At 39.9% G+C, this 1,153,433-nt stretch overlaps 9 protein-coding genes, 11 long non-coding RNA genes and 5 pseudogenes across 78 annotated transcripts; 10 read left to right on the top strand and 15 right to left on the bottom strand.

Moving 5' to 3' along the window:
* Positions 1–6,202: 6,202 nt before the first annotated feature.
* On the bottom strand, positions 6,203–220,090 carry OSBPL6 (oxysterol binding protein like 6). 15 transcript variants are annotated; one of them, XR_004803135.2, is made up of 27 exons: positions 128,083–128,274; positions 102,856–103,112; positions 75,339–75,431; positions 67,834–67,956; positions 65,186–65,239; positions 63,879–63,992; positions 63,591–63,761; positions 60,894–61,026; positions 53,724–53,827; positions 52,857–52,949; positions 48,354–48,428; positions 42,994–43,159; positions 39,530–39,663; positions 38,672–38,695; positions 29,502–29,609; positions 27,713–27,850; positions 21,205–21,292; positions 20,431–20,684; positions 19,548–19,685; positions 19,157–19,220; positions 18,034–18,112; positions 16,279–16,423; positions 14,681–14,825; positions 13,150–13,276; positions 11,267–11,389; positions 9,104–9,984; positions 6,203–8,558 (listed from the first exon to the last, which is right to left on the bottom strand). XR_004803135.2 is itself a non-coding variant. In XM_049106180.1 (27 exons), exons 3-27 carry the CDS (start codon positions 102,955–102,957, stop codon positions 9,876–9,878), a joined length of 2,904 nt encoding a protein of 967 aa, XP_048962137.1. In that variant the 5' UTR covers positions 102,958–103,112; positions 128,083–128,274; positions 219,975–220,090; the 3' UTR covers positions 6,203–9,875. The 15 variants fall into 15 exon arrangements, 14 of the variants coding, with proteins under 14 accessions (XP_048962137.1, XP_025316095.1, XP_035552088.1 ...); XM_049106180.1 differs by adding an exon at positions 219,975–220,090 and having other exon boundaries at positions 6,203–9,984; XM_025460310.3 differs by adding an exon at positions 163,310–163,327 and having other exon boundaries at positions 6,203–9,984.
* LOC118350065 (uncharacterized) lies at positions 15,819–39,581 on the top strand. 2 transcript variants are annotated; one of them, XR_004803191.2, is made up of 5 exons: positions 15,819–16,211; positions 21,065–25,789; positions 30,155–30,494; positions 36,690–36,865; positions 38,287–39,581. It is a non-coding gene; the product is annotated as an uncharacterized LOC118350065 (long non-coding RNA). The 2 variants fall into 2 exon arrangements; XR_007408578.1 differs by lacking the exon at positions 38,287–39,581 and having other exon boundaries at positions 36,690–37,789.
* Positions 220,091–246,359: 26,269 nt separating the features above from the next.
* RBM45 (RNA binding motif protein 45) lies at positions 246,360–287,437 on the bottom strand. 27 transcript variants are annotated; one of them, XR_007408561.1, is made up of 15 exons: positions 287,068–287,437; positions 282,742–282,864; positions 280,321–280,447; positions 278,100–278,222; positions 277,056–277,235; positions 274,390–274,519; positions 274,132–274,216; positions 273,767–273,930; positions 271,947–272,147; positions 269,022–269,067; positions 265,107–265,146; positions 258,853–259,039; positions 258,294–258,336; positions 250,114–250,224; positions 246,360–249,058 (listed from the first exon to the last, which is right to left on the bottom strand). XR_007408561.1 is itself a non-coding variant. In XM_049106186.1 (11 exons), the coding sequence occupies exons 1-9, from the start codon at positions 287,365–287,367 to the stop codon at positions 271,955–271,957; spliced, it is 1,425 nt and encodes a 474-aa protein (XP_048962143.1). In that variant the 5' UTR covers positions 287,368–287,437; the 3' UTR covers positions 246,360–249,058; positions 265,107–265,146; positions 271,947–271,954. The 27 variants fall into 27 exon arrangements, 4 of the variants coding, with proteins under 4 accessions (XP_048962143.1, XP_048962144.1, XP_048962142.1 ...); XR_007408560.1 differs by lacking the exon at positions 250,114–250,224; XR_007408565.1 differs by lacking the exon at positions 258,853–259,039.
* A 4,733-nt stretch (positions 287,438–292,170) lies between these two features.
* On the top strand, positions 292,171–323,921 carry LOC112668168 (uncharacterized). Its single transcript, XR_007408553.1, has 3 exons — positions 292,171–292,905; positions 319,134–319,238; positions 322,276–323,921. It is a non-coding gene; the product is annotated as an uncharacterized LOC112668168 (long non-coding RNA).
* An 11,334-nt stretch (positions 323,922–335,255) lies between these two features.
* PDE11A (phosphodiesterase 11A) lies at positions 335,256–698,488 on the top strand. Its single transcript, XM_025460463.3, is given in 21 exon segments — positions 335,256–335,717; positions 335,719–336,297; positions 387,067–387,225; positions 469,338–469,427; positions 473,197–473,337; positions 490,161–490,225; positions 513,237–513,369; positions 528,588–528,663; positions 531,514–531,581; positions 532,319–532,411; positions 562,942–562,992; positions 607,186–607,332; positions 607,581–607,688; positions 622,571–622,680; positions 631,685–631,775; positions 635,184–635,284; positions 649,921–649,998; positions 655,294–655,357; positions 662,093–662,167; positions 667,439–667,522; positions 698,336–698,488. Coding segments are annotated over 21 exon segments (2,763 nt in total). The 5' UTR covers positions 335,256–335,405; the 3' UTR covers positions 698,474–698,488.
* LOC112668174 (uncharacterized) lies at positions 349,880–352,126 on the bottom strand. The gene is made up of 3 exons (XR_007408554.1): positions 350,722–352,126; positions 350,311–350,436; positions 349,880–350,054 (listed from the first exon to the last, which is right to left on the bottom strand). It is a non-coding gene; the product is annotated as an uncharacterized LOC112668174 (long non-coding RNA).
* On the bottom strand, positions 361,723–364,396 carry LOC112668258 (cytosolic 5'-nucleotidase 3A-like; annotated as a pseudogene).
* On the bottom strand, positions 602,859–604,251 carry LOC118350036 (uncharacterized). The gene is made up of 3 exons (XR_004803108.2): positions 604,071–604,251; positions 603,726–603,845; positions 602,859–603,174 (listed from the first exon to the last, which is right to left on the bottom strand). It is a non-coding gene; the product is annotated as an uncharacterized LOC118350036 (long non-coding RNA).
* Positions 672,461–764,473, bottom strand: LOC125754417 (uncharacterized). Of its 2 annotated transcripts, none has more exons than XR_007408548.1 (5): positions 764,387–764,473; positions 762,129–762,331; positions 757,654–757,795; positions 676,308–676,582; positions 672,461–672,671 (listed from the first exon to the last, which is right to left on the bottom strand). It is a non-coding gene; the product is annotated as an uncharacterized LOC125754417 (long non-coding RNA). The 2 variants fall into 2 exon arrangements; XR_007408549.1 differs by having other exon boundaries at positions 764,267–764,406.
* LOC112668171 (uncharacterized) lies at positions 679,921–682,049 on the bottom strand. Its single transcript, XR_003141532.3, has 2 exons — positions 681,729–682,049; positions 679,921–680,615 (listed from the first exon to the last, which is right to left on the bottom strand). It is a non-coding gene; the product is annotated as an uncharacterized LOC112668171 (long non-coding RNA).
* On the bottom strand, positions 693,412–698,473 carry LOC125754418 (uncharacterized). The gene is made up of 3 exons (XR_007408552.1): positions 698,313–698,473; positions 695,445–696,109; positions 693,412–695,355 (listed from the first exon to the last, which is right to left on the bottom strand). It is a non-coding gene; the product is annotated as an uncharacterized LOC125754418 (long non-coding RNA).
* Positions 701,953–707,305, bottom strand: LOC118350030 (uncharacterized). 2 transcript variants are annotated; one of them, XR_007408551.1, is made up of 3 exons: positions 707,210–707,305; positions 706,765–706,862; positions 701,953–706,449 (listed from the first exon to the last, which is right to left on the bottom strand). It is a non-coding gene; the product is annotated as an uncharacterized LOC118350030 (long non-coding RNA). The 2 variants fall into 2 exon arrangements; XR_007408550.1 differs by having other exon boundaries at positions 701,953–706,862.
* On the top strand, positions 707,427–709,808 carry LOC112668166 (tetratricopeptide repeat protein 30A). Its single transcript, XM_025460302.3, has one exon. The coding sequence runs from the start codon at positions 707,669–707,671 to the stop codon at positions 709,664–709,666; it is 1,998 nt and encodes a 665-aa protein (XP_025316087.3). The 5' UTR covers positions 707,427–707,668; the 3' UTR covers positions 709,667–709,808.
* LOC112668173 (uncharacterized) lies at positions 740,246–823,661 on the top strand. The gene is made up of 5 exons (XR_004803107.2): positions 740,246–740,507; positions 742,815–742,969; positions 753,145–753,280; positions 764,202–764,375; positions 823,376–823,661. It is a non-coding gene; the product is annotated as an uncharacterized LOC112668173 (long non-coding RNA).
* On the top strand, positions 764,485–768,383 carry TTC30B (tetratricopeptide repeat domain 30B). Its single transcript, XM_025460303.3, has one exon. The coding sequence runs from the start codon at positions 764,759–764,761 to the stop codon at positions 766,751–766,753; it is 1,995 nt and encodes a 664-aa protein (XP_025316088.3). The 5' UTR covers positions 764,485–764,758; the 3' UTR covers positions 766,754–768,383.
* AGPS (alkylglycerone phosphate synthase) lies at positions 773,746–907,941 on the bottom strand. 3 transcript variants are annotated; one of them, XM_035698686.2, is made up of 20 exons: positions 907,826–907,941; positions 876,542–876,631; positions 865,347–865,437; positions 862,913–863,033; positions 862,737–862,811; positions 858,457–858,528; positions 856,866–856,945; positions 852,795–852,875; positions 844,172–844,297; positions 841,823–841,931; positions 831,917–832,044; positions 821,003–821,054; positions 816,836–816,912; positions 814,671–814,783; positions 808,416–808,485; positions 806,343–806,404; positions 801,700–801,789; positions 796,140–796,239; positions 793,406–793,463; positions 773,746–779,398 (listed from the first exon to the last, which is right to left on the bottom strand). In XM_035698686.2, the coding sequence occupies exons 1-20, from the start codon at positions 907,861–907,863 to the stop codon at positions 779,277–779,279; spliced, it is 1,755 nt and encodes a 584-aa protein (XP_035554579.1). In that variant the 5' UTR covers positions 907,864–907,941; the 3' UTR covers positions 773,746–779,276. The 3 variants fall into 3 exon arrangements, with proteins under 3 accessions (XP_035554579.1, XP_035554574.1, XP_048962131.1); XM_035698681.2 differs by lacking the exon at positions 907,826–907,941 and adding an exon at positions 906,441–906,738; XM_049106174.1 differs by lacking the exons at positions 793,406–793,463; positions 796,140–796,239; positions 907,826–907,941 and adding an exon at positions 906,441–906,740.
* On the top strand, positions 906,857–1,049,159 carry NFE2L2 (NFE2 like bZIP transcription factor 2). 6 transcript variants are annotated; one of them, XM_025460296.3, is made up of 7 exons: positions 906,857–906,917; positions 915,785–915,870; positions 951,747–951,870; positions 1,044,941–1,045,207; positions 1,045,734–1,045,823; positions 1,046,460–1,046,651; positions 1,047,431–1,049,159. In XM_025460296.3, exons 4-7 carry the CDS (start codon positions 1,044,944–1,044,946, stop codon positions 1,048,655–1,048,657), a joined length of 1,773 nt encoding a protein of 590 aa, XP_025316081.1. In that variant the 5' UTR covers positions 906,857–906,917; positions 915,785–915,870; positions 951,747–951,870; positions 1,044,941–1,044,943; the 3' UTR covers positions 1,048,658–1,049,159. The 6 variants fall into 6 exon arrangements, with proteins under 6 accessions (XP_025316081.1, XP_035554617.1, XP_025316078.1 ...); XM_035698724.2 differs by lacking the exons at positions 906,857–906,917; positions 915,785–915,870; positions 951,747–951,870 and adding an exon at positions 1,015,472–1,015,603; XM_025460293.3 differs by lacking the exons at positions 906,857–906,917; positions 915,785–915,870; positions 951,747–951,870 and adding an exon at positions 1,015,834–1,015,994.
* On the bottom strand, positions 965,918–996,731 carry LOC118350672 (uncharacterized). The gene is made up of 4 exons (XR_004804913.2): positions 996,591–996,731; positions 985,098–985,146; positions 983,662–983,913; positions 965,918–973,609 (listed from the first exon to the last, which is right to left on the bottom strand). It is a non-coding gene; the product is annotated as an uncharacterized LOC118350672 (long non-coding RNA).
* On the bottom strand, positions 974,408–975,547 carry LOC112668164 (60S ribosomal protein L30-like; annotated as a pseudogene).
* On the bottom strand, positions 1,011,722–1,015,951 carry LOC125754447 (skin secretory protein xP2-like). Its single transcript, XM_049106308.1, has 3 exons — positions 1,015,747–1,015,951; positions 1,014,504–1,015,581; positions 1,011,722–1,012,404 (listed from the first exon to the last, which is right to left on the bottom strand). Exons 1-2 carry the CDS (start codon positions 1,015,949–1,015,951, stop codon positions 1,014,971–1,014,973), a joined length of 816 nt encoding a protein of 271 aa, XP_048962265.1. The 3' UTR covers positions 1,011,722–1,012,404; positions 1,014,504–1,014,970.
* Positions 1,049,160–1,054,090: 4,931 nt separating the features above from the next.
* Positions 1,054,091–1,063,835, bottom strand: HNRNPA3 (heterogeneous nuclear ribonucleoprotein A3). 9 transcript variants are annotated; one of them, XR_007408547.1, is made up of 12 exons: positions 1,063,653–1,063,811; positions 1,061,528–1,061,650; positions 1,061,290–1,061,436; positions 1,060,987–1,061,197; positions 1,060,622–1,060,711; positions 1,060,447–1,060,539; positions 1,060,285–1,060,365; positions 1,059,753–1,059,896; positions 1,058,646–1,058,768; positions 1,058,474–1,058,546; positions 1,055,774–1,058,381; positions 1,054,091–1,055,690 (listed from the first exon to the last, which is right to left on the bottom strand). XR_007408547.1 is itself a non-coding variant. In XM_025460300.3 (11 exons), exons 1-10 carry the CDS (start codon positions 1,063,722–1,063,724, stop codon positions 1,058,494–1,058,496), a joined length of 1,071 nt encoding a protein of 356 aa, XP_025316085.1. In that variant the 5' UTR covers positions 1,063,725–1,063,835; the 3' UTR covers positions 1,054,091–1,058,381; positions 1,058,474–1,058,493. The 9 variants fall into 9 exon arrangements, 8 of the variants coding, with proteins under 8 accessions (XP_025316085.1, XP_035554621.1, XP_048962134.1 ...); XM_025460300.3 differs by having other exon boundaries at positions 1,054,091–1,058,381; positions 1,063,719–1,063,835; XM_035698728.2 differs by lacking the exon at positions 1,055,774–1,058,381 and having other exon boundaries at positions 1,063,719–1,063,835.
* A 2,102-nt stretch (positions 1,063,836–1,065,937) lies between these two features.
* Positions 1,065,938–1,071,705, top strand: LOC112668265 (metal transporter CNNM3-like; annotated as a pseudogene).
* Positions 1,071,706–1,077,615: 5,910 nt separating this feature from the next.
* LOC112668160 (ATP synthase subunit g, mitochondrial-like) lies at positions 1,077,616–1,078,115 on the top strand (annotated as a pseudogene).
* Positions 1,078,116–1,103,704: 25,589 nt separating this feature from the next.
* On the bottom strand, positions 1,103,705–1,104,607 carry LOC112668264 (heterogeneous nuclear ribonucleoprotein A1-like; annotated as a pseudogene).
* A 15,814-nt stretch (positions 1,104,608–1,120,421) lies between these two features.
* Positions 1,120,422–1,153,037, top strand: LOC112668159 (uncharacterized). Its single transcript, XR_003141527.3, has 4 exons — positions 1,120,422–1,120,584; positions 1,141,441–1,141,552; positions 1,149,603–1,149,739; positions 1,150,390–1,153,037. It is a non-coding gene; the product is annotated as an uncharacterized LOC112668159 (long non-coding RNA).
* Positions 1,153,038–1,153,433: the final 396 nt, after the last annotated feature.

The raw sequence follows: 1,153,433 nt of genomic DNA, 5'->3' as shown, positions 1-1,153,433 counted from the left end.
GGTGCCACAGTGTGATGGAGAGCCCAGGGACAAGGCTGTCGTTGAACATGGTCCCCCTGAGAATGTGGTGTCTTCTGTGCCTCCTGTATCTACCAACGTGTACGTCTTACTGAATGAGTCTACTCAGGACTGGGTGCTACTGATGCCCCCTACCCCCGACTGCAACCTATCCTATTTTCCCATTTAATTAACTGAATTAGTCGCTTTTATGGAACTGGAAAATCCTTTTTACAAAAAAGATTTCAACACATACTTGTTTGTTTGGTTTCAATATAATGAAAAAAAAAATCCAAAGTTATTTTCTTCAGAGATTTTCATTTTCTTCTGTCTACAGTCTCCATGGGGGAACTGTATTCACCCATCCATCCATTCAATAAATATTTCTTGCACACCTACGATATGCCAAGCACTGTTTTAGGGAATGATGGTAGATTTATAAAGGAATCGTTTTAGGGCAGCCCGGGTGGCTCAGCAGTTTAGCACCGCCGTCAGCCAGGGTGTGATCCTGGAGACCTGGGGTCGAGTCCCGCGTCGGGCTCCCTGCATGGCACCTGCTTCTCCCTCTGCCTGTGTCTCTGTCTCTCTCATGAATAAATAAATAAAATCTTAAAAAAAAAAGAATTCTTTTAGATGTCTTGACTGGAGCAATTGGCTAACTCTTAAAATCTATTATTTAATTATAGCTTTTTTTTTTTTACTTCCTCTGCATTTGCGTCGTGCAATTCACCTCCTGCTTGTCAATCCGTTGGGGGTCGGCTGAACCTACGTTCAACGTTGGGAATGGCTCCCAACGATGTCCCTGTCCTAATTCCTGAAATCTGTGAATGCTACTCACATGACAAAAGGGATTTTGCAGATCTGATTATATTAGAGATCTTGAGATAGGGAGATTATCCTGGATTATCTGGGTGGGCCCTAAATATAATCACGGTGTTCTAATAAAAGCAGGGAGGGAGATTTGACTACATGAGAGGAGAAGGCAGTGTGACTGCAGAAGCAGAGATTAGAAGGATGTGGCCACGAGCCAAGGACTGCAGGCAGCGATCAGGAGCCAGAAGAGACAAGGAACAAGCTTGCCCTCGAAGCCTCCAAAAGAAAACAGCTTGGTCAACGCCTTCATTTTCGCCCTGTAGGACTCATTTTGAACTCCTGCCCCTCCAGAACCTGTAAGAGAATAAATATCTGTTGTTTTAAGCTACTAAGTTTATGGTGATTTGTTAGAGCGCCAATAGGAAACTCCTACAGCTACAGGCCTAGGTTTTAGAATTCATAATTGTGACTTACAAAAGTAGAGCCTGCGATATCTCTACAATCACTAATGTTGTCATAAATTAGCAGCTTTGCAAATTTCCCCCGCTGGCTAGAAAAAAGAAAAATTCTTCTGCTTCCTCAAATCTGTTGGGAAGGCAGCCTCACGTGAGGTGGTGCATTAGAAAGACAGGCTCTCCCAGAACTGTCAGCGTTAGAGCATAGATAATACCACCCACATAGATTTGTCGTCAGGATCTGTCCCAGATGCTAACAAATTACAAATAAAGCATCTAAATGAATAATCTAAGGGATTCTAACCATGCTAGCTCTAGGCATTTTCATCAGTTTGGCTAGACTGCCTATGGCAAAAACATCTTTTTCTGAACAAAATAAGTTTAGAATATTCCATTAAATATTCACTGTATTTGGCAAAACTGTGAGGAATTTAGAAAAGGAGCTTGAACTCTCAGGGCTGATACTACAAACCAGAACGTCACTGCCTGAGAGGGCCATGCTGGGAGTGCTCCCTGGCCTGCCATCTCCCCTGTAATCAGCACGTCGCCGCCTAGGGAGGTGCTCCTTTGTGTTTATCCCAGTGTGCATCTAAATTTTGTACCCAGGATGCTAAAATGAAATCACAGAATCACTACCTACAAACCCCCACCCCCGGAGTGTCACGTACCCTGGACTATGTGTACTGGTAAGAGGTTCGTTCTCTGGCGTGAGTTCATCCCTGGGCCAAGGAAGTGACATGGCCACCATGATTATACAATTACAAACTCAGAGTAACTCAAAGTCTCACTTACTGTGTCTCTTTGCTACTTATTCTCAATTTGTTTTCTGGTTGCTTTATTCCAGAGCAAGGGGAGGGGCATTTCTTTGGCGTCTGGAGTTCTTAAATCTCCATCAGTCACTCCCTCCCTCCTTCCCTCCATCTGTCTAGTTAAGGACTTCTGGTGAGTGCACAGAGAAGGACACAAAGAAGGAAGGTTTCTTTGTGCGCTCCTGCCACCCACATGGATGTTTCTCAGTATAATCCTGTGAGCCCATCCCCAGGGGGTGCTTCGACAAGACCCTCACATCTCAGTGGTTGGACGGCGTTGTGATGAGGCCCCACCCAATGACCGCTCCCCAGCGAACATTCTTGGGACATTCTTGGGGGGGGGGGGGCTCTTGAAAAGGTCCCAGGGCCTATGTGCTTAGTAAATTCCAGCAGGGTTGAAAATAGGCCAACTGCCAATATTTTTAGAGGAAACATCTGGGGATTCGAGTGACCAAAGGTTTGGTGTATTGCTTTGACTGAAAATATTTCTTCTTCCACTTCTTTATAAGAAATTCAAGACTTGGAAGTCAAGACTGAGAAATCTTCTGCTTACAATGTGTACGATGATGAAAAACAAAATATACTGTCACTATTTTATTGGAAGGGCTTTCCTCAGTGACAGAAAATCCTGCCGAGGAACAGCCTCTTTCTGAGGGAGGACAATTGGATGAGGAAAAGCCAATCCCTAGGAGCTTTCCCAAGAGCCCAGCAATGGACAAACTCATCTGTGAGGCCTTGAGTTTCCTGCAACTTTTAAGAACTACACACAGTTTTACTCCTATAATATAGAAACAAAATAGAAAGCTGAAACCAGCTTTCTAGGTCTTCATATAAATAAGTTCAAAATTCAGGGAGAAGTCCTTTGTCCTAGTATGTGATCGGAAAACCGTTTCTGCATTGTTACCACAAGAAAAAAGAGCTGGAAATGTAGTCAGAATAGATACTCAATGTTCTTTAAATCCAACTTGAAGTGTCTTCCTGGAGATACCAATATTTCTCATTTTGTCAGGTCATTAGCACATACTACCCACAAAACTCAAGCCTCTTTATGTAGTTTAAAATTTGTTGAGTTTCCTGTGTTCTTACAAAGGTAACATTCTGGGTACACAGCATTCATCAAAGAGACACAATTCTTATTTCAAGGTGACACAGATTAGACTATGTTTTTCAATGAATAACTCCTCTTTCAATAGGAAATTTAACTATAAGCTATTCTTTTTTCTGTAGAAAGTTCCCTGAAATTCTACCCCTAATGTAAGATAAAATTTAATTTTTCTATCTCAAAATGACCATAGGCAACAAACAGTATGACTATTGCCTTTGTATATTCAATTTTAAGTGGAATAATTTCACAGTGGAGCCTTTTCAAATGAAAAATTTAAAAATGTAATATTTTTCAGGCAACAAGCTGACGTGGATAAAGAATTTGCTGCTATACCTCGTTATGAAAATCTGTCAGGTGATCAAGAGCCCGCTTTGCCATGGAATTTCCCTGTGGGCTTCCACCAGCCAGGAAGACCCCCTCAGCCCAATTTTGAAACTTCCCTTGGAGGCATAAACCAGATTTAGGAGGGAATGGAGGGTGAGGCAGGAGAGGTTGATCCATGGCTTTGAAGAGCGAAGTTCTATTTACCTAGGTTGGTCAGAATGCCCCAGAACAGACTTTGACAGTCTCTGGTTAACGCAGCCTCATCTTTCAGGTCTCAGAGTTCTGTCCTCCCTCTTCACCTTCATATCACAGCACTGGCCTCGGGATAGAAGTCATCAAAATGCCAAGAAGCCAAGCACGGCAATGTGAGTCACAAGTCACCAAGCTCGAGTCAGTTTTTATTGCCTGAAGTAGACTTTCTTGTTGACTCCTAAATGTCACTATGAGACCACAAAAAACCAAAATCTTGAGATTGGAGCAGGGGCCAGGGAGTGTAGGTGGTTGGGCCAGCCCATGCTCATAGAGGTTTCCCCTCTGCCTTAAAATTTCCTGGGGGCTATGGGTGCTTGGTAAAATGCAGATTCTTGGTTCACACCCTAGATCAAGGGACTCAGAATCTTCAGAGGGGAGCTCAGGTATCTGTTTATAAATAAAAATCCAAGGCGTTAACTTGGCTCTCTGGGACCCATCCACTCAGGGAGCCTACTTCTCGTTCTCAGATTCCGTTTCTTTTACTCATTCTTGACTTTTTTCTCCAGTAGCATTTAATGTCAATCATGCTGTATTTGCGAGTCTCTGGAAAAGTTTTCTACTTTTAAGCAATAGGCTTTGCGGGGCAAGAAATGAGGAATAAGCTTTCAACTTGCACAGCTGCCAGTGGCAGAATTTCCCTGGACTGCAACTACTTCATTTCCATTTCTTTCTGAAAGTTAGGTTTAACAACTTGATCTCTAGATGAGGAATGAGCACATTAGAAAAGATGGAAAGTTAGCCTCCTTGAGCCCTGGAACTTTCCAATGTGGCAAATAATAAAGCAGCAAAGCCTGCTTCCTTTGTCATCATTATCAAGATGCCATCATTTCAAGAGCGGTCATTCTGGATTCCCATGGCTTTGTCAGTGATTTGTTCCTTACAAACAAGAGGCAAACACTTCTCAGGGCTTCTGCAGCACTGCCAAAAGTACATTGTTACCATTATGTTGGAGACCATCCCCCCCAACACACACACTGCAGAGATGGAAATGAATCCATTAACTTACACGACCATTTTGATATGAAAAAGTTAATTGTCTTCTTTTTAAAATCTAAACTTTCTACGGGGCTACCAGATATATAACTTAATGAGATCGTCTCATAATGTGTCGCTGCTGATGGTAGACACCGTGGCAGTGGCACGGGAGGAGTTTGGAGGCATCCATATACCTGTACGCACAGTCTTCTAGAAAAGTCCCATACGTAATAAATACAAGAAAACATGCAGACTTTAAGAAGCAATGAAAGCAGATCAAAGATTGCCTCAGGGTGGCAAATGTGAAGGGCAGAAGAGGCATGATAAAGGGGCAGAGGAAATGTTTGGTGGTGATGGTGTCAAGAGTGTACATAGATGTCAAAATGTACCAAATTATTCATATATGTAAAGCTTATGTCAGTGATATCTCAATAAAAGCTTGAAGTGACTGAAAAAAATTTCTAGCAACATACCATTTCCTAAAGAAATAGCTGGATGAAGACAAACACGGGGTGCAGGAAGTTGGTGCCTAAGACAAAATAGTCTTAGCATTCTTCTGTTTAACAGCATTAAATTGCTGCTTACCTTATTAACTTAAAGTAAGAAGACTCAAATAGAATTATACCTTATTTTCTGAAAACTCGAATTCCTTTTATCTATATTTAGAAGGAAGGTATAATAGGAAAAAATGGCAGAAAATAAATTATTTTTTTTTCTTACCAATGAAGAAACCAAGGAAACAAATAATATATAATTATGGGGCAATTTTTAATCCACAAGCATTGAATAGTGTTCCACGGAGGCTAAATGCAGTGGTTCCCTGCAACTGTGCATAAATACTGCAGATTCTTCCCATACTCAATGACAGAGTGCAAAAGAACAGACATGTGTATCCCTCCCCCTCAGTACATTAGGACCAGAGGAAAGAGAAGAATATTGGGGCTTTTGGGAAACAAAAAGATGCAGGTAACAGGAAACCACCACATGTTAAGTTGGCTTAATCATGGGGCTTCACTTGCTTCATATGTTGGGCATCCTGCTTCATCACAATGGTTTCTAAAGACTTCTGTTTTTAGATCTCATTTGGAAAGAATTAAAGCTAACCCCTTCTTAAGCAATTTGCCATCTTCTCTAATAGCGGAGGCTGCAATGTCCCTGCAATTCAGGGACACAGAAGTGTTCTCACACGGGTACGTAAGCTGTGTCCTCATGGTCATGTATTAAAGCTGAACAAAGTCAGGCTTAGCAGAATGATTCATGCAATGTACTCTTTATAAGCTGTCAATTCTACACAAGAGGTGTGTAGTTAAAAATTAGAGGGTTTAATCATGTTTTGATAAGCAGTATTTCTAAATGACTGGGAAGCTTTTTGGAAACAAACAAAACCCCAACAAAACCGAAGACACTTTAATCTTAGCTCCAATTACATTTTTTCCATCTTTCCCCCAAAAGAACATTTCTGGAGCACAAAATAGATTCATAATTGTTTAATTAGATACATTATATATATCCTGAACATAATGGCTCCCATAGAAATAAACTAGTCTTTTGTACACAAACTTTATTTACTGTGCCACATTCATAATATAACGACTTGAACCAAGTGCAAACATTTATTACACCCCCTGGCGTGTGAGGAGCTCTGCTCCCCCAAACACTTCATTATCTAGGATGACAGGGAACAAGATTAGACAAGATGGATAATTAGTTTTTTTAATAACAAAATCATACATTAGATTATGATTATAAAGTCTTCTCCAGTCACAGCTGTAACAGAACTAAGCAAACCATTGATTGGGTTCCTCTTTTAACCCCTGCCTTCCAAGTGCCCCTTGGGGCAGGGGGCTAATGACTGATTAGTGGGATTGCTGCAAGGCACAGGACCAGACGAATGAAGAGGAGCAAAAGGTTTGGAAATCAACAGCCTGGTATCCTTTGTATTGATACCCCCTTGGTTTCTCTTACTCGGAAAATATGTTTGGTAGTTTTTATGTCACATCTAATTGATAGGTAATATTAAAAGGTATCTTAAAAGAGGTTTATTTTTACAACTGCCTGGAACTTATTGGGGAACTTTAAGTAACCGGTGAAAAACAACGACTTAATTAAAAAAAAAAAAAAAAACAGTAACAGCAAAATCTGAGAGTAAATTTGCACCCTGGGTGGCAGCATATGGAAGCAAAATAATTAGTTTTTGGTCGACCTTGATGAGTGCTGGTGTGTGCCATCGATCTGTTCAGTCTAGCCACATCCATGGGACCATCATCACTTATCACTGCTTTCCTTAATGACCAGCTCAGAAAGATGAAGGAAGAAGCTTATGACTAAATCAAGGCGGAGGTATACAGATGAACCAAATCTCTATTTTAGATTGTTTTAGGGAAAAACAAATAAGAAAAGTACCCTTAAAACAAAGAGCCTTATTTAAAATTCTAGTAAGTCAGGTTTTATCAGGAACGATCTAATATGTTTTTCTATCCGTTTGCTGTTTAAACTAGTCTCAAAAGTCCCCAAATTATGCAGATGACAATCCCAAACAGAGTAAGTTTCACAATTCTAAAACGGTGATATCAATAAAAAGTTAAAAAAAAAAGGGGGGGGTAGGGATGAGGCCATTACATGGGTGTGAGTACTTAATAGGGAGATTCAGGTATCATAGGAATATCACCTAAACTGAACTGATTGCTTGAATTGGAAGTCCAATCGGGATATCTAGAACTCAAAAGAGATTCTAAACCTGGGATATGATAAAATGTGGTGCTTTCCATGATGTGACATTCTTCTCATCCACATCTTGAAATCCCAGAGTTTCAGGTTTGCTCTGACCAACATTTACCTACTTGATTTGTAGCTTGAACTTATTATCTAGCAAAGGGCCTCTCTAGCAGTCACTCGTTTCCTCAATTACAGCGGAATGTGGGGGTACAGCAGTTGCTTCCCTGATGGGCCTTGGGTCCTCTCTCAGCCGTCTGACCGTCTGACTGATGCGCCCGTGGTCACCTAGTGCTTGGCCTTCCTGCTTCTCTGCTTGCAGTACCTTTGCGTTGCAGAATTGTCTTATTTTCAGGCTGTTCAGGGAAGTGCCAGTAAGTACAGACCAGAACCACTTTAAATCATATTTAAAGCTTCACCGACTGCGGGAGGACAGACTTCCAAGGGGAAGACCACGGAATTCAGATGAAATTCTAATTAAAATTAAAGGCCTGGGTCTCAGGACGCAGATAAAAAAAGACCTCAAGATGAATGCACAGGAAAAAAAATCAGTAACAAAGGGAATAACTGTACTACCTCGAGGCAAGCCACCTATGGATTTCAAATGGAAATTAAAGGCATCGAGAATCCGAGGGAGGGTGTTGCTCCAGTGGAAGGCTAAGGTCTAGGGGTTAGGGGGTTCACTGAAGGGAAATTTCTCTTCAAACCCTACGGTACACATAATGTAGGGCACTCAGGTAGGAGGAGGGATGAGTTTCAAAACTAAAACACCGTTCCACCTAGTGGACACTGCAGGCTTCTCCCTCCGGCTCTCAGGGCAGCGGTGGTTGAGAGCGGACTAGCCACCGATTAGGGATGCTTGGCTGAGGAGAGAAAACACGAAAATCAACACCTCGTAACGAAACATAAGATGTCCATAGCCTTGTTATCAGAGTTTAAAATAGCGCTTAAAATCCGATGGTAAGAGTCTAAGAATAAAATATATGTCATTTTCTAATTCTCTAGGAAAAGCTCCATCAGGAGATTTTTTTTAAACATACAGGCATTTTTATATAGTCGTCTACGTGCAGAAACTCAGGAACACTGATGCAAGTTTCTTACAAAAGCCTCTGTATACTGGAAGAAAAAAACAAAACAAAACAAATCCTCAAGTAGGTAAAAGCATATTTCTGCCCCTACCCCCACCCTGCCTTTGTTGGGATGGATAAAATCCTTAGCTTGTTTTTTTTGTTTTTTGTTTTTTTTTAATCTCTGCCAAAAGCAAGGCAAATGCCTAAGACATATCACACAGGAGCACTTGATGAGAATATAAAATATGGTTTTGCATAGAACTCATACAAACAATGCAAATAAGCTACTAAGTACCCTTGCTTGTGCTCCCAGTGGGGTCCCACCGCTGCCCATGGGCCAGGCGCAGCACAGCAACGCGGGCCACACTGGGCCGCCCTCCAACCCAGCTGGGGGGCCGGTGGCTCCTAAGCCCACGCACAAACCCCACGTGCTTTTCGTTATTACTCCCTTCTAAGGTTTTAACACTGATGCCAAGGGTTCAAATCAAGTACAGATATTGCCAAATAACAGGGCACACCGTGAGGTGAGGTGCAAGAGGGTTTATTATCTGGTGGCGGGACAGGAACTGGACGAGCGACGTGAACACACACCTCTGCCGAGCACGCCTTTTGCTTCTTGCCCTTGAGACAGACCAGACCGTCGCCAACGTTCCAAGTAAAGCAGGTGCAGTCTACTCTGCAAAAATCCCCTTCCGTCCGCCTTCTACGCGTTCTGATCCCAGAAAGCGAATCGTGCCACGATTCGAAAGAGCTGTCCCTCACATGAACCTATGCGCACACATTGAAAAAATGATTTATTTGTACATCTTTGCATTTCTTAAGGCATGAACAATGGCGTACAGATGGAACGGGGTTCTGAGAAGTATCACATCTTTGTGGACAAGGTCAGTAACAAGTACACCACGTCAAACAGACACACTCGAGGTCGGAGCTGATCGACTGGCGTCCCCGGGACCCCCCGCGCGAGGGGCCAGCGCTTCGGGACAAAGGACCAGGCGCGTGGTTTCTGCATCAGGTCGCCTCGCACTCTCTGGATCAGCGTTAAGCACCAGTTACAGTTTGTTTTCTTTACAGACGCTTCAGACTTTGGGTTTTATATTCTGCTCCTTTTATTCTGCTTTTCGAGGAGGGCGTGGATTTTTTTTTTTTTAAGGGATATGGTTGCAGCAAAACAGAAAGGATCCGAAAGTGGTTAGGGGCCTTGTCTAATGCACTTCTGAAAGTCCATTATAAAGATGAATAGAAAAGCAAACGGTGGGTTTTCAGTCGACCCAGAAACCACGCGGAGCTCTAGGAAACATAATTGTGCATAGGTATTTATTCATTCAGAGCGTGATATGTTGGCTAGCTCTACATTCCCAGTTTACCAAAGAACAGGGCTGTCTACTTTGCTAAACCCAGGGTCCTTTCGCAGCTCCCAGTAGGTATCATTAGAAACCCAGGCTTCTCTTTGATTGGCATCAATAACTTTCCTGCGGAGACATAAAAATCAGCATTAGACACAAATCACATCAAGGTGGCCTGGTAATCGGACCAGCTCCCGTAGAGAAGATGTATAGGTATGAGGGGTACTTTGTAAGCCAGTTAGTGTCCTACCTGCTTATTGGTGACTGGACTATTTTTGACCAAAAAGAAATTCTTTTTTTATTTGTTTTTATTGTCTATTTGAAATAGAAGCAGATAGAGTCATGGGGTGGGGGCAACGGGCACGAATAAATCACTTCTAGGCAAGGCTAGAAAGTGAACTGCCCCTGAAAAAGCAGGTATGGGGCACCTGGGTGGTACCCAAGTCGGTTAAGCACCGACCCTTGGTTTTGGCTCAGGTCATGATCCCAGGGTCGTGAGATCGAGCCCCACATTGGGCTCCACGCTCAGTGCGGAGTCTGCTCTGGATTCTTTCTCTCTCTCTCTCTGCCCTTCCCCTTGCTCTCTCAAATAAATAAATAGATCTTTTTTTTTTTTTTTTTTTTTTTTTAAAAAAAAAGCACATTTAAGTAGAGCTTCAGGCCCCAGACCCACAAGAACAGTCTCTGCTTCACTTTCAGGGAGAAGTATGTGACCACAGTAGCTCTGTGAGCCCCTCCGTGGTCCTGCCCAGAGCGCACTAGCAACATCTACAGGGCAAGGCTGCATTGCTCCCGGGCGATGGTCATGAGATGGCAACTCTAAAGGGTGTGAGGTTATTCTGAGCTGATCTGCCCCGGCTCAGGAGGGCAGCAGATGGATTTGGAAAATACAGCTGGTTCTGTGTGAAGTATATATAATCCTGCAAATAATCCTGTAATAATGATCCACGATCCTACCACAGAAGGACCAAACCTGAACGACACAGCCCCGTGTGTTAGAAATAACACTGGATACTAATGAAGCCAGGATGATCTTGTGGGTAGTGGGGTCCGACTGGGGCCTTGAGCTGAGGGAGCGGAAACAAGTTTCCACTGTTCTAAATGGTGTTGCTGAAGTACAAGGAGTGTTCTGTGCAAGGCCCTTACCCTTTCTGCTGCCCACAAAAAGCAAAAAGCTGTGGAGGAGAAGTGGGTTTTATCATTACAAACTGTTCACAAGTGCAAAACCTGGCTCATTACTTTCCCTTAACCCAAACTGAAGTTTAACTGAAGTCAGTTTAAGTTACCTGGACACTAACCCATCCCTCATTTCTTTTTTTTTTTTTTTTTTTTTCCCACCCAGAGTCTCTCATTGCTGCTGGCGATCATTTGCAAAACATGAGCTTGCTAGGGGAATGAGCTGACTTACTTAAAAAATTTTGGTATGTGTTCAAGGTTGTTTTCTTCCATGTAGCGCCTTCGAGATCTCTGGAGTTCCTCCACCCGTTGCTTCTCTGCGGCCGCAGCTTCTAAATTTCCTTCTTCCAAAAATCTAAGAACAACACAGTTATCCCTCTAGCACAGCGTCCTCTTTGCTGAGAAAAAAATAATCTCATTTTGGAAAAAGTTACCCTCTAGTGGCTGAGAATATAACACGGTGGACAGTCACACTCTGATAATGTCCCCTCGCTCCCGGCCCAGGCCTCCCGTGCACACACTTGCTGTGTGTGTAAACTGACTGATTTTATACAGCAATGTAAAGCTAGGGCTAGAAGGGGAGTCATTTGGCCTTGAAGACTCTTCTGTGCTCTTTCAGGTTCTCTAACTTGAGATTTTCAGGATGATAAGGGAGCCCGGGCTTAGGACAATAGGAAATACCAGCTAGCATTTCTTTTCCATATTCTCCTATTCTCCGAAACACGCTTGGTAAAGGCCAGAGGAGGCAGGTGGGTAGCTGGCTGTTCTCCACCTACTTTTAGAACAGATCGAGAGGGAAGGAGTTTCCCTGTTTTATCAGAGAGACTCAAACTGGTGAAAAAGGAGAATCTAGAGTGAAATAAGTCAATCGAAGAAGGACAAACATTATATGGTCTCATTCATTTGGGGAATATAAAAATAGTGAAAGGGAATAAAGGGGAAAGGAGAAAATATGAGTGGGAAATATCAGAAAGGGAGACAGAACATAAAGACTCCTAACTCTGGGAAACGAACTAGAGGTGGTAGAAAGGGAGGTGGGCGGGGGGTGGGGGTGACTGGGTGACGGGCACTGAGGTGGGCACTTGACGGGATGAGCACTGGGTGTTATTCTATATGTTGGCAAATTGAACACCAATAAAAAGTAAATAAAAAAAAAAGAAAAAGGAGAATCTAACACTAGGGGAGAGTACAAAAAAATTCACAAAAAGGAAATGGATCGTCGATGAAATTCAGGGAGGGAATAAGGGGGACAGAATCGAGAAAGAAACAACAGGCCTGGTGGTGATTTGCAAAACCTGTACTTAAATTTCAAAACGAGAGCAAAGAACAGGGATTCAATATGAGGTACATGGAAGTTTGTTGATCAATGTGAATGTCAAACAGTGAGATCTCACGTTCTGGGGGTGGGGGGAATGTAGTAGGAGGACTAAACAGCAGGACATTCAACACAGGAACCTTTTGGCAGAAAACACATAAAGCCACAAATACACTGGAAACAGAAAATGATCTTGGGTGGAATCTGTGTGGCATATAGCATTTTTGGAACAAGGAAAATTAACTCTGTAGGAATGGACAACACGCACATAGAACCATATAAGAACAATAAAAAATAAGGATCAGAAGGTATTAAAGGGACTGTATTTTGAGTACATCTCACACCCTGTTTGAGTACATCTCAAAATCATGCTGGCTAAACTCCAGACTTTAACTCGAAGCATTTCTAGGTGCTCCTGTAGCTTATCTTCCTATTCTTCATAGTAAAAGCTAGTCCATGTTATAGAGTAGTAGAAGTAAAGAGGTGAAAACGCTGGAGGAGGTTTTAGTGAAGACAGAGTTCATGAATTTGCATACTTCTGGTGAATTTGGGGTGGGGGGGCAGACGCCTTTGGTTAAGAACTGTGTTATCATCTGTGGGAAACTTTGTGGAGCGAAGCATCTGTTATGATCACCCTCGAATACCATCCTCGCTAAGGCTCAAATATTGTGGAGTGAATAAGGGAATGAGTGAATGCTTAAATGAATAAATAAATGATGGTGGTGAAAATAAGCCTCAATGGCATCTGTAGCACCACGCCATGGTCTAGTGTCCATTTCAAACATCACTGCCATGCTCACCTCTGATCTGGCCGGAATCGGGCATCTGTCGATGGAAGGAGATCTTTCAGTACAGGATCTAACTCATTGAGCTCAATAGCAAACCTTGTGAAGCCATAGTAGAGCTCATAGTTGGTTGGCATGGAACCTGGAATGATGCCAATAAAGCACTGTGATTGGCAAAGAGGTTTAAGAAAGCCTGTAAAAGCGGACTTAACCCAGGAACTTAATTAAAATCCATTCTAATACCAAATCTGTAGTCATAAAAACCAGATTAGATTTTTCTTAAGCAAATTGAATTCGTTGTATTTTGCTAGATAGGAAACTTCGTGCCAGCTATCAGAACTGGGAGATTCATATGTTTAATAAAATCCAGCCTTTAAAAAAAAAAAAAAACTTTGTACATATAGTACTCTTTACTGGCTAAACTCTGCCATGATTTTTCCCTCAAATATTTAACTGGGTAACTAACTGCTGGGGTGGTTAACTAGGAACATTAAGATTTCACCAGAAATTTTACTTCCTTTTAGAAAAGCTGCAGATCTAAATAGATATTAATCTATTGGCACATTTTAATGTAACTCAAAGGCAGATCTTCGTATGCTTCTTCGCTTGTTGATGTATTCCAAGCTCTTAGAGTAAAGCTTAATGTATAATCACTACTCAGTAAATAGCTGCTGCATCTATGAACTAACCACTCTACCAGTAGGAAATTTAAATACTCATTGAGGTCTCTTAGAAAGCCAACATCTAATTTTATTTTATTTTTTTTAAAGATTTTATTTATTTATTCATGAGAGACACAGAGAGAGAGAGAGAGGCAGAGACACAGGCAGAGGGAGAAGCAGGCTCCATGCAGGGAGCCCGACGTGGGACTCAATCCTGGGTCTCCAGGATCACACCCTGGGCTGAAGGCAGCGGTAAACTGCTGAGCCACCCGGGCTGCCCAACATCTAATTTTAAAGTTAGGATATAACTGACAAAATTGCAATGAAAATAACTATCACGTGGACACTTGTTCTCTTTACCCCTGATATTCAATTATTGCTAGTGTATTACCGGAACTCTCTCGATATCTTTCATTAAATGTCAACATATTGCAGCTTTTCGCTGCTCAAGTGAGAAGATCACTTATTCTGGCTAAGTTATTGACTTTGTGGATTATAGATGTTTGCAGGCTTTCCCTTGTTTTATTAGAACAGAGAATAAATGAGTAAGGATTTAAGTTTGTATAGTTCAATTCTCTAAACTCTTTGATAAACATGCCCAGTTTTTGAATGTAGGTATTGCATGCAGAATGACTTTACAGGAAGCCCCATCTCTGACCACTTGTCAGATTAGGCCTAAAGTTTGTAATCCTTATTATCAAAAGTTGTGATTTACATAGTTTATATGTTAAGTATAAAATATAACTATGCTTACCATCAGCATCTATGTTTTTAGTTTCGCTATTAAAAAAAAAAAACAGAAGGTGAACTGCATGAGATGGGACACTCCCTCCCTTCTGTCACTCAGGTGCCTTCCGGAGGCAAGAGGCTCCCGCTCCTCTCACCTGGTCTCCAGATGCACTTTGCCGAAGGGGCCACACCGCAGTAGAGCCCTTCATGCCACTTCCCGAACAGCCGGTGCACCACCTTCCCCTCCTGATCCATTACAACCCCCTGGACTTCATTCACGTTAGAATTCCAATAATTCACCTGGAAAACACCAAACCCCAGTTAAAACATCCAATCTCCTTAATAACACCAATCCCTGTAATTTCTGTACGGAAAACTTTCTTACCTTGGAAGTTGCTCATTCCAATCACTTTCAGAAATCTATCTCAAATGTTTTATGTGAAAGGCTTTCCAGGTGCTAGTTGGTTTAACTTTAAGGAAAAGGATAATCTCCACTCTACGCTAGACCATGCATCAGGGCTGGCTCTCCTGCACTGCCAGGTTTCCAGCCTGGAGTTCTAAAGTGTTCAACTCAGCCTTACAGGTTTTGTTATACAAGGTGTATTTGTCAAGGTCAAAGAATGGAACATAAGTTATGTGACAGACTGTAGGTTTGATCTATAAGTTGTAAATATTTACATATTTAATATTTAATTTATATATTAACACTTAATATATGGAAACATTTAAATATTTACATATTTAATTTAACTTATGTATTAACATTTAATATATGGAATAGGGGCCTCCATTTGTACTTTTGCCCTGAGCTCCGCAAATATTAGGGACAGGACTAAATCGAGGTTTCTCAGGGTCCACAAATCTAAATGCACACATTTACTGTCATCACCCAAAGTAATGATCCTGGCTTTTCAGTTCTGAGCCATCTAATGAGTCCACAAGAGAAAAAGGAAAATGGGAAAAGTATCTTGAGTAAAAATAAAGCTCTTCAATTAAAATGAGCATGACCTTCTAAGGTGGCTTCAAACGTTTTCACTAAGAAGAGAACATTCTGAGTTTTAAGACGCCAGTGTGTTTAGCAGAATGAGATCAGGAGTGGACTAGATTAAAGGGGGTGGTGGAGTTTCTGGACCATGATGAATCCTGTAGCACACCCAAACATGAGGGCAACACTGCGTGTTTCACTTTAGACCAGAGCAACTGGGGGAAAATGGTATTTTGGAGGCATTCTATCTCAGGAATCTTCTCGTTAATAAAGGTGACAAGGTTCTTCTTGAACAAATTTGGATCATCATAGTGGCAGAGTTGGATAAAGCTTATAGTGCCTGGAAGTTATCATCCACATGCATCCGCAGAAAATGACAAATGCATTATAATTAGCTCCCTAAAATAAGATCACTTGACTATGTTGCAATCAAGAGGGAACAGAAATAGAAACCAGAAGACTCGCTATAAGGCAAGAAGTGTTTTCTGGAATTTTACTTAATGAATACTGACTGGCTGCTTAAAAAGAAAATTATTTAGAAAGAAGAATATTTCTTCTGTTTTGAAATGGTGCCTTTTTTGACCTCCACACGTTCAGATGTCTGCATGCCTTGAGTAACTCCGCCAGTTGGTTCTGCTTTCTTATCTAAAACGTCCTTCAGGATCAATGATATGGGACAGACTCACCTGCTGCTGTTACAGGTAACTTTTATATCTTCTTTACGAAGCATTTTATATAATTAATTAATTAATTAATTATATTATTTACCTTGACGAATGTGAGTTTGCAAATGCAAACACTGCTTTTGGTATTTCTAATGGTTACTTCTCCGTAATGCTCTATCCACCTCCTCCCACTGAGAATGTTGTGTATGCACGTGGTGACTTTATTCCATACATAGCAATCTCCATACCTAGTGAAGAATACAATGTTGATTAAAAACAATGAAGGTCACAAATAGGTATTTCTGTTTCTATGACTGAGAATATTCTTTGGCCAAAGCTTCCTTTTCCCTCATTTTCCTCTAATTTCTTTGTTGAAAGTTTCTATGTAGTCAAGGACATTTATTGGGCTCATTCATTTAAGGAACATTTCAGTGCCCTCTATAGTCCAGATGCAAAAGCCACCAAGTTGACTAGGACCTGTTTCTTGCTCTCTTCAAGCAAGTGTGGTGGGAGTAGATGGTCATGGCAATAGATACTTATAAGAAAATATGATGAGGAAATATCATAAGAACACAGAAGGGAGAATCTTTAGATCTGCCTGGAATGTGGGGTGAGTATCAAGGACGACTTGCTGGCAAAAGCTGGATTCAGTGTAAACTTAGAGGATGGATAGGAGGACGCTGTAGGCTGTGGAAAGGTGCTGACAAAGCGACAGCAGCCAGAAGAGCAGTATGCATCAGGGGGCCTGCCAGAGGTATGCCACAGGTGAGTGAGTGTGGGGGGTGGCAAAGCTGGAAAGGTGTTGGAGCCGAGCAGGGGAGGCCTTCAACGGTGCACCAATGGGTCTGGACTCCTACTACAGGTAATGGGCCATCGTGGAAGGATTTGAGGGAGGAACTAGGCATGATAGGGTATGCCTTTAAGAAAGATTACCTGGGGACATTGTTTCATACTTTGAATTAAGACCAAAGACATGAATAATTCTTTGAGAAAAGACTAATGATCACAAATAGCATGTATTTCACACAAATTCTGGGTCACAGTAAGTTAGAGTTTTTGCCAAGGAATGATATGGCATAGCTTCCAATCACCTTTAGGTTTGCACATTATCTCTATTTTCAAATAAAATGTTATTTCGAAATAAAGTAAAACACTTCTAAGTTTCTTTAAAAGTGTATGAATTGGTACGATGTAGGCTCTCTATATCCCTGGGAAAACTCTCTTTCCACTTATGAGTTTGCAAATATTTAAAGTTTATTTTGTGGTCCTGGGAATTCTTCGCTTACCCCACCTTCCTTCATATCTAATTCACTAGCAAATTCTGCCACAGAATAAACAAAAAGAAAGCCAAACAACACCAACCAAATGCAAAAAACAAAAACAATCAATACTTTGGCCTCAATGAAAACTTCAACTAATTTAAAAAATTTATAAGCTATATCCTCTAGAAAAATACCATGAAAGGATTTCATCACTCCTCTTTAATAAACAGACTTAGACATTAAAAATAGTCCCTGGATCTAAGACGAATTCAAAAGTGAAAATACATATTACATAGAAAAGAAGTGGCTAAAAAGAGAAACTTTGATGTAAAATGCAAAGTAACATGGTACCTGGGACAGACAGGTATAGCTCATGTTGACTTGGTGAATGGAGCATGCGGAGATAGAAGTAGGGAGCTTTGATACACATGCTACAGTTCTTATTTGCTTTTCTCCATTCTTAAAACTTTGTAGAAATTAACAGAAATTTTGGGCATACATGGAGGTGGATCATTGGCACCTTCTAGAGTTTCAAAGACCCATTTCTGACTTAGAAAAGCAAGTAGAAGACCAAAATGAAGATGAAAGGAACCTACTTTGGAAGCATGACATTCAGTGTTCCAACAGGCAGGATTTCCATTGACTTCCCCCAGAACTTGTTTTTCCATCTGATATCTAAATAACACAGGCAGAGGAAAAGAAATATGCATTCTGTATCTAATCATTTATTGTGTAAAAACTAACATTTGTGTTAACGCTCTACATTTCACAAAGGTTTTTCACAATCACAATTGATTCTATATTGTTGATTTAATACAGAAGTACCTGGGAATGACCCAAAGTGAAAAAATCAACTGTGAATCAAAAAAATCTACTACCTATGTTTCTCCATAACACACATTCCATATTTGTTTCAACTAATAAAACTGGGAAAAGCTCAGAACGGTATGTGTGTATGTGAATTCACATACACATATACACATAGACTCTACTGCGCTTTAAAGTCTAGATAACATTATTGTAAGTTTTAACTAAATGGTGGAAATAGTTAACATATATGTTAAAAATAAGAGGTATAATAAAAATAATTGCAGTATGGCAATGCCACTGATTTATATACCCACTGATTTGAAAAGTTATATTATTTGGGAGAACAGAAAAAACCTAAATCTCTAGATACAGAAAAATAAGTAAGATTTATGAGAAAATGAAATTAACTTAACAAACACGTTCCTACACTGGTTGTTAAGATACGGCCCAGGGCTCAGTGGTTTATCTCACATGATGGCACAATGTTTTCATATCCAAATAGACTGTGACCACACATGATGTGTCACAGAATCTTCTTTTACGATTAAGATTTCCTTGCACACCCTCAAGAAGCAAGAAGGCAGCAGACAGGACCTCCATGTTATGGATGCAGACAATGAGGCATAATGAGGTAGAGTGATAGCCCTGAGCCGGCACAGCTGGCCTGGAGCTCTGCTATCCCTAGGGCTTGGTTTCCTAGGTATACAATTTCATTTCCTAGATGACGTGGTTTCATATTTAAGCCAGGAAATCTGAGTTCTCAAACTGAATTCGACACCAATTATTAAATAACATTCTCTGAGTCCTCAAGGTAGAAATCTAACCCGAGCATAATAATATACTTTTAGAAACTAGAAAATTTTCAGAGGCTCACCAGTTGGATTTTGAAGTTATATTTGAAATACAAACCTTGCCAAAACACAAAATTCTTGGATTCACAGTGACAGGCAGAAATGGGTGGATGATGGCTAACCTGGTAAATAAAAACAAAAAAGAAGGCAAAAACATCAGTGTTAAAGCTTCCATAAATGATCATTTTTTCCCAACATATATAGGCTACCCCTAAATAAAAACTAGTCAACTCTTCCGTCTCTAGTATTGAACTATTCTCAGAATATGTAAGTCTTTCACTTTAGTTCTTCTTTTTCCAAGATTTTATTTATTTATTTTTGAAAGACAGAGAGAGAGAGGCAGAGACACAGGCAGAGGAAAACAGTGGTTTATCAAAAAGCTGTTTCATCATCAACCTGTCCTTCCATGGTTTCTACGTAGAAACCTCACTGAGTCCAGCGGGACTTACCTGTTCTGAGAAAAATCGGAATCCCTTGTCCTCTCTAATGCATTCGTAAGTCTCTCCAAGGACAGGGTTGAATGGCTTACTTCCTGCTCTGAAATAGGTGGAGCAATATCCTGAAACTGCAAATGCAGCAATAAGAACCTGTTAAAACATTTAAGAAAGGAAAATAATATAGGAGAGACTACTTCCAGGTCTGTTCGTCCCTTATTCCTCTAGATTTTACACAGCTCTGTCCACGGGGGCTGATGGGATGGCATTTGCGTTTTCTGCCCTTTGCACAGACTCTTTGTAAATGCATGGGTAAAAATATGAGTGACAATGACGTTAAAGTCCTCACATGGGAACCGGCAGGCATCTGAGGCTAAGCATTCTTCGTTTAGCCGTCACCCAGTTTCCTGAGCATCACAGAGTTCAAAGGTTCTGAAACCCAGCTTACAGGTTACGTCCTCTGCACAACCTAGCACTGTGGCTGCTGGCGCCTTCTGGAGGGCAGTCACGTTTTCCACAGTTGTGTGGACCAGAGGCCAGTGCAGAGCACAAATAGGAGGTTACTTGCTCGGACCCAAGTTCTCGAACAAATGGGCTCTCTCCTGGTTTTCAGGAAAAGCTGCTAGAGCAAGGCTGGGCATACCTTATACCTAGGAGTGTGACAGCTTAACATCCTAACTTCAGAAACTCTCATGACCAATGATAAGTCATACAGTATCTATCTTCTAGAAAGGTATCTGGAACTTTGGGGTCCTGCCCAATTTGTGCAAATGAACCGTTTCGTCCTTTTCCTATGCAGTGTTATGCAGGAACCAAATATGCCATTATAACAAATTCTGCCTTAGTCCACATCTAAGGTTGACAAATCCCTGAAAGGTACTGCTCTGTTATTTATTACCATGCGCTCGTAGGGATCGTCAGTCTCTGAAGCCTTGTCCAGAAGCTCACTGTATTCAATCTCCTCACAGAGATGCTGCAGAGTGTTGAGTGGCTCATTCAGCTCCACAGGCATAGAGACTTTAGACAAGTCTTTACCAATGTTGTTCCTCAAGATATTCCACAGGTTAATGTTACTGGTGTCAGGACAGGGAGCTGGCAGGCAGGTTCGACGTCCGTTTCGGAAGGCTCCTCCAGTGAGCTCCCCATTCAAGACTGGAAAAGAGAGAAAGACGACGGTCATGATAAAATATATTTTGCTGTTTTTATTTCACAGAATCTGGGAAAGATGCACTCTTTCAAATAATTCTGATTGTGAGGCTTAACTTCTTAAGCCTCCACTAGACTCTCTCAAGAGTGACCTGAATTATTTCAACACAGAGTTGCTATTTAATGCACAAAACATCAACGTACAGGTTTTTTTTTTTTTAAAATAAGGTGTTACACGTGTTCAAATATTATTCCAGAAAAGACAAGTTTTAAAAAAATTAAATATATTTAATAGGAAAGACTCAAACTTTTGGTTGAAGCAAGAAGTAAACCTTTTTCATTTAAGCATCGACCTTATTGGGGTTTTCCACCATTTACCTTAACAGATTATACAAATATAAAATGCATCAAATGATCAGCTGCAAAAGGAACAATCAGTGAGGGGAGAAAATGATTGTTCACTGAGGCACCAGCATTCTAACTTGACAAGAAGACAGAACAACCTGGAAGCTCAAAGGATGCATACTTTGCCGAGAAATGTTGTCTGCAACACTCGTGTTGTCTTCAGATATATTATCGCTCACATCACTGATGTAAGACTCATCATCTGAAGCCTAAAAAAGGGGAAAAACACAGAAAGGATCAGAATTCTTGTTTGGTCTTGAAAGGCCAGAAAATCAAATGATTAAAAGTAAAATGTTGCCCAAATAAGCAAAAGCACAGGTCATAGGGGGAAATGTATTTGGTATATGTCATGGGAACACTTGTAGTTCCCTGCCTTAGTTGGGGTGGGAGGTCGGGGGAGGCCAGTACATAATCAGAAATATTTCAGTGCAATACAGTAATAAGGTACCAAAAAAGGAGCTTTATACTCCCCCTAGAAGATTCAGGAGAGGAAATAAAATTGGCACTGGGTGTTGGAGAGGTTTTTAGAAGGGGTTCATAAGCACAGGAATAGGAAGAGTGTATAAAGGGGAAGGGAAACACAAGAGGAACATTCCATTCTAGGAACGCTCAGAAGTTGAGTGGCTGTGACAGAGGGTGGGGTGAATAGGAAGAGGGTCCGACTGTGAAGGGCTTCGTGTCAACATAAAGGGTTCCCATAAAATCCCACAGGTTATTACATGCAGGGGGATGATAGAGTCATATTTAGTTTACAGGAAGACACCTGGCAACTTTCCTCTGGGAGCTCAGATAACAGGATACTATATAGATCTGGGGGAATACTGACGGGTTAGGATGGCCACGATGGGGATCTGGAAGGAAAGCTGCTTTGAGATCCAGGTTTGAAGATAATGGACAAAATGTGGCAGATTATTTGGGGGGTGGGCGAGGAAGATCCACGGACAGGGGAAATCAAGAATTAAGCCACTCTCTCCCAGAGAACAACATGGAACAAAAATGAAACCAAAATTTGCCTGAGAATGAAATGAAGGGGCAACATACGTACTAAGGGGAGGAGTTAGACATGGATGAGATAAGAAAATAGAGTCCCGTAGAGCCAGCCAGAGAAATGGGAACAACCAATGTCTCTACTACAGGCAAGAAACCTGCTGGTACTCATTTACTGTCTTCAAAATGAAATAATGTTACATTTTTTCTGCACATAAAATGTTCTTGCTGTAAAAAACTGGAAATTATATGAGGGTAAACAGATTATAGAAAAATTAACCATAATTCCGTCACCTAATGGAAACTACTTCTAACATTTGGTGGATGTTACCCCCAATTTCAAAATGGCTAGACAAACATACTGATATATATAGATATCTTTAGATCCTGAAAGGGGGTCAGTTTACATCCTGTTTCATAGTGTTCTGGATATATTTCCATTAAAATAAATATAGCTCTCATCTTTCTTTGGAATGGCAACATAATTCATTCTATAGGTATGATACAAGGAATTTAGCCAGCATTCAAATGGTTTCCAACTTTTTACTACTATTGATAATACCTGGATGCACATCCTTGTAAATATATTTCTGTGAATCTGTGTGGCAACTTTATTAATATTTATTCCTAGAAGTGAAATTGCTGGATCAAATGGATCACATTTAGGCCATAGGCACATGATGCCAAATTGTTGTCCTGACAGATTGTAGTCATTTGTTCTCACCCGCAGCACGAGAACATCCATCTCTCTACACCCACTGAAACACTATATATTATCAACCTTTTTTTAGTATCTACTTACCTAACATACATAAAAGATTTTTAAAAAAATTTACTTATGATACAAAAAAAAATTTACTTATGAGAGAGAGAGAGAAAGAGAGAGAGAGAAGCGCGCAAGCAGCAGGGATGAGCAGACAAAGAGGGAGAAGCAGACTCCCTGCTGAGCAGGGAACCCAATGTGGGACTTGATCCCAGACACCTGAGTTTGTGACCTGAGCCGAAGGCAGATGCTTAACCGACTGAGCCAGCTAGGGGCCCCCTAAAAAGATCTCTTTTAAAGGTTGCATTTCATCTTGTGTAAATTTGTTTTCTTTCAACTATTTTTCAGTTCATTATATAGGTTGCATTTTGGCTAGTTTGCAATTTATTTTTTAATGCTGTTTATACCTTTTTTGGCTATGTAAAAATTTTAAGTTTATACATAATAGAAAACAATCAGTCTTTGCCTTTAAGGTTTCTGGATTTACTGCTGATGTTTTAAAAGTTAAAGTTGAGGGGATTCCTGGGTGGCTCAGGGGTTTAGTGCCTGCCTTCGGCTCAGGGCGTGATCTGGAGACCCGGGATCGAATCCCACATTGGGCTCCCGGTGCATGGAACCTGCTTCTCCCTCTGCCTGTGTCTCTGCCTCTCTTTCTGTGTGTCTCTCTTGAATAAATAAGTAAAATCTTTAAAAAAAATAAATAAAACATCCAAAACAATATAGATAAGAAAATTATAAAGATATTAAAAAAATAAAAGTTGGGATCCCTGGGTGGCGCAGCGGTTTGGTGCCTGCCTTTGGCCCAGGGCGCGATCCTGAAGACCCGGGATCGAGTCCCACGTCGGGCTCCCGGTGCATGGAGCCTGCTTCTCCCTCTGCCTGTGTCTCTGCCTCCCTCTCTCTCTCTCTCTCTCTCTCTGTTACTATCATAAATAAATAAAAATAAAAAATAAAATAAAATAAAATAAAATAATAAAAGTTAAAGTTGAGAAGAATTCATATATTTAGGGAGAATAGTGATAGAATTATTGCACACATAACTGAAGAATGGTAGCTTTGCTTTGCACACTGAGCAAGTCTATAAAGATGGCAAATTGAGAATAAAGTCTTTTTCTGATTCATGTTTTCCCACTGCCAACTGGTTTCCAGTTCCTACCGACTGCAAAAGAGCTGATGGTGAAATCATCAGGCACATGAAAGCCACTTTCTTTCTTAGCTTGATAGAAAAAAAAAAAAAAAAGTAAATCACATTCTTCCACATGATTTCTCTTCAAAAAGCTAATCACACCCAATTACCTTAGAGGAGACAAATGCCCACTCAAACGAAATTCATGTTGCATGCATGTGTACCGTTTGAACATTTATTATTACGAAAACACTCAGGCTGGGGCGCCTGGGTGGCTCAATCAGTTAAGCGTCTGCCTTCTGCTCAGGGACCTGGGATCGAGCCCTGCATCAGGCTCCCTGCTCAGTGAGGAGTCTGCTTCTCTCTCCCCCTCTGCCCCTCCTTGTGCTTGTGCCCTTTCTCTCTCTCACCTGCTCCCTCTCTCAAGTGAATCAACACAACCTTTAAGAGAAATTTTTGTTTTAAAAAAGAAAACATTCATGTTTTATCCTATAAAAAGTTATAAAGTCTTTTCTTGAATTTCTAATCTTTCCCAAAGAAATGTATGAGAAAAATGGTCCAATACCCATTTCCTTCTAGAATGGTCCATGTAGAATGTAAAACAATTCTATAATGACAGTGGGCCCTGAGTAAGATCTATGTTCTCATATATGTGAGCAATCGCTAAGGCTGGGCCATTTAGCTGTGGTCCATGCACTTTATCCTATATATAAAGTTAAGGCTCTGCAGTATAATAAGACAATTCGTATGTATTTATTTTCTCCACCCTGGTCAAGAAGTCCTGGGGACAAATATTTCTCCTTAAGAACTTAGGGATTCAAAAGAGTTCAGGAAATATATAAATATATTTTTTTCCTAGATGCAACCAGGCATGTAGCACTGTGGAAACAAGTTAATAGCAGAGGAAGGGAAGTAGATCATTCTGGAAGCAAAACCAGCATTTTTTAAAGGAGCTGAGCATTCATTAAGTGAAGTGCATTGGTAGATATCACATAAAGAGGATTTTTCTCTCACTCACGGAAAACGTTAACGTCAGACAGCTAATGCCCAGATGTTTCTTAGATTAATCACTTGTTAAAGTGCTATAAGCATTCTTTCATTGGGTTAGCAAATATCTGGCCCCTGGAAGGATCCAGAAGGACAAGAATTGCAAGAGGCTACAGCTGAGAGCAGAGATCAGATTATAAGGGCCTTTGTATGAGGGCTAAGGAGTCTAGACAGTGATCCAAAGGACGAGAGGGAATAGGGACAGGATCAGATTTGCATATCAGAAAGATTAATCGGGCTGTCCAGTGGAAAATGGATTAGAGGGGAAAAAAGGGAGGCAGGAAAACCAGTAATGGGGACTGATCAGGTAATCCAGTGCGGAGATGGTGGTGGACCGAATCGGAGGAGGGGCAGTGGAGCTGGAGGAAAACATAGGGATTTGGTAGTATTTAGATGGCAGGGGTTAGGGACCCCAGCGAGTGGATCAGTGTGGGGGCGGGTCCTAGCAAGCAGATGGAGAGAAGGACAATACCCAGTATCTGAGGTGAACACACGGGTAGAAGGGCACTTGGATAAGCGATATGAGGAGTATAGGCAGGTTTCTCCCCACGTCGGGGTAAGTGTGTGTGTGACCGGTGTTGCTGAACCCATGTTTGGACATGCTGAATGAGAGGCTCTGTTGGGCCCCCGGTGGCAATGTCTCACAGGCAGCTGGTTATGTGGATCCTGAGCTGACTCTTGCTCTGTCTTCAGACCCGTTCTCTCTTTGAGTTTAGATATGAACACCTAAATACTGGCCAGATAACTCCCCTGAGAGGCCTGACAGACGCGCAGTGGCTCGAAGTGAGTACATCATCTCCATCCCCCCCGCCCTTCCCTGTGCCACCAGGTTCACTCTTCCTCCAGAGCTGGTACCGCCATGCTGCTGCTTGGACTTGTGGAGGACCGTGCTTCACGTCCCCTTCACTTCTGTCTTGTCAGAGTCTGGTCCGAGTGGCACTGGGGCACCCAGCCAGTGTGCCCCCAAGAACTGATGGGTCAGAGACCAAACAACATGAAGCCAAATTTGCCCGAAACCTGACTGAATGAAGAAGGATGAAGGGTTGGTCAGCAATGGGAGGTCAGAAAAAGCAGAGTCAGAACGGAAAATGCTGGTGGCATGTCTCCAGCATGGTGGTCCCCCGGGGTAAGATGGGCTCCCAGACACAAATACCCTGTCCACGTGGCACAGAAGCCCCTAACGGTGGCACTATCACTCCCCGGCCCTCCCAGCCTTTAGGTCACTCAAGTCACTTTTCCTGCTGCCGTTCCTTGCTCACCAAGCAGGCTGGCCTTAGGGGAAGAGACACGAATCAGCAAGCAGGATGACTTTGTCCATCTGATAGCATCTGATCAATTCTTATTACGAGTAATGACACTAGTACCCTGGCTTACACACGGAGAGTCTGTGCATCAGTACACACAGGACTAGGGATGTGAGAGGCAGGTGCGTGGCGGGGTGTGGAAACGAATTCAGTACCCGACACAAGGATTCTATTCTACATCTCTCCCATTATAAAAGTGATAAGTATTCATTATTTCTTTCTCTTCTCCACTTATTTTTTGTTTCTAAAATCACTCAGAATTCCAAACATCCGAAAGCAACTAGAACTAATTGTCAGGATGTTTCCTTCCAATCCATTTTCTATGCATATGGAAATAACATTCAGCAACTATTTCATTTCCTTTTTGTAAAAATGCAGTACAGATTTGCAACCCCAAACGACAAAATTTTTAATCAGCTGTGTGGGAAAGAGTTTTGGCTGTTTCTCCCATGCTGAAAGTGAAAGAGAGAGAGAGAGAGAGAAAGAAAGAAAGAAAAAAGAAAATTCAAAGTATGCTTGACCAAATTTCTAAATTTCAGTAAAAGAATCAATTTCTGCAACCTGATCAAAGGAGATTCCCTGCTTCTAAGACCTAGCCAAGACTTATGAGCACAAAGAACAATCCAAAAAATCTTTATGGGTAGAAACTTCCAATTATAAAAAAAATAAGTCCTGGGGATGTAATGTACAGTTAATAATACTGTATTGATATCTGAAAGTCGTTATGAGAGTAGATCTAGAAAGTTCTTGGCACAGGAAAAAAAATTCTGTAACTATGTATGGTGACAGATGTTAACTAGACTTACTGTGGTGATCATTTTACAATATATGCAAACACCGATTTTATGTTGAAACTAAAGTAATGTTGTATGCAAATTATACTTCAGTAAAAAAAACAGGACAATAAACAGTTTTTATGTTAGCCAGTGGTAATCTCCAAAACCCTTAATTACCCAACCAGATATTCTAGACATCATCTTTCTAAAGAAGTTCAAAATCATGTCTCTAGTAAAGACGTGTGTGTGCACATGCGTGTACACACACACACACACCCATAAATGGTGATTTTCAAATTTTCATTCTTTCTTTCTATATTTTACTTGTCTCCTCTACAAAAAACTTTGCCATCAACTATTTGGTTACCCTGAAATACAAATCATACAACAGTGTCCGAATGAATGCTGGATTCTTTTCTTTTATTCATCAAATGTAGTAGGTTGGCACTCAGATGTTAAGTGTTCAGTAAATGGGAACCAATATAATTTGCATGCTTTTGGCTTTCCTACAACTTAAGACTCTTACTGTGATGTTAAAAAAAAAAAAAAAGTCCCCATGGTCTTACTTTCTCCAACCCAAACTCCTCATCAGAAGTAACTGGGGTTGACACATCAAAAAACCTTACCTCATTCTCTGACGAGCTTGCAGAGAGCAGCACCTCCTGTGCATCAAAGAACTCGGAGACAGACTCTGACATGGAGAGGCGGCTCTCGTTGGCTACCTGCTGTGACAGGGGGAGACTGACATGGATTTGCTCTCCAGCCTAGAGAGGACAGAAGCATTTGGTGTCATTGTTATTTCTTTGAAAGAAAAGCTATTTGTTCAAATTAGACCATGACGTACTAGGCCAGATTTCTGGAGAAATTCACATCATAGGTTAAAAGAGTGGTGACCACAGATAATTTTCACTTGCAACTCAGTAATGACCATGGCAAAAGTTTCCTTCTAATAATATGTCTGAAGAATCCAAAAGGCATAGCTGAAAGGTGTTGGTCCTGTGACTTGATTTCAAATCAATGCTCAATGGATATTAAGTGGAGTTTAATAGTCTGAACCCCTATGAAGACAGGTTCATTCTCATAAACTTAGATCCATCACTACTAGCCATATCTAACCAGTATGCGAAATCTCAAGACATATTTGTAGAAACCACTAGAGATATGCAAAGAAAACAATCTATGTAACTGATTTTTGAGACAATACTTAAAGGTCATTTTCCAGTTTGATCATAAACTTTAACCAATGACATAATAGGACTCAAACATCAAACCTATGGCAAACTGTATTTTTATTCAGTAAGTGACAAATATATATAGGTATCATTTCAGGTTGAAAAGATTCAAACTAAGACTGTTAACAATTTCTGAATGATGCCGTTTTAGAAATACTTTTGGATTCTGAACAGCTGAGTGACCATGAGTGTCACCAAATACTATGTGATGCATGAAGGTAAGTGGACATAGGGTAGGGTGGGCAATTGAAATCAAAAAGAAGCTGTCTTGGGATGCCATTTCTGAAGTGATTAGATGGTAGGACCTTGGGACCTGTAGATTTCTACTAAATGTACGCTTTTCTGTAAATAGGACCTTCACACGAGTTAAAACTCTCACTTTGTTACATATATCCCTTTATATAAAGCTTTAATATTGCTATTGCAAAGTGTAAATTCTCATGGTTATAAAATAGTAAGTTTATAAAGCGTTATAGACAGAATTACACACTAAGTCTAGCCCAAATACTGAATGATCTCTTGTCCTTTTAGCATTACGTCAAAAATTCTCCTGAAAAATGGAATAACAACAGCACCTACCTCAGGGGTCACTGGGAGTGTCAAATGAGATAATGCATGCAACGTTGTTAGCACAATGCCCAGCACACAGTAAGCATTCACTTGACATGTGCTAGCTATTAATTATCAACATCATCATCACTATTAGTAGCTGTAATAGCATCATTAGTACTATTTTAGCAAGGTCAAGTGATTTCTCTTAAGACAGGGCTTTTAAAAGAAACCTTGAGAAAGCTTTCATTTAGCACCTTCTCAGCTAAAAATGCTTCCTCCCCGCTCCCCCCCACCATTTCATGGGCCATTTGATGATAAGGAACATTTCAAATGAAGACTGTGACAGACACAGAAAATTCACAAGCTGCAGTAGACATATATAAACTAAATATTCAGTAGCATCAGGTGAGCACAGATATAAATAAAAATAGACACCGATCACCAAGAATAATTGATATCGAGCTCATGTACTTGCTTCACTCCAAAGACCACTGAACTGTCAACAACACAAATATTTATGCAGAGAATCTTATTAACGGCAAAAGAACTGTATTAAAAAAAAACCCAAAATATGCAGTAGATTTAGATGCTATAAAATAAGTACTCTACATCTATTAAAAATGAGTCTTACCTCATCAGGGCTAGGAATAATATTTACACTGACAACCTGATCACATATAATAGATTCTGAATGTATTCTGTTCAACCGACTTCTTAGTTCAGCATTCTGGTTGAGTGCCTTAAATAACAAAAATTGCACATGTAATTGCAAGTTAATAAGCAAGCATAAAACAGAATAAGCACACAAATGCACATGGGACAACAGCGTCTATGACGTTCTTAGCTATAATTTTTAGAGTCATCATAGGCCAGATCCTACTGATAAGAAGAAAATGAATGGCTCAGAATTAAGGTATTCTTTTTTCTTTTTTCTTTTTTTTTGGTAAAATAAGAGTGCTACTTAGTAGGTTAGTGGGTTCAAAGAGTTCATGGATTTCATAAAAATGATTCATGGAATTTCTCCCCCTTGGAGTCAGGCCCATTACATCCAAGCCCATTCTACCACCACATATATATTATGTTTTACAGCCTGGGAATAAAAACTATTGATTCTTTCCTTTTTTTTTTTTTTTTTGGCTCTAGTTTCTAAAATTTGGGAATTGTCTCAAAGTCAGACAGTTACCTTAAAAATTATTTGGACATGGAATGAACAATGAACTGGCTTTACCTTATAGAATTATTATTTTATTCCAGTGAAAAAATAGTTGTATTTTCATTTTCTAGGTGCATATACACATGACAGGGCAGCAGAACTAACTCAAGACCAAAAGGTGCCTTCACAGAGCAGTGTAGATACCGACAAGCCTAATGAAGAACCTATCGCTAGAAGGAAACAAACTCCAAGTGATCGGCATCTGTATTTGCTAAGTCTGCATCAGTAAAAACACCACCTGCTATAACAGTTGGGTACGTGTGGCAAGAAGAGAGCAGCTTGACATAAGCTGGACTCCCTACGGGTGCCCTGTGGACAAAGGTACCTGCATCACACTGATGCACAAGAACGTGTTCCATATACGTAAGATAGACGTAGCTCACTGGAATTACATCAAGGATCAAAGGACAGGTGAGAACAGAGCCCAGTGAAAAGCTAGACAGTTCTTTCCTTTGCATTAAAGTCAGCAACGAGAAGATGGAGGTGGATGCCTCACAGGGTGGAAGATAAATGTCAGGACTTACAAGGCATCTCCCCAGGGAAGGGGGTACTGCTTTTCTTCATACAGAATGTACAGATACAATAAACCCATACACATACGAATATAATATCATGATTCTAACTCTGTAGCTATCAAAACAGCCAGGAGAAACTACAGAGTGGCTAAACTTTACAAACTTGCATTGAGCAGTGTGTAATCTCTGAGCATGGAGCACTGAACAGCCTCTCCTCTCTCCCTTCAACATAGCTTTTGCTTTTTGAGCAGAAAATTGTTCATTCACAGCTTTTGGCTTTTGTTTAAAGTCCTTATCACCAGCCTGTAAAATATGTGTAAAATAGAACACACCTGGTCTGGCAGGCTGTCAGGTGTTGATGGATTAAAGGTGGATACAGATCTTATAGGTGCTACATTTACAGAGAGAGGGAAATATGGGTCTAGCTCTTTGAGGAAACAGGGATGTTATTTAGATAAAAGGTGATTACTTATATAGTAAATAAATCATGCACCTTAAAGGGAGAAATTCTATATCTTTACATTCTGCAAAAGTGCTCAGGATCATTTTTCCCAGAGCAAAATCTCAAACACTTCGTAGTTGAAAAAACAAAACAAAACAAAAAAACAGACAAACAGCATACTCCTATCTTTTGTGGCCACTTCACCTATGCTTCTTTATTCTTTCATGATTTTTTTTGCCCATAAGTATGTTGAAGGTTGTTTTGTTTATTGAAATATTTGGACTCAGATATAGTACTATTTTTTAGGTAGGAGGCCTTGTGGTGGGTTGTTTGAGGGTTTCAACTGCAGAATCATAGTCTTGACCTGATGATTTCAGACAAACCTCAACAGAGGGTTTCTCTAAAGTGACTATGCTGTCTGTTGTCACTGGAGCAGAGTTAACAAAACACCACCACAAAGACTCAATGGTGAGGATAAATAATAATGGTTTTTCTCAGAGTAGGAGTTTCCAACACAGGCTTGCCATTTATAACGAAACACGTCCTATCGTTTGCTCTGGATCTCTTGAGCTAAATTCTCATTTAAGCTCCTATTTCATCCGATAGTCATTAAATGCAGTTCTGTCTACAGGTGTGTGTGAAGGCACAAGGGTACCTCTAGCCATGGGATCAAAAGGAAAAGTTTATTAATAATACATATGCAGTGGCAGAAAAAGGTTGTTGTTATATAGCCCCCAAAGCATGGAAATAAAATACTCTTCCAACTCTGGCAGCCCCAGCAGCAAAAGGTGGAAGCAGGCAGACAAGTGAGCGTGCAACGGTCTATTTCTTCATATCTTACCCGGTCAGCTCCTCCTTTTGCCTTGATCATACAGACTGTTTCTGAAGTTTGCTATAGCCACGTGCCAGGAGCTTTGTGGTGTAGTGCTCTCAGGCAGTGCTCAGGACCCCATTTATTATTTCCCTCCCTAAAACTCAACTATTTTCTCTGTAACGATATCATGGAAATCTCGGGAACATTGAGGAATATAGGTATTTTCTGTGAAATGACACTATTAGTGATAATTAACATAGAAGAGCCCAGATGATGGCAGAAACAACATTCAGAACGTACCCAAGGATCATGAATAGTGGAGAAGCAAGGAAAAAGGAGGCGCATCACCAGCTACTCACACCAGCCAATGAGCAAGAGAAGCTAAGGAGACTCATCAGGAATGGCATTGCTCTATGAGGGGCCCATGGGACCAAAGACCTAACAGGGAGGAAGCTCCCTTGGGCACAGGGATTCCTGTCCTTGGATTCTTCGCCAGGCAGGCTGTATGCTTATTCTCACTCCCTTGGCTTAGTTAGTGAGCTTGGACCACACAAAAAACTCTTCTCCGAGTATGCTCATTTCCTCAGGTCCCTCAGACACATTCAAGTTTAATATACCCAAGAAATAAACCATTCCTTCTCAATCTATAAAAGTGGTTACCATCTTGAAATCCTGAGCCAGAACCAATTGTCCAAATCCCCACCATGTTGGCTATTATTAACTACCTTTATCCACCCTGGCAGACAATGGGTGAGGATTACCTTTGAATGGGTGAGACTCTGACACATACATTTAACGGAACTGTGGGTTCTGGGAAGGAAACCTGGATGCCTGATGGCTGGAGAAGGCTATGAAACATATGGCAAGAGGGAATCATCAGAGACTTAAACCCTTTGGATAAAAGCAAAAGTGGTTCAAAAGGAACGAGAAAATCAGTACAATTGTCAAAGCTAGAGTCATCAAGAGCCAAATCCTGGGAATTGCTTAAAAATCACCTTCTTTTTTAAATTTTAAAATAAGTACATACTATTACGGTATATTTGGAAAAAGGCAAAAAGGGAAAAAAAATCTTTTTAAAATTCATACCTTGCTACCCTATCAACCAACTGTTGGCAGCTTGGTATATTTCTTTCTAGCTTTTTCCTATACATTTTCCACATGTATGTGGGTTTTTATTTTTTTAAAAAGTGTAATAAACCCACATGTAATGGATACATACTTTACATCAGTGTCTGCCATTTATTCTTTGTATATAAACATTTATTTTATGTCGCAAACTTCACAAATACGGCGTTAATAGTTGTATAATAAGTGATTACTTTCTATAATTGGATACTTGTGATATTACCTATTTTTACTAGAATAAATAATGCTGCCATGAGTGTCTGTATGCATAATGGTTTTCCTACAATCAGCATTACTTCCTCAGACTAGACAAGTCAGTCATGGGCCAAAGAGTCAAAGATAAAATCTCTTTAAGGCTTTAAGAAATATTGCCAAACGATGTCCAAAATGACATCAATTTGAACTCAGTGGATGGCTAAAAAGAGATAATCCTATGAAGATTATCTTCATGCACATCAAATTTTGTCATGTTTCAGGGAATTTGAATTCTGGAATACTCTTGGAAGTTTTACCCGATAAATACCCCAGAATATTTATTTTGTGTATGTGAAATGTTGTAGACAGGAAGGATGGTAAATACTACAATTGGAATTTTAATTATGGTACTATGTGCCTTAAGTTGATTTTTTGCTTACATTTGCATTCATACCACATATCATTGATTTTAAGATGCACATTTCTTCCTACGTTTAACACCTCTGAAGCATTGTCAATTTAAATGACATTTTTTTCTTTTTTAGTGATGCACATAATGATGGTACATCTGACAATCTATGGCATATTGATTTAATGAAATACTGTAATTCTAGCTGAAATACAAGGGACATATTCTGCTGCTCACATTTCTATGGTCCCAACACCCCCTACATTTAACATAAGCTGTGCACAGCCTCTGAGGCCAGAGTAACGGTGTCAAAGTATAATACACTAAAGACAGACCCGAGTCACGTCAAATCTTTTATTATTATAGTAATCTGGGGCACTGAAGTTACCTTAGTCCTATTATATACTATTTGATTTGGGTGTTCAGGGTATTACATTAAATAGGATGTGAAATTGTAGCTGTGAAAGAAAGTTGTTTATAAAGGGATAGAGACCCCACACAATGCCCTGTCTTACAGGTTCAAATCTAACATCTACGCTGCCTCTCAGGTGTAAAAGTTACCTTTAAAGTTTCATGGAGGTATAATAACAGAATTATGTATGTCTTTGTGTGCACACAGATCAAGGAAGAAATATCACTTTAAAAGAGGAATTCATTATACTGGTCAGTCTTGTAAATTATTACATGCCCAAGGCAGGTAACAATTTATGCTGAGAAGGTAGTGAAGAATGCTAATTTCATGTATTTCATATGCTATGTGTCTTCTAAAAGGATAATGGAATTTACCAAGTTGATATAAGCTTCACTGAAAAGCAGTATTTTAATAATTTTACATATCAAAATAGGACTTACAACAAATAAAAACTATTAGCTTGGACTAATTTAAGAAGTTTTTTTTTTTAAAGATTTTATTTATTCATGAGAGACAGAGAGAGAGAGAGAGAGAGAGAGGCAGAGACACAGGCAGAGGGAGAAACAGGCTCCATGCAGAGAGCCTGACGTGAGACTCGATCCTGGGGCCCCCAGGATCACACCCTGTGTTAAACCGCTGAGCCACCGGGACTGCCCTAAGAAGTTATTTAAACACAGTCGTTCCTTCTCTCTCTGTGGAGAGACTTAACTGGTTACAAGAAAAATATCTGGGAGTTTAGCTGGTAATACTTGAATATGGATCAAAGATGTCTTCAGGCCACCTAAAATTACATTATAATGTGAAGTTATGCTAATATAAAGACATACTCAGAACACTCGTCTCAACGCATGGTATTTAAATGTCTTGTTCAGTTCTGAGTGCTACGTTGAAAGAGGGACAGTGAAAAGAGAGCAGGTCAACCAGGAGGGCGGCATCAGTTAACTGCTTCCCAGCCTCCCCATCTCCTCATCTCCTGGTTCCCTCCCCTAGGATACGAACATGCTGACACAGCTACCAAACTCCAAGGCTGACTTGCCCTCCATATATTATTTGCTGCTTAATCAGATTTTCCTTGAGACTATTAAAACCCTTTACCTTTGATCTCAACACTCAGCACCATCTAAATCCTTTGGCTGCTTCCCCCAAGTCTCCATCAAAGGATCCTCTTTTTCTTTAATGTCCTTTAAGTATTAATGTTCTATACAGCAGCACCACTGACCCTCTTTTATTCTGATTTACCAATATCTGTAGCTGTACCGATGTATCTACATCTTTTTAGCCCGGACCTCTCTCCTGAGCTATACATCTATATATCTAATTGTCTGATGGATGGAGACTGATACTTCAGTCTCAAAAAAAAAAAAAAAATAACTGTTTATGCCTGAAAAATCAGCTCTTCTTGTATTTCTAATCTCAGGGAAAAGAACTATTACTACTCTGTCACACAAGGAATCTTGACTCTGTCTCCTTGTCCCTCTCTAACCTGAAGCTGATCTCCAAGCCATGCTGAGTCTACGTCACCCCAGCTCCCCCACGCTTTGAAACTCATCCCTTCTTCCTACCAACTCTGGTACTTCCCAAGTTCAGGCCTGTATTATCTCAAATATTTTAAGACACTCTCCAACTAGTTTCACCTAATTCCATCCATCCTTTCCATACCGTACCAGAGTAATCTTTCTATATACGGAAATATATTTTCTGTTTCTATACACAGAACTTATATTTTCAATTTCTGGCATTATTACTCCCTTGTTAAAATTCTTCAAGGCCTCCCCAGAACTGATGAGATAAACTCTTCTGTGTGGTCCATTTTTTAAAAAGATAGATAGATAGACAGATAGATAGACAGACAGACAGATAGATTTATTTATTTATTTATTTATTTATTTATTTATTTATGAGAGAGAGAGAGAGAGAGAGAACACAAGTAGAGTGAGGGGCAGAAGGAGAGGCAGACTCCTTGCTGAGCAGGGAGCCTCATGCGATGCTTGATCCTGGGACTCTGAGATCATGATCTGAGCCGAAGGCAGACGCTTAACCAACTGAGCTACCCAGGCACCCTTCCTCTTTGTGGTCTTTGATGAGCTGGTTCCCATCTACTTACTTAGCTATTTCTAGATTAACTCCTCCTTGCTCATTCCATGCTTAGGCCCCTGTGAATTAACTGCCATTTTCCAGGTACCTCTCCAGTGGTCTAACCATGGATAGCAATTCCCTAGAGAGGAGTGAACTGTCAGTAAACTTAAATGTCTAAGCAGAAGCTATGGTGAGTTCCAAAAGAGAGTCCAGCTTTAGAGGCAATGAGGATAGATGGCCAGTGAGGGTATAACTAGCCCAATGGGAGGGTATGGACAGACGTAAGAACATGGACATAGTCGAAATACTGTGATGACACACAATAGGAAGCACTGAATTCTCCAGTGAATAGGGTATAATGAACTGTCTTTATAGTACCAAATTATTTTTCCATGTTTTGAGGATAAAATTGAGCTTTCTGGTTAAAAATACATTTATAACAATCAAAAAAGCCCCACCACAAAACAAAATGAAAAACAACTCACAACAATCCCTCCAAAAAATCTATTGAAACTCTAAGTTTAGAGACAAACAAATTACGCTTTGACAGGAGAAGGAAATAACCCACAAAATGTAAAGTTGATATAACTTTGTTTTATTTTACTTTCACCATGTTAGCATCGGGTCCTTCCTTGTGAACTGCTGCTGTCTACTCAGGCCCAGTACAAAGCTCAGTGCCTCCTCATCTGTGGCTCTGCTCGGAGGTCAGAGATCTCCCATTCTTCTGAACAACCAGAGCCCTGGAAATCTGCACCACCCATCTGTGGCTCTGAATGGCTCTAACTGTTTCCTTGGTAAATACTACTCATCTCACTAATCAGATCATAAGCTTCCTGGGGACATGACCAGAGTTACTTTTATCTTGGTGTTCCAAACCTTGCACTATACCTAATACATAGTCAGTTAAATGAAATACAATGAACAAATGAATCACTTTAAAATTTTGTCTTTACCATCCTTTCTAATCTGATGCCGCAGACCAGATCTCTACTCTTCTTCATTCTCTGTCTTAACAAACAAACAAATAGAAGCAAGGAAGCAAGAAACTAATACATTTTCAAAACAATTCAACAAAAACTAAAAGGCAACCTATGGAATAGGAGAAGATAATTGCAAACGACATATCTGATAAAAACGGTTAGTGTCCAAAATATATAAAGAACTGACACACAACTCAAAACCAACAGTTAACAATGGGCAGAAGACATGAACAGACATTTCTCCAAAGAAGACATCCAGATGGCCAACAGACACATGAAAGGATGCTTATCGTCACTTATCATCAGATACAAATCAAAACCACAATGAGATATCACCTCACACCTGTCAGAATGGCTAAAATAAAAAACACAAGAAACAACAGGTGTTGGTGAGGATGTGGAGAAAAAGGAACCGTCCTGCACTGTCGGTGGGAATGCAAACTGGTGCAGCCACTGGAAAACAGTATGGAGCTTCCTCAAAAAATTAAACAGAATTACCATATGATTCAGCAATCACACCACTGGATATTTACCCCCCCTCCAAAAAAGAAAAAAAGAACAGTAATTCAAAGGTATACATGCACCCCTGTGTTTACTGCAGCATTATTCACAATAGCTAAGATATGGAAGCAGCCCAAATGTCCATCAATTAATTGATGGATAAAGAAGATGTGATATATATTTATATATATACATATTTATACAATGGAATATTATTCAGCCGTGAAAAGAACAAAATCTTGCCATTTGCAATAACACGGATGGAGCTAGGGAGTATAATGCTGAGTGAAGTAAGTCAGTCAGAGCAAGACAAATACCATATGATTTCACTCAAACGTGGAATTTAAAAAACAAAACAAATGAACAAAAGGAAAAAGAGAGAGAGGCAAACCAAGAAACAGACTTTTAACCCTAGAGAACAAACTGCTGGTTACCAGAAGGGAGGTGGGGGGGGGATGGGTGAAGTAGGGGATGGGGATGAAGGCGGGCACTTGTGATGAGTACTGAATGATCAAAATAAGAACTTTTTAAAAAAGTTTGTGAAAAGGCAGAATGAAAGAAGCAAATACATTTTCTTATTTTTCTCCATACAAGCATATACTGCTACGCCTCTATTATTCAATACATCTGAGGGAAATACTGCAACTTTTAGGGGGGGAAAGGGCATATTTTGCACACTTACAGGATGACATCTGCATGTTTACCTAACCATTACTTTGATCTTCCTGATTCAGGGTACTTTCAGAATAATGATTCAGAAGATCAATTCCCACAGACTGAGCATTCACCAGATACGTGTCAGGAGGAGACCAAGGCACACCGTTAAGACGTGCTCACGGGGAAAGCCCTCTGCAGACTGGCACATCAGCTGCTGCTCTGAGTGCTCGTGCTCCCGAGTCCCTGGTCTTGCACTGGAAGCAGAATACGCACCTCTAGTGACAGTGTTTTATGGTGAGCACAGCAAGTGTGTCCCAGGTAACGATACTTCATAACGTGAAACTCAACACTGAAGGTGAGCTGACAGTTCAGGGACATAAAACATGTGAGACAGTCTGTCTCTGCTTAGGGACTGGGGGAAACTATTCAAGCAGGAGCCGAGCCACATGGAAAACCACTTACCCAGGATGTGCTTGCTCCTTCACTCTGATCCAAGGCACCAGGAAGTGAACAATATTTTATATAAACACTGAGTTCTCACACAAAGTCACATAACAAACATTGAATTCTCAGAGGTCTTTTTAAAAGTGCAGTCATAGACTAAATGAAGAAAATATTTCAGAGGACGTGCTCAGTGTAAAAAAGCGTTAAGTACACTTTCAAAGGATTTTTAGCAGAAATGTCAACTTTGATATATATCGGTATTTGATGAATATTAGGAAGATCAATATAATCTATGTTGGATAATATATAATGAATATATATTGACTAATATATTTTGTAATGTACAATATATCTTGAAGTATGAGTCTAGTTTCAGGGAGCATAACTTAGGAAGAAAATTCTGAAAGTATAAATCAGAAAAGAAAAGATCATTTTCCACAGATTAAGACGTGATATAAGTGGGAAAAAAATATTAAGCGTGGAAGATCTAGTAGATTCTGTTGTGTACAACACTGAATTAAATATATTCCAGAACATATTTTAGAAGTGTAAATCATGTATAAATGCATGATTTGTCTTTTAAAACCAGGGGCTGCCTTATAAATGACCATTGAGAGGCGTCAAAATAACAATTATATTTTTACAAGCAAGTTTGGTTGATTTTCACTCTTACCTTGATGTATTTTGCAAGAGAATTTTAATTTAAATTTTATTTAATTAACTTTTTTTTTTTTTATAATTTTGAAATTTAATCCTGACATTGTAGTCTTGGGGGAAGTTTGGTTGAATACGCCATGCATGATGGACCACCTCCAGTCCAAACTTTTGCCTTATGGGGTCAGGAATGCATCATGAGAATGAAACACTCTTGTTTACCTGAGACAGCGACTGTCGAAGCCGTGCCATCTGCGTGCTGTGGCCTTTATTGTGATCCTGCTCAGAAACCATCTGCTTAAGCTTCTCCTTCTCTATAGCTATGCTATTAAATGCAGACTTCAAAAGAGAATGCACTAGGTAGGGGGAAAAGTGAGAAACAAAAATCAAATGGATCGAGAAAGAATGTACAAAATTAAAAAAAAAAAGAATATACAAAATTACAAATTTCTCCGCACTTTAAGGCATGCATAGACATTATCTGGAAAGATTATATTGAGTCTAGTTAAAAGTCAGCCTTACAATGGACTCTTCCAAAATATCTAAACACAAAACAAATATGGTAATGGTAATTAACCAGAGTGAAAATTCTGGCATTTTATATCAGAAACAACTTAGAAGCAAGATATAAAATATTGATATCAAGTTTTAAATATCAATATTTAGAAAAGTAATCTATAATTCCTAGAAGGAAAAGGCAACAAGTTTTACCATGTCATGGTTGATAAGAATATTTGAACTTTTCTGTGTGTACAATGAATTCTCATGCAAATCGCTTCGAACTATCCAGAAATTATCTCCCAAAGCAGGTACTCAAAACGAGCATTTTATAAATCCTGCCAAAATAAAACAGGAAGCTGATTTAGAAGTCCTAACTAGTTCTCTTTGACATAGGAAATGATTTGGTCTTGAGAAGAGCACTTGAATTACTTTCTCTGCCAGGAACATCTTGATGTAGGAAGTGCTTTCAAAGAGTAAAACTTCCAGGTTAAAGACAAATAATTTCTGGAAATCTAATGTACAGTTTGATGACTATAGTTAATAATACTGTATTATATACGTCAAAGTTAAGAGAGTAGGTCTTAAATGTTTTCACCACAAAAAAGAAACGGTGATTACATGACACAATGGAGGTGTTCGCTGATGCTGTGGTGATAATCAACAGGTACATCTTAAACTTATGAAATGTTATATATGAATTGTATCTCAATAAAGCTGCAAAAAAAAAAAGGCAACAATGAAAACAACATTCCTCCCCTCATTTCTGTATACCTAATAACATACATTGGTAAAGTCTGAGGTAGTCTTTAAGTTTGAAATACAAGACGGCTGGCTTTCCAGCTCCTATCTCTATGATAACAGCTTCCATAATATGCAGTCTTCTAAAAAGGGATTTCCATATTTGAGAATTTATTTTTAAAAGAAGTGGAAAATTTCAGCAACAAATGCTGGCCTGAATTAAGAGGGAAAAATGGTAGGATCATAAGGGACTCACAATCTATTGATTTATGTGCCACATTCTAGTCATCATCAATTTAAAGGTAATAACTTGATGGCTGGACTACATTAACCCCACTGGCAGTTCTAAAAGCAGATACTCATACTTTTCACCATCCATAACTCTTTCCAAAGAGTTCACTCAGTAGTCATAGAAAAACCCTTTTTTCTAGCATAGCTGGAAAGAAAATATGTTGTTTCAACAGAGGCTTTAAAATCTTGTTGAAACATGGATTTCCTGAAAACCTCAGGATTACAACCAAATACACAAAGCTTTCCTAGGGCTACCTTTGAATTTACTCATCTCCCTTTAGAGGCTGTGCTCTACATACCTAATTCACACATTTGTTGTCTCATCCTGCCTTGTCCCCCTGCCGTTAGAGGTAAGAGTTACTGGCCATAATCCTATCCTGTTATATAAAGAAAAAAACACTTTTCTAGTCTGATGACATGATTAGCATCTGGCTAAGAGATGGAATAAAAATGTACCGGGAGTAAAATAGCAGGTGAAAGAGTTGATCTTACAGAATCACAACTGAGAAATGTACAGAGAAAAAAAAGGGGGGGGGGATGATTTAGCTTAATTATTCTGGGATCATAGAATTACAGAAGTATGTATCTGAGAGTGCATCTTTGATGATGGTTTGAGAGTATGAAATTTTGTTGATTTCAACATTCCTAGAGATGCTTCCAGTGTGTATCCCTTCTTTTCCTGAGCCACCAGGCTCTCGAGCATTACGGGGTACTTGAGATGTCCCATTTAGCACACATTTTCAAGAATACTTTATCGCCTATTACCAACAGCCTCAGAGTACATAAATGTGATTAATTCACAATAAGATGTTAGTGACTGAAAACCATACAGTGTATATCTTTCTTCATGAGATAATGCATTTCAAAAGACAAGGCCTGGGAAGGTACTATCTTAAGTCAAAAAATGAACTTCAGCAACTGAAATTTAAATACTATAGCAGTTATGCTGAGTGAAGTAAGTCAGTCGGAGAAGGACAAACATTATATGTTCTCATTCATTTGGGGAATATAAATAATAGTGAAAGGGAATATAAGGGAAGGGAGAAGAAATGTGTGGGAAATATCAGAAAGGGAGACAGAACGTAAAGACTGCTAACTCTGGGAAACGAACTAGGGGTGGTAGAAGGGGAGGAGGGCGGGGGGTGGGAGTGAATGGGTGACGGGCACTGGGGGTTATTCTGTATGTTAGTAAATTGAACACCAATAAAAAATAAATTAAAAAAAAATAAATAAATACTATAGCAGAAGTGGCAGGTAGTAATTTGGAACCCAGGCTCTTGGTAAACATAGACAGGGCTGCTCAGTCCACCTACAAGCTACTACCCTTGCCTCTTACTTATCATACCCCGCTCTCTTGTGGCTGATAGCTCAACTTATGCAACATGCCTTATTGAAAATTTAATAGGAAAAATGTGACTCCTAGGTGGGCTGAATTTCCCCTCCCCTCAATTCTGAACTGGCCTGTGAATCTCTGCCCAGCAGAATGCAGTGGGAACAATGCTGTGACAGTCCCAGAGCTGGCCTTGAAAGGACTGGCAGCTTCCATCTCAGTCTATTCCATTCCCTTGGAGCCCAAAGCTGTCATGGAGAGGGACAGGGACACAGTTGTGTGCGACCCTGCAGCCATCCCACCAACATGTCAGGAACATAGGTGAAACCACTTTGGATCTTTCGGCCCAGCCCATCCTCCACCGAGCATCACCGAACCCAGGCCATGCCACATGGCACAGAACTGCCTACCTGAGCCCTGCCTGAACTATAATCAATGAGTGTTATTTAATTAAGGAAAAGAGCAAGGGCAACAGAATTCCTTGCTAAGGACAACCTGCAAGAATGTGTTAAGTGATAACTAAAGATACCAAAAAGAGATGTTGTGTTGTAGTATGTGCTGGCCTGCCTAGGAGGACTCTGTCTTTCCTCCTTTTTCTCCCCCCTCAAGATACCTTCTTTATTCATTCAAAACTGTAAATCTATGATGAGCGTGCTCCCAGGACGCAGGCATCATATCCTACTGAGTTTTGTATCTTGAACTCCAAATAGTATCTGCACTACTGCGCCTTTCTACCGTGACCGCCTGGACAAGGCTGGAAATGTGAACGGCAACCTCTCACCAAAGAAGAGAGCTTCTCTAAAGGGCACGTTATATTCGTTGTTACCTTTCTGTGCAATGAGACAAAATTCTTCTTGAAGCTTGGTATAATCCGTTGAACTTTCCAGAGGGTCGGTGAGGTGGCTAGGGGGAGTCTGAAATTCAATATCCGCACAAAGGTTGGGGTTGGAGGAATGCAAGCGAACTGGTGACATGGTCGCACTGAAAGGGACCTGAAAGGGACGACACAAATCAGGAAAGAGCAACAGGACATCAATCCACGTTCTCTTACACAGGAAAGATCCCATCCCTTCTTCTAAATACTAGGTTTCTTTAGAGACACTCGCTACTCATGTAATTGGCAGGTGGTTGGGGTGGGAAGGAGTCTCACTTCTGATGGGAGATTTAGCACAGCCGTGGACTCACTGGCTTTTCCCTGCTACAGGGAGAGATGACCACAGAACAACAGGAAAGCAAAGGCATAATCCCAGAGAAGCTTCAGCTCTGCACCCACAGCTGTATCTACACAATTACTGGCAGGAAATGGTAGTTGAAACTCTCTCACAAAGTCTGGGTACTTGTGTCAGAGGCCTTTTCATGCTCACTTTATCTGAGCCTGGAGCAGGGGCTTACTGTACGGGTAGAAAATTCAAGAGGCACGTATACAGAAAGGTTTACTCGCGCCGCTGCCATTACATAAAACATTAATGAGTTTAATAGTAAATATAATCATGGTTTAAAGCAACTCAATTAAATTTGAAACTGACTTATTAAAAGAGATTTGTAAATGAAATACATATTATATAAATCACGGTCATTTACCTTTGCATGTCACATACGACACTGTTACACAAATGAACACGGTTTATGAAATGGCCAATACTGAAAAGCATTAAGTAAAAAAAGTCATATTACTATAGATTTTCCCAAATGGCTAGAGGTAGTTTCTTGCCCACCCTGGATCTGCCCTAGGCTTGTGATGGGTGGGGGCAAAGGACCTTTCCTTTTCCTTCTAGAAGGTGACACCTGACCATTATAAATGGCATCAGCCAAACATTCTTGGAAAATGAGAATACCGATTTCCATTGTACATCAGATTACCAGTAACCTCTCCTAATTCTCACTGCACAGATATTCGTGCAGTTATCCTCAAGAATCACTCTCAAATTCCTCTACAAGCTGAATTTTATATAAATTAAGGGGTAATTCACACCTTCGAGCTAACAGGAAATACGCCTGTCTGATGTAGACGTGTTCAGAACCACTTCCTTTTTTCTCCTGTTTTGATACAGCTTTAAACTTCCTGACAGAAGAGAGAGCAAGTGGGGGGAGGTGCGGGGGAGGGAGGGAAGGAGAGGGAGAGAGAGAAGGGGAAAAGGAGCATGTACCTGTGTACTGAGGACACATGGGAGAGATGGAGAGAATCAGAAAAATCTAGGCTGAACAGTAGTTTGTGGACCTGGGTGAGGGCAGCTGGGATTGGGCGGGGGGGGTGTCCTTTGGACATAGATCTGCCATGGCAGTGGCAAGGAGTCATTATCTCAAAAGTTATCCAAGGCTTACTGGGGAAGGAAGTGAGCATGAAGCTTTCTCCCTGAATTCAGCTAAGCTAAGCAGGCTAATACATGATATTCCAAAGCATCTGGTATCTGGAGTTACCAAGTAACTCTATCTGGGCCTTGGTAGGGACCTTGGCTACACTGAACGGGGACATGTCCACAACTCGGTTATCTCAACAGGGTCAGAATTTTGGGCCATTCCAGAGAAGAGACACAAATGTGGCAGGGAAACCATTGAAGAAAACAAAGTCCTCGGGTTCACCCATGAGCTAGGGTCCTGTCCAGGTAACTATGTGATAATCATGACTAAAGTCTTTTGGGGATGCCTCTAAAGGATGTAGAAGAATATTTCAAGATAGATACAGGGACTTTCTGACCTTAAGCGTGGTGATGCAAAATCTAGATGGAGCAGTGAGCCCTTAGCCTTTTGGGAGGGACACAGAGTCCATGGGGAGGTTGGCGGAGATCAGGAAAGTCATCGGGGGAGAAACTGTGACTTGAGGAAATGCATAGATCAGGGAGGGTGCAGATTTAAGGATATGGTTTCCAGATACACAGAACTAGAAGAGCATTGAAGAAAAAAAAAATGGTGGTGTCTGGGGATGGGGAACATAACCCACTGAGGATCATGGAAAAGGATTTTGTCTGCACTCAGGTGCCCTCAGCACTCCAAGGACTCGTATGAAGTAGGAGAGGAGGCAAGGAGGCCGGGGGAGGCCATGATGCAGCAGAGGCCCAGACATTCCAGTGAGGACCCACACTTGTCCCTTATAGAATGGCCTATTGAAAGTTGGATGCTCAGAAGAAAAAACACATGGTGCACATTTATTTTTTTTGAACATAATGAAGTTTAAACTGGCAATTAAAACAGTAAAAATGATCTTGTATATAACCCGCAGGGAAAGAGACTTGGAATGCTCCACTCGGACTGCAATCAGACAGTTCCCTGGGCAACTGAACTTAGTTTTTATATACTTCTGACTGAAAATGTTAATGTTGCTACTGTTTCTGTTAAAAGAAGTATCTGGAATGGGTCATTTTAATCGAAGAATTCACGAAATGCAACCGAGAATACAAATTGAGATGTATTAATCTAACTCTAACAGAATGTCTCTTCAGCCTGGGGATTTATTTACTCAGTTTTTTGGTCATCGATTTGGGTTTATGGGATTCAAACACTGAAGTGATAGCCAGGTCTGCTGTCAGCGATAGCCGGGGTGGGAGCTGTCTACAGCTCTCATTGTTTGCATCGAGAATCCTCAATGTTGGATTTACAGCCTTTACATCCTTGCCCAGGAAAGAAGTCCAAGGCTTCCCTGAAATCCTGTGCCAGGGAGGAGACCTGATCCTGGAATATTCTGGTATTAATAACTGCAGTTTGGAATGGGGATCTTAAGAGGTGCTTTTAACACCTGTCTATAAAGAAGTTAAAAGAGAATGGGCTGACAGTGGAATTGGGGTGCTGAAATTTAGCAATGGTAAACATGAAGGAGAAAGGGAACAGACAAAAGCAGGCCTAAGAGAGATACTAAGCATATGCAGCTTACGGAGCCCATGTGAAACGTCTCCTGCTCCACTTCCTCTGCATTATGTGTACAGGGATCCTCGTGTGGAGAACTGGCTGCACTGGGACCCTTGGTGTTCTCTGGGGGAAGGGCCAGGATGTCTCTTTTTCCAAACCCCCCCCCCCCCCAAATTCTGTTGGGTCTGGCTGATGTTCCAAGTGAGCCATTTTGGGCTCTAGTGCTAAGAATCAACAGGAATAAAGCTCTGAAACATCTCCTTTGGGTACACTTCTCTTTGGGAGAAATCTCAGCTGCCCCACATATGTGAATGGGTTTCCTCCCATATCGCACTGGATGAAAAGAAGTAAGGAGGAGTCATTTGGAATAATTCTAGGTAAAAGGTACTGGGTTGGATAGGATCGGCTCAAAATATAAGGGCTAACTTAGTGTCGGGAAGAGGGAAGGTGGGGAATTAAAAGGAACACTGTACCAAGAGGTATGGGGGCGGGGGCTGAATCACCATTATGTGATGTGAATGAGGGGTGAAGGGGCCAAGGCAGCAAGCTGAAAGTCCTGCTAAATGGTGTTATGCTTTGATATGGAATTAAAGCTATAAATCCTACAGGGCTTAGAGTAACTATTTCCTCTAGTTATTTCTGAATACATTACTAAATGTTCCCAACTTTTCTCATTCGATGCTTGAAATTATTGGAAGCTATTCTTAACTTCTGTGGTCCCTGCTACCCTGGGAGGTGGGCATTAATACTCTCCTCTTTTAAAAGCTTTTTCTTCCCTAGTTCCCATTAAAATATATATATTTATATATAAATCCATTCTATTCAAATAGGCTCTAATCTCAGTTTTATTATATTCACTGTATGTTTCTTAATCAAAAAACAAACACAGTAGAAACACAATCACTTCCCTGCATGCCTCCTTAGTATTATATCATTTAAGGAAACACAGGTATTTTCACAGAATGACTGACCTTTCCTTTCCATACTGATAATCATCTGGATTTCTGAATTTTATAAATGAAAGACTAAGAACTATTTAGGTAATTTTACATGTATCTCTTGGCACAATCTGTTATCACGTCAGTGTCGTATGTTATGCATATGTGCATAAGATATACACTAATTACGATATCAATTTCATTAATTTGTTCAACTGTTCACCAAACTGTGAGTTTAAGAAGCAATTCCCTCATAAACTCCCAAGTCACTGGTTCATTTCATAATCAAAAGCAATTTTCTCTCTCTCTAAAATCCAGCTAAGTAGCCAGATATACAAGGGTCAGTTATTAATGAAAAGAAAACCAGGAATCCTCTCATGAGTATCCGTTCTCCTGCAATGCAGCCAAAACCTTTTCGTATTTTTCACCAATTCTAGTTTTCAAGTATATTTCACCATCGGCAAGAGCAGGACTACCGTTAATTCAGCAAATACTATCTAATAGCCAACAAAACTAACATCTATGATTGCTAAGAACTTGGTATTTCATATTTTAAAAAGTTGACAGATGTCATGATTAAGCAAATATTATGATGTGCTTTTATGCAGCAAAGGATTCTTGTATTTACATATTCTATTTCCTATTCTGCATGCATCGTTCACTATTCTGAACAGCTTCTATTCAATTTAAAATTTAGGTTATTTGTCTTATCAGTTTTAATACTTACTCTACCCTCCTAATACCCATCCTATTTTCTCTTAAAGAACAAACCTTAGATATATATGAAACACCATTTAACGTTGTGGTTTTCTCCTTTCCACACTACATTGTCTGATTTTCAGCTCAATATTCTTTCCAGAAAACGATTTTCCCTTGCTAGGTGTAATTTGGGTAGCCATTTAGAGATGACATCAAAATTCACCTTTTCTTACCCTCTCTTAGTTTTATTCTCACCTTCTTTTCAAATAGTCACAACGCTACAACAAAAAAAGCACAATTTATGTCTGTAGTAACATGACTTTTCTTAGAAAAACAGAAATCAGTTAGCAGAGGTTCCAATATCAATGTGACAAAAAGAAGGAAAAAAAAAGAACCGTATCATTTTAGGAAATTCCACACCACAGGGAGCTGTACTCAGTTTCCCAACCTCGAAGTTACATTATTTCTTGCACTGCCCGCAGCAGAGCTGGATGGGGTGGGAGCTTTCCATCGCGGACACAGACACCCGTGTGCGTGACACCTGCCATGCAGAGACAGCCACAGAACATGCGAGAGCTAGGCCAGCACAGGAGGGCACTACAAGCGGATGCCACTGCACACAAGTGGCACCGCTGGAACAGGGGAGGCGACACTCGGACACAGTTTCTCATTCTTATTAAATGTCCACTGGAGATTGAAATCCACTCACTGTTGTAGCCACTGCTGCCGCTAGCCTCTGCCGGCGCCGGGCGGTGCTGAACTGGCCCTTCGCAGCTGGCCCTTCCTGACAGTGAATGAGAGAAGAGGAGGGGGGAGACACGGGATGGGGAGGGAGAGGACAGGATACGGGGGGACGAAAGATAATCAGACAAGGGAGAGGGAGAGTTTTTAAGTGGAGTTGACTTTTCCCTAAATCGCAGCACCAAAAAGTGCCCAAAGGGGCATTCACGCTGTGCGAAGAGCCCACTGTTCTCATTCCAGAACCCAAACACTCAGGTCTAGTGGCTATGACCCCACCCCAAAAGGAGACGGGAACTTCTGACTGGGTCAAGAGCTTGTGGTTTTAAGGTAAAATAAACGTTGCACAGTGTTTTCTTCACGTCATATGAAACCAAAGGCATTCAACCGATGGGAGCAAAGATAAAACGAAGTTCAGGAAGAAATGATTCAATAATGTGCAAGGGCTAAAACAAACACGTTGCAATGGGAGCCTCCCATCACATAGGCAGAAGGGTTTTCTTTCCTGCCAGGAGGAAAAGTACAGAGGGAACGGTACCAGGAATCTTCACTGTTCTTTATTCCCCCACTAGGATGCTCTCTGGGATTCAACATTAGGAATGGGGCTGGGACTTCCTGGTTGGAGAATTTTCCAAGGAGGAAGCCCGGGCCACATAACATAGGGGAGAAAACCACTCGATGGCCTTAGTGTGTCGGGATGATGCCTTGTAAGAATCAACTACGGGAACCTGAAAGCAGAGGTTTCATATAGTGGTATGTGCCTGCGCATAAACCAGCAGAAGAAGCCTAGAATTTTCTTTCTGGTCTCTTTCTGGTGGACAGGATTATGCTTCCTTCTGACCACTCAAGTTTATATCTGTCCATCTGACAGACCTCACTCTTCATGGTTGTGAGCGATAAATTCAGTTCCCGTGAGTGTGTACATAGATGTACTTATGGGTCACCGAACAGTGCAGATTAAGCAAAAGCAGGATGTTTGCTTTAGTCTTTTTGGAACAATAGAAAAATATTTTAAATTCCTGTATCTCCAATTCCCTTCACAGTTTCTCCATTACATTTGCATTTCTCTTCCACATTCATAAATCTCCTGCACGCATTCTGTAAACGTTCACTGTATACACACATACATATATAACGTGTTTTCCACACAACGTTTTCTAAACAAAAATCCCTTTGTGCCTAATGTAGTAAGTAACAGGGGAAAAACTTATTTTTACCCTTCAGTATAATTTGAGCATCTGTGGGATCTAGGACAGCTACACATGAATGACATTTATCAGCTACCCCAGGCTTCCTCGTTCTCTGCAACAACTAGGGATCTAGTATTCGTGTTACTAGTCGTGTAGGAAACCAACAGCTCTCCCATTCATAGCAACCCTTGACCAACCCTGCCCTTCTTGCCCTCCTCTACCTCACTGGAAACACAGTCAAACTGTTACCATGTAATGATGATAATGAGATTTTTATTAGAACCAGAACTCTGAAGCTTGGGAGGAAGTCCTTTATCTAAAAGGTAATCTCAGCAGAGCTTTCTAGGACAGAAGCCTTCAATGAATCACACAAAGGATTTCTGAGGCTAGCTTCTCAACAGCTAGCGTCTAGTAAGAAATATGGCTACAGATCTAAAAACGTAACCTTCATATTCAAATTGATAGTACAGTCTAACCTATGCTAAGAAAAAGACCTCAAACATATAGCGTAACACGTTCTTCACTCACTTCTGCTCTCTTGAGGTCAATTTTTTAAGCGATCGATTTCCATAATTATTTCAAAATAAGAATTACTGCAGAATGCTGAATGCAAAGTTCAGTGAACCAGGATCATTAAGAGCAGCAGCAGTAACAATAGCCAGCACGACCACCACTGGACAGCCTGGGGTCCTGCACGAGCGGCCAGTGTACCACAAGTTCCCACCAACACGGGGATGAACGGTGAACCGCTCACTACAAAGCTTCTCCGGTTCGCTGCAACAATGACACGGAGAAAGTGGTTCAAGGGGTGAGATGATTATGGGCTCAAAACAAATACTTGGCAGGCCAGCCAGGGGCACTGTGCCTAGGTTCTTGGAGGGCCATCAAATGGGACTCCCAGGGTCAGGGAGGGGAAAATGTGTGTATTAGGGTGAGAGAATGTAGTAGGTATGTTTGATCCACTAACAACAATAAATGCTATTCCTTTCTGTAAGGAGAATAATGCTGAGTAAAGACATTTATATTGGTCATGGGCATCCCTGGCTGATTTTATGAGTCCCCAGCCAAGTGTGCATGTTGAAGAAACTTCCAAGTGACTTCCCACTAATAAAGAATGAGCATCCTAAGGGCTCCTGGAAGCCCTGCTGGTTCAGGTGAGCAAAAAAGGAGCAGGGATAGTACCAAATTCTGCAGGATACACCCTCCAATACCTTTGAGCAGTCTAAGTGGAAGCAGGATTTCTCTGGAAGTAATAAATAGCTCACTGCCACCCCCAAGTCTACCAATTTCCACTTGGAGTCAGAACTAAAAATCTCTTACTTTCGTTTAAAGTTTTCTTTGGGTGTGGGGATGAGGTGATTTCAATTTCCCTCAAAATTATCCAAACTAGAATCTCAAGGCCCATTTTGTTATTCTTTGGGCAAAATAAAAACAAAGCACACAGCATACATAAAAATTTTAAAGTAAGCTACCCAAACATGTGGTAGAAGTATGAATGCTGAATTTTTTTTCATGCTTTCTGAACAATTTCTTTTGATGACTCCAAAAAAAAAAATCTTCATAAACTCTCCTCATATAGGAAAGCATAGCCTGTGACTAGAAGGGCTATTCAGAGCTGCCTGCTGTTTGCTCTGGAGAAAAACTGAGTGCTAGGGGGCCATGGTGGGTTTCGCAGCTGCCGCAGGCCAGCCAGGGGCACTGTGCTAAGATTCTTGGAGGGCCAGCTAGCCTGTTCGAGACAACCATCGTGAACGGCAATCTGTTCAGTGGCATACCTTATAAAAATGAGACTGAAATAAAATCTATCCACAAATATACACATTCTTATGATGTTGGCTGCCTTCAATTATTTTTATGATGGTTCTTTTTTCTTGGCTATGATAACCATAGACATCATGTTTAAAAAAGCTCCACAGAACTAGACAATCACATGCCCAACACAAAGGAAAGTGTCAAAAGCAGTTTTAGGTAAATTTTCTGTGAAGATATTTGGCCCGTTTGTCTCTATTGTACGAATGTTCTGAATAGAAGAGAACACCCAAAAACATACCTAATGAAGGAACATTATAAACTGTGTTCATGGAATGTGGACATGCTAACCAGAAAAACATGAATCGTTAGTGTTTATGAAAATTTATTTTCAAATTTATCAGGTTAGGAAGCAAAGCAACGGTATGTTATTTACACATTCAGAATTACAAAGCAAAGAATACCAATATAATCAGAATTAAAGAATTATTATTTATTCAGAAGACACTGAAGCATTCTGGTAAACAGTTCCTTTCGCTTTTGTATTAGAATATAGGTTGATTTATAGTGTAATAAAAAGAAAAAGCAAAATCCTAAGTCTGATTTTGACTGAGCAGGGCCAGAGGTTTTTTTCTTTGTTTATATAATTTATAGCTAGGATCAGAATAGTAAACATTCTTGTTTAAAGATCTGAAAGTAATATGATTTATGACATATGAGGCTTTAGGCATATTTCATATCATACCATGTTTCATATCATTGCAATGCAGTACTAGAAGATGCTCTTATTTAAAACTATTCATTTCAAATAAGTAGCTAATTCAAAAGAAATTTCAAATAACTTTACCATGAGTCATTAAGACTTTCATGATTCAGATTTTAAAAGTGGTTGTTGATGGCTAAATAAGGTCTGTTTTTGAAGAATCATAGAATTTTAGAGTTGAAAGGGAATTCAGAGATGATTAAATTAATTCCACTTTACCCAGGAGCAAATGGAAGCCTAGAAAATTTAACAGAAATGCACAAGATTATACTGCCAGGAAATCACAGCTGATTAGACTAGAACCTGAGTTGTGCTGACTTCCAATTTTTTACAGCCCTCATCCCTTTTTACTGATACGTAAAATTTTGGACAAAGCTACTACATAAAAGGCTCTTTTAGGATCTAGTATATATAAATGAGTGCTCATTACAACATACTGGATTTCTAGTCTATATTTTTAAGCTAATTTTCTGTTAAATTATATTTTAACAGTTTAAAGGCGGTAAATGAGAAGGAAAATGCCACTTTGTAGTCACATTAGAAGATTTTAACCTTTCTTTTACGTTAATTTTACTTATTCCAGAGTAAGAAGAATAGATTTCCCACTATCTTAGAAAGTATAACTCAGTCTGTAAAACAATGGTTTTAAAGCAGTTCATCTGTTTAAGATTTCTTAACCTCCATGAACTGACATAAAAGAAAACTAGTATCTTAAAGACCAATATCTTAAAAGGGTATAAAAATATGAATGAAGGAAAAGTAAAGTCTGTACCTGCAGTTGTATTTTTGTATCTTTGCTGACACTTTTTGTTCTCCATCGTCTTGTGACCCGCTTGTCTTTCTTTGAAATATCTACACAGTTAGCCTACATTACACAAACAGTTAAAAGCAACAAAGTATTATTAAGGTCACACAAATGATATAGATACAGACAAAGAGCACAGCAAGTTAGTAAAGAATCGTTGTTAGCCACCGAAAGCAAACCAGCTGGTAAGTCAAAAGTCGTATCTGATGCACAGTGGTCATTAAAAGCAGGAATAAGAACTTAATCATAAAATATATTTGTCTGCTTTACAAGAGGAAAATAGGATTAGAGATCTCCAACATTTTTTTTCTACATAAAAAGATGACATTGGGGCTCCTGGGTGGCTCAGTGGGTTGCGTGACCGGCTCTTGATTTTGGCTGAGGTCATGATCTCATGAGATCAAGCCCCAGGACAGGCGCCATGCTCAGTGGGGAGTCTGCTTGGGATTCCCTCTCTCCCTCTTCCCCTCCCTCTACTTGTGCGCACAAGCAAGTGTGTGTGCACACTCTCTCTCAAATAAATACGTCTCTAAAAATGAGATGACAATAATTCTGAGACTAAGTTATATCTTCAAAGCCATCATTTCTAATGCAATACACACAGAAGAAAAATTCAGATATTTATTTCTATTCATTTGTACTTCAATGTAAAATATTTCAAAACAGACATCTTAACACAATGACACCAAGAATTCAAAGATATTAATAACAGCTCTAGAACATAAACTAATCTGTATGTAGTTATTTCCCTTTAAATGTTAACTTATACATTCATGTGACAATCCAGTAAAAATCCTGCGTTAATGTCTTAAAAGTCCTTTTGGTGATGTTTACCTGCATGTCGGTAAAGTTAGGTGCTGACTGAGTTCTCTGAAGTATTTCCAAATTCTGCAGGAGTTTGCTAAGTTCCACAAGGTTTGACTGGCAGTGTGCAAGATCTAAGAAAAATGAGAAATAAAAATAGGTTAGAACGAGGCAGGGAGGGGCAGCGATGGTGATAAAAGACCGTCAATTCCAATTTCTGGCAAGTATGATTAGCTAGATCCATGTTTTTGTAGTAATGGTACTGGCAAATGAAACAAAACAGAAGCTTCTCCAATTTAGAACCTTAAAAGCATTGATTATTAAATGAATTCAAAGCCTATTTACAAAGAGCTAACTCTCACAATCTCCGTGAAATTGTGTGTGCTCGCTTTCCTGTTCTGGTGGCCCTTGTCACATAGGAAGCACACTCAAAGGAGCTTCAGCAGTTTTATGGTTTAATTCTTAGGAACCTGTCCACCTGCTCCGAAAATAATTTACAAGGTGGCTGCCTGGAATTTGGGTGGAGTCAAGGTCAAGTTCAGAAAAATAAGATGGAATGCAAAGTCATATTTATCTATGATTTAGATCACTAACAATGTTGCAATGAATGATTTCTTTAAAATCTATGTTTTACTAAACACAACCAAAGATTCTCAGAGTATGTTCTTTGGCCCAGTGGCATCAGAATCACATGGGCATGAACCATATTCTTCTGTTTGAATTAATGTTTGATGAAGAAATGGCTTTTAATTTTATTTTTAATTTTTGGCTATATTTGAACAAAAGAGAATTTTTAAAGATTTGTATAATAAAATATCGCTCTTAAAATAGACTTTTAGTATATGAAATTAAATACAGTCAAGAATATTAAGTTAGTACTATTACACAATTATCAAATATTTAGAACATGCCTGTAGTTATGTGGTTACTTTTGCATGTGTACTATTTATAAAGAGCCTGCAATAGGGGACATCCATAAATCTGTTATATAATAAGGGGGTTATAATATGTTGGTAAAAATTTCATTTACATTATTTTTGCTTCTCATTAAATCTAAAGGATCTGAATTCTTACAGATATAGCATAGGCAACAAAATACTGCTGTTAAATATGGCTAGGGGTGCCTGGATGGCTCGGTCAGTTAAGCGGCTGACACCTGGTTTCAGGTCAGGTCGTGATCTCAGGGCCCTGGGATTGAGCCCTGTGTCTAGCTCCAGGAAGGAGTCTGCTTATGGATTCTCGTTCTCTCTCTCTCTTTCTCTCTCTCTCCCTCTTCCTCTGTCCCTCCCTCTGCTTATGCTCACTTTCTCTTTCTCCCTCAAATGAATCAATCTTTAAATATCGCTAAAGATGAGCTGGGCCAAATAACAAGATAGTTGCATTTAGGGGATTTTTGACTTTTTCACTGGATATAAAAACAGAGGAGTAACTGCTACAAGGGTCTTTCCAGGACACCAATCACTGCATATTCTATGGAGAACAGGGTAGCAGCAATTTTAGGACCAGGCCATACCCAGGTCCCCCCTCTCCTCTCCAGCCTTTGCCTCAGGATAGAGTCTGGGTGGGCTGTTCAAGCGCTACTGCTGTTCTCCCAACAACTGCTGGCCGTCAGTGGCCTTTAAATTCCTTCAGAGAGGAAACCCAATGGAGACAGGAGGAGAGTACTGACGAAGACAGCACCTGCTGCCATCCCCTCCACCCTCAGGGGAGGCCATGCCCTTGTGCCCCAACCTCTCCCCTAAGAAAACAAGTTCAAGTGGTTCAGTAGGATAGAAAATAGAGAGGGAAAGGATAGTTAGGAGGGAAGAAAATGGTGCAAAGAAAGAAAGAAAAAAAAAAGTAGTGTAAAGAAGGAAGGAGGGTTAGAGGGCAGAGGAGAAGGGAGATTTGCTAGAAAGGGTCTACCTTTTAATTGGCATATTATTATTATTTTAGAGACAGAGCAGGCATGTGCACGACTGGGGCGGGGGTGCGGAGGGGAGGGGCAGAGAGAATCTTAAGCAGGCTCCATGCCCAGGGCGGAGTCTATCCTCTAAGATTATGATCCAAGCTGAAGTCAAGAGTCAGCCGCTCAGCCCACTGAGCCAGGCAGTCGCCCCTTAATTTGCAATTTAAAGAACAAAACTGTATCATAAGCACCATGCTACCAGGGACATTATTTCACATTATCCATGCATCAAGCCTCCTATCTAGTGACTATTATAGTCTTGCTTCCTAATACGTGTGACAAATGTACACAAGTGGTGTACGCAGGTAGCACAGAAATCTGGAAACGGGGCTTCAAACCATCACAATAACATCCACCCTTTTACTAAAAGAATGGAAAGAGAACTTCGTAAATAAACTCTTTCAAGGCAAAAGACCTGAAGCCAAGAGAGTCAGGAGACGAGGACTGACTTTACACTTCCTGGTGACAGCCGTACATACCTCTCTTCCCTTCCTGGCAACTGAGACGGTAGTTGAGAAAATTCTGCGAAAACCAGAAGTGATCTTCATGGAGTACTGGTTACATCGTGCTTAATCCTTACCTTGGAGCAAGCTACACCAGTCCCCACTGCTTCTACTGCTTGAAATGTGGAAGAGATGAAATCCTTGGCAGGACTTCACTGCCTGCCTAAGTGTCTGGATATACATAAGGATTATAAAGATTTGCCAAAGGCAACAAAAATATCTTTAAAAAAGAAATCTCTAGAATTTCTTTAAATTAAGATTGAATCTAGTTTTAGAAATGGGGAAAAAGGAAAGACTATGCCAAGAAAAAAAAAAAAAAACTGCTGAGATAGTTTAGAATGGTGAACAGTTAAAAACTATCTAGCAATTTACTTATTTTCCCATCATGCCCTACCTTGTCCCAAAAAGAAACAGGTTGTCCAACTGTGGAATGGTTAAATAAACTAAGGTATATCTAAAGTTATCCAGTTATTATTTCGTGTAGGTACCACTGATGGAAGATGCTGTGTAGCCAGCACAGTTCCAAGTGTAGGGCATATAATAACCAAGTGAGATTCATGGAATTTATATATTGGCAAAAAAAAATTTGCAAGCAATTTGTATGTTTAAACTATTATATATCTGTCTTCAACAGTGGCATACAGAAAACCAACTCAACATTATGTTTCCATGGGAGCCAAGTAATTCCCTTCAACACTCGAGAAGATCTGGATTGATGTTATTAAGTTCAGGTCTATGAATGGTTCGCCACTTTTGAGTATTGAAACTGTAAATCAGATGCTTTATGGGTTCAAGAAGATGCTACATGATGAACTTCTGAAATACAAACCTCAGTACTGGGGACTCTCTATGAAATGATCAGGAGAGAACAAAAAAAAAGTGTCATGCAAGTTTGGAAAACAGAGTTATCGTGGTTTGAAGTCATCAGACTTCACTTAAGAGAGACTGTGGAATCTTTTCTGGGTCTGAAGGATGGATGGAAAGGATTCAGTAAAGAGAAAGGTGGAGAAGGGAAGAGAGGGCCCTGCAGGTGGGAAAGAACCACCTGTGCACAGATGAGGGAATATGCAAGTATGCTCAGGAAATAGCAAATAAGGGATCCCTGGGTGGCTCAGTGGTTTAGTGCCTCCCTTCCGCCCAGGGCATGATTCTGGAGTCCCGGGATCGAGTCCCACATCGGGCTCCCTGCATGGGGCCTGCTTCTCCCTCTGCCTGTGTCTCTGCCTCTCTCTCTGTGCCTCTAATGAATAAATAAAATAAAAATCTTAATAAAAAAAAAAAGGAAATAGCAAATAAGTCCAGTTGGGTCAATGGAAAGCAAGGCTGAAATGAAAGGGCAGGTGGGGCCTGAGAGCTGAAAGGTAGATATCACATGCCAGGCTACGTAGTTTGGCCTAAAGCCGCAGAGCCCACAGAGAACCATGTGAAAGAGTTTTTGCATAAAAGCCACTTTAGGAAATATCGGCCTTGAGGAAGCAGTATGCATGGGACAGAGAGCTGGCTTTGGGGTTAGTCAACCATCTCCACCAGGGCAGCTGTGTACTCCTGGCACATACTCCTTAACCAGCACGCATTTCAACGTTCCTCGCCTACAAAGCGGGGACAGGTAATAGGTACGTCCTGCACCTGAGCGCAGTGGCCGGCTCACCGCTGGCCCAGAGCTGCCAACACGGCCAGGAACAGCAATTTCCCAGGAGCCCGTGAGAGCTGGAGCTGCAGAGCAAGACACTGAGCTTGAGGATGCCAGCCAGGAGGCTGCGGACCCAGGACAAGCTGGGCGAGTGGCGGGTCTGAGCAGAGAGGCAGAACCTTGAAAGGAAGGGTGGTGAGGGCGTGGGCAAGGGTGGGTGTTTTCAGGGACATCATAGGATGTAGCTGCGGCCAGATGAACAGGGTGGGAGGCTCAGGGAGCCTCTGAGGCCTCAGAGGTGGTGAGGACGGCGGCCCTGACAAACAGAGGGAAGCCTGGCAGCTGGAGGCCCTTCGGGGAGGAGACGGAGGCTGGTTTCAGACAGGCCGAGGCGGGGGCGCGCCGGAGAGCACTGACACACAGGCCCAACAGCCAGAGAGGCGCTGGGCATGCAGCCCAGGCTGGATGCAGAGCTGAGATTTAGAGTTTTCAGCCTTTTCGAGAGGAATATGGTGCATATGCTCCGGAGTCAGCCTGCCCACGCTTGGATCCCAGTTCCCTGCTGCTAAGCTGTGTGAACTCGGGTCAGAGTGAGCTGATGTCCCTGCATCCAAGTGTTCTCATCTGTGAAATGGCTTTGAGAGGACTGATGGAGTTGCTGCATACAAGGCACCTAGACGAGTTCCTATCCCCTGATGCCTATTAGCTGCTACTGCCCTCCCCATCCTCGCCGGCACCACTGCATCATCACAACAGAGACCTCCCGAGTTGAAACGACGAGCCTGCCTCTCATCTTCAGAGCGCAGAGCACAGTCCCTAGAATCCAGTGGGCCTGGGTTGGCCCTCTAGCCCTGCCTAGGATATGCAGTGTCACACGAGCTAGTTATTTGACCTAAGTATCGGTTTCCCTCTCTATAAAAAGAGGGTTCATAATTCCTGCTTCGTACTCCTGTGAAGATTTACATAAAACCGCATGCGGAAAGTGCTCGTTCCATGTCTGGCCTGTAATGGGCCTCCAATAAACTACAGTCACTATGACGGAGGTTGAAGGGAGAAGACCCCACCTGGATCCTCCTGACAACCAAGGAGACCAGATGAGAATCCAGTGCAACAGAGGGGGAGCAGTTGGAGACAAAAAGGAAACCCTGATGGGGCCTAAGGGAGACGTCTCGTTAGAGAAGGTCCCACAGGGCAGCTGAGAGGATGAGGACTGAGAACCGAGTGGAAAGCAGGTGGCCTCTTGCTCCCAAGAATGCCTTTTCTGGAGGGCAAAGAGGACAAACATCAAATGACAGGAAGGAGCTGGGGTCTCAGGGCAGAGAACAGAGTGAGTGAAAGAGGAGGCTGTTCCCCAAAGAAGGGGTAATTGTTGCACTAAATGCTGATGGAGACGGGAAGGCAGGGTGCAGGGCATGGGTAGTCAGGATGGGGGGAAGAAGGAACGAGCCACAGAGCATTCTGAAGCACACAGGGAGACAAAGCCTCCCTTGCTCCCCCACCAGCTGGGGCCTTTCCTGGTGTCAAAGCCAATGTCTCTTCATCTTGGTCAGAAGAATGGATTTGGTCCCAGTGGAGGGTCTCAAATCTGCCCAGCACAGCAGGCAGCCAGGCTAAAGGCCACAAGTGTGTCTGAGGCTGCAGGAGTCAGACGAAAGGCTGAACTGTCTAGAACCGCTGCTGAGGGGAGACGGTAGCATTTTAGGAAAGCGAGCTTCCCCCCTTCCTTCCCTGGCATGAGGTTCAGATACTTGAACGTCTGCATGTTTTGTGAATATGTTCAAGTCAAACCCTTTTAACGGAGCAGCAGCTTTATGAATATCACATCCTGCCTACGATCATCTCTCCACATAAAGATGGAGTTTGGGATGTGGCAAGGGCCGAGCAAAATGCTGTCAACTTTGAGTTCACGCACACATAAATCAAAACAATATATATATATATTTTTAACCTGAACAATCTATTACATCATATTCCCATGTGTCCAATTCCAAGGTTGAAAAATAGAACCTTACATCTGAGAGATCCCTGGGTGGCTCAGCGGTTGAGCATCTTCAGCTCAGGTCGTGATCCCCAGGTCTTGGGATCGAGTCCTGCATCGGGCTCTCTGAATGGAGCCTGCTTCTCCTTCTGCCTGTGTCTCTGCCTCTCTCTGTCTCTCATGAATAAACAAATAAAATCTTTCTTTTTTTAAAATTTTTTTTTAAGAAAAAAGAATCTTACACCTGAAACTGATATAAATTATGTTATAAAAAATATCTATATCTATATTTGTTTTGTTTTGCTTGGGATCAGCATAAATTGCCCAATTTCAATTATTCCAAGCAAGGACGTAAGAAAATATTTGCACCATCATTTCATAAAAGAACTTAATAAAAATAGGTTAGGCCCAGTATCTTCACCAAATCATTTAAAAAATTCAATCCGTTTATTAGCACTGTTAAGTACTTGCTGTGCTATCCTTGTTTTCTTGGTTTTGAATGTCGACTGACAACCATCTCATAGAATGGACACGGTTGGTGGCAGTTTGGACCAAAATGCTCAGGCCAATTATGAGCGAGTAGCAAAGTTTTTTGGAGAGTGAGAGGCTCAGAGATGGCAGAGTGAGGGCGTGGTGTGTAAGGTGAGAATATTTCATCGTGGACACAGAGAAACAGGGAAGTGTGGACAGCAGGTGCCACATAACAGTGTTGCCTATCGCGGGCTGTCAGGGGACATATGCTCGTTCAAGGGCAAGAGAAGGTAGCTGGAGGAGGGACTCCCGCAGCAGAGAGCACTCTGGGGGCCCCCCTCATGTCCGTGAGGTTGCCGGAGGGGTCTGGGGAATGGGAGGCTCGTGAAGAAAGAAGGGAACAGGTGGTGAGGCGGGCGGGAGGGAGGAAGGGGGTGTGGGGCAGGGGGAAGCAGATCCAGCAGTTGTGAGGGGTGAGGGGAACGCATGGGGAGGACCCTGGAGGGCTGGGAAGGGGGAGGGCCCGGCGGAGAGAAAGAAGAACAAGGACAGGTGGAGGCAGTCGGGGAGGGAGGCCGGGGCGGCCAGGGTGCAGCAGCCACAATTCACCCCTCCCGTTTCTGTTCTCCAGGCTTCCCCTGTGAGCCCACCTGCGGGGCCCAGGACTAACCTTCTGCACACCTGTCCATTTCTTCCGAGTCCTGTAACCAGGCTGCCACTTTGCTCTGGCCGGTGGTGCAGGTCGCGGGGAGGCTGTTGCTGCAAGGCAGCGGGGACTGCCATGGAAAGCTGTTTGGTGGCACCTACGATGAACAAAAGGCAGGGGATGGGTAAGCAGGGGGCAGTATATTTAAGGGATTTTTCCAGTCTTTTGGAGGGTATCCTCAAAGTGGCATCAAATAAGAGAGGAAGAAGAGGGCACACTCGAAATACGCAGGGAGCCTCTGGGCTGAACGCATCCGCGCTCAGCGAAGCCCAAGTTCATAAATGACAGCACTCTCGAGCGCCTATCTGCGCCACACAAAGAAGGGGACGACACTTCAGTTTCTGTTACAGCACATCCTCTGAAGGGCCTGCCAGCTCGAGAGGTTTAAATTGCCCAGCAAGAGGTATTTGACACGGGGTCCTTCCTGACTGCAACACTTTCACCTCCTGCCTGAAGGCCTTTCCTTACCAAAGTGTCTCTGTTCCCTTACGATCAGCTCAAGGCCTCACCAGCCACATGGGATTCTTAAATACTTTGCCCACCATCAAGCAGCCTTGCAATGCTTTGAATGCCCACTCAAAATCGCAATACAGAAAAAGGCAGTCGTGGCACAGTATTATCATCGACAGCTGGTAGACTTTCCAGGAAAGGGGTTTTATGTGAAATAAAGTTGCAGGAAGCAAGGAGATAATGCAGTGAGTTCAGTGAACACTTAGCTGAAAGAGCACAAAACTTACTTCTGAAAAAGCTGAAACAACTTTAGAAGTCCATATTTGACTTTCATATTCAACTACAATTGACCGTGTCTCTTCTAAATCATCACGAAGCAAATGATACATATTTTTTAGCAAACCCAGACTTATTTATTATTACCCATGCAGGGCCACAAACCAGCTAGCGTTCAGGAGTCTCGTAATTTGATACTTAGAATGCAAGCCAAGGGATGAAAAGCTCTTCCCTCTTTATTGCATTTTGCTACATGTGATGGAAATCTTTCACTGAGTTCGATCTTCGAGGTGTGTCATTCGTAACTACGGCAACAGATCTATGAAAACCAGAGTTGATGGGGTTTCTTATGCCAAGGCAAACAGTGGGGAGGAACTGGTTTCAGTTCTCCATTCTCGGGTATCGCCCATGTGATTTAGTAAGTAACACAAGGGATGAAAAGAATCTATCTTTTATCAATGGTCTATGCCAAAGATGCAGGCAGAAGCTGAAGTACCAAAGGATTAAACATATTTCATAAATATCCATCTGGGATATATTTCTTGTTTGGTTTGGATTAACCTCGGGATTTGTTCTATTCTGTGATGAGAACACCGGGGGCCCGGAGAAGCCTGAGGACGATTTTAGTCATCTTGCACTGGGCCACTCACTAAGTGCCTTACTTCCTACCCTCTGTCCTCCTGGTCCCTTCTTTTTCACTTCAGAACTGGTCAGGATTTAGGGTTAACCCAACACCCTGTTCCTAGGAGGAAGGTGTTGGTTGAACAATCCTCGGCAAGGCTACAACCAGAATGAAATAAGGATTGAGAGAGTCTTGTGAAATACAATGGATGGGATTTAACAAAAATTACTTTACGAACTTCCACTGAAATAGTAAATAGTGAACCCAGTGGTATTTCATTTAACCTTGCAGATTCCATGAGGTTTTTCCATACCGTGCTAAGGAAACTTGGATATATATATACTACATAGATCCCCAAATAAGAAAACAGAGAAAAGCGGAATCTTCACTGAAAGGTTCTTAAACCCAACTCCTTATGGCAACCGGTTAGTCACAGATGTCTGTGTTCTCGATATCAGGTGCCAAGTGGGAGCCGCAACACCCCTGGGCACTGCAATGTGGCTATGGTTCGGAAAACTTAATTATTGAATCAAAGGCAGGGAGACCATCGTCTCCCTGCCTGTTGTCTTCACCTTGGTTTTTAGGAGGCAACAAACACCTCCAGCTTTTCAACAACAGAAAAAAATGACTGTCTTAATACAGCCCGAAGAATGTCAGCCTCCCTTAAACTGGTACCTGGTCTACCGGGAAGGGCACGGATTTTGGAAATGGAAGGAGGAGGATTCAGATTCTGGCTCGGCTGTTTGATGGCCATGTCACTTCTGAAAACATCTTTTACTGTCTCTGAGTTTTGGCTATATTAAAGATTAGAGGTGACTACATGTCAAATGCTTAACACAGCGCCCAGTCATTCACACGACCTACTATGTATATTATGGTCACATTCTCCAGCCAATTTACCTTTACTTCATAGAGATAGTCAGCGGTCTCTCTCTGGGTCGTGTATATGTATATACATATGTACAGCTCGAGGCAAGGAAACCTCAAACCCTTGTGGTCTTATTACCACCCAGGAAAATACCAATTTCTAGGTGCTGATTAGCCCAATGTTCACCAAACTTTCTAATAACCCTACACAGTCATATAAAAATTAGGATGTGGTCCATTCATAAAAAGCAAAAGCAACTGTTAATTCTCTTGGTGATCCACATTCCTACCAAATCTATACTTGTGATTAACTCTGATGCCCAATGTCACTGTCATCTTGAGGGTTAGTTTATAAAACAAACCTCCGCTTTCTGGTTTGTCAGTTGTGTGCCTACGTAACTTTCCAAGCAAATTTCTGGGCTGGTTTTCATATGATGAAGTCATACCTTCCCATCCACAACAGAAACATTAGCAGCTGGTGAGGATTCAGCTGTGGAGGTCGAAGGAAATATGTGAAAACTTGCATCTCTCGGCGATCTGACGATTTCATTCTGCCGATACAACCGATGATGGCGCAGTTTAGAGACCCATGCATCAAACCAGTCCTGGGATTTCACCTGAAAACGATGAACAGGAGGAGACGGTAATGGTGAAACCAATCTCTGCTTTACCACTGACCCAGACAAGTGAATTCCCCTGATAATGGCAGAGAAACTAGTGAAAAGTGACTTTACCTTCAAATGATAGATGTGCTCCTCTGTGTCAAGGTCTATTCTCCGAGCTTTCTTTTTAATTGACATGACCGAGAGTCCGACATCGATGCTTCCATGGACCTTCCCCTTTTGAATCTGAAGTCAGAAGACTAGTAAATAGGCTAGAAGGATATAATGATTTGATGTGCTTCTGTACTGAAGTGAGTGTAATGTAATCTTTAATTTATCTATAGAAAATGGAACAGCACACCTTCTTTACAAAGAGAAAATGGTCAAGGTCCTCAATCTGAGGACAGATGAAGTTGCTGTGACTTCACACCAATTTCAATAAATAAGACTATTCATTTCTCTCTCTCTCTCTCTCTCTCTCTCTCTCTGTTTTTAGTAATCTCTACACCCAATGTGGGGCTTGAACTCACGACCCTGAGAGCAAGAATCATGTGCTGTTCTAACCGGGCCAGTCAGCTGCCCCAAGACTATTCATTTCTTAGTCCTGTTTCTGGCATAATTTATAATGCTACTCTTCATAATTCTAGATTGCACAGCTTATATCCCCAAAAAAGATGTTTAGTGGTTCCTAAAATAACTATGGTCCATCTCTGACCCACAACCCAGAACATCCCCCAAGTAATCAACTAGAAGACAGCTGCTAAGGCCGAACTGGGCAGCTGGGACTGCAAACACAGAGCAGCCCGTGCTTCCTCTGGTTGCCCTTGTCTGATCAAGGACACACAGCTGATTCATTGAAAGACATGGGGACTAAACGGAAACCTGAGTAATTTCCCTACATTGCAATGACAAGAAGGGTGGCATCTTCCAGTATTACATGCAAACAACTACTTCTTAAAGAAAAGTAATTTGCAACGATGTTAGTGAGTTGAGATTCCCAAGGTAAAAGGATGCACGAAACAGAAATGAAGTTCATAAGACAGATTTTTAAAAGGATATAGATAAGAACAAGGGTTGCTTTCAATCTCAAAAAAGCACATAAAGCACAGGTTACTGAGAGATGGCAGAAAGAAAGTCTATTTGGGTTTTCTCTCCAAGACAGAAGGGGTCATTTTACAAGCGTATGACTTTTAGGTTTAACCTTCTGTTTTTAACAACAGACATCACAATCGTTAAATTAAATCTTCATGCTCCAGTTTGAGATTTTTATGCTAGCATGAGCATAAGCATAAAAGACACCTTCCATGGAACATGGAAGTTTGGTACATCTTACAGGCACACAAATGCACAAAGCTGGTAACTATGTCACGAGGCTTGCACAACCGTGGTGTTTACTCACTTTACAACAATCTCTGAAACATGTCCTGTGTGCTACTTACATCAAGTGGTGCCTTTGAATACTTTAACATTCCATTATCCAGGACAAAAAAACGCTGCAAGAACCAAACAACCCCCAGTTACCGCGTGCATTTTGAATTATGTAACACATTCACAAGTGTGCGTCTAACGTTGCTTGGCATTTAGTCATCAACGTGTTTGATCATTTTAATATATCTGAATTCGGTGCACTTGGCCATCGTCAGTCATGTTAAATGGTAAGGAAATCTGAGCTTGAATTCCATTCTATCAGCAACCTCGGGTTCTTTTACACACAATCCAGTGGGAATGCAATCTTTCACCAGGGTCTTCCTTGGAGGGAGTGGGGCTGGAGAGGTGGGACCTCAGGGCCCACAGTCAGGACCTTCTGAATGAACCACCCTGGGGTATTCTTCAAAGTGAACAATGAGAATAGCTCAGTGATTCTGTGAGGAGCTTCTCTAACAGCGAATTTTTCACTCTGGATATAAAATCCAGGAAACTGCATTTCCCTGAATACCATGGAAAATTCCTGAGAATGCTTAAGTCTGTTACAGACAACAGTGAACTGGATCTATGAGTAATTAATTACCTGGAAAGTTTAAGAAGGGGCTTTAGCAATATACTTGCATCTCCACTTAGCTTTCATTTCACTATTAGTAAAGGAGATCGAAAATTTCTGAATTACATTAAAGGAAAAACAAAACAAAGAAAATCAGAGATTTTTGATAATTTTTGTCTCCTCCGAGATACTCTGGGTCCAGTCCAAATGAATCTAGCCATCATTGCTCCAAAACACTCAGGAACCCTCTGCTGATTTCCTTTCCAGGAACCCTCTGCTGATTTCCTTTCCATGGGCGATTCACCAGAGAACAAACAGCTCTCAGGACCTAGTCAAACAACGGGATCCAGTGCCCTCCTGTAGTCTCTACAGATGCAAAGAATCTTTCTGTTGCTGGAAATTACTCTGCTGGGAAGGTTTTATGGAACACTTAGCTGCTGAGGTGGCAGGCGGTCCGGCCTGGGTATACTCTGTGCAGAACTCACAAAGGCCATGAAAAGTCCTTTGATATAAGTTCTAGGGGTAAGTAAGCACGGGAAGATAGCTGAAAAACACTTGATTACTCGATCCCCCATGACTCGGGGAATCAAATATGCTGATGCTTGAATAAACATCTGATGGTGTTAGAGACTGGGAGAAAAGGCAATACAAGTGGGAACCTCCCACTAATTTACGTAGGAAAATGCTGAAAGGCATGGCCCAGAAAGAGTGGCTGCTGAGCCACAGCCAGTTTTGCTGAGTTGTGGACCTGAGAATGCGATTCATTTAATATGGGTTTCTTTGACTTCTTTCCATTTCTACCTATCAAAGAACATTAGCAGGGATAATCTATTGTGTGATCCTGGGGGAAGAGATTAGCAAGGCCACTGATTCGAGGAATTGCAAAGTGGTGAGCCCAGAATGAAAAGCAAAAGGTGATTCCAGGAAGGACTGTGGCCAATTGGCCAAAATCCAAGGAAGAACAGGGTGGAGGGAAATTCTTGGTATTGGTATAAGATTATGGGTTCAGGAGCGACTGAGGATGCTTCTAAGTGAGAAGCAACATTAGTCAGAAGCCTCTTGGGCCTGTTTCTATTTCACCCTCAAAGACTGGGGAGTGGGCAACATTTCCTGTCTGTTAATTTTAAGTCTTTGCCTTCAATTGCAAAAAAAATATATTTCCTAAGGATGCTATAATAATCCGTATGTCCCTGCTTTGGGCCACTGGACATCCACCACCTAGCTAGCCATTTGGGCCAACAGATCCATCTGCTCTGACATGAAATCCATCGGCAAATATGTCAAGGAGGTGACCCGTTCTTCCAGCGATTTCACAGATGCTACTGGTGGTCTATCAAAGGGCTTATATTAAAAATGGAGAACAATCTTCTCCTCGTTAGCATAACAGTGTTCTTGTTACTCAGGTAATTGCAACAGAGTAGTACAAAATATTTTTTCCATAATTAAAACTCCAAGATGGAGAAAGGAAGTGGGTCAGGGGGAAGAAAAATAAACCCACACTTTAAAGCACAGTAAACAGACTTCCGAGATCAGTGATTTTGCATCAGTAAGTCTGCACTGGTAACAATAACTCCAACCAAGACTTTATCCCAAGGACTTAAATAGAAATTGGTGTATGAGGATGTTCATCACAACCTCATAATAGTAAAAAAATCAGATATATCCTACATGTCCAGCAACAGGGAATTGGTTCAATAATGGTGGGATATATAATAGAAATGGAATATATGCAATGCACTCAAAATGCATTTTTGCATATGGAACATATGTAATGCATTCAAAAACATCTTATTTCAGAGAATATTTAATAAGCACATATTCGTATCATTATTTTTTAACATTCACATGATTTTAAATGAAAAAAGCAGAGTAAGCAACATGTATAAGCTGAATTTTAAATATCACGTAAAATATGTTTTCCCTGCATACAGACATTACAGATCTCAGACTTAAACAGGTATAACAGGTTGAAGCCCACATGGTTTAAAAAAATAAAAAGGCTTTGAAAATTAGTTTTACACATGCAACCACGATTCCCACCTAATGACACCAAACAAGGTCCTCACTATGACGAAGATGATCTGAAGATGAATACAATGAAAATGGTACCTTGTGCCAGCCTTTTAAAGGCCATTTTCTTTTCTTCAGCATGAAGCCTTCATGTTTGTCTGGTCTCTGGACATTGGTTTGGCCTATTTTCAGTCCTTCTATAATTTCCCAGCTGTCAGCTTCCTGAGAGAAAAGAAGAAAAACAAATCACATGTTTTTCAGTGTTTGAGGACCTAGTCAAACAAAGCGGCCTCTTAAGTAGAAGCTGCTTTTGAAGCAACACGGGACACACCAGAAGCATGAACCACATTCTGGGGCAAATTCTAACATCAGACACAGCGGCGTGCTTACACGTGAAGTTAAAATGGGTTTCCAGGTAGACTTGGAGGCTACAGGTCCCTCGGAGGTGGGACTTTGGGGCAGAATGGAGTTTTGATCCCATGTACTCAGAAGGTTTAAAATGCATTTTTTCAGATGGTGCATCTCTGGGCACAAAGGCACTTTAACATTTTAAAGCAAGGCTATTTCGATGACAAATGTTCAATTAGCGTGCGGAGCCCCGGCCTTCTGAGCGGCTCATCACCTGCTAACCTGAAGGCAGAGCTGCGGGCTGCATGCGTCTCAATGCCCTGCTTGCCACACAATACCCAGAAGCCCGTGCTTTTTGAAGAAGACACCCATCCCGAGAAACACACGCCCTTGGGAGCCCACAGAAAAAGAGCCAGAAATCTGGGATTTTGGCTCTGACTTCAAGGCCAGAAATCTGGGATTCTAGAGGCCATACTATCACCCTCCTCTGTTTAAATCAAACCAAATCATGGTTTCCTCTTTCCATGTTCTAATGGTGTCTAAAGTTTTTAATGAGTTGTCAACATTTAAAAGTCACAAGATTTCAGATGTAGAAAAATCTAAATGTCGAGTGTTTTGTTAAAGTCTGTAAGATTTGGCAGCACTGGGCCTGCCCTGAGGGGAGGGGGCCCGGAAGGCTTTGGTTTGTCACAGTCTCCCTTGGGCCTGCTTCCAGGTCAGACACCTGGCCCCTTGGCAACATCCGGGGTTTTCAAATCCCTGGACCCAGTGACTCCAGAGGGCCTACGCCGCTCTAAAGTAACCGCTGACCTAGCCAACACTCATATTCTAGATCTCGGGCATGGGATGCAATTAAGTAGCAGAGCCAGAAGCAACAAGGTCACATCCCGTGCACAACCCCCACAACCCTGCCCACGGTGCAGGGAAGGTGCATCGGCTTCAGAAAACCGGATGCAGCTCCCCAGAGGAAGGCAGGCCTCTCTGCAGAATGGCCCATCCCAAATGGGCTTGGGAAAGTGCCTTCCAAGGAGGTACATTCTATCAGGAATCATCCTTCAATCGCGGAACACAGGCTTCAACAGGAATGGCTCAAGAGGCACAGATGCTAAAATCAGTTGCTGATGCTGGCTGGCCCTGGGGACGGGCAGGGAGAGGCAAACGTATTTACCCTCCGTCCCCCCTCTCCTCTTTCCCTCCTTCCATCCCACAAGTTGCTTGCCCTATGACCAAGTCACATCTATGGTTAAGTCCAAGTATATATAAATGGGGGTGTGTTTTTTCACTGTAAATTATATTTCTGGGAGATGCAACCGAACACCGCTTCATTCAAGAATACTAAGCCTAGGAGATACTCGTGGCTTAATGGAAAGCCCTCTAAGCCAACATCGTGCCCCTGTCCTCCCAAATCCAACTCTAAATGTTCCCCCCATCGGACAAGGAAAACTGATCTGAGAACAGTGTCATTTCTTTATCAACTTGGTCATCCCTGAGGGGTCCCCAGTGAATGAACTATTTACAGAAACGTACCTACTGGTATTCACTTAACGACATTAAGGACCCTTTGCAATATCTCTAAATGTTCCCCTTACAAACAGCCCAAGAAGTGATTTTATATTTGAAGATAATACTGTCAGAAACTGTATTGACTAAGCTGGTCAAAACTGTTAATTAGATACACTAATTTTTTTTAGAAGAGCATACGTGAGCACGCACGAGAGAAAGAGAGACAGAGAGAGAAGAGAGAGAGAGACATGAAGAGCAGGGGGAGAGGCAAAGGGAAAGGGAGAGAAAGAATTGCAAGCAGGCTCCATGCCCCACATAGAGCCCAACATGGGGCTCAATCTTACAACCCTGAGGTTGTGACCTGAGCCAAAATCAAGAGTTAGATGCTTACCTGACTGAGCCACTCAGGTGCCCCTAGATACAGTAATTAAAAAAAAATGTTTCTGATAAGACAATTTCAGGCTGTATATCATGTTTTTTTGGACAATGCAAAGCAAATGGCATTCTTGTCAGGAGCACAAAGTGGTGTGCTCTAGTATTCCCATTTTAAAATACTGAACTGTGGGGACACCTGGGTGGCTCAGTGGTTGAGTGTCTGCTTTTAGCTTAGGTCATGATCCTGGGGTCGTGGGATCGAGTCCTGCATCGGGCTCCTGCAGGGGGTCTGCTTCTCCCTCTGCCTGTGTCTCTGCCTCTCTCCTCTCTCATCAATCAATAAATAAATCTTTTTTCAAAAAGGGCAGCCCAGGGCAGCATGGGTGGCTCAATGGTTGAGCGCCGCCTTCAGCCCAGGCGTGATCCTGGAGACCCGGGATCGAGTCCCACGTCAGGCTCCCTGCATGGAGCCTACTTCTCCCTCTGCCTGTGTCTCTGCCTCTTTCTCTCTCTCTCTGTCTCTCATGAATAAATAAATAAAATCTTTTTTTAAAAAAAATGGTGAACTGCAATTCAACAAGTAAGCATTGCTTCTGAATTATGTTAGGATAATCAAAGAAAACACTAGGTTCTACTATCACCTGAAAAGTAGGTAAATTTTTCATAAAAATGGATTTCTTTTTTTTAATAATAAATTTATTTTTTATTGGGTTCAATTTACCAACATACAGAATAACACCCAGTGCTCATCCTGTCAAGTGCCCCCCTCAGTGCCCGTCATCATATCAGCAAGAGAAAAACCAAGAACCATATGATCCTCTCATTAGATGCAGAGAAAGCATTTGACAAAATACAGCATCCATTCCTGATCAAAACTCTTCAGAGTGTAGGGATAGAGGGAACATTCCTCAACATCTTAAAAGCCATCTACGAAAAGCCCACAGCAAATATCATTCTCAATGGGGAAGCACTGGGAGCCTTTACCCTAAGATCAGGAACAAGACAGGGATGTCCACTCTCACCACTGCTATTCAACATAGTACTGGAAGTCCTAGCCTCAGCAATCAGACAACAAAAAGACATTAAAGGCATTCAAATTGGCAAAGAAGTCAAACTCTCCCTCTTCGCCGATGACATGATACTCTACATAGAAAACCCAAAAGCCTCCACCCCAAGATTGCTAGAACTCATACAGCAATTTGGTAGCGTGGCAGGATACAAAATCAATGCCCAGAAGTCAGTGGCATTTCTATACACTAACAATGAGACTGAAGAAAGAGAAATTAAGGAGTCAATCCCATTTACAATTGCACCCAAAAGCGTAAGATACCTAGGAATAAACCTAACCAAAGAGGTTAAAGGATCTATACCCTAAAAACTATAGAACACTTCTGAAAGAAATTGAGGAAGACACAAAGAGATGGAAAAATATTCCATGCTCATGGATTGGCAGAATAATATTGTGAAAATGTCAATGTTACCCAGGGCAATATACACGTTTAACGCAATCCCTATCAAAATACCATGGACTTTCTTCAGAGAGTTAGAACAAATTATTTTAAGATTTGTGTGGAATCAGAAAAGACCCCGAATAGCCAGGGGAATTTTAAAAAAGAAACCATATCTGGTGGCATCACAATGCCAGATTTCAGGTTGTACTACAAAGCTGTGGTCATCAAGACAGTGTGGAACTGGCACAAAAACAGACACATAGATCAATGGAACAGAATAGAGAACCCAGAAGTGGACCCTCAACTTTATGGTCAACTAAAAATGGATTTCTATACTGAAATCTTTTTAAAAATTTGATACAATCAAATACCTAAAGAACTCTCCATATATGTGTAAATATACTCATTAGAGCTTGCTCTGTTCTTAGATAGCAGCTGTATTTAATGACATTTCTATTTTTAGTAGCCCTATCCATGGATAACATCTCTAGAATAACATTTTCATTTTCAGCTAGATCTTATTTGAAAGCTAGTGTTCATCTTTGATTTATTGTGTGTGTATCTATGTGATGTGTGTGTATATATGGTGTGTGTGTGTATACAATATGTGTGTGTACATCTACGATGTGGTATGTATATATATATATGCGAGTGGTGTACATATATATGTATCATGAAGATGACTCTGGATAACTCATAGAAATGGAAACATTAAATAATAAGAACAGTCCTTTTTGGATTTTTTCCTAATTACTCAGACTAGAATACCAGCTTATTCCTGTGGTGCTATGGCTACTGATTTCTAACATGGTAGTTTTTTTTCTTGTTTAACTCTAGAGAAGGGGGAGAAAAAGGGGGCAAGATAGAAAAGGGACAAAATTAAAAGGTATTTCTTACACATAAGTAACTCCATTTGTTCTGATCCAATGTTAGTAAACCCCAAAGAAATTTTTTTTTAAAGATTTTATTTATTCACGAGAGACACAGAGGAGAGAGAGAGAGAGAGAGGCAGAGACACGGGCAGAGGGAGAAGCAGGCCTCATGCAGGGAGCCTGACGTGGGACTCGATCCCGGGGCCCCAGGATCACGCCCTGGGCTGAAGGCGGCGCTAAACCGCTGAGCCACCCGGGCTGCCCCACCCAAAAGAAATTTAAAAGAATCTTAATACATTTCTTACAGTTAAATAAGCTGTCAAACTGACACAGAGGCAACAAAGTAAATACAGGGCAAACAAGTTGTGTGAGAAATGAAAAGAGCCCGTCTCAGTACTTTATACAACCCACCTCTATGCTTAGACTGGGTCTGCTTAACAGAGTTAATACCGCTTTCTGAAAACTGAAGAATATTTTTGTAATTTCAACTGATACCAATTTTCTCTTTTTAAAGTCTCCAATTTTCACAGGATTACTTATAATGGAAACAGAGTCAAAAGCCCTAATATCCTATCGGGACTTGCCTTGAGTCAGATTTACACACTTTCAGTATTATAGAAATTTTAAATACACTTTTAATCTAATAGTAATAACAAGTGAAACCAGAGCGTAATGTGATAACAGCTCCAGTCTGTTCGTTGGAGACATTTCCTTTCTCAAGGCTACACTGGCGATGCATGAATGCTGGGGGCGGGGGCTGGGGTAGTAGGTGAACAGGCTGTAGGAGGTGAAAACCCCAAACAGAGAGTTTCAGTAAATCCTGAGCTGGGACAGTGGGTACTTCTGGGTTCCGCCACTGCCAACCGGTGCCCACGAGGTCCATCTTCTCTCCAAGGAACTGAGAGACGGTGAGATGCTGTGGCTTCTGGAATGCATGGGGTGCCCTGATTTCACCAGACCCTGAGAGATGTGGTCTCTATTAATACACAAACCACAATGACAAGAATAGTAGTGCTATAGCGAGATACAAGTGGGCAACAGCAAGGAGGAGTCATGGGAAGGGGATGGTGTAGGCGCCCCCCCAGATGCCCGGATCCGGCCGCAGAGAGCACTGTGGGAGCTCCCGCCTTCTACGGACACCTGCTGTTTGCTGAGGGTGAGGAGGCCGGGGGCCTTTGTGCCTGGGCAGGAATCTCCTCCTCTATTATTATTATTATTATTATTATTATTATTATTATTATTACTATTACTACTACTACTACTACTATTACTACTACTATTATTTTCCTTATTAGATGGCCAGTTTACCATATAAGGCTATAACTTGGGAACAGCCAGGTGGGAGAGAGGCAGAGACCGAGCTATGGGCACTGCACCAGGCGTGGAGCTTCCGTGCCCTCTGCAGGGGCGCCAGCCCTCTGGGGCCTCCCCTGTTTGCCTACCAGGATGTTCTCCTGATGTGTGCTTCTAATACCAGCAAGTCTCCTCTCCGTTTCTGGGGGTCAGTCTTGGAGGCCTCCTTTCACTGTGTCTCTCTCACCGTCCTGGTCTCTCACACACACCTCCTGGTCCCTGACTCTGGACAACTACCTTACTTCTGCTCCCAGGCTCGGTTAAAACAAGAACATCAGTAGTCGCTTCATCGAGTAGCTGATTATGTAGAGAATATATGTGCTCATCCCATGCCTGGGACAAAGCAGATGCTCAAGAAATGTCAGCTGCCTTTCCCACTGCCCCAGGATGTATTTATTCTCTCTCTCCAGTAGTTGCCTGTAAGAGAGAACGGATGTTTTCAAAGAGATTGCCAGTTGCATTTTCCAAGTAGGCATTCTCTGTTTGCCATTCAAATAGAATGCAGAGCATTTCCTCTTTCTATTTTTTGAGTCTGATAATTCCCTTTCCTTAGTTTTGCAGTCTACTCTTCTTGCGCAACAACACAAACTTTATAGCTTGTAGTACCTTCCAAATATAAAGAATACAAGCATATATATTCCATATCATAAAGTGTGTCCCTAGGATTCTGTTTAATACAGGAGTAGCAAAGGGAAGGATCAGTTATACATATTTCAAAGTCTTTGGGGGGAAATAAAGTGCTATGTCTATATTTGAATTCCAAATCCCCATGCACTCTATTTTCTGAGTTTCTCCATAGGAGAGGCAGCCCACTGAAAAAAGGGCAGGGAGATGACCAAGGGGTAGGGATGAGTAAGATGGCGTCTCTTCAACTTTTATGATTTTTGCATTTTAGACATAAATGAAGTTAAATGTTTCCCCAGTCCAAGAAAGAGAAGGCTGAAGGCAGGGAATGCTGGCTTCCATTAAACAGAAGAGGTTCTAATCAAAGTCTGCAGTGTCCTCCTCAGAGCTCATGGCAAGGAAGGCCAGTGGAAGGAGAGGACTGGAACTCTGAATGTCCGACAGCTCCCCCCCACCCCGCCCCCACCAGGCAGGTGCTATGTGACTGGTAGGTGGGGTGCACCTGAAGCAGTTTAAGTCTGAACCCCTGCCCTGCTATGTAGCGACTTTTTCAGACTTTGAGCAAATTATTAATTCTCAGTTTCCATATTTGTAAATGCAATAGACACCTACACTGCAGGGAGCTGTTTGCAAAGGTTATGTCCAATGCGCTAACGTATTTAAGGACCTGGCACAGTGCCTGGAACGCAGTGCACAGGCAATCATGGTAGCTGTTCCTATTGTTAGCATTATGATTTTTTTTTTGCTGGATCTAGTGATTTTTTTTTTTCTATTAGCTTGATGTAGAAATATTTGCTCATGTCTCCAACAGAATGACAATAGTTTCTCTTCCTTGCAAATAAAGAGTATTTTGGATCTTTGTAGCCCTGGAACTCCCAGCAAAATATACTTTCATTTGATCCTTCCTTATACAGGGCAGAGAAAACCTACACACCAGAGGCAGAACAATGTGGCAGTCAGCCCTACAAGAGGAATCCCAGCTACCCGAGAGGAGTCAGGTGTGGGAACCGTTGACAGTTCTGCTGGCCCCAGAGCAGGCAAGAGGCCATCTGGGAAAGCACCACGTTTTGTCACTGACCTTGGAGAGGGGGACCGGCTCTGGTTCTAGCAACTGCCGACTGACAGAGGGCTCGGTGCTGGAGGAAGCAGTCCTCTCCAGTACGTGGATACTCTGAAAAGAAGTGGAAATACAGCCCAGGATTAGATAACCCATTTTTCATGTGGATGGACATGGGGGGGGATGGGGGATGAGAGATCACATGGATCACAGTAAGAACAGTAAACCATGTTGACAATGGCAGGTTCCAGGAGACCCGGGGCAGCGGTTAACAGTCAGAAAACTGTCAGCCCAGGATTTGGTGTTTCCGTCTTACACACATGCTGCTCAGCTGCTGCTACAGTGCTGGTTTCAGGCTCCAAGAAAAGGTCAGAGATCACACGGATTTAGAAACCCACAGAGCAGTCTCCACATATTTATAAATTTATGAGAATGCACATCTACCACTGAGACAATCAGCCTTATATAAAAATATTTGCTTACCTCTCCAAGGGCAGCAGACAAGAAGGGAGGTCTGTATCAAAAAAAGCCCAGATGGGCAGCCCCAGTGGCTCAGTGGTTTAACTCCGCCTTCAGCCGGGTGATCCTGGGTACCCGGGATCGAGTCCCATGTCAGGATCCCTGCATGGAGCCTGTTTCTCCCTCTGCCTGTGTCTCTCTGTGTGTGTGTGTGTGTGTGTGTCTCTCTCTCTCTCATGATTAAATAAATAAAATCTTAAAAAAAAAAAAAAAAAAAAGCCCAGAGCATCAATACCGCTTAAGCCTCTGGAGTTTCTTAAAATCCTTAGGAAATAATTTATAATTGTAATATCTTATAATAATTTTTAAATGCACAGAGAAGAAAACAACACCTCAAGTACGATAAAGAGCAGCTGTCTTGCAGACTATAAAAAGCACTCACAGGTCAGTAAGATAACATTCCAACAGAAAAATGGGCAAAGTACATGAACAGGCAACTCATGCAGAATGCTTGAAAATATGTTCAACCTCAACCTCAGAAGTATTCAAAATAATAAAAGCAAAATAACCATCAGATTCAAGAATGGATCACAGCTGGGGATAGGGGAGTATAAATCGTATAATCTTTCTAAAGAGGAGCCATTTTATTATGAAATCATTACAAAAAGAACATGCCTCATTGATCCAGCAATCCCACAGCTAAATCTTTACCCTAAGGAAGTCAGATTGGCACATAAAGATGTAAGGACAGATAGTTTACTAAAGCATTATTTTATTATAGTAAAAAAATATATAATACATATGACTTATAAGGGGACTGCATGCAGTGATTTGAAATGACAATAAGGATCCCTATTTATTGATATGGGAAAAATACCCAAATGATGTTCTGACAACTGAAAAAAATCAGGCTACAAAGAGTATGCAAAATATGATGATGCTATACAAATCATCAAAATATATTCCATCATATTAATAGCAGCTATACAAAAGAGATAGCATTATTGGTTTTTTAAAATTTTTCTTAATATCTTTCTTATTTTTTAGTGCAATAAAAACCTATTATTTGTATATTTGGAAAAAAGTCAAGTATTTCTATGGGGGAATAAACTTGAAAGACATCAAAGGAATAACTCAATGGAGTTAACATTTTGGTATAAGCTGAAAATGAAATATAACATTTTTACTCTAGTTAGGAACATTTCATTGGTTCAATAGACAAAGTCAGTATTACATGTACTTACTGGGGCCTCTATTTTTGGCATCTCACTGGAAAAGTATTAGATTAATATTTGCTTTTTCTTTTTTTTAATTTTCTTTTATTTCTTTTTTTAATATTTGCTTTTTCAAGAAGAAAATTACACACTGATATGAGCCAAATTATTCTAATTTCTTGATAAGTTTTAAGCTTCTGGTTATTTCTTTTATCTTGAAAATAAAAGGTCCAACCACAGATCTTTACAATCCTATCCAAATGCATTTTTAAAGTTATTTATGTGGAAGAGAATAATTATGGTGAAAAGTTTACGAATTGCTCCCATTTCTCCAGTTTGTGAGGAAAGGGAAGAAATAACAGATATTTTGGGGCCAAACATAAAGTTGGGCAGGGATTAGTAAGAATCCCTAATCTGATGGCTATAATGTTCAAGGACAATCTAAGCATTAACTGGGACTGCTCTTCTAATTACCAGATTTACCTGAATTAGCAGAGAAAAATGATAAATGTAGCTGAGTATTCCTATGTGTGCCAGTGCCTTTTGTGCAACAGCCAAAAGCAAAGGCATCTTTGGAGAAAGGGGAACCCTTTTATACTGTTGATGGGAATGCAAGTTGGTACTGCCACTCTGGAAAACAGTGTGGAGGTTCCTCAAAAAGTTGAAAATAGAGCTACTTTATGACCCAGCAATTGCACTACTAGGTATTTACCCCAAGGATACAAATATAGTGGTCTGAAGGGGCACCTGCACCCCAGTGTTTACAGCAGCAATGTCCACAATCCCAAACTATGGAAAGAGCCCATATGTTCACTGAGAGTGAATGGACAAAGAAGATGTGTGTGTGTGTGTGACACACACACACACACACATATATACAGTGGAATATTACTCAGCCATCAAAAAGGAAGTCTTACATTTGCAACAATGTGGATGGAACCAGAGGATATTATGTAAGCGAAGTAAGTCAATCAGAGAAAGATAATTATTATATGATTTCACTCAGATGTGGAATTTGAGAAACAAAACAGAGGAGCATAAGGGAAGGGAGGAAAAAAAAGAAAAAAACAAGACCAAATCAGAGAGGAAGCAAACCATAGGGACCTTAACCATAGGAAACAAACTAAGGGTTGCTAAAGGGGAGGTGGGTTGGAGGATATAGTCACTGTGTGATGGGCATTAAGGAGGGCACATGATAGAATGAGCACTGGGTGTTATAAGCAACTGATGAATCACTGAACTCTACTTTTGAAACTAATAATACCCTATATGTTAATTGAATTTAAATTTTTTAAAAAATGAAAAAAAAAAAAGAGTTTCTTGCCCCATATAATTCAAGATTTATTTCTGGGGAAAGGGAAATATGCTAACCCGGAAATATTCCATGAAACTAATTGCCTGGTAAATTTGTGGGGGAAAAAAGCCTTTCTGCAGAGTTATTAAATAAAAAAGCTGAAAGAAGTTCTATTCTAAAGTCAATAGACTGAAATCAAACCATCATTACAGTGTGGGATAATGCAGAGAATGTCAATCAGGGCAGGTGGTAGGGAAGTAGAATTATCTCTGGCATCTTTTTCAAAGTACACGTATCATCCCACACATAGATTCTGATGGGCCCCCAGGGAAAATCTCCCACCTTCTCACCCCAGAGAGGAACACTGCTATTGATGGGCAGGAATCATCAGTTTTGCTGAGTGAGAAAAGGATGACAAATGAGCAAAATGAGAAAAACCACTGGCCTACATTCAGATGAAACGAGAATTGAACTTGGGTTCCCACACATACTAAGTACTTGTTTGAGGCTATTATTTAATTTCTCTCTGCATCTATTTCCTCGTCTCCAGGAAGAGAAGACAATAGTAGGAGCTACCTTACAAGTTCAATGTAAACATCAAATGAGATATATGATAATGATACTAAATAAATGTCAGTGGAATCTGAATTATATTGTACCACTTATAACTATGATATTTTATCAAATAAATATGTCAGACTCTACCCACTGTTTTCATTTTACCTTAAAAAAAAAAAAAAAAAAGCAAAGGCATCTCATGAGGTTAAAACTGGTGGTTAAAACTGGTGTGCTCAGAACTGGAGGTTAAAACTGGTGTGCTCAGATCTTTAACAAAAAGGGAGCAAAGAACCCGGGACTTGCATTATTTGTTCATGTTGGTATTTTGGATAGGATCTTATTCAAAACACAGCAGCTAAATTTAAAATTAAGATCTATTCTGAGATCATGTAATTAGAAACAAAAATGAGAATTTTGTTGCTGTTGAAACAAAAACGTTATTACCTTCTTTTGGGAGGTAATCGTCTCCTCCCTCCCAAATTTCATTTTCTTTCTTATGTCTTAATAAGACAAAACTAATATATGCTCATTACGAAAGATTCAAATACAACATAGAAATATATGAAAGAAAGAACATAGAAATATATGAAAGAAAGAAAGAAAGAAAAGGTCAAACTTTCAACTCATCATTCCACCCGGCTAGCTTCTGGAGCAATGATTCTGAAAAGGTAGCTCTTGAACCAAGGATCAAATAAGGTTGAACAAATTTTTGAAAACCGAGGCCTTAACCCTGTTCTGTGTGGCTATTGCTTTTACTTACTCTAAATTGTCCAGTTAGATATGTTTGGCTCGAGCCCTCCTCTACCCTCATACTTACAGGTTGCTGGGCAATAGAACACATATACATCACCTCCCTGGCTCCGACCCTAACAAACAAATGTGGTAAGAAAAGCAAAACTTGGGAAGAAAGTTGACCGTAGTAACTATGTAGGCAGGAAATAAAGGATTAATTCAGGAATTTAGCCAGAGGAAGGAAACTAAATTCTCTAATTTCCAAACCAAGCCAGAGACCTAGAAAATCAATTTAGGATATTGAAGGTGTGATAAAAATGAGTTTTGTCTCTAAAGATACCTGGGAATAATGAAAATGTTGCTAAGATTTTGTGACTCTAAAGGGTTAGCAACGAAACTGGAAAGAATCTACAAAATACCTACTGCAGTATCTGTGACAAAAAACCCAATGTTACTTTATTTTCCACCTGGTTTTACTAAACAGTTTATAGTATAGAAGAAAAGAGGTTCATTTATTTCAAACGTGGTTCAGTATAGTACATTCAAGCTGAGTGAAAAATACAAGACCCAAATGTTGATTTGCTAAGTCACAAATAATCATAAAAACCTTATGAAGAAATTGTAAATAATGAATATTTTATTATCACAAATGTATGTATATATTTTACTTAAAAATTAAAGAAGCATAAATTAGAGAGGGAGACAAACCAGGAGAGACTCCTAACTCTGGGAAGCGAACAAACGGTTGCAGAATGGGAGGTAGGTAGGGGGTTGGGGTAACTGGGTGACGGGCACTGAGGAGGGCACTTGATGGGATGAGCACTGGGTGTTATGCTATATGTTGGCAAATCAAACTTCAATAAAAAATAATAAAAATAAAAATAAAAGAAGTGTAATTTATAAAACCACTGGGTGATACTCCTTATAAATGTAACTAGCTTCAAAAAATAAGCTATTTCATTTCACCTCTGTAATGGTAATGAAGAAGCCAAAAGCTCTTATGCAAACTTGCAGTCTTATATTTGTATATTATTAGAACCTATCACTGTCTATTTATTATCCAATAATAAAAAATTAAACCCCTACCTTAAGAACTACCTTCACACTCATGGTGTTTAAAGCTAAAAGCAAATCCCTGAAGTTATATAATCACACGCATAACCATTCATTATTTGTTTTGATTGTTTTGTTTTGTTTTTTTAAGAAAGGACAGGAGCAGAGAGAGAATCTTAAGCAGGTTCCACACCCAGCTCAGAGCCCAATGCAGGGCTCGACCTCACAACCCTGACACCATGACCTGATCCAACATCAAGACCTGGACGCTTAACTGACTGAAGCACCCATTCATTATTTGTAATGAAATATCTAAATACTTAAATGCTCCATTTTCAATATTGGCAGATAAAAAGAAGACAGTCTTCAGCCTTCACCCTACTCAGTCTTGGACTCTAGGTAGACTGGGTGCTCCTTGAAGGTAGGGATCAGCTCATCTTCACCTTGGTATCCCACCTCCTCTACCGCCAACCCACCCTTAGCATAAGACCCCACGCACTGCAGCCAGTCAAAAATTTCTGGAGGTTTCCAGAGCTCTCTGATGAATCTGTAGAGAATAGTCCCTCAGCAATCATTGACACATGATTAGGCATAAAATGGCCTTCTAGCTTCATATTGGGATTTTAAAAAAAACCTCACAGCTCCAAGAGGTCGGAGCTTGTGAAAGCATTTAAACAACTTAACTTTTCAAAGTGACACATCCAGTGAATTAACCACAGGGCTCTTGTTCAGTAGATTTAAAGCTAATGGCTGGTTAAACTAACGTGGCAACATCGTCAGTAACAAGAATGAGCCCATTTCATAAGGTTTCCTTGAAGATCATAACCTGTGCTATCTACTTTTGTGTACTTTTCTTCCCTAGCTGGCTATTTTCATATTCTTTCATGGCGATGTGAAAACATATGCCAAATACTTTCAATGTGTTATACGTATTATATAAGCAGGTTAAATAAAGGATTACATAAACCTATTAATTATTCTTTTAGAATCAAGTTTCCTTTCAAATCCTAAAATTACGACTTTTCAGGTCAGTGAGGTTTTTTTTTCTAAGACTTTTTTTTTTTTTTAAGAGTAGTTTTAAGTTTACAGCAAAACTGAAAGTTCAGAGATTTCCCATAGGCCACTGGCCCCCTCATATGCGTCTCCCCCATGATCAGTATGCCCCACTAGAGTGGTACATTTGTCACGGTGACAAACCTAGCTTCGTCACCTAGCTTCATTACAGGTCCGTTTCTTGTTATTGTGTTTTAAATTTAAATTGGATTTGCACTTCTGCACAGTGGAGGAAACACTTAACAGAACCAAAAGGCAACCTACGGAATGGGAGAAGATATTTGCAAGTGACATATCAGATAAAGGGGGCTAGTATCCAAGATATAGAAAGAACTTGCCAAACTCAACACCCAAAAACTCCAAGTCCCTTTTTTTAAGGAACTTAGACCACACAGAGAAGGTGGGAGTACTACTCTGCTGCCTGTCATCCACCCCCCCATCCCCCAGAGAGAACTGATACATATATTTAGCTTAAAGCCAGGAGTCTAGGACACACATGTCACTACAGCTCTTTAATTTGGTAAGAGTTCATTTAGTGTCAACTCCCACGGAGGGGGATAGGATTCTCAAAATGAGAGTGCCCAAGATCCGCTGAAAGGGGCTCCTGGTTTGTTAGCTCTTTCTTTGCCCTCTTCTCCTTTGCAAGACATACAGGAACTGCTGTCACTGTTTCAGGCTATGGCTACAAATGTCTGCAAAGGCCCCCTTTTTCATACAAATTGAGGGCAGTAATAAGGCAAACTGGCCCACTGCTCTCTGAACGTTACCTCCCCTAAAATTGCCCGTCTGATCATATTGAAGCTATTTTGACATTCATGAGTTATGTCACACATTTTCAAAGAAAAATACCTAAAATAGCTTTATAACTTCTAAGTTATTTCCTTCTTCAGGCTTTTGGCTGTCAGGCTTGTGTCTCTGCTAGTTGCATCTAATTTTAATTAATTAATTTATTTTAAAGATCTTATTTATTTGACAGAGAGAGAGAGAGAGAGAGAGAGAACTTGCACAAGTAGGCAGAGTGGCTGGCAGAAGGAGGGAGAAGCAGACTCCCCGCTAAGACAGCCTGACATGGGGCTCCAGCCCAGGGCCCTGGGATCATGACCTGAGCCCAGGACAGATGCTTAATGGACTGAGCCACCCAGGTGACCCTAGTCACATCTAATTTTTTTAAAATTATTTATTCATGAGAGACACAGAGAGAGAGGCGGAGACACATGCAGAGGGAGAAGCAGGCTCCCGGGACTCCAGGATCACCCCCTGGGCCAAAGGCAAACGCTAAACCGTTGAGCCACCCAGGCATCCCAGTGGCATCTAATTTTAACTCAGCAACACTATTTTCAGTGAAGCTTGTCACTTTCATGTGATAATGCTGATGGTAACGGTGGTGGTGGCGGCAGCGGTAGTGTCTGGGGTTCTCTGCATCCCTGTCTCTAAGCTTTACATGGATTATTTCATTCCATTTTCACAGAAAGAGCCTGAGTCATGACTATGACATTTATTTTACCGCTGATGGGACTGAGAGAGGCACAGAGGGGTTAAATGAATGACAGGGGGTCGGTAAGTGTTGGATTTGGAACGTGAATGGAGATCTTGCTCTGCACTCAGGCTTCTAAGCCTTCTACTGAAAGCAAGGCCAATGTGAAATGGCAAAACGACAGCAATTTCAAGTAGCGTATTCCCTCGAGACTAACTGACCACATCAGAAGCCACCCTCGACCAAACTTCTGTGGAAGCAGAGAGGCAGGAATGAGTAAAACAAAAAAAGATTCTAGCACTCCTAAATATGGTGCAACCTTAAGGTTCATTTCCGAGTCAAGAACTAAGAGCAAGCCAGCTAGCTTTTCCTTCGGGGATGCAGTGTCCGACCCGAGAAAAGAACAGGAATTTTGCAGTCACGCAGATGAGCATGCCAACCCTCATGCTGCTCTTTACCACGTGACTTGGGCAAACCATGACCCTCTCCCACCTCGGGGTCCTCTAGCTGTAAAATGGGGAAGGTAACGTGTCCCTTGGAAGACCCTGCACATCCTGGAGCTGGCACCCAATTCATGCACACCTGGGGATCTGATAAACAGTAGCTGACATCTCAGTGGTAAACGCTGTAAGAATAAATCTTTAGGAATCCTGTGTATTTTTATAGAAAGATGTGTCCAAGCACCCCGCTGGGCATGACATCTGGAAGCGAAGAATTCACGCCCGACATGACCACGATGTTATCTGGTCAACCTAGTAACGGTAGGCAGCAGCACCTCGTGACCAGAGCTTTAGGACTTCCTGAGGAAGCTAACAGATTGAGTGCAGACCCTGCACCCCTTTTTTTTAAAGATTTTATTTATTTATTCATGAGAGACACAGAGAGAGAGAGAGAGAGGCAAAGACATAGGCAGAGGGAGAAGCAGGCTCCATGCAGGAGCCCGACGTGGGACTCGATTCTGGGACCCCAGGGTCACAACCTGGGCCAAAGGCAGCGCTAAACTGCTGAGCCACCTGGGCTGCCCACCCTGCACTCTTCTAAATGGCATGGCAGCAGAGGCACGTGGACTTGCCTGCTGTCTTCTTCATAACTCCCTTCAAGAAATATCATCATCATGATCATCATTATTGGAATAGCATAAAATACCAAAATCACTGAAGCCAGAGGGCCACGACTATATAAGCAATAATTCTACTACTTTCTTTATAGTAATAATTGTCTTACTCTCACTGAAAGATGGCAGAGTTGCATTAATGATAAATCTCCACTTAAGTGCCACTAATGAATGAAAGTGGAAAATTTTATTTATTTTTTTTACTCCCCCTCCCCCGCCCCACTGCAGGGCAGGGTATGTGTGACATTGAAAGTGGAAAATTTTAGAAACAGTGGCTGGGAAGAGGCCACACGACATGCCTGGGGAAGGAGAGGCAGCGGTCATCCAGTCTTGATTCCTGCACAGAAATATGAAAGTTACTAGGAGCCAATAGTTAGGGCCCCACATTGAACTGGCCTATGGCTGGAAACCCTGCATTGTAAGAAATACCATCAGGAATTTTTTTTTCCATCAAGTAGTCAATTTACAGCCAACAGTAGTTCAGCAATCTTGACTGTGAAGTGGTAAAAGGCATGTGAATAAGCAGCTTTTTAATTCCCATGGTTGCCTTCCAGGAGTACTGGACCCAGAACCCACCAGCAGGTTTGTTTCTTACCTGTACTCTCAAGACTCACGAACACATTAACAAAATCCCTGAAAACCTCAGCAACTCTGATCATACTTTGGTGCAGCAATTATAAACAAATGGCAAATAACAGGGAAACATACTAGGTCACTTCAAGAGCAAAGGCTCTGGAACATGCAGAGTTAATTTAAAAGGCAGGGTGGCAGGTAAGTGTGACTTGATCAGAACAGTAAAGTCAAGATAGTTTATAATTTTCTTTTTCTCTTTTAAAAAAAGATTTTATTTATTTATTCATGAGACACAGAGAGAGAGAGAGAGAGAGAGGCAGAGACACAGAGGGAGAAGCAGGCTCCATTCAGGGAGCCCGACATGGGAATTCATCTGGGGACTCCAGGATCACGCCCTGGGCCAAAGGTAGATGCTCAACCCCTGAGCCACCCAGGAGTCCCTAATTTATAATTTTCTACACAGCTATTCAACGACCCAGAACAGACAAGGGTTTTCAGTAGGACAATCACTCACATGATTTTGCTAACAAAAAAAAAGAAGAAAAAATCCTATATGGATCTATTTATGTGTATCTATATGTATGTGTATTTAAGGCGGAGTTCATTTGTTTTGATCACCTCTATGTACTCAGAGCATATATATGGTTTGCTTATATGTACCCATAAATATTTGCTGAATGAAAGAACAAACAAATTGCCATGAGATAAATACAGGTAGTAAAGTAGAGAAAGGGTGGCCCAGCACCTGTCTCAGCACCTCAAGATGGTTTTAAAAATTTGCAGCAAGGTTTTAAAAACTTGCTGCAAGTTTTTAAAACCTATGGGGCATATCCTACACATTTAATTTCAAGTTTGTTTGTTTGTTTGTTTTTTGTTTTTGTTTTTTTTTTTTTACTTATGGAGGTAAGGCTTACAATTTCATTACTAATATAGCTGACAGGGCCTCCCAGGTGGCTCAGCAGTTGAACATCTGCCTGCAGCCCAGGGTGTGATCCTGGAGACTGGGATCGAGTCCCACATCAGGCTCCCTGCATGGAGCCTGCTTCTCCCTGTACCTGTGTCTCTGCCTCTCTCTCTCTGTGTGTCTCTCATGAATGAATAAATAAAATCTTTTAAAAAATAAAATAAAGTAGCTAACATTTATATTTACTATATTCACAATACTATTTTAAAGCTACATACATATGCATGTTAACTCACAAAATATGAGTCAAAAAATATGACATACATTTTTTTTGCTATAGAAGCAATAAGCATTCATTGCAGAAACATTGGTGGGTGGGGGGAATGGATGGATCAGAAAAGAAAAAAGAAATGAAAACTACCACACCAGCAACAAACTCTTTCAATATCTTGCTGTATTTGCTTTCAGCTTTTTTTCAATGCATATATACACTGCATTCTTTTTTAAAATATTTATTTATTTATTTATTTATTTATTTATTTATTTATTTGAGAGAGAGAGAGAGAGAGAGAGAGGGCATGAGGAGGAGGGGAAGCAGGACGGGAAGAAAGAGAATTTGAAGCAGACTCTGCGCTAAGTGCAGAGACCAACATGGGACTCAATTCCACAATTCCAAGATCACGACCTGAGCTGAAATCAGAGTCAGATGCTTAACTGACTGAGCCACCTGAGTCCCTATATACATGTGGTTCTTAAAAATAAAAGTGGAATTATACTATATTTTCAACTTAATAACCAGTTTTCTTCAATTAACAATGTAAGATTTTCCCACAGCATGGAACATTCTTCAAAAACATTTTTAGCAGCAGTACAATATTCCATTGCAGGACCACGAGGTAGGTTATTTATTTAAATAACTCCTTGTTGAACAGTAGGCTGTTTCTAATGTTTTAATAACATAAAAATACTCTGATAAATATCTTTGCACAGAAATCTTTACATGTATCTTTGGTGCTTCCTTGGAATACGTTTCTTAGAAGCTGAGTTACTGTGTCCTTATGGGGATGACCTTTTAAGAGATTTTAGATATGTATCACAACATTTCCCTCCAGAAAAGCAGAATCAGTTAACATGTGTAGCAGCAGTGCATGAGAATGTCCATTTCCCTGAAAACTCATAAACACTGGCTATCGTTATTATTACAAAATTAGCTCTTAATCAGGATTTGAGGTCAAGAAGTCTGGTGCTTTATACAAGTTACGTGGGGCTTTCCTCTATCTTTGTGAGAGTATTTTACTTATAGCCTAGTCACTTTCAGTAGCGACTGGGCAAAGGGATGGTAACATCTTCTCTCTGTCAAAATTGAAAATCAAACAAAGCAGTTTTGTAGAATTTACGGTCCTCTGAGATGATGTTTTTATAGTCCTTGAGAAACACCTGTAAACGTATTCTGTGAAGAGTGATGCTTTCCAAACCTGGGTGAGCCACAGTCTCCCGGGGAAGCATCTGTAAATGACAGATTCCCAGGTCCCCTCTATGACCCATGAATGAGGCCCTTTGGGGTTCACTAACTGATTATACTGTGGCTCTTTCTATTTGGTGTTACACCTAAGAACTGAACAGGCAGCGTTAATCTTGGGTCTGACAGACAAATTTGCTGCCATCAAAATGCTATCCCAAACCAGCCAGCTCAATAAGAAGAGAGAACTTCTCCAGCGAGAAGCTGATAAAGCAGGCCTAGAGAACCAGAGGCTTCTGCAAACATACCAACGAAAGCAGCAACCAGATTCTTTCTCAAATAATGTCGAGTTCTGAATTCCTCGTGGATAATGAGCACCTGAATGCTAGGTGGCAGATTTCTTTCCAGTGGTCTCAATTTCAGCACATTTGACATGGACTGAATACCCACGGCGAACACCAAGCAGCAGTGACAGTGATCTCCAAACGGTGGCGACTACAGGGCTGCTCATTTCATTTCATGGAAAAGGCTAATCACAGTTTTCAATGAATATAAACAAAGGGTCCAAACTTCTCATTACAAAGACAATAGGTGTGCAAATACAGAAAATTCAGGAAAGCACAAAGAACTTGATTCACCTTCAATAATAGTATTTCATGATAAAAATTATGAACAAATTGGTCTCTGTACCATTTGGTCTATTGTTCCCCCAGACAATGAGGGTGTTAAAAAAAAATCACCGTTATCACTGAGGGAAAAAAATAAGGTGGCAAAACATAACTCAAAAATAATTGACACCGGCTGCCTTACAGAGTTTGCTTTGAAGTGTACAGAAGGCCCTTCTCCTGGACATTCAGCTTGTCAAGCCCTAAAGTGAAGCAAATAGTGGTGTGGGCAAGAACAGGGGCTCTAGAATCAGGCTTTCCATGGAGCAAATCCTGTCTTAGCTGCTCATTAGCTGTGGGGAAGATGCTCCACTTTATGCCATCATTTAGGTCTTTGAAAGAGGCGAGGATTGTTCCAAACTTCCACTGTGAGAACCCACGAGACATTAGCTGTTGCTGGTGTTGTCCTAGCTGTTTATTCATGAATTTTGTCTAATATTTAGATTTTCCAGGACACCCAATTTACAAAATGCGTCTAAATCACAGAAGCTTGTCACAGCCTGTTCTTGCAAGTAATTATTTTTTCTTTCCCATTAACATAGGTCCTCAGTCCTAAAAGTTAGGTTCCATGGGATGAGTAGAATCCCAAAAAGGCTAAACTAGAAGCAGCTCAAGCTTAAATCGGAGGTTTGGTATTAAATCAGGAATACTTGCATTTTCTTTTCTCTAAAAGCTAGAACGCTTTTGTTTGCAGTAACACTTTATTTTTCTCAACTCAAAGATGGAAACAGGTTTCATATTCAGAAGACAGACACTGTATTTCAAAGCAGTGATCTGGTTGTTTCATTTAACAAAGCTATTTGAAGAAGATGCTTCAGAGGTTCAACTGGAAGAGACGTATTCCAATTCACTTCATGTATATGCTGGGGGATATTTTTATCAGCCTGTTTGTCCAGGAAGAAATATTGTATGAAAACTCCATACATAAAGTATAGACATTGATGAGGACCACTGTTGCTTTCTAGTTTTTTTAGGCACCTTTTTCATTTCTAAGGAAAGTCGCATAAGCAGCAGATGCTGCTGACACCAGAACTTGGAAGTCAGGTCACCAGTCCATGGTCCCAGGAGTCCCACATAATCACTGCTGGAGACTGCTTTCACTTGTCATCGATGAACATTAACTGAATGGGCCATGGCTGCTTTTCAAATGTATTGCTGGTGATAATGTATAGGAGACATCTTTAGATACTCATGTAATCGAAATCTTCTATTTGTTGTGGAAGATTGACTATGACACTAAATAAATATTTTATCAAAACTGGCAAGAAGATTAACTACAAGCCTCTTAAGACTTACTCATAATTTTTCCTTAAAAATTATTTATTTTATGATCTCTGAGCTTCAGCGAACTTTGAATCATTATAAGGAATGGCTTATACTTTTTCTCTGATTTGTCATTAAACTAAAAAGATGGACTCATTGAAGCATTTGCGATGTCTAAACTGGAAGATCTGTAACAATTTTAATTGTGTCTAATACTAATAATAGACTCTATCATCTAGTAACTATGCATTCCAAACCCTAAATTCTTAGAGAAATAGTGTCTGATTTACTGAAAATGACCCAATAATGATACAAATAGAAATAAACTGTGGCACCAAAGAGAGGTTCCACTTTTAAACATGCAGATCCCTGGGCCTAATCCCAGAACTTCTGAAACTGTCTCTACAGGTGGTCTCAGTCTTGTGTATTGTAAAAAATTCTCTAAAATATGTAAATGTGAGAGTAATTACGAAGACAAACAAAATCTAGTCAGCTGGTCATAAACTTAGCCTATTAGGTAATGTTACCTTAAAATAAGCACTATGGGAAATAGTAACTACTGTCTTAAAATAAAGTTATGGAAACACTAATTTGAAAAGATATATGCACTTTGGTGTTTACTGCAGAATTATCTACAATGGCCAAGATATGGAAGTAACCCAACCACCCACTGACAGATGAATGGATAAGGAAGATGTGGTATGTATGTGTGTCTATATATATTATATATACCAAAAAGTATTTATTTTATGATCTTTGAGCTTCAGTGAACTTTGAATCATTATAAGGAATGGCTAATATCTTTTTCTTTCATTTTTCATTAAACTAAAAAGATTGACTCACTGAAGCATTTACGATGTCTAAACATACATATGTGTGTGTATGTATATATGTACATATATATACATAAACACACATACAATGAAATATTACTCAGCCAATAAAAGAATGAGACTGTGCCATTTGAGACAAGATGGATAAACCTAGAAGGTGTTGTGCTAAGCGAAATAAATCAGACTGAGAAAGACAAATTCCATATGATTTCACTCATAAGTTGAGATCTTAAAAAAAAAAAAAACAACCCAAACCCCAAATGAATCAAACAAACAAAAAGCAGAATCAGACCTATAAATACAGAGAACAAACTGATGGTTGCTAGAGGGGAGAGGGACGGGAGGTTGGGTAAAGTGGGTGAAAGCTAGTGGGAGATACAGATCTCCAGTTAGGGAATGAATAAAGTCACAGGGAATAAAAGGCACAGTAAAGGGAATACAGTCAGTGATGTTTTATTTATTTTTTTTTTTTTAATTTTATTTATTTATGATAGTCACATAGAGAGAGAGAGAGAGAGAGGCAGAGACACAGGCAGAGGGAGAAGCAGGCTCCATGCACCAGGAGCCCGATGTGGGATTCGATCCCGAGTCTCCAGGATCGCGCCCTGGGCCAAAGGCAGGCGCCAAACCGCTGCGCCACCCAGGGATCCCTTTTTTTTTTTTTTTTTTTTTTTTTTTGTCAGTGATGTTTTAAAAGCAATTATGGGGACAAATGGTAGCTTCTCTTGTGGTGAACATGGGATCATGTACAAAGTTGTTGAATCACTATGTTTACACCTGAAACTAATGGAACGTTGTGTGTCGACTATACTCAAAATAACATAAAATGTTACCTCCCACCCGCACCAATATTTTTAACATCTGTTAACATTTTAACAATGCTTTGCTTTTGTCTGATGCAATTTCCTTCTTGGGCTTCAAGTCATTTATTTCACCATATAATCACTGTCGGTAGCAAGCAAAAAGGTCTGTGCTCCCAGCTGCCCTCTGCCACCCCTGGATGATTCTTCTTCCACTCTTGAAACCCACCCTTCTTTTTTTTTTTTTTTTTTTTTTTTTTTTTATTGGTGTTCAATTTACTAACATACAGAATAACACCCAGTGCCCGTCACCCATTCACTCCCACCCCCGCCCTCCTCCCCTTCTACCACCCCTAGTTCGTTTCCCAGAGTTAGCAGTCTTTATGTTCTGTCTCCCTTTCTGATATTTCCCACACATTTCTTCTCCCTTCCCTTATTTTCCCTTTCACTATTATTTATATTCCCCAAATGAATGAGAACATATAATGTTTGTCCTTCTCTGACTGACTTACTTCACTCAGCATAATACCCTCCAGTTCCATCCACGTTGAAGCAAATGGTGGGTATTTGTCATTTCTAATAGCTGAGTAATATTCCATTGTATACATAAACCACATCTTCTTTATCCATTCATCTTTCGTTGGACACCGAGGCTCCTTCCACAGTTTGGCTATCGTGGCCATTGCTGCTAGAAACATCGGGGTGCAGGTGTCCCAGCGTTTCATTGCATTTGTATCTTTGGGGTAAATCCCCAACAGTGCAATTGCTGGGTCGTAGGGCAGGTATATTTTTAACTGTTTGAGGAACCTCCACACAGTTTTCCACAGTGGCTGCACCAGTTCACATTCCCACCAACAGTGTAGGAGGGTTCCCTTTTCTCCACATCCTCTCCAACATTTGTGGTTTCCTGCCTTGTTAATTTTTCCCATTCTCACTGGTGTGAGGTGGTATCTCATTGTGGTTTTGATTTGTATTTCCCTGATGGCAAGTGATGCAGAGCATTTTCTCATGTGCATGTTGGCCATGTCTATGTCTTCTTCTGTGAGATTTCTGTTCATGTCTTTTGCCCATTTCATGATTGGATTGTTTGTTTCTTTGGTGTTGAGTTTAAAAAGTTCTTTATAGATCTTGGAAACTAGCCCTTTATCTGATATGTCATTTGCAAATATCTTCTCCCATTCTGTAGGTTGTCTTTGAGTTTTGTTGACTGTATCCTTTGCTGTGCAAAAGCTTCTTATCTTGATGAAGTCCCAATAGTTCATTTTTGCTTTTGTTTCTTTTGCCTTCGTGGATGTATCTTGCAAGAAGTTACTATGGCCGAGTTCAAAAAGGGTGTTGCCTGTGTTCTTCTCTAGGATTTTGATGGAATCTTGTCTCACATTTAGATCTTTCATCCATTTTGAGTTTATCTTTGTGTATGGTGAAAGAGAGTGGTCTAGTTTCATTCTTCTGCATGTGGATGTCCAATTTTCCCAGCACCATTTATTGAAGAGACTGTCTTTCTTCCAATGGATAGTCTTTCCTCCTTTATCGAATATTAGTTGCCCATAAAGTTCAGGGTCCACTTCTGGATTCTCTATTCTGTTCCACTGATCTATGCGTCTGTTTTTGTGCCAGTACCACACTGTCTTGATGACCACAGCTTTGTAGTACAACCTGAAATCTGGCATTGTGATGCCCCCAGATATGGTTTTCTTTTTTAAAATTCCCCTGGCTATTCGGGGTCTTTTCTGATTCCACACAAATCTTAAAATAATTTGTTCTAACTCTCTGAAGAAAGTCCATGGTATTTTGATAGGGATTGCATTAAACGTGTATATTGCCCTGGGTAACATTGACATTTTCACAATATTAATTCTGCCAATCCATGAGCATGGAATATTTTTCCATCTCTTTGTGTCTTCCTCAATTTCTTTCAGAAGTGTTCTATAGTTTTGAGGGTATAGATCCTTTACATCTTTGGTGAGGTTTATTCCTAGGTATCTTATGCTTTTGGGTGCAATTGTAAATGGGATTGACTCCTTAATTTCTCTTTCTTCAGTCTCATTGTTAGTGTATAGAAATGCCACTGACTTCTGGGCATTGATTTTGTATCCTGCCACGCTACCGAATTGCTGTATGAGTTCTAGCAATCTTGGGGTGGAGACTTTTGGGTTTTCTATGTAGAGTATCATGTCATCGGCGAAGAGGGAGAGTTTGACTTCTTCTTTGCCAATTTGAATGCCTTTAATGTCTTTTTGTTGTCTGATTGCTGAGGCTAGGACTTCCAGTACTATGTTGAATAGCAGTGGTGAGAGTGGACATCCCTGTCTTGTTCCTGATCTTAGGGGAAAGGCTCCCAGTGTTTCCCCATTGAGAATGATATTTGCTGTGGGCTTTTCATAGATGGCTTTTAAGATGTCGAGGAATGTTCCCTCTATCCCTACACTCTGAAGAGTTTTGATCAGGAATGGATGCTGTATTTTGTCAAATGCTTTCTCTGCATCCAATGAGAGGATCATATGGTTCTTGGTTTTTCTCTTGCTGATATGATGAATCACATTGATTGTTTTACGGGTGTTGAACCAGCCTTGTGTCCCAGGGATAAATCCTACTTGGTCATGGTGAATAATTTTCTTAATGTACTGTTGGATCCTATTGGCCAGTATCTTGTTGAGAATTTTTGCATCCATGTTCATCAGGGATATTGGTCTGTAATTCTCCTTTTTGGCGGGGTCTTTGTCTGGCTTTGGAATTAAGGTGATGCTGGCTTCATAGAACGAATTTGGAAGTACTCCATCTCTTTCTATCTTTCCAAACAGCTTTAGGAGAATAGGTATGATTTCTTCTTTAAACGTTTGATAAAATTCTCCTGGGAAGCCATCTGGCCCTGGACTCTTGTGTCTTGGGAGGTTTTTGATGACTGCTTCAATTTCCTCCCTGGTTATTGGCCTGTTCAGGTTTTCTATTTCTTCCTGTTCCAGTTTTGGTAGTTTGTGGCTTTCCAGGAATGCGTCCATTTCTTCTAGATTGCCTAATTTATTGGCGTATAGCTGTTCATAATATGTTTTTAAAATCGTTTGTATTTCCTTGGTGTTGGTAGTGATCTCTCCTTTCTCATTCATGATTTTATTAATTTGAGTCTTCTCTCTCTTCTTTTTAATAAGGCTGGCTAATGGTTTATCTATCTTATTAATTCTTTCAAAGAACCAACTCCTGGTTCTGTTGATCTGTTCCACAGTTCTTCTGGTCTCGATTTCGTTGAGTTCTGCTCGAATCTTTATTAGCTCCCTTCTTCTCTTGGGTGTAGGATCTATTTGCTGTTTTTTCTCTAGCTCCTTTATGTGTAAGGTTAGCTTTTGTATTTGAGTTCTTTCCAGTTTTTGAATGGATGCTTGTATTGCGATGTATTTCCCCCTTAGGACTGCTTTTGCTGCATCCCAAAGATTTTGAACGGTTGTATCTTCATTCTCATTAGTTTCCATGAATCTTTTTAATTCTTCCTTAATTTCCTGGTTGACCCTTTTATCTTTTAGCAGGATGGTCCTTAACCTCCATGTGTTTGAGGTCCTTCCAAACTTCTTGTTGTGATTTAGTTCTAATTTCAAGGCATTATGGTCCGAGAATATGCAGGGGACAATCCCAATCTTTTGGTATCGGTTCAGACCCGATTTGTGACCCAATATGTGGTCTATTCTGGAGAAAGTTCCATGTGCGCTTGAGAAGAATGTGTATTCAGTTGAGTTTGGATGTAAAGTTCTGTAGATATCTGTGAAATCCATCTGGTCCAGTGTATCATTTAAAGCTCTCGTTTCTTTGGAGATGTTTTGCTTAGAAGACCTATCAAGTATAGAAAGAGCTAGATTGAAGTCACCAAGTATAAGTGTATTATTATCTAAGTATTTCTTCACTTTGGTTAATAATTGATTTATATATTTGGCAGCTCCCACATTCGGAGCATATATATTGAGGATTGTTAAGTCCTCTTGTTGAATAGATCCTTTAAGTATGATATAGTGTCCCTCTTCATCTCTCACTACAGTCTTTGGGGTAAATTTTAGTTTATCTGATATAAGGATGGCTACCCCTGCTTTCTTTTGAGGACCATTCGAATGGTAAATGGTTCTCCAACCTTTTATTTTCAGGCTGTAGGTGTCCTTCTGTCTAAAATGAGTCTCTTGTAGACAGCAAATAGATGGGTCCTGCTTTTTTATCCAGTCTGAAACCCTGCGCCTTTTGATGGGGTCATTAAGCCCGTTCACATTCAGAGTTACTATTGAGAGATATGAGTTTAGTGTCATCATGATATCTATTCAGTCTTTGTTTTTGTGGACTGTTCCACTGAACTTCTTCTTAAAGGGGAATTTTAAGAGGCCCCCTTAAAATTTCTTGCAGAGCTGGTTTGGAGGTCACATATTCTTTTAGTTGCTGCCTGTCTTGGAAGCTCTTTATCTCTCCTTCCATTTTGAATGAGAGCCTTGCTGGATAAAGTATTCTTGGTTGCATGTTCTTTTCATTTAGGACCCTGAATATATCCTGCCAGCCCTTTCTGGCCTGCCAGGTCTCTGTGGAGAGGTCTGCTGTTACCCTAATACTCCTCCCCATAAAAGTCAGGGATTTCTTGTCTCTTGCTGCTTTAAGGATCTTCTCCTTATCTTTGGAATTTGCAAGCTTCACAATTAAATGTCGAGGTGTTGAACGGTTTTTATTGATTTTAGGGGGGGATCTCTCTATTTCCTGGATCTGAATGCCTGTTTCCCTTCCCAGATTAGGAAAGTTTTCAGCTAGAATTTGTTCAAATACATATTCTGGCCCTCTGTCCCTTTCGGCGCCCTCGGGAACCCCAATTAAACGTAGGTTTTTCTTCCTCAGGCTGTCGTTTATTTCCCTTAATCTATCTTCATGGTCTTTTAATTGTTTGTCTCTTTTTTCCTCAGTTTCCCTCTTTGCTGTCAACTTGTCTTCTAGGTCACTCACTCGTTCTTCCACCTCGTTAACCCTCGTCGTTAGGACTTCTAGTTTGGATTGCATCTCATTCAATTGGTTTTTAATTTCTGCCTGATTAGCTCTAAATTCTGCAGTCATGAAGTCTCTTGAGTCCTTTATACTTTTTTCTAGAGCCACCAGTAGCTGTATAATAGTGCTTCTGAATTGGCTTTCTGACATTGAATTGTAATCCAGATTTTGTAACTCTGTGGGAGAGAGGACTGTTTCTGATTCTTTCTTTTGAGGTGAGGTTTTCCTTCTAGTCATTTTGCTCAGTGCAGAGTGGCCAAAAGCAAGTTGTATTGGGAAAAAGAGAAAAAGAGAGGAGAGAAAGAAGGAAAGAAAAGAGAAAGAGAAAAAAAAAAGGGAAGAAAAAGAAAAAAAAACGAAAAAAAAAAAAAAAAAAAAAAAAAAAAAGAAGAAAAAGAGAAAGAAAAAGAAAGGAGAAAAAAAGGGGGTGGGGGAAGGAAACAAATCAAAAAGCAAAACAAAACAAAAACAAAAACAAAAACAAAAACAAAAACAAACAAACAAAAAAAGAACCACCGGGGAGTATCTTCTGATTCTGTGTTCTTTAAGTCCCTTGGCTTCTCCTGGAAGTTGTCCGTCTAGCTGGTGTTCTGGGGGAGGGGCCTGTTGTGCTGATTTTCAGGTGTTAGCAGTTGGGGGAGCTGCTGTGCCCCTGCCTGGTGCAGGGCTCAGTGGGGGTTGTTTACCCCGTGAGGCCGCAGGAGGAACAGCCCCAGTGGCGGGGCAGCTCTGGAAACCTGGATTCAGCTCCGGCAGGAACTCCGTCTGCAGGGCCTGGAGGCTCCGGGGCGGGGCCGCTGATCTGCTCAGCTGGGGCAGGAGCGTCCTTGCTGTCCTGGGCCCTCCCGGCCTCTGCCTGTCCCGGGGGAGGCGGGATCCTGGGCTGTGTCCCGGCGCCCTGTGCTCCGGAGCCTGCGCTGGTGGATTCGCGCTCCCGGGCCGCGCAACCCCCTCCGCGGAGCTGCCGCCCGAGCCCCTCCGAGCTGCTCCTGGAACCGCGCAGCCCCCACCGCACGGAGCCTCTTCCTCTGCCCGAGCCCCCCGAGCTGCTCCCGGGGCCGCGCAGCCCCCTCCGCGGAGCCGCTGCCCGAGCCCCTTCAGCTGCTCCGGTCCCGCCGGGTCCCGCCGTGCGCGCTGCAGCCCTTAGGGAGCTCGGCGCACTCTCCTGGGCGCGCAGTTGCTGTTACTGTCCCGGGGAACCCGAGGGCATCCCCGCCCTCCTGGGTCCTGCTCCACCTCCCCGCGAGCCCCTTTCCGCCCGGGAAGGTCGGTGCAGCTCCTGCTCCTCCGGGACGGGGCTCTCCTGTCCTGGGGACACTCGCCCCGGCCTCAGCCCGGCTCCTCGCGGGGCCCCTCCCCCTTGGAGGCCTTTGTTTCTTTATTTCTTTTTCCCCGTCTTCCTACCTTGATAGATGCGCGAACTCTTCTCACTGTAGCATTCCAGCTGGTCTCTCTTTGAATCTCAGGCCGAATTCATAGATTTTCAGGATAATTTGAAGGTTTTCTAGGTAGTTTGGTGGAGACAGGTGATTTGGAGACCCTACTCCTCCGCCATCTTGCTCCTCCCCCCGAAACCCACCCTTCTCAAGAGACACGGAGCTCCCCACTATACTCCTTTCTACTTTGTCATCTCCCAACCCCATGACGATTCCTTCCCTGCTAATGAGACTTCTGGAACCTGGTTCCCAATCTTCCTCTCCGTGCTAACTGCTCACTCATTTATTCATTAAAATATATTCTGAGCCATAATCATACATGAAGTACTGTGTGAGGTGCCAAGGATACATTTTTGAATGAAATAAAATTCCTATTTCCAGGGAGCTTACAGGTCAGTGACAGGCAATAGGGGAAGAAGATATAGATGTGAACAGATGAATATGTAACCTGTCAGGTGGTGGTTAGTGCTTTGAAGTAAGATGATGCAGGTAGGCAATGAGTGATGAGGGTAGGCAGGGCAGGGTACTGGTGATCCAGAAAGGATGCATTTGGAGAATGAGTCAAGTACATGAGCAAACTTGGAGATGCCTGGAGGAAAGCAAGTTAGGCTAAAGGAGTCCCAAACACAAAGACCCTGCAGTGGGAGCACAACTGAGGAAAATGCTGGAGGGAACTAAGTGAAGGAAAACAAGGCAGGTGATGGGGTCAGAGAGGTGGGCAGAGCCAGATGATGACTGACCTTGTAGACAATGATCAGAAATTCAAGTATTACTTAGAGATAGATGGGAACCACTAGAAGGTTTGGAACAGAGGAGTGGCTTGCTCTGACTCAGGGTTTGAAGGGATCAATCTGACCACTCTGTGAAAATGACCTGTATGTTGGGCAAAGGACTTACAGGCAGGGAAACCGGTTAAAAGACTATGGCCGTCGTCCGAGTGAGATATGATGGTAGCTCAGACCAGGGTAGAGGGGGAGGAGGTGGTAGGCAGCGGTAGGACCCCAGGTACATCCAAAGATAGAACCAATAGGATTCTCTGAGGGTTTGGAAGCAGGTGTGAGAAAAAGGATGAGTCAAGAATGATTCCTGGTGAAGTTTCTGCCTGGACCAAAAGCAAGGACAGACTTGCTGCTTACTGAGATAACGAAGACTGGGAAGGAGTTGATTTCAGAGGGAAATGAAGAGTTCAGTTTTGGACATGTTAAGTTTGAGATGCCTTCTTAACATCCAAGTGGAAATCACTCTTTGTTACCTCAATATGACTATGGTGGACTTAATATCCAGGATCAGGGCTGGCAATCCAAATGCTTTCCAGGGTCAAGCAGGAAACGTAAGTATTGAAGCACGATAAAGAAAGGTAGGGACTGTGGCTGATCAGAGGGTACATACCACATCTAAAGGGGAAGACACTCAGCCACTCCTAAGCGCGGTCTAGTGTAGTCATTTGGAATCTGGGCTCCAGTGTTTGTTCCTACCTCTTCCAATTTCTTTCTTTCTTTTTTTTTTTTTTTTTTTAGGATTTTATTTATTTATTCACAACAGACACAGAGAGAGGCAGAGACATAGGCAGAGGGAGAAGCAGGCTCCCTGCAGGGAGCCCGATGTGGGACTCGATCCCAAACTCTGGGATCACACTCTGAGCCAAAGGGAGATGCTCAACTGCTGAGCCACGCAGACGCTCCTCTCTTCCAATTTAACAGAAAGAAGAATCTGGATATTTAACAACCAAATCTTAGGAGAATAAAAAAAGTTCCACAATCTACTAGATTCTATAAATGCTCAGTTAAAGTTCTAACTACAGGATTTACCAGTGTCCTTAATTTATTAATGTATATCGCAAAAAGAGATTGTGTTTAGCATTTCTCTTGACAATAATAGTCCCTTTTCATGCAAAACCTCAAGGGGAAAGCATTCTTGGGCACATACATTGGGAAATTCTGCTTTTAAAAAAATTAAGAGTATATGTTTCTTGCAGATTATGAATCATAGTTGATTTCTCTCTGTTTCTGGGTCTCTTTCTCACACACACTACACACACTCACACACACATACACACACAAAGTTAATTTTGTTAAATGTTCTAACACTGAATATCAGTCTGAAATGAAATGTAAATGGAGCAATTACTGAAGTCTTCCAACCTGTTAAATCCTAAGTGGATTGACCCTCTTATGTTGATGAAGAAACACTCAGTGAAATCACAAAGGACACTGAATCCCTTCATTTCCTAACTCCTCTCCCTCCCTCACCTGTTGTGCTACATAATTTTGCCACAGGAAGGACAGCCAATTACTACTATGCACTTGGCAGATGGTCTTTGTTTTACTCAATCTATGAGGAAGGAAGAAGAGAGAGGACACATAAATCTGGAATGGCAAGTTTGTAATAAGAAGACAAGACTAACACCATTGAAGGTCTTTAAAAATATCCTCTGGGCTATATTAAAATATTTGAGGTGTAAGGCTTGTCCCTGAAGAATTAGAGCGTGTTGCCTGTTTAGAAGAGCTTAGAAAACAGTTGAGGAGATTGGTTCATTAAAAAAATAATAAATATAAAAATGTCAAATGTTGTCCAAAAGTTCTGTAAAAGTTCAGAGAAGGGGAGAGGACTTCATGGGGTTGAGTGGTCAGGGAAAGGTCACATGAGCCAGTCCCTGAAGGGGGGATATCAGGTCAAGCAAGTGTGGTGGGAATTCTGTGTAGGAAAGACAAAGGCAGAGACGAGGATAAGGCAGTTTTAGGAATGATGTACAGACAAGACTGTACAGGGTGGGAGGGACACGGGACCCTGAGGCTGGATCAGGTCACAGAGGTCATCAGATACCAAGTAAGGAAATCTGGCCTTAATTGTGTTGGTAAACAAGAAAGAGTCTTTGAAGGGTTGTGAGAATGGATCTGCCATATTAAGGAAATTCGATCTCACAAGGCCATCAGGGACACAGTGAGGCCAGAGGACTGTGCAGGATGTTGAAGTGACGAGAGTCTAGGCTAGTGAGTGGACAGCGGAAATAGAAAGAAGTGGTCCCATTATAAAGGGGGAAATAATCAGTAAAATTTGTCAACCTACTGAATGTGGAAGAGTCAAAGGAGAAAGGAATGGCTTTGACCCTGGAGTCTGTGAGAGAATGATTATCCTGAGAGTGAACAGGCTTATGTGTATTGATTTAAGACGTCATGGTACATCTAAGTAGAAATGCCCAATCGATTGATTAGTGATCTAAAACTAGAACCTGGGAAGGACAGGCAAACACTGTGCATTCAGGCATCACTGAATTCTCAGCTACAGGTCGATCATTTACTCATATGGTCCATCTATGAGATATAGGATGGACTCCGTTTGCATGGGTGTCATATCGGAAGAATGGTAACATTCATTGAAGACTCATTTATCACTTTCTCCACACCCCTTCCCTAGGAAAATAATCACACACCACAATAGGTGTATATGAAAACCACCGCATCATATTAGATCACAGGATCCTCACAATCTCTGATTTCCCCCAAATCACTTAGGAAGTGACTGAGACAGGAAGGGAAAAACAGAACTCTAATTGTTCTTTATTCTCTCCCCTGAGAGAGATGAACAGACACAAAACAGGAGACACAAACCAGAGGAGAAAGGATTTGGGAGAGTCTGGACCCAGTGACACACACAACATTTAAAGTGAACTCTCCTTAAAGAATAACAACCATTTGAGCATTGTCTCAATTTACAGGAGTAACAGATATCTTACTACTTGATTCTCCTTGTAAAACTTTTCATTCATGAGCCAGCCAGGAGTCACACAGTCTACCTTCAGACCCCCTCTGTGGACCAGGGTCTCAGTTCCTCCCTGTCGTTTTGCACAGGAGCCTTGGAGCTCAGGTGCAATGGGCAGCTCAACAACGCACGGCAGATGTTTGCACAGCCATCATCCATCTTTTCCATTTGCCACAACTCTCCAGGGTGACCTGGGTCAATCTCGTCCTTCTGTCAGCAGCTGGGAAGGCCAGGCTGCTTAAAATGTCTCTCCATTGAAACGCCCAGGGCAAAGGAAAAATGGAAAAGCCGTAACAAGAAAGGACAGAGAGGCAGGTGAAGGAGAAACAGAAACTGCACACTTAGAAAGCATCAAGGCATACAGTTGTTGTTACTTCGTACAAATGAGGTTATTCTGTTCACTGTACTTTTACTTTCTTTTACTCTATGAACGCAAGGCAATAAACATAATTGTGTGTGATCACAGAGTGAGTTAAGGGCAAAACCGCTTCTGATGAAAGGAATGTGGACGTCTGGTTTGAACTCTACAACAAAGGACACCAGTGTCCAAAATCCCCGTAGCAGAAATACCTGCCTTAGCATCTGTGACAGATATACAGATAAGGATCCTCTGATTCTCACAGATAACCCTGGGGTCTCCTGCTAGAAAACGGGAGGAGTCCAGGGTGGGTCTGGGACTGAGGGTTCCCTAAGAAAACACCTCCAGCAGTGCATTCCCACCATCTAGAAGAATGAATTCACATCTGGACTGGCTGTCTCAAGACCCAAATCTAGGGCAGCCCAGGTGGCTCAGTGGTTTAGTGCCACCTTCAGCCCAGGTTGTGATCCTGGAGACGCAGGATCCAGTCCCGCGTCGGGCTCCCTGCATGGAGCCTGCTTCTCCCTCTGCCTGTGTCTCTGCCTCTCTCTCTCATGCTCTGTGTCTCTCATGAATAAATAAATAAAATCATAAAAAAAAAAGATTAGAAAAAAAAAAAAGACCCAAGTCTATGCTGTCGAGCACAGGGTAACTGATGTTCACACTTCCGGAAACTAGGCCATACACCTTGAACACATAAAATAGGGAGGTAAAACACTGCAGGAATAACTGACTAAAGGGAATGTTCCTCAAAAGGAAAATGTTCTAAAGTAGTTAACCTGTTTATTGTGAATTCCCAGTTACGCAATAAAAATTCTATCACAAGATAATGTCATAACGGCAGATAGCAATACTCAGGCACGTACTGGACAAAACAACTGCCTGTTTTGACAATGAAGAAAATTCATGTGACTAATTTCCCCCCTACAACCTTGGCAGGTAGGACAGCCACTCAAGTAGTAATGAAGTCACTCTGTAAACAAAAATCATGGACAGAATGGGCTCAATGGGATGATGACACAGTAATTTATTTTCTCTATTGACTCTAAGCATTATCAGAGCTCTCACTGCCCTTAAGTCCCTGATACTACAATTTTATTTGTATCCTAATTCCTGAATCTGTTACCAGATTCTGTGAAATGCCAAAGAGAAGTTAGTGCTGGGCAGGCCAGTGAGAGACTTGTAGGAAGAAGATTTTTTGCAGGTTCATATCCCCTTTCTCCTCCACAAATAGAGAGAGGAGAGTGTTCCAGTTCCTGAAGCTGCTCCCCGCTCCTTCAGGTGCCCAGTGAAGAGGAAAGCAAGGCTTCCTCTAGCCACCCCACCTTTCCGGTGGTCTACACCCTGAAACAGGATCCTAAATAGAAAAACAAGATGGGGATCTTTGTGGCATCAAGGGGTAGATCTACAGATAACAGTGAGTTTTCCTGTGGAATAAAAATCTTCACAACAAGATTTCAGAATTAATTAGCAAGCCCATCGTATCCTAAGGGTACCATATTTCCATAAAATAATAAAATGCACTCTGTATTATTCTCTTACCTGCCGACTCTCCCTATGGGAGGATGTTGAAGAAGAGGCACTTCTATGGGTTGGAGTGGATGTTTTATGAGCAGGGGATATGCCCTTCTCGTCTGAACTCATCGCTGCAGTTAAGGGTCTAGTTGTATGCACTTAAGACCATCCCAATCGTGTCTCAAATTTGCAGACAAAGGAGATGATTTTTCAGCTTTAGTTCCATTTCAGGAATCAGGCTTGACCAGAAAAGAGAAGGCAAATATTGAAGGTGTCCAAAATACCTAAAAGTGAAACAAGAAGAAAAACAAAACACCTCATGTAATTAAAACACAAATAAAAAAATCATTATTTTTAGGGGGGAAAAAGAAACCTAAAATGTTAGGGAGAGGAAGAACACTGACACATTAGGAAATATTATTTCTTCCTCTAGATTTTAAGGTGGAGGCTAAAAGTGCTAATATGAAAAAAAAGGTCAAAAGGAAAATGGAAAGAAACCATACGCTAAAGTCATATTCCTCCCTCACATTCTCTTTGTTTTAAAGCAGCACATCAGTTTCCTCCCCTGGAAGTTAAATGCCCTGCTCAATGGCTTAAAATAAGGGCTCAGCCCACACCTGTCTTCAGTTGAGTTCAGTTGGGTCCTGAATGTGATGGTTAAATCCAACAGAAAACAGACACAAAAGGCAAAAAGGTTCATGCATTTTGTATATTGTGTGATGCAGCATTTAGGAAGGATCAAGAATACGCATACCCACCGTTATTTGCACCTCAAGACCACAGCATACTTACATATGATTCTCAATTCAGTGACCAATGGGCTCTCAAGAACCTACAGATGGACAAACATGTTGTGAAACTGGAGTCGCTTCATTTAGCTACAGCCAAGAGTCACTTCATTTTTCACTTGGATTCACATAAGGAAAGCTTGCTAGGACCAAAAACTTGTGCCTGAGGGAAGCATTGTTCAATTGGTAACACTGGTTGCTTAGAAACATTATTTTTTAAAGGTAAGCATGATAGTAGGAGAAGCTTACCCAACCATCTGTGACCCAAAAGACTGACCACTAAAGCAAAGTTTCCCTCTTCCAAGAAGACAGAAGACAGATTTCTACCCCCATCTTAATGATACTTCTTGAAGGAAGCACAGAACACTGTAAGTACAGGTAAGTACCACAGCACAGGTGGGAAGAAAAAAACTCCTGGACATGATCAGAAAGCGAACTTAAGGTGAAAGAAAGGGGAGACCTGAACTTCAGTCCAAAGGAAGAGACAGTTAATAAAATAAAAAATAAAAAAAGAATAAAGATGTAGGAGGATATATGGCGAGAGGAATGCACTGGATCTGGAGGTTAGAGGTATCCTGATCAAGAGGGTTGGAGCTGAGGTCTGAAGGATGAGCAGGAGTTAACCAGGTGCCTGGGTGTCCGGCCTGGCACGACCAAGGAATTAGTACTGGAAATCATGATGAGAGCCGCATGATGGGCCAGAGAGAAGCAGACGCCAAGTCCCCGCAGGGCCTTGTCAGCCATGTTCACCATTTCGATTTTTTATCGTAAGCCTAAGAAGCCATAAAGGAGTGTGGTATAACCACATTTGTGTGTTTTAAAGCATACTTTGACAGCAGTGAGAGGAGAACCAGATTGGAGAAATAAAGAAGGTGAGGGAGGCCCAATAAGGAAGCAAGAGAGGATGACTTAGAGAGGTGGTAGGAAATTTGGCATCCAGTCCTGGCAGTTGTAACAGGATACAGAGGAGTGTGTGTGTGTGTGTGGGGGGGGGGGGGGGGGGGGCGGAGGAGAAGGCCGGGTTGAGGAAGCTTCCTGGGTTTCTGGTATTCGGAGCAAGGGCTGGCCAAAGGAAATTCAGGATTGACAGGAAGTCCCATATGGTATTGACCCGCTGAGTTTCAGGTATAACCGAGGTGTTCAAACGGCGATGAACACTTGGAAAAGTAGTTCCAGAGCTCAGAGAAATTTAGGCTGTAGACAAATGTTTAGTAGATTGTTACTAATATAAATGTATCACATGATTTATGTACAGATCACGTAAACTCTGCAAGTGTATGAAGTTTTATACAGGCCTAGAAATAGTCCTATTTTCTAAATCTGCAACATTATGTTAACGGATTGTGTGACCCTGAGTGTGTTAATCAGGATTTTAATCGTCACCTGGCTATAGAGAATATTCAAAAGAACAATCCCAATAATTAAAAGGCAAGTTATTATAAATTAAGAAAACTGGGCTCTTTAGTGAATAAAATCTGTGTAATCCCTTTCTTAAGATTTCAGCTTGTCACCACCACTTATCCCCCAAACTGGAAAGTCTTCTCTTGAAACAAAATTGATCTTTGGGTTAATAGAGATGTCAAGAGCTGCAGCGCTCCTTCATGGGCTAAGAAATCAGGATCCATTTAGTATTGTCAAAAGGCAGTAATAAAGCAATATTTGATAGAGGATCATCTAATTCTTTTATTATATTAAAGTAGCCTAATAAGTGTGAGTAAAATTTCCCAAGCCAAGCTCTGGTGCCAACAAAGAGAAAGCAAGAACACTGCTCAGTCCTTGATTTGAAGTACTTTCTGGTCCAAGACATTTTATAAAATGCTGACACACGAGCTAAAAGCGTGGAAGTTCTGTGATGCATTCAAGTGCCCCAAAGGGATGAGGTTGAAACAACCAAACTATTAGACTGTTATCCATTTGGAAGTAAACTCAATCCAAGCTACATCAAGAGACATTTCCCCTTCTGAACTTTTTTTTTCTTAACTGCACCCAACTCCTAACTGCACTTACCCCATTAACACCAATGCTGACACCCACCAATTCTGGGTTTTGTTTTAAGTTTAAATGACATTTTCAGGGTAAACTACTATGATGAAAGTGCAACATTTTGGTTGAATGACAATTATGAATATCTTGAATAATACCAAGAGTGAAGAAAAGGCAATTAAGAATATTCAATTCATTCCAAGAATCATTTTTGATATAATTGTTATTTCTATTAATTTCTGATTTTTTTTAACAAAGAGGATTTCAAGTACCTAAAGTTGAAAGAGATGACCTTTAAAGATCATTCCAATCTGATTATCAGTCAAGTATTTGACCACCTGTTCTATTTCAATGTGCATTAAAAAAGTAACTCCAAATTCTGTTAGTAGGTTATACCTATTTACTCTTTACTCCTACAGTGTAAGAATTAGTGTGACGTTAGAAAAAATTATTTCATCTCTATCAAAGCACATTTTCATAAATTGCCTAAATAAAATCCTAAAGCCAAGGAAAACCCATAGATTTTGTTTTATATATTTATTTTTCAAAGACCATAGATTTTAAAGTCAACATCAACATAATTCCTATACTCAATGAGAAAAATTATTGTTGTTGAAAATAACAGCGATATAAGAGCTGAACATCTAATTTTCCTGTCTCCCTCCTTGTTCATATCAGTGGGATCACTACAATTGTTTTTAAGTGCTATAACATCTGCATTTACACTGAGTGACATAAAATTCAGATTTATGACCCAGAGAGCTAAGTAAAGCAAGAGGCGGCAGGGAAGAGTTCTAGAAGCTGCTGTTCACAGGCACCATAAATTGCACGTGTTCAGATAAACATCTGAAACTCGACTATGTAGGCTGGGCTAAGTTGTGACATAGAAACACACAACTCCCAAATCTTAAGGCTTACGAGAAAGGTTTATTGACATGTCCTTTAGAGGTCAGCTGCACCCCTACCCTGCATCCTCTTCACTCCAGGCTTTAAGAGCAACTCCCAAGTGACAAGGGAAAACAGCCACGACAAAACATGAGAAAGTTCTTAAAGTGCTTGCTTATAGGTGGCACAAGTCCCTTTTGCTCACATCTTATTGTCCAAAGTAGGTCAGATGGCCAAATTAAGGAGGATGATGCGTGAAAATATAGTGCAGCCAATATAAGGCAACGAATACTTAGGGGCAATAATCTACTATATTCACCACAGGGAAAAATTAATAGCTCAGATGAAAACATTTAAATGGACTCTAGTTTCATCACCTAGAAATAATCCTAGTTAACATTTGATTCTACTTTAACCAACGTAGGAAAAGAATATTCACTCTATCTGCAATATGCTTTCTTCAGACAACAATATATTGATAATAGCTTTCTTTGTGAACAAAGGAACTTCAGTATCATGGCTCTGAATCACCACAGCCATCACACAGATATACCATGATACATTTAGCCGTGCTTCTACTGGGACATTTAGGTTGTATTCCATATATTTTGAAACAATGAGATTTATCACAGAAGAGATCCTAATCATTCTGTTAGCTTTTGATCATAAAAATGACTCTCTTTGTTCACTACTTTTTTTGCTTTATTTGGTATCATCCGCTCTCTGTTTGCAAGTGATTAATGAAATTTGTCCATCCTTTTACATTTAAACTTTCTGTATCATCTTGTATTATATATTCATCTACTAGTGATCATGGTTTGCTTTTTTTTTTAAATCTAGTATTAGTGACATTTTTCTCCTTCCCATTTAATGTTGTAACTAATAGTTGGGCTTATCCCTGCCATATCATGTTACACTTTCTATTTTATGGTTCTTCTCTGTTTCCTTCAATGCTTGATGGCTTTTCCTTTATAATCTCCTTTTCCTTAAAAAACTGATTTTAGCATTTTAAAAAATATTTTATTTATTTATTACAGAGAAAGAGAGAGAGAGAGTGCACAAGCAGGGGGAGCGACAGGGAGAGGGAGAAGCAGGTTCTCCGCAGCGCAGGGAGCTCAATGGGGGCTGGATACCCAGGACCCTGGGATCATGACCTGAGCTGAAGGCAGATGCTTAACTGACTGAGTCACCCAGGTGCCCCTGATTTTAACATGGTTTTAACTGAGTTTTACATTTGACCTTAAAAGATAAAATTCCCCTTGTAATGTTCTATTTCCCTTCAAGTTGCTCTAAATCTTGTTGGAACCTACAGTCTGTAAGTGACACAGTAAGAGTAAAATGGTATCCTTCTAGTCTCCCTTGCAATACAAGACCTCCCCCACACTACCCCAAATCAAATTTTTCTCTTCCCGGTCCTTTTCCCAATCTTGGTGATTTAATCTGGAGTTTTAGAGAATCACACTTCATACTCTAACACAATAGAGAGGAAATGATACTACTTTTTTTGGTTGAGGCCAACTGGGTCTCCAAGTATGAGGATAGATTGTAAGAATTAGGTAACTTTTCCACCCTTTCTCAGTCTCCTTTTCTGCAACAGTAGCTGAGGTTTGTTTTATTTATTATTTTTTAAAATTATTTATTCATTAGAGACACATAGAGAGAGGCAGACACATAGGTAGAGGGAGAAGCAGGCTCTATGCAGGGAGCCCGATATGAGACTCGATCCTGGAACTCTGGGATCACATCCGGAGCTGAAGGCAGATGCTCAACCGCTGAGCCACCTAGGAGTCCCTGAGGTATGTTTTAATTGAGACTTGACTCAATCAAGATTTTCCTCAAATTGAGAGATAGCCATCATAAAATTAGGATCTAGTTCTTCATAGTTTTGACATTAGATTCTGTTTTAAGTTAGTGTTTGGGTTCTTGATAGTTTGTCTTTTTCAATATTTGCATGACTACCTACGGAGAATGATGAGGAGCCACATTAGAGGATCGCAGGCACAAGTCACAAGGGAGGGCATTCCTGTCATCAACTGATCTTACCAATGCAAATGTCATTGTACGGCTGAGTGGAATAAATTAGTTTTCTATCAAGATCATCACAGGAGCAATAAATGCCTATTGTCATTATATATTACAGTCATTACAATGTCATTATATATTCAAGTGGTTTTTTTTTTTTCCATAAAGAGAAAGGGTAGGGAATCTTTTTATTTCTAAGGTCATTAACCCACAAAAAGAAAAAGAAAATCAAGGACTGCTTTCATGAAGTTAAGCCAATGTCTTCTCAAAAAGGTGGCAACGTAAGATTTTATAAACATTTTCCCAGAAAATAACTAAACAGCAGAGGCTAAAAGGACTTTAAAAAAAATCATTAGTACTTTCACTAAAGAATAGTGGCCACAACATGCCATGCCCGGAAGGAATCGGGCAGCCCGGGTGGCTCAGCGGTTTAGCACAGCCTTCGGCCCAGGGCCTGATCCTGGAGTCCTGGGATTGAGTCTCAAGAGTCCCACGTGGGGCTCCCTGCAGGGAGCCTGCGTCTCCCTCTGCCTGTGTCTCTGCCTCTCTCTCTCTCTGTGTCTCTCATGAATAAATAAATAAAATCTTTAAAAATAAATAAATAAAATAAAATAAAATGGAAAGAATCACTTTATTCACAAACAAACCAGTAGGTATGAAACCAATATAGAACTCCCATCTTAAAATGGCACTATAAGAAGAAAGTCTGGCAAACTCCACCAGTTTCCTCTAGATTAGAATGGCAAGGAGCAAGAAGCACAGGGAAAAGCCTCATCACAGATTAATAGCTTTCTGAGGCCACAGAGGCACAGCAATACTGGCACACAAGTACATAGCTCTGCCTTATCTTTTCCTGCTTTCCTTAGTCTTGGCTTCCAAAGAACATCATGGACACGTCCCAAAGCACACCCAAAATACAGCCTTCCCTCCCTAGCAGTCATTTACAAAACTAGAGAGGAAAAAAAGCATACAAAGAGACAAGTTCTCTATGACTGATGAAGACTGGCCACTCTCCACTCTCCTAAGATCCTTTACCAAGGACATGACTAAGACAGACCTATGTTCCACATCACTTAGTCCCCCAAGTGTGAATTTTCAGAGGATCAAAATGCTACTCAAGTAAACATGAAGGGAGCCAAGGATAACTGGCACAAATACTCTTTTGACAAGGAGCAGATTTCATATAGAGAAAAGCTAAAAAAAAAAAAAAAAGTATGTGCGTATAAACCATGATGAAAAATTATTCCCCCAATAGGAGAGCAAATTATTATGTGTGAGAGATAATTAGAGGGCAGATATGGAATGTTAATCCTAGCAAAAGGGATGGTAGCTTTAGAGTACCACTGCTTCATACTTTCACAAATTAAAAAAAAAGTGTTTTTGAATAAGAAATAAGACAAGTTGAGATACAATGGGAGCTGGCAAAATTAAGAAATTAAGGAAACAAACGATGACATCATAATTTCAAAGTAATTAAAATGACATTAATGAAGCACCAAATGATTCTGCAGAAAAATTCAAATCAATAGGTAGGTTAAAAAGACCAAGTTGAAGAAATCATCTTGCAAATGGAAGGACAGGAAAAGTCAACAAATAATGGAACCTGAACCTACAGATATGAATGATGCTAAAGACAATAATCAAAAAAGAAAAGAAATAATATTCAAAACTATTCCTGAACATAAGGAAGCCTTCAGCTTGGAAAATAAAATCTTCAACAGATAAAAATAAATATTTTTATCTGGAAAAATAAACTTCATCAGGCAAAATTAGTAAAAAGCAAACCAAAATAAGATAGATCCTAATGATATTGCTGAATTTAGATCATTCTCTGAATCAATTCAGGAAGTTAAATATTAATGAAAAAGTGGAAGCAAAGGGGTTAATCCTAGAAAAAGTTTGAAAATATACTCTTAGTATGCTTCAGAGTGAAGAAAAAAGTAAAACTGGTATTGTAGAATATTTGAAAGGAGCAGAAATCAAAAGTACTCAGTCTTGTCCCTCCCCCTCCCTCTCCTCTCTTTCTCTCTCTGAGTGATGGAGTGAATTCTCTGGTTAACTCAAGGGTGAAAGACTAAAGATAACAGCAAGCAAAGCATACACAAAATAAGGTAACAAAACTATTTAGAAATGCAGAACATAGCTAAAGATATAAGGAAAGGAAAACTCTTGGTCTTACTCATTTCCATTACTAAACACAAAAGAATAAAAACAAATGCATTAAGTTTATAATTCATGAAATTAGAAAAGCCAACTACAGAACCATACAAATAAATAAATGTCTTGGATTTATCAACTCATCTATCTATCTATCTTTCTTTCTTTCTTTTCTTTTTCTTTCTTTCTTTCTTTCTTTCTTTCTTTTTCTTTCTACTTTTTTTAAAAAAGATTTTATTTATTTATTCATAGAGACACAGAAAGAGAGAGAGAGAGAGAGAGAGAGGGACACAGGCAGAGGGAGAAGCAGGCTCCATGCAGGGAGCCCGATGTGGGACTCGATCCCAGGTCTCCAGGATCATGCCCCGGGCTGCAGGCGGCACCAAACCGCTGCGCCACTGGGGCTGCCCTATTTATACTTTCATTTCTAAATGTGGAGAAAAACAGGAATCACAAATACAGAGAGGTCATAAAAACATATAACCAGGCATAGAAGACACTAACTTATTAGATAACTGTTGCAATGTATAATAAATAGCTAAAACTGGTAAGAGTTCAAAGGCTAAATATTCTATAATCATCCTGATTTTAAAAGTACGCCATTTAATGTCCATTCCCAAATATTTAAGAACTCCAAACAAATACTGGAATATGTCTTTCTACGTGCTGTTCTGTACATACAAACACATAACCATACATGCACAGGCACATAAGTCAATCTACATCAGGCTTAATGGTGAAACATCAGTACCATTTCCATCAATGTCAGCAACAAAATAATCATACTGGTTATTACCTTATTAACACTGTGCTCTGAGAGTGCTAAACAATGAATAATATAATTATTCATCTGAAATGCACATGAGAATCAAATGAAAATCAACCAGAAGGGAGGAAAAAAGAAAACTTTCCTTAATATAGCTGGTTACCAAATCTACCTACCTGCCTACATCTATCTATCTATCTATCTATCTATCTATCTATCTATCTATCCTTTTTTTAAAGTGAAAACATTCAATCTGAAAAGGGTCCATATTATATAATTTCAACTATATGATACTTTGGAAAAAGCAAAAGTATGGAGACAGAAAAAAGATCAGTGATTGCCAGAGTTGGGAGTCGGAGGAGGGATAAAGAGATGCAGCACGAAGGATTTTTAGGATGGTGAAACTATTCTGTATGATACTGTAATGGTGGATGCAAGCCATACATTTGTCCAAACCACAGAATGTACAACACTGAGAGTAAACCCTAACCTAAACTATGGACTCTGGGTGATAATGACCTGTCAAAACAGGTTCATCATTGATTGTAACAAAGATACCACTCTGGTGTGGGATATTTACAGTGGAGGAGGCAGGGGTGGGAGGAGGGAAGAGATATGTGGAAATTCTGTACTTTCTGCTCAATTTTGCTGTGAACCTAAAATTGCTCTTCACGTAAAGTCTTAAATACATGTGGGGTGCCTGGTTGGCACAGCTGGTTGGGCACTAGACTCTTGATTTCAGCTCAGGTTCTGATCTTAGGGTTGTGGAATAGAGCCCTTTGCTGGGCTCTGTACTCAGTGTGGAGTCTGCTTGGGACTCTCTCTCCCTCTCCCTCTGCCCCTTCCTTCTGTGTTCTCTCTCTAAAATAAATAAATATAAATCTCTTCAGTCAATCAATCAATAAATCATGGGTGTGTGTGTACATCATCTAAAGTGATGGTTAGATAAAAACAATTCAAGATCCTTACATTTGGTGACATAAATTATAGCACAAATATCAGCAATTTAGGAGGTGAAATCTGAGAGGGCTCTTTTTCGAATTTTAAATATTTGTTCTTTTTTATACTGGGTATATATTAATTCAAAAAACAGACACAATAAAGCTATTTTTATTTTGAAAAATATTTGTTTCTTTTCAGGTAAAGAATATAATTCAACATTTAAAAGTTGCTTTTAAAGACTTATAAACTATGGATAAATAGCAATAAGACATGCTAAAATGTTCTATTTTTTGTCTATTTCAAGTAGAGAATCAAAGAAGATGGTTGTAAGGGGAAAAAGGAAGGCAGACATGCACACTCGTGTCTCTCTCACACACACTGAACTGAATACAGACACCAGACAAATCCATGCAAGAGAAATTTGAAACACCGTACACACCAGGTAAACAGTATAGGAGATTGGGCTGAGCAAGGAATAACCCTGGAAAACACTTTCTCAAGGTTGTTGTATGAAATAAATCTTTGGTATTAGCTTATATTCTGATTAATTCCTTCTTGATACTAAAGGAAGACCTCAAATGACACATACTGCTTGAGAGTGCTAGTTATTTGGATCTGTAAAACTATGTTTGATGCAAAAGTACAGATGTCGTTACATCTGAGTATCTTCTTTCCCCTACTTAAACTAACCTACTTAAACTAATAGGCTTCTTTTTATCTGTTCTGAAAATTATAAATTCTAAAGATTATAACTTGAGAATTCTAACCTTCGAGACACTCTGATACAAGTTCTTCCCAACCTTCTGGAACCTTAATGCTTACAAATATGTTATTTACTGGAAATTTACCTTATACAGACTATCCAAATGCACTGCGGTCATTACAATGACTAGAACCAGTATGTTGTATACACTTGACAAAGCATTCTCAAGGAGGAATCTACCAGGCAAGAAAAAGGAAAAGCCCTCTTCATCTGTCTAACTGATCCTTGGGCATGTCCAAGGTCAAAGAAAATAACATGGTGGGAGAAGGCTCTATAAAACCTGCCTCCATGGACCATGAGGTAGGGAAAGGCAGGGATCTGCCCCAGTGCTGGATCAGTGAAGGGCCTCAGTTATGGGGGTAGAGAGGCCAGTGAGAGCCTTGATCTTCTGGCAAGACGTACTGCCCTGTCCTGAGGCTTTCCTATTGAGAGTTACTGTGTCCAGACTCAAAGACCTAAGGTCCATTAAAGAGAGGGAGGCTTTTCCATTCCCTTTCGCAACCTAGGAAAAGCACGAGAAAATGCCAGCACAAGGTTCTAATAGCCTTATGAAGGGGAAACCAGCTCTGCATGGATCTCTCTTATTAATAATACAGAGTAGGAGTACAGCATCCCAGAGAGCCATGAGATTACTGGCAAAGACATATCCCCTTTTACACACACCACCAGCAAAGGAAGGAGTACACAATTCAAAATAAACTGCCCCCATACATAAATCTAAATAAATTCTCAAGAAAAGAGCTAGAACCAATGTTACATTGGTTTGTGAACCAATCTAAACTTCCTTTAATTATCTGAATGGTTCTACTTATTTATTGGTAGCTTTTCATATTGAAGTTTCCCCTGAAAGTCAGCTGAACTCAGCCATTTTCGAGTATCACACTAATCTGTTATATTATAATGTGGCAATGACCTTATTTGAAAACTGTAATTTGAGTTGACTTGGTTTTTGTTTTTTGTTTTTGTTTTTGTTTTTTACACTGAGCTGATGTATTTTCTAATTGGGACATATGCCCTAGATTTAATAATTATACATTCTTTCTAATCTAGTTTCAATCTTGTAATTGGTATGAAATTTATATTCCAGGAATATGGCCCACCTCTTTCCTCTTATTTTAGTTTTTATTGGGTTTTGGTCATTATGCGCTGGACTATTCTCAGAACTGAGTCTTCAAAACAATGTTATCATAAAGAGATTAAGGAATATGTCCTTATCCTGAACAACCAAGCTACCTCATACTATTCCCTTGAGTAATCCTTCTCTGGACATCTGCTAATTTCATAATTAATAAAACATAAATGGCCTTTCAAAACATTATCAATGAGTAAAAAAATAACACATCAAACATATTATTTTGAGGTCAGAATCCTAAAAAGAGATCATCACCTCCTTCCTGGCTTTCTCTATAATGTCAGGGGGGAAAAAATACCAATAAAAGCATCAGTCTCTTACCACTGATAATAATAGTGGTAACATATGGTAATATAGTGGTAATAGTGGTAATATAATGTCAGACCAGATGTCACATTTCTTATCCAGGAACTCGTCTGTTACAGTGTACAGATGACGAAGGTAGGGTTTAGGAAGTATATTAAATAGGATCCTCAGTTTGGTTTCCAAAGCTAGTTGACCTCAAAGACCATGAAACAACTTCTTACTTGCTATCTACCCTTAATGTACTAGTAAATCAATGAATAAACTAAATGTCAAGTCTAGTTTTTTTTTTTTTTGTACAGAATGATACATTACTGATGGTATACAATTACACATTTATAGAGCTTCTTAACCTGGGGTTCATGAATGGGTTTAATTAGCACATCTTTTAAAACCCAGGAATGATGTGACAAGTGTTGGGTATACACACATCTTATTATCCTGGGGAGATATTCACCAGCTTTCATCAGATTATCAAAAGGCTAAGAAAGTATATCTTCGGGAGTTCATATTACTAAAAGGATTGTTACCAGTACAGGTTAAAAAACAATCCACGGGCACAAAAGCTGTACAGCATATTTAACATAATGAGATCACAGGTCTCATTCTGATTTTGATGGAAGCATGTGCCACAGACACTTTTGACAAGGCCATTTTAATACCATCACTTTGATCATTTTACCAGTGTTAATTTTCTAAGGTTTGTCAGCCACTTAACCATTCATCATTTGGTTTCTGACTCTTGTTTTGAAAGGAAGCTTGGTAATGTCATAATTCATATTTTAACAAGAAAAACAATATTGGGAACTATGGTTCCCATGACTGCTAATAGGTACTGATTGTCAGCAGAGTGCAGACCTTTTGGCAACAACAGGAAACATCAAAGATTTAGCCTCTGCTTGGTGATCTTAGATAATAACTCATTAATCCATGATGAGTGAGTATAAACTGTTACTGAGGCACCAAGTGTCTTGAGTAGCAGCAAATGTCCTGTTCTCTAGAGGAATTTCCTGTCAAAATAAGCATTTCTGTACTGAGCTGAGATATGCTGAAGAGTTGGCTAAAACAGATAAAATGGCTTAGGTTAAAAATGTTCCTGCATTTAACTCTGATGCATTGCTACTGGGAATGTAAAATGGTATAACTGCTATTTGAAAATGGAATGGTGGGGGTGCCTGGGTGGTTCAGGTGGTGAAGTGTCTGCCATCAATTCAGGTCATGATCCCAGGGTCCTGGGGGTGAGCTCCATGTCGGGCTCCCTGCTCAGAGGAGAGCCTGCTTCTCCCTCTCCCACTACCTCTGCTGCTCCTGCTCTCTCACTCACACTCACTCTCTCTCAAATAAATAATAAGTCAAATAATTAATTAATTAAATATAAAATTTTATCAAGAAAAAGAAAATGGTGTGGTGGTTCTTCAATAAATTAAAGATAAAATTAAAATATGATTCAGCAATACCAACTGTGGGTATATATCCAAAAGAACTGAAAGCAGGGACCTGAGCAGATATTTGTATACTCATGCTCATACTCATGGCAGCAGCATTATTCAAAATAGCCAAAAGATGGAAGCAACTCAAGTGTCCATCAGCAGGTGAATGAATAAACAAAATGTGGTACATTCGTACAATGGAATATCATTCGTCAGAGACACAGGCAGAGGGAGAAGCAGGCCCACTGTGGGGAGCCCGATGTGGGACTCGATCCTGGGACCCTGGGATCATGACCTGAGCTGAAGGCAGACGCTCAACCACTGAGCCACTCAGGTGTTCCGGAGCTAGTGTTTAGTAAGAACCGAATTTCAGTTCGGAAGATGAAGAAGTTCTCAAGAAGGTGGTTGTCTGGGGTCGGGGGATGGGCAAAAAGGCTGAAGGGGAGTGGGAGCTACAGGCTTCTAGTTATGGGGTGAATAAGACACAGGGATGAAAGGCGCAGCACAGGGAGCAAGTCAATGGTACTGCAATAGGGTGTACGGTGACAGGTGGTGGCTACAACTAGGGGTGAGTGGAGCAAAGCAGTTTGTCAAATCACTACGTTACACACCCGAAACTAATGCAACATTGTGTGTCAACTGCACTTCAATTAAAAAAAAAAAAGAAAGAAAAAAGTGGTGGTCTGAGTCCAATCAGGCTGCTATAACAAAATACCATAGACTAGCCGGCTAATAAACAGCAAACATCTATTTCTCATAGTTCTGGAGGCTGCAAAGTCCAGGATCGTGGCACCAGCAGATACGGTATCTGATAAAAAACCACTTCTGGTACATGGATGGCCCTCTTCTTGTTGCATTCTCACATAGCAGAGTGGGGCAAGGGATCTCTCTGGAATCCCTTCTAATGCCAGTCACCAGGGTTCTACCCTCAAGACCTAATTACTTCCCCAAAGCCCCACTTCCTAATACTGTCACCTGAGGAATTAGGATTTCAACATATAAGTTTTGAGGGAACCCAAACATCCAGACCATAGCTGTGGGGGTGGTTATAGAACACTTAGAATGTATTTAATGCCTCTGAAATGAAAACTTTTTTAAAAATTAAAAAAAAAAAAGTTTTTTCAAATGGGGACGCCTGGGTGGCCCAGTGGTTAGGCGCCTGCCTTCGGTTCAGGTGGTGATCCCGGGGTCCCTAGATGGAGTTCCACATTGGGCTCCCCGCAGGGAGCCTGCTTCTCCCTCTGCCTGTGTCTCTGCCTCTCTCTGAGTGTCTCTCATGAATAAATAACTGAATCTTTAAAAATAACCTGTTCAAATGGTACATTTTATATTTTACAACAATAAAGAAGTCCCTGTGTTGTCACCAATAACGACTTTCATTACATACAGACATTAATTTTGCACTATTTCTGTACCTGGGTTTCCTTTTTTTAAATAAAATATTTCTTATATTAGAATTGCCACCTCAATCTGCATTGCTCCTGTATTTGTGCATACATATATTCTTGACTATGCACTGCACTGTATCTGTACTGATTCTGTATAATCTTTGTTGGTGGGCGTGGGGGGGCCATGCCACTTTCATCATTGCAGTCTGATTTCATGGGCCACAAAAACCAGATTGTTTACTGGGCTTATCATTTCAGTTAAGACGTAAGCCCTCCATTACAAACATTAAATACAGCTGATTGTGCTCACAGCCTGCCTGAGATACCACCCTCATGCCAGTTCTTGGATTTTATTATATTTGCCCGAAGAGAGCCCAAAATAATCCAAATGATTTGCAGATTGGAGTTCCCTATCTGTTCAGCAGTTAGAGAGAAAGACTGTACAAAGTTCAACACTCCCAAGAGAAAACCTCCTGGTTGTCCTAAAAAAAGACCCACCAAGCTGCTAATGGTACTCTTGAGGCCTGGGGCATTATCTGTTCTGTTCTTCCTGGTGCTCAGTCACACATTAGGAATAGGAATAGAGGCAGTAGTGTAATTCTTTCAAAACACAGATGAATTAGCCTGGCTGCAGACAATGACTGCACCTGCTATCTACCTAATTCACTAGCCATTATCTCCCTAAATCACAAATGTTGCATGATTAGGAGGCTTTAGCAGAATCTTATAAAAGCCGTCATCTCCCCAGAATAGCAAGGTTTATGTAGACCTTTACCCACATATCAGGGGGCTCATACTTCTGTTTGCAGTGGGCACTCAGATGAGTGCTGGTTTCAATTATTGCTCATTCATCGCCACAGGAGAGAAGGAACAGCTGACAATAACGGAGGATTTGCTGCCGGGCCCCAGGCTCTTCAGCCTCCTGTACTCATTTAATTGGGGTGTGGTAATCTTCGCACACACCTAGTGTGAGCTGGAGCTGGCTGACACAGGCTCAGGAGCCCACTGGGTACATCTCTTACCAGACCAGCCTTCCGAGACATCCTCTTGGGAACCTGAAATTGGCCATGGGGAGAGTATGTAGGCCATGCAAATCAGCATCCCCTCCCTTTCTTTAGGGAGTTGATTTTTAGACCATTGCCAGTACTCCACTGCACATATCTTGTGCTGTTTTTTCCTCTTATTTTTACACTAAAAAAACCCCCCAAAACAAACAAACAAACAAACAAACAAACAAAACAAAAACCATGGATTGCCTAGGTCTGAAACCAATCCCAACTCTGCTATTTCCTAGCTATGAAACCTCAATTTCTCTGTGCCTCAGTTTCCTCATCTATAAAACAGGAATAAAAACATCTATCTCATGAAATTCTGAGAAGTAAATGCATAATTTGTGCAAAATGGTTATTATTATGCCTCCCTTGCCAAATGACTGTGTGGGAAGCAGACCTGAGGACACACGGTATCCTCCATGGAGCATCAGTTTCCTCCATGAGCAGGTTCAGGCCCCCTAAGTCTTGAGTACCAATTTTGAGGCTCATTTGAACCATGACACTATTTTATAAAAAGCCCTATGAAAAAGGTTTGCTAATTTGCCATCAAAGGATCAAGAGTGTTTTGGGGGGAAATGCATAATTTAACAAAAATGCACAAAGTAGAAATGATATACCAGTTTATGTCTATAAATGGATCTGGGGCAGATCCATATTAAAAATAATAAGCCTACACTTATAAGAGAATGATCAAATGAGAGACTTGAGATTACTTTAGTATCAAAAATAATTGAAACTGATACAAAGTGAATAGTAATGGTTTTATAAACTACACTTGAGGTCCAGATAGTGTCAAATTTATAGTATGTCATAATTAACAAAGAAATGGATATCAAAACACTTGAGCTTAAGCCTTCCTTTTGCAGCAGATCACAAGATCTTGCGTCTCAGGACCTTTGTTTCCTTTATGCAGGGAAGATACTTCAGCACCCAACTGACCTCGTGGGATTTTACAGGAATCAAAAAAGAAAGAAGTACTTTAAAATACACATACACACACACACACACACACACACACACACACACACACACACATACCTGGGTGGTGCAGTCAGGCGTCCAACTTTTGGTTTCCACTCAGGTGATGATCTCAGGGTCATGAGATGAAGCCCTCCACCCCCACCTCGAGTTCTGTGCTCAGCAAGGAGCCTACTTAACACTTTCTCTCCCTCTCTTTCTGCCCCTCCTCCAGGGGGCTCTCTCCCTCTTTCTCTAAAATAAATAAACAAATCTTTAAAAATAAAATACACACATATATTGGGATAAAGCCGGCAGACTGAATACAGGATCTATTTCACCATAAAACTCCCCTGAAAACAACAGTAAAGGGACTTTTTAAAAAGATTTATTTATTTATTTATTTATTTATTTATTTATTCATTAATTTGAGAGAGAGAAGAAGAATGCAGGAGGGGAGGGGCAGAGGGAGAGGGAGAGAGAACCTCCAGCAGACTGCACGTTGAGTAGGGAGCCAGACGTGGGGCTCAATCTCACAACCCTGAGATCATGACCTGAGGTAAAATTGAGAGTCTGAAGTTCAATGAACTGAGCCACCCAGGTGCCCCCTCACTTTTTTTCCTAAAGAAAAACCCAAGAGCAGTGAGGACAGGCAGCAATAGCAACAGAAGTTTGGGGCTGGAGAACAGAAAAAAGTAGTAAAATGGTATCTGGTTCATTAGTGAGTCCTGTCACAGGATGAGTGGAAGTTTAAGGAATTCAAAGGAAGTTTTACTATGTCACTCGATACCAAATTGAGATGAAAAACAAAGCTACTTTTCCCCAAATCCCAAGCCTGGGAAATGCCAATGCTAACTGTCTAGTAGACACAGGTTTTGCAAGGTGGTCCCAGGACCAACATGCTACCTGGGAACTTGTTTCAAATGCAAATTCTTGAGCTTGTCCATGCTAGTGGGTCAAAACCAGTAAGGCCCAACACTCTATTTCAACGAGCCTGGCTCTGGGTAGCCAACCGGACCTTGTTCTTCACTGACCTAACAGTAACACTAGGGAATAATACTATAGTATTAGACACAGAGTCACTCCCAAGTAAGAGATCTAAAACCTCAAAAATAAAGAAATTATTTCAAAAATTTTCCTCAGAAACTAAAAAAAATTATAATACGAATTTCAAGTGATAAAGTGTCTAGCACCTTACATTTATATAAATGGCCTTTACACTACTAAAATTACTAAAAGCTTTAGAAAGCTAGTGAAAAACCATTTTTACTACACACACAGTATCTCCATTATGTATAAGAAAATAAAGCAACAAGTTCTATCATGAATCAACAGGACTCTACTAATCCTTGTGACTGCAAACTTTTTTGGATACCAAATTCAGAAATGGACAGATAACCCAGTCACTGTCTGACTCCATCAGAGGTCAGTGAACTTTTCACATAAAGGGCAAAGCCAGACAAAATATTTTAGGCTTTATGAGCTATTCAGTCTCACTGCAGCTACTCAACACTGCCATCGTATTAGAAAAGCAGCCACAGAAAGAAAATATGCACATGAATAAGCGTGGCTATCCAATAAAACTTAATTTATAAAGCCAGGTTTGCCCTATGGGCCTATAACTTGCTGATCCTTGAACTAGATTATGGAAGATTAGGAAGCGTTCCCGGGACCAGACACTGCAAAGAACTTTTAAAATTGTAGACTCTCAAACAGCTTCCCATGGCAGTTCTATTAATCCACACTATAGCTGGCGAAGCATTCACAAAAGAGATTCTGATTTTAATGCCTTCTTGCCAACTTCAGATTTCCCTATCTCCCCTAACATGTAAAAGATACTTATGTTTAGAAATATACATATTGAAAAATACTAATAAGATAAAGATTGCTTTGATCAGAGTAAATGTCTATCTAGGATGCCACTTATCAAAAGGCCTGGCACGAAAAAGATTTGCTACTATTCACCTGAAAGATAACATCCTAGGTAGTACAAGAGTATTTCAAGAAAATGCATAAATTATTTTTAAAAAAGGAAAAATGTTGGGACGCTCAGCGGTTGAGCGTCTGCCTTCGGTCCAGGGCGTGATCCCAGGGTCCCAGGATCGAGTCCCACATCAGGCTCCCTGCATGGATGCTTCTCCCTCTGCCTGTGTCTCTGCCTCTCTCTCTGTGTCGCTCATGAATAAATAAATAATCTTTTTAAAAAAGAAAAAAGAAAAAATTAAATTAAATTAACTTTATTTGTAAGTTTTGTCACATTTCTGAACTTTAAAAAGATAATATGAAAGATTTAAAAAAGGAAAAAATTGGTCTAGTCCAAAAATGAGTAATGGCCAAGTACCAGAGCATCTAAGTAATAAATTCTCAACACACGCCACTCCCCCCTCACAGTGTCTTTCTGCGTAAATCTGGCTACTTCATCTTTGTGAATCAAAAAAACACTGTGCTCGATTTACTATCAACTTTGGTATTTTAGCCTATTTCAGTTTTTTCCTTTGGAATGTTTTATTTTGGGATAAGTTACAAATATACCACCACGAGTTCCCATATACTCTTTAACTAGGACTTCCTCCAGTTTTTAGAAGCTGACAAAACAAGAGATTTTAACCTTAAAGTGCCAGTTGAGAAAAATAAAACATTTGGAAATAAATTCACATGCCAAATTTGTAGGTATTGTTTAAATAAACTGCACCATGCTTTCAAATTCAGGACTCAAACCCTGAACATGCAGTCAGCAAAACTTTTAAGTTCTCAGCTCATGTCACTTCCAAATGGGCACAATCTCCATCACGTTCTAGCACAATATTCTTTTTATTTCCTTCACACTTTTGTCACTCAATAGTTACATTATTTGTTTATTGGCTTATGATCTGTCCTCAGAGCCTTCACTGGCTATGATTCCTGCTCTCCCCGTTATAATCCCCAGGCCCAAAGTAGTGACTGCAGCATACTGGGTAGACAGATGCTCAAGAGACTTTGCTACAGGGATGACTAAATGAATGGATGAAAGCCTACATACGTGAGTGAACACTTCAGATGTAGGAGAGGTGATACACACAGGATAAAACTATTTAAATAGTCATTGTTTCTGAAATCTCGAAACTTTAAAAGCCTACCACCAGCCGTACAGAGGGACATTTAGGGGAGCCCATGTGTTAGGCCATCATCTTTGAAATCTTTTCTTACTGGGGAAAAGTTTAGAATTGTTACTACTCCCGATACATTCTTGTTCTCTGAAAGCCAAACTTTTCAAAGTAGATGTGTCTCGTTGGTTTACAACACACAGTACCTCCGAGCATTACTCAGCTCATGTGAAAAGTCTATAAAGAGACTTTAAAGCAACCTCAAAGTTGGACTAAGTACAGTATTAATCATTCTTCTGTAGCTAAAAGTATATTCGGAAGAACTCAAATACTGGATTCCAACCTTATGGCGGTGGTTTGGGAGTAAGACATTTTGAGGGGAGAGGCGAAAAGTTTTAAAAGACAAAACGGAGAGTGAGGCTGCCTCCCTTGCTCAGTGCTCAGCTCAGGGTCCAGGAATTACCTGGGTGTAGGAAAGGGAAAGGAAGGATAGATGTTCGGCAGAAGGGAAGGATGGGAGGGAGGGAGGTGGGAGAGGCTATCTATCCCCATATTCTCTATGAACACTTACATTTATCCCAGGGTCAAATATTACAAAATGTGTCCAAATATCAAAGCACTTGGTCACTTGACCAAGGGAGAAAGAAGGCATTCTAAAATACACACAGATAAAATATCCATTTATCAAATAAAAAGAAACAAGAAGACAAAAATGGGGCACTTTCAGGCTATCCACCTCACTTAGAATGTCTTTCTTCTATCTCGGGACCCCGCACTGTAGAGGAAGGGTTGGCACTAATAAATACATCCAACGTAGCACAAATCGATACCGTCCAAAGAGTACAATAATCTGTCATTCCTGGAACATTTCCTGCTTATGATGTAATGAGTGACAAAAAACTCAAGTGATCTGGTGAACTAAAGATTTAGTAGACTGAATTTCACTGGCAAGAAACATAGCGACACGAATACTAAAAATGAAGTCGAAGGAAAAATTCGTCTTCGAACCTCAAGCAGAAGTTTTGAAAGACCAAAAATAATGATAATAAAAGACGAATAAAACTCTAGATTTTTTTCTGCATAAAAATACAGTAAGAGGTATAGTAATGCTGAGCTTATTCATCTGAAACTGTTTTATGTACTTAAGGAACAAAGCAAGTAAGTTTGTAATCTTATTTTGAACCAAGATTTTAGTGTAAGAGAAAAGAGATACAAATATAAAATCAAATAATATTAAAACTCCGTAAACTTAACTTGAAAAAAATCAGTATAAACTCCTATGTTTTATTTTTAAATGTATGTAGTTTCTACTCTGCCCTAGGCTCTTCCAAGCCTAGAAATGGTGAAAACCCATAAGAATGAGCCCTCCTAACACCCAGACTGTAGTTTCTAAATTCCATTAACGATTAAAAAGAACCAGGGCTTCTTGGAATGGCTGATACTTCGACTGGGATATGAAATGCACAAGAGGAGCTCGGGTCATCCTGTTGTACCGAAAAGCAGGGTCAAGAAATTAATGGGACAGGAATGCTTCCAGGATGTTCTGTACCTTGATCTGGTCGCTGATAATATGGAAAATGGTCAGTCTGTGAAAATTCATTGTGATTCTTTTATGATAAGCTCTCTTTTCTATATGTATACACAGGAGCCAACTTGAAGGGAATCCCAATGAACAGAGAAGGTATTACTTGAGCAACCAGGAAAAAAACAAAAACAAAAACAAACACTGTAATTAATTAGACATAATAAATATTTTTAAAAGCCATGAATTTACGATGATACTCAAGGAGAAAGGAAACCCAAAAAAACAAAGAAATATCTTTGCTCACTCTTGGAAGAAACTAAAGTACCAACTCTGAATTTGTCTACCAAAAGGTTAGTATTAAGCACATACTTTGCTTTTCCTGGATGACTGTATTTCAGGGTCAAATACTAGTTGATCCAAATACATATCTACTTCCAGTAACCTCAGAATAAAAGGGGGGAGGAACAGATGAATACATATCCAGTAAAAGTGGGAAGGAAGAAGTCATTAAGTGGGGAAAAAAAGTATACCGTTAATATTGTATTTAACACATAATTTTTTTAAGATTTTATTTATTTATTCATGAGAGACAGAGAGACAGAGAGACAGAGAGACAGAGAGAGAGAGGCAGAGACACAGGCAGAGGGAGAAGCAGGCTCCATGCAGGGAGCCCAACATGAGACTGGATCCTGGGACCCCAAGATCCTACCCTGGGCCGAAGGCGGCGCTAAACTGCTGAGCCACCGGGGCTGCCCACAACTTATTTTTCAAAACTGGTGTAAATTTTTCAGATTTTGGGATGATAATTTTTCAAAAAACCTCACATACAGAAACAAGAAAAACAACATACAGGGGGTGGACTGGTCTAAGGCACAGTCTTTATCTCTGGATCAAGACTCTTTCCTGGTCCTTTGTTTCCATTCTTATGAGCACTGTGAAAAGGAAATTTTGAGGTCTTCTCATTCTTCTTCCCTGTAGAGAAGATCTGGCTACCGGCCTTCCCCCAGACCCCCTCAGCTCTTCAGAATTAGATGCCTGCGGACCAAAAAAGGCCTCCTTCAAGCAGGATACAGAAGAGGAGGAGAAGCCCAGGAGAGGAAGCAAAGGGTAGGTAAAATGACCTCGGCGTGGTCAATTCTCATTGGATACCGTCTCCATTTCCACTACCCAAGGGAGGAGTCTTACAATCCACAGAACAGATAAAAGGGAGCAAACATCAGCGAAGAGTTGAACACGCTTTCTCCTCTACCCATGTTATATTTGCTGACTGGTTAGCTGATTTACTGAGTTTACCTTTTTCAAGACTTTTCAACCTGTTTTATGAATCAGTAATGGCTTCTAAGCACTCTTCACTCCATTTTCTCAGTCCTGGTTAAGTGAGTTAAGTGAAAAGGAATGGGGAGGTGATAACAGGAACTCCAAGAAAAAGGGAGAAAGGGGGCTTTCTGAAATCTTTCCTGAGTATCATGCATACAAACTAATTCCTGTGTCAAAGAACAACACAAACACATTTCGTGAAGGAAATGAGATGCTAATTGCCCACATTTTCTTTTTTAAAGAGGAGTTTAATTTCTGTCTCAGAGTCAACTCACAACTCAGCAAATATGTGTGGGAACAAATTTCCATTTACTTTATTTCCATGAACTTAAATCTGATGTTCATCTTTGCTTGTGGTCAAATATCAGGAGATCCTAGGGATTGCTGGCCTAAGAAACTCCCGGAGACAGAGCAAAGTAATGCAGCCAGGATATGAAACCACCCAAAATAAACATCCAAACCAGCCGGCCTTCTTTCTTGCTTGCTTCAACATTATAAATCAATATCCTGAGGCCTAAAAATCTAGTTCAGTAACATTTAAAGGTAAATGAAGAGTTGGGACAAGAACCGCTCTTTGGGGATCAAGTCAGTTTCCTCCATCTGTAAACTCTGATCAAATAATTAATGTCTGAGGTTTGCTAATATGGACAGAAAAGGACCCTAGGATTTGAAATGCCTTTGTGGTTAAAGTTCTTTATTACTGTATAAAAGTTTGATTCAATATCGTATTAACAAGAACATCTCTGTAAGTGGCTCCGTTTCCAACAATATACAATGATATAAGATGCATAAAGACACACTTTGTGACTGGCTACATCCCACTGCTTGAGGACTATCTGATTCTGATGGTAAGATTTCTCAATGTCAAAAGTTCTACACAGGAAGATGGCACAGCATCTTGCTCACTGAATCACTCTGGTGTCCAGACTGAGTGGGGTGGGGCTAGTAAATGGACTCTAATCCCAATGGGTATCATTGAAGAAAGAAGCCAAATCAATGAATTGGTTTTGCCTCCCAGGGACAAAACCAGTAAGATCAGGCACTGAAACTCTGGGGTCATAAAATATCACTCTGAAGGGACACTGGGTGGCTTAGCAGTTGGGCATCTGCCTTCGGCCCAGGGCATGATCCTGGAGTCCTGGGATCGAGTCCCGTGTCGGACTCCCTGCATGGAGCCTGCTTCTCCCTCTGCCTGTGTCTCTGCTTCTCTCTCAGTGTGTCTTTCATGAATAAATAAATAAAATCTTTAAAAAAAAATCACTCTGAAATGACAACATCAAGGTCTGGAAAAAATGATTCAAGCCTTATCACTATGCAAATCAGATTTCCAAACTAAGAAAAATGGACCAGTCTGATTTTGGTAAAGTCTTCCTTCTTCAGAGGCAGGTCTGGGAGGGGTCGGCTTAACCTCAGAAAACCATCATTTTCAAAATACACAGATTTTATATAAAGTAATAAAATGCCAAACCAGAATAAAGACTAACAGCATGTTATGTGTAAAGTGCACAAAGTGATTTCATGAAAGGAAGGAGAAATTGACACCTCAAGCAGACAACGATGGCGAAAGCCTACAGGTGCCAGGCAGGTAACATAAATCTGCTAAGGCCAGTTGGATTAAATACTTACGGAATGGTAAAGATTAGCAAGCTTCAGGCCTTAGAATACTTAAAAGACCAGATTTTTAGTCTTCCAAGAGAAGCCAGGTATCTGATTTTTCTGTGAAGTTTCCAGATTGTCCAATGTTGGCAATTAATTCAATTTTAAAGAAGAAAATGTTTACAGTTTAAGAAGATTATAGTCTAAAATTTGATCTACAATCCACTGTAGAGTCTAAAATATAATTTTAAATAATGCAGTAATAAACAGAAAGCTTCTCACATAACTGTGATTACACTAAATTATGGAGCCTTGGTTTCTGCTCTACCAAGAGGCACCAGTCCATACAAGGAAAGGGGAGGAGTGGTATGAGAATATATGGGGTGTTTCCCAAATTACAGATGTCTGAGTTATCACCACCACCACCCCTGCGCCCCAGGGCAAGTAAGAGTTTGTGTAGTGGATGCATAACTTATGAGAGCCCCCAAGAACTCAACTGGTACACCCTCCCACTCGGCCTCACTGACCTCAAGAAAGTAGAAAGCTTTGTGTAACAGGGAGGAATGTGTCTAAATTGTGAAGACCAAAGTCACTGAGCCTAAGATATCAACTAGCATGTGTGAAGTGGCTCTGAAAATAATAACTGTAAATATCAGAAATGACAAGGAGCCCCCATAGGAAGCACTGCTGATACCATATTAATTATTTCAGTCTCCTGGGAAAAAAAAATCTCTGTGACAGATTCCAAACAATGGAATCATTTTAAGACTGTGTGTATGCATGGATGTATGTGCATATACGCATATAATGCAAGCAGAGTTAACATTTCATTTTGTAGACTTATCTCTGCAGCTTTATTACTCCAGAAGGGAAGGGCAGTATCTTATTTCCACGTGATGCCAGACCGCAGATACAAAAAGATTAAATATTTTGGAACAGTTTTCTACTTCCTATCTTTTAAAAAAAACAAATCCAGCAAAACTTTTTATCAAGATGCCTAAACATAACCAGGATTACTCGTAAGGTCTGATATACACATAGAAGAATATTTAAAGAAACACCTTCCTGTGATTTGGTAATGTCTCACTTATCTTTTGCTGTAATTATTAAGCACTGCCTAATCCAACCCTGTTGCTGATCTTAAATTTGTGTTCTCCTAACTCACCTTGGAACCAGGAGTCAAAGTCTTCAAGGTCGAGGTTAAGGTAAAAGCTGTTCAAAGTGGTTTATCCTCAGAAGCCAGCAGCTTTTTCTCTGGGACTCAAGTCTGTCTACTGACCATGCTGGGGTGATCCGGTCAATGACAGCAGTGGCTCCTTGATTTCTTTCTCTTGCTGTTTTGCAGCCAGAGGTAAAACTGAAAAAGAGAGATTATACTCATATGGTACGAGTCCACAGAAAGTTCATGAGCTTCACAGGGGGCTGCCAATGACCAATCAGAAAATTCCTTCCAACTTATCGTTTGAGGAGAAAGAGTTCATAAGGGATGGTGTCTCAGATCTTTACCTCCTTTGCTCAATCTTTCATAATCTCAAAGATGTAGCCACTGAACTCATCAGCCATCAGTAACATTCATAATTTACATCTTACCCAGAACCTGGAGTAAGAAAACTCTCAATTTATATGGCAAATATTTTCTAAAAGGTGACAAAGCATATTTTCCAGAAACATGTTTAACCCTCCAATGAACTGTATACTTCAGTATGTATGTATTTATCTAAGTAAGCTCTACACTCAGCACAGAGCCAGATACAGGGCTTGAATTCATGACTGTGAGCTCGAGACCTGGGCCGAGATCAAGTCAGAGGCCTAACCGACTGAGCCACCCAGGCACCTTGAAACCTTAATTTTTAAAACCACTAAGTATGAAGTGATTTCACCAGATGAGCATATAAATATACTATCACCGTGCCCTGATAGAGACTCATCAATAGTCTGTAATTTGTCATATAGAACACAACTGCCAAACTTCTAGAACAATCCTCTAGCAGAAAGAGCTGATTATACTATCAAAGAACACAGTTTTCAATTTGACATTATTTCTCCAAAAGCAAAGAATATTTTGAGGAAATAAAATATGTTCATTTTGGAGAAGGAGAAGAAGGAGGAGAAGGAAGAAGAAAGAAGGAAGAAGGAAGAAGGAAGAAGAAGAAGGAAAGAGCCAGCGAGCTGACAAGTACTCCAAAGTAGGAGCTGATCCTGAAATGCAACATAGTTTTTTTCCTTCAAGCCTAAAACTCTGGTAGGTTTGTTTATTCACAAAGTAGCTTTAAAAATTACTGCCCAGGTTTGATGATTTTTCAAGCCTCTTCTTTTACTTGGTTTTAGGTTTTCTCTTTTGACTTATGGAAAAGGAAAAAACAAATGCACACACACACATATTCTTAAAGACAATGACTTCATGGAAGAGCAAAAGATTGATGTCTACTCAGGATCCCATGCTGTGATTGCTCCTATAAATACCATTTTTCTGGGAAAACAAATGCATGTATGGGGGATTGTTTTAAACCTGCCTACACCTCTACAAAAAATAAAATTTTTTGGTTTCAATCTATGTTGTAAGACAATTCCATGCATCTTATAAGTCTTAAATTTTATTTAGGACAATTCCATGCATCTTATAGGTCCTAAAAATTTAATTGATGACTGTGATGATGACCTAGAACTAAAGTCAGGATCTATCAAGATTAGTTTGTATGCTCAGAATGATACCTGTTTATTTTCTGCAAACACTACTCAATCCATGCTCTTTAATCCCATATCATTATAGGTAGACTGAATATGGTCAGCTGCAGGAAATCCCCTGCCCACTTTTCTTTGCTCTTTTCTATGATGGACTCTGCCAAGCTTTGGAAAAGGAGAGAACACTAAAAAAAGAAAAAGAAAGAAGAAAAATATGGCAAGGAGACCACTGTGCTACCTTGTAGGCTCTTTTCTTTCACCCACACCCATTCCTCTTCCCTAGTCTTATTCTCCATAACGTCTTACCATCCTGTAAGGGAAGTGGGAAGGTCAAAGAACAGATGACCCCAGGGTAAAATCATGCTTTCCTCTCTGTTTCCCCCAGTCCGGCAGCAGAGGTGGGGAGAAGGCAGGTGAATCTTGCTCACCATACCTGAGGAATTCCCAAATTATGTGCGTGCTTTGTTGCCAACCTATGTAAATCAGACCTTGGCCCAAGGACCATTTTTCCACTTCATTCATCCCTTTTCCCTTTGCCTCTACATCCTTCAAAATCTAGCTCAAGACCACAACTCCCAATGCCTTTGCTGATCTCTGCTAGGAAGAAGCAACTTATCACACCTGATACTCTGGTCAATTCTACTGGTAAACAGCAGTCTTGGTCTTACCTGTTGCTCACACCTATTTCCCCTACCAGACTGTGTCAAGTCTGAGAAGCAAGGACTGGACCTTAGCTCGCTGCACACAATAAGTGTGAGTTAAAAGTGAAACTTGTAGAACTACTATTTATACGTACTTTGTAAGAAATGAATCTATTATTGTTCCTTTGGCACAAAAGTGTGCATTTCACACAATGTATATGCAATGTCACAGAATAAAGGTTTTGGCTTGTTTTGAGACTCTAAAGAATGTTCGTATGGACATTCTGTGCAACTTTAAAAAAGACAGCAACCATGACAAAGTGCAGGGCTTTCCATAACCTTCGGGGGGGTAGGGGCTGGCCACGCTGATTAAATATTAGCACTTTATCAATATGTGGTTCAGATATAATCAATCATCTCTGATAGTTCCTGAAGTCAGAAATGTTAGGCATCATTATTTGAATACAGCTTCAAAAAATTGATTAGGACAGAAAGATTTATATCATCACATTCAAATTCCGAATTTGCAGGTGACTAATATGTTATTTTATTCAAAAACCAAGAAGTTAACCAAGTGACAACACAACCTTATTTAATTAAGAAACTGTACAGGGTTGTTTTCCCTTCTACATAAACTGTGTGCAGGGCACAAGTCCAAAGGTACCAAGCTTATAAAATTCAAGTCTGATTACTCCTTGTGATAACACATATTGAAGATTAATTCTCAAAGCTCTTGCTAAAAATACGCTCAGAGAAGGGAAAAGATTGTTTCTTTTTTAAAACTATGACCAAAATTAATGCTTTTAAAAAAATTATATGTGCTTTTTATCAAAAGACACAAAAGGACTCATGTTCCCATTTAATAATACATTCTGCAGACTAAAAAGCCTCCCAACACCCTCCCCCTAAGCAATTAATAAATTAGAAATTACAAAGGTTGGAAAGGCTGATTCAAACAGTCTCCTATACCAATCAGTACTCGGGTGGGAGTCTTCGCAGAATCTCATCAGGGAGTTTAGTGATTTGGCAAAGGTTCCTTCTGAATGGCTCATTCAGGAAGCAAATGATCCATTATCTCCGCAACAGAATTTTTCCTGTAAGTTGTGTGACTAATCCTCCCACGGCCCACAGCCTGAATTTTGCCCACTATACACCATGTTCCTGTCCAGCACACGCCCCCCACAATCCACTCAGTTATTCAAGCCCCTGGATGATGATCCCACCAAACACTAGGCTGTCTTGTGTAGCTACTAAGTTAATGCACAGAATGCAAAACAGAGACAAGATAAAGCGAGCTACATCATCCTGTAACATAGTAAACAAAAGATTCTTAAAACAGTAAAAACACAAAGACCACCAGGAGAGTATTAACACAAAGTTAGCAGTCTACAAAGCAAAGCCCGTTTCACAACAAAAATAAAAGAGACATTTTTGACCATTCTCTGTACATCAGGTGGCCCACCGTGCTGACTTGATGCCTACATCATTTTCACAAAGAAGTACTGGTCTTTATTTAAGGTTAAACATCCTAAATTGCTTTCCCATAAAACTGTAGCCTAGGGATCCCTGGGTGGCGCAGCGGTTTGGCGCCTGCCTTTGGCCCAGGGCGTGATCCTGGAGACCCAGGATCAAATCCCACGTCGGGCTTCCGGTGCATGGAGCCTGCTTCTCCCTCTGCCTGTGTCTCTGCCTCTCTCTCTCTCTCTCTCTGTTACTATCATAAAAAAAAAAAAAAAAAAAAAAAAAAAAAACTGTAGCCTATGGCATGAGACCTTTTCTTGTTATCTTGTTTACTTTGTCTACTGTCTCCACTAAATATCTTAGTTGGTAGAAAGATTTTGCTATTTTTTTTTCCACTGGCAAACAAGGTTTAGACAAGCAATTGATTTTCCTCTTCTTACCTATGATAATCCCAAAGACACTGAGGATTTTTATACTGTGTCTAAATCCCTAGAGAATAGATTTAGTGCTATGACATAACAGAGTTTATGAAAAGAGGCTGTTCCAGGGTCACTTCCTGAAGATGAAAAACACGATCTGCAGGCCCTTTCACCCAGCAACTACTGTGGTTTTCCTGTCAATAACTGAAGAGCTGATTTTTAACTCAGAAATGTATCTAATCCCATTAGTGCTACCATACATCAAGTTAAAATTCACCATCTGATATAACATAACAGACTTTTCACATCTGCCATTAAGCATTGATTGATTTATCCACTCAACACGAAGTCAATTGTGCAGTTACTATATACAAGCATTAAAAGCAGACACTAAAGATCTAGAAATGTAACAATCAACAAAAACAAAGCTCCATCCCTTAAGAAATTTAGAGTTCTGGGGCACCTGGCTGACTGGGTCAGAAGAACATGCAACTATTGATCTCAAGGTCATGAGTTCAAGCCCCACATGGGGGATAGAGATTACCTAAATAAATAAAACTTAAAAAAAAAAAAGAAATTTAGAATTTAGGCATAGAAAACAGGACACAGTATGTGAATAATCTTTTTAAGTTACCATATTATGGGTGGCATGAAAATATTCATTCCAGCTTAGAATTTATGAGGCAGGTGGAAAGTAGATTGGGGGAAATTGCTTAAATGAGGAGGTATCTGAAAGATGAGCAGATTCAGGCAAGGAATGGACAAAAGCAGAGACTTTCAAACAGCGAGGAAAAGTGTATGAAAATCAACAGATGGGAAAGCACAGACTGTAGTTTCAGTACTCAGAGCCTAGGGTACAAAAAAAGGAGGTGGTTGGGTGGAGGCAAGGCAGAGAGCAGGTATGGAACGATTTAAGACCTTCCATAAAGGCTTCGATGGAAGGTCTTAAATGCTAGTGAAGGACCAGACCTCATTAGGTGGGCTGGAGAGAACAGGAGTTGGGTTCAGAGCAGCGGAATCAAGTGATTATGTGTTAATGCAGCGGATCCAGGGGAACAAATTTGAGACAAGAGAATCCAGAGGCAAGTGAGGACCTCAGAAGGCAGCAGCAGCCCCAGAAGGAGGCGAGGGCTACGTGGGAGAGTGAGCATCCTGGAGGGACAGGTGAGGGACTTCTATTTGAGAGAGCAGGATGTGATCCTATCGGGCATCACGTATTTCTTGACTTGGCAAAATAATGGGAAACAAAGCACAACCATTTTTTTCAGAAACACGAATGAAGTAATATAAGGTCAACATGTTAATAAACTGAAACAATTTACTCGGCACATTTTCTCAATCTGTTATATTTTTACAATCTGGGCCGATTTTTCCAGATTTTTTGTTTTGTTTTTTCTTTGTTTATCTCTAACTTGGTTTAAACTGATACGTTATTTTTCTGAGGGTGGAAAAAGTGTTCTATTTTTCTGAATCCCCAAGGCCAAGCACAATCAAGGACCTGGCATCTATTAAGCATTCAAAGAAAATTTCTTTTTCCAGACTTAACAGATTTGTCAATGCTGACAAAAATTCAGATCCCTGACTCTACAGGGAAGAATTCCGATTATATAATACTTAAAGGAGTCTTCAATTTTATTGTTCCCTTGACAATTTGTTTTATATCTGAAAGACAAATATTACAGAAGCCACTCAATGGTTCTATCATTCAGTTGAGTAACATTTTATTTAAAAACCCCAAAACAGGGATCCCTGGGTGGCGCAGCGGTTTAGCGCCTGCCTTTGGCCCAGGGCGCGATCCTCGAGACCCAGGATCAAATCCCACGTAGGGCTCCCGGTGCATGGAGCCTGCTTCTCCCTCTGCCTATGTCTCTGCCTCTCTCTCTCTCTGTGTGACTATCATAAATAAATTAAAAAAAAAAATAAAAACCCCGAAACAATATATGGGGTGCTTGGGTGGCTCAGTTGGTTAAGTGGCTGACTCTGGATTTTGGCTCAGGTCATGATCTCGGGGTCCTGGGATCAAGCCCCACACGGGGCTCTGTGCTCAGCGGGGAGTCTGCTTCAGGATTCTTTCCCTTCCTCTGACCCTCCTCTCACTTGCTTGCTCTTGCTCTCTCTCTAAAATAAAATGGATACATCTCTAAATCAAAAAACAACTTTAAAACACTATAAATATGCTTTGGACATATTCTGATTTTCCAAATGCTATAGAGCAAGAGTTAGTACTTTCTCGGTGAAGGTCCATATCAGTAAGCATTTTAGGTTTTGTGGGTCATGCAGTTGCAATAATCAACTCTGCTGTTGTAGCAGGAAAGCAGCCAAAGGCAATATGCAAATGAATGAATGAATTTTATTCCAATAAAACTTCCCTTACAAAAAAAGTGGTGGATCCCATTCAGTCCTTGGTCTATAGTTTGCTGCCTGTGCCTACCAGATAGCTTACAGTGGCAACTTGGGGTGATTTCATGGTTTTTTGTTCCTCAATGTACATAACTGATAAAGGGACCAAAAAATAATAATAACTGAAAAAATGGACTTCAAAGAAAATTTCCACTAGCAGAGTAGTGATGAAAAGGCAAACAAAGTGGAGAGGTTCTAAAGAAGTGATGCATGTAAGTAAACAAGAGAAGTTTGGGCAGATGAGAATAGGAACATAGAGTTTGCCGATATCTCAGATCACCGCGAAGAGACTCCAATGTATATTCTAAGAGGAAATATGAAAATGTGACTCATGCAACCATTTCAGGAAGTGCTCCAACCAATGCCCAAAATGCTCATTGGGAGAAGAAAACTTCAGTGAAAGCTTAATCCATTAAATAAGAATATATTAAGAAATGCATGAATCTTAACAGAATGTTCATGTGAAAGAAAGCCAGGGAACTTGGAGATTTATGGAAGTCTCAGAGCACGCTTCCTTTATGAATTCTGATGATGACGCTCCATCTACTTCATAAAACCAGGAGGAAAGTAAGGAAATACTGTCATCAAAGCTTACCAATCTGTGTTCAAATCTGAACATGATGTAAACTATCCTAACTCACTCTCATCAGCTCACTGAGGCTAACCACTAGTTGACCACTGACGCTGACCTGGAGTCCTCATGTGTAAAGTGCAGCTCCTGCACGGAGGTGGTCGAGGATTGAGCAAGCTTATGCATGTGAAGTGTTCAGAACACGGGGCACCCAGGTGGCTCAGCGGTTGAGCATCTGCCTTTGGCTCAGGTTGTGATCCCGGGGTCCTGAGATCGAGTCCCACGTCGGGCTCCCCCGCAGGGAGCCTGCTTCTCCTGCTGCCTGTGGCTCTGCCTCTCTCTGTGTGTCTCTCATGAATAAATATATAAAATCTTTAAAAAAGTAAAGTAAAATAAAGTGTTGAGAACAGACCCAGTACATGGGAAATGCTCAAGTGCTGTGGTGCTGCTGTGGCTCCCCGGGTCTCTTCTCCCCAGCCAACCTCACTGCTGCTCCTCTTGTGCTCTCCTCTTCCCCTCGGCTCCCCCTGCGTTGGCCCTGTCTAACCCTGGCTCCAAGGGCTTCCACCTGCCATTTGCCAGGGAGACAGCTAAGTCTCTTGCCAATGCGGACTTCTTTTCCAGATTGCATTTCCAACTGTGTGCTGGACATTACCACCGCAGTGTACCATGGGCACGGGAAACCCTAGGGGGTCTAAAACTCGAGCCCCTTACCTTTCTACCCTTGCCCCTTTTCTGCCCTTGCCTCTTCCCATCTTCACCTTTTATTAGTGACATCCCTATCTATCCTTAAAGCAAGCTAGAAAACTGCAATTTCCTTTAGCCACTTCACCTGCAACCTTCCCACGGAGCTCACCCCAAGTCCTCTCACTTCTGTTTTCCACGTTATCTTTCACCAACATCGCTCTCAGGCCATCTCAGGGATCTCTGGCCTTGATTATTCGCATCTGCCTCCCAATCTCTCTGTTTCCTATCACTCTCCCCTCACAGGCACTTTCACTGTCATCAGAGTCCTCTTCCTTGAAGCATAGATTTGACTGTGTTATTCTTGATTCTCACTTATTCTCTATGGCTTGGGGGAAAGGAGTCTATGGATCTACAGGTGAGCATTCGAGTACCTGGGAACCCTCTGAAACTGGATATAAAAATCTGTGAGTCCTCGATCAAAACAAAAGTCACCGTTCCTGGAGGATGATGTTGACTCCTCAGCAGGGTACAAGCTGCAGCCTTACACAGCATCTTGGTCACTGCCTGTCTTCCCTGTTTCAGATACACTGGACACCCTATTTTCCTCTAAACATGCACATTGAATGCCATTTCACCTCTGAGCTTCTGCATGTGTTGTTCCCTCTTTTCTGCCTGTTAAACACCTGAACATCCTGAAGTCCTGGCTCAGGTCTCAAATGTCACCACTGTGAAGCCTCGCCCCAAGTGCCCAACTATGTATGTGTGGACGACAAAAGATGCTGACCAGATTTCTGGTGTCTGCATATCATCACACTGGTCTGAAATTTCTTAAGTCAGAGCTTTCTGCTATACAAAATAAACAGCCTTAAATGTTTAGACACATATTGTGTTTACTTAAGTCTAGGGACATTCTCACTGATGTCCTTGGATTTTAATGAAATCAAGAGTAAAGACCAAGGAACCCAAGTGCCTATGTTCGAATCCTGGCTCAGCCAGTAACCAGTAATGGGACTGGAGGCCAACCACATAGCTTCTCAATTTCATGATCTATAAAGATGGAGATAGTAACAATACCTATTTAGGATTATCCTGAAAATTAAATGAATTTATATTTATAGCACTTAAAGCTATGTAAGGACTTGCTATTATACTTACTTATGGAAATCAATGGCCAAGACTAGAGGTTCTAAGAGATAATCACAGAGTAAAACCAACTGACCTTGCCATATAAGCCTAAAGCTTTAGTCAACAGAGTTAATTAGCCAGAGAATACTAACAAAGAGCGCCCTTTTCGCTAATGTTTTTATCAATTGAAAAATGTTTCAATCCTATCTGATAAAATTCAGATATTTTCTGGTTAGCCTCCAATAGCTAAAAATATCAGCTCAGAATATTTCCAAGGGACATCACAGGTAGACTAAAATAATTCCTTTGAATAGAAAAAAAGACCAGAGCTGCTCCTTTATGGGCAGCAAATCAATGAGCCACCTCACTGCTTACAAAGTGCCCAATATGAAGGGAAAACGCTAAGTAGGAAATTGAAAGGAAAGATAAAGGAGCTTAATGACTCATATTTCAAGCAAACCAGTTTGTTTGCTGCAGAAATGGGGTATTAGGCATTTTAGCACCATCTACCTGGCCAAAAAAGAAAAAAAAAAGCTAGGAAATATAGATCCTAACATTGTTGAACCTAAGGAGGAGTCAAAATAAGGGCATGCCGTAGTGATGTAGCTGACTTCCACCTTGGTGAATGGATTATGTGATATATTTAGCGCTGCCTCTGTGGAAAATTTTCAGCCTAAAAAAAGCCATTTTGACCCATACCACTTTAACTGTGTAACACGGTATTTTTCCCACAAACTGCCAAAAGGATCACTTTATTCTTTATGGACTCTCAGACTTAATAATCAGACCATAAAGTAACACACTTGGGTTAGAATCTGAAACTAAGAGAAGAGAGAATAAACCCCAATTCCTTATCCTAGCATTAAAGGCCCCCCATGACCCAACTCCAACTAACTTTCTAACTTTATCTTCCATGATAGGCTTCTTGAAATCTTCAACCAAACAGAACTAGCAACTCCCCCCAGACATCCCCACTCTGTGAGTTTCCCCTAACTAAAAGAGTCTTCCCCTTACGTCTCTAAAATACGTTGCTGGAGAGGAGAGGGGTGGGGGAATGAGGTAACTGGGTGAAGGACATTAAGCCACGTGATGTAAGGAGCACTGGGTATTATATAAGACTGGTGAATCACTGACCTCCACCTTTGAAAAGCAATAACACATTCTATGTTAATTAACTGAATATAAATAAAATTAAAGAAATAAAACCAAGAATAAAAAAATAAAATCTCAATCCCATCTTTCCTTTAAACCCTGTGTGGGTGGCAGGGAGCAATTTCCATATGGCTCAGCTAGAAGGAATTCTCCACGTTCTTAACTTTCATTATCCTTGCTCAGTACCCCTTGGACTTTCTTCAGTCCATCTTCACCCTAGTTCTTGAGACACGTGTCTCTTCTTCCCAAAACTGGACGCTTTGGGAGGGCCACGTCCACACCTGCCCAACCACACCATGGGCACATCTACACATCACAGGCACTCCCACTTTTGGCTCAAGCGTGCTAAAGCTCATTGGGACAGATTATTGAAACCAAAGGGACAGGAACATACAAACGTTGAAGGAAGAAAGGCTTCAGTTTACAAGATATACAGCAAGACTGGTTTTCTCATGAAGTTGAGAGATGAGAATTTTAATGCTCCTCCGAGGGCAAAGGAAACTGCCACTCACATTTACCATCCGGTGACTTGCCAGCAACGACTAAGAGTGATGCCTGCAAAGCCTCCCTTCTACTCAAGTGACTGATAACGTACGTTCAAGTTCAAGAAATCCTAAGATAGTTGATCTTGCATTTCCTCTGCTACGGACTCCAAGTACCGGTCGCCACTGGGCTTTGGTTAAAGAGCTCTCAAGACCTGTGTATATTGGGATCCCCAGGTGGCGCAGTGGTTTGGCGCCTGCCTTTGGCCCAGGGCGCGATCCTGGAGACCTGGGATGGAGTCCCACATCGGGCTCCCGGTGCACGGAGCCTGCTTCTCTCTCTGCCTGTGTCTCTGCCTCTCTCTCTCTCTCTCTCTCTCTGTGACTATCATAAATAAATAAATTAAAAAAAAAAAGACCTGTGTATATTATGATAACTTCAATCGTCGTGTCTAATGTGCCCCAAACTCTAAACAGGCAAAGACCAAAATGCAAAAAAACATCAGAGAATGCGATACACAACAGAACCCACAAATGCCAAGAGGAAAGGAGCCCCAAGCCCTGGCAGTCTGCTACTCCTCGGGCGAGGCCCACGGGCCCTGACAGGCCGCTCGGGTGGCACGGCCCCACGCTTACTGGATCACAAGGAGAGGCTGCCTTAACTCGGGGTGATGCTGCAGGGCTGTGCTGATCCGGGTGTCCTGGTCCCCCCACTGGACAGCTGCCTGCTGTCTGCGGGCCTATGGTCACCAAGGACATTTCTCTGCCTGGGTTACAGGCAGGTTACAAACTGTTACATAAATGAGTTCGAATACGCACTCCCAGGCAGAAGTATTTTCCTCAACCCCCCAATCCTTAAAGAATACATGACCCAAGCCCTAAATCCACCTGAAGGAACACCCTCAAGGGGTTGGCCTGACCCTGAGTCGTGCTAATGGGAAATTTCTGTTGAGTGCTCCACCTGATATGGCTTTCCTATCCATGACATTTGGGACATTCAGTCTCCAGTGTCATGTTCCTGGTGTCTCTTAGATTACTGGAATGGCAACTGAATCCCTGGGGCAGATAGCAGGAGACTCTAGCTGTTTTATTTTCCTTGCCTTTAAAATTACTATTACATACGCTCTTTTAAAGTACAAATATACCTACCACGTGCAAATGGAGGGCAAAATGAGGTTAAAAATCTAGGTTAACAAATTAGGTAAACATTGTCAGTGGTAGCGTCACAAATTACACATGGTTTCAGTGATAAAATAGACCTTAAACAGATGCAGGGTTTGTATAATCTGAATATACGACTTAATTAAAAACCCTGGCCTAATTTCTCTTCAAGTCATTCTCTTTTATCCCCTATGCTACTTTGATGGAATTATTTCAAGATGCCCCATTTCTTAGGCCTCTCGTCGTATCAATTCATCTAGGTTTCTATTTGGTTTCCACAGTAACTTACTTGTTTGCTCATGAGACCACAAAAAAAAAAAAAAAAAAAAAAAAAAGACAACTAAATCAGGTCTATTAGCATTCTGATGACTAAAGTTTCCTGTATTTAAATAGATAGTACTGTCAGTAAAATCAGAATAAATTATAAAATGTTGAGACAGTGAACAATGCCATCCATTACAATTCAAAACTGTTCTTCTGGAAATTTAATTTGATGCCATAGACGGAATTAAAAAAAAAATGGATGGGGAGAGCAGGGTGGACTATGTCATCACTTAAGGAGCAAACTCCCTGAAATCGACTGCTTCCTTTGGGCACAGGTGGGAGTCTGTGGTATCATGGAAAGAGCATGAGTCTTAGGGTCAAACAGGTTTAGTTTAAATCCCTGGGGTGATATTTTATAGCCATGAAACTGGGCAGGTTGTTTGGCTTATCTGATTCTCAATTTCCTCAACTCAAAAGAGGGGATCTGGGATCTAATAAAACCTAGCTCAAATTGCTTTGGAAATTACAGATAATACATGTTCAGGACATGGTACTGCATAGACCACATAATAGATACTCAACGGATAATTGAATGTAGGTTTTTTAACTCCCCAATTTTTGGATTTCAGAATTAGTCTTTAGTTCCCATGATATAAACGATAGTTTATGCAAAAATACAGAGACATTACTGAATATAGTATATTTGGCTGCTTTTTCTAGACCTTCAGATACAGATCAACTAATACTAGGTTAAAATTTTTCTTTCAAAAACTGAGATCCTTGGATGATTCTAATACCTCTATATGTCAAACTTTCTTCAGACTACGAGTTTGCCATCCCAAGGACAGATGACACGTAAAAACTGGCAAAATGTTCATTTCAATGCCCAACTTTTATGTGGTTCATAGAAATTAAGACTATGAATTTAAAAGTTTAAAGTATCCTCATAAGGCAGCTGCTGTGCAGTGAGTGGCAAAGAACCCAGTCTCTGGAGGCATCTAGATTCAAATCCTACTGTGCCACTCTCTAGCCATATGACTTTGGGAGAGTTATGTCTTCTCTCTGTTCCTTGGTTTCCTTCTCTGTGAAATGGGGCTCTGAGAGGACCCACTGCATAGGGCTATAATGATGAGTAAAAAAGAATGCCCTACATAGGAGGTACCCAATGTTAGCGTTTAAAGCAGCTTTGCCCAATAGTCACATTGCACATATTTCCTGACTCAAACTATCCCTCATCATGCTTGGTGGTTCTTCATATTCCTTGATAAGAGCACCAAACAGAAGAATTTCTTGGAAAGCATTTATTGCCTATTTCCCATGCTACTTGGTATAGACCTGACCTGAGCCCACCCCCAACCATGCTGTAAAGCCCAATTGTAGGCTCCCCTTACCATGGTATAGTCCACAAACCTGTCCTACTCAGTCACCAACCCATCCTGGACCAGCAGCTAGGTTATTATGGGCCTTGCCTGACATCCTTAATTCTATTCAGCAGCAACAGTAGGACAAGACTTCTTGGCACAGAGCAGACTCAATTAGAATTGTAGGACGAATGACATCATGAAACTGGCAAGGGACAAAGCTGAGAGCCTTGATATCTATAAAGGTCAGAACTCAATAATTGGTTGCCACTATGCTCTACTCTTATATTCACCTTCCTTCCTAAACTGTGGACCCATTTCAGGATCCACTCAAATACTGACTGAATGCCTACGTTGTGCTCCGGTCCTGAGATAAGCTCTCTGGAAATATGAACAATACTAATACTGAGAAAAATGCATTCCCTCCCTCCCTTGGGTTGTAATGACCAGGGTCTTTATAGGTTTTGGATGAACTTTATTGAAACCTATAAAACAATTTAGAACCTGTATTCAAATTCTCTTACATTGCTGGGGAAAAAATAAATTGGTATAAGCACTTTGGAAAAAAATGTTTGACAATATCCGCTAAAGGTAGTTATACTCTATGACCCACCAATTTCACACCTGGATATTTGCTCAAGAGAAGTGATTGTGTGCGTCCATTAAAAGACAAACGTGAACATGTTCATAGAAGCTGAATTCATAGTAGCACCAAACTTGAAATTATCCAGATGTCCGTCAAGAAGAATACATAGAAATGAACGAGAATGAGCTACTGATGCTTGCCATAGCAAGCAACAACGTGGACAAATCTCAACACAAAGAAGACTATTGTATAATTCCATTTGTATGAAACTCAAAGACTGGCTGAATTAAAGTGCAGTGACAGCAGTCAGAATGGCAGCTACTACTACTCGGTAGTACAGGCTGAAAGAGGTGTGATGGAACTTTTCAGTGTGCTAGAAATGTTCTAGCATCCAGAGGTAGGTTCAATACAGAGAAAATGAACTGAGCCTCTGCTTAAGACTTGCATACTTTATTGTACATAAATTACACCTTTTTAACAAACGAGCAAAAAACACCATATTTTAAAAGCCTAAGCGATCCCTTGCCTTGATTCATTAATGAACGCCTACCACTACCCTAACCATTGCAAGCATACCCTATGTGGCCCTCACTGTTACGGAGTTTGGATGCTAGTGAAGAAAATCACTTCACTGGTAGCATTACTCATGTGCACTAAATCATATACCACTTTCTGACATCTCACTTGTACCCTTTTTCAATTACTTGATTTTATATTTTGCTTCAATTTAGATCTGATCTAACTTAAAAGTGTAAATCCCTTGGTTGTTTTAAACCCTTCTAAGCACTAAACACAGTCTCATACACACACAAGCATGTGTTCAATAACTTCTTGTTTATTAGTCTATCACCACCATAGTACTTTTTTCGGCCTTGCGTTTCCTGGCCAATGTTCTTTTCTTCAGGTTTTCACTTTTTTTCTGCCTCCTGCGAAGCCTGTAAATCTGTCAGACACTTCAGATAGTACACAGTCTATATTTACATTAGCTCTACCTACTAGTAGAGTGTAGGATGTGGCTTACGCTATTCCAAGTTTTCTTTCTTTTGTTAACCCTTTCAGCCAACAATAGAATGGAATTCATTCTATATGATTTCATCCTATTATAGAATCTTATAATAAGAATATGGAAGAGGTACGGTGGGGAAAGTATAGTAGTAATCGATAGACTCGTGTCATCAAGGAGAAAATGGTAAACCTTGCTTCGATAGCTGTCAATGCACTGGAAAAAAAAAAAAAGTTATAGCTCTTTGGCTCTTCCTCCCACAGTGCTCACATCAGTCCTCCTGATGTCATATGTATCCACATGCCCAGAAAATACCCTTGAGAATGACATGTAGGATGCCATGCTATTAATCTCCCCAGTATGTTTCTTTAAAATGTGACTTCTTTAAGAGTCATTAATTTAAAAGTTCCTGAAAAAGCATGAGCCCTACTACTGAATGTACTTCACAACAGTTACCACTGATCTGTCAAAAAGGGCAAGAATCGGGGATGACTTTAGTTTTATAATTTTGTTCTCTGTGGTCTTGTGACGTACAGCAGGCCTCACGTGATTCCCGAAGCTACCTGTTATCGCCTGGAGTCACGAGGCTGAAGGTTGCATCTGGAAGTCTCAGCCTCTGTCCGTGTGTTAAAGCTTCATGTTGACTTTCTGCAGCATCCCAGCGACTGAGCACCAGCTGCCCTCACAAGAGCTATGCCCACTGCAGAGATGGAGCAAGCTCAGCAACCAAAAGCCCTGTGGCTTCACGATGAAGCATGCTGACTTAACAGAATCAGTTTTTGTTGGGTTCTTTTACTGCTATTCAAAGGGAGAAGCCCAAATGCTATAGGGTTTTACTTTTCTGTTCTTCTCCGAGATACCTGCCCACTATAAATCAGCAGGTATTATCCTGGGGACAACCATTGGAGGTCAGTGTCACATGCTGAAAACGTGCCCCCACATAATTCATATGTTGAAGCTCTAACACTCAACATGGCTGTATCTGGATATGACACAGAGCCCTTAAGGAGGTGATAAAGGTTAAATGAGGTCAAAAGGGTGAGCCCTAAGCAGACAGGACTGGTGTTTTATAAAAAGAGGAAGAGATAGTAGAGATCAGTCTCTCCCTTGTCCCCAACCCCCATCCCAGCTCACAGAGAAACCATGTGAGAACACAGTGAGAAGGTGGTTGTCCATGAGCCAGCCATGAGCCAGAAAGAGTCCTGACCAGAAACCAACCCCAATGGCACCATGATCTTGAGCTTATAGCCTCTGAACTGTAAGAAAATAAGTATCTGTTGTTGAGGCCACCTAGTGCGTTAAGCGCAGCTCCAGCTGACTAATACGGCCAGTGAAGAGCTGTATGGGGAGTGGCAGCCCAGAAAAATCAAAGAACACACATATACGGTTCACTGGGCGTAGTCCTTGAACCACCCGTTCACGAAGAAGCGTTTCACAGAAGGCCCACTCTTAGGCTTGAGACCAGAATTCCAGACAGGCAGCCCTACAACCTCAATGCCACTTGTCCTTGCCCTACCACCACACATCACCCTTCTTTTCGTTTTTTTTTTTTTTTTAAGAATTTATTTATTTATTTGAGAGACAGAGAATGGGGGAGAGAGAAAGCATGAGAGGGAGGAAAGGCAGAGGGAGAAGCAAGCTCCCCGCTGAATGAGGAGCCCACTGTGGGGCTCAATCCTGGGACTCCGGCATCATGACCTGAGCTGAAGGCAGATGCTTGGCAGATGCCTAACTGACTAAGCCACCCAGGTACCCCTTTCCCAATTCCTGAAGCACATTCTGTTTCCTCTGCCTGGAAAATACTTCTTTCCCTTTCTTCATCATCTAGTTAATTCCAATTCAGCCCTACTGTCAGTTCTCCAGGGAATGTTCTCTGATCCCGCAGGTGGGGCCCTCTCTGTCAGCATCTCATAGTGCCTCATTCTTGCCACAGCATTTGAAACAAGTGTGCAGATAAGAGAGTTCTGTGATCTCTTTGTAGGCGTGTGCTTCAACTACTAGACTGTAAACTCCCCAGAGCTACATGGTGCTCAAATATCTGCAGAACAAAATGGAGAAAGAAGTAAAAAAAGGAAGAGAGAGAGGTGATGAAAAGGGTGGAGGAGGGAAGGGGGAGCAAGAGACCAAGAAAGTGAAAGAGAAAGGTTTAGGGACCCAATATGCTGACTTTGTCTGTTTGGGCTGCTGGACTGAAATAGAATGGACTGGGTGGCATTGACAAGGGAAGGGCCAAGAGAGCTCAGTGAGGTCTCTTTTATAAGGGCATTAATCCCATTCATGAGGTCTCCACCCTCAAGACATAATCACCTCCCAAGGCCCACCTCCTAAAACCATCACGTCGGGGTCTAGGAATTCAACATATGAATGTTGGTAGGAATAGACAATCTAGTGCATATCTGCTCTGGTCTCGTCAGATGGAAGCTAGTCACATCAGGGAAGCATGCTGACCTGCTCACACCTGCCACCAAAATGTTACCACACCTCCAAGAGCTGGCCTAAATCTTTCAAGTCAAAGCCACTAGCAAAGATTCTGTGACCTCTACTACAGCCGTGGGACTGTTGTGGCGTCCCTCAACTTGAAACAGCATGAACTAAATTAAATTGTTCCGTGCAAACTCGGGGGGAGTTCTATTCAGTCATTTTGTACACATGCATACACACACATGCACACACTTTTTAAACAGAAACAATCAGTACAAAACTTTAAAAAAGGTAAAATATTAAAAAAAAAAAAAACCACCACTGTGCCCACTTTGCCCTGCTGATAATACTCTGGAGTTTTCACACCCCTCTTAAGCTCCACACCAGTGATTCCCTACCTACGACCCAGGAACCCCTGGGAGATTATGCAATTATTTTAAGGGGCTCACATGCACCCACAGAGCAAGTACTGCCTGCAGACTGAATATATTAAAGCCCAATTATTTAAAAAAAGAGAGCGCCTCATAAATCCACAGTATTGGCATGATGATTGGTTTTGACATTTATATGATGGAATGATGCTACTGATTGAGTAACTTCAAGGAACTTAACTTACATTTTTTTTTTTATGTTTATGGATTTTACTTTCCCCTGGTTAGATCACTCCCATAACTCAAGAATACCTGGAAGACCTTAAGAAACAAAGCAACTAGCATTCACAGCTTGGAACCGCGCTAGGACAGCGTTCCATGCGCAGCCCAAGTGTGGGTCATAACGTAAGGACCCACTCTGGACAGCTCCCCGAGCCTCCTGCGGCCACGCTACAGACCTGTCCTCTACTCTAAATAGGAGCTTAGGGCGACTGCCGCCAACAAGAGGAAAAACCTCTTGGCAAAAGGTTACAGTGTCAGAGGCTTCAAGGGTAGCCTGAGGCCAAGTTTAAATTGATCATCATTTTAGAAAGTACTGAGAATTTCTGTGTCTCATGAGAAAAACACACATACACCTAATACCTGAGCATCTCTGCAAGCCCTGAGGCTTCCTAGCCAAGGTGTGAAAGACCTGTGCTCAGAGAAAGGCACGATCACTGAGCACCCCAATGCAGCTGAAAGGAGTTGGATGTCTGGGTTTCTAGTCACAGCCCCACTGCTTTGAACTGTGTCGCTTTGCAAGTCACTGAGCGGCATCTCTGGGGGTCTCTTTATTTATAAACTAAAGATGTTAGGCTACCAAATGATCACAAAGCTCCTTCCAGCAAGGACATTCCATTCTACCTATACTTTTGTCCAGGATCACACTAACATGTGTTCCAATTCCATTATAAATTTTCAACTGTATCTACAAAAGACTGAGTCTGGAGCTCCTGATAAGACAGGAATAATAAAGTATGAAGTGCTGGGCATATTGAGTGTTAGATGGGATTTGGACATACTTTCCCCAACTCTGAATTTCAATTCTGACTCTTCACCTCTGTTCCGTATTTCCCGACTTATTAATTCCAAGAAACACTGAGAAATATGGAAATTCTAGGATTCCAATTTCTTTCTAGCACCTTTTTTTCCTCCCAGGACTTTTTAAAATTAAGATTTTATTTCTTAGAGTGGTTGTAAGTTCACAGCCAAACTGAGGAGGAAGTACAGAGACTTCCCATGTGCCCCTGCAGCCACACAGGCACAGCCTCCCCCATTACCAACATCCCCCACCAGACTCGTATATTTGCTACGATGGATCGACTCATATTGACACGTCATAATCACCCAAAGTCCATAATTTAGACTATGGTTCACTCTTGTTATTGTATACCCTATGGCTCTGGACAAATATATAATGACATCTGCCCATTATAATAACTTAGCATCTTCACTGCCCTAAAACCCCTCTGAGTCCATCTGTTCATCCTTTCCCCGCCCAACCACTCCGACCCTTAAACAACTACTAATCTTTTCACTGCCTTCATAGTTTTACTTTTTTAGAATGTCATGTAATTGGAATCAGTATGTAGCCTTGTCAGATTGGCGCTTCTTTCACTCAGTAATACGCATTGAAAATTCCTCCATGTCTTTTCGTGACTTGATAACTCATTTCTTTTTAGTGCTAGATAATGTTCCATTGAAACATTCAGTTCCTGGAGGACGTTTTGGTTGCTTCCAAGTTTTATTAGTATGAATAAAGCTTCCACAAGCACTCCCGTACAGGTTTCTCAGTGAACATATGTTTCAGCTCCTTTGAGTAAATAGCAAGTAGTGACTATACATCATATAGGAAGAGTATGTTTAGGTTTGTAAAAAACTGCCACTCTTTCTTTCAAAGCAACCAATAACATTTTGCATTCCCACCAGCAACAAATGAGAGTTCCTGTTGCTCTAGTCCCTCACCAGCATTTATTTGGTATTATATCAGTGTTCTGGATTTTCTCCATTCTAATAGGAGAGCAGTGGTACCTCATGGTTGTTTCAATTTCCATTTCCCTGATGACATATGATGTGGAGCATCTTTTCATATGCTTTTTTGCCATCCACATCTCTTTTTTTTTGGTGAGGTATCTGTTAAGGTCTAGGCCCATTTTTTAATCAGGTTGTTTTCTAATTGTTTGGTTTTAAAAATTCTTTGTATATTTTGCATAACAGTCCTTTATCAGATACATCCTTTACCAATATTTTCTCCTAGTTTGTGGCTTGTCTTCTCATTTTCTTGGCATTATCTTTCACAGAGGAGAAGTTTTTAATTTTAATGAAGGCCAGCCTCTTCCACCTTTAATCCACTGGATCCCACAGTCTTATAGAGGGAGGCTATTAAGCTATTTTCTGTTGAAATATCAAAAGGAGCAGGGGCACCTGGTTGGCTCAGTCAGTTAGGCTTCTGACTCTTGATTTCAGCTCAGGTCATGATCTCAGGGTCATGGGATCAGGCCTCTCATGGGGCTCTTGATCAATGGGGAGTCTGCTTGAGAGTCTCTCTCTCTCCCTCTCCCTCTGCTCCCCTCCCTGCTCTCTCTCTCTAAAAGAAATAAATCTTTAAAAAAAATCAAAAGGATACCTGTCCTTAAAAATTGCTTTTAACTGATGTCTTTTTCAAAATATTAACATTTCATCTTTAAAAATGAATATTAAATTTTTTAAAAAACATAAACGACACTTCACTTATGTATCTTGATTCATGAAATGCTTTCCTTGGAGACAGATTCTGAATAATAATAATGCAATAGAGTTTTGCTAACATATTATTACTAACCTTAAAAGCTGGTATATTTGTATTTTTCCCCATCAAAAACAATTCCCTTTTGCAACAAGCCTTAGAGAAAATTTAATACTAAAACAACTGAGAATATTTAACAAATTTACTTCATTTATTGTAGATATTCAATTTGAAAATAGACATACTTTTGAGACTGGCATTTTAAGCCTTTATAAGCAGTTTTTCTAGCAAAGAACAAGACTTTACCTCTGAAGTTAATTCTGACTCTCCCTTCGGAGTAAAATAATTCATGTTTGCATCTCTAATTATGATAATAACATGCATACGTGTAATGTTTTGCCTTAGATACTGAATGCGTACATCAACACATAGGCCTTCCAGACTAACCAGGGGAAGCCTGGGCCTCCTGCCTCTAGTTTCTGGAATACAAAATAGCAGTCGAAGTATCTTACACATTGCCTCTCAAACAACAACAAGAACATTAAAGTTAAGATCAGTAGGAGAAATCTGACAAAAATGATGCACAGAGCTTTCTCAACTATAAAGGAAAACCAGAACCACCATGGGTATGAGGGGCTTGTTGGCAGTTAATTTTGCCTTGTTTTCACGTACCAAATATCTCATTTCTAAAGATAAAAGCTCCTTCCCAAGAAAAAGTTCAAAGTGAGAAAACAGTTGAAGGAGGGTCAACTGAAGCTGAAATTCGCTCAATACAAAATTTTCCATTTGAACTGCCATAATGTGTTTTCTGATCTCCTCACTTCACATAAATCACTTCACATCAAGGCGTCCAGCCATTTCCTGTACAGCAGAAGCCAGTGACTAAGATTTGAGCTTCACCTTCTTGATCCTTTTCTCTACTCAGACATGTTCAAATGTAGCTTTTGTGAAAGGGCAAAGAAGTAGGCGGAAAATCAGATCATATATTTCAAGATCCCTTTGCAGTTCTGTTTTCTGTGATTTTGTAATTATTTCCTTAGCTGCTTCTCCAGTATTTTACAGTTCTTGCTCATTCACTCTACACTTTCCAATCAATCATCATTTGTTAGCAATCCTTAATTTGAATTGGAAGTATCAGTCTGAACTCATGCAGCAATTGGCTTAATTTTCTAACTTTATCCTCTGAAAGGACCTAGAAATAATGACTAGCCAGCACAATCACCACTCCTAGTGTTCATACTGTGTCTTGAAATACTATTTCCATCAAAAGGAACTAGAGCTCCTTGGAGAGATGGATGAATAAAGGTCTGGGGATAAAAAGTACAATGAGCCTGGAACATCCTGTCTATCAAAGACATTTTAAATAAATAAGTAGAGGGACACCTGGGTGGCTCAGTGGTTGAGTGTCTGCCTTTGGCTCAGGGCGTGATCCCCGGGTCCCGGGATTGAATCCCACATCGGGCTCCCTACATGGAGCCTGCTTCTGCCTCTGCCTGTGTCTCCGCCTCTCTCTCTCTCTCTCTCTCTCTCTCTGTCTCTCATGAATAAATAAATAAAATCTTAAATAAATAAGTAGAAAGATGAATAAGTGGATGGTTAATATATGTACATATACATACATATATACATACATAGTATATTCACAATTTAGAAGCCAATTAAAAGAGGCTCCCCTAGCCAAAAATTGGGTAATTTGATCATCAAACAGTATAAAGATTACAAGTGGATTCAAACATATCAAATGTGTTTAAATCCATAAATTCATTTAAAAAAGTATTGGTCACTTTTAGAGGAAGCCAGTTAACCAACTCATTTTGAAACTGGTAAATAAAGGGAAAGAACCGGCATTTATCTTGCTTTTCTATTACAAGCTTGCTCCTCAGGATAAGTGAGAACTTGATACAGAAGAGTTTCTCTTTATGGAAGCATTCCAGCTAACAACCGAAGAATGTTAGATTTAGAAGATCACCATGCAGATCCTCCTAATGAGTGAAAGGGATCTCAGCAACGGTCTTCAATGCTATGATCACCAGAAGCCAGCCACATCCTTCAAAGGTTTCATGGGAAAATGAATCATCCACTATTGGGCTCAACACAAACAGCAAATGGAATAAAAAGTCAAAGTTAATTTTACCTTTCAGACTCTCTTGTTTTCAATCAGTTAAAGAAACTACAGTAATTCAGCAATGTCACTGTATAAACTTTCTTTGGGAAAGAAACTGTCTGCCAAAGGAGCCAGAGGCACCTATAAATTAGTTCATCCTTGGGTTCACCACTCTACTTATGAGCCTTTCCTATATAAACTCTTATACATATATCCCCTAATAGTGACAAGTAAGGGTAATTCTGCTTTTGTTCTTTTGGTCTGTGTTGTCCTTCTGTAACCTAAAATAGAGATAATTGAGTTAAAGAATTCAAAGACTATTCCCTACAGAAGAAAATCACATTTGTATCTAATTCTACTGTTGAGTTCTCACTGATTTCTTTTAAATGAAATGAAATGAAATGCAAGCTCTGGGTACAGTAATTTAACCACTATTTTGATCATTCCTCTTCTACTTAATTAGCAAAACTAAACCGTTAAGTAATCCCATTAAAAATGATGAGACAGGTAAATGGCTTTCTGAATCTTACAATTATCAGTACTTGACCTTAAAAAAATCAGCACAAGCTCAAATGGTATTTGATCAAGAGGCCTCCGAAAACATAAAGGCAGACACACTGGGGGAAATTAGTAGAGATAGAGAGGGGACCTAAAGGGTGGGGAAGCATTCTCTATAAGCAAATGACTTAGCTAGCAACAGGCAAATTATTTCATGGTGCAGCACCTCCTCCACCACCAATCTTCCAAACAATCTGCTCTCAGTGGAGGAAATGATGGCCCTTCACACTTAAGGAAAAACTGTTCATCTCTCTATGTGATTAAGCATGATGAAATGAGGCCAGGACCTGGGTTTCTCAGGGTTATCATCCAGGAAATCATCTTTCTGTAACCATGAGATAGGAATATAGCACCAGTCTGAACAAAGCACCTAACTCTGGGTCAAAAGACTACAGCTTCACCACCATGATGCTGAATGAAGGAGGCCTGATGCAAAAGAGTATGTACTGAATGATTCTATTCCTATGAATCTTAAAAACAAGCAAAACTAATCTGTGCGTGAGGGGGAAAAAAAATAGAGAAACAGAACAGTGGTTACCAAGGGAGGGTGGGAAGTTGACTGAGAAGGGGCAGGAGAGAACTTCCGGGGAGACGGAATTGTCTTTATGGGGTCCAGTACACCCATTTGTTAAAGCTAGACAGCTAGGGTTAGTGCTTTTCAATGTGTGTAGACTTTTAGAAACTATAAATACTATCAACATCATGTGGGGGTAAGAGATGGTGACGTACAGATGATTTAAGGTGGCAGAAAGCTGATAATTGTTGAGATTGGAGGATGGGTACATGGGGGTTCACCACACTATTCTGTTTACTTTGTACATGTTTAAAGTTTTTCATGCTACTGGTCTTTATAGAAGACTAGAGCTTTATTTTTTTTATTTTTTTATTTTTTTAAGACTAGAGCTTTGATCCTCTCTCTAGTACTTACTAGCTATTGGGTGCTTGGCCAATCTCAACCTTTATGAACCTCATTTTATCCATAAACTGAAGATAATGATCCCCGCACATCTCACTCTGGACTCTGGGCTGTTGCCAAGTATCACCTGAGGCAATGGAAATAAAAGTAACTTGTAAACTGTGAAGTAATACATAAACATAACAGATTAATGATGAAGATTTGTAATTCCTAAGAGACTAACATTCCATCCTGGAATGTTTGGGATCATGAATATATTTCTTTCAACAGAAACATGAGGTGTATCTATTCATTTTTCAATAATTCCTGCTTGAAAAAAATAGTAATAGAACTGATAACTCAAAATACCATAAATGTTATTTATATTTACTGTAAGATTCATTTTGCATAACTTCTTGATAATGCAAAAATTTATGCCTTGAGAAAAAGTTGGAGTGCCTTGTACAAACATCAACCTGATGGCTGAGAGAAGATGCCAAAAAGCACACTCCAGAAGGAAGCTGGTCTAGGAACTTAAATGGCGTAGATAATTCACATGTTTAAGATTGAGGTTCAACTGTTATAAAGCCTGCTGAAGCTTGACCATCCAAAATAATGTTCACAAGTTCATATAAAATCACATTAGGGATAAGAAACATTTTATTCTTAATGTGAATCAATTATACTTAGAAATTAGAAAGCTGGACTTCTACTAAACATCTGGCTCTTCAATGTTAAGGCACATAAGTATTCAACTCAGGGAAACCCCGTGGACATATGGACCATTCCTTTATTTTATTAACTTGTCTGCTAAGCTAACCTTAGTCAACTACAACTATCACAAAATACAACTTGTTCTGGGAAAGGGAAAGAGAGGGAGAGGGAGAGGGAGAGGGAGATGGAGAGGGAGAAGGAGAGGGAGAGAGAGAGAGAGATGGTGTGACTCTATTCTAATGTTCCAGTCTAGTCCCCAAGAGTCAGAGTGTACCCTGAAAAGACAAAGGGCCTGGCCTGGTGTGCTGTTGTTGGTTCAAGTTTCAAAGTAAATAAGGATGCCAGAGAGATGTTTTAAAGAGGACATTCCAGTTCAAAAATACACTTACAAGAAAGTCCCTCAGATAAATTCTTTTGCGTTAATCTTATCTTCAAATAATAGATGTATGCACCAAGTGCCTACTTTTAGTGTCCTAACATCTTTTAAGACCCAGTTTAGGTGAACATACCCCTTTCATGTCAGTTCTCCGGCCTGGCCTTTCTGCCCTGTGGGAAGTGACCTGCTGCACTCCTCCCCAGGCAGTCTCCAACGCCATGTCCATTTTTTTCCACATGACTTCCCTAAAAAGTGCTGGCTAACTCTGCCAACTGCTGGGTTCCAGGATGGCCCAAGGAACACCATCTGAGCTGCTGTTTATGAAATTACTAAACAAAACATGATTGAAACTGCCCATTTCTTTTTCTTTTGTTTAAGGTAGAGCACATTACACAACACCATAACCAAAGTACTGATCATTTCAAGAAAAACCAAAGCTTCAAGCTTTAGCTCCCATTCTAGCTATCACCCTGTTCACAAAACCTTCACCATTAAACTTGGGTTCTAAGTTTATATTTCCCTCAGTTCCCATGGCCCCCAGTATGGTTCAAATAAAATATAGAACCATCTAATTAAATCTGAGTATCAAATAAACAAGAAATATTTTAGTATAAGTATGTCTCAAATATTGCATTTTTTATTAAACTTTTATACTAAAAAAAATTTCCTTGTTTATCTGAAATCCAAATTTAATTTGGTGTCCTATATTTTTATTTACTAAATATGGCAACTCACAGCCCCACCTCCACTACAACAATGGATAAAATCAGCATGCCCTTAAAGAACACACTAACTGTGAAACTCACTTTTATTTGCTGGCTCTGAATTTAATCCCTTTAGAATACAGGGCATGTAGATAACATAGCAAACTATAAAAATAAGCAGGATCACATTACTGGGACACCCTCTCTTTCCCCAACTGTGAAATGGAAAGGGCTGAACTAGATCTAAAATTCCATTAAACTACTGAATTATTAACAAACCTTTACCCACATCAAAGTTAATCATCAATGTCTTAAAATTCTCATGTCTCCTGGAAGAAGTTTCCTCACTAAAACACAAAACAACACCCCCCCCCCAAAAAGAAAAACCCCAACTAACTCAATTTGTCATACACTTCTACTTCTCTTTCAAAAGCATTTCCTGGAACTCATCAACAGTAACGACTTCTCTTGTACAGTGGCTTGAATGTCCGCCAGTATTTGGCACCTTCTCTAGATTCTGTTCACAGTCCCCTCTCTTAGCAATGTTCAGGGTTACAGAAACTAGTGGTCTAGTCACACGAGGGGCCATTATCACATGCTGTGATCCCAAATGTACTGATTACCAAGAGGTCATATTATTTTAGCATTAGATCCAAAACTATTCTAAGATGAAGTTGTGTCATGATCTCATCAGACCAGTTAGGAAGGAAGGCAGACATCTAATTCATGCTGACCCAAGACAGTCTAGAAGTGTCAACATTAATTATAAGGAATGGGATAGGATTTATGTCCTTCTACATATCTAAATTTGGTTCTATTCAAATGGCCTCAAGTACCAATATTGTTATCTGTGATACAGATGGCATCTAACCCAGTCCTATTTGTTTAATGAAAACCACTGACCATAGGAGAACAAAAGTCTCCCATGTTTTGTTTCATCCGAATCATCCTCCTTGTTTTAAATGTTTGGTTTGGGCAATTATGCTAATTACATTGGCAAACTGTGGCCCACAGGTCAAATCCTGCCCTCTGCTTATTTTGTAATAAAAGTTTTTTTGGCCTACAGCCATGCCCATTTATTTCTGTACTGTCAATGGCTCTATGGCTGCTTTCACACTACAACAGCAGAGTTGAGTAGTTAGCGGCAGACCCATATGGCTCATGAACCCCCAAATATTTACTATCTGGCCCTTTACAGACAGGGCTTGCCAATTTCTGCTGATCCCTTGCAATCTTCAAGGGCCCACGGAGCATTTTTGGTGTAGAAGCTCATATGGCCAAGTGCAGTTCCCACAGAACACCACTCCTTAGCCTCAGATGTTCTCCAGAATCCAAAGGAGAAGCACGCAAGCATGGAAATAGGAGGAAGCAGGAGTCCAGCATTTCCAAAAGTGAAACGACGTAACAAGTACATGTGCAGGATGGTTGCCACCACCACTGTAGTTGGATGAAGAAAACACAGTAGAGCAGAAATTGTCTCCATTTGGTGCCAGTGCCCACAGAAGGTACTGTCACTGTTACAGGAATTTTTTTTTTTTTTTTTTTTTGTTACAGGAATTTAGAATGTAAAACAACACTGTTGTTCTGTGACCTTACTGCTTTAGGCAGGAAGGGTGCATGACCACAAAGAATGGACTTCGAAACCAAAACGACCCTGAGCCTTAAAAGAGCCGCACACAGGTGCCTTGGAGGACAGGTTGCCATAATGACACAGCACGGGCTCTGGGAGGCTCTTGCTGAACAGCCCCCCTCCGCAGTTATCAACCATGAAGGGCCCCTTGGAATCTCCTTTCTGCTCCATGGAGAGCCCTTGTAAGCAGAAATGGCATGCTCACAGTTAATGACATTTTACGCCATAGAAAATTAGACACAGATATTCCTCTAGTTGAGAGAAGCAGGAAGGGGGGAAAAAAACAACTCATAGTAACTGTTGCTAAGTTGACTTCACAATATTGACAGAGTAGATGGCTCACCAAATAAAAACTTTAAGAACAGGGCTAATTCAATCCTTCAACCCCTCTTAGGGATCACAAGGGGCCTCCCACTAGGATAGAAGCAGAGCTGAGGTTCTTTTTTCTTCCTGCCTCTATCATTATGTATCATCTTCCACACCCTGAGCCCACCACTCCCTTGTCTGCCTAAAGGTGGGTCCCATGCTTGCAGGCCTTAGGTTCTCCTGCTGGACAAACACAGAAAATCAACTATCTACTCACATTCCTGGAGAGATGGGAGAGATAGCCCAGTTCATTTCACTTCCAGGTGCAGCCAGAACTCAACATGTTCATGCTTTTATAATTTAAATATTTGGTGGACTATGTGCCAAGGATTGTGCTTAGGGTTGAGGTTCAGGGGACACAAAATAGACACAGAATCTTCTCAGGGCAGTGACAGGTGAGGGGGGCAGGAAGGGCAGTTATCAGATAAATACCCCAGAGTCTAAGGTTATATTATAAGTGAGTCTAAGACTATGAGTCTACACACTGTGTTCAGTGCCGTGAGGGTGAATAGCAGGAATCTAAGAATATAAAGGAGAATCCTCGGGACACCCAGGTGGCTCAGTGGTTGAGCATCTGCCTTTGGCTCAGGTTGTGATCCCAGGGTCCTGGGATCGAGTACTGCATCGGACTCCCTGCATGGAGCCTGCTTCTCCCTCTGTCTGTGTCTCTGCCTCTCTCTGCATCTCTCATGAATAAATAAATAAAATCTTAAAAAAAAATAAAGAGGAATCTTCATTCATTTAAAATGAAACCAGAAGCAGGAGCAAGAGTTGGTCAGGTGAAGAATGCAGATGAGGAGCATTTCCGGCAGAAGGAAGAGCAGGTGCAGGCACCGTGAGGAAGAGAAAGTGTGTCCTAGTCAAGGGAGGTGAGAGTGAGGCCGGAAAGAGAAGTGGTGGCCTTCTAAGTCAAAGCAGGGGTTTTGTTCCTTCTAAGTACAATGGGAACCTGTGAACAGGGCAGTGAAGGATTAGATCTGAATATTTAAAAGACCACCCTGTGCGTAAGAACTAGTCCTAAAGGGCAGGAACGGAAGCAGGGTCAGGAGTTGTTGAGGAAGGATGCCCCAGGGGCCTGGTTTGGGGGTGGGGTGGGGGCTTGAAGGTGCACAGTAGGTGTGCAGAAGAGGGCATGATTCAAGATATATCTGGAAAATAGGATCAACAGGAGATCTTGATAAATGAGGGAGAAAGAGGTACCAAGGATGGTCTCCCAAATTTTTTGGCATGAGCTCCCGGGTAGATAGCTCACCACCATTTATTAAGACAAGAAATATCCTGGGAAGACACTCTAGGGTGAAACATTAAGAATTCCATTTTGCAAACCACACAGCTTATCTGTAAAGAGCACAGGAAGGGATCCCTGGATGGCTCAGTGGTTTAGCGTCTGCCTTCGGCCCAGGGCGTGGTCCTGGAGTTCCAGGATCGAGTCCCACATCAGGCTCCCTGCATGGAGCCTGCTTCTCCCTCTGCCTATTTCTCTGCCTGTCTCTCTCTCTGTGTGTGTGTGTGTCTGTCTGTCACTCATGAATAAATAAATAAAATCTTTAAAAACATTTTTTAAAAAAAGCACAGGAAGATTTACTAGCTTCTAGGTAACCTTCTATGGTCTGTTTTCATCATCTGTAAAATGGGAATTATGGTAAATCTACGTGGTTATTGTGATGACAGAAAGGGCATATGCATTTAAAACATTTGGCATGATTCCTGGCACACAGTAATCCCTCCCCGCCCCCCCCAAAAAAGCTGCTTTGATTATTTTTTTACACTTGAAGTTTGAAATGTCTACCGGTGACCTCAGGCAAGATGTCCAGTAGGCAGTTAGATAACTCGGCTCTGCAGCTCAGAACTCTCTCCTGCTGGGAGAGTGGGACAGATGATAAACGTTCTGTGCTGCTACAAGATTATGAATCAAACACCTTGTTACAGATTTTATAATAGCAGCTGGAGATTTACTTGTAGATTGACTGAAAGGTCAGTGTCTGGGTATCAACGGCATATAGACAGCACTCAAAGTTATAGAAAACAGAATAATTTGATGTAAAGGTGAACTCTAGGGAGAAAAACTGAGATGTGAAGGAATGAGCCTGTAGGGAGCTACTTAAACACAAAACAAAGATGAAAAGTTGAAGGAAAGTAAAATAGAAACTAAAAAGTAAAAATAGAAAGTAAAAAGGGTCTGCCCATTTTATTCTATTTCCCCAAGCAGAAAAATGACAATCTTAAAAAGAGAGTCAGTTGCCCCTTACATATCGAAGTGTATACAAAGATATATATTTGTAAAATACTCCCTGTAATGCCATAATACCAAAAAGGACCTTAAGCAACCTAAATCAATAACAGCAGACATTAATTAGGGAAAGTATGGCACATCTATGTAAAGGAATAAATTTAGAGCAATAAACATCATGCCATAGATGATTTATTGGAAAAATGTTCACATTTTAGTGGTATATCAAAAAAATAGGTTACAAACTGTCGTGTATAATACACAATAGGAAAAAAAAACCAAAAAACAAAAAACACCAGCAGAGCAAACAATACCAGAAAATCAATAATAGCTGATTCTAGATAATAAGATTTCAGCTGATATTTTTTTCCTTGTATTTTTTTTTTCAAAAAAATCATCAAGAGTAGATGTTAATTGTATAGACAGAAAATGAAATGAAGCAGAGAACTCCATCTCTCCCTCTAAAACACCTGACACCCCTAGGCCTCAAATCCCCAAACCAAATGCTCAAGGCAAATACTAAGAAGACTGAAGACTGGATACAAATGTCTCCATCATCACCTTCTCAGTAAAAGGAACCTGATGCTGTCGTAGGTGTGGAGTATATTTACTGATCCTTCCAGAATGATAGAGCCATCCTCCACCAGTGGCTGTGCTTTTCTAACCTTAAAACGACCAATTTTTTAAAAAATTTTATTTATTTATTCATGAGAGACATAGGGACTGAGAGAGAGGCAGAGACCAGGCAGAGGGAGAAGCAGGCTCCATGCAGGAAGCCTGACATGGGACTCAACCCCGGGTCCCCAGGATCACGCCCTGGGCTGAAGGCGGCGCTAAACCGCTGAGCCACCCGGGCTGCCCAAAAAGACCAATGTTAATGTCACAAGTCGGATTACGTTCTTTCTTGATCTTCAACAATGTGCATCATGAGACAATCACAGAAAAAATTCCATTTTGTCCTAAAAGGATAAACTTTCAGTCTGTATATATTCACATACCATCACACCCACAACCAAACCTGAAATTTCTTTTTTTTTTTTAAAGGGAAGAATCCCTTTTAAAACCTATCTATCTATCTATCTATCTATCTATCTATCTATCTATCATCAGTCTAGGAGTGGGGGAGGAGCAAAGGTATAGGAACAAGCAGACTCCACGCTGAGCACGAGGCCAACGTGGGGCTTGATCTCACAGCGCTGAGATTTCCACCTGAGCCAAAATCAAGAGTTGGACACAGAACCAATTGTGCCACCCAGGCGCCCCCAAACCTAAAATTCATATTGTCCTGCTGCTAAACCATAAGTAAACTTCCTAAGAGCAAGTCAAACTTTCTCTGATTTAAGCAAAAGAAGAAATTCTCTTCCTATCCTGGTTCCTGGTATCTGTGCCATCTTGGCCAAGTTCCTTAGCTTTTCTGAGTCTTGGTTTGCTCATCTAAAAGTGGGGGGGTGGGGGGGGGGATAAAAAAATAAATAAAAAATAAAAAATAAAAGTGGGGGGAATGTACCTTTCCCGTGGGAGCTTTCCAGTTTGGAGGACCATGCGTCTGCATGGACGTAAGCTCTCTGTACATCCTTCCCAGAAGACTACACAATCAACAAAGTGACAAATATCGTCGCAAGGCCCACGCCATTTGTCACAATTAGGGACACGCAACACCGCAAACTTCAGATTACCCGTCAGTGTCAGAAGAGACACCAATCTCCAGAAGAGCTGCTTCGGCCGCTGCACCCCAGTGAGGGCGCAGAGGGGCAGCGGTGCGAGAACAGGGGCACAGGGCACGGCCGTGGGGCCCAGACACATCACACAGGGCCCGACACCTGCACGGGAAGCAGGCCCCGCAGGAGCCCTGCTCCTGGGCCAGGAGGGAGGGACAGGGTGGTGCTCCGGCAGAGGAGGAAGAGGGAGAACGTGGGGGTCCTGCAACCCAGCAGACCCTCAGCACCCACCACCAGCCTCGCACGTTAGGGAGACGGCTCCTCTGACAGAAATGAGAGGTCCCGGGCCACGAAGGGCCCCGCTGAGGTGATGAGGAGGAGCAACCTACCACAGCCCCTCCGAGGGGCGGCCGCCAACTCTCCCCACCAGGATCCTGAAGCAGAAGGAAACTGGGACGACACCCCAAGCTGACTTAGGTGTCCTCCCACGGGCATGTGGAGAACTGGAAAACCAAAAACCACCTAGGATCAGAAATACAAACATTAACACCAGAAATGGGTGGGGACAAGAAAAGGAGACACGGAACTAGAGGTGATGGACTTTGTCAAAGGAAAGGCAGGAAAAGACAAAAGGACTTTTTTGTCCAAACTGAAAAGTTCTTCGGGGGCGCGAGAGAAAACAGACGTGAGCTGAAATTTACTAAGGAACGTGGAAGAAGGATCTAAACAGGACGAGAGCAGGACACAGTCAAGGACGGGGCCTGCACGCCGAAGGCGAGGGGCTGGGGACACGGCAAGCCGACCGCGGGCGTGTGGAACCGGGCCTTGGCCTGCGGGGGGGACGGTCGGGGAGCCGGGGACCCCGAGGAAGGAGGGTGATGGAATCCGACCCAGCAGCCTGAGGGGACCCGAAGGCGACGGGAGGGCGGCCGGCAGGGAGGCGGGCTGGCAGGCCGCCACTCGGAAGGTCTCCCGATGACCCCCCCATTAACACGACACCAGGGCTTCTATGTTGGGAAACTGAGGGACGACTCCTTAGTAGACGGAGAGATGGAAAGAACCTCTGCTCCACGTTGGTCGGGCCCCGACAGAGAGCCTGGGGCCCCTGGGTGGCCTCGGGGGGCGGGGGGCTGCTGGACACGCGGAGGGCCCCGGGTGAGGAGGGCACCGTGCCCGGCCCCGGGCTGCAGGACGCAAGGGCCTGGCGTGGGGGAAGGCCCCGGGGGGTGAGGACGGCGACACAGGCGGCCACAGGCGGGGTGCCCGGGAGCCACCAGAGGGGACAGCCTGGACATGGCATCCGGGACGGGGACGAAAGGGAGCGCGGGCTGAGAGATGGCTCGTCAGGCCCCTCGTGACCCGGTGACCCGTGGAGAAGCGGGGGACGGAAGGGGGATGGAGGGGTCGGCAGCGCAGAGCTGCCAGCGGGGGCCAGAAGCCTGTGGCCCGGACGGAAGGGGCCACCTCCGCTGGACCCCGGCCCCCCCCGGAGTAGCCCCGGTCCCCCCGCGAGGCCCCCAGCACGCAGCAGCCCCGGCCCCAAACCCCTGCAGCCCCCTCTTGCTCCCTCTCGCACATGCACCTGCGCCCCCCGCCCCCGGGCTGGGCCCCGCTGCCCTGGACAGGTGCCCAGCACCCGGCCTCTCGCACCGGGGCCACTGCCCGGCGAGACCGTGACCTCAGCCCGGGAGCTGCGACTCCAGCGAACGGCGACACCGCCCAACTGCACCCGCTTCGCCTCGGCGCCCCCGGGTCAGCAGAAGCGCAGTTCTGGAGAGGCTGCCACATGTTACAGTAGGGATTTCTTCTTCTTCTTCTTTTTTTTTTTAATTAAGAAGAAAACAGGGGATCCCTGGGTGGCGCAGAGGTTTGGCGCCTGCCTTTGGCCCAGGGCGCGATCCTGGAGACCCGGGATCGAATGCCACGTCGGGCTCCCGGTGCATGGAGCCTGCTTCTCCCTCTGCCTGTGTCTCTGCCTCTCTCTCTCTCTCTCTCTCTCTGGGACTATCATAAATAAATAAAAATTTTAAAAAATTAAAAAAAAAAAAAAGAAGAAGAAGAAAACACTAAGGCATCATGCCCCGGTGCACCTAGCCGGCACACCTGGAAAAGGCACCTACAGAAAGTCAAGCGGGCCTCCCAGCGGCGCGGACTCCCCCGAAGCCCACTGGCCGCGGGACACAGGCCTGAGTTCCTCCGAACCATCTAGGAAGAAGCGGGGCCTTCAAATCCGTCATGTCGCTTCTTCCTTGCATCCCCTGTTACCTCCGAAACGGAGCATCCTCTGGAAAAATACCTCTTAATATGGTGCTACCGCCTTACCCACCATTCAATCAAGATCTTTTTATGACAGAGATACTATTGCGTCTGGAACTTAGCACTCTGGGGGCGGGCAAAAATAATGCACGGAGAGAAAACACCTTTTTCTTCACTACCAAAAAGCAAATGGTTTTCTGCTGTTCTACACAGTACAGTAGGGCTCATACATTTTAAACAACCTAGATAAGTTCTTTTTTTTTTTTCCCATCTGAGGCATGTCTCAGTAGTGATTTAAAATTAAATTGTTAACCAAATGTCAGGAACCATGAAATAAGCATAAGCAGTAGTCTCCCTGTGAATAGCAAACACCAGGATATTCGGAATCACGTGAAAGTCTAACAGCATACAGTAGTAGCACCATCTATTGAAAGCCTTCAATTCGGGAAAGCTATCTACTACCTTTACCACCCACGGGGAAAATGTTAGGACTGTCATATTGTTATTATTCTCTTATTATAAAAAGATATTTTTCCATTCATGCAATACACCAAGCACCTATTATGTGTCAGACATAGTCCTAGGAGGTGTGAATGTGGTGTTAAGCCAAACAGACCTCCCCTTGCTCTCATGGACCTATAGAGAGACCTGAAGAAAGAAGAAAAAAAGAAGAAAGAAGAAGAAGAAGAAGAGCTAAGCATGTGATTATAAATTTTAAATGCTAGAAGGGATAAAGACATACTACTATGAGAAAAAAGTAGGAGAGGGACCTAACCTAACTTGAAAGCAGGAGAAGCCTTCTCAGAGAAACTAGCATTTAAGTTAACGCTGAGACCAAAGAAGAGGGGACACTCCAGAGAGAGGGAACAGCATGTGCAAAGGGTCTGAGGCAAGAAAGAGCTGGACATACCAAGGACCTGAAAAAAACTGGCAGCATCTGAGTGTAGAGTGTGAAGGAGAGGAAGGCATGAAACGTAGTGGGAGCTGTAGGCTGGCGCCAAATAGTTTGGAGTCAAGTAAAAGATTTGGATTTTGTTTTATTTTTTAAGATGGGAGTGGAAGAGGATGAATTTGCAATAAATTCTGGAGATGGATGGACAGGACTGTTCACTATGGGTAAGGAGTACAGGAGGGAATGAGGCATCAAAGGCTATCCCAGGTTTCTGGCTGCAGCAACTGAATAGGGGAGCACAGCAGAAAGCACCCCCAGATGGAAAGTCAAGTAAGCGGTGGGATTCAACGACACAGAAATGCGATGCATGTGCCATTTCACTCTTAACAATCTAGATTAGCAGCTCGACTGGGTAAAGGATGTCCTGCCTTCTTTGGCATGCGCCCCCTCTCACTCACCTCTGGATACATCCATTCCCACGCCACGGAGCAGACCAATGAGCGGAAGACAGATCATCCCTAAGACCTGTGAACGGTGCATTCACTCTCCATCACAGCAATTTACATTCTGAGAAAGCAGAGAAGTCTTTGGAATAAACCAGGTACAGAGCACTGCAGATTTTATAGACTTTTATATGTGCTTTCGATTTTATATATCTTATAAAGTACACACTTAAATGAATGTTTTAATAAAATATATGAAATATACACGAAGATAATTTTAACAATATTATATATATAATATTATATAAATTTTATATAAGAAAATAAAAGTTGGAGCGCCTGGGGGGCTCAGCTGGTTAAGTGTCTGCCTTCTGCTCACGTCATGATCTCAGGGTCTTGGGGTTGAGCCCCACAGGGGGCTCCCTGCTCAGGGGGGAGCCTGCTTCTCCCTCTCCTTCTGCCTCTCCCCCAACTTGTGCTCTTTCTCATGTGCTATCTCAAATAATTAAATAACATATTTAAAAAAAACACAACTACATTTTTTAAAGCTTTCTTGTGGTTCATGTATTATGCACATTTTTTCATAGCTATTGTAAACAAAAAAACCCTTTATCGTTTTTTATTAATATTTAAGATAAGACTCAAATGATGAAGTAAACTCATCTACTATTTCTTTGATAAAAACTTAAGGCATCAATATCCTACTCACATTTTGGCCAACTGGTGGTATTCTGAAAAGTCCTACGAGACGGTATGAAATCACTTATTAATTATATCAACCACTGACTCACGGTTTCAGGTTGGAAGGGACTCCTAACCCATATCTGATCCCTGGGTTGATTTCTGTTTTTTAACCAAATTGCTGTGATCCAAAATTCTTTGTGCATTCCAAATCTCCACTGATTTCATAAGAGCAAAAACTGCAGAAGCAGGCTCACCACGCTTGACTTGGGGCAGGGCGACATTTAACACGGGCGAGCCGGCCAAAGAGAAAGATGACGTCATCCGCATCTGCTGATTCACGCAGAAAGGGGGGGATTAGGAGGAGCAGACAGTGAAGCCAAGAGCGACGTGGGAATTGTGATTACATTTTACTGGAAAGTAGGCTGCTGAGCTAGACTGCTCAAAAAGGTTACTGGTAGCCAATGAAGAAAGAAGGAGAAGGCAGCTATTTTGTGAAATGAGATTAAAAGAATCTAACAACAACAACAAAAAAGAATCTAATAGAATTGGTTAAGCAGGCAAGTAAAAGGCAGAGTTTTAGCCATGAAAGACTGAGACTGAGTATCCCCTTTTCTTTCTCTTAGTGCACATTTCCCATATCTACCCTGCTTTCAGAAGACAAACTTTAAAATCATCTGAAATCCACTTTTGTCCAAGCAATCATGCTAACACCTTCTTAAAGGTCACAAAATAAAACTTTTTAAACAGCTAATGCACAATATGTGGCAACAGAATTTCTAGAGTAAAATGAGGATCTGTGTTTAACTGCCTGAAATATAAACTTCTACACTGAATAACCACCCATGCTGAATGCCATTGGGACATTTAAGGCATCGAAGAAAAATGAATTAAGGATATACTCACAAGCCATGCCCATTTTCATAGAGCTAAATGCCTAATGTGAAGAAAAAAAGTTTTTTTAACCCATTGCTGCCATATCATTAATTCCGTAATTGTTTCTTCAGTACCTACTATGCTCTACGTGTGAGACAATGAACAAAGTAATCAATTATTTTCTTTTAAGGTTTTATTTATTTATTCATGAGAGACCCAGAGGGAGAGGCAGAGACACAGGCAGAGGGAGAAGCAGGCTCCATGCAGGGAGCCCGATGCAGAACTCGATCCCAGGACCCCGGGATGACGCCCTGGGCCGAAGGCAGATGCTCAACCACTGAGCCACCCAGGTGCCCCAAGGTAATCAATTACTGAACCAAAATGAAGACACTGAGAAGTACGAATGGGCCCATGGGGATAATCACTAATGACAATGGTATAGAAATAATAATAATTAACACTGACTTTGAATAAGTAATTATTATGTGACTGGTTCTCCGCTAAGCACTTTTTAAATTATTATTTTTAATTGTGGTTAAAGACACATAACATACATTTGCCATATAAATCATTTTTTTAAGATTTATTTATTTATTTTAGAGATAGAAAGCACATGAGGGGAGAGGGGAGAGTGAGAGACAGGAGCAGACTCCCCACCGAAAACAGAGTCCAATGTGGGGCTCAATCTCACAACTCTGATATCATGACCTGAGCTGAAATCAAGAGTCAGATGCTTAACTGACTGAGTGACCCAGGCACCTTGCCATCTAAATCTTTTTTTTTTAACATTTTATTTATTTATTTATTCATGAGAGACACAGAGAGAGGGGCAGAGACAGAGGCAGAGAGAGAAGCAGGCTCCCTGCGGTGAGCCCAATGCGAGGACTCAATTGCAGGACTCCAGGATCACGCCCTGGGCCAAAGGCAGGTGCTAAACTGCTGAGCCACCCAGGAGTCCCCATCTAAATCATTTTTAACTGTATGGTACAGTGGCATTCAGTACATTGACATTGTTAGACAACCACTACCACCATCCACTTCCAGACTCTTTTCATGTTGAAAAACTGAAACTCTGTACCTACAAAGCAATAAGTCCCCATTGCCTTCTCTCCTGAACCCCTAACAACCACCATTCTACTTAAGAATTATGATTTCACAAGTATAGCCAATAATATACTTCTTCTATATGAATCCACATATTTGTGGGGTATCTTTTCAACTAAGACAACATTAAAATCAAGAATCAAAAGAAACTCTACCTAGGTTTCTGTATGACAAAGTATTAAAACTGGATTTTAAAAAGGGAAGTATATTAAGTTATTAATATTTTAAAGAACATAAAGGGTTTACTGTAAAATTTTACATATTAATTTCATCTTCCCTATCCTTTGCAAAATTTCTATTTCATGTTTTAAAACTTAACACTATTGTACATGTATAAAATTTATTAATAAATATCCTACTTTGGATATAACAGGCACAAAAACCTTTTTAGCGATGTGGTGTACAACCAAAACGTTTGAGGAACCACTGAAATAAAGGTCTGTGGTCCTGTTGGAAGGAGGGAAGGTGAGAAGTTTGTTTTCAAACATGTGGAAATATACTGAGTTAATGTGTCAAGTAGAAGATCAGGTTGAGACATCCAAAAGGCAAAAGGACACATAAGCCTAGAGTGCAGCTGAGAAACGGAATCTATATTTAGAAGTCATCTGCATAGCAGTGACCAGAAGAGACAGGAGAAGGGATGAGAACCATGAAAAAGACGACAGCAGAGACCTACACAGAGGGGAGTCCCTATATTTAGAAAGTCTAGGAGAAAGGAGATCTAAAGGAGACAGGGAACTAGGAGGAAAGCCAAAAGAATACATAAGATGGATACCATTAAATGAGGCCACAGTGTCAAAAGTTGCAGAAAATTAAGGAACTGAGAAAAGGCCAGTCACTGGATTTGGCCGCCAGGAGGTCATTTCAGTCCTCTGAGAGCACTTTCGGTAATGGGTAGTGTCAGAAGCCTGATTCAGATCTGATTGAATGGTGAGGAAGCAAAGATAAGAAGTGAGTGGTCCACAGGGAAACTTGGTGATAATGGGAATGAAAAGAAAAGCAGAAAAGCGATGGATGGAATGGCTTGGTTGCAAGAATTTTGCCCCTATAGAGATATTTGGCAACATGTGGGAACCCCCCAGACTGCTCCTGGCATCTGGTGAGCAATGGCCAGAGTTGCTGCTAAATAACTTGCAACACACAGGACTGCCCCCTATAACAAAGAATTATCCAGCATAAAACATTGATGGTGCTCAAAATATCAATAGTCAGTCACTGAGAAATCCTGCTCTAAAAGATCAGAGAGGGTCTCAGCACATTTTCATATGGTAAGAAAATATCAAATTTAAGTCACAAAAAAGAGAAAGGATGTAATGACAAAGCAGGGTCTCACAAGAGTGGGAAGGTATATGACTAAGGGCAGAAGCAGGTGGATGAGCCCTGGAAAAGAGAAGACCTTTTCCGTTTGAAACAGGGAATGGGAGCAGAGACCACAGTAAATACAGAGAACTGGAGATCAAAAAGATGAAAGTTGAAGGAACTGATATCGGATGGCCTTGAAGTATCTCCTTAGAAAAGCAGCAAAAATTCTACAGTGATATGGGGATGGAAGTAGGGTCTTCAGAGGGGAAGTCACTTGGAAAAGCCCCTATGTGGGTGAAGCAGTTAGAGGGACATGAAAGATTTACCAAGCATCTATAAGGGTTTGGCAGGAGAAAAAGAAAATCCATCAATTTCCTGAACATTTATGCAAAAAAAGTCATTTATCCTTGGAGCAAAAGATAAAAGAATAAATAGCATTAGGGTTTACTCAAGGTCAATACTGGCCAGATAACTCAGAGGAGGCCAAAACATAATAAAAATCACACTCCTGCTAGATTGGCCTACTTGAGGTCCAAACTAAGGCAATGAAACCTAAACCAGATGAACTGACAAGACAGAAGGGACGCTGGGGACCAGAGCAGAGGCAAATACCAGGTTGGGCGGTAGGAAGAATGAGAGGGAAAGGAGTGATAGGAAGTCAAGGTCAAGAGGGTCTCCAATCTTGCAGGATAAATTGTTTCAGCTTATGATGAGGTCCAAGACCAAGGCCTGCCTACAAACGGCTAGAGACTACTTCTGACATCCAAGGGGGTTGGGGAGGACTCAAGCTTCCTGGACTGCTCCATTCTTAACATATTCCTACCAGCATGTTCTGGTGACCACTTACTTAACAGTATGTCTCTGTTCAGGCACACCAACCACACTGTCATTAGATCCCCCTGTATTAATCCACGGCACCTGCTGGCGATGTGACCATCTGAAGTTAGTGGAGACTGAGTCACCAGAGCTAGCTGGCCCACATGGAAATCAAATCTCTCTGTCATCAACTCTCCTTGAGAGCTGCACATATAAGAAGACACTATCATGATACAGTAGCCCAGGTTGCTCCTTATTACAGGATGGACACCACAGCCTAAAGCTGTCACTACTCTCTACTCCGGTAATAAGTGAATCCAATTTTACAACCAAGACAAAATCAGCTTTCATTTCTTGCCGGTAAACCCTAATTGACTGTACTTGCTGAAGACACAAAGACCGGTAAGCGTTATTTTCGTAGACTGATCATTTTCTTCCAAGATCCACATAAAAGAAACACAGTTTCACTTCACCATCATTTTAGCTGCTACCTCTTAGCACAAGGCCTGTTACAGTGTGCCCTATCATCTTAAAGGGATAATTTAACTTTTAAGGGACTGCAGCAATCAGAAACATGGATTAAATAGAGCAAATGACTCCAGAGAACTCACAACATGAGAATTTAACTTATAATAAAAACTAAAATTAAAAAACAAATAAATGAGACTTTAACCTATAAAAGATAAATTTTTTTATAAAACTACTTTAAACAAATGATATAAAATTGAGACATTCTAAAATTGATGTTTTAATAAAGGTTCCAATTACATTCCAAAATCAAATAAAATATCCAGACATGCTATTGTCATTTTTCAGAGGGCTGTTAAAGACACCCAGGGAAGAGTTCTCCATGCTGATTAAAAAAAAAACAAAAAAACAAAACAAAACAAAAAAAAACTTAAAATTGTAAAAAGAGCAACCAAATATCTGAATATTAGGTTGTTCAATCACAGAAATCTTGATATTCACCAAATGCTGTGAATTATTCTCCAAATAGAGATTATATCAAATTATCTGCTCTAATGAAAGGAATAGGAGATACAAGTAAGACCAAATAACAAAAGAAACAACCCCAAGATTATTTATATAACTAGATCCCTCCTCCCCAAATATTATATAACTAGGTAATTTCAAGCATCAGGACCAATGTCTGGCCTTTTTGACAATCTATAAAAAATAATTAGGATGGCTCTTATTCTATTACATCCTATTCACAGGGGTCCTGGAAAGTAACATCTAACCAATAATCCATTGATTAAAGGCTTTCTATGTACAGCAGCAGAGAGCATCCAGCAGGGCACCTAATTGAGAGCCCATCAGAGGGTTGTGTGGAAGTTATCACACATATTTGATAATACGAGTGGTAGGAATGAACGCGATCAGTTATAGACAAGGTAGAGAAAGAGGGAAAAAAGATTCAAGGTCAAATTCTCTGAATAAGCAGTTCTCAGATCTCAGAGTTTCTTAAATTAATAGACCATCATACCCCACCCCCAAGAGTGTGATTCAGAATGTTTGCGGTGGGGCCCAAGCAAATAGGCTTTGTAACAAGCACTTCAGATGATGCCAAAGCAGGTGCTGTGTGGACCTGCTTTTGAAAAACACAACCCTAGGGTGCGCCTGGGTGGCTCAGTGGTTGAGCTGAGGCTCAGGTTGTGATCCCAGGTCCTGGGATGGAGTTTCACATCAGGCTCCTCACAGGGGACCTGCTTCTCCCTCGGCCTGTGTCTCTGCCTCTCTCTGTGCATCTCTTATTAATAAAATTAAATAAATAAATAAATAAATAAATAAATAAATAAATAAATAAATCTTTTTAAAAAAATAGAAAGAAAAACACAACCCTAGACCACAAAAAAAGAAAAAATTGATAAATTGGACTTGATAAAAAATTAAAACTTGTGCTCTACAAAAGATCCCATGAATAGGATAAAAAGACAAGTTACAAACCGAAAGAAAATATTTACATATCTGAAGAAACTCTATGGATGGTACCAGGGTCAATTTCCTGTTTCTGCTCTGTGCCATGGCTACAGAAGATGTTACCTTTGAGGGAAACTGAGTGAAAGGTACACAAGACCTCCTGTACATTTTTGGGCAACTTTCTATGAATTATAATTATCTCAAATCAAAAAAACTTAAAAAAAAAAAGCTATCTGTTTAGCTATCTAGCACTTTAGTAGCAAGCTAGTGGATTATACTACAGCCCCAAATACTACTGGATACAGCTGAAGTCCAGGAAAGTTGACACTTCATAACTTGTGAATTCTCAACAATGTTAATCTGAATTGGACAGGTATTCTCTCCTGCTCCATAATAATTCAGATGTAAGTGCAAAGGTTGAGGCTGTTGTTGTTGTCGTCATCATTATTACTATTTTACTCTCCAAAGCAGTGTTAGGTACCACAGAAACTGAGTAAGTGACATAACTTCAGATATATAATTACCATTAAGAACTGTTAGCAAAATATTTGCATTTTCTCCTTTTAATCTAATACTGAGTGAATATCATTTTTTAAGACTATAAGATTAGTATTATTCAAAAGCTAAATAAAGTAAGTTTAGAGAAAAGGAGAAAAACTAGCCCTGGAGAACTATTATTGTTTAAATATATAAACTGTACCGGCAAGAGTATTTTCAGTGTCTCTAGAGCTGTACCTACTACTGTGAATAATAATACTAATTAATTGCTGGTACTTATAAGGTACTTCTATGTGTTAGATACTATGCTAAGCTCATCATAAGTGGATCATCTTACCTAACACTCCCAACAACCCATGAAGTAGGTTATCGTTATGAACGATGGGAAAATAAGGAGATTAAATGGCTCATCTGTGACCAGGTGTCTTAAGATGCCAAAGCTCCTGCTACAACCACTGAACATCCAACCCATCACTGCTCCCACATACATCATCACCACCTTACTTATATCCAGAGGGCAGAGGGCTCCCCCAGGACAGCTCTAAAAGTGTGAGAAAAATTAAGGGCTTGGGGTTCTTTGATGAGGTTTTTCAATCTGACACTAAGCATTTTAAGGACCAACTGGAGTAAGTTATAATAGTCACCATAATTCCAATTATTCTGGATGAATTAACACTGAAGAAAGAGGGATGCCTGTGTGGTTCAGTGGTTGAGTGTTTGCCTTCAGCTCAAGTTGTGATCTTGGGGTCCTGGGATCGAGTCCTGCATCGGGCTCCCTGCATGGAGCCTGCTTCTCCCTCTGCCTGTGTCTCTGCCTCTCTCTGTGTGTCTCTCATGAATAAATAAATAAAATCTTTTAAAAAAAATTGAAAACAGAACTGCCGGAAATGAAGGTGTCCTGCTTACAGCCCATTGAGAAGCCTTAACCAATTCAGAGAAGTAGCCATGATAAAATAAGGCAAGCAACAATGGAAATGGCCACAAGTGTCAAGGGAGCAAGGCCACTTCACAGGAATTAGAAATTCATCAACAGAAGTAGCTGTTAATCTAATTCCCAGTTTCACTTTTTTTAAAAAAAGATTTTATTTATTTATTTATGAGAGACAGAGAGAGAGAGAGAGAGAGAGGCAGAGACACAGGCAGAGGGAGAAGCAGGCTCCATGCAGGTAGCCTGATTCGGGACTTGACCCCGGGTCTCCAGGATCCCGCCCTGGGCTGAAGGCAGGCGGCGCTAAACTGCTGAGCCACCGGGGCTGCCCCCCAATTTCACTTTTACCACGTATTTCATTTCTGAAGGCAATTCAAGGATTCCTTTGGAGTGTTTTCTCATTTTTTTTGGTTTTGTTTTTACAGGAGAGGTCCTGATTTCAAATCTATCCAAAGACTGAAGCAGCAGCTCTTCCTATTTCTAGACTCATAATATCAAACATGTTTCTTGGATCAGCTGCTTCTAAAGTGCTTCAAGAGCTATAAAGAGTGTAAAATAATTTTCAGTTCCCAATATTAAGAAAATGAATACATTCCAGGCACGATACCATAGACTGTTTCTATTCAGGCCATTAGGAAATCTCTTTATATAATTATTTGTTAGCCACTGTCAGCTCCAATTATAAATCATATGCTAGTTTTTTGCTTTGTTTTATTTTGTTTTTTTTCTAAATCACATTTGCTGAGTCACTGTCAACTGTTTCCTAGTGCGAGAAGTAAGTTAAACAAGAATACTTGAGAAAAAAAAAAACAAAAAAAACAAGAATACTCGAGGCTCGGGACAGGATCTCCCTCCACCGTATAGCACAGAAAGGCCCTGAGCAAGGGTATCGCTGGGACTACTTTGGGAAGGCGAATTGGGAGCTGTTGGTCCCGAACAAAGTAGTGGGCAGAAGGGAAGCTTGGTGTTCTGGGAAGAAGGAGCACCACTCGGGTGATTTCGAGACAACAGAAACAAGAGCAAAATGTAACACATTTAAACCCTGACAGTAAAAGGCTAAGCAACTTAGTCCATGAGTATTACCTCTTCAGAGTGGAACTGAAACGATCATATACCTGTCCTTTGAATAATCTCGCCTAGGGGTAAATTCTGCTGTGCCCACGATGGACCACACATAACCTCTGCTTCAACGAAGGATGGTCAGGGGCTGATCTTACAGGCTCAATTCTCTCTGGCACCTTCCAGATTTACATAGTTCATAGCACCTTTAAGACTTCCTTCGGTGCATCTGCATTTGGTCTGTTTGCCGTTTCCAAGAAACCCAATATACCAATGAAGATTGGATAATGTGTAATAATAAAACCAAGGCTAAGCTCTAGGTCACCAAATAAATCAAACAGTACCTACGCGTTGTGGTGAGGTTGGGCTCCAGGATCCATTCCCCACTTTTTTTTTTAAAGATTTTATTTATTTATTCATGAGACACACACAGAGGGGGGTGCGGGGACAGAGACACAGGCAGAGGGAGAAGCAGGCTCCATGCAAGGAACCCACTGTGGGACTCGATCCTGGGACTCCAGGATCACACCCTGGGCTGAAGGCGGCGCTAAACCTGAGCCACGGGCTGCCTCCCACTTTTCCCTTTCAGAAACAGAACTCCCTCCACAAGCTTTAGCTGGCACATGATCGGCCAGCTAGTCTACAATTCCCAGCCTCCCTTGCAGCCAGGTGGTAGTGGCTGTTTGGCTCTACCCAAAGGGATCTGAGAAGGAGGTATGTAATTCTGGGTCACCAACTTTAAAAAAGGAAATTGCTTGCCCACTCTATCCCTCCTCCCCAGTCCCAAACCTGCCTACAGGTCGGATGCAGAAGCGGTTCTAGGTGGCCAGCTTCTACTCTGCAGAGGAGGACAATACTATGATGGTAGTACATGATGGAGCCTAGGCCTCTGAATGGCCTCTCTACCAGCGGTTCTCAAACTTCAGTGTGCATCGGAATTTTTTGGTTTGGCCAGCCTTCACGGTTTCTGATTCACAATCTGCATTTCTAGCAAGTTCCCAGGTGATGTTAACACTGCTGATCTGGTGCAAGAGACTAGGGAGCCTGTCTTGACAACTAATGAACTGGACGTGCTCTTTCACTAAGATGGACACTAGCCACATGTGGTTACTGAGCACTTGAAAGGTAGCTAGTGAGACAAAGGGGCTGAATTTTTAATATGATGTAATTTTAATTAACTTAAATACTAATACTTGATTTAGTTAATGAAAAACTTAAGTATGTTTAGAACATCTTGGGTATGTGAAATGACTTTGTTCAATTGTAAATTCTGTGACATCTAAATACAGATCAAGTATTTCTGATGAAAATTTAGTGTCCAAGCTGAGATGTGCTGTAAGTATAAAATACCCTGAGCTTTGAAGACTTAGTAAGGTAAAAAGAATAGAGCACATTTCATTAGTAATTTTTCTACTGAGTGCATGCTGAGTACATTTTGACTGTATTGCGTCAAATAGGATATGTCATTAAAACAAACTCCAGGGGATCCCTGGGTGGCGCAGCAGTTTGGCGCCTGCCTTTGGCCCAGGGCGCGATCCTGGAGACCCGGGATTGAATCCCACGTCGGGCTCCCGGTGCATGGAGCCTGCTTCTCCCTCTACCTGTGTCTCTGCCTCTCTCTCTCTCTCTGTGTGTGTGACTATCATAAATAAATAAAAAAATTTTTAAAAATAAAAATAAAATAAAACAAACTCCACTTGTTTCTTTTTTCCTATTTTAACATGGCTACTGGGAAATTTAATGTGACACACGTGGTTCACATATTTTTACTGAACGGCTATGATCTAAACTATTATGCGAATGAGACAGAGAAAGCGGGAAAGAGATCATCTATCTTGTTTGGGCAGTTGGTTTTACTTGTGTCTCTTTGTGATAGCTTCTTAGCCTAAACTCTGATGATCCTATGTATAATTTCCAAATTCCTGGTGGTAAATGTACTATGCTACTGTTCCCTTTCCATTTATCCTAATCCTCCTTTCTGGTTTTATTCAACCTCAATTGCACAGAGCTAGATTACTCACCCTCTTGAGAGGAGACACATTCACATCTCTGGGCCACATGAGCTGCCTTCACTCACTCATTCTTCATTTCTAAGCTCTAGTTAAGATGACCACAAATCCATCACCTGCTGCAAAAATTAGACTTTACCATAACTTATCTATCCAAATGGCCCTCCCAGTCTCATCCTCCTGGTTCCTACTACCTGAGGTAGCAACCACCCTGAATCCTGTACTCAACATTCTATTGCTTTCCTTTCTATGTATTATCTCATCTATATGTATTCCTAAAACCTGGAGTAATTATTTTCGTTGTTTTTAAATTTATAGAAAAGGAAACTGTAGGTAGTATTAAAAATTTTTTTCATTTTATATTGGTAAGACTCATCTATGACTCATTATACTTTATTTTGATTGTGGTATGCGTCCCATTGAGTGCATATCCTATAGTTTATTCATCCACTCTCTTACCCACAGATATTTCGGGTTTTCCCAGGTTTTTGATGTTGTATACAGTGCTGCCATAAATACTTCTGCACATATTTCCTGGTGCATATGTGCAAGAATCTCTTTCATATATATACTTAGGAGTAAAATGTTGGAAATACGGTCATGAGATAATGCCAATACTATTTTCTAAGGTACGTGCACCAATCTACTAGCAGGTGTGAGATCCTCTGGATCTCCATCTGTCCTAACATTTGACATTAACATTAATAGATCTTTCAAATTTTCCAACTGAATGGGTATAAAATGACATTTCATTGGGGCTCTCAGTTGTATTTCAAATCACAAATGATGTTGAACATTTTATACATATTTTCTGGCCATATGTACTTTCTTATCTGTATCTATAAAATACCCATGCACACCCTTTCCCATTTTTCTAGTGGCTTGTTCATGCTTTTCTTCTTGATTGGTAGGACTTCCTTGTACATTCTCAAAAATGATCAGTTCATGGCCAATCTTGTTTCATCTATACCCCAATTTCCCCCCCTTCCACAAATTATACTGAAGCAAATCTCAGGCATCATACAATTTCAATAAGCTTCATTAAATGAACAAAATTCTTAATTTTGATATAGTCCAACTTGTCAATCATTCATATTAAATGTTCAGGGAGAGGTATTGTATCTTAAGAAATCTTCTCTGAAGACCGAAAGTATAAAAACACTTAGGAAATCCTTCCCTAACCCCAAGTCTTAAGGTTTTCTTCCTGACATTTAAGACTTTGACCTTCTGGAGTTGATTTTTTTTTCTTTCTGTATATAGTATAAAAGTGCAAGGTGAAGCAGCAAGTGCTAACATACAAGCTGTAGCAAGTTATCCAGAAGATCCAGCTAAGATAATTAACGAAAGTGGCTATGCTAAACAAGAGATTTTCAGTGTAGACAAAACAGCCTTATATTGGATGAAGATGTCATCTAGAACTTTCATAGGTGAAGAGAAGTCAATGCCTACTTTCAAAGCTTCAAAGGACAAGCTGACTTTCTAGTTAAGGGCTAATGCAGCTGGTGATTTTATTAGAAGCCAATGCCCATTGACCATTCTGAAATTCTAGGGCCCTTAAGAATTATGTAACATCTACTCTCCCTGTGCTTTGTAAGTGGAACAAAAAAGCATAGATGACAGCACATCTGTTTATGACACAGTTTACTGAATATTTTAAGCCCACTGCTGAGAACTACTGTTTAGAAAAAAAAGATTCCTTGAGAAATATTACTGCTTACTGACATCACATCTGGTCATCCAAGAGCTCTGATGGAGATATACAATGAAATTAATGTTGTCTTCACGCCTGCTAACAAAACATCCATTCTGCAGTCCATGGATCATGGAGTCATTTCAACTTTCAAGTCTTATTATCTAAGAAATATGTGTCATAAAGCTACAGCTGCCATAGATAGTGATTCCTTTGATGGATCTGGGCAAAGTAAATTGAAACCTTCTAGGAAGGATTCACCAATCTCGATGCCATTCAAAACATTTGTGATTGATGGGAAGAGGTCAAAATATCAACATCAACAAGAGTTTGAAAGAAGTTGACTGCAGTCCTCATGATGATTTTGAGCAGTTCAAGCCTTCAATGAATGAAGTAACCTCAATGTGGTAGAAATACCAAGAGAATTAGAAGTGGAGCCTGAAGATGTAACTGAACTGTACAATCTCATGATAAAACATGAATGGATGAGGAGCTGCTACTTCTGTACGAACAAAGAAAGTAGTTTCTTGAGATGTAATCTACTCCTGGTGAAGATGCTGTGAAGACTGTTGAAATGACAACAAAGAATTTAGATAGAATATTACATGCTTTCAAGCAGCAATGCATGCTACAGAGAAATTATTCATGAAAAGAAGAGTCAGTCGATACAGCAAACTTGTCTTATTTTAAGAAATTGCCACAGCCACTCCAACCTTCAGCAACCAACATCCTGATCAGTCAGTCAGCAGCCATCAGCATCGAGGCAAGATCTTCCCCCAGCAAAAAGATTAGGACTCACTGAAAGCTCAGAATATGGTTAGCATTTTAGCAATAAAGTATTTGTTAATTAAGGTATGTACACTGTCCAATTAATAGACTAGTATACAGAGTAAACATAACTTTCATATGCAGAGGGAAACAAAAAATTTCATCTGACTCCCTTTATCATGATATATGCTCACATTTCCGAGGTATGCCTATATACTACAGAAGTCAAAATTATCCTGAAAGGCTAGGAAACAGTCATTCCATCACCTACTCAAGACATAAGCTCCTACTCAATGGTAGGCACTAGGCTAGATGCTGGAGAAAGGAAGTTTGTAACTGAGGTCCAGGGAGGGAGACATACATATAAAGAAATAACAGCAATTGTACAACATGCACTAGACTCGGTGGAGCACAAGGGAGTGATGAGCTGGGAAAATCATGAGACTGACTGGTGTCTTGGTTCTGTTACCCAGCAGAACCTTCTTCTATAAATAACTTCTCTTCCAAATGTTTATGCTTTCAAAGGGCAAGGAGATCCTTAGAGAACAGAAGATTTACACACTGGTTGGTTATTCTCCACTTGCCCCTCCCCACTCCACATCCACGACCCACCCTTCTCTGCCCTTCTCTTGCCTCCAGGAACTGGAGCCTCTATAAAATGCATTATCCAGAATCCCTTACTCTAGCTCTCCGATGGAGCTGCCTAACAGAAGACACCAGCGAAAGACTAGAGAGGAGAGAGGAGAGTTGACATATTTGTCAACTCCTCTCCCAGGCTCCCGTCTCCCCGCCTGCCCCAGTCCTGCCTGTAGCTGGATCTATGCTTACAGTTCCAGGGGCAGTTCTCACTGGGGCCCAGGAATGCGGCTTCCTCCCTCATTCCTTCTGGCCTGGAGACAGAGTCAGCTCCTACCTCGGCTACCTGTGGAGTGCTTTGCCATCACCTGGGGTCTCCCTGAGTCCTCCCCTCAACTCTTTAAACATTCCTTCAATTAAATGCTCCTCAGGTAAACTCAGACATGCCATCCCTTGCCGGCCAGAACTCTAACTGAAACCACAGTTTTCTGCGACTATGAAATCCAATTTCTAAAAAATATCTGAACAAGGCTCACGTTTTCAAAGAGTCTGAAATCTGGACAACGTCATCAATGTCCAACATTTATCAAATAACTACCTTGGATAGCTCTGATCATGCGCTAGGTATGCCAGTTTTGACTAATGTTTGCATCTCTCCTGGACTTGGTTTGAGATCCTCAAAAAAGGGAATCTTTTTTTTCTTTAAAGGATTTTATTTATTTATTCATGAGAAACACAGAGAGAGAGGCAGAGACACAGGCAGAGAAGAAGCAGGCTCCCTGCAGGGAGCCCGATGTGGGACTTGATCCCAGGACCCGGGGATCATGACCTGAGCCAAAGGCAGATGCTCAACCACTGAGCCACCCAGGCGACCCAAAAAAGGGAGTCTTAAGAGCAGTTGTAGGTATTTTAGGAGTGAGTCAGACTTTTTTTTTTTTTAAATGTAATGGGATGAATTAAGCACCTGACTGAGGGTTCTGAGAACAGAGAATGGTCAGTTCATTGATGTTCCCAGAAAAGCTTTCATCCCAGGGCTATACAACGCCTTTCTGCTCAAATCTGCATTCTAATCATTCAAGCAGCCAAAACACTGCCACCTGTCATAATAACCATCTTGGCATACTATAGATTTGTTTTGTTTAAGAGAAAAACCAAACTGACTTTAACTACACTAGTTTCAAATCTGCAACAGCTCTGATTCATGGAATTAACAAGTAAAAGTGTGTCCTATGATTCTGAGTGGCGTCATTCTGATTCCAGAAAAATCACTCATGATTTACTCAGGCTACAATGACGAATACAAGATAAAAACAATGTTTGTTCCTTAGACCGAGGTAAGCCAAACACATTAGATGAGTCTGTTTCAGCGAAAAATATTGTTCTTGTGTATGCTTTTTAGAAGTCTTCACCATTCTTTTTTCCCTCACCAGATATTCACTTACTGGCCATGGGATGTTTTGTTTTGTTTTGTTTTGTTTGGCATTCATCTTGAGTGCCTGTGCTACAGTATTGTTGTTGTTTTTATGCTGGTATTTATTTTTTGATTTCTATTTATTTCAATGTGACCTTCTTCTCCTTGCCACTCTTCTACCCCTGTTCTTGCGTTTTTTCTTTTTTTTAGATTTTATTTACTCATGAGACACACACACACAGAGGCAGAGACACAGAGGGAGGAGCAGGATCCCTGCAGAGAGCCCCATGCGGGACTCAATCCCAAGACCCCGGGATCATGACCTGAGCTGAAGGCAGACGCTCAACCACTGAGCCAGGCAGGCATCCCACCCTTGTTCTCTTGATGCACTTTTCTTTCATTCTCTCCCTTCCCTGGTTGTCAGATCACGGCATAACCTCATCTCCCCACAACATTAGCAAAGTGCCCTAAAATTGACAAATGCACTTCCGCTGCTAAAGACAGAGTTCCTCCCTTCGGATGAGGCATTCCCACTGGGACTTGGGTTATCCTTTGGGCATTTGATTAGAAGCAAGTGAGGTTGCCCAGGCAACCGCTCCAAACTGTCCTAGGATCCCTGGCAAGCATGGTTTACGCAGCCTGATGTGAAGGTCACACTAGCCAACCCTGCGACAGTTAAAGTCTCTATGCAATCAACCAAGGGCTCAGGGAACATCCATCAAGATGAGCTCAATAACATTTGCATAATCATAAAATTGTCAGACTCTCAAAGCCATAAGGACCCATGTGAACAATCTATTTCAAAGAGCCAAAGATATTAGCTTTGAAAAGGAATAACAATAGATAAGTGTGGTAAAATCATTAAAAAGAATATATCAAAAACCAACCAGATGGAATCCAATCACTTAGCTGGTAAAAATACTTAAGCTACTCAGTTTTCTCAAATGATTTAAAAACAGTTCTACTCCGAGGCAAGGCAATAAACTGAAAGGCCTGGAAAAAAATCACTCCATACCTTTACTCCTTATAATTTCCTTAGATCAGAAGTGTTTAAGATATTATTCTCAAATAGTGAGACACCCGCATCAGGCTCCCCCTGGGGAGCCTGCTTCTCCCTCTGCCTATGTCTCAGCCTCTGTGTGTGTGTCTCATTAATTAAAAAAAAAAAAAAAAGAGGGATCCCTGGATGGCGCAGCGGTATTGGCGCCTGCCTTTGGCCCAGGGCGCGATCCTGGAGACCCGGGATCGAATCCCACGTCGGGCTCCCGGTGCATGGAGCCTGCTTCTCCCTCTGCCTGTGTCTCTGCCTCTCTCTCTCCCTCTATGTGACTATCATAAATAAATAAAAAATTAAAAAAAAAAAAAGAAAAAAAAAGAAAAGAAAAAAAAAGCAAGACTCAATATTGAAAAACATGCCCATACCCACTAAGTTAATGTCACATTTGACTAAATCTTAATCAAAATTCCAATCCACTGGGCAAAATACCTATAGTGCAGAGAAGAAATCCATGTCCCTAAAACACAAAGTGCTCTCACAAAACAACAGGCCAAAACAGGAACATTTCTAAAGAAAAATGGGAAAAGAGCACAAAGGAGCTACAAAATTCAAATGGCTAATGCATTATAGAGAAATGCTCAGCCTGAAAAAAACAAGGATGCAATTTAAAAGAAACCACTTTTTAACATAACAAATTGATGAAGAATCAGAATAAACTTTGGGGATAAGTAACATAGTGACAAGTCTCACAAGCTTTCAACATCTGTTCCACATTGATCTAATAAATTCTAGTACATTAAGATTTATTTTATTTGTTTGTTTATTTTGCATGGGGTTCAAACTCATGACCCTGAGACCCAGACCTGAGCTGAGATCAAGAGTCAGAGACTTAATCAACTGAGCGACCCAGGCACCTCTCTACATTTAAATGTTTATCTTAAGTACATAATCAACCAAGTGCCCAATTATATGTACAAAGAAGTTCTTCAGAGTATTGCTTATTGTAGCAAAAAATCAGGACATAATCTACGTGTCCAGCAAATCTCCACAGTCATTCTAAATGATGTAAATATATAGTCACCAATATGGAAAAACTGGCTCAAATATTTTCTCTGGTTGGGGAAAGCATAAGGAAAGGGAGAGGTTTATAAAGCATCATGTTTCTATTTTTGTAATATATACATGTAATAACTTGTTTATAGGAATATAAATCTAGTGAAGAAAATCTGGGTATTTAACATCAAATGCTATTTATTTCTGGATAATGGGATTATGGGTGATTTTTGCTTTCTGGGTGAGGTTCTGCTTTAAGGTTTTTTTCCGCCATGAACAAATACTACTTCCCATAACAACATTTAGTTTTGAAATGTTAAAAGGACCTGTAATTAATTTTCATACATACCAAGTTTTATTTTTTCAACAAACTTTTACTTTAGGCTAAGATTATTAAACATCTTTGCAGTATCCGAGTCTCTATGAATGAGAGCAAAGACGGTCTTTAAACATGTATGGATTTTAGGGAAATGGATGGACAAGAGATTAAAATGACACCACCAGCATCAATTCCTGGAAGCCAAGCTGGTTACCCAGGAAAGCAGGAGCCTAGGGCTGCTTCTAACATCATCACAGAATCAGAACTTCCTGGGGTTGGACAGGAACACGCTGCAAGCCTCTGGTTTCGACTCCACAAAGGGTGGTGTCTTCGGCCGATGTCTTCCCTCTTCCCCTCTATTCCCAGCGCATCCACACAAAGAGAGGAAAGCCAACAATGCAACGGAGATCATGGGATCCACGCAGGTGCAGGTTTTCAAACACAGAGCTCCAGGGTGGTTTACTCCATGGGGATGATTTGAATGCTGTGTCTGTGGGACGCCCGGTGGGGCTCAGCGGTGGAGCATCTGCCTTCGGCTCAGGGCGTGACCCTGGGGTCCCAGGATCAAGTCCCGCATCGGGCTCCCTGCAGGGGCCTGCTTCTCCCTCGGCCTGTGTCTCTGCCTCTCTCGCTCTGTGTGGCTCTCATGAATAACTAAAATCTTTTAAAAATAAATAAATGCTGTGCCTGTGCGGGGTCACTTGATGTACAGATCTGGGCTCAGGAAAGTAAAATCCATCCATTTATACCTGGTCAGCCAAATAAAAGTATCTAAAGCCTGCTACTTCATGTTTCATCAACTGTGAAACCAGCCCCCTTCCCGCTCCAGAAAACTTGGCCCGTTGACTGAATCGGTTCTCCTGTGAGTATTGCTCACTGATCAAAGCCACACCTTTGCAAACTCAACCCACGTCTCTGTAGAAACAGACTGTTCTTGACTGATGGACACTGTTAACTTTTATTCCTAAACTGAGGCTTAGCCAATATCATTGTGAAGCTATTTAGATGTTTGTGACTCAGGAAAAAATTTTATCACACACACACACAAATCCCTCAAACAGATTTAGGGCCCAATAATCTTAGAATTTCACTTATATTTCCTCAAAATCATGTTCATAGCTTCAGCTCCCCTTGCAGGCTGCTTGTTTTCAGTTTCACTCGGTAATGACACACTCACACACTTACGCAGTACTGTGTGTTTACCAGGTATTTCCTAGCAGTGTTTCCACCTTCCACTAAAATAATCGACAACATCACGCCCGACCAGATTTAGTAAATGTCACTCAAGCCCTACGTAGGGCTCGATCTCACAACCCTAAGATCATGACCTGAGCTGAAATCAAGAGTCAGACACCTAACCGATGGCGCCACCCAGGCGCCCCTCTTCCCCCTCTCTCTCTCTCTTTTTAAGGCATAAGCTAAGTGGCCATCTCCTAGCTGTGCACAGTTGGGATTTCCAGAGACTGTTCTTCAGTGGTCAGGATTTACAGTCGATGGGAACAGTCCAGTTGAAACAGCCAAGGCCCAAGAATGGAGGGGGAAACAAAGAGGTTCTTTAACCACAGACAGTCGTGGAGCAGCCTCAGTGGGCTCAGGAGTCCATTACCTCCGAGCTAAGCCTATAACAGAGCCGGCATCCCAGGGCAGGACCTGGCTTAATGGATCCAGTCCAGTTATCCCACGAGGACAATTTCTTTCAGATGCTTTCACTGCTCAGCCACACTCTTAGCAGCATCCAGTCACTGCATTTCCCCATGTAGTGTCTCAGCAACATGGTAAAAATCCAAAACCAACAGGAAGATCCTACTTCGGGAGATAATCCTAAAGTCAGCAACCTACAGACAGCCTGCATACCCACCTTCTCTTCTGCAAATGCTTTACTTCCAAAAGAAAAAACTACATTTGAATTTCACATTTTTCTTTATAAAATAGAATCAGGACATACACCTGTGAGAAATATTTTATAAGGATTTCAAGTTCCAATTAGGAGTTTGTTCATTTTTTAGCTTTAAGAAAGCTAAAGGAGAAAGTAGAAAGGATCTACTTCCCATTAAGCCAAGGTAGTGAATTAGCATACCAGTACTTGGTTTCTCATGCCTTGGCCAAGGCTGTTTGCATATCCGGGCATTTGGTTACGTGCACACGCAGGTGCCAAGGTGCACAGCAGCTATTCCATCAGGGCTGCAGGAGAGCAGAGGCCCCAACACCAGCTCGCAGATCATGCAGCACGGCTTTGTCCTGGCTCTGGCCCCTTTCCCGGGCACTCAAAACCTGAAAACTATCAGAATTAACTGTATTCTCACATTTCTGCAATCCCTGGAATGCTAGTTAGGACAATGTCCAGAATCTGTTGCCCTGCAATAGCTCTGCTCAGAGAGCGCCGTGGTGATGGTTATTTCAAACTATCTGAGCTCAGCCTATTGAAGATGACATGTCACAATGTCACTAATTGCTTCTGACACGTGAGGTTTACCACTGGAACCTCTGAATATGAAATGGGTCTTGGATTTAATAGCACGTAATTAGTTCCTGTTACATTCCAAAAGGAGGATCTTGCTGGAAAGGGGTCCGATGGGACAGCTTTCAGCAGCAACATGCACTGATTATAAATAATGACTCGCGAAGAACCAGCCATTCAGATGCTGACATAGAACTCGGCTTCACCTCTCCTCCCTGCTAGGGTAATCAGCAATACAGGACCGTTATCCCTGGCTCCTTTTTTGATACTCAGATACCTAAATGTCCCCCTTGACCCCTACGGCACTAACTGTAGAACCCAAATGGAATGGAACTAATATCCTTGGGCCACATCGTAGGTGTGAAGCATCCCCAGTTCTGAAATTCACTTGGGTTTTGAAGCTCGGCTTTACCACCTACCGTTTTTTATTTTGGGTTAAGTTGTTCAACATTTGTGCTTCACTCTCCTATTCTGTAAAGTGGGGATAAAGATACCCACTGCAAAATGTCCTTGTGAGGATTAAATGTGAATACAGATAATGCAACCAACAATCCTCGAGCCCTAGTATGCATTCAATGAACAGTAGCTGTTAACGCGAGTTCATTTGTCAACCAATAGTCCATTGCTAAGAGTCCAGTTCACATTGGTCTTCCTCTTGAATACAAGCACATGGAAGCATTATATCTGGAATTCTAGAGGCTACAACCAAAAGGGCAGGGAAATAAGACTACACAAGGGGGAAAGGAGAGTAAGAGGCAGCAGGAAAAAAAATAAACAACCAAAAAATTTGCATGAGGAAAAAATTATGGGAGGAAAGAAGTCAGTGAAGGAGGACGTTGAAAGAGAAGCTGGGGGACGCCTGGGTGGCTCAGTGGTTGAGCATCTGCCTTCGGCTCAGAGAGTGATCCCGGGGTCCTGGAATCGAGTCCCGCATCGGGCTCCCTGCAGGGAGCCTGCTTCTCCCTTGGCCTGTGTCTCTGCCTCTGTGTGTGTGTCTCTCATGAATAAATGAATAAAATCTCTAAAAAAAGACAGAGAAGCAGGGATAAGGAAGAGCCACAAGGTAAGTGTGGAAATATTCAAGAAGCAAAGGAGGAAAGAAGAGAAACACAGGGAAAGGCATTCCCATTACCACACCCCATTACTAACGGGAATACTCCTCTTAGTAGTAGTACTGAGGTATCAGAAATCAGAGCACACATCTCTATACGCCATTTGGTCAATAACAGATTACATATCATTAGCATTCTCCCTTTTTAGAAAATGTTTACCTGTTTGTCTCATTTTGCTCTAGGAGGGACCCACCCTGCAAGACAGGCCAGGCCGACGCTGTCACCCTGGATTTACATTTGAGGGCAAAGAGTCAAGGGGCTGCCTTGTCTATAAATGCATCACTTGGGCATGTCCTACTCTTAAAATCTTTAACATTCTCTAATCTCCTCACTAGAAGCACGGTCTGGTTGGCCTCTGACAGCAGGAACAAATCCTATCCTGTCCTGATCAAAGAAAATGGAAGTCAAAGTTAGTTTGGATTTCAGAAAAGCACCTGCTTTTTAAAAAAACAAAAACAAAACTTTATTTCAAAGCAGTCTGAAACCTAAACTGCCAGCACAGAACATACAACACTCACCCATTCACCCTCCTGAAATTTTGCCAACCACCCCGATGATTTCCATCTACAGCAAAAGGATTCGATCCCGATCACTCATTGTATTTACCGCATCTCTCAGTCTCCTTCCATCTACAACAGTTCCTTGGTCCTTTCTTGAGTTTCACAACTTTTTAAAATAATCTATCTTAAAATAATTTCAAGCACACAAAAAAGTTGCACAAACTCTTGTTTCCCCTTGGCCTGCATACCCAACTGTTTTGTCTTCGGTGTTTTCCCGAACCATGTGGGCGTCAATGATGGATATGGAGCCCCTTCATTCCTGTGTATTCCAATACGTACTTGTCCCAACAAGGACACACATAACAATCTCAAGTCTCCCTCAGCTGGGAGAGAGTTCCTCTGTCTTTACCTCTCTCTCACCCTTTTGACAATTTTAAAGAGTCAAAACTCTTTCAGGTGACCTGGGTCACCCTGATTTTGGCCCATCTGGTGTTTCGTCATGCCCATATCTGAACCACGTATTCCCAGCAAGAAGACCCCCAAATGATGCTGTGCTCTCCTGAGCACACCACACCAAGAGGCACAGGATGTCAGATCGTCCCGTCACTGATGGTACCGACCTCGATCACCTGGACTGGTTTGTATCTGCCGGTCTTCACTGTGAAGTCCCCATTTCCTCCTTTGTAATTATGAGTATTTGTGGAAAAATACCAGAAGCCTATGCCAACACCCTGCTCTTCATCAGTCATCCACCCACCCATTGACAACTCCTGTAGTCATCAAGCTTCACTGTGAGGCTCGCCAAATGGTGATTTTTCAATTTTCTTCCCTCCTTCTATGTTTATTTGTTGGCATTCTCCTACAAGGAAGAGTTTTCCCTCCCCCATTCCCATTTATTTACTGATCAATATAGATTTGCTGAATCTTATTTCATCTAATGGTTTATAAATACATTCCTAACATCATTTATTTTGATGCTGCAATTTTCCCAGATTAGATCAGCGAGAGCCCCTTGCATTTGCCTTTTTGGAAAGCAGATTTAGTGAATACAATTTCATTTACCAAGAGGTACGTTAGAGGCCAAAAAAAAAAAAAACAAAAAAAAAAAAACTCTTTTTCAATTTGCTTTGGGAGTTGTAAGACAACACAAAGAAATCACTGACGAATGTTAGCCTTTTGTTTTCTTTCCCAATAGCTACTAGCTGACATTCATTTTTAATTATAAACAGACATCCTCTTAGAATCAAACGTCAGATAATTTTCAAAATGAAGTACCTATATTATCCTTTATAAAAAGACTGAACACCTAAAAAACAATCTTCAATATGAAGCACCTTCCTCAAACTTCTCCCTTGGGTCAGGAGACTCCCTGGGTTACCTCATACAGGCTAGAGGTCACACCAGCACCTCGAATGACATGAGATAACGTGTATCGATACACCAGACCAGCACAGATGCTCAGTACTTAGTGGTGTTACATTTTGTCCTTCAACTGGCCTCAGAACTAAACATCCATCCCTCCTGATCTTTGAAGCAATAAACCTCAAGGTTTCATCTTCAAATCTTCTCTCTCCCTCATTCAACTGATAAACTCTGCTTATGCTAGAATCCAGCCTCTCTTTGGACTCCTACTATGAACACTCTCTTTCCCTCACTTCACCCCCCACCTCAGATGCCTCTTCCTAGGTACTAGAAGCATGGCACCCCTAACAGAGACTCTCTTCTCTCCCTGAAGAATAAAGCTGGATCCCTAAGCTTGGGGCTCAGGGTACTTCAGACCCTGCCACCAAACCACTTCTCTTTCTCTCTCTCTCTCAGATTCTATACTACAACCCCACTAAGCTGCAGGCCTGCAATTATTTCTTTACTTATCTACTTAAATCCACTGCAAGACCTCAAGATACAGGCACGCCTGGGGGGCTCGGTTGGTTAAGCGTCTGCCTTCAGCTCAGGTCACAATTCCAGGGTCCTGGGATCAAGCCCCACATGGGGCTCCCTGCTCAGTGGGGAACCTGCTTCTCTCTCTCCCTCTGCCGCTCCCCCTGCTTGTGCGTACTCACTCTCTCTGTCAAATTAATTAATTAAGTAAATATTTTTTTGAAGAAAAGACCTCAAAATACAGGGTAGCATTCTGCTTCAACTTGTATCTCGACTGCCCAGCTCTGTACTCAGTAAATGTTTGCTGGGTCCCTTTAATAAATAAAAAGGGACCCATGGAAGGCATTGTTGTCTGTTCATTAAAAGCACTACACATGAAAGCCAATTTTCCTAGAGTTTTATTACTGATTCACATTTGAAGTAGTTACATATTTGTTTTGAAAAGCAGAGTAATTCGGTTATTTGACATACTTCAGCAAAACAGGCAAAAACCTCTTTAGGAGAGCCATTACCTCCGTAGCTGATAAGCCAATCAAATAAGTATTTAATTACCATTCTCAATTCCAGAAGTGCCGAGTTGTTTTTCTTTAAGGTTTACTCTGTTTTTCAACTGGTGTTTTGTATCAAGGGTTTATCTGACAGTCCACTTAATATGTCAACTCAGATGCAGGCTACAGTCTCCAGTTATTCCAACAAACACTAAACTGAGTGTTGCTATGAAGGCATTTTGTAGATGTAATTGAAGTACATAATCAGTTGACTTCAAGTATGGGAGATTATCCTAGGTAATCCGGATGGGCCTTCTTTAGTCAATCAAAAGACCTGAAAAGTGGAACTGGGGCTTCCCTGAAGAAGAAATCTCACCTGTGAGCAGCAGCTTTGCCCTCCTGACGTCCATGAGTCCCAGTCCACCCGACCTGACCTCCTGCCCCACGCAGTTCATACATGCCCTAAAGCCTCCTCAATCTCATTAGCTGATTCCTACAATAAATCCTTTCTCTCCTACTGGTTCTATTTCTCTGGCAGAACCCTGACCAATACAGTCTACTTCAGAATAAAGGGGGGAAAGAGCATGCAACAGCTGAACAGTTAACAAGATCTAAATAAGGCTTTCACAGTATTGCTCATTATGGAGTGGGAAGTGTTCAAGTCCTAGAACATCAGATACCCCATATTCAAACATAAGTACAAATACACATAACATATGCCACAGCTTCTGTCCAACTGCATTCATTATACATTCATTTGGCAAATATTTGTTATGAAAGGCACCGGGGAGAGAATGGTGAGCCAGACAGGCATGGTCCCTGCTCTCAGGGAGTTTACAGGCTAGTAGGATAATCAGGCATCAAAATAGTAATTATACAAATACTCATTTAATTACAATTATGATGAGTGCTAGGAAATACAGGATGCTGCTGGCATACTTAATAGGCGAATCTAACCAACTGGGGAGGGCTTTTGGGAACGTCACAAAGAATTATACTGAAGCTAAAACTAGAAGGGCAAGTAGGCAGTAACCAGAGAGAGCATAAAAGGAAGAGCATCCCAGGCCCAGGGAACCCTCTGTACAAAGGCTGCGCACAGGGAAGCATCCAGATTAATTCAAGCACCTGAAAGATGGCCAGCAACTCCAAGCTGTTATGAATTAGGGATGAAGGGCACATGAGATCAAATGGCCACACGAGCGAAAGATGTTGATGTTTACAACAGGAATCACTCCACACTTTAAAGCAGATAGCGACACGACTGGATTTGTGCCTTAATACTTTTCTAGCAGCTGTGTATAATTTAGAAGGAAGCAAACTGGATTTGGGGAGACCAGTTACAAGGGTTTTGCTACAGTCCAGGAAGGAGACAACAGGGCCACGGAAGAGTAGGGTGACAGGGATAGACCGAAATGTTCGGAAGAGGACCCAAAGGACAAGGAGTTGTGTTAGATCACCTACCAAGTTGAAGAGCCAGGGTAGGTGAGAGAGGGCAGGTTTGGGAGAGGAGATCACGGTTCTGTTTTGGGCTTGCACAGCTTTGCAATTCCTACAAGATAGATATCCCCACGAAAATATCCATCTGGAATCCAGAAGATACCGGGTCTAAATATAAATGTGGGGAATTTGCTGCATGGAGTCAGAATGTGATGAGGTCAAACAGGGAAGGAGTACAGAGTGAGAAGGAGACCTTGGATAGAGCCCTGGGACAGAGATTTCAGGTGGGTGAGAAAAAGAGCGTGAACAGGAGCAGTCAAGAAGATCCGTGTTCACAGAGTATGCACTTATTTATACAAAAAACTTCTCTGTGATCTATTCTGGTTCAGCCTCCATGTTCAAAAGCGTATGCATTTTCACAGACAAGGAAATAACCAAGTGTAAGAGTAAGATCTCTGGGAAGAGTAACATTCGAATGGACGTAATTTCCACCTAAAGGTGTTTCACACAACAAATACAACCTCACTGATTACTGTTTGCAACAGTTATTCAGTCTCTGGGTCAAAATGTACTTTCCGAAGTCACTTCTTATTAACACTAATGGCTTGGCCCTTTATGTATATAATTAGTTCAGGCAATTAGTTGTAAGGCTCACATTAGAACACACTGCTTTAATCTTTTGAAACTCGCTATGTGTCACATTATTCTAAAACTGTCTCACTTGAAAGAAAACACTGAACCGATAGAAAGTACTAATTTTTAAAAGTTCTCAGAGTGCCCTGGCACCCAGAAGAGTGACACAAGTTAGTGCAGGCTCGTTGGAGAAAAGAACCCGCTCTAGGAAGGACCACGTTTAAATTAAAACTGCACTTTCTCAGGCCAGGAACGCTTCTTGCCTTAACCCTCCCCATCAGTCTGACACGAGATGTGTCAGAGAAAGCTCTACAGGGTGCTGAGGTGCAGGGAGCAATTTGTAAGGCACCCTTATTATAACTTATGAACACAACCCAGCAGAGGCCCATAGATCCAGCTGTCACAACAGCATGATGTGCAAGTAAAAACTTAATGAATATTTCATGACATTTTTCCTCCTTTGCGTGTTGTTACAGGCAGCCCCCAACTTACCAATGGGATTTGTGCCAAAAGGTTGGTTTTTCGAACCTATCACCTAGAACCTGAAACAATTTTTTTCTTCAAAATTGTGTTCTATGAATAGTGGAGCCCAGGGTATATGCTAACCATTAACAGAGTGTAACTAGAGTTCCTAACCACCATTTATCACAATGCTTTGGTGAAGAAAATACATTGAGCGCAACTTAGTATTCATGGATGGATCTTCCCTCTGCAGCAATCCCAGAATGGACAAAGATGCCACTCCTCACCACAGGAAAAGAACCCAACTGGCTCCAAGCTGGGAAGCTGGGCAGAAGGATAATGCATGGCAGCAGCTGGGAGTCTTGGCTTGTAGCTGCCATGTGACATGTCCAAATCCAAAGACAAGGATGTGCGGGGTACTTAAGAGAATGGTAAGGCAAAGACTCAAGCCCTGGAAGGGCTACGAGGGTAGAGGAGGTTAGGGATTCCCTACCAAAATGACATCAGGCTGTGGTCAGGAAGTAAGCAGCAAGTGCTGGAAGCAACCATGCTCTGGCAGGAGCCCTAAAGGGAATGGTAGTTTGGGGGTCAGGGACAACCTAAAAGATGAGTCCTAAGTAAGGTCAAATATTAATCAAAGACTGAAGACCCTTGGGCTTTCAGGACATAGTGCTATTCAAAGTCTCTGAAGCCATATAAAATCTACGCAGCTACTCCCCTATTTGTACTCAGGCACTTACTTCCTCTGCCCAACCTTCCTAGAATTTACTAGGTTCAAAACCTCCTGGACTTTGTATCTTGGTCTAAGCATATAGTCACGCCCCATCTGAACTTAGCAGCTTGGCTCCAGATAACCATCTTCACTCCACTCCCTGTCCTGGCCTCTGCTCTATCCTAGGAGAGAGACAGTGGTCATTTATATGTCCAGTGTACCTAAGGCATAGTGTGTCTACCTTAGTCTTCCAAAACTGATAACCAAATGTGAAAAGCCATTAAGCCATATTATTCAAAAGATGGCTATCAAATAATATCCTTAGGTTGAATCATCTAACAGTAAAATACTAGTGTGTCCTAATTTCAAATGAAGGTGAGTTTGAAAGCCCTTGTTAACTTTTCTATTTTTAAATTTACTTACACCTTTTACTTTCAATACAGTGTTATATTTACATATAGCAATAATACAGAAAGGGACAAAAGAGGAAAAAATGTGTTATGTCTTAAAAAGTTAAAAAGTCATTTAAGTTGTTTAGTAGGTAGGAAGAAATGGAAGAAGCCTACAGCCTTCAGGTAAAAGCTCAGGAAATTGTTCTCTATAAAATCTGTCCTGACCAACAGGAAAAACCTAAAAATACTACTATGACAGTGGGGGCAGGCGTCTTCAAGGAACTCAACTGGTTCTGCCTGCAGTCTTCACTTTAGAAGCCCCACCTGAATGCTGGGAGATTCAAATCAGCTCACTTTTAAATAAAAGTAAACAATGAAGGATCACCAGATGTTTAAGGAAAAGCTCTAACATGAAAAATAGACCAACAAGTAAGAACAAAGGCAGCAACTTGAAGCAATTAGAGATTATACAAAGAAGAGAAAACATCCTTAGAGGATTAAGAGAAGATACTCTATCTGCAAAACAAGAAAGGTATGGTTAAGGGGGAAAGAAAAGAAATCAAGATATAAAAAATTAGATGGCTGAAAAATAAGCCTGAGGAAATCTTCCAGAAGCTAAGCACAAAGATTAAAAATGAAGAAAAATAAGAAAAGATAAGAAAATTAGAGAACCGTGAATTCTGGAAGCCCAATACTCAAATTAAAAGAATTCCAAAAAAAGAGAGAAAGAGAAAATAGAGAAAAATAAGGGAAGAAAACCATCAATAAAACTAAAGATGTTTCAAATCTTAAGGTTCTAAATTTTCCAGACTGAATTAGCTCACCAAATACCAACAAAAACAGAACAAAACAAAACAAAAACAAAACAAAACAAAACAAAAACAAAAAACACAACAGGATTCAAAAAAAGAACATACTACTAACTGACAGACAAAAAGTACACTGGGTTTAGATTTTTACAAATGAGGTTTTAGAATAGCTTTTGTCTCCTTAACAGAAACACTGAAACCTAAGGAACAATGGACGAATAATGCCTTGAATATTCTGAAGAGAAATTTTCCAACCTAGAATTCTGTGTCTGGTCAAATCTGCAATAAAGAATGAGAATAGTGTAAAAATATTTATAGACATTTAAAGTGTCAAAACTTTGCCTAAGGAAGCTAATAAATGTGAAAAAGAAATGGAGAAGAGTAGGGAATAGAACAATAAAAAAAAAAATACTGGATTAATGCAAAGGAGGCTAACTAGAGAGAAGAGAAAAAAGATGTAGAAATAGATTTAATTCCAAATATATCAGTAATCACCTAAAATGTAAATGGATTAAATATTCAAACTAAAAGACAGATTTTTCAGGCTAAAAAAGAAATCTAACCTTATGTTGCTTACAAGAAATACAATTTAAATACAGAAAAGTTGAATGTAAAAGCCCATATTAAAAAAAAAAAAAGATGGTGTAGCTAGATTAGTATCACACAAAATACACTTAAAGGCAAAGTTATTAATAAAGTCTTTAAAAAGCATTTCTTACTGATAAACAGGTCAATCCACCAGAAAGATAGCACAATCATAAACTGTATGTACCCAATAATAGTGCTTTAAAATTTACAAAGCAAAAATTGATAGAACTAGAAGGAGAAATTGATAAATACAGAATTATGGTGGGAGATTTTAACATAACTCTGTTAGATGGGAGAAAGAAGCAGACAGATTTACTAAGACTATATATCTGCACAATACAATTCAGAAATTTGTATCCAGACTTGATCGTACTCACATTGTTAGAAACAGTTCTTTATATTGTACCTATTAAATGTGGGGGGGGGGGAGTAGGTGGAGGGAGGAAGGTGAGAGGTGAGGGAAAGAGAAGGAGGGAGAGAAAGGGACAGAGAAAAAAGAAAGAGCGAGAGATATGGAGGGAGAGTCCCTGGAAAACACAAGAGAGAATGGGATGACAAGCATGCCCTGCTGAGTACAGAAGGCAACTCAGCTGGAGAAGTTAAAGCCAGAAAGCTGTGGTGATGTCAATAAGCACCTTTAGAGGAAATGTATACCAGATTTCTTATTGTTTAATGTGGAGGGATCTTGTTAAAATATGGATTCCGATACAGATGGTCAGCCTGGTTTCTGTATTTATACTCTGCTTCCAGGTGATGTCAAGCCTGCTAGGCCAAGAATCACAAATTGAGCAGCAGAGACTTAGATAACTGATGAAAAGCTGGGGTTAAATTCATGATAAATACACAGAAGACTAAGCAAAGCACAAACAAAAACCACAATTATCTACTAAAGTGAAACAAAAATTCTATAGAAAGAGAAAAGTAATTATGGTCTGTCTACTCCACGGCTCAGCAATGAAGTGTGTTTTCCTAGTCACAGCAATAGAGGTACTGAATACTGATCTAAACAAAATATAACTCTACTGAAATGATAGATGATGGGAAGTTGGTGGTGGGGCAAAAGTGTTCGGAAAGAAATTGATTCTAATGTTCCCTGGTAAGAAATTAACATGTAATTCTTACAATTTAAAAATAATAAAATAGCAATATATTTAACTTAGAGATATGGAGGTTAACATCAAAACAATTAACTAAAGAAGGTGACAATGGTCGTTTCTGAGGAGGAGGCAAGAGGATGGAGGAGCCTACAAAACTATTGTTATTTTTGGTTAAACTGTAAGGCAGCGCTCAAAAAGAAAAGAGTTCCCAGTAGTCAAAGTCTCAACAATTTGAGAAACAAAGAAAACAATGTTAGAACTGAATTATAACCTATGCAATCAAGTAAAATTTCAAGAGTCTATACTGACATAAATACTTAAATAAATGAGGGAGAAGGGCTAGCTGTTTGTCACAGAAGGAAGACATTTCTCACCATCAGTGAAACACAGTAATAACTGTATTTGGTATCTATCAGCAGATGGACAACGTGTAAAAGGTTGAAGAGAGATAGGATCTGTGCCTACTCTCAAACTATCTCCCCCAAGCTACTTACAAAGGGAAAAACAGTAACTTCACAATGGAGAAACCCAGCAGATAGTAGATCACTTTAGTCCAGTAATAAAGGTCAACATTAACCTGTAAGACATGCTGACACCACACATCTCCTGATACGATGCTTGGAGAAAGGCACAACGCCACTTCTATGGTATTCTTGCCTATTATTCATAACCTTGTCATCATTATCAGAAAACATCAGACCATCATCGACTGGAGGGCACCCTACAAAGTATCTGAGCAAGTACTCTTCAAGGTAATCAGAGATAAGACAGGAGCTGTCACAGATTGGAGACGAAGGAAACAATAACTAAATGCAATGTGAGATGATCCCAGGTTGGATTTTTTTTACATATTTATTTATTTATTTATTCATGAGAGACACAGGTTGGATCTTTGAACAGAAAAAAGGAACATTTTTTTTTAAATGGTGAAATTCAAATAAGGTCTATAGTTTAGCTAATAGCACTACAGCAATACTATTTTCACCTATATGCTCTAGCGATGTGAGACACTGACATCAGCAGGAACAGATGAAGGCTGACCAAGAAATTTTATACATGTGTAACTTTTCTGTAAGTCTGAGGTTATTTGAAAATACAAAATTAAAACAATAAACAAAAAACATGTTCGTACAGCACAGTGCAGAGGCTGAAAAACTATGGACCACAGGCTACACCTGGCCCACTGCCTGGTTTTGGGAATAAAGTTTTATTGGAACCCAGCCACCTCCATTCATTTACATATTATCCATGGCTGCTTTACTACTACAGCAGCAGAACTGAACAGCTGCAACAGAGATTTTATGGCCTGCAAAGCCTAAAATAATTACCATCTGGCCCTTTTTAAAAAATTTTGTCATCTTCTGCCATATAGTTAAGAGTATAGACCCTGAGTTCAAATCCTGCAATCCATTACTAAATGTGCGACCATGAGAAAGTTACTTAACCTCTCAGTGCCTCAGTTTCTTCACAGATAAGTCTGTAAGGCAGGCATAATAGTTATTGATTTACTGGTGTTATTATGAATTTTTTAAATGAAAAAATTAAAATATGATAAATGTAAAATTAATTAGTAAACGTAAAAAGTCCCTAGAACAAAGTCTACACATTTTAAAAGTATATGCCAATAAAAAGAAGAAAAGGTTTAAAACCAACCTGTGTAGTAACAGTGAAAGTATTCTATTGGACAATGCTTTGTTTCTGATAAAAGCTTGTTACTCATCACATTGGCATATAAGTTCCCTAAACTCAACTTCCATATTTTGATTAATATTCACTAAACATCAAATAGTTGAAAAAGTATTCTCAGTATTAGCCAGAAGTCATCACCTCTTAAATTAGACCTTTAAAAAAAAAGAATTTTATTTACTTACTTACTTACTTACTTACTTACTTATTTATTCATGAGAGACACAGAGAGAGCAAGAGGCAGAGACACAGGCAGAGGGAGAAGCAGGCTCCATGCGGAGAAGCTGATACCGGACTTGATCCCAGGACCCCAGGGTCACAACCTGAGCCAAAAGCAGATGCTCAACCACTGTGCCACTCAGGCATCCCTTAAATTAAGACTTTCTTAAACTAGTTACTACGTAGCTTTAGAAAGGTCTCTGAACATATGATACTTCCTCTTAAGATTCTTTCAAAATATTCCCTCCACTTCCATCTTTTCCAGCCCTCAAACACCTAGGAGCGACAGCTCCAGCCCAGCACACCTGAGGTTCTTACAGATGACTTCCCCTACATACTCATGGCATCCAGATGTTTGCTAATGTACCTCTGCAGGCATCTCCTGGTGGCAGGTGTACCCACAGCTGGAAAAACCAACTGTAGTAGGCTGAAAAATGGCTCTCTGAAGATAGGTTCACTTCCTAATCCCCAGAACTTGTGAATGTTACCTTAGATAGCCAAAGAGAGAATATTATCTCATACAGGAAAAAAATATGGTTACAAACATTGGGGGTGCTTGTCCTGGATTACCTGGGTGGGTTCCAAATGTAACTATATGTATATTTATAAGAGAGGGGCAGAGGGAGTTCTGACACAGACATAAAAGGAGAAGATGGACACGCAGGAAAGAGTGATGTAAAAATGAGCAATGAGTTGGAGAGATGTGGCCACACGCTAAGAAACACCAAAGAATGCTGGTGGCGTGGAAGCTGGAAGACGCAAGGAGTGGAGCTAGGGCCTCTGGAGGGAGAACAGCCCTGCCAACCCCGTGATTTTAGCCCAATGAAAGTGATTTTGGACTTCTGGCCTACAGAATTATGAAGGGATAAGCCTGTGTTGTATTAAGCCACCAAGTCTACTGTAATTTTTTACAGCAGCCATTGGAACCTAATATACCACGGCACTACGCCAGCACACACCTTTATAAGCAGGACCCACCAACTGGATCCATACCATTTTCTCAATGAAAAAAAAGAAAAACCAACTCCTATAAGGGCGAGTTGGTAAAGATGTGCCTTTGGTGGGGCACCCAGGCGGCTCAGTCGGTTAAGCGACTGACTCTTGATTTCAGCTCAGGTCACAATCTCAGGGTCATGAGACCGAGCCCCAGGTCTGGCCTCTGTGCTCATCAGGGAGTCTTCTCTTTCTCTCCCTTTGCCCCTGCCCCCAAAAATAAATAAATCTATTTTTTAAAAAAGAAAGAAAGAAAAGGAAAAGAAAAGAAGAATGATAGTATCACTTGGTATACAGCTTGAACTACTGTTGGCCTCATGGTTTTGTGCTCTTGACTTTCTGTCCCACTGGTCTGTTGTATATAGAAGAAAAGTATCACTACTTGATACGTTTCCTCACATGAAGTTAATGGATCCAGCCTCACCGCTATGTCTTACCTCACGATCCCTGAGTTCTCACTTAATCTATGAGTTCTCACTTTTCTTTGTGCTGACATAGTATACAAAAGCTCTTTACCTAGACAAGAATCCAAAAGGAACTGTTGCTGTTGTTGCCTTCTACCTACTGGAAAACACTATAATTCTTCACACGGGACAAAAATTAGATGGTAACTTTCTCAAAATAGCCAGTAAAGGACAGCCCAGGTGGCTCAGCGGTTTAGTGCCACCTTCAGTCCAAGGTGTGTTCCTAAAGTCCTGGGATCCTAAAGTCTTGAGATCCCACGTGGGGCTCCCTGCATGGAGCCTGCTTCTCCCTCTGCCTGTGTCACTGTCTCTCTCTCTTGTGTCTCTCATGAATAAATAAATAAGATCTTAAAAAAAAAATAGCCAGTAAGGTAAATCCTAATCACATGGCCTTCACTTATTAACAAGAATTATCATGGAAAATTAGAAGCATACTTTGACTAACCAGCACACTGAATAAACTCAAACTGAAGGTTCCATACTGACTCAGTTGTGACTAGTTTTTACAGTTTGAAATAAAACTTTAAAAGATGGCAGCATTAATACTTCTTTGCCCAGCCTTTGATACTTCTATAGCCAAGAGCCAAATGCTTCCAAAGTGTGACAAATGATCATTCTAATTAAAACTGATCAAACACTTAGCTGTGCTGCTTAGTGGCATAATGTCCTTAAGAGGATTAGACAAACAATTGTGGAAATATACAAAGCCACTGTGTTTGTTAATGAATTTCTGATAGAAAGAACGGAACATATGAGTGTTTCAATAAGTGACTGCCTTTAACTTCCCATCTGTCCAAGTGACTGACCTAAAAATCATTTGTATATGAACTTCTACTCTGTCGCTTGTTCTTTTGCTCTCTGCCAGCGTTTTTGATACAATAACTTTACTACAGTCAAATTTATCAGTTGTTTTCCTTTATGATGGGAGTACTCTTTATATCTTTTTTTTTTAAAGATTTTATTTATTTATTCATGCAAGACAGAGAGAGAGGCAGAGACACAGGCAGAGGGAGAAGCAGGCTCCCTGCGGGGAGCCCGATGCGGGACTTGATCCAGGGACCTCGGGGTCATGCCCTGAGCCAAAGGCAGACGCTCAACCACTGAGCCATCCAGGGGCCCCTTTTTATGTCTTTTTTTTTTTTTTAAATCTTCCTTATTTCTTTTTGAGGAGCATTGTTGTTTTATATTTTTTGAGATATACAATCTAGCTGCAACTGTTATTAGAGATCTGGGATGAATTAGAAGGCCAGGTACAATTCTGGAAATGTCTTTCTTCCACCTCCCTCCCTCTCACTGCCATAATCCAGGGCTGCCTACAGGATTAGACCTCTGGAACTGTTCTTCACATCCACCAGTCTTCATCTTGGACACTCTCTGTCCTGATCTAGTTGTCAGGAGCTGTCCCTGCAACCTCTCCCTTTTTAGCACACTTAATTCCCCTATCACTCTCTCAACACAAATCTCACTGTTGGCAAGGAGAAAGTAATATGGACCAATCGGTTTGGAAGCTCCAAGAATGGAGCTTGAAATCTGATGATACAATCTACGGGCTGCAGGACTTTTGCAGTCACTTCACATTTCTATTTCCTCATCTCTGACACTGAGAAGGGCTGGGTCAGAGGCTGGGAAGAAGGTGGGGTGGGTGTGGAGGATTATCCACAACAACACCTTCCAGGCTTATTGGAGAAATAAGAAATAATGTATTGTAAGGCTCTTGCACAGAGCAGACACTAAACAGATAATGGCTACAGAGCAATAAGTAATGAATCAATACAACCAGTAGCCAACTCAGTCACTTCTGAATATTCCCGAAGAAACTCTTACCACGTCAGCTATACTTTCCCATTCACCATATTGTCTTTTTTTTTTTTTTTTAGATTTTATTTATTTATTGGAGAGAGAGAGAGAGAGAGAGAGAGAGGAGAGAGGCAGAGGGAGAAGCAGGCTCCATGCAGGGAGCCCAATGTGGGACTCGATCCGGGGTCTCCAGGATCACACCCTGGGCTGAAGGCAGGCGCTAATCCGCTGAGCCACCTGGGCTGCCCTCACCACACTGTCTATGTAAACTTTTCCCACAACCTCTCACTCTTCTGTCAGCCTCCTTAGTTTCAAAAGACCCAGGGAACTTCCACATCTGGCCAACATGAACTAACAAGGACCAAATTTATCTTTTTATCTGAAACAACCAAAAAGTGGACAAAAACATATGAAAAAATGGCTTTCAGGATAGCAGCTAGCAACAAGAAGAGGGAGCTCTGGAAGATGGGAAAGTGAGATGCGTCCTAAGATCGTACCAGCTTACTGCCTTGAGAGTTCCGGCCACAGTAGAGGAAGGGAGAAGCCAGGCAGGGACTGGCAGCTTACTGAGTTGAAAGTCCAGAAAATCAAGGCAGCTATGGTTCAAAGGAAAGGAGAGAAGTTCACAGAGAGAGAATTCTGGAGATATGCAGAGAGTTCTTGAGAATTCAGCTGAGTCTTGCTCATGGGTATAAGGAAATTAAGGAGGCTGAAGGAAAAAATGTCAAAAAGGATCAGAGGTTACAGTGCTGTGCCCGCAATCACACAGAATCAAGAACAGTGCCTGGTCCCACCTGCCACATTGGAAAATCTTATGATTCGGGGGACACTGGACAAAGTACATGGCAGGGTCTTACCCAGTTCCAGAGAATAAGTAGCCCTAAATTAAGCACTGTTCTAGTCCTACCTAACCAATCTTAAAACAAGACCTAAAAGAGTCAAGCTACTTCCAAGTAAGTTAACTGCATTATAGAACAAAGGTGAAGAATATTTATAGGAATTCAAAAATATCAAACACAAACAAGAAAAAATTCACAATATTTGGCATCCAATCAAATATTACCAGGCACAAAAAGATGCAGGAAATAAGAACATAAGTCAATCAATCTCAACCCAGAGTTGATACAAATATTAGAATTAACAGGCAAGGACATTAAAACAGCTATCACTGTATTCTATATGTTCAAAAAATTAAATAGAGACATGGAAGATATTTCAAATGACCCAAATATCACTTCTAGAGATCAAAACTTCAAGGTGTAAGATGAAAGATACACTGGACCGGATTATTTTAGACATTTCCAACGAAAAGATCACTAAACTTGAAGACATAGCAATAGTAGCTATCCAAAGTGAAACACAGAGAAAAGGGAATATTTAAAAATGAACAGAGCATCAGTGAGCTGTAAGACATCTACAAGCAGTCTAATATACAGGTAAATATAGACTCCCAAAGGAAAGGAGAATGAAGAAGGGGTAGAAAAAATTTGGGGGGCAGCCCGGGTGGCTCAGCGGTTTAGTGCCACCTTCAGCCCAGGGTGTGAGTCCACATCAGGCTCCCTGCATGGAACCTGCTTCTCCCTCTACCTTGTGTCTCTGCCTCTCTTTCTGTGTGTGTGTGTGTGTGTGTGTGTGTGTGTGTGTGTGTGTGTCTCATGAATAAAGAAATAAAATCTTAAAAAAAAAAAAGAAAAAAATTTTGAAGAAATAATGGTATAAATTTTTCAGACTTTCTTGAAAGCTGAAAACCCACAGATCCAAGAAGCTCAATGAACTCCAAGCATAAGAAACATGAGGAAAACCACAACTGTTTCTTCCATGTAAGGACAGGAGATATCTACTGCCTGAAAGATGCCCTCACGAGACCTAATCATGCGGGCACCCTGATCTCAGACGTCCAGGCTCCAGAACTATAAGAAACAAATGTCTGTCATTGTAAGCTATCTAGTGTTTGGTACTTTATTAGAGCACCCTAAACAGAACAAAACAGGATCTACTTCTGCCTACAACGTGACTTGATTTTAGAGTTAGCATCATATCAGAAAAGGCACTGTAAGAACAGCCATGAACCCTAACCAGTGGACAGATTTCTCAGAATGAGGAACAATACCACTGGTCCCATCAGCACTTTCTCCACATCTGTATTCATATTTGCAAACCAACCCGAACGTGTACCCTGTACCAGGTCTGGATGGATGAGTAGCCAGACGAGTGATGTTAAGTATAAGACTGGCCCTGGCTTGGACACCTCCCCGAACCTCTCAGAACCTCAGGTTCACCTACAAAGTGAAAGAGGTAGACCAGAAGATTTCTAAGGTCCTTTCTGTGATTCAGATAATGCTGGAAAGATGAATGTGCTAGTTAAGTCTCAGGTATTGAAACAAGAGAAAATAATGACAGACACTTTGGGCATCTGTTTGTCACAAAATATTCTCAAACTAATCCTCCCAAAACTGTGATTTTGAAGCGTGGCCATTTTTCCCCTCTCGAGTTGTCAATTCTGATTTTATGGAAATCTGCTGTCTACCACCCACCGACTCTCAACACTGCCTACCAATATTTTCTTTAGGCACAGGACTAACCATGATTCTTAACTATCTTCAAATCAGAGAGATGGATTTTAATTCTCAATAAAATAATAATATATGTACAGCATACAATTTTAGGAATGTTCCCCTAAAAGCTTTCCAGAATTCCTGAAGGAAATCCTTCCATTTTAAAAAGACAATCCTAAGGGAGCATGATAAACTGCATAAAATTATCAAGTAACTCCCCCTCCCTCAAAAACACCAGTAACACATCCTGGCACAAAGTACTTTTAGATGTAATACTATCCTCCAAGTTGCATTTTTAAAGTAAAACTTGGGGACAGATGTGAATTAACTTGTCAAAGTCAACGTTCTAACACCACCATCAAAAAGAGATTACTAATTTCATCATACCAGAGGAGGAAAAAGGAAAGAAGTTTGTGGATAGTTTTTTAAAGTATCTCAAGAAACAGAACCTTATGTGCATTTAACTAATAAGTGACTGCTTTCCAAAGAAATGTCAAATGGACTGTTTTAAACCAAAAAGAAGCAATTTAGAAGGCTCTGGCATCTTCAACGTAAAGAAACGCAATAAATAAATAAATAATAAATAAATAAATAAATATTTAAAAATGTAAAGAAACGCATGTTAACTTTTATTTATTTTATTGTTGGCTTTGAAAAATGTTATCTCTAAACCTGGTCATTTCACATTATGTGGCCTTCTTATGAAGAATAGGCATTTTACTCAAAGTGGCTTTTTTAATATATCTCTTACATAGAGAAGCAAATAGTTGTCAGTTAGATATCCTATAATGGACATTTGAAAACAGAAGTTCAGCCCTGATTTATCAAACAGGTGTTTTCCTTTAAAGTTTAAAGGAAGGGATCCCTGGGTAGCTCAGTGGCTGAGCGTCTGCCTTCGGCTTGGGGCATGATCCTGGGTCCTGGGATCGAGTCCCACATCGGGCTCCCCGCAGGGAGCCTGCTTCTCCCTCTGCCTGTGTCTCTGTGTCTCTCATGAATAAATAAATAAAATATCTTAAAAAATAAAAATAAAGTTTAAAGGAAAAACTGTACAAGCTTTTTCTTCAATACTCCCACAGAGTAGAGTGTAAATACAAACTAAATAAACCCGTAATTAGCATTTCTAATAGCAAACAAAAATGTACAGTGTAATTGTATATGAATCAATTAACAGAAATTATATATTCAACATCACTTACTGAATGCCCACTATGTACAAGGCTATGTGATGTGGGAGTTAAAAAGATGAATAGACAGAGCTTTCTATTTCTATGAAAAGCCCTCTAATAGCATTAGTTTTGGGGATTTAACATGTGAAAATAAAAAACAACCCTTAAATGGTTATCAGTCCCAGAGGCTCCCCATGACATCGGAGCATTCACTCAAAGGCAGCTAAAGATTGAAGACTCAATATCTCAGTGAGCCAGGAAACCACAGGACAGAGCCCCAAACCTAGGCAATAAACCAGGCTGTCTTTTTCTAAAAAGGCCCAGAAAAGCACTTAGCAGCAAAATGCAAGCATCCATCCTTGGGAGCAAATCAACAGAAATACTAAATGTGTGCAAAGGGTAGTGGTTGAGGTTTGGGGAAGAACAGCGGAAAGGAGGGAAAAGAATATTTCTTTTTATTTGCTTAAGGCAGAATTTCCAGAATAAAGCCAAAAATTAAAATGCTGCCTTTCCCCGCTGTCACAAGGAACCTCTCACTTGCTTTAAGGAAACTGGGTTTTTGTCTATGTTTGTTTTAACAACCAATTGGGATTAACATTTTTGGTCAAAAAAAATAATATGGGTCATATTTTACTATTTGTTGGAGAACATTTCTACTTAAAAAAAGAGCGGGGGGGGATCCCTGGGTGGCTCAGAGGTTTGACACCTGCCTTTGGCCCAGGGCGCGCGATCTTGGAGTCCCGGGATCGAGTCCCGAATCGGGCTCCCGGTGCACGGAGCCTGCTTCTCCCTCTGCCTGTGTCTCTGCCTCTCTCTCTCTCTCTATAATAAATCAATCAATCAATCAATCAATCTATCTTTAAAAAAGAGAGAGAGAGAGAACATTTCTATACTGAAAATAGCAAAGCCAGACTTAAGAATTCAAAGCATCCAGTGGACACATGTTGACATTCAGTTTCTTCTAAGAAAATTTAATTTTATTTTATTTTTTTCTTCTAAGAAAATTTAAAAAAAATTATAAACTGTCATTAAGTAGTAGTTCCTTAACATGAATGTTGTAGTAAATGCCAAGTGAGTTACGTAAGGTTGAAATTTGAAGGAAAGAATTTCAGGGAAAATTCTAGTTGAGTAATTACCCATTAAATGAAAAAGCAGGAAGAGCCAATAAAATTCTCTAAGATCATTTTAGTTCTCATACGTCTTTGATGCTACCTACTACTTCTACCCTGAATACTACTGGTCACATCTGGTGAGTTTGTACTATGGACCAGAAAAGCACAGAGTGTGTGACACAATAACCTGAGGTTTAGGGCTGACATTACAGTGAAGAAAACCCCTGGGTGGTGCAGCGGTTTGGCGCCTGCCTTTGGCCCAGGGCGTGATCCTGGAGACTCGGGATCGAATCCCAGGTCGGGCTCCCTGGTGCTTGGGGCCTGCTTCTCCCTCTGCCTGTGTCTCTGCCTCTCTCTCTCTCTCCGTGTGACTATCATGAATAAATAAATTAAAAAAAAAAAAAAAAAAAGAAAAAAATTTACAGTGAAGAAAACCATTTGGGCAAGGTACTTAACCTCTTCATGTATCCATTTTCTCATCTCTAAAATGGAGCTAATAATAGTACTAAGCAACAGCATTATCGTGAGGGTCGAAGGAGTTAAATCAAGAAAAGCACTTAAAACAATGGCTGGCACACAGTGAGCTGTACCTACCTCCACTATTATTATTGTGTCTCTATTTTCACAGCTAATAGGATAATTCTTCCTACTAAAGCCCTTTCATACATTCTTGGTTCAGAGGGAAAAAGTGGCTTTAAAAAACGTCTGAAGGATTAGGCTGTCAGAGGATACCTAAGAAAGGCCTGAAAGTGTTCATATCCTCTAATCCTCAATATGGCCATTTTAGGGAATTATCAGAGTTGTAAACAAAAATCTGTATACAAGGCCACCACTCATCAGGTGATTTATAATGCAGAAAAACTACCTCGCTGTCCAACTAGGATTAAGTAAAACATGGCTATGCCCATAAAATGGAACATTCTGCACCTACTAAAAATTGAGTTTAGCTACAGAAACAGTGAAAGGATCAGTGGTTGCTAGAGGATGATATTGGGGGCAGGGAGGATGAATAGGTGAAACACAGACGATTTTTAGGGCAGTAAAACTGTTCTGTATGAGACTCTAATGGCAAACACATGGCCCTATATATTTGTCCAAATCCACAGAATGTACAACACCGAGTGAACCCCACCGTAAACTATGGACTTTGGGTGATGATGATGTGTCAAAGGTGATTCATCCATTTTAACACGTGCCATTCTGGTACAGGGTGTTGACAGTGGAGACTAGGCTTGTCTGAGGGAAGGAGCTATATGGGAAATCCCTATGCTTTCTGCTCAATTTTGCCATGAACCCAAAACTACTCTAAAAAAATTAAGTCTATTTTTAAAATTAAGTTTAGAAGAATATTCGATGACACAAGAAATAATCATGATTCACTGCTGAGAAAAAGAAAGCGATTGGTAAAGAACTGGAAAAACATATCCAAATGCTAAAATTCAGCTTCCGGAAACAATGTTAAAGGTGATTTTAAAATGTGCTTTTCTGTGTTCGCAAAATTTTCTACAATGAACGTGTATCACTTTAAATACAACAAAAAGTTTTCGTACTTTCTTTTAAAATGTCACCTAGTTTTCAATTCAAAGTTATTGGAAAAAAGACATGTTAAACAGAAAAGGAACAACTACTGACATGAACCGACACTTCCAGCATCTCCACAAACCTGCAGGATCTCACCAATGACTTAAAATCCTCTCTCTTTGAGACATCCTGCATTCATTCACCCCACAAATATGAAGGGCCCATCATGAACTAGGTTCTGGGAATACAGCAGGAACAAAGCTGGACAATGAAAGTTAGGAGCCGAGAAACAACAAGCAAACCCATAAGGAAGGTGTTCTGGGACTGGGATGCACAGGGGGTGGCGGCCACATTTCACATCACTTGGGAGTCCTGGGGGCCTCTCTGATATTCGAGCTGACATGAAAGGTGAGGAGGAGCCCAGAGGGGAAAGGTGTCCTATAGAAAGAGAAAGAACAAGTGCCAAGACCTTGAAGTAGGAATAACCCAGGCTTACTGAAAAGGAAAGCCGGGGTGCCTGGGTGGCTCAGGGGTTGAGCATGCGCCTTTGGTTCAGGGCATGATCCTGGGGTCCTGGGACCCAATCCCACATGGGGCTCCCCACGAGGATTCTGCTTCTCCCTCTGCCTGTGTCTGGGCCTCTCTCCGTGTCTCGAATGAATGAATGAATGAATGAACAAACGAACAGCCAACAAGGCCAGGGCGGCTGGTCATCAGTAAAAGTTGGATCTAATTCCGCCTCTAAAATACCTTGAAGTTACACAACAATTATTATCTAAAACTGGGTAGGAGCCCAGGCCTCAGGGCCAGACAGGCCGGGTTTGAATCCACCTCGGTCACTTACTACAAGGTAGCTTGTGAGCTGGTCACCTCCGCCTTGGCCCGCGGCTTCCTTATCCACAAAACAAAAGTAACAGTATCAACTACAAGAGCATTTGCAAGGCTTTAACCAAGAGGATAATCATCTCAAATGTTTCAGAGAATGCTTGGCAGACAAAAAAATGCTAAACAAATGGTAGCTAGTTTTAAAAGCGCCCTTCAGAGTATAAAAAAGCACACACAACTAGAAATTTTACTGTATTTGAATCACATCAATATGAATGAATAAATGATATTTGATCTGACCTGTGATTCTTTCAGTTCTATGTCATATCCCAGAAATTCTATATATGCATTTTGTCAAGAAAAGTTGATGACTCCCCAATCAAATTTCTCTGGCCCAAGGAGGATGAGGACGGAATGCTTTTCATGGTCTTTCTAAAATCTCATTGTCCTTGACATTTGTGATAGCCCATCTTTCTTCCCAAAAATTCTTTCCTCTTGACTCAGGGACATGATTCTCAATCTTTCGCCTACCGATCTATCGGTTCCTCCTCTACCCCTGATTTGTCCTTCTAGTCTTCCCACCCCCTAAAAATGTCATCAGTTTCTAGATTTTTATCCATGCCCCTCTTAACCACAAAACTTCCTCGGATACTTCACAGCCTCCACAGGTACTCACAGCACTAAATCACATTCTTGGTGTCACACTTACCTCATCACACTTGGTATTATACTAAATTATATCCCATCTCCCCTATTGGATGAGCAGGTTCTTGAGAGCAGGATTGACAGCTTAATCATCTTTCTTCCTGAAGACCTAACAAAATCTCTTGACCATAGTCACTGCTATCAGTAACTAAGCAGGTCAGCACATAAAATACTTTTGACAGATTAAGTAACATTAAAACAGAGCCTTACAAATACTGTTGACAATTTTCTTAGCTCTCTCAAATTAGTTTTTGATTATAGCAAGACATTAAAGACATTATGACTGTATTTACATTTTACAAAGTAAGTTTCTAACTGAAAAATAATACAGTTAATTTTCAATTAACATGGTAAAAATAATAACAGATAGCACTTACATAGCACTTACTACGTGACCTGTTCTTAGAAACGTATATGCATTAACTCACTCTACCCTCCTAACAATTCTCTGTGTTAGGCACCATTTTTATATTTCCCATTTTGGGAAACCAAAGCAAAGTAGAACTAGCTTACTTATTCAGAGTCATGGAGCTGGACAAAGCCAAGCCAGGATTTGAACCCAGGCAGCTGTGGCCCTCACCTACGCTTATAACCCTAAGCATCACCTAAACAGCCATCTGTATAAAAATCTAATTTTACATAAGCACTTTTTAACTCATTCAGAACTTTTTACAGAAGCTTGTTATTTATAAGTAATATTTTTTTCTACAATATAAACAAGTATATCTGTATTCACCACATCAAAGTCCTGGCTAAAATATGCATACATAATAGACTAGTGCCAATATCATAGTGCCAGTTTTGCAATATTTTAAATTACCTCATCTTAATTTCTAAATGCTAAAAGATGTTAGCAGTCTAACATGGAATCTGCTCGACTAACTATCCTAGGAAATTTCTATTTCCATAGAGATTTTTCTGTACCCTGAATCAATTTTTAAATTCAAGAAAACTAAGAATTTTCATGAATATGTAATACAAATCACTATTGCTAATGGTACTTAGCATTAAGTATCAGAGAGGACAACTACAATAATGTTATAATCTTGTAAAATGACAATTTAACATATGATATTAGGTTTTTAAAGGTAATATTTAGCCATAATTAATTTATCTCTGGAAAATAATCTCTATTACAAAATCTGCTTAATTCTCAAATGTTGTTACACTTAAAGTTTTTAGGTTAATAAACCCAAAACCAGTGATGGAGAATAATTCTACTATTATAGTGCAAAGCAAGCTTCTAAACAACAAAATTCTTAAAACGTGGTAAGCCCACTGCTTGTATGCCTGATTTCTCAGTCATTAATTTTGGGGGGGGGAGGGGGAGGGTAGAGGGGGAGGGCGAAGGAGTGAGAGAATTCCAAGCAGGCTCCGCACTGGATGTGGATCTCACAATCCTGAGATCATGACCTGAGCCGAAATCAAGAGTCGGACACTTAAAACAACTGCGCCGCCCAGGTGTCCTCTCAGCAGTTAGTTCTTAAGGAAAAACCGTTTCGGTCTTTGCCTCCCCAAAAGTAGAAACATTCAAGAGTGTTCAAAAGTAAAATCCTATTGACTTTAACCATAAGAGTAACCTGCCCAAAGCAGACATTCTTTTTGTCCTTTTTAAGAATGTAAAGCCTTGAACTCCAACGGGATCATCTCCCCGGTCTTCGTGCTTGCTGTTCTCTCTGGCAGGAAAGGATCTGCACCCACATCTTTTCACGACCTGCTCTTTCCTATCCTTGAGGTTCAGTTCAAATATCTTCACCTAGCAAGGCCTTTTGCCCAGTCAGTTCACGCAGACATGCCCATTGTCATAGATTGACCCACAACCCCTCAAAAGGTATGCTGAGTTCCTAAACCCCCCAAAATCTCAGAATATGACCTTATTCATAGATAAGATCGTTGCAGTGTAGTTAAGATGAGGTCATGCTAGAAGAGGGTCAGCTCTTAATCCATCATCACCGGTGTCCTTTTACAAAGAGGAGACACAAGAACACAGAGACACAGGGAAGAAGGCCATGGGAAGAAGGTAAGCAAGACTGAGTTATGCTACTGCAAGCCAAGGGATGCTGGGGGGCTACAGAAGGTAGAAGAGGCAAGGGGGGACCCACCCTGACTTTGGACTTCTAGTCTCCAGGACCAAGACAACAAATTTCTATTGTTTAAGTCACCCAGTCCCTAGTACTCTGCTCTAACAGTGCTAGGGAACATACACCCACCACTACCAACTGCGCTCAGCTCCATCAATCACTTTTATTGTCCTTCCAATTCTTAATAGTATCTAAAATAGCAATTAACTGTCTTTTACCTTTTATTGACTTTTATTGACTGTCTTCCTTTATTAGAATGTCAATTTCATGAGGACTTTTTGAGTCTGTGGCCTTTTCTGACGGCAAAGCAGAGCCTGGCACATAATAGGTGCTCAAGAAATAGATTTTGTGGGACGCCTGGGTGGCTCAGTGGTTGAGCCTCTGTCTGCCTTTGGCTCGGGGCGTGATCTTGGGGTCCTGGGATCGAATCCCGCATCGGGCTCCCTGCATGGAGCCTGCTTCTCCCTCTGTGTCTCTGCCTCTCTCTCTGTCTCTCATGGATAAATAAATAAAATCTTTAAAAAAATGGATTTTGTCAAATAAATTAATGATCCTGAGAAAGATGACAGGATTAAAGAATGTCAGAATGACCATTCACTTCCAATGCTCTGAACCAGTGTAAACTGGCCCTAAAAAAGGAGCTTCTGCTCTGCTGAGGACAAAATCCACAAGGGGCAGCCAAAGAAAGCCTTAAATACATAAGGAGAAGGAGGCCCTGAGTTATAGGGGATAGTGACTGCTGTGGGGTTGCAGGAATGATGAGGTAACAGGGGGCTGAAGGAAGTGATGGGATAGGGAGACCTGGGTGTGCAAAGGGCAGGGGCCAGCTACTCTGTCCCAAAGGGTAACCGAAAGTGGTTTCCCTCTTCTTTGGACTTTAGCCTGTCTCCTTACATCAGATCGGAATGAGCCCCAAAGTGGCAAAGGGATGCTACTGATTACAACAACCAGTTGTTACAACCAGTTGGTTACAACTACTCAACAGTCTTCATCGGAAAAAGTGATGGTCAAGAATTTTTTTTAATTGAAATATAACTGACAAATAATATCTTATTCATGTCAGGTTCACATCATAGTGATCTGATATTTTTATACATTATGAAATGATCCCCACTCATTAGTTAACAACCTCTCGCCATACAAAGTTGTTACAATATTGGTAACCATATTCCCCATGCTGTACATTTCATCCCCCTGACTTAAATATTTTATAACTGAAAGTCTGTGCCTCTTAAAGAAATTTTAAAATGATCTTGGTTTGAATAGACAATATGTTCACAGGTTTAAAAATTCAGACGGTAGTAAGGGGGTATGCTAAATAAGTGTCCTAAGTGTCCTTCCCAGTCCCATCCCAACCATCTGGTTTTCCTCCTCAGAGTCAATCACTATTACCAGTTTCTTGTGTCATCTTCCAGGGAGAGTCTTTACACTAACATGCATAAACACAGATTTATAAACTCATATTGAACACCTATGGCCACAGATCACTCTGTACCTTGGTCTGTCCCGTATTATATCTTAGAGAGCATTTCGTATCAGCAAATATGGAATGATCTCACTCTTTTTAACTTCAGTAATTAATAAAAGTTTGTTATTTGTAGCTACCTAGTTTTATTTCCACTCCTAATTATTTAACCAATCCCATACCGACCGACAGGTATTAGCTTTCCCTAAGTCTTTTGCCGTGACAGACGATGCTGCCAATGGACATCTTTGCGCAAGTTCCTTTTGTGATGTACAGGTAGGTCTACAGAAAAATTTCTTAGATTTCCAGCGGTGAGGAGGTAGGTGAACTTTTAACTTTGCTATCCGCAGATGCTGTACCATTTTGCATCTCTAACGATAACGCATTAACCTGTCAATTACCCCAAAGCCTTGCCACCATAAGGGACTAACAAACATCAAAATCTTTTTTAACTTACTGGGTTAGTTTAAAATTGCATTTCTCTTATGAGTTGAGCATAACTTCATATTTGTCTGTGCCGTCTGTAATTCCTTTTCCATGAACTGCTTGTTCATACCCTTGTCCCCTTTCCTATGAGATTAACAGTCATTTTTCTTTTTGATCTATAGGAGCTCTTTGGATATAGTAAGGAGTTAAACCTTCTTTGTGACCCGTTATAGTTTCTTTCCCATGTGGTAATGCTTCTCTTCTGCCCGTACAGATAATATTTTTCCTTAGACAGAGTTTAATTTATCAACCTTTTATCTCACTCATTTTGTCTTCAAAATATTAAAAAGCCTTTTTCTTTTTCTCTTTCTTTTTTTTTTTTTTTAAGTGTAGAGACAGATAGCTTCCCTAGTATCTGATCTCCATCAGACGGGATTGGATGAGACTGGAAGGGACGCCTGGGTGGCTCAGGGGCTGAGCATCTGCCTTCAGTTCAGGGTGTGATCCCAGGGTCCTGGGATCGAGTCCCACATCAGGCTCCCTGCGAGGAGCCTGTTTCTCCCTCTGCCTGTGTCTCTGCCTCTCTCTCTGTGTCTCTCGTGAATAAATAAATAAAATCTTAAAAAAAAAAAAAAAAAAGAAGTGAGACTGGAAGACAAGCTGGGATAGAATATCCATCTACTTCCTTCCCTAACCTTCCTCTTCCATTACCCTGAGCCCTTGCAGATTTTGCTCACTCCTCCTTTGCTTTTATTCATGGAGTTTCACATGAACCCTACATTTGCTTGGCCTACCTTGGAGATCATACTCTTTTTATAGTTCTTGCTTCGATTTGAAGTTTATTGAGATCAAAAAGAATTTCATTAATGTCTTTTCATAATCAACATGCCATTCAAACTGTGCTACTTTTTCTATTCTAGGAAAATTATACAACAAAAACTGCTCAGATTGTTGCCTGATGGGGTGAGAATATGCAAAAGATTGTCTAGCTGCAACAGATAAACAGAAAGCAAAAATGTTATCTTAATTTAAAACAAAAATCAGACTTTATCTCTAGAAATGACATGGAACAATTTTTTTAAATTCTGATGTTCTCTTAGATACTTTTATTCTTTAAACTTTATTTTTTTTATAAATTTTTATTTATTTATGATAGTCACACACAGAGAGAGAGAGAGAGAGAGGCAGAGACACAGGCAGAGGGAGAAGCAGGCTCCATGCACCGGGAGCCCGATGTGGGATTTGATCCCGGGTCTCCAGGATCGCGCCCTGGGCCAAAGGCAGGCGCCAAACCGCTGCGCCACCCAGGGATCCCTATTCTTTAAACTTTAGTAATTGATCATAGTCTCCTACTTATAGCAACATCATATTATATATTTAAAATACCAGAGTAACTTCCTCAAATGAGAATAAAACTTAGGCACTTGGTATAGGAAATGTGAAATAAAGCTATTGCTAAAAATTGAGGCCAGGTTTATTTTAGGTTTGACTTTTTAAAGAAAGATTCTAAAAATATACACTGCTGTTGTTCTCCCTTCTACTTCCACACTCTTTTCAAAAGGTGGATAGGTCTGTCTCAAGAGCTATGGTGAGAATTGCCTCAATATGATGCAAGATAAAAAAGTAGAAGTTAATGTTCTATTCCTGACTCAATTCCCTGTATGCTTTGATTTTCCTCTTATATTAGCATATGGAAGGAGAATGTCAAAGGAAAAGGGATAGAAAAGTATCTAGCAAGGGATAATTTAATTTTTTTCTATCCTTTTCTGCCTATGGAGTTAAAAGACAATGCTATGGGGAGCAAAATAGCAAATAGCAAAAAATTTTAAATAGTGATATTTGTAGTATTCATTCCTCTTATCATACCTTCAGAACAAAGCAATTTCTCTGAAAACCCAAGAAAATAAAAAAATGTATATATATGATTTCACTTTCTACACTGGCCACTCAAGAGGGAGAATGATACAAAAGAAGGTTAAAATTCCACTGCAGAGCTTGCTAGTGGTTCACTCTTTCATTCACTTACCCATAATTTAGGGAAGAACACTATTTCCTGTTATTCCTAATAGAAGTAAATTATCTGGCCCATTATCTTCTAGCTATACTTGTTCATGGGGGCTTGCACCTCATTGGGCAAGTCTCCAGGCCTCAGGTTACACAGCTGGAAAATGGGAGAGGATGGAATAGAAGATTTTTTTTTTTAAGATTTTATTTATTTATTCAGGAGACACAGAGGTTGGGGAGCGAGGAGGCAGAGGTAGAAGCAGACTCCCCGTTGAGCAGGGAGCTGGATGCTGGGCTTGATCCCAGGACGCCAGGGTCATGACCTGAGCAGAAGGCAGATGCTTAACCTACTGAGCCACCCAGGCGTCCCCGGATTAGAAGATTTTTAAAACCTCTTTCAGGTCTAACATCTTATGAATCTAACATAAAGGTCATCCAAGTACCAGCCATTAAGCAAAGATGAGTATTTTTACTGCCTGAGTATTTTTTCCATCTATTTTTAAAATTGACTATAGGTTTTCTTGAGCTGAGAAAAACACAACCCATCATCTCTAAAGGAGAAGATAATTTTTGGTGTATTAATTATGAATTCTTTGTACTCAGTGTCAACACTGGAAAAACAGTCAAATGACCACCTATCTGCCAACGTCTATTTTGAATGTTACTTACTTGAACTCACTTGTACTTAAACTTGTTTACATATTTATTTAAACTTCTTTGAGGTTTATGGGTTAGGTCACACGTGTAACCCTCTCTCTCACTCAGTTATCCCTCAGATAGTACTGGAGAGTAAGCTACTTGGTTTGGCCTCCTTTTGAGCTCTGCTGTTTGACAGCTTACTACAGGTTTTGAGACACTGGCCTGGCTGGCTAGAATTCTCTCACACGGAGTAGGTTTTACTTTCAAGTAAACTGCTAACCCAGTAGCAAAGTCACTGAAACTTTCTACTTCCTAAAATTACTGTAATCCTTACAATTTAAAGATATTCAACATTTATATTGATTTATTTTAATATAAAAACTACACTGGGGCACCTGGGTGGCTCAGCGGTTGAGCATCTGCCTTTGGCTTAGGTCATGATCCTGGGGTCCTGGGATCGAGTCCTGCATCAGGCCTCCCCTACAGGGAGCCTACTTCTCCTTTGGCCTATGTCTCTGCCTCTCTCTCTGTGTCTCTTGTGAAAAAAAACTACCCTAAGGGGCACCTTGAACTCAGGATCCTGAGTTCAAGCAGCACACGGGGGTAGAGATTACCAAAAAAAAGATAAATAAATTTCCAAAACAAAAGAACTGATTTGAAAAACGATACTACTACACAAAGTAAGTGAACCCAAACTCAAAGGGCAGGGTTCATGTAACCCACCAGGAGCCTCCTCTTGAGACCATCATGATTCAATAGTCAAGTCCCTTAATACAGTTGGATCTTTTAGTAACTTATTTTTGTCTATTTTCCATTTTTCCCTTTAAAAATCAATTCAGTACTAAGACACATTCCATGCTCACAAGTCTGACTTCACCCACCCAGCTCTCCCTTCCCTGACCTCTGTCTTTCTTGTTTGACAGCATTTAAGTGTCTTCATGACAAAAGGACTTACCATGAGTTTAAAGCCTTCTGCTTTAAAAAGCCAAAAAAACAGAAGTGCATTTAAAGTAACTGTTCTTGCAGGGACCACATTTTTTTCCCCATAACACTCTCAATTCAAGGAGCTTTTCTAAACATAAATCTGGAAAAAGTTTAAGGAACAAAAGAAAAAATAGATACTTCATGCAAATCCTAAAACCAAAGCCAGATCCACCCCACACACATGCATACATATTCAATAGTGATTTGTTTTCGGTAGATTCTGTTTTGGGTAGACCCGAGGCCAGACAGGTTTATGATCCGGCACTTAATATGCGGTATCTGGCACATAGTAGGTGCTCAATAAAGATGGGCTGAATGAAGAAGAAAGGCATTCTCCGGCCCACGTCACCTTCACACGAAGCCCACAGACTCTGAGCATCTCTCTGTAAAAATGATCAGTGGGGCTTGGTAATGGAATAAATGGGTGCGGAACTGCTGGCACGGTTCATGGAAACTCAGAACCACGCCAGAAGGGCAGGCTACCAATTCTACTGTGAGATGTACATCGTGTCAGTTATCCCTAAAATTAATTTTAGCTCATTATTTTGACCAAGCTACTGAGTCCACTCTGGATTTCAAATCATTAAATATTTATATCTATTAAGGGGATGTAAGGAATGTGTAGCTGAAGCGAGGGATGTGACTAACCATCCCTGAACAACACAGGCTTATGGAGAGAGTCCTCTACTCTCTTAGGAACCTTCTGATAACTTGTGACTATAATGGTAAACAACAAACTTTTTCCTTCGGGAGGTCTGTTTTTCCTCTTTTTCTTTTTTTTTTCTTTAAGATATTGCCACATTTCCATTCAACTGCTGTTGGAAGTACCAGCAAGATGTCAAGATGTTCTCCAAATCACTATGCCAAGGAAAGGGAACTGAGGATTAGATAGATGGTCTTGGAGACGACTATACAGGCCCTAATCATTCTATCAGCCGGTGCGAAATCAGTGAGAAAATAACATTAGAGGGGATGTGAAGATATAGAAGCAAAATCAGAAAAGGAATTTTATTCTTTTTTTTAGGATTTATTTATTTATTGATGAGAGACACAGAGACAGAGAGAGGGGCAGAGACATAGGCAGAGGGAGAAGCAGGCTCCCTGCAGGGAGCCCGATGCGGGACTTGATCCGGAGACTCCAGGATCACGCCCTGGGCCAAAGGCAGGTGCCCAACTGCTGAGCCACCCAGGCGTCCCAGAAAAGGAATTTTAGAATATGATGAGAATATGCTAAAACACCTATCATAATATATACAAATTAAAATGTCAGCTAAAACAGTATTCAATCAAAACGACACTATACATTATTCCAGAATAGCCCTGGAAATAAAAAGCCTTATCCTGTCCCCACAAGAGAGCATAAGCAACTCTATATTATAATGAAGAGAACGTCAAGGGTTTATCTTTTCCAAGGGAGTATGCGTCAGAGAATATAAATGCATGTGCCTTTACTCTGCAACATTAGATGGGAAACAGTATGAGACCAAACATCAGCCCTAAAGGCCCTAGTCCCCAATCAAGTGGCTATTAATATCCTCATTTTAGATGTGCTATGGCTGAGACTCAGAGCGGTGTCCCCCCCCCCCCCCCCCCCCCCCCAGCCAAATTACACACAACTAGGAAACGGTCAGGAAAGATTTGATTCGAACTCTTCTGACTGTGAGGCCGGCACACTCTCAATTCCACGACCCCTACTTCCCGTCAAGTCAAAGCACCCTCGCCCTTAACCCACTGATGGTTTACCTCCTTTGTACAAGGAAATAAAAAATAACACAAATGCATTTCATGTAGGCTTCCCTCCACATGCACCGGACGCATCATTAGAAAATCACCTTCTTCACTTAGAGTGTCCTAACTGCCCACCAGCTCCATGTTCACGTCCTCAAGCACGAGCTTGAAGACCTATGGCCCTGCTCTGACATGTCTGAATCACACTGAAAGCTCCTCACCGCGACTCCTCTATTTCTTTTAATTAAAGTGAAACATCTTTGACTCCTTCCTCCTCTTCCTATTAAGCCTCGGATTCTTCTCCCAGTGTCTTTTAAAATCCATTCTTTCCTTTTAGTTCCCTCCAAATGGAGAATTCTCATCTCAGTCAGCAGCTTCCAAACCAGGGATCCCACCTTGAATCTCTCCCCCGGCCCCCCACCAGTTCTCTAGATTTCTTTAATAAACTCTTGGAATGGTTCATTGTTGGAAAATGTCCCATGGCTTCTTCCACTTCCACTCACTTCCTCTTCTTCCACTTCCTCTGTCCAAGATGGCTGAGGTTCCGCTTCTCAGCAAGGCCGCTTCCTGCTCATCCTCCCTGGAAGCTGTGGACTCTACACATTACATGTCCACACAGGGGCTGCTTCCTCACCCCTCCACTGACATCTTGTGGGGTTTTGGTACAGGAGACTGCTCTGTCTTGTGATGACTCTATATTGTCCTTATTTTCTTTTTCCTTAGAATTTTAAATTATTACTGATCCATGCATGACCCCCTTGCCTTACTTTTTTTTATAATATGATGATCACCTATGAACTTACTCTAGCTACTAGATCATTACCAATAACTCATACCCACCCACATGTCTTCCCCATGCCATCCCCTGGTCCTCTCAGAAGACAACTGCTGTCCCAGGTTTTAAGTTTATGATTGATGTTTTTAAAACTATTTATTTATTTATTCATGAGAAACACAGAGAGGGGGAGAGAGAGAGAGAGAGAGAGAGAGCGGCAGAGACACAGGCAGAGGGAGAAGCAGGCTCCATGCAGGGAGCCTGACGTGGGACTCGATCCCGGGTCTCCAGGATCACGCCCTGGACTGAAGGCGGCGCTAAACCTCTGAGCCACCCGGGCTGCCCTAAGTTTATGATTTAAAAAAACAAAAACAAAAACATGTATTTCAACACACACCCCTGTATAAATGCTTGTTTGTACCTGATCATTTGTGTTTGCTTATTTCCCTGGCTTGTGTAAATTAGTACAATTCTGGGAAATAATTTGGCAATACCTAGTAAGTCGAATGCTCACACATCCTAAAAATCAAGCACTCTGTTCCTTGGTATTTCCCCAAGAGAAACACTTGCACATATGCCCCAGGAAACATGAATGACCAGAGCAGCACTCTTGGCAAATTTTTTTTTCAAGTGGGGGGAAAAAAAAGCCATTGGCAGAACTGGGAAACATATTGCTATAGACATCATGTACAGCAATGAAAGCCAGTGAACTACAGCTATATACAACATGGATGAATCAGAGTGATGTAATGTTGGGTGGCAAACAAATTCCCAGAAGTCAATGGGTAGTAGACTTTCTTTGCGAGATTAAAAACAAACTTGAAAAAAAGTATTCTATTACTTAACCTTTGCAGTTAAAAAAAAAAAATCTTCTTTGAGAACTCATGCCTTCTCCCCCAAAATTAGACTATAAACTCTTGAAGGCAGAAACATCTTTTTATTCTTATTTATATGTCCCACAGTACCTAGACCAGCGTCTGGAACAGATGGATGCTCGTAAGTATGATTACTGAATGCTACCTAACCAAGGCATTTTAATGAAACAGAAATCTTCTCCTCAAACCAACGGTTTCATAAATAAAGGCACCTAAAACTTTTACCCACTTATGCACTACCCTAATTCTGCGTCTGCAGTGGTACTAGAGATCTCCAACCACAAACCTTTCACCTCTGAAGGACTCTACCCTTCTTCTCTGAGTAGAGTTAACATAGGGGTAAAGCAATCTAGGGACAAGAAAACTTATGAGATCCTGTAAAAGTTCAGCAGAATCACAGCACGCCATACCAAGAAACAGCTGAAAAACCACCATAATTTGAGTTCCCAACAACGAAACCGAAAATATGAGCAAAAACAGGATTTTTAGGTTTTGTAAAAGCAAAGATTTTAAATCGAAAATACCTTGTTTCTACACTGAGGAAAAAAAATGATTTTCTTAGGAGGAAACACAAGAAATCCAGGGGTCCAAGAATAATAGGAATAATATTCTACCAATCAGGGCCTTCCTTATAACTCAATGAAGACCATGCATATTCTCTATAGGTGATTATAGCAGAGTTGCACTGCAGCTTCCCTTCGACCTTGGGAACTCTGCTCACTGAGTTACTGTGAGGTCTTCTGTTTCATTTATTATTAGGCTTTGTATCTGCAATGCTGTAGCATTGGATGGGAATATCAACATTGTGAGCTTGCAGTACCTTAAACTGTAGAAATGCTTCCAAGAAAACAAACGGGGGTGGAGGAGGGAGGAAAAAAAAAAACACAATCAAGAGGAAAACACAAAGTTAATGGTATTAAGGTGGGACATTTTTAAATTTTACCTTTGGCGAAAGACTACCTTCATGAATTAGCTCCGTGATATATGACTATCCGCTAGCAGGCGATTTTTTTTTTTTAATTTGACATTAGATGTCAAAGAGAAACTATTTTCTTATTTAGGAAAAAAAAAATCACAAGTGCATACAACATACAATTCGCTAAAACTAGTTCGGTGATTTTGAAAAGGGGGAGGAAAAAGAGAAGAAAAAAAACCTATGGGACTCTGCATGTCTGGCAGAAAGAAAGACTGTGGCAACCCAGTGGGTTCACTTAGTTTCGTGTCATTTGCTTCATGTCCATTATGTAATGCTTTCTCCAGCTTTGGGTCTCTGTGCTTAAGCTACCGTTCAGGTATGTCACAGGACTGCCACAAATCAGTGTCTGGCCAGAACTTTCAAAAACAGCTCCAAAGGTGTCGTGCAGATGTGTCCTGTCCACAAAGGTGGAGGCTGGAGAGGGAGGGGGAATGTGCTGGTGTCATGACTTCTTGCCGGCTCCCCCCCCCCCCCCCATCCCCGGCGATGCGAGCTGCGGGCCGCTCCGGGCCGACGCAGGGCAGCTCGTCCGGGCTGCGATGCCAGCGCCGTCCCGGCCCGACCCCCCGGAGGCGGCCCGGCGGGGCGGGGGGTGCGGCGGCGGCTGCAGGGGGGCGCGCGGGGGCGGCGGGCGGCGGGCGCGCAGGGGCCCCGCGAGGGCGGACCGCAGAGCACGCGCACCACCGGCCCCGCCGCTCAACTTCCCCGCCGCTGCCGGGGCTCCCGGGCTCCCGGGCTCCCGGGGTCGCGGGGTCGCGGGGTCGCGGGGCGGCGGCGGCGGGCGCGGGCTCGGTCCTCCGCCGACAATTGCACCAGGGCCCCTCCCGGCCCCGGCCTCGATCCCCGGCCGCCCGGCGGAGGCGAAGGGGGAAGGGGGAAGGGAGGGCGGCCGCGGGGACCTTGACCCAGGCGCCCCCTCCCCTCCCAGCCGCGCCGCGCCCGCCCCGCATCGCCGCCCCCGCCCGCCCGCCCCGCGCCGGCCGCCGGGGATCCCCCTCGGGCGCGGCGACGCCTCCCGGGCCCGGAGCCCCCGCCCCCCGCGCCCCTCCGAGCCCTCGGCCCGCCGGACGCGCACAATGCCGCGGGCCCCGGGCGCCGGGACACCTACCTGCAGGGCGGCGGCGGCGGCGGCCCCGGGCGGGAGGCGGCCCCGGGCGGGAGGCGGGCGCGAGCCGAGGCGCGGGCGGGAGGCGGCCGGGAGCCGAGGCGCGGGCGCCGCCTGCGCCGAGCCGCGGACTCCGGCACCGACAGCGGCGGCGGCGGCGCGGCGCCCCCAGTGGTCCTCGGCGCCGCAGCCCCTCCTCCCCACGGGCGGGGCGCGCTGGCGGGGCGGTGCTCCCGGCGCCCGGCTCCCCGCCCCCGGCTCCCGCCCGCCCGCCGCCCAGGCCCCGGCGCCTCCGCCGGCCCCGCCGGCCCCGCTGCTCCCGCGGCGCACCCCTCGCCGCAACCCCCGCACCCGCCGCGCCCCCTGCACCCCCTGCATCCCCCGCACCCCCCCGCCGCACCCTCTGCACCCGCCGCGCCCCCTGCAAACCCCCGCAGCCCCCGCCGCACCCCTGCACCCTCCGCACCCCGCACCCTCCGCGCCCCCCGCACCCCCCTCCATACCCCCGGCACCCTCCGCACCTCCCGCCGCACCCCCCCGCATCCTCCGCGCCCCCCGCACACCCCGTACCCTCCGCGCCCTCCGCACCCGCTGCACCCCCCCGCACCCCCTGCCGCACCCAACGCACCCCCTGCACTCCCCGCACCCGCCGCGCAGGAGCATCGGGCTTCCACCGCCGGACCCCCCCCCCGGGGGGTGGGGGCCCTGCGTCCAGCTGACCCAGCTGCGTCACCGGGCCGCCCCCGCGGCTCTCAGGGGCTGGCCCCGGGGGGGGGGGGGGGGGGGGCGGGGGCCTGGAGCGCATCGGCTCCGAGCGCTGCGGGAGCGGAGCACCCGGGAGCACCCGGAACGGCAGCCCGGAGGCCTCCCCGGAGGCGCCGCCCAGCCCTGTCCAGCCCCCCGCCCTCCCGCCCGGGCCCTGATACCCCGCAGCCCAAACTTCCCAGGCCCACACACTTAGGTTCTGGGGGGCGGGGGGGGGTGGATCCGTTGCTTAGAGCTCCACTCCCCTGAACTCTCCCACCTTTGGACGGTTCCCAGCCTATGCCCTAGGGCCCATTAATCTGGAGGCAAATTTGCTCCAAGGACGGCGTAATTTAAATATTTGCACAGACGTTTCTTCTGTGAATGGATGACTGAGGAAATGTCAAAAGTATTTCAAGACATTTCTGTCACCACCATCTTCGGGGGGAAAAAATCCAGACAACACTGAATGAGCCGAACAGGAATTAATACAAAAAACCCAGCGCTGGGGCGCCCCATGGGCTGTCTAGGCTTTCAGATTGGATTGGGGGGGCACCTTCAGAAATTGAAGACGCCTGCGTGGCTCATTGGTTAAGCCTCTTGCCTTTGGCTCGGGGCATCATTGGGGGAGGGCCTGGGTTCCAGTCCCGCATCCCTGCTCCCCGCTCTGCCTGTGTCTCTGCCTCTCTCCCTGTGTCTCTTATGAATAAATATAATCTTTAAAGAAAAAGAGACGTTGAAGACACTGCTACCCACTGAGGCAACTAAGTGATGGCATTTCACTGTTCCCATACTGTCCTGTTACGTAAAACGATAGGTGCTGGACCCTGTGACACCTCATAAGGTCACCTGAACTCCTCCCCTGTGAAGAGCGTCCCCTGGAGGGAAGGCTCTGCGCCTCCCTTAAGCACCTTCTTACTCCTTCCATCCACAGACAGGAGCTCCTGAAACCACTGTAGCTAAAAAGAGGGGAAACGTGAAACCCCATGTAGGAGAAAACACAGAAGAGTGAAAGGAGATGAGAGAGCACACACAGGGGGGCCTTAATCTAAAGAAGAGCTTCTCGAAGGTTTTCCCTTCTAGCAGCAGAGAACCATAAACTGTTGAGGGGGGCGAGAGGAACTACCCACCCCGGCTCCCACCTTCAGAATCTTTGCACGCGCTCCACTCTATTCCGTGGTATCTCCGTGTGTCTCACTATTTCAAAAATAAGCTTAAATATCAGGAAAAAGTCTCCTACCTGTCTCATTGATTAATGATCGAATAAGATGCGATGGCACTGTACCCGGGAAAGAGGCAGATTGAGGAGAGCCCCCCGCCGCACCTCCAGGCAGCTTCTCCACTCTGCGCATCACAATATTTTGAAAACTTAGACCGGCTTAGTTATATAAATGTGAGTAACGGGCTTCCTCTGCCGTTTGAGCTACGGCCTGGTGACTGCCCAGACCTTGCCAGGGAGCAATGTTCTCCTGAAGTGCACATTCTTTTTTTTTTTTTTTAATTTATATATTCATGATAAACAAGGGGTGGGAGGGAGAGAGGCAGAGACACAGGCAGAGGGAGAAGCAGGCTCTGTGCCAGGAGCCCGACGTGGGACTCGATCCCGGGACTCCAGGACCACACCCGGGCCCAAAGGCAGGGGCTAAACTGCTGAGCCACCCAGGGATCCCCTGAAGCACACAGTCTTGCTCAGAGTTTAGGTCACTGATCGTGTGCTGGCTGAAAGGATCTCTGCTCCCGGATTCATCCCTTTTGTTTGTCTGAGAAACACTTGTCCATGGACCTTTTCAGCGGAGGAAGTTAATGATACTATTAAAATACGATTAATGCTATAGTTTCATCACTCACAAATGAACTGAGCTTCACGTGAATCGCAGTCCCCACCATCGATTCACTTCATGCGACCCCCAGTTCATGTTCATTACACGTGTTCCACGGGTACTCTCCTGGCTGGGGGTTCTCGGGAAGGGTGACGGCCTAATGCTTCATGGAAAGGTGCAACCCCCGGGCATCAAGAGCAAGGAAAAGAAGACATGGGACAGGGGAGCAGGGGAAGCAATCACGTGGTGCTGTGTCCCCAGCCTGGTCGATGCTTCGTGAACCTCGGAAGACACAGTTGCTTGGCCGTGGCAAGTGTGGACCAGCTCTACAGGAAGCTGTGCCGGGAACGTCTCTGAAAGGGAGGACCCAAGAGGAAATCGACCTGCAGCTGCGTCCACTGCCGACCTCCCAGCGGCTGGAACGTGCCCACCGGTGGTTCCCACCCCGGCTCCCTCGCAGGCTACATCATCGACTCCTTTGGCAGCTACTGAGCAGCAGATCGGAGCCGGGCAGCCGCGCTGCGGGAGCTGTGCTGGATGGGGCCAAGCCGGGCTGGGCTGGAAGCTGTGCTTCGCAGAATCCTCTCTTCTGTGCGTTCCAGGCCTGTGTCCCCATGGATTAAGCTGACGTCGCTGGAGACCACGCGGGCCAAAGTGAAGCAGCAGCAGTTCCGCTCTGAAAGCTGCCCCTGGTTAGACGTGGCAAGAGACGAACGTCCACATGCAAGAGGGTTCTTGTTTGTTCTCAGTCTCCCGTGCTCTGTGTCCCCTTCTGCCCAATGACTGTGACCGCAGTTGGGCTGACGGACTCTTGACAGACACTTCCAGAGGTGGCAGCTGCAAAGGCCACGAGCTTCTGTGGACTTCCATAGCAGCCCTCCTCGTGGCCCCCCTGCAGCGGCTGGAGGTGCCCAGCTTCCAGATTTCCCCCAAAGCTCGGACTGCTTCGTCTGTGTGAGGGCAGGTGTCTGATCTTGGCGGCCCCTTTCCAGACTTTTACCTCCCCCCACCTCCTTCCACAAACGTGGAGGTCTAATTCCATAGGAAATTCCTTATTCAACACGCTTAGGGTGCTTCTGCTTCCCTGATTGATCCCTGTCTGTCGAGGCTTAAACTTGTGGCTGATCCACACCCCCCCGGGGGGATTGGGGTGGGGGGCTTGCACAGGGTCAGTCACTTGTGGGCAGTTGAGGCAGGGCGAGTAGCTCAGAAACCTGGAGAAACGTGAGGCTGAGAGAACCTGAAGAGGTACCCTAGTGGTGTCTTATACGAGCAGCAAAAATATTCACAGTTTTGCTTTGTATTTGTTCGTTGACAGTATTTAGCCTTGAAAATACTTTTATTATTACTAAATTAACCTACTTTGGTGAATCACTCTCACAAAATGGAATGAACAATGGCTTGCTTTCTTTTTTTTTTTTTTTTCTAACCTTTCTTAAGACATCATTTTGGCTCCTTGAGTGGAAAACAATAAATCAAATCTCAGCTGGAAAATTCTGACCAGTGTCTTCCCCCAGCTATGGAAGCATCCTGCCTGAGGTTCCTGCTTTTGTTATAAGCCTGAACATAAAGATTGTCATCCCCGTTGTAACCTACTCTCTGTAAAGTTGATTTTTTGAAACAAATTTACCATTTTACAAGACCAAAAGAACACAGTGAGAAAATCAAAAGGCCACTCTGAAGCAAATCATTCTTCCAGGAAGGGTGCAATGTTAGCTTTTAGGGTGAGGGGCCTTCAAGTACTCGAACCTCTAGCCTGTTTGTCTGTTACAGTTGGCACTGCCTCTGAACATGGGCACACACTTCCCCCAATTTCTCAACGCTCCCTATAAATCACGATGCTGTTGAAACTCTTCTTACCAAGAATATTGCCATCTAAGAACATCTGGCAAGATCAGAAGCCAAACCTCCAGGTACCGAGCTCCATTTGGTCCTATATCCTTCATCCCCACATTGTCATGGTTTGCCCAAATGAGTTGCTGATCCCCCCCAGAGAACAGTGTTACATCTGCTTCAGAGTGAGCCTTTCATTCAGAGGGCCGATCAGAGTGCCTGAAGGATAGAAAGAATTGGGGGGATCCCTGGATGGCTCAGCGGTTTAGTGCCTGCCTTCAGCCCAGGGCATGGTCCTGGAGACCCGGGATCGAGTACCACGTTGGGCTCCCTGCATGGGGCCTGCTTCTCCCTCTGCCTGTGTCTCTGCCTCTCTCTGTCTCTCTCTGTCCCTCTCTGTATCTCTCATGAATAAATAAATAAAATCTTTTAAAAAAAGAATTGGGGTTTTGCTGAACTTATTGGCTGCAGAGGGTTTGGGGGTTTCAATACCTCTTTTATTCATTTAATCCAATAAATATTGATTAAGTATCTGCTATGTGTTAGGCATTATTCTGCGTATTTGAGATACAAGTGAGTCAAACAGAGCCTACTCTCACAGGGCTTACATCCCAGCAGAGAGAGGCAGACAATAAACAATAGACCTAAGAGATAAGGAAATTGCACAGCATTTTAGAAAACCTTATGTGGGGCGCCTGGGTGGCTCAGTCAGTCAAGTGTCCGACTCTTCATTTCGGCCCAGGTCATGATCTCAGGGTCGTGAGATAGGGGACAGCATAGAGTCCTGCCCCAGACTCTGTGCTCTGCAGGGAGTCTGCTTGAGATTCTCTCTCTCCTCCTTCCTCTGCCCCTCCACACCCACCCCATCCCTGGCTTGTACTTGCTCTGTCTCAAAACTAAAAAAAAAAAAAAAAAAAAAAAAAAAAGGCAAGCCTCGGGGTGCTCGGTCGGTTAAGTGTCTGCCTTTGGCTCGGTCATGATCCTGGGGTCCTGGGATCGAGCCCCAGGTCGGGTTGGGCTCCCTGCTCAGAAGGGGATCTGCTTCTCACTCTCCCTCTGCTATTCCCCCTGCTTGTGCTCTCTTGCTGTCTCTCTCAAATAAATAAATAAAATCTTTTAAAAAAGCCTTAAGAAATACAAAAAATTGTAGAAGGTGAGTGCATTAAGAGAGATGGAGGTGGGCTGCCATGTTGCAATATTAAATAAAGTGCTCAATCTGGACCTCATTGAGAAGGTGGCACTTGAGCAAAGACTTGAAGTTGATGAGGAAGTTAGTCAGGCAGATATATGGGAATAGGAAGTTCCCACGCCAGTCAGAGTGACCAGCCACTGCAAAGCCTACGGAGTAAGGATGCCTGGTGTGTGTTCCAGGAAGGGCAAGGAGGCCAGAGTACCTGGAACAGAATGAGGGCAGGAAGAGTGTGAAAAGAGAAAGGGAATGGGGGCCAAATCATGTAGAAGCTGTAGTTGACAATGAAGATTTGAATTTTATTCTGAGTGAGATGGGCATTGATCACAGGTCCACCGAGTAAAGTGATTTGACCTACGCTATAAAAGATCTCTGGCTGCTATGTCATGAACAGGCTCCTAGATAGAAGGGCAAGAGTGGAAGCAAGGAGGAGTGAGTGAGTGATAACAGGGGTGACTGATAACAGTGGCTCAGGGCCAAGTGGTAGAGTGGAAGGGTAAGAAGACGTCAAATTTAGCCTGTGTTTTAAAGGTAGAGCCACTTGGGTTTTTTGATGGATTTTATTGTACTTGCTGACAAGTGTTTGCATGAATTATGATTGAGGCTTATTTTTATTATACTATTTACTTGGTGAGGTTGTGTTGGGGGGGGGGGAATACAGGGCCCTACTGCCTCTAGATACTGGGGAATGGTTATCACTGGCAAAGATTCTCATGCCTGAGAGTGACCGTTACAAGTGTTGATATCATTATTTGCCCAGCAACCCAACAGTACTCCATGGGCCTTTATGAAACAGACATAAGACTTTCATGTAAGCAAACTCAAACCCAGAACATACTTACTTCATCCTCAGGCCTTTTGGGAGGGCCTAGATCCTTAAAATACCCTTGCTATTTCGTGAGTCCTTACACCGACTTACTTGCTTTCCAGAGGAGCTAAGGGAGAAGGAACCCAACCTTCCGAATGGGCAAGAATGCTAAGGGAGCGGTAAGTTCTCTAAGGATAATTAGCATGGTGATGGATGCTGCTAACATAAAGCACTTGATATCTTTCTTCTGATTTCCAAAGAGGGTTATTTCTGTATGTTTACCTCTAAATCTTCTACTACAAAGAATGGGGCATGTACCAAAGGTATGTCATTCTCAGACATGCATTCAAAGACATTGAATCACAGAGAAAATAACTTCCTTCTTTGTCTCCCTCTTTCTTTCCCTCCCTCCCTCCTTCCTTTCTTTTTCTTTTTTTCTTTCTTTCTTTTTGTATGTGGGGGGGGGTGACCTCAGGAAGCAAGGCTTAATTTGATGCTTATATGTTTTTTTATAGGTTTAAAATTTGCAAATCTCTCATTTTAACAAAAAGCAAGCAGAGCCCAGGCTTGGGTCTCTGATCCTAGTAGGATGGTTCCAGAATTTAATGATGTTTTATTTGTTGATCCTCACTGTATTTATTTTTCGAGTTATTTTCTGTTTGTAGATTGTGATACAATTGCGATATAAAGTTTGTTTTTAGAATGCGTTCATTTATATTTTTTAAATGAAGTCCATTCAGAAACATACTAGATAAATAATACCAAAGATGGCAAACCTATATGGCCCCCAAAATCGTTAGAGCAGTAAGAAAACAATTGAACATTGTTAAAACGTGGTAAACTAAAAAGAGCAAAGTCAGAAAGGGCGAACTCCTAAACCCAGTCTTAATCTTTTCCTGCTGTTTGACTTTGAACACATTTTTTAACACATTTTTGAACCTCTAAGCTGCAGGTTCTTCCTTTATAAAAAGAGTTAAAAAGAATTTCCGAATCCTACTAAGGTTGTGATGAGGGTTGTCACAGAAACATGTAAAGTGTGTCCTGCACAGAAGGTTCTGGACAAATATTTAGGTTATCTCTGCCTTTCAAAAGCCCATCCTGCCTTGGAGATGAAACACAAATGTCACGATCTTCATGAAACCTTTCCTAATCCCTGCCAGGTTTGAATGCGACCATTAATCTTCACAGAGCTCCTTCCTTTATTCTTCCCACGTTCTGCTGTTCTTGTTGGTATCCTTTAGACTGGCCTTGTTCCCTCTCCTTGATCATAAGCTCCATGAGGGCAGTTCTTTGCCCAAAGCCTTGTATGTCATGGATGATTAATATATATTTGAGTAGCATTGTTCAATTAGTCACTTACTCAGTGACAAACCTGTGCCCATCGCCTATACCTTAAATCAACCTGTCTGCTGACAGGCACTGAGAAGCCTCTGAGTCCTCAGTGCACAGCCTGAGAACTGCACACACAGAAGGTACTGTCCCTAAGCAGCATCGCTGTCTTACACATCACGCGGCCAACGCCGTCAAGAGTAATACAGAAACATTTAGTTAAAGGAATGACTAAGTTTGTAGTCGGTTTTGGTTATGTTTTTCCTCAACTGATGCTCTCATGAATGAGTCCACAAATTCTGCTTTGTTTGCTTTTAATATTAGGAGTGTGTGCACTGAGAGTGGTAAGGAAACACTAGGGGAAATGGCACATAAAGCATTATATTGTCCTTAGTTTACACTCTCAGAGCTGGTATAAAGATAGGTTTCGGTTGATAACGTCTCTTAAGATTGTGCCATGATATCAGACTAGTTCATGAGTTCTAAGTATTTCCTGCCTGATACACAATAAAGGAAAAAGAGACTACCCAGTAGTGTTAGGTGTCTGGCTAATACCAAAAGCAGCAAAAACTGCTTTGCAAAAAACAAAACAAAACAAAACAAAAAGACAAAAAAAAAAAAAAAACTGCTATGCATTGCTACAAAAATGACATGTGGCAATATTTAGATATAACATTTCAAGTTCACTTTCTTATTTTACTATGTGGCCACTTTGTGAAACATGCAGGTAAGATATTCATTTGATATAAGAGGAAACAGGCACTGGAATGTGACTTGCCTGTGGTCACACTCACTAATGGAGGTTCTAGAACTCTGTTCTTGGCCTCCAGTACTTTCCCACTCCCTGACAAGGCACACTGCCTGCGGATCTAGGCAGGTGTAAATGGAGACCCACACACTGTATGCATAAATATTCAAAAGTTAAAAATCAAACAAACTGCTTAATAAAATGTGTTCTCGGGCAGCCCAGGTGGCTCAGCGGTTTAGCGCCGCCTTTGGCCCAGGGCATGATCCTGGAGACCAGGGATCAAGTCCCACGTCTGTCTCCCTGCATGGAGCCTGCTTCTCCCTCTGCCTGTGTCTCTGCCTCTCTCTGTGTCTCTCATGAATAAATAAATAAATGAAATATAAATAAATAAATAAATAAATAAATAAATAAATAAATAAAGTGTTCTCTTCTCCTACTTCAACCATGATACTTTTGTAATGATCTGGAAGGTATTCCAAATTTTCAAACTCCTTGTAATTCTAATCAGATGCCTTAGCAGTGCAGCAAAGTATGGCCCTGGCTCCTACCTCCATCCTGTACCTCTTCTGTCGCCAACTTCTGGCTTTGTGGCATCTTGGGAGGATCTTTGTGCTCACACATGAGGACAATCCCAATACAGCCCCTACATCCAAGCTCTGCTTAGACTTCCCTCAAACAGTGGCCCTCAGGCACAGGCTGCTGACTGTCCTGAGTGGGATACAGAAGAGGGGCAAAGGCTCCGGTGGGCATGCCACCTGAAGCCTGCACATCTCATGCCTAAAGGGGAGATGCAAAGCTGGAGGAGGACGGGAAGGGACCTCTAAATCACAGGCCTAGAGCAATGGCTCCCTCACTGACACAAGGACAGTTCTCATCTGCACTTAGAATGCTATTTTGACTTCAGCATCTCCTGGGAAGAAAAATCCTTAAGCTATGCCACATAGCTATAAAAACCTCACAATCTTCCTAGTTTATTAATAAGCTCCATTTCATAATCACAGAACTGTAAAAATATTGAAGGTACTCTATACATCTCAACTTGAAAAACAAAAACTATTGCTTTATTTATTTATTTATTTATTTATTTATTTATTTATTTATGATTCTGCCTTTGAATCCATGAGAGACACAGAGAGAGGCAGAGACACAGGCAGAGGGAGCAGCAGGCTCCCTGTGGGGAGCCCGATGTGGGAGTCGATCCCAGGACCCCAGGATCTTGACCTGGCCAAAGGCAGACACTCAACCACTGAGTCACCCAGGTGCCCCCAAAAACTATTGCTTTAAATTGGAGATATGGATAAACAGTGGTAGTCAAATTCTTCAATCTAGGACAGAGAGGGGAGATTGCCAAAAGTAATTCATAAAATACATATTCTATTTTATTTTTCATTTTTTTCCAAAATCTAACTCACAAACTTAACAGATGGAGATCAATTTCCCTTTAGGGAGGTGAGCCTTTGACATCCAAGGGTTAAATATAGGTAGATGAGCAAAACAATATATCATATCCTCCAGGCTTTTCTTAAAGAAGACATCCAGAAATGTGTCAATATAAGGAAGTGTCCTGGCTATGTCTCTCCAAAATTCACCTTCCTTAGGTTTTCTCATTCCCGTTCCCTGACCTATCCACACTTGACTCCCAGGAAATTTCCACCCTAACATTAAGTTCTTTCCTTTGGTTCCATTTAACACAGCTGGCTCACGCTGACATTTCCAAATTTCTTCACTGAAGAAAGAGCAAGGTAAATGGAAATAATTAACTTAAATATGGCCTTGCTTCCAGAATAAGCTTTCTGGTCCTCAGTTACTTAACTTCATTTTAATACCCACAGGTTATAATTTCCCAGGTAGCTCACATGGTTTGTTTCCCTAAGGGGCCCCTGACTCTCTTGGTGTGTGGGGGAGTGGGGTGGGGGGATCTGCTTACCATCTCATCTTCCTAGCCCCCCCAGGAATCATGTAATCATCCATTTAGTCCTGTCCTGGCAATGAATGTGAAATACCCAGATGCATGGTCATGGGTTTCTTTGGAACCTGTCACACAGACTGTTTTCAGCTGGAAAGAAAAATCTCTTGTGAAATTGTGAGGACATCATTGTTTGATAGATAAACCTCAGTGATCAACACTCCATAGCTGAAGAACTCAGAAGAGACTTTTCTCCTTTTCCCAAATACAGAGCCATGAACTCCTCCATTATCAGCCCCCCATGAGGATATACTGACCACAGAACAATGTGCAGGCATCAGCATAACATTAGTGTAGCCCGCATGGGCTCTCAGCTTAAAATAGTTGAGAGAAATACCCTGAATTACTGCAGCCAGGGAGGACATTTAAAGTTATTATGAAAAATGTATAATAGCCCTCTCTTTTTCTGACCAATCAGAACCTGCTTTTAAAGTGGAATACAGGGATCCCTGGGTGGCGCAGCGGTTTGGCGCCTGCCTTTGGCCCAGGGCGCGATCCTGGAGACCCAGGATCGAATCCCACGTCAGGCTCCCGGTGCATGGAGCCTGCTTCTCCCTCTGCCTGTGTCTCTGCCTCTCTCTCTCTCTCACTGTGTGCCTATCATAAAAAAAAAATAATAATAAATAAAGTGGAATACAATTTAGAACTGCACTGATCAGCAGAGTAGCCACTAGTCACATGTAGCTATTCAAATTGTAATTGATACCAGTTAAAATTAAATAAGATTTAAAATTGAGTTCCACAGTTGCACTAGCCACATTTCAATGCTCAGTAGCCATATGTGGCTCGCGGCTACTCTGTTAGCACAGAAGAGAACATTTCCATTAATGTGGCCAAGTTCTACAAGATGATGCTGACCCAGAAGATAATCTTGCTGCTAAAGAGGAATAAAATTTAAAACATTTTTCTTGTTCCTGCAATTCTGGGCAGAAAATGAAGCTGAGACTCAGGAGTAAAATAAAAACTGCTTCTTTCATTTACTACATAACAAGTTTTAGGACATTTTCAGCATTTTGGAAGGAAGAACCACCTATTTAACAATCAACAGATAGTAAAGAGAATCTATGCGTAAAGTGAATTTTAAAGGTGCGTGAGTGGAGAGTAAAAATAAATATCCTAATGTTAAAAAAGTGGAGGCTCAACTACAGACAAATTTAGGTGAAACCAAGAAGAGAAAATTGGCAGAACCAAGAAAAAGAGATTAGACCACAACAGATATGATCGTCTTAGTAGCCCTATCTGGCTAAGAGACCTAGCAAGTTTTTCGGTGAGAAAAAACTATAAATTTATATCAGAACTCTGGTACCTGTCTTTTATAATTGGCTACCTATAATTGTGCTTAATTACATAGTAAAATTGTGTATGGTGAAAAATGATATGTGCTAGCACAGCGTGTTCTAGCATGGCAAAAAGATCAGATGGCTTGTCTTTATGAACACTGAAGCTAAGAAGAAAGCAGACAAAAAATATAAAGAAATTTTAGAAGCAGATAGACCTACATTTAATGCTACCTAGCTTTAATTATTTTATTTATTTTATGTTCCCTTTAACTATATATTACCTATTTTATATAGTTCAGATACGTAAGATTTGGTTAATTCATCCATCCTTCCAAAGGTTTCTGTCTGGGCAACTGATTCTTTTGAGGACTGGCTATGACTAGCTATGCTTTGGCAGCTGTTGACCATTTAATCTCCTGCACATTTTTTAAACCTATTGCTACAGGATGAGTCAGACACAAATCTGTTCCAGAAGTAGACTGGTCATGATGAAGGACCCAGAATTTGATTCATTGTAAGAAGCAGGGTAGTAGGGGCGCCTGGGTGGCTTAGTTGGTTAAGCATCTGCCTTTGCTCAGGTCATGATCCTAAGGTCCTGGGATGAGCCTCACTTTGGGATCCCAGCTCAATGGGGGAAAGCCTGCTTCTCCCTCTCCCTCTGCCCCTCCCCTTGCTTGTGCTCTCTTTCTCCTTCAAATAAATAAAATCTTGAGGAAAAAAAAAAAAGAAGCAGGGTAGCATTTTTTGTTTTCTTAAATAATGAAATCAAGAAATACACACAAAAACACATGTGCACACACACACACACACACACGATCAATTTTGAAGCCACTCACTCCACCTTGTGACATAACATGTTTAATAGCATATGTATCTTCCAGTCCTCTGCCCTCAATTTTAGGTAGACTTCAGCAAAACTACTTTAGGCCCATGGTGAAGCAAAAAGATAAAGTTCAGTTTACATCAGTCTAAGTGCCACAGGGAGATCAGCAGAGTTTGATTAAAATGAGAAAAAAATTATTGTGCTCCTCCCTGCCTCTTCAAGGATGGAGGAGGCCTCTCCCACAAAGCCAAAACAAGAACGAGCTACCAATTCTGTCCATGCCAGCACTTTCTCACTATCCCTTATTTCCCTCCTGTCCTTCATGCCCCTTTTTGTCCAGTTTATATTCCAGGGCCCACCATTATAATTTTGTAACAAAATATTTCCAATTCCTGTGCTGCTTTCCCTGATTTGCTAAATTCCAGCCCTGTAAGAACTCAACTACCCCACATTCTCTTGTTCTGCATCTGAGCAGCTAAATGATGACAGAGAAAATTATACACTGGTTTCAACTTTACCTTTGGAATCTTAGTCCTCAAAAGTGCCCTTTATACAATATGGCTGTCAAACCACTTTCCTTGTAGTTTTTTGTGCCTCAAAAATACTATTTCATGCTTTCTTTTCCATCCTTACATCCACTACCTCATACCATGATAAAACTGTCAGGTGATGATCTTGCTTCATTCTTTGTTGAGAAAAATAGAAGCCATCAAACAGGAACTTCTTGTTTTCCACCTTGAGCTATCCACAATCCTGGATTCCTTCTCCTATCAGAGGCCAATGCCACCTGTGCTTTGAGTCCCAGATGCCCTCCCTAGCTACCTCAAGGACTTTGCTCCTTGAGTTATCAACCACTCCCTCTCTCTGGGATCATTTTCAACAACATACAAATATGTTCTAGTGTTCTAAAAGGCCTCCCTTGATCTGATCACCTCTCCAGCTGCTGAATGCTTTGCTGTTTCCTTTTTGTTTGTTTTGTTTTTTTAAGAAGTATTTTAGGAAAAAAAAAAAAAAAGAAGTATTTTAGGGGTGCCTGAGTGGCTCAGTCAGTTAAACATCTGACTCTTTTTTTCTTTTTAAAGATTTATTTACTTATTCATTCAGAGAGAGCGAGAGAGAGACAGAGACACAGGCAGAGGGAGAAGCAGGCTCCATGCAGGAAGCCCGATGTGGGACTCGACCTCGGGTCTCCAGGATCACACCCCAGGCTGCAGGCGGCGCTAAACCGCTGTGCCACCAGGGCTGCCCTCTTTTTTTTTTTAAGATTTTATTTATTTATTTATTCATCAGAGAGAGAGAGAGAGAGAGAGAGAGAGGTGGAGACGTAGGCAGAGGGAGAAGCAAGCTCCACGCAGGGAGCCCGATGCGGGACTCAATCCCGGGACTCCAAGATCACGCCCTGGGTGGAAGGCAGGTGCTAAACTGCTGAGCCACCCAGGGATCCCTTGCTGTTACCTTTCATAGCTAAATTTCTCTACCTCCTTGCTTCCTATTTTCTACAAAGTCTTCTGCAATCTGGATTGTGCCCTACACTCCACCAAGACACTCCACCAAGATTGCCATTATGAAGTACCATGGGTTGTTCTTAGTAACCTCAATGTGGCCAAATCCAATGCACACCTTTTTATCTACATCTTAGTTGACCTTTTAGCTGCATTTGACAAGTTCATTACTTCTTCTTTGAAGCATTCAATCTTCTTTCTCAATTTCTGGGAGAATTTCTTTCTATCCTTTTGATTCACTTCTCTTAAGTGAATCTTTTACCAACTTTTACCAACTCTTTTACCAACTTCTTTTTTCATTTATTTATTTATTCATGAGAGACACAGACAGAGAGAGAGAAGCAGAGACACAGGCAGAAGGAGAAGCAGGCTCCATGCAGGGAGCCCGATGTGGGACTCGATCCAGAGTCTCCAGGATCACATCCTGGGCTGAAGGCGGCGCTAAGCCGCTGAGCCACCTGGGTTGCCCTCTTTTTTACCAACTTTTAAACATTACAGTTCTCTAAGATTTCATCCACAGCCTAGATGCTTCTCTTTTCTAGGTAATCCCTCCAGTCCAAACTTCTTCTCTGAGCTATAGATATTGTTTTCCAACTTCTGACTTAACATCTCCATCTAATGTTTCCAGTATTTCAAACTTAACCAATGATTTTTGTCCCACCAAACCACTAAGGTTTCCTGTCTCAGCAAATTATACCACGTTCCACTTAATTGCCTAAGCCAGAAATCTCATTTCTCATATCTAATCAATCGTCAAGTCCTGTTGTTTTTCCCATCAAAATATGTCTAAAATGTCAGTATGAAGTTGTCCTTTCTTTCTTCTCTCACCTCACTGGAAATCATACCAAAGCAGAAAGAAAGAAAGAAAGAAGAAAGAAAGAAAGAAAGAAAGAAAGAAAGAAAGAAAGAAAGAAAGAAAGAAAGAAAAGAAAGAAGGAAGTAAGGAAATAAGAAACTCACAAGCTGTATTTCCCATTATATTAAGAAAATAGCTAAAATCTCAAACCATGAAACAAGCAGAATGGTTCCTCCACAGCAAGGAAGATCATGCAGGGCGCACACTTAGCAATAGTGGTAAGAGGGTCTATGGAAGTAAATCTTAGAGACAGCAAAGAATGTTTCTTAAAGGTGACAGGTAGACCTTTATCTCCAAAATTGAAATCCCTTGTTTATAACACTAGGGACAAGGCCCAGATGCTGTGTATGAGAGTACCCTGGACCTAGGTTGGTTCTGAGAAGTAGGGGAAGAGGATCTAAATAAGGAAGTTTAGAGACAAGCTATATTTACAGGAAGCAGTCTGTCTCTTTGGCAGAGCAGAATAAAAAAATGCATTGTGAAAATTCACTGCCTGTCACTATTGACTGAGGAGAAGTAAAGGCTAAACAAAATTACACAAAATCAAGGTTATAGAAAACCTTTCAATGGGGCACTTGGGTGGCTCAGTGGTTAAGCATCTGCCTTTGGCTTGGGCCATGATCCCGGGGTCCTGGGATCAAGTCCCACATCAGGCTCCTCACAGGGAGCCTGCTTTTCCCTCTGCCTATGTCTCTGCCTCTTTCTGTGTGACTCTCATGAATAAATAAATAAATAAATAAATAAATAAATAAATAAAATCTTAAAAAAAATTCAGCTGGCCTGTGACTGATCCTGATCCTTCTTGCAAGTAGCATTAAAAAACTCAGCTGCTTCAGAGATAGGTCATCCAAATGGAATATCTATATTCCACTATCTATAAGACAGTATCTAGGGACACCTGGCTAGCTCAGCGGTTGAGCGTCTGCCTTCGGCTCAGGGCATGGTCCCAGAGTCCTGTGATCGAGTCTCACATTGGGGTCCTTGTTGGGAGCCTGCTTCTCCCTCTGTCTATGTCTCTGCTTCTCTCTGTCTCTCATGAATAAATAAATAAAATCTTTAAAAAATAAAATAAAATAGTATCTATACAAAGTTGCTACACAACAAAAAGAAGAAACAAAGGGTTGATTAAGCATACTTACTAGAAAAATGTTTCCATAGAGTAGATGAAAATTATGATCACACATTTTACCATGAATCTTAAGAATGGAATGAATGAATCTCCTCTATGAGGAAATGCCATAAAGCAGAGATACAAGAGCTCATGGAGCAGATGTTAACATAAGAGGAAGAAATGAAAAAAAAAATAAGAGGAAGAAATGAGATGATGGACCATATGGAAGAGTAGAAGAGAAAAATGTAACCATCAGGAAAATGGGAGCAAAATGGAAATGAATACATGGGCAAATAAGTTCTGCTGAAAATACAGGAAAGGACATAATTGTATGGAAATGAGAAAGTTAAGCAAAATGAAATGGAAACTCAAAAAATTTTAAAGGATTAGAAAGAAATGATAGATATATAGGCAAGCAAAGGAGAGCCAAATGCATAATTGAAGTGTGAGAAAAACAACGATAAAGAAATAATACTCATAGATACAACTATAGAAAGTTTTCCTAAAATAAAAGAATACTTGAACCTACATCTCGAAAGGACTCAATATATCCAAGAAGAAACTCCCTCAGAACAGACCTAGCTTATTAAAGTTGCTAAATTTCAAAAAAAAAAAGGGGGGGGGAATATAAAGCTTCTACATAGCAATATTCAATGCTAAAGGATCTTCAAAGGAAATCAGCATCCAAAGATGCTATCTACTTGTTGCTTGAGTGTAAAAGCACAAAACAACATTGTAAGCATGCATATTATTCCTCTGAGTACTACCTAATGATCCTATCAGATTACAAGCATTGTTAAAACAAAATATGGCCTAAGAAACTACTACAGAGGACTGTCAGGGAGCAATGAATATATTTATCTAGGAGTAGAACAGTATAGGGATGAGGGTAATAGAATGAATTATGAATTTCATATGCCTGACAATGCAAAAATGAAAAACTAACAAGAGTCACAAGGGGGAAAGAAAAAGTAAATTGCATATAAATATGCTGATTTCCTTATCTTTAATAGCTCAAAGTCAATGGATAAATACAATATAAAATTATGTAGTAGAGAATAAGTAGTAGGTGGAGAAAATATTCATTGAATCAGTGTTTATGGTAGGAAAACCATTTAGCTATCTAAAACAAAGTAATTTAGTAAGGGTAAAAATAAAAAGATGGGGCAAAGTAAATTAGTCAAATGCAAACAAAAAGAAACAGAGATGGTTATCTTATACCAGAAAAGGTTGGATTCAGGCCAAAAACTATCAAATGAAAAAAGTACAGCCCTTTATAACAATCCAGGGTACAGTTCATAGGAAAAAATAAATAATTTATATCTATTATCAGATAAAATAGCATTGGAATTTTTAAAGCAAAAATAGAAGGTGATGCAATAAGAAATGGAAACACATTAGTGGTGGGAAATGAATCACTTCAGTCCACAGCAGATCAAGAAGACAAAAAACCAGTAAAATTATAGCATACTTATAGCATGAGATAGTCCTTATTGTGAAAACAGAAAATATATCCTCAAGTGTCCATAGGAATTTTATAAAAATTGATTGTATTAATTCATAAAGAAAAGCTCAGTAAATTGCAGAAAGGAAGAAGCTGGACAATGTTGACTGATCACAAGGAAGGAAGAATAAAAATGAAGAGCAAAAGCAGAATACACAAGCTTCTACCACTACTATTACCTAGAAATTTGAAAAGAGGGAGCTCTCTTATACTTGAGTGCTAATAAAATCAAACTAAATTGGATGCTATATAGGAAATAACAACAATGAAAAGCTAAGTCAGAACTACTGAGATTCAGGTAAGGCAGTACACAGAGGTAACTTTATAGTTGCAAGATGCTTCCATTAACAAAGATGAAAGAATATAAATATACCAATTAATAAGTTAGAAAATTGACCACAAATTAATCCTAAATCTTAAAGAAAAAGAAGGGTAGACAGAGATGAATCAAAAATCCATAATTTTAAGAATGTAAAAATAGTAAAACTAATATATATGCAAAAACTATTTTCAAGAAACACATAATAACAATATAACTGTTAATGTTAATAACAAATAGAGAAAGCATAAAAACAAAGAATAAGACACGAAAAGAAAGAACTAACTTCTGTAAAAGAAATCAAGAGAATCATGAGTCTGCTTAACCCTCCCAGAGATGACTTTATAATCTATGAAAAGAAAGCTGACAACAGGGATGCCTAGATGAATGGACATTTGCAAAGAAGTTATAATCCTTGTTTTAGCAACAAGGACTATCTTATTCATGATATTATTTAGGTATCCTATAGCCAGGTAAATGTAATTTGCCAAAATTAATTACAGAAGATACAGGAAATTCAAATAGATCAATTCCCAAAGAAGAAATAATGCAGTGAAAAACCTAATCCTCTTTTCCCTTCTTTTGATAAAAAAACAAACAAACAAACATGAAGCCCATAGGCTTCAGAGAGAATTCATAGGAAAACAGAATACTCTTATGCTCTCTAAGATGTTTTAGAGCATTAAAGCAAGGAAGCCCCTCAAATAAATTTAATGAAATGCAATGACTACATTAAAAACACCCACAAATCAACCTCACTTATGACTATGGGTGCAAAATTCCTTTTAAAAAGTTGCAAGTAAAATTCAGTAGTGCAGTAAGATTATAATCTATCAGGCCAATTAAGGTTTATTTAAAAATGAAAGAATAATTTAACATTAGGAAATCTAAGATACAGTAATTCATTATATTAATAAGTGTAATGATAAAAATCATAAAATATCTTTTATAAATGCCATTAAGGTATTACTGGTTTAAGGAAATAAACTTCCTAACAAAATAGGAATAGAAGAAAACTTCTTTAACATGATAAGATATGGTAAAGGTAGCATTTTACTGAATAAATAAATACTAGAAACATCCTCACTAAAGTCAGGTTAGGGATGGCTTAAAGGTTTATATTGATCACTATTTAGCATTCATTTAGAGGTACTAGCTAATGCAATTAGAACAAATGAGATAAAATTGCTACAATTATCATAATTTATAGATGATATGATTGTCTACTTGGAAAACCTGAGGAAAACAATTTATAAACAGTAAAAGAATAAAGTAAGTTCTTAGCTACAAAATTAGTATCCAGCAATAAACATATCTATCACTCCCCCTAATCTGGTCCGAATAGCAAAGCGGTGGAGTTACAATTATTATCATGACAATAGGGCTACCTACCCCTGCAGTCACAAATAAGGTAAATCCCACTCAAACAGCATGGAACATTTTCCCCCCAAGAAAATCTAAGCACTGTTTGAAGGGAGAGGATGGAATGGATGCCTGGTAGGCAATAAACAAATGTCCACTCAGCCAAAGAAAGAGAAGATATTTTCGCTCTTGACATTAGTAACTGCTATTAATCTCCTGTCATAAGATGGAACAATAACCAATAGTATAGTGGATACTAAACAGATATGTTTAAAGAGAAGCTAGCGAGGACAGTAACAGTGCTGGGATGTGTTTCCTTCTTCCTCCAGCAATATTTAAAATGAAATAATGACTCTCAAACCCTGATAAATCATAAAATGCTATCATTCCTTTCATCTCCTTCCTCCTCTTTCCTGTTCTTTATTTTCTCTTTTTGGCATCTAAAATTATCCAGATGAGTTCTCTAAGAAGGGGACATTAATTCATATGGGCATATGTGTATTAAGGACTTCTGCTACACAGTCATATAAAGAATGCTGAATATATGCTGGACTCTATGAATTCAGGAACTTTTTATATACATCATTTGGTTTATTGCAGATTATGGGATCCCAAATGCCTTACTCATTAACAGAATGCTCATATATTTCAATTACTCTCATTCTCCTTGGATGGTTTAAAATAACATTTTTTTTAAAATAATATTTTTTATTAAAAAAGCCTAACACCTAACTCGTATACTTTTATCCCAAATAGCTTTTACAAAGCCTGTACTTCTGTTGTATTGATTATGTATTCATGACTTTCACATACACAAATTATTACAATTGTACAAAGGTATACTTTGGAGGATTTTTTAAAAAATAAGTAACTTTGGTATTGAGAGATGACTGAGAATTTCTTCAAAATGGATTATTCTTCACTAGATTAAACTTCAATGACTATTGAAGATGGATTTTTTTTAAAGATTTTATTTATTCCTGAGACACACGCAGAGGAAGAAGCAGGCTCCACGTAGGGAGCCCGATGCAGGACTTGACCCCGGACCCCAGGATCACGCCCTGGGCCGAAGGCAGGCAACAAACCACTGAGCCACCCAAGGATCCCCTGAAGATGGATTGAAAATAGAACCTTTATGATCCACAACTGACTTGACAGTCATACAGCAGTGGAGAGATGACAGGTATCATTTGTGTGTGGGAAGGGCACAGTAGCATGTTTTGATGGATTTCATTGTGACATGTATTTCTAGCAAGTATTACTGGAGTTGGAATGAGAAACTTAAGAGTTCTCCCCCACCCAGATTTACGGAGATATAATTGACATAGAACATTGTGTAAGTTTAAGGTGTACAATATGATATCTGATACATGTACATATTGTGAAATGATCGCCACAATAAGGTTAGTTAACACATCCATCACCTCACATGGTTACAATTTGTGTGTGTGAGGATCTCTACTCTCAGCAGCTTTCAAATATATGATATAGCATTGTTAACAATAGTTACCATTTTAGAGGTTCTATTAAGCATTGATATAATTATTAAGGTAAAACGATTAAAAGAAATCTTGCATTTATAGTAATGATGAAGGAAAATAAAATAAATACATTGAGTTTGTGGAAGCATATAATTTAACTGTTGCTTACATTTTAATGACTCAAACTTTAAACTACAAATATGAAAGTTTCACAGAAAAACATGCATTTGTACTTTATATTTATTTTTTTTATTCATGATAGGCACACAGTGAGAGAGAGAGAGGCATAGACACAGGCAGAGGGAGAAGCAGGCTCCATGCACTGGGAGCCTGACGTGGGATTCGATCCCGGATCTCCAGGATCGCGCCCTGGGCCAAAGGCAGGCGCCAAACCGCTGCGCCACCCAGGGATCCCTGTACTTTATATTTATAACGCAGATAATGCATATACCAATTTAATAAATTAAAATGACTATACTACTGTTTCAAATGCAGAATATAAAAATTACTGCATGCCACAACACATACTGATATGATTCAGACTCAAATAAAAGCTTTTATTTTTAAAATGATGTAGAACACTATTTTCTGTCCCTTGTCCCTTTTATTTTTTTTATTTTTAAGATTTTATTTATTTATTCACGATAGATATATATAGAGAGAGGCAGAGACACAGGCAGAGGGAAAAGCAGGCTCCATGCCAGGAGCCTGACGCGGGACTTGATCCCGGGACTCCAGGATCGCGCTCTGGGCCAAAGGCAGGCGCCAAACCGCTGAGCCACCCAGGGGTCCCCTCCCTTATCCCTTTTAAAGTCAACATAAGAACTAATCATGAAAAATACTTTGGCTTAAGCTAAAATAAGAATATGTTAAAACAATAAATTATTTCTTGAATAGTTGATGCAAACACTTTATTAATATCCAAAAGCTAAGAAAGAATATCAAGTAAAAATAAATCGTTCTCTTTCCTACTGCCAGTGCAATTCCCCTCCCTGGCACAACTGTTGGTACCAGTTTCTTGAGTCTCCAAAGCTGTTCGATATGCAAAGAAGCTAATATAATAATAGAAATTATATAACAGTATCATTATCCTGAAGTTCAATACTGAAGTTTTTGTGTGTTTTTTTTTTTAAAGATTTTATTTATTTATTCATGAGAGACACAGAGAGAGGCAGAGATGTAGGCAGAGGGAGAAGCAGGCTCCCTGCAGGGAGCTCTTTGTGGGACTTGATCCAGGACCCCGAGTTCACGCCCTTGGCTGAAGGCAGACGCTCAACTGCTGAGCCACCCAGGCATCCCAATACTGAAGTTTTTAAATTGAAGAACACCTCCAGGAGTATTATTAATATTCTATATTAATACCATAGAAATGCTGTATTCTGCACCACAATTTAATTAATTCTCATGAGTCAGCGTCCTCCAGAGAAACAGAACCAATAGTGTGGACATGTAAACAGAAAGAAATTTATTTTAAGGAATTGGCTCATGCAATTATGCAGGCTAACAAGTCCAAAATCTGGGTGATGGGTTGAAAGGGCTGGAGATCAGGGAAGAGGCAATGTTGCAGTTCAAGTCCAAAAGCCATTCTTGTTCAAGGGAGGTCAGTTTTTGTTCTAGTCCAATCTTCAGTGATTGGATAAGAGGCCCACCCACTTTATGGAGGACAATATGCTTTAAGTCAAATCACTTAAAGTCCAGTGATTTAATGAAAATCTCATCCCAAAACATCATCACACAACATCCAGAATAACATATGACCAAATATCTGGGCACTGTGGCCAGCCAAGTTGACATATAAAATTAACTGTCACAGGTGGTTATTGAACTTGTTTACAGTTTTTAGATAATATAACATGTATCCTAATATATGAATTAATTCACAGACATGCATGTAAATCTATAAAATAAATTCCCAGAAGTGGAATTGCTAGCCTGTGGGTGTATGCTTTTAAAATTTTGATAAATACTGCCAAATTGTCTTCCAGGTGCTTGCACCAGTTTATACCTACAAAGGATGAGAGAATGGTTTTCCCAACCCTTTCCAACATATGTGTGTTAGGAAATTATTTGTTCTTGGGTATTTTAATAGGTGTGCTGTGAGTTAGGTAACTAATGAGAAGCCATTGTATGTGTCTTAGCTGGGATGGTGTTCCTCATCACATGCACAGATGCAGGATGCACATGCTAGTGTTATCACAATAATGATAGAATGCAATTTATTTTAGTATTAGCATAATTAACCTAGGATAAGAAACAATCAGTACAGTAATCAATATTATTTATTTAATTATAAATGGTCATTGAAATCATAAATTTCATAATTGTCATATGTTAAGATACCATGTTAACAGAACTCTGGTGACACCAGTTTAAAATGTCTAAAATAATATGCAATAAAATAGTTGATTAGTGACAGTTCAGTTTTGAGCATTTGTTTTTGTTGAAAATATGTTGTTTCATTTAAAAATAAATCATATGATTTCGTCTCCTATCATGGGGGTTTTAAGTCATGATACATAAAAATCATATTCTTATTTTTCTTAGTTACAAAAAGCTCTTTTCATCAGAAAATGTACTTTCTGTTCACAGAAACAGATGGTATGTAGTATTTGACCTTCTCAGAGAAGATAGAATTGAAAAGTACATGAATAAGAGTATAAACACATGTATTTTGAAATGCTACAGGTGAATACTCAATTTCTAGTTAAAAAAAATTTTTTTTTAAGATTTTATTTATTTATTCATGAGAGACACAGAGAGAGAAGCAGAGACGCAGGCAGAGGGAGAAGCAGGCTCCATGCAGGGAGCCCAATGTGGGACTTGATCCTGGGTCTCCAGGATTACGCCCTGGGCCGAAGGTGGCACCAAACTGCTGAGCCCCCTGGGCTGCCCTAAAAATTTTCTTTTTTTCTTCCTTTCTTTCTTCCTTTCTTTCTTCTTTCTTTTTTTCTTTCTTTCTTCTTTCTTTAAGATTTTATTTATTTATTTATTCATGAGAGACACAGAGAGAGAGAGAGAGAGGCAGAGAGAGAGAAGCAGGCTCCACACAAGGAGCCTGACGTGGGACTCGATCCCGGGACTCCAGGACCAACCCCTGGGCCAAAGGCAGGCACTAAACCACTGAGCCAACCCAGGGATTCCCCCTAAAAATTTTCTTAAATAGAGTACACCTCTCATCAAATGTTGGCCTTGTCTTTAGACAATGGGTCTAAAAGAAGATAGGCAGCTTAGAACCAAGGAAATCATTCATCAAAGTACTCTGCTTTTCATACAGATCTCTTGTGGAAAAGAGGAGAAAAATAAGACAGCAGGGAATAAAGAACTCAAACTCTAGCTATCAAGGTTTCAAACATGTAGCAGACATAATTATCAAGGCTACTTTGTAATTAGTGGGTACACATTGGTTGGCTACCCAGCTCAGAATGATTCTCCAAGTGGCCATATTTGTCCTACTCATCTCTTCCTTCATTTGCAGTAATTGTTCATCCTTTTTATGCTTCAAGGGAGTTTTTTAACCCATCACAGAGTAACCTCCCACCTCCCCAAAAGATATGCATATAGCTAAAAAAGAGTTAATCACAGTACACCCCTTTGACCATTGTGATTGGCCCAAGGCATGAGTGTATGATTTAGTTTATGCCAATAAGTGTCCTTCCCTGATATTTTTCAGGTTGAAGCTAATAGGAGGCACCTCTATTTCTGTTTGGTTGCTAAGCTATGGGGATGATGAGTGTGGTTTCACTGGAGGCCCTGTTTCTAGTTTTATGTGGATGTCAGGTCCCAAGTCATAAAGCTAACAATCAGAAAGAAGCAGATTCAAGATATGGAGAGAGGGAGAGAAGGAGAGAGAGAGAAAAGAAATTTAAATCATCACTTCACATCCATCAGGAGGACTGCTAAAAAACAAACAAACAAACAAACAAACAAACAAAAAAACACATGCTGGGGAGAATGTGGAGAAACTGGAACTCTTATGCACTGTTGGTGGGAACATGAAATGTACAGCCACTACAGAAAATAGTATGGCAGCGCCTCACAAAAATTTAAACATAGAAATACTGTATGATTCAGCAGCCCCACTTCTGGGTATATACCCAAAGGAAGTGAAAACAGGGATGTGTACGGATATTTACATAGCAGCATCATACAAAATAGCTAAAAGGTGGAAGTAACCCAAGTGTCCACGGACGATGAATGGATAAACAAAATGTGGTCTATACATACAATGGAGTATCATTCAGTCTTAAAATGGATGGAAGTCCTGACATGTAGTACAGCATGGATGAACCTGAAGATAATATGTGAAGTGAAATGAGCCAGTCTCAAAAGGACAAATGCTATATGGTGCTACTTATATAAGGTACTTTGTGTAGTCAGATTCATAGAAACACAAAGTAGAATGGTGGTTGCAAGGGGCTCAGGGAAGAGGAAAAAGGGGAATTGTTTAATGACAATAGTTGTAGTTTCACAAGATGAAAAAGTTCTGGAGATTGCACCACGATGTGAATGTACTTAACGATACTAAACTGCACACTTAAAAATGATTAAGGTGCGAACTTTATGTTACTGTTTTTTACCACAAGTAGAAGCTTTAAAATTTAGCAAACTCTTAAAATCATTAGAAGAAAACATAGGCAAAAATCTAATGGAAGTATGATGTCAAAAAAAGGTAAAAACCATAACAGAAAATGTCTATTCAAAGAATGTGTTTAAAAAAATGTGTTAATGCTGCTTATCTGTTGCTCTTGGCATAATGACTACTTTTTTCATCTTTAACAAACGATTTTTCTGTAATGAACATCACATCATTCCTAGCATAATTAGGAAATCTGATAATTAGGAAAATGAGATACTAGTTTTTTCCCTTCATTCTGTCATTCACCAAAGATTGTAAAAAGTTATGAAATTCAATGTTGGTGAAGATACAGAAATGGGTATTCTTGTACAATGCTCATGGGAGTATCATTTGGTATAAGCTTTCTGAAAGGCAATTTGGTCATATATATCAAAAGCCTGAAAAATGTGTGTGTTCTTTCATCTATTAATATTGCATGTGAGAATTTATCTTAAAAAAAAAAAAAAAAGACCTGTAGCTACAAGCTTTCTCATTGTCAATCTCAGTGTGGTTCATAACACTAAGAAATTGAAAACAAACTAAAAGTCCAACAACAGGACAGTCATTTTAAACAAATTGCAGTCATATTGATAGTAATATACTTTAGAGTCATTTAAAATTGTGCTGTAGAATAATAATAAGCAACATGGAATAATGTTCATTATACAGTGAAATTTAAAAGTAGATTTTAAAATTGTATGAGTGGTATGATATCACTTGTATAAAAAATATCTATATATTACAAATAATATGTAAAACTAGAAAAGACTAAAAAGGCATATGTTAAAACATTAACTGTTTTTTTGTTAATGAGTTATAGATGCTTTCTGGCATAGTGTAGTAAGTGAAATGCTTATGAATCCTCTTAAGTCAGCTAGGTCCAGAAGAATGGTGTAGAATTAAAGAAAAAAATCTAAAATCATAAAATTTGCTAATTTTTACAACATATCCAAAACTTAAAACACCCCAAAGTTCTTTTTCTCCAGTGTTCTCATAAGATACATAACACATATGAAAAAAAGAAAAGAAAATGAAGTCATCTTATTACCTGGCAAAACAAAGTGACTTTACTGACATTTCTGCTAATGGAGGTTAAGGTTTTTTTTTTTTTTTAAGATTGTATTTATTTATTCATGAGAGACACACAGAGGGGCAGAGACACAGGCAGAGACACACAGCTCCCTGTGGGGAGCCTGATGTGGGACTCGATCCTGGGACCCTGGGATCACAACCTGAGCTGAAGGCAGACGCTCATCCACTGAGCCACCTAGGCGTCCAGGAAGTTAAGATTTAAACATGAGTCTTGTGTTACTAGTAAATAGAAACATGAAAAGATTATAAAGTTATCTGAAAGTAAATTATTTTATTTTCCACTCCATCTCAATAATTGCCGTTTCCATAATTTCTACCCTATTTCCATAATCATCACTTTTTGTTCTAACCCCCTTCTTAATCCTCATTTTAATTCCAATTCTTTTTCTATGAACGCTTTCTCTATAAATGTATATATTATGTGCCCAGTGACACACATTGTTCTGCCCTATAACTATCTAAAACCCACTTTTTAAAAGTGACTCATTTGGACAATGAGAATTAGACCCTACAGATTAATTTTGTGCTATACATGTGATTCTACTTACACAAGTAAGTAGAAACTCTTTGGGGAAAGGTCTTTGACACTTTCCTTTAATGGGAACACTACATGCATAGATTGTTAACAGAGGAGGAAAAAAATTGTCAATCAGTTGGCTCCTTTGGAACTGTCCTAGAATATAAAAATCAATGTGATACCAGATATTACATGAATAGATCTAAACTCTTGTGGACTGAGAAAGATTCAAATAACCCCAACTTTTAAATAGAGCTAGGGATATAACCTTTAAAATGAAAGAGCTGAGGCTAATTCATATTTCAAACTATAACAAAGTTTTACATCATGGATTTCTGAGGTCTATGATTTGATAAAACTCATGTCCTGATTATCAAAAAGGACACCAGAGGACACCAGTTATCATAGTGGACACATTAGCTACCACTTGTCTCAATCTTGCCTTCCCAAGACAGAATCTGGCTCCCACTTATGCTCTTTCTGTTCTCACCCTCTTAGTCTCTGTACCTCCCCGTTTCATGCTAGCTGATCAAGAAACAAAGTGGAGCAGGCAAGAGGGAAGGTCAGGATCTTTTCCATGTGGGGAAAATAAAAAGAGGGGAAGTCATAAAATCTTAATCTTATAAATTATGGCCTTTTTAATAGTAAAAAATTGAGAAGTAATGATCCTTTTTTGGCTCCAGAGAAAAATTGTTGAGAGATTGATGGTACAGGTTGACTTCCCTGAGGAAGCTAATCTCTGAGTCAGAGATTAGCAGGCAGGAGGCTCATGAAGAAGGTTTTAGGGACCATCACCTAGGTAAGGGTCAGGAGAGGTAAAGGGAAGTGAAAAGAACTGGCAAAGGGAGAAACTGAGATGTGATTCTCAATGGCCTTTGTCTTCTGGGATGTTCTTTAGATGGTTCAACTCTTCTAAGGTATCTTGAATTGAGTGGGGCTAGAGGGCCAGGCGTTTATACCTTCACACTGACCAGTGATTAGATGCAGAACACCTTGGGAAGGGAGTGTACCCTTAGGCAAGGGCACTCTCAGAGCTGAAGCAATCCCTAAAGGGGGCAGAGGTGAGGGCTGATTGGTCTGCAGCATTCCTAAAAGTGAGGGGAATAAGCCCTTCAGTTCTGAAAGGGGATTTGGGTAGTGTACCACAGTTTCCACCACAGAAAGAAAATCAGTACCTACCCCAGAGTTTGATATATTATCCAACAAATATTTGCTGAAGAGATGAATTTTGTTTTGTCTTTCAAATTGCTTGCCTCTTCCCAACAGAAAAACAAATGTGGTATTATTAAAGCTTTTACAGACAAACAATTGTCTTTGATGTAAGTTTTTGTCAAGTACAAAGACTGGCAAGAAATCTTTATAATGAAACTATACCTGTGGCCAAGGAAAATGACATTATGTAACAGACATCTGTGAGAGTCTGCTGTAACTCTATGCGCATCTAGTTTTGCATTTTTGTAAGAAATATTTCCATTTTGAAGCAATGTCAAACATACAGAAAACTTACAAAAAGAGTACAAAGAACTTCTGTTATGTGAACAATTTGAGAATAAGTTTCTGACCAGATGCTCCATTACACCTTTTAATACGTTAGTGTGTATCTCACATACAAGGACATTCTCCTATCCAACCATGATACAACCAACGAAAATCAGGAAACTTAACATTGGCACATTATTACCATTGAATCCATAGACTCTGTTCAAGTTTTGCAAATGTTCCATTGTCATTTACAGCAAGAGGGGTCTAGTCCAGACTTCATGTCTCTTAGAAGTCTTTATTCAGTCTCAAATGGTCCCTCAATCTTTCCTTGACTTTCAGGACCTTATCACTTTTGAAGATTATGGTCAGTAATTTTTAGAATGTTCCTCAGTCTAGTTCTGTCTAATGTTACCTTATGGTCAGGTTTTGCTCCTTTGGCAGACATCTCACAGAAGTGATGAAGTGTTCTCATTTCATACTATCAGGTGGGGGTAGGCTCCACATCCTCAATTTGTCCCACTACTGGGCATTTGCTTTGATCACTTTAAAAGGATGTCCTGGGTAGCCCTGGTGGCCCAGTGGTTTAGCGCTGCCTTCGGCCCAGGGTATGATCCTGGAGATCCGGGATCCAGTCCCATGTCAGGCTCTCTGCATTGGAGCCTGCTTCTCCCTCTGCCTGTGTCTCTGCCATTCTCTCTCTCTGTGTCTGTCATGAATAAATAAATTATTTTTTTTTAAAAAAAGGATGTCTTCTGGGCCCCAGTATTATTAAGTAGCCTCATTTCCCTTTTGAATCCATATTTTGTAGGGAGATCCTTTGAGATAATGTAAATATCTCATTCTCATCAAGCTTATAACGTATCAGTATGGACTCATGAATTCATATTTTATTCAATGGGCTATAATTTATTACTATTATTTATTTTAATGCTCAAATCATCCCAGATTTATCTAGTGGTATTCACTTCAAGCTGACATCTGTGTCCCTTTGACATGTTCCCTTCCATCATTTTGGGAAGCATTTCTTTAGTTTCTAACACAAGATGTTCTAGGCTTAGTTTGGACTTTCTCTGCCCAAATCCTAGAATGAGCCATTTCTCCAAGCCTCTAGGACCAGCTCTCCACTAATGTTCTGGACCCATCATGAGAATGTAAAAGAAATGCTCAAAGGAGTTTATTAAAGCTGTATAATGGATTATTTCTTGGTCTTTGATTTTAAAAGATACAATACTCTGGGTTTGAAATCCTAAGCTCCAAAGGTACAGATTTCCTAAGAGTTTATTGCAATATCTTCACTGTATAGATATACCTTTAACATATCTAGGAGATAATACAGTTAAAATATTTATATAACCAAGGCCTATAAAGGGTGATAAAATCTGTTTTAAAATGCTTTGTGGTAAGATCTGTGACTGCCAGTTCAGCAGCATGGTTGGTGGACTTTAAGCAGATGACATGGATTTGTGTCTCAGTGGAACCATTTAATATGAAAATAAGCTCTCCCTCACTAGGATGCTGTAAACATTAAATGAGATAGTTCCTGTAAAACTGCCATGTAAACTGAAAAAAAAATCTCTTTTAATATAAAGTTTTATTTAGAAATGATAACAATCACTTCACTGTTAAAACTTCTGAAAGTGAACTCCTTGGTTTTTTCAAGAACAGAAAAACTACTGTGCTAGAAATCTCGAATACCATTAGACTTTCATAATGTGAGACTGTCTTTATACGTCATATTTTTTCATAGGATCTTTAACATACCTCACTCAATTTGCAGTTTTGCTGAAATCTCTCTAATGACTACTATATTGTTGCTTATTAACTTTTTCACATGCTTTGTTAAATTCAGAATATTTTCTTCTTTGAGGTCATCTACAGATAAAGTGTTAAGCTGTTAAAATTACTGAGAATGGACTTCTAACAAAAAAAAAGGTCTGCAGCTTTTTCAAAGGCAAGAGAATGGTTTGTTAGACTATGGGTCGTCTATGGTGGACCTGAGTAATGTCTTACAAAGAAAAAAAAATATTAAAGAATTCTCACTTGTTCTTCAGTGGGAGACTTGTAGAAGAAACAAAATTATGAATTACTGCCAATTTTTCAGTATAAGAATGGCATTGTTTTTTAGAGTCCTCATGTTTTAGAATACATACTGAAATATTTTTAAATGAAATATCAAAGATATTTTTGCTGATGGGAGTGGGTGAGGATATACTTCAGGGGACAGCAAACTTTTTTCTTTGGCTAAATCCTAGGAAATAAATATTTTAGGCTTTGCAGGCCACACAATCTCTGTTGTAACTACCAAACTCTGCTATTACAGCATGAAAACAGGCAGAGACTACATGTAAACAAAGAACATGGCTGTGTTCCAATATATTTTATTTACAGAAACAGGTGGTAGGCTGGATTTGCCCTGCGGGTCATAGTTTCTCAAGCCCTTGTATAAATGAAATAAGATTTATCATGATTAATAATTATGAAGCTGAGTCATGGGTACATAGGTAGGGGTCATTAAACTATTCTATGTATGTTATATATTTGAAATTTTCTGCAATAAATTATATACAGTAAAAAGTCAAAAAAACTAAAGAAGGGATAAAAATTTGTAGGGGCAGCCCCAGTGGCTCAGTGGTTTAGCGCTGCCTTTGGCCCAGGGCCTGATCCTGGAGACCCAGGATCAAGTCCCATGTCTGGCTCCCTGCAGGGATCCTGCTTCTCCCTCTGCCTGTGTCTCTCTCTGTGTGTGTCTCTCATGAATAAATAAATAAAAATCTTAAAAAAATTTGTATAAGGCACAGAGAATGGGATAACCAGGCTGTGATAAATATTTATATAATATTTAATACACACACGTGTAAGTAGTTTATCTTAATGATCAGATTTACTGGTAAGAATAGAGGGCTATTTCCTATTTTCCTTTTACATAATTAGTCTGATCATTTTTCTAAACGTACTGAATTTGAATATTTATGTCTGTCCTTTAAGAAACTGGTTATTTTTTATAATGGTCTAAATTTAGGCATACTAAGTACATCAAGAGACATTAAAACAGATTTTATATTTAAAAACCATCACAGAAATAAAAGAGAGCCTTCATATCGTATTCTACATCTCTAGGCGGCAATGCTGTTAATAGTTCAAGGTTCAAGCCTCCCCCTACTTCAAGTCCATGGCAGTGATACATATGAAAGAAAAAAATACACAGCTTAAAAAAAACAAAAGACACAACTTTGTTCAGTAAGATACAATATTTCTATGAGGTGGGAACAGAAAAGAAATGCAATGAAGAAATGGGGCTGGAGCCATGGGCCTGCTGGAAGATGTCATGAAGTAGGCAGAAGCAATTGAGAATCTGCATTCTCTCTTGGGGAGTAGAGAATAAAAGTGCCCTAGATGAGATGGAGATGAGGGACAGGTCTGCTGCCTAAAACGAGGTGCTGGGCTGGGTGATTCTAGCTTACTTCTGCTCCCTTATAAGGAAACTTTAAAAAGCTGCTGTTGGCTACTTCTTGGTGCTGTGGCTTGATTTCTTGGCATATGTTCAAAGTTTGAGCCAGTTACTTTTAGTTCTATTTTATAAAGTGGTATAAGAAAAAGGTAAGTTCGGGGGGAAGAAACCCTTGCCAACCTGCAAGAAGAATTTAGAGAAATTTAGAGTCCAGAACTTGGCAAATACGATTCCTTATCTCCAGCCAGTAAGGGAGTCTCAGGTTCAGCCTGAGGGGAAAACATTAAACTAAGGACACTGCTGTAACATCCTGCATTAAGACATCTGAAAGACAAACATTATATGTTCTCATTCACTTGGGGAATATAAATAATAGTGAAAGGGAATTAAGGGAAGGGAGAAGAAATGTGTGGGAAATATCAGAAAGGGAGACAGAACATAAAGACTCCTAACTCTGGGAAACGAACTAGGGGTGGTGGAAGGGGAGGAGGGTGGGGGGTGGGGGTGAATGGGTGATGGGCACTGTGGGGGGCACTTGACAGGATGAGCACTGGGTGTTATTCTGTATGTTGGTAAATTGAACACCAATAAAAAATAAATTTATTTTAAAAAAAAGACATCTGAAAGAATTAATGTGATGCTTGGTAGAGCCTCTCAATTGGACAGATAGGTTTCTAGAGAGCTTGAGGGCAGGGTCCCTCAGAAGCCTACTGGGTGAAAGTTCCTCATAATGAACTCTAGAATAAGAAGCATGTTCCAAAAAGAATCATAGGGTGGCTCTGTCAAAGAGAACTTACTGAAAACAAACACATAGAAAGTCTATGTTTTTGAGAGAGCTGTATTGATAAACCACCAGCTAAGACTAAAAGAGAATGAGACTGAGATATAAAAAGACCTTTGGGCCAAAAACTTTCTAGAGGCAGGAAGTAGCTGAGAAAGCTTCTTAGCATCAGAAGGGGCATATTGTCTAACTTCAGAAGTGACCAAGGAGGATGACAGAAAACTAAAGAATTCAACCTTTTGGGAAGGTGAAACCAAGAGCAGTAGAAAACAATGGATTGTAGACACTATTAGGGAGCAGAATTAGAGTCTTAATCAAGGAAAATTCTTTCTTCTCAGAATAGGGGTACCTTGCAACATTTTCCCCATGGTATTTTAGGAGTGAATGCTAATGCCTTTTCATCTCTCCCTTTTGACTAGGAGTTAACTGTAGTTATCTTACTATAGGTTCTAAGGAAAAAATATAGAGAAAAATATTAAAAGTTACTACCAAGGAGGAAAAAAAATAATTAAATATAAAGGAATGATAAAGAATTAAGCCAGTATCAGATTTCTAATTTGGAAATACAAATGATAGAACACAATGGTTGGGTGTCTGCCTTCAGCTCAGGGCCTGATCCTGGAAACCCGAGATTGAGTCCCACATCAGGCTCCCTGCATGGAGCTTGCTTCTTCCCCAGCCTGGGTCTCTGCCTCTCTCTCTCTGTCTCTCTCATGAATAAATAAATAAAATCTTAAAAAAAAAAAAAAGAGAGAGACTAAAAAAAATAATAGATCAATGAAGCCACAAGTTTGTCCTCTGAAAAGATAAACACAGTTGATAAACCTTTACCCAGACTCAAGAAGGAAAAAAAGAGAGGACTCAATTAAACAAAATCAGAAATGAGGAGAAATTATAGTTGACACCTTGGAAATGCAAAGGATTATAAGAGAATATTATGAAAAATTATTTGCCAACAAATTGGACAACCTAAAAGACATTGATAAATTGCTAGAAACATGTAACCTTCCAAAACTGAATAGGGAAGAAATAAAAATTTTGAACAGACTGATTATTAGCAATGAAACAGAATCAGTAATCAAAAAACTTCCAACAAACAGTAGTTCGGGACCAGACGGCTTCATAGGCAAATTCTCCCATTTAACCATCATCCTTGCACTGGGGCCATGTTAAACTTCTCTAGGTCATTCCACTTTTAGTGTATTAAACCATGCTTGCATCCCTGGAATAAATCCTACTTAATCATGGTAAATGATTTTTTAAAATGTATTGTTGGATTCAGTTCACTAATATTTTGTTGGGGATTTTGTGTCTATTCATAAGACATACTGGCCTGTTGGGGTTGTTTTGTTTTGTTTTGTGGTGTCTTTATCTGGTGTTGCTATCAGGATAATGCAGGCTTCATAGAATGAATTTGCAAGTTTTCCTTCATCTTCTTTTTTTTTTTTTTGAAATAGTTTGAGAATGTTTAGTAGGTGCTTGTTTTGGTAGCATCTAAAATAAACATAAGGTGTGATCCTGGAGATCCAGGATGGAGTCCCACATCGGGCTCCCTGCATGGATCCTGCTTCTCCCTCTGCCTGTGTCTCTGCCTCTCTCTCTCTCTCTCTCTCTCACTCTCATGAATAAATAAATATTTTTTAAAAAAGGAAAGAGTCACAACATAGAGAGTCCCAAATCTATAATAAACCTCACCCCAATTTTTAGCTGACTCCTTTGGCTGTACTTGTGCAAGACAGATTCCAAGGGGTCACAGTGAAAAACAACAGGTGGAAGGCTGAAAACTATGATAGAAATTTCAGCTATAGCCCACTGCAGAAGAGATGGAGCTGGAAATTTGGATCCAGATAGCTTATGTACCTTCTAAGACAAATATGAACAATCCTGGGGTGCCTGGGTGGCTCAGGTGGTTAAGCATCTGCCTTTGGCTCAGGTCATGATCTCTGGGTCCTATGATCAGCCCCACATATCAGGCTTCTTGCTCAGCAGGGGGTCTGCCTCTTTCTCTCAACCTTTCTCCCTCCTACTCCCACTTGTTCTCTCTCAAATAAATAAAATCTTTTAAAAATGAAGTCTTCAAAAGCAGATATAAAAATCTGGAGCCTCTACAATGATTTGTTCCCAATATCCTGTATACAATAGAACATTACTGGGATGCCTAAGTGGCTCAAAGGTCGAGTGTCTGCCTTCAGCTCAAGGTGTGATCCTGGTGTCCTGAGATCGAGTTTCACGTAGGGCTCCCAGAGGGAGCCTGCTTCTCCCTCTGCCTGTGTTTCTGTGTCTCTTATGAATAAATAAAAAATCTTAAAAAAAAAATTACTAAACACGTGGATGTTTATAGCAGCTTTATTCTGCAAGCTGAAAACAACCAAATGTCCATAAACAGGGGAATGGATAAATTCTAACAATGGACTACTGCTCAGACATGAAAAGGAATGAACCACGGATACACACAACAGCATGGATGTATCTTACAGACACGCTGAGGCTGGGAAACACAAGAGTACCTGTTTGTACGATTCCACATATGTGATGTTCTAGAAAAGGCAGAGCTACTTTTATGAAAACAATCAGAAATAGGATCATCTCTTGTGAGACTGATGGGAGAGGGGTGTGAGGGAACTCGCTGCTCCATTGGAAGGGTCCAGATCTTGAAGGAGGGTGGCTGTCAAGAACCGTGAAGGGTCTGAAGCTTTATCCTACTCACAGGACAGCACGTTGGCATGCCAGTCTTGTGGATGCTGGCAGAAGACGCTTCAGAGATGAAGAACTTTATTATCCACAGCACAATAAGCAGTTTGAGCATCATGTGAGCATTGGTTCCTCTAGTCCCCTAAGCCTTAAATCGGTAACAAAGGGGGTCCCAAATTGATGCTGTGTGTGTAGTAAGCTTCTATCAGAACTGAAGATCCTCAAGCTTTGGGAATCTAAATCTTTTATAAAGGGCAGTGTGCCTGCCCTTTGCTCTGGAAAAAGACATTATCCTTATTATGCTGGAGGGTACAACAAATCTGCCTTTTGCTTTAGAGGGGACACTATCTTCCAAGACAGTTCACTATAAAAACATTCCTGAAAAAAGAGTGCCTCTGCTTGCAAGACATACAGAAACAGTCTCCAACAGTGAATTACAAGAGTACGTGCATTTGTCAAAACTTATTGAATCTTCTACTCATTGCTTACACACTGTACTATAATTTTTCCCTCAAAAATAAAACAGAACAAAAAGACCTGGAAAACAAACAAAAAGAATTAGGTGTGCACAAATTAAGGGGGACAGTAAAAGGGGAATTCTTTTGTTTCGGTGAATCCTTTGGAAGAGGGAGGTTTGGGAGGAGTCAGTGTGGTGGACCTAGATGGCAGCTGAACCCACAGAACACTATTTCTTCAAACTACATAAGAATTAGGCTAATCTACGTAAGGGCAGGGAAGCTATTTTTTTCTTCTTCTTACCATCGTGTCCCCTGGCACTCCATACACAGGTGCTCAATACAGTTGTCAAGCTTGTGCAACCAAGGTCAAAAGGGAACCAATGCTTTTTCTGTCACCTGTATTCCTGGTCTCTTCTGCTCATCACTTCCTCTCATCTCAGGTATACTTTTCTCTCCACTCCACTCTCTCTCGAGGGGCCACACAATGGAATAAAATTCTCTCTCCATGACATGCTCCATTTTTATGACAAAGATTTTCTAGTTCATTCTTAAAGAACTGTGTTTAAATTTTTTATTTTATTTTATTTTTTTGTGCTTATAGTGTGTGAACTTAAGCAAAGGCATGGAGTATCCTGAGTGTATCAGCAACATTTCTTACTTGCTGTGTGTCATGGTGAAGTCATTTAACATCTTTGTGTCTCATAGTATTAATTCCCCAGAACTGTTAGAACTGCTAAATGGGACAATGCCTTAAAGTGCCTAGGACAGTACTGACTTGGTAAGAGTTCATTAGATGTTACCTGTTACTTTTATTTTTTTTTAATTTTTTATTTATTTATGATAGTCACAGAGAGAGAAAGAGAGGCAGAGACACAGGCAGAGGGAGAAGCAGGCTCCACACACCGGGAGCCCGACGTGGGATTCGATCCCGGGTCTCCAGGATCGCGCCCTGGGCCAAAGGCAGGTGCCAAACCGCTGCGCCACCCAGGGTTCCCCTGTTACCTGTTACTTTAAAATATCACTAAGATTTGTAAGTGGACTATGATTTAGCTACTAATACATATATAAAAGACAACAGACGTAAAATGGAAATTAACGTTAGAATCTCTAAAAATCAGCCTAGTCAAGTCAGCAGGGCCTCAATTTGAAGAGATGGCATCTGAACAATTACCAGGGTATTTATAGAAAATACAGATTTGTTTATGGCATCTCTGTAGTAAGAACCCTTACTATAGAGGACCCTTTATGTTGTAATCCAAATAAATAAACATTTTGTGCCTATGTATAAAGTGCACAGCTGGGTTTGAGGTTGCAAAAAAAAAAAAACAGGATTTGATCACAAATAGCTTTCAATCTCGTAGGGGATACAGTATCCTTTTTAGATTTAAAAAAACTTCACACATTCGCCAAGGAAAAACGGCAATAGTAAAAAGCAAACACACACATACATTGGCTTCTTTTCAAACTCACTCTAGCTTAAAAATTTATAAACCATACTATATGCAGTTTTGTAATACTGCTTGCCTTCACTAAATAGTAAGCATTATTCCCATGCTATCCCACAGTTTTGGAAGGATTTGTTGTTGCGTGATATTCAATTGGTGTGTATGAGTTTCTGAATTGTTACAGCTGTTGATATTTAGTGTACTGGTTAAGAATATGGTTTTCCGTGAAGTCTGTGCCCAAAGTGCAGCTTCCTCCTTCACTGGTTTGTGTGATCTTGGGCAAGTTACTTCATTTCTCAAAGCACCTTACCTTTCTTCTTCTTTTTTTAAAAAAATATTTTATTTATTTGACAGAGAGAGCGAGAGCGTGCGCGAGCAAGCACAAATGGGGGTTGGGGAGGATAGAGGGAGAAGCACACTCCTCACTGAGCAGAGAGCCCAATGTGGGACTTGATCCCAGGATCCTGGCATCATGACACTGGCTGAAGGGAGATGCTTAACTGACTGACCCACCTGCCCTCCCTTTTGTTAAAACAAGAACAACAGTACTTCATAGGTTTTGAGATATATGTAGAACAATTAGCTTGATACCTGACAAATAGTAAGGGCTCAATAAATCGAATTTTTTTTTTTTTAAGAAGCAGTTTTAAATATTTTGGTTCCCTCACCAATATCCATCCATACTTTTTCTCCATTTTACAGCAATCATGTAATTAGAGGGGAGGGTTGGACACTGATTCACTTACACACATTAGCCTAATCCCATTTCTCCAGCTAGTGATTGTATCAAGTAAACCAAATATGATCTGAAGTGTCCACGACATTTGCGCAATCACATGAATGGATAAGTTATCAACTTGCAGGTCTCATTATAGTCCTATGAAGATCAGTATTATAGTAATAATTTTTCTTCATGTGAACTCCTCTTTCATCAAAGGATAAACCCTATTAAGCATGGTAAATCGTTCTTTAAACATATTATTTGCACTAGTATCTTTAGATTTGTTTACCTCCATATTCATGGATAAACTAAGGATATATAAGCTTTCATTTTAATTGCTTTTAAAATTTTGGTATCAGAGTAATATTATTTATGCAAAATGGACGGGTGTACTCACCTTTTTCTTGCTGCATGGAAAAACTTAAAAATCACAGGAAAGTCTGGAAGAATGGATAAAGTGAACAGGGCTTATTTAAGAATCCACAATTCACTGATAACTGCTTCAATTTTTTCTTTGGTTATTGACCTGATTAGGTTTTCTTAATTATTATTGATTGGCTATTCTAAACTGCTGTACTTGACATTTTATAACAAATGTTTAAATAAAATATATAGTTGAGGATGGCGCTTAAGTCTCTTTCCATTACCTGTGTTATTTCTGATTTTCAATTTTAAAAAAATGCATGTTAGGTTGCCTTTTTACTTTTTTTTTCTCATTTACTTCTAATTAGTGTTTATTACTTTTGTTTCTAGTGTTACATGTTTAATTCATCCATTTCCCCTTTTTATGCAACAATCGCTATCAATTTGTCCTTTAGTATAGCTTTAAATATATCACCCTCCAGCTTTCTGCCATTTTGTTTTCAATTCTATTGCATCTTTTGACAAAATAATTTAGAAGAGGGCTTTAAAATTATTTTCCAGATGACTGTGCTTTTATTTTCTGGTTTTGTTACCTTGTGATCAAAGAACACAGCCTCTACAATTTCTGCCCTACAAAATGAACTTCAGGGGAATTATCAGGCTGTAGTGGTTGTTTTCAGCTTTTACAGTCCGCTCAGATGCTGATCCAACGTCCAGCAGATGGGCATCGAATGCTGAGCCATTTCATTCTTCTAAGATTGCTGAGGAGGCAGAGGGTGTCTAGGTTTGGAATAGAAAGTGGTAAGTGATTTCCTTGCAATTTGTCTTCAGGACAAAGAGGCTAAACAAACTTTAGGACAAGTTTGAGGGGTTGTTTTGTTTTTGAATCTTGCTGTAAATATTCTAAATCAGCTGATATGCAGAAGTCAAGAGATGTTTCTGGGTCCCCCACGCTGCCTGTTACTCAATATTGCTATCGATTTGTAAACTATTGCATTTGAGAAAAAAAAATTGTATCTTTTTTAAATAAATGGTATTTTTTTTCATTTTTATCTCCCTTTTACTTGGTTATGATAGTTCACAGAACACCTGTTAAAGGTCTCCACCATAATCTACACTATTTATTTATTAAAAAGATTTTAGTTATTTGAGAGAGAGCGAGCATATACAGAGGGGAGGGGCAGAGGGAGAGCAAAAAGCAGGCTTCTCATGGAGCAGGGAGCCCTATATGGGGCTCAATCCCAGGGTCCCAGAATCATGACCTGAGCCGAAGGTAGATGCCCGACTTACTGAGCCAAGCAGGTGCCCCTCTACACTTTTTAAAGGCTTTAGTATTTCTCCATTAAAAAAAAAAAAAGATTTTATTTATTTATTCATGAGACACACAGAGAAAGGCAGAGACATAGGCAGAGGGAGAAGCAGGACCCTGGGATCAAGCCCTGAGCCCAGGGCAGATGCTCAACCACTGAGTCACCCAGCCATCCATGTATTTCTCCAACACTGTATTATTCTGCATATAAACTGTAGAGTTTGTTGTCTTCACTACTAATTGTAATTTTAGTAGTGAATATGCTATTTATACTTTAATTGTACTCTGAAATACTTTAATATTAGCTGTTATGTGACAGACTTTGATTAAAGGTAAGTCTTCTGGAAGAAGCAATCATTTCATTCTGTTTTTAAAATTTAAACAGTTTTGATCTTTTTTTAAAAAAAGATTTTATTTATTCATGAGAGACACAGGGAGAGAGAGAGACAGAGACACAGGCAGAGGGAGAAGCAGGCTCCATGCAGGGAGCCCGATGTGGGACTCAATCCCAGGACTCCAGGATCACACCCTGGGCTGAGCCACCCAGGCATCCCAAACAGTTTGGATCCTAAGTGCTATTCTTATTTCTTTCAATTTTTGTCAAATAGGATTTCATTTTTGTCTTTTTCAAGCTCTGGACAGGAGGAATGTCTGCACGGCTCAATGGTCAAGTATCTGCCTTTGGCTCAGGACATGATCTCGGGGTCCTGGGATCAAGTCTTGCATCCGGCTCTGTGTGGAGAGCCTGCTTATCCCTCTGCCTATAACTCTGCCTCTTTTTTGTGTGTCTCTCATGAATAGATAAAATCTTTTTTTTTTAAGATTTATTTACTTAGAGAGAGAGAAAGAGAGAGTACAAGCAGGGGAACAGAGGGAAAGGGAGCAGCAAGCAGATTCCCCACTGGGCAGGGAGCCGGATGCGGGACTCAAAACCAAGACCTGGGATCATGACCCGAGTTGAAGGCAGATGACGCTTAACCATATGAGCCACCCAGGCACCCCATAAATAAAATCTTTAAAAAGAAAAGTATTTGGACAGGAGACATTGTTATTTATTTTATTAATCACCTTAACAGATTTCGAAAGATGCTTTTTTTTTTAAATAAGTAGGCTCCATGCCCAGCATGGAGCCCAATATTAGGCTTAAACTCACAACCCTGAGATCAAGACCTGAGTTGAGATCAAACTGGACCCTAAACTGACCAAGACACCCAGGCACCCTTTAAAAGATTCTTAAATTTACATTTAAATTCCAAAGTAAAAAACAGTTAAGCTTTAATTTTTTTTTTTTTTTTTAAACAGAAGCTAGAATTTTGCCCTTCATTTTACCTCCTAAGAAAAGACACTGTGATCCTTTCCTGGCCTTCATTAATTTAATCTGGGGTTAATAAATCCCATTTAAATTTTTTGAGATAAATCATTTAATAAATCTGCTTTAAATATAGTTACCTGCATTATCATAATAGTTTTACTGATTTCAATACTTACCAACTTTCTTTTCTTCTTAATTTTGGTTCATTTTGGTAATGCAGTGATTATTTTCAGGTATTTCTTTCTATAAAGGGCAAATAAGTAGTGTGGTGCAGATCACAGAATGTTTTTGTTACCTTCACATGTGGATGACTGGACACATTCTGAACTAGAAAACTGCTCTATTCCAGCTGGCATTAACGTGTAAAAGAGGATCTTCATGTAGACTACAGCCTTTTCCTTAGATGAAGATTCCTCCTATTAAAACTATATATTGTTTAATTTGTTTTCTTTGGGAACACCTATTGTTCAAAGGATAAATCTTTGTAACCAGCCTTTTAAATCTGTACCTTTTCTCACTAAATTCATCTGAAGGTGCTTTTTAAAGTTTATCTTCCACTCTGGTGCTTTTGGTTTATCGTAACATCTTTTAAGTTGCAGAATCCTTTAAAGGAAAGCTTATTACGCACAATATAGCACACTGAGGAAGGCAGCTCTGATCTCTGTTGGCTCAGGAGAACCTGCATACTTCTGAAAACCAGTTTGATATTCACCTTTCTTCATTTGGGGTTCGATTCTCCTTAGCACTATGACTATTTACTGTTTCTGACACAAATCTTAATTTGGCCTCTCCCTTTCTTGGCCCACTCTTACTCTTCTGCCCTCATTATCATAATGTTCTGTTGCACCAGGGTGGGAGCTGAAGCAGCTATTTTCTAATATTTCTTGCTATGCATGTGCTGGAAAAATAAAGCCCTTCATTCTAAATGCCTCAGGATATTTACTGTTCTTTTCTCATGCTGCAGAAGTGTCTGTCCCATTAGCCTCATGCTGATTTTGCTTAATTCACTAACAAAAACTTTAATTCAAGTGTAAGATAAATTTTTTAAAATGTGTAAACTATTTAGAGTACAACTCAAAAAGTTATCGCCACACTAGTGAAGAAAGGCAGGATTACCAGCACACCATCAGGCCCATTTCTGACTTCTCACTCCATTCTGCCTACAGGTATATTTTGCTTGTTTTTGAACAATTTTATAGCGGGAATCATACAGCACATTTTTTGTTGGCTTATCAACATCATGTTTATAAGATTCATCCAAATTGTTACATGTAGCAAGTTAGCTCACATCCTTGTCCTTGTTTGAGCAGTAGCTCACTCTATGCGTTCTGTTGGCACTGGAGTTGTTTCCACTTTGAGGTTATTATGAATAATGCTAAGAATATTCTTCTATATATGTTTGTGTACCCAAATGTTACCTTGGTTGGATACATGCTTAGATGTAGAATTACTGAGTTGAGGGTGAATGTATGTTTTAATGTTAGTAGGTTTCTGTCAAACATTTCCAAAATGGTTGGGCCAATTTACACTACCACCAGCACAGTTTATGAACAATAGCCAGTTCTTGTCTGCTCCACATTCTCATCAGCACTTGGTATTGTCGATATTTTAATTTTTGCTGTTAGTAACAGTGTAAGGGTATCTGACTATAGTTTTAATGTGCATTTCCTTAATGACTCATGTGGCTAAACATTTAATAGATTTAAAAATTAACTTATGTTACTTATTAAAGTAAAAAAGAATGTTTTAGTGTTTCTTTAAAAAAGATAAGGAATTTACCCAATTCTCCCTTCTTTTGCCCCAAAAAACAATACACAAACACACACACACACACACACACACACACACACACACACAAACTGTGATCCCTTCTCCGCCTTCTGTGTGAAATGCTGGTTCAAATCTCTTGTCCATTTAGTTTCTCATTTCTCAGTGAGGACAGGTTTAGCTAGACCAACTGGAGAAATGGCAGACTCTGAGGATTGCTTCAGCTCTTTTTCAATCCACTCAAGTGTGGATGCTTATCCAGCAGGTAGCCAGAAATGTTAAACCCATTTCATTTCTCCAAGGAAACCCAAGGAAGTCCATCAGATGTAGGCTTAGTGTAGACGAGCATAATAAATTTCCTTGCAGTAAGACCAAAGTTCTTAGTTTTGAAAAACAGTTAGAAAGAATATCTTTTCAAAAAGAATCTTGCTCTAAGTACTCTACATCTGCTAATAGGTAGAGGCTAAGAGATCTTTTTGGGTTGTTTTGCTGCTCTTGTCATTATTCTCCCCTTTTATGACTACCACTCCCTACCCCTGGGTGAATGCCAGCGGTGGTTCTCTGAGTTAAGGAAAAGCTCCAGGATAGTTACACCTTCAGTGCCACTAGTGAAGAATCCAGAAAGCCTCTTCTGATGGGACTCTTTAACAGCTGCCTCAAGTGTAAGTACAGCCTTCTTATACATAAGGTAATAAGCAATGTTAGATGATGGGAGCACTAAGGTGTCATCTTGCCTTACTAACAAAGTTACTTATGCAGAATTTGAATTCGCTATTAAAAAAAAATTATCCTTATGGCTTTACCTAGTAAGAATTCCTTTAGTTTCCACTATTTTTACCTAAGTCTCTATGAATAACATTATTATTTTTTTATTTGAATGTTTCATGGGTATTTTTGTAGAAAACTGGCATAGGAGTATTGCAGATGTTTGTTACTTATACTGCCTTTAACTTTTTTATTTTCTAGATGAAAAAACAGGTCCAAAAAGGCAATGCTGCTATCATGTATGAAACTTTGGGGGGAACTGAAGGTTAGCAATATCAGTATGATCTAGAAGACATGATACATTCCTATATTATAAGTAACTGAAAGCTATTAAGTAGAAGTACATTGCTAATCTTTCAGGATGACATAAAGGAAATCTACTTTCATTTTTTCTTCCTCCCACACTTTGAGTTACAGCAGTGAAGAAAGACTGGGCTAGGTAAAAAATGAGCCTATATCACAGTGCTTAGGATCTCCAAATTCAGGGTAAAAGTGAAAGGAAATAAGCCCTGCTAGGAGTTTCTGGTGTAAAGATTAAGCCAAGATAGTATCTAAATGGTAGATGGGCCCAGGCAGGAGTTTGTGATAGTAAAACAAAGATGTGTGCTACCTCCCCAAGTATGTTCTTTTTTTGCCACTGTTGGTCCAATTTTGGCATTGCCAATGCAGGTCAGCCAGTTCCAGTTTTCAGCAATCACTGCAGATTCTTCCTAAAGTCAGTCCTATAAGTAACAAATCATGATCTCCTTCTACACTGTCCCCCAAGCGTCACATTCTTAAGTTACTAATGTACTAATGTGAAAGAGGAAAGAAGTCTCTTGTGCCAAAGGATCAATGATATAAGAATGTAAAAACTATTTTCTAGTGCCAAAACACAATATAACAGACTTTGTCAAGGATGAAAGGAAAAAAAAATTAAATGATGTATTTTTGTATACCAGATCTTCCAGTAAATGAAGATGACTTTAATTAGATGACTTTAAAGTAGATGACTTTAATTCTTCTTTTAGCATTAAACGAAAAAAGAACAAGCCCCAAACCCTCTAAGAACTCTGTACTAATGAACGCTGTGACCTGTGTTTTACTGATGCTGAAAATTGATGATAATATATGAGCAAGAAAATCAGTTAGCAGCAACAGCATTCACCTACAAAATCAGGCAGGAAAATGAAAAGAGCATAGATTCATATGAGTTTCTGTGAGTATGCACTTTGGTTATCCGATTGTGCTCAACAATTTTTCCAATTTCTATAGGAAACAGTACTTGTTTTTTGATATGGGTCGAGTTTTGCATTTCAAATACAAATGATTTTCCTAAAACAGTCTCCTGATGTCCTCCCTTCGCCACTTCTGCAGCAATATTGTCAGAAAGGCGGTCTCCAGGGTTCTGCAATGGTTGTAGCCTTAGTTAGCTTGAAGGTTAGCTAGCTTACATGGACCTTGACATCTGGATATTGACTGCAATTCATCTAAGACAGTCATAGGGACTCCCTTTCCTGTGGTAGATAACCAGGCTAATGGATTTTCACAGGGCCTGGCAACTTTGTCAAAGTTTAGTATTAGGGACCTCCATATTCTACTGAGGACAAGTCTTTTCTACCTCAAATAAAGTCAAAACATGGTCATTATAATGAACGAACTGCAACTCCATATGTTACTAAATGTTTCTATCTGATCCCCTAGCAATACCATACCTTCAGTTCCCAGGATCCATGTGTCCTTGAGTTACTGTTTCTAGAAAAGGAAATAATGCAATCCATTTATTAGAATTCAGATATTAAAATGAAACTTATCTAATAAGGATGACCTTTATGTTTTCTCTCTTTACTGAAATCTTATATTTCAGTCAAGAGTTCAGTTTCATAGTTGCTATGATTTTAATAGAGCTTACCATCCACATATGGAAATAAATAAAATTTGCATGTGGCTATACCCCAGGATGAGAAGGCCATATATATATTTCATTTGTTCTTGACTTTACTGAGTTTTAGTTTTATGCAAATAATTAATAAGTTACTGAAAATTAAACTGTACCTATAAATGAAGAGATTTGCGGATGTACCAAAAAAGCATTCATTTTGTAAGAATATTCACTTTAGGATTCAAAAGCTGATGAAAATTCATTATAACTCATTTCAAGATAAATGTAAATAAAAAATAAAATTAGGTAGACACTGAGTGGCAAAAAAGCAAATTACCATCCTATACAAACATCAAAGTATATTTACTAACATGAAAAAGGTGGCCTGTCATCTTGCTATTTCTAAAACTGCTTGTGTTTCGCTTTCTTACTATAATTCATATTTACTGATACTAAAAGCAAATGCTTAATCGTAAAACGTGCTTAAGATAAAAAGACTTAGGAACTTCTCAATGTCTTACTTCTACAATAGTTCAATTTAAGGTCCAACATATGGACTCTCTTAAGGCCAGCATACTGCAAAGTCAATGCATTGACAACCCTATCAAAATCACTTAGGGAGAAGGGAGAAACTCAGCCCCAAATCTGCAGACTCAGTGTATCTGTATTTTAAACAGATTTTTGTGAACACTAAAGTTTAGAACCACTGCTTTAGACAATAACAAATCCTATCATTTCATGCTCAATGCCTTAAGTCATATTGGAATGCTACTGTTCATTGAGTGACGGTGTTTATCACCACCTAGTGGTAATATCTTTTATTTCTATTTTCTGTCTGTTCATTGATCTCATGTAGGTTCCAATTAAGAGAACAACATTCAGAGAATGTGAAAATTTTACAGTAATTTCCTTACAGAAAAGCTACAGTAATTAGCTTTTTATCTATGGTGGGATTAGAAAAGGATAAAAAAGAAAACCACACCACTACCATTGAATAGAAACAATATATACTGTGGAAGAATCTCTCCTAAAATACATTTGTTGTAGTATCAGTGCCCCGTTAGTAGTGTAGCTCTAAAAACACATTTCACAGTGCAAACTATGGTATTCTTTTGTAGATACAGAGGTGATGTATATTAGCATATCAAAGGTTCTAAGAAGTTTCATGACCAAAAAAAATCTGCAATAATAACATTTTCTAAATATATTTGACCATGAAAACTCCTTCCCTAAAGAACACTTACTGATTCCTCTCAAGACACTAGTATTTCAAGGAACAGAACTTAGGACATAAAGCTCTAGAAACAGCAAATCTGGTAACTGCTTTCAGCATCTGTGATCTACCATAAAAGACCTGACAATGACTTCACATGAAAGTTTTGATCAGGATTTTTTTTTTTGATGCTATTTATATTGGAACCACATATCTGAGAAATAAGTTTATTGATCTGAATTGTTTAACTTTTTCTTTTTTTCAAATTAAAGAAATACACACCTAATAAAAACCCCTCTATGCCAGCCATTTTAGTAACTGACATATGCAGAGCATCTAGGTGTCTATATGTTATGTTCTTATATCCAGAATGCATTTGAGAAGTAAACATTTAAGTGAAAAGATGAGCACTAGATTATTAGATGCTATTTTCTTAGGTTCTAAACCTCTTCATTTTAAGAAAAATGTGCCATTTTAGTTTTTAAAAATAAACTTTTAAGGTTCAACTACAAGCGACAACTGGGACACGCTGCTGGAAAACACAATAGAACGGTGCCATCATAAAAGCAGTGTTTTGTAGGCAGAGAATACAAATCACTGTAGAATTTACTATGAAGGAATCAAGGAGATAAATCTACCTAAGACACCTTACTGAAACCACAACTGTTTGCTGAAACTGGCTCTCTGACATTAAATGCAGAATGGAGAAATTGGGAATATTTCATCCAAATAGAAAATTTGGAGGGCAGGAGGGCATATGGTAGCTATCACCTGAAAGATTTAACTTCTTCTATATGGCACAGTGAAAAACTTAAAGACTAATAGGTAAAAAGTGTGGGGAAATCAGATTTTGTCAATTAGGAGGATAATCAAAGATGTAATGGCCTCAGCTATGCGTTAAAAGAGCTCCCTATTTTTACACCATTTAGATTAACCAGCTGCTAGATATATTTCTGGGGGGAATTCAAGCATTTCTTGAGTGGTACAGCCTGATAACCTGTAGGGCACAATTTGGTTCCAATCCGTGAAAATGGAACTATGTGCGCAATAAATGAGTGTAGGACGAATAAATCTACCTGTTGGTAATTAATCCTCAACTCTCTTCACTTAGGTTTTTCATTTTGAATGAGTACATTTACTTTCTTTTCAAAATATGCCCTTTGGTTCATAAAGATTCCATTCTCATTCACTAAGTCCTGCCTGGGAAGATGAGATTAGAAATTTTCTCATCTAAATTTACTAAATATTTTGATTCAAAAAAAGGATTTCAATTTTTCAATGGAGAGATGTCAAGCTGCAATACTCTATTATGCTCAGTGAATTTAATCTTTCATTATTTTTAGTTTAACTCAGGAGGTGAGAGGCATAATGAGGAGGTAATTCAGTGGTTTTCATAATTACATACCATTCATAATATCCTTAAGATGCTGAGTTTCTGATTTAGATATACCTTTTCTGATCCATATTATTTACCTTAACAGCGGCTAAAAATTTTTTCTTGGATTTTCAAAATACAAGCAGAGTAGGATCCCCAACTTTTAATATTTTTTTGAAATGACTATTCTATCATAATCTGTTCTGAAATTACTTGCATGTCACATTTTGCAGTGACCATTATATCCTGTATTTATAAGGGAAAATGTTCACCCTCCCGCCAAGCCACTGACATTTATTTAAACTTATTATCAACAACCTAAAACTTTTTATTACCTTTGCCCTATAATCTTCAAAGAACTTTGTAATCACCAACAAATTTTGGTAGAACTATAAAAATATAGTATAAAATATTTCTACTGATGTCTTTTGGCTCTTACCTCAGATTAAGTGTAAGTATGTAGCCAATCTGCATGTGTAGGTTTAGCAGCAATTTACCATATTTTATTGAATCTAAGATGCAACTGATTGAAGGAAGTACTTTTATTTTACATTCCATTAAGAAATGAAAATAGATTGTCAATTACATTATGGCACACCATCGATACCAAGATGTTTACAATTTCAGAAGTATAAAAATATGCATCTCAAAATCAATGAAATATGTCATTTAGTCAAATTAACACTGTCGATTATGTTTTATTCTCTTCTTTCACATAAATAAGGCATGATTTAGTCAAGCAAAGAAAACTTTATTTCTGCTACATATAACAACATATTGCTCTAAGAAACAACTATTAGTTTTAGCACTGACGTATGAATTCAAAAATACATGTCAACAATCCGTGCTCCCCAGACAAAACAATGTTGTGCACAGACTATAAGGTATATGAAAAAAAAAAGCTGTCAACTGTCCACAGGGAGTGCGTCCAGTCACATTTTCAGTCAGTCAGCTGAGGATTATGTCAGTATTTAGTCTTTGTTCTGTAGAAAGAACACAACAGAAGTATGAAAATCATCACCTGAAAGGAAACAGCTGTTGTATATATAGTATTCCTAAAATGTTAGGAATTTCCTTTATTTCAAAAATAAAGGAAAAAGAAGCAAGGTTATCTGCTTACTAAATCATAGATGCCCCCAAATAAACAAAACCAAACTTACTCAGAAGTATGATGCAAGCAGGTACTGAATTTCTGGAGGGAAAATGCTGTGAATTAATACAAAAATCAGGATACTCTGAAATACTAAAATTTTTAATCTCTTCAAATAGAAAGAGAAACCTAGTTTGTACAATAAACCCAGTTCAAAATAGAACTCAATTACTTTCAAAGTTATATTCTTAGACCGGTTTCTTTTCCTATTTCATCAATGTAGCTCACTTAACCCTTAGGCCTGTTTTTCAGAGACAAAAGAAACCAGCCTTTACGAATGGTGCCGATGTTCCTTGAAATCAAGGGAACAAGTAAAAAAATACTGCCCTTCTCAAAGAACTTCAATGGCCATTATCATGTAAAATTTGGGAAACTTTCATACTATTTTATTGAACTTTAAGACAACACATTTATTTAATATACCAGCAAAGGAGGAGAATCTCATGGAGTCCACAGTAAATAGAAAATCTACAGCAAAAATAAATCTAAAAACCATGCTGTAATTTAGTGGAAGACATTCAAAACCAATACAGCTAGTTTTGACTTACCATTTTCAGCTAACCTAAACCTACTTTATTTTTGCTCTGAATAGGTACAACGATTCAATAAAGGGAAAAAGGATAGATTTTGTGAATAGTCATTCTGAAGAATATGCACTTCCTCTAATGTAGGGAACAGGGATTAATGTACATCACTTTTCTAGGAGAAAACGTGGTATTATAAAGCTTCATTCTCACAGCACCAGCTGGCCACATTTTGTATCATTAAACTTTTAGTTTCTGACTATTTTGATAAGGTGACAACTCAAAGATTTCACTAAAATCACCAATGCAGGTTTCAGCTCACAGCTGCAAAACATTTATTTATTTATTTATTTATTTATTTATTTTTATATATTTATATATTTATTTAGATCTTATTTATTTATCATGAGAGAGACAGAGAGAGAGACAGAGGCATAGGCAGAGGGAGAAGCAGGCTCCATGCAGGAACCCGATGTGGGACTCGATCCCAGGACTCCAGGATCACGCACGCCCTGGGCCAAAGGCAGACGCTCAACTGCTGAGCCACCCAGGCGTCCCCATTATTTTATTTTATAAGGAATTCTGCTGATTCATTTTTTTCTTACTAGCCCTATTAAAAAAAAAAAATCAGCCTCAGAAAGGTGAAGAGATCTGCCCAATCATCCAAGCATCAGAACTAAAATTCCAAGCCAGATCTTCTGATTTTGAAGTTGAATATTTTTTTACTGTATAACCACTAGGAAAGGCTCAATCACAGGGGTAATTCATATATTTTCTCCATAAGAACTTAGAATTACTGTCCTTTCTTAAGGACAAAGGTTTTTTGAATAAAAGAATTGTTAGGTATATATCAAAATATTCATAGATACCAACACACACATTTTTGTGTGCTATTTTAGAAGATAGCTTGTCTAACCAGAATTCAAGTCTTAACATTCTATTTGTAAAAATGAAAAGACAGCTTTGTTTTAAGAAGGACTTGCTAATTCTTTTTCACTGGTATTTTAATAATTCTACATTGTATAGGGTAATGAGAATGAATTTTGTAATTAAAGAAAATATCGCAAGACATCTCTAAATTAGGATTATTCATAATGGCCCAATGGACCTTTCCTATCGCCAATTGCCTTCTAGAAGGAGAAACTAGTTACCTGACTTACTGTAATAGAAAAACGGTCATCAGCAGTAAGGGTTACGACAATTCACTCTGGTACTTGCTAGTCGCCATAAGTGGTCAGAAAGAAAACTAAGGTAAAAGAAATTTGCTTTCAAGTCAGTAACTTTAAGGTCAATCTAAAGTGCTTGCCAACCACTATCATTTTGGCCAACAGTGGAAGCTGGTGTATGTGGGAACAGGGAAACTGAAATTCAGTCCCTGAAACTCAGAATACATTTCCAGAATAAGAAAAGCAAAAGAGTTGAATACTTCTACTTTAAAGAATGTTTCCCTAAGGCATGGAGATGAGTCGGCTATCACAGAAAAAGAAATAAAAGTTTCATTTCTGGAAATGAAAAGAAAATGGAATTCATATTGCGTATGTACCATTATAACAGACAAGAGATTTTAGTAAACTGTCAGGGTTCCTTTTTAAATACATATACGCACAAGAGAATACTTTCTTTTTTTTAATATTTTTATTTATTTATTCATGAGAGAGAGAGAGAGAGGCAGAGACAGGCAGAGGGAGAAGCAGGATCCATGCAAGGAGCCTGATGTGGGACTTGATCCCAGGTCTCGAGGATCAGGCCCTGGGCTGAAGGCGGCTGCTAAACCGCTGAGCCACCTGGGCTGCCCAAGAGAATACTTTCTGAATATGTGGTTTTAATGCACAAACTCACAAATACAAGTCCAGATGAACACTAGTGTTTAGGTTCAAAAGGTCCATCGAGACATATTATTTGATACTGCTTTTTAAGCATTTCACTAGTGAGATGTCAAACACTCTTAATAGAGATTATTACAAATTACCTTAATTTATAACTCAAGATGTTAATCCTTCAAGTTAAAAATCTTTAGAACTATTTCAATTTTAAAGTTATGTAAGCAAAAATAAATAAATAAATAAAGTTATGTAAGCATATGGTAAAAAGTCCAATTCTTAACATTTAAGACATTCACAAACAAGAAAACCCATTATTTAATTTTCTACATTAAAATTTGATTTTACTTTGTAGAAGGGCAAAAACGTTTTCCTGGTAAACATGGTAAACATTCATTTTAAGTGTAAAAAGTTCAAGTTTAAAAAATATACTGTGAAATTAACTCAACCTATGGTTTTATTAGCTAAGTTTTAAGTCATAATGCTTTTAATTGACAACTTCCAAATCCCTAAAAAGAAACTTGATACATATTCCTCTTGCTATAATATTTAGCCAGTGTGTTTTTAAAATTTAGACTAAAAAGGGCTTACCTCAAGAATCAGTAAGTTCTCTGTCGTTTGTTAGATTCTTCTCTTGGGGAATCCGCCAGCATAACTTTAAGTCTGACTCCATTTAGGATCTTCCCATGTAAAGTAGTAATGGCATCATTGGCGCTTATTCTATCTGCATACTTGGCATACCCCACATTTTTTCCTGACACAAGGTAAACTTCAATCAGGTTACCAAAACGACTGAAACAAAGTGAAAAAAAAAAAAAAATCAAATGAAATGGATAAAAATACAACTGCTTAGGTCCAAAAACTGGGGTCCATTCTGGACTCCTTTTCCATTCCTCTCCCCACATTCAATCTTCAAGTCAATTTTCCTTCTCAAACACGTCCTCTATAAAGTTCTCTTCATTCTCAGGTCCCTTTCCTCATTCAGCCAGTCATTATCTTTTCCTCGGAATGCTCTACTATCCTCCTTGCTTGTTTCCTTGCTCTCTGGGCTTGTCCCTCTGTAATTTATTCCCTACCCTGTCTTTGTAGTGACCTTTCTAAAACAGATATGATCATTTCCTCCCTAAAAATCCCTTCCAGGGTAAGGACAAACTCCCTAACATAGCTTGTGGGCCTTTCCTGACATGAGCCTTTTCCTCTCCTGCCTCACCCTCCCTCTCCCAGTCTCTCAAATTCCATATTCTAACCATTTCCTTTCACATTCTCTCTTGTAGGAATAACCACCCACATGCCCTCCTTTCTACTCTAAGTTATTTTTATCTGTCAGGTCTCTCCATTATATATTGCTTCTTAGGTATTTCATAGCCTGAACATTCTTTTTCATGACACCAACCTCTAGTGATGTTTTCCTATTCACTTGTTTATCTCCTACATGAGACTAACCATCAGAGGACAAGGACTCTTGTTTAATATACATATTACAATTTCCCTTGCACTTAGCATGGTGACTGCCTGGCACAAAGGAAATGTTAAAGAAACAAACTACACAAATCAGTTAAATAGGGATCCCTGGGTGGCGCAGCGGTTTGGAGCCTGCCTTTGGCCCAGGGCGCGAATCTGGAGACCCGGGATCGAATCCCACATCGGGCTCCCGGTGCATGGAGCCTGCTTCTCCCTCTGCCTATGTCTCTGCCTCTCTCTTTTTCTCTCTCTGTATCATAAATAAATAAAAATTAAAAAAAAAAAACCAAATCAGTTAAATAAAAGTCAAAATATCTGAACTACTGATGTTTTGTGTAGCTCTTCAATGAGCTTCCTATTTTTTTTTAATTCACAAACACTGTTATGAGGCAAATAGGAAAAAGACTGAAAAGTTAAGATTAAAGGAGTTCTATTAAAAACACAAAAATAAGCAAGAGCTTTCCTTTTTCTAGATTTATTGTGTACTCTTCCTTACAATCAAGTAATTGTCTACTCTATATAATCCTTGAAGATCCAGCAGAGAGCTGACAAAATAGAAGATGTTTAATAAACTGTTCAGTTGAATTAAAACCACAAAGGAAATGATATGTAAAAAGAATTCTAGAGGATAGGTCTACACAGATGCATTTTCATCAAGAAACAAATGATTTGTCCATTTTATGCATGCAACTTTTTAAAACAATACTTTATGTTTTATGTCTTCAAAACAAAATAACAGGAAATTCTGTGTGGAGACTTAGAATACATAAATAATAAAGAAGAGAAGGAAATGATCATGCATTTTAAAAGATGATATAAATAAGGAATTTTTAAACTACAGAACAAATCATTCCTATCTGATAAGTACTGGATATAGGAAGTTTCAAGATTGTAAGAGGGCTTAAATAAACTATATTATAAAACAGAATTTTGTGGAATTGAAATCTTACCAGAATATATCCTCTAATACATCTAAAGGTAAAGGATGAGGATTAAACACGATAAAAAGTCTTTCTTTCACAGGAGTTTCAGGAGGGGCTTTTTTTTTGCATGATGGAAGTACAACATCTGTCTGGATTTGAGGCAACTGTGATCCAGAATTTCCTCCAAATTGCTGTTGAAGAGTTAGGTACAAAATAAGAAAAAGAAAAACTGCACTTAAGGATTTTAAGCCAAGAGGTAAAGAGATCTATATCATGGCTTCTATGTGATCTTGTACTGTAGCTCTGAAAATTTTCTTATAGGCTAATAAACAAAGGCCACATTTATATTATCCTACTGATGTCTTACAGAGGTTAAATTTTTGCCTACTTACCAGAAATTGCTGCTGACTTGGGTTATTCCACACCATTGATGCAAGCTGTGCCGCTACCATCTGCGTTGCCATTTTTCTAAGGAGACTAAAGATAAAAACTGGTAATTTACAGAAAACTTGAAATGTTCAGTCTCTTACCCACAACTTGTTTTATGTGACTTCCTCACCTAAGAGGTCGACTGGTTTCTATTCTTATTCTTCAAGTTATATCACATACACCCAAAGCCCTGCTTTACACCCTCTGGAGATGGTACTTACTCTGTTGCGTTATTTCCATCATCAATGAAGGAAACACCTATCCGATTCCCAGGAGGGTACTGAAACCCATGTAACTTGTATTTTGCATAAATAGCTGATGCTACATTAAAATACTGAACCACTCCATGACCTAAAACAAAGTAAAGAATATCAGGAATTAAAAAGAAAACAGAGAGGATACCTAAAGCCTAGAAAGTGAAACAACATAAAAATAGCCTGGTATCACACAATTAATTAGTAAATACAGTCAAATGGGTCAGAAAACAAAGTTTTCTATACATATGTGCAACAGCTATGTTCCTACAGAGTCTAAAAGAGAACATATTTTAAGGAAAATATAATTATTAAAGTAAGGTCTAATGTATTTAATTTTAGGATATTGGTATTTCTTATATGATAGATATACCTAAAACCAGTGTTACTTAAATTTTTGTTCTTTCGAATCTGCTTTGAAGTGCTAAAATTTTCCCTATCATACAGAGCAGGAAATGATATGAGAATATATAGTCTAATAAGAACAGAGTCATCTGGTTTGTTGCGGTGCAAGATAAAGGAAAAGTGGCACATATTAAAAACAAAAGGTAGGGAACAGAGGCTCTCAGATAGGAAATCATGAATTTCACATTCCTTTGGAGAGCTTTCAGTTAAGGAAACAGATTTCAATTTAGGAGGGTGATGCTGAAGCAGGGGGGTAATTTTACACTAGAGTCCATATATGGATAGCCCATGAGCTAAAAAACTAAAAAGTTCATAATATGTAACCAATTTGGGGTTTTACATGTATTTATATACATATACATATACACACAATATAATACTATATAAAATATATAACCCATATATATAATATATCCCACTAGGGGAAAAACACTAAAATTTCATGTTATTCGCCAAACCCAAGCACTCCAACATCTTAATGAAATTAAAACTCTGAAAGCAAATGAACATATAAAACTAATTCAGATAGAACTCTATGATGATAACTCTACTAATAAAAGGTGTCCCAATAACACATATATTTATTTATTAGATGCAACAAACAGAGAAACAATATAGAAGATAAAGGAACAAATACATTTCAACATACCAGGTAAAAAGGGAAAGAAATACAAAACAAATAGAATTAAACATAACAATGAATCCACCCCAAAATACAAAATGTGTGCCTTAAAGCCAGCATAAAGAATGATAGTCTAAGGTTGGATTGGGGTTGGAGATGGTCCAAAGTAGGCTCAGATGGGCAACCTTGCTAAAAGACCAGTGCTGGGTAGAATAATAGTAGGTGAGTGTTTGTGTCTGTGGGAAGAGTGGCACCCCTCTAGGCCTATCAGCCCATATGACCTGACTCACTTTCCTACTTCTCCTTATAGCCATGACACCCTAAAAGGACTAAATCAAGTGTATCAATAGTACTAGAACAGATGCCAAGTATGACTCTTCTAGAACACTCCTCACCTCCAATTCTTTAAAACAAACCAATAAGCTCCCAAGATTTACTGAGTGCCTATTATGTGCCAGGACTTGCAGTAGGTATTCCACATACAGTATTTCTAGTTCTTATCTAACCCTGGCATAGAAGGTATTAATAATGCCCTTTTACAGATGCAGAGAGACTCAGGATAAGCAAGATCTCAGAGCTACGTACCAGTGCTGGGATTTGTACCTGAGACTATTGCAAAATGGAATGCCAACCATTTTCCATTATGCCACAATAACTCCATTTGTAAAAAGCCTTAAAAAAAAAAAACCTTAAAAAATTACAAAGATGGTTAAGCCAACACTAGATACTAGGTTTAACCAATTAACCAGTTAATAAGTTCAAATAGCTGATATTAGAGCATTGCTTCAATGTTTTAAGATTTTTATTTGTTTGAGAGAGAGCACAAGTGGAGGGGGGGTTTGCAGAGGGAGGGCTTGATCCCAGGACCCTGAGATCATGACCTGAGCCAAAGATAGACACTTAATCACCTGAGCCACACAGCTACCCCAGCTTAGCATCAATTAAGACTGGAAAGAAGCAGAGAGAGGGGAAGAACAATCAAATGCTTGAAATAAAGGGAAGAAATTTAATTTTGAGGCATAACGTTTAAAAAAAAAAAAAAAAAAAAGAGGGCAGCCCCAGTGGCGCAGCGGTTTAGCGCCACCTGCAGCCCGGGGTGTGATCCTGGAGACCTGGGATCGAGTCCCACATCGGGCTCCCTGCATGGAAGCCTGCTTCTCCCTCTGCCTGTGTCTCTGCCTCTCCCTCTCTCTGTGTGTTTCTCTATGAATAAATAAACAAAATCTTTAAAAAAATAAAAATAAATAAAAAATAAAGAGACAGACTTTAGGATGAGGAGGAAACTTTATGGGTTTTAGAACTTTGCCTAGTATTAATCATGAGTACTGAGACCTCCAACCTAGGGTATTTTGGTTGTAGAACTAGAAACAGAAAATGCTCTATTCTATGGGAGTTAATACATTTTTAAAAAATAAATGACTTTGTGAAAAGGAGATGTATCCTCAAGGGTTTATTTCTTAAGGTATCACTGTAATTTGAAAGTTTAAGTGGGAGAAAAGAAAACATAAAATTGTCAAAGAAATAGTATCTGACATAAAAAGTGCCACTGGAGAAAAGACATTTTAATCAAACACAGTATATTAAAAAATAATAGACATTACTGTACCATAATTAGAATAAGGATCTCGTTGAACTTCACAGTATTCCAATCCTGGTACTATATCAAAAATACTGAAAAGCTGCTCTTCAGTGAAAGGAACTCTTGATACAACTGACAGACGTTTGGAGATGGCTTCTTGGCCTCTGTTGTCATTCTTGTCAAAACTTGAAAAGTCAGATTGTTGTTCTCCAACAATGTAGGAAAAAAGTGCATCTTTTAATTTCTATACATTCAAGAATTCATTTAACATTTCAGGTATGAGTACATAAGCTGAGCTGTCATTGAGTCCACAGCATTGGACCAAGGCACTGTATTTTGTAGTATCCTCTTGGTCATTAGTACTATCAAAAGGGACCAATAGTGAGAAAACAGATAACTTTTCCCACTCTCCTGCCTTCGACACAGAAATACAAGCAGAAATGTGTAGTCTAACTTCAGAGGAATATGTTTAGTATGCAAAACTGCAAAATATGGCAAGTGTTTCACCTATAAGAAAGTTTGTGCCAAATAACACAGGCCTTACTTTCATCACTCATTTCTCCCTTTGGCTAACTTCTACTTTTGTCATTCCTCTCTTTTCTAGCCCTAATTTTAAAGCAGCAGTACTTTAGGTATAAAATCTTAAGACTCATACTGAGGGGATATCAGCATATGTTTTTCATACTGTTTGGTCAGCTACAGAGGCAGAAGCTCACTCAAAAAAGGTGGCAGTGATGTGGTTTAATATTTAGATAATACATAACTAACCATAAAAGACGGTAACTGGAAACTATTTCCAATTATAGTTATAATTGTGATAGTTACAATTATAATAAAACTTTAATTACAACTATAATACAGTTGTAACGCTATGTTACACGGTGTTAAATACTAGGTATGCAAGTGTTAAATATTAGGACCATGAGGAGTCATGACAAATTTCTCAAGAATCCCCACATTAACTTTTCTTCACTGAGATTTTACAGACTACTGATAAAAGAATATTTTACAAAATCCCAATCAGATTGTATATACTACTTATACTATTAAAATAAAGGACAGCTTACTCACCAAATGGAAACATATTTACTCTAGGTTCATGTCCCAGTGTCTCCTGCCTCATGTTACTGTAATAGTCTTGTTCCGAGGATTCAGAGGCTTTATTTTTAGGTTCAGCCAAGATTGCCCTAAAACCTGAAAAAGAGAATCCATGACTTTCAAACTTCATAGCAAATTTATCATACCTGCCAATATACTTTATTGATAGTGCCTGACTTAGCTTTATAACCGTAATTGTATAAAATAAAACGTACACAAAAGCCATCTGTACCAGACCTACTTCTTCGCTTTTTGGAAAACAGCAAAGAATAAATAAAAAGAGCAAGAATCTCAAATTATGGGTCAATGTAGACATGAAAGATCAGCAATTCTATCTTATCCTGTCCAAACTCCCCCTATTACAAATAACATCATGTTTCCTTCTCTCCGGCTCAACATCAAAATCCTACAGGGCTTTTCATATTCAACTTGTGAGCAAGAGTCTTCCTTTGAAACACACTTACAAGATGTTATTTTTTATTCTAGTTTCTCTGCCTTTGTTTCTAAGTCAGATTCTCTTCAATTAATTACAGTTCTTTAACTGGTCTCTTTGCCTCTGGATCAAAGGTGTTAAGTAGGGTTTCAAGGATGAGCTTCAAAAGGTGGGAAAGTTCCATGAACTCTCTGAAACTTTAAACAAAAATGCTTATGTCTATGTGTACATGGGCATATTTCAAAGAAGGTTCATGGCTTTCATCATATTATTCAGTGGCTACCAAAAGGAAAAAACCAGTCACTTTGAATTCTTTCTCTGGAAATCCATCCCTGATACTATTTTTCTTCTTTCAAACAATCTACAGGGGAATCTTAACTAAGTTTGAACTCTTCATAACCTCCCATACATGGTGTCAATGTACTTAGTTAACTTTGCCTCCTAATTTCTCAACAGGATTATTATGCTTTATTCAGACTGCTGCCTTCACAATATTAAGCAAAGACATGTTTATTCCTAGCTCTGTGCCTTTGCTTACACTGCTCTCAGCTTTTGTCTGGCCTACTCTTTATCAGATGTAAATCTTACCTCTAGAGGTATTCTCATGCTCTCAGAGCAGTTGTTTCTCACCACTATTGGACCATACCAAATATTTTTTAATATTTTCTCATTTGGCAAATTTTTATGGAGACTATTATAGATGGCAGTATCTTTGATAAAGATCTCAATATATCTTTACAGAGGTCCTATAACTACTAGGTACTAGGAATGACAGAAACAGATAAATAAAACATACTCTCTGCTTTCAAAGAACCTTTTAAAAGTCTTCTATTATCCTTAACGATTTTTTTGCCTATTAGATCTTGGCTACCCAATATAATTAAATTCCTTAAAAGCTATATATTTATTCCCTTTGTATCCTTTTACTTAACATATTGCTGAGTATACCATAGGTACTCAATTAATGCTGGCTGAGTGAGAAACATAGAAGGATCTGAAAGGAAATTTTGGTATGTACCTTAAGGTTATTTAAGAATTCCACTGATTAGCAGTAATTCTTTCCAGTATGTATAGATCTTTATAATATCCTAAAATCTACTAATTTAATTATTTCTTATTTGTAAAGGTCAATGTAACCAGGAGTATGACAACAAAGGATATTTTCCTTAGCTTCTTTAAAATTCTTATTCTTCACTATGTACACCAGCAACAGCAAAAGATCCAGTTTAATGTCATTCTAGGTAAAAACTAACCCAATAAATATTTCATTACCTATGTGGGCAAATATTACATGAAGTCCCATCCTTAACCTTTATGTTTATTAGTATATACTTAATTTTGTTTAAGGTTTAGGTTATATATAAACACACATAACAGAAAATTTGAGTTTTTTTAGTATAAAAAATATTTTTTAAAAAGGCCTGAAAAGGTCAGTTTTTTTAATACTTAAAAATTTTAAATTACTATAGAAATAATAACCAAAATGTGGCAATAGTATTTTCACTTACTAAGTTAATATAGTTGCTCATATTTCTCTTCAAGACAGTGCCTCAATAAAAGCTTAACCACAGCCCCAAAACTAATTATCCTAGATATATACATATGTGTGTGTGTATATATATATATATGTATTAAAACTCCCATTGCTAGGATTAAATTAGCAGGTATGGTTATTAGCAAAAACCAGCATTAGATTCAGTTATTTAGAATAATTAAAAGTTTTCAAAAAGTCTTTAACATGTTAAATGAACACATCCTTACTTCGGTCACAGTTTTCTATTGCTTGGGCAGCTTGTGATGGTTTTAAGTATCGAACATAGCCCAAACCTTTACTTTCTCCAGTTACTTTGTTCTTAATAATGCTGCAATACTCGATATCTCCATACACCTATGAGAGTTAAAAGAATGATCTTAGAGGAGTCAAAAATCAGTAACTGAATAGATTATTTCAGAACTTCAAGTTTATTTGTGCCCCTTATTTGCAAAACTAGAAATCAGAATTAGAATTTATAGCCATTTTTAATAATAGAATCAAAATGTCACAAACTAATGAGAAAAAGAACCATAATAATGATATAAGCAAATAATAACCACCAAAATAATAATTTCCATCTTCACTTTCTGAGCATCTGCTTTACATATATTACCTTATTGCTACAACAATCCTTCAAGGATATACATGTGTGTGTGTCTATATATATATATATGTATGTATACACACCCCAATATCCATATTATATATATGTGCATATATATATTATATTATTTATTTCACAGACAAGGAAAATGAGTCTTAGAGAAATCAGTAATTTGCCTATGTCATGGAGGGAGAGTAAGAGTGTGTACATAGTTTGGAAAGATCCAAAGTCTTGCTCAGTGGTGATCACAAGCTGGAACTGAACCTTCTATATTCAAATCTTGGCTCAGTCCCTTATTCACTGGACAGTTTAGTTATCCTCTCTGTGGCTATCTCTTTACCAGTTAAATGGGGCTAAAAGCTGTACCTTCTTCAAAAGGTTATTGTTAAGAGTTAAATGAACTAAGAGACCTAAAGGGTCTGGAACACATTAAACATTAGCTACAGCTCCCTGCCTTCTAACAGGACATAACTGATTATGTATTCTTCCAAAAAGGAGCCTCTCAAAGTATATCACTAAAACACATCAGCTTTCTCAGAAAGTCAATTCTATGTAAAAAATAAGGGTAAAAGTTTACTTTTTTAAAAAAAGATTTTATTTATGTATTTGACAGAGAGAGCACATAAGCAGGCAGAACAGCAGGCAGAGGGAGAGGGAAAAAGGCTCCTCACTGAGAGAGAGCCGAATGTGGGGCTCCATCCTAGGACCCTGGGATCATGACCTGAACTGTAGGCAGATGCTTAAACGATTGCGCCACCCAGGCAACCCTAAAAGTTTATTTTTAATGTTGGTACAAATATAGCATATAAATTCTTAGCGCTATTTTTTTTTAAGACTTATAAAGTATTTAGAGAGGGACAGTGTATGTGGGGGCAGGCAGCGAGAGAGGAAGATATAATCTTAAGCAGGCTTCTCACTGAGTGCAGGGCAGCATCTCACAATCCTGAGATCACAACCTGAGCCAAAATCAAGTCAGGCACTTAACTGACTGAGCCACCCAGGTGCCACCTTAGTGTTTATTATTTATTTTATAAAATTCTCATGTAACCAATTAGCAACTTAATTATTATACATTTGGATAAAAATGTCATACTTGTTCAAGCAGAAAAAGATAAAGATTTATAAGATAAAAACTTTCTTACTATTGGAGGAAGTATGGAATATATATTTTTGGTAGCTGTTACTTTTGAGATATTTTGTATTTTATATTTTACTCAACTCTTACTTCAGGTAGGACAGAGATTTTGAAAATTACTTTTTACTATTTGTTTCTTTTCTTTCTTGCATGTTGCCCACCTGATTCCTAGTATTGGGAAACATTGAGAAAGGAGAAAATTTCCAACTCAAATTTAAGAACTGCTTTTAATAATTTTTGTGAAAGTATATCACTGCATATACAAGTGAATGGCTAAAAGGATTTAAAGTTATCTTCAAATTTCATGGACTACACATATATATTCTTACTACTTGCTTCAGTGCTGTAGTTTTTTTCTTTAAATAGAGAACTCTTTCAAAGGCTTATTTTTAGGACAAAAATTCTATAAAGGATGAGCCTTTCTGCGAATAAGTGCATCAATATGCTACAGTTTTATAATAAATATTAGGGAATATAGTTCACATACTCAGGCTTCCTTGACTCACCTCAACATGAGAGCAACAGAGTGGTAAGAGGGTACTTTAAAATTGTAAAGACCAAGAGCAGGTTCTGGATTCAGACAGCCTGGATTTAAATCTTGGTTCACCATCTATCAGGTATGTGACCTAATTTAAAACTCTGGGTTTTATACTTTATTTTCCTGAATCTGTGTTTTCATTATATGGAAGGAAAATGCCATCACTGATATTTTCCAGTTTTTGGTTTCTAAAAAGTTAGTTTATTCTAGGCTTAATATTTTAGAACTGGATGGAAGTAGAAAACTTAAAAGCAGTTATTTAATTCTCTACCACCAATATAACTTAAACAACACTTAAGATTTAGTAACTTATACAACCAATTTAGGATTAGAAGTTATCACAGATGCTGCTGATGAGTAAACATAAGTACCTTAAATTTTTCCCGCAGATCTTCTTCTGTGTAGGACTTTGGTATCATTACAAATATTCTTGTGAGTTCTTCATCTTCAACATCACGGTGACTTCCAGATGATCTGGACTGAGCAATGAAAACCTAAGAAACAAACAAAATCCAAAAAAATAAAAGAATCAGTTAACTGTTTTCCTATTCCTTAAGTATACTTACTTCATTATTAGTATGAGATTCATGTTAGGTTAAATGCAGTGTAATAGGGTTTTGTCAAAAGTTTTTTTAAAGCAATCTTTACTGCAATGACTTTTTATATGCGATGATACCAATGTCTGCAATGGTTTTTCCAAATGTATTTTTACATTTGCCTTTTTGTTTACCAAGAGGCAAGTCAGTGCATTGATAAAGAATGTACAGTTGAGTACAGTGTCCAATAAATGCCAATTACAGTTGATTAATAGTGTTATTTAAATATCACATATTTTAAAGATGTTTGTTTATTTGAGAGAGAGCGAGAGAGCGCAAAAGTAGGGAGGAGGGGCAGAGGGAGAGAGAGAAGCAAGACTCCCCACAGAGCAGGGAGCCAGACTGAGGGGCTAGATCCCAGGACCTGAGATCCTGACCTGAGCTGAAGGCAGACGCTTAACCCCATGAACCACCCAAACACCCTAAATATCACGTTTTTACTGATTTTGTCTAGCTGTTCCGTCAGATACTAAGAGAGGAGTATAAAAACTTGACTGCGAATTTGTCTTTCTCCTTTCAGTTCCATCAATAATGCTTCATGTATTTTGAAGCTATATTATTGGCTGCATAAACATTTGGGAGTTATGCACTTTTGACTGATATTTTTATTACTGTGAAATTACCCCATCTCTGTCAATACTCCTTGTGTTGAAGACCATTTCATATGATATCACACCAGCTTTTTCTATCCTTTAACTTTCAACCACTTTGTATCTTTATACTTCACATGTCTCTCTTATATAGTATTTAGCTTGGTCTTTCTTTTTTTATAAAGCTTGATAATCTCTGCCTTTAACTGGCACGTTTAGTCTACTTATGTTTAAACATAATTATTTATATAGTTAAGTCTAGAATGTCATATTTTTAATTGTTTTCTTTCTAATATTAACTCTTAAAAAAAGGTAACATAACCATATTCTGGACCATCTCAGTGACCATCCAAATGATCTACATAAGCACATACTCATATGTGCTTTTCTACTATTGGCAATTCAGTTTTACTGAAACATCATCTGTGACATTAGATTACTTACATTATTATTATTACTTGGATTATGATATTGGGTTATTATTACTTTATAAATTTTTTCTGAAGATTTTTATTTATTTACTCATGAGAGACAGAGAGAGAGAGAGAGGCAGAGACACATGCAGGGAGCCCAATGTGGGACTTGATCCTGGGTCTCCGGGATCATGCCCTGAGCCAAAGGCAGATAGATGCTCAACCACTAAACCGCCCAGGCATCTCATTTTGGTTTTATATTATCCTAGAAGAATGTTAAAATCTCTAACTAGGATTATAGATTTGTTCATAGAGCTCTAAGGATAAGAGTTTTAATGGCTAGTTTTTTTAACTTGAAGACCTGTAATAAAATTAATCCACATGAAGCCCTTAAGGTTGCTTTTTTGCATCTTCTACTTTAAAGGGGGGGAAGGCCTATATACTATTCCACTATGAGAAAATCTGAACTTATGGAATTTCAGAGTAGCAACTCAAAGGACAAATAACAGTTACTCCTTCAATAAACTTACATTATATGCCAAGTAATGTATAAAGTATGAGTACTGAGAAATACAGAAATGACCCACTAGAAAGTCAGTCTAGTGGACATATCAGTAATGAGTGATCAACGGAAAAATAAAACAGGAAACCTTTAAGAATATAGGAAGACGCTAGGTGGAAAAAGTTCAAGTAAGATTTGAGACTGGAGGGGTCATCATATCACAAATTTCTAAATTTTAGAAGACTAGAATATTTCAAATTTCCAATAAGGCAAGCAGTGTCTGAGCAGAACACATATATAATAATTAACCACTTAATGGGCAGTTTTTCCTAAGACTTTTGTTTAGACTATAAACTCTAAATAAGAGTCATTCTTGCAAAGCTAAAAACCAAGACTTTACCCCTTTCCTCAAGATAATGTAGTTGGTCACAGAATAACTCTTACTTAGCCAATCTTTTTTCGCTGTAGGCCTAGGGCTATAATTTTCTTTTTTGTCTTATAAATCCTTTGGAACTTTGCAAAAGCAAACTACAAGAAAAAAGTTGAAGCTGAATTAATTTAACTAGAAATACAGAAAAGACAAAAACAGAAAGAAACAAAACTATATTCCAGGGGAAGACAGACCAAGCTGAACTTGCTAAAGAATAAATTTATGTTTTTCTAGGACCTGTAATGTAACAAACCTCTGGCTGAGAGGTGTGGACCAAGATGTGAAAAACAACTTAAACTTGTTTTGGGGAATAACTTCTCTGCAGCTACAAGGGAGGGTACATTTCGGCACTGGCACTTTTACTTCTCTCGTAAGAATTTAATCAAGGAAAGCGGATTATACAGGTTTGAGATTTGGGGCATTTTGGGGGTTGTCCACAGATCTCTGTGGTTCTACTCAAAGCATAAAAAACTCTCTCCCCTAATTCAACTGGAAGGAGATACAAATTATCTATCTAGGGTAGGAGTCAACAAACTACAGCTTCCTGTTTTTCCACAGCCCAGGATCTGAGACTTACTTTATATTTTTAAAGGGCTGTTAAAAACAAAGAATATGTGGCTCACTATGCCTAAAATTTACTATTTGGACTTTAAGAGAAAAAGTTTGTCAGGACGCCTGGGTGGCTCAGCGGTTGAGCATCTGCCTTTGACTCAGGGCAGGATCTGACTCCCAGGATGGAGTCCCCCATCGGGCTCCCTGCACGGAGCCTGCTTCTCCCTCTGCCTGTGTCTCTTATGAACAAATAAATTAAAAATCTTAAAAAAAAAAAAAAAGTTTGACAACCCCTGATGGAGCATACACTGTGGCCTGACAATTTATTTGGCTGGTGATCAGTTCTGCTGCATTTCAGAGTGCTGGGGAGGTGGAAGTAAAGGGAATGTCTATGGCCTACTGCATTTTTGGCACACTCCTCTGCTCCTTCTCTTTTGTGGATGGAGATACAGAGAAGACCTCCAGAGATAGAAATATCTTTCAGTCTTTCATTTATGTAAGTCAGCATAAATATTCTTACCAGTTTTCTATAAGTCAATGGGAGAGAAAAAAAAAAAGAGGGGGGAGGGGAAAGTCGAGGGAGGGAAAAGAGAATTTTGTGGAAATCTCCAACAGAATTAGAAACACGGCAACTATCTCTACAGGACAGGTGACAGTAGGTGCTCGGGAACTGAGTTCACAGTCAGTTAAGGGATGACCTGTTGGCTACGGCTGACCGTAAGGTATGGACAGGGCCTGCCTACCTTCGGCCAACCGCTGTGCTAGAACATAGATGGACCCAAACAACCCTCCAAATCACCCCTTCCTGCCACGCATGGGGTATCTTAATTTCACACAAGTGCAGAAACAACATAAATACCTTCAGGGGGAATGAACTAAGAGGATACGCGGGGGTGCTTAGTAATAGCACAACTAACACTACCATCACAGTGATTTGGCTCTTCTTCTTTATTTTTAATATTTTATTTATTTATTCATGAGAGACACACACAGAGAGAGAAGCAGAGACACAGGCAGATGGGAGAAGCAGGCCCCATGCAGGGAGCCCGACGCAGGACTCGATCCCGGGTCTCCAGGGTCACGCCCTGGGTCGCAGGCGGCGCTAACTGCTGAGCCACCCGGGCTGCCTTTTTGGTTTTGTTTTGTTTTGTTTTGTTTTGTTTATGTATTTGAGAGAGAGGGAGGGAGAGGGAGGGAACCTGCAGGGGGAGCGGCGGCAGCAGCTGCCTGTGCCTTGAGAGCAAAGCCGCGGAGTGACAAGCCGCAACGCGGGGGGAGTTGGGGGGTACAAAGGCCGCAGGTTCAGGCACCGCCGCCCCCGCCCTCCGTGCACGAGCGCCCAACACCAGAGAGGCCACAGTTTCGTGCACTTTGAGCACGTTACGAAGCTTCGTAGCAACGTGGGAAAAAAAAGCAAAAAAAAAGCAGAGAAACCGTTTTTTTTTTCCTTCCCTTCCCCTAACACGGTAGACGGGGTTCCGAGAGCGCAGGGTCGGCGGCGGGCCCCGGAGGCCGCGGCTCCCCGGCGGCGTCGCGGGCGGCCGTGCTCCCCCCTCCCCCCCCCGCCCAGGGCCGCGCAGCCCGCGGCAGGCCCCTCCCCCCGGGCACCTGCACCTTGATGGGCTTGGTGTCGTTGGGGCTGAGGCACTGGCCGTGCATCTCCTCCATGGCCCTGCAGGCCTGCGAGCTGCGGGCAAACTTGACGAAGGCGATGCCCTTGGACTCCTTGGTGTGCTTGTCCCGCACCACCCAGATGTCCTGGATCTCGCCGAAGGGCGAGAAGCGCTCCCGCAGCACCGACTCGGGCGTGTACTTGCTGATGACCAGGAAGATGCGGCTGTTGGGCGGCTCGTCCAGGCTGTCCACGCCCGGCCGGAAGCCTCCGCCGCTCGCACAGCTGCCTGCCTCGTCCATGGCGCTCCACGCGGCGCGGAAGCCCGCCCCGGGCCCCCCGCAGGTCCCCCGGCCGCCGCCGCCGCCGCCCACCGGCCGTTGCGGGGCCGCCGCTCGGCTTCCGGAGGACGCGAGACGCGGGCGCCTGGCCTCTCCCGCCGCCCCGCCCACCCGCTTCCGGGGAGCGCCCTGCAGCGCCCCCTAGCGGCCCGGGGCGGGGAGGCCGGCCCCACCCGGGGGGCGGGGGGTCGGGGGGTCGGGGGGTGGGAGGCCCGCGGCCGCTAGGCTCAAACGTCAGGTGCGCCGTCCTCCTTCCCGGTGGCCACGAACAGCCCCATCTAGCGCACAGGCTTCCCAAGGCTGGCTTCGCCCCCACGCCTCGACCCAAGCATGCCTCCCCTAAGACCTGCCATCTTGGCCAGAAGCTCAATAGAAGACCACTATAGGATAAAGTGAAAAGCCCTAGAGTCTTAAAGTTATAAAGAACTTCTGAGGTCATCCAATTTCAGCCTCGTTGGCCGAGATTGAGATGAGGAAATCGAAGTCCTTGGGATAGCCAAAGGCAGTAGTAGACATACAAAGAGCCCAAACCAGAACCAACTCCATCCCCTGATGGGCTCCACGCCCACAAGCACCCCTGGGGGTGTTGAGGGCTGAAAGGGTGGACTGCTCAGCTACAGGACTAGGAGAAATCTTAATGGCAGGCAAAGTGCGAATGTGTGCTGACCTCTAAGGGTTCTTGTTGAAGGGACACGAAGAGAGGTCAGTGGGAAACTAGCAGAAGTCCAGAAACAAGATCTGGATTTTTTTTTAATTTAAATATTTTATTTATTTTATTTATTTATTCATGAGAGACACAGAGAGAGGCAGAGACACAGGCAGAGGGAGAAGCAGGCTCCCTGCAAGGAGCCAGATGTGGGACTTGATCCCAAGGACACCCCCACCCCCCAAGCTGAAAGCAGACACTCAATCGCTGAGTCCCCCAGGCATCCCAAGATCTGGATTTTTGTAGTGGAGTTGGAATGAATTGAAAATAATGAAATAGAAAGTGGTGCAGGAGTAGAGCAATTTGAATGTTCAAGTCCAGGCTGCTGAGATCTGGGTTGCTTTGAACTCAAACAGATAAATACTATTTATTGGGAGCCAACTGCATGCTACCCTCTGTGCGAGGGGCTAGACACACAATGAAGAAAAGGAAAAAACATGATCCCTGTTCTCGGAGAGCTTTCTTTCTATTGTGGAAAACTTACACGTAAATATATAAGGCAAGATAATGTCGGATTGTGTTAAATTTTTTTTGTCACTGAATTGTGTGAGTTTGGACAAGTCACTTCATATTTCCAACTTTAGTTTCCTCAATTACAAGTAGAAATAATATTACTCACCAAATGGGGTAGTTGGTAAGCTTAATTCATTCATTTAAGCACCAAATGTTTTTGACTGTCTACTATGTGTTGGGCACTGTGCTGTACTCAAGTGATAGAGTATTAAACAAAATGGTCACTTTCTTTTATGAAGTTAATGGACTGGGCTTGTATAGGTAGGATTTTATGAGATAATATATAGAGAGAGCTCATAGCTTAGGGATCAAATGAGTAATATGTGTACGATTGCACAATGGAGATGAATTTTCTTGTTCCCTTTGACTAGGGAATCCACTCCCTCACTTTTTGATATTGTATACTTATATGATAGCAACTAAAAATCAGGGATTGTGGGTTCTCACTCTGGCTTTTGCACAAGATTGTTAAAATTTCTCTTTGCATTATATTCTGTATCTGTAAAATAAGGACTCTGTTTACCCTGGAGCTTAGCAAGTCAGGAAGTATCTTGTTTTAACTTTCCATTTCTCTTCATCTTAGTCAGACCAATCAAAGTGAATGAAAACAATGTGGCAGTGTTAATAATTTTATTGATGTGAGAATCTGCAGATTCTAGCAACACTATTTGCACACCAGTGCCATCTGGTGGAAAAATGTATATTTTCTTGAAACGTACTGACTGAGCAATTTCTATTTTGTAAAACAAAATTACTGATAGGTATCCTGAAAATTTGAGGCTGATATTTAGAGCAGTTAATTTTTTTCTTAAGGAAAAGATAGAAGATTGCATAAAACAAAACCAGGAACAGAAATATTGGGAAATGCTAGGAAAGTAATATTTCTTTATCACTCCATCATGTGAAATACCACATATGCAAGGAAAATAAGAAATTTACTTTCTTTATGACTTATCTATTTTAAACAGATTCCTTGAGATATGATTCATATATTATACAATTCACCCATTTAAAATGTTCAGTTAAATGGTTTTTAGTACCTTCACAGCATTGTGCAACCATTACCACAATTTTTTATCACTCAATAATGACAGTTTTGCCATGTTTCAAATCATATAAAATCACATTTGAACATGAATCACATGTAGCCAAGACAGCTGAAAATTCTGATATCTGAAACAATGATTATTAATTGGTGTTATATTAGATAAAAGATGTGCTGTGGGGGATCCCTGGGTGGTGCAGCGGTTTGGCGCCTGCCTTTGGCCCAGGGAGCGATTCTGGAGACCCGGGATCGAATCCCACGTCGGGCTCCCGGTGCATGGAGCCTGCTTCTCCCTCTGCCTGTGTCTCTGCCTCTCTCTCTCTCTCTCTGTGACTATCATAAATAAATTAAAAAAAAAATTAAAAAAAAAAAGAAAAAAAAAGATGTGCTGTGCATTGCAAATTAAATTTTTTCTAGGCTTTACAACATGTAGCCTATAAGGCACAATTATTAGAATGACAAACACTTATTTCACACAAAATCCAGTTTTCCCTTGACGTTTTTCTTCCAAAATTCTTATGAATTTCTTTAAAAAAAGACAAGATGATATTGTAACTTATTTTTGAAATGCAAGGGGAAAATAGTAAATTCTTGTCATTGTCTTCCAAAATTTCTCAAACTATGATATAATTACAATGATATTTACTGGTTATCAATATTAATACATTATATTTAAGAAAAATGTTTGCATTAAGTAAAAATGTTATTTTAACTTAAAAAATTTTTTAAACATTTTATTTATTTATTTGACAGAGAGGGAGTACAAGCAAGGGGAGGGGCAAAGGGAGAGGGAAAAGCAGGCTCCCTATAAAGCAGGGAGCCTGATCTGGGGTTGGAGCCCAATTGGGGGCTCTATTCTGAGCTCCATCCCAGGACCCTGAGAATATGACCTGAGCCAAAGGCAGACATTTAACCAACCAAGCCACCCCGGCACCCCTTGCCTTATTTGAAAAAAATTTTTTTTAAAGAATGGGTTTTTTAAAAAAATTAATTAATTAATTTAAGATTTTATTTATTTATTCATGACAGAGAGAGAGAGAGAGAGAGAGGCAGAGACACAGGAGGAGGGAGAAGCTGGCTCCATGCCGGGAGCCTGACGTGGGACTCGACCCCGGGTCTCCAGGGTCATGCCCTGGGCTGAAGGCAGGTGCTAAATCACTGAGCCACCCAGAGATCCCCCGTTTGAAATTTTTAAATAGGTTTTACTACTGATATTTATTAGTGACCAATTAGTAATTTTCAGATTGTTCTGTATGAATGAGGTCCAGCATCTCCATTTTTCCCAGTTGTAAGGCTATTAGTTACTGATTACGTATTCATGCACCTATGCTGGAATGTGGTAGGTACTTGCATAATGGTAGTTTCCTTCTTGTTCTTCTTGAGTTTTGCACATCTTTGAGTTTGAGAATATTATTTAACACCTAGCCCCCAACGCCCTCTAGAACTGGTCCTTTTCATTCAACTTTTAAAAAAATTATTTATTTATTGGAGAGAGAGACACAGAGAGAGACACACACACCCACATAGAGAGAGAGAGAGACAGAGAGCAAGCAGGGGGAGCAGTAGAGGGAGACAGAGAAGCAGACTCCCCACTGGGCAGGAAGCTGGATTTGGGGCTGAATCCCAAGACTCTGGGATCATGACCTGAGCTGACTTAACCCACTGAGCCACCCAGGGACCTCCTTTTTCCTCCAAGTTGATGACATATATATTTTAAATACCTTGATTGAAGAACAGATTCATAGGGGCCGCACAGAATAGTTTCATTCAACCATCTGGTACTTTTGGCTGTTTAAATTAAAAAGAAATTTAATTAATTAAAATGAACTATAATTAAAATAATAAAAAAAATTCCGTCGCTCAGTTGCATTGGCCGCACTTTGAGAACTCAAAGCCACGTGTGGCTAGTAGACTGTGCCCGTGCAGAACATGTCAATCACGGCAGAAAAGTCTACTGGACAGAGCTCTGGAGAACATGAATATGGTAAACCTCCCACTGACCTAAAACACAATATTTTCCCGATTTTAAGTTATTTGTTGAACTATTTAAAAATTATTTTAATATTCTTATTTCTGTCTCCTTACCACTCACACCTCACTGAAGTCGGCATGTAACCACGGGTAAGCTACTTTTCCCTTCTCACGTTTTCCTAAATACAATTTTAACTTTGACCTTGTCTTAGTTAATTTTAACGTAGACCTTTGCCTACCTTCAATACGCTCTCATCTTCTTGTAGCCTTTTCAGTCTTTCCCTCCATAATTCCCTTCCTTTGTCCTTCAGTTCTTTTTTTTTTTTTTTTTTTTTTTTTTAAATTTTTTTTCATTTATTTATGATAGTCACACAGAGAGAGAGAGGCAGAGACACAGGCAGAGGGAGAAGCAGGCTCCATGCACCGGGAGCCTGATGTGGGATTCGATCCTGGGTCTCCAGGATCGCGCCCTGGGCCAAAGGCAGGCGCTAAACCGCTGCGCCACCCAGGGATCCCTGTCCTTCAGTTCTAATTCTCTTTGCTTTTTGTCATACTTCATGCGGCCTTTTTTTTCTTTCTTTTTTCTTTTTTTTTGGCAATAAGCAAGCAGCTTGCAACCTTGCTATGTTTCTGCTATTGTATTCCTTAAAAATGTAGTTCATTTTAATGCTTTAACGTATTTAAATCTCGTCCCAGCTGGATTGTAACTCGGAAAATTGGAGATCCGGTTCGGTTTTCGTTCCAGTTTCTTGGCGCGGCGCCTTGCTCATCTTAAGTATTTGTTTTATTCTTTTGTTGACACGACATGATTGCCGCAATCAAATGCTAATGCGCCATTCATAAAACGCTGAGTTGCTGCCTCAAGCAAGAACTGGGACAGGCGGTCAATATACAGAGATTAACTCAGCTCTTCCGTTGTGCACAAGTTAAACAAAAGACGGGCTGGCGGCCTCTGCTTCGTTCAAAGGACGCTCACGTCAGCGTCGGCCCACGACTGCGCAGTAAGTACCAGTCTGTAAGCTCCTGCGAGAGTTGCGGCCTCGCGGGATCTGGGAGCCAATCAGCGGTGGGGATGGAACCTGGCCGGCCATTGGCCGACATCCACCGGAAGCATGTGCCACGCTGGGCCTGGAGTACAGGTGTTTGAGGCGCAGGTGTGAGGCAGCCAACCTCAGGCTTGCAGCCCGGGTTCTGGCCCCGCAGAGGGTCGGGTGGCTGCTAAAGGTTCTCCCGGGAGGCGGTGGGAGGAGCTGCTGACCTGCCGGTAGGTGTGGGACTGGCTGGGAAGGAGTGGGCCCTGCAGCCACGTGATCTAAGCCTTGGTTATGCGCCTGCGCAGTTTGGGCTAAGGAGGATGGATGCACCTGACCTGAACCTCACTCAGTAAGAGGTTCCCCTTAGCCCCAGCCTGGTGGCGGGCATCAGTGGTCCCTAAGTGCCGTGTAAGACTGTTTCTAGTGAGGGAGCCTGTCTGCCGTGCTTACGAGGATTCAGGGGAGAGCCTCGCACTCACGACTGGCAGAAGTCGGCCTCCACGTCGGAGTGGTGGCATGGAGGACTCCAAGACTGGCAGTTTGGAAAGCTGGATTCTTACTCCAGTTTGGGAATGGGTTGCAGCCGATTGGAACAGGGAAAGGCCGTGGGCATTTGTGGGGATGCGTAGACATTTACCCAGTGTCACGTCGTTCTGATGCATTCCACTTCCGTACTTTTTATGCTACAACAGCAGAACCCCACCTTATCGTTTAGCCTGTGCGGTATTCATCCTCAAATTATTCTAATGAGTTCTTCTTCCCACTTTTATTATTTCAGTGACGTGGGCTTTGTAAATGTTGAATGTTTTATTGGTGATTTTATTAATGGTTTATTAATGTTTTCATGGCGAAAATTGGAAACCACAGTGGTGGGTACTAATATTTAGAAGTATTATGCTTACTCCCCTTTAAGCATCTGCAGTGTGTCATACATTCTGTTCAACCCAGGGCTACTTAGATCATTGTTAAAAGGGAATAGTTAAAAATAAAGGAGGTTTAAAATTGCTCCTCCTCTTATCTTTCACCATCTCTCTCCACTTCTCACCAATTTGTGACTTTAAGCTACTTAACTTCTGTGTGCCTCATTTTCCTCATCTGTAAAAATAGAGTTCTTAACAGTATCTGTCTCATATGGCTGCTGTGAGGAATAAGTACATTAATAATATATAAAGCATTTAGCTATGCCTGGTCCACTTATCCTATTTATCGTTCTTAGAAGAGTGATCATTCTCATACCAGGTGTCTTGCCTTTGCCTATTTCAGGAAGATATATCATTTTTTTAAATAAATTTTTATTTATTGAGATAAAACTAGCATGTAACATTATATAGATTTTAGGTGTACAAAATTATATTTCTCCTTAATAAGCAAATATTACAAGAGTGCCAAATTATTATAGGACAAAATAGATTTCCTTAATATCTTTCCTAGTCTTCCTGCCCTCCTCTCTTGCTACCATTGCTGAATCTATTGCTTTTTTTTTAAGATTTTATTTATTTATTTATGAGAAATTTATTTATTTATGAGATCTCAGAGAGAGAGAGAGAGAGAGGGAGAGAGGCAGAGACACAGGCAGAGGGAGAAGCAGGCTCCATGCAGGGAGCCTGATGTGGGACTGGATCCTGGGACCCCGGGATCACACCCTGGGCCGAAAGCAGGTACTAAACTGCTGAGCCAGGGATCCCTGGGTGGTGCAGTGGTTTAGCGCATGCCTTTGGCCCAGGGCGCGATCCTGGAGACCCAGGATCGAATCCCACGTCGGGCTCCCGGTGCATGGAGCCTGCTTCTCCCTCTGCCTATGTCTCTGCCTCTCTCTCTCTCTGTGTGACTATCATAAATAAATAAAAATTAAAAATAAATAAATAAATAAACTGCTGAGCCACCCAGGGATCCCCAATTACTGCTTTTTTTTTTTTAAAGATTTTATTTATTTATTAGAGACAGAGAGAGAGAGAGAGAGAGAGAGAGAGGCAGAGACACAGGCAGAGGGAGAAGCAGGCTCCATGCAGGGAGCCTGATGTGGGACTCGATCCCGGGACTCCAAGATCATGCCGTGGGCCGAAGGCAGGTGCCAAACCTCTGAGCCACCCAGGGATTCCCAATATTGGAGTTTGAACAGTGACAATGGACACTTCCTTATAAGTAACTTGCATGTGAAATCTATATGATGGAAGGTTTTTTTTTTCTTTAAAAGAAAAGGTCTAGTTTCCTGAATTATCAGCAACATTCAATAGGTATAGGAATCAATCTTATTTTTTTGCTTTATATAAAAATTGGAAATGATTACTTAGCTAGTACTTAGATGACTTTTTGTATTATATGATATGACTTTATGATTATTGTGAATGCGTTTTGCTAAAAGGCCATAAATTTGTATCAGTGACTTAAGTTTCCTTTATGGCTTCTGTTCAAAGGTTCAGTGACTTCTCTACCTATACAGAGAATTGATAGAACTTGTATAACTAGAAATTTAATGCAGTGTTTGAAGTTTGCAATTTAAAAGTAAGCTTCTCCAGGATAAAGCGAGTTTTCTTATTCTGCTTTTTATCAGACTTAAAACATTGATTAATAGCTTAGTTGTTAGTCTGCCCAAAGAAAATTTATGCCTTCCCTTTAGTAAATTATTGACACTGTTTTGGGTTTCCACATAGATTTATAGAAACTGGGGGATACCAATCTTGCAGGTTAGTGTATAGGAAGTACTAGCCTCTTTCCAATTAATAGCTGGCTTTAGTTATACCATACTGTGTTTTTTAGTATTGTCAGAATAACACAAACAGGCAACATGGCAGAGAAGTAGGGGTCCTCAACTCACCTGGCCCCATGAACTTACCTAGATAGCTTTCAAACCATCCTGAACACCAATGAATTCGACCTGAGACTTAAAGAGAGAACTGCTGGAATGCTATAGAGAGAAGGGTTTTCGCTTCTAACAAGCCCACTCATACAGCCACTCTGCACTGAGCAAAATGACTAGAAAGAAGAACTCACCACAAAAGAAAGAATGAGAAACAGTACTCTCTGCCACAGAGTTACAGAATTTGGATTACAATTCGATGTCAGAAAGCCAATTCAGAAGCACAACTATAAAGCTACTGGTGGCTCTGGAAAAAAGCATAAAGGAATCAAGAGACTTGATGACTCTAGAATTTAAATCTAATCAGGCTGAAATAAAAAATCAATTAAATGAGATGCAATCCAAACTGGAGGTCCTAATGACAAGGGTTAGTGAGGTAGAAGAAAGAGTGAGTGACATAGAAGACAAGTTGATGGCAAGGAAGGAAGCTGAGGAAAAAAAGAGAAAAAACAATTAAAAGACCATAAGGAAAGGTTAAGGGAAATGATAGGCTCAGAAGGAAAAATCTACGTATAATTGGGGTTCCAGAGAGTGCTGAGAGGGCCAGAGGGCCAGAAAGCATATTTGAACAAATCATAGCTGAGAACTTCCCTATTTTGGGGAGGGAAACAGGCATTCAGATCCACGAGAAAAGGGGTTCCCCCCACCCAAAAAAAAAAATCAATAAAAACCAGTCAACACCTCAACATTTAATAATGAAACTTGCAAATTCCAAAGATAAAGAGAAAATCCTTAAAGGAGCAAGAGACAAGAGATCCCTAACTTACATGGGGAGAAATATTAGATTAATAGCAAACCTCTCCACAGAGACCTGGCAGGCCAAAAAGAGCTGGCAGGATATATTCAGGGTACTAAATGAGAAGAACATGCAGCCAAGAATACTTTATCCAGCAAGGCTCTCATTCAGAATGAAAGAAGGAGAGATAAAGAGCTTCCAAGATAGGCAGAAACTGAAAGGATATGTGACCAGCAAACCAGCTCTGCAAGAAATATTAAGGGAAACCCTGTAAAAGAAAGAGGAAGCCCAAAGAAATAATCCACAAACACAGGGACCGAATAGATATTACAATGACACTAAATTCATATCTTTCAATAGTAACTCTGAACATGAATGGGCTAAGTTATCCTATCAAAAGATGCAGGGTTTCAGACTGGATAAAAAAGCAAGACCTATCTATTTGTCCACAAGAGACTCATTTTAGACTTAAGGACACCTACAGCCTGAAAATGAAAAGTTGGAGAACCATTTACCATTCAAATGGTCCTCAAAAGAAAACTGTTGTAACAATCATCATATCGGATAAGTTAAATTTTATCCCCAAGACTATAGTAAGAGATGAAGAGGGACACTATATCATATTTAAAGGATCTATACAACAAGAGGACCTAACAATCATGAATATTTATGCCCCTAATGTGGGAGCTGCCAAGTATATCAATTAATTAATAACCAAAGTAAAGACATACTTAGATAATAATACACTAATACTGGGAGACTTCAACACAGCACTTTCTGCAAATGACAGATATTCTAAGTACAACATCTCCAAAGAAACCAGAGCTTTAAATGATACACTGGACCAGATGGATTTCACAGATAATTTTTTTTTATTTATTTATGATAGTCACACAGAGAGAGAGAGAGAGAGAGAGAGAGAGAGAGAGAGGCAGAGACACAGGCAGAGGGAGAAGCAGGCTCCATGCACCAGGAGCCCGACATGGGATTCGATCCCGGGTCTCCAGGATCGCACCCTGGGCCAAAGGCAGGCGCCAAACCGCTGCGCCACCCAGGGATCCCGGATTTCACAGATATATACAGAACTTTGCATCCAAACACAACTGAATACACATTCTTCTCAAGTGCCCATGGAACTTTCTACAGAATAGACCACATACTGGGTCACAAATCAGGTCTCAGTTGATACCAAAAGATTGGGATTGCCCCCTGCATATTTTCAGACCATAATTCTTTGAAACTAGAACTCAATTACAAGAAGAAATTTGGAAGAGACTCAAACACGTGGAGGTTAAAGAGCATCATGCTAAAAGATGAATGGATCAACCAGGAAATTAGAGAAGAATTAAAAATATTCATGGAAACTAATGAAAATGAAGATACAAGTGTTCAAAATCTTTGCAATACAGCAAAAACAGTCCTAAGAGGGAAATACATCGCAATGCAATTTTCAAAAAATTGGAAAAAACTCAGATACACAAGGTAACCTCACACCCAAAGGAACTGGAGAAAGAACAGCAAATAAAACCTACACCAAGCAGAAGAAGCTAGTTAATAAAGATTTGAGCAGAACTCAATGAAATAGAGACCAGAAGAACTGTAGAACAGATCAACAAAACCAGAAGTTGGTTCTTTTTTTTTTTTTTTTTTTTTTAACAAAACCGGGAGTTGGTTCTTTGAAAGAATTAATACGGTAGATAATCCATTAGCCAGCCTTATTAAAAAGAAAAAAAACTCAAATTGATAAAAATCACGAATGAAAAAGGAGAGATTGGGCACCCTGGGTGGCTCAGCGGTTTAGCACCTGATCCTGGAGACCCAGAATCGAGTCCCATGTCAGGCTCCCTGCATGGAACCTGCTTCTCCTTCTCCCTGTGTCTCTGCCTCTCTCTGTCTCTCATGAATAAATAAAATCTTAAAAAAAAAAAAAGAAAAAGGAGAGATCACAACCAATACCAAGGAAATACAAGTGATTTTAAAAACATATTATGAGCAGCTATATGCCAATAAATTTGGCAATCTAGAAGAGATGGACACATTTCTGGAAAACCACAAACTACCAAAACTGGAACAGGATGAAATAGAGAACCTGAACAGGCCAATAACTAGTGAGGAAACTGAAGCAGTCATCAAAAACCTCCCAAGAAAAAAAAAACAAACAAAAGAAAAAAACCTCCTAAGACAAAAAAGTCAAGGGCCAGATGGCTTCCCAGGGGAAGTCTATCAAATGTTTAAAGAAGAAACAATACCTATTCTACTAAAGCTGTTCTGAAAGAAAGAAAGGGATGGAATACTTCCAAACTCGTTTTATGAGGCTAGCATCACCTTAATTCCAAAACCAGACAAAGACCCCACCAAAAAGGAGAATTATAGACAAATATCCCTGATAAACACAGATGCAAAAATTCTCAACAAGATACTCGCCAATAGGATCCAACAGTACCTTAAGAAGATTATTCACCATGACCAAGTGGGATTTATCCCCGGCATGCAAGGCTGGTTCAACACTCGTAAAGCAACCAACGTGATAGGTCACATCAACGAGAGAAAAAAACCTACAGAATGGGAGGAGATATTTACAAATGACATATCAGATAAAGGGCTAGTATCCAAGATCTATAAAGAGCTTATTATACTCAACACCAAAGAAACAAACAATCCAATCATAAAATGAGCAAAAGACATGAACAGAAATTTCACAGAGGAAGACAGACATGACCAACAAGCACATGAGAAAATGCTCCGCATCACTTGCCATCAGGGAAATATAATCAAAACCACAATGAAATACACCTTACACCAGTGAGAATGGGGAAAATTAACAAGACAGGAAACAATAAATGTTGGAGAGGATGTGGAGAAAGAGGAACCCTCTTGCACTGTTGGTGGGAATGTGAACTGGTGCAGCCACTCTGGAAAACTGTGTGGAGGTTCCTCAAAGAGTTAAAAATAGAGTTACCCTATGACCCAGTAATTGCACTACGGGGTATTTACCCCAAAGATACAGATGCAGTGAAAAACCGAGACACCTGCACCCCAATGTTTATAGTAGCAATGTTCACAATAGCCAAATTGTGGAAGGGGCCTCCATTCTTCGAAAGATAAATGGATAAATATGTGGTCTATGTACACAATGGACTATTACTCAGCCATTAGAAACGACGAATACCCACTATTTGCTTCAACGTGGTTGGAACTGGAGGGTATTATGCTGAGTGAAGTAAGTCAATTGGAGAAGGACAAACATTATATGGTTTCATTCATTCAGGGAATATAATAAATAGTGAAAGGGATTAAAGGGGAAAGGAGAGAAAATAAGTGGGAAATATCAGTGAGAGAGACAGAACATGAGAGATACCTAACTGGGAAAAGAACAAGGGGTGGTGGAACAAGGGGCAGGGAGATGGGGTGACTGGGTGATGGGCACTGAGGAGGGTACTTGATGGGATGAGCACTGGGTGTTATACTATATGTTGGCAAATCGAACTCCAATAAAAAAAATACACACACACACACACACACACACACACACACACACCAACCCAGAATCTTCACCATTAGGAGAAGTGGAAAAAAAAAAAGAATAACACAAATATTTTCTACTTCTCAGTAGAGTTATAGAGGTAAAACTATTCTTCCAACTGTACTGTCAGAGATTGAGGTATTTTCATGATTTCTATAATAATAATACGATCTCATATTGAAATCCATCCCCACACCCACCTCCCCTGCTCCGGTTTTTCAAATGAAAAGAGCAGGTAAACAAAACCCAGTTACTACATTCATTAACACTTTGAACTACATTTTTTTCAATAAGTTGAAATTATTTTCATGTTTATATAATTTTAGATGGAGGAGGCATTTATTTAGTTATGCAACAAAATTTTTGGTAGTTTTAACCAAAATATCTTTGTACAAATTTTATTGTGTATATCTATCACCATAGAATAAAATATTCCCTACTTAGAACAGTATTTTCCCCTACATTAGTGTTAAACACACACACTAGCTGACTGAACTTAATGATGTTATTTGATTGCTTTGAGATAATGCTTAATCTAATCTGATAGATGTGTTTATAGCTGAGAATATAAAATAAATGAGAAATTATGTGTTACATATAGCATGCTGTGGCCTCATTCTTTTGCTTGATATTTAATTTTAAAGTTCTATTATTGTAGGCCTATGAGTACTTATAAAAATAACACATTTAAGTGCCTTTCTATTTTGTTCTATCCTTATTTTTAAACCAAGTTAGACTTACAGTTTTGCATCATTTTTTGCACATGCACTTTTTGGAAGTGGAAAGAAAAACTGGAATATAATTGACCTAGATAAATTACTATAGTTGTTTGAAGGCTGAAGCAAAACCAGGCTTATACCATAAGTTTCTGAAGTAGCTATAGCTCAAAATCTAAAATAAAATTGATAGGGATGCCTGGGTGGCTCAGTGGTTGAACATCTGCCTTTGGCTCAGGGCGTGATCTGGGTCCAGGGATCAGGTCCTGCTTCAGGTTCCCTGTGAGGAGCCTGCTTCTTCCTCTGCCTGTGCCTCTGCCTCTCTTTATGTGTCTCATGAATAAATAAATAAAATCTTAAAAAATAAACTTGATAGATGAGATGATTAAGTCTTTATAAAGTTGGATGCTATAATATTTTTGTGTTTTTGAGCACTCAGACTTTAAAGGATGCATCCTTTAAATTATCTTTTTGTTTAATATCAAAATTAGTATTGGAGCATCTGGGTGGCTTAGTCAGTTAAGCATCTGCCTTCAGCTCAGGTCATGATGTTAGAGTCCTGGGATTGAGCCCCTGCTCAGGAGGGAGTCTGCTTCATTTTCTCCCTCTGTGTGCTCTCTCTCAAATAAATAAAATACTTTAAAAACATATCATTGAGGGAGGAGCAAGATGGCGGAAGAGTAGGGTCTCCAAATCACCTGTCTCCACCAAATTACCTAGAAAACCTTCAAATTATCCTGAAAATCTATTAATTCGGCCTGAGATTTAAAGAGAGACCAGCTGGAATGCAACAGTGAGAAGAGTTCGCGCATCTATCCAGGTAGGAAGACGGGGAAAAAGAAATAAAGAAACAAAGGCCTCCAAGGGGGAGGGGCCCCGCGAGGAGCCGGGCTGAGGCCGGGGCGAGTGTCCCCAGGACAGGAGAGCCCCGTCCCGGAGGAGCAGGAGCTGCACCGACCTTCCCGGGGGAAAGGGGCCCGCAGGGAGTTGGAGCAGGACCCAGGAGGGCGGGGATGCCCTCGGGTTCCCTGAGACAGTAACAGAGCAACTGCGCGCCCAGGAGAGTGCGCCGAGCTCCCTAAGGGCTGCAGCGTGCACGGCGGGACCGGTGGGACCCGGAGCAGCTCGGAGGGGCTCGGGCGGCGGCTCCGCGGAGGGGGCTGCGCGGCCCCGGGAGCAGCTCGGAGGGGCTCGGGCAGAGGAAGAGGCTCCGTGCAGAGGGGGCTGCGCGGTTCCAGGAGCAGCTCGGAAGGGCTCGGGCGGCGGCTCCGCGGAGGGGGTTGCGCGGCCCGGGAGCGCGAATCCAACAGCGCAGACCCCGGAGCACAGGGCGCCGGGACACAGCCCAGGATCCGGCCTCCCCCGGGACAGGCAGAGGCCGGGAGGGCCCAGGACAGCAAGGACGCTCCTGCCCCAGCTGAGCAGATCAGCGGCCCCGCCCCGGAGCCTCCAGGCCCTGCAGACGGAGAGCTCTGGAGTTCCTGCCGGAGCTGAATCCAGGTTTCCAGAGCTGGCCCCGCCACTGGGGCTGTTCCTCCTGCGGCCTCACGGGGTAAACAACCCCCACTGAGCCCTGCACCAGGCAGGGGCACAGCAGCTCCCCCAACTGCTAACACCTGAAAACCAGCACAACAGGCCCCTCCCCCAGAACACCAGCAAGACTGACAACTTCCAGGAGAAGCCAAGGGACTTAAAGTACACAGAATCAAAAGATACTCCCCCGTGGTTCTTTTTTTGTTTTGTTTTGCTTGTTGATTTGTTTCCTTCCCCCACCCCCCTTTTTTTCTCCTTTCTTTTTCTTTCTCTTTTTCTTCTTTTTTTTTTTTTTTTTCGTTTTTTTTCTTCCCTTTTTTTTCTCTTTCTCTTTTCTTTCCTTCTTTCTCTCCTCTCTTTTTCTCTTTTTCCCAATACAACTTGCTTTTGGCCACTCTGCACTGAGCAAAATGACTAGAAGGAAAACCTCACCTCAAAAGAAAGAATCAGAAACAGTCCTCTCTCCCACAGAGTTACAAAATCTGGATTACAATTCAATGTCAGAAAGCCAATTCAGAAGCACTATTATACAGCTACTGGTGGCTCTAGAAAAAAGCATAAAGGACTCAAGAGACTTCATGACTGCAGAATTTAGAGCTAATCAGGCAGAAATTAAAAATCAATTGAATGAGATGCAATCCAAACTAGAAGTCCTAACGACGAGGGTTAACGAGGTGGAAGAACGAGTGAGTGACATAGAAGACAAGTTGATAGCAAAGAGGGAAACTGAGGAAAAAAGAGACAAACAATTAAAAGACCATGAAGATAGATTAAGGGAAATAAACGACAGCCTGAGAAAGAAAAACTTACGTTTAATTGGTGTTCCCGAGGGTGCCGAAAGGGCCAGAGGGCCAGAATATGTATTTGAACAAATTCTAGCTGAAAACTTTCCTAATCTGGGAAGGGAAACAGGCATTCAGATCCAGGAAATAGAGAGATCCCCCCCTAAAATCAATAAAAACCGTTCAACACCTCGACATTTAATAGTGAAGCTTGCAAATTCCAAAGATAAAGAGAAGATCCTTAAAGCAGCAAGAGACAAGAAATTCCTGACTTTTATGGGGAGGAGTATTAGGGTAACAGCAGACCTCTCCACAGAGACCTGGCAGGCCAGAAAGGGCTGGCAGGATATATTCAGGGTCCTAAATGAGAAGAACATGCAACCAAGAATACTTTATCCAGCAAGGCTCTCATTCAAAATGGAAGGAGAGATAAAGAGCTTCCAAGACAGGCAGCAACTAAAAGAATATGTGACCTCCAAACCAGCTCTGCAAGAAATTTTAAGGGGGACTCTTAAAATTCCCCTTTAAGAAGAAGTTCAGTGGAACAGTACACAAAAACAAGGACTGAATAGATATCATGATGACACTAAACTCATATCTCTCAATAGTAACTCTGAATGTGAACGGGCTTAATGACCCCATCAAAAGGCGCAGGGTTTCAGACTGGATAAAAAAGCAGGACCCATCTATTTGCTGTCTACAAGAGACTCATTTTAGACAGAAGGACACCTACAGCCTGAAAATAAAAGGTTGGAGAACCATTTACCATTCGAATGGTCCTCAAAAGAAAGCAGGGGTAGCCATCCTTATATCAGATAAACTAAAATTTACCCCAAAGACTGTAGTGAGAGATGAAGAGGGACACTATATCATACTTAAAGGATCTATTCAACAAGAGGACTTAACAATCCTCAATATATATGCCCCGAATGTGGGAGCTGCCAAATATATAAATCAATTATTAACCAAAGTGAAGAAATACTTAGATAATAATACACTTACACTTGGTGACTTCAATCTAGCTCTTTCTATACTCGATAGGTCTTCTAAGCACAACATCTCCAAAGAAACGAGAGCTTTAAATGATACACTGGACCAGATGGATTTCACAGATATCTACAGAACTTTACATCCAAACTCACTGAATACACATTCTTCTCAAGCGCACATGGAACTTTCTCCAGAATAGACCACATATTGGGTCACAAATCGGGTCTGAACCGATACCAAAAGATTGGGATTGTCCCCTGCATATTCTCAGACCATAATGCCTTGAAATTAGAACTAAATCACAAGAAGTTTGGAAGGACCTCAAACACGTGGAGGTTAAGGACCATCCTGCTAAAAGATAAAAGGGTCAACCAGGAAATTAAGGAAGAATTAAAAAGATTCATGGAAACTAATGAGAATGAAGATACAACCGTTCAAAATCTTTGGGATGCAGCAAAAGCAGTCCTAAGGGGGAAATACATCGCAATACAAGCATCCATTCAAAAACTGGGAAGAACTCAAATACAAAAGCTAACCTTACACATAAAGGAGCTAGAGAAAAAACAGCAAATAGATCCTACACCCAAGAGAAGAAGGGAGTTAATAAAGATTCGAGCAGAACTCAACGAAATCGAGACCAGAAGAACTGTGGAACAGATCAACAGAACCAGGAGTTGGTTCTTTGAAAGAATTAATAAGATAGATAAACCATTAGCCAGCCTTATTAAAAAGAAGAGAGAGAAGACTCAAATTAATAAAATCATGAATGAGAAAGGAGAGATCACTACAGACACCAAGGAAATACAAACGATTTTAAAAACATATTATGAACAGCTATATGCCAATAAATTAGGCAATCTAGAAGAAATGGACGCATTCCTGGAAAGCCACAAACTACCAAAACTGGAACAGGAAGAAATAGAAAACCTGAACAGGCCAATAACCAGGGAGGAAATTGAAGCAGTCATCAAAAACCTCCCAAGACACAAGAGTCCAGGGCCAGATGGCTTCCCAGGGAAATTTTATCAAACGTTTAAAGAAGAAACCATACCTATTCTCCTAAAGCTGTTTGGAAAGATAGAAAGAGATGGAGTACTTCCAAATTTGTTCTATGAGGCCAGCATCACCTTAATTCCAAAACCAGACAAAGACCCCACCAAAAAGGAGAATTTCAGACCAATATCCCTGATGAACATGGATGCAAAAATTCTCAACAAGATACTGGCCAATAGGATCCAACAATACATTAAGAAAATTATTCACCATGACCAAGTAGGATTTATCCCTGGGACACAAGGCTGGTTCAACACCCGTAAAACAATCAATGTGATTCATCATATCAGCAAGAGAAAAACCAAGAACCATATGATCCTCTCATTGGATGCAGAGAAAGCATTTGACAAAATACAGCATCCATTCCTGATCAAAACTCTTCAGAGTGTAGGGATAGAGGGAACATTCCTCGACATCTTAAAAGCCATCTATGAAAAGCCCACAGCAAATATCATTCTCAATGGGGAAGCATTGGGAGCCTTTCCCCTAAGATCAGGAACAAGACAGGGATGTCCACTCTCACCACTGCTGTTCAACATAGTACTAGAAGTCCTAACCTCAGCAATCAGACAACAAAAAGACATTAAAGGCATTCAAATTGGCAAAGAAGAAGTCAAACTCTCCCTCTTCGCCGATGACATGATACTCTATATAGAAAACCCAAAAGTCTCCACCCCAAGATTGCTAGAACTCATACAGCAATTCGGTAGCGTGGCAGGATACAAAATCAATGCCCAGAAGTCAGTGGCATTTCTATACACTAACAATGAGACTGAAGAAAGAGAAATTAAGGAGTCAATCCCATTTACAATTGCACCCAAAAGCATAAGATACCTAGGAATAAACCTAACCAAAGATGTAAAGGATCTATACCCTCAAAACTATAGAACACTTCTGAAAGAAATTGAGGAAGACACAAAGAGATGGAAAAATATTCCATGCTCATGGATTGGCAGAATTAATATTGTGAAAATGTGAATGTTACCCAGGGCAATATACACGTTTAATGCAATCCCTATCAAAATACCATGGACTTTCTTCAGAGAGTTAGAACAAATTATTTTAAGATTTGTGTGGAATCAGAAAAGACCCCGAATAGCCAGGGGAATTTTAAAAAAGAAAACCATATCTGGGGGCATCACAATGCCAGATTTCAGGTTGTACTACAAAGCTGTGGTCATCAAGACAGTGTGGTACTGGCACAAAAACAGACACATAGATCAGTGGAACAGAATAGAGAATCCAGAAGGGGACCCTGAACTTTATGGGCAACTAATATTCGATAAAGGAGGAAAGACTATCCATTGGAAGAAATACAGTCTCTTCAATAAATGGTGCTGGGAAAATTGGACATCCACATGCAGAAGAATGAAACTAGACCACTCTCTTTCACCATACACAAAGATAAACTCAAAATGGATGAAAGATCTAAATGTGAGACAAGATTCCATCAAAATCCTAGAGAAGAACACAGGCAACACCCTTTTTGAACTCGGCCATAGTAACTTCTTGCAAGATACATCCACGAAGGCAAAAGAAACAAAAGCAAAAATGAACTATTGGGACTTCATCAAGATAAGAAGCTTTTGCACAGCAAAGGATACAGTCAACAAAACTCAAAGACAACCTACAGAATGGGAGAAGATATTTGCAAATGACATATCAGATAAAGGGCTAGTTTCCAAGATCTATAAAGAACTTATTAAACTCAACACCAAAGAAACAAACAATCCAATCATGAAATGGGCAAAAGACATGAACAGAAATCTCACAGAGGAAGACATAGACATGGCCAACATGCATATGAGAAAATGCTCCGCATCACTTGCCATCAGGGAAATACAAATCAAAACCACAATGAGATACCACCTCACACCAGTGAGAATGGGGCAAATTAACAAGGCAGGAAACAACAAATGTTGGAGAGGATGTGGAGAAAAGGGAACCCTCATACACTGTTGGTGGGAATGTGAACTGGTGCAGCCACTCTGGAAAACTGTGTGGAGGTTCCTCAAACAGTTAAAAATATACCTGCCCTACGACCCAGCAATTGCACTGTTGGGGATTTACCCCAAAGATACAAATGCAATGAAACGCCGGGACACCTGCACCCCGATGTTTATAGCAGCAATGGCCACGATAGCCAAACTGTGGAAGGAGCCTCGGTGTCCAACGAAAGATGAATGGATAAAGAAGATGTGGTTTATGTATACAATGGAATATTACTCAGCTATTAGAAATGACAAATACCCACCATTTGCTTCCACGTGGATGGAACTGGAGGGTATTATGCTGAGTGAAGTAAGTCAGTCGGAGAAGGACAAACATTATATGTTCTCATTCATTTGGGGAATATAAATAGTAGTGAAAGGGAATATAAGGGAAGGGAGAAGAAATGTGTGGGAAATATCAGAAAGGGAGACATAACGTAAAGACTGCTAACTCTGGGAAACGAACTAGGGGTGGTAGAAGGGGAGGAGGGCGGGGGGTGGGAGTGAATGGGTGACGGGCACTGGGGGTTATTCTGTATGTTAGTAAATTGAACACCAATAAAAAATAAATTAAAAAAATAAAATAAAAATAAAAACATATCATTAGTAGTCATTTCAAAGTGATGGATTTTTTCCAGCTTTGCAAATCTGATATATATATATATAAAAATATATATATATATATATTTATATATATATATATATTTTTTGGTCTGTGGTTTAATGTTTCGTTGCAGAACAAAATGGGAGATGTTGAAGCAGTCAAGAAGATCTTTACTGAAAACTGTGTTCAGTGCCACACAGTAGAAAAAGGTGGAAAACATAAGACAGGTCCAAGTCTCTGGGACCTTTTTGGAAGAAAACAGGACAAGCACCAGGATATTCTTTTTCTGATGCTAACAAAAACAAAGGTAAAACCTAGGCAGTTGTGGGAAAGAACTAGAAACTTTGTAGCAAAGAGCAAAAGCACATGATTTGATATTTTAATAACTTTCTAGTTTACATTAAAAATGAAATTCTCATGTTTGTATACTGAGATATTGATTTATATAATAAAATCTATGTGTAAATAACTGGTCTCTTTTTGATCAGAGGAATTAGCAATTCTCTGTGGCATAGGTTTTTACCTATATAAGGTATGTCATTTTGTGCAATACACTTATGTTGAAAAAGCATGAGCTAAATTAAAAAGTTCAAATCATATTTTAATGGCATAATGGTAGTTTTCTATTTGTAGTAGTGATTCTTAGCAGAGTAGGGGGATTCTTTTTAAGATTTTATATATTCATTAGAGACACAAAGAGAGAGGCAGAGAGACATAGGCAGAGAGAGAAGCAGGCTCCTTGCAGAGAACCCAATGGGGACTCGATCGCAGGTGCCCGGGATCACACCCTGAGCCGAAGGCAGATGCCTGAGCCACCCAGGTATCCCAGAGTAGGGGAATGTTATGTAAATAGTTTGAAAACATATATTCAATGATTTCTTTGTTTGTGGAAGGTAGATAGATGGCAGTTAAAATGAGAAAGCATTTTAGGGTTGAAAATAAAAATGGTTGGAAAAAACTATAATATCTTTGCAAAGAAAATTTTTTTAAGACTTTATTTATTTATTTGTGAGAGAGACAGAGAGAGAGAGGCAGAGACAGAAACAGGCTCCATACAGGAAGCCTGATGTGGGACTTGATCCGGGACTCCAGGATCACGCCCTGAGCCAAAGGCAGATGCTTAACCACTGAGCCACCCAGGCATCCCTTTACAAAGAAATTACTCCTGGGTATACATATACATACATACATACATATCATTAGCACTCACCTCAAAAATAGGTTACAACTCTAAATAGATTGCAATTCTATTTTGAACTGTTTTTGGAGGCCCAGCATTTCCTACTGTTCTGAATTTCAGATCGATCACTACAATACTACTATTTGGAAAGGTTTTTGTTTTGTTTTTGTTTCTTTTTATTCTTTTTATTGAGGTGAAGTTCACACATTAGCCATGTTACAGTGTATGAGTCAGTAACATTTAATGTGTTCACAGTATTGTATAATCAACACCTTTCTGTAGTTTCAAAACTTTGTCATTACTCCAGAACAACCTCCGTACCCATTAAATAATCACTCCCCATTTCCTCCTCCCCTTAACTCCTTGCAACATCTAATCAGCTTCCTATTTGTGTGGATTTGTCTATTCTGCATATTTCGTAAAAAGGAATAATAAAATATGAGCTTTTGTGTGTGACTTCTTTCACTTAGCATGTTTTCAAGGTTCATTGAAGTTGTAGTATGTATCAGTACTTCATTCCTTTTTATGGCTAATCATTCAGTTGAATGTATATACAACAATTTGTTTATCCATTTATCAGTTGATGAACATTTGGATTGTTTCCACCTTTCGCCTACTGTGAATAGTGCTGCTCTGAATATTTGGGAATAAGCATTTGAATCCCTGTTTTCAGGTCTTGTGGGTATATATATATATATTTTTTCTATATATCTATATAATACATATATATTTAGATATAGATATCTCTGTATATCTCTCTATATATATTGGGTCATTTGTTAAATCTACATATAACTTTTTGAGGAAAGCCAAATTGTTTTCTACAGTAGTTGTACCATTTTACATTCCCATCAGTCATGTAGGATTCCTATTTCTCTGTATCCTCTGCAAAGCTTGTTGTTTTCTTTTTCTTTTTAAAATTACTATCCTAGTGGGTGTGATCTTAGCTGTTTGGAATTCCTTTCTATATGCTGCTTGATTCATGCATCATTGAATAAAGTCAGTTTAATGATCCTTAACGATCACTTAAGGATCCAAACGATCCTTAAATTCACTTTGTTGAGATTTTTTTATTTAACAACTTGTTGACCATTTGTATATTTGGAAAAATGTCTATTCCTGTCCTCTGCCTATTTTTTATTTGAATTGTTGGTCTTCTTTATTGTTGAGTTTAAGAGTTCTTTATGTATTCTGGACACTACACCCTCATCAAATATGTGATTTTCAAATATTTTCTCTTATCTGTAGTTAGTCTTCATTTGCTTGATAATGTACTTTGATGCACAGAAGTTTTTAATTTGTATAAAGTCTATATTTTTGTTGATTTTGGGGGGGGAGTATCAAATCTAAGAATCCATCATCAAATCTGAGGTCATAAAAATTTACTCCTATGTTTTCTTCAAATAGTGTTATAGTTTTGGCTCTTATATTTAGGCTTTTGACCCATTTTCACTTAATTTTTTATAGAGAGGGAATAGTCCTACTTCATTCTTTTGCCTATGGTTATCCATCACTTCTTGGCCTTTTGGCTAAGATCAAGTGCATGTGGTTATCCAGTTATCCCAGGCCCATTTCTTGAAAAAACCATTCTTTCCCAGTTGAATGGTCCTAATACCCTTCTTGAAATTCATTTGGATATTTGTTAGGGTTTACTTCTGGATATTCAGTTCTATTCTATTGGTCTGTATATCTATCCTTATAACAGTACCCACTATTTTTATTACTGTAGTTTTGTAATAAGTTTTGAAATTAGGAGGTATGAGCCCTCCATCTGTTTTTCTTTTTCAGTATTGTTTTGGCTATTCAGGGCCCTTTGCAATTCTGTAAATTTGGGAATAACCTTTCCCATTTCTGCAAAAACGTCTTTGGAATTTTGATAGAGATTGCATTGTATCTATAGATTGGGTTTGGGAAGTATTGCCATTTTAGCAACATGAATGTTCCAATCTACGAACATAGGATGCTTTTCCATTTATTTAGGTCTCCTTTCATTTCTTTGAGCAATGCTTTGTAATTTTCAGGGTACAAGTCTTTCACTTCCTTGGTTAAATTTTGCCTAAGTATTTTATTCTTTTATATACAATTATAAATAGAAGTGTTTCAAATTGCTTATTGCTTGTATATAGCATAACTGATTTTTGTATGTTGATCTTATGCCCTGAAGCTTTGTTGTATTAATTTATTAGTTCTGGTAGATTCTTTTTGTAGATCCTTGGGGATATTCTATATGTAGAATAATATAATCTGTGAATAGATACAGTTTTACTTCTTCCTTTCCAGGTGGATGGCTTTTATTTCCCCCCCCCCCCCCCCCATTGCTCTGGCTAGGACTTTTAATGGAATTCTGAGTAGAATTGGTGAAAATGAGCATCTTTGTCTTGTTCCTGATCTTAGAGGAAAAGTTTTCAGCTTTTCACCTTGGGTATTAGTAGCTGGGGGTTTCCAAACATTCCTGTTTTCTTGTTAAGTGACTTACCTTTTATTCTTAGTTTAGTGAGTGTTTATATCAGGAAAGGGTGTTGGAATTTGTCAAATTTTTTCCTGCATCTTTTGAAATAATCATGTATTCTTTTTCATTTTGCTCTATTAATATGTTAAGTTGATTGATTTTCTTATGTTGAACCATCCTTCTATTCCTGGGATAAGTCCCATTTGGTCATAGTATGTAATTCTTTTCATGTGACTTGGATTTAGTTTGCTAGTATTTTGTTGAGGATGTTTCCATTTATAGTGATAAGAGATATTGGTTTGTAGTTCTCTTGTGGTGTCTTTGTCTGGTTTTGGTGTCTGGAGAATTAGATTATTATTATTATTGCAGCTTCATACGTGATTTGAATTTGGTATTTTAAAAAGTTTCTTAGTGGGTTTTATAATGCTGTATAGTGCTTATTTAAATGAGCTTTGTGGAGTATATTGTAAGAGAAGGCTTTTAATGAAGGGCTTTGGCATTTTGTGCATAATTTTTTTAGTGCAAATGTAGCTTGCATTTTGTCAGAAGAGGGATTCTGCTTATTTTAATATTTAATATTAATATTTTAATAATAATTTAATATTTCTAGGAAGGTAGTGTTTTGGGTTGCTCTCAGCCTATCCATAGTGATGTTATTGACTAGAAATGTCTGGAGACACTCCCCTGGGCCTATACTACTTGTAGTAAGCCACCACAGACATTTCCCCAACCAAAACTAGTGTTGTGGCTGGACCAGACCTTGTGGTTCTTATTATGATTGCAAGACATACCTCAGCAGCAACTGTCAGGGAACTTTGAAAGACATGATTTATTACTCACAAGTCCTGGATGTTACATGGTATGCCTGTGACCACACAGTGTGGTTGAGAGGAAAGAGAGAGAGTGAGAGTGAGCTAGTGAGCAGGCCTAGTGTTTTACTTTTATTGGAGTCAAGGGTGGGGTGCTTAAGATTTCACAGGTTCATTCTTTAATGGTGAATTTAAAACATAAGAATGCGAATTAAAGCATGGGAAGGGAAAAACAAACAGTTCTCAAATGTAGTTATCTAGGTCTACCAGAGCATTCTTAAAAAGGGAGGCGGGGAACTTCATGAGTGAGGAAACCTGGCTCTATCTACTCACGTAACTGGCAGTGTGTTTATTCAGACTGGATGTGTTTGAAGTAGATGCCTTGGCAAACAAAAGCTTAATGTCAGACATTTATATTATAGTTGAAAAAGCTAATTGTCAGATGCCCATTCTACAGATAGGTAAGATATAGTGAAATTCTTGTCGTCTAGAATATTGGGGAAAGGGAAATGTATATAGTCAAATGATTTGGTTAAAACAAAATTAGCACATGTAGAATTTTCACAAATTTTTGTGTGAAAATAAGACACTTTTTGTCTTTCTGAAATGTTGAGAGCAAACAGTTTGGCAGGATGAAGAGCTAGTAAAGCCCTTGGTCCCTAGACTTCTCTTGGGTTTCCAAGCAAACCAAGATGGAATGGGGTGGGGAATATATGGTAAGCATTTGATAACTGTATTAGTTTCCTAGGGCTGCTGTTATAAAATATCATAAATTCAGTGGCTTAAAATAACAGAAGTTATGGTTTTACAGTTCTGGAGGATAGAAGTGGAAAATCAAGGTATTGGCAGGACTGCGTTCTCATTTCTTGTTTCTTCCTAGTTTCTGGTAGTTTCTTGGTGTTTTGGGCCTTCAGCTGCATAACTCCAATCTCTGTCATTTCATCATCCCTGTCTCTGTCTTCACATGACTGTCTTATAAAGGGACCAATCATATTAGATTGGGAGCCCATCCTACTACAGTGAGACCTCATTTCAACTTAACTAATCACATCTGCAATGGCCCTATTTCCACACAGAGACACATTCTGAGGTACTAGGAGTTAGGACTTCAATGTATCTTAATTGAGAGAACATCCCTAATAAAGAACTATATATATATATATATATATATATATATATATATATATATATATAATACATAGATAATCAATAAAATGCTTATATTAAAATAAAATAGAATAAAATTTAATCCTTGGTAAAGCATGCTTTAAAATCTTTTTAAACCTCAATGTCATTGTTATGAACACAATATAATTCTGTTTAGTATGTGCAAAAATCCTGTTAATAGATATTCTATAGTAAAGAATTTGTCTGGTCTTTGTCCTAGGTTTCTAGGAGGGAATCTCTAAAACCTTAGAATTTCCCAAGTGATAAGAATGTTTCTTTTATTTTAAGTTTGGGCCCTGGGACCACCACCTGAGTTTATGCTTGTGAGATGACTTATGGTAGGCTCCCAGATAGTTTCAGGATGGAGGTGGCCAACGTTGAAAGGCCAACTATGTAATTAGAGAGTTGGAGCTTTGGGCTATGTGACATATCAGTCCAACCTTAGGGTTAGGGGATAGGAGCTGGAGAATGAGTTCCATCACATGGCTCATGATTCAATAGGCAGTCTTATGTAATAAAACACCAATAAAAACTCTAGCCATGTTAATTGGAAACTCTGGTTAAGCTTCCTGGTTGGTGAGCACAAGGTGTACTAGAAGATTCTCTAGGGACAGGATCCAGAAGCTCTGTGTTTGGGACTTTCCCAGACTTTATCATATGGATCTCTTTATCTTGCTGGTCCTGATTTGTATCCTTCATATTAAAACTGTAAGGATAGTGCTTTCCTGAGTTCTTTAAATTGTTTTAGCAAATTATCAGACTTGAGGGGGTCCTGGGAACCCTCAAATTTATAGCCAGTTGGTTAGAATTTGAGGTGGTCTAGGACCCCAAACTTGTAGCTGGTGTCTGAAATGAGGCAGAATTACTGGGGTCTGTGGAATCTGTTCAAATTCAGGAAGTTAGTGTCAGATTCTAATTGCATGTATTGCAATAGGATTTCTAGTTGATAGACTATTGATTAAATCAACCTGAAACTTGGATTTATTATTTGAATTTATATGGTTCTTTAGTTTTTAAAGTAATATTTTTCTATAGTGTCATTTTATTATTTATTGACACATTACAAGAGCAGTTAGCTTTTGAGTTCTAACTTGTAGACTATTTATAACCTGATATTTGTTTCTCTAACTGCTAATATTTAGAGGATTTTATTGTTGACATCATTGGAAATAATATTAAAACTGATTACAAATCTTTTATTGTAGGTTGTTGTCAAATATTAAAAGCTGTATAGAAGGCTTGGCTTTAACATTATTCAAGAATTAGTAATAAAATTTCCTTAAGTCAGATAATTTAAGTAATCTTTGTGACTGGTGTGGGGATATAATATTACTATTTGTTTTACTGATTACATAATAATAAGTAGCAGAATGAAATTGAATCCCTATATACATCACTCATAAAAATTAACTTGAAATGAATTAGAGACCTAATTAAATTAAATATAAGACTTGAAACTCTAAGACTTCTAGAAGAAAACATAGGGAAAAAGTTCCTTGACATTGGTCTTTGTAATAATCTGGACATTGACACCAAAAGCACAAGCAACAAGAACAACAGGCATTAAGTGGGATTACATCAAACTAAAAAGCTTCTGCACAGCAAAATAAATAGTCAACAAAATGAAAAAGCAACCTATGGAATGGGAGAAAATATTTGCAAATTTTGTATCTGGTAAAGGGTTGATATTCAACATATATAAAGAATGGATGTAACACAATAGCAAAAAAACCCAAAACAACAAAACAATTAAAAAATAGGCAGAAGAACTGAATACTTTCCCACAGAAGACTTATAATTGGACAACAGGTACATAAAAAAAGTGTTCAACATCACTAATTGTCAGGGAAATGCAAATGAAACCACAGTGAGATATCACCTGATGCCTATTAGATTGCTATCAACAGAAAGACAAGAAATTGTCTTGTGTCTTGTGTCAAGTGTTGGCAAAGCTGTAGAGAAAAAGAAACACTTATGAACTGGTGGTAGAAATGCAAATTGGTGCAGCTACCATGGAGAACAATGTGGAGATTCATTAAAAATTAAAAGTAACTGTCATGCAGTCTAGTAATCTCATCTCTGGGTATGTATCCAAAGGAAATAAAAACAGGATCTGGGAGAGATATCTACATCCTATGTTCATTACAGCATTATTTGCAATAGCCAAGCTATGGAAACAACCTATGTGTTTGTCAACAGATGAGTGGAGAAAGATGTGGTAAATGTATATATGATAGAATGTTCAACTCTGAGAAAGAAGGAAGTTTAGCCATTTGCAAAAATTTGGATGAACCTTGAATGCATTTATGCTGAGTGAAGTAAGTTGGAGAAAAAAATATAATGTCACTTACATGTAGAATCTTAAAAAGTCAAATTCAGGAAGTTTTAGGAAGCTGGCAGAGTGAGAGGATCCTGAGCTCACCTCATCCTATGGACACACTGAGATAATATAGTGAGATCTCTGCAACTAACTCTGAAAACTGGCAGAAGGGACCTTCCACAGCCAATCACAAAAAGAAGTTCACATCAAAAAGAGTAGAAGGGGTGGGAACACAATTTGGAATCAAACCCCCAACACACAATAGGAGGGACATCATAAGCACAGAGAACCAAGAAAATCAGAATCCACACCAGGCACAGGGGGCTTGAACTGGAAGAGAAATCCCCATAACATCTGGCTTGAAAATCAATGGGGCTTAACATCAGGAACTTCAACTTCAACAAAAAGGTATAGAATATAAAAGAACCAGTCAGAGGTGAAGAATTCAATAATTGAAATAAAAAATATGCTAGAGGAAATCAAGATTAGAGGAGGAAGAGGAACTACCAGTGATATGGAAGACAAGGTAATGGAAAGCCATCAAGCTGAACAACAAAAAAATAAAAGAAAAATAAAAGATGAGAACAGGTTAAGGGACCTCTACAACATTACCAAGCATTTTTTATTATGGGGATCCCAGAAGGAGGAGAGAGAAAGAGGGCAGGAAACTTATTTGAAGAGATAATAGCTGAAAATTTCCCTAATTTGGGGAAGGAAACAGACATCCAGATCCAAGAAGCACAGAGACCCCTCCCTAACAAGATGAACCCAAGGAGTCTACACCAAAACACATAATTAAAATGGCAAAAAGTACTGATAAAGAGAATTTTAAAACAGAAAAAAAGAAATGAAAACAGTTACATGTAAGGGAAACCCGATAAGACTATCAGCTGATTTTTCAGCAGAAACTTTGCAGGCCAGAAGGGAGTGAAATGTATTCAAAGAGTTGAGGGAAAAAACTTTATAACCAGAAATATTCTGCCCAGAAAGGTTATCATTCAGAACAGAAGGAGAGCAATAGAATTTCCCAAGCAAAAATTAAAGCAGTTCATCATCACTAAACGGGTCTTATAAGAGATATTAAAGGAAATTCTTTAACTGAGAAGGAAAGGCCATAATTCAAAGTAAGAAAATTATGAAAGGAAAAAAAATTTCACAGGTAAAAGGAAATATAGTTTATGTAGTAGATTAATCACTTTTAAAGCCAATATGGCTTGGGACACCTGGGTGGCTCAGCGGTTGAGCATCTGCCTTCAGCTCAGGATGTGATTCCAGGATCCGGGATTGAGTTCCACATTGGGCTCCCTATGAAGAGCCTGCTTCTCCCTCTACCTATGTCTCTGCCTTTCTTTCTCTGTGTCTCTCATGAATAAATACATATTAAAAAAAATAAAGCCAGTATAGCAGTTAAAGCTCAAAAGTAGTAAACTCAGTTAAATCTACAAAAACTAGTGAAGGGATGCACAAAATAGAAAGATAAAATATGGTATCATGTATATAAAACATGGAGGGGGGAGTAAAAATGTACTGTTTTTAGAATGTGTTTAGGACCATCAACTCAATATAGATTGCTATACATATAAGCTGTGATGTATAACTCTAATGGTAACCACAAATTGAAAACTTGTAATAATAAATAATAAAAAATAATTTAAAAATAAATAGTAAAGAGAAAGGAATCTAAGGACTCTAAGTGTAAAAATAATAATAAATAATACTACATAATAAAGAGAAAGGAATCTAAGTGTAACACCAAAGAAAGCCATCAAACTGTAAGGGAAGAGAGCAAGAGAAGGAAAGAATAGAGAAGACCTATAAAAACACCCCAGAAAACAATTAACAAAATGGTAATAAGTATATATAACTTATCCTTAATTACTTTAAATATAAATGGACTAAATGTTCCAATCAAAAGGATAGGGTGACTGAATGAGTAAAAGGAATAAAGACCCATTTATATGTTACCTACAAGAGATTCACTTCAGATGTAAGGACACACATAGACTGAAAGTGGAGGGATGGAAAAGATATTCTGTGCAGATGGAAATCAAAAGGTAGAAGGCTTCTTTTAAAAACGGAATGTCTAAAAAAAATGGAATGTCTGTGTTTTCTTCTTCAATCATGGCTCCCTTGACCCTCCAGAGTGTCAATTTGAACTTAGGGAGACTTTCACAGCCAGCTTATATACACTCTCCTCTTTTTGGGCCAGAGGACTATGACTTGCTACTTAGGATATGTCACCTACTTTGGAGAACTTGTTTTCTTTTGAGATCATTAGTGATAGGTGTCCTCTTACTCTGGTCCAGGCTTTATGATTTTGGCAGTGTTCTAATTATATCAAGTTTGGAGTATAGGTGCTCCCTGAATATTTTATCAAAAATGGAGTTAGCATTTCTGTTTCTCTGTGTCCGTATTCTTTTTGACTGGTTTTAGAAAAGAAAAAAAGAAAGAGACAACCGTTCTCTCATTGTAAAACTGGATTCCTGAAATCATAGACTTTTGACAGAAATTTGGACAGAGGCAACATCCTATGATTGGAAGAAAAAATAAGAAATTCTTGACTTTAAGTCATCTTGTCTCCTAGGACAAATTCTCTGTTTGGATCATTTACTCATCTGCAATGTGAGGGGTTAGATTAATTTCTAAGATCTCTTCTAGAAGGAACTCTGTGATTCTAGGAGGGTGGGGGTACGGCTTTGGTTGGCAGTTTATTGGTGTACCTTGGATCATGCTGAACAGCATGTGAGTATTAGATTTCTATAGGGAACCTGGAGAGTAGAGCACCAAAGACTAATTTTAGAATTTTCTTGTAGGTCAGAAACTGTAAGTATTCCCAGTTATGGTGGCCTTCCTATTGAATCTAAGAGTAATCTTTTGTTCACATATGTGGGTCACATCAGAAAGTAAGCCTTACAAATATAACTACACAAACTTAAAACTTACTTTCACCTTTATAGGTATTATCTGGGGAGAGGAAACTCTGATGGAATATTTGGAGAACCCAAAGAAATATATCCCTGGAACTAAAATGGTCTTTGCTGGTCTTAGAAAGAAGAGTGGGAGAAAAAAGCTTATTCAATATTTGAAACAGGCAACATCTTGCAACTTAGAAAATATTAGTTATAAGCCAAAATTTTCCAATATCAAATATTGCATGTTTAAGTAAGTCATATTTGATCTTTTTTGATCAGCCTGTAGTAAGTTTAACATTTAAAAAAAAGGTTTAAATTTTTGATTGTGTGTAATCTACTAATCAGATGCCTTTCTGAGTTTGGACTGACTTTTGTCTGCTCAATAAGGTCAGCATGGAGGAGGAGAGGAAAGAGAACTAAAATCGATTGTGCTTCAGTAGTCCCTACAGGCACAAAATATTTTATAAGCCTAGAAGCTGCTATTGATGATGAAAATAAATTCCACATACTTATTTCTCTGTAACTGAAATGTAAATATGGCAGAACTTAGCTTTAGTTTTCAGTAAGCTATGTTTGGTTATACATTTGCCTTTATTATAACTTTATTGTATTTATTGTTATAGCTTTATTATAAGTAACTTTAAGAAAAAAATAAAGTCAATAATTGATCTTATCTTAGGAATATTATTGGAACAAAAGGTAATTTTTTGACCATGAGTGATATAAAATAAAACCTAGAGAGAAGGAGAAAAGTATGTTCTACATTAATAAGCATTTATGTCACATAACATATAGCATTTTTACATTAATCCTTTTATGGTACCTTTCTAATCCAGAGTAATGGAAGGCTGGACTGCACGGAGAGATACCATGTACCCTGAGAAAGAGGAAGAAGAAAAAAATAACCCTTACCATTAATTGGAAAGACCTCCTACCTCACAGTAAGTAGCTATGAGGCATGGCATAGCAAGTCCACCACAGGGCCTGTGTGGAAGAGAATAGTGGTTCTGTGTGGTGTGAGGTGGCCCCTGAAATAGCTATGCAGTCCTACAAGCACTCCATTACCCAAGTGTATGGCCTAGTGCAAGAAAGAGAAGGTCTTTCCTTACCAAAGGGTTGGGTAATGGACTGGTCAGGAGTCATTATGGGTGAGAATAGGATATCCATTATCTAATTTCCACTTCACAACAACACCCCATAAGGTACATTTTTACCTTCTCATTGAGACTTGTGCCAGAACCAGCATTTGGATCTTCTGCCTCAATTCCTGGTGACGTTTTACCATATACTAGGGATAATATGTTAGTTAACTTATGCTACTACTTAGAAGTCACCCTAACCCCAAATTTTCAAAGTGAAGGGAATATTGAAAAAGCTGTGATTTTCAGAAGGTTTTATTAAGTCCACTCAGGGCTTAGACTTAATTTTAATGCTTCTGGCAAGTGGGAGCTCAGTGCCACTACTGAATAGAAGAGTGTGTCCCTGGGGACTAAGGTACACTTGACCAAGTTGAGCTTATTATTCTCTCCTTGGAGAAATTCTTTGATGAGGACCGAGACATCTGTAGGGACTCCAAGAGTGTGTTAGGGATGTTACCAGTCTCAGAGCTGAGTTGGGTTTGCAAGGATATAGAATTTGGTAACATACCTCATATTTTAATTTACATGGGACAGAGAACTCTGTAAGAAAGAACTTGAACTTAATTCATATTTGTAATTATAGGTCATTTTTATACAACTCTGACAGATAGGTTTGGTGGCTTTGACAAAAAGCCACATTGCAGGGAAGAGCAAGAAGGAAGCCCTTGTGTTTGGAGTTTAAATACTTTTTGCCCTAGGAGAAGCAGGAAGAAGATAATGTGAGGAGAACTGAGATGGTAAAGGTCAGTTGGGTGGAAATAAAGAAGTATTAAGTAGATTTTTTGCATTTAAAAAATCAAACAATGATAAGATGTTGAGTGTTGCTTTACATTTGTGTTTATCTTTGTAAGAGCAAAATAAATACCTCTTTGCTTGTAGTGATGTTTCTGGCATTAGAAAAAAGTTTGGGGACCCCTGGATGGCTCAGTGGTTGAGTGTCTGCCTTTGGCCCAGGACGTGATCCTGGAGTCCTGGGATCGAGTCCCATGTGGAGCCTGCTTCTCCCTCTGCCTGTGTCTCTGCCTCTCTCTCTGTGTCTCTCATGAGTAAATAAATTTTAAAATCTTTAAAAAAAGAAAGAAAGAAAAAGTTTTGGAGAAAATTTGCAAATAAATGCAGTAATTAAGATTCTGTAGTATGATAGGCTTTATTATTGAATTAATGTATGGGGTCTCTGAGAGGCTTAAATCCATCTTTGGGTCAATTTATATGAAGGGATTTTGGGCACTGTGTAATTTTATCTTGTGTCATCAACTGTGTTTGCCAGATTTCTGTATGGTTCTTGGTTAGGACTAGTCACGTGAGACATCTGCCTGATTCTAGAAAGCAGCAGAGTTAGGGAAAAGCCTTCACATTTGTAAGGTCAGTGCAGGGCGCCAGGTGCAACCCACACTTGTCGCTCATCTGTTGACAGTAGCCTTCATGTTGTTGGGCAGCAGCTGGGCCCTCAGTTTCTCCATCGCCTACCAGATCTCTTTTAGTTTGAGTCTTGGGCCATCCATGTAATAAAGGTCTGGAATGATGAGAAACAGACGAAACGATACCAATTTGTCATCACAAGTTTGTCCTTCCTGTGTCTACTTTGCTTCTGCTCCTTCCTATTTGCCCTACTGACCTATAGTAACTTTAGGCCCATCACCAAATGCAGAGTCAAACCTTCCACAGCCTTCCCCAGTTCTCCTTTGTGCACTTAGCAACTTTGCTCTGATCCTTGAGGTGCTCCCTTCGGGACCTGTGTTCCTCTTCTCCTCAAATTGTGTAAGGTCTCCTTTAGTAATCCCCTCATTCCCATCGCTCACAGTGGTCCAGCATTCCTGGTCAAACCCTAACCGATACGGGTAGTGTGTCTGTGCAACACACCCCCTTATGATAACAAGAACTTCAAAGGGGATTACTCTCTAGGTACTCTCCAACCTAAATTTGAGGTACTTTGATGAGCAAAAGAAAATATAATGAACTTGACAACCTGTAAGGTGGTCAAGTTACTGGAGTTTACCATTGTCTACTAAACTTGAATTAAAGATTAAATAGAAGAAAGATTCACATTAATCAGAGAACAGATTGCTATGAAATCTTTAAGAAGTATCCTTGTTTTATTTTTTTAAGATTTTTATTTATTTATTCGTGAGACACACAGAGAGAGAGAGAGAGAGAGAGACGCAGAGACACAGGCAGAGGAAGAAGCAGGCTCCACGCAGGGAGCCTGACGTGGGACTCGATCCAGGGTCTCCAGAATCAGGCCCTGGGCTGAAGGCAGTGTTAAACCGCTGAGCCACCTGGGCTGCCCAGTATCCTTGTTTTATAGGACCATTAACAGGAACTGAGAAACTTCAGTAGAAAGGAAATGTTAATGCTGATTGCATATCAACAAAAATATATTTGGAAAGTATTACAGTTGGATGATTATATATGATTTATCACTTTTAGCATAGGCAATTCTAAAATATGTCTTGGTAAGGATCTGAAAGAATGAGTGTCATTTCATTTCATTAGAGTAAGAATGTGAGATCAGTTATCTTGGCAATTATTTGTGTGTTTCAGAAGGAACAGGGAACTCTTCAGAAAGCAGGGAACATTGTTACTTGCTGTGTTCTTAAAATTCTTTATACTAGCAAGTGAAGTACTTTCCAGATGAAGACCTCTAGTCAGTGGTTCTTGTGGAAAACAACATGTTATTTAGTTCAAGAAGAATAATTTTTTAATTGAACTCTCGTGTCCCACAAGATGTTGTGTATAATATAGCATGATTTTTAAGAGTATTTGCTTATTCTCCCTCAACATCACATTTTTCTAAAATATTAACATAGGGAAGAATTAACAATCAAATTTTCTTCTCTAGATTTTTCACTCAGTGATCATTATCATCAACTCGTGAGTTCAAAATCACATTTTCTTCAGTCCGAATTCTTCATTCTCCACAAAGCAGGGACTCATTTAAGCACAGAATATTATGGTTGTAGAGACAGGTAGGACTGGGGCACCACCATAGGGGTGGGGTGTTGCATGAGGGCATAAGGGCTGGTGACAGGCACTAAGAAAGCAGAGGAAAGGCTACAGAAAGGGGCACTATTTATTACATTTGGAGGATTGGGCCAGATCTCTCATTTTCAAATATACTTCATGTACAGAACCATTTGTTTCTCTTCACCGAAGCCATAAATTCATTAGGCTTATCTCCTGTTGTTCAAGCCATTGTAGGTGACGATTTCACTCACCAAATATTTGATCCCTACTTAATATGGATCACCTTTTTGTAGCTCCAAATAAGCAGTTTCCATGTTACACTCTATCTGGTGCTAAGGACAGGGTTACAGAGCAGCATCCTACTTCTAGGTAGCAATTTCTGTATTAGTCAACTGTGCTATAGTAAGAAAATCTCATGGACTTGGGACAACAAAAACATTTATTGCTTATTCACAGAGCATGTAGCCTGTGGTCAGCTGTGGCTCTGTTCTAAGTATCTTCTCATTCTGGGACCCATGTTAAAGAGGAAGCACCTATATGGGACATTCCTATTCTCGTGGCAGAGGGAGAGATCAAAAGCCCTAGAAGAAGCTCCTGATGATTCTTCATAAAGCTTCTGCTCAGCTATGGTATATGTTATGAGTGCTCACATTCCAGTGACCAAAACATATTAAGTGGCCAAGCCCAATGCCAATGAGGTGGGGAGGTATGCTCTCCCTGCAGGAGGAATGTCAAGTCAAATAACAGTAATATGTCATCCTATTAGAAGGAAGAGGGTAGTGAATAATGGCAACGAAGATACCATCTACCGTAAACATGTGCAAGCATTTCCTTTGCTCATATTTTCACTTCAGACCGTCGCTCTGTTGGACCCAGCCTCTTTGCTCTTTAATTTACTTATTGCCTGGGCCAATCACACCCTAGGTGCTAGCTTTGCTCTATTTTTTAAATTTGTTTTTTATTGCGGTATAATTGACACCTATCAGTTTCAAGAGTAAAACACAATGATTCAATATATGTTGCAAAATGAACACTATTAGTGAGACTAGTTAGCATCCATCACCATGTGTAGTTACAAAAACTTCTTTCTTATGATGAGAATATTTGTTTATTCTCTCAACATCTTTCAAATATTCAATGCAGCATTATTAAACTATAGTCATCATGCTATACATTTCATCCCCATGACTTATTTTAAAACTGGAAGTTTGTACCTTTTGACCCTGTTCACCCATTCCCCCATCTCTGGCAACCACCAACCTGTTTGCTATGAGTTTTTGTTTGTTGTTTGTTTTTTAAAATTCCACATTGTAAGTGAGATCATAACGGTATTTGTCTGACTTATTTCACTTAGCATAATGCCATCCAATTCTATCCATGTTGTTGTAAATGGCAAGATTTCATTTTTTTTCGGGCAGCCCAGGTGGCGCAGCGGTTTAGCGCCGCCTGCAGCCAGGGTGTGATCCTGGGGACCCTGGATGGGTCCCGCATCAGGCTCCCTGCACGGGGCCTGCTTCTCCCTCTGCCCGTGTCTCTGCCTCTCTCTCTCTCTGTGTCTCTGTAAATAAATAAATAAAATCTTAAAAAAAAAGATTTCATTTTTTTCTATGGCTGGATGATACTCCATTGTATGTATATACCACAATTTTTTATCCATTCATTCATCAATGGGCCCTTTGGTTCTTCTGTATCTTGGCTATTGTGACTAGTTCTGCAATGAAGATGGGGATGCATCTTTTCAAGTTTGTGTTTTTACCTTCTTTGAGTAAATACCAGAATTGGAGTTGCTGGGTCATATAATAGTTCTTTTTTTTTTTTTTTTAAGATTTTATTTATTTGAGAGAGAGAGAGAGTGTGTGCAAAAGCCATAGGGAGGGGGGCAATGGGAGAGGGTGAGAAGATGACTCTCCACTGAACGTGGAGCCCGATGATGGGGCTTGATCCTAGGATCCTGAGATCACAACCTGAGCCAAAGTCAGACACTAAAGTGACTGAGCCACCCAGGTGCCTCTTGATAGTTCTATCTTTAATTTTTTAAGGTACCTCCATACTGTTTTCCATAGTGACTGCACTAATTTACATCCCATCAACAGTGCGGAAGAGTTCCTTTTCCTTCACATCCTTGCCGTTTGTTATTTCTTGTACATTAATAGCCATCCTAATAAGTGTGAGGTGATATCTAATTATAGATTTGATTTGCATTTCCCTGATAATTAATGATGTTGAGCACCTTCTCATATGCCTGTTGACCATCTCTGTGTCTTTGGGAAAATATCTTCTGCCCATTTTTAAAAACTGGATTTTTTATGGGGTTTTATGTTTTGTTTTGGTTTTTTTTTGCTATATGAACTCTTTATAAATTTTGATGGTTAGCCCCTTATTAGTTATATGATTTGCAAATATTGTCTTCCACTCAGTAAGTTGCTGTTTCATTTTTTTTTATCGTTTCCTTTGCTGTACAGAAGATCTTCAATTTGATATAGTCAGACTTGTTCATTTTTGCTTTTCTTGCTTTTGCTTTTCGTGTTAGGATAAAAAAAAATCATCGTTAAGACCTATGTCAAGGAGCTTTCCATCTATGTTTTCTTCTAGGAGTTTCATTGTTTCAGATTTTGCATTCAAGTCTTTAATCCATTTTTTAGTTAATTTTTGTGTTTGGTATAAGATAGTTGTCAAGCTTCATTCTTTTACATGTGGCTGTCCAGTTTTCCCAACACCATTTATCAAAGAAACTGTCCTTCCCTACAGGTATTCTTGGCTCATTTGTCACAAATTAATTCACCATATATGCATGGGTTTATTTCTCAGCTCTCTGTTTTGTTCTGTTGATCTATACTTCTGTTTTTATGCCAATATCATACTTTTAAAATTATGGTAGCTTTGCAATATAGTTTGAAATCAGGGAACATGATGCCTCCAGCTTTGTTTTCCTTTTTCAAGATTGCTTTGACTATTCAGGGTCTTTTGTAATTCTGTACAAATTTTAGGATTATTTATTTGTCCTATTTCTGTGAAAATGCCATTGGAATTTTGATAGGGATTGCATTGGATTTGTAGATTACTTTGGGTAGTGTGGATATTTTAACAATACTGATTCTTTCAGTCCTTGAGCATGGAATGTTCTTCCACTTATTTGTATTTTCTTTAATTTTTTTTCATTAATGTCTTGTAGTTTTCAATATATAGGTCTTTTACTTTCTTGGTTAATTTTTTTCCTAGGTATTTTCTTCTTTTTGATGCTATTGTAAATGTAGTCATTTTCTTAATTTTTCTTTCTAATAATTCATTATTAGTGTATATAGGTACAGCAGATTTTTGTGTACTGATTTTATATCCTGCAACTATATTAAATTTATTAGTTCTAATAGTTTTTTGATGGAGTATTTACGGTTTTATGTATAATATTATTGTATCTGCAATTAATGACAGTTTTATTTCTTCCTTTCCAATTTTGCTGCATTTTATTCCTTTTTCTTGTCTGTTTGCTCTGGTTACGAATTCAAAAATACTGTGTTCAATAGAAGTGGCAAGAGTGGGCATCCTTGTCTTATTCAAATCTTAGAGAAAAAGCTTTCAGCTTTTCACCTTTGAGTATGTTAGCTGTGTAATTGTCATATATGGCCTTTGTTATGTTGAGATACATTCCCTCTATCCCCACTTTGTTGAGAGTTTTTGTCATAAATGGATGTTGATTTTTGTTAAGTGCTTTTTCTGCATCTACTGAGATGATTATGTGGTTTTTATCCTTCATTTTGTTAATGTGGTGTATCACATTGACTAGTTTATGGATATTGAACCATTCTTGCATCCCGGGAATAAATCCACTTGATTATGGTATATGATCCTTTTAACGTATTGCTGCATTTAGTTTGCACCCTTCTTTTATATTAGTTCTTTAAGTAAAAACCAAAGCATTCACTTGTGAAATTTCCCCCATTTTTTTCTTCTTTTTGTTCTGATATTAGTAATTCTACACTTTGAATATTAATATTAATTGTGGATTATTATTGAATACAAACAGTATCATTTGGCATTTAAGAATATTTGTATTTTTTTATATAGATTTCATTGGTTGTTATACTCAATCAATGGTATCTTATGTTGTTATCACTTGTACTTTAATGTAAATATTTTATCTCCCTAGCTAGACTGTAAATGTTCTTTGAAGAAAGGGATATCCTTACATTATATCTTCAATGTCTGACTCAGCACTGATAATTTAAGAAATTTTAGCAAATTACCTTATAAAGATCAGGGTATTTTTAAAATATTGAATCTGCCCATATTCTACTAAGTTTGAGTTTCTAAATGTAGAGAAAATAGTTTGAAATAGTTAAAAGCCAATCAATTTATTTTATCAGCAAATCATTCTTCAACAAGATACTTTGATTATTGCTAATTTTTCTTCTGAGATAAAATATGTATTGATTTTAAGAAGAAAACAATATCTAAGGCATTTATGGCGTGATATTGTAGTGTATTTTCCTCTCTCTTTTTTAAACTTTTTATTGGGTAAATTTGACATCAACATTGTGTAAATTAAAGGGGTACATCATATTACTTTGATATATTTATATATGATGGTTGTGGTTGTAATACTTATCATATTACATACTTATAGTACAACATTATTGTCTATGTTCAACAAACTGTGCATTACATCTCTGTGGCTATTTTAGTATGTGTTACAAGTTTGTACCCTTAAATACCATCAATCTTATCCTCTTCCTGCTTCCCTGGTAACTACTATTTTACACATACTCTCTCTCCCTTTTTTTTTTTTAATTTTTGGTATATGTTTGACTTTTTTATATTCCACATATAAGTGATATAATACAGTACTTGTCTGGTTTATCATATGAAGCTTATTTTTCTACCTTCATTGGTCATCATTGTTCAGCTGGGTATCTTTGAAATTTTAAAAATTTGCCTTCTAGGTACTTAGTATTCTTTAATATAATTATGAATGCAAGTGGCTTATTGCTCAGAGTGGTTTCAGTTTCTAAATTAAAAAAAAGATAAAAGAATAAGGAAATGTGATTTAATGTAAACAAATTTTAAATGGAGAATTGAATGTATTATATTAGGTTGAACAAATACCAAATATTTATAGCAGGTATCTGACCAAAATGTGTGGAACCATGACAGATTACACTGGAAGACAGAACACAGCTTCATAATATGAAAGCAGGTAAAACTTCATAGAAGATGTGACTTTCAAATAGTTCTTTTTTTAAATTTTTATTTATTTATGATAGTCACACACAGAGAGAGACAGAGACATAGGCAGAGGGAGAAGCGGACTCCATGCCCCGGGAGCCCGACGTGGGATTTGATCCCTGGTCTCCAGGATCGCGCCCTGGGCCAAAGGCAGGCGCTAAACTGCTGCGCCACCCAAGGATCCCAACTTTCAAATAGTTCTTAATGGAAAATAGAAGTTTGAGAGCCAGGAAAGGGGAGAAAGGCATTGAGGAGAAAGCCCAGAAGAGAGAAGGGATCTGTATGCTTTGAGAATTTTCGGCAGGGAGTAGCAGACGATAAGGAAAAGGAAAAGAAGAGATGGAAAATAGCAGTGATGAAGGGTCTTCCTCTTCCATTAGTTTCTCAGGGCTGTTGTAACAAATTACCACAAACCTGGTGGCTTAAGAAAACAGAAACTTATTCTCTGATAGTTCCAGAGACCAGAACTCCAAATTCCAGGTGTTGGGGAAGTTAATTTTTTTCTGGATGCTCTGAATTCATTCCATGTCTCTTTCCTAGCTTGTGGTGGACGGCCAGCAATCCTTGGTATTCTTTGGCTTGTAGGTTCATCACTCCAACCTCTATATACTTCTGTCTTCACATGACTTTCTCCTCTATGTGTCTCAGTCTTCTCCTCTGTGTCTTAGAAGGAAAAGTGTCATGGGATTTAGGACCTACTCTGAGTTTAGGATGATCTTATCTTGAGATCCTTAATTAAATCTGCAAAGACTCTCTTTCCAAATAAGATCACATTCACAGTTTCTGGGAGGACGTATCTTTTGAAGGTTTACCATTCAACCCACTGCACATCTTTGACAAGGACTTAATCCTATAAATAAAAATTTATAGGCTAGTCTGTGCCATTTATTACACTTGTGGAAGACAACACTGTTTGGTAGAGAATGGATAAATGAAGACTTGAATTAAGTTGAGTGAGTTTGGAGAAAAGCTAGATTCAAAAAGAGATTTCTGAGGTAAGATAATCCTCACATTGAGTGTTTAAGATGGAGAAGAATGAGAGTGATCTTGAAAATGATAAATTTGAGGTGTCTGTGAGACATATAGGAGCAAATGCTTTGTAGCAGTTGGAAATGTGGGTTGGGGATTTAGGAGGGAGCTTGTGTGATTAACTGTTAAATCAGTGGCTCCCAATAAACCACATCTGTAAATATTCCATTCTTGTCACTCCTCTGACTGCATTTGTCTATGATTGGCTTTGGCCAATGGGACATTAACAAATATGATGCAAGCTTGATAAGCCTTTGTACAGAAGGGCAGCATGGCAGCAGTACCTTTTATATGATGGAGAAAGTAACTTTCACCTTATGCTAATCTAATTTACCCTTTGTGGCATATATTCATCTACCCAGTTACTTTGTAAATTTATTATTGTCTTGTCAGTTACTGTGGGTTACAAATTTGTACTAGATTAAGATGAAATCACTACTAGGATAGAGAATAACAATTTAAAACATAGACACATGTTAAGATTCTACACAAATAAAATGGGGGAAGAAAGTGCTTACAAAATTTAAAACCAAGTAAGACACCTGTGATGCTTAATTTTGTGTCCTCTTGAGTAGGCAACAGGGTACCCAGATTAAACATTGTTTTGTGGTGTCTGTGAGGGTATTTCTAGATGAGATTAGCATTTGAATGAAAGACTCAGTAGAATGCCCTCTCCTGTGGGATTGGACACCAACCATTCATTCCACTGACATCCTAAATAGGACAAAACGTGGAAAAAAGGGAAGTCAGCCCTTACCAGTTGAGCTGGAACACCCCATCTCATCTTCTTCTGCCCTTGGACTGGGATTTATATTATCACTCCCCTTGTTCTCAGGTCTTTGGACTTGCACTGAATTATACCACTAGCTTTTCCGGATTTCCAATTTATAGACAGCATAGCATGGGACTTAGCCTCTATAATCATGTAAGTCCCTCATAAGAAATCTCTATATGTATGTATGTATGTATGTATGTATGAATATGGACATAATACTTTTTGGTTTTATTGGTTCTGTTTCTCTGGAAAACCTCAGATATACAGCTCCTCAGGTTTTGGATTTGGCATAGACCATGACCAACTTCTGATACTAAATTCCTATAAAGATAAAATATAAATATCTCCATAGAACTTACAGTTTAGAGACTTTTAATCTTTTTGGAATTGGAATAACCTTTTTTTTTTTGTTTGATCCCATGGACCTCTATTTCCTAAAATAATAATATGCCAATTTTAATTTTTTTGAAGTGAATGTTTCATTTTGAAAATTGCATCAACATATCTGATAATGCCTATTGTTGATATAGTAAAAATCTGTTTTTGGAGATGGAATGATTAGGAGACAGAAATTCATTGGGCTTCAAGATAATGGTTTTAAGTTGTGGGATGTTCAGAAGGATGGGATGAAACCAGAAGCAGATCAGCGGTTGTGCTAAGCAGATGACTTTGGAGGAGTTATGTGTCTGCTTTATTTATTTATTTATTTTTTTTATGTGTCTGCTTTAGATCTCAGTTTCCATGTGTGCAAAATGAGAGTGGATTATTAAATGATCTCTAAAGTTCCATCTCATTCTAAAATGTAATAGATCCCCTTTGGAATGACAAAAGTTATCTTGCATGTAAGCCAGTGCTTTGACAGAAAGAATGATCAATCAGTAAGGAATCAAAAAGGAAACCCTTGATCTTAAAAACTACAAGCGAGAAGGCCCCTATACCTTCTCTATTCTTCAGTGAGAGGCTACTTGGGCAATATTTCTGGCTTGGTGGAAGGAAGAAGGGGTAGATACAGAGGGAGTCTGTAGAGCTTCTTCCTTGAGCTGATTGATTTGTCATCACAGTATCATACTTTTTCAGGGTTAGTGCCCTACAATAGGGTTCTGTTGGCTGCAAATGTAGAATCTGTTACAGACAGTTTTGGTGGAATTTACAGAATTACACAGAGAGGAGGGCATAATTGCAGAAAATTGTTTGAGCTTATAGCATCCATTATTTTGTAAGGGGATGTCTTCAAGTTTCCATATTGGGCCAGATATTTTCCATTTGTCCCTCCATAGCTTATATAGATCCCTCTTTGTACCTGATACTCTCTACCTAGGAAGGGTAACCTATATGGATTCTTTCAACAAGCTCCAGCACATCTTCTAGCTTCTAGTTGGGTCTAGCTTCTAGTTGGGATAGGAGGGAGAGAGAATGAGTTCAAGCTATTTATTCCTGATGCCTCTCCTTTGAGGTCAATTTGAGCTGTTGATATCCTTTGACAGGCTGTCACTGCTCCTCTGAAAGCAGTTATTACTATATAAGCCTCTTTTCTTTTGGGTCCTGGTGACCTTCCCATCATGTCTAGCAGTGGTGACTTCTCTGTTGCTGCTAGTCCCAAGTGTCTTCACTATCCCAGTAGTTTGCTTATATTCCACCTTATAATCAGTCTCCTTGTAAATTAACACTCTTGAATTACTTTGAGTGTGCTCTGTTTTCTCTTGGGACCATGACTAATGCATACCATTCTAAAAATTGAAAATTAAGAGGAAATGACAATTGGGACCACATCAACACACATCTTACTATGCAGCCTTCCATCGCAGCCCTTTGGACTATCTTATGAGTATTCCCTGTCACCTTCTCACTTTCTTCTTCAACCATTGACTCCTTCAGTGACCTCAAAAACCAAGTAGGGAATAAGGCTACAGCAAATTCAAAACCAAGCCAGAAATGCTTAATTCATTTTCCCACCCTTCCTAGTATTTTCTACTCCATCTGCTCTTGGTGCTATAGACTGTGAGATCCTCAATCAAAGGCAGAGGTTTTATCTTAGTCTCCTTTTGCTCCCAGAGCCTGGAACATGATAAATGCTAAACAACTGCTTTTATAATGACTATATGGCAGATGGGATTAAGGAAATAACTATTTATTAAACCTGTTTCCAAGCAGACTAGGGCTGGTCTACTTCTCTCCCTTCTTTGAGGATACTCAGTGCTTTTCTTACCTCATGCACAACATTGCTGCTGATTTATGACAAGTCATGGGCTGGTAAATTTTTTTTATAACAGCTTTATTGAGATATAATCCACATACCATACATTTCACCTGTTTAAAGTGTACAATTCAATGGATTTTAGTATATCCACAGAATTGTGTTACCAGCACAATTAATTTTAGAATATTATTTATCTCAAAAAGAGACTCTATACCTCTTAGTAGTCATCTGCCACTTCTCTATGTCCCCTCCCCTCATCTCCTGGCAACCACTAATATATTTTCTGTGTCTTTGGATTTGTCTGTTGTGGACATTTCATATAAATGAAGTCATACAAAACATGGTCCTTCGTGAATGGCTTCTTTGACTTAATGTTTTTAAGGTTCATTCAAGTTGTAGCATATGTCATTATATGTATAATTCCTTTTAATTATGGCCAAATAATATTCCACTTTATGTATATACCACATTTTATTTATCCATTCATCAGTTGATGGACAATTGAATTATTTTCACTGAATGTTGGTGAATGTTTAACAACTAGCAATCTGGAAAAAAAAATCCCAATTTGTAGCATTTGTTGATTTCCATCATGTAAATACTTCCATCCTGACTGACTGCAAGCTACGTAATAATCACTGAACACGGAGTTGGAAAGAGATGCTAAATAGGCTCTTGTAAGCCCCTGCAAGCCAGGTCCAGCATACCACTTTGACCATCTTTACTGATGTTCCATTCAAGTTACCGGAGATGTGATCACATGCAATGAGGTTTCCATACACTATTACTTTGCAATGATAACAATAATAATATAGAAGTAATACAGCAGCTGACATTTATTGAGCACTTTCTTTGTATCAGGCACTGTGCTAATCATTTTTAAAATTTTAATTCTTTTTTTAAAAGATTTATTATTTATTTGTTTGTTTATTTATTTATTTATTTATTTATTATTTATTTATTTATTCATGAGAGACACAGAGAGAAAGAGGCAGAGACACAGGCAGAGGGAGAAACAGGCTCCATGCAGGGAGCCCGACGTGGGACTCTATCCCAGGTCTCCAGGATCATGCGCTGGGCTGAAGGCAGGCACTAAACCACTGAGCCACCCAGGGATCCCCTAAAAATTTAATTCTTGATCACCACTATTTCCTTAGCAGCTTACATCTCCAAACTATCAATATTCTGTGCTTGATTCACTGTCTCCTAGGTGGTCTTTCTCATGTTTCTTAAAAACTCCAAATATATTACGTCCCACATCTCTGGCATTTGCTTCCTCTACCTTGTGCATTATTTTTCGCAGATATCAATGTAACTCATTCCCTCATTTCCATCAATTTTCTGCTCAGATGTCTCCTCTGAAAGGCCTTTCACTACCTCATCCCTTTATTTAATCCTTTGCCAAGTTTTGTTTTTCTTCACAGCACTTATCACTCTTATTCTATATATTTATTTTCTTATTTGTGTATTGGTTGTCTCCCCACCATAATGTAAGCTCCATGAAAGCAGAGTCTCTGTTTTGTTCACAGTTGCATTTTCAGTGCGACAGCCATGTTCTTAATTAGGCTAACTAAGCTGGGAAATTTGGAATTTTTGAATTGGAGGCTTTCTTCCTCCTATCTGCAACTCTGGTGCTGTTAGAGGAGTGTTTAGAGAACATTCTGCTCCCTCCCTGCATCTCTGTTACTAGCCTAAATCCTGGCATCTATAGGACTCTGCTGACACAGGTGGAAGACAATCCAGTGACGTAGCTAAGAGTGTGCCTCGCTCTGGAGCCAAATGGATCTGCACCCCAGCTCTAGCACCCACTGACTGTGCACCATGGTTATGATACTCAACTTCTCAGTGTTTCTCTATCTTTCAAATGGGAAAAGACTCCCTAACTCATAAGTCTGTTGTGAAGATAAACTAATATCTTAATTTAAAGTGATCAGTGCTGGCGTGCTTGGTTAAGGTGTCCAACTCTTGAATTCAGCTCAAGTCATGATCTCAGGATCTTGAGATCCAGCCCCGAGTCTGTCTCCAGCACAGAATCTGTTTGAGATTCTCTCCAGCTCTTCTTGCCTCTCCCCCTGTTGCAAATAAATAAATAAAATCTTTTTAAAAAAAAAACATAAAATGATCAGTGCTGGGGTGCCTGGCTGGCTCAGTAGGTAGAGCATGCTGATCTCAGGGTTTTGAATTCAATCCCATGTTGGGTGTGGAGTCTACTTAAAAAAAAAAAAGATCAGTACATAGCAAGTACTTGATACACCTGTGTGCTCAGCTCTGAGGCCATCTGGCAGTAATCTTCATTTACTGTGCAAGTCAGCTGTGTGGCCTGCCATGTGGAAGCACTATAAAATTCACTGCTTGCTTCCTCTCTAGCGCTTTGCTATTACTGCCACTGCTGGCATTCTGTAAGAGCATGTCTAGATTGTCCTGCTGTCCCAAGGTACTGGATAGTTCCCAGTCTGCTTTTGTTTCTCACAAAAGGAGACCCTTGAGCATCAAGAAAGGGTTATCAGTCTGCTGTTCTTTCCTGGAAAATCACCTACATTTAACCACTAGGTTTGGAAAAGGCTCAAGGGAAACTTGATGTTCTTCTCAGTCTAACTAGCTGAGACAAGCCAGATCTGGAGCATCCCTAAGTCTGGAGAAAGAAAAGCTTCCCACAGAGGAGAAATCCTTACCCACAAGACCTAGGATGTTGGTAGGAGGGGAAGCATTGGTGGCCTTGCCAGACATAGTGGAGAAAGAAGGAAGAGATGGAAAGTCATTCATGAAAAGAAGAGAAACCACCCAATTTACAGGACTGGCTTGGAAGGAAGCCCCCCGAGGCCCTTAAATCCACCCTGCTATTTGCTCCTGCTAGGCAAGGTCACCCTAATCCAAGGAACCGTGTTTTAATCCCTCCACCCCCTCCAGATACCACCTTTCCCCACTCCCCCAGGCGCATGCATTTGGTTAAAGTCATAAGCTAGATGGGAAAATTCATTTGCTAATTTCGGGGAAATCCAGTTCCATTAATATTTACTGAACGCCCACAGGAGCTGGGCAGTCTTCGCGGGCAGTCCCAGGAATCCTAGGAACCGACAATCCACAGTCACATCCCAGAACATAATCCTCCCTGTCTCTGAGCATCCTCATTTCCTCGGAGTCGGCTTCGGGGTCTGATCCCCCGCAAGGCACCAACACTTCCTCGGACTTGGGCTCCCCTGGGGCCTCCTGGAAACGCTGGAGGATTAAGGGGCGGGGAATTGGGAGGGCTGGGGAGGTAAGGGAGGGAGGAGGGGGAAGGAACTCGGTGCGTTTCACCCCTTTAATCGTGTTCGATCGGGAGTCGGCCGCGTTCCCAGGCGCCGATCGCGCGGCCCGGAGACTCTTCCAGGGACCGCCTGGCCCCCCGGGCGGCGGACTCGGGCTGGCCGGGCGCCCGCGCCTCCCGCCGCCGCGCCCTCCTCCCGCGGGCTCCGAGCCTGTCGGGGCGTGTCCCGCCCCACCTCCCGAGTCTCGGCGGTCCACTCGCCGGGCGGCGGCGGCGGGAAGAGCGCGGGCTCGGGGCGCGGGACTGGAGCCGCGGGCGCCGCGGCAGCTCAGTGGGCGCACCTGCGCGGAGCGGGAGCCGCAGGACGCGGGCGCGGCTCCGGCCAACCCCTCCCGGCCTCGCAGCAGGTCCCCCCGCCCGCAGAGCCGCGCCGAGCTGGGAGAGCTGCGGGGAGGGCATGTGCAGGGCCAGCTAGAGGGCTGGGGCAGGGGCGCAGCTGGTCCGAGAGTAGGGTGGCCCTGAAAGCTGTCTGGGACCATGACAGCCCCCCACCTGGACTTTGGGGAGGTGGAAACTTTCCTGGACAGACACCCAGAGTTGTTCGAAGACTACTTGATGCGGAAGGGGAAGCAGGAGACGGTGGAGAAGTGGCTGCAGAGGCACAGTGGGGGTCAGGGGGCTGTAGGCCCAAGGCCCGCGGTGGCCGGTACCGGTACCGGCGGCGGGGCGCACGGCGGTGGCACTGGACCAAACGGCTCTGCCAACAGCCAGCCCGCTCCGGGTGGCGGGGACGGTGGCGGGGTCCCCCTGAGTCCCAGCTGGGCCAGTGGCAGCCGGGCCGATGGAAGCCATGCAGCGGAGAGCTTCTCAGAAGGAGCTGAGGAAGAGTTTTGCTCGCTCCAAGGCTATCCACGTGAACAGGACCTACGATGAGCAGGTGACCTCCCGGGCCCAGGAGCCCCTGAGCAGTGTGCGGCGGAGGGCGCTTCTCCGGAAGGCCAGCTCCCTGCCCCCCACCACGGCCCACATTCTCAGTGCCCTGCTGGAATCGAGGGTGAATCTGCCTCAGTACCCCCCTACGGCCATGGACTACAAGTGCCACCTCAAAAAGCACAATGAGCGTCAGTTCTTCCTGGAACTGGTCAAAGATATCTCCAATGACCTTGACCTTACCAGCCTGAGCTACAAGATCCTCATCTTTGTCTGCCTCATGGTGGATGCTGACCGCTGCTCTCTCTTCCTGGTGGAAGGGGCAGCTGCTGGCAAGAAGAGCTTGGTCTCCAAATTCTTTGATGTGCACGCAGGAACCCCACTGCTGCCCTGCAGCAGCACAGAGAACTCAAACGAGGTGCAGGTCCCCTGGGGCAAAGGCATCATTGGCTATGTCGGGGAGCATGGAGAAACGGTCAACATTCCCGATGCCTACCAGGTAGGACTTTGCATTGCCCCCCTTCCAGAGCCCTGCTGGCCTGTAACCTAAGCCTTCTGTTCCCCTTTGGCATCCAGGAACACATTAATTTGGATTCTTTACAATACTAATCTTGCTACTTAAATTCTTTCCAAGTTTAGACCAGAGTGTTATACACCATCTTTGATATAATGGTCTTTTCCTAACACACAGTGGCTTGTGAACAGTTCATATATCACAAGGACTACATTTTGCACTCAATAATATCACATTTCTCTGTCAAGATTCCTTGTCTTTAAGAATATCAGTGTATGGTTTCAGAATGCATTTGTGAGGTGCTCAAAAAAAAAAAAAAAAAACTCCAGAATACTAGTGTCAGTCTGAAGAAAATGGGATGTTGGTGTCTCTGATGTATTTTGGGACTGTAATAAATTTCATTCTCATTCAAAGTTGGACAGGAAACAAAGTACCAAACTACTTTCACATCTCTTTAGTTTAAAATTGCATACATTTCAAGGTAGGGAAGAAGAAGAACAGAGGAGGAAAATCAGAGGAACAAAGGGCCTCTGACCCATTTGTGCCTTTCTAATTGTTTCTGTTATTGAATTTAGAAAGGTTGGACAAGTAGAGGGATTATTTATCTTAAGGTTTGAGTGTAGCATTATCTGCAGTCAGCTTTTGACAGGACTGAGCAAGTAGGTTTTTTTGTGAAACAAACAAAAATTGATAATTTTTTAGCAAATCCAAAGGCAATCAGCAGGGTAAACATGCTAGTTTCAAGTGGACAAGGAAACCCAACTTGCTGTTTTCTGGTATTTTTCTAAGCCTTTCATTTTCACGGCGATTTGAACTTGCTATTAGATGCCAGATCCGAAAGCCAGTCAGTTCTAATTTCTTCAGTATCTATTCACTGAACATGATGAAACTGGATGTGTTTTCTATGAGACTTCTTTAGGGTTCATAAGAATTGAAAGTTCTTATCCTTGATAATGAAAGTTTCATGGTCATTTGATGAGCACTTCTTCCAGTATCTAATAGAATTACCTGTTTCTCTGAGTTTGGTTGCTGTTGATCAGAATAGCAAAAGTGGTGGGAAAGACACTGAGGGTAAAATTTTCTGTATTTCAGCTGTAAGTTGACAATTTATGTAGAAAATTGAGTTTCAGATTTTTGTAAGGTGCCTGTCAGTATAACAATTTCATAGGGATGCCTGTCAAAATACCATTTCATTAAATTTTTGTTATTGATTATTATTGAGGTGCATTATTCATTATATTCTCCTTGAGGACTGATAGTTTTAGGTCAAGCAACCAATGAATGAATTTTCATAAGTGTCTGTTTCTCTACGATCTTGGAAAGCCATAGGAAGAAATGGAAACATTTAAAAATTGGTATGTTGGGGATCCCTGGGTGGCGCAGCGGTTTAGTGCCTGCCTTTGGCCCAGGGCACGATCCTGGAGACCCGGTATCGAATCCCACATCGGGCTCCCAGTGCATGGAGCCCGCTTCTCCCTCTGCCTGTGTCTCTGCCTCTCTCTATCTCTGTGACTATCATAAAAAAAAAAAATGTAGGAGCTCTTTATAAAAAAAATAATAAATTAAAAAAAATAAAAATTGGTATGTTGAAGATTCTTTCAAAAGTTGAACAATCACAAAGTCTTTTCCATTACTTCCATATTCTTATTGTGTACTTGGGCTAAAAATAAATAAATAAATAAATAAATAAATAAATAAATAAATAAAATCCCTTCCTAGTTGGATGGCACTTGTTAAAGCCCAGAATTGCAATCTATTCTCTTCATTGCCTTCACTTTTCTTGTTCTTCCCCAGTTGATATTCTCTCATTTCTACAGCCTTTATTTCTTGCTCTCCTCTTTTGACTCCCAGCTTGTATTTAACATTGTCCACATAACCATCTTTTCTCCCAGAGTAGAATTCCCAGCTTTCTCAGCAGTTGACTTGTCTTCCTGCTGCCTGGAACTGTGGCTAGAGGTGTTATCAGAGTTACAGATTTTCGGGTTTGCAGCAGCTGGTATTTCTTCTGGGCCGTACTAGTACTCTGAAGACAGAGTGTAAAGCAAAGTTGCCTTTGATATTTGAAAGCTGACAATTTGAAAGGAGAGTCCCCAGGGTGGCGTTAAGTGCTTTAAGAAGACGAGGTTTTTGGGAGGACTGGCATGAGGCAGGTGGGGGACGGTGTAGTATAGGCTGAGAGTTTGAGATCTGTTTGGGTCATGTCTTGTCTTCATTTCGACCTGGTCAGAAAGTTTCTCTTTTGTTTCATCACTGGCTTCTACTATATATTTCTATGTTTTTAACTATATTTCTATGTTTCTGCATTTTTTTGATGCTACTCTTCTTAAAAAAAGAACTGTTTTAAAAAAAAAAAAAAAAAAAAAAAAAAAAAGAACTGTTTTTTTTTCTTTATTATGATACACCATAATACGCAGTCACCATTAGTGTGACCTTGGGAGAATTTCTTAATCTGTGAGTCTCAATTTCCTCATCTGCAATATGGGAATAATAACATCTACATGGCAAAGATAAGATAATTGTTTGGAAAATAAAATGAAGATTGCATTACAGCCCCTAAAACAGTACCTGCCACATTGCAGCTGCTCAGGAAATGGTAACAATTTGTGATGATATGATGATGATTAGTCTGCTAGAATTGTTTTATCCTTACCTCATTTTCAATTGCTTTTCTCCTTATCTGGGACTGAGGGGTGGACTCAGCACATTTTGACCAACCTGCTCTTTACCTGAGCCATGTTCCACCCTTAAATTATGTTCGAATTGTCTTTACATTCAAGGAAGACAGAAATATCTATCCTTCTACCCTTTTTTTTTTATTTTTTTTAAAATTTTTTTATTTATTTATGATAGTCACAGAGAGAGAGAGAGAGGCAGAGACATAGGCAGAGGGAGAAGCAGGCTCCATGCACCGGGAGCCCGATGTGGGATTCGATCCTGGGTCTCCAGGATTGCGCCCTGGGCCAAAGGCAGGCGCCAAACCACTGCGCCACCCAGGGATCCCCTCTACCCTTCTACCCTTTACTTCAGATTCCTCTAAATGTGATTGGTAACACTTGACCCTATCTTATCCGATCAAAAGTCTTATGCTTTTAGGAACTTATTCAATAGAAACTTTTTACAGAGTTATACTAATGTTGCATTCTTCCTAAATTCTAGCATTTCCCCCATCCTTTCCGTTTTCTGACTCTTATAGGTTTCTCTTAATGAAAACTGACAACCTTTCAAATATATGTTCTTTTATCAGTGTCGTCGTAATTCTGATCATATATAAACATTCTGAAGTTTCTTTGTAAAAATATAACCATCCTCTCTGATTCTTCATTGCCTACTATGTTTTTAAGGTGTTTCTTGCTCAGATTCAACTGTCATTTTTTTTTCTTCTTCAGGAAATGAAATTTTGATCATACAGAGTTTCAAAATTTAATCATTTGAAAATTAGGCTGATGATCCTCTTGGGTTCAGGATGTGGGTGAGAGAAAGGCCTTAAAGATACTTATGAAACTATGATAATAACCATGACATTCTGGAGTCAGGGGTAGACTATTTAATGAAATACTAAAGTTGATAGCAAAAAAAAAAAAAACCCTTAGTTTATTTCATCATTTTACATACTTTCCTCAATTTGTCCAAAAAAACAGACTTGGAATCAGAAGAAAAAAAAGTGCAAGTGGAAAAAAATTCATTTTAGGTATCCAGTATGGATCACAGTGACTGCAATTTACCTTTTTTCCTTGACAGTTATAAGTTATTAAACAGCCCACTTTAATATAGTAATGAAAAAATTGCCCTCTTGGGTTCAGGATATGGGTGAGAGAAAGGCCTTAAGAAAGGCCTTAAAGATACTTATGAAACTATGATAATAACCATGACATTCTGGAGTCAGGGGTAGACTATTTAATGAAATACTAAAGTTGATAGCAAAAAAAAAAAAAACCCTTAGTTTATTTCATCATTTTTCATACTTTCCTCAATTTGTCCAAAAAAACAGACTTGGAATCAGAAGAAAAAAAAATTGCAAGTGGAAAAAAATTCATTTTAGGTATCCAGTATGGATCACAGTGACTGCAATTTACCTTTTTTCCTTGACAGTTATAAGTTATTAAACAGCCCACTTTAATATAGTAATGAAAAAATTGCCCTCAAGAGGTTGAAAGTAAGAGCACTCAAGTAACAGGTGTTCTCTTTGAGATTATTCTAAGCATTCAGAATATAGCACTTTAAACATTAATAAAAAGTGTGAGATGACATTTTTGTTAGTGTTGATAATGATGATACAGGTGTTAGATGGGCTTTGGGTCTGAAAAGCAGTCAGGATGTTTTGTTAGGTAAACTGGGAGGAGGAAAGGAGATGACGCAGAAGGGTTACAGGTGTGCCAGGCTTTCAGAAAACCTGATCTGTTTACACTACAGATTCATTTATTCATTAGTTCCAACAAGCATACACTGAGCGCCCATTGTACCTAAGGCCTGGGTAGGGGGATTGTGGGTTTATACAAAGGTGAGAGGATGTGCTTTTTGCCCTCCAAACACTTATATTGGAGGGGCATATACTATACGCAAACAAGTACATACCAAGTGCTATACTTAATAAATATTGCAAACTGAATGATTAGTCTCAGAGAGGAACGGAGTCCTATTATAACTGGCCTCATGATGGAAGACTTCATGGAGGAGGTGCCATTCAAGCTGAAAAAAGGATTAGATTTCACTGTTGGAGACGATTGCGGGTTTCAGTGTCATGATCCAGGTGTAGCAAAATGGCTTCAGCAGAGGCACAGTAATGAGCAAGCACAAAATGTGTATAGGGCACAGTGAGTGGTTTAATCTGCCAAGGTATTGCCCATGCTATAGAATGAATATGCAAAAGTAAGATGAAGGTAAAAGAAGAAAGAACCTTGAATCCTTGACAAAAGAATTTGGATTTTACTAACAGTCAGTTAGCCAATGACTAACAGTTACAGGGAGCCCTTAAGAACATTTTAGTAGGATCATAGTGGTGTTTTGGGTACCCTGGTGCAGTAGCTGAATGGATTGTACAGGGGGAGGCTCAAAGCCGTGGAACTAACTAGTAGTCCATTACGATGGTCTAGTGGAGCCATGATGAAGAACTGAACTAAAGAACAGTGGGAATGGGCAGCAGGGGACTAATGGAAGATGTTCTGCAGGTTTGGATTTGGGCTAGGAGGAAGGGAAGTTAATAATACTCTGGGTAATATGGAGAAGAGTGATGTTGTTATCGATAACAGGAAAATAAGCTTGGTGAATAAAGATTCTACATAGAGCCAGCTACATAATTCGTGGAGTGTGGTGCACAATGGTAAAACAGGAGCCTGGTTGGCGGTGAAGTTAATCTCTTCCTAAAACTGTGCCAGCCTCAACCCCCAGCAGCCATGTAATCCCCTAGTGATTTCAACCTCCATCCTAAGCAGCTCTGTACCTGGATTTCAGGTAGGCAGGAAACCCCCATTGAGTTCCCTGCCTAACTGGTCATAATGCTGCCAGTTCTGGGTAAGGATGATCACAGCCTTGCTCCTCTCTGTGATGGCATGGTCATGCACCTGACCCTCCCCACACTCCTACCCAGATCCCAAGCAGGAGCAGAGGCCAATGGTATAGGTAGGGGTGTGGGCCTCTTGGGGGTGTGGGCTTCTCACTCAACCGAGGTGACGTGGTTGTAGCTCCCAGTCTTGAGGGAAGAGTGATGAGATTGGAGGCCAAGGGAGGCCCAGGATACTGTGAGCATGGGTAAATAATCAAGAACTTGTTCTGGGCAGGCACTGGGAGCGAAGACTGAGTGTGAGCCAAGGCTTCAAACTTTGGGGTCATATGCCATTGTTCCATTGGACTTCACTTGGCACAAATTCAAAGATAAAATTATTAAGAGTTTCATACAGCACAGCATTAAACCTCAAGCAGGAGGCCCCTATGCAACGGCACCAGTCACGTGTCTGTGAAGCTGGACCTGAGTCTGAGTCATTCTGGGTGTTAGGTGGAGAAGTTCAATTTTATTTCAGCTAGTGTCTACTGCTTCCTTTCACATGGCCTCAGCTCCATCCTAATTAAATTATGTGCCATTTTCAATGCCTGGATTGTGCTTTTCTGTTTCTGTGCTTTTCATCTTTTCTGCCAGGACTACTCTTTCTCCATATTTTCTCTGTCAAATCTTGCTTTGCCTTCTCCTAATATAAGAAGAGAGAGATGATTGCTTATCTTTGAAGAGACGGAAAACAAGCAAACAAAAATTATACACAAAGTTGTGTTTAAGAATGCATTCTATTATACTAACATTTATAATTATTAAATACAAATATAAATAATGATATTTTATAATTTGCTTTCATTCAATTTCATTTTAGAATAATCTCCATTGAAATAACTAGATTTAAAGATGTTTGACTTCAGAAAGGATTAATTTCATATACCTAGAAAATTCAGTGAGGACTATGCTTCCTTCCCTAATGAGCCGGTGCTGACAAACATGGGTCTCTGGTCCTGTAATTGAGTTGCTGAGATTTGCTTAAAAGGCAGATGTTGATCCCACCTCAACACTAGTATTAAAAGGAGTTACATGCGTTCTTGTTTCAGCCTTGCACATAATGTTTTAAAAATTCCGTAAGCCCACAAACATGTTCACTAGCCCAGAACCAGAATTGGTTTTGTGCTTGAAGCAGGAAACATTTGCTGTTTCAGCCCCTCTTCCTGACAGACACATGATCATGATAAACACAGTGACAAATTGCATTTGCTGCTTTGTACATGAGGATAGATTACAGAGAAGTACAGTTCCTACAGAATCATGGGGAGGTAATTTAAGGTTAACTTAATTTTTTCCCAACCCATAAGCTAAATGTTTACTAATCTGACCAATTTATTTTGGTTCCTAAGGTTTGGGTCACCTGTTTATTTACAACACTGGGCTTAATTTGGAAGTTAGTGTTTCATGTTTAATATAGTGTTGAAAAGTCATATGAAGCTTTCCTCTGAAATAGCTTTGAGTTGTTTTACAGAAAAGTCAACAAGGTCTTGACATCCACTACTTACTACTTCAGTTACTTATTTTAAGGGTGGTGCTTTGCAATATAACCACATTCTTTTGGAAAGTGGAATTTGAATCATAAAAGAAGCCGTTTAGTCATGAAAGGGTGAGTTGGGTTTCTAATATTTTAGGAGAAACTTGGTTCCTGGCCATTTATAGCCATTCAGGCTAAATTTATTTTTATTTATTTTGGGGATTAAAATAGTAAAGAAAGTTTCCTAGTATTAAAAAAAGTGTATTTTTTATAATTCCAATGGTTTCTTATTAATTGGTTGGTTTCAATGATTGAATAGTGGTTTTTATATATTAATAATAAATTCTGTTTCCTATCATAACATATAGTTTTAGGCTGTTGCAAATTTAGTACAAGAAATTTTTTTTTAAGATTTTATTTATTCATTCATGAGGGACACAGAGAGAGAGAGAGAGAGAGAGAGAGAGAGGCAGAGACAGGCAGAGGGAGAAGCAGGCTCCATGCAGGGAGCCTGACGGGACTTGATCCCAGGTCTCCAAGATCACACTCTGGGCTGAAGGCGGCACTAAATCACTGAGCCACCTGGGCTGCCCAAGAAATCTTTTTTATCTAAATGATAAAATGAGGAAGCTTTGAGAGCTTTTTAAGGGTGTCCATTTTTTAAGAATTAAAATATGATGATAGAAGGGAAACTGAAGCTCCACTGTGGATTAACAATAACTATATTTATGGAGCACTAATTATGAGCCAGGCATTAGCTCATTAGCAAGCATTGTCTCTTTTAATCCTCTCTACAATTCCCATAGGCAGCTATTAACCACCATCATTTTACAGAAGGAGAAACTGAGGCTTGGAAGGGTTGAGTAAGACCTTTGGACTGCAGAGCCTCCATGTCCACCATCCTCAGTGTGGCCTCTACTGACCACTAACTATGGTATGCACACTCACATCTGTCCCTTTGCCTTCTTTTCTCTGCCAGTTTAAATCCTCTCACCTCTCAAAGCCCCACTTCATGAAGTTCTTGCTAATCTCTGCCCCATCCCACCCAAACTAGATAGGATTTCTCCCTCTTTGATCTTCTGTAATGCTTTCTATTTTTATAGTATCATAACTATTTGGATACTACATGACCTTTTGACCATGAATTCCCCAAGATTAGGATCATGACTTCTTCATTTCACATTCTGCAATACTTCATATATGGATTAATGTAAATCTATTCAACTAAGTAGTTACATGGATATACCCTTTATGTGGTCATTTCAACCACCTCCAAGTACAAAGTTCAGCCTGTGCAGGCCATATAGATAGCTAAGCCAGGAATTCATCCCCTGAGCACATCTCTTACTCTTTAAACTTGATTTTGTAGATTTTTTTTTTTAAATAGGGCTTACGAAGCCCAGATAACTGGTCAATTATCTGAATTGCTTGAATCTGCATTAATCAAATCTTCATATAATTGCTGGGTTCCTATCTCCTCACCCCCTTAATTTTTATTTTTACTTTATTCCATGTGGAAACCATGGAGAAAGTAGACTGCTGCTAGCCAAATACTAAACTAGCAGCAGCCCACTACCATCTTCTTGGCCAAAGCATAGGATGGAGTATGTCTATTCTGGCTAACTGAATTTTCTAGTTTTCTGTGATTACCCCATTCATGCAGTACAACTTTTTAAAGATAAAACATTCCTTCAAGGATAAGGTCTTACGGATGTTAGAACTTTTCTCTGAAAGTCTTTTCAGACATGAGAGATTATATTTATCAACCTTGTAATTATTTATTTTTCAGGAACATTGTACTTTCAAATTTATCGATGACATTTCTTATGTTTCACATACTCTCAGAAGGTCTCAAAAATTCAACTTCTGAGATGGTTGAATTTGCAAACTACTCATTCCAAGATGTAGTTATTAGATGTCCAGAGAGCATGTCCAAGCAAGAGCTATCTCTTTCCCTTGTATTCCCTATAGTTATAATCATCAATAAACTGGGCTGGTTGCTATACCACTTCTCCATCCCTCCTTCCAGCTGAAATGACAAAGTGTCCAATAGTAAACAATACAACTGCCCTTGTTATATAGAAGTGAACCTCCATCCCTACATCTGAAGAGGTGGGTGCAACCACCCAGTGTCACTCCGTGTTTGAACCCAGGGTGAGTTGAAACCAGGATGGCAAAGAGAGTCTTCCCTGGCACAGTGATTCATAGGAGTCAGCCTTCTGGCTCAGAACAGAATAGTGAATGGTGACAAGAGCATCTGGAGAACCAAAGGGGGGCTATCCAGAGTCATGAGGATATTTAATAGTTTACTCACCATGAATGTAAGTGTGTGCAGAGACCAGGTCAGGTGGAAATATCTCTTTGATTTGAACACTGAATTTCATCAGTGTATAGAAAATAGTGATTGAAATCTGTTGAAAATGAGTTCAGAAATGCCTCATTGGTGTTTGGCTATCTTCTTCTGTCCAAGTAATTTTGTTTATTCCCAATATGCTATTTCCCTGAAGAAACTCCATAGGAGGCAGCCTGGGCCAATCACACCTAACAGGGAAGAAGTGACTTTGGTCTAGTTAATGGAACTTTTTCCCTAAACAACCTGATTAATAAGCTTATTTGTTTGAGAATTGAATTCATCAATTACTAATCTCGTTAAATGGTAAAAGCCATCAGCATGGTATAGAGCATGCTCTAGACTTAGAGATAGGAATCTTGAGGTCAATTCCCAGTTCTGCCTTAGAGTTTTCAGCTATAATAAAGGGATAGTATTTCCAGACATGTCTATCCCACAGTATTTTGTAAGGACGTATTTATTAAATCCAATATTAGATTCTAATGAGATAATGAGAAAGAATATTCAAAAGGATAAAGTAAGCAATGTAAGACCTTATCATGTTTTTAAATGCATAGTCAAGCAAGCTTTATTCATAGGGCCTGGCCCTGGAAAGGTCCTTGTGCATGAAACGAGAACTTTGATTTTAAATGTAGTAGTACCTGTATTGAACAAATTTTCTTATTTTCCATATTCTTGATGTTATGGTTCTTGGGGCCCTGATCCTGCAAAGACTGACCCTCTCAAGGGTAGCTAATTCCTAGAGATAATGAATGACTCCCCTGCAATTGCACCTGTGATATACAAACCAACCAACCCAAAGAGCGCACATCCCCAACAATCTGCTTGATCAAACTCACACACCAAGCCAGAATCCCCCTGTTTATGTCACCCCAGGGCCAAGTCTCAGACCACTCTTATAGTCCAGAGCCTGCTGAAATTATTCAAACTATATGATAATAGACTGATTCAGGGACTCTACCTGCCTCTGCCATTTCTTCCTAAGAGAACCCTAGTAAGGGCTGACTCTGGTCTTTACCCATGTGGCCCTGCATGATGTGCCATGCCTCCTGTGTTTTAAGGATCTGTGAGTATAACCTTTCTCCTTCAAGACAATCATTTCCATGTCTGTGTTTCTTACCATACTGGATTAAAACTAGTCTCAGGCACACTTTAGGATAGTACCATACATATATGATGCCTTATACATAGGTAATGATTACTTTAAACTGTAAAGTAACCAAATGCTTTAAATGAATTTTATACTGTCAGTATTTACTGGCCATAATACATATTGTGCATTTGACAAGTGTAGTTATGTTAATTTTTTACAACTGATGAATATGCCTATTTTTCTAGTATAACATGTAATCCCAAAAGTATGTATTGGGTTTTTGTGCTATAAAGTCTCCAGATTGACCATTTGCACTTTTATTCTTGAAATCCTAAAGATTAAAAATTTTTTAAAAATTTTAAAAAAGATTTATTTGGGAGAGAGCGAGCATGAGCAGGGCAGAGGGAGAAGTAGATTCCCCACGTAGTGGGGAGCCCAACATGGGGCTTGATCCCAGGACCTGGAGATCATGACCTGAGTTGAAGGCAGACACTTAACCACCTGAGACACCCAGGTACCCCCTTAAAAGATTTTTTAAAATGACAGTATTTGGATCTAGTACTTGTAAACTAAATAAATTGTGGTAGCCAACGTTAAAGGCTAAATGAATACTAAATCATGGTGCTTGTAATCAAGCTCTAATAATTTATTAGGCTAGGTGGAATCTATGACACAAATTTATTTTAAATGTATTGACTATTCACCAAATAGAAGATAGGCTTTCTTTATTTTATGTTTTTCTGTTTGGATATGTTGTTAATGTTTTGCTGTGCATTATCCTTATACTTAAGCTACTGATATTTATCAAATTGTCAGAATGTCTTAACCTTTACTTTTTTCAATTTAAGGAAATTAGATGTTATTCCTTTTTCATTTAAATGGCTGTATACAGTTTAATAACCTAATAGTTTTTATGAGTATTTGGCAACTTAATGTGCATGATTACATATTTAAAGTTTTAATAACAGCTGTAATGGAATTAAGAACTGTAGGCTTGGGACATTGTAGGAAAGATTATCTCAGGGTTGCTAAGGAAACCATTCTAAGTTGTTCTGCATAAATTCCTCTGGAAAGATGAAGCTGTAATCCCATCTCTAATGGCCACCTTTATAGAGTATATACGTTTCTTACGTAGATGCTTCTTTTTGCTTCTAGAGAACCACTAAATGATAGGATATATGCTTCTTGCATCTGTTAAGGCTGGTTCCTTTTTCTGTCTTCTGTGAGACTGGGGTCAGATTCTTCCCTCACTTCCTCTTCTCTGAGCACTGGCTTTGAAAGTCCAGGGTAGCCATTGCATCCCCTTTTTATTATAGCCCAGAGATTAGCATACAGAGAAGCAAGGAAGAGAGTGACAGTGAATGTGCCAAGCATTGGCCAAGCAGGCCAAGAAGCACAGAATCTCTGGAGAAGAGGGTGATAAGCACAGCTCGGGTCCAAGGAATCTTTCCCCTCTCTCTTTTCATCCATTTCTTAAATGAGGAAACAGAGAGGCAGCTTCTGGATTTGGTCCCTTTATGTTTTCCATGCCTGCTGTGAGTCCCATTGAATAGTCAGAAAGGAATTGGCACTCAGGGGAGTGCCTACTAATTTAAAATAGAAAGGGCAGGCAAACATTTTTCCACCTCTGAATTAACCAAATTGAGATGATCTGCTATGTTAAATTAAAGAACAAAAAGGTCAGCTGGGGAAAGAGAAGCCACTGTCACCACAGGGATGTTTCATACCTAAGACCTTGAGTTTCTGTTGAAGAAACAACCAACTTTATTCTTAGAGATAGCTTTGAAGAATAAAGCATTTATGTATGTAGCGATATAACAAAATTAATCATTTCTTGTGGCAACTTTGTAAGGCTGTATAACTTAATGCAAAATTATATGGAAATCATTTGATGAAAATGTATGGAAAGATATGAAGGTATAAAATGAAATAGACATGCTTTCTCTTTAGCAAGTGAAGGTACAGTTTGCTTCCAAACCACCTCCTCTCTTTACTCTTGATTGTTGATCTGACCCTTCTCCTTGAATGCTAACTTAGCATTTAACTACGGTATCGGACATATAGTAAGTAGGTCCTTTTTGGTGAATCATGTTTGAATGAATGGAAGAGCCCTATTGTAGTCTTCATTTTGTCTCAAGAGTGACATGCCCTGATGAGACCATTATGTAGCTAAGAGTGTCTCAACATTGGCACTATTGACATTTTGGACATTTTGGAATGCCTGGCCTCTACCCACCAGATGTTTGCTCGGTTGTGACAATTAATAATGTCTCTAGACACTGTCAAATGTTCCCTGGGTTCATAAGTCTCCTCCCCACCTTTTGGAAATCACTGATAAAAGACAGTTTGGCAATAAGTATGTATTGCCTTAAAAATAGTCCTAACTTCTGATTTAGCAATTCCAGATCATTCTAAGAAAATTTTTATGGGTATGTGCAAAGATTTGTGTATATTTGTGATAGTGTTATTTATAAAAGTGTAAGCTTATCAATCCAAGCATCCAGCTAAATGTTTGGATAAATAGATTATATTATATCATAAAATGGAACATTTAATCAGAGAAAGTTGCCCACAAAATATTAAGTGAATGAAGCATATTTATAAAACAGTAGCATCCCGGTTTTCTTAACAATAATAACAATAACAAAAGCATGAGAGAGGGGGCTGGATTCAGAATCAGACAGATCAAATTTGATTCCCAGTCCCAACCCCTCAAGAGTTGTATCATATTTTATTTCTACAATTGTTAGTTTCTGCAGCCCTAAAATGGGGATAATGATAGCTATCTTAAAAGGCTGTTGTCAGGATTAAGTGATATTATATATCAAAAATGTTCAACATGCTGTTTGTTACGTTATGAGGACTCAGTAAAACGTTCTGGGAATAATGCATGGGGAAAGGCTGGAAGATGATTCACCAGAACATTAATAGAGATGAGTTTCTTTTTGTCTTTGTCTTTTCTTTCATGTATTTTTCAAAAATTTCCACAAATATATTTACTAATAGAGTGCCTGTAGCTGCTTTAAAGGATACACCTGGCAAGCTCAGTGGCTCTTCCTTTTTTTTTTTTTTTTTTTAGATTTTATTTATTTATTCATGAGAGACACACAGAGAGGCAGAGACATACGCAGAGGGAATGCAGGACTCGATCCCAGGACTCCGGGACCACGCCCTGAGCCAAAGGCAGACACTCAACCACTGAGCCACCCAGGCGTCTCTCAGTGGCTCTTTCTGATGAATGGGTAGCTGTCCTCCAAGAGGGCATTCTTTCCTGCTTGGGCCTCCACACCTGCAACATGGGGATTCAACATGTGATCAGCAGATGAGGGGAGACAGAAATGGATGAATGACATGGGAGGATTTGTGGGTAAGGTCTGGAAGTGGCACACATTATTTCCCATTTCATTGTCTTTCCAGACTCCAGAACTCAGGCATGTAGCCATACCCAACTGCAGGGAGGCTGGCAAATATAGCGTAGGCCCACCCCAAAGTGGATCCCAGCCCAAGAGCCATCCAGTCATGGCATGCAGCTTAAAGTGTAAGACCTTCAAGTAGTGAGCCATCCTTTCCAGCAGGTCTTCCTAGTTTTCATAGGCTGGGGCTCATGAGCAGGATTAATTTCTCAGAATAAGATTTGAGAGAGAAAACCAGCTGGGCTTTGGAAAAGGGACCTGGAAGAAATGGGGAGAAGATTCTTGCTGTTTTAGTTTCCATTGTTGAGAATGGATTAGAGAAGAGGACTCTGTAGGCAGGACATTTGCTGAGGAGATTGTTGTCTCTAATCTCAAAGTTTTGTAGGTTACAAAGGATGGAGCTAGACCTGGCTACATAATTTGTGGGACCCAGTGAAAAATCAAAATGAGGTTCTAGTCATCCTTCCAGGCCAGCCACCCCCACCTACACCAGATAGACAATCCCAAAAGGCTGCAGCCTCTGTGCCAGAACATGCATCATACCTGGATCAGGGGTGGGTGAGAGGCCACTCCAGAGTTGCTTTACTGAGCATGCTATGGAACTGTAACCTGCAGTGGAAACAGCCAGAGCCTTGTGCCACCCTGAGACACTGCAGGCTCCTGATTTTCCTCATACCCATACCCACAACTTCACCAGGAATGGTGGGCAACCGCAGAATGTGGGCACCCTCCTGTCTCAACCCTCATCAACCTGACCCTGTTATAACCCTGGGTAGAAACAGGTAGAGGTCATGGGGCTGGGGCAAAACATAAATTCAACTTAAATTTCAAGTGTGTGTATAGACCCTTCTTAGGATGGGGCTCAGTGTGACTACATTGGATGCATACCCATAAAGCCGTTCCAGGGTGGTGCCTATACGATGGTTTTATCTGTAAGAATAATGAGGGTGGCAAACTCTCCATAGAAGTTTATTATTTTTCTACCTATTTCCATAACACTTCACCCATATTACTCTTGCTGTTTATTCTATTTTTGGTAATTTTAATTTTGGCTCACCTGTCTTTCTGTCCATTAAACTGTGAGCTCTTTGAGGGCAGATGCTATGACTTTCTCAGCTTTATAGCACTCCCTGTGTGCGGCACAGTGCCTAGCATGTAAGTAGTTAGGAACTCAAAAATATTTGTTATGTGAATAAGTGAGGAAAAGGAAGGTAGTCAAGAATTGGTCACTAAGGCAAGTGGCCTAGGTACTAGTACTACGTTACAAGGTCATATTAAGACCAGGGGTTTAGCTGAGAATGTTGAGGTAGACCACTTTATAGGCCAAGGGTCCTTTCATTTTCTCATACATGAGGTTAGATTCCTAGGTCAGGTGGTCATGTAGAAGGCTCCGGTGGTCCAGGCTGTGAATGTTAGAGATGTGAAGGTGCAGGGAACTGAGCAATTCAACTATTACCAGTAGAGAAGAGGAATTGGCAAAGCTGAGAGGATGAAGCAAGAGAAAAAAAAAAAAAGTATCAGCCATGACAACATAACAGGCCTAGGGCCTTGGGAAAACAGTGATTAGCAAAGGACATGTATTCTTATTTTCATATGGTTATTTGGATGGCAGTAATGTCGTCTTTTAGACAAGGCAGATTGATTCACTAGGGAAAGTGTAAAAGGTCAGACTGGGAGCTCTCTGCTTTAGGGCTGGAAATATACCAAATTAGTGTATACAGAGAGCCTAGTACCAAGCCTTTGATGAAAGTAAATGCACCACCACCACCACTACTTCTGTCTTCCCCCAAAGAACCACCAGTACTCTCCTTTCTCTATCTGTACTTGTTTCCTAGGAGCATCCTCTGAGACGATCAGATTCTTTTTTAGACTCCAGATATTTTTATCTGGATTGTCTAAATCGTTACCCTAGGAAATAGTCCTTTGAGAAGGATGCAACTCTTCTAAAGTCACCCATGACCAGTTGTGCTGAATGGTTAAATGACATCTAGACAGTGATCACAATCACCATCGTTCATGTTCCGGAACTCATTGGAACAATAGCATCAACAGACACATTTACCTAACCTATTTCAGACTCCCCTTAACTGTTGGCTTGCCTCAACCTCTCCCCTTTCCTCTCTCCATTTCTTTGTCCCGAACTTTCCATTTCCTCTTTTCTGGCGTTCCACACCTGCCTTCCTTTTGAGTAATTGCTTCCCCTCTGTCCTCCCAACTTCCCTCTCTTTTCCTCTTGCTTTTCCTGTCCCCTTCCCCCCACTTCCTGTCCTTCATCTTGCCCCTGCCCCTTTGCCTTATTCTTGCTTCTCATTTCTCTGTCTGCTTCTGGCCCTCCCTGACACTACTGACCTTAACATAAAATGGATAGGATGTGAAAATAAGTATTTGTTCTCAGTTTTTAATCTCCCAAGCAACTTTTTAAATCTCACAGGATTCCCTCAGAAAACAACTGAGTTTCCTTTTCACTTCCCTGTGGCCTGCAATTGTATTTTTCTTTTTCATTTTAAGATCAGATACATAAAATATTTGTTTTTCTTTTAAGACACACAATTTTAATACATTCCAAACTCTTACACCATGTGCTCCTTGGTTGTAATTTATTTTCTGAGGGTCAATACCTTGCAATATGAAAAAGATCTTGCCCTTCAAGTACATTCTAAGTAGAACAACTGACAGGGAAATTGGTATTTAAACATTTGGTATATAACATCCAGGGTTTTTTTTTTTCCAGGTGTTTATTAGAACAATGAGAAATATTACTTTTTTGGTATATCTCTTCATTTAGTATCTACCAGGAATTTTTAGCAATGGACACAGAAGTTACTATGCCGGCAATTCCCAGGCTGATTGCTTGGTTGAGGTCCTGTTTCTGTTAACCTAACATTCCTGTTAGTTAATGTCTCCTGCAGCATTCTTCTTTCCCTTTTGTACACAGAAAATAAATATTTTCCATCCTCCTGAATCCACCAAGAAGTATGTAGGATCTAATCACCTCTGTTATTATATTGCTTCTCCCCTATTGTATTAATGCTCTAAAACTTGCCTAGTCATTTGTAAAATTCAGCCACCAGACTTGCTGCTGCCCTTCCATGACAGTCCATCAAAGAGGAAGTTAACCAAATTTTATAAGCCACATGGCCCTGTGTCTAGAGCTAATGTTTTCTCTTGACTGAAAACCTTAACACCTGCATCTTGCTTTATTATTTCTAGCAGAAGGGAATGCCTGACTTGTATGTGAAAGAATTTTTTTTAATCACTCCAGCTTTATAAAAGGTATTTTTCCCTTCCTTGATAAAGGAGTACATTTATTTTGAATGCATTTGTAAGTCTCAAATTCTCTGTAAATGTACAAAGCTAAAGAATAGGCCAGAGACTTGCCAAAGCAAGCCTGGAGGCATTTTCCTGAGGCCACAGGGATGTAAGTGTTAGAGTTAGGATGATTGTGTTCTTCTGTCACTGTTTCTCTCATTCTTGGGCTCTGAGAAGACCCTGCTTATCAATAACATCTCTCTTTACTGCCCTGAACTGGCTGAGATGAAAGATAAGACAGAAGAGGAAATGGAACATCAAAATATCACATTTATAACTTGTTGAGCAGATACTGGTGTATGGGCTTATATTTAAAGGCTTAAAATACCTTCAGAATTAAATAGACCTATTCTCTCAGATACAGACAATTCTAGATGCCTACACTCTTCTCCACATAAGGGCCTATCCCTTTGAAACTTACGGCATTGAGGAACAAGAATAGGGGAATGATTTCTGTGGGTAACCTGACTCTAGAAAATTAAGGGGTGCTGGGCTGGGCTGGGCTGTGCATACCCAGTTAGTCTCCCTAGCATACTAATCAGGTAACTTATCCTGCCTTCATAGGAAAGAGTAAGGGGTGGGCCTAAAGGCTGGAAAGTTAAGGGAAATCTATTCTTATGGAATCCAGAAAAGGGGAAGATGCATTCCTCCTCTTTTTTTTTTTTTTAAGATTTATTTATTTATTTATTCATGATAGACACAGAGAGAGAGAGAGAGGCAGAGACACAGGCAGAGGGAGAAGCAGGCTCCATGCCAGGAGCCTGACGCGGGACTCGATCCCGGGACCCCAGGATCGCGCCCTGAGCCAAAGGCAGGTGCCAAACTGCTGAGCCACCCAGAGATCCCCCATTCCTCCTCTTACATAAGCCATGCCACCTCTCAAATAGATTATTTTATCTGAAACCTTGAGAGAACACTTTCTTTTACTGTCCCATCCCCCAAACATGCTCCTTTCCCTGCCTTATCTTACCCAATCCAGAAACCTGGACATTGTTTCTGATTCCTTCCTTTTATTCACCCACCAAATTAAATCCATCAGAAAGTTCTTCTGATTTACTCTTTAAAGGAAATCTCAGGTCTGTCCACTTTTCTCCATCTTTGCTGCCACAACCCCAGTCCAAGTCACCATTGTATTTCACCTAGATTGTTGAATCTTCCTTTAATGTATCTAATTCTGCTCATATTCATTTTCCACATAGAATGTTTATGAGGTTACAAGGAGTCCGTCCTCATTAGCAGTGGCTAGGAGGATGGGACCAATAGGAAAATAGGGCCACTTTGAAGACAATGAACCATAGAAGGCCTGTGAGCAGGAGAGGGACACAGATCTGGGCTGCTCTGCACTTATCACCTGTGGGAATTTGGGCAGAAAGCCTACTCTCTGTGACTTTAGAATCTTCATATATAACATGAGAAGGCTAGGAAAATGATTTCTAAGATTTCCAGTTCTAAATTTTCATGTTAATTATGGAAAGGAAGAGGAAAAGCCCTATAAAACACCTCTGCCCAAGAGTTGTATGATTAGTATCTTCGTAGCATGGTATGTGTAGTGTTGAATGGCTATGTGTCTGAGTCACTCAATAGTTATTAGTGGCTGCTCCAGAATGTTGTAGGAGTGGCTGCCATTCGGCTGGTGGTGTAAACTAGGGGAATTGTACTAAAGCTCTATTTGAGTAGCAACACATTGTCTTTTTTTGTGTGTGTGTATATTTTTTTTTATTGGAGTTTGATTTGTCAACATATATAACACCCAGTGCTCATCCCATCAAGTGCCCCCCTCAGTGCCCATCACCCAGTCACCCCATCCCCCCCACGCACCTTCCCTTCTACTACCCCCACATTGTCTTTATTTATCTTTGGGAAAGTTGGGAATAAGTTATTCCTTGGTATCGCCAGTGGATGATATCTTTAAGAAAGAAAGAATTTGGGTTCAGGTTTGCTTTTGGGTCTTCCCATCAACTGCATTAAAGGATATAGCCAACTATTAGGTCATAGGAAAAAAAAAAAACATAGGGTTTGAGCCCTGATTATTTGGAGCCACAATTTGTTTTCTTTTTTAAAAGATTTTATTTATTTATTTATGAAAGACACACAGAGAGAAGCAGAGACCTAGGCAGAGGTCCCTGTGGGGAGCCTGATGCGGGACTCAATCCCAGGACTCCTGGGATCACAACCTGAGCCAAAAGCAGATGCTCAACCACTGAGCCACCCAGGCATCCCTCACAATTTGTATTCTTAAGCACATGACCTGCTGCCTCTGTTGTGCTGTATGTACAATAAATAACGAGCTATTCAGCATCTTTTCACAACACTCTTTACTGAAGTTGAGAGACAACTTTGACATGGACTACACAGTTGATGTTTCTGGAAGCTGAGTTGTGAGCATGCAACACAGATAGTTCCTTTAAAAAGAAAAGCCGGGATCCCTGGGTGGCTCAGCGGTTTAGCACCTGCCTTCAGCCTAGGTTGTGATCCTGAGGACCCGGGATTGAGTCCCGCGTTGGGCTTCTGGCATGGAGCCTGCTTCTCCCTCTGCCTGTGTCTCTCCCCCCCGCCCCGTGTCTTTCATGAATAAATGGATAAAATCTTTAAAAAAAAAAAGAAAAAGAAAAGCCTTTCATTTTTCATCACAAGTTGTCAATACCAAAATCCGTTAAGGAAATCTATTTGCATCATTAGAAATTAACTAGAGGAAATTGTCAACAAATTTCCCACACTCTTTGGACATATTGATAATCTGCAAGGCAGAGATAGAGTTGTTCTTTGTAGATCTTATAGTTGTGTATATCCATTTTAAAGTAGGAGATGTACATGTCTCTGAGTAAAGACCTGGAGTTCCAGAATATATAAGCAAGGAAATTAACCTGGAATAAATTGTACATTTCTCTGTACTGTGAAACTTTTTGGATGCTATAGGTGAACTGTATGTAGGGCATCGAAGTTATAGCCATGACAGTGACTTATTGGCCCAACAGCTCTTTGCTGTTTGGCTAGAGGGAAGTCCTTTGTTGCTTTACTCATGGACTGGTTTGATTTCTCGGGACAGACACCCACTGAAGCAATCAAATATAATAAGTGGGGTGAGGGATAATATCCCAGAAATAACATCTGGGGAAATATCCCAGAACACAATACAGGAAATAAACAAGTCTTGTGAGGACAGGATTTGGCAAATGGAGAGCTCCTAATGCTCCTAGTCTGAATCCTGTTCTGTATTCTGGATGTGGTGACATGTTTATGTAGCATTTTATGATTTATATAATACTTTATACTGTATCAGTTCATCCTCACTTCTATGAAAGGTAGGAATCATTCCCATTTAGAAGGTGAAGAAATTGAGGCTTAGAGAAGTTAAATGGCCTAGAATTTTGGAAGTAAATAGTAGCAGGACTGGGACAGGGAATTCAGGACTTGGCATCACATTCAGCATTTTTTGCACTTCCATGAACTTCCTTTATGACCATGATCATGAGAGGTTTAACTCAAGGGGATATATTGGGAAATCATACATTATACTTATATACCAACTTTCAGCTTTTGGAAATTAAAGTAAAATCAGGATTCAAGCTTCACTTTCTTGGGTCATTTCATCATTTTTATGACATGGGTTGTACCTGAGAAAAGGTATTTACAATTCGCCATGTGCCTCGTCCTCATGAAGCATGAGGTTTTAAGCTTTCGGAAAGCATACTTGATTTCTTCTGTGCTTTCCTTCTGCAGAGGTCAACCTTTGCTAATATATTTAATCAACAGACTGGGGAAAAAGTGGCTACCCTGTTGAATTTGGTGAATGGCAGTGTTAACTTTGTTCTGGTATGTTAAGTTGAACATAAACTACTGTTTATTACCACTGACAGATCTCTTTCTGGTCGTGGAGCTGCATTTCACAACAATATGGGCCGTGGCCCTGACTGCGAACAGCTAACTGTTAAAAGTAGCGTAGCTTGATGAAAGGAGCCCATGTTTTATTTATTTTTTTTATTTTTTTATTTTTTAAATTTTTATTTATTTATGATAGTCACAGAGAGAGAGAGAGAGAGTGAGAGAGGCAGAGACACAGGCAGAAGGAGAAGCAGGCTCCATGCACCGGGAGCCCGACGTGGGATTCGATCCCGGGTCTCCAGGATTGCGCCCTGGGCCAAAGGCGGGCGCCAAACCGCTGCGCCACCCAGGGATCCCAGGAGCCCATGTTTTAAACTCAGGCATCTCTGAGTCAGCACTCTTGCTCAGTTATTGGTAAATTACATTAGGTAAGTTTACTTACCTTCTTTTAGCCTCAGGTTCCTTGTGTGCATAACAGGGTCAATAATACTCACTTTGCATGGCTGTTGTGATTATATAAAACGCCTGGCACAGATACCAGGCCCATGGTAGGCTCTTGGTAAATGATAGCTATCATTTTTATTATCTGGAGAATCAGTTTCATAATTATGTCAATTCCTTTATAATTTAAACAGATTGCAAACTTCATTTAAAGGCTAACTTACACATCCAATGCTGGAGTAATTGGTATACATTGTCTACTTGATGCTTGTCTACCTACTGGCTTAGAAAACCAAGTGAAAGCCAAAGTCATGGACTCTGTTGCTGCAAAGCTGGATTGTGTAGTTGCTTTCTCTTCAAGGCAAATTTTAATGTCAGTAGACTCCTGACCTGTCTTTATATGCACACACACACACACACACACACACACAATACTTAGCACTGCAGGTTTGGCTAGTATCTTGAATTTAGTATAAAAGGAGGGCCCAGTGGAGAAATTTCCTAAGGAATTCATGCTATTTATAAGGCATCAGTGTGAATCATCTGCCCATGACAGATACTGTCCGTGAGGAAAATAGCATTGGTTCTCATCAAAAAGTCATTTATTAAATTCCACTTCGCAAACGTGTACTGAATACCTAATATCAGCCAGGGATGATTGTCATAGTATAAGGCCACATTGCCCAAACCATAACCAGAAATGGTCTTTATGGACAATATTGGTTAGAATCTATGCTTGAAGGCTTATAATTCATTTTTATACTATAAGAGGAAAGGAAAGAAAAACATAATATCTTCCCCTTCAGCATCTTAAATGAATCCCTGACTATCCACACCCAAGGGGGCCAGTATCCCCTCATCTTGGGAAATTGTTTCAGGCCTTGCCTCCCCCCAGATGCTCTGATCTTCCCAGTCTTTTTCTTAGAAGCCATATATCTTGATTGTTTCTCTCTTGCTTGCTCCTCTGATTGACTTTTTTTTTTTTTTATATATATGCTCTTCTCTGTTTTCTGATTTGGCCTTCTGTTCAAATGCTACCTACATTTGCCATTGTCTTCCACCTTTTGACCTCATGAATAGCACATCCTTACATCTAGCCAAGACATCCAATGTACCACACATTGATCCAGATCCAGTGTCCTCAGCCCTCAATTGCCTGTTAGAGGAGGCAGGAATAGAATTTAGGCTCACCGTCATGACCTGTTAAAAGTACTTACTTTTCCTTGGACATTTATTAAGAAACCTTGACCAAGATGTATTGAATTTTGCAGGACCACAGAAGAGTATTTTAGTTCTGGTAATTCCTTCTTGTGATGACTTTAAGGAGATTATTATATCTCAGATCACTGCTGCAGCAAGTACACCTCTAAGTCAGTTATTTGCAAAAATATGATTATCAGGATTATTTCTCATCTGTTTTTATCTCAGTTGAGTTTAAGGAGTTTATGGCTAGGAAATTTACAAACCATCATGATTCTGTTTCATGGAAGAGGCCAGTCTGAGAAGATGGTGTCAGATGTTAAGAATGCCCTGTGGTGGGCAGCCAGCTCAGCAGTTTAGTGCCACCTTCGGCCCAGGGCATGATCCTGGAGATCCGGGACCAAGTCTCACGTCGGGTTTCCCTGCATGGAGCCTGCTTCTCCCTCTGCCTGTGTCTCTGCCTCTCTCTCTCTCTCTCTCTCTCTCTCTCTGCGTGTGTGTGTGTCTCTCATGAATAAATAAATAAAATCTTAAGAAAAAAAAATGCCCTGTGGGTGGATGATCTGAGATGGCAGGTCAAGGAAATTACGCAGGTTTTTGTTGCACTGCATGTCACTCTAAGTCTCACAATTGGAGTCAATCCTGTTGAATTACTAAAGGCCTTAAAACCTCTATCAAGATCAAATTTAGAAGCGCAAGGTGAAATACAACAGGGAAAATTTTTATTCCAACCATAAGTCTTTGTGGATCTGGACCAAAGTTGGTTCAAATTTCTGTAATTAAGGTTCAGACAACGTGATATATAAAATCTGAGTATTCGGTGTGTTGTACGGTTTTGAAAAATCAAGCAGTCCTGTGTTAATACCCAGGCTGAGTCGCTTATTGCCCATGGCCTTGGGTGAATTGATTAATTGCTCATTCCCTTGTTTTCATACATGTAAAATACCTACTGTGCAATTCCCAAGGTGTTCTTTCCAGTTGACAAAAGCAGAGCCATCAGAGGCATTAGAGACTTCTGTCACTGATGTTTTGGAGATGAGTATTATGCTTGCTACCTCTGCGGTTCGATGTTGGTTAATTATTTGATTTTCTGTCTCTTGTTGCCTACTACAATGATTTAGTGCAAGGTAGATACAAAGCAGTTTTGTAACAAGAAGTCATGTTTTGGTTACAGCCCTCTTTCCCCAACTGTTGTTTTTTAAAAACTTCTCTGTGATACAATAATTTTAGAGAGTTCATGGCAGGGAATCTTATATACTTTCAGGATCTTAAAATCAATTTTACCATTCTGAATGTTACTTAAAATAATCACATACCGAGGTCCATTTCAGAAAGAATGGAAGGCAGATAATATAAAACTGACTTCCTACATTTTAGTATCTTCCAATACTCATTCAAGTTTATTAATTTTGATTGGCCACCTACCCTTTAAAATTGTATATAGTGAAAGTTTGTTAGATGTTTTATAGTACAAAATATATAAAACATATAACTAGTATGGATTTAATTATATGTATTTTTAGAATTATTGCATAGACACAATTTATTTGGTGTGTGAAGTCAACTGAGCTGTACAATACCCTTTTCTTATTTTCATATGAGAAAACGACCCCCATATACTAGTTGTCCCCTTTGCTACACAAGACAGCATGCTCATCACTTAGACCTCTACAGAAACAGGAAAAAGGAATAGTAACATTTATAGAGTTTCTTTTTTTTTTTATAGATTTTATTTATTTATTTGCGAGAGAGGGAGACAGAGCATGAACAAGGGGGAGGAGACACAGGCAGAAGGAGAAGTGGGCTCCCCATGGGGAGCCTGATGTGGGAGGGACTCCATCCCAGGATCCTGGGATCACCACTTGAGCCAAAGGCTTAACCAAGTGGGCTACCCAGGTAGCCCATATGCAGTTTCTTTAAAAATTTTTGAAAAGCAAGGAAAAACTTTTTAAAAATAGAATTACATATACTTTAAAAAAATTAACTAATTTTTAAAATAATCTCTACACCCAACATGAGGCTTGAACTCAGACCCTGAGATTAGGAGTCCCATACACTGCTGACTAAGCCAGCCAGGCACCCCAGGAAAAACTTCTAAATGTGGGAAAGTTCTGTGATCATGTAAAGTTTCTAGCAGATGAAATATGGATCTTATGACAAATTTAGGCTCAAGGAAGCCCTTTAATTCACAGGCAATTCAGCTAAATATATTGTAACATTTAAGGGGATAATGCATGAGGGACGCGTGGGTGGTTTAGCGATTATGCCTGCCTTCTGCCCAGGGCATAATCCTGGAGACCCGGGATCGAGTCCCATGTTGGGCTCCCTGCAGGGAACCTGCTTTTCCCTCTGCCTGTGTCTCTGCCTCTCTCTCTCTCTCTTTCTTTGTCTCTCATGAATAAATAAATAAAATCTTTAAAAAGAAAAAGGGGGGGATAATGCTTGAAATCTTGTCTTTTTTTATAGAAAGGATATGGAGAAAGTGTAAAACTGGACAGGCAGGCAGTCCTTCAAAAAGGGAATTAAGTTCTTTGGTACTTTGACAATGACATTTGTCATACAAGTATAATGGGAAAATTGGAGAGCTGTTGCCATGTGGACTTAACGTAAATATTGGGTTCTGCCACTTTTGAAAAAAAAAATTATTTTTGCCTGTGAAAACAGCTCACTGTAGCTTTTATCCAGCTCTAGGTCATTTGGAGAAAGGACGCAGTTAAAAAAATATGTCTGACTGCTCATAAATATCTATATTTGTTGATTAGATTATTAACATTACTTGTCAGCAGCATCAACGTCATAAAAGTTAACAGGGACAAAGCACTGTGGAAGTGACTGTAGAGAGGGAAGGTTATCATTTTTAGCAGATCATCTATAATACATGGTGATGTCAACACACAGCACAAGAATGAGAACAGTGAACAAACTACAGTGTGTCTGTGGTTCTCTGAATGAACATTCAGTTTTAGTATGAATAATCGGAGCAAAGTTTTAATTTAGTGGTTTAGCCACAGTGTCCGCATGACCTTATTGAGAACTGGGTTGTTAACTGCCCCTGTAGGTTTCCAGAGCGCACCCCCTGGAACTCTGCAAGTTAAAGTCACAGAATGTGTGCTTGAACATACTGGCAATGATAAGAGCTTTTCATTGTATTTCCATTGCCTTTCTTCGAAACTGTGACATGTATCATATATCCAGAGGGGAAAGGAAAATAAATATGTCATAAAGACATATTTATAAAGAATAATTATAAACTGGATGTTCTTCTGTTTCTACCATGTTAAAACAAAAAACATAGGCATTAGCACAGAAGTCTTCTGCTGCCCCTTCACAATTATGCTGTCCTCCTTCCTGAACCTCACCCCTATTATCACTGTTCTGAGTACTGTACGATTATCCCCTTACTTTTGTTTTTGTGCTTTGCCACTTATGTATGTGTTCCTTTAAACATGTAATTTTGTTTTATCTACTTTTGAACTTTGTATTAGTCTTGAAAACATAATGTTTATCTATGTATATTCTTCTGTTTCTTGCTTTTTCTACCCAGCGTTATGTTTTCAAGACTGATTAATATTGAAATGCATAGTAATAATATCCAGTGCTGTATGATATGCCTTTGAATAAAAACACCACACTTTATACCTGTTCTACCATTAATAGACTTTTGAGTTCCTTCTAGGTTGTTGTTTTTCCTGCTATAAACATTTGTACACGTCTCCTGGTTTACTTGTGTGATATGCTGAATAGTGGCTTCCCAGAGATGTCCACATCCTAATCCTCTGAACCTGTGACTGTGTTACCTTATGGGACAAGAGGGACTTTCAAGATGTGGTTAACCTAAGGATCTTGATATGGGGAGATTATTCTGGATTATCAGGCTAGGCCCAATACACAGTCCTAAAAGAAGGAGGCGGTGGGGGGGGTCAGAGTTAGACATTAGAAGGTGCTGTGCTGCTTGGAAGTGCATTTGAAGATGGGGGATTAGGCCATAAACCAAGGGGTGCAGAGAGCCTCCAGTGCTAGAAAAGTCAAGGTAATTAATTCTCCCCTAGAGCCACTAGAAGGAATGCAGCCGGGCTGACCTTGATTTTAGGACTTCTGGCCTCCTGAGCTATAAGAGAATAAATTTGTGTTGTTTTAAGTTGCTGAATTTGTGGTAATTTGTTACAGTAGCAATAGGAAACTAATATTGGCTATCTCCAGTAAGTACTAAATTGTATAAAAGCAATATTGAAAGAGCTTGGGTACTTTTCTAAAAGTTCATCCATTCTGTCATTTAGATACCCAGTTGTCTGAATATATTCAACATTAGCTACCCCATCTGCCACTCTTAAGTCTACTTGGGAGTCTCTCAAAAGCATTAAGTTGCTATTGTCTTTTAGCGGATTGAAATATTCTGTTTTTGTGAAATATGTGTATTAATTCCCCTTTTTGTTCTTTGAAAGCCCTATTTTCATCAAAATCATGAAGTTGGACACTTCTTTGATATTTGGATGGTAATACTAGCTTGATAAATGATCTCTCTCTCTCTCTCTCTCTCTTTTTTTAGATTTTATTTGTTTATTCATGAGAGACACAGAGAGGCAGAGACACAGGCAGAAGGAGAAGCAGGTTCCCTGTGGGAAGCCCGAAGTGGGACTCGATTCTGGGACCCCGGGATCACACCCTGAGCCAAAGGCAGACGCTTAACCACTGAGCCATGCAGGCGTCCCAATAGATAACCTCTTATAGTACATTACCTATTTCAGGCAAAAATATGAACACTGGGTTATTGTGTTGTTGGAACTTATCAAAGAAATTCGTATTTCCATTCTTGAACATGACATCTGATTCTTCCATAAATTCTTTAGGTTTAGCTTTTGATAAAGCTTGTTCATGGGTGGCTCAGTCAGTTAAGTGTCTGCCTTTAGCTCAGGTGATGATCCCAGGGTCCTGGGATGGAGTCCCATGTGGGGTTCCCCGCTCAATGGGGAGCCTGCTTTTCTGTTTCCCTCTTCTCCTCCCCCCTGCTTGTGTTCTCTCTCACTCTCTCTCTCTCCCTCTCTCAAATAAATAAATAAAACCTTTAAAAAAAAAAGCTTGTTTTACTGGCAGATTATGTGAGTTAGTATACTCTTCTACCGTATAAGGGTACTTCTATTCTCTGGTAAGAACAAGATCAACTTTAATAACACAATATTTTTCCTTTAGTTGAATATCTTTTTTTGACATTTATCTACAAACACTTTGCAGTTGTCAATGATATTATAAAATGTTGGGCATTTTTTCTCCTTTGTATTCACTTAGTGTCATATTCAAGTATGTTACTATGAGAAGTATGACAGCTCCTCCTTTGACAAGACAAGGTCACAGATAATTTTTTCTACCCTTGTAGGGTTCTTGATGGAACTGAATGTTTCTGGAGTTTTGGTTTCATTTTCACAAAGACAGCAGACTCTTAATTAGTCATTTCTTTGCTATCCAATATTCATCTTAATGATCTTGATCTTCTGTATCCTCCTTTCAAGGTGAATATATATTGAGCCGATACCACCATTGCCACAAACTTGGGCACTGCCAATGGAGCCCACTGTCCCACACAGCCAGCCAGGGCCCTCATTTGCCTCCTAGCCAGGAAAAGAAGAAGCCAATTACAGTGGGCAGTAGGGCACGCACATGGTTCACAGTGAACCCTCTGAATCACAACCTCCTTAATGGTTGTATGTATTGCAAGTATCTTTCCCTTCTCTATTGCTTGCTTTTCATTATTTTTTTAAATATTTATTTATTTATTTATTTTAGAGAAAGAACATGAATGGGGGAGGGGCAAAGGGGGAAGAAAAGGGAAAGAATCTCAAGCAGACTCCATGCTGAGCCTGGAGCCCAGATGCATGAGGCTCCACCTCATGACCCTGAGATCATGACCCGAGCCAAAACCTGGAGTCTGACGCCTAACTGACTGAGCCACCCAGGAGCCCTGCTTGCTCACCATGCTTAATGGTGAGTTTATAGTCTGAATTTTAATGTAATTTATCCATCTTCTCATTAAATTTTCCATTATTTGTTTCTTATTTAAGAAACAAAAGGCTATAGAGAAAATGATTTGATATCGTCTCTGGCAATTTTTATAACTTGGTGTTTTATATCAAGTATTTTTATGTTAGAGTGTAGGATAGGGATACAGCTTCATTTTTTATTTTTTTTTGGTTGTTTGGATAAACAATCGACCTTGTGTCATTTATTGATTAGACCAACTTTTCTCATGATCCTTAATGTCTGCTTTGTCATAAATTCATTTTCCGTATTATTATTATTAGGTGCTCTATTCTTCTTTTGGTCTATTAGTCTATAACTGCACCAATATCACACTGCCTTGATCTCCACAGGTTATAGTAAGTTTTGATATCTTGTAGGGAGAATCTCCCAACCCCACCTCACATCTTGTTCTAAGAAGCATCTTGGCTTTTGTTGGTCTTCCTTTCTTTCCTGGTAATTCTGTAATCAGCTTGTTGAATTTCTGTTAGAATTGTGCTGAAGTTAAAGATCAGTTTGGAGAGAACTATGATATACTTTATGATGTTTAATCATCCTACCTGATAATATGATAGATATTCCTATTCACTCTTCTTAATTGTCTTTTAATGAAGTTTTTTCGTTTTCTCTATAGAAAGCTTAACATTCTTTACTTTATCATAGATATTTAAAAATGTTTATTGCTATTTTAAATTGTATATTTTAAAAATTTACTTTTTAGCTAATTGCTGTGGGTATCTAGAAATGTAATTTACTTTTGTGTATTGATTTTGAATCTAACATCTCGTATTAATTTAAATTTTTACTTAAATTTTTTTTGCCCACATGACATAGATAAAAAATGTAAATTTTAAGGGAAAAGAAATTAGTTTTTATTAAACTTCTACTATGTGCCAAATAGTTGACACGTTTCACTTAATGCACACAACTATTTTATTACTTATTTCCTCAGCAAACATTTATTTAGTAATCTCAATGTGTTAAGCTCTGTTTTTCTTTGAGATTTTCTGTGTAAGCAATCATATCATATACAAATAATGGAAGTTTTTGTTTCTTTTCAATCCTTTACCTTTTATTTCTTTTTGTTGCTTTCCTGTGCAAGGATCTCCAGTACAATATAGAATAAGGTTGATGAAAACAGACATCCTTATCTTGGACCTGAGCTTATAGAGGATGCTTTGAAAGTCTCTTTGTTAGGGACTTTTGAAATGCCCTTTTCTGGGTTAAGAAAGTGCCTTCCATTCCCAGTTTGTTAGGGAGGTTTTGTCTCTTCTTTTAAATCACAAATGGATGTGTGTTATCCAATTTTTTGACATCTATTAAGATATGATTTTTTTCACCTTAAATTGTTGATGTGCTGAAATATTTTAATTCATCTTCTCATGATAAACCAATCTAGAATCCCTCATAAGCACCAACTTGGTCTTAGTAACTTATCCTATTTATACATTGTCTGATTTGTATTTATAAAAATGTTTATTTTCAGATTGCATCTATTCACTCATAAGGGAGATTGGCCTACATTTTTCTTTTCTTATAATATCCTTGTCTGGTTTTGAAAACTGTTATATTACAAAGGACTCTTTTTCCATTGTATGGAATAATTTGTGTGAGATTAGAATTTCCCAATGCTTGAATGGTAGAATTTCCTAGAAATCCATCTGAATCCTATTTTTTTTTTTCAAAAATTTTTTTTATTTATTTATGATAGTCACAGAGAGAGAGAGAGAGGCAGAGACACAGGCAGAGGGAGAAGCAGGCTCCATGCACCGGGAGCCCGACGTGGGATTCGATCCCGGGTCTCCAGGATCGCGCCCTGGGCCAAAGGCAGGCGCCAAACCGCTACGCCACCCAGGGATCCCCATCTGAATCCTATTTGTGTGTATTTGTGTGTGTGTGTATGTGTGTGTGTGTATGCCTATGCCCATGTGCACACTTAAAGGGATTATTTTAAACTGATTCAATTTCTTAAAAGCTTATATGGCTCTTTATGTTGTCTTTTTTTTAAGAATTGGTTTTTGTTAATTATATGTATATTTTTATCTAAGTTCTCAAATTCATAGGCACAAAGTTGTTCAAAATATTTTATCTGTTTAATCTCTGTAGTAACTATAGGTTTACCTCCTTTTTATTTATTATTTTTAATGCCTTTATCTTTTTCCCTTTGATTATTTTCTCTAGATTTGCATATTTTATTACTTTTTTTTATCTTTATTGACCCTCTTCATTATATTATTTTCTTTTTCATTAACTTCTCTTATTTTTATTATTTTCTCCCATCTTTCTGAGTTTAGTTTACTGTTCTTTTTTTTCTAATTCCTTGTGGTTGGTTATTCACTTTATTAAGTTAAACTTTTCTTTCTTTTCTAATGTAAGCATTTGAGACTAAAACTTTAACAATCTTTATAACTCTGTCCCTACAGTTTTAGTACATAGTATTTATGACATCACCCTGGTATTTTTCTAAATATTTTCTAAAAAGTTTATAATCCCATTTGGTTTTTCTGATTGATAAGTTGTTCAGCAATGTATGTTAAATTTTCAAAAAAAAATAAATAAATTTTCAAATATCTATTTCTCTATTTTATTTTTTCTAACTAAAGTGCATTGTCGTTAACTGATATGTTCTGCATGATACCAGTTGTTTGACTTGATGATTTCAAATTGGCTAGCTTGATGACCTAGCTTGTAGTAAGGTTTCCTAAATGTTTGATGTCAGTGTGACCAATAATATGAAGTGTCCTGTGGTTGGGTGCAGTGTGTAACCGGATGTGTCAGATTACTCATGTTGATGGGTTAGTTATGGTGGGAGAAACATGCGCATAAGATGTTCTTTCTTTTGAAGTAAACAGAAGGACTGGGACACTATGAAGTTTTAAAGTTGAACTTTCCATTGATATTAGAAGTCTATTATTGCTTTGTCCCCAGGGCCTGTGGGAGTCTTGTAGATTTGGGCCGGCTAGGATTTTCATGGGTTCTGCTTTTGTTGTTCCATCCTATGCATATCTTAAACCAGGGAAGAATTGTAATTGGTTAAGCTGTTTACTCATTTTATTAAAACATCTCAGAAGTGAATGGTCCTTGACCCTGTTGCCTCTATGAGAGTGAGTGATAGGTGATATGTCCAATCTTTCTAACCGGGCTGAACCCAGGCCTGAAAAATATGATGAATGGTATACATGGTTGGCTCTGCCAAGGGCTTGATCTAGTTTGGCTATTACAGTGTTCTGCCATTTGGCCAACGAAAGGTCTGGAACAAGGCAGCAGGCAGGACAGCAGTTTCAGGAGGGGTTAACTCACCCTATCCAAGATGGAATAACTTAGACAAGCCTGCCAAGAATCAGTCTGACTCAATTCTCCAGTGTATTTTTCTAGAAAGCTCCTATTTATAAGCATTTCTTAGAAAGCATCTTGGTGTTTTATCCAGGAAAAGACACCCTGAGTGCTGAGTCCACTCCTGTGTCTACCCAGATTATTTATGAATGATTTGTGCTGATGGAAACAAACCTCAGAGAGACCTGGCCACATAGCAACACCTTCAGTTTGATACATGGCTCTTCACCTTATACTGGAGGGCTGGTGATTCATACCCCACTGTTTCGTGGAGCACATGGCCATATAACGTCTGGAGGGTGTCCAAGTACTCTCAGCCCTGCTGTTTATTTGCAACCAAGCTAGGATGAGCACCAGTGAAATGGAGAGCCTGGTCTGGACAGGAACAGAGGATTTCAAGAGCACAGTGGCTTATAGAAGAAATGGAATGTATATGGAAACAACCAGCCCTAGGGATCCACCTGGAAGGTCAGTGGGGAAGTAGTGATGTGCTGTTTCCAAGTCTTCTTCCCAGTGGATGATGCCTGGTCTTTTCTAATCTGGGCTTCCAGTGGTTGAACACACTTTTGTGGCTGGAAGATTTGTTCTTAAGCATTTTTTTTCAAACTTAACATCTACTGGTTTGTTGAGAATTTTGTTTTGTGAACCAATATTAGGCTGCTAATTTTTGGTTTCTGGTATTTCTCCTTTTGGAAAATCAAGATGTTTTCTAGCATTATATACACTGTGCCACATAAGATGTGACATTTAGCAATTAAATGTGAAGAGGGTTAGATTCTAAAAGTGTTGAAAGATCATCTATATCAGAACATTGCCCAACTATAGTGTTTTGGCAATCCTTTTGTTCTTAGTTCTCCATGATTTTCAGAAAATATCAGATTATTTTGACATCCTGTGTAGCAATTCAATTGAACTGAATTTTTATGGTAAAGAATTTCATAGCCAGGACAATAATGGCTTAAAAAATAATAGAGCCATTCAGACCAATGCTATATCCTGCTAAAGGTGTAGGGTGCTGGGGCCTTTGGGTGGCTCAACTTGGTTAAGCCTCCAACTCTTGATTTCAGTTCAGGTCCTGATCTCAGGGTTGTGAGATTGAGCCCACTTAAGATTCTCACTCTCCCCCTCTCTCTTTTGTTGCTCCTCCCCCTTCCTCTCTTAAAAAAAATATAGAGTGCTATACTATTTTTTACATATTTATATTATTAACGAGACTTGGCCCCCCTCCATCTTGATAGCTGTTATTTGGTATATCTTGCCTAACTATTTTACTAGCAATCAGATAGTATAACGACTTCTCTCTTTTTGGAAGGCATTTTTGAAGTTATAGTGCTGTCCCTGATGGTAACTCCAATACCCCAAGGTAACAATGCTAATTAATACTGCCTTTATAAACTTCTTTTCTCCATGTCATTTTTCTCATGTCATAATAAAACATAAAACATAATAAACACTTCAAACATGTATAATAACAACCTGTAACATTTTTTTAGTGGTAGTGTAGATACTCTTTAATATAATCAATTTCTTACTGAATATTTAGATATTTCTCAATTTGTCCTTATCATAAATTCGTAGAAATGAAATTACTGTATTGTAAAGTATAAAAATTTTGGGATGCCTGGGTGGCTCAGTGGTCAAGCATCTGCCTTTGGCTCAGATCATGATCCTGGGATTCTAGGATCAAGTCCTTCATTGGGCTACCTGCAGGGAACCTGCTTCTCCCCCTGCCTATGTCTCTGCCTCTCTCTCTGTGTCTCTCATGAATAAATAAATACATCTTTTTAAAAAAAGTATAAAAATTTTAAAGATTTTTGTTACTTATTGCCAAATTGTCTTCCATATATATTGTACTACTTTGTATTCTCACCAGCAATGATAAAAGTAGATTTTCATAAAAACTTTCAACAAAATATCTTGTATTTCAACATCTTAAATTTTTAATCTTTGCCAATTTTATAGAAAAACTGCAACTGCTGTGATTTGACAATTTCACATCCTTATTGCCCATCAAGAACTTGTCTTTTCGGGATCCCTGGGTGGCTCAGAGATTTAGCACCTGCCTTTAGCCCAGGGCGCGATCCTGGAGCCCCGGGATCGAGTCCCGCGTCGGGCTCCCGGCATGGAGCCTGCTTCTCCCTCTGTCTGTGTCTCTGCCTCTCTCTCTCTCTCTCTATGTCTATCAAGAATAAATAAATAAAATCTTTAAAAAAATAATTTTTCTTTTGTTAATTTTTTTTCCTATCTGTTACTCTTTTTTTCTCATTGATTTGTCAGAAATCTATATGTGAAGGATTTAACACCTTGTCAGCCATCTACATTTGAAAATATTTTTCAATTTTATTTAACTTTTGTTTGTATTATTTTTCAAGTACTGAAATTTAAAATTAATATTACCAAATCTATCAGTCTTTTTTTTTCTTTTTTGTGCTTCCTTCTTTTGGATGTATGGGTTGAAAGACATTCTTCTCATGAGATCAGACAAATATTCAATTATATTTCTGCTATTGTTTTATTATATTATCTTTGACATTTAAATTTTTTTAAGATTTTATTTATTTATTCATAGAGAGAGAGAGAGAGAGAGAGAGGCAGAGACACAGGCAGAGGGAGAAGCAGACTCCATGCAGAGAGCCTGACGTGGGACTCGATCCAGGGTCTCCAGGATCATGCCCTGGGCTGCAGGCGGCGCTAAACCGCTGCGCCACCGGGGCTGCCCTGACATTTAAATTTTTAAATAACATAAATGTTTTAATATAATTTTCAAGTAATGTGTATGATGATTTAGTTTGTTGTTTGCCATGTCATTATTCATTCTTCTACTGAAAACTTTTGACCATTTGTACTTCTGATAAGAATTATAACTGAAATAGAATAAATAAAAGCAGTGGAATTAAGCTTACTTTTATTGCCTGTTTTCATTAATGGTTTGGTGGAAAAGAAGGCCAACATCTGATTATAAAGCCATTGACTTTTCTGAGTACAGATTTAGGATTCACTTGATAATATGTGGTATATATGCATCTCATAATATTGGTTATTATAATTAATATTCAAACTTTTTTTCCTTCTTGTATTTAACATGAAAATAAATGTATCTTGGCAGGGTTTGAGTAGGTCTGTCATACTTTTGCAATTCACCAGATGAGTCTATTTAACTTCTTGCTCAGGTAGAAATTAATTTTGATGTGGGATGTGAAATAAGAATCTTATTTATTTTTCCCAAATATATAACTAATTGAATAATCTATACTTTTCTAATTGATTTAAAATACTACTCTTATTCAAAAACATTTATTGAATGTTTAATGAAAAAACATTTATTCACATACACGTATACACATATGCACATATATTTAGCTTTCTATTCTCTTTCCTCAAGTTTTCTGTTTTTAGAACAGTATCTCACTGTTTTCATTATTGTAGCTTTGACATATATTTTAATATCAGGTAGTCACTGTATTTTTGTCACATTCTCATAAGAATGAATGATTTAAATATTTTTAAAAACATTTAAATGTTTGAAAACTTTCAGGACTTTTTAAAGTGAACTTTAAAATTACTTTTTAATATTAAACTTTTATCAAACATAAATAGTAATTTCCACATATTAACAATAAAATCTAAGTAATATATGTAATTAAAAAATAAATACTATAAGACCAGAAATTACAGTATTTGGTATAAACGTGGGAAAGGTCAGGACATGACTGATAAGGTTGCTTGCAAATGAGTTACATTTTGGGCCACTTTTCAGGCTGTCTTAATGGGCTACAGTTTGAAGAGTACAGGGGGGTTTCTTTTGGGCGTGGTCTTAGTTTTTTCTTTTTTAAAGATTTTATTTATTTGACAGAGAAAGAGTGCAAGTGAGCACAAGCAGGGGGCGTGGCAGAAAGAGAGGAAGAAGCAGTCTCCCTACAAAGCAGGGAGCCTGACATGGGGCTCCATCCCAGGATTCAGGACCCTAGGATCATGACCTGAGCCAAAGGCAGATGCTTAACTGATGGGGCCCAGCCAGGCGCCTCCTTTGTTAGTTTTAACAAATGATGAGACCAAGTCTCTAGTGTATCACTGTGACATTCATACTCCCAACCTTGACCTGGCTTTTCATGCGCTACTTGTTTGGTGTCTAAACCACAACTCCATGCTGACCATCCCTTCTGCATATTTGCAGACCTCTTGACCTTCCCGGTTCTCCCTAATAGCCTTGCCTCCCTGATTCACTCCAAATTTTAGATGTCCACTTTGTGATAGGAAGGAAGGTGTCATTTACCAAAGAGAGCTGACCTGTATGTATTTACAAACTGCTTCACCACTCACCATACCACTGGAGGTTCATAAAAAAAAAAGTGAAGCCTCAAAAACATATGTGTTTTTTTGGTAATATTTTGTGCTATTCAAAACTCTAAAAGATTTTTGTAAAGGGATTCAGAGAGACAAGATTTTTGTTTGCTGTAAGGCAATGACATAGTAATAGATGGCTAATTCTTTGGACTCCTAATTCAATGCTTGCTGAGAAAAAGTGAAAAATTTTCATTGTTCTTAATGTGTATTTGTAGAATGTCATTGCCCTATAGCAAACAAAAATCTTGTCTCTCTGAATCCCTTTACAAAAATCTTTTAGAGTTTTGAATAGCACAAAATATTACCAAGCATTTTCTGGAACATAAGTGATATTTATGCTAAGTCATAAATGTAAAGGAGTTTTATTAATGAGAATTAAATGAGTGTAACTAATTTATATACCAATAAAAGCAATTTTTTAAAAGCCTTGGACAGTTTGGCAGTCTATCAGTTTGAGTTTCAATGGATTATTCCTTTTATAGTTCATATTTCCATTAGCTGCTCTACATTGCAGCTCCATAAGGCATTTTAAAAATATGTAGCTGAAATGTAGGACTGAACTTGGTCTCCAAACCTTTCTTTGCAGGAGTGTGAGATAGTAGGGTGCTGGAGAAGGTATGCAGACCTGGTATGTTAAGCCTTCAGGGAAAGTGGATGGAAAACATAACAAAACAAAATAGAAGCTAACAAATATACTTATCCTGAAAGCTCTAAAGCAGTGTTTACAATCTATTCCCCTCAGACCCCTGGAGGCCTTGGATTTATTGAGGGACCTCTAATTCAGTGGTTCTTAACCCTGACCTACAGCCAAAAGTCAGATCTCCTGTTCAGTCTCTCCTCCCACCTATATAATTTAATTGGTCAGGGTGGGGCTAGGACATCAGTAGTTACCTAAAGCTCCCCAAGTGATTCCAATGTTAGCAAGGATTGCCAATCAGTGTCCTATTCCTATGAATATGTAATAGTGTCTGAAGAAGGAAGAAATACCATATATACACATATATCTTATATCACATTTTCCTATAATTTACACATTAACTCAGATACAAATTCATTAAACATTTCATGGAATTAAGGGGCTTTTTGCATTTACATGTTTCCTCATATGTATGTTCCAAAAGCAGGATTATCATCATGTGGACATTCTCAGGCTTGAAAAGTTTGATCATTTTGACTATAAAGAACCGAGGTAGGGTTAAAATTGTGGTTAAAACAATCACTCTTAGAGTTTAAATGGTGGTCAAGACCAGTTCTTCGCTTAATCATGAACACTGGAAAATTTTACTATAAAGTGCTGGGGAGAGAAGCCTTAAATACAGAGAGGATGAAAGAGATCTTATGTGACCCATCCTTGCCATGAGTCAGAGACCTGGATAAGATTCTTAGCTCTGGCTCCTGCCTCAGGGCACTTGAGTGGCTTCTCTGAGAAAGTGAAAAGAAGAATTGGACTCTTCTGCTTTGATGCTCCTTCTGTGGCTCTAAATTGTGTCTGTTTGGGGCTGGCTAGGATTCCTGAGTGCAGTGAACATAGATAGCTCTTTTCTTAAGGACCTTGAAAACTCAGACTACAGATGTTCATTCTTTCTGCAGCTTCAGTAGGTCTTGTTGGTAGGATCCATTTTCTGGGTGTGCTGTGTTTCTGGGCATCACATTCAACTGAGGAGCTTGCAGAATAGGCTGCAAATGCCAAGATCCTGAATCAGAAATATACCAAATTACTGTTCTCTTTGTAGGGGGCACAGCTCAATTCCATTGCTAAATAGGAAAAATTGCTTTGGGCTTATGATTTTGTCTTTTTAAATATTAAAAATCATAGCTGAGTGTCACATGCAAAAAATAGATCTGTACAAAAGGCACTAAGATCCCTGCACTTCTTTTTGTAAGAGCAGTTATGCTTAAAATATTTGAGATAGGAAAAATATTATGACATAAAAATACTTGAAGCAAGAAGAGTCTACCACATTCATAAGAAACTCATTCCAGATTTTAACAACCTTATTAAAGAAGCCTTTACTTTAATTTATTGGAAATCTCTCCTGTTGTAGATCATTTCTTGTTCTTTTGTCCTAAGGGAGATGAGTAAAAATTGGACACCATTCTCCATGTGACATTTCATTATAGATCTAGAGGCATTTGTTAGTTTCCTATTCAAGTTGCTATTTTCTGCAATAAATAGGCCCAGTGTTTATCTTATTGGTCCTGTTTCCTCCTTAGTTGGTCTCCTTTGAAGCTTTGTTATTGAGTGGGGTGAACTTCTGAAGACCTCAGAATAAAAGTTATTGATCAGAGTTTCTCATCCTTACCTAAACCACCTCTACTTTCTATTCCAAGTACTTTTCCTGAAATTAAAAAAAAAAAATATATATATATATATACATATACACACATATATAATTTATCTCTCAAACTACTTTGGGGACAATACTACCATGTGGATGGCTCATAGTCAACTAAACTTCAAAATGTATACAGGGGAACTCATATTCCCACCTCAGAATCTGTCCTTCCCTGTGTTTCTCACTCATGAATCACTCTGCTACTCACCCAGGTACCTGTCCCCAATACCTGGAGTCATTTTTCACTCCTCTAACTTTAACAACCTTTCATCAAATTAATCAGCAAGATCCTATTGATTTTACCTCCTAAATATCTTTCAACTCAGTCCATTCTCATCACCTTCCACTATCATCAACTACCATCTTAGTCTAGAGATGGTTTATTTCTCACCTAGATCTCTTGCTTCCAATCCATTCTTTACATTAAGCCAGAGTGGTATTTCTAAAATGAAGAATCAGTTATATTATTCCCATCCACTTTCTTAAAACCCTCTGGTGCCCTCCATTTAATTCTAAACCTGGTATGGTCACTAGGTATCCCTTCATGAGTCTCCAGCTGGTCTTTCTTGTCCCATTTTGGACTCTACCCTTGAGAGCTATACTCAGCTTCTTTTAGTTCCTCAAACTTACCAGTTTTCTATTGATTTTGCATTTTGGATACTATTTTCTCTTCCTGAGATAGTGATCCTTTGGATGTCAGCTTAAACATTTCACTTTCTTTGGGGGATTTTTTTTTTTTTTTTTTACCTTACACTAGATGTATACTATACATCAGCTTCTTTTAGTTCCTCAAACTTACCAGTTTTCTATTGATTTTGCATTTTGGATACTATTTTCTCTTCCTGAGATAGTGATCCTTTGGATGTCAGCTTAAACATTTCACTTTCTTTGGGGGATTTTTTTTTTTTTTTTTTTTTTTACCTTACACTAGATGTAGCCTCCAGCTGTGTTTTCCAAATTGTTCCCCTACTTCTACATTCATTTGTGGTCATTGCTTGGCAAGTGAAATCTATTTTTTGCTGCCTTCTGTTATTAAACTTTCCTTCCATGTATGACATCAGAGTAATATGTTTCTTTATCTAATTATTTCCCTAGTTTTCCTCATATCCTACAATTAATATATACCTCAATTTTGCGCTCAACTTTAATTTTTTAAGATTAGAAAATTAATCTAGAGATTAATATACATTAGGAAAGTATACAATTTTATCAGCTCTTCTGACCTCCCATTAGATGGGTTATATCGTTTTTGAGTTAATTTGTGAGAATTATCCCATTAGTAGTGTAATGAAGACTTGGAAAAAGGTTATCTTCAGATGAATTAGTTTTTTTAAAAAACCACTAAAACAATGAAATAAATCTTACTTTACAGCTTTTAAATTGGAAGATTAACACCACATATATCAACATTATTTTTTCTTCTTGAGCTCAAAGTTTATCAGATTAGCGCAGAGTTGGGAGGGTGGTGGAGATTAATTACATTTTGGTGCCTCCAGTCATGTGGAAGTATCTCCGTGTCTATTGTTCTCATGTGGCTTTGGATAGTTTGACAATACCCCACAGTCTTGGTGGTAGGTCTACACAAAGCTGGACTTTGGTGGATTCTCTTCTCCACAGAAGCAAACTATCACAAAAGTAAGAACAGATGGGCCATACCTACTCCAGAGTGGATTTTCAAGTCCAGTCTAACACAATCCACCCCAACTGACATGCAACCACTAGAATATGTGATTCTTTCTTTGTTTTTTTCCCCCCCATGTTAAGGCTCTCCCTATCAATGAATTTTATGATCTCACTAGTGACTAATCTCCTTTATCATTCAGAACAGTTATTTTCATATGAAAATCACGTATAAGCATTAACAAAATGCCAATGCCTAATAGTCATTGATTCAGTTTGGAGTGGAGCCTATGCTTTGGTATTTTGAAAACCTTCTGAGGGTGGAAAACTGATTAGGTCACAAGATGGACCTTACCTTGCTTAAACTGATTTATCAACCTCCTTGACTTTCTTTATATGTAGACTTTCACCTTCATTTGAATCTCTTCCATTCCAGTAAATGGCACTCTGTCCATAGTTTCTCAAATTTTTTTTGTTTCAACTTTTTATTTAAATTCTAGTTAGTTAACATATAGTTTCAGGAGTAGAATTTAGTGATTCATCACTTACATGTAACACCCCATGCTCATCACAACAAGTGCCCTCCTTAATCCCCATCACCCATTTAACCCATTCCCGGCCCACATCCCCCCATCAACCCTCAGTTTGTTCTCTGTGGTTAAGAGTCTGTTTCATGATTTGCCTCTCTTTCTCCCCTCCATGTTCATCTGTTTCATTTCTTAAATACCACATATTAGTGACATAGTTTCTCAAATTAAAACCAGAGATAAACTCTTCTTTTTCTAGTCCCCCATCCTCAACTAATCCATTAGGAAGTACTGTAGATGAAATTTGCAACCTACCTGTCTTACCTTCATTGCTTTTCTCTTAACCCAGACCATATGAGTGTGTTCATGTTAATATAAGTAGCTTTAGTTTATTCATTAAAATTGTTGTATAGTACGTTATCAGGATAAGAGATGATAATTTGTTTACTTCTCTATTAACCAACATTGAAATGGTTTTTAATTTTTTCTTTCCATAATTGATGTTACAGTCAACATTTGTGTGTCTTCTTATGTACATGTGCAAAAGTATCTCTAAATACACACCAAGGAGTGAAATGTGGGGCCTTAAGGCCTTTCCAGCTTTTCTATATTTTGCATAATTGCAGTACAATCTTAAAAAAAATCCTCCTATTACTCAAAACAACTATTATGGAGCACCTACAATATATGGCAGTATGAAGCAAGAAGCAAGAGGGACAAAATCTCTGCTAATTTAGATCTTATATACTAATGGAGGGAGAACAAGTGAAGTAATAAGATGATTTCAGTGAATGCTAAGTGCTGGATTATGAGTTATATCATCCTCTGCTTCAAGATCTTCAGTGACATTCCCCTGTGTTTAGGGTTAATGTTATAACTCCTTTCCAAGCCTGTAAGACTTGGTACCATTTGGCCCCTACCTTCCTCTCCTTTTTTCCCTTTGACTCCCTGTGCTTTTGCCACACTGACCTTGGAGTTTGGGGAACTTACTAAGCCTTTTCCTTCTTCAGGACCTTCACGGGTATTGTTTTAGCATCTTGGAAAGTTCTTCCCAACTTTCTTTGATTGGCTAATTCTTACTCATGATGCAAGTCATAGCTTACTTGTTCTATTTTCAGATAGACCATAGAAATAGATTGCTCCTATTAAGTCTCTCACATGGCACCCTGCTCTTTTCCTAGTATCACTTACTATAATACATGATTATACATTTATATGTCATCTGCCTCACCTACTAGATTGTAAGTTCTGTGAAGGCAGGGATGATGCCTGTTTTGTTTCCTGCTGTGTCCCCCACCTCACAGCTTGACATAATGGTTTCTTGGTGAATTTTTAAAAATACTAATACAAATTAGTGTTTCTCTGAAAGTTTGGTTGCAAGCTCATTTTGAGCAGGAGATCTGTTTTCTTTTTTAAATTTAAATTCAGTTTTCCCACATATAGTATAACACCCAGTGCTCATCCCATCAAGTGCCTTCCTTATTGCCCATCACCCAGTTACCCCTTATCTCCACCCACCTCCCCTTCCACAACCCTTTGTTTGTTTCCCAGAGTTAGGAGTCTCTCATGGTTTGTCTCCCTCTCTAATTTTTCCCCACTCAGTTCCCTTCCTTTCCTTTATAATTCCTTTCACTATTTCTTATATTCCACGTATGAATGAGACCATATGATGATTGCCCTTCTCTGACTGACTTATTTCACTCAGCATAATGTCCTCCAGTTCCATCCACGTCGAAGCAAATGGTAGCTAGTCATCCTTTCTGATGGCTGAGTAATATTCCATTTTATACACACACACACACACACACATACACCATATCTTCTTTATCCATTCATCTGTTGATAAACATCATGGCTCCTTCCACAGTTTGGGTATTGGGGACATTGTTGCTATGAACATTGGCGTGCAAGTGTCCTGGCATTTCACTACCTCTGTATCTTTGAGGTAAATACTCAGTAACACAAGTGCTGGGTCTTAGGGTAGCTCTATTTTTAACTTCTTGAGGAATCTCCACACTGTTTTCTAGAGTGGCTCTACCAGTTCACATTCCCACCAACAGTGCAAGAGGGTTCCCCTTTCTCCACATCCTTGCCGACATTTGTTGTTTCCTGTCCTGTTAATTTTAGCCATTCTCATGGATGTGAAGTGGTATCTCATTGTGGTTTTGACCTGTATTTCCCTGATGGCAAGTGATGTGGAGCATTTTCTCATGTGCTCATTGGCCATGTGTATGTCTTCTTTGGAGATATATCAGTTCATGTCTTCTGCCCATTTCATGACTAGATTGTTTGTTTCTTGGGTGTTGAGTTTGATAAGTTCTTTATAGATCTTGGATACTAGCCAAGATCTGATACATCATTTATCTGATACGTCATTTGGAAATATCTTCTCCCATTCTGTAGGTTGTCTTTTAGTTTTGTTGATTGTTTTCTTCACTGTGCAGAAGCCTTTTATCTTGATGAAGTCCTGATGGTTCATTTTTGCTTTTGTTTCTCTTGCCTTTATAGTTGTGTCTAGCAAGAAGTTGCTGTGGCCAAGTTAAAAAAGATTGTTGCCTGTGTTCTCCTCTAGTATTTTGATGGATTCTTGTCTCACAGTTAGATTTTTCAACCATTTTGAGTTTATCTTTGTGTATAGTGTAAGAGATTGGTCCAGTTTCATTCTTCTGTATGTAGCTGTCCAATTTTCCCAACACTACTTATTGAAGAGACTGTCTTTTTTCCAGTAGATATTCTTTCCTGCTTTGTTGAAGATGAGTTGAGCATAGAGTTGAGGGCCCATTTCTTGGTTCTCTATTCTGTTCCATTGATCTATATGTCTGTTTTTGTGCCAGTACCATACTGTCTTGATGATCACAGTTTTGTAATACAGCTTGAAATCAGGCATTGTTTATGCCCCTGGCATTGATTTTTCTTTTTCAACATTCTCCTGGCTATTTGGGGTCTTTTCTGATTCCATACAAATCTTAAGATGATTTGCTCCAACTCTGAAGAAAATCCATGGTATTTTGATAGGGATTGCATTGAATGTGTAAATTGCCCTGGGTAACATAGACATTTTCCCAATATTTATTCTTCCAATCCATGAGCATGGAATGTTTTTTCATCTCTTTACATCTTCCTTAATTTCTTTCAGAAGTGTTCTGTAGTTTTTAGGGTAGAGATCCTTTACCTCTTTGGTTAGGTTTATTCCTAGGTATCTTATGCTTTTGGGTGTAATTATAAATGGGATTGATTCCTTAATTTCTGTTTCTTCAGTCTCATTGTTAGTATATAGAAATGCCACTGATTTCTGGGCATTAATTTTGTGTCCTGCCATATTGCTGAATTACTGTATGAGTTCTAGTAATCTTGGGGTGGAGTCCTTTGGGTTTTCTATGTACAGTATAATGTCATCTGCAAAGAGGGAGAGTTTGATTTCTTCTTTGCCTTTGAATGCCTTTTATTTCTTTTGTTGCCTGATTGCTGAGGCTAGGCTTCTAGTACTAGGTTGAATAGCAGTGGTGAGAGTGGACATCCCTGTCGTGTTCCTGATCTTAGGAGAAAGGCTCTCAGTTTTTCCTGGTTGATAATGATATTCACTGTAGGCTTTTCATAAATGGCTTTTACAATATTAAGGAATGTTCCCTCTATCCCTCTATCTGAGTTTTAATCAGGAATGGATGTTGTATTTTGTCAAATGCTGTCTGCATTTATTGAGAGGATCATATGGTTTTAGTTTTTCTCTTATTGACGTGATCTATCACGTTGATTGTTTTATGAATGTTGAACCACCTTACATCCTGAGGGTAAATCCCACTTGGTTGTGGTGAATAATCCTCTGTTGGCTAGTATCTTGGTGAAAAATTTTGCATCCATGTTCATCAGGAATATTGGTCTATAATCCTCCTTTTTGGTGGGGTCTTTGTCTGGTTTTGGGATCAAGGTAATGCTGGCCTCATATAATGAGTTTGGAAGTATTCCCTCCCTTTCTATCCTTTGAAATAGCTTTAGTAGAATAGGTATTATTTCTTCTTTAAATGTTTGGTAGAATTCCCCTGGGAAGCCATCTGTCCCTGGACTTTGGTGTCTTGGGAGGTTTTTGATGACTGCTTCAATTTCCTCCCTGGTTATTGGCCTGCTTAGGTTTTCTATTTCTTCGTGTTCCAGTTTTGGTAATTTGGGGTTTCCAGAAATGCATCCATTTATTCTAGATTGCCTAATTAGTTGGCATAATATGTTCTTAAAATTGTTCGTATTTCCTTGGTATTGGTTATGATCTTTCCTCTTTTGTTCATGATTTTATTTTGAGTCTTTTTTCTTTTTACTAAGGCTGACTAGGGGTTTATCTATCTTAATAATTCTTTCAAAGAACCAGCTCCTGGTTTTGTTGATCTTTTCTACAGTTCTTCTGGTCTCTATTTCATTGGGTTCTGCTCTAATCTATATTATCTCTCTTCTGCTTGATTTAGGCTTTACTTTTCTTTTTCTAATTCCTTTAGGTGTGAGGTTAGCTTGTGTATTTGAGTTTTTTCCAATTTTTTGAGGGAGGCTTGTATTGCGATTTATTTCCCTCTTAGGGCTGTTTTTTGCTGTATCCCAATGATTTTGCATGGTTTTATTTTCATTTTCATTAATTTCCATGAATCTTTTTAATTCTTTTCAAATGTCCTGGTTGAGTCATTCATCTTTTAGTAGGATGCTCTTTAACCTCCATGTGTTTGAGTTTCTTTCAAATTTCTTCTTGTGATTGAGTTCTTAGCTTCAAAGTATTGTGGTCTAAAAATATGCAGGGGGCAATCCCAATCTCTTGATATTGGTTGAGACCTGATTTGTGACCCAATATATGTGGTCTACTCTGGAGAAAGTTCCATGGGCACTTGAGAAGAATGTGTATTCAGTTGCATTAGGATGGAATGTTCTGTATATATCTGTGAAATCTGTTTGGTCCAGTGTATCATTCAAGGCCCTTGTTCCTTTGGAGATGTTCTGCTTAGAATATCTGTCTTTTGGTAAGAGTGCTGTGTTGAAGTCTCCTACTATTAACGTATTGTTATCTAAGTATGTCTTAACTTTGGTTATTAATTGATTGATATACTTGGCTACTCCCACATTAGGAGCTTAAATATTCATAATTGTTAGGTCTTCTTGTTGGATAGACACTTTAAGTATTATATAGTGTCCCTCTTCATCTCTTGTTATAGTCTTTGATATAAGCTCTAATTTATCTGATATGAGGATTGCTACCCCAGCTTTCTTTTGAGGACCATTTGAATGGTAAATGGTTCTCCACTCCTTCATTTTCAGTCTGGAGGTGTCCCTTAGGTCTAAAATGAGTCTCTCTCTCTCTCTCTCTCTAAGATTTTATTTATTTGTTTATTTATGAGAGACACACAGAGAGAGGCAGATACACAAGCAGAGGGAGAAGCGGGCTCCAGGGAGCCCAATGTGGGACTTGATCCTGGGACTCCAAGATCACACCCTGAGCCAAAGGCAGATGCTTAACCGCTGAGCCACCCAGGTGTCCCTAAAATGAGTCTCTTGTAGACAGTGTATAGATGGATCTTGATTTTTTATCCAGTCCGATACCCTCCATCTTTTGATGGTATCATTTAGCCCATTCACGTTCAGAGTAACTTTTGAAAGATATGAATTTATTCATAGTATTACCTACATAGTCCCTGTTTTTGTGGATTGTTTCTTTGGGCTCCCTCTTTCTTTTACAGGGCCCCTCTTAATATTTCTTGCAGAGCCAGTTTGGTGGTCACATATTCTTTCAGTTTCTGTCTATCTTTATAAGATAGAAGCTTATATCTCTCCTTCTTGAAGAAGCTTCTCCTTAAAGCTCTTTATCTCTCCTTCTATTCTGAATGACAGCCTTGCTGGATGAAGTATTCTTGGCTGTGTGTTTTTCTCATTTAGTGTTAGTACCCTGTGTATATGCCAGCCTATTCTGGCCTGCCAGGTTTCTGTGAATAGGTCTGCTGTTAATCTGATATCTCTCCCCATATAAGGTTAAGAATCTCTTATCTCGAGCTACTTTAAGGATTTTCTCTTTATCTTTGAAATTTGCAGGTTTCACTATTAAATGTCGAGGTGTTGAACGTTTTTTATTGATTTGGGGGGGTCCTCTCTATCTCTTGGATCTGAATGTCTGTTTCCTTCTCCAGATTAAGGGAGCTCTCAGCTGTGATTTGTTCAAATATATTTTGTGGTCCCCTCTCATTCCCTCTCACACAACCTCTTCTGGAATCCCAATAAGATGAATATTATTCCTTCTCAAGCTATCATTTATCTCCCTAAGGCTTTCCTCGTGGGTTCTTAATTGTTTTTCTCTTTTTTTCCTCAGCTTCCTTCCATTCCATCAACTTGTCTTCTATGTCACTCTGTCTTCCACCTTATTAACTCTAGCAGTTAGAGCATCCAGTTTAGACTGCATTTCAGTTAAAGTATTTTTAATTTTGGCCTGATTAGATCTCAATTCTGCAGTAAGAGAATCTCTAGAGTCCTTTTTGCTTTTTTCCAGAGCCACCAGTAATTTTATAATTGTACTTCTGAATTGAATTTCTGACATTGTATTTAAATACACATTCAGCAATTCTGTGGCAGAGGTGTTACTTCTGGTTCTTTCTTTTGTAGTGAATTCTTTCTTCTAGTCATTTTGTCCAGTGCAAAGTGGCTATATGAACCTGCAGAGTCAAAAATATCAACCACGACCTAAGTAAAATACATCCTAGATGATTCGGAAGAGATCAGAGACAAGAAAATAAAAAGAACAGAGCAAAATGAAAGGACCACTAAAGTGAAAAACAACTTTTACAACAAATAGAATAAAAAAAACAAAAAACAAAGAAAAAAAGTGGAGGGTGGTGATCCCTCATTCCTGGAGCTTTCCAGTGCCGCTTGGTCTATAAACTTGCCCTTCCCGGTTCTTCCAGCAGTTCTTCTGGGGGAGAGATCTGCTGTGCTGATTCTTGGTGTCTGTGCCTGGGTGGAGATGCCCTGCCTCTTGCCAGGTGACCCGACTCAGTGTGAGTTGTTTATCCGTTGAGGCCTTTGTTCCCTACAGGCCCTGCTTCTCCCAGGTGAAAGACAAAGAGAAGGAAAAAAAATGACACAAGCCAGATCTCTAGCTCCAGAGCCAAGAGCTCCCCAAGTACCAAACTGCAGTCTCCCAGTCCACACTGGCCTAGATGCTCCTGAGGACAGGTGCAGGTGCACTGATCTGTACAAATTGAAGGGCACCCAGCATCAGGAGAGTTCTCACTGTCCTATGCCTTCCTGGGGTCTACCTCTCCCAAAGGGAATGGAGGAAAGTTGCCTCCATCTGTTGCTGGACTCTAGGGTAAAGAGAGCCCCAGCACTGGCCTGCATAACAAGCCAGCTTCTCCCAAATGCCCCAGAAGTTTGTGGCATTCCAGCTCCTTACCGAAATCTGACTGCAGTTTGTGGTGAGCTTTCTCCCAGGGACCCCTATTCTTATTGTGTCTCCAGGAATATTGAGGCTTCACTGCCCCTCCTGCCATTCTGCCCTATTTCCCTGCTGAGCACTTTTCAGTCAGGGAAAACTTGGGTGCGGATTTTTAAAGTTCTCTCTTGTCCAGGACTCAGCTTTTGTGCCCCAACTTTCTGCTGCTCAGCTTTCGCACAGCTTGTCACAGCTCCCCTTTCCAGCCTGTTTGCCCGGCTTGCCCTGGCTCTCTTCCCCAACCTTTTTTTCTTCACCTTCTTACCTTGTCAGAGCGACCACTTTTCTCTCTGTGGCATTCCAGCTGTTCTCTCTTTACATCTCATGTCGAATTTGTAGGTTTTCAGACTGCTTTGAAAGTTATCTAGGTAAGTTTGTGTGGGACCAGATGAATTGAGGACCCCTACTCTTCCGCCATCTTGCCTCCTCCCGAGACCTAGTTTTGTTTGGATTTTTTTATTTCCCTCTCTCCTTCAGGGCTCTTCCCTCCCTAACTAAGGATTTAGAGTAGCTTCCATGAGTCCCAAGACCAGAACTTACTATGGAGTTTAAGCTCCTGTTCTTGTGATACTGAAGATAACACAGATTTTATCAGAAGGCCAATAATATTTGGTTTTGAGGCTCTGTCCACAACCAGTATCTCTGGACTCTTAGATGAAATTCATATCTCTAGATGGTGGTAGACAGGAGGGCTTTGTCATTTTTTAAGCCTCTTTTAAGAAAATATCAAAGTCATTGGGAGAAGCTTCACTTCACTCAGTCCCTTATTGAAGCAGTGAGCCTGGATCTCCTTATTATCTTCCTTGGAACATTTTTAGCCCTTGTTACCTTTTCAGGAGCCAGTCTCTTCTTTCTCTCTCTTTTTCCTTCATCCATCCATCTTTCCCTCTCTCCCTCCCTCCCTCCCTCCCTTCCATCCCTCTCTTTCTTTCTTACCATTTGGAAAGAAGTTGAAGGTGTTGTGACATTTCGCACTAAAATGCCGTAGCATGTATATCCTTAAAAAAGAACGTGAAATCCTTGTTCATAGAGGAAAGTTGATGTTGATTTGAAAGCTTATGTTGATAAAATTATATTTCCTAATATAATGTCCATGTTCAACTTTCTTTAATTGTAACCCAACACCTAGAAATTGCATAACAATTTTAAAAAGGGAATCACACATTTTATTTAGATCCCAGGTCTCCTAATTCTTCTTAAGAGCAACCAGCACTGCTCCCATGGCCCTATTTTATTTTTATTTCAAATTTTTTTGCCTCTCACAATATTGACATATTTAAAGAGTGCAGGTCAGGCTTCTGATAGAATTACCGATAATCTGCATTTTTCTTAAGTTTCTTTTCCTGAATGGTCAGATTCATTTTACACTTTTGACAAGAATGCTATATATTTTTGTTGATGTATTCTCATCACATTACATCACATCAGAAGCCTGTGATATTTTGTCTCATTAGTGGTAATGCTAAGTTTGATCACTTGTTTCAGGTGATGTCCACCAGATCTCCTCATGATAAAGACATCTTTTTCTCTTTGAATTTAATAGGGAATCTTTGGGGTGATACTCTGATACTATGTGGATATTCTGTTTAACAACAATAGTGGCTTAGCATCCATTGGTGATCCTTGCTTGTATATATTATTATACTGGTAGTTGCAGAATAGATACTTATGTAATTTACCATTCCTTCTATATATTTTAAGAGGACATCCTATAAAGAAGTCTTTTGTCTCCTCCTTCCCCACCACACTATTTTGTTTTCATTTCCGTATTTTAAAAGTATCATAAGAGGCTCATAGGTTCTTTTTTCATGGGACATTTTGACTAGAAGTAAAGTAGTGCTTTTCTGCATATTTTTTCATTGTGCTTAACATGAATTTTTTAGGCCTTTTTCTTATATGATACTTCATAATCAATTGTCTATGTGAAATAACATATTTTAATAAGTAGCACAGTGTGGAGTTCCATTAAAAACACTTGCCCCTGAGGGGTGCCTGGGAGGCTCATTTGGTTAACCATCCAACTCTTGATTTGGGCTCAGGTCACAATCTCAAGGTTGTGAGATAGAGCCCCACATTGTGCTCCACAGTGGTCCCTGCGATAGGCATGGAACATGCTTAAAATTCTCTTTTTCCTTCTCCTTTTGCCTTTCCCCTTGCTTTGAGTGTGCGCTCCCTCTCTCTCTCTCAAAAACAAACAAACAAACAAACAAAATCAAAACAAAACAACAAAAAGACACTTGCCCTTTCCCCAACTTTAAAAGATTGTTGTAGTCAAGTTTAAGTTCTTTCATCATTTACTATGGTTAACAACTGTGGTAGCAGTTTTTTTCATTTATCCTTCTTTGGTGACTTCAACATGAAATCAAATCTGGTATTGTTATTAAAAATTCATTGGGTAAAATTCCTAGTCATAAAATATCATATACAAAATTACACTTTTCTTCCTTTCTCCCTGATGACAATGCATATGCATTGAGTGCCCTCTCTGTCTTATTTTTAGGATCGAAGATTCAATGATGAAATTGACAAGCTAACTGGATACAAGACAAAATCACTATTGTGCATGCCCATCCGAAGCAGTGATGGTGAGATTATTGGTGTGGCCCAAGCGATAAATAAGATTCCTGAAGGTGCTCCATTTACTGAAGATGATGAAAAAGTAAGATTTCATGCCTTTTGTGACTTGTACTCTCCTTGGTCATTGATTGCTATTCTCCCAGAAAAGGACAAGAGTTGTGTGAATAGTTGTTGCATTAACCCATTCATGGATCAAAGAGCTTTTTCTATTGTTACACAAAATGTAGTGGAAGTTTTGGATATTTTGTAGAATGTGTTACAATTGAAAATAATCACTTCATCTTTTTCTTAGTTTACTTTTCATTGCAACCCTCGGTAGTATTCTTTCCCTGGTCTTTATCTTCTTTATAAGCAAGCTTTTTAATTGAGGATCACACCACCACCACACACGGCCCAAGGGAAGTTAGGGGCATGAGGAAGGTGACTGACTGGGTTTCAGAAACCTAGTACTTGCTTCTTGTGTTTCCTTTTTTTTTTTTTTTTTTTTTTTAAGATTTTACTTATTTATTTGAGAGTTAGACTGAGTGAGAGAGAGAGAGAAAGAGAGAGAGAGAAGGAGCAGGGGGAAGGTGAGAGAAGAAGTAAACTCCTTGCTGAGCAGGGAGCCTGAAACGGGCTCCATCCTGGGACTCTGGGATCATGACGTGAACTGAAGGCAGACACTTAACCAACTGAGCCATGCAGGTGCCTGCTTTTGTGTTTTTATAACTACTATGAAGAATTGTTTACTTAGTTCTTATATAAGAATCTCAATAAAATGAATGTTATTTAGTTATAATTCCAAATTACTAGTACACTAGTACAAATTACTAGAACATTATTTTTGTCCCTGAAGAACTGTTGACTTTGGTAGAAGTAATGTACTTTTGTTCTGAAATCCTAAGTTCTTTCATCAGTAGTTTATTCACCGGCTCATATTAAAAGAGAGATTCTTTATAAAGCTGAAGTTTTTTCTGTCTTTGAAGCTCTTCATATTGAATAAAATATGGTGGAATATTTATGAAATTTGTGGTAAAAGCAAATCTCAAATTAGTTTGATGACTGCCATACACCTATTTGATTAAAAAAGGCACTTTATAATTTAACCTTCTGGATGTGAGATTGCTATTTGCTAGTGCTAATTACTAATGCATTAAATAAATGCAAATGTTCTGGTACTAAAGGTCAGCATAAAATATGATTATAAGGAAACAAGATTTTTAAGTGAAGAGAGTCCTTTACTGAGGTCATATCTGTAGTTGAATTTGAATAACTCAAACCCCAGAAAATGTTTATAAACCCTTAGAGTGTGACAGGACCTCAGACAATTTCTTACCAATTCAGGGAAAACTACAGTGTGAAGGCACTTGTGTTGGGGCTGTAGAAGCCCAAAGATAAATCCCAAGTGTGTTATGCCATCCTGGAGCCAAACAAAGCAGAAGGCAAGATCATCAATAAGATGACCTAGAACGTGCTATAAATGCCTAGGAAAGGGAGGGTTAATCTCACTTGAAGAATGCAAAGAGGCTTCTTGGAAGAATGTAAAGAGGCTATAGCATTTGATCTGATCTCTCAAGAAAGCATAGGCTTCTATAAGACAGAGTCAGGTCAGAAGGTGAGGGCACTTAGGGATGTATGAATATAGGCTGCCTCACTTACTCTGCAAATATTTCCATAAAATGTACCAATAAAGCAAAAATGTTGTTTTGCGCATTTTGTCCCAAAGGTGATAGGGTCTTATAATAATGTGCCTCTTACAAGGATTCAGATAAAAGGACTAGGGTTTTGTGTTTTTCCAAACATAAAACTACCTGCCCATGATATCTCCCAAAGTTTAGTTTATGGATAGTAGTCCTGCCATCACTCTGCCTCCTTCATTTGAAAGGATCCTGTTATATATTTGATTATCATCTCTGATTATGCTTATGTTAGATTGGTTTTCTGGACTTATCTCAGTGGATTTATACTTGTGGCCTAGGGCTTTATGGATCTGAATGATTTATAGGAGAGGTCTGCACAGGGCTTTGTCTTGAACAGCATCAGTGTTTAGCTCTACTGAGAATGTGGGCTGGGACAGAGGTCCAACCCCACTAAGGACAAATGGGCCAGCTTTGGGTGAGATGCTTAATCTGTGACTCTCAGTTTTTTCCCCCGTCAACTATACTATTCACCATTTACAGCATGAGAATTAAAAATCGTAAGTTACAAATAGTTTTGTAAAAATATAAGAAACTAAGTAAATATAAAACATAAATTTTATTTTTAAGTTATCATTCTCCCAAGAATTTTAAATGTTCTTCTATATTTGTCACTTAGCCTCAGGCAACTTATTTCTTAGATTCAGCATCATTTGGGTATCACATTTGCTCCATGTGTTACATTTTTCTCCTTCGTAATTATCTCATGTGCCCACAGTAGAATTTTATTTTTTAGCCTCTATAATTCCCTCAACTGATTTAAAAACCCTACTCTAGTCTTACTTCTTGGATGAAGTTTTACCAGTTTAGGCAAGTTGATTATGTTCATGCAGGTGGCACTAGATGGTGAGTATTTTATCTCAACCTCTGTATCTGGTTATTGTTCTTTCCTGCAAGGATCCTATATATTATAAACAAAACAGAAGTGCTGAGGAAGAAAAGCAGAAAACAAAATCTTAGAAATGCTTAATGGGAAATAACATGATCTAGATACTTCTTTTAAATAAGCTAAGACATTGTGGCATAATGGCTGCATATAGGCCATAGCAGCAGTCTACCCTGGTTGAAACCCCATCTCTGCCATAGCCTATGTAATCTTGGGAAAGTTGCTTAGCTTTTCTGTGCTCCAATTTCCTCCTCTTGGAAAAGAGATGATAATAATAATACTTATAAGGCTATAAGAGGATTATATGAGAGAATACAGGGAAAGAACTTGGAAGAGTGTCTATAGTAAGTCCTTATAAAAAATTAGCTCTTGTTGACAGCACATTAGTACATGTGAGATATAGTCTAGTCTCAGTTTTAAAACTACCTCTATGTAAGCTGTCCTAAGTTTTAATTAAGGACAGCCTATGTATCAGTTCCACTATTGGAGTTACAAGGAAATGGGAGATATACTTCTTTATAAATTCACATTTCTCTTGTGTGATTGTTAATGCACACAATATTATACTTGGCACAAGTGAGAAAAAAGGTCTTGGCACAAGACTATGCTTATGCTAATTTGCATTCTACTTTTAAGAGTTATTTCTTACATATATGTCCACATGTGAATGTAGTCTACATTTGCCATTATTAGGGATTATAAAGTTTTTTTTTCTTTTTCTTTCTCTACCTAGCCTAGTTTGCTTAGTCATTGTCCTATTACTGGAAATTTAGGTTATTTCCAGTTTTTCACTAATTCAAATAGCCCCTGAATGAACATCTTGAACAAATTACCTTTTTCTTTTGTGTTATTTCCTTGGGGTATATTCCAAAGACTGAAATTACTGAGACAGAGGGCAAGAAAAGTTTTATAGCTCTCATTCCAAGAGACAGATAGCTTTCGGGAATACTGAGCCTATTTACAATAGTAATAGCACGCCTATACCTCTTTTTTGCAGAGCCCTGCCAACTTTGTTCAGTTCCCATTTGAAAACTCAAATTAGTTTTCCTCAGTCTGCCGGGCAGGCTTCAGACAACCTCCTCCCACACTCACCAGTATAAACTTAAGCGACAGAAGTTTCAGTGTTGCCTGCAAGTGAGGAAATAAGAAAGGGAAATGGAAGCCCAGTAATCAGTGCTAGGTAGGGGGATCCAGATCAGATGGCCTTTGAGGCAGGTTCAAGTCTTTGACCTGCTAATTATTAGCTGAGTGACCTTGGGCAAGCTGTTCAATTTTTCTTAGCCTCAGAATCTCTGTAATAGTATTGTTGTGAGGGATAAAATAGATATAGCACTTACCAGTAAATGAAATTCATGAAATCTTGTCATCTCTTTCAAAGTAAAACTAAAATAATTTGAACCTTATTTGTTATTTTACTTCATATACATAACTGCTATGTCATCATTCATATGGGTAGTGATAAATTTATTGCATTTTTAGCATAATATGATTTGTATGTCCTGATATCTTATAATGTCAACTTCTGGAGACCATCAGCTGTATTTTATTTGGTGTAATTCCAAACATTTTGCAATATGAGAATCAGTAAGTGATTTGCCTGGGATAAAATGACAATCAAATGTGGTGTATTCATTTCTGGGCTATTTATATATCTAACATAATTGTGCATGGGATCATATTAGATTTCTTGAAAATTCTGTGCCTATATTTCAGTGGCTGGGCTGTATCTCATAAAGTTGATGGAAAAGCCTGGAAAAGTCATCAAAATACTTTCTCACCAACCCTTTCCTCATCCAATGCAAGGATCTTTTACCTGCCAGATGGTCATCCAGATCCTGCCTAAAAATTTCACTTTTAATGACTTTAAAATCATCATACTCTTTAATGTTCTTACATAATAGCAGTAATTTTATCAGCGGTGGTTAGAGTTTTGTGTGAAATAACAGTCTACCATAGGCACATATTAATAATTTAGATTACATACTGACAAATTACTAGTTCTGTAATTCACTTTGGAAGCACACAGAAAGGCAGATCACACAAAGGAGCTGACTGGAATTTCCTGGTTCACTTCATGGGTTTCTAGCAAATGTCCCTGTTCTTCAGTGATATGCATAAGCTAGCTGATTTAGGTGGTATGCCTATGCTCCTTGTATCCAATTAATTTGTCATTTTGTTATTCTTGGGTAAGTAGAGAGAGAGGCATTATTTTGCAGAATAAAATGAGACCTGGATGAGAGCAAACACTGGTAATCTGTCAAAATGCAGGGGCAGGCCAGATGAAACCTGGAATATGGAAATGAACATGGGTCCTTATCTGCCCTTTCAGTTTGCCTATACCTGGTCCTCAAAGGGGCCATTTCTTATTGCAGTGTTGCATAAAGACTATGTCTGTTGCATTCACTTTCCAACAGCCAACATATAAGCAGTTGTGGCTTGAAGTTCTTCAGCTCATCTCTACAGGGTTTCTTTAGTGTGTGGTCACCTCTCTCCAGCTCATAATTCAGAATGTTCAGCCATCCTGCCATTCTCCTTTGTGCCAGCATGTTCAGACACCCTGTAGAGCTGGGATGCAGCCAGATGAGCTTGGCTGCTGGGACTGGCCACATTCCAGGAATTTGTTATGGGTGACGCTGCCCTGCCAATTGATGTTGAGGATGGTCACACGGATGATGCTTAATGAGACTTGCAGAAGCTGGAGTTTTGTTATTTGCAACAGGCCTGAGACTTACAGCCAAGTAAAGGGAAGGATGTGATAAGCTCTTGGCTTTACATTTTTAAGCTGTTCCTGATTGTGCAAAGGCGAATGTTTCAGATCCTGGTGAGATGTTAAGGGTGCAAAAGGTATCATAATTCATTTTGATGAAGGGGAGGGATATTGAATATCCTATCATGCTGATAGGGGTGACAAATTGGGGCCCAGAAGACTGAATGTGGCATAGAGGTGTGTGACTTGCATGGAATTTGACTGGCATAGGATTGATTTTTTTTTAAAAGTCTTTAGACTTGGCTGCAAGCTTTAGTTCTACCATAATATCCAATCCCCAAACAACTAGTCAGTTCCCCCAAATAACTAGTCAGTTTAATAAAATCAGCTAAATGGAAGCAAGAGCGACAGGTTTTTTTTTTTTTCTGTCATCTTCTGTAGAGTTAGTTTGTACACAAAGGTACTTTTCAAAAGTATTTTTCAAATAGTTATTATTTTTTTTCAGTCTCGTCGTATACATGACTAGTGGTATTGCAGTTCCACCAGGCAAGTTTATATGTTTTCTATTAATGCTCAGTTGTTTTTTGGATACTCAACTGCTAAATGAGCAGTGGATTAACATATTTTAAGAAGTGGCCTTTGTGTTCTTATCTCATTTTTCCCCTTTTCTACCTATATTCCAATTAAGTTAGATTCTCAAACCTCTGGCAATAAAATTATAATTAAAAATCAGTGTTTGGGGCACCTGGGTGGCTTAGTTGGTTAAGCATCTGACTCTTGATTTTAGCTTAGGTCATGATCACAGGGTCATGAAATTAAGCCCTTTGTCAGGCTTGGGCTCAGTGTGGAGTTTGCTTGAGATTCTCTCTCCCTCTCCCTTCCCCTCCCCCCAGGGTCTCTCTCTCTCACTCTAAAAAAAAAAAAAAAAAGAAAATAATAATAATACTAAAAATCAGTGTTTAGCAAAAAGGTTTTAGAAGTCCTGGCAGATGGCTCTTGATTTCAAATTATACTTGATCAATAAAATTTCAGTCCTAGAAAAAGTTGGATTAAATCTCATAACTCGTTGATTGCAATACTTTATCTACATTTAAACTGTCTAGTCACTGCACTATTTGCCTTTTAACAGCCATTACCCAGGTTTCATATGATCACTGTGAAACGACAAGAGCTTTAGAGACTTATTTGTTCATGTTCTATGTATCCCCTGGACCCTGGACTCTATCTGCCTGAGAAATTCAGAAATAAACGAGATCTACCCAACACAGTCCCTGTCAGAACTCAGGTTAAACTTCAGGAGATTTTTCGTATTGGAGAAATATTGTTGTGGACTTCTAGCTCTATTCTCTGCCTCTTCCTTAGGCAGTCTAACTGTGGCAGAAGAAGGCAAGTCTACCTATTGGGACCATCCAAGGGGTTAACATTTGACAAAAAATGGTCACTCTGTCCCAGGTTTGGTATTGTGCTTAACTTATATTCACAAAAGTCTGATTACACAAAAGGCTCTTCTTTCTTATCCCTTTCTAAGGTTTAAATCCGAGTCTGACATATCAGATTTAAGTAGGAACTATTCTAAAAGAGATTATTGTTTGTTTTGAATAGTGGTTCCTGATATTTTATAGTGTAACATTTTTCTCAGATGTCCCCAATGACTGTTGTTAGATTTTTACTAATGGTTAATTTAGAAAATATATAGTGACCAGGGACGCCTGGGTAGCTCAGCAGTTGAGTGTCTCCCTTTGGCTCAGGGCATGATCCCCAGTCCAGGGATCGAGTCCTGCATCAGGCTCCCTGCGGGGAGCCTGCTTCTCCCTCTACCTATGTCTCTGTGTCTCTTATGAATAAATAAATAGAATTTTTTAAAAGAAAATATATAGTGACCAAAAATTAGGAAGTTAAAAAAAATCAGTAATACAACAATTGACAAAATGAAGACCAGTGCCTACATGGTGGATTTTATATTTCAGATGCAAATAATGCTTGGTATGCATGTAAATTTACAGTTCTCTTGCAAAAATTCTGATGTCATCAGATGTCTGATAATGCTAGCATTTGTAATTTCCTGCTTTCTTAGTTTCTCTTTTTTATATTTCTAAGAGTTACCAAGGAAATGATAAGTGCTTAGACGCAGCATCCTCCTTTCTGTCTCTTTCCATATACTTTGCAAAACCTTAGAGGGTAGTTTGCATTTAGCCAGCATATGAAATAGCAGGAACATGAAATAAATGAACTAAATAATTTACATGGCAATAACTGTTCCGTGCATAATGGAGAGAATTTTGAATGATCATTGATCTGAACATTTTTAGCAGCTGAATAGTGTTCCATTGTGTGGAGGAACCATTCACTCATTCACTACTGACTGAGTTTTGGGGGTTTTTTAAAAAAGATTTTATTATTTTATTGTTTTATTTAAGAGAGAGAGTAAGGGAGAGGGAGAGAAAATTTGAAGCAGATTAGCACTGCTAATCAGAGCCTAATGTGGGGCTCAATCCCATAATCGCGAGATCATGACCTGAGCAGAAATCAAGAGTCGGATGCCTAACCCAATGAGCCACTGAGGTGCCCCTGAGTTTCTTCTTCGTAGACACGACTGTGTTTGAGGTACTGTTCCCAGTACTGGAGTTAAACTGATGAACAAGGCAGACAAAAATTCTTCCTCTCTCCAACTTTAATTTTTGTGGTAGAGACAGACAATAAACAAAGTAAATATGTAAGTGTATAGCATAACCTTAGGTAGTGATTCTGTATATAGTTTTTATAAGTTAGATAATTCTACAATTTTTTCTGTAGCTTTTACTTATATGAGTGTGCTTTATTAAGTCTAAGTGATATCAGAAGGGCTCACAATAAAATAGTGTTTTTACGTAGGGAGTGAGATTTGATCCAAAGCTCCTTCTCAAATAACTATGATACACTGTGATGGACTCTTCAGTCGAACTCCACGTGTTCGTATAAAATGTGTCTCCTGCTACACTGCCTTAGGTGCTGAACTTGAAATACAAGAAAGTGTTGTCTTTTTACTGTGCTTATCTCAAGTATCTTTGTGCTGCATCTGCTCATGAGTATCACGCTAGAATCATGGTATCAAACTACCATCAACTACACTGGAGACGTTAAGAGACCTTAAACCTGACACTGGCAGGCTGTAGATATATAGGACTGGACAGACAGGACTCTGGGGCATCTGGGAGGGAAAGGTCAGGGCCTGAGAAGAGTTCAGTACATTCTGATTTTCAGGGACCAATAATACATCTGTGGCTTTTACCAGCTTGGCAGGACATGAAATACTCTTATTAGTCAAGCCACTTCTAAAAGTGCAAAATGACGAAAAACTGTCACACAAACTCTATCTCTGATTTATCTGTGGCTTGGACACGGGAGAACGATATGCAGTCACAGACAAGAAATAAATAAGCACTTGTTGTCAGGAAGAGTTATTTCTAAAGAACTAGAACAGGATGTTGTAGATTCTTGGTTAGTTAAGACTTCAAATTAAGGCAGATTAATACTATGTCTTTTGAATAACTAGTTTAGTGGTATTGTCTGAATAAAACAGCAAGGTTTCTTTCTTTTTTTTTAAGATTTTATTTATTTATTCATGAGAGACACAGAGAGAGAGAGAGAGAGAGAGGCAGAGACACAGGCAGAGGGAGAAGCAGGCTCTAGGCAGGGAGCCTGATGTGGGACTTGATCCCAGGACCCCAGGATCACACCCCGGGCCAAAGGCAGGCACCAAACCGCTAAGCCACCCAGGGACCTCCCAGCAAGGTTTCTTTTTTTCACCTTAGAGGCTGAAATACTTGACTGGAAATTTTTTTTTTTTTATTTTTCCTAATGCTGCTTTGTTTTTGTTTTTGTTTTTTGTTTTGTTTTGTTTTGTTTTTCTTTTTTTTTTTTATTGGTGTTCAATTTACCAACATACAGAATAACCCCCAGTGCCCGTCACCCAATCACTCCCACCCCCCGCCCTCCTCCCCTTCTACCACCCCTAGTTCGTTTCCCAGAGTTAGCAGTCTTTACGTTCTGTCTCCCTTTCTGATATTTCCCACACATTTCTTCTCCCTTCCCTTATATTCCCTTTCACTATTATTTATATTCCCCACATGAATGAGAACATATAATGTTTGTCCTTCTCCGACTGACTTACTTCACTCAGCATAATACCCTCCAGTTCCATCCACGTTGAAGCAAATGGTGGGTATTTGTCATTTCTAATAGCTGAGCAATATTCCATTGTATACATATACCACATATTCTTTATCCATTCATCTTTCGATGGACACCGAGGCTCCTTCCACAATTTGGCTATTGTGGCCATTGCTGCTATAAACATGGGGGTGCAGGTGTCCCGGCGTTTCATTGCATCTGAATCTTTGGGGTAAATCCCCAACAGTGCAATTGCTGGGTCGTAGGGCAGGTATATTTTTAACTGTTTGAGGAACCTCCACACAGTTTTCCAGAGTGGCTTCACCAGTTCACATTCCCACCAACAGTGTAAGAGGGTTCCCTTTTCTCCGCATCCTCTCCAACATTTGTTGTTTCCTGCCTTGTTAATTTGCCCCATTCTCACTGGTGTGAGGTGGTATCTCATTGTGGTTTTGATTTGTATTTCCCTGATGGCAAGTGATGCAGAGCATTTTCTCATATGCATGTTGGCCATTGGACTGGAAATTTTGAAAGCTTAAGTCAAATTCTTTTTTGATTTAAAGTAAAATTTAGGATTATTATCATTATAAGTAATATGGGGCACCTGGGTGGCTCAGCTGGTTAAGTGTCTGCCTTCAGCTCAGGTTATGATCCCCGGGTGCTGGGATCGAGCCCCCTAGTCAGGCTCCCTGCTGGGGTGGGGGTTGGGGAGTCTGCTTCTCCCTTTCCCGTTCTCCCTACTTGCTCTCTCTCTCTCTTTCTCTATGTCAATAAATAAATAAAATCTTTTTTAAAAGAAGAGTAATGCAAGCCTAATAGAGAAAATTTGCAAAGTACAAAAATAAAGGGAAACCTAAAATCACCCATAATCCTAACTTTCAGAGATAATTGTGTTAATATTCTTGGTGTATTTCCTTATATTCATTTAGTTTTGCCTATAAATGAAGATATCTGTCCAAATTTGTATCACATAGTGTACCTGGTATTTTATCATGCTTTAAACAATTCCTCAAAGGGGTAATTCATATGCTTGCATTATGTTCTACCGTGTAATTATATAATAGTTTATTTAATCTTTTTTTCCCCCCTCAGCATTTAGGTTGTTTTCAAAATCATGTTCTGGGCGCCTGGGTGGCTTAGTCAGTTGAGTGGCCCCCTCTTGATTTTGGCTCAGGTCATGATCTCAGTGTCCTGGGATGGAGCTCTGCATGGGCTTCACACTCAGTGGGGAGCTTGCTTGGGGATTCTTTCGCTCCCTCTCCCTTTACTCTTGCCCCTGCTCATGTGTGATCTCTATCTTTCTCTCTCTCAAATAAATAAATCTTTTTTAAAAAATCATGTTCTAATAAAATTACAACAAATACATTTCTTTATAAATAAAACTTAGATTCTTTCTTAGGATAGCGATATTAGGTTGCTGTTTTATAAGTCAAAAATATTGGTAATTTTCTATGGTTCAAACTGACAGGGTTACTGGGTCAAGGAGCTTGAACATTAGTAATTTTTTACAACAACCTTATTGTGGTACAATTTCATGTCATGCAATTCATTTACTTAAAGCATACACTTAAGTGGCTTTTAGTATATTTGTAGAGATGTGTAACTGTCACCACACCCAATTTGAGAAAATTTTCATCAACCCAAAAGAAACCCCATACCCATTAACAGTCATTCTCATTTGCCCCAGCCCTCTCAGTCTTAGGCAACCACCAATGTACTTCCTGTCCTTATGGCTTTGCCTATTTTGGGAAATTCATATAAAGGGAATAATACAAAATCAGTGACAGGCTTCTTTCACTTAGCATAACATTTTCAAGACTCATCTGTGTTGCAGCTTGTATCAGCAAGTTCCTTCATCTCTTTTTGTGGCTGAATAATACTCCGTTATATGGATACACCACATTTCATTTATCCATTCCTCAGTTGATAGACATTTAGGGTATTTGACTAGTATGAATAATGCTGCTATGAGCATGCTGGTTTTCATATTTCTTGGATATGTACCTAGGAGTGGAATTGCTGGGTCATCTGGTGGCTCTAATGTTCAACCTTTTGAAGAACTACCAGTCTCTTTTCCAAAATGGCTGCACTATTTTACATTTCTACCAGCAATGTATGAATGTTCTAATTTTTCCACATCCTTGCCAATACTTCTTATTATCAGTCTTTTTTGACTACAACCATCCTAGTGGTTTTGAAGTGGTATTTCACTGAGGTTTTGATTAGCCTTATCCTGATGGCTAATGATAGTGAACACTTTTTCATGTGGTTCTTGGTGGAAAATTTATTTTTAAGGCTCGTGATAAATTTGACCATTTTTCTCTCCAGAAAATGGTGTTACTTTATGATGCCAGTAGCCATATATCAACTCATTGAAACTTTAGCAGCTTCAAAGTTATAATTTTTAAAAATTGCATTCTTTTAATTTCTAATTTCACTTTATTTCCACTCCTTTGATGTATTGTGTGTGTGTGTATGCATTCCACAAGGAACTAATTAACCATTGATCTAAGTTAATCATTTTTTTAATTAGAAAAAAGATTAGGGCACCTGGGTGTTTCAGTCAGTTAAGTGTCCAACTCTTCAGCTTAGGTCACAATCTCATGGGTTGTGAGATCAAGCCCTGCGTGGGGCTCTGTGCTCAGTGAGGAGTCTGCTTGAAGATTCTCTCCCTCTGCTCCTCCCCTTACTCACATGTTCATACTGTCTCTCTCAAATAAATAAATAAATCTTAAAAAAAAAAAAAAGAAAGAAAGACTAGCATGAAGCAAACTGACCTAAGCCAGTTGGGCCACGCACAACTATTAGGTTGCTCATAATAGTACCTAGGTACATCATAATAGTTGCCAAAAAGTTTTCAGTAAGTAGGAGTTGACTACTAACCTATTAATTTATTCCTTGGTTTTAATGAAAGGAGATCTCAGACCAAATTCTGCTGCATATAAAGACATTTATTTAAACATAAACTTACTGACAAGTCAGGTCATATAGTACAGACACTGTTCAGTAAGGTGTACGAAGTCCAGGTTCTCTTAATTTTAGTTGATCAAAACACCACTCACAATATCTTAGAAACAGAATCTGGTTGCTCTTATGGACATCAGGCAACCAGAATCCTTTGACTGAATGGCAGGATTGGACAGCCTCAGGATCCATTCCTATGGATACAAGTTTAGAACTTGCTAGATTTTTATACCTTATTAATACAAAGGTTGGCGGGGGGGACGTCTCTAGAATACTGTTACCAATATACATATCCTGGATACCACTAATTTCAGTAATTACTGTCCATGTCTGATATCCATTGTACTGATTAATAAGCTATTAATTTCACCAGTGAAAGTCCATTTTAACATTAGCAAAGCACCATGCTGTTGATGGCAGATAAAACTCTCTGGAGCCCTTGTAATAGCCACATTTGGAGTATGGCTTTCTGATTATCCCTGGAGGGTGAATTCTTGATAGGACAGCTGTGGGTTCCTCAATGACATATTAAGCCTGCCCTGCTTCATGTGCACATATAATTTCACATTATCTTTGCTAGAGAAAAAGCAAATTTTAGACTTCAAGATCATGGAACATCTCTCAGTCTTTGTTTTTTTCTTAGAAAGAAAACAAGAAAATAAAGAAAACCATTTATTGCCTATTCTGTGATAAGTACTCTGCATACATTATCTCATTTAATCCCCAACAACCCTGTGGAGATCCTCATTTTATGGATGGGAAAACTAAATGTGGGAGATTTTAATAATGTGTCCAGTATCTCTTGGTTTGTAAGTAACAGAGCTGGGCATCATCTCTATTTGTCCCTGTTCTTATAGCATGTTGGAATGCTTGGCAGATGTTTATTTTCCTATTACGTCATCTTCACTTTGGAGACTCATGAATACACCTGATGTACATGCATAATTGGTTAAATAAAATGTGAGATTCTGCATATTTAATAAATTTCAGGGAGAGTATATGACTGAGTAAAACATAATTTCTAAATTATATTTCTGGAGGCATTCTGGCCTTTTATAAATATCTGTAACCAAGTTTGAGTTTTATGTCCATAAGAAAAATAAAAACACTACAGACTGAAGAGTTAGGAATTATTAAAAAATAATGATGGCTTTGTATACATACAACTATTAAGTAGATGATTTAATATTTTCCTTTTATTCCATTTTTGTGTTTCACTGACAAATAAAACATTTTACATTTATGGTTTTTAATGTATTTTTCCCTCCTGGGGATGAAAAGGAGGTGAGGATAAGTCTAACTGTAGTTTTCTTTTGCTTTCTGCAAGTCAGAATTTACAAATAGTGTTCAGTATCACTGAGCAGAGAAATGAGGTGTTCCACTGAATTATCTCCACCTTAGAGGATTTTTTTTAATATTTAGCAAAATTATGGAGTATGCTGCTTAAATGAAGCTATATTATATTCCTGGAGAATTTTAAATAGAGTATAAATAAGGTGACTTGGTAGCATACTTCATAATTTTAATTTTAAATAATATATTGATTTTAAAAATATACTTGGATACTTATTTTTTCCTTTTTTTTTATATTGGAGGTAGAAATGAAGCCATTTATTTTTGTCATTTTCCATTATTTCCCTTTATTTCTCCCACATGTGCCCTGGATAATATCCTGGCTAGATATGATTGTAGGCTATTTTCACTAGCAGATTCTGATTCCATTGCCAATCAGCAACAATAGGAACATTGTCCCCACCCCCCTTCATATTCTGCACACTCCATTTAGAAATGAGAAAAAGTCTCAAAGGTTGGCATTACTATATTACCAAAGCAGGCAGCAAAGTCCCTCTGGGAAGGCCCTGAGCTGGAGTGAGAGCATGTTAAGAGGGAGAGGAAGTAATGAACACTTTTGAAAAATGAGGTTATGTAAGTTAGAGCTGCCTAGAGATGCTCTGAAGGTCTATTAGACACAGTTCTTGAAAGGGGGTTTAAATGAAACTAAATGCAATAACAAAACTCTCTCACTGGAGAGGATTTAAAATGATTCCTCAGAATTAATTGACACTATCAGAAGGCTGGAACATGCTTGTCTGCCTGGGAAGTGTGTTTGGTGTTTTGGAAGAATCACCTTCTATGGCATATAATAAGTGACTGGGAGATCAATACCTTTTCTGTAAAGGTGCCATCTAGTTGATAGCACTGGCTAATGAAGTCCACCATGGCATCTGTGAAGCCTTAACTCCATCTTCAGTGCTTGATTATTTGATATACTTCACTTCCCAAACCTATCCATATCTGTGTTCTTTCTTTCTGTCTCTTAAAAAAAAACAGCATTTCTAGTTAATTTTGCAAATCCTTTAAAACTGACCTCAATTTTGTTTGTCAGGATTTCTCAATGATGCCTCTGGTTTAATGTAACTGAAATTTGTTCTAGGCATTTTGTCCAATTTTCTATTTCTAAACCCAGAATAAGCATTCAGTGTAAGCTGTGAATCATTCTCCCCTGTCATGAAGACAGAGAATCACAGTCCTCGGATGAACCTTTAAGTGTCCATTGCTCCTTTTCGTGTTTGGCTGTAGATTTATTTTAAGATCTCAACTTAGCAATTTGGCACAGTACTTCCATGATTTGGATAGTCAGACATAATGGGAGTTTGCTGTTACTATTCTCTTTAACCTTTTACTCTAGATCCAGAATGACCTCGTTTTAAGATTTGGTTCTGATACTTGTGGTTTGTTGCCAAGAGAGTTTCCATTGCTTTAGCTCTGAAGACTCATCCAGTTGAAAACAAAACTGTAGAAATTATGGCAAACCTCTGGTTTGCAGCATGGATTTCTTAAGTAGAAGAAAACTGGAAACCCAACTGTTTCATCCTTTCTTGTCTTCAAACTGTTGCCAGGGGGAAGATTATGCACAGATCATTGGATTAAGCAAGGGTTATTGTTCACCCTGCCATCCACAGAGTAATAAGTCATTCTCCATGAAATTATATCTTCACTAGGACCAGTATAGAAAAAATAGTTCTATTTGTGTTGGAAGTACATGGTCAGAACCATTCACCTGGAAGATGATCCTTCACAATTATTCCCAGAAAAATACTTTGGAAAAATACTCTCTGCTCTTCATGGTTCAATGATGTAAAGTGTTTGTACTGAACTTGTTATGGGCTCTAAAGGCAGATCGCTTATCCTACAGATAGACCTGTGGTCTGTGCTATATTTAGTACGACAGTCAACTGGAAGATGGCACGATACCTGCCAGTTCATTCCATTTACTCTCTTAGAAGTTATCAGCAGCATCTATCATTACAATAATGCCAAAATTTACATTTGCAGATATTTTAATATTCACACATATTTAATCCATTTGATTCTCTCAATATTCTTATGAGATAGGTAAGACAGTTGTTGAATTTTTTATTACAGATGAGGTAACTGCAGTCTGATTCATCTAGCAAGAAATTAATAAAGGAATTGGGACGTCAACGTGCTTTCCTCTCCTTGCATTTTTTGTAAACAGTGCATTGACTATTCCCACTACTTAGAAAGAGGAGAACTCAGAGTAAAGAGTACACATTGGGTTAATTGTAGAAATTATGCCATTTAATATGCCACAGCGTACAGCAAATGAATCAGTAGGAGATGGAAGGTCATAACAATGAAATCACAGTTCTTCATGTCTGATGAACAATGAGTTGTTAAAGAGGTAAAAACAACAGAAGAATCTTATCTGATAAATCCTCATGGAAAATTATTAAGAACCATCTGCTTTTAATGTGTAAAACTCATAGAAAGCAAAGATACCTGAGAAATTATTTTCTTCAAACTTTCATTTTATAACTTAGAGAAAAGTTCAGATATTTCAAATGATTTGCCCCAGATTACACACTTTGAAAATGACAGAGCTAAGAGTTGAATCTGTATCTTTTTAAAATATTTTTTATTTGTCTATTTGAGAGAGAACAAGAGACATTACAGAGGGAGAGGGAGAAGCAGACTCCCTGCTGGGCAGAGAGCCAGATGCAGAACTGGATCCCAGGACCCTGTGATCATGACCTGAGCAGAAGGCAGACACTTAACCAACTGAGCCAACTAGGTGCCCCTTAAATCTATATCTTCAGACTTCAGTGTTCCTGAGCTTTACTCTGTGCCATGCTGATGTTTTGCTGCCTATGGGCAGAGGATCAGACAACAGTGATGGTCCCATTAAACTCTATTACCCTGGTGGGGACATCACGTGAGTACCCTCATTTTATGGGTAGGAAAATCCTGATTGAAGAGCATTTCCAGAAGCAATTAGTATGTCAGTAGTGTAATGTCTCCCAAGTGCTCCTTGCCTGTCTTCTCACAGATGTAGGAGCCTATAGTGTTTCTGCTTTCACAATGAAAAGGATTTGTGGAGAATCATTTCTACATTTGAGCTGCAAGTACTGAGAATGAAAAAAAAAAAAAAAAGAATCTCTATTTTCCAGCCAATATTGAAGTAAAGTACATATTGTCATGTTCTATAACAATCTCAGTCATACTAGAATCACAGCAAAATTCTTACATGAGATTCTAGACTGGCACAGTTTTGACAGTCTTAAGCTGATATTTGGATAGAGCAATGTTATATTATGTCAAACTGAGGAATCTTCAGAACTTTGGTATGAAGTCAGTAATTGGCTTGGCTTAAGAACTTTAAAAGGGGCTACAATTATTGAACTATATACTGAGATTATTGATTTTTTGATAGTTACAATGTATTTAAGAATAAAAGGAATCTCTGGAATAAAACCATAGGGAACGTACTCTTAAAATGGTAAGAAATAGAAAATATTGGTTAAAATGGGTTTTGAGTAAGTAAGAGGCACAGGTTTATTGGAAAGGCAAATAATATGAATGATGGGAATATTTTAGTAACTTCTCTTTATCATCTCACTAGATAAAACATTTTGTTTCCAGCATTTTTGATGCAGGTATTTTGACAGAATTTAAGTCAGAAGACACCCTGGAATCTTTCTACTTTTAGCCCCCATCCCAATTCTGGGCAATTTTTACTTTCCACTTTATTAATCTATATACTGTTAGTGAACTTTTAAACTTTGGGTTTGTATTGCTTTTTTTTGGAATGAATTTTTTTTGGCTGTATCTTATTGTTTTGATATATTGCTGGGTTTGGTTACCACTTGATAAATGGGATTGGTCTATAGGTTTTTCATACTATTTTTTTAAAGATTTTATTTTTACGTAATCTCTACACCCAATGTGAGGCTCAAACTCACAACCCTGAGATCAAGAGTCAAGCACTCTACTGACTGAGCCAGCCAGGTGCCCTTTTATATTATTTCTAATTCTACTTTTTTTATTGACTATTTAGGCATATTATTTTAAATTTAGTAAAAGGTAAAATATTATTTAGTCTATCATAATTGGGAAGTGCCAGAGAATTATCAGATACTCCCCCAAAAGCATTATTATAAGTAAGTTTTACACTAAATGTAATGTGATTACTTACAGAAGAGTTAGAAATTTGATTAGGGTCTCCTGTGCAGTCTGAAGCTGACAATGAGAGATTTTGTTATGACCCAAATGTCCTTCCCTCACCTCTCTAGTACGTACCCAACTGAAAAGGAAACTCGGGAAACTTATAGGAAGAAGATAATGCTTTTCCTTTCGGTAGATGTTTTGCAGCATTTAAATATTCATGGCATCATAAAAATCTAGGAGAGTCCTATCTTGACTGGCCAAGAAGATAAGTTGGATGACCCTTTCTACAGTTTGTTTTATGGAAACAATGCATATATTTTCATTTCCAAATGTAAGACTATCTATTTTAAATATTTTTCTGTTTTTTTTAAGATTTTATTTATTTATTCATGAGAAACACACACAGAGAGAGAGGCAGAGACACAGGCAGAGAGAGAAGCAGGCTCCATTCAGGGAGCCCGATATGGGACTCGATTCCGGGACTCCAAGATCATGCCCTGGGCCGAAGGCAGGCCCTCAACCGTTGAGCCACCTGGGCATCCCATATTTTAAATATTTTTTCAAACTATCCTCTCAAACTTTCAACTCTGAAAATCACTGCTGTAAATTTCTACAGTAAAAATCTTAAGTTGTATTTTTGATCAACCACATGACTTAAAAGGAAAAAATGTCGCCATTGTAACTTTAAAGGTGAAATTACAATGTCTGAGATGCAGAAACCTCAAGACACAAGTGAGTTCTCATTAACTGTTATTTGATTGGAATAATTCATGTTTCCTTCTTGAGATGAATGCATGGTTACTAACCATATGTAGTTTGTACTAGGTCAAGTTACCTTCATCTGCACCTACCTCCATTGGTGCTGGGATATAGTACACCAGAGAAAGAATGTCTGTTTTGCTTATAAATATAATATAATTTTACATAATTTTTAAAGCTGAAATTATAGTAGTATATATTTTAGCTTGGAACAAAATGTCACACAGTTGATTTTCTCTCTCTTTCTTTCCCCTCCCTCCTTCTCCATCTTATTCCTTAAAGGATTTGAGACAACTGATGGGAAATATTGGAATATGAAGAAAAGGCTCATTGCCCGATGAAGCAATGAGCTGGAAGTTCTCTAGGGTTCTTTTTTCTATGCAGATTTTGGGAAACATAGGACTATAAGCTGTGCTTGGATGCAGTGGTAATTTCTGACTACATTCAGTCTTGACCAGAATGTGTCATTGATCCACCATCTTTCTGGCATGGAGTGGAGCTGGAATATTCTAGTGTCTCCTAGTATTGAGAGAGATCCTCCTAGGTCAGATTGAAGGAATCTCAGACCAGGAGCAGTGACTTATTGAGAATGCACAGAACAGATAACACTATTCAAGGAGATAAAACATTTTTGTGATCTGCCAACCAGGAAAGCTGCTCTCTCAAAGTGGGGAAATTCATCGACATAATGAAGAACCGTGTTTTTTTTTTTCTTTAAAGATTTTATTTATTTATTCATGAGAGAGAGATTGAGAAAGAGAGAGAGAGAGAGAGGCAGAGACACAGACAGAGGGAGAAGCAGGCCCCATGCAGGGAGCCCGATGTGGGACTCAATCCTGGGACTCTGGGATCACACCCTGACTCAAAGGCAGACGCTCAACCCCTGAGCCACCCAGGTGCCCTGAAGAACCTTGTTAATATTACTGTTAGGATTTTGGCTCTAGTGGATCAGTTAGTTGATCCATTTATCCACCATGTAAATGGCATAAATCCCTGATTTGTGCATGAAGGAATTCATAGGAAAAAAAACCCATCCTCTGTTTTACAGAGGAAATGAGCTTTCATTTCCTTTTTTATTTATAGCTTGCTTTGGGGTGTGATAGGAAGATTTAGCTCTGGGGAGAGAATTACTCTGAACTTCATTCATTCTGTGCTATGGAAAATAGCTTTTTCTCATGACCACATCAAGGATTGATACTGCTTTAGGAAACAGCTTTTTGCATCTCCAGTGAACTGCGTATCTTTGTTGAAGCAGAGTGAATTGCTCGTATTGTCATTCTTATGTATTTTATGTTGTAATAGAGGCACTAAGGCTATTGATTGCTTTAGACTCTGATGGATGCTGAGGATCATATAACAGCATGTTGCCCAAAACAAGTGAATCAGACTCTGAGCTCACCAAAGTTCAGCAGGCAAGCCTATTTTCCCATCCTTTCTATCATACTGAAATTTTGCAAGCAGAAGTGATGTATTTTTATGTACAGAAAATACACTATCCGTGGTGTAGCTGAAAGACTTTGGTTGGTTTGAGCAAGGAAAAAATAATGGGGCAACTGAAGACCTCAAGAAGATTTCAGAGTCTCTAACTTCAGTATATCTCTTGCCCACACACTTGTTGTAAGAATGGGCTTTTTCCACAGCTGCTCTCTGTGAACCCTAGCTTGACTTGCCCCTTGATGTCCAGCACTAATTCTTGTCTTAATCCCAGAGCCACAGACATGGGCTCCCACACGGGAATAGACTTAGACAATTCAGACTCTGTGGCTAGTGCCACTATAGAATTTGTAGGCGCCAGTGCAAAATGAAAATGCTTTGGCCCCTGTTAAAAAGGCATTAAGAATTTTAAGCCTGTGACAATAGAAAACGTTAAACCAAGCTCAGGATTCCTCTAAGTATAGGGTGCTGTGTGACTGCACAGATTGCATGCGTAAGAAGCTGACCTAGCTCATTGGTCTGGAAATACAGAGAAAGAGGGATCTTCTTTCAATCTACAGAGTTTAGAAAGCAGTAATAGAATGGATATAAGTTTTGTTTATAACATCCCAGAAAATTAACCTTAAGGAAACCATTGAAGTTCCAAGGTGGTGATGATAGCTTACGTTCCTTTATATAGTAGGAGCAAACTCCTTTTTCTCACAAGTTTCACTGGGTAGTTTGAAGAGTTATTTGTGCCAGCCTCAAGGTCATGGAGGCATTGAGAGGTGACTCCTGATGGTTCAGTTTGGGTACAGGTGACATTGTCAAATGCCTGGGATAATCATCGAAGGCTAAAAGTCAGTGTTTTGTTTATGGCTCCAGACCTGTTTTGCTTTAATTAGAGCTTTAGAGGGAAGATTCTCACAAAACTTAGAAGAGATGAGAAAACGTCACCTCAAAAGATTTGGTATGTGGCAGTGGTGGCACCCAGTGATTTCTCTTAACTCACTAGAAATTATGTTTGTAGTTACTCTTCTCACTAGAGATTAAATTTACACAGGTGATCAGCTTTTCATGGATGGTCTGTGACAATGGAGGAAAAAACATTAACTTCTCTGAGGGAATGTTCTAGAGCCATTGAAAAGCTAGTAAAAGAATATTGCCTGGTTCTTTTTGCAATAACACACAGTATTAAGCAAAAAATAAAAACATGTAATAAATGATAAAAATTAAAACACAACAGAGAAATTTCTCTTTTTTTAAGATTGTATTTTATTTGAGAGAGTGAGAGAGAGAACAGGAGCAGGGCTGGGAGTGAGGCAAAGGGAGAGGGAAAAGCAGACTTCGCATGAAGCAGGGAGCCTGATGATGTGGCTCCATTTCAGGATCCTGAGATCATGACCTGAGCCAAAGGCACTTAACTGACTGAGCCACCCAGGCACCCCCACAACAGAGAAATTTCTTCTCAAGTTCTATAATAAGAAAGTAAACCTTATCTTTTTTTAAATTAAAGTCAATTTGCCAAAATATAACACCCAGTTAGACCTTACCTTTTTAATGCAATAGTTACACATAGAATATTAATTTCTAAATAAAATAATTCTAGACAAGTCTATCTTCTTTTTTTTCCCTTCCATTTTCTATTCAACTAGCAGTTAAATAAAACATTTATTTCTGATGAGAAAAAATAGCTCATGCAGGGATATAAAAGTAACATTTACAGAGTGGTTCACTGTGTTGGACTCCTTTATATGTAGCATCTCTATTTTATGTGACTACCCAGGTTGCTATGTATCATTACACGTAGAGATAAGGAAAGTTTGGTTCAAAGAATAAACATTTCACTAACGGATGTTCCTTGGAATAGTGATTCTGTAAGTTATTCTGCGTTAGTGGAATACTTGGGAAAATAATTGATTTTATCCAGCATTAGGGAAGATGAGGGAACTTGGAGTATGTAATTGACACTTCTGAGGCCCTTGGTCTCTACCCTTTTCCCTCTTCTTCCCCATGAGGTTTATCGAGGGTTCTGTGGCCCTCAGTACTGACTGTAGGAAAAGCTGCTCTCAGAAAACAGTGAAGAAAATAGTATGCTCTATAGCATCGTAGACATCTGTAAGCTGGTGGGGCTGTACTTAGGGGCCAGAGGGTCTTCATGGAATCTCTGAGATTTTACTAGGTAAGCAGATTTACCTGTTGATACCAATGTTTGTTTGCAAACATATTCAGAGGGTGTAGTTTTAGGAATGTTTGTTGAAAAAAATTGGATACTACATATTATATTCAGCTTTCAAAGTTAATATTCTAATTTCTAGGCTTTGAATCCATTATCAATTATAGTTCTTTCAGTAAAATCAGTGTTATTTTAAAATTATTGTGTAGTCTGTAAATCTGAAAGATATGACTGCATAGGGATCCCTGGGTGGCGCAGCGGTTTGGCGCCTGCCTTTGGCCCAGGGCGCGATCCTGGAGACCGGGGATCGAATCCCACGTCGGGCTCCCGGTGCATGGAGCCTGCTTCTCCCTTTGCCTGTGTCTCTGCCTCTCTCTCTCTCTCTGTGGCTATCATAAAATAAAAAAAATAAATAAATAAGAATAAAAAATTAAAAAAAAAAGATATGACTGCATAGATGAGGTCAAAAAGAGAATCACAATCATATATAAGAAGGCTTCTTATGCTCAGGACTAATAATTGGCTAGTTAAACCCCAAATTCATTGAAATAATTATATGCCTCTTAAACATTTTATATTAATTTAAAATATGAATGCACATGCATGGATAATCTTATCTTTTTGGGCGAGTGTTTTCTTTCTTTCTTTCTTTCTTTCTTTCTTTCTTTCTTTCTTTCTTTCTTTCTTTCTTTCTTTCTTTCTTTCTTTGTGTTGTCTTCTTTCCTTCTAACTAGAGGAACACTTTGTTTTCCTTATTGAACGACAACCATAATGCATTATCCATGATTGACCATTTAATCTGATTTAAAATGGAGCTTGAGTTAAGAGGAACTTGTGAAGAGATCTAAAGAAATTGAGAATCCTTATCAGCGTTTATGATTTTTCTCCAGTTTTTTTTTACAGCTGTCTTATCCACATCTAACTTGAGAGCTTTTATTGATGACACAATTTTATCAAACTCTGGATTTTAACTTAATTTTCCTAGAAAAGATAAAATAATTATTTTTTCATGCTTTTCTTTGTTTATGTTATGAAAAACATATTTAAACTGACAATAAGAAGTGCAAGTGACACAAATGGGTTTGGGGACAGACACAATTGACACTTGGTAAGCAAACACAGCTAGTGGGAGCAGGTATGGGCAGGAGTATTGGTTTTCTGGCCACAACCTTGCAGCATGCCGTAGATATGTCCATGTCACCTTCCATGTTGAGACATTCAGGGAAGTGCAGATTCTAGCTCCTACCATTAATCTAAAACTCACTCTCAATTCCTTTGTCTTCTTCTTAGCCATGTAACATAAACTAGTTTGGGAACAAACTATGGCAATTCATTAATAAGGTTTAGTAATGTCAAAATTCAGTACTTTAAATGATTATTTTCTCAAAAAAAAGGTACACTATTCATTTCATCTTCCATTCCTACTTCACATGTAGACATTTCTATAGACTTGTTGAAGAAAGCAAGAGCTGCTTTAACGACTATAGCCTGAAATGCTAATAATAGGCATAGAACAATGTCAAGTATCAGAAGCCATATAGGACCACTACTGAAAATCAAATATGTACTTTATTTCAGTTTATCAAATACCAGTAGATTTATTAGTTTGTTAGAACAACTAGAGTGTGTATCACAAAAGGGCTTTATTTGTGCAGCTAGGAGGTACCTGAGAGAAGTTGGAAGGCTCTGAGTAAGAGTATTTGAATTTCTACTTTATGAACTGCAATGTGGTATGATAATAACTAAATTGGAACACAGAATGCCTAGGTAATGTGCCAAGACCATAAAGCCAGTCAGCTTAGGAACCAGGTAGTAGACCTCAGGCAATATACTGCCAACCATCATACCTCTCCCTCTGCTCTACAAGGCGAGCCAGGGGCTTTGGCATAAAGTATTCTTGGATTCAGACGTTGGCTCTGTGACTCAGTAGTTGTATAAACTTTGCAAATTAACTTATACCTTTGTTTCCTCTTGATTAACAGGGAGAGCATTAGTATAATCTCATGGGATTTTTTGGCAAGGTTTATGTGAAGTGGTATCTACTTATCATAATGCTTATTTATGTCTAATAAGAACTTAATAAGTGGTAGGCTTTATTATATTATTATTATTATGCCTGTGAGGGATTTAAGAATTAGATAGATTACTATCTAAACTCCAAGGAGCTTTCGATTTAATTGGGGACTGAACCATATAAGTAGGTGCAAATTAATGTAGAATCAGCAATTAAAGAATAAAGAATAAAACTGCGTAATTTGAAAATGCTCAAAGGAGACAGAGGTATAACCTTGCTTTGCTTTCTTTCTGGGTTTGCTTTGGCTCAATTAAAAATGTACATGTAATATATACAAATATGGAGCCATTATCTTGTACACCTGTAACAAACATGTTATAACAATTATATTCAAATATTAAAAGTGTACATATGCCCTTCCTACATACCTGCAGCAATATGCTACTAATTTCACATGAAAATTATTAATTCCAAATTTTTATATATGAATTAACTTTTTTTTTTGCCCTGCTGTTACTTTTTAGATTAGCAAGCGATTTCATGCATTTTTGTTATGCATCATTTTTACTCTTCCATTCAGCACCAAACTAAAATCAGCACAGTATTTTTTTTTTTTTTTTTTTTTAAAGATTTTATTTATTTATTTATTTATTCATGAAAGACTGAGAGATAGAGAGAGGCAGAGACACAGGCAGAGGGAGAAGCAGGCTCCATGCACCGGGAGCCTGACGTGGGATTCGATCCCGGGTCTCCAGGATCGCGCCCTGGGCCAAAGGCAGGCGCCAAACCGCTGCGCCACCCAGGGATCCCAAATCAGCACAGTATTAAGACACTCTCAGATTATAGTAGATCTTTTCTAGTGATTGGCGGATTTCAATTTTATATATGAACTACTTCTTTGCCTAAGCTCTCCAACAATTGCGTAGCTACTAAGTAAAAGAATTTCCAAGAAGGAAATGTGAGTACCAATGTATTAAAGGGAAGATATGTTGCTAATTTGTTTCACTAATTGATGCCACTTTGGGAGTTGGCTTTGTCATGCACTTCTGATTAAGAGTCCCTCTTCAGCTTCAGAATTCTTTATCACTTGTCTAAGCTGTCAATGTCAGTTGCCTTGCTTAGTTGACTGAGACAATCAGATTGCACAGACTGGATGACCAAACTTGTTTATGTTATGGTTATAACCAATGAACTAACGATTCTTAGCTTTTGATCTGTCTTGCGCTGAAACTAGACATTCACTGGTGCCATGTATTTAAAAATAAGAAAGGCTAAGGAACTTAGAACATATGAAAATGTTTTTTTAGCCCATCAAATAACAAAACGCTAATGAATTTGTTGCATTTTTTAAGTAACTAATTCATCACAGTAAATAACAGGAGTCCTCAAAGTGGCTTCTTGCATGTCTGTAGAAAACCTGGGGTGTTCGGCCATAGTAACTTCTTGCAAGATACATCCACAAAGGCAAAAGAAACAAAAGCAAAAATGAACTATTGGGACTTCATCAAGATAAGAAGCTTTTGCACAGCAAAGGATACAGTCAACAAAACTCAAAGACAACCTACAGAATGGGAGAAGATATTTGCAAATGACATATCAGATAAAGGGCTAGTTTCCAAGATCTATAAAGAACTTATTAAACTCAACACCAAAGAAACAAACAATCCAATCATGAAATGGGCAAAAGACATGAACAGAAATCTCACAGAGGAAGACATAGACATGGCCAACATGCATATGAGAAAATGCTCTGCATCACTTGCCATCAGGGAAATACAAATCAAAACTACAATGAGATACCACCTCACACCAGTGAGAATGGGGAAAATTAACAAGGCAGGAAACAACAAATGTTGGAGAGGATGCGGAGAAAAGGGAACCCTCTTACACTGTTGGTGGGAATGTGAACTGGTGCAGCCACTCTGGAAAACTGTGTGGAGGTTCCTCAAACAGTTAAAAATATACCTGCCCTACGACCCAGCAATTGCACTGTTGGGGATTTACCCCAAAGATACAGATGCAATGAAACACTGGGACACCTGCACCCCGATGTTTATAGCAGCAATGGCCACTATAGCCAAACTGTGGAAGGAGCCTCGGTGTCCAACGAAAGATGAATGGATAAAGAAGATGTGGTTTATGTATACAATGGAATATTACTCAGCTATTAGAAATGACAAATACCCACCATTTGCTTCAACGTGGATGGAACTGGAGGGTATTATGCTGAGTGAAGTAAGTCAGTCGGAGAAGGACAAACATTATATGTTCTCATTCATTTGGGGAATATAAATAATAGTGAAAAGGAAAATAAGGGAAGGGAGAAGAAATGTGTGGGAAATATCAGAAAGGGAGACAGAACGTAAAGACTGCTAACTCTGGGAAACGAACTAGGGGTGGTAGAAGGGGAGGAGGGCGGGGGGTGGGAGTGAATGGGTGACGGGCACTGGGTATTATTCTGTATGTTAGTAAATTGAACACCAATAAAAAAAAATAATAAATTAAAAAAAAAAAAAAAAAGAAAACCTGGGGTGTGTTTTCTTTGTAATCATTATAGCTACGTTCTTTCCGTTTTTGTAATATTTTCTTCATCTTCATTCCGCCTTGCAGTCTCAGAGTTTTTTAGTTTATTTTAGAGCCACTTAGGTTAGATTCGTTTTTTAGGGTAAATGCTGATGAAAATAAGCGCCAATAATAGCCCATTGCTTAGAGTGCCATCTTGTGGCCTTGATCCATTACTGATCCATTATATGAGCAGGGACTGCAGGCCCTCAGCTGGGGCCTGATGAGTGCAGGGATTATATTGTTTTCAGCTAACTGGTTGAGAAAACTGAGGTAAACATAAACCATAGTTATAATGAGCACTGACTATCCCTGAAAACAAATTAAAAATTAAAACAAATCATCTCTGAATTATTTGATGGAAGCAAAGGGAAAATGTGATTTGTTCTATGAAGGTTTGATTGATAATTTAATTTTCATGATCACTTGCATGGTACAAATAGAGTAGGTCTACACTTCAATTCTTTCTTCTTTTCTGGCGGGGCAGGGGGGTGCTATGAAGAAGTTACATTTGACTAGTACTTTTTAGAGGGCAAAAAATTTGGTACCTGAAATTTCATCTTGTTAAATTGTAAAATACTTAACTAATTTCTTGTCTCTGTTTGATTCTTCTCTTCTCTTCACGTTAGCATATGAACCTTTTTTCTTTTGCTAATGTTCCTTTAGAGGAAGTCATGGATACATTTGAATGAATGTGGATCAGTACAGCCCTGAATAAAAAATAAAGGTGCTGGGGCACCTGGGTAGCTCAGTTAGTTAAGCATCCAACTCTTGATTTCAGCTCAGGTCATGATCTTAGGGTCTTGAGATCAAGCCCCACATTGTTAGGCTTCCTGCTCAGCCTGCTTATATGCTCTCTCTCTCTCTCTCTCTCTCTCTCTCAGTATGTCTTAAATAAATAAATAAATAAATAAATAAATAAATAAATAAATAAATCCTAAAAAAAAGTACTATATGTTCTACTGGCCTGCATTTTGTCCTCAAATATTCTTATTTTTATTTCTTACATTCCTAATCTGAAGGCTTTTATAGGTGTTCCCATGACTGCAGTGTTAGGAAATTGAATCTTCATAGCATGTTCCAGCTTTGGGCAAAAATATATGTCATTTTGTAAAGCATATGAAGAAGTAGAGAAGAATGTATAGTGTTTGGGTATTATTTTTCATGATGAAAATGGGCTTGGAATGAGAGTTATGGCACAGAAAACTGCACAAAAAGTCTGTATTATTCATTAAGAACATTCAAGGAGAAAACAAAAGAAATTGATTGAAAACAATTCAGTTTGATTAATAAGTGTGTAATTTGTACTTATTTAAATTCCACTGAAGAGCAATTCTCTTCCAGTTGTGATGAGCATAACTGAGGTTGTTACATGATGAACAAATGGTTCAGAAAGGTACATACTCTTTTTCTGCGGGATATACTTTTGGCTGCATAGGTCTATGGCAATTTTCCTTTCCTCAAGGTTAACAGAGAAGTTAATACCCAGCCATTTCAGATTCAGCTAAGAGCAAGAAACTCACTATTTTATACCAAAGTCACTACCTGAAGAAACAAGTATTCCTTACTTTAAGAAGAAAATGAATCACTAGAGAAGGATATTCTACAATTTTAAAGTATTTTATTTACGAACCTAACTTTTGCAAAATATCTCTAGCAAAATAGCTTAGTAAATAATTGTCATGGATTGATTGTATTCTCCTCAAAAAGATAAGTTGAAGTCCTAACCTTTAGTTCCTTAGGATGTGACCTTATTTGGAAATAGGGTCTTTTCAGAGGTAATCAATTTTAAAAAAACGTCATTAGGGTAGGCCCTAATTCAATAGGACTGGCATCCTTAGAAAAAGGGAAAATTTGGACACAGAAACAGACATGCCCAGAGAATAGACAGAGTGAAGAGACACAGGGAAAATGCTATGTGAAAACAGGGGCTATGCTGATATAAGCCAAGAATTTCTGAGGCCCCCATAAACCAGAAGAGGAAGGATCCTTCCTCTGTTTCACAGGGATATGGACCTTTAAACACCTTCATTAACTGTGAGATAATATATTTCTGTTGTTCTAAGTCACCAAATTTGTGGTGCTTTGTTACAGCAGTCTCAGGAAACTAATGCAATCATAATATTGAACTAGTACTTACAACATTGCCCTGTGAGCACTTATAAGAATTGTCATATTTACACCCAATAATAACCTTCAGAAGTCTATTATTATCTTCCCAATATACTAACAGATGAGGATACTAACTTACTGAAGTGAAATCATTTGCCTAAGATCACAGTAAGTGAGTGAGATGGGATTTGAAGCCAAGTCAGTTTAACTCTAGAGTCTGGTGTGTGTGTGTGTGTGTGTGTGTGCATGTTTAGGAATCTGGCTCTCCTTACTGGATTGTTTAGGGCTTCAGCGACTTTCATACCACTCTCATGTCTCATCTAGAACTATTCACCTCCATTTGGAGAAGAGTTACTCTTGGCATTCACTGACAACCCCATCCTCAGCTTTCAAGGGTGTGAGTAAGATTCCATTTCTCTGACAATAAAGGGTTGGTAATATTCTCTTGTCTCTTTGTAATTTGAAATTTATAACCTTATTGGCCTCTTCTCCCACACCTCTCCATTTCTTTCTGCCTCTTTCCATCACCCAAATCAATGTAGTTTAATATGTGTAACGGAGTGAAAAATCTACATTGAGTCAATTTTCTGCTTCAAAAGAATTTCTTTTAAAAAAATCCAACCAATGTCTTTGTCAAAGACTAAATAAACCTGCATTGAACTGGGTATATCAGAGATAACAAAAACTAGGGTAGCACTTAAAACCCAAAATGTCATCAGTGAAACTAATCCTGTTATTCTGAGAGCAGAATTGTGTTTGAAATCTCAGACTGAGCACCTTTTTGGTTAATAATTATTTCTGTTACAGTTTAATTCCACACAATGATCCCCAAAACCAAGAAATAAATTTAATTTATATCAGTGCCATGGGTTGATGCAGTTAAAAAGGAATTCTAGTTAGACTAATAGTTAAGCAAAATAGACAACTGATTATACATTAGTCGTATGATATCAAAGCTAAAGCCATCAAATTAGATTTCTGTGGAGTTATTAGAGACACAAAGAGAGAATTAGAGCTCTGAGATTGTTTTTGACTCTTAACCTCTAAAACTCCTTGTCTGATATTCTTGTTGTTGACTTAGGATGTCAACTTCCACTCAGTCTTTCACATTAAAGCAGTAGGTTTTAAAGCTTTTGACTCTAACCCATATGGCCAGGGGAAGAGTCTCCAGGAGGCAGGGATGGTAGGCACTGTCAGCTGCTTCAGGGACAGTAAAAGGGTGACTGGGAGACCTGATACTTAGGGAATTGGTATTTACTGAAGCAAATGTCTTTACTGTTGTTTGATCAAATGGTCATCTAGGGAATATCCAGCCATGCAAGAGTAACAGAGCTGTCAGAGGGAGAAGAGTCACTGGCTTCTAGAAGACTGGTCAGCTGAATAGCAGGAAAACCCCACTGCTTGGTGGGTGCTGCACGCTCCAACAAACGCCACTGTGCAGACAAACCATCCATTAGCAAGGCCTCAGGCAACTCCCCCAACGGCCCCCATGCACGCTGAGGACTGAGCCGGCTGTCTTACCACTGTACAAGAATAGCAACCCTCTGCAGTAGATTTCCTTTCACTTTTTCTTTCAAGTTGGGTTTCTTTTTCTTTTCTCTAACACAATGTTTCTAGAATAGGGAAGCAGAGTCCGTAGTTTTACCTATTTGTAGATTAGAACTCAGACAGGTTTGGTGACTTGCCCAAGGCCCCATAGCTAGTAAATGGCTGTACTGGTGAGGCTGGGAATAGTCTAAAGTCACAGCAATGATTGTGCCCCCAATGATCCTTTCTGTTTTAGGAGGCTTTTCACAAAGCCCTGGATTTCCATCCTGCTATCTTGCCTGACTACACTAAATTAAACTAAATGTTTAAAACACAGATGGGTCCTGAGTTCAGGAATATCAGGTAGGGACACCCTTTATTGATTGGTTATCAACTGTCCATAATGAGAGAACAATAAGGGAGAAGAGAAGGGGAAAGAGACAGATTTTATAATAAGTTTCGTTGTTTAAGGTCACCAGGATATTTCTCTTTTTGTCTATTCATAAAATGGCAAGAAAAGACAGTAACAGCAGTCACTCATTTCAGAGCTGGTAGGTAACACTTGGACAATTCAAAGAGAGAATCCTAGAAAATAGGAATCTCTAAGAAATTCTGGGGAAAAAAGCAGCTATAAAACAGGCAATGTGACTATTGAGTGATGACTTTCCATTGTGCCCTGCTGGAACTAGAACCATCTAGATGCCAGTGGGATTCTCATAGGAAAGCAAATAACATATGTCACTTTGTTGTACATCTTCCTAATTTAGATGAAAGCAATATTAGCAGTAGGATGTAAAAGCTAAATCCATCAAAACCAGGTATCCATCATAGCTAAACAGAGCTATCAAGAGAGATTTAGGAATCTCAAGGTAATAGTGACAGGCAATGTCACTGAAATGGAGAAGTTACTTTAAGAAAATGTCTGTAGACCAAGACTAGAAGATGATTATGTGAAGAATCCACATATTGAAGTGTATATAGAAAAAGAAGAGCCAAAGGAGGGATGGTCTGGAACATGGGAAGAAAATAAGGAGAGAAGGAGACCAGAAAGATTCAAAACTATCAGAGACTCTCTAAGATTAAGGACTGATGATTTGAAATATGCCTTGGGATTTGGTGGGAAGGGAATACTAAACTGGTGGGGAGAAAGCCAAATTAAATTAGGGTGAACAATAAGTGGAAATGAATGGAGTGGCCACGTCAGGGTAGAGCCATCTTTTAAGATGTTTGTTCCTGATGGGAAGGCAGAGAGAGACAGAGAGAAAGAGAGAAGTGGAAAGATAAGCTGAATTAACAGAAGGCTATTTTATAGTGAGGAGAAATGAACGTTGGGGAAAGAGCCTGAGGAGGAGGGAGAGCTGATAAAATGAAGCTTTGGAAAAGGTGGGTGGGCGAAGGGTCCAGTGTAGATGAGGGGTGGTTGGCCCTGCACAGAAGGAGAGACGTCCCTGGGATAAAGGTAAGAAATGAGGACCAGCATCACAGCAGGTAATTTTAGAGGTTGGATCTCCTGCCAGATTTCTTTGTGGCTGGGGAGCCAGTTGTCACTGAACGAGGGTAAGGTAGAGGTTAGTGAGGGCCTCACAGAGAGAAGAAAAGCTTTGGATTGCTACTGTGGTCAGAGAGAGGGGGTGTGGTGTGCCTAGTGAAATAGCTGAGATGATGGCTGGGGAAATGCCTCAGCTAAGGCAGTGATGGGCTAGAACTGAGAGGAGAAGGCAGTCTGGGAGGAGAGGTGTGAGGCAGGGCACACAGGTTCCGCCAGCCGTCAGATGCATGTGCTGTGATCCAGGACACTCAAGGAGAGCTCAGAGGCAGTGTTTCTCAGGACACCTGGGTGGCTTAGGGTTTGAGCATCTGCCTTCGGCCCAGGGCATGATCCCAGGGTTCTGGGATCAAGTCCCACGTCAGGCTCCCTGCATGGAACCTGCTTCTCCCTCTGCCTATGTCTCTGCCTCTCTCTGTATCTCTCATGAATAAATAAGTAAAATCTTTTTAAAAATTAAAAAGGCAGTGTTTTTCAAACTTCGGGTCCCAACCCACTAGTTGGGCTGTGAAATCAGTTGAGCCTTGAACAGAGCATTATTGTAAATGAAATAAAATAAAGCAAAAAACAGCATGCATGGACCATAGTCAGTGTAAGTATTGTTTTGTGATGTTTCAGTTATAGATGTGAATGTGTGCAGAGTTGCTAATGACTGATCTGTAAAGGGTGTCCCTACCTGACATTCCTGAACTCAGGACCCATCTGTGTTTTAAACATTTAGTTTAATTTAGTGTAGTCAGGCAAGATAGCAGGATGGAAATCCAGGGCTTTGTGAAAAGCCTCCTAAAACAGAAAGGATCATTGGGGGCACAATCATTGCTGTGACTTTAGACTATTCCCAGCCTCACCAGTACAGCCATTTACTAGCTATGGGGCCTTGGGCAAGTCACCAAACCTGTCTGAGTTCTAATCTACAAATAGGTAAAACTACGGACTCTGCTTCCCTATTCTAGAAACATTGTGTTAGAGAAAAGAAAAAGAAACCCAACTTGAAAGAAAAAGTGAAAGGAAATCTACTGCAGAGGGTTGCTATTCTTGTACAGTGGTAAGACAGCCGGCTCAGTCCTCAGCGTGCATGGGGGCCGTTGGGGGAGTTGCCTGAGGCCTTGCTAATGGATGGTTTGTCTGCACAGTGGCGTTTGTTGGAGCGTGCAGCACCCACCAAGCAGTGGGGTTTTCCTGCTATTCAGCTGACCAGTCTTCTAGAAGCCAGTGACTCTTCTCCCTCTGACAGCTCTGTTACTCTTGCATGGCTGGATATTCCCTAGATGACCATTTGATCAAACAACAGTAAAGACATTTGCTTCAGTAAATACCAATTCCCTAAGTATCAGGTCTCCCAGTCACCCTTTTACTGTCCCTGAAGCAGCTGACAGTGCCTACCATCCCTGCCTCCTGGAGACTCTTCCCCTGGCTGTCATCACTCCATGCTGTATGGCTCACTCTGATTCACCACCCAGCTCAGCATTCCTTGTTGTACCTGCTTTCGCTCACCTCCTCTACCTGGTCCTGAAGTGGTGGTACACCCAAAGGTGCTATCTTTTGCTCTCTTTCTGTCCTTCACTCTGTCCCTTCAGAGTCTCATTAGTGCATTCTCATCATCATGTGGAATGTAGGTCACTATGCTTCTTTCATTTCTGAAGCTCCAAGGTTGCACAGGTCATTTCTACTTGGGTCTTCCACTGCCTTCTCAAATGCTACATATCTCAAACCATACCCACTACCTATCTACACTGGTACCCTGACTTTAATATTCCTCTTGGGTTGTCTTAGTTATTTAATGAAATCACCATTCTTTTAGCAACCAGGCTAGAGACCTTGCCATCATCCTTGATTCTACTCTTTCCTTTAACTTCATGTCCAATATCCAGTTGTTTGTCAAATTTTATCAGTTTTGCTTACAAAAGACTCTGGGATCTATAACCTTTAAAAGTAATAGTTTGTATCTCCACGTTCTTGATTCCTGCTGTCTCTCTGGAGTATTCTTGCTGGAGTTAGATTTTTGCAGTCCTAATGTGACCATGCCACTCACTTCAAGTCTTTGAAGACTCTCTATTTCTTCCAACATACAATGCAAACCCTTTAGAATGACACTTGAATCATTTCAGTTGAAATCATTTCAACTACTTCTTGAGTCTCATTCCTAGACACATTGACCAAACATTGTTTGCACCAAGTCACATTGGAATTCTTGCCAGTTACAGGATCCAAAATGCGTCTTCCCACCTCCTGATCTTTGCTTTTTTCAATTTTCTTCAATCCAGAATTCAAAGTCACTGACATTTATCAAAAATTCACTATAAAACTGCTCAATAAATGTTTGTTGGATTGAAATATGATTAGCTGCTCCCCTGAACATAAATACGAAAGCAGAGATCGAATGTTTTTCATCTTTATGTTTCCAGCAATTAGCAGAGTACCAGAAATATAGTAGGTACTCAAGAAGTATTTACTTTGAAACAAAAGCTAAAGAATTACTAGTCTGCATGGTTATATGTATTTTTAATATCCATATTTTCCCGAGACACAAAGTTATAAAATAAACAGTTAAAGAAATCAAATCAGCATTCTTTACTACCCATTAGCCTGAATTGTTATTCACTAGGGAGAGAATAGCTATTTACAAGATTGGTACTGACGTAAATAGTTGCAAATCCCTCTTTTAGTCACTAAGATCTGATTGAATGTTTATAGTAATGAGCTTGCTTATAACTTTTCTCTACATGAGCTTTTACCCATAGAGGACCCTCAGGTTTTAGTATCATATATTATAGGTAGCATATCTGCTCTCTGCTTTCTAGTAGTGAAGGTTCCCGATACAATGTACACAAAATACTGAGTGTTTAAATCTAGATTATAATTAACAATGAAATTCTGGCTATGATGCAAACACCAGAGTGTTTAATACTTGAACAGTTGTTCCATCCTGTATGAATTTACGTGGATGTGGATGAATAAAGTATCTTCACCTGAATAATTTGTTTTTTGAAATAGCTACGTCATAAAGTTTCCTATTTATTTAGTTTTATATATAATAATTCTTTTGACCTCCTCAATCAGTCAGCATTGATTAGGAGAGGACCACAATTCTAAATCTTTTTTAGTTTGTTATAGAAAAAACAATTTCTTCCTTAGGATAAATCTGTGATACAGAATAAATTGGAGTCGATCAAAGAAAATCTACCAAATGAGAGAAATATTTGTCTTCTTTTTTTTTTCTTTTTTGAAATATTTGCCTTCTGAAGTGGGTTTGCCTGAGTGAATTATTTTATTATTTTGGGAACCACAAAGAAATTTTATTAATGTTGGCATAAAAGTAAATGTATAAGCCTTGATTTTTTTTAGGAGACAAAATAATCTCTTACAGTTAAGGGTTAGAATAAATATGGTCTCTCTGTCTTTTTACTCAATGGACCAAGTCTATGTAGAATGACTAAAAATTAGCACCTTGTATGATTCAGTCACCACTATCCCCTTTGAGAGATTATGGGAGAGTGGTTAAAGACCATGCAGACTATGGTTTGAAACCTGGTTTCACTATATAATAACTTTGTGACCTTGGGCAAATGGGTTTGTCTCTCTCAGCCTCAACTTCCTCATCCATAAAATAGGTATTTATTCATTCAACAAATATTTATTGGGCAAGTCCTATGTGCAAACTCATGTTCTAGGAATCTGGGAAATAATAGTGAATACCACAGGCAAAAATCTTGATCTTCATGGAATTTACTTCTAGTAAGCCAATAATAATAGTACCTACATCCATGATTAGGGAATTAGCTGATACAATGCAAGTATACTGCTTAGCACAAAGTCCAGCACCTAGTATATCTAGTAAACTAGACAAAGTGACTGGTCTAGTTTGACAGCTACACAGAAGACATGCTGGGAGGGTGTGTGTGGGCTGGGGAGAGTGTAGGTTGGGGTCAGATTGTAGAGGCTGAGGTTTATTGAAGATTTACTATTCATCAGGCCCTGTACTAGGTGCTTCTAACTTACAACAATCCAGTGAGGCAGGTACTTCCCCAGCACCTAGTCCAGTCTCAAGGGATAGGGCTGGATGATGGAGGCTATTGGAAACATCTGAAGCTTGTGTTACAGAATGGCTCTAGCTCCCAACCAGCCACCTTTCCCTATCCCTAACTTGTATTTGTGGCTGGCTAGGTACTCTCTTGAAAGTTACCCTATGCTTGTGCTTTAAGGTAAAAACTATCTTAGTTATTATGTTTCTGAAAACAGATTTTGAGAGAAGAGCAGAGAACAGGGCAATAATAATGCATTGGATATTTCTCTGGACTTGGTCTTTTACCTTTAGGTAGACAAGGGGAGATGGACACTTTGGGTAGCTGGACTCTGGCCCAAGTGGACCTCTTAACTTCACTCAACTTGAGCTCATCTTTCAAAGTTGGGAAAATAACTTCCTTTCTTTTTGGTCAATTTTTATATTTGAAGTAGTTACTAGAGGATTTTCAAGATCTATTCCTACTCTGACATTTCATGATTATCCATGTAGGAGGAGATAGGTCACAGAATCATAATACATATTTGTGGGCATCTGGAATGCAAGGTTACACCCACACATACTCATGCACGTTTCTGTTTAGTGATTCCCCTTCATAGAGAGCTCATCCTGAAATGGCAGAAATAGTGGCATAGCCAGGGGAAAAAATGATGAAATCAAGCAGGAACCCATATAAATTTAGTGGAAGATTATTTGATAGTCTCAAAGCAGTAGATTTTACTTTATTTTTCTGTGTTTGCGATAATTAAAGCGCATAGATATAGAAAGCTTATGGTTAAATTTTATTTATTTTTCCCACATAAGGCATAGGGAGCTGGAATCATTCCCACCATCCCAAACAGCTTCCCTATTTAGTTTTTAAAATTCTTGTAGGCAACTTTTTTCTATTCAAAATGAAAACCCTGCCCTTTGGGAAGTAACAGTTTAAAAGCTTTAAAAAATTAGATACTATATTAACTAAATTCCAGTTCAAATCTGAAAATTTCTGGATTTTTTTCCAGCTTTTTCTCTCCCTTGCATCTATTTGTGTTTATTTTTATGATAGAGTGTACCTTAGTTTACTTAATAAATATGTTCCTAAAATAGGAATCAAACCATATTTAAAATGCAGTAAGGATTTGCTGTTTAAATTGCTTCTATTGTAAATGTATTTTGCACTGTAAGCTATTTGACCCTAATTTATCTTTGATGTATGCTTGGATTTTAATCTATTAGGTTTGTCTAAATCAGGGCACATCAATTAACCATGGATCTATTCCTGTTTATTGCTCTCATAAAATCTAAAGCTATCACTTTAAAATTTTTAAATCAAGAATCTCCTGTGGTTGGTGTAAGTTACTACTAACAGCAATGTAGAGTTTTTCTTTATTTACAATGTATTTTATATCCAAGATAGTATACTATATATATAAATTCTGTATATAATTAAATGGCCTCGTTAAGTTTAACTGAAGGATTGAGTATCTTCATTTTAATGATTGTATATCTACAAGCCATGACTAGAGGGTATTGATATATTTGTGGTCATTTATTCACTGAACAAATATTTAATGCCTACCATGTGCCAGACACTGGGTTAAAAACACTGGGGAATGTGAAGTATAATATATGATCTCCTTTAGGAACTAACAATTTATTAGGAGAAATAGATATAAAGAATTACATGATATAAGACGAATTTCAATATGAGACAACAACATAAAGTAGCATCTCCCAAACTGTGTTATATGAGATAATTTTATGTCAGAGACATGAAGAAACATTTTTTACATTAATGGTTATATTTTTATTCTGTATATATTTACAATTACCTTCAATTTATATAAAGTGTTATTGGCTTTCCATTATTGTCATTATCTAAAATTTCCTATAAAATTAAATGTATTAAGTAAAAATACAGCAGTTAGTGTTAAGAAAATGTTGCAGATGAAAACAAAGCAGGTAGTATGTGGATATGGAAAAATAGTCAAGGATACAAAGAATACTGAGATTTGGGAGATGGATGAGAAATGTTTACAGTGATTTTGTAACAAGGAGTATTAGCAGCAATGCAGCCTGTGCTGGACGGAGGCAAGGTCTGGGAGGCTAGAGCGGGGGAGGGCAGGCTCCCCAGAGAGGGAAAGACTGGACTGGATAGAGAGGAGGGAAAACAAAGCTGAGGGTCTCACAGTGCTAAAAGAATGTGGAAGCCAAAATTCACTTTATATTGAGGGACAGGGAAAGAGCGTAAAGTGGGGTTTCTGTGTAGAGGAGGAAACGTAGGCTTGAAGGAAGATGGTACAGGGCATTGAATGTTATGCTGAGAAATGTGAGTTCTGTTTGCTATTTATCTATAGATGCAAGCATCTTATTCCACATGGGGCCAGCATCCAGGAGGGATCACTGGGAAGGCTCTGAAAAGCCTTCTGGATCATGTAATTATGTCTCAGCAGGAGATTCTCAGCATTGTCATTATTGAAGGGTTTGCTGTCTAGGATTAATAACTTCTTCGCCACTGATTATGGTTCTATAGCATTTAGTAGCTTGAAAAGCCCTCTAGTTAGAAGGTGACATTAGGATATGGATCCATTTAAAGTGGGGCAGGGTAGGTATGTAGGGCAGGACTAGAATGGCATCGAAATATGGAATGCTGGGCAGCCCAAGAAAGCTTTATCTCAATAGTTTTGCTTGGGACTAACTTGTCTTCTCCATGTAGCAATGTTGGTATTCGCAAAAGAGTTGCAATAGCACGTTACTGAATTTGTCATTATGTGTTTCCTTTTTTCTTTTACTCGTGGCAGCTTTTCTGTTTGAGAAAATCGTACATAACTATGGCAAGTCTCAAGTTCTTGGCATAATTTCCTTTAGTTCTCACAGCCTTGGAGTTCATCTTCCACAATCTGCAAATTCTCCTAAGTTTATTGCATAGTATGTTTAAATTAAAATTTGGCTTTAAAAATAAGCATGAAATGACTCTAATGTTTTGTAATGAAATTCGACTTGGGAAAAAATCATAAATAATGAAAACTATTACTAATTTTGCTATTCAGTTGAAAATTTTTTGTTCCAAATGAGTTCCAAAGGGGTACCTTTAACTTCTTGGTAGCACAGTGGTATCAAAGTAGAACTGCTTTCAAAATTGTTTTTAGTCCTCGATGGTGAGTGAGAAGGAGCACTCTGGGTTCTAATCTCTCCTTCAGCTGTAGCAAATCTGCTTTATTTTTTATATCTGTTCTCTACTTTGAAATTCTAAAATAAAGATGAAAAAGATCACGAAGACTGGAAGCTATGAGGTATTTCTCCAGTGGTCCAGAGATCAAAGCAGTAATGACAGTAATTGCTCATCACACCTGTCAGGGGGTGTTGGGATAATTACTAAACTTTCTGTGATACATAGATTGGCAAGGTTATTGCTGTTTTGGGCAGGGGTCAAGAATTGGCTACTTAGAAAATAGAGTTTTTACTCAATTATTCTATTAAAAGTACATTGTAATGATTTACTCTAATCATAAACATCACCCAGTATTCCTAATCCCTAATAATTTGAAGACATTACAATTGGAGTAAAATTTAGAGCAATAAAATACGTATATAACCTTCTTGCTAATACTTGATAAACTTGTATCTCTACTCTTACCTACCAAAGTCCAACCATCTACTTGATTTAACTTTTGGATATCTAATTGATACATCAAATTTAATATGGTCCAAACCCAAACTTTGTATTCTCCTCACTTGTTTTCCCCCAAGTCTTCCTATTTCAATAAATGACCTTACCATCTACCTAGTTCTTCAAACCCTAAACCTTTTTCTACTGCTCAAACCCAATCAATCCATTAGCAAGTCCTGTTGGCTCAAAATATATCCAATCTCTCCATCTTTACAGTTACTGTCCTAGTGATGATCCAAGCCACCATCATTTTTTGCCCAGAGTATTGAGATAGCCTCTTACCGGGTCCTCCTGATTCTGCTAATGCTATGTAACAATCTATTCTCCATACAGTAGCCAGAGAGATCTTTTAAAAATGTATATCATATCATGGTACCCTTCTAGCTAAAACCTGCCCCCTCCTTCTCACTCTGTCCAGATTCTCAGCCCTGGCTTACAAGGTTCTGCACAATTGGGCTCCAGTCTTCCTTTGAGACACTTCTACTGCTGTCCTCCACATCCTGTACTCTTCAGCAACAGGGATTTTTCTGTTCCTGGCACATGCCAAACTCACTCCAGACTTGGAGATGTTGTATCTCCTCAGTCCTCTTCTTGAGAACCCTTGGTCCCCTGATCAGTTTCTTGTCCCTCAGATGCCCCTTCCATGGGGGAGATCTTTCTTAAATTAGTCCTACATTTCCTTGCTTGTTTGTTTATTGTCTGTCTCTACCTCCACTCCTCTGGAACTTAAGCTACATGAAACCAGCAACCTTATCTTTGAGGGAACCATTCATTCCCAATAATTAACACAATGCCTGGCATATGATAGAGACTCAATAAATTTTGTTGTTATCCAGTTTATGAATTCAATATTTTTTCTTCCTTTTATTTAATGAACTTAAGGAGAGAAAACTTTAGCTCTTCCTCTGAGATTCTGTTTGCCCTTACTATTGCATCAATCCCTATTCCACTGTAAAATGAAATTATATAGAAACAGGAAAAATATAGCCCTTTGTTCTCCTGAACCCAGCTCTGAGTGTTGCTCAGTTTAGGGAATTATGTCCTTTCCTAATAGCTTGATTCTGTTGCAATTCACCAGAGGTTTTAGCATTTCTCCTCTAATAGCTGTTCTTTCCATTTCTTTCATGAGGCAGAAATCAGAAGAGGGAGATTAATTATTCCCATGTGTACAAGAATATTTCGTGATTGCCGCTTTAAAACTACAAGAGAATAATTTACTCCTCTCAAACCTTGTCTTACTTCCCTTTATAGATACAGATTTGTTGGTCTGGCTTTTCTCTCTACCTCCAAAATAAAATATGTTTATCTAACAATTAGGTAAAGTTGCACAAACATTTAAAGTAGAGATAGAATGACAGTAGTTTCACGAGGGCTTATGTTCATTTGGGGAGGCACTTGTGCTGCCCACTCCCATTCCTCCTTCCATTTAACCAAACCCTGTTAACCAAGCCTTTGCATGTATTGCTGGGAAAAAGCATGCCGCAATACTTTATGTATTGTAGGGTTCTAGTTATTATTAAAATGCTTGCAAAAAAAAACCAGGAAGGGAAAACAACAATACGCAGGTCCTAAATAAGTGGTTTTGGAATTATGGATATTTTTGTTTTCTTTATATCTTTTAACATTTTCTAAGTTTTAAGATAATAACATGTTAATTTTATTATTTCTATTACTCTCATAATCAGAAAAAAAGAATATTCTTCAAAAGAGAGAATTATTGGAGCTAAAACCCCAAGGTGGGCCATAAGCACCCAGGCCACTGGTCACCTTTCCATGTGACTGTCACTGATCTTCCAAATCTTATTGCTAATACCTGGAGGATCATGTGGCTCACTGGGCTCTGTGTTATTTTCTGTTTCAGAAAACCTGGTTTTGGATTCATACCTGGTTTGAAGTATAATTCTTTTCCAGACAAAACTGTTTTAAAGACCACATTGTATTACATAATGGAATTTCATTTCTTCTTGAGCAACATCACCCAGGAGAAGTTTTTTTGTTTTGTTTTGCTATTGTTGTTTTTAGGATTAAAAAAAATTACTTCCATTTAATAGATAATATTAGGTTCCATGAAAAGAAACACTATTGAAGTTAACAGTTCTAACAATTGGAGACCTGAGACTATTGAAAATAAAGACTTAAGTTTGCTCTCCTTTATCCTTTTTTGTTGGAAGAAATAGCATGTGTTACATACAATATTGGGTTTTCAAGAAAGGAGGAAGAATTTTTACAGTTATGGTTTTAGGTACTAGGAAAAGCCAGTAAAGTTGCTGACATACTTTTCCAAGTACCTTGCTCCTTCAGATCTGATGTATAAAACAGCAGCTTGTTCGAAATGCGACTCTCAGACGCACCGCAGACTGCTGTTTAACAGATCCCCAAGCCATCTTGCACACACAAATTGACAAGCATTGTCCTAGTATACTTTGGGGATTTCCAGGTCCAGACTGCTTCATTTATTGCCCTTCCTCCTTTTCTTCTCTCCAACCCCACATTAGTAACTCATAGAGGAGTCCATAAAGCAGGAGCTCTTAAGCTAGGGTCCGTGAACTCCTATGAAGAGTTGTAGGTGGTTATTTGTGAACCCCCTGAAATTCCACATAAAAATTATATGTGCCTATGCATGTTCAACTTTCATTAAATTCTCATGAAGTGGGAAAAAAATAAAAAGCTAGCCATTCCAGGCTGCAAAATCATAGATACCATATTCTACTCTGAAAGACGGAGTAGGATAATTCTTATAATTACAGAACTTTTATCCTGGGAAAAGTCTAGCAGAAAAAAAATGGTAAGTCTTTCCTATTGTTTTAATAAAAAGAATCAAACTGACCAGAGAGTTAATCACAGAGATGAGGAAATTTTTTTTTTTTTTTTTGAGATGAGGAATATTTGGAAGTAGCTTCCTTGTTTCCCAAATTGAATTCCACTCTACTGGTTCGGATGTGTTTAGATTAGGAGAAAATTGCCTGTAGGTCCTGCATACTTTTTTTTTTTTTAAGATTTCATTTATTGAGAGAGAGACAGAGACAGGGAGCATGAGTAGGGTGAGAGGCAGAGGGAAGCAAACTCTCCACTCAGCAGGGAGCCCAATATGGGGCTCAATTCCAGGACCCCTGGGATCATGACCTGAGCTGAAGGCAGATGCTTAACTTACTGAGCCACCCAGGCGCTCCAGGTCCTGCATACTTTACAGTAAAGAAGATAAACTTTTTCCTAATATGAATTTTGTATCTTAAGTCTATCTTTTTTATTATTTTGAATCTCCAGGTCAGTGCCCCTTAGCTTTGGCTGCATATTAGATTCACCCCACACTAAACCAATCATATCAGAATCTCAGAACCTCTGCGGAGAAAACCAGGCTTGCTGGGTTTTGTTTTTGTTTATTTCTTCATTATGTTTTGTTTTAATTCTTTTTGGATGGTCTTAAAGTGTAGCCAGGTTAAGAACCATTTGCATAGAGCTATGTGTTTTGATAAATTCCAGAGTGGCTTTCTTGGAGAATCGTGTATTTCATATCTGGAGACACTGATTCCATTTCCTCTGGACAATGAAGTCCTCTTTTCTTTTGGAATATCATTATATATGTGCTCTGCTATGCTCTCTTTCTTCATCATGTCAGACCTAGGCTGATATGTACAGAAGTTATTCAGGATCAATATAGTGTAACTGATAAAAAGAAAGATACCAACGGTATGATGGCATGCTGCCATATGTTATGGAAGAGAGAGGGGCTTTTATTTACAAAAACTTGAGAGCTCTCTGGAAGAAGTCACAAGAAACTAGTAATAGTGGCTGCCTCCAGGGAAGGGAAGGGGTAACAGAGAAACATGTACTATTAGCACATGTTGCTTATTCAAAAATACACGAAGAATTAAGAAATAAATCATACTTTTGGGATCACAAAAAAAATAAGTTGTTCAGATCTGGAACTGATTTCAAGAACTATTGAATCTTCTAGTTTTTATCTGTTGCTCTAATTGTCAGTCCATCTCAGAAAAGTTTCCTGAGTTTTTATTTTATGAATGACTTTTCAAACATGAAAGATCTGAAAAGGACCTTCCACTTGAGCTCCTTTATGAAGGATACTTGATTAAAAAATGATGGAAATGAATAATTGTACTATAACTAATTTAATTATAGGTAACTTATTTTTTCCATTTTGGAGTACTTGGCTGACACTATAGTTATAAGTCAACAGTTTCTGACATTTTTAAAGCCTAAGAACAAATAAGAATCTATAGGATTCAGGATTCCAAAGAGAATAGGAAAGAGTCTATAGACTGAGTGTGATTTATAGTCACTAGTAATGCTTTCATCAAACAAACAAAAAAAAGGAAGTGAAATCCTATGATCCTGTTTATAAATGATTCTCCTAAGACACATTCACAAATTGATGCAGAATTTTACATATTCACATTTTTCCATGTTGTACTTCAAGCATTTCTAGCATTATTAGATTTTTGCAGCAAGGACTTTGAAAAATAACGTAAGAGTTTACTTGTATATTCCTTTTCTAAAGGAGATTGCTGACAATCTGAACACTAAACCTCACTTTTGGGAATTTCATGAGAATTAGTGGGATTTGTGTTCAGCTCACATTTACCTCTTTGGAATGGATTCATCAAAGGTTCATTTAATCGCTGTTTCCTTCACGATCATGAGACTGCATGCCTGAGAATTATAAATTAGCTTTAACATCATTTGGGGGATGGGAAATGGGGAATGGAACTGCAGAATAATTGAAATATGATGAAGATATTTTTGAAGTAGCAGGTTGTACTCAACATTAATGAAAAAAATTGGAACTGATTATTTTCCTAGTATTGATGCTTCAGTGTTCTCTATAAATATTCAGAAGGGTGTATTGTAACTTGTATGATACTAACTTTTCTAACCTCTTTCTAGCTAAGAGACTTCTCAGTTGTCTCCTAGTAAATATGTATAAACAAGTGATTTTCTGTTTGAAATGGAAAGTGTGGGGCACTTGGGTGGCACAGTCATTTAAGCATCTGACTCTTGGTTTTGGCTCAGGTCACAATCTCAGGGTCCTGAGGTTGAACCCAAGTGGGGTTCTGTGCTCAGTGCAGAGTCTACTTAAACTTCTCTCTCTTTCCTCCTCTCCACTCCCACCTCGCCCTCTCTCTCAAATAAATAAATAAATCTTTGAAAAAAAGAAATGGAAAATTCATGTATGTTATAGTAATGCTTTAATCTTTATAGAAGATTGCTTAATTGGAGGACCCTCAAGAAGGGGCTGTGTGAAAAAATGGCTCTTCTTCCTAATGTGCTTTGACATCAGATTTTTTTCCCCTGGTAGAGGCTACAGTTTTGTGACAGCTCACACCTTTGTCTGATATTTCCTTCTTTTTCTAGCTTGAAAAAAAAAAAAAAAAGTCCTACATCTAAGTTCATGAATTATCTGCCCATTTAATTTAAGTCATTTTGATAGACTTTCCTCTTAATTTAAGCCAAACTAATATAATCAAGGACATTTGGCAACAAATTTTGAAATATTTTTTTCTCTTTTGGAGAAGACAGGTGATTCTGCGTTGTGAAGGTTACCTAGTCATTCTAAATCAGCCCAAGTGTATGAGTGCCTAAAATGTTCCAGGGAAAACAGTGCCAGGCATTCCAGAGAAAACAGTGAACACATGTGCCAGTGAATCACATGTAAAAGGAAAAATAGAAAAATAGAAAATGAATAACTATAATATAGTGCGGTAAGCACAATACGTAGGGTGGAATGAAACTACAGAGAGGTGACAAAAATCTCTGAGAGAGTCAGAGAGGGCACCATTGAGGAGAAATATCAGATATTAGTATCATCTGTTCAGGTACAAGTAACAGAAACTGATTCAGGATAACAAGGCAAAATTGAAGAAAAGACAGAGATCAAGTTACTAGAAGGATATAGGTTTCTGACAGATTTAAAAAAGAGGGAGAAAAGAGGAGTGCTGACAAACCAAGCCTTGGAAAGGACCTAAATTGGGGCATTCTGGGCTTCTAAGTAAAAGAATCTAAAGGATGGTTGCTAAAGGGATTTGCTGAGGAATGAATCAACTCTAGATGTTTTCTGTCCTTGTGTCACTCCTCTCAAGATTTACAAGAGATGTAGCATTATCTGCAACAGCCAAACTTGGAAACAGCACAAGTGTCCATCAATGATGAATGGAGAAAGAAGATGGGATATTTCTTGGCTATGAAAAAGAATGAAATCTTGCAAGGATATGGATAGAGCTACAGAGTATAATGCCAAGGGAAATAAATCAGTCAGGGAAAGACAAATACCATATGATTTCACTCATATCTGGAATTTAAAAAGATGAGCAAAGGAATAAAGAGAGACAAACCAAAAAACTAACTCTGAACTCTTAGAGAACAAACTGATGGTTACCAGACAGGAGGTAGGTGGGGGAATGGGTGAAATAGGTGATGAGAATTCAGAATACACTTCTTTGATGAGCACTGAATAATGTATAGGATTGTTGGATCTACCTTTCATACAGATCAATGATGAAGGTTGTTGCAGTTACACACTTGACAGAAAAATTTTTGAGGGGTATATTTTCCATATGCTCTCACCCAGGGTTTCTTATGCCCTCAGGTAAAACAGTTTCTCCTTGTCTCTGTCTAGAGGATGTGAGAAAGAGGTGGGGCTCAGATGCTTATTTTAATTCTTTGTATACTAGAAGCCTACTTTTCTTTTCCATATCATCTTCTTTCCTTTAAAGTCTAGGTTAATTCATGCAAATAACCTCAGAAATTATATTCTGAGCATTTCATTGAGAACATCTGACAACATATCCTAAATACATGTAGGTAATAAACAAATGACATTAACTTCTAAATGTTTAAAGGATGCTATTAAAAATGGCTCTCTCAACCAATGGTGCTGGGAAACTGGATATTTACATGCAAAAAAAAAATGAATTTGGGCCCTTGCCTTATACTGTACACAAAATTAATTCAAAATGGATTAGAGATATAAATATAAGACCCCAAACTATAAAATTCTGTAGAAGAAAACATGAGGGGGAAAAAGTCATGGCATTAGATTTGACAATGATTTCTTGGATATGACAAAAGCACAGGCAACAAAAGCAGAAATAGACAAATGGTGCTATATCATACTTTAAAAACTTATTTGCATCAAAGGACACAACTAACAGAGTGAAAAGGCAACCTACCAAATGGTAGAAAATATTTATAAAGTGTAAATCTGATAATGGATTGATTTCCAGAATATATAAAAAACTCCTACAACTCAACAACAAAATAATCTGATTTTAAAAAAGGGCAACGAACTTGAATGGACATTTCTCTGAAGATAATATACAAATGGCCAATAAGTATATGAAAAGATGCTCAACATCACTAATCATTAGAGAAATGCAAATCAAAACCACTGTGAGATATAGCCTGAAACCTACCTGAATGACTATCAAAAACAAAACAAAACAAAACCCCAGAAAATAACAGATATTAGTGAAGATATGCAGAAACTGGATCCTGTGCCTTCTTGTTCAGATTGTAAAATGGTACAACCACTATGGAAAACATTATGGTGGTTCCTCAAAAATTTTGAAATAGGACTACTATGTGATCCAGCATTTCCACTTCTGGGTATGTATCCAAAAGAATCAGAGGCAGAATTTTGAAGAGATATTTGTATACCCACGTTCAGAGCAGCATTACCACAGTAGCCAAGAAGTTGGGAGCAACCCAAATGTTCACCAACATATGAATAGAAAAACAAAATGCAGTATATACATACAATGGAATATTATACAGCCTTCAAAAAGAAGGAATCCTAACACATACTACCACGTGGATGAACCTTGAAGACATTATAGTGAGTGAAATATATCCAGTCACAAAAATACAAACTCTGTGTGATGCCACTTATATGAGGCACCCAGAGCAGTCACATTTTATAGAAATAAAGTAGAATGAATGGTGGTTGCAAATAGCTGATGGGGGAGGGGAAAAAGAGGAGTTGTTCTAATGGAGTTATTTTTATTTTTTTTATTTTTATTTTTTATAGTAAATTTATTTTTTATTGGTGTTCAATTTACCAACATACAGAATAACACTTTCATTTTTGCAAGATGGAAAGATTCTGGAGATCTCTTCTACAATAAAGTGAATGTATTTAATAGTACTGACCTATACAGTTTAAAAATGGTGAAGATGGTAAATTTTGTGTGTTCCAGGATGCTTTTTAAATTATCATGGTCATTTGGGGCAGTCATAATATGACTCAGAGCGCTCCCTTTCTTAGGAAAAAAAAATCTGGATTCCTATACCTGAAATATTCCAGGAAAAATTGCCCTGCTGTTATAAAACACATGCATCAAGGAAAGTGTTTGAGGGATTTAGGTATTTGTTGGTGGGAGAATCCTTTGGTGGGAGGGTTAGAAAAAAGCATAGGGTCAGATTTGGTAGAAGCTTGGCTTTGCCCTTTCCCAGGTGGGAAGTTTAGGGGTGTGCTGTGAAACATCACGGGCTTTAGAATCCGCAAAATAGAAGCTAAACTGTGCTCTTGTTAGAGATTTGCAGCACAAGGTAGGAGAAGTTCTGCCCAACATTCTGTTTAATTCAGTGATTCCTAACTTATTTGGCAGAACCCTTATTAATATCACATGGAAGACATGTTGAGGTAATTTCTTGATGATTATTATTTGCAAAGAGAATTGCTCATATTTAAGAAATAATTTTAATGCATCAGAATGTTTATTTTCTAAATGAAATTGATAATGGTATTAGCTAGGAGCACAGCGGGCTAATAAGGCAAATGATTATAAATAGGACTTGCATCCTTCATTCAAGCAGCTGCTGAAATCTCACCTCCGTTAGTAAGCTTTTCTAGAATAAATAAAATAGCATAAATTCCCAGGACCCCATTCTGTCTTGATTATCATATCATTTCATATACTTGTATTCAAGTACAGTTCCAGTATAATCAAGGTTGTCTTTTGACCCAGTGTTTTTGAGGAAACATAGCCCAACAACAAATAGGTAATTTCAGTTAATTTGGGTATTATTTCATCTTGCAAGAAAACACTAAGTTGAAGAGTATATTCTTAATTGCATACTCTCTTAGACTCAGACTGACATAGAAAAAACTCTTTCTTTGGAAAAAAAAAACCTGTTTTTATTATGGAAAACTTAAAACTTCTATAGATTAGACTAAATAGTATAATAACCCTATCTCAAGTGTCATAGCTACTCTTGGCCAGTCCTGCTTCATTGTATCTTTACACCATTCCCCACCCACCACCCATTCCCTCTTCCCATCTTATTCTGAAGCACACTTCAAAGACCATTCAATTTTATCTATAAATGTTTCAATCATAGCTCTCTAAAAGAGAGGGATTCATTCTTTTAGAAAACATAAAAATATCATTTGCAAATATCTTCTTCCACTCATTACGTTGTCTTTTTGTTTTGTTGATGGTTTCTTTCACCGTGCAAAAGCTTTTTATTTGGGTAGAGTCCCAGTAGTTTAATTTTGCTGTTGTTTCCCTTGCCAAATGAGGTGTATTTAGAAAAACATATCTATAGGTGATCTCAAAGAGATTATGGCCTGTGTTTCCTTCTAGGAATTTTATGGTTTCAGGCCTCACATTTAGGTCCTTAATCCATTTTGAGTTTATTTTGTATATGTTTTAAGAGAGTGGTCCAGTTTCATTCTTTGTCATGTAACTGTCCAGTTTTCCCAACACCATTTGTTGAAGAGACTGTTTTCTTCCTATTGTATATTCTTACCACCTGTGTTGTAAATTACTTGAACACATAAGTATGGGTTTATTTCTGGACTCTCTTTCTTGATCCATAGATCTATGTGGCTATTTTTATGGTAGTATCATACTGTTTTGATTACTATAGCTCTTGTATCTCTTGAAATCTGGAATTGTGATACCTCTAGTTTTGTTCTTCTTTTTCAAGGTTGCTTTGGCTATTCAAGGTCTTTTGTGGGGAAGATATTTGCAAATGCTATATCCAATAAGGGGTTAATATCCAAAATTTAGAAAGAATTTGCACAACTCAACACCAAAAACACCAAAACAAAACAAAACAAATAATCCAATTAAAAATGAGCAGAAGATTTTTCCAAAGAAGACATATAGATGGCCAACAGACACATGAAGAGGTCCTCAACATTACTCATCATTATGAATGGATAAAGAAGATGTGATCTATATATACAATGGAATATTACTCAGCCATTAGAAATGACGAATACCCACCATTTGCTTCAATGTGGATAGAACTGGAGGGTATTATGCTGAGTGAAGTAAGTCAGTTGGAGAAGGACAAACATATGGTTTCATTCATACGGGGAGTATAAGAAATGGTGAAAGGGAATAAAGGGGAAAGGAGAGAAAATGAGTGGGAAATATCAGAGAGGGAGACAGAATATGAGAGACTCCTAATTCTGGGAAACAAACAAGGGGTATGGGAAGGGGAGGTGGCCAGGAGGACGGGGTGATTGGGTGACAGGCACTGAGGGGGGCACTTGACGGGATGAGCACTGGGTGTTATGCTATATGTTGGCAAATCGAACTACAATTAAAAAATATACAAAAAACTCCATTAATCATCATTAGAGACATGCAAATCAAAACCACAGTGAGATAACACTTCTCACCCATCAAAATGTCTAAAATCAAAAACACAGGAAACAAGTGTTGGCAAGGATGTGAAGAAAAAGGAACCCTCATACACTGTTGGTGGGAATGCAAACTGGTGCAGCCACTGTGGAAAACAATATGATGGTTCCTCAAAAAATTAAAAATAGAATTACCATATGAACCAGTAATTCCCTTACTGGGTATTTAGCCAAAGAAAATTAAAACACTAATTTGAAAAGATATATATATTCCTATGTTTATTACAGCATTATTTACAATAGCCAAGATATGGAAGCAGCCCAAGTGTCCATCGATAGGTGAATGGATAAAGAAGATGTGATATATACATACAATGAAATATTAGTCATAAAACAGAATGAAATCTTTCCTTTTGCAACAACATGGGTAGAGCTAGGGAGTATAATGCTAAGGGAAATAAGTCAGTCAGAGGAAGACAAATGTATTATTTTACTCATATGTGGGGTTTAAGAAACAAAACAAAGAAAAGAGACAAACAAAAACAACAGACTCTTAACTATAGAGAACAAACTGATAGTTGCTAGAGGAGAGATGAGGGAGGATGAGTAAAACAGGTGAAGGGGATTAAGAGTACACTTATCATGATGAGCCCTGAGTGATGCATAGAATCATTATATTGTACACCTGAAATTAATATAATACTGTATGTAATTTATACTTGAATTTAAAAATAAATTAAAAAATAAAAAAATATAATACTATTATTACTAAAAAATTGCCATATTCATTTGCCTCAGACAATTTTTTTATCAGTTCGTTAATCTGTTCAAACTAAGGTCCACATGTTAGGATTGGCTGATATGTCTTTAAGTATTTTTAAAGTATAGATTCCCTCTCTATATCTCTTTTCCCCTTGCAGTTTGTTTGCTAAAGTGGTGACTAAGGTGACCAACTTGTCCTGGTTTGCCCATAATTTTCCCTGTGTTAACACTGAAAATACTACATTGTGGCAAGTCTCTCAAACTGAGGATGTTTGTCCTACAAAGTTCCCCACTATATGGATTTTACTGATTGCATCTCCATGGCAAACATGTTCACCTGTCCTCTCTGTTTTTGCGAATTGGTAGTCTAGTGTCTTGGTTAAATTCAGGTTAAAACTTCCTTCCTCTCCTCACCCCCCTCTTTTCTCTCTTTCTCTCTTTCTCTCTTGGCAGAATTGGCTTGTGCGTTACAGTGTTGTACACTTACATGGAGAGGTATATAATTTCTGTTTCTCTTTTGTGATGTTAGCAGTTGATAAACAATGTCTAGATTAACAAAACATCTTAAGAATTCTTTCCCATCTCTTGTTTCTCTCCCTGTTGCAGATGTTCCTGGTTGCGTACCCCTTTAGGCTCAGGCTGCCATAAAAAAACACCATGGACTGAATGCCTTAAAAGATAGAAATTTATTTTCTCACAGTTCCACAGGCTAGAAGTCTAAGGTCAAGATGGTGACAGGGTTGTTTCCTTTGAGGTTGCCTTCCTTAGTATATAAGTGGCCATTTTCTTCCTGCATCTCCCTACAGTCTTCCTTCTTCCTTCTGTCTGTGTCCTCATCTCTTCTTCCTCTGACACCAGTCATTGGATTAAAGCCCAACCGTATGACCTCATTTTATGTTAATTACCTCTTTAAAGATTAACCATAGTTACCTTCTGAGATCCTGGGCATTGAGACTTCAACTTATAAATTTTGAGGGAGGGACACAATTCAGCCCATAATGCATACCAAACCCTACTTATTTCTCTTCCTCCTTTCTAACAGGAATCACCCCTATGCTTGACTACCATGAGTTTCAGGAAAAGGAGTTTCAGGGAAACGCTTCATCCTGAGCGCTGGAGGGTGAATTATGGTTGATCTACGCTGTACGATGGTCCTATTTTCCTTGCCAGGAAATGGTTTAAGCGCGGATATAACATGCTATTCTGGCAATGAGATGTGAGAGAGTCAGCTGGGAATCTTCTGCAAAGGGGTTTACCTCACTGATTAAAAAGGTGACACATGAGAAGGAACAGAGCTTCTTCTACCAATGTGAGTGACGTAGGCTGAGCTGGCTGGTTGACAAAACATTTAAATTGACAGGGGTGACAGAGCACAAGGATGGAAGTTCTAGAAGAGACTGGACTCTGAATTAATCAATTCTGCTTCCTTGCTTTGGAATTTCTATGTGTGATGATAAGTCTTCCTTTTGTTTAAAGGGAGCTTTTAGCTTGGATTTCTGTTCCTGCTTTCACAGGCATTCTTAGTGGCATATCCCCTAAATTCTGTCTCTCACACATTCAACAACTCCAAGCCCAGCTCCTATTACTCTTCACTTCTCCCCTCCAAACTTCCTCTCCCCTTCCTTTTCATCATAATAGTGATTTTTTTTCCCTTTCCTCTCTAAGTTTTCCAACTTTATGCTAAAGCCCTAGTGATTGTGCTAAAGTGATTTAGCTTTATGCTAAAGCCCTAGTGATTGTGCTAAAGTCCCATGCTAAAGTCCTAAAGTCCTTTGGGTGGTCAGGATGCTTTTCAGAAAAAAAAAAAAAAATCTACACTCCTTGTTTTATTTCCTGGACGCAGTCCTTGTACTGTGTGAGAGGTAAATCTGCTTCCTGGCTGGGCTCGACAGGATCTTCTCTTCATCTTAGAACTCAAAGCAAAGCTAAAGTGTTCTTTTTGCTTGCTCCATTGCAGCTTTGAAAGAAAAAGATGGAAGGCAATTTTAGATCATTTTTGTAAACAAATTTTGTAAGAAAAGCACTCTACCTTCTTGTCAATGAAGCTTTTACTTTATTATTAGATTGGTCGTTTAATCAATTATTTGTCTTTTATGTCTCCCTCCAGGTTGACTTATATCACCAAGTGCATAAAAGGTAGAGTGGCCAGCTTAGCATATAAATTAGGACACTTCTGCAAATCAAAGGAAATAGGTCAGAGAGGCATAAGCCAGATCTCCCAATCCAACTGTGATGTACATTTACTCCAGTGAGGGTACTGTTGAGACTTTCATGGCTTTCCTCTATAGAAATGTGTAAAGAGATGCCTCACAAATATTTTAGGGACATGGTAATTAGCTCTAACGGCCCCCTTAGCAGTCCAAACTCTCAGAAAATTGCAACTCCTAGGAATGTCAGGTGTTAAAGATACAAAACAATTTAGTAAAGGTATTCCTTAATTTTTAAAACTCTGGGAATAAATAAAGTGCCAGTCCAAGGCACTTTTCAGATATTCACCTATCCATGGGAGAGCATCTGAAATGGATCAACTTCAGGAACATGTCCTTCTCAGCATGTTTTCACAGTAGGGGAGATCCATGGGCAGTAGAGCAGTGATTAAGGAGTGAGTTACAGAAGGCTTTGTTTAAATTGCACCAAGGTCATGGAGATGGCTTTCTGTCTGTGGCTTCGAACTATGGAAGTAGAATGACACTTTTTTCTAGAAATGGAATGAAAAATAGATCCAAGTGTCACTAGCAGAATGTGAAATGATAGGCTATGGCTCTGACATTGTCACACAAATGCCAAAATACAACCAAGCTCAAAATAGACCAGGCATAGAAAACATTAGCAGTATGTTCAGGGAGAGCAAGAAGAAAAAGTAAACGGTAAAAGAATAATCTTTATTATGGCTTGAAACTCACTAATAATTTTCAAACTTCCATCTGCCTAGGAAAATGTGCACTTGCCTTTTTTTCTGTCAACACCTCACACCCCTCAGATAACATTCCACCTATCTTTTTCTGTGGTTTCTTATAATAGTAGGTTAAGATATGTACATAGATATCACAAAAAAACTGAATTGCCCAAAGACTGCTAGGGGAAAATAAAGGAAAATTATATAAAGGTAAGACAATGTATGTTGACAAGTGATTTTACATTCCAAGACACGAAATGGAGAAGATTGATAGCTAATTAGCTATTTCAGTCTTTCTGCTATCTGCTTGAGATTAGGGAATTGGGACTGAGATCCTTATTACTTTCCAAGCTGATGTTAATTGTCTTACTAAATGTCCACATTTCTGATAGGGGTTATGGTCAGGGCCAGAACTCAAACCCAGATCTTCTGGCTTTTCATCTCAAGCTCATTCCATTAGCATGCCCCTGAGTAGCAGCCCTCTCTCCTTGCCACCCACTCCCCACATCTGCTTCTGGTTACCCCTTTCCCTGAGGCAAGGACCAGGCTTTGGGGTGGTAGGGATGAGGCAGGGGCCCAGCTTTGAGTGTGGAAGGAGTAGAGGAGCAACTGGTTCCTGAGGTCTCTTAAGTGCAGACTACTGATTTGTTGTGTCATGCCTGTGAACACATGCAACCTTGTACATGCCATAGGCTAAGGTGGCAGGTCAAGGTAATCAGTCCTTACATAAATAGCAAAAGCACTGCCTTGAAAATGTTATACCTAAATCAACACAGTAAAACAGTGCCTCACAGTAGTGTTCACTATAGCTGAGCTACTCTTTTCTGGACCTAAGCAAATTTGTAACTATTCTAACCCAGTGATTCCCAACATAGGGACTCCTGACCCCTAGCTGTCTAAGAAGTAAGTAGTTGGTGGTAAGTTGGGGCAGTGGAAAGTGGTTGGTAAGAGGTGGGATCCATGAATAATTTAAATAATACAAAAAGATTAACAGCATGTTTAATTATCAAGGACAAGTCTCTATAGATTAAATAAAACAAGGTTTTTAAATGTCTTTTGGTGGAAATTTTATCAATATTCTTGTCAGGAGATCGGATTCACACTTCAATATGTATCTGATGAATAAAACAGTAAGAAACAAATTATTAATAATGCCAATGATACTCATAATAGGAAATAATAACAAAAGGTGTTCTTTTTTAAGATTTTGTTTATTTATTCATGAGAGACACAGAGAGAGAGAGGCAGAGACACAGGCAGAGGGAAAAGCAGGCTCCATGCAGGAGCCTGATGTGGGACTCGATCCTGGGTCTCCAGGATCATGCCCTGGGCCGAAGGCAGGCGCTAAACCGCTGAGCCACCCAGGGATCCCCATAAAAGGTGTTCTTGATGGTGAAGAGCATGGGAATCAGTGGATTAGCCCATGGCTGACTATGAGTCCCAAGGGGAGATAAGCCTGGCTAAAAAGTCACAGTGCAGGACTCTCTTTGATGTGCAAGTTCTAGAACTTTCAGTTAAGTTTCACAGACCAGTAAGAATCCAATGCTCTGTGGATCATTACAAGGTCCCAGTTGGTTCATGGATTCTCTTTTGGATTTGGGGCAAGTAATCCGAGGGACCAACCATTTATGTTTTACTTAGGCTTCCCAAAATGATCCTGGACCTTGTATTAGTCAATGCGCATGAAGAAGCTTCTTAATGAATACTTGTGGAATGAACTTTCCTACCCTTTCTACTCTTCTCTGCAACTCATTTCCAGGTAGAGGGAGGATTGGGCCCCAGAATTCAGTAAATCTTTAGTATTATACTTTTAACTGATTGTTGCTTCTGCTTTGACCTGAGCTTCCCTAGGATAGATACTGGGACTTATGCCAAAACTGTATTTGTTGTCTTCCCTGATTTGGCTTTAGTTCATTCGTTGACTACTCATCCAGGTATTAGATATGGCTGTAGATTACCTGCAAGGTAGACATTGTGCAGCTGCTAATATAAGCTTGCCTGATGCTTGGATGCAAGCCTTTCACTCTAAGCATATATGAGTTGTCTACTGCATGTACTGAGGAACTTATTCAAACAGTAAATTTGCCTCTAATACATCTCAAATTTATCAGAAAAATTAGCTTCAGAAACACTAGTCATTTTATGACTAGTAGCACAAATATATAATAATTTTGTGAGATAGCTGTTGAATTGCACATAATTAATTGATCAATTTAAACCTCAAAGAATAAGTCTCAAATTGAGCAAAGAGAAATTTAAAGTATTAACTGCCAAACCACATACATAGACTGACAAAGTGAACAGCCCACTCGTATTCTATCAAACTTGTAAATGGTGATTCATTCCTATTTCTTGTCACGAGTGTATTTTGTTGTTTATAATCATATTTATCCTAGAACTTTGGTTTATTAAGTAAATAACTTGTACAAAAGTGGGTTATTGTTCCAATAGCAATTACCTATTTACAAATCTTATTGCTGTCTTTAGATTCCCACATAAAAGCAGGCTGGAGGAAAAGTGTACCACTGTACACTTTGATATCTGCACTGAGAGTTTAATGTGAGATGGGGGAAGCTTTCTAAAATTCTCAACAGAATTTATTCAACTGCAAAACTAACTCTCTCCTCACACCCCCACATCCACCCACATACAACCTTCTGAAGTAATTAATTGAGATTAAATGTAAAAGAAACCCAGGAGCATCAGGCATACATATGTTAAATAAAGAGAAAGCAAATCACTTAAGCTGCTCATAGGAATTATGAACTGAAGCAAGAATCTTGTCCTTGTGTAGATGAAACTTCAAGTTCATCCTAGCAGGTTTTAAAATACTGATGCCATTCTTTGGAATACAGTTTTAAGATAAGGTTATTTAAAGTCTAGCAGTCTTCATTTCTCAAAGTTAATACAGTTACCAAGTATCCATTTTGTTTTGATCTTACTGACCTCTAATCAGTGTTCCTGAACATTTTGCTCAGCAAATCAAGAGTCTCAGTGAACTAAAGAATGATCTCTCTGAATACAGTCTCCAAACCACAGAGAGTGGAGCATTAGCAGGAAAGCAGTGTATGGAGTTGACACTTGTAGTCTGGAACTCATTGTTCCTGGGAAGAGGACAGAGAAGATGGGTGGCCATGAGAGAACCCAGGCTGGTTACACTGGCAGTTGGGTCACCTACTCTTCCCCATCTCCAACATTCAGATTTCTTTGAAAACACCAGGAAGTCCCTCGAAGAAAAAAAAATTCCTTTTGCTGTAGGCTATATTTTTTCAATTCATCCCTCCACATTGACCTAAAGGAACACAGCTTAGATTTTCAGAGTTCTCAAATGCCTTTATTTTGAGAGACATAAAAATTTAAAACATAACTTCAAGATTATTTCTAGATTATTTTGTTATTTGCTTTTGAGAGAGAGCAAGCAGGGGAAGGGCCAAAAGGAGAGGGAGAGAGAGAATCTTAAGCTGGCTCTACTCCCAGCATGGAGCCTGACAACACAGGGCTTACTCTCACAACTCCAAGATCATGACCAGAGCCTAAATGAAGAGTTGGGACACTTAACTGACTGAGCCACCCAGCTGCATGCCAACCCCCTTGTTTTTTCTTTTTTAGATTATTCTGTTATTTGGAACAAAGTTAATTCTTCAGTTTCAGTCAGGATCAGAACTTATACTGGAACTGGAGATATTGAATCTATATTATAATTTTCTACAATTTATTCTTAGAATCACAGAAAATAAAATCTTGACATTCTGTCAAATGATTGTCATGTAGCTTTGTAAGTATTCGTTAGATGATATTTACTAAGTGGTATTTCCTCATCATATGTTCTTCTAAAAAATTAATCAACTTTAGTTTTTAGAGCAGTTTTCAATTCATAGCAAAGCTGAGTGGAAAATATAAGGAGTTTCCATGTACCCTTGTCACCAGAAAGGTACATTTGTTATAACTGATAAACATAAATTGGCACACTATTTCACCTAGAGCCTGTAGTTTATATTAGGGTTCACTCTTTGTGTCGTCCATTCTAACAAATGTCCAATGGCATGTTTCTACCCTCGTGATATCATACAGAAGTTTCATTGCCCTAAAAATCCCCTGTCCTCCACCTGTTCATCCCTCCCTTGCCTGCACTCCTGGCAACCATTGATCTTTTTACTATTTCCATAGTTTTGCCTTTTCTAGAATCCCATGTAGTTGAAATCATATTAAATAGCTTTTCAGCTATTTCAGGGATTTCAGAATGGCTTCTTTCACATAATAATGTTCATATAAAGTTCCTCCAGTCTTCTTAGGACCTGATAGCTCATTTATTTTTATCACATATACCACAGTTTTCATATCCATTTACTTTTTGAAGGACATCTTGGTTGCAAGTTGGGCAGTTATCAATAAAGCTGTCATAAACATCCATGTGCAGGTTTTTCTGGAGACATGTTTTCATTTAATTTGAGCATATACCAAGGAGCGGGATTGCTGGATCATATGGTAATAGTTCTTACATTTTTAAAAAATCCACCATAATAATATATGATGAAACTTTTACTGTAGCATTTTAAATTATAACTCCAGACCTTTAAGCTATTCCTTTACTTTCCAAAATTAGTTACTATTAGTTTTTCTTTTTCAAAGGTAGAGAGACTAATGCAAAGATAGAGATACTTAAGTTGCTATTTTATTGTCCCAGTTTACCAATAACCTGATATGTTATCAGCAAAGACTTATTAGAATATGAAAATGTGGTTTTTCTGGAACTCCTCTTTCTGAATATGTAAGTTTCTGTGCCTTTTTTAAAGATTTTATTCATAAGTGATCTCTACATCCAACATGGGGCTTGACCTAAAGTTGTTCACTCTCAGTACCTTAGTTATCCACCTGCTTCTTGGGGTTGTATCCACTGAACTACAATGCAAACACTGAGGGAGATATTGAATTATATATCAGTGAATCAAACTGTTGCTCTTACTGAAGCCTTAAATTGATTCTCTTAGACACAGTCTACTTCTTAGACCATAAGAGAGTTTCTAACAAGAAAATATGAAACTAATATTCTGCTACAAACTTTTCCCTAAACTATCATGAAACCAAGAAGAAAAGAATGAGTTGCTTTTCTTCTTGATTTCATGATAGACTCCTAACTCTGGGAAACAAACTAGAGGTGGTAGGGGAGGAAGGCGGGAGGTGGGGGTGACTGGGTGGCGGGCACTGAGGGGGGCACTTGACGGGATGAGCACTGGGTGTTGTTCTGTATGTTGGCAAATTGAACACCAATGAAAATAAATTTATTATTAAAAAAAAGAATGAGTTGCTTTTAAGTTTTAAAAAAGAAATACAGATGATAAATCAAGCATCCTTTTTTTCCCCCTAGAAAATGAAAAAGACATTTCTGAAGTTAGCTTGAAGCTGTTTATTATATATATAGAAGCTGTGTATGATATGTAGGCAAAATTAAATTAGTGCTGTATAACATAATTTACACAAATAATGCTTCTAGTGATAAAAATTATTTGTTTGTTTTGGTTTCTGTTATCTTCATTAACTTTGTAAATTGACATAGATTCATAGAGAATTTTTGCTGCTCCCTTATTCTTTCTCAAAGCAGGAAAAGTTGGTATGATCTAAAATTTGGTTCTTTATCCCCTACAACCCACCCTGTCCTCCTAAACTTCCTGCTTGTTGGGTGTCATGAGAAGACTGGCATTCCATCCTTTCTCAGTAATGAAACATACCTAAAAGAAAGCTTGACAGCAGATGGAACATGAAGAAACTCATTAAACCATAAAGCATATATATATATATGCTTTCATCAATTCATGAATTATTTTTTTAATATTTTATTTATTTATTCATGAGACACACACATACACACACACAGGCGAGAGAGAAGCAGGCTCCACGCAGGGAGCCCAATGTGGGACTCGATCCCAGGACTCCAGGGTCACGCCCTGGGCTAAAGACAGGTGGTAAACTACTGAGCCACCCAGGCATCCCAATGAATTATTTTTTGAGAAAATTTTGTGTCAGACCTTGTGCTCTGTTTCAGAGGAATGGGGAAACGGATAAAATATTGACTCTGGCATCAAGGAGTTCACTCTCTGTCTGTGGATTTGACATTGGATCTTATAAATTCCTTGAGCTGACAGCCACATCTAAGTTTCATGGTCAATGGGTAAGCATTAGAGCAGTCACGAAATCAATCTCACTTGGTAGAGCAAGTCTGCTAGATATATTTATAAGGGAAATTTCTGCCCTTTAAGACTAAAAGGAGTAGTATCATTGCTTTTAGTTCAGACAGAACTCTACTTGGTAGTCAGCATTTTTTGTAGCGTCAGCTTGAACCAGGGTCTGATTTGATTATGGTTATGCATGCTTTAACTTATTGATGTAAATCCAAAATACAATTTGGGTATTCATATATGATCGGATAACAATTGATTTTAGTAAGTGAAGATAAGAATTTAAACCAACGGCCCATATTCTGAATTTTTCTGTTAAAGGAAAAGAAAAAGAAGAAGGGGGGCATATAGCTTTTTTCTTTAAGCAAACACAAGTACTGTTTCACTTGGTCACTTGTTAAATAATGACTCACGCTTTAGAGTAGAGCAGATCTCTTATCTCTTGTCCTAGTTAATGTATGTATTTGTGTGTGACATTTTCTAAATATTCTTTTAGATATTATTTTACAGACTATGTTATTTATCAAGTCATTCTTTTATTATTTAACGTATATGTCTTAGCACATAGTTGTGCTATGTGGTAGGTGTTATCCAAGATGTTCAGAAACTCAACATGATGCTCTTAAGAATCCTGGAATATTTCTAGGGATAGATTTCAAATTTTATGAAATTTCAAATAAGTGAGGTAACACTGAGAATTTTGTCTGAAAGGGAAGTTAGTGATAATTTTCCCAAGAATTTTATAAACTACCTGTGTACACTTGTTATTTTGAGTCCACAGCATCTTGGTAATAGGAGCCCTGATTTTTCCCCTAGAAAGCTATCCTATTTTTGGTCTTTGTTTCTACCCCAAGCTCAGTCATGGACATATGGCTCAGATCGTGCCTATCAGGTGATTGGTTTTCTTTGGCCTCAAGTGTTGGTTCAGTGATGATTGTGTAATCCAATTTGGTAAATGAGGACTAGGTCCAGCATTTTTGTACGAACTATCAGGGAAAAGAAGCTCTCCCTGTACTGCTCAAGTTTCATCTTAAATGATGATCTAGAGTTACTGTGGTGCTTGAGAATAAAGCCCACATAAAGGAGAATGATGATAACAGGTGAATAAGGACAGCATTTTATGACCTCATTTGAGGTTTAATTCAGCATCTTCTGGAGCTAGTTTTACCCCAGTACTTTTTTTTGGATGAACAGATATGTTTATTTCTGCTTATGCCAGATCTGCTTATGGGAGCTTGCTCACTTGTAACAGAAATTGTTGAAAGTACGCTGTGAAAACATATATTGGGATCTTACCTTGTATCTAGGCCCTGTGCCAAGTGGCAGAAGGAAAAAAGATGAGTAAGCCATTGTCTCTGCCCTCAAACAATTCATATTCTATCCAAGGTTATAGATATTGGTACAAGTAAACTATAATATAAAAGCGCTGTACTAGCAGTATGTACAAAGAACTATAAAAGCATGATGGAGTACTGGTTATCTGTTTGGTGAAGTGGAAAGAGTGGAAGAAAATGGTAGTTCAAAAGGAAAGGTCCAGGAAGATTTCATCAAGATGATATTTGATCTGGGCCTTGTATAACAAGTACAGTTCAAAAAATGAACAAAGTGGACAAGAGCATTCTAGAATGAGGGAATAATGATGGAAAAAGACAAAGTATGAAACGTTATTATGCATAATAATGAGTAACCTACTGTAGCTAGCATACAAGGAATGTGGAGGGAGAAGAGTGTTGGAAGATGAGTCTAGAAAAATATGTTGGGGCCAGATTATGAAGGGCTTTGAATACCAGGTCCTCTAGGCAGTAAGAAGACATGGGAGAGCCTTGAGGGTAGCTTGAATTGGGGTGAAGGTGAGGGTGTGAAAAATGATGTGATGATGAAGAGAAACAGACAATACTTAAGAGACAACTAACAGGTAAAATCAGCAAGGCTTTATGATGTGTTAGGTATGGGGCTTAGGCTTTTGTATTCAATCCTTATTTGAAAGGAAGTGCTTTGCTAGGACACCATCCTCTCAGAAGAGAAGTAAATTGTTGAGAATGGTCAATTGTTAGTTCTATCTTGAATAAGGCATTTGACATACTTTTGAGATATCTAAGTGAAAATGTTGAGTAAGCAGTTGGATCTAGGACTCCAAAGAAACTCTGGATTAGAAATACAGGTTTGGAGCTCATAGGCATGTAGATAGTAATTTAACCTAATATTGTAGATAAGATTTCCTAGAAAGGAGTGAGTGGGATAGGAAATCCTGGGATCAACCCTAGAGGAACACTAATAAGCGATGTTCAAATGGGGAAAAAAATGCAAAAGAAAATGAGAAGGAGCAAAGTCTTGTAAGGTTAGCAAATATAAAATATTTTATTATTCTTAAAAGATTTTATTTATTTATTCATCACACACACACACACACACACACACACACACACACACAGAGAGAGAGGCAGAGACACAGGCAGAGGGAGAAGCAGGTTTCATGCAGAGAGCCTGATGTGGGACTCAATCCCAGGACTCCAGGATCATGCCCTGAGCTGAAGGCAGACACCCAACCCCGGAGCCACCCAGGCATCCCTAAAATATTTTAATAGTACTCACTTGAGACAACTTATTTTTCCATTCCAACTTCCTATCTGTCATTCTTTCCTATTTTGGGGGCCACATTTTCGGGACCTACTTAGGGAAGAAGTCAAGGATGAATTTAGTTTGAGTTTAGTAAGATACATTTACATGGTTTTCAATGCTTTTTGTGTAGTTAAGTTGTTGCAAGGCTTATGTTCTAAGAATCACTTCCCTGAATACTCTTTCACCCACTATCCCAGCTCACTCAGCATCTTGGCACAAAGGTTCAAGGCTACCGGACACACTGTAATATGAATGTTTTCTATAGCATGTGGCCCTGGAAGTATGCACAGTGGAGGAGAAACAAGTCTTGAAATGTATGGAGACAGAAGCTAGTCTTTGGAAAATTTTAATCATCAGATGTGTAAAATTTGGTTTTCATAGATGCCTAGTCAAAGCAGAAGTTCTCTCCTATCAGTAGCATATTCAATAATGCAGCATCTACAATGATAAACACATCAGGCTGACCAGCTGTTTGGCTGGCTTGCTTTTTCTTTTTCACTTAATTTGCTTGCTTGCTTGCTTGCTTTCTTAGTGTTAGGTGAGAATTATGCAAAATAGAATTGATCAGAATTGCTGCATTGGTAAGATACAAACCTGTATTAGCATTGCAAATAGGAAATAAGTCTCTGGGTGAAGTTTGCATTTTAACCATCAATAATACATTAAAAAATTATTGATTGATCATGCTAGAGAAGACAACTATTTTTCTATGGGTCTATAGAAATATAATACTTAAGAATTGTTATCACATGCAGAGGCAATCAAAAAGCATACTGTCAAAAATTTAGGAAAATTAATGTAAATATGCTGTTGGGGGCATGCCATAAAGTTTGTGGTATTTGTCAAGTTTTTAAAATTTGTAATATATTTTGATTTCTTTCCTCAGTCTAAATAAATATTCATTTTATAACTAATTTTGTTTACTCTTTTTAAAAAGATTTTATCATTTATTTTGAGAGAGAAAGTACACAGGAGTAGCGGAGAGGGGCAGAGGGAAAGGGAAGGGCAGAGCAGGAAGCCTGACCTGGGCTTGACCCCAGGACTCTGAGATCATGACCTGAGCCGAAGACATATGTTTAACCAACCAACCCACTCAGGGACCCCTAATTTTATTTTCATAAATTTTTTCCTATTTATGTATTTATTTACTTATTTATTTTTAAGTAGGTACCATACCCAGCATGGAGCCCAGTGCTGGCCCTGAACTCAGGATCCTGAGATCAAGGCCTGAGCTGAGATCAAGAGTCCGATGCCTGACTGACTGAACCACCCAGACATCCCTTGTATTTTTTTTCTTAAAGAGCTCCCTTCCAAAATGTACATGTTTCAGGCCTTACAAAATGTGAATTTGCCCTTGGTGAGACATAAGCACATTTGAGTAAACCTGTCAGATTATTTTCTTTTTTTTTTTGTCAGATTACTTTCTTAAGATAAATTTCTAGGAATGGAATTGTAAAAACAAGTGGCCAATTCTTTTTCTTTTTTTTCTTTTTAGATTTTTTTTTTTTTTTTGGAAATTTATTCATTCATGAGAGATACAGAGAGAGAGGGAGCGAGAGAGAGAGGCAGAGACAGAGGGAGAAGCAGGCTTCTCGCAGAGTGCCCAATGCGGGACTCGATCCCAGGACCTGGGATCATGCCCTGAGCCAAAGACTCAATCACTGAGCCACCCAGGCATCCCCAGCCTGTTCTTACAAGCATTTGATATATTTTGCAAAACTGTTCTTCAGGAATGCTACCCCAGTTCATCTCCTTCAAGAGATGCCTATTTCTCACATTCTTATTAGCCCTGGCTATTAGTTTTAATTGTAATATTTGTCAATATAGTAGGGAAAATGTGGCAATTAATTGTTATCTTAGCTTAAACTTATTTGATAATTCATATATTAAACATTTTTCACATATTTTAAGTTACTTGTGGGAGTTTTTGGATCATTTTTATGAGGTTTTTTTTTCTGATTGTTTTGAGAGAATTCTTTTCCTATTTAGGGTATTTACACTTACCATAAACATTGCAAATCACTTTTCCCAGTTCATTTTGCCCTTAAGTATTAATTTATACCTTGAGATACAAATGTTTTCATCTACAAAAGTATTCAAAGTTTCTCATGTAATCTCCACATTTGATGTTATGATTGGAAAAGATTTTCGCAATTAAGGATTGCATATATAAGTATTTATATTTCCCCTATGACTTCTATAATCCTATTTTTTAGCCTATAATTAATCTCTCTGGGATTTTTTTTAAAAAGATCTTCTAATTTTTAGGTTTTTTCCCCCAAAATAGTTTGTCACAATGCGATTCGTTGATTAAACCATCTTTTTTCCATTGATTTAAAATGCCACCTTTGTCAATACTCATTTGTTATACATACTGGTTCTGGACCTCTGTTCCATTATTCTGTATGATTATTATGTCCCCAGTGCTACTCTATTTTGTTCATCATAGCTTTACTTACTTCTTATTTCTCTTATTCCTTTTAATGTTGGTTAGTGTTGTACATTTCTCATTTCATTTGAAATTTGGATTACTTTTGTTTTTGAATTCCAAATATATCATTTCACTTTCCACTAGAATAAAATTTATAGAGTAATTTAGAGGGAAAATTGCTCTCTTTTTAATATTGGGTCCCTTCATTTAGAAATATGACACGTTCTTCCATTTTTAAAATATTTTAACAGCCTTCGAGCTTATTAAAAATTTCTTAGGCAATAGGTAGTAGATTTCATTAAATGATTTTTTAGAATAATAGGGTGATCATATCTTTTCCTTTACAAGTTAATATGAAAGTTTGTAATAACTGATTTTGCAATATTAAACCATTAGTTCAATGGACAGAGATTCTTGACCATGTCCATTTTTTTATATTTGGGTAAATTCAGTTTCAATATATATATTGTTATATATTATGTATGTATGTATGTATGATTTTCTAATGTTTTATTGAGGATCTTGCTCATCCATTTTCATAGGGGACTTAATAGGTTTATTTTTGTGCTATTTTTATTAGAATGTACTATCAGAAAAAAATTTTTAAAAAATAGAATGTACTATCAGAATTATTGTACCTTCAAAAAATATTTGAGGGTTTTCCACCTTTCTCTGGATTCTAGTATAGTTTGAATAACATAGTAATTACCTTGTTTTTGGTTTGAAAGACTGCCTATGAAACCATTTAGACATGGCACCTTTTCTGGGAATGATTCTATTACAACTCTGCTTATCACTTATTTCCGTGGTAAGTTTTTTACTCAAATTTTCTCATTCTTATTGATTCAATTTTGTTAATTTATAGTTTCCTTAAAAAGCACAAATTACCATCAGATTTTCAAATGTTTAAGTTTAGGGTTATGCAAAGAAGTCTGTTATAATTCTTTAAAAAAATTTTCTGTAGCTGTGATTATATTTTCTTTATCGCTTCTGTTTTAGTACATTTGTGGGTTTTTTCCTCTGATTAAAGTAGCTAGTAATTTATTTGTCTTATTGGCTTTTCCCTACAAGCACCATTTCTGGAGTAATTTGTCAGTTTTACTGGTTGTTTCTCATTTATTATTTTCATCTTTTATTTTTAGTAATTCTTGCTTTCTGCCTTCTTTGAACTTGTATTTTTATTCTTTCTGCTTACTGTATATGTAATTTAACTCTTAAAATAAATATTTGAACCATGAAAAGAAACAACACCTAAAGCAATTGATGAGACCATACTGCTGACAGACTGAATCTAGATGAAGAATGAAAAGTGTGGATAGGAGCAATAAAGCATTTTGGCTTTGAAGATAGCTTCGTAGCTTGTTAGCTAGACTGTTCTAAGATATATAATGAGAAACCTTACTGAATTACTGATAAACCCCATAGAAAGCTATCATCTCACCTCTTTGAATTGCTACCTAGCACTGGTAATAAAACCAAATCTTGGAGACATTGTGGGTTTGGTTCCTGACTACCACAATAAAGTGAACCAAACAAACGTTTTGGTTTCCCAGTGCATACAAGCCTTATGTTTACATTATACCATAGACTATTAAGTATTCAATAGCATTATGTGTAAAAAAACAATGTTCATACTTTAATGAACAACTACTTTAATGCTAAAAAATTGGTAACCATCATCTGAGCTTACGGCAAGTCCTAATCATTTTGCTAGTGGAGGGTCTTGCCTCCATGTTGATGGCTGCTGACTAATCAGGGTGCTGGTCGCTGAAGGTTGGGGTGGCTGTGGCAATTTTTGAAGTAAGACAACAGTGAAGCTTGCTATATTTGTTGACTCTTCTTTTTTCAAATGATTTTTCTGTAGCATCCAATGCTATTTGATAGCACTTTACCCACAGTAGAGCTTCTTTCAAAATTGGAATCAATCCTTTCAAACCCTGATGTTGCTTTATCAACTAAATTTATGTAACATTTTATCTAAATCCTTTGTTGTCAATCTAACAATCTTCACATTATCTTCACCAGGAGTAGATTCCATCTCAAGAAATTACTTCCTTTGCTCATCCATAAGAAGCAACTCCTCCAAGTGCCTGCATGGCTCAGTTGGTTAGACGACTGACTCTTGATTTCTGCTCAGATAATGATCTCGGGGTCCTGGGATTGAGTCTTGAGTTGGGCTCCATGCTTAGCAGGGAGTCAGCTTGAGGATTCTCTTGCTGCCCCTCCTCCAACTTATCCTCTCTCTTTCAAATAAATGAATGTTTTTTTAAAAAGCAAGTCCTCAGGCAGCCCCGGTGGTGCAGGGGTTTAGCACAGCCTGCAGCCTGGGGTGTGATCCTGGAGACCTGGGATCGAGTCCCACGTCGGGCTCCCTGCATGGAGCCTGCTTCTCTCTCTGCCTGTGTTTCTGCCTCTCTTTCGCTCTCTCTGAATAAATAAATAAATAAATCTTAAAAAAAAAAAAAAAAGCAAGTCCTCAACCATACAAGTTTTATCATGAGTTTGTAATAGTTCAATCACATCTTCAGGCTCCACTTCTAATTTTAGTTCTCTTCTTGTTTCTATCACATCTACAGCTACTTCCTCTACTGAAGTCTTGAGCCCCTCAGAGTCATCCATGAGGGTTGGAACCAACTTCTTTCAAACTCCTGTTAATGTTGATATTTTGACCTCTTCCCATGAATCACAAATGTTCTCAATAGCATCTAGAATGGTGAATCCTTTCCAGAAAGCTTTTCATTTACTTGGCCCAGATCCATCAAAGGAATCCCTATGTATGACAGCTTCTGGCCTTATGACATACATTTCTTAAATAACAAGACTTGAAAGTTGAAATAACTCCTTGATTTATGGGCTACAGAATGGATGTTGTGTTAGCAGGCATGAAAACAACATTAATTCCATTGTACCTTTCTGTGAGAATATTTGTATGACCAGGTACACTGTCAATGAGCAATAATCCTTTTGAAAAGAATCTTTTTGGGGATCCTGGGTGGCTCAGCAGTTTAGCGCCTGCCTTTGACCCAGGGCACGATCCTGGAGTCCTGGGATCGAGTCCCATGTCGGGCTCCTGGCATGGAGCCTGCTTCTCCCTCTGCCTGTGTCTTCTACCCCCCCCCCCCATGTCTATCATGAATGACTAAATAAATTAATCTTTAAAGAAAAAAGAATCTTTTCCTCTGAGCAGTGGGTCTCAATAGGGGACTTAAAATATTCAGTAAACCATGTTGTAAACAGATGTGCTGTCATCCAGGCTTTGTTGTTCCACTGACAGAGTACAGGCAGGGTACATTGAACATAATTCTTAAGGGCCCTAGGATTTTTGGAATGGTCAGTGAGCATTAGCTTCAACTTAAAATGACTAGCTGCATTAGCCTCTAGCAAGAGTATCAGCCTGTCCTTTGAAGCTTTGAAGCCAGGCATTGACTTTTCTTCTTTGGCTATGTAAGTCCTAGATGGCATCTTCTTCTAATAGAAGGCTATTTTCATCTACATTGAACATCTGTTATTTAGGGTAGCACTTTCATTAATGATATTAGTTAGATCTTCTGGAGAACCTGCAGCTTCTACACCAGCACTTGCTGCTTCACTTCGCACTTTCGTGCTGTGGAGATGGCTTCTTTCCTTAAACCCCATGAACCAACTCTGTTAGCTTCCAATTTTTCTTCTGCAGCTTCCTCACCTCTCTCAGCCTTCATGGCATCAAAGAGAGTTAGGGCCTTTCTCTGAATTAGGCTTTTGCTTAAAGGAATCTTGTGGCCAGTTGGAACTTCTATCCAGACCACTAAAACTTTCTCCATATCAGCAATAAGGCTGTTTTGCTTTCTTATCATTCATATGTTCACTGGAGTAGCACTTTTAATTTCCTTCAGGAACTTTTTCTTTGCATTTACAACTTGGAAAAATGCTTGGTGCAGAAGGCCTACCTTTTGGCCTATCTCAGATTTCAACATGCCTTCCCTTACTGAGTTTAATCATTTCTAGGTTTTGATTTAAAGTGAGAGATATGCAACTCTTCCTTTCACTTGAACACTTAGAGGCCACTATAGGGTTATTAATTGGCCCAATATCAATATTGTTGTGTCTCAGAAAATAGGGATGCCCAAGGAAAGGGAGAAAGACTGGGGACTGGCTGGTTGGTGGAGTAATCAGAACATACATTTACTGATTGAGTTTGTTGTCTCATACAGACATGATTTGTGGCACCCTGAAACAATTATAATAACACCAAAGATCACCGATCACATAACAAATATAATGATGAAAAAGGTTGAGAGAATTACCAAAAATGTGACACAGAGACATGAGCAAATGCTTTTGGAAATATGGTACTGATAGACTTGCTGGATGTTGGGTTGCCACAAATCTTCAATTTGTAAAACATACAATATTTGCAAAGTGCAATAAAGTGAAGCACAATAAAATGAGATATGCCTATAATTGATTAGCCCTTCACAAAGTTTTGTTTGTTTTTAGGCTATACTTTAAGCTCTACCCTCAATGTTGTCTATTAAAAATGTTTTAAATGTAGTAGGTACCAATTCAGTGTTTTACTTGCATAGGCACGACTTACAGATTTGATCAAGGCTTTTATAATAATAATTTTAGGGTCCCATTACATTAATTAAATATTAATGCTTTAAGCATATTTTTCATAGCCTTCTCTGTTTCTTCTCCACTGGAGAATATTACTGGAAATTAAAAAATAGTATGGTTTATTATCCATGTCATTGGTATTGCATTTTGATGATAAATTATTTTTGGAAATGAAAAAAAGATACATAAGTAGAAGAATCCCCTCTGGGTCTCATGTATTCCTCTGAATAGCAATTTTATATTTCCTCACTATTTTTCCTGAGATTATTACATATCTTCCACAAGCATCTATAAAATACCGAGCCATAGTCTTAAATATTCAAGATACTTTCTGATGAGCTTCTAATGAGATTTTTTAAAAAATACTGTATGTAGTGTAAAAATGCTCACACAATAGTAGTTTGAAAAAAATAGTTTTCAATATGTATAAGGCATTTATAATATTTATTTCTTCCATTCTTTAATTGTCACAACAGGGCACATTGGGACAGTCAGTGTGACTTTTAAATTTATGACTTTTCTGTATGGGAAAGCAAAGATTAATGAGTTCTTGGCAATTTGTGAGGATGAGAATGTCTTGGCTGCCTTTACAATTATCTAGAGATATTGAGGGATGGCAAAGCTGCCCCACAGAAGCTCAAGGGTATGGAATGGAGACCTCAAAAGCTACTAAATTGCTATTATAATGTTTATGCAAATGTATAGACCGCAATCAAAGTTGCTTCAAGAGTTTGAAACTGGGTAAATAGAACATTAATGGTACATTTGACACAGAGCATTTTGGAATCTCTCTTTCTTCAGGAAAAGGAGATTGAAATGATAAGTTTGGTTTTGGAATGCTGAGTTTGAGGTTTATATGGACCTCTGAGTTGAAATGTCCTATAGACTAGAGCACAGAGAAAAGGTCAGCACCAGAAAATCATCCCAGAGGTTACTATTGAGGACACAGGTAAAAGGAAGAGACTTTGACACCTGTCTAGTTAATATTGTTGAATTCAGAGTGAAGTTCAATTTAGGATCGGAAATGCTAAATTAGACTGTGAGGTAAAGGAAGCAAATGTTCCCAGAGCTCAACTTGGTAGATAAGAATGAGAAGCTCTGAAACCTAAATCTGAAAAATAGTAGTAGGTGGCTGAGAAGTAATGTGACTAGGGACATGGGAGAGTGATTTCAGAGCCAAAGGGGATTAGAGATGGAGCAACATTCAAGAATGAGGCAGGAGAAATAAGTAAGCAAAAGAAGGAAGTTTCTCAGCTGCTTAAATATCTGGCCCTACAAAATTTGCTACATTTTCTAGCTGACTCTTGCTCAAAGGTTAATTCTTGTACGGCCAAGAATACTTTATTTTGTAGGATTTCTTTTTTTAAAGATTTATTTATTTGAGAGAGAGAAAAAGAGGCAGGGGGAGGGGCAGAAGGAAAGGGGGAGAGAATCTCAAGCAGACTCCCCACTGAGTGTGAAGCCCAGTGTGGGACTCCAACTCACCACCCCGAGATCACTACCTGAGCCCAAACCAAGAGTCAGATGCTCAACCAAATGAGCCACCCAGGTGCCCCTGTAGGATTCCTATATTATGAGAATAAATAAACCCGTAGAAGAAGAATGTGGAAAGAGAAGATTAGAAGACCAAAGACTGAATCTGGGAATATAACTTGAATAGAAGTGTCAAAAACACAGAAAGAAATAGGAGTATAGAGTGTATGGAAGCCAAAGTTTTACTATCCAGTTGGTGATTAAGTGGTAGAAGCTTTAAAGAGGAAAAAGACATAAATTAGTTGGTGAGTATTGTGATCTGGTGATTGGGAGGTCATAGACAAGCTTCCAGTGAGCCATTCCTATAGACTAAAGATTGTAAGCCAGATGACAGGAGTAAGGACCTGAAGGTAAGCAGATAGAAATAGCAATACCAAATGAAAGGGAAGGTGTTTCCCATTGAGGGAGAAGGGAAGATCCGGATATAGGAGATAGAAACAATGATGGTAGAGAGGAAGGGCCTCCAAATCCCACAGAAATGACAGAAATGAAAAACCCTAGGAAAAGGCTTATCTCCACAGACAAAACATGCCTTTTTCCTAGGGCCTGGACAAAAGGATACTGTCCTGGGTACACTGATATTGAGAACAAGGTTCAAAGTAGATGAGGAAATGTATTAAAATCTTTGATTAATCCTAAAGTTCTCTGAAATCAGAATAGAAACAAGTAAAAAGTCTAGTTAAGCTTTATGCAAAAATAACATGTAATGAACAAACTACAGACTGGGAGAAAATTTCTGCAAAACATATATCTGATAAAGGGCAGGTATACAAAATTTATAAAGAACTCCCAAAACACGATAAGCAACAAGCAATTTGATTTAAAAATGACAAAAGATCTGAACAGACATCTCACCAGAAGATACTCATGGCAAATACACATGAAAAGATGCTCAACATTCTATATCATCAGGGAACTTCAAATTTAAACAATAATGAGATATCATGAAACACCTATTAGAATGTTTAAAATTCAGGGCACCTGGGTGGTTCAGTTGATTAAGCATATGCCTTTGGATTTTGGCTCAGGTAATGATCTCAATGTCATGAGATAAAGTCCTGTGTTGCGCTCAGAGCTGGGCATGGAGCCTACTAAGGATTCTCTCTCCCTCTCCCTCTGCCCCTCTCCACTTCTCTCTCTCTCTCTCTCTCAAAACAAAACAAAACAAAACAAAAAGAATGTTTAAAATTCAAGACACTGACAACAGCATTTGCTAACAAGGATATAGAGCACCAGGAACTGCCATTCATTGCTGGTGGAAATTCAAAATGGTATAGGCACTTTGGAAGATAGTTTGTCAATTTCTCACAAAACTAAAATACTCTTTCCATACAATCCAGCAATCATACTCCTGGATATTAAGCCAGATGAGTTGAAAACATGTCCACACAAAAACCTGCACATGAGTGTTTATAGCAGCTTTATTCATCATTGCCAAAACTTGGAAGCAACCAAGATGTCCCTCAATAGGTAAATGGGTAAACAAACTGTGGTACACCCATATAATGGACATTGCTAAGCGAAGGAAGCCAACCTGAAAAGACTATATACTGTATGATTCCAGCTATATGACATTCCTGAAAAGACAAAATTATGGATCAATGAAAAGATCATTGGCTACCAAAGGTTTGGGAAGAGGGAGGGATGAATAGACAACACAGAATTTTTAGGTCAGTGAAATTATTCTGTGTGACACTGTGATGGTAGATACATGTCATTATACATTCATCAAAACCAATTGAATATGCAACATAAAGAGTGAACCCTAATTTAGACTATAGACTTTAATATATCAGTATTGGCTCATTAATTGTAACAAATGTACCACACTAGTGTAAGATGTTAATGCTGGGGGAAACTGTGTGTGTTGGGGGAGGGAAGGAGGCTTATGGGAAACCTCCACATTTCCCACTCAACTTTTTTGTGACCCTTAAGCTACTCTTAAAAATTTTTTTAATTAAAAAAAAAGACTGAAAAAAACAAATGGAGTACTGATACATGCAACAACATGAATGAACCTTGAAAACAGTATGCTAAATGAAAGCAGACAGACACAAAAGGTTGCATATTATATGAGTCCATCTTTATGACATATCCACTACTTTAAGAACAAGGAGCTATAAAAAAAGAAGGAACTAGATAAAAGAGATGGTGGAAGGAAGGATCTTGCTACTATAAGGAGGAAATAGTATGAATATGTTCCATGTTTAAAGAAAAACTAATGTGTTTCTTATTAGAAAATAGCCTAAGAGGAATTTTTCTGTTCATACAATGATTATGATTTAATAAGACTTTTCTAGCATCAAGGTGTTGATACCAAGACTAAAATACTATGTAGTGTAGCTTCCTGCATTTATACCCATGCTCAGTAATTGGAGAAATCATAATGACCTTAATAGCTAAAATTCAAGAATGGCTGGATCAAACTATAGCTCAAACTGACTTCTTACATGAACTCTAAGTTACAAAAATGAATGGAGCAAATAGGCAGGATAAGATGTAGGTCAACCTGCTTATAAAAATAACTTTGACGGAGTTATATAAGTAGATATTGTTGTAAAAAATTTTTATAGCATGAGAGGGAGTAGGCCCAGGTTTACTGAGTCATAATATCTATTTATCTTAGACAAAGCAATCATAGCTTGTAGGGCTGTTGGACTGTATCAAATAAATGACAATTGCTAATTATCAAGTAAGATTCATGATGCAAAAATGGAAGATGGTTATTATTCTTAGACTAAAAAGAGTGCTTACTAAGCAGTAAGAAATAGAATGTCCAATAAAAGATAAGCAAAAGACACAAATAGGCCATATAAAAAAAAGATATAATCAACAAATATGAAATGAAATTATCATCAATATCACTAGTAATCAAATAAATGTAAGTTAATGCAAAAATGAGTGCTGATTTAATCTGTCAGAGAAGATTTAAAAAGAATAATAATACCCAATGTTGTACAAGTAGAGGTAAATTAATTCTCTAATGACTGTTAGTAGGAGTATAAATTGGTAGAGAATTTTTGAAGGAGGAGTTGGCAGTAGCTATTAAGATTTTTTTAATGCACATTTTATTCAACCAAAATTTCTCTTCTAGGAATCTGTCCAACAGAAGTGTTGTCCAAGTGCACAAAGATGTATTTATTATATGTGCTGCCGAAGCGAGCACCAAAGATGTATTTATAAGAAAGTTCATGGAAGCATTATTTGTAATAGAGAAAAATTGGAAACAACATGAATATCAGTTAATGGGTACTTTCACCTCCTAGAATATTCAGCAAAGATTAAAAAGAATTAAGTAGATATCTTTGAATGAATATGTAAAATTTTCTAAGATATAATGCCAAGTGAAAAGGAAGATGTAAAACATAACCTATAGTGTGATTCCATTTATGTTTACAAATACTCTCAAAACTAGATATTTTATGTAGGCAGTTAATAAAAAAAGGTCCAGAAAAATATACTGCAAATGCCTCTTAAGGTTGTTCTTTGGGAGGGAAGTGGTTAGCAGGATAGGAAATGAAGAGACATCTGTAGTTATTTTATTGTATACACTTCTATACTTTCGGATTTTTTTTAACAAAAAGTAAAAATTTGTGTAATGTAAAAAAAATTGGGTAATGTTAAGAGTTATTTAAAAATGTACATACATAGTAATGAATTAATATTAGTAAAGCATTTGGAATATATCCTGGTACAGAGAAAGGGCTATGTAAATGTGTGTTAAGTTAAATAAGTTCAAATATTAGGGCTTTATCCCAAGAAAGTAATGATGAGATGTGCAAAGGTTTAATAAAATAATAAAAGATTTAATAAAATAATAAAAATAAGAGGATATTTAACCCTAAGATTGTTTACGTTAGAAATGCCCTAAATGGAGACAGAACATAAAGACTCCTAACTCTAGGGGTGGTGGAAGGGGAGGAGGGCAGGGGGTGGGGGTGAATGAGTGATGGGCACTGAGGGGGGCACTTGACGGGATGAGCACTGGGTGTTATTCTGTATGTTGGTAAATTGAACACCAATAAAAAATTAATTTATTTAAAAAAAAAGAAATGCCCTAAATGTCCAGCAGTACATTGACTAAGTAAAAAAAATATTAATCCATACACTGAATGGGATTTTTGAATGATAAATTTTTAATAGCTATATTGAGATATATTTTACATGTCATAAAATGCACCCGTTTCTATGAGCAATTCAGTGATTTTTAGTAACTTTATGAGTGGTGCGGCCATCAGCATAAATCTGTCTTAGAGGGGATCCCTGGGTGGCTCAGCGGTTTCGCGCCTGCCTTTGGCCCAGGGCGCGATCCTGGAGTCCCGGGATCGAGTCCCGTGTCGGGCTCCTGGCATGGAGCCTGTTTCTCCCTCTGCCTGTGTCTCTGCCTCTCTCTCTCTCTCTCATAAATAAATAAAAATAAATCTTTAAAAAAAATCTGTCTTAGAGTACACCCCCAATAAGATCCTTTATCCCATTTACAGTTAATCTCATTAACTGTACTAGCCCAAGCAACCAATAATCTATTTTCTTTCTCTATAAATTTTCTTTTTCTGGACTATACAATGGATTATTTTGCATTGGTCATAGTAAATGATAGCTGGTTATAAAAAGTGGAAAAAGTAGATAAAATAATACATATAGGATTAGCCTATTCGAGTTTATATGAAGGGAAAGAAAGGAAAATTTGAATGGCAATCTCCAAAATGTTAATAGTGGTTACCCTTGAGTGGTAGAAACATGAGTAGTTTTTTTTTTTTTTTTTCTGAAATCTTATGATCCAAAAAAGACGATACAAATTATCTTGGAAAGGGACATGGCTTCTGAAATGCGTTCTTTTCAGTTTTCCCTTCAATAGAGTGTCTGTGAATAAGAGGGTGGGAATTTGGAAGTGCCTTGGGATATGAGATGATCGTTTTTCTAAAGTCTCCCAGGTCAGGATTGGGAGCATGCAGAAATCAAGTTATCAGGTAATATGGATGATTCAAGTGCTCAGCAGTCCAAAGCCTGCAAAAAGTCCAGGAGAGTAGGCCCTCATGCTGCAAGGCTACCTGCCAGGAATCGGCCCCAGCCTGCCTCCCTTGGATAAGCTTGGCCTCTTAGGGATCTTTTAGCCAATACTGTCCTCAGGAAGAAAGGTGAGAATAATGGAAAGGTGTTCATTCCAATTCCCTTGGGGTCCCAGCTTTGAGGTCCAAGGGCTGAAACAGAAGCATCTACTTGCCCATCTCTTAAGAAGGAAAAGCAGAAGAGTAAGTTTCTCTGTCTCCTTTCTTTGCTGCCTTGCTTGCTCTTCCTCATCTTTTGTGAATGAAATGCACCCCCCCCCCATCTCTTTAGAGTGTTAATTCTTGAAGCAAACAATTTCCAAAAATATGTTTAGGATCAATCTATTCCATGCCAATGTTCTTTCAAACAAAGTTGGATACTTTGTGTATTTTGGGAAAACTTTTCTTCAAAGAGGGCACAGCACTGATAAGAGAAAGGCATGCTCTAGCCAAGAGTATATACTTTGATGTGAGGTGACAGGATTCATTTATGATTCTGATTCTTGATATAAAAATCTGACCTATTGTCTTTATTGAATTTGCATAGAAACAAAATCACAGGGCAGCCCGGGTGGCTCAGCGGTTTAGCGCCACCTTCAGCCCAGGGCCTGATCCTGGAGACCTGGGATCGAGTTCCATGTCAGGCTCCCTGCATGGAGCCTGCTTCTTTCTCCCTCTACCTGTGTCTCTGCCTCTCTCTCTTTCTCTCTCTCTCTCATGAATAAATTTTTTTAAAAATTGCAGTGAACCAAACTCTGGAAGCAGGAATTTTCTCTGGAAACTACAAAACTTCAGACTCATTTTTTTACTATTTAAAATATTCTATTTTTAAAATATATGGAAGGGGGCAGCCTGGGTGGCTCAGCGTTTTAGCACCGCCTTCGGCCCAGGGTGTGATCCTGGAGACCTGGGATCGAGTCTCAAGTTGGGCTCCCTGCATGGAGCCTGCTTCTCCTCTGCCTGTGTCTCTGCCTCTCTCTCTTCTGTGCCTCTCGTGAATAAATAAATAAAATATATGGAAGGTGTTTCATTATGTGAAAATAATGTGACTGATTCCATATTTTGATTCCTTATTTTCTGAATTACTCTACTTGAAGAGTTTGTTTAGTGTTTGAGTGACAACATGCCCACTTTCAAATCGGTGGGGCCCACCCAGCTCAGTGAGGTTTTGCCTTATAGCTCCTGCTAGAGGGCGGAAGGGACCTGTGAGTGCAAATCGCAGGGTCTGCTCTGAGACAGGCTGTATTGCATGATGGTGGGAAGACCTCCTCTCACCCATTACTTTAGTGAGAGTGACGTGGCTCTTCAAGCTCTTTGCCTTCAAGAGTGGAATCCATACAGGGGATGGCCTGAGGCCCCTCACAGAATCTCCAGTGTAGACCTCCAGTAACCTCTAATTATGTACCATTGGACCAGCTTATCCTGCGAAGCTTTAATAACCTTTCTCTGTCTGTAAGTTTGAAAAGTCTCAGTACCTACTGTCTTTCTTTAGGACATTGATGGAAGGTCCCAGGGCTCACATTTTATGCTTATTAGTGATACTTTTCATGAGTTTCTAGGGCTAAAGGGATGTTCCTATGCTGTTTAATGATTTTCAGTTTAACTCCCTTTCCGAGTGGGATGTTGTAAAGATTAATTAGCCAATGTTCATAAAGTGCTTTCAAGCTGAAAAGTACTGCACACGGGTGTACAGACTCATTAGCTTCTTAGCTTCTTAGTCATTAAGGTTTTTTTTAGACCTTTTGGCGTTCAGAAACTAGATGATGAAGGCCAAATTAGTATTTTTTTTTTTTTTGGAGGAGGAGGGGGACATCAAGAAGGGCATGATAGAGTAGTATCTCTCTTTCTTTGTTTAAAAAAGACATCTTTTGTACTGGAACTAAAAAAAAAGATATAATTTTTAAAATTTTTCATTATCTCCTATTTGCATACCGATACTGCTTCTGCTTCTTCTTACTCCCCCCTTTCAAAATGCATTTGCCTGATTTTCCTGGACATTTACTTGGAAATTCATTGAATCATATTGTCATGTAGGTGTCCATAATGAAATAGACTTTCTCTGGCCTCAGAGTGTTGAATTGTTGTACCAGTGAGTGACACAGGGTAGATCATTCCCTTTGTAAATCAAGATTCCCGCCCCCCTCAGTTTTCAATGTATCTGTTATAAAGCTGTTATATGGTCTCTATCTTCAGTCATCTTTGACCAATATATTTAGAATTCTATATGATTCAGTTAAGCCTTTGATTAAGGCTAGAAAAGTACAGACTGGCCACCAAAGACAGAAAGAGGTCCTAGAAGAAGCTAGAAGACAAAGGTGGAAAATCTACAAAAAATGAGATTGACAGCTGACTTTTTAGCAGCATCAGCTGCACATGATGAGGGATATCTTCTAAGGGCAAGGAGAAATAGCTATCAATCTTGAATTGTATACCAAACCTAATTACCTTTTAAGATTGATGATAAAATAAGGATATTTTTTTACAAAACAGAAATAACGCGTTTACCACCAATGCTAAAGGGTATTCTAAAGGATTCAAAAAGAGAGAATTATTCCAGAAGGAAGAAAGGACATGCTAGAAGGAATGAAGAGGAAAAAATTGGAAAACATGTGAGTGAATCTAAATAAACATTCACTAATAATAGTAGCAACAATAATAATAATGTCTAGTTTGCAGCAACAAAACGAAATATAAGCAAAAAAGTAACATATATAACAGGAAAGTTAAAGTATTTCCACATCCTTTTCTTATTTGGAGGGGAGCTAAAGATGTTCAGTTTAGATTTTATTAAATATGTACATGGACTTTCTGGTTTTAATCACTAAAATAAGGCAATAAAAAGTAGTAGAGGAGCAATCAATGCAGCAAGACAATAAAATAAATAGCAACTAACTCAGTAAAAAGGGAATAAAGACATTTAACATGGATCTTAGTAATTGTTCCTGGGGCTCTTACTTTACAATTACAAATAAATACTCAGTAACTATGGTGGGGAATTCATATCAATACATCTAAAAGACCAACAAAAAATGAAATAGTCTTAATGATAAGTGAATAGCTGGTTCTGGCTTGGAATGGAAATGTTCAGTAATAGCATCATCTCAATGACAAAAGACATGGGTTATAGGAGAAGAACCTCAAATATAGGAAACACAGATGCTTAATAATGGACAGTAAGTCAGCCAGACCTCTGCCCCAAAGACAGATACTATCTTAATTATACTTTATAGTAAACAAGTCTCTTCTTTGCTCTGAAGAAGACACTGTATTCCAAGGCTGTTTATTATACAAACATTTTTAAAAGCTAGAGCAGTGCCTTTGTTTGTAAGCTATGCAGAAATGTGAGAGACCCATAGAGAGATATCTCCCAAAAACTTTGGATGAGTTTCTAAAGCCTCAGTTTTCCCATCAAAAATAAAATAAATGGCATGGTATAGAATCAGATGACAGAGTGCGTATAAAATGCTTAACATCATGTCCAAGGACTGTGTCAGTATCAATTACTACTAAAAATGATTATTTCTTGAATAAAATGTGAGCATATTTATTGAATTCTTTGTTTTCTCCAGCAAGTAGAATGTTACACTCATGGGTGTTTCTACTTATTAGTATCACCAAATATTAGAACTAAAAAAGATGAGAGAGATTAGCCAGTGAAATGTGGCATTTTATAGATAAGGAAATAGGTTCAGAAAGGTTAAACGACTTGTTGGCTTTCACACAGAACAGCCATGTAAAGGACAATAGTCATCTAATTTAAAATTCACATTCTTTTTAATTATACACAATGCTTGGAGCTCAATAAATATTGGTATTACAAATGAATTGAAACAAGCCTATGATATATTAGAAAACATTTCACATATTCATTTGATCTCTCCTACCTACCTGCTTAACCTATAAACTATATTAAACGTGGCCTCTGAAGGCAAATAAATACAGGAAGGGAGGAAGAAAGGAGGGGGGAGGGAAGAAGGGAAAAAGGAAGGAAAGAAAGAAGGAAGGAAAAGAAGGAAAGTAAAATAACCCGTATCTCCTTCTCCCCCCCACCTCCATCATAGTCACTGTCTCCACAGCAGGTAAAAAACAGGAAACTACAAGAAAAGTGCTTTCTATGTGTGTAGGTGATGTTGAAAGTGATCCCATTCTGGCTAAAGGCAGAGAAATTCTGGCAGATTATCTGGCAGCTTTATGTCAACAGCTTTATCCGGGCTTATCAACAAACTTCCTAAGGCATGAGGAGGAGGAGTAAGGAAGGGGAATGAGGGAGTGACAGAAATAGCATCTCGTTCTAGAAGGCAGCATGTTGTAAGGAATGATCTTCAGTTGTAGAATAAGATGACCTGAGTTCCTGCGTGAGTTTGAGCAAGTTACTGAATTTCCTGATCTCTGAAATGTAAAGTCTCTCCATGAGAAGTTGATATGCTTTTCAAATGAAGAAATGAAGCAAGAGTGTCTGGCACCTAGTAGGTCCTCATTAAATAGGAGTTTGAATCAAATTCAGTGAAGGAATTTATCCTGGAAAGATGTATAAAAAATCAACTCACTGATTTTATACCTCTGCTTAATACCAATCCCATTGTTTCTCTCTTTTCTGAAAGAGTGGTGTCACAGTGTTAGCTTACACAGCACTGTGCAATACTTTCTGGGACCCGAGGTCAGAGTTGAGGATGCCCAGGTAGCCAAAACAAGATTTGAATAGGAAAGAAATGACAGGCAGTGTGGATTGTCCTTCATCTTCTGTCTTTCTCAAGCCCTCTGTAAAATCACCTCCCACTCTAGGTAATTGTGTTCTGGGTGTCCCAGGGCTCTCATGATGTCCACAGTTCTCGTCCCTCACCTATGGTGAACACTGCACTTCCCTCTTCTGGGCATGTGGGAGCTGCTGTGTTTTGCACCTGCTCGGTTCACAGTACCTCTTCACAGGACATTGTAGTGTGGTATGTGTGTGTGTAAGAGAGAGACAGACAGACAGAGACAGAAAAGGAGACAGAGGGAGGGAGAAAGACTATGGTACAAAACATGCCCTTTTCCTTCTGCTTTGAGAAATCCCAAAGCAATATTACTTGTCACAATGTTCTATGTTGTGAAGAGTTTAGGGAAATTGCTCCTTCGGTTTTTACTTGGGGCATTCTATTTCTCTTTGGAATCAGAGATTCTGGAGATGAATTTGGGTGAGTGTCAGGCAGTACTGAAAATAAGTGATGATGAAGTGTTGAGAAAGTCTTTGTTAGGATCAAGCCTGCCACACGTAGCTATTTCTTTCCATAAAAGTGCTCTCTTAAAGGATCCCCAGCCTTTCCTCAAACAAGCTTCTGTAGGATCATCCCACACATTTGCATACATCCAATTCTGTCAGCAGAACAAGCGCAATTTGAGCTCTTTTATACGAGGCTACTAGGCCTTCTGGGCCCTAAATTCCTACCAGGCCAATCTACCGGGCATACTGAAATTTGTAGCTGACAGAGTGTTGGGGTGAAGGTAAGATCCCTGCTACAGATACACATGTACAAAGAAATTGACTCATAGCCTACTGGCCTCCACATGTGAGTGTGGACACCTGCCTTCAATTCTAGATATATGAGTTCATTCATTTATTCCTTTTTCACTGATCAAAGAAGGGATATACAGATGATTTACAGTTCCCGTATCATAGTCATCATTGTCTGTTGCTTCACTGTAGATGCTCATAAATGTGACTGTCCTTAGTTAAAGCTTGATCAAGACCATCTTATCGCTAACTCTGAAAACTATCCCTTCTAAAGTTAAGATACTAGTATCCATAATTCCATACTCAATTTCTGTGGTTGAAAAGAAAATATTATGGTCAGACCAATGCAGGGAAGATGGAATTTGGTGCAGTAATGTTTTAATGTTCTTAACACTCTCTTTACCCTTAGGTTATGCAGATGTATCTTCCATTTTGTGGAATTGCCATATCTAATGCTCAGCTCTTTGCTGCCTCAAGGAAAGAATATGAACGAAGCAGGGTAAGTAGAAAGAAATGTTATTGACAACTCTCAAAGCTTTCTGACTTTCAAGTGTCTGTGAGTCATCATGTCTTTTAAAAACAGCAGATGATCTTTGAATAATCTAGGAGTCCTTTTTATTTGTTTAATCCTTCAAGTTTATGATAGAAGATACCTTTGAAGCAGTAATTCCAAATGGAAGTGGATACAAATTCTCTGTTGTCTGAGGGAAATAGTACTGGCTTCTTTTAAAAATGAAACTAATTTCACATCTATACTGTAAGGTAGATAGAAGAGGTACTCTTATAGCTTTAAAACAATAACACACTTTAGTAAAAAAAAAAAAATAACACACTTTAGTAATATTTTTATAATTTAGTTTAAGAAGCAAGGTATGCTACAAATAATTTCACTCACCTCATGAATTATGCTTTTGAATTAAAAGTTTTTCTGGAAGAGCATCACAAGATAACTAGACAATAATGCAAACACTTTTATAGGATTATTAAGAGACACAGACAAAGAGGGACTTTCACCAGCTATAGAGGTAAATACTAAAGAAAGACTAAAAAAATGCTAAACTATCAAATAGATATTAAATAATATTAGGCTCATAATACAATAGATACAGGTAGGTATAGATAGGTACAGTAGATAATATGCAAACAAAAAATATAGTATCAGGTAGTGATAAGTGCTATAAAAAATGAAATGAGATGAAGAAGAGATAGAGATTGATCATGGAAGGATAGTTTGGAAAGATATTTCAAAGTATGATCAAGTTCTCTTTAAGATGCTATTTGAACAGAGACCTGAATGAAATAAAGGAGCAAAGCTACACAAAGATCAGGGAAGACCATTCCAAATAGTGGAAATGTCAAGTACAAAAACACAGGAGTCCATGTGCCTGGAGAGCAGAGAAGAAGAACTCAAATAGCCAAAGCAATCCTAAGAAAGAAGGACAAAGCTGTAGGCATCACACTCCCTGATTTCAAACTATATTACAAAGCTATTATAATCCAAACAGTATGGTACTAGCACTAAAAACATATACCAATGGAATAGAATTGAGAGCCCAGAAATAAACCCATGCTTGTACAGTCAATATATATCTGACAGGGAGCCAAGCATACCTAATGGAGAAAAGATATTTTTTTCATAAATGGTGTTGAGAAAACTGGGTATTCAAATGAGCAAGACTGAAATTGGACCCATGTTTTACACCACTCACAAAAATTAACTTGAAATGGATTAAAGTTATAACTGTAAGACATGAGACTGAAACTTCTAGAAGAAAGCATAGGGGAAAAGCTTCAACGATTTTTTTTGGATCTGATACAAACTCCCAAGAACAAACTAGTGGGACCATATCAAATGAAAAATCTTTTGCACAGCAAAGGAAACCATCAACAAAATGAAGAAGCCACCTATGGAATGGGAGAAGATATTTGCAAGTTGTAATTATATGAGGAGATGGATGTGTTAACTCACCTTGTTGTAGTAATCATTTCACAGCACGTGCATGTGTCAAATTATCATATTTTATACCTTAAACTTACACAACGGTATATGTCAATCAGATCTTAATAGAGCTAGGAACAAAAGAAATAATACGACTGGGACTAGAGCAGTGAGAAGTGAGAGATTGCCCCCAACATTAGTGGTGAAATATATGAAGCTTATTGATGTGGAAAATGAGTGAAAATGACTTTTGGCTTGTACAGCTGGCAAGTAAGTAGTTGGGTACAGGAGTCTAAAGTTTTGGTGAGATGTCAGGACTTAGACTCATATTTGGAACTGTGAATATATAGATGGTATTTAAAAGTAGAGTACCAGATTGATCAATCTGGGGGAGAATATGTGGGTGTGAGAAGGGAAGAGGTCCAAGGATGAACCCAGGAGCAAAAGAAGGTAGTAGAAGAAGGAGGGGGCCAAATATAAGGGAAGTCAAGAAATGGAATATTCAGTTTTGTGAAGAGCCTCCAATGTCTGTTGAATTGCCTATCATCCTAGATTTTCTTCTCTTTTTTCTCCCATTGTGGAGCTAGTCTGTATTGTTATTTGTGAAACTTTTATCACTTGTTAGGAAAGCAGCAATTTTTAATTAGAAACAGTAAAATTACTATGATGTGATTTGTCAGTGCAAGACTCAAGGCACAATTAGTTTTTCCTTTGAGATAAATGTTCTTGTATATGGGTCCCAGAGGCCCTATCCACAGAGTCACAACAAATTGAAAAGTTAAATAATTGTTCAGTTAATATGATCCATCTGAAGAAATAGTCTGGATGATTAAGGAAATAATGTTTTCCCCCTTAATAACAGGGAATTGTGTTGGTAATTATTCAGACAATTGCCTCATTTTTAATGTTATATTTAAATATGAAATTATTGCACATTGACTTCCTACAGCAATTTGCTGTCCAGATGCCAGACAGCCAGGATATGCTCAAACTTTTTTCACCTCCTGGTGTTTCTCTGCTCCATGATCAGAGAGCCACCCAGGGCCCTTAGCTGTACTCACAAGCTCTCTTTAGAGAAAATGCTACCAAGGATATTTGCTCCTCTTTTAGATGCTCAGTGAACTAGACTCATTTCATGGATCCCTTAACTCATTCAAATGCTTTTCTACCTGAATAGACTCTGAGAAGAAATTTTCACATGTTTCTAACAGTTTCAGGACAAATCAAATTCATTACTGAAGTTGAAAATTGGTCATAACCCTGGGATGATCATCAACACCATTTATCTGAATAGATGTGAATATGAAACCCCACAAAATCCTTTTGTGAGAGGTCAGACCTGAGAGTGTACATCTTATTAAGTCCTATTGAACAAAGCACCCTCTGGCCAATTCACTGGCTATGTAATTTTCTGATTGCTCCCTGCTAGAAGCATAATATCTACTACCTGTACATAGCCCACTATTCTGAAATCTCTGGAAAGAGCCATGTAATTAAAAATGCCAAGTAAATATTGTCTCAATGCAAAAATTGCAAGCCAACTTAGCTGGATAAAATGACAGGATATTACAATTTGATTTTTAAGTGAGTGTGCAGTTTTCAAGTTAGAATTCTAAGGGTTTTTTTTCTTTAATTTGTGTGCTTTTCATTCTGTTGTTTTAACAGAAATTTTAATGGTATTTTCTTTCCTCAGATATATTTTAGTATTTGTGTTTTCCTGAATAGGTGAGATGAAGCAATACTTTTTGTGTAGAGGGATTAATGGGGAGTTTATATTTTTTTGGAAGGCTCTGAAGCTTAATTAGCATTCACCCTATAATTCTTACAGAGCTCTATGAGAAATATGTATTAGGGAAAATAAGTCTCAAGTTCGACCATGAACCTATTTCTTCCTGAGGGTGAGGAAGAGCTGCTTTGTAATTTTCTGAAATAAATGTGCTTTGGATAGAATCCATAATTTATAAAATGTTGGGTTTATACCTAGTCACATTGCAGAAAAACTACTGTGGAGTGGGAGTGAGGGAGAAGCCTAGAGCTATAGTGGACTAAATGGAATTGTGCAGTCATTAGCTACTCAGGAGATAGCCCTATAGCTATATGTGGGATTTATATGGGATTGTATGGATTGGCACTATTCTCAAGTTGTGTTTTTCAGTTCAAAACTGTGTTGTAAAACAATATGTCAAAATAATCATCAATGTTTTAAAAATTAGCCACACTAAAATACTTATATTTTATTATAGCAAAGACTAAATGGACTATTGAGAGGGAAAAAATGTTTTTATTCAGTCCTATACCCACCTAAATATATCCATTTCATCTTTCCTAGGCTTTGCTAGAGGTTGTTAATGACCTCTTTGAAGAACAGACTGACCTGGAGAAAATTGTCAAGAAAATAATGCATCGGGCCCAAACTCTGTTGAAATGTGAACGCTGTTCTGTTTTACTCCTCGAAGACATTGAATCACCAGTAAGTCATTTTTTTACCTGTTACATAGAGTTGAAGACTGTATTAAGGGACTAAAAGTTTACTTTATTTGTAATTTATTTTGTGAAATCATTGCTTGAACCACTCTTCATGACTCTTCCCACCATGAGGTCACTTTTTCTAAAATTAAAGTTTTTAAAATTTCTTTTACATGAATTTTCAGTATTGTTTTGCTGTCACCTTAGAAACATAGACTCTTGCTTTGATGGGGACATTAGAGAGCTATCCCAGCCCTGAGTATTCACAGATGAGAGAACTGAGGGATAAGACAGTTTGTCCACTGTCACCCAGCTGAATAGACATTAGCTCAAGTGCCAGGCTCCCATCATATTTACCCGCATGAGGAAGGCCCTTGGCATCTGTGGGTGAAGATGGCAGTCCAGACAGTGCTCCACAGCTCTCTTACGAGGAGGAAGCAGACAAATGCTGGAGAAGCAGTGCCCTTTGCTTTGGGAGCTCAGCCAGATAGTACTTGAGCTGAGTGGAGTGGCAAGCCTCTGCTGGGCTCTGCTTTGCAGTGAAGGTTTGAAGTGCAGTTTCCAAGTTCTTTTTCTGCTGCTTTAGAGCTGGGGACGCTTCCACAGGTGGAGGAGGCTCCTTGCCTCTTCACCACAGGGGTCCCTTTGACTCCCAAGGCAGGCATCCAGCTAGTTCAAGACCTCCGATCTGTAGCACCTTGGCTTTCAGGTTTCTGTTAAGCCCTTCACCTCTTTGGGGGAAGTCCTTGGGTAAATGCACAACAGTACTGAAAATAATGATCATCATCAGTCTAACTCCTTGAAAGTTAAATGTCTAAACCCTTAGCAGCAATTTAATATATTTACTGTGAACTGTCTTCAAACACCAAGAATTGTCTAGCTCCTTAAGGACTATTTTAATATGGCAGAGGAGGGTATTTCACTGTACTTTACTTAGATAAGATTATTGTCTTTGCCTTAGGTTTGTTTTCCTCAAAGAGTAAGAACCTTAGGGTAAATTTTGGAGATTTAATAATAGGTATCATAAAACTTACAACATGAAGTTTTTAAAAATCTATAAAGGTTTAAAATGTTTAGGAGTGTTTGCCCCTATTTTAGCAGAGGTTGGCATTATTTCTACTTCAGCAGGTGTGGTTTAAATAAGCAAAGCTTTGCCATTATCCTGTGATTATGTAAAACTCAGTGGAACCCTGGGAGGAATCCCCCTGCCCTGCAATAGCCCCTATTTGTGGAATGCTTCTGGATGTTGTATGAAGTACTAGAGTTCATTTCATTCTCCCTCATCCTTATGAAATAGGTATTGTTATCATTCTCACTTTATGGAGGAAATGAGGCTCAGAGAGTTGAGTGACTTGCTAGAGTCACCCCCATGGCCTGACTCTAAAGCCCCAGAGAGGAATGGGGAGGGGTGGAGGTGCTCACTGGTGCGGGCAGGCTGTAGGCACTCACTAAGCAAGGGTGCGAAGAGGCAGCTGTTGGGGCTTCAGCTGCCAGGATCCCTGATCCCAGGTTCCTGTGAGGGCAAGTGGCTGGAGGGCCAGGTGGAATCAGAACCGGGACGAGTGGGCTGTTTGCTTAGTTGTAAACAGATATAAAAATAATTTGAACCAGTTCAGGATAGCCATACTTGATAATCTTTTAATAGGGACTAGTTTTTATCCTGTGACGTTCCTCTTTGGCACATCAAATGAAAAAGTACAGATGACAGAAGTGGATATGGAAGGTGGGAGCAGAGCTGTAGAGAAGAGTAGGAACAATATCACCTAATGGTATAAAGTACATGAGTGCTTGGAGTGGGGGAAATAGAAACCACTATCTAGAGTGGGTGATACCAGCATTAAAGATGTTGACATATTACTGAAAGCTAAAAAGACCTTTTTGCTAGCACAGCTGAAAATTCTAAGATGGTATAGTGGTGTTAGAGCAGAAAATTCCAGGCCAGTCTTCCCTGTCTCTTCTCTTTGCCTATGAGTGAGGATGAGCTCCTCTCACCTAGAGGGCTGAGGTCTAGAGGTAAAAGTCAGCCATGTGCAGGGACATCTGGGTGGCTAAGTGGTTGAGCATCTGCCTAAGGCTCAGGTTATGATTCCAGGGTCTGGGGATCGAGTCCCAGTGTAGGACCCCCAGTGGGGAACCTGCTTCCCCCTATGTCTGTGTCTCTCATGAATAGATAAATAAAATCTTAAAAAAAAAAAGTCAGCCATGTGCAAAAAAAGGAGCCCAATCTGCTTGGTACCATTTTAGAAGCTGTAAAGAGTTTTTGGCAAGACCAGTGCCTTGCTGTGGGAAGGCTGAGGGTGGGAGTGAGGTTAAATACATGTGGGTCACCATGTAGGAAAACCATCAGTGCCATGCTCTCCTTTAGCACACTTCCCACTAAAGATTTCTCAAAACATCAGACTTATCCTGACTGTGTAGTAGCAGTTGTAGGAAGGAGACCAGACACAGTCATGCCAAGTATGGGAGGAGAAACCAAATGAACAGGATATGAGAAGCTGAAATCTGGTGCTGCACAGTTCAACAAACAGAAGCAAGGACTGTACACTCAGGGCTCCTGAGGTGTGCCTCTCCCAACAAGTATCCTGGTGGCGAGGAATATTTTAACTTTAATATGCGAAATTTATACATTTCCTTTTTGATTTGTGCTTTAAGAATTCTGTTTGAAAATTTTTTATCTGCCTCCATCTTATAATGACATTCTCTTATATTTTCTTTAACCCATCTGGTCTTTAAGGTCTTTGTATCCATCCAGAATTTATTTTTTGCATAGGGTATAAGACTGGATATGTGTAATCAATGGTGTCAGAACCATTTCCCCCAACTATGTAATGCCACTTCTGTATTATTGAGTTTCCCTATATACCTGGCTCTGTTTCTGAGCTCACTAATCTATTTCTATACCAGTACCATACTGTCTCAGTTTCTATAATTTGATAATACACTTTGATATCTGATAGAACAAGCCCTCAATGCTGTTCTCCTTTAAAATTGGCCTGCTTATTATTGGCCTATTGCTCTCTCATAGAAATTTTAAGAGCCATTTATCAAGTTCCATGAGAAATTCTGTATAGACTTTAATTGAAATTGCTTTAATTTATACATCAATTTGAGCAATCTCTGCAATAATAGAATAAATAAGGGAAAATGGCTTAAATAATAGGAACACATATGTTACGTGAGATGAAGTCTGTAGGAGGTGGTTCTGGGATGGTGGAGTAGCCCAGTGATGCAATCAAGAACCTGGCTCTGTCCACTTTCTGTTTGTGTCTCACTGCTTGGCTGCCTTTCATCCTTGTGGTCCAGGAAGCTGGCACAGCTCTAGGTAGTGTGTCCTCATGGAACTGTGCCCCAGGGGAGGAAGAAAGGAAAACTTTTGTTCATATGTCTCTCTTTTTCTCAGGGAAGAAAGTCTTTTCCAAAAGAGTTCTTTTCTAGCTGACTTTCCCTCAGGATCCATTGGTCAAGAATGAGATATTGCTCAAATCATTCATATTCTTAATATTTTTCTCATCTTCACCTCTCATTCTTGATACAAGTGGGTTCAAGTGTTCAGTGTAACTGAGATTTATCAGTATATTCTTATCCAATTCTGTAAGTCATTGATTTAGTTTTGTTAATATTTGTCATGTGTTTCTGAGTTTGAGATAGGAGCTCATTTTGTTTTTGTTTTGTTTTGTTTTTTATATTTATTTTTTATTGGTGTTCAATTTGCCGACATATAGAATAACACCCAGTGCTCATCCCGTCAAGTGGCCCCCTCAGTGCCCGTCACCCAGTCACCCCTACCCCCCGCCCACCTCCCCTTCCACCACCCCTAGTTTGTTTCCCAGAGTTAGGAGTCTCTCATGTTCTGTCTCCCTTTCTGATATTTCCCACTCATTTTTTTCTCCTTTCCCCTTTATCCCCTTTCACTATTTTTTATATTCCCCAAATGAATGAGACCATATAATGTTTGTCCTTCTCCGATTGACTTATTTCACTCAGCACAATACCCTCCAGTTCCATCCACGTCAAAGCAAATGGTGTGTATTTGTCATTTCTAATGGCTGAGGAATATTCCATTGTATACATAAACCACATCTTTTTTATCCATTCATCTTTCGATGGACACCGAGGCTCCTTCCACAGTTTGGCTATTTGGACATTGCTGCTAGAAACATGGGGGTGCAGGTGTAGGAGCTCATTTTGATGGAAGTGTTTTGTTTGTGTCTTTTTATTATTATTATTATTCTCTCTTGTACTCTTCCCTCCCTATTTAATAGTTTGTGCCATTCCTAGGCCCCTAGTCAAGAACCAGGTCTTAAGTTGGGTCTCCTGCTATGTAGTAATATAACACTAAGCCAGAGCAGCATGGTTCAGTTTCTGAGGGTGAAGCTACATCACCTCTTTCAAGGGAACATTTTTAGTCCCCAAACCCCAGTAGAAGGTGAAATTCTGATCATTGCCACCTGCCTGTTTCTGGACTTGGAGGAGCACAGTAAGCCTATGTCTTCAAGCTTGACTCTCTAGAGAGCTTTTCCTTTTTATATTCTCTGCTATCCTGCCTTTCTCTCTCTCTCTCTCTTTCTCTCTCTCTGTTTTTTAACCTCTAGATGTCTTTAAGATTTTGTCTTTCTGTATTTTATCAATCTTTGCTCTGTTTTTGGAAGAGAACGGATGTGTCAAAACATTAACTTATAGCATCATCTCAACTAGCATTCCATATGCTACTTTTTACAATTGGCGGGGGATGGGGGGGTGGGGAGGCATCATTTCAGGAAAAAAAATCTGCTGGAAGTTTCCTTCCTTTAAAAATAACTTTTGCTTTTTTCTATTTTATTAGAATCATTCCTTGAGACAAAACATCTGATTATTGCCTTGTGATTTGAATATTTAAAAAGCTGGTTACTGCAGATGTATGGTATTTCCTGGCCTTTCTTCATCTGAGGGGAAGAGAAAGAAAAGAAACTGAAATCTAGTTACTGAAGCTTTGATTCATCAAACTCTTAATTCAGTTATTAGAGACTGCCTTCATGGTCTTTAAACTGAACAGGCAGGTGTTAACTGATCTGTTCACTCAGTGGATGCCAAAAATAGAAACAAGGAATGCCTTTCCAGCCTCTCTCCTGCCAAAATTAATATCTTACCCTCTTGTGCTTCCTTTAAGTATTTCAATCAATTTTAAGTGACTATCAATTGTATCTTCTACTAGACTGAAAAAATAGAAAGATTGTTCCATAGCTAGCTACTCTTGATCTTAGGAAATATTTAGTCCCTTGGACTGAATATTCCCTGCATAATGTTACTACATTCCATGGACCTAAGCAATTCCTATCCCTTCTGTGAGCTGCTTTCTAGCTCACGTATTTACTAATATCTCTATTTCTTTCTGTACTTCACCAAGGAAAGCAAGAATGTAGACATTTTCATGGTAAAGTCCTAAGGCACTGTCTTAGCACTAGTGTTTACATATGTTCTCCTTTCTTCTTTTTTTTTTAGAAGTCCAAGATTTTGTTTTATTTTATTTTATTTTTTTAAATTGTGGTTTTAAAATTTTTTTTTATTGGAGTTCAAACTGCCAACATATAGCATAACACCCAGTGCTCATCCCGCCAAGTGCCCCCTCAGTGCCCATCACCGAGTCACCCCAAACCCCCACCCACCTCCTCTTCCACTACCCCTTGTTCATTTCCCAGAGTTAGGTGTCTCTCATGTTCTCCTTTCACGGCTCATCCTAATGGCTGGCAGCTATTGCCTCATGCAGAACTCCATCAAGGACTTCCTAACTCAGCTTATAACCATGATGCTAGTTTCTGGAGCTCACTTCCTAAACCATAAAGCAGGAGCTACACTTACTTTTTTTTTTAATATTTATTTATTTATTTATGATAGACATAGAGAGGGAGAGAGAGAGAGGCAGAGACACAGGAGGAGGGAGAAGCAGGCTCCACGCCGGGAGCCCGATGTGGGACTCTATCCCGGGACTCCAGGATCACGCCCTGGGCCAAAGGCAGGTGCTAAACCGCTGAGCCACCCAGGGATCCCCTACACTTACTTTTTAATATGTTCCTTAACTTCTTGGTTCTTATGTAAATACACATACAATTAAGCTATTAAATTAGATGATGATCTTCCTGAATCCAACACTTGAGAGGAAGAGATGGAGGTAATTTTATCTGATCGTTCTGGAAAAGCCTATAATTCAATCCACTTCATCCTAAGGGATGGCAAAAATTGCTCCAGGCTTTCTTTTCTATTTCACTTTCTTTCCATTTCCTCACTTTTCTTTAACTTGCTTTCTTCCTTTAAGAAAATCAGTGTAAATTCTTTTTGATTTTTGATCCAAGTGCGTTTTCTAGAGTACAAAGTGGCAACTATCTTAAAAAAACTCTAATGATTATCCAAACAATCATTGTTTTATATATATGTATATATATTAATGATGTGAGTATATGTACATATCATTAGTTATTAATATATATTTGTTATATAACTCACTTTATTAATAATTTTATATCAATATATTAACTCATATCATTAATCATTTATATTGTTAAATATGTGTGCATGTGTGTATATATATATATCTCCAACTTCTGAACTTCAGTCCCTACTGCCTATCTCCACCACATCCTGCCCCAAATCTTTACCACTTCTGAAATTTCCTGTTTCAGTTAATAGAATCTCCTGTTTCAGTTAATAGAATCATCATCATGTAGTAAGTAATTCAAGCTAAAAACCACATATTACAGTAGCTTCTAAGTGTTTCTTACCATTTACATGCAATCTTTGTAAGTTCTGTTGCTTTTATGTTGAAACAATTTCTAGCCCCTTCCTCCCACCTCTTCTACCACTGTCTTTACTTGTCTTTTCTAATCTCGTAGCTTCACATTTTCCTCAACTCATTTCTTCAGTTGCAAACAGGGCAATCTTCCTGTCCATCAATTCTTAATACTCCTTCTAGTTCTCTTGTAGAGCATCATCTGCTTCTTCCTTGATTCAGAATATTTGATAACTGTCTGTTGCCCACACAATAAAGTTCAAACTGCCCAACATACACGGTTCACCACTTATGCTCCCAACTTAACTTTCGGCTGTCCTTTCTGGTCTTCAGCCTCATTCTATCCCTTTCTTCCTCCTCTATCCTACCTCCCTATGATCAGCTTCTGCATGTATTTGCTTCTATATCTTTGTACGTATTATTCTTGTGGAAAAAAGATGCACCAGATAGTTAGGAAATAATTTCATCCAGGCTATTGCAATAGGGAGACCATTCATTTCTAAGGAACATCTCAAAGAAAAGGAAAGATGGAAACAGGTCTTATTTTGCTAGGCAGGGTGGTCTTTTGATTCAATTCTGGAACAAAGTGATAGGAGGGACTTCTTCATTATTACTGTTTTTTGGGGGAACCGGGCTCAAGTAAAGTTCAACAGTGTCAACTCTGTACTGGCTATTCTCTGCAAATCCCACCTGCCCCCAACTGTCTGTGAATTTTCTCTCTTTAACTCAGAACCCTTGAAGGCACTTGGGCTTTCTTGCCTACTGGCTTTCAGATGAGTTTGACAAACAAGAGGGGTTAGCAGATTTTTAAAAGTTTTATTTTAGATTTATTTATTTATTTTAAAGATATAGAGAACACAAGCAGGAAGGGCAGAGAGAGAGAAAAAGAGGGAGAGAATATCAAGCAGACTCCACGCTGAGGGCAGGGCCCTACTTGGGGTTCAGTACCATGACCCCAAGATCATGACCCTGAGCCAAAACCAAGAGTCAGATGCTTAACTGACTGCACCACCCAGGCATCCCCAGCAAAAGATTTAAAGACTTAAGGAGAGAGAAATTGGGGATAGTATTCCTCTTGTTCTTTTCTGCCAGTTGTAGAGGTGGCTGGATTTTTCCAAGAATACCTACGATAGTTCTGATGCCTCTAGGACACCAATAAATTTATTTTCCCCTTCTTGCCATCCTTCCTTCTGTCTCTTGCTCTTTGTGACCTTTAGACATGCTCCTTTAGACTGCAGCCTTTCCAAAGTTGCTAGTTCCTGGGTACCTCACCATTTCTTATTGATTTCTTTTAAGTGTGGTTTCTGCCCACACTTCTGTAACTAGTCCCTTTTTTGAATTAGGTTCAGTTAAACCCTTTCGAGTGTTTTCTCTGTTTTTGGCCAAAACTCTGACCTACTTGTCCCTCAACCTGGAAAACTTCCCCCACTATCCAGCCTAGAACATGCCTGCCCACCCTTGAAGACATAATTCACAAAAAGGCTTCTTCAACACCCTCTTCTGTGTGCCTGTAGAATTTTGAATATATATTGTGATGAAATTATACTTTTGTGAACTGTTTACCCCCTCACTATTTTGAGTCCCTCAAAGACAGGACGTGATTTATGCCCCTTGGTATTTCCAGAGCCCATTACAATGCCTGAACACTAATCATTTGATAAATGTTGATTGAGTGAATCAACGATTAGAGTAAATTACTCATCAGTGTAAGTGAGAAATTTATCAAGAAGGATAGCAGTAGATGATCATTTAGTTCAGTCTTTTTCCCAATAGAATAATCCTCTTGTGGAAAAATACAGATTAAGAAAACTAATGGAAAAAAAAAAAAGAAAACTAATGGAAAAAATGGTGATTATTAGATCATTCTTATTTTCTTTTTGGTGGCAGGAGTAGATAGTCCTGAGCACAGTTTTTGTTTTTTTAAGTTGTTTTTAAATTAAAAAAAAAAAAAAAACACAGAGAGAAACCAGACCAACTAGTGCTTGATAAATAGCCAAATCAAAAGACTTCTGTCCATGGAGCTTTTCCAAAGAACAGGCAGAGATGCTTGGGGATATTTTGTTTACTTCACTGTGGCATGTGTACTGCCTTCCCTAGGGTGCAATAATCAGGGCTGATCAACAGCCAGAGGAGCTTGGAACCACTTGTTCAGTTTCATTGACCTATAAACCACTTCTGAGATTTCTCTCGTTAGATTCTTTTTTACTTTGTATGTGAATGTCGGCATTTATTTATTTAATATAGGTTCATTTGGTATATCTATTATAAAATCAGACTTGGATTTAGAGAATAAATTTTTAAAAATTAATGAGGCTGAGAACTATTCAATTGGTCCAAGTCAAGAATAAAGCATAAATTTTATTCTTCTTTTATGCTTTTGTCTGTTTTTTATTGGTCATAGTCTCCACAGTGACACTATATATCCCATTAAATTGCACTGAAATATTTTAGCTGTTTCATTTTTAAACCCAGGTGTCTGACTATAAATAATTTTCTACTTGAATGCATTATATTTTTAATAAATATTTTAAAAACATATAAATTGTTTGAGGCATGGCTGCCTAGAGTTTGGCTTTTCAAACAAAGATACTTTTAAGGGTGAAAAGAGGCACTTTTAATAATTGTCTCAGGATGATAGGCTTAATTAAAGTGAGACAATCCATGACAACTGGGACATATGCATGTCCTCAAGTATATCCCCCAGCCCTTACTGTGGTGCCTAAAATTTCCATCATTACAGTCTTGTTTCAGATGTAAAGATTCTGACTCTAGGAATATGCCTTCTGAATTATAGATAAATTACATAGGAATATGAATACATTAATCTATTATCAGTCATTAAAATTTAGCAAAAAATAACTGGTTAACTTGGTCCAGAGATGGCTCTAGACCAGGAGTCAGCAAACTCTTCTATGAAGGGCCAGCTAGGAAATACTTCAGGCTTTGTGGCCCATATGGTCTCTGTTGGAGCTACTCAACTCTACTGCTAGAGCAAAAGACAGCCACAGGTGACATTTAATTAATGAGTAGGCTCTGTTAAAATGAAACTTTATGAAAACAGGTGGTGGGGCAGATTTGGCCCATAGTCTCCTTTGCCCATCTCTGCTCTAGAGGAATGAGAGGCAAGCAGATCAGTCTGCATTTCCAGAAATGTATTACTTCTCCACTGTTCCTTCTTGCTGGCCTCAACATGGACCAAGTCCCATGGGCATGTTGTCTTTAAGGGCCTAATATTCTGATGACTTTGAGGGTTCATTGGTGGTGAGTCTAATCTCAAATTGCCCTAAATTCAGAAAATCTATAGGAGATGCCACCAGAAGCCCTGGGTTCCCAGCTATATGGTCTAGACTAGGATTTCTGTGATAAATCCATTCTAAAATGGACTTGCAGCCCTTCATAGGTCACCTGGAATCAGACTAACTTTCTACACCTAAGGCTTTTTCTGACCCTTAAGTTTAAAGTTTTTTCCCCTTTAAAATATTATTTAAAAGTTAGAGACCTTATTTATTATTTTTTGATATCTCTCTTTGCTATCCAGTGTACACTACTATGCCTTAGATAATCAATATTAGCCAAAGACAGTCAACATTATTCTCATTTTTTCTGCTAAAGACACAAGAACCTGTGACTTATCACACAAAATACAAAATAAGGGAACATAATCTATAACACTGCCCTTACTTCTGACACTAATTATAAGTTCAAAGGTTTCCAAGATCACCCTCAGTCTCAATAATTTGCTAAAAGGGCTCACAGAACTTACAGAAAGCTGTTATACTCATGGTTATGATTTATTATGGGGAAACATAGATTAAAATCAGCCAAAGGAGAACTATATGGGCAAGGTCCAGGAAGATTCCAAATGTGGAACTTCTAGTTGTCCTCTGTCACCATAGAGTCATGGGTAGCATTAACTTCTCTCAGCAATGATATGTGACAATGTACATGATGAAGTATTACCAACCAGGAAAAGTCACCCAAGACTTGGCATCCAGAGATCTTTATTGACGCTTAATCACCAAAATTTACAATAGCTAACCTCAGTCTCCATTCCCTCCAGAGGTCAAGTGATACCACATGACCCAAAGGTGCACCCCACCCCCGAACCACATTGTTGTGTGGCTCAAATTACATTGTTCTATCTGGCTGGCCCAAGGTCCTCAGGTCAACAAAGATATTTTTTCAAGACTGGACATTCCAGGGGCTTAGAGCTTACCTCTCAGGAACTAAGAGTAAAGGCCAGAGACTTTCTTTGCTAAAGTTAATTCTTTATTACACACAAGGTCAACACTGTGGTTCAAGAACCCAGCATCAGACTTTGGCCGGGATATCATAGACTGGTTTATTGGGGGATATAACTAGTACTCTCCATGATAGAGAGTGATAAAGCTAAAGGATAATCCTTGACTTTCCCTTGACTCATTAAATTGAATTTAGAAAACAAAAACAATAAAATAAAACAAAATATTTGACCCTGTTTTTCTTTATAGCGTATGGTTTATATTGAAATAAAAAGTTCTAACATTTTAGAAAAAAAGTGTTTTTTCCTTTTAGTGGTTTTAAAAGGTCCTCTTTTACATATGAGGAGTTCAAACACATTTCATCAAGAGATTATTTGTTTATCTACTTCTCATTCTAGATCTATAAATTTTATAGCTTTAGAATTCCAGAATTTTCGATTCCATTTCTTTTCTTTCTTTCTTTCTTTCTTTCTTTCTTTCTTTCTTTCTTTCTTTCTTTCTTTCTTTCTTTCTTTCTTTCTTTTTTGATTCCATTTCTTATAAGCACTATCCTTGAGCAGGTTTTTTAAAAAAATTTAAACATTCTTTGAAGATTTTTATTCTCTTTTAATCTCTGGATATTATATTTCCTAGGTTTGTCTTCCTAAGATGTGGAAAGCAGAAGTTCACTTATTATTTTAGGAAGTGGTAGTTTTGAGGAGCCAGGGCAGATGAAGCTCCCTACCACACAGTAAACATCATGCATTCAGAGATTTTTTTTCCCTTTACTTTTCCACATGTAGCCCCAGGCCCTGTGCTACTTGATGTGTACAGGCACTCAGTATCTCTCTGTTGTGTGAAAAAAAACAATTTTCAAAAAGTTAGAAACCTAACCCTTGCAGAAATCTAAAGCAAGCATGTACCAAAATCTTGTTTAACTCATCAAAGAGAGAAATCAAGTGAGGTGGTAAAGTAAATTCTAAAATAGGTACTGAAAGAATGCTAGGATAAGATTGCTAGGTTAGATTTCTAAAATGGTTGCTATCATCCAGGACAATAAAATTGTTAACTATGGGCTTACCTTTACTACTGCACAGAAATCATTTGTATTTCTACTCACATAAAATTCATTTGCATTTCCACCTGAATAAAATTCATTTGTGTGGTGTCAAGCTGTTCTTTGTGGCCTCAATGCCTGTACTCACCTTGCTTGTTTTGAACTTTTACCTAGTTCTTGCCCATTCTGGGTACCCATCCCCTCATGATGACTTTCCCATTTTACCCCTTCCTCTCCATGTTGACCCAGTTACATTCAGATTACCAAAGAGCAGGCTTCTCAAGTGGCACAAGCTACCTTAGCCCTGACCCCAATACAGGTACTTACCATGGGTCCTTGCTCTGCTCTTTCCCTGCCTGCAGTGACCAAACTTTGGGCTTTGGGTGACTTTATGTGGTCCTGTGAGCATACCATGCTCCCCTCTCTAGGAATTTTTTTTTTCCTCTCTAGGATTTGTGATGAATTCTTTAATTTCTCCAAATATAATTTTGGTGGATGTGTCCGAGTGATCCTTAATGACCCCACAAGGGGGGCTTACTCCCTCATATGCAACCCAATTTGCATTACTATCAGTTTTTCAGAAAGTAATATCTATCCTTTTAGAGTTGTAAAGTACTCCAATAAAAAGTAAAAGAGAAACCAAATGAAATATTGTTGGGGAGTTTAATCTCATCTGTCAGGTTAGAAAAATAAAAGCATCTCCTGTTCGAGGGGTGCCTGGGTGGCTCAGTCAGTTAAGCATCTGACTCTTGATTTGGGCTCCAGTCATGATCTCAGAATCATGAGATCCAGCCCTCTGTTGGGCTCTGCACACTGGGCACATACCCTGCGTAAGTTTCTCTCTCCCTCTCCCCCTCCCACTTGCACTCTTTCTCTCTCTCTCTCTAAAAAAAGAAAAAAAAAGTTTTGATTTCCAAATGCAGAAACAATAGTTTATTGGTATTTTGATTAGTTTTATATTAAGCCAAGTATTTTACTTCAAGCTACTTTTAGCCTGTGTTTATTTAAATTCAGGCATTAATGGGTATTCAAAAAATATTTATAGAATTGATAAATAAAGGCAGAGTTTATCTGACTATTCTGACTTTGAAGGAATCACATCCAGATAATTTGGTGTCACAATCTTGCTCCTGTTTATAAAAGCAGTGGTAGTGGGGAAACTGGGGCTATAGAATCAGACTGACATGGTTCAAATCGCAATTCTGTGGTGTGTTGGTTGTATGGTTTCCAGAAAACCACTTAACCCCTCTGAGCCTTAATTTCCCTTCAATAAAGTGGGCATAATAATATTTACCATGCCAGGATATTTTAGTCATTGATACCTATATAAAGGATTGGTCATAATGTATGTGAAATGCCTCATACATATTTGGAGCAAAAAGGGAGAATATGGTTGTCTTAGTTCAGGCTACTATAAGAAATTAATATACAATGGATGGCTTAAAGAACATATATTTCTCACAATGCTGGAGACTGGGAAGTCCAAGATCAAGGCACTAGCAAATCTGATGCCTAGTGCGGGCACTTTTCCTGACTTGTAGATGGCCATCTTCTCATTGTATCCCCAAATAGCAAAGAAAAGGAGAAGAAGCAAGCTCTCTCTGCCTCTTCTTATAAAAGCATCAGTTCCTTATGGGGGGCTTCACCCTCATGACCTAATCACCTCTCAAAGACCCCATCTCCAAATACTATCACATTGAAAATTAGGGTTTCAGCTAATGAATTTGGGGGGACTACAAACATATAGTCCATAGCAACAGCATAAACATGATAAAAATAGGGAAAGAATTTTCTGTCATCTAACAAAATAATGGAAATAAATCACAAATGATGAGAGATCAAAGTAGAGCTAGAGGACTAACTCCCCCTTTTAAAATCTGTGACAATTTTGTATTATGCAAACATAAATGAAATGCTACTACTTTTTACCTTATTATTGTTTTAACTTTAAAAATTATTTGGAGTATAGTTCAAGGGATTTATTATTTGGTGATAGCTTATAGTTTCTTTGTGGCTTGATAGCCTTTTGAGGCCCAAGAATATTGCAAGTGGATGAGGATTCCTCAGTGATTGGTTTCTGTTTAAATCCTCAATTAAGATTAGTGTTCTGGTTATCTTTTCTGTGTAACAAACCCAAAGTTTAGAGGCTTAAATCAATCATATTATGCCCACAGATCTGTGGATCAGAAATTTGGAGAGAGTACCACAAGGAGGATGGCCTGACTCTTTTCAGGATATCTGAGGCCTCACACTGTTGGAAAAACATAGTCAGGGATGACTTAAGGGCTGGGAACTGGAATCATCTGCAGATTTGTTCACTCATATGTCTGACTCCTAGACTGGAAGGACTTAAAGACTGGCTGCTGACCAGAGCATCTACACATGGCCTTTCTATGTGGTTTGCCTCCCTTTCAGCAGAGTGGCCTTAGGGCAGTTGAACCTCTTACATGGTGTCTTGGGGCCACAGACACAAGTATTTCATCAGATGACGCAGAGGGTGTATTGCCTTTTATGACAATCTCAGAAGGTACATCATGTCCATTCTATATACTCTATTGGTCAAAGTGGTCAGAAACCCATTTAGATTCAAGGGGGTGGGAATATAGACCCTACCACTTGGTAGGAGGGTGGCAGGGTCGTATTGTAGTGAAGAGTGTGGGATAGGAGATATTGTTGTGACCATCTTTAGAAAACAAATTTGGCCACAATGAATGATTTTGTAGAGGCTTAGTTCACACTGGAATATGAAATGAAATGTGTGCTCTAGTTGTCAAGGGCATTTTCTTGCAGTTGGTCTACTGTGACTCCCCTGCATTTGGCTAGTCACACACAATTTTCTTTGTGATGGGCTTCTCTTTTCTTTTATCCTTTTCCTAATGTTGCATTTTCTTAGTTTGGGTTCATTACCTCACTGATAAAGCTGTTTTAATATTTAATCTATTCCCAGTTTCCAAATCATTTTCTCAGGTGCCCATCAATTCCTCATAAGTGGTTAATTTAAAAGGCCTTTGAAGCATGACTGCATCCAGCTAAGGCAAATATAAATGTCAACCTTGGAAGCATCCAGTGACATTCAGATGACTCCTTTCAGTGTAAGGGCCTCATTTTTCTATCATGTGGTATAGTTTGTCAAAAGAGGACCAGAAATGGTGCTTTTCCTACTCAACATTTTTAATGTTGTTGAAAGAACTGGCACTCTAGAATCAAGCAGACATGCTTTGATCCCAGGTGCCCCATTTAGTTGTGTGAAATTGAGCAAGTTTCTTAAAAATTATGGGTTAGTTTCCTCATCTATACACTGAGAATAAAAATCCCTGCTTTATAGAGCTGTACTAAGGAACTTAAATAGTCCAAGAAGCTTCTGATGTAGAGCCTGGAGTATAATAAGAACTCAATAGCTAATAATAAGAAAAACTATCTTTACACTTTCTGTGTCCAAACTTTTCTTTCAGAGTAGTAAGCTTGATCGTGTTCTTGCACTGAATATTCTGGTTTCACAAGATGAGTGAGGAAGTATCCACACCAGGGATGATCCTTGAAGAAGATGGTTTTCTCTTCTTTACCCTTGGAGCAGGAAGTGGGAGGGCAGGTGTCAACAAAATGTTCACCTGAGAACAATGATAAACCAGGGAAGACGACTGGGGTCAATGGAGGGCATCCTTTTCAAGGTTTTGTCTCTACCTTCTTCTCCAAAGGACAATAAAAATTTTTAAATGTTTTCAAATGAGATGTCCCTTGGCAAGATTGCCACAAAATAGTATACTCCTCATTGTAAATACATAACACAATAAATTTTCCCCCCAATGTTTGTTTGTTTTTGTTTCTTAAATTCCACATATGAGTGGGAAAAAGGAGAGGCAAACCAAGAAACAGACTCATAGCTATAGAGAACATACTGATGGTTACCAGAGGGAGGGGGTGGAGGATGGGTAAATAGGTGATGGGGATTAAGGAGGGCACTTGTGATGAACACTGGCTATTGTATGGAAGTGTCGAATCATTAAATTCTATACCTGAAACTAATACTACGCTATATGTTAATTAACTGGAATTTAAAGAAAAACTTGAAAAATATATGCATATTTAGTAAAATGTATTAAAACGTTGGCAATGTATGCTATGTTGGAAGTAAAATCCAAAATGAGAGTTGATGGTGGGCACAGGATCTCTAAGTGTGTGTAGACTTTGGGATTGAGGCCGCCATCTGGGCAGAAGTTGAAACAGATATGGTGAGAAAGCAATACAAGAAGCAGGGAGGAAGAGAAGGAGGGAGAGAGGGAGACAGAGAGGTGGGAGGCAAGAATGAGAGAAGAGATGTAAGTCATAGACCCCTCTTGGCTCATTTCCTTCCCATGAGTTCTGCAAGAAACTTTTGTTCCTTAAAATCAGTCTCACTTTATATAGGCTGGCTCAAATGGCTTCTGTTTCTTGCAACCGAAGGGTATAGTGAGTTGATTTCTCTGTCTCCATTTCTGAGCCCACCAAATGCATTGTTGGACTAAGTGCTGTTTAATGATTTTTTTGGCTCCCTGATTTCTTATATTTCTTTTATTTCACCATGCCTAACATGGCACCTTGTACACCATGGATGTCTAGTAGATATCTATCAACATAAAAAAAACGTGGGGTAGAATTTTCTTCCTCTGTCCCTTGAGATTTCTCCACTTAAAATTGCACTTTAATTTCCAATTATTATAATAATTATTGTAAAGATGAAAAGTGTTAATTGCATTATTTTAACCTACAAGAAAGCTCTAATTGACTTGAATTTATGTCTTTCTGTGTGGCAGGTGGTGAAGTTTACCAAATCCTTTGAATTGATGTCCCCAAAGTGCAGCGCTGATGCTGAGAACAGGTAGGGCTTGTAAGTTTCAGGTTTGTCTTTTGCTCCTTGTCTTCAGTCTGTGGTGTTGGCAGCATCGTGTAATTCTTTAAGGATAGGAGTTCTTTCTTTAGATCAGCAAGTGCAGACAAATATCATCACTCTTCTGTATTTCATGGCTTAAAGAAAAACTGCTGCCTTTGTATGTCAACTATATTTCAATAGTAAATATTTTCAAGAAACTATAGATTAAAAATACATGTGTCTACGTTGCAGGATAAAACTACACGTGAATAAAGTAAATTTTGAGATATTCCCCCAACTACACAGACAGCCTAATTTTCGGCTTTATTCTGGCCCTTTGCTTCTCTTCCTCCCTTTTGCTTGCTCATATTTGGCCATTAATATATACCCTTGGGAAAGAGTGAGTTTCCAGTAACTCATTTTTTGTGCCATTGGTGTCTTTGAAGTAAAGGTGAGAGTTGGGGACAATCAGTGAATTTCTGTTACCTTTGCAGTTCTTTGAATGCTGGTTGGGCTGCTACAAAAGTAGACTCTGTTTACTTTGATCACTTCTAGAGGAAGGGCTAAAAAATAGTGAAACTGACCAAAATACAAAAATATGGGAAAGACAAGTAAAATACTTATGGTGGCATGATGATGATGATAATGATATTAATACTGATACCAATGCAGCAAGATAATCAGCTTCCAATAGTTGAATGCTAAGTGTGCCAGGTTCTATCTAAAGGCTTTATATACATTTAATCCTATGAAGTCAGCATCATTACCCCTGCGTATCAGAAAAAAACAAGGTTTAGTGAGTTTAAGTGACTTGTTACAAGTCCTGCAGGCAGTAAGTGGTAGCCACATCCAAGGACAGGGTCACCTAGATAGAACTCTCCCAACCTCTGAACTTTGATCCCATTGCCACACATAATTTCCATCCTGGCAGTTAATCTCATACAGTGAATGCCTCTTGGGTTAATATTCCCCAAATTTGGCCCTATCAATCAGAATCAAGCTTGGGGAACTTGATAAAAACAATTCCCAGAACCTGCACTGAGAGATTTTGATTCAATATGTTGAAATTGAAGTCCTAAAGATCTATATATTCAAAGGGCTCCCTGGGTACTACCTGCTTCAAGATGTAATATTCAAGGGTAATTTGATTTTATATATCCATCATTGCCTTAAGTTCAGGAAATAGAAATCAGCACATTAAAATCGACACTTCATTTAGTTGCTTTAATTTTTATCCAGTGCCTGAAATTTAAAAGAGGCCTTTGCTACATTATAGGGCTTTCTTGAAAAGGCAAAATTATAGGAACAGAAAGCAGATCAGTAGTTTCCAGGAGCCAGAGATGAAGAGAGGGATATACGATGAAGGGGCCCAGGGGAATTTGGGGATGTGATGGAATCGTTCGATTATCTTGCTGTGGTGGTGGTTGTATGACTACATTTATCAAAATTTACAGAACCATACACTAAAAAGGGTAAATTTTACTGTCTGTAAATTATACCTTAAGATAGGGGGAAAAGAGGCCTTTCATAGGAGGTTTTCATTTTCATACAAATATATTTATGTCCACATCTATATCTAATGTAAGTGAATCTATACCCAAAAGTAATATATTTAGACATAGAGAGTTACTAGTGGTGTACTGAGCAGGTTTCCCAAAGTTTTCATGTAAAGTAACGTGAAATGCACTAGAAAAAAACATGTATTCACACTTACTCCTTGAGCTAGTCACAGCCTCACGTAAGCCCTCCCTCATGTATGAAGGGGGCAAGTTTTATGGAGTTAATGAAATGCAACCTTTGAAATTCTAATGCTTCAATATTGTTCTTTTTTATGCTACGGAATGTATCCTCTTGGTTAATACAGAGTTAAATATTTCTGATCTTTTGATTATTTTTAATGATGAAAGAACTTCCATGTCAAAACAGAATGACCCAAGGCCCAGTGTGCCCTTGGCAAACTTTCTGATAATAAAGAAAGAAGGAAAGAAAGAAAGGTCCCGATTTTCTTTAAAGAGACATTTGAAAAGTGCCTTTGAACTTTGACATTATGAAATAGTACTCTCCATCATTCTATTTGTGGCCTTTAAATTAATGTAGAATGTTCATTTATCTCAGAAGACCTTTCCTGAATTGTCTAGTAATTTCCCTCTTGTAGATGTGGGTTCCTTCAGTCATTTATTGGAAGTTGAAGGAATAAAGACAAGTGGCCTAAGCATTTACTTTGCCAGAGGCTGTGGAAGAGACATTGAAACAGGCTAGGAGTCTACAAATCACAGTGTACACTCAGCACATTGTAAATCTTTCCTTTAACCTTTCATCACTAAACATCTTCACTGTAGATAATGTCCATTAGATACCTTAGTCCTCTGGACATCATTCAGAGTTATAATAGGATAGCTTTTGAAGATAATGTCTACGGCTTCATGCAACAGTGTTTCAGGGTACAGTTTAATTCTGGTGAATTCTGGCTTAAGGCTTCCTAATTTTTATAGACAGTCCTTCAAGATTTAAAAAAAAAAAAGTTATGTTGCTGGCTCATCATTTTTGCATGTTACCCTATAGGGCTAACTCCTTTGTCATGGCCACACTCCTCTTGGTCTTCATGTAATTAATACTAAGCAGTTTGACAGTAAGAAATGATTTGATGCATTTCTCTCCATGAGGGATGTACCTCCTCTGGGGCACCCTTGACAACTCCTCCAGTGATAAAATTCTCACTGTGTTACCATGGGCTTTTTTCTACTGATAGCGTTTTCTAATTGTTAGAAGAGCCTTTTACATTCCTTTAACTTCCACCTATTTGTCCTGAATTTGTCCATTAAAGATAGTTGTTCTTTCATTAATTTTATTCCTTTATTCAATAGCAATTTGTTGAATACCTACTCTGTGCTGGGAACTATATAGGTAATGGGGCTACAGAGATTTTTTAAAAACCAGCAGTCTGCCTTCAAGGATCTCAAGGCCAAGGAACAGAGGTAGGAGTAGGTTAAGAATATACTATAGCCATAACTAGATTTCACCAGGCCTCCAAACCTTGGCTGTAAGTAAAGTCACAGTAAGAGTGATAATTTATATTTGGCTGCTTGGTCATTTCTGCTTTGAAGTCTAAGACCCTCCAGCCCTTTGCAAAGGTCACTCTTAAAGTAGTTCTGGGAGTCTCCAGGATTTAAACAAACAAAAACAAAATAATTTTTTGCTGACTCATCATTTTCCCAAGTGTCCTCTCCTAAAACCTCTCCCCCTAGATATAACAGAGCAGCATCTGCTGGGCATGGGCCTCCTCACACACTCCAGAATTCATTGCACTGTCTCAGAGGCACTGGTGGCCTTTTCAAATCTGAGCAAGGCTGGGTAATGAGTACATAAGTGGGAAGAGGGCTCACTTTCCCTACCATGTGTTATAGTTTGTTGTTTGACCCCTAAACTGCCTTGCATACACTCCATTTTTTTTTCCAAATCTTTCAATTCCTAAAGCTTTTATCTGTAGCCCTTCTTTTTCCATAGGACTTGAACTAAGTCTATGGGAACAGGCTTAGGAACCAGAACCTGGATTGAGGGCCAGCCATTAAATTGCTCTCTTGGTTTTCCCACCTTACTTCCATGTTGGCCATCAGGTTTAGAGCCTCAAAACCTCCACCTCACAGTCCATTTCCCTCTGTGCAATTATCTTGTGCAAATAAATGCCTTCTCATGTACAGATGTGTCTCAGTTTAGGCTCATATGTCCCATTATTAAGTAAATCAGTGCCTGCAAACCAATTCAATACTTTCTTTTTTTTTTTTTTTTTTTTTTCAATTCAATACTTTCTATAAAAGGTTTATTGCCAGGTGGTATTTTAATAGAGAACTCATCTGGATAAAAATGGAAGGTGATATTCAGGGAAAACTCTTAGATGTTGTGAAACTTCAGTTAGGTCCTGTAGGAAAATGGAAAGTTAGTGACACCGCTACCTTCCAGGAAGAGGAAACATTGTAAACAGAGGCACAGAGGTGAGAAAGCTAACAAGGCATGTTTCAGGATCTTTAATTTGGGCTGTGAGCTATTGTCACAAAGGTCATCATAATTGATGGTGGTGACCCTTAACTCCCCATAAGGACACCCAGCTAATTGGAATGCCAACTGACTGGGGCAAGGATCTTTTTGGGTCTTGAAATGCTTAAACTCTTTTGATTGGCCTGGAGACTGGCTACATGTTTACTCATAGGAGTTAACCACAGACAGTGACATACTGAGATTTGTGTCTTGAGAACTCACCTGGGCATTAGAATGGGAGAAGGACTAGAGGAATGGCAGACTAAAGCCACCAAGGGATTACTGCCTCACCCCAGTGGCACTGGCTCAATACTGGAAGACTGCCATGGATCCGCTGTGCTTTACATCTGCTTTTCTTAGATGATTTTTATACTTCATGTCTCCAGACTCTTTACCACTATTTACACTCTCCCCTGGATATGCCCCAGCTTGCCTGAGTCTTTCTTAAAGTGATGTTTTCTAGAATGGGACATACTTTCCAATTTTTTTCACAATCAGAACAGATCAGAAAGAGATATGTACCTCAGTTTTTCAGAACACAGTACTGTTAATGCATTGTTTATTTATAGTCATCTTGTGTTATCAATGCTGACTTATTTTTAAAAATGGTTTTATCAAAAAAAAATAAAAATGGTTTTATCTGATTCATGTGATACTCCACCTCCTCAGATCTTGCTGTTAAAACCTTTCCTATGGGGCAGCCCGGGTGGCTCAGCGGTTTGGCACCGCCTTCGGCCCAGGGCGTAATCCTGGAAACCTGAGATCAAGTCCCATGTCAGGCTCCCTGCATGGAGCCTGCTTCTCCCTCTGCCTGTGTCTCTGCCTCTCTCTCTCTGTGTGTGTCTCTCATGAATAAATAAATAAAATCTTAAAAAAAAAATAGAACCTTTCCTATGAAGCCTAATTTAAGAATATTTAGTGAACCAGCCTGAATAAACTTTCTTGGATCTCTTCAAACTTTGAGAACCTCTTTTCTATCCTCAGTGGGAACAGGTAGTTTGAATAATCATGTGTACCTTAGAAATGGAAAACGCACATTTACGGACATCTTAACAGAAATTTTCATTTAGTTTGAAATATATTTGGCCAAATTTTGTTGATGTATCTCCTAGGTATAAGTTTGGATGCTGCTTTGGAAATTATACTTTCTCAGCTGTGCTACATAAGATATTTTTTTAAAGCCAAATGTCTGTAATTTCTAGAAGATAACAACTGACTAAAGGGGAATTTTTTCACATTTAATGGAATATAGTGGAAATGTTGTTATTTAAAATCTGAGTTCTGTGGCCACTTTGGCCTTCTGAGAATAAGGGTGTAGTGGGGACAGAATTTATTTTAGTGGGAAGCAATCCTTTTTTTTTTTTAAAACTTAATCTTTATGCTGTATTTTTCATTTGTTGTGACTGGAAGGAGAGGAGAAAAATAAAGCTAGCAATCTCAGAGCAGCTAAATGGCAAGATGCTTGGTTTAAGGAGCCTTTTGGCATGCAGGTCAGCCTGGAGAGTGAGAGCTAAAATGTTCTGTCTGAAAAGATGAGGACAAATGGTAGGCAGAATAATGGTTCCCCAAAGATACCCAGATCCTAATCCATAGAACCTGTGAATGTTACATGGCAAAATGGACTTTGCAGATCTGTGTAAGAATCTTGAGATGGGGAGAATTATCTTGGATTTTTCTGAAGGGTTCAGTGCAACCCTAAGGGTTCTTATAAGTAGAGGAAATGTGACAAGAGCAGAGATCAGAATGATGCAGATTGAGAAAGACTTGACCTACCCTTGCTGGCTTTAAAGATGGAGGAATGGGGGAGACAAGGAATGTGGGCAAGTTGTATAGTTAGAAAAGGCAAGGAGATGGATTCTCCCCTAGAGAATGGTATAAATTGTAAGATAAGAACTTTGTGCTATTTAAAGCCACTTGAGTTTGTGGGAATGTGTTATAACAGCAGTAAGAAACTAATACAGGGGTTTGACTTTAGTAAGAGTCCAGGAAGAAGAAAATTCAGGAACAAAATGAAGGAGTCAAGAGAGGTGAACCAAGTCTTCAAGAATCAAGGAGGTGGAGAAACATGAGTAGAGGCTGAAACTTGTGGGGAAAACATGGCCTGTGAAAAATTCCCAGGGATGAGACAGGCAATGGATTTGTCTGAACTGTCTGTTGTGCTCAGTGTTAAGATATGACACCCATTTTATCCTTTGCTTGCTGTCCTCAGTTTCTACTGGAGCTCTGGTGTTCCATCCAAAGGCTCTTCTGTGTAGTCACTCCTACCTTGCAAAACCCAGACATTATACTGTTACAGGCCACTTCTGAGGATATGAAGATAGAAAAAATAAGATATCTTTGAACACTCAGAGATACGTAATGTTAGAAATTTGTTCTCTTTTAAATGTTATTTCAATAAAACCTACTTCCTCAGTACAGTGAGTTGAATAGTGTCCCCTCAAAATTTGTATCCATCTGGAACCTTAGAAGGGGACCTTATTTGGGGGCACTTGTATGGCTCAGGCAGTTGAGCATCTGACTTTTGGTTTCAGCTCAGGTCATGACCTCAGAGTTGTGATATCCGGCCACTGAGCATGGGTCTGCTTGTGATGCTTTCCCTTCCCTCTTCCTCCCCCTTTTCTCCTCCCCCTGCTTCTTCTTTCTCTCTCAAATAAATAAGTAAATAAATAATTTTTTTAAAGATGGGATATTACTTGGAAATAGAATCTTAACAGATGCAATTAATTAAGGATCTTATGGTGGAGTCGTGTTGGATATAGGGTGGACCATAAATCCAATGACTGGTGAGGATGTATAGGGACATATGGGAGAAAAACCATGTGAAGACCAAAGCTGAGATTGGAATGATATATACAAGTCCAGAAACAGTAGGAACTACCAGAAAGTGGGAAAAGGCAAGGTAAGAATCTCCCCTAGAGCCTTTAGAAGGAGGATGGCTCTGCCAATACCTTGATTTGGGTCTTCTGGCTTCTAGAATTGTGAGAGAATAAGTCTCTGTTGGAAACCATCAAGTTTGTAGAAATCTGGTATGGCAGCCCTAGGAGACTAATACACTCATTAAATAAGGAATATGGAATAGCTAATGTCTACTAAATGTCTCTTCTAGCAAAAAAATTCCAGGAAGCAATGAGTCTGTGAGTCAACTATTGTGCATTATAGTGATTTTTTTTTATCTAATTAGGGAAAGAGAATTGACTGTCATTGAAAGACTCATATGTCACACTTATGTTGTTTAAGCTAATTTCATGAATGTCTAATGCATTAAACTTTATTGTCCTCATTTGTAAAATGAGGAACCTAAGGTTCAGAGAGGTTAAGCAATTTGCACATATTTGCAGGTTACTAAGTGTTGAATTTTTAGTCTGAGAGCAGTGCTACCAGCAGTACTCCCTGCCTTCCTGCAGGCTTCTGCCTGGAAGAAATTCTCTTGGCCATCTAATGCTTTACTCTATTAAGACTCAGGCCTTAATTGGGTTTGGATGCTGTTTAATATGTCTCTAACAAGATTATACTATGATCTGGCATTGAAATGAACAGTTATTGTTTCACAGGAAAACATGGAAACAAGAAATGGAGTGTAAATTTGATATTAGTAATGAAAATGTGTATTATTGGGAAGCTAGCCATAGTCTAGATGTTCTTGCAAAGCAATAACTGAGGTACAAACTCACAAGGAGATGAAGCTAGACCATGTTTTGTTACTGAAATACATACTAAAGGATAATTTACCAATGCCAAGTCATGCAACTGAAGACAAGAGAAAATGCCAAAGCATTCACAATAAACGAAAGAAATCCCAAAGTAGTAAGAGGTTGATGTAACTAACTTCATGCATGATACAAGACTATTATTAAAGTGTGGATTATCAGTTTGTCAGAAACTTCCAATGTATTGGAGGCTGTTGAATTTCCAGGGACAAGTGATTCAATTAAATAAAAAAGGAAACTATGAACTTAATCAAATAGGGAATGCCAAGAAAATCCCAGTGTCCTTTGACATGCCTGTCAATGCCAAGGATGCTAAAATGACCAACATCGAGAACATAGATTATAAAATGTAGCATTTCAACATAATGCCAAGTGTAATATCAAATGGTTAAAACATGTGGCATTTAATTTTAAACAACAAAATCAAACTAAATGTGGGAAACAGAATTTCAGCCCCTGAGGCCTTCATCTTCTGTTGTCATATCCACGAATGTGTTACATTACTTGACCAAAGAAACTTGCATATGTGATCTATCAATTGATGTTAAAATAGGAAAATTATTCCGGAAAATCTAGGTGGCCCAATCTAATCACAAGCCCTTAAAAACGTAAGAGCTTTCTTCCAGTTGACGACAGAAAAAGAAGTCAGAGAAATGCAGCCAATAGGGGAAGTCAGAGATTTAAAGCACAGGCCGGATTTGACACATATTACTGCCTTAAATATAGAGGAGGCCACATGTCAAGGAAACCACGACCTCAGTGCTACGATTACAAGGAGTTGAATTTTTCCAACAACAACGAGCTTGATTCTTCCCCAGAGCCCCCAGAGGAGGATGCAGTTCTGTCGACACCTTGATTTTGGTCTTGTGAGATCCTAAACAGCAAATCCAGCTATGCCATTACAAACTTCTGATCTCCTGAATTGTGAGATAATGAAAGGGTATTGTTCTAAGCTGCTAATTGGGTAGTAGTTTGTTATGCAGAAATAGCAAACTAAGGTACTGTTCGTGCATGAGTTTGAATTCGATCGCAGATGAGAATGAAATTGAACTCAATGATATGAAAACAGACTCATAGATAAATGGCAGCTGAGCTGGTGCAATGAGCAATGAATAGCCATGTAGAATGGTTGACCAGGAGCCCTGCATAACCTTCCAAGTTATGTTAGGTCTTGATGTGGTTTTAGATACATAGCTGCACAGTTAAAGAATTGCTGGTGGCATGACTGGACAACAGCAAGCCCCTAAAATATCTGGCAACAAACCAACTAAAGATCACTTAAGGAAAGAATATGAATGTGGTTTTGTCTAAAAACTTTCCAGTGACACTTCTTAACATGTTCAATAGGACGCCAGCATCAAAACTTGCTGGAGGGTGCTAGTAGTTTAGAACAGTTTCCTGGAGATGATAATGGAACCCTCTTCTGAAAAATGCTGGGTCCTCAATATCCTGATAACTCAAACATTGGTGACTCCATATTGAAAATTGATTCAGAAGAGTGACACTGAATTTGAGGCAACTTTAGAAAAGTCTTAGTCAATTTATTTTACTTTTAATTTTTCCTTTTATATGTAATCAACTAGCATAGTTTAAATTTTCCTTCAAGAATGGTGTATTACAAAACTTATGTCTAATCTAAAAAGATCTTTTAAATAAGATTAAAACAGTGTAAGTGGTAAGACGAATTGCCTCATGGCATTTTTTTTTTTTTTTTTTTTTTACTGGTTCAAAAATAACAATGCATCTTACAATTAGTAGTATTGTAGATTCCATCAAATAATATGACCTTTCACACATTGTTTTTCCTGTGGTTTTTCTACCCCCTCAGCTCACTTACATCTACCCCTGAGAGTACAAGTATCTCAACTTTGAGAAACACCTTTGGGGACATTTAGGGTTTCTTTCAGTTTTTAGATTGGACAGCCTGGTGATTTTTCTCAACATTAGTTTTCTGCGTTATATTTTTTAGGTCAAAATATTGAAACTTATGTTTAAATACCTTACTGATTTTTTTCCTTTCCTTACTATTCTGTGTGGAATCTAGTTTTGTAAACAAATTATCTCTCCCAGCAGTGATTTGCAACCATTCTTTACTTTTCTTTAACTCTTTCCTTTAGGCTTGCAGCCCCCATGGCCCAAATCTGGCCATTTTAAAAGGGGAACTAGCTTCCATAAGATGTGACTATTATGAGACAAAAGTACAGGATGAGCTCTCAAGTTGATTCATGAATCTGTAAATAAGACTCCCAGAGATGTTCTTTGTTCTTGTCCAGCAGCAATGATATATTCAGGAATAAACCTGGAATAGACTACCTTAGCTGAAAAGACTAAGTATGATAACTGAGGATTTTATTTATTCACTTTATTGTGATTATATCCTGCAATCATACTGTACATTTTATAATCTTGAGATGTACCTGGCCCAGGTGAAATGATCTCTAGCACCTATCCAGATTATGAATATGATTCTAGGCGTATGCTTCCAGAAACTGTGATGTAACTCACCCTCACTTGGCCATACCACTCACCCTGATGAGGATTTTAGGGATCAGAAATTCTACTCCTACCTGGAAGAAAGTTGCTAAATATCTTCACCATGAATCCTAACTGTGCCAATTTCTTTGGGTATCAGTTAGATGGTGACTTTTAACCGTTTTTGATTATGATCTACAACAAAAGATATATTTTATATCCAAATCTAGTTAATGTATATAAACACACACAAAAATGCACATACTTATCAAAAGCAAATTTTATGAAAATATACTATGCATGTATATTCTGATGTATTTTATTCTTTAAAAAAACCTGCTGCCCTAACTCACAAATTTATTTCATGATTCACTAATTTGCTGTGACCCACAGTTTGAAAAACACAGCTTTAGATTCATAAGCCTTGTTTGATTAATACATGGAGTATGTGTGGCCTCAATCGATGCCTATATTTGTTTTTTTAAATATGCTGGTTTTATGAAATATAAAACCTAAACTTTCAAGAACATTTTCACTCAAATAGATGCTGTGCTTCAAATTTGACACCTTGGGGAGTGTTTTGTTTGTGTAAGTTTGTGTACCACTAGTTAGTACAAGTAAATGAAATGTGTTACATAATCTGTTGATAAGGTTGACAGTTTCTATGATCACTTTGAATATGCCATTCAGTGGCCTCCTGGCCTCCAGGGGTTCTGATCATGGAGCTCTTACTTAATCTTACTGAGAATCACTTGTATGTGATGAATCACATCTCTTTTGTTGCTTTCAAGAATCTTTCTGTGTCACTGGTTTTCAACAGTTTAGTCAGGATGTGTACAGGTGTGGGTCCCTTTGAGTTTATCCTACTTAGAATTTGTTGAGCCTCCTGAATATACAAATTAATATTTCTTTTAATCAAACATGCTAAGTTTTTAGCCATTAATTCTTCAAATATTCTTTCTGTCCCTTTTTCCCTTTCCTGTCTTTTGGAGACTCCCATAATGTGTATGTTCATATACTCAATGATATTTCACAGGTCTCTGATTTAATTTCCTTCATTCTTTGTTTTTCTGCTTCTCAAATCAGATATTCTCAAATAACCTATCTTCCAGTTTGGTGATTCTTTCTTCTGGTTTCTCAATCTTTCTGTTGAACCCTCCTAGTGAATTTTTCATTTCAGTGGTTGTACTTTTCAATCCTAGAACTTCTTTTTCATTCATTTTTTATAATTTTTTTATAATTTCCAACTCTTTGTTGATATTCTGTATTTGATGAGACATTGTTCTCTTATTTTCCTTTAGTTCCTTAGATTTGGTTCCTATTTGGTATTTTGAATGTATTTATAATAGCTCAATTAAAGTCTTTGTTTAGTAAGTCCCAAATCTGGACTTACTCATGGGCAGTTTCTGTTGATTGCTTTTTCTCCTGTGTATTTTCCCCTTTCTTTGTATGTCACATTTATTTTCTGTTGAAAGCAGAATAGATTAAGTGATATAGTGTGGAAACTCTGGAGATTAGATCCACTTCCCACTCACTCCATCTAAGGTTTGTTGTTGTTTCTCTTTGTTGCTATTATTGTTGCTGCTGATATTTATTGTTTAGTGACTTTCCTGAACTATTCTTTGTTGTGTACGGCAACTGAATTCTCTGCTTGGTTAGCTTCTTCTTGACTAATGACTGTACAGATTTCCTTAAAAGCCTTCAGCCAATAAACCTTCCAGCCTTGCTGAGGAGATCTGTATGCATGTGGGTGATACCTTCAATTCTCTGATGGCAAGTTCATGTAGCTTTCACTTTCTGCTTACACAGAGCTTCAAGGTCACCCAGAGGAAAGGGATTAGGACCTTCTTGGGTCTTTATTGAACATACACACAACTCTGCAAATGACTGTGCCTTCTAGATTTCCAGTAATATGTCAGAGCTTTTCAAAACCCCATAGAAATATCTCATTTCCATGCTGCTGCTTTTAAGTTGTCTCTTCCACTTCTTAGTAGCTGCAACTGTTATCCCTGCCTACAGCAGTTGCAGTGTTTTTTTGTTTTTGTTTTTGTTTTTTAGCAGTTGCAGTGTTAAACAATTACTGCTGTTTTTTTCCCCACAAATACCCCCAAGGTGAAGGCTGTTGTCAGTGAGCAAGCCCCAAGTCAGGTCGAATAAAGACAAGCTGTGTGGAGCTGCCAAACAGGTCAAATAATGACAATTCTCTGGGGATAGGACTTTTAGGGAGCTCCAAATATGTTTTTCCTCTGCCAGTGACTGCTAGGCTGCTGGTTTTCACAGCTAACATGATTATGTAGCTCTTGGTTTTCATAGCTACCCTAGAATTGAGGGGAGGGAGATGAGAATAAAGTCCATTAAAATGCCCCAAAACTTGCTGTTCTTAAGAGATTCAACTGTTTTTCTCGAATAAACACTCCTCAGATTTTTGCAAGCCTTTCCTTAATTTGCAGAGTTCTCAAAAGTTGATTTTGACAATTTTTGCTAGTGTTCTTACTACTTTTAAGGAAGAACAAATTTTCAATGGCCCTTATTCTGTCAAATTGGAAGACTGTCCTCTTCTTTTACCTTCTTTTTTTTTTTTTTAAAGATTTTATTCATGAAAGACACACACACAGAGAGGGAGAGAGAGGCAGACACACAGGCAGAGGGAGAAACAGGCTCCATGCAGGGAGCCTGATGTGGGACTTTATCCCAGGACTCTGAGATCACGCCCTGAGCGGAAGGCAGATGCTCAACTGCTGGGCCACCCAGGCGTCCCCTTTTTACCTTCTTTTTAATCTCTGTTAACTAGAGTGATAGGAAATGGTAAACAAACTCACACACTGATGTAAGACAAAACATTTCCACAGTATGTGATGAATATATTCTTTTTTCCTACTTTCTTCCTCAAGAATTTCTTTCTTCTTCAGGTTCTTTTTAAAAAGCATGTGGAAAAAAAAAAAAAAGCATGTGCTAGGAAGCCTGTGATGGGTGTTTTGTATGAATAAAAAGATGGTACCTGTTCTGATTTCAAGAAAATGAAGAAAACCTTTAAAATGTTAAAAATTAAAACAAAACTATCACCATCACCACCACCAGTCATCTTGCTAGGTCGCTTCCCTTAAAACAAAAATTTTAGGACATTCTTCTTGACTACTGTCTAGCAAATTCAGGGCTGCTGAACCTCATCATGCCAATATTTAATGTTGCTAATTGAAAAAGAGAGATGCAGATGGCCCAGGAGACTTTTTATCCCCTTTCCATTGCTTAGCAAGGAAGTGGCTCAGGAGACCTGAGTTAGCTCAGCAGAGGACAAGACTAGTACCAGAGAATGAACTCTGAGGCTCCCCCTTGGTATAAAAGCTAGTTCTTTAGCAGGAAGCTCTACTATTATGGAATTAGCTATATATTTCCTGATTCTTTTCCCTAAAATATAGAGTGTTATGAGATTGGAGTGTTTCCACTGAAACATTTTATACCTGACCTAAGAATACCTCTCAGGGAAACATGTCACTTTAATAATTCTGGGCTTGCATGTTTTGCCACCAAATAACCCTATTTTATAAATACCCTCCATGATACTAGTGGTGTATGTAACAATTTGCACGGTGCTAATTATAAGAATTAAACATCAATGAAAGAGGAAACATTTGTAAAATGCAGTTGTATGTCTTCCAAAATCTTCAGAAATTCAAGGACACATATTTCTCAAGTATTTAACTGTTACCTCTTAAACATATGTAATTTCTGTCTTGTCTTTTTCCTGCCTTTGAACATGGAGACTCAGATGAAAAACAAACCCTCTCATTACCCCTATTTATTTTGGACCAAAGAACTTGTCATTCTAGAAAAACTGTCACAGAGGAGAAGAAAGCTATAAAAATGTTCCAGGAACAACAAGGCACATGAATAAGTACTGAGATCAAACATGATAAAGTAGCCTATGTAGGTCAGCTGTCTCTTAGATTGATGCTATGCAGTAAACAGAATTATGGCAACTCGAAAGCCTCATGATTGGTTTTTATATTTGACTCTTACTTTTGTAGGTCTCTTATTAACATGCTTGAGTTAATATTTTAATACATTGAGTCCACTTCTCCTTTCTTGCTATGTAGACATATGCCTGGGACTTGTTTGGAAGGTATGCCCTCAAAAATGGAAGAGCAGATGGACGCAGTTTGCCACAGCACCCTCAAGAGAGACGTAGGGCTACTTGAAACATCTAACAGGATAGGAATTTTAACCGTGTGCTCTATTATCAACAATTTTGCCAGCCAGCACATTTTCTCTCCAGCATGTCTCCAAATATGACAATGATGCCACAGTCAAAAACAGTTAACATCTCTCCTGCACCAGGAAGGAAGCAGTTAAACAGAGTATGACTCACCTTAGTGTTTGTTATTAATAAAAGAAAAATCTTTGTGATATGAGGAACTAATATTTATTGAGAGCTTTTTATGTGCCATGCATTCATCAACATTATATTGTTATATCCTCCAAATATCCCTGTAAAATGAATTTTATTTCACCTATTTTCCATTATGGAAACTAAGAGTTATTAAAATTTTATCTGTAGTCTCACAACTAGGAAATGTAGGGCCAAGATATGAAAAACCCTTCCAGATTTGCTTGGCTGTGAAAGCAAGCAGTTGTCACTATATGATGCTAAATTGTAGACATCAACCACTCACAGTGATGCCATCTGACACCCATCCAAGAGTCACAAGACTTCCCCAAAGTGACACCAACTCCTGTGGGTGATTAAATCTCATCTAAATCTCATCATTCTAATTGTACAACTTGAAGAAATGAAGGAGATAAAATGTGTTCTTTGATCACCATGTCTTAATTTCTAATAACACAGAATGCTTAAAACAAGAGAAATAAGAGTGTGATGAAGTGCCCTCAGGCAAGGCCTTAAAGGAAATCCATTAATGGGTCATGATAAGGTTTTGGAACTTCTGCAATTTAGAGCACCTTCTCACCTACCACACTGGGAGAATTGACAGGCCAGCTCTGCTTGCTAATTACACTCTCTCCCATTACTTTTTATGACTAAAAGATTTGTTTGGTAACCTTCAAAGACATACTGAAGCCAGTAGGGGATTATTCATGTCCCAGTTCTGGGTATTCAAGACTCTTCCTGCTGGGGTGCTGGCTTTGAGTCCCACTGGTATTGACTTAGTTCCTTAATCTCCTAATTAAAAGACAACTTCAAATAATGCTGCACAGCTCGAGGCTTCAGGAAGGACCCAGGGATAGATAGGTTTACCTGAAAAGAAAAAGTAAGGGATAGAGTTTCTCTTTGTGAACCAAAGCTCAGAACAACCTCTAGTCAGTAAAACAAAATGGCAAATAGTATCAGGCACAACCTATAGATCAAAAATCAGTTTTTGTTTGCAAAGCAGAAAAAAAGAAGCATCTGTCCTAGAGTTCTTGGAGTCCTGTCCTGCCTCTTTGCCTTTCTGAATCCTGCCCCCACTGGATAATACTCAAGCTAACAGAGGGCAATTGACAATCATTCCTTCACAATGAGAAAATAGATGTGCCTATGTTGACACTTCTGCTTCCAACCTAATGATATATTTTTAGTTAATGGTCACAGTTTTCTTCAATGATTGTTATAGGACATCAAGGAGAATATATTAGTGTAATCTTAAAAATATTAAATGTGAGATACCTGAAGATGACGAGGAAGAAATGTCCAGAAAGTACTTGGAGATATATATATATTGGAAGTCACAGTGGGCTGCTGTTGTAGATGTGAAGATCGTCAGTATATACTTGGTTTGGATACAAAGTATGTGCATGGAGCCACAGTTTGTTGGTTAGCCTCTTCCATTGTACCCTTATTGATCATTTCCACCATGTATCCTCAGTTTTAGCTCTAATATTTATCATATCAATACAGAAAACCTCACACTTCTAAAGCTTTACTCATATTGTGTCTGGATTGTTTTTACCTTCTTTTTCTGCCAGATGAACTTTCACTTCCACAAAGACCAGCTATACCAATTTCCTTTTGGGAAGTGATTTTCCTAATACTATTCCCAACCTAAACAAAACTGACCCTTCTTTTTTCTGTTCCCATAATGCCTTGTACATTTTTTCTGTTAGGGCACTTACCACAAAACATTGTCATTGTTTATGAGCTCCCCAGGGGTGTGGCCCCTTTAGCATCTTCCTATACCTCTTTTATATAGGTAGAGACAGGGCTGAGTTGACCATCCATATATAGATGGGTTGCCATTGCCAACTTCTTTAAGCAAAAAGGAAAGGACCTTTATTGATGTGTTCATGCAAGATTTGCCCCACAACTGTCCAGCACTTAGTAGGGGACATGATCATTCTTGAATGATCAACACATGGTTATTCTTAAAAGAGCAAAGCCTTGGGAGTCTCTAATGAAGACTAAACTCTAGAGTTGAGAACAAAAATGTCAATTAAGACACAGTCTAGTGATTAACATTATTTTATTCAGGTATTTTGTCTTCTAATTTAGAGACCCATTTTGAGAATTAATCTTTAAAAAAGTCTTAAGTGTATTTTCATATAGTTTTCTCTGTTTGAATCTTTAGCTAATATAGGTTTTTCAGACAATTGAAGATGGTGAAGTTACTTGTCCAGAGGTGTTTTATTTTGCCTTGTTTTTTTTTGTTGTTTTTTTTTTTTACTTGTATTGATTCTTTCCTTCACTACTCTGCAACTTGTCCTCAGGTTTATATCTTACCTCACTGTCCCTCACTTCAGGGGCAGCCACATTTCAGGAATTATGTCTTATCTATAATATGGCAATTCTCTTTTATCCTTCCACTGTCAATATATTTGAACTCATGAAGCTCTCTTTGAAGTCAGTGTGAGTCTCATATTTGGAAGCAAGATACTGATGAGAAAGAAGACTCTAAACTGCAGCCCTTAGGAAACTCACTTAAAAACCTGCACTTCCTATGCACCTGGCTTTAGTAAAATACAAGTAAAGGATTTCTTTACCATTTTCATGTTATTTTAAACAAGTCTTGATCTCAGGAAGGTCTACTTTTTAAAGAGTTAAAATAAACTAAATGGCTAATTTTTACTTTTTAAGGAAGTGTCACTGAAGTTACGTGACAACTGTATTTATTTTCCTTTTCTCAGACTCTTATTTCAAAGATTTTCATTTTTCTTTGAGCCAGAATTTATTTTAACATCCCCACCTTAAGCGTCAAAATAGTGTTATGACTTGAACATGAGAGGCTATTAAACATGGACAGATATTAAAACATATAAAATTTGGAAGGATTTTAATGGTTTCTCAAAACTTTTGATTTTCAACAACAAATGAATACTGTATAGAATTTTAAGCTATTTTCCCCCTCTCTGTGGTGCTCCGATACACAGTAAATGTCTTGGCAAAATATACACAAACCCAGCGACAGTCACCCCCAGACATCCACTTGCCTGAGATGATTAGTAAGTGTCTTTTTCTTTTTGCTGAAAGAAGGGTCAGCCCAGCCCTATTCCCTGCCTAGAACAGAGAAGGGTATGGGAGAAGCTGAGGGGCTATTTAATGAGGAAACTTCTGGTAATGTAGATGCAAACAATATGGCCTTGGGAACTAGGGGGCAAAATACTGTACAGAGTGTGGGGGAAAGGATTCTTCCTTTACTCCATGAAACTTACACACCCTCGAGTGTCTGATCTCCCTCAAGCGGCTTCCAAGGTTTTGACAAGGGGCCTTCAGCGAAAGAAGTAGTCTCCCTAGAGGGGTAGAGTGAGGGGTGAAGAGAAGACTTGGAGGTTTCTGTGGTCTTGCAGTTATGCCATGGCAGCTAAGATCCACTGAACTGACATGATCTCATTTGCACCCACAAACTACAAAATAATCAAATTATTGATGTGTTTCCAAACTGCAGTAACTCCTTATCTTGGTTCTGGCCCAAACTGAAAATCTTAGTGCTGGATTTGATATCTTTGGTCAGATTTAGGGGGCTCTAGAAAGTTGGTTAATTCAATTTTGGAAATTAATTTAAACTTCCAACAACCTATTAAAAAAATAAGACCTGTTAGAAACTATCAACCCTGACTTTTCTGGTAAGAACAGGATCTAGAACAAAGGTGATGGTCATCCCACCCCCATGCTGCTCAGACCCCATGGAGAAGACTCTTCTGGACTGGCTATTAATCAGCAGGGATACATTAAGATTGGGACAATGAGAATAAGGAGGGCATGCCAGAGGAGGAGTAGCTGAAGGGATTAGAGCTGGTCAGAAAAGAATGATCTTAGGTGGAAGACTATGGGAAACATGTTAATTGCTGCCAAATATTTCAAGGGCTGTCAGCTAATGAGATCCATGATCCACAGACCATAGGACTGGGAACAAAGGATGATTATTGGGAAGTAAGTTGAGCTGCCACAAATGGAATGGGATATTTTAGTAGGTAATGACTTCTCTATCACTAAAGGCATTCAATTTGATATTAGATGTCCATTCATCAGAGAGACTGAAACAGGGCCATTGTCAGCTCATATAGTGTCTCTGTGAGAATAGAAAAAGTACTTCCTCTAGATGGATGCAACGCTAAGCCAACATGCACAAACAGGCTAGATTTCAGCCTCCGTTCATTCCTTTTGCAAGGTGCCCCTACATAGGGCAGAACCTGCATAACCACACACGGCTGTGTCCATGATCTTAACATGTTCTGCCCCAACAGGGGCCTTTATGAAAGAACTGATCCTTTAAGCCAGATGTGTCCCTCAAAAAACAGAAATAATTTGGGCCCTTTCGTTTATGATTAAATTCACGACACTTCATCACTGAAATATACAAAGGGTACTGTCACATGCGGAATTTACTTTAGAAGCTATTAAAATGTCGATACTTTTAAAAAATGCTTACTGTGGGCTAGATAATATGTTAAGTACTTGTATAAATTATCACCTTAATCTGCACAATAACTAAGTAGTCGTACTATACTCGTTTTATAGAGGAAGTGTAAGCAGCTTGTCTAAGATCATTTTCCTTGGTAGTGGCAAATCTTCTTAATCATAAAACCAAATCATCCTTTTGAAAAAAAGCAAGTTTTTGAAAGCTCTAACTCCACATCATGATTTTGCATTTCAGTAAAATTTTAAGATTTAGAAGGTTGAATTGGTGCAAAAGCCAGAATGTGATATAAATACTGCGAGTGACAATCATCCTTCCTGACCATCTTTCTGGACCAAGCATGAGCTTGGTTTAATGTGCCCTGGGCCTTAGGTTAATGTACATGGGCAACATTAAACTGAAGGAACGGAGAGGTGGCTTTCAGAAAATCTGCTTGCACTATTGCAACATTAGTTCATTAAAATCTCCTCTTCCCTCGCCTTACCCCGATCACAACAGCTGTGGTGGTTGCTTCCCCCCAGCACTTCTTTTGCATTCATGATCGGTACAGTGGACTTGGCAACTAGTCAACACAGCCATGAGACACATTTTTCATGTGAAATTTGAAATGGGCGCTGAAATTGTTCATTGTGTGTCAGTGTGTTTATTTTCACCTCCCCAACTAGGTGGCAACCACCATGAGGGGAGTGACTATGGTTCATACTTTCTAGAAACCACCTCAACTCTGCTTACTACACACAAAGCCTTGCACAGAGTTGAGTATCTTACATTGTCCTACAATTTTAGAGTGATTGCAGTACATATGCAGCCTGAACTAAACCCATTCTAAGCGTGTTTAGATTTAGAATGAATCATCCAGGAGCCCCTGCTCTGTAAGTGTTTTCATCATCTTCCTTGCAAATTGGACCTACGGCTCTAGATGATCAAATCCAATGTCTTTTCCTTCCTCTTCCTTTGACTGCATGCAGTCTCAGACTGAAGTGTTTATGATCTGCAATATCTCCCTGAAACTCTCTGTGATGCGGACTGCCACTCCCTTCTTTAGGTGAAAACCTGTTGTTCTTGCTCAACTCCTACCCATTGACTCCTTCTCTGAGAGGCAAGAAGACAAACAGAATAATCTAGGGCTCTGCAGTCACACTTAGCTAAAAGTTCTATCTCCACTTAGGAAAATTATTTAGCATCTCTGAGCCTCAGTTTTCTGATCTGTAAAATGTAGAGAATTGTACTCATTTTGTAGGATTAATGTGAGGATAAAACAAATTAATTAGATAAAGCACCCAGCCAGGCCCTTGGCCTACCTTGGGTGCTGATAAATTTGCTTTCCCTTTTTTTTCTTTCTTCCCTATCCCCTGCCCCTTTATTTAGCCTTTCTTCTTCTTCCTTCCCCTAGATACAGATTTCCCTCTGTATTCGCTCCCTGGGTGATCTCACCCATTGTATTCTCCCTGAAGACAATCCCAACTCCACAGATTTTTCAGTGCTAAAGACTCAATTGGGTTTTGTTCCTGGATTTTCAACAATAAATAACGTGTTCCAGGTTCACAAATGTCTGTTATCTCTCCTCATCTCCCTCTTTTCAAAGAAACTTGCTTCTAATAGTGCCACAGGCATACAGGAGCAAAACGTAAGCCACACTGTCTGCCCACCACCCAGCTCTGCAGAGTACTCTGCAGGACCTCTTAAGAGACCAGCATCGTCACCTCCCACCTTGCTGGTCTGCATTTCATCTCTCTTAGCCAGTCTTGCTCCTTGTCCCTGGATTGAGCGTCTCCAAGTCATAGCTCCAATCATGTCACCTCCCTGCCCAGTACTCTCCAACAGCTCCCCGTTGCCTGTGACTAAGTTTTGGTCAAAGCTTTGATCAAAGCCTCCACCTTTAAGCCTTGACCTTTTCTTTTTAATTCCCCACAACATGAATACTGTGCTTCCACCAAAGAGGATTACTCAGTGTTCCAAGAACACAGCCTGTACTCTGTCTATGTCTCTGTTCCTACTGTTTCCTCCTCCTCTGGTGTTCTCCTCCTCACCACCCCCGGTCTCTCTTTGCCAAACTCTTGCCCATCCTGAAAGACTCAGCTTAAAGGTTTTCACACTTGTTGATGTAGTCCCTTCCTTCAGGTGTTCACCAGTGGCCCTCTGCCTCTCTTCTGCCCCAACCATTTCTTCCCTGGTCCCCCACGGTCTGGCTGGCGGCAGCTCTTCTGCCCAGTGCACTCTAGCTCAGCATTTTCCACACTCTTCTATCCCAGATCACTTTTTAAAAATTGTAGAATGGAATAAAGTACACAAGACGGCGCAGAGCAAGTTGACAGACCAATTAATCACTGTATGAAATGAGCAGCATCCAGTCACACTCTTTTATAAACTTAGAAATGGCTTCATCAAGTTGGCTCCTCCTATCAGTTACGTTATCATGTTTCCTCCTATATTTTGCTTTCATTGCAGCACAACATAAAATGTCCCTTCTTTCGGTCTAATGTCACAAAGAAGACAAAACATGCAATTTGTGTTGCCTCTTTGTTTGTTGTAGAAAATAAAGGCCTCCTCTTATCTTTGAAGTCCTCAGTCTCCTTATTACTTTGCTTAAGGCACCGTCTGAGAAATACATGACTCTGATTTTTAGTGCAACTTCCACTTCTCAGCCAGAGATTGAGAGAGAATAAATGGATGTGTTAGCAGTGTTTAATATATGCAGGAAGGGATGAATAACATCCCAAATAAATGTTACATTCACCAGACCCAGAGCAGCCATCGTTACAGATGACATCCACTGACAGTGCTAGAGAATGCCTGCACCTCCCACTTCTTCATGCATCTGGTGGCCTCTCCGTGCCACGAATTCTCGGGATGGCGCAAATTCCACACTGCAGCACAGTGCTGCATAGTAACAATGACCATTAACTGTGTTTAGTGTTATTCTTGCATATAAGGCAGTTCAGATTAAAAAGTCAATAGACTCCTTCTTAACTATTCTTGCTGTGGTACACTCACTTATGTGTGCTGGAATCTAGGGTTCCACAGAATGTAGTTTGGAAAACATTGCCCTAGTTATACTTGCATTACTTATGTAATTCCAGTTATCATCTGCCAAGCCACGAATCTCACATCTTCTACCAAAATTTTCCTTGACATCACTAATTTGAACAGTATTCGGTTTTGCATTTCCATAGCTCCTGGCAGTGCTCCATATGTAGTTGGGGGAGAAATGATAGAAGGGAAGGAGGGAGAGAGTATGGAATCTGACTAATTCTTATGCCATTTCTGTAAAGGTGATGATTGTAGTGAAAGCTATACAAGGGGAAGCTCACAAAACCATTTTGCATAAAATTCCTGTCCAAATCAAATATGGATATAATTTAAATTATTAGTGCAAGGGGTCAGTAGAATGAAAACAGGTTTTCCAGTAAGATTTTGTAAGTAGGAAATGTATTTTTGTTAAAGTCTGAGACATACCACAAAAGTAGTTAGTGATTATTGAGATTACACATGGGCTAGGTCTGCTGTTTTGCTGCATTTAAAATTTTATAAACTAATATATTTGCTGATTTTTCCCCACTCTGAGGTTTAATTTTTCCCTATGTCAAACACCAGTCCGCTCAGTTAAGGGATGTGGGCTGAGTAAGTCAGTGGAACTTATTATTTATTAACCTCCTATTGTCAATTCCGGTCATCACTTGACTACTGACTTTATGTCTGTCTGCTTTGGCCTAAATACAACCTAGAGCTGTTCTCTGGATCATGGAAAATCTAATATTTCTTCCAATAGATTTGATTATTTTACATTACAGCAGACAAGTTTTTTTTAAGTAGCTACTGATAATTACCTCGCTTTTCTGTGACTCAAGTCACTTATCCCTTCTTTAGGGGGATAGATAATCCTATTATGATTATAGTTTTATGAGATTTACTTTCAAGCAAACTTACATTTCTCTATTTTCTCACTGCCTGCTTTGGTTTTGATAGTTTCAAAGAAAGCATGGAGAAATCATCATATTCCGACTGGCTCATTAATAACAGTGTTGCCGAGCTAGTGGCTTCCACAGGCCTTCCAGTGAACATCAGCGATGCCTACCAGGATCCTCGCTTTGATGCCGAGGTAAGAGGAATTCTCTGGTTGCAGTCTTAAGGTTCACTTGTCACACTGGTGATGGTTTGCTCATTGAAGCATAAGAAGGACATCATATATATCGACAGGTTTTTTTTTTTGTTTTTTTTTTTTGCATCTTTCCCCTGTGATCAGACTTAGCATTGCCTGCTGTTGAATAACAGGAAAACCTCCTCTCTACTCTCATTTGTGGCAAAATGGGTATCTGTTATGTATTTGTTTGATGCTCTTTTACAATTGGATACATTTTATATTAAATGTACCCATATACAAGTACCCATGCATTAAATCACGAACACTTTCTATTAAACATAGTTTGTATTAAACTATGAAGTAGTTATTAATAAAAATGTGTATATAACATCATTATTTCCCAATAGATGCTAAAACAACTACTGTGTCTTTTAAAATTGTTCCCAAGAAATGGTAAATTGGTTTGTGTTATTGTTTAATGTTAATTTTGCAGGCACATTGTGCTATATATATACACACAGAATATAGTAAAGTGGTATAGGTTCTGACTTGCAGATGTTTAAATTCTAAGTAGCTACAATATCACACAGATAAATTTACATGAATTTATAAAATCTGTGTGTGTGTGTGTATTCAATAATTTACATGTTTCCTATTCTAGACTGCCAAGCTAAGATCTAAAGAGTAGCAGGAGTTTTTTGGCAAGGAAGGTGAGGAGATGTGTTCCAGGCAAAGCTGAGAGAGCACAGGGGCTGGGGTGGAGAAGTGGGGAGCTGAGAAGGGTTAATGCTGCTGAAAGCTCCAGGGAGATGAGGCTGGAAAGGGAAGCAGAGGCCAGATTGCTCCAAGACTTTGAACACCATGATAAGAAGTTTGAGTATTTGTCCTAGGCAATGGGGAGCCAGTAGTTGGGTTTTAAATCAGGGAAATGCAGAAGTTGTATTTTAGAAAGATCACACCACCTCTGTGACTATAGCACAGAGGACAGATTAGCAATAATAGCTGAACATTTAAGTGGAAATGACATCTCTGGAGATGGACAGGGATCCCTTCAGCCCCAGTCTCCGGACTCCACAGTTCTCTTCCTCAGGCCTGCTCTCTGCTGTCCCATGTCTGGGGTAGGACATGATGTGACAGGAGGCTGCAATCTAAACTTAACTTCGAACTTCAGTCATGTCATCTTTGCGGATCTCTGCAGGAAAATTTTTATTCTCCAAAACTCACCATCTCTCTGTAGCTGCCTGGAGCTTTATTCCCCCCAGGCCATGTCCTCTAATAGTTTCTATTAATTCTTGAGCATGGAGCTCAGCTGCTCCTACCTTGCAAATCCTTTCACACACTCCCAGTCTGGGTTGGGTATCTCTGCAGCATCTCCCTCGGCTGTCCCAACCCTGAGCCCCTTGTAGCTCTCTTCAGTTCTGATGCATTATTTCTGAGCTTTGACTTATCTTCCTTGGAAAGTACACAGTCTGGAGCTTCTTTAACTGTCCTCCTTTGTGGGAAAATATCACCAACTTGGTTCTGTGGTTGGCAGAGCAAAAATTATTTCTAGAGGTCAATATTTGTATACTTTAGCATTACGATTGAGTTAGGACTGATTTGGCAAACTTGTGTTTGCCATGTTTCTTTCTTCCTTGCTTTTAGAGAAAGAATACTGAAGAACAAATATCTAGACGGTTTTATGAAGGAATGCTCTCAGTATCCTATTATTAACATCAGTAAGAGCTGAACAAGCTGAAAGGCTTGCTATGCAGAAAAATCATTCATTGCCAATTCCTTGTTGCCAAGTCATCATATTAGATTAGATGTCAAGGGATCATGGTTGATTCTTATCTCAAATTTCAGCGCTAAATTTGGTATGGATTACTGTTATTCTGCTCTTAGCTTTGGACCATGAAGTCCAATTTTGGGGAAAAGAAAGAATCAACAAATTACACCACTTAAAAATGTTGGTTACTAAGCCATATGTAAAAATATAACAAAACATGAGGCAGTGAACACCTGCCACCCAGTTTAAGCATCTGTACCTTGGAGAATGACATGCTGGGTCATAGGTTTCAACATCTTTGCCTTTATCAGGGAAGGAAAAATTCTCGTCCAATCATTGCTCTTTTTTTTCTTATGAAAAACAACACAATATCTCAAGAATACTTCTTACTCGTACAATTTAGTGATCTTGAATAAACCATATACTTATGTCTACAGACTCTTACCACATCTCTTCCTGATTAGTGAGACAGCCATTCCACATTTTCCCTGCGCTCACAGCCCATTCCAATAAAGCAGAGTGCTCCACTGATCTATAAAAAGAACAATGTGGACTCGTGAGCAAAAATCCAGCAGTTATTTCTATGGGATCGGGCATAAAAATTTCATGCTTTTAGCCAGTAGTTAGAAGCAATGATGTCTGAAGACAGTAAACTATGGTAGGTTAAGCAGTGACTATTTTGTGAAATCACTTTCTACCCTCTGATAAAATAAAGCATGTACTTAGAGCAACGTTATTTCTTGGTTTTCCACCTAAAATGCTTTCAATCTGCTATATACCGAGTACTAGATTTCAAGTGCAAATCTGAAGATGCATTATATATGATTTTTACATGGTCACTTTGCATGGTATTGGAATTTATTTATTTATTTATTTATTTATTTATTTATTTATTTATTTTTAAGATTTTTATATATTTATTCATGAGAGACACAGAGAAAGGCAGAGACACAGGCAGAGGGAGAAGCAGGTTCCCTGCAGGGAGCCCGATGTGGGACTCAATCCCAGGACCCCAGGGTCATGACCTGAGCCAAAGCCAGATGTGCAACTACTGAGCCACCCGGGTGCCCTGATACTGGAATTCAAAGTTACTTTATGTTTCCCTTCTCATGCTAAGGGGAAAAATTAGAAAGGAATTAATCAATGCAGATGGAGGTGAGAGAGAGAATTCTGCCTAAATGCAGGCACTTAAGTAGATATTTCCTGCGAATGTGTGTGTATGTTGTAGTATGTGTGTGTGTGTATGTGTACACACATTATGTATTACTCCGGGGAAAGCAAAATTATTTATCTGCTTAGGTCTTCTCCCTTCTCAAGTATATTTTGCCTCAGTGACAGGAGTCAACTGTTTGTTAATAATGAATGAGACTCCAGACTAAGCCGCCATGCTAAGAGACTAAGAGGCTCCAACCTTCTCCCCATGAAGCCTGATGTAAGATGGTGTAGATCATAAGATAAAGACAACCATTTAAGATAATATTTTTTATTAATGTTTTAAGTATTTTCCTCAAGATAAAAAAATATGAGAAAATGAAATTGTGGGCAGCCCGGGTGGCTCAGCAGTTTAGCGCCGCCTTCAGCTCAGGGCGTGATCCTGGTAAACTCCAGGATTTTGGTAAACTCCAAAATCTCCAGGATAGAGTCCCACGTCAGGCTCCCTGCATGGAGCCTGCTTCTCCCTCTGCCTGTGTCTCTGCCTCTCTGTGTGTGTGTGTGTGTGTGTGTGTCTCATGAATAAATAAATAAAATCTTTAAAAAAGAAAAAAAGAAAATGAAATTGCATCATTCTTGCACTAAAAGTAATTCTGGAATCATCCTAGAAATAGAGGGTAACTTTTAGAACTGTGTTGTCTTCCTGCAAAGGTTTGAGTCCTCTCTTCTTGGTCTGCTATGGATCTGTAATTTTTATCGGTGGTCATAGCTGAGTATTTATTTATTACTGATAGAATATAAAGAAATTTTTTCAGTCCAGGATTAATTGAGTATCTCCCAGAGTTTTCTCCACTGGAAAAAGTGCTTGCTTTTTGGTTCTCTACACTCACTAACTTCCTTGAATAGTTTGAAGCTGGTTAACAAGAATGAATTTGCAGAGTGGTAGCACAGGTAATCCCTTTCAAAGCATTTCCTACTTTTCTTACAGATTTTCTCAACATATGTCTATACAATAAACTTAAATCTGCCAGAAATACATTTTCCTGAATAATGGTATCTACCCTCAGTTTCTCAATGGTTCAGTGGCTAATTCTGGCAACCTGAATTCTCTTTACTGAACATGAAGAAGGACCCAAATTCATCAGACAGTGTAGTGTCTGGGATAGAACACCCAAAAATGAATTGGCTTTATTCTGGGGTTTCATACTATAGGTGTGTCAACTTTCAGTTAATAGGAATATTAGTGATTTCCTTAATTTACAGATAAGGAAACAGAGAGCTGGAGTGTCTTGTCTAAGGCGACACAGCTTCCTCAAGATAGGGCACAGAACTAACTGGACTTTCTGATTCCTAATTCAATTCCCTAACTGGCTTCCTATGTGGACCAGCTGCAGAGGGGCTCTCTGGGCAATGGAGCCCACTCCATCTTTCCTCTGTCCACAAAGGCACATGAACGTTGGCCAACAGACCTACCTTTTTGTCCTGTCTGCTCCACTCACCTGTTATGTCATCTTGGGCATACTACTTGCATATGTATTGTAACATGTAGAATTCTATATAAATATTTTGTAAATGATGCAATCTTATATAAATGTCGGTGAAGATATTCATCTGATTAAGAACTAGTTTCTTCTTTTGGGGTGGGGACAGGTTGGCAGAAGCAGGTCCTTATCTCTAAATGCAGGGCCTTTTTACAGAGCTGCAGACCAGCAGACCTTGATTATAGATAAGCCAACTTCAGTTCTCTTCATCCACAGACACAATGGGGAAGGAAGAGGAAAGTCTCTAGCCAAAGAGGGGAGTTAAAAGTGAGTGTTGACAGTAAAGAAGAGATGGTGGCACTAATCTGATAACCTGTAGCTCTTCAAGTCAGCCAGGTCTCTGCTTGTCTTCTCAGTAACAGATGTTAGTTACAAAGGTGGTGAAAGCTGGATGCATGTCCCATGGCCTTGGGCTGCCATGGAGAGATGATCACCATATCCTTTCCTAAAGGAGCCAGCAATATGCAGACTTGGCTCTTCACAAGAATGGCCAGACATCCAGGGGCCAGATTACTAAGGCACATTAAGGATGATCAGATTTCAGGAGCCAGCCACACTGTCCAGGTCCAAACAATCCACCAATCTTTAAAACATAGCTGAAAAGCCAGTGACACTGGTATATCTCAAACACAGCCCTGTTGCCTGCATTCAAACCACAGTATCAGTTAAGGCAATAGGTAAACTCCAAAATCTCCATGGCTTGACATAAAAGGAATTTAGTTTTTTGCTTATGCTAAGCCCAGATGGACACTCCTGATCATTGGCACTGCATAGGGAGGTGTTCCTTTCCCCATCAATAAAATTGTTTAGCAACCTGTGATGAATGACTCATCTAGTAAACCATCTTGTAGAGTCTTCAGATCACTAACTGAGTGCCAACCCCAATACGTCTTCTCATGTGTATTTGGTGGTTTCTTCTCCAATTTAGACCAACATGAGAAGCTTGTCAGTTTGGGGATTCATGATGCCAGTGGCATTCTGTTAATAAGAGAGAATTTACTCTACCAAGCTTTGCCTTAGCTGTTCAATTAAAGTGGAAACTAGATTTCCAATTTCAGTGTCTTTCCTACCTTATAATAACTCCAGGGAAGTCCTTAAAAATTCTGCCCAAAGATATGCAGCAAGAGAATGACCCTTACTTTGAAATCTCAGTTTTGAAACTGTTGGTCTTCCTTTTAATAAAAACTACAAAAGGATGTGTTTCATGTGATAGAAAGCCCATCCCAGGTGCTGCCAGGAGCCTGCTGTGAAGGCTATGGGGCAAGTAATCATAGTTGTCTACCTGCTGAGTATTCTCTTTGTGATTGTATTAAATATTTAATGGAGTTCCCTCCCTGTGGGAACAGAGCAACTTAGAGGGCAAGGCACAGTGATTACTTGCCTTCTGTCTGCCTGTTTGAGTTGACTCCTAGGAGCGGCACCTGCTGAGCTTGATAGTCTGCATGGTTTTAAGGCCAAACTGCTTGGTTTATGGGTGGAAAATGATGATGGAATAGTTATGTAAGATACCCATAGAGCCAGAACTAAATTTCTGAGCTTTAAATTCTACAACCTTATGAAGATCGCTATATATTTATTCTGTTACATCCTCCATGGAAAGAATGGAAGACAGAAGACAGAAAAGATATACCTGATTATTTTATTTATAGCAGCTCAAAAAACCCTCATGTTCACAGGTTATTGTGTAGATGGGTTTTGTAGTTTTGCTCATCATTTGCTCCTTGGAAAGAGGAGGCCCACACTCGGCTCCTGAAGACACGGACAGAACACCATGTGTATTAATTTTCTATCACTCCATAACAAGACACCGCAAATTCAGCAGCTTAAAACAAACATCCGCTTCTTATCTCACAATTCCCATAGGTTGGAAATCTGGGCACGGCAGAGCTGCATTCTCCACTCTGGGGTCTCAGATGGCTAAAACCAAGATGTTGGCCAGGTGGCATTCTCATGTGGATTTTGGCACTTTTCAGAGCTTATTCAGGTGATGATAGAATTGAGTTCCTTGAAGTTGTAGACTAAAGTTTCCATTTTCTTACTGACTGCTATTAAAAGGTCTCTCTCAGCTCTTACACACTGCCCTTAGGTGCTAGTCATATGGCCCTCTCACAACACAGTACCTCACTTGCTCAATGCCAACAGGACGTTGGCCATGACTGAGGCTTCCGTGATGTCAGGAGTGACTCACGTAATCACAAGAGTGGCTCTCCCATCACCTCTGCCACATAATGTAGCCTAATCAAGGAAGTGATGATCCTGTCATAGTTACAAGTCCTGCCCACACTCAAGGGGGAGGATGGTACCAGACTTGTACAAAGTGGAGGGTGGCAGGTCGGAATCTTAGAGGCCATCTTTAGAATTCGACCTACCACTCTATGATAATGACTACAATTGCATCCACACAAAATGTCTCTATCCCATAGGACCTTCCGTATGTCCTGCTATGGAAAAATATCCACGAGGAGAAAAACCACAAAGAAGTATGTATAGAATAATGTATAGAATAATATATGTGCATATATATACACCTATGTACATATATTTTTCTAATAGAGCTCCTAAATCTAACATGTCCAAAACAGAGCTCACAATCTTTTTTTCTCCCAAGCCTGCTCCTCTTTCTGTTTCCCTGTCTCTATTAAGGCAACACAATCCTTCTTGATGCTTATGACAAAAATTTTATAGGCATCATCCTCTCATTTACACATCTAACTCATCAGGAAGTCCAATTGGCTCTACTTGCAAAATTTATCCAGAATCTGACCACTTCTCACCGCTCAACTGCTACCAACCAGGTCCAGCCACCCTCATCTCTGGACTATTTTCCATGGCCAGAGCCTCTTAATCTCTGCCCCTCTATATGCTATTCCCTATAGAATAGCCAGATACTCTTAATTTTTAAGTCATATCATGTCACAACTCTGCGCACAAACTCTTCAAAGCCTCCTTATGTCACTAGAGTAAAAATCAAACTCACAATTCTCTTAGAGCTTTACAATGCCCTACACATCTGGCATCTCCTTATCTGGCCCCAGCGCTGACTTCTACTTCTCCAGCCACACTGGTCCGTTTATTCCTAGACTATGCTGCTCACATTTCTACTGCAGGGCCTTTGCGCTGGCCGTTCTCTCAGCTGAAATACTCTTCCCCCAATATCTGTGTGGCTTAAATCCTCACTTCTTTAAAGTCATCTTTCAAATATTAGCTGTTAGTATGGCCTGACAACCTTGATATTAATTCCCTTTATCCTGCTCTATTTTTTCTCTGTAATTCCTAATACCTTCTAACATGTAATCTGTTTCTGTATTTTTGTTGTATTTTTTGCCAGCTGTCTTCTCTCACTAGAATGTAAGCTCAACAAAGGTGAGGATTTTGTCGGTTTTGCTCACTGATGTCTCCCCAACAACTAGAACAATGGTTAGAAATTAATAGTCATTACTATTCAACATTGTTGAATATTTTATCTATGTTGTTTATGAACATATCTCTGTTTTTGAAAAATCATAAATTGATGCATGAGCATATTATATATCTATAGGAAAAGATCAGGAAGGGCTTATACTAAACTGTTAATAGTTGCCATGTTTAGCGATGGCAAGATTAGAGATTTTGATTTTATATTTACTTAAAAATTTCAGAAGTATTTGTATTATTTTCATCATCAGGCAAAATTTAAAGATATTTTTTAAATTTTAGACCTTTTATATCTTATGTGAAATTACATTTTGCTAGGCTATTACAAACTCTCTAGAAACTGTAAATTACTGCTTAGAACGAGAATTGAAATAATGCAAATTCTAAGTAAATTAATTTGCCTTGCCTTATCTTTGGGGAATTTAGATGATTATTTTCTATTGCCCTAGCCAGCATACAGTGCTGCTTGGATTTTATACTAAGATCCTTCTTTGCCTGAGACATCCCAACAGCATGTACAGCACGTGCATTTGCAGATGACCTGCTGCTGTATCAGGTGGCTTCTTAGAGTGCATACTCTATTTATAAATATGGTCACCAGAAACAGTTATTCTGGTCTTGCTTTTAGCTGGCATTGTGCTTATGAATTCAACTCCCGATAATTAGTTGCACTCAAATGCATTATCGGTGGAGCTTTCTGCTCTTCTTTTCATACCAGATTCTAAAGAATACCTTAAAACAAATATACTAATGCACAACAACGCATTATTTAGTCATTATAAGGTATAATGTTCTACTGCTTAATTTAGTATTTCCTCCCATTTGTATAGTTATGGAAGAGAATTTTCAGAGTCATTATGTGCAGGGTTTCTACTCTGCCTGCAGCAGGGATGAACAATTGGACACGATATATAAATAAGAAAGGTTCAGAAAGGGGGGAATGGCAGAAAATAACTAAAAAGTAGGGCAGGCCTTATGCACGGATGATTTGTTACAAATTTAGGAGCAATGGGAAACCCATCAGGACCCAGATCCCTTTGGCCATGGGTGGCTGAAGCTCAGAGTTACACAGTTAAATCTAAGGTGTCATGACCCTAAGTCCATCACAATTCAATCCTATGCAGTTTTTCCATATAAAATTCTTTCTCTGATTTTTTTTTTGTTATTAAAGTCCATTGAAGACAACTCAATAGTTCTTGCCCTTGTCATGTAGCACTTAAAGATAATGGGGCTCCAGGCTCTAAGATCCTTTGACTTATAGCATTAAAGCCCATTTCGCCTGTCAGTGCTTCATAGCAAAGCACTCCCGCAATCTGGGATGCTGAGTGCTAGCCCAGCAGGACAATTCATTGTCTCTTTCCTATAGTGCCTTCTGGTCTATCAGCTATGCTAGAGTTACAAAGGGAAATGTGCAAAATTGAAACCTTTAAGAGATAGAGCTCCATGGATCTGCTGAAAAGCATTTGCTACCACTAATCTCTCAGTCGCTGATACTTAGTGTAAACCAGTTTGAGATCCCTTCCAGGAGGTAGGGTTGGGTAGAGAGGACTGGACAGTGGAAAACAACAATTACAGATGACCAGGAAAGCGAGGAAGGTTAGGAGGAATAAGATACAGAATGGGGTAGCTGTGGGAGTGAAGACAAGTTGGGGTCCCGTGGAACAGACTCTGCTGCATAGGTGGTGAAGACAATGCCTCAGTTCTAAGCCCAAAGGTCAGTTATTTTTTCTTAGGAGAAAAAATAAATTTCTTTTGTCAGAAATTTAAAGATTCATTGTAGATATGTTCTAGAAGCCATCAGGATTGATTCTCTGTGTAGGTAAGTTAAGGAAAAAGAAACTGCCTCTCTACTATTTCAGAAAAATCAAGCCACTGACTAGAACATCTCCTTCCGCTTGTCCTAGTACCAGAATTTCTCTCTAGTATATTGATATTTGGGAGATGAAGTATGGCTTTAAATTATTGCTAGGGTGCCTGGGTAGCTCAGTTGGTTAAGCATCTTCCCTTGGCTCGAGTCATGATCCTGGGGTCCTTGGATGGAGCCCCGAGTCATCGGGCTCCCTTCCCTATTCAGCAGGGGGTCTGCTTCTCCCTCTGCCCCTCCCCTCACTCATGCTCTCTCTCTCATTCACTCTCTCTCAAATAAATAAATAAAATCTTTAAAATATATATATTTTTGCTAAAATTGTACATATCTTTGTAGGGAAAGGAAACACATTGGATATTAAAGAATAGTGTTAGAGTACCACTGATTCATTTAACCACATTTTCATTGACCACCTTTGAGAGGCTAGAAAATGTGACAAGCGTGTTTGGGTGGCTCCAAGTAGGTCCATTAACTGAAAAGATCCAATGAAGACAAAGGCGAGACAGAATTTTTAGCTATATGCATCTTCAATTGGAAAGAAGTAGGCACTCCTCGATAATATGTTTATTTTAACTGTTAGCCTCCTAGAAAGGCTGCTTAGTCTCACATGGTCTAACATTTGAGACTCTAAAATGTGGGTTTTAAACTAAGAATGATCAAGCAGGAACCTTGTGGAACAGTGGGGCAGATATTTGGGGGCAGCTCTTCCTCTCAATATTAGTAATATTTACATTTGCAAAACACCTTACAAATTTTGAAACCCTTTCACACACATATTCTTTCAAAACAATATTCTTTCTTATTTTCTTTCAACATATCTTATTTTCCAATTTGGAAAATAAGAAAAAGCACAAAGGACAAAAGATGAGAATCTGCTATAATGCCAAAATCTAGAGACAGCGGGTGTTAACGTCCTGGTGTGCCCCAGATAAATATCGATGGCAAAAATTGAGACAAAGAGAGTTTCGGTGTCTTGGTTGGGGCCAATAGACATTTTTGATCTCCATTGACATATGATCTGAAGACCTGGGGTTATCCAACTAACGAAGATGATTCTTTCCTTCATACTTTGTTATTCCTCTTCACCCCTCTTTGGGATTCTCCCCTGATGGGCCTCATCTCTTTTCCTTCGGCCCCTGCAGAGAATGAGATATGCTTCCAGTCTTTGCCATTTCATATGGTCATATTAACTAACTCGGATTAGTTTCACTTTTCCAGAAACAACAGCATTGCCACAGATAGACAAGTGGGGGGATTGCCTTAATGATGCTAAAATTAAAAAAAAAAAATTCACTCCTATAATACTCTGCTATCCTTCCTCCTCCCTCTCTCCCGTCGGGCTGGGCTCATCACGCATGCTGACCATTACCAGCTCTCTCTTCCCTGTTTTCATAGCCAGTTAGTGCCAGCTTCACTTCTTCCCTCTGCACAGTGGCGATGATTTAAAGACATTCTCCACATTCTCTGTTGCCCCTCCTGTCCTCTCGCACGCAGCCCACACAAGCCCCCAGCTTTGGACCAGTGTAGCTCCGCTCTCTCGGAGTAGCCCTCCTCTCCTCCAGAACTAACCACTTGACTTCTGTTCTTCATCCCATCCCTTCCTGCCTTGACTGTCTTTGCCTTCAGTTATCCTCCTGTGTTGCTAAATCCAATAACCACTTTTTGGTGCTTATCCCACTCAACTCTTCTGCAAAATTTGACACTGTTGTTCCACTTTAGTCCTATTTAGAAAATAACTTTTCCCTTGCATACAAGGAATTTATTATCTAAAATGTGGAAAGCAGAAACAGTCATTTAAAAACTCCCAGGGGCAGAATTCTTTCACAGTGTATACACATATCAAACCATCATGTTATACACATTGAAAGTGTTATAATTTTGTCAATCCTATCTCCATAAAGCTGGGGGACGGGGGGAGAAGTGTACCAGAGCTGAGCAGGGATGGAGGAACAGGGAGGATGTGAGGGGCAGTGAAGCTGCTCTGGATACCATAATGGTAGATGCATGCCATTATGCAGTTGTCAAAACCCATGGAGTGTCCCCACACTATTATCACTTAGTACATTAAAATCTTCCACATTGGGACGTCTGGATGACTCTGGTTGAGCACCTGCCTTCAGCCCAGGGTGTGATCCCGAAGTCCTGGGATCAAGTTCCCCTCGGGCTCCCTGCATGGAGCCTGCTTATACCTCTGCCTGTGTCTCTGCCTCTCTCTATGTCTCTCATTAATAAATAAATTAAATCTTTAAAAAAAAAAGAAAATCTTCCACATTAACAAATATTCCTCCATAGCATGATTTAAATTAGATGGATGATGATATTGCATTGTATAGATGTGCTATGCTTTACTTAACCAACTCCTTCCAGTTGAGTACTCAGGTTATTTCTAATATATCATTATCATTAGCAATGCTATCTATGGTTTACCCCTTTATATGTAAACTTTTGTGTGAGCTATAATAATTACCATAAAATAAATTTCTAGGCACAGGAATTGGTGGGTCAAAGGGTATTTCTACATTTTGGACTCTGGATACACATCAATAAATCTGTTTCCAGAAAGGTTGTAGCAACATGTCCACACATTAGAAATGCACAAACTTTGAGGTATGAGCTTTGGAGTTCTTTTCCATCCCTGTCACTGACCCCAGCTTCCTCTTTCTACCCAAAATACCATGTGTCCCCCACCCCAGCTCAGTTCAATTTTCATCCTCTTTTGTCTTTTCCTTGGACAAGTTCTTCCGTGGTGCTTTTACTCAGTTCAAACCAGAGGCTGATGACTCCAAGATGAGTGCCTCAGCTCCTCGTTCTCTCCCACTGCCATCTCCACTGTAACTTGAACTCGGAATAATATCCCTCAAACGTCCTGTGTTCCCCACATCGGGGAACTCCAGCCACTCTTACTCAAACCAGACATCCATGTTATCTTCAACAAGGATGAGAAAACCTCCCCTAGAATACCCTTACCTCCCCAGAATAGAACATTCTTTGGTGGAACTACAGTAATTTTTGGTAAACCAAATTCTCTCGTGTTTCACTGGTAAACAGCCTGAGGTTTGTTTTTCTCACCACCAGCCTCTCAAGCTCTCTCCTTGTTTCACCCACTCATTGCACGTTCCTTGTCTTCTTGCACTGTGACCTCTTTCCTCAGCTGCTGCAGATCTCCTGGGAGAGGTTAGAGCGGAGGTACAGCTGTCCCGGAGTCGGCAGAGGCAACCGAGCCTCCCCTCAGTGCTGGCCCAGGACTATGCACGCCTGTGTATGACCCTCAGCAAAACCAAGCAGGCCCGAACATTCTAGTACTGCTCTGGCTGGCCCAAATCTGTGGCCTATACCTCCCAGATGTCTGTAAAATCAACCTCCTCCTCTTCTCGCACTCTAGCTTGGTGTAAATCAGACCTTAGCCTGAGGGAGAGAAAGAAAACTACTTTGTTTCTTTTGGAAGATAACTGATGGACCTGTCTGTTATTGTCTGACTTCCTTTAAAGAAGTCTCTCCACGTTCAAAGCAGTTAATCTCTCTGAGTCTTACCTAAGAGGGAGGAAGTTAACAGTACCTACCTGCAGGGTTGTTTTAATAAATATATGAGATGATGCATGTGAAGGTGCTGAATCAGGTGCCTGACAGGAAGTGCATATCCAGTGAATGTGAGCTCAGCATCATCGGGCCATCCCTGTCCTTGAAGACTCACTCGTAAGGATCTAAATCCGCTCTTGATTTCTCTAAACAGAGTCAGTTGCTGGCTTTTCCATAGTATTTTGAACACGCTTTATTTGGACACTCATTTTATCTTGACTATTTCTATTTTTACTACACTGTGAGCTCCTCATGCAGCTGTTTAAATTCATTTTTATATCCTCAAAGCCCAACAGTGTGTCTGGTGCATAGGAGGTAGTAAATAAATAGTTGTTGGAAGAGTCTTGACTTTAGCTCACACAATTCTCACAAATCATTTTCAGTTTGATTGCAAATATAAATGTGAAAGCGCAAACAATAAAGATTCTAGGAAAAGAATGGGAGGATGTCTTCGTGAAATAGGAGTAGGGAGAGATTTCTTGAACAAAACTAAAAAAGGGCTTTTTTTTTTTTTTCCAAAAAGGACTTTTAAAAAAGAGATTTACTTACCAGCATCAAGAATAGAAGATATCTGGAAAATTAATTTCTCAGAGGAAAACCAAAACAATCCAAACATAAAATTTAAGTGTGTAAATTAACTTCCAATTTCAAATGTTTAAAATATATAGCTCTTAAGTCCTAAAATGAACATTTAAAAATCTAAAAGTACCTTTTTACCCCCAATAACTATGATCTAAAACTTTGATATCTTTTTTTTCCTATTGTATTTGGATGGCAAGTTGACCTTTCTCACTAGAAATCAAAGTCATATGAACTCACCAACACTCTATCAGTCATTAGTAGTTCTTATCTAACAGTTAGATATGGACCACTGGCTTTAATATCCAGTAGAGCTTATTACTGAATGATGGTTTTTGATCCTGGTACTTATACCTTCATATTTTAAATATATCATCTGACAGTCCCCTAGAGTACAGAAAGAAGATCTCAGAACCCCTACCTTGGGCAGCCCCTGTGGCTTAGTGGTTTAGCGCCGCCTTCAGCCCGGGGTGTGATCCTGGAGACCCGGGATCAAGTCCCACATCGGGCTCCCTGCATGGAGCCTGCTTCTCCCTTTGCCTGTGTCTCTGCTTCTCTCTCTGTCTCCGTGTCTCTCATGAATAAATAAATAAAATCTTTAAAAAAAAACCCTACATTTATCATATATTTTTGCAACTCCAAATTTTTATATATTATTTTATAATATATATAGTAAATTAGTGATGTTTAAAATATAGAGTATTGGAGCACCTACATAGCTCAGTCAGTTAAGTGTCCAACTCTTGATTTTGGCTCAGGTCATGATCTCAGGATCATGAGATCGAGCCCTGCGGTGTGGAGCCTGCTAAAGATTCTCTCTCCCTCTTCCCCCCAATTCCCCCACCCGTTTGAGTGTGCATGTACTCTAAAAGCTATATATATATATAGAGAGAGAGAGAGAGAATTAAAAGTACATATACATATGTATATATATATGGCAGCATTATAGGCTCAAAGCACTTTTACTAACACATGTGCCCAAAGAGAAATATTGACTACTGGTTTAATTAAAATGTTTTAAATACTCAGGGCAAAAACAGTTGCCAGATTTTTGTCTGGTGGTATGAGCATGATTAAGAGTTTTACATCTAGCTTTCTGCAGCTGCAGGGATTGGGGGAGGTAGTGTTGGTTGTTTGATCAATTCATATTTGGTTGGGGCTTGAACTCCTTGTGATGCTTTAAATTAAAAGAGACAAGTGACTGTATGCATTTAAAAATAGATTATAAAGTATCTTTTTAAAAGTTATTTTTAAATGTCTATTATGAAGAGTGGCAAGCTGTAAGTCAGAAATGGGTAAATAATGTTTAATTTTAATTAACTATTTTCTTATACCCTAGGCTGACCAGATATCGGGATTTCATATAAGATCTGTTCTCTGTGTCCCTATTTGGAATAGCAACCACCAAATAATTGGTAAGACATTATGTAAATAATTCAATTTTTTTTTCTTTTTTCTTTTTTTTATTTGAGAGAGAGTGGGGTTAGAGGGCGGGGGGCGGGCAATGGAGGGATGGAAGGAGAGAGAGAGAAATTTAAGTAGACTCCATGCTGAGCGTGGAGCCTGACGCAAGGCTCAGTCATGGCCCTGAGATCACAACCTGAGCTGAAACCAAGAGTCGGATGCTTTACCAACTGTGCCACTCAGGCACCCCAGTGCAAACTTCTTTTTTAAAAGAAAGAGACAAATTACTTTAAAATACACCCTATCTTTTTTACCTGCTTACCCCTTTTACACTTGATCTTAGCAAAAAAAGCCAAGAAGCATTACCTGCTCCACTCTTTTATGTCCAAGACTCCTCAACTTATGTCTCATTCTCTTAAATCATCTCCTAAGTGCAGACTCCTGATGAGTCTCAGAGTCCTGATGAATCAACATGAACCAGAACAATGAACAAATGTTTATCCTTTTAACCAAGGACCAGTAATTTTGAATTTGGAGGGGATCTCAGAAATCAACTAACAGAACTCTCTTATCTTACCTTGTGGAAATTGAGGTGAGGTGGGGGGAATCTCAGGAAGACCAGGGTAAAGTCACAGAATGTTAGCAGCAGGATCAGGATTAAAAATCAGGCCTCCTCACTGCTATACCGATGTTCCTACTACATCTTATGTTTACATCTGTGGTGTACAAGATGCAAGGGAAGAAGAATGTACATTATTAGACACATACTGAGCATGTATCTTTCTGTCTGGATGATTCTGAAATAGGTTACACTTGACTCAGAATAATGGAACTGGGGGCCAAAGCAGCTTTCAAGATTTTCCCCCTCCTTTACTCCTTTCCCTCCCCTCAAAATCTCAGTCAGGAAAGTATCAAACCCAAGAAAGATGTCAGTGGTTAAAGTAGAGAGCTCATAAAGAGTGGAGGCATTAGTGAAGACTATTGAAACATAATTAAAACGTGGTGCTTTTTATTTTCTATGAGACATAAGGTAACCAGTGTATCTATTTGCCTCTCTTTGCTTCCCCCCAACATTGCCTGTTAAACTGTAAGACACTGCTACTTATCAAAGGATTTAGTATTCTGTAAATATTGTCAGGACTTGAACTGTAACAATTCTTTTCATCAGTTCGCTTAATTTGCAGACAAATATTGGTACATTAATGAATATCAAGAATGTTCTTAGATTTGGGAATTTGAGGCCCTAGTACAAAGCATTGAATTGCATCATGTATACAGGTTTTTTGTTTTGTTTTGTTTTGTTTATTTATTCATGAGAGACACAGAGAGAGAGGCAGAGACATAGGCAGAGGAAGAAGCCCGATGCAGGACTCCTACCCAGGACCCCAGAATCAAGGCCCAAGCCAAAGGTGGACGCTCAGCCACTGAGCCACCCAGGCATCCCACATCATGTATAGATTTTTAAACATACTTAAGTTTTAAAAGAAGAGAAAGTGCATAAGAAACACCATGTGCTATCTGTTGATGTCCAATGGCAATCTCAAATACGGTCCTAGCTTTCATTCCCAGCAGTAAACATCTGTAATTCTTTCAGAATTAAGGCTGCAGTTTGCCTATTACATGCTAAAAGATTTGTGTTCCGTTAAATATGTCTTCTAGCCTATGATGACTTACCTCTCTAAAGGGAAGTTAGAGGTCTTAAAAAATACAGGCATGCTTTAGAAGCTTTAGAATTACAGCTCGTTTTTTGTTTGTACTAAATGGGGCCACAGGGGAATGTTTCTCAAGATTGTTCAGTTTTTGTGGTTAGAATTGTATGTTTTGAGAATCTTGCCCCAAAACATCTGGTACAATGCTGGAAATGAACTTTGGAAAGAAGTACGTATGAATTAAGTTTGTTAAAACTGTATGTACCCCATCAGTAGCGGGCAGCAGAGCTAACTTTGCTTTGAAGGTTAGCTGCCTCATAATCCCCAGCATTCCTTGAATGTTCACTCTGTGTGGCACAATATGCTTTAAAACATTCAAACACGGTCTCATTTAATCTTCATAACCCTCTGAGCTAGTCAACATCTTTATTCTTTTTTAATTCATGAGAGACACAGAGAGAAAGGCAGAGACATAGGCAGAGAGAAAAGCAGGCTCCCTGCGTGGAGCCGGATGTGGGATTCAATCCCAGGACCCCAGGATCACGACCTGAGCCAAAGGTGGATGCTCGACCACTAAGCCACCCAGATGCCCGCTAGCCAATATTTTAATCCCCATTATTTCAGTGCTAAAAATGTTAGGTAACTTGTTCAAGATAACAGCTGATGGTGGAGTTGAAATGTGAACTGAGACAGTATGACACCAGAGCCCACGTTATTAATCACGATGCCATCCTGCCTCATTCAAGTACTGTGTTCAGGATGTTAAAAACATAAAAAAGTATATATAATATATATATAATATATGTGTGTATAATATATATATACACCTATACACATATGTGTGTATTCACACAGTTATTAATACCCAGCGAGCTATGTAATGCATATATGTGCATATGCATGTGTACGTGTGTCAGATATACCAGAGGTACTGTGCACAGTCATCTTGAAAACCGCTTTAAGGAATCAGACTGATTGTTGATAAAACTCCAATCCTCCCTGTGACGTGGTTTGGATATCACAGCCTTGAAGACAGACTGCATCGCTGTGCACCTCAGGTCTGCCCTCGCAGAGACAGCAGGCACTGGGGACTGGAGCTTGAACTGAGGGAGGTTGTCACCTTGGGGAGGTATCGAGGCAGCGGGGCTTTGTTATGTTCTAATACAGAGGCCAGTGCTAAAAATGACCACGTAAACCAAATTCTTCCCACAGGAGTGGCTCAAGTGTTAAATAAACTTGACGGGAAAGCTTTTGATGATGCAGATCAACGACTTTTTGAGGTAAGAAAATAAATTTGTGAACCAAAGGTTAGAGCTGAGTCACCAATGGTCTCCTGGTCGCAGCTTGCCAAAATCTGTCAGAAGAAAATCTATAGTTGTGAGACCTCCAGCAACTCTGCGGCCTGTACAGCCGTTGCCTCCCATGTTTTCAAGCTTCCCATTATTCTAGTCTGCCCTCTAGCTGGAAAGATTGGCCTTGAACAGGCATCCTTGCAAACTTTGCACCCACAAAGGTAGCCAACATGGAAACCCCACAATTACTTTTCTCTAGCCCAGAATACCTCACAGCTTCTTTACTAACTGGTTCTAAGTCTACCTTCCTTCCTCTTAACATTTACCTCATGAGTAAGCTCATTTGGTTTCCACACCAAAATATTTTATAGCCTAGCCACTAAAAGAGGGTGCTTTAGTTAAATGGAATGGAATACTAAAATCAGTCCACAACCCAAATAAATTAAGAACATATTTGGTAAGACTGTAAATATGTTTTTAAATTTATAAAATTGTTTCTCCACAATGACATTAAATTATTAATTTTTCTCATGTGCAATGTGAGCTATAAAGTTGTTACATGACAGTAGTAATTAAGAATCTTAATGTGCATATTTCCCTAAGGCCTGCCTTTGTGTACAATAAAATTATATTTTCAGACCCATTTCTGATGACTGCCTGCTTTCAAATTAGATTATACCAGTGAGTTATTGCAATCTTTAATTATCAGGCTTTCTCTTTTCTAGGCTTTTGTCATCTTCTGTGGCCTGGGCATCAACAACACAATTATGTATGATCAAGTGAAGAAGTCCTGGGCCAAGCAGTCCGTGGCTCTTGACGTAAGTCAGTATTTATGTCCGAATCATATGCTAAAAAGCCCTAATTATATGAGAGGAAAAAAGTCCTTGTTATGAGGCTTAATTTCTCAATTTTTAATTACCTATTCATTGGGCTTTCATTATTTTAGAGTCATGTGTTTGAATTTGATGAAAGCCACAGACCCTCTCTAGAACAATGCGCAGATGCACATAATTTTGCATACAATTTTGGGGAGTTCACAGATTCCTTGAAGGCCATCCATAGGTTGTATAGTTAGATATAGATTTTACGTGTTACATTTATTAAAAGCGATGAAGCAAAAAGAATTTTTTACGATTTTAAATGCATTATGAACTTATTTTGAATATGTACAGGTAGTCTGGAAATTCACAACTTTTGTCACCATAAAGGAAAACTTCACTACGAAGATATGTGACCCAGGTGGGGAAAGCTGCTCCTGTCATCATTCAGCTCCCCTGCCACAAACATGCACACCTCCCACCGAGAACTCCAACCTATTTCCCAGACCTAAACTGCACTTCCCCTCAGACTAAGCCCTAAAGCAATAGTTCTCCCCTGAACCCTAGCTTGTTTTGACCCGAGACCTGTTGTTTTCTTCAACTTCTGGTCTGTAGCTATTATCAAAGATTCTTTTCATGTCTGTGAAATACTAAGTAGGGCAGATAAAATATCACATAACATATGACATCATCTAGAACTGCGTAGTATAATACAAAATATCCTGTGTACCAAACAAGAAATCGGTAGAAACAAAACCAAGGGATAGGATAAGCCAGCAACATAGGGATCCCTGCAGTACTCTGATTTAAGGTTTAAAGACATAAAATTAGTTCTCTACCTACAGACTCTTCTACCCTTAACTGGACCATGAACTCCAGAAGCGCAAGGATTTTATCTTTTTTATAATCTTATTCCTGGTGCCTACCAAGGCACTTAGCACAGAGAAGGCATTTATTAAGTGGTCTTTGGATGGATGGAGGGAGGGAGGAAGGAAAGAATGGAAGAAAGGGATTCCCCTGCCTAATGAAAGGGATTTTTTTTTCTGGCTCTTCCTCTGAGTCCTGCTTCCTTTATATGTAATATCTTTATAATAAGGAATAAAAATAGTATCTGCAGGATGAATTAATAAACAGGTGAACTGTAAATATGCACCCACTAAGAATCACTAATAAAGTGTTAAGATCTGTGTGCAGAATTTTCACATCCTTGCTCTGTCATTCACCTCAATTGTGAGAATTAAATGAGATGATACATGGGAAGATTTTAATACCCCATCAATAAAGTTACAGAAATAATCTTACATTATTATTTGCAGTAATATGTTTATTACCAGAAATCATTGTAGATTGTGAGAAAGAGCAGAAGACAGGAATTTGGAACAGGAATGTTGTCATGACTCTTTCACCATCTTCAAATTTTGACCTCCAGAGAGTTGCCTCAGCCAGCTGTAGTTTCTGCAACTGTAAAAAGGACACACTAGACACAGTCCAATACAAACTCTAGTTCATACTATCATGTTATACTTCACATGCACAGAACATCTCCCATATACCCACATTCACACTCCTCACCCGCCTCCTTGTGCATCTTCAGCCTATTGAGAAGGGAGTGAAATCAGTGGGTTGAGCGCAAGCTGCTATTCACCAATGAGAGGCAGTACTCTCACTGGCATCATGGCCTAGTCCCCACCTGCCCCAAGGAGCCACATTTCCTGTACCTAGGAAGTGCTAATATAGCCGCAGTCAACTCACCATGAACTCTCCTTTGGGTTCATAGTGAGCACTCTCTTGTTTGTGTAACTCAGATACCTTCTGTTCTCACACACAAAAATTATTACTGCACTTCCAAATTTCTAGCCCAAGTCTGGGCCTTGTGGCAATCTCAGTCTTTCAGAAGTTGCTTGTATGTGTGGTTGTATGTTCTTTGTGCTTGCCCAGTCACAACTCTGGTGCCACCATCTTGGTTTTGCCCCACCCCCTCGGCTCAACCCCTACCTCACTGGATACCAACTCTGACCTCTAATGGTGGAGGTGGGGGGGACATCCAACCCACTTCCTCACCCAAGAATCCATGTGCAAGAGTATCGGGAAAGATTTCTTATCACGGGGCTTTATGAAGATAAAAGATGATTTGTTGAGAGCTAAGCTACTAAACCCAAACTCTGGAATGAGGTCTACATATCCTATAGTATACATTAACTTTTGAATGAATATATATATATTTTTTAATTTATGTATTTATAAATACTATAGATGCATGTGAATAATATAATTTTATGTAAATATTTTTATTTATGTATTTATAACTAGCCTATTCCAGTAAAGGATTTAAGCTACTTTATAGGAATATAAATAATCCATGGGAACCCTGGGTGGCGCAGCGGTTTGGCGCCTGCCTTTGGCCCAGGGCGCGATCCTGGAGACCCGGGATCGAATCCCACGTCGGGCTCCTGGTGCATGGAGCCTGCTTCTCCCTCTGCCTATGTCTCTGCCTCTCTCTCTCTCTCTCTCTCTCTCTCTGTGACTATCATAAATAAATAAAAAATTATTTAAAAAAATAATAATCCAGCAAATGTTTTAAGGTAAAATAATAATGATGATACTAATATTAACAGCAGCCACAATAACTGAGGAGAGAAAGAGAGGACACACAAGCCAGAAGGGACAGAACCACATGCATTGCTATCCTTATGTCATCTCGGTCCTTCCTCCCCAAGGACCTGGGATGACCATCTTCTCTTTCTCCAGTGTGGCTAAGGGAAGATTCCCTACTTGGACCTGGACAGGTTCCTCATGTTGTCTCATTTTTACTTACTCTCTTCAGTTTTTTTCTGCTTCATCTTGCACAATATCTTTGTCTAAATGTAGCTTTCCCATTCCTATCACCTTTTTGCAGTGTGTTTTTTTTTTCAGGTAGCAACAAGAGTGAAGGGAAATAATCCATCCCACAGCCCCCAGTGATAATAACCACCCTAGAAGCCTTTCCCTCCCCCAGAAAGTGAGCACGCATATTTCATGGCCTAGAGAGGTAATGTGAATACATTTCTTCCTGCATGTTCAGGAGACTCTTGGGAGACAGCACAACATTCTCTTGTCTTTTAAAAATCCTTTCTCCCAGGCAGTTTTATTTTTATTTTAGGGGATTTTATTTATTTATTTGAGAGAGAGAGCCCGAAGCGGGGAAGGAACAGAGGGAGAGGGACAAACAGACTCCCCACTGAGCAAGGAGCCCAAATGCGGGGCTCCATCCCAGGACCCCAAGATCATGACCTGAGCCAAAGGCAGACAACTGAGCCACCCAGGTGCCCCACCAGGCATTTTTAATAAAAAATACCACCTTGGTGCATTATCTGAAAGTATTTTCCCTGTTCTCTGAGAAGGCTACTTCTTATGCTTGCTGAAATACTCAGAGCTCACTTGTACACTATGAAGGCACATCTTGCTCTGCATCGATATCCCCTGCAGAAGGAGGCTGCTGGCTTTATTTCAGCCAGAGGCAATGTGGGGAGAAGATTTAGAACTTTGTCTTTGGCATGGGTCTGATCAGTCTAGTTAGGACTGAATCAGATTCAGTTGCTTTGGATCTTGGACAAGCTATTGAACTTCTCATTCTCAGTTTTTTCATGTCAAATGGGCTTGATAACAGTTTTAACAGTTAAATAAAACAATGCAGGGAAAGTGCTTAGGGTGTGTTTGTTTACAGTAAGCACTTCATAAAAGCTAGCTGTTCTGTTAGCTGGAGCACTCACTGCCCCTTCATCTGCATTGAATCCTGCATGCTCAGCCTAAGAGTTACTATAAAACTGTGCTGACTGAGGGGCCAGGGAAGAGGTATAATTTTTTTGTTTCTTTTAATGAGGAAGATCATTTCCTGCTTGAAATTTGAGCTGAAAACAGATCCCTAATTTCCTAGATACTCAGCATGCCTTGTGTTCCACCGCTGAGCATCCCAGCAGTGTTGCAGCTGCTGTGCTCCAGTGTGCCACAGCTCACCCCTGCTCCCTACCGCTCACTTAACGCAGGCCCATTGTCTGTTGCTCCGGTTGTCGTCCTGTATGTCTCTACAGAAAAGTCCAGGGGATGTAATCCAAAATTTCCCAGCTCAAAAGTAGTTATGCAGGTCTTCAAAAGCTATACATCACCAAGAGCAAAGCCTCCCCAAAACTCCTGCCAGGCTAGGGGTACCTTCCCTGTTGCCAGATACCAGTAACTTCAGTTCATTTTAATCTAATCCACAAATGCAAAAAAGAGCAATGTGAACGTAAGATAGAAGAACCTTCTTCTTTTCTGGCCTTTATGGAATGAAGTGGCTGATACATTGTCTGGATTTTGTTTAACAATTGAATTATAGGGACTTTTGGGTGGCTCAGTGGTTGAGTATCTGTCTGGCTCAGGGCGTGATCCCAGTCCCACATCAGACTGCCTGTGCGGAGCCTGCCCCTCCCTCTGTCTATGTCTCTGCCTCTCTCTGTGTGTCTCTCATGAATAAATAAATAAAATCTTTTTAAAAAATTTTAATTATAAAACACTATGATTTTGATGATAGCTTTTTAAAATTTCTCTTAATTTAGTTATAGAATTCTATTGTTAAAGTTCTTTTTCCCAAATATATAAAACTAATATTCTAAGACTCTTAGAGAGCAGAAATGCTCTCAAAGCTGAATAAAGGAACAAAGAAAGAAATTTACTATCATTTTTAATACTTTAATTTTATTATCCTGATTTCCATTCTGCCAGAGTGCCAGGAACTTCGCAGGAAGTGTACTCATGTATGTTCACATTTTCTGAGTATAAAAAAGAATCCTATGCTAAAAGGGGGAAACGTCATCTGTAAGTCCAGAATACAGAAAAAATACAATATGAATGTAAATCAGAATATTACTTCTTTGAAAAAAAAAAGAATATTACTTCTTTGTGTTGAACACCAAGAATTGTCCTTTGGGGTGTCTTTCATAGAAAATGCAAAAGAAGCCTTGCCTGATACTGATGAGAAATTTTCCAGAAAATATAAGTCAGTGTATTAAGGAACATCATATACCCTTCTATGATCAGAGGAGCGGAGGGATGAGGGTCAAACAGTGGGTGCAGAAAGGGGATGTGTATTCAGGAGCCAAGCCCCATTTATTCTACTTCCCCAAAGCTTCTCCCATCCATTTTCTCCCTTCGCATCGCCACAGCAGTGTCCCACTTATGGGCTTCATTACCTCTTGACTGAGCAATTGTAACAGCCATCTATCTGTTCTTCCCAGACCATATTTCAGATTGCATCACTCACCCACTCACAGATCCTAAATTACTCCCCCATTACCTATCAGAGTACAAACTTCCTGGCCTTTGGGGCCCTTTGAAAGCTCACACCACACTGTCTTCCTACCCCTAGTAATCATTTTCTTTTCAGAGTATTCTGTGCTACTTACAAACTCAGCTACATCATAGTCTACAAATCAGCCACCTGCACCTCTGCCATCTGAGCTTTAACATCCTCTCCACTTCAGTAATTCTCTGTTCCGATGATTCTCTCTCCCCTCAAAGTTGTTCCGTCATTCTAATGTCATCTTTCCTGTAAGTCTCCTAATCCTATGCTTACTTGTTCCTCTCTTTGTTCCTAGATTATGGTTCATTGTGAGTTTGTTTTCCTCTGCTAGAACGTGTGTACATTAAAGTATGTGATCATGTCCCATCTATTCTTTATTCCTTTCGGTGGTTTATATAGTGGTACTCAACCAAAGCATATTGAATAAATGAATGCATGCAGCCACAGATGAGTGTTTTGGTCTGCTGTGTCAACAGTCCAAATGGGAAAAGCGTGGGCCGTGCTGGAAGAGCCAGCCATCACCAGTAGCAGTCTTGCTGGCCTCAGACTTGCATAGCACACCACTGAATTCCATTCCCTTTTTCCTTTATAGGTCGTGAGTGCCAAGTGATTCTATTTATTTATTTTGGGGGAGAGCTCATCCCAGATACCATCTCCCCTGGGCTGTTTCCTTAGATGATGATTGAGGGGCTAACCTGGCCTGAAGATAAGAAGGAGAGAAATGAAAGAGATGATTCAGCCATATGGATTCTCCTAAGCTCCAAGAATATTTTCTCTCTCACTGGGCAGTTGACACAACTAGAGTCATAGGATGCCCACAGAATGCCACTTTGTTCTTTTTCATCCCTCTTCCTCATAGACCTCCCCTCTTGACCAATCTTCTGTGCTCTTGGATGAACTCCCCGGCTCTCCTCCGTGGCTCTTCTGACATACTCAGGTGTTAGGGAGCCTCTGAGCTCCTCCTCTTCCCTGGGACTAAAAGCCTATGGTAGAAGAGGGTCCCAGTGAGCTTCTCTCCTCTTCTTCACTTCACCTGCCCCCTAAGACAGGTATAGGGAGCAAGAGGGAAGTAGGATCAAAAGCAAACTCTTACACAACTGGTGCTGTCCTAATCTGGTTTCAAGGCCCTCTATGTCAAGGAGCACCAACATTCTCTTTTTATTATGAGTTGCTTTCATGAATTCTTCAGAGAATTCCAGGGCCTGGGAATCTCCTGTTGACAGTCCCTGACATGGGTTTACCAATCCTGACTGACAGGTATAATCCTCTCTCAGGCCCTGGTTTCCAGTGACCCATACAGACTCCCCCTCTGCTCAGCTCATCTCACTCCTTCAGGAAGTCCTCTTTTTTAAGATCTATTTTTGGTTTTCCCTTTTATTTATTGTGGTCAAATAAACACAACATAAAGTTTACCATTTTTAAATGTACAGTTCACTGGCATTTAGTGCATTAGCAGTGTTGTACAATCATCACCATTATCCATCTCCAGAACTGTTTGTTCTCCCCAAAATAAAACTGTGCCCATGAAACACTAACTCCTTATTCCCCTCTTCAGCCCTTGGCAACCACTCTTCTACTTTATGTCTATGAACTTGACTCCACTAGATATGTAAGCATGTAAGCAGAATCATTTGGTATTTGTCCCTTTGTGGCTGCCTTATTTCATTTAGCATAATGTCTTTAAGATTCATTCATGTTGTATCTTGTATCAGAATCTCATTTTTTAAGGCTGAATGATATTCCACTACAAATATATACCATATTTTGTTCATCCATTCATTGCTTCAATGGTCAGAGTCCCTTTAAACCTGGTTATCCTTCATGAGTCCCTTTGGCCTATGGGCAGTCACATGTCTTGAATTTTGGACCATTAGGTTGCACAAAGTAGCCCTCTCCTCTTGCCTACTAACCTTCAGATTTTTAATCATGAATAAGTAACTAGTCTGTTCCCACACCACACTCTGGGGACATACACATTAGGTTCTACATGTGGTTTTCTGGAAGGAACCCTCAAAAAAACCCTATATAAAAGATTTTCAATATTCCTCTCATGAATTGTTTCCCTTTGTCTCATACTATGCAGAGATGGGGAATGAGCACCTTACCTTGAAGGTAGCAGAAGTAGTTTGGGGCATCTTCTTTCCAAGTCCTGTATTGGTAGCCTAGCTAGCCTAGCACATCCCTTTAGAATGTAGTATCTGCTGTTCTCAACTATAAAGTTAGACAGAAACAGTCCCATTTAAACATGCTATTATCTACCAAAATGAGTTTCCAGACCAGGTTACTGTCCAGTAAAGATCCAGTGATTATCTAAATGATAAATGTCTACCCTTGGAAGATCCTTGTTTATTTTCACATTCAAATCACAAGGCCAAATGCAACACTCAGCAGCAGTGGAATTGTTCCCATTTGGAAAATCTTCTTTACTGAAAACTTGTTGCATCATGTCAACACTTCTTTTGTAGCAAGGAGTAAAAGGAAACCCAAATTAACTACTTCCCTGAAATGGTTGCATCGTCAAGAGATCCCCATTGTAGACACTACTACCTCTTAAGCTGCTTTTAAAACAAACAACCTTTGGAAGCTGTTCTTTGCGAAAATTCTCGGCTCTTACTGAGCTAATTAATAAATTATGATCAAATAATTAGTGGCTTTCTAAAAGGCCCTAAGAGAATAATCATGCCAACATTCTTGAACTTCTCCTTTAGATGTAAGGTACAGGAAAGACCAATTAAACAGATAGTGTGGGCTCCCACTTTTCACTTGCTTCTTTATGTTGCCCAGAGAAAGGGCTAATGATGACATGCCGGTTGGGTTTTCTGGGTATTTTAGTACAGCTCACAAATTAGAATCAACAGGGGAGCTTTTCAAAAATGCTGATTCCTGAGCCTTTTCCCAGATCAATTGAATCACAATCTCTGGACGTAGGGACTGAGTGTGTTTATAAAACCTTCTCCTGGTGATTCTAATGCACAGTGCAAGTTAAGAATCACTTGTATAGAGGGAGCCATTTGGGAGATAATTTCTCCAAGTCTTTCTTTCACAAAAGGCAAGCACAGTATTGGACATTAGTGCTTCCTTTATAAAGTTTTGTTGAAGTAGATTAAAGATAGGAGATGAAATGAGGTGAGGTTTCATCTCCTCCTTGCTTTAAATACCCATTCATCCTGTGATCCCTTCTAATGGTTTCCCTTCTCACCTGTCTTCTGAGAAGTCATCTAGAAGATTATCAGTGAACACTTATGCTTAGTTCTCATTCTCTGTCCTTATCCTTTCTTGTTTGTCCACGCTGTTAACTATTCCTCCGATCAGAACAAAAATAACCAGTCCACTGTGGTTTTTAGCCTGAAAATAACTACTTTATTTCATGGCCATAGGAGAGACCAGGATGCAGAGCAGAGATGGATGAACCTTAAAAAAAAAAAAAAAAAAAAAAAGGAATAGGGCAGCAATTTTAGTATTAAACTACTCACCAGGATATTTACTAGAATTTTACACATAACTGTTATATATTCCATTTTCTTTAGTAAAGGGAAAAACAGTTTCTATTCCAGTGCTTAAAATACCTGACACACAGTAGGTAGTCAATAAATATTTGCTTAATTATGTTATTTGTTTATTTAGGAATGAATGAACCTAGTTTCAAACCTAATTATATACGGAATTGGTATCTAGCATTTGGTAACTTGCCAATAGCTTCTGTAAGCATTCATCTTTGCAAATTTAGGATATAGTATTATGAAATATCTGTGAAGGCTGTGATTGCCAGTTTATAATTTTGTAAATGAATTCTGCAAATTCTAGGCAGCTGCCCCTGTGGGGCATTTCTTTGAGCTAGCAATGAGGAAGTATATATGGTTTTGGGTTCTGTTTTGTTTTTTTTTTTAATCTCAATAATATCTGCAGTAGTTAATTATGGTCACAGAAGTATTTTTAAAAATCTTTTTGTTTATACTAAAAAAAATTTTTTTGTTTAGAAACAGATCAGTCATAATTCTAAATTTTCCTACTTTCTGTAGTTTCTACTATATCCTCGTTTCGTTTCTGTGGCCCTATATGTGTGTCTTTTCTGGCCTTTCATCATTTATTTCCTCTGTTGACCCCTCTTTCTAATATTCTTCAAAGCTGAGTCATCTGACCTATTTGCTCCTATTTTCTGTACATACTTTTTCCCTGAGCAATTTCAGCTGCTCACCTGGCTTCAGCTGCCATCTCCAACCAGGTGACCTCCAACATGTATTCCTAGTTCACACTTTCTCAAGACGAGTTAAGATGGCAGAGGAGTAGGAGGACCCTGAGCTTGTCCAGGCCCTCGAACACAGCTGGATAGTTACCAAATTATCCTGAACACCTGAGAAGTCAATTGGAAGTCTGAAAGAATAAAAACTGCAAGCCTACAGGGGCCCCTGGGTGGCTCAGTGGGTTAAGTGTCTTCCTTTGGCTTAAGTCCTGATCAAGGGTCCTGGGATCAAGCCCCATGTTGGGATCCCTGCTCAGCAGGGACTCTGCTTCTCCCTCAGCCCCTCCCCCTGCTCATTCTCTCTCTCAAAGAAATAAAACCTTTTTTTAAAAAAACCTGCAAGTCTGCAAGTAGAAAAGCGACCACCTTTTGGAAGGTAGGAGGTGCATTAGTTCTCTTGGGGGAGACATAGCCGGGGATGCCTTGGCAGGGAGGGAGCCTGCTTATTACAGAGGCTACCGCAGAGTATTAGAAATGCAAAATCTCAACTTTTAAGTTCACTACAATGGGGGACTGCCTGGCGTAAAGGTGCTCAGGTGGCAAAGAGGGACAGGGTGGCAGGAGTGACAGGGTGGTCTGAGGATCCCCTGGGTCCCAGAACAATGGGCGGCTCCGAGGTGCTGAGCCGTTCCCAGGCACAGGCCAAGCCTGCAGACAGCCGCAGGTCTTGGTGCCAGCTTCCTGCTATGAACTGCGAACCACACAGTTGTGGGGCCACGTTCCTGGGATAGGCTGGCAAGCCTAGTGAGACCCTCCCCGGGAGGAACAGTGTGGGTCCCCCCACCTTGGGCGCCCCTGAAGTTCGGAATGTGGAAACTCGGTCACATACTTGAGCCTAAAAAGGCTCAGCCATGGGCAGGTGAAGGCAGGGTTCAGACAGAGCAGGGAAACAAGTACAGTGACTGACTGCACTTCTGGGAGGGCTCCCTGAAGAGGAGGGGTCCCCAACTTTCTGCTTTGAGGCCAGAGAGCAGGGTGCAGCCGGTTCATCCTGCTCATCAGTCCTGAAAGCCTTCAGGGAGCAAAACAGCACCACCTAGTGGAGGCTGGAGCCTTGTACACACACACACACACACACACACACACACACACACCCCATACCCCCCCACACCCCCACCTCACTATGACCTGGAGACGCATTTCTGCTGAACCGAGTCTTCCTGAGAATCAGCGCAGCAGGCCCTTCCCCTAGAAGAACAGCACAACTAGCTCCCATCAAATTTACTGATCATATGGTGCTGTAAAGCTTCAGCTCTAGGGGAAATAGCATCCTTTTTACTTTTATTCTTTCTTTTATTTTTATTATTTTTCATATATTTTCTTAAATTTTCCAATTCCTTTTGACTTGCTTAAATTATTTTTTGATTTATATATTTTTTTATTTATATATTTTTTAATTTATATATATATACATATATATATACTTTTCATATATATTTTTTGTCTACTTTCATTTTATCTTATTTTTTATTTTGGGATCTAGGTTCTTTTAAGAAGCAGATCAAAATCCACCCAAGATCAGTTTTTTGTTGTTGTCATTGTTCTGTTTTGTTTTTTCTTGTTTTTTGTTTGTTTTTCTTGATTTGGGGGATTTTCCTCCCTTTTTCTTTTTTCTTTTTTCCTTTTTTTTTTTTTTTTTTTTTTTGCTTTATTTTGTTGTTTGTTTTGCTGTTCTTTTTTCTTTCTTCTTTTCTTTTCTGGACAAAATGATGAGATGAAGGAATTCACCCCAAATTAAAGAACATGAGGTAGAACTCATGGCCAGGATTTAACCAACATAAGCATAAGATGTCTGAACTAGAATTTAAAACAACAATTATAAGGATACTGATTGGGCTTGAAAAAAGCATAGAAGACACTAGAGAATCCCTTAACACAGAGATAAAGGAACTAAAATCTAGCTAGGCTGAAATTAGAAATGCTATAACCAAGATGCAAATACAAATGGAGGCCATAAAAATGAGGATGGGCGAATCAGAGAAGCGAATCAGTGATATAGAAGATAAAATCATGGAAAATAATGAAGCTGAAAAGAAGAGGGAAAGAAAGGTAATGGACCACAAGTTCTTAGAGAACTCAGAGACTCAGTAAAATGTATTAACATTCATATCATAGGAGTCCCAAAGGATGAAGAGAGAGATAAAGGAGCAGAAGGTTTATTTGAACAAATTATAGCTGAAATCTTTCCTAATCTGGGGAAGAACACAGACATCAAAATCCAAGAAGCACAGAGAACCCCCATTAAATTCAACAAAAGCCAACCACTGCCAAGGCATATCATAGTCAAATTTTCAAAATATAGAAAAGAAAAGAATATTGAAAGAAGCAACGGAAAAAAAGATCCTTAACCTGCAAGGGAAGACAGATCAAGTTTACAGCAGATCTGTCCACAGAGACTTGACAGACCAGAAGAGAGTGGCAGGAAATATTTAATGTACTGAATGGAAAAAATATGCAGCTAAGAATTCTTCATCCAGCAAGACTGTCATTCAAAATAGGAGAGATAAAGAGTTTCCCGGACAAACAAAAACAGAAGGAGTAGGTAACCACTAAACCAGCCCTGCAAGAAACTTTAAGGGAGACTCTTTGAGTGGAAAGAAAAAGACCAAAAGCAACAAAAACTAGAAAAGACTAGAGAATATCACCAGAAATACCAACTCTACAGGTAACACAGTGGCACTGAATTCGTATCTCTCAATAATCACTCTGAATGTAAATGGACTAAATGCACCAATCAAAAGACAGGGTACCAGAATGGATGAAAAAAAAATCCATCTGTATGCTGACTACAAGAGATTCATGTTAGACCTAAAGACACCTGCAGATTGAAAGTGAGGGGATGGAGAACCATCTATCATGCTAATGAATGTCAAAAGTAAGCTGGATTGGCCATACTTATATCAGACAAACTGATTTTTAAAATGAAGACTGTAACAAGAGATGAAAAAGGGCATTATTTCATAATTAAGGGCCTATCCATCAAGAAGATCTAACAATTGTAAATATTCATGCCCCCACCTTGGGAGCACCCAAATATATAAGTCCATTAAAAATAAACATAAAGAAACTCATTGATGATAATACAGTAATAGTAAGGGACTTTAATGCCTCACTTACTAAGCAGGAAATCGACAAGGAAACAATGGCTTTGAATGACACACTGGACCAGATGGACTTAACAGAGATATTCAGAACATTTCATCCTAAAGCAGCAGAACACACATTCTTCTTGAGTGCACATGGAATATTCTCCAGAATAGATCACACTCTGGGTCACAAATCAACCTTCAACAAGTACAAAAGATCAAGATCAGACCACAACACTTTGAAGTCAATCACAAGAAGAAATTTGGAAAGACCTTAAATATATGGAGGTTAAAGAACATCCTACTAAATAATGAATCAGTTAGCCAGGAAATTAAAGAAGAATTTTTTTTAATGCATGGAAGCAAATGAAAATGAAAGCATGACAGCTCAAAACCATTGGGATGCAGCAAAGGCAGTCCTAAGAAGGAAGTATATTGCACTATAGGCCTACCTCAAGAAGCAAGAAAAGTCTCAAATATACATCCTAATCTTACACCTAAAGGAGCTAGAAAAGGAACAGCAAATACAACATAAAGCCAGAAGAAAGAAAATAATAAAGATTAGAGCAGAAATAAATAGTAGAAACAAATAAAAAAAAAACAGTATAACAGACAAACAAAACTAAGAGCTCGTCCTTCAAAAGAATTAATGAAAGCATTAAACCCTTAGCCATACTTGTCAAAAAGCAAAGAGAAAGGGCCCAAATGACAAAATCGCAAATGATAGAGGAGAGATCATCACCAACAGCGAGTTCACACTTTCCTCTCTCTTTGAAGCTTTAGAATTTTATTCTGGCTAACTCTTGGTTCTTGTATGTACCTCCAAAAGTTCAGACTTAGCAAATCTAGCAATTAAAATCTCCATTAAAAAACAAATACGTTATTAACAGAATACTGATATGATGTTTTCATTTACAGTAATTTATCTTTAACTTCTTGCCCTGGCTTTTCACATCCAGACCCTTGCCAGTCCTGGTCAGTTTTGTTCCTACAATATCTCCATTTTCAAGGTTCAGATTTCTATTTTCTCTTCCCTGTATTAATTCTACTTATTCAAGCTGATTTCTTGGCTCTGGTTTCTTCTTTCCTCACCCATAGTACACTCAACATACAGGTTTATTTTCCTAAAATGCAATTACTGATCATATCTGCCTCTAAAGACATCAGTGGCTCCCCATCACCTGCAAATTTAAGTAATAGAAGAAGTAGAGGATTTTTATGAGAAGAAATCAAAATCAGTAGTAACCAGTGCCTAGAACTAACTACCTTATCATTTGGGTTGGCAACATTTTTTTCTTTCAACCCTTTTAAGATATTACTGTCTTCTGGTTTCCACTGTTACTAGTGAAAAATCTGCCATCATTCTTGATGTTCTCTTAAATGTAATGTAACTTTATTTCTCACTGATTATAACATTTTCATTTTATTCTGGGTTTTAGGCATATTTCTTATAAACTACATACATCTGAATACAGTATTTAAATTCAACTTGAGAACCTTTGCTGTTGATGAAAGATTTGGTTTTACATGTTATTTTTCTCCCTGAGTTTTTACTTTCTTAATTTTTGCTTTTTCTGAGTTTTACTACGTGGGTTATATTTTGCTTGATTTTTTTTTTACCCCAATGAAGTGGGTACTTTGTCTTCTACAAAAGCATTTTTTAATCAATATTTCTCTAATTAATAAGGACAAAAAGAAAGCAGTATCTTTTAACCTGTCACTATGTAGGAAAATGAATTGTATACTTTTACCTGCAGTTTTGTTTGTTTTTGTTATGTATTTATTTTGTTTATGTATTACAGTATTTTAATTACATGACCATGAGCAAACTATTACATTTACACACTGCAGTTATTTTTTCAAAAGTGCTACTCATATATTTCAGTACTACTATAGCTATTTATAATACTTATTTAGACATAGATTTTGTTTTGGTATCCTAGTTGTGTCTATCAAACCACTCAAAACTTAATAGCTTTAAAACAGCAATTTTGTTATTTCTAAGAAATATATCTTGATATGTCACAAGTGCAGAAAGTGTTCCCTCATGCCTCTTCCCAGAGACACTACCACCCCTAGAGATAACCACTGCTCTGATTTTTCCATCGTAGATTGATTTTACCCATTCTAGTACTTCACATACATTAAATTATACAATATGAAATCTTTTGTTTAATGCTTCTTCAAACACCATAATACATTTGAAAGTCACCCATATTGGGTATGTATATAAGTTTGTTCCTTTTAACTAATTAGTATTTCATTGAGGAATTATACCACAATTTGTTTATCCATTCTCCCATTGATCAATACACAGACTATTTCCAATTTGGAGTGATATGAATAAATCTGCTATGAACATTTTTGTAAAAATTATTTTTGTAAATATATGCTTTTATTTCTCTTGGGCTAATACCTGGTATTAGAATTACTAAATCCAAAGGCCAGTGTATATTTAGATTTTTTACAGATTTATTTATTTTAGAGAGAGAGACAGAAAGAGAGTGCCAGTGAGGGGAGGGGCAGAGGGAGAGAATCCTCAAACTGACTCCCCACTGAGCACAGAGCCCAAAACAGGGCTCCATCTCACAATCCATGAGGTCACAACCTGAGCCAAAACCAAGAGTTAGACGCTTAACCAACCGAACCACCAAGGCACCTGTATATTAGTTTTATATGAAAATGTCAGATACATTTTTCTTCCAATGTGATGTACCATTCATTGTACTTTCCTGCCCAGTAACTATGAAAGTTTTCATTGTTTCACAGTCTCATCAAGATTTAGTGCCATGATTGTTTTTAATTCTAGCCATTTCAGTAAATATGTAATGTATTTTATTGTAGTTTTAATTTTAATTTCCCTGATGACTAATAATGTTGTATATTTTTTCATGTGTTTATTTACCATTCACATATCTTTTGTGAACTCCCAAATTTCTGCCCATTGTTAATTGAATTGCTTGCCTTTGTATTACTGAGTGGTAGTTCTGTATATCCTGGATATTGATTGTTGGTCAGATATATATGTACTGTAAATGTTTTCTCCAAATTTGTATCTCACTCATTCATTTTCTTCATAGTGTGTTTTGATGAGCAGATGTTTTTAGTTTTGATAAAGTCTACTTTGTCATTTCTTTTAGTTTTAAGGTTATTGCTTTCTGTGATATAAGATATATTTGCATTCCCACAGATCAAGAATATATTTCCTACATTTTCATCTAAAAGCTTTATGGTTTTAGCTTTTACATTTGGCTCTATGGTCCATCTTAATAATTTTCATATGTGGTAGCAGTTAAGGTTCATTTTATTATATGTCCCATTTATTTAAAAAGTTTTTTCTCCATTGGATCACTTTGGCACCTTTGCTGAAAAACAAATGACTATCTACGTGTCAGTCCATTTCTGGCCTGTTCTTTTCTAACGATTTATCATCCTGAATTCTTGCATTAAAAAAAAAAAAACTTTTTAAACTCCAATTAGGATAAATTCTGCTATTATAATTTGGATTTCCTTAAAGTTTTTCCATATGTTAACCAACCCCATTTGCATGTTATTGGGTGTGTATTCAATCACTGAATAAGTATTTGTTGAGCTACTTTGTAGTGGATAATGTTCTAGGTATTGAGGATTCAGCAGTGAGCAAACAAGTAATATTCCTATTCTCATGTGCCTTATATTCTAGTGGGAAAAGACAAGCAGTAGATAAGTAAACAAATAAGCAAGATAAATTCATGATAATATGTCATAAAGAAAACAAAGCAAGATGCTTTAATAAAGAGTAATTGGTAAAAGGTACTATTAGAGATACATCCAGGAGAAAGTGACAGTTGACCTTTGTTATCTCATTCTTTATTTTTAAAATTTCATCCAGACCTATTTTGCTTATATAGTTTTCTGCTCCAGCTTCTTATTGAAGACACTAAGCATAAGATTTCTGAAAGGCAATAGCCCTTGCATGAGATATTATCAGGGGTATATTCTTTCTGAGTTTTCAGGAAGATGTCTCCTTTTGTTTGACTTCAGTATTTACCAAATTACAAGACTTTGTGATTGGCCTTAGGCCTCTCTTACTGTCCACTTACATACTGTTGTATCCCCCAAGAGGGCCAGAGTGAGCCCTTCAAAGCATGGGACCTGGGCTGGGGACTTGGTCTTCCAGGGTCTCAGTAATACAGACAAAGGCCGAGTACTTTGTGTTTCTGGTCCTATTCTCCCTGAGTGTGACTCTTCTTTCTAGATCCCTTTGCATTGTCTCCACAGATCTCAGTCTCCAGTTCTACAGTCCTAGCCAAGCTACCATTCTCTCTTCCATATCCACTCTTGCCCACCTCCAGTCCATCCTCTATACAGCAACCAGGGTCATATTCTACATGTAATGGGGATCCCTTTATATGTTCAAGAACAAGCAAAGCTACATAATGTAACAAGGGAATGAATGCCTCAAAAGTTGGAGTGGTGGTCCCCTCTAGGTTGGGGTATAATTGAGAAGGGGCTTCCAAGTGATGGGAAAACTAACCACATCATGTCAGTCTCTTACCTAAAAACCCTCAGTGTCTTCCCATTGACTATGTCTTTATTAGCTCACAAGGCCCTGGATGGCCTGGCTTCTGCCTAGCACTCCTACCTCATTTCAGGTCACCTCTGCCTCACTCACATTATCCTTAGAAGCAATTTCACCTTCTGCCCAGAATATCTTCCCTCTACCTGTTGGCCTGGCTAGTTTCTTTTTATTTCCCAGGTCTCGCCTTAAATATCATCTAACCAACTTTCTTGCTGCCTCCCACACTCGGCCCACCTCCATTCTCTTTCGGCATTTTGCTAATTGACTCTGAAACAATTATTCCAATGCATATGTTTGCCTGGTTAGTACACTCCTGTACTACTGAAACATAAGTTTTATTAAAACAGGGACCATGTGCACAGTGCTTGGCCCAAATTAAGTCCTCAGTAGATATTTCTTGGTTGAATGAATGGCTCATGATCTAGACACCCCAATTGCATCAATGCTCTTCCCTGACTTAGTCCCTCAAGTCTCGTCTGATCTCTATGGCTACCAGCCTTGGCTCAGACAGATTAAAAATTGCTCTTTTTACTCTTACTTTTGAACTTCCCTTTGTGCCATGGCAACCAGTCACTCCCATGGTCCTAGTTAGTTGACAGTGGCTCGAACTAGGCCTGGCCCCATACTGTATCAGACATAAAATTCTCCATGGTTTCTGCATAGCCACTGCAAATATGCAATGTATCTTTCTCCCAAATCAGCAACCACAATAGCCTTGTTGATTACGTAAAACCCATTAGGGAGGAGGGGTGTGTGTGTGTGTGTGTGTGTGTGTGTGTGGCTATGTAGAAGTATGCCATTAAGAGAAATCAGACTACTAATAGTTCCAGATATGTAAATTATACATTTGAAAAGCCGTTGGCACGTATTATAGTTGTTTTAGACACAATAATAACCAATCCAAGTTGCTCAGTTAGTCCAGAAAAATGAAACCTTTTTCATTAAGTATTAATGGCTGAGATCTTTAATGAGAGACTACTAAAAACTTTTATAATTTGGAAGGATTATTACCACATACAACTTTTTCAAAAGAATAGGGTGTTTCTTTCACCCTAAGGACAGTGAAATAAGTTAAGTAAGCAATTCCTTAAAGTTATGTAACAGAAAAAAGCCAATCATAATCTTTCACTTATAGATAATTTTCTTCTACAGGTATCAGATATGCTTAGTCAAATCAACAATATTTAGTGAGCATATACTATATGTACTATATATGCTGAATATAAAGAATATTTAATGAGTATATACTGTAATCCCACTTATTTGGAGATCCTGCCTAATTCAAATACAACTCTTTGAAACTAGAAGAGAATCAGGAAATAAGGGAAAGTCTAATAAACACCATAAAATTCACATACTAGAACTCATACATTGGACTCATTTGCTCCAATTTCAAACACAATTCTAACACAACTTGCTATTTGATTGCCTAATCCATTGTGATACTCGTTAGAGCTCATCACAAAATATGTTTTATTCTGTCCCTTTTGAGCTTATGGTAGGGTAACACTTTTACAGTCTCTTGAAGTTAAGAGCCATGGGACTTGTTCTGGCCAGTGGAATGTGAATGGAAAATGCAGGCATTTCCCACCTTTTACTGATGAGGAAACTGAGACTCGGATGGGTTAAGCCATTAAGTCAAAGTTACAGAGCCAGTAGAGCCAGGATTATGAGCTCTGGTTGACTTATGTGATGACATGATTTTAAACAGGATCTTGACCAAATTGCTTTTGTAAGCCAAAATGAAACTAATTTCACATTATTTTTGTATTTCCATTTTCAACATAATTAAGAAATAAAAAGAAATATAGTTACAGGAAGTGTAATTAGCACAATAAAGCTAAGGAAACATTTCAAATGAAGCTATTTAGATCACCCTGGGATTTGGGAGAAGATCCAGATGAACTTTATTTCTTTCTCCTCTACTCACTTGTAAGTCCAACTGGTAACATTCACTCCAATCCAGACATTTTTAACCTGGAATCCATTGGTGGGATTTAGATCAGTGGTTCTCAAGGGACCTTGAGACCAGCAACATCAGCATCCCCTAGGAACATGTTAGAAATACAAAATACTCTGGCCCCACTCCAGACCTGCTGAACTGGGAACTGTGGAGGCAGGGCCCAACCATCTGTGCTCTGATACATGCTAAAGTATGAGAACCACTGAACTAATGAATGACTTGTGTGTATGAGAACTTCTAATGTATAAGAACATAGCTGAAATATTATCTAACTGTAGGTACCAGCATTTTATAGGAAAATCCTTGACAAGCCCTCTTGAGGGTAGTAAAGATATGAGGGAATAGATTTTGACTGCCTCCAACAACCAAAATGTGTGAAAAACGTTCTGTGTAAGAAAAGGGAGAGAATTTTGTTATTTTACATTTGAAATGGAGGGAGAAGGGAGAAAAGGTAAAAGGGAAGGATACATTGGATGGTAGCCAGAAAAATGAAGAGAGGCTGAAACTTGAGGTTAAGAATCAGTGAAATGCCCCATTGGTGGAAGAACCAAGAGATATTTTGAGAATGGTGAGGCTGGCATTTGGTTTGAAGTCATGTAACTCCATCGTTTGTTTTTCATGAAGAAAAAGAGACATAGAGGAAAGGAGAAGGAAGAGGAAGAGAGAAAGAGAGAAGGAGGGAAGGGGAGAGAAAAGGAAGGAGGAAAGAACAAGAAGAGAAAATCTTCTTCATGATCTACTGAACTCATGAATGCTTGACATGAGTAAATATTTATGTGAAAAATTGAAGAGGGGGTTGAATTTCACATTTCTGTATGATGGCTCAGTGGTTGAGCGTCTGCCTTTTGCTCAGGTCATGATCCCAGGGTCCAGGGATTCAGTCCCACATCGGGTTCCCCACAGGGAGCCTGCTTCTCCCTCTGCCTATTTCTCTGCCTCTCTCATGAATAAATAAATAACATCTAAAAAACAAAAACAAAAAACATAGGAACATTTGCTTGAACCTGCCAACAATTTGCAGATACTTTGAAAAAAGCTTTGAATTTCCATAGTATTGTATGGTTTTAAGGGTTCAAGCCAATCTCACCTAAATTTTGAAAGACAAGCTTTAGTTAACACTTGAAATCCATTACATACTATGGATGACATAGAGTAGCAAGTCCCAGTTGAAGGTTGATGTTGTTTTGTTTATTTAATACTGCTTAACCAACTATCCTAAAATTTAGTGGCTTAAAACACACAACATTTTTCTCATGATCTTATGAGTCCAGAATTCCAAAAGGGCTGGAATAGATAGTTCATCTCTGATCCATGTAGTATTAGCTGGGATGATGGAGGCTGGAAGGTATATTTCAAGATGGCTTCTTCACTCACTCACATGTGTGGCTTCATGGTTCTCCTTGGCCTCTCTCTCCTTGCAGATGGCGTTTCATCCATTCCTCATGTGGCTGGAGCTTTTCACAGGGTAAATAGACTTTATACAGGGCTACAAGAAAGAAAGTTTCAAGGGCTAGGCAATAGAAACTTCCAGTCACTTAAAGCCTGGGCCCAGCACAACCAGCACAGCATCAGTATCACATATTATTAGTGAAGCAGTCAGAAACCCTACCTAGAGTCAAGAGGAAAGGACGTAGCCTCTACCTCTCATGGGAAGAGTGTCAAAGAACGTGTGGCCTTCTTTATCTACTGCAGATAATAATTTGCATGTAGCTGCAGAGTACCTGTTAAGTTTTAGGATTTATGTATACAAAATATGTTTTCCTCTGGCAAGTGTACCTGTACCAGTATTTATCAACTTGTAGGCAAAGGGTGAAAGATAGTTTGGGTAACTACCAAATGAATGTCAGTGTTGTCCTTATATGCTAGCTAATGAGTAGCATTTATAATTATGAAAGTATTTTGTTTAATTTTATTTTTAAATTTTTATTTATTTATTTGTCAGAGAGAGAGAGAGAGCACAAGCAAAGGAAGTGGCAGGCAGAGGGAGAGGGAGAAGCAGGCAGCCTAATGCAGGGCTCGATCCCAAGACCCTGGGATCCTGACCTGAGCCAAAGGCAGACACTTAACCAACTGAGTCACCCAGGTGCCCCCATTATGAAAGTATTTTAAAGGCTTGCTTTTCAAAATTCTGTTGAAATTTGGAGTGTTGTTACCAATATTAACTTTTTAATTTGGTAAAGACATAGAATAATCAGGTTAAACCTTTGCTTTGGGTGAATAAATGATGAATGCATATCTCATCCTAAATTGAGGGCTTTCTCAAACCAATGGAGATATTGACTCCCTACCTTTGAGTGAAACAAATGCAAAAATGGCATGTCTGTTCTGTCAAGAAGACTAATTAATAAAGAATCCAGCCAAGATGAGCAGGTCTCACACTAACCTAAAAGTCTAAACTTCTAATATGTGCACATTGTTGTCAAGGCAGCTCTTTGAAAAACCTCTACTCACATCCCACTGAACACAATTTGATAGATGCCTTAATATTCTTTGTTTCTATATAAAATAGAAGGCTTGATATTTCAAAACTAAGATGATTCTTTTAAGCACACTAATGGACCCAGTAGGAATTTTATACTTTCTTGTAGTCACAGTTTCTTATACTCTATACTAATTTATCCTGCTGGCCAAGTGGAGAACTTTTAGCCTCTTACGTGAGAAGGTCATAATTTCTTATATTACGGAGGGCCAGCAGCTGGCTACAGAGCTAATAAGCTTATTGTTAGTACAAATTATACCTAATACAAAATGAAATTGGAAATCAAAATTATATTCATGTTTTAGGTACAAACCTAATCATTTAAATTTAGACATCTATGATTTTGTCAAAATATATCTTTGCAGCTCTTTCATCAAGAGAGCCTTGGACTGAATGAGTTTGATCCAGAGGATCATTTCTTATATTTTGATGTTTTCAGACTGCACATACATAGCACAAATGCCACCACTCTTTCTACCCAATATCTATTGAAGATATCAGTAATCAGTCACAGCACACCTTCCCACTGAGCTCTTCCATAAGACTCAAGAACTATTTTCAGCACCATGCTTCATACAACTACTAGCAGTCAAATAAAATTGAGGACCCGAGTAAAATTTATTTGGCAGGATGGAGAAATGAATCCCAAAATATCTATCACGATAGCTTACACATAGTAGGCACCACATAAATATGTGTTGATATGAACTACAGATGTGGCCCTTCTTTACTGCATAAGCAGGAGCAAGAGCAGCTGATCTGAAAGTCAGGCTAACGATTATTTTATTACCCCAGATTCAGCAGGTATCTTCATTCTACTTTAAATTCAAAAAGATCAACTCTGTTTTAGTTTTTAAAAAAATTTTTTTATTACAAGGGTACCTGGGTGGCTCAGTTGGTTGAGCATCTGACTCTGGATTTTGGCTCAGATCATGATCTCAGGGTCCTGGGATGGAGCCCTGAGGAGGGCCTGCAGGGAATCTGCTTGTCCATCTATCCCTCTGTTTACCCTTTCTCTCTGTCCCTGTCTCTCTCAACTAAGTAAATAAATCTTTTTTAAAATACATTTTTTATGACAGGTGCAATCCGAAATTCATGGTAATAGATCACATAGCAGACTCAGGTATCTGAAGTCCCTTTGTGAACATTTCATGCCATTAAAAAGCAGGCAGTTTCTCAAGTATTTGACAGTAAAAACTGATGATCTCTCTGTTTCTACACATTCATTCAGTTGAAGTATCTGTGAAGCTGGTCGTCCTCTTGTTAAGAAATCCCAGAATATGGTTCTCCCCTCAGATGGCACTTCCGTCAAGTCACTCCGAGTAAATTGGCTTTCTATTCCTTGGCTGGAGGTCTACTGCTGATAGCAAAGCATATTTCTTTGGAGCTCATCAACATAAATTATTTGGGACTTTACTTTGTATTGGCTTAACTCTGAAAGCAGTTTAGTTTCCATGTGCCACCAGGTGCCACTTTGCCACCAGAGCCATAAACATTTCAGTAAATATTTATGTAGTTCCTTTGCTACCTGAGACAGCCAGTCTGGGGCCTCAGCGAGGTCTGTGTTCCTCCTCCCTGTTATGTAGTTCTTTACATTTGCTTGCCTCTCAGCCAGTATCTCTAATGGTCCATTTCTCATTTCAGGAGCAAATGACAACAGATCTACAATAAATTAACATTCAAAGCTATTGATGTGAGAGATTTGCTGTCAACTACTCAGGGGCAGTTCCTGGGAATTCAAGGCCAGCATTGGCTCTGGTTTTGAATTGCAGGTGGCAGAGAGCAAGGCTTGATACAACAGTTGTGTTTGATAGCTCTGCTCATTGTTTTTCTTTTGAAATGTAGTTAATTGTGTTTTCCCACTGTAGAAGCTCTACACAAAACATGAGTTTGTCACTGTTGTTCATGGGTCCGAGGATTGCCTTATCTTGCTTTTCTTGCTTTTTTTTTGTTTTGTTTTGTTTTGCTAGAAGCAAGTTCAGTCCAAAAGTTAATTGAAGTTGGTAGGGTTTCGCACATAGTAATTTATTTTTGGAACTATTAAGATTTCTCAAGTTAGAGTTCACCAACAAAATTGAGTCACTAGTTTTTACCTTAAATTTTTTCTAATTTAATTCAGACACAAAAGATAAAGCTATCTGGGATAGAATTTTTTTGTGAAAGTTTAGTATTTGTCACCTGTTATGTGGATCAATTGTTTACTTTTGTACAAGTTTATACAAATTTTATTTAACTGTCAAAAAAATTTGGCAAGTGTGTATGTTATGGTTAAACTCATAACCTAACAATGTTCCTCATGGAGAAAATGTTTATACAGTTAAGATTTGTAAATGTTTCTTTCTTAAAACTATTACAGTGCATTCAATTAAAGCATTTTTACTCAAAGATATTATTACTCAAGAATGGATACCTAGATTCTTGATATGAAATATACAGTTTGTGGAATTCTTATAAAGTTAATAGAATCTGGAATCAAGGAAAAAGTGTTCACTTATCCAGGAAGGTCTGACAATAGTAGTTAACAAAATATAATTCTTGGGGCACCTATGTGGCTCAGTCAGTTAAGTGGCCAACTCTTGGTTTCCACTCAAGTTATAATCTCAGGATCATGAGATCGAGCCCCGCCTCTGGCTACACACTTAGTAAGAATCTGCTTCAAATTCTCTTTCCCTCTCCCTCTGCCCAACCCCCAACCCCTCCTTGTGCTCTCTCTCTAAAATAAAATAAATAAAAAAAAATAAAAAATAAAATAAAATAAAATAAATACATAAATCTTTAAAAATATATATTTCCTCATTTGCAAAAACATGGATGGAACTCAAGGGTATTATGCTAAATAAGTCAGTCAGAGAAAGACAAATACCATATGATTTCACTTATATGTGGAATATTTTTTAAAAAACTAAAAACAAATGAACAAAAACCCAAACATTTTCTTAAATATTAAGAACAAATTTGTGGTTGCCAGAAGGAAGGGAGTGGGGGAATGGACAAAATAGGTGAAGGGGACTAAGAGGTACAAACCTCCAGTTATAAAATAAAAAAGTCACAGAGATGAAAAGTATACTATAAAGAATATAGTCAATAATATTGTAATTACATTGTATAGTAACTGTACTTATTGTGGTGAGCATGGAGTAATGTGTAGAATTGTTGAATCAATATGTTGTACACCTGAAACTAATATAACATTGTATGTCAAGTATACTTCAATAATCAATTTTTTTAAAAAAGAAAAATCTCCAGAAGATGTCTATATATATGTATATGTACACACATATATATACACACATATATACATATGAATGAATATATATAATTCTTTAAGTTATATTCTCAACTATAAAAATTTGATCTTTAGTTTTGCTATGCTAAAAGTAATCAGGAATTACTTTTTGTGTTTTATTTCCTTCAGTGACATCCATCCATAGATTTGTCACAAGATCTTAGATTAATGAGGTTTTTTGGCATTGCTAAAAAATATTCCAGATTCAAGGCATTTGATAGGTTTGCCAAATAAAATACTGGGGGGAAAAGTCATTGGGAGATGTTGTGGGGTGAGCGTAAGGGAGGAACATGAATATTTTGGAATGTGGCTTAGAGTTTTCATATTTGTTTCTAGCCTTTTTAATTTGGAGAGAGTAGAAGTAGGGTTTCTGGGTACAAACACAAGACACCCAGTTAAATTTGAATTTCAGATCAACACCAAATAATATTTTTAGTATCAATATGTCCCAATTTTGCAAATATCGATGGTTGATCTGAAATTCAAATTTAACTGGGTATCCTGTATTTTTGTTTGCTAAATCTGGCAACCCTACCTATATGGCTTAGTTTATGCTCTAAGACATGTTATGATTTTACTGAGGAAAAGATAGCAATTAAAGCCACTCATAATATAAGCAATGAAGCATGTGGGAAATGGAGAGATTCTTTTAAGATCATTTTATTTTTTATTTCTTGATTCAGCAAGTATTTACTGAGTGCCAACTAAATATCAGGCACACTCCTCAGAACAGAATATATATTGGTGACAAAAACCAGATCTGATCCTTCAAAGTACTTACAGTCTAATGGGGGAGGCAGGTGATAAGCTAACTAATTACTCCAATGGTGGTAAGTGGTGCGAAGTGAACAAAAAGTCTTAATCTGTAATAATCTGCTTCACTGATTCAAATAGTTTCAAGTTTCAATTAAGTGGAATTAATAGCTCTTTTTTTTTTTAAGTAATAAAGGATGTGGGAAAATTTGATTTAAACAAGGTGAGTGGGTGGTATGCCTTAAATACTAAAAACCTGGCTAAGCACCACCTGGTGGCAGAGATTTTGAATTTCAGCTTGAATTTTTGTGGAATTTTATTTCCTAAAGATAAGTTTGGAAGATTAAATGTGCAAAAAGAGACTTGTAAGTTATAAGACATTTTAATAAAATGACATCCAAATTAAAATTACCATAGTAAAACTGAACCAAAAGAACAAAATCTGGAGTGGGTGGATCAGTCGGTTGGGCATCTGTTCCGAGTTGGGCTCCCTGCTCAGTGGGAAACCTGCTTCTCCCTCTCCCTCTACCCCTCCCCTTCCCCCTCCCCTGCTTGTGCTCTCTCTCACTCTCTCTCTTAAATAAATAAATACAATCTTTAAAAAAAAGAATGCTTAAAAAAAAACAAAATCTATTCAGTTATTTTTGCATTGAATATGCCAGCAAATAATTATGAGCCAATGAAGATAATAATAGGATGACACAATACTCTTCCAAATATTTATATAACAGAACTGTAATTGAATATTAATACAAGAGCTGTAAGTTGATTATTAGCGTGCCAAGTATTTCACATGTATTATCCCATTTAACCTTGCCAAGAATTGTGTGAAGTACAGGACCACACCACAGAATTTCCCCAGTAGAAAATACCGTGATTTTTAATAACCAAACTTAATAGACATATTTTTCTCAATTCAACATTTTTAAAAAGATTTTATTTAATTATTTGAGAGAGAGAGAGAGAGAGAATGAGCATGGGGGAGGGAGAAAGAGAGAAGGAGAAGCAGACTCCCCACGAAATAGGGGGCCAGATGGAGGGCTCTGTCCAGGACCATGGGATCATGACCTGAGCTGAAGGCAGATGCTTAACTGGCTGAGCCACCCAGGCACCCAATACAGCATTTTGGTGCCTTTGTCTATATTGGGGAAAATATATTTATGTCTCCAAAACTGTATAATTTTTTTAAACAAAATGAGGTATGGGAAAAATTTTGATTTACATTCCAAATAAACTTGATCTAAAGAACATCCAAAACATGTGTAGACATGTTGAGAACCACACAGAATCTAACAATGAGGCTGCACACCTCAATTGTTGCTGCTGCTGAGAAAGGCGAGTTGTCCTGATGTGTCGCCATCACGCCACTAACATTTAGCTCTAGTTTTTGCTTTGTAATACTTCACAATGAGCCCCCTCCCAAAGCTGAAAAAGTGATGAGAAAACTATGGGAAAAGAAGTGAGTGATCAGAGTGCTTACAATGAGAGAGAAGACGCTACTAAAATATAAAGCAATGTTTTGTTAAGACTGTTTTGGTTATTATCAGAAAATAAATACTTGAAGCAATCTATAACCTAACATTTTTTGTTTTGTGCTTACATATTAATTTTACTGTGTTTTCTTTAAATTTTAGGAAGTGTTTGTAGGTTTTATAATGCATTAAAATTTTTTTCAATTAAAAATAACGGAAAATAGGCTCCCTGTTGGTTTTGGGGTAGAACCTGCTTTCCAAGAGTTGATGTTAAGCAAGAGACACCTATTTAGTGTCAATATTATACCATTTTACAAAGAGACTAAGACATTTGTCCAAACTCCCTAGCTGGGAAGGGGTAGAGCCCTGGTGGCTGGTTCCAGGGGCTGTGTTCTATACCCTATTGACGCTGGTTCCACTGTGGCCCTGCTCCTGTCCCACGGATGGTGCATACTTCACATCAGCATTTCTCAAAACTCTTGGTCACTAGATTATTAGGTTGGGATGTTACTAGATTAATAATATATCACCCAAAAGGGAGTTGTGTGGATAGATTTGGGAAATGCTGCATTTAACAAAATAAAACATGTTACTCTACTATTCAGAACCAAATATGCAATGCCGTTCTCTAAGATTGGTTGCTGAAGAGGAAGTTAACATTTCCTAGACTTATTTGTTTGAAATTTGTGTAAAGAATGAGATTGCTAGCATAAAATATATAACATGTATAAATTATGTGTGTGCATATATATATGTATATATATGCCTTGTAACATACTAATACTGACTTAAGGAAATGTGTGTTTGTCTTACATAACAAAAAGTCTGAGGCAGGGCAGTCCAGGGCCAGACTCATTTCTCTTTCCCATTCTGCTCTACTATCCATAAAAGTCATTCACACTCACAGTTGTCTCCTCACAGATACAAGATTTTGCTGTACCTCCAAGCCTTACAGCTGATTTTCAGGGAAGAAGAAAGAGAACAGCCCCCAACACCCCCACTCATATTTCATTGACCAGAGGAGCACCCCTAGCTGCAGGGAGCTTGAATTCAAGTTTTTACATTTAAGTCTCTGAATCAGTAAGTTACAATGTGGTGACAAACCACAAAGCTTGATTTCATGTTCACATGACACATCATCAGCTGAGGGTTGGCTGTGGCTGTGCTCTTCGATTTGGGACCCAGACTGAGAGAGCAGCTACATGCTTCCCATGGGGGAAGGATACAGAGGACGGCAGAACCATGGGACGGCTCTTAAAGACTGCTCAGAATGCTGTCACTTTCCCTCACGCTGCATTGGCTCAAGCTGGTCATATACTAAGGCTGGCAGTAGGACAGAGAAATATAATCCTCCTCCTACAAAAAACATCACAGATGGTTGGGCATGTATTATCCCATGCCCAGGAAAGATCAATATAATCTTTCTTATATAATAAAAGCAGACAACTGAGAATAGACTAGAAATGGAAGTTGAGTCAGCCATCTATAGTGTCTGCCACAGTTCACACACACACACACACACACACTCACACACTCACACACACCACCCACAACCTTTTTATTTATTTATGTTCCAGAGCATTTTACAGGACAAGTATTCATGTCCTTTGGGAACTGTGGCCTTGAGCCACATCATATCCCTTTAATAAAATAACTACCTATAAAAACATCCTGGTATAAAATACTTAGCCTCAAATGTGGGCTACAGTTCCATCCAGCATTATAATAGATTCCATTGCAATTGCACAGATAGCAGTCTGTGTCACAGTTATTGGAAATTTCATGTACAGTAAAATTCCCTGTGGAAAAGACAGTCTCTTCAATAAATGGTGTTGGGAAAACTGGACAGCTACATGCTAAAGAGTGAAACTGGACCACTGTCTTATACCATATACAACTATAAATTCAAATTGGATTAAAGATTTGAATGTAAGATCTGAAGCCATAAAACTCCTAGAAGAAAACATAGGCAGTAAGCTCTTTGACATCAGTCTTAGCACTATTTTTTTTTTTTTGGACCAGTCTCCTTAGGCAAGGGCAACAAAAGTGAAAATAAACAAATGGGACTGCATTCAGCTAGAAAGCTTCTGCACAGCAAAGGAAACCATCAACAAAAAGGCCGCCTACTGAGTGGAAGAAGATATTTACAAATCATACATATGATAAGGGGTTAATATCTAAAATATATAAAGAACCCATGTAATTTAATATCAAAAAAACAACCAGAGGACTTGAATGGACATTTTTCCAAAGAAGACATACAGATGGCCAATAGGCACATGAAAAGATGCTTATCATCACTCATCATCAGGGAAATGCACATCAAAACCACAATGAGATACCACCTCACACCTGTCAGAATGGCTAGTATCAAAGAGACAGAGTAAGAAGGGTTGGTGAGGATGTGGAGAAAAGGGAGCCCTTGTACACTGTTGGTGGGAGTGTAAACTGGCACAGGTACTACGGAAGACAGTATGGACATTCCTCAAAAAGTTAAAAATAAAACTAATAAAACTATTAATCCAGCAATTCCACTTCAGTTATCTGAAGAAAACAAAAACTCTAATTTAAAAAGATATGTGCAAAAAATAAAATAAAATAATAAAATAAAATAAAATAAAATAAAATAAAATAAAATAAAATAAAATAAAAAAGATATGTGCACCCTGATGTTTATTGCAGCATTATTTAAAATAGTCAAGATATGAAAGCAATCTGTGTCCATCAGTAGATGAGTGGATAAAGAAGATATGGGGTATACACACACACACACACACACAGAAATATTACTCAGCCATCACAAAAAAATGAAATCTTGCCATTTGCAACAACATGGATGGATCTAGAGGGTATTATGCCAAGTGAGATAAGTCAGGCAGAGAAAGACAAATACTGTATGGTTCTGCTCATATGGGGAATCTAAAAACAAAACAAAACAACAAATGAAACAAAATGGAAACAGACTCAGAGATACAGGAAACAAACTATTGGTCCCCAGAAAAAGGAAAGGGTTGGGGAATGCAGATGAAATAGGTGAAGGGGATTAAGAGGTACAAACTTGCAGTTAGAAAATAAATATGTCACGGGGATGTGATGTACAGCCTAAGAAATACAGTTGATAATATTGTGATAACTATATGGTGACAAATGGTAACTAGACTTATCATGGGGATCATTTTGTTATGCATAAAAGTATCAGATCACTATGATGTATACCTGAAACTAATAGGATATTGATGCCAATTATACTTAAGTAAAAAAAATCCTTTATTGTCAAGGTGATATAATGAACTATATTTATTTATAAGCCAGGAGAATTTCAGAAAATAGTCATGTCTAGTTATTAAAGATTTTTTTTCCTTTTCTTCTGAATCAGGTGCTGTCATACCATGCAACATGTTCAAAAGCTGAAGTTGACAAGTTTAAGGTAAGGAAGCAAGGGGTGCCCTGCTAGGACATAATGTTAAACTTCACATGGCTTTCTGACCCATTGTCACTTGCCTCTGTAGAATCATTCCTGCCCACTAGGTGTTAGGGAGTAGAACTGGGCAAAGGTGTATTTGAATCTTTCAATCTTAGAGGGGAAAAGAGACTTAAAAATAACTGAGTAGCCCCTTTATGATCATTTAAATGATTCAGTATTTATATCTTTTCATTTGTTAGGTAAGTAGGATATTAGCAAAAAATCTGCACAATATTGTGAGAATCAGTTTGCATGGCTTTGGCATTCGTTTTTCCTCCAACTTTCTGTTCACTTAAAATCAGTATATTTTCATCTGTAAAAATAAGTGAAGAGATTAGGACAATAATAGCTAACATTTGCCAAATACTTACTATGGACCAGACACAAGGTAAAGCATTTTACCTATATAATTTGAATCTCATAATCCCGTGAAGTACCTACTGTTTTGCAGATGAGTCCGTTGAGACATGGAGATGTTAAGTTAGGCCAGGGTCAAATGATGGTAAGAGGCATAGCCAGGCAGTCTGGCCCTGGAACTGGAGTTCCTAACGACCGTGTTTGCTGATGTTCAGTGGGACCATCTTCCAGCTCTGACATACGACAAGTCTATGAATGAGTCTTAGATATTTTTATCTTTTTTTAACGATTCTATTTTTAAGTAATCTCTACACCCAACATGGGGCTCAAACTCACAACCCTAAGATCAAGAGTCACACGTTTCACCAACTGAGTCAGCCAGGTGCCCCTAGATATTCTTTTTCACCTCAGTCACCACCGCTCTCTTAAAGGCAGCCCAGAATTCTTGTTCCTCTCCCTGTACTTCTAACCCATCATGGTCAAAATATGAGAGTGTGGGAGACCTGATTTTCCTCCCTTTTGAAAGCTTTGGCCTCTGCCTTTTTAAGTTTTTATGGAATCTCAGAATTATCAGGTTCACCACCACAACCCTAAGAAAGATAGTGTTTTGTATCATGATATTTCTATGTAGTAACACTTGGTGATGGCTCTTCTTCTAAGGGCTTCGTTTACGTGCAGATACGTTCATCTTCCCAGGAAGGATGGCTCAGGGCCCTTTGGATCTGATCACTGAATCACATCATTAGCTTTGAGTCACACTAATAAGGAAAGGAAACAAAGGAAGACTCCAAACTCAGAGTAGGGATAAAGGAACTGCTCAGAAGGGCAGGGAGCAGCACACTTAGTGAGGGCTGCGTGGGCTGTATCCAGGGATGTGTTCCACTGGCTTGATGAGAGGCTTAGGAAAAGACCTGCAGTGGTGACCCATATCAGGAGGGACATGTTGCCAGTAAGAGGTGGCAGCTAACAGCAGAAGAAGGAGTCAGAACAACCCAAACCGTGGCAGCCAGGAGCCCCATGTTAGAGATATAAACCTCCTACATCCCAGCTAGAATGTGAATGCCACTGGGGCAGTGCTTTTGTATGTTTTGTTCCCTGCTCTATCTGTGCAGTTCTGGGAACATGGGAAGACTTAGTAAATATTTGTTGAATGGATGCATGCATGAATGAATGAATAAATCCAAAAAGTTCAGTGTTCAGAAATTCAAAACAACTATTCATTAAGAAAACATTAAAACCATGGTTACATGTGATTAATTTTTAGATCCTCTATATGTTTTATAAATATGTCCATCAAAAATATGTAAAGCTCTTATACTTTAATAAAGTTTAGTTACCTAGAAATCTAATTTAGGGCAATATATTACCACAAATATTTTGCTGTTCTTGCTGTTTTATACTTTTACTATAAGTATCATTATCATCGTTTCTAAAAGAAAGAAGGGACCAGCAGGGAGAAAGACAGCAAAGCTCACAGTGTGACAAATGTGACTGCAGGAGCTATTTGATGGGACATATGCAGACCCACAGCAGGCCAAAATCAATAGCTGTGTACCCTCTAAAGGTACTGCCCTTTGTTCAGCCTTGATTCTTAATTCCTTAGAGTAAGGAAAACACCACTGTCTTGCAATATGCCATGCTTTTCTATTGTTGGCTCACAAACATACTTACTAAAAATATGAAGTATTTAAATTTGAGAACAAAGGGTTATTTCGTGTTAAAATTATCAAGAGTATTAACGAATTTACTCCAGATTTTATCCTGAAAGATACTGGTAAGTATCTTATACTGTAATTGAGATATAGTAGATAATTTTAACCTAATGGCTTTTTTCCCTGATATATAAAGTAAACAAAACATTCTCACAATTGGTAGCTGATGTCTTATAACTGCAGCAATAACATTAAAATGTAGTGAGCTTAAAATAATCCTGCACGTAGACACTGAAAAGTATTTACTGAAGTTTCACACTGGAGTATGTGCAATGGAAGTTTCCTAATGGTAACTAAATAGTAAATAAATGCTTTGTTTTGACCCATATGTACAGATAAACCATGCTTACATTCAAATATATTGCAAACTTTGCCACTTACAATAATTTTTAACAGAGATAGTAAAGAAAACAGATATCAATAGAGATTTGAAATCTGGAACCAGAGTTATCCATAAAAGTTTATCATTTAAGGATGGCTGAGTCAATGTATTGGATTATGTGCAGCTGGGATCAATGATTCAGAGATTAAGTCAGACTTTGGAAGGAAATATCATCATCTAGTGCTGACGAGAATCTGGTGGTCAAATACATGCTTATACAGGCCAGACTCCAGTTGCAGCCCAAGCTGTACCACATCCGGGATTCAGATATGTTGAGAACACCAGTGAGAAGTCGTTGACACACAATTGAGTAGGAGACCTCCTAGTTAAGAACTCTTCCTAGTGGAAATTGAGGCCACAGGCCTCAGTGTCTAGATGATTCCAAGTTCAGCATGAGATTTGTCTCTTGGATTTTTCCCTTACCCCAGCCTCCTATGGATTGATGTTCTGAGCTAAAATTGTGAATGGACACAAAAGGTGTGGCCCTTAGTACAGTTTCAGTGCAATGAATGATCCCAAGATCATGAGGGTTCCAGAGTACCAACAGAATGCAACAGAAAGAGGCAACCTAACAGAAGTAAGCTTCATATTGACCAGAGAGAAAGCACCTTCTATCAAAATGACCAGCAGAAGCTGAAGAAATAAATGCAGGCTGAGTGGTCACATGTTACGGACAAGTAAGGTATACCCTGAGAATTCTTGGAAATAAGTAGAGAGATGGAGATCCCACAGTATTGGAGAGTACAATACACAACCATTAATTACTTTCAACTTACTACCACTTATACTTGTACTCTTGTGCCATCAATGGGATGGTTTCAAGGAACACAGATTTGATAAACCTATAGTCAAGATTTAAAAATCATTAATGCTAGGTTAATATCACTTTACCTTTTTTCATATCTTGTCTTCCTATTTCACACCTATCCATGTTTGGTGATTTCTTTTCCTGTCATAGAATACCATAGGAGAGGGAAAAGATGTTTTTATTTTTGTTTTGTTGTATTCTATTAACTCCTGTTGGGAAAAGTCTCCTTCATGGGTGTGTGGTGGTGGGTGGGCGAATGGTGGTCAGAATGTGGAAACCGTTCTTCTAGAAGTATTCCTGGATTATCTAGCCATTAAAACTGGGTGAGACAGCAACATATAATTGCTAACCAAAGAATGTCAGAACCTAAGCTTATTTTTGTGGTCCTGATGTATTATTTATACCTTGGGAAATGGTCCTTTTTTGGAGGGCCACCTATCACAAAAAGATCATAGAACTTCCTGGAACTAATGAATTAACTTTTTTAAAAGTCTGGCTGGTTGAGGTTATAATGTCAATAATTTATCCTTTATGGGCTGCTTGCCCTGTGCATTGAATGAGGAAACCAGGATCTAAAGAGTGGTTTTTATCCTCATTAACATTTACTGATCTTCCTTGAACTTGAAATAAGAAAGGTGTGCCCAGAAAATTTGTGCAGATTTTAATGCCTGTTTATATCTCTTCTGCTCTGCACTAACGGAAAGAATGTATAAAGACCATATTGACAATTAGATCTCTTTGAAGATGACTGGTTTAAAGGCTTTTAATAACCTGAAGATGCCAGCTGTGATAACATAAGAAAATGAGTTTAGTACACCAATTATATGCTCCTGCAATTTTATGCACTTTCCTAAGATTCCAATGCGGTGGCCAGACCAAACAGTTACCACTATATATGCCAGTTTACCAATTAAAATCAACTCATGGACACTCTCATGTTATATTGCCACCTTTTATCATCCCTTCTTTCAATTCCAAACTGCATGGGTTATGGCTGCAATCAGAGATGAACTCGTTTACGGGACTATTTAACTGCCTCAGTAATTAAACACTGATAACTCATGTTGGGTGTTTAGGTTTGGACTACCTCTTGCGTATTTCAAGTTATCAATGTTAATGCCTAGACCACAAATTAACATCCTGGTAAAGTAAATAAAATAAAGTGCCAAGGAATAGGTACCCCCTGTGGCCTTTACATAGCAAAGTAAGAATGGCTACATCAAAAATAAGACCCTACAACCTCCTCTGTAAGATGGAGGGCAGGGGACAGACTGGGCAATGAGATGTGATGTACTAGGCTTTTATTATTTTTTTTAAGTAATGACGCTTGAGGAGACATCTTCGATCCATGAAATATTCAGATGTTATCATAAGCAGCTATGTCCTCAGAACTGCCCTGCCAGCTGTTCGGGTAGATGTGTCTGTCATAGGTCCTGCACAAGGGTCCCTGAGCAAGGAGGCAGGAGTTGGGACTCACTCCCATGTGGCTGGTCAAGTGATGGGATACCTCTTAGTAACTGATCTCCCAGTGGGCGCACCTTTCTGCTAATCACACAAAGACAACGTGTGCTGGCCACTGCCCCACCAACTCTGTTTCCAAAGCTGTGGAAAAGTCCAATTCTTGCAGTGGCTTCTTGCAGAGGAAAGTGTCCTATGTAGACATAGGGTAACACCATGGCACTTACCCAAACCCAAGGCATGAGACAACTGCCTTGGAGGGTCGAGGTAGGGCAGGGCACCGGGTGGCGGAGGCGTGGGGAAATCATGTTGCCCACCACAATCAGCAGGAAGCACCTTCCAGCTCTTCTTGGGCAGGCTGGGTGCTCCCACAGAGATGCCTCCAGAGTCCAGGAGGTAATGCAGGACCTCCAGGGGCCAGGGAGGGAAAGGGGCTTTCTCTTGTTTCTCTAGCCTCAGCCCTCACAGTCTTCCTGAAATGCTGCCTTTGGAAACCTCAACAACCAACCACTTTCCAGTTCACCTCTGCTTCTTTCTACAGTTGTTTCAAAGATGACCTCGCAGTGGTATAAATGGAATTTGGGGATCATCTTACACCTAACCTATTCTGTTTCCTCTCTTGTCCCCATCTCTTGATTTGAGGGCTTTGTTTTTCCTTTAAATAGTATCTATGCCAAGTTTAATTTCTGAGTTTTTTTTTTTTTTTTTTTTTAATCATCAGGGAGTTATTGAAGCTTCAGCAGGAAACTGGCTGCAGGGAAAACAGCAGAATCAGCATCTGAAAGGGCATGTCTTCCTCCTGTGGCAGCCAGCTGAGCCACTTAGGACACATCCATAAACACGTGCAGTGCTTTGTGTCCAAATGTCCGCACGTTCTTGCAGGTTCCTCTTTATGAATTATGTCTCAATGAAATGTTAGGTCAGAAAAAAGATGGTTACACTTTGTCACTCTTGAGTGTTGAACACACTGGGGAGGAAAGTGGTGTGAGGGGAACCGGGGCTGAAGTCCATCCTGGCCTTTCCTACTGCTGAACTTGGTGGCTATGAGTTGAGGGCTCCTCAAGAACTCACCTGGCCAAGATACACCCTGTGGTGACCCTGGCCTCCTCTCCAGTCAGCTTAAACAGCCATCATTTGCCACTTGTTTTCATTTGGAAACAAAACAGGGACACTGTTCCAAAAGATCACGATGACTGTTGACACTCCCTGGGAGGAAGGATACACCTGGAAGGCATTCTCCCACCTTCTTGCTTCCACACATTAACACAGCTGGTCTACTGCACTCCTTGAGTGGCACACGTGAAGGCCCAGGGAGTCTGACCCTGGCAGAATGAAATAAAAGGCAGTTCATTTTTGGTTTTAGAGCAGTGATGAGTCCTAAAGGTCCAGGGAAGACAGGAGTGGAGGACAATCATGTGGCCCAGTTAGAGCGCTGACTCTTGAATGGTGAAGGGAACTATAGAGGCCAAAGTGGTCAGACCTTTCCAGAACACGAGGGCATCTGAGACTGTATCAGTCTCCTTCTTTCTGGTCTTTCTCTAGTTAGAGCCGTCTATGACTACAGGTAAGGAATTGGGAAATAAAGAACTGATGCACCCTCACTTCGGTGATACCGGTTTGGTTTAGCAGTCATAATAGTTGGTTTTCTCTCCGTATCTCCTTCGGTATACATAGGAACTAGAAACTCCTGACTGTTACGCTTCCCTCACCTTCCTCTCCAGAGCCACACTTTGGATATAATTATCCGGTCACCTTTGCGTCCTCACACCTGCTCACTCCCATGTGCTCTTCTCTCCATCATGATTTCAGAATGTCTCCCATGCTCCCACCATCCTCATAGTCACCACCACCAGCTCAGATCCTCATTCTTTCTCATGCAGACATTTGTTATGCATGCTCTCCTAGCTGGTCTCCCTGGTTCCCTTTCTCTCTGACTTTTTTTTTTTTTTTAAGTAAGCTCTTATGCCCAACATAAGACCTGCTCCCAAATTCATCCTGTGCATAGTGGCTAGATCAACAGTACTCCTCTGTTGGTGCCAGGTTCCTTTTCACAAAGCTCAACATCTTCCATAAGCCTCTAGATTCCATCATTTCAAATTCTTCAGTTGGACATTAAAATGAGTGAAGGCGGGGATCCCTGGGTGGCGCAGCGGTTTGGCGCCTGCCTTTGGCCCAGGGCGTGATCCTGGAGACCCAGGATCGAATCCCACGTCAGGCTCCCGGTGCATGGAGCCTGCTTCTCCCTCTGCCTGTGTCTCTGCCTCTCTCTCTCTCTGTGTGTGACTATCATAAATAAATAAAATTTAAAAAAAAATTTAAAATGAGTGAAGGGAAGTGGGAGATACAGGCTTCCAGTTATAGAATGAATGAGTCATGGAAATAAAAGGTACAGCATAGGGAATATAGTCAATGATACTGTAACAGCATATGGTGACAGATGGAAGCGTAGCATAATGTATAGAGAAGTTGAGTCACTGTGTTGAACACCTTAAACTGATGTAGCATGGTGTCAGTTGTACCCTCCATCAAGTCATTCTCACCATAATTCAGGCAAAAATGATCTGCTCGTTTGCCATTTTTTCATTATATTTATCAGTTTCCACCTTATAATATAAATCTTTGTGCACCTGTCCATTCACCAGATTGAACCAGGAGCATCTTTAGGAGCGAATCCTTGTCTTACTCATTTTTTGTAACCCTTGGATTTCCTAAAGTCATGTCTTGCACCTGGGGGCTGATGAAATTTCTACAAAATGCATTGAACTGTTTGCAGTTTTGATGGCAGAGGTGCTTACAACATGTGAGTAGAATTTTGAAGCAAGGATCTATGACAATAAGAGAGTCTGCAAATTTTATCTCAATACTTAAGTTCTTGGTTGCTAGTTTCCTAAGAAGTCTGAACTATATGACAATAAAGGGATTCATTTTCTTTGTTTAGGATATTTTCTTTGGAGTGTTCAGTAATGACAATATCTACCCTTCCCTACTGTGGGCAAAGGCCTCTTGTCATTAATTCTTAGTTGATTTGGCAATTTCTGTAATACAAGTACACTTTGGAGATGTTGAGGGTTTGTTTCCAGAGTAGTGCAACAAAGCAAATACCAACATAAAGTGAGTCAAATGAATTTTTGGCTTCCCAATGTATATAAAAGTCATGTTTACACTATAGTCTATTAAGTGTGCAATAGTATGATGTCTAAAAAAATAATGTACATATCTTAATTAACAAACATTTTATTGCTAAAAAAGGGTAACCATCATCTGAGCTTTGAGCAAGTCCTAGTCACTCATCACAGATATATAATAACATATATAAAATATAATAATAATGTAAAATTTTATAATATCTTGACAATTATTAGAATGTGACACAGAGACACAAAATGAGCAAATGCTTTTGGAAAAATGGCACTGATATACTCACTCAACACAGAGCTGCCACAACCCTTCAATTTGTTTAATCCAAAATATCTGCAAATCACAATATAGCAAAGTGCCATAAAATGAGGCATGCCTGTATTAGGTAAGATTCTTCACTCTGTATCTATCCTGCTACCACCATCCTGATGACTAAATCAGTTAAAATTATTACTTCCTTGAATCTCAGGATGACTTTCTAATTCTTTTTATTTGTATGGTCCTGAATTCTGTACCTTGTACCTATTTAAAATTATGTGCTGCTTTGGGTAGTTCTGCATGGTTTCTCACAATTGACAATGGATCCATCCAAAAATCTTTAAAATGTGCATAAATCATGACTGAATTGATCTCAAGGCCCAATATGAAACACCAAGTTAGGAGAGAATGTCTCAGTTGCCAGAGCTGTCCCTTTTTTTTTTTTTTTTAAGATTTTATTTATTTATTCATGAGAGACACACACACACACACACACACACACACAGAGGCAGAGACACAGGCAGAGGGAGAAGCAGGCTCCACACAGGGAGCCCGACTTGGGACTTGATCCCGGGACTCCAGGATCACTCCCTGGGCCAAAGGCAGGCACTGAACCCCTGAGGGATCCCCCGAGGATTTTTTTATTTTTTTTTTAATTTTTATTTATTTATGATAGTCACACACACAGAGAGAGAGAGAGAGGCAGAGACACAGGCAGAGGGAGAAGCAGGCTCCATGCACCGGGAGCCCGACGTGGGACTCGATCCCAGGTCTCCAGGATCGCGCCCTGGGCCAAAGGCAGGCACTAAACTGCTGCGCCACCCAGGGATCCCTCTGTCCCTTTTTAAAGCGATCTTTGTAAGGCCCCAGACATAGAAGACGATAGAGCATGCATGTAAATAGACAAAACAGCCACCAGACCACTGGGTTCATTTAAAATTTCTAGGCCTCAGGTTTCCTCATCTGCACAACAAAGCCATTTTCAGCTAATAAAATGCTATAATTTTATGAGCCTATAAAATGTATCTCCAGGAGGGAAGGGGAAAATAAAACGCAAAGCAACATAAAGTTGACAAAACATCTTGGGGTTCTTCTAATTTCTAAATACCCAGAGCTTCAAATTTAAGCTCTCTTTAAAAATTTGGACATTTGGTGGAAGACTTGGCTCAGCTTGATGTAATTACATATTATAAGTGATTTCTAAAGCCCACTGTGGCTATATCATATTTGAAGGGTAACATTATACAGTAACACTCGTGAGAAAGATAAGTGATTTTAGGTAGGACAAGAATTTTAACCTCATCAGTATAAAACGTATACACTAAGGCTACCTAGAAATCTTTAAATAATCATAACGCCTTAAATAATACAACTTAGCAGTGTATAAAAACGTTTTCCTACTCATTGTCTTACTTGAACCTCACAACATCTTGGTGAGGGCAGGGTCATGATAGCTCTCCCATTTACATACATACAAAGTGACCAAGAACTAAAGAGCCAACAAGAAAAATGCACATGCTTGGCTTTGATTTTTCCTCTCCAGTGTTCTGTTTTGACCTTGAAAACAAGGCTTCCCTTCAAGTACTGAATAGGGAAATGTAAGCAATATCATGGAATTTTATCCTAACATCATTTCTTTTGAGTTCACTGTTATTCTTGAAACCTCTGTGGTGTTTTGACAGTTTGGGGGCTAAATAAGTGTGAATGGTGATGATGCCTGAGTAAAACAGAATTTGGGGCTGAACTTAATATAGATACTTAAAAAGAGGCTTTTCGTGGTAATCAATTAGGCAATCGATATATGATGCAATTTTATTAGAAACTTCTTTTTTGTGTTGTGGCTGTGCCATCTGTGTGACTTTTTGCCCTGGGCTTTCAGACTGCTTAGAAACCTAAGGAAATTGGAAATGGCAAACATTATGAAGATATTGCATCATTCTGAGCAAATGGGTATATGATCCATTATTCTGACATCTTGCTTGTCTTCCTTACAGTCTGATTGGCTATCTAGCTGTATAGAAATCTCTCGACATCTGGAAAGCTCAAAGGAAAGAGAGCAGTCCTACTTTATTATTCTGTGCTCTCCAGGCCTGCCAGGTACCTTGTAAGAAAGATAACTAGGGTATGAGATTGTGAACATCAGTTTGAGGATAAAGCACTTGTCAGGAGATAAAGTCTTATGTGTAAGGCATGAGAACGCACAAACTAGAGACTATTTGGGGGAAGTACGAAGTGAAGAATGTGAAACTGGGTTTCCATTTGTGTAACGTTTCCTGTAGTGATGCATGGTATTGGAGACATCCTGGACAGTAATCTGTCTATCTGAAATATGACAGCTCTAACATAAGACTCTACGGTAAATTTTTAAGGATTTTTGAAAGTTATCATTCTGAATTAACCTCTGTATATAGCCTCAATTTGTATGTGAGAATTTGTGTGGGATGGGTGCATGTGTGAGTGTGTGTGTGTGTGTGTGTGTACACACTTTATCTTAAAAGGGTAGTCAAGTGATTTAGTGTTTCAACTCTGGCGTTAGAAAGGGATGGCAATTCATTGTCTCCCAAGAGACATGCAATGGAAAAATCTGTGAGAAAAACAGGATCTGAGATGAAACACTTTGGCCACTGGGTGCCATCCTTGCTCCACGCAAGGATTTGCTGAGCCACATTTCTAGGAAGATGGTTAAAACCTGAAAGACAGTAATTTAAAAGTAATTTCAAGATACCATAATGTTTGTGTGTGCACATGACCTGGAATATGTTAGTGACACAGCAACTGATTCATCTGCTGAGGCACGAGGTGCAAGGACTTGGGAAATCTCCCCTCTGGTTCAGCCTCACCAACAAAGGCTGGGTAAAGCCCTCTTGCTGGCTGTATCCCAATGAGCCAGCCAGTGCGTACACGGGAGGCACCGTGGAGGTGCTGGGAGTTGATGGTGAGGTGGTATGGTAGGAATCCAGAGGTCCGATGCTCCATTAATTATTTTTATTGTTGCATATTCTGCAGTAGACATGTAACAGGACTTGAAACCAACCGTCGGTGTAGCTGTGCTCTATCCCTTCCAATGCATTCCTTTCATTACCAGAGCTGGTGGAGCCATTGAGCACTCTTCTTCCCTTTCCTAGGAATGCTGGTGATGCATGTTGGTGGAACAGGAACTCTGTTTCGGGTGCTTTTTCTCTCCCTGGAAGCAATTCACGGCATTTACAAAGACAACGCCTTAGCCAGAACATCTATGTCAATGACACAATCTCTGGGCAGGATTTCGCTGTCTTTGGATGTGCCATGAATATACATAAAACTTAGAAATTAAACTCAGCTTTATGAACAGTAATAGCCACAGAGACTGTTCTAAGACTGTCAAGTAGTACAGGCCGATATTTTAAGCTAGGGCCTCCAACATGTGGTTGAGACTAAAAGGAATTAAGGTATGAACAAGTAAGAATTTCAATAAAAATTGAAAATCTGTTACAATCACACTGTAACAGGAAACTCTAGAATCTTTCCTATAAGACCCCATTGTAGAAGGGATCCAAGCTCCAAATAGATTTTACCCCACAGCCCCAGGCTGGGGGCTGTGCAGCTGGCCTCACAGTTGGCCCGAGAGGCTGGCCTGGAGCGGGGCCTACAGGTACCTCTAGAGTACTTCTGTAATCAAACCGACACACCCGTGAAAGGGGAAAGTGTGAGAAGGCCTGGGAGGACTTTGAAAAGAAGAGCAGCCTTTTTTCAACCTATCCAGCGATGAAACGGTTTAAATGCCATCCTGCTGTTAAGCATCCACAGGTGGATGGACTTTAAAATACATTTTCTGGGCTTACTGTCGGTTAACATGATATCAATCATTATATACTTTTAAATATTGCTACTCGCTAGGAGTAGTGGTGTTATAACTACAGCATTCCTTCTGACTGGACCTGCTGTCACAGCTCTTACTTCATCAGATGTTAACAGAAGCCTTTCAAGGAGGCATCAGTGGCTTTATCCCATTTACAGATTAGGCACCTGATAGAGATCACACACTGCCAATTTGAAGGCACTACTTCTTGCCACTGAGGTCCTTTTTGGGGACTCTCCTACCCGATATGTGCTCCGTTCACTCAGTGTGACGGTCACCTGAAAAATAACAAACATTTAGTGAAAATTTTACTAGGTGCCAATTCTCTTTTCAGCGCCTTACCTGTATTACGGATTAAGAAATCGAGATATAGATAAACATGCTGAATTTATAAGGTTCCCTTTTGATATAGACATGGAACCCTTTTTGTTTTAGGTCCTTCTGGTCCTGGTTTGGCCCTGTCCTTATGGTCTGATTAATGAACCCTTCTGAAATCTAAGGCTTAGTTCCTTAATAGATGAAGGAGTTTAGATTTCAACAGACTCTGCTAAGGGCATGTTTGTTTGTTTGTTTTTAAGTTTACATAGTAGGAAGGCAATCCAGGCCTATTCATGATCCAGATGTGTTTCTCAGACTTCAGCATCCTAGAATATCAACTTCAAGGGACAGGTTGTGGGATCCAAAAGCAACTTTTTCCCCTCCAAGGGTAAATCGCAAACAGTTCTCATGCTGAATGATCCCATTCCTCCGTACTAGGTTCATTTTCCTAACATATATTATAATTCATCTTGGGCCTTTCCAAAAACAGGAGGGAGTCCTGTGAAAACCAAGCTCTGTGGTGGTTTTTGCAGGAACAGGTGGCCATCCTCACCACTGGGCTTAAATTTGTCAAACAACTCCGTGAAACACTGAAGCTGGATTTTAAAGAAGGACACTTAGTTCTCTTCCCCTCACGACCAGCAGGAAAGCCCTAGAATTCAGAAAAGAAAGAGAAGAGGGAGAGAGGCTTTCTGTGACTACGTTGCTCTAATATGAAAAATCAAGACTCACCCTCTTTTTTTTTTTTAATGAAACCATCCATTTTCCTTTATTTACTTAAACTTTTTTAAACTCATCCTCCCTTTAAAACCACGGAGAAACTTATTCTTCTGCCTAAAATATCTTTCAACCAATCAGTGATCTCTTTGAAAACAACTTTCTTCTGGTTCTCTGAGGAGTCTTGTGTGAGAGCAAAGGCTGATTATTTTTTATAACTCCCCCCCTTAAAAACCAACGGTCCAAGTATTGTGTTGCTAGGAATGTCCCTGTCTTCATTGGCTGTGATCACCGTGTCTGTCTCCACATGGGCTCTTTCTCCCATTGCGGGGTGATTCACTTATGAGAAGGCAGGATGGAGTGGTTGCAGGGTCCCAGAGGTAAAAATCCCCTCCCTCTGTATGAGATATGTAAGCTCAACATTCCTCCTGAGAAGGGTTACAAATAGGAGTACACCATGTACTGTACCAAAAGGATAACATGCCCCCACAGAATGTGCTCCTGCAAAGCCAACTGCTACAGGCAGATCCGCCTGGCCTCTCCCACAGCTGGCTGCCGCAAGCACCCAACCGGCCCCTTGAGCCAAATGTGCAGAGCCACCTCAGTGCAGCTTTGAGCCCTGGATATGCTCACTGCAGCCTGGCTTTCCTTACTAAGGGGCAAATATGGCCTGTGTCAAGGCCTAAATTCCTCATCTTTCAGCCCACCCCTCCAGAAAGGACTGTTTCCAAGTTCCAGTTTGAAGAATCTCAGGGAAGTTTTCCATTTGGTCCCGGGGGGCCCATCCCTGGACCAACCAACTGTGACAGGGACATTGTCGTAGAAGAATATGTTAGCTCCAAGGTGGAAAAACATGGTTTTTCCAACCAAAAAGATGGTTGGAGTGGGACACATGGTTTCCTTGAAAGGAGAGGGAGCCACCCCTGGGTGGCTCAGTCGGTTAAGCATCCGATTCTTGATTCCAGCTCAGGTCATGATCTCAGAGTCATGAGATTGAGCCCCAAGTCGGGCTCCACACTCAGCATAATAAATAAATAAATAAATATTTATTTATTTATTATTTCTCTCATAAATAAATAAATAAAATCTTTATTTTATTTTATTCTCATAAATATTTATTCTCATAAATATTTATTCTCTCTCTCATAAATAAATAAATAAAATCTTTAAAAGGAAGGAAGGAAGGAGAGGGATACCAGGCAGATAGTAACATGGCTGTCCTTCACAGGTGAGGTGTACAGGCACAGGACTTTGTGACTTTGGCACCTATCCAACCTACTGTGGCCTCTCTTACAGAAAGCACACTTCCTGGAGCACAGGTGAAATGCTCACAATTGCTCCCTTCATAATTCCTAATTGTAGACACTGGGTGGCACCCCCGGTGACCTGTCAGCCATAGGGTTTTCCTCAGTGACTTTGTCTACATTGCATTATTGAAAAGAATGCTTTATTATATCCTTAAAGCATTTCTATTTCCACCACTAATCCCACTGAGGGTCACCCTGATTTGGCTCTCAGACTCACCCCAAATTTTATAAGGCAAATAAATATAACTTCCAGGAATATGCTAATTAAATCGGCCCAGGAATTCCTCATTTACAGTTGTCTCATCTGATCATATCCCAGCAGCCTCTTTGTCTTGCTCTCGAGTCCCAGAGGCACTGATGCTGAACCAGGAAAAGCCCCTTTCCGCTGGATCAACCAGTAACCCACAGCTTTCTTCTCGGGTAGTCATTTCTTTGTGAACAACATAGGACTTACTCGAGAACTGAGCAGATGGAGGAAGCCAAAACAGCCCCCCATCTGATGTTTGAAACTCACAGTAGAAGCTCAATTCCTAATCTACTTCCATCCTCATTAGAATTCAATTAGTAGAAGGACATTCTTTCCTAGAGGCTCTTTGGCAGATTTGTGTACGAACAGTTAACCCCGTGTTCGCAAAAGCAGTTACTTGTATCCAACAGCTCTCTCTGGCTGCAGAGAGAATCCCAAAGCCCTTTAGACAAGACTTTGCTTATCCTCCCACCAGGATGCAAATATTTTAAGTGGACAGAGGGGAGATAAAATGCAGTCAGAACTGTGCTGACACTGACTACATCCTGCGGCTGCTGAAGTTTCGGACCTAAAGGTCAGGGGAGGAAGGTGAAGGAGAGGACACTAGAGACAAAGAGACAAAGAAAAACGTGAAAGGCTTCCTTGACATTGTTTCCAATTATTTCCCTGGATAAAGGAGTTCAGACTTTAAAATGTATCAACACATAACTATAAAAAGTATGGAGAAATCCATCTGTATTCCTAAGACACGTAGAACTGCTCATCCCACCGTGAAAAGCAGGATATTTGAGGGTAAAACAACCTTGAGTTGTTTTGTGTTTTTTCTTTCCCTTTTTTTCTGCAGTATTCCCGTAACCCTTCTTCAGATGCCTAAATGTAGACTCAGGGAGATTTATTTTTCTTCTAATGGGGTATGTTATAGTTGTCACTCAGCCTTGAAATAGTTTTCCTCTCCAGTGGAACATCAGGCCAGTAATATATTTGCATAGCTATTCCCACCTGTCATTCTTCTGCCAGCCTAATGCGTCAGCATTGCACAGGACCCCCAGCCAGCCAATGGCAAGCTTTTAAGCTGCTGCATTTATGGGACATATTTTCTAAATATCCGTAGTCACCCAGCAACAGGAAAAGGTATTTCATTGGCTCTCTTGCTGTCAGCTAGAAAGGAGGACAATCCAGATGGACTTGAGCTGTGAAGATCAAGAAGGCACTGGAAGGGGTGTTGGGGGGAGCAGATGTTTGAACACAGGAGCCTCTTGGTGGCCAATGTGATATTCTAGAAGGATTGTGTAGGGCATGATGTTTTCATCATGATGGTTTCAATCCCCTCCCCCCCCCCAGATTAAAAAAAAATCAAACATTAACGAATAGCACTGTAACAGGGCAGGTATGACATCTGCAGTGTCACAGGATGCAGAAAAGATCAGTCCTGGCTCCCAGTCTTCTCTGCCTGATTAAAGGGAGTGTTGCTGAATTTGGAACCCCAGTTAGAAATAAATTAGAGCTTTTTGGTGTGGAAACAATTAAGCCTTCCTCCACTAGAGGTAGGATGCCATCTATAGTGGGTATTCTAAATGCAAATCAATCCCTTAAGTTACTTTATCAATATCTAATCTTGTGAATTATCCTGCCCTTAAAAAGTTCTACCTAACTCTGCAGGCTGTTCCCTGCCCTACTCCCCAAGAAAACCCAAGAGAGAGCCACAGAGCTAGTCAGGGTGGCCTGGGCCTTGAATGATGGGCTAACTCGCCATGTCCTCTGACTTCTCCTTCAGCTGTTTCCCCTGCAGTCTGTCTATAAAGGAAAACAAGGCTTCCTCTTTCTGAATTTAACTCTTTTTACTATAGAGAAGAAAATTAATACCGACTGGGTGTATATGTGAAATCAAAACAATTAGGGAATGCTCCGTAAACCAGACAAGGAAAAAAACAAAACTTAAACTGACAACAGCACCCAGTCATTGCTGAGAATCCAGCCCCATCACTTCAAGCTGTATAACTAAAAACAGTTAAACTCAAGGATTTGATGCCAGGAGCACATCCATGTCTCATCACTGGTCTAATGCAGAGCAGGCAATTTGCGGTACGAGCTCACTCAGCGTAAACTCTTTCCTGCAGTTTCACCTGAGCTCCTGTTCTTACCAGCCTAATGCAGCAAAATGGAAGGAAGGTGCTGTCTGCTTTTCCAGAGAGTTAGATTGGAAATTAGCCATGATTACTAGTAATTATAATTAACAGCGGGCAACGTATTAACTGTAGATCCAATACTATTACATGCATGTTAATTCTGTAGACTCATATTAATAAATTAGTATGTGAATTATCATTTCTGTGTATCTCTAATGGGTATAAAAAAGGATGCAGGCCAATTTGCTTTAGCTAGACTCTAAGCTACTTGAAAATTGCTTTATCTTCAGTGCCTAATGCAATGCCTGGTATATGGCAGGTGCTCAAGAAATATTTCTGAGCACCTGTATATCAATACATTGATGACGAAATTGATGAGTCAATAAATGACACAAAACTTGTGAATCCACCTGAGTTTCACAAATGACAAGACTCAGAAAGTTGTAAAACACTTCGATTTTCTTTTAAGTGTCTGGATTTATGCATCTCATGGAAACTAAACGCAGGACACCTGAGTTGTAATCTTGTTCCGTCTCAAGCCTAGGAGATAGATGTTATTATTACCTCATTTTATAGATGAAGAGACTGAAGGCTAAGAGGTAACGTGACTCTCCTAAATTCACAGAATTAGCTTAAGTCACAAGAATAAGAATTGAACCTGAGTCTAATCCAAAGCCCCTGTTCTTACCATTATTCAAGTCTGCCTGCACACCTATGTGTTTCTTAAGTGCAGAAATATGAACCCCTGGAGCAGACCATGCTGCCTTCCTGGACAGCATCACCACTTCTTCTGTTTCAAAGCACAGAGCAGAACATTGAGGACAAAAGGCTTACGAGAGTAAGATGCCATTTTGGAGATGACACACAATAAACAAAGAATCAAGATGCAGGGAAAAAAAAGAAAAGAAAAGCCTAGAACTTTCTGTGCACTAAACAGGTCATCAAGCTCAGACTAGAGTCCCAGCCCGTTCCCTGTGGTGGGCTCTGTGGACGTGGGGAAACATTGGTCTGGGCCCAGTTTTGCCACCATCACCATCACAAAACCTGGGTTCAAGGCCCAGCTCTGCCTCACATTTCCAGCAGGACTGTAGGCAGTGCCCACAAGGGAGTTAGGCCCTTTGAACCTCCCTTTTCACAGTCAGAAAAGCAGGATAATAGGAACCACCCTAAGGGGTAGTGTGAAGATGACATGTGATGACAATATGGAAAGAACTGTATTTATCTGCACGTTGCAGATGCTCAATAAATATTAAATGTCTTTTCTCTTTCTCCTATAACTTTAAATGAAAAGGCTGAAGAATCACATTTGTTTAGAAGATTATAAAAGGCATCCATAAAATTATCCAGCTTTTTTCTCTAGACGTTATAATCAGCAAATGTTGGTTCCTTATTTAAGGAGGAGGCGACATGCATTTTCTATTCCAGTAAGACTTTAGAAAACCTCAGAGACAAGGTGAAAATTTGAGGTAGAAATTTACGTGAGACCAGGCTTTCCAAGGCTCCAGGTACCAGGCTATTGCCCTGACTCTCATTTCCCCAGTGAACTGCACTAATGATGGATATTTCAGGGATTTTTATTACCTACTAGCTCAAGTGCGAGACAGGCTACCATAAGTCATAGAGAAAGTCTTGGAAGGTTTACCTACAACAGAGGTTCTCACTATTTTTCGTGAGGAAGAGAAATTCTTCACTTACCTGAAGTCGTGATATAGCAGATATAGGCTTTCAGGGAAGGTTCTGGGTAAAACAGGCAGCCTGTTCCTTCCCACTGAACGTGGCAATTATGAAAGAGAAGAAAGTGTGATAGGGAGTGGACCAGTGACACCGGCAGATCAACATGTCAGCTAAGACTTCAAGATCAATTAGTGATCCAGATCTGACCCCAGAGAAAACGCCTTTCTCTGACACATTAGAGCTCTGGAGAGATTGTTTTCTCTCACTCACTCTGACTCTGTGCACTAGAGAGGGGATCGTTAGGGAGCGTAAGTGGCAGGCCTATGTCAGAGGTTCTGAGCCCTGACTGACATTAGACTTATCCAGGGAAGAGAGCCTTTAAAAACAGCACCACTACCCAAGTATCACACCAGACCGATTGAAAAGAAGTGGGCAGAGGGCTGGCATTGGTATATTGTTTTTAAAGCTCTCAGATGAGTCTATCACAAGTGAGGAATGAAAAGCACAGCACCAGCTAATATTTTCCAAACTGCTGTCTCATTAGACCATCCTTCCGCAGAATAATTGACCACACATCCACCAAAAGTGTTCTGGTAAATACTCGTTTAAATAAAGCTAAAATGGTGACTTCACTGCACCATTTCTGAGACCTTAAGCCCTTGTGGGCATTGTGCCTCAACTTTGCCCAGGCACTTGTGACCACACCTTTTTCAAAGCCCACCTGCCAATGGCTTATGTAACACACAATACCAGTCGGAGCATATCCCGGCCTGGGTCCACATGTCCTCAAAGAAAAGAAAGGTACAGAGAGAACTAAGAAGAAAATGGGCAGAGGCATCTGCCAGCAGCCACATTCTGTGATCTGAAATGCCAAGGATATCCAGATCCTGGCATTGATATTATTCTGAGGTTGAGCCTTTAATGATCACGCTCATCATTCAATAATAGTTGCAATAAAGACTTGTCTCAGAAATTTCCAAAGATCAAGTCACTTTAATTACAGTAACGTATATTTCAAAGCTGCTCCATTTTTATTGTATTCTACCCTGAAAAGACAACGCGTTGCTGTTTTGAGTTGTAAATTGCCTCAAAGAAGGGGAGCTCCTAAAGATTCATTTTGCCTTAGAATACCCAGAGATGCTCAGAGAGCAGGTCTTTACCTCCAACCAGGGATCTTGGAAAGGAGGTGGAAATAAAATGAAACTGACAATGATATTGAGCTTGAGAATGTGCAGGAATTAACGATGTACTAACTATCTAACTGCCTAAAATAAAAATGGGTAGTCAGTGATTTGTATTTTACTGGGCAGAGGTGGCAAGGTTTCTTATGTGCAGCTGAGATTATGTACTGTTGTAAATGAAACCTAAACTCCAGTTTTCAGGATCAGAGAAGGGAGCTCTCTGAGCCTGCATCTTCCCTTCTCGTCAGGACATTCTCAGAATTATCTGACCTATTCCTTTTCCCAACCAGCTCATCATTTTTCCATTTGTAGTTGGGAATGCATAACAATCAGCAATTTCTAAGTCACAGTAAAACGGTGACCATATTCTATGCCAAATAGCCAAGAGCCATAGAATTTATTCAAATTAGGAGTAATGAAAATAATAGCAATGACAATTATTAGTCTAGCAGCTATCATTTATTGAGCACCTACTATGTGCCAGGCACCATACATGCGTTATCTTAATTTAAGCATCAGTATAACTCCGTGAGATTAGTGATTTGGGCTCTCTTGACCTGATGTAGAGTTATAGCTCAGGGACATAAAATAACTTGCTCAAGTCAGCATTGAAGCTAGGATTGAAACTACTGTCCATTAAAGAAAAAAAAAAAAAGGAAGAAAGAAAGAAACTGTGGTCTATAATTCTTTTTGCAGTAAGCCCTTGTCTTAAATGTATGGTATACCTTTTTCCATAAGTTATGGGAAATGACAATATGGAGGAGAAAATGATACATGTTTATAACCTTATATGTGAACAGTGTCAGTATACTGAGACTTCAGTCTCTGAATATAAATATTTTTATAGCATTTTTCAACTTTTAGAAGACAATTTGGCATCCTATAACTGCAGTCCTTATTTGCAAAACGATTTATGGGGCTTAAAATAGCAGATTAGTAGACATGCATATATTTATATTTATTTAGATAAAGTTACATGAACATATGCCAACTTTTATTTTGTCTAGTGAGCATTCTTTGATGTCTTTATTATGGGAAAATGGCTTTCCAGACCCATCTCTGTGGCACATCAACTCCTGGTTCTTTAGGGAGCTATAATCATTGGATTTGCTTTACCTGGCCACATTCCTTTAATGAGCCCCTTCATGACACATTTATTGATAAGAAAGATGGTTAGGGGAAGGACCACTGTCTGTAGCCATGGAAAATAACAAAGCAAACTAGCTTCTTAATCCCACAAACACTACCCAGAAAAAGAAGAAGAATTCTGACATACTGAAATTGTCTTAACTATGAATCTAATGTTTCTGACCTCTGAGAAGGAAGTATAAAAAAGAACAACCACCAAAACCCAACAAAACAAAACAAAAAGGGAAATTAAAAAGATGAACTCCTATATTTCCAGCAAAAATAATGTTAGATGGTTGCCAAAATATTTGGAAATATATGTGGGAAAGTAGTCCACTCTGGCCTATCCTGGCAATGGCATACTCTGCATTTGACTCAAAGAAAATAGCTTTTGGCATTTATCCACATTATTTTTCACCACTTGATTCAGAAGCAGAACATTCCTAGTTCAGGCAAAAAGCTATTTTGATATTTTATTTTTATTCCCCAGAAAACAGTTTCCAATGCCAAAGAATAATTTTATCAATATAAATAATCTACCTTCAGGTGTTTTATATCATATTCAATGACAAACTATGCAATGGAACATTTTGTGCTTTGACAGCCCATGAAATCCATTATCTCTCTTCATAGATCTTTCATTCAGAAAAAAATTTGAATTCAGAGGATTTATGATCCGATCAGAAATATTTGAAAAAAAGCAGCTTTTGAAATCAATATCAGGATTTACTAGTAAAAACCTAGAGTCAGTGGGTGAAATGTTATTGTAATCATTTATCCTTTGTGACCTTTAAAAGAATAAAAAAAAAATAACTGCTGTCTCATGCCCATAGTTTATAACCAGCAACACTAGGCGAGAACAAGAAGCTTTTTTTCATTCACCCAGTGGTTCATGACTTTTCCAAGAATTACCCGTATGCTGTTGCTACAGGGAAGAGGGCACTGCATGATCTTGGTATTTAATAAGGCATGAATAGGTAAGACAAAAAAGAGGCTTTATTCAACTGGTGTTGGTGTGTCTTTATAAAAGTAACTGGAATGATGAGAAATATGATCTATTTTCAGAATATGCATTTACAGTCTTGTCTACTCTCTTTCTTACATGGGTTAGCATGCTTTTCTTCTATATGGGTCCATAAAATGGACTCAATCCAAACTTTTTTTTTTTTTTTATTTACCTATTCGTGAGAGACACACAGAGAGAGGCAGAGACATAGGCAGAGGGGGAAGCAGGCTCCTTGCCGGCAGCCCAATGTGGGACTTGATCCTGGTACCCTGGAATCATGCCCTGAGCTTAAGGCAGATGCTCAACCACTGAGCCACCCAGGCATCCCTGGACACAATCTAAAACTTCCATTTAAATATCAGAAAGGGAGACAGAACGTAAAGACTGCTAACTCTGGGAAACGAACTAGGGGTGTTGGAAGGGGAGGAGGGCGGGGGGTGGGAGTGAATGGGTGACGGGCACTGGGGGTTATTCTGTATGTTAGTAAATTGAACACCAATAAAAAAAATAAATAAATAAATAAAACTTCCATTTAATCCAATTGTTATCATAAAGGAAAACTATTTCCTCCCCGTGGTAATTACAATTTTAAGAATATTCTCTCTTGAATAAATCATATTTTTTATCATTTATTAGATTTAATTAAAATGCTTCCTTGTGCTAGAATTTTCTGTCTTTGGTTTTCTTTTTGTTTCAAAGACTTTTTTTATTTATTTGACAGATAGAGACACAGAGAGAGAGAGATCACAAGCAGGGGGAAAGGACAGAGGGAGAACCAGACTCCCCACTGAGCAGGGAACCCGACTCAGGACTCAATCCCAGGACCCTGGGATCATGACCTGAGCTGAGCCGAATGCAGACATTTAACTGGCTGAGCCACCCAGGCGCCCTAGAATTTTCTTGGTACAGAAGTATAAATATGATCATTATGTTAAAATGCATCGTCTAAAATGCCACAAACTCAAAGTTACAGACTGTGACTCTTTAGAGTCTTGTTTAAGGGAGAGGTTGAGCAGAGCGCCCTGAAAGTTGGTAAATTCTGCCTCAGTTCGGCAGGGGGACTCGGTAGGGGCAGCAGGGTCTGGTAGGATCATGAGATCCTGCTCCTGGCTCTGACACCAACGGGTGCTGTCACCGTTGGGCCTGGACAATCCTAGAAAATTCCCAGTGCTACCCTTAGCCTACCTAGGAGGGAAGTGTGGGCACTTAGATGAAGGGAGGGCTGGAGGCCTGGCTCCCAGGAGCTCAGTGCCCAAAGGGAATGATTGCAAAGCAGAGCCCTCAACAAGGTCAGAGCCGATTTAGTTCCCAGAGTGGAGAAGTTTAGAAATGGGAGTCAAATAGTCAAAACAGAACACAACTGAGGGAACACGCAGTACTATTTCAGGAGCAGTGAAGCAAGACCCTGATAAAGTCTCTGGTGCTGCTCCAGCTTCTCAATCTCCTCGTCCTCCTCCACTGGTGAGAATTCTTCCCCACTGCTTCTTTCACCATCACCCCAGTAAGCCTTTAGAACATTCCTACTCCCACCTCTAACCAGCTGCGATCATGAAATGTTTTCCTTCCCTTCCCTGGGTTTACCCCACTCACCTCTATCCCCGAAACCTCCATCTTACTGTCAAAGTTTTATACTTTTTCTTGTAGACGGTTATGAGATCCCCCCGGCAGTCACTATCTCTCTTATTTCAGTTGTCCTTATTTGACACCAGTAGTAGATAATTCCAGTTAATCTCTTAGCATTTCCATTTTTTAAAAAAAGATCGATTTATTTATTTATTTGTTTGTTTGTTTGACAGAGAGAGAGCGCACAAGCAGGGGGAGCGACAGACGGAGAGCCAGACTCCCTGCTCAGCATACAGGGCTTGATCCCGGGACCCTGGGATCATGACCTGAGCCGAAGGCAGACACTTGACCAGCTGAGCTACCCAAGCGCCCCTTACTATTTGCACTTAGATTTAGCTCTCCGTATTGTCAGTCTCCTCGCTCGCCACCTTTATCCTGTCCTCTTTATCTGCCACCCTCTCAGAATCTCTGAGGAGTCTCCGCTCATTTGGTGACAAGCTCTGAATCCTCACCTAGCCACGAATGTCCTTCCTCCACACTAGCAAGTGAAGCCCGTATTTGCCGGGCTTAGGAATCCAGCTGCAGCACTTTTGTCTCAGATGTTCATAAACGTTGTCTTTTGCTTTCGATGTTGCATCGAGAAATCAAACACCAGTGTGACTTCTTTTCCTTTTAAAATTACTCATTGATAATGTTTAGCAGCTTGTAGACTTCGTTTCCCTTCTACCTTAGCTTTCAGCACTGTATCAGACTATGCCTGGATGTGAGGCATTTTTCATTGTTTCTATAGACTTCCATTTTTCATCAATTTAGGCAAATGGCCTATATTAGTTGTTTATTTCCTCTCTTCAGTAAGTTGCTTTTTCCTCTCCTGGAATTCCTCCTGTTTGCTCATTTTTGTATTGGATCTATCCTCTAAGTATTTTGCCTTTTTTCCCCAAATTTCTAGATTTCCAAATGTTTCTATTTTCTTTGTGCTTTGATGAATTTCTTCACTTGATTTTTCAACTCACTACTTTGGATCTAAATAGGATCTATCTTCTTCAGTTTATCTACTGAATTTATTTTTAAGAAAAATTTTTGGTTCCATTTTCCTGCAGTAATCCTTAGATGGGTTGGTGATGATAGTGATATGCAAATTGTCTTCTGTCTCTCTTAGCAACTCTATTTCTCTCTAGTGGCTGGTTGCCTTCCTATGCATTGTTATCTTCCTTTGTTCATTGAGGTCGGGTCCAACTCCTGGGAGACTTCAGTGGCAGTGCCCAAGGAGCACGGGAGGGGAGAGATGCCCCCCTAAGTAGGCAGTGAGCCAACAGAGCAGGTGTCAACCTCTACACGGCAGAAGACAACTTCAGCAGAAGACACCTTGGCTTCCTGGTTTCCTAACTCGGTGTCAGGAATGATGCCATTCCTGTCTCTCACTGGTAGAGGACTCAGCCCACCTGAGAAGCTTGCAGGGGAGAAGCTGGGGGGTGGGTGGGCAAGAAGAACAGGTCTACTCAGTTGTACCGTTGCTGCCCCCCACCAAGAAGGACCACTGGGGGCTGAGTCTTCCTCAAATTCCCAGAGCTCTCCAGTGGCTGCCCAGGCTCTCAGCTGGCCCAGAGAAGCCAGCATCCAACACCACCAGCCTTCTGACCAGAACACTGACAAAGTCTGCATTTCTCTGGTACCCTCACACCCTGCAAGACTTCCCAACGTGGCGTCTCACCAGCATCCCTCCGGGAATACTTAGAAAATAAAGTCTCCAGAACCTGCATCCTAGACTTCCTGAAGCAGAATTTCAAGTCAGGGCCTAGAAGTCTGGATTTATAAGCTACCCATTTGAATCTGGAATGAAACTAAGTATTAAAACCACTTATTTAAGGTAAAAGCTGGTGCTTTGTGCCTAGGGGTGCTAGGAGCCCATCCTAGTGTTGATAGGGGCCGTGGATGCTCTCTTGAGAGTTCTGGCCATTGTTCTTTTATGCTCAAGGGTGCCAGGTCTCCCAAAGACCTGAGATACACTCAGTCTCTTTTTCCTTCTCAATATGTCAGTTTCTCTCTCTCTCTCTTTTTTTTTTAAGATTTTATTTATTTATTCAGGAGAGACACACAGAGAGAGGCAGAGACACAGGCAGATGGAGAAGCAGGCTCTATGCAGGGAGCCCAATGTGGGGCTCAATCCCAGGATCACGCCCTGAGCCAAAGGCAGACCCTCAACCACTGAGCCACCCAAGCATCCCTTTTTTTCCCCCTCCCTCTTCTTATACTGTGGGGTTTTTTTTGGGGGGGGGGCGGTGTCACATACAGAGTCTGCTATAGTTTGGAAGCAAATAGTCATGGATGGAAACAATTATCCTTTATTGTGGACACCAGACCTAAAAAAGCCAGAGCAATACAAAACAAAGAGGGTCTACAAAGGAAAGGGTCATTATAGCAACTCTCATTAGGTTCTGTAGAGGAAAGAACCAGGCCAGAGGTTTCTTGGAGCTCTCCTGTGCCGGCTGTAGCTCAGCTCTGGCCCTGTGGCGCCTTCCACCCATGTAGTTCCCTAGTTCTCGGGCTTGAACTCGGGAGCTGCAAACCACATGATGGGCCCCATCGATCTGCTCCCCGAGGGCGGGTGGGACGGGGTGGGGTACAAGCACCCCTCACATTCCACTGCGTCCGGCCAAGCCTGAAGTCGGTGGGCAGGGAGGGACTGCCACCCATGGGAGGCGCGGGTCACCAGGCCGTGCAAGGCACATGGAGCCTTCTCGGGTGGAGAGAAGCGAATGATCAAGAATAATGATGCCGGTCATCACAGTCACCGCGCACCCCTTTCGGGACTGATCCCCATAAAGAGGCGCGAGCAGGGGGGTGGCCTGACAGCCCGTGACCCACCAACGTCTCCTGGGCCGGGCCCGCTGCGCCTCTTGGCCGGTGGGTCTCCTGGCAGGTACGCGGCCGGCGGGAGGCAGGGAAGGTTCTCCGTCCTCCCCCTCCGACAGCGGGCGCGCGGGAGGGGAACCCGCAGGCCGGAGCACCCCTTGGGCTGCCCACCCAGCTGCCGGGGGTCCCCCCAGCTGCAGCGCCCCGCCCGCCTCTCCTCCCCCAGGCTCCCCGGCTTTCTCCATTCCCTCCCGGACGCGGGGAGCTACCGCTGCTCGCCGGCCTCAGCCTGGGGAGCGGCCCGGGCCCCCCTCCTCTGGCCTCCACCCCCCCCCCCCCGCCCAGCCGGCAGCGCGCCGCAGCCCCTGCACCTCAACCGCCGTGCGGGGCGGGCCGCCGTGGTCCCAGGGACCGGAGCCCCTGAGGCTGACGGACAAGGACGGCCGCAGGGGACGCCGTCCCAGGCCCGAGACCCCTGGCCCCCGGCCCCGGCCTCTGCAGAAGCTCGGATCCCTCCGCTGCCTTTATGAGGAAGCGGGACACGAACGCCCGGGCTGAGGCTGGCCCCTGGCGCCTCGCCGGCCTGTGGGGACCGGGCTTTCCTGCGACCCAAGGCCCCGCTCCTGTCGCCCTCCCGACGGCCCTTCCCGGGAGGAGCGTGTTCCCGCTGCGCCTGTGGAGCTTGGCCGGCGGCGCCCGGAAGGCCTCGAGGGGCGGTGACAGGAAGGCCGCAAGGGGCGGAGCCCGGAAGGCGGCGAGGGGCTGTGACAGGAAGGCGGTGAGGGGCGGTGACAGGAAGGCCGCGAGGGGCGGTGACAGGAAGGCCGCAAGGGGCGGAGCCCGGAAGGCCGCGAGGGGCGGTGACAGGAAGGCCGCGAGGGCGGCGACAGGAAGGCCGCGAGGGGCGGTGACAGGAAGGCCGCAAGGGGCGGAGCCCGGAAGGCCGCGAGGGGCGGTGACAGGAAGGCCGCGAGGGCGGCGACAGGAAGGCCGCGAGGGGCGGTGACAGGAAGGCCGCAAGGGGCGGAGCCCGGAAGGCCGCGAGGGGCAGCGACAGGAAGGCCGCGAGGGCGGTGACAGGAAGGCCGCAAGGGGCGGAGCCCGGAAGGCCGCGAGGGGCGGTGACAGGAAGGCCGCGAGGGCGGCGACAGGAAGGCCGCGAGGGGCGGTGACAGGAAGGCCGCGAGGGGCAGCGACAGGAAGGCCGCGAGGGCGGCGACCGGGGGGCGGTGACAGGAAGGCGGCGAGGGGCGGTGACAGGAAGGCGGCGAGGGGCGGTGACAGGAAGGCGGCGAGGGGCAGTGACAGGAAGGCGGCGAGGGGCGGCGCCCGGAAGGCCGCGAGGAGCACCGCCGGGCGCAGAAGCAGAGCCGCGTGGCTCCCGCGCCTCAGGGAGGGTAAGGGGGTCGGGAGCCGGCCCTGGCCTGGGGCCCGGCCCACACGGAGCCCTCGCTGGGGACCCGGGGACCGAGGAGCGGAAGCCAGGCCCCCTCCACTCCCACAGACCAGGCCTGTGGTAAATGCCGCGGAAGAGGAGAGAACAACATCCCGGGAGAACCGGCGGGAGAGGCTGCAGGCGGGCAGGGGCAGCGGGCAGGGCCCGGAAGGACGCACAGGTGGGGACGGCCGTCGAGGCCGTCGAGGTGGGCACACCGGGCCCTCCGGGCAGGAGAGGTCTCCCCGGCCTTTCCCCGACGGCGCCGCCCTGGGAGGCCGGATGACAGGAGCACGGGCGGCGAGGGCCCGCTCCCCGGGGTGTGAGGCTGAGGACTGACGCGGTCGCCTCCCGGGGGGAAGGGCCAGGCCCAGGCCCACAGGCTCCCGCCTCCCCTGCGCCTTCCCCTTGGAGGTGTTTAACTCGGACGCGATGAATCGTATTTCCCGCCGATGTGTCTTGGACACGCTGGCACCGAACGTATCTCTTTGCAGAAGTGAATGGGGTACAAGCTGCTGGGGCGGGAGAGCCGCCCTAGGATGTGTCCTCTAAGGGGGGGGACTGGAGTCGTGATCAGGATAGCTTTGAAAGGCACCACCGCTCTTGAGCCTGACACAAGCATTTATTTTGAATTTTTGGAAATTTAGTACTCAAGTCATCTGCAAAATGATAATCATCTATTGTGAAGGGAATTGTGTCCCCTCCACCCCCCTACCCAACCCTCCCCCCCTGAAATAAGTATGTTGAAACCCAAGCCAAGGGCTCCTGGGTGGCTCAGTCCCTGAAGATCTGCCTTTGGCTCAGATCAGGATCCCAGTGTCCCAGGATTGAGCCCACACCAGGCTCCCAGCTGGTGGGGGGGGGGGACTCTGCACCGCACCTCCAGCCTTTGCAATCTCTCTCTCTCTTACTCACTTTCTCTCTCGCAAATACATAAAAAAATAAAATCTTTTGAAAAAAAGAAAGAAACCCAACTCAGTACATTAGAATGTGACCGTGTTTAGAGACAGGGCCTTTAAAAAGTGACTCGGGCTAAGTGAGATAGATCATAAGGGGAACCCCAATCCAAAATGACTGGTGTCCTTAAAGAAAAGGAAGAGGCGTAAGGGATGCCCACATACTGAGGAAAGGCCATGTGCAAGCCAAGGAAAGAGGCACAGGAGAAACCAAACTTGCCAACACCTCACTGTCGGGCTCGCGGCCCCTGGTACTGCGAGGAAGTATTTCTAGTGTTTAAGTTGCCCAGTCTGTGGTACTTGCTGTGGCGGCCCCAGCGGGCTCTACACCACCATATACCGAGGGCCTACTGTGAGCCTGGCACTGTGCTAAGCGTTTTAGTTTTATCCCACTTAACACTTTTAATGACTCTGAGAGTTATTTTTACATTCCTTTTTCAGAAGAAGTAAATGCCCAAGCCCAGAGCTCCAGGAAGTGATGAAACTCAGATTCAAAGACATACCCATTGGCCCTAGACAGGATGCGGGCATACCACCAACCCACCTTTGCTAAGTACTAGCCATGAAAGAAGAACTGGCCTATAAGAATTGCTGGCATTCGAGACTCTTAATCTTTTCCTTATGGAACTTATAAATGATGAGAGACAGGCTTACAGAGATAAATACATACATACATACTGCACAGACGAGAACATCTGGAGTTAAGAATGCCATGGCAACGTCACTGTGAATGTAAGCTAGGAGAGCGCTCAGATGACTGTGAGGATGGCATAGGGTAATGATTACAAACAGAGGAGACGGGGGGCACATCCAGCAATTTTCTAGTTAGGTAACCTTGGGGAAGTTACTTACGTTCTTTTTTTTTTTTTTTTTTTTTTTTTTTGTTACTTACGTTCTTAACTTCAGTTTCCTCATTCATGCTAGGTAGGGGCTAAGTTGGGACAAGTAATAGAACATTACCCATCAAGTTGTTAGAGGATTAAATGAGATACTATAAAAAACACTTTGCATGATGCTTGGTACACAATACATCTCAAAATTGCATCATGGTGATAAAATATTCTTCTAATACGTTTGCTGCTAGAAACAAACAAAAATAGCCAACCTGTTCACAAATGGTTGAGATCTTAATTGTTTAAATTAAAAATATTAATGTTAAATCTACAAATATTTTCACTGACCCTTATATGTGGGTGTCTAAATATAATATCACTTCCAAAATATTTGTTGTCCTATCCAGCACATTAAGCTTGAGTCAGGTAGCAGTGCACAGCACCAACACAGTTGGGCAAAATGAAAATGTTCATCAGTGTGGGAGGACAGTCTGACAGAAAGGTGGGACACAAAGGACTAATAAAATATCTGACAGAATTCAAAAAGCATTAAAAATAAAGTGCGTGTGTGCATGCGTGTGCATGACACTGTGTGCATGGATGTACATGTGAGTGTGCTCTCAGGAGCACCTCCATCCATCTGAGAATAAACCCAAGTACGAGTCAAGACAGGGAATTGTGGCTGAGGAATCAGCCCCGCACCCCGGTTTCCTCACTTGACAGATTGCCTCTTTATTGCAGGTGATTGCTTTATGCACCCCTAAGAGTAGAAACTTCTTTTAGAATGCTTCATGTGGTTTTATTGAAGCACAACCAATATAAATATTTACTGGATCTATAAGTAAAAGTATATAAATTTTTATCTAGCTGCATAGAGGAACCAGGAGAAACATGTGGAAAGTTGAGTTTATTTTTCTCCACAAAGTGACCCAACTACAACCTGAGGCAACAGCAGAGAAATGCTTAGTGTCAGGGGTGACAACGAGGCTCTACTGTACTTCTAAATGCACCGGACGGGAAATAGTTTCTACTGAATACATGAATATTTATATTCTGATCGGCTCACTGGAAAGTGATGATTGAGTGGTCACCCACATATGTCCCTGGTAACAGCTTGGATTCCTAACCCCAACTAGCAGGCCAAGAAGAGTATGGAATTCAGAGTATGGAGCAGGGGAAGAGAATAGGATCAGGCCTGTAACGTAAGTGGAAAACCCAAACATCTCCTGGTCACTGACTCACACCCTCCTCTTCACTGCCGGTATGGCCCACTCTTGCCATTAGGTTCTGATTTTGACCCTAGCATTCAAGTTTTGCCCGGTCCTGGCTCTGTTCTCATGGTGGGGTGTGGAACTTTGTAAGAGAGCATTGGGACCCATCATCCCAGCACACACAAGGCAGGGGCACATGGACTTCTACCAAAACCATAAAGAGAGGAAGTTGAGATTCCAGTTCTCTTCGACCCCCCAGCATTATCCTTCTCTACCATTCATAGGTCTCCAGGCTCCACGTTCCTTGGTGTCTTCTGTCCCTTAGGTGAAATGGTTCAGCATTAGTGTTTGCTTGTTCCTGTAAATTCTTATGAGTGGAAATTCTTGGATAAGCCTGTAATTTCAAACTACAGAAACAAGGGACCATGATATTCCTTTGTCTTTAGTGGTTTGTTGACAAAGTGCAGAACCGCCCCACCTGGTCCCTATTACTGGTTTCTAAACCCTGGCCCATCCCCAGAGGCTGACGTCCCAGACAGCCTCATTCTGAAAATATCACCTAGTGGTGATATTTCAGGCAGACAAAAGAGAGAGTTCACATGGAATTGAAGATCTTCTAGCCCCCTCTCCCCCGCCAATCCTGGCATGAAGGCAATTATCCATTCAACCCATGTTGAGGTCATATTTGTGCATAAAGTTGCAGTTCTTTCTTTGCATTATTCCCGCCAAAAGTCCGGAATTTCTGACAGTCTTTTTCAAGTTTCTATTTGTGAAATCAACATCTAAGCCTGCTCACTAAATCCAAACCTTTGAAACAAATTACAGCATGCCAAGACTAATAGCAGAAGTTAATCATGTTGGGTGCATTGTTTTATTTTCTAAGATGCCTAGATTGTTCTAAAACTAATATAGAGTGGCTACTGGTTGGAGTAGATGGTATTTAAGCTATAAGAAGCTGATTTTGAAGTGTCCTTTTCTTTGAAGTGGAAACGATGTTGATTAAATCTGTATTTTTTGATATAGATTACAAAACCTCTTGTAATGTGTAATTTCCTATTTCTCCTTGAGGATTCAACAGGTGGACTTAGGGACCTGGGTAAACTGCCAGTGAGTGTAGAGTGTATCTTCACTCATTACACTATAGTAGAGTCCCTGTTATGTGTCCTATAAGGTACCACGGAGTGTGCAAGCAGCATCAGTGGCTGTGCCTTCCCTCTCTTGGGTGATACTGCAGCAGAGAAGGGCAGCAAAGACTCAGGCAGCACTCACAGTGCAGCAACTTGAGACTGAGGTGAGCAAGAGGGTATTAAGGTCCAACCAAGTATATGAATCAGAGAAGCGGTATACAAAAGCAATGGTGGTTCTAGCGGGGCCGAGATGAAAGGCAGCAATTTCTTGGGCTTGAAAGACCATGCTGGATGGACAGCACCTGCTTTAGGGTATTCATATCTCATACCTCTAAACTTTATTTTTTTTCCACCTCTAAACTTTAAAGGCTAATGCGATCAACCCAACCTTGACTGACTGCAGATACCCTCCATCCCCACTACTAGGACACGGGAAGAAGTTCATGGTAACCTCATGGGGTCACCATGTTGCACTCACACATCCACTGCAAGGACTTATCTCCTTCTTGGATAGATGAAGCAGGCTCTCTGGCTACTCTGAGCCATGGCTGATGAGCTCAGATTGGAGCCTGGAGACTGGGGCCACAGGTTTGCAGGTCCCTCTGTGTGTCTCCTACTATAAGTAGGAGCCCCATGATGTATACCTGGAGAGTGCATTAGGTTCACTCAAAATTAGAAGGCTACTTGACTCACTTATTTTACCTGAACTTGGATTTCCGCACATGTGTATGTCTATACGATGAAGGATTCACAGAGGTGATCGGCAAAAAGTTCCACAAGCTCAAAAATCCACTAGAGGCTGTTGTGGCATGGCTTGGGGAGAACTAGTAAAATAACTTGCAGTGAGATGATCAGGTCTTCATTTACCCATTCAGTGAATATTTAGTGAGTGTCTTCCAGGTGCCAGGCACAGGCCTGTGAAATTGTACTGGGCACTTAGGACACAAAAGTAAACAAGGCAGACACAATCCCTACCTTCCTGTAGCAGGCCTTTAACAAGTAATAACATAACATGTTACTAATGATGCAGGAATGTCATCATCTAGCTTCCCACCCAAGTTCAGGTGAGCAGAGCTCCCCTACCAGCACTCCTGCAGGTACCTGGGACCCTACCCCTACCCCTCTTTCTTGGCTTTATCGGTGTCCTTAGGTATTATGTGTCTGAGGATGTAGCAGAGGTGTTGTTGCGCAGACAAGTGTCACTCCCAGTGAGTGGTCAGTAGATGAGGTGCCAACACTGAGAAGCTAAAGTCTTCAGCAGTCTCCCACGGGACAAGTAGCTGGTGAGTCCCTGAGTGCAAACTCTGGGAGGTATCCACTTGAGCGAAGGCAGGACAGTCCATGCATGGATCCTGATTCAGCAACCATGTGGCTCCTGGGAGCTCAAACAAAGCTTCCATGGTGGTCCTCTGCTAGGTGCATCTACTTCCTAGGTAGACGCACCGGGACCAGCTGCTATGCTCCCAGAGACTCTCTCCTTCCTCCCTTACCCTATTCTGTGACCTCTATGAGGTCCTTCACCTTCTCTCATCTCCCCCAGGAGCTCCTTTGGTTCTTTCAAAATAGATCCCGGTGGTCCACTGACTCAGAGCCCCAGTCAACAGAGAACAGTCCTTTTCCCAGAGGCCTTAGAGGGCTGCTTGATCTTCATATATTCCCAGAGAAGGAAGGAAAGGTTTGCTGCTGGGAGCACACAGCAAGGGAAGAACAAAGACATTGTGTTTCCATTAGAAAAGAGTCCCCAGTCTGTCACCTGGCCCAACAAAAACTGTGACCAGAGCTTTGAAGGTCAGCTGCTGGGAGCTCTGGCCACAGAGGACAGAGACAGATTACTGCCCAGGGACAAGGGAGCGGGCTGGCACGGACCCTGAGGGGAGTCAGTCCTAGAATTGCAGGCCAGCCACCTTCTGGGCTGTGCTCCAGGACCGCAGATGGGAGCCGGGCCCGCTGCTGCGTCACAGGCTCTAAAGGCCGATTAGGGCAAGTCCTGAATCAGGGCCTTCTCATCAGCCCGGGGCCCCGGAGGCCCGTGTCTCCTGGTACGGTGCCATCTGCAGATGAGAGGGGCCCTCTACCCAGCACGTACTGTTCTCTGCCTGCAGGAGGCCGTGATTTCTAATGCTGCTGGTGAGCTCGGACTCCTGTCCTCAGCTGTGTCTCTTGGCCTCCTGTACACGCCCCTCCCCTTGTTGCCTCTGAACTTGGTGCTTCCAACTTGTCACGAGCCATTCTGTTTGCTCCTCTTTCTCCCTGCTAGATGAGCGTCTCAGGAACGGGGTCTGCATCTTTTCTTAGGTTTCAATACAAGCTTTGTGACCTCGCAGAACTTTTCATCATAGTAACTATTTTCAACATTTTAGATTATTCCAAATAGGCTTTCTTTTTTTTTAAGATTTTATTTATTTATTCATGAGAGACACAAGACAGAGAGAGAGAGAGACAGAGACACAGGCAGAGGCAGAGGGAGAAGCAGGCTCCAAGCAGGGAGCCTGACGTGGGACTCGATCCTGGGTCTCCAGGATCACACCCTGGGTCAAAGGCAGGCGCTCAACCGCTGAGCCACCCAGGGATCCCCTCGTAGGCTTTCTAAAGCTGAAGTTTATCAACGATTTAGAATGAAGGCAGCGATGCTAAACTAGACCCCCTTCATCAAACTGTCCCAGGGATTCTGACGGTGCCCCGTGTTCCCCCCTCTCAGCCCTTCCCACACCGTACTGTCCTTGCCTGTTGGCCTCGTTGTGTTCCCCGACGTGAGCACAGGAACCCTATCGATTTCAGGAACATATCCGTAGGGCAGTGCCGTGCCTGTCTCAGGGCTGGGCACCCAGTACCGGCATGTTGAATGAAACGGGATTAAATTCGGGGGGGTCCCCTAAGGGGATTCGGAGAGTCGGCTCCTGGGCCTAGTCTCTGAAACTCCTGTCCACTCCTTCCCTCGCTGAGGCTTCCACCAGCACAGAAATTACTAGCAAGTATAGCAACGGCAGGCCAGCAGCCGTGGCTGCGTAGGCACCGGAGGCAGTATTTCCTACTCCGAGCACTGTGGCTGTGACCCCACAGGGGACCCCGCGGCACCATCTCATTACTCCTCATGGAGGCCGCACAACCTGGTATATCCCTGTGTCCATGGAGAGGCTCCGTCTCGGGCTTCCCTCGGCTTCTGGCCCGCGGCCACCTAGCAAGGAGGTGGGGGTAGGACTAGAGCCCCTATCTGTTGGCAGAGGGTTCTGGACAGCTACAGGTACATTTAATAAGTAGCCTCAAAAAACCAGTTATTAGAATTTAAACCACGCGTGTTAGAAACATCAGTGTACAAACCCCTTGAGAGCCAAACCTGTTTCTCGGAGGACTGTATTGTGAGGTTGATGTTTTTCAGTTGTCGGCAGTATTTTCCCCCCACATTTTCTTATGAACATGTTCAGACATAGAAAAGGTCAAACGAATTGAATGGCAAGGGGGCGCCTGTCTCGGTGGTTGAGCAGCTGCCTTCAGCTCAGGGTGTGATCCTGGGGTCCTGGGATAGACTCCCCGCATCCGGCTCCCCGCAGGGAGCCCGCCCCTCTCTGCCTGTGTCTCTGCAGAATAAATACATAAATGTCTCCCAGAATAAATACATAAAAATCTTTAAAAAAAAAAATTGCATAGCACACCCTCATCAATCAGTGGCTTCTCACTTCCATCCGGGAGCCCCTTATACTCTGCCTTCCATCCCCCAAATTTGCACACCAACCAAAGCCGCCCCAGCTCTGAACAATTCACTGCTGTGCTTATTGAAGGGATCCTGTTTACAACAATGGTTCTTAGCGAGCGTCAGAATCACCTGGAGGGCTTGTTAAACATAAATGGAGTTTTCGGATTCGGAATTTGCATTTCTAACAAGTTCTCAGGTGGTGATATAGCTGGTCTGGAGTTCACACCTTGAGAATTACTGGCTTGGGAAAATTTTCCCTAAAAACCACAAGAGACATTTCTCTGTAGACCCAGAGATAGCACAGCTGTGTCTCTATGGGTTTCCTTAGCCCTTTAAAAAAAAAAATCTTATGAACTCTAAATTATCTAACATACAGGATTAGCTTACAGATGAATTTCTGGCTCTCCTACAAATGTCTTGACGCTACGACATGCATTTTGTCTAGTAACTACACTTCTGATCATGATTTATATTCCTATCCTTGGTTTTTCTTTGATTTCTCTTTCTGGACTCTTTATTTTCTTTTATTCCGTGTTATTGCATGGATTTTAAAAATCCGGGCAGCCCCGGTGGCGCAGCGGTTTAGCGCCGCCTGCAGCCCAGGGCGTGATCCTGGAGATCCTGGAGATTCTGGATCGAGTCCCACGTCGGGCTCTTTGCGTGGAGCCTGTTTCTCCCTCTGCCTGTGTCTCTGCCTCTCTCTCGCACTCTCTCTGAATGAATAAATAAAGAATCTTTAAAAAAAATCCACATTAAACATTTTTTGGAACAAAGCAGGTTATGTATGTACCACTACCTCTGGCAACAACAAAACAACACTTTGATATACCCTATTGTCTAGACTTTAATAAGAAAGCAGCGAACTTTTCTAACAAACATTTTTTAAAAGAAAAAATTACTTCATAGTGCTCACGTCACACAGGGACCATTGGCCTAATTTTAAATTAAAGATTTAACACAACATCATCTCTTAGTGCTAATTCTCTTTCACCTCATCCACCACCTTTAGGACCGCTGTAATGTGCAAGATGGATTAATATTGTACTCTGAGTTTTTAACAATCTTCTTTTATGAATAGACTACAGAAAATCTGGAAATATATAAACAAATACTGCATCAGTTGACCTGGGATACCTTCATGTGTTTAAGAAGAAACATTTGATACCTTTAAAAAAAAACATATTATTGCTTTTAATTTTATCTTAAATGTTATATACTACAAAAAGAAAATCTCTTTAAAAATGACTGGTTTCTGTTGAAATGCAGTATTTAAGTTTTTCAGTGCTACTGTGAAGAATTTATGTTTCATTGATAAATATAAATAAGAAGGGCACATCCGAAATATAAAAGAGTCAGTCTTAAAAAGACATCACATAAAAGAAAATGTCTACGTTTCAAAAGGAACAGTCAGTCCGATGTTTCCTTTACTTTTCCTTCTCACCATGACAAGAAAAATCTCTGGGAATCGCACCTCCTGAGGCTTACAGTGGTTGTTGCATGAAAGATGACAAAGGCAGTGCCTGAGATCAATAGGAAACAGGTAGAGTTAAGATAGTTTCACTAGAACAGCTCAAACAGAAATAAAAGGAAGGCCCTAAGATTTTTAACTTCCAATGAAATTTTTGGAAAATCACATGTCAAGAGACGATAGAAGTTCCATTCTCCTATCAAGAGAGTCAAAGTAATAGGTCTCCTCAAGCCTAGAAAACCAACATGAATTAAACAGTAATTGAGAATAATTAAAGGTTAGAAAGAAAAGGGACGTACTGTACCCAGGAGTCATAGTTCTTTAAACTCTCCTCACTTTTCAAACAAGTGATTATTGACTACTAATCTTCCTTTCTTTTATGCACTTAAAAAAGACAAATACATAAAATGCCCTTTGACTTGATTAGCTGTGTACCGGGAAGCTTTGCCCCTGTTCAGGTGAAGCTCAAGTAGTCACGTGTACCAAGATTCTGGGAGGAAACAGGCCTCAGCAGGTACATAACAGCCCTTGAATGTGCGTAAGGATCACCTGCACTTTGTTAAGCTGCAGAATCCATGTGAAACCACAGAGGAGTTGGAAAAAAGCTATGGACCCATCCCCCCAATCACGAATAATCACTTCACATGCACACAAGTTCAGGCACCTGCTTCCTGCTCTAATGGGTATACTTGAAAAACCCAAGAGTATAAAGTGACTGTAAATATTACGGTGATTTATATAACTGCGGAGAAGGAAAACATCACTGTAGAATGAGATAGAAATGAATGAATGGAAATGAACTTGCAAAGAAGATGGGGTTTGAATTTCAATTGGCACAGGGTAAGGAAGAAGTCAAACCCATTATGGGGCTGGCCGGGTGGGGGTGGGGGCATGGGCAGGGAGTAGACTAACCTGAAACAGAGGGAGTGATGAGATGACTAACTGCCCAGCCTGATGCTTCCGTAGACAACTGGAAGATGGGAACACTGGAAGGGCGAAGTTTACGGTGAGCCCTGAATGCCGAGCTAGGGAATTATACTTCACTCAGCAGGCCACGTTGAACACTTAGAGGTATTCGAAGAGGGAGTTACATGACAAAAAATGGTGTTGACTGAGTCAAAGGGATAAAGTCTACGTTTTATCACACAAACAAGTTAAAATATGCTATGTTTATATTTTAATCTGAGACAGGATAGGGCCTTTAACTCTTCTTTTAAAAATATTTCTTGACGATTCTTAGATGTTTATATTCTCTCTTATGTTCTAAATTGTACCGTTCTCACATATAAATTAAGCCCATGAGCCGCAGTGTTTGATCATCTCGTTATTTTATGTCTGGCCCCAGGAACACGCCTCGGATCTTCACAACACTGCTACACAGACCCCCAGCTGGCTTCACAGCCCTTTGTGGCTTCTGGTGGTGCTTTGTAGACAAGCGAGTGGGTTTCTCCTACAAATGTGCTAGGCAGCCAGCACCTTCTCCGTCAGCTGAACAGTGTGTTCCTGGAGCTTTGTGACGGTCTTTCCTTTGAATTTTGTACTTTCCTCACACGTTTCACATGTTGTGGGCTCCCAAATATCCCAACCTTCCTGTTTGAAAGTCAATTTAGGAAAGCAACATTGCCCTGGGATTAATAAGAAATCATTTCCTCTTTTCCTGAACAAGAAGAGAAATTTGTTAAAATGTCACTCTCACCACTGGAAATGTGACTGTATACTATCTAAACTACTAGCTACTTCTAGAACTATTAGTCCCTCTAAAATCTGATTGCCTGTGTATGTTTTATGCATTTCTCAACTGTGTCCCAAATGTCTAGAGAAACATTTCCAGGTTTCTGACAAAAAGCTGGTTGAGCTGATTCTGTGCTCCGTCTAATCAAAACAAAGCTAACAACTGGGGGCCATTCTAAAGGCAGTTGTGAGCTTAGAGACTTCCCAAATGAATTCCTATAGGACCAAAATATTGTCCTCTCAAATGGATCCATGCTGTTCATCATGAAAAATGGATGGATAGTAATCTGGACCTAAATCTCAAACACCACCCCTGGTGCACCCAAGTTAGCTTCCATAAAACAGGGATAGGGGACCCCTTGGTTTGGCATTAGCCCATTTTTAGAGGCAGTGTAATGGTCAGGAACCAGATGCTCCGGGTTCAGATCTGTCTCTGCCAATGCCCACTATGCGAATTTGAACAGATTGTCTATCATCTGTCCTACTTGCGTCATCTGTAAAATGGGATTAAAAACGTTCCCTACCTCTTATTGTCCTCAGGAGGAGCAAATGAGTCAACATGCAAAAGGTACTAGAACAGTGCCTGGCTGTAGTAAGAACTATAAAAGTGCGGCAAAATAAAGAAGTTTGCAATCCCTTCCACATCCCCACAGCCTAGTCTCCTGTCAGCATTAATTCCAGGATCCTACAGCACCCAACTTCTGCTCTTGTCCAAAGGGGTTAGTGAATGAGTGGACTGGATTGGCAACAAGTCATTTTGCCTTTGAGAGACTTGGGCTGGACCCACCACCCACTTTGTTGTTTCTTCCCATTTTCTGAACATCACAAAATGTAATATTCATGTGTCAGGGGATCTAGGATTGTATTTTAACATTTTATGGCCTCTTTGTAAAGCTACCTTTTCAATTTTAGAGGAGGCAGTTTTATGACTCCCTTTGATAACCACTTAACTATTAAGACCCAAACAAAGAAGAGGAATGGTCAAAGGATATCAGGTACTCCCAGCCAGCTAGAGTCCCACTTCTTGAACATTATTCAAATTAGCTCCAGGACTCATAATTCTGTGTTTTCATTTATTGCTGTAGTAAAGTAAATGGTTCTTTTATCCAAATGTTATTTCCTGGCTATTAATTCAGTAGTTATTTTGGATTGTAGCACTCCTCTTTGATTTAGGGATATGGTGCCTTATAAATATTTAAAAGTTGAAGACTGACACTTGGAGAAATTGACTTTGATTTGTTTTGTTAATATACTATGTCTAGAGTAATTATAGGTTTGGAAGATGTGGTCCCATTCTCTACTTACCAGAAGATATGCCGAGCTTGTAGTTCTGTAACAAGGAAATTTGACAACAGAAGGCTCTTTCCAAATCTTCTGCAGACAAGATCTCCATGCACACCTCCACAGAACACACAGTACTCTCAATTCTTCATAATTTCCTCCAGAAACTTCTCTTGAGCCCAGGAATGTGGATGAAAACTATATATACTTCTCAAAATAGCTGAAACCGGCTATTTCTGAAAGGCCAGGGATTTTCTCTACATCTACAAGTGCCAGCAAGGGTTTACGACAGGGCTCGGGGTGATCTATAGACTGGTATGATTTAACCATGGATCAATCAACCTATTAGGGGAAAAAAGACAAGGTCAATAAGTATGGGTCTTGGTGAACCAGAGGTCACCCTACATTTTTCAACCTAATGTTCTTATTTCCTTTCCATTAACATTTCATAATGAAAAAATACCCATATTCTTTAATTTTTAAGATAATTAAGTGAATTTAGTGCCTTTGAAGAGTAGACGATTTATAATGGCATCAGAGACTACACTATTAATAATCCACAAGACAGGGGCCACCTGGAGAGCAGCACAGCCTCCCCTGCCATATAAGCTCCTGGGAAACCAGCTGTGAGGGGGTTGGACTTCCTCTGCCAACTCAGAACCAGACTCTTCTGAGAGCAGAAACACTTGTGCCTTTTGAGAGGAGGCTTCTACTCTCTTGGAAGGTGGTTTTCCAGTTGTATTTTGGTTTGAACTGGAACAGACTACAAGCTCAGATATTCAGATACTTCACCACACCTGAAACGTGTGGTGGAAGTAGAGTTGTTCTAGGGTTCTGGGGTCAGGCCCACACACAAGGAAACAAAGGGACTGAAAAACCAAAGACTGGCTTACCTCTGAGTTCTCCAAGCTGATCAGTTAAGGCATCATTTAGTAAACATAATTTCAGTGATTTTTGGATAACGATGGTAGAGTAAACGGACTCATTTTCTTTTGTTCCTTCCTCAGGCCCCACTAAAACACCATGAAGAAAAAAATTTTTAGGGCATAAACAAAGAAATTGGGAGAGAACTTAACAATAACAAAATTTTGAAAGCTAGAAAACAGATGGATGAATATTAAGTAATTTAGCAAACCCGAAAAAGCCAAAATAAGCCAGCAATGGGAAAAGCTGCAAGGCAAACAAATTTATACCACAAAGCCCCTCCCAGGTAGCTCCAGAACTGGCTAATTAAGTACCTTTGGAAGTGGGGATGATGGTAGGACTACGTACAGGAAAACAGAGAATCTAAGAGACGTGACATCTTTGCCTCACACCTCCACTTCATAAACACTGGGAGCTGTGTGTAGCTTAAGAGTGTGTAACAGCGGCTCTTCGGGTGTGGGAGACACCAGCACAGAGCTTGAGGTAGGAGTACAGGCTGCAAACGGGTTGAATGAAGAGCTAGAAACCCAGGCTGAGGGACTTCCCCCATCATCTTCCCAGGCAGGCTCAACCCCCAAGATTCTTCTCTGGAGAATCTAAGTAGCTAAGAGCAAAGCCCTAAAGATACCCACATTTGGCGGCTTTCCCAAGGAACCAGGCCAGGGAGATTCCCCCTCCAGAGAAGGCTGCAGAAGCTTTAACAGGACCTATAGAGCCCGACTTGTAAACATAATCTGAAAATCAAAGATGACCACACAGCTGAGGAAAAACTCTAACACCCTAAAGCCTCTAATAGGTGAAAATGATTCCTTGACAGATAAGCTGATTAAAAGAAAGACTAAACTATCAGCAGATGAATGGATAAAGAAAATGTATTGTGGTTGACCCTTGAACAACATGAGGGTTAGGGGTGCCAATCCCCACGCAGTCCAAAATCTGCATAAAACTTTTGAATCACCAAAAGTGTAACTACTTGTAGCCTGTTATTGACCAGAAGCCTTACAATAACATAAACAATCAATTAACACATATTTTGTGTATTGTATATATTAGTTACAGTATTCTTTTTTTTTTTTAAGATTTTATTTATTTACTCATGAGAGACACAGAGAGAGAGAGAGAGGCAGAGACATAGGCAGAGGGAGAAGCAGGCTCCCTGCGAGGAGCCGGATGTGGGACTCAATCCTGGATCCTGGAATCATGCCCTGGGCCAAAGGCAGATGCTTAACCGCTGAGCCACCCAGGCATCCGTAGTTACAGTATTCTTACAATGAAGTAAGCTAGAGAACATAAAACATTAAGAAAATCATAAGAAAGAGAAAACACACTTATAGACCTGTGCCATATTTATTGAAAAGAAGCTGCATATAAATGGACCCGACAGCTCAAACCCATGGGTCGTTCAAGGGTCAACGGCATACACACACGATGGAATATTATGCAGCCTTATAATAGAAGGCAATACTGTCATATGGTCCAACACGAATGAATCTTGAGGACATTATGCTAAGTGAAATAAGCCCATTACAAACACACAAGTACTACATGATTTCACTTATATGAGATCTCTAAAGTAATTACACTCATAGAGACAGAAAGGACAAGGGTGGTTGCCAGAGGCGAAGGGAAGAGGAGAATGAGGGGCAGCCCCGGTGGCCCAGTGGTTTAGCACTGCCTTCGGCCCAGGATGTGATCCTGGAGACCCAGCATCGAGTTAGGCTCCCTGCATGCAGACTGCTTCTCCCTCTGCCTTGCCTATGTCTCTGCCTCTCTCTCTCTGTGAGTCTGTCATGAATAAATAAATAATAAATAAATAAATAAATAAATAAATAAATAAATAATCTTTTTTAAAATTTTTATTTATTTATGATAGTCACACAGAGAGAGAGAGAGAGAGAGAGGCAGAGACACAGGCAGAAGGAGAAGCAGGCTCCATGCACCGGGAGCCCGATATGGGATTCGATCCCGGGTCTCCAGGATCGCGCCCTGGGCCAAAGGCAGGTGCTAAACTGCTGCGCCACCCAGGGATCCCAATAAATAATCTTAAAAAAAAAAAAAAAAGGAAGAGGAGAATGAGGAGTTGGCCATTGGGTGCAGAATTTCAGCCACACAAGGTGAAAAAGTTCTAGATCCCTATCGTACAACTGTACCGCATTTATATATTTGTTCATTGTTCTGTGTCATAAGGAATAACCAGTGTTTAGACTTTAGCCTAGAGATACAAATTCTTATGGAGGAGCATGGAGTTGGGAAGGAAGGATTGCTTATATGGTTTCTAGAATGCTTAGGGTGATCAGAGTCAGATTTCACTGCTCAGCCAAAATAGTCCCAGGGCGAAGATTACTCCTTGAGTAATTTACACCCAGTGAGTAGACCAGAAATAATGAATCCAGAATGTCTCCAATGATCTGAAAGGTAGAAATTACTCCCTTACCAAGAATGGCCCAAAGGATATGGTAAACCCAATGAGATCAGCATGAAAATGATTTCCCAAAAATTGTTTTCTTCCCTTTAAGTTTATGTGGGGCAACTGATGGACAGCTGCCCAAAGTGAGTGTTTTGAAAATCCTGAATATGGGGCACCTCGGTGGCACAGTGGTTGAGTGGCTGCCTTTGGTTCAGGGCGTGATCCCAGGGTCCTGGGATCGAGTCCCACGTGAACTCCCTGCATGGAGCCTGCTTCTCCCTCTGTCCCTCTGCCTATGTCTCTGCCTCTCTCTGTGTGTCTCTCATGAATAAACAAATAAAATCTTTTTAAAAATCCTGAATATGCACAACCAGTATTGTAATTATGTTGTGATGTTTATATAGAATGAAATGAAACGATGTTGTAAATTTATTCTTTTAGTGAAACATATGCTTATGCTGATCCTCCAAACATCTCATTGTATTAAGAAAACATTTGGGGCCAGAGATGTGCTATCCGATCCCTTCCATCCTTCTGAACATATAGAACACATGTGTAACAAAGTGCATGTGCACAGCTACAGGATGTAGGGATTCAAGAAACAAGGCAAAGGGGTGTATTCCTATGTCCTCTGAACAGCAGCAATTAAAATTCACAGCTGCTGGCTGCCCAGATGTTTCTTGGTTTAGTGCTCTGTAATACGTATCAGAATATATTGTATGAGTGCAGTTTCAGTAAACTAGACAGCTTTGTATTCTAAATTCTGCAGACTAGATCCAGGGTGTATATTTTTTCTTCAGATTACCTTCCCTTTCCCCCCACCCCCACCCTCTTCATTTGCTTGGGGCATTTGCAGTTCAGAAACAAAAGACATTTCCAGCTCAGAGTTTAGCTGTATCGGAGTGTAAATGCAGGTCAGGTTTGATTTATGTGGCACATCTGATAAGCAGGAAAGGAGAGTGAGATGAGGGGTTTGGAAAAAGCTGGTGAACTTGGCTTGACTTATGTCTTCCGTTTTGTAGGCAGCCAACATCCCTCCGGTGTCAGAACTTGCCATCGATGACATACATTTTGACGACTTCTCTCTTGACGTTGACGCCATGATCACAGCTGCCCTTCGCATGTTCATGGAGCTGGGGATGGTGCAGAAATTTAAAATTGACTATGAGGTAAGATGTTCTGTCTTGGGTGATCCCAGGAGCGCACCTGGGACAACGTGGTAGCCAGGGTCCCCAAATGCAGTTTGAGGACGATGACACTCAACCTGCAGACCTCATGAGATTACTGTGAGAATCATGAGAGGTTTGTGGGAGGACTTTGGGTGGTGAAGATTACTCAGACATGAGGCATCGGTTGAATAACAGCCCACTGGAGACACATACAGCCACCTGATACAGCCTTTCCCTTCCCATTTCAGACACTGTGTAGGTGGCTTTTGACGGTGAGGAAAAACTATCGAATGGTTCTGTACCACAACTGGAGACATGCCTTCAACGTGTGCCAACTGATGTTTGCAATGCTAACAGTAAGTGTGTTCGGTGGTGGTGGAAGGTCATCTGTCATTTGCATGAACCTGTAGGCCTTCTCCTTCACATTTCCATTTCTCTGACAAATTGCCACGTGATTTATTTTATCCTGGAACCTACCTTCCCTGGTTATGGGAGTATATATTTCACAACAATTTCTGAGCATTAACGCTGTAAAATACCCGACACCCTGAAGCAGGTGTAGTCTTGGAATGATTGCTTGAGCTTCTTCTCAGTGTATTATCTTGTGAAACCAGTTCTTTTTACAAAAGAAATGTTTGGATTTTCAAAGTCATCTTCTTGCAGACGTTATGGGTGTGAGTAACAGAACAGAGAGATCACTGGGTAAAACCCTCTAGGCTGGTGGAAAGCCATGGTAGGGGCATGTGAACATGACCCACAAGAACGTGAAAATCCTGAGACAGTGCTTACATATGAGGATGCCCAGGGAGGCCAAGGGAAGGAAGTTGTAAGAGTAAATGTTGTTAGGGTTTAAGGTCACCCTAGGCTTAAAGTCTCTGTTCTAGGGGGCTGGCGCCCAGGGAAGGTGGTAGCCTGGTTTCTGGAGATATTTAGAGCCACTGGCCAGAGGTAAGCCTTGGAATTTAAACTAAAAGCTAAATAAATAAATAAATAAATACAAATGTGGCAAAGATTTGCAACAAAATCTTCTCTTCTTCTCCATTTACTGGCAAGAAATAAGGTTTGTTTTGGCCTTATTTGCACTTATACTGTTAAACTGTCACCAAGTAAAATGTTTTCCAGCTCAAATATATTGGCTTCTCTGGCCTCTTGGTTTTATATACATCCACATATGTGTGTACACAGATGTATGTACACAAATGTGCATGTATATTTGTATGTATAAACACATTCACTACATAAAATAGAGAACACAAGTTTTAAAATATTCTAACATAAATCTAAATACCTTACATCTTTGCACCCACACTAAAATTTAAACCCAAAATAGGGAACTCCAAGTGATAGACCTTTTCCTTTGGCCTAATGAACAAATATTGTTTTACTCCTTCCTTATGAAATGTTCTATCCCGTTCTCTGCCTGTGGAAATTTTATTCATCCTTGAAGGCATTGATCTAATGCCAGCCCCCCTCCAAATTCTTGCCTATCCCCACAAGCATCAATAATTACTTCTATCTCTGCACTATGTCTGGTACATGTCTGTCTTTCTGCTGTGTATCTTAAGTCACAGATCTCTCATTTAGCTATAGAGTCAGCAGCTTGAGGCTAAAGAGATAATTTCTTATTCTTTCAACAACATTCACTTGCTTGCCCAACACTTATTTACTGAGGACCTCACTAGCACTTGCGTGCCATTGTACACTTGGTAGGTTTTCAACAGATGTGTGTTAGGTTAACTTGACCTCAAATGTGCATATAGCATAAAAAGATGTCTTCACTTTTATACTGGAGGACTTGTGTTCTGGGTTCTCAGCTGCTTAAGGAGCAAGCTGATTGGCCTGGAAAAACTGGACTGACCCTATCCTTCTGGCACAAACCCCATGAAAGCAGTCGGCCAGTCAAAAGAGGGAGGAAGATGCTTTGAACTATTAGCCTTAATTGTTCAAGTGCCAAAATTGTTTAAAAAAAAAAAACAAAGTCACTTTCATCTTGCTTTTCCCTATCAGATCTCAGTAGACAAGGAATAATTTTCTGTGTGCAGAGTTTATGTGTCTGGCTCACAGAAGATGTTCAATAAAGAAATATTAACCTGTTATTTGGGAGAACCTATGGATTTATGGTGAATTGCTAAAAATAAGTCAGTAGGAGCCTTGTTCGATGAAGGGGAAGAGGAATGGCCTTGTGTAAGTTGAGATGTCAAAGACTTCTATGACAAGCCTTAACATAGTCGGGATGGGGCAAGTTAGCAAGAGCAGTAGGTAAGGGAGGACATTTAGGAGTAAAAAGAAATATATACCCAGTTTTCTTCAGTATATGTTTCCAAAACACAGACCATCGTGATCGTTTTCAGGAACTGGAAGAGAGCAGAGCTCTCAAACGCTGTTACTACAATGGCAGTATTCATACTGCCAGAGTATTTCAAGGGTATAGTTATTTTTACAAGTCTGCTCAGCAACCTTGAAGAGTAGCCCTATATGAGAAGGTTTGGGTTTTGTTTTTGTATTAATGCTAGCTCTAAAAGAGGAGAATTCTCCGTTAAAGTTCCCACCCTGACTTGGAAAAGAATACATTGGTGAATGTTATTTTTTCTCCCTCACTTGAATTGAGAAACCACATCTGGAAAAGATATTATTTCCTGCTCATTAAATTTTGCTGAACTTGACTAAGGCTTACAATAGGTTGAAAATGTCTACTTTTGTCCCTAACACAAGCAGTCTCTTTGACTTGACCGTGGGCAACCTGGTTAATGAGAATTTTTTAAACTAAGAAAATAATCACAGAGATGAAAAAAGACTACTCGATCAGTGAAGAAAAAATGAATTTAATTTACTCACAAGTTCTAATTTCTGGAATACAACCTCAGCTTACAGCAAAAACGATAACTTACCCATTTCCATGAATGGGCATTAGTGCTTCAGGCACCCCCAGACTAGTAAGGGCTTTCACTGCTTTGTTCACATTAGTGATTATATTCCCGTTCTAGTTATACGTATTTCCAGTGTATTGAATTAGAAACAAAATTTTGTCTTAATATTTAAAAAAATATATTATCGTAGACCAACCACTGGATTCACTCAGTCTGAGTCACAAAGCCAAGAAAGCATGGCACACGTAGGCTGTTTTCCTCTAGATGGCGCTCCAAGGCAAAGTTTCTCAGCCAGTTGCCAGGAAAGAAGGAAAAAAACCTTACCAGCCTTCCCTGAAAGTACTTCTTTCTTCTAGGACAAGAGATAATGAGGCACACACTCCCACAGTCTTTTCTTAAAAGAGGCACCAACAAAGCCAGTGTGTCCAAAAAAAGCCCCTCCTTATCAGGTTGGATTGTATTATGACCGCCTTGCCCACAGAGCTGTTAGGAATAATACAACACTCTCCGTGTGCCTTACATCTGTGGGTATATGCATCTTTCTAAGCCTATTGTCTCAGAGTGAGAAGGTAATAGTTGTGTGTCATTGCTGAGCAAATTATGACAGCCATGTACAACAGGACAAGCAAACAGTGAATACACTAGCTTCCAAACCTTTAACCCTAAAATCATTTTGAACGTGGAAAATACACCTATTGACTCAGAATTGTGTTTTGCATAAGCATTCAACCTCATGTCTAGGTAACAAGTCGGTTTTGTTCCTTTACGGGGAAAAAAAGAATGAACTGCTTTGAAGAATAGGCAATTTGATATAAAACAGTGGAAATCTAGTTCACTGGAAGCCCTACTAATGACTTATTAATTTTTTGCATGCCTCTGGCTTAAAGTTCCCAAATTTTGAAATGAAAGCTTCAATAGTATTCTTTGCTTCTAAAGAGATATTTAGGTAGCTAAAATTTACCAAATATTTTGAGTTCCTTGGGTAAATACAGCATGTAGTGCCAGTTACTATTTCTGGTTAAAACAAAGAAGAAAAACCTGCAGATCAAGAATAATTATGCAAATTCTCTTTATTTATGGAAGCTTGTAGAAAAAATATTCCATTAAGCACATACGTAATGAAAGGTGAAGAACACATCCCTTATATTCACAATGCAGACCAGATAGAGAAAACGACTGTGCTTTTGTTTGTATTCTGTAAAATAAAAGGTATGTGGTGGTGCCAAGGTTGCAGAGACATTTTTCGGTTTTATAAATGATGTATGAGTTCTGACAGATTCTCCAAGGGGGGAGAAAAAAAGGTTTCCTTAAGAGTCAGTGTTCTTTACTATCCCATAAATGTACTCATTAGCACTTTGGGCCATGCCCTGCATCCTGTAAGGGCTCAGAAGAGATTCATTTGAATGAGTGGATTTAGTTGAGGGTAATATTATTCATGTTGCCGAGTGTCCAGTTTTTTAAAAAGCTATAAAACGATGAACAACTATCGCTGCTAGAAATCTTGTTTTTTCTTCATATCACACTAAGGTTCAGCTAGGGTTCATATGGAATATTATGATCCTGCAGAATTCACTGGATATGAAAAGAGAAGAACACATGATCACATTAAAATTTATGGTGGTGCTGGCGGCGTGGCGCTGGTGGGGGATTGCAGTTAAACACTAATAATAACCAAGTATCACAGCAAACACATTGACACCCCCCTGACATTTACTGGGGGCTTCTTAAATCTTAAATGTGGAGGTAGCGTGTTTAAGTCCATATTTGTGTTGTCAACAAGGTTATTTTCAGAGATAAGCCAAGTCATTTTATTGATAATTCAAACTAGAGAGCAGAAGGGACGTTTAGGGAGAAAAATCCATCCTATTCACCAGCTTGAGGATAATGCGCTGTCTGCTGTCTGCTGTTTTCAGAGAAGTCCTTGATTTTTTGAGATGGAAAATTCATTCTGGAAAGAGATCTGAGAAGCACAATTAGAATACTCCCTCCCATCCCTGCCACCACCACCACCACCACCACCACCTGCCCCCGTCGGCCCCTGCCCTGGCCTCCCAAGAAGGATAGAACCAATTAAATGTTTTTAGAACCAATTAAATTTCTGAATAAAATATTTTCACTAAGCAACCAGAATCCTTATCTCAACAGAAATCAAAGTTTATTTTGTAGATTGTCACATTGGGAGGTCCAAAGAGATCTACATGTTTTGTTCTGTAACTGACTATAACAAAGTAACAAACAATAACCATGCTTATAATCATCAAACATCATTTTCCCATAGTTCCTTTTCCATATAAGTAGTAACTACTTATATGTACTTGAAAATAAATGGCAGCATTATCATAGCAATGCAATAAAATCTGCATGTTAGAAAAGCCGGTTCTTTAATCTTTGCGTAGGTATGTCTTAACTTCCAGTGTAACATTAAAGATGGCAAATTTTCAATTCAGGAAAGGAGTGATTTTCAATGTATTTGCAGAATATCAGTACTGGGCACTATAAATTAACTGTGGAGCTAATCAATTTGAATACTGTGTTTAAATTACATTTAAGAGTCCTGCCTTTTAATCATTTAAGAAGGTTTCTATTTTTCTTCTCTCTGGCCACCCCTGAGAGCCCCAATTAGGCACTCCATGCTTCTAGTTGACATTCCCTTTATCCACATTTATTTTATAAAAGGAAAAAGGCAAAGCCGCACATAATTAAGAACCTGGTGCGCTAATAACCAAACATACAATTGGGCAGAAGGATAATCCAATCCATTTCCTCACACAGGAGAGTAACCTCCATAACTCACTTTAAGCGCTGCCATTCATGAGTTATGGGTCATTCCCTTCCTAGTGAAAATAAATTCTCCCGCACCATCAGCCAGAGCTGGGTATTTTTCTTAGGACATGTAAATTGTAAAAGTGTATGAACATAATCATGTCCGGCATTTCAGGGAGTGGATAAGCTCCTGCTCATGGACACAGGCCTGTAAGGAAATGAATGTGGTTTCAGGGCTCGAGCTGCCTAGTTACAATATAGGATTTTTGATTAAAGGGAATTTATTCTTGAGATTTTTACGGTGTTGGTAAACTGCTTAATCTGTCGCTTTGTGTTTTATGACACCAGCCGAGTCCTCCAGGTCAGGGAGACCCAGCAGCAGAGCCACGGTCGTTTATCACAGCCTCCATTCTCCTCGGTTTATAACTTAGTGATGGCACTTTCTCAGGGCTGGAAACTGGCACTTCAAGGTGTCAGGTTGGGAGCTTTAAAAAGTTTTAATTCTTCATGAGTCCCATGTCTAATTTTGACTCAATGAGGACTAATAAAAATTTGGGTAAGCTTTGAAGAGCCCTCATATTCTTGAAATTCATCAACCCGGCTTCTTGCACTTGGAGAGGTCTGTCTCTGCACAATTAATGTTCGCCAAGTGATCTGCCTCGTTTTCTGCGCTCACAAACCACATGCTGTATTATATTCAGTTCACTAGTAATTTATCATAAAATATAAACTACCGTGAACAAAAAAATCTTTGCCCTCAAAAAATCGCAAAGCACATATATTTTTAGTGTTGAAAGCTAAGTCCTTAAGAATAAAATGTGCTTTTCCTTGTTTCTTTTTGAAATACAATGTGTGCATACATACAGATATATATTTCTTGTATTATCTAAATTGAAGTAGAAACTTCATCTTTTTCCTGTCTTATTAAGAGAACTCTCCTGAAATTGTCCTTACACCATTTGTATATCTTTTTACACATGTTATCAAAACATAAGAGCAGAGATATTTGGCCAGTTTTTATTTGACCACATTAGGACTTATTGAGAATGAAGTTAAGAGTGTTGATACATGCTGGAAGTTTGCTTTGAAAGACTCCAGCACACAGACAAACAAAACAATGCATGTGAACAGATAGATGAAACAAGACCAGCAAACCATGGATCCTGTTGAAGTTAGATGATGAACACATGGGGTTCGTTATAGTATTCCACTCTTGGTATGCTTTTAACTTTCCAAAATAATTGTAAAATTATGATTATAGGTAGATTAAAAATTAAGTCTTGGAAGTGGTTAAAAAGTAACTCCATAAAATTTATTAAAATCAACCCAAATTTTTGTTCATGTATCAAATATTTATTCAACATACGCAATTACAACCAGACAGACCACTAAGTTTTGCTGTGTCATCTTTCTCAGGCTTACATGGGCAAACATTTGCGACATTATTTGAGGTTGAGAGTCACAGTATATCCAAAATTTGACTTAAGTTTTACTGTTTGATGACAAGTGCCTTAGAGGCTTCTGGCTGTAACAGAAAGTATTTAAGTGTAGACTGTAAGGTTTTCCCCACTCAGTTTGGTAAGGGAAGGGTCATTATAGACTTAAATCAGGATTTGGCTGCATTCGTCTTGAGAAAGAAAAGCAAATTTGATCCAAACCACCTTACTCCCATGGATAATTAGTCAAACTACAATTGTTTGTGTTACATTAGATGCTCTGGTGAAGGGGACATGTAAACATAGTGCTGGATGGTGGTCCCCTAACAGCTGGAAAAGTTCTGGTCCTTGGACCTCAAAAATAGGGCTGATGTGCCTCTTTTTCAGCTCAGCACACCCAAATACTAGCAGATAAATATTAATATAAATCCCAAAGGGGTATGACCATTAAATATAGATGCTCTGGTTTGTGCAGTAGAGGATCCCCCACCCCCAGTAGAAGATTAGAGCTGTGGATACCTGTTCTTTTCGTCATTACACTTTCATCACACATTAGCCCTGATTGGCAAAGATAGGATCCTATTTTAAAAAGAAGATAGGACATGGCATCAGGTACTGTAAATTTATTCATGAGCACTCTTGGTTAGCAACTGAAATCTGCTTCCATCCTAAAACTTGAGAAAATCCTCTGCCAACTCATCGCTTTGGAGTAGTTGAATAGGTTGATATCCGTCAGCCTGCTCCTTGGATTTGTGTGTTGAGAGGTAGCCATTCCATCTTGAAGCAAACTAAACAGAGTCCCAAAAAGAAACATACTGGGCTTGCTGCCCATGCCCATGGAGTCCAAACATGTGCCTTAATAGCTCTCACTGCTCTGATCACCCACACTGGGCTACGTGCTCAACTGGGAGTGTGACTGAAGGCACCCTTCTCATAGAACCTTTGGTTCACGCTCGCAGTTCTAAGTTTCACAGAGAGACATGAGCATGTTGTATGTGGCATTTACAATGATGAAACCCTCAGTGTACACTTTGGCTAAAGTAAATTTGACTTTAATAATGCATCAAACAAAGGCCCCAGACAGTGACCCTGCAACACTCTGCACACCAGAAATGAAGATACCCAGAAACTAAATGCTTCTTCTCTAAATGCTACATTCAGCCCCAAGCTCACATCACTTCCAAGTTGAAGTCATCTATAGGTCAGTTGAGACATGACACAGATTAGGGATGTGGTGTACAGAGTCTTCTAGAGGGGCACTTCCTTGAGAAACCATGTTCTTCTAAACCCCTTGGAATGGTGTGAGCAGTCTTCTTTGCTCTTCTTATCCAGAAAAGAGAGAAAGAGGAAGGGGAGAAGAAAGTCTCCACAAAAACAAATCGTGTTCTCCCTCAACCTTAGCCAATCCACTGATTGGCTTTAGCGCCTGGCTGTCAGCATCCGTGGAGGAACATTGGGAGCCAAGAACCTTCAGTTTGGAATTTCTGTGACCATTAGGAATTCCTAGTACATCACTGCATTCCGTCTCTCTTACCCTGCCATCTGCTAGATCTTGAAATCAAGAGGATGAACTCAGGAAATCCCTCATCATTCAGTACCTCCAACACCTAGGTTCAGAAACAAACGTGAAGGCAGACTTTCTGGCATCACATTCTCAGATTCCTATGCCAGAGCTGAATACACAGCCAGGGGCTTGCAGTCCATAATCTACCTTCTCCAGAAACAGAGCAGGGGTGGCTGACCTCTTCCCACATCACTCTTTTCTACAAAGCACAGCCAGTGTTGTGATGGTTTCTCGCTAGAAAAGGGAAGTTCGTGGCACTGCTCTGGCTGGCACACAGCATGGCCAGACCAAACATGCCACAAGGGCCTGGCTTCCTCATGCCTAGAACAGCGTAAATGCTTAATGAACATTTGCTCAATGAATCAGCGGATGAATGGACACTTTTCAGGATGTGAGTGCTTTCCTAGTGCCTAAAATGGAGTAAATGCTTAATGAATAAATAAATGACACTTCTGAGGTTGTCACTATTTTATTCCAAGCTAGGACACTTTGATGAAATATGAGCTTATTACTAAAATAAAAAAGAGGGGATCCCTGGGTGGTTCTGTGGTTTGACACCTGCCTTTGGCCCAGGGCACAATCCTGGAGTCCCGGGATCGAGTCCCACATCGGGTTCCCGACATGGAGCCTGCTTCTCCCTCTGCCTGTGTCTCTGCCTCTCTCTCTCTCTCTCTCTGTCTATCATAAATGAATAAATAAAATCTTTTAAAAAAAAGAATTTACATATACACATATTATATATATGTTATATATTCTAATAAATATGTTTTTATGGAAACTTTGAACACAAAGAAAAATTCTTAAGTCACCTGTGATCCCACTATTGGTAACATTTTGATGGACATCCTGACAGTCATTTTTTTATGCATATATCGAGTAAAGTTGGGATGTTACATACAAACCAGTGTATCTTTCTTTTCTCTCCAGACTTCATTTGTAAATCACTATTTATTATCAGTTACATCTTGATGCACCAGAGGTGTTTGGGCTCAAGAGGTCCAGTGGCTCTGCAGTATCAACCTATTACTACTCAAGAATAACATCCTTTGTGGAATAAAGGACACACCCACTGATTCTTTAAAGCCATGTCATCTAACACTCTATGATCACAAAAGTATTTAAAAGCTGCATATCTGAAGCCACACCCTCACCTTAGTGGCTAAATAGCATAGTGGCTGAATAGCATAGTGTGGAGAACCTCAGGAGCCAGGTTACCTGAGCTCTAATCCACCTCTGCCACATTCTAACAATGCAGTTTAGTGGCTCCATGTCTTCATCTATACAATGAGGAAGATAAGAACAGTATCTCCTTTAGAGCGTTCCTATAAGAATTAAATGAGTTAATGTATTTGAAGTATTTAGAACAGTGCCCGGTATACACTAAGCCACAATAGAAATGTTAACTATTGTTAGAATTATCCCAAGCCTCTTCTCAGATACGAAATAATTCTCCACGATACCAGTTGCTTGACACATCAAAGCACTTAATAACATTTGTTAAATGAATGAAGCCTCGTTTGCACCATCTGTATTGTGTTGATATTATGGCTCTTGTTTTCTAGACCTTTTTTGGATTCTACAGAGCCACAAAGCACCAGTCATGTTTCTCTGTCTATGATTTTCTCCATTCACTAGTATTGTATGGGGTCAGCTTGGAAATGGTAGTATATCCTAGCTGGTTTAAATTTTATGTTGACCAGATGATAGCAAATTACTGGGTAGCCTAGGGTGCCCTGTGAATCAATCTAATGTCTGGGTTCTTTGGATTCTGGTGGTTATATGCTCTGGCCTGGGAGTAGGATTATCCCAGCATATGTTAAAGGCCAAGAAAGGACTATCACTGGAAGCCTGATCAGAGGGTAGTCACAGGCTTTTCTGGAAAGGGTGATATGAGAACTATGCCTATATGCGTTGACCGTCTTTGCTTAGATATATTGTATTCATTGCTTTATGCTTTTTATATGGACTATGAGGGAATATAGGTGAGAAAATAGATAAATGTAAAGGTCAATAAAACCCCTAATTATTGGGTCAGGAACAGAAAAGATAAAATTGTATTTGAAAATAAAAGAATAAAATAGAGACAGACATGGGATAAATACATTGAAATACACTTTCCCCGACACTGTGTTTTCTTTTGAAAGTGTCTCGTCCTCAGCAGTTGACTTTTTCTCCTCCACGTGGGCAAGTGTAGGTCTGAATGGAGAGGGCTTGAAGGAAGATGGATGTGTGGGGGAGGGGCAAGCGGACACTTAATGGCAGGTGGACACTTTTCAAGCCTGATGATTCTCAGAAACAATTTACCAGACAGCTTTAAATCACAGTCAAGAGAGAGGTGCTGCTTCAGTAATTCAGGTACATATGAGAGAGGTAAATATGTACTGCATGACTGTGAGTGTGCTGTACTTCAGGGATTCTTTTCTTTCTTTCTTTTTTTTTTTTTTTAGGGATTCTTTATTCTGAGGATCTAGAGGTGGGCTCCATGGTCTTTGAACACCGTAAAGTTACAGAATAATTTCTGGGAAGAGGGGCCAAGATTCTTACCAAATTCTCAAAAGTAAAAAAAAAAAAAAAATTCTCGGAAGTATCTATGATCCAAATAGTTTAAGATCTAGATGTGGATTCCCAGGAAAGAGGTGAGGGAGGCAGAGGGAGGAGATGGGCTGCATAGTACATTATAGTAAAGTATATTCCATCATATTATATAACAGGTGATAACTGATGGCTTAAAACTAACTCAGGATTTTGATCTTGTGTCTATTAGAGGCATTAGGTTTCAACTTCTAATTAAATTTCTAGTCTAATTATCTTATTTTAACATTATCCCTATTTTTACTATTCTAATTTATCAGCTCATTCTAATCAATAACATTTTCACAGGCAAAACCTCTGTAGATTTTAGTGCAGTTCTATTGTTTTTTTTTTTTATAGCATTGATTTCAACAGTATTCTGGATAATTATTTCATACTTGATAGACATTCAGGATTTACTTATTATTAGCAAGATCCAAACCCAACAAAGTTGACTTATAGTTTCAAGATGACAGAGATGATGGATACGGACCTTTATACTCCTCCTTTTGAAATCACTCCAAAAATAGCAAGAAGAACAAAAAAGGGATACGCATTCCATATATTATGGAACCATGGTATATGAAGGCAGAAAATGGAGAGGGGATGGCTCATAGCTTACCAGAGAATAGGAAGATCTAACCCAAGTGTGTTTGAGGTGAGGGGCCAGAGGAAGTGGTACACATGAGAAACATCCCCCTGGGAACCTGCTAAGGCTCAGGAACTGGAGGCATCAGAAAAAAATTTTAAAATGGGGTGAAGTGGAATGAGGGGGTGATGAAAACTCTGAGTCCCCACATCTCCACCGTTCTCCATGTAGTCAGAAGGCTTCTTCTCAAATATGCAGAAAACCAGAATATTTGCTGGAGAGAATAAACCTGAGACTTGGGGACACCAGCAAAAGAAAAGTTAGGGTGAGGTACACCCTGAAAATGAGAAAACGAAGTGGAAGTCTACATTTTCAAAGATGAGAAGATACAATTCTCTTTTCTCAAAATGCCAACACACGTTTACACCATTTCCAAGCAAGAGATTGGGAAGTCCAGAGAAAATGAGTCTAGAAACGGACATTTAGGGATCTCCAACAAAAGAGCAGCTGGCTATCTGCTCACCGTGCGGCAAGGCCCAGCAATCTACAGACACCATTCCCACGCACTGGTGGGTGGTGAGCATTTTACTCTTACATGAGTAAACACTCAAGGATATCAGGCATTTGCGGGAAACCAGCAAACACAGAGAAAAGGAGTTCGGAGGAAATAGGCAATCAACGAGCAGAAGAGAATTTCAGAGGAATTATAATTATTATCTTAAAAAGATGAGATGATACTGCATCTATGAAAGAAGAATAGCATGCTATGAGAAAAGAAGCAACGGGTAAGAAAATGCTTATAAATTGAAAATATTACTCCTGGAAAGTAAAAGGGAAAAGTCAATATGGGCAAATGGGAAAGAAAAGGCAAGAATATAAAGAAATCAATACAGGAAGTCCAATGTCCAACCAACTGGAGTTCCATTCCAATAGGACCCAAAAAGTAGTGAAAGGAAATTATTTTTTAAAAAAAATAAGATTACAAAACGTACTGAAGAAAATGAGCCTCCAGGCTGTTAAGCCTCACCAAGCAAAACGATGGGAAAAAAATCCCAAACTAAACCATATCTTTGTGAAATTGCCAAAACCCAGAGATAGAGGATTCTGAGAGAGAAAAATCAAAGAGTATCTGCTGTTAGGAATAAGAATCGGATATACTTCTCAAAAACAGCTTCAAAAGTTAGAAAACAATAGAGCAGTCTTTCAAAATTCTGAGTGGAAATGTTGCAACCTCGAATGTAGGGGAAGCTAACAACCAAATAGAAGAATAAAGACATTTTCAATCATGCAAAGCCTCAAAAGTTAATGCACAGTTAACACCCTTTCTCACGGGCAGATGTGCTCCTGCGAAATGAGGGAGGAAATGAAGAAGAGAGGGTGGGATGCAGGAGGCTGGAGGTCAACCCCAGGGGAGGAAAGCTGGCTGCCCGCAGAGAATCCAGACCAAAGAGCAGGAGCAGGCTGCAGCAGGGAGTCCCCAGGACAGGAAGGCATGGAAGAAATGGTGTGGCCCCCTTGGGGGGCTGTGTAGGATGTGAGAAGACTTGGATGTTCAAAGAAATCTGAACTCCAGGAAATAAAAACATTTACATCAGAAAGGAAACAAGCCTCATATAACGAGTTGGCTCAGTAGTGAATATTTATAGAGTGTGGGTCTGGATTGCATCGTAGGTGTGAGAGGAGGGAGGGAAGGAAGAGAAGATCATTCTCACCCGTCACAAGACATCAGTGTTTAAGGGTGAACTCTGGCACCTGGGTGCTGGGAATTTGCCCACCTCTGCCACTTACTAGCTGTGAGCCCTTGGGCGCATGACTTAGTTTCTCTGGGCCCCAATTCCCTGCTCTCTACCTGGGATAAGGGTGGTTCCTACCTCACAGGGCTGTGCTGACAATGCCGTGGGTTAAACGGTTGTAGAGCTCTTAGGACAGTGTCAGCACAGAGGAAGACTACATAAGCACTTGATGGATGGCCAAGTGCTAATAATATGGACACACTATGTAGAGATATGGTAGAAATTAACTACCAAATTAGGGGAAGATGAGGTGCCTTTGGGAATCAGGAAAGCGGGAGGATGAGAGACTACGGTTTTTGATCCTAAGCCTCTTACCATGATTTGATTTTTGTGTTTTAACTATCCAGGTCATACTTCAAGTAAAGCAAACTTAACTTAAAATGAACAGCCAACCCCAAATTTTAAAATGAAGGGGCACACACAGCTTTGATACGGGCTTTTTCAGTTCTCTCCACCCCACCCCCGACAATTTACTAACATTCCTGTGTTCATGTGTATTTCTCTTTTTATTTCTAAATGTAGCAGGGGACCCAACTTAATTTTAAAAAGTAAAATTGTCAATACAGACACTTACTATTCAGTTATTTCTGCAATAAAAATGTAACTAATCAAAAAACAAAGTTTCCATTGCTCTAAAAGAAGTGACTTAACCTTAACGGATTCTATCATCTAGTGGTCCTCAGTTTGGGGAAAAATGTACATGAAAAAGAAAGCAATTTGAACCCCACTTTCCCCTCCTCCTGCCTGCCGATACAGATTTTAATAAATACTGAAATGGGAGACTTAACTAAGAAAAAGGGGGAAGACAGGCTTGGGGTCAAGAAAATGCACAGGCTTGTGTTTCCAGAGGCTCACTTCCTCCTCTTCTAAACTAACCGAAGGACAGTAGGAACCAACGAACCTTGGTTCTGTAATTACATCACTGCTCTCCAAAGATCTCACATGGAGCCTTGTACGTTCCATGAGCGTGCCCCAGAAGCTAATAAAAAAAAAGGATTCTATGTAAAAAGATTCTCCATGTGATCCTCAATCTGTGTTGCCTAATCCTCTGCCAAATCCTAGTTTTCAAGACGTACCCTGCCTTATTATCTGTATGAATTTAATCTGTCCTCCAAGCTAATATGAATTAAGGTCTTCACAAGAGAACGTCTAGAATATTTTCATGTAGCAATTTGAGTACCTCTAAATTGCTTCTTTTAACCCATATATAACATGTTTTCTCTTGCCCGCCTTCGTTTTGAGTGGGATCTGATGGATTATAGCATTCACTTCTAAATTCACAGTCTTCTTTCCTCCTTCCTACCACGAGATACTCATTGTTGCCATGTAGACTCACAAAACACATTTTGCTCTGAGCCTCTGCCAAACTGTCACTGTATCTGGATAGGGCGGCCTCTTCTCTAAGAAGGGAATAGTCTGAACTTTGTCCTGGTGTGCCAGTGTGGGCCCCCGTGACAGCCAGCTAATTCATCACTGTGGGGACCTTAAGCTGTGCAACTGACCACCCAACTGACTGTCATCTAAGGGGGTGGCAGTTAATCATCTCCTTAAATGATGTGGGTATGAAAACAGAGCTGATTGTTGCTCAGCGGACGGACCTTATCCATCCTCCCTGCCCCAAAGAGTGACTGTTGCCATTTTTCCCCTCTTCCCAGACCGCAGGGTTTCAAGAGATTCTGACCGAGGTGGAAATTTTAGCGGTGATTGTGGGATGCCTGTGTCATGACCTCGACCACAGGGGAACCAACAATGCCTTCCAAGCTAAGTAAGTGTTCTAATTGTTGTTATTTTAATGCATTTGCCTTTCTGTTTGGAGCCAAAGGTGACGAGTGCTAAAGAGTAAAGCATTAATTTCTGGCATCCGAGGCCAAGGCCACGCAGGCTTGGGTGTGCATGTCATGGGCTCATCCATCTTTATAATTCCCTATTCTTCTTTTAATTGCAAATTTGCCCTTCATGTCATGCTTGTTGATTTGGTCTGTCTCTGTTGACCTCAGTCAGATAACAAAGCTCAGATTTTAAAGGGCCTATTTTTTTTTCCCTCCCAGAATATTTGCCTTCACGGCATTATAAGCATCTTGGACTTGCTACTCTCAAAATCAGCTTTTGAGACTATTAAAATAAAAGTGGTCTTAGGAAATTTTATGAAGCGAAATATCTTTCTTCACCCAATAGAATCTCTTGCAGGCTCTTTAATAGTGGGTATAGTATAAACTGCAGTGAAATAAAGCGACATGAGGAATACGGTCTCTGCTGCTCTCGTCCCTCCTCCCACAGAAAGATGGGGAACAAAGGTGGCATCAGGACTGGGGATGTGCAACACATGACGTGCACAGACGGAATAATCTGCCCCTAAGCAAGTTTGACGGGTCAAGATAACCATTGCTCACTGGCTAACGCTGTGGCCAAGGTTATAGAATTTATGGGTGCTGGAAATAAGACCAAAACCCCAATCTCCCAACTGATATTAAGGGCCCAGTTTTAACGGTCCTTATACTGTTTGTAAACAAAATGATATGTGGGTTCAGACTCTAGAGCAAAAAGTTTGGGGATGGAGAAGTTAAGGAAGGCTTCAACAAAGAGGCAAGATGAACCATCAGATGACCGATTTCAAAGCCCCTAAACGGGTCTCTCTCCCTCCATAATCTGAATGTCAACGGCCCACTGTGTTTCAACAGCACACCACTCACTTTGTTCCTTGAACATCTACCTAGGGAGGCCTTGGAGTCCTGGCAGCCTGCTTTTATTCCTGATCCAGCAGATGAATTTTTATTTTATACACTTCTCTAGGCAGCCTGGATCCTATTATAGCTCATCCCTTGAACCCTCTCTTCTCAGTATCCTATGATTTCTTGACTCTCTTAACCTCTTATGACATCTACTCTGCAAAAACTCAGCCCCAGCTCAATCAAACGTTTCGATTTCTTGCAACTCCACCTAGACTTTTAAAGGCTTTGGGAGAAAATGTCACAGTTGTGAGAGTCTGAGACATAGAAATATATATTGTCCCAACTCAGCTGGCGGCTCTGTGTTCCCCACTGATCTTTCTGCATCCCTGGCCAGCTCTGTCCCCCCTCACTCTTAGCAGTTATATGTACCGAACGGTTCTCCCTTCCTAAACCACCTCCTGTCCGCCACCACCCCCGCACCACTCAGCAGATCACCTTGCCTCCTCCTTCACCGAGAAAATTGAGGCCATCAATTGAGCACTCCCTCAATTTCCTCCCCTGCCATGTAGAAACTTATCTGTCTGGCCCCATCCTTTCATCCTTCCCTCCTATCTCAGCCAAGGGGCCGTGCTGCCTCCTGTCTGAAGCTAATCCCTCCACCTCAGCTTGGGATGCCTTCCTTGCCCCTCCTGCAGGACCCCACTCCATCAATCTCCCTCTCTCTGCCTTGTGCCTCCTCCTCTTTCCTACTAGTGCTCAGCGTCCTGTTAATGGGAACCATTCTCCCCCATCTTGAAGAAGCCCACCTCAGTCCCCACTTCTCCCTCCAGCTTCTGCTCTCTTTCTCTCCCTTCCTTCCCAGTCAGTCCTCTTGGAGAGTTGTCTGTTCATTGTCTTCACTTCCTCAGCCCCTGCCTTCCACATGGGTTCCAGTTCTGCCTTACCAGGTGAGGCCACCAATGGGCCCCTTTCCCAAAGCCAATGGACACTTCTTGTCCATCTTTGTTGGCCCTGCTTGCCTAAAGGCACGTTTTGCCACTCCCTCCTTCTGAGAGTCCCCCTCTCACCTCAGAATCAGTCTTTCCCTATCCCTTTTCCTCTATCTCAGTGAATGGCGGCACCTGAAATCCACAAGACACCCAGAGCTGCTTCTCCTTAGCACCCCTCAAAGTCCACATCTCTGCCTTCTTACTGGAACTGCTGCTTCTTTGCATCCGTTCTGAATTGCTACCACAAGCAGCCCAACTTCCCTCTTCTGGTCTTCCCCCTCCTGGCACTCCAGAATAATCTTTGTAATTCACAAAGCTCACTAGATCACTCTCCTGCCTGAAAGACATTCACTGACCTCCTGTGACTTTCAGGATAATATTCAAATTGCTTAGTGTAGCCCTCAAAGCTCCTTTTCTATCTGGCTCCTGCCCATTGTCCTGGCCCAGCGCACACTCCTCCCTCCCCTCCATCTTTGCATCAGCATTCCAGACACTGGGGCTATTGGAGTGCTCAAGGGGGGGGGGGCAGTTAGTTACAGCTCTCTGTGCCCTGGTATGCTGCTTCCCTTACCTGGAATGCCTTTCTTCTCCTTTCCTCAAAATTCCTCTGGGTTTTATCCCCGGGGTACCATCCCCTGGTTGATTTGCTATGCTCACATATGCCCTATGCTTTTACAGAAGTATGCATCTCACTACATTTTAATTGCTGATTTACAGGTGTGCCTTTCCTTTTTCTTGAGTACCTGTGATGTATAGCAATAACAGGAGCATAAGAAACACACAAAGAATGTTTGATGAGTGAATGAATGATGAATGGATAAATGGATGAGATTTTGTTTTAACGGATTTAACTATTTTAATACAGCTTTTCAATAAGGTTTCCTGATTTCTTAAGCAAGTATAATCTTTTATAGGTTATTATAAAACATAGTTTTTATACACATAGTTTGATGTTGTACTAAAGACAATAGTGTCCCTGGGGCCTACTGAAGCATAAACAGAGTGTACTTTCATTATAGGGTCTGACAATTCCTTATGTTTGGCTTTCTGTGTCTGCATTTCATTATTTTTTTAGGATGCCTCTCTCTGGTAGGTCAATGGCATCATTGTCAGTGTATCTTCCTTTAGCATGCTCTCTCTAGCCCTCTACCATTTTGCCACTTAGGCGTAAATAAGAGATAAGTGTATTCGAATTATAGTCATAAAACAAGGCTGGGCACCTTGAGGGTTCTTTTTAAGAGCCAAGTGCCCAATATTTATCCTGAGATACCACTGTGCCTTCCCAGAGAAAGCCTGTGTGTCACATTGAGAGTGGTGGCCCTTCTTGCGTTGACTTCTCAGCTCTTTGGACCAAGAATACACACCTGATTAAAACCCAGCTAATCATATTTTATCTGCCAGGAATTTGGAGTTGGATTACCATGATATTGAGTCAGCTTGAGATCCAGGCTGCAGATCCACAGAGACTTGGGAGCTGTAGGCTGCCATTTTGGGAAAGTCATGATGACCGTAGCACGTAGCAAACAGAAACAAGAAAGGGAATCTGCAGAGAAGAGAAGAAGAAGTAGATATTCGGGGAGAAACAGAAAGAAGAGATTGTACAACCTTAGAGAAAGACAAAAAGCAGACTTGATCCCCGCTTTCCACATCTCTCCTCCCTTTCCAGGAGACCCAGCCACACTTGTGATAATTGGGTGCTGTCAGAGTTCCTTTTATCCTTTAATCAACCTTCTCTTCAGTGAAGCTGCTTCTAACTGATTTCTGTTCTTTGCAACTAACAGTCCCTGAGACGGAGAGAACTACCATGTGTTTGTTGTTTCCTACCTCCAGTGCTCACCAATATCCGTGTAGGGTAAATATTTTTGTCTCCATTTTATGGAGAGGGCCTGAGCCTCAGGAAAGTAATTAACTTGCCCAAATTCATATACCCAGAATGGTATTCGGACCCGGGCTATCTGATTCCAAAAGCCATTCCTTAACCACTGCATCATCCTGTCTTTTGTGACTTTGTAATGTTTACTTGAGGCCTTTGAGCTTCCAGTTTGTTGACTTGCCATATATGTGAGCTCTGGGAAACTGAAATATGCTTTGACATCAGCAAATCAAGACATGGAACCATAAAATATAGAACTGAACTAGACCTTGGTAGTCATGTTTCAACACCTTAATTTTACAAAGATGGAAACTAAGGTCCCCAAGTCTCAAGTGATTGATGTGAGATTAAACAACTTTCAACATATGAGATAGTATTAGTTAATGATACTAGAAGTCTTTTTTTTTTTTTTTTGCATCCTCATGCCACATGGTCAAATCTACCTGTTCCAAGACAGTCTGACGTGTTTCCTTGAGACAATTAATCTTGTATACAATTTACCAGCTCACGTGTTGTCCCTCAGCCCTACTTCTACCTAAGAGAGTCACTTCTGAACTTAGGATACCAAATGCCCTCACCACCCACCCTCAGTTAAAATTTCCTTCAACAGGAATACGGGAAGAGAACTTCTGACATCATGGGGAAGGAATTAGTTTTTTATTGATTAAAAAAAGACTTTTTCAGTAAGTGTGCCACTGTTTAGAAAAGCCTTATGAAGAAATCTAATCCTTATTTCCTTTGTTTTTCCACAATAATTGAGTACTATTCTTGTGCAAACCTCCGTGCTAGGCACTGGGGGAGAAATAAAGAAGTATAACAAACAGCCCCTTCCCTTAAAGTATTCACAGTATAATTCCAACCTTTCAAGTGATTTGGAAATGGGATTTAAATGCACCAATTATTATGTGGCAAAGCATACAGTACCTTTTATTCATATATAAGGCCATAAAAGAAACAGGAGACATTTAGCAGGGGACAAATTACTATATAAAATGCAAAATGCCTCTACAATAAAAAGTTGTGACTTTAGTTATAGCACAATATGATTTATTCTCTTAGCCTTTCTGATGAGTGAACCTTTGCATTTTCATATTTTATTCTTAATTTTTAAGTATTGGAGCACGTGCAACGAATGATCAATAGGTAGAGAGGGCCGCCATCCCACCATGCTTGGCAATTGCTCTGTGAACACCTCTCTCCTGTTTTCTCCAGGGACAGCCTTTCCCACTCATCCCCCTCTCCATTACAGCTGCCCCCGATGATTAAATATCAGTACCAAGCAGCTTTGTAGTATATTCTCCTAGGAGACTTCTTCTATTCATTTCTAGCATAATCTCTTATACTCATTTATTGGGAATGAAAACCCATCTTGTCGCTTTCGGCCAGGTCCCAGAAGTGAAATCCTGGGGCACATTAATCTGCCGTGACAGCCTAATCCCATTCCTCACTACCTCCCAGCAATTCTCAATTTCCTAATTACCTTTCATAGTTTTCCTTCTAAAACTTTCCCATAAGCCACGGCCACACACTCCCATTACATCTCTCTTCCAAAGAATATGCATACCTAGCAAACTTATGCACATTTTTGCACATTTATTTTTTGGTTCCTGTGCAAAGTGCTGAGTGGCCTGTAGAGAAAGAATTTTCACTTTGACTTTTCTTTTTAATAAGTCTCCCTTGGTGTGTCACCTGTCCAAAAATGGAAAACTTTAGTATGTCGTTGGGATGACCTAATCAATAATGAGCATCATGAATAACCATATGTATAAATATTCCTGTGCTTGTGGAATTTGGATATATAATGTGGATATCCGCAAGTTGGAGATATATATAACTTCACAATTTGGATATGTGATATTTTCATACTTAACAGTATGTGCCCCACAGCTCTTCTGTGATGGATATACTTCCTACAGACAATTAAAGTGAGGGCTGGCACTAAAGTTCATTTTTTCCACATGCAATTGATTTGGGTATCTTTCTCATATTTTACATGAAAAACTGGAAGTATACCTTTACACAAAATATATTACATGAAAGACATGGCCTCTTTCAAAAAATGGTTTTATGCTAAAAGTAAAATTGGTTAATATTGCATATTACATTCCCCACCTGCAAAATCACCATATATTTTCACATATCGATACCATTGGGAAATCTGACAATAATAAAACAGTTTAACTTTTTAAACCCAGCATTTTCCAAATGTATTTGACCATGGGACCTTTTTCATTTCTGCCTATATGCCATTTAATATTCCAAAGAACTAGTATTCTGTAGCCTACTTTTTGATAAGGTATATCCTAAGAGATACATTTTAATTTTTGCCATTTACATCAAGTTTAGTGTCTGTGGGCTTCATTCCTGCGGCCCTAGGAGGTTCATAGCATGTTTGAGTGCAGTGGCGGGTATAGGCAACATCCTCAGTGAGACTTGACCTGAGAGCAAAAGCACCAAGGGGTTTTGCAGTCTTAGAAAAACTAACAAAGACCAAATCTAATAGTGTAAACAAAGGATCCATATGGAAATGGAAACATTCTTGCTTCTATTTTACTCTAGAAAACTGAAAGTAGGTTTAGTACCATACTTTGTTCTATGAACGCCTAAAAACGACACCTTGCTTGCAGAAAGGGGAGCATTTTTAGGGCAAGTCTAATAAGAGAATGTCTCCTACACAATTATAGGGGACTGTGAGCTTCCTGAGGGTAGAAGTTCTTATTTATCTTTGTATTCCACATGCCCATAGCCTGGCTTTGTAAGAATCATCATTACTTGTTGGGTGAGCGAATGAATGAATCACAATGTCTTCCTGCACTTTTGTAGCTTTAGTGTGGTTCAGCTGCAAAATCTACATATATTTGTGATTAACTCAGTACTGTGTGAGGGTAATATTTGTTATAAAGTGCCCCCTGGTTAAGGGAGGAAACTTCCTACTCATCCTGAAAAAAGACAGTATAAAGTAATTTGTGATCATCCAGCTGATTTAACTTTTGTGAGGTCTGCTAAACCAACATGATAAAGGATGAAATAATATTTTGTACTGTGACCTTATCTTATATCAGTGACTCTGTTATCAGGTTTCACACCACTAAGTGAGGGGCATCTGGGCATGGCTATTTAATAGAAACAAATCACAGGAATCTGAGCCTGTGGTTAGCAGTTGGTATACAAGTAGAATTCTGCATTAAATTTTGAAATCTTTTTTCATTGATGATAACCAGCTTGGCAAAAATGGAGACTCAGTAGCAGAAATGAGAAAGTTATCTTTCTCATGATGTAGTGAGAAGAAACTTACAAACTTGGATTCCAGTCCAGAACTGGTACCTGTCAGCTGTGTGACCTTGGAAAAGTTGTGTAACTTTTCTGAGCCTTGGTTTCCTCATCTATAAAATGAGAAAAATAACACCTATTTCATGGTTGTTGTTAGGACAAAAATGAAATGATGTATTAAATTGTTAATATATTGCCTAGTGTATAATAGGTAAGTTCTCATGATAGTTATTATTATTAATGACATTATCACAAAATGTGCTAACACATTTATTACTGAACCTTCTAATTCAAACTCTCATTTCTAGCCATACCACTGTAAACTTATTAGCCAAGCAGCTAATATTTTTTAAGCAACTATTCCATGCACCAGGCAATTGGATATGATTCGCACATAAAACATCCTAGAATTTCAAAAACCAAAATAAAGGCATACAGTGTACACCTTGACAAATGTATTTTAATAAAAATGAACTCTGATAGAAAACAGTAACTATAATTAAATATTAATTAATCACTGATTACTAAGATTAGCCTACAAATTTGCACTTATTAAATGGTATAGATTAAGGTAAGACTTAAAGAAATAACACATACCCAATGAAAATCTAGCTCCCTCCTTACCAACTCTATTCATAATAATCCCTATGGAACCCTGTGTTTCCCCCAACATGTGGTCAGCTCTGAGGCTGTCCAAGGAACACAGGTCCCTGGACTCCTGATCTGGCTGTGATCTTGGGCTGCTTCACAGTGGAGGTGGAGGGCAGCTTATGATCAAAATCCTTCACATTGCACATAAATGCAGTTCTTGCTCTTCTTATGAGCAAGACAGACTGTGTGCTGTCAATCCCTAGCGTTTCCAAATAAAAGCCAAATTGCTTTTAATGTCCCAACTCCCTGGAATGAGTAAGAAAGAATACAAGGACCTGGATGGGTCATTAGTCAGAGTCTCAGCACTGCCTTTTAAACTATAGGATTCTCTGGATCTCTCTTGACTCTTGAGATGTTCTAATTCCTAATCCACAAGAGCTGGAAATGAGCACACTTGGACATTTCCAATGAACACGTTGCTGAACTAATATTGTTGAGGATTAACAATAAGCAAAATTTACGGATAACTCAAAATAATTTTTTCAAGTATCAATTAACATTTTCCATTCTTAAATGGAAATATATATGGATTTTAATTGATTTAGTACACTGCAGTCTACTACATGTCATGCATTATGATAGGCACTTTCAAATATTTTATTTTATTTTGTTTTCATAAATAACAGGAGGTAGATAGCATTATCATAATTTTAGAGACAAAGAAGCTGAGTCTTAAAGCACCCAAGAAATTATCCAAAGCTATTGCCAAGAGCTGGGGTCTGGTTCCAAATCCAGGGAACCTTCCAGAGTTCTAACCTGAGATATAATGGGACTCTGGGCTGGGAAACCATAGTAAAAATTTGTCAGCCATGTATGTAAAGTGGTTAAATGGGCTGTGCCTAATATTCCCAAGAGCTTTTCCCATGGAGAGTCAAATACATTTAGTATAAGACAATTAGTTGTTCTGGACACTCAGAAGATACATAAGGTTTATTCACAAAGTGTACCCTGATCCCCTGAGCTAGAATTTATATCTTCGGTCCTCAGATCATCCGCAGCCCTTTGATTGGACCTGGAACACTGTCTATGGCATTTGTGTTATGTGCATTATTTTCCCTTATGACCACACCTCATCTTCCTTAGCAACGTGGACTGCGTCTTATTTACTGTTGTATCATCCATAGACTCTAGTCCAACACACAGAAGGTTTTTGAAATAATTTACTTCACCGATGAGTGAACTACACAGTTTCCTGAGAATGTATATGCTAATGTTCCTTTGCCAAAGCAGGAGAAGCAATTTGATCCAAAGAGCTGGGGTGGGAGGATCACTGACAGGTGGAAGGTCCTGGTCACTCACCCTTCTGTCCTCTTTCAGGAGCGGCTCTGCTCTGGCCCAGCTCTACGGAACTTCTGCTACCTTGGAGCATCACCATTTTAACCACGCTGTGATGATCCTGCAAAGTGAGGTACAGACCTAATGTTATGTTCATGCTCTTGACAGACAAACCAATAAAACAATGTTTGCTACCTCTCTCTTTGTGGTGCCACAGGTAAATACAGAGAAGAGGACAAGTGTTGTTAGGCCAAACTATTTTCTTGGTGGCTTTGTAAAATTCTTTCAGATGCCTGACCAAGAACCTTATTCAAATTCTTCCCGAGCTGATTCATTTGGGTTTCATTATTGGTAAGGAGACTTCTCAGACTCACTTCACAGAGGGGACCACTTACAGTTTGTCACCAGAGCACAGGCTTACCTTGCTGGAGGAGTATAGAGCGACTTGATGGAAATAGCGAGTGGCCCAACATTCTCACTTTGTGAAATTCAAAGCCATTTTAAAAGATGGTAGAAGTAGAAACAGGGTGAGAAAATTACACTTTATTAGCACAATCGAGAAAGCTATAAAAGATAAAAGAGCCCCAAATCGCTGGTGGGAGCAATCAGAAAGTGAGAATTGCAGCTAAACTTGGGACCCAGGGCTAAAGCCATATGCCTTATTTTGTTTCATGTGGCAATGTAGGAGCTGGAAATAGTTGGACTTTTGTACTTTTAGCTCTCCATGGAGAAAAAGAAAAAAACACTAACGGACTCTGGCTGAGGCATCTGAGTTTTAAATGGCCAGGAAAGGATCTGTTTAATTTTCTGCAGGCGTACAGAATTTTTTTTTTTTTTAGGCCAAGAAGGGATCATCTGTTCCCCATTATTTGTCAGTTCTCTAGCTGTGCCATTAATTATTATTATTATCATCATTAAGGCCCTGCTTCGCTGGAATAGCATCATTAAATATGGAGGGTTTTTTTTTTTTTTTTTTTTCCTCCAGCCTATCTGGAGAAAGCATGTCTTTTGCAATATCATGAAAGCCTTCTTCGACCCCATAAAGGAGAGTCAGCACTCCGGAACCTGATGCGGCTGGGGAAGAGCAAACCCACTGGGGGAGATGTATTTTCAGTTGGGAATGAAACATCAAGGGTTAGGCTCTCAGTAACTCTGACAGAATCCAGCAGCCCAGCCTCCAAGGCTCTGGAATTTTCCTATGCAAGCCATGTTTTTAGCTGAGCCCTGTGAAGGAGGAGGGGTCAGGAGGAGGTTGGGTGCAGATGGTCTTTTCTGTATGGGCAATATGATGGGTTGACATCGGAACCCAGAAACTCCTACCTTTGTGATAACAGGGATTATAATAAACAGGGCGTTAGTGTTTTCTCGGAAGGTCATTTGTTTGTCTCTTGGGAAAAACAAACCCTGCTAACTCAGAATTTGTCTTCACACAAGCAAAACGCATTGGCTGGCCTCCACTGCACGGTTGTCTCTGGAAAACGCAGAACAATAATAACAGAACTATGCCCTGAGCAACTGGCCTGTGGGTCGTGGCCTAGAGCTTTCCCCGCATCCCCTCCTGTCCTGCCCTTCAGAAAGGCAAAAATGCACATGGCATTACACCCCCGCTTTTCAAATGAGGCAGAGGCCAGAGCATAGTTGCTCCAGACCTTTCTCCCTCCACGGTCGGTTTTCTTTCCATTAATACTAGTCCTCCCTAAACAAGGAGTAGAAGCAATATTTCAGGGAAAAAATCTGTCTCGGGGACCAAAGGCGTGAGGCATTGTAGAAGGCCAATTTGCATATAAACAATACATTGATTGCAAATTAGCTGGGTTTTTAAAATTATTTTTATTAAAGCTTATCAGGCTAGCTTTATCACCTCTATCAGCTATAAATTGTGTCCGTTGTGTTACTGTAAGTCCTTTAAAATTGGTAAAATGCACTCTCTCACAAAATGATCAAGGTCCTCAAATTCAGACCAACTCCCTCCTGAATTCCACATAGTTTTGACTGTCACTTACTCCAAAAGGCTATATTTCTTTCACTGAGAGATTCTAGATATGTGTCTACATCCAGGTGACGAGCTTCTCCAGAGATCTACCCACTTTCTCCCAGGCCCCAGCACACCAGCCTGTGATTGATCCATGGGGCAAGGCTCAGGCAAAGAAACCTGGGCAGAATTATGGTGTGGCCTACCTTTAGTTATTTGTCTTCTTCCTAATGGCTGAATTAAGGGTCTGGGAGAGTTCATTTGAAAATTATTATTAATATTGGACGTTGTCCCAGGTGGAACCAATATACTCTAGTCTTTAAGGAACGGAGGGTTCACCCAATGAGATAAATTAACTAAGGGAAGGAGATTATCATCTGGTGCCTGGTAAGAACTAATTTACTAATTGATATTCTGGTTCCCTGAAAGAATTAATTTACCTCTAGGCAGAGAAGAGTTTATTCTCCGGCCGCGATTCTGCGCCTTCTTTGGGCACTGTCTTCTGGCTCTAAACGCTGCCTTGAGACCCCTCCAGTTCCCCGGCCACATGTTTATGAGTTCATAATTCATGCTAAGAAAACTCGATAGATGAAAAGTCCCTGACTCTCAAGCAAATTAAGTGAATTGTCGGTCACTTTACACAAGGATTTTTTTTTCACTATGCTAAAAACATTGCAGAACTGTATATTGTAGCTGAAACAAATTTTGATGAAAAGAAGGGTATTTTCCAAAGGCATGGAGTTATACAGATGCAAGTTTTCCTAAGGAAATATCTTAACATCCCAAGAACCATGCCAAGAACAGTATCTCCTACATCCTAGCCACTCAGTAATTACGTACTGGACTTCTTCTACACATACCTCATTAGGATGTATCTTCACAATTTAACACAGGATTTCTCAAGCTCGGCTGAGTTGACCAGATAAATCTTTGTTGTGGGGGCTCTCCTGTGCATTGTAAGAGATTTAGCAGCATCCCAGGCCTCTATCCATCAATGGCATGCCCATCCAGTGTGACCATCAAAAATGTCTCTAAACATTGCTAGAAGTCTCCATTGCCAAAATCATCCTCAGTTGAGAACCACTGGTCTATGGGGTTTTTTTCTCCTCCTTAAAGCCATTTGTTGCCATAGCAAGTGCTTCCAAAATGCCAACTTAAGTCTTTATTAGTAAAACTAGTATTCATTTTCGGGTCAGAAAGATTCCCAAATGTCTTGTCAACTTCTGCACTCCGCTATTCCACAGGAAGTGGCAGTCAAACGGAGTTGTTGGCACAGGCATATCCACAGTGAGACAAATTTAAATGTTTTCAGAGTTTTCTATTTAAGACTAACAAAGTCTGGTAAAGATTAATGAAGTGCCCCCCTGGTAGTCCTCCCTCAAAATGATTGCATTTTCTGGCTTTGCTGTGTTTGTCAGAAAATCCGTTTGTATTTGCACAAAATTTCATTAATTTTTAAAATGATTTTATCATGTGCCCATACTTTTTTTTTAAATATAGGAGATACATATAATCAACAACCTCAGATTTAATGTTGTCTTTTGTGACTTTTTTACTTTCTCATTACAGGGTCACAACATCTTTGCTAATTTGTCCTCCAAGGAATACAGTGACCTTATGCAGCTTTTGAAGCAGTCAATATTAGCAACAGACCTCACGCTGTACTTTGAGTAGGTATTGGCATTTGATCTATTTGACAAATGGATATCTAAAATTTCATCCTGTAATTAATTTTCAGGTCCATATTTGGGGGTTGCCTGTTATCCTAGCACTAATGTCAATGTGTAAATGAGCTAAACTTTCTGTTGTTGTTTTTCCCTTATCTAAATGAATTTCATTAAGGTGGTATCTGTAAGACAAGAAAATTGAGGCTAGCATTATGAGATTTATAGCTTTCTTTTATTTTATGAACTTTGAGATTTTTGACTCTGAAGCTAAATGATGGCCGTTTTTATTTCAGAGACTGGTTGAAATTGCTATATTGGACTGTTATTTCTAGTCAGATCCATAAGGGCATTGATGATGCTAATGAAAGATTTGTTGCTGAAAGGTTGACTTGAAATCCAAGCCCTCATTTCTTGCCTCTCCTCTAGATGTCTTTCTCAGAAGTGCTATCCCCTTTACCCCAAAGTTCAAGCCTCTATCTGGGCTGGAAATTCCATCCCTCTTATATCCTCTGAGACCTGCTCCATCGGGTACCACTTATCCTGGCAGCGTGGAAGTCTCTTCCTTCACCAATATGCATAGTTTCCTCTTTAAAGACTAACTTTCCTTCCTTAAAAAAACTCTTTCACTTGATCCCATGGAGATCTTTCATTGCTTTTCGATTTACCTTTCTCTCACTGCCTACCTTTTCAAATGAATGGGACATGTTAGGACCTTTATTTTCCTAACACCTGGTTACACTTTGAAGACCGATGTGCACCTTCACATTCAGCCAAAATTGTTCTGTTAGAGGTCGCCAGAGACTTTCTTGTCCTCAAATTCAATGTCCTTTACTCATTTCTGATATTATCTAGCTTCGTTGAGACCTCTGAAGATTTACAGGCTTCTCACTGTCAATTTCTGCCCTCTTTTCCCTAACATCTGACTGCTTTTCTCTCTCATTTTCTGGGTTCTCTGTAGGTTTCTTTTCTTCTTGTTTCCATAAATGAGTTCTCAAACCCATGTTCCTCTCTCTCTACTCATATCTGTTCCCTTCATCTCATCTCCATATAACCCTATATAGGTATGAAGAAGGCTCTGGAATTCTTCAGTCTAACCCTCTCTCACATCCTATCCAATTTCGACCTCAAAAACCTTCAGAGGCTTCATTGCTTTCAAAGCAACCTCAAAACTTGGTTCAGCTTCCAAGGCCCTCCATAATCTGCCCGCAAACTTTTTTCCTTCTTATCTCCACTTCTCTCCTGCATGATTTGTCTGCTCCAACCAGACTGGTCTACATATTATCCCTTGAAAACATCTCATGAGGTGCCCCTGTGCCCTAATCACACTGTTTCTGCATGAAATCCTGTCCCTGCACTTCCCCATCCAGCAGAACTTTCCTTTACAGTCCATCTGCTCCATCACCTTTTCTAGGAAGCCTGTTTCACTCGCTTTGAAATATCACAATGCACTCTGGCATTGTGTCAGTTAGAATTAGATTCAATTGTAAGGAACAGAAACCCTAAAATAATAGTGACTTACTTCTCTGTCATGTAAAAGAAATCTGGAGAACCACCATCTAAAGTTGGTAGAGCAGTCACATTAAGTCATCAGGGACCCAGTGCTCCTTTTATCTTTCTGAGCTGCCGTTTTTGGCACATGGTTTCCACCCTAGTCCAAGGTAGCTGCTCAAGCTCCAACCATAATGTCCACATTTCAGCTAGCAGAAAGAAAGAAGGGACAAAGAAAAAGGGAGCTAAAAGGTGATGCAAGCCATCTCTTAGGTAAGTTTTCTGGAAGCTCCAGAGAACCCTTCCACTTACATTTCATTGATCAGAATTTAGCCATTTGGCTATACCTAGGTTGAAGGAAGTTTGGGAAAGAAAGTCTTTATTCTGGGTAGCCATGTGCCCTGCTGACAAAAAGTAAGGGTTTTATTATTAATAAAGGAAGGAAGGATATTAGAGTAGGCAACTAATAATCTGTGCTGTAGGTATTGTTGGATTCTGCTGAATGACTTAGTCCATGGTATTGTGGAAAGAGTAAAGGCTTTGGAGGTATGTTGGTTTGGATTAAAATTGCATTCTGGCAGTTAAACCAGGTAGGTTGAGTCCAAGTGTCTATGTCCTCTTCTTCCTGAAACTCCACTGAAATGATACCAAATACATTTAAAAGAACAATAAAGGCATAAATCTTCAAGGAGAGAGAGATTGAGGGCACATAACTGATAGGAGATGCCAATACATTAGTGGAAAAGAGAAGGCTGACCAACAAAAGGTAACTGATCTAGCAGAGTAGAAGTGAAAGGTAGGACCTACAGAGGGGAACAGCTCTGAGAAGCAAGACAATCTGCCCTGTAAGCACTTGTTTGGAGCCCAGAGACAAAACATGCCACGGAAAGGGGATGTGACACTCAAAGCTTAAGTAAGACGAAGAGATTGATAGCAAGTCAGCTTATAGAACACTCAGAGACCCACGAAGTCCTTCCCCAAAGTAACCAGTAAGCTTCCTTTCCTCTACCCCTGGAGACAGCCACAGGCTGATTCCCTGAGAAATTAAAGCGCAGACTCTGGACTGAGGAAAATATGAGATGGGAATGAGACACAGAGCTCAGAAGAGGGAATGAAATGAAATGGAACAAATCTCTGGATTGAGAACCCATAGCCCAGTCACCCAGAAGCTAGAAGTTCAAAAACCACATACCCAGGGTTGTCAGATTTAGCAAATAGAAATAGAAGAACCCCCACGAAATTTGAATTTCATATCAGCAATGAATAATTTTTAGTATAAATATGTCCCATGTAATGTGTGTGGGGGATGCATATAAGCAACTCCTGCCCAGCCTTTTAATGCCTTACTATACAAATGGATACTGGGAATCACAGAAAATTTTGTGAAAGCCTCCCATATGAAATACTGAAGCCAAAGAAAATAGGAAAAAATGATATTCAGAGCAAACAGGGAGAAGAAGAAAGCAAAACCCAAAAACTGTTGTTAATATCCTTAGACAGCTAAGATATTACATCCATGAAACAAGAACAGGATGCTTTAAAAAATAATAGGAGCCACCATAGAAGAAGAAAAAGAAAAAAAAGAAAAGAAAAGAAAAAGAAAAAGCTCTTGAAATTAAGAATATTATGGCCACACTAAAAAATGAAATGAAAGCACTGGGAAATATCTCAAAGGACAAAAGGAAGCAATATGGAAAACACTGTTGTGTTTCATTATGTGCTCTTCAGGACTGTTTAATTTGTTAACTACATGCATGTATTACCTTGATAAGTACAAATTTAATTAATTTTTGATAAGTATCTTAAAAAGCAAAAATTCCGGTTCTGCCACTACCTGGCTGTGTGTCACCAGACAAATTACTCACCTTTTGAGCCTCTTTTCTTCATGTGTAACATGGAGATTACAATACCTATGTTACCTGTCTTACATCTCATAAGTGCCTTGTATTTCTGATAAATGGTGATATCATTGCCTTATAGCTCATTTATTTTACATGCTTTGTGGCCCTCTTGATTGACTTAACTATCCTGATCATCCATCTTTTTCTGAAGTGATGCTCCTTGATTTGGGATTTATGAAGGCTTGTATCCCTTCAATGTTTTTATTTCCTGTCTCTGACACTTGCAGGATTTTGTGTTATTTTTTCTCAAAGTCGAAGCATTTTCCCAAGCCAGGTTTCCAAGTAACTTCTAAAGAGGAAAAAAATCTCACCAGTTGGAGTCCATTTATCAAGGCCTGTTAGGGATGTGTCGAATCACTGAGTGACCGCTGGGACGCAGCCAAGGAAGTTGGTTTCAACTCGTTTTCTCATTACTCTGTTCTTATCTTAATGCTGCAGCCCCTGCTGTTTGCTGACTCCCAAAGAAGCCAGCTTGTTCTCTTTTTGTCAGCATTATTGTCTTCTGAGGTTCCAAATAGCTGCTCATTCCCTAATCTAGACCTTCAGGAGGCTGATTCACTTGCTTGTCTAAAGTTGCATTAAAGTGTTGCCATATTTTTAGCCAAAACAATCCCTAGGGTTAATGAGGGGGAACAGCAGCCACTACCAACTGTCACCTCGATGCTTTTATTTCACAAATATACAATTGTGGAACTGGAAAGGATGCTAGTCATGATGTAATCCAATTCATCTCCTTTATTTTGTAGATCAGGGTCTGAGCTCAGAAAGGTTAAATAGTGTAGCTTGGGTCACATAACCAATTAGTGGCTAAACTGAAACCCATGCCTTCTCTTTCAGGGGTTTTTCCACAATCACTGTGTTCCTTCTCTAATGGAAGAATCAAGAAATAGTTGTTATTTGAGTTGGAGATACATTATATGGAATATTGACCTTCCCAGATGTGTATTAATCAGTTCAACTTGAAACCAGCATGGGGTCCCCTGTGCCCTCTCCCAAAGTGGAGCTGGAAACAAGGGCCTGTGTGCAGTCAGCATAGTTTTGGAAGTGACATCAGGAATAGGAGTGGGGGACTGGGCTGGTGAAATGGGAGGCAGGAAAGCTATTGTGAGGACACATTGCTTTGTTTGTCATCACTGTGGTCAGCTGGGCTTGATCCTGCAGAGACTGTCTGAAAAGTTTTGACTGCTGCACCTCAAAATTATCCACTTGCCTCCATCCTCCATCAGCCAAGGTTATTCCACGAGTGTTAATTTCCAGGACTTGGACTTCCAGGATGTATGCACCTGAGGGCTGGAGGTTACTCTAGCAATTACCAACCCCACATGGGGAGTCAGAGCAGTCCCCCCCCCCACCACCACCACCAGCAGAAAGTAAGCAAGGCAACAGGCAGCCTGGGCAGGAGCTTGGTGCAGCAATGGCTGGAGAAAGGTGGGCCAAGAGGGTGTGGGTGGTCTGGCACTTCTCTCTTAGGGTCGGAGGATCACTGGTTCTCCTGCCCCAGCTACTCAAATCAAAAGTCAAGAAGTGCCTGGGTGGCTCAATCAGTTAAGGGTCCAACTCATGATCTCAACTCAAGTCTTGATCTCAGGGTCATGACTTCAAGCCCCACATTGGGCTCTATGCTGGGTGGAACCTACTTTAAAGAAAAAAGAATTCATGATACCATTGAGGTCAACCAAAAAGGAAGCTCACTGCCTTCCTCCCCCAGGAAAGGGGAAAAAGCACTGTAGAAAGGGCCAGTGCAGGCAGGGAGACACTCTTTTGGACTTTTGGAGAGGAGTTTATAAGGATCTTCCCCCAGGCAAGATCTCCTGCCATGGGCCAAAAGAGGAAAATAAGCTTCCTGGAAATGTGGAACCCCTTTAAAAACAACCACAGAAACTGGTAAATTTAATTTCTAATGGCTTTGGGAATCCTTGGGATTCTATACTACAACTGATAGATAAAGCACAGATTTAATAAATAAATAAATAAATAAATAAATAAATAAAACAAAACCAAAACCTTAGTGTGAATTTCTAGGCTTCACAACCCAAGTCTGGGGGTTAATTCTTTAGTCTGATTTTCCAATTCACTGAAAACATTTTCCAGGTTCTGCTGAGTGATTTTCTGAAATTGATTTCCATGCCTATTTCTGAGTCCCTGCAGTGAATAAGGCTTTGATAATTAAATAGTAATTTCAGCGTCTCAAGCAGGACTTAGATGTACCCTATCGGTAACCAGCCATGCAACTTTGAGGGAGTCACTCACTTAATCTCTCTTTGCCTTGGTTTCTTGTCAGCAGCATGGAGGCAGGCATATCAGCCATATCAACCCCCTAAGGTCCTTGTGGTGGTCAAAGTAGATTACCTATTTGAAAGATAATCTGGCATTTAAATAATTAAGATTTGAATAATCTAAATAATGTAAATTTAAATCATTTAAGTTTGATAACTTTGATGATTTAAAGTACCTTATAAAGAAAGCCAGAAAACTTAATAGAAATTACACCATAAAAGATGAGGCTTGTTGGGGGGAGGGGGTAGGCAGAGGAAGAGGTCCAAAATTATAAGCATTAAAATTTCAAAGCAAAGTCACAAATCCCTGTCCTTTTGTTTGCATGTAAGTCAACAAAGTTGATTATTAATAAAAGCAACAACTAGTATTTCCTGAGTGCTTACTTAGGAGCTTTATATTCACATTACCCTTCCTTAATAAATAGAGCACTCCTGTTAGAACGGGCACTGTTATTGACCTTCATAATACACAGGAAGAAACTGATGTTTGGAGAGAGAGTCAGTAAATTGCTCACAGTGTTAAATGGTAAAGCTGAGATTTGAACCAAGAAGTTGGACTCTCTTTAATCCCTGTGGCATTCTCTCTGCTGTTCCAGAGCTATGGAACTGAGGCCAATCCTGGGAACACTCAGGCATCAGGGGCAGCAGTCACTTGAGTATGCCCTCATGGAGGCCGATCCCAAGCATACTAGGTAACCAGCAGATAGCAATTCCACTGCAGGCCCACCATCAGGAGGGAGGAGGAGTGGAGGCTCCAGGTTAGAGCTGCTCAGGAGCCTGTCTGGTGGGGCTGAGACTCCAATCTCTTTTTTGCACTTGAGCTAAGCTAGGGCATCAGAAGTTGGCAATTCTTTAGCTGTAAGACAGTCAACAGTTTAGTATCCCTCCCCAAAGGCTGATCACATGACACTATCTCTCATCCAGCAGGTGCCTGCACTGTGTTCCGTCCGTACTGTTCTAGCATTACAGTAGCTCCCTGTATCACCACTAGGATGGCAGCCCTATGAATGCCGACATCTCACTCTGGGAGGCCCAAAACCTGACACGCTGCCTGACATATTGAGTTCTCAAAATATTAACTTTTTGGAATCAAATTCTCATGTCAACTTCCAAGGTAGATGTTACTGTCCCCATCTTATAAGTAGATCAGGATACATGGGCTTCGAGAGGGTGAGTAATTTGCCCAAAGTCATCAAGTTGTCTGTGTTCCCATCTCCCATGCCACATTGCCACAGATCATTATATAAACTGAGGATTATCCAATACTTTGAGCTTTATAAATCCATTTGGATGCTCCATGCTTTTCCAGCTGGCTCTCTAAATGAATCAGAGGATCTTCAAACTGAAAATTTTCCATTTCCCTTTGTGCTCTACAAACATTCATCAGCAATTATGGAAAATGCCCGGTCTAATGGTATCTTTGTCTTTGTCTTTCCAAGTGGAGGCAATAACTAACATTTTTCAAAAGCATCTGATAATGACAGCGAAATGTACTACATTATCTTAGATTGGTAGAGGAGTTATAGTTTGACTATCCTTTTAAAATTAGATTAATATCTAGAACAATTTATTTTTTTAAATACAATAGGAACTCAACAAATATTCACTCATTCATCATTAAACAAATGTTTATTAAAAGCCCACTGTGTTTAGTGTTTGCAACTTCCACTGTTGCCTGCACTCAATTGAGCAAAGAAAGAAGAAAGATAAATTAATGCAGAGTTGGGTATAATGACTTGGAAGGCTTAACCCATTCTTATATCTTAACAGAGTCTAATGAATTAACCCACTGAAATTATTCTACTGTTAGAACAGGCCCCACCTTAGGTTGACAGAAGAAATATTTTGGCACTTCTTGGTGCATTTCAAAGCACTTTTATGTATATTCATTCCCATGCCCCCAACCACATGATATTGCAACTAAATACAACATGAGAACCTCATCCACTAGCACTTATTTTTTTAAAAGATTTATTTATTTATTTATTTATTTATTTATTTATTTATTTATTTATGATAGACACAGAGAGAAAAAGAGAGAGAGGCAGAGACACAGGCAGAGGGAGAAGCAGGCTCCATGCCAGGAGCCCGACACAGGACTCAATCCCGGGACTCCAGGATTGCGCCCTGGGCCAAAGGCAGGCGCCAAACTGCTGAGCCACCCAGGGATCCCCCACTAGCACTTGGCACTTATTGAAGTGCCTTTAGGCACTTCTCCAGGCACTGTGCTAGTTTCTGGGGGTGCACAGGCAGGTAAGGCACAACTCTTAGCTCAGGGGCTCTGTGCCCATGGGGAAGAGAGACAACCAGTAAAACCACAGTGCAATGAGTGCTATGGCCAAAGTAAATGCAGGAGCAACTAGGTCACGTGCCATCTAGCAATGTCTTATACCATCTCTTGGACTGCTGATTATGCTTGGACTGAACTGACTCTTAGGACCTGTGTTGTCCAGTCCTTGGCCATTCTCAACATTCAGTCACTCAAGCCGTTCCATTTCCTGGATCCCTCCAATTTTATTCATGTCAACAGAAGCCTGGCATCTGACAAATAACTTCATTCAGGTTCTTAGCTGACCTTTGTGTTATCAGTGCTAGTCTAAAGCTGGGAGACCATTCAGTTTCAAAATTAAACATATGATTTTTTTCCTTCAGTCATAATTACTAGAGTTAACATCTGCATATTAATTTTCTATTCTTCCCTGGTGCTCTAACACCCAAATTCCAGAAACCTCTCCAGAGTCTAAATTTAGCAATCAACTGCAGACGAGTGATTTGTCTGTTGAACTAGCTGTAAGGATACCAAAAGAACAAATCTCTTTCCCCCTGCACCCCCTGACCCGGCCCCACTGCATACACTCCTGCCACCCCTGCCTGAGAACTCTGGGGTTGTCATTGCTGAAGAGCATAATGATGATTTGTCAATTTGGCAGTAAAACCTTCCTAACATTCATGGACTTTTAGTAGATTTGGAACAGTGAGATGAACAGATAAAGAATATGTGTGCATATATACACATATAGATACACAAATTTACTCCCCCAATTTTTTTGATTAAAATGTACACAGAAATGGTGATTTCTCGCTTTATAATCTATAAAGGGTATCTTCGGCAAGATAGATTACAAGCCAGAAAGAGTTTTAGTGTAGTGATGGGTGACTGGTAACCAATCTTCAGAATTATTTTTGAGGGTAATTTTAGCAGTTCTGTTCAAATGATGCTTCTTTTAAAGACTGCTATTTTTCTCAATGGAGCGTATGTCAGGAGAGCGGGATGAAAGCCTCATAAAAACATGCGTGATTATAAATGAGATTTTCCAGTAAGTTGCCTTTCAGTCGCCGAGGTATTTGCCATTGTCCTTGAAAACCTAGGTTCGCAGTGCTTTGCTTGAGAAGTTAATGATACAGTTCCTCAGGACATAAGAGCCTGGATCCAGGGAGTATTATATAACTTTGTAGCTTTTAAGATGTTCCTTTTAGGGGTCCTGTGTTTTTAAGAGGGTTCCTATGTCTACGAGCTTCACATATGCTCCTACTGTTGGGTCTGTATGATCTGTACACCCATACACATAGAGATGCCAAAAGGAGCAGCTATGTGGGCAAATTCATTTCTCAAAAGTCTAATGGATCTCACATTGCTGTTTTGTAACCATTATCACTAAGGAGGAGGTCAGAATTATGCCACCTGGAGCCGTGAGCCTCCAACTGGGCCTGGGCCACTTGCAGCTTTTCTGTGGAGCATCCCCCTGTTGATGATGGAAACGCCTCTGTCTGGTGCCTGCCTTGGTACTTGGTACATGGCACTTCCTTGCCATGGCAGCCTGCAAAGCCATTACCTCACACCAGGGCTATGGGCCACTGCTGTCCCTATTCCCTCAATACGCTGGGCTCTCTAGCCCCAGGGTTCACGCCACACACAGTTTACAAAGATGATCTCAGAGGCCAGAACTGGGAGGCTAGGGGCTTAGAATCCACCTAGATCTGCTCACAACCACCAGGGGACCCTGGAAAAATCACTTCATCTTCCCTCACCTTGAGTTTCCTCACCTATAGAATGAGAGAAACAATTGATGTTTCTCAAAGGTACCCTGTACCTCTAACAGTCTATTATTATAAAGAAAACTCAAACATAGGAAATAAATAACTGTGACCCAACATTTTATATATATATGTGTACGTGTGCGAGTGTATAGGCATATGCATGTGTGCATGTGTGTGCATAGAGACAAGAGAGAGAGGCAGAGAGAAAATGCACACAAATTCACAAGGAGACATGTACAAGAATGTTCATAGCAGCATTATATGTAATATGTAATAGCAAAAAAACCCCCACCCATAAATAATCTAAACCTTCATCATCAGGAAATAAGTAAATAAATAGTACATAATAATATATGGAATAACCACATAGCAGTAAAATGAAATGGCCTAGAACTCTACACTCACAAACACTGAGCAAGAAAAGCAAGTTGCTAAAGAATACATACACTACAATGATGACATTCATAAAGTTTTAAAATATACAGAGCAATGGTTTGCATGATTTACCTAGGAAAATTGCAAGGATCTATGTGAAAATGATGTATGTGAAATTTAGAAAATGGACATCTTGTGGTGGAAGGGAGGGAGGGAGGAACAAGAGTGCAGAGTCGCTCAGGGGCCTCGACAGGATGGGTAAAGCTTTATTATTTTTTTTTAAGATTTATTTATTTATTCATGAGAGAGAGAAGCAGAGAGAGAAGCAGGTTCCTCACAGGGAGCCCGATGTGGGACTCGATTGCAGGACCCAGGATCACACCCTGAGCCAAAAGCAGATGCTCAACCCCTGAGCCCCCCAGGCGTCCCCAGATGGGTAAAGTGTTATTTCTAGGCTGGGATAGTGAAGAGGTAGATACATTCTCTACGGCTGATATGTAATTTATATACCTTTTAAGACATAGGAAGCATGCATAGTAAATTAGTTATGTGACTTTTGCATGCCATTACTTCAAAAACTTTTTGCAGCCTTATGGAAATGATTAACCCCATCTCTTGATCTTTCAAGATGGTTAATTTTCAGGAACTTAAATTGTAAATACACTTTTTTTAAAAACCTTAAAATATCTATTTGACTATTTGTGTGACCAAATATATTACCAGGTGTATGATATACACAGTTTCACCAGTGACTAACTTGACAAAACTATAGTGTGCAGAAAGTCCTACTGCTTTCTGAAGTCAGAGTCAAACCATGGGAGGTCAGAATAAATATCAAGAAATAGCCACACTTTTGTCAGTGGAGGAAAAATAAAATTAGTATGTCACATTTCTCTGTGCCCTACGGAGTCTTCCCACCCCTTTTCTATCCACATCCCCTAGGGACAGTGGATAATCCCTTTTGTCCCGATACAATGGAATCTAGTTTTGTTAAAATGTGATGTGAAGCCTATAACCGATTTTGGGTCTAGTTGATTTAAGACTTTCACACCAGCAACTCTAGCTATTAAAGTGTCCAGAGCTGGGAAATTTATCCTTATGGTTTTCTGTTCAGTTGCCCTATCACAGATTTGCATTTTTTTTTACAATTCTTTTCTGCATTGAGTTAGCCACGTAGGTGATGTTTCCATTTTGCATCAGAGATATTATGCCTTATACTTTGAAAATACTCTCAGCGATAAAATAATATTAATGGAAGGAGGGTCAGAACATCAGATGGGAATGATGTTCTTAAGCTTTCCACAGCTTGTTTGTTGTCCTCTTGGTCTAGTAGGAATCTAGTCTTCAAGAATCTAACGGAGCTTTTCTTGGATAGATTTTATGTTGTTTTCTTATCTCAACCTCTCCAAACGGCAACCATGAATACTCCAGTGCAACTAGAATCGAGGGAAAACCAGTGGCTGGAGAGTTATTTTTAAAAATGAAGAAGTTTCTGAGGTCATCATTTTCATTCATTCATCACTTCAAATATTTATCAAGCTACTACTACACATCAGGCACTGTTGTACACACTGGGGATTCAAGAGTGAAGAGAAAGGGGCCAGGCCCTTATCCTCATGGAGTTGGCCTTCTAGTGATTTCTTAGAATAACTCAGAGGATGGAAATCACATCAGGTGCATATGATGACAGACATGATGATGATGGGCAAGCTCTTTCAGAAAGCCTTTCATGATCTTCCATGACCCGCCAAGCTAAGCTTGGTGCCTTCCTCTGTGCCCCCCTGGACACCCAGGGCATGTCTTAGCCACTTGGGGCAACTGATATCTCAGCAGGTTACTTTTGGGTTCCAGCAGTGCCCCTCACCAGCTCTGCAACCTTGGGCCAGTTAACCCAGCCCTTTGAGCTTAATAACTAGCTAAGCCTTACTGAGTACCTACTACGTGCCAGGCTCTCTAAGTGTTTTACATAAATCATTTTATCTAATCCTTCTCCCCACCCTACAAGGTAGATCCCATTATGACTACTACTACTGATTAGATCACCGAAGCTGAATAAGAAGGTTAAGGAACCTACTTGAGGTCAATCATGTGGGCACTAAGTGACAGAACCCATAATAAGGGCCCAATAAATGTTCACCTCATAGTGGGGGGTGGGGGGGTGGGCCCGGGGGACAGCAAGTGAGACAAGTGATGCACATGCAGTGTCAGATCCTGCTTAAAACCTTGATACTTTGTTCATCATGGATTTTTCTTGCATTTATGTTGTTTTTTAAAAAGACTGTATTAAAATATTGTTTATCTTGACAATTGAGCTTTTGGGCACCCACTTAAATTTTGTGCCCAAAGCAACTGCCTCTCTCACCTCACTCTAGTCCCAGTATCATTAGTATTATCATCGGTATCAGGTTGGAAGGGGAGTTACCTATTTATTTGTTGATTGACCCTGCTAAATTCAGAGATGTTTAGAGATTGCACCCATGTCTTGGGTCCATAAAGTCTTATTAAGAGTTGGCATAGGGTAGGTGTTCAAGGAGTAGTTGTGGAACCAAACTTCCTGCTCCACAATAATTCAAAGGAAGGCTAGCCTCCCTTCCGTGAGAACAGAACTAGCTGACCTCTTCGATCTCATGTAGGACGATTATGTGTGTCCTTGTTGGCAGTGATCCTATCAATATCATTAACCACAGCTGTCAGGTATTGAGTATCTATTAGGGCCAAACACTTCGCACACCTCATCTCAAATTCTCACCACAAAGCTGGAAACTGAGGCTCAGGCCATGGAATCGCTTGCCTGGGGCCACACGGCTGGTAAGCTAGTAAGCGACAGTCAGCATTTGGCCCAGGTCAGTGTGAGTCCAGACTTGGTTCTTTCCATTTTACCACCTCCCTTTCTCTTTCAGTTCACAGTCCGTCACTGAACAGGCTATGGCATGACCATGGCCATAGAGAAGGGAGCAGGCACGTGAAGGCGATGGTGAAGTTATACAAAGAAAAGGCACATGCCTGAGCACACAAAGGGGAGGGGAGTTGGCGGGCCCTTCAGTGTCACTGTGCAATGCCATCCCTGCCCATTGCTCAGAGATTGTTGGGGAGGTTTTCCCGTACAGTGGTGTGGCCTTGACCTATATCCACTTGAAGGGATGGATCCAAGACCTGTCTGTGTGTCTCAAATAAGTGAGCCACAGACTTGCCTTCCTGGCCTGCCTCCTTTCAAATCATATGAAAATAATTAGTCCAATCAGATGACAAGAAGTCTATGCGGTTGGGCAGTTGGTGATGGCACCCCAGATCAGACACAAGGAACTGTGCGCCCAGCATTTGTCCCCAAACCACAGTGACTCAGCACTAAGTGTCTGAGGTCCTGCTCTGATCTCCGCCGTGAATGACATGGTTGTATTTTCCAAAGTGCATTTCTTAAAATAGCAGTACTATGGAATTCTGCGGTTAAGGAAGGTGAGACAGGCTTTTCTATCTCGGGATTTCTCGGAGCCTTCAGAAAGCTGATATGGGTGGTGAATCTCCAAGAGAGGTATACCAGAGGCAGCATTTCTCCAACCCGCTTGGCCGGGGAATCCTTGTACGTGGAGTACCTCTGTGTGGGATGCACTTTGAGAAACTGTGTGTCAGGATCTTTTAAATAGTTATCTCCTGAGGAAGCGTTGAGAAAGTGAAACCTTGGGAAGGGATTCTTAAGGAATCAAACTGGTAATGTCTTATTTTCCTTTTGCATTATAAAAGTGAAAAGTCCTATAACTAGATGAAAGTTTTGAAAATAAAAATAAATCCCCCTTATTTTCCTAACTTTAGAATATGCCTTGCTTGTCTTTTCCGTATCTGTACATCTCCGAATGTGCATCCGTATGTGTGTGTGTGTAGCCAGCACTGAAAATGTGCAGAGCCTATGCTAACTGCTTTGCATTTAATCCTCACAATAACCGTGAGAGGCAGCAAATATGATCCCTGTGTTAGAGATTTGGAAATGGAGGCTCAGAGGGGTTGAGTCCCTTCCCAGGGTTGCACAGCAGATGGGTGACTTAAACACAGTTGTTTCTGACTCCACAGACTATGTGTTTAAGCCCTGAAATGCTGAAAATGTTATTTTCTAACCTAGAAAAAAGTCTTTGCCTTGAATTTACTACCAGGGAGTTTATCTTATCTCAGATCCTCATACAGCTCAGTTCTATGTTGAATGATAAAAGAACATTCCAGAATTGTTCCCGCTTTTTATTTGTCCTTGCTTCCCTCCTCTGACTTGCAGTGAGTGTCACAAGGGCTTCACGGCAGGCAATCCTACATGCGAGGCCACATTGTCTTCTGCTTTATGGCTCAATAATCTCCTCTGGTGTAAATACACTCAGAACTGATTGTGGCTTTTTCTTGAAGCCTCAACATTTTTTAAAAAGTGATTTATTTTGATATGCTTTAGCCTCATGATTTCAAATATTAAGTTACTTGGTTCAGGTGATCTTATATTTTCCCACAAATGTGTTTATGTCGCCCCGCAGACTGAGAAATTTCATTCCAGATTTTCCTCTCTCTTCCTTCATTTGATTTTGTGCAGGAGGAGGACTGAGTTCTTTGAACTTGTCAGCAAAGGAGAATATGATTGGAACATCAAAAGCCATCGTGATATATTTCGGTAAGAAGAAGCTCTTGTTTATGTGTTTCTTCATTATTTGAAGATTTAGCCATGCTTTGCTGACAGCGCTAAGGGCACGCACGTGATTTCTAAAGTAACGGATCTTAGCTTCCATTCAAAACATTTGGAGAGTGGTCCAATGATCAGAGAAAAGATAGACGGCATGTCTTTTCATCTTCTGATTCATTATCTTTTTTGCCTCCTCTCCATAAATTTGCCTTCAGAATTAGAAAATGGTGTTCAAATTGGTTTCAAGTTTCAGCAAGCTGTGGGGCAGCGGGGTGGGAGGGTAGAGGTTGAGGGGAGGGGGGATTTTGGAACCTTAGAAAACAGTGTTACCCAAAACAAAGTAGACAGTTAACCTTTGGGGTATTCTTAGAGACAGCAGGCATTGTAGATAGAAAACCAATTGGAACAATTTTGGTGGCAGAAATAAGGAGTGTGTTCTAGACATTTCCACTGGATTTCTTCCCAGCCGTTAACAAAAGACAGCAGCAAACCACCGCCCTCCTGTGGCACCATCTGAGCCCCCTGACTGGGCACGACTCCTCTTTCTCTCCTATCCTGTCCCTACCTCACCCACCCCCAGACCTTCTGCTGCCTTATTCCTGTTCCAAAGCTGCTGAGCATTCCTGGGAAAGCTTGTGAGGCCTGGACTGAGGCTCGCTGTGTGCGTCCCACAGCCAGGTGACGACTAGAATCACCCAGAGCAGGACCCCTGTCCCGACAGCCCCAGAGCTGCGGTGCAAGCTCCCGCCTTAGGCTTTGGTAGGCAGGGCTGCCCCCCTGTCCTGCTGCCCCTGACCGCTCTGCTCCCTTTCTCGTCGGGAGAGACACACAGAGAGACAGAGACACGGGCAGAGGGAGACACAGGCTCCCAGGACTCCAGATCTCGCCCTGAGCCCAAGGCACACAGACACCCAATCACGGAGCCACCCAGGTGCTCGCAATGTATTTCTTTTTCATTCCACGAGTAATCATAGGAATGTATTTTTCTGTAACAAATGAAACATGACAGATAAGCCCCCAGACCCCCCCTCCCCCGGGCTGCACTCCCAATTCCCCGATGACGCACAACTATACACCCTGTTATCAATCTGTTGCATCCTCTGCAACCACCTCCGAAGCATTTATATACACGCATAGCCTAAGGAGAAAATACTGTTGAGTGTGGATTTGTTGGTTTTAACATCCGCTATGTATTTATACATCGATCTGAAGCTGTTCACTCAGCTCCAGGCCTTGAAGCTTTTTCCACGTCCGTACATCATCAGCTTTTACTGTTGCATAGTATTCCCAAGTGTGGATTTACCACAGAGTAGTTAGCTGTTCCTCCGCTGAAGAATTCAGTCTATCAAGCGTGATTTCTGCTCCTCTGGAGAGTCACCAGGCACCTCCCAAGGATCAAATTCTAGGGCCTTCGCTCTCCTTCTGGATCTCACCACAGCCCCTAATTGCACTGGACTTTCTGGTCTGGAAGCTCTCCCCTGCCTTGGGTTCTGCAAAGCCCTGCTCCTCAAGACTTTCTACTTTCCTCCGACCCTTGCTTCTCCTCTCCGTCTTTCTTCAGCCCTTCCCCTCCCCACCTTACTCCTGAAATGTAAGGACCTCCAAGGACCTGTTTTGGGTTTTCCTCTCTTGTTCCCGGTGGCTTTCACTACCACCTCCTCTCCATGGACTCCTGCCCCGTGTCTCCAGCCTGGCCTCTCTTCTGAGCACGACTCCTAACGTGCCAGTGCACATTCCATGTCTCCACCTGGGTGTTTTACTACAGGGGTTTTCAAACTTGTTTCGGCAGGATACCCCAGATGTAAGAAAAATCTTATCTGGAAGCCCAGAGTGTTAAACAGAGGTGCTCTGGGAGCTCTCCACGGCCCCCCAGCTTTGCCTTCCCTCCCCCATTTCATGGTTAGACTCTGACCTGTACACTGAGGGGCAGGGGATGTTCCAGGGGACCACTGTCTTAGAGAACTTAAAAACAGCAATAAAAAACCAACTAGGGGTACATGGGTGGCTCAGTGGTTGAGCGTCTGCCTTTGGCTCAGGGTGTGATCCCAGGGTCCTGGGATTGAGTCCCCCATTGGGCTCCCTGTGGGGAGCCTGCTTCTCCCTCTGCCTAAGTCTCTGCCCGCCTCTCTCTCTGTTTTTCATGAATAAATACATAAAGTCTTTAAAAAATAAAAACAATACCAACTACAAGTCGGTCTGCTTTTCATCATCACCACGTGCCACATGCCTGCAGTCTAAACAGTGTCAGTGATAAGATACTTCTCCCTGAGAAAAATCTTTTGTTGGTGTAAGTTCTAAACAGTGGCTGAGATTACTGCTGAGTATCAAAATAATTGATAGGAAAGCTTCAAAGCACCACGCTATTACCGCTCCTTTAGTTGCATACATATCGTACCCGAACGCTAACTGCGGAGTGCGCGGTCACCCGTGAGCCCCTGACGCAGGTGCACGCGGGGCACACTGCAGGTGTGAGCCCCTAACGCTGCAGAGCCTTTAGTGCTTGCTCCGGGTGCAGTTCATGTCTTCGAGCCCACGGAGCTTCACCTTCCTGCCTTCAAGCAGTATATCCAGAAGAAACAATGATAGCACAGTGACGGCAGGAGGAAAGAACCAGAACTTGACTTGCTTCATCTCCGTCATTTTGTGTTGACCATCTGGGCTTCCTGTGAGTGGTTGAGATTTAAAACAGTGAAACAGAGGGCAAAGTGTGAAGTGTGCTTCTTGTCTGGTTAAGTGCAAAATTCAGTTCTTGCACGAACTATTTTATGAGCTACAAATACATATCTTTTTAATTAATCTTGATTCATTTTCATTGCTAATTGTTTTAAAACCGGAGGACAAATCAAGAAAATACCAATGAATACAAGGTTATTGTTGAAATGATTTGGCACATACAAGAGGGGGTGATAAAAATGATCTGCCGTGAGCATCGGAGACTCTGGACGCAGCCCCCCGGGACAGAGCCGGCCGGGCCCTCGGTGCTCCAGCCGCTCACCCAGCGCCCAGTGCTGCACACCCCACTGCAAACGCACTAGCATTAGGCGGACCTGCGGAGTAACTTCCTCCCTCCTCTCTCACTCTAGAAAAGGACCTTTCACTTCTAGGGGCCTGATCGAAGCAGTCAGGTGTGAACTACTCCTTCGCCTCCTTTGGTTCTTCCTTGGGAATCTCGCAGCCTTCCCCTTGCCCTTCCTGCCCTTCCGCGTGTCAGGCCCTGAGCCACTCATTCCGACTGGTCTCCCACTTCCCTTCTCTCCTTCTCCAGACTCTTCATACCCACCAGCTAACGTTCTGCCTGGAATTTTCAGCCAGGTGGCCCCTGAGCCCCAACCCTAAGAGGCTCTCCAGGGCCAGTTGGATGAAAGTTTCAGACTCCACCCCCGCCCCATCCTCCCTCAGGCTGTTTTCAGTCCCCTTAGCAGTATGAACGCTCTGCTCCACTGTAGGGTCTTCACTGAAAACAGAGACTACTTCCCTCAGACTTTATGGATTCCAGCTCCAGCTCTGATACTTCCTCACTGTGTAAACTTTCTAACCTGTCTGATCAAGGAATGCAAAACACTATGTGCTTTATAAAATGGGAGTAATAATAGTATCCCTACCTCGTATGCAGACTGGGTCACTCTGTAGCGCTTGGTCAGCTAATGGTACCTACTAGAATGACCACTATCTGAGCACCTAGTCAGATACTCAACACACTTGTTAACTGACTGATTGACGGTGATAAGAATTTGAGAAGCAAGCCTCGAATTATCAAGCAGATGGAATCTAAGCAGTTGTCCAAGTTAGGGTATAAGTAGGCAACCTCACAGAGATTATTTCCCATCTAGGAGAGAGATTGCAAAGTCCGATGCATTACCTACAGTCTTGTCTCCCTCTGGTACCAGCAGAACCTAAAATGAGAAGCCTCAGAGTGTAGCAAGAGGGGGTCTGGAAGCTTTGTGATAAACACACAATCCTGAATCCTTACTGGCTTTGGGAAAGTTACTTAACCTCTCCATTTACCTCCCCATAAAATGGGAATAAGGGCCCCTCCCTCAGAGGGTTTAGAAGATTCATTTGGTTAGTAGTTAGTGGGTCAAGCACTTCGTACAGAGGCAGGCACACAGCAGAGTGCTTGTCACAGAAGATCAACTCCGAAGAATGCACCAGGGCATTGCTCCGCATAGATGTGCTTCGGGTTAGATGCTGCCTCACTCCTGGAGGGGGCTGCTGATGCGGTGGGCCTGGTGGTGCTTGAATGACCTATTGTTACCTGCCGCTCTGCCCTGTGCTCTGGGGGGGTTTCCTGGGGAAGTTGTGCAAACCCCACTACCATCTAGGCACACTCTGCCATCTGGGAAGCAGACACGTTTCCAAGGCACTGGAGTCCGGCAGGGTATGAAATGTTAACACCCGACACCAGGACAGCCCTGTGACCTCCAGCAACACCCCCCTTTCTTCCAAAAGGAGCCAGCCAAGATGTGGCCTCTCAGCTCCAATCCTTCTTCGCCTGTCATCACTGGCGTTAGTACAAAGAAAGCACATTTTGGACAAAGGGCGTGCCTTGCTTTTCCCACCTCCCATCACATCAGATTATGAGCACCAGAGCTATCGACAATTTAAATTGTTCCCCACGTTTTTATATCCATGGTTCAGGGTGAATTCTAATCAAACCCCAGAGAAACCTGCCCCCCAAAGCCTGCTTCCCCTCCTGCTATGCTTTCTTATGTACTCAAATTAATGAAAGCTGTAGCTGAATGTGTTTCTTCTTCATTATGCTTGTGAAACATGGTTGCAGCCAGGGAATACACTGGAGCCAACAGGGTGGCTCTCGCAGTAAATCCTAGCTCCGGGGAGCCGGCGAGCATGAAGGCGCTCCGGCGGGGGGCTCGCCCCTCTGCTGCGGGTGCCCTCCGTGCCCCTCCATCAGCGCAAAGTCGGTGCAGAGGTTTGGCAGCTATTCGGTGCTGATTCTCCAGGAATAGAGAGCATCGTCCATTAGAGATTATTTTAAGCAGGGCTTGCTTAGCTCAGGTAGAGAGAGTCGTGCTCTGCCTTCCTCGATCGGCTACAGACTCAACAAAAGGGCACCCAGGGTGTGCGTGGAGCTTTGTCTTCCTGAGCGGTGTGGCCACAGGAGGGACAGGCTGGACATGGGACTGTGAACACTGCTTCCCTTGTTGAGCAAAAGACATGTGAGAGTTGGCCTGAGTCCCATTTTATTTATTTATGTATCTAGGATGGGTTTGTTTAGGAATGCGACAAAAGATTATTCAGGCTGTTTTGTTTGGTTCTGTTTTTCAGATCAATGTTAATGACAGCCTGTGACCTTGGAGCCGTGACCAAACCGTGGGAGATCTCCAGACAGGCAAGTGGTGATTAATGGCAGGGCTCTGCAGAGGAGGGACTGGGGGGCAGGGGGGGGCAATATTCCCAGAACCCCAACTCCCAGGCCCTGAAGCCCTAGGCAATTTGCATCAGTATTAACCTGGTGTAAAAAATAGCAGGAGGCTTGAGAGAGACATAGTTTATCGCACAGCCATGCTTTAACGGGCTTCCACGGAGTCATAATATTCCTGATTCTGTAAGGTTTTCTTAATACTCTCAATCCAAATAACAAGTTGACCGCTTCCTAAGGCGAGAGTTCCAAAAACAGTGTTTTTAAATAGGTAATCAAGTTTTAGCACAAGGTCCTCTTTTTTCTCACCTTAAAAAAAAAAAAAAGGGAAAAAGAAACAAAGGAAGTCAAAGGAAATTTTATTTTTCTTTTTTTTTTAATATTTTATTTATTCATGAGAGACACAGAGAGAGAGAGAGAGAGAGGCAGAGACACAGGCAGAGGGAGAAACAGGCTCCATGCAGAGAGCCCGATGCAGGATTCGATCCTGAGTCTCCAGGATCAGACCCTGGGCTGAAAGTGGCGCTAACCCACTGAGCCACCCGGGCCACCCTTATTTTTCTTTTTAAAGGCAAGCAGATCACTTTAGCCAAAGTGTGCAATAACTCAACTTAATTTGCACGAAAAATCATGCCTTTACCACCTGTCTGGTTTCACTACCCAAAGTGTTAGTTTAGAACAAGAATAGTTTTCAAGCCAGTAATCACACAGTTTAAGATTCTTGATTACTGGGCAGCCCTGGTGGTGCAGCGGTTTAGCGCCGCCTGCAGCCTGGAGAGTGATCCTGGAGACCCAGGATGGAGTCCCACATCGGGCTTCCTGCATGGAGCCTGCTTCTCCCTCTGCCTGGGTCTCTGCCCCTCTCTCTTACTCTCTCTGAATGAATAAATAAATAAATCTAAAAAAAAAGATTCTTGATTACTGATAGTATTTGGAGATTAATATCTTTTTAATTTTTATGAGACACCTACTGTATAGGGTATGAAATAGTAACTTGGTATCTTAAGTCTCAATATTTTAGGGAAAATAAAATAGATTTCATATAGCAGTAAATAATAATAATAATACTTACTATTAAGTATTATTAATAATACTTATTAAGTATTATTATTACTATTTATTGTTATGACTAAGTATCTAATATCCAAATATCTAATTTCAAAGCCCCCTCCCCCCCACTTTGACTTAGGTATAGTTACTCTAAGTAGGCTGAATAATAGCAACCCAAAGATATCAGCCCCTAAATTCTGGAACTTCTAAATGTTGGAAAAAGGGTCTTTGCAGATGTCATTAAGTTAAGGACCATCATTATCATTATCACCATCATTATCCTGGATTAGGGTGAGCCCTAAATTCAATGACAGGCATCCTTAGAAGAGACACAGGGAGATGACACATTCAGAAGAAGAGAAGGGGATGTAAAGACAAGGCAGAGAGTAGAGCGATGCAGCCACAAGCAAAGGGAAGGTGGCAGCCACCAGAAACTGGAAAGGGGCAGAGGACACATTCTCCCCTAGAGGCTTCAGAGTGAGCTTGGCCTTGGCAACACCGTGATTTCTGTTCAGTGAACTGATGTTGAGCAGCTGACCTCCAGAACCATGAGAGAATAGATTCCTATTGTTTTTTTTTTAATTTTAAAAATTTTTTTTAAATTTATTTACGATAGTCACAGAGAGAGAGAGAGAGAGAGAGAGAGAGAGAGAGAGGCAGAGACACAGGCAGAGGGAGAAGCAGGCTCCATGTATTGGGAGCCCGATGTGGGGCTCAATCCCGGGTCTCCAGGATTGCACCCTGGGCCAAAGGCAGGCGCTAAACCGCTGCGCCACCCAGGGATCCCCTAGATTCCTATTGTTTTAAGACACCACATTTGTGGTCATGTCTGGCAACCCTGGGAAACCAATACAGTTGTTACCCCTATCTCACAAATGGGGGAAGTGAAGCCTAGAAAGAATAAGTAGCTTGTAAGTGGTGCGGCTAGGTATTCAAATCCTAGCAGATTAAACTCCAAAGCCTCCATTCTTTACAGTGCTTTACACTACCTTACACCAGATACATCAATCAGTATTTTTAAATGATGCCCATGTATCAGCAGAATGAGCTATTATCCCTCAGCCTCAGTTGCTAAAACCAACATATTGTTCATGAACATGTGCATCCAGGGTCAGCTGGTACTGCTCCTGATTTTGGACTGGGGCTGAAGAAGCATTACCATCTGGATCATTCTGACAGGGGCCCTACCGTGTCTTGCACTGGCAAGTAAATGCCCTTTCCCAGAAATTCATTGGCCTAGAACTTGTCACAAGAGTCTACTCAACCAGGAAGTATTATCCTTTAGTGTGCCCAGAACGTAGAAAGCCAGAAAGTTAGTGAAAACGTGACTACCACCATTTGCCCTTCTAATCACCAAAAGTGTGATTCACTCTCCTTCCTGCAGGCAAAATATACTCATCTTTTCCTCAAGGGAAATGACCCAAATGTCCCATTCATCATGGTATCAAGCTCAAAGTCCAGGATCTCTGGTCCAGATGCAAATTAAAGACCTACACACACACCCCAAACACAACATCTGACATACACCCAAACCACGAAATACTCCTCATAAGACTCCCATTCAGGAAGGGGAAGAGATGGCCAACATTTGGCAGTTAGAGAGCCACAGTAATTCCAAAATCCCACTGGGCATTCACTGTGAAGCCATCCACTCTGTAGCAGGCTCTGATTCCCTGGGAGATGCTCCCCTGTCATCCTTATCCATGGCCTATCGATCTATCCTGGGAAATCATCCCTTTTCCATTGTCCTTGGCTATATCCAAAGGCCAGGCAGTTTTTCTAACCTGTTTCCCACTCAAAGAAGATTGAAGACTCAAGACTTATTTTAGGTTTTAAGTAGTCCCAGTCCTTTTTTTTTTTTTAATTTATTTTTTATTTATGATAGGCACACAGTGAGAGAGAGAGAGAGGCAGAGATACAGGCAGAGAGAGAAGCAAGCTCCATGCACCGGGAGCCCGACGTGGGATTCGATCCCGGGTCTCCAGGATCGTGCCCTGGGCCAAAGGCAGGCTCCAAACCGCTGTGCCACCCAGGGATCCCAGTAGTCCCAGTCCTATGGGATTTTTGGCACCATAGGTCTCTTAGATATTAGGATATTAGTCAGCTTCTTATGTCTTTGATTCTAGTCATTTCCATTTGCCAATAACTACATCCATAGTTGTATTCTAGATAGATTTCTTTAAAAAAAAAAAAAGATTTTTTAACTTATTCATGAGAGACACACAGAGAGAGAGGTAGAGACACAGGCCCAGGGAAAAGCAGGCTCCATGCAGGGAGCCCGATGTGGGACTCAATTCCAGGTCTCCAGGATCATGCCCTGGGCCGAAGGTGGCGCTAAACCGCTGAGCCACCCGGGCTGCCCAGATAGATTTCTTAATTCTGCTCTATCTCTTTGCTTCCTTGTTTTCAAGAACAAAGAAAAGTAACATGTGTACTTCTTTCTTCCTCTTTCATGACCCAATTGCTAGCATTTGGGACCTAACAGATGCCAGTGAAAGAACCATGTAGCAAAATCATTTCTCTGGGCCGTTCTGTACAATTGAAGGGATATCCTGTGTACCGCCCAATTCGTTCAGAGGTCTTAACTGTGAGGGCACTGGCCACACCTTTGATTCTTGTTGCAAAGCTGAGTTGTTTTTTGTGGGGTTTTTTTTAGATTTTATTTTTAAGTACTCTTTACACCCAGGATGGGGTTGAACTCACAACCCTGAGATCAAGAGTCACACGCTCCACTGACTGACCAGCCAGGCACCCTGCAAGGCTGAGTCTTGATCAGCCTTAGTCATTCAAAATGTATCTCAATTTTTATTTTTACAGTTTGGAGTCAAAAGCAGCTTCATCTTCCATCCCTGAAAATGAAGACTGAATTTGTGACTCTCTCTATTCCTTTTCATTCCTGATTATATAAACCTGCCATCAATTCTTTTCTGAGCTCACTTCTTATAATACTTAGCAAAACTGTCAACAGCAATCATCACATGCTTCTAACATTTGTTTTCCAATCTCTTCCCCTAAGGCTGTAAATTCATTAGATACATTATTTGCTTTATTTCAGTGAGAATTGTACAAAATATTTTGCCACTGTGTAACATGGGCCATCATCCTCACAGCCTCCCACAACATTTCCTCACTGTCTTATACCTGGTCCCCACACTGTTGGCACCACATATTTCAGGATCTTCTTATATTTTTCTTCCTTTTTTAAAATTTCTTTTTCTTTTAACATCAACACCTCATTTCCATACTAGTTTTTGTGTTAGGCCAAACTTCAGTAGGCTTTGTCGCAGTAACAAATACATTCTCAAATTTCAGTTGCTTAAGTCAAAGAAAAGCCTATTTCTTTGCTCCTATCACATTCCAGTACAGATTGGGCAGTTTTCCTACAAAGTTCTCTTCTAATAAATAGCTCTCCTCCAAGTGATCCTCAGTTTTCGTTTTAGTGCAACACATTTGAAATTATAGACAGCAGGGTAAGTGGGGAGAACTTGCATGGTTGAGTAGCTTATTTGTACATCTCTGCCCACTCTTCACTTCCCCCATGTGCGAAGGCTCCCCTATAGTAAAGTTTGGAAACAGAGAAGAGGTAGGTATCTTCCAAGTCTGGGGGAAAGGTATAGGTAGTGGGGGTGGCCAGTCTGATTGGGATGGAAAGAAGCGGAAGAGTGGAGAGTGGCAGAAAGTTCAGGGGACCAGGGAAAAAATAGAGAAGATTGGAAAGAGAATGGGATGAGGTCTGATGTGTCAGGACTTTCAGAAACCCCAGTGAGATGCGTGTCAACAACTAATGGAGCAGTAGCCCACTTAGAAGCAAGAAAAGGACAGGATAAAGAGTTTCTGCATTGATATTTTAGACCAATTTGGGAGGCCCACTGGCCACTTGAAGGTGGCTTCTTAGGCTTCTTAGGCTTTGATGTAAGTAATACTTTATTTTTAGGATATGCAGAAACCCAGGAGTTCAGGGAAATAAAACACAAAACCATGATTTTCAAACATTTCCATCAAAAATCTTGTCACGCCTCTAAACTGGAGATCTCATTTGTGTTTGTCTCTAAATTGAATAGGTTAAAATGTTTTCAAAAACATACTCACTTCTATGGTTTTAGGAAATATTTGGACAAAAACAATGGAACCTTCTTTCAAAAATATAAAAATATTTCTAATTTCCTAGATGTTGATTTTTTTAACATTTCCTTGCAGATTTTGGTGCCTATTCCATTTTTCCTTCTTCACAAACATGACTCTAAGCATGTGGGTTTCCCCAGTGATCCCCCAAGGCCTGATTAGCATCTCAATTTCCTTCTTTAATAAAAAATTCAATCAGGAGCCACTTAATGTTCCTGATTGGGTTTTTAAGTACAAATGAAACAGTGGTACAAGTTGAGCCGTGAAAGAAGCACAGGGGAGATACCCAGGACCACTTTAGAAAGATCAAGGACAGGATTTTGTTTTAATTTCTTTGCTTTCCAGGGGCTATAGACCTACACAGGACTCCTACCTTGGGGTGGCCTGGTGTGCACATTTGTATTCTTTAGTGCATAAGACCCACCTCAGAGCAATCTGAGAGAGTGTTCTGGGAGCTGAATAAATGAGGGCAGGCCCTTAGGGGACCATTTCTTTTTTAAAGGAAGGCCAGAGACAGAGAGAGAGGTCTGGAGTGCTAATGTGAAAGGTAGTAGCTGAGACTAGAGAGAGAGAAGTGAATCAGACCCTAGAAAAATTGAGCCAGTTCCAACTAGTTTTATGCTATTGAATGTCTAAAAGGTACTCATATTCCTTATTAGAAATGTTGAAAATCTGAACTGACTATATATTCTATTTTTTAAATAAATGAGCTATATACCTGCTATTCTCGGGGGTGGGGGAGTGTGTGTAAGAGACAGAGAGACAGAGAGATGTTTTTATGTTTTATCAATGGTTATGATTAATAGTTGACAGAATTTCTTGAGAGAGAATGCTTAGGTAAATTATCTTGATTCTATCCACTTGACCAAAATTAAACCATTCTAGCCTTTTCCACACCTTAGAACTTCATCTTATAAGAGCCTGGAATAGAGGAAAAACGAGTCTGGGAATCTAGATCTTCTTGCCATCAAATTTTCTGGGATTTTTTCCCCCTGCTCTTCCAAATTTTGTAAATCTAGCAAGTTCATCTCAGAGATTTCCTATATGCACACTAGAGGGTTGTTGAAAATACCTGTTTAACACTTCTCTGTTATATCATTATGCTTCACATAAGCTATCATAAGCACAGGGCTTGGAGAAGCGTCTCTTTAGCCTAACAATGATCAATTATTATTACAAGTATATTATAAAATATATTACAAGTATATTATAAAACAAAAATTACTCTTAGGTACTATTTGCTTTATTTTTCTGCAATAAGAACATTTCCTACTTTGAAGGTGCCAACCCAGTACATCACCCTGAATATGGAATCTGTACTGTCAGAGATGATCTCCTAGCATGCATCTGAAAATACCTTGCACAAGTTCTTCTAATTAAAAGGAAATCAGTTTCATTGATTAAAGTCTGTAATAACTTGAAACAGAAAAGGTTAACATACTTCTTCAAACGCTGTTTAAATGATTATCTGTGTTGAAAATAATCTTATGATAAATTATACATAACCATAAATTAAGTATCTGTATGTTTTAGGTGGCCGAACTTGTAACCAGTGAGTTCTTTGAGCAAGGAGATCGGGAGAGAGCAGAACTCAAACTCACTCCTTCAGTAAGTCCATCTTTTTATTATGACATATTTACCCTTTGGAATGACATTTTCAAAAGTAACTCCAAATCACAACTTGAAAGTGGGAAAGACTGAAAGTGGAGTTAAGGAAGCATTCCTGAAAGTTTAAAACTTTAATAAACTTCGAGATCCCTGGGTGGCTCAGCGGTTTGGTGCCTGCCTTTGGCCCAGGGCAGGATCCTGGAGTCCCAGGATTGAGTCCCACATTGGGCTCCCTGCATGGAGCCTGCTTCTCCCTCTGCCTGGGTCTCTGCCTCCCTCTCTCTCTCTCTCATAAATAAATAAATAAATAAATAAATAAATAAATAAATAAATAAATCTTTAAAAAGAAAAAAAAAAAAAAGCTAACTGCCTGCCAAAGAGTAAGGTTCTGGCTAATTGCAGGATTAAAAAAAAAAAAACTTTAATAAACTTCAACATTCAATACTCTTATTCCCAGGTTTTCCTGAGCTCTCACAGTGGGACAGGTAGGCACAAGGGAGGATGTGCAGAGTGGCATTTGAGTAGCTCAAAGCCCAGTGCTGGTGCTTCTTATGTGATCAGTAGCTACTATGGAATAGAAATACAGACAAAAGTTGAAGGCCAGCTGTCCAGCCTTGAGCAGCGAGAATGAACAGCTGCAGTAAACAATGGATGTCCTGGATTTTATTTTCCGATTTCAAACTTTCCAAAACCTCAAATCCAAATCATTACAAATCTCTGTTTCATTTCTTTGTTTGAGAATGAAAGGTTTCACTTGGGGAACTAGGTTCTGTTGACTGAAATGCTATTTTTATTGGACTCATCCATTCAATTATTAGTTGAGAATGCTTACTGTAGGCTCAGGATAATGTTGTTTTTGCTCAAACAAGACCAAAGACATAAATGCTTCCATCACCACCCACAAGGAGGGAGTGACTTCTTTATATTTGTAAGGTATGGTTAGTTAAAAACACACCATCCATGGGATCCCTGGGTGGCGCAGCGGTTTGGCCCTGCTTTTGGCCCAGGGCACGATCCTGGAGACCCGGGATCGAATCCCACATCGGGCTCCCGGTGCATGGAGCCTGCTTCTCCCTCTGCCTGTGTCTCTGCCTCTCTCTCTCTCTCTGTGAGACTATCATAAATAAATAAAAATTAAAAAAAAAAAACACACACCATCCAACAACTCAAAGAGTGGTGCAAAGTATTGTAAAGCTGGCCCAGCGCAGTAGATTCAGTGCAGCTCAGTTGTCAATTGTCAAGAATGTCTGTTTATGAGGATTTAAGTCAACCGAGTATTGAACATTTAGAGGTATTTATATGATCTTCAAGCTTTAGGACGCCTTTCTTCGCTGACATTTAAAAGCAAGGAAATGCAGCAGAACTAGCTCCTGGATAAACAGCTTCACCTACTTCAAGTCACACCTCACAGCCTTGCTAATTTTGACTATTCCTAATTTGTTGTTTACCTATAAAAGGTGAGATGACTGCATAGGTTAGAACACTCACCCAGTGTTTCAGTTTCCTAAGCAACATCTATTTATATTGTTTCCAGAACCTCCTTTTATTCTTTTTTGGTGGTATCACCAGATTTGGCTATAAAAATAAAGATACTAGATTGGGAAACATAATTAATTTGTAAAACCTCATATAACCCACATTTCTCTCAGCTACATACCTATTTTCAAATTAAAGCTTTCCTCCACTTAAAAAAAAAAAAACTGTTTCAGAGGCGTCCTCTGAAGGGTTGATAAAGCAGCAATACCACAGGTCATTTAATTAAATGAAAAAAAAAATATGAGTCAGTTGCCAGCACTGGCGAGCTGGCAGGTGCAGTGACGCAGCACTAAGGAGCCTTTGTCTGGAGGCTCAGGTAAGGCTTTCTCTGAAGACGGAAATGAAATTAATTTTGCAGTGGAAGCATAGCACTAAATGCTAGTCTCCCCTCACAAAAGGCTACTTAACATTGCTGATGACAGTCTCCTGGCTGCTGTGGCAGGGCTATTTCTCATTAGTCCTTTTCCAGAAATGTCTGGAAATGCATCCACCCAGAGGTGACACCAGCTGTGTCTGTGATTCCTTGATATTTAGGAAGAAAATTGTCTGGGAGCCCCCACCAGGTGTGATGATCCTAAAGGTCATTAGAGTAACCAAAGAGTTAATAGTGGAAGCAGTGAGTCGGTTAATAAAACATGCTTGAGCACCTCCAGGTATCTAGCATGAAGCTGGGCACCGTGCATCCAGCCATGAGCAAAGCACCATCTTCCCTGCCCTTCCCCAAAGCTTGTCAACTGATGGGAAATATAGACATTAAATAAACAGTCACCTGGGGCACCTGGGTGGCTCAGCCAGTTAAACGTCTGCCTTTGGCTCAGGTTGTGATCCCGGGGTCCTGGGCTCAAGTCCGGCATTGGGCTCACTGCTCTGTGGGGAGCCTGCTTCTTCCTCTGCTCCCTCTCACCACCCCTCCCCCTGCCCCTGGCTCATGCTTGCTCTCTCACACGCGGTCTCTCCTTCTCAAATGAATAAATAAAATCTTCAAAAATAAAAAAAATCACTCATAATCAACTACAAGATGCACAGTGCTGTCACAGGAAAGCACAGGACAATGTACTATCTCACACTTCTACTCAAAAACATTTATTGAGAAGTAACTAGTCTGGAAATAAACTCCTATAGTTATGGTCAACAGGGTGATGCAGTGATTTTCAACAGGATGCTAAGACAATTTCAATTGCAGGGAGGGCGGTGTATGGGGTGCTAGTCTTTTCAAACAGTGCAGGGACAGTAAGCTATCCACTGCAAATGAGTTAAATTAGACCCCTGCTTCCCACCAAACCTCAAAATAACCTCACAGTGGATCATAGACCTAAATGTAAGAGCTAAAACTATAATACTCTTAGGAGAAAACAAGGTGTAAATCTGGATTGGATCTGGCAATGATGTCTTAGCTATGACACCAAAAGCCCAAGAGATACAAAAGCGCAAAAAAAAAAAAAAAAAAAAAAAAAAGATAAATTTGACCTCATTAAAACTTAACACTTTGCATCTTAAAGGACACTATCAAGAAAATGAAAAAACAGCCTACAGGATGGAAGAAATTATTTGTGAATCATATGTGATAAGGGCCTGACATCTGAAATATATAGAGAACTATTAACAACTCCCAGAAAGACAACCCAATTTTTTAAAAAGGATAAGGGTCTGAATACATGTTTCTTCAAAGAATATGTACAGATGGCCAATAAGCACAGTGGAGAAAGATGCTCAAAATCATTAGTCATCAGGGAAATGCAAACTGAACCACAGTGAGATACCACTTCAAGGGGCTAGCTATGATTAAAAAGACAGTCAATGGCCAGTGCTGAGGAGGATGTGGAGAAATTGGAACCTCATACACTGCTGGTGGGAATATAAAATGGTGCAGCTGCTTTGGAAAACAGTTTGGCAACTCATGATAACATTAAATGTTAGACCGGGCACATGGCCCAGCAGTTCTGCCTCTAGGTATATCCCCAGGAGAAAGGAAAATGTACAGCCACATGGAAACCTGAACGTGAATGTTCACGGCAGCAGTACTCATAATAGCCCGAAAGTGGAAACAACCCAACTGCCCATCAACTGGGGAATGGATAAATAAAATGTAGTATAACTGTATGGTGGAGCAGCATTTGGTCACAAAGAGGAATGAAGTGCTGATGAATGCTCCAGGAATGAAACCGGAAAGCATCATGCTCGGTGACAGAAGCTGGTCACAAAAAACCATGTACCGGACGCTTCCATTGGTAAGAATGTGCAGAAAAGCTAAATCTATACAAACAGAAAAGAGATTTGCGGCCACCAAAGCCTGGGGATTTGGGGAGAACGAGGAGTGACTGCTAATTGGTATGAGATTTCTTGTTGGGGTGATTAAAATGTTCTAAAATAGACTGTAGTAACGGTCGCACACAACTAATTGTGAATATACTAAAATCCACTGAATTAAAAAAAAAATCCATTATGTGCACCAGAAACAGCAAGAAAGTAAAAAAAAAAAAAAAAAAAAAAAAAAAGTCGGATAACATCGAGAGCTTGAGAGTAGGTAAGAGAATACTACTGTTAAAGGACCACGTCGGCCAAAGACTCCTGCCAGGTTACAAGGCTTGCTCCTTCCTTCCCCGGCCCGGCCCGTGTCCGTCTTCTCCAGATCCCAGTCCCCTTTCCTGGTGTTTCGCATTTCACGTTGCAAGACCAGGACGAGCAGAGTCTGGGGCAGTCAGCGACCTCCCTCCTGATTTCGAGATGCCTCCCTGGGCAGCGCCCTCCTGTCTCCTCCTGCGCCTGGGCAGCTCATGATTTCTGTGCCCCCCCGTCCACCCGCATCCCTACGCTTTTCCAGCACCTCCCGACCAAGGGGACACCTTAGACCTGCCCTCACACCCTCTGCGAATGCCAGAGTGCTGTGGGTGCTGCCCGTTATCTCTGGGGACAGCAGGCCAAGCCGCCTGCAAGACAGCATGCAGGGAAGGGTCGCTCCTCAGACCCTGGCCTGGCGCCCTGGTAGCAGAGAGAGGACCAGAACTGGCAGCGGGTGTTCAAGAATCTGTGTTGGCCCCAATCCCAACCGATTGGTTCCCTTTTCATGTCTGCCCCACGGACAGGTCACTAATTTTCCTCGAAAAGATATACCTAAATTTTTTAGGACATTATAATACCATGAAGTTTAAAGGCTGGGAATGAGGAGAGCTTGGGTACCTATCACATCATCCATCCAATGATAGATTTTTAAAAAATTAGGATTTTATTAATAACAGAATCTTATTGAAAAACACACAGAGTTGTCAAACCAACACCCCCCTCCCCCGGAAAAATTAATACAAATAGTTTCTATTTAAAATGAAACTGCTTTAAAAATCTTTTCTAATCTATCCCACCTTCTGTCACTATAAAAATAAAAGCCTGCATTATTTTTGTGGCAATAAAACATATCCCCTTCCCCTTGACTTGTACCCAATTCCCAGTGACCTGATGACTTGATTTAGTGGCCATTACCTATATCTGAAGGCAGATTTTGGCCCCAAGGAGTTGCGTGCTATAAAGTTCAAATAAATTCACTCACAAATCTCATAAAAAAAAGAGGTGAAAATACTTTATTTCTCATCATAGATAGAGGAAAAGAAAGTACATGTAAAGGTTGATTGTGATTTGTGAAGTGTTCAGTTGGTAAAAATTGGATCATTGTGGCAAAGTGTTTGACAAAGCACTGTAAAATACTTGAGTGTAATAAAGCAAGCTTCTCCTCCCCCATTCTAGGCTATTTTTGACCGGAACCGGAAAGATGAACTGCCTCGGTTGCAATTGGAGTGGATTGATAGCATCTGCATGCCTCTGTATCAGGTAATCATGATTTGGGAGGGTCTGCGTGTCCTGAGCCACGAGAGAAGAACGTGTGTACTTTCAGAAGGTTTAGTTAGCATACCCTTCCCGGGCATGGGTATTGCTGGCCCATGGCCCCACGGGCTGCAGCCAAGTCTTTTCTCAGATTTCTGACCACCTCTTAGGAAAAGTTGGTGCTAGGAGGCCAGAGACCTGAGTTTGCCTTCTAGGACATGATGGCCACAGGCCTCGATGCCCTCATCTATATCAGCAGGGTCAGTAAGGTTTTAGCTCAGTGTTTCCCAAGCCGCGCCCATGGAACACAAGTATCCAGCAGTAGCCTAATAGTTCCTCAAAGAGAGCTCTCAGCCCCAACTACCAGGGAGCCTGCTAGAGCTCAGAGTCCTTCGGTAAAGAATCATATTTAATCTTGATTAATTCCAAATTTCTCTAACATTTGGCTGTGGAAATCTTTTTCTTTTCTTTCTTTCTTTCTTTTTGTACCGTTTCTTTTACTTCTATTCATATCATGTGAGATAGAAGAGTTCCACGAAACTAGGAGACATGGTTCTCTGTTCTGAGCCACAGGGTTTTCAAAGAACCTTCCATCTTAAAACCCAGCCTTTCTCTGAGATGCATGTGACAAATGCTGACCACTGAATTCTGCTGAGCGGGGTGCACTAATGGTTTCCAGCTCTGCCGCCTGGGGTTCGGGACCCTGCTCCTGGCAAGGAGACAAGTGTCACGGGCTTTGAATGTTCACACTCCACTTTTTGAGTATAGATTAGGGTTGGCATCAGTTAACACTAACAGTTTAGTGTACATTGGCTTTTAATTCTACTACTAAGCATTTGCTTTCATGTGTAAAACCTGGCGAGTTCTTTACCCCCTACCTCGCTCCATCAGACTGAGCTGCTTTTCTAACTTCAAAGTGAGAAACACACGCAGAGAAAGCAAAACCACTTTAGTTTCTCACTCTGTGTAACTCCATTAAAAACACAGTATTGTTTTTTAAGGACCTCACAACCATTAAGTTTCAGGCTTATCTATCTACCACTTCATTTTCAGCACTTTTAGGAGCTGCTGAGCCCTGTCACATTATGCTAAAAAAAAAAAAACCTAGATTACTGTCTTGAAGATGGAAATGTAACTTTTTAGTGACTATAAACACCAAAAATAAATTTATTTGTTTTATGTTAGGCATTAAATACATGATAGCATAAAAATGAGACAAAGTTTTAAAATAATCTAAAATAGATCATTTTAGTTATAAATGGCACATAATGTGCTTTTGTTTAATAATGAAAGATTAGGCGAAAAAATCAAGAGTGATGTATTCTTTATTATAAGAGGATCCTTAACTCCCTTTTCTTCCCACTGGCTCCTCCCACCCTTGTTCCTCTGGTATCTTGGCTTATGCTGGGCCCCCAAGTATAAAGCCCATAGCTGTTGGGTCACATGTATCTTGCTTTGCTAAATTCACCCTGACTACTCATATTGAATAATTTATAATTTATTCAGTTTCCTATGCACAGTTATGCACTAAATGGGATGAATTCTTGCCATTAATAAATTCCTTTTACTGTGGGTAAAGCTTAGGAGGATGAAGACTTGTAACTGTGGGACTGATAAATTTTTGCTATTAGTTTGCAAAGCTATTTTGGAGCGGAACCCTCTGGCACTGTTGGTGGGAATGCAAGCTGGTGCAGCCACTCTGGAAGTCAGTGTGGAGGTACCTCAAGAAGTTAAAAATAAAGCTACCCTACGACCCAGCAATTGACTACTGGGTATTTACCCCAAAGATACAGATGTAGTGAAACAACAGGACACCTGCCCCCCAGTGTTCATAGCAGCAATGTCCCCAATACCCAAACTGTGGAAGGAGCCATGATGTCCTTCAACAGATGATGGATAAAGAAGATGTGGTCTATATACAATGGGATATTACTCAGCCATCAGAAAGGATGAATACCCACCATTTACATTGATGTGGATGGAACTGAGGGTATTATCACAGAAAGATAATTATCATATGGTCTCACTCATATGTGGAATATAAGAAACAGTGAAAGGGACCATGGGGCAAGGGGAAAACTGAGTGGAGAAAAATTAAAAAGGAAGACAATCCATGAGAGACTCCTAACTCTGGGAAACAAACAAAGGGTTGCAGAAGGGGACGTGCATGGGGGGATGGGATAACTGGGTGACAGGCACTTGATGGGGTGAGCACTGGGTGTTAGACTATATGTTGGCAAATTGAATTTAAATTAAAAAAAAAAAAAAAAGCTACTTTGGAATGGACCCAAAGTCCGTACATCCTTCCTGTGTGATTAGTGACAGTAAATGCTGGAAAGGATTCTCATGTGCTTTTCCATGCTAATTTCATTGTTTTGGTACTGATTCACAATCATTTGGGCTTATTTGATACTTCCTATTAAATACTTTGAAATCTTCAGGTTGAAAAGGAAGCCACTTCAATTTAAACTGAAAAATAGCACTTACAAATTTTAGTTGTAAATTCTTTAAAATCTTTGAAACCAATATTTCCAAAAGCCCTCAAACTGAAACTTTGTTGAAGTATTTTAACTGCCTTCTCTGAGAGTCCCTATTTTGTTCCATCTCACGCAGTTGGGGGCTTAGGGGTTGTCCATTATTTAACTGGGTAATTTGACATTAACTGTTGTGCTCCAGGAGTGAAATGGAATGAGCCAGTGGGCAGGAATCACCAGTAGTGCAAAGATACAAAGCCTTGACAAAATAACTCACCAAGCAAGGGAAGTCATTGATGTGACATTGGTCATTGAGGCAAAATGTCTGCAAGAACTCAGGCTGTTGCTGAAAGGCCAGTTTGGGGTTTTGAACATGAAACTGCAATAATAGAGAGTCTGAGGGGTTAAAAAGCAAATGAGAAAGTACACAGGTGACAGGCATCCCAAAAAGGGATTGATCTGAAATGACATGGTCTGAATTATAGAGCGTAAGAATCCAGGGTGGCCTTGCTGGCTCAGTCTGGGCATAGGGCAAAAGGATACAGGATAGTACGTATGAGACAGAGAATGTTCCTTTTCCCGGCCAGGGCTCTGACCCCAAGGTGGAGTGGTCTGGGTGGCAAGAAACCTCGTGTAGAGCCTGAGGCAAACAAATACTTATGGAGAGAGGTGGAATCCCTGTGCCAGGGGGAGCAGCGTGGAGAGATGCCCCCTAGTGAGGGTGGAGGCTAACCGGAGCCCTGGGGCTGGAGGACTGAATTTGGAAGCAGGGGTGGAGATGCAGCTGAGCAGTAGGTACAAATATGGTTTTAGGACAGATTTTTTTTTCTTTTGATTTTTTATTTAAATTCAATTTAATTAACATATAGTGTATTTTTAGTTTCAGAGATAGAATTTAGTGATTCATCAGTTGCATATAACACCCAGTGCTCATTACGTCTAGTGCCCTCCTTAATGCCCATCAGTTACCCCCTCCCCCCACCCACCTCTCCACCAGCAGCCCTCACTTTGTTTCCTAGAGGTAAGAGTCTCATGGTTTGTCTCCCTGTGTTGTTGTCTTATTTTATTTTTCCTTCCCTTCCTCTATGTTCATCTATTTTGTTTCTTCAATTCCACATGTGAGCAAAATCATATGGTATTTGTCTTCCTCTGACTGACTTATTTCACCCAACATAATACCATCCACATCATTGCAAATGGCAAGATTTCATCCTTTTTGATGGCTGATTCCATTGTGTGTGTGTGTGTGTGTGTGTGTGTGTGTCCCACAAATTCTTTTTCCATTCATCTGCCAATGGACAGCTGGGCTCTTTCCATACTTTGGCTATTGTACACATTGCTGCTATAGACATTGGGGTGCAGGTGTCCTTTCAATTACTCTGTTTGTATCCTTTGGATAAATACCTAGTAGTGCAATTGCTGCATTGTAGGGTAGTTCTATTTTTAATTTTTTTGAGGAAACTCCACACTGTTTTCCAGAGTGGCTGCCCTGCCCCAGTTTGCAGCAATCCCACCAACAGTGTGAGAGGGTCCCCTTCCTCCTCATCCTCACTGTATCTGTTGTTTCTTGATTTGTTCATCTTGGCCATTCTGACTGGTGAGAGGTGGCATGTCATTCTGGTTTCAATTTGTATTCTCCTGACGCTGAGGGACGTGGAGCATCTTTTCATGCGTCTGTTGGCCATGTGTATGTCTTCCTTGGGGAAATGTCTGTTCATGTCTTCTGCCCATTTCTTGACTGGATTATTTGTTTTTTGGGTGTGCAGTTTGATAAGTTCTTTATAGATTCTGGATACCACCCCTTTATCTGATAAGACATTTGCAAATACCTTCTCCCATTCTGTAGATTGTTTTTGACTTCATTGACTTTCACAGGTTAAATTGGTTTCACTTCATGGATTTGAAAAGGTTGTGCTTATCAAATACGAAATCAGATCGAGCACTTTCCTCTTTCACCCCAGTTTGCTGAGTTTTGTCCCTCCTCCAAGCCAAGTGGTAGATTACCACTAGTTTCAGGCACCTGAAGGGCTACTTATTTGTGTGCCTAGGTGGGAACTCACACAAACTACATTTTGGATACCCATTGCATTTAAAATTGAACCTCATCCCTGAGACAACTTCAATCTCCAGTCAATCTGCCCCTGTGTTGAAGGAAAACCATGCTAATTCCTCCAATCCTCTTAAAATCTATTCATTAGGAAGTTAACTCAGTAATCTACTGTCTGACTGGAAGTGACTGTCAGAAAATAGATAAAAACATGTCAACAAAGCAGTGCGTAGGGAGGGAACATGCAGTGAACCCTCCCCGATCCATGAGTAGTTACAGGGTAGGGAGCTATGACACACTGGGCTACATATATCTACAAGTGAGTATATAATTCTCCAGAACTTGCCTCATCTTTTTAATCTGATGGTTCCAAACTCTTCTTTAAAGAGAACAGTAAATGGTCCTAACAGGCAGAAGTCATGATTTATCTGTGACAGCATTTTAATCAGGAAGCGTATAGGAAGTCCAGAGTGGGCCGCGAACCATCAGAGCGTGTGCCCCAAGAGAAGACTAAAGCCCGGTTAGTTAGCTCTGTCCTAGCAGGGTATCTTGAAGGAACACATTGACATCTGATTCCTGTGCTTTCTGCTGTCTTTGCACCCTGCTGGGGATCCATTAGCCTGCTGCTCAACATCTTTGAAGGGAGAAAAAATAGAAAGAAAGAAAGAAGAAAAAGGGGAGAAAAAAAAAAAAAGACACCATCAAACTTTGAAGTCATTGCCGCACCAGCCTTAGGGGTAAACAGAAAACCTGATGTGCCAGCCTCACACTGAGCTTCCCTTCGCAATATCAAGCTAAGTGTTTGCCCCTTGTAGTCATTCTCGACTTAATCAAACCTCAATGTACCTAGAATTTCAATGATGCATAGAGGCGGTATAAATCTTCTATGGTTAAGGATGGAGGGATTCATTTTTATTATGAACCCAACGATGTTTTCAGCCCGTCCCAAACAGGCTCTTGATTTTGGAGTGGATTCTTTTTCAGATACTGTCAAAGGCCTTGGACAGGATCTAGCCAGAATCATTCCCTGTCTCCGTTAAAGGAGGAAAAAGTCCTGCAAGAGTATTGCCTCTTCATAAAAATGCCATGGGGCTGCTGCAACGGGCAGAGAGGCTGATGTCATGATCACAATAGCTTTTGACTTTGTTTCTGCCTTCCATTGGAACGGTAGTTCTGGAAAGTAGACTCACCTGATGCAATTATTAGCAAGCTCTCTGAGAGAAGAGCGAAAATACAATTAAAATACAATTAAAACCAGGCAGCCCCGGTGGTGCAGCGGTTTAGCGCTGCCTGCAGCCCAGCGTGATCCTGGGGACCCTGGATCGAGTCCCATGTCGGGCTCTCTGTGTAGCCTGCTTCTCCCTCTGCCTGTGTCTCTGCCTCTCTCTGTATATGTCTCTCATGCGTAAATAAATAACATCTTTAAAAAATAAAAATAACTTTTAAAAATAAATAAATAAAATACAATTAAAACCATGAAGATTGGGCATTAGAATTGACAAACTGGAAAAGAGGAGGTAAAGCGCTAAGACGGTTTTTCTGGTCTTTTAAAAAAGTTCTTTAAAAATGACTTAGGGGATCCCCAGGTGGGTCAGCGGTTTGGCGCCTGCCTTTGGCCCAGGGTGTGACCCTGGAGACTTGGGATCCAGTCCTGGATCGAGTCCCGGGATCGAGTCCCTCATCGGGCTCCGTGCATGGAGCCTGCTTCTCCCTCTGCCTGTGGCTCTGCCTCTGTGTGTGTGTGTGTGTGTCTCATGAATAAATAAAATCTTAAAAAAAAAAAAGGCTTAGTAATTCCCCCAGATGGCCCGTGCCTCGTGTCCACCTTTTTAAAAAAAGAACCAGTGATGAGCTACGAGTGACTGGTTAGAATATAACATCATCTCCGGGATCCCTGGGTGGCGCAGCGGTTTGGCGCCTGCCTTTGGCCCAGGGCGCGATCCTGGAGTCCCGGGATCGAATCCCACATCGGGCTCCCGGTGCATGGAGCCTGCTTCTCCCTCTGCCTGTGTCTCTGCCTCTCTCTCTCTCTCTCTGTTTCTCTCTCTGTGACTATCATAAATAAATAAAAATTAAAAAAAAAAACAAAAACAAAACAACATCTTCTCCTCCTAAAAAGCCTACGAGCAGTACAATGTGGGTGCGCTCCCTCCCCTCGGGTGCTCTATAGAAAGGGCCCCACCCGGGTCGGTTTCTGACCCTTTCTCCAGGCTCTGAGCCCTGGGCACTGAGCACTGGTGGCGGAGAGGAGCAAACAGTGGGGGCCAGGCCCCCCTCGTCTTTGCAGAGAATGACGTCATGCGCAAGCCCGAGACTGCGGAGGGAGGGAGCCTGTCCGCATCCCCTCCTGCAACCTGGCGGACAGCAGCGCCGCCCCTCCAGGGCTGCTACGGGGGCGCCGCGCCGGCCGGGGGCTGCCCGGGGACTGTCTGCGGGGCCCTCAGGGTCACCGCCAGGGGGCTGCTCGGGGACGGTCCGCGGGGCCGTCGGGGTCGCCGCCAGGGGGCTGCTCGGGGCCGGGCTCGTGGGGCGGCGTCAGTCTCTAGGGGGGCACTTGGAGCAGGCCTGGGACCTCGCTCTGGCCACCGAGCCCGCCGAGACTCCTGAGCCTCCCGAGCCTCCCGAGCTCCCCAGCTCCTCGAGCCCCTCGAGCCCCCCAGCCCCCTGAGCTCCCCGAGCACCCCCCTCCGCCACCCCCCCCAGCTCCCCGAGCCCCCCAGCTCCCCGAGCCCCTCGAGCTCCCTGAGCCCCCCAGCAGCCTGAGCTCCCCGAGTCCTCCAGCTCCCCGAGCCCCTCGAGCTCCCTGAGCCCCCCAGCAGCCTGAGCTCCCCGAGTCCTCCAGCTCCCCAAGCTCCTCGAGCTCCCCAGCCTCCCCCAGTCCCCCCCCCCCCCCCCCCCCGCCCCAGCTCCCCAGCCCCTCAAGCCCCCTCAGCCCCTGGAGTTCCCCGAGCCCCCTGCCCTGGCAGCAGTTCCCCCTGGGCTCCCACCAGCACCCGGTCTGGGTCAGAGCTAGGCCACCGCGGGACCACCCTGAACCCCTAGCTGCCTGCCCCCCACCCTGCTGCCCACGCTGCTCTTTCTGGCCTAGTAAGCTGTCTGGGGGCAGTGCCAACTTGTTCTAGGAAAATTCTGTCATTTTCCTGATTTGGGCTCTGAGATTCAAGAGACAAGCCCCCCACCCCCTTGACCCTCAGGCTTTGTACTCCCCAGAAACAGGGAGGGTGCCAAGACACTCCCTTTTCAATTTCCCTTTCTCACCACCCTCTCCCCTTTCTGTCTCTCTCCATTCTCTCTTTCTCCTTTTTTTTTTTTTTTAAGATTTTATTTATTTATTCACGAGAGACAGAGGGAGAGGCAGAGACACAGGCAGAGGGAGAAGCAGGCTCCGTGTGGGGAACCAGATGTGGGACTCGATCCCAGAACCCCCATCACACCCTGAGCCCAAGGCAGCCGCTCAACTACTGGGCCCCCCAGGCGTCCCTCCCTCTTTCTCTTCTCTTTCTCCCTCCTCCTCCTCCCTTGCCCCCATCTCCAGCCCCGACAACAGAAAGTTTTTAGATCTCGTGTTTCTTGCCTGATGGGAATGGCCCTTACAGGGCCTCCCCTGTGCTGTCTGCACTAGAGCTTTGTGGTCTGACTCGATGATGTGACTTGGCCAGATTTGGTTCTCAATAGGTGAAGGAGAATTCTGGAATTTAGAACACCCCCCCCCCCTCACCACACAAAGCTGCCATTCAGGGTTATACCGTCTCCAGGCTGAATGATGACAGCTTGCTGTTTCTAACGGGAGCCACAGTTTGTCTGCAGGAGGGAAGCCTACCGGAGTTAGTGGGTGGGGAGCCCCAGGCGTGGCGGCTCCAGCAGAACAAAAACACACTGATTTAATATTTTCAAAATATTGCCCTTGTCACATACATTATACCTAGATCTGAGTGCTGATAGTAAAACCTGTTTACCTCCAAGCTGGCCATGAACTGTTAGTCAAATACAAATGGAAGAGAAATGTAAACATTTGCAAGTGTCAGTTTATGTAGTTTCTAGGCCCCTCCACTATGGCCTGTCCTCCGAACTTCTGCCAAAGTGGTCTTCCTTTAAAAATATATATATATATTGGATCATGGCACCCCCTGCTTAAAAACCTTAGCCTATACCACCATGTGTGAGATCCCTTCCAGATTTCCCGCCGTGGTGTCTCAGGGCCACCTTTTCTGAGGCCCCCTGCCTGTTGGCTTCATCTGCTGGCACCCTACGCAATTCCTCACCCACATACCCTTTGTCCCAAAGCACAGGACCCACAGACCCCTTGTCCCTCTTGCTTTGCCTTTGCTCTGCTTCCTTCCTGCTCCTCTCTGCCTGGAAAACCTTTACCCCCCATCGATGTCTCTGTAGCATTCCATGTGTCTCTTCGTGACCACGGCAACAGGCTGTCTCGTGTGTCTGGTGACTGGCTGGCTGGCTTCCTTCCCCATTAGACCAGTTTCTTGGGACCCTCATCTTCGTGGTACCCGCATAGTGCCTAGCACATTCACACTGCTTCGTAAACATCTGTGGGACCAATGAATGAAGAAACAGAGGAATGCATGATGGGTGCAGCACCACAGAATTAACCAGAAGCAGTGGGACGTGTGCAGTAGGGTTATAACATCATGTTAAATTATCATCTATAAATATATAAAGCCTTTCATCAGAGTGTGCACCGTTCTCTTCCTGCCCATAATCTGAAGTATATGGCCTATGATATCTTTTTAGATATCATAAAGCAGTTTAGTTCTCATCATGGTTGAATTGGCTCTTAATTCTAATATAAAAAGGCCAGTTTATAGCCATGAATTTTTCAGGGCTTTGGGTTTTTCAACTAGGAAATACGTGAAATTTTCTTTTATCCAACATTGGCAGAAAATACAGTCTAGTGATTTTAATATTCACATTAAGAGAGTCAGCACACGTACATAAGGATTTCAAGAACTGATGTACATTGTATACATGTGGTTTCATAAAATTATAATACAATAAATATGCTAAATCTATTATAATTAAAATGTAATCTTTCTTTGACTTAGAAGACTTTCCAGATCCTACATTTCCTAAGAGTTACCCCTAAGAAGCATCAGCTAATCATGTGCTGTGTAGAGGGAAGTGCTGAGCAGGGGACAGGCCTTACGAACAGAGCAGATTCAGGCTCATGTCACTGCGGGCACCGGGCATGGCGTGTGTCAGGTAAAGGCATCCCACACCCTTGGCTACGTCTTAGAGCTCTTCCTGAATACGTGATATGCCAGGATGTTTGATTTTAGAATTTTCCACTTCCAAAATGAGTTTGACTTGATAAAGTAACCAGCTCTATGTACATTTTCTTGTAAATAAAATGGATTTTGTCTCATTTCATGCAACTCTAAAAAAAACAAAAAACAAAAAACACCTGTTTTTTATACAGTAGCACTTAATGTATTCCTGTTCATGTGCATTTTGTGAGTTCAAAACTGCCATCATGAATCCATATTAAAATGCTGGAATCTGGTATACATATTTCCTAATAAGACTTTTGAAAGTAGAATTTAAGATAAGATCTACTTCTTATCCAGCTGACCAGCATAAATAACTCTTTTTAAAAGTGTTTCTGCTTGGGAATCATGAAACTAAAAATGACTTAACTGAAGTCCATACAAGACTTGGAATGTTGTCTTATGTTGCTTCCTAGGGCCACTAGAAAGCATATTTTAAATATTTTTCTAAAGATGAGAGAGAGAGAGAGAGAGAGAGAGAGAGAAGGAGTGGGGGGAGGGGCAGAGGGAGGAGCAGACCCCCCTGAGCAGGGCCCAAGAACCCAGGGCTTGATCCCAGGATTCTGGAATTATAACCTGAGCTGAAGGCAGATACTTAACCAACCGAGCCACCCACGTGCCCCTAGACAGCATATTTTAAAAGCCAATTTACCCTTTTTCATGGCTCTCTCTTCTTTGAATCTCTTCAAGAAAAGAAGAGAGAGAGGGAGAGATGGAACGTGGAAGAGAGAGAGAGAGGGAAAATTGCATTTTTCCACCAGGAAATGAATCAAGGCCTCTTTTAAATATTATTTTTTTGCACTGCAAGTGCCTCTCCAAAATTTCTGCAATTTAATGTGCATTTGGAAGGTCAGCATTGCTTGAGCTCATGGGAAGTGAGGCATGAGATAAACATAAAGCATTCTTATTATGCTATTGCCAAACGGAATCTTCTGTACTACTCGAAATGTTTCCTAAGAGAATTCAAGGAGGCACTCTCTGGATGCCCAGCCATCACAACTCTTATATTTAATTATCTGAGCTGCAGCCATAAAAATATTAAATAAATCACTCAAGGCGCATTGCCTCACCTAGCAAGCAGATGCTAGATGGCAACGTGACCAGAGAGAGCCAGGCGCTCTCATGTACCAACCGATCTGGCAGCCCAACAGCTGACTTTTGTAGCCAGGGTCTAAAACGAGAGCAAAGACTTCTAACAGACTGAGCGCTTGGAAAAGAAATTCAGCATTAGAGTCCTGACAGGCATGCGGTATCCTTATGCACATTTTTTTCAGAAAGCAGACATCTATTGAATACTTACTGCTCTTACAAGGTGCTTTTACAGACACAGTTTAGTTTGACCCTAACTGTGAAAGAAGAACATACTTCATTTGGGATCCTATAATGTCTAATGGTCTGAGTTTTAACATATGAGGAAAGTGAAACCTAAAGAAGCTAATGGACATAATTCGAGTGAAGCAGTTAATACAGAATAGAGCCAGAAGTTCAGTCCCAAGTCCTGTCTTCATCTGCTGCTTTTTCTCACTATACTGCTCTGAGGAAGTACAAGCTGCTTCCATTCTGGCCAGGAATGCGTTACCTTTGTAAATCTGCCATTTACAAAACGAAACCCTGAATCCTTCAGAGGGGAGGATACCAGGACCAGAGTAGAGACTCTAGGGAGACCAATTCCTAGAAGACCAAATGGGCTAATGGATTCTGTTTAGCTGGTTACTATAGAAAATTCTCTCAGAAATATGTTAAGCTGTTCTTGACCTAACACTTTACCTTGCAAAGTGGGTTGACCTTGCCAATAGAAGATGGCAGACTGGCCTCACTAGTATATCTCCCCCTCCTTCTGAGAATTCCATTCACGTAATTATAACAGACGTTTTTAAAAAGTATAAATTTTCGGGATGCCTGGGTGGCGCAGCGGTTTGGCGCCTGCCTTTGGCCCAGGGCGCGATCCTGGAGACCCGGGATTGAATCCCACATCGGGCTCCCGGTGCATGGAGCCTGCTTCTCCCTCTGCCTGTGTCTCTGCCTCTCTCCCTCTCTCTGTGACTATCATAAATAAATTTAAAAAAAATTTTTTAAAAAGTATAAATTTTCTTGGGTATTGAAAAGAGGGTGAAAACTTTTTGAGGAACATCATAGAAAAAAACCTAGATTTCCTTGAACAGACTGTTAGTATAAGTAAGGATGTTAAGGACTCTGCTAGCAAGGACTCAGACGGAAATAAGGATCATGGTAGAGAAAACATATCATCTTCCAGAATACTTGAATCATCAAGAGAAGGTTGTTAGGAGAAGTAAGAATCTCACATTCTCTTCTTTTGGTGCCATTTTATGCTGTTGTCCACACATAAACACAAATTTACCCAGAGACACTAGTTGTATTGTGCTTTGGTCACTTGGCGTAATGTTCTAACGTGTGTCCACATTCCTAACATAATTTTCATGTTATCCTTCAAAACAGCAGCCTGGTGTTCCAGTCAGTTGACTTGTCATAGTTTATTCAGTCATCACCTACTTGCTTTTTCCTTTTTGCTAAAAGAAGTAATTCTGAGGTGAGCACCTTTGTTCAATATTTCAGTGACTTATTCAATACTATTAAGCGTGATTCAAAATAATGAAGTTGTATTTCTTTAATAAAAAAGAAAACTAAACTCTCAAGGACAACAGAATGTGAGAGGACGTAAGATCTCCCCAGATATTAAAAAATTGGTAAGGAACTAACATCCCAGAACGTCTGCTGACAAAAGTGAGTGGATCTGTCTTTCAAGAGGAGCTCCTGAGGGGCTCGGGACTCGGAACCAAGAGGGGGTATGTTGGTTTTCGAGGGCCGTCTAACACAGTACAACAAACTGGGTGGCTCACACAACAGAAATCTCTTCTCTCATAGTTCTGGAGGCTCCAAGTCCAAAATTGACTCCTTCTGGAGGTTCTGAGAGAGAATCTCTTCCGTGCCTCTCTCACTTAGCTTCTGGTGGTTGCCAGCAATCCCTGGTATTCCTTGGCTTCTGGAAATTGGCGTCACTCCAATTTCTGCCGCTGTCTTCCCATGACATTCTCCCCTGTGTCTGTGTGTCCCCGTGTCTTCAGATGGCCTATCTTATGAGGACGCCGGCCATTGGATTTGGCTCTTCCAATCCACCATGACTTCATCTTAACCTGATTAGATAGATCTGCAAAGATCCTATTTCCAAATTAGGTCCTGTCCCCAGGTACGAGGGGTCAGGACTTCAGCATATCTCTGGGGGGTTGGGGGTGGTGGTGGCACAATTTGATCCACAACAACGAGGTTGAGGCATAAGCCTGGAAACAAACAGAAAGGTCAGAAGTTGGTTAAGCGGAGTCTCGGGAACCTCACTACCTGCTCGGCCAAGGTTCACAGGCCCTGTAGCGGCTGCCAAGCCAGGAAACCAGAGAGCCCTTCCTGCAGAGTGCTCAGCAGGAGGGAGAGGTCGGGGCTGAAATCCAGGGTCCCTGGAACGCCTGGTTGGACCCCAGGTGCCCTCCTCCCCTGCACCCGGGAGGCCAACCGCTGGACGTCCCCAGAAGCAGAAAAGTGGGATTCTTCCGAGAGAGACGGGGGCCTCAGGGAAAAGATCCACATGCACTTGCACTTGGGATGTTCTCAGTGAGAGTCCACTCTCCGCAGGATGATGGCCTCTGCGGCCAGGTCAGAGGTCAGAGGTCAGCACCCGGCCACAGCTTCTGCGGCTCCGGCCCACTGCCTGGATGGCAGGTGACTATGCGACAGAAGGGCCACAGCTTGTTTCAGGAGAGCCTCCAACAGGAAGGAATGGAAGCAAATAAAAACACGGAGGAGGAAAGGAATTCCGAGCACACAGTAAACACAGAAGACCCCCGTAGAAACCCTGATTATCCTCCCCAGACAAACAGGTTATGAAACCAGACCCGGGGCCGGTCATTGTTTTCTAGTTGCCGCATCACGATTCGTGTCCTTCTCTGGGTCCTCTGTCCCCACTCGGACCCTGTCCTCAGCAGCCCCGCCCCAGGCCCCCTTGGGTCCCATCCGCCAACTAAACACGGCGGCGGGGGCTCTCCCTAAGGCAGGTTGGCCCGTGGGCCCCTCAGCCCCTCCCCGACACCCAAGGGAAGGTCTGAGCCGGGTCCACCTGCCTGTGCTCACCGTCTCCCTCCTCCTCCGTCCACTCGCTCCTGCTGTAACCAGCCACCAGCCCTGTCCCAAACTGCCCCTCCACTGAGGTGACACGCGTGCAGGCTTGCCGGTGCCTTGGCTCGCGCAGCCCTCGCCCGCCCTCGGCCAGCAGACCCTAGGCTTACTTTAGGAACCTGCCCGGATGACAGGCTCCCGGTCTAAAACCTCTGTTTGCCCCCAGGAGGTAGAGACCATGGGGGGGGGGGTGCCTCGGCTTTTCCCCATTTGCGCAGTGCACTCACCTGCATCCCTGCATCTCCAGCCCAGCGGACCCCCATTCGGGACCACAGGGCATTAGCCTTTCCATCTTTATTTCACGGCTGAGGGACCAGGGAGGTTTCTACTTGCTCTTCACAATCGCCCCGTGAATCAGGGGGAGTTTCAGCAGAGGAGCCACTGCCTCCGAGAAGCGAAGGGAGGGACAAACTAACAGAACCATAAAATAACCGAAGAGGACAAGTAATTCTCCAAGTCTTTGCCTTAATATGTCGTCCATAAGCTTAGGACTAAAGATGCTCTGATGGGCCAAAAACTACAAGGGAAAGAGCAACAGAGACCTACAGAGAAGGACGAGGCTGGGGGAAGGGAAAGGACACTGGGCGCTGAGTGTTTTTACAAGCATCCTCCTTCAAATCCGCCCTCCACACTCATAAAACCTAAAGCTTGCCATCCTTGGATTTTTTTTTTTTTTAAGATTTATTTATTTGAGAGAGAGTGAGAGAGAGCACGAGGGAGAGGGCAGAGAGAGAAAGAGAAGCAGGCTCCCCACCAAGCACAGAGCCAGATGTGGGGCTGGATTCCAGGCCCCTGGGACCATGACCTGAGCTGAAGGCAGCTGTTTAACCACCTGAGCCACCAGGCGCCCCTCCTGGGACTTGTTTTTATGGTGAGCACCCCAGGGCTGTAGGCTGGACTGACAGGAGCTCCACTCTGCTCCCTTCGAAGGGTCCTTGGCCTCACAAAGTGACTCTCTTCTTGAAGCAAGGGGAAGGTAGTTTATATCAACCCTTCCAAGAGTCTGAGCCTCCGAGGCCGTGAGGTTTGTTTCGAGGTAAGGCCTGTGCGCACCCCCTCGCAGGTGGCCGCAGAAGCCCCAGCTTTGGAAGCCGAGATCCTCTACACTCTGCCCTTTACTATCTGTGTCTTGTTGGGTAAGACAGAAACGCTCCAGCCTCAGCTTTCACATCTGGAAAAGGGGGATAAATAGTGGTGCCTGGCTTGCTATCACTGAGAGGATTAACTCAGATAATGCCTGGGAAGTCAGACTGGCGCCTGGAACGCAGTAAGTGCTTGGAGTGTCAGCATAGACTCTAACGTCTTAGGGAGCGAGGCGGTTTGGCTGTCCTTATCCAAACTTACAAACACTGGCTACCGAAGCTCAGATGATAATAATAATAATGACTCACATTTACAGAGGGCTTTAACGGACCAGGCCTTAACTTGACACAAACCTCATGGCCTCGGAGGGTCACCATGCACGGGGATAACATGCTGTTGTGATACAAAAATTCTTAAAAAAAAAAAAAAAAAGATTTTATTTATTTATTCATGAGAGACACACAGAGAGAAGCAGAGACACCGGCAGAGGGAGAAGCAGGCTCCATGCAGGGAGCCCGAAGTGGGACTCGATTCCGGGACCCCAGGATCATGACCTGAGCCGAAGGTAGACACTCAACCACGGAGCCACCCAGGCACCCTGATACGAAGATTCTTGACGAGAAGTGAGTTTGCAAATAATCTGCAGGTTGGGAAAGCTGAACCCTGAAAGGTCACTTGTGACCCAGTTGAATGGTGTGGCAAAGCTGGTTTAGGACCGAGACTCTGGAGCTTCAGTTACGGTTTGTCCCAATGGCACCTGCCATCTATGGGGGAAATCTGAAACATATCACGTCCGCGTTTCCGAAGCTATCGTGAGGGGACGAAACTTGAGAGGGAAGGAGCGCTGCAGCTGTCCCCGAGCAGAAAGCAGCTTGAGCCAGGGAGTTTGTTTTGAAGGCCAGCACGGTGAACCAGGACGCCTCGGAGAGCGGGGGAAATGGAATGAAAAGTCAGCAAACAAGGTAGAAAAGACAGCCCTGCGAGGGCCTGAGAAACCGAACAGAAAATCTGAAGGAAGATAAATGGATAATTTAACAGCCATTCAGTTTTTAAGAAAGACAAAGAACCAGCTACATTGCATCAGAAAAGGCCTAGAAATGATGATGGATGGGGCCCTTCACACGAGTGGAGAACACAACAGAATCACAGTTGCCTGCCCAATTCCCAGCTGAGGGCAAATTTGAGGAACTAAATAAGGATATGAGACTGATACGGATTGAAGAGTTTTTCAAAATCTATTTAATGGCCAGGCAGGGGACATTGATCGCTTCTCAGAGGAAACGTTTAGGATCAATGAGGTAGTGGGCCCTTATCTGTGATGTGGGTGGGGGAGTGGGCCGGGGGAGGGGTTATAACATTCGTCGCATAGCGGATACATAACAGCTTCGCCAGTACCGAAATAATTTTCGAATTACAGTGGTGAAACACTGAATTATTTCAATCTCCATAAACTAAGCATTTCTCTTCTTTATCCTTGTATCCGCAGGCCTTCTTTCATTATTAGCATTTAGGTAGGTGACTTGTTACTTAATAATTCTAACACATGATGGAAGATGGCTAGTGCCTTTATCTGTCCACGATAAAATTTTTAAATAAGATATTTTACTGTTAAACAGTTTATACACATCCAGGGAACAGAATTCAAAAGGCACAAAAGTATTAGAGCAAAGTGATCCTTCCTCACACTCCTGTCCCCCAGTCACCTCTCTTGGGGGCCACCATCTTTAACACCCTTCTTGGGCATGCATCTAGAGACAATCTATAGAAAACCATAAATACAGTGGGTTTTTCCATTGTTTTTTTATTTTTTTATTTTTTTTAAAGATTTTATTTATTTATTCATGGAAGACACAGAGAGAGAGAGAGAGGCAGAGACACAGACCGAGGGAGAAGCAGGCTCCATGCAGGGAGCCTGACATGGGACTCGATCCCGGGTCTACCAGGATCAGGCCCTGGGCTGAAGGCAGCGCTAAACCGCTGAGCCACCCGGGCTGCCCTCCATTGTTTTAAAAAAAAAAAAAAAAAACATTGTATTTATTCAAAAGAAAGGCAGAGACATAGGCAGAGGCTCCCTGCAGGGAGCCGGATGCGGGACTCGAACCCAGGACCTCGGATCATGACCTGAACCAAAGGCAGACATTCAACCACTGAGCCACCCGGGTGCCCCTACACTGTTTTTTTTTTTTTTTTAAGATTTTATTTATTTATTCATGATAGACAGGGAGAGAGAGAGAGGGGCAGAGACACAGGCAGAGGGAGAAGCAGGCTCCATGCAGGGAGCCTGATGTGGGACTCGATCCTGGGACTCCAGGATCATGACCTGAACCAAAGGCAGGAGCTACACCGCTGAGCTACCCAGGGATCCCCCCCCACACACACTGTTTTTATACATAATGCTTATATTATACACTGCTTTCTACTACAGCATATACGCAGGTATACACACTCTGCTCATATATATGGGTATGTATGTATTTGCACATAGATATGAGCATAAGTATAGCCCACTCCATACCTTGCTTTAGCACACTTAATATAGTTTTGAGGTTTTCCTTTTCAGCGCCCATACAGCAACAGCCTCCATCTTTTCAAAGTCCATAGGGTATTAGAGTTTAAAGATGAAGAATATAGGATTTAACCAATAATTAATTAATTATTTAGGGACACTGATGGCATTTCTCATAGTTGGCTACTGTTAACCGTGTGCAATAAATATCCTTGTAAATGGATCCTCTACCCACTTTATTTGTAGGTTAAATACTCAGAAGTGGAATTACTGGCCATTTGGCATATGGACATTTGATAACTTGGTAGCTATTGCCAGATTTCCCTCTGTGGAGTGTGAGCCAATTTATATTCTCACCAGCAATATGTGAGATGCCTCTCTCTCCACACCCCTACCAATACACTATGTTATCAGACTTCTTGAATTTTGCCATTATGGTAGTATAAAATTTATCTCATGATAGTTTTTTTTTCTCATGATAGTTTTAATTTGCATTCTCCATATCATAAATGAGTCTAATTATATTTTTAGTATAGACTTACTAGGAGCAATTTGTATTTTTTTTCTGTAAATGCTTCATATTTTTGCCATTCCTCTATTAGGCTGGTGGTCTTTTCTTTTTGATTTGTAGGTACTCACTATATATTAAAGAAATAGACCTTTATCTGTGGCAAAAGTGGCAAGTATTTTCCCCAGGTTGTCGTTTATCTTTTCCCTTTGTTTATGCTACACAGAATACATTGATTTTATGTAGTCAAATTCATGACTCTTTTCCTTTGTGGCTTCTGGATTTTTATGTCATACGTAGAATGATTTTTCCATTGCAAAAGGATAAAATTTAAGAATTTTTCTCAGAACATATTTTAGTATTTTATGGGGTTTTTTTCTTGATATTTGTACCTTTGATTCATCTGGTTGTACTTGATTTTGTTAGATGTGAAGTGTGAGGTCAGAATCCAACTTCAGATTCTCAGATGGTTCCTGAGTTTTCCCATCAGGTTTTAACTAGTCCTTTTCCTTAGCATTTAAAAAGTCATCTCTATCATATGCTAAATTTCTTTAAACTTAGTTCTGTTCTTAGTCTACTATTCTGTTCTATCGACCTGTCCACCTCATCACGCTACTTGAAGTCTTTTATAATATATTTTAATGATAAGCCTAATTTCACCTTCAGCATTACTCCCGCAGTATTTTTCTAAGGATTCTTATTTATCTTTCCATGTAAGCTTTAGAATTTAGTTTAAAAACAAACCTAGTTTGTCATTTTATTGGGATGCTTATTTAGTTTTAAATGATCAGTGTTTGGAAGGTAAATTACTGTAAAACTTCCCAACGTTGAAAAATAGGAAATTCTTGCCCACCAGGAAGTTCCTATTCATGAAATTATGATGTTTCCATCCTTAAACTGCACTTCAACAATGTAATAAAAAATATCCAGTGTCTTGGTCCTGCTGCCCCCACAAACTTTTCCCATAAATTTTTAGAAAGTTAGCAATGTAATTAAAGAAGAGCCACAATGATATACCCTCAACCAGGTCTTCAAGTGGACAGACTGGCCTCTTTCTTTGGACAAAGAGAAGGCCAGCTAATGAAGCAACATCTTCCTCATATGCCCAGTGGTATGTGTAAAAGATTCCTTTTCTTGGCTTCTTATCCTTTCTCTCCAAACTCTCACTTTCTTCATTATCTTACAAAATTAAGAAAAAGACAGTTCCTTACCATATGGAGGGAGACCACCAAAATAATAGAGGACTTTTGTCTCAAGGGTCTTGCAGTTTTCATGGATGCTTTGGATCAGGGCCTCTGTAGATGTGGGACACGGCGGGGGGGGGGGGGGGGGGGAGGTGCATGGGCTTTAGGACTCCTCCCTGTCTCAAACCCGAGCCTATGTGGTACTGAGCATGAGGACCACTGTTAAAGCCTCACAGGAAGTGTTCCATATCGTTTGCATGGTGCTTACTAAGCAGTTCATCAGTACCAATAACAAGTGTTTTGACTCTTCTCAGATGCTCAAATATAAGCTAAAAACTAGCAGAGCAAACGTTATAGAGTATTCTAGAACCCATTCTTGAAGGCCCCCTAGCACCTTTCTCAGAACACCCTTCATGCCAAGGGCATGGAATTGCAATTCCGTATTTATACAACCCTCTCCCACATAGGCAGCCTGTCCATTCTGTTTGCAGAACCCTAGGACTCAAGGTGCACGAGAAGTACACACACAATGTAGAGCAAACAAATGCCCGTAGCTCAACAAACTGAAAATGTTTAAATGGTCCTTCTTACACATTGAACCTGGCCAAAATCATAGAGCCTAAATATTCCTATAAAATCTCAGATGGTATAATTTTACCGGAAAACATTCTGGTGCATGGAGAGGTGGACTGTTACCATGTGGCTGTGTTTTAGTTACATGTTCCAACCCCCTCTTCTAGGAAGCCCCATTCATCAACGGCTGTGGCTTCTGGGTCAGCAGCCATTCCTTCCAAGTCAGATGTTGCCTACACAGTGAACATGATTGATTAGCTACCCATGTGCTCTAAAAACCCAACCAACAGGATAACCTAGGACAGTATCCTGGAGGGGCTCATTATAACAGAAGAGACGGTTCTCCTTGCTCCCATTTACGTGAGCTGTCTTTGGGCCTGCCTGTTATTTACTACTTAAAACCCTTGTTTTATTTTCCCAGGGCAGGACAGAGTAGATGAGTCACAGATAAAAGATTCATTGTCTACACCTAATGTTTGGGAGCCGGTGTTTCTTCATTATTCAGTGACGCTGTCTCCCTCCTGTGGATTTGTCCTGAAACAGTGTCCCAAGCACCAGAACAAAAGAGTCGCTCCGCTCTCCTGACGCTGCAGTTAGGTGAGACAGACACCTGTCATTACCAGCGTCCCAGTGAGACCCCCTCATGGGAAGATACCACGGGCTTTAGGCAGGCAGGCCCCGACGGACATTCCAGCTCATTCCCTGGTATTTTAACCATGCCCACTTTGGATCATTTAACTTCATTTCCCCCAATCTAAGGTTCCTTATCTGTCAAAACGGGATCAACAATACCAATCTCCCAGCACCGTTGTGCAGTGTAACCAGCTCATATAGGGAGAGGTCTTCAAGGGAGCCTGGAACATGGGACACATTCAGTCCTCAGTTCATTTTGGCAAGATGGGTTTTCCTGTCTATCACAGCCGGCGGCTGGCAGCCCACAGAATAGATTCCGCCCCCAGACATGTTTTATTTAGTTGAACACTGTTTTTAAAACTGTAAAATGTCCAGTTTGCCATAGGCCCCGCCACTCTCAGCTGTCCGTGCAGCCTATTTCGTTCATTAACTGCACTGGCCTGTCCCCTGTAGACATTTGAGGTTAAGACTCTTGCCCTATATAATGGAAATAACAACCTTAGGAGACTAAAATTCCTGCCTCATTAATTCAGAATGTTAATGTCATTTGTAAATATCCTTTTCCACAGAGCAATCCCTTGAGCGTATGAATACAGTAAGCAAAACAAGTAACCTGAGAGGTCAGGAAGGGAATGGAAATGGAGGAGAGAGGGAGAGAAAGAAGGCTGCTATTGAGCACGGTGGCATTTCACTTTTACAGGGACCTGCTTCACATCTTGGAAAGAAAAGGATCTCTCTAAGTTATTACTAGTACTATAATCAGCTTCCAGGATATTAGACATCGCTGCTACAAACATCAGTGCTATAACTTGGCCAGACATGCCCTTAGGATTCTGGTTATAGATCTGAAGCATTCCTACATTGGATCCTAATGGGCTCCTGTGCCCTCATAAGAGGCATTACCTCCGTGGCTTTCTCATCTTTACTGCTTTTTGGGTGACTAACTGGCTCCAATTTACAACTGGCTCCATTTACATCTTACCGTCTCAAATATCACTAAAAATTTTCAGAAAGAGCGGACGATATTTTTTTGGCATTTGAAAAATTTGGACACAGCCAATCTGCTACTGCTGAGTAGTAACTGATCTACGAAGGAGCTATCACATACATAGAAAAAGAGTTTACTCAAACAGAGAAAGCATCTCACCCGATACGACAAACATGGAGTAATAGTGGATTCCCAGTAAGGAGAAGGTAACAGTCAGTCGCTATTTGTCCTTTCTCCCAGAGCTCACCTAGCCCCGCAGGGAAAATCCAGGCTACGTGGATGTTGACCCCCGACTCCTCTGAGTCATCTTCCTTCCTTGGAAGCTGAAACCCCATAGGCCTGATGACTTCGCCACCTGAGGGAGTTGGCATACACTGTTAGCCTTTTCTGAGTCCCCATAACCTGGCAGGCTAACAATGAGCAACCTTTTAAAGGGTCGGTTTGGCAGACTCCCGGGGTTCAAAGAGGAGAGAGAGAACTGCTTAGCTGGTCTCTGCCCAGGGAGTATCAGCAGCAACTTTGTGTGCTGAGGAAGCTGAAACTTCCTTGTGCCAGCCACCAGTTCAAAATCTGGTGAGAGGTTTCAATCTCAAGTAATTCTGGGGGTGAAAGAGAAAAATAAGTGACAACAGCCAAAGACTACTTGGAGCTCAGAAAACTCACTCAAATTAGTCTGAGCAGAAATGGGAATTGATTGGCTCAGGTAACTGGGGAGCGGAGAGGCACAGCTGGTTGGGTGGCATAGAGCTAGAGCCAGGGCATTTGAAGGAAACCATAGACGTGTCCCCTTTTCTCTGCCTCCGATGTATGTTTTGGCTTCATTCTCTACCGGGCTTTCCTCACGCGTCCTGGCAGCTCTAATGTCATGAGTCTATTATAGGTTTTATCACAGCAAAAGAAACATGAAAAGGAAAACCTCATTTCCAGCAGTTCTAGGTTGCCTTGGCCTGAGCCACAGCCCCACTCCTATACCAATCGCTGGGACACTCTTGTTGGTCAGGCCTGAAGTGCGTACCTACTCAGAGCACATGGAATGGGTTCTATTAGCAGAGGAACAGTAAAGGGACAGTGTATCACTTCTGCTGTCTCTTACAGTTCCCTCATAACCCACTGGCATAAGAAGTTAACTCATAATTCCCCGAAACAAGTAATCAGCTGGAATTCTTGGACACTTGCACGGTGTGACAGAAAGTAGAGAGACCTACAGCATGACATCCATTCTCTCCATTAGGGCTGCTAGTAACAGCGATCTGAAATCATAAAAGCCTAAACAAACTAGAGATTTCTTTTTCTGTCTGATTCAAAACATATCCAGAGAAATCCACTCTGTACTGCTATGGTAAGGTAGTTCCATAGCCACCAAAGACCCAGGCTCTGTTTATCTTTCCTTAGCACATGGCTGCCATATTCAAGATCGCCTCATCGTCACAAAGTGGCCACTGTAGCTCCAGCCATCATGTTACTATTCCAGCACCAAGGAGATAAGACCAAGATGTCTTCCAGCTGAATAAACTCCCATAATAAACTAAGCTCGGGGGAGGCTAAAAATGCATATTGGGAAGGCAACTAGCGATCTCTGTTAGATTGGAGAGTCCCGGCAGAGTAGATGCCTCTGTCCCCAAACGGGACGGGAGTCCTAAGGCTGTCGCGCCCTTTGAACTCCATGGCATCCTAGCCTGGGAAGAAGCCAGTAGTACGCAGTGCCCGGCGTAGTTCTGTGTTGTAACATAGGTAGATGGTTATCATTAACTCTCTGACTTTGGCGAATTACACACTTAAGATTTATTTTAAGGCTGGTCTCTTTAATGTGAATGTTTAAAAACATTTATTCAAAGAAGTCTTGGCTGGCTTCTGTGCTCCCCATTATTGTTTGAGTATTTGTTTTTCGAAGCAAGTTTTAAGATCTGCTGGAAGCCTCCTGTGGTAGTTAATACATTATCTTAAGCAATTTAATGCAAATTAATTTTTACACAACCTTGAGTTTCAAAGGCCATTGAACTGGGGAGAGAAAGAGTGAGGTTTAGGAGGAATCTGTTTGTGCCTCCCATCTGGACCCCACAGCCAGCTCCATCTGCTCTCACATGTCGTAACTAACACTTCGGCTACTCCCCTGCCAAACACACACACCATGTGGAGTTCGGCTCTTTTTTTTTTTTTTTTTTTTTTCCTTAGGAAAATGTTAGAAAGATACATAGCAAGATGTGAATTTCAGGCTTTCTAGAAAACTTGATGGGATTATTTGGGCATTTCAAAATTCTGCTTTTGTACCATGACCCAAGTTTTCCATTGGCTTGTATGGGTTATTTTGTTTTTTCTCTTTTGTTTCTGGCTTCCATTCTCTTTTAATGCCACAATTCTCTTTTTCTGGTGGAGTCTTCCAGCACGTGCATATCACACGGGAGCCACTGAAAGGCTCAGGGCAGAGAGTGGTGAGCTGGGACCTGTGGCTACGAGGTGGATAGTCGGGGGGGAGGGGAGGCCAGCACCCCCCGTGGGAGAGGAGCAGGTTAGAGCAGTTGAGAAGATGACGGTAATCTAAACCAGGGTTGTGGACGTGGCAAGAAACTGACACACAAGGACACTTGGGAAGCGGGACTGACGGAACCTGGTGATGGTTTGAATGTGGGGGGAGCGGGAGATGTCATGGGTGACTCAGAGGTTTCGGGGCTCAACAGGTAGGCGGAGGTGATAATGCTCAGTTCCCTGAGAGTAAACTGAAGGAGGAGGGTTTGGAGGAAGGTGACAAGTTCAGCTCTGGACCAGCCGGTCGCTGTCCCTGGCCTTTATGGGGCGACATACGAGTGGAAGGCTGGCAAGCCGACGTGCTTCTTAGCCAACTGCAGCACTGCCGCCTGGCGTGCAAAATTCAGGAACATGGTGCTTGAATCAGGAATAATCTTAACCTTTGGGAACCAAGAAATGAAACAGTCCAACAATTTAAAAGTCTGGATTTGGAACACCTGGGTGGCTCGGCAGTTGAGCACCTGCCTTTGGCTCAGGGCGTGATCCTGGGGTCCTGGGATCGAGTCCTGCATGGGGCTCCCTGCATGGAGCCTGCTTCCCCCTCTGCCTGTGTCTCTGCCTCCCTCTCTCTGTCTCTCGTAAATAAATAAATACAACCTTTTAAAAAGTAAGTAAAATAAAAGTTTGGATTTGCTCCCACAGTTGGCCACTTCCCTCTGAAGGCACACACCTTAAGGAGAAGCCTCCTTTGTTCCCCAGAGATACTCTGGCCTGTCCCAGGAGTTCAGGGGAGTCTCAGGGCCTGCCGCGCTTGCATGCTCCTTGCCCCTCCCGTGGAAGGTCTGAGCAGAGGTGACACCAGCTGGTCCTGTCATCAGTGCTTTTCTATTTCAAGATACCAACCTTCAAATGGGCTTCTTGACATTTTCACTCAGCAAGTAAATAGTCATGGTAGTGAAGTAATCATAACTTCCCAATGGGGATATTGCTTCAAACAGATAGTGGAGATGGGCTCCAAGTATGATTTTATAGTTTATCCAAAAATTGATATTAAATACTTTTTTTTTAAGATTTTACTTATTTATTTGAGAGAGAGAGCAAGCGAGCACAAGCAGGGGGAGCAGCAGAAGGAGAGGGAGAAGCAGGCCCCACTGAATGGGGAGCCCCATGCAGGGCTTGATCCCAGGACCCTGGGATCATGACCTGAGCCAAAGAGAGACACTTAACCCTCCGAGCCACCCAGGCGCCCCAAAGAAATACTCTAAATTCATTCTTTTCTACCATGTGTTGTACCTCTTAGTTTCTGAATATTTCTCTTGGGTAAGGTGGGAGTGGGGAAAGGCAGAAAATAGTGTCTTATTGCCAGCACTCTGGAAATACACAATTCAACCATAGGAAGTAAAAACCACCTTCTCTTTTCGGCCTTTTAGTTTATTTTTTAAAGATTTTATTAATTTATGCATGAGAGACAGAGAGAGAGAGAGAGGCAGAGACACAGGCAGAGGGAGAAGCAGGCCCCATGCAGGGACCCCGACGTGGGACTCGATCCCGGGTCTCCAGGATCAGGCCCTGGGCTGAAGTCAGGCGCTAAACCGCTGAGCCACCCGGGCTGCCCTCTTTTCGGCCTTTTAAAAAAATAAATGAATAGCCAGCTCAGATAACTCCCCCAAAGTTTTGAAAAGGTTGGACATTTTTAAGTTCAAAGACAAATGTGGTTTTAATTTGCTGGTGCTCCTTTATGCCCCCTTCCAACAACAGAGGATAGAAGTAATGACTTTTTCTACGAACATGGCTTTCTCTTTGTTTATTCCCTTGTCCCACATCTGCCCCATGGATCCAGCAGTTGAAGTCCAAGAAGTGATTGCGGTCAGCTAATAAGCACACACTGGGCCAGATGATAGCAGATGTGGATCATGATAGCAGGGAGAGAGCAGGGCCAGACTCTGACTCCTCGCAGCTTGGCGAACTGATAAAAAAAACATGGTCTCAGGAATAATGGTAATAAGAGAGAATCCTATATTCATTTCCCAAGAGGGTCATTCCGGCATTGTTTTTATAGCAGGATTCTATAGCAGGTCACGACGTCCTGACCCCACTGACAGCCACTGGCAGCAGCTGTCGGAGCCGTACCCTCTCCTCCTGCCCCTGCTCTGTGGGCAAAGCAGAGGAAAGGCTCTCGGTCCCCAGGGTCACTGTGGGAGGAGCTGGAGACGCAAAGATGAAAGGCCTTGTTTCCACTCTCCGTGGGAGCCCATGGGATAGTACCCCAAGCAGAGCTTAGAACCAGGGATGAGGGACCTCTAACTGCCGGCCGTGATAAAGCGACAGGGGAGAAAGCATGAAACCACAGTGTGGTTGAAACAGTCAGTGTGCAGCACAATATGGGGATTCCGGAGAGAGGGGAGCAAATGAGGTGAGCCCTACAACTGTCTTAGCTAACTACGAGACAGCTTCCACGGAGGGAAACACGGGCAGAGCCCCAGCGGTCTCACTGAGCGGGGGTCTGGGGAGGCCAAGCAGGCTGGAGGTCCCAGGGCAGAGGACCAGAGAAGAGGCAGCTACCAGAGAGAGAGAGAGAGCGAGAGAGCGAGCGTGTGCGCTCCAGAGATCTGCAGCGTGAGCTCCAGTGCTGTTCACCACATGCATATGGGGCCCTGGTCAGGCTGAGGAACAAGTACAACAATCCCCAGAGCTCACATAGGCTGGGGAACAATCCATGCTCCCGCCAGCCAGAATATTAAAGAGAAACCTTGAAACATCGGAGGAACCGTGTGTACAGTTCCTTTATGTTGTCTCAGTAGTGGACCCAAATCAACCCCAGACTAAAGGCTGCTCTGGACCAACCTAGCAAAGCTGAAAAGCAAGCCTCAAAAGGACCAGACTATTTCCAAGTAGCCTAGCTGCATCCCAGAACAAGACTGAAAAACGTTTAAAGAAATGCCAAAATAAATAGATGAACAAGTAAAAATCCAGCATGCAACAGCATCCGATTCACAATGGCTGATATCCAGTCAAGAATTACCAAGCATGCAAACAAGCAAGAAAACCTGGCCCAAAATAATGAGAAAAAATGAATCAGTCAGTATAGACTCAGAAATAATATAGATCATAGAATTGACAGAGAAGGACATGAAGACATTTATGTCTTATATGTTCAAAAGGATAGAGAAAAGATCAAGCATGATAAGCAGAGTCATGGAAGATATAAAAATCATCCAAATCAAACTTCTAGGAATGAAAACTACAACTTTTCAGAGGAAAATGACAATAGAGTGCATTCACAGCAGATTAAGGTCTGCAGAAGAAACTCTCAGGGTCATAGCAGTCGAAAATTAGAATTGGTCCCTCTCCTCTCCCTATACTTCAAGTGCTAATTTCTACACAGTACATTTGGGCTCGCTCAAGCATCATAATGATGTTGTTCCACAAAGTTTTGATTTCACTCCGTCTCTAAAACATACAAAATGGTAGAGGAATCAACTTAATTATGCACATACACATACATACATTGTCTAGAGTGCATTATATGTATACATATACATGTTATATGCATACATATATATGTATATATTTATATATATATGCTTACACATGCATAAAAGGTTTCTTGAAGGATACCCAAGAAATCAATAACTTTGGTTGCCTCTAGGGAAAGAAGCTAAGTGTCTGAGGCAGGCGTGAAGGGAGATTTTACATTGTACCTCTTTTGCCCTTCATATACATTGGACTATGTGAACCTATTATTTATTCAAAACATAAATAAATGGGGCAGCCCTAGTGGTGCAGCGGTTTAGCGCCGCCTGCAGCCCGGGGTGTGATCCTGGAGACCCGGGATCGAGTCCCACGTCGGGCTCCCTGCATGGAGCCTGCTTCTCCCTCTGTCTGTGTCTCTGCCTCTCTCTCTCTCTCTGTGTCTCTATAAATAAATAAATAAATAAATAAATAAATAAATAAATAAATAAATATCTAAAAAAAAACATAAATAAAGTGTGGAATAAACCGTACCTGCTGGTCAAGGGGACTCAACCACAGAGTGAATGGAACCAGGAAGGAAGTGGGGTCCTGTGGCCACTTGGATGACTAGACGCCCAGGGCTGTGTTCCGGAGAGGGCACGTACCAAGGTGCTATCTGTGGTGGACCTGGCAGGATCTGGGAGCCCCCGTGATAGCCATACAGTTGCCCCAAGAGATAATAAGCAGCACATCCCAAGTTGGGTTTTTTGGTCAGTCCCAACCCTGACCTTCGTATGCCTGCAACAGCACACGAGGCATCAGTCCCACGCTGCTCAAGTAGATTCCGGCTTCGAGGCCCATTAGGGAGACATTACGAGGATATAGATTTCAGCTCCAGATAAGGAACGACATTCTAAAATCAGAACAACCCAGGAGTTCATCGCCTCTGGACACGTTTAAAACACGTTGTAGTTTTCATTGAGTTCCGTTGCATTTATACGGAGAGTGACTAGACAGGTGATAACTGTCCCCTTCTCTTTTGCTAAGTGAAGAGCAAGTCAAACAAGACTCGTGAACAAGTAGCATTTGCACAGAACTCATCAGGTGTCACTGATGAGAAGCTTTTAGGCATATCCATATCTTTCTAAATAGCGTGAGCAATTATCTTACTGACAGCACAGGATGGGATTTTTGCTTCCTTTACCTAGACCCGGCACCTGCCAGAGGAAAACGATATTCTAATACGGCAATTCCGTGTTTAATTAAAGAGAATATGAAACAAAGAGAAGGAATTCTGAGAAATATGTACCGCACCCCTCCACACCCCCAGAAAGTTTTTTTTATTCACCACAAAGGTAGCAAGAGGGAGAACAAAGAGCTAGATAAAGGAAAGAAATCTCTGTGGACTAAGCCAAATAAACTTAAATGGTTTAAGGAATAAATTGGTGGAGTAATTCGAATCATGGGCAGGTGCTATGAATGTAATTTAGTAAATGCTCGGGAACCTGCCAAAGAAGAGAAAAATGTGTTGCTTTTGAGATCATTTCCCAGCAGCTTCATAAAAGAAAACTGATTACAGGAATTTAATAAGTAAAACAGAGCCAGAAATATAGTAATCAAATGAGTTTTTAATTACATTTCAGGCAGAAAAAAATTCCAATTTGTGCTCCTGGGATTAAAAAAAAAATAAGTTCTAGAGAAATGCTTTTGTAGCAGGAAAATAACATAAACACTAATTTCCATAGGAATTATAGTAGTCAGTTTAATTAAAAGGCTTGATCAGAGTGAAAAGGAGCCAGTGCCAAACTATACTAAATAAAACCGTGGCATCGTTGCTACCCCACATGGTTGTCCAAATAAAAACATTGTGTATGGAGCAGAAAGCAGTAACCTGCATTTTTCTCGTGAAAATAAAGGGGATTTTGATCACTACCTGAGTTATTATGTTGCTATGTTTTGTTTTCATATGGAATAGCTAATAAATCTGGTTTAAAATTAAATGCTGGTTGGTGTGATAAATACCACTTTTAAGAGAGAGAATATGCTCCGTTTAAGAGCCATCAGTGTGAGGGGACACCACTTTAGCCAAGTTGGCGGGCTCACGGCTCAGTAGGATCCCTGGTCACTTCTGGGCTTTTCAACACCCGCTTAACTAACATCTCGTTGCATTTAAGTCATATCCTTTCATACTCTGGAGTGAGGGTTATTTGAGGGGATAAATCAGGTCTCACCGGTGATCTGCACTCTACCCTCCACACGAAGGCCTGTTCTTTGTGCTGGGAGGCTTTGCTGTTGAGCAGCCCCTAACCACAAGTCCTGCGTGGAGAAGGCTGTTCAGGAGGTAGGCTGAAATTGCAGTGGATTTGGGGTGAATGGGACACACCTGCAAGGTGTCTACACGGAGGGGCGGGTATGTTTGGCTACAGAACGCAGACCCAAGGCATGAAGTGGGCCGACTCCCTTTCCATGGGCTAACACCGCCACAGCTCCATGGTCCCTGCTCTATTCATTACTGGGTTCCATGACAGAGGCCACCCAGGTTTTATAAGGCTGGAAGTGTATGCCATTAGAGAGTAGGGGACTCTGTTTTTTTAAATAACAAAATTAAGTAAAAGAGAAAATATTTAGGAGAGTCCTGCAAGTAGGGCGTGGAATCCTTCATTAGCCTCATGGTGAGCTGCCTCACCTGCACCCCCTCTTCCCTCCTCCCCTGGCTGCAGCCTGGCCCCTTCCTGCCCACTGCCTTCCCTCGGGCCCATCTCCCTACGTGTTCACATCCCCATCTGTACATTTAGCACAGCTCAGCTCCCCCATCTTTGGTGTGAAAAATGAACACCTCTCGGGATGTTAACAAGCCTTATTCAGGTGAGTCCACCCGGAACCATCCGTGGTGGACAGATGTAGCTTGGTAAAAACTTAACCTCGTGGTTTATTGGGGCACCTGGGTGGCTCCGTGGTTGAGCATCTGCCTTTGGCTCAGGTCATTATCCTGGGGTCCTGGGATCGAATCCCGCATCAGGGTGTCTGCTTCTCTGTGTCTCTCATGAATAAATAAAATCTCAAAAAAAAAAAAAAAAAGTTCCTGGTCTATTGGGATGTGGAGGTCTCCACGGTGGGCAACAATATACACACTCATAGGTGGAGCTGGATATTCTGTGCCCTACGTGTCCCAGATTTGTGTGATGTGGATTGAACACAGGGTCACCAGCTACCTGGCCGCCCCCGGGGGCGGGACGCAGCCGCCGTCTCACTCCGTCTTCCCCGCGGGTCCCCGGGAGGAGCCCGTCGGCCCGGACAGCCCTGGCGGCCCGCTCCCCCGGCTCCCCCCCCCCCCGCTCCCTCCCCCCCGCTCCCCCGCTCCCCCCGCTACCCCCGCTCCCCCCGCTCCCCCGCCCCGGGGAGGCCCGGCCTCTGCTCCACCTGTTTCCTTTTGTTTGCTCCAGGCCTTGGTGAAGGTCAACGCGAAGCTGAAGCCCATGCTGGACTCGGTGGCGGCGAACCGCGGCCAGTGGGAAGCGCTGCACCGGGAGGGGCTGCGGGCGGCCGCCCCGCCCCCCTCCCCCGCCGCCCCCCGGCCCTGAGGCTCCCGCGTCGCCCCCGGCTCCTGCGGCTGCGGGCGGGCACGGAGGGGGGCGGGGGGGCAGCAGGGGCGGGGGCAGCGCGCCCGGCCCCCCTCCGCCCCCCTCCACTCCCCCTACCCCCGGGCCCGGCTCGCCCCGCCCAGCGCCCGGGGGCTGCGGGGGGCGAGGCCGAGACCCGGCGCCGGGACGACGAGCCGGTCCTGCAGCCCCTCGGCCGCCCCGGGAGCCCCCGCAGCCCCCGCCCCCCGCATCCAGCCGGAGCGCCGCGGGCCGCGGGCCGGGAGGCCGTCTGTGCCCTGCAGAGGTATCTTCTCTTGTATCCTAGAGCTTCTAAGGACGGAGCAGAGGCTTCAGAATCGCCTGAGACAGAAACCCTAGTATCCTCACAAGTACCAGTCATTCCTAGGTCTCCCCCCAAAAGGCCCACAGTAGGGAGACCGCAGACGCGTTTCTGTGACTGGCGTTGATCCGTTTGTGACACTGCAATTGGGGTCCCCCTTCCCAGTTTTTTAAAGACTGAACCTTGGCTGTAGACCAAGTCTTCTCCCAGGAGGAATGGGTTACTAGACCTTCATTAAAGGAGGCGTGAAAGGAGGCCCACAGCCGGCTTTACCACCAGTGACACAGCACTTGGGAGCTACTCCCAACGGCAGGGGCCTCCCGGGGACACAGCAGAAGCACCGAGACCTGGAGTCCTCTTAGGGATAAGATTTTGTACACCACTTAAGGTTCCCACCCAAACCAACCTAAAACCCAATGCAGTGGCCCCCAATGTTTGATTTTTCCTTAAGTATAGGAAACAATAGTCTGGCCAGAGGACAAATACTCTCCGGCAAGCTTGGTTTCTAACAAGAATAAACTGTATTAGATTGATGCAGTGACTACAGAACCGCCTTGCTCCCCATTTTACATGAGAGATTGAGGCCGTGGTTTGACTCGTCCAAAGAACACTGGACTAGAAGCTACACTTCCCACCCTGGCTCTGGCACGACTGATAGCGTGACTTTGGACAAGTCACCTAACTCCTCCCGGCCTGCTGAATGACATTACGTTAGGACAAGATTTTCAAACATATTTGAACCTTAGAACTCTTTGTGCAAATAGATCTTACAAGGGATGTCCAAGATATAAACATCTAAAAGCTAAAAATTCGCTGTTTGAAGCCAAGCTTGGGGGGGCGGGTCCAGAACCCTTCTAAATTCTCCTCTCGTTGGTTCCATGCATGGTGGTCTGGAAAGGGGCTCTGAGGAGTTGGAAGATCCCTGGAACCTTGAAGTCCATTCCAGCTCTGCAAAATCCAAAGTTCGCAAGCCATTTTTGTTCTTGTTGTTACCAGTCAGTATCAGTTCTTACCTGGACTATTCAAATATTAAAGAAACAGGGGCCACGTTCCACAGAGAGCCCTGCTTCCCTGGCACACGGTAGGCACCCCGGAGGGGCTTAAGGAATGGGTAAATGAAGGTACCAAGACGAAGTGAGGGAAGAGCAGGTATTGGTAAGGAAGGCTAAGAGCCTATATGGCGAGAAAGCAAGTGAAGGAAAATTACAAACCAGGCAGAGGGGGAGAAAAAGAGGAAGACGAGGACGAGAAGCAAAAGACACCCAAAAAAGAAAAGATACTGAGGCAAAGTCAAGGGTCAATCCAAACAAAGAAAAGTGGCGCTTCTAACCCCCCACCTGAGGATTCAGCATCCTGTCACCAACTGCTTAGGAGAGAGGAGGGGGGAGCGGAGCCCGAACCAGAAGTTTCCTGGCTCCCCTCCACAGCTGCCTCTGCGGGGGAGGCGGGAGGAACCGGGGGAGAAAACGAGTACAGGGAAAATTGCCATCCGCAGAGCAGGTAAGAGGAGGTTGTTCAGATTTATGGGTTTTATTAAGCCAGTTTTCTGAATCACTCTGCTATAAAGGAAAATAGCTTCTGCGGCGCGGTCTGGCGTCCTTCAGGTGAGGAACAAAGCGCCGCGGAGTTAGGGACAGACCCTGGTCGGGCACGGAAGCACTGCAGGTGTTCCTGGCTGTTGGGCCACATCACGTTTATGTCACGAGCGGGAATTGAAAATCAGTCCGTGTGAGGCAGAGATGAACCCACATCTGTTATCCTCCCCAACAATAAATAAATAAATAGCCCCGACAGACGGATGCCAGGCTATCTGGAGCAAAATTTTAGAGCTATGTGCTTTATGACAAAGCTAGACCCGGGGTCCGACGGAGGCTGCAGGCAGCGCGACACTGCGGCCGCCCTGAGCGTTGATGCTACATGTTGCTAAGGGGAACATAATTTATAGCACAAACCCTACGGCTTCCACTAGGGTTGAGCTTTCGTCTCATTTTCTTGCCTTTTTATTGGCTTCACTGCACGGTTGCCAATAGCAACACCCACTGGTAGCAAGGGGAGTTCAACACCATCGCAATCTGCCATACACTGGAGCCCTGACAATGTCAACCATCAATCAAGTAGCTGTTTGTAATTGCCTCCATCTATTTTTCCTGTCTCGAGGTATCTTTCCTATTGTGGGTCAAAATTCAGAAACTGCTGACTAATGCCATGGGTCTGTTCCTCAGAGACCATGAGGCAGTGGAAAAGGACAGCAGTGCCCTCCCTGTGCAACCCCAGGGGTGAGAGGTTGAACACTTGCAAGTTTGAGATATTTTTAATCCCTTTTCTAAATAATGCGTAATTTTCCAAGACTCTGAGGTGTGGTTATCCAACTACTCTGCGTTTTTACAGTAAACATTTTCTCAGTCCTTATTATTGTTTATTTCCTACTGGAGGAAGGCATTTGAAAAGTGAGCCTTCTTATAAAACCTCCAACTGACCAGATCATGTTTGCTTCCTCTCTTGGTCATTAATGGCTGAAATGATGACTTCATCCTACTTTCTCCGTGTGATGGATTTTTTCAGACATGCTATTTATTTTCTTATTAATCAATATGTAGATTATACATACACAACCCCCAGTGTGGCTCACGATCCTGGCCAAGAGGGACAGTGTGCAGACCATAAAGGGCACCACACAATGCAGAGCAGAGGGGGGCTCCCCCCTGACTTGGCCACCAGCTGGACCTGTTCTCTTGGGACCCTTCAGGTCGTGGGTTTTCCAACTGTAAAAGAAAGATGCTGGCTTTTATTCAGTTCCCTTCTATACTGGAGGACCAAGCTGTATTTAATTTTTAAAGTGTTTTCCACATAATTGTCTTACTTACTCTTCTTAAATAAAACAGGACCAAACCTAAAGGAGGTCGTCTTCTAAAGACAGAATAAAAAGTTACATATATGGGTTAAATATAAAACAGCCTTACTACAGATAGATCTGAGCCTGCCTCTAGTGATCATGAAAAATATGGTCATCAGGACAATTTTTTTTAAATACACCCTTTTACTTCATAAAGGACAATTTTAGATTATCTCACATCTAGATATCCCACAAATGGCAGTCACTATAATTTAGAAGTCAATTTATGAAATGCGTCAAATGCAATTAAAATTGTATGTGTTTATTTCTAAAATCTGAGTGGTCTATACATTTATAGGTATTTTATATTTACATACACATTGGGTTGGATTAGAAATCATCTTTAAAATTTTGTTAGCATAATAACATTATCTAATATTAACACTACAGGAATTCAGTTGCTTTTTTTCAGGTATCAAAATTTATCATACTTTATCCACTTACCTTAGGTCATTAAACAGAGTCTGCTCAATTTACTTTGCCGTACAATTATTTTAAAATCCATTTCTCCTGCTGACTCTTAATGAATTGCAGAAAGATAAAATACAGTCTCGTCCCCAGAAATAGTGTCAAACAACTTCCTTCAAGCAGGACAAAAATCTAAACACATGGGGGGAAGATTTAAATCTAAAGAAAAATGTCTGGGCTGGAAAAAATAAAAATTCAGAGGATTCATTAAACAACAGAACAAAACCTAATTCGGGACCCTGAAAACTCTGGCAGTGTCAGTGCAGGGAGGTTTCATTATCTGCTTCGGAGCAAGTCTCTGAAACAGTTGTTCTCCTGCTTGCTGTAAAGATCTCCCCAAATTCAAATGCAGCAGGAAATGTAAAGGGTGAGCCTAGCCACGAGCAGGCCAGAATTTCCTAAGTGAGCAGTAATAGAATCAAACACAGAGATGGCAGAAACAAAATGAAGCATGTCCAGGGAACGTCATGAGGAGCACACAGTTCAGCAGTGCCTGCTGTCCTGCTTACACTATTTGTTACCACCTTTTTCCTCAGCTAGTAATTTGGGGTTACCTCTTCTCTGATTTAATTTTGAACGTTCTCGCATATTTAGCACATCTCTCAACAAGGCTAAAGATCAGTTTATCTGTGTAGCATATATATATATATATATATATATATATATATATATATATATATATATCTCCAATGTTGTTGAATGAATACACTGGCCCAGAAATATGTTAAGTAAATGAAGTATTTGCTGTGTCAAAAATGTGCTATTCGAAGCTATCATCTTTGTGTTCACTTTCTGTGTGTATATATATATTATTAGGATCTCAGTGTTTTCTTTAGATTTAGATCAAATCACATTTAGATGAATGAGAGAGAGAGAGAAAGGGGTGGGGAGAAGGGAGAAGAAAGAAACAGCATAGTTTAGAAATGAGAGACTAGGTTTTGTTAAGTCTCATTCCCAGGGGGGGAAATTGCTTTTGCCACTTTATTTCGATATACAATAGTCTAAAAAGGATCCCCTCTGGATTTGCTTCCTAATTATTACTGTTTGACACAAAAGAAGGGAAATATGTCTTCAGTTGAGTTGTTTAAAGTGACTCTCTTTGTGCATATTTGCCAGGCTGATGTTTCATTGTAAGAATACTACCTTACAGATTGCGTGGCCATTTCCCAAGCAACTAATTAATGAGTTTGAAACAGTCTGCTTTTAGAAACCTAAATATCTTTGTTTTTAATAAAATGTTTAAAGTTTCACTAAGCCTCTGGAATAATCTTTCTCTCTCTGAAGAAGGGTGATTTAATGACTGGAAGAGGCAAGCATGCATCTGAATACTGACGATTTAAATTTTGACTGTCAATATAGCCCATATGAGAAGGATACTGAGACCATCCTGTCCATGGAGCATTTTAAAGATGACAAAAGGTTCTTCGAATTATTGAAGATTTTCTGGAGGGAGAAGAATCTGCAGGCGAATGTGGGTTCGTGCGTCCGTTACAGATTGCTCGAATTTGCATGGGCAATTACACAGGGGGATCACATCAATGCAGGGCTGCCAGCCACACTGACGCCACACAATTACACAACTGGCTTCGGTGCTTAAACTTTAAAATTCTTACACCATTGTGCCTGTTCTATTAGAACAAACTGCAGCAAATGATCCAAAGCCAATTCAAATGACTGGAGAGGAGGTGCCCAGGGGGAGCGAGCGAAGAGGTGCAGTATGGCCCCTACTGGCCAGCCGAAGCAATTGCCAGTCCCCACGTGCTGGCTGCAGCAGCCACAGGCTGCTTTTTGTGCTTTGCAGCCCAGGATTTTCCAATGGGGCCAAGGGTAAGAGTCACCTAATTCACAGAAGGGCTGTGAGGATTAATGAGGGAAGTTAGGCAAAGCAGGACCTGGTTCTGGTACAGAAAGTACTGCATAAACACGAGGCTTAGAGTAGCTCTTTGGATGGTTGGCTGCTTCCTTTAAATGCCAGTATCCACAGTTGTTCCTTCTCTACTAATTCCACTTATAAAACTATAATGCTATTGTGTTCTCCCTGATAAGTTAATTTAGATAATAACACTGTAAGCACTCAAATATAAGCTACTTGATAAAAAAAAAAGGTATATCCAAGAAGGAAATCTAACTAAAATATTAATAAAGCTGGGGATCCCTGGGTGGCTCAGCAGTTTAGCGCTGCCTTCAGCTCAGGGCTGATCCTGGAGACCTGGGATCGAGTCCCACGTCGGGCTCCCTACATGGAGCCTGCTTCTCCTTCTGCCTGTGTCTCTGCCTCTCTCTCTCTCTCTGTCTCTCATGAATAAATAAATAAAATCTTTTAAAAAATAAAATATTAATAAAGCTGAAACTACCAGCAAAAAGAGAGTTCACAATGAGACTAAATGGCTTACTATCTGAGCATAAATGTCCCCAAGTGTTAATTTGGTATGCAACCTTTCCAAAAGTATTAAAAGACTGAACAGATGCTCCTAAAAGTCAATTCCATTGCCAATTTGGCAGTAACTTATTCTTTTTCCCTGTTTATTGTTGAGAGGAAACAAGGCAACTGAGCCCCTGAAACTGGCCATCCTGAAGAAAATGTCCTGCAATGACAGGAAAACAGAAAGAACACCTGGCAAATGGTTTTGCAGAAGGTCTTCCCGTTATCAAGGAAGATGTCTGCCCAGAGCTGTGGTAGTTGAAATGTTCAGAAATGACCACTTTACCAACAGGAAAGGATCACACTTGCAGGATAAATAAGAAATCCTACCTTCCAACTGTTTTACAAGCCAATAGTGAATAGATTATACATACAAACAGAACAGGATTTGATCATCTCACATTCTGGCAGGCAGAAACAGAAACATAAACATATGAGGAACCAAGCGTCACGCTTTTAGCTCCTACACATTTTGCAAATGAAATTCTTCTACATGGTAAACATCCCTTCCTTATGCAGCAAAATCCATCGAGTCCAACACCATTTTCTCAAAGCCTGGTTTCTTTCAACAAGGCACTAAATCATTTTATTGAAACCACCAAATGTTTTCTTATTGTTCAGAATGGTACGATACATTTACCTTTTGATACATGCTCCAGTTTTCAAGATTGTTGGAAACAAAATGAGCCTTTATGACATTTTATAATATTCCATCCCAGTTTACTGCTTTCCAGAATTTCTATCATTAATTAATGGGCCTTCTTTTCGCCCCACCTCAAAAAAAAAAAAACTAATCTATTCCCCAACTGCCTATCAGACACTAAATAAAAGTCAGTCTATCACAGCAGCAGTGATGGTCATGCCAATTTCACAGTGTGATTTGTGCACTCATTTCGTTTTGAAAATGACCCTGCCCTCCATCTGTCTAAACCGAATGTCCTGGGCTTTTTTCAAGCCAGTCCTCGGGAGCAGCAGCACATGCAGTAAGGGGGAAGACACAGAGCAGCCTCCCTCCTGCCCCCCTCAGGTGCCACACCCACAGATGGGTGCCAACACAAAGAGGGGACCCCAACTGATGCCTGAAGGGATCAGGAAAATTTGGGGCAAAGCAGATAGTCCTTCCGTTTTTCAGCTTCCAAGAAGCCATCCGAAGGTGAATGCTTTACATGATACAACTCTGAAAAAAAGACTGACAGACCAAAGATAAAAAGGTAGTTTCCTGGGATCCCTGGGTGACTCAGCGGTTTGGCACCCGCCTTTGACCCAGGGTGTGATCCTGGGGTCCCGGGATGGAGTCCCGCGTCCGGCTCCTGGCATGGAGCCTGCTTCTCCCTCTGCCTGTGTCTCTGTCCCTCTCTCTCTCTCTCTGTGTCTATCAGGAATAAATAAAATCTAAAAAAAAAAAAAAGGTAGTTTCCCATTTCTATATTTTTCTGTTATCTTACATTGATTTAACAGTAACTTACCCAAAGTTACAGTTCATACCTAAGGATTTTAAAATACTGAGCCTGAGTTCCCAAGGGGCAAATGTAGGCAGGCAGCCCAAAGGTGAAGATCCTCCCACACTCACCCCACAGTCATTGGGCAGCACTCACCAGCCTCTGTCAACCCACATACCTGCTGAGGCCAAGGCCCTAAACGGGTGCACGCAGAGGCTGCGTTGAAAGAAGCGTCTGAGCTACAGCAGTCCTCACTGGCTTTTCTCAGGGTATCCTAGGTGTGCGAGAGCCCTCACCCAACCCTCCGAAATGTGTGCGGTCCGTTCCCCTCTCCGTATTCATGCGGCGGCAAGTTCCTTTTCTGGCCCCATGCGGAAGCTCACAGCTCTGCCAATGTCTCAGCAAGAGGGAAGACTGAACATACATAAAGTCTACTGTTTTCTGGTGTGAACAATGAGAAACCTGCAGAAGTCTCCTCCTAGATACACGGCGTGACTAGAAGCTACACCACCTCCACCCACTAATTACTTCCTAACGTGTGTTCACAGCTCCAATTCGGATCTGAAACTCCGAACTTCTGCTGCCCGCACCGACTCGGTTGGTTGGCTGAATGGAGCAAAATGACACGAATGTTCCATTCTACAACTTGGCCCCACACACTGGGCTCCTCCAAACTCCTCTCTGGGGGTCACATACACAACGAGTTGTTTACCAGTCACTATTTCTTACCAAAACTAGGTGTCAGATACCATGGCACAGCGGCTAACTCCCTGGCTGTGCGGCCTTCAGCAAATAACCCACACCTTCCCTGAACGCAGATTCTTTACCTGTAATATACAAAATAGGAGCGGATATGAAGATTAGAAAAAAAAAATGTACCGTAATGACCTAATAAAGTGCCCACGTGGGCAGCCCCGGTGGCGCAGCGGTTAGCGCCGGCTTGGCCCAGGGCGTGTCCCCGGAGACCCGGGGTCGAGTCCCTCGCGGAGCCTGCTCCTCCCTCGGCCTGGGTCTCTGTCTCTCTCTCTCTCTCTATGTCTCTTATGAATAAATAAATAAAATCTTTAAAAAAAATTTAAAAAACAAAACAAAACGGGGACTAGAGACACTTGGACCTAAAACCGGATGTCCCAGAGAGCAAGAAAACAGTCACAAAACCATTTCCTACCGTCACCTGTGAAAACGACAAAAATAAGGACTTTTGGTCTCATATCGAACGACACAGGCGGCGGCCCCCAAATCTTCCCGAATATCGGGGCGGGGGGCGGGGGGCGGGGGGGGAAGGGCAACCAAGCCTCCTCTCCCGGGCTCTGGGTCGGTCCCGCGAGACTGCGCCCCAGCATGCAGCGCGGCCACGCACGGGCTACGCCGCACCTGGAGTGGTGCATGCCGGGAAGTGGAGTTTTCGTCTCTGAGCAAAGTGGACGCGTTTCTTTAGTCTTCCGTGACTAACGGCCTTAGAGGCCTAAAGTCTTGGGGGACGGCAGTAGTAACTGAGAGGCCACCTTCACTGATGGCTTTTAAATCCTAAGAGGCTTATTCAGTTACAAAGTACCTCCCGGCCCGCAGCGGTCCGTTTCCGGGCGGCTGGTTGCCATGGCAACCAGCGCGCCCCAGCGCCGCGGCGGCGGGCATGGCCGGGCTGGGCGGCGCGCACGTCCCCGATGGCGAGTTCACCGCCGTCGTGTACCGGCTCCTCCGCGACGCCCGCTACGCCGAGGCGGTGCAGCTGCTGGGCGCCGAGCTGCAGCGGAGCCCGAGGAGCCGCGCCGGCCTGTCGCTGCTCGGCTACTGCTACTACCGCCTGCAGGAGTTCGCGCTGGCCGCCGAGTGCTATGAGCAGCTGGGCCAGCTGCACCCGGAGCTCGAGCAGTACCGCCTGTACCAGGCCCAGGCCCTGTACAAGGCCTGCCTCTACCCGGAGGCCACCCGCGTGGCCTTCCTGCTGCTGGACAACCCCGCCTACCGCGGCCGGGTCCTCCGCCTGCAGGCCGCCATCAAGTACAGCGAGGGCGACCTGCCCGGGGCCAAGAGCCTGGTGGAGCAGCTGCTGAGCGCGGAAGGCGGGGACGACAGCGGGGGCGACGGCGAGCCCGACGGCCAGGTCAACCTGGGCTGTTTGCTCTACAAGGAGGGACAGTACGAAGCCGCGTGCTCCAAGTTCTTCGCGGCGCTGCAGGCCTCGGGCTACCGGCCCGACCTGTCCTACAACCTGGCCTTGGCCTATTACAGCCGCCGGCAGTACGCCTCGGCGCTGAAGCATATCGCCGACATCATCGAACATGGTATCCGCAGGCACCCGGAGCTCGGTGTGGGCATGACCACCGAGGGCATTGATGTCCGAAGCGTTGGCAACACCTTAGTGCTTCACCAGACCGCCCTGGTCGAGGCCTTCAACCTCAAGGCCGCCATAGAGTACCAACTGAGAAACTATGAGGTGGCCCAGGAAACCCTCACGGACATGCCACCGAGGGCAGAAGAAGAGTTGGACCCCGTGACCCTGCACAACCAGGCGCTGATGAACATGGACACCAGGCCTACGGAAGGGTTTGAAAAGCTACAGTTTCTGCTCCAGCAGAACCCCTTCCCCCCAGAGACCTTTGGCAACCTGCTGCTGCTCTACTGTAAGTATGAGTATTTTGACCTGGCGGCGGATGTCCTGGCAGAGAATGCCCATTTGACCTACAGGCTTCTCACCCCCTATCTCTATGACTTCTTGGATGCCATGATCACCTGCCAGACGGCTCCGGAAGAGGCTTTCGTTAAGCTTGACGGGCTGGCAGGGATGCTGACCGAACAGCTCCGGAGACTCACCAAACAAGTACAGGAAGCAAGACACAATAGAGACGATGAAGCTGTCAAGAAGGCAGTGAATGAGTATGATGACACCCTGGAGAAGTACATCCCCGTTTTGATGGCCCAGGCAAAGATCTACTGGAACCTTGAGAATTATCCAATGGTGGAAAAGATCTTCCGCAAATCTGTGGAATTCTGTAATGACCACGATGTGTGGAAGCTGAACGTGGCTCACGTCCTGTTCATGCAGGAAAACAAATACAAAGAAGCCATCGGTTTCTATGAGCCCATAGTCAAGAAGCATTATGACAACATCTTGAACGTCAGTGCTATCGTGCTGGCTAACCTGTGTGTTTCGTACATTATGACAAGTCAGAATGAAGAAGCTGAGGAGTTGATGAGAAAGATTGAGAAGGAGGAAAAGCAGCTGTCCTACAATGACCCCGATAAGAAAATCTACCATCTCTGCATTGTGAATTTGGTGATAGGGACACTCTATTGTGCCAAAGGAAATTATGACTTTGGTATTTCTCGGGTTATCAAAAGCCTGGAACCTTATCATAAGAAACTGGGAACCGACACCTGGTATTATGCCAAAAGATGCTTCCTGTCCTTATTAGAAAACATGTCGAAACACATGATTGTGCTCTGTGACGGTGTTATTCAAGAATGTGTCCAGTTTCTAGAACAATGTGAACTTTATGGCAGAAACATACCTGCTGTTATTGAACAACCCCTGGAAGAAGAAAGAATGCACACTGGAAAGAATACAGTCACATACGAGTCCAGACAGTTAAAGGCTTTGATTTATGAGATTATAGGATGGAATATGTAGTAATGTCTCCTAATGGCATTTATCAATCAATCTGTATTGGTTATCTGTATTTGGTCTTCCGTGTGTGTTTATCTTTGGCATCTTTACGTGTTACATAATGAGCCTGTACACTTGAAACTATAATAAATATTCCATTTAAGGAGCCTTTCCATTTAATTGAGTAAGGAGCACACAGTATGATCTAGCTCACTTTGGAAATCTCTCTGCCAGTAATCACCAGGTTTTGCCCTCAAGCAACAGTTGCTAGAGTGACATGTTTGCATATGCAAGTAACCCTCCATAGTAGTTTATATCCTAATTTTAGACTAAGAAAGAATGTATCATGAGCCAATGAACTGTTAGACTGAGTATGTTTGCATTCCTGGTGACTGCTAGGTCCAGGATGGTCCATGGCTGGACCTTTCTTCAATCAGCAACAAAGATTGTTTATGCCATCCCGGGATAGACGTCTGTCTAATAATACCAATTGTGACCTTAACCATATACCTCCATTCCATCTTTTTAGTTCTGTAAACTCTGGATCTCAACTGAGTCAAGTTTGGGCCTTGGCCTAAGCTCTTGTGGAAGTACAAGTACTAAATGGATGAGAATTATCTTCTTGGTTCTTTTCAGGTTATGAGGTTTGGTCTGTGGCAGAATTTTTCTTCCATAATTTGGTTGATTGGTTGATCTTAGATTTTATACAGTATTTCCCCTCATCTTCCATTTTTGGTTTTCCAGGACTGATTATGCCTCGTTGTGAATAGTGACAATCAAATATAAAAGCTTTCTAATGTGTTCAGCATAGGGAACAGGAAGCACCGAACTGACAATGAAAAGACTAAGGTATGAGTTCCAGACCATCCAGTCAAGTTTTACCTTCAGAAATTCATTTACCCCTTGACTGCCCACATTCATTTGAACTATTAAATGCTTTTTACAATTACTTCTGGCTCTAACATCTGATGCTGTACAACCACACAGAAGAAAGATGACTACATTATGACCTGGATATTTAAACAAGTCATTCAGGAAACAAAGTCTATAATTACTTTTCAAACAAATGCTTTCTGGTATTTGGGCTTACAGTAAATGTTAATCCATTAGGTAAATATTTGTTATTTTTTGTTGGATGCTACAACATTTGATCACTACTAAGAAATTTGGATTTTTGCCTTTTTCTACTTGGATCTTTTTCTTTTTTTTAAACTACATAGTTATTTATTTGATTTTTAAAAAAAGATTTTATTTATTTATTCATAAGAGACACAAAGAGAAAGAGAGGCAGAGACACAGGCAGAGGGAGAAGCAGGCTCCATGCAGGAAGCCTGATGTGGGACTCGATCCCAGGTCTCCAGAATCACAGCTGGGCTGAAGGCAGGCACTAAACCACTGAGCCACCCGGGCTGCCCAGATCTTTTTCTTATGACTCTCAATATGAATATATAAAAGGCAGTCATAAATAAATAAATAAATAAATAAATAAATAAATAAATAAAAGGCAGTCCTTAATTTCTTCTATAGGTTGTGCAGAAATTAAGAATTTTGTAAATATTTATAAATTATTTAATCCTCTTACTCTTTTAGTTTTATCCATTAATTTATCAATTTGGTGGGAAGGGGAGATTTGCTTTTAATTCTTCCCAAAAAATGTTACACCACAAATGATATGTAAATGATATATACTCCAGGAGTTTTATTAACAGGCTATTATAATATGCATTTTTAAATCAATTATTCTTAAAATAATTAGAGCTTTTCCTGCCCAAGGTGAAGGTCTCCAGCTGCCAGTCTGCCAGTAGTCTGGAAACAGAGGAACAGGTGAGGTGAAGATGAAGCAGAGATGTAGCTATGTGATTTACTTCACAACCCACCTTGGATCCCCTTCATGTCCAAATCTCAGTAGTTAATCAAATGTCTGCTGCCATTAACAGAAGAGAAGTAATGGATAACAGAGTGGAAGTAGCAGATGCCAGAGCTACTTCTGTAACTAACTCACCAAATCAAATCATCAGTCCTTGCATCCTTGTTTTATTTAATACAAGGAGGAGAGGTCATGCAGACTTTCCAAAAGGACAAAGCCACGATGAACAGGAAGGCAATCTCCAGTGTATTAAAGCTTTCTCTTGGAGTGTTTTCTTTTTCTGCCTTCAAAGGGTCTATTTAAGAGATAGTAGTGTTTACTGCTACAGAGTGTATCACAAGATAAGAAATGAAAAATCTATCTGCCTTACTGCCCTCCTTTTCTTTCTCTTCTTTATCTTTTATTTTCTCCCCTTTGTCAATTATAGGGACACTTCCCTGATGGCTGGCAGTTGAAACCACAAGCAGGTATAAAAGATGCAACCAACCTTTTAGCAGTAAGTATCAGTAAGTAGCACTGCGATTATCAAAGTGACTTTAGAAACCATTTAACCATGCATTTTTGCAAATTAAGATAACACTTATCAATAAAAAGTGACTCTCAAATTGGTAAAGCCAGAGAAAATTTTAAGAGGACTTTCCAAAAGCACTGGATCTATATAATTTGCAGAATGCAACGAGTTTTATTTGTATACTTGCAGTAATCCTTATCTTTTTCTCTTTGACCTCAATAGAAAAAAAGTGACTGAAGTTTTAAAGATTGTATTTTTTTGATGTTCTGTAACATTGGGAATTAAATATAGAGGAGACTTACTTTTCTGTAGTCATATAATCATTTTATATTGAAAAATAGAGCCAGGCATTAGCCAGAGGTAATTAATTAGTCATAGGTATAGTGTGGTCTGGTTTCAATATTCTCCTTGGGGGGCGAGGGAAGAGTATGAGTCCTTATAAAGTGATTGCTTTACATTTGAATCCACAAGAAATCAGCGTTCTTTTGGTGGTTTAATAAAATCAGCTCCCCTGGATTTGGGCCTATCGCATATTGAAATGCTGTCTACAACATCATAATGTGTCTATATTAAAAAAGGAATTGCCCTCATAGGGAAAAATGCTCAGAAAATAGAGAGTTCTGTGTATTTCTAGAATGAAAGATAGGCATTTGTTAGTTTAAACAGGACCTGCCCATAACTTGATTGTAAATATTATTAGGTGGACATGTAAACTGAGTCCAAGTCCTTGCTTGAAAGTGAAATTTGCACATTTGTGAAATTAAACACATTATCAATGACTAGATCCCCCCATTCAAAATAAGAAGTGGCTAAAATTGTACTGTGTAAATAAGACCTTCATAACGTGCATGGGAAAGCATTTATTGCTATTATTATGTTTCCAGTTAGTTTAGCACAGAGACAAATCCTTAAATTAAAGACACATTTACTAGAGGTTTTACCAGCACTGTGGCAGCTGCTGTAAAAAGTGTATCCACAGAGTCTTGAAGAACTTCTTAATAAGGACTCACCAGGAGGGGCAGCCCCAGTGGCTCAGCGGTTTAGCACCCCCTTCAGCCCAGGGCATGATCCTAGAGACCCAGGATCCAGTTCCACCTTCAGGCTCCCTGCATGGAGCCTGCTTCTCCCTCTGCCTTTGTCTCTGCCTCTCTCTCTCAATTTCTCTGTGTGTCTCTAATAAATAAAACCTTTAAAAAAAAAAAAAAAGAAAGAAAGAAAGAAAAAGACTCCCCAGGAAACTAGTGGCTGTTTAGTTTTTCTGTCTCTGCCACCTAAGGTCAGAGGCTATTCTGTGAAGACTCAACCTGAGTTACTCCAAATTTGACAAAGGCATGCCCCAGAGCTTATGGAAAGAAGAATATACACTATGGGAAATAAAACACTTTTGGTCCATCATTAAGTCAGGAAATACTATATTTAGAGTAAGAGATGATCACACTCTAAATATTATAAAGCAAAAGAAAGCTTCAGGAATTGAATCCTAACAAATGCTTTTCTACAAAAGATCCCATTACAAAAGCGATACCACATACCCACATATGTTAAGGAGTGCTTCTGTTTCGTGTTATCTACTAGAAAGATAAAACTTTTCCTGTAGATAATACAGCATTTTTCTGTATCAGTCTCTTGTTCTTGCACTGATTCATTACATTTAAATGTTTTGAGGGACGCCTGGGTGGCTCAGCAGTTTAGCACCTGCCTTCGGCCCAGGGTGTGATCCTGGAGTCCCAGGATCGAGTCCCACATGGGGTTCCCTGCATGAGCCCTCCTTCTCACTCTGCCTATGTCTCTCCTCTCTGTATGTCTCTCTGAAAAAATAACTAAATATTTAAAAATAAATAAACTTTTTGACAGTGTGCCAAAGAACAAAGGCGAGTTCTGCATGACTTGACCAAGATGCTGCAATTAGTTATTAGCCCTTTTCAGAAACTAAGGAGACTATCTTTCTGACAAGGGATGTAAAACTGATAGGATGTAAGATTGGCAAAATTGTAAAATTATTCTAGAAATAACCATATGGAATCTAAAATGGAAAATCATAAATGCATTCTTCTGTGACATTTGTAGATATGACTTAGATTTTTTAAATTACAAATTGGGTATTATGATAAAAATTTGGAATGCATCTGCAACAGTGAGCCCAGGGCTTGGACTAGTTCATCTCTTAAATCATAAAACTGAGTCTCTCAGAGAATAATATGACTTGGGCAGCCCCGGTGGCTCAGCGGTTTAAGCGCCGCCTTCAGTCCAGGGCATGATCCTGCAGACCGGGGATCAAGTCCCACATCAGGCTCCCTGCATGGAGCCTGCTTCTCCCTCTGCCTGTGTCTCTGCCTCTCTCTTCTCTCTGTGTGTGTCTCTCATGAATAAATAAATAAAATCTTAAAAAAAAAAAAAGAATAATATGACTTGCCCTAATCACAGAGCCAAAGCCAAGATCTGAATCCAGGGCTACAGGCTCCATTCCAGTGCTCTTTCTACTTAACCACAGTCCACCTCTTAGGCTTTTTTTTCCCCCCATATTATTCTAATACTATCAATGCTAAGTATTTCTTTTTCCAGAGCTATGACTTTTACTACTTCTGTTGCTGCTGATTATTTAATTGGTGGTGTAATAAGCTTTTCCCAAAGTACACTCAGTGAACATATTCCTGCACCAGCCTAAATTATATTCTGGTTTTCAAAAGTGTGCTGGAGGGGTCTTGAGTGGGTGCCATATGTTGTTTGCAGCAGGCACAGATTTAGCTGTGGTACAATCTGGGCCGGGCACAAAGATTACTGACCCACCTGTTTCATCGGCTCTTTTTTAAAAATCACTTTTTATGATCCTTCTTCAAGTTAGTGATTTTCTTCTCTCCATCATGGTCTCTAGCCACCAAACACAGTAAAAACAGCTGTCAGAAGGCTTCTCTGCACCTCAAGTGCAAAGGGCCATGTATGAGGTACTTATTCAGAAATCACAGTAGAGGGCCAGCTGCTTCCTCAGGTATTTACAGAGTGTTACCAGAGACTTCTGAGGCTCCATAAAGCTTTACCTTTACTTGCAAAATCTATTTGAGCCAAGACTTTTAAGGGCTTGCTTACACTCTCCCACAAGATTGCTTACTCAGATTAGCTCAGATTTGAGAGAGGAAAATTAAAAGCAAGCTAAGAACGAGAGAACAGATTATGTCCCTGTTATCTACCTCCTTTTCTCCCTTTGTACTAATACCTCTCAGTTCTCACTGTATATCAGAATCAGCCAGTAAACTTTTCAAAAATAGAGATGCCTAGACCCTAACCCCTAAAGATGTGGTTTCAACTTATGGGGACGGCAGTGGAAGGGAGGGGTCAGTCTCTGCCTCTTTCTCGCTCTCATGAATAAATAAATAAAATCTTTTTAAAAAATTAAGTGTATTCTTAATTCTCTTCACCTATTTCATTTATTCCCCACATTTCCTCTGGCAACCATCAGTCTGTTCTCTATATTTAAGAGTCTTTTTGTCTCTTTTTTTTGCTTTGTTCATTTGTTTTATTTCTTAAATTCCACATAAGAATAAAATTATATGGTATTTGTCTTTCTCTGACTGACTCATTTCACTTAGGATTATACCCTCTAGATTCATCCATGTTGTAGTGAAATCTTATTTTATTTCCACTTTTATTTTTAAAAAATATTTATTTATTTATTTGACAAAGCACATGAGGTAGGGAGGGCAGAAAGAGATGGAGAAAGAAGCGTCAGCAAACACCGCACTCAGCATGGAGCCCAATGTCGGCTCGATCTCATGACTGAGATCAGAACATGAGCTGAAACTAAGAGTTGGGACTCAACCAACTGCACCACTCAGGCACCCCAAAATCTTTTTTTTATTTAATATCATGCACTCAAGCATTCCTAAGAAATCTTTGGCTTTCACAGAAGGAATTAGAAAAATACTGAAGTTATCTAGGAGCTATTTGATAGTGAAACTTTTTTAAAGAAGGTTTCCAGAATTTAAGAGTCTTTTAAAAAAAAAAAAAAGATTTATTTATTCATGAGAGACACAAGACAGAGAGAGAGAGGCAGAGACACAGGCACAGAGAGAAGCAGGCTCCTCATAGGGAGCCTGATGTGGGACTAATACTAGAATCCAAGATCACGCCCTGAGCTGAAGGCAGGCGCTTAACCGCTGAGCGACCCACGCATCCCTTTTTTTTCAAAGATTCGTTATTACTTATGGTCATCACCTGTTAGTTTATTACACTTGAAAAGTCACTCTATATATGCATTATCATAACCATGCTCATAAATGGTTTTGATTGGCTTTGGATGCATCCAAATTTGTCTTCCTAATATGGACCACATTCATCTGGTTTCCCTATAAATATGGATCCCTCCAAACTGGTCTCCAATCCCATGTGTACATTTATACATGCTCATACATCTTTTAAAATTTATACTGAAAATACAGTAATATTTAGTGGCTATGGTAATTTATAATCCAATATCCATTTCCTACCTCTACTCTGTTCCCACCTCCCAGATATTTGGTCTAAATTTATGACTCTCAAATACTTTGCTGCACATTAGAATCACCTGGGGAGCTTTCAGAACTCTCCACACCCCAGGCTACATCCCAGGATCTCTAGAGTTGGACCCAGGTATCAGTATTTTTCTCAACTTTCGAAATGCAGCCAAGGTTGAAAATCACTGGTCTAAGTCTATTGTTGTAATCCCCTTTTCCATAATTAATTTCAGGATAAGCATATGGCCCAATCTTTACCAAGGTGTCAGAAGTCTTTTGAAGGGCTTCTGAGAAAGCTTTCTTTAAAAAAAAATTAAAAATTAAAATAAAAAAATAAGGACTGTCTTCCTCTGGGCATGGTTGATCTGAATCTACTGCCACCATCCTATGACTATGCCAGAAACTAACCTAATTTTGAAGGGGTCTTTGAAGATAACAACGTAAAAAAAGAACTAGAGTCTGATTATTATCTTTGAGCCACTATATTATTTTTCTTACAACCTAACCTACCTCTGGGTCTCCTATAGAAAGGAAAAAATAAATTATCTTGTTTAAACTTGCTTGAGCCAGACTTTTTTGTCACTTGTGCCTAAAAGCACCCAGACCACACTCATCATATTTAGGTCACACAATTTTGAGTGTTGTCCACATGATGAATGTTTATGCACATTGCCAACACTTTAGTCATCCAGTTTTCCTTGAGACCCAGCATCACTCTTTAGATTCCAGTGAATAGGAAACATTTAATTGACCTTTGTAAAGATATTGCCTGAAAACTTGCCTTTGCTCACACAGTCTTCTGAAAATTGTAGCAGCTACTCATGAGATTGGTAATGCTATTCTTGGGAGAGCATTCACTTATGTAGAAGTAAATGCAGAATTAAATTGTTCTACCCAAGTAAGTTGCCCTAAGTCCAAGGCTTGCTCACTGTTTCTTGGCAGAACCACAAGCCGAACAGCAATGCATACTGTAACTCATACAGAAAATATATTTCTCAATTTTAGAACTGCCTCCACATTCATATAAGGTTATTTCAGTAAAAGCTCAATAAATAATAGAATAAAAATGAAAACAATGGCAGCATTTATTCATGTATAGTAAACCTAAGTGTTAAAGTGAGGCAACCTAATCTTTTTTCCAGTGAGAAATGCTAATCCATGTACTGCTCTATTTCAGCCTTAGCCCTTTCCAGTCATAAACCTGGTTATAGGAAAAGCTTCATAAAAAATAAATACTTTAGTTTTTGATAATCCCCACAGCACGGCATTCCATCTATCAGGCCCAACTTATTCTGAGTTGTTGGCTTACATCAGTTCCCTAGAAGAAAGACGAAGAAAATTCAAATTCAAACCGGATGGTCCATATCACAAGGGGGCATTGGGACAGTTGATTTACTCATATAATCTCTTTAAACATCTACCAGGAGAGGTTCTCAGACAGAATTTATTGCCTCCTCCTGCCATCTTTGGACCTACAAAAAGCAAAGCAAAATCCTTCTATGAAACCTGAAACTCTAGTCACTGGTTTCCTGGCTGATGTCATTTCAAAGGCATGGTGTAGCCCTGTGATAGCTACAGCGGAAATCTGCCTCTCTATGGGGTTTCCATCTGTTTGCCATCAGAAGGGACCTTTCTGGGGAGCCATGGTAAATGCAGAGCACCCATTCCTCCCTGTGGGTTCTGGAGTTTTGAATTAATGTTTTTAAGGCCAATTGTTGTTATGATTGACGACTGAATTATGCTTAAATTTTCCCAGAAGAAGATGGAATATATAATTACATTGCTGTAACTTTAGTTTTCATTTATGTGGGTTCTCATAGGTTATTTTTATAAATTTTCCATATGATCCTGAAACTACTTTGCAAATGTTACCAAAATAAGAATTCAGTCACTGAAATTCTTTCCTTTGGAATAAGAGTTTTCTATATAACTTTATGTAGTGAACATCTTATAAAACAGCTGGCATTTGAAGCAACTCTTTCTGAGCTCATCAGGTCTAAAGTTGCTGCAAAATACAAATTTTGCGTCAGAAGGCTTTTTATTTACTTTTCATTAAGGGTCAACAGAAATGATACGCTAAATTAAAGCAAAGAAAATAGATTATAACGACAAGAGGTTTCAAAACTGAGATCTTATATGGATTGGCTTCAATATAAATAATCCCCTATAAGTAACTGGGGCTTCACCATGGTACCAAGCTATAACTAGCTGGGGATTGAGTGTTTTCATCCAGCAACAAATGTATAATGGTCGCTTTTATTACTGAAGAAACAAAGCTTGAATTAATAACACAGGAATGTTTAATAAGGGAAAAGATTTCATGAAGATCAGCCTTTTTCTCATCCCCATCCTCCCCTACAGGTCTTCCAGCTTTCACAATGCCCAGACAAAAACAGACTCCCCATTATATTCCTCAAGGAATAATTTATTAAATGCATTTTTATAAATTGGACTTTCTCTGTTTATGTGCCATTTCCTCAGAGAAGGCTGACTCTAAGGATAAAATAGAAATAACATCACTTTTCAATATTCCTAAAGTCCCCATTCCTAGAAAAAGACAAGAATACAAGGGTCTTTTTATTCCGTCAATTACCTGTTTCAGTATGGTTTTCTTGGAGCTCAGTATCAAATGAGGCACGGTCCCCAGTGGGCGATAGAGAGGCAACGTTTTCCTCACCTCACTGGGGAAAAGGAAATATGAATATTGAGCCAAAGGACTTTGAGAGAATGGAAAGGGGAATGGAGGAAGATTCATGATAGAGGGTATGGTGTGAGGGAGAGACCAGGCGAAGAAAGACAATAAAAAAACTTGCCTTCGATGGAAAGATGAAATTGAGCCCATGATATTTACATGACTTAACATGAAGTATATTTACCTCAATATTTCCTAAAGCATGGCAGATGCATGAGATAATCAAAAGAAATGAATTTAGTTGGCATACAGAAGAACATTTTTTAAGAGCCATATATTTATTTTATTGTATTTGTAGACACACATACACACGACACATCAAACCTGAAATGTCATCAATGCTATTGCATGAGATGAGGCTAAAATTTAAAAAATGACTTGATTGAAAGAAAAATGCTAATTTTTTTTTTTTTTTTTTTTTTTTTTGTATGATAGTCACAGAGAGAGAGAGAGGCAGAGACATAGGCAGAGGGAGAAGCAGGCTCCATGCACCGGGAGCCTGACGTGGGACTCGATCCCGGGTCTCCAGGATCGCGACCTGGGCCAAAGGCAGGCGCCAAACCGCTGCGCCACCCAGGGATCCCAAAAAATGCTAAATAATAAGACACTGTAAGTACTTAGCTGTGGCAAAAAGCATGTCAGTAGTACTTGAATGACAAGAGTTTAAGAGCTTAGTTTAGACAAATGGAGCACAGAACTCCACGTGAGAGTGTTGAAGAACCCTACACATCACCGAGCAAAAGAGAGAATTTTTTACTTAGATTCAGTAAGTATCTGTCAAGGGCTTCTATTTTCAGAAAAGCTAACTTCACACTTTAATACGGAGATTTCTGCCACCTACTGTGTAGAATGTTGCCTAACAAACTTATGACCAAAAAAGTTTAAACATTCTAGATGCCTGTTTCCTTGATTGAAAAGCTGAGACTTTTGACTAGGTGTTCACATTTCCTTATAATTCTAATCTGTTCCCATCCTAAGATTTTTCCCCCCATTTCCCACAAACCTAACAGGTTTCGACTTTTTGGTGGATAATGAATCCCACCAGTAGAGGGGGCCTCGCTCTGCTTGAAAAGTGCTCTGAAAGGTTGAAAAAGTGGTTACTCCACTTAGAACAGGATCGCCCCTCCATTTGCGTAAGACCCTGTGACTTTTCTCTGAGTTAGTAATTGCTATCTTATGGAGCAGTCTGGCAGCAGACGTGCTGGCACACTACAGTCTCAGATCCAGTCTTAAGTTTTCCGTAAGGATCCGGTGAGCCACTGTACAACACAACACTAGGTAAAATAGTGAATGTTCTCATTGTTACATTTTTCATGATGTGTCTACATAGTAAGTAGTTCTGGGCTGACTAGGCAGGGAACTAGTTGTATTCATTTTGAGTTGAATTCCAAGTCTTGAGTTGGAGGAATTTTTAAGAGCATCTCTTCCAACTCCCTCATATCACAAAATGAAGGACAGACACTCAAAGAACTTATGTCCCATAGAAAGATATTAGTGTGGAAACAGAAACTATGCAGCATATATAAAAACAAAACAAAACAAAAACAGTCATTTTCAGCCTGTTTAGTCCTGACTGCCCCTAGGAGCTGCGTGGCAGGTCATTTAACTGTTGGGTCTCAGTTTCCTTTTCTGTCAAATAAAGGCACAGAACCAGGTAACAGCCAAGATCACTTCGGTTCTATTTTACTAGGCTCTGTTTCTAAATGATTATTGCTTTGGTTTCCATTTGCAGGCAATTCTAAGGCTTCTTGTTTGCTTTACTGTTCATTCATCTTCATTAAGTTTGTAAATATGTTTACCTTTATGAGTATAAAAGGAATTAAAATCAACTACAGAACAAAAAGTTAAAACTCCATTGTGAATGCAACCATCAAAAATATAATCTAGACAATAAGAGAATGTAGAAAAGTGAAAACAAGTTGGAGTATCAAGGCTGTAGAGCTATGATCCGTCTTTTAAGAAAAAAATGTTTATGACCATTGTATAATAAACCTAATTCAAAAGGATGAAAAAGTCCATCTAAAAGGCAAAGTTGAGGTTAACAAGTATCAAGCAGAGCCAGCTAGAGATTTTAGGAGGTGGAATGAAAGCAATCAGCAGACCCTCAAGCACTCACCCCCAGGTCCCCCACTCCTGGTATACTTCAGCCTTGCAATAAAGCTTCCCATTTTTCAGGATATTAAATTCGAGTTCAGGGAAAGCCAGACATCATGTAATCACAGTTTGGAATTACAGTGTATATCTAATAAAAGCCCACAGAACTTGCAAAAAAAAAAAATCAGAATCTTTTAAAGAGCTATGTGTTTGCTAGGAAGAAGGGAGGTGGGAAAGAAATCAGGTGTAAGGGGAACCTTTTCACAGAACCAAGGCAGCTCCAGACCAGGCACAGATACTGGCAAACAGCCTAAAATAGGGACCCCCCCCCAAAGAAAGGAAGAGGAATAGGGAAACAGTCTTCACCACAGACTGACAATACCTTTGTTCAGACTGGACACTAGGGAGGCCCACCCCACACTTTTCCCCTGCTGGCATCACTGCTCTGTGGAGAAGGCCAAGTTCTTTCTCTGGTTGCTATGTAAAATGAATGCAGAAAAGTTGTGATGATTCACCCAATTAATTCAATCACATTTGGGTTAATTCTACTAGAGACAGGGCCAACTTCATGGGTGGCTGTGTGATGACACAAGGCTCTGCACACAGAAGGATCCCCATGCTTGGTTTAATCCTCTGCTGTCGCTGTTTTAAAATTCATAATAACTTATGAAGAGGACCCTGCATTTTCCTCTTGCACTTTGTTCAAAAGTGCAAAAGGGCTTCAAAACTGATGTCACCATTTTTGGCTGGGTATTTTTATGAGGCTGCTCATATTACTGCATACTTTATTCACATTGCTCCCTCCATGATCAACATTTTTGACATGCCTAATCATGGCCTGTGTCTTACTATATGTTTCATACACAGCCTGTGGACCTTTTTCATGAGGATTCATCCTCTTGCCTCAAAACCTCCAAGTCAGAGCCTGTGTCTTTTTTCAGAGCCTTTTGTCTCTTCCCCAAGTGTCCAGAATCCATACTGTTTATATGTGGGTGCTCTACAAATACACTACTCTCCTAGAACCAACATGAAAAGCAGTTGAGTCCTTTCTGAAACTCTACCTGGAGTCTTAAAAGGTTAGTGTAAACTCCTGCTCCACTGAGCATTACATGTTGTCCTTAATATGGCCTGCATGTGGCAAACAAGAAAGAAGCCCAGTGTGCTACCGAATCTTGCTCAAGCTTCTGTTGACTCTTAACACTCGGTCTTCTGCAGGTCAGAGTTTGCTTTAAGGCTGAAAGTGGTTCCTTCAAGTGGCTAAAATACAATGATTTAAGGATAACTCTGGATTCCAAAAATCCACATGTTACAGCAAGAACTGGCAACCCTCCCACCCCATCCACACACAAAAGGCCTGAGGAGGACCAGGGTGGCCCTAGGATAATAGAGCTCCCTTGATATCCCAGCAATCTTCCCCTCCCAAAACTGAGGGCAGAGAAGAAAAGAAAAGAAACAAAACACTGTTGTGCACAAAAATGGAGGTTATTGCCTCCAGGGGAAGGGGAAAGAGGAAGAAGGTGGTAGAGGAGGAAACACATCTTGTGAATTTGGGAAAGATTTCTCAATATCAATTTACATCATATCATCCCTGAAAAGTAATGTGGACACTGGGTGAGACTGGCAAACACAACATAAGGGGTGAAGGAATTAGCATTCTTATAGGTCAGCATGGTAGAAATAATGAAAACTGAATCTGACCAGTAGACTTCAGGCCTACTACCATTCTCCATGCAACAAGGAGCCCTCCTCTGTGGCTGTTTTGTGAGGTTTAAACAACAGGGGCATCATTAACCATTTTGTGACAACCCAAATGGTTTTTGCAGACCAAATGGCAGGGAATAGATGGAAGTGGAGTTTTCACAAAGGAAATGGGTGTATACCTGAGGGCTAATGAGCTGTTTATAACCCAGGTTGGGAGTGGGAATCTATCATGGGTTTTTTTTCCTGTGAGAAGGTCTACATCTTTACAGTGTATCCCCTTTGAGATTCAGGGCAAAGCCTCAGTTAGCTGAAGTCCTGCCTTTTCCTCTGCTGTTGAAGGTGTGGAAAAGTTTTTCCTTCATCTCTTCTAGGTTCTTTGGCTGGTCTAACAATTAAATAGATGTAAGACAGATTAAAAGGGGAAAAAAATTTAACTATGTATGGGAGAGCCCTAAAAATATGAGACTCAAAGACAGGTCAGCTATTTGAGGCTTATATGCCATCCTGAACTAAGGAATATAGGATAGGGGCCTGGGGCTTGAGAGGGCAGTTCTCAGGAAGATAAAAAGAGCAGATGTAATTAGATGTTTGCCATGCCATACAGATAGGTCAGATAAAAAGTCATCTCCAGTAATAGCTCTTTCTGGGCCAGGCCCCCATCTTAATTCTTTTAGGCAGTTAAGGGAGAGGCAAAAGTTCTTCCTGAGTCTGTTGGGTCTTCATCACTTTCAGCTCAAAATAATCCACATGCCAAGGGGGCACATTTTGGAGTGGCATATTCTGCTTCCCTTCACTATGTGATTCTTTTCAAAACCATGGAGCCTTGGGTGGACTCAAGGACAGAGTGTCAATCTCTGGTCCAGGGAAGGGACATAACATTATCAAGTAGACCAGAGCTGAGAGGGCTCAAGATAGCAGGTAAACTGAGGTTCTCTCCTTCTTCCATCAGTGCCTTCTGAAAGAGAGACGTGTTGAGATTGGACACTCGAGAAACCAAAAGAAACTGGCCCACTGTCAAGGCCTAATAGGGAAACTGCACCATTTCTGTTCACCTTCAAAAGGAATTCGGGGGAGGGGGGGATGGAATTCTGCTTCAAATCACCATCCAGTTTCTAAAACACTGATGAGAAAGATTGCCTTAACATTTCCCTCAGCTTGACTAGCTTTTGGAAATGTAAGTATCAAGGGAGAAAGTGCCTCCATCTCCCAGTTCCTGTGGGAGAGTAAATGCCTAACTTCTGTGGGCACTCTGCTCTAAGTTATAAAACTACAACTTGTAAAGATATGAAATTTTACTTTCTCTTAGGTCAAACCAGTTAGCAAACAGATGGCCTAGGATCATTCTCTCAATCCCAAAGCTTGAAAAGTCTACCACCCTTTGTTGCAGTGGAGTTGAGTTCTGGCCTCTCTTCCCTAGCGCAACAGCCTTGAATAAAGTCTTCCTTGTATGTTTAACTTTGGCCTATGAATGTTTGCTTTGACACCAACAACATAAATACTGTCAACCAAAATGTGTTGTGTTTCTGCAAACTCTGACTGCTTTGCAGACGAAAGATCGATGAGGCAAAGTGCCTTTTGTTTTGTGCATCTCCCTGGGGGACCCTGGGAAGGTGCATCTGGGTCAAAGCCGACATAGGAAGGAAGGAAGGATGTCACCTATCCCTATTTTTCATAACCAGGACATCTTCAGAGAGCAGGAAGAGGTTAGCTGGCACTGGTCTGCTGCTGCCCGAAGTACAGCCTTACTGGATTTAACAGAGCCTGATGGAACACTCACCTCATACCAGGCACTGCTCTAAGTGCTTTATGAATAATAATCATCTAATTCTTACAATAACCCCGTGAAGCAAATTTTGTTAATAGCCCCATGTTTTCTGGTAAGGCACATCTCTGGCACCACAGAAAGTTTAAGTAAACTTGCTCAAACTCACAGTTGGCAAGCTGATAAGCCTGCCATTTTGGTTTCAACAGTTAGGTTTTAATGCCAAATTCTGCAGCTAGAACCAAAGGGCACAAAATCCCAAGGCCCACTGAAACCTGAACAGAAAACCAGGTCTGTTTTAAAGAAGTCTCCACGTCTCTACTGGAAAGCAATTCTCTATTTCAGAAGGAAAGTGGCCCATGACAGCCCCTACAGCATGTACCCACCATATCCTCTATCCTGTAGGACAGGACTATTCTATACCAGTACTCCACCATTTCCTAAGGTTAGAGGGATTCCTATATAAAAAGTTCTATAGATCCTTTCTGCAAATCTGCTTTCACAATGAGCACAAGCCAGGCAGTTCCAGGAGAAAAGCCTGTTTTTCTGCAAAGGGTTGTACAGAGGTGGCAGTGTCTGAGAACAAGGGAACAATATCCACGCTTTTTTCCTCCCTGCAGTTTTGAAGTTCAGAATGACCTTGGCTCATCTCTGCAGTATATGCTTAAAATGAAGTGGAGGCTTTGACCGCCATCAAGGGCAAACCAAATTTGCATTCAATGTGCAGGGTAGCTTTTCTCTTCTCCCCTTTGCCCCTTTGCAACCTACTTGACTCCCTTGCTGCTTCCAAAAGTGAGAGAGAAGGAAGTCCTTTGGCAGTTGAAACGATGCTTGCGCAAAAGAAATAAAACAAAGTGAAGTTGTAGCTTCACTTCAACTGCGCAAAATAAAGGTCCCTTCGATAGGTGCCTGAGACATCCCCCACCCTCTGGCAGAACCCCAGGAGGTCTCTGCCTGGCCAGCCCCAGCCACCCACTCATGCCCCCCCTCCCCAGGTGGCAGGAGAACTGGGCTGTGGCATCTAGCTCACCACATCATCACACTCTGAACCTTCCCTTTTCCATCTGTGAGAAGTGACTCACAATATCTGTGCTTTGTACTCTCCAGGGCTATTATGAGGCTCAAATGAGATAATGTATGTAAAGCGCTTTGTAAACTGTAAAATGCTCTACAAATGTAAGGGATTATTATAAACCACAATACAGCGATGTTTTATGCTTTTATAAAACTACTGGCTGGAACTGCAGGAAGGGGAATCCCTCTGGTGATTTTTATTTTGGAAACAGGAGGCCTTGGGTTTGCTTCCTTGCCAGCAATTGGATTCCTGGCAGCAGCTGTTTATTCCATTTCGCTGGGCGACGCACATATGGCCGCCGCGCGCCTCCTGCGGAGCTGACAATATGTACTGCTTTGTTTGAGCACATCAAGGAAAAGCGTCTCTTCGCCTCCCTCGCTATTTCCAACTTGCCAAGTCTAACACCTAGGAAAGAAAATAGAGACTTTCAAGTCGTACTTCACCACGGCTGCATTTGGGGTTTTTTGGATGAGATTCTTTTTTTTTTTCCTCCTTAGCAACCAGAAATTTACAGGCGGACTCTCACCGTAAAAACAGCCTTCCCTTGAGCTGTTTGATGCTTTTATAAAGCTTTGCCGTGGTTAAAATGAACATGATATTAATATTTGGCCTGGGACTGGGTCTGGACCAGCTGAAAGGGATTAAGTTACGAACAGGGTCTTTCCACCCCCCACCCCACCCCCACCCCCGCGTCTGTCCAGGGACGCTAGGCAGGGGGGTGCGCTGGGTGTCTGGGGGGCGCCGGGGAGCACAGTGCCCGCCGCTCTGCACAAATACCTGCCCTGGCGCCTTGTTGCAGGTAGCCACTCGCTGCCAGCTGAGGTGTTTTGAGACGACTCTACGTCTAAGAACTACTACTTGCTTGTAAATGTCAAGAGGAATTATGAACGTTTGTAGAAAAAGTAACTGTTTGACTAATTTCCGGTTCCAGGGAGCAAATGCACTGCCCTATGTATTTAGAACCTGGTGCTGACAGCCAGGCCGTGGCAAGCTTCAAGGTTATAGGATCATAAATGGGATTAGATAACCCAGACAGTGTGGCTCAGGCTCTAGCACTTTTAAGATATTATTAAAACCTCAGAAAAAGGGCAAACGATTTTGAAGGGAAAGTAAGACATAACAGATCCTCAACAAAGAGAAAATGGAGTCCTGGAGATGGTACTAGGGACTTGTTAATCCCCAGGAGCCTTTCTAGAGTACATGCTAGAATAAATAAATATTTTAGAACATAAGATATAAAAAAGCAGGTCATGATTTATAGTGTAGAATGATTTTTCTATTAGATTTGAGCCATGGAAAAAAGAAAAAGAAAAGAACAAGGAAAGTGTATTGAGAAAACCAAAATTGACAGCAAGAATTTGCAACTCCAGATAGCAGAAATCAGTGCACCACCTGGAAGGCTGTGCATTTTAAATTATCTGTTTCTTTTTAATTGACCAGATTAATTATTTCCACCTTGCCACTTGGCAGGTAGGTCACTGTTCCTTTTCACAACATTAATGAACCCATTCACTTTTTCTCCATGTAATTAAGACTGTGAGTTACAGATCACATTCTTAAATTGGCTTAGTGTACAACCAACTCAGTCTTTATTTAACAAAATATATGACATCAAGTATTTCTCACTGAAAACGTGCTGAGTTTCTACTGAGTTTTCTTCTAGTTGTTGTGAGAGTGGTGACTTTGTTCTTTTTATTTTGGGGGAAGAAATACAGACCTATAAAAGTTATAGGTGGTTATATCCAGGGTGGTGTTTCATTCTTAATGTACTCACAGTCTGGAGACCTAAAGGACAGCTGATGGATTAATGTTCAAGTATTTCTATTGCCACAAAAATTCTGACCAAGGCCTTTCATGAGCTATTTGAAAAGAAATAACTTTGGGTATACTGTTAAAGTTACTTAAGTGAAATATATTGCCCTCTTCTGTTAGCTTTATTTCTAGGCCATTTAGGAAAACCTAGGAACATTCAGAGTTACTCAGTGCATTGAATACAGTAGCAGAACAGTAGAGAAAGCTTTGTTTGTGGTGTCTATGGCCCTCAAGAGAGCAAGCTTTAATTTAAGCCAACCCAACCTGTCTCCCAAAGCATTTGGCTTTATTCAGAACTTCTGGATCTCAACCTGCTTCCCAGAGGAACTAAATTTAGAACGAAAGTGTAAGGTGCTTTAATTTTTCCAGGACCCGAATGGGATTTTCTCCATGAAAATGAGTCTGGTGGGGCACCTAATCAAGAGGAAAACTGTTGGACAGAACTCTCAGTGGTGGTCATCTTTGTTGCTGGCAAAAGACTAGCAACACAAATCTGAAATATTAGTAATACACGCGCATTGTTTTTACAAACTGAAAGCTTGTGAGAAATTCTGTTTGCATTGTCTGAATACAATGGGGCCAGGATCAAAGATAAAACTGATATTTTTCTAATTCTTTACTCCATTTCTTTGTACAAATGGGATCTTTTGGTCACATGCAATAAGCTCTACTAATCACTGTGACAAAACTGCTCAGGTTTGTGGCATAATTTACTTTCTAATTTTTTTAACGGAACCCATATTTTGCAATCTTTTGTCCCACAGTTGTAGAACTTTATGGTGTTCTTTTACTATTGAGATTTCAGGTGGTTAACTGCTGTATTTCCTTCCAACCCAAATGCAAGTGCAGTAATGATCTCCATGTGCTACGATAAAGGCACGTTGGCCTGTGGTTATGTTTTAAATAAGTGCCTAAACACACATACTCACACAGAGTCACAAAGTCAGCAGGAATGGCATTTCATCTTGGTCTCACTGTGGGCAGACTGTGGTTGTGACAAGAAACACACAAAGCTAATTGCAACATGGCTTAGCAAAGCTCTGTCTTTTGCACTAAAAGGGAAAGCTTAAATGCATTTTATCCACTGTTGTGTTGGCTTGAAACAGCATGCAGTCTTTATATGAATAGGGCATTTCAATTCATCTCATATGAGAGTGTAGGAATAGAGGTGATGGGAAGAGAAACATATCAATTTCAGGAACTGGAGTCCTTACACACCACTATTGGGAGTCTTCTTTGGGGCCTGTACCCAAATTGTTTTGTGCTGGATAAAGCCAAATACTGGGGCACTAGAAAGCACAAGAATAAAAGAGAAATGTGCTTAGAGAAAAGAGGCTTTCAACTACCAGGAAGCTAACCAAACTAGGAAGCCACCTCAATATATTACCAGTCCTGGCTGGCCAATTTCACCACAGGGACAGAGTCATTCCAAGTGACAGCAAGTCCATCTCTTTGCTTTCCCCTCCAGGAATAGGCTGCCAAGAAGCAAAAACATCTGCCTTGGGGAAATCTTGGGCATTGTAAAAGTTCTCTGCTCCCCCTTTAACCAGATTTTACTTCTGTGTTGGCACAAGAGGGCTGCCAGACATAGCACTTGGGAAACCTGCATACTGTGATGTAATCAGCTGCTCTCACTTCTGGCTCAGTCCTCTGGAGCCATATCTTTACTAACACCTCCCTTTCTTGCCTCCCTCTTTCCCCTTCCCATTTCAGGAGGGCATCTAGATTAGGAGCCTTTAGGACAAAGGGGAAGAAAAATTGGAGCCAGGACTACATTAGGTCTTGAGAGCTTATCCCACTGTATAAAACACTGGATGTGTCACTTAAAAATAATAATCATGATGGATCTACCCAGTGATTGTGATACTGGTTTTCAGTTTTCCCCTGGAAAAGGAAGAAAGACAACACAGGCGCCTTTGTGACCTTCTGCTCGGAAGTAACATGTGTCACTCTGATAAGATCTCATTAGCCAAAAAAAGTTTTATGACCAAGTATGACATCAATAGGGGGAGGAAGTATAATTTCTGCCCTAGAGAGAAGCAAAAAATATTTTGAACAATATTACAATCACAGGCCTATTATCAAACATACTTGAAGCCAAAAGTCTAGAAATTAATGAAAATGCAAAAGGAAAGGTATAGGGAATGAGAGACAAGATCTTGGTCAAACTTGAGTAGCTAAAGAGAGTTGGATGTCTGATTATAACGAAGGCTGAGGAAAGGTCCAAGTCTGATGACTTACTTGGGAGTATTTTATAAATGATCTGGATAGAATCTGACAGAACTGGCCATCTAGAACTTAGACCTAAGGTGTTCTGAAGAAGTGAAATTCAAGTAAAGTATTTGCATCCATGTGGTTGCAGAATGAGAAAAGCTACTAATTGTCTGTTAGTATTGGGAGAAAATCATGGCCTTTCCCGACAAACACAATTCATCACTATGGTTGCCTCTATAACAAGGGACATGGATGCCCACATGGTGTCACCCCGCAGTTCGGTGGCAGATGTGGCCCTGAAAAGACAGGGTAGCCTAGAAAGAAGAAACATCCTAATTTTAATGGGACCAATCCCAAGACACAGGCAACTCTGACAGCTAGGATGTCTTGGACCATGACCTTCTATTGGTTACATAATTTGGAGAATTGACCTCACTTCTACTCAGCCAGAAGCCTGGTGAAGGAATTCCTTTCAAGATCAAATGAGAAGAGCTAAAAGGTCCCTACCTATTTGCTTAAGCCTCACTCGGCTAGTGAACAGCTCTGAACAGGCTGCATCTCCTTTGTCCACCATCACTCCTGTCCCTCACCTGGCTCATGAGGCAGATGTTTTCACACCTGCTTCCACATGTGCCCAGATTGCAGTGAGTGCAGTCCATTCATGAACCAGCCTGAACTGTTTTCCTCTGCCTCTGAGTTTTTGGCTTTGCCTAGATACAAATGTGTGCTCCAGAAAAATCCTACTGGGGCCCAACTGCAGGCTCTCACACAGATCCACTGATCCTTGGGCAGCAGCCTGAGTGAGGGGCAGAGGGGCGCAGAGGTTCTCAGTTATGACTCTGTGAACTTTCACACCCAGAAGTGCTCAGTTCAGCTGCCTCTTCACTAACAAGGAGGTGGAACCCTCATTGCAGGCTTTTCACAAAATAGCACCTGCTGTTAACTGGAAGCCATGTAGCGAGCCTGTGCTGACATGCCCTCAGTGGCTCTTTGCCCTCTCCCCATCTGAGACATGAGGATGATTAATTGAAAACATCCCTGTTAGAAACCCACCATCTTGCAGTGCCTGACTATTCCTTTACATGCATTAATCTCACCTCCACGGATTAATGTCAGATTCCTTATGGGGGTAACTGGTTTTGAGAAGGAGGTCTAAAGCTGCCCTGAGTAAAGACGAAGCTCATGAGATGTAAGGGGTATGAAATAACTGGATCACATACCAGACCAGAGGAATGGCTTCAAGATGAACTGTTTCTAAGGCTAACTGAAGGACTCTGGCCCCTCAGGATGAGGGGACACACGATGGTGGATATATAGCAACACCAGCTACCCCTATGCTGTGGAAAGCCAGAGGGGTCCACTGTTTTTATCCTTTAAATATTTATCTATTCAGTACTCGTCTTCTGGAAAGAGTTCAACTCCACTGGCCACAAGAGTGGAAACGTGTACAGTTTGGCCCAATCAAAGTAACCCATACACTTATTTTTAAAACATGGACAGATAATCCAACTGAGACTAATTGGAATCCTTCCCTGAGATTTTTAAACAATAACTTGCCTCTTGGATCAGTGAAACTGATGGCACCACATTTGGTCACCTTGGCAGGAAGACTGTGAGCATGGTATTTCCTTAACGGACAAGGGCAGGGATCAGTGAAGTGAGCACAGAATTAATATGTCCAGTACAGGTCTGAAGAGAGAAGGAAAGAAGCAGCATCTTATTCTTATTTGCTTCCCCAATGCCTATATGGTACTACATATATGTTCAATGAATGGATAAATGCGTGAATGAACATATGAGGCAATAAATGAAATTAATGAAGCAGAAGCAAGTGCTACTCTGAAGACAATTAGTCTAACACCAGGACAAGAAGGAATCGGGACACTGCTCAGCAGCCCACCTGGACTAGAGCTGTTCCTGGCACACTCTTGTGTTCTGGACCCCAGACCTGCCCCTCACAGGCTGCCTTCTCAGAGCGTGAGCAAGTAAAAATCCTGTGTGCCAGATGTTTCACCCAGAACCTCCCTCTGGCTATGAAAATTCTCCCCATGCCAACGATGGGGCTTGACCCAAGAGGCCTCTGGAACAGGAGAGGACTTTAGTTGCACTCTCTAATTAATCTTGGGTTTGGCGAGAGTGGCTGAGAGCATCAAAAACCTCTCATCAAACAGATGCTTCTCCTGAGCTCTAATAACTAACAACGCTGTCAACTGTGTTAAGGAACAAGAAGCCATAAAATTGTTTAACAGTCCAGCGCCTTTGTCAGAGAGACGTGGAAAGGAAGGCACTGGATTTGCACACAGAATGGGGGAGTTTAAGTTTGAGTGATCTGGAACAAGTCACTTGTTTTCCTTTAAAATAGCCCTCGTTTTCCTTTAAAATAAGGATAATCACTTCTGTCCTCCTCACATCTCTATGTGGTTGTAGTGAAGATCACTTGAGACATTTATGAAGAGTTTTTGTAAATGTGTGAAACGTGAATGTGAGAGATTACTACTAGTGTCACCACACAATGAACAAAAAGTGGACTGGTGCTGGGAAAATCTGGAAGTAAAATGGTCAGTTAGGGGGCTGCAGGTCACCACCTACAGGCAATGCTAACTTGAAACAAGGCAGAAGGAAATGGGAATGAGAAAAGGGGGCAGGAATGCTCCATTGATTTTCTGCCCAAATGAAGCATTTAAGTTGTTTAATAAATAAATAAAGTATAATCAGCAATTCTTTGTAAAGAAATCATCTTACTTATCAAAACATTACCTGTTACAGTAAATTACCTGTCTCTAAATTCTGAATTTCTCTAATTTTATAACACCAGTGAGCTTAGTATGTATTTTATTATTGCATTTATCACCCTGATTTAATGTATTTGTTAAATTTTTCATCTCCTCTTTTAGACTTGAATCCCTGCAGGGCAAGGGCCATGTTTTATTAATATCTGAAATCCCTCTTGGTGCCTAGCACACTGTTTAATGCATAATAAACGTGTACTGTTTGATGGATGAATGATTAATCATATCACTGTGGATTAATTACTGCAAATCATCATCATAATCTTTCAAGGCAGGTATTTTCATTTCCATTTTGCAGATGAAGAAACTAAGACTCAGAGAGGTTAAGTAAATAAGTTACCCAAGGTCCCATAGCTGGTAGAGTCTGGATTCAAATGGCCTGCTCTTGAGCCCACACCACCTCTGCCTCTTTCCTCAGTGCCCAGCTAATAGTAACAGGTCTGGAGGACTGTGTCCTTGTTATTTTGCATGTGTCTTCCAGTTGCTGAACTCCTATCCAACCCTGTACTTGCCTTGGTTAGACACATTTTACTTTGACGAGAAGAGAAATAGCCCTTGGGAGTGAGGCCCTGCCATGAAGACCATGGGAAGGACTGAGTTTATAAGTCCTTTTCTGAAAATGATCAGCTTCTTCTGAAGCAAGATTCTCGAGGATAAAGCCTGATACAAACTTTTTAAAAAATTATTTATTTCTTAGAGAGAAAAATGCGTGTTACTCAGAGTAGCAGGGGAGTAGCAGGGGGTAAGAGACAAGCAGATGCCTCACTGAGCATGGGCATTGATCCCAGGACTCTGAAATCATTATCTAAGCTGAAACCAAGAGTCAGCTGCTCCACCAACTGAGCCACCCAGGCGTCCTGAGCCTGATACAAACTCTTAAACAAAACTAAGGGAAGTGCACACTGCAATGAACCTGAGGAAACCTGGTGTGTCCCCACTTTGTCCTGTGGGCCTTCACTGTTTCAGGACGAGGAAAGAATGGAGAATGAAAAGGATCAGGACCATATATCTGTCCAGCTAGGAAGGCGGCTAGCAAAGACTATCCAGATACAAAACAAGGTTTCTAGCACCACTAGTATTCTAGGATGTACAGTTCTTAAAGGCTCCTTGTCATTGATAAGGGATACCAAGCTACTGTTACATGTTATGTCCCTGCTTTGTTTTGTTTTGTTCACATATCATAAGCACATTTGACCTGCCTGGTCCAGCAAATACACTGATGTGCAAATACGTGGTCTAATAGAAGATCCAGAATTCACAGTGCTATTTGTAGAACACCATTAAAAACTGCCCCATTTCGGGGTCCCTGGGAGGCTCAGTTGGTGGAGTGTCCAACTCTTGATTTTGGCTCAGGTTATGATCTCAGGGTTGTGGGATCGGGTTCCGTGTGGGGCTCCATGCTAGGCATGCAATTTGAGATTCTCTTTCTCCCCCTACCCCTCCCTGCACCCCCTCTCTTTAAAAAAATTGCTCCATTTCATTGTAAATTCCATCATTCAAACCAGTGACAATTTTATTGAGACAAGTGTTACCAGGCACTAGAGATGAAGGGATATTTAACTAAACTCAGAGAGGACAGTATCGTATAAAATGTAAATGTATAAGAGGGTATAAAATATAAAATGTATAAAATGTAAATGTCTCCTTCTTGAACAGCTACCCATCCCACTCCCTCCCCAGAGGGACATTGTTGACAGTTTCTGATGTATCCTTCCAGAAATGTTCCCGCATCTGTATAAACTTATTTAGAATGTGTATATCCTTTTTCAAAAACCAAAAAACAGTAAGGCATTCATATTATAGAAATCACTTTGTACTTCGGTATACCAAGAAAACACAGACTATAAACAACAGAAACTACTTATTATTAAGTGGTTTTGAATGAGATAATAAGTGAATTTTGAATGAATAAATATGAATGACACACACTGTATGCTTTGATATGGTCCTGAAATGATCATAGTTATAAACTATACAAAGACCTTGCTCTTATTTCCCAATTAGTCCCACTTTCTGGTTGTTGAAAGGCACCCTGCCCTGTCAGTCAAGTAGTCAAGTAGGAGCATTTGAGCACCAACCTCCACCCCACTTCCTCCTCCAGAAATCCCAAACCAACCAGCCTGGGCAAGAGAAGAAGTAGGTGTGGATTCTCACTGACAACCTAATAAGCACATACCTCTAAAATCTCACTAATTTAACTGAAATGAGCCCAAGCTACATAGACTCTCACTGAGACTAAAAACATTTTTTTCAAATAATGTTCAGGCCAAGTGACCCTACTTAAGGAAACAGCAAGATTCATAGCTATTTATTCAGTCCTGTGCATATACAGATATTTAAAAGCCCTTTACATCAGTTTCCTATTAATTACCTTAGCAAACACCTGGGCTCCTGGAACAAAGATCATCTTCATTCCTAGCCAGTTAGTGGAATGAAGGAATGAAGTCTGACCACATTCCTGAGCTGGAGCTCTCAGGGTCTTGAACCCCTTTGCTCCTCTGCTTCAGTCCCTCCACTGAGTTCCACAGTAGGATGGGGAAGGGGCTGGAAGAAGTGTTAGCCTAGGGAGGGTGCTGACCTGCAATTGGTCCCTTTCAGGTTGCAAGGAGCCATGGAAATCACTAGAATCTCAACTGACCTCTGGGACCTCAGGGTGGGAAGCCCAAACAAGACTTAACTTCATGGTCTCCTTATCTTCGCCCTTCCCACAAGGGAGCTCCTGACTCTGCCCTGACTCCCCACACAGTCCCTACCATGACATCCTGCTGGCCAAGCAGCTAGGCACACAGATTTGTTCCCAGCAAGAGTAGACCTCTGCACCACCTTCCAGGGACTATCCCAAGATGCCCATCTCCACCACCCCATGCCACCCAGGGACAAAGATCTTAACCAATTCAAAGGCCTGAGGGGAGAGGGGACCTGATATCTGAAAGGCTCATCCTCCCTGCCCCAATGAGATCTGTGGGAGTGGGATTAGAATAGCTCAACTTTTCTCCACAAAGGAATCAGGCACACAAGCATTCATATTCCAACCCCTTCACTCAATAGACTTACAACTGATGAGGCTCCTTGACTTCTCTGAGCTTTACCTTCACAAACAACAAAATGGGAAGGACACCATCTACTTTATAGGACAGTTGTAAGAACTAAGCTACACAAAGTGTTATGGTTCCCAGTGGTAGATTGTAATGCTAACAACTGTTCTCATAGCGTGGCCTTCATCTTTATGATGGGACCACCAACCTTGGTTAACCAAGTCTCTCATCACTGATAAAAATCATTCTTATAATTTATGTGTACCAAGTAAGAAGAAGATATACTGTCTGTACTCCAATTGTGGACATGTTTGGTTTCTCTTTGCATAAAACACAAGACTAGTTGGGGGTTTCATATGGTTTTTGTCTTGTGCAGACATGCACAAGCAGTATTGCCTAAAGCAACAGCAGTACTTGGTGTTGGATAAGCCCATGTGTTAAATGATGTGACAGTTGACCAAGTCATGCCTTGAACTTTGAAACCCATGAGGAGCCCTAAAGCAACCTGAAGATCTCTGAGTTTGTCTGAGCTAACCAGTCCATCACTCTTGGTGCACTTTTTCAAGGTATGAAATCAAAGGTGAGTCTCTCCCTGCCCTTCCTTGAAAACAGAGAGCCACCCACATACCTACAAGAGGAACTGACCACACAAGGAGGTATGTGATAAGTGCCAAAGAGTGGCACAGCAATACTCCTACAACAAACACAGAGAATTTAGAATTAGCCCTTCCCCACCATGACTTCTGTGTTCTGAGCTGACCCTGTGCTGAGCTTTAGACCTTGAGGTCAGTTCTCTATAACCTTGTCTTTGTCCCTCACTAGAAAGACAATCAAGTTCCTCAAGGGCTTTCCTGATGGCCCCTAGCGTAACGTTTGGAACATAGTATAGTACCTGCTCAATTAATGATAAAATAAATTCATACTTAAGGCTATCAGTTGCCTGATTCATAGACCAGGCATGCATATGGGATAGGTGCCTGCTCTGGGCAATTTCAATGCTATTGTTATCGCTGCCTTTGATAGTTCTTTGCAGAAACAGAACATAAACATCTGGCAGGGTGTAGATGGGGAGAGAAGTGGGAAGCTTGTTTGTTTAAAGGAAGCTCAAAGGCTTATAGAGACAGAATTGAGTCCCGATGCAACTACCAACAGATGTTCTGCAATCACTCCTGGCTGCTGGAGACACGGAGAGCTCAAGTTCCCAGGTGGCTGCAGACCTGCCTGAATGTGACAAGGAAGGCCATTCATTAGAGACCCCAAACCATTGCCAGAGGCCAGTTTCAGGGTTCCCATCTGGGTCTGCCTTTCTGGGTATACCACCTGGGCCATGAGGCCGGGAAGATTACCTTGATGGCCACATCAATTTGGCAGAAACAAAAAGGCACTGAGGTATCAGGCAAGCTGCTATTAGTGCCTGTGTTTGTGATCTTCTGGCACATGCAACCCACACTGGCTGGCTTTCCAGCTTCCCCTGGCACTCAGGCCTAGCATTTCAGAAAGTTCTGGCAGCAGAACCTATGAAATAGTAACTTTAAAAAATATGGAGAAAGCTAATGTCGCATTGACAAAGCTCACCTGGGGCCACCTCCATCTGTCGGCCCCTCTCTTTATGGATCTCCATTTTACTTTCTCTTTAGTGGTCAGAGCCTATGCTGTCCTTTCCATGCCCTCACTGGGGAGAGGCCTGTGGATGGTCTTCCACTGTCCCCTAGTTTATGACTCCTTCCTCCTTATAGTTTGACAGCTGGGCAAGACAGCTGATGCATTTCCCATAAGAGTTGTCAGCTAAGACTAGAGTGGAGAGGAAACGGTTTAGAATGCAGTGTACATACCAAACTCCCTACCACAGATGGGCAGAGGGGTCTGGGCAAAGCATGAGATGGTCATAATGGGGCAGCAGGAGTGGTCTCAGGTCTCCTTCTGCAGCCCAAGGCAGATTGAACAGACAGTTGTGGGATTTGGGCCTTTCAGCTACCCTCTGGGCTTCAGCTGGGGTTCCTTAGTTGCAAGCAACAGAAATGACGTATGTTAAGTTTTATTTATTTCTTTTAAATTTTTTTTTGTATGTTAAGTTTTAAAAAAGGAAGTGGCTGAAAGGGTACTGGGTAGCTCACAAAACAGAAGAGATAGTCTTAGTAAGGGCAGGAAAAAGGGAAGGTCTTGGGATCAACATAATAACCAATAAGAACATTAAATAATTTCTTCAGAACATTTTTTTTTGATTACTTATTTAATCCAGAACGAGGGAGGACCAGAAGGAGAGAAGAGAGAATCTCGAGCAGAATCCTGAGCACAGAGCCTGATGCAGGGCTCCATTTCACAACCCTGAGATCGTGACTTGAGCCGAAATCAAGTCAGATGCTTAACTGACTGAGCCATCCAGGTGCCCTCAGAACATTTTTGTATGAGTCTCAAGCTGTTCTACATTCCTGGTGAATCTGACCGACTATGCTTGCTTGGATCAAGTGACCCACACAAAGCCAGTCACATTGGCCTCATTTGACTGACAAGGAGCTAACTTGTGAGAGGAGCTAGAATGAGGAGACCCACTGAGACCTCACAGAGCACACAAGGAAGGCTTGTTCCCAAAGGGAAATAAGGGCTCTGCCAGGAGAAAGTTGGCCAACTACTTGGTGGCCAAAAGCAACAGGTGTCCACCACTCAAGCCCACAGAATCCCTTTCTCTTCACTGCACACTTGCTGTACCTTGTCACCGACTGGAATTTACTGTGATAAAAATGGTGGGAAAGTTAAGGGAGCCAAGGACAGGAGAGGGCCTGATTACTATTGGCAAGTCCAGTAGGCCTTTACAGGGGACTCTTGGAACTGTTTCTACTTCCTTGAAAATCTGAATAGTTCATTCATCCAAGCCAGAAACCTGGGAGATGCTAAATGCCTCCATTTTCTTTCTTCTTTCCCCCAAATCAAATTGGGCATCAATTTCTTTCATTTTATTCCCTGAACATTTCCCATCTCTACACAACCTTTTAGTCCTCCAGCCTTTTGTCTGCCCAGGACCAGAGCCTTCTAACTCACACCCTTGCCTCCAGGTTGCTCCCTCTAATACTCTCCCAAGCTGCAGCCAGAGGGATCTCTTGGGAACCCAAATCTGATCATGTCTCTCCCTCCCAGAGGCTTCCACTGCATTCAGGAAAGCCGTGGCACACACACAGGGCCCCTTGATTAGTCTCCAGCTTGCTTCTTCAGACTTTCTGCAAGTTCCTTTCTTTACAACTTTCATGGAAAGTTTCTTGAAGCACCATTAGTGCTAATTGCTTGCTTTGAAGAGATTATATATAAAAGAGCTATCTTCTCCCACTGCCTAGATTTTGAGGGACTGAATTGTGGCCTTCAAAATTTGTTATGTTGAATTGCATTTGGAGAAAGGAGGTAATAAATGTTAGGTGAGATCATAAGGGTAGGACCCTAATATAATAGGATTGGTGTCCTTTTTTTTTTTAAGATTTTATTTGACAGAGAGAGAGAGACAGCACAAGCAGGGGGAGAAGCAGGCAGAGGAAGAGGGAGAAGCAGGCTCCTCGCTGAGCAAGGAACCCAATGCAGGGTTTGATCCCAGGACGCTGAGACCACGCATGACTGAGCCAAAGGCAGATTCTTAACTACAGAGCCACCTAGGTTCCCCCAGATTGATGTCTTTATAAAATGAGGGAGACCAGATCACGGTGAGATCTCAGTGAGAAGGAAGAAGTCTGCAAGCCAGGAAGAGAGCTCTCAACATAAATCCACACTGCCAGACTTTGACCTGGGACTTCTAGCCTCCAGAATTATGAGAAAGAAATTTCTGTTATTTAAGCCACCTAGTCCATGGGATTATGTTATGGTAGCCAGAGCTAAGACAAGGAGCAAACTGTGGGAAAGTCTGCATAAACCTTGGCATCTCTTTGAAGTCTTCTTTTTTTTTTTTTAATAATAAATTTCGGTATTTTTGCATTCTGCCTTAATGATAGTCTTAATTGCTTTGATATAAATATATTGTTTTAAATCACATGCACAGTGAATCGGGCTTTATCAATTGCTGACTTCTAGTATCCCCAGCCCACCATACCCCACCTTGCCACCCAAGGGGTTTAGAACCCAGTTGCAAAGCCGACATCAGCTATTTCTCCTTAAAGCTTTGGCACACTTTGCTCTCTGCTAGAACATCCTGACTCCCTTTTGCCCAATTGGTGAACACTTTATTTTTTATTTTTTAAAAATATTTTATTTATTTATTAATGAGAGACACAGAGAGAGAGAGAGAGAGAGAGAGAGAGAGAGAGGCAGAGACACAGGCAGAGGGAGAAGCAGGCTCCATGCAGGGAGCCGGATGTGGGACTCAATCCCAGGACTCCAGGATCATACCCTGGGCTGAAGGCGGCGCTAAACCGCTGAGCCATCCGGGCCACCCCAGTGAACACTTTAAAGCAAAACTCAGCTGTCACTTCTGCTATTAGATGCTCCTGGCCCCACACCTCAACGTGGAGGCAGCTGCCATTCTCCTTTATGTGCTCACTAGGCCTTTTGCAGATGTACAGCCCTTTATTATTTGCACGCATGTTCATGTTTGACCCTACGTAACTGTAAGGTGGGGAGGCAGGAGGTCTGATTTATTGGTGAGTCCCCAGGGCCCAGAAGAGGGCAAAACACAAAGTTACATGCTTGGTAACTGTAGAAGAATGAATGAATGAACTCACGAATCAGCTTCAAGTAAAGCAGCAGTTATTTCTGTGGGGTATTCTTGAGGACGGTGGTAAAACGCGAAATATCTCACAAAGGTGGACAATGAAATCTCGATCTGTGATTAAAGGCGGCAGCAGCCAGACAAGGTGAGGTCGGCTCCCAAAGGCATGGCCACTAAGCAGTTTCACAGAAGAAGGGGGATGGCTCAGAGGGTCTCCTGAGATTTCTGCAACTTGTATTGATGAGCTTGCTCCCTAAACCATCTCCTCTCACACTGACCCCCTTTTTAAACCCTAACATAGTTGAGCCCCTTAGTATCTCAGGTGTGGATTATCATTTATTTAATTAGGACAGTAGCCCAAAAGCAAGCCTCTCTTCAATCACTCTGCCTTTCTTTTTCTTTTTTTTTTTTCCACTTTTTTTTTTTTCCCACTCTGCCTTTCAATGCCAAAGTACTCACTCCACCCAAATTTCCACCCCAATCCTCCACATACCTGGAGAATATGGTCTGAGGAATTTAAGCTCTTTCAGTCTTTAGCCTCAACTTACTTCTTAGTAATAGTCCACAAAGTGAATTGGCAACAGTGGCTCTAGGTATTCACAGTAGTGAATTTAATGCATAGAACTTCCAGCCCTCTGGGACCTTCTATCCTTGTAGCCTTGTCTACCCCATCTCCCTTCACTATCTTTCCCCAACTGTTCCCCATTACCTGAACACACCTCCTCATTCCCATTTCCTTGCCCTTGCATATGCAAAGGCATATGCCTTTTCCACCACTAGAATGCAAACTTACCTGAAGATAGAAATGGGCTTCTGTCTCCTGGGTCTTATTCAGTGCTCTGCACATGAAACTCAATGAATATTGACTGAAGTAGGGAAGTTAGTTGGCAGGAAACAACTCTGTGGGGGCTTTCCTTGACCTTGTGGCTTCATTTTCCACTGGCCAGGATACCCACTTCTGTCACTTTGTCTGGGTCCTGCCAGCTGAGGCATGGGTAGCCATCTGTCAGTTTAGGATGGTGCCCTGCACCAGGGCTTTGATAATGGGAGAAGGACCTAAGTATTGAAGGTGTCACAAGGCAAACATTTTCTTTGAAGTTTGATAGAACTGGCCAAACTTTCCTTTCTTGATTTCTTCAGAATAAAAACTACACACAAACACACACACACGTGCGCACACAGAAATATATTCTAACTAGTGAGGATTCTTTTATTTTTATGAATGACAAGGATGTTAGAGCAGAGAGGAAAAATAAGGCAGCAAGAGGACCTTCAAAGAGTTTTGGGGTGTCCTCTCAGGAACACATGCGTGCACACACATGCACAGAGGCACATAGACCAGGGAGATCACAGCGTGCACTGCCACTAGAATGGAGTCACAACATAGGTCTCATGAACATCATGTCCAGATGGTTGCCCTGGCATAGTCAGACAAAACCTGCTCAGAACACACAGATTGTGCAGGTTGTGTCTCTCCTTCACAGCAGAAGTCATGACCAGCCCTGTTTCCCACTCACACTGCAATCTGCCAAAGGGAAAGAAAGGGAAGCAGTTCATAGACATCATTATCACTTGCTCAGCAATGTGGACTCCTCCTCTAAACTGGCTTTCCTGCCTGCCAAACATGGCAGCCAAGATAACTCTTGCTCTGGGACCAAATCAAAAAAGAGAAGAATTTAAGAAAAAAAATTAAAGTCCCCCTACATAGCAAAACCCACAGTGCTCTGGGGCCACATGTAATTAACTTAGAGCCTCTGATGTCAACAGCTTCCAAGGCTGACATGGTGCATTCGCAAACACATTCCAGGAGAGTCAACATGATCTGGTGTTGACACAGGCCCATAACTGTCAGAGGCTGTAATTTTCAATTTATGGATGCTGTAAAGCTTTGGCAATATGATTGCTACAATGTGTGGTGTGTTTTTGACAATAAGCAGGAGGTGGGAAGGTGGGGAGTACTGGCTCCACACATTTGGCCATGGCCATGGGCTCATGAGGGCAAAGCTGTGGTGATTTCTGCTATTGCAAAGCAACTGCAATAGTAGCTCCAACAATGAACTTGAGAATGTTATGTGGTTCTTTACTAGCAAACTATAGACTTCTGTAACAGACCAAAGGTCATTATTTATTCAATAAACATTGATTGCCACCTATCATGTGCCAGGCTCATAATGCAGAATCAGCACAATGGAAGCACAAGAAATGGGGTGTAAGTTTACCTCCCGGGGACTCAATAAATGTTAGGTCTTCTTGCTCACAAGAATCTTCTTGGAGGGAACACCTGGGTAACTCAGTGGTTGAGCATCTGCCTCTGGCTCAGTGTGTGATCCTGGGGTCCTGGGATTGAGTCCCACATTGGGTTCCCCTCGGGGAGCCTGCTTCTCCCTCTGCCTGTGTCTCTGCCTCTCTTTCTCTGTCTCTCATGAATAAAAAAATATTTTTTTTTTAAAAGAATCTTCTTGGAGGAACAATGAAGGAAGAAAAAAAACAAAATGAAACAAAGGAGAGGGATAATGAACACAGCTCTCATCAGCCTTGACTCCTATTACCTTGGGGTTGGTGTCCATGGATGCAGGTGCAGGACTGGTTCATGTGGGCTGCGATACAGTGAGTAACTAGTTCATTGAGACCCAAAGTTCTGATGATTGACCAAAATAAAACATAACCAGAAATATTTTTCATTTATTCTCACTTACAGGGAAAACACGTGGAGGCCCTCAGACTCTAAGGTTTGAAAGCCTAGGCAATGTGGTCCCAAGCTGGTACCTGTGGGTTTTGTATGTGTGTATGCACATGCATATACGTTCATATGCCTACATGGTGGTCTGAATTTCTCCAAAGAGATACTTCTGGTTCTCAAAAGCAGAGGTAGCAGAGGTAGCCAGAACTATGCAATCAGCAAACATTTTCTAAACACCCAGGCTTTAACAGAGGGGCTAAAGGGCAGACTGTGTGGCTCTCAGAAGTTAGTGTACATTTGTTTAAGAATAGAGAAGAGAGAACCTGCTTAGATTCATATTCACACACTCATTTTCAGGCAATTCCAAGTAAGAAAGGCTTTTATCTTTAACAAAAAAAGAAAAAGAAAAAAATGTTACCACTACCTATCAGAATGGCTAAAATCCAAAACACTGACAACACTAAGTGCCGCCTTGGAAGTGGAGCAGTAGGAATTCTCATACACAGCTGGTGGGAGTACAAAATGGAACAGGCACTCTGGAATATAGTTTCTTACAAAACTAACTATACTCTCTCCATACATTCCAGTAATCATGCTCCTTGGTGTTTACCCAAAGGAGTTGAAAACTTATGTCCATAAAAAACCTGCACGTGGATGTTTTTAAGGCAGCTTTATTCGTAACTGGTAAACTTACAAGCAAGCAAGATGTCCTTCAGCAGGTTAATGGATAAACAAACTGTGGTATATCCAGACAACAGAAATATTATTCAGCAGTAAAAAGAAATGAGCTATCAAGCCATAAAAAAAGACACAGAAGAAACTTAAATTCATACTATTAAGTGAAAGAAACCAATCTGAAAATGCTACATATTATATGATTCCAACTATACAACATTTTGTAAAGGGCAAAATTACAGGGACAGTAAAAAGATCAGTGGTTGCCAGGGACTTAGGGGATGGGAGGGATGAATATGTGGAGCACAAGAGATTTTGGGGGCAGTGAAATTATTCTGTACAATATTATAATGGTGGATACATATCTTTATACATTTGTCAAAAACCATAGAAGATACAACACCAAGAGTGAATTCTAATGTAAACTAGAGGCCTTGATTGAAATGTTATGTCAATGTTGGTTCATTGACTGTAACAAATGTACCATTCTGGTGGGAGATGTTAATGGTGGGGGAGGCTGGAGGTGGGCAAGGGAAGGAGTATATGGAATTCTCTATACTTTCTGTTCAATTTTGCCCAATTTTTGTGAACCCAAAACTCTAAAAAACAAAGCCATAAATAAACAAACAAATGAATGGATGGATGAGTAAGAGAAAATGGCATTCCTATCTGTGAATACTTGAAGAAAGGAGTGGATCTGATGGATAAGTTTCTCAGCTAGAGCCCTGAGCAGATTTCTTGGGTTCTTTTTGACATGGACATATTTTACATCTTCACATGAGTACATAGCCATATTTAGAACTGGGATACTGGTTCCAATGAGCTTGCACCAAGCCCCAGGAGTTGGGCCACAGCTTCCAACCCAGAGCCAGACAAAGTCTACATGGGGGTACAGTCAAGAGCTCTCAGTGTTCCATGGCCAGGAAAAGTAAGAATGCTTGACCAGGCACAGTAACATGGCTGTGATATATTAAGTGAAAAAAAGTGCTTTGCAAAAGAGCATAAATGGTCCCAATTCTATTGGATCTTAGACAAAAGTCATCAACTGTTAACAGCAGTTGTCTCAGGATGACAAGCAAATGTGACTTTTATGTTCTGCTTTATGTGTCTCTATGTTCTAAATTTTCTACAATGTAGATTTTTATTATTTTTTAATCAAAGGCACAAGAGAGAAAATATAAGAGAGAATGATCATTGAAGGTTTGGGTTTATCAAGATGAACAATGACCAGCAAGCAAACCTCCCTAACATTTGACCCAGAGCAAACTTTTGAAGAAGGAATGAGGTACACTGAGTTAAAACAAAACTGTTCACATGATAACATAAACCATAGTGTTGTTTTTAAGTCAACCACATAGGCTATAGCAGTAAGGATCTGCCCAGTTCTTGTCCACTCCCAGGAGAAGAGAATCAAAAGAGCACAAAAGTATTTGAACATGGCAGGTTTTCCCATCAAGGTTCAACCTCTTCATACTCGGAAAGAAAAGGCTCTCTCCAAAGCTGTAAAGGGCAAGAATGGTAGTGTCTGCAGCCCTAAAACAGATACAAATAAGACAACTGGAGTTATGGGCCCAAGCATTTAAATCTTAATAGGTTGAGTATGAGGAGGTGGGGGGAGGAGACAGAAATTAAATAAACCTGAACCATAGCCAGGAATCAAAACCCAACACCTTCTACTTGATGTGATGGCTCTTCCAGGAGCCAGTTAACACTTCATAACTTTACTGACACCCACAAAAGAAACCATTCCACAGGGGGAACATGTAACAGTCCACACACCCAGAAGTGATCACAGTCTCTGAAGCAGAACAGACAGTTCTCCCCAGAAAGGTTCAGCAGTGAAGTAAAAGAATATGGAGACATTTTTTTAAATGTCCCTCTACATTCCTGAGTGTGATTTATCCATTCATATCCTGGGAATGCATATTTTTGTATTTCAGTGATAGGCTCCTATATGATATGTGAGACAGTGGATTTCCAAATCCCATCTAGGAGGCTAGATGAGAACTTAAGGATGGGCTGTGAGTTCCTACGAAGAGCTGCTGGGCCACTGAGATGTGGTCACCTTGGTTCCCTTGAATATGATGAGAAATATCCTGAATCAAGGTCACTGTGGTGGTCAGGGGCTCAGTTGAAGGTTAGATCTGCAAAACCAAGCAGGTGTTATTCCCATCTTGGGCCTTAAAAAAAAATTAGAGCTGAAAAATTCTTAGAAGTCATATAAATTGACAGATATCTCATTAGAGGTTAGAGAAGTAGGGTTAGGATTAAGTATGAGTCATTAAACATTAAATGGCCTTTTTAGATTTTTATGATGTATGAATAACATTGATATTCACATCTCCTTTATCCTTCATAACAAAGCTATGTAAGTAATATTGTCACTACCATTTTATATGAAGAAACTGAGCCTCAGGGAAAATGCCTTGTCCAAGATGGTAAGCTAGTAAGTGCCAGAGCTGGGATCTGAACCCAGATCTTCTTAGTCAGCACTCTATCCACATTGCCTCCCCTAGGGCAGCTGGCTGAGTACTACAAAGGAACTTCCAAGCACAGGGTTTGCAGAGGGAGCCTGGACAGTGTGAGAGTCTTTCCAGGACAGGGATCATGTCCTGTTTACCTTTGTCTCAAGGGCTGGTGTATGGAAGACTCATCACATATGGTGAATGATAGGAGTCAGGAAGACTTGAGGAATCCAATGGAACTCAGTGCTAGCTCACAGCCTGATGGCTTTAGGTGAATCTATGTCTCATAATGGGCTCTCACAGAAGGTAAAGCAATGAAACTTCCAGAAGCACCTTTAAAAGCAGACTTGGGGGTATAGTGACTGTAGCTCTGAGCATATGTGAACCTCCCTCCCTAACCTCTGGGGACTTTCAGAAACAACTTTGAGCCACTTCTGAGGTCTAATCTTTCTGCCCTGATGATCAAAGTAGTTGATATTTAAATTATTTTTGTGTTTTAAAGTTCATATCTGTTTTTGAACTTATCAATCTAGAGTAAATATCTTTCTAATGAGTTAAATATATATATATATTATATATATATTCTCCATAATGTGCAAGAACATAATTTATCTAATTGACACTCTATTGATGGTGATTTATGTTACTTCCCATTTTTTGCTACAATAACTATGCTGCTGTGAGCATCCTTGCAAAGAGAGTTTCTGAACTTAATAAAGAGGATTGGGTGGAAAAAAAGAGAAAAGGTGACTTTCAGCTTGAGGAGGAAAATTAGGCCAGACTTCATGGCACATGAAATTTGAGCTGGATTTGGTGGTTAGGTAGAGATTATGAGGTAAGGATGGGGGAAATGGCAATCCAAGTAGACAACTGACCTAGAGCAAAGGCAGAGAGCTGGGAAAGCATGGAGTATGACTGGAAAGAGATACTAATGAGATTAGAGCACAGAAGGTGATGATGAAACAGAGGGGCTAGAAATAAGATTCCTAAGTATGTTTGGATAAGACCAAGAAGGGCTTTGACTGCCAGAGAAAGTGATCTATCATTGTAGATCATCAAGATGGTTTCATGTTGACTCACTCATGTTAGAGATCATCCCTCCAGGCCTTAGTACTCAATGTGTAACTCAAAGTCAATTCCCCTTAATGGTAATAAAGAAAAAACAATGTCCTTGATTCTAGATTGGAATATTGGAAAGGAAAATCCAGAAACTCAGAAGTTCAGTAAGAAATGTATGAAATCACTTAGTATGTACTTATCACACAGTAACTGTTCAAAAAAAGGTAATTATTCTTATGCACAAGCACAGCAAGAGGTCGTTTTGAAAAACTGCAGTTAGAAACAGGTTGCTTTTTGTCTTTTTTTTAATGTTGACTTTGCTCTCCCTGCATTTGTGTTTTTAGTTTCCAATAAAGTTGCATGGGGAGAAGGCAAGCTTACTTGAAGGAGAGAAAAGGAGAAACCACACATCCGGGAGGCTGCTGGAACTAGTTTTCAGATTGCTTTATCTCTTTAGGATTCAAATCCTCACTAGCTGATGATCAAATTCACTGCAGTCTAAACTGGCCTAAATTTTTTTTTCTGTGTTTGGAGTTTATATTAGAAATTAAGATTTACTGCATTTGCAGACCATTTTTAGCCTTTTTATGAAAAAAGTGAAGGCAATAGAGACCCACTTGTCCAATGTGTCATTTTAAACACAGTGGGCAAGCAGAGGGTGGCAGCTTTATTTATCACCACACGCTCACTGGAGTGCTGGTAAATGGAATTGCTTGCTCTGCCAAGCACACAGGGAATAAGCACAGCAGTGAGGCTGGGTTTTTACAGCAGCTCTGTGATCTTGAATTATGAAAGGATTAGACAAGGTTTGAGAGAAGGGAGGCTCTGTTGTTTTTCTTCCCTCTTTTGTGAAGATTTGAGAGTGAGGAAAAGCCTAGAATAGACAATAAAAAAGTCCACTAGATGATGCTCATTGGAAAATGGGTTGGGGATTTCTGATTTATTCCCTCTGGTTATTTGCCAAGTCAGAAATCATGATGCAAATAATGACTTCTCTCTCTGGAGTGAGGAATCCATTAGTGTTAGACCTAAAGTCCTGCTGGGTCCCTGAAGCACTTGCTTTCCCTGCCAACCTTAAGGGCCACACAGTATTCCATCCCATGAATTTTAGAGTTGAACCCCTTGTCTGTTTAATGACATTATTGATAATGGAAGTGTATTTTTTGGAGATTATCTTACCTCTTTGCTGCTAAACTGTGTCAAATCCAAATGACCTGCAAGTATTTGGTTATTTTCTTCATTAAAGATGTTACATGGCACCTGGGTGGCTCAGATGGTTAAGAGTCTGCCTTTTGTTGAGGTCATGATCCTAGGATCCTTGGATTGGGCCTCACTCACATCGAGATCTCTGCTCAGGGAGGAATCTGCTTCTTCCTCTCCCTCTGTCCCTCCCTCTGCTTGTGCTTTCTAATAAATAAAATCTTAAAAAAAAAAAAAAAAGATGCTACAGATATCAATAGAACCATTTCTAGGCCAATCCCTTACTTCTGTCTGTCTACCCTTTAGACCATGCTCTCAGGTCTCTGTTCATCCCATCATCCTTGGGTACCACTGCAAGGCATGTGCCGGATAGAAGCTATCTTCCTGAGAACCTATTTAAAGGCCTCAATGTAATGGGAGGTTCTCCCTGCAGATCCAACCTTAGCTTACCTCTCATCCTCATCAGTAGCCACCAAATTCCTTGCACAAGTCATGGTGTCTCTTATCTCTCAGCCTTTGCAAAGACTGGTCCCTTGGGAAGAGATACCCATCTGTTAAGGTCAGCAAAGGGCTGTCATAACAAAATACCATATACTATGCTGCTCGAACAACAGACATTTGTATCTCATGGTTCTGGAGGCTCAAAGTCCAAGATCAGGGTGCCAATAAGGACTCTTCTTGACTTGCAGGGGCTGCCTTCTCAACTGTGTCCTCCTGAGGTAGAGAGAAATCTTTCTTTCTTCTTATAAGTAAACTAATCCTACCAGGAGGGACCCACCCTCATGACCTCAACCAACTCTACCTCCCAAAGGCCCCATCTCCAAACACCAACACATTGGGAGTTGGAGCTTCAACTTACTAATTTTGTGAGGTTACGAAACATTCAGTTCATAACACCATCCCACCATCAAATAGGCTTTGCTTTAGGAAATGACTTAAATGCTACCTCTGCTGGCGTGTTTCCTGAAATGCCCAAGGCTATATTCTCTTACAGAATCCTGTGTTTATTGTGGTACTTATCACACTGTTTTGCAATTGTTGATATATTTGTATGTCTTCTCCTGCCAGGGTGAACTCCTTAAGGGCAGGAACTGACTATTATTCACTGATGGATCCCTACTACCCAACATAATATCATGCATATAGTAAGCAATTAAATGCCTATTGTTTGACTGCATTAGTCAGGATCTGCTAGTTGTTTCAACAACAACAACAACAACAACAACATTTATTTTTTTTTTATTTTTATTTTTTTTTAAATTTTTTTAAACTTTTTATTTATTTATGATAGGCACACAGTGAGAGAGAGAGAGAGGCAGAGACACAGGCAGAGGGAGAAGCAGGCTCCATGCACCGGGAGCCCGACGTGGGATTCGATCCCGGGTCTCCAGGACCGCGCCCTGGGCCAAAGGCAGGCGCCAAACCGCTGCGCCACCCAGGGATCCCAACAACAACATTTAAGACAAAGAAATTTATTTCTCTTATACTTATCAGTCCACTGCAGTTGTTTAGTAAGCAGCCTTCCAAGGGGTGATTCAGGAACTCAGGCTCCTAAGCATGTGGTTCCACCATTCCCTAGGACCTTAGAGTCCTATTCCAGTCAGCAGAGGAGAAAGGATGGAAACAACACACCTCTTGCTTAATCACTTCTGCCAGAAAGTGACATGCTTCTTTTCCAATCACATTCCATTGGAAGAAGTGGCTTCAGCCACAAACAAGGGCTGAAAAGGCAGGGGGAGCAGGCTGATAAATATGATCCCTGATGGGCAGCTACTTCCAATCACCCCTTAATTAAGGAATAAATGAATCAATGAACAAATAGATGAATAAAATCAAAGATATAGTACAGTGGAAAGAACACAGGAAATTGGGGCCAAGAGGCAAAACATATTAAATCACCCAATACTCTGATTTTATAGGAGAAGCAAGAGGTCCAGAGTAAATGACTGGCTTTAAACTGTTTAGTGGAAGACCTGGGGTTTGAATTCAGGTGACCTTGGTTCTAGCCCTAGTTTATTGAATGGATAAGCCACCCCCTCACTTCTCTGAACCTCAGCTTTGTCATCTGTAAAACTGTATTATACTAAATGCTCCCTACAATCCCAGCCCAGAAAAGGGGCCACAACCAAGACCTTGAAGGTTCTGAGAATGGTACAATTCACGTCCCTGGGATCATACTTGACAACCAAGAAATGAAAATCTGATCTGCTGATCAGGTGTTTTATCTGCATATCCTAGATCATCCCTCAAAGGAATGAATGACATTGTGAAGATATTTAGAATCAGACAGAACACTATCCACATACCTTTACTCATCCACAATTAGCCTAGGTTTGCACCTGAGGTCAGTGAGCATGGCCTAAATGCCTGTGCCATTCCTCAGGCAGACATCAGATCATCACACAGTGAGGATGAGAGCTATCTGAGATGAGAATTTGACTCCTGATGGTATTCTGGTTATTTTTTAAAATTTTATTTATTTATTTGAGAGAGATGTGCACAAGTGGGGGGAGGAGCCGAGGGAGAAGGACAAGCAGACTGCACTGAAGGCAGAGCCTGATGGGGGCTCAAGCTCAGGACCCTGAGACCATGACCAATGACACCATGACTCAAGCCTAAATCAAGAGCCAGAAGCCCAGGTGACTGAGCTACCCTGATGGTATTCTGATTCTTAACAGCAATCCTGTTCTTCCTTTGTAAACATTTCTAACCATGCATTTCTTGCTATTCTGATGTGCTCTAAATCTCAAATTTTAAAACACCTGGGTGGAAAAGATAAAAGAGAACTGGAAAGCATGTTTAACTTCATTAGGAGCCTCTTTTAGGAAATACGAATAATAAACTTGAATGACAGTAGTTTTCAAAATGAACTTCAAATGGGGATAAACAAACTTAACTAGTTATTTTTGAACAGTTACTTTGAAACTTCAAATGTTTCTTAGCCCCAAGACTTTCTTTTAACTACAATGACTTTCTAGACTCTCATTTAGCTAAATGACTTAGGCTTAAATCCTCAAAGTACAAATCTGTAAGAAAGTGTCCTAGAACTCTTGCACATTTTGCTTTCGTTTAGACCATTACATTGCCTCAAGAGAAAATGAAAGGGTTTCCTAATGTTCTGAAAGCTATGTATTCCCATGCATAGGACTCAATAAACACGATCACAGTGTCCTTTACACCTCCGAGACTCCAGGTCCTCTCACTGTGAAATCCTGTTCTGACTCATGTGCCTTACCTCCTTGTCCTATTCCCCCCAACCGCCCCATACATCTCTTGGGGAAGAATATCCATTTCCTGAGGTTAGAAAAGGATAGCATAAAAATGATGCTGCTTTGAAAGTTAGTGGCAAAGTACTTCCGAGGTTCAACTTGGCAAAGGAGACTTCCCATCCTCTTCCAGCTCTGCCACTGCCATTGCACACAATGTACCTTCCATCCCAAATCTGGAGCACTGTTCTATAAAGAAGAAAGGAAAAAGCAAGCTGTCTGAAGAGTCTTAATTCTTCTTCATGGAATAAAGCAACATGTTACTGTGGCTTTTGACCTCCAGGGGTTGGATTAGATGATTTTCCACATGGTTTACTGTGAAAGGTTTTATTGCACATTCACCTCACAGATCCCCCAACAATTTAATTGCCATAAAAATAGCTAACATATGTGGCAGGTTTTAAAAATGTCCATCCACCAAATGGATTTGCTTCTCATGTGGCCGCCCAGAGCTGGCAGCTTTTCCTCTACACATCTCACTAAGGTTCTATGCAACAGGGTTAGAGAGTCACCCTGAGGAGCTATAATGAATCTGGCTCTCAGGAGAAAGGAGACAGAGTCTTTGTTCCTATGACTCTCAGAGACATATCTTGGTTGTCATTTTTCTTCTTCTATATTGGTGGAAGTTTTGTTTGCTTGTGTTTCTTCTTTGGGAAGTGAGTTTCTAAAGAGCATTCTCTATGGGCCATCAAAAGTTTGTATAGTCCTTGATTCCATGAACACAGAATGACCTAACAGGGTCCATGGCCACTGTCTCAGTGGGCTGGTCCATCATATTCTCCCAAGTGATCTCATTTGTATGCCACCAACACGACTGACCTGTTAGAAACAGAGGGAAAGAGGGATACCTGGGTAGTTCAGTCAGTTAAGTGTCAGACTCTCAGTTTTGGCTCAGGTCATGATCTCAAGGTCATGAGATCAAGCCCTGCGCTGAGCCCCATAATGAGCCTCACATTGGGCTCCACACTAAGTGGGGAGTCTGCTGGAGATTCTCTCTCTCCCTCTCCCTTTACCCGTCTCCCTGCTGACTCACTCACACTCTCTCTCAAAATAAATAAATCTTTATAAAAAATAAACAGAAGGAAAGAAATCTATAATAATCTACTAGAAGCAATGCAATTGTTTCCTGGTAGGAAGTCATTGTCTTTACATCCCACTAGCTAGCAACAACAATACTTAAAAAAAAAAACATATATGGATGCATTTCTTTTTATATAACAGATGTTACTTCTCAAAGTGAGGCTGCCTTCTGAGAAATCCTTCAAGGTCTAGTTAATTAATGTCTCCTCCACAGATTCAATAACCAGATGTGATTTCTCCCCTGACCTCTCTTGTCACTTGTCATAGTGTCCCATAGCTGTTACTGGGCAATCCAAAAATAGCCTCATAGAAGTCTGAGAATCAGTCTGTTAACAGAAGTCCCCCATCCTTCTTCAGTAGTGGTGCCCTCTTCAGCTGCCTATAACCCAGCCTGAAGAAGACACTGCCCATCAGAGGAATGCCATTATCTGTCCTTAAGTGTCAACAAGATTTCCCAAGCTCCAGGTACCAGAAGAAAGCTGGGAAAGGTCAGGTAAGCCTTCCTCCTGTCCTGTTCTCTCAGACCCTTGCCTTGTCACCTGGTTCAGGAGTCTCCATCCAGGCCCAGTGAAGTCCTTCTTGGGCAGTTCTATCAGCTTCTGATCTCAAAATTAATCCAAAGGACAAGTGAGGGTCCTTCCTTTCTTTATCCTGCTTCAACTAGCATTTTTCATGCCCTCTTCTCTCCCCTTTAGTAACAGCAACAGACAGAGGAACATTGTTTTAGGAGCCAGTAGCAGAATTCATCTGGTAAAGACTTGTTTTTTGTGTACCAAAACATTTGGATAAGCCACTTTGGCTGTATCAAGATGGTCTGTAGGAGATAGGCTGAATGAGACAAGAAAGTTTATAAATTGAGAAGAATTTTTGAGTTTCTAGGAACAGTACTGGAGGGAGAGGGGGCCTGGGAAAGGGGATAAGTTATGAGAGATGAAAAAAGATGATGGGAAGGGGTGGCTGAGGAAGAAAGTAGAGAGTCTGTGACTCAAGAGAAAATGAGAAATCCCTTGACAGATGGACTTTTAGAATAGGGAAAGCTAATCTTTTTAGTACAAAGTCATTTATTCTGCCATGGACAACAGTCTTATATTAAAAGGAGCTGAATTAGGGGCACCTGGCTGGCCCAGTCAGTTAGGCAGCTAACTTTGGATTTTGGCTCAGGTTATGATCTCAGGGTTGTGAGATGAAGCCTCACCATGGGCTCCATGCCCAGAGATTCTCTCCCTCTGCCCCACACTCTGCTCTCTCTCTCTCATATAGATAAATAAAATCTTTAAAAGGACCTGAGTTAAATTCATTCAATGAAACAAGCTATAGGTTTAAAAATGATCATTATTAATTAACGAAGAACATTTTAATTAGTTCAAGATACCAAAATACGTCACATATATAGGCCCCCAAATAAACTGAAGTTCTTTTTTATACATAGCTACATATTGTACCTTGAAATAAGAGATGCAGTTCTACTGCTTCTCTTTAACACAATTATTCTCACATAATCTCCCTCCCCAATGTTACTCCTACTCAAGTAGTATCTAGCGGGAATGGTATTTAGGAGAGATAAAGAAAATGAGTGTCTCCCATATTTGTATAGCTATGAGAAATAAAGAAAGGCTAAGCAATGAAAAGTAGAAACCAAGATATCAGTGGTAGTGAAAAATCTGAGTATGACACACTGGGGATGGGGTAGGCAGTTAAAACACAGCATGACCAGTTCAATTTGAATTTGAGATAAACAGGTGACTTTTCAATATATGCCCCCAATATACTTCTCTTTATACTAGATGTCCTGCAGTTTTCTTTGTAAAAGCTGGCAAACCCGGAGTAGGAGGATGCTATAATATGTTAGCAGTAAAAAACATTTTAGATGTCACAGAAGAGTATGATTTGGGTACAGTGAATGTCTGGGTTAAATAATACTGAATAGTTTCAAAGGTACTATATCGAGAATTACACTCAAAAAAAGCCCATCACTATGAAACACATAATCTGAATATACCCTTGCAACATCAACACCAGCAATGAGACCTTCAAGGAGGTCCTAACGCCATTGTCTTACTGGTAGTCTAGAAAAAACTAGCTATTCTATCTTTAAAGGGAATTGCTAGTTAGACTCTTAAACTTCTACAGAAACTACCAGAGGCAAGTGAATAGTCTCCCTTTTGACTCCTTCCCTATAAGATAAACAGAATTAAAAGTAGCCTGAGGGCCCCTACCCAACAAAGACTGCAATTCTCAACTAGGCCAGCTCAGTCACCAAATAATCAAGTTGGGGGCCTTTTCCCCACTCTCCAACTACCTGACTTTATCAGGCAACAATAATCATGCTCTTAAAATGTCCAAATTTTGTTTTAAAAAAAGATCTAAGCCATTCACAGAGGCAGAGTGAAAGAATAGGAAATATTTCTCAATTAAAAAAAAAGGTTATTACAAAGGTGCTTAATAAAATACAAGGTAAATGTACTTAAAGTTATAGCTTAAAGTGAAATGTGGGGAACCTGTTTCATTTTTATTAAAGCTGAATTTATTGCTTTGGTTTATTGGTTTATGTTCTCAGAACTTAATTTAGTCTCTAGATGATTTGCCCCAAGGAAAGCAGATGGGTCAGCTGGGCGTTGGACTATACCAGCCAAGGGCTTTCGATATAGGTATTAACTAACTTTGGCCTGTGCCAGCAACCCCCAAACAAACAAAAGGCATTCCAAAAAAATCTTTCCAACTTACTCCCAACTTCATCAGGATGAACTTTTTATAAACATCCCTTGTGCTTTCTTACCTTTGCATTGCAACTCTACCTCTTTCTTTCTCTCATATTTATAAGCTTAAATCCTACCCAACCTTTAAGGCTCCTCTATGGCATCACCCCACTTCTCTAGCCTGTCAGCTCTCAGTGGGGGCTGCCCTACTCTAAGGGGGTATGTTGAATATTGTGGGGATTTTTTTCTGGTATTGTCTATGGCCTAGCACTTATATACATTAAATTACATACTATCCTGTAGAAATCATTTTCCTTCTATTTCTTCTCCATATTATAGTAGAGGCATTATGTAATAGTGTTGATTTAAAAATCAGGTATATAAGGAGAAGTAAAGAGCCAAGAAGGAGTAACCATGACGCTTCACTTCTGAAAAAGGAAAGTACAGAGGGAGTGTTGCCCAACCATACTTAGATTTATAATGGAGCTACAGAAATTAAGACAATGTTGTACTGGTCCCAAACTTGATTAACTGACAATGAAATAGAATAGAGAACTCCAAAACAGGCCTACATACATATGAAACTTTGTGTATTACAGAGAAGCCATGTCAAATTTAGGTAATCTGAGAGACTGTTCAATAAATAGCACTGACAAAAAAAGGCCATCCCTTTGGAAAAAAATTAGATTGAATCTTCACCTCAGATCACACTCTAAAATCAATTCCAGATGCATTAAAAATTTAAATGAAGAAACAGGGATCCCTGGGTGGCGGAGCGGTTTAGTGCCTGCCTTTGGCCCAGGGCGCGATCCTGGAGACCCGGGATCGAATCCCACGTTGGGCTCCTGATGCATGGAGCCTGCTTCTCCCTCTGCCTGTGTCTCTGCCTCTCTCTCTCTCTCTCTCTCTGTGTGTGTGTGACTATCACAAATAAAAATAGAAAGAAAGAAAGAAAGAAAGAAGAAAGAAAGAAAGAAAGAAAGAAAGAAAGAAAGAAAGAAAGAAAGAAAGAAAGAAAACTTTAAAAAGTATATATGAATATAATATAGCCATGAAATAAGTAAGTTTTTAAAAACAAGACATAAAAAGCATTGAGTATAAAAGAAAAGATTAATAAATTTGCCTACATTAAACTTAAGTACTTTATCTTAAAGAAAGTGAAAAGTTACAAACTGGAAGAAGAGGCTTGTAATTCACATAACTTATAAAGGATTAGTATAGGAGTATACAAAGAACTAAAAATCATAAGAGAAACACTAATAAGCTTACAGAAAAATAAGCAAATATAAGGTTGGACTTTTCACAAAAGAGAAACTATATAGAGCCAATAAATATGAATTCTGACAATATGAAGTATTAAAGATAATGTGGATTTCTAGAATCTTTCATATGCTGCTGTGGGAATGTAAACTGGATCAACTATTTGGAAAACTGTTTGGCTTACATATGAACATTAAACATCCTCTAATGACACAATAATCCCACTTCTAGGCATATATACAGAAAAAGTCTTGGACATGTGCACTATGAAGTATATACAAAAATGTCTCAGCAGCACTTTTCAAAACAGCAAATATCAAGACACAACCTGAATGCTGATCAATAGGAGAGTAAATGAGTAAACCGTGGAATGTTCACACAATGGTATATAATAGAGTAGTTGAAACCAGTGAACCACAGTGACACATGCAAAAATATGGATGAATCTTAGAATTATATTACAAGAAATGATATATGTTATGTGAATTCTTTTCATAAAGCTAAAACAACTAAAATAAAAATAGGTTCAAGAAACTCATATAGATTCAGTAAAACCATATAAAAATGGAAGCAAAATGGAGCACCTGAGTGGCTCAGTTGGTTAAGCATCTGACTTCAGCTCAGGTCATGATCTCAGGGTCCTGGGATTAAGTCCTGCATCAGGCTCCTCACTCAGTGGGGAATCTGTTTGTCCCTCTCCCGCTTCCTCCGCTCGTCCCCCAATTTGTGTTCTTCTCTCTCCCTCTCTCAAATAAATAAAAATCTTTAAATTGAAAAAAAAAAAAGGAAGCAAGAGAACACTAAACATGAGACTCAGGGTGTTGATTAATCAGGATGAGAAAGACAAGAGGATGGCTTGGGAGACATCTCCAGAGTCAGATGTAGATTATGGTAAAGGTAAAGGTCTTACCTTTTATGCTGGGTAGTGGCATCACTGGTGGTTTTTATATTATTAAAATAGCTAAACAAACAATACTAGAAGAGGACCATGCATAGACCAAAATTGGAGGCTGTGTCATTCATCAAGGATTATGACTGATGAGTTCATGTACCTAAGATTTTTTTAAAAGAAGAAAAATGGGAAGGAAGGAAGGAAAGAAGGAGAGAAGAAAAATTATGTGTATCGGATGTTATATATCATATACAAATTTCATTTCAAAACAACAAAGAGGGTCTTGGAAAATATTTGTTATAAAAGGGAGTTGCAAACCATCACCGTAGCCAAATGCTGGTTTGTTTTTACTAAATAAATAAATTCTGAACCTCTATGTTATGTTGTGCCATTCATAAGGCACTACACATATGTCTGGGTTGTGGATTTTTAATGTACTTATAGTATCTCCCCTGTTCTCTCAGTTTCTTGAAGATTCTAGATTCTCCACTATGCACAGGGCCATTGGTAAACATTCACTAATTTGCTGAAAGAACAAAATATACTATTTAACTTGATGCTTTAATTTCCTGGAAAAGTAGGTTTAATGAAGACACTAATTTACACCAAATAATTACCTTTCTACTTTCTGGAATTTATCAGGTACTCTTAGGAATACAACATCTGAAATATCAGGAGAACATCTACTCCTAGGTGCAAATGTTTAACTTAGTAGTTTCCACCCATATTTATTTAAGCCTGAGATACTCTAATAAGATTCCCAAGGAATCTCAATTGCTCCATTCATGTAATAAAAAATAGTTAAAATATATTAAGTATCTACTATGGGCCAGATGCTTTATATAACCTTGAACAGGGATTCCTGGGTGGCGCAGCAGTTTAGCGCCTGCCTTTGGCCCAGGGCGCGATCCTGGAGACCCAGGATCGAATACCACGTCGGGCTCCCAGTGCATGGAGCCTGCTTCTCCCTCTGCCTATGTCTCTGCCTCTCTCTCTCTCGCTGTGTGCCTATCATAAATAAATAAAATAAAATAAAAAATTTTAAAAAATAACCTTGAACAAAGAAATTATTATTTTTTAAAAGATCTTATTTATTTATTCATGAAAGACACAGAGAGAGGCAGAGACATAAGCAGAGGGAGAAACAAGCTCCCTGCAGGGAGCCCGATGTGGAACTCAATCCCAGAACTCCGGGATTATGCCCTGAGCTGGAGGCAGACACTCAACCACTGAGTCACCCAGGTATCCCCAAAGAAGTTATTTTTGTCCCTGTATTACCAATAAGGGAACTGCAATTCAGTGAGGTTTAAGAGTATTTTCCATGGCTACATTGTTGGCAATGGCAGGACAGAGATGTGACTTCAGATGGTTTCATGCTGAACTAGCCTGTCTCTTTCAAATATGTTATGCCACCTTTCATGTCTTCAGTTGTTTGTTTATTTATTTTTTATTGTTTTTAAAGGTCCCTCACAGATAGAAGGCAAGGTCCATAGGGTTCCATTTGCTGAGGCCAGAGAAGAATATAAAACAATTTCTAAAGATTAAAAGGCACAGAAAAGGCAAAGAACTCCTCTGTGCATAGAAATCCAGAGGTAAGAAAAGCACTTGACGTGCTTATAAAACAAAATAATGTTATTAAATTATTCAATAGGAGAAAGTAACTAAATCAATTGAAGTTTCTATATCATCCTTAACTTCTACTACCATATATAGCAACCATCCCTTTCAAAACCATCTGAAGTCTCAGTCCCAAGATATTCCCATACATTCAGGCAGCAAGAATCATTAAAATGAATGACAACATCTTATACACTTGAGACAGAAACTCTCACTTAGGAAGCAAAGACCCTGGGAGTTTTGTTTTGCACAGGGAGGTTCCCCAGAGTAAAACTCTAAACAAAGAGGGGAGAAAACGTGCCTTGAAATCTTTGTAAGGGTCTCAGGAAGAGATGAGGGGAAGCCATTTAGGAGACTTATTGCAGATCCGGGAGAGAAATGGTGGTGGCAGAAAGCAGGGCAGCAGGAGGGGAATTTGAAGAGATATATATACAGATTTGATACATTTCAAAGACTCTCAGAACTGTATTCATTAGATGTGAGGAGTTTAGGAACAGGAGGCTTCAAGGAGAGGATTGGTTTCTGAATTGGGTTCCCTAGTCCACCAGCACAGACCCTGGGAGTATGTTCCATAACTCTCTGCAGTGAAAGCCTTAAAAAATACTACAGTACTGTTGAGACAATTAGATGGCTGGTTGTCAAGGCCATCATGGATGGCTCTCTAGTCCTGCAAGCCAGAAAATATGTTCATAGGCTGATGACAACTTTCTAAGAATAGCATCTTCTGGAGCACCTGGGTGGCTCAGTCACTTAAACATCTGCTTTTGGCTCAGGTCATGATCACAGGGTCCTGGGATTGAGCCCCACACTGGATTCCCTGCTCAGCAGGGAATCTGCTTCTCCCTCTCCTTCTTCCTCTGTGCACATACATGCTGTATCTCAAATAAATAAAAATTTTTTTAAAAAAAGGAAGAGCATCTTCTGACCACAGATTTCAATTACCTTTCCCATCCAATTTATTATTTTCATAGCTAAATTGCAGAAATGAGAACAAGCATAGGATAGATCTGACTATGAAAGTTACCAGTCTTGGGAGAAAGAAGTTATACTACAAATCATTTCTTGCCTCTTAAGAATGTGAAAAATGCTCAAATGAAGTGATTTGGGTACCAGCCCCAACAATGCATTCCACAGCACACTCCCAACTGTGGGGAATAAATTTTTCAAGGGCAGTACCACAATTTGTCTACTCTGCTAATTCTTTCTCTAAACCATGTTATTGTGATCTGCCTAATAAATTAGTTTGGATAATAACACCATAAACCTCAAAATAGAAACTATTTGATCAAAAGCAAGATATATGGAGAAGGAAACATATTACTATATAAAATATTAATAGAGCTGGAACTACCAGAGAAAAAAGATTAAGTCTTAGTGAGGTTAAATTTCTCACGATCTGAGCATAAATGTTCCCAAGTGTGGATTCAGCATACAATCTTTTCCAAAAGTCTTAAAAGATTGAACAGATGCTCCTAATTTGGCACTTATTTTTTTTCTTCCCTGTTTATGGGTGAGAGGTGAGAGGTGGTGGGAAGCAGGTTAGTTCTATCATCATCAATAGGCACATAGGGACAAAAACTCAAGCTGGACTCCAGAGGAATCAATCCGGCCATCCTGCAGAAAATGACCTGGACTGGCTGGGAAACAGAAATAATAACTTGGCAAATGGTTTTGCAGAAGGTTTTCCTTTATCAAGGAAAATGTTTAATCACAGCTGAGGTTGAAATACTCATAAATAAAATTTACTAAAAAGAAGTGGTTATTTTTACAAGATAAATAAGAAACAGTCATTTCCAATTAGCTTTATAAGAGAATGCCAAATAGAACATCGATGGGATTTGATCATCTCACATTTTGGCAGGCAGAAGCACAAGCATATGAAGAACCAAAATGTCACATTTTTAGCTCCTACACATTTTGCCTAAATGAAATTCTTCTATATGTTAAACATGCCTCTGCTTATGCAGCAAAATCCACCTTGAGTCCAACATCATTTTCTCAAAACCTAAATCCTTCAATAAGGCAGTAAATCATTTTATTGCAACCACCAAATGCTTTCTTATTGCTAGGAATCGTACAATACACTTACTTTTTGATACATGTTCCAGCTTTCCAAGATTTTGTTGGAAACAAAATGATCCTTTATGATAGTTTATAATATTCCACCCCATTTATCATTTTCCAGAATTTCTATCATTAATTAAAGGGCCTTCTTTCACTGCTGCACCCTCCCAATACTAATGTATTCCCCAACTGCCTATCAGAGACTAAATAAAAGTCAGTCTATCACAGCAGCAGTGATGGTCATGCCAATTTCACAGTGTGATTTGTGCACTCATTTCATTTTGAAAATGACCCTGCCCTCCATCTGTCTAAACCGAATGTCCTGCTTTTTTTAAGCCAGGCCTCAGGAACAGAAGCACATGAAACAAGGGTAAAGACACACAGCAACCTCCTTCCTGCCCCCCTCAGCTGCCACACCCACAGACGGGTAACAACACAAAGAGGGGACCCCAACTGATGCCTGAAGGGATCAGGGAAATTTGGGGCAAAGCAGATAATCCATTTTTCATATATTTCCAAAAAGCCATTTGAAGGTGAATGCTTTCATGATACAACTCTGAAACAGACTAAGAGATATGAAAGGCAATTTCCCATCTCCATGTTCTGTCATTTTGCCTTGATTTAACAGCAAATTACCAAAGGTAACAGCTTAATACATACGCATTTAAAGTACAGTAGGATTTTAAAATATTGAGCCCTTTGGATAATAATTTCTTTCCAAGAAGTGGTGTCAATCAGGCAGTCATAAAGGAGAAGATACCCTATTTCGTGATTATTCAGCCACACTAGTTAGCATCCCACAAACCATGTACCTCTTTTGGTTGAAGACCAGATAAGGCTGCAGCCAGACATTGGGATGTTAGAAGCTTTTGAATAGGGTTATATAGTGGTCTTTCTCTGTTGCTTTCTCAGGGAATTCTGAATGGCCCAGAGCCCCCCTCGCTTCCTCTGAAATGGGTGCAGTCTCTCCTTCTGTCAGTATTCAAGCAGTGAAAGGCTCCTCGTCTGGTCCCATCTAGAACACAAGTTTGGCAAACTTCTCAGCAAGGGAAAAGAATGCATAAGTAAATGAAGTCAGTGGCTTGGTACTACAGAATCCAGATGCCTTACCGAAATCTCTTTTTAGCTTTAACAGGTGACTAGGAACTACACTGCCACCCAGCAATCACTTCCTTACATCTGCTACCAGCTGCTCAGGCCAGGAAGTCCAGATTTTACTGCCCAAACCAAGGTGGTTGTTTTAATGGGAAAAATAACAACCAAAAAAAATGCACTAGTATTCCCTCAAAATTGGGCCCTTAAGTAATACATACATTGAGTTAATTCAACAGCCTCTCTTTCCTAATAACTTAGCTTTTGGATATCATCATAGTTCAGCTGTTTCTTTTCTTTATCTAATATGCAGAACGCAGGGTGATGATTAAGCTTAGAGATAATTTGTGTAAATAACAGAGGGCCCTGTAACATGGTTGACGTTGCTCCAAAATGTATTTATAGAGAACTCTTGTGGGCTGCAACAGTACTGAGGCAGATAAGGGGTTTACACTAAAGTTTTTAATTATATTAGCGAAGACATACTTCCGCCTGGACTGTTTATCTTGGATTGTAGGGAGGTGAATGGCAATCTGAAAGACTGTGGAACACTATGAAAGAAAACCCCCTTATGCCAGGGCTCCGGCAGAGGCACTGCATATGATATTCATAAATTATAGCTAATTTTTTTTTCTTTTATAGAAGGAGCAAGGGAGCCGATGGCTCTCAAGCAGGCTCCACACCCGGTGTGGAGCCCACCATGGGGTTCTATCCCATAACTCCAAGATCATTATCTGAACTGAAATCAGAAGCTGACACTCAGCTGACCAGCTGAGCCACCCAGGGACCCCATAAATTACAGCTAATTTTATTATCTTAAGAACTGCTGTTAAAAAAAAAAAAACAAAAAAAAACAAAAAACAAAAAAACAAAAACAAAAACAAAAACAAAACAAAACAAAACAAAACAAAAAAAAACGAGCTGCTGCTGCCTCACTGGGATAAGTCAGTTTTTGGGTTTGTTTTTTCTAAGATTTTATTTATTCATTCATAAGAGACATAGAAGCAGAGACACAGGCAGAGGGAGGAGCAGGCTCCACCGGGGAGCTCCAGCTCCACAGGATGCCGTGACCTGGGGTCACGCCCTGGGCCGAAGGCGTGCGTCCCACTGACTGATTATTATATTCAGCTCTCACAAATTAAACTGTCTCCACATCAGTCTAAACTATGGGTATCTTTTTTACTAGTAATTCATTATAATTTTATAAGATAATTAAGTCCCTACTTTTCCACTGTCCCATGAGAGGCAATATTAAATTCAAAAGTAGGGGATCCCTGGGTGGCTCAGCGGTTTGGAGCCTGCCTTTGGCCCAGGGCGCGATCCTGGAGTCCCGGGATCGAGTCCCAGGTCGGGCTCCCTGCATGGAGCCTGCTTCTCCCTCTGCCTGTGTCTCTGTCTCTCTCTTTCTCTCTGTGTCTATCATAAATAAAAATAAATAAATAAATCTTTAAATTCAAAAGTATTTATACAAAAATAGCCCTGAGGTAGTAACATGGACTCTAGAGCATCTATTCCAAATACATGACAAAGGAACAAAAGAAAATCCAGGGCTTTTTCTTTCTTTCTTTCTTTTTTTTTTTTTTTTCTTTTTGGTACAGGAGCAAATTTCCAGAGATCTTCAAACTAAGAATCTGAGGTGGAGAAAAAATTAAAGTGTAGGAAAGTTTCTTTCAACTGAAAGAAAATCCAGTTTTTATCAGTGATGTCCAAAAAACAATTCAGTGATATCCAGAAATATTAAAAGCCTGACAAGTGCAGGCTGATTCTCTGTTTCTCTCTCACACACAAAGTAGGTTTGGAGAGTGAGAAGAGCAACGGTGCAGGGACACTTCTGGCCGCACTTTTATCCCCACCCCACCTTGGAAAAGACTCGGTCATCGGTTTTTCCACGGTCCTTACACGGCAGTGAAATTTGGAGGATCAAGGGAGATGAACTGTCAAGTGTGCAAACCCTAACGAAAGAAAAGGTAAGCGCTACCTCACCTCCTGACGACGGTGCGGCCGCCCGGCGGAGACTACTCCTCCCGGCATGCAACGCGGCCACGCCCGCGGCTGCCGCGCGACGCGCCCGCGCATGACCGGAAGTGGGGTTTCGGTACTGACGGGCCTGGAGGAGTTTTTTCTTGGCTAACGCCGCTCACCTCCGGAGTCTTGGGGACGGGCCGTATATGAGACCCTCGCGTTAGTGACTCCGTTCTAACCCTTGTCTGGCCTTACCCCTGCAAAGCGACTTTAGGAGTCGGGAGCGGGGGGGAGCAACCCCAAAAAATTGCAGTATCCTTTGCGCCTTTCGTTTCCGGGCGGCCGGTTGCCGTGGCAACCAGCGCGCCCCAGCGCCGCGGCGGCGGGCATGGCCGGGCTGGGCGGCGCGCACGTCCCCGATGGCGAGTTCACCGCCGTCGTGTACCGGCTCCTCCGCGACGCCCGCTACGCCGAGGCGGTGCAGCTGCTGGGCGCCGAGCTGCAGCGGAGCCCGAGGAGCCGCGCCGGCCTGTCGCTGCTCGGCTACTGCTACTACCGCCTGCAGGAGTTCGCGCTGGCCGCCGAGTGCTATGAGCAGCTGGGCCAGCTGCACCCGGAGCTCGAGCAGTACCGCCTGTACCAGGCCCAGGCCCTGTACAAGGCCTGCCTCTACCCGGAGGCCACCCGCGTGGCCTTCCTGCTGCTGGACAACCCCGCCTACCGCGGCCGGGTCCTCCGCCTGCAGGCCGCCATCAAGTACAGCGAGGGCGACCTGCCCGGGGCCAAGAGCCTGGTGGAGCAGCTGCTGAGCGCGGAAGGCGGGGACGACAGCGGGGGCGACGGCGAGCCCGACGGCCAGGTCAACCTGGGCTGTTTGCTCTACAAGGAGGGACAGTACGAAGCCGCGTGCTCCAAGTTCTTCGCGGCGCTGCAGGCCTCGGGCTACCGGCCCGACCTGTCCTACAACCTGGCCTTGGCCTATTACAGCCGCCGGCAGTACGCCTCGGCGCTGAAGCATATCGCCGACATCATCGAACATGGTATCCGCAGGCACCCGGAGCTCGGTGTGGGCATGACCACCGAGGGCATTGATGTCCGAAGCGTTGGCAACACCTTAGTGCTTCACCAGACCGCCCTGGTCGAGGCCTTCAACCTCAAGGCCGCCATAGAGTACCAACTGAGAAACTATGAGGCGGCCCAGGAGGCCCTCACGGACATGCCACCGAGGTCAGAAGAAGAGTTGGACCCCGTGACCCTGCACAACCAGGCGCTGATGAACATGGACACCAGGCCTACGGAAGGGTTTGAAAAGCTACAGTTTCTGCTCCAGCAGAACCCCTTCCCCCCAGAGACCTTTGGCAACCTGCTGCTGCTCTACTGTAAGTATGAGTATTTTGACCTGGCGGCCGATGTCCTGGCAGAGAATGCCCATTTGACCTACAGGCTTCTCACCCCCTATCTCTATGACTTCTTGGATGCCATGATCACCTGCCAGACGGCTCCGGAAGAGGCTTTCGTTAAGCTTGACGGGCTGGCAGGGATGCTGACCGAACAGCTCCGGAGACTCACCATCCAAGTACAGGAAGCAAGACACAATAGAGACGATGAAGCTGTCAAGAAGGCAGTGAATGAGTATGATGACACCCTGGAGAAGTACATCCCCGTGTTGATGGCCCAGGCAAAGATCTACTGGAACCTTGAGAATTATCCAATGGTGGAAAAGATCTTCCGCAAATCTGTGGAATTCTGTAATGACCACGATGTGTGGAAGCTGAACGTGGCTCACGTCCTGTTCATGCAGGAAAACAAATACAAAGAAGCCATCGGTTTCTATGAGCCCATAGTCAAGAAGCATTATGACAACATCTTGAACGTCAGTGCTATCGTGCTGGCTAACCTGTGTGTTTCGTACATTATGACAAGTCAGAATGAAGAAGCTGAGGAGTTGATGAGAAAGATTGAGGAGGAAGAGCAGCTGTCCTACGATGACCCCGATAAGAAAATCTACCATCTCTGCATTGTGAATTTGGTGATAGGGACACTCTATTGTGCCAAAGGAAATTATGACTTTGGTATTTCTCGGGTTATCAAAAGCCTGGAACCTTATCATAAGAAACTGGGAACTGACACCTGGTATTATGCCAAAAGATGCTTCCTGTCCTTATTAGAAAACATGTCAAAACATACGATCATGCTCCGTGACAGTGTTATTCAAGAATGTGTCCAGTTTCTAGAACAATGTGAACTTTATGGCAGAAACATTCCTGCTGTTATTGAACAACCCCTGGAAGAAGAAAGAATGCACACTGGAAAGAATACAGTCACATACGAGTCCAGACAGTTAAAGGCTTTGATTTATGAGATTATAGGATGGAATATATAGTTATGTCTGATAGAATATCTTTTATCATAATACCTTTATATATATTTTGTGGTTTTATCTATATTTAGCTATAGATATTTATATTTAGCATCTTTACATTTGTCACATGTTAAACTGTATATTTGAAAAGTCATATTAATTAGATTAAATAATCTTATTGTAACTTTTGACACCTAGAATAATATATGAAAAATCAAAACTGATTGGGACTCTGCATTTGTTAGAACTTGTAGTGCCTTTTTCTTCTCCTTTGTTATCATATGTGTCTGGTTGTATTTAGAGTCCCCTGCACATGGATTATAATTTCCAGGGGCATGGCACTATCAAACCCAGTTTGATAGTGTAGTTAACATGTAGGATTTCTAGGCTTTTACTGTTAAGTTTTAGGGATTGTGTGTTCCTTTCTCACAATTTACTCTTTAATTTGGAATATACACACATTTTGCATAGAGTTTAAGATGTTTTGGCAGGGTTTTTCAATATAGATGTAACACTTTCTGTAACCAAAATTCCTTAGGTGATAAATGTTTGGGTTTCTTTTTCTGTTTTTTTTTTTTTTTTTAATGTACAAATTTAGAGGGATATCTTGTGCCCTTAGTATTATGGTACTATATAGTATAGAGACAATAAACAATTGCTGAAGAAACAAGTTTTCTTTTGTTCCACTTGTTAATAATGTGTACATATGAACAAGATACTTTGTTACGTTTTTCATAACTGCTCTCATTTATCTCTAAATAGTGACTAATAGCAGAAGTACCCTGAAAACTTAGTTCTTAATTCCTACCTACTTAGGTTACTGTTGGAGTTTTTCTGTGTTGTAGCCTCTTTGGTAAGGAAAAATCTACACTATTGCCATGACCCCACCAAACTTCTTTCCTGCCTCTATAACATATTAAAGGAGGTGAAACCTTATCTGGTAGGTTCATAATGCTAGTTTCACACTCCCAACATTCCCAAGGAGAACTCCACTCATTCTGCTTAGGCATTTTTTTTTCTGAACCATATATGAGCTTTACTGTTTGTTCACTTACTCCTTCTCTACCCATAAATGTAACTGTCAACTCCAATTTAACCTGGCTCAGAAAAAAAAAAAGTATTAGGTTGAATGATATGAAATTGCTGATCTTGAAAGTTATTGACCTACAAAACTAACAGTTTCTCATGGTTCAGTCTGATAGCTTTCAACTGATAGTGAACGCCTGACATAATGAGATGATGGTTTTTTCCTTCAAAAAGAAATCACTTGGACATGTAGGTACCTAGACCAGGTATGCGCAGCACAAATCCTCTGTAGCATGACCTTCTGGGTGTTCAAATTCTAATAGATCTATCAGAAAAATTTGGCTTACAATGAAGTCCAATGGTTTTCAGTTCATAAGCATTTTAAATCTTAATTATGTATGCTGATACCACTTACCATAGTTGTTTGATCCCATGTTTGGAGGACTGTTGATGTTTAATGACCTCTTCAGTGTATCTGACAGCACAAATTCTATCTGTGGGAAATGGTCTTCATTTAGCAACTTTTGTACTAAAAGTGTTGCTGCTGCTTTGTGCAGTAGCTCTATGGCCCCTCTCGATCTCCATAGCTCCTTAAGATTTGGACAATAAATGAACTGAAATCTCATTTCAACAGCCATGTTAAAATTTCTGATGTTTTTGCACATTTCCTCTATTTTTTTTTTCTTAAAAACAAAACAAAACATAAAGTGTACCCACCCAAAAGCAAATGTTTTCCAGATTCCCTTTTGCAAATAGCCTGGCCTTTATGCAGCCACATTTTATTTATCCAGGTGCTATGTGTTTGTGGTTTGCATGTATGTGTAATTCAGCTTTCCAGAACATAAAAAGCTTTTCAGAATAGTTTTTAACCCCTTGCCGCTGGGCAGCTGGGATTTCCTGGTTAGTAATGAATCAGGAAATCCTGACTGCTCCTACCACTGAGTAAAGGAATAAAGGTCAATCACGGCATTTGTCCCCTTCCTTACCCACGCTCTCTGGGGAGGCATCCCCTCAGATTGACAGACTGCTGCCTGGCAACAACACAGACTCTTGAACCACACCTACAAAGCTGTCCAGTCTTCTGAATATTGGAGAAGACTGAGAAGCGTGAGAATATTCTTAACTCTTCAGACTCTTCAGACTCTTACTGCCCTTTATTTTTAGGATATATTTCTCTCAAACTCACCTTCAGAAGTACTTAGCTCTGCTTATCGATACTATGACACTAACAATGACTTTAACTCTGTATTTTTACATTTGACTGAAAGCTTTCATCCCTAAAGCTCTGATGAAAAGCTTTGTTTTGTGCTCCTACAACATTATGTATTCCATGCTAAAAGCACTTTTTTTGACCAAAAAAAAAAAAATTTACATGTATTTCTAAAGCTTTTACTCCTTTTTCTTCATTATGTCCCATGTTACATTTTAAAGGGATCAAATATTAAATCTAGTATCTTATAATCCTAGTCAACCCCCCCCATCTCCACGTTTTCAGAATATAAGCCTTGTGTTTGTACACAAGTAGTTATTTCCATTTTCCCAGACATGAATAAGAATGTGATCTTCCCATGCAGGACAACCAGCAGACTCCTTTGATCAGTGACAGGACTGCCTGCCAAAGGATTCCCATTCCTCCTCACAGCCCTTCTTTGAATTTGGCCTCAGCTGTGGCACAAATGTTCACACTAACCCCATCTGTGAGGTCAGATATAGAGTGACTACCTCTGACCCTTTCATAAGAAGCAGAAAACTGGAAACTGGGAGAACTGTGGTGATAGGAGGTGGAGGGTCACCGGGCAGTGAAATCATAGGAGATGATCACATTCTCTTCCTGCAGGGTGATATAGGAATACATAGGGATGGCCTCTCAAACCTCAGAAGAACATCTCAGATGGAATCCATATAGACCTGCCAGTGATAAGCTCGCCTACAGATTATAGCAATTTGTGATGCCCAAATAAATAAAATACTAGAAAATGTGAGATAAGAAAGGGTAGGTAAATGGCTTGATGCAGAAGGTTTAAGGGAATAACTTTCTGACCCTCCTGTCCTATAATCTTTGCTTGGGCTTATTTCCACACTGGCACACAGAGGGTTAGCAGTGCTGGAAATCTGTCCAGGTATCTAAACTACATAATTTTAAAAGGATAGTATCACCAAAGTGAAACCTTTCAACACCAGCATTTCTGAATATGTTTTTGTCTTAGGTTCTTTAGTCTTTTTCTTAGTGACTATAAGTGATCTAGAAACACCTGGGAGACTAGTTTCTTGACAGTATTCTGACACACTAAGTAAATTCCTCACAATGGTGGGAATTGCAGCTCATTATCTACCATTCACTAACTGCCTCTTATTCTTTGTTGCCTTACCACTGGGACTAGAGTGACACTTGGGCTTTTTTGTATTCACTTATTGGGCTGTACCCACAGTATTACTTAAACAGAACACTTCGTGAAGACCCGGTAACTCTGGATTCTTGGTTGTCCAACCACAGAAGTACCATAACTGTAACCATCAGATTCTAAACTTAAACTTTCTTTTTTTTTTTAAGATTTTATTTATTTATTCATGAGAATGCACAGAGAGGAGAGAGAGAGAGGCAGAGACGCAGGCAGAGAGAGAAGCAGGCTCCATGCACCGGGAGCCCGACGTGGGACTCTATCCCAGGTCTCCAGGATCGCGCCCTGGGCCAAAGGCAGGCGCCAAACCGCTGCGCCACCCAGGGATCCCCTAAACTTAAACTTTCATTCTAGCTATAAGATATATACAACTTTTGCAGTGTAGCTCAAATCCTTCAGCAGCAACTTTAATTCTTAAATCAGCAGTTTTAAGGAACTGTGTGACTTCCCATAAATGGGCTCTAATTACAATAGAACATTTCCTTAATCTTAATAGTTTCCAGTCTATGGAAAGATATATAACTTACAGAAACAGGTATTCTTACATTTTTAAGTGCAGCTCAAAGGAATACAGTATTAAAGTTATAAAAATGCAAATTAAGTTCCTTTGTAAGTTTCATATTAAACCTGTAGACACCAATATAAGACCTTCTGGATTAAACATTTACAGAGCAAGACAGCATTTGAGACAAAAGGCATCCTGTATTTTCTATGGTGTAAAGTCAAGAAGACAGTGGCTTCCATTTTGTAGCTTGAAAAGATTTCATTTCCTTACTTGTGCCCTTTAGTAGAGGGCAATGACTAATAATCTGCTTTAAAAGCAGAAATTTTGTATATATCATAGATACCCAGTACAAACAGCCTGGAGCAGTGAAGCTGCCAGCAGAGGCACTGGATTTAGTCATATCCCAACACCACCACTTGCCAGCTACTAAGTTGATGTTACTTGACTTCACTAAACTTCAGTTATTTTACCAGTAAAAAAAAAAAAAAAAAAGAGTGAGGATATCACTCATTTCTCAGGATTGTTGTAATAATCATTACCTCTGGTCTAGGGTTAAATCTCAGCACAGTGGCTAATAAACGATGAATTAAAAAGTAAATTATTAATGCAATAATCATTTCTAGGGTAGCATTCAGCAAAAATATCTAGACTTAATCAGAATCACTGAGACCAAGTCAGAAGGGACCTTAGAGATTTTCATTTTATGAAAGAAATTAGGTCCAAATAGAGAGTGACTTGTAGTTGGTAGAGAAAAATGGAGCATAAACGAAATTCCAGAATAGAACTCTTTCCATCATGTTCTTAGACTTTGGAACTCCATCCTCTCTTATTTTACAGCTTTTTAGTGACAAAATTTTAATTTTTTTTCATTAAGTGGCAAAGCAGGGACCAAAAACTCAGTGGTCCAGCTCAAAGCTGTGCTCTTAGCCACCGCTTTTTTTTTTATATATATATATAGATTTTATTTATGAGAGAGAGAGAGAAGCAGAGAGAGACACAGGCAGAGGGAGAAGCAGGCTCCTTGCAGGGAGCCCCATGTGGGACTCAATCCCAGCACCCTGGGATCACGCCCTGGGCTGAAGGCAGACACTCAACTGCCGCGCCACCTAGGCATCCCTAAAATTTTAATTTTTAAGGGCTATCTTCTCAGGTGTAATGTGGATACAATGAGGTATGAAAGATGTGACAGAGCTATGTAAGAATGGATGTGAGAGGTTGTCCATGAGCCAATACTAGACCAAATCAACATCACATCAGAGAATGGGTTTGAGTATACTGAAAATGAGACATGCCCCTGAGGCCAAACACAGGCAAAAGTATATGGGATGACACAAGGACCTCACTTGCCTTTCTGATGGGGTGGCACAGGAAACTTGAGCAGCAAGCTTCGTCAAAGGATCTCAGTATGGCAGCTTACAACGTTAAGTAAATTTATTGCATGTTTAATGTTTGTCTGAAATAATTTACTCACAGGGGGAAAAAATGCCTATTTGTGGACAAAATGTAAAGTGGACAACAGCATGTCAAGTGGAAGAATAGCTGCCTGAGCCCTGAATGCTCTTTCATGGATGTGTTATTGGACAGACCGTTGTGTACTAGAGCTCTCTGCCATTACTTGCAAGAGAGTCCAGACATATACATGTCTCACTTTATTAGGACCCAAAACTGAACAGAAAAAAAATATTCTGGATGAGTCAAGATTCTAAAATTTTGAAACTCTATAATTAAATCCAGCAAGATACAAATTTTAGTAAGGATAAATACAGGTAATGGGACTTTAAAAAATCAGACTCCAGGGAGATGTGGCCAAAACAGTATATGCAGAAAAGACAAGCTTTGTTAAATTTAAATTCAGTATGAGATGACAGTGGAATGTCCATTAAAAAATGCATTTATTAGTGACTCCAATAAGGAAATCATTGGTACTATGGCACATTCAGGCCTAGACACCTCACTTCAAGAACACCAAAGAGGGGATGCCTGGGTGGCTCAGCTGGTTGAACATCCAACTCTTGATTTCAGCTCAGGTCATCTCAAGGGTCATGGGATCCAGCCCCAATCAGTGTGGAACTGTCTGAGATACTCTCTCTGCCCCCTCCCCTGCTTGCTCTAGTGCATGTGCACTCTCTCTCTCTCTCTCTTAAAACATTTTTTAAATTAAAATTTAAAAGCGAATTAAAATTTTGGGGCACCTGGTGGCACAGTCGATTAAGCACCAACTCTTGGTTTTGGCTCAGGTCATGATTTAAGGGTTGTGAGATTGAGCCCTGTTGTCAGGCTGCTCAGAGTCTGCTTGGGACTCTTTCACCCTCTCTCTTTGCCTCTCCCCCACCTCGAAAATAAATAAATATTAAAAGAAAAAAAAATCAGAAGCATATGTGTGAAGAGAGACTGGGATGGTGAAGGGTCTAGAACTCACAGGAACAAAGGCTAACCGGAGAAGATGTGGGAGGATAGGATTTGCCTTTAAGCACTGGAAGAGCTTGTCTTCAATAGAGCAACTGGACAATTCTTTATGACTAAGAGACAAAGGTTACACCAATGAATAGAAGAGGAAGATGGGTTTCAGTCTAATAAGCAAAAACCTCTTAATACCTGAGGATTTCAAGTTGGAAAAGGCTTCCTGGAAAGGCAATAAATTCCCATTTGGTCACAGCAAATGTTCAGGAAAACTCATTATCTGTGGCCTGGGTATATGGGAAATTAGACAATTATGTTTAGGAAAAGGTAGGATGAGAGGATTTCTAAGGTTCATTCAGTCTAAGCTTATATGAACCAAGGAAGAAAACTTCTTTAATTAAGAGCTGAAGTCTTAGTGAGGTAAGTGATTATGTGAAATGTCCCAAGTAAGATTAAGCTCAACAGGCTTGATCCTCAGTCATTTCAGAGCCCAGAAAACTGCAACCTTCCCTCTAGTACAGGAGTCACGGGCAGGGACAAAATCAGTATCTGTGCACACATCCTTCACTAATAGGCTACTCATGGGTAGAGACTATATTTTATCCATTCTGTCAGTACAGCATGATGCTGCCAACAAAGGTTAAATGAAATCAATATGAAATAAGCAACAATCTCCATAACAATGGTTTTGATATTGTTTTATTTCTTCCCAGCACATCTTAAAAATCACACATGGGCATTTGCTTATAGAACAGTACAGTATCAGAAAAGCAATCAAAGGCTAATCCAAACACACACCGAAAGCACGCACATAGACTATGTTTTGAGCCCTTGTAGAGAACAGTATGGCTCAGTCTGAACTCACAAAGCTGTGCTGAAATCTCTCAGGAATTTCCCTTCCCACTAACAGAGCAACGTTTAAACTACAAATGTAAATTGTATGCATTAGTTACAGCAATAAAATGGCTTACATACAAGAGCTTACCCACATGTAGTTCCCAAAAGATTACTACAGTACTGGCAGGAATATGTACTGCCTTGGAGGAAGACTCGGGATAAGATATTATTCAAGTCAAGTTGTATCAGAGCCAAAGTATTTCACAGGCTTAGCAAAAAAGGACAAAAATTAAGAAATATAATCCACATATATTTCTCATAAGACTTATCATTGTCCAGGAACAGAAATACTCATTATTCTGAAGGCACCATCACAGAAAAAAAGACTGACACACAATATAAGGACTAGAGCCCCCCCACCCCCCACAGGCCCTGTGCTCCTCAGGGAGCTGTGTGAGCTAATATCCAAAAGCATGTAGTGGGTGTCTCAGGGACTGAGTGAATAGGCCACATCCACGAAGCCACATCTTAGGGCTACTAAGTTGGGACAGTAGGAATGAAAATCTAAAAATGAAAGTACATATAAATTCTACCGACTGAACGCATATATGCAGTACAGGTCCACAATATCATTAGTGAAACAGACTAGAATAGGTGATCCAAACCCACACTGTAGAAAGGATTTTCCATGTTTCTGAATAGAACTGCTTAATTCCTGACATATTCTTGAAGAGGACAAGCCCTGAACTACTAAACAATCCCAGTCTTTAAAGACTTATTTATCCTCTCCCTCTCATTTTAAACAATGGCTATTTCACGGAAAAAAAAAAAAATCCCAACAAGGCACTGTGAACTTTTGGGGATATTCTTTACGAGGCCCAAAAAAATAATTATTTATAGAAACTGTATACCAGTACAAGCATTTCATGTCCTTTATGGATAATGTGAACATGATTACCTTAAGGGTTAAACAACGGTTTCACAGGGTGCTCATGTTGTTCATGAAAAACACTGCTAACAATAAGATGCCTGAAAACAGGTATACGTGTTGCTTAGAAATCCACACTAATTTTTTTTTTCCTTCTCTCTCCCTCTTAGATTTGGAAGTTGAGTCTCTGAAAAATGTTCTTAATGATACGTGATGTATTATTTTTCTTCCTTGTGGGGAAAAAAAAAAGTATAAAAGTTTCCTTCGGGAACCAAAAAAGAAATCTTTTCATGTTCACAGAACTAAAGTTACTTTATTCTGTGATGGTTCTTTGGCTTGAGTGTTCAATATATCAGTGGTCCTTACGTTTCTTAAGGAATTGCTGTGGTTAAGAGCGCAGTGCTCATTCTCTGAGGATCTTCCTAGGTTCAAAGTGAAATGCTTCAGGCTCAGAGGAGACTAAACACCTCCTAGGAATATAACATTGATTTAAAAAATAATTAGAGTGATAAAATCTAGCTAGCCATATTTTAAAGGGACTTGATTATGCTTCATTAATAAAATTATAAAATTTTGCTTTCAAATCGGCAGAAATATGAAGATGAAAAAATAAAAGAAAAACCCATATGCAAACAGAACAAAGAGCTTCCCACTCCCTTTGAAGAAAACAAAATCTCTTAGACCTGGGTGCATTTTATTAATAATATACGTTTCTATAACCTGTTGATGTTACAAGTAGTTTTTACAAATTCCACACTAAAGACAAATAGCATGGTTTAGGAAGCAGAAAGCTGAGCAACTTATATCTTTCTTAGCAGACACTCGATTCAATATTTTAAAAAACTCTTACATTTTCTGCATTTCAGCATCAATGTATACATTATTTCCTTTTCAGGACACTGAAATTAAGAATTCAATGAATATATTGACACATGGTTCATGTGGAGCCTTGAGCAAAGCCACGCTTTCCTAACTCATAAAGCCAAAGGTGATTCTGGATTCTTCAGTCCAAAACAAGCACTTTTTATTTTCAGCTTTTCTCCCACCATGAGCTAAACCCTAATTAAAATCAAAGTTGCCAAAGATTAACTGGTAAACAAAAAGCTATTAAAGCTGTCCTTGATGCCTGTCTCAGTGTTCTTAAAACGTAGAGACACTTTCCACAGCATTCCATTTTGGCTGCTTCAAGTGCCAGCCCATGCAGTTTGTGAATCAATCCATAATAAATAACCATTTGTATTCTACGTTTATATAAATAGATGCTCAACCAAACCCAGCCCCATGTGAACAGCTAAGTTTATACACTTCAGCTTGGAACTACAGGGCTTCTTTGATCAGCTATGGTTAAGAAGTTGTAGCTATAAAAGAAAATGACAAAGAAAAATCTCTGGAGCCAGCATGCAGAAAGGCATTTTCAAAAATGTAAGCTAGGACTTAGCAGTTACTAAGAGAATATCCTGAAAAACAGGTTTCCTTGCAACCATCTGTATCTGACACAGGATACACACTGATGGAAGCTCATCCTTTATTGCGCTTTTGTTTTCCAAAATATGTCAACACAACTATGTGTACTAGAAGGCTTCCAGCTTCATAAATAACTCTTTAAATAACAGTACTGTAATATGTAAGCATTTAGGACGTAAACTTCCAATCCTTCTGAAGAGAAAAGAATTCAATCCTCTTTCTTTGTGGTAAAATGCTGGGCACAATAAACACGTGGCTTCTACAATTCTTACTAAACTAAAAAAAGCTCAAGTTACTCAGTATAAGATGAAATTTGCTTATGCACTGTATTTTGCACCAAACATTAAGGCAACAGTTTCTCTAAGGGTCAATAAAGCCTGTTCATATTGAGTCTTTAGTATTCAATGCCACTTCTCACTAGCAGCAAGTTCCTAGTCCCACTAAAACCTCAACCCAAATGTGACATTAACAAATACTAGAAATATGACTAACTTCAGAAAGACAAGTCAATGTTTATGCTGTACTAAAAACCAAATAGGTTATGAGCTTTTAAAATTTTAAACAAACTTATTCAAAGTGAGTTTAAAAGCCTCACATAAACAATGTACTCCAGGCTTTAACTTTTATGAAGCCATTTCCAGATATTTCAGAAATATGAGGCAAGGTTTAAGTGCTTCTGTGCATAATCAAGAACTCAGCTCTCCACAGAAACTAAGTACATGTCAAAGGTACCTCTCAGAAGCAAGTGTGAGAGAAAGTGGGAAAGAGGCTTTCTGATTTACTAAATCAGAGTGAAACAGCACAGCACTGATGAGTGTTCATGTGTTTCAAAATAATCCCTGTAGAAATGATTCCAACAACAGAATGTAGTCATCCCTATAAAATCAAGGTTGGGAGTCCTGCATACATGGAAGAAGAAAAACAAAGACATAAATCACTAATTTCCGTAAGGTTCATGTAGAACAGTGAACACAACAATTTTCAGTTGTGACATTTATAGTTTCCTAATACCAAATACAGATTTCTGAGGTGGTTGAAATCTGAACTCCCTGGGAAAGAATGTTATAACAATCATGTGCAAAGGAATGGATCTTCTTATGAATCTGTAAATTTTATTAAAAAAATTACTCAGAAACATGTATACACTCCAGTGAGATACTAGTACTGTATTAAATTTTACATTTTGATCATCAGTTAGAGAAATTACCTTCATTAATAGATAGATGCATTTTATAAAGCTGAGATTTTTATAATTCTAGAGGCAAGTATAATTTCCTCATCAAGCATCCAACTATTTCAAATATTAAGGGCTTTTAAAGCTAAGATCTGCTGAAATTTTAAAATTAAAAATAAATTACCAATGAAGAGAGGCAGCTTCTAACAAATATTTAGTTTTTGTTGTTAAACTAATATTTAATTTTGATTTGCTTACAGATTTTAAGTTTATTATTTTGAGGCCAATTTTATTAAAAATTGTTGATCATTTTGAAGTCTTAAAAATACCATTTTGTCAATTTAAATTTTCATTTTTCTGGTTAAGTATTCTTCAGATATAAAAGGTATCAAACTGCCCAAAAATACTTTGGAGCTGTTGCTACATAGACAGACAGTGTGTCCTTTTAAAGGATTGTCTGTATTTTGATTTACATTATCTGATCAAATATTAATTTTTAAAAAATTATCAAAAGTTAGGTATTGCATTAAGAAAAGAATCCATCCCAAAATGTGAATCATGAACCTTGACAGACAGTGATTCAAAGTAATTATTTCACTTATCTTAATATCCAGGTTTGAATGTAAAAATGTTCGCTCAATGTGATTCATGTTTTCCCTATTATTTAAGAAATAGGAATATTTCAAACTTTTGATTATGGTATGTGTATTAATCCATTTTTTCAAAATTTAGGTTAAACCAGTAATTCAAACAAGGTGTTAAATCAGTATTAAAAACGAAATGGAAACTTTACTTTTATTTGAAAATTTATCATGTTTGGGTTAATTAAAAAAAATTTGTCACTGAAACTTGAGGTTTTCAAATTCAATAGTTAAATGATAACTGCGTTTCATTAGCCAAACAATTCTTTGAACTGGAGACATTAAATGTAAGGAGTCTTCCTTCTTCTGCTCCTGTTGCAGCTGCTTCTGCATCTCAGCAACAAGAATGTGAAATCAGAAACATTAGGACTCTTAAGCTGAATAAAGGCATTCATTTCAAGGTAAACCTGTTCTTCACATACAATGAGTGATAAATCAGCTTTTCTCATAAAACATATGATGAAGGAACTAGGATATTACAAGAGGTTATCTCAGTTATACACATACAACTTATACCTCAGTAGAAACAGAAACATGAAGAACAAAAACATGTCCCCTAACAATAATTTTTAGACTGATTTAAGGTTCTATAACTATATACTAATTTCAAAGAAAAATGTAGGCCAAGCACCTCACAGAATCGAAGGTATCCTAAGTTAACGGTTGCCTATATTCTTTCATGAGTATTCTCCTCAATGGCCTAACTCACACTAGAATGCACTCTTAAAAAACATACATGTGTAATCACTCCTCAGCGGAATCCTTCCCCAGATACCTGCTTCCCAGAAACGTCCTTTTAAAAAGAGGCTAGATAAGCAGTGGATGACACCAAAATCCACCTTCGTTACCAAGGGGAAGCATCAATATAGAACAGCTGGCAGCATCTTCCTCTGAAATAACAACTAGCAGCCTTGTGTTGCCTGACTAAAATTTGAAATGACAACCAGTTGGCGGTAAACTGATACACCTACAATGAGAGAGATTTAGGAATACCATCTGTCAATCCATGGATGTAGAAATAAAACAAATACAGAATGAAACAACTTATTTTAAACCAACAAACAAATTTTGCTGAAATACAGTCCATGATATATTTGATTACTGGTATAACCATAGTTGAAGACTTAAAAAAAAAAAAAAGTGACATTTTTCATAACAACAGTAATTGATTTATAAAAGGTTTTTGTTTCCAAAGATGTTATTGGGGTCCACATACTCCTTGACAGACTTCAGCATCCCAAAGCCGACATCAGAGATACTTTCCTTTAGCCACTGCTTCCGTAACTTGCCCACTGGAAAAACAAAATCAAAAATGCTTCAATATACACTATGAGGCTGGGAACCAATCAATCTTGTGACCATGAATGAACAAACACTGTGTGATAAATGCTTTTATTCAAAAATGAGAAATGTTTTGCTTTATTTGATTTATTGAGCCCACCAGACTATCAAGCTCATTAAGCCCAATGTATTCCCAGGGGAAGCCTGAGCTCCACAGTGTCTCCTTTCTCTGTAAACTATGAAACAGAGATGAAGGAAGCTTGGGCTGAGATGGGGGCCCACTTTACAAATAACAAGATGAGAAAAACATACATTTCAAATGAACCCACCCTCCTGTCTTAACTACCAAAACATGCCAAAGGTCCAGAGAAAATGAAGTTAACTAAAGAAAAACATCATCTCCAGATGAATTTGTTGGGAATATTATAGCAAACATGGCAGGATATATATCCATAAAATATTTTAAAGCTTAAAATAATTAGGAAAATTTGAGCCTCTAAAGTATTTAAGAAAAAAAACCTGGTTATGAAACTTTCATTTGCATTTTATTTTCATATTACTTTTAAATAAATTTACATGTTCCCAAGTAATGGTTATTTTCTTCCTATTGTTTTTGCAGAATTAGAAATTTTTTTAGGCACTAAATAAATCAAATACCTAATCCATTTTAAACTTAATCTTCTACCTTTATACCTTGTATAATGTTCCCCCTCTCTGTTCTAGCTCTTGCTAATTTGAGAATAATGAAGTAATATAATGATCCACTGCATAAATTATCTTTTTAAGGGCACCCAAGGAAAAAACAACCTCTAAAGAGAAATTCTCAATTTTGATATCTTAACTTGCTTTGCATTAAGAAAAGCAAAGCAATATGCTAACTTATCTGTGGCAAAATGAATAAATCTTTAATTTACAGATAGGCTTATTTGTGGTTAGTACTTTTCAAATATATTATTGTAATAATTGAATTCAAATGGTCATTTTCCACTAATGTTCATTAATGATCCAAAGTCATCAGCAGTGATTTAATTGGCCAACCAAAATGGGAAACCTCCTTTCATTAAAGCATTCAGCCTGTCATTCTAAAATGCAATCTCATTTATCAGGCTGCAGTGATACACTGTAGCATCTGCCATTTGGAACCTTAAATACCATTTCAGGCTCAACTCAAACCATCTTTTGTGTCCAGTTCTCCAGGAAACCATCCAATTGTCATTAAAATTACAGCTTGATATCCTTAACAAAATATTTCTGCTTGGCTTCTAGAGATAAAAAAGTTTGGTATTAAGATGGGGAAAATGAAATGCAGCAGAAAAAAAAATCTTGAATTCAAAAAGAAAAAAAAAATGTTTAAAAGAGCTCTAAAACCAGTAGCTAAATAGCACAGATTCTTATTCACACGATCCCTCCCACCTAAAAGTTGTTCTACTTGGTCCTCCTCCTATGTCCCTAAGGGACAACTCACCACAATTTGTTAGCCTTGGTTTTCTCATCTTCAAAGGGATTGGAATCTATGAGGTCTTTCACCTCCCACAGCCTATGGCTTTAAGCACTCAAAAAAGTTGCAAATGAGTTATTTTCAGATTTGCTCCAAGAGATTAAAAAAAAGCAACTACTTTGGGAGTGAGGAAGTCGATTATAAGCTACCCACGCTAAGGCAGCTCAGGAGAAGGGGTGAAGAGCAGTCAGTGCTAGTCTACACTGTTATCTGTAATATAGTTTCACTGAATGTGTCCTGTGGTTATGGATGTAATTGTCCTGAAAAGACTGCAAACAACTGCTCCAACAAGATGGAGCACATTAGGACCTCAGCAGGATGCCCAACAGCTAGCTTGTCTGCCTGGTTTTACACCTCTAGTAATAATGCAATTCCACAAGGAGCTGAACCATCGTCTGAGAAGCCACCCAACAGCTATTGCATATTTAATGAAGTTGCTCACCAAGCGCTGGAAAACAGAAGGTGCTTGGAGTGCATCATTAGTTCTGTCAGAAGGATAATTTACACATCTATCTTGTCAAATTTTCTATGGTTTATACTTTTACAATAATCAATCTAACATACATTTGATTAGTGAACTAGAAAGTAAAAAAAAAAAAAAAAAAGGCAGTACAGACAGAATGGCTGTGGCCCCTCTAAACATATTTAATGAAATAGTTTAACCCCTTGATTGCAGAGGTCTGTGAGCTTTTTCTGTCAGTGAGGACAGAATTTGAACTGAGGTCAGGAATCATGGCCTATATAATTAAAGCAACTAGGAATCTTTCTAATTTTGCTTAACTATTTAAGTCAGCTACACTGTAGGATAAGTGTACAGACAGAAAACACAGTTTAAGTAAAAATGCTCGTTCATTTAAGATGATTACTGGGAACAGTCTTCATAAAATTCTCAAGAACCTTCTGTGGCTATCTTAGAGGAATCAAAAATCAAAACAACATACCAAAGACCGTAATCTCAAAGAGAGATCGCACTTCAAAGTAGAAGCCTTTAATTCAAGAGCTAAACAACAACAATAATAATGCCCTTGGTACCATCCCTACTTGCACTGCTGAGGCATTCTGAAACTGGCTTGACGGTACTGGTCCAGATACATGCAACATACATGTGCACAAATATATAGTCGGGGCTTAAACATTCATAGAGCTAATTTCAGGAATGGAAGAAATGACACTCTGTCCTTTGTGTAACATGCCATATTGGGCGAGGGGAGAATGGACAAGAATAGCAAATAACAGGCAGCCAAGGACTATTTCAGTATCCCTTGTGTGTATAGTTATTCATGAAAAGGCATATGCACATTCTTACCACATGAAGTTTATGCTTCTTTCCATTGTGGGATATTCATGACTACTGACTCAACTAAATTCTTTTGACTTCTGATTTTCTAGAAGTATAAACCTAGTCTGAGAGCCAACACTAGAACTATAGAAAGCCAAGACAGGGATCTTGCACTCCACAATTCACAATTATTCTAAATATATGATGCCCAAAGTACTTATGCCAGGTTTTTAAGAGTCTTGGATATTTTTTAAAGATACAAAAAATACAGACCAGCTAGATGCTGAACATTATAAAAACTAATGGGAAAATTCTTTTCACTTTTAAGTTCAAAGTGGAATTCACCTTTTGACAATTTAATATCTAATGATATATGTACAGATTGGGTAAGACAAGTATTTTATGTTATTCTACAATATGCAGTACATTTTTAAAAATTTACTTTTGGAACAGAGGAAACGGAAGCCTTTAGGGACAATCTTTGAAATCACATGTTCAACAGTCCTCTTTGGATGCTAATAGCTAGAAGAAAGAATGTATTTTGTGGTATGAATGACCAGACATGTATGGGGAGTACTAGGACACTGGGTGTGAAAAATGTGGACATGGTAGCCAGCCTAGTCACCAAAAATTATTTGGAACTACTCTTTGTGGTCTTAGGGTCTGGAGACTTAACAGGAACTACCAAATAGTCCTGTTTTATTTATTTTTACTTTTTTAAAAAAGATGTTATTTATTTATTCAAGAGAGATTCAGAGAGAGAGGCAGAGACAGACAGACGGAGAAACAGGCTCCCCATGGGGAGCCTGATGTGGGTCTTGATCCCAGAACCCCGGGATCACGCCCTGAGCCAAAGGCGTCTAGACACTCAACTGCTGAGCCACCTAGATGTCCCAAATAGTCCTGTTTTAAAAGGGAGAAATCTGGGGTCTGCTAGAGTTCTTTTTAGCTAAATGGAAAACTTTTTGAATTATGAGTTTGAGTATAAGGTTGCAAAGATTACATGCTTATTTAAAAAACAAATTATGAAAACAGACTGTACACTGAGAAGACTACTAAAGCTAAACTCAGAGGCAGAATTTAGCCAAAGCGAAAAGCACCTAACCATTATTAATATATAACAACTATATTTTGAAAGTTCTAGTTTAGACATCCTGGATATCACCTTAGCACTATTCTATAACTCAGTCTTAAAATCTAGACTTAGCTGCTTGTATGAGTGATCTGAACATTAGCTTTGTATTTCAAGTTTCAATTAATCCAACCAAACTATAGGTGGATTATGTAAGGAATCAGTGCTAGAAGATGTGTTGGACCTAGCCCAACAACCCATGCCAGTTGAGGTTCTGGCCCCATAAAACTTCTTAGGTACTGATGAGAACAGAAAACACGGACAGTTTCCACTTTTTGAGGTGATCTGACTGCAATGATGCTTCTTTCAGAAGGAAGATTTCAACATGAAAAGAGAATATAGTCGTCCATGTATTTGTGCTATTCAGCACACTTTTGTGTGTGTTCAGTTTTGGTAGAGGTACATGCTGAATGTTAGCTCACAGATCTCCAACTGAGCATTGCTAATATTCAGGCTTTAAAGCATATGAGATGGGACTATGCCTATCCAAGAGTTTAATTTAGTGCTTTGTGGATACTTAAAGTCATGTTTCCATTTCTCTTACAGATATTTGACTTATTTTCTACTAATGAAAACTTTCAATATTGAGATGACAAACTCACAAACAGGCTTTTAAGAAAGCACTTAAAATCTAGTAAGATTTTTCTTTTAGCAAATATTTAAGATGTCATTTTTCTTCATGCTAAGATTTCATCTGTGCAGTTCACACAATAGCTCTAAGACCTTATTGATCCTTGAATAGGTTTTTAGAGATTATGAAATAGAATAAAAGTTTGAATTACTAGGGTGATAACAGATCACAGGAGATCTGTCTTCAGAACATAATCAAGTGCTAATTCTGCTACAATTTCCCCATAGGTGGCTTAACATATTTGAAATTTAAACCCAAGTTGTCAATTAATGCCTGTACAACAGAGTAAAAAGCAAGTGAATGGTGAAATAACATGAGATAGATAAGGCCAGAAAAAGGTAGAAAACATCATATGCTCCCTGAGACTAGGGCCATGTTTTATTAATTTTTGTAGTTCCATTATAGAACAGTATATGCCACATAAGAATTCTGCTTATACTTGCCTTACATTTCCTATATTCTGACATTATTTCTTAGAACTATTTTACAGTAGCTAAAACAAGAGGTAAGTCACAGAACCTAAAACTCTTTCCTTCAAATCTCTCAGATTTTTTGGACCCTACCTGTGGTTCCCACTGGGGGCAATTTTGCTCTCCAAGGTACATTTAGTAATGTCTAGAGACATTTTGGCTGTCAAAACTGAGTTGATGTTACCAGCATCTAAAGGACAGAGACCAGGGATGCTGCTAAACATCTTAGAATGCATAGAACAGCCTCTAGAACAAAGATTTACTTGGCCCAAAATGTCAACAATGACAAGAGGAAGAAATCCTAGACTACGTGCTTCCAAGGGGCTCTTAGAAGCCCAAACAATTTCCAGAAGTACAACATACTTTCGCTGCTCAACCAACTGGATTACTAGCAAACGGCTTACTCATTTGCAAGGTGAACTTGCTCTAAATTTGAGGCTACTGACCAAAATGAGAGAAATTCTGGAGAAAGTAGTAGACAGTAGTCACATCTGAGAACATCAACCATTGGTGACAAATGCTACTTTATTTTTTTTTTAAGATTTTATTTATTTATTCATAGAGACAGAGAGAGACAGAGACACAGGCAGAGGGAGAAGCAGGCATCATACAGAAAGCCCAATGCGGGACTCGTTCCAGGGTCCCCAGGATCACGCCCTGGGCTGCAGGTGGCGCTAAACCGCTGCGCCACCAGGGCTGCCCAAACGCTACTTTATTTTGAAAGTTAACTCCTAAAACTTGAATTTAATATCCCTTAAAAAAACAAAACAAAACCTTGTAAGTCATTTTTCGGACCATTTTTCTAGCCAATGGGCCAATATATATACATGAAATAAAGCTTCACAGCACAATTCAGTACCATTCTCTTATGACAAAAATGTTCTTTATCTGCACTATTTAGCACAGCAGCCCCAACCCACATGTGGATATCAGCACTGGATATGTGGCTAGTGCAAGTGAGGAAATGAATTTTTAATTTTAATTAATTTAAGACACAAATATGAGGGAGGGACAGAGGCAGAGGGAGAAAGAGAATCTTGAACAGGCTCCATATCTAGTGCGGAGCCCAACATGGGGCTCAATCTTACAACCCTGAGATCATGACCTGAGCTGAAATCAAGAATCTGATGCTTAACAGACTAAACCACACAGGTGCCTCTAATTTTAATTAATTTCAATTAATCAAAATTTAAATAGCCACAGGTAGCCTAGTGGCTTTTGTATTAGACAACAGAGAACAACATTAAAAAAATTTTTAACTAAGCTCACTTTTAATAGATTCATACCTGAAAATATCTATTAGGGTTTTTTTTGTTATGCATTTTTAAAATTTAAAATCAATTTAATAACAGTGTATTATTAATTTCAGACATAGAGTTTAGTGATTTGTCAGTTGCATATAACACCTAGTGCTCATTACATTAAGTGCCCTCCTTAATGCCCATCACCCCGTTACAACATACCCCCACCCAGCTCCCCTCCAGCAACCCTCAGTTTGCTTCCTAAAGAGGAGTCTTTTATGGTTTGTCTCCCTCTCTGATTTCATCTTATTTTATTTTTCCCTCTTTTCCTCTATTTTCATCTATTTTGTTTCTTAAATTCCACAGATGAGTGAAGTCATATGATATTAGTCTTTCTCTGACTTATTTCATTTAGCATATTGCCCTCTAATTCCATCTGCATCGTTGCAAATGTAAGATTCCATTTTTTTGATGGCTGTATTCCATTGTACATTCCACTTATTCCATTGTATATATTACAACATGGTCTTTATCCATTCATCTGTCAATGGAGATCTGGGCTATTTCCATAGTTTGGCTATTGGCTATTGGCTACTGTGGACATTGCTGCTATAGACATTGGCATACAGCTGCCACTTCGGATCACTACGTTTGTATCCTTTGGGTAAACACCTAGTAGTGCAATTGCTGGGTCATAGCGTAGCTCTATTTGCAACTTTTTGGGTAACCTCCATACCGTTTTCCAGAGTAGATGCACTAGTTTGCATTCCCGCCAACAGCGTAAGAGGGTTCCCCTCTCTCGGCATCCTCATCAACATCTGTTGTGTCCGGAGTTAATTTTAGCCATTTTGACTGGTGTGGGGTGGTATCTTATTTGATTTGTATATCCCTGATGCTGAGTGATGTTGATGATTTTGAAAATATCTATTAGGGTGAACTGGTACAGCCACTGTGAAAAACCGTGTGGAGGTTCCTCAAAGAGTTAAAAAAAAAATAGACCCTACGACCCAGCAATTGCACTCCTGGGTATTAACCCCAAAGATACAGTGAAACACCGGGACACTTGCACCCCAATGTTTATAGCAGCAATGCCCACAATATCCAAACTGTGGAAGGAGCCTCAATGCCCATCGACAGATGAATGGATAAAGAAGATGTGGTCTATATATACAATGGAATATTACCCAACTATTAGAAAGGACGAATACCCACCATTTGCTTCAACGTGGATGGAACTGGAGGGTATTATGCTGAGTGAAGTAAGTCAATTGGAGAAGGACAATCATATGGTTTCACTCATATGGGGAATATAAGAAATAGTGAAAGGGATTATGGTGGAAAGGAGGGAAAATGGGAAAAATTAGAGAGGGTGACAAAACATGAGAGACTCCTAACTCTGGGAAATGAACAAGGGGTAGTGGAAGGGGAGGTGGGCAGGGGGATGGGGTGACTGGGTGATGGGCACTGAGGAGGGCACTTGATGGGATGAGCACTGGGTGTTATACTATATATTGGCAAATTGAACTTCAATATATATAAAAAAAGAAAGAAATTATCTATTAGGATTAACTATTTGCTAATCACATGAAATTACAAAAGTTAATTATTCTCTAACGATCTAATAATGTAGTACAGGCATTCTCAGACTAACAAACATCTTACTTAGAAGAGTGTGGGACATAAAATTGCTGGGAAGAAAGCTCTCTTTAGAGGTCCAAAGAAAAGTATTGGTATCTAAGCCACCTGTTCTATGATGGTGATACAACTGAAGGTGTAAGCTATAACAGGTAGCTTCTGTAATTGCATATGTGGAAAGACACAGGGATCAATACATTCTTAACAGATTTTCTGTCAATTCTCAAATCTGTATCTTGGGCGCCCGGGTGGCTCAGGTCATGATCTCAAGATCCCACACTGGGCCCCCTGCTCAGTGGGGAGTCTGCTTCTCCTTCTCCCTCTGCTTCTCCCCCATCCCCCACTCATGCTCTAATAAGTAAAAAAAAAAAAAATTAATAAAAAATTTGTTTATCCTATGCCACAGCTGTAATAATTAAATGTTCAGTGAAATTATGGGTTAATTGGCTTTTACAGTCCAATCGTGAAATCTATTTACAACGTTACATCAGTGGAAAAATATTATAATCAAATAATAAGTTTTGTGAGAAGAAGCCAGTCACAAAAAAGAAACCAACAGGAAAAAAAATTAAAGGACAAAACAAACTATCTGCTATATTATGGTAATCTGATATTCAATACTGGAAAGGCTAGACTCATCTGGTAGGCACCTAAAGATCAAAATTACAACCAGGATATTGACATTGATATAGTCAAGATACAGAACAATTCCATCACCACAAGGATCCCCTGTGTTGCCTGTTTTAGTCACCCCTTCCCACAACAACTGACTCCTGGAAATTGTTGATTTGCTCTCTATTTCTGTAATTCTGTCATTTCAAAAATGTCATAGAAATAGAATTACACTGTATGCAGTCTTTTGAGATTGGCTTTCTTTTTCTCATAATTCCCTGGAGAGTCATCCAAGTTGTTGCATGCACTAATAGTTGGTTCCTTCTTGTTGCTGAGGAGTTGTCCATGATATGGATGTACCAACCATCAGTTGAAGGACATCTAAGCTGTTTCCAGTTTGGGGCTATTCTGGGTAAAGCTGCTCTGAATATTCATCCACACAGGTTTTTGTACAAACCTAAGTTTTCAATTCTCTGGTATTCAATTCTCTGGTATACATAAGAGTATAATTGTTGGGTTGAATGGTAGTTTGCATGTTTGATTTTATAAAAAACTGCCAAAGTATCTACAGAGTAGCTGTACCACTTTGCATTCCTCTCAGCAATGTATTAATTGTCTAGTTTCTTCATATCCTTACCAGCATTTGATAGTATCACTATTTTTTAATTTTAGCTTTCTGATAGATATATAGTGATTACCCCTGTGGTTTTAATTTGCATTTTCTTAATAGCTAAGGATACTGGGGTGATACAGAGTTTATTGAATTAGATTTTTCTATTTACAACTGAGATCTGAACCTCTTTCCATGTGATTATTTACCATTTGTATATCCTCTTCAGTGAAATGATTCTTCATATCTTTTGCCCACTTTCTAACTGGATTGTTTGCATCTTACTCTTGAGTTGGGTAATTCTTTACATATTATAGGTATAGGCCTTTTGTTGGACATGTAGTTTACACGTTTCTACTACTCTGTAGCTTATCTTTTCACCCACTTATCAGAATCCTTCATGGAGCAAACATTTTTAATTTTGATGGGATCCAATTTATCAACTTTTCCTTTAAGGGACTGTGCTTTTGGTGACCAGCCTAAGAACTCTTTGCCTAACTCTAGACTCTGAAGATTTTTTCCTGTTTTCTTCTAAAAGTTTTATTATTTTGAATTTTACATTTAAGTCCATTATCTATTTTGAGTTAAGTTTGGTATAAGATCCTGAAATTTAAAAAAAAAAAAAAAAAAAAAAAAAAAAAGGATCCTGAAATTTAGGTCAAGGTTCTTTTCATTTTTTTGCCTATGGATGTCCACTTACTATAGCACCATTTGTTGAAAAATTATATACTTCCTCCACTGGATTGTTTCTGTATTGTTGTCAAAATCAATTGGACAAACTTGTGGGGGTGGTTTTCTATTCTGTTCCATTGACCGATGTCTCCCTCTCTCTCTTCCAACAGCACAGTCCTGATTACTAGAGCCATAAGTCTTGAAATCAAGTGGATAGGTTCCTATGACTTTAGTCTTTCTTTTCATAATTGTTTCAGTTATCTAGTTCCTTTGTCTTACCATATAAATTTTAGAATAATCTTTTCTATGTCTACTAAGAAGTTTGCTGAAAACTTTTAAGATTTTATTTATTTATTTACTTGAGTTAGATAGTGAGAGCGAGAGCAACTGTAGAAGCACAACCGAGAGGGAGGGGCAGAAGGAGAGGGAGAAGCAGACTCCTCGCTGAGCCCAGCGTTGGGCTCCATCTCAGGGCTCTGGGATCATGACCTGAGTGGAAGGCAGACCTTAACCATCTGAGCCACCCAGGCACCCCAAATTTTGCTGAAATTTTAACATGAATTGCATTAAACACATAAATCAATCTAGAAGGAAATGATCGTCTTTGCTATGTCTAGTTTTCTACCAATATGAACACTGTCTCTCATTTAGGACTTCTTTGATATTTTTCATCAACATGCTATAATTCTCAGACTACAGACCCTGTATATATTTTGCTAGATTTATGCCTAAGTATGAACAAATTTTGTTAAATTTATGTTCACTTCATTTTCTTTGAAGCAACTGGAAATGGTATTGTATTTTAAATTCCAGTTTCTACATGTTTGTTAATATTAGAAATGTGATTGATTTTTGTGTGTGCTCTTAAATTCTGCAATCCTGCTGGTCTTGTTTTTATAGATTCTATGGGATTGTCTTAGAAAATCACGGCATCTATTAAAGCAAGAATTTTCTTTCTTTCTTTCCAACATATATGTCTTTTATTTCAGACTATGGCTTTAACAAACAACTTCAAAATCAATCTTTTGCTCATTCTTTTGAGTACTCTCTCTTTACTTTTAAAGTTTTTGATACAAGTGGGCTCTGTTAAGGCCACAAAAAAATAAAAAGCCCAAACAAACCTTGGAGCAGCTGCCTCACAATTATTCTCTGAACAATAGGAAATAATTTTGGTTAGGTAAAGACACCAATATTTAAATTAAGACTGGTTTTATTTAATCAAAGAACTGTACTTCCTGACAAGGGCTTAGGTATAATTTTAGCCAATGAGCAACTTAAAAACTTAAGTCATAAATTGAAATTAAGTACATGGCTGATACAAACTCTTTAAACTGACCAGCTTGTCAGTTACAAAATCAAGCACTATGAAGATTAAGTTAAACAGGCTTTATATTTCCTATAGCCTCCAGTTCCAGACTACATCTGTTTTCTTTGATACACAAAACCAGAGTTAAAATAGCTCCATTTATCACAGCATGATTGTAGGCAGACAAACCAGCCTGTCTGTTTCCAGATAGTGAAAGCAACTGTTATTAATCACAATTACAGGCCAAACCCTCTAAGAGAAATTGCATCAATATTCTCCCAGCCCCCAGCCCTTCTACTCTCAAAATCAAAACTGGTACTGAGAATGTCATGACACTGCCTGAAGGTCAGTAAATACAGATGTCACTATGAGGTCAACTTGAGTTTTAAGTTCAGGATGTAAATTAAGGAGAATCTTTTCTTCACATTAAAAGAAGTGATCTCTCCAAAAGCTCTATCATTAGTAAAGTTTAGCAGGACAATTAAACCTATTCTATTTCAAATTTATATAGAAAGGTTTTATGAAACTACCAAACAGCACAGGATATTTGACATTTACAAATTAGATGATTATCTTTAAGCAGGAGGCATTTATGAAAATCGACATTTTTGTATAGCATATTTTATAGCCACGAGTGTGAAGGAAATTTCTCTTTCATACAGATTATAATAGAACTTCTTACAGAATGAGACCAACTGCAGGTTACAATTGAAAATGTTAGGACAATTGTTGTTTGTATCTTTTCAATGTAAACTCTAACCCTTTTTTCAAAGGTTAAGAATACAAACCAGAGTTTCCACTTGGAATTGTCTATTGCTACCTTTTTAAGCTACTGGGTTTTTTTAAGCACCTACTATATGCAAGATACTTCAGATGTTTTGCATATATTATCACATGTAATTCTTATAATATACAAGGTAGGTACTATTATTCTTAATTTGCAGAAGAGAACGCCAGCTCAGAGAAGTTATTTCCCTAAGGTCACACAGCTAGTTAAGTGCAAGAGCCAGGAGTCAAATACAGATTTGATTCCAAAATCTGTGTTCTTTCCCCTCTGTTTACAAGCCTCTCGACCTTTTACTTGCTTTAGGACAAAGTTTCAATTGAATCTTATATACATAATGCATCTATGGAAGAACACAAAAATGGCTGCTGTTATATAGTTGTAGAGAAATGCACATTATTTTACCCCACTTTTTTACTGAGTAAATGGCTCTGCTAATACAATTTCTCAGAAACATTATAAACTTTACATGATTAAATATGACCCTATATGCAAACATGGCCTGCATATTAAATGTCTGAAGCCAAATTAATAGTGAGACTACAGCCATTTTACTATGAAAGATTCAGAGCTGTTTGAGAACTTGCAAAACTGCCTCAAATTCTGTGCACTTGGGCACTTATCCACTCCACATATTCACATATTCCTTCTGCTATACAGAAGGGCCAGTAGTCAGTGTTCTAGGGACTGAGAAAACACAGTGCAATAAACAAGATAGTCAGTAACCTCACTGAACTTATTCAAATGAGGAACACAGAAACTCAACAAAAGAACAAGGAAGACACCTCTAAGAAGGTGACCTTTTTATCAGAGAACGAAATGATGGAGAAAGTGGGCCATGAAAATATCTGGGGGAAAAATAAGAGCAAGAAAGAACATCCAAAGAAGAGGAACAAACAGCAAAGGACTTTCAGGGGCATGGGGGTTAGTATGTCTGAGGAATGGCATGAAAGCCAATGTGGCTAGAGTAAAAAAGCAATAAGAGATGCGGATGGGGAGACATACATGTGTATATCCTGAGGGTCCTGACAAGGAGTTTGGATTTTATTTTGTGTGTGAGGAGAAAACACTGAGTTTTAGAAACGATTACTTTGGCAGCAAAAGCAATGACAGTAGGAGAGCAGGAGTGGAAGCAGACAGACCAGTTAAGATGCTACTGCAGAAGTCTCAACAGGAAGAAATAATGATCTGAACTAGAAGTCCTGGTGGTGGTACTTTCTGGTCGTTGAGAAGCATCAGTGTGTTGTTAAGTCCTAGGACTAAGGTAATCACTGAAGGAGTGAACACAGGACAAACTGGCTTAGGGCCAAGTCCTAGAGAACACTCTGATATTCAGTAGTTTAGAAGAGGACAGGCTGGCAAAGGGAAAGCATCTTCATTTTACTAGCACATATGAAATTGAAATACACTTTGTATGTAGGCTTACCCAGTTTCTTTTTCTAAGCACTAAGGATATCAGGAAGTTTAGAGTTTGTATCTATGCAGTTGTATTTCTGAGTACATAGAATACAAAATATGAAAAATATGATAGAAATAAAAGATTCCTATTTAAATGAGGCAAAATCTCTTAATAAATAAAATAATATGCAATCAAACCTAGCTATAATCAAGTTCAAGCCAGTAATTTCTAAAAAGTTAATGATTTATCAAACTTGGAGTTGTCAACAAATAAAGACCTATAGGCCTAGAACCTGAAAATGCACATAAATTATAGAAGTTTTATTGTAACATGATCTGACCTGCATTTGTTTTGTTACCTAATACTGACAACGTGTTAGGAACCTACAATCAGGAAGCATAAAAACAACCAGAAAGTAAAAATGATTTACATGCAAGAGCTGAGAAAACAATGAAATGTCTATGATGTGGAAATTAAAATGTTGACTCGTTTCTGTTTTAACATCTAAAGCATGGCAAGTAATTAACTTCGTGTCTAAATTAGAGAAATAGAGGTTTTATACCTTAAGAGAAAAACAGTAATGTTTAGTGTTTCTTCTGTTGGTTACTACCACAGCCTAGGCTACCCCAATGACAGACATACAAACTCTCAAGAAATATCAAGTGCCCTCAAATTACATACTGTTATGGCTCTCCTCAGTACTTTATCAAACAAATTATTTTCAACAGTAGAAATATTAGAAATTCTACCTCCATGGTGATGTGACAGGCTCCCTCCATTAGCAAGGATTTCTTCTCTAGCAGCTGTCTGTATTTGGAAACAACACAACAAATAGTTGCAACTTAGGTTTCTCTTTGAAGTGAAAGAGTAAGACCCAGCTCCCAAAGGAGGCACATTTCCTGGGTTAAATAACAAACTGGAAAATGAATTTTCCTTTCTCTTGGGTTAACTACATTTAAAAAGCAATTAAAATATGTAGTCTAGCTTTATATGTTTTTTCCTAGTGAATGGTCACAATGTCTACAATAGTCACTTCAAGATTTCTAGAAAATGACAAAATGATCAACTCAGGGGCAGTACATTGTTAATAAAATGTTTTGTAAAGACAGTAAAGTCCTACTCTGAAGTAAACATCTCACTATACCAATAAATGTTAGTAATTCACATTTATTTTAACTGCTTATTTTAACATTTAACTGCTTATTTTATGTCCACAAAAGTACACTGAGCAATTTACCTGTAGTAACTCATTTATTTTCCATTATAGCCTATGGAATAATTACAATTATCCCTATTTCACAGACAAGGAAAATGAGGGTTGGATGGTTAAGTTACTATCAAATATCATAAAGTGGGCATCAGACTCAAAATTACTTACAAAGCTATCAGAGATCAACCAGAAAAGCCCTTATGGAGAACATTTCTTAGGTCAATGTCTCGGGAAAAATTACCTGTCAGACCTATGGATATTTAAGTGCAAAAACCCTTGTTTTCTCCTCCTAACATGTTCGGTCTTGTTTAAGCTCCTTATAGAGCACTAAGGTTTGACAACACTTTGAGACTCAAACCATAGACAGGGTTTGGTTGGCTCCGTCCTATGCCTTCTTTTTTTTTAAACAGCTTTTTTGAAGTATAATTGAAATACAGGAAACTGCAGAGATTTAAAGCAAAATAGAGAATGGCTTAAAGTGCAGAGTGAAAAAAATGGGAACACAAGTAGAATTACATTCACTTCATGATATACTAGCCATGAGGTGAAAAATCTACAGTGCCTAGAACTTATCAGAATTACTCAGGTGTGTATAAACTATTAATAGTTAGGCCAGAGTAAAAGAGGGCCCAAGCAGAACAGATGGACCACATCTCATTGCAAAGTAACTTATATAACATTCATCACTCAGGATTTAGTTTTTCAAATGAATTAAAAATATGCTACCATTATATCTTCTAACAAATTATTTTATTTTTTTTATTTATTTATTTTTTATTTATTTATTTTTATTTATTTATGATAGTCACAGAGAGAGAGAGAGAGGCAGAGACACAGGCAGAGGGAGAAGCAGACTCCACGCACCGGGAGCCCGATGTGGGATTCGATCCCGGGTCTCCAGGATCGCGCCCTGGGCCAAAGGCAGGCGCCAAACTGCTGCGCCACCCAGGGACCCCCTAACAAATTATTTTAAATAACATTTTGGGCAGCCTGGGTGGCCCAGCAGGTTAGTGCCGCCTTCAGTCCAGGGTGTGATCCTGGAGACCCGGGACCGAATCCCACCTCGGGCTCCCTGCATGGAGCCTGCTTCTCCCTCTGCCTGTGTCTCTCTGCCTCTCTCTGTCTCTCATGAATAAATAAATAAAATCTTTAAAAGTAAATAACATTATTTTAAATTTAATGAATTATTAAATTCATTAAACGATTCTTTAAAACAATAACTACTTGAAATTAGTAGCACTTAGAGAATAACAGTTTGAATTGAAGAAAAAGGAATCGTTTCACTCTTGTAGAAGTATAGAGAAGTAACCAGAGGGCAACCAAAATGCTACAAGGCTAAGTTGATGGAAAAGTACTCAAACTTTTGAGGGTGATACGTATGTTCATTATTTTGACTGTGGTGATATTTTCACAGGTGCAAATATGCAAACTGTACACTTTAAATCTGTGCAGTTTCCTGTATTTCAATTATACTTCAAAACAGCTGTTTAAAAAAAAGAAAGGAGGTATAGGAGGAAGCCAACCAAACCCTGTCTATGGTTTGAGTCTCAAAGCGTGCCACTGAAAATCACTGAATGGTTCTACCTTTGGAAGGTATGCAATAACACTAAGACACTAGGTTTTAAACATTAGTTTAGACACTAGCACACCTTAGGCTTTAACAAACCTCAGTCTCTTCCCAGTTCCTCCATAGTCTAGTCTGTCTCTTCAACTCTAGGCATAGTTGTAATGAGAAATACTGACCAGCATATAAAAGGCTTTATAAAAATTGGAACCTGCATGCTATTCAAAGAATAGAAACTGGCAGCAAATGAACCTCAATGGCCTATGCATAGCAAGAGTAAATAAAAATTTATAAACCTAAAATGAGGGCATTACAGCAACACAGACCAAGAATATTAGGGCTGCTGACCTCAACTGCAGCCACGATCAGGAAATGGGTGAACTGCCAGAATACTATCAAGGATTCCTACGGTCCTTTGTTACCTAAGTTTATCAGGTCTTACAGACTATAAGTAACAACCAAAGAATCACAGGTTACAGAATATTAACTTTAGAATATGGATTCTAATATCTATAGAGAATACTAATTTTAGACTCAAGATTCAGTATACAACTCAGTGCACCAAATATACTTCTCAAGGCTATATGGGCTACCAACCCAGTAAGCCAGTGAGTGATTACAAGAGACAAACTAAAATTCATACATTGATAGGAAAGTTTATTTAAATTAATAAAAGAATGTGAGAGTATATTCACGTATGCAGAATTACCTCGGTTTGTTCAAACACAGTCAGAGGGTCACTTATTCCCCTGTAGTTAAAGGCAAAGTAGAAATAGATACATGCACCTGCATCATAAATCTGCGTCACCCTAAAAAACAAACAGACAATCCCCACAAAGCTTTAAGTTAAGTGAAATCAGATTTAACATATAGAAATTTAAAGGTAAAGTCATTTGATTTAAGTCATAATCTCATTCCCTACCCAGTCTCTTAACTCCATGGAAGGAATGGAGATTGGCTGCATGAAGTAAATACAGGAACTATTCACACTGTTTTTAACAACTTTTTTTGGTAAGTCTGGATTATTACCCAAAGAGTTTAAAAAATTAAAAACAATGTAAATGTTTCTCCAATTAGCCTGAAATAAATAAAAACCTCATTTCCTTCAGAAGGGTTTAGGCTTTTGAGGGTTTGTTTTTGTTTTTTGTTTTGTTTTACAAAGTATAGGGAAGTTAAAGAAGCCCCCAAACAGACTAGATGGGACTTGGTGATCCATTATAACCTTCTAAACTTCCTCAAAGTCAATAAAAATAGGCATGAGAACTTAAAACTTAGAAATAGGAGAAATGTTCAAATACCAAAAATGATCAGGCTGGGTAAAATACAGCATCTTCACTAACTTCACATTAAAAATTATTAAGAACTTTGGAAACAAACTGAATGATCATATCAAATGCAATGACATGGCTTTAAAATACCGTCTCTGAAGGTTTTAAACTCTGGGCCCCATATGTGCACATGTTGTATGTGTGTTGACAAAAGATACCAAGCACATTAGATTATTAAATCACATATATGATATATACCTGGGCTTTCAAAATGCAATTAGGTAAGGCATTTAAAAGAGGGCTAAGATAATCATAGTCAGATCAGTGAGTGCAATTTACAGAGGTTCCTACAAAGAATTTAATTTAACAGAAGGAGCAAATACTGAGAAAATACTCTTTTTACTACAACTATACAAACAGAATCTAATCTAAAATTTTAATGGCCTTTTAGGCCAAATGTTAGATGCCTCAGAACAGAAGAAATGAACTGTTTAACAATGCTACTGTCAATTTGCCAGCTGTGTTTTTCTTCTAATGTTAATTCACACTCATAAAAAAGGTCCCTTGAATGTTAACATTTTAAGTACCAGATTTACAAAGTTTAAGAAAAATTGGAGAGCCATTTTAACTATAAGGGCACTATCATTTAGGAATAACCAAATTTAAATAAATTGAAAGGATACCTGAATGAGTTTATCACAATTAGTAACATATTTATCATTCATATTTGAATATCAAAAATAGAAAATGCAACTAAATATTAATAGAACATTGCTACCTTCCAACAAATCTAGGATCTATACCACAGAGTTCAGTTTTCAATAGTTAAGCAGGCTTCTAAAAGTCGTAACAAAATTTCACTGACTAGAAACTCAAAAAAAAAGTAAAAATAATAAACATTTTTTGGAAAACCTCAATTTGGATCTACTTCAGAAACTGACTCAGATCTACATCTTTTAATAGATCAATTCTATAATTTAAGACACTTAAACGTTAACCTCTTCCACAATCATCTGGACAAGTGATAGCATGCCTGCCAAAGTCATTATTTCATTCTTTAATTTCTAAAAAATTTTTGGAGTTCTTTATTTATGTTAGACTCACTGGCTAGGAATTCCTTCCCATAAAACTTGTTCAGAAAATTTAGGGTTGGAGTTTCTATTCCAGTATACAAAGTATATTTTAATAGAAATGAAATAAATAAACTCAATAAATACACTCTATAGCTAGTTATTTTCCTCAGGATCTTTGATTTCAATGAGCACTATAATTATTTCAAATTAAGTTTGAAATAACTTTTTTAAAAAACGTTTAAAAAATGTATCTCACACATTCAACATTTACATTCAACACACAATAACCTTTGGCCAAACTCTTAAGCAACTCAAATCAAACAAAACCAAAATCAAACTCTAATGTTAGTTCTATCAAGTATGAGATAAAAGAACTGTATTTAAAATCCTCATTTACCAAAACCATTCAAATAATTAGACTGCACATTCTAAATTTTGATTTATAAAATGATTACAGAAGCTGAGCATATAAGCTTTTATCAGAAAATCATTCTTTAAAAAATAGCTACTTAATAAATGGCATACATCAAATACATAATAAAGAACCTTAGGCCTTATGAGTTCCTTCTGAAGAACCACGACTTGTGTTACTACAGTAGATGTCCTGAGGCAAAATATTTTACTTCCCAATAACTTTCAGTAAGTAGTGGTTTATCACAATGATATTCTCATAATGGAAGGGGAGAAGTCTAGAGAGATAAATAGGGAGTGGGGCAGAAGGATGAAGAGGGGATAAAATCTATTAAGTTTCTACCTGATAAAACAAAGGAATAAAAAAATTCTCAACTACCCAAAAATATATCCCATTATTTCAAATGTTTCAAATTTTACGGTAACAAATAACTTTTGGGTTCTTAGGCCTGATTGGCTTTCAGTATTATAAAAAGAGGCCTGAGAGACCAGATTGTCAAAAAAAGAATTAAGTATCAATTTAGGTTCATAACAGAAATAAACACAATTTTTTTTTCTTAGACTTTAAGGTAAAAGACTTATTTTTAAAGACATCTCCAAATTAAAAAAAGAAAGAAAGAATACATACACTCTTACACCTTTATTTGGAAAAGTTCCAAGATCAGTCACTAAGACACCAGTAGGTTTACCAACTTATTAAGTTTTTTTATTGTACAGAACAAGGCACCTGTTTCCCCCTCCTTTAGATGTATCAAGTGACTAGTCAATAATCTCTATATCCACATTTTTAGCTTTTATGTTCTCAGATTCAACCCTGAATATACTTACTCAAAAACATGTTAATATTTAGGTTTGGTACTTCCTGAAATGGTCATCAAACCCTGATTCTCTCTCCCACAAAGAAGAAAAAAAAAAACACAATTTCAAGTAGATCCTTCTAGTTGACATGAACATTTAATGTTTAAGAAAGATTCTTTCCTCAGATCTCATGTTAGAATTTTGCTTTCTTACCCCAGCAGAAGCACAAAAATTTAGCAAATTCTGAAAGATATCTGTCTCAATGGGACCAAAAGTAGAACTAAGAAATATAATCTGGTAGCAGGGAAGTACAAGATGAGGATATAAAAGATAGAAAAAAGAGAACAATTAGAAGAGATAGTAAAGAGTAGAGAAATATTTCTAGTCTTGCAAAGCAAATGTATCCAAATTATCAGGCTTTATCAAAATATCAAAGAGGACTTAACAATTGGATGCTTTCGTGAGGATCTGTCATTAGAGAAGAAAAAGAATACCCAAATTTCCCTCACTTGCAGTAGTATAGGTTGTCTACCTCAAGTTTCATGTAATGACCTCACAATACAATGGCATTCACATAGCCCTTCACATGCTTTTGCATTTTAGACCCATAAGCCTCATCAAGCAGATGGTATTATCACTGCCTTACTAATGATAAATTTAGAGTTCAAAGAGATTAAATTACTAATAAACAGCAGAACCATGCCTTCACCCATCGGACACCTGTACTGTTAAAAAACAAAATTAACAAGGCAGGAAACAACAAATGTTGGAGAGGATGCGGAGAAAAGGGAACCCTCTTACACTGTTGGTGGGAATGTGAACTGGTGCAGCCACTCTGGAAAACTGTGTGGAGGTTCCTCAAACAGTTAAAAATATACCTGCCCTACGACCCAGCAATTGCACTGTTGGGGATTTACCCCAAAGATACAAATGCAATGAAACGCCGGGACACCTGCACCCCGATGTTTCTAGCAGCAATGGCCACGATAGCCAAACTGTGGAAGGAGCCTCGGTGTCCAACGAAAGATGAATGGATAAAGAAGATGTGGTTTATGTATACAATGGAATATTACTCAGCTATTAGAAATGACAAATACCCACCATTTGCTTCAACGTGGATGGAACTGGAGGGTATTATGCTGAGTGAAGTCAGTCAGTCGGAGAAGGACAAACATTATATGTTCTCATTCATTTGGGGAATATAAATAATAGTGAAAGGGAAAATAAGGGAAGGGAGAAGAAATGTGTGGGAAATATCAGAAAGGGAGACAGAACGTAAAGACTGCTAACTCTGGGAAACGAACTAGGGGTGGTAGAAGGGGAGGAGGGCGGGGGGTGGGAGTGAATGGGTGACGGGCACTGGGTGTTATTCTGTATGTTAGTAAATTGAACACCAATAAAAAACATAAATAAATAAATAAATAAAATTCTCAGAACAAAAAAAAAAAAACAAAAAAAACAAAGAAATTTTAAAAACTAAGCAGGAAGTTGCCATTGCCATACAGTTGGCCAGCAGGGCCTGGTTCTTGGGCTGGAAGAGGCCCAGGTCTGCCTTCTTAGGCTGAAATTAAGTGATTCCAAGTAAATCTGAAAAAAATATCATGAATAGAAATACACAGAAATAGGGTTTTGGTGAAGCATACCTGTTATTTCAGAGTCCCACATCAGGTGCACTTAACAATAAAAGTATTATATTACTTCCCAAATTACCTAATTTGTAATTTTGCTTATACTGTGATTTTTGTTTCTATAATAAATATTGAGTTATATTCTTGAAAACCACACACACACATACACAGAAAAAAGGAAAGGCAGTTAAGTAACAGAATGTTTCATAAATTGTAAAGTGCTAGATTACTACTGTATCATTTACTTTAAGGATCCCTTTCACATAATCTGTCCTGATTTCCTTTTATTCTCCATTCTAATTAATTCTGTAACTTTATTGATAAGTCAAATGCTCCATTCAATCTTGATAGATTTAATCTTCTGGTGTTTATACTGGTCAGTTAATAACAAGAGATTGAATACAAAGTGCCCCTTCTCAAAAAACCTTTTGGACCACTGTTATTTAACAAAGAGGATAAGACCTTCCATTAACTGCCCACTATGGAAGATACCAGCCACATGTGGTGTTTTAAATTCAAATTATTTGAAATTAAATAAAATTTACCACTCAGTTCCATAGTCACATTTCAACAGCTCCACAGCCACATATGGCTTGTGGCTATCATAATAGGGCAGATGAAGAATATTTCCATTATTGTAGAAAGATCTGTTGAAAGTAATCAGTTAATCTTCATTTGGATATTTTGCTCTACTCATTCCTTTATTCTACACCCACTCATTTCATCAATAACTAGATGAAATGAGGGATCCCTGGGTGGCGCAGCGGTTTGGCGCCTGCCTTCAGCCCAGGGTGCGATCCTGGAGACCCGGGATCGAATCCCACGTCGGGCTCCTGGTGCATGGAGCCTGCTTCGCCCTCTGCCTATGTCTCTGCCTCTCTCTCTCTCTCTCTGTGTGTGTGACTATCATAAATAAATAAAATTAAAAAAAAAAAATCCTAATAGTACTATCCTAAGAAGGTGGCAAAAGTGATGTTTAAGAAAACGTGCTAAATGGAATAGACTGAAGCTATTTCTCAGCTGGCAAATTACATCTATTAATTAAAAAATATGTTTTTTTTTCAGAATTAGTATAAAAACAACAAACTCACCTGCATGTAGAAAGAGGAGCAAACTGAACACCCTTCTCTTTGCATTCCCTTGTTATTCGTTCTTTAACATTTCTACAAAGATCCACAACCCTAGAAAACATAACAGAATACAACATGAAGTTTTCAAATAAATTACAAAAATTTGAATAAATGCTAGTTTATCTGGCATCCTTCAAGTCAGTAATTCTAACGAAAACTTTCATACTTATTCCTTCAGAAATGAACAGAGAGCTTTGATCATTCAAGTTGAGCTTTCCATTCATAATTTCAAAGGGGCAAATTTCTTTTTTTTGCCACAAGAAAGACAGAAGTCAGAAGAGTACACTCAAGCCTCCTGAAGTGGTTTTATACTTCAGTAAACCCAATTTCCAAATAAATTTAATTACAAGATTTTAAAAGCTTTAAAAAAAGCTATAACAAACATGTTAATGAAAATTCAATTCCGTATTTATAGGAATACCAATCTGTGTCCGTGACTAAGACATTTCTCTTAATATAAATATAATCAATAATCATGATGTACCAAATGCCCAACAGCCTACTGTCAAGCACTGAGCTAAAATACAGTTCAACTAAGACTCACTGGACATGAACTATGTGTAAAACTATGCTAGACTGATATTAAAAGTTAATGAAAACAGGTAATAGTTAATAAAGGGAAAGGGGGATAATATTTAACAGTATTAATCCTTTTTTCTATAGTTTAAATAAACTTTCTATTTGAAACAGTTTTAGATATAGAAAAGTCACGAAGATGGTACAAAGAGATCCTCTTTCTCTGGTTTCCTATAAACACATTATATAACCATAACAGATTTGTCAAAACTAAGAAACTGACTTCAGGACATCACTATTAACTAAAACACAGACTATATTCACATTTCACCAAATTTTATTTTGACTCCAAAATACTGTTGTTTTAAAACATGATGGCATCTGATTTCTTTTGTTTAGTTTTTGATATAATTTTTAAGATCCTATTTTGGAGTGGAGGAGGTCTAATGGTGACGTATTCATATTTTGGGAACATAGGAAAAAGCTCTGAAATGGAAAACATGCCAATCAGAGCTTCTAGGTCGGAGATCCAGAGACAGAAGATTTGACTGACAAAAGATTTTGCTATTACTACATATTCTGTTTCTTTTGGAAAATAAACTCCTAGGGCATATATAAACCTCTTATTCTCCAACAAACATACTAGCTACATACTGACACTGATTCTGTGTTTTAAACCTTGGTCTGTTTAGAATCAGGAGAATGCAAAAGATAACAAAGAAACTCAAAAGGCTGGGCCATCTTTAGTCTAAAGACTGATTTGAATGTATGAGAACCAATTTGACAAAAACAGTAACATTTACATGGATTATGCTTTGTAAAACACACTAAAGTTACTTATATTTCCAATAAGAAAAAGAATATATGGTTAAAATATAAATAGAGAAGTTCAGTATTTTATTAGCTATTTTAATATGGTATCTAAAAGTTTTATAAATTCTAATTTTACAAAACAGTGCCTTTAAGTTTAATGCTGCTTAATTCTATGAGAGTTGCAGGCAAATATGATTTATCAAGGTTACCTTTGTCTCACTTATGAACCGATAAGGATGCATGTTTTTAAAATATCTTATAAAAGTATTTATTTTTTTCTTATAAAAGTATTTAGATTATTGGAATTTATTGTCTTTATTTTGAAAAATCTAACATATTTATAACAAATACTTTATATATAAATAAAACCTACTAAGCTTTAATAGTTACAGGTTTAATTAATATTATACATTTATAACCAAGTTCTTTATCATGACTCTAGAAAATAGAATTTATGTGTTACATAACAATAATAATAATAATCTTCAGTACCAATGAGGAGGAGATGGGACAAAGAACAGGACTGAATGGTTAAAACCCTTAATGGGATACTTTCTAGAAATGATTTGTTTAGAGGGAGTTCAGAAAGCATTCTCTATAGAACACGTACAATTCAGTCCATTTGGACCATTCTATGGGAGATAAACATAACTGTGTATATGCTTTTAAATCCTTATCTGACCTGTTAGCAAATTTAACACTGTTGACAATTCCCTGCTTGAATAACATCTTCCTGGGCTTCTCTCACATCACTGGTTTTCCTTCAAATCCTCTAGGTATTATTCTCTTTTGCTAGCTCTTGTTTGTATGTTCATCCTTTAAATTTTGGGATTCCCTGGATTTCCTTCTCAAAGAAGTTTTTTTCTTCAACCATACTAGCTATAAGGGTTTGTATTTACTCTTGGTTTTAATCACAAGTTTCATGCTAGTGTCTCCAAAATCTTTAAATCTCCAACTCAGACATTTTAGACAGCTATTTTTATAGGCTGTATTCTTATACCATTCCAGAGTTCACTCAGGGGATTCTATGAAGAATAGTCTTTGAGCACTTAACAGGTACATTTTACTCGGGTCACTGAGAGATACACAAAAACTAGTAAGACCAATAATCCCTTAAGAGATTTATGCATGAAAAGGTGAAGCAATCTAATAATGTGTGAGAATTGAAGACTCTGATCCCATGGGTTTCTGGTAAACATTCTGGCTAAATGTCTGAAAGAAAAAGCAAGTTGCTACATGGGTAACAAGTAAATTTTATGTCAAGAATGTAGCTGCTTTCCATTCATTTTATTTATGAAAACCTCTGCTGATCAAGTTTTTTTTTTTTTTTTTTAAGATTTTATTTATTTACTCATGACAGACACCGAGAGAAAGGCAGAGACACAGGCAGAGGGAGAAGCAGGCTCCCTCCAGGGAACCCAATGTGGGACTTGATCCCTGAACTCCAGGAACATGCCCTGAGCTGAAGGCAGATGCTCAACTGCTGAGTGACCCAGGCGTCCCTGATGAAGTGGTTTTATTTTTTAATTAATTAATTAATTAATTAATTTATTTATTTATTTATTTATGGTGAAGTGGTTTTAAATGAAAACAAACCAAATACATAAGCCTGTATAAAACAGATATTGTGAGTCCAATAAATATGTAAGAACACACAAGAAAAATATTTAAAAAGTGAAAAGACATATGTGATTGATTAGCTTCCATAGCTGCAAGAATAAAAAGGCAAATGCCAATCATCAATTAACAGTAACTGATGAAAAAATTCATAATACTGAAGTTAACACTAGACTAACCTACCTTCCCTGGCAAGGAAGAGTATAAAAGACAAATGATCTTTGAGACAACTATGAACAGCTACCAAATGATATTTGCTGTTAAAAAGTTCAGATGTCAGTAAGTTGTTTTTTTTTTCTGTCAATAAGTTGATTTTTTTTTAGTTACAAGATTTATCTCCTGGTTAAAATACAGCAACAAAACTCATGAATAACAGATAGATACTATAAAGTTGATTACTGTTTTACAAGGCATGGAATATGAACGTCCATGCACCAAAAGTTATAACACATAGTAGATAAAGAATGAATGCAGAAAAGTAAAGTTTTCTGGGAGAGTGGGGAAAAAAGAGCTTAGGGTAGAACTTATATTAAGATAAGTAATATCTAAGAGGTAGATTCATGGGGATTTGTTATATCTTATATAATTTATTATAGATTTAAAATAGTTCATATATTTTATAAAGAAAAAGCAAAAAAAAAAAAACAAAAACAAAAACAAAAAAAAAAGAAAAAGAAAAATGTAAGGCCTCGAATAAAAATGTACTAACAGTTTCCTTAAGAATTTTTATACTGGGATGACTGGATGGATCAGGGGTTGAGCGTCTGCCTTCGGCTCAGGGCCATCGGGCTCCCTGTGAAGAGCCTGCTTCTCCCTTTATGTCTCTGCTTCTCTCTCTGTGTCTGTCATGAATAAATAAGTAAAATCTTAGAAAAAAAGAAAAAGAATTTTTATTACTGAATGAGTTTACTCAAAAGTTCATTTTTAATAAAACTACTTCACATTTCATCAGTGTTTATTATCAATTCCCTAACCAATATTTGTATGTGCGTGTGTAATGTAAACATAGAAGTTGTACATAATATCTTAAGTTGCATTTCTTTTAGAAATCACTGAAATAGAAGATCTTATTTAATACTCATACAAATATCAAAACTGAATCATACATTACAAAAGAAGGTTAACACTGGTTTTATAATTTTGAACTTTTTAGAGAACATTCTGCATATAAAGTACTTAAGAATCTAAATCAAAGCTAGTGAAACTTGCTTAAGTGCCCAAAAAGATTCTTTAAAATGTAGACTTCAGTAATATCTTCCTTCTATTGAATTTAGATAATTCTGCCTCAAACCAAAAAAAGGGGAGGGGGCTTGCAAATATGTCATTCTGATGAGATATTAATTTTTTAAGATTTATTTATTTATTTTAGAGAAAGAGAGAGAACACAGAGAGAAAGGGAGAATCTCAAGCAGACTCTCTGCTGAGCAAGGAGCCAATTTGGAGCTCAATCTCACGACTCAGAGATCATGACCTGAACCGAAATCAAGAGTTGGATGTTTAACTGACTGGAGCCACCTAGGTGCTCCAAAGATATTAACTTAAATAAAAGTGTTTCTTTATAAAAATTTAAAAATTTATATATTCATGCACAAAGATACATTATTTCAGCAACTCCTATAGCATATTTGAATAATATCAGGCATTTTATTATATTTTACCTGTCCCACGGAGCAGAAGTCTCGAAAGACTCTCCTAATATGTAGTATTCCAAACCCAAGTCCTGTTAAAACATATATACAAAAATCAAGAAATAGATGCAGAAGAATCAATATTATTGTAATACTGCTACTATTTCATAATAATTGTTAGTATTACATGTTTCTAACTTAACTTCCACTGTTCTTTACTCCCCACTCCATAAAAACAGTGGAAAGTGGCCCTGCGAATGAGCTATATAACCTCCAGAAGGACAGGAACTTTATCTGTATTGTTTTCTGTATCCTTGGCCCCAGATAGTATGCCTGACACATGGTAGGAACTTAAATATTTCTTTAAGGAACAAAGACTTTATCTAAGAACTGTCTATGTACATGTAGAGCATACTAGAACAGATTTTTTTAGTAGCCTAAACAGCAAATTAAACAACACTAAAAAATGTTCATCAGGTTGGAAGGACCAGGGCCATAGAGAAGTGGGGGGAAGGATGTTAAGGGAGGAAGGTATCTCTCTTTCCTAAAATCAACTTTTCTTTAAAAGCAAATTTAAAAAATATAGTGCCATTCTTTGTACTAACTAAATGAGACAAGATATCTGGAAGCTAGGAGTATATCTTCTAACACACGCTACAATTCTTATTTGGTAAGTAACTTATAATACAAATTTCTTTACACAGAATACAATTCTGTTTTAATATCAAAACTAGAAAGAGCAATTCATAAGCTACAATAGAATTGCAAAGATAGGAAAGGAAATTTTATAAATAGAAAAATTAATACATGTTTTCACTTCTAGTAAAATGAATCACTTCAACTCTACCACTGGTTGACAGGAAAAATTCCCCAAATTACTGATCTAAAATATCTGGCTCTTCTCTTATGCATTCATTTATGCAATAAGCATATACTTACTGACAAAAGTATTAAACACTGAGAAAATAAAAAGATAAAAAAATAATCACCCTGCCCCCAAATCTCAAAATTACTTCTGACTCAGTTTTAACAGTGTCTGTTACTTGTTACAGTTACATCTCATTTTCTAGAATTCTGAATTTAGTATTATGGGAAAATGGTCAATATACTTGGAGAAAATGACCAAAAAACAAAAATTTGTGTATATATAAATCGCTTACTATGAAAGAGGTTGGGGTAGTAACAGTCTATTACTTTTCACAATCGTGAAAATCTTAATCGTAAATCTCTTAATCACAATTTCTAACACAATGCACAAGCAATAAATGTAATTTTCCTTATCTGCATGGGGAAATGGGATGCTCAAGAAAACGTACATGCTTCAAATTCACTGCAACCTAAAATTTAGATCTTACCTAGGGATTAAATTATTTTAAAAATGAGACACAATCCAAGCTTTCTTACAGAAGTAAAAACAAATTTTATATAAGTTTACGTTAAGTATTTCCTTCAGAACAATTTCTGAGTGAATATTTAGAAAATTCAGTATTTTGGAAAGTTAAATTCTCAGTATGATACCTGAGAAATGACCTTTTAAAATAAGCCCCTTCAAATGTAATCCTAACAATAGCAGAAAACAATTAAGAAACTTGTGTTTACTATAGCCAAAGTAGAAAAACAAAACAAAAGAAATGAATCCATAAACTTTTGAAAGAATACTTTCATATTGATAAGTATAGTAGACTCTTGTGGTTAACATGACTAATAAAGTTTCTCACAAATAGAAAATCTGTAATTAGAAAAATTTTAGAGCTCAAATACAAGTTATTTTATTTAGAATTATTCTCTATAGCAATCATCACCAATGAACTAATTACTACTTGGAATCAAGTTAAATACCAATTTTTAAAGAGTGAAAGAAAGATTATGAATCTCTAAAGCAGATTATGAATCAGAGTGACCTAAATAATCTTTAAATTCCTCAAAAATTACATATGGAAGATTTAATTGGACTTCTGAAGATTTGTAGTTAGTCCTATATTCATGTGAAATGATGTGTTACATTATACTAGGTTAAAATTTAAGAAAATAATTTTATTCACTCAAACTAGAAAAAGTATGGTCTACAACATAAACTGACAAGGGAAATACGAGATAACTTACTCGAATGTATGCAATGACATAGGTCAGCAAATAACCTCTCTGTCCATTGTCTTCTCCAGCTGCCAACCCACTGAAATAAAGAACAAACTGTTAATATATATCATATATATTTATTAAAAATACATAAAACTGGGATGCCTGGGTGGCTAAGTGGTGGAGCATCTGCCTTCCACCCAGGGCATGATCCCAAGGTCTGAGGATCAAGTCCTGCACTGGGCTCCCTGCAGGGAGCCTGTTTCTCCCTCTGCCTATGTCTCTGCCTCTCTCTGTGTTTCTCTCATAAATAAATGGATAAAATCTTAAAAAAAAAAAAAGTATATATATATATATATATATATATATATAAAACTAACCAAACTACTATGACACCCCAAGATAACTGCTTAACAGATTAACAAACTATATTATACTGCATCTCATTTTTATTTTAATCTAATTTATCATAAATGTATCAAAGAGCTATCAAAAGAATAAGTTTGGATAAAAAAATCGAAAAACACTTTTAATATTTCAGTTTGGTCATTAATTTTAAACTTTCATCTATCAAACTAATAAAACGGACTCATATGACCTCAATTACTTCTACCCATTACTGACAAAAGAACAGAGAGTTAGCCATGAGAAATAAGCTTAAATAAATTTGAATAAACTTTACAAACATAACAAGATATCTAAAATACTTTCATATATTCTTATCCATATATTCATGTATTATAGTCTTATTCACATATAAAGATGTATGATTGACTACATCTTCCAAATACTAAGAAGTTTCTTGAATACTTGTGTACACAGAATAGAAAGTATTAGACAAAAAAAAAAGTATTAGACATAGAGTTTATTTTATGAAACTTATAACTTAAATGAGAGATAAAACATACCTACACAGAAATATTAAAGTTTATGAAACAACATATAGACAATTACAAGACAACAGGTAAGGTTTTATTATGAACTACCCATTTCAATTTGAAAGTAGTTTTTATCCACAGAAATTGTATTTGGTGATCTAGTTAGAACTAATCCCATATAGTATATAATTCAGACCAAGTTCTCTGCTTTGTGAAAGTCATTCTTATTTTAAAAGACTATGAACGATTATTGATTTCTACTACCTTCAGTAAAGAGCTTTTAAATTTGCTTGTTTCCATCATCAGGCAGAAATTTAATTTTAACTATTCTTAGTCAACTAAAGAAAACTTAACCACAAACTCTTATTAAAGTACCCATGAAAAAAATCCCTCAATAAAACCAGATAGAAAGAAAAGTAGATTTTCTTTCTTGGGTCGTAATAGATGATGAACTTCTTTGTCTCTCTGCTTAATACCATAATTGTACCTCCTTGGTCTCAGGACGTTGAGCCCTTAACCATTGTGTTGTCTATGACGTTGGGCCTCTGTTATTTGAGCCCCCTCCCAAAGAATCAATTTTCTTATTGCTTCAATTAATATCTTATAGTTAAGTTGTTTCTTCCCCTGAAGTTTTGCTTGGATTTAGCAGTAAGTAAATAATACAGCATAGATGTACCCTTGTGCTATACAAATACTGTAAGGCAATTTTAGGCTAGGATGTAAGAGCCAAATCAGATTTCCTGACTTAGAATTACAGCTGCACCCTGATGTTTATAGCAGCAATGGCCACAACAGCCAAACTGTGGAAGGAGCCTCGGTGTCCATCGAAAGATGAGTGGATAAAGAAGATGTGGTTTATGTATACAATGGAATATTACTCAGCTATTAGAAATGACAAATACCCACCATTTGCTTCAACGTGGACGGAACTGGAGGGTATTATGCTGAGTGAAGTCAGTCAGTCGGAGAAGGACAAACATTATATGTTCTCATTCATGTGGGGAATATAAATAATAGTGAAAGGGAATATAAGGGAAGGGAGAAGAAATGTGTGGGAAATATCAGAAAGGGAGACAGAACGTAAAGACTGCTAACTCTGGGAAACGAACTAGGGGTGGTGGAAGGGGAGGAGGGCGGGGGGTGGGAGTGATTGGGTGACGGGCACTGGGGGTTATTCTGTATGTTGGTAAATTCAACACCAATAAAAAAAAAAAATACAGCTGCATATATGCAAATTAGTATCACCCAAAGAAGTGGCAAACACTTGATAGAAGCAACTCTAGTCTAGAACCACTTGGGGATGGGGTACAATGAAATGAAATAGGGGATTGTTTGTATTACTAAATGCTAATAAGCAAAGAAGACCTAACCTTAACTTAGGTTAAGCAGTTAAGAGTGAAAAGTAAAAAGAGGGCAGCTCCAGTGGCTCAACGATTTGGTGCCGCCTTCGGCCTGGGGCGTGATCTTGGGAGACCTGGGATCAAGTCCCACGTTGGGCTCCCTGCATGGAGCCTGCTTCTCCCTCTGCCTATCTCTCTCTCTGTGTGTGTGTGTGTCTCTCATGAATAAATAAATAAAATCTTGGGAAAAAAAAAGAAAAGTAAGAAGAAATAATAGAATTCTGAGTTGGATATATATGGATTTGAGGTTAGGGGTAGGGAGTCAAGTAAAGTTCCAAAATACAAAGGAAACTAGTCAGAAAATTGCTGTGGTAAGTGTGTGAAGGAAAATATCTGAGTCTATACCTCAGGTAGAAAAGAAGCAGAGCCACACACTGAGTCCAAGAAAGAAAAGACATTGCTGAGCTAGGAAACAGGAACAATTAATCCTGGGCCTCGTGGCAGAAAGAAAGGACAGTGAAGACTAGAAAACAGTGCAAGAGATCTATGCTGGAAATCCTTGAGAAGGCACATTCTAAGTGGGTATTTGGTGAGAAATAAAAGGTAAGGACATTAAGTAGACTTGTCTCTTATAAGAGTATGAGAAAAAGTCCTTTGCAGTCCTATGTCAAGCTATTTTTCTTTAGATCCTCTTCTAACATCTGGCAGGGGCAGGAGTGGGGAGATCTGCTCCACTTTGGAATTCAGTGTGACAAATCACACAGAAACATGCATTTTCTTATCCAAAACAAGAAGAAATCGACGTCCATGCTAAATTCATAAACCCCAAAGGAGAAGAAAAGACATTACGGGCTTGCTTTTCTGAATCATAGATTTCCCTGCAAATTTAGCTTTTTGTTACTTAGATCTCTCCTCTTTTTTTTAAGCTTTCAGAACTCAATCTTATAGACAGGATTATCTTAAAAATACAATATATAAACAATAGTAGGGCACAGCAGCCACTCCAAAAAAGTATACTAAGATTCAAACTACTTTATGGTAAATTAGCAATATCCATCCCCTACTTCCTGCTTGCCCTCCACAAATTTCAAACCTCAATTAACAAGTTTCTTAAATTCAAACCTGTTTCATAAGAAAACACTGGGAAGACTAATGAAAGAGGAATGAGAGACAATCTTCTTATATAAAAGAGCCATCTGGTGAACCTAATCACTCTCATGTTAAATTACATTAAACAATTTAAGCATACACTTTAAAAATAACAATAACACATTACCTTAAGTTCTATGGTAAATGTCAATACATCTGTCATGACTGATGACAAGGAATATTAATTCTCATTAACTCTTAGAAAAGTTAAAGTATATTACTAGTAAACATAGATAAATAACCAAAGTATGATTATTCAACATTTGCCAATTATGTTCCATTGGATCACATGTGTTCAACAGTATTTAACAGTATTAGGTGAGGGTGGAAGGCAAGGAGGAAAAATGGCTATGGTACACATAAAAATGTTCTAAACTGTTCAGAGTACTTCATTCAAAACAATTCAAAGCCAATTCAAAGGGTAAAACAAAAGAATAGAAAATAAAGGTCAGATGAATAATGCCCTATTTCAAAATAAAATACATGAGCTAAACTAACTTATGAAACTTTAGCAGAAAGAAAATCAGTGGCGCTTTTTAGTTATGCAGAAGAAGAAATCATTCATTGGGGAGCAAGGGTTGGCCAAGTGGCATCGTAAGCAAGAAAAATATCCCTGAATCTTTCAGTGATTAGAACAAAGAATTCGTGCCTAAAAAGAAGTATCAGGAGAACCAGAACTTCTGCTAGAAAACCGTATGAAGATATTTCCAAGTATCAAATCAAATCAAATCAAAATCAAAATAGTCCTAAGGAAAAAAAAAGTCCTAAGTACTCTCCCCAATGACAGCCTGGATTGTTAATACTGAAGATCTATGCATCCAAATGAAGGAAGCCAGGGTGAACGTACATTAAGAAATTAATTATAACATAACTAATAAGTACAAAATTATAATAGCACAAAAATGAGACTCCAATCAGAGTCTGAGTTTTAAGGCTTTGCCCTTGCTTAGGTATCTCACTTACTATAACCTATTTTAATGGATGAATTTGATATTAAAAACAAATCGCTTCAATTAAATCAATAGTTCTTGGGCTTCGGTATCAGTATCTAAAAAGACTTGGATTCATCTTAAGGAAGTTCATTCTTTTAAGTTGTAAATGACTAGAATTACACGGGAAAAACAAGACGAATTACGTGACAAGAGAGTTTATGACAGTTGGTGGCTCAACTTAAAACTGACAAAATGGCTCTGATAAATACCTAAAGGTTAAAATACAGAGTTTTAAGGGTAGCATAGCAGTTAGGCATAAATGAAATAGAATAAAAAATGTCAGGGAAAAATACTCAGTTTCAACTCTTTCAACAAATATTCAATCATCTAGTATATACCAGGCATCAGCAGTGATACCCAAGAAAAGACAGGTCAGGCCCTATAAAAATTATGTCTTACTTCACATAAAAAGGCATTTTGCCATCATCTTACCCCAATCCAATAGGAAATGTAGCACATTACTAATTACTAGTGATTTTGCTGGCTACTCTGGATTGTAATTACAATAAAGATACTACAAAGTTGAGATTTCTATGCATGTGTATATTTAAGGTTAGAACAGAATTAAAAGATTTAATTTAAATATAAAAGACTTTAATCTAAATCTCCTTAATTGTTTCTAATACTATGGATTTTACGAAAAAAGTTTAAAATTGATCCCGGAGTCCAGGATCAAGTCCCACATCAAGCTCCTGCAGGGAGCCTGCTTTTCCTTCTGCCCATGTCTCTGCCTCTCCGTGTCTCTCATCAATAAATAAATAAAATCTTTAAAATCAAAAGTTTAAAAATCAAATTATATAAACTCCACATAATTTAGAAACCAAAAAACAGGTACATGTACATTTCAAAAATAAATTTAGAAATTAACCTGAACTCTAAGCCTCTTAGTAAGTGAATTTTTATAGCACAATTATTCTTAACTAATTTAGTTTAAAAAATCAATAATTCCAAAGATACTGTGAAAGAGGAAAAGTCAAAGATTAGTGAATTTCATCTTTTACTAAAGAAATTAAATTCCACTTGCCAATTTCAGAATAAGGTAAGAATAAAACTGAAAATTTGCAATACTCAAAAACAGTACAAAAGTAAACTAAAAATTAAGTCCAAGATTAGATCTTTGCCTAAGAATTCTGCATTTTAACACTAAATTCAGAAAATCCTAAAAACAAAGGGCTGACTACCATAGGTGAGAAAAATACATAAAAAGTGGGGCATTCTAAAACACAAGAAACACAAGGCTACAAATTAAATGCTCATTTGTTCTCATAAATAGCAAAAAAGGGAAATTGATGTAAGTATTTACAAAAAACTCAGATTAAGCATAATGTATAATATTTTAAGCTCTGAAATAAATAAAGGAAACTGGTATCCAGGAAACTTAGTTTATGTACTTAGAAAGGAAAGGAAAAAAATGTAGTCCTGATAAATGGCATTTTCACTATGGTTCTCATCAATCAATCTCATAATCCATCAAGCAGAAAGAAAGAAACCACCCAATCATTATTCAGTTGGTTATAGATGTGAAATGTTTTCTGTTTCTTTATACCAGCACAAAACAGTAAGTGACAAGGGGTGGAGTACAGATAATTTATCAAATTCTTTTGTTTAAAAAACTTCCTTTTAAAAACATACTAATAACATGTTTTATACAATTACCACTAAATAAAAGGACTACGGATTTTTTTAGTATTTTACTCTAGCACAACAAAAGCTAATTTTATAATTAGCATCAATGGAAAAATATAATATTTAATATATCATAAATAGGATCACAAATTTTGGAAGTAAATCAACACAACATTTTAAGTTGACAATTATATATTGCTACAAATTTAATACTTTAAAGGGTACATTAACAACTGCTTGCAGATACCAGAATTTTAGATTAACATTCTCTTGGCATTATGAACTTTAAAGCCATACCCAAATTTTGCAGCGATGTCATACACTTGTTTTTCATGTTGAAGAACCTTCTCACGGTCCCCCTCAAACAGTAATGTAGCAACAGTTAGCTGATTTGGATCAAATCCTTTAAACTACAAAAAAAATTATTACAGATAAGTCTTATCCTATAAAATAGTATATCAAAATACATTGTACTCTTTTTTCCCTTCTGATCTGGCTCAAACATACCAACTCTTCAAAATTTAAGCTTTGGAATTTTACATATGAATCAAAAAGAATGTTTAATGCATATATTCAGGTTGTTACAATATAACAAAACTATAGAAAAATACTTAATTTCAAAGTATGCCATGGTGTCAATTGTAATGACATATTGGCAAGTAATACAACAAATAACTTGTAAGAATTATAACTGCAATAAAGAAGCAAATAAAAACACTAAATGATAGAATATAATGAATTAGCATCAAGATGTAGAATGAGAAAAAAGTAAAAAATAACAGCATCCTTAGATGCCAACAATAACTTATTTAATAATATTTTCAAAGGAGATCTTACATCTAAAATAAAAATAATCATAAAAGGAAATATATAATCTCATTAGGAAAACATTTCTAAAAATAGATTATAAAGACCTATGTTCTAGAATGCCTCAACTAAGTATATAAGCCTGTCAATTCTTGCTCAAATTAATATACAGGTTCATTCCAATTCTGATAGAAACCTTAATGGACTTCCCAAAATGGTGAAGAGTTTCTAAAATTTTTCTAGGTTAATAAACAGGTAAGTTGTGATGAAAAACAAGGAAAATTCTAAAAAAAAAGCCAAGAACTAGACTGATAGCAATTAAATCCATTTAAATTTTCAAGAACAAAATTTATTTTTAAAAATGTGATACCTTTTTAGAATTCAATTTATTTAAACTAAAAACAAAACAAAACAAAACAAAAACAGTTCATCCTCTCCTTCTATGCCTCAACCCCTGAAAACAAAAAAAGTTCACCTTCTTCTCCCTGCCTCTGGCAATCACCAGTCTGTTCTCTGTATCTATGAGCTTAGTTTTTTTGTGTTTTTTAAAGTTTTTTTTTCTAGATTGCACATATAAGAGAGATCATACAGTATTTGATACATTAAAATGGAATCTACTTCTTGAGTAAGTAAACAATAAGATGTCTTAGACATGGCAAATCCATGTAAGAAAAGCAGGGATTAGTTAGTTAAAGGTGCTGTCACAACTGGTTAGCAACTGGGGGAGCAAAAAGTGAAGATTAATTTAAAGCTTTATCTCACATCATAAAATTGAAATGCATTCAAATAGTAATAAAGATAAAAACTTTAAAATTCCTATTTAACAAAAAAAGCAAGAGAGAGAAGAAATAGTCCCAGCTTAGAAGTGATTAAATAATTATAGGAAAAGATATAAAATTTTGAAACTTTTGCACCAAAAAGAAAAACTCTTAAAAAGGGAGTCACCTGACTCAAAAAATTATTCACAACATTTATGACAAAGACATCTAATAATTCCATTACTCAAAGGGTACACAGCAAAGCCCCAAGGAAAAAAACCAAGAAACTGCCACCCCTGGCAAAAAAAAAAAAACATACTCAACTAATGCACATAAAAACCGTATCTAGGAAATACAGGGAAATGATGGGTCTCACTGGAATTTCAATGAGAAACATTAACTAAAATAAAGTACTACTTTCTCCCCCAGATTCACAACATTTAAAACATAACAGAACACAACTCCCACATGCCACAACAAGGATGCAACAAAGAAATAGCACCTGTGTGTCCCTAGAGGGAGTACAAGCTGGCATAAACCTTTAGGAAAGGAATTCAGCAATGAAAATTTTTTTAAAAATCCATACTCTTATTTCACTAGATATAGATATTATTAAAAAAAAAATCAAACTGTAAAAAATCTTACATGCATGAAACTGTTTAATGCCATGTTATTTTTAGGAACTTCAAATCTGGAAAAAAAATTAAAATTTCTGATATTAAATGCATAACTGATTGACTTGATAAAGTATTTATTCCAACATGAAAAATAATAATTAAGAAATGTACACAGCACCATGAAAATACATCTTAGTAGGTATGTGTGAGAGAAGAGAAGGCAGGAAACAAAACTAGTATCATAAGCTTTAAAATTTTAGCATTTTACAAAAATTCTTACCTTTGTAATATAAAACTTCTTTAAGCCATCCAAAAATGATGTGAAGATAGAGGAAACCTGAGGTTTAAGGGCATGACCTAAGAAGAAAAAAGTTCATAATTTAAATTAATAGCAAATTCTGTTTTTTTTTAAGATTTTATTTATTTGAGAGAGAGAGAGAGAGCACAAGCAAGGGGAGCAGCAGGCAGAGGGAAAGGGACAAGCAGGTTCCCCGCTGAGCAGGGAGCCCAACATGGGGCTCTATCCTAGGATCCTGGGATTATGACCTGAGCTGAAGGCAGAAGGCAGACGCTTAACCAACTGAGCCACCCAGGCACCCCAAGTTTTCTTTTTTCAAAAGATTAAAAGGCTAGTTTAATTTAGTATCCTAAAAAAAGTGAATGTTTTTTGTCTCTAATTTTTTAAATCCTATGTTTTATATATAACATTGATATTAAGATCTACATCTTTTAACTTTATCTTCTTTCAAAAGTCACAACTTTTTGTTTACGAAACCTCTCGTTACTTTTTTAATTCAAATTACTATATGTAACTAATACTACATATAGTTCAGGTTATCTTTCAATAGTATAGTTTACACATAGTAAAATCACTTCATTAATTTTTATTTCATTAAGAACACTCAATGGTGGCTGAGTTTACTTTTATTTTTTTAATTATGCAGAAACTATTGAGAACTATAACCAAATACGCAGTCAATGCCAAGTTTAAGGTTGTTTCTTAATTAATTCTTAATTCTTCCAGAATTCTTGGCACAGAACTAGTAATTGCTTCCTTAATCACACCCAGAGAGTTAGAATTGCCAAAATAACATAAACGGTGTCTCAGAGTCTGTTAAATTAACATCTTTGCCTGCGGATTGAGTTTAATTGAGTGAAAGTCTTTTACTGTTTTCTCATTGTTGTCAGAGTAGCAACTTCTTAACTCCCATGACTGTTAGATTAAGAGTCATACATCTGGCTTTAGTACTATAGCCCAATTCAGAAAAATGGGGCATACCATTTACATAGAATTTTTATAAAGAATTTTAAGTCTCTAGTAAATCTGAAATTATCTCCAAATAAACATTTAATTTTTTTAAAACAGCTTCAAGATTTTGGGGTTTTGTTTTGTTTTTAAGATTTTATTTATTTATTCATGAGAGAGAGAGAGAGAGAGAGAGAGGCACAGGCAGACGGAGAAGCAAGCTGCAGGAAGCCCAACATGGGACTTGATCCTGGGTCTCCAGGATCACGCCCTGGGCTGAAGGTGGCGCCAAACCGCTGAGCCACCTGGGCTGCCCAGGTTATGTTTGAAAGCATAGATCCCTTAAGATAGGTGCAAACAGCAAAAAAGTTTCTTTGGGAGGAATGGGGGAGATTTCTTGGGAGGAAAAGACTATAACTTGTAGTCTTTTTTTTCCATTCATCTTTTTTAAGTTAGAATTGGAATCTCTGATACTTACTACATTTTTACCGATTACAATAGGAAACCATGACAATGAAGACCAAGTAACAGAAGTCTTAATCAGAGGTTAAGAGTTAGATATCCATCCTATAACTGAACAAAACAACTAAAATGAAGGACAGATTAGATAGAGACCAACCTAGCAATCTTTTTGAGTTCCTGGATCATATGTTTGGGAAACTTTTCTTCTTTTACTGTACCCTATTAAAAATGCTTTTCCAGAATAAGCCATACCTTTAAAAATACATTTGTAGCAAGTTTAAAGTTAGAAATAATATGCCATCAAAATATTCACTTCCTATCCCAAATGGAATTCATTCTACTTTAATAATTGGAAATAAACATAAATGTGTGAGTGGGTTACTTGAATTCTTGCAAGAAACTGAAATTATCTGTTCCTCATACAAGACTTCTGACTCACACATCTTTTACATAATGTATGAAAACTCCAAATGTCACTACCCTGATGTGAAATAATCCTTAAGGATATATGTTCATTTCAACACATGGAAATTTATTTGCACAATTTCCATGAACACTAGTGGGACTCAGCCACATATATGCAAATACTGAGTTGACAGGATAGCTTTGAAGAATAATCATCATAAAAGTGATACTAACTTTAAGTATGTCAAGCATTAGTATTAACTTAAAAGGATATTATCTTTTATTTATTCTGAAATTAATATTGCCTTTCAAATTAATTACATTCTAAATATATTCTGGCTACTGGGTTTTATTTTTTATAGTAAATAAAGGAACAAAGTTTTCAAATTTACTAGTTGAACAGTCTGATTAGTAAATTTTGTGTTGTTACAGTGTTAATTTAAACATTTTTAATTATTTAATAAATACCTACATTTCAAAGAAGTGATCTCAAACAGTGGAAAAAGTCTTGGGCCTTGGAGTCAGACAGATTTGGGTTCAACCCTGGCTCTACCACATATCATCTGTGAGCTTTGGCTGAAATATCTAGGCTTTGAGTCATTTATAAATTGGGAATATCACTTTCAGGAACAGTTGTGAGGAGTATTTGATAAACTGTGCTACTGATATTGTGGTTGGCACTATACTATGTGCTACTCAAGATTTGTTCACCCTCTTGATTAAGTCAAGCAACATCGGTGCCTATCCTATGACAAGTGCAGGAGATATAAAAACGAATATGAAACATTCCCTAAATTTGACAAACTTGAGTTTTTCAGAGGAAATCTACAGATCATTTCAATATACTCAATGATCTATATCATTTCAATATACTTAAAACATATTTCAATATAATAAACTAAGGGTTATGTCAAAGATAGGAGTGAAACTAAAAATATTAACATCTAATAAGGCTTGTGCTTTGTTAACAATTAATATAGTACAAACACTGTCAATCAGCCATACAGCTAGTAAGAAGTTCTGGATATCCCTTATTGTGCTAAGTGTTACCCTTTAGTTGCTTGATCATGGAGCCATGGCAGGATGTATAGATGGAAAGGTTTCAAGAGGTAGTGAGAAATCAAAAAGGTTATAAATAACCAAGAAGCAGAATCAGATCTGTCTTTTCAAAGAATCACTTTGGTGGCCATGTAAAGGATGGAGAGGAGACAGAGACAAGACTAGAGAGGGTACATCTGTCTTAGAGCATGTTCCTAGATATAGCAATGAGAATGTGGAACAGGGATGACAGATGGCCAGAAGGACCTTTTCTTTAAACCTTCATTTTAAATTGTTATAAAAACAAATTATAAATAAAGTCCAGTCAAATCATAATTTTACAAGTGTGTCTATATCTAACACTATTAACTATAATAATAGCATATAAATGGGTAACACATCATTATTAAATAGATATGTGGCTCTCTTAAGACCTAGATCTCTAAATGGAGGCCACAACACACAGAAGGCTTGGTTTTCATTTGATTTAACTATTTCATTATTTACAGGACACACTTATGTTAAACTTTTATCAGTAGTATAGTTATTTTGAAAATAATTTATTTAAAGGAATAACCAGATAACCATGAACAAGACTTCCTTAATTCTATATAACTATAATAATCACTCTTTTCTAAATTAAAATCTAAACTACTTTTAAATAAAACAAACAGGGATCCCTGGGTGGCTCAGCGGTTTAGAGCCTGCCTTTGGCCTGGGGCGTGATCCTGGAGTCCCTGGATCGAGTCCCATATCAGGCTCCCTGCATGGAGCCTGCTTCTCCTTCTGCCTGTGTCTCTGCCTCTCTCTCTCTCTCTCTCTCTCTCTCACATGAATAAATAAATAAACTCTTTAAAAACATGCCATTGAGGTTTTACAATTCCATTTTTTTGCTGATAAGTGAACAAATTTGGTAGGAGGGAAAAGGAAAACATCCTAGGCAAACTCTATACCCCTTTTATGATTTAGCTTAAGCATACATGATCCTCCTCTTTAAGAAGCCTTTCCTGACTCCCCATGTCAACATCCAGCAAAATCCAGCAGGCTCAACCACTCCTTCATTTGCACCCTAGGGTATCCAGTGCACTCTTCTTTCACAGTACCCACAACAATCCTGCACTCCTTCATTTATGTAATTGTCTGTCCTCATTAGACTGTGAGCTTCCTGAAGGACAGCAACTATGATATTCATCTTCCTACCTCTGTGCTTAGTACTCTTCCTGGCAGGCAACAGCTGTTTCATGAGCAGATTTTGTGGTTCATGAGCAGATTTTAAAATGACCACTCCTTACTCACCAAACTGAAACTGTTGGTTGTCCATGAGGCGGATAGATGCAGGAGCACATCTCTATTTTAAAAAGAAAAAAAATGTGATAAAATTTAATACCATAAAGAAGGTATACAGGTAAAATATTAATGTCATCTTTCTGTATTTGAGATCGAGAGCTTAGTTCCTAAGAATATATATATATAGTAAAAAAAATCTTAACTTTTTATATAATCGTAAGATGACAAATAAAACAGCAACTTCTATAAAATATCTGGAGAAGAAATCTACATACATAATACCTACACACATATGTTGCCAGATCTTTAAATTATGTGCAATTTTGCTAGATCTTAACACCTAGCAAAGATTAATGGAAATATCTAAAAGAAATACTGGGTCTTGAAGTGGATTATTTTAGAACAAAGCAGAAATTTCAGAGACTAAGATCAATGCCTAGAACATTATACCATTTGTGAATTACAATGTGTTCTCAGGTTCTTATACACTTTTAAAACAAAGAAGATGATGGTGGATATATACTTTTATTTATTTATTTATTTGTTAAATATTTTATCTATTTATTCATGAGAGACCCAGAGAGAGTGAGGCAGAGACACAGGCAGAGGGAGAAGCGGGCTCCACACAGGGAGCCTGACGTGGGACTTGACCCCGGGACCCCAGGATCACGCCCCAGGCAGAAGGCAGGCACTAAACCGTGGAGCCACCCAGGCGTCCCAGATATATACTTTAAAAATGAATAAGATGATGGTAGAATTTCTGTGAATAAAACCACTTTAAAAAAGACTATCTGTGATGTCTTCATATATAACTCTAAGAACTGTTCTTTTTATCCCTTCTCATAATCCATTTTAAGTAGAGAATTCTGGACACTATCAGACCCACTTCTAGAATGTCCAGAATTCTAAAATCTTTCAAGGTTACTTGTATGAAAATAGCAACAAAACTATGAAGGATAACATTATGTATCTAAAACTGCACCAGTATTTTTTTTTAACTGCACCAGTATTGAATTTAATCTAGGCACCACACTAAAAGCTGCAAGGAAAGAAAAATGAGAACAGATAGTCATATAAATTTTGCAATGATGAAATACTACAATATAAACACTAGCAAGGTTTAAGTCAGCTACAATATTTAAGTGAGCTGCACCCTAAATACAATTTTATTTTCTATGTAAATTTTAACATGGTTAAACTTCCATCAAGAGATTGCTTTCAGATGACAAAATTTTGACTTTGACTGTCATAAACTTTTTAAACATTTATCTTTTGAATAGTAACATTTTTTTCTGAATAATAACATTTATCAATAAAAAGTTTCAATACAACATTGAGATTTATGCAGATCATTCAAAAGAACAAAATTTAATATATAACTGTGCATAACATTTTTGCTATTATTCACTTTTAATTGGACAAATATTTAATTTTACAAAATCACTCAAAATACACATCTCACCCAACAAAATGACTAGATTCTTATTTTGAACACCATACAATTTATTTACTCATCTTCAATACTAAAGGTGAGATAATTCAATCTATATTTTATTTATTTTTAATTTTTATTTATTTATGATAGTCACATACAGAGAGAGAGAGAGAGAGGCAGAGACACAGGCAGAGGGAGAAGCAGGCTCCATGCACCAGGAGCCCGACGTGGGATTCGATCCCGGGTCTCCAGGATCGTGCCCTGGGCCAAAGGCAGGCGCCAAACCGCTGCGCCACCCAGGGATCCCTCAATCTATATTTTAAAAAGTCATTATCAAATCTAAAGAGTCAGTACTAGCTAATTTTGTATACATAGCATAACAACAACCTATTGACTTACTTTTATAGAATCCTGTGATGTCTAACTTATCTTCACATGTCTTATTTAATATAATAAACAACCCCAGCAGGGTGGCAGAACTAGTGTTACCCATTTTTCAGATGAGTACATAGGAACCAGAGAGGTTAAAAGACTTGTCTAAGGTCATATAACTGTTAAACAGATAAAACTAAAAGAACTAGGATCAAGATATCCTGACTGCTAGATCAGCAATATTTCAAAACAACACAAAGCCTCCCAAAAAATCACTTAACACACATACATACACTATACCACACACACACAGCTTTAAAGTCATATTTGAAACAAAAATTACATGAAAACTCTCTATTCACTGTATAGTAACAACATAAAATGAAAAATACATAATCTGGGCAATTCCAAATCTTGGTATAAAGGTATTTTTGTAATTTGGGTATGTTTCTAAAAACTAAACCAGTTTCTGAAATACTAAAGAAAGACCAATTTCCTAAAATGTTCTTATCAAAACAGGCATATTAACTTGGTTTTTTAAATTTACTTTTATTCTTATTTCTTTTTTTACATAGGCTCCACGCCCAGCATGAAGCCCAACATAAGGCTTGAACTCATGAGCCTAAGATCAAGACCTGAGCTAAGGGGATCCCTGGGTGACTCAGCAGTTTAGCGCCAGCCTTCAGCCCAGGGAATGATCCTGGAGTCCCGGGTCCGGATTGAGTTCTGCATCAGGCTCCCTGCATGGAGCCTGCTTCTCCCTCTGCCTGTGTCTCTGCCTCTCTCATGAATAAATAAATAAAATCTTAAAAAAAAAAAAAAAAACGACCTGAGCTAAGATCAAGAGTTGGACACTTAACCGACTGAGCCAGCCAGGTGCTCCAGGTTTATCAACTTCCAATAAGACATATAAAACCTGATTAGACGAAGTTTCTTTTCTTAATACAATAAATAAAATATATAACATACATATTTATATGTTTTGGGTTAAGCACACCAGTAATATATAAGAAAGAATTCAGAGCCCATCTGTTATTATTAGAAAAACAAACTTTTTTCAAAGACTTTATTTTTAAGTAACGTTAAGACACAAAGTGGGGCTCAAACTCCCAACCCTAAGATTAAGTCACATACTCTACCGACTGAGCCAGCCAGGCACATCCCTCCCCTACAAAAAAACAATTTTTAAATTCCTAACAACTTATAATTTCCATCTCCTACTGCCACCTAGATTCTATTACTCCTATAACTATAGCAAGTGTTATTAATGAAAACAACCAGCATAGGCACACATAGATCAGGAAATGGGGGGGGGTGTCACATATTATGTTTAGTACAATAAGTCTGTAGCAGGGGACACCTGGGTGGCTCAACAGGTGAGCATCTGCCTTTGGCTCAGGGCATGATCCTGGAGTCCTGGGTTTCGAGTCCCACGTCCGGCTTCCTGCCTGGAGCCTGCTTCTCCCTTTGCCTGTGTCTCTGCTTCTCTCTCTGTGCCTCTTATGAATAAATAAATAAAATCTTAAAAAAAAAATAAAATAAAATTTGTAGTGGAATTCAATCTATGAATTTCTAAATACAATAAATATGCAGGCCTTGATAAAAATCTTGGTTTGAAAAGAGTATCCACAAAACACATCTTGGGTATAACTGAAATAATCTGATTGTAAAATGAATATTGTATATCATTAAGAAATTACTGCTGATTTTCTTAGACATGATAATAGTATTTGGCTATGAAGAAAAACACCTTTATTCCTACATGTATGTATAAATATTTAGAGGTTGAGTGCCATGATGTCTGCAAATTAATTTTAAATGGCCCAGAAAACCTATACACAGCAAAAAGTCAATGGTTGAATATATTAGACAGATATATAGGTGATTACTATCATTCTTTTAAAGTTTCTGTATGCGGGCAGCCCGGGTGGCTCAGAGGTTTGGTGCTGCCTTCGGCCCAGGGTATGATCCTGAAGACCTGGGATCGAGTCCCATGTCGGGCTCCCTGCATGGAGCCTGCTTCTCCCTCTGCCTTGTGTCTCTGCCTCTCTCTGTGTGTCTCTCATGAATGAATAAGTAAAATCATTTTTAAAAAATAAACAAATAAATAAAAAATAAAGTTTCTGCATGCTTAAAGCTTTCAAATTAAAAGATTGGAAAAATAAGTAAGAAAGCTTCAGGGCACTTGGTACATGTAACAACTGATATTCAATAATACCGAACATGATTTTAACTTGACAGCTGAGTCACATAACTAGTGAGTCATGTTCTGCTCCTATTTATACTACCTGAGGTAGAGTAGATGGCTACAGACATTTATTACAAAAGAATAAAAAGCTAGTTTATTGTATCTATGTAATAAATACTAGTTTTCAATACTATTGTTTTAATTATCAAAATCAAAACAACAGCTTTATTAAGTCCATTTTAATAGTGTCATTTTTTTTAAGTTGGTAAATGAGTTTTTAGTTATCATCACAAGTAAATTCCATAAGCAAATTCCCATTCTCTCTCTCATAAAGTAAACTCTCAAATTAAAAAACAGCATCTAGATTGCTTTATGATTCTCTGGCAATTGATAATTTGTAAATGTACATCATTCTAAAAATACAAATCAAGAAAAGTCTCTTAGTGTTTTATATGAAAACTTGCCACTATAACTAATTAAATTCCTATAATCAAAAAACCAAAATAATATTACTATTTTTAAAAAACAACAACATTCAATCTAGGTAACTCTACCTATGGTTAAGATCAGGTTGTTTCAACTGCTATAAAACCTCATTTGAAAAACCTAAAAATATTTCCTTTAAAAATCAGAGACATCACAAATTCTGAGAATTAGAGCTCTAAATTCATTTCCACACTATTCAATTATGCTGAGTATTCCACAGACGAGAAAAGGGTGACAGGGGTCCTTGAGTTAAAGTGACCCCTGGTGGTATGTGATCAGAACTAATCTGAGAGGGAATAGTTCTACCAAGTAATTTTATTGGTGGGTTAATAATACACATGCAGGGAATTTAAGGAACACTCAAAATTTGCTTACCCAAACTAGAGGTAATGAAATAATTTATTTACTTCCTACTATGATAAATCTACCTTTACTAGAATCTCTCATGTCATTAGACTTGTACCCAAGTATACTTTATACTTAGTAAATAGTCTGAAAAGAGGTGAGAAATTCATTATGGAAAATAAGGAAATATCATTTATCTTTGTTTTATCTGAGCAAAGAAGAAATAAATAGCCACACTGACCTCAGAGTACAAGTATAAATTTGCCAAGTCAAATTGCTGGCAATTTCTTCCCTTTAATGATGCTACAAATAGGAATTTTCTTGAACATATAAACTGAAAAACAAAAGCCACCACTCTGATTCATCTTAATTACTGAGAATTCCCTATACTAACTTAAAAAGCAACAGATTTCTCAATCCAAAGATTTTCTCCAAAAGATAGTATCTATAAGAAACCCATCAAAAAAAAAAAAAAAAAAGAAACCCATCAAAAGATTTCTGCAAAATTTGTTTTTATGGAACTAAGTCATATCTCTTTCTTATCACAGGAAAATCAGAACTTGCAATGCAGACTGATACATTATTTGTGAAGGTATCTTAGTTTACTAGTTATTGGCAAATCAATATTAAAATATCTCAAATGTCAGCATTTCTACTATTCCAATTTCATAGAGATAAAATATAAAATATAAGCACTGAATGGTAGTCCTATATTTCTGGTACTTTGGTTAACATATGAATCCTCTTTGAATTGAAAAGGCTTTTTTATTCAAGAAGTAAATCAATCATTCTGTGTAGACTCTAGAACAGCCCAAATTCCTGAGCCTTGAGTTTATTTTGAAGACAGTCTAGCAATCTCATACTATATCAGAAGCCAAAGCTCCAATACCAAACTGCTTGTACCTAGTCATACAAAAATTTAAACACCTAAAATTTATCATGATATATACCATCTGAGGTGATTACTGTAAGAAACCATGTCTATTTAACTTACACAATATCCAATGGATTTGTTGGATATAAAGTTAAGAGCACACTATCTCACATACAAATACATACAAAAAATAAATTGATAAATAAGTTCAAAAAAGGTATGTGAAGAGAATTCTGCTAACTGCAATTTCTAGACAGAAAAATTTAAAATGTAGACAAGTAACTGGTTCTTCCTCAGAGCTGATACCACAGATGAAATCAGACAGTATTTAAGGCTATTGGTATAACTGATTAGCCCTACTGGAAGCGACACACTTGCTTCCAGCTAGGAGTCTACATTATAGACAAGAGAATTCTCTCTTGGTTTTAAAGAATGAAACAATACATATTATAGAGTAGATATTTCCTTCCGTTTATATTAAGAGAAGAGCCAAAAGTTAATGCCAAACAGTCTCTGGTTCATCATTCTCATTTTTCATTTTATAAAGGTGTAATGACTTTTGCTGAGTAGCTCCTAGTTGAGACCATGTCTTGTAACTGTCCTCAAGTTTAATATACTCTGCTGGGTCCCAGAGTACAGAATCCAATTAATCAAACATTTGGCTAGGTTATTTTCTCTGCTTCAGAGGGAGAAAAGAGCGCACACGCGCGCACACACACACACACACACACAAACACACTCATTTAAAATAATGATTCTATTTCCATATGTAACAAATTGTTTCCAAGAATTACCATTGAATACAAAGAAGTTTTAATTATTTGATAATATAAGTGCTAAACCTAACTTCTCTTAATTTATTTCAACCCTTCCAGGGTATATCAAGCTTAAGACAGAACAATTCAGAAGAAACAGGAACTTTGTTTTTCTTTCCAAATTAAGGTCTAACCTCTAAAATAAAAAACTCTTGTTATCAATTTAAAATTGCTTAAAATAAAAGTGATAGTAGATATAATGGGCCACCCCTTGTCAAAAGGTAGGTAGAAAAAAGATGCCTGTTAATCTATAATTCTAAAACCCTCATTTTAATACTGAGACAGTTTTCAGAGGAATGCACACTGCTCTGTACCACACTTACAGTGTTTTCTGTTAATGAAAAAATGGCCCTCCCTCAATACCATAGGGCAACTCGTAAATTTTACTGGGAAGCGGAAGGGGAGACCCCAGCCTTCAAAAATTGCTTTTGCGCTTATTTTCAGACTTTTTTCCTTATAACTTTATAAAAATCTCACTGCCTTCTTTAAACGAACAATAAGAGAATAATAAAATACACCTGAAACTGCTATTCTGGTTAAAAAACACTATTTCCCCTCTCCTTAGAGGTTACTGCAGGAAATCTATTTTCTCAGAAAGTCTTAAAAATCACTTACTTACCCATCTACTAAGTTGGAAATTATACTGGACTGCCATTTATAAGATAGAACCACATTAATCTTCCACTAAATCTTCCTTTCTAGCCTCTCACCAGGCTGTGAAGTATTGAAAGAGGACAATCCTCACATGGACAAAGATTAGATGATAGACCTTAGTAGATAGAATCCTTCTGCTGTCAGTATAAAGTTGCTTAATTTATTTCCTTCAGTAGGAATAGTGATGAAAATATACAAAGAGCCCACTTTGCTACTTGTAAACAAGCATGTAAACAAGACTTGTAAACAAGCATCCAAAATACAGTTTCCCATTTCAAAGGCAACCTGATTCTGAAAATATCACAAAAATGGAAGTGCTCTGAAATGACAGTGAGAAATTACAAGCAGCCAACTCATTATTCAATCAAGAATTTGGCACAATCATAAACCACGTACCATCTATTTTAATGGATCTTAATTCTCCTGCTATCAGCTGAAATTCCAAATTGCAAATTGAACAACTAGTGCCAAAATCTGATCATTTTCTCAATTTCTCTGCCTGAGAATACTGTTGCAAAGCAGGGCAGCACACACAGTTCTATTCTTGACCTATGAGTTTTGTACATTCTGTAAACTAATATGTAAATGTCCCTAAACCATAATACAAGCATTTATCCATTTCCAGGGAAGGTAAGCGTTAATGCTTATGTATCTGTGCCAAAGTAACATATGTATGTTCCCCAAAGAGAGTATTTCCAAATTACGGTACCTAATCTAATTGTTTCATTCATACAAACAATACATGAGAATAAAATATTATCTGTCTAGGATTTTTAATCAGTTTCAAGCAAGGCAAGCTTCCTAGTTGCATGGTATGTATATCTTTTAAAATTGTCTATTACTTTAATAACCAAGTTATTAAAACTACAGATTAGAAAGGAGCTTTCTTTTGATGTCTTTAACCACAGGGTGATACTTTCTATCAACCATCACCTATGTTTATGCCAAACCATATATCCAATACAGTTCTGTATCAATTTAGATTATGGTCACTGGTGAATATCCAAAGAATTTTTTAAAACGAATAAAGGGGCAATTTTTACTGACTTATGCAAAGATGAAGGAAAATTTCACCCCCTGCTTTTCATTAGCACAAGTAATTTTTCTCTGTTATTTTCTACCAGGGGCATATTAAATTGTACCCAAAACCACATCAGATTATAGAAACTATGTTTAAATCCAACATTTCAATAAAATTATAAATTTAGGATTTTAATACATTTGTACATCATTTGTCATTAATTAAACCTAAGATATATTTACATATTTGCAATATGGAAAAGCAGGAAAGCACAAAATAGGTCTACCTCTACTTCAAAGATCATGTTATAACAACACTTTTTAGCAAGTCTAATGAAATCTGTGTTCTAGAGTGGAGATCTTGTGAAGGGGCAGATTTGGCCAACATAGGTTGAATGCAACCTCAATGAGATCTTTCGTTGGAAATATATATAAATCAGATAGTTTTATAAATTCCGTAATTATTTTTTTAAAAAAATCTAATTTGGCATTCCTGCTTATTTTGCCATAAAAAAAACAAGACAACAATGGTCAATTAAAAAGATGTCACTCAAAACTTGAACAAGAGAGATAATGTGAACTTATTTTTTATTATAAGCTTTCTTGGGAGGCAAATAATCAAGCTTGAAAATCAAGAAAGCAAATAAAAGTAACACAAAGAATAAATTATAATACAAAGTGAAAAGACACCAAAAAAAAATGATTGAAATTAATATGAAAATATAACTATGGAAAATGGTTTGTTCTGATTTTTAATTGGTGAACTTAGTTACTTTCTAAACAAAACAAAATAAAAACAAAGAACATAAAAATCTAGCTTTCTATTCTTCTGGGTTTTAATTAATTCACAGGTAAAACCATAACGCTTTGCAAGTAGTTCCTTTATTCTTTAACAACTGAGCTATCTTAAATTTGAAATTATTTTCCTTTGCCTCTAAGTGTGGAAAGTTTTAGTAACAAGTATCAAAACACACTTGAACTTCACTGCTCAGTACTTAGCTATTATGTTAGAATAACAAATATTTACTCCTAAAGCTTATCTCCACTCTCCCTTTATTCAATAATCCTTTTAAATATTATAATCATTTAATATTACATTAATTATACATAATATACTAATATTTAGTAATATATATGTTTATATATTTACTATTAAAAATTTTAAATATTACACCATCTCATTTTAGCAAATATAGCAGAACACTAACTATATATTCTAGCTCCTTAACCATAACATAATATTCCCAAATTCTAGGAATTAGGAGCTCTTCTTGTAAAAATTTCAACTATTAACATTTGCTTTTGCTTTAACACCACCAAAGTAACCTACCACAAGTTCAAGAATGTTCAGTCCAGAACTATACTTCTTTATTTAAACTCTTCCCTAACCCAGCAGTAAGACAGTCAAGATTAAGGGGCCTATGGCTAAAAGTACTGACAAAGGAAGCAATACAACTGATAAGTAACGGAAGCTATCTGGAAATTACAAAAATCGTCTTTGTCAACACCGAGATTAGGTGACCATATAGCTGAACTTCCTGCAGATGGAAAACTGACAGAAAAAAAATGAATGTCTCAGAAGCAAAACTAAGTGTATGAAATCAAGAACACTGGAAATGGTAAATATGTGAGTAAATGTAAAATATTTCTGCTTATTTTAAGTTTCTTTAAGACATTTATAGTGGTTGTCTTGGGATGGTGGGAAGATAAGACTCTTGACCACTTTCCATTTCAATACCTTAAAAAGTCCACAATGAATACGGAGTATTTGATGGATACCATTCCTTTCGCCTCATCAGATCCTCCCTTCACTCTGTTCATGATACCTGGATGCTGACCTATATGGGTCACATCAGAAAGTTCCCTTGCCCTCAAGATTCTAGTTGCATATAGCTGATGAAGTACAAAAGAACTCTAGGAGTTTGGAGAAAGCAAGAAGAAATAGGCTAGAGTGTATTCCCTTGATATCCTTCCTGCTGGGAAATATTGAAATAAAAAATTTTTAAAAAACAAATGTAGTTCAAACAATGAACCAAATTCCTAAAGAAATGGAAGAATTTCTACACTGATAAACAGAACATAGAAATAAAATTATGTGGCATTATCTGGTCTTTTAAAAATTCTTGATATCTTTTTTTTTTTAAGAAGGGAAGAGAAAATGGGAATTCCTCTTAACTTAGAGATAAATATATTATGTTATATTATGCTGTATTATGTTATTTAATTTAAGCTATAGCTTAGGTAATATTATAAAACAAAGTAGGGCCTGGTAGTAACACATTCTAAGAATTGATAGAGTCTGATTACCTATACTTAACTTCTATATTTTTTGGATCCCTGACATTCAGCCATTTATTTTAATTTCAATAAATGTCTTAGTTTAAGGAAAATTATATATTACTTCAAATTAATCACAAAATATCTTACCTAAAAATAATTTAACAAACATAACATTCATTAAAGGCGGAGTCATTCAAAGCCATCAACCCAAGTACATATCTTACCTTGGCTTAAAATCACACAGCACTCTTTAAACCAAGAAATAACGAAATAGCAACTGCACTTACAGGGATGATTTTACATTACCTTTTCATATAGAACTGGTTAAAAACCACATATATAACACAACTAAATATGAAGATTATATGTGACATATCAAAATCAATTACGCAGTAGAATTTTAAAAATAGAAATATCGATGGGTGGGTTTTTGTTGTTTTGATTTTTTTTTTACCTGTTTTGCAATTTCTCTTAAACAGGCTACTCCTTGTTCAAAATTAGGGAAAGCTACTGAGCCATACTTTTGGTATTCAGGGATTGGTCTGATTTTTATTGTAGCTTCTGTTATCACACCAAGAGTTCCTGAAAAAGAAGGGGGAATAATCCAATATATCACATGCCAATTTTCTAAATCATATTTAAATCTATTTTATCTATTTATTCTATTAATTTATTCTATTCATATTTAAATCTATTTAATCTATTCTATGTGGGGAATAATGGCTACTCAAGTCTTTTTAGAAAAACAACTAAACAAATTTTGTACTTTCTAAAAATTTTTTGGAATACATTATTCTTATGTTATGTATAAATACTTTAAAACATTTTTAAGGTAACCTTCCTCCAAGAAGGTTACTTTTAAATCATTTTAAAAGTATTATAACATATTAAACGAAAAAAATGTGAAAAACAACAAGTTTGTATATCTCATACATTCAGACAAAAGTATATTCTGGTATTTGTGCCTACTTTTACTGTGAGAAAAACAGGTGGGGCAAAAAGAAACTTCTATGAGAATTTAAAATGACAGAAAAAAAATAGAGGGACTGTTATTACCTTGCCTCTTTCCTAAGAATTCATAAAATGACAATGGCAATACTGAGATGCCCTTGTAAGACACAAAACCCTCTAGATGTTAGAGACAAAATAGTTACCATAAATATCTAGCACAAGAGAACCACCAATGAAACAAATGCTCTTTCCTTGATTATGCAGAGGAGGGACAAATCAAAGAGTTGAAAAAAGCAAGTTATATAAACTATATTCTATGAGATCTAAATAACTATGCTAAAATATTTGAAGAGACATGGTTAAAAATGATTATATTCATGAAGCCAAGCTTTTCAAATCAGTGATTTCTGAAGTACAAATGGTAGAAATTATTAATACTATTGGTAAATTTTCTGAGAATCATGAATAAAAAATAAAGGAAATCTTTGAATTGCAGAACTTAAATAATACTAGAACACTAGAAATAAATAAAAAGTATCACAAAAATCAATGCTTCCAGTATATTTATAATACACCCAAAATGTCAATATAAAATATAAGACTGAAAACTAAGAAGTCACAAAAAGTAAATTATATTAGATCACAATATATTATCACACATACAAATGATTGTCTATTGAGATATCAAATATGACCCTATTATAATTTGTAAAATCACAAAAACTCTAAGTCTGGCTTGATTACTATTTAAATAAAAAGTAAATATATCTTGTGAATTTTAAAAGGAAACAAAAAGGACTAAGCTTTATCTTTTATTTTAGCATCTTTACTGAGATATAATTCATAAACCATAAAATTCATCCATTTAAAGTGTAAAACTCAATAGTTTTTAGTATATCCACATATATATGCAATTATCATTAAAAATCTAAGATTAGAGGGCACCTGGGTGGTTAGTTAAACATCCAATTCTTGATTTCAGCTCAGGTCACAATCTCAGGGTCGTGGGATAAAGCCCCACATCAGGCACTGTTCTCAGTGCAAAGTCTGTCTGTCTCCCTCTGCTCCTTCCCCATCCCCTCCCAAATAAACAAAATCTTTTTTTAAAAAAATCTAAGTCTAGAACACTTTTATCACCTCCAAAAAAGAAACTGCACCCATAAAACAGCATTCCCCATTTCCCCACCACACATACACTTCAGCCCTAGACAACCACTAATCTATTAATAGTTCTATAAATTTGCCTATTCTGGAAATGTCATATAAATGGAATTTTATAATACGTGGTCTTTTGTGACTGGCTTCTTTCACTTAGATAATGTTTTCAAGGTTTATCCCTGTTATGGCATGTATTAGTACATCATTCCTTTTTAATTGTGGACTATTTTGTGTATAACTTATTTTGTTTATCCATTCGTTAGGTGATGGACATTTGGATTTCCCCATTTGCTTAAAACTAGATTACCAGTTTAATATAAAACGATACTACTCAGGCAGAGCCATGATGGAAAAAAAAAAAAAAAAGATGCATAAGAGCAAAGTACGAAGGAAGGGGCTCAGAGTTTCCAAGCCCTTTCCAAATGCACCACCCTCCCAAGAACCTCCATGCGTTCACCACTCTGGAAGCTCTCTGAAATCTGCATTTTAGTGATTTTCATGGAGGCTTCACTACACAGGCATGATTGATTACACCACTAATTTAAGGTCTAGTTCCTCTCCTCTCCCTAGAGCTGAAAGTTCCAAAGGTTTCCACCTTTTGGCTACTGTATATGAATAATGCTACTGCGAATATACATACAAATTTACATACATATTTTTGTGTGGATGTGTATTTTCCTTTCTCTGGAATATATACATGAAGATTTTTTTAATTTCAGAAAAACCTTTGATCCTATTCTACATAACCCTGCCTTCAGCTACCTTTTCCTAAAGCAACATTCCAGGCAAGTACTACCCAGAGGTTGGGGGGAGAATGGGGAGGAGGTTAGTTCACTTCTTTTACCTATCCTTAGCTGGTGGGACAGAGCTCTACTTGAAGTGACTCACTAATACTGAAGTCCCAACTGCTCTTAGCCTGGCCTGTAAAGAGAGGGTATCTTGTCAGGAGAAGGAAACCAAGATCTGTTTTCTTTCTCCCTTTTCCCTAGCACTAAGCTACTGGAGTAGGGCTATCCTCAGAGAAAAGCATGCCACTGCTCCCCTCCGAAGCCATAGCTCAGAGACACAGAGGCTCAGAAACTTATTCTCAAGGGGCTGAGGGGGAGGAGGAAAGGGAACACAAGTCAAAAAACAGCTCCTCATATCTTTCCAAAAAAAAATTACTTTGTTTGCAACAAACAGAGCATGGAGCCTAAGAACACTCTCAAGACAGTGGAGGATGTGGTAAAAGGCAACTGGGAGGACACAGGTAAATTTATTGGAGACAAAGACAACATGGTAGGCCTGCTAGTTTCCCTGTATGGAAATAGTGCAGAGGACTTCAACTATGCTCAGAAAAGAATCTCAAACACTAACCTCAGGAACTATCCCTTCTAAAAGATATACTTTAAAATGGGTGAATTTTATGGTATGTGAATTAGATTTCAATAAAGCTATTAAAAAATATTGTAAGTTAACTAATTCTCCAAATGAATTACAAATGAACCTTCCGAGTTATTTTCTTTAAGGAGCTAACAGTTATACATTTTACTAATAGGAACAAAATTTTTAAAGGTATCTTAGACTATAAAGAGTCTAAAAGAACTTCTAAACCTTTTTCAGAGAAAGGCAAAAGGTTGACAGGTAAATTATAATGTCTTCTCATCCACCAGAACAGAATTATCTATCACACTTGTTCTTTCCTATAAATACAAGTTGTATCACTTTAATTTTTTAAGTCGCTAATATTCCTGCCACTATACTGACACCATCACTAAACTTACTTGTAATTCTTTTTTTATTATTATTTTTTTATTTCCTTATTCTTGAGAGACACAGAGAAAGGCAGAGACATAAGTGGAGGGAGAAGCAGGCTCCCTGTAGGGAGCCCTATGGGAGACTTGAGGCCAGGAACCCAGGATCACATCCCAAACCAAAGGTAGATGTTCAACCACTGAGCCACCCAGGTGCCCCTTATTTGTAATTCTTTCGACTCTTTTCAACATTTTTAGAAGCTCTCAGTAACCCTGGAATTTAAAAGTTGTTTCTTCAAATAAATTGAAAATTGACAGGCATATACTCCTAACCACAGGAATCATCTTCTCTATTTACTCTACTCTGACCACAAATTACAGAAACCTTTAATACCTGATGAAACTCAAAAGTCACCAGATCAAAATTCATTAAGGAAAAGGTCAGTATAAGCTGTGACTGCAGAGAGGAATACTTTTCTACTTAAAACTAAACTCCAAGTTCCCAGGTTTTTGTGAAATCTTTCCTTTTATGAGAAATGGAGACATTCAAAAATATTTCTTTGAATTATAGTATATAATATCATCTAACTATAACTTAAATATAATCCAGGAAAAAGATGGAAACCATTTAAATGCCAATCAATGAGGATCTGGTTAAATACATCAGTGTACATTCAGTAAGTGTCAAAAAGAATGAAGTGGCTCTAAATGTAATGATACAGAGTAAGCTTTATAAAAGTGTAAAGCAAATAATAACCTCCCACTTGTGCTTTTAAAACTGCATACATATATGCTTAAATAATAGCAATAAGTGTTTACTCTGAACAAAGGAAATGATTGGAAGACAGGGATAGAAGGCATATTTTCCTTAAACATACTTCAGTACCTTTGGAATCATGTATATTTGTCCATATTTCAATTTTGTATATGTAATTACTTATTCAAAAGTTGAGTTTTAAAAATACAAATATCTTTACATTAGCAAACTTCCTTTAAAATTCTAATTCTAGGGATCCCTGGGTGGCGCAGCGGTTTGGCGCCTGCCTTTGGCCCAGGGCGTGATCCTGGAGACCCGGGATCGAATCCCACATCGGGCTCCCGGTGCATGGAGCCTGCTTCTCCCTCTGCCTGTGTCTCTGCCTCTCTCTCTCTCTGTATCTGTCATAAATAAATAAAATATTTAAAAAAAAATAAAAAATAAAATAAAATAAAATAAAATTCTAATTCTACATCAAAATTCTAAGGTACCAGCAAAAAGTGTCCATGTCTTAAACTTCTACCTATCTGCATTGCCTCCTATGTAGAGCAGGCACTCTAAAGTAGTAAAGCCCACCATTACGAGTGACATCAAAAATGAAAATAAAATTAGTAAAATGAGACTACACTATTGCAAGATTAATGAAATGTCCAAATTTGAAATGTCCAAAGTCTTCAACTATCCAGCTATGGGTCTATAGGGGGTCCCACTGTGAAAGCAAAATCATCCAGGTCTCAAATGCAGTTTGACAGAGGGCAGTTTCCATTCAGACTTATATTCAAATTAGCCTACCATAAATGGATGTATCTAAATTCACTTAATCAAAAGGCTGGTTTCTGTTGTGTTTTATTATATTTATTGATACTTTTGCTTTGGGCATATTATGTCAGTGGAGTGATATAAAATACTTGGATTACTTATCATTTGATTATATGTACAGTATACCACTTTATACATTTTTATATTTTGTATCTACTTCATATAAGTGTTTATAAATAACTCCATAATATGACATCATAGAGACTTATATATCATTCACTTTTCTGTTTTATCAAAACTATCTTGCAATAAATTTAAGAATTTTCTATTTTCTATTTTCCAAATATAACGTTTGCTCTCAAGAAAACTGAAAGCTTCAACTGCTATTTGATATAAAATGCAAGTATTTGCTTAAAGTAAATAAAATCTTTTGTAATTTGAAAATATACTTTCAGGTGACTTCAGGACTAAGAATGGTAGTTATTTGATGTTGAATCCTATTTTCTCTCCCAAAACATAAAAATCAACAAGAAACACAAAACCACAAATAATACTGAAACAAAACTTTCAATATTGCTAGGGGACAAAAAACACTTTGACCTTCACATTACCTGTTAAGTAGAAATAAAATGAAAGAATTCCAAAAGACCTTCTATAGCCTTCCACCTGCTGCAAGCTTGTAAAGGTAGAAAGTAAGGGGAGGCTTAAAAGATTTCATAAGAAATAACAGAGAGTATCAGAGCATCTGGAGGAAACAAAGACAAAATCAACCACAGATAGCAAAAGTGCAACAATAATGCCAAAATCCCGTACAGGGAAATCCATAGCCCTGGCTATGGGGAAGGGAAAAAACGGGAGGGAACTAGAAATGGCAGCCTTGGAGAAGCAAGGGGAGTATTTTCAGGGAAGTATCATATTCAGAGAAGTGTGGTACTTCTTGGAGACAAAGTAATGAAGGGAAAGAATGAAGTAAGAGAGAGAAATTAAAGATTCTATAGAAATAAAAGAGAAAGAAGACATGCCAGGCCTTCTCACACCAAAAATACCACCATCCACAAAACAAGTAGCACAAAAGAGGGTTGGAGTGACAGAAAAGGACATTCCCAAACTAGGAACACTTTCTAAGTAATAAACAGTAATAGAAAAAAGCAGAGCAAATCCACAAAATCTACTGCAGAAAGTCAGAAAATGTAAGTAAAAGCTTTCTGTTGATGAAAAGTCTCTCCCCTAAACCAACCACAATATTGAAAAAGATAGTAACAAACATCTCAAACTGAATTAAATATTATCAAGCAAGCATTTGGGGATATTAAAAGGAATATCTGAATCAGAAATACAAACATTAAAAATGTAGGTGGACAAAAAAAAAAAACAAGAAGAAATGAAGTAAAAGGTGATTAACCTTAGGAAAGAAAAAGAACAGCAGCAGCAACAACAATAAAAATATATGAAAAATGAAGGTAAGTTATAAGATATCCAAAGGAGAATAGAGAATAGATCCAAATGAAGACTTAATAAAGGGCACTGAAGAAGAGCAATAAAATAACCAAGAGAATGAAAAGAAAATAAAGAAAGAAGTTGGGAAAAAAGGGTCAGGGATATAGTGGTTGAAATGCAAAACACAGTCAGACATAAGTACAACTGATGTCCCTGAAGAAGAAACATCAAAACAATAGGTGGAACCCCTAATACTTAACACTACAATCCCAAAAAAAATTTCCACAAAGATTAAAAACCCTAAATAGAAACACAGAAAGGCTCCACTGAGTACCACACAAAACAATCCTAGGACAATCAACTCTGAGCTATAAAAGTGGTAGACTTCAATAATAGAGAAAAAAATCCTCAAGACACCCAGGCAAAAAAGGGAAACAAGCTACAAAGGCAAAAGAACTAGCATTAGATTTCCTTAAAACAACATATAAAACCAGGCAACATTGGAGCAGCATTTTCAAGAAACAAGGAAAGGAAGTACTTGGATATTATAACCACTCAAGCTGCCCTGCAAGTGTCAAGGTCACACAAAAGGTAAAATTAAACAAAAGGACTGATAATAAGCATTTCACACTTATTTCAACATAGAGCAAAGGCTAAAACAAATGTGGGTCATGGGCAAAAAATAATAAAAATGTCGTTTTAACCATTTTTCAAATAAAAGAGCACATTATTTTAAGTTACTGTGAATTCCATACATAAGAAAAGAATGCAAAGCATTCCAGTGGCTTTGACTATCATAATTTTCATTATATTGATCATGTTACAGCATCTAAAATGGGAGGAAGCTAATTGAAAAAAATCATTATGAAAAATTCATAACACACAAGACAAAAACACTAAATTTAACACATTCACATGTAGAACTTAGTAGGATCAGGAAAATACATCTTTTAACGATAATGCTTTCAAGGCTGTCATCAAATGATTTAATCAGAGCCAAAAAAATTTTTTAAGCTTGAGGAAAAGTTTATGATTCACATGTAAGGCAGTGAATCATATTTAGATACTTCAAAATAACAGATAAAAATACGTATTATAAAAAGAGTATGAACTTGTTGTGATGAGTACCAGGTGATATATAGAAGTTATAAATCAATGTATCATACTCCTGAAACTAACATTATATTGTATGCTAACTGGAATTTAAATGAAAACTTTAAAAAATAAAATTCAAAAGTAAAAAATAAATAAAATAGAAAAGAATAGGATTTCACGTGAATTAACTTTCTCAATGATGCTGTCTCCTGGCCTACATTAAGATGACTCTATATCCACATACATACAGAGATGGGGATTAGAGACTATAAATACACTTGTAAAGATCACTGACACCAAAATAATAAACAGCAACAACAAATAAATTTAACATTTGTTGAGTACTTACTAATACTGCTTATCATTATCTATTTAATACTCACAAAAGTTTATGAAGATGGATTCTTTTATTATTCTCATTTTATAGCTAAGGAAACTAGCATAGAGAATTACCTAATTTACACAAAATCACAGAAATTTAAATGGTGGAACCAGGACTGAAATTCAGATCTGAAGGATTTTCTCATTATTGCTCCTAAATCAGTATGGCATTTACATGTATATTTATAATATCATTTAAATACAGTAATTTACCCTAGTATGTATGTTTAATAAATCACATTTCTTTGCTTACTTATTATGAGTTTACCTTCCTTAATTCAGACAATAATTTACTATTGAGGAAGGTAGTCTAGTCTTTTAGATACAGTTCAAACTATTCTAATAGGCATAAAAGACCAAATTATCTCTCCAGCTGCCCTGTAATCCTTACTACTCTGCCCCTAAACCTACTGCCTACTCCACCTTATAGTTAAATATTATGTCCCAGTGACACTGAAAAACTAGCAGCTTCACAAGGCAGACATGGTTCTTCTCAATTCTAAGGCTGCCCACACGTTGTTCTCTCTGCAGAGTAACTCCCCATTTTATTCCCTCAACCCCTTATCAACAACCTTCAAGGACCACCTTAGGCATGGCCCTTCTGGAGAGGTCTTCATAAACACCTGTCGATGTGAACTCTGTCTCTATTTCTCCTGCATTTACTTCTATCATATAATTTATCATACTGTATTATGGAAGTCAATTATTACTGGTGTCCTTCCATGTGTCAGAACAGTACCTAGCAACCAAAATTTTTAAAATACTAAGTGATGGGAGAAAAAAAATGGTGTAGTTACTTAAAAAGATCATTTATATTTATAGAGTTGACTCCAACTATGTGTGCAGCAATAGTATAATTAATAATTATCAGTTTTAATACCTATTTGTTACTCAATTTGACATCTGGTGGCAAAAGGTTATACTTTTAGTTAACTTTTAGACGATGTGTTTGTATAAGAAGTTACAGAATATTTACCAAAGAGCTATATTATTTTAAGGGAACTTAACATTTTTTTCTCATGAAAAATGTAGTTCTATTTTTCCACAGAAGACTATACTGATCAGAAAAAAAAATAAGAGAGTAAACTGCTGAGATATCTTGACAAAGGTTTATCATGGATTGTCACAAAAAAATATCTAAGCTATACCTATGGCTATCAAACCAACAGTAGACCTCCAGCATGTCACTGAGACATAGTTTATTTTTTCCCTCCTGACATTACTGTCAAAAGATAGAATTTATGTCCTATCATCCTAGTTTATTGTAATTGCTCTTTACCCATGAATATAGCTAAACGTCTTTAAAATCTTTTTTAGCTTATACCACCTTTTAAATTAGTAATGCGTTCCTCCACTAATTGAAGAGACACTTGTTTTATTTCTCTGAATTTAAGGGATATCCCTCTCTACCATTCTAAAAATTGAAAAATAAGTCTATGTTCATCTTATCCATAAAATTCACCACATTAGTTTGCAAAAAAGAGATCAGTTTTCCTGATCAGCATAGCAATTAAATGTTTTTGTATAAGATAAAGAACTACATTCTAATCCATCTAGCATTAAGTAACCAAAGAATCTAAATAGAAAAAAAAGTCTAACATACGTTTTAAAATATATGTAAATCAACAGGATTTTAAATTCTACTTCTTCAAAGAATCATATAGCAATTAACAAAAGGTACAATTACAGAAAGACACTAAGACAACACTTTCTCGTCCTTTCCCCCTGATAATTTAGACAAGGTTAGAGAATAAAGTATAAAATTTTAAAGCAAACCACTTTAAATCTTAACTACTCTTCCTAAAATCATGGATTAAAAACTCTAAAACAAAAAATAAAATACCAAAAGGACTAACTTATCTTTAAAACTATAAAAAACCAAAATGTAAAAGGATTTTTAATAAGATGTTCTCATAATAAAAACTTTATGAAGTACTAAATTAAAGTAATAAAACTTTAAAAAAATTACCATTCTTTAAATATATAAAACATGTCTTTCTTTCAAAGATCTTATATTACAGTATCACAGATTTTTACAAAACGGAGTCACTACCCTGTATTTTTTCATAATAAATTTAGTTATATTTACCTTCAGATCCCATGATGAAGTGATGGATATCAGGGCCTGTTGACATACGAGGTCCTTGAGAGCTTTTTTCTATTATACCTCTAGGTGTTACCATTTTTATATGAACCACCTGTTTAATACAATACATGATGTAAATTCTACATATTACATATTTGTCAGTGAATGTTGTCTGTGTGTGTACACACAACCATCTATATTTACAAAAGATTCTACTTTAAAAAATATTGGATTAAGTGATAAATGGTGATACCCTTCAGAATTCTAATATCTTCTTGTAATTCTTAGACTAAAAATAAAGTTTAAATAACTTTAAAAGAGGAAAAAATCATTCTATGATTGTTATTGATTTAGGTATATTCATCATCTTAAAAAAATGAAAAGCACTTTTCTTTAAACCAAATTTAGTCTAGGATTATCCATGTGGCAAAGAACTAAAGCACGAAAAAGATAATCAATGATCATATTTTAAGAGGTTCATTCTTTCATTTATTTAACAATACTGATGAAGCACTATTATTCACATCAAGCACTGCTCCAGGTGCTTAGAATTCTAAGAAAAAATTTATTCTTGCCTTATTCCCAGTCTCAATTTATCTACCTTATCCACTTAGTAGAAAAGAGTGAAAAGAATGAAGCATTAATTATGATCAGGTAAAAAATGGGATGAAGAGGGACATAGTGATTGAATTAAACAGAAGAAAAGAGGTATGCGTGTGATACAGGTCTCACACCAGTGAGAAAGTAAGTATACTGGAGGGAGAGGTCACTCAAAAATAGTTCCTGAAATCCAAATCAGGAAATGGTTAGGTGAAAATCCAACACATCTTTACAATGACTTTCTGACAGATAAACAAAAATAGTCTATTATTTAAGGAAATTGTTTATTGATGTCCTCAATAAACAATTCATAAAATAAAAACTAAAAATCACGAATGAGGATATTTTAAAAGTATAATTTGCTAACAATTAAAGAAATAAAAAATTAAAAGACAAAAACATAAATAAAATGTCCAGTAAAATAAAGATTCTCATAGTGCTAGTGGGATTGTCAACTGGCACAAATGTCCATGAAGCATTTACGCTATCCAAAGACTTAAAAAATGTATAAACATCTTGAAGCAACAATTCATGCTCTAGGAACTTGCCCAAAGAAAATGATTAAAGATGTATGCTAAAGAAATTATTAAGAAGATATTTCCCCCTTTTGTTTTCTATAATTCTGAAATCAAGAATAATTTAAATAATCACTAATAGGGAATTACTTTAGTAAGACAAACTGTCAGTAAAAGAGAATTACATGCACTCTAAAAATGATGGTGTACATCTATGTTTACTTACAAGTTAAAGTATTGCTAACATAAGAGCAGATTAAACACAGCATGATCCTTTTTTACATTAAAAGCTAAATATACACATGCAAATAAGCACATTAGGATGTATGTTTATAATTTGTGATCCTCAAGGATCTCCAAATAAGGTTTAAAATAAATTACATGCTTCAGCAATACTAAATTAATTGCTAAACTATGATAGCTTTTAATAATCCAATAGCAAAAGGATTAAGTTCTCTCCTCTGAAACTGAATTTGTTATTTTATTTGCAAATAGAAAAAAATATAAAAATATCCTCAATTTTTAAAAACAAGATAATGTAAACATTTTAAGTGTTTACCATATATACTTATAATAATCCTATACAGCGAATATCATTATTCTCTATAGAAGACGAAACATGTTTAGAAAGGTGAACCAATTTGCACAAGGTCACACAACTAATCCCTGGAAAAGCTACACATGGAATAAATGATACCTAATCCCCAGCCAGAATGCCCATAGTTACATGGCTACTACACTAACTCCCAGGACACTGGCACCAGATTAGCTAAAATAAGATGGTGTGCACATAAACAATTATAGGTCATACTGCCACCTACTAGAACATTTTCAATCAGGCCTTTTAATTCTATACAGAAAAAATTTTAAAGAAAAGTAAATACAAAATTCTCCTAATGCAAAAGAGTGGCCACGATGAAATCACTTAAATAAATGCATTCAAACCTTGGTAGAGTTGAAGGCTGAGGCTTCCTAACTTATAAAATAATGTTTATATATTTTATAAGTCAGATACTATGAAGGGTCTACATCTAAGTATCAGTCACTTGAAAAGCAGCACCTATATATAATGACCACGGTTGTCTTTAAACTGTTTCTATTATACACAGTCGGCTTTACCATAATCAAAAGGGGTATACTTTTGGAAGGACTCTACCATTCAACTCTAAAAAAGGCTTTAATCACTTTATAATAATAGACCAGTTGATTATGACATAGTAACCAGAAAGAAATTTACCAGGTCCTCAATATTGCCATAGATATTCTTCTTCATGCCTGATGCCCGAGTAGATACCCATCCTCCCACAGTGCTGAATTCCAGGGAATCTGGTTCATGACCTGTACAATAACCACTTTCTTTAAGCTGAAAAACAGAAAATGTAATATTTTACTAGTATTTTATTAGTGGTACCATTTCCCAAAGCACTCAACACATTAACTCTTCACACTTTAAAATTTCCATATGTCACTGGTACTTGGGCTCATTAAAACCTCTACAGAAAAATAAATACTTTTATCATGCTCATCCAAAAAATGTTTTAAGCTTTTGCCCACTGGAAAACTTTACAAAATTGAAAAATGTAGACCAAAAGACAGTTATTTTCTACAGGTTCGCCAGCCAATCTTCCTCCTTACATCCTTTTAAAATAAAACCAACTACCCTCCCTGCTTTTTTTTTCCCACAAAGAGACAATTTAAATACTTATGGGATCAGATTATGCTTAAATAACTGCCAACTTCACCTAAACACTTTCAATAAATAAAGCACTCAATCTCTCATTCTCCCTACCCTAATATAATATGCAGCAGGCCTGCAGAAAATCTAAGCAAATTGCCTGTACTTAATTCTCTCAAGGAGTCATGTGTTTTAATGTACAGCCATCTGGCTAGGTTTCCTGCATGTAATACCATCATTTATTTGTGATGCAGATCATGCATTCCTGTACATTAAATAGTCACTTGTTTCTCATTTTTCTATATTAGCTTGGCTTTGCCATCTGCACAGCACCTGAAGTTGAATGGATGCCCTTTACTGCAACACCACCAAAGCCATTCCACTGAAATCATTTTAAAGACTCAGCCATCTCATGTCAAATGGTACAGACACCACCATCTGCACACTCACTGTCTACTGCACTCAAGTCCATCAATCTGTATTGACCATTTTGATAGTCATCCAGTTAAGCAACTGCTTCTATTTTTCAAGTAAGCCAGGCAGAGATGTAGAATATGTCAGCTACGTTTGTATCTGTAAGTATGGTATAAAAGTTGTGATCCAAACTGAGAGAACCTAATAGGTTAAACATAATTTGTTAGCTTTTGAACATCAGCATTACAAATTATTTATCTTTTCTAATATTTTTGATAGGAAAACAATATTAAAAAAGACATCAATTATTAATAATAAAATTTTCACTAAATATTCAATACATTTATTTCATTTTGAGGCTATTACTCACAAATAAGTAGCTTAAATACATGAACAATTTAAAATGAAGATTATTAGATTATTTTACAGTTCTTCCCTAACTCCCAATCTATAAGACTCAAAAAGACTACTGTTTCTCAATTTTTCTGAAATTAGAGAAGAAAATAAAAAAAACATTCATAGAGCACCTTAGATGTCCTAAGCACTGAACAGGGAGTTTTCACATAATCTCATGACAAAATCTCCACATTTACCTACACCAATGCAAATTGAATCTAAACTACTTCTATAAGTACATTCGTGTTAGATACACTATTAATTTGCTTCTTATGTCTGGTAGGCTACTTCATTACCTTCTTCAATTATAACGTGGCTACCACCAGCCAGGAATTACGTAAAGGATGAAAATAATGATACAAAAGGAATGAAAAAAAAAAACTACAGTCTCTATGCTCAAGGAGCTTAACCTGGCACACCATTTTAAATCTATTACACTTTGTGGACACCTGGGTGGCTCAGCGGTTGAGCATCTGCCTTCAGCCCAGGGTGTGATCCTGGAGTCTTAGGATCAAGTCCCACATCGGGCTCCCAGCATAGAGCCTGCTTCTCTCTCTGTGTATGTCTCTGCCTCTCTCTCTGTCTCTCAATGAATAAATAAATAAAATCCTTTAAAATTTTAAATCTTTTTTTTTTTTTAATTTATTTATGATAGTCACACAGAGAGAGAGAGAGAGAGGCAGAGACATAGGCAGAGGGAGAAGCAGGCTCCATGCACTGGGAGCCCGATGTGGGATTCGATCCCGGGTCTCCAGGATCGCGCCCTGGGCCAAAGGCAGGCGCTAAACCGCTGCACCACCCAGGGATCCCTAAAATTTTAATTTAATTAAAAAAAAAGAAATTAAATCTACTACTTTGTTAAAATCTAACTTCCTACCAGGTAAGTGAAGTAAGTATAATTGTTAAGAACTTAAATTTGAAACTTGTCATCTATGCTTGCTAGAAAATCTGCATGCTATAGTATGCTAATAAGAAACAATTTTTGGCATACAGTTAGGTGCTTAATGGTATCTACGACCATATACATTCAGCTACTTGCTCTTCTAAAGGTGTCTTTGCTGTCTCTGTTGTTGCTAAGAAAAATCTGAAGAAAAGCTTACAGATTTAACTCATATAGTTAACCAATATCTTTTTAAATAAAATAAAATAACCTCTCCTCTCCCATCTATATGCCATAAAACAGAATAAGAATTCACTCTGTACCCCCATTCAATATTAAAACAACAAATATTTACAATGTGCTAATAAGACTGAGACACATCACTAAGACCAAATCCTAAATTGTACAGCTTGTTATTATATAAACAGAGAAGAAAACTGAAATTAACAAGAAATATAATTAAATAAATCCAGAACAATTAGATATGTAATGGAAAAAAATCGAAACTGCAGCAGGGACATTCACCCAAATTGAAGAGGAACTAGATTTACACATGAAAAAAAAAAAAAAAAAAAACTGAAAAATATATGGAATGAAAGTCTTTAAACACTAGACATGAGGTAATAAAGTGCTATGATCCCTTGAGAAAGCCAACAAAGGAAGTGAATACTATGAGTGCCCCTTGCTTATACTCACGCTGTGAGTGGGAAAAGAGAATCCAGGCATAACTCTGGCAAACACTGTGAGAAGACTGAGTAAGGAGAGTAAGTACTGAGTAAGGAGACTGAGTTTGGAGTTCTAGAAAACCAAAGCATCTAAAATTCACAAGAGAAAGTATTGAAGAGAAGAGAACAGTACAGAGAGAGAACCCTGGAGACTGGCAGAGGGTCCCCCTCAAGTAGTCAGCAAAGTAATGAAAAGCACATACAAGTGAGGAAACTACCCAGGACGAGAGTTAGAAATAATCCAAAAGGGTTAGAGAAAAAAGTACCAGAACTCATACAGGGCCAGGAATCTGTTGCCGTCAGCCTGATTTGGAAAACTTCTCCTTCACAAAGCATGAGACAGAACACCCAGGAGGAGGATGGTCATTCCTCAGTAATGAGAAATGGCTGGCCACAAATTGAGCACTCCTCTAAACCCACCTAAAAGATCATGGAAGCAAGAAATAAAGGATCAAACTATTTCCAAGTAACTATATTCCCCCCAAAAGCTCAAGAATATTTATAGCATTGGGGGTGCCTGGGTGGCTCAGTTCAGCGTCTGCCTTCATTCAGCTCAGGCCAAGATCCTGTGGTTCTGGGATTGAGCCCCGTATCAGGCTCCCTGCTCAGCAGGAAGTCTGCCTCTCCCCTCCTCTAGTGCTCTCTCTCAAATAAATAAATAAAATTTTTATTTAAAAAAGACTAATTATAGAATTAAAAAACATCCAAGACCTAACAAGATAATATTCACAATGTGTGGTACTTAAGTAAAAAATTACCATGCATACAAGGAAGCAGAAAACACAACCCATAATAAGGAAAATAATCATTATGAGGTGAATAATCAAAACCAATTCAGAATTAACAAAGATGTTAGAATTAGCTGACCAGGACATTAAAACAGTTATTTAACTGTGTTCCATATGTTCAAATAGGAAAGACATAGAAAATATAGAAAGACCCAAATTAAACATCTAGAAAAGTAAGAAATACAATATTTTAGGTAAAAAATATACTGATGGGGTTAAGAGCAGAATATCTTCATCAAATAAAAGATTAGTGAACTCCAAGACTTAGCAAAAAAAAAAAAAAAAAAAAAAAAACTAAAGAAAAAACTGAAAAGAGTAGCAGTAAGCTGTGGAACTTCAAACAGGCTAATATATGAGTAAACAGAATCCCTAAAGGTCAAGTGGGGGAGGGAGAACCAGATATTTGAAGAATAGCCAAAAATTTTCTAAATGTCATGAAAACTATAAACCCACAAATAAAAGCTCAACAAAGCCCCAACATAAGAAACACAAAAAAACTACACCAAGATCCATCACAATCACATTAGTCAACCATCTATAAGAAAATCTTAAAAGCAAACAACAACAAAAGAAAAACCACACAGAATGTACATTGGGACAAAGATTTCTTGTCAGAAACAGCAAAGTGAGACAACAGTGAAGCCATATTTTTATATTACTGAAAGAAAAAGTTAACTTACCTAGCATACTATACTCAGTTAAAATATCTTTGAAAAAACAGAAAGGTAACCTTGAATAAGCAAAAACGCAAGATTGCAGAACATATAATTAATATACAAAAATCAATTGCTCTCCTACATACTAACAAGCAACAAGTAGAATTTAAAATTAAAACATAACACCATTTCCATTAGGTGCCCCCCACCCCAAATGAAATACTCAGGTATAAATCTAACAGATACATTACAAGATCTATGAAGATTATCAAGATGTCAGTCCTTCCCAAACTGATCTACAGATTCAGTGTAAAAATCCCAATCAAAACTCAACAAGTTATTTATATATGTTAACAAGCTGATTCTAAAGTCTATGTGGAGAGGCAAAAGACCCAGAATAGCCAACACAATTTGAAGTATAGTCTTGTCAATAAACAGTACTGAAATAACTGGATATCCATATCCAACAAAATGAACTTCAATCCACCCTTGTACCATACATAAACATTAACTCAAAAATCTTCAAAACTCTTCAGAAACTTGAATGTAAACTAAAAACTATGAAACTTAAATGGGAGAAAATCTTTGTATGCTCCAGTAAAGCAAAGATTTCTAGATATGATATATAAAGTAAAAAATACACTGTGGAATTCATCAAAATTAAAAATATCTATTCAGAGTCAAAAGACTCTGTTAAGAGAATGAAAAGACAAGTCACAGACTGGGAGAAAATATTTGCAAAGCATAGATCTGCAGAGGATTTATAACCAGAATATGTAAAGAATTCTCAAAACTCAGTAATACGAAAACAAACAACCCAATTGAAAAATTGGACAAAAAAATAATAAGCAAAAATTGGACAAACAACTTGAACAGATACTTCACCAAAGAAGATACATGGATGACAAATTGTACTTGAAAAGATGTTCAACATCATTAGTCACTAGAGAAATAGAAATTAAAACTACAATGAGATACTGTAACACATCTACCAGAATGACTAAAACTTAAAAGACAAACATTAACAAGTACTGGAGAGAATGCAGAGAAATTGGAACTCTTACACAGTGCTAATAGGAATATAAAATGATGTCCTCTAGGGAAATGTTTGATAGTTTTTCAAAAAGGTGAATATATACCTACCACTTAATTTAGCCATTTCATTTCTACATATTTACCCAAGAGAAATGGAAGTATATGTCCATACAGGGATTTGCACATAAATGTTTATAGCAGCTTTATTTGTAATAGTCCCAAATTGTAAATAAGTGTTCAACAAGTGAACAGATAAACAGTAGTATAATGCAACATTAGTGAGCATTAAAAAGGAATAAACTAGTTGATACATGCAACAATATGCATGAATCTCAAACTAAGTATGCCTAGTGAAAGAAGTCGTACCATCAATACCCTTAAAAAAAAAAGTGCATGATTAGAATTCAGTAAAACTGTAGGACAATTAAACAAGTCTACAGTGATAGAAAGCAGATCAGCCTCCAGACCTATGAGATAATAAACTTCTGTTATAAAACAAACAAACAAACAAACAGATCAATGATTGCCAGGGGCAGAGGAATCATAAAGAAGCAAGAGGAAATCTTTGGGTTTCATTCAATTGTTCATTATCGTAATTGTGGTGATGATTTCACAGGTGTACTCAGGTATCAAACCACATCAAGTTGTACCTTTTAAATAAGTGCAATTTACTATATGACAATTATACCCCAATGGAGTTATTATACAACAAATCCATAATTGACATTAGTGACCTCCCTTAAATTTTATACATAATAAAATCAATGTAATCTACAACCTAAAAAGATTAAAACATGTGCTACCCAACTACTATCGTAGTGTTGTTTTAAAATTTCTAGAAGGAAAAAGGATGTGTTAAGCTGGTTACCTCAGCTGATTAAGAAACTAAAAAGTGCAGAAATTTAATGACGAAGAACTTGAAGTGGGATCAAAACAGCTGTAGAGACTACATTACAGTTTACTGGAGGCAAAAAAAAAAAAAAAAAGTTCTATATTGGCATTTAGGGAAATGAACTAGGAAGTAAAATAACAGAAGTTCCTAGTCTGGGAAAATGTCATTTAAATTTCAAGGAAATATGTTCCCTGAATTTTAACTCTAACAAGAAAAGAAAAAAAAGAAAAGAAAAGAAAAGAAAAGAAAAGAGGAAAGGAAAGGAAAGGAAAGGAAAGGAAAGGAAAGGAAAGGAAAGGAAAGGAAAGGAAAGGAAGAAAGGAAGGAAGGAAGGAAGAAAGAAAAGAGAAAAGAAAAGAAAAGAAAAGAAAAGAAAAGAAAAGAAAAGAAAAGAAAAAAGAAAAGAAAAGAAAACTTGGAAAGGTTAAAATACTATCAAATGCTGTAATAAAAGAAAAAATTAGAGACATGAAAGGCCACCCTTTGTTATAAAAAAAATTGCTGCATTGATAGTGCCTTATTCAGATATAATAGAAAATAGAGGACTTTTTACAGTTTTTTTTTTCATTAAATACTACTATTCTGCCCACTTAAGTTCATTATAACTATAATAATTAACAAATCTATTACCCGGACTTATATAAAATACTGACTTATTAAAGATTTCATTCCTGTTCTCTTAGTGCATTAAATAAAAAATAAACATAATACTGCAATAATTTTTTTCAAATCCTTTCATCTAGGTCAGTGGCGAAACAATTTCACTCAACTTTTTACCAAGAAATAAGGAAAAAGAGAATAAAAGAAGATTGAGAAGCATATCTCGTCTCTCTCTGTCCCATTCAAAGGCAGGAAGGAGAGTCTCTGGAACTCAGGTTGAACAAAGTGATCAGTATATCAACAAATTAAACTTCCTAATTTTTGTTTACAAAAGCGGAGTTGTAGTCATCCTGACCATGTCTGAGGAGACTGAAAATACTTTAATAATTCCCTGTTTAGAATCCACAAAAGGAATCTAACATTTTCCAAGGATTCATCAGGATCCTAAAAAAGTGCTATAAGGTCTCCAAGAGTTTGACTAATTCATGAGATGAGCAGTTTTCAATGAAATTAGGCATTTGAGCACCTGGGTGGCTCAGTTAATTAAGGGTCTGACTCTTGATTTTGGCTCAGGTCACGATCTCAGGGTCATGAGATTGAGCTGTGTGTGGGGCTCCAGGCTTAGTGCTGAGCCTGCTCATTCCCCCTCCTCCCTCTGCTTCTCCCCCTCTCACCTGCTTACACACATACGAGTTCTAAAATAAAAATCTTTTTCAAAAAAAAAAGAAATTAGGCATTCATAAGTTCAATACCAATACCAACATTACATAGTTGATCCAATTTATCACCGATTTCTGAGAATTCAATATCCAATATGTTCCACTTTACTCCATCCTTACTCCTTTATTGTAGGTCACTATCAGCTCTTGCTTGAATTATGCCAGTAGCCTCTTACCCACCCTTATGTGCCCTTCTTCCATCCTCCACACAGGAGCTAACCAGAACTACCTGAAAACAGAGGTAAAGTTCAAACTTCTAAAAGGGGCTCTCTATATAAGGTCCCTTTATAATCTGTTCTCTTCCATGTTTCCCTAGCTTAATCCTTTACTACCACTATATATTCACCCACCCAACATGTAAACACCAAGAATGTGTATTATCCCATAAACACACACTAGACATCAGCCACACTCAGCTGTCTGTCGGCCCAGAAAAGCAACAGCTACCCTAAAAGCCTCTGTACCTGCTGCTTCCTGACTGTCCTCTACACTCCCATTTCCTTTTTTGCTGACTTTCACTCATCCTGAAGTCTCATTTTAAATGCTGTATTTTCTGTGATACTTTCTTTGTCCAATTCCTTCCTTCTTGTCCCCATTTGATTAGCCATAACACCCTGCATCCAGCCTTCACCTTGCAATTCTCACTCTGAATCATAACTGTCTATTTACCTAACTTTCTGTTTTAATATAAGCTTTCCAAGGGTAGGGGATGTGTCCTCAGTATCTAGCTCAATGCCTGACCCACAACAGAAAATGAGCAAATCTGTTCAGAGAAAGTACTGTGAAAGGTAGTCATCCATAAAAAGAACACACGGTTGGGTGCCTGGGTAGCTCAGTCAGTTAAGCGTCCGACTCTTGGTTTCAGCTCAGGTCATGATCTCGGGGTCGTGAGGTGGAGCCCCACATCCAGCTCCGTGCTCAGCAGGGACTCTGCTTGAGATTCTCTCCCTCTCTCTCTCTCTACCCACCCACCCCTTGCATGCACGCACTCTCTCTCTCTCAAGTAAGTAAATAAATCTTAAAAAAACTAAAGAGAATACATAGAAATTTTGAAAATCTTAATTAAGGGAAATAACATACCTGTCTTTCCAACTCCTGACCCGTGATACCAGCCTCCACATGAGCTGTCAGATTGTTCTCATCAACCCAAAGAATTCGATTCTGTTGCAAAGGAAGAAAAAAGTATCATCTCCAGAACTACTGACATTTTCTGAGGAAATATAACTTCCTAACTCAAGGTAGCAAGTGATAAGACACAAAATTAGCAAACCCACACTACAAGGTTCCATGTATTCCAGACTACACATGACAGACATAGTAACATAGGCAGTATATTGCATAGGAGACAGTTTAAAACACACTCTGTCTTTATTCAGGTATTAATCTGAATTAAACTCTACCTCTTACCTTAGGCAAATTATTTAACTAAGTTTAGTGTTTCCTCACTTGTAAAGTGTGAATACTAATACTACTCTTAAGGTTGGTATAAAGATTAAATGAGATAATGCACAGAACAAACTTAGCATACAGGCATGCCTAGTTGGCTCAGTCAGTGGAGCATGCAGTTCTTGATCTCAGGTTGTGGGATTAAGCCCCATGTTGGGTAAAGGGATTACTTAAAAATAAAATCTTTAAAAACACACACACACACAAAATCTTAGCATACAAAGTTCTTAGCATTACTATCCGTATTACTATTTTTTTTTTTTAAGATTTTATTTATTCATGAGAGAGAGAGAAAGAGGCAGAGACACAGGCAGAGGGAGAAGCAGGCTCCATGCAGGGAGCCCAATGCAGGACTTGATCCCAGGACTCCAGGATCACGCCCTGGGCCGAAGGCAGATGCCAAACCACTGAGCCACCCAGGGATCCCCATTTGTACTACTATTGATAGTTAACAATCATATCTAACTTAACAATATCAGAAGATGGCCACTGTAAGACTAGAAAAAGACACCTCCAAAGACATCTGAATATAGTAAATAGCATTCCTGCTTTATTTTTAACCCAAAATAGGACCAGAGGTCCTGGATAGAAACCAAAGCATAGCCCTCCCTCCTGCTTGAAAAGTAGGAGCCAAATATCATCTGGCTCAACTTGCCAAATGTATGGCTGCCCAAAAAATGTTTTAAACATTCTTGGTTGACCTAATTTGTATATATATGAATCCTCATGAATTATTTTCTACTATTAAAAACAGACTTCTTTCCCCTTCTATTTATTTGGCTGAGCAATCAGGTTAATATATAGACTCTTCTGAATCCCAACAAAGCTTTCTTTGCATTTTGATATGTTTGAATGCAGGTAAACCTAGCTAATAATAAAAAGGAAGCAATACAATAGATAATACGAAAATGGTCTGCCTATATTCTAAATTTGAATACATGCAAATACATGCAAATAACTGCACTGCTTAATTCGCAGGATTTATGATAAACATTAAATTAGATGATATATGTGAATGTACTTTTTGTTTTATGCTATGTAAAACTATCATTTTAATTATACTCTCACAGTAAGACAATAACAATTTCAATGTAACTATAGCAAATCAGTCTTTTGGTCCTACAGCATCTAAACAATAGGAAGGGGATCCCTGGGTGGCGCAGCGGTTTAGCGCCTGCCTTTGGCCCAGGGTGCGATCCTGGAGACCCGGGATCGAATCCCACGTCGGGCTCCCAGTGCATGGAGCCTGCTTCTCTCTCTGCCTGTGTCTCTGCCTCTCTCTCTCTCTGTGACTATCATAAATAAATAAAAAAAAAATTTAAAAAAAACAAAAAAATAAAAATAAAATAAAATAAAATAAACAATAGGAAGTCCTAAACTATAAAGTAAAAAGACATAATTCAATAATCTGTACTTTACAATAACTTGATATACATCTTTTCCCCTAATATACAGGCTCTTGAAGTGACTACATACTTGTGCTAATTATATACCTTTTATCTACCAGGGTCCAAACATATTTTTGGTAGAAAAAAAGCCAAAACAATTGAAGAAGGCAGAGAAAAAAAAAAATACCTTAATGAGCACTCACAGAAAAACCTATATAGAAAACATAGGATACCTTATTACATCCAGTATACACTACCCTTGTTAATATAGGTTAACTATAAGACAAAAAGTTTGAGACCAATAGGTCTTAGTATTATTGTATATATTTAAGAAATATAGAAATAGAAAACTGGCATAACTATCATATTTTGTACACACTGTATCAAAAGTACTCTGTGCAAAATCATGCACAGTTTATTGACTCCAAAGCAATCACAATTGTAGGCACCACCCATCTACTACAGTATTTAAGAGCATTAAAGGCAGTGAATATACAAGGTTTTGCTACAAAATAAGTAGTTAAAAACCTGGCATTTAAAATTCTGCCACAGAATTTTAAGCATCTACTCAGTACAAAGACTTTTATTTTATATTATCTCATTTAATCTTCACAATTACCTTCCGCATTATTATTGTCTCTGTTTTCCAAATTCAGTAAAAGATTCAGTGGTACATTTGTACACATTAAAGTATACAGAAATTCAAACACATTCCAAAGCCTATTCAGAATAGGCTACTCTTAAGGGCCTTCTAAGGAAACTGCCTTTTCTTAAACTCTGGGATTAGAACAAAGGTTAATGGAGAACTTTATAGAAGAATAATCATGCTATAACCATCTGAACCTCATGACTAATCGCAGCAAACTTAAAGTGGACAAACAGATATTACATGCCTCCTGATGTGATGTGGTGTGAGACAGAAAAACACATCATCATCTATGAAATATCCTTGCTCAAAAAAAATGTTTAAGCTATGCTTGAGTTCTAACTAGACTTTATATCTAACTTCCAGTTTAGAGGACATACAAAGCCCAGAAGAAGAGTTACATGACACCAAGATGAAGTGACATCCAAATTCAAAATATGATACATTTTATACTACAAATAACCTATTTTCTCCAAAAGTCAGTAACATTCAATAAAGTTTTGAAAGAAGGGGGTTTCGGATAAAATGAAATAGAAAAACAACAAATGCCAACATGGGCCTTCTCTGAATCCCCATGTGAGCAAATGAAGTATAAAATAAAGACAATTTTAAAACCATTGTAAAATTTGAATGTGAACTGTATATTAAGTGATTTAAGGAATTGTTTTTAAGTTTCCCAATAGCAATAATAATAGAGTAAGAAAATGTCCTTTTAAAAATAGATGCATAAGAAATATTTAGATATAAGTAGCATAATATGAGACTGCTTTTTAAAATGACAAAGGGATCCCTGGGTGGCACAGCGGTTTGGCGCCTGCCTTTGGCCCAGGGCGCAATCCTGGAGACCCGGGATTGAATCCCACATCAGGCCCCCGGTGCATGGAGCCGCTTCTCCTTCTGCCTATCTCTCTGCCTCTCTCTCTCTGTGTGTGTGACTATCATAAATAAATTTTAAAAATTTAAAAAATAAATAAAAAAATAGAATAAATAAAAAAATAAAATAAAATAGTTGACAAAGAAAGATAAAGCTAATATGACAAACTGTTAGTAATTACTTAATCTAGAAAATGGGTATACTATTCTATTTGGTGTTTGAAAAAAATTCAAATTAATAAATTAGTTAAAAAAATATAAAATTTTATAGTAATGAAGGAATATGCATGCAATCATATATATTGTTGACAATATAGTTAAGATTAAGTTCATACACAAATTAAAGCTTTAACATGGCACAATGTCCAACTCTTGGGACCACAGTGAGCCAAAAGATCACAAAATAATCCTAGATTAAAATTAGTCTGCTCTCCAATCTTCCACAAGTAAAACTGCAACCGCATTAAAAACTTGGGGGACAAGTCTTGGTATTTCAAATTAACCTTAACCAATATTTCTTTTACTTTTAACAATACAAATCAGGTCATCTATTGTATCAATAGTCAACACCATGCTTCTCAAATCATCAATTTCTCAGGCCAATTTGGTAGAAACCACCAAGACATGTACCTGAACATGAATGAACTTTAGCTTTTTGAGACCTAAAGACAATGGTAAAATATAATGATAAATTTAAAACAAAATAAAAATATAACTTTTTAATGATATCTAAGACTGAGCCACAGCTTTTTTTAAAACCAAACACTATCTTCAAATATGTCTAAAATGATCATATACCATTTGAGAAGTATCCAAAGAAATAATTGTTCTTGTCTCATCTGCAGGACACATTAGGCCGTATGATACGCTTGTTCCTCCTGCCAAAATAGGAAACAGTTTTAATATTTTATTTTTTAGCTACATTTCTAGGGCAAATCCCTAATACAAAGTATACAAATAGGCCCACACTAGAAAAATAACCTATTTCTACTTTACAAAATGTAATTTGCAAATGCTAACACACTAAGAGCAAACTCACCTTTATTTTATGCTGCGTGCCAAAATGAAGCAATATTAGGGAGCTGAAAGCAATGGGATATGGCTCCATCCCTGGGCACACTCAAGTGAAGCCCCTAGCAATTTGTGAAACTCCAAAAACATGATTAGAAAAATTCTAAGCTAATAATTACTATGGAGATATCACTTAAAAGAAAAAATACCCTTCCTACTTCAAGATACCTTACCTTAATTATGAGATTCATTTATCATTTAAAATAAATAATCTTAGTTGTCATACAAAAAGACTTTAGTAAATTAGAATATAAACAAGTTAAAATTGCCCAGACTATGTAAAACACATTTATATGTTAATGGTGAAAAGGTGATTTTAATATAGAATAAACAATATATAGAAATATATAAACAATGTACTGTTTTCCATTAACATTTTTTATTAAAGGAAAAATGCTTTCTTGATACCAATCTAAAATAATAGCATATTCTTAGTTATTAACCATCTACATTACCATATATGAGAATAAATTCCTAACTGGTACTTCTATGTGCTTTGAATAGAAAACTCTTACTACAAGTAAGAATTATAGGAGGTGCTGATTCAATTTACTTTCACAAGGTGAGAATGTGAACTGTCAATTAAGAACATATTTGTAACCAATAAACACTATTTGCTTGTCACAGTCATTTGAAATTAGAAAAATATTTCCCTGAAAGTGGCACTGTAGTGCCTTTTTCTCACGAACTCAACCAAAAGCATTAGCTAAAGAAGGAATCTGGAGCTTCTGATTTGTTTGGGGTCTCACTTCTCTTCCATCAATGCTAATTCAATGAAAGTAATGTAGATTATTAAAAGAGATCAAATGCAAAATAAATAAATAAATAAATAAATAAATAAATAAATAAATAAATAAATAAAATAAAAGAGACCAATTTGTCTTAAAATGCAAAGCAACATTAGTTTTTCAACATTAAAAGGTATTACTGAGCTGGTCATCATTGTCCTAGTTCACACTGCATAGTGTTCCTTCTCAAAAATATATAGTGAGCATATTTAGCCTCTGAAAAATAACATTCTCTCTATAAATGTTATAAAGTAATTACTAAAGTGGGAATATTTTTTTATTTAAGCATTAAGTCACGGCATCAACTAAGATCTATATGGGAAAGAAGCCATGAACAACATGTCTCAAACAGTTCGGGTAGACAGATCTACTCAAAAATGAGAAGCATAAACAAGTTTTTCAGAATAACCATATCATAATTACAAGAATATCTGCTTTCAATGGAATGACACAAATATTTACAATACAAATATTTTAAAGAAAATGAACACATTTACATGATATTAAAATTCAAAAGGCACAATACCTACCACCAATTGGTATGATACAAAGGTTATATTTGCATGCTAGATTCACAATCTTAACTACATCATCATGACAGGCTGTTGAAAAAAAGAGGGAAAATAAATTAATCACAAGGACATGAATAAAATCTGGGTAACCCTGCAAAGTAAGGGTCCATGAAGTTCTTTAGTGTCTAAACTTTTTCTTTACTTATTTACTCATCAACACATTAAACAGTTATATTAAAACAAAATGTTTAGTATTTATCTTTTTAACTTTTCATTTTGAAATGATTTCATACTCAGAAAAAGGCTACAAAAAGGTAAAAAATTTCCTTCATCCAGCAGCCACAAATAATAACATCTTATAATTTCAATTATCAAAACCAAACAATTTATACTTACATATTATTCTTAACTAATCAACAGACCTTATTCAAATTTTGCCAATTGTTCCACTAATGTCTCCTTTTCTGGACCAGTCAATCATACATTGTATTTAGTTGTCATGTCTCCTTACTCTTCTTTAATCTGGAGAGTTCCTCAGTCTATCTTTTATTTTCATGACCCTGACACTTTTGAAAAACACTGGTCAGTTATTTCATAGAGTATCTCTCGAGTCTGCCTCCTCATTATTAAATTCAGGTTACATATTTTGGCAGGAATTCCACAGAAGTGCTGATGTGACTTTCTTAATGAGTTACATCTGGAGGCACATTATGTAGACATGTCTCATTTCTAGTAATGTTAACTTTCATCATTTGATTACGAAGTATCTGCTTGGTTTTTCCACCATAAGAATACTATAATTAAAAATGTTTTGTGGGGCGATGGTTACTCTACATAAATATGTTTCTCGTCATACTTTCACCCGCTAATTTTTGCATCCACTGATAATTATTGTTTTACAAATTTTAAAATGCTATATATGATGTACTACATATATTCCTCTCTAATGTATACAATGAAAGAGTACTCTTTATCAGAATAAAAGCTATACGAGTAACAAAAACCTGACAACAGAAGATTTTAAATATAAGACACAAAATGCTAAAACTCAATTTGACTAGCAAATAGGGCACTAAGCCGGGGACCAACATAGCAAAGAAACTATCTGAAAAGGATAAATCTTCTGATAACATGGAATGGCAAAGAAAAGAAAAAGACTTGAGGCAAGGAAACACGCAAAAACCCAGTATTACCTGCTAAGGGCTTGAAAGGGAAATTTAAGGATGTAAAATAAACAAGTGAATATCCATTTATGAAAGTAAAAATACTGTTATCTAAAAGTTATCATTTCTCAGGTTTGTTTAAAACTAGGACTATGTCATTTGTATCATTCCAATTTTTTTTTAAGATTTATTTATTTATTTATGATAGAGAGAGAGGCAGAGACACAGGCAGAGGGAGAAGCAGGCGTGGGAGCCCGACGTGGGACCCGATCCCGGGACTCCAGGATCACGCCCCGGGCCAAAGGCAGGTGTCAAACCGCTGAGCCACCCAGGGATCCCCTCATTCCAATTTTTAATGAAAATCCATTTTAAGCTTCCAGATTAAGCTTATAAAACTTACTACTTGTGGTAAAATTTTCTTACTAAGTGGAATAATAGTTTATTAATAATAAAATACCCAAACATGACTGTCAAAAACCTTTAACAAGGCAAAACTAGGGCAGCCCAGGTGGCTCAGCGGTTTAGCACTGCCTTCAGCCCAGGGTATGATCCTGGAGACCCCATGATCGAGTCCCACGTCGGGCTCCCTGCATGGGGCCTGCTTCTCCCTCTGCCTATGTCTCTGCCTCTCTATGTGTGTGTGTCTCTCATGAATAAATAAATAAAATCTTAACAACAACAACAAAAAAAAGGCAAAACTACTTCTAGGATTGCCACCTAAACAGAAGCTTTTCTTAATCATGTTATCTGACACAGCACTCTCTCATCCCACTGCTCATCTGTTTGGCTATTTTCTTACTGTGCCTTTTCTCTACAGCATGTATCACCACTCAATACATTACATATTTATTTGCTCTTTTCTGCCTCCTTCCCCACTAAATTGTAGGGCACCTGAGAATAGATTTTTGTTTTTTTCACAGCTCATCCTCAATACCTAGAACAGTACCTAGCACATATTTTCACAGGCCCGAAGTTTTGGTATTTACACAGCTAAAAATAACACATAAGTACTAAATTTAATAAGTGAAATGATTTAAAAATATGTAAAGTTGTTAAAGGAGACTTTATTTTTATAAGCACACTTCCCACAGACAACATATATGAGTGACTGACAACTTGTCTAAAATAAATGAAAGGCAGATCACACTGTGTAAAGGTCACAATGGTGACAAATCCTGGTTTAAGGACGACTCCAAATCATAAAAGTTACATATATTATGCTTAGTTATTATGCTTAGACAAACCCTAGATATCCTATTTAATATAAAATTCAGATTCAAATTATAGCCAGGCTTACAGACATCCACAAGGATAGATCTCCTAGGTGTATGTGTGTGTATGTGTATATCCCAAAGCATACTTTGTGTGTGTGTGTGTGTGTGTGTGTGTATGTATATGTGTATATATAGTGTGTGTGCGCACATATGTGTATTCAAACTGCAAAATGAGACAGCTACCTCCACTCTACAGAATACCACACTGTCTTAAATTGTCATATTGTCTCAAAATTTGCCCTCACTCATGCAAAGAAAGAAACCTAAACTTTATCACCAGTAGAAAATTTATATTAAAGTTAAATAAAGGTCTCAGAGATCTGATCACCTATTGGGAAAAAATATTCCGAGTAGTCCTTATACCAGGAGATTCACCAGAATAAAATTATAAACTTGATTCAAGCACCTATACACTATTCATATAGATTCCTGAGGTATGAAACATGATGGTAAAGGGAATATTTTAGAAAAACTAACCTCTCAAGAGTATATAGGAGGCTTGGAGAAACAAGAAACTAGAGGCATGAGAGAGAACCTTATAGGCTGTTACAAAAATCCAACTATGCATTGATAAGGGCCTGATTTGAAAACTGATATGGGAAAAAAAGACAAGGCTACGAGGGAACTGACAAATAGGATGGATTTTACAGAATGTAGAAACTTTTGTGCAACAACAGACTATAACCCTGCATGTTTCCTCAATCTGGATTTTTTAGAAAGATTTGTATTTCCTAAACAAAGACATATATTTTCATTCTGGTAATTTCTCAGTACTTTAATAGTCAGACACATGAAGAAAATACCTAGAAAGCACATTTGAAAGCTCTACTTAAGATACATCCAAAGATAGTCTATTAAAGTTTCCTAAAAGAAATGAAAACTAATAAATTTTGCTTTCATTTTTTTCCAGTTAAAAAGTAGAATGAATCTTCCCCAAATCTTAGTAAAGAAGCAGCCTAAAGCTACTAAGAGAATGCTAAAAGAATATACATCATAAGTATCAGGAAAGTAATTTAATCTCAGCTACATATGCACTTGGATTTTCCTCCTATCTATGTCACCTCTCTCCTACCTCCACATTAAAGTATGATTTTCTCCTTCAGATACTTCCTGTAAAGTAAAAGGATCACATCTAAAAACCGATGAGCCTATTTTTTGAAAAATAAAATACTCTATCTACTTCTTTATAGAATCTGAAGAAGAAAAAGGATCAGATTACTGGAACTTTCTTAAAATGGTAATTATGGACAGTAAGGTACAATATACCAATTCTGCTTTAAATTTTCTACTAAAAGAGATGGGTATAAAAATCATATATATAAACATACTGACTACCTAATCATCAGCAAGAGCAAAATAACAACACAAAGCTCATCCATCCTCTATCTAAAGCCAAAATCATGAAAATTAATTTTTCAAAATTTATTTATATCCAAGACAATAGGTATCTTAAAAAACTTATTTCACTATTTGAATATAATGTTTTTTAGTCCACAAACTGATACCACCAAATTACTAGTATGAGTTTGTGGCAATCAATAGTTAAGAGCTTCTCTACATCTGAACATATTTAATTTCATTAAGCTTTCAAACAAACCAAAAATGCATTTTTTAACTGACCTCCCGCTATGATGTTAATATTTAAAATGAAGACTTACTCATCAACAGCAAAACCAATCATGAAAACCAACAGTTTAAGATGATTAGATCAAGAAAGAATTATATGACTTCTGGAAACTCTAAAAATATAGCTACCTATACTTTTTACAATTCCTATATTTAAAAGTATATATTTCCAATACTAAATCTATTTAAGATTTCACAATACAAAGTAATGATACAAAAGAAAAAAAGGACTTACTTGGCCATAAAACTATATCAGGAATTCGCTGAAACATTCCTTCCCTGAGCAAAAATATCTCATGAAGACAATGACCTGTTTTGTAGTTTAAAAAAAAAAAAAAACATGTAAAAACATATTAAATTATAGGAAATTTTAATATTAAAAACAAATAGTACTTATATAAAATTGCTTACCATGAGCTCTAAATACTCGATCATCTGCTTCTTGTGAATATGAAATATTAATTTCTTTAAGGTCATGAAGAAAATCTTCACTTACAATAGAAGGAGGTGTATCATTAGGATTTAAGGATGCCTAGAAAATAAAATTGGTTTCTTTGAGTTATTTCTAGAAACTAAGTTTTGAATACTTGCTTAGGGAGAGTCACCATATAATGTTAGTTTTTAATATCTAAGCTGAGACAAAAGCATAGGAAAATACTAAGTAACACATATGGAAACCAACTCTGTAACTATAACAAATTATAAATGGTCTGATTAATCACATTCTGTAACATAAGTTACAGAAGTCATATGTTTCCTCTTTTGCATCCATGGCCCACTTTTTCATTGCTTCTGAAGATTGGAATCAAGAACAGAGAAGATGGCAAAGTCTTAAATCTTTCATTTTAGATCAAGGAAACTGAGGGAAAGCTACTTAACTTTTTCATCATCTACATTTTCACCTGTAGATAGGATTTACCATTTCCTATACTTCAATTACTATTTTTAAATGATCAATAAGAAACCTCATAATAAATAATAAGCCCATTTTCACAGAACTACTTTAAAACTCACAACATAATTATAATTTGATACTTAATTTCAACTAATATGTGAGCTGGAAAAAATCTTTAAAGCTATGCAACATTGGGCAAGTCACCCAACTTCTCTGGGCCTTGGCTTCTTCAACTTTAAGTGAGATTATCAGCACTAAATTTAAATAGCTACCATAAGATTAAATGTGAAAAGCACCAAAAACCTGCCTACCATACAGGAAGAGGCTGGCCAAATCAAATCTGCTATTAAAAAAGCAAACAAAAAAAGGTATGATATAGAATTTGGAAAAAAAGGAAATATAAGAATGCGTAAAAAAAAAAAATTATGATATTTACATAATGTTAGTATCTTATTAAAGGTTCTGTATTTAGGGGTGCCTGGGTGGCTCCGTTGGTTAAGCATCTGCCTTCAGCTCATGTCCTGATCTCAGGGTCCTGGGATTAAGTCCCAAGCTGGGCTCCCTGGTCAGTAAGGAGGCTGCTTTTCCCTCTTCCTCTGCTACTTCCCCTACTTGTGCTCTCTCTCTCAAGTAAATAATTAAAATATTAAAAAATAAATAAAAGGTTCTGTAGTTAATATTCAATTATATGAGAAATATTTATGGAGTTCAATTATATGAGAAATATTTATTGAGTGTGTGTTATAAGCTAGGCACTGTTCTAGATCTTAGGTATATAGCACTGAGATAATCAGGGGAAAAAAACCTGACCTCAAACAATTTATGCTAGAGTGAAAGGAAATGACCAAAAAAACCCAACAAAAACTTATTTCGTTTTGTTATTACTATTTTGTTATTAAAATTTGAAAAGGGTTCAAAAACAGAAAAAACGTGTATGTAAAATTGGCAAAATTTTTAAATATGGTATACAGATTTCATCAATGTCAAAAAAAGTAACTACAAAAAGTCGAAAGAATTAAGGAAATAAAGGGATCTTTCAGGAAAATTTGAAAGAATTTGGTTTAGGAGGGGTAGAAATTAGTTAACATAATTTACTTAGTAAAATTAAATGTAATTGTGGATTTATAACTAAAACAAATAAGTACTCACCGAATACCTACAGTCCTTAATAACACGTTGGATATAGTAGAGTACAGAGTATAAGCCACAGTCCCTGCCCTTAAATCATACCCAATTAGAAACTGGATATGATTAGAAATGATATGGATATGGATATGATTAGAAATCATATCCAATTTAGAGGAACATGCAGAATACCATGCCATAGCAAATAATAATAAATAATAAAAACCATAATAATATAAAGAAAACTATTTTGTTAGTTTGATATGAATACTATTGAAAGTTTTTTTAACCCTAGTTTCAGAAAAGTGAAACTACATGAACTAAAATTATCACTCATATCTTAATCAAATTTTTACTTTTTCTAAGTCTTCTAATATTCTAAATGTTTTTATATTAAATGTAGCATTTTTATTTCAAATTATCCTGTATTAATCCTGGATTACTGTCAGTCCATTAAATGTCCTATTATTAATAGTAACTTATACTCTTGTAACAAGCCTACCACAGAATTAATTCATTTGCACTTCACCACCACCCTATGAGAGGGGGAACAGTTATTGCTCTCATTTCTTAAAGTAGAATAAATGAGGTTCAGAGAAGATAAAAAGTTTACCAGACAAATCTCAGATAAATTTTGAGATTTATATCTGTGATGCTGAACTTCTTAAAAAAAAAAAAAAATCACAACAAATCCATTAAAGCAACTATAACAAATTACAAAGATAAATCTAACTGATTTGGGGTTAAACACATGTCCATGCACATACAGACACACCCATACCCACAAAGACTTAAGTATATTAGTAATCATTCTTGTTTGCTTACTTTAGAGGTAGTTTTATGCTCCAGACTTACTCCAAGGGTATTTTGGATCCAGTCTTTAAAAGTTGGTAAAATCATGCCACTAAGAGGATACCTAAGATTACAAAGAAGATAAAACATTAGAGTAAGGGATCTTCATTTAAATTTAAATCTTAGCTTTGGCTTCTAGTAATGGTCAAGTAGTTCCTATTAAAACAACCCTTCTCCCCCCAACACACACACAACACATATAACTATAAACTCTGGACAAAAACAGAAACAAAACACAACTCTGAAGGGAGTATAGACAGAAAATGCAGCAATAATAGGGGGGTAAAGAGGTGTGATACACTTAGAAAAAGGAAACAGCACTACATGAGTTTCCAGATTTTATTTTTAAAACAAGTTTCAGACTGAGGGACAGCCAGCTGGTACCATAAAAGGAAACAAAAATACAGAAAATCTAGTTTTCCTGCCTTGAAGAACCAGAAGGCAGTGTTTACAGTGAACACAACAGCTGGGAAGAATACAGAGAAGGAAAGAGTCAGAGTGATGTAAGCATAAACTCTGTCCAAATGTCTGGCTGACCCTGAATTACATATGTATGGAGCAGACTTGAAGTAGCCCAACTAAGCTTAAAAACTCAGTTGATCACCATCACAGAGAGAAATGGAAATTTGAAAATAGTTTAATTACTTGATGTTAAAAAACTAAATAAAGCCCTTTCAGAAGAATATATCAGAATACAGAGTTCTGACAAAAGACCATTAGCAATGTCCAAGATGTACTCCAAAATAGCTGGAAACAAGCAAACAAGAAAGTGTGATCCATAATCAAGAGAAAGGGCAATAAATATGGACTGACCCTATGAAGATCTAAAATACTGGAAGTAGCACACAATCATTTTTAAAATAGCTGTAACTCTGTTAAAGGACAAGAGGGAACTCTGTTTCCAGTGAGGGAAAAAAAAATCTCAGCAGAGAAACAGAAACTATAAAAAGAACAAAACAGAAATTATGTAGTTAAGACTCGTCAATAAAAACTCATTGGACAAGGGCAGCCCGGGTGGCTCAGCGGTTTAGGGCCACCTTCAGCCCAGGGTGTGATCCTGGAGACGAGTCCCATGTCGGGCTCCCTGCATGGAGCCTGCTTCTCCCTCTGCCTGTGTCTCTGCCTCTCTCTCTCTCTCTCTGTGTGTGTGTGTGTGTGTGTGTGTCTCATGAATAAACAATAAAATCTAAAAACAAAAAAAACAAAACTCATTGGATGAACAGAAGGGCCGACTGGAGATGTCAGTGAATGTACAGATAGAGCAATAAAACATACAATCTGAAGAACAGAGAAAACGAATGAAAAAATAAACAGCTTCAAAGACTTATAGAACAATAGCAAAAGACTAACATATATATAACAAACACTTTGAGTCCCAAGAAAAAGAAAAGAGGGAAATGAAGTAAAACAGTTTTGAAGAAATAGCAGAAAGGTTCCAAATCTGATGAAAGACAAAAATTTACAAATCCAAGAAGGCCAGAGAACACTAACGATATATGCAAATAAACTCACACTACACACATCATAGTCAAATAGCAATTTAAAAGAATTGAGAAAAAGAGAAAAAGAGGGAGAAAATGTTAAAAGCATCTAGAGAAAAATGACATATTACATACAACGCAATAACAATAAAAATTATGACTGGCTTCTCATTAGAAACAGTGAAGTCCAAGTAACAACTAAACAACATTTTTAAAGTGCTGGAAGGAAAAGAATGTCAAACTAAAATTCTGTATCTGGTGAAAATATACTTCAAAGATAAACGTTTAAGACACTTTCGGATGGAAACTCAGAGAACCTGGTGCCAGCAGACCTACACTACAAGAAACGCTAAAGTGATTTCTACAGGCTGAAGGGAAATACAACACTAAATATAAACTGAAATCTTCATGACAGAATAAATAATACCAGAAAGAGTAAATATGTGAGTAAATTTAAATGACTATATTCTCTTAATTTCTTTCCAATTTCTTTTAAAAAGTATATCACTGTGTCACTGAGTTTATGATGTGACAACTATAAAAAGAACAGAGAATAGTAAATAAATCTATAGATTTGCAAGGTACTTAGATTTTACATGAAGTTGTACAAGAAATTTAAAACACACAAAAGAGCTCTATAGAGGTATAGAAAAAACTAGATTTGCTACGCGGATTTCACTTCCTACATTTTCCATTCCAATTCTTATTTAAATAGTTTATATGAAACATGAGCATTGTTTTATAAACACAAGAAATCCATATATATATATATATATATATATATATATATATATATATGAAGATTGATGCAGAAAACTCAAGTGCTTAGAAATCCAGCTTTTCGGTTTTGGAAATAGTTGTCAGAGATGGCAAAATATTAAATAGCAAGAAGTATGATAAAAAAAAAAAAAAAAAAAACAGATAAAGGGGATCCTTGGGTGGCTCAGCGGTTTAGCGCCTGCCTTCAGCCCAGGGCGTGATCCTGGAGTCCAGGGATCGAGTCCCACATCAGGCTCTCTGCATGGAGCCTGCTTCTCTCTCTGCCTGTGTCTCTGCCTCTTTCTCTCTCTCTCTCTCTCGTGTCTCTCATGAATAAATAAAAATCTTAAAAAAAAAAACAGATAAAATAAGTATCCTACCCTAGATTAGTGTAGTGAAGATGGCTGATATGCAAACAATAATGATCCAATGTGTTATAAGAGCACTAATAGCTCTCTGAAAAGACCAAAACATTTTAAATGTGTATTTAAAACTGTATTTTAAACTTTTTATTTAAATAAATATACAGCATTATTATGTGCCAGGCATTGTTCTAAGTGTTTTATGTATATTAACTTATAGTAATGTTATGAGGTTAGTGCTATTATCCCTATTTTATACATGAGGAAGGTAAAGCACAGAAATTGAGATGGTAAGTAAGTTAAGTAACTTAATCAAGGTCACACAGCTAGTAAGTGACAAAACCAGAATCTGAATCAGGTAATAAATAATGTGTCAGTCTGTGCTTTCAACCACTGTAAGACACTGCCTTTAGTCTGATTCTTCCTTTACCACCATTCCAAGAGAGATCATTATCCTAAAATTTTTTTTGCATTTATAAAATCATGGTACCTATATTCAGTAACTCTTTTTCACTATAATGTTCTTGCAACTTCTCTACTCCCCCAACAAAATGATGAGACAGCCAAATAAAAGTACATTATAGCTGTTTTATTTTTGATTTTATAAATATTTTACTTATAAAATACTGAAGTACAACATACAAAGATATAGACAAAAAAGCGTATAGCTGAATGAAATTTTACGAAGTAGACCTCCCATGTAATCAGCATTCAGATCCAGAAATAGAACATTTACCAGCACCCCAGAAACACTCTCCTCCATGCTCTTTCCAGGCATACCATCACTCCTCACACCAAAGGAACCATTATCCTGACTTAACATTACAGGGTAATTTTGAACTTCATATAAATGAAATCATACAAATTGTACTCTTATGTTAGCTCTTTTGCTCAAATGTTATATTCGTGAGATTCATCTATGTTGATACATATTGTTACAATTCATTCATTCCACGGCTTAATTCCATTGTGTGAATATAGCAGTTTCTTTACCCACTGTATAGTGATAGACAATAGTGTCTAGTTTTGGGGGCATGCAGGGACATTCTTGAACTTGTTTTCTGAAGAATATATCACATTTTTCTGATGGTTATATAGCTAGAGTGGAATTTCCAGGCAATAGTCTATGTATATGTTCAACTTTAGATGTCGATAGATTCATTTTTCAACATGCTTACAACTAACAATGACACAGACTTACTCCACAGCCTCCCTACCTTTGGTGCTGTAGTTCTTTTTAATGCAAAACATTCTACTGATAATCTCTTAACCATTTTAATTTGAATTTCATTGGTTGCCTATGGGTTAGAGTTTCTATTTATATATCTATTGTCCATTTGGCTATTGTTTTCAATGCCAGTTCATCTTTTGCTCATTTTCCTATTGAGTTACTATTGTTTTCTCATCAATGTATAAGAATTATTTATATATTCTGAAATCAAGGAAGCATGTGTTAAATATTTCCTCTTGCTCTATAATTTGTTTTTCATTTTCTTAAAAGAGTCTTTTGATGAAAAGAAGTTTTACATTTTAGTATTATCTAATTGATTTTTTTTTCCTTTACAGAAGAAGTTAACACTTTGTTCTCTGCTTTTTGACAACCTCAAATTCAGAAAGACATTCAATATATTTTTCTCACAATCTTACAGTTTTAGTTTATACATTTAGGTCCACAATCTATCTGGAATTGATCTCTGTATCTGATATGAAGTAACATCAAAATTAATTCTTTTCCAAGATGATAGTTTAAGTAAGTGATCCTATACCAATCTTTATTTCTGTGTTTGTCTGTGTGTTTAAATGGAGAAAAGAAGAAATACTCTAGTAGTCTTTAACCATTACTGATCAAAAAACAATTTAAAAAATAATAAACTAATACTTATAACAAATCAGAATGGACTATAAATTGGTCTTAACATCTACGTGAGGCAAGTTATTAAAAAGTTCAAAGTGTAATGTTTGCTCAAGGTTATTTCCCATTCCTTTCATCAAAGCTCGAATAACAGCAAAGCATTTAACAACTAGCCGGAAAAGATTACTTTCATTTCACAGAAAAAGAAAATTTAAAAGCCATTGGGTAATATATAACTCTGTACCAAAATTAAGTATGTGTTTATAATAATCCAGAATTCAATATTTAAAAACCTGGTATTAGGCCCCATCCAAAGAAATTTAACTGCAAGTGACAAAAAGCACTCGTTTTGTCACAGGCTGAGTGGGTGTCACTCCTTATGTTAACTTCAAATTATACAACAAAAATTCTATCTACAGTTGTCAAATCAATCTTTAAACATTAATAAAACAAAAATGATAGCAGAAATGAAAAAACATGAAGAACACACATTTTAAAAAAGTCTGTTAAAAAATGTGCTAAAAGTCAGGTGCTAAAAAATCAAACTGAAGTGGTATTTTTGAAGTACTATAATATCTTTTTCATAAATCTAAAGAAACTGGAATGAAAGAGAATACAAGACTCATAACTAAAACAACTATAGTCATTCAGCATATAAAATCTTCTTTATTTCAACTGAAGTAAAAGTACAAATTCTGGAAAGCTAGTTATTAACAGATATGCCACTGTGTGTTAGTAATATCCTACAAAAGACTAATTTGGAACTATTAGGTTTTAATACTGGGTCTTTATATGTTAAATGTACAATTAATTTAGGTCTCCATAAAATATATTAGATCCTTGATATTCATGATAGAATCATACTCAGACCTTTTTGAATCCCTTAATTCACAAATAATAGTATCCATAAAACAAAAAGGTGACCACCTTCGAGATACTTGAATTAATACAGTTGGTGTTACTGTCATGTATAAAATTTAAAATTACATTCTGTCATTAAGATACATTTTCATATCTGAATGCACAGTATTTCAGGCTTTCTTTTTTAAAGATTTATTTTAAAAAATAAAAATAAAGATTTATTTATTTTAGAGAGGAGGGAGGGGCAAGGGAGGACGAAAGAGTCTTTTTTTTTTTTTTAAGATTTTATTTATTTATTCATGAAAGACACAGAGAGAGAGGCAAAGACACAGGCAGAGGGAGAAGCAGGCTCCATGCAGGGAGCCTGATGCGGGACTCAATTCCAGGACCCCAGGGTCACGCCCTGGACTGAAGGCGGCGCTAAATTGCTGAGCCACCTGGGGTCCCCAATATTTCAGACTTTGAAGAAGTATCTTGCATGACAGAATATTGAGTTAAGACTTTGTTCCCTCATCAGGGTGCCCAGGTGGGTGGTTCAGTCCGTTAAGCATCTGCCCTCAGCTCGGATCATGATCTTAGGATCCTGGGATTGAACCCCCCCAGCAGGCTCCCTGCTCAGCGGGGAGCTTGCTTCTCCCTCTCTCTTCCTAACCCCTGCCTGTGCGCAAGTGTGTGCATGTGCACGGAAGCTCTCACTTCCTCTCTTTCTCTCAAACAAATAAAGAAAATCTTTAAAAAAGAAAACTATGTTTCTAAAAAAAAAACAAAAAAACAAAAAAAAGACTTTGCTCCATTATCTACAATTCCAGCACAAAACATGCAGTTCAAGGACTTTCATGTCAGAATGTAAACTTTTCAACTGTTTCAACTGTACTTTTTCTTGCATCTGATGTCCTAGGATTTGAAAAACAGTAAAGGAAGCCTAACTTAATTATCATAAAGCCTAGCATACTGCCAAGGGCTCCAAAAATCTCCTAAAGTATCATAAAGCAAAAATGCAAACTTTGAAGCCAAGGAAGTAAATGGACTGAAAACAAACATTATAAGAAAAGTAAGGAATTAGAAGTATTTAACTTAAGAAACAACCATGGAATAACTTGAATATTACATTACAGTAAAATAATTTAGATTTATATTCAGAACTATAAACATCATTTAACACTCAAGACTGTACTGAGCATTGCAGGATACAGAGAATTGGTATCATAACTTATGCTCTTAAGAAACTTAGAACCTAAAAAAAAACAAAAAAAGAAATTAAGCTACAACCTAGTTTAGTCAAAGCTACAAAGACACTTAATTGGTAGGATGACTATATAGGCAGGAAACACACAACTTTTGCCAGGAATGTGATAAGAAGAAAGCCAGGTACCTATTCCAGTTATTGAAAAAGGGTGACTACTGAACAGATCTTTAGTCATGACTGAAGATAAGTTTGAGAATTTTAAGAAATGGTTCTCATTGTAAAATATAAGGTGGGATCAACTCACCACCTTCCCTCAGGACAGAATTAAACTATATTGTAGAAAATACAAAACCAGGGGAAGTTTTCAGGACCAAAGAAATCACTTTGTGATCCCTTTCTTTGTGGAAAAAAAATTCTGAGAACATAAATATTCAAGAAGCAGGTGCACATCAGAATTTACTGTGACTAAAGACAAAGTACTTTCACTCTGTGGCACTGCACAGAGGCAGCAAAATATTAGTAGATACATCTATCCTCAGAGTGAGTTCCACAACTGCTAAGAAATTTAAAAATCTTTTTATAATCAGGCAAAATTTTTAATGAAAAATTATGCCACAGAAATATAAAGTACAACAAATCAAAACAAATTCTCTCAATTTAAACACTAACTTTGCACTTTGTAAGCACCAATTAATGTTAAATTCAATAATGACACTGTTCAAAAATTTTAGTTTGTAGTAATATACAGCATTAGCTCTGCTGCTTAAACCCAGGAGGACTCAATTCATCAATATTTAGAAGGAGAAAGAATGGCAAGATAATAAAATCTAGGGACTTATAAACTGACAAACTATAAAAATGTTTAGAATAGAAGACCCCATTCAGGAAAAAATTCCTGATTTTTCCCAAAGATCTGTAACAGTTTACAATAACGGCTTCTAATTTAATGGCTGGAGTGCTCACTTCAGCAGCACATATACTAATTTAATGGCTGGGTTTGAAATGCCAGTGTTACACACATATACACAGTCAACTACACTGCTTATAAGAATTTATCTTTTCAATGTCTTTGGTTCAGAAATAAGGGAACCTTCATAAATTTTCACTGAAATTCACTCTTGGTTTCTGGTACCTAAGAATTCCTCTTTTTCCCCAGCCCTGTTTTACTTCTTTCTTAGGACATTTTATTCATGTTTTCTATGCACTTAGAGAAACAAAAGGTCTGTGATTTGTTCAGTCCACTACAATACCAGAATAAAAAGCCTTTAGAAAGAATTCCAAAAATTGTCTTCACAATCTAATATTATTAATACAAAATGGTGAATTAATACCATTCAGCCTAATCAGTGTTTTCTTGGAACTCATCCTTTATAGTCAGTCATAAATTCCACTTTCTCTTTTAAGAATATCACAACCTTCTTTTGCTTCTGCTCTGTGCCTTTCACTGGAAAAATAGGAATTTCTGTCATGGGGTAATTTTTTTACCATATGACTAACTCTTCTCAGTAGGTGGAATGCTACTATAAAGTGCTCTCAGAGTTTGGAGAGAAAACAAGACCAATACAACGGGTGAATATGGTTATCTGCAGATGCCCAGTACAACAGAAACAGCACAAGACCGAAGCTTAAAAACACTTGGGTTTTAATCCCAATTTCCCACTGAGCAAGTGACCTCAAGTAAGGTATTTAACCTCTCTCATCCTCAAACCCCTAATTCTTTTTGAGAAAATATCACTATCCATCTTAATGGTTATTTTTTAAATATTTTATTTATTTATTCATAGAGACTGAGAGAGAGAGGCAGAGACACAGGTAGAGGGAGAAGCAGGCTCCATGCACAGAGCCTGACATGGGACTCGATCCAGGGTCTCCAGGATCACGCCCTGGGCTGCAGGCAGCACTAAACCGCTACGCCACCGGGGCTACCCCCTTAATGGTTATTTTAAGATAATTCAGTAGGAGCTCAAGTAATAGCTATAGAACGATGTTTTCTGATAAAAACTGAAGAAATCTATGAATTCAACCATTATCCCTGGGAGGCTAGACTAGATTTACAGAAAGCTATGATCCAATTCCATCCAGTTTATTATCCTGTCTGTGACAAGGTAATGGTACTTCTGAAAGCACTAAAATGGGAACTGAATACTATTTAGTTATTGGTTTTAGTTATTAAATAGTTTATGTAGCACATATTTAATCCTAGAGCATTTAAATTCTATTTCTGTATCTGGAGAATTACCCTCTAGATTAGTCTTAGTGAAAAGCAAAGGCTATACCTTCCACTAAAGCAAACGTGCCTGACATCCACCTTATCAGTCTCACTTGTAGGCTCTGCTAGTCAGACGTACCCCATTCTCTTCCCTTTTCTCCCACCGGATCTAACTCAGGAGTTAATGCAAAGAAATGAAACCTTTAAGGACTAATTCTGGTTAAAGTGGCAGCAGCAGCAATCTTCCAAAGTCAGAAGCCAAACAAATACGTTCTTTGGTTCTCTTACAACCTGGATAAAAATCTCTTTTAAAAAAAATCTCTTTTGGGATCCCTGGGTGGCGCAGTGGTTTGGCACCTGCCTTTGGCCCAGAGCGCGATCCTAGAGACCCAGGATCGAATCCCACGTCGGTGCATGGAGCCTGCTTCTTCCTCTGTCTGTGTCTCTGCCTCTGCCTCTCTCTCTCTCTCTCTCTCTCTCTGTGTGTGACTATCATAAATAAATAAAAATTAAAAAAAAAATCTCTTTTAAGACCACCGAATCCCCTTTGCTGTGAATCTATGCTGTCCAAATATCTAAATTACAAATTTTATGTTCTATGTATCTTAATATCATGAAGGGCAGTAACAAGTGCTCTATACAAGGAAAAAGGAATAATTTAAACATAAATGAATATACAAGGTTCTAATGTTTTTTTTAATAAGTATATCTGGCACATGTGTCAGTCTTCTACAACCTGATCCTCTCTGTGAAAACGGACAAATCTAGTGCCAGAACACCTAAAATAAAAACCAGACTCTGAACCCATGGCACCACTAAAATATAATTATTTGTGAAATTTTCTGTGACTGATCATTTTGCACAAATACACTTCTAACACAAACCACTAAACAGCCTATAGTACCTACAGAAATCAGTAGGTGTCTAATGCTTTCAATAGCACTGTGCACAAATGACCATTTTTCCCCTCCAACAGAATAAAGATGCAATGCTTTCAAGGTCCAAAGAGGGAAAGAAATGAAGACAGTGTCTAAGAGGAGAGGAGACTGATTTTCTAAGTTCAGAAGATTTACTTCTCCTCCCCTCAGGAGATTTTGCAAAGCCAGTTTCTACAAAGACAAGTTTCTACTATATTAGACGTTATTCCATTTAAAACACAAAACATTCAACATTTAGAACACTGGTAAACTTAATTTTAACCAGAAATTCTTTCTACCTGAATTACACAATTTCTCAGGTAAGCCTCCACCAACATCATGCTCAGTCACACTTAATGACAGGAATGAGAATATTTGTTTTTCTAATACTACTAAAGAGGAAATGTACATTTCACACCTTTATTTTAATTGGTTCCTAATTACTACTCCTGAAGTTTTATTTCAGGTATAAAGTATATTTAAGCCAGAAAACTGGAATGATTATGTTGCAAAGAAAGACTTTCCCCAAAGGAATAAAACTTTTCTTCCTGATATTGCAATATATTGACATGCCATATAAGTTTTAAAAATATTAACCTAAGCATATTAATGCCTAACAGATATTAAGTCAAAGCAAAATACAGGAACAGATTCAAACTATATCTGATCTAATTTTTCACCTACTCTCAATTTTTAATTTATAGAGCCAGCATTCAATACTTAACGTGTTTGCAAATACTGTCCTTTCAAAAGTTATTACCAAAATTCAAAGAACAAACCATCCAAAACACCACCTTTGGCAGAATCAGTTCTTAAAATCAACTAAGAACTTACTTTACAATTCTATCTGCATCTGGAACAGTACAATACAAATATTCTTTAAAATTCTTATCCACACATTACCAAAAATATTTCAGAAATGTGAAGGATATCACACAAATAATTGCTTTTTCTTTTTTTATAATTGCTTTCTTAATTACTTCTTCCCTAATGTATCTCAGAAAACTAATTTTAAAAATACTATTTATATTCACAAAGACCTAAAATTGTCCACCTTCCAAAATAACCCACACCCAATAGTAAATTCCCATTCCTAAACATGGAGTTACTTTAAACAAGTCAATGACATGGAGATTGGGTGGTACAATGACTAAAGAGGCCTTTTTGGATCCTGATTCAAACAAACTACCTATAAAATAACATTTTTTAGATAACCAGTGAAATGTGGACTCGATAATCAGATATAAAATTTCTCTTATTTTGGGGAGTGTGATAATGGTATTATTATGATTAGCTAATATTAGGTCCTTATATTTTTAAAGGAGACATATGTAAATATTTAGAAGTGATGTGACAATGCCAGAATTTAAAATATTACAGACAAAAGAAGGAGCAATTATGTCAAAACATTAATAATTTTAAATTTAGGGAGGAAATTTTTATGTATGTCTACTATTTAACATGATAATGTTTGTTACTTATGTTTAAATTTTTTTATAGAAAAAAGAAAAAAGGAACAAAATAATAAACCAACTGGTTACCTTTTCCCAGTCAACTCAACTTGGCCTTTCTTATTGAAGAAGAACTTGGAATCATTATATCCCCATCCATTCCATTTCATAACTTCTTGCCTAATAATAATAAAAAAAATATGTTAGACCTAGACTAAACATCTCAAAATTGAACAGCATATCATTGACATTAACTTTCACTATCATTTAAAAGACCTATCCTACTAATAATACATTAGTTTAAATAGAATATATATCAAAATGTCTTTATTTTTAAATACAGAATCACTCTGATGAGCAGCACCTGCTTCATGAAGGGCAACAACTATTAAATTTAATGCATTCAGAGGAAAACGAAGGAACAAAAGAGAAAAATACAGAGTATAAATATGCATCAATTTGTACATTATTAGTTTACATTATAGGATGGACTAAAAAACTCTGCAATTAAAATAAAACTTGAATAACAAGCAAATTTTTGCAGGACGCCTGGGTGGCTCAGTGGTTAAGGGTCTGCCTTCAGCTTACGGAGGGAACCCCAGAGTCCCAGGATCGAGTCCCACGTCAGGCTCCCTGCAGGTGGCCTGCTTCTCCCTGTGCCTGTGTCTCTGCCTCTCTCTCTGTATCTCATGAATAAATAAATAAAATCTTTTTTAAAAAACCCAAATTGTGTATATATTAGAAAAATGACCAATTTACAGAGTAAGTTAATTAGTAGATACTCCTAGTAGTAGACATTTAATTAAAAAGATTTAAAATAAAAATCTGAGAGCCAGGTTTACAAACATTCTAAACCCACCAACTTCCATGGAACTACCAATTTCTACCTTGACCTACATATTAAGTTAACGACTACACCAGTTTTTAATATCCTAAAACTATATTTTCATTTCCAAAATGCTAGTATTTCATTGTCTTAATAATCGTTTTCATCAGAATCGATGACTCCTTAAATTTTGAACATTACATAAGAAAAGATAGGTCTAGGCCTGTGCAGAACACAACAAGCGATCACGCTGAAGCAGTCTGTCAGCATTTAGTACATGGTTTAGCATAGTACCCTAGTATATCAGGGCAACAAATTTTATTGCAAATTCATTTATGCAGCCTATCATGAAAATACTTGAAAAAAACTCTATATAGAAAGTTATTTGCTGCATTAGAATTTCAAAATAGATCACAAGAAAAAATATGTAAATATGTGTGGAGATAGATAGATGTTAACCAGACTTATTGTGGTGATCTTTTCACAATATATACAGATTTTGAATCATTATGTTATACATCTGAAATTAATTACATGTCAATTATATCTCAATTTTTTTAAATGTCAAAATAAAGATATATTCTTTAGAAAGCATTCTAATTCTCCGTAATTCCCAAGGAAGAACATGACAACTGACAAGCAAATTTTTTATTACAATCATAATTCTTCATCCAATTCAAAGATTTTAACAAGTACAACGCTAACAACGTAACACAACTGAACCAAGTACAGGTCATTAATTGGTCTCCATACATACATAAAAGTAAGGAAAAAAAACTGGGCATGCTCTTTAAAACTAGTTTGTTATCATAAAAACTTGAGTTCCTATACAAAAACAAAGTATTCAAAAATATCTCAAGAGTATCAATCCAGAGACTGGATTTGTAGGTGAGCCTGCTGTGAATTATCACCCAATGTTTACTTCTGATTTCACATTCCTACCTCATTGAAGAGGGAGGTTCTGGAAAAGAGCTTTTGGAAAATCTGACTTCCCATTTTCTTTAGATTACATTTCCTAAAATTGATTAAGTTATCATCCACTTCACTTTTTTTCATAATTAAATTCTCTTCCTTTTATGAAGTATAATTTACTTAATATTTTGTTTTCCATAATAGTTTACATGAGGATGATATGCACATTCTAATTAACATTTTTACTTTATGTTTTATGTGCATAAATTTTTATTTGTGAAATACATTTTATTGGTGAATTTAAACATTTGTCATGAAGTCTGTACAAAACAATAGTTTGGTGTTAATATAAATGCAGAAATATCAATATAGTCATTCTGCTTTGGTATTACAATCACTAGGCACTGGGAAATTATTTCAGTACAGATGTTGAATTTGGCATGTTTACACAGCTTAACAACAAGAATCATTTTCTTTAAAATTATGCTCAGAATTTTAAAAAATTATTTCCATATGGCCTCAAAGTAAAAAGTGAAACCTGATTACATGTGTTCACTCTTAGCACTGCACAAGAAAAATGAATCAAGGGAAGCAGGAAATATCTGCTGCTGTGCACTCAAAAATGAAGAGATTTACATTCTGAAGAATCACTGGCCTTAACTTCTCAGTTGGGTAATAACCTAAAGAATTCTCAAGTTTTCAACTATAGGCTAAAGGTTGGTTTTTTTTTGTTTTTTTTCCACTCTTATCATCTCAATTAGAAAATTCTGCCTATGATACTTATACCATTACCATTTATATACCATTATCATACTTATACCAAATTTTGGAGTCTTCCCAGAAGTTGAAATGTAGGCATTTGGCATCCATTTGTGCTCCCCTCCGCCTCAATAGTGTTATGTTGCTTAAAATAGTGTATATTTAAAATCTAGGTTACTCCAAAACTAGCCTTCTGGTATCTTCAAGTACCTCACATATTAAATAAAAAATAGGCAAATTTCCAAGGTTTCTGGTTTTAAACCTCTGTACACAGGTATCCCCTCAAATTACTAATATACTTTATGACAGTTAAATACAACTATGTGATTACATTAAACTTTAAAAATAATTTCTTATGCAGAAGAATATAATAAGTTACTTGAAGGGCATTATAGCATTAACATTTTAAAAGTTAAGAATAAAACTTTATAGTCATTAGAATTTTAAAGCTAAAAAAGATCCTTAGAAATCACTCAGTTCAACTGCTCATTTTTCAGATGAAGAAACTTATGCCCAGAGAAGCAATCATGATTACACAGCTAAGCTAGTTGTGAGCATCTGAAAGTGAACCCCCAGTTTTGTGAGAGGTAATATCTGAAACGCACTAAGTCATGCCCTCAAGTAACCAAAATGATTTAATGGATACTTTTTGCATGACATCAATATTTTTCAAAGCACTATTACATGTTATTATTATAGTCATTCTTCTGCACTTGACATTTAAAAATCAAGGACTATGGCTGTGTCATTAAGCCCCATGCCCTTACTTCCTTTATCTATAGTATAATGAATTCTGGCATTCAGAATAATGATCCCAAAGCATGGAAAGCACTGAAATGAAGAATGATCAAAGAATCATCAACATTCCATAAGATTCAAATAAAAGGATTCATTTTTCTACTAATCCCAGAGATAAACCACACTGATCCCTCAGACTTTCCAATTCTCAGAGCTAATGACACCAGATTTAATATCTTCAAAATACGAGACCTTTCTTCTGCCAAGAAAAAAGAAAGTTGGATTGATTTTACTACATTAAAAATGAAAAAAATAAATGTTTTACACATTTACTCATCTAACCATATTACCAAATGGTGAAGAAAGCCCTTTGTATTATCAGCTGGCGTAACAAAAGCCAACGGAGACATAAGATAGCATCATATACACACCAGGTGGCAGCATTCTCCCATGATATACACACTCCATAGCCTGCATTTCCCCGTGCTGTTTGCACAATTTTTAACTGAAGTATTTAGACTTAACATTATTATTATGGAAACCAGAGGTATTTTCTTAAAACGGGAGATATTCACTTTTAAGTCTCTGCATATACATAGACTACTACTCCTCTAATAATAAATTGCAAGCATCCTGATATAAATGCATGGTTTCTACCATTACTATTTCTATTTTCTAGAAAATATGGAAAAGAAAAATATGCTTTACCATTATTTTATTTTGATTTAGCAATAAAAAATTTGGCTAAGTGATAACTAAAATAAAAGAAATTTCTCCAATATAATTCCAATAATCAAAATTATAATAAAAATACTTCACTAGTTAGTTCAGATAAAAATCAAATTTTTATCTCTCTGAGAAAAAGATAATATGATCTTAGAGCTTTTAGAAAAATAAAAACTTGGGATCCCTGGGTGGCGCAGCGGTTTGGCGCCTGCCTTTGGCCCGGGGCGCGATCCTGGAGACCCGGGATCGAATCCCACGTCGGGCTCCCGGTGCATGGAGCCTGCTTCTCCCTCTGCCTGTGTCTGCCTCTCTCTCTCTCACTGTGTGCCTATCATAAAATAAAAATAATAAAAAAAAAAAAATTAAAAGATTTAAAAAAAAAAAAAAGAAAAAGAAAAACTTGAGTACAAAACTTAAGCCTCGATGCTGGATTTTTTTTTTTTTTTTTTTAGAGACTTATTTCTTTGAGAGAGAGAGAATGTGTGCGTATGCACGGAGGTGCAGGGGCAGAGGGAGAAGGATTGAAAGAATATCCAGCAGACCCCTGCCTCGCACAGAGTCCACTGCAGGGCTTGATCTTAGGACCCTGAGATCATGACCTGAGCCAAAACCAAGCTCAATGCTGGATTTCTAACTAACCATGCTCAGTATCACATAAATTCAAACTAATCCTATATGTAGTACAATATGTATTAGTAAAAAATCCTTATTACCAGGTGTGTGCTTAATTACCTTAAGACCCAAAAAACCTAAAGGAAATCTTGAAAGCAAAGTAAGAAAGTGTTGAGAAAGATACCAACATTTGAACAATAAAACAAATATATCCCTGAAAAGATCTGCTACAAAAAAATTCCTGTAAATGAAATAATAATCCTACTAACTTCTTTGATCAAAAAAAAAATTAAAGTTACCATTAGATATATAAAGGGCTAATGAGGGGAGAAAACTATAAACTGTCTAATTATAAACTTAATTTAAAATGTATACGTTTTTAAAAAAATGTATACGTTTTAAAATAAATTTAAATATCATATCTAGTCTACAAGTCCTACAAAATTATTTCTAAAAACTTAATAGCAAAACTATAGAGTACTCTAAACTTCATGTTCTACTCCCTCCACTGTCCACTTGTAGTCTAATCAATATGGCAGTTTAGGCAGCAAATTCCAGACTTTGTCTACCATCAGCTGGAAAATGTCAATTCACTTTAATTGCTCCTTCCCTGCTCACTAGTAATTGAAATAGGAATATCACAAGCTTATTATAGTGACCAATCTGTAAGTAACCAAAGATGTTTTTCATACAGTCTTACATTTCTGCAAACAACAACCAAAAAATAGAAATGTCTTTAAAAGTCTGTATGCCATTTTACAACAGAAACCAAGCTTCTGGGGATCCCTGAGTGGCACAGTGGTTTAGCGCCTGCCTTTAGCCCAGGGTGCGATCCTGGGGACCCAGGATCGAGTCCCACGTCGGGCTCCTGGTGCATGGAGCCTGCTTCTCCCTCTCTCTCCCTCTCTCTCTCTCTCTGTGTGACTATCATAAATAAATTTAAAAAAAAAAAAAAAAAAAAAAGAAACCAAGCTTCTGAGTTCCCTTTCTCAGCTGTCTTCCAGGGTACAACCCAATAATCTTGATAAGACCCTGAAAAGTCAAGACTAAAATCCATGCCTGCTTAATATACATAGTATTCATGCTTATAACCAGTGGGGCTTTCCTATTTAATATAATAGTAAGCAGGCATGCCTGGGTGGCTCAGCGGATGAGTGGCTGCCTTTGGCTCAGGGCACAATCCCAGAGTCTGGGATGGAGTCCCACATCAGGCTCCCCACATGGAAGTCTGCTTCTCCCTTTGCCTATGTCTCTGCCTCTCTCTGTGTGTCTCTCATGAATAAATAAATTTTAAAAGCTTAAAAAATAACAATAATAAGCAGCCCCTTCTACTTTAAATGATAAATAGCTGGAATTGTTATCTCTGCTTCTGGCAAACCCACAGAAAAAAATGAACCCCACAAAGTCTGGAGGGAGAAAAAAAGATAAAATCGTGGCCCAATCATAGTCACCATCGAGGTTCCCAAATATCTCGGGAGTATAAAAATCACTTTGGGTACTAATTTTAAAAGCAGAGTTCAGGATGTCACTCTAGACCTAGCCAATGATTAGAATCTCTGAAGGTGGGGTCTCAGAATATAAACATTCTAAACAAAACCACCAGGAAATTCTGATGCCAGCTATCCACAGACCATAAATGTGTAAGCACTGCCTTAAGGCATGAGGAAAAGTGCACAGACTATTCATCTGCTGAATAGTCAAAAAGGAATACAAAGCCTTAATGTAAACAGTTTATCAAGTTACTCTCTCCCAAACTCTATCAAAATCAGAAGGGACTGGAACTAGTAGGGGAGAAGGAGACAACTTTAAATTCACTGCACTATAGGAGAGGATGGAGGTGAGTAGAATTCTGCAACAAACAAGGCAGCACGAGGGCAAAGTGAGGGAACTCACCATGTAGAAGACGGGAAAGGCAGAGACAGGAAATGAAGATTGGTTACATGCGGAAGAGGTAGATAGGTCTATACCCAAATTTTGCAAAGGATTATCCTGTAAGGGGGGATGAAGGCTATATAGAAATACTACTTTCTGAGGCAAATTTCAGGAAAGTCAACCTGATACAGAAATTTTCCTACTTTATACATGTTAAAAGGCTTACAATGCATAAAAATTAATACAATGGTTTATCAAATAACTTGTCTTTAGCACAATGTCTATTCAAATTCAAATATACGGGGGCACCGGGGTGGCTCAGTGGTTGAGTATCTTCCTTTGGCTCAGGTTGTGATCCCAGGATCCTGGGATCAAATCCCGTATCACATTCCCCACAGGAGCCTACTTCTCCCTCTGCCTATGTCTCTGCCTCTGTGTGTGTGTGTCTCATGAATAAAATAAATAAAATCTTTAACAAACAAAAAAACAAAAACAAAAAACAAATCCAATAATATGTGTTCACCAAGGCCACACACCAGGTAGAGGCAGCAGGGGGCCATGACTCCTAAGAGCCTCTGAGAACACTTGCAAATGACAAGAAGCACAATGGTGACCACCGTGTGCATCGTACTGACAATGAGCACATCGTGCAGTACAAGAAATTGCCAATCCTCTTTACTCTTTGAGTTCTTCCTTTTCTCCCTAACGCATAAGGTGGTATTTATTAGAAATTTGTTCTTGATATGAAAATGGCATGGTTGCCATTGCTTTTATTTTCACCTTCAGACATTATTTCAGCACTGGATTCTTCTTACTCCTTCTATACAATATACTGCAATAGTAGTAATATTGCATAATACTGTAAAGCTAAGAGTTTTATAGTCATTACCTGGCTTCTTTTTCACATTAACATATGCAAGATTAATAATACAGGTGTTATTATTCCTACTTAAAACTTAAGAAAGGGGGCGCCTGGGTGACTCCGTTGGTTAAGCTTTTGCCTTCCGCTCAGGTCATGATCCTGGGCTTCTGAGATCCAGCCCTTCATCAGGCTCCCTATTCAGCAGGGAGTCCACTTCTTCCTCTCCTGCTGCCTTTCCTCCCCAGTCACGCTCTCTCTCTTGCTTGTGCATACTCTCTCTCAAGGAAATAAATAAAATTTTTAAAAAAATAAAACATAAGAAAGGGTTAGAAAGAGCTAGTAGCTTGCCCAGGGTAACACAAATAGTATATGACACGCCAAGGATTTAAATCTTGGTCTTCTGGCTCCAACCCTTCTTAACTACCAAGTTGATTTCAGTGCACTCACTGACTGCCACAAGTGGAGCACAAAGTATTACAAGAGCTCAGAGAACACAGTATTTATCTCTAGCTGAGAGGAAGTCACTTTCAGTTGCTTTGGAAGATGACAGAAATTCAATAATCAAGCAGAAGCAGAAAAACACAAAGACTTTTCCCATGCTAATAAATGGCTGAAGCATAGAGAATATGCAAGATGGTCATGGAGATCAGCATAGAACTTTGAATGCCAAATTATAGAGATTAAGCTTTATTACTTCAATAATCAATAGGGAGCAAATTTGGGATCAAACCAGTATTTTCTATGTTTCATGCTGCCACCAAAGTAAAAATCTAACAGTATCTACTTTAAAATTTTGCTGCTTTCCAATGTGGATGAAATTCCAATTCTTTTTTATTTTTTTTATTTTTATTTTTTTTTATTTATGATAGTCACACACAGAGAGAGAGAGGCAGAGACACAGGCAGAGGGAGAAGCAGGCTCCATGCACCGGGAGCCCGACGTGGGATTCGATCCCGGGTCTCCAGGATCGCGCCCTGGGCCAAAGGCAGGCGCCAAACCACTGCGCCACCCAGGGATCCCGAAATTCCAATTCTTTAACATAGCATACAACGTCCTTTGCAATCTGGTTCCAGACTACATTCTTCTAGCCACACTGAAAACTATCACATTTCCTCATACACACCATGACCTCTATGTTTGCCTGCCTTTGTACTTACATATGTATGTGAATATCCCTCATCTGAAATGTCCTTCTCTCTCTAGAAAACTCCTATTTATCCATCAAGAACCAATCCGAAAGTTACTTTTCCTATAAAGCCTTTCCTATCTTCCTCAGGAAGAATTAATGGCTCCCTCTGTATTACATTGATTATAGCACTTACTATGTCATATCGTCTACGTATCTGTCTATATAGCTCTACTAAACTGTCAAACAATTTTTTAATGTTAGAATGTAGCACAATATAGCAGATAGCAAGTACTCATACTTTTCTCTGAACAAAGATTGGTCTGGTAATGGAATGGAGAATCATTTGAAGGGGGAAAAAAATAAAGGAAGACCACAATAGATGTGAGACAATTAAGATTTCATCTAGGTTGGTGTCAATCGGAGAAGAATAAAAATGTTTTGACAATCTCAATAGAGAAAATCTATCTGATCTGTCAACAGCCAGGATAAGGGAGAGAGAATGGAGTTCAGCAAGGCCTTATGACAGACACTTTGGCCTTGTGTCTAAATAAGGGTAGATATAAATAGAAATAGTGGAGTAGTAGGATTATCCATGCATACTAGGTTGAAGAATTCACCAAAACAGTCAGATAGAAATGCGCAATAATTTAAAATGTGAAAATAAAAGTTGACAGAAACGTCAAAGTTCCTCCTAACAGTGCTAATACTATCTGAGTAGATAAGATTATTAAGGAAGAAAATGTAAAAAGGGGGGGGGGAGGGAGAGGGAGACTAAAAATTAATCCCAAGGATTTGTAAATTTAGGAAGCAAAAGGAAAAAAAAGTCAGCAAAATTATGGCCAGAAGGGTTGGAAGAAAACCAAGATAGTGTAATACCATGGGAGCTAAGGAAAGCGCTATTAGGTACCAAGTACTGGGAATTGGTCAAGAAAAAAACTAAGGATTTTATAATTAGGTTATCACTGGCTTTAAGAGCTGCTTCTAAAGAGTGATAAGGGCTGAATATGATCTCAATAAATTATCTGAGTGTACTTTTAAGAAACAGGAAAGGTCAACAAAGAAAAACAAACTGATGAGGTTTCGGGACAATGGCTAAGTAGGAGGATCCTGAGCTCACCTTATCCTAAAGACACACTGAGATAACATCAACCCTAGGGCATCTTAACTAAAGATCACCCAAAGACTGGCAGAATGGACTTTTCCACATCAAAAAGGATAGGAGAGAGAGAGAGAAAAAAAAAAAAAAAAAAGATAGGAGAGGCAGAGATGTAATATAACCGAACTCTGCTCCCCCATCTTTTCCGCTCACCCCTCCCTCCTTCCCCACCAACCCCTCCTCTTAGGAGACTAACCACAAATAGGAGGGACACCACAAGCACAGAGAAGTGAAAGAATCAGACCCCATCCTAAGCGCTCCGGGTTCAGAAGCCCTCGGAAGACAAATCTCCGTAACATTTGGCTTTGAAAACCAGTGGGGCTTAACTTAGGGAGTTTTTGCAAATCAGCAGGGCTTAACTCTAGGTCCTTTAAAGATCAGCCAGTTTAGCTATGGGAGACACCCAAAGGAAGATTAAAAAATAGTCCCCACCCTGAAAGGGCCAGCATAATAAATAATCCAGCAAGATACAGCATAGAAGCAGCAGTTTGAAAAGCACCAGGATATATTGAAGAGGGTTTATTCATTAATCTCAGAAGTGCACTAAAAGGACAGGAATTCTTAGGAACCTTCTCCAGAACAAAAATGCTGGTGGGCACCATTTCTCTCCCCCTACCCAAGCCTAGATAGCCAGACACAGAAACCAGCAAGAACACTATCTATCTTGTTAGCACCAGGCACCCTGTAAATGTTCTCCTTTGGATTCACCCCACCCAACCCAACCCATTCAGCAGGTGTCTCTCCAAAGCAGCTCCTGCCCCAACACTCCTTGCAAGCAACTCCAACAGAGACCAGTGCCACTTAAAGTGACTTGTCCTGGGGAGAGGGAAATATAACCTATACACCAGTGAGTTGCCTGCAGTCCCAGCAGCAAACTTTATAGCTGGCAGTGCAGAATATGCCCTTCTGATTAGTCCTGGACTGGGAGAAGGCATCTATCTGGTCTAACTGCCCACGCTGTCCACAAATGAAAGCCTCTCAGGGACAGTGTGGGGAGAGCAACCTGCGGGTCAGTGTGAATACAGCCCCAGGCTGAGGGCAGGCACCAGGTGGGACTGCTGACACTACCCAACCACAAGCTTGCAGTGGCCCTAGACTTGTCCCTTAACACCACTAGGACCAAACCCTGCCCATTGCATCCACAAAAGGCAAAATGGCCCACTGCAACCAAGTGGACTGAAGGCAAACGAGGCTCAGCCACAAAACAGAGCACACACTACTCACACAGGAGACACCCCTGAAGCGCCTGATTCTGATGAACAAGGGACTTTGAACTGCAGGGTACCACAGGATCTCTTCTTTATAAGGCCATTACTTTCTGAATTAGGAGATATAGCTGGCTTTCTTAATACATAGAAACAAACACAGAGAATTAAACAAAACGAGGAGACAGAAAAATATGTCCCAAATGAAAGAAGACAAAGCCACAACAAAAAAGCGAAATGAAATACAGATAAGTTAGGGGTGCCTGGGTGGCTCAGTCGGTTAAGCATCAGACTCTTTTTTTTTTTTTTTAATTTATTTATGATAGTCACAGAGAGAGAGAGAGGCAGAGACACAGGCAGAGGGAGAAGCAGGCTCCATGCACCGGGAGCCCGACGTGGGACTTGATCCCGGGTCTCCAGGATCGCGCCCCGGGCCAAAGGCAGGCGCCAAACCGCTGCGCCACCCAGGGATCCTACATCTGACTCTTAATCTGAGCTCAAGTCTTGATGTCAGGGTCCTGAATTCAAGCCCCACACAGGCTCCACGAAAGAAAAGAAAAGAGAAGAGAAGAGAAGAGAAGAGAAGAGAAGAGAAGAGAAGAGAAGAGAAGAGAAGAGAAGAGAAGAGAAGAGAAGAGAAGGAGAAGAGAAGGAGAAGAGAAGGAGAAGAGAAGGAGAAGAGAAGGAGAAGAGAAGGAGAAGAGAAGGAGAAGAGAAGGAGAAGAGAAGGAGAAGAGAAGGAGAAGAGAAGGAGAAGAGAAGGAGAGAGAAGGAGAAGGAAGGAGAAGAGAAGGAGAAGAGAAGGAGAAGAGAAGGAGAAGAGAAGGAGAAGAGAAGGAGAAGAGAAGGAGAAGAGAAGAGAAGAGAAGGAGAAGAGAGAGGAGAAGAGAAGGAGAAGAGAAGGAGAGAGAAGGAGAAGAGAAGGAGAAGAGAAGGAGAAGAGAAAGAGAGAAGAGAAGAGAAGAGAAGAGAAGAGAAGAGAAGAGAAGAGAAGAGAAAGAGAAAGAGAAGAGGAAGGAAGGAAGGAAGGAAGGAAGGAAGGAAGGAAGGAAGGAAAAAAGAAGAAAGAAAGAAAGAAAGAAAGAAAGAAAGAAAGAAAGAAAGAAAGAAAGAAAGAGAGGGAGATAAGTTATATGTCCGATAAGGAATTCAAAGTAAGTTATAAAGACACTTGAGAAGAGAGTCAGTGAGACTTTCAACAACGATACAGAAATATATATTTAAAAGTCAGAGATGAAAAAAATAATAAAAAAATAAAAGTCAAAGATGAACTGAATAACAAATTAAAAATACACAAAGGAAATTGAGAGGATATTAAACAAGGCAGAACAGATCAACAATCTGGAAGACAGGATAATGGAAAGCCACTAGGCAAAACAGCAAAAAGGAAAAAACAAAACAAAAACAAAAACTGAGAATAGATTAAGGGAACTCACCCACATCATCAAGTGTAACAACATTCGCATTACAGGGATATCAGAAGGAGAAGAGAGAGAGAAGGGGGTAGAAAACTTATTTGAAGGGATAATAGCTAAAAACTTCCCTAGTCTGGGGAAGAAAACAGACATCCAGATCCAGGAAGCACAGAGGGTCCCTAACAGAATGAACCCAAGACACATAATTAATGGCAAAAAGTAATGATAAAGAGGAAATCTTAAAAGCTACAGAAGAAAACAGTTATATATAAGAAAACAGTATATAAGGGAAATCTTACAAAGCGATGAGCTGATTTTTCAGCAGAAACTTAATAGGCCAGAAAGGAGGGGAATGACATATTCAAAGTACTGAAAGGAAAAAAACGTACAACCAAGAACACTCTATCTAATGAGATTACCATTTAGAATAGAAGGAAAGATAAAGAGTTTTTCAAACAAAAGTTAAAGGAGTTCATCACCACTAAACCAGCCTTATAAGAAATGTTAAAGGGAATTCTTTGAGTGGAAAGAAAACCTATAATGAGTAAGAAAATTTTGAAAGGAAAAAATTTCACAGGCAAATGTGAACAAGTAATTAAAGTAGATTAATCACTTATAAAACTAATATGGAGGTTAAAGCACAGAAGCAGTAAAGTCATTTACATCTACACAAATCAGTCAAGGGTTCTGCAAAATAAAAATATGCAAAGTATGGCATCATATACCTAAAATGTGGGAGGGAGTAAAAACTTAATGCTTTTAAGAATGGGTTCAAACTTAAACAACCATCAACTTAATACAGACTGCTATACACATAAGATGTTTTACATGTGAACCTAAATGATAACTAAAAATAAAAACCTAGAATAGATACACATAAAATAAAGAGAACTCTTTTTTTTTTTTTTTAAGAGAGTGAGAATGAGAGAGGGGCAACAGGAGAGGGTAAGAGACAGAGAGAGAGAACTCCTAGCAGCCTCCATGCTCAGCAGTGTGGAGCTCCACATGGGGTTCAATCCTACAACCCTGAGATCATGACCTGAGTCGAAATGAAGAGTCAGACACTTACTTGACTATGCCATCCAGGTGCCCCAAGAAAGGAATTCAAACATAACACTAAAGAAAGCCAACAAACCACAAGGGAAGAAAATAAAAGAAAGGAACAGAGAAGAACTACAAAAATACAATAAAACAAGTAACAACAGAAAACAGTTAAGTATAAGGGAAATCCTACAAGGCTATGAGCTGATTTTTCAGCAGAAACTTAGTAGGCCAGAAAGGAGGGGAATGATGTATTCAAAGTATTGAAAGGAAAAAAATCTATAACCAAGAACAATCTATCCAATGAGATTACCATTCAGAATAGAAGAAAAGATAGAGTTTCTCAAACAAAAATTAAAGGAGTTCATTACCACTAAACCAGCCCAATAGCTGGTTCTTTGAAAAGATAAACAAATTTCATAGATCTTTAGCTAGATTTCACTAAAAAAAAAAAAATAGTACAAATATGGGCATCCCAGGTGGCTCAGCGGTTTAGCGCTGCCTGTAGTCCAGGGTGTGATCCTGGAGACCCGGGATCGAGGCCCACGTCGGGCTCCCTGCATGGAGCCTGCTTCTCCTTCTGTCTGTGTCTCTGCTTCTCTCTCTCCTCTCTGTGTATTCTCATGAATAAATCAACAAAATCTAAAAAAAAAAAAAAAAAATAGTACCAATAAAATCAGAATTTAATAACAACCAACACCAGAGAAATACAAAGGATTGTAAGAGAATATTGTAAAAAATTATATGGCAACAAATTGTATAACCTAGAATATAAAAATAAATTCCTAGAAATATAATCTTCCACAATTGAATAGGAAATGGAATATTTTAACAAAATAATTACTAGTAATGAAATTGAACGCATAATCAAAAAAATTCCAACAAACAAAAGTCCAAAACCAGATGATTTCACAGGTGAATTCTACCAAAAATTTATTTTTTTTAAAAGACTTAATTTATTTATTTGACAGAGAGAAAAAGAGCACAAGCAGAGGGGGTGTTGGGCTGAGGAAGAAGAAGTTATGTGTGGCTCAGCGGGGAGTCTGCTTAAGATTCTCTCTCTCCTCCTCTCCCTTTGCCCCTCCCCTTCTCATGCACACTGTCTCTCTAAAATAAATAAATAAATCTTTAAAAAAAAAAGAAAAAAGAAAAAGGAACCTTCCAAAATCATTTTACAAAGCCAGAATTACCCTAAAACCAGAGAAAAACACTACAAAAAAAGAAAATAGATAATAAACACAGATGCAAAAACACTCCTCAAAATGTTAGGAAATAAAATCCGACAATACATGTAAAAAATCATTCACCATGATCAACTGAGATTTATTCCAGGGATGCAAAGATGATCCAATATTTTCAAATCAATTAACAAGATATATCACATTAATAAGAAAAAGGATAAAAATCATGTGATCATCTCAATAGATGCAGAAAAAGTAACTGACAAATATAACATCCAGTCATGATAAGTCTCTCAATAAAGAAGGTTTAGAAGGAACATACCTCAACATTATAAAGGCCATAGATGAAAAACCCACAACTAACATCATCCTCAGTGGTGAAAAACTGAGGGCTTTTCCTTTAAGATCAGGAACGAAAGAAGGACATCCACTCTTACCACTTTTATTCAACATAGTACTGGAAGTCCCAGTCACAGCAATCAGACCACAAAAAGAAATAAAAAGCATCTATATTGGTAAGAAAGAAGTAAAACTTACACCGTTTGCAAATGACATTCTATTATATATAGAAAACCTTCAAGATTCCATAAAAAAAACTACTAGTTTTTAAATTCAGAACTAATAAATTCAGTCCAGTCGCAGAATACAAAATTAATACACAGAAATCTGTTGTATTTTTTAAAGATTTTATTTATTTATTTGAGAGAGAGAGCACAAGCAGAGGGAGTGGCAGAGGGAGAGGGAAAAGCAGTCTCCCTGCAACTCAGAGCTTGATCCCAGGATCCTGGAATCATGACCTGAGCTGAAGGCAGAAGCTTAACCAACTGAGCCACCCAGGCAACCCTGTTGATTTCTATAAACTAGTAATGAAGGAGCAGAAAGAGAAATTAGAAAAATAATCTATTTACAATTACACCAAAAAGAATAAAATACCTAGGAATAAACTTAACCAAATAGGTGAAAGACCTGTATTCCTAAAACCATAAAGCACTAATGAAAAAAAAAAAAAAAAAAAAAACTGAGGATGACACAAATGGAAAAATATTCCACACTTACAAGTTGGAAGACCCAATTTTTCCCCAATGTTTTTTAAATGTCCATATTACCCAGAGCAATGTACAGATTCAAGGCAATCCCTATTAAAATACCAACATTTCTCAAAGAACTAGAATAAATAATACTAAAATTTGTGTAGAATCACAAAACACTCCAAAGAGCCAAAGCAATCCTGAGAAAAAAGAACAAAGCTGGAGGTATAACATCCCAAATTGCAAGATATACTACAAAGCTGTACTAATCAAAACACAGTATAAGGATCTAATTCAATACATTACATTGGTACAAAAACACACACATAGATCAAAAGAATAAAGAGCCCAGAAATAAACCCATGCATATACGGTTAATTAACCTATGGCAAAGGAGGCAAGAATATACAATGGGGAAAATATAGTCTCTTCAACAAATGGTGCAGAGTACAATGAACAGCTACATACAGAAGAATGTGGACCACCTTCTTAAACCACACACAAAAAATAAATACAAAATGGATTAAAGACCTAAATGTCTGACCTCAAACCATAAAACTCCTAAACAACAACAACAACAACAACAACAACAACAACAACACAGGGAGTAATTTCTTTGACATTGGCTGTAAAATCATTTTTCTAGGTATGTTTCTTGAGGCAAAGGAAACAAAAGCAAAATTAAATTATATTGGTACTATACCAAAGTAAAAAACTTTTGCACAGCACATGAAGCTATCAAGAAAAAAAGGCAACCCAGTGAATAGAAATGCAAATGATATATCCAATAAGGGATTAATATCCAAAATATATAAAGAACTTACACAACTCAACACCAACGTCCCTCCAAATAATCCAACTAAAAAATGGCCAATGGACCTGAATAGACCTTTTTCCAAGAAGACATATGGATGGCAAACAGACACATGAGAAGATGCTCATCATCACTAATCATCAGGGAAATGCAAATCAAAACCACAATGAAATACCACCTTATACTTGTCAGAATGACTAAAATCAAAACATAAGGAATAAGTGTTGGTAAGGCTGTGGAGGAAAGGAAACCTTCATGTACCGTTGGTGGGAATGTAAATTGGTGCAGCACACACTCTGAAAAAACAATACAGAGGTTCTTCAAAAGATTAAAAATAGAATTTCCATATGATCTAGTAATTCTACTACTGGGTATTAACCCAAAGAAAAGAAAAACACTAATTCTAAAAGATACATGCATCTTTGTTTACTGAAGCATTACTTACAATAGCCAAGATATGAAGTAACCCAAGTGTCCATTCATAGATGAATGGATAAAGAAGATGTGCTATATTATTATAACAGAGTATTACTCAGCCATAAAAAAGAATGAGACCTTGCCATTTGCTACAACATAAATGGACCTAAAGGTATAATGCTAAGTGAAATAAATCAGTCAGAGAAAGACAAATACCATGTGATTTCGCTCATATGTGGAATTTAAGAAACAAAAGAAGAGACAAAATAGACTCTTAAATACAAAGAGTGATTGCCAAACGGAGGGGGGCAGAGGGATGAATGAAATAAAAGGGATTAAGAGTATATTTATCTTGATGAACACTGAGTAATGTATTGAATTGGATCATTATATTGTATACCTGAAACTGTATTTTAATTATATTTTAATTTTAAAAAAATCATCATCAAGTAGGAAAAGAAAAAAGAAAAAAAAGATAGAAGACCAAATAGGAAAACAATAGGATAACTCATGGAGCAATATTGTGGGGAAGTAATCCTTAAAAAAGATGAGATGATCTGGCTGTAACACATTTCAAAGTATGATAACCAGAGTTAGTTGAGTTCATTTAGCTGCCTGGGCAGCTATTTTTCTACTAAGATCACCACCACTCCTTTCAAGACAATAGCTAGTTAGAACAATGTAGACATGTGACCCAGCTACTGGGAACAAGAGGATTCAATTATCTGCTGCTACTGGCTAAATGAATATTGTGGAGGAGAGGGGTTACCATATTTTACTATTTGAACAGAAGAGCCAAAAAGGCTGATCTGCTTAGAGAAACATGTAGCAGATACAAGCAAGAAGTGATGCTAGCAAGAAACCTAATGGCTTTCTGGTTTTTAGTTCTAATTCCATCCTGAGACTAACCTCCACTCCTGCCCTTGGGTTCTTTGGTCCCTCTGTACTCTTAAAATAAATTTCCCTTTTCTTTCTTCACTTAGCTCAAATTAATACTTGTAAATGAAAGTCCTAATTAACACACATACAAACAAAAAATAAGAATTCATTCTTTAAAAAGGTTACCACTTGTATAAAATCTGAAGACAGACATAACAAACTAGAATGTACTTTCTGAAAATGATGGCAGATAGCAGGTAAGAACTTGGAAATAAAGCAAAAATCAGACTAGTGATCTAATAATCATGTTGTAAAGCTACAAATATTTTTGCAAAGACAAAGCAGACAAAATACTATCTGGAAATCAAGATTAATATAAAAGCACAAAAGTAGAACCTTTTACTTCAAAAATAATAAATTTTTAAAATTTTATTTCAAAAAGAGATCACTATGTCAAAACACCCAGACATTCCCAGACAAAAATGTGCAATAATTGAAAATGTGAAAATGGAGATTGAAGAGTTAGAGACAATAACTTAAAAGTTCCCCCAAAGGGAAAGTGGGGTGGGGAGATGGGGGTAACTAGGTGATAGGCATTAAGGAGGGTATGTGATGTGATGAGCACTGGGTGTTATACTGTATATTAGCAAATTGAATTTAAATTAAAAAAAAAGTTCCCCCAATAGCAGTGAAAGCTAATATAGGAGATTTTACTTCAAAATAAAGCAACTAATTTTCTTTAGAATTCATCAAAAATAAGGTATATTACTACTAAATGGAGAAAAGGATGAATTAATGGATACATGATAAACAAGCATAGTAAAATATTAATGATGGAATCTAGGTGGTTGGTATAAAACTATTCATTATAAAATTTAATTTTTCAATATGTTTTAATTTTTTTCAAAATATGTGTTGGGAGAAAAAGAAAACTGCTGACATTACAATGCTTAAGGTGCATCACGTGATATAGGACAATTTGACCAAACAGTATAAGCCATCTGAATAAGCATGAAGTGTACAATATTTACTGATAACAGTAAGTGGTTTAAACCGGAACATCTCAGCCAGTTGCCTCAGCTCACTCCTCATCACTTCCAAGGCCAAGGCAAAGTTAAGCAATATTTCTTAGGCTCTCTGTGGTCATGTTTTGGTTTCCCCTTAGCAACTCAGGCCAAAATATTTCATTTTCTTTTATGTGAATTTCTGGAAAGCTGCTTTCTTAAGTTATAAGACATAAATCTGTTCAAACATGACAAGGGTCTTTCTCATAGGATTCCAATAATTTCCAATTCTTTTTTCTTGGACAAAATTAAATCCAAACAAGCAGCGGTGATTTCTGCCTCTGCCCACTGAAATGAATGAACAATGTATTCCAATCCTCCTTAACCCATTAAAGCCCTTTTTAAAAATTTGCCTTAAGGAAATTTTTAGGGACTTAATTGTAAAAAAAAAAAAAAAAAAAGTCTGTCACAGCATCTTTATAATAGGGAAAGATTGGAAACAAAAATGATACTGTACTGGTTGAACTTGTAGTACCTACATATAATGCAGCACTCGAGTCACTGAAGGTAAAGTTGCCCATTAAATTCTTGACATAGAAAGTTATACAAGGGTCACCTGGGTGGCTCAATCAGTTAAGCTTCTGCCTTCAGCTCAGGTCATGATCCCAGAGTCCTGGGATTGAGCCCCACGCTCAGCAGGGAGCCTGCTTCTCCCTCTTCCTTTGCCTGCCACTCCCCCTGCTTGTGTACTTGCTCTGTCAAATAAATAAAATAAAATCTTTAAAAAAAAAAAAAAAGAAAGAAAATTATACACAAGATACTGAGTGAAAAAAAAGGTGTTTCACGACATTATCACAGCATGACTTTACACACATATGCCACAACTAAAAGATGCCAAAATGCTATAGTAGTTATCTCTTTATTATTTTCAATGTTAGTCCCTTATTTTGATTATTATTTTCTGTTGTTTTCTTCAAGTAAAATGTATAACATTTCAGCATCAATTATGTACCCTCTGATTTTAATTGTAAATTAACTGCCAGATATTGCTCTCACAATAAGACTTCCAAAAGTTATCCGGGTAGCTGAAAGCCCCCAGCATTACTACAGCCAACTGTCATACCAGTTTTGTAAACTTTATTTATTATATTGTCCACATTCTCTTACTCTAATTCTTCTGATTCTGTTCTCATCCAAATACTCTCATCAATGTTTTTACCCTCAGATTTAAGAATTTTCATAGCACCTTAATATAAAATAGTAGTACTCCCCCACCTTTCTAATCTATGTTTCTTTGAAATGAAGATGCCCTTCCATTGCTATACCAGTCATCATTCTTCCCCCCTTCTTGCCTCTATCATAGCACTTAGCACCCTGCAGTAAGAGAAAACAAATGAGACTTCGTTAGTGCTACTCCTCCCCAGTGCTTAGCACATCGAAAATACTGAAGAAATTGCCAACAAACTTGGGTAAATGAAGTTTCAAACAGGTAAAAAGATGTCAGGAGGGTATCTAACTGATTTAAATGAATCAAAGGCTCCAGGCCTACTTATTACATGGCATGACACTTAATGATTTTAGAGTTACTATTCATAATATGAGAAATCATGAGGAAGAGGTAACAGATAATAGCCCAGTATCACCTCGCCTCAATTCTCAAAAACAGAAAGATCCTCAAAATACAGACCCTGAAGCCTGGTGTCAAACAAGCAGATCTTCCAGAGAGCAGCACAAGGAAAGTTGTAGATGCTAGAAAATGTAGCATAAATAAAAGACCTTGACTAAAACAAGAGACATTAAATCAGAAGCTAAGGTTTCAAAGGTACACACTTAAAACAGTGTAGGGGTGAAAGGATTATGAATTGACTCCAGTTACATTTGTTATTCTCCTAAAACAACACATGTGTGCCTCCCCTTAGGGTATCTGCACATACTATTCCTGTGCCTGGAATGCTCATTCAACTAGATATCCATACAGCTTAACACTCTCATCTCCTTCAAATATTTGCTTAAATGTCACATTCCCCAATGAAATCCTATTTAAAATGTGAACCCTACCTCCTTACTCTGTTCTTTTCCTTTTTTCCATAGCACTTATCACCTTCTAACACCCTTAGTAATTGATTTATTTACTATGTTATTATCTATTTCACCCATCAGAATGTAGTAAGTCCCATGAGAAAAGAGATCTTTGTCCATTTTGTTCACTGATGCAGCCTAAGCACCTTGAACACAAATGACCAATAAAAACTTGTTTAATGCACAAAGTGGATACGAGAAAGATTGTAAGAAAAAAAAAATGAGACTAGTGGTAGCACAGTATCAAGGAAAAAGTTCTAGACTTGAGATAGAAGATCTGGATTCAAATCTAAGCCCTACCACTTACTATAGCAAGTGAGTTTTCTGGCAAACATCTACAAACTTTGGTTACTAATCTGTATTATGGGAGGTTGTGAAGATCAGATGAGATTAAGGTGTTTAACAGAATTAATTATTTGAATAAATTAATTCAAAAGAGAGTTCAATCTTAAAAGAAAAAAATGAAAAGAAAACCCAGAAAAGTAACTTCATATAGAAATAAGAAAGGAGGGATCCCTGGGTGGCGCAGGGGTTTGGCGCCTGCCTTTGGCCCAGGATGCGATCCTGGAGACCCGGGATCGAATCCCACGTCGGGCTCCTGGTGCATGGAGCCTGCTTCTCCCTCTGCCTATGTCTCTGCCTCTCTCTCTCTCTGTGTGTGACTATCATAAAAAAAAAAAAAAGAAAAAGAAAGAAATAAGAAAGGACAGATAATGAGTTAGATTTCAATCTACAGCTGTGCTGTCCAATACGGTATAACTAGCCACATATGCCTATTTAAATAAAAATTAATTAAAATTAAATAAAACTAAAAATTCGGGGGATCCCTGGGTGGTTCAGCGGTTTAGCGCCTGCCTTCAGCCCAGGGCATGATCCTGGGGTCCCGGAATCAGGTCCCACATCGGGCTCCCTGCACGGAGTCTGCTTCTCCCTCTGCCTGTGTCTCTGCCTCTGTGTGTGTGTGTGTGTGTGTGTGTGTGTGTGTGTCTCATGAATAAATAAAATCTTAAAAAAAAACAACTAAAAATTCAGCTCCTTAGTCAAGATGGCCACCTGTGATTAGTGGCTACCATATTGGACAGCAGATTATAGAACATTTCCAGCATCACAGAAAGCTCTAGTACAGTGTTGATTTATAAACTTTGAGTTGACAGAACCAAATTCAAGTGAGTATTATTTTAATATCCCTAATGCTGGATTCCTGGAAAGTTCAGGATGAAGAAATGCAAAATCCAACCATATAAACAATCTGAGTGGGAATTGCAAACTGTGAATATAACAAATGAAGTAATTCACATTATTTGATTATAAGGTCCTAGAATACATGAACACACCCCAGTTGATGATAGGAGGTCACTGATAAGGCAACTATAAATAGAGTTTGGAGAGGCCCAGTGAAGTTGCCGACAAGAATCTGGTCAGCATCCTAGCTCAAATCCCTGGTTGGTAACTTCAGATACGCCTGTAAGGGCAAATATTACATGCAATACAAAAATTTTCTTAGATATAAGATACCTATAGCTTCAAATCTCATCTAAGAGGCAAAACTCCCTTATCAAAAGTAACTGCAGCTCCCTAGAATGGTAACAGCCTTCCTTAATGAGTAAGCATATTTCAACTATAAAAAGATTTAGAATTAAATATACAAATGCTTGAGAAGGGAATCAAAGTCAGATGTTAATGTTTTTGTATAAGAGAGCTATGCAGAAACTGATCTTTTATATACTTACAAAATTTAAGAGGATCTGGCTTGTACGAATGACTGGCTTATAACAAATTCAAAATGTGTAACTAACTGAGCTATAGATTTAGAATTGTAATTCTAAGCTGAAATCTTGTAAGTTTATAAATAACATTTGAACATTGAAAAGACTTTAAGGTCACAGTGCTTAAAAAGTCAGCTTAAGGAATGCCTGGGTGGCTCAGTCAATTACACATCTGCCTTCAGCTCAGGTCCTGATCCGAGGGTCCTGGGATCGAGCCCCATTTTGGGCTCCCTGCTCAGTGGGGAGTCAGCTTGTCCCTCAGCCCCTCCCTTGGCTTGTGCTCCGCACTCTCTCTCTTGCTCACTCCTTCTAATAAAATCTTTAAAGATTAATAAAAATTAAAAGCCAGTTTAATATTTACATGAATGATCTAGTACCTAGGAGCATTTTATTACCTCAAACAAATGATATACTTAAGAAAATTGAACATAACGTATACTAAATACTATTTTAATTATTTTAGCCAATTTCTATGCAGCAATATCTATAAAAACAGTAGTTAGATAAGCACTTCATATTAAAATCAATAAATAACTATTCAAACCTAAAATTAGCAACCACCTGAGTGCCCATCCTTAATATAATAAATTGAATGGGGCACCTGGGTGGCTCAGTCAGTTAGTTAATAGTCTGCCTTGGGCTCCGGTCATGATCCAGAGACCTAGGACTGAGCCCAAAGTCAGGCTCCCTGCTCAGAGGGGAATCTGATTCTCCCTCTCCCTTTTCTCTTTCCCCTGCTCGTGCACGCTCTCTCTCTCTCTCTCACTCTCTCTCTCAAATAAATAAAATATTTAAAAAAATAAATTGCAGTATATATTCACCCAATGGAATACTATCCAGCAGTAAGACTGAACAAAATACAACTAGACATAACAACACAGATGAGTATTACAAACATAATGATGAGGGAGAAAAGCCACACACAAAAGAACACACACTGCATGACTGCACTAATATAAAGTTCAAAACAAGCAAATCCAAACTATGTAGTTCAAGGTACTGGTATCCTGGTGGGAGGTGGAGAGGGACATGAAGAAGGCTTCTGGAGACTGGTAATGCTGTTTCTTAATCTAAATACATAAGATAGATGTGTTCACTTTGTGAAAAGTAATTAAGCTGTACACTTATAACCTGCACATTTATAAGTTATGCAATAGTTCAATAAAGTTTAACAACAAAAAAATATGTATACAAACATATAACTACCCAAATAAGATTGTAAGCCACATACCACCCCCAAATTATCCCAGAACTATCAGTACTATGTATACTTTACTTTGGAAACATGAACATATCAAAGAAAGAAAGGGAAAAGGAAGGACATGTCCCAGGAATAGCAACAATTCTGGTATGCAGCTAGAGTAGGTAGTAGGTAGCAACGAAATACAAGGCTTAGAAAGGCCGATTTGCTCCCCTGGAAGACCTTAACTGTCCTAACCAGTAAACTCTGGATAAATATATTCAGTAGGCAATGGGGATGTCACATGCAAATGATGCAGGTGGAAGACTATTTACCTACCATAAAGTTTTCAGCCTTTTCCCTAATTTATCCAAAACTATACCAGCAATACCTCCATTCTCTGACATCCAGCTTCCAATCTGGAGGAACTTCAGAAGAGTAACTATCCTGGTTGCCTCTCCCCAACTGTCACACAGTCATCCCTTCTTATGGAAGGAGCGATTTATCTGGTTAGTGATTTCTGAGAAGCACCAAGCAACTGGGGTCAGCCTTTTATCTGGCCTTAGAATCCACCAAATACAAATACTTAGACTGGTTATACTGCAGTCTCTCTCCGGGCCATGTACAAGGCTTACTGGAGCTGGCTCTGCCCTTGCAGGGGAGGCCTTCTGTAGTCCAGTATTACCTATGACTAAGTCTATCCAATTCAAGGTAACTATTAGGTAGTCCAGATCTAAGCCATATTCTCCAACAAGCTTTATTTGTAATAAAGCTGACATTTTTATCTCCACCTATCTATACTCTTATGTCTTTTCAATTGATTCTGAACTCAGATGTGAGGCAGTGATAAAATTAAATATTACTCCTAAAGCCTAACAAATAAAAAGAGTACTAATGAAGGGAGGGCGATTACTACTTTGTGTCAAAAGCCTAAAAGCTACTCAGGATACTTTGATTTGGTTTGGAATTGAAATTAACATACTAATGTGTAGAACAGAAACTCTCTTCTCAATAATAAGAAAATAAAACTGAAAGGAATAATACTTGCTTAACATTTGCTTTTAAAGTGTTCCGTAGGGACACCTGGGTGGCTCAGTGGTTGAACATCTTGCCTTTGGCTCAGGTCATGATCTCCTGGGATTGAGTCTCGTACTGGGCTCCCTTCAGGGCGCCTGCTTCTCCCTCAGTCTATGTCTCTGCCTCTCTCCGTGTGTCTCTCATGAATAAATAAATAAAATCTTTTAAAAAAATAAAAAGCAAAAAAAAAAAGTGTTCCATAAAGTATCTCATCTGACTACAACAGCATTCCATTCTTCTGCAGCCTAAAAAGAGATCCATTTAACTTTTCCTAGGTATTTTTATTAAGTGACTGGGGGGTAGGTGGCTTTATACAGTAAGTAACTTCCTGACATAAAGAAGTCTATTGGCAGAAAATGTGGTCCATCCCAAAATGATACTTGCAATGTAAAAGAAGTATGTTTCCATTTTATTCTCAACATTATTTTCTCACAAATGAAACAGCAAAATTCACTCACAGAAGGAAATACGCTGGTCTATTTCTTAAAACCATGCATAACATTTTCCAAAATTATGAATTTCACTTTGATAGGATCATACATCTTATAATTTATTCAGTAAGTACAATATAAGTTAATGCCTTAGCTATATGACACTGTATTTAATCATGATCTCTTCAATTACAAATGGTTGAAACCTGGTATGACAAAGATGCCCTCCTAGGAAACATTTACAAGATGTTAACTTTTTTTCCTCCTGAAAAAAAGCTTCTAGTACATGTTAAATAACACATCTTTTTTTAAAGAATGGTGTGCATAAATGGTAGTATAAGTAAATTAAGCAATTAGTAGCAGTATTAATTAAAGATCTTCTTTTGATCTAGCAGAAGAGTTTATAACTTCTGTAAAAATTGCCATAGAACAATTCTGACTAACCCAAACCACAACTGGGAAAGCCGTTAACAGTGCAGAGGGATGGATGTCACAAGGGATTTTTTTTTCTTCTCGTTTTTTAACATTACAATAGCTTTTTTTAAACTGAAAAAATCCAAAACCGAGGCATAAAAATGTCACATACTTAATTAGTATATACACTGTGATTTTTATAATCTAAAAGAAACTATTCATTGAGTAAGATGCAACTTAAAGAAAAACAGAGGGTCCAAAAGTAAACCATCACTCAAAACTCTGCTCAGCAACCTCAAATAATGAGAATATATGTTCCTGGATAGAAGTAACTAGAACTCCAAGAATGCAGAGGAGACCAACATGGTAAGTACAAAAGGTTGTGATCAGCCAGTCCTCTTAAAAGTCCACATTCCTCAGGACTCTTACCATCCATTTTCTATTATCGTCTCCAAATTCCCATGACATATAGTCACATAATTTTATGTATTACCTAATGCACTAATTTCCAAAACTCAAAACCATCTTTTCCCCTCTATTCTCACTGCCATCACCTTGATTTAATCCTTTATTATTTCTCATCTGTTCTGCTACAACAGCTCCCTAACTGGTCTCCCTATGTGCATCCTCATCCTTCTCCAGTCCATTCTTAACAGTGTAGCTGGATACAAACGCAAACCCAATCTGATCAAGTCTCTTCCCAGGTTAACTGCCTCAGAGGTTTGCCATGACCCGTGGCTGCTTCATTTTTCTTCATTACATTTATCACCATCTGACATACTATATTACTTGTTTGTTTGCTATCCCCGCCCCAACGAGAAAATAAGTCCTTAAGGACAGGTTTTGTCCACTGTTTTATGGTGCATAGCAAGCACTGAAATAGTCACACATGAATGAATTAACAAGCAAGTGAATGAAGGAATGGACTGACGACCACCAGGTCAAGGCCTCCATGACCTGCCAGTGCCCTACTCCTTTTACTTCACTTCCACCTCTACCAATACTGAATTGTTTAGTTACTTAAATATATATGCACTTTCATGCCACCTTACTTTGCCATATGCTAATATCTTTGCCTGGAACTCTCTTCACCATCCAACCAACCTGCCACACCATCATCCATATTTTAAAACGTCTCCAGAAGGCTTCCCTTGACCCCAAGGATAATCACTCTCCTTTCCATTGTGCTATCTTTGTACCTATATTTATAGCGGCTCTACTCAAACTGTACTGGAATGTGTATATCCCTTACTATTGTGAATTCCTTAAGGCCAAGGACAATTATTCATCCTTCTGCCTTCAGTCCTTAGGACATTACTTGTCATAAAGCAATTATTCTGTAAACATTGGGTAGATTAACATATGCATGACTATCCTACAAAGAAAATGAAAACACGAAGTTTCAAAAAGTCACTCCTCCAACTCCATAATGATAACTAGCCATGAGTTAGAAAAATTACAACTAATTACCTCATCCAAGGTAATCAGAGAGGAGTTATACAAATAACACACATCACCAAGTGATTCCAAATAAGTGACATACAGTCACACTCAAATTTTATTAAACCCTGGCTCCTTGCTTCATCATTTGTCTTCCCTTTCGACTCAGCTCTGCTGCTGGCAAACTGAGGCCCAACTAAGCAGGAGGAGTTGAAGGGAGACCTTGGTTCCCCATTAACAATATAGTTAAGTAGATCACTTTCTAAGGGAGCTTTTGATGTTCCATATAATACAAGTTTTTATGTTCCCTCATATTTTGACTCAAACTTCAAAATATTTGAACAGGACTAGATTTTCTCACTAGCCACACCTAACTCTGAATGAAAGACCGGAGCTTTCTACAAGGTGTAATCTATGCCAATAGTAAGTTACAGTTGTGGCTTCTGTCTATAGAATAACCACATAAACCAGTCACCTTCAGCCATAGGAAGCCTCATTCATCACCCCAGTGTACCTTATAAACATTACTATATTTCTCTGGCTGCTGCAGACCAAGGCCCCTAAATCTAACAATAAGGAACACCTGATGTACTTACTTAGTTCTAACAACGTGAACATGCATATAAATGTACAATCATGCAGATACATACAAATAAATAGACATAAGTGTACATGAAACCATTTAGGGAAAAAAAAAAGTTTTAAACCCAGTGATGGCTAATATAACATCAAGTGAAGCCTGAGGCCAAGATGTGATCCTTGAATCCACCGCCCACCCCAATCATTCAGGAAACAAGTTTAAAAATTTAAGTCTTGGGACACCTGGGTGGCTCAGCGGTTTGGCCTCTGCCTTCGGCTCAGGGCGTGACTGGAATCCAGTCCCGCATGGAGTCTGCTTCTCCCTCTGCCTCTTTCTCTGTGTCTCTTGTGAATAAATAAATAAAATCTTAAAAAAAAAAATTTATGTCTTAATTATTTTTTCAAATAGGTTTGCCTATTCCCAATATTATGCCTTAGTTCAGAATGGCAATACTTGTCATTAGAGTAAGAGTCTCCTAAATGACTTCTCTGTCCTTGGACTCCATGAAAATTGCATCTATAATTTCATTTGGTAAAGGGTTATGTAACTGGCAATGCACTAAGCCCTTGATCACCTAACTCTGTATCGTTGAATTCTCACAGCAACACTCAAAGCAGGAATTACTATCACTTTCAGACAAGGGACTGAAGCTCTGTGAAAGGTTAAGTGACACTTGCCCAAGGTCATGCAACTGGAACTGTGTAGTGGAAATTCAAACTCAGGTCTTCCTTCCCAGCCCTTATACATTCAACTGCTTAACCTTCTTCAATTCAGTCCCCAATGGGACCTTTCTAAAAGGTAAATGTAATCATGTTTTGCCCTCACATAAAATCCTGCAAACAAGACTTGCCTCCAACCCTCACCCTCTATTATTCTCAGCTCCTCCTACCACATTGAACTCAACCAGTTTCCTAATCTTTCACTGCTTTACCTGTGAACACATTGTTTTTCTGCCAAGAACACTTTTCTCTTTCACCAGGTTACTTCCAAACCAAACTTCAAGATCCACTCAATCCTTACTCCCGGAAGCCTTCCACCTTACATACATATCTAAAACTGGGTTAAAGGGGGGAATCCCCGGGTGGCTCAGCGGTTTAGCGCTGCCTTCAGCCCAGGGCCTGGTCCTGGAGACGCGGTATCGAGTCCTACGTCGGGCTCCCTGCGTGGAGCCTGCTTCTCCCTCTGCCTGTGTCTCTGCCTCCCTCTCTCTCTCTCTCTCTCTCTCTCTCTCCCTGTGTCTCTCATGAATACATAAAATCTTTAAAAAATAAAATAAATAAATAAAACTGGGTTAAGTGACCATTTGCTATGGTCACCAGCTAAATTTCTTATCACACCGTATTCTACCTTTACCTTACTAGGCTGTTAGCTCCTAAAGTAAATATTGCATTTTTAAGTCTCTGTATTCCTGGCAGAGTATACACCCGGCAGAGGAAGGACTCATGGATGCGGAATTACTGAATGAATTCGTCATAAGTAGTACAAGCTAAGAATTTGGCCCTCGAGTTAATAAGATGTATTTGGGAATCTGAAACAAACTTCTAAATGTCCTACTCGTTCATCTGTAGATGACTGTACCTACCTCAGAGTTTGGAGAGGAGTAAAAGAAGTAATAGATTTAACAGTCTCTGGCACATGGACAAGCACCCATGAAACATTACCCACACTTTCTCTCACCCTGAAAGTTCATCCGCGTGACAAGGGCCACATCTCAGAAAAGAGTTTGTTCTAGTAGCTTCCAACAGCGCTTAATATTTCTCCAAAAAGTACTAAGTCAAGATCTCAAAAAAAAATCCTCATCCACAGGCAAGGGGCTTTCAGCTTCTAGTTACACCGGAGCTCAGCAGCCACCACCACAGTCTGAATCATTAGTTAGCTTCTGAAGTTGTTTTTGTTTTGTTTTGTTTTTTGGGGTTTTTTTTGCTTATCACCACCCCTCACTTTCCTCCCTCAAAGTCAAGGCCCGTGCCCCTCAGCAAACGCACACCTGCCCCACAGACACCCCGTCAGCACCTTCCTCCAAGAGCCACACCACCCAGGCTTGCGCCAATTGCAAGAGACCCAGCATCCAGTACACGCTTCCATCAGGCTTCTTGGGAGGCGCATCACGGAACCCTCTGTATCCGCTGCAAGACCTTATCATGCCCAAGAATTAATTCAAGATCATGAATTCCTGGTAATTAAGAATCCAAGAAAGCGGGGGGGGGGGTGGCTGAAGCCTTCCCCCCCCAAAAAAAAGAGTTCTTCAGATTTTGTGACTCTCGAGTAAGGGAGCCAGAACCCGGCATCCCGCGCCGCCGCCTTCCTGCCGGAGCCCGGGGTCCCGTCCACCCTCTCGGGAGATGCGCCTGCCCTTCCGGGGACCAGGCTGCCTCCGTCGCCCCCCGCAGCACGGGCCCCGCCCGCCGCCGCCGCCGCCAGCCCGCTCCGCCGAGCCGCTGCTCACCGCTTCTTGGGGATGGTGCCCGACTCCTGCGCGGCGGGAGCGGCAGTGGGCGCCGCCGGCGCCGCCGCCGCCGCGGCTCTCCGCGCTTTGCACTCATTGGTACTCACAGCCTCCCAGGGCCGGCCCCGCAGATGGCCCGAGAGAACCCGGAGCCTCCGCCCCGCTCGGTCCCGGCCCGGGTGGGAGTCCCGGCCCCCGCCCGCCGCGGAGCCTGAGCCCGCGCCCACGCCCGGCCCTCCGGCTGCAGCCGCCGCCTCCGCCATGGCTTCCGCCTTGTGCCACCGCCCGGACCGCTGGGCGCGGGTGAAAGGTCACTCAGAGCGGCGCCCGGCGCGACCATTCGCTGCGGCGCATCCCGGCAGCCACCGCGGCGGCTGGGCGGCGGGTGCCATGCGCCGGCAGCCGCACGGTCTCAGCGCCCGCCCACCCGCCCGCCCTCCGCGGTCACGCCTCGGACGCCCAGCACCTGCCCCGCAGGTGAGTTCCAGCCGTCCACGGATTGCGCCGAGCCGGAATCCCCACCGCAGCCCCCCTCCCCCCCGCCAGGTGCCCCAGCACCCTCCCGGGCCCCCGTGTAGCTCCCCGGGGCCGACGCCTAGGACAGCGCCATCCTTCCCCTGAACCAGCCCCTTCTACTCCCCCCGCGTGTCCCCTCCGCTTCACCAAACTTAAAACGGACTCCTCGCCCGTAACCATCAGACCAAATAGCTGTCATTTATTTCCTCATCGCCTACTTCGTGATCGGCGCTGTGCTTAACGCTAGACCTCAAGCAATCTCCCATTTTACAGATGAAAAAACTGAGGCTCAGAGAACTGACCGGCCTAAGGACGTAAAGCTGAGCTGCAAACCGAGATTTCCTTTCCGCTCGTTACTGAATGATGTGCCTCCCTCCTTACTTGCCTACAGGCAGAGTTTTTTGTTGCTACAGAGAGAATTACCCAACGGCTGTTTTTAGAACTTCTCAGAACTTCTCGCTTGGCTACAAATGCACTTTTCTGGGTAACGGCACTTGGTGAAATTAGGGAGACGTCATAGGGCAGGGCTCCATAAGTGTCTTCGGCCAGTGCATTAGATAGGCTTTTGTTTTTATAAAGCACCTTGCAGGCCTAACCATTAGAAGAGGTAAGGTTCCTTCTGGCATACGGTGCAATTCAAAGATGAGCCCTGGGAATGGTAAGAAAAAGAGTTGTCACCGGCATTCCCAGCCCAATGAAGTCCCCTTCTTTCTAACATGCGCTCCATGAAAGTTAAGACATTCCAGGAGTTGACTAACACAAAAGAATTACTTAATACTCCTGAGAAAGACCTGATTTAAATGCCAGATATCCAGATCTTAAGAAAGAGATCAGCATTAAGTAACCATTCTAGCTCTAGAATCACATACCCAACTCCTCTGTAGCTGCTCCTTTTCTCCATTGGCATTTCAAATGGAGGAGTGAAGAAAAGGGACAGGAGGAGTAACTGAGTGCTCTAAAGAGAGAGTCTCCTCAGGCTTGAGAGTTCAGCTACTCTAACCCTCAAGTTTCTCACACCCTTTCTACATGTTACTAGAACAGCATTAAAATACCAACTAGTGGGCAGCCTGGGTGGCTCAGAGGTTTAGTGCTGCCTTCCGCCCAGGGCGTGATCCTGGAGACCTGGGATGGAGTCCCACATCGGGCTCCCTGCATGGGGCCTGCTTGTGTCTCTGCCTCTCTCTCTTTCCCTGTGTCTCTCGTTAATAAATAAGTTAAATTAAAAAAAAAAAAAAAAAAACCAACTAGCACATTTGCCTGCAATCATGTAAAATTGGCACTTTTCTTGCCAAAATGCTATATTATAAATAACAACGTCCTCAATTTTTTGGAATGCGACTGACTGCTCTATTAATTTTTGCTTGACTCTCAGCTTAACACTAGTCAACAGTTAACTGATTTCTTCACTGTTGTCCAAATTGAAGTGTGGATATGCTTCCCATCAGCTCACAGGAGGCAATATTTAAAAGTTTTGCACATATCAACAGAGTAACAAAAAACCTTTCCTCCTGGGTGATGAAAAGTTTGATGTAAACCAAAATTATATACCAGTGGAAAAACTACTGATAGTTTTTTTCAAATATGTATGTAGTAATGAAGTACAGGTAGTAAAAGCAAATGTACCTAATTCTCTGAGATGCGAAAATATCATAAGTCAATACCTCATCTACATGACATAATCAGGCTAATTAGGAGTTAAGATATATGTGTGGGGGGTGGGGAATGTATGGTACTGTTGGTTAGAATAAGTGTGATGTAGATGATCCTGGTGAAGAGTTTCCTACCCCCTCTCCTTACAAAAGCAAAGCCCAAGCAGAGTGCCATGAAGTATATTTCAAAGAAAGAATGTTTCACACAAAGCATGGTCCATTGAGATGCTTATGATTCCTAGAAAAAGCAAAATCTCGGTGAATATAACATTCAGTGGGGCCATCTCAATACACCTGTTCCTTCTGAGTCCTGGAACACTTGGCGCTTAATAGCCTAGATCCTAATGGAGGGCGGACCACATGCACAGAAACAAAGGGTGAGCCCAAGAACATGAGGAATTTTAAATGGAATGGCTTTTATTTGCATTTATATCTCTTCTAATATGAGGCACAAAAAAGTCTAAATAGGTGAGATTAATGCCTGAAACATGCACAAAATTTCTTTACAGCCCTGATTTCCATTACTTCTCTGCAGAACTGCTGGCTTATTTTTACTTGACTCTCAGAGAGCTTAGTCTAACACTAGTCAATAGTTCACTGATTTCTTCACCGTTGTCCAATTGAGGTTTATTTTTACTTGACTCTCAGAGAGTTTAGTCTAACACTAGGCAATAGTTCACTGATTTCTCCACCGTTGTCTCACGAATTCTCAGGAAGCAAAGTTTACAAATTTTGCGTACATCAACAGAATAACCTGCTTTAAGGAAATCCCTGAATTAAGGAATTCTTGCATTTAATACATGTTTATTACAAAATATAACACAGAGAAAAGTGAGCTAAAGCATAAATTATCACAAATCAAACACCCCTGTAACTTTCATTTATATTGAGAAATAGAACATTGCTAGCACCCTGGAAATCCCCCTATGCCTTCTCCCAATCCCTTCACTCTCCCTACCTGCTGAAGGTAACCACCATCCTCAGTTTTATAGTACACATTTCCTTGTTTTTCTTTATGGTTCTCACAATTAGGCATGCATCCCTTACCTGCTTTTTGAATTTATATGATCATATATATGGTATGTTCTTCTTTGGTTTCTTTGACATGTTTGTGATATTTATCCATATTATTGCATGTAGTTATAGTGCATCCATTTTCTTTGCCATATAGTATTCCTTTAAATATATATACCAGAGGTTTTTTTTTTGTTTTGTTTTTTTTTTGAGATTTTTATTTATTTATTTATTTTTAATTTTTATTTATTTATGATAGTCACAGAGAGAGAGAGAGAGGCAGAGACACAGGCAGAGGGAGAAGCAGGCTCCATGCACCAGGAGCCTGACGTGGGACTCGACCCGGGTCTCCAGGATCGCGCCCTGGGCCAAAGGCAGGCGCTAAACCACTGCGCCACCCAGGGATCCCCGAGATTTTTATTTATTCATGAGAGACAGAGAGAGAGAGAGAGGCAGAGGGAGAAGCAGGCTCCATGCAGGGAGCCCGATGTGGGACTCGATCCCGGGTCTCCAGGATCACGCTGAAGGCAGCGCTATACTGCTGAGCCACCGGGGCTACCCAAGTTTATCTATTCTATAATTAATGGACTATTGTCGATAAGGCTGGGACTATTGTGGATAAGCTTGCTATGAACATTTTTGCTTATGTCTCTAGTTGTACATGTAGATGAATTTCTGTTAAGTACCCACGTAAGAGTAGCATTACTAGGTCACCAACTATGCATATGTTTAATAGGTAGTGAATTGCCAAACTATTCCACAGAAATTGCACAAATGTATCCCAGCAGCATATGAGAATTGCCATTGTTCTACCATATGTTTTGTCAGTCTAGTTAAGTTTTAGCTATTATCTACTATTAACTGTGATTCATATCTCCGGATTACTAATGAAGTCGAGGGACTTTTTTGTATGTTTGTTGACCATTTGGATATCATCATTTGTGAATGTATAATGAAAATAAATCTCTTGTATTGCCTTCTAGAAGCCTTATAGTTTTTCCTTTCATCTATAGTTTACTTGGAATTAATTTTTGTTTATGGGGTAAAGATCAGGTTTCTGGGGGTTTTTTCCATATGAGTATCCAGCTGTTTTAGTACCACTTGTTGAAATGATCTCGTTCCAGGGGTGCCTGGGTGGCTTAGTCAGTTGAACATCCAACTTCTTGATTTCAGCCCAGGTCATGATCTCAGAGTGTTGAGATCAAGCACCACATCAGGCTCTGCACTCAGTGGGAGTCTGGTTGGGATTCTCTCTCTTCCCTCCCTCTGCTCATCCCCCCAGCTTGGGCATGCATAATCTCTCTCTCTCTCTCTCTCTCTCTCTCTCTCAAATAAATAAATCTTAAAAAAAAAAAAATCAGATCTTGTTCTACATTGCCATCTTTGTCATAAGTGTCCAAATAGCATTTGTCTATCTCTGGGCTCTGTATTTTAATCCATTGGTCTATTTGTCTATCTTATGCCAGTATCACATGTCTTAACTATGGTATACTCTTTTATTTTATTATTTTTTTGGTACTCTTTTAGATCTTCTACATACAATTATATCAATATCATTTGTGAACGATAACAGTTAATTTCTTCAGTTGATTTCTTTCTGATCCTTATACCTTACACTTTTTTTCCTTGCCTTATTCAGCTGGCTAGGAACTCAAGTACAATGTTGAATTGAAGTTGTAAGAGTAGCACCCTTATCTTATTCCTGGTTTCAAAGGGAAATGTCTCAACATTTCACCATTGTTTGAAGTGGTTTGCTAGTTGTTGTTCTTTTTTTTCCTTAACCTTTTAGTAGATTAAGGAGCTCCCTTTCTAATCCTAGTTTGTTGAGAGTTTTTATCATGGATATATATTGAGTTTTATCAGATGTTTATTCTGCATCTGTTGAGATGATAACATGATTTTTCTCTTTTGTTCTGTTAGTACAGTAAATTACATGGATTGTTTTTCCACTGTTAACCAATCTTGCAATGCTAGCATAAATCCAACTTGATCATGAAGTATTGGCCTTTTTATATATTACTTAATAGTGACTTAAAATTTGTTTAAGATTTTGCTTCTAGTAAGGCTGGTCTATTATTTTCCTAATAGGAGCATGTCAACTTTTGCTGGCCTCATGAAACCAGCTAGTGAGTACTCCTTTGTTTTCTAAGTTTTGAGAAGAGTTTGTGTAAAATTGATCATTATTTCTTCCTTTGTTAGAATTCGCCAAAGAAATGGTCTGAACCTAGAGCTTGCTTTACAGAAAGGTTTTTATTTATAGATTAAATAGTTTAATGTTATTCTGATTTTCTGTTTCTACTTGTTTCAGTTTTTGACTGCATTTTTTCTAGGAAATTATCTGCTTAAATTACATTTTCAAATTTATTGACAAAGTTTTCCATAGTGTCTTCTATTGTCATTTTAACAGCTATAAGATCTTTGATAATGTCCCACTTTTCATTCTCAACATTGGTTATTTTGCTCGCTCTCTCTCTCTCTCCCTCTTATCAATTTGCCAGGTATTTATCAATTTTATTACTTTTTTTTTACAGGACCAGCATTTGCCTTTGTTGATTCTATTTTATGTATGCTTTCTCTTTCATTAACTTCTGCTAATATTCCTTATTGATTCCTATCCTCTACTTTTTATTTCTTAGTTTCTTGAGGTGAATGCTTAGCTTTTTTATTTTTTAGCCTTTTTTGTATGTTTGTTTTCTAATATATGTGTTTAGGACTATACATTTTTCTCTAAGTAATTGACTTCATTCATGTTTTGATAACAATATCTTCATTATTATCCAGTCCCAAATAATTTTCATTTGTATTTGAAAAAAATTTGTATTTGCTCTTGTTTTAGGATATAGTGTTCCCCAAAAATAAATTGGACCTAATCATTAAGTTTTTTAAATCTTAATATCCTGTTTTTTTTTATTTTGTCTACTTATTTTTATCAGTTATTAAAGCATATTAAAATCTCCCACTGTTTTTATGGATTTATCTAATTTTCCTTGTACTGCTAATCTTTGCTTTCTACTTCAAAACTATGTATTAGACATGTCAAAATTATATTTTCCTGATAAATTGAATCTTTTACAACTATCAAATATCCCTCTTTGTTTTTAATAATGATTTTTGTATTGAACTCTAGCTACACCTATGTGTGTGTGTGTGTTCCTATCCTTTAACTTTTAATATTTCTGTATACATATATATTTAAATGTGTCTCTTGTTTTTTTTTAATAAACTTTTATTTATTTATGATAGTCACACAGAGAGAGAGAGAGAGAGAGAGAGGCAGAGACACAGGCAGAGGGAGAAGCAGGCTCCATGCACCGGGAGCCCGACGTGGGATTTGATCCCGGGTCTCTAGGATCGCGCCCTGGGCCAAAGGCAGGCGCCAAACCGCTGCGCCACCCAGGGATCCCTAAATGTGTCTCTTGTAAACAGCTTAGGTGGTTGGTTTTTTTTTTAAGATTTATTTATTTTATTTTAGAGAGAGAGGTGGTGGAGGAAGGACAGAGGGAAAGAATCTCAAGCAGACTCCCCACTGAGTGGGGAGCTAATATGGGGCTTGATCTCAAGATCCTGAGATCATGACCTGAGCTGAAATCAAGAGTAGGCAACTTAACCACCTGAGCCACCCAGGTGCCCCTTACATGTTTTCTTTTAAGCAGCCCAAGTATAAAATATTGGATCATTTAGCCCATTTAAGTTTAATTGACTTACTCATATATTTGGTGTAATGGCTGAGAGCACTAGCCTCACTACCAGACAGAATTGGGTTCAAATATTGGCTCTATCATTGACCAGATATATTATCTGAGCTTCTCACACTAATATCTCAGGGCTTGGCTCCTCATCTGGAAAACTGAGATGATAATGACTACTTCCCAGAACTATTAAAGGATTAATTAGCAAAAAAATATAGTAAATTTTAATTGCTATTATGGAAGTGAAAGTGAGGCTAGTTTAAGGATGACAGGCTTCCTAGAAAAGATAATCAGTATTAGAGAGAGAACAAATAAGGCTGAATGGGTAATGTGAGACCAAATCATCAGAGCATTGAAAACTTAATGGAGGAGTCAAAACTTGATCTAGCGGGAGCTATTACAAGCTCTTGAGCAGAGGATTAGCATGATATACCTGGAAAGACTACTACTTTGGAATTCGTTCTCAAGTTGAAGCCAGCCCATTGGATATACCAGAGGACCTGTTGGCAGTTGTAAAAAGAGACCGTACCAGCAAATGATGAAGACCTGAAGAACTACAAAAGAATTTAACGATGCTTTTGAATAACAGGAGAGCACTGAACTGTGGTTAGGTGTCTCTCCAGTAAAGGGCACTGATGTAGCTTAGGAAGTGAAGATATTTAATGTGAAAGTGGCTAAAGGTGGTTCCATGTTCTGTCACAATACATTTCTATTCCAGGATGTCAATCACACCATATAGGCAAGGAGAAACTGACTTACTTAGCTAAATCATTGGGGTAGAGTTGAAAGTACTTTATGTTGTCTTACCGCTCTTAGATTACTATACAATCTAAAATTCTCTATTTCTTTATTTTTTCATATTTCTGGCAGGAGTAATTTCTAGGCTACCTACCTGTCAGATTTATTGTTAAATGAAAAGTGTGCAGGCATTTTGGAAGCCAAAATTACAGTCACTTTAAAATAATTATTTTCCTTAGGACATATAAAATCAAGATTCGATATTTTATCAATTAATACTCTAACACAGTAAACTTTTAAGTTTTCTTTTAAAGATTTTATTTATTTATTCATGAGAGACACAGAGACAGGCAGAGGGAGAAGCAGCCTCCATGCAGGGAGCCTGGTGTGGGACTCAATCCCGGGACTCCAGAGTCATGCTCTAGGCCAAAGGAAGGTGCTCAACCACTGAGCCACCAAGGTGTTCCTAAACTTTTAAGCTTTTAAGTAAAGTCTCTAGGGTATTTTAATAATCTTAAAAATTAAGACCCCCTCCCAATAGCTTTTTTTTTTTAAGATTTTATTTATTTATTCATAGAGATGCAGAGAGAGAGAGTAGCAGAGACACAGACAGAGGGAGAAGCAGGCTCCATGCAGAGCCCGACATGGGACTCCATCCAGGGTCTCCAAGATCACACCCTGGGCTGCTGGCGGCGCTAAACCACTGCGCCACCGGGGCTGCCCCTAGCTTTTGTTTATATCTGCTACATACCTGTCTACTTATACCGTATTAGAAATTAAAATTGAAAAACATTTAAAGTAATTCTTTATTATTTTATAATGAGAAACCAATATGTATTAATCTAAATAAAATACTTTTATTAAAAATAACTGTATTTCCCAGAGGAAAAAAACCTGAGAAGAATGGCATTCCATTACATTTTTGCAAATTTCTTTAATGCCTAGCTTAATAGAAGACAGCTGGATTCTCATATCTGCTTCTGAATTCAATCTGTTGAGATATCACGTGCCATTTAACTACTGAAAACTTAACACTCATGAGAGAATGAGAGTGAAAAAGACAAATAACACCTTAGTCTTATTATGAAAATGGTTTTGACTTTGCTGACACCCTGAAAGTGTTTCAAGCACCCACCAGGGTTTCCAGGCCACATCTTGAGAACTGTTGCTCTAAAGTATTTCTATAGATGTCTGCTAAAATGTTTGCTGGGTAAACTCTAGACAATTAGATGCTGGAAGTGGTTCTATTGCCATAAAGTAGTATGCAGTGCCATTATTAATAAAACAAAGTTGTCAAAAATAATTAAGGCATAATTTCATAATTAAGGCAAATTCCATAATCATATAAAATATATATTTTTAAATTTCTTACATTTTGGAAATGATGCCTACACTTTAAAATCAAATTTTGAAAAAATAAAATTTCGAAATGCAATTCATGTATGAACAGAAACTTAATTCTTATAACTGGGGTCAATAAATTTAGTGTGGCTTTTGTGACATAACAAGATTTGTACTTAATCATTAATTAAGTTATTGATTTACCTTGTAAATTCAGGCTCACTCCCATTCTAGGCTTATAAAGTTATTTTTATCATTGTATTTAGATCAGTGGTAAATAGTTAAAAGGATATCCTGGACCAATTGTTCCCAAGGCAATTTTTTTTAAGCTATGGAGATCATGGTTTGGAAATTGTTTATTTACAAATCCTACCATTTGGCCTTTTCATACCTTCAGGTTTCTTAAGCCTTCTTGATTAGTCCATTTGTGTGTGTGTGTGGACAACAGTGATCCAGTACCCAGGAAAAGAGATATTCTCAAAGGTAAGTCTTTTCTGTCCTAATTCAGGTATGCTGGGAAATTTTTTTTTTCCATTGCTCAAACATATTCCCTGGGGATAAAGAAATGAAGTAAGTCTTTGAATGTGCTACAAGTCCTCCAGAGCCTCAAAGAGAGCCAAGTTTGAGGCTGTTGTGGCAAAAAGTCAGTGGTTTTCAGGCACCTGTAACAACTCTGGCTAAATCTACCTTCGGCTGCTTCAGGACTATATACATTCTTAGGAATCCTACTCCATTTTCAGAAGAACTTACGGTAGAAATAATTTGTCTGCTTAACCCTCTATAGGTGTCCCTCACCTTTCTTTCTACTCACTCATTTCCTATTATTACCTTTCCTGAATGGAGAAGCCATCTTTACTCCCTACTGCCTTAGGTTATTCTGCAAGAAAGCTACTATGAGTCTATTAGGGGTACACACACCTCTAATGGTCATCCCATCCTTATCCTTTTACAGGTAAAGAAGTTTTGTCTCTAGTCTTACTAAACCATGGCACTACCTCCCACCACCAGCAATCACATCTCCTTAAAGCTTGTAGAGGTATAAAACCCACTTTGAATCAAAAGCTTAAAATGATCTACTAACTACCCATGCAGTGTTTCCACTGCACCCCAAAATCTGCTTTTAGAGAAGCAATATCTGTTTTTGAAATCTACCTTTTAAAATCTAACCCAGGGGCACCTGGGTTGCTCAGTTAAACGTCTGCCTTTGGCTCAGGTCATGATCTCAGGGGCTCAAGCCTGGGATCAAGCCCTGTGTTGGGCTTCCGGCTCAGTGGGGAAACTGCTTGTCCCTCTTACTCCTCACCCCACTTGTGCTCTCTCTTTCAAATAAATAAAATATTTTAAAATAAAGTATTGACATATTAAATGAATATGTTGTCAAACAAAGATATATGGTAGCTTCTTCATGCTCTTATTTTTTTCTTAATTTTTAAACAACCCCCCCTTTGTATTTTTTCTTTCTATTAAACCCATATTTTTTCTTTCCTGTTTTTCAACTTGAGTTTATATAATGAGAGCTAGAAAAGAGGTAAGAAGGTATTCAGAGTCAGTAAAATGAGACAGGGTCATGGGAAGATGACCAAAACCAATGTCAGGAAATCTCCCTGAGAGAAACCAAGGCAGGAAACATACCTCAAAATAGAGCCCTGAGTAGAACCACTAATACCCAGACTGCAAGGCATGAATGTGAGGATAGTCATTTGGAGGCCAACTAATTCTGCTAAAGTGGGACCTTTTTATTTTTATTTTTTTTTAAGATTTTATTTATTCATTCATGAGAGAGAGAGAGAGAGACAGAGACACAGGCAGAGGGAGAAGTAGGCCCCATGCAGGGAGCCTGATGTGGGACTCCATCCTGGGACCCTGGATCACGCCCTGAGCCAAAGGCAGATGCTCAACCTCTGAGTCATCCAGGCATCCTGGGGGACCTTTTAAAAATACACTCTTTAAGGCCATTGTCTGACCCTCTGAATATAGTCCTCAAAAAGTATCCTTCATCTAGCTTGTTTGAAGCTTGTGTGCAAAATAATGGTGTGTTTGCAGTGTTAAATAATTTCCCACTTCTGTTTCAAAGGGATTTAAATATTAGGAGACTATGATTCATTTATTTCTTTTTTTAAAGTAGGCTCTATGCCCAGCATGGAGCCCAACATGGGCTTGAACTCATGACTTTGAGATCAAGACCTGAGCTGAGATCAAGAGTCAGACACTTATCAAACTGAGCTACCCCAATTCATTTCTTATTTCTAGAAGAAAGAAAAAGAAAGAAAGAAGAAAGAAAGAAAGGAAGAAAGAAAGAAAGGAAGAAAGGAAGAAAGAAAAGAAAGAAAGAAAGAAAGAAAGAAAGAAAGAAAGAAAGAAAGAAAGAAAGAAAGAAAGAAAACCAAACCCAACCCTACTTGTCCAAAAGTAATATTCTAATTTGCTTATGTGTAGTTGAAGGTGAGGCAGAGTTGAAATTCACATTACTGAAATTTTAATTATAGTCGGTTCTAGCAATTTATTTCTATGATGAGCTATATAATTCATAAGTAGCTTTTAAGCCCAGTTATTTAATCACAGTTCAGGTTAGAAGAGATTGCCTGTGTAGGGTAGGATCATAGGATGAGCATCCAGAGAGCAAGCAGGAGGCTGGTAGAGGGGTGAACATCAAGAAATCTCCTACAAGGGAACAGTGCACCAGCTGGAAAAACATGATACCAGATGCAATAATAATCATGTAGACATTTGGCCCCACAGCAGCTAGGGATTCTACTAACGGGAGGGGAAGATATTTAAGTGAATGAATCACTGTGTATACTAGTTCTGAGTGATACTTTTCAGAGGTCAGGGAAATCAGCCTTCAGTGGCTACCCATTAACCTGCCCTTTTGCTACTTAGCTATAAATGCATTTGTAGTCAGCAGCATCCCAAGTTCTAACCATGATTTTCTAAAGATTACTCCATCATCAAGGAAGTTTGTTTATTATAACCAATCTATGGATCTTCCAGCAGATCTTAAAATGTCAGGGAAAAAAGTTTCAGAAAAATTTTACTGCAAAAACAGTAAGAGAAGTCATTTCTTCAACCTAATATAAAGCCAATATTTCACATTTCAGTATACTTGTGGTATATGGGCTATCAATTGCTGGCTAACAAAGTACCCTAAAATTTAGCAGCTTAAAACAACAAACATTATGATCTCATATAGTTTCTGAGAATCAGGAACTCAGCAGTGGCTTATGCAGGTGGTTCTGGCCCAGAATCTCTTAGGATGTTTCAGTCAAGCTGTTGGCCAGAGTTGTAGTCATCTCATCTCAAGGCTTAACTAGAGTCAAAGAATTCACTTCCAAGTTCATTCACAAGATGGTTAGCCTAACTCCATTCCTTACTATAAGATTTTCTCCATAGGCTGCCTGAATGTCCTCCTGGCATGGCAGCTGTTTTCTCATAGAATAAATGATGAGACAGAGAATGAGAAAGAGAAAGAGGAAACCAAGCAGATGAGAGAGCATGCAAGATAGAAGCCACAGTCATTTATAATCTAGTCTTGGAAATAACATATCATCATTTATGCCTTATTCTGTTGGTCACACAGACCAGCCCTAGTACATCATAGAAGGAGAGACACAAGGATGTGAATACCAAGAGGCAGGGATTATTGGGGACCATTTTAGAGGCTGAGTACTACATGTAGGATAGAAGAAGAGAAATAACTCTCAAGTATTAGAGAGAGGATATATGAAAGTGGATTTGCAAGAGTGGTCTTCGAGTGAAGTATAGTTGGACCCTGATCTATCTAGGATGGTTTGCTTACTAAAGAGGAAGCCAAACAGTAACTTTCAGTCATGTAGAATTTTCAAAGTACCTTAATGCTATAAATCTCTGTGTATAAAAGAAGAGAACCCCTATCAAGCACTCAAGCCAAGGGATGCCAAGCTTAAGTACATTCAGAGCTAAATGGACAGCAATAGCAATTGCCGCTAATTTCTATTTTATCCCCACCTTTCCCAAATGGGGTCACACGTACCCTTCTTCCAAAATCTGGTTCCTGGTTTCTAGTCCCAGCCCTGGTGGACTTCCGTCTGACTTGACAGAAATGCTCTAGCCTGGCTTTTTTTGTTGATTTGTTATCTTAACCACCACAACAAAAGAATCATGGTAGAAAAGACAGCATATGGTTTTTGCCTTCAACAGCCTTAAAATTTCAACAAAGGAAGAAAATAATCTCCCATACCCACATCCACAATACCCTTGAAGAAAACATTGGAAAATTTATAAATTGATAGCCCCTACCTATCTCTAGTCCTCAGTTTATATATACTAAATTAAAAGTTATGCTTCAGTCTCTTCCCCTGTATTCATCTATAAATCCATATTTACGTGTTGATTTTCTAGCAGTAATAGTTTTGAAAAGCATTTTAGGGTTTCCTACCATACCTTCAGAATGCAAAGTCATCACTGCAAATATCTTGATCTAACAATAGCAATTGATATGGATAAATCGCTGAAGTGTAAATAAATTTGTCTAACTAGAGAAGCCTATTTTTTTTAAATTTGATGTTGATGAGAATTATAATAAAGTATGCAATCTATTGACAAGGACATACTGTCTCATTGAAAATAAAGACTAATAACATACTCAAAAGTAGCTCTAAAATTGATAAACTGGGGGCGCTTGGGTGGCTTAAGCATCTTAAGTTGGTTAAGCATCTGGCTTCAGCTCAGGTCATGATCCCAGGATCCTGCAATCGAGCCCCAATCATGCTTCCTGGAGCCTGTACAGGGAGCCCACTTCACCCTCTCCCTTTGCCCCTCCCCACCACCTCCACCCTCCACTCATGCTCTCTCTCTCTCTCTCAAATAAATGAATAAATAAAACCTTTAAAAAAAATAAAATTGATAAACTGTGCAAATCGAAGAATGATTATTTAACTATAGTAGAAGAGAAAGGGAAAGATGAGTGACATCTTTTCACTTTCATAATAGTTATCATGAAAGAAATAGGTTTTATGATAATTTTACCCATTGGTAAAAAGAGCTTAATCATTTTTACAATCAGTTGAATAATAAATTAACTCTTTTTAATGGAAAGAGTTTGATGCATATGACTGCTCATTTTAAGTCTAATAGTCACTATTAATCATTATCTCCTCCCAACCCAACAGTCCTCTCAATATCCTACAGTTCTTTCTGAGGTGCAGGTTCCTTTTTGAGTCCTTTCTTGATGTTATCAGAACATGTGGAATTATATTGTTGTCAGGTATTTTCTTTCTGTCAAGATAATTCATTGGTATCTTTTTAAAGGAGGTGTGGGGGGTTTTTTGTAGGTTTTTTGTTTTTGTTTTGTTTTGTTTTTTGGTACCACTCTAAAGAATAAAGACCTATTACACTCTTCCCCAAATAAAATAAAATATTTCTTATTCTTTAACAGATTACATAGTTCAGGATGGAGAGACTCTCCTCTCTGATTTACACTCTATACGTTATTATGTTTATGCAGCCAAATTATTTAGGTTTTCCTTTTAGGTTCACTTTAGCAGACACTTTTCCCCAGGGAAGAACAGTGTTGTTGATTCTAGCAGTAGGTCTAATTCCTTTCTCATTTTTTTTGTTTATTTTTGAAGAACTCTCATGGACTGGCTTGTCCTTAACCACAGGTAGAAGTTTATTCTGTATGATTTGTGTGTGTATGAAGTAGGGCGCAATGGAGGTAGCATAGGAAATAAATCTTACTTTATACAAACATGAAAGAGCAACCTCAAAAAAACTAGGTAATAATCTCAACAAAGAATAAGTGATTAATATCAGATTCTTTCCTAAGAGCAAGTTTTAATAGGTCAGAAATAGAGATGGCACCTAAGAGGGAGTTAAGAGGTCAAGCAGAGCATACCTACCTCTAGGATCAATCATCTGTCCTTCTATCAAGGTTCTAACTCAAGGCAGAGCACCCCAAAGACCTCCAGAGGAATTGACAAGAATATACACAAATATTCCTTCCTATTATGACTTCCAAACTATTGTCAATTCATTAAAACTCTTTTCCTTTAAAAAAAAAAAGAGCCTAATTTTACAGTTACTCATATTTCAGGGAATTTTCTCTGATGCCTAGACAAGACTCCTTGAGGCTAAATTACCTAAAGAGTAACATGAAGGATGGTTTTTATTTTATAAGACAAGATGAAAGAAAGATAAGAAATGAGATACAATCTAAAATCATTTAAAAGTTAACAGAAAAGCATTCTTCAATTATGTATATTAAAGGAAGAGAGGAAAACCTCATACCTACTCCTAAAAACAGGGAAGGAAAAGTGATTACAACTAACAATGTAAAGATAATTGTTTTTCTTTTTTAATGGCTTCTGGGTGGTGGTTATTTTATCCCCAAATCTTAAAATAATTTAATTAGGTACAACCGTTGGTCTGGTTGAAGTAGAGTAAAAAGCAAACATTAGATCAGTGATGGAAATAACTGATGTGTAACTTTAATTGCCGAATATACTTAGCATGAGGGCCTAATGGTATATACCTCACTGTACTAGAGAGGGGAAGAAACCTGCTTTTATCGAAATAACTCAAAACTCTTGAGTCAGGAGACCTGGTTTGAAGTTCTGATTGTACATACCACTTTTGCTCTCTTCTTTTCCTTACCTTTGCTCACAGTACTTACCTTTTGAGTGGAGATCTTAATCTGATTATCTGTTGGGCTATTGTTAAGGTCAAATGAAGTAATACAAATGAAAGTACTGTTCAAAGTTAATAGTCTTTAAAAAATATAAGTATTCCTAAGAACATGTTGTCATTTTTCATTCTGTTTTACAGCCTGGTAGATAAACAAAACTTCCTAAAACTTGCAAAAGGCTAAATGTAATGTTTAATGCTAGAAAGAAGGTGAAGGACAACCCAGTTTTGTTTAGTTTTGGTATACATAAAAATGCTAAAACAAATCAGTAAAATAAAATATTAATCCATCAGGAAAGTACCAATGCCCTGCTCAAATAGCAATTAAAATGACTTCTTAAGGAGAAATGACACCAAATAAGTTCATTTTATAACATAATAAAAGACTATCCAAATAAAGGGGAAATAACAGGTAAGTCTGCTTCAGCCACAGTTCAAATGCTCACAAATATTTAATATGGTTGTAGAAAAACTAATAAAGCTTTACATTCGATTTCACATTCCCTTTCTCAGTCTATGACTAATAATTGCTTATTGGTTTAGGCAAAGCTTTTGACTTTAGCTGTAAGCTAAGATTGTTGGAGTTTCTAGGGTGATAAATGGAAATTTTAATATAAAATATTTTTAAGTTGAAAATTCCCATACAAGTGTAATGTACACACACACACATACGTACACACAGGTGCACACACATATACCCCAAGTGTAATATAACCGGAAGAACTGCCTGTATTGAGTCTGGATTCCTGTGTTCTACCCTAGAACTAATTAGGTGATCAGACTAGTTTGGTAGTTATACATCTGGTTCTGGTGCCCTACTAAAAGTTGGTCCAACACCAAACACTCATTGAGCATTTTCCAGAGACCTATGGAATGTTCTGCAATTTTCCTCTGGAGAAAAAGAAAAGAAGACTGTGTATTGCAGAGATCTGCCACTTTGGAAATTGAGATAGTTGGAGATTTCCCAGCATAAATTCTGTAGGATGCTAGTTCTTTTGGAGACAGCATGTTTCTGTGGTTCTACTGTCATAAATTTGGGAAACACTTCCCACTATGACTCCACCCCTTGAAAAGTCACATTGCCCATTTACTCATTAAAGATTCTGAAATTCTTTGCAACCTTGTGTAATACAATGTGCTCATCCACAGAATGACTCCCCCCCTAACCCCTTTGGGATACATTGGCTTAATTTCAAGGTCCTACAGAGTAAGTGCTCAAGATTTGAATAAGCAAGACCAGCACCCAAAGAACAGTGATCATTGATGAATCATTCTGTGAATGGTAGCCTAAAATAGTCTATCTGAGTTTAATGGTTAATGTCCTGGATGAGAGTTGTGGGAACATATTCTTAAGATTTGAATATGAGATGAAAGCTAAAATTATGTAACAAAACCTTTTAGTTGTAAGTTGAGCCAATTGTGCAGACCTAGAAAACTTATTGCACACACAAACATTCACATGTACACATATAAATTCATTGTTTCTGTGCATGGAAGCCATAATCAAGATGGGTAACCAAGGTTTGTGAGCTTGTTAATTTCCTGGATGAATGCACGAGAATTCAAGATGATAGTGAAACATTCAACAAATGGTAGAATAGAAGAAGCAATAAGCCCACTACTTCTTAGTTAGGATGGAGGGGATGGGCATAGATTTATAAGAACAGCAAAAGGAAAAGGAAGGAAGCATTAAAAATCTCAGCACATGGCAAGAATCATGATGCTTCCAAGTGTATACCTTTATTTATTTGAGAAGATGATAGGAAAGTTGTATATGGTGGAGGCTGAGATATTAGCAGCTCTGTCCTTGATATTTAACTTGAATTGACAACATTATAGACAGAATGGGGTTCAGAATTGGACAAAATGTCATGTTTGTATAAAATGGACAGATTTTATACCTAAACTTCATTAATTTAGGTATAAGTTTCCCACCCTGAATTTCATAAATAATCTTCATAATCCTCTTTCAGCTCTTTTTATCCAGAAAAAAATCTTTGTGCATTTATCAATTTTTTTTTTAAGAAAGTGACCTTCTAGGACTGCATATTTGGTATGCTCTAAGTGGGTGTAAGCATGCTGGGGGTGTTCAATAAATGATGAAAAAGAAGCTTAAGATGAAGAGCACAAAGTCAGAAAGTTAATAAAGTTCAATTCAGTATTCTTAATGCCTGAGTTTTCCAGTAAAGCCAGATCTCACTTGCATCACTTTTAAACTGTATCTGGGTTTTAAAACCTGCTGATTTTGTTTCTTTAAAGTAATTTACTGAAATGGTTAAGTGTTGACTTACAGTGCCAGCGTGTTTCATTGTACTAAATTATCATGGAAATGCCAAATATTTGGAAGACACATATGGTCAAGGCATGTTTTGCTCTATTATCTCCCTCTGACTGGGGAAATTAGAGAACTTGCTGCAACTTGCTGCAAATAGCAGAATTAGTGGATCACAAAATGTATTACTACTTGCTTATGTGAAGTCATGAACTTCTCATTATTGTTTTCATGGTTTGTCATGCATAACACTTTTAGCAAACCTGATCTGAAATTTATGCAAGTTTTTAGTCATTTTTACCTATAGACCTTATCAAGTCAATGATGTCAGCTCACCTATTGGACATATTTTTTTAAATTCATAATCAAAGTCTCTGTCTAGTCTATGCTTTGCATAATAATTAGTTCTAAATAGCCTTCTCACTATATTCTAGAGTTGTGACTTCCAAGAGCTGAGATTGACTACACCTGCAATAACTAATTTCTTCAAATCTTCTGGTGTTGCCGCTGTTCTTTTAGGCTCATATAGAAACCTGAAAACTCTCTTTCACTTGTGTCCTGTCCTTCCACTTCCATTCTAACCATCACCAAATTATACCAGAAAAGGAATTGCCTGCTCTTCACTATTCCCCACTATAGCTTATGCTAGGCCAAATCTCCTCACTCCTGGCCATTATAACTTTCTCCAGGCTCCCTCTTTTTAATTATTCTTACCTACATTCCTGCCAGAATAATTTCACTGAAGTACCATTTATAATAACCTTTAGCAAATCTGACTACTTCAGACCTCAATAATCTCTACAAATTCAGAGTACCATAGCACTTATATTCAGGCACATATATCTTAACACTTGGATATTTTCACATGGCTTTATTTGAATTTATTTTGTCTTCCTTGAGGAAAGAGGTTTGTCTCATATTTCTTTTCAGCTACTATAGCCCCTAAAACAAGACTTGTTCAAGACCAACCATCAGGGTCAAGTACTCCCCAATTAGTACTACTTTAAATGTACCATAGAATATTCTGTGCTATACCAGGAAGTAGTTACCATTCACTCCTGCATGATTCACTCATCAAGCATTTTCAAGCAAACTCTGTATGTCAGGCACTGTGCGATGTATGCAAAGAGAGATAAGCCTTGCCTTCAAGGAGCTGGTAGCAGAATCAGAGAAGTATAATGTGGTGAGGATAGAATAGACTGTGTGCAAATACTTACGGGCACCCAAAGGAAATACAACTAAATCAGACTGGGAATAGTAAAGAAAGGAACATGATTGTCCAAAATGTGTTTCCCAGAGCACTAGTATGCAAGATTCTCCATGAAAAAAGAAGAAGAAGAAGAAGGAAGAAGAAGATGGAAGAAGAAGAAGGAAGAAGGAAGAAGGAGAAGAAGAAGAAGAAGAAGAAGAAGAAGAAGAAGAAGAAGAAGAAGAAGAAGAAGAAGCAGCAGCAGCAGAAGCAGAAACAACAACAAGGCTTTGTGGTCAAATAAACCCTGGATATCATCATTCCCTCTCCCAAAGAGTCACAAAGCCCACTAGCACACTAATGCCTTAGAGGAGTCCAAGAAACCTGTGGGAAATCCCAGGTGTGAAATAGAGATGTTCCAGTCATCAGGAGAAAAGTGGTGGCTGAAACCTCTGGATAGGTGAGGTCACTGAGGAACTGATGGAGACCAGAGGTCTGAGGCCAGAACTAGGAAAATACCAACATTTAAATGTGGAGTAGGAAAAGAGTGACCCAAAGAGAGACTAAGGTGAACTGGCAGGCCAGGTATGTACAAAACCAAAGTGGAAGAACAGAAGTAGAGGAAAAGAGAATTTCAAAGAGGGATTGGCAAGAAATATCAGAGCCGCAGGTGAAGACATTAGAGTGTCCTCCAGATTTAGCAATCATGAGGTTATTAGGGACATTGGCAAGAGCGTTACCAAGGACATGGAAGGAAGTGGGATTGTAGTGGATTGAGGCTGTAAGGAAGAGACAGTAAGTGTAGACTGGCCTTTTGAGAAATTTGGCTGTGAAGAGTCAGGAGTCATATAGGAAGTGAGAAAGAGAGATGCAGCATTGAAGGAGGGTTATTTTACAATGAGGAAACTGGAACTCTTTGTATGTGGAGGGGAAAAAAAGTCAATAGAGGGGGAAGGTTAAGAAACAGGGCAGATGGGAGGACAGATGGATAACTGAGAAGACAGAGAGGTAGAATTAGCCTCAGACAGAAAGAGGAAAAAAGATGGGCTAAAAGAAAGATAAAGTGGTAGGTGATGAGAGAGAAAGTTCTTAGTAACAACATTAATTAATATTCATGATGCCAAAAAAAATATTCATGATGCCAAGCACTGTGCTAAGTGGCTTACATAGGTTGTCTCATTTAATCCTTACAGTAACCATTTAGCAATAATATTATCCCGGTTTTACAGACAAAGAAATTGCAGTATGGAGAGAGTAAGATCTTGTCATATAATAGAGTCAGGATTCAAAGTCAGGTTAAAAAAAATCTGTTGGGGCATCTGGGTGGCTCAGATAAGTGTCTGCCTTTGGCTCAGATCATGATCCTGGGGCCTGGGATCAAGCCTCAGATCGTGTTCACTGCCCAGCAGAAAGTCTACTTCTTCCTCTCCCTCTGTCCCTCCTCTCCTCCCACCCAGCTCATCCTCACTCACTCTCTCTCACATAAATAAATTAAAACTTAAAATAAAAATCTCTGGCCTAAAAAGTACTGTTGGGGAAGGAAGTTCTTCCTTAGTGTTCTCAATGTTCAGAACAAAGCAGGAGGTGAGGCTCTTTCCTGAGAGTAAGCCAGGGAGTTGGCAGGGTATGGGGTGTCTACGGAACAGGGTACTCAAGATTGGATACCTGCAGAAGAAGAATGGGGGAGAGCTCTTACTAAGGACACATTTGAGAGCCTCGCTAAGTTGAGGAACATGCTTTGGTAGAGATTTCAATTATTATAACCTGTGACATCCCAGTGCACTCCACCAGGCCCACCTGCTATACCACAGCATAGATAACAGGGCAGAAAAAAGATAGGTTGCGACTTGCAGGCTTCTGGAAAAGAGATGCACACATTCTCAGAAGGGACCAGTAGTAGATACAATGTGGTTTGCTCTCCTGTGGGTTTAAGCAAAGGGCTCCATGGTACAGAGGTAGGAGAGGGATTCACTTTGTTTAAGGGACTTGGGGAAATCTAGGGATATGGGGGAAATTTCAACTAGCTCTTGCCATATAAAATTGAGCAAATTTCAAGCCCAGTCTACTGAGAAGTGAATTGACAGAGCACAAAGGAAGATCAAGTTTGGGAGAAAACCGTAAGTCCAGTTTTCAGCCGTGTTGATTTTGAGATGCCTACAGTTTTACTACATGAATACCTTTGGACTTGAAAGTTATCACCTAAAGTTCATGATTTCACGCACCAAGTTGCTTGTACACACAGAAAGTGGAAAGGTAACACAAAACTATCTCATGGTTTCCCCACAAATCAAGGTAGAAGGATAACCTGGCCACCTGATGTACAATTAGAGTAAGACAATGATACGATTGAGCACTAAAGCATAGTTCTCTGGCAGTGAAACCAAGATGGAAAAGGAGAAAAGGCCTGGAATATTCTCAGGCGTGGAGTGGGTAGAGTTACTGATAGATCCCTTTGGAGGAATTAGGAGATTGCATAAGGAGTCTGGGAAGGATTTCTGGTTGTACAGAGAGAGATGGTACTGGAAGAACTATAAAAAAAACTTCCCTTCTTTCACAAGCTTGCCTGGAGCCAGCCTCTCAGGAGATTACAGCAAAAGTCTTCCAGGCTCAAAAACAAGGCCATCACATTTGGGCAACACCCTAAGACACCCATGCTGTCTTCTAACTCTTTTCCTAACCTCTGCTGTCTTCATTGTCCTTGACTCCCTGACGTGCCCCCACTTACCCCTTTTTGCCCTTAAAAGCCTGTTTTTACTGTAAAGACAGCCAAAAGCAAATTTGTAAAAAAAAAAAAAATATATATATATATATATATATATTTTATTGTTTTACAGTAAGCTCCAAACCCTGCATATGTTTGTGCCTATAAATCCCAGGCTTCCATCTTAAAATTAAAGTGTGTGGGGATAGCCACAGAGTACTTCAGGAATAGCCCCTGCAAGTAAGATGAAGCAAAAGCCACCTCAACATCATCTGCCAAGTGCATAAGGAATTGCTTGTGAGGCACCACTTTCCTTTATCTACATCTGGACTTACTTGTAACCACAAACCTTTTTTACTGAACACCACTCACCACAACTTAAAATTATAGTTATCCGGTTTCAAATCCCTCTAAGAGAATGCAGCTACCAGAACTCAGATTCTAGTCCCAAGCTCACTGTTGGCCACCTGTGCTATTACAGGCACGTCAACCTCTTAGTGCCTTATTTCTTCACCTGAAAAGTAGAAATAATGTTTGCTCCCTGTCTTTGCAAAGATGGCCCTAAGAATCAAACCAGATAGATGTTAGATGGCAACATTCTTTCACAAGTATCATAATACAAAAATAAAGAATTGTTGTAGTTATAATAACTTTATTGGTAGCAGTAACAATTGTTATTATTAATAAAGGTTGTAAATATTAGTTTATTTTCCCACAGTCTCATGGCATAATCCCCAAGGGCCATCTACTAAGATCTTAGCATTAAAGGGCCCATCCATCCACTACGTTGCTAAGTTCAACAGCAGGTTGGGGGGGTGGGGGAGAGATGGTAAAAATAGAAGGAGGAGGGGGAGAGAGAAGGAAGAAGGGAGATAGCAAATGGAGAGACAGGCACAGGAAAACCAGGAAAGTGGGGAGATGTGAAGAAAAGACCTTCCCTGGCAGCCCAGGTAGCTCAGTGGTTTGGCGCCACCTTCAGCCCAGGGCGTGATCCTGGATACCCGGGATTGAGTCCCATGTTGGGCTCCCTGCAGGGAGCCTTCTTCTCCCTCTGCCTGTGTCTCTGCCTCTCTCTCTCTCTGTGTCTCTCATGAATAAATAAATAAAATCTTAAAAAAAAAAAGACCTTCCCTGCCTGCCTTGTGCCTCCTGAAACCCCATTTCTCAGAGTCACTGAAAGGTGGCTTTCAGAAGAGATTCTTCCAGAAGAGGTCATTGAAATCATTAACTGAACTGGATAGTCTATAAACCCACAGTGTTTGACATAGTTCCAGATCTTCACACATGGCCCCTGGAGAACAGGATACTGAGGAAGGCAGTTTTAATGGCAGAAAGTAAAAATATTTTTAAATGAGCAAGGAAGTAATGTTGGCTCAGTGGCGAGCTACTATTTTACATGAGACCCAACTTGGGGAAAAAAATGTTTATGGCTACCTTTTTTAAAACTCTAAATGAAATACCTCTCTTCTATTAAGTCCCCTGGAGGAAAACATATTTTATAATATATATTACCTATCTATCTATTAAATAGAAAAATGTCAGTGAGCAAATTGGCACAGCTTCCTGCATGCCTAATTGTTAGTATCTGGGCAAAGCTGAAAAATAGCAAAGCAGATGCCTTTGTTGGATTTTTTATTTTGATTAGCAGCATAGGGGAACTGGTATGGTGAGGGTAGTTGGGGTTCAGCAAAGGAGAAGAGAGGAAAGAAACAAATGTATAAATACTTATTAAGAGATTCCAGGGGGAAAAAAAAAAAGAGATTCCAGGGGATCCCTGGGTGGCTCAGCAGTTTAGCACCTGCCTTTGGCCCAGGGCGCGATCCTGGAGTCCCGGGATTGAGTCCCGTGTCGGGCTCTCGGCATGGAGCCTGCTTCTCCCTCCTCCTGTGTCTCTGCCTCTCTCTCTCTCTCTCTCTCTTTTCTCTCTATGTCTATCATAAATAAATAAATCTTTAAAAAAAAAAGAGAGAGATTACAATTTTCGGGTCACCTGGGTGGTTCAGACAGTTAAGCATCTGAATTTGGCTCAGGTCAGGGTCTTGGGGTCTTGGGATCCAGCCCTGCAGCAGGTTCCACATTCAGCATGGAGTCTTCTTAACCCTCTGCCCCTCCCCCTCTGTCTCTCCCCTTCCGCCTTCCCCCTTGCCTCCCTCTGCTCATCCACATGCTCTCCCTCTCTCAAATAGATAAAATCTTAAAAAAAAAAGATTCAAACTTTCCACATTTCTTCTCTTTTGTGTGTGTGTGTTTTTAAAGATTTTATTTATTCATCCATGAGAGACACACAGAAGCAGAGACATAGGCAGAGGGAAAAGCAGGCTCCCTGCGAGGAACCTGATGTGGGACTCGATGCCAGGACCCCAGGATCAGCCAAAGACTGGCGCTCAACCACTGAGCCACCCAGGTGCCCCCACATTTCCTCTTTTTGGAAGAAACTCAGAGTTTAATTTCTATGGGATTTCTTTCTTTCTTTCTTTCTTTCTTTCTTTCTTTCTTTCTTTCTTTCTTTCTTTCTTTCTTTCTCTTTGTGGTGGTAGATGCAGAAAAACATCTTAAAACATATTCAGGCCAACCCATAGGGAAACAGGACCCATTCCTTCTTTCTTTTTCTCTCAATCTCTCTCTCTCATTCTCTCTCTCTCTCTCTCTCTCTCTCACACACACACACACACACACACACACAGAGTCACACATAATATATAGTTTCTGAGGCTTTTTTTTTTTCTCTTATACAAAAGCCTAGGAGTATACCTCTTCTCTGTGTATTATGGAAAAAGGTTTACATACAATATTCTGGAAGTTAAATTAATTACCTTTTACCTGCCGAGTCAAGTAAAACATCTACCCCTTGGATTAATATTTTATATTTCCTTATTGTCTTGAATTATGTAGGTAAATGAAGGGGTTTTCCTTTAAAATACACACACACACACACACATGAAATATGAAAATCAGTGGATTGGTGAGAATGAAGCAAAGCTGCACATTTATAGAAACCCAAGACATGTGCTGTAAAATGAAAAAGAGACTAAGCTAAAGTTTCAGTTGAAAGACCAGCAATCATTTCAAACAACAGTCTTCCCTTTGAGCTGAAAATACGGAAATGGAGTGGCACAGATGAGTATCCTCCCTGACTGTCTCAAATATCTATTGGATAATTAGTGTGCCCTTCATCCTGCTTAATGGAAGCCCACTGCTTTACTCTGTTTAAGTGAAGGCAAGATCCTTTCAAACAGTAGAAATAGGAGGAGGAGATTTTATATATATAATGTTCTCTCTTCTGATTATAAAACATTTCATGAGGCATCTGGGTGGCTCAGTCAGTTAAGCGTCTGCCTTCAGCTCAGGTCATGATCTCAGGGTCCAGGGAATGAGCCCCACGCTGGGCTCCCTGCTCAGTGAGGAGTCTGCTTCTCCCCCTCCCTCTGCCTCTCCTCCCTGCTCATGCTCTCTGTCTCTGTCTCAAATGAATACATAAAATCTTTTTTTAAAATAAAGTAATTCATGAGAAAAAAATTAATAAAAACTTTTTAAATTAGTATTCATTGTAGAAAAATTGGAATGTGCCAAAAAAAGAGAAGGAAGAAAATAAAAATAGTTTATAATTCCACCACCCAGAAAGATATGCTGATAATATTTTGTTGTATTCCTTTCTAGTATTTTTTTCTTTAATGTTAGACTGTCTTTGTTTAGTACAAGAAAAATAGTGTCACTTGATTGCTTTCAACACTGCTAGACAAGAAATAAATAAAAAAGGCAAAAATAAAAGAGAAACAATAATTGTACCCAGTTAAACTGTGGGAAGCTGTACCAGCCTCCAGAACTAAGTATTTGAAGAAAGAAAGCAGTTGTGAGCCATCAGCAGAGTGCAGTGGAAAGTAAACACAGAAGATTTTGTCTTACTACTGTCTTACTGTATTTCACTCTGTGACCTTAGGACAAGCTTTTTCCTTCTCTAGCCTTCATTTTCTTCATCTTTAAAATAGGAGACTGCAGGCCAGCAGTTCTACAAACATTATTAGGTGTTTTGCCATGTGCTAGAGACCAGAGATGACAGGCAGAAAGTATGTAGTCTAATCTACCAAGTTTTGCTTGCAACTTAAAAGTGAAATTCAGGTAAAATATCACAAAATTTTGTGATATTTCCTGATATTTAAAATGCTCCCTGAAATTTAAAAGAAGAGAATTTGCAAATTCTTGGTTTAGTGAAGCAGTAAGATGCTATCCAAAGTTCCTCATTCCAAAATTCTGCAGTATAGTTGTCACCCAGAGTCAAGTGCATCTTTTAAGAAACCACTCTAAACCAGTATTGACCATTCTCATGCTGACAGCAATCAGTAAATTTCTTGACATAATACACACACTACTTTCAAAACAAATGGAAACCAGAGCTGAATATTCCGTCAATTTGGTTGTCATTATATATTCCTTAAATACCAAAGGCCAAGATTTCACAAAATTGGGCAATAAAAATCTATCTCCCCTCCAAATCATTCTCCTTCTAATCCTTCTTTTCCCAACCACTTCTACCTCAGTCTAGAAATTTAGCAACTTTGAATTTTCTCTTCCATTTCCAATGAAAACCTATTGGAAAGTGGTAGACAGGAGTCATTTATAGCTTAATATATTTCACTCAAAGATATTTGTACTACATCTTTATATGTAATTGCTTTAAAAAATTTCTCCTTGTTAAAGGAACATATATCCATGAGTAAGTAGAAAAGATAAAGCAAGACAAAAGTACCTTCTGCAGTTCCCTAAATTAATACAAGATACAAACAGCCTTTGTCCAGGAGTCTTTCAAATTCAGGAACAATGTGTATATCTAATATGGGTCATTCCCCGAACTTCACTAGTAAGGACCACTTCTCCTTAACCTTCCCCCCCGCCCACCTTGGAGCTACATAGAAATATAATATATTAAAGAACCATTTTTAGAGGCGAAGAGGAGATTGTTTTCTTTTTTCAGGTTTTGTAGTGAGGCTGAAAGAATTTGGGGAGTTGTCCCAAGTGAAAGGAATTACAAATTGAATTAGTAATTGATTTATATACAAATAAAAAATGATTTTTTAAGATCAGTACCATCCACTAAAACTTCTATGAATAATGGAAATACTCTATAACTGCACTGCCCATGAGTTAGCCACTTAGTCTCATGTGGTTATTGAGACTTGAAGTATGACACTTGAAATTCAGAAACTGAGTTTTTAATTTTTATTTAATTTGTATTAAATTTAAATAGCCACATGTGGCAAATGGATGCCATATTAGATAGCACAGTTCTAGATGAGTCTCTTTGAAAGCTGATTGGGTGCCAAATACCCTATTCTGACCCTAACAAGAGAACTTCATCCATCTAGGGTGAATATGTCTTTAGAATTTCAGGTCTATTATAATCACATTAGTTGCCAAGTCAAAGGCAGTTGCTATTGACAAACAAGAAAATCTACAGAATTGCCATGGAGACCCCATCAGAAAAACATAGGCCAAGCCAGGATATTGCTGTTTAACTAGATTCCAGTAGGCCCGAGCCTATCCCTCAAAGTGACCCAAATAAAGCCAACCTAATGTTTTTTGTTTTCCTAAATTTGTGTCTACTGGGAATTTTTCATGTTTCTGTGGCAATCTTTGTTACAGGATATCTTGCAAGGATCTCCTATGACCAAAGATCCCCTGAATTCACAATTTTTCTTAGTAACGGAATGAGGAAACTGACTATTATCTATTGTTCTTAAACAAGACCTTTGGGACCCTTCAAAGAAGTATTTTGAGTATCTGTTATAAGAAAAGGGACTTATATAGTAAGTAAAGGCCCTTTGTTGAAAATTTGGTTTTTGATAATTACATTTTTATCTGAAGGCCCTTTGTCAAAAATCTCCCTTTGAAAATTATGTTTACTGACTCCTCAGATAAAAAGAAAAGATGAGAGAAATGCTTGCCCGTCAGTGTTTCAAATAAGAAGGTTACAATATGTTACCATTGGCCCTTATTTTCTACCTTGATTGACATATTAAGGGGGTCCAAATATTGCCTGAACCTCTTTTGGAACAGTTAAACCTGCTAGGGCCTCAGTTACCTGTTACATGTATCCTAAAGTCCAGTGAGCTCCCCTAGCTATAGAGGCCATGGTTTGCAAGAGCAGATATGCATAGAGATCCCTGGCTAGCTTTAACGTACTTACACTCATTCATTCCCACATAGAATAGAATTGATTAGAAATTATAAAACCATGTTTATTGGTAGGGGTTAAAAAATTTATTTCCCTTGGCCCTAAAATACTGAATGAAGTGCCTGGAAAATGAGGCTTGATGCTTGGCAAGGTCACTGGGTTTCCTATCTTGTAAAGAAAGTTATTAGGAAACAGGGTTTTAGTGAAGTGAGAATACTTGTTTTAGGCAATAATACCTGCTGGTATGAATCAAAACAAATAAAGGAATCACTTCCTAGTCAGGAACCCAGAGAAAGGAATCTACACTTGAGCATTTTCCATTTAATTTTGAATTGTAGATGGGAAAGCTCTCTAGTTGCCTCCAATAACTGGTTCTCTTCCTCTTCTTTCCCCGCCCAAATCTATGTGAGTTTTTGGTCTTACTTTGCATACTACATTAGACTAAACACTACACTTAGAGCCCTTCTTATATAATCCCCTTACTTTAAGAAAGCAAAGACACAGCCTTCATCAACTAGCTATTACCGGAACTCCTGACCCAAAACTTACTTCATATGCCACAAAGTTCCTGTTTCCACAACAGTAAGCAAGCCCCTATCAGTTCCCTATTTCCTTCTCCTTTCTACAAGGAAATGATAGAAGCTGGGGACTCTAAATTGTGCTGGGAATATATAGCCCTCAGAATCTTAGGACAGCCCTTATACTTTGTTGTAACTGTGCTTTCATTCAACAAATGTCTAAGTGACCTCCAGTTCCAAACCTAGTACTAGGTATTGCTCTAACAGACAGGAGCTTCAAACATGGTTGCAGCTAACATTCACTTGAAAGTGTGATTTTTAAAAAAACTATTCTTTTTTTTTTTTAAGATTTTTATTTGAGAGTGTGCAAGAGAACATGAGAGAGCATGAGCAGGGAGGAGCGGGGCGATGCAGAGGCAGTGTCAGAAGCAGATTCCCCACTGAACTGAGAGCCCAACTCCAAGCTTGATCCCAGGACTCTGGGACCATGAGCTGAGCCAAAGGCATACACTTAACCAGGTGAGCTATCCAGGCGCCCCTCAAAAGGGTGATTTTATCTCCACCGAAGACAGGGAGGCTGAGGAACTCATACCAATGTTTTTTTTTCCAACTCCATGTGTACAGTTAACCCATGTTTACTCAGCTACTTTTTCTTTCCAGCTGACTATAAATTTCCTCCTTCCTCTTATATCTTCCTAGCATCCTTACCTGTTGCCTCTGGTTAAAGTTGAGTGCAAGATTCTGGGAAAGGTGTGAGAGAGCCCAGGGTGTGACCCCACAAGCCAAATCTTGCACAGTTTCTGTATATGGGGATTAGGAAAAGAATGATTGATCCTTGAAGTTCTGGTCTGCCTGGGGCCAGGTTTGGGATTGTGGGGATTCTGGCATGAAAAGAAAGAGAATATAACTAAAAACAGTGCACACTTATTAATATAAAATCTGGTTCCCACTTACACACATACACTGTCTGACCTTGTCAAGCCATGCCTCTTCAGATTGTGCCCTCCTCCTCCCGACCTTTCTTCTGGACTCTCTGCATCTCACTGTCTCCACCCCAGTCCAAGCTACCCTCATTTCTTTGCCTGGACTCTAAGCAGGCACTCCGTGGACTCTAAGTCCAGGACTCTAAGTCCAGGCATTTCTTTGCTTGGACTCTCAGAGCCTGCTGACTGGCTTTTCTACACCTGTATTTGTCTCACTTTGATCTTTTCTCCATTCTGTACTCAGATCAACCTTGCAGAAATGCATTGCTTCCTGATGTGCGAGGGTAACAACCCAAATCATGAATGGGGCCTTCAAGGCCAGGCACAAAGAGGCTTTCACCCACCTCCTTAGCCCTCTCACTATTTGTGGGCCACCCACACTGTGCTACCACCAGCCTTGTTTCCCCTTGCCCTCAACTCTAACCCCACCTCTACTTTTTCTTAAGGGTTCAGCTCAAATGTCACCTCTTCAAGGACAACTTCCCTAATACATGAGGGAAGGGGTCAGAAGCTCCCATAACATCTCGCACTTCTTTGTCACAATGCTTACTACCGTTGCAATTCTATACCTAACTTGTTTTTTAGAAGGCTGTATCCTTAGTCAGAATATAAACTTCTTGAAGTCAGAGACCATGGGTGTCTTGTTCACTGCTCTATCCCCCCATCCGCCATCTATCACAGTGCCTAGCACAAGAAGGGGCTTGTTAAATATTTGTTGAGTGAATGCCCACACTCATGTTGTACACATGCACACGGCCCCTTTCCTGACACACTGGTTCTGAGTAGAGAAACTACTTTGTTCTTATTGTATCGTCTGTGTCATTATTCTTTTAATTTTAATTTTGGCTTGCTTATTTTTATCCTCTGTGCTTTTACATTTTATTTTCAAAAGGCAAGAAAGAAGCCTCTGGTGGAATTGCAACTGACAGTTGCAGCCACACCAGTGTTCTCAGAACACACCCTGTCATGTCGCATTTCCTTTATTTATTGAAACCACCAAGAGTTTTGGGGGGCAAGTCTTAAATTCTGATTCTTAGCTAAAGTAAGGTCTGTCAAAGTCTCAACCACATGCCACTTTCTTTCTGAAAGCCTGCCTATTCTTGTCAGAGCTTCTCTCCTTTTGCCAAAGCATTTTTTTAACCCCAGTTTAGCAGTTATATTCTGTTGTTGTTGTTGTTTTATCACAGCTGTTTTGATATCCATCTACCTAACCTCCTAAATTCTTTGCTAAGGGCAGGTACACTGAACTAATATATTGTCTGAATCATCTTTGTATCTCAGGATCTAACACAATGTTAGATGTTTATTATGCTAAAATGATTTTTTTCCATTGTTATAATACAAGACTGGGGCTAAGTCCTTTAGTCTGATCAGTTCCATTCATCAATTTCATCATATATTCTCCCTCACTTCCACAAAGAAGTACAGAGAATAGAGACATCCTGTCCTCTTTGCCCTTTTTATGAAAGGTTGGCAAAATTATGAAAAAACACAAGAGAAGAAAGAAGAGGCTTATAAAAATACAGAACAAACCAAGTAATGCTAATAAATTCGTAATTGGATATGGTGTATGTTTAAAGCCCCACGGCTCTTCCTCAAATCAGATGGTAAGAAGTTTAAAATGCCAGGGGCATCCACTGAATCTGCTATCTCGCAAAAAGAATGCAAAGAAATAGCCCACGTGCTGATAAATTAAACATGCCTTATTGTTGATTCGTAGGAGAAGGATAATACTGTGCATTGTATGCTTTGCAACAGAAATCATCCTTCCGAATGTGTAAACATCTAAAAATGATGTGTTCACTGAAACCAAACACATAGACCTGGAAATTTAAGTTCTAATCCCGTTTGCCCCTGTCTAGCAGAGTGATTTGGGCAAGTCAGGTTAGTTAGTTGCCTCATGTTACAGATTTTAAAATAGAAAACCTCCTAAAGGAACTTACTTTAATTTCAACCAGCCCTCATGGCATCATGTGTGGACTTGTGGGAGGATGCAATCAGGCCATCACTGTCAGGTGAGAAACTAAAATTTGCCATTATCAAAGTTATGATATTATATCTGGGAAAATAAATCTTTTTCAGGTAAAATCTCTTCTTGTCAATTGAAAATCTCTATTTGGGTGTTTCTTTCTCTCCCCCCCCCCCCCCAGTTCAACTAGTATTTATTAAATGCCTGTTACTCAAAAGAAATTATGTAATATGGCAAAACTGCCATTTACGAAACTTAGATCTGGCTATGCTGCTACAAGCTGAGTGACCTTAGATGCTGTAAGTGACAGTTGCCACTTCTGAGCACTTACTCTGTACTTACTGTGCTAGGTTGCAGGTATGGCTTCCTTTAATTCTTACAAAACCCTCCATGATAAGTTTTATTAGCCTCTTTATATAGATGATGAAACTGAGATTCAGAGAAGTTAACTAACTCACCCCAGGTCACATAGCTAGTAGAGTAAGTGAAATGTTTTTTCCACTTACCGAATTCTCTAGACTTCAGTTTGTACTATCTGTAAAATTAGGGAATTTAAGTATGTGATGTCCATAGATGATATTAAACAAATTTAAATTATTTGTTGACATTTTATTATGGAAAACTTCAAACTTGCACAAGAGTTAAGAGCCTCGTCCAGTGATCTGTCCTCCAACCACAATAGTTAGCACCTCATAGCCCCTCTCCGTCCATCTTTTCTCCACTCACTTTCCTCCCCACCCCTGTGCCCACTGTGAAACAGTCTACATATATTATTTGATCTGTAAATATTTCAGTATCTATCACTAAAAAGAAAGACTTTTTAAAAGATTTTATTTATTTATTCATGAGAGACACAGAGAGAGAGAGAGAGAGGCAGAGACACAGGCAGAGGGAGAAGCAGGCTCCCTGCAGGGAGCCCGATGCGGGACTAGATCTCAGGACTCCAGGATCACGCCCTGGGCCGAAGGCAGGCGCTAAACTGTTGAGCCACCCAGGGATCCCCGGCGCTGTTTTTAAAAAGTCTTTCTTTTTAGGGATCCCTAGGTGGCTCAACAGTTTAGCGCCTGCCTTCGGCCCAGGGCGTGATCCTGGAGTCCTGAGATCTAGTCCCGCATCGGGCTCCCTGCATGGAGCCTGCTTCTCCCTCTGCCTGTGTCTCTGCCTCTCTCTCTCTCTGTGTGTGTGTCTCTCATGAATAAATAAATAAAATCTTTTTAAAAAATAAAAATAAAATAAATAAAAACATAGCCCCAATACCATTAGCACATCTAAGATATTAATAGTTATTTCTTAATATCATATATATCTAGCTTTATATTTTTCTGATTTCTTTCTGATTGATTTATTTAAATCAGAAACCAAAGTCCTCGTATTGTATGTGGCTGCTATGTGTTTTAAGTCTCTTTTAATCCATGCTTTCCTCATGTTCTCCATCCTTGTTTCCCTTGTAAAGTATTCGTTGAAGAAACTGGATTTCTTCCAGAAGAGTCTCCCACATCTGGATTTTATTGTATTCCTGTAGCCTCAACTAATATGTTGCTGTGTTCCCTTTATCACCTATAAACTTCTAATTAGGTCTAAAGGTTTGATCTGGTTCAAGCTTGATTTTTTTTCTTTCTTTCTTTTTTTTACAAAATCCCTTCACAAGGGTAATGAGTATTTCCATCAGGAGATAGTGATGTCTAATTGTCTTTCTTTTTATGTTAATAATCCTTAACGATAATTGCCTAGTTCCATTATTTCCATCAGGGCTTTGCAATTGGTAATATTCTAATTATAACTTTTCTTCTTCACTTATTAGCTAGACTATTTCTATAATACCTGTTTCTACAATTTTCCTGACCTCAACTATTTAATTGTCATGAGATATAGTTCATAAATGAAAGGCAGGTTAAATGCTTGATTTTTTCCCCTTTATTTACCAGTTCAGAATAATGAGTTGATTCATTATCATCCTCTAAAGGTGACTAATGAAACTATTTTTAAAATATCATTATTATTAGGGCACCTGGATGGTTCAGTTGGTTAAGCACCTGCCTTCAGGTCATGATCCCCAGGGAGTCTGCTTCTCCCTCTCCCTCTGTCCCTTCCCCTGCTTGTGCTTGCATATGTGCTCTCTCTCTGCCAGATAGATAGATGATAGATAGATAGATAGATAGATAGATAGATAGATAGATAGAATCTTTTATTTTTTTAAATATTGTATTTATTTATTTATTCATGAGACACACAGAGAGAGAGAGAGGCAGAGACACAGGCAGAGGGAGAAGCAGGCTCCACACAGGGAGGTCCCAGGTCCCCAGGATCACGCCCTGGGCTGAAGGCAGGTGCTCAACTGCTAAGCCACCCAGGTGCCCCAGATAAAATCTTTTAAAAAATATATCATTATGATCTCAGGATTTTAACATATTTAATATTTGATCAATTACAGTTATTCTTATCGATGCTCAGATTATAGGAATCTCCTCAAGCTGGCTCGAGTCCTTTTGACATGTAGTAGTCTTTGATAGCTTCCTCACTTTTTGTATGGCAAGATGTCCAGCTTCATCCTATACATTTCTTTCCCCAGATCTCTAATCAGACATTTCTCTAAGAATCCCTAGGGACCACAATCTAGGGCAGTAATAGTATTCACTTCTATAGATTGTTCACTGCTGCTAGGCCTTTTCAGTGAATAGAAATGGGAAAATCTTATATGAGTTCATACTGATATATATTTTTTCATACTGATATTTTCAAATCAAATTTAGGAATGCAGAGTTTTACTTCTTTGATTTTATAGTTGTATTTCTTCTTTACTAAAAATCCCGGTCCCTCCTTTTTAAACTTTCAGATTTTTAAAAAAATATTTTATTTATTTATTAATGAGAGAGAAAGAGAGACCGGCAGAGACACAGGCAGAGGGAGAAGCAGGCTCCATGCAGGGAGCCTGACATGGGACTCGATCCCAGGTCTCCAGGATCACGCCCTGGGCTGAAGGCAGCGCTAAGCCACTGAGCCACCCGGGCTGCCCACTGTTAGAATTTTTATGGACAATTTGTCATTAAAGATAATTTGAGGAGTACCTGGGTGGCTCAGTCAGTTAAGCATACGACACTTGATTTCAGCTCTGGCCATGATTGACCCCAAGTTAGGCTGCATGCTCAGCAGGGAGTCTGCTTGAGATTCTCTCTCTGTCTCCCACTGCCCCTCATTCTCTCACTCTCAAAAAAAAATAAATAAATCTCTTTTTAAAAAAGATAATTTGAAAATTTTTTTGCAGGTTTTTTTTTGTTGTGGTGATAGTTTTTTGTTTCTGTTTTTGGGGAGTTTTTTGGTACTGAGGGAATATCTCACCAGGGGTCAAATTATGCCATGTGTTTAATGTCTTAATATCACTGACACTCAAAATATTACATAACCAATTGGAACCAATCAGCCCCCTACTATGCCATGATATAAATTTTTACTTGTTGGACTGTGGAGAGGTAGAAAAAAGAGTAATATCTCAGGGGAGCAGAAGCTCACCAACCCATATAGAATTGTTCTAATACTTTAAAAACTAAGAATGCCATAGTCTGAATCTTGGTTTGTTACAAGTTTCGGTATATCTGAGTTCCCTTCTAGCTCCAACAGGAAACTACATCACTCAATTGAGATACCCTTTTCCTGCTTCCTTACCCTATTAGACTTTGTTTATACATATATCTGAAAACTTTAAAATTATACAAATGATTATTTTATATGATTCTGGAAGTTCTGGCCAATAAAATAAGCAACAAAACAGAAATACAAGCTATAACTATTAGGGAAGTATAATTAACAGAATTTGGAACCACTATGATTGGCTATCTTAAACGAAACAAATAGGGGCACCTGAGTGGCTCAGTGGTTGAGCGTCTGCCTTCAGCTTAGGACATGATCCCAGAGTTTTGGGATCAAGTCCTGCATCAAGCTCCCCAGAGGGAGCCTGATTCTCCCTCTTTCTATGTCTCTGTCTCTCTCTGCGTCTCTCATGAATAAATAAATAAAATCTTAAAAAAAAAAAAATCTTGGTAGAATAAGCAAACTAGGACCACAAACCTCTAGGCAAGGAGGCCTGCAAATGGTGGAGTCAGCTATAGACCTGAATCAATTAGTAATTATAATTGAAGTTAAATATAATTAATTATACAATTTTCAGCTATTTTTTATTTCATTCCACTAAAATTACTTAGGAATTACCATAATGTATGTCAGTGATACTGCCTTCCCCAAAAGCTCTTTCCTGAGAATTGGTATCCTCCTGTGCCACTACCATCCACACAGCTATAAGCAGAACTTTTCTTGCTTACATGACCACTCTCCCCTCGTCAGACCTGATGGATCCCTGGGTAGGCACCTGGCCTCAACCAATACAATCAGAAGGTTTCCTGTGGATTTTTCAAGCTGGATCAAGAAAGAGAGTCATTTATATGGTTGTTAGAAGATACTCACCCAAAAGACAAAACCTTTAGTAAGAGCAGATGAAGCTGCCATGCAGGAGAAGAGCTAAGCCAACTACGAAAAGGAATTTGGATGCCAGAGGACTTCCTATAGTTGTTCCTGACACCAATTGCAGCCCTGTCCATCTCTTAGGTTAGTTTTATAATGCTTCCCTGGCATCCATAAGCCAATTATTCCTCATTTTTGCCAAGGCTAATTCAAATTAGATTTCTATCACTTGCTCTCAAAAGAACTCTCACTTCTTTGACAAAAGGAAATACACAGAATAAATCTTCCATAAGTAATAGATTTTTATTTGACTAATGTCAGCTTTATTATACCACATATAAATCCTCTCAGTTCCCCCGCTATTATCAATTTTAAAAATCTGAATGTTAATGGATTTTTGATTATGCGATTTTTTTTTTAAACTTAGATTTTCTTAGTCTGGGATATGGTGGAAAGGCAGGACATAAGTTCAGAAAAGATTAAGATGAGAACATGCAGAGCCTTAAACGTCATGCTAAGGAGTGTGGACTTTATCTTGTAGGTAGTGGGGATCTAATTGGACAGTTTTAAGGCAGGAAAGTGATCCATTTGGGTCTTTAGGATAGTCTGGTGGCAATGTGGAACTTCATTTAAAATGGGAAAATAGTTTCATAGGTCCTTATTCTGGAAACCTAATCACATAAAGGCTATTCTGGGTATCTGAGGCCAAGTTGATAAGGGACTCACCTGGTTGGAAAAGGGAAGTATTCAAGAGAAATTTCAGAGGTAGACTTGGCACTACTTAATAACTACTTGGACACAGAGAAAGAAAGTGAGAAGTATAGAAAAACTGTGAATAGAGATGTGATCAACACAGGAGAAGGTGGAGGAACAGATTTGAGAAGACACTAATCTAGTTGAGCATCACCACTGACTTTTCTGGCCCATTTTAGCAGTTAAGAGTGTTCTGTCCCCATGTAGCACTCATGATCTCTCTCATTTCAAAGACAGCTGCAATATGATCATATCTTTGACAGGTTGTTTGTACTTTATTGGAATTCCTCCTTAGGAAGCCAAGGTAGGAAGCCAAGGAAATCATTAATTCTGGAAATTTACGATTCCCACTTGGTCTCTGATAAGGAAAGCATTATCTGTGGTTTTGTCATGCTGCTGTGTGTTGGTATATTTTATATATTTTATATATAATATATCTAAAATAGTATATTCTATTTACTTGTTGGTTTTATTTAGTGAATATAGTTAAAAGTATAATTATAGCCAACCTAAAATTTTGTATATCACACAACATAAAGAATACCATGAACTCATTACCTACTCTGTGCTCATGGTTACAGGTAGAGAAATTAAAATTTTATAGTGAAATAAAATAGGAAAGAATATAATAAAGTGATATGAGGCTAAGATTTTCAGTGCAAATATTTCTATGTTCAAAGCAATTAGCCAAAAAGCACATTTTCACTGTACCTTACCTGGGGAACTAAGGAGCTCTTGTCCACCTGATTTCTAAGGCAAAAATACTAAATGCCAGCAATGTAATTCATTCTGTGTTAAAAAAAAGAATTAGATACTGTCCGACTTGCTCACTGCCATTGCAGTATTTTCTGAAAAGTGCAAAATTCCAATTTGTGAATGGCAATTTTGTTAAAAGTAAAAGCTCAGCAGCTCATAGGCCTAAGCAACTGACATTTTTAGAATTCTGACAACTCTAATGAACTACTGGGAACTTTGGCCAAATTCCACTTGGTTTGGTTTGATTTCCTTCTACCAACACTGATGAAAAGAAATTAAAATAAACTACATATGTAATTTTAAATTTTCTATAAAGCACATTAAGAAAAAAGTAAAAAGAACTGTGTGAAATTAATTTTAATATTTTCTTTAACCAATTTTTCCAGAATGTCATTTTAACATATAATCAATATTTTTAAACTATTAATGAAATATGTTACATTATTTTTTCATACTAAGTCTTCAAAATCTGGTGTGTGTTTTACACTTATGGCATATCTCTCTTTTAAAAGATTTTATTTATTTATGTTAGATAGAGCATGAGAGAGAGAGTATGATCAGGGGGGAGAGGGAGAGGAAGAAGCGGACACCCTGCTGAGCAGGGAGCCCCATGCAGGACTTGATCTCAGGATCGGCTGAGCCACCTAGGAGCCCCCTCTTATAGCATATCTCAATTCAGACTAGCCAAATTTCAAGTGCTCAGTAGCCTCATGTGACTAACGGCCATCATATTGGACAGTACAGCCGTAGATGAGAGAAAGTCTTAACTAGACACAACATCTTTCAAAGACTTAGTCTGCCTTCCCTTTAAAAGACGTGATGCTTAGCACAGTGTTTGCCACTTATAGCTGGAAGGCCATCCCAAGTCTGAGAGGAAGAGGTTATATGACAGAGATTACAAATATGCATTCAAATATTTAATCTTTTTATTCTAATCTCTACTACTCCCATTCTATTTTCCATGTTTTGAAGAATGGAAAATAACGGTGTTTTTCTGTGGTGACAAGATACGAATTAGATAACAGGGAAGGGTGGAGTTGCCATTAAGTGGGACTTATTCCCAATTACAGAAGTTATATGCTATTCTGGAGTGGGCACTAACTTGAGAGGCCGACTTAAGTTTCATCCTGGCTATGCCACTAACGAATGGCCTGAGACAGGTCAAGTCAATTCTTTGGAAATGTTCTCATCTCTGAAAGGAGGATGGACTAGATTAGCACCTTTCAAACTGTACTCTGAGAAGCCTAAAGGATTATAAGGGAGGAGTGAGGAGGAATTAGGTGAGATTTTTGCCATGCACACTCAGACTCACCCCACCACATTCAACTACTGCCGGATCAAGTTTGTTTTAAATATTAATCTTCAGTATAAGCTCCAAAGCTAATTAAAATTTTGAATATTATAACCAGGGAATTTGATCATCTCTACTTCTCTTTTCAACAGTATAGGAAATCATAGTCACATCTCCTGGCCCATTCTTAAAGGTCCTTTTGCTCAAACTTCCTTGTCACCAGTCTTACCCCTTCCAAGCTACTGGTCAGGTTGCCAAATAATTATTAGCCACTGCTGATTTCAGGAAAATTGAACAGTGAAATATATTATTAGTTCAAGTTCTGCCCATTGTGAGGATTATCCTTTCCTTTGTCCCTTTGGTCTCTGAGTGAACTGTAAATGCTAGAGCAATCCCCTTCAAGCCAGTAAGAAACACTTGTAAACCAGGGTGTTAGTTTTCCCCCATCTTATTGGTCATAGTAAATACCCCCATGAAGCCATATATGTAAGGGACAGCAATCTGACATGAGTAAATGACAAGAGAATATAGGCAACTTGCTCATTAAATTTACCTGCCTTCAAAACTTGTCCAAGCCTGGTACTAGATTTACCTTTTCAACTTGGACTAGGAGTCTCAGATAACACCTAGATTATGATGACCAATTGATCTTACAATCACTTGATGTCCCAAAGTTACTTGTTACACTGGGACCCAGTAGCAAGCCTTTAAAAATTGGCAAATCTCTTCATATTGGTAAAGGGCTCAGGTGTAACACTTTATCCCTCACTTTAGAATCAAAACCATACATATTCTGGATACCATTAGACCCTTGAAATTTTTCCACTCTCTAGGTTTTACGTGTATTTTAAAGGTTTCTTTTTTTTAAGATTTTATTTATTCATTCATGAGAGACAGAGAGAGGCAGAGACACAGGCAGGGGAAGAAGCAGGCTCCATGCAAGGAGCCCAATGCGGGACTCAATCCTAGGTGTCCAGGATCACGCCCTGAGCCAAAGGTGGTGCTAAACCACTGAGTCACCCAGGGATCCTCTATTTTAAAGATTTCAAAGATGTATAATACTTTTACTCTTTTGCCCCCAATCTGCCTAGTGTTAAGAATCTAGTGAATCAATGTGATATCCGTTAAGAACCAAATAAGCAAGCTTTCTGCTTAACTGTGCCCCAGCCTCAAAGGTGATCTAATCTTGTGACAAGAAGTGAAATTATACTATTATCTGTACTATATGAAAGCAAACTATTTCTGCCTTATCATTTGCAATTACCATAATAAATGGCCACGTGTCCCTTTGCATGGCAGAAGGAAGATTCATGTCAGCCCTTTCGAGAGTACCCAGATTTTTTTAAAACTAGGTCCAAGAACTGATTTATACCAGGAAATCGGATAATGCCTTCCTTTTCTAGACCTGAAAGTTTTTGTTTATAGGTATATAAATCAAGTAGAATGTTAGTGGGCTGCCCATATGCTTTGGTCTTAGGGACTCCATGACCAGCTAGTCACCTCAGAGAGCCTATGGGACACATCATTCTGATTTTTACAGTTACCCTACTACCTTTCAAGTTAACCACATGCCAATATTAAATGCTGCTACCTGGACTCAGGCAGTCTGGGCCCTCCCATCCCCAGATAACTCTGTAAGCCAAATTCAACTCCAGCCTTTTTCACCATCATCCCTGGTCTACAAAGAACATTTTTCAAAGCCCTTTCAATAATGCTGACCTCCCTATATAGGTTTTTTTTTTTTTTTCTAAAGGCCTTTGTGAAGAATGGCTTCTGGACCTTTTTGAAAGCCACAGTTGAGGTGAGTGGTTGGGTCAGAAATGATAAATCTACTCCATCATTCCTGTCTATTGAAACTTTTTAATTTGTTCTTTTACATTTTCTTGAAGAAATTTGCATCTCAACTTCATTTTACATGAGCCACCATTATGTCCGGATTTCAGTCAACCTTTAGCAGAACAAACAGAATTATCCCCAGCTTCTCAAGCTGGAACAGTTAATCCAGAATCTCTTGTGAGCCCTATTTGTAAATCAGCCGAGGCTACAATTGTATCCTCCTCTTCTTCATCTAGCATTCTTAAAATCTATTCTAACTCACATTCCACAGATTAATTAGCAAAAACTCTTCAGTTCTTTTGGTGCTTGAGTCATCTCCTCCTGAATTTCACTTTGTAATTGGCCTCTTGAAGCACACCAGAATTTAACTCTAATTAAAGATCTGGAAATATGCAGAGTAAAGAGTAGGGCATAAGTAGGCAATAAGAGTTTCTTTTAACAAATTCACAATTTGGGTTTCAGTTCATATTTTAAAATGAGAATCTAGAGATTTCCATGTGTTAATCTCTTCAAGGGAAAGAGCTAACCTCAGCATACAGATCTTGAATTCCTCATATACTTCATGCTGTTCTGTGGTAACAACAGTTAAGTCCTCCATGATCTTGTCTTCAATGCCCACCTCATTCCTGATGTTCACAGGCATTAATTTCTTTAACTATAACAAGCTATGGGCTTCCAACATCCTATCTCTGAATATTAATTGGGTTTTTATTATCTTCAAACATAATGAGTCTGGATAACTAGTCTCGTCATTTCATTAAGAGTGTTGTTTGTAACCAACTCCCCATTACCAGTTTCTGTATAAGTCTGGATTTATGGTTGCAAGCATTAATAATCAACTCTAGGTAGCTTAAACAGACTGGAATTTGCTGGAAGGATACCAAGGGCTCACAAAATCTATGAGAAAGTTAAAAACCAGGCTCAGAAAATGGATATGAGACAAAAGAGGCTGACAACAGAAAACTTAGCCAAGAACCTCTGTAGGAACAGTCTGGTTAGAAGGTTGCCAGGATTTGGGCAAGAGCTGTTATAGGAAGAGGCTAAGCAGAGTGTTTTCTTTTTTTTTTTTTTTTTAATTTTATTTATTTATGATAGTCATCACAGAGAGAGAGGCAGAGACACAACACAGGCAGAGGGTGCAGGCTCCATGCACCGGGAGCCCGACGTGGGATTCAATCCCAGGTCTCCAGGATCGTGCCCTGGGCCAAAGGCAGGCGCCAAACCGCTGCGCCACCCAGGGATCCCTGCAGAGTGTTTTCAATGGCACTCCCATCACCAGACATTCTCTTCTCCTGGATTAGAGTCACTACCATCTCTGTAAATAACTTGCTAGCCCCTCTACCTTTGTATCACTCCTTCTGGATTCAGTGTCAGAATCCCACTGGACAAACCTTAGCTACATACTGATGCCCTTGCTGTCTAGAAGAGTGATGATCTGCCCTTTTTTCAGTTTCCATCCTAGAAAAAGCACTGGGATATTAGGTAGCCAACACATGTGTGTGCCCATGTGCACGCACACACAGCCAGGCCACCATACTTGGGTTTATCTCTGGACTTGCTATTCTGTTTTATTGGTCTGTTTATTTTGTTGTCACTATGACACTGTTTTAATTACAGCCATTGCATAATATTTTTTAACATCTGATAGCTCAGCCCTCCCCCCTCAAAAGGTTAAAAGCATTTTTCTGGACTCTTCTCGGTGGAATATATCTCAATAAATTTCAGAACTCTTTTATCATGTTTCCAAGAATATCCCATTGGAATTTTGATTGGAATTGTATTATATTTATGAATATATTTGAAGAATAATTTAAATTTTTACAATGTTGAATCTTCTTTTCTTATCCAAGAACATGGTATATCTCTATTTTCCTTAAGCCTTCTTTTAACTCCTGGGTAGTTATAGCTATCTTCACTTAGATTTGGCATACTTCTTAAGTTTACCCCTTTTTTGTTAGGGTGGCTAGAATTTGTTCCATTTATTTTCCTTTAAGAGTTTTAAGGCCCTTCTTTTGGCCTAACCAAAATCTTAACCTCTCATTATTTTACTACACAAATCTCTCAAGGATTCTAATTTCCCTACTGAGCTGAATGAATCATTAAGCTAAATTCTTCTCAGGTTTATCCTGCTTCTATTACTGAATTACATAGTATACTTTGTAGTATAAATTTGAACTTGAAAGTTAAAAGTCAGGAATGTTTCTCAGGGGAATAAATTCCAGGAAAAAAATTATCAGAATTGTATAAATTGGAAGACAGTGGCCACTGCACTAGTACTACAGTACCCCCTAGTGGACACAGAATAAGTTTATACTAAGAAAGAATCTGGAGGGGCCTTTAGTGATCAACTAGGTCAACATTGTAGCTTCCAGATAAGCGAACTGAGGAACAAAAAGGAGAAATGAGTGGCCCAAGTTTACATGGCTGACCCAAGGCTAAAATCCAAGATTCCAAATTCTCATTTTTCTTTCTCTTCAACATCCCCTCTCCCACCACCAGTCCTCTGCTTGCTTGCTTTCTTCCTCTTTTCAACATGTGCTTATACACCTATTATGTATACACCTTATACACCTATTATGTAGCAGGGCACTAAGAATACAAGTATAAAAAATATTTCATCTTTGCCTTCAAATCTAGTTTTCTTTCAAGCCTACTAATTCAGGGACTGAATTTGTTAGAGAATGACCAAACAACTATGCAGGGAAAAGTTCTTAGTCATACACAAACTGACTTACAATGTGATTAATTAATTATTGAGATTTGATTGGAAAATACATTTGCAAATGTGGATACTGCCCTTGACCACGTTCAGACCATTTCATGAAAAGAGAAGACTTTACAGATTCATAACCATGAATTCTTTTGCAAAACATGACAAAACATTGAAGGTGTTCATGCATGCCCATCACCCAATCCCAAACATTATCATTTGTGTGTACTTCATTGAGCAAATCTTTACTGAGGACCTGCATGCCAAGCCGGTACTAAGCACTGGGTTTAGTATGGTAAAGAGGACAGACATGGTTCCAAGGTTTCCGCTCTCAGATAGTGTCGTATATGTATGTGTATAATTCTCTACCTCCCAGGAAAACTTTTTTCCACTCCAGTTTGGCAAGTTATATTTTTAGGTTACAGAAATCAGGGGGTATATAAACGTTTTCTAAAATTATCTGCCCCACTCTAAGGGTCCATAGGATTTAGGGCAAACAGGACTCAACCCCCAAATTTACAAGCCATTAGACAAACTGATTCTCTTTTCTGAACACTACTTGCTTCTAGAAAATGAAAGTAATATGTGTCCCTTGTGAGAGATAATAATTTATTATTATACTTTTTAATACCTAAACAGAGACATTACTTCTTAAGTCAAATTCCTGAATTATTTATTTCCTTTCCAAAAGTGCAGAAAAATTATTGAAAGAGAAGCATTAATATTGCTCACTTAGTTTCACCAAGAATGTCATTTTTCAGAATTAATACAGGAATATTCTCATGGTCACTGACATTTTAATTTTTAAAAATAACAATAAAGCAAAATCCTCAAACAATGGATGCTGCTACAACAGTATATCTTTAAGGCTATTTTCTTCCATGGGGGAAACAAAGCCCTGTTATTTCAGTCTTGATGAATAAATCTGGTAAGACCTTATTTATAAGGAATCTTTTAGTAAGTTGTATCTAACTTTATCACTCCATCTATGTAATAGTTTGACAAAGGCAGGAATCATATTTTACTCAGCTTTCCCTTTTCTCTACACCTTGCATAGGGTTAGAGCACTCTAAATGTGGCTAAGAAGACCATATCTTATTTTATGTTATTTGACATATAAGCTGCAAGAGAAAATCTGGCCAAAGTTATAGGTAAACTTACTTTGTTTTACCTGGAAGTAACAATTATCAAACAAGTCCTACTCCTATAAAATTTCTGCTAGGAAAAAAATAGTTAAATTCCCACAATCTCTACTCAAACCAAAGCAAAGCTTCAAAAATATTTAGACACAGAAGGAGGAAGATAGATCAGGGGAGAACTGGTATATTTGCGCATGGTATGCATGCAGCAGGCCAACTTCCTTTCCCTGTTGTAATATTTCCTGAAGTTTGTTCCACACACAACCAGTTCTATGAAAAGCCCAGGGCTTCAAGGTCAAATAAGTTTGGGAGATTTTGCCTAGCATTTTCTCTCTCGAAAGTTCAGTGTATGCTGGTAAATTAAAAACTATCAGAAGTTCTGCCTTCAATAAAGAAAAGTGTTTAAAATTGTTTACCTAGCATTCCCCCGAATTTATTTGACCAACATTTCACCTGTAAGCAGAACTAGTAGTTTCTGTGGAACATACTGACTTCAGGAAACTGTCTCACTGTGTTCACAGGACCTTTTTATCTTGTTAATTCACACACACACACACACACACACACACACACACACACATATCCTGGCATTTCATCTCCAAATCCTGCAGGACTGAGAATATGAGCATTTTCAGCAATATTTTAACTAGGGATACCAGTCTGGAGGTACCAGAAAATTAACACAATTGAATTTTACTTATGTAAGAAGTCCATTTGAATCCAGGAAACAGTTCCCCAGCAATGACTGGAATGTTGTCATAAAAAACAATAAACAGATCTCCAAGTCCTGTTTTGTATGTGGGAGGGACAGAGAGAGAGGGAAGAACCATAAGATTACCACCCCCAAAGCTCACTGATGTTTCGTACAGCTTCTACCAGTTAATTTACAGAATCCATTTTCCCATAACTCCATTTTGGAACTTCCAGTTTACCTTTGTGTGTTTCTAATTCTCCTCTCTAGATGGCAGCACAGATGAAAGAATGCCAGAAAAGCTTGGCGCCAACCGACTTCAACAGCAGCAAACAGCTATCGCCTGCCTACTCTCAACTCACCCATCTTCTAAAAAAAAAAAGCAGAACCTAAGGTATGATGTAAGGTATCTTACACCTTTCTCAAATACATTGAATCAATCATGTGGGAATGTAAAGAATTAATGACAAACTGATATCAATGAATGAGGAAACTGACCACTTAGCCTCTTTTCCACGCTAGCTGTTTTCTATATCTTAAGGGTAGTATCATCAGTGAGCCTGCGTAGCTTCGCAGAACGTCATATAAACATGATCATTTGCATCATGACACTGGGGATCTGATACAGCCAAACTCCAAACTGCCTGGGTTGCTGTGAGTATTGGATTCCTTTAAGATATAAACAATGCTATTTACTGACTCTTTGTCAACCGATGCTTTGAACCCGCTGTAAAATGATCCCTATGTCACCAGATGCTACGCTGAAGCTCAAGAAGTTAGTAAGAAGGTCACACTTCCTGAAAAGCATGCAACTTATGGTTGAATTAATAATGCAAAGAAAAGGAGTGGAGCAGACTTAGACAGAAGACCTTTATACTTTACATCAAAGCCCCACTAAAGTTTTTAAAAAAAAAAACATTATTCCTCGTGGTGTTAAAAAAACAACATTCAGCTGAGTAGATTTAAAAATCAGGTTAACAAAAAATAAAAATAAAATAAAATAAAATAAAATAAAATAATAAAAATAAAAATCAGGTTAGCTTTACTCAACAATTCATGAATCAGGGAGCATCCCATCTAAGCAAATAGAGAGGAACTCTGAGGAGCTGTACAAAATGGAAGGCTTTTGTAGGAGCAGGGATAAGGAAAAGCACATTACCTCATCTTTCTTCAGGGGATGGCAGGAACCTATCAGGCAGATTGCCTCACTACCACTAACCAGGAAATTTCAGCCTGACTGATTCAAGGTTACATTCCTGGGAGAGGCTGAAACTGCAATTAAGTTAGGTATTAAGTATCGGTGTGGTGACATAGGCTTAGCATAAATGACTCCATTTTGGGCCTGTTGTTTCTCTTTTTAACAATGGGGTCTACCAGCAAGATGTTCATAACAAAATCTGCTGACAAGGAGAACATAAGGAAAGTGCCCCTTCAACGTTTGTCATTTCAAGAGTTCAAGAGTACTCTAAAGAACACTAGACTGTTCATGCGTAATGAACTGAACAGAAGCTAAAATGTGACCAGTGCCTTTTAAGCAAACTACAACAAAAACCTCACCATGGAGAGTGAACATAACTATAGTACATAAATAAACCAACCTGAGGCCAAGTGGATTGTCATTCATATTTAAGAAAAAATCAATTTGCAGCATATCAGAGTCTTTTTTAAATTCTCTCCTCTTCTTTCTCTTCTCCTCCTCCTCCTCCTCCTCCTCTTCCTCCTCCTCCTCCTCCTCCTCCTCCTCCTCCTCCTCCTCCTCCTCCTCCTCCTCCTCTTTCTCCTCCTCCTCCTCCTCCTTAATGAAAGCAAATGTACCAGGACATTACCCTAAACATCACATCTTTCCTTGAAGGAGTGCCTTTTAATATTCCTTGGGTTGTCACGAGTTAACTCTATGATAAGTCAGGAAATCTGCCTTTCTGAAAACAACTCCTGGTGCTCTACAGTTACTGAATGCTTTCCTCCTCAGCTCTAGCTTGGAGACAAAACTGAGTCCTAAAATGACTAGACCGAGAGGCATTGAGATAATGTAGAATATGAGGGAGTGAAGTTGAGATACTGAGTATCACCCAGCCACTGGTCTGCATGCATCTCAAGGGCCACACCATCACACACCATCCAGAGCTGTAGGCCAGCAGCCCTCCACTCTGGAACTTTTCCTGGAGCCAAGACCCAGACTACTCTGAGACCCAGGACTCAGAGATGTCACATACCCAGGACAAAGCTGAATCCTGAGAGCCCTGACCCATTAACTCTGTGACAGCTGTGCAGCTGCCAAACCTGCTATCCGTGAGACCCTTGATATTCTTGATGTGTGCCTCAAAGGGAAGTCCTTTCAAGGGGGTATATACTCTATGAACTCTCGTCCTCATCCTTGATTCAGCTTCCAACTACCCCCTTTCCTCTTAAACTTTTTCTCTGTGACCTCAGGAATCCCACACTATCATCAACGAAGACTCCCAGCCTCTTCATTGGACATTCTTTAGCTTTCAAGCCCTAACAAGGCTTTCCTTGCAAGCACACTACTTTCCCTGTAGCCCTTGTAAGTGGAGCCTATTGGGTCAGGTTTATTCTGTCAAACACTGTCATTTCCATGCATCTCAGTTCTCTGCCCTCTGAGACCCAGACTACATAGCCATCAGGTCACACTCTCTACCCCAGCTGTCATCCACTGACTGCTAGCCATGTCCTTTATTTATTAGAGATATTAGCAATGAACCCCAGTATCCCTTTTTATTCCAAGTGCTGCCTACAATCTGGCACATTTGTTATGTCCATGAGACATACTTGATCTCTCTCAGTTCCTTGATTCCATCTCTGGTTTCCTTCTCTATTCTGTTTCAATCATCCAATCCCATGGCCACTCCAAACTTGGTCATCAAGAAACCACAGCACCTCTGAACTCATGACTTTCTATTCCTCTAGTTCTTTTCCTGTGGTTATTTTTACTCTATTGGTTTTCCAAACTTATTAGAAACTCTATTTTCCTTTTTCTCCTTATTTGTTATCCATTTTCTATCTCCTTTTCCTTCTTTACTGGAAAAAAATCCATGCTTTATAATGTTAGCCTCTGACATGTGGCCTCAACTCCTTTGCTCCATTATTCTGTTGTTTCATCTGCCTGACGAAACTTGAATCTAGTTGTTTTCCATGGCTATTCCTTTTCTTGGGCTGCTGGACACTGCTGGAGAAAACTACATGGTCACCCAGATTGGGCTGCCCTAAATTCAGGCTCAGCAACCTCAAGTGGGACTTCAGTACTGCCTGCAATCCTACCATATTCCCCTAACCTGCTTGCTCTTTATTTCTGAGTCACCAGATATTTCAAGAATTCCCCTTTCTTTCCAAACCTCCATGCTTGCCTTCTTTACTATTCTCTGGAGGTGGTTTTATTTTCCACTTATCAAGGGGGTGAAATAGAAGTTGGGAGATGTGAGTAGTCTTAGTTTTCCGTGCTAGCCTATCAACTTGCATCTTTCCCTACCTTGCCTCTTTCCTCAGTCTCACCTCTTTATAAAGATGTTCCCTTCCTCATCTAAGGCCCATATCTTGGCCCATGCTCTGAGTCCCATCTCCTCTTGACCTCTCATTCCCCTTACTTGCAGTTATTCTCACTCTTATCTATATATTTAGCCTCTTCCACTCTATTAGTTCCTTCCTCCTAGGGTTAAAAAAAGCTCCATTCCCCCTCTATCGATAGCCTGCTCACTCCTCGCCAGCTAAACTTCTTGGAATAGTTATCTCCACTCACTGTTTCAACTTCCTCCCTTTCCATTCACTCTCCCAATCTGCATTCTCCGAGATAACCAGTGATCTCCCTGTAGCTACACTCAAGGGACACCTATCAGTTCTCTCTTTGACACTTGACATGTCCTCCTTTTTTGATATTTTCTCTCCCCTGGGCATCTATGATACCACCTACATGCTCCCAGATATCTCTCTAGCTGAGACCTTTCTCTGGAGCTTCAGACCCAGACAGCTATCTTTTAGCCAGCTCTACCTGTAGGCCTTAAAAGTGAATTCATTTCCTCTTCAAACATGTACCTCTTCCTAAATTTCTCCTGTGAGTGGTAAGTACTACCCTTGGACTCACTAATGCAGCCAGAAATTTGTGTATCATCCCTGACTGCTTGGTGGAGAGAGGATGGAGGTCTATGTTTGACTGTGTGTTGTGATGGGTGCAAGCTATTCATGTAGTCTTATCTGGGTGGTCTGAATGCTGGCATGAGCTGCTAATGCCATTCTTGTCTACTCTGTCAGTACTGGCAAGGCCCGGTGTGCCCTATAGGTTTTTGACCCTGCTGGCTCTGATGGGCAGTGATGAGCTGGCTGGGTGTACATGTAAGTCCCATGTACCTTCATCTTGCAGAAGGGCCATGATATTCCCCACAACCCCAGCAAACAGTATAGAAATATCTCTTCCTTTTATCTAGTACATCCACTTCCATATCAGGTTATTTCTTCTCCACTCATAGGACAGACAGGAAAAAAATCAGCTCATATTTACATATGTGTAAATTGTTTAATCTCATTAATTCACATGTGTGGAATTACATTAATTTCAAACAATAGAAAAATTTATTATTTAATCTCTCTTAATTTCAGTTTAATCTCTGAGTTAAAGAGCAGAGCCCAAGCAGCCTGGGTGGCTCAGTGGTTTAGCACCGCCTTCAGCCCAGGGACATGATCCTGGAGACCTGTGATTGAGTCCCATGTCGGGCTCCCTGCATAGAGCCTGCTTCTCCCTCTGCCTGTGTTTTTGCCTCTCTTTCTCTTTGTGTCTCTCATGAATAAATAAATAAATCTTAAAAAAAAAAAAAAAAAGCAGAGCCCTTTGTATTTCATTTATATAATGTAGAGTCTGGGTCTGTCTCAGCATCAGATTATCTCCACAATAACTAATGTACTTTCTACTCTACTAATAAGAGTGGGGGGTGGTATCTGTGTATGTGTTTGTGTTTGTGTGTGTGTTTGCATGTTGATTTGGTGTCAGGGTCCACAGGTTGGCAGCCCAGAGCCCAAGGAGATGAGTGAAGAGAGTACATTCCATTAATACTTCACATATTATCCTATCACATGTTCTTTCAAAATCAAATCTGATCAGGGCATTCACCTGCTAAAATCCTGTCTGTACCTTCCCATTGCCTTTAGGATAAAATCTAAACTTTTAAACTTGACTTACAAGTTAAGATTTGTTCCCAGTTTACCTCTTCCAACTCGTTTCTCACAATTTTCTCTCTTTCAGTTCCATGGGCTCATCATGCTCTCTCTTGCCTCTGGACTTTCTTACATTTCTAGAAGATTTTCTCCAACTTTTCCCTATGCCTGGTTAATTCCTGCACATTCCTCCAGTCTCAGGTTAAATGCCAGCTGCCCAGGAAGTCCTCCTTGACCTTCTTCTCACCCCTAACTTTGATGTGTCCCTTCTATGTACTCTTATAACTTTCTCAGGTCATATTGTTTATCATATTTTAATTTGTTTTATTTATTTGCTTTCTGGCTAGACTATAAATGCTTTCAAGGCAAGATTGTTTCTGTCTTGATCACTGCACACCCTCTAATACCTAGCATGTACCTGATACGTGGTAGGTGCTCAATAAATATTTGTTAAATAAGTAAATGAATGAGTGAAGAATAAATTGAACATGCAAACCATATAGTAGCTGGCTTCATTTGCACTGCCTTTCATCTTAAAGCAGGACTCAGTACTTTATTGTATTTCTCTAAGAGTAAATCAGCCCCCCAAAAGCAGCAGATTTGATTGAAGAATTTATGAAGAGACAGAGAGAGTTTAAATAGCAGGCATTTCTGTTCTCCCCTCTACTCTCTTTGATTTCCAGATGTTGGATCTCCCTCTCTTTTGACTCTGCCTTCCTCCCTGCTCTGTCATCCCCAATTCAGCCTCTACTTCCTTTTCTAAGGAAATCTCCCTCTGTGAGGACAATAGAGGATGAGGTGGAGACGGATGAGGATAGTATCAGTGAATGCCATTTGGGAAACAATTGAATGAGGCCAGGCAGAGATGATGAAGGCCTGAATTAAGAAAATGACAAAATTAAGAGGAGAGGGTAGGTTTAGGAGATGTATAGGAGGGAAGGCCAATAGGATGTGGTTATGGATTGGATTGGGGTAGAAAAGGAAAGAAAGAGAGGAATACAGGGTGCAGGCCAGGTTTTGATGACTGCAAAAGAAGGGAAGGGAGGGAGGGAGGGAGGGAGGAGGAAGGAAGGAAGGAAGGAAGGAAGGAAGGAAGGAAGGAAGGAAGGAGAAAAGAAACAAAGAGGAGGCTTATGTTGTAGAATTTTAATTTCTTACGTTAAGCAAAATGGAAAAGTGATATGCAAGAGGTGGGACTGGGACTTGGGGAAAGTAGGAAAGATTTAGAAAAAGAGAAGTGGAGAATGTCAGAGACGGGCACCTACCTTAACTGACTGAAAATTCAAAGAATCACCCTTAGTCGTGAGGGCTTATCTGGGACCAGTCACCTGACAAAGCTTGGATCAGATTTCTGAATTCTCTCCAGCACTATCTTCTGTTTGGGAGTGGAAACAAAAAGTACGTGGTGGATTTCATTCTGGGTAGGGATTAGGAAGACAGGAATGAATGAAGGATCAAGGGGCTGAGGGTGTCTATCAGGATCATTGCTGAAATCAACACCAATAACAGACTGAGAAGAAGGCAAGCAAGGGCTGATGGGTCCTTGGCACTCTGATTACATTGATGGGTGAGAGAGCAAGAATCATAACAAGGAGGAGGACAAACAGAGTTCAGTGGCCCTTATAAAAATAACACCAGAATATTCCAGACATTTTCTCCATAAAATGAAAAGGTGAATGCCCCCTTTAAATCATTAACTAAACTGGCATTCAAATCTGGGCAGACTCCCCCAGGTTGGGCTGTTTCACTTTGCCAAGAATCGATAAGCTTCTGTGAACCCTCCAGGGTGAGTGAGGCATGATCCATCTTCCCTGTCTGGACAAGCTTGATCTGGCTTCCTTCCTCCTGCTAAAGCAGACCTGAGGTATGTGACAGGATTCCGTGTCTTAGACCAATTATCACATTCCACAGTGTGGAACTCCTGCTGATACTGCCTTTCAACTTTTAGGAGGCCCTGCTCTGATACTCCCTGGCTGAGCCCCTCACCACAGAGTGAGGAAACTGGGACCAGAATCCACATTGATCCCTACTACACAGTCTGGATAACCTGGAGCACCTCAAAATTTCTGGCCTCAGTGCCTCAAGTCCACTTCCAAGGCCTGCCTACATTTCTTCAGTCCCATCCTCCCAAGGGCAGACCATGCCACCAGTATATGCACTCCCTAGACTGAAAGCGGCCAAGGAGAGCCTTGGGGATATGCACAGATTGTGGGTGTGTGGGCTGGGGTGTCCACATGCCTGACAGTTCTTTCTCAGTCAGAGCCAGGAATGGGGAGAGAGAGGGCGTAGCTTCAGCTCTCCCCATGCCTCCATGTCCTCATGCAGAACAAAAAGGTGCCTGAAAATTACATATTCAAACTTGGCCTTCAGGTCATTAAGACAAAGTTATCAAGTTAGGAAAATAGAACATATTGTATTTATAGCTTTTACATATACATATGGAATATGGACATCAATTTGTATTCTTACCCTTGGTTTCACAAATTTTAGGGGCAGTCCTGGCTCCTATAATGCATTACTTACATGCTGTGAAGAATAGCTTGTCAAAATTATTATTCTAGGTTTATTTGACATAATAGTTCGGTCCAAAATGTATCCCAGACAGTAAAAAAATAAAGATCCTATTTGAATTTCTAAAAAGTTTTGGTACCCTAAGCACTTTCTTCAGTTTTTATATCATTTGATTGTCATTTGGTAGAGTATTTTTCCCTGTTTTACTAATGTCCGTATTTAAGATAAATTTTCAAAAAGAATCAATGAACATTTTTAGCATATTCCCAGGTATGTGCAGTCATCACCACAGTCAATTTTAGGACATGTTTATCACACCCAAATGAAACCCTGTATTCATTAGGAGTCACTCTTAGTTTAAGACCCTTTGCCCCAGCCCTAGGCAACAACTAATCTATTTCCTATCTCTACAAAGTTGCCAATTCTGGACCTTAAATATAAATGGAATTTTATAAAATGTGGTCCTTTATGACTGGCTTCTTTCACTTAGCCTAATGTTTTCAAGGTTTATCCATTGGATCAGTACTTACTTTTTTGTCAAATAATATTCCATTGTGTGGATATAACACATTTTATTTATCCATTCATCAGTTGATGGAATTTGGGCTGTTTCCACTTTTTAGATGTCATGAATAATGCTGCTGTGAACATTTGTATATGAGTTTCATACGGACATATGTTTTCATTTGTGTTGGGCTATATACCTAAAAAGGGAATTGCTGGATCATATGGCAACTCAGTGTTTAGCCTTTTGAGAAACTGCCAAACTGTTTTCCTATAAGGCTGCATCATTTTACTTTCCCACTAGCAATGTATGAAGGTTCCAATCTCTGTACTTCCTCATCAACACTTATTATTACCTGTCTTTTTTATGCTAGTCATCTTAGTGGCTATGAAGTAGTATCTCACTGTTATTTCTATTGCCATTTTACTGAAGGCTAATGATATTGTGCATCATTTCATGAGCTTGCTTACCATCTGTATATCTCCTTTAGAGACATATCTATTTTGATCTTTTGTCCATTTTTAATTTGGGTTGTCTTCTCACTACTGAGTTGTAAGAATTCTTAGTGTATCCTAGATGCAACTCTTATGTCAATATATGATTTGTGAGTATTTTCTCCCATCCTGTACATTTCTTGCTCATGTTCTTTGAAACACAGAAGTTGTTAATTTTGATGAAGTCAAATTTGTCTGTTTTCTTTTGTTGCTTGTGCTTTAGGTGTCATATCTAACCAACCACTGATTAAAGTCACAAAGATTTATCCCTATGTTTTTTCCAAAGTTTTAGAGTTTTAGATCCTACATTTGGGTCTTTGCTCCATTTTGAGATAATTTTCATATTTGGTGTGAGGTAAAAGTCCAACTTTATCTTTTTGCATATAATATTCATTATCCCAAACCGTTTATTGAAAAGACTATTCTTTCCCCTTTGGATTATCTTGAAATCCTTGTCAAAAATCAATTGATCATAAGTGTGAGGATTATGAATTTTTAAAGTACTCCTTTTCTGATATCTATAATTTCTTTTCTCTTTTTTAAAGATTTTATTCCTTTATTTGAGAGAGAGAGAAAAGAAGGGGAGAGAGCATGCACAAACAAGGGGAAGGGGAGGAGGGAAAGGGAGAAGCAGAGTTCCCACTGAGCAGGGATCTCAGTGCAGAGCTCAATCCCAGGACCCCGAGATTATAACCTGAGCCAAAGGCAGATGCTTAACCACCTGAGCCACCCAGGTGCCCCTATAATTTCTTTTCTAAAGGAATATGCAATAGGTCATATCTCAGTTTACTATGACTCTTTATTTATTTATTATTTATATTTTTTAGAGAGTGGGGAAGGCCAGAAGAAAAGGGAGAGAGAATCTTAAGCTGGCTCTATGCCCAGTGTGGAGCCTGACACAGGGCTCAGTCTCATGACACTGAGATCATGACCTGAGCCAAAATCACGAGCTGGATGCTTAACTGATTGAGCCACCCAGGTGCCCCAGTATGATTCTTTGAAATCAAGAAGTTCAGACTAGAGACTACTTTAGGGGCACCTGGCTGGCTCTGTCAGTGGAGCATCCAACTCTTAATCTTGGGTTGTAAGTTTGAACCCCATATTGGGTGTAGGGATTACTTTTTTAAAAACTTACTTTAAAAATTGTTTTTGTTTCCCTAGAGCTATTTAGAAAATTCTACTTGCAACCAAAACATTCTTCCTCTTTAGAGGTATTTTACCAAGATATAAAACAGAAATCTGAATAAACTGTGAAACTAAGAACACAACAAGGATCTCCTTAATCTCTGGGTATGTGTTGTAATTTGTCCTTTTGTCCTCATTTTTTTTTTCTTTTATCCAGGAGAGTAATATTAATGTTTTACAAAATTCATGGAAATTGGGACACCTGGGTAGCTCAGTGGTTGAGCGTCTGCCTTTGGCTCAGGTCATGATCCCAGGGTCCTGGGATTGAGTCCCACATCAGGCTCTTTAAAGGGAGCCTGCTTCTTCCTCTGTCTATGTCTCTGCCTCTCTCTGTGTGTCTCTCATGAATAAATAAATAACATCTTTTAAAAAAAATTGTGGAGATTGATCAACTCTCTAGTGTTTGGAGCCAGAGTATATTTCTTGGCTCAAAGATCCCTTTCCTCACTTTCACATGGTGGAAGAAATTAAACATGGGCCTCTAATCTCATACATGAAGAACAAGGATTATTTCCTCAATTCAGACAAGGGCTTGGGATAAGAACATGTTTGGATCAAAATGGTTTTCTTAAACCCAATTAGCTCTAATTCTAGGCTTATTTTATTGTTCCCTGTATTTTGTTCCTATTTATACTGATGAATAATGGATTGAATTGTGTTCTATCATTTATATCATAAAGAGTTCCTCTAGGTTTCAATGCTATAAAGTCTCTTTTAAACTTGTGCAAGAATTAAACTTGGCAATTAATTCATATGTCAATTGTTAGCAAGGTCTAGTAATTAAAGTCTACTTCAGAGTAAGTTATTAACTCTCCAATAAAAAAAAAGTACTTTATCAACTTATCAGTTTTAGCTATTTATTCTAGTTGACAGATGAGATAGGGAAGTTATTGACTGTACATAATCACCTCTGTACTTTTACCACTGAACACTGAGGTCAAATGGAAGTCTAGGTTGTTCAAGTTCATAGTTTAAATCTAGAATAAACCAGTTCAGGTTGATGGGGGTGGAGGGTGCCCTTGGATCTTGTTACCTTTGCAATACTGTCTCCTTAAATTTTGCAAAGCCCATTTTTGCTATGTTCAAATACTCAAACGTCTAAGTTAGAAACAGCCTAGACCAAGGATTTCATATTGAGATCTGAGATATTAAATTTCCTTGCTATTTATATATTTTACAGTTTTAACTATAATCTCCATGCTGTACATTGTATCCCCATGACTTATTTTATAAATGAAAGTTTATACTTTTCCTTTTGATCTGTTTTATTTTTTTTAAGATTTTATTTATTTATTTATTTATTTATTTAATAAATAAATACAGAGAGAGAGAGAGATGCAGAGACACAGGCAGAGGCAGAAGCAGGCTCCAACACAGGGAGCCTGATGTGGGACTCGATCCCGGGACTCCAGGACCACACCCTGGGCTGAAGGTGGCGCTAAACTGCTGAGCCACCCGGACTGCCCATGATCTGTTTTATTTCTTGGCCTAACATCTGGTTATAGTTACAGTTTGAGGGCACTCTATATGCTCTCTTTTCTTTCCTCTGATTGGCTAGTGATGAACTACTACTAAAGTCAGTCCAAGTCTTACTCTTTCTTGTGGTCAATATAACTGCAGTCTGGTTCCCAAGCCCAGCTGATCAGCAGAATTTCCTGGGGTGGTTTTTTTTTTTATTTAAAGATTTTATTTATTTATTCATGAGAGACACAGAGAGAGAGGCAGAGACACAGGCAGAGGGAGAAGCAGGGTCCATGCAGGGAACCTGACGTGGGACTCGATCCCAGGTCTCCAGGATCACACCCTGGGCTGAAGGTGGCGCTAAACTGCTGAGCCACCCGGGCTGCCCTCTGGGGTAGTTTTTAAAGAGTTTTCAGGCCTCACCCCAAAGGTACTGAGTCTGGAACTTTAGGGTAGAGCCAGTGAATCGTATGTTTCAGACGTTCCCAAGGTGATACTGATATCCAACCAAGTTTGGGCTATGGTCCAGGATCTCCAGGTGCTTGGAGGTCCCCTGAGTTTGGCCTTAGGGCATTGTCTCCAAGAAGCTGCCATCTACTTGCCAGAATATTCTAAAATAATCAGAGGTGCCTATTTGCAAACTGCCCTTAATGCTAGCTGCTACATCGGCAGAGTCCTATGTTCTTTCTCTGTCCACTCTCACCTCTTTCAGACTGTCCTTATGACTTACTTGCTCCTTCAAGCTGCTTGGCAGTGGCACTAGTGAGTATAAGATAGACTTTGGTCCTGATAAATCTGCCATGGACTTTTGGTCCAGCCTCCTATATGGATGCCATTGCCTCATCTGTAAAATGAAGATAATACCATCCTCTCAAAGATGAGGACCAGAAGAATGTATTTACATGGCACCTAGAATATAGTGTACCTTGTATTATGCATTATTGTCTGTTTGGTTCTACTTGTCCACCTCCATAAGTATGGCAGGTTAATGAAGCTTGCTCATCAGTTTTCCCTGATTGTAGCCCCCTAGATTACTCTGAGCAGCATTTCTCAAAGTAAGGGACACAGACCACCTGCATCTGAATAGGAGAAAGGACAAAGAGCTGGTCTTATGCAACTCTAACTTTATATACTTTATAATTTTTTATTGCAGTAGAACAGACACATAGAAAAGTGTTTTTATTATAAATGAACAGCTCAGTGAATTTTCATATACTGAACACACCCATGTAACCAGCTCCCAGATCAAGAAACAGAACATAACAGCACTCCAGAAACGCTCCTCCACACATGGAACTTTAAGAACCACTGTTAGATGAAGGGCCCAGGGGTGGAGCTCTCCTTTATCACAGTCCTGCCTTTCTCTCCTGGGCCAAATCTGCATGCTGTGTGAGCCCTTCCTAATCTGAGAGCCTAAGGCTGTGGCCTCACATGCCCCCTTAATAGTGATGTGACTTCCTTTGTAAGAAGGGTCACAAAGAGTGTTTCAATCATTTATATTCCCAGCATACACCCTAAACTGTTTAAAGTAAATGAATTCAGGTCCTGGCCAACAAGGAGTGGAGATCAGTCATTGCCTGAAAGCATCAGCTTATTACAACACTCCAGCATTTTCTCACGGAAGGGTGAATGAGGTGGATTCTAGTGTAATTACCTTTGTGTAATTGAAAACTAAATCACTGATGACTGCATAGTTTAAATATCCATTTAAATACTTTCATTTTATTGCACTTATTTTTACAGGACATGCTACCACCAAATAGGCTATTAATTTTTCTAGCAAATTAAAATCTGAATGGGTACATTAAAAACAAGCACAGTTCAAATAGATGCCCTCTTTTCCCAGAGATCATTGGAGTTTTTCTTTTTATTTAATCCAGCTATTCAAATAATGTATTAGACCAGGACCTGTAATAATACAGGCCTTACCCAAAAGAGATCAGGTTTTCTATGTAATATGATTTACACAAGATTTTAAATAATAGGACAAAAACCTGTGGTGCTTTTGCCTATATATCTTCTCAAGTATTAATATACATGCAAATCACATGTTAAAATGCTGATTCTGATTTGGTGGAGCTTCAGGTCTGAGTTCCACATTTTTTTTTCTTTATTTATTTATGATAGTCACACACAGAGAGAGAGAGAGAGGGGGGCAGAGACACAGGCAGAGGGAGAAGCAGGCTCCATGCACCGGGAGCCCGATGTGGGATTTGATCCTGGGTCTCCAGGATCGCACCCTGGGCCAAAGGCAGGCACCAAACCACTGCACCACCCAGGGATCCCCTGAGTTCTACATTTTTAACAAGCTACCAGATGATGCTGATACTGCTGACCTGAGGACCACACTCTGAGTTGCAAGACTGTTCAGAGTATAAGCATTGACTAGAAGCCTGGATACATATCTGAGTTTCAATCTCCTAGTATATATATAGACTATTTTTTAAGGCACCATCTAAATGTATGAATCCATAATTCAATAATCCCTCTTTGCCTATTAACTAATTTTTCTTTAGACTGCTGATTCTCATCTATAAGCTGTTATATTAAATATTGTTCTCTATCAGAAAGCCAGACAAAAACTCTTGCTTATGGTTGGAAAGCTTTATTTTTCAACCTTGTACAAATCTATTGGACCATAACCTAAACTTGAGTCAGCAGTGTAAGACTTTGGTCAGATAAGCAAGAGTAAACCTGGAGTATAACCAAAAGAAAGGGACGGCTAGTTCCAGTTCAAGGTGATAACATAGAAAGATCCTGAACTCACCTCCTCCCATGGACACACCAAATCTACAGCTATATGTGGAAAAATTTCCTCTGGGAAAGAAAAAAAAAAAACCTAAAAACTGGCGGAGCAAGCCCTTCACATCAGGCAAACAAGAAGGAAACCACATCAAAGGGAATTAGGAAAGGCTTAAAACACAATCTTGCTATAAACCCCCGCCCCTAGTATAGTATAGTGACCCACAGTTGGGAGTCAACTAAAATGCACAGCATCTTCCTTAGGGGCAAAGCATTCAAACTCCATAAAAGGCACTCCAGCTTTTAAGACTGGCTCCTGAGAGATGAGCCTCCAAAACACCTGGCTTTGAAGACCAATGGGACTCATGCCCAAGAAACCCATGGATCCACGGTGAACTAGTGAACATCTGTTAAAGGGCATGCATGCAGGCTTATCTGCTCAGGACAGCTCTTTGAAAAGGGACCAGACTTTATGTGAAAGAGACTTATTTCCTAATATTTTTTATTTTTATTTATTTATTTTTTATTTCCTAATTTTAAAGCACAGGTCTAAGGGACAGGGACTTGCTGAGATGCTCTCCGTGGTCAGAGATAGGTGGGCACCATCTTGCACTCTTCGGCCTTAGTAAAACCAACCAGTGCTATCTTTTTTTTCCCTTTTCCTTTTCCTTTTCTTTTTTTCACCCTTTTTTGGCGAGTGCCATATTTGCATTTTTTTCCTCTGCCGTGCTGCAACCAGTAAGCACCATCTTCACACTCTCCCTCTGCTATGCTCCACAGTGCCAGTATCAGTATCTGCCAGAGGAGAGCTTCTACACACATCTGATGCCTTGGCTTTTACATCTGGTGACCTGATTTTTGCAGCTGCAACCCAGGGGACACCCTTAGTTGCCTGGCTTTAGATGGCCAGGGAGACTTACATTCCTGAATCTCATAAGAAAGGAAAATTACAGGTCAATATACCTGATGGATGTAAATGCAAAAATCCTCAACAAAATATTAGCAAATTAAATTCAACAATACATTAAAATATACCATGAACAAGTGGGATTTATTCCAGGATACAAGGATGGTTTAACATCCAAAACTAAATCAACATGATGTATAACATTTAAAAAATGAAAGATAAGAAACAGACTTTTTTTTAAATTTTTATTTATTTATGATAGTCACACAGAGAGAGAGGGGCAGAGACACAGGCAGAGGGAGAAGCAGGCTCCATGCACTGGGAGCCCGATGTGGGATTCGATCCCGGGTCTCCAGGATCACGCCCTGGGCCGAAGGCAGGTGCTAAACCGCTGCACCACCCAGGGATCCCAAGAAACGAACTCTTAACCACAGAGAAAAACTGATGGTTACCAGAGGTGAGGAGGATGGGGTGATTAGTTAAATATGTGATGGGGATCACTTGTTATGATGAGCACTGGGTGTTATATGGAAGTGTTGAATTACTATATTGTACACATGAAACCAATTTTACACTCTGTTAACTAACTGGAATTTAAATAAAAACTTTAAAAAGATGAAGGAGAGAAATCATAAAATCATTTCAATAGATGCAGAAAAGCATTTGACAAAATTCAACACCCAGTTCCGATAAAAATTCTTTTTTTAAAAAATATTTTATTTATTTATTCATGAGTACACAGAGATTGAGAGAGAGAGAGAGAGAGAGAGAGAGAGGCGGAGACACAGGCAGAGGGGAAGCAACCTCCATGCAGGGAGCCCAATGCAGGACTTGATTTCGGGACTCCAGGATCACGCACTGGGCTGAAGGCAGGCGCCAAACTGCTGAACCACCCAGGGATCCCCACAAAGAATTTTAAAATTAAGAATTGTAAAATTCGGGCAGCCCTGGTGCCCAAACTAGAAAGGAAGAGTAAAACTGCCACTATTTGCAGATGACATGGTACTATATATAGAAAACCCTAAAGATGCCACCAAAAAAACTGTTAGAGCTAATAAATGAAGTTGGTAAAGTTTCAGGATACAAAATCAATATACAGAAATTCATTGCATTTCTGTACACTAATAACAAAGTAATAGAGAAATTAATAATCTCATTACAATTGCATCAAAAAGAGTAAAATAACTAGGAATAAATTTAAGCAAGAAGATAGACTTGTACACTGAAAACTATAAGACATTGATGAAAGAAATTTAAGAAGACACAAATAGATGGAAAGATATACCATGCTCAAAATTAGAATATTAATGTTGTTAAAATGTCCATATTACCCAAAGTAATCTACAGATTCAGTGCAATCCCTGTCAAAATTCCAATGGCATTTTTCACAGAAATAGACCAAACAATTCTTCAATTTGTTTGGAACCACAAAATAGCTGAATAGCTAAAGCAATCTTGATATAGCAGAACACAGTATGCCCCTGATTTCAAACTATATTACAAAGTTATAGCAATGAAAACAGTATTGTATTAGCATAAAAACAGACACATAAATCAATGGAACAGAATAGAGCCTAGAAATAAACTTACACATATATGGTCAATTAATTCACAACAAGGAGCCAAGAAAACACAATGGGAAGAGGAAGAATAGTTTCTTCAGTAAATGGTGTTGGGAAAACTGCACAGCAATATGCAAAAGAATGAAAGTGGACCACTGCACAAAAATGAACTCAAAATGGATTGAAGACTAGAATGTAAGATCTGAGCCCATGAAACTCATAAATAAAACTCATAAATAAAATATTTATTAAAGATATTATATTGCATATTTGAAATTTGCTAAGAGAGTAAATCTTGGAAGCTCCCATTATAAGAAAAAAAACTATGTATGGTAACAGATGTTAATTAGAGTTATTGTGGTGACCATTTCACAAAATATACAAATATCAAATCATTACATTGTATGCCTGAAACTAATGTATGTAAATTGTACTTTAATTTTAGAAAAAGAAAGGGACAACTAATCCTACCAGAATAGGCGGTCCTTATATGAATACTGTATTTACATAGCCACAACTGGGTGGAACATGCAAAGAAAAGTTCAAAGAACTAGCATTATTTAGCTTGTGAAGAAAGGACAAAGGATGCTTTAAGAATCACTTTTGATGGCAGCAGAAAGCAGTATATCCTGTGAAGTAAATGTCTTTACAGTGCATCAGAATAGATTTAGGTTAGCTCTAAAGCAGATCTTATGATAATGATGATCCTAGGTGGTAGGATTGCCAATGGTAATTTCCTTTTTCAAAGACCTTTAAAACCAAACTGGACCCTGCTACATTGCCTGTCAGTTGGGTTATGAGTTGATGTATCAATTGGGGTTCAGTGCAAACACTACTCTGTGTGTTGAATACAAGGAATTAGATGTTTCCAGAACAACCTCTGGAAGAGCAGAGGTTAGAGGACAGCCCTTAGGCTTCCAAATCACAGCACACAGTAACTACCTAGAGATTAGGAACCTATGGAGACCAAAGCTGGCATCACAGCCATTTCTCACCCATGGAATTGGTGGCACTGCAGAGGCACAGAAAATCTGGCCATTGAAAATCACATCCAATGTAGCATGCTAACCAAAAAGTAACAGAGAAAACTAACAGGCAGAGAAAATATAGCCTCCCTCTTGCTTTTACCTTCCCATCTCACGTTGTTATATCTGATTGGCAAAATCTAAATTGTATACTGAATCCTATTAGGAAGAAAATCTATGAATTATAGTTGTTTTGGGGGGGGTTGTTTATTTTTTGTGTTGTTTTTATTTATTTATTTGAGAGAAAGAGAGAGCACACAGAGGAAGAGGGAGAGGGAGAAGCAGACTCCCCACTGAGCAGGGAGCCTGATGTGAGTTTCAATCCAAGGACCCTGGGATCATGATGTGAGCCGAAGGCGGGCACTTAACCGAATGAGCCACCCAGGCGCCCCTGGTTGGGGTATTTTAAAATCACTTTTCATTGAAGTATAACATACATATGGAAAAATGTTCAAATCACCATCAGGTACAGCTTGATAAGTTTTTATAAAGTGAAGATACCCATGTAACCATAACCCAGACTGGAAAACAGAAAGTATTTGTACACCAGAAAGCCCCCTTCTTGCTCTTTTCTAGGCATCATCCTCCCAGAAGGTAACTGCAATCTTGGCCTCTAACACCAAAGAGCAATTTTGCCTGTTTTTTAACCTTATACAAAGTGGAATGATATAGTAGTATGTCCTCTTTTGTGACCGCCTCTTCATTTTCATTGCTATATAGTATTCCTTTGGGTAACTATCACTTATATGTTTTACTGCACATGGACATTTAGGTTATTTCTATTTAGAGGTTATTACAAAGAGTGCTGTTATGAACATTGGTGAACATTTGTATCCAGTTTGGTTAGATATATAAGAGTAGGATTTATAGGAGATGCACATGTTTAACTTGAATAGACACTGCCAAACAGTTTTCCAAAGTGATAGATACGCCACATCCTCACCAAAACTTTGAATTTTCCACTTTTACATTTTAGCTATTCTGTTCAAAGGCTAATGCAATTTATTGAAATTGTATTATGGTTTTAGTTTTTATTCTCCTGATGTCTACCAACTGAAGTACCTTTTCATATGTTTATTGCCCATTTGGATATCATCTTCTGTGAAATGCCTGTTTTTCACCCAATTTCTTATTGGCTTGTCTGACTTTTTCTTCTTTGTAGTTCTTTGTTCTATGAATCCTTTGTTGGGGGTATTTTTGGGGAATACATTTTGCCTCTCTGTGGCTTATTTTTCCATTCCTTCAATAATGTCTTTTGATGAAGACATTCATAATTTTGATGTAGTTCAGTTTATCAGAGGCTTTCTTTTATGGCTTATTTATTTTATATGAGTCCAATTTAAGAAATCTTTGGTGACTCCAAGGTCACAAAGGTATTTTCCCATATTTTTTTGTGAAAACTTTATTGTTTACTGTTCACTTTTAGATTTACAATTCATCTGGTATTGATTTTTGTGTATGATGAAAAGTAAGAAATATAGTTTTGAGACTCCCAACTCCTATAATACTGCAGAATAAGGATAGGTTATCTATGGAAGGTGAAAATGAATGAATGCTGAGTGCCCAGACACCATGTCTGACACAGATAAACTGGTGAGTTTTTACATTGTAAAACAGGTAACTCCAAATTCTGAATTTTTCTGAACGTCTTTTCAAATATCTGTGATAGTGATTTCCCACATTCCACCAAATGTGGACATTCCAAATGTCAGCAATCCACCTCAGGCAGTTGCTTTGTGTCTCCTTTCTTATCCTGCCTCTTGGAATGTCATCACTGTTGCAAAAAAAAGCACTATGTTCTTTTTTCAGAAATTGTAATAAGAATTGTTCTGCTTTCAAATAAATGAAAAGACCAGGGTTAGACTTGGTGAATAAATGTAAATGTTAGTATACTTCTAAAGAAATGTAGTTTTACTACCCAATCTAAGAAAGTATGGTGGTCAAGGAGCACCTGGAAGGCTCAGTCATTTAAGTGTCTGCCTTCAATTCGGGTTATGATCCCAAGGTCATGGAATCAAGCCCTTTGTGGGGCTCCTTGCCCAGTGGGGAGTTTGCGTCTTTCTCTCCTTCCACCACTCCTCCTGCTCATATGCACTCTCTGTCTTTCTATCTCTCTCAAATAAATAAAATCTTTTTTTAAGGTCATTGTTTTAAAAGATTTGGGGACATGGAAACAACCTAAGTGTTCATCAACAGATGAATAGATAAAGAAGTTGTGGTTTAGATATACAATGAAATATTACTCAGCCATTAAAAAATGAGAAATCTTACCTTTTGTGACAACATGGATGGACCTAGAGGGCATTATTTGAAGTGAAATAAGTCAGAGAGAGAAAGACAAACACCGAATGATCTCACTTATATGTGCAATCTTAAAAACAAAAACAAAAACAAAAACAAAAAAACAACCTCATAGGAAAAGAGATCAAAGGGTTAGGTAGCTCAGTCGATTAAGCATCTGCCTTCAGCTCAGGTCATGATCTCAGGGTCCTGGTATCGAGCCCTGTGTCAGATTCCCTGCTCAGCAGAAAGCCTGCTTCTCCCTCTGCCTCTGCCTGCTGCTCCCCTTACTCCTGCTTTCTCTTTGTGCTTTCTCACACACACACACTCTCAATCTCTCTCTCAAATAAATAAATAAAATCCTTTAAAAAAAGAGAGAGCTCAGACTTGTGGTTACTAGGGTGAGGGGAGACGGAATTGGAGGAAGGTGGGCAAAAAGTAGAAACTTTAGTTATCAGATAACTAGGAATGTAATGTACAACATAACTACTATAGTTAACACTCTGTATGATGCATATGAAATTTGTAAAAAGAGTAAATCTTAAGAGTTCTTATCACAAGGAAAATATTTTCTTTTTTTGCTTTTTATTACATCTATATGAGATGATGGATGCTAACTAATTGTGGTAATCATTTCACAATATCTTACATAGTGCCGTGGTTTCTGGAATGGGATGGGTATCTTAGCTGGTCCTTAATTAGTTCACAATAATATGTGCAAGACTGGTATATGTTGTAGGTGTCTCATGGCCCCTTCATGTCTAAGAGACTTCTGTTTTTCTGGGTCCCCTAAAGATCTGACCATCTGCATAGATGCACCTGACAGCCATTCTAGGTTCTTCCGATTCCTATTTGCCAGGTACTCCTCTAATTACTCTCTATACATTGTCCTATTTAATCCTCATAATAATCCAGTATGATAGTTCCTATTTTTACCCACATTTTATAGATGAGGACTTTAAGGTTAGGTAATATGCCCAAAGCCCTCATATCTCATTAGTGATAAAGCTTTTGCTATGGATTGATTCTTTTTACTCTTGTATGAATACTCATTAATAATTCATTTGCCCACCCTTGCTCTGCCTCTCAGATCTTAGACAAACCTCTTGCTATCATCTCTACTTGTGTTCAAATTTATCTTTGCAAAGAGACCCAGCATTTTGAGACATACCAGTTATCTTAATCTTCTTATTCAATTCATGAAGCAAGTATTTCTAGGCACCAATATGTCCAATACACATTCTGATGACTGAATGAGATAGAAAGCAAAAGAAATAACAAAGTCCCTTTCATAGGAAACACAAATGGAATTTAAATTAATTAGAAAGAAAGCTACGTTTTTCAGTCATTAACCATGAATCTGATACCTGGGACTCAGACATATAAACAGCTGTCTGTTGTGCTTGGTGGTTCTTTCTTCTGGGTCATCTCCCAGAAGTCGCATAATTCTTCTTATGCTCATTTGAGAGCTACTGAACCCCGAAGGGTTCACCTTCACCCACAATCTTCCTCAGGATCCTGTGGGCCTCAAGTCTCTATTTCCCAACTCTCAAGGCTTCAAGGATTAGGATGAGGGTGGAATGAATCTTCAGAAAATTGAAAGTGCCATTTCAGAGTCAATGTAGTTTTGATAGGTTTTAGGAATAAGTCTGGTACCCAACCACTAAGCATAAGTTTTTTATAGAAAAATATGAACATGTCCCCCCCCCAAAACAATTTTGGATCCCAATCTGGTTACTTTCCTTGATTAGGAACCATGTTAAATTCTTTGTATTTCTTGGGTACCTTAAGTTGTAAATCTGGCCACTTTAAAGAGAAACTTCTGGTATTTTCTCTATTCTTTACTCTTCCAGACTGAAGTAGATGTTTCAGCTTAAGCAAATTAGTGCTTCTATACACTCAGGGGAAAATGGAACTCTCTGGTAGGAATCATTTAAGATTTTACTGAAGTGTTTTTACAAAGTTGTAATTATGCTTATTGATCTCAAAAGTTACCCCTAATTAGCTGAATGTAAGATGACCCATTGTGGGAATTAGTTTTACTGGAACATCTTAGCTTGTATTTCTGTGACCATGAGTTTAGTCCTAGAGGAAGGAAACTCAGAAGCATTTGCTTCACTCTTTCATGTAGGTCTGGTACAGGAACCTGCTCACACTGTCCATGATCCTGGTGGAAACCCAAATGTCAGGACTTCATAAGAAGAAACATAAAATCCCTGATCCCAGAGAATGATCATTTCATCTTGTTGCTTCCTTCTCAAATGATGAGCAATTTCAGTAGGATGAGAAGCCTGAGGGCAGAACCTGCAGGAAGGAGAGAGTACTGAAATGGAAAAAAACCTTAAACTTTATCTTGAAGAATTTTTAAGCCTCCATCCACCTCAGTTTTGTTATCTGTGAAAGGGAATCTTAATATATATTTAATAGGAATATTATAAGATCAAGTGAGATATGTGAAAGTGCTCTATAAAATTTAAAACAATATATACCATTACAGATTTTGAAAATTCATTTTTATATTTCCTTTGCTTTTATAACCTAGAAAATGTCCTGACCCAGTCATAATGATCACATTACATATTTTAAAAGCATTGCTAGACTTTGATGATGGTGATATGATAGTAACAATAGCAAGAAAAACAGAAAGAGGAGTGTGGGTGGTGGGGTATGTGTGCATATCCATATGCTGGATTTTGTCATGCCCCAAGATGGTCTGTCTAGAGTTCAAATGGGAAGGAACACAAATTAGATGGGGAATCTACCCAGATAAGAATTCACATTAATCTGGGATCCCTGGGTGGCGCAGCGGTTTGGCGCCTGCCTTTGGCCCAGGGCGCGATCCTGGAGACCCGGGATCGAATCTCCACGTCGGGCTCCCGGTGCACGGAGCCCGCTTCTCCCTCTGCCTGTGTCTCTGAGCCTCTCTCTCTCTCTCTCTGTGACTATCATGAATAAATAAATAAAATCTTTAAAAAAAAAAAAAAAGAATTCACATTAATCTTATCATCAAAATAACTACCCATCACAAGTTCATTTCATTGGAAAAAAAAACAAAAAACAACAAGCTCTGGCTAGTTTTATTAAAGAAAAATTTTGTGTCATTTACTTTTCACCAGTCTGTTCTGGCATGCTACTAATGAGATCAGAATCACCTGGATCAAAGATAGCCAGTGTGCATACTCCGTGGTATTACCCACATACTGTGCCCAATTCAGTATTATTGTCACTGTAGTGATGGACATCAGTGTTGGTCAACATGGCACAGTATTCTATTTCAGATTTCCTCAAGATTGGGCAGCTGCTGGTGAGGATGACCAGTTTCACTTTGCCACATCTGACCATTTTCAGAATCTGCTTGTACCCTAGCACTCACTTTTCACCTTCCATAATGACTTAGAACCTGAAGTTGATCAACTCCAGTGACTTCTCTTCTTTGCAAGCCACCATTTTCCTGCTTTAGTTGTGGGACAGCCCCAACCAAGAGCAGCCACCAAGACGGCTGAGAGCAAGAAAGGGTCATTATTTTTTTAAATAGCTGTTTTTATTGCTAATAGTTTCTGTGGAGATTTCTTTTTACTTTGTTAAATTTATTAAGATATCTTAAGATATCAATTAGCCTTTAGATAAGAGTTTATCTTAAGAATGCTCTGTTTTAAGAGATAATTCCAATCTCCAAGCAAGAAGACCCAGAACGGATACCTCTCTCCAGTTCCAATCCAATGGAACCCTTAGGCTAAATTCTATCTCTTAAAAAAAAAAAAAAAAGAGCTGGGATGTAAGGGTGGAGAAAAGAAAGCTGATAGTGACTCACTCCAGTTTTTGGAAGGAGGTGGATCATGCTTCCACCCCCACAAGCCTAGTGCTGGGAACTCCCACTTTGGAAGATGAGGCAGATCTTGACATGAAAAAAAGTTTTAACTAGTGTCCCACCCTAATAAAGAAGCTAAATTCATTGTTAGCTTCTAGATTGCAAAGTTAAAATGTAAAAACAGCAAATACATTTACACTCAAAGACTAAAATTACACATATCCTTTCAGGAGCAATTTCAATTTCAAAACTCTCTCTTTAGAAATAATTAAGGATATATGCAAAGACTGAGCTACTTACTAGGCAGATCATCTCAACTGTGTCCAGTATTTTTGCCATAAGCATCTTTGCCACAAACATTTTCACCCCATAATAATTGGCTGTAAGGTAACTTCGCTATGAAAAATAAAATAACTGGTTGACAGTTTGGTTTCATTTCTCCATTGACAAAGTTCTGATTTTTATATTATGTAAGTGTTAGCTATCTCTCATAATGGTCTATACAATAATGAGTAGACATGGTGGTCTTAAAATGGTAGATACATATATCAACTTGTTAGAAAATACAGTAATAACACTTACTAAAAGTGTGAAATAAGAGAGTATAAAGCCAGATTGCATACTAGACTATATTAGAAAATGATAACATATCAATTATAATGATAACAAAGCTCAGTAACAAATGCATCCCAGAGTTAGCATCTCTTCCACATTTCCCATGGAACTTTGGAACATCTATCAAGGGACATATGACAATAGGCCAAGAGCAAACAACCATGTAGAAGGCTTTCACAACCCAGTACAAAGCTCAGTTACAAATATACATCCTGGTACTTGGAATACTGATACCTCTCTTAAAGAAGGAAAAAATTAATAATTAATTTTATTAACTTTTTTCGTGTTTCATTATGTCCTTTTTAATATCCCTCTCTGATTTTTTCATAATTTTATCTTTTATGACAAAATTGCCTTATGGTCGATTAGTTATGCAGTGAAAATACTTGCAGTAATGCAAAAATAGTTATAGTGAAACTACCCAAAACACACCCAAGCTATATTCATCATATGGAAGTAGTAAAAGCAACCTACATATCCAATAATAAGAGTTTATCAAATACATCCATAGGATGTGTATTATTTATATTTAATGTAACAGATAAATATTTGTTATTGTGATAATATTTCTAAAGTTTATTAAGGACAAACACTGATGACAACCAATATGTGCTCAATGGTTCCAGTTTTGTAAAATAAATAAATGTGGGATGCCTGCGTGGCTCGTGGTTGAGCATCTGCCTTCTGCTCAGGGGATGATCCTGGGGTCCAAGGATCTGTCCCTCATCAGGCTCCCTATGAGCATCTCTGAGTCTCCACCTCTCTCTCTGTGTTTCTCATGAATAAATAAATAAAATCTTTAAGTAAGTAAGTAAATAAATAAATAAATATGTGAACATAAGCATGCTTTTTTTTTTTTATAAGCATGGTTTTATAAGCTTTTAAAGCTTCTGGTTTAAGATGGTAGACTGAGAAGATGCATTTCATCTCCTCTTGCTCTGCAAATCCCACTAAAATAATTTTAAAACACACACATTCACAGAACGCCTGAGTGGCTTGGTAGGTTAAGCATCTGATTCTTGATTTTGACTCAGGTCATGATCTCACAGTCATGGGATCAAGCCCTGCATCAGGCTCCCCTCACAGTGGGGAGTCTGCTTGAAATTCTCTCCCTCTTCCTCTTCCCCCTCCCCAGATAACACTCTCTCTCTCTCTCTCACTCTCTCTTTCTCTCAAATAAATACATAAAATATATTTTAAATTTTTTAATTAAAAAAAAAACCCACACACACTCACAAAGAACATAGTTTATAAAAGTGCAAAAAGGAACTTCCCCTGGCTTCACTCCAAACCCACACTGAGTCTTACTCCTTCTCACAAAGTGGAAAGAATGACAAAGAATGAGACAAGAGAATGGAACAGGATTTTTACTTTTTATTTCATACTATTTGAATTGTTTTCATTAGTATGTATGTATTTTTGTAACTTTAAAAGTTATCAAGGGATAGATACAAATGTGTTAATACCGTAGCATCACGTTTGGCATTTTCTTCACTAGGATTCACCTAAACTTAACAAGAGTAGGTGCAAAAGAGAAAGAATGAAGGAAAGAGGATGAGTAGAGAAGGAAAGGAGGAGGGGGAGAGCAAGGGAGAACATTTTAAACAGTACAGTGATTTCTGCCTTCCCTTCCTTTCAGTTAGCTTGAACTTAACCCAAAGTAACTATGAAAGAGGTAATGTGAATCTGAACCATTCCTGATCTCATGTGCTTTTCATGCTTTGAGTATCTAGTCATGCTGAGTGGGATTCTAGTCTTACAGAAACTTTTATTTGTGTTGGTTTACATTTAAATAACATGGCTTATAGATAAAACTACTTCATTAGCTGCTCAACTGAAGAAGCAACATTCTGTTCCAAACCTGAGTGACTTAGGGTATTTTCTTTCTTTCTTTCTTTTTTTTAAGATTTTATTTATTTATTCATGAGAGATGCAGAGAGAGAAACAGAGAGACAGAGACACAGGCAGAGGGAGAAGCAGGCTCCATGCAGGGAGCCTGATGTGGGACTTGATCCTGGGTCTCCAGGATCACGCCCTGGGCCAAAGGCGGCGCTAAACCGCTGAGCCACCAGAGCTGCCCGACTTATTTTCAAGGGTAATTATCATTCTGCCCTGAATTTAGAAGTTAATTCCCAAAACTATGGAAAGACACTGCAGAAATTAGTAATCAGTGGCATATTAAGATGTTTTTTGTTTTCTTTCCCTCTCTCTTTTGTCATATTTTCTATTTGAAATAAGAAAGTCTCCTTTTTATTTTATTTTTTTTTAAGTTTTTATTTATTTGAGAGAGAGAGCCAGGTAGATAGCACCAGCAGAGGGGAGGGACAGAGGCAGAAGCAGACTCCCCACCAAGCAAGGAGCCGGCTGCGGGGCCGGATGTCAGGCACCCTGAAAGTCTTTCTTTTTAATAAGAAGGCTGTATTAAAAAGAATTTTTCTAACAGTACTGGTAGCTCCCATTCCACCTTTACCTGGCTGGTGGGCACCCAGTGGCTCCTTTTTTCCAAAGGCAACAGGTTTCATGACCCAACTCCAAGAGCTATCTCCTTTTCTCCTGCTGCCCCCCAAATTCACTTTTTTAGTAATAAGATACTATAGCATCCTGGGATGCCTGGGTGGCTCAGTGGTTGAGTGTCTGCCTTCAGCTCAGGTCGTGATCCCGGGGTCCTGGGACCAAGTCCCACATCAGGCTCCCCACAGGGAGCCTGCTTCTCCCTCTGCCTATGTCCCTGCCTCTCTCTCTGTGTCTCTCATGAATAAATAAGTAAAATCTTAAAAAAAAAAAAAAAGATACTAAAGCATCCCAATTTTATGCCTTACAAAACTCATCCAATCCCAATCTGTGCTAATGGTGTGTAGAACTAGTCCCACAGTTGTTTTTGTCTTATGTAAAGTGCTTCATGAAATTTTAAGAAATTCAAATTCATAGGGGCAACTGGGTGGCTCAGTCAGCTGAGCGGCCAACTCTTGGTTTCAAGCAGGTCACGATCTCAGGGTCATGGGATCCAGCCCCTTTCCTCCGCGCTCAGCAGGGAATCTGCTTGTGGACTCTCCTTCTCTGACTCCCTCTGCCCCTCCCCCCACACTCACAAGCTCTCTCTCTCTCTCTCTCTCTCTCTTTTTCTCTCTGTCTCTGTCTCTCAAATAAATAAATCTTTTTTTAAAAAAGAAACTCATATTTATATTCATCAGTAGGATAATTTGGGGGGGACTTAAAATATTCATAGAAAATGCCATTTGTAGCAGGAACAATAAAGAGGCTATGACTTTATCTTTTAAATTAAAAAGTCATCCAAGAAACTTCAGAGAGCATAGAAGAGGAACTCACATACCGATGATTAATCTGTGCTGCTGCCTGCAAAATTGAGCAATCAGGGTTGGGCTGTCCCCAAAGAACAACTTTGAAATCCTGGAAGGGCAATCGAGCACTTATCTCAGAGGCCTGTGGGATAGCCAAATCCTTTGGATACTTTAGAAGTAAGAGAGTAAGAAGCATCTGAGGGCTGCCTGGTCTTTCAGGGGGCCAAGCCCTGATGAAATCTGTCCAAACTGATAGCCTGACCTAGTTGTGGGGTTAATGGTTCATGTCTGTAGAAAGTAAGACTCCAAGATTGTATATTATCTATGGAGGAGAGATACTTGGATATAGATACCTAATCACAAGTTAAGGATCCAGGTTTTTTGTTTGTTTGTTTGTTTGTTTGTTTGTTTTTAAAGATTTAGTTAAATAAATTCATGAGACACACACAGAGGCAGAGACACAGGCGAGGGAGAAGCAGGCTTCCTGCAGGGAGCCGGATGTGAGACTCGATCCCGGGATTCTGGGATCAAGACAGAGACTGGGCTGAAGTCAGACACTCGACCACTGAGCCACCCAGGCATCCCAGGATCCAGTTATAATCCCTTATTATGTGATGCAGAACACTTTAGTTAATCTCCTGCAGTCCCTTATTTTTATAGATTTAAAATGGAAAACATACTCTTTGTTTATTTTGCATATTAGATGAGAGACTCCTTATGGGTATACAGTGCTGGGATCCCAAGGGATAACAGTAAGCTTTGAAATATATATTTTAGGAAACTGATATAACACTCTATCTACAGTGATGTTATTGGGCCTTTTTAGTGTGGGAGGTAGCAGACAAGCGGTTCCTGATGAGCCCGGTGGGAAGCCTAGAAACATTTTCATGTTCCCCTTTAGCATTTTGTAACTTGTTTACTTGTTAAATTAATACCTTGGCAACAAGAATCTCATTTTTCTTGCATAGAATCCATCTCTAAGAAAATGCACACCTAGAAGCTGTCAACAACAATTTGCTTGCCAAGTGAGAGTGAGCCCATTGAAAGGGTTGGCATGGATCAACCTTAATCCTTTCTCAGAGCACTGAAGCAAAAGACACAGGGGAATAGCTGTCAGGGGTTTTCATGTGAATCCCATTCTGCCTGACTGTCCATAGGAGGCCTGCACCACAGCCACCTCCTGTGTCATCTGCGGTTAGGACTGCTGGGGGTGCTTTACAGTAAGCTCAGCTGAACCATATTCAAGGACTCTGAGACAGCTGCAAGTACAGATAAAAGTTCTGAAAATCCTTCTTGAGACAAAGGTCTCTCTCTCCTCAGATTCACTGAGATGCCTGACCACACCTTAACCTGGGCCTCTTTGTTCATCACCTCCACGATCTCAGACTTGCTGCCAAACTACTTACCTAATACCCACCTGCACCCCCAGACTCACTACAACTTGTCTTCGACATCCCATCCATTGCACCATTTCCCCCCGAAACTTCAGTTATGCTAAAATCTCACTCCAGTTCAGATTTGCTCAGCAGCTCCAATGCTGTTCTCAGCACTATTCCCATGTCCCATCCCTACCAAGCCTGCTGGGTTGGGCCCATCCAGGATCTTCACCTCACTCTTACCCACTTCACCCTACCCCACTGTCTGTGTCCATTCAATGCTCACTTGCAGAAGGCCAAAGTGTAGATTCTGCAAGTCTCTATCACTCTTTTTGCCCCTTAAACACATATGATGGACCTCCGGCATGTCCCTTACAATGTACAATATTTGATAATAAGAGAGATGTCAAAGGCATATTTTATGCTCCTCCTATACTTTAATTCCTCCTTCCTTCTCTACTTCTGAGATAGGAATTGAATAGGGAGATAGCAGATTGACGTGGAAAGGATGAACTAGATGTGCTTAGCTTAAGGAACCTGGCCTCCGTGGGAAGAGTTGGAATCTTCCCCGTCCAACTGTGATATCCAATTTTAAGCTTTAAGCACCTAAAACAAGAACAGTTGTGAAAATACCAACCTTCCCGTGAGAGCAAGATCAAATAAGGTCATGGATATGAAAGCACTTTGCCAACTATAAACTCTTTAAAACAGATACATCACATTAATGATTTTCAGAGTGATTCTTTTCAAAGGGAAACAACCAAGACCTTGAGTGAGTGGAAAAGTCAGTGTATCTTCCCTCTCCTGCCTCCTTCTCCCTGGCCCCATCCCTCAAGTTCCAACACTCCCTGCCGTTCTATCACATCCAAATCTCCTACTCCTTTTTCCTCACCCAGATTTCCTCACACCCTCCAGCACCAGGGGAAACTTCTCAACTAGCTGTTGATTTCATCAGATTATACAAAGTCATAATAAGGCATGAGTGGAGATTCATTCTTCTGGAATACATTTACATTTTAAAATAATTTGTTTATCAAAGGAATTGCATATTGATTGAATGGTTTATAGAGGAAAAAGGGAAAATGACTATTTAGTTTTGAGGGTTTTTTCAGAGTTTAAATCAACACAAGTGATAGCAGAAATATATTCATATTTTCACCAAAAATCATGTACAAAAATGTGCACAGGCACATTATTCATAATAGCCCAAACCAGAAACAATCCGAATGCTTGTCAGCAGTAGAATAAATAAAGTGTAATCTGTTCACATAATGGAATACCACACAGCAATAAGAATGAAGGAACTAAAACTTTATACAACAGGGATAAATCTCACAAACACAATAGTGATTAGAGGAAGCCAGGCACAAATGAGTACACACCATATGATTGTATTTATATAAAGTTAAAGTCAGGGGCATCTGGATGGCTCAGTCAGTTAAGTTTCCAGCTCTTTTTTTTTTTTTTTTTAATTTTTATTTATGATAGTCACAGAGAGAGAGAGAGAGAGAGGCAGAGACATAGGCAGAGGGAGAAACAGGCTCCATGCACCAGGAGCCCTACGTGGGATTCAATCCTGGGTCTCCAGGATCACACCCTGGGCCAAAGGCAGGCGCTAAACCACTGCACCACCCAGGGATCCCAGTTTCCAGCTCTTGATTTCAGCTCAGGTCATAATCCCTAGGTCCCTAGATTGAGCTTTGTATCAGGCTCCCTGCTCAGTGGACAGCCTGCTTTTCCCTCTGCCCCTCACCCTGCTCATGCTTTCTCTTGTTCTCTCTCTCTTTCAAATAAAATGTTTTAAAGTCTTAAAAAATATATTTAAAAAAATTATAAATATAAAATGAGCACATATCAAAGATTTTACTTAACTCATTAGTTAATGAGGAAACCAGTAAGATGTTATAACCAGTTCAAATGGATTTGATTTATGGAAAAATATATTTTCTACCAGACAAAATTCATTGCATTGCACTAATGGAATCATTTACATAGCTACAACAGGAAATATTTGCATTACTATCAATTTTCCACATGTTAATCTCTTTCTCTACAAAGTTTTAAAATAACCTAGCCAAGGACAATGAAAGCAGAAAAAAAAAAAAAAAAAAAAACCAGAATGGATAAGCTAAATTTCACCCACTAAATTTCAAAGATTTTTTACAGTAGAGTAAAAGCAAAACAAGCTATAATCCTTCTAGTCAGGAATAACATATACAAATTATGTGCCATATTTTTTAAAATATTTATTTATTTATTTGGGAGAGAGTGGGGAGGGGGCACAAGAGGGTGAGTGAGGGAGAGTCTCAACCAAATTCCCTACTGAATGTGGACACAGGGCTCGATCTCACAACCCTGATAGCATGTCCTGAGCTAAAATCAAGAGTCAGACACTTAAACTGACTGAGCCATCCAGGTGCCCCAACTTTGTGCCATATTCTTTCAGACCATGTGAGAATTATCTTACCTAACTAAAACAAAACAAAACAAACAACTTACTTAACTGTTTCCATATTAAGTACTGATTTTTCCTTTGTTCCAGAAAGCATTTGTTCACATTTCTGCTTATTTGCTTAGCATACTTTCTTAGAAGAAAAAGTACTAGGTCAAAAGATATGATCATTTTAAGACTCTTGATACATGTTGTCAAATATTATAGGAATACTTTGGAGCACATATTTACGTTGTGCATACCCCAGGAACTACTCCTCTTAAAATTTCAGGAGTAAAACGTGTGTTTACAGTGTTGCAACTACCCACCACCAGCTGCCCTCTTCTCCTTTGCTTTTGGACTTCACCAATATTGAGCAAAAACCTAGTCACTGGCTGAGGAAAAGGTATGGGTCAGCATAGCAAACTACAGAAATCTCAGTTCAGACACAAAATTATGACTACGGGAGTGCTGCCTGCACTGATGGCTTCATCTGTATTGGGTTATAAATTCCTTGTGGAATTTTCCAGAACACAACTCAAACCCCACCTCCTCCATAGGACTTCCTGTGTTCCCAGGATTTTTTTTATCTGTTTGCCAGTCTGGATTTAAAATATTCTATAAGCTACACATATTTAGCCATGAGATTTGAATTATTCAATTATTCAGTAGTGTTTATCACTGCCTATTAAAGTCAGGGAGAGTGGTGTGCTAGGCCTGGGGTTAAGTGGTAAGCAAAACAAACTTGTTTCTGGAATGTCCAAAAAGAATGGTTGCTACATAATATAGAATATGTAACCATATATATATATGGAGTGAATATTTACGTTTTGATGTCAGGGTATTTGTTGTTTTGATGTATTTGTTGATTGTTCTCACGAAGGAGGTCTTTTCTTTCCAACTAGATAGGATTCTCCTTGAAGTCAAGGGCCATGTCTTTACTTCTCTGGCATCTTCCAAAATATTGAGCTTTTAATAGGTGCCCAGTACAGAGCAAACCAATTGAAAACATTGGTGCCTTGTGTCTGCATGGATCAGGCAAGCTATTCCTTCTAGCTCTTCAATATCTCTTAGGATCTCTGTGGGAATAAGTAACAAATGATTGAGAAATATTAATTTATTATGTAAGGTATCATTTTAAATTTTGTATCTTCACCAATAGGTGGCACCATCAATTTTAAAGTTCTATTTTATATTGTTACAGCCCCAAATTATTAAGTATGTAATTCACTCAGTAAATATTTACCGGGCACCTTCTATGTGTAGGCTGCCCAGCTGGCCACCACGAACAGTAAAAAATAAAATACTACAGATATGCTTTTCATATTTCCTTTTCCAATAGGACATTTCATTGCCAGGTTTCATCCTCATTTTAAAATAACATCTAAGTCTTGGGTAATAACTCAGAAACAGTTTTACAATTGTGTGTGTGTGTGTGTGTGTTCCAACTCAGCCCAGTATCTTATTTAAAAGTGGGGAAAGCAATGCAAAGTTAAATAAAAAGCAAACCAGAAAAATCTGGATGGGGGAAGGGAGATTCAATCTGCAGAATTTAATCCACGTTGGCTTTTTAATTAACATAATTTACCACTTCTCAGTGAAAGGAACTTTCTTTCCTTTTGGGAGATAACAGAAGTGTGATCCAGGCATTGCAGAATTATTTCTGGAGCTTCTAAGGCTGCACAGTCCCATCTGGAGATAATAAAAGGTCCCATTCCTCTCTGTTTATTTCATTTCAAAAGGTTCATTCTCTGGAATTGCCTGAGGTTGTGAACTGTAGAGCATATGCCAGCTAGAGAGGGCCGCTGCCTGAGAACCACTCAGGAAGTCTCTTGTCCCCAGCAGAACTTGTCTAAGGCCTTCTCAGAGTGGAAACAGGTCCCTGCTACCCTTCCCAAGAACATTGCCTTCTCCATGGGCTGAACACAAAAAAGGGGCAAAAAGAAACAGGGAGGGAGTTCAGTGGGGGGAATGGAACTGCAGTATGTGCATCAAACACCACATAATAGTCACTAATTTACCCACCTACTGATGAGAGAAAGGAAACATTTGACCAAGGCTGTGCCTCTTTTCACTGAGCTGCTTTCTTTAAAGTGCAATGAATGGCATTAGCTACTTTGGGAGAGGCAGAGATGGAGCATATAAGGATTTTTGCCATCCAGGAGCTCCTTGTCTAGCAAACCACAATAGTGTCTTGTGTAGCAGTGGTGAGAAATGTGGGCTCTGGGGCTCTATTCATTTGAACCTTGGCTTCAGGACTTACACATTCTTGAATAAATTATTTAATCCCTCCGTGCCTCAGTTTTCTTAACCTGCAAAATGAGAATAATAGTTGTTACCTCTTAGAGTGATTAGGAGAATTAAATGAAATAGTACTTTAAGATTTTAACTAAGGAAGTCTGTTGTTAATACAAATAACTTTATATACAAAAGGAAATGTTAGGTATCCAGGGGTCTAGACAAAGAACTATAAAAGCTCAGAGGCTGGGGCACCTGGGTGGCTCTGTTGGTTAAGCCTCTGCCTTCGGCTCAAGTCATGGTCCACGGGTCCTGGGATAGAGCCCCAAGTTGGGCTCTCTGCTCACCGGGGAGCCTGCTTCTCCCTCTCCCTTTGCCCTTCCCCCTGCTTGTTCTTTCTCTCTCTCTCTCTCTCTCTCTCTCTCTGTCAAATAAATCCATTAAAAAAATTGTTTTTAATCTCAGAGACTGGAAAAATAACTTTTTTAGGGCGGCAAAGCCGAGCAAAGCATTCATTAATGGCTTTATGAAAGTAGCACTGTAACTGAGCTTTGAAGAAAAAGTAGTATTGGCAAATGAAGAGATGCAAAAAAGGAGGGTACTCCCCGAAGATAGACTATAAACAAAGGTGGTGGGAAAAGGAGGTAAGAAAGAGGAGTGTTTGTAACAGAAATAATAGTTCAGCTGGTATGAGGGCATGTGAAAGGAAAATGAATGCTGAAAAAAATTAGCTCTAATGGTAGGTTGAAATTATGTTCAGGGTATATATCAGGCAATAATAGAATCTGGACTTTATACTTTGGACCTCAGGAAGCCACTGAGGGTTTTTGATCAGAAAAGTGGCATACTCACAACTGTGCATTCACTGCTGAGTTGGCAACCATGGATGACGCATATTGGAAGGAGGAGAGATGGGTGTGTAGCAATATTTGACGTTTGCTGACTGCTAATGTATTAATCCATATAGTGTTAGTAATGAAGGGCACAGGTGGTTGGGAACTGACAGAGAGATGAGATATGAGAAATGAGATATTGGAGTGGTCAGAACTTAATAAATTTGACATGCATTGCATGTGGAAGACAAGGCAAAGACAGGGGTCTCTGGCTTAGGAAAGTAAGAGTAAGGACCTAGCAGGTTTGGAGGGAGAAATGCAGTGAGTTCATTTGTTGTCATATTGAGTTTAAAGAAGTGAGACAATCAGGCAATGATGTCCAGGAAGCAGCTAGAGAGATAGACCTTGAGAGAAAAGTTCAGGTCTGGATTTTCAGATGCCCTGCAAGGTTATGCTAGTAGATGGCAAACAGGAGATTGGATGAGATTACCAAGGGGGTGCAGAGAGCGGGGAGAAAGATGACAGAGAATATGTGCTTGGAATACACCATGTTGAGGAAAGGGAAGAGAAAGTAGAGCCAGAGGAAAGACAGTTATTGAGGGGAAAGTCTAGAAGAGCAGCAGGTGCAGAAGAGGTCATTTCAAGAGAGAGGAGGAAGTCACCAGTTTTGAATGCTACAGAGGAGCTGAGAACAAAGAATGAGAGAAAAGATCTTTAGATTTGGCAACCAAATGGCAACTGGTGATCTTTCAAGGAATAATTTTATTGGAGCAGCTTGTGGAATAGAATGGAGTCAGGCTGACCTGGATTCGAATCCAAGTTTTCCTGCTTACTAATCTCAGACAAGAGATACTGCACAAAGGGAAATGTTATAAACCATTACACTACTTTGCAAAACATAAAAATTCCCTACCTTCTGTAAAAAACCTCTGGTTTTTAGAAGTTTAAAATATCTTTAAAAATAATTTCATTTCTTTTTCTTTCTTTTTTTTTTTTTTTTTTTTTTTTAGTAAGCTCCATGCCCCAGCGTGAGGCTTGAACCTAAGAACCCTGAGATCAAGAGTTGCATGCTCTACTGACTGAACCAGCCAGGTGCCCCAAGAAATTTAAATGAAATAAAGCAATGAGGCAAAAATTTTTTCAAACCAGGAGTTCTTCTAACCACCCACCCTCCCTTGCCCAGTTGAGAATCTCCATGATGCTTAGTTCAACGTGATTAAAGAGTGCTTGGGCAAGTTGCAGTTGGAGACAATGACTTTGTAACATAACCAATTCATCATATTTCACTATCACCTTAATAACCTGTGGATGGGAGCAGAGAAATTAGATGTTGCAATCTGTCCAGAGTTGGGATTGGCAGGATTGGCTGTACAGTGAAGGCAGGGTGATGACCTGGGGATGCTGGTCAAAGCCTTGCTAAAATGTCTCCCCGTGGAGGCCAAGCTCAGAAAGGGTTGTCCAGCCTTGTCTTGGTTTTCTAGGACTGCCTTAACAGAGTGTCACAGGCTAAGTGGCTTAAAACAATAGAAGTTTATACTCTTCCAGCTCTGGAGGCTGGAAATACAAAATCAAGGTGTTAGCAGGGTTGGTTCCTTCTGAGGACTATGAGGAAGAATCTGTTCCATGCCTTTCTCCTAGCTTCTGGTGATGGCTGGCATTCCTTTATGTTCCTTGGCCTGTAGGTATGTCACTCCAATCTCTGCCTCTACCTTCATGTATGTCTCTGTGTCTTCACATGGCCTTCTTATAAGGACACGAGTCATGTTGGATTAAGGGCCTACCCTACTCTAGTATGACCTTATCTTAACTGATTACATTTACAATTACCCTATTTATGAATAAGGTCACATTCTGAGGTATTAGGGGTTAGGACTTCAACATATCGTTTTTGGAGAACATGGTTCAACCAAGAAAAGAAGAATAGTGTGAAATACAGGGAGAAGGGGCTGGTCAGTGTGGCAGGGATGCAGGTAGAATTTTTGAACCCTTGGGGATAGTGAAAGGGGTTTGGCCTCAAATGGGTCTGAGTTTGGGATGATTATATTGGTTTATACAGATTTAATTATACTTTTGGCTTTAGAACATCATGGAATTGACTTGGATATGTGAGTTAGGTGCTTTACTAAAGCTCCAATGTACCTGGACCTGGTCCTATGCTGAGGCTTGAGATGCTACTCTGGTTGGAAGGGGGAGGCTAGGGGACTTGTCCTAAGATCATTTTATGGCAAATTCATCATATCTACATGGTTTGTTGTTATTTGAGGTCATCTGGGGTTAGAAGAGCTAATGTAGAGAAAGGGAGCCATACTTCTAACCAAGCTTGGAATTCCACTGGGCTCTAGTTTGTCCTTTCATTTTGCTGAACTTTCAAGATCTAAACTAGCCCAAACTTGTTAGTTGGAAATGGAACTAACACTGCATGATTTTCATGTTCTCAGATTGTCTTGCTGGGTACAGAAAGAAAGAACAGTGTGTGAGTTAACTTGTCTAGTATAACTTTTCAAGCATTTTGCAGCAACCTATAGCATCAGCAGTCTTGCATAATGGTGACACAGGCCTTGCTACCCTTGAAAAAGTGGATGAAGAACCAGGCACAGCATAACAATACAACCTGTGTTGCAACAACTCACACAAACAAGATACACATTAAATTAAGTATAGTAAAATGGCTGCTTCTAGGCAGAGGGAGGAGGGTAGGAGGAGGTGTAAATAAATAAAATAAGAGACAGATAGATAGATGATAGATAAAATAAGAGGGGCCTTGCAGGGACTGTGATGAGGAGAAGTTACTAGAGATCAAGGAATGTGAAGATTAAGTAAAAATATCTATATAAAATGCTTAGCATAACACCTGGTCCACAGTGTTCCATTGATACTACATAGCTGCTGTTGTCAGAGTCATCCTTATTATCATCACCATCATTTCTTTACATGGCCAATACCATTCCTGTAGTAAGAGAGAACTGGAGACTGTTTCCCACAATGGGAAGACAATACTTTCTCTTACACTAATTCTACTTCCAACATTTCCTTTTGTGTAATCTTAGGCAACTTACTTGTTTCAGCGCCAGCTTCCCCAGGCAAACCTCCTATACATGTCATCAGCATTAAGTCTCACACTTGGCACATCAGTCCTCCGGAGCCTCTTTTGGAACCCCCACTCTTAGGCCTTGTGGAGGACCAAAGTGAAGGCATCAGCCTGACCCTCAGGGAAGTCCCTTAATCCTAGTGAAATTACCAGACCCCTTAGGCATACCATGCCCTGTAACACAAACCCAATCAACGCAGCCTACAATGGGTAACCAAATATGGAGTCACTGGAGACTATCAGTGTTAACATGGAAGCAGAGAGGCCTAACCAAGATGGGATAATCTAGGTCGCCCACCATTGTCTCAGGGGTTCTTTTTTTTTCTTTTTTTTCTTTTTTTTCTTTTTTTTCCTTTTCTTTCTTTCTTTCTTTCTTTCTTTCTTTCTTTCTTTCTTTCTTTCTTTCTTTCTTTTTTTCTTTGGCTCCATGTACAGCGTGGAGCCCAAGACAGAGCTTGAATTCATGACCATGAAATGGAGACCTAAGCTGAGATCAGGAGTCAACCAACTGACCCATCCAGGCACCCCTATTGTCCCAGAGATTCTGCTTGTCTTCTGCTTGTCTTGTTCTGACTTTGTACTTTCTATTTTGTGTCAGAGTTACCCAGGCCTTGCTTTGTTTCAGGTGTTGTACCATTTCACATGTATTCTCTCATTTAGTCTTTGTTTTAAAGATCTTATTTATTTATTCATAAGAGAGGCAGAGAGAGGCAGAGACACAGGCAGAGGGAGAAGCAGGCTCCTTGTGGGGAGCCTGATGTAGGACTTGATCCCAGGACCCTGGGATCACAACCTGAGATGAAGGCAGATGCTCAATGAGGAAAATAAGGCATAGGCATATTGAATTTACCCCAGGTTACACAATTAGTGAAGTGGCTAAGCCAGTAGCTGACCCTAAGCAGCCTGCAGCAGAACTCTGCTACTCTACAGCCTCTTCGTAATTCCTAGGGAGTTTGGCAGTTCGGGTCAAAATAGAAATTGGACGTGATCTTTAATCCAGCAATTTCACTGAGTGAATTTATCTGATAGATCTGTTTGACTTGTTTGAATACCTATAGTGACAAAAAAAAAAGGGGGTTAACATCTATTTACAGGGGACTGGTTAAGTAATTTATGCTACATAACTGCAATGGGGTGATGCAGACTTGTGAAAAAGAGGGGCGCCTGGGCGACTCAGTCAGTTAAGTGTCTGACTCTCCATCTCAGCTCAGGCCTTGATGTCAGAGTTTTGAGTTCAAGCCCCATGTTGGAGCCTACTTAAAAGGAAAGAAAAATAATGCAGACTTATATGAATTAATATCCCCTAACCACAGGCTTCTCTGGCATGGATCGAAGCCAACTAACTGGTTCAAAAGACGGTAGTCTTTGTTAAGGAATGAAGTGACCAGGCCTCCCTAGAGATCCTTCCCAATGGTGCAAAGGCATTAAGAATAAAGATTTACCCAGAGAGAGGGTGGTGACCAGGCATGACCAGGCATGCGGCAGAGGAAATTTGAAGCCCGGGGCCTTGAAGATAACTGGGCTCTCTTGCCAGCCCTGGACAAAGAGAGTATAGTTTTGGGGGAAAACATTACTGTCCTTCTGTCTGCAGTTGGACAGCCTCCAGGCTGCAGGGAGGTTTTGGTCTCTGAGTACAGTCAATAGTACCCATTGGTCTGGTAGCTTGAGCAGAAGTTAAGCTGCAAATATATGTATGTTGGAACTGTTCGGGGAATGGAGGTCATAATAAGCAAACACGGAAAACCTACTGCCTTGAGACATTTAGTAACAGCTGTGCTCCCTGCAGAACAGGTTTCCTCATTGCCTAGGTCTGAGAGCATCTCCTGGGTCCTCCCTGTTAGAATGCTGAGTGTCCATGGAGAGTTTGAGATGAGGAGAGAGAAGGCCATCTTCCAGCTGAGACGGTGCAGTGATCATGCAAGGCACTACAACCACAGCAGCCGTGGTGAGGTAGCACGGAGGGCCTGGTGTCTGTCAGAGCCAGGACTATGGGTGACGTGCTTCCACTGAGCGAACCAGACACGGACTTGAGTGTCATTATGACCTGTGCTTGTGACATCTTTCCTCAAGAAGAGCACAAGCTGAACTTATGTTTACATATTCTTCACAATATGGAAGGAAACATTGACTGAGGCATTCCCATGCCTAGAGACATCTCATTGTATGTATATACATATATACACACACATATATATATACACATATATACATGTACGTGTATATGCGTATTCCAGTCAAGATAGGCTAGATAGGCTACATGAACACATAACCCCAAAATATTATTGACTTAACATGAACAAAGCTTACATCACAATCCAGTGTAGGAAGGGAGCTCTCTTGGGCAACTCCTCCAAGTGGTGACTTGGCAATTCATCTTAAATCCCATCAGCTTGGGACTCCTGGGTGGCTCAGCGGTTGAGTGTCTGCCTTCGGCTCAGGTCCTGATCCTGGGATCCGGGATCGAGTCCCATATCAGGCTCCCTGCAGGGAGCCTGCTACTCCCTCTGCCTGTCTCTCTGCCTCTGTGTGTGTGTGTGTGTGTGTGTCATGAATAAATAAATAACATCTCTTTTAAAAAGTTAAAATAAAATAAAATACCATTAGCTTCAACATATGACCTCAGCACTTGCCACAAAGGGAGAAAGGAGTATTTATAAGACCACACAGGGGGATTTGTGGTTAAGTCTACAAGCACTATTTGTTACTTCTGCTACATCCCAGAGGCAGAACCCAGTCACATGGCTCCATCCTAACCACAAGGGAGCCTGGGAAATGTGGGGAAATGTTATCTTTTATGTGCCAGGAAGAGAAAATGAAATTGATGAGTCTTTTCCACAAGCTTCTACAGGTTGGAGTTATTTCATAAGGTTTTTCTTCTCATTGTGATTTGCATTTGATACTGTTTAGGCTGGCTTCTTGCCTTGTGGTATATTTAATAACACCCACAGGTAGCATCCCATTCTCACGACAGCATTATGAGTTGTCAGGACAGGTATTATTATACACATTTTATAGTTTGAGGACCCTGAGGCCCAGAGTAGTTACATGACTTGTCCAAAGTCACATATTACTAAGTGAGAGAGCCCTCTGTCACATTAGTGTCTCTCCACTATACCACATTGTCTTCCACAGAAGCTCAAACTAGATTAGGCACAGATCTTGATACACAAACACAAGTCTGCCAGAAGCATATCTTTATTCCACTACAATCAACCTACTTTATCTTCTAAGCTCTGGCTTTATGTTGGAAGGTGTTAGCAATGACTTCCATCATTTTGGTATTTCTCTACCTTTAAGGGTATATCTAAGTTTGGGTGGGATGCAGCATGGGTATACAGGTTAGTGCATATTATTGGAGATCCATTTATTCCTTAAGTCAGGTTTGAGGAGGCACCAGCCAAGATGTCTACAGCTCCTTCTAGTCTTCCCGCTGATACTGATGTATCTGTGCCTCCTTCCTGTTCTCCTGGCCCATTTGTGTCCAGAAGCTCCCTGCTACTTTGGAGCCACTCCAGGGTCTAGGAACTTCCGTGGGTGCCCACCACATAGCCATTCTCCTCCTCGGGCTCATTGTCTTCCTGAGGTAGAAGGGCAGGGTAGGAAGAAAGGACCCGTTTATGCCTTTGCTCTCTCGCTTTTCATCCATCTCTCCTCCTACCCCAGCGAAGTGTTTCTAGTCTTCCAAGAAAGCCCCACTCTCCTCAGATCTTTTCCTTCTAAATCCTTTGGCTATATTCCAAATCCTCTCCAGCCCTCTGAGAGCTTTTATAATACAAAACACAACTCACAGAAGTTTTGTTCTTGTTTCACTTTTTACCCTATCACGGCATTCCTCTACCTTAAGGCAGTGAGACAAAGGCCTGCAATCCAAAGCATGGGGGTGGGGATAGGGAACTACCAAGAGAAAAAAAAAATTTTTCTTGATCACATGTGTATCACATTTAACTTCATCAGGTCCTTGTCTGTATCACTTTCCTAAAACTAACAGGAGAAGAAGCATTGATGGGAGTTCTTCTATTGGGGGAACTCGCAGATTAAGCCCTTTCCTGCTTGATTGGTCTTTTTTTTTTTTTTTTAGATTGTATTTATTTATTCACGAGAGACACAGAGAGAGAGGCAGAGACATAGGTAGAAGGAGAAGCAGGCTCCATCCAGGGAGCCCGATGTGGGACTCGATTCCATCCTGAGCCAAAGGCAGATGCTCAACAGCGGAGCCACCCAGGCATCCCTGATTGGTCCTTAAAGGTACATTATCCCCTCCCACCTCAACCTGATGGCTCCACCCTTGATGACTTGACCCTACACTGTTGGTGATCAGGTTTTCACTTAAGAATTGGGAACCTGGGGGAGCCAGGGTGGCTCATTCGGTGAAGCAGGAGACTCTTAGGTTGGGCTCAGGTCATGATCTCTGGGTTGGGAGATGGAGCCCCAGTCTGGATCTGGGCTTAGTGGAGAAGTCTGTGTGAAGATTCTCTCCCTCTGCCCCTTCCCCCACTTGTGCGTGTGTGCTCGCATGGGCTCTCTCTCTTGCTCTCTCTGGCTCTCTCTCTCTCTTCTCTCTTGCTCTCATTCTCGCTATCAAATAAATAAAACTTAAAAAAAAATTGAGAACCTGGTTTTTTTAGAGGAAGACTCAGAGTTTCAAAAGCCTGTCAGTGGATGATTTACTAGTGTTCCAAATGCGGAAAAGGTGATTTGTTTCTCTGAAGGTTTTAGTGTTTATCACTTCCCCTGGCACACACCCTAGAGTAAATCTGGTCCCAGGGGGGACAGGTCATCGTATGGTAAGCACACCCACAGTGCTGAATAAGGAAGTCTTCCAACAGTGAAAGTAGAAGGATCACCTACTGCTGGTGAAAGCTGGAGAACTTAGACCAAATGAGGTGAAGAGATGCTGCATTAAAGCAAAACATCATTTAAAAAATTCTGTTTGGTATCAAATCCTGTGGGTAAAGTGGATTTTAAAATCATTTCATAGCACACTGGGCTTTCAAAAGATGTTTGTTTTAAAGAATACAGTTGGCTTGTGGTCAAAAAATGAAGTTCAGTTATGCACAGTAACAACTGTAGTATAATTAGCAGCCACAGAATACCAGGTGTCCAACCAAGCCTTTTCTACCCATTTAAGAGAGCCAAGCCCAGCAAAAAGGCCCTGCCTAGCCAGACCCAGTAGTTCAAAAGCTCAGCCTTTGTTATCAGGAAGGAATTAATTCAAAGAGTAAAGCCATGAATGGGCACAACCAGGCATTTTGTCATAAACACCCTATTGTTAATACATGTTGGGAGCTGAACTTTCTCACATTTGAAGGAGGCCTGCTTGAGAGGGAATTTAAACAAGCCAGGCTTAAGGTTGTTTTCTTTTCCTTTTTAGATTTCTGATGATATATCTATGGGATGTGCACAGTAGAAAGGTGCTGGCCTTGGAGTCCAAAGGCTCCCTCCCTCAACTATCATTTGACCTAAGAATTACAGTGTTCCCAGTTCTTTGAACAGATCACCTTAGTGTCAAGGGAATGAAAGTGCAGAGAACAGACAAAACACAGAAGTGTTATAGGGAAGAAACATATTAAGAGACCTAACAATGCACTTCCTCATTATATGTAAGGAAACTATTTCCGAGATTCCTTGAGCTATAAAAAGCCAAGTGAATTTGCTTAAGTTAATAAATGTTATTTAATTATATAATGACAGTACTGCAGCAAAATGTTTTGTTTCCTCTCTTTTTATTGCTTCCTGTTAGTTATTGAGAGAAGAAATCCAATGTAACTTTTTTATACTCCACTAATGACAAGGCTACCTCATTTGTTTTGTTTGTGCTTCACAATACATGCGTATATGTGTATATCATCAAATTGAATAAGACGGCCACATTGTGTGGTTGCTACAAACACAGGTATAAGGCTGAAGATTGATCCCAGTTTTGCTGAGCAAGACCCCATTATAAAAGCCGTTTGCTATGCTTTAGAATTGGTCGTTGCATCCTGAGAGAAAAAGCAAAACATCAATTCTGAGAACAACTGAAAAATCTGAGGTATAAAGCTTGTTGCCCTCTCCTAACCCTGGGATGAGAATGAAGTTCTACTTTCAGCTAAGGTGACCCATTTCCCTTGGTCTGTCAGTGCTCCATATCCCAAAACAGTGTGGGCCCCCCCCCCCCCCCGGCTCAGCTGATGGAGTACATGAGCCCTCTGTGCTTCTTTGCCAGTAGTGACAGAGGACACAGCAGTATAGTGTGACGCCACTGAGCAGGTAGTGTGATGGGGACCGTTCTGAGCACCTTCTCACCTAGTCCTCTCTGCACACTTTTCTAGGTGGGTGCTTATCTGCCTTTCATACATGAGGAGACTGAGGAAAAGACAGTAAGTTATTAGGCTTAACCATGTGGAATTCCTGTTTTTTGCAGGTCAGAAGGTCTAATATTGGTAAGTTTATGTGATTCAATCCACTACTTGCCCATTCTTACAGAGTCAGCAGGGGGGATGCCAGAGTTTGAATTTTCAAGTACCTCAAAGTGATAGTTGCATAGCCATATTTCGGATGATAAACTGGGGCTCACGGCAAATGCATTTAAAAATAAATAAATAGTGCAATCAGTAGACTACTTCCTTTCTTCTGTGGTCTCTGGTTTCAACTACTGACTTTATTCACGTCACAATTTAAAAGTTGGCTCAGGTCAGACAGGAATGCCCTGCCTGTGGCTACGGTTCCTTCTGTGCAGCTGAAACCAGCCCATCAAACCAGCTCTCTCAGGCTGGCTGCCTCAAAATGTCTGTCTGGAAACATCTCCCTTCCAGGATGACACAGAGCCACACACCCCATCTCCCCAGCTGAACTCCCACCATTAGAGCCACTGGGCTACAGCCACACGTCTTCCTCTCAGAGCCATTGTTAAAATTCCTCTGTGAACACCATCATCCTTTCCTGTTAACACACCAATGATTAGCTTTATCATCAGATTACTTGAACTCCAGACTTGGATCAAGTGAATTTTGTTTGAGAGCTGATGGGTGAGGTCAGGAGCATGCCAGGGAGTCATGAGCTGTTAGATGTGGCAGTAGCTTTAGAAGCTGTAATGGCCAATCTCAGCATTTCACAGCTGAGGAAACATTCAGGTGCCAAAGCCTTGGCATCTTGATTTTGAGGGTGACCAACCACCCCAGTTTGCCTGGGCCTGGAGAATCTCCTGGCATGTGGGACTTTCGATGCCCATACTGGGAGAGTCTAAGATGAACCAGGACTAGTGGGCCTCTCTACTTCATTTGGAGCCTCAGTGCTCCTGCTGCTTCTCCTGCTTCTCTGGGCAGGTGAGACTTGAGCAGGGCCCTTGCAGCAGGGGCTTCAAAGCTGCTCAGATGGCTCAGAAATGCCCAGTGGGAAGTAACAGCAAACACAAATTTACATGGCACAATTTAACCAAGGTGAGCTGCCGGAGTGATGGGTGTCTAGGCATGAACACGATGCCACAAGGAGCAGCCATGGGGGTAAGGTTGTATCTGCCTCCTGACTGAACCCTGAGCCTCTTGGGGCCACAGCTTTTGGGAAAGCTGGTTCAATTGGGCCAGTCTGTGAAAATTAGGCTGAGGTCTGGTTTACTCACTTTATAGAGATGAGCTGCTGCCTAAGCCGTGGCCGAGCAGTGCACAGAGTCTGCAAGGAGAGGGCCGCTCCTGTGTGTCCGCAGGAAGGACTGAATGCAGAAGTACTTGGGCAGGGAGAAGGGTCAGCAGGGGTGCCCCAGCACTTCCTTTTTCAGAATTTTTGTCATTCAGAGGTTTTGAATCCTGCAATAAGCAGTCATTCTTGGCTAACGTTGGACTTTTTCCCTCAAATGTCATGCACCTCGTTTTTAAACATTTCTTAGTTTTACTTCTCTTCCTGGTCTATTTTGTCCACCAGCTCTTGGTTGCTTGGTAGTTGTCTTCCCCACCAGACCTCCTGCTTGCTTGCTTTTTTTTCTTAAGATTTCATTCCTTTATTCATGAGAGACACAGAGAGGCAGAGACACAGGCCAAGGGAGAAGCAGGCTCCCTGTGGGGAGCTTGATGTGGGGTTCAATACCAGGATCCTGGGGGATCACACCCTGAGCCAAAGACAGACGCTTAACCACTGAGCCACCCAGATGTCCCCAGGCCTCCTGCTTTCCAGCACCCAGCCTCTAGTTCATGTCCTAAATGTGGGGGTGAGTGGGTGTTGAATAGAGAAAGGATGGAGAGAGGGAGGCAAGGGAGGAACAATGCAGGATCCCAGTGAGGCAGGACAGTACAAGCTGTCTTTAATATCCCCTTGTCTGCATGCCCTCCTTGAAGCTCCGCCCCCAGCCCCTGCCCCCTACACACACCTACTGGGATCTAAATATCTCATGATCCTCCCTTGTTCTCAACCACTCCTGAAACGTCCTTCTTAGTGCCCAAATAACAGATTTATTGATCAAGTGAACTCATCACTTTTAATGGGAACTGAAGTCAGACATGAAGACCTCGAAAGTAGATCTTAACTGTGACCTGTACAGTTAATATTCCTTCTAGGTTGCCTTACCACTTTGGTGAACCTAATTCCAGTGGAAGGATTTGAAATGGGGGGAGGAGGCGGGCAGCATAGTGGAGGATTATTTTGGGAAGAGTTCTGTGGCAAGTGTTGCCAGATTTAGCAAAGAAAAATTCTGGATGCCTGGTTGAATTGGAACTGCACATAAACAATAAATCTTTTTTTTTTTTTTTTTTAGTATAAGGATGTCCCTCCCTTGCAATATTTGTGATATACTAAAATTTACTCATTGTTTCTCTGAAATTCAGATTTAACTCAGTGCCCTATATTTTATCTGGCAACCCTGTGACCCATGATGTCTCCTAAATATGTAGCCGGTGCAGTAGAAGGCCGGGATTGCTACGGAGTTTGGAACACTTTCCAAATGTCTGGCAGAAAGGAACCAGTCCATCGGAGAGGGTATCACGGGGTGCAGTCAGGTGAACTCTCTGCTCTCAAGGCCAAGCCTGCTGATGCACGGGGGCATCTGAAGTAGGCCTGACCAAAAACCCCTGGAGACTGGCCAGGGTGCCAGTGAAAAGGCAGTCTTCTGCTGGATCCTTCCCAGAAGATACAGTGTCTGGTTCCGGTGCTGACAACTAACCTGTCTGATGGCCATTGCACTAAAACATTATTTTTAGATCTGAGGAAGGAGTGGCAGGGTTTTAAAAATAAGGCACTAGATGTAGGGAGAGCTACATCCGAGAGGCTTAGTCCTGACCTAAGGCCATGGGCCTGCTAGCATGAGACCTGGAAAAGATTAGTACTGGCAGCTTTCTACAAAAAAAAATTGCCTAATACTGAGGCCCCACACTTTTCTTACAGATATCAGACTGTGATGCTGCTTCAGGAAAATTGCTTTTTACAACCTATAATTATTTTCCCCCCAACTAATAAAGAGAGTGTTTTGTTATCTGGTTTTGGCTTCTGCACTAGATTTTACCCTGTCTGCTCTTTCAGATCTCCCGTCAGGCCTTCTTCTCCACCCTGCTCTGTGTTCTGGGAAGCTGACCCTTAGGGACACCCTCCTCCTCTGTCTTCTGGTTAGACATCAACAACAAGAGACAAGAGACATCAGCAAGAGACTGGACAGTGGGAGGACCAATACGTCAGAAGAATAGTTTTAGTATGGTTGGTGTTTATGAAAACGCTCACAGTTTCAAGAACCTGACGCAAAGCACTTGAAATAGGAACAGCTGAATCCTTCTTTAACACGATAAAATCTATGTCATCCCAAAGGCCTGCATTCTGCTTGAGAGAGAAACAGTAGGGGCAGCCCCACTAAAGTTAGGCATGATCTCTATCGCCATTATTATCTAAAATTTCACTGATGGTGTTACCAGTAACAATTAGACACGATAAAGATTTCAAGTATAGAAATGGAAAAGGAAAAAAAAAAATACTCACTCTTTGCAGGTGATATGATTACGTCCAAGAAATTCAAGTGACAAATTATTAGAAACACTGAGAAAATTTAATAAAGTAGAAGGATGCAAAATTAATATACAGAAACCAATCAATGTAATATATACAAACAATATCTTATTAGAAGACAGAAAGATGAAGGAACATGCTTGCTTGATTTTTTTTTTTTAAATACTTACATTTAAAGTAGCAACAAAGAAGAGAAAATATCTAGGAATAAGTTTAACAAGAAATATAAAAGCTCTATATGTAGAAAAGTTTAAAACAAAACCAAAGGGCCCCCAAAAAATTTGAACAAGTGGAAATACATATCTGGATAGGAAAATTCTAAACAGTTAAAATGTCACTTTCTCTAACTTCATTTAAAATTTTAGCACGGGGCGCCTAGGTGGCTCAGTCCGTTGAGTGTTGGAATCTTGATTTCGGCTCAGGTCATGATCTCAGGGTTGTAGGATCGAGTCCTGCTTCGGGCTCCATACTCAGAGGGGAGTCTGCTTGAGATTCACTTCCTCTGCCCCTCCCCTGCTCACACACATTCTCCCTCTAAAATAAATAAGTAAATCTTAAAAAAAATTTTTTTTTAACACAGTCCCCAAAAAATATCAACTTTTGTTCTTTTTTGAACTTGACAAAATAATCCTCAAATCTGTATTGGGAACAGGAGGAGAATAGCCAGGGAAGTTCTGAAAAAAAGAGAAATATGTTCTTCTGTGTGTGACAGAAGGTGGAATGGTTAACCCTACTAGATATTAAAATACATTAAAAAGCCTCAGTAATTAAAGCAGTTTCGACCTAGTCCATAACCGAACATACAGATGAGTGGAACAGATGAGAATATTCTGATATAGACCCAAAGAGATACAGGAATTAGTATGTGATAAAGGTGACATTGTAAATCGCCAGGGAAAAGAAACTATTCAATAAGTAACATTGGTATAACTGAATAGCCATCTGGAATAAAACTGGGTCCATACTTCACACTATTCAATAAAGTACATTACAAAGATATTATGTAAGTATTTAAAAGTAAAAAATTATAACTAAAATCACTAGAAGAGGGACGCCTGGGTAGCTCAGTTGGTTAAGCATCCAGCTCTTGATTTCAATTCACATCATGATCTCAGCGTTGTGAGATCAAACCCTAGATAGGGCTCTGCACTGAATGTGGAGCCTGCTTAAAATTCTCTCTCTCTCCTTCTCCCCTTCCTCTCAAAGAAATAAATAAAACAAAATCACTAGAAGAGGGCTGGCTCAGTTAGAAGAACATGTGACTCTTAATTACAGGTTGGTGAGTTTGAGTCCCATGTTGGGTGTAGAGGTTGCTAAATATAAATAAACTTAAAAAAAAGAATTTATAGTATCTAAATAATAATAATAATAAAATCACTAGAGGAAAACTATAGGAGAATTTCTTTATAACCTTGGAAGGTCTCTGTAAATGTGACTGAAAATCCAGAAGCCATTTAAAAATTGATAAATTTGATTACATAAAAAAAGTTTCTTTTGAGAATAAGAAAAATCACCATAATTAAAGTTAAAAAATAAATGACAAACTGGGAAAAAGAGTTTTCAACTCATATAACAAAGCACTAATATCCCTTGTATACAAAGCACTACTAGAAATGAGAAAGACAAAAAGTTGACAACGAAAGAGAAAAATGGGCAATGGAAATGAATAAACAACCAAAGGGTTCTGGTACAGGTTCCATCAAGCAATACCAGTTGGGTGTTCTACAATTTAACTCCATTCTGACACTATTTACCAGGAGACAGACACCCTCAAATCCCATAGGTTTAAGGATTCAGTCCTATAAGACTGCCAGCCCTCTACTTCAGATTCCAAAAGCAAGTCCACGTTGTCACCTGTGCTTCTAAAGATGGGTTATAAATCAGAGGTTCCAACAACCTTCTTCTTGGGTTTGACTAATTTTCTAGAGCAACCCACAGAACTCAAAGAAACATTTTACTTCCTAGATTACCTATTTATTATAAAAGGATAGAACTCAGGAGTAGCCAGATGGAAGAGATGCATAAGGCAAGGTATAAAGAAAGTCATGGAGTTTCCATACTCTCTGAGAGCTCTATCTTCCCAGAATCTCCACATGTTCACCAACCCGGAAGCTCTCTGAACCCCTTCCTTTAAGGCTTTTTTTTTTTTTATGGAGGCTTCATTACATGGGCACGGTTGATTAGGTTATATTGGCCACTAGTGACTGAATGCAATGTCCAGTTCCTCTCCATCCCAGGAGGTCAGGGGGTTGTGACTGAAATTTCCAAGCCTCTAATCATTAGGTTGGCTCCCTTGGCAACCAACCCCCATCTTTGCGTGCCTTCCAAATGTCACCTCGTTAACATAACAAAAGATATCTCTATTGTGACTCATCACTTAGGAAATTCCAAGAATTGTAGGAGCTCTGCCAGAAACTTATGAGGACCAAATGCATATTTCTTATTATAAATCACAAAGTCACAACCCACAGAAAAGTTCATAAATATATGAAGAGAGGGATCCCTGGGTGGCGCAGCGGTTTGGCGCCTGCCTTTGGCCCATGGCGCGATCCTGGAGACCCGGGATTGAATCCCACATCGGGCTCCCGGTGCATGGAGCCTGCTTCTCCCTCTGCCTACGTCTCTGCCCCTCTCTCTCTCTCTCTCTCTGTGACTATCATAAATAAATAAAAATTAAAAAAATATATTAAAAATATATATATATGAAGAGATATTCAACTTCACTCATAAGAGAAATGCAAATTAAAACTGTTGGTATATCATTTTTCATATATGAGATTTTCAAACATTTAAAAGTTTCATTATCTTTGTGGGATTGTAAATTGATATAACTCCTTGGAGGTCAATTTGGCAAAATCCATCAATCTTACAAATGCACATATCCTTTGACCCAACGATTCCTTGTAATCAAATATATGCTATGAATATGTTTGACACATAAAATGACCGGGGTATAAGGTTATTCACTGTAGCATTACTTGTAATAGCAAAATTGGAAACAACTCAATGTCCATCAATATGAAACTGGTTAAGTAACTCATAATGCATTCTGTATAAAGGAATATTATGCAGCCATAAAAAGATAGAAATACATAAAAAAGAAAGAAAGGAGATGCTGTACTGATATGTAAAAATCTCCAAAACACAGTATGCACTGTCTACTACCTTTTGTGTGAAAAAAGAAAAAAAAACCATATATGTGTTTGTATATACATAAACTACTTTAAAATGATAATCCAAGAAACCAGTAACAGTGGATCTGGAAGAGATCTAATGAATGGGAGATAAAGAAGGGAGAGAAACCTTCACCCTTCATATTTTTTAAATATTTGTATCATGTTCATACATTACCTATTCAAATATTGAATATTGTAGAAGTGCTTGTGGAAAAAATCAAATACAGAAATGCCTAAGGTAGGAGTTGAATGTTCCCCTACCCTTAAACCTACTCAGAGAAAACCAATGCGAACAGACAGCTACTGACCTGAAAATATTTCATCATTGAGAAGGAGATAGGAAAAAAAAAAAAGAGAAGGAGATAGGATACTTTTTAAAAAAATCTTGTAGTAGCCGAAGACAACACTATTTTCTGAGTCTCTGAAATGTCGTGGCACTGCCAAATCCACTTAGAACAAAGATAAGCAGTTGAAATAAATATTGACCTCCTTCTGCACACTCACCATAAGCCACTGGGCTTACATAGCACATCCAATGTGTAAGTTCGGGTATATATAAAATTAGAACTGGAAAATAATTCTGAATTAGGTAGCAATGTAAAAGTGAATGGTAGAGGCCATTAGCTCTAATGGGCTAAGTATTATGTGGATGTGAAATTAAGACATTAACATTTCAGCAAATGAAAATGTTTATGTAGTCTGAAAATTCTTGGCAATAGAACTACCGAATTCAGCCAGCAAAGGCTTCTAAATTACAAACATAAAAGGGTTTCAAAGAACACTAAAAATTATTCCTAATTTTCCACTGCTGTTATTAGAAATTAATTAGAAATATTTTCTAACTGGAATCTGACATTCCACTAGTGCAATGAAGCAAATATCACATTATGAAGAGCTCCTCAAGATCATGTTCCTTTGACTCAGAAAATTCCTTGATGAGTAGTAAATGATTGTTATAAATATCTATGAAAGAACCTATATAGCCTCCCCATTTCAAAATAAATATCAGGGTCTCTAGCAAACCAGCAGTTGATATTTTTAATAACATGTGCCTCATATAACACAACAAAACAGTGTTTATACAATACACTTTTACACTACTTTTATAAGAAGAGAGGAGTTGATGTTGAAAGAAACTTTAGAAATCAACAAGTCCATTCATACATTCATTCATTTAACAAATACTTATCAAATGTACCCATGTATCAGACAAAGTAAAAAGCAATAGGATAAAAATATGAATAGCATGGTTTTGCCCTTGAGAAACTTGCCTAACCTAACTCCTTTATTTTTTTTTTTAAAGATTTTATTTTTTTAATTTTTATTTATTTATGATAGTCACAGAGAGAGAGAGAGAGAGGCAGAGACACAGGCAGAGGGAGAAGCAGGCTCCATGCACCGGGAGCCTGACGTGGGATTCGATCCCGGGTCTCCAGGATCGCGCCCTGGGCCAAAGGCAGGCGCCAAACTGCTGCGCCACCCAGGGATCCCCTATTTTTATTTTGAAGAATCACTAGGTCTCTCGAGTTCAGACCAGTAATTTTTTTGATTATGCCAAACATCAAGCATTTATGAAAATAATGAAATCTAAAAGAATGGCAATTGCCCATTATTACTTCAATGCTTCTCACATAATAATTTTTGGGTTTTGGATTATCATTTCAGAGGATCTAACTGCTCTTCATCTTCCCAAGTAACTTTATATACATTATGACAGCTTCACAAAACTTTCATTTCACAGATGAGGAAATTGATGTCAGTGAGATTAATCAACCTTCCCTACATCACACGGCTAGTGAGTGAACCCAGACCTGTCTGTCTCTAGTGCTCATATTCTTTCCACCATAATACCCAGCAGGTTCGTCAAAATGTCAGCTTTAGAAATTGTAATTAGTATTAATACTTTAAGAATACCTGATTATCATTTTGATTGTTAAAATTCTGCTACTGCACAGAGAATTTCTTAGAGAAAAGCACATTGTAACTGTACACAATGTATTTCTGAGCTCCTTAATGACAGTTCAAGAAAACCATGAAATGACACTGGATAACTATTCATTTTGGTTATTACAATACTCTCCATTAAAATGATCAATGTATAAATGAGGTTAGTTGGTTTTTTCCAACATCTATTCCTTTACCTTTTTATCCTCAAACCTTCCAACAGTCTGATCTTTTGTACATTTGAATTGCTTTGCTCTATGTCTTTTGAATATCCATATCAAGTCACTATATTTTTTAAGTTACTATCATATTTTTACATTATATTATTATTACATTCTTTAAAAAGGTACCCGATTTTTTTTCTTTTAGCCACATTGATGTGACTCTCCTCCTAAAACACATACTCCTCTACTTTTAAGCCTTCCAAGGAGCAAGACATTCACTTTACAGTGAATTATTGATGCATAGCTCACTCAGAGCAGGGTTTGGATTTTTGCAATCATGAAGATGATCTATAGTAAAAGAGATAATGTGAGTACAGTCCTGTGATTGAATCTGCCACTGATTGTCAGTTAGTTTTGAAGAACCTTAGACCTTGGAATCAGACCATAAAATCTGAATCTCATTCCGTAGAGTCATATTCTTCAAATTCATCCGTGAGCAACTAGCAATCACATACAAGTTTCTAGGGGCCCTTGTAATTTCTTTATTTTTTAAATGTATTTATAGATTTGGATCACTAGGAGAAGGTTAGTAAGCAGCAATTAAGAAAGAAAAGGAAAAATGTGGAAATCTTAAATTGAATTTCAACATAAAAACTATAGTACAGTGTATATAGCTTTATTATACCCCAATAGCATGGAATTATGCTACACCCTCAAAGTATGCCATACACTTAAATGAAGTCCATGGCAAAAATTATGGTACAGATCATAGTCCCTACGTTATTGAAGTATTCACAAATACTTAATTTATTGTGAATAAATTATTGCAAATAATGATTGGGTGGTATCTTGGGACCTACGTTGGCCCAATGAAAAAGTAAAGGTTTTGGAATGAGCTAAACCTAGGATTTCATAGTAGTAGGTGCCCAATAAACTCAAGTCTCACATGGGATACTTCACAGAGTACATGTAATGATTTTTTATTAAATTGAATTGATTAAAAGGAAATTAAGTGTTGGCGTTATATGACCTTCCTCCTGGAATGGACAACTGAAATTGAAAGGACATATTTCCTGCTGACAATACAATACTTACTTCCCCAGAACACTAAAACAGATCAACTTTAGCAAGCAATGTCTCCATAGTGTTCCTTTATGGAGAAGTTTATATTATACGCAGAAACTTCCTCTATCTTATAAATAAGTATTGTCACAAAATATCTATTCCGTGTTTAGGTCTTTGTTGTTATCATTGTTAATAAATCTTCAATGACCTTGTCAGGATAGTTAATAGAAAAGTTTAACCAATTCAGTTTAAATTGTTTATGGTATCAACTAGGGTTTCTAGGAGAGAGGAATCCGGGTGCCTGGGTGGTTCAGTCAGTTAAGTGTTTGCCTTTGACTCAGGTCATGATCTCAGGGTCCTGAGATCAAGCCTTATGTCATGCCTCCTGCTCAGCAGGGAGTCTATTTCTACCTTTGGCCCTCCTCCCACTCGTGTTCTCTCTCTCTCACTGTCTGAAATAAATAAATAAAACCCTTAAAAAACAAAACAAAAAGAGAGGAGTCAAGGAGGTTAAACAAAGAGGTAATAGTTTTTGCTTCTCAACAGAGTTCAGGAAGCATGAGTAAGTAGGTCCATCAATCCATGGAGCATGGAAGAAGTTCTGAAATATCAGTAGAAGGTAAAAGCTTAATATTTTGTAGTTTATTTACAAACTCAAATTTGCATTAATACACATATTTTATATTTTCTGGAATTTTACTGTCATTTAAATCAATAGTTAATGATATTTCCTTCCCATAATTCCTCTTTGATTATCTAACAGCAAAGTTTCTTTATTTTTATTTTATTTTATTTTCTTAGGGGGAGGGGGAAGGGGCAGAAGGAGAGGGAGAGAATCTTAAGCAGGCTCCACACCCAGCATGGAGCCAACGGAGGGGTGGGGGCTCAATTTCAGAACCTCGAGATCCTGACCTGAGCCAAAATCAAGAGTTGGACATTTAATGGACTGAGCCACCCTGGCACCCCTAATGGCAAAATTTATAACAATGATGCATAGTGTAGGGTTGTATCCCTTCCTCTCAGTCAATGTATAGGAAACATTATATTATACATTAAAACTGCTGTGCCAGGAAAAGATAATCAACATCTTTAGTCATAAGAGGAATTAAAATTAAATGCAAATTAAAACCACAATCACACACACAAATGACTATACCAAGTAATCTTAGCAAGAATGTGGAGACACTGGAACTCTAATAGATTGGGGAGGAGCAGAGGGAGAGGGATAGAGAGAGTCTCAAGCAGACACTCCACAGAGTGGGGAGACTGACTGGGGGCTTGACTCCACACCCTGAGATCATGACTGGAGCTGAAATCAAGAGATGGATACTTAATGGACTGAGCCACGCAGGTGCCCCTAGCAGATTCTTACAAAGTTAAAACATACTCCTACCATGTGACCCAACCATTCTACTCCTAGCAGAAATGAAATGTATATTCATACAAAGACTTGTATGTGAATGACCAGCAGCTTTATTCATAGCTTAAAAATGGAAACAACCCAGTGTCTATCAATTTGTGAATGAATAAACAAATAGTGCCACAACCATACAATAAATACTATTCAACAATAAAAAACGAGCAGCCCAGGTGGCTCAGTGATTTAGTGCTGCCTTCAGCCAAGGGCCTGATCCTGGAGACCCAGGATCGAGTCCCACATCAGGCTTCCTGCAGGGAGCCTGGTTCTCCCTCTGCCTGTGTCTTTGCCTCTCTCTCTCTCTCTCTCTCTCTCTCTGTGTCTCTCATGAATAAATAAATAAAATCTTAAAAAATAAAAGGAAACATCATACTATTAAAAAAACAATTAAGAGCAATTAACTATTAATAAATGCAAAAACATATGTATCAAATCTCAACTATGTGCAGTGAAAGAAGCCGATTTAAAGAGTACAAATTGGGGATCCCTGGGTGGCACAGCGGTTTAGCGTCTGCCTTTGGCGCAGGGCGCGATCCTGGAGACCCGGGATTGAATCCCACGTCGGGCTCCCAGTGCATGGAGCCTGCTTCTCCCTCTGCCTATGTCTCTGCCTCTCTCTCTCTCTCTCTCTGTGTGTGACTATCATAAATAAATAAAAGTTAAAAAAGAAAAAAAAAAGAGTACAAATTGTATGATTTCACTTACAGTATTCTAGAACATGCAAACTAATCCATAGTTCCAGAAAGTAGATCAGTGGTTGCCTGGGGATGGAATAGGGGACAGGGAGAAGCAGGCAAACTCTGGGAGTGATGGATATAGTTATCTTGATTGTGTTGATGGCTTCACACGTAAACATCAAAACTTATTAAAAAATTATTGTATGTCACCTAAACATAAAGTGGTTTTATTTTTTTAAGATTTATTTATTTCACTGAGAGAGTATGAGTGGGGGGAGGGGCCGAGGGAGAATATCTCAAGCAGACTCCCCACTGAGCTCAAAGCCTGACTCAGTGCTCAGTCCCACCACCCATGAGATCACCACCTTAGCCAAAAGGAAGATTCAGTTGCTCTACCGACTAAGTCACCCAGATGCCCCCTCAAGCTGTTTTTTTTTGGGGGGGAAGCAGTGTGCCGATTTTTCATAAAAATATAGAGACAACCCTGCCATTAGGTTGGCTAGATCCACTGCCTCTTTCTGCAGCAATCACCACTTCCTGGCTGTGAGCAATGGTGATGTTTAATTACTGGACCTCAAGGGTCTTGAGGATAGAATCCATGTTTAATTCATCTGGGTCGTCCCCTCAAACCCCCAACATGGTGACCCTCATCAACTGTTATTTTTTATTTTATTTATTTATTTTTAAGATTTTATTATTTATTCATGAGAATACACAGAGAGGAGACAGAGAGAGAGGCACAGGCACAGGCAGAGGGAGAAGCAGGCTCCATGCAGGGAGCCCAATGTGGGACTGGATCTGGGGTCTCCAGGGTCACTCCCTGGGATGAAGGCAGGCGCTAAACTGCTGAGCCATCTGGGCTGCCCAACTGTTATTTTTTAAATGAGTAAATTGCCTGGATACTTTTTAGCAAAACATTTCAGAAAACAGTTCTACCCAAATCCCCTCATAACCCTTGTTTTTTGTTCGTTTGTTTGTTGACATCTAAGGGAACCAGCAAATCTCTGTGCTTAAGGACTATAGTGCCAAAGCGACCTACTCAGTTGCTTACTAATTGCTTGGCCATAGATTAAAAAAATAGCTAGCTGCTTCCAGGCCTCCATGTCCTCATTTTTAGTGGAGTTAATAATATACCTATGTCATTGGTTTTCTGAGAGGATTAAATAAAACGATCCATGTAAAGTGCATGGCCCATAGTCAAAACCCTTATTTTATTTTATTTTATTTTATTTTATTTTATTTTATTTTATTTTATTTTATTATTAAGATTTTATTTATTTATTTGAGACAGAGATAGAGAGAGAACAAGCAGGGGAAGGGAAGGAAGGAAAGAGAGAAGCAGGCTCTCCACTGAATTGGAAGCCTGATGTGAGACTTGATCCTAGGACATGAAGGTCATGACCTGAGCCAAAGTCAGACACTTAACCAACTGAGCCACCCAGACACCCCTCAAAACTTAATTTTTAAAAGGCAAGTGAATTCATACATTTACCATTACAAACTTCTTAAAATTTATGAACCCCAGAGACTGAAATATTTTCTCTCTCTTCAGGAGAAGGAAATGTGATGAACAGATACCTAAACCTTACTAGGAAAGATAGCTTTCAACTGGCAGCAAAGTTACCTGCATGTTAAGCTTTTTAGAAGCACACAACCAGAGGAATTTAATTTATTGGAAGAAGTGCAAGACTTATAATAGTTTATAGTCTTTAAGTCTTTTTATAAAAGATTTTATTTATTTATTCATGAGAGACAGAGACAGAGAGACAGAGAGAGAGAGGCAGAGACACAGGCAGAGGGAGAAGCAGGTTCCACACAGGGAACCCATGTGGGACTCGATCCCAGGACCCCAGGATCACGCCCTGAGCCGAAGGCAGATGCTCAACCCCTGAGCCACCCAGGCGTCCCACTTTTAAGATTTTATTTGTTTATAGTCTTGTCAGTACATTTTATAAAAGGCTCCTAGACCTTTTAATTGAAACAGAAAAATAAAAACCCTACCATTAGGTAGAAAGGCCGAAGTTGCAAACGGTCCATTTAGTTTTTTCTTGCCCTTCACTTTGAGGTTCTTCTACATGTAGAAATTCTGTTCTCTTATTTGTTTGCAAGTTTTCTCTCTAGTGAAAAATACTCTATCATTCTGTCCACGGGGAATTAATTAAACAGAATGTGGAAAAATGTAATCTCCATGGAGCCTGCTGTCAGTAGTCTCAGTAAATATAGCACAGCCAAGGGACTCTACAGAGACCTGACCTAGAGTGGACTGAGCCTGGCTTTAGAATCGGCCAGCTTCAGAAAATAGTTTTCTTGAGCTTTGAGCAACTCACATCATCGTTTTGTAGCCCTCTGATTTATATTATTGGACCTACTCCTGTCTCCATGATTTGTAGGGAATATTTTTTAAATACATGAAATAATTATAACATTAATAAACTGAGTTATTAATCTCCTCCAAAAATAAGTTGCTGGCATGTAAATAAAATTTACAACTGACCTTTAGGGCTGGTCAGTACTAAATTTGCCTTTCAAAGTCCTAGTCAATTTGTTGCATGGGAAGAAAGTAATGCCAGGATCAGGAAATATTACTCCACTCCTGGCTCTGCCAATAGCTAGCTCTGTGATCACTGGTAACCACCTCACCCCTCAGTTTCCTCAAATGTAAAAGTAGAGAATCGGGCTAGATTAGTGAGGAAAAACACCTTGTGTGTGCCACTACTCCAGCCATTCTGTGTCTGTAGTAGATGTTATTAATCAATCACTGAAAGTTTTAAACCAAACTGGGAAGCTGCTTCTGAATTCTCAACAAAGCATCGTAGAGTTGGCAATCAAAGTAAAACTTACTTGCCGTCTTTGGGCCAGAAGATCTTTAAAGGTTCTTTTAACTCCAATATTTGGCTCAAAGGCCAAAATGAAAATCTATGAAATAGCAAATGCCAAAGGACAAATACCTTGGCAAATCTTACTTCTCTTTTGCACAGTCCAGTCTGAGAGTGTTAATAAAGACTTTGTCTGAAAGGCCCATCCATGAGGATACTTTGCTCTTCCATGATTGTATTCAGCTTTTTGTTTGTCCAAAATGAAAAGTTTCATTTTTCCCCCCAATTCTAAAAATGTTTACTGTAAATATTTGAACAGTGCAGAAAAATACAAAATAAAAGGAAAAGTTATCTGATATCTAACACCCATTATTAATATTTGGTAACTGGCCTTGCAGACATAGCTCTAGGTAAAAGTGTTTTTATGTACTCTATTTTTTTTTTATATGGCAAAGTTATGTATGGGCAAATTTGAGTATCACTCCAAAGCTGTGGTTTAGTCTCTACTCAATGTACTCAAAATTCCATCTTTGTCTCGGGGCTCTGATTCTGCTGAATGAAACTTTGCAAATATAGCAATAGATTGAAAGAGCAAAGGATCTTTAGACCCTTACCACATCCGTACTTAAAGATGTGGTCAAATTCTCCAGGCTCCACTCTAGTAAATACAGAATGGAAAGATTTACAAAGCCTGTGGTTAAAATTCAATTTGAAAATGAAATGGACCCAGTGACTTGGGAGAAAAGCAAGTGTTCCTCCATTTCCCCATGTCTCACCCCAATTTTTTTTACTCAATATTATAGAAGTAATATATGTTTATTTAGGAAAATACAGACAGGCAAAAATGAGAAAAATAAAATCATAAGTAATCTAACTAATCAGAGTAGTTATGATTGGGCACTCGGACGGCTCAGTTGGTTAAGCATCTGCCTTCTGCTCTGGTCCCAGAAGCTCCCAAGGTCCCAGGATGGAGCCCATGTTGGCCCTGAGCCTGCTCCTCCCTCCCGTTGCCCCTCTCATCCAATCATGCTCTCTCTCTCTCAAATAAATAAATAAATAAATAAATAAATAAATAAATAAATAAATAAATAAAATCTTTTAAAAAAAAGAGTAAGTATGATTATCATTTTGGAGCATATGTTCAGTTTTTTTTTCTATGCATATATATTTATATAAGCATCAACACACAATTCTAAAGTACTCTTTAAATGGGTTTTTCTCTTCACTCAGGGCACTGCAGTTTCTGCAGAGCATTGTTCCTATTATCAGCAGGAAACTATACAAGTTAAAACTGGCTTTGGAGATAGTTCTCTGTATCAGTAGTTTGCATAGTGAGGTATGCACACCAAGGAACCAAGGTTATGGGTGTGTTTTGAAGTTAATACACCTATTATTTAGAACACTGCTATACAGGAGTTCAGTTTATCCACTGGGCATGCTGCTCCCAAAGTTCAAATTCCCTCAGCAGATATTCAGCAAGTCTCTTACATAACTGGTATAAATGAAGTCATGTCAGAGCCAGAATTTCTATATGCATTTATATCTCCATTTATTTAATTGATGAAATGTCTGTGTTTCTTACGTGTATTCTGGTAAGAATATCTCATCATCTACCATCATCTATCTAATAGTATGATACTGATACACGCTGTGAGAAGGTGACATACTTTGGATGTAGCAACAAGTATACATTATAGGAAAGATACCTTCCTCACTCACAGGGAAATCAATTTGCTTCTAAGGGTTTGAGACTCTATTAAGTTGCTAAATACCATCCCTATATGTGCTTCCAATAATGGTTAACAAACAAAAAGCAGCCAGGAAAAACTTTGCCTTTGATATTTAATATATGCTATTTCGTTATCTATTGCTGCAAAACAAGCCACCCCCAAAATTTAGTGGCTGAAAACAATTGACCATAGTCTCTTGCAATTCTTTGGGCTGATTAGGCACAGCCAGGCAGTCTTCTCTAGGTCTTGCTTGGAGTCTCTCGTTGATGATGTCAGATGGCAGCTGGGGCTGGAGTTAGGGAGACTTGGCTAAGTGGGCCGGAAGTTTCCTAGACCGTTTCTTCACTCACATATCTGGTGCTTTGGTTCACATAGCCTCCCCCTCCACCTGGAGTCTCATCCCTCAGGGTTTTCTCTGTGGCCTCTCTTCCCATGAGGATAGACTTTCTCCATGAATGCTGACTTCTAAGTATAAAATTAAAAGCTTTCAGGACTTTTTAAGGCTTAGGCAGAGTCCTGGCTTAGTATCAGATTCAGCCTCTTTCTACAAGTTAAAGCAACTCAGGGCCAGCCTTGATTCAATGTGGGGGGACTATAAAAGCACATCAGTATGAGGAGGGGGTGGTTCATTGGGCACCATTTTTGGAAACTAGTTACCCAATATTTTCCAACTGTAAGTTAGACAAATTTAGAATTTCCACTATAGGGGATCCCTGGGTGGCTCAGCGGTTTAGCATCTGCCTTCAGCCAGGGCGTGATCCTGGAGTCCTGGGATCGGGTCCCATGTCCGGCTCCCTGCATGGAGCCTGCTTCTCCCTCTGTCTGTCTCTGCCTGCCCCCCTCTGTGTCTGTCTCTCATGAATAAATAAATAAAATCTTAAAAAAAAATTGTACTCTGTGTTTGAGCCAGATAGTATCCACTATAATGTGTTATAGTAGAAATTATTATTTTTTTAAGATTTTATTTATTTATTCATGAGAGACACAGAGAGAGAGGCAGAGACACAGGCAAAGAGAGGAGAAGCAGGCTCCCCATAGGGAGCCAAAGGCAGAGGCTCAACCACTGAGCCACCCAGGCGTCCCAAACATGGAGTACAATTAAAAAGAAAGTGAAAAGAAGGGGGAAGAAGCCTCAAAGTGATGAAGGATTTTGAAGCAGTAGATCTCTTGCAATCTCTCTTGAAAAGGCTTTCATAGCCTTGCAAACTTGGCAGGTTATTTTATTTATTTTTTTTTAAATTTTTATTTATTTATGATAGTCACAGAGAGAGAGAGAGGCAGAGACACAGGCAGAGGGAGAAGCAGGCCCCACGCACCGGGAGCCTGACGCGGGAATCGATCCCGGGTCTCCAGGATCGCGCCCTGGGCCAAAGAGAGGCGCCAAACCGCTGCGCCACCCAGGGATCCCCAACTTGGCAGGTTAGATCACAGAGAAGAAGGTGAAATAAATGGGTCATTGCATCACCACTATCCAAACTTTGTGTGCTCAGAAGACTTAACTGATGATTTTTATTTTTTACAATAACTCTTTTTTTTTTTTTTAATTTATTTATGATAGTCACACAGAGAGAGAGAGAGGCAGAGACACAGGCAGAGGGAGAAGCAAGCTCCATGCACCGGGAGCCCGACGTGGGATTCGATCCTGGGTCTCCAGGATCGCGCCCTGGTCCAAAGGCAGGCGCCAAACCGCTGTGCCACCCAGGGATCCCTACAATAACTCTAGAACAAAGTATTATAATTCTGAAATATTTGAAGCATATAGAAAGTGTCGTCTTTCCAAAGACAGCAGAGAATTCAGACAGTAAAGATTCCCATGGCACCGGGACACAAGAGGAAAACCAGCATCCTCTTCCCTGTTCCTCTGGAGCTTCTCAAAGTGTCTGTGCCCCCACAGCACAATAGTCTAGAGGGCAAAGAAGGGCCCAGGTTCTCACATGGAGACGTCATTTCAGCGTCTACAAAGACTGGGAACTTCTTTGACACAGATAGTCTGAGACTGGAGTTCCCTTTCCTGGTGTGGAACCACCCCTTAACATCAAGCAGCTTTTCATTAATGTTTATTTTTCTTTAACATGTTTAGACTGTTATCATAGTATTCTCCTCCCTTTGAAAATATGTACTCTGGAGGTGCCTAAAATAATACATTCCTAGCAACTGCAGTTTTGAAAAATAAAGGTTATTTCATTCATTAAACTCAATGGAAATTTGTTGCTTAACAGGAAATACCAAACACTTTATAAACTCCTTGAGGGCAGCAACTGTGCCATATACGACTTTGGTATCTCCTACCTCCTGGGTTCATGGTCCACTTTCTCCCAAGTAGTAGTTCTAATAAGTAACTGGAATTGTTAAATAATATACTCTTGTGCCCTTCTTTGATGCAGATATGTCTTTTCATTATGTCTCTGCATGTCTCATGTCAGGTTCATTGTAAATAATTGCTCCTAAGCTTGTTTTCGGTGTGCAGATCATTTTGCAGGCTCTTCAAATAACAGCTGAAAAGGTTTAATTCAAGTTGAAGAAGTTTGCTTTAATTACAAGCAATTAATTTAGGCTTCACTTACCTCAAGGAATATTTGATCATATAAATTTACAGATAATCCTGGGAGTGTCAAATTATGCAACCAACAGAGGGTAAATTCTTTGCAGTTTTTTGGGCGTTGATCTGCAATAGTCAGGCTTGGCTTTTTTTGTTGTTGTTGTTCCCGTCAGGTTTTTGAATGAAATAGTAGAACTTCTGCCAACACAGTCTACTTCACCTGACTTTGCATAATTCCAAAAAACTGGAAACTAAAAACAGGCATTATTTTAAAGAGTTAGATTGTTAATGCCCAAAAGAAAAACCATCTATCTCTTCTCTCTTAAATGGTAGATTTCACAACATTCCTGTTTTCAAGTACTTGAAGTTTTTTGTGGACGATTAAATTTTAGATAACCTCTTTTAATGTAAAACGTAATACATATTCATTGTAGACTTTACATATACGTAGAGTAACGCGAAAGATCAAAATCATTTGTGACGTTACAACTCCTATTTTGGTGAACAACTTTCCATTTCTTTTCCCGGACACATCGTTTCCGCAAGACGGGTCCATACTACACAAACGATTTTGTAACCTGGGTCGTCTTTATTTTCATTTCTAAAATCCAAAGCTGGGTCCGCGACGCTCCTGGCGGGGGTGGGGGCGGGGGCGGAGATCTCTTGCTGGGCAGTGCTGACCACTGTCCCACCCAGAGGGGCCTCCCCGCTTGCGCGCGGCGACCCGGGCCGGGCCGGAGGGCAGCGCGTGGGAGCGCGCGGAGGGCGTTCAGGGTCACCGCGAGCACGAGCTCCCCGCGCGGCCCGCCCGCTTCGCCCCGTGCGAGTCCCGCTGGCCCGGCCCCGGGCGGGGCGGGGGGGGGGCGCGGAGGGCGAGAGGGCGGCTCGCGCGGCGCAGGGCCCGGGGCCAACCTTCAGCCCGGCCGCAGGGCTGGCGCCGCTCTCGGGCTCGCGGGGAGATAAGGCGGGGCAGGGTTCCGCGGCCGCGCGGCTCGGGGGCGCAGCCCGGTAGCGGCGCCCCGGCCGGGTCGGCAGGCGTGTTGGCTCCAACTGTTCAAACTGTTTCAAAGCGGCCGAACCCGAGCGACCTTCGGCCAACAGCTCTTAATCTCGCGGCCCGGGAGCGTAGGTTTTACTTGCGGGGCGGGGGGCGGGGGGAATCGGGGAGCTCCCGCCCCCCCCGCCCGCGGCCGCCCAGGGGGACCCCCGCCCGCGGCCAGCGAGCCTCTTGCATCAGCCGGGGCGGGGGCGGGGGCGGGGGCGGGGGCGGGGGATTTTCGGAAGCTCGGCCCGCGCCGCCGGCCCGGGAAGGAAGGGCCCGGGCTCTTGCCCCGCCCTCGGGGCGGGGGCGGGGGCGGAGCGGGGCGGCAGCCGGGCTGGCCACTCGGGCCGCGTCGCGGAGCAGCGAGCGCCGGGGAGCCCGGAGCAGCGCCGCCGTCGGGGAGCGCCAGAGCACGGGGCCCCGCTCACCATGATGGACCTGGAGCTGCCGCCGCCCGGACTGCCGTCGCAGCAGGTGCTGCCCCGACCCGGGAGCCCAGGCGGTGCCCGACGGGGCCCAGGGGCGCGGGGGGGCCGGCGCCTCCCGTCCACGGCCCGAGGCTGAGCCGCTGCGCCTGCGCCGGGCCGGAGGGGGGGCGGCAACCCGAGGGGCCGCGAGCACCCCGAGGGCAGCGGGGGCGGCGGGGGTGCGGCCCCGAGGGCGCGGGGGGGGAGGCTAGAGGCCGCGTCGGCGCGCGCGGGGGAGGGGGCCTGTGCCGCCGCGCCGCCCGCCCCGGCAGCTGCGCCCCGGGAGCCCCGGCCGCCCCCCGGGGCGTGAGCGGGCAGGGGCAGGCGCAGGGGCGGGGGCGGTCCGAGCCGGCGCGGCCCGGCCCTTCCGGGGCTGCGCTGCTCCTCCGCTCGGAGCCGGCGAAATGTGCCTAGTCACGGGGCCGCTCTCGGGGGAGGTGAGGCCCCCTCCGGCCCGGGCCCCGGAGCCCCCGCCCGGCCGCCGCCGCCGTCCAGGGGCGCTGCTGTGCGCAGCCCGCAGTGGGAGGCGGGCGGGAGCGCGCGACCCCGCGCGGGGAGGGAGCAGGGCGCTGGGCGCGCGGCGGTGCCCCGACGTGCGGCGGCCGGAGCGGGCGGCGCTCGCTGCCCCGCGGGCTGGGGCCCGGCCGCGCCCCGGCTTCTCGGCCCGGCGGAGCGTCCCGGGGGCGCGCGGCTGCTGCGTGGGCGCGGCCTGGGCGCCCGCGGCCGGTCGGCCGTCGCGGCGGCCCTCGGGGGGCCCTGTGCGGCTGCCCGGCCTGCGCCCCCGCCGCGCCGGGTCACGGGCCGGGCCGGGCCGCGCGGCCGCTGTTGCGCAACTGCTGTTTTCCCCTGGGCGCTTTGTCTTGGGCTCCAGCGTCCCAGAACCGCGGCTCCAAAATGTGTGAGGCCGGGTGTTCTGCCCTGCGCTGTCAAGGGTAAGGCTTTGGAGCGCACGAGCGTTTCTGTGGATTTTCCGGCCGTCCTGGGATCTTGGTCTCGTGGACGCTTCGTACAGTTTCTCGTCTCCGTTTGCTTGAGAACTTGCCTCGAGGTCCTAGCACGGTGCTTGCTTGCCCTTTTTTTTTTTTTTTTTTTCTTTTTTGGCTATAGGGCAGAGGGAGGGACGCTTGTGTTGCATAATGTTTTGCTAACGAGTTTTGTAAATTGTCATAAAAGTGAGAGCAAGTTTCTGTTCCTACTTCGTAGGGACTTTTCAAAGAACTGTTTACTTACCTTTCTGGGTTTTTTGTTTGTTTTCGCTTTGTTTTGTTTGGGTAATGGAGTTCTTAGGGGAAATTCGGTTTAAGGGAATGTGTAACGTAACAGGTACAGTTGGGAGCGCATGTGTGTACTCTTGAATGTGAAGTTTCAGACTGATCTTGAAAATTTAATAAAGTAAGGCTTTAAGTTGATGATTTTTTTATTGTGCTGGTTTGGGGGTTTTTTTTCTTTTTTCTTTTTTTTTTTTTTTTTTTTTGTTTGTTTGTTTGTTTTTTGGTCATTTAAAGCTGTTTGCCTTGAACTTTGTCCCAGCAATGGTCAGGGTTGTATTCCCGCAGTTCACACTAGCATGAAGTGTAAATCGTGATTTCCAATCTCGCTGCTAATCGGCAGTTGTCCGCACAGCCCCATAGCCCCGTATTTAGGGATCTTTACCACCAAAGGATATAAGAGGCTAAGGGACTTTTTGTTTTTCTACATTGTACCCTAGAGCCCTCTATTATTTTCAAATAACCACAATAAAGAACTGCGTAATTTCACATTCCGCATGATACACAGAAAACTCTTGGAGCATGTGTACTGCTCTCTCTCTTAAATGTGAACTTTCAGCTTCATTTGATAAAGTAACTGCTTTCCCATTTTTAATCAGACACCGTTTTCATATCTGAAGACCGTGAAAAAAAAAATGGAGTAAAATTTGGAATCCGTTTCATGTCCGTGAGTGGTGATGCATCTCAAATAATTATTGGGAGTCTGGAAAGATTTCAGCACAGTCAGAAACGGATTCTGTCCTTTGTCAAAGAAATTCCAGGTGTGAAGTGGTGCTAGGATACAGTTTTTCATCCTGTGTGCAGAGATGTTGATAAACAGGGTAGTAAGAAGAGCCTTAGAGCCTGTATTTCCGTTAGGTGGAAAGAACCGTCCATGACCCTTTCCGAGGGTGTCTTGGAGAGAGAAAGTACTTTTATGTATGAGGGATGAAGTTGATCTTGGACTAGACTGATTATTTTTAAAAGAAAAATAGGACAGGCCTCTTATCTGAATGAATGTTAAGCAAAGAACAACTTGACTTTTTAGATAACGACTTTTTAGACTTTTGAGAGATGATGAAAGCTGTGTGTCAAGAGAATAAATACACAATTCACATCAGTCTTCCTGCGTTGAAAATAACTTGGGCCATTTTGGAATCTTTCTTTTTTGGTAACTTGGGTTTTTATAAACAATGCCAGAAAAAAGAACTCCAGTCTTTTCTTTAAGATTACCAGGATGAGCTGAAGGCCAAATACACTATTTCTCTTAATATTTATCCAGGATGAAATATCCTTTAAAGCTACATGAGATAAAGTACCCCTTTGTGGACTGTAAGCACATTTTTCTGGGAATTGCCTATCTACTGGCTGAACGTAATGTAAAAGAAGGTTTGCACAAACAGTACTTCTCTTTTTTCTTGATCTGGGGTTAATTTTTCAGTGCAAACTCTTGGGTGCAGGAAGGATTTGGCACGAAGATGATCATAGACAAGTTATTGGGCACTCCCTTGCATGCCAGGCACTGCAATAATTGCTTCACATGCATAATTCCACACTAACCCCATGGGAAATGCTATTATCTTGTTTCCAGGGAGAGAAAAGAGGCACAAAGAGGCCAAGAGTCCAGCTTAAAGTGCCCCAATTCAGGCAGCCCGGGTGGCTCAGCGGTTTAGCGCCACCTTCAGCCCAGGGCGTGATCCTGGAGTCCCGGGTTGGGGATCCAGCCCCATATTGCTCCCTGCATGAGGCCTGCTTCTCCCTCTGCCTCTTTCTCTGTGTCTCTCATGAATAAATAAATAAAATCTTTTTAAAAATAAAAAAATAAAGTGCCCCAACTACTTTTTCAATTAATTAATTAATTAATTAAAGTCATCTCTGCCCCCAATGTGGGGCTCAAACTCATGACCCCAAGATCAAGAGTCACACACTCCACTGACTGAGCCAGCCAGACACCTGAGGTGTTGAGAGGTAGAGATGGGAACCAAACTTAGTCTGACTCCAATGGCTTTTAATAACCACGTCCAAACCAGACCAGGACTGGGCAGCCCGGGGTGGCTCAGCAGTTTAGCACCGCCTTCGGCCCTGGGTGTAATTTTGGAGACCCAGGATCGAGTCCCACGTTGGGCTCCCTGCATGGAGCCTGCTTCTCCCTTTGCCTGTGTCTCTGCCCCCCCACCATGTCTCTCATGAATAAATAAAATCTTTAAAAAAAAAAACAAAAACAGACCAGGACTACTTAAACTTTAAACAGGTGGAAAAGCTCACACTTTAAAATGTGGATTAATTGAGAAAAACTCCAGAAAGGAGAGGCAGAAATCTCCACACTTTTTCCATTTACAAGAAATTCAGTAACTATGTATATATTAGGGAAGATGGACCTTCTTTTTTTTATTTTTTTTATTTATTTTTTTTTTAGGGGAACCTTCTTAAATACAGTGAGAGTAAATACAACCTGTCAATGGAATTACTGCATCGAGGTCTTTTAAGGAAGATACAGAGACCTCTGAGGGGTTTAATTTAGAGAAGCAGAACCATTTTTCTTTTTTTTTTTTTTTTTTAAGATTTTAAGTCCTCTCCACACCAATCGTAGGGTCTAACTCACAACCCCGAGATCGAGAGTCATATGCTCTACTAACTGAGCCAGCTAGGCGCCCCAGAACTATCTCTTAACCTAATAGTACTTTTAAAAATTCCTGGGATTTCCACAGTGTTCCAGATTAGGGCTTAGGGTGAGGTTAGGGTTGGGGTTAGGGCATCTCATTTTTCAGGGACCATTTTCCTTTTTCTTAACTAAATCTATTAGCGACTGGAATATTTGTTTACCTTTATTTGCCCTGTTATTTGGTACATTCTCCTGTTCCATTTGGGTTTTTTTTGTTTTGAAGTAGGAGTCAAAAATAAATTTGATAGTGAAGATACATAGTATGTTGAAAAGTAGACTGCCAGGTTGAAGGTCAGTGGGTAGCATGGGGAAAACTTGAGTGGAATATGGGTAAGAGAGACCTGTTGGCTCAAATTAAACACTAATCTCCTGTTTGGACATTTCTGAATTGAAGCAAGCATAAGAGCTCAGGTCTATCTCATTGAAGTTTATTTAGCGTTCGAGTACAGTATGTTTCAAAATTCAATATACTGTTTCTTAGTCTTCATTGTTAAACAGGTCATTTTCAGAATTCTTGTCTTATTTGTCTAGATTAAGGCTGCTGCCATCAAGGGGATGATCTGCCTCAAAGTTAGTCTGGGTAAGCCCAAGGCATTTAAGTGACTGGTCCAGCCACTTTGAAAGTTTGCTGAAATCAGTTGCACACCAAGGTATAGGAAGACAGGTTTACTAAATGCAGTATTTGGCCTGCCTCCTTTACCTTTGGCTGTATGTTTGTTTTAAATTTCCTGTAAGATGGACAAAAGAGTTTATATATTGATAACATGATTTCTAGAAGTTACTAAAATTTCATTGCCACCTACTTTTAAATATGCTCCAACAAACATTTATTTAAAACGCTCTAAGAGGGGATCCCTGGGTGGCTCAGCGGTTTAGGTTTAGCGCCTGCCTTTGGCCCAGGGCCTGATCCTGCATTCCCGGATCGAGTCCCGCGTCGGGCTCCCCGTGCATGGAGCCTGCTTCTCCCTCTGCCTGTGTCTCTGCCTCTCTCTCTCTCTATGTCTATTATGAATAAATAAATCTTTAAAAAATTTTTTTTCCTTTAAAAAAAATAAAAATAAAAGGCTCTAAGATACAGGCTGGGGCGGGGGGGTGCACCTCGGTGGTTCAGTGGTTGAGCATCTGCCTTTGGCTCAGGTCATGATCCCAGCGGGTCCTGGGACCCAGTCCTGCATTGAGCTCCTGGCAAAGAGCTTGCTTCTCCCTCTGCCTAGATCTCTTTCTCTGTCTCTCATGAAGAAAAAAAAAAAGATACAACCAAAGCTTTTTCAGTTGCTCAGTTGATAATGGTATGTTTTCTAGAAACAAAAGCAAAAATATGTTCAAGTTTATAAACACTGCCAAACAGTAATAATAAAAAAAAAAACTGGTTTTCTTAACACTAATCTCCCCCACACACAGACCCTCCCCTCAAAAAAACCAAGACTGCTAAACAAAATTCTGTTCTGCCTAAAGTTGGGAGTTGTCTATGTGTCAGGCCCTGCCACAGTAAACACTTTTCAGCTATTAGTATTAAGAATTTTAGGAACAGGCGCCTGGCTGGCTCAGTCGGCAGTGCATACAGCTCTGGATCACAGGGTAATGCGTGTGAACCCCACGTTGGATGTAGAGATTACTTTAAAAAAAAAAGTTTAGGAACTCTGAGAGAAGAGGCACTTCTAACCAATCATCTTAATCGCATGAGGCCTATAATACCTGCATATCATAAAGCCTCATATATGAGAGTTTCTATGTGTGTAAGCATGTAAATTCACGTGGCCCAGGCTATGGGGATAAAGACAAATCCAGGGCATGAGAAGAAGGATTTAAGGCACCAAGTCCATCTTTGAATGGCCTTGTTGATAACTGACTCTTGAGAGTCATTCTAATGCCATCAACAGCCTGTGTTCTGGAGATTAAAAAAAAAAAAAAATTCCTTGGCAATGCTAAGTAGTCACTCCTTCCTCACAAGCTCTGAAATGGAGATTTTGAGGCCTCTAGTAACAGCATATGGCCAGATCTGAGCCCTCTGTTGCCTTTTTTTTTTTTTTTTAATAGAAGACTGTAAGAAAAAACATCAGATTTTGGCTTTGAAGCCTCGCTTCAAGTTTTTATTTACTGCATTAGCAATTCTATTGAATCATCTTTTAAAATCTGATACTTGACTGTGTACCTTTTTTTTTCCTATCCTTTTTTTACAACTAGATCGTAAATTTGTTGAAAGCTGGGCATAGAATTTATATTTCTGTACTTTGTTTTAAAAGCTGTATGAGATAGAATTCACATACCATACAGCCCACCCATTTAAAATAGATAGTTCAGGGGTGCCTGGGTGGCTCAGCGGTTGAGCGTCTGCCTTTGGCTCAGGTCATGATCCCAGGATCCTGGGATTGAGTCTGACATCGAGCTCTGCCCTCAGCAGGGAGCTTGCTTCTCCCTCTCCCTGTGTCTCTGCCCTGTTCTGTGTCTCTCATGAATAAATACAATCTTTAAAAAATTAAAATACTGCAGTGATTTTAGTGTATTTAGAATTATGTGCCCTCACCACAATCAATTTTAGAACATTTTCATTACTACTCCCTTAGTCCCTGGTAACCAGTCATCCTCTATCTCTGTGGAGTTGTCTATTCTGGATATTTCATATAAATGAAATCATACCCTGTGTGATTTTGTGTTATTGACTTCTTTCATTTGATGAAGTGTTTATAAGGTTTGACCATGGGGTAGCACATATCTGGTCTTCATTCTTTTCTCTGGATGAATCCTATTCCACTGTATGGACGCACCTCATTTAACTTATTTTCTCATCAGTTGATGGGCATTTGGGTTGTTTCTACTTCACTTATTACTTTTTGTTCCCTACAGCAGTGGTTCTTAAACTTTGTTATCTTGTAGAGTCACCATCAGTATTTAAAACCACAGGCCTGGGCAGCGCCGCCATCAGCCCGGGGCGTGATCCTGGAGACCTGGGTCCGGCGTCGGGCTCCCTGCATGGAGCCTGCTTCTCCCTCTGCCTGTGTCTCTGCCTCTCTCTCTCTCTCTCTCTCTCTCTCTCTCTCTCTCTCTCTCCCTCCCTCTGTGTCTCTCATGAATAAATAAATAAAATCTTTTTTAAAAAATAAATGAAAACACAGGCCTTTTCCTTAAGTCAAAGTCTGTCTGTGATGGTGAGATCCAGGCATCAGTGTTTTGTTTTTTGTTTTTTTTTTTAAGCTTCTGAAAAGGGGTTCTAGCATGCAGTCAGGTTTATGAGCCACTGCCCTAGAGCACCTTGCTCGGTGCTTGGTACCCGTCGAAGCTATGGTATTAGGATATCTGTCTTAAATCATGACAAGAAGTGTTTTTGTACTTGATCACTGACCTTCACAGCCTCAGGTGATCACCTGAATCTGGGAACTGTTTTAAGGTGCCTGGCAAAAAGTCTGAAATGCAATACCTCTAACTTGAGCTCCTTGAGTTAATTTGTGTGATAATTATGTTATCAGAAAGTTCTCTCCAGCTGGGTCCAAACTTTTCTGTGTTTGGTCAGGAATGTGACCTGTGAGAATGTGCCGTATTGATTGTTTGAGACCAGCATAGAAAAGGCACGAGGACAGAAAGCCTGGGCGAGGTGTTAGGGGCCTGGCGGCCAGAACAGCCTTTGCCTTCCCCTAGGAGTTCTGTGCTCTGCAGTCCTCGGCCTCATCATCCTCTGTTTACAGAGAACAAAACCCTGAAATCTACAGGGCAACTTCCAGCAAGTCAATATTTGGACTCCCTGTAATCTGCCTGAAGTCTCCTTTATGTTCTGGCCGCGGTGGCTGCCCTTCGTACTTAACCTTGGGGGGCTTCCTGGTGCACAGCTTTGGATGCTGGGGCTGATTCCCGAATGGATGCGAGCGTGCGTGCGTGGGTAGTACAGCAGCACCTCTCCGAGAGCCGGGTGCGGTCAGGGCCTCCGCGGCTGGCTGAGCCCTCCTGGCAGACGGGCGGGGAACAGGCCCAGAAGGGAGCGCGCACCCCATTCCAGCCTCCGCCTCCCCCCCGCCCCCCGCTGCTCCCCACCAACTCTCATTGGAAGGGTGCCGTTAGTCACCCCTTGGGAAGCTGCTGCTTTTCTCACTCTAGTCATCAGCAGTGCGAAGTTCTTTTAACCCAGCCTTCCTTTGTTTTAAGATTTTAAAAACTTTTTTTTTTTTTAATTTAAGATTTTAACCACCTGTTTGAGAGAGAGCAAGCGAGCACAGCAGGGGGAGCAGCAGGCAGAGGGAGAGGGAGAAGCAGGCTCCCATGCGGGGCTCCGTCCCAGGGCCCCAGGATCATGACCTGAGCTGAAGGCGGACACTTAACCGACTGAGCCACCCAGACGCCCCTAAAAAAGCAGCATCTTACTCTTTGATTTGTTCCTAAGAGTTTTGTGCTTAGTGATGGATGTAATACAGGTTTGAAGTACCTTAGAACAGAAAGAGTTCAGTGTTGACATCTAGGCAGCATGCAGTGCATACTTGCATTTCAAGGAATAACTTCTCCCCTTAAGTACCCTTTTCCCTTCTTTGCTGGAAAGTAGGCATCATTCAGGGTGGGTTAGTCCCCATCTCTGCCCGCACCCCGGGTCGGGGTTTAAGAGGCTGGGACAGTGTTGATTGCCTGTGTGGGTGGCCTGCTGATAAAGGATATGGAATTTTGCTTTACTCCGGACTTGGCAGCCTTTGTCTGCTCTGCTTCAGCAGAAAACTGTAATGCACATGCATGTAAAACCCAACTTATTCCCTGTAAGGGATTAGAATACGGGGCATATAATAAACGTGTGTTGTTGCTTTCTGTGAACAGAATTGGAGCAGAAGTACGACACATGATGGGACGAACTACGGTACTGCTTCCTGAGGATTGATTTTAGAGCCTGGCCTTTTTGCTGCTTTGTTTTGTAGCATTGGATCTGGGGAGTCTTGCTGCTGTATCTAGAGAGTGTTGAAGAGCCCTGAATTTTTTGACGTAGCAAAACAAAACAAAATTTCATTACTGTGAAAATCTTGGTAATGAAAACCACCAGTGTTTTTTCATTGCAGGAGGAAAAATTCGCAGTTTTTGAAGTTGTTTTTTGATCTTGGTAATTGTCAGCGAAACGTGATTAAAGTATACATTGGGAAACCAGCCCCAAAGGACAGGAACAGGGCCGGTCCACACTGTGCCAGCTGCAGGCCCGGCTCTGACGTTCTGCTGGTTCCCAGGCTGAGAGCAGGACTAAGAATGAGAACCATTCTGTGAGTTCAGGCTTCTTCCTCCTCCCCCAGACACAGAGGCTCACCCTCTGCTGGAAAATCCTTTACCAGGCTGCATGTTTGGGAGAATCCTTAGGGCAGTGGAGTGAGAGTAAGCTTGGTGACTTTGAGGGGAAATTCCAGGTTCTCTTTGGGGCCTAGTGCCGAAGGGAGAGAGACAGAAAGAGGACAAAGGAAACTAACTTAAGGGATTTCTTTTAACAAACCTGGGAGAAACACAGACCTTTGGACTCTTCCTGAGGAAGCTTCAGAAGGACCTGGAACTTTTTTTTTTTTAAGATTCTATTTATTTATTCATGAGAGACACAGAGAGAGAGAGAGGCAGAGACACAGGCAGAGGGAGAAGCAGGCTCCATCCAGGGAGCCCGACGCGGGACTCGATCCTGGGACCCCAGGGTCACGACCTCAGCCAAAGGCAGACACTCAACTGCTGAGCCACCTGGGCTGTGCAGGACCTGGAACTTTTACCTGAAGATTTCCTCAATCTTTGCTACTTGGATTCGCTCTGCAGCATGCGGCTTGCCCTTAGATTCCCCCGTGTGGGAGTATTTACCTGTGCTGCTTACGCTCGTCGTCTTTAGTTCTTTTAACAATCCTGTTGATATAACAGTCCAGAGTTCAGTTCAGGAGACCAGAAAGCACAGGAGATATTTCAAGCAGGGAATTTAATGTAGGAAATTAATTCTCGGGAACGCCTGGGTGGCTCAGCGGTTAGCGCCACCTTCGGCCCAGGGTGTGATCCTGGGGACCCTGGATCGAGTCCCACGTCGGGCTCCCTGCATGGAGCCTGCTTCTCCCTCTGCCTGTGGCTCTGCCCCTCTGTGTGTGTCTCTCTGTCTCTCATGAATAAATGAAATATTTTAAAAAAATAAAAGAGGTTAAGTAACTTGTCCAGGATCACGTCCCTTACGATGGCAGAAGAGAGATTAGGATGCCCGGAGTCCCTGCTCTCCTTCCCTGTCTTCCTCCTCCTTCCGTTTCTCCTCTCCTTGTCTGCTGACTGTGGGTGTTTTGTTAGGTGCTGAAGAGGGAGAGACTCCCTTAGGAAGACGGGCTCGGGCTAAGGCAGCGTCCTCCTCCAGGAGCTCCCTGGGTGTTGGTCAGCCGGCGGCGTGCTGCTGGCTCCTGGGCCGACTTGCGCTTGGAGTGGAGGCCGCCCCGCGTCACAGGATGTCACAGGATGCACGGCACCGCGGTGACAACTAGAGGGCCCATCCCTCCGCCAGCCCAGGGGAGGGAACCGCGGTGATGCGCTCGCTTCTGGAGAAGCTAGGCAAGGTCTGGGAAAAAAAAACAAAAACCAGTTTTATTGTTAACTTGAAGTGGTATATGCGTTTATAGTTTTTAAGTATAATTATATTATATATATATTATATATATATAATATGTTATATATATTTAATTATAAGTAATACGTTGTTTTTAGAGAGCACCCAGAGAATAATTTGAAGTATTGTTACTATGAAATAATTTTAATAATTAAGTAATTTTTCTGGGACCAGCGGTTGGGTCATGACTGATACTAAACACGGTATCTTTGTTATTTAAGTAATTAGAATTCTTTGATCCCAGACACCTTAGATACACAATTAAAATACTGAATCCTGGGCTTCAGTGTATACTTACTCATTCCACAAATATTTATTTGGTATTTACACACCCTAGGTGGTTTTACTCTTCCAAGATAATGTAGCAAATGTGTTGTCTTCCTCGAAGGACTTTTGCTTTTCAAATGGCCCCTCCTCTTAACCAATCCCTTTGCTCTTTGTACACCTGGATTATACATGTTTTATGTCACTGGGCATAATTACTTTCCATCTCTGTCTCCTCTGCTTAAGGTATGGCTTCCCCTAGGGCAGGGACTGTGTTTTATTCATTTTTATAACCCTGCTGTCTGGCATCATGCCTAGTGTTTACATAATAGTTGCTCAGTAAAGTGAGAGTGAGCATTACTTGCCCTCTAGAAGCTTGGTGTTTATACAGGCTCATCTGTGATGTGTGACAGCTCTGTGACAGGTCAGAGGAGAAAATGTCATTTCCAACTGGGATGCACAGAGAGGACATCCTGGAGGAGGTAGCATTTTAACTAGGTTCTTTTTTTTTAAGTCAGTAAGATTTCTTTGGCTTAAGCTTCAGTTGGAAGCCCGAGGAAGGGTACTACGGGCCAGAGCTGGACTCTGGCAATGGATTGGGTCACTAGGGGCGAAAAGGTTAATTTGGGGCTAACTGTAGAGAGCCCTTCAGTGCCCAAGTGTGGCGTTTCCAGTTTTTTTTTTTTATTTTTTCATTTTTTTTAACCCTTTTTAAAAATTTTTTTTGAATAATAAATTTATTTTTTATTGGTGTTCAATTTGCCAACATACAGAATAACACCCAGTGCTCATCCCGTCAAGTGCCCCGCTCAGTGCCCGTCACCCATTCCCCCCCACCCCCCACCCTCCTCCCCTTCCATCACCCCTCGTTCGTTTCCCAGAGTTAGGAGTCTTTATGTTCTGTCTCCCTTTCTGATATTTCCCACACATTTCTTATCCCTTCTCTTATATTCCCTTTCACTATTATTTATATTCCCCAAATGAATGAGAACATACAATGTTTGTCCTTCTCCGATTGACTTACTTCACTCAGCATAATACCCTCCAGTTCCATCCACGTTGAAGCAAATGGTGGGTATTTGTCGTTTCTAATGGCTGAGTAATATTCCATTGTATACATAAACCACATCTTCTTTATCCATTCATCTTTCGATGGACACCGAGGCTCCTTCCACAGTTTGGCTATTGTAGTTTTATGTAAGGACCTCAGAATCAGAAGGCTTTGGAAAGGGCAAGACATGGGAGCTGGGGGCTGGATGTGGGCAGGAAGTTACTGTGGCCCACCAAGCAGAAGCAGAAGCAGGCCGGGTTGGAGACCGAGGGGGGGCTTGGGTGACTTGGCATCCGCACACGAATGGAGGATCTGCATTTGTGACTCTCATCTCTAGCACCTTGTTAGCCAGTTAAGAAGAGTTTTTTAAGCCCCCTTTTCAAAGGCGGGGAGTAGATCTCCTCCTGTGCGCCCCGTTGTGATACCGCTTGTGCTCAAGCTCACACACCCTGCAGTTCGTGTTTTAATAGAAACCATCCATCCGCCAGTGTATTCATTCCCCTGATGGAAGGGGAGGGAAAACGAGCCAGAAATCGCCGCTTTGCTTGAGGGATGGATTGTTCTCTCCTCCAAGGTGGCGCAGGGGGGCCTGTCTCTGGGTGCCCTCCTCTAAGACCCATTCACTCTGACTGCCTTTAGCCGCGGTGCATCTCACCCTTGGCTTCCAAGCCCAGGGAGGAGCCCTGGGAGAAGAGGGCAAACAGTATCCTCTTCTTGTCCCCCCGCCCGCTTTGCTCGTACGCCCGCAGCTAACAGTGGGCATCTGGCGACCCTGGCGGTGGCAGCTGCGGTCTCCCGGGCTCTTCAGCACCGAGCTCTTGCCCTGCGCGGTGAACGTAATCCCGGTTTTGTAGGCAGAGAACCGAGGCCCCGAGAGGGTGAGCTGGAGGCTGCTGCGGTGGGATATGCTTCGGCTTCCCCATCATTCGACTGTGGATGCCGCCTACCTCGGTGCTCCTGCAATTAAGCCAGAGAAGCACTGGGCACAAGACCTGGCCCGCTGCACACGCCCAGCAAATGGTGGCTGTGGTTACTGTGACGTAGTCCCCTTCTCTGTCGGGCATGCTTGACGTGTGGGAGCCGAGATTTCTTGGAAGAAGCCCCTCCTTGAATTCTGGCCGTGCAGGTGCATAAGCATTCGTGCTCTTTTTTGCTCTTTGCTGTGAATGTGCTCTCCCACGGTCGCCCCTATGCACGTCCCTCACGTTGGGCACTAAAGTCTCCAGAGACAGAAAACCAGTCCATGTGCCCTGTGACGGCTGAGGGCCACCTGCGCCCCCAGCCTCCCCTGCGGATCCTGCAGCCTGTCTGCTGGATCCCCTGTACCGACGTGGATTGATAGCCGTCTCATGGAACGCCTTCCCAGGCAAACTCCTGCACCTGTGGCGGAATTTCTTACTCCGGTGTTCTGGGCCTAGAAAAGGAGCAGTGTCCGCCGGCAAGTTGAACGAACAGAAGGAGTTTGGGGAACGGAAGTGCATTAGCAGAAGGCCAAATCCAAACACGGACTGAGCTGACCCTGTGACCTTGTCCTCCCCATCCTACCCCTTCTTTTAGGCTTTCAGGACCGAAATGTTCCTTTTTGTAATAGCTACCCCTGAGTTAACTCTGGCCTTAAAAAAGAAAAAAAAGAGTAGAGTGGTAAAAGGAAAGAAGACCTTCTAGAAGACCGTTGAGGGGAGGTGACACAGCTGAAAACTTCGCTACCCTTTGATGTTGCCATGCAGATGTCTGTACGTAAATATATTATGACCTCACCTTCTATTTTTTATATAGTAGTTAGACCCAGCAGCCTAAGAATTAGATGCTTCTCGTGTTCATTTGACATCGCAACAGGAGTTGAATTTATCAACTGTTTTAATACCTCACCCCTGGTTGTCCTTTATATTTTTAGGGGCCATTACATACTTTTTTCCCCGATGGAAGACAACTCTGTGAGGCTGGTCTTAGTGTCTCGGTGGTTATTCCTGATGGGAGTGGCACAGTGAGGTTAGGTGCCAAGGCCCAAGCAGAGCCCTAACTGGCACCACACTGGGTAGTCTCCCTGAAGAGGCCTAGGTTGTTCAGCACAGTAAAGCCTGTGCTGTTGGAGTGCTTCTGGGACACACGTGGAGTGGATCTCCTTCTCATTTAGAACATGAGTGAGTCTTCAGGCAAATTACTTAACCTCTTCATGCTTCGGTTTCCTTGCTCCAGACGGGCGATGATTACAATACTACCTACCTTGCAGATTGGTGTGAGTAAAGGAGATAATAAACACAAGTACTTGCAAAAATGTTGAGCATATAGAAAGTGCACAATGAATGGTAACCATCATTATTAGTATTACTTAGATTGTGTCATCTCTCTCTTTATCTGGATTCAGAATCTGCGGCACTGTGATCTTTCATACTCAAATCTAAATGTGAAAACTCACCAGGTGACTGTTGTCCTTACATATTCATTTAACAAGTTAATGTTAAGGAAAATAAAAGATTTCTATACTGATCTTAAGAGCATGCAATATGATCTATACACTAATTACAGTTTTCCTGTAAGAGGTCCAAATTGCTGCCTGGCGGTTGGCAACAACAGTGGGTGTTGTGCATCTTTAGACGTATGCATCTGAAAGTAGCTGAAATATAATTTCCAAACTCAGCTTAATTCATATCCTTAGTTGGAACAGATAGTACTTCCCGATCACTTAAGCCCCTTACTTCCCCCCATTCTTCAGATGAGCTTTGCAATAGTCTGGTAATTACGTGGGGTGTGGACTACACCAGTGCAGAGTAAGGACCGACCTGATCCGCTCAGTCACTCGAAACCCCTTTAGGCATTCAGATTCACACTAGCACCTGCAGGTCACTGTAGTAGCTTTTTACAAATAATTGCTAGTGGTGTAAAGACTACCTAGTGAAATTTGGAAGGCTTCATGTTCCCTTTGTATGCTCAGGAAGGAATTTGCAAAGCACAAGAGTTTGGCCCAATAGAATTCCCCCCATAGGAGTGTAGAGGGCTAACTTTGTAAGCTCCCTCCGAGATACAACGTGGCTCACCAGCTTGTCACTTTTGAGCCCTCGAAATGGGGCTAGTGCCGCTGAGAAACTGCATTTTTTACTTTTAATGAATTTTGATTTAAATTTTAAAATAGGAAAAAAATTTTAAACAGAAACAGTGTTAAGATTTTTTTGTTAAATATAACTTTATTCTGGGAATACACTACATTTCATGTGATCATATCGGTGAGATTTGTAGTGTGTAGATTGAGTGGGTTCATCACTTCTGATACCTCATTGATAATTTTAAATTTTTGGTTACATATTAATGTTTTGATATGTTGGATTATATTGGTAAAATTAAATTCACATATCTTGGGATCCCTGGGTGGCGCAGCAGTTTAGCGCCTGCCTTTGGCCCAGGGCGCGATCCTGGAGACCCGGGATCGAATCCCATGTCAGGCTCCCGGTGCATGGAGCCTGCTTCTCCCTCTGCCTGTGTCTCTGCCTCTCTCTCTCTCTGTGACTATCATAAATAAATAAAAATTAAAAAAAAATTCACATATCTTTTTTTTTTTTGTCTTTTTAGTAAGGCTACTCAAAAATTTTAAATGTTCCATGTGGCTTACATTATATTTCTGTTGGACAGTACTGCTTTAGAGCATCTATTACAGGTACAAGCTAAAATTAGCTTGTCTTAAAATTCAAAATTAGATTTCAGACTTACATTTTGGGCATCATAGAATCAGAGGTTTTTAGAGGAAGGGATCTTAGGAATTACCTAACTCAGCCTTGTCCTGTAGCAGAGGAAGAACGTGAGGCTAAAAGATACCGTAAAATGGCACAACTAGATGGGGACTGATAGCCTACCATGTTGGGTCTGAGATTTGCTTGGCCTTGGAAAGTCGGTGGGCGTCAGAGTTGCAAAGAACATAAACTTGCCCCCAGATCCAGACTGAAGAAAAGGCCTTTCAGGAGAAATTACTTTAGATGGTAAGGAAAAATAATGTTTTTTGCTTTGCCTACCAATGGACAGGATGGTCGATTCCGTGTCTGACGTGTGTTTTTGTTGGGCAGTATAACGATTCAATCATGGGGAATAATAGTAAGTCATAAGGTAAAAAATAATTTCCCCGCTTCATGTGAACATTTACTTTGGGAACTTCCACACATCTGGCTTTCATGCTTTGTCCTTTTCCCAAAGGTGGAAGATTTTAAACCAGACCCACAGCTTTTGTCCTTGAGAACTAGAGTAAGGGCTTCACTTCATGTGTTCATTATTTAGGTCATTCGTTAAAAGCCTAGGCCTGTTTTATGGTATTGTTTTCTTATAAGGATAGCAAAAGTGATTTAAAGGAAGAAGCCACCAACAAACTACAAAGAACAGCCTTAGAGCAAACCCTCATTCTATTTGCATTTTGAGGAGTGGAAGTAGAAAGGGAGGCATTACCGTTTACCAAACAGGGATTTGATTTGTAAGCATGCCCATTAGATTAGAGGAGGCTGCTTCTGCCTAAAATGCAGGTGACAAGTGTGCGACCTTTGACATTCAGCCTATATCAGACTCAGTTTCTTCATCTCACTGATCTTCACCCAGAGTAATGTGAGGATTAAGTGACAATGCACAGAGGGGACCCCGGGTGGTTCAGTCAGCTAAGCATCTGATTCTTAGATTTTGGCTCAGGTCATGATCTCAGGGTTGTGAGATCAAACCTGAGTCAGGCTCCTTGCTAGGCGTGGAGTCCTCTTAAGAATCTCTCTCCTGCGGGCACCTGGGTGGGTCAGTGGTGCTAGCTCTCTCCCTCTACCCTCCACCCCCCAAAAAAAGAATGCTTGTCAGCGTGTTTTCTGATCTGTCTCCAAGGGCTTTCTTTCTCCAAGACAGTGTAGAACTGTCTTTTGGATTATACTCGTTCTCAGGGAACCCTTGGATGATTCTGACAAGTTTGGGATGTGGGTACATGGGCTTGTCTCTGTGATTTGGGAACTTGGTGGAGTCCACGTTGATTCTGAGTTGCTTTTGTTGTGGTAGCAGAGGTGATCTGCCTGAAGGGGCTTAGCTCTGTCACATTGGGCAGGGGTCTTCAGGAAACTACATGGTATTTAGAGCTTCAGGGTGAGGGAAAGTTCTGCACAGAAAAATGCAGTGTTAGTCATTGGTGAAATAACAGAGTTTTTATAGGCCGTTAATTTGGATGCAAGGTTCAGTGCGACACAACAGTTTTGTGGTCTGTTTTCGAAGTCATTCCTAGGGATGCCTGGGTGGCTCAGGGCTTGAGCGCCTGCCTTCGACCCAGGGCATGATCCTGGAGCCCCAGGATCGAGTCCCGCATCAGGCTCCCCACAAGGAGCCTGCTTCTCCCTCTCTGTCTCTCTCATAAATAAATAGGTAAAATCTTTAAAAAAAAAAAAAAAAGTTCAAAGTCATTCCTAGTATTCCCTGAGTCCTAAGTAAGAGACATTTCAATAGAAAGTCTGCCTTAAAATTTAATTTGTGTTAGCTTGACCATATGACCCCTTCTTGGCTCTGCTTCATCAAATGAGACGGTTACTCATTTAGCATTTCTTGGCCTCAGGAACCTCCTCAACAGACCTGGGTTCGGACTGTGGTCCCCAAGATCACTGTCAGCTTTCCTTAGTCTGTTGTGTGCTCTAAATGTAATTTAATGATTGAGAAACATCTGTTCCTGAGAGACTCCTCCCTAGAAAGAATCCTTTTCCTGGTCTTTAAGAACTTGGTAGATGGGTCAGCCAGGCTGGACTTGCTTTTTTCCTTTGACCTTTGCCTGGTCTCTGGGAAAGGCAGCGGTTTGCTTCTGCCCGACGTGCTCTGGTATTCCAGCTGCTGAGACCTCGCCCAGCCCCTTCCCTGTGCGGGCCACACCCTTATTAGGTTTCTCGCTCCTACAAGTGTTCCCCTGGCTCCAAGGGCGCCGGCCAGGGTCAAGTGGGCTGGAGCAAGGCTGGACGTAGACGGCTGGTTAAAGCGCTGCTGCTTGCGAGCCAGCCGACTGTGCCATGTGTATTCTCATCTTCAGCCTAATTTCATTGTTAAAAAGTGAGAGGGAGGGGCTGGTTTTGAAATGATTCTGGAATTAATACAGGACATCTTGTTCAGTTAGTATGTACTTACCACGTGGGTACCATGTGCAGGACGGGAGTGGGAAATGGGCACCGCCACGCATTGCTGGTGGGAGTATGAAAGGCGCCACCTCTGTGTGGAGCTGTGGGGCACCGTGTGTCTTAGTTGCATATGCTTATGCGGTGACCCCTGGAACACCACAGGTTTGATCTTGTACCGTGCAGGTCCATTTACACACAGAGATTTTCAGCTACATGTATTTTCTCTTTCTTCTGATTTTTTTAAATAACAGCTTCTTTTCTCTAGCTTACTTTATTGTAAGAATATAATATATAATGCTTAGAACATGCAAAATATGTGTTAATCTATGGTTTGTTACCAGTAAGGCCTTTGGTCAAAAGTTATACGTGGAAAAAAAAAAAGTTATACGTGGATTTTTGACCATGTGAGGGGTTGGTGCCACTAACTCCTACATTGTTCATGGGTCAGCTGTGCTCTTTGACCCAGCAGTTCCCCTTACGATTCTTTATTCCACAGATGTCTTCACACCTTTTCAGGGAATGGTTTATGTCCAAGGATATTCATTATAGCAGTATTTTATAATTTGTAATAACAAATAATTTGCAATAAAAATTATTTGTAATAGGAAAAAGATCCAAAATAACTTAAAAACCCAATGAGAGACTAATTAAATAGTTATATTATTAAATAGTATATTATTCTGGTACATCTTGATGAGGAAAAAACTGCTCAGCCATTAAAAATAATGGACCAGGATAGCCCGGGTGGCTCAGTGTTTGGTGCCGCCTTCGGCCCAGGGCCTGATCCTGGAGACTGGGGATCGAGTCCCACGTCGGGCTCCCTGCATGGAGCCTGCTTCTCCCTCTGCCTGTGTCTCTGCCCCTCTCTCTCTCTCTCTCTTTCTCTCTCTCTCTCTGTGTCATGAATAAATAAATAAAAATCTTTAAAAAAAAAAAATAAAAATAATGGGCCAGGTACTTGGCTGGCTCAGTCAGTGAAGCGTGTGACTCCATCTCAGGGTCGTAAGTTTGAGCTGCACGTTGGGTGTAGAGATTACTTAAAATCTTTAAAAAATAATCATAATAATGGAACAATTCTATGCCCTGATTTAGAACTGTCTCTAAAAATACATTAATAAGTGTGGAGCACAATGATTATATGTTATTTATGTGTTTTTAATAGAATGTCTTCCTAAGAAAACACAAAAAATTGGTGCCAGCAGTTGCCTTGGGGAAGGGTAACTGGGAGATTATGTTGCAGCTTTTAAATTTTGTACCACATATACATGTGTTATCTATCTAAAAGACATTGTCAAAAAAAAAAAAAAAAAAAAAGATTGTCATGCCCTAAAGGAGTTTACAGTTTAGTCCGACCATTGTAAGAAAGCCCAGATAAGACATAACGGGTAAATACTGTCTTTATGGGAAGGTAGATTTAAACCTGAACCTCTCCTTATGCGCTGGTGGACCTGATACCCATGAGTCATCAGGACAGGCAGGTCTGAGTGTAAAGAGAGACAGCGTCCAAGTCTTCATGTCCTGCCTGGGGAGAGGGCACTGGGGCTACAGCAGTTTCCAGGCCTTGTCCCGTTGTGGTGTGAATGCCAGGGAGCGGCACCACGGCTTGGGAAGAGCCTGGCAGGCCCCAAATCGGTTCTGGATTGGAGTCCTGGCTCTGCCACTTGCCAAACATGTGATCTGGGGCAGTGTTGCTTGGTGCCCAGAGCCTAAATGTGTTCATCCCTAAATGAAGATAAACCACCTCCCTTGGGCCACTGCAGTGAGGCTGGAATGAGATACTGTTGGCGAATACCCCTGTGAACCATGAAGTTCTTGGCAAGCGCCAGCTGTAACAGAAGCTGTTAGGTACCTGCAAGCTGGCAAGTTAGAGCAAGAGATGCCCATTTAAAAATTAAAATGGATCTAAAATGTATCAGTGTATCTTTTCCCCCTCTGCCAAATAACCTGGCAAGGGTTGTAGAGAGGTAGGTGGTTTTGGAATCCTTGACCTTTGACCTTAGGACAAGTCATTTCATCCTCTGGCCTGTTTCCCTGTTTGAAAAATGAAAGGGGCTGTGTGGGTCCTGTGGGCCCTTCCGTGACAGTGTGGCATTAGCAGTAATACCCAGCTCAGCTGACATGAGTCATGCTGACCTAAAAGTCCAAATGTGGGAAGGAAGTCTCTGGGTCTGAGAATTTTCCTTGCGCTGGGGAATCAAGCCTCAGTGGGGAGAGGGGTAAACCATTACCGCCACCAAGAGGGGAGACCAAGAATGCATCAAGTATTTGGCCTTGTATTCATTGTTCTCTGTTCTCTCCACCTCCACGACCTCTTTTGCTTTCAAATGTTTCCTTGGATTAGACCTTTGAAACCAGGTTTAACCCTTGTTTATTGAGTGGGACACTCACACAGTTGTGACTGCGGTACTTTTGTGAGTTGTGATCTCTATGAGGTCTTTCTGTGCAGCCTAATGATACTTGCCTTCCTGCTGCCTTGGCTCCTGTATGCTTCTCATTGTGTCCAAACTAAGGTCAGAGACTGTCTTATTTAGCTTTGCATCCCCAGCACCTAGCGGACTTACTGGCACCTGAGAGGTGATCTGTACATACGTATTAGATGGGGAGATGGGGGGGAACGCCTGGGTGGCGTTGATGCGTTGAGCATCTGCTTTCAGCTCAGGACGTGATCCTGGGTCTGGGAATTGAGTCCCACATGGGGAGCTCACTTCTCCCTCTATGTCTCTGCCTCTCTCTCTGTGTCTCATGAATAAATGAATAAAATCTTTAAAAAATAACAGATGGGTGGATTGGCTATCCATTTAGAGTAGTTATGTACACTAATCTTGTTGATCCTGACCATCACCTTTATTTTAACTACCACCATTCCAGTAAAGTGACATTTTAGCCATTAATGGCTCATTATTTCAAGAAGTATTTCATACTCAAAAAAGAGCATGCTAAAAAAAAATTTAAACAGACTCCTTAGAATGTATTTTAACAGAACCTACAGTTAAAAAAAAAAAAAACTAAGTGTTTTAGATTGTTTATATGTATTACCATCTAGAATATATATGTATCTAATGTTCAACACCTGCTCCCACCGTGGCAGACAAGGTCTTTGACTAGCGACAGTCAGCCAGTGTACAGTACTTACTCAGCCTCCAAGCCTGGGTGCCCACCCTGGTTCTTGCTTTTTTAAAGTTAATGGTAGGCAGTTAAATCTGAAAAGGAGCTTTAAGATTGAAAAAAATAATTTCTTTTTACAAATGCAGGACCCAAAGAGGGTAAAGGATCCCACAGGGTGTTTAGAAGTAGCAGCGGTGGCTGTAAAGAGCCCCAGGAGGGGCAGCAGGGCTGTTGGGCCTCAGCTTGGATAGCAGAGCCACATGGTGAGTCCATGCCTGGTGAAACTTAGGTAAAGTAGGTTGAAGAGTTAGATCCAGTGTTCTTGAAGGTTCTTTGGTGGGGGGGGGGGGGGGGTGGGGAGGTGTGGTAGGTGTATTTTCCAGGAGAATCATTCCAGTAGTGATGGAAGTTCCTTCCGTGTGTGGAGGACGGCATCCAGAACTGAACGTCTATGTGGCTGGTTAAAAAATGTGGAAGAGGGGCCCTTGGGCGGCTCCAGCAGTGTCTGCCTTCCGCTTGGGTCATGATCCTGGGGTCCTGGAACTGAGTCCCTGCTTGGCAAGGGAGTCTGCTTCTCCTCTCCTCCCCCTGCTTGTGATCTCTCTTTCTCTCTCAAATAAATGGATAAAATCTTTTTTAAAACAATGCAGAAGAGGGGCACCTGGCAAGCTTGGTGATTGAGCATCTGCCTTTGGCTCAGGGCGTGATCCCGGGGTCCTGGGATCGAGTCCTGCATTGGGCTCCTCGCAGGGAGCCTGCTTCTCCCTCGGCCTGTGTCTGCTTCTCTCTCTGTCTCTCATGAATAAATAAAATCTTTTTTTAAAAAAATGCGGAAGAGATTAGAAAGATGTATCCTGAAGTTTGCTTATCAAACCAAGCCAGTCCCTTGGCAAACTCCTGCTGCACCCTCTCAGAAGCCCTCCCAGGCTGGTGGCAGCATCCTCCCACACACAGACCACCAAGTAAGAAGCTGCTGGGTCCAGATGTGACACTTCTCCTGGAAGAGTTGGAGCCGTGCACGTTTTGTAGCAGGTGGAATCACCTCCCCTTTTGAAAATTAATGTTCTTTCTGATTCCTTTTTGGCTAAACACATATGTGCCTCTTGAGAAAACCAACAGCCCAAGTTCCTATTCTATTCCCTCTCCGGTTTTGCTTTATCTTTGCATCATGTTTGCAGCCTGCAGACAAACATAATGGGCAAGAGTTCCAGTAAACTGGCTGGATCATATTTCTTAGACTGAGTCATTGCTGAGAAACTTGTTGTGAACAGGAAGCAGCCCATGAAAATGTCTGTACATAGTAACATGCCAGACTCAGGAAACCGGACCGTTTTCTAGTTGAAAGACAAAAGGGTGAAAGGATGGTTCCACTACTCGGGGAAGAGCAAACGTGTGATCGAGGATTTTAAGTTGGATAATTCATCTCTCAGTGTGTATGCAAGAACTTTTATTGTTAGAAAGCCCTGGTGGTTGAAGATTGGGGAAACAATCCTTGGTAAGATTTCTCTAGAAGAAAAAAAAAAAAAGATTTCTCTAAAAGGAAAACTTGGACTAGTAGAATCTATTACTACCTACTAGGAGTCTCTGCTGACGTAAAACTGCTTGCTAGGTCAGTTATTTTTATTTTTATTTATTTTTATTTATTATGAGAGATAGAGGGGGACAGAGACACAGGCAGAGGGAGGCTCCCTGCAGGGAGCCAGATGTGGGACTCGATCCCAGGTCTCCAGGATCACGCCCTGGGCCGAAGAGGGCGCTAAACCACTGAGCCCCCCGGGCTGCCCTAGGCCAGTTTTGTTTGTTTGTTTGTTTGTTTGTTTTAGGCCAGTTATTTTTAAAAATGGAGCTATAGTTACACAGAAATTAATTTAGTGACGTTTACACTTGGCCTGTTCAGCTGTAAGGCCCCTTCCGTGTCTAACATTCTGTGATTTTACATATGTGTGTGCACACACACTCTTTGTGATTCTTACCTCCTTAACAGTTATTATAGCAATATATTTAAATGTTAGCAGATGAGGCCAGTAGAATCAAAAGTGCTTGAATGTGGGCAAACTACAAAGAATTACCTGTCCTCTGCCTTCTCGGGAATGCTCACTGAAAAAAGTTGGCATTGTGTTGTGTCTCTTCTTGTAATGAAGCAGTGGAGAGAAGCAAAGAAGTAAATGAGCAGATAAATGTGTATGAAATATAATAGTCATCAGTGAAATGTATTTCAAAAATACACCTGTTGTCACTTTATTTAGTAAGGATTGTGACTTTGTGAATCAAGGAGACATTTGTTGTTGCTTTATCTGTTTTTCAGAATTCAAGCATCCCCTCGGTTGTGTTGTGGCCAGCTATAGCTCTTCATTTCGGGGGGTGGGATGTGATTCAGGTTCCATCTGGTTTTGCTCAAAAAATATTTGAGCAGCTTCTATGGAAAAAAATATTAAACCAGATTTAGTTTTGAGGTGAATGGTATATCCACCTGGGCATACAACACACATACGGGGAAAAATGACTGAAAAAAATGACTTAGACTCTGAATGCCAGTAATTAATATTTGAATGAAAGACAGATCCCAGGGGGAATAAACTTGAAAAGACTTATTTATTATATTTTTAATGGAAATATATAATTTTACGGAGTATAGCCAGAGACATGATTTCATGCTTACACAATTAAATTGAAAAGTGTGTTCATTTTCTGTTTACAAGCTTAGCAATCTGTCCAGTTTTTTTTTTTTTCTTTCACTTGATTGGTAAAATTTATTTTTAGAAGCAAACCTCCCACCACCTTGCCATCCTCAGGAAAAACTAGAGGCAGGGGAGAGCACTGGGTTGAGAGGTGCAGGCCTCATTCATATGTGTGAATATTTTATAGAAGGCATTTTCTTTTTCTTTCTAGATACTTTCTCAAAGCTTCAGTTTACAGAACTACTTTAAGAGGAGATTGTGCTATCTTGCCTTATCTTTCTCATTTTTTGGATCATCTGAGTACGAAAAATGCCGGTTTGTTTGTCCAAGGCCTTTGTCTTTTCTTTTTATTGAAACAAAGATGTTTGTTTCAAAGTGGTCTGAGTTAATAATCCAACTTCAGAGTCCCCGTGAAACATGTACTAGATGACACAGACGGCAAAGGAGGATATATACATTTTAAATAGGAATCTTTCATTTGGACCAGATGGTGATTTAATGCGAATTGTCAAACATTTATGTTTCTTATTAAATCGTCATCTTTTGTGTAAGCCACGCTAGCAGCATAATTTGCAACACACTCAGGAATCACTAAAGGACAACAAAAAATTCAGATACTAAGTGGCTCCATATGGCGCGGGAAGGCCCGCAGCGGCGCCCTGGCCCTCGGAGCCTTTGCCCTGGTCTCCGGGAAGGACCTGCCGAATGCCCTCGAAGCCACCCCCTGCTCCCCTCTCCTGCCCTAACCTCTCTGGACGGCCCTTGCTCGCCGGGAGCTCTCCCTTCTCGGCCCGGGTTTGCGTGCGGCGGCCGCGTGGCTCGCCCCGGGCATTTCCCCTCCGCCGGCCCGTGTCCTGTTGCTGCGGGCTCCGCCCGGCCGCTTCCTCTGGGGGCGGAGGCGGTCGCTTGTGGCCGAAGTCACGGGCCGGTCACAGGGGCCGGTCACAGGGCTCGGGCAGGAGGTGCTCGGCCCGAGGGCAGCACCCAGCACCCGGCCCTGGGCTCCCACCGGCCGGTCTTGGCTGGACGCCTTTCTCATTTTCAACATAGAGCTTTGAATATTTCTTTTTTTTTTTTTTTAATAATACTTACTTATTTATTCATGATAAACAGAGGGGAGGGGGCAGAGACACAGGCAGAGGGAGAAGCAGGCTCCACGCAGGGAGCCCGATCCCGGGTCTCCAGGATCACACCCTGGGCCCAAGGCAGGCGCTCAACACTGAGCCACCCAGGGATCCCCGAGCTTTGAATATTTCATAGAATATCAAATCCCTGAAGGTTTTTGCTTCGGAACATGATGTGAAAATTTGAGTAACACACAGGATGACATATTAAGGCCGTGACAAGAAACCTGTTGTTGCTTCATTCTGAATTTCATCAGAACATCGGTTTTAAGGAACCCAAGGTAGTAAGAACGACCCTCGCTTTTATTTCGAAGCAGAAGTTTCCTTTTAGAGACTTCTCATAGCAACAATAAATATCACATAAAAATAAACTTTAATATACGGAGGAAGAGCTCTGAGAACACTTTGAAACCTGTTTGGGGGCCACTGTGCCCCCTGAAGGCTGCCCAGCCACATTTAGGACAGTTAGATGTCACTGGAATCCTCTTTTGGAGACATTCCGGGTGGAGACAGTAAGCTGCTTGGCCTCCCGGGGCCCAGCGTTGTTTCAGGTCAGAGGAGAACAGGATGCTCAAGGGCTGATCTAGATGCTGCTTCATGATGTATTTTTCCTGTTTGTTGATGGGGATCCATCCAGGTGTTTGGGAGCATATTCTGGGAAATTTTTCTCTTAACGTTAGCACATATATCTTCATTCTGTTCCTTGACACTTTATATAGGTGGTTCGAGCATAAACATGTACATTTAAGTTGAACTTTTTATCTTGCTAAAGTACAAACATACCATAGCAGAGACAAAGTATAGTGGCCTTCCAAGTAGTCATTTCCCAGATCAACATTCTATTCACCTGGTGGGTAATGGGAAATTCTTTAAAATTGAATTCGTTTGGCCGTGCATCGAAGGGGGGGGGCCCAGCAGGGACTGAACGGCAGTTGAGCAAGTGTGTGTGTGTACACAGAAGTAAACATGAAAGTAGAGGTTGTGTGCTTTGTCTTCAACACGTGTTGCACAAACCGGGTAGTCACACCCTCCCTGAGGAGGAACCAAGGAGCTTCTTTGCTGAGTGTTACTTCAGGCGCCCAGTACAGTCAGGTCCACAGCTTCATCATCATCCGTTGGCTGGAGTTGGATCTTCTGTTCCGGCAGGTGTTAGAACCATCACTGGGCGCTCCGGTGGCTCAGCCGCTGAGCATCTGCCTTTGGCTCGGGTCGTGATCCCGGGTCCTGGGATCGAGTCCCACATCGGGCTTCTCCCACGGAGCCTGCTTCTGTCTCTGCCTGTGTCTCTGCCCCTCTCTCTCTCATGAATAAATAAAATCTAAAAAAAACCAAAACCATCACTGTCAGCATGCATAGCAACAATAGCATATGCTTTACATTTATAGAGAGATTTCTTTCATGTCTCAGTTGATCCACCAACATCTGTATGATAGGGGTAGGCTCGAACAAGCATGTACTAAATTTAGAGCTAAACCATCTGAACCCACTTGAGACATCTCCTCTGGTGCGGAGGAAAGAAGGAGAAAGGAAAGAACAGACATGTATCAACTCCTGTGACTGCCACCTGGGAATTCTAGAGTAAACTACAGTAGGAATTTTCCTTCGGCCCACGGGGCTGGGTTCTGGGGATACCCTGGAATAGTCTGACCTGTGAGCAGGGATTTGCAACAGAAACTGCTTCAGTGTTCATTCGGCTTTTATGAAAAAATCAAAAGTGGATCATGGTTTCTTTTTTTTGGGGGGGGGGGTTTATCTGGGATCTCTCAACAAGGAAAAGCTTCTGCCTTGGCCTTGGAGAGAAAGCACGAGTGTGGGGAGGGGAGCACGGGGAGGGAGACGCAGACTGCTGAGCAGGGAGCCCAGGACCCCGAGATCATGGCCTGGACGCGTACCCGAGAGCCAGCCGGGCGCCCCCGCGTTCCTTTTACTGCTCTGGAGAGCTCGGCGCGCTGGCCCGTCAGTGTTCGAGAAGGACTGGAGTTCGGTTGCGGCTGTGATCGTGCTTGTCTTTAGTGCTGGCGCTTAGTGGGTGTGGGACCCTGAGGACCGCCCTGGCCCTGGCCCCCTGGCTCCAGCGGGAGAACAGCCCGGAGGGATCCCCAGTTCACCAGGGTCGGAGCTGAACCACTCAGGATTTTAAGGTAGAATTCGCTGTGCCTTGAACCGTTGTGTTTCATGTGACCCTTGGATAAACCTGCCCATTAAAATGGAAACACATCATCTTTATTTTTTTATTTTTTTTAAGATTATATTTATTCATGAGAGAAAGAGAGAGAGGCAGAGACCCAGGCCGAGGGAGAAGCAGGCTCCCTGCGGGGAGCACGACGCGGGCCTCGATCCCGGGCCCCGGGGTCACATCTGGGCCGCAGGCGGCGCTAAACCGCTGAGCCCCCGGGGACCCCCACACCTCATCTTTGAAATGGAGCTCCTCCCAGGGGCGGCGGGGCTGAGGAGCGCCCGGTTCCGCCCTGCGGGAGCCGAGGTCAGGGGCTCAGCACCGCGGCGCTTCCGTCGCGCAGTTCAGGGAGCCGCGTCGGTCGGGTTTCGTATTTTCCGTGTGACTTGTGGTCCCAGAGCCCCGAGGGGAGCCGCGGGCTGGTCAGTGCGGCGGGCCGGGCCCGGGAGGCCGGCGGCTCCCCAAAGCCTCCAGAGAGGCTGCCCCCCCCAGGGCCCGGGCCGAAGGTGGCCTGGGCTCCCCGCTCTCGGCTGGAAATAGCCGCTCAGGAGGCATCGCGCCCCTTGGTCCCGGGAGGAGCCAGTCGGCGGGTCTAGACCTGGTGCCGGTGTCCGAGCCGGTGTCCCCGGGGCAGCCGGTGTCCCCGGCCGGACCCGCTGTCAGCCCTGCTCCCCTCCCCGCGCCTGGATCTCTCCACTGTTAGTCTCATTATATTATTTTCAGTACAGATGACTTCTTAGCTGGGAAGTGATCTAAATGTCCTACAGGGGGACGCCTGGGGGCTCAGCGGTCGGGCACCGCCTTCGGGCCAGGCCATGACCCCGGGGACCCAGGATCGAGTCCCATGTCGGGCTCCCCACAGGGAGCCTGCTTCTCCCTCGGCCTGGGTCTCTGCCTCTGTGTCTCATGTATACATAAAATTTTTTTTGATATTATTTATTTATTTATTCAGAGAGAGAGAGAGGCAAAGACACAGGCAGGGGGAGACATAAAATCTTTAAAAAAATACAAATTTATTTCCTACCTGTGTAGACTTTTCCAAAAACTAAAGTTGTAAGTCAGAAAAATTGCTTTTTGACACATTTGTGATTAGAAAAATCTAGACGTGGTACGTCGGCCTAGCTTTGTCACAGAGATCAAAATAACCATTACTCTCGTGGCAAGACTCTCCCTGTATCTTAAAACTTTTAGTACCTTCCATCCTTCCCTGGAGCCATGTTTGTTTGTTTTTAATTTATTTTGTGTTTGTTTTTAAGAGGGTTATTTGTGATTTCCCAGAAGTGAAACCCTTTCCCAGGGCAGCCCCTTGCAGCCCCCTGCTTCACCTGCGGGTCACGAGATGACCATTAGCCAGGACTTCCCCGTACTCATTTGTGCAGGCCTCCGGAGCGAACACCCAAGTCCGGAGATTGTTTCCATAAATGAACCACAGGAACAAGAGTTGCTAGAGATGATGGGGGAAAGTAATCCGTGTAGGAAACACCAAAAGAATGGTGCTGTTTCACAGCTGCTAGATTGACATTTAGCAGGGGTTTTCCCCCACTCTGTAAACTGGATATTTGCTGAGTTTAGAAGAAACTCCACATATTTGATCATGTTTCCCAAACTCCCATTTCTCATAGTAAACCAGTGGCTTGGAGTTACTCTCATTTCTGTATTCCATTAAACACGTGTGGGGCTTCCCTTAATTCAAGAGCTTTAATGTGCGTGTTCCTTTGCTCCGTAGTGACCTCTACTACCACCCGGTCATTAATAATCCAAGTTATAAGTATTAGAATGGATGGCTGTTTGTACGTTCTTGTTTCTTGATTCATTGATTGGAATTAACCGTGTCCTTCCAGAACATGGGATCTGTGTTCCCATTCAGATCGTCATCTCCCTACCACCGGCCATCAACAGTGGCATAATGTAAACTACATGATATCTGCCATTTTAAAAACCATCTTAACCATGGTCTCTCTCTTTCCTTTTTTTTAAACATAGGACATGGATTTGATTGACATACTTTGGAGGCAAGATATAGATCTTGGGGTCAGTCGAGAAGTATTTGACTTCAGTCAACGACGGAAGGAGCATGAGCTGGAAAAACAGAAAAAACTTGAAAAGGAAAGACAAGAACAACTCCAAAAGGAGCAAGAGAAAGCTTTCTTTGCTCAGTTACAACTAGACGAAGAGACCGGTGAATTCCTTCCGGTTCAGCCAGCCCCACACATCCCATCGGAAACCAGTGCATCTGCCAACTACTCCCAGGTACAGAAAACTCTGTTCTTGGGAAGGTGTGTGGCAGGGTTTATGGAACTAATACCGACCCAAGAGTTAAAACATCTGGATTTGAGTTTCACTTCACCTTTTTTTATGCCTTTTACTGTCTTCATGACCATATCAAGTCACCTTCCCAACCTCAGCTTCCTGATGAGTTCCTCACAGAGTTGTAGGATTGGGAGGACATAAATCACGGGAAGGTGCTTTCTAAGCTGTGGAAACATACGTAAGTGTCAAGCAGCAGCGGTGGTGGCAGCGGTAAAAGTAGTACAGAGTACTCGCATCTTGTCTGCAGATGAGCAGTTGCAGCTCAGAGATTCAGTAACTTGCTTGCCCGGAGCGCTCAAAACTGGGGAAGCCAAGATTCAAACCCAGATAGTCTGGTTGATTTGATTCTGTGCTCTGTACTACACTAAACTGATTTCGGAAAGAAGATAAATGTCTAACTAAATTATAAACACCGTATGACACTGAACAATCTTTTTTTTCTTTTATGTCTCTCTCTTTTATCTAGGTTCCCCACATTCCCAAGCCAGATGCTTTGTACTTTGATGACTGCATGCAGCTTTTGGCAGAGACATTCCCGTTCGTAGATGACAATGAGGTACATTTGGTTAACAGTGAAACTCCTCCACTATATCTAATCACTGTATCTAATATATCCTCTAAGTGTGTCTCCGGTAAAAAAAAATATTTTAAGAGGAAATTTTGTCAAAGAATCCTTAGCCTGTAGATAACTTTACAATTAAAAAAAATATATCTCTACAAAATATACACTTACTGCTGTATAGCCAGAAGCATGGATCTGCATAACCATGGAAACAAATGACTCATTGGTTGTAGGTACTTAGAAATAAATTTTGGTGTGTAAAAAGCAAGCTGGGTAATAAACCAAGACTTGCTCAATTAACACTTTTAGTAAATTTATTATGTTTGAAGCACTATACTAGATATTTTTACTGAGACATACAAATTAAAAATCCTAAAGATTTATACTTATTTTGAAATTTACCTTTGAATGTATAGGATAAAACAACTAAACTAGTAAATGATTAAGTTTAGAGTCGGGCAGGGGAAAAAGAGATTTGTTTCATTAATAAGTGGTTTCATAAGTGGTTATAACTAAAGAAATAGAGAACTGTTAGCCAAGTCCAGTTGAAGGTGTTGTGGGGGTGCCTTGGGGTGTACTTCTCCACTGATGCTGGCAGACTCATGGAGATAAATGCTCTGTCAATTGTAGGTTTCTTCAGCTGCATTTCAGTCCCTTGTTCCTGATATTCCCAGCCAAATCGAAAACCCAGTCTTCATTGCTCCTAATCAGGCTCAGTCACCTCAGACTCTTGCCGTTCAGTCAGTCATTGCTGATTTAGACAATATGCAGCAGGACATTGAGCAAGTTTGGGAGGAGCTACTATCCATTCCAGAACTGCAGGTAACTAAGATCTAATATCAATAAATACCAAAGACACTTTGATATTCAGTGCCTTTAATTATCCAGTTACTATTTACATGCCACCTACTTAATGGAAGGATTGGAAGGTGCTTTTTTTAATATTTTATTTATTTATTTGAGAGAGAGGGAGAGAGCAGGAGAGCATAAGGGAGAGAGCAGGGGAGCATAAGCGTTGGAGAGGGGGAAGCAGGGAGCCCGATGTGGGGCTCCATCCCAGGACCCTGGGATCATGACCTGAGCCATGGAAGCTGCTTAATTGAGTCACCCAAATGCCCAGGAGGGTGCTTTTATTTTTATTTTTTTATTCATGAGAGACAGAGGCAGAGACATAGGTAGAGGGAGAAGCAGGCTCCATGCAGAGAGTCCAATGCAGGACTCGATCCTGGGACCCTGGGATCACACCCTGGACTGAAGGCAGAATCTTAACCACTGAGCCACCCAGGCATACTTAGACATAAATATGTTAGAAATGGATGGGAATTAGCTGAATTACAGAAGAGCTTGGAAAGAATGGGGGTGGGGAATCAGAATCAGATATAGATTTCCAGCTTTTAAAACTATTTGCCATCAGGGGCACTTGGTTCAGTTGGTGGAACATGGAAATCTTGATCTCGGGGTTGTGAGTTCAAGCCCCATATTGGGTATAGAGATTACTTATAAAATCTTTAAAAAATAAATATTTGCCATGAAATATAGACTATCTGCTATCAAAAATATTTCACCTTGATTTACATTTAGTAAAAATTTCTTTTCCACAGTGTCTTAATATTCAGAATGACAAGTTGGTCGAGACTAGCATGGTGCCAAGTCCAGAAACCAAAATGACAGAAATCGACAACAATTATCATTTCTACCCCTCAATGCCCTCACTGGAAAAAGAAGTAGGTAACTGCAGTCCACCTTTTCTCAGTGCTTTCGAGGATTCTTTTAGCAGCATCCTCTCCACAGAAGATTCCAGCCAGCTGACAGTGAACTCATTAAATTCAGATGCCACAATAAACACAGATTTTGGTGATGAATTTTATTCTGCTTTCATAGCAGAACCCAGTAGTAGCAACAGCATGCCTTCCTCTGCTTCTTTCAGCCAGTCACTCTCTGAACTTCTTAATGGGCCCATTGATGTTTCTGATTTATCACTTTGTAAAGCGTTTAACCAAAACCACCCTGAAAGCACAGAATTCAACGATTCTGACTCTGGCATTTCACTGAACACAAGTCCTGGCATGGCATCACCAGAACACTCAGTGGAATCTTCTGTCTATGGAGACACAGCACTTGGCTTCAGTGATTCTGAAATGGAAGAGACAGATAGTGCTCCTGGAAGTGTCAAACAGACCGGTCCTAAAACACAGCCGGGACAGTCTGCTGGAGATCCAGCCCAGCCCCCGTCACCATCTCCAGGGCCCAGTGCTCCAGCGCATGACGCCCAGTGTGAAAACACGCCAAAGAAAGAATCGCCGGTAAATCCTGGTCATCGAAAAGCCCCATTCACAAAAGACAAACATTCAAGCCGCTTGGAGGCTCATCTCACAAGAGATGAGCTAAGGGCAAAAGCTCTCCATATCCCATTCCCTGTTGAAAAAATCATTAACCTCCCTGTTGATGACTTCAATGAGATGATGTCAAAGGAGCAATTCAATGAGGCTCAGCTGGCATTAATTCGAGATATACGCAGGAGGGGCAAGAATAAAGTGGCTGCTCAGAATTGCAGAAAAAGAAAACTGGAAAATATAGTGGAACTGGAACAAGATTTGGATCATTTAAAAGATGAAAAAGAAAAATTGCTCAAAGAAAAGGGCGAGAATGACAAAAGCCTCCATCTACTGAAAAAACAACTCAGCACTTTGTATCTTGAAGTCTTCAGCATGCTCCGTGATGAAGATGGAAAACCTTACTCTCCCAGTGAATACTCCCTGCAGCAAACAAGAGATGGCAATGTATTCCTTGTGCCCAAAAGTAAGAAGCCAGATATTAAGAAAAACTAGATTTGAGAAGAAGTGACTTTTTCCGAGCTAGTGGGTTGTTTGTTTTTTTTTGTACTGTTATACTAAAAGCTCCTACTGTGATGTGAAATGCAAAAATATACTTTATAAGTAATTCTATGCAAAATTATAGTCAAAACTAGTGTAGAAAATAATATAAACTTTAAAAAGCATTAAAGTAAGTCATCAGTATGCTGAATCAGTAGTTTCACTTTAACTGCAAACTTAATTTCTTACAACACCATTTGGGCTAGTTTCTGTATAAGTGTAAATACTACAAAAACTTTATTTATACTGTTCTTATCTCATTTGTTACGTTCATAGGTTTATATGATATGACATCTGGCTAAAAACAAATTGTTGCAAAACTAACCACTATGTACTTTTTTATAAATACTGTATGAACAAAAAGGCATTTTTTTTATATTAAATTGTTTAGCCCTGGCAAAAACCAATTTAGTTGAAAAGCTGGTACTAATAAAGGAATATTATGACTGTTAAATTATTTCTTGGGAATTCGAGTTTATTGTTATTTTCCATAACACCACCACACTTTACATATTTAGGTGTTTTGCATTGTCAGAATGTTTTCAAAGTGTGAAAAGCATTTTATACTAAACTTCTGGTCCCAGAGATACAAAGAAATAATGTCTATCAAGATATTTTCTCTCTTCAATAGCAAGTATATCTCAAACGGTGTTTTCTTGACATGAAAACGTTGTTTCCTCGTGTCAGTACATTGAGGCCCACCATGTGCTAGGTGTCCTCTAAAGTACAGAAGACACCATGGAAATCCCTGTCCTGTAATTGAAGCCAGCAAACCTTACACCTGCCAGGATCGGGAAGGCCAGTAGAAAGGAAGCATTGCAATTTAAAATAGGGTTGCACAGGCTTTGGGGGGTGGGGGTGCCCAACAGACTTGGTCAATTAGCGGCCAACTGTATTTTGGCTCAGGCCATGAGATCAAGCCCGGTGTCAGGCTCTGCACTGGTTGTGGAGCCTGCGTAAGAGCCTCTCCCTCTCTCTCTGCCCCTACGCTAAAATACAGGGTTGTGAATAGGAAAAGCCTTGAGATGGCAACATCTGTAAAGTGTGGGAGACTCATTCTGTTAGCTAAAGAATATTGCCAACAAGACTGAAGATGGAGAAGCAGCAGGTAGAGGAGTGCAACATGGATGGCACAGATTCTTGTTACACCTTCACAAAGGCTCTGGCTTTTATCTAGCAACATGGGAACCACCGGCATTTAGTAGGATTAACATCTGGTTTTTAAGTTTCCTTAGGCATGTGTTGAAAATAGTCTAGGGGGTTAAGATGGGAGCAGTTAGATGAGTGGGGAAGCTCTGAAACACATGGGATGGTGTTGGCTTGGGCTAGGGTGGTGAACGCAGGAATAGGGAGAAGGCACTGGGTTCTGCAGATTTCAAAGGCAGAACTAAAATTGTGAGAGAAGGTGTTGGGTGAAGGTGGGGTCAAGGACTTAAACAGCTTTGAGAACTGAGTTGCCCTGAGATGCCTGGTTAGAAGGAAAGTCTAGGTGGGAAATTTCACTTTGGGACACACTGGGAGCTTAAACACCCATAAGACCAAGGCAAGGCCCCGCAAAACTCCGGGAAGCTGCAGGCTGTCCAGGGGGCCGCACGGACTCCCTCACAGCATTAATTCACGATTTCTTCATCTAATCAATCAGTTTGTCTTGTGTTGTTTTAAAGTGGGGAATTGGTGACTCGTCGGAGAGTTGTGCACACTTAGAGCAAGTCCCACCCCGAGTCCCGCCCCCCTGGGCGCCCACCGGCGGCAGAGCCCCGCGTCCTGGGGGGAGGAGGGGGGCCCTAGCGAAGCCTGGGCGGAGGCCTGGAGGCCTGTCCCGCGCCGGCTTGCACCGTCTCACTTGGCCGGACCCAGACGCCTCTTCCTGACTAGCTTGAAAGAAACTGAAGTCCGATTAGCCGCTAAGAACTGAGCTGGAACGACAAAGCTCAGGGTCGAAAGTGACTTCAAAGAGCGCCTCGCCCAGTGGCTCAGTCGCTCAAGCGTCTGCCGTCGGCTCGGGTCACCATCCCAGGGGCCTGGGATCGAGCCCTGGGTCAGGTTCCCCACTCAGCAGAGCCTGCTTCTCCCTCCCTGATGCTCCCCCTGCTTGTACTCTGTCAAATAATTAAAAACAAAAACAAAAACAAAAAACAGACTTCAAAACCCAACGGGTGTACGGAGGCGACATTCGGACGCGGCCCCTGGCCTTCCTCCCCAGCCAACGGTCTCTACCTCTAAGTGGTGGCGGCGGCGCTGCTCTCCTTGGAGACCTCCTCTTTCCAACCCCCCCCCCCCCCCAAATCTTGGATCTTGACTAAAGTATCCAACCTTAGATAAAATTATAGGCGTGTGTTGGGGGTGCGGCCCCCCCGAACACCTGGAATTGGCTGGCGCAGACTTCTCGGAGTTCAAGAAGCCGGTTCCGTAGGGCACCTGGAAAACGGACTCGGAAGTACCACACATACCGCATTATGCAGAATTAGAAACTAAAGTTTTTAAACAGATCCTAACCCCATGACAAAAAAATGAGGCCAGGTTTATTTATATTGTCCTCATTAAACTACCCAATTGTTAAATATTAAACTCCTTTCTGGTGTTAAGATGTGTCCCTATGCCTTCCACACGGATGCGGATCAAGCATTCTTAGCAATCTTGACCCGAGGGATCTTGCATTTGTTGTGTAAAGAACACTTTCTTGCTGAGATTTCTCAAGCCCATGCTTTTTAGGCAAGGGGTGACTGTTCCTCATACCATACTTAGGTTTTTAAGCCTCAGAACATACACAAAATCCTCATTCATTCCTTAAAAACACTTCTCAGAACAGGTTCATTTTCAGTTGCCTTTTATACCTTTTGAGAGCTGAAGAAAAATGTAAAAACCACAAAAACTTTCAGTAGAGAAAAACACTTAAGACACTGGCATAACTTTACTGTCACCCATTAAATTTTAAGTATGCTTGGGCTATTAGTACCCATAATTATTACCAAAAATATCTTTAGGGACCATGGACCAGACACCAGATTAAGTTCTTTAAGCCAACTATCAGACTTAACTTTCAGATTTAACGAAAGTGGGTATAATCTCCATTTTACAAAACAGGAATTAGGTAAAAACAGCTCGTAATGTGTACAGAACGTAAAAATTTTGATGGGGTTACTAACACTTAGTGAAATTTAACATTTCCTTCAATACTACAGACAACAAATCACAATGGTATTCACAGTACTGTTCTTAAAAATCCGGACCAGATTGCTGTCGTATTCCAAAATGCCACATACGCAGGACTTCAGTCTCGTCAGACCCACTAGCCTCATTTAATATTTGAAGCGTGTATTACTAAATCAAACAGTATTTTACTATTTGGGGGGAGGGGGAAGAGAATCTTAAGCAGACTCCATGCGAGCGCAAAGCCTGATGCGGCGGGGGTGGGGGGGTGGTAGCTCACCACCGGAGTGGAAATGAGTCAAGACGGCCAACTGAGCCACCTGGGTGCCCCTTCATTACTATTTTCAATGTAATGTTTTAAGTAATTCTATTTTTTTAAAAGATTTTATTTATTTATTCATGATAGTCACACAGAGAGAGAGAGACAGAGGCAGAGACACAGGCAGAGGGAGAAGCAGGCTCCATGCAGGGAGCCCGACGTGGGATTCGATCCCAGGTCTCCAGGATCGCGCCCCGGGCCAAAGGCAGGCGCCAAACCGCTGCGCCACCCAGGGATCCCTAAGTAATTCTATTTAATGTATATGAAGCCAACACTCTTGGGGCACCTGGGTGGCTCAGTGGTTGGTAATCTGCCTTCTGCTCAGGTCGGGATCTCAGGGTCCTGGGATCAAATCCCACATCAGGCTCCCTACAGGGTGCCCACTACTCCCCTCGGCCTGTCCTGGACTCCCTGGCTCTCATGAATAAAATCTCTTAAAAAACCCAACATTCCTAGGTGTCTGTTGGCATCACCAACTGCCAATGTGTAGCATGTGTAAAAATGAAACCCCAAGCAACTTGTCCAAGCTCATAAAACTTATTCTGTAAAAATTTGCTATATAGTAATATAATCGGTTTTCCAATACCTAATTAAAGATAGGAGTAGGACAAATGTGATTAAACCCAAATAGATCACCTATTAAAATTCTTTTCCTAAGTACGTTAAAGGATAGTCTACTCAACGTTTCTATCGACAATGGAGACCGGCAATGTATTTTAGAGAAAATTACCTGTATTTTAATTTCAGGTCTAACTAGTCAACATTTGATACTCATTTTTGTGATTATAGGCCCTTATAAGTTATAAAATGGGTATAATACATGAATGTAGTGACACTTAACCACTTCATATTTTAAAGTACTTTAGAGCCGCCAACACCCTTGTACTTATTTATCCACTTACCAATATATTTTACAAATGGAGTATCTTGGGCAAATTCACATTTCCTAGCTGGCTCAGCATGGTATCCTCTTAAGCTTCATCACTTAAATGCAGCTCAATGTACCCTGCCATTAACTGATAAAAATGTAAGCAAAAATGGCATACTTTACCTGTTAATCTGAAGTCTTCCCCTATCCTTGGTACTTTCTATCCAATCCTAACTTCCATCAACCTAACAAGGTTAAACTTTTGCAAATTACTCATGTTCAAGATTTAATTGCAGTCCATGAATACACAGGAGATTCCAATCTTTTGTTGCCTAATTTCCACTTTGTAAGGATAAAGGCAAATATATTTTGTAGAAATAACGTCCACTCTTGCCGTTACTTTGGAACTCAAACTATTATACTTACAGCTGCAGAGTATAAAACCACTGCATATGTGTGTTATAATCCAAACAGCTCAAATTCCTCACATGGCTTCAACTCCCAAGTATTTAATGTTATTAATGCTAAGAATTCAAATAATTACGCTGCAAAGTTTTCCTAAAAAATTCAATTCTCAAAACCCTCACAAAAGGATCACTGTAACACAACGATCATCACACACCTTTATTTGGATTAAAATGCAGCACTGCAGTTTGACCAAATTCCTTATTTTCCTCCCCGCCCTCCCTCATACAAGATTCAACCAATCTGCTGCCTTTCTGGGGGGAAAGAAATTTCATCCAACATGTGAAACACACCCCCACCCACCTCTCTTCCCAACTTTTCGTCACCTACTGTCCTATCCTTAACTTTTTTTTCCCAAAAGTTCAGATTTCTCATGTCACCCCAGCATCTTACAGATTGGCATTTAAAACAAATAGGCTTTCCGTTTATTTTTTCCATACCCATTTCTAGTGTCATGTATTGTTTTCCACTAAATAGAATCCATAATCCTTAAAGCGAATTGCTATATCAAAGTTCCTTCCAATGTAATATTCACCTAGTGTTTAAAATCACACGGACATCGTGAAGCAACAAAACCACACACACATTTCTAAAAATATTTTAATGAAAAAGTTATCTTTCTGTAAACATTTCATTATACTACAAATGAACATTTGAATCCATTACAGACCACCTCTTAAGTCTTAAAAATCAGGATAAAACATTGAAATTTTAAAGTAATCTTGAATATTATATAGGCTAACAATCCTTACATCACCCCTGCATTACCTTGCTTACTCAACTACTTGTGACATCAGTTAGAACTCCAAGATACTTAGCTAGAAATGTTTCAAGTTGTGACTCATACTGGCACTCTTAAAAACAAGCCTATTCCAGTTGTTCAGTTCCTTAACAAATGACCTTTATTACCCAGTTTTCTCCTTTAAGATTCGAGTGTGTATCAGGTTTTTTGGTTTGGGTTTTTTGAAAATAATGTAGCATGGGAAACAAGAACATGTGAGACGGCTTGACAAAATCAGTTGAAAAGTTTGCCTCAACCATTTCCCCCCGTGAACTCCCCCCCCCTTTTTTTTTACTGGTGCTATGAACTGAAGAGCACATTTTCCAGGAATGACAGTGGAACTACATTTAAATAGAATCACTTTATTTCATAAGAAATGAGATGGACTGTAAAGAACAATGCCTTTTAAAAAAATGTTTCCTATCTTTATTTCACACTAAAACCACTTTGTAAAGATAATGTATTAAAAGGCTATTACCTTTAACACTTCATTCTATCATGTGTAGAAATTCAGTCCTGATTTAGATTCAGAAACAGAGCCAACCAGTCATTATCTGAGAATAAACTCCAGCAAACTTAACCTGTCTTTATGTATGAACTTTGCAATCTATGAACCATCGTAAGCCCATCTCAAGTGTTTGCCCAACGTGGGGCTTGAACTCCTAAACCCAAGCAAGAGTTGCATGCTCTACCACCAACTGAACCAGCCAGGCACCCCTCCAAGCTCAATTTTTAATAAGCCCTTTTGGGGTATCAATAGCCCCTATGAATAATCAGCAACTGATTTGAATAGTAACTGAGTAATATTTTAATTATTCTTTGGGAAATCTTTTAAAAAGGGAGTATTAGCATATTATGCCCCCACTACTTCTGGCTAACTCGTTTTAAAAAGAACCAAAAAGGTATCCTATTACTTCAAAGAATTCCCTGAATTTATATGCAAGATTATTTATGAGGCCACTTGAAGGAAGACCATTTTTCTATGTGTGTCACCTGACAATTCTGAACGCTCATTCTAAGGTGTTTTTTTTATTAATAGAATGAGGATTGGCAGCTTAATGTTTCTGTTACAAGTGTCATGCTTATTACTCCTTATCAAAAATTGACTCTACCCTAAAGACACCAACAATGATTTGTATACATGGGGCCACATCTAACTAGATACTCGTGGTTGTTGCAGGGCCTAAAACTTTAAAATGTGTTGGATGTGGTTCTCAAAGTGTTCAGCTGAATAACTTTGCCCATGTACCTAATAGTTTCAAAATGTGTAATATGAATTTGTAGGGAAACAAATGGTGTCACCAGCTTTTACTGTGAGCTACAAACCTTACCCAGCCAGAAACCTTCGTATTTAAGATGGTAGGAAAGACATTCCTCATTTAGGCAAGTAGGGTTCTCATTCAACCTGCAAATCAAAAAGATTACTCTTACCTTGCTTTACAAAAAATTACTCTTTAATTAGTGAAAAAATTCAAATTCAAGCCTTACCTAATGCTTATTGCCCTTCCTTGCAGGTCTAAATGCTAGACCTAGTGACTGTGGCAACTATCTCTCATTGATGTTCCAAAAGGCGAAGAGCTCCTTCCTGCTAGACTTTCTTCGATATTTCAGATGTAATAAGCAGATTTAACTAGCTTTTGTAAAGTTGCTCACTATCACCATAGTATCTTATGCCTTCACTTCTCTGTAGTTGAAGCTCTTGCTGCTGCCTTGTCATTCTTTATTTATGCTGACTTGTCCATACTCAAAAGGCTTCTGAAGTCCTGTCTTAGTGAGTCTCCTTTGATCCAGACTGTGCTTAAAATGCACATCTTAGGTCCTTTAAAGCTGGTTAAATCGCTCTCCTCATGGCTTACTTTTTCCACACTGTTCACAAGAACTAAGCTAATACAACTTATAAACAGGTCACATACACAGATTTCACCTGCTTATAGGTTGCAAACATCAACTTACTGAAAATATTTCACTATTAAACTAGTTCCAGAACACAGAAAGTTTGTTAACAGTACAATTAACCTCATATGCCATTAAAGGATACTGTCAAGGTTGTGTCAAACAATTTCACAAACATAGAAACAGGAAATGTTAATCTCCCCCATTCCTTCAACCTTTATTATACGAATAAAAGAACTTGAGACAATTTAGCTCAATTTTAATAAAATGTTTCCCAAGCAGTACTTTGACCAGGTACCCAGGTTTAAGTTATGAACATTGACAGTGTCCATTTATATAACCACATTTGAGTTGTTAAAGACTTAACCATTTTCTAATATTAGCCTATTTTCTACACTGCTTATTCACATATGTCCATTAACAAATGGAATGTTGTCTGTTACATTTATTGGTTTGTGAGTGTATTCTGGAAAACTGCAGTATCTGTGAAGACCGATTTCCATGCTGGCATTGCATGCATCCAAATATTAATAATGCACAGAGGCACAGAATTAGAGCAACAAGAGAGCATATTCAAACACTAGCACGCCCCATTCCCCTTTTTATTGCTTGTTTTGCTTAGTACTTCTGAAAACAAAAAAATTTCGAATTCAACGTTCAACTGCCAAAGAAAGAATAACAGCGGAGCACATAACTTAGGGCTCGAATGAAATTGTAAGCACTAGCTGGCGCAAAACAGTAGACATTGCTTTTTATATATATGACCTTATCTGAAACTCTTCCCAACCAAGGTCTTCCAAACCAAACTGTTAACTCATACCAACATGATTTAGGTTCAAGCATACACATGGATAACAGTGTGTTCTTTTGGATTTTAAGTGAGCAAGAACTCAGGCTATTCAAATTTGAATTCAGGTCTCTGGGAAGTGAGAAGCTTGTACTAAGCAACTGTGCTACACTTCTACTGCAGTAAGTGATTTAGGATTTTATCTGGACTGTCCTTGGTTTTATCCAATAAAATATAAAGGGTACAAACAGGAAAGCATGCCAGCCAGTTAAGGGTTCAACAATGCATGATTTTTATTCTCTTGCTTCTGAAAGCTTGTTATCAAAAAAATATATATATTAAACCAAGGAAAATAACTGAAGACATATGGGCCTCTTGTGCTTTAAAAAGGAAAAAAGAGGGTAGCCACTAATTTGCTCAGACACAGCAGGCTTAGTGGTCCTGTATTTTGAAGTTTTTAAGAATGGTTTTTAAGGGAAAGGGAAAACATCCACTACCCCTTTCCAGAATTTAAATTTAAACAGAGGGCAGTAGACATTCATTACACCCAAATAAAACTATGGCAGTTCACATGTGACCAAGGTGAATGTAGAATGGAGATGTTCTAAACACAGCTAGGACTCTCAGCAAAACTAACACACTAAAATCATATGATTACATTTTGAAAGAAAATGCACAAAAACCAAATAGGAATTTTGAGTTTTTTTTTTCATTTGAAGGTAAATCTTAATGCTATTAAATTCACAAATATGCTAATTTAAATACCCAATTCTATTTATCTAAAACACACATTGCAAACATACAAATATCTATTCTCTCCACATGTCAGAGCCCATTCATTTCATGGTTTGGAAATGCAGAGAATAGATTCCCCTTAAACTGCAAGTCAGCAGGTGTTTCTTTACAGTTAACTTTAGCAAAATTCATACAAAATAGTAATTAACAATGATCTTCTTTACTTGTTAACTCACAAGGAAACACCTTCAAAACTGCATTTTGTTAAAGTTTCTGTACTAAAATGTAGAAAAACTGAACTACACAAATATTGAAAAGTTAAAAATTCCTTAATTTTTTATTCCTGGTACCACTACCACAATTTACAGGGCAATATACCTGATGTAATGAAAAGAAAAAGAAAAAGACAAAGCTACAACAGATAAAAGACCTCAGGAATGTACATCTAATTGACACTACATTGCATTAATCAATAGCTGCACTTTTTGCAAACTGTGGCTATGACAGTCCTGAACAAGAAGGGTTTCCTGTTTAAGCTGCAGTAACTTTTCTGACTATGGATCATCGTTCCTCCTGTGGCAGATTTTTACAGTTCCTCTAATGCATTTGGGACGACTGTCTCAAAGTAACCTGCAGCTTTCCTGACAACTCCTCGCTCTCTCTCCTGCTAAGAACTGTAGCCTGTTGAATAATACAGGATAAAAAAATTATTACACTCAGTGAACAGTTCCACATATTCTTTATCATCATGATAAAATTTTAAAGATACCTACCCTTTTCTTCTGAAATTTTTTTAGAACCTTCTGCTACCATATCCACCACTTCCACCACCAGATCCATAACCACCTAGAAATACACAGATTTTAAAAATATGTTTAGAAGTTTTTATTTTTAAATTAAGAAGCCAGAGAAAAATTTTAACGAAAGGAAAAAAAAATTAATTACCACCATAGGGACTGCCCGAGCTTCTTCCACCAAAACTGCCCCCTTTCATGGGTCCATAATTTGATTGCTGTTGTCCACTATAATTTCCAAAATCATTATAGTTCCCACCACCACCATAGTTACCTGAAATTACAGAAGTTTTATTTGTGGTTAACCTAAACAATTATTTTTATTTTTAATGTATGCACCTATTATCTTTCCATAAATCATAACAGCACACTCTAGGACACTTACAATGCAACCCTTCAAAAACAGTTTATAGGACTACAGACTGCACAACAGAGGCCCACACTAGCAGACCTCAGGCATTAAGAAAGGGAAAACAGGCGGGAGGAAAAAAAAAAAAAAAAAAGAAAGGGAAAACAGAGTGAACAGAAGAGTATGTATCTAGATAGGTGCCATCTTTTGTCCACATCAGATGCCAACATCCTAGTTCACGTTCTTGCCTTCAACACCATCAAAACTATGCTTGAGTCACTCTCATTTGGACGTAACACAACTTTTAAATCAATGACAAAGAAGGTATCCTAAATTGGCTATTAAAAAAATCTTCCTGGCTGGCTCAGCAGGGAGACCATGCAACTCTTGATCTTGGGGTCATGAGTTGATGCTCACATTGGACATAGAATTAAAAAAAAAAAGGCCCACCTTGTTGTTCAAACATTAATACACCCCAACAAAACTCAGTGCATCCATAACAAAGCTCTTTATCTGCAAGTACCATGGAATAATGCAAACTTGCTGTCTAAAATATACTAGACATTAAAATTCCAAGTATTCCTGTGTCCCCTAAACTCCAGACAACACTTTATATTGAAGATGTCTGCATTTAATTTGAAATTCCCATTTGTCCCATTTAAAAGTGCCTAGAATTAAATAAAATTCTGGCAATGAATACAATACTGAAAAATAACCATCCATTTCAATTATATAAAAAACACACTTTACCAATTTGATAAATGGCCAGCAAAGCAAGAAAATTCAGTTAAATCACCCATCATTTGAGTATTTTATAATATTACAATGACCAAAAGCTGCATTTTAACACATTTTAACACTGTAATAACTATGAACGATTTTGAATATTTAAAACAAGTGAAAGCTTACCACCTCCAAAATTTCCTCCTTCATTGTAACCATCGTATCCTCCACCACCACCACCATATCCGCCTCCTTGGTTTCCATATCCTGGTCCACCACCACCATAGCCTCCTCTACTACTATAACCAGGACCACCACCATAGTTGCCACCTAAAGAAAAAAAGGGGGGGTAGAAAAGTCAACAAAAACATAAATGTGTAAATTCAAGTTTAAATTCTAATTTATGTGGCTATCAATTAACTTAAAAATCGTTTTAATTTTTGGAATTAAAGTTCACTAAGAAAAAATAATAAACGTTCTCCCAAGACAGACAATCTAGTTCAAATGTTAGTACAATAAATATTATTGGCCATGAAAGACCCAGCTAATGTTTCAAATTTAGGGGGAAAAAGTCTAGTCTTCCGATGTTTTAGTTCAGAAGCATACTTTAATGGTTAACCATGCAAATTTTAACTGAAATTAAAATATAAACAAATACATAACCTTCAATAAAGTACAAAAACAAAGTCAAAATATTAAACATCTATTAAAAACTTACCATCACCTCCAAATCCATTATATCCACCATCACCTCCTCCATAACTACCTCTGCTGCCACCACCTCCACCACCATAGCCTCCTGAGGAAAAACAAGGTATGAATTAAAAATACACAATTTACCAATAAATTTCAAGTAGACACGTTGAAAGAGAACTCTTACCTCTTCCCCCAAAGTTTCCACCACGGCCAAAATTACCACCACCTCCAAAGTTTCCTCCACGACCCATGAAGTTGCCAGATCCACCTCCACGACCTTTAACATGGGCAAGGGAGAGCTTTAAAAACCTTACAAATGCCACTTATACCACTGTATCTGTATATATTGAACTACTCACCTCTTTGCGATCCAGCAGACTGCATCTCTTGTTTAGAAAGGGCCTTTTTCACTTCACAATTATGCCCATTAATAGTGTGGTATTTCTGAACTAAAAATTTTTTTTAATCAAACAAACAAACAGAAGTTATTTGATGTTTGGAAAAGCACATATAAATAAATGAAAACCTTTATCAGTACATAACTCATTAAAATATTTAAGTGACTGAGAATGAGGAAGTGTTCTAGAAAGTCATTATGAAAACTGAGCCATATGCTTCATGCTATTAAACACAATACAAAACGATTAAGCAATTTGCAAATCTAACACAGCACAAAGAGACCTTTTCTGTTTTCTCAATCAAGTTCCAATCAACGTCTACTTACCAACAATTTTATCAACTGTATCATGATCATCGAAAGTTACAAAAGCAAATCCTCTCTTTTTTCCACTCTGCCGGTCTTCCATAACTTCTATGGTTTCAATTTTGCCATACTTTTCAAAGTAGTCTCTCAAATTATATTCTTCTGTATCTTCTTTAATACCACCAACAAAAATTTTCTTCACTGTTAGATGGGCACCAGGCTTTACAGAATCCTATAAATGAAAAAAAAAAAAAAAAAAAAAAGGTCAAAACCCAAATTCTCCAAGAATCTCTCATATTACACAAAGTAATGTTAAAAAAGTACCTCTCTAGAAACAGCTCTCTTTGGTTCCACTACACGCCCATCAACCTTGTGTGGTCGGGCACACATTGCTGCATCCACCTCTTCAACACAAGAGTAAGTCACAAAACCAAAACCCCTGGAACGTTTTGTTTGGGGGTCTCTCATTACCTACAAAACAAAAATTTTAAAGTAGTGAAATACATCTGGTACAGGTCCTATATCCCTCTAATAACCTTTTTTTGTTCCTTTAGTAACTCACCACACAATCTGTAAGTGTGCCCCATTTTTCAAAATGTTCTCTTAAACTATCATCCGTAGTTTCAAAGCTCAAACCACCAATAAACAGTTTTCTCAACTGCTCGGGTTCCTTTGGATCATGGCCCTGAGAAAACAAATACATTTTAATGATTTCTTTTAGCAGGTAAATTGCTGGAGCGCACAAGTCTTTAGTCTGCTACAAATAAGCTCAGCGTCAAATTCCTGCACCATTAACACTGTGTTCAATTAAAAACTGGAGTAAGATCACATCAACTGATTAAAGGTACCAAAATACCTCCCCAAAATCCATAGCCAGCCTTTCAAGTGCCAACATCCCTTCAACTACATTTAAGTCCAAGAAAATTCCAGAATCAAAAGTCCCTAAACTTCAGACAACTAAAAGTATCTGAGGACAGATTCCTTTCAAGTTGCTACTGACAGATTGTTCTTTATGAAACCAAAGTGCTGCAGAAGTGTTCCAACCGTGCCACTTTTCACGTCTTCCCTCATCAGGCTACACTTCCAGCATTTAATTTTAAACCACAAAACTGTGAAGTATAGAAAAGATTCTAGGCAGAAAATTCTTAAAAAAATCCATCAGTTTCAAACAAATCACGAGCTTAAAACAGGTATTCTTCAAAGGCTAACCCAGCATGCCCCCCGCCCCTAAAAAAAAACTACAAAAAGAAACCCACCATTATCTTTTATAGCTTTCTGTAACCAACTTATGGTTTAGGTTATATGCTAGTAAAAGTCACCTATTTGATAGACTTGTATCACACAGCAAAAACGCCAAGAACACGTTACAGGGTCACAAAAACGGCAAACCGTACTTGTATTAAACATTAGGATGTACTTTTTGACAAGAATGGAAAACAGAAACTGAGATTTAAATGAAGATACGGCCTGAATTGTTTGCAACTGAACTAGCTCCTCAAGTTCCAGCAACTGCCATTGAACGCATGCATTAGGCAGAGTTCATCCAAAGTCCTTAAATAAAGGGGCTCACATTTACATTCTAAGGTCTTCGTGTGTCTTCCAAAGTGGAGATGTTAAGGCATTTAATAGGAAAAGACTGTCACGCGCTAGAAAAAAACGTCAAATGATTAATGGCCTAACGCATCAATTCACTTCACGCCTCTTTTCCAGAATCTTGCGTTAATCACGCTCAACGGAGAAAACATACATAAAGGTGACCCCCCCCCAAAAAAATTGTAACCCACATCAAGTCACCTCAGACACATGAAAAATTCAACTGTGGCTGCAGTTCTCTGGACACACAAAAATCCAAGAAACCACAACCAGAGCCGCCCCACAATGGCGCGAAGAGACGAATAATTCTAAGGACTTTAGCTAAAATAGCACATCAGGAAATATTTTTAAAGCAGCGAACTTTAATCAAAAAAAAAAAACTGCGTCCTGTCAACTGGGTGCTGTGAAGAAAAAAAAACAAAAAAACAAACAAACAAAAAAGCCAAAAAAACCAGGAGAAATTAAAATTCTGGTCGGCCTGAGGGAGAGCTGAAAGGACTGGAAACGCGCCGGCCCCACTTCGGCGGAGACACCAGGCCCCGGGATCCGAGGCTATTTGCGGCATCCGGGGCCGGGCCGCCGCCTCCCGCCGCCTTCCAATCCCGCGCGCGCTCTCCCGGCGGCGGAGCGAGGCGGCGGCCATTGCGGCCCAATGCGCCATTTCGTAACGCGGCAGCGGATCAATGTCAATGTGGCCGCCGCCCGCCCGCCCGCTCGCCCGGATGTGACTGCTCGTCCCCTCCCCTCCCCCACCGCCTCCTCCCAACCGCTCCCGCCGGGGCCCGCCATGCCGCCCTCGGCCTCCCTTCCGAGGCCGCGCGGCCGGCGGGCCGGCTCCCCCCGCCCCAGGCCTCCCCGGCCACGCAGCGCCTCCGAGGGGCCACCTGTGCAGCCGAAGGAGAAGGCGAGGAGGGCGAAGGGCCCCGAGAAGGCGTCCGGGGCCCGCTCCCCTCCCCCCCCCCCCCCCCCACCGCCCGGCTCAACGCAGAGCGCGGGACGGCCGATCCCGTCCACCCGGCCTCCCCGCTCCCACGGAGCTAGGCCCCCCCCCACGCCGGCCACTACCCAGCAACCCCCCGCTCTCCCCCTAATACCTCCTCCCCCCGGCGGCGGCGGCGACGGCCGGAGTCGGGCTGGGGGCGACCGGGCGGCGGTTTTACCTCCATTTTGAGACCGGACTCGCCTCTTCCAACTCGAGTTCAATATGGGACCGAGAGGAAGAGGCGGGGCCAGCCGTCACGTGACGCCCTTTCCGCGCGCCGCCGTCCTGGCGGGGGCGGGGCGGAGCCGGGGAGGGGGCGTGGCCAACTGGGCGCGAAGAGAGAACGGGCGAGCGGATTGGCGGGCGGGGAGCGGGGGCGGGGCGAGCCGCGGGAGCGCGCGCGCCTCGCCGACCGGCCGCGCGGTGCCGCCCTTTCCGCCGTTCGCGCCCGGGCTGCCGCGGGGACGTCGGCTCGGACTCCGCCAATGGTGAGCGCCCACGTCGGGAGGACGCCTCGTGACCGCGCGTCACCGGGGAGCAGGGCCTTTCTCTTTCTTCTCGCGTACCCCTCCCCTCCCCCCCCGGGGGGGGCCTCCCGGTGCTCGGTGGCGACGTGGTTGCTTCCCCGTCCCCGAAGCAAGCCGCACTGTCGTCTCCTGGACGTTAGGACTGCGGGGCGGCCCCCGCCCCGGCCTCCCCGCGCGCGTTTCCAGGGGCCGGGCCTGCGAGGCCAGCGCCGAGCATCCCCGCGCCCGCGCCCCGCGGGAATCCCGGGCACCTGGGGAAGGCCGCGGGGCCGCCGGGGCAGCTCGGGGCGGGCGCTCCCTCCGGAGCCGAGGCACAGCTGGGCGCTGCAAAGAGCCGAAGCGGCTGTTCTCGCGGATCTCGTAGATTGAAAGGACCGGTTTACAAGATTTCTGTAAAGGAGGGCCATATAAGGCTGCTGCTGCGCGACTGATTTTTATCTTCATGTTTCCAACGTGGTCTTGAAGTATAAGGAGCGAGATCAAGAGTTGGGGGAGGGGGGGAAAGATGGCAATAAACCTTTCTTGATCTGCCCGAGTAATTTTAAATCATTCGACCTTAATGAGTTTTAGTTGTCCTGAAAATGGTGAGATTAGGTGATCTCCAACCCCTGTGAGAGCTGTAAATTCATAACCCCCGGATCCATAGTGAAAACAAAGGTTCTGATCAACGTGATCCTAATTGACCCGTCTCCCCTGCTTAGAAATGCTCTGTATTTCGGGCGCCTGGGTGGCTCAGGTCGTGACCTCGGGGTCCTGGGATCCAGCCCCGCGTCAGGATCCCCAAAGGGAGCCTGCTTCTCCCTCTGCCTGTGTCTCTGCGTCTCTCTCCAATAGATAACATCTTATAAAAAAAAAAAAATGCTCTGTAAACGTAGCAGTCCAATAAGAGCAGCTCCTTTTGAATTGATCAAGCCCTCCTTTTGAATTGTAAAGACTTGAAATGAAATTGTGGGACCCAGGAAATTTAACAAAAATCCCCTACTCCTGGACAAGCAGAGTAGGACTAACTCCATTTTGTGCTGCACCCGCCTTGTGCCGACCTGCTTAGGGCACTGCCCCACCCTAGTCAAACCCGGGGCACACCAAAATCAGAAATCGGCTTGGGATCCTTGGGTGGCTCAGCGGTTTGGCACCTGCCTTTGGCCCAGGGCGCGATCCTGGAGACCCAGGATCGAATCCCACGTCGGGCTCCCGGTGCATGGAGCCTGCTTCTCCCTCTGCCTGTGTCTCTGCCTCTCTCTCTCTCACTGTGTGCCTATCATAAATTAAAAAAAGAAAAGAAAAGAAAAGAAAAATGGGCTCAGTGATAGGCCGACCTGCTTATTGCTTAGGGCACTGCCCCGCCCTAGTCAAGCCCAGGGCACACCGTAATCAGAAATTGGCTCATAACAATGTAACCCTGCCTTGTGCCCGCCAAAACTGCGCGCCAATTCTGACCAAAGTAATAGGCCAGCTCAAATGGATACTATAGGGTAAGATGTAATTCAATTGGCCACCTGCGTGTGGACCGACATGACTGTGCAACTTTCTGCATATCCCATTGGTCACTGGGCCTATAAAGTTGCTACGCCTCTCAGTCTCGGGGTCCAAGTCCCTGCTCCGCTATGTCAGGTGTACTTGGACCGAGGCTCGAGCTTGTAAATAAGCCCTCGTGTGTTTGCATCGGTGTCAGCTCCTTGGTGGTTTCTCGGTTTCGCAATCTCAGGCACAACGTTTGGGGCCTCGTCCGGGATCCACGAAGGCCAAGTCCTTGAGGTACAGCATGTCCACGATGTTGGAGCGCTCCTCCTCGTACACCGGGATGCGCGTGTGGCCGCTCTGCATGATGCTGGCCAGGACGCCGAAGTCCAGCACGGCGCCGGCGTCCAGCATGAAGCAGTCCTCGAGCGGCGTGACCACATCCTCCACGGCCCGCGGCACGCCCTCGCTGAAGTCGCTGTAGGGGTGGCCGCCCCGCAGGCCAGCTCCAGTACGCGCTCGCGCAGCCGCCCGGCCCCGCCGCCAGCTCCAGCAGCTGGCCCACGGGCAGCGCCACCGGCAGGGTCAGCAGCACGGCCAGGCGGCTGAGCAGCAGCGCGCGCGGTGCCAGTGCCGGTGCCCAGCGCCCGCTCACAGCGACCGGCACCACCTCGCCCACGAGGAACACGAGCTCCGCGCTGCCCAGCACGGCGGGCACGGCGCACTGGCCGGCCACGCAGTACAGCAGCACCGCCAGCGCCGCCTGCGCCGGGCTGGCCAGCAGCAACAGCACGCCCAGGGCACAGCCAGCCCGGCGCCACTCGGGCTCCAGGCGCCGCCGCACACTTGGCCTCTGTGCCGCTCTCGCGCAGCACCTGCACCTTGGGGGGCGCCAGCGCGCTCAGCTGCAGGTCCCGCACCAGCGCCGCCAGCGGCAGCAGCCCCGCCACCCCCAGGCCCAGCGCCCACCTCCTCCGCAGCTGGCACCGTGCTGGACTTCGGCGTCCTGGCCAGCATCATGCAGAGCGGCCACACGTGCATCCCGGTGTACGAGGAAGAGCGCTCCAACATCGTGGACATGCTGTACCTCAAGGACTTGGCCTTCGTGGACCCCGGAGACTGCACACCGCTCAGCACCATCACCCGCTTTTACAACCATCCGCTTCACTTCGTCTTCAATGACACCAAGCTGGACACAGTCCTGGAGGAGTTCAAACGAGGGAAGTCTTACCTGGCCATCGTGCAGAAGGTGAACAAGGGTGAAGGTGACCCCTTCTACGAGGTGCTGGGCCTCGTCACCCTGGAGGAGTCATTGAGGAGATCATCAAGTCTGAGATCCTGGATGAGTCTGAGGACTACCCAGATGCCACGGTCAGGAAGAAGCCTGCTCCTCTGAGTGCCCCTTTCCGTCGAAAAGAGGAATTCTTGGAATTCTTGTTCAAGGTGTCTGACGACGGGGGATCCCTGGGTGGCGCAGCGGTTTGGCGCCTGCCTTTGGCCCAAGGCGCGATCCTGGAGACCCGGGATCGAATCCCACGTCGGGCTCCCTACATGGAGCCTGCTTCTCCCTCTGCCTGTGTCTCTGCCTCTCTCTCTCTGTGTGACTATCACAAATAAATAAATTTTTAAAAAAAGGTGTCTGACAATGAATATAAAGTGAAAATCTCGCCTCAGCTGCTCTTGGCCACCCAGCGCTTCCTGTCTTGAGAGGTGGATATATTCATCCCCCTGCGAATCTCCGAGAAGGTCCTGCTGCACCTGCTGAAGCATCCCAGCGTCAACCAGGAAGTGAGGTTTGACGAGGGCAACCATCTGGCTGCACACCATTACCTGTACCAGGGCAGCCAGCAGGTGCATTAATGCGTTCTCATCCTGCAGGGCAGGGTTAAGGTGGAGATCAGGAAAGAGGGCCTGAAGTTTGAGAATGGAGCCTTCACCTACTACAGAGTGTCTGCCCTGACAGCGCTGTCCTCGGTTCACCAGGCCCAGTGTCCTCGCTCTAGTCCATCCACCACGACCTGCAGCCAGAGCCAGCCGATGGCGCTCGCTTGTCTGCATACTGTCCTGACTACACCGTGGGGGCCCTCTGCGACCTGCAGCTCATCAAGGTCACGTGGCTGCAGTACCTCAATGCACTCCTGGCCTCTCGAGCCCAGACCCAGTTGGAGCAAGAAGGCGTGGGGGGATGGTTGGTGGTAGGCTTTCTACTTTGCCTTTTTCTCCTTATGCCCCCTTAGTGAGGGGTGGGAGCTCTGGCGGCAACTCCAGGATGGGGAGACAAGCCCCGGAGTCGGAAGAGCTGGGTTTGCTTCCAGGCCTAGCCACCAGCTGGCCGAGTGACCTTAGGCAAATCACTCTGTAATTTGCGCCTCAGTTTCCTCCTCTGCCTATCAATGTTTGTGAAGTATAAAACATTGGTATGTACGTAAGGAATGATTATTGTTTGTATATGGTTTTTTTTTTGAGTTGTACGAAAAGTTAGCAATTGCCCAGTTCTTGGATTTTGAACCTGGGAACCTTGGATTGAAGTTGGAGATCCCCCTAAACTCCTTGAAATTATATGCAGAAATAGTGGGAGTGTGTATTTTTGGGGAATGAGGATCCATCACCAGCAAGTTTTCAAAGGGGGCTGTGACTCAGAAGAGTTAAGAACTATGATTCTTTTACTAAGATGGCCAAAATGCTTCTTTGATAATTGTCAGCTGCTTTTATCAAATTCCAGACCATTGTCCAGCAAACACTATAGAAATGTTTGAACAGTTGGATTTCAAACATTTTCATTTTGTGGGGTGGTGCTTTACCAATGGTACAGCTCTAAGCAAGTGAACATAAACACATGTAAGTGTATTTTGTCTGGTTAGGAGTTTTGGTATTCCATACAAATGTCTGAGAAGTAACAGTGTCCGATGAAAGCAAATTGTTTGGAAACCATGCCTTTCTCCTTGGCTTTGCTATTCCATAATCCCTTGTTTTCCATACTTGGAATCCTACTTCCATCTATATTGTTGGACTATCTGACGTGAAGCTACGAGAGCTATGGCCTAGCCCCCATTCTGCAGGCCGATTGCCCCCTGCAGACTGATCTGTGGAGTGCAAGGCTCCTGGGGCAGTCCCGTGGGTCCTGCCTCACGTGATGTGCCCACCGGGCATATGTGAGCACGTGCACACTTGACAGTCCCTTTGCCCCGTCCCCATGTCCCCTGTGGCAGCGGAACCCACAGGCTTCAGGAAGAGCAGTTGCGCGTGCTGGCTTTGCTGATGCAAACGACCCTTCTTTCGTGTATCTGGTATCCCCATTGCGTTCGTGTACATGACATGCCTCTTCTGAATTTGGTGTCCTGGCCTCTTTAGCAGGCTGCTCCCTTTGTGCTGGCCTGATCAAGGCATTTCTGATGCCCTTCTTCAAAAAGTGGAAAGCTGAATCTCGTGCGGTTTGAATGTTGAGATTCCCAAAAGGAAGCAATGCAGAGAGTAGTTTTCTCCAACTGTGGCTCTCAAGGCCTCCTGGGAGGGCTTCTTGGGGAACCACGTTGCCTCCAGCCGTCCCTCTGCTTCTGATTAGCTTCCAGAGTTTGGAAGAGGGAAGTCCTTTGTGTGACCATCTTGCAAGAAGGGAACCGAGGATCCCAAACACCTGATTTTCTTCAGGCCACACCGCCAGTTGGCAGCAGGGCTGGGCAGGGCTCGGCAGGGGTACGCCACGCTCCCCGAGATCTCCTAGAATGATGGAAAGACTCAACGTCGCCTACTGTGGTGCCTCCAACTACAGGATGGCCGAAGGCCCTGTGGATTGCCCGTGGCACGTTTCTCTTCAGGGGCCGGGTATACAACTAGGCCCCGTGCCGCCGTGCTGGCAACTGAGGTTCTGAAAGGACTTTGCTTAGGCCACAGGACAAAGAAGTGTCAGACGTCCGAGTGGGACCTAGAGAGCCGGGACCTGGAACCCATGCTCCTGAGCGGGATGGAGTGGAGGTTTCCCGGCACGCAGAGGTGCTGCCTGGTCCGTGTCCTCCCCGGTGGGGCGGCGTCTTGTCCGAGGTCACCCTGAGGCCACAGCAGTGCACTGCTTTGTGGTCTCCTCTCAGAAAGGACGTGACAGCCCCGGGGGTTGCGTGCAGGTAGAGGCCTCGTGAGTGAAGGTCGTGGGCCAGCCCAGCGGTAAACTCATCGCAGACGCAGTGCGTGAGTGGTCTTCAAACCTCGGCAGGAGGAGGGGCTCTCTGGGAAGGCAGCCTGGTGTCCCAGGTGGCTGTGTTCGGACGCCTGCTGCCAGGCAGGCCCTGCAGAGAGGACCCGTTATCGACGCCTTCTCTGACGATGACGAGGCGCTCACCAACCACTACCACCACCAGCTCCCCGTCTCCCTTCCGGAGGAAGCCGCGGGAACTCAGAGCCGTGGGGCTTTGTCCTTCCTGCACCTTCTTGGCCACTCCAGAGGCTCGCGCATTTGCGTGGCCAAAGAGGGTGCTCTTCTTTGGTCACAGCATCCGAGGGTGGATTCCTTGCTCCTGACCGGACCTGTGGACATGGCTGTGCTTCCAGGGGAATCCCGTGGAGTCACTCGTTCTCCCGAGATTGATGTGAGAATGAACTTGTCGGTACAGTCAGGGCAATTCTCCCCGTCCCCGAGTTCACTGTGGCCGATGAAAACAGACGTCCAGGAGAACTTGCGTGCTGTCCTTAGATTTGGCGCTTCAGACTCTTGCTTTCCTGTGTGTGGAATCCTAATTCCATTGATATTGTTGAAATCTCTCTCATGAGCCCGCTCCCGCTCCCTGCCCTCCTTGTACTCAGGCTTTTTCCTGATCACAGCCTGATCTGTGATCCGTTCTAGTGCCCCTGCGGATTCCCGTGGGTCCTGCTGACCAGCCATCACCAGGGATGACATAAGAAGACGAGTGTACCTACGTTCAGGGCATGTCTTCTTATCCCTAGGCTCGCTGTGGCCGATGAAACCAAGGTATTGGGAAAGCTCTCATGGTCTCCTTGGCTTTGGTGCTCCAGAGTCCTTTGTTTTCTTCTGTTTGAAAAACTAATTCCATTGATATTGCTGAGCTGAAACTATTTTGTCGCAAAAAAAGCCCAATTTTGTCCTCAAGTGTGCATTTCATTTCTTCAGTTAAGGCCTTCAGAGACATGGTAAATTTGGACCAGGGGATTTTTAGTTACCAACACTGAAGAAACCCTAAGGTTTAAGAACAGACTCTCCATAACCCATGAGCAGGTGTGGCCTAAGCTGAGGGCTCTCTATGAGACTGGGCCACCCCCGGACCCCCATCGATATCGGCCAGGTGACTGGGTATATGTGTGGAGATACCAACACCAGACACTTCAACCTCGCTGGAAGGGACCCTACATCGTGATCCTGACCGCTCCCACTGCTCTCAAGGTCAACGGGATTACTCCTTGTCCACTACACCCACGTCCGGCCAGCTGACCCACACGCCGTTCTCAAGGACTTTGTTCCAGAATGGAAAAGCCAACTGGACAAGGACAATCCCCTAAAGCTAAGAATGCGCCGTTCTCACTTATTTCCCACCTCCAAGACTCCCTAGTCCGAGGTTGTCCTTCAAAATAGAAGGGGATTAGACTTAGTCTTCTTACAACAAAGGGTTGTGCTGCCTTAAATGTAAATGAGAGTGAGAACAGCAACAAGGTTGGTGAGAATTCTGGTTTAATCATTCCCCCTGGCTCACTCTGAGAGCAACCTGGACCCATGATTGGGTCCTGCATAGGATCCTCTGAAAAGGGGGGGAATGTGGGACCCAGGAAATTTAACAAAAATCCCCTACCCCTGGACAAGCAGAGCAGGACTGACTCCATTTTGTGCTGTACCCGCCTTGTGCTGACCTGCTTAGGGCACTGCCCCACCCTAGTCAAGCTCGGGGCACACCCTAATCAGAAATTGGCTCATAACAATGTAACCCTGCCTTGTGCCCGCCAATTCTGACCAAAGTAATAGGCCAGCTCAAATGGATACTATAGGGTAAGATGTAATTCAATTGGCCACCTGCGTGTGGACCAACATGACTGTGCAACTTTCTGCATATCCCATTGGCCACTGGGCCCTATAAAGCTGCTACGCCTCTCAGTCTCGGGGTCCAAGTCCCTGCTCTGCTGTGTCGGGTATACTTGGACCCAGGCTCGAGCTTGTAAATAAACCCTTGTGTGTTTGCATTAGTGTCGGCTCCTTGGTGGTTTCTCGGATTCGCAATCTCGGGCACAACAAAATCAAATATAAATTGCTTGAAAAACAGTTTGTGTTAACAAATGGAGAAGGGTGGTCGGTTTGGAGTTTGGAAGAGGGAAGGCGAAGAATAAACACTTGTTGATGGTTATCTAGCACTGCCAAGTGGAACAGGTGTTTTATTTGGGAGACTCGAACAAAAAGTACTCTGTTGTGCAGCAGAAACTGGTCACCAGGCCTTAATGTAACTTGGGTGAAATAACCCTCCAAACCAGCCTCCTCCTGTTACTAGGATTCCCTACCACAAGCAAACCATTATGTACTCTTGTCAGATTCTCCTGATAGCCAACAGCAGTAGTGGAGACGTTCAGAAGATGTTTACCCTCAGTGTTTCGTTCATATATCAAGGCTCTGTGAGTTTGATTACTGTGAAAAATAGTCATGAGTAACTTCATCAATTCTGAGTACTTAGAAAAATACAAAGCTAAAGACCTTAGGAAGATGGTATCCACAGCAAGGTACCTTTGAGGCATTGCAAGGATGGTCTAGAAGACTGATCACTTGACTTCACCATAGGACACGTTTCTCTAATCAGCAATAATGATCATAATTTGCTATTCTTTTTTTTTAAGATTTTATTTTATTTTTTTAAATTTTTATTTATTTATGATAGAGAGAGAGAGAGAGAGGCAGAGACATAGGCAGATCAGGGAAGGATCACAAAATAAGCCAACACGATATGTTCTTACAAATGTTGCAGTAATTATCTATGGTTTGATAAATACTTTTGGATTCCAAGCAGGCTTTAGAGACACAAAGAGTGAGCGCGGAAATAAAAGAGTTTGCTTTGCACATTCAAAAAAAAAAAAAAAAGAGAGAGACATAGGCAGAGGGAGAAGCAGGCTCCATGCACCAGGAGCCTGATGTGGGATTCGATCCCAGGTCTCCAGGATCGCGCCCTGGGCCAAAGGCAGGCGCTAAACCACTGCGCCACCCAGGGATCCCTTTTTTAAGATTTTATTTATTTATTCATGAGAGACACAGAGAGAGAGAGGCAGAGACACAGGCAGAGGGAGAAACAGGGTCCATGCAGGGAGCCCGACGCAGGACTCCATCCCGGGTCTCCAGGATCACACCCTGGGCTGAAGGCCACACTAAACCGCTGAGCCACCCGGGCTGCCTTATTCTTTCTTTTTTAAATTGTTTTAAACTCTTATGTTCATATGAGAAATGATGAGGGATGTGATAAGAAGTACTTCATCCAGGAACATGGTATGTCCGTCCATTTATTCTCATCTTTTATCCTTCAGTAAAGGTAGATTCCTCTCTGGATTTGTCCAGGTTTGTTGTTCATCCAGACTCTGATTTTTAGACGTTAGCTCTTTTTTATGCTTTTGTCTAAGCTTACCCGACAGCCCCGCAGCCCCATGGCATCTCATGCAAATATCCATGCTGGAGTTCTTCACCCTGTTGGATACAGACTTGAACCTTGACCCTGTAGCCCTGGTTCTCTTTGTAGCGAGAGATAAACTATATGGGGTGGGAAGCAGGAGACAAGGGTCCTAGGGTGAGATGAGGGGGCAGACACACTTTATAAGTAAATTGTATCAGGGATAAATAAGTTGTATCTCAACTTCTTTCATATCACAACACATACAGAAAATGATCATTTTTGCATAGCACACTAGGCTACATAAACGAGATTTGGAATCATCCAGATGGTGCTAAAAAAAAATCATAGCATTATCTTTAAATTATATAATTATAAAATAAGTTATAATGTATTAGGAAAGATATTAAAAATTGCATTTGAATAAATCTGTCAAATAAATGTTTCCATATTTTTTTAATGATCAACCAGAACTTGTTCCTGTGAATATATTTTGATACTAGGTTTTATGGTTGAAGTGACTTTATGCAGTTTCTGATCTAGACTTCTTAATGATAAACTTCTCATATTCTGAATAATAATTATCAGTGAAGGACTCTGATCACATAAGTGGGTGATAAAATATTTAAAACCATTTTATACAACCATTCCGAATTTATAATTATAATTATGTTTAAAGAATAACAACCCTTCCTTCTCTTTTACTGACAGATGTAATATTGCAATTTCATAAGATAATGCAAATGGATTTGGAACCTAATAGTATATTTTTATTTCTGGATTTCCACATTAAAACTCTAACTTTCAGGGCAGCCCCAGTGGCTCAGCGGTTTAGTACCTGCCTTCGGCCCAGGGCATGATCCTGGAGACCCGGGATCGAGTCCCATGTCGGGCTCCCTGTGTGGAGCCAGCTTCTCCCTCTGCCTGTGTCTCTGCCTCTCTCTCTCTGTGTCTCTCATGAGTAAATAAATAAAATCTTTAAAAAAATAAAATAAAATAAAACTCTAACTTTCAGAACATGCATGCATTCTCAACAGCCAGCCTGGGCACCACAAAAAGAGTGCATTGCTACAAAGGGATTGGAATAGCCCACATATGTTGAAGAAAATATTAAGGGCATTGCCTGGAGTTGAGCCCACCAGAAACCCTACTCTGCCCAGTGTCCCCTTTCACCCTCTAACAGATGATCCCTGAGACTGTGTGCTGTGCCCCTTGGATATCTGGATCACAAACTTGAGCGTTGGCTCCAACATCTCTCTGGTCCGTGATGGGCAGTAAAGTACTTTGCATGTGGTTGCCCATGTGACAGGCATCTCCTTGGCCATGCACACTCAGCAGGACTGTAAGTGCTGGTTGTTGTCCACAGTGCTTCCTGCTGCTCTGGCATACATCCCAGACTGCACAGGCTGCCCGAAGGAGACCTAAACAGGCAGCTCATGGCCAGAGTTACTGGCCCAAGGGGCTCTGACCCTCTCTGACTCCTCTCAACTGCCCCATCAAAGGAGAGGTCAGTTCCTTAATCCATATTCAGGACACCAGCATCCCAAAGTTCAGTAGTTGTGAAGCACTACCTAGATTGTGTGCCTCATTTTATGAATGAGGAACCTGTTCTGCAGATCAAGTAATTCATTTTTTTTTCTAAGATTAATAGCAAATTGTGGCAGAGTCAGAACTAAAAGAGAATAGACATGGAAAATATTTTGGACAGGAGGAAGGTCATTCCTAGGAAGGAAGAATTATAATATAAGCCTTGTTATCTACTACTAGGTTCAGAATATGATAATAACTTTATTTTCCTACAATCTTCACTTTTAAATAAGGAGTATATAAAGTAAAACACAAAATTCCATTTATATTTTCTTCTAGAGCTAACAAATACTTTAAAAATATGTGAATGTGGATATATAACCATAATTGTTTCATTATACAAAAATATATCAAACCATCCAGATTGATCTGAAAATTTCACTTTTCCCTCACTTAATAAACCAGTCATTTATTGAATTCTTACTATGTGCCAGGCACTGCTAAGTACTGCAAATTCATTATAGTCACTTTTTTTTTTTAAGATTTTATTTGAGGGAGAGAGTGTGTATACACACTTACACAAAGCAGAGGAGGGGGAGGTGGAGCCGCAGACTCCCTGCTGAACAGGGAGCACATGTGGTCAAATGCAGGGGCTTGACCCCAGGACCCTGAGATCAGGACCTGAGCTGAAGGCAAATGCTTAGTCAACAACAAAGAAATTGCTTACTATGAGTCAGCCACTCTTGTGGTCTCTGGAGACATGATGAAAGAGGTAGTGAATGTGATAGATGCGTGACAAAATCTTCTAAGAAAAGATTGTTACTTTCAAGCATATTAAAATGCACAAACAGCTATGATGTAACATTCCACTTCATCTCACTTGTAGGGCCTATATGACCCTGATAAACTTATTCAATTTCCTAAGCCCTAGTTTACTCACTTAGAAAATAACACTAATAAGACCTGCTCCTAAGATTTTTTTAAAAGACTTTATTTATTCATGAGAGGCACACAGAGAGGCAGAGACACAGGCAGAGGGAGAAGCAGGAAACCCGATGCGAGACTCGATCCCAGGACTCCAGGATCACACCCTGAGCCAAAGGCAGATACTCAACCGCTGAGCCACCCAGGCGTCCCAACTCCTAAGATTGTTAAGTGAATTAAATGACATCAGGAATAGAAGGTGCTTAGCACAGTGCAAGGTATATGGTGCATGTTCAAAAATATGACTTTGGGGCACCTGGGTGGCTCAGTCAGTTAAGTGTCTGCCTTTGGCTCAGGTCATGATCCTGGGATCTTGGGATTGAGCCCCACATCAGGCTCCCTGCTCAGTGGGGAGCCCGCTTCTCCCTCTCACTCTGCTGCTCCCCCTGCTTGTGCTCTCTCTGTCAAATGAATAAATTGGGGGGGAAAATCTTTAAAAAATAAATAAGTGAATGAACAACCAATGAAATATTTTGGGTCCCCTTCAGGAGTACCTACTGCATAACGTGTGGGTGTAGTGCAAAATGAAACTGCAGAGCTCCTCATTAAAAATTTAGTAATAATTCCAAGACAGTGACATCAGAGCATCAAGTCAAACCAGGACCCATCAGAGCCCAGTGCCCCGTGTAGAATGTCCTGTCGTACACCCATGAAGCTGGTGCCTAGTGTAGTGCTCTGTCTAGAGTAGGCTCTCAGTCTGTAAACAATTTATTCACTTTTCATTTTGTGGTGTACCTACACTTCCTCATCAGCCACTCATTTCTTAAGTGTTCATAATCTAGTTTGTGCCCCAGGCTATGGAAATTCTTTCTTCAAAGTCATAAATTATCTCAACATCAAATTAATGTCTCTATTCTCAGCGTTAATCTTTTTGACTTAGTTCAGGCTGCTTTAACAAAATACCACGGTTTGGGTGAATTTAAAAACATATAGTTTTAGACTGGGAAGTCTATCAAGGGTGCCAGTATGGTTGGGTTCTTGTGAGAGCCCTCTCTTCCTGACTGCAGATGGCTGCCTTCTTGCTGTGTCCTTACCTGGGAAAGAGAGAGGAAGAGAACTAGCTCTAGTGTTTCTTTTTTATAAGGATGCTAATCCCATCATGAGGACTCTACCTTAATGACTTACTTGTCTCCTAAAGGCCTTACCTCCAAGGTCAAACACACTGGGGATTAAAGTTCCAAAATATGAATTTGGGGGCAACACAAATAATGATTCCATAGCACACCACCCTAACCTGGGGATTGACAATACTGCCTATCCCTCCTTTTTGGTTTTCTCCTACCTTGTCTTTATAAAGGACATTGATTGTCTCCCTCACTCCTCTCTGCTTCCTTCTGGACACTTTCTTCCATGTCCCCATGTCTCCCTCACCCCTCCCTCTGCTTCCATGAGATCTGTAATGCTGAGGATCCTCAGGGAATCTGTACCTGCTTCCTGGGAGGTTAAAGTAGTGGTCAGTTACTAGAAGTACGGATGAATTCACACTAATTGTGCTCTCTCTCAGGTCCCAAGTTGGAAGTTTGAAAAGGCTAAAAATCTTTGTAATACGTCTTTTACAAATGATTTCTCTGTGCTTCCCTCATCGCATCTTGTGGAATGGATATATCTGTGATTTCACCTGTCTAGCATCCAGTTTCCTTCTAGTAAACACACTCTGATTTTCCTATGGAACCACCCCTCTTCTCATTCCTAGACTTTTGATTTAAGAGGAGCTCGCTGATCCCACCCCTGACCACAGGGGCAGCATTTGGCTTAGGCCTGACCAGTTGGAATGTTGTATCTCTTTGTAACTGAACTAGAGTTTGCTCCTTGGTGAGTTACACATAAAAGGACCACACCAAATGGAGTTGTCACACAAAGGAAACTTTATTTTGCAGCTAATATGGAGATCACAGGCAATAACTTCCAAAGCCCTGACTTCCCAAGCAAGAGTGAATGGGCTCTTTTTATTTAGGGTTAAGGTAAATAGTCAGAAAGGGGAATTTTGCCTTCGTATGTAGAGGTGAGCATAAGGTCATGCATGCATATTTGGGAAACATGCCTGTACATGCATTGTATATTATGTTATCAAGGTTTGTACTCCTCCTTGGGTGGAGAGTTTAGCATAATGAGGTAGAAGTAACTGTCCTGATCCTGGAACCATGGCCCAGATCATCTGTAACCTCGCTGAGAAGCCTCTCTGGCGCTGGTGAACGCTGCTGTGACTTACTCGAAGCCTCGATTGGCCACATTTTGGCACTATGCCAGGGTTGAGCTGCTTCCTCCAACCCCTGCTGAGATCCCTACAGCTACTCAGAGCTTGAAAAAAAATAGTCAAGAGTGCTCCAACTTGTAGCTTCAAACAGCTCACAGTTAAGGAAGCTCTGCTAAATGGTTTGGTGGCCACCGAGGTGTGGATGAGGTTTGATGTGGGCGAGATCATAGTCAGGCATGGCATCATTGGCTATAATGTTTGAAGACCAATCTTTAACATATCTTTCTATGTGGCTTATTATTTGAGTGTTCTTGGACCATGTGTGATCAACCTCTTTTTTTTTTTTTTTTTAGTGTTAACTTAGTTATTCATGAGAATTACCAGAGAGAGAGAGACAGGCAGAGACACAGAGACAGAGGGAAAGCAGGCTCCATGCAGGGACCCTGATGTGGGATTCAATCCCGGAGCCTCCAGGAGCAGGCCCTGGGCTGAAGGCAGCGCTAAACACGGGCTGCCCCAGACAGAAGAAGAAGAAAAAAGAGAAGAAGGAGAAGAAGGAGAAGAAGGAGAAGAAGAGAAGGAGAGAAGAAGAAGAGAAGAAGAAGAAGAAGAAGAAGAGGAGAATGAGGAGAGTAGTATTAGGAGTCGTCGTATTCCTTCTGAATACCCAAGATAATCAATCAAAACAACTCACCAAAAACAACTCCTCACTACGACCTACCACTCCTCCTACACTCCCGGCCCACCTGCCGGTCCATCTGTACAGGTCTGAGTCAGTGGTTGAGCTCAAACTAGTCTAGGCCAGCAGGAGCTCTTCCTGTTGTTCGCCTCTAACAGATAAGGTTAACATTCTTGTGAAGGAGGGGTTTTGGGGGGCCCAGGGCATGATCCCAGGGTCCTGGGATCGAGTTCCGCATTGGGCTCCCTATAGGGGGTCTGCTTCTCCTTCTGCCTGTGTCTCTGCCTCTCTCTCTCTCTCTGTGTCTCATGAATAAATAAATAAAAATCTTAAAAAAAAAAAAAAAAGCCAGAATTCAGCTGAGTAAATTTTAAAGGTCAAATTGGCTTTATTAAGCAATTCCTGAATTAGGGAGCAAACATCCAACCCAACAAGTAGAGGGGCCTCCCCTGAGGCGTTGCATGAAATGGAAGGCTTTTATAGAAAGAAGGGTGAGGCAAGAAGTTATTAGCAAAGGAGAAGAAAGGATTTTTTCAGGCTAGGTCCTTCCCCCAAGGGGGATTCAGGGGAAAACTGTTTTATTAGGTAGATTACCTCATCTTCCTTTAGGTGGGGTGGAGGGGCCCAAGTGACAGATTACCACAGTGGTGCCTACCAGAAAATGCCAGATTTTGGTTTAAGATTCTACTCCTGGAGAAACTGAAACTGCAATTAAGTCTTGATTTGCTGTCCTGGGCCAAGTGACTCCACCTTGGGCCTGTGGCTTTTTAACAGCCCGAAGCTGAGTCTTTTTTTTTTTTTTTTTTAATTTTGTTTATTTATTCATGAGAGACACACAGAGAGAGGCAGAGACATAGGCAGAGAGAGAAACAGGCTCCACACGGGGAGCCTGATGTGGGACTAGATCCCGGGACTCCAGGATCACACCCTGGGCCAAAGGCAGGAGCTTAACTGCTAAGCCACCCAGGCATCCCCAAAGCTAGGTCTTTTCTGCAGTATTTGAGTCAGGAAGCTCCTTTGGTAGAAGCAGAGTGAGTGAGAGGGAAGAGAATTGGATTAAGATCAGAAGTAATAGAAGATGTGATCATGCAGGGCTTACAGGACATTGCAGGAATTTGGGATTTTACTGTGACAGAAGAAACTGTTGGATAGTTTTGAGGCTTCAATTTTTATAGGATTGCTCTGAACTCTATCAGGTAAAGCACGTATTTTTGTTCATTAAGGTCTGTTTCTGGGGTTTTATCTTGTTTGTTTGTTTTGGAACGTATTTCTCTCTTCATCTTCCATTAAGTCTCATCATCTCTCCCAGGCTTAAGGGAATAACCTTGTACAGGAGATGAATCTGATCGTTCAGCTCTGCCCTAGCTGTTTGTTGTTTTCAGGTCTTTTTGATTGTCCAAATGGGAGCCAATGTTAGAATCAGGGATGTGTGAAACCAGAGTGTTAGGATAGTTAGACATGGACACTGGATTTACCCCTGATGACAGTAGGGCTGGAGTAGAGAAGGAAACTGTGCTAGATGCCACATCTTAAATTAATATAGGGAAGGGAGAAAACATCTTGGCCAAAGATAAAATATTTGGCAAAAATAAGACTGTGGGATTTAATGTTAGTTGAAAGAAGATGGGAGGTAAACTTTTGAGTCAGCAGAGCCAGCTTCTAATACTTAGTAGCTGTGGAAATAGTGATAGATTCTTTCAAGGGTTAAATGAGGTAAGGTGCATGAGTGTACTTACGACACAGTGCCTACTTGGGGTTCCACTAGATGGGAGGGATTTTGGAAAGCCTCAGGTCCTCAAAGGAGACAACAACCCAATAGACTGTTACTATTAATCTCTGATCAATGCAATTTACATCCCACCCAACATGAATGGTAGGGACTCAGAATTGGTGGAGTTAAGGGTGAACTGTCAACTCCAATCCTCAGAGCTAAGGATAGGCTTTTGAATGAATCTGAGATGAATTGAGTATGAAATAAGAACCAAGTGTCAATGATGTAGTTTTTTAATAGAGGTGAGGTTTGGTGAGATCTGAAGCCAAAAAAAAAAAAAAAAAATTCTTGAGAAGTCTTCAATGCAAAATGGTGGTTTTATTAAAGCACAGGGACAGGACCCCATGGGCAGAAAAAGCAGCTATTGCTGCTGCTGCTGCTGCCACTGCCTGCTGCTGCCACTGCCTGCTGCTGCCTGCTATGCCAGGATTATGAGGAGCAACTGATTATTATACTCTGGGGTTGGGGAGGCAAGTAACGCTAAGGAAAGTTCCAAAAGGATTTCCATACGCTAAAAGAAGACTCCGGAAACCTGAGGCCTTGCTATTGTCAAACCAAGGTTGTTTTTCTCTCTAGCAAGGCACTAACTTTAAGACAGTTGGGAGCTTCCTGGAGGAATGCATTTGTCCATGGGCCTGCCTCAAGGCCTGCCTCAAGTATTTGTCAATGGGCTGGAGGTTATAAGGACATTTAATTTTATCTACATTTCCTTCTGCCTTTGTTTCCCACATCATTAGGAAGAAGCTAGGGAAATGAAGTAAGAGGGAGGAAATGAAAGTCCTCTGAAAGGGATTGACAAATTTGGTGGGACAGTTTCCCCAGCTCAGGATTACTTCCATACAACTGGGAGTGTTCTATATAACCTAGATGTGGCATTTCTTACTGTAGTATCTTGGTAGCTCTCCTTAGCCAGCTCTCAATTTTATCTTAATTTCTCAACTACAGGGGCAGCCCTGGTGGCTCGGTGGTTTAGTGCCGCCTTCAGCCCAGGGCCTGATCCTGGAGCCCCGGGATTGAGTCCCACGTCGGGCTCCCTGCATGGAGCCTGCTTCTCCCTCTGCCTGTGCCTCTGCCTCTCTCTCTCTCTCTCTCTCTCTCTCTCTCTCTCTGTGTGTGTGTGTGTGTCTTTCGTGATTAAATAAATAAAATCTTAAAAAAAAAATTTCTCAACTACAGTTTTTCACCACTAGCACCACAACTACTCCCATCACCTTAATTTTGACTTACTTTTATTAATTTTAACATCATGTACCAACCTGGCTTCTTTGTGGATGAGAAATATCAGTGCACACACTGAATAAAAATAGTATGAAGTTTAAGACTAAAGAAAAATTTTGGTGGGGGTTGCTGTCAGTATAGCTGCTCTCCACTATTGTTAGGAAGAAAGTAATCTGTTGGAAAAAATGAGATTAACATCTGAACTGACCTTTAATTCTCTCAGGGCTACTTTTTTCTATTTTTATTGTAGAAAAAATTTAAATACAGATAAATTGAAAGAACCATACAAAAATCACCATTGTATCTACCAACTATCCAAAAATTGATGACCATTTGCCATATATTTTTTGTTTCTGTTTGGAAATACATTGCAAACATCATGACACGTTTTCCCTAATACATTAGCCTGCATAACCTAAAAATAAGGACATTCTTTTCTATAATCACATTGCCGTGGGTTTTTTATTTATTAAATGTTTTATAATCAATTGTAGTCATTTGTCCTTTTGATATATAAATTGCCCCAAATTTGGTTTCTTTGTCCTTTGTGTCATGCCCCCACAAGTTCTATTTCTTTAAGATTTTTTTATTTTAAGGACACCTAGGTGGCTCAGTTGGTTGAGCTTCTGCCTTTGGCTCTGGTCATGTCCCAGGATCCTGAGACTCAACCCCACACTGGACTCCCTGCTCAGTGGGGAACCTGATGCTCCCTGTGCTTGTGCATGCTCTCTCTCTTTCTCTGTCAAATAAATAAATTCTTTAAAAAAAGATTCTTGAGCACGGATGGCTCAGTGGTTGAGCATCTGCCTTTGGCTCAGGTTGTGGTCCTGGGGTCCTGAGATGGGAGTGCTGCATTAGGCTCCCTATGGGGAGCCTACCTCTCCCTCTGTTTATGTCTCTGCCTCTCTCTGTGTTGTCTCTCATAAATAAATAAATAATCTTTTTTTTTTAAAGATTTTTTATATTTAAGTAATCTCTACACCCAACATAGGGCTCAAACTCACAACCCCAAGATCAAGAGTCAATGTGCTCTATCAACTGAACAAGCCAGGCATCCCATACCGCCACTAGTCTTAAAAGAGTTTGCTTGAATTCTCTCTCAGGTGCATTTGAATTTTATTAATCAAAACAAACCGTAGGTGGTGGAATTTTTAGGCAATATGTGGAAAGATTGTAGGATGAGGAAAGGGAGGAAATGGCCGATTATATATATATATATATATATATATATATATATATATATATGCCAGCAGATTGTCTTTAGAGTCAGCCAGCCTAGGCTCTTCTTGACCTGGAAAATCTTCCCTTCCTTTACATTCACAGCCCAAGATTCACCAAAAGCTCCATTGTTTTTCAGAATGTATTGGCAGCGGGAGACAGAAATTACTATGGCAATGTTCCCCTTGTTTGTAAATTAAGAACTGCCTACGTATCTGTGTAGGAAGAGTCAAGAGAACATGACCTAAATATAATTAATTAAAATAAAAGGCGGGGGGCTCCTGATTGGCTTAGTCAGTAGAATGTGCAATTCTTAGTCTCGTTGTGGTGCTGAGTTCGAGCCCCACATTGGGTGTAGAGGTTACTTAAATAACATCAATTTTTTAAAAATGTAAAGGGAAATACTCCTCAGTAGCAATATGGGATCTTAAATGAGGAAAGCACATAGTTAAAAATAAGACAATAGACCACAAATGGATTCGTTTAGGCTAAATCCTACATCACTAATCCAAGACTTAATTGCAGTTTCACTCACCCAGAAATGGACTCCTAAACCAGTCAGTCAGGAATCACCTGCTCAGGACTATGTAGGTCAGCTGCCCCGGCCATCCCCTAAAGGAAAGTAACCTTGCGATAACCAACCGGTTTTTTTGCCTAGTATAACTTCCTCATATCTGCTCCCTTCTGCCTATGAAAGTCTTTGATTTTGTACAGCTCCCTGAAGTGCCGTTCCGTCTGCTAGATCAGAGGCTGCCCATTTTGAATCCATTTTTGCTCAAATAAACTCAAAATTTTTAATATGCCTGTGTACCTTTTAACACGTTAATGTGGGTAGAGACAAGAGCCTTCTGACTGAGTCGCTGAGAGAGCATACCTTTGGGGCCCTCCACACAGGGAAGTCTGACTGTCTTGAACCTTGCTCCTCCATGGCCTTCTGAGCTCACATGGACTACAGACCCCAAAGCTTGCATTATCTGAGCTATCCCAAGGGAAAGCCGTATCTTTAGAAAGTTTCTTGTGACAATAATACCTTAACCTAAAGCAAGCATTTTTTTAAAGGGTGGGAATGAAGTCACTGAGACAAGTCATTGGAGGAATTTGATTTAGGACAGAGGCTCTTTTCATAAGTCGCACCATAATAGCTACTTCCTATTCTGCTACCTGTCTCTGGTCCTGCCTACAATCTTCTCACTATATGGCTGTGAACATGTAGAAGGTAGAGATTACATTACCCCGAGTTATGCAATCTCCTTTCTCATAAAAGGAAGGACAAATGCTTTCATGTTGTTGTGAATATAGAAATGCTCAAGACATATTTGATGCAGGACATTTAAATAACCTCTGTGAGGAATGGAAGAGACACTTAAGACTGCCAGTCTTTTCAAGAATCCCTCAACCTCTTTTCATTCTATTTACTGAGATCCTCACATAGATTTTAAATACTTTTGCTCTGGGGCACCTGGGTGGCTCAGCGGTTGAGCGTCTGCCTTTGGATCAGATCGTAATGCCCGGGCCCAGGATCAAGCCCACTGCAGGGGTCTTGCTTCTCCTTCTGCCTATGTCTCTGCGTCTTTCTCTGTGTCTCTCATGAATAAATAAATAAAATCTTAAAAAACACACACACAACCTTTGCTTTATGTGCTGATTTTCTTTTCCCTGTGATTCCCTTTCTTCTGGTTCATCTGGTCCTTTTACTGTCATTGTCTTAGTTAATATTCTGGGATCTAGTATCATGAGCTTCCCATCAAGAACATTTTTTTTTTTAAGATTTTATTTATTTATTCATGAGAGACACACACACACACACACAGAGAGAGAGAGAGAGAGAGAGAGAGAGAGGCAGAGACACAGGCAGAGGGAGAAGCAGGCTCCATGCAGAGAGCCCGACGTGGGACTCGATTCCGGGTCTCCAGGATCACGCCCTGGGCTGAAGGCGGCTCTAAAACCGCTGAGCCACCAGGGCTGCCCAACAACATTTTTATACTTCAATTTTCCTGACAAAAGAGCTTTGTGATTTCTTGATTTAGTTAAAGATTTTTTGGAGGGGATCCTGCTAATCCTATACACTATATAAAATTATATACCATCTTAGAGGACAAATAATTTGTAAGTTAAACAAGGATGTAGGTTTGACAAGCTTACATGTAATTCAGACGTCCCCTCTCTGCTTTGTTATCTGGATGGAGTAGCTAAACCATCTCAGTTCTCTTTCACCCTAGAGCTCTCTGCTCAAAGCCTCTCTGTCAAAGGAATCTTGGTATGAGCTGCTAAGAAGTTACTTCTGCCTCCAAATCATTAAATGCAAGTGGAGAAAATCATGTACTAAGGAAAGTACTTTTATTTACAATTATTCAGCTAAGCAAACAAAATATGCTGGTTACCATGGCAGCGTCTTTCATACACATTCCTTAATCTCCAGAGGCTAAAGGCCCCAGACCACCAGGATGGAGTCAGCTTGACAGTGTCCTTCTCCCTCCGCCTCTCCTGCTTGTGCTCCCTCTCCATCTCTCTCTCTAAAATAAATAACAAATCTTTAAATAAATCAGAAAATAGCATAAAAGGAAGTGGATGTAGGAAGAGGCAGATTATTATAAGGCTTGAAGGGTGGGCATCATTCCCTTTATTCCCTTAATAGGCATGTTTCTTGGCATTTTATTTATTTTCACTGTGATTAAAATATATATAACATAAAACATGTCATGTTAGCCATTTTTAAATGTACAATTCAGTGACATTAATTACATTCACAATGTTATGTAAACCTCACTACTATTTCCAAAATATGTCTATTACTCCCACCAGAAACTGTACCCACTAAGTCATTAACACCCCATCCCCCCCCCCACCCCCAGTCCTGGTAACCTTGAATCTATTTCCTATCTCTACAAACTTGTCTGTCATTTTTACGGTTTTTTCTTTTCTTTTTTTTAAGATTTTATTTATTTATTTGAGAGAGAATACGAGCAGGGAGAGAGAAAGAGAAGCAGACTCCCTGGTGAGCAGGGAACCCAACCTGGGGCTTGATCCCAAGACCCCAGGATCACGACCTGAGCCAATGGCAGAGGCTTGACCAACTGAGGCCCCCAGGCACCTCTTGTCTACCATTTTTAAAAGGTGAACTTTAGGGACACCTGGGAGGCTCAGTGGTTGAGCATCTGCTTTTGGCTCAGGGTGTGATCCTGGGGTCCAGGATCGAGTCCCACATGGATTTCTTGTAGGGACCCTGCTTCTCCCTCTGCCTGTGTCTCTGTGTTTCGCATGGATAAAAAAAACAAAACAAAACAAAAAAAATCTTAAAAAAATAATAAAAGGTGAACTTTGGTGGCCATGTGGATGGGAGGAATGCAGAGGAATAAGACAACTCTTTTCCTTTAGGTAATTCAAAAGGATAAACCTGGGAAACCATTATAGTGTCCATCTTTTTTGCTTTTCTCAGAATGCAGTCTTTGCTCTCATTATCAGAGATGTTGATCCAGCTTGCAGAACTGGGAAATTAGGATTTGAGATGGAAAGGACACAAAAAGAAAGAACTACATGATATTCAGCTTCTGAAAGCAAGACAGGATTGTGCATGTCAGTAGCCTTGCATGCTGAGTTTTTATCTTAAGAGAGGATTTTTTTTTTCCAAATCCTTTTATTATTCACTGACTGAAGCAGGAGGGACCAGCTTATAAAGTTCTGTAGTCTATAGAGGATACTCTTCTGTTTGCATTAACAAAACCACAGGTCTTGCTGCTCAATAGCAGAAAAAGGGGAATAATTAGCTTAAGGTTGACTGCAAATAACAAAAATACTTGAGAGAAGTGTAAACAAAGTAGAAGTTTCTCTAGCATATTCCAGAAGTCTTTTTTCTGGTTCCCAAGGTTGTCTATGCAAATCTGGCATGGTGTTCAATAAGACTTGAAGATTTAGGCTCCTTCAGTCTTACTCTCTGCATGCTTCACACTGGAGGTGTAATCTCCAGTGCACCCAGTAGGCAGACCGCAAGGGGGAGAGAAGAGTCTGCCCCCTTCCTTTAAGGACGCTTGCTGCAAACTGCGTATACAATGTGTTCTTGTCCTGCTGGGCAAAGTTTTGTCACATGACCATAACCGACTACAAGGGAGCCAGGAAATGGGAGCAGAACTCTGTCATTATGGAAGAAGGGACATACAGATACTGAGGAATAACCTGCACTTTCTGCAACAGAAAGAGAGGTAGTTGGAAGAATGAAACTTCCCAGAAGGAGGGCAGTACTGAGTGGAAGGCCATGATGAAGGCTCCAGGCAGCTCAAACCAACCCTGTGTGAGGGTATTGAGTGTCAAAAGTAGGTTAGTTCTGGGATACCTGGGTGGCTCAGTGGCTGAGTGTCTGCCTTTGTCTCAGGTTGTGATTCTGGAGTCCTGGGATCGAGTCCGCATCAGGCTCCCCACAGGGAGCCTGCTTTTCCCTCTGCCTATGTCTCTGCCTCTCTCTCTGTGTCTCTCATGAATAAATAAAGTCTTTAAAAAAATGAGTTAGTTCCGAATACCTCAAGAGGCTAGGAAATGGGTTTTGTTAGCTGAGAAAGGAACAAATGTTCTCTATCATCATTTTTTTTTCTATCATCATTTTGACTAAGACTAGTCCTGTCCTGTCTTTACTACAAATTGTATGTGAAAAGACTTCTTCAGAAAATGAGTCCCAGGAGGGAAGGGAGCCTGGTGGATCTCTCTTCATCATGCTGCCTGAAGAGCCCGGAGGTAGGGTTAAGGGTTGTAAGAAAGACCTGAATCAGAACCTCTAAGATGAGGCCTGAACCTCTGGCCTGCTGAGAGAACCGGCTCTCGTGAGCAGCAGCAGGTGAAGGTCTGTACTCTAGGATGAACACAGCTCTGAGGCCTCCAGTTTGAGACGGGACTCTGCTTTGATCTGGCACTTGATTTATGCCACCTGGGCACAGAGGCCACATAGTGATTTACAGCAAAGATTTGGGAGCCAGACTGTATAGTTTGGAACCCAGCACTACCCCTTGCTAGCTCTGTAACTTTCCTATATAAGGAGGTACCAAATATGAAAGCTTTCCTCTACTACACGATTACAGGATGCAAACAAGACCATATGTTATCATTGTGAAGTTTGATGTGGTTGGTCCTACAAAATTGAGATTATTTGCCTGTACCTAAAAACAACATTTGAGATTCTATCTACTTTGTTCCTACAGCTTTGTTAGTGTCTCTCCTATTATGTCAGAGTTCTTACAAGTGGTCCTGTTTCAGTTTTTTACCAGATTTTTTCTTTTCTTTTTTTTTTTTTTTTAAGATTTTATTTATTCATGAGAGACAAAGAGAGAGAGGCAGAGGGAGAAGCAGGATCCCTATGGGGAGCCCGATGCAGGACTCGGTCCCAGGGCCCTGGGATCACGACCTGAGCCAAAGGCAAATGCTCAACCACTGAGCCACCCAGGCGCCCCTTACAAGGTTTTTTTTTTTTTTTTTTTAATTTTTTGTTTAGCACTTTTCTTTTTCTTTTCTTTTTTTTTTTTTTATGATAGTCACACAGAGGAGAGAGAGAGGCAGAGACACAGGCAGAGGGAGAAGCAGGCCCCATGCACCGGAAGCCTGATGTGGGATTCGATCCCAGGTCTCCAGGATCGCGCCCTGGGCCAAAGGCAGGTGCTAAACCACTGTGCCACCCAGGGATCCCCTTACAAGGTTTTTATAAGTAAGTCTTATATGGCTTTTTTTAAAAAAAGATTTTATTTATTTATTTATGAGAGACAGAGAGAGAGGCAGAGACAGGCAGAGGGAGAAGCAGGCTCCCCCTGCCCCCTGAGGGGAGCCTGATGCAGGACTCCATCCCGGGATTCTGGGATCATGCCCTGAGCTGAAGGCAAACACTCAACCACTGAGACAGCCAGGTGCCTCAGTTTCTTGTAAGACTTATTTTTTTTTAAAGGATTTTATTTATTTATTCATGAGAGACACACACACAGAGAGGCAGAGACACAGGCAGAGGGAGAAGCAGGCTCCGGGAGCCCAATGTGGGACTTGATCCTGGGTCTCCAGGGTCACATCCTGGGCTGAAGGCAGTGCTAAACCACTAAGCCACCCGGGCTGCCCATTATGACTTGATTTAATTAAAATATGATACATAGAAAAACTCAAGAAACTTAGCTCTTATGTATTATGTTATGTATCAGAACAAATGGAGAAAATGGCTGGAAAAATGGAATTTTTTAGGAAAGGAGTTTACTTAGGCTCTGGAAATAGGTATTTATTGATTTTCATCGATGTTGATGTAGCATGGTGATAACCATGGTTGATGTAGATGATGATAACCTATAATCCTTGCCAAAGTTAGTAGATGAATAAATATGCTTTCAGTTGCATCATCAGTTCGTGCAACAGAAATGACCTTAAATCCACAAGAAATGACATGCACAAATGGGGTGAAGACTGAGTTAATGAATTATTTTTACAGTTGAGCAACATTAAATCCAAACAATGTTATTCTGCTGTTTATATCACAGATCTGCAGTTTCAGTTAGTCCTTTGCGGCAATTAGGACAGTCACAAAACTGCAAGTAGAAAGCAAAGTGCAATTCAGATTGCCCTTGGGAGTAAACATAAAAGAACAAAGCAGGTCCCCAAGTACGAAATCGGACATTATAGGAAATATACCATAAAGGTTGTAGGGACAAAGTAAACACAACACTGAATGTCTTCTTTTTTCCCCCCTTTCCTTTTTCAAGATATAAGCAGATTCCGTTTGGTAGGACTAACCATATTGAACTTCTAATGATAATACGTCTCTGGATTTGTTTACATCCTATAGCTTATTCACAGAACATGCTAACCAGCGTATGTTGCATGTTTACTTCAAGCTTACAATATCAGCTGTGAATTCTGTTCAGTCCAAATCCCACCATGATCTTTTAAAGTTGTAGTTATATTATTCCAAATACTATTAGATGTATTAGTAAAGCCAGATTAATTACTTGCAGTTTATACCTCAGATTTCTTCAATTTTTATTATTTTAATTATCTGTATGTTGTAATTACATTTCCACTATACCTTTTTTCAGTAGGTTAATTATGTCTTGGTGAAGTGTCCCTTAAATCAAATGCTATCATATGAACCATATAAAAAGAATAATTATAATATTCTAATACATAGTGACTTAGATTTAAAGCAGTTTTAATGAGTTTTGGAAATAAAATTTATATATCACTTCACTAATATTATTTTAAATATGAATTTCTCTTAAGCATTAACTACACTATTAGGTATAAGACAATTTGAAAAGCAGAAACTTATTGTTATTAAACAATAGAGCAATAAAAATGTTTTGGGAGGGGAGGGGGGAAAAGAAGATTTAAAACATCTAAGCAGCTACCCAGGCAGCTTAATAAATCATTTGTCATGAAGCACCTCAAAATGTGCTAATGTGTTCAGGACACTTAATTCCATGTATCTGAGGGAGAATTGTCACATATCTTGATTCCCCAATTTGAAGTGATTTTGAGTTTTTTCTCTTTTTGGTTAAAAAATGACCGTGATTTCTCAATTTTGGAATTACACGTTCCTTAGTCTAGACCTTATAATAAGTAACGAAGACAAACTGGTCACATATTGGTGTAACTGCTAAAGTTAGAACTGTCGATAATTAGAGCTAAATCTCTAAATTGTAGAAAACTGACTCTCCTTCAGTGGGAACTGCTATTTACTGAACAGTAGAATATTGTAACATGGTGTAGCTGATGGGGTGGCAAAGCACACCTCCAGCTGGCTGGCGCTCATGGTTTCCCTAGTCTCCTGGGGTCTCCCAGGCCGCCTTCAGGAAGCACTTCGGGTCAGTTAATTCCAGGCTGGGCACTCATATCTCTGTCCCCAGTAAACCAGCAGTATAAAACTCAGTAAGCCAAGACCTTAGATGGTTTGTGAAGTCCTTTCAAGTGCTGCTTTCTCCTGAACTCCCTATCACAGGTCCAGCCAGCCCTGCAGGCAGTCACTGGGGTATATCCCCAGTTGTTTTAGCTTCCTCTCTTTGTGTAAAGAAGGAACAGAAATCTACTCTAATGAATTCAAATAAATGGGGTTGGGACACGTGATAGCAAAGAGCTCACAAAATCAAACATAGGCTTCATGGGAAATAAGGCTGTAGCTAAAGCTATCAGGAGTCTATTTTCTTCCTTTTTCTGTCTTACTGAGGCCAACTGGTATTTCCTTTTCCTTTCTCTTGGCACATCCACTCCACTTTCCTCTTTCATGAGCCGGGCATATTAACGCACATGTTCCTGAAATGGCAGGCAGCCTCCAAGTCTGTGTGTCCTATCAGCATAGCTACCTTCAGGCTTTCGGGGTCTGTTCAAATATGTACATTGTAGGGGATCCCCGGGTGGCTCAGCGGTTTGGCACCTGCCTTCGGCCCAGGGTGTGATCCTGGAGTCCTGGGATCGGGTCCCATGTCGGGCTCCCTGCATGGAGCCTGCTTCTCCCTCTGCCTGTGTCCTTGCCTCTCTCTCTCTCTCTGTGTGTGTGTGTGTGTGTGTCTCTCATGAGTAAATGAATAAAATCTTTTAAAAAATGTACATTGTAAGATTATTTATGTATTTGACAGGGAGAGACAGGGAGGGAACACCAGTAGTGGGAGTGGCAGAGGGACAGGGAGAAGCAGGCTCCCTGTTGAGCAAGGAGTCTGATTGGGGCTTGACCTCAGGACCTCGAGATCATGATCTGAGCAGACGGCAGATGCTTGATACTGAGCCACTCGGGTGCCCAAAAATAGTTTTTTTTAAGATTTTATTTGTTAAAAGAAAAAAGATTTTATTTGTTTATTTGACAGAGAGAGAGAGAGAGCACAAGCAGGGGAAGAGATAGGCAGAGGAAGAGGGAGAAGCAGGCTTCCCATTGAGCAAAGGGCCCAATGTGGGGCTCTATCTCAGGACCCTGGGATCATGACCTGAGCTGAAGGCAGACACTTAAACCACTGAATCACCCAGGTGCCCCAGCTCAAAATATTTGAGAGGAGTGGTGGTGAGGGGAGAGAGACAGAATATGATTTGATACAGGAAAGCCAGTGGATGGACTAGTTTTACGTCAGCTGTCTTTGATCCTCCCGTCAACCTTGGTTATAGGACTTCTGAATGTTAAAGATCAGTCTTCATCACAGCAAAGAAAATAGAAGACGAAATGCAAAGCAAACCGGAAGATGAATGGCATTTGAAAACAGTAACAATTCCTACATTTTCATACTCCTTGATATTTTCTCCTAGTATGCTAGCTAGATTTTGTGGTATTCAGTTGGTAAGAACCAAAATTCTTTGTAGGAGCAATATTTAAAAAAAATATTTTACTTATTTATTCATGAACGACACACAGAGAGACAGAGACATAAGCCGAGGGAGAAGCAGGCTCCCTGCAGGGAACCTGATACAGAACTCCATCCCAGGACCCTGGGATCACGCCCTGAGCAGAGGCAGATGCTCAACCACTGAGCCACCCAGGTGCCCCTGTAGGAGCAATATTGACACAGAAGAGATGACCTGTCTCTGCCATGTAAGGATACAGCAATATTGCTGGAATCGGCAAACCCGGAGGAGGACTCTCACCAGACACCAGATACCCTGGCACCGAGGTCTTGGACTTCCCAGGCTCCAGAACAGTAAGAAATGAATGTCTGTTGTTTAAGTCAACTATTCTGTAGTATTTGTTGTAGTAGCTCAAACTAAGACGCAAATAAATTGTTTAACCCAGTAAAATTGTTTAAAGATTTTTTCTCTTGATACTTGATAATTTTAACAAACATGTACTGAATTGACAAGTAACTTTAAGTGTGTTGCTTACTCTCTAGGATCCTCGGTTCTTCAGTTACTATAATTCACCTTATGAAGTTCCAGATATAAGATATATTCAAACCCATCAAGGAGAAATTACTGATTGGGTTTCAGAAAGGATTTTACACCTCAGGTATTTCAGTTGACTTATTGTTTCTATGATGATATTATTCACCTCTAACTTTCTTTATATTTGTGAAATTTTATTACAATAAATCTTAAAATATTAGACCTGGAGGATATATTAGATGTTCTATAGTCCAGCTCCCTCATTAATATATACCATATTTTATCCTTCTAATTACTAATATACTGTTGAAGTAGCAAAAAGAAATAAGAAAAATCCAGGACTGCACCAGAGGAAGCATTTTTTGGAAAGGAAAAACTCAAATGAGGCCTCATCTCTATCAATAAAGCTTTATTCATTTACCCCATAATTATTACCTGATAGATTTTTAAAATTTGAAATAATCATAGTGTTCACAGATATGCAATAAGAAGGTGGCAGCCCAGGTGGCTCAGCGGTTTAGCACCTGCCTTCAACCCAGGATTGAGTCCCGTGTTAGGCTCCCTGCATGGAGCCTGCTTCTCCCTCTGCCTGTGTCTCTACCTCTCTCTCTCTCTCTGTGTGTGTGTCTCATGAATAAATAAATAAAATCTAAAAAAAAAAAAAAAAAAGGTGGCCGTGTTTATGGTTTCTGTTACAAGAAAGAAAACTAATTTTTAGGTGATTCCCCTACATTTGTAATTAGTTGAGCCTCAAATATACATAGACATTATATATATCACTGATATTGAGATTTTTCTATGTAGACAAATTTGAAAAACTTACTTTTGTCTTTTTTTTTTTTAAGATTTTCTTTATTTGAGAGAGAATGAGCCAGAGTAAGCAAGAACACAAACAGGGGAGAGTAGAGGGAGAGGGAGGAGGAGACTCCCCACTGAGCAGGGAGCCCTACATGGCTTGATCCTGGAATCCCAGGATCATGACCTAAGCAGAAGGCAGATGCCCAACCAACCGAGCCACCCAGGTGCCCCTTCCTTTAGTCTTACAATAAGTTTTGAATAGTATGCTATTTGATAACGAAAAGCTTATTTCTATATTTATTAATATTTGTAGTGCCCTGATGAACGAGGCACATCTCAGCCATAAGAAATATGTGTTCTGAAAAAAAAAAAAAAAAAAGAAATATGTGTTCTGAAGTCCTCAAACTAAAATCCTCAGGCCCAAACATTTCAGTTTTGTTCATGTTTTAGTGACCACACACCTTTGAGAACTGAAAGGAGTCTTTCAGCATAGTGATGGAAAGGACAGACAGCAGGCTATTTTTAGTTGCCAAAGAACATCACATTCTAGCCAATACATTTTTTTACATGATACTGTCAGCCAAGTCCGAGGGTGTCATTAAAGTATCCCTTAGAGTGTGGAGCAAAGATCGTTTCTAAAAAGTGTTCATAAAGTCAAACTCCTAAACAGTAAAAAAATGACAAAGCTATCTAAAATTAAACTTTTCTTTCTTTCTTTCTTTCTTTCTTTCTTTCTTTCTTTCTTTCTTTCCTTATTCCATTGAGAACTTGCTTCACTAAAGTTAAATAATTCTCAGGTAAGAACAGCACAGTCATTTCCCCCATTCCTGGTTCTCTATCGATTTCAACACTAGATTTTGCGATATTTCCTGTGCTGTGAGCTTGAATTTCTAGGCAATAAAGATAAGAAGGTAGGAACAGTGTGACTCCTCCTTTCCGTCTGTTTAAAAGATAGGAGGCAGCTGGAAACCTACTTGTCAGGAGCCCACTAGTTGCCAAAAGTCTTCACAAATTGTTTCAAAGGATCCTTTTATTGGCCATAGGTAGGTCTATTATCTTCACTTTAGAAAGTGGGACTCCATGGGTCAGAGAAGCTAAGCAATTTGCCTAAGGTCATGTGGCAAATAGAAGTAAGGCTGGAAGAGAACACTGTGTCTGAACATAACAGAGCTCGAGATAAACGTCTCACTCAGTAGGCCTCTCACCGTCATCTCTCTTCACTGCCCTTCCACACAGACAGGAGAGGAGTAATGGCCATGGCTGCCCTGGGCCTCTCTCTGCAGGATGCAGGCAGCTGCCGTCCGGTGGAAGCTCTAAGTTCAGAAATAAAGGCCATAACCTGCCGAGCGTATTTGTAGTAAGATGCCATACAAATTCAAGGTAAAATATTGAATTGCTTCTTTCATTAGCAGTTTTGTAGTGAAATTTCTCCATGAGGAGGTGACATACCTCACCATGCAGGAAGATGTGGGACACCTCACATCGGAATAGACGAGAGCTTGCTCTTCTGGTGACCTCGGATAAACTGTACAGGCTAATGTTTATGCTTTCAAATCTTTCCTCGTTTGATCCTTTCAATTTATGGGCTGTTCATTTCTTAAGACTCAGAACTGGCTTTCAGGAAATATATCTATTTTTTTTCTTTCCAAAGTGCTGTGAAATTTAGATGCTAATTGTGTTTTGTTTAATTAGATGTGTGAATTAAGGTGTATAAAATAAGCAACTAACTACTTTCTCACAAGAAGTAATGGATTTCTCAGATCGAAGAGCAAAATGGCATAAACTGTAATCAAAATAGTGTTATGATCTCGGGGTACCTGGCTGGCCCAGTTGGTAGAGCACGAGACTCTTGATCTCGGGCTTGTGAGTTTGAGCCCCATGCTGGGCGTAGAGTTTACTTAAAAAAAAAAAAAAAGTGTATGATATCATTTCATGCAAGAAAAATGGATGATTCCCAAGGGCTCTCCCTGATAAATAAGGTTGGGAAACTGGCTAAATCCTCAAATCCTCCCTACCTCCTCCTCCACAAGAGAAACAAAGCAGGTATTTTGCAACACACAGTTTAAAGTGAAGCTATAATTACCACCTAATAATCTCTCATCCTATAGTTCCTAACACCTTCACACCATTCTGCTTTGGCGATTTTCTGCTCAAAATAAACTCTGAAGTATAAACTGTTGAATGTCAATAATCAATTCCTTGCTAGATTTACATAATAGGATAACAAAACAAAAAATCGCTGCATAACTAACAAAGCCTTAACCCCTCTTAAGCAATATATGCAGTCACTCAAGCCAAACACCATTGTATCATCTGCAGATACCGAACAGTGCTGACATGCCTGACGTGAAACGCTTGGGAAGGCCTCCAGGCCTAAATCCAGCAGAGCCAGTCTACTGCCCTCAACTACCTACAGAAAGACAGGCATTTTAGTGGTTTTCTTGGGACAACCACCCCTTTTGGAACATCCTCTGGCTTCCTGGGACCCCCAAATTCCTTGCCCAAAGTTAAGAGCCTGCAGTGTCTTCTCTAGGTTCTTTGGTTGTTCTAATAACCTATTAAATTGACATAAGACAGGTACATGGGGAAAAAATTTAATTTCAAACCTAAGGGAGCTGATAAGAATATGAGCCTTCCTCAAGTGACAAAAGCAGGCAGCCTTTATATCTTTTATGTATTTATTCACTTATTTTTAAAAAAAGCTTTATTTATTCATGAAAGACACACACACACACACACAGAGGCAGAGACATAGGCAGAGGGAGAAGCCGGCTCCCTGCAGGACCCTGGGATCATGACCTGAGCCAAAGGCAGATGTTCAACCACTGAGCCACCCAGGTGCTTCAGCCTTTATAACTTTTAAACAAAGAAACAATTATTTGTGAAGAAGTGACTAAAGGGTTTGGGCTTGGGGTAGTCAATAAATGAAGAAGTAATAAGTTTGTTTATATAACCTTTTTGGCCCTGAATTCCTTATCAGTGGTGATAAGGATGGTTTCTACCTTCTAGGTGCAGGGAAGGTAGCCTTACATGGGGAATTTATTTCCTGCTTTCAGGGGGACAAAAGGACCTTCTTGTGCCAGTTCCTTAAGTAACTTTAGTTCAAGATAATCAATATGTCAAAGTGGCATATTTTGGGGTGATCTGCCCTGAACCCCATCATTCTTTCTCATTGGCTGACTATCCCATGGCACAGCTTTCCCATACAGCCTACCTGTGCATTGCTTCCCATTCTTCCCTGCCCCTCCTCCCCCTTACTGCCCTGGGTTTATACCTACCACATAAAAGCAAGAACACTCAATCTCCTGTATACTTTGTTGTCTAGTAAATTGGGCTAAAATATAGATCCACAATATGAATCAGAAAAAATAAAATTCTGAGAGTTTTAAGGAGGCTTCATTACACAGACATGATTGATTACATCATTGGCCATCCACTCACTCTCCAGTCCCTCTCCCCTCCACAGAGTTGGGGTGGGGGAACTGAAAGTCCCAACCCTATAAACACAAGGTTGGTTCTCCCTGCAACCCACACTCACCCTTTGGTGCTTTCCAAAAATGTCACCTCATTAACATAAGACATCTTTATTGCGCTCTCTCATCCTCACTTAGGAAATTCCCAGGGTTTGGGGAACTGTGTACCAGAAACAGGGAGGAAGACCAAATACACATCTCTGATGATAAATTACATCATCACAAAACGAAACTTTTGGATGGCGTTTTTAAGGATGGATAATACCTGAACTGATAGAGAGGAAACAGAAAGGTGCTCCGGGTAAGAGTTTCAAACCCTGAGTGAAGACTTGGGACCTAGTATGGTACTTGGGAAGGACTTGCCATCTCTGCATTCCTGTTAATACCCTCAGGGTGTTATAGACTGCTTGAAGGGCACCAGTGAAACCCACATTCATCCATGATATAAAGAATTTAATGATTTGGGGCACCCAGGTGGTACAGTCAGTTAGGTGTCCAATTCTTGGTTTCAGCTTGGGTGGTGATCTTAGGGTCGTGAAATCAAACCCCGTATTGGGCTCTGCCTTTGGTGTGGAATCTGCTTAAGACTCTCTCCCTCTCCCGCTGCCCCTCCCCTCCACTCTATCTCTCTCTCAAAAATAAATAAAAAAAAAACAAAAACAAGTAATGATTTGACAGTTTTCCTAACAGCAACAAACAAGACAAAACTGAACCTACATTTCAAATCTGGGTCTTCAAACAAATTCTCAAAAGGGCCCTCTCAATTTTGTTAATAAAAATAAACACTTCTGGGGCGGCCCGGGTGGCTCAGCAGTTTGGCGCCGCCTTTAGTCCAGGGCCTGATCCTAGAGACCTGGGATCGAGTCCCACGTTAGGCTCCCTGCATGGAGCCTGCTTCTCTCTCTGCCTCTCTCTGTCTCTCTCTGTCTCTCTCTCTCTCTCTCTGTGTCTCATGAATAAATAAAATCTTTAAAAATCTAAAATAAAATAAAAAATAAATAAAATAAACACTTCTGATGAAAAGTCCCTTTATTGGTAACTTAGATGCTTAAGAGTAGTGACAGGTGGTAACTATTCTTATTGTGATGAGCATTTCTTATATGTGTATATAAAGTTTGAATCACTATGTTGTATACCTGAATCTAACATATGGTATGTCAACTATACTTCAATTAAAATTAGAAAAAAATTAATGCATGTTAAATAGAATGGTCAGAATATAGGATAATTTACACAAGAGTGAAAACAGACAATAATTCACTTTATTTTTTTAAAGATTTTATTTATTTGAGAGAGAGAGGGAGAGGGAGCATGAGCAGGGGCAAGAGCAGAGGGAGGAGCAGACTCCCCACTGAGCAGGGAACCCTACACGGGCTCCATTCTAAGACCCTGGGATCATGACCTGAGCCCAAGGCAGACGCTCAACCGACTGAGCCACCCACGCGCCTGATAATAATTCACTTCAGAGTAATATTGAATTATGGGATATCCAAGAAATAAGTAAATCAAGGTCTTTTACAAATGATCAACTAGGCCCTTATTTAACATTCAAGTATGTGACCTGTAAATTTTTGTTGACCTGGGAGTAAAATTAAAGAATTTAGGGGGCACCTGGGTGGCTGGGTGGTTGAGCATCTGCCTTTGGCTCAGGACATGATCCTGGAGTTCCGGGATCGAGTCCCGTGTCGGGCTCCCTGCATGAAGCCTGCTTCTCCCTCTGCCTGTGTCTCTGCCTCTCTCTCTCTCTCTCTCTCATGAATAAATAAATAAAATCTAAAAAAAGAAAAAAAAAAAAAAAAGAACCACAGGCCCCAAATGGAGTCTTTTATACTAGGCCACATCAACAAACCCAGGCTTGATACTTAACTAATTGTCACTTCCCCCAGAAATGTAGTCTTAACCAGTCAGTCAGGAGTTTCTGATCAGCACCAATGAGGTAATCCATCACATGGGCCCTCTCCATCCCCCAAAGGAAGGTGAGGTAATCTGTATAATAAGACCCTCTGTCCTTCCCCCTCAGGAAAAGTGACCTTGCCTGAAACAATCCTTTCCTTTTTTCCTTTTTTTAAAGAGTTTATTTATTTATTCATGAGAGACACACAGAGAGAGAGAGGCAGAGACACAGGCAGAGGGAGAAGCAGGCTCCATGCAGGGAGCCTGACATGGGACTTGATCCCAGGGCCCCAGGATCACGCCCTGGGCTGAAGGTGGTGCTAAACCGCTGAGCCACCCGGGCTGCCCGAAACAATCCTTTCTTTTCATTTGGTTAATAACTTCCTTGCCTCATCCTCCTTCCTATAAAAACCTTCCATTCTGGGGAGCCTGGGTGGCTCAGTGGTTGAGCGTCTGCCTTTGGCTCAGTTCATGATCCCCAGGTCCTGGGATCGAATCCTGTGTACGGCTTCCCTCAGGCTCCCTCTGCCTGTGTCTCTGCCTCTCCCTCTGTGTCTCTCATAAATAAATAAATAAATAAATAAATAAATAAATAAATAAATAAAATCTTTAAAGAAATCAGAAAACTTCCTTTTTGTACAAGTCTTCAGAGCTCCTTTCTCCTTGCTAGAAGGGATGGTGCCCAATTTATGAATCACTTGAGAAAGTCAATTAGATCTTCAAATTTACTCAATTGAATTTTTGTTTTTAACACATTATTTCATTGCAGCTAACTGTATTGTCACTGGGGTGAATAAGGCAGAGGAGGGGATAGACTCGTCAGGAGTGACGGGCCTGAGATGTTGGAAAGGTTGTATATAAGGAGAACAAACAGATTCTGTGGAAGTTTACAAGAATTGGTAATTGCTTCAGTAAAGCAGGAGTTGAAGTTTCTATAGCTGAATGGATGATGGTGCCTCTAACTCCTGAGACTATAAGGATAAGGTAGGAGTACGGAGGGATAAAGATAGAAAGAGCATGGTTTGGCTGGATTGATTTTGAGGCACCTAAAGAATATTCTCCAGGAACATCTCCCGTCCCTCTTTCTTTCTTTCTTTCTCTCTTTCTTTCTTTCTTTCTTTCTTTCTTTCTTTCTTTCTTTCTTTCTTCTTTCTTCTTCTTCCTTCCTTCCTTCCTTCCTTCCTTCCTTCCTTCCTTCCTTCCTTCCTTCCTTCCTTCCTTCTTCCTTCCTTCCTTCTCTCTTCTTTTTTTAAGATTTTATTTATTTATTCCAGAAAGAGAGGAGGAGCACAAGGAGAGGGACAAGCAGACATGGGGGGTTTGACCTCAAGGGTTAGATCTCAGTACCCTGAGATCAGGACCTCAGCCAAAACCAGGAGTCAGATGCCTAACTGACTGAGCCACTCAGGTGCCAGTCTCTGTCTCTTAAAAAAAAAAGAAAGAAATTAAAGTTAATTTACATCTAATTGCTAAGACAAGCATAAGAATTGCCAAATCTTGATCACACTGGTATTTAGGAGTAGTGTGCTTTACAATGATGTATTATCATGTCCTCTTGGCTCATTGCTATCACTGCTATCTCCTCATATGGGTTGAGTGATTTGACTAAAGTCTAATTGCTAAAGTCCAAATAAAACTCCATATTTTTATTCCTTGTTCTTTTGCTTTATCTCAAAACCAAATCTCCACAGCATCTATAAAATAATAAAAACAAATTCATGAAAGAACCAGTAGCCTGTTCCTGCAGGCAGTGTTTCTCAGTTGAGCTCCAAGTGACAAACCAGAACCAGAGCTCCCTCCCTTCCTACTGTACCTTCACCAGCTTCTTCCAGTAACAGAGTATCCTCTTGGCTTATTTCCCTTCAATTCATTGGCCCATAGCTTCCAGGTTAAACAAAGACATTTCAGTAGCCATTTATATATATGTATTTATGTATGGTAGCCTCTTCTTCACTGCATTCCAGGACAACTTTCCACCATTAACCATCACCTTGTTCTGCCTTCCTTACAGAGAAAGATTTTTGTGAATATTTGGCTTGTTATCGTTAGATCAAACACAAAATGTGACTTCAGATTAATTTCCTTTTTTAGTCTTTATCCAATTTTTCCAAACTACTTCACTCCTAACCTAAAGGGATAATTTCTTAAATAAAGATAGACTTCATTTTTGGAAAGGTAAAACTTTCAAACTGACATTTGAGCCAATAAAAATGTCCCTAAAAACATCCATGGTGCTAAAATATAATTTTTAAAAAGCTAAAACATAATTTTCATGCAAACATATAAGGAAGATGTATCAAAATTTCATCAACTTATTAATGAGGGGATCAGTAAGAGTAATATCAATTCAAAGGATAATTTGAAGAATATATTTTTATCAATAAATATCAGTATTGATAAATATGTATATATATACATATTTATATATGTGTATATATATATATACACACACATATATAGTCAGGAATGCTGAAATGACTTTGTCAGTCGATACAAAACTGGTTAATATCCTGTAGGATAATAAAATACAATGTTTACTCTTTTCCTGGTCATCTATCATGGAACTTTACCAAGGTCCTGTATCTGGGAAATAGATGCCTCCACGATATTCTCCCTTCAGTAATATATCACTGAATATATTTAGGATATATCAGAATGAGAAAGGGCAAATAAACATAGTTTGAAGAAAGGAATTTCAGACAGGATGGCAAGTGGGGAAGGAGCCAAGTTTTGACATTTGTTCAACAAATATTTTCTGAGAACCTAGTAAGGGCAACACACTGTTTTGGGTGCTATGAAAGAAATCAAATTGCACAAGACTAAAATAATAATAATAATAATAAAATAAAATAAAGGGGGATCCCTGGGTGGCTCAGTGGTTTGGTGCCTGCCTTTGGCTCAGGACCTGATCCTGGAGTCCTGGGATCGAGTCCCACATCGGGCTCCCTGCATGGAGCCTGCTTCTCCCTCCGCCTGTGTCTCTGTCTCTGTCTCTCTCTCTCTCTGTGTCTCATGAATAAATAAATAAAATCTTTAAAAAAAAGTTGCACAAGACTTGGTCCTTCCTTTGATAATTTGGAAAGTGAAAATATTTACACAGTTAACTATAATGCAAAACATGTCCCTTCACATATTGTGAGTTTTAAGTTTCTATTTGTTGTTTTTTAGTAATCTCTACCTCCAACATGGGGCTTGAATTTACAATCCCAAGATCAAGAGTCACACACTCCACCAACTGAGCTATCCAGGCACCTCCTGTGAATTTTTTTAATAATAGAAATGATGGGTGATTAATGAAGAAAATTGTGAACAAGAGAAAAGTAGGAAAACATTACCTAGAGTTCTATCATCTAAACGTAATCATTATTAATATTTTAGAAGAATTTCTTTTGGTTCATTTTTTAAAAGATTTTTTATTTATTTATTAATGAGAGACAGAGAGAGAGAGAGAGAGAGAGAGAGGCAGAGACACAGGCAGAGGGAGAAGCAGGCTCCCTGCAGGGAGCCCGATGTGGGACTCGATCCCAGGACCCGGGATCACACCCTGAGCTGAAGGCAGACGCTTAACTGCTGAGCCACCCGGGCGTCCCTGGTTCATGTTTTTTGATGGTCACTTTTTACTTTCCTTTATCCTCTTTAAGAAAAAAAATTTTTTTTTTTTTGCTAAACTTGCCATCTTTATACTATTTTACATCTCTTAAAAAATTTATAAGTCCTTTGCATTGCTTCATAGATATCTGTTAGTTTCTTGTTTGTTTCATAGCCTATATTTGACACCTGCCCCTCTCCTGCTCTGAATGAATATGGTTGGCCATCACAATAGCCCACTTCTCTAGAAATAGACACTGGTCTAAGAATGAGTTTGTGGCCTGTCTAGCAGAACCAACCCTGTTCTGGGAGATTAATATGCATGCTCAGAGAGGAAGAGATATGCATCTGATCTGCCAAGGGCCCATATGCCCCAGCACATGCAGAAAACCTACCTGAGTATAGACCTAGTAAGAAAAGGGACAGAGAGAGAGACCGAGAGACAGAGACAGAGGGACAGAGGAAGACAAACCAAAGGACATCATTTGAGTATCTGGACATATGAAGTCAGGAACTTTAAACTTTAAAGGAACTTTAAAGTTTCATGAACAAAAATATTCTCTTTATTTGCTTGAACTAAGTGGAGTGGGGTTTCCATCACATACCATCAAAAAGCTCTGTCAATATACCTATGATTACATAGTCTTAGCCGTCATCAAAGAATATCTGGTTTCTATGCAAAGACCTTGTTTACAATGAGAGTAATAAATGTGGTCAAAACAGAAAAAGTTCCATACTAGGATTTATGAAATGTTCTCCCATTTTACTTCCATATTCTCCTTTCCTCCTTCTCTCCCTTCCTTTACTTTTTATTTTTTAAAAGACACATTTATGGGATCCCTGGGTGGCTCAGTGGTTGAGCATCTGCCTTCAGCCCAGGGCCTGATCCTGGAGACCCAGATTGAGTCCCACGTCAAGCTTCTGCATGGAGCCTGCTTCTCCCTCTGCCTCTCTCTCTCTCTCTCTCTCTCTCTCTCTGTCTCTGTCTCTCATGAATAAATAAATAAAATCTTAAAAAAAAAAGACATTTATTCAGCGTCATGATCAGACTATTACATTTAGCAATCAACAGCATGGGTGCAAAAAAAAAAAAAAAACTACATTAAAACGCTTTGTTGAAATGCTTTACACTTTCCGCAGAACAAACTGAAATAACCTGTTATACAATTAGTCACAAATACAATCCTCGAGGTTTTTGCCCATACACATGAGTATTGTCTAAAACATGTCTTCTTTGTAGCAGCGAGGCCCTGCCACCACTGTGCTTGGCTGAGCTCACAAATCTGTTGTAACCTGTAGCTTCCCTGTCACTTCTCTGGCTCTCCTCTCCTGCTAAGCTTTGTTTCCTGGCAGTAATTATAACCTTCCGCCACTGCCATAGCTGCTGCTGCTGCTGCTGGAACCACCATAGCCACCTTGGTTTCATGGTTTGGCAAAGTATTGGCCTCCACCAGCATAGGGGCCAGAGCTTCTGCTTCCAAAATTTCCTCCCTTCATGGGTCCAAAATTTGAGGATTGATTGTTGTAATTGCCAAAATCATTATAGCTTCTGCCACCTCCAAAGTTGCTTCCATCATTACCAAATCCGTTGTAGCCATCCCCACTGCCACCCTGTCCACCACCACCTCCACTGCCACCGAAGCCACCTCGACCACTGAAGGTCCCCCCCATGACCAAAGTTGTCATTCCCACCAAAACCACCTCCACGACCACCACCAAATTTTCCAGAACCACTTTGGCCTCTTTGGCTGGACGAAGCACTAGCCATCTCTTGCTTCAATAGGGCTTCCCTTACTTCACAGTTGTGGCCATTCACAGGATGGTATTTTTGAATGACACTCTTGTCTACAGAGTCATGGTCATCAAATGTCACAAAAGCAAAACCTCTCTGTCTCTCTTTTTTTTTTTCTTTAAACTTCTCTTTTTGCCACTGCCTCGGTCAGTCATGATCTCATTCACTTCAATTTTCCCAAACATTTCAAAATAATCTCTTAGATGATGTTCTTCAGTGTCTTCTTTAATGCCACCAACAAAAATCTTTTTCACAGTTAAGTGGGCACCAGGTCTTTGAGAATCTTCTCTTGAGACAGCCCTCTTTGGTTCCACAACTCTTCCATCCACCTTGTGTTGCTTTGCATTCATGGCTGCATCCACCTCCTGCACGGTGGCATAGGTGACAAACCCAAAGGCTCTGGAGCTCTTGGTGTTTGGATCTCTCACTACCACACAGTCCTTAAGCGTTCCCCATTGCTCAGGATGGCTCCTCAGACTCTCATCGGTTGTTTCAAAGCTCAGACCTCTGATGAAGAGCTTCCGCAGCTGCTCAGGCTCTTTGGGAGACTCTGACTTAGACATGACGGCGGTGGCAGGGGAGACTTTCACGATGCTTACTCGGTGGCTTCCAGGGGCAGAAAGGGTCTCCCTTCCTTTTATTCTCTTTCCATGTTTATTCTCACTAAACAAACACTGACCGACTGATCATCTGCCTTGTGCTAGCCACAGTGCTGAGTGCTGAAGGTATAATGGTGAATAAAACCCACTTGGTCCCTGCCTTCTTGGAGCTGATGCCACAGACTTTCTTTCTCTTGCGTTGTGTGACGTTGCACAGGACAGCATTGGCGGTGTAGTATTTTTCTATGTTCTATTTTCAGGCATACAAGGAATTGCTTTTTTTTAAACAGCAGATCATATTAATATGCTAATACTTTAGTAAAATCTTTTATCCTGAGAGAATTACAAAAATGACTATGTAGATTTTGAACAGTCTAAGTCCAGTAATTAGAAGCCTTTGAAAGTGACAAATGCTGGGCTCTTGGGCGGCTTAGTGGTTAAGTGTCTACCTTTGGCTCAGGTCATGATCCCAGGGTCCTGGGATTGAGCCTCATGTCAGGCTCCCTGCCCAGTGGGGAGCCTACTTCTCCCTCACCCTCTGCTACTCCCTCACCCTCTGTTTGTGCTTGCCGGCTCTCTTTCTCTGTCAAATAAAAAATATATATATTAAAAAAAGGAAAGTGACAGATGCCATATTTATGACAATTTATATATAACCTGTTGACTTGTTTGCTTTTGAAATATGTTACTTAAGTTGTCCTTTTTAAAAAATTTTAATTAATTTAGTTTTTAAAGATTTTATTTATTTATTCATGAGAGACAAGGAGAGAGAGGCAGACATATAGGCAGAAGGAGAAACAGGCTCCCTGTGAGGAGCTTGATGTGGGATTCGATCCCAGGATCCTGGGACCACGACCAGAGCCAAAGGCATACACTCAACCACTGAGCCACCCACGTGCCCCTGTTTTGTTATTTTTATATATATTTAGGTGTTATTTATTTAAGTAATCTCTCTCTCTTTTTTTCTTTTAAATATTTTATTTATTCATGAGAGATACAGGGAGAGGCAGAGATACGGGCAGAGGGAGAAGCAGGCTCCGTGCAGGGAGCCCGACGTGGGACTCGATCCTGAGTCTCCAGGATCACAACTTGGGCTGAAGGCAGCATTAAACCGTTGAGCCACCCGGGCTGCCCTATTTAAATAATCTCTATATCCAACATGGGGCTTGAATTAATGACCTTGAGATCAAGAGTCAGATGCTCTACTGACTGAGCCAGTCAGGTGCCCCAAGTTGAACTTGTTTTTTGACTAGACATCAAATTACTTTCCATATATAAATTAGTACAATACTAAAAAAATCAATGCACAGAGACTTGCCACAGGTACAGTATGTCTGGTGAGTGGAAATAAGCAAAATAAATTTACTTATTTTTTTTTAAAGATTTTATTTATTCATGAGAGACAAAAAGAGAGAGACAGAGAGAGAGGCAGAGACATAGGCAGAGGGAGAAGTAGGCTCCCTGCAGGGAGCCTTACATGGGACTCAATCCCAGGTCTCCAGGATCCCGCCCTGGGCCAAAGGCAGGTGCTAAACTGCTGAGCCACCCAGGCAACCCAATAAATTTACTTATTTTAATTAATTAATTTTTGGAGGGGGAAGGAAGGGCAAAAGGAGAGGGAGAGAGAATCTTAAGCAGGTTCCACACCCAGCTTGGAGCCCAATGGGGGATCCATCTCACAACCCTGAGATCATGACCTGAGCTGAAATCAAGAGTTGGATGCTTAACCGACTGAGCCACCCAGGTGCCCCTAAAATATATTTATGTAAGAAGATTTTCCCAAGTTTTTTGCATTTGTCCTAAGCACAATGTATAATTCTTTCAAAATATTTTGACTAAAATAAAATAAAAGGTGCTAGTGTCTCCGGATAAAAACTTATGTAATATTTCTAGAATGAAATATAAAAGCATGTGAATAAAATGATGGTAAATATATCTGGAAGAAGCAAACTTAGGAACTGAATCCATCACAGAAAAGTTCTTTTCTCCAAAGAAAGGTAAGCCACCTTTCCTCCTTTATAAGAGTGCTGCAGCATTTAGAGCGAGTTTGGCTTTCCTGCCAGGAGTTTGGTCAAACTGAGCCAAAAGCAGATGCTCAACCACTGAGCCACCAGACATCCCTACACTAATTGTTTTTAAATAGATGAAAGCCAGTCACACCTTATGTTTCAAACCTAACAGTGATGATGATTTTCAATATTGACTGCACATTAGAATCAGATGGGAAGCTTTTAAAATTAGGTCTTGGGATCCCTGGGTGGTGCAGTGGTTTGGCGCCTGCCTTTGGCCCAGGGCGTGATCCTGGAGACCCAGGATCGAATCCCACGTCGGGCTCCCAGTGCATGGAGTGGTAACTGCTAACTCTTTTTTAAACCTATAGGCTTCGATTACTTCAGGAGATGCTCTTGTGACCAAAGACATAAAGCCTGTTGCAAAGTGGTGCTTGCTTGGAGGATCCCAGAGAGAAGGACAATCATGGGGATCCTTATGAAGATTTCATTAAATAATTTTTATTCCTCCTTTTTGTTACTACATTGGTCCTGTGTTATTCTCACTTTTTACTCTTCTTAGGATGTGTTCATAGGGCCACTGGATCACTGTGTGTGTGTGTGTGTGTGTGTGTGTAAACAGAACAAATTAATTTTGAAGATAGTACTACCTTTACTTGCGTTGGGTTGCTTTGTATTTCCACCACAACAGGACAAAGTGGGGCATTCAGAATTTGAACTGGGGTCACAGCTGTTCTCGGTGTGTCACGCCTTTCCACCACCCCATGAAGGAAGAGAGTGTTTAGATCAGCTTGCCACCAGGAGCTTTCTAACAGAAATGCAAACTAATTTAAGTTACGAAAGGGACTTAATTCTACTCTATACACTAGGAATTAGGTAAAGTTTCTCAGCATTTCTTAAGGCTGCCCTGAGAATGCCGTTGTCCTCAAACACACTCAAAAGAGGAACTAACTAAAGACTAAGTATTTATCATCATAAAACTAAAGATACTTCCTATAAAGATTGTACTTCAGAATAAGCTGGCCTTAATCCAATCTTCCACTGTTTTCAAATCTACTCCCCTGTCTAATTCACAAATTCAAACCAATTCACTCAAACATATTCAGAAAATTCACATATTCAAGCCAGTTATTTGTGATTATGATTTAGAAGTCCACAGAGGTTCAGTTCACTATTACTGACTTTCATTCTTTTCATGGAACTTTTCTTTTTTAGTATCTTATTTTAAAAAAATAATAATCTCTACCCCCAACGTGGGCCTCAAACTCACAACCCTGAGATCAAGAGTCACATGCTCTTCCAACTGAGCCAGTCAGGCGCCCCTCCAAGGGAATTCTTTATTTCCATGTAGAGTCAAAGAGGGAACCTAGATTTTCATATTAAATAAATCTTTTTTTTCCTTTTAAAAGATTTTTATTTATTTATTCATGAGAGACACACACACACACACAGAGGCAGAGACACAGGCAGAGGGAGAAGCAGGCTCCATGCAGGGAGCCCGACGTGGGATTTGATCCCAGGTCTCCAGGATCAGGCCCTGGACTGAAGGCGGCGCTAAACCACTGAGCCACCCAGGCTGCCCATCATATTAGAGAAATCTAGATTTGAATCTCTGCCACTTATTCTGAGAATATGGCCAATTTATTTTTTCCAGTGCCTCAGTTTCTTTGTAAGATAGGTAGAGTTGATGTAGGAACAGTACAATTATGTGTGAAATTTTTGGTACCTAGTATGGAATCAGTATTTAATATTAATGGGTTTTTTTTTTTTTAAGTGATCTCTGCACCCAACGTGGGGCTCAAACTCACTACCCTGAGATCAAGACTCAGTTGCTCTACCGACTGAGCCAGCCAGGTACACCCAATTCTCCTTCTTCTTTTTTAAACTTCAGAGTTTTTCTCTATCTTGCTTTCTCCAGTAATAACCTATGACCACTGAGTCCCCCCACTTGACTGTAAATGCCATGGAAGCAGGAACTCCTATCATTCAGTCTACTGCCTGGAATAGAGGATCCGTAAATGTTTGCTGAATGCATGTATGTGTGCCTCTTGGACAAGGTGCTCAGAATGTCATGTGAACAAATGCCTTTACTGTGACATAAAAGAATTTTGGGACACGGTCTAGTGAGGAGTGAAGTAAATTCTAAAAACAGTCTCATGTTACTTATTTGAAAACATTAACTCATTCCCAGTTTTGTTCTATTCTTTTTTAGTGCTATAGCATAGGATTAAGGGTGTGGGTTCTGCAAGCACAGAGCAACACTACCTGATTTTGGTTTTGTTTTTAAAGATTTTACTTATTTATTCATGAGAGACACAGAGAGAGAGGCAGAGCCGCAGGCAGAGGGAGAAGCAGGCTCCATGCAGGGAGCCTGACACAGGACTCGATCCCAGGTCTCCAAGATCACGACCTGGGCCAAGGGCAGGCGCTAAGCCGCTGAGCCACCCAGGGGTCCCCACTACCTGGTTTTGGATCCAGACCTCATTACTTATTAGCTGTGCAGAAATAGATTAAACATTCTGTTTCCCATGTGTAGAATGGATATAATAACCACACCTATCTCACAGAGCTGTTGTTGCCGGTTAAATGAGCTAAAATACAAGGAAGTGCTTAGAATGGTAATTGGCACCCACTGTGAGCATTAGCCCATCTAGCTCCTTCCTGGACCAGCCTGTGCTGGTTATCCTATCATCCTTCTATTCCCAGGTTTAGGATGTATTGTCTTTTTCGGCCTTCTGGTTTCTGGAGAAGTGGGCAGAGTCCTGGCTTTGTTCTCCAGTGTTGACTGGGTTTTTTCAGCAGCACGGGGGGGGGGGGGGGGGGGGGGGGGGGGCGGTTGTTGGATCCTGAACCCTGGGCGCTGGCAAGGCCCTCCAGTAACTCCTGGTTGTGAGGGCCTCCCCTCTGAGCAGGTTCCCCTTGGTGAGCTTCCCACCAGGAGGTATTTTCTCTGTCCTCTCCTGCCCTGCTCCTTCCTGGAGCTCTTCTCTCCTAAATTCGTATATTCCAGATCATCTCCTATGATTTCCCTGCAAGTCTTTCGCCTTCACACACCTGTCTCCCCAGGTCCTCGGGCTGCCAAGCCTGCCTCATCCAGAGGACCTCTCTGCCTCCCTTCACTCTCCTTCCCCAAGTCACTGCCCCTCCCGCCTCCCTCCCTGACTGGGCTGGGGGTTGTTTGCTTAAGAGTCTCAGATCAGTCTGTGGGTGTAGGCAGGTATTTAAAGGTCGCCTAGAATGAGAATAGATCCCCCCAGCTCCCTGCCTCGGCAGAAAACAACAATAACAATAAAATGAGGGCAGCTGGGGACTCTTGACTAGCAGAACCCATTTCCAGAGCCTCCACCCCTAGCAAGTAGGAGGGGCTTAAGCCTAGCACATAGTAGGGGCTTCATAAGTGTGTGTGGAATACTGAACTGGCTCAGCCTCCCAGCCAAGCTACTGTCTGGGGAGGACAGCTTTCCAGGGCTCCCCAATTTGTTTAATTTTCAGGATCAAGCTCCACCCCTTTTTTTGTTTGGTTACCTGGACCTGCCCATGAGAAATTGCAAATAGTTCACTGTAGATTCCTACCATACCCGAGGAAATGTTTATTTCTTGTTGGCCGATAGCAGAATCCAACAGCATTTACAAAAATAAGTGAAGGGGCACCTTGGGTGGCTCCGTGGGTTAAGCATCTGCCTTTGGCTCAGGTCATGATCCCGGGCTCCTGGGATGGAGCCCCAAGTCATCAGGCTCTCTGCTCAGTGGGGAGCCTGCTTCTTCCTTTTCCTCTGCCTGCCACTCTGCCTACTTGTGCTCTCTCTCTCTGTCAAATAAGTAAATAAAATAAAATAAAACAAAATTTTAATTAAAAAAGTAAGCAAGGTGGCTAGAGAGAACCATGAAAAGAAGAAAAAAATGGAGTGGTTATTAGCTAACAAGAAAGCAAACACATAAAAAGAAGGGAGGATATGTGGGTATTGGTTAAGAAGTGGCACAAGCTGGGATTCCTAATCATTTCCTCCTTCCATGCTTCTGTCCACAGGCCACCGCCTCCCCTGGCACCGTCTAACTGGGCGTCTCCTGTGACTATGGTGACTGCTGTGACTCCCTGGGCTCTCTGAGATAGAAACACCAGGAGAGTAATTTCCTTCTGGCCTTCTCTCTAGACTCCTCCCAAATCAAAAGACCCATATCGTTCAGATCTAAGGCTGGGAGGGTAAAGGGGTTGAAAGGTGCTCCGCTTCTGTACAAATTCCTCATTCAGCCAGGCTGACCGGCTCCAAATTTATTACAATTTTTGGAAAGAGATAGTGAAGGAGAGCGGGAGGGAGGCCGTTTGAGAGGCTTTGAGAGAAAAAGATAAGGAAAAGGAGAGGGAGGGAAAGTGGGACTTTCCCTCTGACTTTTAGAGTTTTAAGAGCAAATTTTTGTGTGCCTTTTTTAGAATTCCACACAATGCTATTTTTTTTCTTTTTTTACACAATGCTAAATTTGAGACAAAAGGTATATAGAGTGTATACGGGGAATGTCATTGGGTGAATGAAGGTCAAAGGTTATTTAAACGAGGGAGGGAGTTGTTTATTGGTGGTTACTAAATCTCTACAGTGTATTTTTAGACCTCTCATTGGATTGTAAGATAAGGTGAGGAAAACAGGATTTCTAAGTATTGCTTAGCAGCAATTTAGCAATCTTTGGGATAACCATCAAAAATTTCCTTGTACCAAGTTATCTCACTAAGAGTTTTCAAAACGTGCCCTTGGGTGTTAAGGGAGAGGGGACTGAGTGGTAGGGGGTGGTGCAAGGGTGTCCCAGGTGAGCTGCCCACTCGTGCAGATTCGGTGTAGCTCTTCCAAGTCTTCTTTGGTGATGACCAAGGTGGGACCGTTTCCACCACACAGGCAGCAAGCTCCAAATCAGTGTTTCTGGGAGAGTTTCTCGTCAAAAACATTTACCAGCGTACCCCTGGAGCAGATCTCCTTTTATCTGTATTTATATAGATATGGACTGTGGAAAATACAGCTTTTGAAAAAAAGTTTTGTGGCCCCTTTGAACACCATGCCTCAGTTGGATTTTTCTCCCTTCCTTTCTGAGTAAAATGCATAGTGAATATTATCCAGATCTTCCTCAATTTACGATGGGGTTTAGTCCTGATAAACCCATTGAAGTCGAAAATGCATTTAATGCACCTAATCTGCTGAGCATCACAGCTTAGCCTCACCTACCTTAAGCACACTCGAACACTTAGACTGTCCTACCACTGGGCAACATCCTCTAACATGAAGCCTATTTGTGAACAGAGTGTTGCATGTCTCTTGTAATTTATGGACTACTGTGCTGAAAGTGAAAAGCAGGATGGCTGTGTGGGTACAACCAAAGGTTTTGTAAGGGTGTCAACTGTTTCCTGCCTCGGTGGCAGGGCTGACTGGGAGCTGGGGCTGTGGCCCCCAGCATCACAAAGGAGTATCATACTGCATGTCACTAGACCCAGAAAAAAAAGCAAAATCAAAATCGAAAATTTGGTTTTTACTGAACGTGTATCACTTTTGCACCATTGTAAAGTAAAAAAAAAAAAGAAGAAAACATAAGTCAAACCACTCTATGTAGGGGGCCATCTGCCACTTGAAGAATGATGAATCATTTTATTATTTTTATATCACTTTTTGTTAAGAGACTGCAGTAATTTTATTATTTACTAAAACTATAGCAGTAACATTCCATTCCATAAACTTTCTAATAAATCTACATAAAATGACTGTAGCAAGTGCTTTAAAATGTTTTAAGATACATCAAAAGAAAAAAAATTCTTGGTTATAGGCTTGGAGTTTAGTAAATGTAGACTTTATTGGATTAGTCAGCTAAGTAATTAAGAAATGGATGTGTTCCAGGAAATTGTCACTCCTCTATTTTTTTTTAATTTTATTTATTTATTCGTGAGAGACACAGAGAGAGAGAGAGAGAGAGAGAGGCTGAGACACAGGCAGAGAGAGAAGCAGGCTCCCTGTGGGGAGCCCGATGTGGGACTTGATCCCAGGGCCCCGGGATCACGGCCTGAGCCAAAGGCAGATGCTCAACCGCTGAGCCACTGAGGTGTCCCTAATATTTAAGTTCTGATTAACATTTTTGTTCTTTTTGGATTGTGGTATTGGAATACTGTGCTGATTTATTCCACAGTACTTTTGGCTTCCTAATTGTTTTTCCACCTCAAAAAAAAAATTTTTTTTTTTATAGCAGCTCCTTAAACTTGCACTTTGAGAACTATGATGGTTAAGCCCATGACCAGGCAGTCTTAGTTCACTCTCTCCAGGTCTCCCCCACGTCTCCTCTGACTGTTCCTTTCTCAGGGTTTGTTAGGTCAGATTTCAGGTCACCATTTGGGCTATTTTTTACTTTGGTCTCTTATCCCATGAGGCTAGTTGGCTTAAGCAATGGAAGATGCCAAGATGTTAGTTGGGCTTCAGGGAAAAGAGAGAACTCATTTTGAGTTAAGCTTAATCCATGTGCTTGGCCTGTAATCAGAGAGCTCTGTGTTGGGGTTTTGGGCATATGGTTTTTTAATTTCCATTTCCCATCACTTCTAAATATCTTTTCTGGGGCCTATGGGGAGGAGAGGTAGCTGTACCCCATGCAGGAGTCCTTTGGCTTAATAGCATGCTCGTCATTCCAATCAGAGCCTCCATGTGTGGTTGTCTGGCTTTGAACCGCAGTTACCTGCCCCCGGTGTCTCCCTGGGCCAGCCTCTGATGCGGGGCATCTTGTTCTGACGTATACGAAGGCACCCTTAAGGCTTGTTTCTGATCTGATAGCAAATCCTGCTCTGGCCTGCAACAGTGATAGTCCCACCGGGTATACAGATTCTGACCCCGTGTCCCAATTTCCTGGGACTCAAAAACAATCATAAGAGTTATTTTTGAGTGCTCGCTTCGGCAGCACATACACTAAAATTGGACTGATGCTGAGAAAGTTAGCGTGATTAGTGCCAGTGGCTGGGGTGGGGGTGGGTGAAATGGGTGAAGGGAGTCACAAAGCACACATTTTATGAACTTACACGGGATTTCATGTACAGCATGGTGACTACAGTTAATAATACCGTATTGCATATTTGAAAGTTAACAGTAAATCTTAAAAATTCTCATAAGAGAAAAAATTCTGTAACTATGTATGGTGATGGGTGTTAGCCAGACTTATTTTTTGATCATTTTGCAATATATGTATATAAATATCCAACCATTATGTTGTACACTCGAAAGTTATATAATGTTATATGTCAATTATGTATGCTTCAATCATAATAATAATTTAAAAAAGGTTTTATTGGGCAGCCCGGGTGGCTCAGCGGTTTAGCACTGCCTTCGGCCCAAGGCCTGATCCTGGGGGCCTGGGATCAAGTCCCACGTCAGGCTCCCTGCGTGGAGCCTGCTTCTCCCTCTGCCTGTGTCTCTGCCTCTCTCTCTGTGTCTCTCATGAATAAATAAATAAAATCTTTTAAAAAAAGGATTATTTTAAGAGGGGAAAATACATCAGTCATTGCTCATACAGATAAGCCTCTTGCTCTTCCCTGAAAATGGAGTTCTGTTGGGAGACTTCTGTGCATCTCACACATGTGGCTTTCTCCTCCCCCTACTCATTTGCTAGACTTGTCTGGATGTGTTTGAATTTAAGTTGCAGACCCAGTTTGAGTTCATTGCCAGAGGCCCATCAGGCTTCCACAAGGCCTGCCCCACCAGTTTGACAAACATGCTCAGGCATACTGGAACTCCACCAATGGACAATAGATTTCCCACTATACAAACAAGGCCAGGAAGCAGGAAGAGAAGTGGAGGTCAGGAAAGGAGAGTGAAAAGGGAGTGCGACTTGCCCTGACTTGCTGCTACTGCCTGCCCCACGTCTACTTAGGATTTGCATTTCGATAGTTGATTCGGCAATAAAAATTGCTGTACACCCACTGGTCTGCCTTTCTTCTCCCCGCATCTTAGAGCATAAATTCTTTGGAGAGTCAGGCTCCCTCCTGGCCGAGGTGTAGTGTTTACCAAAAAGGCTTAGGAAACATTTTTTGACAATTAAAAAAAAAATTTTTTTTTCTACACAAAGCGAGGAGGAGACCGAAAATGAACCTAGATGTGAAGCGAGAGCAAACAAAAAGTCTTTTCACTTTGCTTTGAACTGAGTACTTTGTTAAAAGAACAAGGCTCTTTCTACATTGTGATGTAGTTCTTCTGTGGCCAGCTTCCCCAGATCTGTGCAACGGTTGTGCTGGGAGCTGGATCAGTTGTGGTGTGCATACGAGATGGCATCACGAATTCCTGCTGCCAGCCTCAGCTCAGACACGTTGGGAAAGAAGGCCTCAGAGAATTGATCACATTGACTATTTTTCTTTAGTTCTTGTCTTTGTAAGCAACAATGAATGTACAGCCAAACTCAGTATCCCTGTTTCTAGTATTTCTGGGACTGGTAGTGAGATATAGATAATATAAATTTATTTTTGTGATTTTTTTTTAAGATTTTATTTTTAAGTAATCTCTACACCCAATGTGGGGCCTGAACTTACACCCCTGAGATCAAGAGTTGCATTCTCCACTGACTGAACCAGCCAGGCAGCCCTGGTGTTCTTTAAAAGCAGACAGATGAGGGGCGCCTGGGTGGCTCAGTGGATTAAGTGTCCAGCTCTTGATTTCAGCTCAAGTCACGATCTCGAGATCTTGAGATGGAGCCCTGCATCTGGCTCCACGCTCAGTGCAGAGTCGGCTTGTCCCTCTCCCTCTGTTCCTCATGCTACTTACACTCTCTCTCTAAATACATAAATAAAATCATTTAAAAATAGAGAAAATAAAAGCAGCCAGATGAACAAGTGCATGGAATTAATACAAACAGTATCATCTCAAATCTTGTTGAAGGCTATAAATGAGCTTGTCTCAGAATTTCTTATCAACAGATATTGGGGAAGGGAAAAACAACCTCTCCCGAACAACAAAATAAGTTCAGGTGTTCTTGATCTCTTATCATCCACATTGATCAATATTCTAATTACTTCTGCATTTTTGTAAAAGATGGTCGTGATGGGAGCTGTGCAATCCTGTCACCAGCCTCTATTTACAAAAAGACGTTTTGAGAGTGAGGAGCAGAGCAGCAGCACCCTGTCTCCTCTTAGGTAGTGAAACAGCCCACAAGGTTTGGCTGAGCCTCAGCTAGCTTTCATCTGTCCCTTGCTGCTCTAGATGGAGCCACTTGACAAGGGGATCTGAGTGGAAGGGAGACCTCTTCTGGGAGCTTCCTGCTGCTTGGACATTTAGAACCCGAGCACATGGCTTAGCTCACCTGAACGGCGGGACAGAGGAGCTTGGGTCCCTAAAACCAGAGGTCATTATATCACTTTGGGCCCTCCCACCCTGACGTTTATGTGAGAAAGAAACTTAGTCTGTGGCTTAACACAACAAAAGTTTATTTCTTGATCATATCACTTGTCCAATCACGTGTCAGCAGGGGGAGCTGCTCATCAAGGGCACTGAAGCATTCTCTTTTTAAAAAGATTTTATTTATTTATTTGGCAGAGAAAGAGAGAGAGAGAGAGAGAGAAAGCACAAGTAGGGGGAAGGATGGAGGCAGAAGTAGAGGGAGAAGCAGACTCCTTGCGGAGCAGGGAGCCTGGTGCAGGCTCCATCCCAGGACCCTGGGACCATGACCTGAGCCAAAGGCAGACACCTAACCAATGGAGCCACCCAGGTGCCCCTGAAGCATTTTATTTCAGTCAGTGCTTCCATTAGTGTTTCCACTAGTGTCAAGACAGGCAAAGGGAATGGAATCAATTGTATACTCAAATCTTCCACTTGAACACCTATGTTTTCACATGTGTGAAAACACGTGTTGCTTCGTTGGCTAATGTAAGTCACATCACAATGCCTAACCTCAAAGAGAGTAGGGAAGTACAATCCTACTATGTGCCCCAATGGGAGAAGAGCCAGAGTATGTGAACTATCCTAATGAGTGCTAGAATTTCTGTCTTGTTTAAGCCACTGGTATTTTGGGTTTTCAGCTGCTTGCTGCTTCCCTGAATCCCAACCAACACAGGAAGGATCACGCCAATGCTGTAATCAGTTGGAAGTGTTTATCAAAATCTCTGGAATTCCCTGGGTAACAATAGTAGATAAAAGCAATCATAGGTTTAGTAAAACAGAAGAACCTCAGTATCTGAGTAGTTTTAGGAATCTATTCTGATATTCTATAGGTAAAATCTAGGTAAAATCATGTCTGTCTGTGCTTTCCCCCAAATGCAGGAACCACCTGTGGGAGAAGGCTGACATACATATTTATTTCTTCCAACTAGACCTATGGTGCAACACATCCACTAAATCTGTAATCCAGAGCGTTTATTTACTGTGTGTAGGTGTCACTTAGAAGCAGGCACCTTCATTAAAAAAAAAAACAAAACAAAAATCAGGTTCGTCTCATGGAAGAACATTCTACAGACTGTGGACAGAGGAAGTCTTTTCTGTTACCAGAGAGCAAGCCCATGCACCGAACGGACCACTCTTGCTCTCTTGTAGTCTCATCCTTGAGCAGGAAAGCAGAGCTGTATCACATGTGAATCTGAAGGACAAAAGCAGCCCTGGAGACGCCAAGCAATAGTCTATGTTACAGGTTTAACACACTCCTTTAATTTCATTGGAAAAAAATAATGAACCCGGAGAAAAGTATTTATGGAACTGGAGGAGAGCATATTTTGCTGGTTTTACTTTATGTTTGAAGTTTTGGGGATAGCTCTGCCCATAAATACTGAAATGCCTAGCATAAAGAACGCAGCCTGGGGCATACCCCATAAAACGTACAGTGCAATTAAATGAGCAATTTCCACTGGAAATAAAACGGGCATGTTGAGCGGAATATGAATTAAACTATGCATAGGACTTGGGCTCGTGCTAGGAATCTGCTGGGTTCGGTAGCAGCTGATGCAGTCCATCTATAGGTCAAGGCCAGAAAGTAAGGAAAGACAACTGCAGTTAGCATGAAGATCAAGGCATTCCAAACCGTGGTTAATGAGCCTGTCCTTACGTCTCCTGGAAAGGCCCAGCAGGAGCAAGGAGTAAACCCGACCCCCTATTCCCCTGCAGACACACTGAGCTCCTCTGTTGGGTTTGCTACGCAGAATTTTTGCCAGTCTCAAAACTTTATTACCACCTTCTGAGGAGTCCGTCCTTCATCAAAGTCCCCCAGGTGTCGTTAGGGAAGTGTGTGTAAAGATTTCGACTGGAAGACTGAAAAGCCACCAGAACAAACATCGGTTGGTAATAACAGACCACACTCTGTCCCAGTTCATTTCTGGGACCATATTTGGAGAGGAAAGGGCAATGACTCACTGAGACCCCAAGGAAAAAAGTCAGCTCAGGAAGGGTTTAGAACTGCAAGTCTGAGGCACCACATGTATACTTTGGCTCAGAGAGGGACAGGCCTCTAAGTACAGAAAACACGGTTATCTCATTTGTCCTGGAGGTGAAGCAAATCCACCCAAGATAAAGCTGAGCGTGTATTCTTTGAGGAATGAGTGTGAGGGCGAGGGCAGGAAAGCTGGATGTTTTTCTGCCCACGAAAGGCAGAGGAAAGCTGGTTTCGAGAAACCAGTTCTTTCCTTCCCAGCCCCAGATGGTTCACCTCCCCTGCCCTGGAGGACAGGAGGGGGGCAGAGTGGGTAACAGGCCGGTGATTGGAATGGGTAGTCCCAGCCATTTAGACCATTCGGAAGTTTAAAAAGTATTGCTTCAGAAAATCATGTTAGTTCAAAAAAAAAAAAAAAAAAAAAAAAGAAAATTATGACATTTCACTATAGTTTTGTCTAAATTCTCCTTCTCTTGCCAAAATAATCGGTGTTGGTCATTTTCTGGTTGTGAGACGTACCACATAGATGTGAAGATTGCTCAGATGAAAACCAGGGTTTTCCAGGGCAGCAGATGTTGGCATTTCTCGTGCACGATTCCTTCTAGCCCGACCTGTATCTCAGCGCATCTCGGTCATTGGGGTGCCGAAGTGCCCTTTCCTCTCTCACCTGGAGGCCCTCCTCCCCCAAAACCAGCACGTGGCACATCTGGGCAGCCCTCCTGGCCAGGACTTGGCACAGTGAACCAGGAGCTGGGGCACAAGAGTCGCTTTTCATGTGTGACCCTCCAATGTTGGACATTTCCGTCTTAGGCTAAAGGCATAATAATAATAATAATAATAATAATAATAAGGCACTTAATTTAGGTTAACAGAGCATTATATAACCAGAAAAATTTTTACAGCTTTATATGCATAGTAAATAGTCGGTACAGGAAAAAAAAAAAAAAGACTTCTAGGTTTATTATTTAGATTAAAAAAATAAACACTTCAAATTCTTTTTATTTTTTATTTTATTATTTTTTAGATTTTATGTATTTTATGAGAGACACACAGAGAGAGGCAGAGACACAGGCAGAGGGAGAAGCAGGCTCCCTACAGGGAGCCTGCCCGGGACTCAATGGGACTCGATGCTCGATGCCTCGATGCCTCGTTGGGGATCAGGCCCTGAGCCCAAGGCAGATGCTCAACCGCAGAGTAGCAGAGTCACTCAGGTGTCCCTCAAATTCTTTGATGATGCTTCTTTTCTTTTCTTCCTTCCTTCCTTCCTTGATTTTATTTATTTATTCATGAGAAACACACACACACAGACCCAGGCCGAGCGAGAAGCAGGCTCCATGCAGGGAGCCCGATGTGGGACTTGATCCCGGGACTCCAGGATCACACCCTGGGCCGAAGGCAGATGCTCAACGGCCGAGCCACCCAGGGATTCCTGTCTCTCTTCTCTTCTTTTCTTTTCTTTCTTTCTTTCCTTCTTTCTTGCTTGCTTGCTTTTTTTTTTCTCATTCTTTCTTCTTTCTCTTTCTCTTCCTTCTCTTCTTTCTCTCTGTCTCTCCCCTTCTCTCTCTCCCTCTCTCTGTATCTTTTCTCTCTCTTTTTCTCTTTCTCTCTCCCTTTCTCTCTTTTTAGTCTCTCCGTCTCTCTTCTTTCTCTCTCTCATTCTTTCTCTGTCCTTTTCTCTCTGTCTCTTTCTTTCTCTCTCCCTTTCTCTCTCCTGTCTCCCCCCCGTCTCTCTCTTCTTTCTCTCTTTCTCTGCTTTCTCTCTCTCTCCCTTTCTGTCTGTCCCTTTCTCTGTCTCTTCTTTCTTTCTCTCTCCTTTCTCTCCTGTTCTTTCTCTCTTTCTCCCTTCTTTCTCTCTCCCTTTCTCTCTTTGTCTCCTTCTCTTTCTCTCTCTCCACCTCTTCTTTCTCTCCTTTCTCTCTCCTTCTCTCTCTCTCCGTCTCTTCTTTCTTTCTCCTGTTCTCTTCTGTCTCTTCTTTCTCTCTCTCTCTCTCCCTTTCTCTCTCTCTGTCTCCTTTCTCTCTCCCTTTGTCTCCTTCTCTCTCTCTCCCTCCCTCCCTCTGTCTGTCTCCCTCTCTCCTTCTGTGTCTCTCTCTCCTTCTCCGACAGCGCGGAGGCCGAGAGCCGGCTTCCCTCCGTCCCCCGCCGAGCCGGGAGCCCCGCGCATCCCTCGAGCTCTGGCGCCGGCTGGTGGCGGGAGAGGGAAGCCGCGCGCTCGCCCCGCTCGGCGGCCCCCGCCCCCCGCCCCCCGGCCCCCGACCTCCCCGGCCCCCGCCCCCCGGCCCCCCGACCTCCCCGACCTCCGGCCCCCGGTGCCCCGCCCCCCCGGCCCCCCGCCCCCCCCCGATCCCCCCGGCCCCCGGTGCCCCGTCGGGGCGGCCTCGCGCCCAGCGGAGCGGCAGGCGGTGGCGGGCGCCCTGGTGGAGCCGCGCGCACGTTGCTGCCGGGACCGCCGCGGCGATGGAGCAGCTGCATCTGTCGAGGCCGCTTAGTCCTTTTCCGTCGGTGGAGACGCTGGGACACGGGCCTGGGACACGTGGGCGCCCAGGGCCTCGTCGCAGCCGCAGCGCCCGAGACGCACAGGTGGTAAGTGAACGCCTCCCGTTGTGGTCACGGGGCACAGCTCGCCCGGGAGCGCCCGCGCCCGCGCCCCCGCCCCCGCCCCTCCAAGGGGAACGACTCGCAAATGGTTAATAAAACAGAGACCTCTTCACACGGTATTTGCAGCTGCTACATTATGAAAAAAATATTTGCAAATTTCAGGCCAAAGACGCTTTGTTGGGGATATGAAGTAAATTTAAGCTTGGAGGCCAATCTATCCTCGGGTTGCAATAGGTTATAAGGATTCGCAGGAAAACTGCAAACATACAGTAGGTACTTCAAGAACAAAGAATCTTTGGCAGGCCATTTTTCTCATTTAATTAAGCTATAACTGATCTTACTAGGGCTATGGAGGGACTTCAGATGCTAATAAATAAAACCCGAAGCTGGGCCATTTCTTTCATTAAATAGCAGGAGTGTTTATAACTCTATTACTTATTGCTAAAATCAATTATTAGTACTAATATTCGATGTGGAATTTATAATGAAAACAAGCTGAAGCTTGTAAAGAACTTTTAAATAATGTCATTTGTTAATGAGCACAGGCTGTTATATGCAACTGATGAATCACTAGATTCTACACCTGAAACTGATAATACACTATGTTAACTAAATTGAATTTATTTATTTAAAAAAATTTTTTTTTAAGATTTTATTTATTTATTCATGACAGACATGGAGTGAGAGGCAGAGACACAGGCAGAGGGAAAAGCAGGCTCCATGCAAGGAGCTCGACGCAGGACTCGACCCTGGGCCTCCAGAATCACGCCCTGGGCGGGAGGCAGATGCTCAACCACTGAAACACCTAGGCGTCCAACAAAATTGAATTTATTTATTTATTTATTTATTTATTTATTTATTTATTTATTTATTTATTTATTTAGATTTTATTTATTTATTCATGAGATACACACAGAGAGAGATAGAGGCAGAGATACAGGCAGAGGGAGAAGCAGGCTCCATGCAGGGTCTCCAGGATCAGGCTCTGGGCTAAAGGCGGCGCTAAACCGCTGAGCCACCCAGGCTGCCCTAAATTAAATTTAAATAAAGAATTTGTTATTAAAAGATATGCCATTTGTAGATCTATCTCAGTTCTGGAGAATAAGGATAATCTGAACCAAAATTTCTTGTAATGATATTTTTAGAAGGCAGATCTAATTTAAGAGGAGGTTTTAGGAATGAATTATCATGACAGTCTTACCTGGCAGCCTAAAATGTTACTCTGCTGTTGGGGAAACACATTTAAAATTTTCTCTATGGGAGACCTCAGATGGTAAAATAGCTAGCTGGTCATGCTGCTGCTGTGTGAGATTTACGTAAACTAGAACTTTGAGCTTACTTTGCACTTTTGCTAAAAGCTGCATATTTTTTCTTAAAAATTCATCTAACCTTCTTATCAACCAAGTTAAAGTGTAGACATATTCTCTTTGGTTTTAAGTATCCTGTAACTTTCGGTGTATAATAAAGCCCTAGCTAAAAATCTTGAAATCTTTAGTTTATCTGGTCTCCTCGGAGTCTCTTTTATATCTCTTTGTGATGGAAGCTGAGCTTATCTAAATGATTTTGAGTTTTAAGAAGTATTATTATTATTTTTCTTGGAAAAAATTAATTTTAAGAAGGCTCTTTCAATGACGGTAGATTAATTGAAACTGAAGTGAATGATGGAGTGGAATTGTTATAGAATATTGAGAATTAGGGGCACCTGGGTGGCTCAGTGGTTGAGCATCTGCCTTCAGCTCAGGGCGTGATCCTGGGGTCCTGGGATCAAGTCCCACATCAGGCTCCCTGGAAGGAGCCTGCTTCTCCCTCTGCCTATGTCTCTGCCTCTCTCTGTGTGTCTCTCATGAATAAATAAATAAAATCTTAAAAAAAAAAAAAGGAATTTTGAGAATTACAGCAGGATAAAATAATTTATGCTGTTTTAAAAACAGTTTTGTAGTATTAACTATTTTATTATTTTAAAAGATTTTATTTATTTATTCATGAGAGACAGAGAGAGAGAGAGAGAGAGGCAGAGACATACGCAGAGGGAGAAGCAGGCTCCACGCAGGGAGCCCAACATGGGACTCGATCCCTGGTCTCCAGGATCAGGCCCTGGGCCAAAGGCAGTGCTAAACCGCTGAGCCACCAGAGCTGCCCTATTTATTTTAAATGCTGAGTTTGTGATTAGTTCTATCTTTGAAACTGTAATGGTCGCCTTAAAATATTTTGATGCCTACTATAATCCTTATGTAATTTCCCATATGCTGCCGCGTAAATGCTTTGAAATGTCATTCCATCATATTTGAAATTTACTCGTAAAGATTTTAAGATTTATCATTCGCGTTTAATTTCTTATTACTTTTTTGATATTGTAAAGTTAGAAATTAACTGTACATTGCAAAATGAACACAGTTGAAGGAAGGAAGGAAGGAAAATGTACCTGAGTGTGTGTGTGTGTGTGTGTATTTTTTTCCTCTTTGGAGATTTCTCTGATGACTTTGAAATAGTGATAGCAAATAAGCGGGTCACTCAATTTGGATTCTTCTTTCATTTGAAACAGTCTATAAAATTTTTGCAAAAGAAACAAACATGGGCTATCATTTTTACTCATGGGCGTCCCTGAATGTGACAGCATTAAAAAAGAAAGCTATAAATACAGTCACACATTCCGATGTTCACATTTAAAAAGACAAGGCATACCTGAAATGCATATATACACATAATCAGATATTGGTTTGGCCTCCAGATTACACGGTTCCTAAATTGCACAGTCTTCCCTCACAGAGTGATACTGGAGCCCACCACAGACCTCCTCATTAGGAGACTCTGGCACAGTATGAGAAAGGGACACATCTGCCAGCAAAGTGCTACAGATGGTTCCCCTCATTAGCCTCCAGAACTCCAAGCAACCATCACGGAGGAGGCCGGGGATCTCACTTGGACAAGATGTTAGGCTAGCCTCCTGTTCAATGTCATTAGGACTTCTCCACAATAATCCCCTTAGTGTACCCTGTTGGGCTTGGGCTGGTTTCCATTTTGCACTGGCAAAGAGTCGTGACGGTGGCACCATGTCCCACTTGCCAAGGGGCATGGTATGATTTTCAAATTTGAAAAAGTTCCCTAGGAAGTTCACACTCCTAAACTTCTTTATCTAAATGCAGTGGCAGGACATTCTCGATGCTTTCCAGAAGCTCATTAGTCTAGCTCTTGGAGTTGCAGGCAATGCTCACCTTCATGTACGTGCTGACTTATTACGCTAAAGGCCTTGACGATCTCATTTCTCCTTTCCCTCTCGACCTACTGATTTATTGATATAATGGCATTTTAATTTTGTTTTGTTTACCCTTTGTTTATGAATCAGCCTTAAAATCAGGGCACCAAGCCCTGGCAACCGGAAATGTTAGTTAAGTTTAGCAGTAGAAACAGCAGGGGGAGCCCATACTGTTTTATGCTTTGCAGTTTCTCTGACTGGATGATTATTATAATAATAATTATAGTTGTTGTTTTACATTTATAACAAAGATGTTTACAATCTATGTACATTTATAACATAGATGTTTAGAATTCAGATCATCACCACGTGCTAGACTATTATAATTTCAAGTCGCAGAGGGTCAATTTTTATTCTTTAGTTATATGAAATTATGATCCCATTAAGAATAATTGATAGGTAACAATTTGGCAGCAAGAATTTTCTTCCCTGTCTTTTAACCCAGGGAAAATCTTTTTTTTTTTTAAGATTTTATTTTATTTATTTATTTGACACAGAGAGAGAGAGAGAGAGAGAGAGAGAGATAGTGAGTACACAAGCAGGGGGAGCAGTAGGCAGAGGGAGAGGGAGAAGCAGGCTCCCTATTGAGCAGCGAGCCCCATGCAGGGCTCCATCCCAGGGCCCTGGGATCATGAGCTGAGCTTGGGGCAGGTGCTTAACCAACTGAGCCATCCAGATGCCCCTAACCCAGGGAAAATCTTATTCTGAATTTTTTCAGAAAATGAAATCAGCCAAAATCCCTATATAGTTTCTTGTAGCTGTTCTTTGACATTTATAACATCCCCCCCCCCCGAAATAAAGTGTAAAAGTTAAAATATACCAACTGATGTATTCTTGAGACTGTGATAGTGAGGGGAAGTCCCATCACAATCACTTGGTGTTCTAATATGACTCAGACTTAATTTTCAATTTTGAAGTTAATAAAATGCAAAAGCCCAGTGGCCTTTAATATTGTTTTCTTATTCTTGATGAGATCCTTGGGTCAGTAGGTTTTCTGTACCATAAAATAATAGAATATCTGAATGACTTTTTGCTCACTAAATAAGCCATTGTAATGTCTTTAGGCATACATTTTATACATTGTAGCCCATTCTAGATTATTCTGCTCTATTGGAGGGGAAGAAACTCTAGAGTGGTACTCAAATACCTGCATTGGTGATTTTGTCCATAATATCAGAAAAGCCACTTCACAGTATGATGTTTCATTGTGATGTCAAAAAGGGTTTTATAAATTTAAACAATTTCTATTGAATAATTTTTGAATTTCTTAAGAAATAGCTTAAAACCAAGCATCAACTAACTGTTCATTGTCAGGGACACTGAATGTTGGTACAACACATGCAATTTTTTAAAAATTAAGAGAATTTTCTTTTTGTCAAAAGACTTTAAGACTTAACATTCTTTGATGGATCAACAATTCTGGGGATCCACCTTTCTGGTTCCCTCCATGCTGAAATTTCAAAAAGAGCAGTCTCAGAGTGACCAGAAAAGTTTCAGAGGGGTAGCATTTGAGTAGAACCTCGAAGGTGGGGAAGAATTTTATGGGGCTGAGGGTGGGGCTGTAGTGTGTAGTTGTGGTGAGAGGGAAAGACCCTTAGGCAGAAGCACTTATGACGCTTAGGTCATAAGCAAAGGATCACAATTGGAAAGGGTCACAGATCAGGGCATAGGAACCTTGGCTACCTACAAGGAGTGGGACACTATCATGAAGTTTTGATATGCAGCTTAGCAGTTAGATCTTTATTCTGGAGGCAGAGGGAGCCAGGGAGGGTTTCAGAAGGTTTAGAGGGTTTAGAATAATATTCCAGAGAGACTGATTTGGTGACAGGAAACAGGGTTCATGAAGATTTAATCAAATTGATTTAGCATCAGCATTAGAAACCAAAATAAAGAAGTTATAGTTTAAAGTTGATCTTTGGGGTGCCTGAGTGGCTCAGTCTGCCTTCAGCTCTGGTCATCACCTCAGGGTCCTGGGATCAAGCCCTGAGTTGGGCTCCTTGCTTAGAGGGGAGTCTGCTTCTTCCTCTCCCTCTGCCCCTACCCCTGCTTATGCTCACACACTGTCTCTCAAATAAATAAATAAAATACTTTTTTTAAAAAATATTTATTTATTTATTCATGAGAGACACAGAGAGAGACAGAGACATAGGCAGAGGGAGAAGCAGGCTCTCCCAGGGATCTGGGACTCTGGGATCATAACCTGAGCCGAAGGCAGACCCTCAGCCACTGAGCTACCCAGGTGCCCCAATAAATAAAATCTCGTAAAAAAGTAAAGTTGCTGTTCACATAATTTTAGAATATGCTTTACAGTTTTTTTTTTAAATCATCTTCCTTGGTTATTATACTCAATGCTAAAATCCAGGAGAACAAGTCCATGTAGAGCTGTGTGTGGATATTTTCTTTCCATGAATATTAATAATAACATCTTGCATTTGGGAACAGATTTTATTATTCTAAATATCAACATATTGTTTTGTTCTTTCATCAACCTGGTAAAGCTAATGGATGCTTGCATAAAAATAACAGGTGTTACAAGCCCATCTCTTTGCTCCTATGTCTTTTTGTAAATGTAGATTGAGAGATTAGACTGAAGCTATGGCTGTGTCAGTTTCTCCGTGAAGAGTTGAAAATATTATTCTATGGTTATTTGTGTTTGTTATTTTTTTAAGATTTATTTATTTAAGAGAGAGAGAGAATGAGCAGGGGGAGGGGCAAAGGGAGAGGGACAAGCAGACTCTCCACTGAGCAGGACCCTGAGATCATGACCTGAGTAGAAATCAAGAGTTGGACACTTAACCGACTGAGCCACCCAGCCATCCCTCTATGGCTATTTATTTCAAACAAGCTTTGAATTTCATTTTGTGGGTGTCTTACACTGTGGTACTATTGTTGGTTTATTTTTTTTTATTTTTATTTTTAAAAATTTTTTAATTTATTTATGATAGTCACACACACAGAGAGAGAGAGAGGCAGAGACATAGGCAGAGGGAGAAGCAGGCTCCATACACCGGGAGCCCGACGTGGGATTCGATCCCAGGTCTCCAGGATTGCGCCATGGGCCAAAGGCAGGCGCTAAACTGCTGCGCCACCCAGGGTTCCCATGTTGGTTTAATTATATACTCACAGCAAGCACTTTTTGGAGGGAAATAGAGTATCATCCAGTTATAGGTTAAGTGTTGTTTGGTATATCTTTTTTTCTGAAAAAATTTACATATATACTATGTTAATATTGATACTAAAACTTTTACTTGATCCAGAAGAGAAAAGGTACAGTAACATGAAACAAGCAAAAGGGAGTCCTAATTATAGACAGAGAAGAGATTTTTAAAGTTTTTGTAAAATATAATATTTTTTTAAAAATTTGAAGAAAATACAATTTACATCAATACATTTAAAAGCCATATACTATACTTTTAAAAAAATACCACAATGGGGGTGCCTGGGTGGCTCATGGTTGAGCATCTGTCTTTGGCTCAGGTTGTGATCCTGGGGTCTGGGGATGGAGTCCCACATTAGGTTTCCCTCAGGGAGCCTTCTTCTCCCTCCGCCTGTGTCTCTGCCTCTCTCTCTCTCTCTCTGTGTCTCTCATTAATAAATAAATAAAATCTAAAAACAAAAACAAAAACAAAAAACCAACCCAGAATATATTGGCAAGGGAGCCTGTAAGACAATCATTTTTTCTAAAGTACCTGACACAAAGTGGGAACTTAGATGAGATTGGGCCTGTTCAGGGTGGTACCAGGATCCCTGCAACACATCATTTGTGGCTTATGTGGCCGTAATTATCAACTTTGACTTCTATGTCAATGCTTGGTTCCGTCTAACTTTATAAAAATATATTGAGCTCTTTAGACCCTGTGTTTGGCATTATCACAATTTTTGCTTGGCTCAGACAGGGCAGGTTGATTATCATTAAAGTGTTATTTATTTCTATTTTATTAAGCCCCTTTTACATTCATGTTACAGGTTAATTTATACTTTTATTTCATGCACTACTTGGCTTTACTGATTAATATGCCCCATGGCATTCAATAAAGTCAGGCAGTGGAGGAAATAAGAGTGGTATTAATTTCTAACATTGCTATAAATTTGCCTTAATAAAACTAGCTCAATACCACTGCAGAAGTAATACAATGGATGCTTCCAAATTGTTAACAAAGATGCAACTAAACAATTTTCTTTCCTGAATTTAACATCCCCCAATTGCCTTTTCTTTCAAGTGTTGAAATGAAACCTGACATAATTTTTCCCTCTTTAAAAGGTAATATGATAGTTGGCATAATACAACAGCACACAGCCCTGCATTTGACTTTATTCCAACACCGTACTTAGACTTAAGGTTACAAACGATGCAAATTAACTCAGGCCCACAGGCCCTTGGGGGTAGGGGGTGGGAATAACTGTGTTCATGTAAGGATTTTTGTAAAGATTAAAATTATCTAAAAAAAATTTATGTCTCCAGCCTCAGTTATTTGTCCTTCTTTGTGTATTAATGTTCAGGCCCAACAGTAAATATTATTACTGTGAAATCTGATAACATGAAGGGGATAGTGAAAAATCTTTGTGCTGGAATTATTTTTTTGTCAGTTAACCCACCACTCCCACCTGAACCGTGTAATTAAATAAGGTTAGAATTAGGATTTATAGGAATTTATTAAGACAGGACACACTACCACGCACTGATTTGGGGGGTCACAAAATTCTGATGATAAAGAATGTACTCTGCTGTTAAGTAGCCAAATTCATATATTAAAAGACAACACATTCTATCCTTTTCATTTATTAGATTGTAGGGAGGCTGGCCCAAAAAATTGCAAAATCAGAAATTTGCCCTGATTTCCATGGTTCTGAAAGAATTAGTACACTTTATTCATTCTGAAATTCCACCTTTTCTCGCCTTTCAATAATTTAAGTTCTAGCATTTATGGATTGGAAAGAAAATTGATTTTTTAAAAAGCAGCAAACAACATTAAGAAATTCTCCTTTGCGTAAAAGTGTCAGGTAATGTGTTCATTCAACAGATAGACATTTATTGATTAGCCTCTGTGCCAGGCACTAATCTTATCCTGGGAACAGAACTGCGAGATAATTATGGTCTCTGTCTCCTTAGAATATACAGACTTGCTCTTTTATTTACTTTAATAAAATGTGGTGAAGTTTCACACGTTGATAAGGAAGATACTTGAGGACAGAAAAAAATGCTTATTTGGGGTCTGTTTGTCTTTTGAATGGCTGAGGAACTTCTAGATTGCTTAAAGTCCCCTTCAAATCATACCAAAGTAATAGGCATCTTTGCTCATAAAACAGTTCAAGAAACAGTGGAAGAGTGAGTCATCTGACATCGATGCTGTGCTCAGGAGCATATTTCTTGGCTTTTACTAAATCAACCTAATGGAGTGATTCCCATCCCTCCACCCCCAACTCCAATGAATCCAAGTCTATTAGCAAGACAGATCTGATCTTACTGTGTTTTCCCTTGTTCATCTTTTGGTTAAAATCAACTCTCAGGTAATTCACATTAAAAAGATGCATCTTAAAAAAAAAAAAAGATGCGTCTTTTCATGTTCCTATTTTTATGCAACTTCTAGCTTTATGCAAAAAACAACAACAACAACAAAAAATCCCCTCTTGGCTGTTTCTATTACCAAGCCCAAACTGATTCTCTTTGCTCATAAAAATGAGACTTGAAGAATAAGTATTTCTTTTTTTTCTATTTATTATTATCATTTAAAGATTTGATTTACTTATTTTGAGGTAGAGAGAGAGGGAGAGAGCAAGCAAGAGAGAGCACAAATGGGTGGGAGGGGCAGAGGGAGAGGAAGAAGCAGACTCCCTGCTGAGCAGGGATCCTGATGAGGGGCTTGATCCCAGGACCCAGATCAGGACCCCAGCCGAAGGCAGACGCTTAACTGAGCCACCGAGGTGCCCCAAGAATGAGTATTTCTGAATCACTCCTCAAACCAGTTTTTAGTAAAAAGTTATTTTCAAGAGAATAATCTAGCTCTTGGATCCTGAGAAAGTTTTAGCAAGTAAAGAACGGTTTGTTTCCGGGAACCAATGTATATCCAGACCCTGGAAAATAAGGAGCTTGCATTGGGTTACCAATCCTCCTGTAACCTTTACTCACAAACATGCTGACTCAATGAACTGCCTCAATCCACCGAGAAAGTCCCATCCTAGTGTCTGCTGGCTCCAGAAAATCTGGTTGTTAGCTATTTCAGAAAAACTGTTTGGAAAATTGGCCCGAACTTATTAATTTTGATGTGTTTTGATGGATTTTATGAAGTGGACAGACAATCTAGTTCATTGTATTTCAGGATGGATTTAATAATGCCATTGATTGACCAGTAGCTGGTCAACACACAAAGGGATTTACACGCACACTCCTAGCTATTAGGCTAAATTAAAGCTAAAGTTTTGCCTAATAATCAAATGGAGAAATCTTATTTAGGTAAGAATAAGAAAATCTGACCTGTTGGTAAAATGAGTTAGCCAGAGGGGTACCTGGGTGGCTCAAGTCAATTAAAGTGTCTGACTCTTGGGTTTGGCTCAGGTCATATCTCAGGGTTGTGGGATTGAGACCCCTGTCGGGCTCCACACTCAGTATGGAGTCTGCTTGTCCCTGCTCTGCTCCTCCACCACCTAAAATAAATAAATAAATACAATCTTAAAAACATGAGGTAGGCAGTGAATTGAAACAGAATGTAAGGTATGTGTTTTTAGCTAATAGGAAATTGAAATTTACTGTTTGCAATGACTTTAAACCCATGTATAATTACATTTCTTGAAATCCCCACCCCCCCAAACCCATCTAGTCCAAAGTAATAGTAAATAAAATACAAATTAAATAATGCACCAAATGCTTTCATCTTAAATTCCTATCCTATAAGTAAAGCTAAAAACCTTAGGAGTCTCTAAAAATGTATTTTAATAAGTCATTCTTTGCCAAGCTTTCTGGGGGAATAATGCTGAACAGAATGAACCAACTGCAAAAATACGATAGTTTTGCAAATATTGGTGTAAAAATATATGTATAAAGCAAAGAGAACTTATTTGATTGGTGAGAACTAGACAATATTGTTGCAACTTTAAATTTTTTATGGCCTCAACTTAAATCTTTAGTTAATCACGTGATCAGAACGCAACAAAATATATGCGAATGTGAAGCAAAGGGTGTCAAGATTTCCCCCTCTGTATTTATTTTTTAAATGACTGTTCAAGAATTAGTACCCTTTGAGGATAAGGGTATTATTTTCTTTTTTGAAGGGAAACATTGTACTCTATAGTATGACTGGTACTGTCTTTTGTGCCATTATTAATACATTTCCTGTTTAAGGAAATGACTTTTTTTTAACATGATATTTAAACTTCAAAATAAGTGCTATTGACTTTTAAAATGTCTTATCTTACCAATGTCATTCTGGGCATGAAGAATAAAGTATGGGAAATGCTTGTCATAATAATCCTATTGTCATGAGATTCTTCTTTTTGAATAAAGTGGCTCACAATTGGTTTTCCTTTTTGGGGGGCAATTGGGAGAGAGAAAGTAAGTTTCAGAGATAAAGCAAACAGACTCTTCCCTTTTAGAGTAATGATTTTTAAATACAAGTATATAATATCCCTGTAATATAAATAAAGATCGGGAATAAATTCCAGAGGTCTTGTCTTCATATTTCCAAAAGCCGTGCTAGTCTCCTCATACAGTTGTAGCTAATGAATTTTTGTTTCCCTTCATTTTAATTTTTTCGTTCTTAATTGCATTCTTCAAAACCATCACTTAAAACTTAACCAGATTTGAATTGCAATATTAAGCACAGAAAATAGCAATTGCAAAGGTTAAGTTTGTGGTATTGGATTTTTCATGTTATGTACTTAAAGCATATTTCACCAGAATAACATATATGATTAATGTGTATTTAATAAATGATGTAGATTCCATTGTGAAAATTCTAGCATTTACTGAGTGGAATCTGTTTATTTTTCATTTAACTACCAGAGTTCACATTTTTTTTCAGTTATAAAATAAGCAAGGTATTAATACTGTTTGTTTATATATATGTACATATATATATAAATAAGCATACATTTTATTTTATATATAAGGTTTTATTATATATGTATAATACAAGCACACGTTTTAGGGTTTTTCATTTGATATACATATATGTATATAATATCTTTCTTGTTATTAAGGCTTTTATCTTAAGACCAATGTGACCCTCAGTTTTGAAAAGTACAGGGAGCACTTCAATGAATGATGAAGTCTGCAAAGTGCACAAGTGTCTTAATTGTGCATTAATAATAATAGATAATACTTACTGCATACTTATTTGTATTAGGCAATGTGCATAAGTGCTTTGTGTACATTTGTTCCTTTAGCCTCACAAGAAAGCCAGGGGGGTAGATTTTTTTACCCTTATTTTAGAGTGAAAACCAAACTTGGGATTGAATGACTTATTTAAAGTCTACAGCTAGTTACTGGTCGAGCCAGGATTTTAACCTATGGCTATCCGTTTACACCCACAGTACGTGGAACAAGATCAAATAGCTTTAATTTACTTGTAAGTTTACTCGTAAAGTTTTTGATTAGTTAAATATCAGGTGGAAAATATAGTAATTATGACAAGACCAAGAAATATTAAAAGACAGAGTCTAAGGAACAAGGATATGACACATTTACTTTCTTCCCTTGTAGAAAGAGTAAGAGATTACAGTAGAAAAGATGACAATGCAGTCCTGTCACACTATGAAGTGAGCAATGATTATTTGCACAATTCATTAATTCACTTAAGCAGGATTTTGTTGGTCACTGTGATGCGTGGTGGTACAAAGGTAAGAACAATGTCCACCTTTGAGGAGTGTACAGCCTAAAGAGGATATAGACCATCACACAAATAGTGCAGTCCTTAAGAATGATCAGGAGTTGTGCTGATGACAAAAGAAGGTATGTGATGGGTGGAAAGGAGACTTGTCTTGAGTTTCAAAGATTTATAAGTGAGGCAGATGATATGGTGAAGGGTGAGGAGGGAGGGTGAGGTCTTCCAGGTGGAGAGAACAGGGGGAGTAAAGGCAAGAAAGTGCAAGGGAGTTTGGGTGGGTTAGCATAGCAATAGATGATCCTGAAGATGGACAGACAGACCAGATTCTCCAGAGCTAAGGTTCATAGAAGTTCATGTAAAGGCTCTAGGGAAGAGGTGGATAGATTTACTCGTTAGGATAAACACTCTGGCTAAAGTGCAGGGAAAGGATTGGGGAGGGGTCACAATGGAGAAGACCAGGTAGGAGGCTGCTGGAAGACAAGGGCCTGACAAGTGGTAGAGATTTGATGAGAAGAGGACAGCTCAGGAACAGTGTCCTGATGTTGAGAAAAATGTTTGTTGGGTTCCAAGAAGGTCCCTGGTGACTCTTACTAGAGCAGTCTCAAAGCTGTTGGGGTTGAGGAGTGAGGGGTTGATGAGTGGAAAGGAAATATAGTGAGTGCAGTCTCTGAGTTTTCTCCTTTTCTACTCCCTGTGGTGATTTCCCCGTCTACCCCCAATCTCTGAGAAAGAAGGAAAAAAAAAAAAAAACACTTACTGGGCAATTAATGAAAACCAGTACATTGTGGGAGCTTCAAAATGACCCTGTGATGGAGGCCCTCCCATGATCTTTGTTTCATAGGTGGAGAGTGTGCAGGGTCTGAAAGGCTTATACACCAGCCCAGGGCCCACAGTTGGCCAGTAGCCGGCCTCTAGTTCAAATCCAGATCTGTCTGCTTCTTGAGCTCACAATGCAACCACTGCCTTCTTCTAGAATTTAGTCTTCATGCCGGCTCTTCTTTCCTCTCCTTGCCAATCTGCATAAATGATGCATAAAGCTTAATGTGTTCTTTTTCCTGATGCATCTTTGGAATGATCATAAGATGTGCTTATTTTACATTTTTTATTGTGAAATATAACATAGAAATAGAAAAGTGAACGTAGCATGACTGTAGAGTTTGAGGAAGAGTCACCAGACCTCCAGAAATTGTCTCCCTTCCTATTTTTCCCTTTCCTCTCAGAGGCAGCCACTCATCCAGTTTCAGTGGCATTATTACCTTACGTTTCTCCATAGTGTCCCAATCTGAATTATGCATCCCTAAACAATAGTGTAGTGTTGCCTTTTTGGGCACTTTATGGGGGTGGAATTATTCTGTCTTGCTTCTTTTGCCCAAAATTATATTTTGTGTTGGGGGTCCTGGCTGGCTCAGTCGGTAGAGCATGTGACTCTTGATCTTGGGATAGTGAGTTTGAGCCCCATATTGGGGGCAGAATTTACTTAAAAAATAAAACAGACTTTAAAAAATATGTTGATAAAAATGACGTTTTGTGTTGCGTGTGTGTGGCATTAGTGCAATCATTTTCAATGCTGAGTATTTCGTTGTATGAATTAGCATGTTATTTATCTGTTTTATTGTCTAGGGACATGTAGGTTATTTCCAGTTTTGAGTAATTATGACTAGTGTTGTCCCTTTTTTGGTTAAGCCAAAGGCAAGATGCTCTAAGAACTCAATTTTAAATATCTTTAAATATTTTAGGAGATTAGGAGCTCTTTCTAATTTTCTTGAAATGAAACCCCATAGGTGGCTCCTGTGGGGTTCCTGATTTGCTGACTCATGAGGCCAAGCCTGAGGACTGTGAGGAGCATTTCTAAATTAGAATGTTTGAAGAGGTCAGGTGAACTGAAAAAACAAAGAAAGAGTTATTACCAGATCCCCCCATTTCCCCTAGCTTTTCCACTTCATTGTTGCAATCTTAGCTAAATGCAGTCAGCTTGCATATTTTCCTACATCAGTCCTTTGATCAGCAAAGTAATTTCTTTTCCTTCCTCTGTACAAGTCTTTTAATTATAGTAAGCTCATTCTTTGAAGAACAAACATGGTAAAAAATATGAACAACTTGAATAATTTTAGCAGCTACCTAAAAGAACTGGTTTTACATGGGATGAAATGATAACTATTTAGTTTGTGTAACACGAATCATTGAAATATAATGCAACCAGTAATAAGATAAGCGCGTATCATATATTTAATAACGACATAGAAGGTAGAGTGTAGCCCAGTGGTTTTGAGTACAGGCTCTGGAGACAAACTGAAATCAGGTTCCTGCTCCATCTCTCGCTACCCATGTCAGCTGGGTGAATTTCTTAACCTTTCAGACTTGGCTTTCCTGAACCACACGCACGATAAGGATGGTAGTAGTACTTATTTCATAAGGCTATTGTGAGCGTCTGATAAGAAAATTATGAGTACTTAACAGGGCCTGCTTTAGTAAGGCTCAATAAATGTTACTTATTTCCAATAACCCAACCAAAAGGGTAAAATAACCAGAGTATTTATTAATAGATTTATTATTTATTAATTTATTTATTTATTAATTTATTTTTATTAATAGATCTTAACAGAGATCTTATATATCTTATGTCATAGCTACATATTCAACACTTAAGAGGCTCCTGGACTGTGGTAGATGCTGTAGGTCATACAGATCACAGGAAATCACAGACAAGTGGCAACATTAAATGAGACATGTTTGGATGTCGTACACCTGAAGCTAATATAACCTTGTATGTTAATTATATTTCAATAAAAATTAAAAAAGCACAGCATAGGGATTACAGTAAATAATACTGTAATAACAAGGTGAGAGATGGTGACTGCACTTCCCGTGGTGAGCACCGTGTGATGTATAGAATTGTTGAATCACTGTGTTGCACACCTGAAGCTAATATAACATCGTATGGCAATTGTACTTCAATAACAAGAATAAAGACATGACGGGTAACCTTAAAGTAAGAAGTGATCACCAATCATCAGGGGTATAGCTTTCCAGGAGCTGTATTTTGAATTTGATCTTATACCGAGTAATAGACATCACTTGGCCAAGAAGAAACTTGAAGTCCTTTCATCCAGAAGATATGCGTGTGCCAAGAACATCTCTTTTGGGAGATGTCAGGAATAGATGGGGTTGGGGTGATGAAGGGAGCAGTAGCTGGTGGGGTATTTTTGTCAGCAGCATCTTTTAGACACATATATTTATTAGATGGTAGGAAAAAAATAAGGATTTCGGTTCCATTCGGATTGCCTTACTGAATCATAACCCCTTAAAGTAAAATGAAAGCAGTCGTACAGTATCCAGTTTGGCACATTATAGGAAAGAAAAAAATGGTAAAAAAGAATTCGGCAAAATAACCTTTTCATGTTTTCCTCCTCATAATACATAACGAAGCACATTTGACATTTCAAAGACTTAAAGCTCATACTTGAACAAGCGGTGGTGAAATTCCTGCAAGAGTTATTTGAGCTAATATATATATATATAATATTACAAATGTATATATATATATTTTTCCTTCTTTTCCTTTGCTTTTATTAGATAAGCCTCCTTCCCCACTGCTTCCATTGTCGTTTGAGTATTTTATTTTATTATTTTATATTATTATATTATTTTATTTTAATTATTTTTGTTTTAATTATTTTTATTTTTATTATTATTTTTTTATGATCACGCTCTCAGGATTGCTCCCAGGACGTCGCACGACCCCGGTTCCCCTGGATGCCGCGCGCCCAGACCCAGGGGAGCCACTAGATGGCGCGCAGACCTGCCGCGGGCCCGGGAGCAGGGCTGCGGGGCCCCAGCCGAGCCGCGCGCAGCCGCTTCCCGCGCTCTGCTCCGGGGCTGGGAGCTGCTGCCCCTCGCGCTGCTGCAGAGACGGCATCGCCCAGGGGCGACCGCGGGGCTGGTGCGGAGCCCGAGAGCCCCGCAGCCTGGCCGCCGGAGGCGCGGACAGACAGACAGGCAGACAGACAGGCAGGCAGGCAGGCAGGCAGGCAGTTCCCCGCTGCGGCTCGCAACCTGCTCGCGGGCGCTGTGCGTGCTGGCAACTCAGCAGCCACGCAGAAGCTGCCCCTAAATGCAGAATATCAGTGTAGGCGGCAACACCGCTATCCGTAGGGAAGGGGGGAAAGGGACAAGAAGGAGGACGAGACCAAGGGGGAGCTTGGTGTCAGCCCTGGGGCGTGCACAGGAGCCGCGCTCGCTCGGGGGCTCCGCCGGGCGCACAGTCTGCGGGACGGGGAGCGCTGTGTCTATCGAGCGGCGCTGGCAGGTGCCTTCACTTCCCAGGTGAAATGCTGCAGGCTCTGTGAGATTACGTTGAGCTTGTTCATATTCGCCTAGAAAGGGCCACACCTCTTCTTTCCAGTCCGGGGTAGCGGGTAATGACTCCGGCAAGGTCTCCCTGCCTCCTTCAAGTTTACGCGGGGCGGTGGGGGCGGGGGGGGGGCCCATTTCTCATCATCGGGCCCAAGCTGCCGATCAGCAACATTGAGCCCTATTCTGGAGCTTGTCACATCAGTGTTGCTTCTTAGGTGATTAAAAAGGAGCAGGGCAGCCCGGGTGGCGCCGCGGTTAAGCGCCGCCTTCAGCCCAGGGCCCGATCCTGGGGACCCTGGATCGAGTCCCGCGTCGGGCTCCCTGCGTGGAGCCTGCTTCTCCCTCTGCCTGGGTCTCTGCCTCTCTCTCTCTGTGTCTCTCATGAATAAATAAATAAAATCTTAAAAAAAAAAATAAAAAGGAGCAGTGGAATCTTGAAGAAAACATCTGACAAAGGGTAATGGGAACACAGTAATGGATGAAAAATCCGTGATGGGTTAGGCTCCACCAGCCAGGAAGGCCCTCTCTGCTAAGTACACCTGTGCACTTCAGCTCAAGGGCAGAAATGAGTCTTCTTCTGAGGCTCTTAAAAACACCTGGCCTGCTCTGGCCCTACAAACTCAGGTTTATTTGAGGCTTCCCAAGGTGATTATACTCAGGAGGAGGGTGGTTTTTTGTTTTTTTTTGTGTGTGTTTTGTTTTTTGTTTTTTTCCCCCTTGCAGTTAGTTTAGGAACTCAGCACCAGTCAAATGCTCAGGCAGCTGCTACTTGTCAGGTGAAAGGGTGTGGAGCTTCTTTAATTAAAAAAAAAAATTGCAGGTTCATTTTAATTTGAGTCAAAATAGATTTTGTTATTTTTAAAGTTCTCATTTCCTTTGCTCATACTCACCCAACTAGAATTCATTCCATTCCCATCTTCTGCTGTCATGATAATGGGAGGGTTCAATAGAAAATTCTTAAAATCTCCCCAGGGTTATAATTTTAGTACAGGGCTATACAGTAGTTCAAATAAACGTTCTTAGGAAAAATGTAATATGGGGTGTGTGGAAATTGTGTAGTAGTCAGCAGAACTATTTTTAAAAAAATAGCTTTTCTTAATAACGTTGGTTAGGCTAGAAGTAGATGCGTGGGCTTTATATTCCATTCTGGAAAGTATTTTGCCTGGCGTTCATGGGTTTGCTTATTGTTTTGAGGGGAGTGGGAATTGATATGCAATGTAACCCAGAAGTAGAGTCCTTTTTTCAAAGCGAGGACATTTATTTTTCTTCATTAAAATATGGTATTTCGATATGTAACTAAGAAAAAAATGATTTCTGGTCCATTACTAGTAAAGAATCTGGAAGTGACAAAAAGGATGGCTGGAAACCAGACGACGGTTAACCATATAAATCTCTAGAAGTAATATACTTTTCACCTCTGGGTGCCACTGTTCAACTGCTTCTTGTTTTTTTATGACTGAAAGCCGGATGCTTCCTGTAGATGTATTCTTAAAAGAATCTGTTAAAGAGACATTTCCTCTATCTCTAGTTGTCTGCTAAATAACTTTTCGGCACATGGATGTAAATTCAGCATGGTTGTGATTTGCCATTTTAATTACCAAATGATGACCAAATAACATTGAAGATTGTTTATATGGGCAATTGGCCAGGTTAAAAGCCTGATTTCATCTCCTGTGGAAATAAATCTTATACTTACCTTTTGGTAGGCATTTAACCAGAAAAAGCCATTAAGACACAAGGGAGTTTTAGCTTAAATTTGTTGCCATCTGTAGACGTGATTTTAGTTCTGCACAAATATTTCCATAGAAATCAATTTTATAAAGGGAAATAATGGGTAGGCATTGGGGGAAATTAATCAATTAAAATATAATTTTAACAATCTAACATTGTTACCTGAGATATTATTTTTGCACTTAATTTTAAAGCTCAACTGCTTCAGTGTCTCCATTAAAAGAACTCTACAAAATATATTTCTTTATATTTTCGGAAGACTTAATTTTCAGGCATGATTATTTTATTTTATTTTTTTTTATTTAAAAAAAATTTTTTAAAGCATGATTATTTTAATAACTAAAGATAAGAACCATATTTGTAATTTTGCAAAATGTACAAGTAATCTTTTCTTTTTACGAACCAGGCAATGAGTTAGTATTCTGTACCAAGAAACAAATGTACATGTTTGGTTGGTTTTTAAATCTCTAATTATTTATTTTAAACTTGGGGTTCATCTGAAATGCCAGAAGAAGGGGTTATAATGCCAAAGTTAATCTTGTTTTGTCATATACAAAGTAGTTAATCTAAAAATTATTGATTGATATTCTCCCTCTTTTAACTCTTTTAGGACTCAATATTTAAAGCAAAACTAATTTATCTAGGTGTTCTACGGCACAAAATTAATTCTACTGGGACTGGGCCAGGCCAAGCCTCATTATGGAACCGTTCCTCTTGCTGAACTAGCCTAAGCCTGATCCTTACTAGAATACTTTTTTGAAATTATTCACAACACAGGACTTAACCCTTGAGATGCTATGGAATTGATCTTCAATATTACACTTATTTGACAGCATCAGGGATACATTAAAATGAGAGTATGTTTTATCCCTTCTTGGTGCTGAGACTGGAACTTTTAAATTAGGCAACTGTATTTGAATAGATTGGAGGGATTTTAGTTTTGTGATTCATATACCAGAGTTGAAGTATTCATTAAAAAATCTTTACCCCTCCTCCTGTCTGTGTCACCGTAAGTGTATTGCTGACCTGTCTTTTTTCATTTGTATGTAAGTGGTACGTTTATCTCTTTGTCTAGGTGGCCAAATAGTTTAAGATCACCCAGATGTTTAACTGACTTTCTTTGCTCAAATGTCTGGTCAAATCAATTGGTTATTTTGATGTTTTTGTACATACATAGAGCCCAAGAGTATAAACTGTTAAGTATCTGTTATTTGTTGTAGGTATTGAAAGGTGTTCAGCATCATATACATTTTTCGTGTGTGTGTGTGTGTGTGTGTGTGTGTGTGTGTGTGGTTTTCCTTTAATTTATGTGCAAGTATTATTGGGGGGGATGGATATTTTATGTGTCAAAATTTTTATTTAAAAAAATTTTTTATGTTGACTTTCTGCTTGTTGTGTAGCAGTTTGTGAGGATTTTCCAGTGGAAAATCCTCTTGCATTTTAAGTTTCTCTGCTCAGTGGGGGCCTCTCACCAAATTTTTTTCATGGTTTTCCTTACTCAATTTGCCTCATTTTCCATTAGAATGTTACTAATTTGGTACTATATGTGTGTGTGTGTGTATACACATATATATTATGTATATATATTTATATATTTATTTGTGGCTAGGAAGAAGTATTTATTTGGTAATAGTAATTTTGTGCCCAGTCTACCAGTGGGGTCTCCCACAGAGAATCATATTGGGGTAAACTTGAGTGTGGTTAGATGTTTTTCTGAAGGAAAAGCAATAGTTTGGTCTTTAGGAGGTTGCTTGATCTGTGTGCTAATAACTGCACCCCCCTCCCCAGAATGGATAGATTTCCATTAGATTAGTAAATTGACATGGTTCCTCAGTGTCACATAGACACACCAACAGAAGGTGTTGCGGTTAGGTTGTGAGGCCTAATTCATCAGCTTAAACTCATTTTATCTGAAATGCAATAAGAATTGCTAAGTTTCCCTAATGTAAAAATAGCCTAAGTCAGTTATTCTAGGCTATGATTAAACACTAAAGAACAGGATTAATAAGTAAACATTTAGGGAATTCAGTGGTGCTTGATAAGGAAACCCCATTGGTTTACATAAAATTAAATTGTAAAAGTCACCTATATAGGTCCTATTGTTTAAAATAAAGTAGGTTTTTTTTTTTTTTTTAGAAAGCTTTGTAAAAACATAGACTGGCCAGTGAATTTAATTTCTCCATAAAAGAGTAGTTTTAATAGAAACTGTTGCCTTGTGAAACTGAAATCTCCATCTGTAATGTGCTTCTGTTATAAATCCATTATAAAAAGATTTAAACTGCATAGACTCCCCCCTCCTCCCTTATATTTCTCGATAGCTGAGATGCATTAAGAAAGAATAAGGCTCTGAGCTTTGTGGAAATTTAATAAACATGAATTTTTTTTATTAACAATTTAAATATGACCTCCAAATAGATGCAGGCCTATTTGAGTCCGAATCGGTTCACAATACGTAACAGGGTCCAGGAAACTTTGGCAAGGTTTGATGGTGCTCCACAAGAAAGTGTGCTGAAAAAAAAAAAGAAAAAGAAAAAGAAAGTGTGCTGAGAGCTTGGCAGGGGATGTTTGACCATTTCTTTCTCCCCCTGCATCTTCCCCCTGTACTCCCTGTCAACAGTGAAAGAACCCCCCCACCCCCCAAAAAAGAACGCCCACTCACCAGTTTCAATTTATTTTTTATTTCAGTTGGAAAATCCCCACTGAATGAATAAAAAAAAAATTAAACGTATCCTGGGAACATGCCGTTCAGGGTTTTGGAATGGGAACTTCAAACGAAGTTGGTAAAGGAGTCAAATGCGTAAGTGGAAACTTTGAGGAAACTGGCAGTGGGAGACTGGAAATCAGGCATCATTTACGTTTTACTCCACCCCCCTCGGCATATGTGAGTACAAAGCAGGGAGCTTGGCAGGGCTGTGAGTCAGAATCCTCCTCTCAGGAACTGAGCAGAGAGAGATTCCCAGCATCTGTTTCCTCCACTATCACCCAGAGGATACCGGTGGTAAATCACAGGGAATAAAAATAGCCTTGGAAGTCTAGTTCCAAACAAATGCTACACATGGTTGGCTATGTGGTCGTGGCGTGGAGCCTCTTCTCCCCAAATTCCTCATTAGCTAATTCGCAGACAAATTATTATTTTCACATTCCTGAGTTCTATTGCTTAAGTTGTTCATCAAAATGTTGAGCAAAATCTTGACATTTTGATCGATCTGAATTGAACTATTACCTAAATTACATGGTGTTTGGTATAAAAATCTGAACCATGTAGTTATAGGAAGGTTGGTCTGTAATCAATAATCCCAGGTGTTAAAGCTTTGCCTCAGACACAAGAAACATGTATTTCTGAAATAGAAACACTGCCGCACGCTTCTTACACTAATGCCAACTGCCAGTAGACTCATGGGCTCTCTCTGCATTTTGGTTGCAGGAAATTTTATGGCGAGCCTCTTATAATTGAACACAACTTAAGATCCTTGAAGGCTATATTTCACATATAAAGAAATATTTCTTAGGTCTGGCTGGAATTGTTGTAATTTGATATTAAGTTATAGCTTCAGATTTTCAACAAAAACAGCAGCTTTAATGAGATTAGCAAGTGGTGAAAAGTTCAAAGCGTTTAATGGAATTGATCTACTAAATTAGCATTGACAATTTTTAGTGGCTATCTTAAATATACATTATTATCATGAAAGAATTAGTCCAATTAGGCCTTTACATTTGGAAGATGCCCAATCTGACCTTGTTCTACTCAATGTGAAAACTGAGAGGGTCTCTGGGCTTATTTAAATTGGGTGCTAAATCAGTAGGTTTGGGGGACCCTTTCATTGCTATTTGGAAAGGAAAAGAAACCCAAAGCTTCTTCATGGTGACAAATGGCTTATTAGAACAGTTATGTATTGCAAATAAAAACACTGGCCAAAGAATAGCATAATATAATATTCAATAAATACATCAGATGAGTTAACAAGAATTGGGTTGTTTTCTCACGATTTCTCACCACAACCATATATTACTGTGTATAGTGGATACATTAGGTACAAAGGTCATGCATTTGGAAGCTGAAATAGTTATATTCAGCATCAGGTTTTATTGAGAACATTCTGAATTAAAAAATGAGCAGCTAATTTTTATTTTTTTATTTTTTATTTATTTATTTATTTTTTTTGAGCAGCTAATTTTTAAAACATAGAAAGATCTGCAAATATACATGAAGAGATAAGTATGGGATTTTTCCAGATATCTACTTCCTATATATCCACATGTGATATAAATATATTTTATATTCTCCTGATATGGGCTTCTATGATGCAGTCAACATAAAATATCATAAAAATAAAATTGTTTTGTATTTTTATGCAAAGCTTCTGATGATGTCTGATTATTCATATTTATCATGAAATTGTGAGGCTCTAGCTCTGGAAGGGGCTTGCTTTTGAGAGGTCAGCTCCTTAATTCATCAGGTCTCACATATAAACCTTCATCACTGGAGCTGAGGAGCCAGCTCTTTTGTGAGAGCATTTAGTAAGATGTATTTCAATTTTGTCATTGTTGCTGTTGTTGTTAGTCTTTGTTACAATATATAGTGGTTTATTTACCTAATCTGGGCTTCTCACTCTTCCTTTTTGGGAGATTTTTAGTAGAAAAAGGTGTCTCCTTTATGTCAGATTTCTTCAGAATTTCAGCATTGTAACTCATACACTCTGGCTTTCTCTGCCATAAATTGAAGAATCCCGTTCTGTAAACTGATAATCCTATTCTCATTTACTGACCTCCCAGCATTTCTGTTTTTTCTTTTTTAAAAGATTTTCTTTATTTATTCGTGAGAGACAGAGAGAGGCAGAGACACAGGCAGAGGGAGAAGCAGGCTCCATGCAGGGAGCCCGATGGGGGACTTGATCCCAGGACTTGGGGACCACGCCCTGAGCCAAAGGCAGATGCTCAACTGCTGAGCCGCCCAGGCATCCCCCTCCCAGCATTTCTAAGTTCTCTCCTGAATGGTCAGAAAATTGCTCTTTAAATATAGAGCTCCAAGAAGGAGCTTAGTGCTTTATTCGGGGATCTTGAGGAAGATGGGAGGATGATCTCACTCGTCCTTAAGGATTTATTGAAAGGCTCTCCTTGTCAGGCTCTGCTAGGTGCTGGGAATACAGCAAAGAGAAAAAGGGAAAGCAAGACTTGCCAACAAATGATAACAAGGGGGTGGTGGTAAATGCTCACATGGGCGTGTACCACGTGCCTTTGTATGTGGCAGCCCTGATTCCCTATCCATGTCAGAACACTGTCCTAACTGCTGGCGCAATGGCTATTGGTAAGGCAGCTTTCCACCCAAACCATTTCTAATTCTTTATCTCCCACAATCGAGGTGTGTTTGGGGCACATTTTGCTTACCAAGTTTAATTCTGGATTTTGTCCCTGGTTATTTATACTGTTTCATCTTAACCTGTTGTTTGCCCATCCGGACACCCTTTTTGGCATCTCTTTGTTGTTCAGTTTGATGTTCACACTATTTGTGATCTTCTAAATTCCGGTGCTTTAGCTGCTGCTTCCCAGTCGGGCTGTAGTTAGCTGGTGAGGAGTTGTCTGCTCCTGTTTCTATTTTCCCCATGTCTTATAGGACAGGATCTAAAGCCTTCCTAAAGCCAAGCTAGGTTTTCATCAATTTAAGTTATGTGATTTACCTTCTTTCCTGTGTAAGAAGATGACTATATATTACCAAGACACAACCTGTTCTTTGTGAAGTCCTGTTGATTATTCGTGATCATATAATCACAAACACACTTACGAGTTCTGGTTATTTTGGTCCTTTTTTCAGTATGTAGGCATCTACTTAGTTTTCTGAAAGTCACACCTGAGTAGAGATGATATTTTTGTACCACTCATTCAAAGTTGTCAGAGGGAAAAAGTCAGAGCCCGTATATCAGCAAAGATGGCAAGTCCCATATCCTGGTCATAATCTATCACATGTCAGCATTAGTTCCTTCATAATCTGTGCTAATGATGGTATGATGCAAGCTTTTATTTGGTCACCCTGGGCAAGGTTTCCCCTTTTGTCGATTGCAATACATCCTTTCAGTTTGTTGTGATGAAACAGGACATGATAGATAGCAAAATGATTATGAAAAAAACCCACCTGTAATTCCCTATCTAGAAATGACTATTTTAACATTTTGGGATATGAGGTATATGTGTTAATTAAACACACATATTATTTTGAAACTTGAATTTTTTTCTTAGAACTATATAGAGTTCATTTTTCTGAGGTAACGCACATCATATAACCATACACATTAAACTTTCCAATATCAAACCTCTTTTGTGTAGTGTTTTTTTTTTATTATTTAATAACACTTCATTAACTCCCTGAGTAAAAAGAAACCTTTCCTTTATACATACCTTTCTGTGGCATTATCTCCTTTTTAATTCAAGTAGATTCCTTATTCTCTTAGTAACTGTGGTCTCTGAGAATAGGATCCGTTCATGGCTTATCCTTATGCTCCTTAAGTTTTAGCTGCATAATAGATATTTATTGAATTAATGAGCTTTAATGATGGGAATTGAAATCCTGAACCTTTGTGTTTTGGTTTTACTTCTGCTTCTGATTTTAGCTGGTAACTCTGTTTCCCCAGAGACAGAAGGAAAAGAAGCAATTTCTCACTTATCTGGTATATGAAGTATGCTGCAGAAGGTTAGGTATGGCATGAAGAAAATATAAAAAAGAACAACTAATCAACCTGTAGTTCTATTACCCAGAAATAAACACTATCATTTTTTTGATGTGTGTTCTTCCAAACTTTCCCTTTTTATGTATTCCTATGCATATGAAATATGACTTTCACTTAATTTTTTATCAAAATGGTGCCATAACAAACTACTCTTTAATTGCTTTTTCTTATTAATATAACATTTTTACATGGTGAATATATACCTAAACCTCAGAGTTGATGGTTGTATAATACTCCACAATGGTGATATGCCATAGTATATTTACTCTGTCCTCCCCTTATTGAGTATTTAAATTATTGTCTACTTTATACATTCTATATAAATGACATTGTAACAGATACCTTGGTTCATACATCTTTGGGCATTTGCCTACAAAAGGTTTTAAAGTCCTCTTTTAAATGATCAAAAGTTGGGTAAGCTTATAGTCTCTTTCCCTTCCATCCCCAAATTAAAACATTTGGGAGTTTCTTTAGTGTGTGAGTTGGCCTAGGATTTAAAAAAATTATTATTAAACCAACGCACATAGCTCTGGTTGGTGATAATGGAATTACGTTCTGTCTCAAATTCATTCTAGAAGAACTGTTTAGCTTCATTTGATCATTTGTAACATTCAAATTGGACTTTTTAGACTTAGTCCTACATACAGAAGAGATACAAATGTAAATGTTTACATTTCTAGAAGTTGTTAAGTCTAGCTAAATCTGTGTCATTTCATAAAAGTAAAGGCTTGTAGGAAGATTGGTTTCTGTGATCACCTCTGTTCTCCGGTTAGTACTAATCACACTTTTCATAGGGCAGTGAGAGTAACAACTAATGGAAACAGCAGTGAACTCACCATAAACGAGTTATGAAAACGTGGGCAATATCACAGAAGTGCCTTCAATGAGAAAACACTATGCAAGCTGCATCTGTACCTGCAGAAGTCTCTCTTTTTTTATTCTTAATAAAAGTACTTGCTGACAAGAGATGGGGGAAAACCACCCACCACCTCTGCAGCCCGTGGGCCCCAAACAGACAGGGAGGGTCAGGACTGGAATGACAGCTTCTCTCCTTCCTTGCCCTAGACCTGGGAAGGAGAGGGAAAAGCCCATAGGCTCCTCCTCACGATGACATAGGACACCCCTCTTCTAGTCAGCTCCTGTCTTGCTTCTCCACCCCAACAACCTCTCATGGGGCCTTCTTCCCCTTTTGCCACCAGAAAGCTTTTCCACTCCTCCGCCTGCGCCTGCCTTTGTTTGGAGTCTCACTAGTTGCAGGCGGTGTGGCTGCCCACAGACTCTCTTGCTGTCAAGAATTCCTGTTCTCATGTGGGTGATCTTTGTTTATCTCTACAGAGGTTATTAGTTTGGGGGAACAAATAAAAGCACTCAGAAGAATAATAATTAAAAAGTGCTTGCATTTGCCTCAGCCATTGCTTTAATTTAAGCAATGCTTCTCGCTAGGCTAATGTTTGTAGTGGATGGAAATGTTTACTAGATCAAACATTTCTAAGAAAGAGGATGGCAAAGTCAAATCACTGGTGTAAAGTAGTAAGATCAGGAATTAGTGCTCCCTTTACCCAGTAAGTCACATAACCTCCCTGGCCTTAACTTCTGAATCCATATTTTAAAACATCTAGTATTTATCAAGCATTTACTAAAAGATAGGTTCTTTCTGAGTGTTCCTTCCAAATATATTTATATATATATATATATATATTTGTTTGTTTGTTTGTTTATTTATTTATTTTATTGAATCTTCACGAAACTCATGAGGTAAATCTCATTATTATTCAGTTTCATAGAGAATACCAAGCTGCATAGAAGACAGTCTGCTTGATCGACTTCATAGAATGGAAGATGATAGAGTCAGGATTTGAACCCCGGCCATCAAATTCCAGAGTGTGAGCTCTTAGCCCCCCCTCCCTTTTTTAAAGAAGGGTAGGACTGGGATGCTTGGGTGGCTCAGCAGTTGAGTGTCTGCCTTTGACTCAGGGCGTGATCCCGGGGCCCCAGATCGAGTCCCACATCAGGCTCCCTCTGAGGAACCTGCTTCTCCTTCTGCCTGTGTCTCTGCCTTTCTCTCTGTGTCTCTCATAAATAAATAAATAAATAAAATCTTAAAGAAAAAAAAAAAAAGAAGGGTAAGGCTGTATGATCTTCATGGTCCCTTGTATCTGTAACTCATACAAAACTCTAACTTCAGAGACCTCTGTGAAAAATAAAAACCAAACCACTCTCTTGATGACTTATATATGCTCCCAAACATCCAGATATCTGCCTTTTTTTTTTTTGCCTTTTTTTTTTTAAAGTAAGCTGTGATGTTTTAGAATTAAAGAAAAAAAAAAGCTAAAAAGCTTTAAAAATTGACAAAATTTCATCATGGTTTTAGTTAGTAAAATCATTGTGTTAATAGGAATAAATCTGCAAACACATCATGGATTTTCACACAGAAATTTGGAATATTCAGGTAAAAGTAGTGGGTCTGGCTGCCCAGGACTGTTTTCTAGCAGTTGAGCAGTTGTGTGCTTGTTGGCATTAACCATCCCAACATACCACAGAAGAATGATTTGCAGAGCAGATGCCAGAGAGTAAAGAGGTAGGAGGCAAGGAGGGAAGGAAAGAACCATGGCTCACCAATGTGGTGTGAAGGGAAAGGTGAAAGATATCTGAGCCTTATGCCAAAGAGTCAAAGTAAACTCAGCTCTTACAAAAAGGCATTGTGGGATCTTTGAGGGGCCCCACAGAGCTGACAGGTCATTTCTTTATGGGTCTCACTGGGAGACGTTCATGCAGTAAGTATGGTATGGGACTCAAATTTGAATTTGCCTATCCTATTTTATTTTATATTTTCCTTAATTAGGCTCCATGCCCAGCATGGAGCCCAAGGCAGGGCCAGAAAGAACTCAGGACACTGAGATCAAGACCTGAGCTGAGGGGATCCCTGGGTGGTGTAGCGTTTTGGTGCCTGCCTTTGGCCCAGGGTGCGATCCTGGAGACCCGGGATCGAATCCCACGTCGGGCTCCCGGTGCATGGAGCCTGCTCCTCCCTCTGCCTGTGTCTCTTCCTCTCTCTCTCTCTGTGTGACTATCATAAATAAATAAAAAATAAGTTAAAAAAAAACTTTATTTAAAAAAAAAAAGACCTGAGCTGAGATCAAGAGTCAGGTACTTAACCAACTGAGCCACCAAGCTGCCCCATGATTTTATCTACCTTAGAAGGAAACTACTTGAACCTTGCTTGCAAACTGATGGCTCCAGAGAGCCAGTGCCTAGGAGGATGATTGTAGTATACAGGAAGAAGCACAGGATGGGAAATGGGTTGGCTGGATTCTAATGCCAGTGCTGCCACTCGCTGGCTGTATCGCCTAGACAAGTCTCTTACCCAGTCTGTGCTCAGTTTCCTCTTATATAGAAGGAGAGTTTGATATTGGATCCTGGTACAGTTACCTCTCAGATCGTTCCCAAGTTTTGGGCATCCTGGGAGCTTCGGTCCCTGGACTGGGAGTTCTGTTTGTTCTTGATGATTACAGTCACAGTGGCTAAAAGACAAACTTTGTCCTGAGGCTTAAGCTTTATGTCACCATGGTGCTCAGTAGGCGATGCCTATTGACATTAATCCCTCTGGGATCTTTTAAAAGCTTATTTTGATATGTTGGTATATTTTATTCTTTTTTTTTTTTTAAACATTTTTTTTATTTATTTATGATAGTCATACAGAGAGGCAGAGACACAACAGGCAGAGGGAGAAGCAGGCTCCATGCACCGGGAGCCCGATGTGGGATTCGATCCCGGGTCTCCAGGATCGCGCCCTGGGCCAAAGGCAGGCGCCAAACCGCTGCGCCACCCAGGGATCCCGGTATATTTTATTCTTTCTTAAATGCTTAAACTGGTCTTGTGTATGTACAAGCAGCATATATTCCATGTGAATCTATTTTCTTTATTTTTTTACTTTAAAAAAAAACATTTTATTTATTTATGACAGATACACAGAGGCAGAGGCATAGGCAGAGGGAGAAGCAGGCTCCTTGAGGGAACCCCAGGGGGACTCCATCCCAGGACCCCCGGATCGCGCCCTGAGCCAAAGGCAGACACTCAACCACTGAGCCACTCAGGCGTCCCTCACTTTTGTTTCTGATCTGACTCTAGGATTATCAAGAAACAAGGAAGGCTATGCTAATGGAATCATCAGGAAACTACTTATAAACTTCTTGATAGATAATTCTATGAAATATGATTCTCAGCCACTCATCTTTATCCTCTACCTTCTCACCATTAGGATTAAGGTATTTACAATGCTCAACAAACAGTATCCTTTCTGTAATAAAATGATCAGTTATTTAAAATTTATTTAAATTATTTAAAAACCAAACCATGCTCGTGTAACATCTCATAATTCTATTGAAGAAATACTTTCTTATTTGATAAGTTTGGAAAACAAATTTTCAAATAAGCAATGTTTCTTTTCTTGTCATGTGAAAATGGCTAATTCATTTTGTTTTTGAGCTGGTATGGATCCAGAAATACCTCTTAGGAAAAATCCTGGCTTTGCCTGCAGGTTCTTCTTGGTCCAATTCTGCATATAGAATGGCCAGGATCTTTCCAGACTCCCCATTGTTTCCCAAAGATATCAATTTTACCATCAGTTCATTTGATTGTTAATGCTTACAGATTCACTTCAAGGAATATTTGTGATTCAGGTCATTGCCTAAAAGTACTTGTTGTTCAACTCCTATCAATCCTTACTAGTTTAAAGCAGAGGTTGGCAAAGCTTTTCAGTAAAGGGTCAGATAGAAAATATTTCAGTTTTGCCAGTTATATGGTCTCTGTGGTAACTATTCAACCCAATAAAACTTTATTTATGGAGACCAAAACTTGAATTTTATGTAATTTTTAAATGTTACAAACTATTATTCCTCTTTTGATTTTTTTTCAGCCATGAAGCAGATGGAAAAATTATCTTATCTTGTGAACCATGTGAAAACAGGCAATGAGATAGACTTAGCCTGTAGGCTATAATTTGCTGAACCTTGGTATAGAAAATTATTTATGAGGAAATATTGGAAAGACACAACTGATAATTTGTGGTTGAGAGTACTCTAAGTTCCAGCCAGTGGAATGTGAGCAGAAGTGATGTGTTGTTGCCACTGGGCTTGGCCCATAAAAACTTCCCATGAATGCTGCTTTTTGTTCTTTTCCCATATGTTGAATATGGTGGGGACTCAAGATGGAAGAAACCTGGTTCTCATTTTGGCTTTACATGAATAAGAAACAAACTTCTAGGGCTGCCTGACTGGCTCAGTCTGTACACCATAACTCTTGATCTCAAGGTTGTGAATTCAAGCCCCATGTTGGTCTTGAAGCCTACCAAAAAAAGAAAAAAAAAAAAAAGGAAGAAAAGGAGAAAGAAGAAAGAAAGAAAGAAAGAAAGAAAGAAAGAAAGAAAGAAAGAGACAGAAAGAAAGAGAGAGAAAGAAAGAAACTTGCATTCCCAAATTACCCAAATACAGTGTTAAGCCACTGAGATTTTCAGGGCTTTTTATTTGAGTAACTAGTATTATCTTAACTAATATGTCATTATTTCTTCCAGATGTTTTTGGTTTGACTGTTATCCTAAATCGAAGTCTCAAATGCTACAAGCTTGGATGGACTTTTCTTTGGTCTCTTTCTCTCCTCTTCATTTCCTCCTTTTCACATTTAACTGGCAGATGAGAGATAGAATTGCTTTCCAAGTTCGAGAATATACTTTGGTGGCCATTAGCTTCTCCAAAAATGCTACAAGAAATGAGACACTTTGCTTTAGCCACAGAGACTGTCCCCAACATGAAGCCCACCTGAGAAATTCTTTTAGAACTCAGGGCCAGGAAAAGCTTATCTTCCCCTGAGGAACTTGTATGTTTTCTTATCAACAAAGAATATTGTTGACTGTGCCTGATTGTATCCCCTTTCCCTTTTCCCTCTGGTTGCCAAGAAGCTCAGAGCCAAATTTTTGCTTAACATTAATAACTTTATCGAACCCTGTGGCCTACATATCTGCATTCTTAGTTTCCTCCTGGTCTTGACCTTCTACTCTGCTGTGTGTTTTCCTTGTTTCTGATTTTTTGGTTATTTATATTTTATTGCTTGTTTTCTTGTAAGCTTCCTCAGATCCTTTGTGGAACAAGGTGGGGTCAATAAAAAATGGCTTCAGCTTATTAATAGAATATACCAAAAGCATTCCTTTTTTTTTTTTTTTTAAGATTTTCTTTATTCATGAGAGACACAGAGAGAGAGGGATGCAGAGACATAGGCAGAGGGAGAAGCAGGCTCCACGCAGGGAGCCCGATTTGGGACTTGATCCCAGGACCCCAGGATCAAGCCCTGAGCTGAAGGCAGATGCTCAACTGCTGAGCAACCTAGGCATCCCCCAAAGCATTCCTTAATTACCAATTTAGTTCTTTGGGAATGAGAACTTCAAATTTATTTATTTTCAGGTTCTCCTCTTATTGTGTCCCATGGTTTGATGAAGAAATGGTTTTATAATTATGAAAGCTGAAGGCCTTCACATTTCTCCATTCTACTTAAAAAACAACAACAAAAAAAAAAACAAAAAAAAACAAGAATGTCATTTTATCCAAAGTTCCTATTGTTTGCCATAGAAATTGTAGAAAGGTCATAGATACATTTGACTGACAGACGATAGACTAGGAAAAGATATTTTCAATATTTAAAAGCCACAAAGAATTAATATAAAGAATATATAATGACCTACTGAAAATCAATGTGAGGAAGATAAGAAACCCAACAGAGAAATGGTCAAAAGATATGAGTAGGCTATTTTCACAAGGGTATACTAGAAAACCTAACAAAAATACGTATGAACAGACGCTGAAACTTATCAGTAATCAGAGAACCGCAAATTTAAACAAGTTGCCGCATTATATTCATCCAACTGGCAAAAATTAAAAGGTGGATAATAGCAAGCATTGGCAAGGATGTGGGCAGTGGGAACCCTCAGGTATGGTTGATGAGAGTCTGGACTACAGAGCATAGTCTCTGGAAGCAGTGTGTCTTCTAGCGGTAAATGCACACGTGATGACTGTTCTTGCAGTTTGCACCTGGTGGTTCCACTTGTGTTTCCTTCTTTTGCTGCGTGCTTGCTAGAACACTAGCAGGTCTGTCCAAAGATTCTGTCTTTGCTAATCCTTCCATTATAGCAAAAGGTTCTTTCCCGAGGTTCTAGCCAGAAACCCAGGAGTCCTTTCCTTACCTAATCGAATCCATCAGCAAGTCTTGTTAATTCTACATCCAAAACATCTCTTGAATCTGCTGTCATCGCCTAAGTTCAGCTTATGACCTTCCTATGCCTCGATCCCTGCAGTGGCTTCCTAACTGGTTTCCCTGCTCTGGACTCCAGCATTTTATTTGCTATCTGGTAAAAAAAAAATGCAAATTGTATTTTGAAAATGCAGATTGGATTAGTTCTGATCTCAGCTCTTACACTGCTTTTTTTTCTTTTTTCCAACCCCCCCGACCCCCATCGGCTCATACACTTCAATGACCTCCCATTGCACCAAGAATTCATGATACTAAACCACTATTTAATTGATGGAAGCAAGTTTTTAAAATTAAATAAATTTGATGTGTAACATTGTATAATTTTAAGATGTACAGCTTGTTACTTTGATACATTTATATTTTATAATATGATTGCTCATATAGTGACATTTATCATATTACATCCTCATACTACAACATTATTGTCTACATTCGTTATACTGTGCATTAGATCCTATGACTTTTTTAGTATTCGTTATAAGTTTGTATCTTTTTTTGAATAATTTTTAAACATTCTCTTTTTTTTAAAGATTTTATTTATTTATTCATGAGACACACACACAGAGAGAGAGAGAGAGAGAGAGAGAGAGAGAGAGGAGAGAGAGGTGGAGACATAGGCAGAGGAAGAACCAGGCTCCATGCCGGTAGCCTGATATGGGACTC

This window comes from Canis lupus, chromosome 36 (genome assembly GCF_003254725.2).
Source record: "Canis lupus dingo isolate Sandy chromosome 36, ASM325472v2, whole genome shotgun sequence".
In the NCBI taxonomy this organism is placed as follows: Eukaryota; Metazoa; Chordata; class Mammalia; order Carnivora; family Canidae; genus Canis; species Canis lupus.
This window is presented reverse-complemented; position numbering and strand designations above follow the sequence as displayed.

What these genes read in the sequence shown, in the direction of transcription:
- RBM45 (XM_049106186.1), bottom strand. Translation starts at nt 287,367, where the DNA reads ATGGACGAGGCAGGCAGCTGTGCGAGCGGCGGAGGCTTCCGGCCGGGC. An exon ending in ACGACACCAAGCCCATCAAG is followed by an intron (nt 282,865 to 287,067) that starts GTGCAGGTGCCC and finishes TTTGTTTCTTAG; the next exon opens with GTTTTCATTGCTCAGTCCAG. An exon ending in AATAGAAAACTGTGACCGAA is followed by an intron (nt 278,223 to 280,320) that starts GTAAGGATGTGT and finishes TCTCTTTTTCAG; the next exon opens with GTTTTAGGGCAATCTTGGCT.
- HNRNPA3 (XM_025460297.3), bottom strand. Translation starts at nt 1,063,724, where the DNA reads ATGGAGGTAAAACCGCCGCCCGGTCGCCCCCAGCCCGACTCCGGCCGT. An exon ending in GTCTGCTGGATCGCAAAGAG is followed by an intron (nt 1,060,540 to 1,060,621) that starts GTGAGTAGTTCA and finishes CCCATGTTAAAG; the next exon opens with GTCGTGGAGGTGGATCTGGC. An exon ending in CTCGGGCAGTCCCTATGGTG is followed by an intron (nt 1,058,547 to 1,058,645) that starts GTAATTAATTTT and finishes GTGTATTTCTAG; the next exon opens with GTGGTTATGGATCTGGTGGT.
- LOC125754447 (XM_049106308.1), bottom strand. Translation starts at nt 1,015,951, where the DNA reads ATGGTGAGCGGGGCCCCGTGCTCTGGCGCTCCCCGACGGCGGCGCTGC. An exon ending in CGAGCTTCCGAAAATCCCCC is followed by an intron (nt 1,015,582 to 1,015,746) that starts GCCCCCGCCCCC and finishes CGCGAGATTAAG; the next exon opens with AGCTGTTGGCCGAAGGTCGC.
- NFE2L2 (XM_025460293.3), top strand. Translation starts at nt 1,015,950, where the DNA reads ATGATGGACCTGGAGCTGCCGCCGCCCGGACTGCCGTCGCAGCAG. An exon ending in CCGGACTGCCGTCGCAGCAG is followed by an intron (nt 1,015,995 to 1,044,940) that starts GTGCTGCCCCGA and finishes TTTTAAACATAG; the next exon opens with GACATGGATTTGATTGACAT. An exon ending in CGTTCGTAGATGACAATGAG is followed by an intron (nt 1,045,824 to 1,046,459) that starts GTACATTTGGTT and finishes TGTCAATTGTAG; the next exon opens with GTTTCTTCAGCTGCATTTCA.
- AGPS (XM_035698681.2), bottom strand. Translation starts at nt 906,703, where the DNA reads ATGGCGGAGGCGGCGGCTGCAGCCGGAGGGCCGGGCGTGGGCGCGGGC. An exon ending in CTTTGGATACTTCTCAAATG is followed by an intron (nt 852,876 to 856,865) that starts GTATATGATCAT and finishes CCTTTGCAACAG; the next exon opens with AATCGAATTCTTTGGGTTGA. An exon ending in GCTCCTCTTTCTACATGCAG is followed by an intron (nt 796,240 to 801,699) that starts GTGAGTTTGTTG and finishes TTTGTTTTTTAG; the next exon opens with GGTGACGCAGATTTATGATG.
- LOC112668166 (XM_025460302.3), top strand. Translation starts at nt 707,669, where the DNA reads ATGGCCGGGCTGGGCGGCGCGCACGTCCCCGATGGCGAGTTCACCGCC.
- TTC30B (XM_025460303.3), top strand. Translation starts at nt 764,759, where the DNA reads ATGGCCGGGCTGGGCGGCGCGCACGTCCCCGATGGCGAGTTCACCGCC.
- OSBPL6 (XM_049106180.1), bottom strand. Translation starts at nt 102,957, where the DNA reads ATGAGTTCAGACGAGAAGGGCATATCCCCTGCTCATAAAACATCCACT. An exon ending in AGACAACATTTCTCGGCAAA is followed by an intron (nt 20,685 to 21,204) that starts GTATGCATCCTT and finishes TCTCTTTTCCAG; the next exon opens with TCTTGAATGGGGAGCTCACT. An exon ending in CTGAATGTCATGCTTCCAAA is followed by an intron (nt 16,424 to 18,033) that starts GTAGGTTCCTTT and finishes ATTCTTCACTAG; the next exon opens with GTATGGAGATTGCTATGTAT.